At 47.3% G+C, this 1,115,301-nt stretch overlaps 32 protein-coding genes and 4 long non-coding RNA genes across 90 annotated transcripts; 21 read left to right on the top strand and 15 right to left on the bottom strand.

The window, feature by feature from the left end:
- Positions 1-1,231: 1,231 nt before the first annotated feature.
- On the bottom strand, positions 1,232-19,930 carry B4GALT3 (beta-1,4-galactosyltransferase 3). Of its 3 annotated transcripts, none has more exons than XM_079958184.1 (7): positions 19,822-19,930; positions 16,894-17,201; positions 12,075-12,310; positions 10,531-10,721; positions 9,542-9,664; positions 5,080-5,184; positions 1,232-3,836 (listed from the first exon to the last, which is right to left on the bottom strand). In XM_079958184.1, exons 2-7 carry the CDS (start codon positions 17,144-17,146, stop codon positions 3,239-3,241), a joined length of 1,506 nt encoding a protein of 501 aa, XP_079814310.1. In that variant the 5' UTR covers positions 17,147-17,201; positions 19,822-19,930; the 3' UTR covers positions 1,232-3,238. The 3 variants fall into 3 exon arrangements, with proteins under 3 accessions (XP_079814310.1, XP_079814308.1, XP_079814309.1); XM_079958182.1 differs by lacking the exon at positions 19,822-19,930 and adding an exon at positions 19,328-19,584 and having other exon boundaries at positions 16,894-17,351; XM_079958183.1 differs by lacking the exon at positions 19,822-19,930 and adding an exon at positions 19,328-19,584.
- Positions 19,931-24,036: 4,106 nt separating this feature from the next.
- LOC307205676 (palmitoyltransferase ZDHHC3-like) lies at positions 24,037-44,941 on the top strand. The gene is made up of 9 exons (XM_079958375.1): positions 24,037-24,227; positions 26,038-26,126; positions 30,913-30,995; positions 32,578-32,690; positions 33,652-33,713; positions 35,541-35,661; positions 37,035-37,107; positions 38,899-39,028; positions 39,401-44,941. The coding sequence occupies exons 1-9, from the start codon at positions 24,055-24,057 to the stop codon at positions 39,490-39,492; spliced, it is 936 nt and encodes a 311-aa protein (XP_079814501.1). The 5' UTR covers positions 24,037-24,054; the 3' UTR covers positions 39,493-44,941.
- A 2,406-nt stretch (positions 44,942-47,347) lies between these two features.
- ADAMTS4 (ADAM metallopeptidase with thrombospondin type 1 motif 4) lies at positions 47,348-64,184 on the bottom strand. Of its 2 annotated transcripts, XM_079957998.1 has the most exons (11): positions 63,822-64,184; positions 62,799-63,450; positions 61,610-62,331; positions 55,567-55,890; positions 54,227-54,359; positions 53,663-53,830; positions 52,951-53,237; positions 52,215-52,401; positions 51,633-51,808; positions 51,217-51,392; positions 47,348-50,106 (listed from the first exon to the last, which is right to left on the bottom strand). In XM_079957998.1, exons 3-11 carry the CDS (start codon positions 62,228-62,230, stop codon positions 49,692-49,694), a joined length of 2,487 nt encoding a protein of 828 aa, XP_079814124.1. In that variant the 5' UTR covers positions 62,231-62,331; positions 62,799-63,450; positions 63,822-64,184; the 3' UTR covers positions 47,348-49,691. The 2 variants fall into 2 exon arrangements, with proteins under 2 accessions (XP_079814124.1, XP_079814123.1); XM_079957997.1 differs by having other exon boundaries at positions 61,610-63,450.
- Positions 64,185-133,141: 68,957 nt separating this feature from the next.
- On the top strand, positions 133,142-137,130 carry LOC307205716 (homeobox protein SIX6-like). Its single transcript, XM_079958468.1, has 3 exons — positions 133,142-134,031; positions 135,415-135,578; positions 136,192-137,130. Exons 1-3 carry the CDS (start codon positions 133,633-133,635, stop codon positions 136,358-136,360), a joined length of 732 nt encoding a protein of 243 aa, XP_079814594.1. The 5' UTR covers positions 133,142-133,632; the 3' UTR covers positions 136,361-137,130.
- Positions 137,131-146,144: 9,014 nt separating this feature from the next.
- On the bottom strand, positions 146,145-159,092 carry TMEM151A (transmembrane protein 151A). The gene is made up of 2 exons (XM_079958205.1): positions 158,440-159,092; positions 146,145-151,108 (listed from the first exon to the last, which is right to left on the bottom strand). The coding sequence occupies exons 1-2, from the start codon at positions 158,530-158,532 to the stop codon at positions 149,747-149,749; spliced, it is 1,455 nt and encodes a 484-aa protein (XP_079814331.1). The 5' UTR covers positions 158,533-159,092; the 3' UTR covers positions 146,145-149,746.
- Positions 159,093-170,598: 11,506 nt separating this feature from the next.
- Positions 170,599-187,866, top strand: YIF1A (Yip1 interacting factor homolog A, membrane trafficking protein). The gene is made up of 8 exons (XM_079958397.1): positions 170,599-170,796; positions 173,313-173,533; positions 174,837-174,941; positions 176,960-177,038; positions 179,310-179,367; positions 181,283-181,438; positions 184,021-184,114; positions 186,667-187,866. Exons 1-8 carry the CDS (start codon positions 170,766-170,768, stop codon positions 186,814-186,816), a joined length of 894 nt encoding a protein of 297 aa, XP_079814523.1. The 5' UTR covers positions 170,599-170,765; the 3' UTR covers positions 186,817-187,866.
- A 7,636-nt stretch (positions 187,867-195,502) lies between these two features.
- CNIH2 (cornichon family AMPA receptor auxiliary protein 2) lies at positions 195,503-247,320 on the bottom strand. The gene is made up of 6 exons (XM_079958521.1): positions 246,892-247,320; positions 212,202-212,270; positions 204,245-204,292; positions 200,995-201,107; positions 199,532-199,675; positions 195,503-197,805 (listed from the first exon to the last, which is right to left on the bottom strand). The coding sequence occupies exons 1-6, from the start codon at positions 246,970-246,972 to the stop codon at positions 197,778-197,780; spliced, it is 483 nt and encodes a 160-aa protein (XP_079814647.1). The 5' UTR covers positions 246,973-247,320; the 3' UTR covers positions 195,503-197,777.
- Positions 247,321-248,700: 1,380 nt separating this feature from the next.
- On the top strand, positions 248,701-257,238 carry LOC307205855. 2 transcript variants are annotated; one of them, XR_013834120.1, is made up of 4 exons: positions 248,701-248,930; positions 250,672-250,791; positions 252,694-252,794; positions 255,630-257,238. It is a non-coding gene; the product is annotated as an uncharacterized lncRNA (long non-coding RNA). The 2 variants fall into 2 exon arrangements; XR_013834121.1 differs by lacking the exon at positions 255,630-257,238 and having other exon boundaries at positions 252,694-253,607.
- Positions 257,239-259,807: 2,569 nt separating this feature from the next.
- RAB1B (RAB1B, member RAS oncogene family) lies at positions 259,808-274,270 on the bottom strand. The gene is made up of 6 exons (XM_079958502.1): positions 274,114-274,270; positions 267,009-267,081; positions 264,465-264,560; positions 264,149-264,244; positions 263,206-263,337; positions 259,808-261,715 (listed from the first exon to the last, which is right to left on the bottom strand). The coding sequence occupies exons 1-6, from the start codon at positions 274,125-274,127 to the stop codon at positions 261,521-261,523; spliced, it is 606 nt and encodes a 201-aa protein (XP_079814628.1). The 5' UTR covers positions 274,128-274,270; the 3' UTR covers positions 259,808-261,520.
- Positions 274,271-283,365: 9,095 nt separating this feature from the next.
- KLC2 (kinesin light chain 2) lies at positions 283,366-306,397 on the bottom strand. Its single transcript, XM_079958597.1, has 16 exons — positions 306,299-306,397; positions 299,225-299,481; positions 298,226-298,456; positions 296,902-296,974; positions 295,707-295,929; positions 294,779-294,866; positions 293,455-293,556; positions 292,371-292,544; positions 291,479-291,578; positions 290,821-290,870; positions 290,638-290,711; positions 287,888-287,996; positions 287,235-287,384; positions 286,903-287,027; positions 286,498-286,558; positions 283,366-285,574 (listed from the first exon to the last, which is right to left on the bottom strand). The coding sequence occupies exons 2-16, from the start codon at positions 299,471-299,473 to the stop codon at positions 285,494-285,496; spliced, it is 1,890 nt and encodes a 629-aa protein (XP_079814723.1). The 5' UTR covers positions 299,474-299,481; positions 306,299-306,397; the 3' UTR covers positions 283,366-285,493.
- A 4,889-nt stretch (positions 306,398-311,286) lies between these two features.
- PACS1 (phosphofurin acidic cluster sorting protein 1) lies at positions 311,287-385,680 on the bottom strand. Of its 3 annotated transcripts, none has more exons than XM_079957966.1 (24): positions 385,088-385,680; positions 352,286-352,373; positions 351,638-351,727; positions 348,794-348,919; positions 347,502-347,646; positions 342,869-342,960; positions 341,485-341,565; positions 340,354-340,410; positions 339,393-339,553; positions 336,178-336,271; positions 334,832-334,912; positions 334,605-334,720; positions 332,001-332,139; positions 330,702-330,809; positions 329,288-329,394; positions 325,516-325,670; positions 324,518-324,628; positions 323,733-323,835; positions 322,710-322,752; positions 318,653-318,695; positions 317,675-317,810; positions 316,970-317,196; positions 316,634-316,753; positions 311,287-316,220 (listed from the first exon to the last, which is right to left on the bottom strand). In XM_079957966.1, the coding sequence occupies exons 1-24, from the start codon at positions 385,456-385,458 to the stop codon at positions 316,108-316,110; spliced, it is 2,907 nt and encodes a 968-aa protein (XP_079814092.1). In that variant the 5' UTR covers positions 385,459-385,680; the 3' UTR covers positions 311,287-316,107. The 3 variants fall into 3 exon arrangements, with proteins under 3 accessions (XP_079814092.1, XP_079814090.1, XP_079814091.1); XM_079957964.1 differs by having other exon boundaries at positions 340,354-340,413; positions 385,088-385,679; XM_079957965.1 differs by having other exon boundaries at positions 330,702-330,806; positions 340,354-340,413; positions 385,088-385,679.
- A 3,219-nt stretch (positions 385,681-388,899) lies between these two features.
- Positions 388,900-394,212, bottom strand: UQCRQ (ubiquinol-cytochrome c reductase complex III subunit VII). Of its 2 annotated transcripts, none has more exons than XM_079958590.1 (3): positions 394,068-394,212; positions 392,868-393,035; positions 388,900-389,110 (listed from the first exon to the last, which is right to left on the bottom strand). In XM_079958590.1, exons 2-3 carry the CDS (start codon positions 393,019-393,021, stop codon positions 389,016-389,018), a joined length of 249 nt encoding a protein of 82 aa, XP_079814716.1. In that variant the 5' UTR covers positions 393,022-393,035; positions 394,068-394,212; the 3' UTR covers positions 388,900-389,015. The 2 variants fall into 2 exon arrangements, with proteins under 2 accessions (XP_079814716.1, XP_079814717.1); XM_079958591.1 differs by having other exon boundaries at positions 392,868-393,030; positions 394,068-394,197.
- A 201-nt stretch (positions 394,213-394,413) lies between these two features.
- Positions 394,414-411,255, top strand: NDUFS2 (NADH:ubiquinone oxidoreductase core subunit S2). The gene is made up of 14 exons (XM_079958215.1): positions 394,414-394,579; positions 397,438-397,541; positions 398,586-398,776; positions 399,437-399,557; positions 400,974-401,086; positions 402,508-402,582; positions 402,805-402,882; positions 403,859-403,944; positions 404,088-404,207; positions 405,604-405,733; positions 406,175-406,270; positions 407,442-407,525; positions 410,075-410,132; positions 411,020-411,255. The coding sequence occupies exons 1-14, from the start codon at positions 394,494-394,496 to the stop codon at positions 411,055-411,057; spliced, it is 1,380 nt and encodes a 459-aa protein (XP_079814341.1). The 5' UTR covers positions 394,414-394,493; the 3' UTR covers positions 411,058-411,255.
- A 6,623-nt stretch (positions 411,256-417,878) lies between these two features.
- Positions 417,879-492,434, top strand: FCER1G (Fc epsilon receptor Ig). 3 transcript variants are annotated; one of them, XM_079958555.1, is made up of 6 exons: positions 417,879-418,126; positions 426,923-427,014; positions 429,166-429,213; positions 429,974-429,994; positions 432,622-433,932; positions 492,229-492,434. In XM_079958555.1, the coding sequence occupies exons 1-5, from the start codon at positions 418,072-418,074 to the stop codon at positions 432,721-432,723; spliced, it is 318 nt and encodes a 105-aa protein (XP_079814681.1). In that variant the 5' UTR covers positions 417,879-418,071; the 3' UTR covers positions 432,724-433,932; positions 492,229-492,434. The 3 variants fall into 3 exon arrangements, with proteins under 3 accessions (XP_079814681.1, XP_079814682.1, XP_079814680.1); XM_079958556.1 differs by lacking the exon at positions 492,229-492,434 and adding an exon at positions 464,386-464,479; XM_079958554.1 differs by lacking the exon at positions 492,229-492,434 and adding an exon at positions 434,181-434,470 and having other exon boundaries at positions 432,622-433,920.
- On the top strand, positions 440,998-460,876 carry KHDC4 (KH domain containing 4, pre-mRNA splicing factor). 4 transcript variants are annotated; one of them, XR_013834035.1, is made up of 14 exons: positions 440,998-441,140; positions 441,842-442,082; positions 444,309-444,437; positions 445,355-445,434; positions 445,950-446,002; positions 446,916-447,082; positions 448,153-448,364; positions 448,865-448,925; positions 450,046-450,103; positions 451,365-451,615; positions 453,282-453,440; positions 455,831-455,915; positions 457,293-457,378; positions 459,302-459,365. XR_013834035.1 is itself a non-coding variant. In XM_079958088.1 (14 exons), the coding sequence occupies exons 1-14, from the start codon at positions 441,094-441,096 to the stop codon at positions 459,499-459,501; spliced, it is 1,848 nt and encodes a 615-aa protein (XP_079814214.1). In that variant the 5' UTR covers positions 440,998-441,093; the 3' UTR covers positions 459,502-460,876. The 4 variants fall into 4 exon arrangements, 2 of the variants coding, with proteins under 2 accessions (XP_079814214.1, XP_079814213.1); XR_013834036.1 differs by having other exon boundaries at positions 459,311-459,356; XM_079958088.1 differs by having other exon boundaries at positions 455,803-455,915; positions 459,311-460,876.
- Positions 461,640-474,370, top strand: RIT1 (Ras like without CAAX 1). 2 transcript variants are annotated; one of them, XM_079958475.1, is made up of 5 exons: positions 461,640-461,716; positions 468,390-468,446; positions 469,289-469,362; positions 469,889-470,080; positions 471,179-474,370. In XM_079958475.1, the coding sequence occupies exons 2-5, from the start codon at positions 468,392-468,394 to the stop codon at positions 471,410-471,412; spliced, it is 555 nt and encodes a 184-aa protein (XP_079814601.1). In that variant the 5' UTR covers positions 461,640-461,716; positions 468,390-468,391; the 3' UTR covers positions 471,413-474,370. The 2 variants fall into 2 exon arrangements, with proteins under 2 accessions (XP_079814601.1, XP_079814600.1); XM_079958474.1 differs by lacking the exon at positions 461,640-461,716 and adding an exon at positions 465,828-466,096.
- Positions 477,694-506,462, bottom strand: SYT11 (synaptotagmin 11). 3 transcript variants are annotated; one of them, XM_079958238.1, is made up of 4 exons: positions 506,262-506,462; positions 494,680-495,494; positions 485,060-485,180; positions 477,694-481,615 (listed from the first exon to the last, which is right to left on the bottom strand). In XM_079958238.1, exons 1-4 carry the CDS (start codon positions 506,293-506,295, stop codon positions 481,305-481,307), a joined length of 1,281 nt encoding a protein of 426 aa, XP_079814364.1. In that variant the 5' UTR covers positions 506,296-506,462; the 3' UTR covers positions 477,694-481,304. The 3 variants fall into 3 exon arrangements, with proteins under 3 accessions (XP_079814364.1, XP_079814363.1, XP_079814362.1); XM_079958237.1 differs by having other exon boundaries at positions 485,057-485,180; positions 506,262-506,461; XM_079958236.1 differs by having other exon boundaries at positions 477,694-481,618; positions 506,262-506,461.
- Positions 506,463-510,926: 4,464 nt separating this feature from the next.
- Positions 510,927-553,374, top strand: GON4L (gon-4 like). 3 transcript variants are annotated; one of them, XM_079957882.1, is made up of 32 exons: positions 510,927-511,072; positions 513,886-514,384; positions 515,530-515,670; positions 516,831-517,015; positions 517,830-517,904; positions 518,050-518,100; positions 519,311-519,361; positions 520,233-520,328; positions 521,526-521,645; positions 523,124-523,297; positions 524,478-524,670; positions 525,448-525,549; positions 526,000-526,040; positions 527,341-527,444; positions 529,767-529,962; positions 530,773-530,859; positions 532,673-532,844; positions 533,574-533,718; positions 533,972-534,122; positions 534,916-535,032; positions 537,032-538,690; positions 540,560-540,827; positions 541,628-541,809; positions 542,388-542,585; positions 545,760-545,903; positions 547,547-547,690; positions 547,887-548,006; positions 548,113-548,241; positions 549,642-549,831; positions 550,677-551,436; positions 552,017-552,119; positions 552,898-553,374. In XM_079957882.1, exons 1-32 carry the CDS (start codon positions 510,944-510,946, stop codon positions 553,054-553,056), a joined length of 6,885 nt encoding a protein of 2,294 aa, XP_079814008.1. In that variant the 5' UTR covers positions 510,927-510,943; the 3' UTR covers positions 553,057-553,374. The 3 variants fall into 3 exon arrangements, with proteins under 3 accessions (XP_079814008.1, XP_079814006.1, XP_079814007.1); XM_079957880.1 differs by having other exon boundaries at positions 516,828-517,015; XM_079957881.1 differs by having other exon boundaries at positions 516,828-517,015; positions 548,113-548,245; positions 549,649-549,831.
- Positions 553,375-553,508: 134 nt separating this feature from the next.
- MSTO1 (misato mitochondrial distribution and morphology regulator 1) lies at positions 553,509-565,182 on the bottom strand. Its single transcript, XM_079958028.1, has 14 exons — positions 564,918-565,182; positions 563,449-563,584; positions 561,644-561,713; positions 560,809-560,884; positions 560,353-560,401; positions 559,678-559,819; positions 559,418-559,535; positions 558,384-558,515; positions 556,815-556,967; positions 556,370-556,501; positions 555,359-555,543; positions 555,091-555,195; positions 554,889-555,004; positions 553,509-553,837 (listed from the first exon to the last, which is right to left on the bottom strand). Exons 1-14 carry the CDS (start codon positions 564,996-564,998, stop codon positions 553,602-553,604), a joined length of 1,731 nt encoding a protein of 576 aa, XP_079814154.1. The 5' UTR covers positions 564,999-565,182; the 3' UTR covers positions 553,509-553,601.
- Positions 565,183-567,354: 2,172 nt separating this feature from the next.
- DAP3 (death associated protein 3) lies at positions 567,355-588,386 on the bottom strand. 4 transcript variants are annotated; one of them, XM_079958270.1, is made up of 15 exons: positions 588,252-588,378; positions 585,512-585,540; positions 585,436-585,478; positions 584,327-584,376; positions 583,272-583,394; positions 577,725-577,826; positions 577,348-577,456; positions 576,410-576,502; positions 574,837-574,967; positions 572,869-572,949; positions 571,669-571,827; positions 571,473-571,532; positions 569,456-569,545; positions 568,422-568,539; positions 567,355-567,535 (listed from the first exon to the last, which is right to left on the bottom strand). In XM_079958270.1, exons 4-15 carry the CDS (start codon positions 584,366-584,368, stop codon positions 567,450-567,452), a joined length of 1,194 nt encoding a protein of 397 aa, XP_079814396.1. In that variant the 5' UTR covers positions 584,369-584,376; positions 585,436-585,478; positions 585,512-585,540; positions 588,252-588,378; the 3' UTR covers positions 567,355-567,449. The 4 variants fall into 4 exon arrangements, with proteins under 4 accessions (XP_079814396.1, XP_079814397.1, XP_079814394.1 ...); XM_079958271.1 differs by having other exon boundaries at positions 588,247-588,364; XM_079958268.1 differs by having other exon boundaries at positions 585,436-585,540; positions 588,252-588,386.
- Positions 588,387-588,886: 500 nt separating this feature from the next.
- On the top strand, positions 588,887-663,501 carry ASH1L (ASH1 like histone lysine methyltransferase). Its single transcript, XM_079958596.1, has 28 exons — positions 588,887-589,267; positions 598,298-598,825; positions 610,077-614,904; positions 624,655-624,756; positions 628,090-628,792; positions 629,676-629,855; positions 635,551-635,645; positions 640,389-640,462; positions 643,922-643,967; positions 644,227-644,335; positions 645,056-645,262; positions 645,380-645,526; positions 646,354-646,462; positions 647,322-647,483; positions 648,622-648,716; positions 650,732-650,889; positions 651,453-651,605; positions 652,459-652,513; positions 652,645-652,777; positions 653,319-653,567; positions 654,382-654,468; positions 654,750-654,840; positions 656,418-656,556; positions 657,849-658,021; positions 658,882-659,048; positions 659,707-659,747; positions 661,100-661,404; positions 662,236-663,501. The coding sequence occupies exons 2-28, from the start codon at positions 598,400-598,402 to the stop codon at positions 662,325-662,327; spliced, it is 9,126 nt and encodes a 3,041-aa protein (XP_079814722.1). The 5' UTR covers positions 588,887-589,267; positions 598,298-598,399; the 3' UTR covers positions 662,328-663,501.
- A 3,811-nt stretch (positions 663,502-667,312) lies between these two features.
- RUSC1 (RUN and SH3 domain containing 1) lies at positions 667,313-702,880 on the bottom strand. Of its 4 annotated transcripts, none has more exons than XM_079957910.1 (11): positions 702,784-702,880; positions 690,494-692,204; positions 684,756-685,280; positions 681,936-682,034; positions 679,218-679,294; positions 677,191-677,365; positions 675,593-675,698; positions 673,284-673,330; positions 670,804-671,677; positions 669,737-669,868; positions 667,313-668,320 (listed from the first exon to the last, which is right to left on the bottom strand). In XM_079957910.1, the coding sequence occupies exons 2-11, from the start codon at positions 692,112-692,114 to the stop codon at positions 668,152-668,154; spliced, it is 3,825 nt and encodes a 1,274-aa protein (XP_079814036.1). In that variant the 5' UTR covers positions 692,115-692,204; positions 702,784-702,880; the 3' UTR covers positions 667,313-668,151. The 4 variants fall into 4 exon arrangements, with proteins under 4 accessions (XP_079814036.1, XP_079814038.1, XP_079814037.1 ...); XM_079957912.1 differs by having other exon boundaries at positions 669,737-669,865; XM_079957911.1 differs by having other exon boundaries at positions 690,494-692,226; positions 702,784-702,869.
- A 2,322-nt stretch (positions 702,881-705,202) lies between these two features.
- Positions 705,203-747,939, bottom strand: FDPS (farnesyl diphosphate synthase). Of its 2 annotated transcripts, none has more exons than XM_079958274.1 (10): positions 747,852-747,939; positions 731,237-731,388; positions 725,107-725,247; positions 723,663-723,743; positions 720,734-720,856; positions 719,600-719,688; positions 718,647-718,719; positions 716,904-716,981; positions 709,154-709,288; positions 705,203-706,517 (listed from the first exon to the last, which is right to left on the bottom strand). In XM_079958274.1, the coding sequence occupies exons 1-10, from the start codon at positions 747,922-747,924 to the stop codon at positions 706,317-706,319; spliced, it is 1,146 nt and encodes a 381-aa protein (XP_079814400.1). In that variant the 5' UTR covers positions 747,925-747,939; the 3' UTR covers positions 705,203-706,316. The 2 variants fall into 2 exon arrangements, with proteins under 2 accessions (XP_079814400.1, XP_079814401.1); XM_079958275.1 differs by lacking the exon at positions 747,852-747,939 and adding an exon at positions 733,616-733,761.
- LOC307205903 lies at positions 712,208-715,905 on the top strand. The gene is made up of 3 exons (XR_013834176.1): positions 712,208-712,871; positions 714,660-715,340; positions 715,633-715,905. It is a non-coding gene; the product is annotated as an uncharacterized lncRNA (long non-coding RNA).
- LOC307205681 (uncharacterized protein) lies at positions 746,521-768,922 on the top strand. 5 transcript variants are annotated; one of them, XM_079958391.1, is made up of 7 exons: positions 746,521-746,631; positions 748,709-748,970; positions 751,907-752,242; positions 754,562-754,870; positions 761,895-762,020; positions 766,559-766,605; positions 767,552-768,922. In XM_079958391.1, the coding sequence occupies exons 2-7, from the start codon at positions 748,934-748,936 to the stop codon at positions 767,594-767,596; spliced, it is 900 nt and encodes a 299-aa protein (XP_079814517.1). In that variant the 5' UTR covers positions 746,521-746,631; positions 748,709-748,933; the 3' UTR covers positions 767,597-768,922. The 5 variants fall into 5 exon arrangements, with proteins under 5 accessions (XP_079814517.1, XP_079814520.1, XP_079814518.1 ...); XM_079958394.1 differs by lacking the exon at positions 746,521-746,631 and having other exon boundaries at positions 748,054-748,970; positions 751,964-752,242; XM_079958392.1 differs by lacking the exon at positions 746,521-746,631 and having other exon boundaries at positions 748,054-748,970; positions 751,910-752,242.
- Positions 768,923-776,268: 7,346 nt separating this feature from the next.
- Positions 776,269-799,493, top strand: PKLR (pyruvate kinase L/R). Of its 3 annotated transcripts, none has more exons than XM_079958154.1 (11): positions 776,269-776,417; positions 779,696-779,875; positions 782,199-782,290; positions 783,591-783,722; positions 786,118-786,304; positions 790,307-790,577; positions 791,853-792,003; positions 794,024-794,176; positions 796,118-796,284; positions 797,752-797,933; positions 799,114-799,493. In XM_079958154.1, exons 2-11 carry the CDS (start codon positions 779,722-779,724, stop codon positions 799,218-799,220), a joined length of 1,596 nt encoding a protein of 531 aa, XP_079814280.1. In that variant the 5' UTR covers positions 776,269-776,417; positions 779,696-779,721; the 3' UTR covers positions 799,221-799,493. The 3 variants fall into 3 exon arrangements, with proteins under 3 accessions (XP_079814280.1, XP_079814281.1, XP_079814279.1); XM_079958155.1 differs by lacking the exon at positions 776,269-776,417 and adding an exon at positions 776,783-776,876; XM_079958153.1 differs by lacking the exon at positions 776,269-776,417 and adding an exon at positions 779,391-779,474.
- Positions 799,494-802,500: 3,007 nt separating this feature from the next.
- On the top strand, positions 802,501-807,619 carry LOC307205901. Its single transcript, XR_013834174.1, has 2 exons — positions 802,501-803,099; positions 803,630-807,619. It is a non-coding gene; the product is annotated as an uncharacterized lncRNA (long non-coding RNA).
- A 3,072-nt stretch (positions 807,620-810,691) lies between these two features.
- HCN3 (hyperpolarization activated cyclic nucleotide gated potassium channel 3) lies at positions 810,692-839,667 on the bottom strand. The gene is made up of 8 exons (XM_079957961.1): positions 839,075-839,667; positions 825,004-825,433; positions 822,365-822,526; positions 820,816-821,034; positions 818,870-819,016; positions 817,362-817,602; positions 816,039-816,203; positions 810,692-814,036 (listed from the first exon to the last, which is right to left on the bottom strand). The coding sequence occupies exons 1-8, from the start codon at positions 839,545-839,547 to the stop codon at positions 812,943-812,945; spliced, it is 2,931 nt and encodes a 976-aa protein (XP_079814087.1). The 5' UTR covers positions 839,548-839,667; the 3' UTR covers positions 810,692-812,942.
- Positions 839,668-849,109: 9,442 nt separating this feature from the next.
- On the top strand, positions 849,110-870,464 carry CLK2 (CDC like kinase 2). 5 transcript variants are annotated; one of them, XM_079958189.1, is made up of 13 exons: positions 849,110-849,213; positions 854,669-854,832; positions 856,853-857,081; positions 860,100-860,193; positions 860,592-860,658; positions 861,404-861,520; positions 863,757-863,923; positions 865,086-865,180; positions 866,190-866,319; positions 866,473-866,555; positions 867,457-867,536; positions 867,694-867,784; positions 869,719-870,464. In XM_079958189.1, exons 2-13 carry the CDS (start codon positions 854,669-854,671, stop codon positions 869,899-869,901), a joined length of 1,500 nt encoding a protein of 499 aa, XP_079814315.1. In that variant the 5' UTR covers positions 849,110-849,213; the 3' UTR covers positions 869,902-870,464. The 5 variants fall into 5 exon arrangements, with proteins under 5 accessions (XP_079814315.1, XP_079814317.1, XP_079814316.1 ...); XM_079958191.1 differs by lacking the exon at positions 849,110-849,213 and adding an exon at positions 849,399-849,560; XM_079958190.1 differs by lacking the exon at positions 849,110-849,213 and adding an exon at positions 849,424-849,560 and having other exon boundaries at positions 866,193-866,319.
- Positions 870,465-876,317: 5,853 nt separating this feature from the next.
- LOC307205750 (complexin-3-like) lies at positions 876,318-882,757 on the top strand. 7 transcript variants are annotated; one of them, XM_079958524.1, is made up of 4 exons: positions 876,318-876,877; positions 879,978-880,149; positions 880,919-881,006; positions 881,816-882,757. In XM_079958524.1, exons 2-4 carry the CDS (start codon positions 879,986-879,988, stop codon positions 882,020-882,022), a joined length of 459 nt encoding a protein of 152 aa, XP_079814650.1. In that variant the 5' UTR covers positions 876,318-876,877; positions 879,978-879,985; the 3' UTR covers positions 882,023-882,757. The 7 variants fall into 7 exon arrangements, with proteins under 7 accessions (XP_079814650.1, XP_079814648.1, XP_079814654.1 ...); XM_079958522.1 differs by having other exon boundaries at positions 876,320-876,877; positions 879,975-880,149; XM_079958528.1 differs by lacking the exon at positions 876,318-876,877 and adding an exon at positions 877,646-877,663 and having other exon boundaries at positions 879,975-880,149.
- A 1,384-nt stretch (positions 882,758-884,141) lies between these two features.
- SCAMP3 (secretory carrier membrane protein 3) lies at positions 884,142-915,323 on the top strand. Of its 4 annotated transcripts, none has more exons than XR_013834050.1 (10): positions 884,142-884,291; positions 896,146-896,223; positions 897,516-897,650; positions 901,258-901,378; positions 902,875-903,003; positions 904,098-904,257; positions 905,291-905,392; positions 909,077-909,194; positions 912,994-913,594; positions 915,015-915,323. XR_013834050.1 is itself a non-coding variant. In XM_079958346.1 (10 exons), exons 1-9 carry the CDS (start codon positions 884,235-884,237, stop codon positions 913,138-913,140), a joined length of 1,047 nt encoding a protein of 348 aa, XP_079814472.1. In that variant the 5' UTR covers positions 884,142-884,234; the 3' UTR covers positions 913,141-913,144; positions 915,015-915,323. The 4 variants fall into 4 exon arrangements, 3 of the variants coding, with proteins under 3 accessions (XP_079814472.1, XP_079814473.1, XP_079814471.1); XM_079958346.1 differs by having other exon boundaries at positions 912,994-913,144; XM_079958347.1 differs by having other exon boundaries at positions 897,519-897,650; positions 912,994-915,323.
- Positions 915,324-920,558: 5,235 nt separating this feature from the next.
- LOC307205881 lies at positions 920,559-921,195 on the top strand. Its single transcript, XR_013834150.1, has 2 exons — positions 920,559-920,732; positions 921,086-921,195. It is a non-coding gene; the product is annotated as an uncharacterized lncRNA (long non-coding RNA).
- A 965-nt stretch (positions 921,196-922,160) lies between these two features.
- Positions 922,161-959,354, top strand: ENTREP3 (endosomal transmembrane epsin interactor 3). Of its 5 annotated transcripts, none has more exons than XM_079958043.1 (12): positions 922,161-922,709; positions 926,607-926,663; positions 931,066-931,179; positions 932,299-932,400; positions 935,052-935,159; positions 936,812-936,972; positions 938,487-938,586; positions 939,780-939,867; positions 944,801-945,340; positions 947,729-947,800; positions 949,586-949,851; positions 956,370-959,354. In XM_079958043.1, the coding sequence occupies exons 1-12, from the start codon at positions 922,485-922,487 to the stop codon at positions 956,532-956,534; spliced, it is 1,998 nt and encodes a 665-aa protein (XP_079814169.1). In that variant the 5' UTR covers positions 922,161-922,484; the 3' UTR covers positions 956,535-959,354. The 5 variants fall into 5 exon arrangements, with proteins under 5 accessions (XP_079814169.1, XP_079814168.1, XP_079814167.1 ...); XM_079958042.1 differs by having other exon boundaries at positions 932,296-932,400; XM_079958041.1 differs by having other exon boundaries at positions 931,066-931,242.
- A 10,414-nt stretch (positions 959,355-969,768) lies between these two features.
- LOC307205583 (lysosomal acid glucosylceramidase-like) lies at positions 969,769-1,008,883 on the top strand. 2 transcript variants are annotated; one of them, XM_079958177.1, is made up of 11 exons: positions 969,769-969,835; positions 992,007-992,153; positions 994,270-994,461; positions 996,506-996,652; positions 999,554-999,687; positions 1,000,685-1,000,857; positions 1,002,522-1,002,759; positions 1,004,662-1,004,889; positions 1,005,426-1,005,589; positions 1,006,684-1,006,809; positions 1,008,359-1,008,883. In XM_079958177.1, exons 2-11 carry the CDS (start codon positions 992,087-992,089, stop codon positions 1,008,459-1,008,461), a joined length of 1,572 nt encoding a protein of 523 aa, XP_079814303.1. In that variant the 5' UTR covers positions 969,769-969,835; positions 992,007-992,086; the 3' UTR covers positions 1,008,462-1,008,883. The 2 variants fall into 2 exon arrangements, with proteins under 2 accessions (XP_079814303.1, XP_079814302.1); XM_079958176.1 differs by lacking the exon at positions 969,769-969,835 and adding an exon at positions 989,557-989,629.
- Positions 1,008,884-1,023,631: 14,748 nt separating this feature from the next.
- LOC307205568 (lysosomal acid glucosylceramidase-like) lies at positions 1,023,632-1,073,089 on the top strand. Of its 7 annotated transcripts, none has more exons than XM_079958125.1 (11): positions 1,023,632-1,023,884; positions 1,050,733-1,050,835; positions 1,054,115-1,054,306; positions 1,057,195-1,057,341; positions 1,057,427-1,057,563; positions 1,059,795-1,059,967; positions 1,062,637-1,062,877; positions 1,066,739-1,066,963; positions 1,068,050-1,068,213; positions 1,069,972-1,070,097; positions 1,072,857-1,073,089. In XM_079958125.1, exons 2-11 carry the CDS (start codon positions 1,050,766-1,050,768, stop codon positions 1,073,011-1,073,013), a joined length of 1,632 nt encoding a protein of 543 aa, XP_079814251.1. In that variant the 5' UTR covers positions 1,023,632-1,023,884; positions 1,050,733-1,050,765; the 3' UTR covers positions 1,073,014-1,073,089. The 7 variants fall into 7 exon arrangements, with proteins under 7 accessions (XP_079814251.1, XP_079814248.1, XP_079814253.1 ...); XM_079958122.1 differs by lacking the exon at positions 1,023,632-1,023,884 and adding an exon at positions 1,034,899-1,035,240; XM_079958127.1 differs by lacking the exon at positions 1,023,632-1,023,884 and adding an exon at positions 1,035,368-1,035,702.
- Positions 1,073,090-1,081,920: 8,831 nt separating this feature from the next.
- Positions 1,081,921-1,108,327, bottom strand: LOC307205579 (lysosomal acid glucosylceramidase-like). Its single transcript, XM_079958166.1, has 11 exons — positions 1,108,169-1,108,327; positions 1,098,261-1,098,365; positions 1,097,162-1,097,353; positions 1,094,424-1,094,573; positions 1,092,570-1,092,703; positions 1,091,041-1,091,213; positions 1,089,358-1,089,595; positions 1,088,429-1,088,653; positions 1,085,869-1,086,032; positions 1,084,809-1,084,925; positions 1,081,921-1,082,911 (listed from the first exon to the last, which is right to left on the bottom strand). The coding sequence occupies exons 2-11, from the start codon at positions 1,098,316-1,098,318 to the stop codon at positions 1,082,773-1,082,775; spliced, it is 1,590 nt and encodes a 529-aa protein (XP_079814292.1). The 5' UTR covers positions 1,098,319-1,098,365; positions 1,108,169-1,108,327; the 3' UTR covers positions 1,081,921-1,082,772.
- Positions 1,108,328-1,115,301: the final 6,974 nt, after the last annotated feature.

The raw sequence follows: 1,115,301 nt of genomic DNA, 5'->3' as shown, positions 1-1,115,301 counted from the left end.
TTGCGAAATCCACGCAGGTCTCCTCCTGTGCAGGAGATCTATAGCAGGCATTCATTAGAATTCACTGTGCAGCAAGACTGCAAGTTACACTGGAGTTACGTTCTTGGGCTCATGCCTGAAGCCCAAATCTCTCAGTGGTGGCCAAACTTGGCCCTCCAGCTGTTTTTGGACTACAACTCCCTAGCTAACAGGACCAGTGGTCAGGGATGATGGGAATTGTTGTCCCCAAACAGCTGGAGGGTCAATTGAAAAGTCACTTTTCCTGGAATCCTGCCCCCTTTTAATTTTTTTTAAAAATTGTTGCCATATGCATAAAGCTGAATGTGCACTAGTTAAATGTGTGTTAAGTTGTGGCTTTAACTTGCAATGCAATGGTATACATGTGCCTGCTCAGAAGTAGGTGTATGTTTGCAACAGGGCTTACTTCCAAGTTCTGACTGTGACAGAAATTATTCTAGCAAGTAAGATCAGCATCGGCTGCTGTTGCTGCTTTGTTTGCGAATGACACATAGCTGGTTTGTGCTTCCTTTGCATTGAAATGAATGGACTAACATAATGAATATGGAATTCAATATGTAAACTAGGACCACATTCAGACTTGCACTTAAAGTGATATGGTGTGACTTTGAACAGTCACAGCTTCCCTCAAAGAATGCTGGGAGATGTAGTCTGCAATCACAATAGGACACTAGTATTGGGAATAATTATTAGCCTTCCAATGGACATAGGCATTCCACAACCAACTCTATGCCCTGTGCCCTTTCCTCTTTGGTGCAGGTAGAAGTTCACCAGGTGATGCCCATCCTATTTCTGGTCCCTACTGGGGGGGGGGGGAGCCACACCTATTATACCCGTCCCACAGCTGATCTTTTTATTGCCTGAAGCCCACATTCCCTCATTGCAGCCTTCCAGGGGCTGCACATTGGGGGTTTGGTGCAGGGCAGAGGCAAAAGTGGCTGCATTTGGAGGTTATGTTCCAGCCACACAAAAGCCAGAGGATTCTACCCCTACCCACACATCTCTCCACCCTCCTAGCAACATTATTCAAGGACAAGGGCACAGTCCAACCCAAGCAAAGGCACACAAGGTGAGTGGGCCTGGAGGGGACAGTCCCCAAGGGCCACCTAGAGAAGGCCTGAGGGCCACACCTGAGCTCTGGCCCAGAGGTTGGCCACTCCTGCCTGCAGAGGACCAGGGCAGCCGCTCTTAACCAGGGAAAACAGCTCACTCATTTCCTCTTTAATCCACAGACCATGTTTTTATTTCATTAAAAAAATCGGTTTATCAAAAACTGAGGCAAGGGACAGCAGCTACAGCGAGAGAGAACGAGGACTCCATAAATAGAATAAATAACTACACACCACTGCCAACAGCTAGAGCGATTGTGAGACGCACACCTGCGGAGAGGAAGAGGAAAGGGCCTTTTCTGAGGCCGGGGGGTGGGGTGGGGGTGGGGGGCACAGGTTGCAGGCTGGGACCAGCCCTGAGAGAGAGAAAAATGTGTGTGTGAATGTGTAGAGCTGGAAGAGGGCACTGTGTAATGTTAACTATATCACTATAACTTCCGTTCATAGGAAGTTTTACAATCTATCCCCTTTCCAGCTTATTTTGATTTTAAAAACCACCATGATTCAGCAGCTACAGAAAGTACAGGGCTGATCAAACCCCATTTCCAATGGTCCACATAGGCCTTTTTTTAGTCAAGGAAGGGGGCCCAAGGTGCTAGAAACAGCCTGCGAGGGGAGGCATCCAGTGGGCACCTTAGCCTATTTGGGATGGGGATTAGGGTACAAAAAATGGCACTACACCATTAAAAAGGGATCTCCTTGGGAAGGAATATATTGCACGACAGCCCAAAGTTGAGAAGTAGCCCCACTTTTGACCCCAAAATGAACCTAGGCCACTTTCATGCCATACATTTAAAGGCCTATCATACCATTTTAAATGGCTTCCCCCAAATAATCATGGGAGCTATTAAGGTGCTGAGAGTTGTGGGAAATGACCACCTGCCCTTCTCCTCATGGAATTGAAATCCAGAGTTCCCTGTGAAGAGGGATTGAACGTTAAATCGCATTCTTGAGGTGAACTAGGGACCCCACAGCAACTCTCAGCACCCCAAACGAACCGCATCTCCCAGAATTCTTTGGGAGAAGCCATGACCACAAAAGTGGCACTTTAATGCTTTCAATGTGTTGTGTGGAATGTGGCCCTAATCCTTGGACATTAAAAAAAAGGGGGATTTCTTGCTTGGCTCAGAATGAATAAATAGGTTCCAGCATCCATCTGCGTCCAGCTCTAGAAGATGTGAGAGGGGTTGGTTCAGAGAACTGCAGGAAGCAGCCATCTAGGTTTCAATTCGATTTGGGGGGGGGGGACGGACGACGGCGGGGACAGACCTCTCTCCTACCAAATGTTAGGTTTACCACCAGCACCTCGACTGAGCACAGTTCCTCCTTTTAAGGAAGGAGGGAGCCAGAAAAATAGTGTTTGTATATGGACAAATTTCTTTCAAAAAGTCTGGCAAAGCAGGGGATCTCCGCCTTCGCCAGCCTTTTGAAGAAGTCACCCAGCATCGCCAGGCTGTGGAGTGCCCCCTTCTCCAAACCAGGCAGGGAAGAGGCCTGCATCTTTCCACTGGGACGGCATGAGGCCAAGGGCTTTTGCAGGAAAGGCCTTTGCTTCTGAGGAAGCCTGGCACCAGCGACAGGACGGAGCTCAGTGGATGTGCCCTCCTTCACTTCAATCGTATGCAGCCACCTCTTCCCCGTTCTGTCCACTGCCTCAGACAAAACCCACCAGCACGCAAATGTCACAGCAGCTTAATGACCCCCTTTAACAGTGCAGAACACTCCCAGGCCACATAATGAGAGTCAGCCCCAAATCCAAGGGGGTATGGCTTCTGCAGAAAGTTGGTGGCACCTCTGAGGTAGGGCCAAAGTCTTCGGGACGAGACGGCACCGCAGGTGGAACCAGGAGTCAACCGCTAAGGAATCAGAATGTGGAGTGTATTCCCCCCACCCAGTGGAAATTTAACTACCGTTTATTGCCCCTCCCAGGTCTCTCTCCATTGTCCAGTCTGGGTTTGTTGGGCCCTGGTGACCCAGCAGACACAGAGAAGGCAGTCCGATGGGCTCTAGGCCACAGCCTGATTATTATTGCAACTCCTACGATTGGTTCTAGAGGCTTGAGGCTTGGCTGTGGTGCCTAGTGCCCACCGGCTTGGACTGCAGCACCCGCCCTAGCCGGCGCTTCCTGGGCCAGTGTGATTGCTCATGGGCTTCTGGACCGGGGAGGCAGGGGTCTTCAAAAACTCTGCCTCCGCTTGCCCGGGTAGATGCTTCCCAGCATCCTCTGCTTCTCGCTTCGCAGCTTCCGCACTGGGTGCCGCCGCCAGGACGACCGTTCTGAGGATTCCTGGCCTGGCGCTGCCAGCCGCCGCACGGGGGGACCCCACCTCCCGCTCCGCCTTCCCCGCTGTGGGGCTGGTTTTCGTCTTCTCCGGTTTGGGAGCACCCCGCTCTCCCGTCGCCGAATCCAGCAGGGCCTGGATGGTCCCGAGGGGAACTTCCCCCCAACCCATGGCCCGGGAGAGCTTGGCAAACGGAGTCTTGCGCAGCATCTCCTGGCGGAAGTCGTGGTTGCTGCCGCTTGGATAGTTCCTGCCACCGAGGCTGGGGATCGAGCCCTTGCCGCCCCGGGTGGCCCGAGGGTTGGTGCCGATGTTGGCCGTGATGTTAGTGTACAGAGGTTGCAGCTCCTTGGAGAGGAGTGTGTACGAGAGGGAGTTCATCCCGTCCTGGGTCCAAGCCCGATGCGTCCTGATCAGCAGGTCAAACCTACGGGGTTGGGGAGAGACAGAGAGAGTGAGTATGTGCAAGGTCCCATTTCTGCCACACATTTAAAGCGCTCTTCTGCCACAGGTCCTGAAAGTGCTGTCCATGTAGAAAGACTGGGTCATTATAAAGAGAATAATTAATAATAGTAAATTTTATTTATATCCCGCCCTCCCCAGCCAAAGCCGGGCTCAGAGCGGCTAACAACAGTAAAACGATAAAACATTCTAAAATCATTTTATTATAAAATTAATTCCAATCAAATTAATGGCAACCATTGGGTTAGAAGTTCTGTGAGGATTGCCAAAGGAGGGAGTCAGAATAATGATAAATTAGTGGTTCTTAATTGATCGGGGATTTGGTAGTGCTGTATTGTATTATTTATGCAAATTGATTTTCTCTGGAGTTAAAGATCTGACCAGGACAAACCTTATTATGTTGAGCTCATATTTTGCACAATTTGTATACGGTGTCTGTTTGATAATGTGTGGTTTGCTATGCCTAATAAAGGATAAAGGTAAAGGGACCCCTGACCTTAGGCCCAGTCGTGGCCGACTCTGGGGTTGCGGCGCTCATCTCGCTTTATTGGCCGAGGGAGCCGGCATACAGCTTCCGGGTCATGTGGCCAGCATGACTAAGCCGGTTCTGGCGAACCAGAGCAGCGCACGGAAACGCTGTTTACCTGCCCGCCGGAGTGGTACCTACTTATCTACTTGCACTTTGACGTGCTTTCAAACTGCTAGGTTGACAGGAGATAAGGATAACTATATATAAAAAGACCTATGTTGGCTCCCAGGACTGTTTTTGAGCACAATTCAAAGTGTTGCTGCTGATGATGTTTGAAGTCCTAAACTGGCTCAGCCCAGTATACCTGAAGGAGCATCTCCACTCCCATCGTTCACCCACTGAGGTCCACCTCCGAGGGCTGGTTCCCTCCCTGCAAGAAGTGAGGTTACAGGGAACCAGGCAGAGGGCCTTCTCAGTAGTGGCCCCCCTACCTGTGGAATGCCCTCCCGTCAGATGTCAAGGAGATAAACAACTACACATCATTTAGAAGACATCTGAAGGCAGCCCCCTTCAGGCAATTTTTTGAAATTTAAAGTTTTATTTTGTTTTTGTATATGATGGAAGCTGCCTAGAGTGGCTGGAGCAACCCGATGGACAGAGTACAAATAATAAAATGATTATTCCTCCAACTGCAGGGGGTTTTTTTTGGGGGGGGGGTAGGAGGCAGGAAGCAGCACACCTGTGTGGATTCTCCTCGTTGCCTTTATCTCCCTTATGCTTCACCATCTTGTAGTGGCCGACAGAGACAGGAGGCCGCGAGATCTTCATGCCGGCCAGGCGCACCCTGGAGACACAGAAGCAAGGAGGCTGAATTAGGATTTGCTAGCCCGGCCCTATCGTTAGCCACAGTGGAGCAGGTGCCTCAGGCAACATGTTTAGGAGTGCGGGGAGTGGTGGTGGCAACAGCATGTCCACCGCCAACCCCTCTCCATTGGAGACCAGAGCTAGGTCTGCCACAGGCCTGTCACACAGCAAGCCAAACTGCTCACTGGGATAGACTGTCACTATCATGTTACACTGCTGCTGGAAGCATGGCAAAAGCTGTCCATTAACTACCAGCTTAGACCATTGAAAGCACCACGGCAACCATTTCAACAGCCATGGCTTCCCCCAAAGAATTCTGGGAGGTGTGGTTTGTTAAGAGTGCTCAGCTACCCTGACAGAGCCACAGTTCTCAAGAGTTCCTTGTGAAGCAGGATTGGCTATTAAATCACTCTGAGTTGTAGCAGTGGTCTCCTAACACCTCTCAGCACCCTTAACTAACTGCCGTTCGCAAGATCCTTTGTCAGGAGGGAGGCCATGACGGTTGACGTGGTACAAGAATGCCTAAGGGTGCAGATGTGGCCAAATAAATGCACAGACACACGCAGCATGCTGCCTTAGGAACAGTGGGTGACACTGTCTCATTAAGTGTTCGATAAGAGTCAACTGCTAGGCCTGCCAGCTTCTGTACACAGAATGGGGAGCGCGAGAAGAAAGAGAAGGGGACGCCATTTTGTTTTTTGCCTCAGGTGGCAAAATATCTTGGGCCAGCGCTGAGGATTTAGTCAGATGGCTTGGGCATCTCCAGAGGCACCTTGCCTGGGGAGCTCCCTAACAGAGATGTCGAACATGCTCTGAGGTCATGGACTCCTGACCAATCAGGAGGTGGGTAATGTGCATCCCCCCTCTCTTTTAACGCCAACGCTTTTGCACAGGGAATTTTCCAGAAGCAGAGCGTAGGCACGCCCTCACAGCCAATTCCCTCCTTCCCCGTACCCACTTGGGTCTCTCTCTCTCTCTCTCGCTTTTCCTTTATCTTCGCTCAAGGTTAAGCATTCCACTGCTGTTCCCTCACAGCATGAGGTGGAACAGTTGCCATGGCGACGCACAGTCCTAGTCAAATCCATTGAAGAGAGGCACAATTTGGGAGCCAAAATGCTTCCCTGGGTGAGCCTGTTGGAACCAAGCACCAATTTTATTAATCCTTTGTTATCCATGTCTCTTAGTTCCCTCTCCTCTTCCTTCCTGCCACCCCTCACTGGCAAATCTTAAGATTGTAGCCTCCCTGGGGCTGGGATCCTGCCTCTTTCCCAGGGCTTATGTGTGTGTGTTTGCAAAGTGCTGATAGCGAACCTCAGGCCCAGGGTGGTTGCGAATGCGGCCCTCCAGGTTTCTCTATTTGGCCCTCAGAACTCTCTCCACAGGTCATACCTTGGCTGCAGTTACACTCTCTCTGAAGGAATAGGCATAGTCTTTTAATACTTCTGAATCCATCAAGGCTCAAGTGGCCTTAGTGGCGCTGAGTGCCTTCCATCAGCTTCAGCTGCTGGCATCCATCTCTGGACAGGGACGGCCTAATTCTGTCGCCTGTGCTCTGGTAACCTCAGAGCTGGACTACTGCAATGTGCTACACATGGAGCTGCCTTTGAAGACCATTCAGAAACTGCAGCTGGTGCAGAATTCAGAAGCCAAATTTCTGACTGTGTCTGAACAAATAGCACCAGTTCTGGCACGATCATCCTGGCTGCTAATTGCTTTCCATGCAAAATTGAAAGTGCAGGTTTTGACCTATAAAGACTTCTGTGGCTCAGGACTCAAATACGTCAAGGACTGCCTCTCTCTTCCCGCCTGAACTGACCCAGACCCTGCGAACAGCATCTGCAGTCCTTCTTCATGTGCCCCCTCCGCAGGAGGTTCAGAAGGTGGCAACACAATATTGGGCCTTTTTTGTGGTGGCCCCCTGCTTGCAGAATGTTCTTTCCAGAGAGGCATCTCTTTACTTTTAGGTGCCAGGTACCCAGACTTTTGGCTCTTAATTTGAAGAATAGCAATGTGGCCTCTTTGAATGAGGTGGGATCGCTAAGTCGTGCTCTGCTTTATCTGTTTAGTGGTACTTTTTGGATTTTTATTGGATGTTCCTAATCGGTTTTAATGTAAGTTGCTTTGGGTTCCCCTGTGAGAAAAGCAACTAACAAATGAAATAAATAAAGACTACACCTCACTGCCCTCCTTGAATACAGTGGTACCTTGGGTTAAGAACTTAATTTGTTCTGGAGGTCCGTTCTTAACCTGAAACTGTTCTTAACCTGAGGTACCACTTTAGCTAATTGGGCCTCCCACTGCCACTGCACCGCTGGAGCACGATTTCTGTTCTCATCCTGAAGCAAAGTTCTTAACCCAAGGTACTATTTCTGGGTTAGCGGAGTCTGTAACCTGAAGCATCTGTAACCTGAAGCGTCTGTAACCCGAGGTACCACTGTATAAAGCTACAATTTCTGAAGTTATTTAGCTATCCATCTTTCTTCTCAGGGAACTCTGGGAACTGTAGTTCTCGAAGAACAGGGTTCTCCTAACAACTCTCAGCTCCCTTAACAAACTACACTTCCCAGGATTCTTTGGGAATTGACAGTTTAAAGTAGTGTTTTAAATGTATAGGGTGGATGTGGTCCAATTCCTAGTAAGTAGCTCACAAGTGTGCTAAACCCAGGTTGGTGAGGTGTTAGGTACTCAGATTCTAATGTCTGCAGGAGTAGATTAAGTTTCTCTTCTGGTGCCCCATTAGATAATTCTTTTATCACCTCAAAAATTCTGGACATGCATTCTTTGGGATCAAATACACAAAATTAAAGCTTCACACCTGTTCCTTACAAGAGCACAGATCTTTGGACTATATCCAAAGGTGGTTCTATTCAGAACAGACCCAGTGAAGTTAAAAAACATGGATAATCTCCATGACTTTTACCCCAAGTAAAACTACGTTGGGCACAGCCCTCAGAAAACATTTATACCCCCACCTTTCCATTGAAAATCTCATTGTTCTGTGCAGTTTCCCTTTCCACCTTCTCTCACCGTTGCTGAGCTGACCCAACAACATCTCACAAGAGACCCCCCCCCCTAGTGTTGTAGTATTTGTGAACATCCCATGACATCACAGACGTTCAATTCGCCAACAAGTTCAAACCCTAATGCAACAAACACATGGGATTACAGAGCTGGGCGCGTCATCAGGCTTGCTGCAATTTTCTCACCTTACCTGAATGCTGCAGCCCAAACCGCCACAGCCTGCGTGGGAAAAATGAGCATGCAAGGATCCGACAGCGTGCACAAGGCAGGGTGGAAGAAAGAGATAAAAAGAGATGATAATGAAGGCGATGAGAAGGAAAACAGCACTCCACTTGCAGAGTGGGAAGTAGGGAGTGGAACAAACAGAGGCTGGGTGGGGAGATCAGTGCTCCAATAATCTCCGAGTCTTGCAGCAGGCAGGGAAAACTACAATACCAAAGATCGTAAACCTACCAGCTGCAGCTACTCTTCCCACTGCACATTTTTAGCCTAAAAACCATGGCTACACTTATGCCACAGTTCTTCACAATTGCAGGAAAAAAAGCAGGAAGAATGATTATCTGGCCTGGAATTTAAGAATCTGAGCTGCTTCTACCACTTTTTATTTCTTTCTCTTTCTCTCTTTTTTAAAAACAGCAACAAGTTTCTAGTCCTTTTTAAGTTGGTAGAGTTGCCTCTGAAAAATGCACAAGTCAGTGCCTTCTTCGCAGGCACTGTAAGATTGCCAACAGGATAATAATTCTTCCGGATCAGGCCAAAGGGCCATCTAGTCCAGCATCCTGTCCTCTCAGCAGCCAACCAATGCCGACAGGAAGCCTGCAAGCAGGAACTGAGTACAACAGGAAGTCTTAACCCCGCCCCCAATTAATTTTGTCCAATCCTATTTTAAAGCCACCAAGTTGGTAATCATCACTGCCTCCTGCAGGAGAGAGCTCCATCATTTAACTACACACTCCTGTGGTTTCCGGAGACTGGCGTGCAAGGTCACCAACAGGGTTTGAACCACAGAAACCTAGAATTGTAGAGTTGGAAGGGACCCTGAGGGTCATCCAGTCTGACCCCACTGCAATGCAGGAATATACAGTCGTCCCATACCGGGATCGAACCTGCAACCTTGGCGTTATCAGCACCATGCTCTAAACAACTGAACGAACCGCCGCCAACCCCTCAGCTACAGTTGCCGCCGAGTTAGGTGCCAAAACGAAAAGAGCAATGCATGTTGTAAGCGAGTGGGAGAAATGGTTGCAGGTCGGAATGCAGAGGGCAAAGAGACAACGGCCACCACGGAAAGAGAGGGGTGAACAAGGGACACTGACCTCGTGGCGATGTCATCGTCCTCGCCTCCCCAGCCCCAGTACTCGTTGGGGAAGCCATTGATCTTTAGGTACTGGTCCGGGGTAAGGGCCGACACACCGCCAAAGTACTGCGAATATGGGAGGCTGGAGTGGGAAAATGGAGAGAAAAGCCAGCATTGTTAAGTCGTTTTAAGTGACAATGGGAATCCCCCGCACTAGATATTTCAAAGACACGGGGTGGGGGTGGGAAAGGCTCTTGACACAAATTTGCAAAGCATTTGCTGTTTCTCATGTGCTAGTGTACTGCACATAGATGGAAAGTCCAACCTCAAATCAAACTTAATTCATATTTGGTCTGCTTGGCAATGATGGGAAATTACTTATGGGTGTAGTTTGGATTTATTCTTTTTTTAAAACTGATTCTATGAATTTAATGAAATGGAGTGAGTGCGCTCCGAGTGCTGCCCTCAAAACACAAGAGCCTTTTGAGGAGGAGCATCAGGACCTGATTATGTTTTCTGCTCATGTTTTGAAATAGCCCAGAAATGGTGAAAGCTAGAACACTGAACATTCGGCACAGATTTTGGCCAATTTCATTGTCTGGAAAAACCAACCAGTGTGGTTAAAAAGGCTCAATGAAAGTCAAGGCAAGGATCCTTATTGATTAGTTTCCTTATTGATTGGTTTCCCTTGATTCAAAATATGTTAATAGTTCTAATCAAACAAGGAAACCACCTCACAAACATGGCCAGCTCTGAAGAGACGGTAATTTCAGCATTTGGCACTCACTTTTTCTCTTTTTCTTTGGAAACCTGTTGGATTCTGCACTTGTTTTTACATTTTCTAATGTTTATACGTTCGTTCTGCTCTTGGTTGTTACGTGCTGTATACAAATTAATACTTTATTTTTCAAAAAAACTAACACCACAGAGCCAGCCCTGAATACAACCACCCACCCACCACAATGCATGGTGCGATCAGTCCTGTCCTCTTTATCCCTGCTTTCTCACTTGTAGCCAAACTTGTTCATGGCGACAGAGACGTGCTTGGGACTCCACGGGTCGCAGATGTAGAGATTGTGGTCGTTCTCGGGAATGAGGTCAACATCGTGGAGGAAGAGGCAGTTCCACTCCTCATCCTTTAGGGCTTCCTTCACGCCCACATTCAGCAGCTTGGCCCGGTTGAAAGTCGCATTGCCAGCCTACAGAGAAGCAGGGTTGAGTGGGAAGAAGTGGCAACAGGGCAAGGGGAAAGACTCACGAGGCCCAGCCCTGTCACAAGGCAATTGCCTCAGGTGTCAGCAGTGCTAGAAACTCAGAGATAAAAGCTCAGTGCCAAATGGCTCCTTAAAACAAGGTTGGAGTCACTAGAACAGAAGGTTTAGTTGCCATTTTGTGAGGGGAGACGGCTCTAAAGTCTTACTTTTCAAATGATGGACTGTGTTTGATTCTCAGTTAAACATCTGGCTAGTTCAGATGGCAACCTTGAGCTAGGTTAAGAGCTCTGAGAACTTAAAGAAGAAAAGTCACTTGATCTAGGGAGAGTCCACATATATATTGGCCTATTCTGAACTTTTCTTAAAGGTGACTGCTCCTGTTCAGGCTGCCCAGAAAAAGCATTTTGTTCCCGAAATTCATTCCGATTGTGCAGATAAAATATAACTGGTAGAATTCCACAGGGCGGTGTATTAGTGCCTGAAAACAGCCAAGTTCCAACGATCAAGGAACCACTGTATAGCAAACATGATTGCTTATGGGGACTGTTTCACTCCCCAAGCAATGCGTATCTGAAATGATTTACAGTGGTACCTCGCGTTAAGTACTTAATTCATTCTGGAGATCCGTTCTTAACCTGAAATTGTTCTTAACCTGAGACACCACTTTAGCTAATGGGGCCTCCCGCTGCCACCGCCGCAAGATTTCTGTTCTCATCCTGAAGCAAACTTCTTAACCCGAGGTACTATTTCTGGGTTAGCAGAGTCTGTAACCTGAAGCGTCTGTAACCCGAGGTACCACTGTATATGATATTTTAGGGAGCAGGTGGGACCCATTACTTACATCATAGGAGCCTACACAACACAAAACACTGTTGCTGTATGTAGCTTTTATTTTGTTTTTTATCTTATATTTTGGAAATGTACATCCAGATTTTTTCCCTTTAAGTTTTTTGGGGGGCACAAGAGAATGGGGCCCTAAGCTACAGCTTGTTTAGGTTACATGTACAGTGGTGCCCCGCAAGACGAATGCCTCGCAAGACGAAAAACCCACTAGACAAAAGGGTTTTCTGTTTTTCGAGGCGCTTTGCAAGACGAATTTCCCTATGGGCTTGCTTTGCAAGACAAAAACGTCTTGCGAGTTTTTTCGCGCCCCCCCTTTTCTAAGCCGCTAATCCGCTAATCGGGGTGCTTTGCAAGACGAAAAAAACCGCAAGACGAAGAGACTCACGGAACGAATTATTTTCGTCTTGCGAGGCACCACTGTAAATCCGGCACTGCCCCCACCCCTGGGTTGCATTTAATTAATCTCTCTTTCACAAATATCCCAAACAAACGCACCTGATGGACCACATAGATCCCATACTGCAGCTGCTGGCGCTGGAGAAAGGGATGTAAGTAGTAGAGCAAGTGGCGCAGGTGTGTCTCCCGGTTGCGGTGCGGGATGATGACGGCTGTCCGGGAGCGTGGCTCGCAGGTGGAAGGGCGGTACCTGCCCCCAAGGCCCACCGCCGGGTTCTTCTCTTGGATCTGCTCCAGATTCAGCACCTGGCTAAAGCTCACTGTCAGGGGGCCAACTGAGATGAGAGTCGGTAGGGTGAGAGGAGAACAAGAACAGAATCAAAAATTCACATGCAGGCACTAGGCTCTTCCAGCGAGAGATGCTTGCCTCATCTCTCTGATGCAGCATTCCAAAAAACCCCAAAGAATCTGCCCAAGTTTCTAGTCTTCATGAGGCCTGCATGAATACCCGACACGAAGGCCTCTATCTAAATCTCTCTCACCCCAGAGGCAGGGAGCTAAACTAACCTTTCCTTCCAGGTGCAAGGAGACTCTGCGTGTCAGGTGTGGCGACAAAGTTTTAAGCTGTAAACAGGATTTCCCAGAAAAACGGAACAAGAGATGTGCACGCAAAGACAAGGATAACAAGCTGTTAGGAGCAAATGTTGCTTTGTCCTCACGCCAAGGACATCTGGGTCATGGATAATCCCACAAGACTGGAGAGAAGCACCCTTGACATCTTTCCTTTATAATAAAATAAGTCAGAGCAATCTGGGTTGGGAGTTGCTGCTCTTAATACGACGGCAGCAGCCCCAGGTGGACAGTGCAACGAGTCAGGAGCACGGGAAGCACACTTTAAACTGAGTAAGACCCACTGGTCCATCTAGCTCAGTGCTGCCTGCACTGGCTGGCAGCAGCTCTTTGGGGTTTCAGATGGTGGACATTCCCAGCCCTGTCTGGAGAGGCCGGGATTGAACCTGGGACCCGCTGAATGCAAAGTGATGCCCTGCTACCAAGCTATGGCCCTTCTGGCTCCCTGCTCCACTAGAGCTGCCATCACTAGAGGCATCTGTGGGCATCTCAAGCCAAGGCACCATCACCACAGCCCAGCATCCTCCGGGCCCAAAGAAGTTATGTGACACTGGGCAGCCAATCCTGTGCCACTACCCGCTATAAAAGGGTTCCAGGCCTGCCACCCTCTTCCTAATCCAGGCCGTTCAGCTGAGGGAGGTGGCCAGGTCCTCTCTCTTACATTCTGTTCCGCATCTATACTATAAAGGATTATGACACCACTTTAACCTGTCACGGCTTGCCCCCAAAGAATCCTAAACAAACTGTCATTTGTTAAGTGTGTTACGAGACACTCCCAAGTCCCTCCAGAGCTACAATACCCTGAATTCCCTAGGGAAAGGAATTGGTTCTTAAACTACTCCTGGAATTATAGCTCTGGGAGCGACTCGAAATTGTTTTATGTATGAACATGTAGACTCGTTGAAATTTGTGGAGCCAAGTTGGTCATCTCCATTAATTTCAATGGATCTAAACTCTGAGTAGAACTTGGCTGTTTAGGGTAAAAACACTTTTTTACCCTCAGGTATATAAATTTTAGAAAATAAAAAAATAAGCTTCATACAACTCTACGTTCCTAGATCTTCACTACCAAAACACTGTTGCTATATATAATCATGCATGGTATCATTTTGGCGCTATTAACATTCTTACCATTAGCTCTGTTTTTAACCTTAAAACTATTTTCCTGGATATTCTGGGCTTTTGCTTTAAGGCAGGGGTGAAAAATATAACTTCTGCCTTTTCCTTTTCTATTGACTTTTGGAAGTTGTGTTTTTCTTGAAACCATCCTGGCACAAGTAGATGGGTTGCTATATTATCTTTTTCCTATTAGACTGCACTGTCAGCTTAGATCTGAGGTAGCTAACAAGGCACCCATTACGGTGCCCTCAGTTTCTCCAACCCCCCTCCCATTCTCTTTAAATAAAAAATGAAAAAAATTAAGGGAGGGTGGCCAGCTTATCTGTTGGTCTACAGTCCATTTATTTTGCGGTGCATGTAAGCATTTTGCCTCTTTGGATGTGTGCGAGAGACTCAGCCGTTTTTCCACCTGTGAAATGGGTACTTTGTGGTGGCCAGAAGTTTCTTAGATTTCCAAATGTGCCCCTGGGCCCCCAAAAGTTGAGGATTCCTGGCCTAAGTTAAAAATATAGATTGCGATCCTATACACACCCCAGGAGAAAGTGCTGCTGAATCCAGTAGGACTGAGTTCTGGAAATTGTAATGCACTGTGCTAAATAATGCATTTTTACTGACATGCTGGGGGCCACCCGACTGACGCTAGCTGTCCGCTGGCAATCTGTGAGCCACAGTTTCAGAACCCTTGCCTTAAATCACGTCTAGGGAACCTGCGGGCCCTCCAGATGTTGCTGGACTCCAGCTCCCATCAGCCCATGAGGCATGATGGGACTCATAGTTCAGCAACATCCAGAGGGCCACAGGTTCTCCACCCCACTTGGAGGAGTGGTAATTTTGGTTTGCTCAAGTTACTGTTGTAATTAGTACACAATTATACTGTGTACTAGGGACGCGGGTGGCGCTGTGGGTTAAACCACGGAGCCTAGGACTTGCCGATCAGAAGGTCGGCAGTTTGAATCCCCACGACGGGAGGAGCTCCCGTTGCTCGGTCCCTGCTCCTGCCAACCTAGCAGTTTGAAAGCGTGTCCAAGTGCAAGTAGATAAATAGGTACCGCTCCGGCGGGAAGGTAAACGGCGTTTCCGTGCGCTGCTCTGGTTCGCCAGAAGCGGCTTAGTCATGCTGGCCACATGACCCGGAAGCTGTACGCCAGCTCCAGTGGCCAATAAAGTGAGATGAGCGCCGCAACCCCAGAGTCGGTCACAACTGGACCTAATGGTCAGGGGTCCCTTTACCTTTATACTGTGTACTGGCAGGGCTGTCAGTTTGCATGGCATTTTTACAGAGTGCAGAAGGACAAGCCCCTGCCCCAAGGAGCTTACAGTCTCAACCTCTAACAAAGGGGGAAAGATAAGCAACGAGTAGCACGGAAATCGCAGATAACGGACAGGTACTGGGGCATGCTTGAAAATCCTGCCCACACATCCCTGGAAGATCAGCCCCACTACACTCAGTGGACTGACACATGAGTAGACAAACACAGGGTTAAACTGTTCATTGCAACTGGGAAGGGAGTAGCCCAATGACTACATTCTGTTCTTGGCTACCTCTTGAGGGCCACATGCCAGTGGTGGGTGGAGCAGCACACATTAATTACATCCTTGTGCAACAGGCTAGCTTCTGCACCTGCTCTCTCACGCCCTTTTCCATCCACCCTCCAGATAAGCAAGAGGTTCAACTGGACCAAAACCGCAAGGAAGGTGCAAAGCAGGGTGGGTGAGGGGTGTGGCCTGGGGAGAGTTCCAAGGGCCGTTCAGAGAGGCCCGAAGGGCCATATCTGGCCTCGAGTGAGGGATTTCCCCCCTGCAATAGGGATTCCACAGGAAAAGTGATCAAGCTCATACACAGCAATACAAAACTGCTCCTTCAGCAACTCTGAAAAGGCTCAGCCACTTAATGGTGTGCCATGTGATCTAATAATTAAACATTTACCCAGGCCCAAGCAGCAGACAAAGGGACTGCCAGGCATTATGCTGTGATAACCGCCTTATCTTATTTATTTTTTAAGTGGCTTTGAGAGACTTTGTAATCTTGCATACGTCTGGGCTTTAATCTGGAAATACTGAGCTTTCATGGGAATAGTGTTCTCTGCGGCCTTGCAGAACCTGAAACATTTTGGAAAACAAAGCGGAGGACTTTTTCCAGCCTGAGGGCCACGCTCCCTTGTGGGTAATATTCTGGAGGCCACATGCCAGTGCAGGACAGAGCTAGAGGCAAAAGTGTCAGGGCAACAGATGCAGCTCTTAATTTTCTACTGTAGGCCATGCAAAAGGCCTCCTCTGCACTGTGGATTTAAAGCAGCGTAATACAACTTGGAAACTGTGGTTTGTTAAGGGTGCTGAGAGTTGTTAGCAGACCCCCGTTCCCCACCCACCCAGAGCTACAATTTCCAGAGTGGTTTAATTCCTGTTCCCAGGAAACTCTGGGAACTGTAGCTCCGTGAGGGGAATAGGAGGGGTTCCTAACAATTCTCAGCTAGCTTAGCAAACGGCAGATCCCAGGATGCAATGGGGGAAGCCATGACTGTTTAAAGTGGCCTAATAGTGCCTTACATGTACAATGGCACCTCGGGTTAAGTACTTAATTTGTTCTGGAGGTCCGTTCTTAACCTGAAACTGTTCTTAACCTGAAGCACCACTTTAGCTAATGGGGCCTCCTGCTGCTACTGCGCCGCTGGAGCACAATTTCTGTTCTCATCCTGAAGCAAAGTTCTTAACCCGAGGTACTATTTCTGGGTTAGCGGAGTCTGTAACCTGAAGTGTCTGTAACCTGAAGCGTATGTAACCCGAAGTACCCACTGTATAGCACAGAAGTGGCCAAAGTCAGCATTTTTCCTCACGCACACACAAACCTCTCTCCATGCAGGAAAGAAGGCGGCATTATTACAGTTCAAGAGCGAATGCACGCAAGGAGGGCATGGAGCAGGCAGGGCTGGTGTGGTGTGGTGTGCAACTTGGAGAGAGTAGCAAGGGCCAGCGAGAGACACATGAAGGGCCACATTCAGCCCCTGGGCGCAACATTCCCCATTGCCATTTCAAAGCCGATCGTGATTCTCTGTATTCTAGGACAAGGGAGACTCTCAAGCCCCTCGTATGTCGGAACCTACACTGAACCACCCCTCACCCTGCAGTTTTGACCTCCACACTGAGCAACGTGGTCACAGGCCCCACTCACTGAGGTACGGCGACCGCTCCGGGCAGTAGGGCAGAGACTGAGTGGGGCTCCCATAGCGGGGCTGCTGAGGCAGGAGGCTGAGGTTGGTGTAGACGTCGTGGGTCCGGGAGTAGTCGAAGGACGGGTTGGTGTCGTGCCCAAATATCGAGGCCAAGTTCCGGAAGCCACCAAAGGAGAAATAAGCCATGAAGGCAAACTGGAAGCCAATGAGGAGAGCCAAAGTGCAGGGCCGATCCAGGAGCCTTCGGAGCATGGTGGGGTGGGGGGCAAGGTCTTCTCCCTGGGCCTCAGAAGGACAGCAGTCACACCTGAAAGAAGGTAGGAGAGCACATCTCTGAAGACCCGTTCCTGGGGAGCCGCAGGGGGAGAGGGATGAAGCTCAGGGGCAGGTCATCTGCTTGGCATGTAGAAGGTCCCAGGTCCTTGCCTCTCCTTCTTGCTTTCAGGCTCTTGGCCTGCTGAAGATGATGGAAACAAAGGAGGGAGGATAGGCGTGTGGAATGGTGAGAATGTATTTTAATACTTTGTTGGAAGCTGCCCAGGGTGGCTGGGGAGACAGATGGGCAGGGTATAAACAATAAATTATTATTATTATTATTATTATGTCACACTCAGCCATGAAGTTCACTGGGTGACCTTGAGGCCGGTCACCATCTCTCAGCCATAACTTACCTCACGGGGTTGTTGTGAGCTTAAGATGGGGAGAGGAAGAACCATGTACGCTCCTCTTGAAGGAGAGGTGGGACAAAAAAATAATATTGAAATAAATAGAGTTGGAAGAGACCCTGAGGGTCATTTAGTCCAACTTCTTGCATTGCAGGGGTTGGGCTGGATGACCCTTTGGGTCCCTTCCAACTCTACAATTCTTTTCTGTGAAATAACATTATGGACTAGCAACCTGTTGGCAAGGCCGAATGAAAAAAACGATTAACCAACCTCAGAAATCTTCAATGGACCCACAGCCTCGCTGTTACTTTATACATAATTTGCTATTGTTATAATTTTTGATTTTAACAATAGTAACTGGCAACAAAGCATCAGGTTTCCTTTTCTCCCCCTTACAGGCAGCGTCAAGAGACGGCTTTGCAGAGGGACAAAGAACTGGCGAGCTCTCTCACACACACACGCATCAGCATTCCCAAAGAGAACCTGACCAACCCTGAGGCCGCATGCTGCCCAAACCTGTCTCAGTTTCCTACAAACTGAAACCTGTGACTTTTACTGATTAGGGGGAGCAGATAAAGTGCACAGGCCAAAAAATTGATAGTCCCATTCTTCTCTGGGAGCCCCAGGAGCTTGGGGGCAGTGCACATGGTTCGCCCATCACCCCCCATTTTATCCTCACTGTGACCTTGTGAAGAAGGTTAGGCAGCGAGAGAGAGAATATGAATGTTGTGCAACTGGTTCAAAGTCACCTGGCGTGGTGGGTTGTGGCGTTCTGCTGTCCCTGGTCCAAGTCCAACCCCTATATTTATGAATAAAAAGGTTTGCATAGGAACGTAAGAACCACCTGGTGTATCAGGCCAATGTCCTATCTGGTCCAGCATCCTATTAAAGCTACCAGGGTTAGTAGCCTTCAACTCCTGCTGAGGGAGCAGTTCCATAGTTTAACTTTGTACCGCATCCTGCATTTTGGCCCTAGGAAATAAACTGGAATCTCACATGCAATGTTCCTGAGCGATTCACACACCGAAGGCTTAGTTTAAGGTTAAAACAGTTGCATGCAAAGCTACACAAAAATCACAGTTCCACGTATGCACGTAACAGTTTGGGGTGCAAAATCCAATTTCAAAAAGGGGTGTTTGTGTGTTAAGAAACTAAGTTTCTAGACCGCATGCTTCCAGAGAAGAGCACTTTGGGAAATGTCCGAAAGCTGGCAAAATAAGTTTGGCAGTGGCAGAGCACAGGGCTTCCATTCCCTGCATAATCTCCAGATTATCGGAAGCATAATATGTCATACGTCATCTTCAAATTGTCAGAATAAGCCGTGCAACAAAGACACAGTTTCATCTGTATTCGGTCCTAGGAAACTGGCTGAGGGAGAGGAGAAAAGAGAAATCCTCTGGGAGCAGCATAAACTAGGCATGGCAACATTTTAGCACTGTTTTTACCTACCACCACCACCCATTTCTTAACCCCCTTACTTGAACAGCCAACAAGAAAGGAATAGACCTGTGTAACTCAAAAGCTGGCGCGGTTCATTTCGAATGCAGCAGGTTCAAGTAAGACCTCTTCATCTTGGCGCTGCCTAGCTCCCCTTGCTCCTTTTCCCATCCCCATCCCTCCCTTTCCCTCGGACATCCCGCAGAAAATTAAAGAGCCCTGAGTAACTCAAAAGGTAGCACACTTCCATTTGAACACAGCTGGATCCAGCAACTTTCCTTTCCTCCCTGACCTGCTTTCACCTGTATATATCCTGGCGCGACTGACTCACCTGTCCTCCACCGGGTCCCTTCCCAATCTCTGCTCTAAGCAACTACCTCCTTATAAAAGCCTCGCCTTTTAACTCCCAGCGGGATACAGATATGGATATCGCACACACATATCTCATTATTTCGCAACGGAAGCACCAATGCCATCCTGCTGCTAAAAAATCTGGGATGATCTCTACGGCTAAAGCTCAGTTGGCAAGGGAGGGGGAAGGAGCCCGAGCCGAGCCCCTCCCCCACCCTCTCCCCTTCAGGATCCCTTTCCCCATAGAAACGCCGGGGGGGGGGGAAAGAGGGCGCGGGGGTTTGCAAGAGGCGCCCCCCGCCTCCCTCGCCCAGGTGCAAGGCTCAGCGCCACCCTGGAGCCCAGGTGTCCCCTGCTCGCCGGGTGTAAGAGCCTCTCCCAGCGGCGCCCACCCTTCCTGCAAAGAGCGCACCCCCCTCGGCCCCCAAGGGTGCGCGCCTGCCCTCCCGCACCTCCTGCCCCGCCCTTGCTCACCTGGGGGCTGGGAGCCCTCCGCGCCAGGAACGCTCTCAACCCCACCCCAGAATCAGAAACACCGCCGCCGCCGCCGCCGCCATCTTCAGTAGGTAAAAGGAAAAGAAAAAAAGGGAAAAATGGAATTAAGGGGCGGGATGCTTTGGGGAGGGGGCTAAGAGAAGGGCTGGTGACGTCGAATAACAGGGCAGGCCCGGATACTCCTCCCTTTAAAGCGCCCTGCGCGCGGAAGCAACAATCCGGAGGCTGCAGAGATTTTGATCCGATTTGATTTTTTTGCAGTCTTTTTTTCCCCCACGGCGGAAGCTCCAGGATTTGGTTGACTTTGGACGTCTGAGGCACGGCGGCGTCCGAAAGGCGAGAGAAGCCCTAAGCATGCACAGAGGGCCCGTTGCCCTCCTCGCCTGTTGCCACCGCGCTAGCAGGAATCGGACCCTACGGCACGGCAACATGGGCAACATAGGAACGGACAGCTGTAGATGCACCCTCTCTTTGGATAAAATACAATGATATTTGGAATGAATTTACACAGAGTATATTAGTTTATTGACAATTGTGTGTGTGTTAGGATAAGAATATATGCAAGTAAGGTAATGTAACAGTATCTTTTTTCATCATCACTCACTTTTTTCTTTCCCCCCTCACTCTTTTCTTTTTATAAATGAAATTCTAATAAAAATATTATTAATAAAAAAGGAATCAGACCCTACTAACAGGGTGGGGCTTTGGGAGGGAATACATAAGCACCTTGGGTCTGTCCACTCTTGAAGAAAAATGCTCCATTCACTGCCTGTTACTCAGAAGTAACTCCTTCTGGCGTCAACAGGTTTTAAACCCAGGGTAAGAGGGCGATAGGACTGCAGCCTATAATCCTTGAACAGAACAGCCAGAAATGTCAGGAGCATTACATGACCCCCGTGATGGAGTTTATTCTTTATATCAGCTTTTGCCAACCTGGTGCCTCCTATTCCCTTCAGCCACAGCCAACTCAGCCAATGGTCAGTGTTTATGGGAGGTGGAGCCCAACAACATCTGGATGACCCCATGGGTTCCCTTTCCTGAAGGTTAGGGGTGGTCCCACTGACAATACTTTTTTCTGTTCTCCAGCCCAGAATGGGCCATCTTTCTCTTTTTCTAATATGTAATTATATTTATGGGTCTTCAAAAAATACATTTCATCCCTCCCCTCCAAACAACATGAGTAATTCAAAACACATGTTCCCCAAGTATGATTGATAACACATCATGGTCAGTGAAGGACTAAACACTGTGTTTAATCGTGTTCCTGGGAGCCTTTGGAAATTTATAAGCATGTTTTTAAACAGCAGCTCAAGAAATAAAATCAAGCCAAGTAGCATAAAATTTATAGTTTCTTATTGTGTTTTTTTCTCCAGCAATTGGTCAGCTTTTCCATCAAAAACAGTTCTTAAGTTTGTGCAGACCAAGCTTCAGTAAGTCCATATCCAATGATATCCAGTATCTGGTTATTGTGAGGTGTGCAGGGATCATAAGAAGGAACAAAATAAGTCTATCTTTAAGGCCTTGTGTATCTTCTGTAAAGACTGAAAATAAAGCTCTTTTAGGATCTGTGGTGGACTAGATGATCCTCAGGGTCCCTTCACGACAATTCTATGATTCTATGGTAACTGATCAGGCCAATTTTGTGGAGTATTTTTGTCCAGAAGGAATAAACAAATGGACATGTCCCCCACAAGTGTATAAATTATCCTATGTCATATCTCCAACATGATGATCATGATGATAATTTATAACTAATGTCTCTATGTTTAATTTACTTAAGAAATATGGATGCATACGCCAATCATCTTTGTTTTTGATTGATTTTACAACAAAAAGTTTAACTTGGACCAAAATGGGGAACTCTCATCAGCCAATAATTAGGTGGGCAATAGTTTGGTGGCTGATATGGGCCATATTCACACCATGCCTTTAAAGCACTATGATACCACTTTAAACAGTCCTAGTTCTCCACCCCACCTAGAATTCTGGGAGCTGCGCTTTGTTAAGAGTTCTGATAGTTGTTAGGAGATCCCTATTTGCCTTAAAGAGCTACAATTCTTAGAGTTCCTCTTCAATGGGAACATTGAGGACAAATAATAATGAATGCACAATAAAAAGGATGTCTGGATGGGCTCTTAGCAAATCGAGGAAAGAACTCTTCCTGGACCAGAGTCCACTTCAGTAGATGTGTGAAGGTTTATATGAAGGTTGGCAGATGTAGATATATACTTAGACAAGAGCAGATGAATATGATGGTTTGCAATCTGCACTTTTCCTTAATGAAAGCCAGCATCTCTCTGATCTCTCCAAGCAGACTCTCAAAGTATACTTTCCCCATTCCCTGAGGGATAAAGTGGGATAGGAGAGAACATGAGGAGAAACATCTGTAAGGCTGTGGAACAAGTTTACATTCGGGGGGGGGGGAAGGCTAGCCTTATGGGAGACCCTTGGGTTCTTATTGACATTGGAGCGCCAGGCATCCATATTTATTGACAAAAGCCACTGTTTGAACTGGCTTGGGGTCATATCCACACAATACATTTTAAATAAATTGCTTCCCTCCCACCTCCCAAGAACCCTGAGAACTGTTAGACTGGGAACAGTAGCCCTGTGAAGGGGGAACTACAGTTCCCAGGATTCCTATGAGGAAGATGTGCTTTAAGTGTACGGTGTGCATGTGACCAATATAATGTCTGTCTCCACCACCCAGGTCCCATCTGCACTATACATTTAAAATAGTATCACACCACTTTAAGTAATTGTGGCTCCTCCCATAGAATCTTGGCTACAGTAGTTTGTGAGAGAGGATAGGCTACAGTTCCCAGGATCCTTGGGGGGAAGGGGGGAGAAGCATGTGGTTTAAACTGTGTAGATATGACCGCATTTGGGATGCAGGGAGTTTTGTTTTGGTTTGATTTTAAAGGCTAGCCTAACTAATGCTTTCCAACACTGTATGAGCACTGTAAAATGGTCATCCTCCAAAATTGGCACTTCTCTGAAGTTTGCAATGCAGTTCTCAAGCCAAGCATTGTGTACAAAAATGCTTAAATGCAAAAGGAACCTCTCTAAGAGACATTCACATGACAAGCCCTTGGGAAACCTCCGAGGGAAACTGAAAATCAGAAATTCCTACAAGCTGCAAAAAACGCTATACAATGGAGGCCTCTGCAATACATGGGGTGAAAAGAACACCAGGTGACACCAGCCACAATCTGGACGCCATGGCACACTGCACACCCTCCAACAATTCTCTGTTGAAAATGGGAACGTCCTATACCATCATCATCCTTTTATTATTTATACCCCACCCATCTGACTGGGTTGCCCCAGCCATTCTGGGTGGCTTCCCACATATATAAAAACATAATAAAACATTAAACATCAAACAACTTCCCTGTACAGGGAAGACAAGGGCCCTGCAGGACTTGACATCTTTCCGCAGGGCCTGCAAGACAGAGCTGTTCCACCTGGCCTTTGGTCAGGGCGCAGCCTGACCCCCTCCTCTGGCAATCTTTACAAAACTTTAGTTTATGGTTGCCATCAATTTTGATTTTAATTCATTTTTATAATGTTTTATAATGTTGTACTGTTTTAGTGTTGTTAGCCGCCCTGAGCCCGGCTTCGGCTGGGGAGGGCGGGATATAAATAAAATTTATTATTATTATTATTATTATTCCTTCAGATGTCTCCTAAAGCTTGCATAGTTACTTATCCCCTTGGCTCCGGGGTCACATAACTCCATACCCTCCAACACCATTGTTTTTTCTTCTTCTTAGAGACTTGTACCCCGAGGGGGACTTGTACCCCGGAAGGGACCCCGAGGGTCATCTAGTCCAACCCCCTGCAAGGCAGGAATCTCAGCTGAAGCATCCATGACAGGTGGCCATCCAGCCTCTGCTTCTTGTTGTTGATTTCATTTCCCAGATTTTTGGACCTCAAAGGCCTGCTCGGCCTTTGGTGCCCCTCCGCACGCCGCGCGCCCGTCCCCAAACTGAGGTGCGGGCGGAGCCGCCGCCCCCCCCCCGGCACACAAGAAAAGGTTGGAGAGGGCGGCTGCTGCCTCTGCCAGGCCGCGTCTCCATGGCAACAGGAGCGCGAGGGAGACGCTGCCCCGGCGGCGCCCTCGCTTCCGCGGCCCCTCCCCTCTCCCGATCTGCGATTGGCCGGCGGGCGGGGAGGAGGCGGCGCCGGAAGTGCCTGCCGGGGGTTGCCATGGGTGCGGCGGTGGCGGCCGGGGGTCGGTGTCGGTGCTGGTGCTGCGGGAAGGGGCGGTGTCGGGCGGACCCGTGCGGGGTCCTCTGCCTGCTGCTTACGTACCTCAGTGTGGGCTACGCCGACTACGTCATCCTGGAGCATGTCCTGCTCCAGCCGGGCTTCCGGGGCAGGTAGGGCGCGCCAGCCCCGCAGGGAAGGTCCCCACCCCTTCGCTCTGCACATGCTCAGGGGCACGGTGCCCTTGGGATGGCTCGGTTTTGCTCCTTCCCCCGTCAGCGGTTTCCTTGCCCCACGGTGTTGGGGAAAAGGAAAGAAGCGAAGCCGGAGAAGGGCCGTAGCTCAGGGGCAGGAGGAGGTGGCAGGTTCTGTACTCTGCACATGCTCAGAGGTGCTTTCTCAGAAAAAAGGGGGAAGTTTCGGAATCTACCTCGAGCCATAATGTTGCTGCTGCTGTCATTGGACGTGTTTCCTGCCCTTCACCAGTATTTTGCTTAGGATCAACCCAGCCGACACAAAATGCCAGTGAGCAAACCTTCAGCTTCTCCAGAGCTCTGCATCGGTTTCGGTAATTCCAGGAATGGGGTAGTGAATAACTACAAAAATGAGGCTGGATACTCATGGAGCCAACATCCAACCTAATTGCCTCCCCCCCCCCACTTCCCCAAGTTCTGCTTTGTGCAACAACTGGCCTGATGAAGAAATCTGGTGGGCTAAAACCTTGCTCACTCTTTTGTGACATTTTGGTTGATTCTAATATAAGTATTGTCTATTAGTGGATTCTGGATTCCTTACCCTTTGGAATGCCCTCCCATCAGATGTCAAAGAGATAAACAACTACCTGACATTTAGAAGACATCTGAAGGCAGCCTTGTCCAGGGAAGTTTTTAATGTGTGACATTTTAATGTATTTTTAATTTTTGTTGGAAGCCACCCAGAGTGGCTGGGGAAACCCAGCCAGATGGGTGGGGTACAAATAATGAATTATCCCTTATTATAAGGCAGCCCTGCCCTTGTGGGACTTGCTCCTGGATAAGTAGGTAGAAGACTGCAGCCTTATTTTTTTGTTGTTGCTTAATAGATGCATGTATTTTCAGGGCACCAGCACAGGGCACAGTCATGGAGGAGGAGTCCTTTAATTTCTGTTAGTTAAATAGACATAATAATGGTTATGCAGAACCTGTATGTTTGAGGAAGTCTACCACTGAATACTTGTCACTGGGAGATTACAACAGAGAAAAGGCTGTATCCTTCAAACCTTGGTGGTGGTCCTTCATGAAGTATTTGCCTGGCTGGTAAATGGATGTTGGGCTAGAGACATACACCTGGTCCAGTTCAGCGTGTCTGCTATGTTTGGGTACATGGATTTTCTTACAGGTCCTGAGCATGCCTTTTTTCTTACCTGGTGCCCACCTTTTTTATCTCCCGCAGTTTAGCTAAATTCTGCTGTGATCCTAAACACACACACTAAGGAGTAAAGATTGAAAAACATGGGCTTTTACTTCCAAGAAACCATGCAGAGTCAGTTATTTATAGGCCAGGATCAGTAGTAACATTTGACTTTGGGATTCTACAACAGTGTTTTCCTTCCCCTTTACACCCCCAGTGCCACCCTTTGAAAGTGGGAAGTATCAAAAACACAACAGAACAACATAAAAAACCTCCACTGAGTATGTCCAATCATGGGGGCCTTTTGGGTCCCAGCCGTAATAAAATGTGAATATGTTCCCTTTCATGCACAGAGTAATTCAAGACTTGCTGCATTAGTAAGATGATCCCTGCTTGGCTGTCAGAATGCATTGTTTGCAACCGGATAATAACGAGTTTTTGGGGATGATTATGATGACGCAGGGATAGAATGGGCTCTCGTATTTCACTGAGTTAGCCTCCTGGAAAAGCTGTTGGGAAAGGGGAAGGGGGGGGGGAGAAAAAGAAAGAAAGTTTGCGAGATGCTGATGACCTCACTGCTTCCATTTGTCACAGCCTGTGGTGTCCGTTCCATGCCGTGGCGTTCAACTTCATTGTCGTGATGCTCTTGGCCTGTCACACGCGGGCTGTCTTTGCCGACCCAGGTAAGACACCTTCACCCCTTACCTGGGCTCTGTCTGTGTCATCAGCTTCCATGTTTTGCTCTCTCTCAGTGGAGGTTAGTAGGACAAAAGGCAGAGGGTCCTACAACAGCCAGAGCTAGAGCCAGCGACAGGCAGAGCCAGTTGATTCTAGTTTTCTCCCATTCTCCTCCTTCCTGAGTTCTTGAAGGGCAACATTGAGACTAAGGAGGAGAGGGCTGACTGGCCGCATTGGACTGCAAGTAGGCAGGTCGGTGGGAGCTGGACGAGGACAAGCTGAGGCTGGTGGGGCCTTGAGGATCAATCCATACCTGCTGCCTTGTGGAACCATCTATACGAAAGGAAAAGGCTGAGGAGTTGTTGTTTAGTCGTTTAGTCATGTCCGACACTTCATGACCCCATGGACCAGAGCACACCAGGCACTCCTGTCTTCCACTGCCTCCCTCAGTTTGGTCAAACTCATGCTGGTAGCTTCGAGAACATTTTCCAACCATCTCGTCCTCTGTTGTCCCCTTCTCCTTGTGCCCTCCATCTTTCCCAACATCAGGGTCTTTTCCAGGGAGTCTTCTCTTCTCATGAGGTGGACAAAGTATTGGAGTCTCAGCTTCGCAATCTGTCCTTCCAGTGAGCACTCAGGGCTGATTTCCTTCAGAATGGATGGGTTTGATCCTCTTGCAGTCCATGGGACACTCAAGAGTCTCCTCCAACACCATAATTCAAAAGCATCAATTCTTCGGCGATCAGCCTTCTTTATGGTCCAGCTCTAACTTCCATACATCACTACTGGGAAAACCATAGCTTTAACTATTTGGACCTTTGTTGGCAAGGTGATGTCTCTGCTTTTTAGGATGCTGTCTAGGTTTGTCATTGCTTTTCTCCCAAGAAGCAGGCGTCTTTTAATTTCGTGGCTGCTGTCACCATCTGCAGTGCTCATGGAGCCCAAGAAAGGCTGAGGAGTAAAGCTACACAAATCCAGAGTGGAGATCCTAATACTGTTGAATGGCACCTTGTATGCCTCCTTCTGGCAACTCCTGCAGTCAAGCTGGGGCCAAATGTTTTGCTTTGCTTTGGACCACATCAGCAAGGCCTGAGAAGAGGGTCTTGTTGTCTGGGCATTCCAGCCTCCCCCCCCCCCCACTGCCCAGCCTCGTCCCAACTGCCCTGGATGGACCGGCCTCCGCTGTGCACACTTTCTCTAACCAGTACACGGGGACTCGCTGTCCCAAAATGGGTTAATATTGGCCACAAGCTTAAATGGCATTTCAAAAATGATTTGAAGTACAATCCTGTGTGCTTGGAAATAATGCCCCACTATGGCTAATAGGAATTCCCTCACAAGTATATGTGCACTTTCAGCTTCAGACAAATAATACAGGGAGGAAAGAGATTTATTTTATTTTATTAAAAAAATAAGCTGCCTTTTATCCAAAACTGGATTTTGGAGCAGTATGCAAATAAAAAAAGAAAATGAAAGCAGCCAATAATGCAATAAGATTAAGAGGAATAAAATCACCCAACTAGCTAAGAACAAAATCATTTAAAATACCTGTGCAAATGGAAAGCCTGGTCTGAAAAGAATGCAGTGTCTACATGACATACTTTCCTTGGGAAGGCATTTCATAAACGGGCAACTTCTCAGCAGTGCAGGAATGTCCCGTGGCTCAGGAGTCACTGTGCTTGTTTGCCTTTGCCGTTCTGCAATTCCATAACAGGACCAGGTCCTCGATCAAAGCGCCAGCCATGTCTGGAAAATCCCCCTGAGCCTTCAGGAATCCCTTGGATTCCATAAGTATCTGGGGCAGGCAGACCTTCCTAATGAGGGAATGTCAGTCACAGTCAATCCAAATCTCACTAGAGACTGATGTGTCCATGTCAGCCTGGACACTCCCCCCCCCCCACACTCTAGCAAAGACCAGATCGAGAGTACGATTTGCAACATACACTGGCTGCGTAATGTTTTGAGACATCCCGTGGTTGCCATGGCAGCCATGAATTCCTGAGCTGGACCAGATAAGGCGGATGTGGCATTGACATCGAGACTCCCCAGAATTACTGTCTTTATGGTTAAGGACCATATCAGCTCAGACAAGGAGGTTGTTGGGCTTCAGGAGATCTTTGTTCTGTCTCTGCAGCCCAGCATCACTTCCCAGGTTTCAGAATTTTATGACTGCAACCCCACCCTGGCCCTCCAGCCTGTGTTGCTGCTGTGCTGAGTACCCAGGCAGGCAAAGCGCAACAGACTGGCACCCCTGAATGAGAATGTAGAACCTTACATTTAGGTCTTTGGGGGCAGGATGGAGGGAACATCTCTTCACCTAAACAGCTGGGCAGCTTCCTGGTGGCAGAGGACACTGATAAAGGCTGCAGGGCAAGTGCAGTGATGGGAACTGTGTGCTCTCCTGGCCTCAGATGTCAGCTGCAATGGTGACACCAGCAGCACCTCTGATCTGATACTGGGAACAAAGCAAGGGATGGGCTTCCTCTTCCGAATACCAGTTGCTGGAAGCCCCAGGAGAGGAGGGGGTCTTTGTGCTCAGGTCCTGCTACAGGCTTCCCAGTGGCATCTGGTTGGCCACTGTGGAAACAGGGTACTGGACTAGATGGAGCACTTTTTATTGTGCTATTTACGAGTTGGCTGCCTCTGTGAAAGAGAGAATGCTGGACTAGACGGACCCGTGTCTGATTCAACAAGGCGTCCCATTCGCCATTAGGTGCCTTCTTCCCCAGCCCCTCCTTCCTATTTCAGTACCTTTTGCAGAATAATAAACAACTGCTTGGTGTCCCCCACCCTTGCAAACAGAAGGGCTTTAGAGTCATTCTTTTTGAAACCATGAAAGTGGAGATTCCTGGGTCGTTCTCTGTGTTAGGAGCTGTATTCTAATCCTCAGTGGGGCACACTTTAGGCCACACCTATTGCCAGGCTGCCACCCCCCCCCCCCAATCTGTGATGCTGCCTTTTCAGCATATCCAAGCAAAGCAGCTGCAGAAACTGGAGCTGCCCAGCTTTTCTTTGCCGGGTGTTGTTTTTCCGCAACTGCTTGCCCGGATCCTGCTGAAGGTCGTTGCCTTGGCTTCCTTGGAGGTGTCATCTTACCCTGGAAGAGGGCCCTTGGGCCTGTGGATCTTTGCGAGTGTTTATTATGGGATCAGCAAAAGCGAAGTCCTTGATCATCTTTTGCCAGTGGCATTTGGGACAGAAAGCTGAAGTGGCATATTTGAAATTAATCAGCCTGCTCTGCACATTTCATCTTTTCTCTCTCTGTCTCTCCAAATGCAAAATCAAAATATTTATTGAGCAAATGTGCCTTTGTTGGCGTCACTGAGAGCTGGAACATCTCGATTGAGTAATGTGCCTGCATCATTGTTAGAAGTTCATTCTGTTCCCGTTTCTTGGAGTTTATTTAGTTCATGATATACTTTTGCAGGGTGGGAGGGAGAAGAAGAACAGCTCTGTTCTCTTGATCCTTCCACGCACATTCAGATTTTTCTGTGATTTGTTTGCTTAAAAATAAAAGAATTTCCTTGCTGGGTCAAAACTAAGATCTATCTAGTCCATCACTCCAGTAGTGAGCAATCATTTACTCCAGGAAAACTCATAAGCAGGGCATGAGGGGTAAAAGCCACCTTTGCCTGTTTGTCCCAAGCATCAGATGCTCAGAGGTAAACCTGGAGGTTCCATTCCTAAATATGGCAGCTATTAAAGGGATAAAAAAGGAGCCAATGATTGATGCAGGCTTGGTCAACTGGCAGTGGAGAAGCACACACACGAAAAGCATTTTTTTGGACATTTTAAACAGCTTTTTGTTGCTGAGATAAGAACCGCAAAAACTGAAATGAGAAAGTTAACTGTTTTCTCTGCAGAAAAAAACGCCATGCTGGAAGTAATTAGTACGCCAGGGCTGGGAACCTGGACTCCAGTTCCCATCAGCCCCAGCCAACATGATGGGAACTGGAGTCCAGCAACACATAGAAGACTGCAGGCCTCCCAGCCCTGCAGCACAACTCAGTGGGATCCCCTTGAGGCCTATTGGTGGGTAAATGCAATTAGTGCATGCATGTATTTACACCCACTGTACAAAGAGGAAAGGAATGGTAGATAACAGGGGGAGGTTGGAGGAAGAGCGTAAGTAAATGGGTGTGAAGTTAATTTCTTAATTTCTTCATCAGGCTGTCTCCTGTCTGCCTGTCTGTTCTGAGCCTTTTTTGAAAAACATTCTTTCATTACTTTTTAATCTGTTCTTTTACCCAAGGAGTTCAGGGTGGCACATTTGGTCCCCCACACCTTGTATCCTCATAGCAACAATGTTAGCCTGAGGCCATATTCACACCTTGTACTTAAACCACTCTTATACCACTTTAACAGTCACAACTCCCTACCAGCCGGTGTGTGGGGCAGCACAGCAGCCGCAGCAGCTTTCCTGTGCGGCCTCCTGCCAACCCCAGAACTTCAGTTCTTCTTGTGGATATTTTTGGACACAGTATTCTTGGTCTGGATTGAAGAGAAAGCAGCAGAAAGGGCATTTAAAAGGTGTTTAGAGGGCGCCCCCCCCCCACTTTACATGATGTCACTTACGTGTGCGGGGGTCTGGAACGTAACCCCTGCATAAGTGTGGGGGACGCTGACGCCGCCTTTACTGTCTCTGACAGTGATGGGAGAACATAGCCATCAAGTCTGGTAGCCACCAATAGCCTTGTCCTTTATGAAACAGCTCCCCACCATAAAAAAAAATCAAAAAATCAATTAGATTTGACATGCTCACACCCAGCCTTGCCTGTGGCTCTCTTTCAGGCATGGTCCCGCTCCCAGATACAGCCATTGACTTCTCTGACTTGCGGAGTAGCGGCAGTGGTGGATCGCACAAGAACAGTCGGGTGAGTTGTTGCAAGGAGTCTGTACCTGAGGAGAGGGGAATGTGAAGCTGCCTTGCCCGTAGCCTAGGGGTGGGGAACCTGTGGCCCTCCAGATAGGGGCTGGATTCCCAACTCCCACCAGCCTCGACCAGCATGACCAGGGTCAGGAATGGCAGGAGTTATGGAACAGCAATGCTGTGTTCCAGCTGCACGCTCCTCACACCTGCCTTAGCCCAGTGATCCGTCAAGCTCACCACCAACTAGCTGCAGCTAGTTACTTTAATTCTCTGCAGCTACCTTGCATTCTGACAAGCTGCCGGAGAGGTAAGTGCCTTGCCTGCTGTAAATGCAAGGCATGCAGACTGAGGCCCCATCAGCACTGTGCTCAAATCCTACCACTCTAAACTATCACGGCTTCCCTCAAAGAATCCTGGGGATTGTAGATTGTTAAGGGAACTGAAAGTCCTTAGGAGGCTTCTATTCAGCCCACAGAGTTACAATTCCTAGAGTTCCTTGGGAAGAGGGATTGACTGTTAAGCCACTCCAGGAAGGGTAGCTCTGCGAGGGGGATAGGGGCCTTGTAACAACTCACAGCATCCTTAGCAAACCACAGCTGCCAGGATTATTTGTTGGAAATTCAAAATGGCGACGCCCCCAAGGGCATTGTGGGAATCACAAAATGGTGGCTCACAGACCCAGGGCAAGGTCTCCTGTAATATACGGAGCAGTTTACAGTGGAAAAACAACATCAACAACAAATATAAAATTACTGAAACAACATTTTCAGTAGAATGGCACCAAAGAGCAACAGCAATAGATTCCAGCTGCTTCTCCTCTTGTGGTCTCCAACGGAGCAGAGTTTCTGGGACTCTGAGTCAGATCACCCCTGCATCCCACAGTCTTGCTTTATATACGCAGCTCCCGTGTTTATGCTTTATATATACAACTCGCAGGATTGCTTTCTATAGACAATTGCAAACAGTGCAGGGAGGCTGTGGCTTGCTGACCTTTTAAATTTCCCACAATGCCCCAGGTGCAGCTTTAGCTCGGGGGCATGGTGTGAAATTAAAAGGGTGGCTGAATCCATCCTCCTGGTGCTTCTCGGAGCAGTGCTTTCATGGCAGGGGAAGGCTGTCAGAGCCCACCGATGGAACCAGCCCTGGAGTCAGCCCTGAGAGGGAACAGGATTTTAGGCTAGATGGGATCTGAGCCTGATTCAGCAGGGCTCTTCATAGGTTCTTATGACGTTCAGTCTGCAGCAGTCCAGTCCAGACAAAGGTTTAACCTCTCAGAACTTAGACCCCTTGTGTGCAGATGAACTGTAATCTGAGGGAGGCAGTGTTAATTCCATTTGATGGTTTCTTGCATTTGCACCCTGCACTTTAACCCAAAAGGCTCTCTGAGCGGCTTACAAAAATCACCATGAAGGTGGCTTCTGCCCATGGGCTTCTGTTCAAAGAGGATATGTCAGGCAAGGAAAAATGGAATGGGAGGGAGGGAGGAGGTGAAAGCAAGCTCAAGCACCACCAGAATCAGAAACAGAAGCAGAGCAGGTGACAAACACCTTTTGGTTCCTCTACCATCTTCTTCTTTGCCTCCCTAGAACAATGAGGACTGGACAGTATGTAACCGCTGTGAGACATACCGGCCGCCCCGGGCACACCACTGCCGCGTCTGCCACCGCTGTGTACGCCGCATGGACCACCACTGCCCTTGGTGAGGATCCTGCCATGGAGGGCCTGCCTTGATCTGTCTGTGTCAGGGTTCGATGGTGCCTTTCGCTCCCCTTGCTTCCTCCCCAGAGAAGAGGGCTTCCCATCTCAGTCAGTGGTATGAGGGACCCAGTGAGACAGCATCAGCCTCCCAAACACCATCTCATCTTTGGGAACCAGAAGAACCACCCTTTTTAATTTTAATGTGAGCTGCTGTCCCTGGGGTGGTGGTGGTGGGGAGGAATATGGTTCAGTTTGCATATGAAGGCGAATCTCCCCAATTCCCATTTTCTGAAATGATTTGTGAACCAAAACACAACCATCCTTTGAAATTCACACTAGATATTTTTTAAAAAAAAACCATTAAAAAAGAAATCTACACTTCTCCAAATTTTGCATGCAGGTTAATTACCTATTTGTTAGAAATATATTTATCTACCACTATTCAATAAAAGCAACAGTACTAGAGTGGTTTATGACAATTGTCCATGAAACCATACAATAAACTCCATATAAAAAGTTAAAATCAGAAATCTGCTGGCTGTTGTGGAAAGATGGATGCTCAATTGTCCACCTAAACTGAACGGAATGGAAAAGTGCCCAGCAGGCATTTAAAGTTCTTTCACCCGGGTAGTGTGTGCAAAAATGAATGTACTAATGCGTGCATGCAAATCCACGTGTTAGTGAAAATTACATACAGAACACATTATATTAGTCAATATTGCTTTGCAGAAATGACTATTAGGGGGAAATTGCATATACAAATGTGTATAGTAGGAGAAATTCACAGAAAAACGCTGATGAATTTCCATGAGAATTTTTTTTTTTTAATTGCAAACTTATGTGGAAATGTAGAGAGCTGAACTGAAGATTGGAGAAACTCGAGAGAAGCCAGACTTGACAGCTTCATCTCATTCCTAGTTGTCCAGTTTTCTTTCTAACACACACAAACGCTCTCTTGGTAGGATCAACAACTGCGTGGGGGAACTGAACCAGAAATACTTCATCCAGTTTCTCTTCTATACAGGTATGTCAGGAACATGCCACCGGGCCGTGGTTTGGGGGAGGAGCTACTGTGGAGGGTGGGGTGGGTCCCAGGGCATTGTGGGTAGCAATTTACCTCTCTGCTTAATGCCCCACTGCCTCATGGGCCCCTTCTTTGCCTACCTAGGGCAAAAAAATGAGGGTTTAAGGTTGCATTTGTTGGTTGAGTTGCCCTCGTTCCTGTCCGAAGAGCACTGTGGACTGAGGGATTGCGCTGACTGAAGTTGATCCAGCCCAGTTTATTAGATGTCCCCTCTGGTTAATCTCTGAAATCAAAGCAGCGATCCCTGTATTTCCCCACTAGGGGCTGCTCTTCTCCAAGGCACACAGTCTTCCTCTTCCTCCTCTCTGTAAAACTTGGAGTTGTTCTCAGCGTCTGACAAGTTTCTTTGTCTCTTTGAGGGTTGAGAGTCCTTGTTTGCTTGTTTACCTGCATAACTTTTAATGTCCTTCATTGCTCCCAACTCACCTCCCACCAACCGAGTGGTTCATAGAATCACTTAATCATAGAAGAGTTGGAAGGGTCATCTAGGTTCATTGCTGCCTTCAGCCACTCTGCTGGTTCTGCCTTCCTACCCCTTTGCTCCTTTGCCAGGCTGACCCCTGCTAATGCCTGACCTCCCCATCTAGGTCTAGAGCTCCCTTCCAAGACAAAATAACACTTTCCTCTCTTGACTTATCGAAACTTGACATTTTTTGTAGAGCAGGGGTAAGCAACCTTGGACCAGAGCAACCTTGACCCATGGCCTGATGTCAAAAGCCCTCTTCAAAGGATCAGTTCGGACCTCTGGCAATAGCAGCCTGTTCCTCCCTGGTAGAAGTCTGGCTGGGGAGGAAGAGCATGGTGTCAAGAGAGGGCAGGGAGATGGGTGTCAGGAGAAGGAGACAGAGGAGTCAGAGGGAGAGGACATTTTTAACTTTTGATGTTTCATTGCGTTTTTAATATTTTGTTGGGAGCCACCCAGAGTGGCTGGGGCAACCCAGTCAGATGGGCAGCATAGAAAGAATAAAAATGTTAGAGTCATACCTCGGGTTGAAGTAGCTTTGGGATGAATATTTTTGGGTTGCGCTCCGCGGCGACCCAGAAGTAATGGAGAGCGTTACTTCCAGGTTTCGCCGCATGTGCAGACACTCAAAATGCCATTGCATGCGGAAGCGGCGAATCGCAGCATGTGCAGACGCGGGTTGCGTTCGCTTCAGGATGCGAACGGGGCTCCGGAACGGATCCTGTTCACATCCAGAGGTACCACTGTATTAAGTTGGAGTGGTCCCACCCACCACCAGAATGCAGCCCCTGACAGATTGCTCCCAGGAGAATGTGACTCCAGACCAAAATAAAATGAACCCCCGCTCCCCACCCCTGCTGTAAAGGATTTGGATTAACCCCTCATTCCTATTCACTGTCTCCTTTATCTCCTGTTCTTGCAAGCTAGAAGTTTTTCAAAAGTTGGTCTTCTAAGGCAGTGTTTCCCAACCTTGGGCCTCCACAGCTGTTTTTGGACTACAACTCCCATCATCCCTAGCTAGCAAGACCAGTGGTCAGGGATGGTGGGAATTGTAGTTCAAAAACAGCTGGAGGCCCAAGGTTGGGAAACACTGTTCTAAGGCATCTGGAAGTTGAGCAGAAAGCCTGCCTCCCCACCCAAAAAACCCTTTCAAGCTTCAGCTCTGTCCTGACCAAACTTGGGGATTTATGACATGTATCCCCGAGGGAATGATGAAATGCACAATGCCTGCGTTGGTAACCCTTTTTTCTTTTCGTGTTTCATCTCACTCTTGGCCTTCGCTGATCTGGTTCTCCCGGCCACAGGCTTGGCCAGCCTTTACGCCATGGGGCTGCTCTTGACCACCTGGCTTTGGCCCACGGACAAGAGCTCAGCCGGGAAGGCCGAAGGAGCCGAAGGAGGCGTTTCCAACAATCGCATCCAGATGTGAGTCCCACTTCCTCCTCCTGCCACCAAGCTAAGAATTCCGCCCCCCCCCCCCCGGTTGCTGGGGCAGGGAGAGTTCTAGAGACCCTGTAGATGCCTCAGTTTGGCCTTTTGCAAAAACAAAAAAACTAATAAGAAAGACGAAGAAAAGAAAAGAAATTGCCATGTCACACAGTTCTTGCCAAGAACAGCTGGAGCTCCAGAGCTTTGGCTGAATGCCAAGGGGAGGGGAGGAAGCTCCATGCTGGCTTTTCTATAAATGAGCAGCACACCCTCCCTCCCTCCCTCTCCCCCTCTCTCTTTGGAAAATGGGAGCAGCCGAGGGTAGGGCGTTGTCCCTTTGTCCAACCCCCGCAGCCTCCTCGCCTGCTTCCTCCTGCTTAGGGTCTCTCTGTCCACAATCGTGGGGGTGGGGGAAGGCTCCCCCCCTCCCGTCGAGGGCCGCATTCCCCTGCTGCCACGGGCTATTTATTTATTCCGTTTCACTTCTGAATCGCTTCCTGCGAACGTGACCTCGAAGCAATTTAAGCAGCGAAGGCATCAACGTTAGAAAAATTTCATGTGGAGAAGAAATGGAAAGAATGGGTTGTACCACGTTCGAGTTCTCCAGTTAATTAGGCATGCCTAATGTAGGCCCCAAGGGACGCGGGTGGCGCTGTGGGTAAAACCTTAGCGCCTAGGGCTTGCCGATCGCATGGTCGACGGTTCGAATCCCCGTGGCAGGGTGAGCTCCCGTCTTTCGGTCCCAGCTCCTGCCCACCTAGCAGTTCGAAAGCACACTTAAGTGCAAGTAGATAAATAGGTACCGCTTTATAGCGGGAAGGTAAACGGCGTTTCCGTGTGCTGCGCTGGTGCTGGCTCGCCAGATGCAGCTTGTCATGCTGGCCACGTGACCCGGAAGTGTCTCCGGACAGCGCTGGCCCTCGGCCTCTTAAGTGAGATGGGCGCACGACCCTGGAGTCGGACACGACTGGCCCATACAGGCAGGGATACCTTTACCTTTACCTTTAATGTAGGCCCCATCTGCACTCTGCATTTAGAGCAGTATCATACCACTTTAAATAGTCACACTTCCCCCCAAAGAATCCTGGGAACTCATTTGTTATCTGTTTGGAGGCACCTCTCCACCCCCTCACAGAGCTACAGTTCCCCGAGTGGATTAACAAGTAATCCCTCTTCCCGTGGAACTCTAGGAATTGTAGCTCTGTGAGGGGAATAGCTGTTTGGAGGTGCCTGGTACACATGTGAAGCACAGCTCAGCCCTATTTTAAAAAATAGTCCCGTGCGCTCTGCTGCCCCTCCGGAAACACAAGTTGGAGTAGTAGTGTTCCTAGTTAACAGACTGACTGTACTTTCCCCTTTCCTCCTTCCAGCGCTCACCGCATCATCTTGCTGGTAGAATCCATCCTCTTTGGCCTCTTTGTCACAGTCATATTTTATGACCAGGTAGGTTTTAAGGCTTGCAGCGGGGCGGGGGGGGGGGGGCTTGGTTTTTTAATTGTTTGGCAACCTTTTTAGTTTGTCAGCCATTTATTAAAAACAACAGCAATGCCCCCTAACCAATTATTTTTTTACAAATTGTTCCAAATCAATAGATTTTTAAAATAGTTTATTTATATGTCTCCTTTCCACACTGAGCTGGGCCCAGTGTGGCTACAACACTTATTAGCAAAACACAAAATTTTGTAGGGTGGGAAAGAAAGCTGTTGTCAAAATGCATCCATAAATTGAAGCAAGTTTAAAGAAAGCAGCAATTTAACAACATTGGAATGGATTCAGTACTAGAAATAATCTAGACTTGAATATGCCAGCACAGAGCAATTTTTTAATATTTTATTTTACAAGCAATTAAGTTCCAGCTGCTGGCGCTGGGCTGATTCCACTCCAAAGAACCTCAGCAGCCTGACTAAGACACAGTTCAGAGAGGGAGGGGTCTTCTCACTAGGCGTACAGCTGGCTCCCTCATCTCTCCTCTGGAGAAGATTTAATGGCAGCAAAAGGGAGATGCTGGGGAGGGCAACAGTGGCAAGTCCTTTTCCCCAGCCTTCTTCCAGTTGCTGGTGCTGGTTTTCCTGCAGAGGACTAGAAGAGAAACCGTGTCCGTGGCACAGACACTATCAAATATCAACAGCTGCATGGAGCTACCTTGTAAAGTGTCCAATCAGTGGACTGCGCAGCCCAGGGTGGCCTCTTTTAATTGGCAGTGGCTCTCTACGGTCTTGGCAGGGGTTGTTGCTGTACGTTGGAACTGGGGAGGGTGGGGGCGACTTCTGCATGCCAAGCAGTGTGCTGTACCATTGAGCTATGAGCCCCACTGAGTATAGGGTGCAGCTTTTTGCAGGTTGGGTCCTCTCTGCTGTGAACAGCAGTGGTTTCCCAAGGTCTTGTTAGATCTTACTGTGAATCATGCACATCAGGCTTGCATATTTATTGAGATGTTTCCATTGCTTTATTGTTTGTGGCTAAATTTTGTTACGTTTTGGTAACTGTTAGAGTGAATTATGTACGTTTTTTGAGGTTGCAAGTAGGGCTGAGCGATATCTGGATTTCAGCATTGTGATATATCACCAGCTAAACATCACAATATATTGATACATCACAATGTCTGAAATTAGGATGGAGCTATGTAGAGGCACTGGCTGGCTTCACAATTTTTCCTGCATCGTGATTTTTTCATAGCACCCACACACAAATCAGGATTTGCGATATATTGCCAGGTCAAAAATTATGAGAGTCACATAGGTGTGGCATTTATGTTTGTATTTTTGTATTGTCGGTATTTGAGTTGGTGTAATTGTGTGGTTGTACATGCATTGTAAATAATAATGTTTGTTTTTAATTTAAAAAAATTATGAAACCATTATCACGATATGGACTTCAAACTGGTTTTGGACGATTTATTGATATCTCATCCGGCCCTAGTTGTAAGCCACCTTGAACGAGGTTTAACTGTAGGAGAGCGCCATACAAATAGACCAATGAAGCATCACTGCTATCACAGGGTGTTGTTCAGGTACTAGGGGGGACAGGTGGGCAAGCTTTCAGATTTTGCCCAGCACCACCTGAGGTGCCAAGGATAACCTTCCTCCCAAAAAGATGCACTGGTGGTGGTGCTATTAGGAGAAAGGGAATGTTAGTATCGCATGGATCAAAAGACAGACACAAGTGCTTGTGTGTGTGTGTCTCAAAACATATCCTGCCCACCCCTAACTGCCTAATGTGCATCACTTCTCCCAGCTGGTCTCCATTATCACGGACGAGACCCCAATTGAGCAACTGCGCAACCGGCTCCTGAAAGAGGCACGGCGGGAAGTCTCGCATACGCGGAAGCCCAAGATTGCCCTCCTGCGGGAAGTCTTTGGCCGAGGTAGGTCTGGGGTGGTGATGACTGGCGTATGTTCTTGCTGGTCTGTTAAAGCAGTGCCGGGAACCCTCTAGATTAGGCAGAGAGAACCTCCAGATGTTGCTGTGCTACAAGTCTCATCATCCTCAGCCGGCATGGCCAGCGAGGCTGGGAGCTGTAAATCAGCAACATCTGGGGGACCAAACACACCTGTATCTGGAAGATGCTGAACTCCAGCTCCCATCGTTCTGTGCCATCGACCATATTGGTTGGGGCTGATGCGGGCCGGGAGTCCATCCCCAGCCAGAGGGCGCTGGATTCCCCATCCCAGCATTAGAGGCAAGCATCCATGATGAGCTGTGTGCATCCACCCTCCTTCCCTCTCTCACCACCTAGGTCTCGTCATCTGCTGGTTCTTCCCGTGCAACTGCAGCTCTCCATCAGCCAGCGGGCCCTCCTACAGCTACTTGCCCAACTACGACGTGTGACTTCCTGGACTGCTCTCTCTTCGTGCTCTCTTTCTATTGGTGGAGGCAGAGGTTCCGTTCAGTTTCATTGGCCACCTTCTGTGGAGGCAATGGTGGCTGCAGTTTCCTAACGTTTTCCCCCTGGTGGGGAAACGGTTTCCTCGGGAGGGGAGTGTGTGTGTGTGTTTGTGTGTGTACTATAAGTGTTGATGCTCTTCATCCCAATGGGAACAGAGCACGCTCTCCCTTGAAGTGGAGCTCAGCAGGAGGTCCTCGTATTTCGAACTCTTGGCTCAACCTGTGTAACACTCAGAATTGGGGTGCTGCACACAGCAGAGATCACTCTCAGAAGCGGCCCTTAATGCGCCTTGGGCCCTGGTGTGAAGCATGTGAATTTGAGCCCCTTCCTTCCTTCCTTCCTTCCTGCCTGCCTCACCTTGCCTGTGAAGGCCGTATTTAAGCCCTGCGTCCTTTACCAGGCTGCCCAAAGAGATCAAGCTCTGGCCTATCTAATAATAATAATAATAATAATAATAATAATAATAATGCGGGCATTAGCCTCCTGGAGAGCTGTGATTCTGGAGAGCTGTGACCTCTGCCCACTAGGGACCCCAGCCTTGCTTTTGCTCACCTGATTTCAGCCCCGAGGGTGGCAGTGTTTGGTACATGCTTCCACTTTCAACTTGCTTCAGCCTCTGATGCTCTGCTGCGGACTGAAAGCATGTCGGAGGCTGATGGTGAACAGCTGTCCCAGAGGAGGGAGTACCTTGTATTAGCATCCCCTTGGGGTTTCCTTTTTCAGAGGGCGGGGGCTGGCTGCCCTCCAGTGGATTTGACCACGGATAGCTCAGGTGGGTGTGAAGAGCTTCCCCACGCTACACCAGCCTCATCCAGGATTTCTGCTTATCCTTCTGGTTTGCTGTGAGCGTTGTGTGTATGTTGCCTTTCAGCACATTCCCAGCAGTTCCTTGAGTTTTCTTGAAACATAAGAGTCGGAACATCATGCTTTGTGGTGCGCAGGGACTTGCTGCATCCTCCGCTTGGGGAGGTGTTCAGGAGGTTTCTGTCATTTTTGTGTCTAATCGCTGGGGGGATTCCTTGTTTCCTTTGCTGGATTGGCCCCCACCCCAAAGTTCCCCGGAGGCCTTGAAATTAAGAGGCTGGGTTTCCAGCATCATTTGAGCTGCTCAATAACTGGAGAAAAGGGAGGCCCAGGGCTTTTTTTCAGCCAGAGCACACCGGAGCGCGGTTCCAGCACCTCTCAGGTGGGTGACATTGCAGGCCAGCACCCTCCCACCTTCTTCTTGCCTTTACGTACTTCCGAGAGGCCCAAAATGAACATTTCAAGTCCAAAGCGAAGCCGGGCAGTGTGTGAGTCTCCTTTTTTTTAGATCTAGCCACAGTTGGTCAAGCTATGGGGTAGGGCAAATTAGTATTTCCATTTCTTCAATCCAATTCCCGTATAGCGGCAGTGGGCTTTAAGCTTTCCAGCTAGGTCTCTACTGTTGCACATGGGCGTGTTTGCACAAGGGCCATTCCAAGCTGCCCTAGCCATCTGCCTGAATCTAAAAGAATGGGGCGGGGGGCGGGGCACATTTATTTGACCTGTACCAGAACCAGGGGCGACCCCCAAACCAAACAGCTTGCCGTAGTTTTTATCACCTCCATGGCTGGTGAACACTGCTGCTGTCAAACAGGCATCTGTCTATTCAAGGCTGCCCTGAGTCACCTGGCGACTTAATGTAGCAACTTCATGGTGAGTTCTGACACCTATTTTTCTTGCGGGGGGAGCACCAGAGAAGCCCTTTTTAGTAGGGGGCAGATTCTCCTGCCCCTAGTACTTCAGCAGAGGGTGGCAGCCCCCTCTGAAATAATTACTCCCTGAAACTCATCTTAAAATGGTGGCTGGTATCCATTAGAGTTTGTAGGGCAGAATCTGGGAGCCCTGCAGGAGGCGGAGCCAGAGGCAATGACAGGCAGAGCTGCAAGCAATGAGTGGCGGAGCCAATGGAGTCTAGTTTTGTCCCCATCCTTCTCCCGAGACTGAGGAGGAGGAGGGTGACAGGCAGGGCCCCCCCTTGGACTGGCTGTAAGTAAGAAGGCAAGCAGGCTGGGGATGGCTGAGAGCGGACTAAGGGTTGTGGGGCAGTGCCCCATTCCCCTGAATGGAGCAGCCTCCACTGCCTTTCAAAGCACAAGAAGTGTGTCGCATTTGATACCCATTGTGTCATGTGTTCCCCCCACACCCCCGACTTGCTAATCCTACACTGCTGCCCTTGGGTTGGGTGGTACTTATCTATTTATTATGTCACCTTATAGCCCAGGCTTCGATTCTACTTCTCAAGGCGGCTAGAAATATATCATGTTATAATAGAATATATTTTTAAGTATGCTAAACGGGTAAAGCAACTAAGCAGCAGCACTGCAACCAAAAGCAGAGAGGAAAGCCTCTTCTAACACAATGCCCTGTGCGTGTACATTGACTGAATGTATGCCTTCTGTTTCAGAAGTGTTTTTACCCATGTGCAAGTTTACATGGCAAACTAAATCTAGCCAGGCTCATACAGCGTACCGTAATTGGTTTTAAAAAATAAATAAATCAGGTTGCAGCCTTACTTTCAGCAGACTGCTACAACCTGGGGAGTCAGTGTGAGACACCCTCCCCCAGATGTTGCTGGTTTCCATATCCTATCCACTCCAACCAGCATGATTCGTGGTCAAGGAATAATGGGGGTAGTAGTCCAGCCACATCCCTATACTGCAACATTCTCATTCCCACACTCCTTTCTACATGCTGTGTTAAATCCCTGTGCTCTGGTCTGTGCTAGAATGAGGCTTTTTTCTACCACTATCTCCCTGATGCCTGACCCTGCTATCCATCCAACTTTTTAAAAAAGCAGGGTGGTTTTCGCTCAGACTTGGCAAACAAGTTTTGAGCTGCGAACCTAACTGCGGCACGATTGGGGTGTGTGTGTGTGGTGAGGAGGGGAAGAATGTCTCTGGGATTTAATTGGGATAATTTCCTACCCTCTAATGAAAGTCTAGACAGCCCCAGATGCAAGTGTCAGGAACTGGAGGGTGAGCGATTGATTGCCCCCTGGTGCCCTGCGGACAAAGCAGCTCTGGCTGTGGATTAAGTCTTAAGTGTTCTGCCGCTTTATTTATTTTCTCAGGATGTGTTTGCACTGATGCTTCGTTTAATAACAGGATGCCACTTGTTCCCTTCGAACCAAATGTGATGCCCGCCCATCTCAAAGATGAGCAGCTTGTTTTGCAAACCCCACAGACGATCGGTCTTGACATCTTCACGCTCGAGAGGGTGCCAAGGAGCAAGGAATCCGGCAACTGGAGCACATTTTGCTGCTCCTTTTTTTTTAAAAGCAAGGTTCCGGTCCACATTGCTGCAGAGAATAGCCAAATTTCTGACTTAAAAGAAAGAGAGAAAGAAAATATCTCTCACTCGGGAAGCCAGTGCTCTGAAGGAGAGTCTCCTCATTTCTTTGCACGGTTATCGGGCTCCCAAAGTTAAGACTCTGCTAACCCTACTCTCAGAATAGTCTCATTGGAATTAATGAACACAACTGACTTAGATCTATTAATTTCAGTGGGTCTGTCTTGAGTAAAATTTAGTCAGTCTGTTCTTAGCGGGGGCACAGGAGGCAGCGTTGTGGTGGCACTACTGCACACTGGCAGGGCAGCAGCGGGCTTTGCCACCATCCCAGCAAGGACGGTGCCGCTGCCAGGAGATCACTGCTGCTGCTCTTCTGCCCCCTTTGCATGCCTTTGCTGCCTGCCCCACTTTTGGTCATCTGCCCTAGTATTGCGATTTGTGTTTTGCAGCTTTACTCTTCCAGTCTCTCCACCACCCACTGCCCAGAACAAAACCTGTGCAATGACTCCCTCCGAAAAAGATATATTGCCGTTCCAAACATTCCTGCATTTGCAGGGGGTTGGGCTAGATAACCCTCAAGGTCCCTTCCAACTCTTAAGATTCTAGGAGTCTAAATTATTGTAGGTCATTTCATTCCAGTTACATCATTTCATTCCAGTCCCACAGTTTGGGAACTTCTGTTTGGTTAGTTCAAAACTCCAGACTCTCATCGCTGAGCTCTCTTCTGCTGGGTGGCACAGAGGAAAAGCTGCCTCCAGTTGCCTGTATAAGATCTAGGCTTTTGCATCCCTTTTTCCCCCCTGCTGGGCCTAGTCTTCAACCAGCCACCCAACACCCTGAACTTCTGATAGATGACAGGTGTGAGACTTTGGCAGGCAAAGCCCTCCCTGTCCTCCCCCTGCTGTCTAGAAACGTGTTGTTGTTTTTCCTAAAAGAGCATGCATCTTCAGGATATAGAATCCTTTGCTTGTGTCTTGCAGTGGTGTTGGAATCTTAACACAGCTCTCGTGGCCCCGGTCTCTTAACTACGCACAGCTTGAACGGCATCTTATATGGAGGCCAAGCACAACTGGGAGACAGGCAGAAAATAGACTGGGATCAGCGGGTAGCTCTCTGGATGACTTTGATTTGGCAAGGGCTTCAGATTCCTGACTGTTTAACAATGACAACAATCGAGAAGTCTCTTCTCCCTTCTCAAATTAAGCTGCTGAAACAAAGAAAGAAGGGGAGACTAGGAGTGGGTTGGGGGGAGGGGTGCTGTGTGCTCAGTCTTGATGTCAAAAACAGAGTCCCAGGAGCAGCGTGTGCGTTCACGCTCGGTGCCCTGTTCCTGAAATCCCTGCCGCCCCGTCTATAGAGGAGCAGTTAGCTTTCTTAAGAAGTCATCTTAGCTCTCTCAGTTGTGAATGTGAACATTGCACTCAGGTCCTGTTTGCAGGCTTCCCCTCAAGGTGTCTGGCTGGCCACTGTAAGAGCAGGCTGCTGGCAAGGAGACCTTTGATTTGATCCAGTGGCCTGTCTCTTCTTATTTTGCTGTGGCAGTGGGGATGCAAACATGCCTTTAAACATAATAATGCAGCAGCAGATTGGTGGAGCTGCAACAACAATGGTCTCTCTGTAGGAAAGGGGAGGTGGGCCGACCTTGCCCTAGTCGCTGACGCCACAGACTCGCTCATCCATGCACGCTCAGCAGCCATAGTGCCCCAGCACTCACTGGCATGTGTGAATGAGCCGTCGCAGGTCTAACTTGACAACTGGAGGGACCATAACACCTCCAGTGCAGTGTTAGCTAGCTAGAGTCCAGCTGCCTGTTGAGTATGCAGTCATTTAAGGGCTGATGCACAGAAATTTGTGCTTGAGGGGAGGGGGGGTTGGCCACAGACAGGGGCCATTGCCACACTCCAAAAATGTGTGTTTTGGGGTTGGGGGCCCTCAGGGGGTGCTGCTATGAAGCCTGACCCTGTTGCAGCCTAGCAGTATTATAACATAACGGGTCATCTCTGTATGTATTTGCTCTTTGTATTTACTGCAAGGATTTTTTTATATATAAAAACATTTCCTCCTCCCCTTCTCACTGAATTCTGTTTGAAGGTGCTTCTTCTTTATTTGTGGCTCGGTCGTTCCCCCACAGCAGGCACAATCAGTTCCCCTGGCCCTCATCCGATCTTAATTTTAAAATCTCAGTCGGAGAGGCTAACCGTTTCTGCGTTCCTCCCCGTCCCACACACCCAGATTCCCCACCCCCCTTTCTAAGACCAGGAGTGGAAATTGCAGCCTCTGTACGGGCTCTGGAATCCGAGCCGGCAGCTCCGTGGCCTTGGGAGATTTGGGGAGTTGGAGATGGGCCCAGGAACCTTTCAGCGCCTGGGTGAGTCAGAGAAAAGCGACGGAGGAGGTGAACGTCTGGAAAGAAGATTTGAAGAGGCAGCAGGAAAACATGGAGGAGGAGATGTAGCGATGATCCTTCTTCTGGACCTCACCTTTGGGGACTCCTTCCTTTTTTATTTTAAAGCCTGGAACCCAATTTTTTGCTCTGTGTGTAGGTCCAAGTAGCAGAGTAACAAAAACAGCTGCCATGCAGGCATTGGGAGGCTACGCCTTAAAGGAAGAGGAATTTGCCATTAGGAGGTGACGGGAATGGCCAACTTGTGAACGTTGGGAAATTCAGGACAGACGAAAGCATTTCTTTACACAACACGTAATGCAACTTTGCAATTTGCTCCCTTAAGAAGTGATGGCCACCAACTTGGATGGCTTTAAAAAGAGGATTGGACACTGTCTTGCAGAATCAGGCTGTTGATGGCTCCCAACCACTGTGGCTGTATTCAGCCACTACCGTTGGAGACAATATGCCTCTTGAGTATCAGTTGCCAGGAATCACAAATGGGGAGAGAGCTGCTGTTGTGCTTGGGTCCTGCTTGTGGGTATCCCACCAGCATCTGGTTTGTCTGCTGAGAGAACAGGATGCTGGACTAGACGAGCCACTGGCCTGATCTAGTTGGATTCTTCTGCTATTCTTGAGTACTTGGCTGGGCACCACTGCTGATGCCAGCCCTGTCCCTACTATGTCAAGTAGCCCCACATACCTGTATCTAGTCACTATTTCTGATTTCTGATAATATCCCCTGCTTTGTATTGGTGCCTTGCAAGACAACTTCAGGAGAAGAAAAAGCTAAGGAGTCAAGCCTACACAAATCCATAGTGGAGTCCCTAAGACGGTTGGGGGGTGCCTGGTATGCCTCCTTCCGGCAACTCCTGCAGCCAAGTTGGTGCCAAACATATTGCTTTGCTTTCCTTTGAATCACATTGGCAAGGATGAGAGGGGGGATGGCTTGTCATCTGGGTAGCTCAGGACCTCCATAACACACTTCTCAAGTTTGTGCCCCAGAGAGGTCACTTTGGTGCTACAAATGCAGCAAAAACAATGTGGGAAGCAGCAGTTATAACCTTGTCGGGAGGGATACCATACACCTTCATCTGTCCCACCTGCAACAAAACATGTCTCTCCCGTATCGGTCTTTGCAGTCACAGCAGGTGCTGCAACCTTCCAACAGTTTGACTTCACTTCTCCATTGGTGCCTTTTGGGAAATTTAAAGGCTGGTCCAACTCATCTGCCTGGAAAGTGGCCTCCATAACCGAGTAAACTCAGCAAAGTCATTAACAGACAAAAGAGTTGCCTTCTCGAAATTTGGATGGTTGTGGCACAGCCTGTTCTCCATAGACAACAGTCTGCCACACGACCTCATCCCGTTACAGATAGTATGGGTGTCATAACGTTCATATAATTTTGAAGTGTGCGTCCTCCGGAATTCCTGAGGCACTGCATACCAAGCCCAAAGCAAGATCTAACAAGGCGATATTGTTGCACTCTCCTCTCCTAGCAGGCCGCAGTCAGCTTGGCCAGTGGCCAAGGGTGTCTGGTTCCCCCACCCCAAAAGTATAGAATGTTCCCTCTCTCATTTACAGCTTCAAAGCTTTTCTTTCCCTAGCGAGGGAAGCTGAGGTCCGGCTTTTCACTGCTTCTTGATGAAACCGCCTTAAAGATGCAGATGATATTGCTTCAGGGTCGCATCTGGCCAACAGGCTGCATTTTGGCCAGCTGAGCTCATGGGGTCAGAGACAAGACTTTGCCTTAGACAGAGTCAAGCCATTGTGCCATGTAGCTCAGTGTAGCTGACAGGCTGTAGGGCTCCCAGGATTTGGAGCAGGAATATTTTTCCACTATCTGGGGATGCCTGGGACCTTCTGCTTCGGGAAGTGGACACCCTACCGCTGAGCTATGTGCCACCAAGTGAAACTGAAGCACTGCCTAGGACAGATAACTCAGTCCCAGGGCCGAGCTAGAAAAATCTGGAAAGTTGCATTTGGCCGCTGGGCCTGAGGTTCCTCACCCCTCCTCTTAATTCTTTCTCCCAAGCCACTGCTAAATACCAGGGGTGGCAGTATAACGGTACCCACCAAAAGAGTCACACCAAGACACCGGGTTTATAAATAGCATTAAATAACCTGGCGGAGTTTTTATTATTTCAAAACGAAAAAAAAAAAACCCCAGATCCCCAACAATAGTTATTAAGATCAAACACACTGTTCTATACAAAACGAATATAAAACCCAACCTCATGACCCCTGGGGACTTGCCCCGGGGCCAGTTAAGGCTTTTGCTGCTATCCTCCTTGATTTATAATTTAATTAAATTATTAACTATCAGAGTCCCTGTGGTTGAGGGAAAGGGCTATCACTGACAAAACTGGGGAGTTGTTTGGGGGGGGGATTCCCTCTGGTTCTACAGAGGTTTTAAATATAATTCACCCCCTCCAGGGGGAAACTTAGTGTGTATCAGCCTCGGTATGGGCATAGCTCATGTTGCTCAACTACAACTCCCATCAGCCCCAGCAAGCATGGCCAATGGCCAGAGATGATGGGAATTGCAGTTCAACAGCATCTGGAGGGCCCATTGTTCCCTACCCCTGTTGTAAGGGCTGGTGCTTCTGGCACAGTAATGTGCAGAATGAGTTTCTCGTTCCCTTTTGCTGCCTCTTGGCCCATGTGCTTCTACTCCTCAGGGAGGGGAGAGACAATGAGAAGACCCTGGCTTGGCCTCCTTTCGCTCTCAGAGCTGGTGGAGTCCCATTGTTTCCCACCTTCGCCCTACTTCACTGCTGCAACCACTAACCTCTGCTCTCATTTTAGAAGAATTGAACGTCAGCGTCTAGGGATGATAGCCAACTGACTTTTACTCAGAGTAGCCCCACTGAAATTGGTGGACCTAAGCTAGTCCGAACCATTGATTTCATTAGACAGGCATTGGATGCAACCTTCTCTCTCCCTGCCACCTCCATGAAATCACCTGCTTTCCCTCACTTTTTTTTCAGGTTGGGAAAAATAATTCCCTTTTAATGGCCTCCTCATGCTAAGCTGCTGCTTATTCTCTTGCCACTCACTCGGCAGTGCCTCCTAGCCCATAATGTTAGGGCCGTCAGCTCCCCTCGCAACCTGTGATAATTGGGAACCAGCCCAGACACAACATTATTTTCTGGGCTGAGGGGAGGAAATCCTTCGAGTGGCCTCTTCTGCAGGCCACAACAGTGAGAGGCACAAAGGCCTGGTCCCTTTGCCCCTCCTCAGCACGATAGAAGAAGGGAGGTCTCACTGAGGTCGCCCTACTCTGAGGAAAAAGCCCCAGAGCCTGACCACTTTGGGACGGCTTTTCCCCCAAACCAAGGCCTGTAATTTCTCTGGTGCCTTGTCATTGCCGCAAGAAAAAGGAGAAAGGCACGTGCTGCCAAAAAAATAAGAGAGGCTCGCCTGTCCTGGCAGAAGAGTCTGTCCAAAGCCAGAGACAGCCAAAGCCCATTTGAGAGCAGAGAGTGGGGGAAGGAGGAGGCGCTAAGAGGCTGAGGTAGACGCTGCTGATTCGAGCACATTTTCTGGCTCCCCAGAAAAAACGTGTGGTGTAAACTTGCCAAGTTTTGGTGAGGCTGAGGAACATTGCTGCCTCCTTTGTTCTGCTTAAAAAAAACAACCCAAAACCCCAGCAGCAACAACAAATATATATATATATATATAAACCCTCCCCACAATTAATACTCTTTATGCATCCAGAGTAGTGAATAAATAAAAAGGATAATAAATACAGTACATGAGCGGACAGGAATAAAAAAACTGAGGGAACAAGCACAATGGAGAATAGGCCCGTTGACGGCCTGGGCTAAGCCAGATGTTGCTTTTGCAGAATTGATGCCTGTTCTCTTCAGTCAGCTCCGTTGCTTCTCCCTGTCGCTCATCCCCCCCCCCCCGCCCGAAAAAACCACAAAAAACAGCAAGGGGCTTTTTTTTCATTTCCCCACCCTGGATTCCATTTTGAAGCCTGTCTGACCATCGCCCTATAACTTAGCAGATCTCTCGCAGGGAGGAGGAAACGGCTTGGCTTGACAACCCCACACTTGAGGTCAAATATTTTCAGGCATACAAGGCCTTAAACCTCTGGGTGCTTTCCCCTTTCCCCCACCACTTGGTTTGTGTCCTGAGTCTTCAAATGTCCAGGCAGAGCCAAGAAAGAGAGTCCGCAACACGCTGCAGAAGGTCCTGGAAGGTCCCTGAGCCATTAAGCAAACCTAGCACCAGCTTATGCTGCTTAGGGTCTCTTGTTTGTGGGGTCAGCGGGGAAGGTCTGGTGCAGTTTGGTCATCTTCGGGAAAGCGACATTAAGAAGACGTGCCTTTTGAGCCCCCTTCCCACGCAGACGCCTGCCTCCATTGTGGGTTGCAGGGGCCAGAGCAAGGCAGGAGGCCTGGCCAGGAACCACCTCTCCGCGAGAGGTGCGCATGTCTATTTGCGGCCTCGCCGGTTCCTTAGGACCTCCAAGATGTGAGCCTTCTGCTTCAGCCACTGGCTCGACAACCTCTTTGGAGCCTTGGGGACGAAGAAGGTGTACTTGAGGCGTGGGGTCTTCTGGTCGGTCACCACCAAGGCTTGCAAGGTGAGCGGTTCTTTCAGGGGCCCACGCCCCACGATCGTCTCCATGGCCTTGGTGGCCCCACTGTAGCGCATGTTCACTCCGCCTGGCAGGTGGACGTCCTGCTCGGAAGGTGCCAGGATGTAGTTGCCGTTGAGGGCGTAAGTGCCGTCCTGCCGGCGGAGAGCCAGGTAGATCCCGTCGCTGGAGGACGATGGGCCGCTGCTCTGGCGGATCAGGATGTTGGTGGCTCCCGCCGGGATGGTGACCACGTCATTGTAACCGTACCTGATTGGGCGGAAGGACGAGAAAGATCAGGGATCAGCTGGGATGGAGAGTGGAAAAAGGCCTGCCTCTGAGGGGCAGGGTAGCCAGGTCTCCACAAGACTCAGAGCTCATTCACACGTCTGTTTTCCTTGCCACTTTCCTCCCCAGGAAAACTTGCATTTTAGCGCTGAATCAGAACAAAGGGCAATCCGGTTTTCCTGCGGATTGCTGTTCTGATTTCGCGCAGAAGAACAAGTTTTCTTGGTCCGAGAAAGGCCAGGTCTTAGGGCTGGATGGGATTGGAGTGAGAGGTCCCGCCCTTTCCACATTATTTATTTGTTTCAACACTTTGTATACTGCTTAATCCCAGTCATACAGGAACTGTGTACCCATGGACATGATTCATTGCAGACAGCAGTCCATGGTCTTCTAGGAATCGAGGGCTCTTAAAAATCACCCAGTTCTGTTGGAATTAATTTATGTACTTACGTGCATGCAGGGGAAGCCACTTTATAGCTTTCCCTTCAAAATGCATGGAAGTTCTTACACCTTTTTGTTAGGAATGGGAACGGGATGGTTTTATAATTGGAGCAAATCATGTAAGTATGAATATATATGTATTTGTATCCAGTGCTTTTTTTCTTTAAAAAAATGTTTACAGATACTCTCATTTTGACTCAAGAAAATAACCATTTTATAGTTCAAATCAGGGAAAATAAATACAGTAAATGGATAATAGTACAAAGATTCACAAAATGTTTAGGGCTATGCATATCCCTGCATCCCCCCCCCCCGAAAAAAAGCACTGTTTGTATCCATCTAAGTTATACTCAGAGCCCGGCGTCAACTCCATTCATTTCAATGGATCTGCTCCAAGTAGGCGTACTCTTGGATACATCCTGAAATTCATAAATGCAAGAACTATTCATCATTTATATCTGGGTTCTTGAATTAGGGTTTCTATGGATACTTTTGGCGTAGGCCTATATTTAACTGTTGAAGTAATGGCATCAGCAAGGTCTCAACTATCTGTAAAGAAATGCTTGGGGTTGGGAAGGAGGGAAACACATTGTGCATTCCTAATGTCTTAGCGCCACACAAAGCAGCGCCTGCAAAAGAAATGTCACTCACTGAGGGTTGGTGAAAGAGCCATAGATCTTGGTGCATCCAGAGTTGTCCCCTCCGCACACCATGCATTTGTCAAACTTCTTCTTCGAGCCGATGACACGATCGCAGCCAGCATGGACGCAACGCCCCTGGACGCAGACTGAGGTGGAGTCGGGGGAGCAGGGTGTTCCATCAGCCACCTAGAACCAAACAAGAGTCAGTTTGCTGCCCCAAGGGCTTATGGGAAAATCACTTTACTCTTCGGTCCTCTACTTCCTTCCCCACGACACCTTCCATATTCCCCATCTCCCGCCTACACACTCTCAGATAGCTGTCCAATGCTTTGCATTTTGTTTCCGAAAGCCTTGTTCTCTTAAGTGTAAAATAACCTCAGGGTGTCCTGAGGGACGGGAGGCCCACGTTGCCATGGTAACACTTACCTTCGGTTCCAGGACATAGTAGTAGCCCAGGGCATGGGATTGGCAGGTCAACTTGCACTGGTCACGCTCAGCCACACCGCTGTAGCGGGGCACCCAGTCCATGGGGGCAGGGTAGTCCTTAAACATGTCCGTGCGGTGATTGTAGACAGCACATTGCTGTTCCCGGTAGGTCAGAGCTGGAGGGGAATTAACACACAGGGGTGAAGACCTGCGACTAGGGCTGGGTGATAAGGATAAAATGGCCCCAGGTGCATTTTGGGTGTGAAATGGGCATCAACATTCATATTAAACCTGTTGACGATTGCTTCCGTCTCACGTTTTCTCTTCCATATTAAACAATTAAGCAAGACCCCTGTGTGCCACTTGGAATAATGAACCCAGTTAGCACACAGGAACATAGGAAGCTGCCTTATGTGGAGTCAGACAATTGGTCCCTCTTGCTCACTATTGCCTGCACTCGCTGGCAGTTGGCTAGCTATGGTTTCAGACAGTAAGAAACACAAGTGAGGAAGCACCAGGGCAGGCTGTGGCAATCAGGTCCACCTGAGAAACGTTGTTTGAAAGCGGCGGAAATGATCTTACCATTCCCATCGGGGCAATTCTGGACGTTGCAGGAGCGGTACTGGGTGCGCTTCCCCTCGCAGTACTTGCCACCATTGCGTGGGACAGGCTTGTTGCACTCACGGGTGGAGTACTGTACTCCCCCTCCACAGCTGCGGGAGCAGTCGCCCCACGGGCCCCAACGTCCCCAGCCGCCGTGGGTGGGAATCTGCAAAAAAGGAGAAAAGGGAAGAGAGAGTGAAAAAGTGCTTTGTGTGACACAACTGATAGGTCATACGGTGTTTTCAAATGTACAAAGCACTTCACAAGCACTATGATAGGGACAAGTGAATCTGTCAGTATCTGTTTCTCCTTTTTCTAAACTTAAGTTCAGTTCCTACATTTCCACATCAGTTTACGTGCTTTGTGTGTGCCTCTTGTGTTCTTGGGTTTCCAAGGCTTGTATCCACTGTAGTGCCAAGCAATTCGATCCACTAGCGTAAGAATTGGTGTTGTGCAGAAGATCTTCTCCCCTCCTTCCCCTGTGCACCCCTTAAATCTGTCCTGATGCTCCCCTCAGGAGCAGATTTGGGAGGGCATGGTGTCCATTCAGGGGAGGAGAAGAGGGAAAGCACCATTACGCAAGCACAATTCCCTGTGCTAACAGAAGAAGTGCATTCAATACCGTACAATGCATCCTCCCCAGCTCAAAAAGTGAGCGCTGTGTCCTTTATGTCTACCCTGGGAATGCAGAGATACCGCTGGCGGGTCTACTCACATTGTACGCCTTCAAGTCGACTTTGCTGATGCACTGGCCACTCATGCAACTCTTGCCTTCGCCGCAAGGTGTCCCATCGGCCCATGGGAAGTATTTTGTCTGGCACATGTATTGCCCGTTGATCTGCCCCGTGCACCACAGTGAGGAACAAGGGGGACGCATGCTGGGGCAGTGGCGCGAGTCAGGCCCAAAGCTCAGCTGGCACTGCTGGTCCACGTCGTAATCACTGCCAGGGAAGGCAGCTGGGAGGTGCAGGGGTTCGCGTGGTTTGTCTAAGAGGCAGCGACCTGCAAGGAAAGGGATGAGGAAGGGGGAACCAGAAGATTGGTTAATTCTAGGCCTAGGAATAAGCAGGTCTGTCAATTTTGAGTATACAGTTCTGCAAAACAATGTTCCCTAATAAAAATGCACTTTGGTATGCCCTATTCACCAGTACTGCATATGCATTTTATATTTCTTTGCACATCACTTGGCCGGACAACAGCATTACAACGTTTAGAGATGCGTGAATTTCGAAAAATGGCTGCTTTCCGTCTTTGCATTGTTTTGGTTCTCCTTTCAATGCAAACTGAATTGAATTGCTCCCCCTTCTCCCTAGGTGCTTAAGTTGTCACATGAGGCCAGGATGGTGAGGAAGGAAGCTCGACCACCGGGGCTGAAAAGATCCAACTGAACAGTCAAGGAATGTGCAGATCAGAATGTGAAGTCTTACCGTGGTCGTTGTCTAGGAAGTCAGTGATGAAGCGGGCACTGCACGGGGACCACATCTCTTCAGGGTCCACGGGGGACATGATGGAGGCCATCATGTGGCGTGAGTTTGAGTGGCGGTTCAGTTCTCTGCAGTGCTTGTCATCGTCATGGAGCATGTTGAAGACATGGCCTATACAAGGGGAAAAGGAAACAGAGAGAGAGAGAGAAAGAAAAAGAAAGAAAGAAAGAAAGAAAGAAAGAAAGAAAGAAAGAAAGAAAGAAAGAAAGAAAGATCAGCTCCAGCTCCCCATAAACTTGTGAAGCTGCAGGATATTTTGCATTAATTACTTGGCCATTCAAGAACAGAATCTGCATCTGAGAGTCGAGGCAGAGCATAGCCCTGATGGTTGATAGTCATTGATACATTATCCTTCATGAAACTCATATTGCTGACTAGACAAGCCTAGGCTTGCACTCCAAACCTGTCTTTCTTGGGAATAGACTACCTGGCTTTTCGACAGGGGTGGATCCATAGGAATGCCCCCCAAAATGGCTGGTTGAGTGCAAGGTGCCAGTCCCCACTTACCAAGCTCATGCGCTGCGGTGAAAGCCGACTGGAGCCCGTCGTCCTCCACGATGGAGCAGCTGCGTTCTGGGTCACACACAGTGCCCACGTCCGCCATGCCGAGAGTGCCACAGCTAGAGCGCCCGCAGAGATCCTGCCAGGGAAAGACAAATGCATATTATCAAGGCCACCAATGCACAGTGTGGCAGAAACAGCCACTGAAGGAGCCTCCAAGGTGGCACTGGCCACATGTGAGATGGCACCCTCTGCAGGACTCAGCAGGCAATGTCTACAGTATCTTTCTGGAGGAGAAGGCACCCACTGGCTGCCAAATCAGCTCTCTCTGCAAGTCTGTAGGGGGAGAGATGGTCAGACACTTGCATTCAGACCAAGCTAGAACTGATAGAATCACAGAGCTGTAGGGCTGGAGGGCTGGTTCTAGTTAGCTATGATTCCCTGCAACACAGGAATCATAACCAACCTCCAGTGAACAATAGTTCATAGGTAAAGTAAAGGCACCCCTGACTGTTAAGTCCAGTCGAGGACAACTCTGGGGTTGCGGCACTCATCTCACTTTACTGGCCAAGGGAGCTGCCATTTGTCCACAGACAGCTTCCAGGTCATGTGGCCAGCATGACTAAGCTGCTTCTGGCGAACCAGAGCAGCACATGGAAATGCCATTTACCTTCCTGCCGAAGTGGTACCTATTTATCTACTTGCACTTTGACATGCTTTTGAACTGCTAGGTTGGCAGGAGCAGGGACTGAGCAACGGGAGCTCATCCTGTTGCAGGGATTCGAACCGCCGACCTTCTGATCGGCAAGCCCTAGGCTCTGTGCTTTAGACCACAGCGCCACCTGGATGTAGTAGCTTCTTAAAATGTCCCCCCCTTCTTCTAATTTTATTTTTGTTGGCATCTATCTATATCTGTCTATCTATCTATCTATCTATCTATCTATCTATCTATCTATCTATCTATCATCTACCTATCTATTGATCTATCTATATCTATCATCTGTCCTTGGGGTTTTTTTGTGAGCTTCATGGCTGAATAGGGAATTGGAACCCAGAACTTCCTAGTCCTAGTCTTATCTACCCTCTGGCTCTCAACTAGCTACTTATTGCAAATACCCCTTAAGCCTCTGGGGGCTCTCTTTCACCCAGAGGAAACCAAACCTGTATTTTGCTGCAATCCCTGGAACATTTCGCAGATTAGGAAAGTAAGAAGCCTATCGCTAAATGCCAGTGTGACCAATTTGCAGAATTTATGCAGAATTTGGCCACTTTCCTTGGTGCAGAATTTTAGTTGTGCGAGTTCTCTGCGCAGCATATAGGGGGATACATGGCAGCAGTTCACTTACCTCTCTAGTGAAGAGAATGGCCGTGTCGAAATGCTCAGGATCCTCGTCACTCTCCTTGTTGAGGCCTTTCTGCCACGTGCAGAAATTCCGCAGCGTCTCGGCAGCGTTGGAAGACACCCGCAACCCGTCCTCGGATTGTCCAATCACAACCAGCCTGGTCACGACCAAGTTGACTGGATTCTTCAGGCTGGGGTGTCGGAAGAACTTGGCGGCCGCTGCCATGATGGTGAGGAGGTAACGCTTGAGGCCTGCGCCGTGGAAATGTGCCATCTCTTCATCAGCCACCACCAGAGTCTCCACATAGCGTGGGATGGAAGCAAACCGCTGCAGGGAACAGAAGGGATGAAGAGAGGTGAGTTGGAAGGAGGGCAAGTGAACCTCATTCTCACACACCATGGGGGAGCAAGCATTGCCCTAAGTGCCTAGGCAGGGACAGAACACTGGGCGGGGATACATGAAATGACAGATCCATCAATTTAATTAATGTTATCTGCTATATATTTTGAGAAGCTGTTTGTTGTCTATGCATTTGGACACCTCTTACGATACCCCAAGTTTTTGCATGGCAGTTCCTGAAATTGAGGAGCAGGTATTTGTCTTATCTTTGAAAACATTTGGATGCCATTTTGAATCAAGATGGCAGACCGTTCCGTTCAAAACTACACATATTTTAACCGATTTTTTTGTGGCAGTTCCTGAGGTTGAGGAGCAGGTTTTTGTCTGCCTTTGGATACAGTTGGACACCATTTTGAATCAAGATGGCAGAACGAACCTTTCAAAACTACGCTGATTTTAAACACTCATTTCAAGACTGCGCTGGTTTTTCTGTTTCTTAGAATTCATGAGCAGCGTCAGGTACAAGTCTGCTAGCCAGTTATATTTGAAGAAGGATTGTAGTTCAGTGGCAGAGCACCTGCTTTGAATGCAGGAACTTCCACACTGTTTCATGTTAGAAGTACACTACAGAAAACCTAATTTTCAGCTTGGGGGCTGCATTTCCTCAGAGTGATCTTCCAGGGGCCACATACCAGGGCTGGGTGCAGGCAGATGTAGAAGTGGGTGAAGCAATGGATCTGACTCTTATCTTTGCATGGTAGGTTCCATTCCAGCCATGCAAAATGCAGGAACATAGGGAGCTGTCTTGTACTGAGCCAGACCATTTGTCCATCTATCTCGGTATTGTCTACACTGATTGGCAGTTGCTCTCCAGGGTCCTGTATCTGGAGATGCTGGGATTGAACCAGTGACCTTCTGCAAGCAAAGCAGTTGTTCTGCCTCTAAGCTATTGCACTTCCCCAAGGGCTTCTACACACAGAAAGAGATTTCTCCATCTTCCTTCCAGCCAAGTATTATCACATTTCAAGGACACATTCAGCCAGCCAAAAGCACTTGAGGATATGGTTTGTGAGATGGGCTGCGGCCTGTGGAGAAACCCAGGGGCCACATTTGCCCCCTGGTATTAGATTCCCCAACCCTGCCACAGAAAGTGATGGGAAAGACTCTTCTCTGCCTGAGATTCTTGAGAGCTGCTGCCAGTCGGTGTGGACAATACTGGGCTATACTAGGCTGCTTCCTAGATTCCTGTTAATAATAGGCAGGGCAGGGAACACTTTAAAAAAAAACAACCTTTTAAAATCAAATAGATTTTATTGAAACGATTGCATGCAAAGGATGTGTGGCAAGTAAAATATCTGACACCAAAAAGGATTTAGGGCTTGGGGAATTTGAAATTAAGCAGTTTTGGTGGGGAAACAGTTCTTTAGCTGGAGATGGTCAGGGAGCTTAGGCGACAAGGCCCAACAGTTTTGACGGATGGATTAATCAACCCCGGGCTTCTGTTGATTAATCTGTCAGGCCCCATTTGAGCAAATAAACAACATATGTGCCTGAATGCCTTGATGTCTCCAGCCAGGCAGCGTGGAAGAAGATGAGTAGCCGAGAGCTTGTGGGGTAGCTTTCTTGACTGGCTGCTGGACAAAATTCCTGAGGGAGGGAAGGAGGGAGACTTTGAGGGCCGTCTCTGCTGTTGGCTCAGAGCCTCAAGCCTCGACTCCTTCGGTGCAGCAGGAGACCAGGCACCAGTGCCTGCCTTCCGCTAAGTAGGAGGCGAGGTCTCTTGGGGCCTGTGCAGTGCTGAGACATCTCCGCCACCGTGTGAGGTCAGAGCTTGCCACGGCTTTGCTGCATTACATGTGTCAGGAAGACCCAGAGGTGAAGGGTTGGGGTGACAAAATACGAACGGGGTTGATGTCAGATTTGATGGGGACAGACTTTCACTGGTGCTCAAAAGCTTGTGCTAGTTGCTCTTGCTCTGTCAGGGTCAGGTTCAAGGTTCTGGTATTCATTGCCAAGGCTTAATTGGCGACAACTTGAGCCAAGGATACCTCACTCCTTATATCCCTGCCCAGTCATAGAGGTATTTGGGGTAGTCACTTTCAGAGCCCCCCCTTCTCTCAGAGGCACAGTGTTATACACCACCCCAATCTCCAAGAGTGGTGTGAGATTCCAGGGGTTCCAGGCACTTACCCAGGGTTATTGCTTCCTCTGGGAAGATTGAGGCACAGTGGAGCCTAGTGCTTTTAAGAAATATATTACTTATAATATAAATGGCTCTTATCCATTAGGAGCTGTGTGTTCAGTATTGAGGACCCAGTTTTATGGAACTCCCTTCCAGCTGAGGCCAGACTTTTATTCTAGCAGGCATTTCAAAGGAATTCTGATTTTATAGCTTTAACTCGTTTTTATTGTGCCGAGGTTCTGGAACAAATGCTTAGAGACTATTGTAATTAAGTGGTCTGAAAATGATTGAAATAGATAATAAAACACTACCTCTGCTTCATGGAGGGGGTTGTTGAAAACTCAGGACTTGCTTGTGGGCTTCCCAGAGAGGCATCTAGTTGGCCACTGTGAGAACAGGATGGCAAATAGATGGGCCTCTGGCCTGATCCAGCAGAGCTTTTCTTATGCCCTCTGCCACATTCTTTTCGAGATCTGAAAGCTCTCTCTCGCTCTCTCCTAAACTTTAAACTTGTGCTTGCTTACTCAGCGGTACGGAGGAAGAGCAATTCTGCACATGCCTAGAGGAGCTCTCCTCTTGCTTCAAGGGCTGGTGTGTATCATCCACTGTTCAAATCACGGGGCGATGGGAGGTGGGATGGCTCTCACTGAAATCCACAACCTTCCACCCTGACAATCCCAATGGGTCACCAGCCACGGCTATATATTACCTCCAGGACTAGAGGCGGGACCAAAGCAGGAGAGGGCCAGTGGGGTCGGCTTCCTCCTTTTTAGTCTCATTGTTAGCTTTGCAGAACTCAACAGGGAAGAAGGTGGGTTCAAAACTAGAGTCACTTGGCTCTGCCTGCCGCTGGCTGCGGCGCCACCTGCTGTTAGCCTCCTTCTCTTCTGCCCTGCTGGTCCCAATGGGCACCAGCCACTGCCAGGAGCCTCTCCCTTTCTCTTTGAAAGCGAACTTTCTTACAAGCATCCTGAACACCCAACAGTTGCTAGGCAGATTTCCATCCCGACAGTAGAGATGTGTTCAGGTTGGCTGGTGGCACTGAATAAGCTTAAGCTGGTGTGCAAAGGTAGAGCCTCAATCGGACTTAAGGGGCCAACTGTGCATCTCGAAAGAAAGAGGAAAACCACCCCCACCCCAAAAAAGAAAGAAGATGATGATGTAGATTTGCACACAAAAATGCACACGATAAATTATTTGCATAGCTGCCAGCACGGGTTCTTGGTGACCATTGGGAATAGCAGGGCAGAAGGCAAGGAGGCCAATAGTAGGTGGCGCCATAGCCAATCCCAGGGAGAGCCACCATGTCCAGCTAGGGCTGGGAGAAACCTTGGAGAGCCACTGGTAGCTGCTAAGCTAAATGGATCAGTCCTCTGACTTGGCATGAGGCAACTTCCTACGTTCTTATGACAGGAGCCTTCACTGTCCTCCTTTGCGTTCAGCCTCCCTTCCTCTAACCACTGGCCTGCTTTCTCAATACATCTTGGCAGCTGTTCCAAGATGGCACCCAGACCAGGGAGGCCATGGCTTGCATCTGCATGGAGCTGCTTTCTCTCCCCAGCCTCCCCGATGGCTTTCTACAGCTTTGCCAAGACTTTTCTTGTCTCTTTCCCAACCCCAACTGATGACACCTCACAGCCAGGGCAAAGAGCAGTCAGAGGAGGGGAGGGTTGTGGTGGGTGGTGGGTGCAAGTGTAGAATCGCTGTCTGGGGGCTGGGCGTTCCCTGCTTCACTCTGTTCCATTATTATCTCTCAGACTTGGCCCCAAGGAAGAATCTGAAGGATGCAGACACTGCAACCAGATCCCCCACCACCCGCCTGCCACTGAGTGGGAGTGACAGAGATATCATAATTAACATGCCTTTAGAAAATGTGACCCAAACAAAATGAAAACATGAAAAAGAAGACTTCTTTGTTAACAATGGGGCTGGGCAGAAACAGCGTGCTAGGTGCTGTATGGATAGGGATGGGCCAATCTGTCAGTTTCAACATCTCTCAATGTCTCATTTTTCCAACTTTACATACATTTGGCTTTCTGCATTTTCACATCAGTTTGCATATTTTTTCTGGTGGTGGCTGGGGAGGGAAGTCCTCGCGAAAATTCATCAACACTTTAGTGTAAATCTCCCCTAATGTTCATATCTCTGTATGCAGTTTTGCCTAGTATCTATGGTTCTTACTAATGACACTTTGCTGTGTCTGTGATCCTGCCAGGAATCAATATCTTTGATGGATTCACCAGGCCAGTGTTGTTGACAATGACAGCCTTCCCTAACCCCCTGTAGATGCTTTTGGACTACAGCTCCCATCATGCCCGAGCAATAGCCATGCTGGCTGAGGCTGATGGGAGTTTAGTGTCCAGTGACATTTGGAAGGCATGAGGTCAGGGAAGGTTGAACCACAATAAGGAAACAGGAACAATTCATAACTTGTATGGCAAGACCAGGCGCCATTGCCTCAAGAGTCCCTGTACATGGCCAGTGTCAGGGATCAACCCCACTGGGCATTTACTGTGGCCCCACATCCCAAAAGGGGCCCTACTTTTGATACCCCAGAGCCTCCTGGCTCTGCTCCTCCTCCTCACCGTTGCCATCTGTTCGCTTGCTTTCTCCAAGCTTGTCAGGAGAAGCAGCAACAGCAGTAAACACCTCTCTTGGGTCCAACTAAAGGGGCATTCAGACATGGAGTTTATTGCGGTAGTTTGCCTGCCTATAATGCAGGCGCTTCTGTTCTGGTTCCCAAAGTTCCTTTTCCACCACATTGCCTGTTGCATTATGGAACAGTGGCTTTCATATTGGCATCTCATCATGCCGTACTAAATTTCATTCACACAAGTGGGCGTGGTGTGACCTGACCTATCACTGGACACATCGCCAGCCTTTAGGCGCATGCGTGCCTCTGTTCCCCCATGATTCGCCAATGGAAATGACAGAAATAAACTGTATGCCGGAATACCACCCCAAATTCATGTGAATGGCGGTGGCATGATCCATGAAAACTGCGGAAAGTACAAAAACTGCGGAAAGTGCAAAAGCCCCACAATTTCCTGGGTTAACAAATGGATTTCCCACCCGGAAGCAATTAACACGGAAGTGAGCACCAAACCTCTGTTAGATACCTGATACTGCTACGGGCTCCCAGGAAAATGGGGACATAGTGGGCAGTTGAGAACATTCCCACTGGGAACTTCCAAAGAACCTTTTGGGTGGGGAGAAGGGCCTTACCAAAATGGATGTAGAAGGACCCAGGTTCAATCGCGATGTCCTCCAGGTCAGGCTGTTCATATCCCATGCCTGAAACACCAGAGAGCTACCACCAACCATTGTGGACAACACTGTACTAGATGGACAAGTGGTCTGAGCCTGTATCATACAGCTTCCTTTAAGAGCAAGACAGAAATGCTAAAACAAGGACTCAAAAGCTGGCCCTGAGCGCAACGTGGAACTAAATGGCATGTGCAAAGTATTCCTGGTAAGTCTTTTTGGCAGCCGCATCCCCCCATCCCAGCATGCTCCCGCTCTTACCTTTGCTCTCCTGGGAGATGCTTCGCCCTTGGGCAATGGTTTGCCTGCAGGGGCTGTCATGCTCTCTGGCGCCTGGGACCCGACGCCACACATTGGCCCGTCCGCTTTCTCTGGCATCTTCTTCCTCACCACGTGGGCGCCGGCTCCTCCTGCCGTGTTTGGGGCTCCCCCTTCCAGGGGCTGCACGTGGTACTCGGTGCCACGGTACTGAAGCACCCCCAGCAGCGATGCCCCATCGTAGTTGACCGCCGCAATCGATTCCGGGTCAGAGTTCACTGTGCCGGTGAAGTAGGTCCCTTGCTCAGCCAAGCCGTCCACTGCTTGTCCCGACCTGCCCAAATACTGGACCGTTAAGCCCTCTGCGACGAAGCTGGGGTCTTTCTCTAAATTTAGGACCAGTTCTTCACCGAACACGCGAAGGCGGTAGGAGAGCCGCACATCCGAGCTGCCGCTGCTACCCAGGCCGTTGTCTAGCATGTCGCCCTCATCCCAACCCGCAGGATGGAATGTGGCATTGAGTCTCTCGGGGAAAATGATTTCTTCTTGATACTGGCCGAAACGGGCCCGTTCGTCCACAGCGAGGACCAGGTGGCAGCAGGTGATAAACCAAAGAAGAAACATTTGGAACTTTTTTTTTTCGCTAAAAGCAACCTTGCGGGGAGAAAGGGCAAAGCTTGGTGATCTTCGAGGGAGAAGATTCTTTTGAGGAAAAAGAGGAGCCCCTAAGATTAGCAAAAATAAAAACAAACACAAATCAACAACTCGGCTGATGCACACAAAGGATGTGAGCAGTCAATGGAGGCAATTGAGGTCGCTCCTTCTGTCCTATCTGTGGCTCACAGCACCTAAGCAAGGAGCATCATCCACTCTCCTTTGGGTTTTGAAATCCACCTCCAGTCTCCACCTCACACACCCCAGCATGAAGTCCCTCACTGCCTATTTAAATTTCTTAAAAATGGACCATCAAGAAGTCCCTTTTCCAGAATTGTGGGGTTTCTCTTTCTCTCTCTCTCTCTCTCTCCCCACCTCAATGCCAAGTCTTTTTGAGCTGTCTTCTTTTCAGCACACACACTCTTCTTTAAAACAAAAAACCCGGCAGCGATCTGGAAGCCTGTGCAACAGGATGGAGCTGAGGTTTTCCTTTCCTTTTGTTCCAAATTTTTAAAGAAATACAAATATATAAATATACCTCTCTCTTCAAAAAGGGGGCTTCCTTCCTTCTGAATAAAGGAGCTTGAATGAAAAGCCGGTGGAAGAGGGGGGAAAAGGAAAAGAAACCACAAGAAATCGATGTCAATTCCAGTTGGCGTTTTCTCTTTTCTTCGCGTCTGTCTAAGAATCCTTGGGAACTTTTTGAGTATGAAAGAGCGCAAGAGAGAGAAAATGTGTCTATGTGATATATATATTTATATGTGTGTATTAATCTCTCCTCCTTTATTAAATTGCGCTATAGTTGCTCGTTCAAGCATCCAGCTCCTTTTAACAGCTGTTTTTGGCTTCTGCTGATTGGCTGAAGCAAGGTAATTTTTTTTTATAGCCTTCCTTGGCTCCCCCTCCAATTTTGCTGAAGTACAAAAGACGCAAGCAGGCAGTCGTTTGATGAGATCATAAATTACAACAGTTTGTATGTGGGTTTTTTTTCTTTTTTCTTCCTTCCAAGTAAGGGGGGGAGTGGGTTGCAGAGGGAAATGATGGTTCATCCATTGGCTAGAAGCCAATTTAAGGGTGGGAATTGCAGTTGTGACTCAACAGATTGCCAATTTCTGACACAGCTTTTTTCTTCATCTTTAAACACAGCGTCCGTACCTTTTCTTTTGTAGAATCCCTTTTGCTATCTCTGGCTGTCTACAGGGTATTATTATTATTATTATTATTATTATTATTATTATTACAGATGTTGCTACAGTGAGTGAAAGCATGCTGGCTGTTTCAGAGTTGAAATCACCCAAAACCCACAACTACTTTTAAGTGGAGGGTGGGAGCCTTCTCTGTTCTGACTGCTACTAGTCCACATGGTTTGAACCCCTGAATGCTTTTTAAAGTGTGGGAAATGGTATCATAGAAACTTCAGATCCTTTTTAAGGTACTTTCTTCAGGGCCCCCATCCCCAACTATTGGACATGACTGGCTGGGGCTGATGGGAACTGGAGTTCAACAACATCTGGAGGGCCACACATTCCTCAACACCAGTCCTAATCCTAGAAACACTTACCTGGAAGTAAGTTCCATTGAGCTGTATGGGACTCATTTCCAAGTCAGTTCTCAAGCAAATGGCGGAGTCTTTCGCTGGCAAAATAAATATACAAGGAAGCAGGTGGAGGTTACAGGCCATACCAAAAGTTAAGAAATGGATAGATAAAATCTGGGAAGAGTTTTGATGTCAAAACTGGTGTTTTTTATAAGGACAACAGCAACAGCAAAATATATTGAGGAAAAACTGGTTCATCCATTGAGTAAAGTAATATTTTAACATTCCCAATCAAAAGCTGTTTTTATATTACATTGAATAATATTGGATGTCTATAGCAATAATAATCTACTAAGTATCAGCTACATACATGCACATGAAAGAGGCCAAGTTTAGGACAATGGAAGACAGAGATGCATTACGTGTATATTTATATATACTTATGTGTACATATAGGGACGCAGGTGGCGCTGTGGGTTAAAGCCTCAGCGCCTAGGACTTGCCGATCAAAAGGTCGGCGGTTCGAATCCCTGCGGCGGGGTGCGCTCCCGCTGCTCGGTCCCAGCGCCTGCCAACCTAGCAGTTCGAAAGCACCTCCGGGTGCAAGTAGATAAATAGGGACCGCTTACCAGCGGGAAGGTAAACGGCGTTTCCGTGTGCGGCTCTGGCTCTCCAGAGCAGCGATGTCACGCTGGCCACGTGACCCGGAAGTGTCTTCGGACAGCGCTGGCCCCTGGCCTCTTAAGTGAGATGGGCGCACAACCCCAGAGTCTGTCAAGACTGGCCCGTATGGGCAGGGGTACCTTTACCTTTACCTTTTATGTGTACATATACTTATGTGTACATATGGGACGCGGGTGGTGCTGTGGGTAAAACCTCAGCGCCTAGGACTTGCCGATCGCATGGTCGGCGGTTCGAATCCCCGCAGCGGGGTGCGCTCCCATCATTCGGTCCCAGCGCCTGCCAACCTAGCAGTTTGAAAGCACCCCCGGGTGCAAGTAGATAAATAGGGACCACTTACCAGCAGGAAGGTAAACGGCGTTCTGTGTGCTGCGCTGGCTTGCCAGATGCAGCTTGTCACGCTGGCCACGTGACCCGGAAGTGTCTGCGGACAGCGCTGGCTCCCGGCCTATAGAGTGAGATGAGCGCACAACCCTAGAGTCTGTCAAGACTGGCCCGTACGGGCAGGGGTACCTTTACCTTTACCTATATGTGTACATATAAAATAGACAATACATATTACATGCGTGTCTATTTAAATATGTGCATACACACTTATAATAACAAAGTATAATGTATATATAATAATTATATAAAAAGCAATGTATATAAAATTATAAACACAGTTATTTTCTTGGCATTAGAAAGAACCGAAACAGGGAATAAACATTGCTGTTTGTGATCTTGGTGGAGTAGAAAGCAATTAGGTTTGCATCCACATTTGTTTGTGCAGTAAGTATTCTCCCTTCTTCCTGTCTATCTGTTCTACATTTGGGAATACTGATGAATAAAAATCAAAAGGAGGGGGAAATATTTTACAAATACATTGGCAGGCAAGGACACCAGTAGCGCATGAACAAGATCAATGTAAACAGCCATTAATCTGGATTAACTCTTACCACAGCCTTCCACAAATCATTATAGGAAGTGTACTTCACATCAAGACTTGAGAAGTCGCTCCTTGCCCTTTGATAGGAAATCAGTTTCCATTCCACAGGTTTTATTCCACTGGGAGTAAAAACAGGGGCAGCTGGTCTATTGGGGCAAATAGGGCCTTGCCCTACCAACCTCAGTCTGCCCTCAGCCAGCCATCTTCATTTAGTTTGATGTTTTATTATGCTTTCATATTTGTTGGAAGATGCCCAGGGTGGCTGGCAGATTATTATTATTATTATTATTATTATTATTATTACCATCATCATCACCAATCAAAGGGTGCCTTTGCTTGTGATTGGCTCTCTAGCTGAGCCTGTGATTCCCTAGTTCTGGCTCCACCTATTGTTGATTTCCACCCTACTAGTCCCAATGGCCACAGGCCACCATACATCAGTAATAATCATAAAATTGTATAGCTGGTCCAACCCCCTGAAATGCTGGCATCTTTTGCCCAACCTGGGGCTTGAACCCATAGCCCTGAGATTAAGAGTCTCATACTCTATCTCTACCAGCTGAGCTATCTACACTGAATAAGTAACACTTTGCCGCCATTCATGATATCCCAAATAATTTGAGGCAGCACTTCCCTCTGCCCAACGGTAGAGCCAGGCCTGGCCAAGACCCCCTGTGCCCATCTGAGTAATCCCCATAGCAAAATGACAGGCCTCTGAGTTGGCCTCCGGGACAGTCAGCTTTGCATTTGTTCATGACTTCCCAGATGATTTTGCTATTTGTGATGATGGTGGTGAAGATGTCTTTGTACAAGATAAGTCTCTCACTCTTGAGGGAGTCAGACAAGGGCTGCCATTTTACGGCATCCTCCCTACCTTTCCCAGACCAAGAGAGTTCTTCTGAGAACATGTTGTCCAGCTTTCCCACAGTCCCTTGGGCCTCCTTTGGGAAAGCCAGGAGAGAGGCCAAGCAGAGCAAGACGTAGCAGGGGTTAAGGCCTTGGAAAACTCAGCGCTTTTGAAAGAAGGGGGAAATCGGGCTTAGTTCCAGAGAGAGAAATCTTTCTCGTGGCTTGGCAGCCGAGCACTACAATTATACTTTCCTTAGCCTGTGGCGGTGATCTCTCTCTCTTTCTCTCTATCTCTCCTTCCTTCCTTCCTTCCATAGAAGAAGGAGCTCTTTCTTCTATTGATTATGAATTTTAATGTGGTTTTTAAAAATTATATATAGACACCAACCACATTTGCACCATACATTGAAAGCACTATGATACCACTTTAAACGGTCATGGCTTCCCTCAAAGAATTCTGGGAGCTGAAGTTTGTGAAGGGTGCTAAGAGTTAGGAGACTTTCTTCCCCTCTCAGAGCTACAGTTTCCAGAGTTCCTTTAGAAGACAGATGAATTGTTAAACCACTCTGAGAATTATAGTGCATATCAAAAGAAATTGGCATTAAAATGCTGCTGGATATGTGACTTTAAAAAAAAAAGCAAACTAATTCAGAAACTTGAAGATCTGAACTTCAAACTAGAAAGATGAGAAATGGAAAGAAAGCAAAACTGACAGATTTGTCGATCCCTGCAGAGCACTTCTAACCATGTTATCAGCCATGGCTTCTCCCAACTAATCCTGGAAACTGTAGTTTGTTTAGGGTGCTAGGAATTGTAGCTCTGTGAGGGGTTTCTCCCAACAACTCTCAGCAGCACTCCTAACAAACTACAATGGGGGAAAAGTCTTGGCTGTTAAAGTGGCGTTAATGGGTGGTGCTTGAAATGCATGGTGTGGGTGTGATCTTTTCAAAAAAAGAACAACTGACTTCTTGCGGCTTGGAAAGTAATAAAAAGGTAAAGGTACCCCTGCCCGTACGGGCCAGTCTTGACAGACTCTGGGGTTGTGCGCCCATCTCACTTAAGAGGCCAGGGGCCAGCGCTGTCCGGAGACACTTCCGGGTCACGTGGCCAGTGTGACATCGCTGCTCTGGCCAGAGCCAGAGCCAGAGCCGCACACGGAAACGCCGTTTACCTTCCCACTGGTAAGCGGTCCCTATTTATCTACTTGCACCTGGAGGTGCTTTCGAACTGCTAGGTTGGCAGGCGCTGGGACCGAGCAGCGGGAGCGCACCCCGCCGCAGGGATTCGAACCGCCGACCTTTCGATCGGCAAGCCCTAGGCGCTGAGGCTTTAACCCACAGCGCCACCTGCGTCCCTGCGTACTGGAAAGTAATAGGGGATGACTAAATGGACAACCTATATACACCCTGCAAGCGGATCAGAATGCATGCAAGACAAATGCTCATTGTCATATAACCAGCCCTGCAAACAAATCAGAACTAACGCAGCTCAGTATAGATCAGACAGTCTAATGCTGGTATTCTGCAAACTTGGGCCCCCAGAAGTCATTTGTCTATGACTCCCATCACCCCTGACCCATTGGCTAAAGTGGCTACGGATGATGGGAATTGTAGTCCAATAAAAATAGGGGGATTCAGGGTTGAAGAACATTGGTCTAACCTCCACGTAAGCTTTCTGCAAGTCAGTCAGCACTGAATGTTCACTAAACAGGTCATCTGCAAGGACCCACGGTTTCAAAAATAAGTAGAATGGATTCTTTGTTGTATTTTTATATAAAAACAAACAAACCAAGAGACCTATTTGGTATCTTGTCACAGTCTATACAATGTTATGACCACAATGAACAAATTATATCTGATTCTCTCACTCGCTTGCTTTTCCTCCCTCCCCTCTCTTATTTTTCTTTGTCCTCCTCTAACCCCATCTCTCAGCCTCTCTCTCTCTCTCTCTCTCTCTTGGATTCAGGTTTCCTTGGATCGACTCCCCTCCAGCTCCGTCAAAGTAGCAGGGGGAGATCCCTCTGGCTCACCAGGCCCTCTGCTGAAACCTAAGCGACCCCTTTATGAATAAACTCAGTTAAAAAACACCAATTATTTACCCCGCCTCCTATAGCTGCATTGTACATTCATCCCCCTCCTTTAACTGCCCGCCTCTTGTCTTTCTTTCCAACCTCCTAGCATTATTTTCATTCTTTCACCACGTTTATTCACCCTCTCTGTAGGTCCTGAATTTATGTTAGTGTGGTTTGTTCCATCTCTCCCTACTCCCCCTTTTCACATCTGTTCCACCCCCTCCAACACACACACACACACACACACACCGCCCTGTGTGCAGAAGCCTTTTGCGGCCAAAAATATACTCTCATCTTTTCCTTTTCTCTCCCAGTCCCTTCTTACTCCCCCTCTCCTCCGCCCGCCTCCAAGCTCTGCAGCACTGAGCTGCAGGAGATGAAAAAGTCTGCAGCTCCAACCTGGAAATGTCCACAACTATTGTAGGTCAGGAGCAACAAAAACCCTGGGGGCAATTTTTAGCTACCCTGGCAAACCCATCACCTGGCAAAACAAACACGAATTTTCGCCCATTCTTAGTTCTTTCAAAGCGGCGACAAAATCTACCCTCATCCTCTGGTTCATTTTCTTGGCGGCCTGCCATCTCTACCACCTTGGCATCATGGAAACGGTAGAACTTAAAATGTACAAAGCAAGTTTGGGAAGGCTGCGGTTTCTTTCTCTGAATATCCCTCCCGCCTGCCTCTTCCTGAATCAAATGTTCCATCTCCTGATATCACGGTCCCAGCCCTTCTTCACACGGGGGCCAAATATCAAGGTGAGGAAACTAGGTCAGGTATTTTAAATTGCTTCCATTCATTACAGCTTTTCAAAAGGTATATGGGAAGCCATTTGCTGTGCTGCTCCGAGCTGGCCTGAGGGGTGGACAAGTGGCTGGGCTTTGTATTCCTCTGACTATCATTTGTAATAACTGTTTTTAATTTCTGAATTTTAAATTATTGTAACCTGCCTTGGGACCCTGCGGGTGGAGGGTAGGTAGTAATGATAGTGCTTCAGCAAGGAAGAACTACATACAGTGGTACCTTGGGTCACATACGCTTCAGGTTACAGACGCTTCAGGTTACAGACTCCGCTAAACCAGAAATAGTACCTTGGGTTAAGAACTTTGCTTCAGGATGAGAACAGAAATCGTGTGGCGGCAGCAGCGGGAGGCCCCATTAGCTAAAGTAGTGCTTCAGGTTAAGAACAGTTTCAGGTTAAGAATGGACCTCCGGAACAAATTAAGTACTTAACCCAAGGTACCACTGTACATTGAATATAATGCATTGGCTAAGTTTTGCATTACTGCAAGCCCACAATTTATGGACATTTAAGTTGTGCGCATTCAGATTTATGTGCTTGGCAAAATAAATAAATAATAAAAAAGCAGGCAGGTGTCCAGGAAAAAAAAGACTTTGGCAAGGCCACTCACCATCAAACCCCATATGGTTTGACAATACACGACTTTGGCCTTAGGTGTGATCCCTGGAACATAATCCTCACGTAAATTGCTGGTTTACGGGACATAGCTTGCGTTAGGCACTTGCCGTGTTTGGAGATTTTCCAGCAGGTGTAGGGACTACAAACATATGTGTGCTTGTTATGTCCTTTGAGGAAACCAAGATAACCTGAAACCCAAATTCTGGGCCAGACAACAAATCTAAGGGCACAGCAACATCAGAAAAGTGCAGGGCAGGGTTGGGGTTTTGTTTTCTAGCCAAGCTGCCTTTCACAACAAGTTGCTTTATAGTACCCCAGGTCAGGCTACTTGTCCATCCTGCCCAATATTGTGAACTCTGACTGGCAGTAGCTCTCCAGGGTCTCAGGCGGAGAAGGGTCTTTCATATTGCCCACTACCTGACCCTTTTGACTGGAGGTGTCCAGGATTTAACCTGAGAACTTCTGTCTGCAAAGCAACAGCACTCTGCAGCCGACCTTTCCCCTCCCGTTTAGAAGCTGGAATGTTTGTGAGCATTCTGTGGCATCACAGTGGCTTAGCTATCCTGCAGCTGGGCTCATTTTGTTTTACCAAATAATATGCTAACTAGTGCACTGGAATGTATGAGTTCATCATGTGTGAGAGAGGGGTTCTTTTTCTCGGCAAACGGCACCACACAGCTCTGAACTGTTGCCACTCTGTCTTCAGTTGAGGTTTCTGGCCGACTGACCCAACGGGCTGAACTCGTCATCCACCATACCTCTTTATTGGCCTATATTTGGAACAGGAGCCTGTTCAAGGAAACCGGAACAGGAACTGGAAGAGCCATTTTCCACCTTCTTTTGTGCTGGGTGTTTGACTCAGTAGTAGGAAGGGGAAGGATGGGGCAAGGGGAGGGGGCGGGGGCTGATTGCTCAGGCAGCTGTGGAAGGAAGTGCTCTCCATCCGCTTGCAGAACAAAGTCTCGCTTCCGTCCATTTCCACCCCCAGCACCAAACACACACTGCTGCTGTTACCTTTTTCACTCCTTAGAAAGGCATACAGGAAAACATGACTCAGATGAGTCCAGCAGAAGAGAAAGAGAGTTGCTCACACTAAGAGGCATTGAGAAAAAACAACAAAATAATTAGTGGATGCTGCAGCAAAATGTTGCAGCGTGAAGTGATCCTGGCTCAGGTTTCCAGCCAACCAGATGTGCCTCCTTCAAGGCTATTCCATTCCATCATCCACCCTGTTTTTTCTGTGTCCTACACCAAGAGTTGTAAGACCATAAGAAAAGCCTACTGAATCAGGCCAATGGCGCATCTAGTCCAGCATCCTGTTCTCACAGTGGCTCCCCAGATGCCCCAATGGGAAGCCCACAAGAAGGATGCGTGCCTGAGAGCACTCTCCCCTCCTGTGGTTTCCAGCAACTGGTATTCAGAAGCATCACTGCTTTCCACCATGGAGGAAGAGCACAGCCATTGTGGCTTGTTTAGTCCGACTCTTCGTGACCCCATGGACAGGAGCACACCAGGCACTCCTGCCTTCCTCCTGCCTCCCGCAGTTTGGTCAAAATCATGCTGGTAGCTTTGAGGACACTGTCCAACCATCTCGTCCTCTGTTGTCCCCTTCTCCTTGTGCCCTCCATCTTTCCCAACATCAGGGTCTTTGCCAGGGAGTCTTCTCTTCTCATGAGGTGGCCAAAGTATTGGAGCCTCAGCTTCAGGATCTGTCCTTCTAGGGCTGATTTCCTTAAGAATGGAGAGGTTTGATCTTCTTGCAGTCCATGGGACTCTCAAGAGTCTCCTCCAGCACCATAATTCAAAAGCATCCATTCTTCGGCGATCAGCCTTCTTTATGGTCCAGCTCTCATTTCCATACATTACTACTGTGGTTAGCCGCCATTAATACCCTCATCTCCATCACTTGTGGGAGCGAGTTCCATACACATCCATGAGTCCCAGCGCTATGAGAGGAGAAGGAGGAGACCTTTATCCGCTTTCTCCGCGCATACTTTTATAAACTTCTCTCATGTCACCACTTACTTGCCTTTTCGCTGCTCTCCAAAGTCCCAAACGCTTCAGCCTTTCCTTGTAGGGGTGTCGCTCCATTCCCTTGATCATTTTGATTGCCCTTTTCTGAATCTTTTCCAACTCTACATCCAACCAGCCAGTATGCTGTGTCTTCTGTGGCCTGTTTTGCGCTCCTTCCCTACATTCCCAAGGTGCCGGTACTGCGTACCCTTGAATACCTCAAACATACCTTAGCACCATTAACAAACCACAGTTCCCAGGATTCTTTGGGGGGAAGCCAGGGTGGGGGGTGGAATTATTACCTAGGAGTTTTGTAGTGGTCCTCCTCCTATTTAGGAATCTGTAACATTGGTCCAACCCTGCTTATGAGGTCCGCCTCTTAAAAATAATCAATACCAGCTCTCAAAACCCTGAAATATTTTACCCAGGCCTGATTAATGGTCTGTGTTTATTTGTCTACCCCTTCACCCCTTTTATTGTTTTTTTAAAAAAACATTTTGTCTCTGTGTTGGAAGCAGATGGAGGTGGGGGAGAGAAGTCTATAGGAAGGTCTAGCCAGCTTTGCAATTTATTTTCTCATGGTCTGGGAAAGCCAGCCAGACCTTCGAGCGTCTTTCTAAGAATACATCCAGCCATGATTTGTGAGTTGCCTCTGGATTTGATCTGAGAGTTTGCCTCATTGACACAATAGTTTGGGCTTATGTGGACACTTAAAAAAAACAAAAAACCCAAGCACTTTTCTGCATACAAAATGCTGAATAGTTTGCATGTGCTATGTTTTAAATATATGCTGAAACAGCCAAATGCATTACTATCTTGCCTGCGAATCCCTTCACATATATTGGCTTAGCTGCTGTGAGCTACAGTTCCCAGAGTTTCCTGGGGAGAGAGATGGACTGTTAAACCGCTTAGGGAATTGTAGCTCTGTCAGGGGAATAGGGACATCTCCTATTAGAACTCTCCTCACTCTTAACCGAGTAAACCCATGTCTGTTTAAAGTAGCACGATACTGCTTTAAATGTATAGAGCAAATGGGACCTAACTTAGAGCAGGGCTTTCAGTGTGGCTGCCCCGTTCTGTGGAAAAGCATTACTGTTGCAATAACAAATTGGATTTTCAGGAAACATCACCTTTTTGTTCCAACAAGCCTTCCCAGCTGAATGGATGGGTATCTACCATGCTTTTAAATTTGTCTTCTCTTGTTTTCTTTGTTCTTCTCTTGTCTCCTCTTGTTTTTAAATTTGTCTTCTCTTGTTTTCTTAACTGTTTTAAAGTAGTCTTTATTGCATTTTGTACAAAGCGTTTGTGAAGCAATAAAAAATAAACACTCAGAACAGATACTCAATATTATTTGTGGGGCTGTTATATGCCCATGAGCGTTCATGAGCGCCATGCTTGCTAGAGCTGATGGGAGTTGTATCCCAAAACATATGGACAACTCCAGGTTGGTGAAGCCTGTCCTAGAGGAAATGGTGATTCCCTCTTGCCTTCTTTCCCCTCCATTTCCTGCTGGGATATGATGATCACATTGCTTCCAATTTTCCTGCCTCAGCCCTGATAACCAGTTTCCAGACTTTCAGTAGCCAGTCAGAAGAGCAAACAGAGGCAGGACTTGGACTGCAGCAGGAGGAAGCAGAAAATTTCCTGCTTTAATAGGTTCGGTTTCCGCGCTGTTGGGAATTACTCTTCGTCACCTACAGAGAGACAGAGAAAGGTGGCTTCGTACTGTTACTGTGACGCATCAGTTGCTCCGCTAGGCCAGGAATTCCTCCCCAAAACACCTTCGGGGTGCTTCCTCTCCCTTTCCCTTGAAATCCCTCCTCCAAACACACCTTTTTCCGTGAGCCTTTGAGTACAACCCTCATCCTGTATGGAAAAGAGGACTAAGTATGTATATCAGTTTCCTATCTATTTCCAGTGTTCAGGCTATGCATGCCGTTGGTTATGTAACCTCCTTGGGAGGAGGAATTGATTGCTAAACTGCTCTGGGAATTGCAGTCCTGTGAGGGCAACAGGAGGTCTCCATACAACCCTCAGCACCCTTACCTAAGTACACCATGGCTCCCAAGAAACATATCCCCTTGCTCATTCTGTTCTCCTCAAGTGCCTCTCCATGCCAAACACTCTTTCACCAATGAGTTTTCTAAAGAGGGAAGAAAGAAAAGACTAAGCCCACATCTACCCCATACATGTCATGAACCATGTTTACACAACTTTAAACCATCGTGGCTTCCCCCAGAGAATCTTGGGAACTCAACTGTTGGTTGTCAAGTGTGCAGAGAGTTGTTAAGGAGACGCCCTATTCCCCTTGCAAAGCTACAATTTCCAGAGTTACCAGTGAAGAGGGATTGGTAGTTAAACCACTCTGAGAACTGTGAGACAAACTGGGGCCTCTTAACATCTCCCAGAACCCTTAACAAGCTACATTTCCCACAATTCTTTGGGGGGAAGCTGTGACTGACACAGGTGGTATAATAGCGCTTTGGGTGTACGGTGCGGATGTGGCCTGACAGAATGAATGCCTTCTGCCATAAGCCCATCTCGTCTCCCATTGTGCACTTCTTCCTCTGCACTCCAGCCCCCACACCAGCAACACTGCCTGCTTGCAGACGATGAAGGCTTTGCCCAGAGAGGTGAAGAGGAGCAAAGGCAGGACGTATCTAGAGGAGACATCGCTAAACCCGCAGGGCCGAGGACACATGAAAAACAAACCTCGGCCCTCTCAAGAGGAAAACAAAGGAGGCTACGAGATCCCACAACAAAAAGACCTCAGTGCCTGCCTGGGGGCCTGCTACTGAGCAGTGCAAGCTAAAGATGTTCCCAGACAAAGCTTCCCTCAGTGTGTTGCTGGCACAAGAAGTGATGCTAGGCTGCTAAGCCCGTAGGGGGCCCAGCTGCACATTTCAGCTTCCCACCTGATGTGGACCACAGCTAATATTATCACAGTTGAGGGAACAAGCAGCAGGGCTCACCAGAACACCAGCTAGTTGCCCTCCAGATATTGTAGACTACAACTCCCATCATCCCTGACCATTGGCATTGCTGGCCGAGGCTGATGGGAGTTGGAGTCCAATGACATCTGTAGGACCACAGGTTCTCCAGCCTTCTCTGACCTAGACCTTCTGTTACAAGCAGAATCAATGACAAAAATTATCGACATGTATTCTCAACATGATCACCCTGTACTTCAGGGATGAGGACCAGGGAACTCTGGGAATTGTAGCTCTGTGAGGGTCTTCTAACAGCTCTCAGCATCCTTAAAAATTTCCCAAGTGTCTATGGGGGAAGCCATGACTGTTTACAGTGCTATGGTTCTTGTGTTTATTGATGTCAAGACTCGGAGCAGATGGACTTAAACTGGAAGAAGGAACGTTCTTGGAGAAGTTTCAGCACCAATGTTCTAACCATAGCTGCAGCAGGGGCGATGGAGGAGATTAAGCCAAGGAGGTCGTTGTGGGTTTGCAATTTTTTGAAGGAAGCAGAAGTGAGATAAGTATCTGCCGGGGAGGCTTTGCGCAGATGGACTGTGCTGAAAGGATGGTTGGTGGCCCACATTTCCTTATAAGGTGCATTTCACCCCAACATTTCAGGAAATCGGTCAAGCAGCCTGTGGAGAATTCAGGCTAGCGGCTCTTTTGGATCGGAGGCCCTAACTCTTAGCAAGAACGTGTGTGAATCAGCCTGAGGAGATTGTGACGGAGCACCTTCTGAGTGAGCCAAGAGGAAACTCACTGGTTGCGCTGAAAAGCAACCGCGGTTTTCAGCGGAGTACACAAATGATGAAAAACGGGACGTCCTAACTGTAAGGACAGTTGGGTAACGCAACAGGATTGTACTGTGGTAAATCCTCTTCCCCTGGAGGGACATAAAGAAGGGACTCTTCTTGGCAAGCGTCTATGGGCCAAGGAATACTTCACACAGGCTGTGCTCACTGTTGACAGCTGGGCTCCAGATATGCTTCGCAACAAGTGGGAGGAGGAGTGGGATGAGCTGGGACCCACAGAAGAACAAATAATACTGCCTTAGATTTAGGCCGCATTCACACCCATTCATGTAAAGCGCTGCATGGCTTTCCCCAAAGGATTCTGGGAGCTGTCGTTTGCAAAGGGTGCTTATAGAGTTGTTGGGAGAGCAGCTTATTCCCCTCGGGGCATTATAGTTCCATCCTCTTTTTCTGTTTGTTTTTAGGCCCCATCTGCACTATACCTTTAAAGTACAGTGGTACCTTGGGTTACATACGCTTTAGGTTACATACGCTTCAGGTTATAGACTCCACTAACCCAGAAATAGTGCTTCAGGTTAAGAACTTTGCTTCAGGATGAGAACAGAAATTGTGCTCCGGCAGCACGGCGGCAGCAGGAGGCCCCATTAGCTATAGTGGTGCTTCAGGTTAAGAACAGTTTCAGGTTAAGAATGGACCTACGGAACGAATTAAGTACTTAACCCAAGGTACCACTGTATCACCATACTTTAAAAATAATGGCTCCCCCCCCCCCAATAATCCTGCGGTTTATTATCAGTACCGAGATCTGTTCAGAGAACCAAACAAAACCCCAACTCCCCTCAGAGAACTACAATTCTCAGGGTAGATTAACAACCAGTCCCTCTTCCCAGGGAACTCTGGGAATTGTAGTTCTGTGAGGGGAATAGCAGAGTCTCCTCACAAATCTCAGCACCCTTAACAAACAATGCTACCCAGGATTCTTGGGTGGGTGGGGGGAGCCATGACTGTTGAAACTGGCCTGATACTGCTTTAAATGTACTGTATAGCAGAAATGGGGGCCCTTGTGAGCATGTGTAGAAAGCAGGCTATTGTACAAAGTAAAAGTCACACACATTGCTGCACCCACTTTTGCCTATCTCCGCACCAACCACTGGTATGTGACCCCCCAGAAGGTTTCCTGGAAATCCAGAGGAGAACCCTACAGCCGCACTGCACATTGATATCCCTTTAACAGTCATGGCTTCCCTCAAAGGAGTCTGGGAATTGTAGTTTACCCCTCACAGCACCCTTAACAAGGGAGAATTCCCAGGATTCTTTGGGGGAAGCTGTGGGCTTTCAGTTAATAGTGCGGCTATGACCTTACGCCAATTCTGCCCTGAGATTCTCACTCCTTATCTTCTCCCTTCTTCTGTTTCCTCCTCAAATTGTAAAACAAGTAATAATCTCCCCACCCCCACCCCCACACCATGATTCATATTTATTGTATTTAGGTTACTGTGTTTCCGTCCAAAGTGGAAGCTCAAAGCAGATTAGTATCTAAGATCCATATGGATATGCTAGGAACAAAAGAACAATAATAAAGAAGTCTTCTGCAAAACGAAACGAAATGTAAGAGACGTCCCGGTTCATTCCAGTTCATCAGCCAGCAATAATGTTCTTCTGAGCAATTTAAGACAGGCCTTCTGAATACTTCAGTCTTCCCCCTTGTCGTTAAAATAGAAGACGTTCTGTTGATCTCCATGGGAAAGGAATTCCATATTGCGGTGCCAACACAAAGAATGTCCTGCTGTGATTTAACCTTGAGGGTGGTGACCCCCGGCTGCAGCGCTGCCAACCCTGGCATAAAAAAGAGTTTCCAGCCCTTATCCCTGGCTCATGTTAAATCCCGTTCTAAGGCTCTGCTGTATCTTGGGGGGATGTTGGACAGTTTACTGCGTACCGTTCTCGTCGCCTCACCTCAGAAAGGATATTGCAGTGTTGGAAAAGCTTCAGAAAAGGGCAAGCAAAACGACTGAGGCGATGGAGCAACCCCCCTATTAAGAAAGAAAAGTTTGGGACTTTTCAGTTTAGGGAAAAGGAGAGTAAGAGGTGATACAATAGAAGCTTACAAAATCGTGTGTGGAATAGAAAAAGTAGATAAAAGTTTTTCTCCTCTTATTAGGGAAGCTTTTAATGTTTGATGTATTACAGTATTTTAATATTTTTTTGGAAGCCGCCCAGAGTGGCTGGGGAAGCCCAGCCAGATGGGCAGGGTATAAATAATAAATTATTATTATTATAATAACTTGAGACATCAAATGAAGATGAATGTTGGAAGATTCAGGACAGATGAAAGATAGAATCATAGAATCGTAGGGTTGGAAGAGACACCGAGGATCATCTAGTCCAACCCTCTGCAGTGCAGGAATATGTAGCGGTCCAATATGGGAATCAAACCTGCAACCTTGGCGTTATCAGCACCACACTCCAACCAACAGAGCTATCCAGTCCAGGAACGCACTTTTTCACACAGTACATAGTTAAACTACGGCACTCACTCCCACAGGAGGCAGGGATGGCCAACAACTTGGATGGCTTTAAAAGAGGATTTCAACCATTTGTGGAGGAGAGGGCTATGGTTGGCTACTAGACAGAACGGCTGCATTCTGCCTCCATGGTGGTCGGGGGCAGAAATGCTTCTGAATACCATTTGCTGGAAACCAAAGGAGGAGAGAGTGTTCTTGCGCTCAAATCTTGCTTGCTGGCTTCCTACAGGCATCTGTTTGGCCACCGTGAGAACAGGATGCTGAACTAGATGGGCCTTTGGCCTGATCCAGCTGTTCTTCTTCTGCTCTTACGTTAATCCTATCAGAAACAGAAACAGGGGAAGAAATGGCCACAATTTGACTGCTTGTCCAAGGTCAGGGATGGAGAACGTGCAAGCAAATAAGCGTGGTGCTCAATATTGCTCCTCCTCCTCCTCCTCCTCCTCCTCCTCCTCTTCTTCTTCTTCTTCTTCTTCTTCTTCTTCTTCTTCTTCTTCTTCTTCTTTAGCCCACAAATATTACGTAAAACAATTACATCAACTTCTGCTTTGTTTTTGATGTTTTCCTTCCACAAAAATGAACTGAGATTAATTTCATAATTATTTGCGTTAGTTTGCGCCGCAGCATAGAGTGAGTCAGATGATATCGATTTCAGCAGAAGCCAAACTGTAGCAGAACTGAAACAGCACAAACTGCAAGGATGGGGTGAAGATTGCTGATTCCTTGTGTCCCTACTTTAAGTGTTTTGGAGGATACTCAATATACTCAATGCATGGGCATAGACAGGATTTGGGGGGGCAGGCTTTATGTTAGGGGGGACAGAACTGAGTTATCTGCAACACAATTGGTCAGTTAGTGAAGCATTTTCCTTTATTTTCTTTGTTTAGGGGGGGGCAGCTGCCCCCCTGCACTCCCCTGGCTATGCCTATGACTCAACGTGTTCACTGTGGAGGGAAGGAAATGTGCTTCCCCCCCTTCCCATGTCAGGTAGCACATCCATCCTCGGTGCAACTGAATCATTGGGTACCTTTATGAAGACAAGAAACATAGCAAACTGCCGTGTATTGAGTCAGACCACTGGTCCATCTAGTTCATCACGGTCTACCCTGGCTGGCAGCCGCTCTCCAGGATTTCAACCAGGGTTGTCTCCCAACCGTCCCTGGTGATGTCATGGGGATTAGGACCTTCTGCATGCAGGACAGATGCTCTCACACTGATCTATGGCCCTTCCCCACCCATGACATCCTCCTCCCAAATACCAAATCCTTAAACTGAAACCGAGTGCATTTATTGAGACATTTCCCTCCCACACTTCTGTTAAACAAGCTTTGGAGACGTCTTGCAAAATATACGAGATGGCAAAAAAGGCAGTAAAAATCTTGCATAATAAAAGAGAGGCTTTAACAATAAAAGTGTCAAAACTTGCTTGGTTAACCCAGCACGAAGTGTAGATAAAAATCAAGGCATTTAAGCATTTCAAGGCCATTTGTCCCACTCCCAAAAATCTCTGTAATAGCCATTCACTAACCAGTTTCAGTCAGTTTCCCCTACTCTTCAAAAGACCCTATAACAGCCATCTACTCACCAAGGGCTCTTGCTTAACAACCCAACTTCTCCATAAGATCAGAATTTTGGTCAAAAAAAGGAGATAGGGCCAAAGTGCTGTCATAAGAGAATCAGGGTCAGAGAGGGGAATAAAGGAAAAATGATCCCAATGACATCATCCTACCCAAAAGCCCCACAACAATAGTAAACTGCCTTGAAGAACGCATTGTTGGGAATATGTCATCTTACTGTGTCCTTTCACGTATCATTGATTGTAAAATAATGTGTGCCTTTTCCATTTTAATGCATCATCTTAATTCCTGCCTCACTGAAATGAGTCTGAAGAATCTTTCCTCTACAAAGTGTACCTCTTTCTCCATGAAGCTATCCTTTTAATATGTATTTGTGAATGTATCTTTACTGAAATACTACTGCTGTACTTTTCTGATCCAAAATGTCGTTTTAAAGAATGTAACAATCTAAGTATTTCAAATGTATGTACTTGACTCAATATTGTATCCAAAAGGCTGCCAAAACTCTCTCCACCACAATGAATCAGGATGATAACAAATATGGATGAGGGAACACCTCAGTTCAAGTCAATTTGGCTCTCCCCAAATGTCTCTGTAATGCCCATCTAAAAGCGCAGGAGTCATCTGTTGGAAAGGGGTGAGAATTGTCCTGCCTTCATATTTTAGGGCGAAGGCACTCTGCATATGCTCAGAGACACTCTGTCCAGGCTGCCAGCTGCTAAAATATAAAAATAATGGCGAGCTCTAAACTACACTGCAAGAGAGGGAGCTGTCAGCCAGAGGTCTGAGATGTGTTTGGCCCCGTTCCGCTCTCCTTTTGCTCCTGCTAAGCGTTCCAAGAACTTGGATATAACATTTCCAGCTTGGCAGGCACAAGGCCTGGGAAGGAATGCACACTTTTTCTCTCTCCAGCCTAACACTTAACCGTTTCTCCATCTGCAGTGCTAGAGGAAAGCTGATTTTGGCTCTTTAAAAAAGTAGAGGTGTTTGGAGCATATCAGAGGCATCGGACTAGGACCAGGTAACCCCAGTTAGTATCCTAATTCACAAACAACTGGGTGACCTTCGACCAGCCTCTGTCTAACCTACCTCACAGGGTTGTTGTGAGCACAACATTTCTTATTTTATTTTATTTATTGCATTTATATACCCGCTTTCCTCCAGGGAGCTCAAGGGAGCCCCCCCCCCTGTTTTATCCTCACAACAACCCTGTGAGGTAGGTTCCACTGAGAGACTATGATTGGCTGAAGGTCACCCAGTGAGTTTCATGGCTAAACAAGGATTTAAACTCTGGCCTCCCAGATCCTAGTCCAACAGTCTGATCACTACACTTATATACACATCCTTGAGTTCTTTGGAGGAAGCGTGACAATAATACTGGGTGGCATTCAACTAGGCCCACTGATACGAATAGACCCAACTTAGCATGCAATCCTGAGCACACTTACCTGTGAGTAGTCCCCACTAAACACAATGAAATGTAGCTTTAGGGTAAACATGCATAAGCATAGGGCTGTTCCTCATGCTCATTAATTCCAAGGGTAGGACTGCCATACGTCCAGAATTTCCCGGGCGTATCTGGGATTCGTCCATCAAAAATTGCATCCGGGTGAAATTTCCAGAAATGGATGAGGATGTTGCAGGGGATGAGGTTGCACAGTCATTGACGTAGCTGTGGGGGGCAGGGGGAGCTGCCCCCCTAGATCAAGTAAAACAATAGAAATACTTAACTAACTGACCAATTACGTTGGTTCTGCCCCCCCAAACAAATCCTGTCCCCCCCCCAACAAAAATCCTGGCTATGCCCATGGGCGCAGTCATAAGAGAAGTCATCCCAGAGAGCAAATCTAGATCTTCTCATAGGAGACCAGCCACCCCACAGCTTGTATGCGGTTGGCCAGTGGGACTGGAAGGCAGGGAGGCCAACAGTAGGTGGCGCCAGAGCCAATGGCAGGCAGGGCCACCCCTTTATGGTTGGTTGGTTGGAAGAAAGAAGGCAGGCAGGTGAAGGCAGGCTGAGGGTGATGGGGCAGTGACCCTATTTGCCCTCCTGGGCCAGACCCCACTGCCTGTATGCTTTCCCCAAATTTGCTATAAATATTGCTGTAGTTTGGAAGTTTTAGACTCTGGACTTAATGGTCTTAATGAGGCCTCCCTCTCTGTAGATAAAAGGTAAAGGTACCCCTGCCCGTACGGGCCAGTCTTGGCAGACTCTGGGGTTGTGCGCCCATCTCACTCAAGAGGCCGGGGGCCAGCGCTGTCCAGAGACACTTCCGGGTCACGTGGCCAGCATGACATCGCTGCTCTGGCGAGCCAGAGCCGCACACGGAAACACCGTTTACCTTCCCGCTAGTAAGCGGTCCCTATTTATCTACTTGCACCCGGGGGTGCTTTCGAACTGCTAGGTTGGCAGGCGCTGGGACCGAGCAGCGGGAGCGCACCCCGCCGCGGGGATTCGAACCGCCGACCTTTCGATCGGCAAGCCCTAGGCGCTGAGGCTTTTACCCACAGCGCCACCCGCATCCCTGCTACTGTGTAATTCTTTGCTTGCTTCCAACCCTGTATCTCTGAGTTGAGCTGGAGACTCCTGTTCATCTTGCTAAGTGGGGCACTGCCCCCCAAGTTCTGCCCTGGTAGCACCACTGCTTGCAATCCTATACTTCAAAATTCTTAGCTCCGTATGTTTGCAAATCATTTCCAGTCGTGTTCATAGGTTAGTTATGATTCTGTACCTGGGCAAGGTACTCTGTGTATGCTCAGGAACTCTCTTAACATTCACACAATTGACCCTCCAGAGTCCAGGCAATGAAAAGAGGGTTTGGGGAAGGCGAGCTCAGATTAACCCTTCCCCCAGGCACTTGGCTTTCAGATGGCTTGCTCTTCTGGATAAGTAATTGGGCAAATCATGCCAGACCTTTTTGGCAGCCCCACAAGTCCGGGGAGACCCCCTTATTCAGCCCCCATGGGCTAGCCTCAGGCTGTTTTAACGACAGTAAGTAGAGGCTTAATTTGGAAATGGCCATCTGGATTTGGTTTGAGACAAGATTCCTGACATGGCTTCCTTGTGGGGAACATCTGGATCCACCACATGGACTGAAAAAGGCAGAGCAGCAAGGAGCTTTGGGGATGTACAAAGCCAGGACTCATATGTGCTTTGAATGAATAAAATAGAACAAACCCAACTATCTGCTCCCAAATTTCTACTTCGAAGAATTCTGGATTCTGAAACCTGCATGCATTATGCAAAATTATTTATTTATACAATTTATACCCCACCTATTTCCCCCATGGAACTCAAGGTGGCTTACATGGTTCTCTCCCTCCTCATTTAATCCCCACAGCAACCCTGCGAGGTAAATTAGGCTAAGAGGCAGTGACTGGCTCAAGATCACCTAGTGAGCTTCCTGGCCAAGTAGGAATTTGAACCCTGGCTTCTCCCAGGTCCTAGTCCAACACTACATCACACTGGATTCTGGATTCTGTGGCCTGAACACACTGCAAAGATTCTGGATCTTGTGACGTGAATGTGTTGTGCAAATTCCATATTCCGTGGCCTGAATGCGTTATGCCAGTTCCAGATTTTACAACCCAATTGGCAAATTCTGAATTGTGCTGCCTGAAGGTTTGAATGGCGCATTAGTCATGATGGGGACGTAAGTGAGGTTGTGTCTACTCACCTTTTGTGTGTGGTGGCCTGATGTCTGGGTTCCACCTTCACTGTAGGAGGCAGTGATGCTTCTGAATGCCAATTAAGGGAAACAGTAGGAGAACAGAGAGCACTTGGGTCCTGCCTGCAGGTTTCGCAAAGCCATCTTGTTGGCCCCCGTGAGATCAGGATGCTGGATAGATGCAGAGGCAGATGTCTGCAATGGAACTAATGAAGCTTAAGCTGCAGAGCCCCTAATCCTGGAGGGGCCCCAGAAGTGAATTTAGTCCACATTGCTTTTTTAAAAAAATTGGTCGAGTAGACCCAATTTGAGTTGCACGACTCAAATTGATTATTTTTGTTGTTGTATCTATTTAACAATCCTAAAGCTTGAGAGTCAGTAGCATAGATGTGTTAAGTTGTGGGCGAACATATCAGACGACACAGTGATTCTTCCAAAGCAGCTCTTTATTTGTAAGCTGGAACAGAACTGAACTGAGGAGCTCTGTCAGCCTGCTTATGTAGAGCTCCACTAAAATGCAACAGTAACCATTTTCTGTAACTAGCCAATCACAGAACGTCACTTTCGATCCTTCATTTGCATACAAACTATCCAATCACTGAACGTCACTTTCGATCCTTTATTTGCATAACTATCACAGTATCCCCCTGCTGGCCCAGGGTGAGAACTTCAGTACATAACAAGATGTTGTAAATGTTGCAAACTATCCCATTGAAGAAGATAACAAGGGTTACCCAGACCTCATGGCTGGTTGCGAAGGGGCTCCCATAACAGTCTGAGCTTCAGGGCCCCCAAAATGTAGGTCCGCCACTGACTAGATGGGCTGCTGGCCTAATCCTTCAGGCCTCTTACTGAATAGAGCAGGCATGTCCAAAGTTCATTTCGGGGGCCTAATCCAGCCTGCCGGTCGATTTAATCCGGCCCCTGTGGCAGTATATGTCCTGGGGTCGGCCCTCACGCATGTTCACTTCATCAAATCTGGCCCTCTTTGAAATAGGTTTGGGCACCCCTGGAATAGAGGATACACACCGATTCAGAATAAAGCTCTCTGTCTGCCCTGAAGCTTCGGCAGGCACAAACAAATTTTGAAATCGGGATCACATATATGCCACCCGGAGCACAAATCGGCATGAAAGCATCACAAGGAGGCTCAGAGCGGCTCACAGTGTGAGTTTCTGTCTGAAGCACCCAAATATCTTGGGTCACCCTGCCAGCTAGTTAGGCTTCCTCAAGGCTGGCCAAATTTACGAGGTTCGGAAGAGGGATGATGGAGGCTTGAGTCAGAAAGATCCTGAAGTGTTTCTGTCAGAAGTACTGCCTGGCTGGGGATTTATTATTTCTTCCTGGCACAGCTGCTGTGGATCGTGGCGCACAGAACTGAACCAGAAGGATGTGGGGAGGGATGATAGGCCCGGGAATGACCGAGATTTCACAGGGCCTGACATGGGGAAAAGGGGGACTTCCTTCTTTTCTCAGGGCTGGGCTCCAGAAGAGAATCCCTTCTTCGCAATTCCCTTCCGAGAATCTCCCAGGCTCTGTTCTTGGCGGGCCTTGGGAGACGTCACGGCCCCTCTAGGCCACGCAGGCGCTGGCTGGCCCTGACCCAGGGGATCTGTCAATCTGCGAGCCGCTGCCAAAAGGCTGTGGGAGCAGGGTGGGGCAGAGGGGAGAGAGAGAGATCAGCTGTACATCATCAGGGACACAGAAAACGTCTGCTGTCGGTGGGCGACCTGAGCATCCACTGGCAAAGCAGTGAGCACTCAGTGAGCAGGGGAACTGCAAGAGAGGGGCAGGTGAAACAGGGAGTTTAAGAGGCCAGAAAAGGCAACAGCATAAAAGCATGTAAAATCCATGCTGTGGAAAAAGGCAGCAGAGTTCTCTCCCCCCCCCCCCCCCGAATAACTCTAGAGCTCATGGACATCCAAGGCAAAATAAAGTACTTCTTTAACACACACTGCATAGCTCAACTATGGAACTCACTGCTGCAGGATGCAGTGATGGCTACCAACATGGATGTCTTTAAAAGAGGATGGGACAACCTCATGGGGGAGAAGGTTATCAGTGGCTGCTGACCAGGGTGGCTGTGCTCTACTTCCCTGAAGGCTGAATGCTTCGGAATATCAGTTGCTGGAAATGGCAGGAGGGGAGGGTGATCTTGTGTTCGAGTCCTGCTTTCAGGTTTCCCTCAGGTATCTGGTTGGCCAGTGGATGCTGAACTAAATGGGCCACTGGCCTGTTCCAGCAGGGACGTTCGCACATACTTACTGAATTGGTCCATTTCGCAAGGGGTTGTCAACATTGACTGGCAGCAGCTCTCAAGGATTTCAGACAGCCCTACCTGGAGTCATTGTGGTTTGAACTTGGGACCTTCTGTGTGCAAAGCGGATGCTCTGTCACTGAGCTATGACCTGTTCCCTGATGCGTGAGGAGCCATAGCCTCTCACGTGCCAGCAGATCTTGTGTTGTACGTTGCACCTCTTCTCACAGTAAGAATTGCTGCCCAGAGCATGGAAAGGAATGAGTTCAAGTTCAACAAGTCCACAAAGGAACTAAATTCGAGTTTATGTTTGTCCCGTTACAAAACAAAACTAGTTCAGGTCTGGCAGCATTCAGAATGTTACAAGCTTCTGTGCCGAAGTATAAAAGATACTTAAGATGACTAAGAGAAAATCAAAACACACAGCGGGATGCAAATCATTTATGTTTCCCCAGCAATTATGATTGTTAAGTCACGGAAAAGCCATGGAAGGGAATTAAACAGAAGATGAACTAGAAATTGCTCCGACTTATACCCCCAAAACAAACTTATTTCACATTCGCTCTGCACAACAATGGTGGGAACTTCTCTCAAGTGTAGCTCAAAGATTGCTGAACTGAGCAGGGGACTTTGTGAAGTTTTACTAGTTTGTTGAAAACCACTTGACCTTCCCTCTGCCGCTCCTTTGTAGATTTCATAAGCCTTTTCTCTGCCTGCTGTGCATTAAAATCATCACCATGGTTTATTAAAGCACACATGCACATACATACACATGTATGGAAGTGAGAGCTGGGCCATAAAGAAGGCTGATCGCCGAAGAATTGATGCTTTTGAATTATGGTGCTAGAGGAGACTCTTGAGAGTCCCATGGATTGCAAGAAGATCAAACCTATCCATTCTGAAGGAAATCAGCCCTGAGTGCTCACTGGAAGGACAGATCCTGAAGCTGAGGCTCCAATACTTTGGCCACCTCATTAGAAGAGAAGACTCCCTGGCAAAGACCCTGATGTTGGGAAAGATGGAGGGCACAAGGAGAAGGGGATGACAGAGGATGAGACGGTTGGACAGTGTTCTTGAAGCTACCAACATGAGTTTGACCAAACTGCGGGAGGCAGTGGAAGACAGGAGTGCCTGGCGTGCTCTGGTCCAGGGGGTCACAAAGAGTCGGACACGACTAAACGACTAAACAACAACAACACAACATGCACATAAACATTGATGGATGATTTAATACACTGATGGAGGACCTGTGGCCCTCCAGATGTTGTTGGACTCCAGCATCCATCAGCCCCAGCCAGTATGGTCAGTGATGAAGGATGATGGGAGTTGCAGTTCAGCAACATAAGGAGTGGGCACACCAGGGAGCACTATGCCCAGTCCCTAGCCCTTGAAACCTGGAGTCACGCCAGGATGTGTATGTCCCATTTTGCTGGATGGATCCAAGGCCATGTGAACAGGATTGCAGATGACACCCTGTTGAAAACCAACGGAACAAAGTTCCCCCAACTAACCCAAGTCCTACTGCTCCCTCTCTCTTAGCTGAGACAGGGCCAGCTCTTTCCCACACTGCAGAACCAGAGACACCCTTTTTCTTATTGAGGATTCGTGCTGATTTTTAAAAACTGCTGACTGAAATTTGGAAAATGGAACTTGAGGGTGGAAAAACAAAAGAAGCTGAAATGGACAGGTTCACCCTGATTAGAGGGCAGAAGGCAAGGAGACCAACAGTAGGGGGCACTAGAGCCCACGACAGACAGTGCTACCTACAGAAATGTAAAGGTAAAGGTACCCCTGCCCGTACGGGCCAGTCTTGACAGACTCTGGGGTTGTGCGCCCATCTCACTTAAAAGGCCAGGGGCCAGCGCTGTCCGGAGACACTTCCGGGTCACGTGGCCAGCGTGACATCGCTGCTCTGGCGAGCCAGAGCCGCACACGGAAACGCCGTTTACCTTCCCGCTGGTAAGCGGTCCCTATTTATCTACTTGCACCCGGAGGTGCTTTCGAACTGCTAGGTTGGCAGGCGCTGGGACCGAGCAGCGGGAGCGCACCCCGCCGCAGGGATTCGAACCGCCAACCTTTCGATCGGCAAGTCCTAGGCGCTGAGGCTTTAACCCACAGCGCCACCTGCGTCCCCTACCTACAGAAAAGCTGTAAGTAAAACAGGCCCCATCTGCCTTAATGAACCAGATTCTGCTGGAGCTTATCAGGGCCAGCCCTCCCATGAGGCAGGATGGAGAAGCCACCTCAGGTGGCGGGAGCCTCCATGGATGCCACACTTGCCCCATTGTTGGAGAACCTCTGACGGCATCATCACCAGAAACCACTGTCACTGTGACCCAGGAAAGGGTGGCATTTGTGGCGGTGTGCAGCAAAATTTTCCTCAGGTGGCAAAACATGATGCACTGCCCCTGGAGCTTCAACATATGTTAAGCAATTTGTTCTGCACTAGCAATAGGGGGTTGAGGCAAGATTGACAAAAAAAAACAAAAAACCATCAAGATTTATCAGAATCCACTCTCTCTTGCTGTGAGACTTGATGGATGTTTCCATAATTGACTCTGATTGCAGGATCTGAGGCAAAACAATGAAGAGGAGGGAAAGCAATGGTATTAGGGTTGTTTTTGCATAATTTGTCACCATTAGAATGACTGTAAAAAGGCTGTTGTTAATTAACAGTAGCGCTACTGATTGGACAGAGCCAGTCAAGACAAATGCCTCCGGGGCTTTCCAGTCCCAGCTGCTGCAAGTTAACGCCTGGAGTGAGCGGGTGGGGAAGAAATCCCAATTGCTTCCAGTTTTTATTTCTGTAATGCAAGTTTCCTAATTTGCCCTTCCTGAAAGAATATGCACCAAAAAACATACAGCCGTCCTCTGAAATCCACACTTCTCCAGCGCAGTTCTCAAGTAATGGGTGTGATGAAAATGCATAAATTAAGGAAATTGTGCGTAAAAATGCATTTCCTGTAGAAAATAAGTTACAAAAATGCACTGTATGTGGGGAAACAGCTTATACCTCAAGCGTTGCCTCTCCCCACATGAACTGACCCAGGCCCTGCAGCCATCATCTGAGATGAATAGGAGCTCTCCTAACAACTCAAGCCCACAACAAACTACAGATCCTGGTTCTTTGGGGGAAACCATGATGGCTATTTAAAGTGGCATGATAAATTGATGTTTTAAATGTATAGTGCAGGTGCAGGCTTAGATTACAAGCCTGGGGCCAGGAACCTTCTTAGAGGTGGTTTTTGTAAACTGAGAGCCTTTTTGGCTAAAGATTGGGGTATAACTACTCGTAAACAAGCAAACAAAGAAGGCTGCCTTTTTTCTGCAGTTTTATAAGCCAAGGCTTTTGCGACCCACTGTGTGGTCTAGCAGCTGCAGTGGTTCCTAGCTGGGATTACTCAGCGGGGTTTTGGACAGGCAGGTTTGTCTAGAAAGACCCCAAATTTTTGAATCTCCTCCCATAATCGTTTTGTCCCTTTGATATGAACAATGAAGTCTCTGTTCCACAGGGAATTGCACAGGGCTTGGAATAGAAAGGAAAACTGCAGAGGGGATTGAACTGTCGGCAGTGTTGCATCCTGTTAGTGGTTCATCTGTAAGAACAGGCAGCTCTCTGTTCATTCCCGCCTTCAGAACATTGTGATGGAGGAGTGACATTCCCTTCGCTCCATTGTAGGACAGTGTTTTGTGGCACTCTGTGGTAGAGATGTCAAGGCTGGTGGGAGCGGGGAATGAGGGGGAAACCAGTTCCCCCTTCCTTTTCTTTCTTTCTTTCTTTCTTTCTTTCTTTCTTTCTTTCTTTCTTTCTTTCTTGGGTCCCTCCCACTTGTTTCTGCAAAATTAGAGAGAAAACATAGAGGTGGGAATAGTCTCTCCCCATTTTTATCCAAAGTGCCTTGAACTCAACACTTTGTCACAGGTTTTCAAAGCTACACTATGGAACTTCCTTCCTCTTGACATCAAGCTGTGACTTTCGCTAGGTTCCCTTCAGTACCTGCTAAAAAGATGTTTGTTCAAGCAAGTCTGTTCAGGCATGTAGAAGTTGACAGGTGTTTTATTTGGTTATTAGTTTAAGATTTTGATTTCTTTAAAAAACAACAACCAAACACCTGCTTTTAACGTTGTGTTTTATCCATCATTTTAATGTTTGTTTTGTTTTCTTGTAAACTGTTTGGGGTCTGGCTTGCATCCAAGGCGGCGTTGAGTAACCATCACATCAGCACAAGGATTTCCGCTTGCAAAACACGATTTCCCCCCCACCTCACCTCCTCAGGCCCGTGCCCCCCACCCTCCCCAGATCCACCCTGGAAGGTTGGGGGTACCTCCAAGACAAATTTCAAGGAGGAAGTGGGGTGAGTCCCATTTGCACAAGCAAATAGGGGGAGCACTGCTGTGCTCAGGTTTGCTTGAGGGCTTCTTGGAGGCATCTGAGTGGCCACTGCGAGAACAGGATGCTGGGCTTGATCCAGCTGCAAAAGTCTTCATGTTCTTAGGCTGCCCATGTGCCCATAGAGGGCGGTCCTTGCTTGGAAGGCATCTGTCTAGTTTAAAGATCAAGAACCTGGCCCTCAAGGCTACAGGTGACTGCTAGCCCCGGTGGCGAAGCTCTACCTCCACGGCTGTAGGCAGTATGCTTCTGAACATCTGTTGCTAGAAACTGCAGGGGAGGAGTGGGGTAGGAGACTTGGGGGGTCACATCTGGCAACCAATGTGCCCCTATGGTTTCAGATAGTACACGGGTAGAAGAGTCTGAAAAGCCTGGGAGACCAATTTTCACAGCCCTCTTAATGAATATGGTGGCTCATTTACCAGAAGTAATATATTTAGTGTTAATTCTGGAAGTGTATAATTGATTCTGACCAAACTAAGCCTGAAAATCATAGAACTGTAAAGTTAGAAGGGACCACAAGGGTCATCTAGTCCAACCCCTGGAATGCAAGGAATATTTTGCCCCCCATGGGGCTCAAACCAGTAACCCTGAGATTAAGAGTCTCTTGCTCTTCAGACCGAGCTACCAAGTGTACATTTTGCTTTAGGAGGCTTAGTTTGGTCAGAATCAGAGTTAACGCTAAATGCATTACTTCTGGTAAATAAGCCACTAGAGGACTGAAACCAAAGGTTGGCGTTTTGGTTGCCAGATGTGAAACATATTGGCATTATTTTCAGCTCTCTTACCCCACTAGAGTGTTCTTGGGCTCAGATCCTGCTTGTGGGTTTCCCACAGGCATCCAGTTGGCCACTGGGAGAGCAGGATGCCCAGCTAGGTGGACCACTGGCATGATCCTGAGGGTTCTTGTTATGTTCTTGACCCCAAGAAAGGAGAGCAGGCAGGGGCCTCCACTGTTAGCCCCAGGACTGCAAGACTGAGCAGCCACACAGGTCACTCGGTAACAGCTTTCCCCAGACTGGTAAGAAGTGCTGAATTTCTTATTCGCTGGGTGAGCCAGTGGTCTGACTCAGTAGAAGGCAGATTCCTTCATTCTCCTTAAATTATAGCAATCATTTCTAAATTTGCACCTCTATGTATAAATTAGCCCGTGCAAATTTTATGCCAATCTGTCTCCTCTTTTGCCCTCTGTTATTTTGATGACACATATCCTCCTTTTTTGGGTGATATAGAAGTGGCCACCTCATTCTTCTTCTTAACTGCTTATTGAAAAGGAAGCAAACAAATGTAGGAATGATCAACTAAACAAAAAAGGCCACAACTAGCGTTTCAGAGGACATATGCCACTTCCAGTGGCCTTATATTATCACAGGGCATATTCATAAATAGACATATTCCATAGTCTATATATGTCATGTCTGGCCCTGACCTGTGCCACATTCTCACCGTGGTGGCACATTAAAGAGTCATAGCTCCCCCCTCCCAAGAATTCTGGGAGCTGCAGTTTGTGAAGGTGCTGAGAGTTGTTTGGAGACACACCCACCCCACCTTCCCCTCACAGAGCTACAAGTTCCAGAGTAGTTTAACAGTTAACCCCTCTTCCCATGGAACTTTGGAAATTGTAGATCTGGGGGGAACAGGGGCTTCCTAACAACTCTCAGCATCCTTAACAGACTACATCTCCCAGAATTCTTGGGGGGCGGTGCTGTGTGACTGTTTAAAGTGGTATCATCGTGCCCTATATATATGGTGTGAATGTGGCCCTGGTACTGGGCATGGAGTCTTCAGAGGGAGAACTGGACACCCCACAGTTTGGGGATGTTGAGGATCAGGAAGCCCCCCTCAAAAAAATCCACCAACAGCACAGTGTGTGTTGATGGACCCTGAGTCATCAGTCTACCTTTGACTAAGCAATCCCTGATACTCCTTCACTGCTAGCAGATGGGATTAGGGTGCAGTTTAGGAGGCCAGAGTGATGTTATGGGTTCTTGGGTGCCAAAGTTTTTGGTCGCCTTGATTTAGTAAGTGCTAGAATTTAATCAGTGCTTGGAGTATTGAGATGGGCTGCCATATGCCTATATAGGCAGTGCCAGACAGCAAGGGGTTGGAGTTAGCAAAAACAAACCAATTGAGTTTAGGATTGCAGTGCTGGTTATGTGACCTAGGAAAAAGAGGTTGCAGTTTGTTAAATGCGGCAAACTGCAATGGTCAGGAGGATCAGAGCACAATGTGAGCTGAGAGTTTGAATCCAGGACCGTGGCCATGTGAGAAACAGGAGCCCCTTGGAGCGTAATGCTTTGAAACCTCTCCATCATAAGCTCAGGTTGTATATATGTATAAATAAACCATATATCGCAAAGACACCACAGTCTCCACAGCTCCTCATTTCCAAAGGAAACACCTGGACCTGGATTCAAGCAACTGGACCCCGGGAATCTCACACTGCTGTGGAGATTGTGGCAGTATGTGATAGCCTTCTTGTTGCTGAAAATGTCGCAGGTCTTTGGGTCCTAGATATGAAACACAGGACTCTGCCTATCAGACTCTGTCTTGTTGCCTTTGTAGAATTCTGCAGAGAGGAGGACTGGAACTAGCTGGCTCTGCCTATCATGGAGGAGAATGCTATCAATGGCTACCAGCCATAATGGTGGTGTTTTGCCTCCACAGTTGGAGGCAGCAATGCTCCTGAATGCCAGTTGCTGGAAACCACAGGAAGAGAGAGGGCTCTTGGGCTCAGGTCTTGATTGCTGGTTTCCCACAGGGCTCTGGTTGGCCACTGTGAGAACAGGATGCTGGACTAGATAGGCCATTGGCCTAATCCACCAGGCTGTTCTTATGTTCTTATTGTCTTTGGCTCTACTTGCAGTTGGGCTCCCTGCCTTTTGCCCTATCAATCCCAATGGGCACCAGGGCCCCTAATTATTTCTTTTGTGGTGGCAAAGTCCTCATCTTTCTGGTTAAGAAGCCAATATATTAGATAGGAAACATTTGTGGGTTCAGCTCTGTTTTGGTGGTTTGGTTTGCCCTCACAAAGCCACTTTGAATTGGTCTTCCTCGATTAGAGATCTGGAGTGTCCTCTAGCAGTAATTGTAGGGTGGGCCCCGGCTGTAAAACCTACAATAGCAACTTCAAATTTCTCTGGGTTTAAGAGCATTCCCTTGTCTTAGTAGCGAAGCATTGTTTGGGCACGGGTTTCCTTGTGTTGGTTTGGCAACACCGTCTGTAGACCAGTGGGGAAAAGTGGTAGGTTGTGGTGCTAAGTTCAAACCGCCAGTTCGCTTAGGAAAATAGCCCTTGAAATTGTTTTTCCAAGATGGGCATCTGCTCAATGACTGTAGCCCAGTGGGAGAAGCATACAGGGTGAACATCTAGCCACTGACATGTTCAAATCACAGCTTCTTTCTCAATTTTCTTCTTTTTGTTATTACATTTCCTCCAAGGAGCTCAAAGTGGCATACACAGTCGTCGTCGTCCCTCTTATTTAATTCCCACAACAACCTTGTGAGGTAGACTAGGCAGTAACTAGTCAACCAGTCAGCTTCTTCGTCAAGTGGGGATTTGAACCTTCGTCTCCCAGAGTTGATAGGAGAGCTCTACATATTCCCCCCCCAGAGCTCCAATTACATTCAAGAGGAACTGATTGTTAAGCCACTCTGAAAATTGTAGAGGGGAATAGGAGCTCTCAGCACCCCTAACAAATGACAGATCCCAGGATTTTTTTGGGGAAGCCATGACTATTTAAAGTGTAGATGTGCGCTGCAACCCCAGAGTCATCCGCGAATGGACCTAATGGTCAGGGGTCCCTTTACCTTTACCTGTATCATGGTGCTTTAAATGTATGGAGCAAATGCAGTCTGAGTGGATCTTTTGGTGTGATCTACAAGGATTTTCCCTAGAATGATTGGGGTTTAGATTCTTCCTTTAAAAACAAAAGCTGCTTGAAAATAGTTTTTGTGATTTTAAGGCTATAGTGCTTGAAGCTGGATTCTCTCTCTGCTTTCTGATGTTTTATGGTGTGTTAATGTCTTTGAGTGCAATGAGGTGTTGTGTTCTATTTCTTGGAAACATCCAAATGTGGGCATGGCCTTAGAAGGCAGCCCAGAAATCTCTTAAAGGAACAAAATAAAACTTGCTTTTATCCTGACAGTCCTGCTGTGGTCTGTGTATCTCACTGGTATTTTAAAAAAAATCCATTTGTAGTGGAGGCTGGCCCACTAGGGCAAATGGGGCACTGCCGCAATAACCTCACTCTACTCTCGGCCACCCTCCATCTGCCTGCTTTCTTACAAGTAGTCCAAGGGGTATCCATGCCTGTCAGCTTCTTCCTCCTTAGTCTTGATCTAAAACTCAGCAAGGAGGAGGAGGAGGAGGAGGAGGAGGAGGAGGAGGAGGAGGAGAAAACTAGTATGAGTTGACTCCGCCTGTCATTGGCTCTGGGATAGCACATGCGGCAGAACATGAGACTCTTAATCTCAGGGTTCTGGGTTCAAGCCCCACATTGGGCAAAAGATTCCTGCATTGTAGGGGGCTTGACTAAATGATCCTTCCAACTCTACAACTCTATGATTCTATCCAACTATTGGGTGTAGCGAGGGTGCTGCCTCAGGCAGCGGAAACCTCCAAGGCAGCACCCCTGCAGGCGCTCCTTCTGCCCTGCCGCCTCCAAGATCTTGCCCAAAATCACCGCTTCTCCATCAGCAGTGGAGGCAACAGTGGCAGCGGCAGGCATGGTGGTGCAGGCAGCAACAGCACAGGACAGCACTTCCTGTTTCACCTCAAAGTGCAAAAAGGGTTGGGTTCCCTGCCTTCTCCCCACCAGTTTCAATGAGCGCCAGCCAGCATTTGTTCTATTTGTCCTATGAAGGGACTTTTGCTGTGTTGCTTACATACTTGCCTTGAATATAATGACAGGAGTCTTGTCATGGGATGACCCAGAGCCCCAAATCTCTTTATCTTTCTCTCCTTTTCCCCCCAATAGAGTGGCTGGGCACACTCCTGGGTGCAGGTCTGATGAGATCCCAGCCACCCAACAGCAGAACTTCCCAGCACCCTTCACATACTGCAATTCGCAAGATTCTTTGGGGTTTGAAATTGTGCTTTAACTGCGTGGTGCGTTGGCAGCCTGAGATGGTCAGATTTCGCCCAATGCCAGGTGCAGCCAACCTAGCAAGGTGATGCAACCAGGAATGCAGAATGCATTATGAGCAACTGTGTGACCTGCCAGCTGAAGAAGAACAATGACCCCAATGCTTAGGAGCAACGTGAGCAGCTGCCGGCCATCCTGAGCGCTGCTTGCCAAGTTGGATGCTTCAGAAACCAACGCTTCCTATTCCAGGGTCATTGAAAAACCACAGGCATTATAGCCGGACAGATGATTTCAGAGCCCTTCCTTCCTACTTGGAAGTCGCCTGTTCCTGTCCATGTGCAATTTTGTGCTGCGCTGCATCAAAGCCGGCCTCGCGCTCTTTGAAGCTGGAGCTGGCCCGGATCCCTGCCGTACCTACGCTCGTGCAACAAGGCTTCCATCCGGAAGGTGCTGAGAGTCGCAACTGCCCTGCCTGCTAATCGTCTTCTCCAACGGGATTGTTCCAAGAGATTGACCTCATCTGCCAATGTAAACAGGGCCGTGTGTAGGCTGTTACACGCAACCCCAGTCTCTGAGTGGGTTCCAGCGCTTACTCAGGGTTCTGTTTCCTTGGAAGGAAAGCCAGCAGAGGCTGTGGTTTTATAAGGCTTTATTTACACATATACGGTACATGAGTCTCCCCACTTAACACGTGTTCGACTCGCGTGCCTGAAAATAATTTTAGAAATCAACCTAAACTCTGATACAGTGGCACCTCAGGTTACATACGCTTCAGGTTACACACTCCGCTAACCCAGAAATAGTGCTTCAGGTTAAGAACTTTGCTTCAGGATAAGAACAGAAATCATGCTCCGGTGGCGCGGCAGCAGCAGGAGGCCCCATAAGCTAAAGTGGTGCTTCAGGTTAAGAACAGTTTCAGGTTAAGAACGGACCTCCGGAACGAATTAAGTACTTAACCCGAGGTACCACTGTAGTTCATTTCTCATTTTATTTTACACAATATCTAGTCTGAAGAAGAATTCTGAGGAACCCGGAAGCTTGCTCGCTCACTCTTTTAGAGCATCAGTTGGGGCTGATGAGGGGCTGATGAAATAAACTCCCAGTTCAATCGACCAACAATTCCCAAATGGGCCAGTCATCATCTGGGATCCCCTGTGAGTCATTATGGGGGGTTCTGTGGGCAAAAGAAGCACTTCCCAGAACCCACTTTATGTGGCCTGCTGACCTCCCCCCAGCATCCAGACAAAAGCGCAGCTGGAGAACAGCTCACGCGCCAAGTCCCTGGTGAGTCAGCGGCTCACCCCAAACGGCTTTTTTTAAAAAAAAAACTGACACAGGAAATTCCTGCACTCTTCCTTTGTGTCCCATGGGGAAGTGGGGGAGAATTCTGTGGGAGAGGAGGGCAGACAGGCTATCTCTTTGCTTGGAGGCCACAGGAGGCCTTGTGTTCTGGTCAAGGGTGCAAGATCCTGGCCTCCCAACAAGCCAAACATGAGTCAAAAGTCTGGATGGAACTCAGAAACCGTTAGAAAGCCAAAAAAAAAATATTAAAAAAAATAAAAATCCCGGAGTGAGGAAAAAAAGTCTCCCAATCTTAGGCCACATTTGCCCCATACATATAAAGCTCTACAATACCACTTTACAAAGGCATGGCTTCCCCCAAAGAATTCTGGGAGATGTAGTTTGCGAAAGGTGCTATGAGTTGTGAAGAAGACCTCCTATTCCCCTCACAGAGCTGCAATTCCCAAAGTGGCTTAACAACCCTTCCCTCTTCACAGGGAACTTTAGCAACTGTAGCTCCGTGAGGGGAATAAAGAGCAGTGAAGCTAAGAAACAGAAGGAAACCGAAAAGGACAGATTTGCCCATTGTCTAACATTCTCAGTTCCCTTAAACTACATCTCCCAGAATTCTTTGGGGGAGCCATGACTGTTTAAAGTGGCATCGCAGTGCTCTCAGTGTGTGGTGCGGATGTGGCCTCGGACGCCCCCTTAAAAAGACACATTGGTGAAAGAGTGTATGGAGAACAGAGGGAGAACATTGATATTTGGGGGGGATACAATGGCGTTTTTGAGCCTCCACACCTATTTAGGCAGTAATGTTTATTACTTAGGAACATAGGAAGCTGTCTTATACTAAATCAGTGTTCTCTGCACTGACTGGCAGCAGCTCTCTGGCATTTTGGAAAAGGGTCTCTCCCACCTTTACCTGAAGATACCAGGTGTGAACCCGGGACCTTCTGCATGCAAAGCAGGTGCTCTGAACCACAGCCCCTCACTTACTTCAGAACTGGGTAAGCCATTCCAACTGGTTTCAAAGGGACCCAGCCTGCTCATTTTGCTGAGTGCAGCCCTGTCCCAAAGCCCAGCCCTAACTGAGCTGGTTTTGTTATCCAATTGGAATAAGTTCACCTTTCCATGAAAGAAAAACAGCATTGATAAAAGTGAACTCTGGAACCAGAAGCCAAATGTGGCCCTCCAGTTCTCTCCATCTGGCCCCCTGGGACTCTCTCGAGGCCAGCCCTGCTGCACCCCCTCCTCAAGTGTTTTTGCCTGCCTGGAATATGCCCTTGGATTGGGATTATCATAGAACTTCAGATGGGGACCCAGGGTCATCTAGTCCAACCCCCTGCGATGCAGGAAACATGGCTAAATCCCTCTGGTTTGCCCGTCTCTACCCACTTTCACTTCTGCCCACCACTGGCCCCTAGAAGGTTTCCCATGAGGGAATGTGGCCCCCGAGCAGGAAAATACCCCCTGCCCTCCAAGAATATACAAAGTGGGGAAACAACAGCAGCAATCTGCTTAGAAGCCCACAAAGAACAATGCCAACAACAGAACAATTCCTTTTGGCACATAAATGCCGGCCTATCCGGCATTTTCAATAATAATTCTAAGCAAAGCATTTTGAAAACATGGGCAGGAATTTCTAAATGTAATAATGATAACAATAATTTGCTTTTCCTCATAACCTTTAAACGCTCACTTGATTTGGGGGTGGGAGGAGATGACATACCATAGAGGCGGCAGCTGTGGTGAGCGGAGAGGCAAAGTTTCCTCCTGGCATCTTGGGCATGCCTCCTTCTTGCTCACCTCCCACCCCAATGTTCAGGCTGTGTGGGGCAAATTTATCTCCCCTGGGTTTGCAGGCTCCACAGGGGGCGAGAGAGGGCTTTTGACAGCCTATGTGTTCATGCCAAACCCTGACAATGAAAAATGAAAAGATATAAATGTATTTTTAGCTGTGTCAGGAAATAGTTGGCTGATGTGTGTGCCTCCCTCTCCAAGCCCCTGCCCCACCTCAGAGGGTTCATTCCCACCCACCCGCTTGTCTTTGTGGAGGGAGGGTCAGGCAGTGGCGGCAGCAGCTGAAACTGGGACGGGGTCAGACTGTGGGGTGCCAGAAGGACCAGCTGACCACAGAACACAGCATTGTGCATTTTGATGTTTATTTGAGGTGAAAAGCAGTGCCCCCAGCTGGTCCACGCCAGCTCTGCAGCTCACCCTTTGAGGTTCTTCTGACTCCTTTTAATCAGGTTCTGTGCCGAGATAGCCCCCAGTTCCCCAAATGGGAAATCAAGGCCTGTTGAATAAACCAGATCTATCTCAGTGTGAATGTATATATCAGGGGTCAGCAAGCTTTTTCAGCAGGGGGCCAGTCCACTGTCCCTCAGACCTTGTGGGGGGCCGGACTACCTATGCCCCACAAGTAACCCAGAGATGCATTTTAAATAAAAGCACACATTCTGCTCATTTAAAAACACCAGGCAGGCCCCACAAATAACCCAGAGATGCATAAAAGGATACATTTTACTCATGTAAAAACATGCTGATTCCCAACCGTCCGTGGGCCGGATTTAGAAGGCAATTGGGCCGGATCTGGCCCCTGGGCCTTAGTTTGCCTACCCATGGTCTATATGTAGGAATGGATTTGGGGATTTGGTGTTTGGTGGCTTTCCCCCCACCCCACTCCCAACACATAAGTTGGGGGGAAATTTGATTGATGGCATTGTAATTTTGTTGGGATGGGGGGGGGGGGGTGGATTTGCAGTTGTTTGCACTTAAAGGCAGACCGACCTATGGTAATTTGCACTTTCAGAAACAATGTGTGAACAACACAGTCACCTTTTGAAATTGGCACTTTGAAACTCCTTCAAAGTACCCTGAGTGTTGCAATGCCATTCTCCAGTCCAGAAATGTTTGTAAAAATGCATATGCTGGGGTGAAGTGCGAAAAGTTTTTTTTGGGGGGGAGGGGCTTGTGAAAATGACTTGCAAGAATCGCTTTGCAAAAATGTATGCATTTGGCAAACTGTGTACAGGCATGTATGTTTTAGGAGAACTTGGCACTAAATTGTCGATGTATTTTCATAAGGAAGGACTTTGAAAAAATAATACAGTGGTACCTCTGGTAACGTACTTAATTCATTCCGGAGGTCTGTTCTTAACCTGAAACTGTTCTTAACCTGAAGCACCACTTTAGCTAATGGGGCCTCCTGCTGCCACCGCACCTCTGGAGCACGATTTCTGTTCTCATCCTGAAGCCAAGTTCTTAACACGAGGTAATATTTCTGGGTTAGCAGAGTCTGTAACCTGTAGCCTATGTAACCTGAAGCGTATGTAACCCGAGGTACCACTGTAATTGCAAACTGATATGGAGATGCAAAGAACTGAAGTTTAAAGAGCGGGGAAAATAAGAAATGGAGGGAAACTAAAATGGACAGGTTTGCCCACGCCTAAACCTCCCCATAAGGTTTTGGGGTACAATTGAGAGCAGGAGAATGAGGAGGACAGATACAACCTTACTGGGGGGGTATAATTCAGCGTGGTGCAATGCCAGACTAGGACTAGGGATGCCAGGGTTCAAATGTCCACTTGGCCATGAAGTTGTTGTTGTGGAGATTAAAGGAGGAGGAGGAGAGCCACATACACAACCTGGAACTCTTTGGAGGAAAAGTGGGGTATAAATGCAATTCATTCATTCATTTAATTAATTCATTTAATTAAACTTCTCCACAAGCCCTGCTGAAACCAGCAATCCACTTTTCATGGAAGAATTTCCTCAGTGATTGTATCACATATCAACTACCAGGAGAAACGAGCGCTGCTTAGATTTCCCATCCTGGACCCCAAAATACTTTGGCTCAGCTCAACTGCTTCAGTGGCACAATGGGTGAGTGTGTCTGGCTGTGAACCAGAAGGTTGGTGGTTCGAGTCCACCCAAGCAAGAATGGCTGTGGGCAGGATTTCCTGCAATGCAGGGAGTTGGACTAGATGTCCCTCAGGGTTCCTTCCAACTCTGTGATTCTTTTGCCAAGTGGCAAAAGTTGACTGTATAAACCTGTTCAGCATGTATGTATAAATCAGTAAGTAAAACGATAAAACAGGTGTACAGTATGATTAAGAAGCAGAGGGTGTGGGACTGATAAATCCATCTATTAAAATCTATTCACTTTTGCATACTTAACTCCATTTCCAGAAGCAGGCACAGGGGACAGATTCAGTCTGGTTTGCATGTAAAGCCTAAACTACCTAATCTATATTCTTTGAAACAGTTCCGGAGCCAAAATGCAGCCACTCTTTGAAACCTGCATGTCTCAGAAATTTGCAGTGCAGTTCTCCAGCCAAGTAGTGTTCTTCCCAACATGCATACTCTGGGATGAAATGTGCATAAGAAAACATAGATTAGTGAAAATAAATGTACAAAATGCATTATATTAGGGAGAAATTGCTTTGCGAAAATGTATCTATTTTGCAAAATTACATCAAACGTGTATATATTAGAGAAATTTTCACTAAAAAGCTGGTGAATCCAGCAGTTTGTTGTTGTTTTTTAATTGAAAACTGATGTGAAAGTGCTGATGAACTGAATTTAGGGTTGGAAAAATGAGAAAGAAATCCAGTTTTGCCCCATCGCTCTCCAGATGTTAGGTCCTTCCTGGTGACAGCATTTGAGCTGGCTAGCACACCATTTTTCCAATAACACAGGGGACTGGTCTTCCCTGAATTTAATTTTATTCTATCGCTCTCCATTTGTGCAGCACCTCACCTTCCGTACCTTAACAGCCTGTTACCTTTTTATTTTCTTTATAGGAATGGGAGAACGGGGGAGGAGGCTGTAATCTAACACCCGATCTCCTTTGAAGCATGCAGATTAGCAAACTCGGCGCTGTGCACTGTGCATCTCAGCCACTGCCAAACACCCAGGGTGCTGAACTCCTAACCGGAATGTGTTGGCAGGTAACACTTGGATATAAATTAGGAGAGAGAGAGAACTTGGAAAGGCCCGGCATAGCTGAGGAGAGGGCACAATTTGAAGAGGTCAGATCAGATTATGGAGAGGGAGATATGAAGGTCTCTGGGAGAGGACATATCACACACACAAACATACAAAAATGCACAGGGCTCTGGAACACTTTGTCCTCTAGGATGTTGAATGTCCTCTGCAGGAAGTTCAAATCCCGTTTCAACAACAATAGCATCAACCCATATAGGATGGTGGTTCTCTTTTTCACCCATGGACCACTTAGAAATTGCTGGTGGTGGAGCACTTAATAATAATAATAATAATAATAATAATAATAATATTTTTTATTTATACCCTGCCCTCCCCAGCCAAGGCCGGGCTCAGAGCGGCTTACAAGCAATAATAAAAATAAGTTGAATGAATACATCTTAAAAACAAAATTAAAATACAACATTAAAATATTGAAACATTAAAATATTAAAATGTAGCCTCATCGCAGGAGGAGAAGGAAAGGAAAAAAGAAAGAGAGGGAGGGAATCAAATTGGCTCCAAGCCAAAGGCCAGGCGGAACAACTCTGTCTTACAGGCCCTGCGGAAAGAAATCAGATCCTGCAGGGCCCTGGTCTCTTGAGGCAGTGTTCCACCAGGCCGGAGCCAGAGTTGAAAAGGCCCTGGCTCTCGTTGAAGCTAATCTAACTTCCTTAGGGCCCGGGACCTCTAGAGTGTTGCTATTTATGGACCTTGAGGCTTAATAACTTTCCCTACCTGTTGTAGCAATTGTAATGTACTGTGCAAGATCATAGAATTGTAGAGTTGGAAGGACCACAAAGGTCTTCTCGTTCAACCCCCTGCAATGCAATAATCTTTTGCCCAACATGGGGCTCAAACCCACATCCCTTAGATTAAGAGTCTCATGGTCAGCCAGCTGAGCTATCCCAGTTCTATTATTTTCACTTGTATTTTTACAAAAACACTGTGGGCCGTCTGAATTGGATCTGTTCCTACCATTTGCCCCTTGGATTGCATCTAGGGATGCTGGATAAATTCAGTTTTGTATGCATTTTCATTCATTTGCACTTCTCTGACCAATTCACGATCCAAAATGCAGCGGTTCTTTGATATTTGCACTTCTCTGTATTTTGCACGACATTTCCCCAGCCCAACAACGTGTGGAAAAATGCATCTGTTTGCAGTAAATGTGCATATATTCACATATATTAGTAAAAATAACATTTAGGAAAGCCACTTGCCAAGTTGTTAGTATTAGTCGGGACTGCATACAGAATTACGTTTATTTGGATAAATTTGTGCTAAAATTGCTGATGAATTCTCATTAGGATTTTTTTGCCTAAAGCAAAATATAATCACAAATGGCTGTGGAAATGTGGAGAAGTGAATTTAACATTTGCATAATGCATAGGTGTAGTAGTCTGGGGTTGCAGGAGGTCAAAGACCCATTTACTATTTCTGCAGCAGGGTCCTTGCCTCCAGCATCCTAGAGCAGGGGTCGGCAACCTAAGGCCCATGGGCCACAAGTGGCCCACGGGGGTCATTTAAGCGGCCCACGAGCCGCTCCTGAACTGAGCCGCCCACTCGGCGAGTCCCCGCGTGCTGCACTAAACCAGCATGGCGCAGGGACTTGCTTCTGCAGCGCCAGAAATTGTGTCTGCGCAGACACAGACACCGGAAATCGTGGGTGCACTTGCTCCCACGCACGCATGATCCAGCCCATGGAGGGATCTCTGCTGGAGTGAACCGGCCCAGGTGAGGTAAAACTTTCTGACCCCTGTCCTAGAGCCACCCGGTCAGCATGAAAGGGGAGCTTTTAAGCCGCTGAGCAGATCTTTCCATCCTTTGCACTGATTGGAGTTAAGCAGAGTGAAAAAGGATGAATTGGCCACTCAGGACCGGCTCCCAGGGTCATTTTGGAGAAGGTGGGCAGAAACAACAGCAAGGAGCTATTGTTCTGTACTCTCCAAAGCGAAGAGTGCTTCAAGCATCAAGAGTGCAGCATGAAAGCTCTGTTACGTACAATGGAAACACAATTTAAGTCACTCTGAAATTAATATATTGGAGCACTCCAAATCATTTACATGCACAGAAAATGGTAGGTCTCACCGGAAGGCAACCAATGGAGATCTGCGCTGATGGTTGCAATGCCTTGCTAAGTATTATTATTGTCTAAGCTTATTGTATAATCTTATAAGGGGGTGCAGCTGTGTGGCTGTGAGGGGGAGGGCGTGGCTGTGACTACCATAAAAGGACCCTGCACCTCTCAGTTTGCCACTACACTACAAGCAAGACTAGAAGGCTACAGAACCAAAAACAGCAAATTTGCCCATCCCTAGTTGCATCCTAGGGATGCAGGTGGCACTGTGGGTTAAACCACAGAGCCTAGGACTTGCCAATCAGAAGGTTGGTGGTTCGAATCCCCGCGATGGGGTGAACTCCCGTTGCTTGGTCCCTGCTCCTGCCAACCTAGCAGTTTGAAAGCACATCAAAGTGCAAGTAGATAAATAGGTACTGCTCCGGCGGGAAGGTAAACGGCATTTCCGTGCGCTGCTCTGGTTCGCCAGAAGCGGCTTAGTCATGCTGGCCACATGACCCAGAAGCTGTACGCCGGCTCCCTCAGCCAATAAAGCAAGATGAGCACCGCAACCCCAGAGTCGGCCACGACTGGACCTAATGGTCAGGGGTCCCTTTACCTTAGTTGCATCCTGTGTTTGTCAGTGGTAGGTGGGATGCCATTTGGGGCTTTTCCATTTTGAGCACCAGAATTATTCCCGTCCCAATTTTTGATTCTGAATTACCCTCCTGGGGTCAGGCTCTGTGGTTCTCCCCCCTCCAACCCGCAATCTCCCAAGAACAAAGCCTGTCTCTCCACTTTCGCTGGAGCATATCTTCCATTTCCCACCTCCCATCATCGTTCCTCTTTATATGTCTCTGTTGCTCTGGCAGAGAATGGCCTAATTTTCTCCCCATTGTTAGAGTCTCCTCTTTCCAGACCAACTGGGTTTTTGACACTCCTCTGCCCTCCCCCTCTCCTTTTCTTTTCCCTACTTTTTATTTTATTTTTTTGCTGACACAGGTTTGGGCTCCCATCTGGAAGCAATCAGGACTGTAAATAGAGCTGAGCTCCAACTTTCCACAAGAGCAATGTTGCGGGTGGACGGAGGGCTGGCAGTGGGTCCAAAAATGCAGTCTGGCTTTTGTTGCTCTTTTCCACCCCCCCACCCCCACCCCAAACACACACACACACACCAATTTCCCAATCGTTCATGTAGAAATCAGCAGGAAAAAATGAGAGGGGAAACCACCCTGAACTCTTCTCCTCCAACCCCCCCCCCCAACTCTCGATCTGGGTCAACTTCAGAAGAGCCTAAATTCCCAGTGATTCATCCCCAGATGTACGCCAGCCTGACACAGCTGTCCTATGTCACCCACAGGAGCTGGGTTCACAAGGAGGGAAGGGATGGGTCCAGCTGAATTATCTCTAGATGCTCCTGCAATGGACAGGACATCCTCTGGGCCCCAGCCCCAGGCTTTGGGAGAAAGAAAGAAAGACGCAAAGAGATAGATCAACCCTCCTGGAACTGAAGAGAGCACAGCTGCTTGGGATCTGGGAGGCCAAATGTCCCTTAGGAAGCAGTGTCCATTAGGGCAAATGGGGGCACTGCCCCACTAACCTCACTTTGCCCTCTGAAACACCCCGCCTGCTTGCCTGCTTACCTACATCCAGTCCAGGGGGTGGACCTGCCTGCCAGCTTCCTCCTCAGTCTCAGGGTTGTACAAATCAGCAGGGAGGAGGAGAAGGATGGAGACAATAATAATAATAATAATAATAATAATTTATTATTTATACCCCGCCCATCTGGCTGGGCCTCCCCAGCCACTCTGGGCGGCTTCCAAAAGAATATTAAAATACAATGATACATCAAACATTAAAAGCATCCCTGAACAGGGCTGCCTTCAGATGTCTTCTAAAAGTCTGGTAGTTGTTGTTCTCTTTGACATCTGGTGGGAGGGCATTCCACAAGGAGGGCGCCACTACCGAGAAGGCCCTCTGCCTGGTTCCCTGTAACTTGGCTTCTCGCAGTGAGGGAACCGCCAGAAGGCCCTTGGTGCTGGACCTCAGTGTCCGGGTAGAATGATGGGGGTGGAGACGCTCCAAAACTAGAATGAGTTGGCTCTGCCTGTTATTAGCTGTGGCGCCATCTACTGTTGGGCTCCCTGCCTTCTGCCCAACCAGTCCCCAATGAGCACCAGCCAACAAAGGCAACACTAAGGAAGAGGAAGGGACGCAGGTGGCGCTGTGGGTTAAACCACAGAGCCTAGGGCTTGCCGATCAGAAGGTCGGCGGTTCGAATGAGCTCCCATTGCTCTCTCCCTGCTCCTGCCAACCTAGCAGTTCGAAAGCACGTCAAAGTGCAAGTAGATAAATAGGTACCGCTCTGGCGGGAAGGTAAACGGCATTTCCGTGCACTGCTCTGGTTCACCAGAAGCGGCTTAGTTATGCTGGCCACATGTACGCCGGCTCCCTCGGCCAGTAAAGCGAGATGAGCGCCGCAACCCCAGAGTCGGCCACAACTGGACCTTATGGTCAGGGGTCCCTTTACCTTTAAGGAGGAGGAAGATTGCACACACACACACACACACACACACACACACACGTGGTTGTAAGCAAGAAGGCAAGCAACCGAGGATCTGGCTGAGAGAAAGCAGAGGTTGGTGGAGCAGTGCTGCCTTCTCCCCAATGAACCAGCTGCTCTAAAATGTGCATTTAATACTGGGCAGAATGTGCAATGGGATACAGTGAAAAGAGAGAGGAGGCCTGATGAAAAGTGAAGCACAAACTCTCAAAACTCCCAGGATGCTGAGCATAATTAATTTGTACTGTGGTGATGTCCAGATTCCATTACAGCAAGGAGATATACTGTATGGGTTGTGGGTTCTGAGGGGTGGAACTACCAGAAGTTCCAAAACTCCTGACTAGCTTCTCTCAGGAGTTTTGCATGCTATATGCCTCCCCTGTTTGCTGTGGCATTTTGTGTTGTTTTTAAAAACTGTTGACTGGTGTCTTGATGCTGTACACAGTGGAATGATTAGAGGGGTGTCTTAAAAGAAACCCTTAAAAAAACTTTTTAAAAGAAAAGAAACATGATGCTTGGGCCATAAACAGACCGCTTGATTTGTTTGCATGGAGTTGCCGGGAGGTTTACTGAGCACTTATTCTGATTTGTTGGCGAAGAGGTTAGATGATGAGTTGGAAGGGACCCCGGCGATCATCTAGTCCAACCCCCCTGCAACATACAGGAATCGAACCTGCAACCTTGGCGTTATCAGCACCACACTCTAGTCTAACCAACTGAGCTATCCAGGCTGTTGCTTCAAAACCACAGTCTTATCCCATACTTTCTGGGGCATTTTGCTGCCAGTTCCTTTTTCACAAAAAGCCCAATCTCTTTAAAAAAAATAAAAATATTATTTTATTAATTTTCCAAAAAAACAACAAAAAATAAAAACAACAATACATATTCAAACATAAAAAATAAAAATAAAAAGAGTTGACTTTCCCCCCATTCCCTTCCCTGGTTTGTCATTATACCGCATGTTCATTTTAATCAAAAAGTCCAATCTCAAGGGGTGAAGCGGGTTAGTTCTGCACAGCCTCCTAATCAGCTTTCATTGTGCGACCTGCCTTTGCCAATGTGTGATCGAATCCCATCCAAAAATAGCCAGCGTTTCACTCTCAGAATTTGTAAGATGCAGATGCAGGTTTCTGCCGCAAGGGGGGAGCAACGAGCCTTCCAATGATGTTCCTCTTTTTACATTGCTGGCTGCCTGCAGCGATTTTATTCTGTGTACAATGCAGAAGACAAGTGGAGCATCCCTGTTCAGGGTGCCTGCCAGCCAGCCACGCCCTTTCCTAGGATAGTCCATTCCACATTTCCAGTTCTCCATTCCCCAATAAACTGTTTTATGTTTTAACCCTTGATTAGGAATTAAAAGTCAAATGTTTTTTAGACTTTTAATCTGGAGACATGGACGACATTCGACTGGGCCCAGAGGAATTAAACAACCTTTCATGCTCTTTTTTTTCCCAGCCTGAGAAAGGCTACCAGCCCTGGTGGATTTCTGCCTGTTGAGCAAACTTGAACCAGAAAATACTGTGATTCTAACAACTCTACAGGTTTTAGCGGCTCTGAAATTCACCCTGTTGTAAACAAAATCTGGTCTCGTTCCCTTATGGGGTACACAAGAGCCCTTATAGAGTCCTTTGTAGGTTCTCCATCGGTAGGAGAAAATAACAGAGGCCAACCAGAGTATATTGAGAAGCAAAGCAGCTAGTAAGCCTGATCTTTATTAACGCTGTTGCAACAGGGTGCTCCCTTCACACACAGGAGAGCGGAGGAGGACCCAGAACAAAGGTGTGCCTCCCTTTATACAGACATTTTGAAATTCCCTGCCTTGGAGCTCAAGACCACACCCAGAAACATACATACATACATCACAGAAGGGGTGTAGTCCAAGACCACCCCCAGATACATCATACCTACATCATAGAAAAGGTGGTCTACAACAGAAATCTGAGTGCTTTGTTTATCTCCTGTCTGCCAGGTTATCTGAGAATGCCTTATCTGATTGCCTTTCCTGGTAGTCTGGCCATTCCTTTGAGATGGTAATCACTTAATTCCTGAGACAATGGGAAGGTTCCCTCTCCCTCCTTACAGAGAAACATTTGGTCAGTTTGGGAGTCAAAATGGTTTCAGGACTGTATTCCTGTGCTGCTCCAGACATGTGGTTTATATATTTATGTACATGTTTGCTTGGTACATTTATGAACATTTATTATATATCTAAGACCTTAAAATTCTTATAACAACCCTGTGAGGCAGGAAAACAGCAAGCATCTAGATCAGTGTCGTGGACTGTTTGGACGCAAAGGAATGGTTAGAAGAACCAGATGAGGAACCCCCAGGGGAAGAAGGCTCAGGGAGTGGTGGTGGGTTGACAAGGCGTGGTCAGTGGGAGAAGAGGGAGAAGACTGGGAGGAGGAGGTGTGGGAAGCTGAAGAGGCAACAGGGTTTAGTGAGCAGGAAGAGGCTGTGGCAGAGAGCAGTTCAGAATCAGAGGCAGAAGCAGAGGAGAGGAGGGGGAGCCAAGAGGCAGAGATGGATCAGGCTTGTGAAGGGGCACAGGTGTCTCTCTCTCATGCTGCAACAAGTTCTCTCTCCCCCCGCATCTCCCAGAACCAGGAGAGGCATGAAGCGGGAAGAGCAAAAAGAGGCACACCGGCGTAGTGTCCAGTTGTTTGGAAATAACACTGGAGGGGAGGAGACATAGGAGACAGGGACCTTTAGTCTCAGCAACTGCTTCATGGAGGCAAGTTCTGAGCTGCTGTGCTCTCACTGGGCCTGACACTCCTGCGCAGATCCTGTTTTGCTAATAGGGAACCCCCAGCTTGCTCATTGTGATTTGCTGCTGGCTTGTTCCCGCCCATGAGGGAGGTTTGTGCCTGGTCTACTAGTGAAGATGCGCCCACAAAAGAGCAGCATCCTGTTTTCAAAGTGACATTTGTTGTTGTTGTTCCATTTATGCATTGCTCAAAGCACCTCAAAGTGATTTCACAATGCAATAAAAACATATACAAAACACTAACGTTATATAAAAACAATTAAATTGCATATATAGAAACAAGACCAAAGTCAACTGGGATAAAAACACCCACCGAGGGCTTGTCCATGTTTCTGCTTTCCCCCTGCTTTCTAGGCATGGCTAGAAAGCATTATGGCTTTCTCCTGGGAAACCCTCTGTTTACCCCTGAATCAGAACAAATGTCAATCTGCAGAAAACTCAACTGCTGTTTGCTCTGATTCAGAAGTAAAGAACAGATTTCTCCATGGGAAATGAAGGTGTGGATGAGCCCTTGGAAGAGCTGAGTGAGAGTAAGTTTAAAATGTTAAACTGCACATGCTTGGAATGTTTTCACTTTTGTTTATCAAGGTTGTCACAATGTTTTTGTGTGAGAGTCATAAAACCATACGCTCGGAGTATCTTTTGTAGCCCACGATAAGTTGGTCTTGAGATATCACAAGACTCACTTTATAAGTGCCTTTTGGGCAGAAGGGGGTTGTATTCTGGGAACTTCAACAGGGCTGCCTTACAACTGGCTGTAGGACAGCAACTTTAAAAAAGAAAGAAAACGCAGACTACATATTGCCTGATAGTTTTGAGGCCATCAATATGTCTCATATTGAGACATAAAATATTGGTGCAAAATGTTAAAACAGCAGCTATTTTGCTGTTCAGACTAGTTAATATCTTACAAAAACAAAACAACAGAATTACATTAGAATAATAGAATATAATAATAATAATAATAATAATAATAATAATAATTTACTATTTATACCCTGCCCATCTGGAAGCTGCAAAGGACACCAAGGGTCATCTAGTCCAACCCCCTGCAACGCAGAAATAAAATTGTCCCTCTGTTAAAAGGCCAGGGTGGTGTAATGGTTCGACGGTGTTGGACCTAATCCTGGGAGGGTAAAGTGGACCCTCTGGATACGAATTTAATTTGTTCTGGGCGTCCGTGCACACCCTGAAAAATCTGTATCCAGAGGCGTTGCTTCTGCACACGCACGAGTGGCAAAACCCGGGAAAATGCTCAAGAGTAACATAACTCGAGGGTCTACTGTACCTCTGTGCTCAGGCACAAAGCTTTCATGGTGTTCTTGACCCAGCCACCAACTCTCTACGTAGCCTACCTCAGGGGACTGTTGTGAGGAAGTCTGAGCACTCCAAGGGAAAGCACTGAGGAGCAGTATGGGTGAAGGATGCCTAAGTAGCACTGCTGTATTTTCAGTTGAAGATGCACTGTTTAGGATGGCAATCTTAACATGAAATATTCTGCTATTTTTCTTCCTGTGGCCCACAGCTTGTCCACTAAGAAATACACTTTGCCCTTTCTGTGCTCCCTCCATGGGTGTAGCTGGGGGGGGGGGAAGCTGCCCCCCCTCAAATCAAGCAAATAAATAAATAAGAATACTTAACTAACTCACCAATTGCATCACAGATAACTCAGTTCTCTCCCCCCCCCCAAAAAAAAAAACATAAAGCCTGCCCCCATCTAAAATAAAACCTGGCTATGTACATGGCTTCCCCCACTCGAATTTATCAACTCTGGTTGCAAAGTTACAAAGGGAATGAGAACGCAGATACATTTTCTCCAGCCGTTACATTTCTTTACAGCATTACAATGTTTTACAGGAAATATTTGCCCTGCAAGTACCCCTTTGCTAATGAGCATTAGAGTTAACGTCAGCACGGATGTGTCTTGTGCACAGCTGTGTTTTTGCAGGATGCTCTCGAAGGAAGTTATCTAAAGGAAACTTTTGGGACCTCTGCTGGCAGGCAGCGAGTTAAATTATGCAGCACCTGGGCGAGTGAATGGGCGGGTTTATGTAGATTTAGCACCAATGGCCATCGAGCAACCAGGCAGACGGCTGAGAAATTGACAAAGTGGATGGAATACACTATTTTTGAGATTAAGCTGTCCATCGAGAGGCTGCTGAGTTGGACAACAGAAGCAGAAACGTTGCCAGAGCTTGCTTTGTGGAATTGGAAACGGTGCTGAGTCCAATGGGGCGGCGAGCGCTTTGCAACACCGGTTGCCCTCCGACAGCTCAAAATCCGTCCGGAAAGGAACCCCGCTTCACTTTTGTTGAGTTTGGTATCGCTTCTCGGCCTTTTGGCTAAGATCAAGTGTAGTATCTGTTCTTATCAGTTTAATATCTGATATGTCCTCTATTTGAGGACTATATATTAAATGGATTTTTGGAGCTGGGAGATGGAATAGGGGCTTGCTCCATCCACTCCATGCATCGACCTGGTATTGCAGTACCTCCAGGAACGGTGTACCTCCCTTGGGGGGGACTATTACTGGTGCAAAAAATAGAATTCAAAGTTGCAAGCTTCCGGTTTAAAAGAATCATGGTAGACTCTCTAAACGTTACGTGCAGCCTCGTCCGTACCCTCACCCCCCCCCCATTTGTATTTCCATCGTTAAGGGCTCGCAAATGATTGGGAAATGTTTCAGTTTGCATGTAAAGCTGAATCTATCAAACTTGTGTACTTACAGTATTCCGAAACACAGCCACCCTTCAAAATCCAGTTATCTGAAATGCTCTATATAGTTCCCCTAAAAGTAAAGGACCCCTGACAGTTAAGTCCAGTCGCATACAATTCTGGGGTTGTGGCGCTCATCTCACTTTACTACCAAACAATGTTTACGAAAATGCCTATGAGCGGCAAGTGTGCGTGAAAATATAGTGGTGAAAATGGCACACAAAAATCCGTTATATTAGAAGAAATTGCTTACAGGAATGTGCATGTTAACCAAAACAGTGTACAAAAATGGATTTATTAAGCACTTAAGGTAAAGGTAAAGGTACCCCTGCCCGTACGGGCCAGTCTTGACAGACTCTGGGGTTGTGTGCCCATCTCACTTAAGAGGCCAGGGGCCAGCGCTGTCCGGAGACACTTCCGGGTCACGTGGCCAGCGTGACATCGCTGCTCTGGCCAGAGCCAGAGCCAGAGCCGCACACGGAAATGCCGTTTACCTTCCCGCTGGTAAGCGGTCCCTATTTATCTACTTGCACCCGGAGGTGCTTTCGAACTGCTAGGTTGGCAGGCGCTGGGACCGAGCAGCGGGAGCGCACCCCGCCGCAGGGATTCGAAACGCCGACCTTTCGATCGGCAAGCCCTAGGCGCTGAGGCTTTAACCCACAGCGCCACCTGCGTCTCTCATTAAGCACTTAAAGCACACAAATTTCCATGAGGATTTTTTAAACATGAAAACTCACAAAATGCTGCAGAAATATGGAGAACCGAATTTAAGATGGGGGAGGGGGAGGATAGAAACTAAGGAGGCTAATCTCCTCCATGAATCTATCTAATGGTGGTGATAACTGCTTTTCAGGAAAGTGTACCTTGCTTCTGCAGCATGGTGGGGAAATGGTGGGGGGGGGGCTTGCACATGGCTTTGGGCGCACTATCTGCTGGCATGTGGCCCCTGGAAAGTTACCCAAGAGGCAATGTGGCTCCCTGAGTTTGTACAGTGAGCTACACAAAAGCTACAGGTTTCTTTACACACACACACACACACACACACACACACACACACACACACATCTCCATCCTCCAAAAGGCATTAGCACACTTCTGTGACACATATCAGGGATGCGGGTGGCGCTGTGGCTTAAACCACAGAGCCCAGCACTTGCTGATTAGAAGGTCAGCGGTTCGAATCCCCCCAACAGGGTGAGCTCCTGTTGTTCAGTCCCTGCTCCTGCCAACCTAGCAGTTCGAAAGCACCTCAATGTGCAAACACATAAATAGGTACCACTCCGGCGGGAAGGTAAACGGCGTTTCCGTGCGCTGCTCTGGTTCACCAGAAGCGGCTTAGTCATGCTGGCCACATGATCCAGAAGCTGTACGCCAGCTCCCTCGGCCAATAAAGCGAGATGAGCGCCGCAACCCCAGAGTCGGTTACGACTGGACCTAATGGTCAGGGGTCCCTTTACCTTTACGACACATCTCAGCAAGGGGGGGACCCACTCTGCCAGTCTGGCAAGGAGAATGGTCTGGGGAGGGTCCCATAAGCCTGGGGGCCACGTCTGGCCCTTGAGGTTTGAGACTCCGCACAACTGCCCTAGGGCCAGTCGCTTTCCAACCTGGAGACATTGATATCAGAGGCCACAGGAGATGCTTCTCTGTTGCCTCTCTTTGGGGAGGGCGAATGGGGAGGGAGGGGGGAGGAAAATCCCTGTTAGATCACTTTGAGTGCCTTCCTGCTGGCTAGCAGATTAGAGTCCTCGTATCAGACACTCGCCTTGATACCAAGAGTGATCTTAGCCACAGAGATTATTCACGGGTAAAAGATTAAGCACACTAAATATGTCTGGGGCCAACCTGGAGATGAGAGAAACATCTCCCATGTGGCTGGGGGGGGGGAATGGGGAGGCATAAATGCCGTCCAAGGCACAGAGCCAAAATGGAGCAGGGGGTGGGGGTGGGATGGGGAGAAAGGGGGGGGGGATGCTGGCTCCTTTTCAACCTCAGCTGGCTCAAATGCTGAGCAAAGGTCCCAGAAAATGAAAGAGCAAAATATTGGGGTCAGGTGAAGGATTCGTTTGGCATGACTTATAGAATCACAACATTGTAGAATTTGAAGGGACCCCGAGAGTCGCCTAATTAAATCCCCTGCAATGCAGGGATCTTTCGCCCAGTGTGGGGCTCAAACTCACAACCCTGAGATTAAGAGTCTTGCTCCGGGTGAACTTCTGAACAAAAGTTGGCATTCCTGTAGTTGAAAATTTTGTGTGTAGATTTCCCCCTCTCTGTCAGTTGCTCACTTACCTGCATTCCAAGATTGGATGGAGGATGGCTGCTTAAAATAAGCACCGAGGGGAGTGTGTTCAATGGTTGGAAGCTAGTAACTAGCTCAGAGCGCACCTGCTCAGGTGAGGGAGAGTCTGGAATGTAAAGGAGGGAGGGAGCAGTTCTTTCAGACAGATAGGTAATACAGTGGTATCTCAGGTTACATACGCTTCAGGTTACAGACTCCGCTAACCCAGAAATATTAATAACTTTGCTTCAGGATGAGAACAGAAATCGTGCTCCGACAGCAGCAGGAGGCCCCATTAGCTAAAGTGGTGCTTCAGGTTAAGAACAGTTTCAGGTTAAGAACGGACCTCCGGAACGAATTAAGTACTTAACCTGAGGTACCACTGTACAAGACAATGCAATACAATAGGCATAGCTGTCAACTTTTCCCTTTTCTTGCGAGGAATCCTATTCGGAATAAGGGAATTTCCCTTTGAAAAAGGGAAATGTTGACAGCTATGACAATAGGAAAACTGATGCTCCTTTAAGGCAGGGAAGACCCCATTCCTTTGATTCAGAGGAGGCTGCTCCATTGGGGTGAAACGGGGCGCTGCCCTACCAAGCTGAGTCTGTCCTCAGCTGCCTGTGCAAAGGGGTGGCCCTGCCTCTCAGCTTCCTCTTTCGTTTCCATGTTGCCCCTTGCAGAACTCAGCAGGGAGGAGAAATACAGCGACAAGAGTAGAATACGTTGGCTCCCCCTGCATTGACTGTGGCTCCACTTACAGTTGGGCTCCATGCTTTCTACCAGCCTCCAATGGGCACCAGCTGCCAATGCCCTGTGAGGAGGGGGGTAACCTCTCCCGAGACACCTGATGGTGGTGGGCAGCCCAAAGTGGGTGGAGCACCACCTATCATAGAATTATAAAATGGGAGAGTTGGAAGGGGCCCAGAGGGTCACCCTGAAATTGCAATGCAGGAATATGAAAGTGGCCCATATGGGGATCAAACCCACGACCTTGGAGTTCTCAGCACCATGGTCTAACCAGCTGAGCTAACTGCCACCAGTCAGACTCCAGCTGTCGTCAGGCCCTAGACAGGATGCCCAGCGGTCAGGGATGAAGGGAGTTGTAGGCCAAAACAAGGACAGCCAACATGGCTTCCTCTAGCTGTTGCTGGACTCCAATTCCCATCAGCTGTAGCCAGCCAAGGCCAATGGTCAGGGTTGATAGGAGATGTGTTGTTGTTGTTGTTTAGTCGTTTAGTTGTGTCTAACTCTTCGTGACCCCCTGGACCAGAGCACGCCAGGCACTCCTGTCTTCCACTGCCTCCTGCAGTTTGGCCAAACTCATGCTGGTAGCTTCGAGGACACTGTCCATCCATCTCGTCCTCTGACGCCCTCTTCTCCTTGTGCCCTCAATCTTTCCCAGCATCAGGGTCTTTTCCCGGGCGTCTTCTCTTCTCATGAGGTGGCCAAAGTCTTGGAGCCTCAGCTTCAGGATCTGTCCTTCCAGTGAGCACTCAGGGCTGATTTCCTTAAGAATGGAGAGGTTTGATCTTCTTGCAGTCCATGGGACTTTCAAGAGTCTCCTCCAGCACCATAATTCAAAATAGGAGATGTAGTCCAGCGAAATATGCTGGAACAGGTTTCCCACACCTGTTTTAATGGCTAGCCTGAAGCTTCCTACAGCTGAGTCAGAAATCCAGGAATCATCATACAAGCTCAGGCCATCGTTTATTTTTCCAGCACCAGTCAGCCAAATGTCTTGAAGATGCTCACATGCACAACTGCGTTGCTGATAACCATCCTGGTTTGTCTATTTTTATTGACCGTCAAACATATACTGCCTTTGACCAGGGAGGCTCCATTCCTAACTTCTATCAATGAGTCCCATCGCTGGTGCTTTGAACTATCCCTTGTGGAAAATGCAGCCTAAACCAGGGTTCCCCAAACCTCTCCATCCACTGACCCCTTGATAAGCTTCTAAAGTTGCCTTTGACCTCAACCCAGATTCTTTGCAATGTAAACGAAATAAAGTCTGCCCTAGCGCCTTTGAAAAGCTTTGAAGCCTTTAAAAAAAACTTCACTGAAGTTTCTCAAAAGGCTTTTTTAGGTTTGCATCTTTACAGGAGGGAAAGAAGGGTGCGAGACTTATTCTTCTGACACCATAAGAAATAATTGTTCCAAAGTGAAACTTGGTATGCAGGTTTCTTTTTTAAGCAATAAAGCAACATGGTGTGAGACTCCTGCTGTACTGCGGAATCATCTCACTAAATGCAGAGGGGTCCTCACTGGCAAGAGGAGTGCACTCTGCACATGCTCGTTCCACTTGATTTTTGATGACCCTTGTCCCTATTTAAATTGGCCCCGTTAAATGTCTTCCAAGACAGTAATGTTCACATATGCCATAAAGAGCTTATTATAACCTATCTCCTCTCTGCAGCCAGAAACGTCATAGGTAAGCACTGGAGAGGCTTGTCGGGAGTAAACATGGACCATTGGGAACAAATTGTATGGGAAATGACCTTATTAGAAAAGTTAACTAAAATAAACTAAAACTGACATGAAGACAAAAGAAAGAGGACATCTTCACCCCAGTATGGCTCCCTTTTATTACACACACAGCTCAAACGGACAATAATGATAGCAGGAATCTATCAACACCATACAAATCAATATGGCTAACCTGACCTAATGCAAATGCAAACAAATCTCACTGCAGTTGATCAAAAGTAAACACCCCCCTCCCAATATTCTCTCATTGTCTCTCAATTGCCTTCTAAATCTGGCCCGCGGAAGGTCCAGGAATCGCCGCATGAATCGCCGCATGAATCGCCAGTGCGTGGATCGCCAGCGCACATGTTTTTTCCCTCTCCCTCCCTCTCCCTCCCACGGCAGCTCCACCTCCTCCTCTCTCCCTCCTTCTGGCTTCTCCCTGCCCTGCCTAGAGGAGGAAGGGGGCTGGGCTTTGTTGGTGCCAGCCCCTCTCTGGAGCCCTTTCGCATGCCGCTCATTGTCCCTCTGCCGCCACCACCGCTCCTCTCGAGCAGCCGCCATTTAAAGCAGCCCCTCTCCAGAGCCCTTTCATGAGCTGCTCATCGTCCCTCATTCATTTTTTCGCCCAAAATATAGTCTGGTCCCCCACAAGGTCCAAGGGACAGTGGACTAGCCCCCTGCTGAAAAAGTTTGAGGACCCCTTATGTAAACCAATAAATATATAGAAATAGAAATACTCAACTGACAATTGACACTGACATAAAACCGCCACATACCTACCAAATTGGCAAAAAAACAACCTTCTAACCTGTTCCTTGGATATCATATTGTTTTACATTTTACATTGAACATAACTAGAAGACTTTATAATCTGATCTAAAAAGAAAAGAGAGAGAGATCGCACATTCTTTGTAGTTCATGAAACCTTTAATACAAATTATTTCCAAAAAGAAATAAATAAACCCCTTTTCGACCCCAGAAGGGGTCAGTTATCGACCACTTTGAGAAATCCTGGTGAAAACTTCCCTTCGTTTTCTCCTCTGGGTGGGTGGGCTGCTTTTATTTTTTTTCCCACTGACTCACCCCAAAAAAGGGGGATATTGTGCCTCAGCTGTGGGGCTGGCTGAGGCCTGGCCACAATCTATTTCAAGGTAGGCCTGGTGAGGTACAATCCAGCTTATGTCCCCAGGCTGTGGCTAAGCCGCTAACCGTGGGAGATCCTGGGGGCTTAATGACAAAGTCAATTAGACTCTGCTCCCTGTTGTGCACTAACACAAGATGTTACCGAGGGAAGGCGATTAGCGGTAACAGAAGGCTGGAAATACCAGGGTAATTCCAACTGATACATTGAGGACAGCTCTCTGCCCAGACCTTGCACATTTGGATACAGGCAGGATTAATTGTTACGCTAGGTATGCGGAGGCTCAGGGGCCCAGGCTAGGCTGGAGCCACACGGTAGTAGGATGGCCAGAGGGGATCTCACGATGGGAAATGGCGTTTATAAGAGCAGGCGCCTCAAAACACAACACTGTTCCGGCTGTGAGATATACATGGGCACATTCACACCACACATTTAAAGCGCTGTGATACTGCTTTAAACAGTCATGGCTTCCCCCAAAGAATTATGGGAGCTGTTGTTCAGCTGGGGTGCTGAGAGTTGTTAGGGGAACCCCACGCCCCTGATTTCTCTCTCATAGGGCTGCAAATCCCAGAGTGGTTTAAGAGTCAATCCTTCTTCCCAGGGAACTCTGTGAGAGGGGTTTTCTAACAACGAACAAACAGCCAAGTCTATGAAAAGGCATCTGCTAGGTTAAAGCATGCGTAGAATTGCATATACAGTGGTACCTCCGGTTATGAACTTACCATATTTTTCCGTGTACAGTGGTACCTCGGGTTAAGTACTTAATTCGTTCCGGAGGTCCGTTCTTAACCAGAAACTGTTCTTAACCTGAAGACCACTTTAGCTAATGGGGACTCCTGCTGCCACTGCGCCACCAGAGCACAATTTCTTTTCTCATTCTGAAGCACAGTTCTTAACCCGAGGTACTATTTCTGGGTTAGCGGAGTCTGTAACCTGAAGTGTATGTAACCTGAAGTGTATGTAACCCAAGGTACCACTGTATAAGATGCCCCCATGTATAAGACGTCTCCTATTTGGGGGGAATCCAAATTAAGAAAACACCCCTCAGCATGTGTATAAGACGAGCCCCAATTTTAAACCTTATTTTTTGGTAAAAAAAAACCCCTTAGTCTTATACCCCGAGAAATACGGTAATTAATTCCGGAAGTCCGTTCTTAACCCAAAACTGTTTTAAACATGAGGTGCGCTTCTGCTGATGGGGTCTCCCGCTGCTGCTGCACCACCGGTGCACGACTTCCACTCACATCCCGGGGCAAAGTTCACAACCAGGAGCATCTACTTCCAGGTTAGCGGAGCTCGTTACCCGAAGCATTCGTAAGGAGGACGGTATGTAACCCGAGGTTCCACTGCATTAGTGAAAGCACCATACAAAATGTGTGATCTAAGGGGAAACGGCTTCACAAAAATGTGTGTGTTTGACAAAAGTGCATCCAAAAATAAGCATATCCGAAGAAATTTGCACAAAAATGCTGGTGTAGTTTCATGAGGAATAGTATTTGGTTTCGGTTTAAATCACAAACCGATCTGGAAAGGTGGAGAACTGAACTTCGATTGGAAAAATGAAAAAAAAACAACCCAAAACTTGGGGAAACTGGAATTGACAGATTCGCTGATCCTGACTTGAGACGAATGTGGAAGGTGAGATGATTGATGATGATGATGATATATGTGAAATGCCAGAATGTCATAATGAAACGCCTTGTTCTGTCACATTTGGGAGCAGGGATGAAAAACTCGGTGCCCTTCCATATGTTGCTAGACTACAACTCCCATCATGCCTGGTCATTGGCCATGCTGGCTGAGGGGTGATGGGATTTGGAGTCCAAGGACATTGTTGAACTACAATTCCTACCATCCATGACCATTGGTCTTGGTGGCTGGGGGCTGATGGGAGCTGCAGTCAAGCAACATCTGGAGGGCACAGGGTTGGCAAACACCAGGTTCCAGTGGGCTAGGCATGCTGAACCTGGTTTAGCTATTCTGAAAAAAATGAGGTGTTAGAATAAGACGGGCATCACTTTTAGATGGCGGGGGGAGTGTCACATTTCTGAACGCTTGCCCATGACTCACAGAAAGAAAATAAGTCAGGCAAAGCAAGGAAATTCACACTGCTTAGCTTAATTTATCCAAGCCACAGGCAGATCCAGCTGCTCCTACTGCAGAATCTTCTGACATCTGCCTGCGGACTCAGGATTCACTCCCACACAAACTTACTTTGAGTCGGAAAGAGAGACTCTTGCACCCGGTGCAATCCTCCTTTAAACCATGTGCTCTGCTTATTTTAATAATGCACACAGACAATGCCAATTGATGGCAAGGGTTTGAAATGGTTTTTATCATGTTCCTTAAGCTAAAGGGACCCCTGACCATTAGGTCCAGTTGTGGCTGACTCTGGGGTTGCGGCGCTCATCTCGCTTTACTGGCCAAGGGAGCCGGCGTACAGCTTCCGGGTCATGTGGCCAGCATGACTAAGCCGCTTCTGGCAAACCAGAGCAGTGCACGGAAACGCCGTTTACCTTCCTGCCAGAGTGGTACCTATTTATCTACTTGCACTTTGGCGTGCTTTCGAACTGCTAGGTTGGCAGGAGCAGGGACCGAGCAATGGGAGCTCACCCCGTCACGGGGATTCGAAACACCGACCTTCTGATCGACAAGTCCTAGGCTCTGTGGTTTAACCCACAGCACCACCCGCGTCCCTCTATCATGTTCCTTAGCTCATTCCATAACCTCCGCTTTGTGTTGCCTTGTGCTGAGGCAGAGCACTGGGTCCATCTAGCTCAGTATTGTCCACACTGACTGGCAGCAGCTCTCCAGGATTTCAGGAAGGGAACATTCCCATCTCTACCTGGAGATAACATTGGGAATTAAACCCGGGGCCTTTCTGGATGCGAAGCAGGTGCTCCACAACTCCTGGGGGAAATCACATCGTAGACAAATCATGTGTAACTCAAGCAATAAATAATTGGAGGGTGGGGTATCGCAGAATAAATTAATAAGCTTACAGCAGGCCGAGACACTGGTAACATAAAACAGCGGGAGGTTTGCAGAACGTCTACTGAGATTAAAATCGGGGTGTTATAAACACATCCTTATTCTGCATTAGTGGAAAGCAGAAGGCTGGAGTTCCACTAACACCGGTTCTGAGAGATCTGCATTGGCTCCCAGTACGTTTCCGAGCACGATTCAAAGTGTTGGTGCTGACCTTTAAAGCCGTAAACGGCCTCGGTCCTGTATACCTGAAGGAGCGTCTCCACCCCCATCGTTCAGCCCGGACATTGAGATCCAGTGCTGAGGGCCTTCTGGCGGTTCCCTCATTGCGAGAAGTGAGGTTACATAGAACCAGACAGAGGGCCTTCTCGGTAGTGGCGCCCACCCTGTGGAACACCCTCCCTTCAGATGTCAAGGAAATAAGCAGCTATCCTATCTTTAAAAGACATCTGAAGGCAGCCCTCTTCAGGGAAGTTTTTAATATTTAACGCTGTATTTTTTTTAACACTTGATTGGGAGCCATCCAGAATGGCTGGGGAAACTCAGCCAGATGGGCGGGGTATAAATAATAAGTTGTTATTATTATTATTATTATTATTATTATTATTATTATTATTACAACTGACCCAGGCAGTCTGATGGAGCCCATTCAGGTCCCAGGTTCTGCTTTTCTCTCTTAACCCCGACTCAACTGCCTGATCCCTGCTCCCCTTTTCTGGTCCTCCCACATTTCCTTCCCCACAATTACCCAGGACCAGCTGGGAACTCAATTAGCGCAAGCGGCTTGTCCCAACCACCCAGGTGTCCACGGGAAAATCGTCCCCCACCACCTTGCAAATCCATTTACCGGGAAACTCTCTGAAAGCTTTTTCAGTGTGAAAACAATGTATGGGTTTTAAAAATTATTATTATTATTATTATTAAGAGGTGGGGATCGTCTCTGTTCCACATCTCACATTACTTGGCGTTGAAAAATGCAAACAGCTCTGGGATGGAGCAGCCACACCTGCAATTACACAGCTCTGGGCTCCCAATTATTATTTGGTGAATAATACTACTACTAATAATAATACGGTTATAATAATACCACTGTATTGGCCTGAATATAAGCCTCACATTTTCCCAAATTCCGACCACAAAGAGGTTAAGTGCAGCTTATATTCACAACCTTATGGTATGCAGCCAGGGGCCCAGGAGCATGGGGCAAACAGCGCCAGGAGCGTGGCAAAGCAGCGCCTGCCCCGTAAGTAGTCCCCCGTCCTCTCCCCCAAGGCGGGGAAGGGAGAGAGCGAGGAAGGGGAAAGACCAACAGCAAGGCAGCACAGCTCCCCCAACCCCACCCAGTATGCAGTCAGGAGAAACGAGGAATGGAGTGGCTTATATTCGGATATTTTTTTCTTTTCTCCCCACCCCCCTCCAATTTTAAAGGTGTGGCTTATATTCGGGTGTGGCTTATATGCGAGCTAATACAATATGTATGTATGTATGTATGTATGTATGTATGTATTGTTGTGGTTGTTGTTTAGTCGTTTAGTCGTGTCCGCCTCTTCGTGACGCCATGGACCAGAGCACACCAGGCACTTCTGTCTTCCACTGCCTCCCACAGTTTAGTCAAACTCATGCTGGTAGCTTTGAGGACACAGTCCAACCATCTCGTCATCTGTTCTCCCCTTCTCCTTGTGCCCTCCATCTTTCCCAACATCAGGGTCTTTTCCAGGGAGTCTTCTCTTCTCATGAGGTGGCCAAAGTATTGGAGTCTCAGATTTCATGATCTGTCCTTCCAGTGAGCACTCAGGGCTGATTTCCTTCAGAATGGAGAGGTTTGATCTTCTTGCAGCCCATGGGACTCTCAAGAGTCTCCTCCAGCACCATAATTCAAAAGCATCAATTCTTCGGCGATCAGCCTTCTTTAGGGTCCAGCTCTCACTTCCATACATCACTACTGGGAAAACCATAGCTTTAACTATACTATCCCTGCCAAGAAAACTCCATGGACAAAGACAACAGGCATATGTATTTATTATACCCACCCATCTGGCTGGGTTTCCCCAGCCACTCTGGGCAGCTCCCAACAGAATATTAAAAACACAATTAAACATCAAACATTAAAAACCTCCCTAAATTAGCTTTGTCAAACCAGAACAGCCGTTTGGCTGGAAGTCACAGGCCATTCCGTTTCGGTTCTGATTTATCGTTTTAGCTATTAACCATTTTTTTAAAAAAGGGTTGCAAACCAGCTGATCCTGGACTGAAAATATGTGAAATCTGTACTGCAGAGCCTGTATCATGCTCGGAAACAAATTCAATATGAAATTTTGATGGAGATGTGAACTAATCAGCCGTTGCTTTTAGATAGTGAAAAATAAAATACAAATGGCACTCGCAACCAAGTGTTGCAGTGTAGAAAGTGCTGTTCGGAGTTCTAGCCAGCCACTCCCTCCTAAGATACTCCATTTCATCCCCCGGTCCATTAATATAATATTCAGACCTCACTGAGCTTTTTTGAGGTTCTTCTCCCTTCCCTGTTATAACTACAATTCCCAAGGTAGTCTTGCCTCAGCAAAGGACTGAATGAGAGCCAACAGACTGAGACTCAATCCCGATAAGGCAGAGGCATTGCTTGTGGGTGGTTCCCTAGACCAGATGGGTGGGAGATCGATGGGGTTACACTAAGGTTACCAGACTTTTTTCAAAGAATCTGGGGACATTTTTTTAAAAAAAAAAAGAGGGAAAAAAGTTATTATTATTTTTAAAAAAGAAGAAGTAATATATTCTCTTCTGTGGTCTCCTCTGTCGTGTGGCCTTCCTCTGGACCCTGGCCTGCTCTCTTGGAGCGTTAGCCACCGTGAAGTAGGCTTGGGTCGGGCCTGGGCTTGACCATGTGTCCTTGCCCTCCTTGTGCTCTCCTACCTCTCCTCAGCGGCGGCAGCAGTGCAGCAAGCTCAGATCTCCCCTCTTTTTTCTCCTTCCTCTTTCTCTCTCTTCCTTCTCCTTTTCCTCTCCTCCTTCTGCCTGCGTTGGCTCCAGGGTTTTTACTGGCCCCAGAGCGCCGCTGGGCAGTTGGCCGGGCGCTCTCGCTCCCGGCTCAGTTGGGGTCACAGTGTGTGTGTGTTTCAGCAGTTCTCCTTGTTGACACGCCGGGCACCCCCAGTTCCCCCTCGGCAGTGGCAGTGACAGTCTCAGCAGCCCAGAGCCAGCCTAGTAGCGCAGTTGGCTCTGGCTGGCTTCAGGAGCTGCTCTCTGCCGTGGCGCCCGCCATTTTGCCTCACCGGAAGTCCCCATATGATGTGTCTTGTGCCGTTGAACCAATCACGCAACATTCATTCCCTACTAATAAATCTACAACACTTAAAATATAAATCCAGGGACATTAAATGAAATCCAGGGACATTCCGGGGACAGATTTTGTCCGAGGACAGATTTGTAAATCCGGGGGCTGTCCCCGGGAAATGGGGACGTTTGGTAACCATAGGTTACACTCCCTCTGAAGGAGCAGGCTTGTAGCTTGGGGGTACTCCTGGATTTTTTGCTGTCACTCGAGGCTCAGGTGGCCTCAGTGGCCCAGAGTGCCTTCTATCAGCTTCGGCTGGTGACCCAGCTATGCCCCTATCTGGACAGGCATAGCCTAATTTTCATAGAATCATAGAATCATAGAGTTGGAAGAGACGACAAGGGCCATCGAGTCCAACCCCCTGCCAAGCAGGAAACACCATCAGAGCACTCCTGACATATGGTTGTCAAGCCTCTGCTTAAAGACCTCCAAAGAAGGAGACTCCACCACACTCCTTGGCAGCAAATTCCACTGTCAAACAGCTCTTACTGTCAGGAAGTTCTTCCTAATGTTTAGGTGGAATCTTCTTTCTTGTAGTTTGGAGCCATTGCTCCGTGTCCGCTTCTCTGGAGCAGCAGAAAACAACCTTTCTCCCTCCTCTATGTGACATCCTTTTATATATTTGAACATGGCTATCATATCACCCCTTAATCTCCTCTTCTCCAGGCTAAACATGCCCAGCTCCCAATTTTTGTCGCCTATGCTCTGATAACTGCTTGTTTATCACATTATACATAGGGCTGCCTCTGAAGATGGTTCGGAAACTTCAGCTGGTGCAGAATTCAGTGGCCAGGTTGCTCACCAGGGCAAGGCAATGTGAGCTTTTACACCGATCCTGGGCCAACAGTACTGGGTGCCAATTAGTTTCTGGGCCCAAGGCAAAGTGCTGGTTTTGACCTATAAAACCTTAAACAACTCAGGACCACAGTACCTCAAGGACTTCCTCTCCCAATATGAATCAACCTGGAGGCCCTTCTTTGTGTGATGAGGCCCTGAAGGTGGCAACATGAGAACTGGCCTTTTCTACGGTGGCTCCCCATTTGTGGAATACTCTCCCCAGGGAGGCTCGTCTGACACCTTCATTACAGATCTTTAGGCACCAGGCAAAAGCATTCCTCTGTAACCAGCCCTTTGACTGACTGAACATTGAAATGTCTTTGTGGGAGGGGGCTAATGGTTTGCTTTTGTTTTATTAAGTATTTTGTGTTCTCATTTTGTATTGTTATGTTATGAACCGCCCTATGATCTTCAGCTGAAGTGCTCCCAGAAGGAAGAGCAGCAAAAGAGGCTTGAGCCCAGGAGTCAGCCTCTTTTCCTTTGGCCCTAGGCCCACATCCGGCCGGCTGTCCATTGTCCTCTTCCAGGGCGGGTCAAAGGCCAGCTCAGGCAGGTGGGTGGCACCCGCCCAGGTGAGTCTCGCTTGGTGCCGCAAACCCCGCCCACCTGTGGGGAAGGGAGGGCGGATATTGTTATGTTATGAACCACCCTATGATCTTCAGCTGAAGTGTACACAAATTTAATAAACAGCAGCAGCAGCAGCAGCAGCAGCAGCAACAACAACAACAACAACAACAGCCCATCACTCTTCTCAAACCACAGTTGCCAGGATTCTCTGAGCGAAGATGTGACTTTTTAAAGTCTTCCATCTCCTCCACTGCAGCACCTGAAATGGCTGCTGTTCTCTTGCAAGGAGAAATGGGATGTCCTGTTTTTTTCCAGGACACTTGCAGGGTTTGCTTTAGTGGGGCTCACTGTAGGAAGGCAGATTGCCACCCGATGCTTCACCCCCTTTTGGCTCTGGCCCGGCCCACCCCCGGCATGTGGCCCTTGGAAGATTGCTCATAAGCGAATGTGGCCCTTGGGCTGAGACTGGTCCCCTGCACGCCTGCACTGGGAACGTAGGGTGCTGCTGCCTTACCCTGAATCGGGCTATCCAGCTCAGTATTGTCTACACTGGCTGGCAGCAGCTGTGTGGGGTTTCAGGCAGGGGTCTCTCTCAGAACTACCTGGAAATGCCATTGTGGACTGAACCCACTGAGCCAGACTCTTCCCACAAAGGAATCACGGAGAAGCCAACCTGTGGCTGTACAGAATTGCAGATTCCGGTTGTGGACAGTCCAATGGTCCTTTCACCATGCCCAGACTCTCCCACCTGTGTGGAGACCCCACTACCTGGACCTCTGTGTGTTTGTGTGTGTGTTGCAGAGGAGGCGTGGGCCTCCCTGGCAGCTTAGCAAGGAGCCGATGGGTCAAACAGGTGTTATTTAACCCAGTGCAGGAATGCTAAGTGGCTGATCGGTGTGGCTGTTGTCACCCTAATCCCTTAAGGCTCATCAATTCCTGCTTCAGGGGAAGCTACTTGCTGGCCTGATCCTGGGAAAGGCTATTTAACACAGCTGCCGCTTGGCGCACACCCTGGGCGCAGGCAATCCGCTTTGTGTGCCACTAGCCTCTCAGCAGCTTAAATCCCCCCCCTCACCCCTCTTTGTCTCTCCCCCCCTCCCCTGCCAAAATTCCCCCCTGCCCTTCGCAGGCTTGCAAGGAACCAGACACACCAAGAAGTTGGCCCCAGGGAACAATCAGAGGAAGACACCATACCCTCCAACACAAGAAAATAGAGATATTTCCCACGCCCCAACAACTGACCCCCCCATTTTTATGTCCACCCCTCCCAAGCATCTCCTCCACCACTATGCCAATGGGAGACAGCCCCCATGCCCTCCTCCACCGAGAAAGCCCCTTAATCCTAATTTCATTTTATTATTTGGTAGATTTACAAAAAGGGGGGGGGGGAAACACACTGATAAATAAATGTTAGAAAGACGCAAGATGAGACGTAGGTGCACAAAGCAATTTTTAAAAAATTCAAGGCTCCTTGCATTCTGCTCTGTTCTCCCTTTCCTCTCGAACCCAGGACGGCCCTGCCCTCCGATTGCACCTTCCAGAGCTCCTCATTGTCCCCCCCCCCATCTTGGTGCTGGTGTTGTTGTTGGGGAAAATAGGGACATTCCGGTATCTAATCAGAAGCCTTTGGTCTGTCCCTGGAAAATCAGGACGCTTGGAGGGTTGAGATACTGTGAGATACTTGGCCAACAGCAGTTCTCTCAGGAGTTCTTAAGAAGAAGAAGAAGAGTTTGGATTTGATATCCTGCTTTATCACTACCCGAAGGAGTCTCAAAGCGGCTCACATTCTCCTTTCCCTTCCTTCTAGTCCATCTAGCTTAGTACTATCTACTACACACTGATGGGCAGCGGCTCTCCAGGGTTTCTGGCAGAAAGTCTTTCCCAGCCCTACCTAGAGACGCCGGGGATTGAACCTGGGACCTTCCGGACGCAAAGCAGATGCTTTGCCCCTGTGCCATTGAGCCCCTTCCATTGTTATCCCTTATCCTCTCAAGAAATGAGTTCTGGAACTCTTGGGCCAAAACAAAATAAAAAAATTCCTTCCAGTAGCACCTTAAAGACCAACTAAGTTAGTTCTTGGTATGAGCTTTCGTGTGCATGCACACTTCTTCAGATACCTTCAGATACACTTCTTCTTGGGCCAAGTGAGAGACTGGCTGTGGCAGACACTGATTGGCTAGCATCCATAACATGACAAACCCTCCCCAATCCCCTGGGGCCATTTTGCAAGTGGTTTTTTTCCCCCCTTTCAAATGTTAGCAATTTAGTTAGTTTATTTTTTTTAAGGGAAGGATGGAGTGGATGTATAATGAATAAACATGGTAGGGATAACTCCCTCCCACAGAGCCGAAGGGCAAAAGTGGTCCAGCTATACCCATCTTGAATGCAAATTTTAAAGACTTCGGGTGAAGATCCCGTTGGGACTGCTCTTAAAACCTGACGCCTGTCTCCATCCTCCTGCTGCTTAATGACCTCACTTCATGCCTAAGCAAACACCCAGGGGGTGGAGAGATCCTCACATTTTCCTGCTTTCTAGCTAAAGAGGGTTCTCTCATTCTATTCAGGCCAGGCCCAAAATAGGATATGATCCTTTGTGGGGGGTGTGTGTGTGGAAGGAGTCTGGCAAATGAATCCGTCCTAAATTACCAGTCCAGCGACTTCATCTTTATCATAATCATCACAATTATTTGTTACTCATAAGAACATGGGATCAGGCCGAAGGCCCAGCAAGCCCATAAACTGCGGGTGTCCTGGGGGAAAAATGGGACATCCTGTTTTCTCATACAAGAGCATGGCTGCCATTTTGGGCACCGTGATCTTGCACGATTTCATGCCAAGATCTTGCGCCCCCCCCCCAAGCACTCCCGCACTGAAAAAAGCACCCTTTTCAGGGCCACAATCTTGTCTGGCTCTCCAAAATGCACATTTTTCAGCACCATAGCGAGTATAGCGCCCCCAAACAGTGTGTCTTTGGGCCTCTGTGAGCTCACACAGGTCACACAACACATACGGGAGCATGGGCAACAGCGGAAAACTGTAAAACTGAATGGACCCTGATAGATTCCGTCAAGCCTTGCGGGACCTTGCTCCCCCTGGCGACTCATTGACTGAGCTTGTTGAGGGCTGGAATATCCAGCTCCTAGCAGCCATCGATGAGATCGCACCTAGGCGCCCTCTGCGACCCCGCAGAAACCGGGCTCCCTGGTTTACCGAGGAGCTCCGGAAAATGAAGCGGGACCTCAGACGGCTAGAGCGAGTATGGCGGGGTGCCCGTGACGGAGCTTCAAGAACATCTTATAGGGTTTTTATGAAAACCTACGAGATGGCAGTGAAGGCCGCTAAGAAGTCCTACTTCTCGGCCTCCATTGCATCCGCTAGCTCTCGCCCGGCACAATTATTTAGTATAATTCGGTCTTTAACGTCCCTCGAAGGACAGCCAAATTTAAATAACAATTTGACACACAGCTGTGAGGCATTTGCGAGCTTTTTTGCGGAGAAGGTCTTGTTGCTCCGCCATGACCTCCCTGCCAATTTGGATACAATAAAGGAACTGGAGGCCCCTCGACTGTCCTCGGGTTCAGTATTGGACCACTTTGACTGGATATCCCCAGCCGATGTGGACAGACTCCTCCGAGCTGGAAAGCCCACCACTTGTCCTCTCGACCCGTGCCCGTCCTGGCTGATTAGAGCGTGTCCAGACGAGGTGCGGGCCCCCCTGGGGGATATCATCAATCTGTCCCTTGGCACCGGGACATTCCCAGGGGAACTGAAGGAGGCAGTGGTGCGCCCGCTCTTAAAGAAAACATCATTAGATCCCTTAGATCTATCCAATTACCGCCCGGTTTCGAATCTTCCATTCCTGGGTAAGGTGATTGAGAGAGCGGTTGCTGAACAGCTTGGTAGGTTTCTGGATGAAACATCGGCTCTGGATCCATTCCAGTCCGGCTTCCGCGCTGGTCATGGGACCGAGACGGCTCTGGTCGCCCTAACAGATGATCTCCGCAGGAAGCTGGATCGAGGCGGGTCGGGGCTGCTGATTCTTCTAGACCTGTCAGCAGCCTTCAACATGGTCGATCACGAACTCCTGGACCACCGCCTTGCCGACGTGGGGATCCAGGGCACAGTCCTTCAATGGCTGCGCTCGTTTCTCTCTGGTCGGGGACAGAGGGTGGCGCTTGGGGGGGAATTGTCATCCCGCCACTCCTTGGTGTGTGGTGTGCCCCAGGGTGCAATACTCTCCCCGATGCTTTTTAACATCTTTATGCGCCCCCTCGCCCAGCTTGTCCGGAGTTTTGGGCTGGGCTGCCATCAGTATGCTGATGACACCCAACTCTATCTGTTGATGGACGGCCACCCGGACTCGGCCCCAGACACACTGATCAGATGCTTGGAGGCTGTGGCTGGATGGTTACGTGGGAGCCGGTTGAAGCTAAATCCTTCGAAGACAGAGGTCCTCTGGCTGGGACGGGACGATATGGGACTGAGGGGGCAACTCCCATCTCTTGCGGAGGTGCAATTAGTGCCAGCACCGTTCGTTAAGAGTTTGGGTGTAATCTTCGATACCTCCCTCTCCATGGAGGCGCAGATTACAGCTATAACAAAGGCGGCATTTTTCCATCTCCGCCAAGCTAAGCAGTTGGCTCCTTACCTCTCTCGCCCTGACCTAGCCACTGTGATCCACGCGACGGTCACCTCCAGACTGGATTATTGTAACTCGCTCTTTGTGGGGCTGCCCTTGAGACTGACCCAGAAACTCCAGCGGGTGCAGAATGCCGCAGCGAGACTCCTTACGGGGTCTTCGCTTAGAGATCACATTCATCCGGTGCTATACCAGCTGCACTGGCTCCCGGTGGAGTACAGGATCAGGTTTAAGGTGCTGGTTTTAACCTTCAAAGCCCTATACGGCCTAGGGCCCTCGTACCTACGGGACCGCCTCTCCTGGTATGCCCCACAGAGGAACTTACGGTCTTCAAATAAAAACACCTTGAAGGTCCCAGGCCACAGAGAGGTTAGGCTGGCCTCAACTAGAGCCAGGGCTTTTTCGGCTGCGGCTCCAACCTGGTGGAACGCTCTGTCACAAGAGACAAGGGCCCTGCAGGACTTGACATCTTTCCGCAGGGCCTGCAAGACAGAGCTGTTCCACCTGGCCTTTGGTCAGGGCGCAGCCTGACTCCCTCCTTTGGCAATCTTTACAAAACTTTAGTTTATGGTTGCCATCAATTTTGATTTTAATTAATTTTTATAATGTTTTATAATGTTGTACTGTTTTAGTGTTGTTAGCCGCCCTGAGCCCGGCTTCGGCTGGGGAGGGCGGGATATAAATAAAATTTATTATTATTATTATTTAAAAGCCTGTTCTAAGGTGTCTTCCTAAATGTAGGAAACGAAGGGGCTCGGTGGATTTATGCCATAAACAATATCAAGGGAGGGGCAAATCTGTCAATTTTGGTTTCTCTCAGTTTCTCATTTTTCTAGTCTTAAGTTCTCAGCACTTCCACATCAGTTTGAAACTGAGTTGCTTTTTTAAGTCCTCAAAAAGTTCACCCACATTTCAGAACAAGTATCTCCCAAATAAACACATTTTCCTCTGAAACGTTGCCTAAATATACACACTTTCATTGAGCAATTTCCTGAAATACAATGCTTTTTGTATGTTGTTTTCACAAATATATGCATTTCAGCACACAACTTTGCCCTAGGCCTTTAAAGCTGAACTGAACACGAATTTCTCCCCCTCACGATCAGGCCTGTTGGGGAAACAAATCATGACCTCCGAAGCTGACCTTAAGGCCCAGGCCCGTTTGTGTGGAAGTCAATTCAAGTGGTGATTCTCTCTCTCTCTCTCTCTCTCTCTCACACACACACACACACACACACACCAAGGACGTGTATATCTGCATGTAAAATAGATACAAAAATTTAAGCACCGGATTAAACTGCGGCATCAACCGCGCTGGGGGAAACTGGGGTCAGAATCTAGGGTTGACCCCGATAGAATCAGCAGGAGACCCCCAGATTCACTTCAGGGGGGGAACTCGGGTCTCCCAATCTCGCCCACCCATCTGCCTCTCCCTTCCCTCTTCGCAGCGCCTAATGCCAGAAAACCCTTTTGTGATCGCCTAGCGGCTGAAGTCCAACCTCCCCTTTGACACATTAATAAGTCAGCGCTTCAAACCACTCACAAGGCAACCTCTCCCTGAGCTGTTTAAAACCCTCTTGCGTGGCGATTAGCTCCCGGTAATCAGGGTGCCAAAGCATCAAGGCTTCATCCCAAGGCGTTCGAGAAGAAACTCTTGATGCAGAAAGGGAGATTCTTTTGCCGCAAACAGCAACCGGCCGAGGGTCCCCGCGGAGCGCTGGGACCTTTAAGGATGAACCTGCGCCTCTAGATTCTCCACCTGGGTGTCCCCAGCTATTCCCCAGCTCTAAAACCCACCAAGGAAGGCATTTGGGGTGTAAAAAAAGGTAAACAACATTTTGTGTATGAGTAGCTTTTTTAAAAATGGGGGGGGGGGAGTTAAGATGAGCAGGGCTTGGATATCTATAGGGAAAGGTCTGGTATAGGTGCGATTTCAGGTTTCAGTTCAAGGTGGAGTTGCCAACTGTTTGGGAGGGTGGGGAGGAAATCCCGGCCTATTCCTGCACCTTTAATGGCGTCTTGATCTGTGGAAATCAACGAGGGGAGAGGAAATAAAGGTGATGGATGGCCTGTTTATTCCTGCAGATCAAGTCATTGGTTAAGGGGCAGCGGAACGAGGCTTGTGTGAAAGTTGGCAATCTGAGTGGCAGGGTGTGTGGGGGGTGACAAGGGAATTTCGGAGGGGTGTGATTTGGAATTGCAAAGTTGGAAAGGAGGGGTGGCAGGAATCTCGAGATGGTTTGCTCTAGGGTGTGCTTTTTGTGATCTCCTGAGACAGAGACGTAGTTGCTCTCCTGAAGAATCATTACATGTGATCTAAAGCCATTTTGGCTGGGGAGAGGAGCAAAGGGTGTCCCAGCCCCCTCCTCCATCAATGACGCATAGTAGGGTGGGTTTCTAAATACATCAAGTGGATATTGTGCCCGGGGAAATTCCCTCTGGCTAGAAGAGTCTAGCAGCCAATTAACTACCAGGCTAAGTTCAAGGCGTTGGTTTTGGTTGCATAAATCCCTATAAGAACTTGGGACCAGGATCATCTCACCTCTTATATACCAAATCGGTCAGTTCACTCTTCTGGGGAAGGACTCCCGCAGAAACTCTCTTTCTAGGATGTCCCTTCCTCACAATGTAGGAATTGGGCCTTTTGTGTGGTGGCCCCAACTTTGGAAGTCCCTCTCCTTAGCTATTAGACAGCCTGGCCATCTCTGTTGTCTTTTTGCAGCCTAGCAAAGACCCTCCTCTTCCTATGAGCCTTTTAAGAAGAGATATTCATCCCAGTCTGCATCGGCATTGGAACTAGCTTTTAAAAAGTTTTAAAGGTGCTTTTGTTATTTTATCATTTGCTGTTTGCTCCCCTGGGTTCCTCTGAGAGGGTGGCCAGGGTGTACATTTATTGTTGTTGTTGTTGGTTATTTCAACCAACCAAACTAACAGACAATAAACCTCACACAGAGATATTAACAGACCTCCCAAGTGTCCGAGAATAAACTGAGACATCCCGTTTTTTATTGCGAGAAAACAGAGGCCATTCCCTACTCCCAAAAGCACTATTTTGGGGGGCTGCGATCTTGCACAGGCACCCAAAATGTGCATCTTTTGGTGCATCTTTGGGAGGAGGAAGCCAGGGCGTAAAATCACCCAAGATTACGACAACCAAAATGGGTATAGTTGCGATTAAAAAATAGGAAGCTGGAAACCAGGAAGACGGCATCCCGGATGTTGGCTTCAAAGTGTTGGAGGATATGCATTAAAACCAAGAGGAAATAAAAATACATTTAAAACATCCCACCCATTTCCTAAAAGGCTACAGGTAGTTAAAGGCCAAAGGCCTTGCTATAGAGGAAAGGTTCTGCCTGGTGCCTAAAGATATGTAAGGAAGGTGCCTGGCGGGCCTCCCTAGGGAGCAACCCTAAAAAAGGCCTGTTCTCGTGTTGCCACCCTCCAGACTTCTCATGGAAGGGCCACACAAAGAAGGGCATCAGATTATGAGTGCAGGGTCCCGAAAATAAAAGAAATACATTAAAAATAGTCCAGATGACTCTGAATACCAGTTGCTGGGAACCAACAGTGGCTTCTGCTTCCAGAATCAGAGGCTGTTGTTAGAAGAGAACAGCAGTGGGCTTACTGTCCGCAGGTCCACCTTGCAGGCTTTCGTGAGGCTTCTGTTGGCCACTGTGAGAACAGGATGCTGGACTAGATGGGCCTTTGGCCTGATCCGGCAACTGAGGCTCTTCTATTCCAGAAGAGAATCTGATTTGGGGAGAGGGTTGCAACTCCTCACCCTGTTCCTATGACAACATCACTGAGGGCTTCTACTGACAATACTTGTGTTGTTTTGTATTATTTCTCCTTCTCCTTCATACTTCCCTCCCTCCCTCCTCTACCCAAGGCATTCTGGGTGTTCTGCCACTGTGTCCTGTAGACCCTTCCCCACACCCCTAGCTCGGCCATCTTGCTCCCCCTCGCCCCGTAGGCCTGCTTCGCCTAGCTTCCCAGTAGCCTCAGCCCGTCCCCCAAGATGACCTTGCCCCCACCAAGTGTCCCCCTCTTCTCCCCAAGCCAGGTGGCTCGCGTCTGCGAAGCCCTGCAGGAGAGCGGAGAATTTGAGCGCCTCGCCCGCTTCCTGTGGTCCCTCCCGCCATCGCTCGCCCTCCGGCACCCCGAAGGCCTCAGCTGCACTCACGCCAATTGCCATGACTTGGAGTTGTTCAGCAGCCCAATTCCCTCGGCTGCGTGGTTGGCGCCCTACTGCAGCCAGGCCACTGTGGCCGCCTACCACCTGGAACCGTTCGGAGCCCTGCGGTGCGGAGACAGGTTCTCAATACATCCGCCCGACCGATCACCTGCCCGGAAGAAGGTCCCTGGTCTGCCGAGGGACTCTGGCCAAGATGGGGAGCAGAAAGTGAATGGCTTCAAGGTGAGCAGGACCTGATTATATTGCTATAGAGTTTTGGGGAGAAGGGGGTCAGTCTGTATGATATCTTCGTGTCCCTTCCATGCCTGTGTTTCTGTATCAAGGAGGCTTGGAATCTTAGAAGAGACCCCTGAACTGGTCAGACTGGTTTCTTTGTAAGTTAACGTCCGTAGCTGGCCAGTTGAGCACCGCCATTTACATGTCTAAAGAGGTTGCCCTGTTGCCATAAAGACAAACGGGATCTAGATCTGTGTTTGGGATCGGGAACCGTTTTCAGCCCAAGGGCCACACTGCCTTCCAGGCAACCTTCCGAGGGCCACATGCAAAAGTGGGTGGAGAAACACATGCAAAGTACTGCTCTTCAATAGGCTAGTTTCTACATGCACTCACACAGCACTCTCTATCCTCCATCCAGGCAGACGAGAGGCGTGATCAGAGTACAGAGATACATTCCAGCCTGGCAAAAAACCACTTGTATATATCTTCCTATATACATAAAAATGCAAGGTGTTGTCACGCTCTGCAGTTCGCTTGGCTACCAATAGGCAGCCATGCAAATGGACAAGTGAGCTGTTTAATGGAAGCAGCTCCAAACTCCATCAAATGTGTCGGAAGTGATGCTTAACAAAAGGGGCTTCACACAGCAATTTACCAAACAGGGCAATTTGGTGTGGTGTGTGAGAAGGGCGATCGGGGAGGTAAGTTTGGCAAGCAAAGCAATCAGGGGCAGCAGACACGTTTGTGTGCTTCTTCACTAGAATCCCCACCCCCCAAAAACAATGAGGGCTGACTGAGTATACTTTGTGGTCACAGACTGCTAGTTGCCTGTTGGCTGGACAGGGAGGGAAAGGAAGGGTGGTGGTCAAATGGAGTGGGATTATGGGATGGACGGTCCGGAAGGAAGGAACAGCTGACAGGCTGGTTTCTCCCACTTATAAAACAAGTTGAGCAAGTGTTGGCAAACAGCAGGATCCATCACATTAAGGGGGGGATGTAATAATATTATTTATTATTATTATTATCATCAGTAATTATATGTATTACTTGCTTTCTTGTTTACTATGGCAGCTCAAAGTGACTCACAATATTATAAGCAAGAAAAGAATCACATACACACATATATTAAAACCAGCAAAAGACAATTAATTTAAAACAAAAACAAGTGATCGTAAAAAGAAAATATGAAAAAGAATAGCAGGCATGGAGAAGAATAGAGGGGTGGAGACAAGGACACCTCTTGAAGGGAAGGGAATTTGAGAGTAAAGACATCATTAAATGGAGCATAAGCTGATTCTGCTTTTCAGCCTCCGCAGAAGAGTACTATTTTCTTTCCTCGTTCCTCTGCACCTGTCCTGTGGCCTGTCATCCATTCTCCTTTTCCCCCAGGAAAGGACGCGGAACCTCCTGCGGGAGTGGTACCTTCAGGATCCGTACCCTAACCCTTCCCGCAAGAGGCACCTGGCCCAGGCGACAGGGCTCACCCCCACCCAAGTGGGGAACTGGTTTAAAAACCGCCGGCAGAGAGACCGCGCAGCATCAGCCAAGCACAGGTGAGAAACAGCTGGAGGGAGTGCAAGGCAGGCCTGGCCTAATTCAAGCTGCGGTAGAACATCTCTATCATGCCAAAGTTTCCCACTGCAGTCTCTGGCATCTCCATTTCATAAGAATACCTAAGCAGCAGTCTCAAGAAGATAATCTCGGATGAATCGACCGTACTCTTCAGTAACCATGGGGGGGTGTAGGGGGGGTGTCTGCCCCCTTTTTTAAAAATCCACATGGCTTTAAAAAAAAATTTATTCCATTGTTCTGCTCCCTCCATTTGTTATCAGCCTTCTGGTGGTTCCCTCCCTGTGAGAAGTGAGGTTACAGGGAGGCAGGCGGAGGGCCTTCTCGGTAGTGGCACCTGCCCTGTGGAACGCCCTCCCATCAGATGTCAAGGAAATAAACAACCACCTGACTTTTAGAAGACATCTGAAGGCAGCACTGTATTGGGAAGTTTTTAATGTTTTATCATATTTTTAATATTCTGTTGGGAGCCAATATTCTGTTGGGAGCCGCCCAGATTAGCTGGGGAAACCCACCGAGGTGGGCAGGGTATAAATTTTTTATTATTATTATAATTATTATTATTATTATTATTATTATTATTATTATTATTATTAGGCTGCAAAAGGAGCCATCAACCCAGCCTAGAGACCTCCAGACCGAGACCCTAAATAGCAAGCTGTGCTTGGCAGAAGAGAACAGCCCACCCGGGGAGCAGAGGGATCCCACCGCAGCCACCAGTGACAATGAAAACAGCCAAAGAGCAGGGGAGACCTGGGAAAACTGATCCAGCCGAGGGGTGGGTTCTCTGTTCAACAGAAATGACTGGCTGGGGTGTGTGGGAGACGCAGGGCACGACCAATGGGAATGAGATGCAGTCATCACGAACCCCATTACTTATGGAATGGGGGCGGGGGAGGTTTTAAGGAAAGGGAACCAGGTGCCAAGATTGAGGGTGTGGCAGGAATGATGGGGACGGAGAGTTTATTGGCTAACTTCCCTGTTATCCCGCTTGCCTTCCCCTGAGCAGCTTTGCAGCGCGGGCGTCCTTCGGAGGAGATAAAACCAGAGTCTCGTTGCCACTTTACAAAAAATAGGTGTATTTACCTCGAGAGAAGGGGCCCCAGGACCCAGGCTTAAGAATTAAAGGCTCCTGAGCAGTGAAGACTCCAGGCTTTCTTTTCTCAGGCCTGCCTTGGGCGGCTTCTAATTTAACCAGAATGAAATGAAATGCCTACCCAGATCTTCACTTCACACAACCGGGCCCTTCTGTAGTTCTCTGGGCCCTAAACCAGTGGGAAGGAAGGGCCCCCTGCTCAGGCATCCAGAATGACGTCTTGCTGAGTCTGCAGTCAGGACTGGAGAGAAGAGGGCGAGGAGAAGCCAGGAGTGAGGGGAGAGGAAATAGATTTGGGAGGTTTTGGAGTTAAAGCGGAAGTGAATGAGAAGTAAGGCGAGAAAGAGAACATATATGGGGGTATTTGTAGATTAAAAAGAGGTCGGGGCGTAAGGATGGATGCACCTATATCAGTGATGCTCTTGCCGATTTTGAGCCAAAGGAATCTGTTAATAATACAGTAATAATAATAATAATAATAATAATAATAATAATAATTTTTATTTATATCCCGCCCTCCCCAGCCGAAGCTGGGCTCAGGGCGGCTAACAACAATCAAAATAATCCAACATTCTAAAAACATTCATTATAAAATTAATTAATTAAAATCAAATTGATGGCAACCATTAAGCAAAATTCTGTGCAGATTGCCAGAGGAGGGGGTCAGGCTGCGCCCCGACCAAAGGCCTGGTGGAACAGCTCTGTCTTGCAGGCCCTGCGGAAAGATGTCAGGTCCCGCAGGGCCCTAGTCTCTTGTGACAGAGCGTTCCACCAGATTGGAGCCGCGGCCGAGAAAGCCCTGGCTCTGGTTGAGGCCAGCCTAACCTCTCTGTGGCCTGGGATCTTCAGGATGTTTTTATTTGCAGACCGTAAATTTCTCTGTGGGGCATACCAGGAGAGGCGGTCCCATAGGTACGAGGGTCCTAGGCCGTATAGGGCTTTAAAGGTTAAAACCAGCACCTTAAACCTGATCCTGTACTCCACCGGGAGCCAGTGCAGCTGGTATAGTACCGGGTGAATGTGATCTCGCAGCGAAGACCCCGTAAGGAGTCTCGCCGCGGCATTCTGCACCCGCTGGAGTTTCTGGGTCAGTCTCAAGGGCAGCCCCACATAGAGCGAGTTACAATAATCCAGTCTGGAGGTGACCGTCGCGTGGATCACAGTGGCTAGGTCAGTGCGAGAGAGATAAGGAGCCAACTGCTTAGCTTGGCGGAGATGAAAAAATGCCGCCTTTGTTATAGCTGTAATCTGCGCCTCCATAGAGAGGGAGGTATCGAAGATTACACCCAAACTCTTAACGGATGATGCTGGCACTAATTGCACCCCCGCAAGAGATGGGAGTTGCCCCCTCAATCCCATATCGCCCCGTCCCAGCCAGAGGACCTCTGTCTTCAAAGGATTTAACTTTATACCTGAAGGAGCGTCTCCACCCCCATCGTTCTGCCCGGACGCTGAGGTCCAGCGCCGAGGGCCTTCTGGCGGTTCCTTCATTGCGAGAAGCAAAGCTACAGGGAACCAGGCAGAGGGCCTTCTCGGTAGTGGCGCCCGCCCTGTGGAATGCCCTTCCAGCAGATGTCAAAGCAATAAATAACTACCTGACATTCAGAAGACATCTTAAGGCAGCCCTGTTCAGGGAAGTTTTTAATCTGTGATATTTTAGTGTAATTTTGGTTTTTATGGAAGCCGCCCAGAGTGGCTGGGGAGACCCAGCCAGATGGGCGGGGTACAAATAATAAATTATTATTATTATTATTATTTAACCGGCTCCCACGTAACCATCCAGCCACAGCTTCCAGACATCTGGTCAGTGTGTCTGGAGTCGAGTCAGGATGGCCATCCATCAACAGATAGAGTTGGGTGTCATCGGCATACTGATGGCAACCCAGCCCAAAACTCCGGACAAGCTGGGCGAGGGGGCGCATAAAGATGTTAAAAAGCATCGGGGAGAGAATCGCACCCTGAGGCACTCCACACACCAAGGAGTGGTGTGATGACAATTCCCTCCCAAACGCCACCCTCTGTCCCCGACCAGAGAGAAACGAGCACAGCCATTGAAGGACTGTGTCCTGGAACCCCACGTCGGCAAGGCGGTGGTCCAGGAGTTCGTGATCGACCATGTCGAAGGCTGCTGACAGGTCTAGAAGAATCAGCAGCCCCAACCCGCCTCGATCCAGCTGCCTGCGGAGATCATCTGTTAGGGCGACCAGAGCCGTCTCGGTCCCATGACCAGTGCGGAAGCTGGACTGGAATGGATCAAGAGCCGATGTTTCATCCAGAAGCCTACCAAGCTGTTCAGCAACCGCTCTCTCAATCACCTTACCCAGGAATGGAAGATTCGAAACCGGGCGGTAATTGGATAGATCTAAGGGATCTAATGATGTTTTCTTTAAGAGCGGACGCACCACTGCCTCCTTCAGTTCCCCTGGGAATATCCCGGTGCCAAGGGACAAATTGATGATATCACTCAGGGGGGCCCGCACCTCGTCTGGACACGCTCTAATCAGCCAAGATGGGCACGGGTCAAGAGGACAGGTGGTGGGCTTTCCAGCTCGGATGAGTCTGTCCACATCGGCTGGGGATATCCGGTCAAAGTGGTCCAATACTGGACCCGAGGACAGTTGAGAGGCCTCCAGTTCCTTTATTGTATCCAAATTGGCAGGGAGGTCATGGCGGAGCAACAGGACCTTCTCCGCAAAAAAGCTCGCAAATGCCTCACAGCTGTGTGTCAAATTGTTCTTTAAATTTGGCTGTCCTTCAAGGGACGTTAAAGACCTAATTATACTAAATAACTGTGCCAGGCGAGAGCTAGTGGAGGCAATGGAGGCCGAGAAGTAGGACTTCTTAGCGGCCTTCACTGCCATCTCGTAGGTTTTCATAAAAACCCTGTAAGATGTTCTTGAGGCTCCGTCACAGGCACCCCGCCATACTCGCTCTAGCCGTCTGAGGTCCCGCTTCATTTTCCGAAGCTCCTCGGTAAACCAGGGAGCCCGGTTTCTGCGGGGTCGCAGAGGGCGGCTAGGTGCGATCTCATCGATGGCTGCTAGGAGCTGGATATTCCAGCCCTCAACAAGCTCAGTCAATGAGTCGCGAGGGGGAGAAAGGTCCCGCAAGGCTTGACGGAATCTATCAGGGTCCATCAGCCTCTGCGGGCGAGCCCAAATTGGCTCGCCACCCAAGCAGGGTGGGGGTGGAACGTCAATCCTGGCTTTCAGAGCGTAGTGATCAGACCATGGCACCTTTATCGAAGGAAACATGATCACATCTATACCGACGCCAAAGATCAAATCCAGCGTGTGGCCTGCTTGATGTGTGGGGCCCGAAACAAACTGGGAGAGCCCTAGTGTCGCCATGGAAGACACCAGGTCCAGAGCCTGTGAGGAGGGAGTGGCATCAGCATGGATGTTGAAGTCCCCCAATACCAATAGGTAGGGAACTCCAAAGCCCAGCCGGCCACCGCCTCCAGCAGCAATCACCTTTTGGGGAACGATCGAAAGCGGCTTTCCACACCTTTATGGCCACTGGGTGTACTTTGTGGGAGACATACCAGCAGCCAGGGCACTTGCAGCCACACCTAGGGGTTGGGGCCCAGCCACTGTGTCCATGAAGCTTTTGGCTAAACCCTTTGCATCCCTCCATCCCTCAGTTGAAACAAGGTGTCCATACAGGTAACCTACATCTGCTTGCATTAATCCCTTGTTTAGTTTGGCTCATCCCTCCAATTTCATCCTCTGCCACATAAATTTAGATTGAGGTCTCCCCCGGGGGGCGGGGGTGGCAGAGGCCTCTCTTTTGGGGTTGTTTGTTTATCTCTCTCTGTGTAAACTGCTGAGTATATTTACGGCACAGTATCAATAAAATGATTCTATTCTAATATCTAGAGAGCGCCACTAAAAATGCCAGCGCCGCATTAATAAATGATGGTGGCTTTGCATTCCAGAGGCGATGCGTCACTTAAAAACAAACAAAGGGATGCTCTAGTGGCTCCCTTCTGCAGGCATGAGGTTGAGAAGGGAAGCGTTTGGAATGAGAAGGAATGAAGGGATACAGCCATGATCAACGCTTTTAAAAGGCTGGAACCCTGTGTAATAAGAAGAGCTAAGGCAGGGGTCAGCAAACTTTTTCAGCAGGGGGCCGGTCCACTGTCCCTCAGACTTTGTGGGGGGCCAGACTATTTTTTTTTGGGGGGGGGGAATGAACAAATTCCTATGCCCCACAAATAACCCAGAGATGCATTTTAAATAAAAATACACATTCTACTCATGTAAAAACATGCTGATTCCTGGATCATCTGCGGGCCGGATTTAGAAGGCGATTGGGCTGGATCCGGCCCCTGGGCCTTAGTTTGCCTATCCATGAGCTAAGGCAAGCCTGCTGGCTTAGGCCGATATTCAGAGGCACAAGATGCCTCTGAAAGTGGAGGTGTGATTCGTAGCCATTGTCTCATTTCATTGTCATTGAAAGCCTTGCCCTCCCTAAAATCTGCTGCTAAGCCATCCAAGAGCCAAGTCATTCCTTCTCCTTATGTAGGCAAAAAACAGCACCTGGGGATCCAAGCGGAGGCTGGTCCATTAGGGCAAATGAGGCACTGTCCCATCAGCATTGCAAGTGGTCCAGGAGGATGGGAGTTGTAATCCTGCAAGTTCTGGAAGGCCACAGGTCCCCCACTCAAGTCTTCTAGCTTGCATCCAGTCCAGGGGGTGCTGCTGCCTGAAACCTTATTCTTCCTTAGTTCCAGTGTTGTTCCTTGTAGAACTCAGCAAGGAGGACGGGGGACCAAACTTAGAATGGCTCAGCCTGTCAATGGCTCTGGCGCCACCTACTGGTGTGCTCCCTGCCTTCTGCCCCAATGGGCACCAGCCACCATTAAAAGGAACCAGAAACAGCTCAGTGTGGACTGAGTACATACAATAGGCGTGGCATGGAGCATGCGGGGAAGGGACATGGCTCGAACCCTGAACAGAAGCACGCCACTTGGCAGCATTTTGTTTAAAGGTCCCGGCTGTATTAATTCCACCCAGTCCCACACTCAGGGCTTATCTCTTTCCAGGCATGGTCCATGATTGAAAGCTCCATGTCTGAGCAAACCCTTTATTCTGATTTCCCCACAAAACCTGCTCTTTTAAAGCTCAATCAGAGCAAGCGGTAATCTGCATAAAAGCTGAATTTACTTTTGCTCCCATTCAGCTTTAAAGTAGTGATGTACTGTGGGTTGTGTTATAAGAATTTTTAGGACTTAGATATATAATAAATGTTCATAAATGTATCAAGCAAACACATACATAAATATAAAAACCACATGTCTGGAGCAGCACAGGAATACATTCCTGAAACCATTTTGACTCCCAAACTGACCAAATGTTTCTCTGCCAGCAGGGAGAGGGAATTAAGTGATTACCATCTCAAAGGAATGGCCAGACTACCAGGAAAGGCAATCAGATAAGGCATTTTCAGATAACCTGGCAGACAGGAGATAAACAAAGCACTCAGATTTCTGTTGTAGACCGCCTTTTCTATGATGTATGTATGATGTTTCTGGGGGTGGTCTTGAGCTCCAGGGCAGGGAATTTCAAAATGTCTGTATAAAGGGAGGCCCACCTTTGTTCTGGGTCCTCCTCCGTCCTCCTGCGTGTGAGGGGAGCACCCTGTTGCAACAGCGTTAATAAAGATCAGGCTTACTAGCTGCTTTGCTTCTCAATATTCTCTGGTTGGCCTCTGTTATTTTCTCCTACCGATGGGGAACCTGCAAAGGACTCTATAAGGGCTCTTGTGTACCCCACAAGGGAACAAGACCAGATTCTGTTTACAACAGTTGCCAGCACCCAGGGCTGAGTGGAGGTGGTGGGTGCAGAGAGGGAAAAGAACGGAGTACACATGTGCATTCAGCTGCCTAACGGCGTCTGTGTCACACAGGAGATCACAGCAACAGAGGTAAGAAGAGCCTTTCCGTTGTCTGGAGAGGTCACTTCCTGGTTCGCATGGAGAAGCCATTTTCAACGATGAAAGCACACAGCTGCATTGAGGCAGCATCAGGTGTTGGAATTTTTGTGCCCCCTAACAATTTTGCGCCTGGGGCAACAGCCCCTATGCCCCACCTCCACACTACACCACTGCTTTAAATAGTGTGTTTTTGCAGGGAAAGCTTGGGGCAAAAATCCAAAAATGATTTGGCATGGCGTGCTAAAGTGTGGATCTCTGCCTGGAAAGAGCAGGGCACAAGATAAGTGAGGATAAGCCCTTAGTCTCCACTCCTGAGCTATCAGATACGTCTGGCTCCAAAACAGCCTTAATTCCTGGGATCGCAGCAGCAAGACAAGACCAGGGTCCAAATCCCCACTTGGCCACAAAACTAATTGCACTGGGTGACTTTGGTAGGGAGGGAGTCGCTGCCTCTCAGCCTAACCTACCTTACAGGGCTGTTGTGCAGGTAAAATGGAGAGTGGGGAAGAAACACATCTGTCCCCTTGAACTTCTTGTGAAGAAAGGCAGGAGATAAATGTAATAATAAAATAAGAGTTTGTGGAGACTTATGCTTCTGGAGAAAATAAAATGGGAGTGCTGGGGTCTTTGTGAGACCAGATGCCCTTCAAACTGTGGATGGGGGCCATTTTTATTTTATTTTTTTAAGATGGGTAAGGGCAGGAAATCTGGTGCCATCTGGGCAGGGGGTCAGGCCCAATTATCTACACCCTAACGAGACTGCCCCTGTAGCACCATCTTTCTGGAATCAAACGAAAGACGGAATATGCCATTAGGTAAAGCTGGGGAGCAGGGATGGGGTAGAGCAGGGGTCAGCAAATTTACTGTGCCTCGGGCCGATGTCTCAAGCGCTGATCACGTGGTGGGCCGGAGGGCGCGGGCCCATACGCATGCGCACACGCTATTTCCGGCAGACTTCTGGGTTGGAGGAGCACTGGAAATAGCTTGTGCGCATGTGCACGGGCCTCCTCCGACCCGAATGTGCACCAGAAAAAACGCTTCTGGTGCTCCTCCGACCCAGAAGTGGGCAGCCGTGCAGCGCAGCGCCGGTAAGAGTGGACGGCGGCAGCAGGTGGCGGGGGTCACCGTAGGCCGGATAAACGAGTCCCTCGGGCCTTATCCGGCCCACGGACCTTAGTTTGGGGACCCCTGGGGTAGAGGAAGCGAGAAGAACCTACAGATTGATAGTGTGGTAAATGATTGGTTTTGAAAGGTTCAGTTGTTCAGTGATGGCCGCTGACTTGGATGCTTTTAAGAGAGCATTGGGCAAAATCACGAAGGCCCAGACCCTAGACGGTTGCTAGCCACAACAGCTATGTTCTCCTCCTCCTGTTGGGAGGCAGCGAATGTTCCTCTGAATCACAGTTACTGGGAATCACAAGTGGTGAGAGTAACTGTTGCACTCCAGTCCTCCGGGGGTGGTATTCTGGGGTCGCCATCTGGTTGGCCACTGTGAAAACAAGATGGTGGTCTCGATGTAGCTGGGCTCTTCTGGTGTTCTTGGCGAAAAAGGCAGCAGGTTGAGATTTTACAGGCCAAGACTGGGCAGCCGCATGAGGGGGAGGAAGAGAGCAAGGGGAGATCTGTCCCGTCTCTCCCGCCTGCCTGAGTCTCCCCGCCACTCTGCCATCATCTCCATGGCAACACCGGGAGGATGAGAGGATGCTCTGAGGCGTGCGAGAATGCAGGGATCGGACAGCACCACAGGCTTCCTTGCAGCCACCACCCGGGGAGAAGCGACTTACTTCCGAGCAATTGACTCCCATCTGCTCGCTGCCAAGGCGGGCATCTCTCCTCAGCTGCTGCAGTTGCCAGGGCAGAAGCGGGAAAGAGATACAGACAACTTGGCTGCAGGGCCTCAAAACCTTGGCCTTGCTCTGCCTGGGCTTAATTGGTCATGAAAAATAAAACACAACACGAAAATAAATGAGAGGGAGGAGAGTCACGATGAGAAGACCTGTGGCTCTCCAGGTGTTCCTGGACTACAGTGCCCATCATCCCCAACCGTTTGCCATGCTGGCTGGGGTTGATGGGAGTTGAGTCCAGCAACATCAGGAGGGCCTAACAGATGATGGGTTACAGCAGGGGTAGCCAACTGGGTAGACTCCAGAGGCGGTTGGACTTCAACTCCCATCAGCCCCAGCCAGCACTAAAATAGTGAGGGATGATGGGAGTTGGAGTCCAACATGTGGAAGGCCACGGGTTCCCCACTCCTGTCATAGGCACATGTCCTAACCAATCAGGGATCCCATATCTTAGAGGGCTCACCACCCCAATCTAATTAATTGTTTCCCTTTAGGTTTTCCACTGATGGATGGGGTGTGTGTGGAACTAAGCTGCCCTTCTTACCTGGGAGTAAGCACCAAGGAAAAATATATTGTATTGGACTCTACAGTATGCTGTACTGGTCTGGAAGTAGCCTTCCCCCTCTCCCCCAATCTCTTAGATCGCAGCTTCTCTACCTTATGAGGGCAACGATAGGCTGCACTCAGGTTTTATACATGGCAGATTTGGGAGGCTAATATTCAAACCAATCTATTTGGCAAGTTTGTAATTTTTACTTGCCACTCCGTGGGAGCGATCCTGGTAAGCCTTGCCGACCCCTGGCAAAGAGGCTAACTCAAGAGGGAAAGAGCTGTGGTTTGCATGGCTAAGGACCCCCATTTGATCCCCACCATCCCTAGGGCTGAGAAATGCCAGAGAGCCTGCTGGTGGTCACTACAGACCAAGGCTGGGAAAGTGCAGGCCTAGGGGCAGAATGTGGCCCTCCCAGCTTCTGTGCCTGGCCCTCGGCTACAGTCTAAAACACCCAGAGAGGGCACCAGGCTGCAGAAAGCTGGCACAAGCCACCCCAGTGTTAAGACACCCTTCATAGGATCGAGTGCCTGTCAATCACTCCGTCGGCTCAGCCCCAACTGGCTGCAACAGCAGGGGGCAGGTATATTTGAGAGGTCACAAGTCAGCAAAAGGGGCCCCTGACCATTAGGGCCAGTCGTGGCCGACTCTGGGGTTGCGGCGCTCATCTCACTTTATTGGCCGAGGGAGCCGGCGTACAGCTTCCGGGTCATGTGGCCAGCATGACTAAGCCGCTTCTGGCGAGCCAGAGCAGCGCACAGAAACGCCATTTACCTTCCCACCAGAGTGGTACCTATTGATCTACTTGCACTTGGACGTGCTTTTGAACTGCTGGGTTGGCAGGAGCAGGGACCGAGCAACGGGAGCTCACCCCGTCACAGGGATTCGAACTGCCGACCTTCTGATTGGCAAGCCCCAGGCTCTGTGGTTTAACCCTGCATATAGGAGGCTCAGATCCTTCAGAGGCTGTTGGACTACAACTCCCATCATCCCTTGCCACTGGGCATGCTGGCTGGGGGCTGATGGGAGTTGGGAGTCCCTGAACCCCAATCTTCCTTTCCAATGTTTCCGCCCCCGCTCCCCCCATTCAGAAGACCCCCACAAGGACACGAGTGGCGCCTGCCTACCTCGAAAGATCTTTATTGTCCTATGAGCGAGGGACTCGAAGTAATTTTTATTTCACTCCAACATCAACAAGTCCCAGCGTCGCCCCACCCCCACCCCCTCCGATTTAGGTTAACAGTTCCACGTCCACATTCATGTTGCACAATAAAAAGAGTCTCTTCTCTTGAATTGTGCCTGTGTTGCATGGAGACGGGAGGAGAGAGAGCAGGAGGGAGGGAGAATGGGGGGGGAGGAGCTTCTATACCTCGCCACCCCCCCCACCCCGTCCCCCAGGAAAACAGGAAGAAACCAGTGGTCTCGATGCAAACTCACACTGAAGTTACAACAGCATGGCGATGGAGGCCCCCACCTGGGACTCCTCGGGCCTGTCAAATGTGGAGACACCCCCCAGTCATAATAATGGGATGGTGGGGTCGGGAATGGCAACATCTCTCCCCCCCCCCCCGGACACTCACACACGCCAGTCCCTTCGCACACACACATGCTTTCCTCACGAGGTGAGAGGAGAGCATTGTAGCCTGCGCATGGTAGAGTCTAAGGAGCATCAGGAAGCCTGGAAAAAGGTGTGTGTGTGAAGTCCCGCCCCTTGACATAACCTGCAGCAATGCAGGGGCCACAACTGAAAAGTCCCTGGCAGGAGGCCATTTGAAGGCTAGAGGAAGAAGCCCTGCCTACTTAAGATTTTGGGAGAGGCAGAACCACTACAGTCCAAAAAAGTCCTATCTAAGGAACATGGTTGGGATCCAGAATACTGGAAGAGGCAGGAAGAAAGCAAATGTGTTTCTTTATAAACTTTTTTATAGAATTGTAGAGTCTGAAGGGACCACATGGGTCACCTAATCCAACCCCCCCCCATGGGGCAGGGATCTTTTTCCCAACTGGGGCTCGAACCCATGAACCTAAGATTAAGAGTTTCATGCTCAACCTACTGAGCTACTCCAGGGTGTATCTACACTACAAGCTTGTTATCGGCTTTGCTGAGGCTCTCACCCTCCCCGGAGGATCGCGGCATTCCAGGAGCGCTCAGAATTAGCCCAAGCCTTATTAAAATAAAAATAAAAATGGTGCTCCCGTCATTTGCTCAGAAAAGGGAGAATGAATTGTTGTCAGCCTAAATCTGTGGCTGCCCTAAGGTCGCACCCACACCAGATATGCAAAAACACCCTCCTGCCACCTTAAGCCAGGTCTCCTCGCCCCCAAAGAATTCTGGGAACTGTAGTTTACTAAGGGTGCAGCACCAAGGGGGTCTCCTAACAACTCTCAGCCCCCTTCACAAACTAAGGTTCCTGAGATTCTTTGGTGGAAGTTCAAGGGCTGTTTTAACTGTGTGGTGGTGTTCCTAATGTTCAAGGCAGATCCGTTAAAACGACTGGGTGTGACTAATTTAGGATTGAAAAACCAGTGCGTCTGCTCCTGAGTAGAACATAGCTGGCCACGACGCACGGTGCGGACAGGGCCCACGACCACAGGAGACAGGCGTGAAGGACTGTATGGAGAATGTGTGCCTGGGCCCTCCATTGTCAGCCAAGTCCTGTCTTGCTGTATAGCCTAAGTCCACCAACATCCTTTTCCACCTTCCAGCATCCTCATCAGCCCTGAACTACTGAATGGTGGCTATGTCCCTAGGAATCTTGCTTTCCACGTACGCAAGCCAACTCAGTAGGTGATAGCTTCCCTGCTAGCTAGAGGCACCTGAGGGCCGCAGGCTAGTTTAGGGGGCCAGCTCTATGGCCCACACTCAAGCTCCACCCTCCTCCCACCGCTCACTCACTGCCCTGCCAGCTAAGACAATGCAAAGAGCAGCACCGCCAGGAGCCAAGGCGCACATGCGCTTACAAAACGCTTCCTGGAGTGTCTGGCTGGGGCTGGCTGCTTTTCTGCTTTTCCTTGCTGAGCCAGCAAAGTTTTCCCGGCAGGCTGCGCAGAGAACAGGCAACACAGCCAGTCACACAAGCAACCAAGGAAGCGTCACTGCTGGGCAGCCAATCAGGAGGAACAGCTGAGTAGGGCTCCGCCCCCAGCGCCCCCAACATCCGCCACCTCATTCTACCTAATGGGAGGACCGGCCCTGTCTGGTCCCAGGATTCCTGAAGCCATTCAGTTACGCTTTTTTTTTTTTTTTGCGGTGGAGGTGTCCCCCCTCTTCCGCAATAACATTTGGTCCGTCGATTCTGCACAAAGCTTTTGATGGATGGATAGCCAAAAGCGAGAGCATTTGCCTGCCCCGACAGCTTACTTTGGAAGCGAAGTACCGTCTCCCTGGATGAGACTCAAAGTCCGTCTAGTCTAGTATCCCGTTTTTGACAGCTGACCAGCGAGGCACGAAGGCAAGAGCTCTCCCCATTTACCTGTCCCCAGCACCTGGCGTTCGAAGGCATACAGACAACTCCCCATTTTTACGCGGTGGTTACATCCCAAGGCCTTTAACTGAAATTGCGTGTTTTGGGAATGCCGTTGAAAAAGCCTGTAAACACCCTCTGAACTTTTGGAAACCCTTGAAAAACCCTTAAAATAATAATAATAATAATAATAATGCCCCAAACTCCACCACAATTGCTCCCTCCAAACCACCTCACTCAAACTCCCAACTTTCCACTTTGCAAAGGCTCCTGAGATTGCTGGAAGCTATTTCTGCAACTATCACGCTCTTTAAAGGACGTTTTTGCCACTTCTGGGTTTGCGCATAAATGAGGAGTTGCCTGCACTGTCCCTGAACCCAGAGGCGACATGTAGGTAGCCAAGGGGCTGAGCCCACAAAGAAAGGTGTGCATGTGTGTTGTTGTCGCTTTAAACGGCAGGCAAAAAAACCTGGGGTGGGTCGAGGCGCCTGGCCCTTTGATCTCTCCCTGTTACAAAGGCACAGATCTTCAGTCGATGAAAAATGGGGCCACCCAACTCCCAATCAGGCTTCAGAAGGGAATCCTCTAACCCCCTCCCCTTTAATGCATCTAAAGGCCAGGAGCAGTCAGTCTCCTGTAACTACAATGCCAGAAAGAACTGCAGGCCTCCCGACACCCTGAGTGTGATGCTTCGCCCTCGTGGTCATGGAGGGGCTCAGTGGTGCAGAGTAAAAAAACAAAACTTAAGGGGAGAAGTGATGTCAAGGCTTCTAAAGCAGCCCAAACATAGGGGTTCACACACCCCATGTGGCTCTTGGTCTTTCCTCTCTCCCCTCAGCCCCAGAAACAGCCTGCTTCAAAGACAGACACCCCTTCCTCTGTGTCCCCCCCCCCCACTTCCTTCCATTCTCAGAGAACTTGTTGAACAACCACATTCTAAGAAAAAGAAGAAGAAAGGGCATTTTGTTTTGAAGCAATGGGTTGTGCAAAACAAGCCAGCCTTTGCACAACTGGCTCCGTTTGCACACACGTGCGCGTGCACACACACACTCACACACACACGAAAAGGGTCCTTCGTTTCCCCGTCCCCCAGATAACTTAGAGGGGGTTGGAAATGGGTGGACCAAATGAACCTACAGCCCATTTTTTTTTTTTTTTTGCAGGGGCACTCAGGTAATAAGGGAAACAAGCCAGGGCGGAGGCTTTTCGGTTGCTATTCCATTTCATCTTCCCACCCGGTGGGGCTCCTCTCTCTCTGGGGTCACAGCGGAGTCCCCGAGGCCCTCCCCGCGGGGCCCAGCCTCTGCCCGTTGCGGTGGCAGCCCTCCCCACCGTGCACGATCAGCACGGGGAAGTAGAGCGCGTCCTGGTAGCAAGGGGGGCTCTCAAGGGGCTCCGTCTCGATGCTGCTGCCCACATGGCTGCCGCTCAGGCTGCGCAGGATTCCCCCGCAGCGCCGGGCTCCGCTGAGCGAGAAGCGGCTGCAGCTGAAGGGCAGCCGGGCGTAGAGGGCCCGGGTCCCGCGCGAGGGCAAGGAGTTGCTGCTGACAGTCCGGCGGCAGCGCTGGCAGCTGCGCAGGTAGGCCGCCCCGGCCACCACGGTGGAGTCCATCAGCACGGCCTCCGAGTAGCTGGGCACCAGCTGCTGGTTGGAGCGGATGTGCCACTCCAGCTCGGTCATGTCCACCGTGTTGACGCGGGAGATGCGCCGGACGTAGCCGCCCACTGCGTCCAGCGGGCTGGGCCCGTCGTCCGCCCCAAAGAGTTTCTCCACATGGTAGTGGACGTTGGCGGTGCGGTACTCCGCCAGCACCCGCAAGGGCCAGGAGAGGAGGAGGAACGAGGCCAACCAGAAGACCCACCGGCGGGTGTACCAGGGGGGACGCCCGGGGTCGGGGAAGACCATCATGTGCTCCTTGAAGTCCACGTTCTTGAGGTGCATGCCCTCGCGGGCCTCCATGTAGTCGTCCAGGCCTTCGTTCTCGCCGAAGAAGCGGGCCCGCTGGGTGAGGTAGGCCGCCTCGGCCTCCCCCGTGGCGAAGCTGAAGCACTTGGTGAAGCGCAGCTTGGTGACTGGGTAATCTGAGAGGCCCAGCAGCTCCTTGGAGACGTCTTTGACGCCGTGGCCGGCGTAGTCGAACTCGGTCTCAGCCACGTGGGTGTTGACGCGCTCGTGGTAGACCTGCGTGGTGGTGTATGCGTCGCCGTTGCGGTAGCGGGTGACCTGCCGCGTGCGGCGGATGTAGTGGTAGCTGATGGCCTTCCACCAGATGCAGGGCGTAGCCTGCTGCATGCGCTGCACCTTCTCGTAGACGCTGGCCGTGTCCACGCGGTACTGCATCTGGCCCTTGGCAAAGCGGTGCCAGCACTCCACCAGGTAGACCACGTACAGCATCCCCAGGAAGGCCAGGGGGATGTAGATGTAGCCGTTGGAGCAAGGGCTGTCGTGGTAGACCAGGGAGGCGTCGCGGTAGGAGTCGACGTAGTTCAGGCGCGTCACCGTCGAGAGGCGGCACCAGGCCATGACGCCAAAGCAGCCGTACATCAGCAGCGTCAGCACCAGGCATTTCCAGTGGGACTCACGGCAGAGGGAGCTGCTCAGAGATTGCTTGAGGGGGCGCTGCTGCTCAGAGAGAGAGAGAGAGAGAGAGAAACAAAATGGTAGGTTAGTGTCGCGGGCTGGCTGGCCGCAGAGGAATGGTGGAGGAACCCCAATACCTCAAGGACCGCCTCTTTCCATATGAACCTACCCGGACCCCGAGATCACCTTCCGAGGCCCTCCTTCGTGTGCCCCCTCCTTGAGAGGTCCGGAGGGTGGCAACACGAGAAGGGGCCTTCTCCGCAGTGGCTCCTTGTCTGTGGAATGCTCTCCCCAGAGAAGTTCACCTTCATTATACCTTTAGGCGCCAGGCAAAAATGTTCCTTTTTAATCAGGCCTTTGGTTGATCCGATTAACATCCTATGCCCTTTTAAAATGTGCTGGGGGGGGCTATTGGGTTGTTGTTTTTATTTCTGTTAGGGATTTTGTGGTTTTATATATTGATTTTATTCTGTGAACCGCCCTGAGACCCCCGGGTATAGGGCGGTATATAAATTCAATAAAGAACAACAACAACAACCAGCTGGGGAACCACTAAGGCGAGAAGGCTCAGAGCTCAGGAAATAGTTGTGGGTCAGAGGGAGAAGACTGTGGGGAAGAGGTGTCAGATGGTGAAGAGGCAGCAGGGTTTAGTGAGTGGGGAGAGACTGTGGCAGTCCAGAGTCAGAAGCTGGAGAAGGGAGGCCAAGAAGCAGATGGGTGAGGTTTGTGAAGAGTCACGGGTGTCTCCCACTCCTGCTGCAACAAGCTCCCCACCCCTGTCCCCCCCCCCAGGAAGAGGAAAGACAGGCACAAAGGCGCAGTCTCTGGTTGCTTGGCGGAAAACCCTGGAGAGAGGAGAGGACTTAGCTGGCTGTGGGAAGGCAGGGACCTCTCTGCAACTGATCCATGGGGGCAACCCCTAGGACCAGAAGAGGTATGAAGAGAAAGGAGCAGAGACAGGCAAGTAGGCTGAGTATCAGATGGCTTGGGAAGGACGCAGGGGAGATTTAGGCAGCTGTGGGAAGGCAGAGATCTTCAGCCTCTGCAACTGCCTCATAGGGGCAAGGCCTACCAAGAAGAGTTGCTGCGCTCATTAGGCTCGGCTGCCCTGAGCAGGCCTTGTTTCTGCTAATAAAGAGTTAACTTCACATATTCCATGTGATTTATTGCTGGCTGGCTCCCTGACAGCTAGATATTCCAGACCCTGTCCCTGAATGCCCAGCTTCTGTTAAAAGCAGCATATACAACGCAAGTCGCTAGTCCTCCTGCTGGTGCCCACTGGGATTGGTAGGGTGGAAAGCAGGGAGCCCAACAGTAGGGGGAGCCAGAGAGCCAGAGAAAGGCACAGCCAATGAATTCTAGCTTCTTCCACGTCTAGTCGTCCTCCTCCTCCATAGCTGTCAACGTTTCCCTTTTTTTTTAAGGGAAATTCCCTTATTCCAAATAGGATTCCTCACAAGAAAAGGGAAAAGTTGACAGCTATGTCCTCCTCCCTCAAGGGCAGCACTGAGATTAAGGAAGAGGAGGACAGGCAAAGTCCTCCCTCTAGACTGGCTGGAAGTAAGAAGGCAGGCAGAGTTTAATGGGGCAGTGCCCCAGTTGCCCTAATAGACCAGCCTGGAAAGTATATGGAGGAAAGCATATTGGCAGGATTTCAACCATCTGATCGTTAAGAGAAACAAGTTTCTCCTGCATCCCGGCAACTATGATGAATGACAGGCCTGGCCACATCTTCCTGTTGCCGTTATCAGAACTACTAGACACATCAAGGAACACACCAAATGACTTGGATTTAGGCTGTCGAGCCAACACTGGGGGGGGGGGGGGAGGAGCAGTCTTTTTAGGGACATTAAGAAGAACGCTGTTGCTACATCAGACCCAAAGGGTCTAACCCAGTACAGTGGTACCTCAGGTTACATACGCTTCAGGTTACAGACTCCGCTAACCCAGAAATATTAACTCAGGTTAAGAACTTGGCTTCAGGATGAGAACGGAAATCATGCTCTGGCGGCGCAGCGGCAGTGGGAGGCCCCAATTAGCTAAAGTGGTGCTTCAGGTTAAGAACAGTTTCAGGTTAAGAACAGACCTCTGGAACAAATTAAGTTCTTAACCCAAGGTACCACTGTACCCTGCTTCTCGTAGTGGACAGGTTGGTGTTTCTAGGAAACCAGCATGCCTTCCTTCCATTGGAAACCCTTTAGCACTGGGGATAGACTGCTCCTGAGCAGGGAGGCTCCATTCAGACCCCAACAAACCTCTGGACCTACAGAAACTGTACTGTTGTTTTGTTCTTGTCCCCACCCCTCACTCCTGGGTTTCACTGCAACTACACTGGTTGCAGGTTAGGCGAGCAGGGCTGTGTTTTCATTTTGTGTGTAGTCACTGTCCTCCTGACACAGATCTGACACTGTGATCCTGGAACGTGGATCACCTGGCTTAAAACTTTTCAACAAGGTTTACGGTCGGCCCATCTCCCTCGCGAAATGCGCCCTCTGTTGTGGGAAGCGATGTTCTGGGTTTATGTGCCAATAGTCGTTCTGCCTCCGACCAGCGCTGCCCACATCCTCCCACCCTGTTTTCCCTTCCCAGGATGCAAAGGTTTTGGCAAAGGCTTCTGGGAAATGTGCCAAGAGCAAATGGCTATTAGGGTGGTCGGGGGGGGGGGGGGGAGAGAGGCATCAGGAAAGAGCTTGGCCATTTGCAGTCCTGCACTCAGAGAGAAGGAGTTAGAGAAGAGGAAGGAAAACATGTGATGAGAGCGTAAGAGGACTGCGGCTTGGTTGAACTAAAAAGCTTATGGAGTCCAGAATCCAGTTCCTCATAGAAGTGTTAGAAACTCAGATCTATAAGCTAATTGCCAAAGGGCACCTTAAACTTCGGTTTAGTTATCCACAACAGAATGTCTAGGCGCCTTTTCTCCCAATGAGATTTATCATCACCACCATCATAATTTCTATACTTGTTTTTGTTTTAAAGAAAGTACGCAACAAACTCCCTGCATGTAAAAACCCAGAGTGTCAGGGAAAAGCGTTCCACTTAAGTTTTCTCCTTGGCTTGCTAGATTTCTATATGCAGTGACATGCGCTTTATTTTAGTGGAATTACATTTAAACATGCAAAACTCCTCCCACCAGCTGCAAGCAAAAGCCCGATGTGGTTCAGCCCACACTCAGTTCTGCCGAGTGTATAAACAGGAATGTAAACACTAAAACCAGACTGGGGAGGAATCAATAATCTGGCCCACAAACTGCACGGGCAGCTAGCTCGGAAAAGGGCCACACTACCCCACAGATGCTGAAGAAAACAAGTTGAGAGCCCCCTTGTTAAATTTCTCATGCCTATATTAATAGAATTTCCATCCAGGTTGGAACACACAACACGGCATTGGCCTGCACTACCACTCCTAGCCAGTAGGGTGGGGGGCACAAGGAATTATGGGAAATGGACGGGGCATCATGGGAAGTATATCTGCTTCAAGTTTCTTAAGTGTGCGGTATGCCTGAAGGGTATTTTTTAAATTACTGATTTGAATATGTTATTTAATCACAATTATATAAAGATATGCTTAAGATTCTTTCTCCCCAACAACATTCGGACGCTGACCCCTGAGTCAAGATTTTTGAAAATATCTTTTAGATACTTGGAATGCCAATGTCAAATTTTTAGGTGCTCATGGGATCTAGAATACAAGGACCTTGCGGCACTGAAATACAGGTGCCCCTGAAAGCTGCGGGGGTCTTAGCCCAGGAGTCACCAACCCAGCGCCACCAAAGGCCCATAGCTTCCATTTCCTTTCATTCTTTCTTTAAAAATCTCTAGCTCTCCTGGAAAGCACGAAATATGGCAAAATGTGCAGGTAACCGTCTAAGCGATTTATGTGAAGTGAGATTGCGTTGCAGCTGCCTTGTATATTTCTCCTGGCGCTGAAGAATGCTCCCTGTTGCTGTTAGGCAGAAGCAGCGCCAGGGCCTGTGCGTGTGTAATCAATATTGTGTGATCTTCACAATCAGGGACAGCAGGATGCTGCTAACATCCCACAGGAAACGTAAGGTTGCCAGAGGTGGCCGTCTCTCCAAGTTCATGTAATGTTGTGCTCCCTGTGGCAGCCATTTTGTATTATGCCACCCACCCACCCACAAGCCAGCACCCTCTCAAAATTCAGAATGTACCCACTGGGCACAAAATGTTAGCGATCCTTGGCTTCGCCCATCAAGACACCAGCAGAAAGAGAGCCTGCTAGACCAGTCCAGTGGCCTATCTAGTCCAGCATCCTGTTCTCACAGTGGCCATCCAAGATGGCGGCCATCACTGCCTCCTGGAGGAGAGAAGCCATCAAGACCCCCTTCCCACCTGGCAGGACTAATGTCTAGCATTCACTGTCATAATAGATCAGAGCAGGAAGGGCAGTGTTTCCCAAACTTAGGTCTCCTGCTGTTTATGAACTACAACTCCCATCATCCCTGAACACTGGTCCTGCTAGCTAGGGATGATGGGAGTTGTAGTCCAACAACAGCTTGAGACCCACGTTTGGGAAACCCTGCTCCAGGTGATGCTGGACTCCAACTCCCATGATTCCTGACCATCGGCCATGCTGGCTGGGGCTGATGGGAGTTAGAGTCTAACAAGATCCAAAGGGCCACTGGTCCACCCCATACCAGACAGGAGGATCCACTGGGCCAATGTAGCGGAATGGGCTTTGCCTTATATTCTACTGGGACTCAGGACTGTCATCTCAGCACAGGAGGGAAAATAGTTGGTGCCATCGCTTGGCAGGATCAGGCTGATACGGGGGGGTGAAGGGCACTGGAATTGGCAGACAGGAAAGAGGCAGCTCAGGAAGTGGGACCATGAAGGACCTTGAAAGATGTAAGAGGAAGAGTCGGAGGCTAGAAGGCTAGCCATATCCTGTCGCTTTCGATTGTCCTGACTTAATCTTGGGAACTGCAGCTTGCTAAGGGTGCTGAGCGCTGTTTGGAGACCCCTGTTCCTTGTGCACAGCTACAATTCCCAGAGTTACTTAGCAGCCAATCCTTTAAGAGACTCCCCCATTCCTCTTCACAGAGCCACAATTCCCAGAGCACCCTGGGCAGATGAACTGACCATTAATTCACTCTGGGAATTTGGTCCTGTGAGGAACAGGGGTGTCTGTTAACAACAGCAGTTCCAAGAGTGGTTACACAATATATCCTTCTTCCCAGGGAACTCTGGGAACTGCAGTTCTGTGAGGGGAATAGGGGTGTCCGAACAACTGTCAGCACCCTTAACAAACTTCACTTCCCAGAATTCTTTGGGGGATGCCAGGACTGTTTAAAGCGGTGTGATATTGCCTGAAGTGCAGATGGGCCTCTGAATGCCAGAAGATGAGAATCGTAAGCAGGAAGAGATGCTGTTGCAATTAAGGTCCGGCTTGCAGACTCGGGACACCTGGTTGACCATTGCGAGGAACAGGATGCTAGACTAGATAGGCCTGATCTAGTAGGCTCCTATTATGTTCTTTGAGCATACCAAAAACATTCTCCTTCCCATTTCAGCTCCCTGTACTTTAAATATAGCCTCTGTTGTTGATGAGGGAGGTGGGTGACTCCAATAAGCTTGCTTCTGTGTGGATTGTAGCAGCCACCAAGTATCAGGCTGTACTGCAGGAGCTACCTTGTCCTCCTGGCCTGAATGTTGTCATCAGTTCCGCTCCTGGATCCGACTGGGCGGGCGCTGTTTATCAAGGCCATGAAACCCAGAAATGCTGCTAGGACCAGTTAGGGCTCTCAACTGCTTTTTAAAACATGTAACTTGTGCACTTGTGTTTAAGCTTGCTTTATCCTCCTCCCTCCCCATTCCTTTTTCCTTGTGTGTCATGTCTCTTCAGATTAAAAAGCTTGAGAGCAGGAATCGTCTCTGAATGACTTTTGCAAGCCGCTGTCAGAAAGCCTTTTTTTTTTCGCAAAAGGGCGGGGTATAAACCCCTCCTGTAAGTAAACAAACAATAAATACGTGTGCGTGCCTGGGGATATTGATCTGGGGAGCTTTGGAATGGAGGAAGGAAGCAGTGGCATGGCGTAGGGGGTGCAGGGGGGGCCGGCCGCACCGGGCGCAACATCTGGGGGTTAGGGGGCGCAAATCCACGGGTTAGGGGGCGCAAATGCATGGGTTAGGGGGCGCAAATTACTTGCCTTGCCCCGGGTGCTGACAACCCACGCTACGCCACTGGAAGGAAGCGGGGCAGGTTTGTCCTCCAGATAAATCTGAATTTTCTCTGATCAGCTAAAGGAGAAACTGTTCCCAATTATCTCTCTCCTCTTGCCACAAGACACCTAACACCAGCTTTTTCTGCAGGCTTAGGAGAGAAATGGTGGAAAGGTTGCACCATCATCAACTCCCAACGGTGCGCAATCATCTCCAAAAATACAGCCTTTCCTCCCCCTTTTTTCGTTATTTCTCTTCCACCTGCCAGGCTTGGTGGCAGGATTCCCCCCCCCCCGCCACTGGACGCCCCTCACATTAAAAAAAACCCACCAAGCCACCACCCCTCCCTCGTTCCCTTGCCTGCTCGCTTTGTCTCCCACCCCCGACAACTCCCCTTTCTTCAGAGACAATCCCTCCATCATCCCCATCAGGAGTCGCTGCCACCAGCAGGAAAAAAAAGAGCGAGCGAGCGAGCAGCAAAGCGGAGAGAAGGACGTTGCCTGCTTCTGGTGCAATGCAGAACTTCGTGCGGGCGGACGTTTCCCCCCACCCCACCCGCCACGACCCCCTCCCCCAACGCCGGGAGCAAAACACACACCCCTTTCTTTGCAGATCCATAAAGGCTTCCTCTAGCCCTAACCGATTTCTCTCCCTCTCTCCATCCCGGAATCCCCCGCGAAATCCCGCCACCGTCACCCCTTTCTGGACGCGCACAATACACAACTCCAAATCACAACGCGGCAAAAAAAATCCCGGCGATGCTGCTGAGGGTGGTGGGGGGGCGAGGAATGGGGGGGGGGTCTCCTATGGTGATGATGGGACAAATGAAGCCCTGCTCGCGCCGTCCCCTCTACCCGCTCCCCCCCCCCCATCCCCGTTTATTTTTAACCCCCGTCTGGCTATTAATAAGACACAAAGCAGCACGTGTTCCCTGCAGCAAAACTGCCGTTGTCTCCCTCCCCCCCCCAACATACCCACCCCCACGCAGCCTCGCCCACCATCGGGGGTGGGGGGGGGTAAGTGGACCGAAGCTCGGAGAAGCGGGCCCCGATCCAGGAGTCTCGACCACCTGCCCCACCCCGCTTTCCCCGGAGTTTGGAGAAGCCCCCCGGGGTCTCCAAATCGGTGCGCCCTGGGCGCAGCGCAAAGCGCGCCTTTCTGTGGCTCTGGGCTTCGGGAGCTGGCCGGCCTTACCTCTTCCCGAGGGGGTCCCCCCGCCGGGGTGAGCGTGGGGAGCTCCCCAGCCCCCGGCTGCTGCGCCCCCTCTTCTTCTGCCAAGCCTGGCATGGTTCACGCGTGGCGCCGCCAGCAGGCGCCCCGGCCGCATGTTAGGGGCGGGCGAGGGGCTCCGCGGCCCCGAGGCAGGAGCGGCGCCGACTCGCCCAGTCTCTGCAGCAGGGCATGGAGACGGCCGCCCTCGCCTGCCTGCTTGCTTGCCTGCCTGCCTGCCTGCCTGGCGCGCACCTTCCCCGGGCTCTCCGCTCGCCGCCCGCGCGCTCAGCTCCGGCTCCGCCCTCCTCCTAGCGGCTGGAAGGGAGCCCGCCCCGAGCCAGGGCCGCCTTCCCCGCGCTGGGCCACCCCCGCCCGAGGCCCCAGCCAGGGGCCACACGCGGCCTCCGCCTCAGCGCCTCCCGGAGCTCTCCAGCCGCTTCGGCCCGATCCTCCATTTCTTCCTTGGGGGCATGACTAAGCACTGTCTAGATGCCCACGTGTTTGCCCCGTGATTCGCACGGTCAAGGGATCTGGCCTGCTGCTCGTCTGAACGCAGCACACGCGACTCCCGAGAGTGCCTCTCCCTCCTCTCCTATCTTATGTTCACGTAACTTCGGAAGGCGCCTTGATTTTGCTTTAAGAGGAGTCCTGCAGACGTTTCGCAGTTCTATGCACCTTGTTATCATACGATGGTCCTTTTTGGAGAGGCCGAGAGGCGGGTGGCCTTCTTGGACCTGCAGACACAACTGCCCAGGCTTGAGCCCCGGGGTGGTCACTTCAGTGCTGCTAACGCCGTGGTTGGACTTCACCCCTGGAGGCGCACAGGGATGCCAACAAAATAAACCATCAGACCCCATTTAGTCCAGCATGATGAGTGCCACAACCCCAGAGTCGGTCACGACTGGATCTAATGGTCAGGGGTCCCTTTACCTTTACCTTTTACCTGTTCTCAGGTGGCGAACCAGGTGCCTGTGGGAAACCAGCAAGCAGGATTTGACTAAAAGGGAACTGCCCCCTGTTGCAGATACCAGCAGCTCCTATTCAGAGCATAGCATGGCCATCCTGGTTAGTAGCCATTAATACCAAAGAATTTGTTTGATAATCTTTTGAAAGCAGTCCAAGTTGGTGGAGCCCTGCTCCACCAGCCTCAATCCGCCTTGAGTCAGCTCCCTCCTGCCTGCCTTCTCACTTACATCCAGCCCAGAAGGGGGGTGTGGTATGGCCCAGCCTGCCAGCTCCCTCCCCCTAAGTTTCAGTGTTGCTCCTTGTAGAACTCAGCAAAAAGGAGGAGGAGGAGGAGGAGAATGGGGACAAAACTAAAATGACTTGGCTCTGCCTGCCGTTTCTCTGGCGCCACCTACTGTTAGCCTCCCTGCCTTCTGCCCAATGAGCACCAGCCTCCGCAGGAGTTGGCAGTCAGCCCTTCTGAGGCTAATGGACCTTATTCCTAAGCAAGGAGGTCATAGGATTGCAATCTCAGCTTCCTGGCACTTACCAAACCCCTGGAGGCATCAGTTGATGTATATATAATATGTGTGGACCAGATCCAAGTGATGTCGGAACTAGAAAACAGGGATGGGAAAGCTGGGAAGCCTCCAGCTGCTGCTTGACTCCAACCCCCATCAGCCCCAGCCATAGCCAATGGTCAGGTTGTTGAGGGCTAGAGTCCATCTGTGACCTAGATCTTTCTCTATTCTAGCTGTGTTGCCCTAAAACAGTCTTTTGCCTCCTCAAGGCACAATGAGTTTCTTTTTTAAAAAAATATATTTATTTGCTTTTACAAAAAAGAAAAAAACATAACAACCACAAAAATAAGAAGAACAAAAACAGTCACATAAAACAGGTAAAAAAGGTAAAAATACAGAAATCCATCAAAAAAAGAAAAGGAAAGATTAAAAATAAAAATTCCAGCTTTTAAATTCATGTTTACAAAACTTTCTTTCTTGACTTCCTCACGCCTCCCTTTTTTGTGTTCCTCTTTACCCAATCAGATACAGCAAATCCTTACCCTCTTTCAAGACTCATTTCTAATTATTGAAATCATTCTATTATGTCTCCCATCCTTCCTCCTTATGTTTAAACACCTTCAACATATTATTTACTTTTGACATAATATAACTTTAGTCTTTCACCCTTGTTCAATTTACATTTTTTACATAGCTTTCTAACCTGTATCACTAATGCCATATTATTTTTAAATCCAACATCATTTTAGCATTCATAGATTTTGCAATATTTCTGCAAGTAGTCTTTAAACTTCTTCCAGTCCTCTTCTATCGCCTCTTCTCCCAGGTCTCGGATTCTGCCCGTCATTTCTGCCATCTCCATGTAGTCTATTACTTGCATCTGCCATTCTTCCAAGGTGGGCAAATCTTGTGTCTTCCCTCAAGGCACAATGAGTTTCAAGGATGTACACACCATAGGTTTAAATCAACACCCTCACAATGAGAACTGTAGTATATGAAGGGTGCTGGGAATTGTAGCTCTGTGAGAGGTAAACTACAGTTCCCATGATTATTTGAGGGAAGTCATGTGCCTACTTCAGTCATATAATCCAGGTTATATTTTCTCCCTTTAACGATTCAGGGCTTCATATTATGCAGTTTTCGAGGTGGGTTCTCTCCATCGTCCCCCACAGAAAAAGCACACAGAGAGCACCTGGGTATAAATATAAGATGGGAAACTTGCAAATAGATTCTTACATGGATCCAACACGGTGTCTTCCTGAGGCTTGCTGGTGGGGAGATTTTTAGTCAAGCTACAATTATTTAGTAGCAGCCTCATACCTTTCATTGCCCAGGAAGTCTACAAACACACATACAAAAACCCAAAGAAATCAGTGCAGTTTTTAAACCAGTGGCTAAAATCAGAGTTTTGAAAGTTCAGTCTGCCATCTTGATTCAAAATGGCATCCATTCATATCCAAACACAGACAAAAACCTGCTCCTTGATCTTAGGAACCGTCATGCAAAACCTGGTTAAAATCAGTGCAGCTTTGAAAAGTTCTCTCCGCCATCTTGATTCAAAATGGCTGGTGGAGGGGATGGGAATTGGAGTCCAAGAACACCTGCAGGGCCCACCCCTGATATGGATGCCATTAGGGAGGGGGTGAGGTGAGCTTCCCTTGGGAGAGTCCCAGAGCCTGGGTGCAGCCATTGAAGAGGACCTCTTCCTGGTCAGAGAACTGTAGAGTTGGAAGGGATCCCTAGGGCCATCTAGTTGAACCCCCTGGCCCTAAGCAAGAAGACTTCAGGGGCCATTCTGCCACACAGGAGAAGGGGCCTCTTTTAATGCTCTCAATAGGCAGGCTGGTTCATATAGTTGCATGCCAGCCCATTCTCCGAGTCGTGCGAGATCCCAGGGGTTCCAGGTGCGCTTACCCAGGGTCCGTGTTTCCTTTTGGAAATGAGGGACAGTGGAGACTGTGGTGCCTTTATGATATATGGTTTATTTACACATATATGCAACCTGAGACTGAGATGGAGGGGCTCACAGCAGTAACACTCCCAGAGGATCTTGCTTCTCCCATAGGCACAGCCTGGATCCAAAACCAGACACCAGCGATTGTGCTCTGACCCTCGCTCCAGCTTGCCGCATTTACCAGACTGCAACCTTTTTCTCCAGGTCATATTCCAGCCAACTCTAAAGCCTGACTTTTATTCTTCTAAGTAATGCTAACCTGGAGGAGGGGCCCCATCCATTTTGGCATCTGGCAGGGAGCCCCCTCTCCTTTCTTAATGGACTGTTACCATTCCTTTTGTTTTTCTAATGGCTCACCTCCCAGGCGATTACCTCATTGGGAAACTGGCCAGGCTTATATTTTCACCCAAGGAGACTTGCTTAAATTCTAACATTTACTAGATCAAGGAATTTGGGGGGAGTCTGGCACCCTTGAACTCATTACAATACAGAAGAAGGCAGGCTTTCAGATATCCTGCTCCAGGGGTGGGCAACCTTTGACCCTTGAGACCAGCCACTTCAGACCTCTGGCAAGAGACACCTGTCCGTCTTCAAGCAGCCTAGTGTGCAGGCAGGGGGAAACAGAGGGGCGGCATAGGGAGAGAGATATAGAGAAGGAGTGGCAGAGGAAGGGGTGAAAAAGAAAAAAATAAGGGGTGGCAGAGAGAGAAAGAAAGGGTGGCAAAGGCAGAGAGAAGGGATGGGAGAGAGAGTATGTGCAGGGGGTTGCAGAGAGCGGAAGAGGAAGAGAGAGAATCATAGAATTGTAGAGCTGAAAAGGGACCCCGAGGGTCATCCAGTCCAACCCTCTGCAATGTATGAATATTTGAACCAACATGGGGCTCGTGACCCTGAGATTAAGAGTCTCATGCTCTACTAACTGAGCTATCCCAGAAGGGTGTGTGTTTCCATCCACTTTTGTCTCTGGCTGTGTCAGCTGCCAGGATACAGCCCCCTTTACATAACTGCTCCATAGCAATTGTTGTTATACAATTCCAGTCACCATATAGATGGGTTTATGAAGCATTTCTGAATCCTTCTGCTGTGCTGAAGAAGAATTCCACGAAACAGTGGGTATATCCGGAATCACTGTTCACTACATCTGTTTGCGGACCACTTCGGCAGCATTGGACATCATAAAACAAAGCTTCACGGCTTGTTTTCACCAGATAAGAATCTGATCCATTGCTTCTTTCAGAGACTTGCATAGTCTACAAAGATTTTCAGAGACTTATAAGACTTATGTTTATTTGGTTCTATGTTTTCAAGAGCATCCATCCAGAGTGCATATTTTGTGACTTTCAGAGATTTATAAGATCTCTGGTTATTTAGTTTTGCAGAGAGTGCATATTTCACATACAGTGGTACCTCAGGTTACAGACGCTTCAGGTTACAGACTCCGCTAACCCGGAAGTAGTACCTCGGGTTAATAACTTTGCTTCAGGGTGAGAACAGAAATCGCACGGTGGCGGCAGCGGGAGGCCCCATTAGCTAAAGTGGTGCTTCAGGTTAAGAACAGTTTCAGGTTACGAACGGACCTCCAGAACGAATTAAGTTCTTAACCCGAGGTACCACTGTATTTCATACTGTTTAATGTTCTGTATAGATTATATAAAGAGTTTATATTGATATTGCATTGTTGTACCTGGTCATCATGTTGCCTTGGATATCACTGAGTATACAGCCCCCAACACTATACCCCAGATGGAATGGGGCCCTTGACTAATTTGACAGGGGGGAAAGGGTTCCCTGCTCATGGCCTCATCTCAATCCATAAAGTTGTGGATTAGCTGCATGAATTTGGGCAAGCTGCTATCAGCTTGTCCTCAGGTTCTTCTTATCAAATGAGGGGATATTGGCCAATGGTAGCTTCTCCCAACCTGGTGTCCTCCCGATGTCTTGGACTACAACTCCAATCAGCCCTAGCACAGCACATCCCTCCATGGAACCGCGTAAGAGCAGAGTTCCCTCCAGCTGGAGCTGAACACTTGCATTTCCAGAGCTGTACAGTAGATGGCAGGATTGAGTTGAGAAATACACCTGAATTAGTCCTAAGGGAGTATTAGCGTTGGGAGCGAATGTTAATATTCTCTTGTAAAAATATAACTATAAGATCATATTGCAGTAATGGGTTGTGTGATGGTATGTTGATTGGGGCAAGGATGTAGGCAGGTAAAGGCTTGCCTGAGGACATATTGCTATGGTCATTAATTACTGTTTACGTCTATAAATTATAATAAATGTACCAGCATTTGGCATTTATTAGTTTATTTTAAAAAAGGGAAGGGGGGCAGGTAATGACAGAGGTGTATAAAATGACTCCTCTCGCTCTCCAGGCTTCAGGAAGCTATCAGCAAGCCTGAGGAGCCCGCGGGAGTTCCCACAGGGCTCCCTAGGCTGCGGATAGCAGCCTGCCGCCCGGCGCGAGGGGCGCCCTGAAGCAGAGCGCCCCACGCACCAGGCAGACATCGGCCAGCTCCACAAGCTCAGGGGACAGCGGGGAGGCGCAGCGCCACCATCCCACTGTTCCTCAACCTGGTTTGGAGGCTGGCGCTGGGGAGAAGCTTCTCCCCAGCACCAGCCCCACAAGCTCAGGGGACAGTGGGGAGGCGGAGCGCCGCCATACCGCTGTTCCCCAACCTGGTTTGGTTTCCCCGACCTGGTTTTTTTTGGGGGGGGAAATAAAGGGAATTTCCCCCCCCTTTATTTCCCCCCAAAAAACTAGGTGCGTCCTATGGGACAGAGCGTCCTATGGGACAAAAAATACGGTACCAAGAAAAAAGCACACCAAGAACTCAGGCCAATATAAGTTTCGAAAGTGGTAATGGTCCCTACTCGCAAGTCGATAGTCAGTTGTAACAAAAACTAATCCATTCAAAAGTATGTATTCTTACAAGGATTACAAACTCAAATAGAGATTACAAACTCAAACAGAGATTACAAACTCAAACTCATAAGGATATGTGTAACACAATAATTCGTTACAGTATTAAAGATAAGAGTTTATGAGTAGAGATAAGTTCATGTTAGTCCATAGTCAGATTTGACGTGAAGATCTTAGTTTCAATCATTGAGCAGAAGTCAGTTATGGATCAGAAACCAGAACAGGGCCCTGTTTTGATGTATTCACCTTCATCAGCTGGAAGTATCAAGCATTCTAAATTATCATAAATTATAAAACAGTATTATGCAACTTTTGGTTCCTTACCTAATTTTTAAGGGGTCGTGTAAGTTTGAAGAATTCGTATAAATATATCCTGTTATTTTCTACGTTTCTCAGAGATAACGACTGGAAATAATGAATATTAATAATAATTACATGTGTTGAATCGAATTAAAAACTCTAAAGCAGCATATAATCATATGATTCCTCACCTAAGTGTGGGTAGATCAACATGTATCTTGAGCTTTTCTGTGCGTTTTCAATTTGGAAGTAAGCCTATTACCTTTTACAGTGGTACCTCGGGTTACATACGCTTCAGGTTACAGACTCCACTAACCCAGAAATATTACCTCGGGTTAAGAACTTTGCTTCAGGATGAGAACAGAAATCGTGCTCCAGCAGCAGGAGGCCCCATTAGCTAAAGTGGTGCTTCAGGTTAAGAACAGTTTCAGGTTAAGAACGGACCTCCGGAACGAATTAAGCACTTAACCTGAGGTACCACTGTATATGCATTTAAAGGGATAGATTAGATCCCCTAGGTCTTCTTAAAGGCACGGAGTTCTAAAGTTCAGAGGACAGCTGCAATTTAATTTGAAAGTCTTAAAGAAATGATGTGTAATCCTGGTAGTTATTCAGACTCAGTTATTTTGCTTCTGGCTCCACCCAGCCCTGGCAAATGGCCCCTGGAAGATCGCCCAGAAGGGAATGTGGCCCTTGGGGTGACATCAATTTCCCCATCAATTAGCCCAAAGTGGTACAGTCCCCTCTCTGGTCTCCCCTTTCCGTGGGCTGTGCAGAGCCTACCCAGCGCTTTGAAAAGCGGAGACGGCTTGAAGAACTCGCTGCATGCTGCTGCTGCCACGCAGGTTCCCTCCGGAGATTTTACGGCCCATATGTTTTCGATCACACATTCGAGATGTCCTGAAGGAGCCTGTGCAGATTCAGTTCTCTGAGCACAGATGGTAGGAAGTAAGAGTAGGGCAGCGGGGATGTAGGGGGAGAGTTTGCCGGGGAGGAGGGCAGGAGCCCCTGAACAGATTGTGACAAGGGAGCGCGCGACTCGCAACCAAAACTTTACCAGGGAGATGATGTTATTTAAGAAAATGTGAATGCATTCTAAATTTAACCTGGGCTGAGTGAAATGGGTACAGCCGCACTTCCGTTCATTAAATGGAAGGATAGAAAAGTGTGCGCGCATGTATTCGCTTGCACTTACAATAATAATAAAAATATAGTGGACGCTCGTGTTGCGAACGTGATCTGTGCAGGATGCACATTCGCAACCCGCAACGTTCACAACCCGCAGTGGTGCGTCCGCGCATGTGCGGGTTGCGATTCGGTGCTCCTCCGCATGCGCAAAGCGTGATTTAGCGCTTCTGCACATGAGCGACCGCCGAAACCCAGAAGTAACTCGTTCTGGTACTTCTGGGTTTTGGTGGTCCGTAACCCAAAAAAACACAACCTGAAGCATCTGTAAGCCGAGGTATGACTGTAATAAATATGTTGTTGTTGTTGTTGTTATATAATACAGTGTGGTCTAGTGGTTAGAGCATTGGACTGGGACCTAGAGACGAGGATCCAAATCCTCTTCTGCTCAGCAAGGAAGCTCAGTGGGCGTGACTTTGGGCCAGTTACTGCCTCTCAGCCTAACCTACCTCACAGGGTTGTTGTGGTGATTAAATGAAGGGGGAGAACCACCTTGGAAGAAAAAAAACCCCGTGGGATATAAATGCAATAAATAAATAAATAGAAAAATAAATATTATTGTTATTATTTAGTCACTGTACTCGTGGAAATGACTGAAAGCCACAGAGAAATGCTAAAACCAATTAGGATAAGCAAACAATAAAAGGCTCTAGAGGTCCTGTCCTTCTAAAAAAGGCCACAAATACTTAAAGGTAAAGGTAAAGGTACCCCTGCCCGTACGGGCCAGTCTTGACAGACTCTGGGGTTGTGCGCCCATCTCACTTAAGAGGCCAGGGGCCAGCGCTGTCCGGAGACACTTCCGGGTCACGTGGCCAGCGTGACATCGCTGCTCTGGCCAGAGCCAAAGCCAGAGCCGCACACGGAAACGCCGTTTACCTTCCCGCTGGTAAGCGGTCCCTATTTATCTACTTGCACCCGGAGGTGCTTTCGAACTGCTAGGTTGGCAGGCGCTGGGACCGAGCAGCGGGAGCGCACCCCGCCGCAGGGATTCGAACCGCCGACCTTTCGATCGGCAAGCCCTAGGCGCTGAGGCTTTAACCCACAGCGCCACCTGCGTCCCTCCACAAATACTTAAAAACCCTCAAAATGAAGGGCCAAAAACCTGGCTAAGAAGTATTTGGCTGGTGTCTAAAAATACATAAAGGTGATACCAGGTAAACTTCCCTGGGGAATGTGTTCCACATACAGGGAGCCACCACTGAAAAAGCTCTGTTCTTGTTTTGACACCCTCCAGAACTCCTTTTGATGCTGCAGATGTCAGACTGCAGCTTCAATCATCCCTGATCATTGGCCCTGCTGGCTGGGGATGATGGGAGCTGGAGTCTAGCAACATGTAGAGGTTCACAGGTTTCCCACCCTCTCTTTATACCTCTGCAAGTGCAATTAATACGTGATCCCTGATTGGCTGGGGTCTGATTTGTCTGGGATAATAACATATGGATAATAATAATAATAATAATAATTTATTATTTATACACCGCCCATCTGGCTGGGTTTCCCCAGCCACTCTGGGCAGCTCCCAACAGAATATTAAAAACACAATAAAACTTCAAACATTAAAACCTTCCATATACAGGGCCGCCTTCAGATGTCTTCTAGAAGCTGTATAGTTATTTATCTCCTTGACATCTGATGGGAGGGTATTTCACAGGGCGGGTGCCACTACCGAGAAGGCCTGGTTCCCTGCAACCTCACTTCTCGCAGTGAGGGAACCAGCAGAAGGCCCCCCGAGCTGGACCTCAGTGTCTGGGCTGAATGATGAGGGTGGAGGCACTCCTTCAGGTATACTGGGCCAAGGCCGTTTAGGGTTTTAAAGCTCAGCACCAACACTTTGAACTGTGCTCGGAAACGTACTGGGAGCCAGTGTAGGTCTTTCAGGACCAGTGTTATATTGTCTTGTTGGAGGACGACAGATGTTACCCATCCATTCTATACCCCAATGGGGCCTCCACTAGAGGAGAGCAGGAAAGGGATCTTGAGGTCATGGGGCTTACTCAAGAGTGCAACTACAGTGAGCAGATTCCACACCAGGAACTGTAAAGAAACAAACAGAAAAGTAGACACTCTATTCTGCCTTGGTGAGACCACACCTGGAACACTGTGTCCAGTTCTGGGCACCACAATTTAAGAAGGATTTTGACAAGCTGGAAGGTGTGCAGAGGAGGGCAACCAAGATGATCAAGGCTCTGGAAACCAAGCCGGATGAGGAACGGTTGAAGGAGCTGGGTATGTTTAGCCTGGAAAAGAGGAGACTGAGATACGATGGCCATCTTCAGATATCTCAAGGGCTGTGACATATAAGATGGAGCAAGCTTGTTTTCTCCTCCTGAGGGTAGGACCCGAACCAGTGGCTTCAAGTTACAAGAAAGGAGATTTCGACTAAACATCAGGAAGAACTTTCTTACAGTAAGAGCTGTTCAACAGTGGAACGGTCTTCCTCAGAAGGTGGTGGACTTTCCCTCACTAGAGGTTTTTAAGGTTGGATGGCCAGCTGTCATGGATGCTTCAGTTGAGATGGTTGGACTAGATGACCATTTGGGGAGGGGGTCCATTCCAACTATACAGTTCTAAGATTCTATATCTGTGGTCTGGCTACATTTGGCATACAGTTCAGTCCCAGTGACCACATTTTGACAAAAGAAGATTGTGGAGCTGGGAAAGTTGCTGAAAAGAAAGAATAGTGGGATTTGTTGTGACAAGATGTGGCAATAGCCATTGGCTTAAGTAAAGGTAAAGGGACCCCTGACCATTGGGTCCAGTCGTGACCGACTCTGGGGTTGCGGCACTCATCTCGCTTTATTGGCCGAGGGAGCCGGCGTACAGCTTCCGGGCCATGTGGTCAGCATGACTAAGCTGCTTCTTGGGAACAGAGCAGCGCACAGAAACACCGTCTACCTTACCACCGGAACGGTACCTATTTATGTGCTTGCACTTTGACGTGCTTTCGAACTGCTAGGTGGGCAATTGGCTTAGATTGTTATTAAAAGCGGGATCGGGCATGATAGGAAAATGGAACTCCCATGGTCAGAGGCAGCTACCCATAAATAACAGGTGCTGGGTAGACAAAGGAGGACGCTGCTTCTTTATGCCTTGCTTGTGAGCATCACAGAGTGCTATCTGGTGGCTGGATACATCAATCTCATCCCTATGCATTCCCCTTCCTTGCTTTCCTCTTCCCTCCGCATCCCTTCTTCCTCTTGTATCATCAGAAAACAAAAAGAGTCTGCTGGATCAGGCCAAACACACAAATAGTCCAGCATGGTGTTCTCACACTGGCCAATGTAATTGTGTCTTCTTAGGATGGAAGCCTTTGGGCAAGCTTTCAACATTTTATCTTAGGGGAAGAAATGGAGGCGGTGAGAGATTTTACTTTCTTGGGCTCCGGGATCACTGCAGATGGTGACAGCAGTCACGAAATTAAAAGAGTCCTGCTTCTTGGGAGAAAAGCAATGACAAACCTAGACAGCATCTTAAAAAGCAGAGACATCACCTTGCCGACAAAGGTCCATACAGTTAAAGCTATGGTTTTCCCAGTAGTGATGTATAGAAGTGAAAGCTGGACCATAAAGAAGGCTGATCGCTGAAGAATTGATGCTTTTGAATTCTGGTGCTGGAGGAGACTCTTGAGAGTCCCATGGACTGCAAGAAGATCAAACCTCTCCATTCTGAAGGAAATCAGCCCTGAGTGCTCACTGGAAGGACAGATCCTGAAGCTGAGGCTCCAATACCTTGGCCACCTTATGAGAAGAGAAGACTCCCTGGCAAAGACCCTGATTCTGGGAAAGATGGAGGGCACAAGGAGAAGGGGACGGCAGAGGTGAGATGGTGGGACAGTGTTCTCGAAGCTACAAACATGAGTTTGACTAAACTGCGGGAGGCAGTAGAAGTCAGGGGTGCCTGGCGTGCTCTGGTCCATGGGGTCACGAAGAGTCGGACTAAACAACAACAACAGCATCGTGAAAACTTATCTTAAAAAACAAAACCAGTTTTATTTGAATCATCCAACAAAAAGGATCATACAGATTTTTTAAAAAGACCACACTGGCAAAAAAAAATATATAGGAGAAGCCACAAACTCTTCAACTGCCACATACAGTTTGTTAACTGCTAATAATTGTTTCGACAAAAGAGGGGCGGGGTGAATGGAACTTCCTCGCGCGCATGCGTCCTTACCGAATGTACAGCGGGAACTCCGCCCCTTTGGAACAGCTGCGAGGAAGCAAGGAAAAAAGAGAGAGTGAAATGGATACATTTCCCGCCAATCAGCGCTCAAAGCCCTGAGCGCAGCCACCGTAGCAGCCAATGGGAGGCCGAGGATTGCAGCGCTGAAGGCTTTGAGGACGTGGCTTGGACTTGCGTCTCCCTCCCCCTTCCTTTTGATCCGTCTTCAAGGCTCCCTCCCCCTCCCCCCCACTTTGATTTCAAGTTGATCCCACTTTCAGAAGAGGGGGCCCCGTTTTGCAAACTATCGCGGGGAGCCATGGCTTATCCCCCTGGCTATGGGGGCCCAGGTAAGACCTTGAGGGGGACTCGGAGGGGGGAAACGGAAAGGGGGTAACAGGCCCCAGACGTGGCTTCAATGTTGGGGTGCCGATTCCCTCCCCCGCGCAGTTGTATCCAGACAGTATGGAAGAGGGGTCTGCTGGGGGGGGGGGCGCTTGCCTCGGGATGCGGGCCTTAGCACCAAAAGACCTTTCTCTCTCCCCGCCCCCGATAATCCTGTTGCTTCCTAAGGGGAGCGAAGTGGAAGGGGCCTGAACTCGGCCGCAGAGCACGTGCTTTTTTGGCTTTTGGACCGTCCTGGGTTCAGTTCCAAAGAGACTTGTAATCATAATTAAAGCGTCCTCTTTGCTACGTGTTCTGCCCTCGTGGATAAAAGAGAGAGAGAAAGCCTCTTTCACAGATCCTTAATAAAAGTAAATAAATGTTGTTGCCTTCGTTTTCTTTCTGGTGTATTTTTAAATTATTATTACTAGTCCTGGGTTGTATCCCAACTCAGTTCCACTTGGGATTTAACTGCTGAAATTAATGGACCTAAGTTAGTCATGCTTTCTAATTTAAGTGAGTCTATTCCGAACTAGCATTGGATACAGTTTGTTGTTATTGCTAAGTGATGTGTTGTAAAAGTTGTGGGTGGGTGGGTGTTTTCCCTTTTCTGTTTTTAATTGATTTTCATTATATATTTAAACTACCTTGAGTCCCAGTCCCCACCCCTTTTGGAATTGGAAAGGCAGGACACAAATCTCCTTTCAAAAAAAATCTAGTTTGTTTATTCTAATGAATGAATAAATGGTTTGTAGTAGTAGGCCATAATTTAGTAAAAATGGTGAGGATTCCTGTGGAGCTTCTCAATGAGAATTTGGGAGCCCTGTCCAGCCGCTGCTGAACTACAACTCCCATCATCCCTTGCCATCAGTCACGTTGGCTGGGGCTGATGGGAGTTGAAGTCTAACTACAACTGTGCGGCTCTGTCAGAGCAAGGCATTGCAAGCTTTACTCTCTCCTCCCCCCACCCCCGGTCTCATATTGTAGAGTTGGAAGGGACCCCCAAGGATCATCTAGTCCAACCCCCCCCCCCGCGCAATGCAGGAATGTTTTGACCAGTGTGGGGCTCGAACCCACAACCCTGTGATTAAGAGTCTCATGCTCTACCGACCGAGCTATCCCTGTCTGCTCTGCCTTAGGCAAACCTCATCTGCCAAGTCGCCTTCCTCTCAAGATTTCTACCCTCAGTCTTCCGTCCCTCACCTCCCACTTGGTTCTCTGCAGGCGGAGGCTTGGAAGACTCTGTCACGCTTAGCAAGAAACCACGTAGCTCCTTTCCTTCCCTACTCTCCACCTTTGGGCTCAGAAGCAGCGTTTCCTCCTGCTGGAGGCCTTCGCAGGAGCATAAACATTCTCGCTGGGCTTGCCTCTCTTGGCGACTGTTTTGTCGTGGCCCCAAAACTCTCTCGTTGGGCAGGGGCAAAGTAGCTTGGCCTCGTATCTAATCTTCTTACAGGGGGATAGCAGTTTCCTTCCTGAAGGCGCTTAGTCCTCCTGAGATTCTTATCTACCATTGTGAAACAGAGCTGAGTGTCCCCGTAAGGAAATAAACCATATATTGGCCTTTATAATAATTGTGCTCAGATAAGATCCTTGGGGACGCAGGTGGCGCTGTGGGTTAAAGCCTCAGCGCCTAGGGCTTGCCGATCGAAAGGTCGGCGGTTCAAATCCCTGCGGCGGGGTGTGCTCCCGCTGCTCGGTCCCAGCGCCTGCCAACCTAGCAGTTCGAAAGCACCTCCGGGTGCAAGTAGATAAATAGGGACCGCTTACCAGCGGGAAGGTAAACGGCGTTTCCGTGTGCGGCTCTGGCTCTGGCTCTGGCCAGAGCAGCGATGTCACGCTGGCCACGTGACCCGGAAGTGTCTCCGGACAGCGCTGGCCCCTGGCCTCTTAAGTGAGATGGGCGCACAACCCCAGAGTCTGTCAAGACTGGCCCATACGGGCAGGGGTACCTTTACCTTTACCTTTAAGATCCTTGGGTGAGGGACACGGGTGGCGCTGTGGGTTAAACCACAGAGCCTTGGGCTTGCTGATCAGAAGGTCAGCGGTTTGGATCCCCGCGATGGGGTGAGCTCCCGTTGCTCGGTCCCTGCTCCTGCCAACCTAGCAGTTCGAAAGCATGTCAAAGTCCAAGTAGATAAATAGGTACCACTCCAGCGGGAAGGTAAACAGTGTTTCTGTGCGCTGCTCTGGTTCGCCAGAAGCGGCTTAGTCAAGCTGGCCACATGACCTGGAAGCTGTCTGCGGACAAATGCCAGCTCCCTCGGCCTATAGAGTGAGATGAGCGCTGCAACCCCAGAGTCATCGGCGACTTGACCTAAGGGTCAGGGGTACCTTTACCTAAGATCCTTGGGACGTTATGTAACCCATGGTAGGTGTTTGTTCTTCCAAGCTCTTGTAAGGGTGTTTCTGACCATCTGATATGCCTTCTTTTCTTTAAAAAAATTATCTCTCCTCCCTACTAAAACCCCGTCTCTTGTAGGTTCTAAACACAGGACAAGGATCCCTCCTGTGCCGCAGAACGCAGATGCCCCTCAGCTCTTTGACGACACCAGTGCAGCCTACAGCCCCCAGCAGCCGGGTTACCCGGCCCCAGGCATCGACATGGGTTTCAACCAGATCTTTGCCGACCCAGTGGCCAACGTAGCAATGGCCTATGGCACCACCATCGCATCTCAGGGCAAGGACATTATGCACAAGGAGGTAGGAAGAGGCATTCACCCTGTGGACTAGGCTTGTACGTCCAAAACGCTGTTACACCTCTTCCTAAACAGTTGTGGCTTCCCCCAAAGGACTCTGGGGAGTGTAGTTTAAGTGTGCCGTGAGTTGGTAGCTCCCAGAGTAGTTTAGCAATCAGTCTCTGTTCCCAGGGAAATCTGGGAATTGCAGCTCTGGGAGGAGGCTAAGGGTCTCCGAACGATGTCAAACTACAGTTCCCAGGTCGTCTGGGGGAAGCCTGTATAAAGGGGTACGGTGCTTTTAATGTAGGGTGCACACGGGGCCCTAAAATCATTGTATCATAAGCTTCCATGGCTGCATATTTCCTTCAGTACCCCCAAAGATTCTTGGGAACTGTAGTTCACCTCTTGCAGAGCTACAATTCCAAGCACCATTAGCAAATAATGGTGGAAGGGGGAAGCCATGACTGGATAAAGTACTTTAAATGTGTAATGCAGGTGGGGCTGAGCTTAGGGTTGGTTCATTCTCCCCTTCTGGGTTTTGTGCGCTTCCTGTGCTCTTAACTAGCTACAGGTTTTGCCCCCCCCCTCATGCTTTTGGGACCCCCTCTCTAATATAAAACACTTTTTTTGCCAGCATGCTACAAAACTGGTGGAGGGGAGGGATAGGGGAAGAGATATCATTATACAGTGGTACCTTGGGTTACATACGCTTCAGGTTACAGACTCCACTAACCCAGAAATAGTACCTTGGGTTAAGAACTTTGCTTCAGGATAAGAACAGAAATTGTGCTCCGGTGGCGCAGCAGCAGCAGGAGGCCCCATTAGCTAAAGTGCTGCTTCAGGTTAAGAACAGTTTCAGGTTAAGAACGGACCTCCAGAACAAATTAAGTACTTAACCTGAGGTACCACTGTACTTGTCCACACAAAGTCTGCACCTATAAGTAATGTGTTCATAAGTTGTGATTGTTGTCGTATCTTCCGTCCATTGACTGAAAGGGGCCATAGATTTATATTCCCAGTGCATCAATATCAGTCTTTTGGGTGTAGTAAGGGCACAGTGAATCCATTTATCCTGTCCAGTTGTCAGATTCCTTACGGAATCGTAGAATTGTAGAGAAGGAATGGACCACAAGGGTCATCTAGTCCAACCTTCTGTAATGCAGGAATGTTTTGTCCAAAGTGGGGCTCAAACTCACGACCCTGAGGTTAAGAATCTCACACTCTTATTGGCTGAGCTATCTCCCAGGTATAGTAGGTGTGTAATTCAGAAGAATACTTTCCTCTGAGCTGGATAATTTTTCATTCTTGAATTTTGCTTCCATCAGATCCATCGGTTTATGTCCATGAACAAGCTGAAATACTTCTTTGCAGTGGACACCACTTACGTGATGAAGAAACTCGCCCTGTTGGTGTTTCCTTATGTACACCAGGTACGGATAGGGAGGCAGCGCTTTGCCCGCTGTTTCGGTTTGGGGGTCCCGGTTTTATTTATTTACAGCTTTTACACCCCACCCTTCAGCTGGAAAAGGCGCTTCATAGTGGCATACAGTTCTGAGATGGCCCCTCCTTGCCCTCAGGCTAACCACCATAAAAAGATACGTCATGTGAGGAAACAGGAGGGAGGAGGGAGGAGGAAAACAGCAAGCTCAAGCACAGGTTTCCAAAGTTACAGTTTTTTGTCAGTGGTGGTTCTGGCACTATCAAGATAAAGAGCAGTGCCACTCCCATGGATGAAATCCTAGAGCAGAGCAGGTGACAGACATCTAGTTCAGGAGGAGAGGGCAGTTTCTGCCACATAGTTCTTTCCTTAGACTGCTAACTTGGCAGCAGTTAGGATAATCACAGGAAGGAACTTAAAAGGGTCATTATAGCAACTTAAAGACTACACTGCTGGATTCCATTCTCTGCTATTGGTGGGTGGGGGAAAGAATCTGGGTGCATTCAAAAAATAGAAGACGTACTCACAGTATTTCCAGGCATGTACAGAGTGCCTTTCTCATGCCATTGGCCTGGGCCTCAGCAAGGGTGGTGGTTGGGGATAATAATAATAATAATAATAATAATAATAATAATAATAATAATTATTACTCATACTTTGCCCATCTGACTGGGTTGCCCCAGCCACTCTGGGTGACTTCCAACAAATTAAAAACTCAGCAAAACATCAAACATTAAAAACTGCCCTGTGCAGGGCAGCCTTCAGGCATCTTCTAAAAGTCAGATAGTTGTTTATTGCCTTGATGTCTGATGGGAGGGCGTTCCACAGGGCAGGCGCCACTACTGAGAAGGCCCTCTGCCTGGTTCCCTGTAGCTTCACTTCTCGCAATGAGGGAATCTCCAGAAGGCCCTCGGAGCTGGACTTCAGTGTCCAGGCTGAACGATGGGGGTGGAGATGCTCCTTCAGGTATACAGAGCCGAGGTGAAGTTTTACAAAATTATGCATGGTACAGAAGTAGATAGAGGAGTTTTTTCCCTCCCTCTTTCATAATAACTGGAAATGGGGGTCATCCAATGAAGTGAAGTGGGGGTAGATTCAGGACAGATGAGAGGGAGGGCTTCTTCACACGGCGTATGTAGTTAACTATAAGGCAGCTTCCTATGTTTCTAGTTATGTCAGCCATCTATTCCAGAACCATGAGGACTGACATCTTAGAAGGCAGCTTCTTATGCTCCTACATTTTGTTTGAAAGGGACAGCTTGGGTGCAGGATACCTTAAGGATCATTTGAGAGACCTTGTATCCCAGCTCAATCACTGAGATCATTCGGAGGATATGGGCTTGCTATTCCTCCGTGTTACAGGGGCCCCGCCTGGCTTCTATTCGAAGTTGGGAATTTGGTTGTCGAACACGCTTGTTAGAGATGCGGCAGGCACCCTTGCTGTTGACTTTCATGAGTCTCTTGAAGTCTTTTTAATGCTGTCAGGCCTAGGCAGATGTTTTAAGTTTAATTCGCCTGTCACCTCAATGCCTCAATTTTTTAAAACAAATCTGTGGTGCTTTATGTTTTAACAGTGAACGCTGCTCAAATATTCTACAATACAGCTGTACAGTGGTACCTCGGGTTACATATGCTTCAGGTTACATACGCTTCAGGTTACACACTCCGCTTGCCCAGAAATAGTGCTTCAGGTTAAGAACTTTGCTTCAGGATGAGAACAGAAATCGTGCTCCGGCGGCGCAGCAGCAGCAGGAGGCCCCATTAGCTAAAGTGGTGCTTCAGGTTAAGAACAGTTTCAGGTTAAGAACGGATCTCTGGAACGAATTAAGTACTTAACCCGAGGTACCACTGTACAGAAAAATAAAAATAAAAAATCCGCGCTTTTCCCACCTCATCTTCAGTGCCATTTGAGAACAAATGTGAACCCCCCTTTAAAAAAATAATAATCGTGTTTTGGAACCGGTTTTGGGCAGCCAGCTCTCACCTGTGCCTATTATTGTTCCTCTACAGAACTGGGAAGTCCGCTACCACAGAGATGTCCCCCTCACGCCACGGCAGGACGTCAACGCTCCAGACCTCTACATTCCTAGTGAGTGGAGGCGCTCTCTTGAAAATAGGAGGGTTTCTTTACTTATTCCTTATTTTACCATTAGTAACAACTCAAAAGTACAGTAGCACAGTGTTTCATCATACTGTATTCAAAGCAAACAAGCAATCAGTAACAAGAGAAAGAAATGGTGGCACACCAGTATAAATCAGACCATCCTTATTTCCTGAGCTGGCGTGGAGGGTGAATGTTTAGCACTGGAGTACGAAGCACAGGAAATAAAATCTCATCCGATGACAAGAAAGCCTTCTGGATCCTCCGCCATCTTTCTGTTGGTTTTTTTTTAAAAAAGATATTTATTAAAGTTTCCAATTTAATACAAAAAGAAAAAAAATGCACAAAAATAACTAAAATACAAAAATACACAATTAAAACAAAACAAAACAAATATAATTCCCGTTACTTATTTCCATTACCTTATATCCCGGACCTCCTCTCACCTCCCCACTTTGTATTCCAGTTCAAATTCTTAATTCCGCAAATCCTTATTGTAACTTAATGTAACTTATTTTAGCTTATTACTCAACCTTTGCATTACAGCTGGTAACCACTTAATTTCTGTCCAACATCATTCTAACATTCCTTAATTTTACAATATTTCTGTAAGTAATCTTTAAATTTCCTCCAGTCCTCTTCCGCCGACTCTTTTCCCTGGTCTCGGATTCTGCCGGTCATTTCTGCCAATCCCATATAATCGATCATCACCTCCACCATCTTTCTGTACCCCCAGAAACACAGTTTATTTTTTCCACAGTAGCCAAGGTCCACAATTTATTTATTTTTACCACAAATGCGTATTTTTCCCCAAGGTTTTCCATTACTGGGCTGCTGAAATCCTAGCTAACATCCATGCCAAAATTTATTTAGAGTGGCAAAGTTTTATGTTGCCTGTCCACATACAGTGGTACCTCGGGTTACAGACGCTTCAGGTTACAGACGCTTCAGGTTACAGACTCTGCTAACCCAGAAATAGTACCTTGGGTTAAGAACTTGGCTTCAGGATGAGAACAGAAATCGCGCTGCGGCAGCGGGAGGCCCCATTAGCTAAAGTGGTACCTCAGGTTAAGAACAGTTTCAGGTTAAGAACGGACCTCCGGAACGAATTAAGTTCTTAACCTGAGGTACGACTGTATTGATAGTTTTTGGGAAAACTGAACAGGTGATTCATAGCAGTGTTTCTTGATGTTCACCTCTGCCCTGGCCTAATACACAGGGTTTGTTAGTTTTAAAAAGCACTTTCTAAAGCAGAGGTGGGGGTGGTTTTCAGACTGAGGGCCACATTTCTGTGTGCGCAGCCTCCTGGGGGCCACATTCAATTTGTGGGCAGGGCCAGAGGAATAAGTTTATTAGGGTGCTACAATTCCCAGAGTAGCTTAACAATCAATCCCTTTTCACAGATATTGCCGCTCTGTGAGGGGAATTGGGGGCGGTGTCTTCTAACAACTCTCAGTACCCTTTACAAACTAGGTTTTCCAGGATTTTCTGGGGGACTCCATCACTGTTTAAAGTGCTGTGGTCCTGCTTTAAATGTGCAGCGCAGATGGGACCCAGTTTCCAAAGCAACAGTGTTAAAGAAATCGTTGGTCTTGCTTCAAATTTTTAGTGTATCTCTTAGAGCAGGGAAGAGGAGCCTGTGTCTCTGCGGGTGTCATTGGACTCCAGCCCCCATCATCCCAAACCTTTCATCACCTGGGCTGATGAGAATTACAGGCTCCCCGTTCTTGTTTTAGAGCTAAGCTAGACAGGATGCAGGTGGCGCTGTGGGTTAAAGCCTCAGCGCCTAGGGCTTGCCGATCGAAAGGTCGGCGGTTCGAATCCCTGCGGCGGGGTGCGCTCCCGCTGCTCGGTCCCAGCGCCTGCCAACCTAGCAGTTCAAAAGCACCTCCGGGTGCAAGTAGATAAATAGGGACCGCTTACCAGCGGGAAGGTAAATGGCGTTTCCGTGTGCGGCTCTGGCTCTGGCTCTGGCTCTGGCCAGAGCAGCGATGTCACGCTGGCCACGTGACCCGGAAGTGTCTCCGGACAGCGCTGGCCCTCGGCCTCTTAAGTGAGATGGGCGCACAACCCCAGAGTCTGTCAAGACTGGCCCGTACGGGCAGGGGTACCTTTACCTTTACCTTAGACAGGATAGCTAATTATAGTAGAAGCTAACTCTCTACCCTTTTCATCCCCACCGCCCCAGAAAACTGCAGTTTGTTCCATCAAAGTGGCTAGTTCTCATGAGTGTGATTCTTATTCTTCCCCTCTCTCCAGGTATGGCTTTCATTACGTATATCTTACTTGCTGGGATGGCACTTGGTTTACAGAAAAGGTAAGGAACGAGGTTTCCTCCCCACCCCCACTCTCTTAATTCCCACATCTGGAGGTCACAGATTCCTTATTCCTGCTTCATTTCATAAAATGTCCTCTGTAGTAATGGTGCTAAATAATCATAGAGTTGGGAGGGACTACATGACCCTTCCAACTCTATGATTACAAGTAGGCAGAGATGCTCTTGTAAAACTCGACTTCCTTCCTCCTCTTTCTGTGGTTCCTTAAATTTATTTTTATCATTTCCTGCATATTACAAATTAACTTATTCTTTTCTTCATCTACTTTAATTATATACTCTTATGAAACTGCATGTTACTGCAATAATCCTGCCAATGTCCTCATCTGTTTACATTTTGTTTTTTTAAATATTCAATAAACCATTTCCATGCTTTTATAAAAAAGTTTGTTATCTTGATTTCTTATTTTTCTGGTAAGTTTCGCCATTTCTGCATAGTCCATAAGTTTTTGTATCCATTCTTCTTTCGTTGGGACTTCTTTCCATTTTTGGACAAATAACATTCTTGCCGCTGAATAAATTTCTATGCTGTTTAGGTACCGTATTTTTCGCCCTATAGGACGCACTTTCCCCCCTCCAAAAATGAAGGGGAAATCTGTGTGCGTCTTATGGGGCGAATACAGGCTTTCGCTGAAGCTTGGAGAGCGAGAGGGGTCGGTGCGCACTGACCCCTCTCGCTCTCCAGGCTTCAGGAAGCTATGAGCAAGCCTGGGGAGCCCACGGGAGTTCCCGCAGGGCTCCCTAGGCTGCGGATAGCAGCCTGCCGCCCAGCGCGAGGCGCGCCCTGAAGCAGAGCGCCCCTCGCGCCGGGCAGACATCAGCCAGCCCCACAAGCTCGGGGGACAGGGGGAGGCGGAGCGCCGCCATACTGCTGTTCCCCGACCTGGTTTGGTTTCCCCGACCTGGTTTTGGGGGGGAAATAAATGGATTTCCCCCCCCTTTATTTCCCCCCCAAAAAAACTAGGTGCATCCTATGGGACGGAGCGTCCTATGGGACGAAAAATACGGTAGTTCTACCCCTATAATTCCCAGAAGAAAAGCTTGTTTTTTTCTGGGGTTTTTTTACAAATGTTACTTTAAACATCTTTTTCAATTCATTACATATCATTTCCCAATAAGCTTTAACCTTGCCACAAGACCACCGCATATGATAAAAAGTACCTTCTTTCTCTTTGCATTTCCAACACTTATTCGATTTTGATTTATACATTTTTGCCAGTTTACTCGGTGTTAGATGCCATCGATATAACATTTCCGTATAAGGTAAAGGTAAAGGTACCCCTGCCCGTACGGGCCAGTCTTGACAGACTCTGGGGTTGTGCGCCCATCTCACTTAAGAGGCCAGGGGCCAGCGCTGTCCGGAGACACTTCCGGGTCACGTGGCCAGCGTGACATCGCTGCTCTGGCGAGCCAGAGCCGCACACGGAAACGCCGTTTACCTTCCCGCTGGTAAGCGGTCCCTATTTATCTACTTGCACCCGGAGGTGCTTTCGAACTGCTAGGTTGGCAGGCGCTGGGACCGAGCAGCGGGAGCGCACCCCGCCGCAGGGATTCGAACCGCCGACCTTTCGATCGGCAAGCCCTAGGCGCTGAGGCTTTAACTCACAGCGCCACCTGCGTCCCAACATTTCCGTATAGTTTTCTCTTAAGCCGTAGCATGCTGTGAATTTTATATCCGTATTCCACAATCCTTCCTACGCTTCCATATCTATATTATAACCAATATCTATTGCCCAATGTATAATTGAGGATTTTACTTGCTCGTCCTTTGTCTTTCAATCCAATAATTTTAGACAGCACATTAACATTGCATTCCAACAGCCAGACTCTTCTTACATATTTATGTTCCTTCCTGACGTTCATTCCGTTCTGCTCTTTCCGCCTTGTTCCTTCCTAGGTTTTCACCAGAGGTTCTGGGCATGTGTGCCAGCACGGCGTTCGTGTGGGTCGTGATTGAGGTTCTTGCCCTTTTGCTGGGCCTGTACCTTGTGACGGTCCAGAGCGACCTGGGCACTTTCGACCTGCTTGCTTATTGCGGCTACAAATACGTTGGGTAAGTAGGCCTCTCCCTTCTGCCTTGTGGCCGGCACGCTGTTGGCCTAGCACACTGGGAAGGAACCATAAGCCCTCTGAATATTGGATGGACTCCAGCTCCTATCAGCCCAAGCCAGCAAGGGCAGTGGTCAGGAATGACGGCGACTGGGGTCCAGCAACATCAGGAGGGCCACATCTCTGGCCTAACGGTCCTTGGGACCATAGGAGGCTGTGTTTACGTGAGATCAGACTTCTTGTTGCATGTTTCTCCAACTTGGCTCTTCCACCTGGGGTCTTGAGAGGTGTTTAAACTGACTCTTGTATTTTCTTCGTTGCGGCTTTATTGTGGCTCAGGACCACAATACCTCAAGGATTGCCTCTCCTCACATGAACTGAATCAGACCCTGCAATCACTCTCTGAGGCTCTTCTCTGTGTGCCCCTCTCTGGGATGTCCAGAGGGTGGCAACATGGGGACAGGCCTACTCAGTGGTGGCTCCCTGCTTGTGGAATGTTCTCCCCAGCAAGGCTCACCTGGCACCCTCTTTATCTAGTTATAGGCACCAGGCAATAACTTTAATTTAGTGTGACCTTTTGGCCCTTAATTAGAGTACCTGCAGCCTCTTTTAGCGGAACTGGATCTATAAGACCTATCTTTTGTGTGTGTGTAGTTGTGTTTTTGGTTTGTGTTTTGAAGTGTTGTGTTTGCTGTAATTGTTTATAGTATTTACCTTGTGTTTGTAAGTTGCTTTGGGTCACTTTTGTGAGGAATATACAGAGTATTATCATCATCATCATCCACCACCAGCACAACTCCCTTTTTGTAACCACACACCTCCATGCAGTGTTGTGATGTGAGATGCAGCCCTCTGAATGTTCTTGGACTCCAGCTCCCATCAGCCTCAGCCAGCAGTGATCAGGGATGATGGGAATTGTAGTCCAGCAACACCTGGAGCACCATCCCCATTCCCCATCCATTCTAGGTCCTGCCACTCTCCAGAAATTCTCTATATTGTGCCTCTGGGCATTTGCCAAATACAGCCACCACCTAATGTCCCATCCATGTTCAGATGGGAAGCAAAGACTTCTGATTCAGAAGGTGAATGTACAGGCAATCTTTTAAAAACACACGTGCACAGACATATTTATTTGGTTAAATTGGAAATTGTGATATACATTTAAATTTTATAACTGAAAAGATTGTTCTGGGGAAATTTCCCAACACACTAAGTTAGCATTGATTTTTTTAATGCAAATATGTGATTGATATTTGCAGTACTGTGGTACCTGAGGTTAAGTACTTAATTCGTTCTGGAGGTCCGTACTTAATCTGAAACTGTTCTTAACCTGAAGCACCACTTTAGCTAATGGGGCCTCCTGCAAAGTTCTTAACCTGAGGTACTATTTCTGGGTTAGCGGAGTCTGTAACCTGAAGCGTATGTAACCTGAGGTACCACTGTATCTATCCAGAGGGTCTGTATAGTTATGCTAGAGTTGCCACATTTCAAAAAGTGAAAATCCGGTGTGATGGGATAATGAGCTGCTTGTGCGTAAAAGCTGAATCCCTCAGAGCTTTGCAAAGGTTTCCAAGCTCTGCCTTAACGGGAGCCCTCAAAGCATGACTCCCTCAACCGCTGGCAGAATCTGTCAGTGGGCGTTTCCGGAATTTGCGCCAACATAAGAGTTCCTTAACGGACACTCTCCTTCGGGATTCTCGGCGTGACAGCTTCCTGCTAGGGGTGGGTGCACCCAGAGGAGGTCCTGAAACTTCCCCGCTGTTCTCACTGGAAGTCTCCTGGAGCCATCCCTCCGACTGAGTTTCTCCATGAACTCTCTCTCTCCCCCTGCTGGTTCCTTCCTCTGCATCCGAGGGTCTCCTGGCCTCCGTGAGCCCCTCCACCACCTGACTCTCCGATGGCAGTTCCCTGACATCCGGACACAAAAGTTGTTGAGCTCAAAAAAAAAATATTGAAGTTTTTGAGCTGTTTTTAAGGAAAGTCGCCAAAATCTTGACTTCAGACATGGGTTTCCATACATCTGGATTTCCCCGGAGATTTAAGCAAATTCTGCCTGGACACTGTTTCTGACGGCTGTATTCCGGACTTTTGGCAACCCTAAATTATGCATACCCAGAAATGTCACATATAGGGAAACAGTTCTGCAGTTACCTTGTTTAAAAACTACCACCATTTGCTTTTACTAATAAACAGAATTTTTGCCTCCCATAATGCTTCCAGTATTACTCCCCCAAAATTTTAAGTTAAACTTGTATGATTCCAGCGCTGAATATATTTATGCCAACAATTTTAAGAATCTCCCCCCCCCGCCCCGCCCTCACGATCACATCATTTCCCCAAAGTTTCTTTTTAATATGCTATGCGTAGTAGGCACCTTTGTGTCCCGGCACCTCGTAAGCTTTTAAACATTTCTACAAAGCTTTCAGTGCTGAGAACTGACATGCGTCTCGCCTGACTAAAAGGGGGTGATTGGCAGAGATCTTAACAACAGCTGTGAATCTCAGAATGCTGGGTCTGGATGACAGCCTTGACAGGAGGGGATTTAACAGCCATGATCACACTTGCCATTTCCTCCTCCTCCTCCAGGATGATCCTAGCTGTCGTGGGCGGCCTCGTGTTTGGCAGCAATGGCTATTATATCGCCTTGGCTTGGGCTTCCTGCGCTCTTATGTATTTCATGGTGAGTACTGGGATCTGGGCCCTGGCACTCCCAGGGTGCCGTGGGGCAGGAAGTCTCGTCAGCAGGCCTTTCCCGGGGACGTACAGAGTTCCTGGTAGATCAGACCAAAGGGAATGAGGAGCCTGAAGAGCTTCTGCAAGCTGCTAGACAACAACAACACTCACATTTAAAACATCTATGGCACCACATCATCATCATCATCATCATCATCATAATTTATTTGTACCCCGCCCATCTGGCTGGGTTTCCCCAGCCACTCTGGGCAGCTTCCAACAAAGATTAAAAATACATTAGAATGTCACACATTAAAAACTTCCCTGAACAGGGCTGCCTTCAGATGTCTTCTAAATGTTAGGTAGTTGTTTACTTCTTTGACATCTGGTGGGAGGGCGTTCCACAGGGTGGGCGCCACTACCGAGAAGGCCCTCTGCCTGGTTCCCTGTAACTTCTTGCAATGAGGAAACCACCAGAAGGCCCTTGGCGCTGGACCTCAGCGTCCGGGCAGAACGATGAGGGTGGAGACGCTCCTTTAGGTATACTGGATCGAGGCCGTTTAGGGCTTTAAAGGTCGACACCAACACTTTGAAATGTGCTCGGAAATGTACTGGGAGCCAATGCAGGTCTTTCAAGACTGGTGTTATGTGGTCTCGGCGAGTCTAGCTGCCGCATTCTGGATTAGTTGTAGTTTCTGGGTCACCTTCAAAGGTAGCCCCACGTAGAGCGCATTGCAGTAGTACAAGCGGGAGATAACTTTAAACCATCATGGCTTCCCGCAAAGCATTCTGGGAGCCAGGGATGTCTTAAGCATATGTGGCGCTGGGGTGCAAAGATCTGCCCGGCGCCCCCCCCCCAGTTGCCCAGTCCCAGGTGCGCAGGAGGGCAGAGCCGGCCGCCTGCCCATCTCAGCATCTCGCTGGCTCGGTCACCCCCGAACTCGCAGTGCAGAGCTGCCCGCAGTAGAAGAGCCTGCTGTGGCGCTCCGACTGACGGGTGGGCTCTTCCCCGGATTCAACTCTCGGGCCCTGGGCTCTCGGCCTGGCGCCCCTGAGAGCCCAGCGCCCGGGTGCCCTGTACCTCTAGGGCCAATGGGTAAGACGGCCCTGCTGGGAGCTGCAGTTTGTGTAAGGGAGCAGAGATTTATCAGGCGGCACTCCCCCCACCCCTGAGCTTACAGTTATCACACAGAGTGGTTATACAATCTGTCCCTGGGAACTCTGGGAATTGCAGCTCTGAATAGAAAAGGGGGTCTCTCTGCAGAATTAGATAAGATGACAGGAAGGATTTGAAACCTGCGGGACCAGAGATTCTCAGAGGACTGGAATAAATATGTGAACTATTTGAAAAGGAATTGTAAACAACAGATTATGCTAGTAGGAATACAAGAAGTTTTGTACGGAGGAATATATGAAATATTGCAAGGAAGATTATGAAGAGAGTTATTAGTTAAGAAAATTAAAAGTAATAGTGAAATTAAGAAATGTAAATTAAGTGGAAAAGATTGGGAAATTTTCAGATGTGATTGATGGAAGTCAAAAAATTGTATAAGATATGAAATTGTGTTAAATGATTGCTGACAATATGGTAAAAAATTTATATATATACACACACACACAGACACACACCGTATTTTTCGCTCTATAGGACGCACTTTTTCCCCTCCAAAAATTAAGGGGAAATGTGTGTGCGTCCTATAGAGCGAATGCAGGCTACGCCGCTAAGCCCAAAGACAGAACAGGGAGACGGAGCGCTGCGGAGCGCTCCGTCTCGCTGTTCAAGCTTGGGGATGGCTGCGCGCAAAGCCTTTGCAGGGCAGCGGGATGCTGCGCTCCGAAAGCTTCAGGGATCTTTGAGGCTGATGGTGGAGGAAAGCAGCACTTCCCTCCACCACCAGCCCCACAAGCTCAGGTGAATGCACCTTGAACGCACCTTGTTTTAGAGGGGGAGAACAAGGAAAAAAATTTTTTTTCCCCTGTTCTCCCCCTCCTATGGTCCGGTACGTCCTACGGTCCGCTGTGTCCTATAGAGCGAAAAATACGGTGTGTGTGTGTGTGTGTGTGTATATATATATATATATATATGGAAAAGAGGGTCTCATAACACCCCTCAGCGCCTTTAGCAAACTGCAGTTTCCAAGGTTCCCTGGGGGAAGCCGTGAGGGTTTAAAGTGGTATAACAGTGCTTTAAATGTGGCTGTAGCCTACAACTCCCACCATCCCTATTTGCCATGCTGCCTCAGGGCCGATGGGAGTTGAGGAGTCCAGCAACATCGCTCAGCAGCGTCAAGGTTGCAGGTTCAATCCCCGTTAAGGGACAGCTGCTTATTCTTTCAGATCAAGGGGACTGGTACTAGATGAGCCCCAGGGTCCCCTTCCGACTCAATATTATTCTGTGAGATAGCAGGGTCACAAGTTTCTAGCTGCATGAACACCTAGGGAGGCTGCAGGTCGCCCACCCTTGCTTTTACAATAAAGGAGTGATTTGTGGGGTGGGGAGAGAGGCAAGTCTTCTTCCTTAACCTCTGATGTGTGGCATATTTCCTCTCTCTGAACCAGGTACGCTCCTTGCGGATGAAGATCCTTCCTTCAATGGTGCAGGAAGGGATGAGCCGGCCTAGCGGGAGGGCGCAGATGTATGTCACCCTAGCAGCCGCCGCCTTCCAGCCTCTGATCCTCTATTGGCTGACTGCACAGCTGGTTCATTAGGCGACGCGGAGGAGATGACCCGTCTGTGGCAGCCCCAACGTTTGCCTGGGGGGGGGGCTGGCTTTGCAAGGACCCCTCTCTCTTCCTGCCCTCTTATTTCTCCCACCTACCGGCCCCAAATCCCCTGAAGTACACACTCCACTTTTTCCTGGCCATTCAAATCCTGGGCCTTGCGAAGGAGGACGGGGGCTCCGCTGACGCAAGGAATGATGTCGAATAAGGGAGGTGCCACGTCTTCTCGAGGGGCTCCCTGCCCCCCACAAAATCATGAGAGCGGAGGGGAAGTGAGGACTGTCAAAACTATCCAGGCTTTACACTGCCTGCCCACCCCACCCCACCCCGGCTTGACTCCCAAATCTGTGGCCTGTTCCATTTCCACTGGTCGTTGCAAACGTCTCCTTGCTTGGGGTGTTCATGGGGGCAGACTCAGATAGGGTGGGGCAGGGTTGTTCCAGACACTTCCCCCCACCCCCTTGGTGCTCCTGGGAGCACTTTTGCTATGCAAAGAATTTTTAAGAACATGACTTCTGGTGTATTATTATTATTATTATTGCCTTCTGGAGCAAAGCACCCTTTTCCCCTCTTCTGAAAATCAGCTGGTTTACTTTAAATGAGTTCTCCTGCTTGCCCACCACCTGGTGGTCTTTTGACCCCCAGCACCACCAGCTGAGCATTGACAGTGGACCCCCCCAAACCACCCTCTGCTGTTGTGTTGTCAAGAGAGCAGAGGCCCTCACCTCTCAAGGACTGTGTACTATTGGTCATAACACATCAGATGCTGTATTGTTGAGGTACTTTCAAACTCTTCCCCACTTGTTTTCTTTATATATATATATTAACCTTTGCTGGGGGTTTTAAAAAATGTCTATACTGCCACAGATACAAGCCAGCAAAGGGGGGGGGGGGAGAGAACCTTAACGAAATCTGCAAAGCCACTAAGTTGTGTCTTGTAGCCAACTTTCAGAGGACAGACTTCGCATTTCAACTTTCCCCCCATCTGTTTATGGGAGAGTTCGTTCTTGGAAGCGACGATAAAAATGTGCTTGACAACTTGTGCGTGTGTTCACATTTCATCCGGCTGGGGGGTGGCTGCCAACTTTCTCCCTCCCCCAGCAAAGCGCCTGTGCTTCTTTATTTTAAGAATGGTGTGTGACTAAATAAGCTTTGCTTGATCTAGTACCGCTGCGAAAAGCAACCCCTCATGGTTTTCTCTTTGGGCACATTCACACCATAAAGTGGCATGATAACACTTTAAACTGTCATGGCATCCCCCAGAGAATTCTGGGAACTCCCATTCTAGGAACTGTAGCCCTGTGAGGAATAGGGAATTGTTAATAATAATAATTAATAATAATAATTTTATTATTTATACCCCACCCATCTCACTGGGTTGCCCCAGCCACTCTCGGTGGGTCCCAACAATATACTAAAAATACAGTAAAACAATCATTAAAAACTTCCCCGAAGAGTGCTGAGTATTGTTCACAGACTACCTAGCTCCTCACAGGGCCACAATTCCTAGAGTGATTTAATAGCCAGGGTTACTCTGAAAATTGTAGCTCTGTGAGTGGGGAATACGTAAGTCTATAACAACTCTCGGCACCCTTAACAAACTACATTTCCCAGGATTCTTTGGGTGAAGTCACGGCTGTTTTAAGTGGTACCCTAGTGCTTTTAAACTTGTGGAGCAAATGTGGGCCTTCACTTCACCGCTATCCTCTTAGCTTAGAATAGTTACTCACCTCTGACGCCAGGCGGCAGCAGACGCATCACGGACCAGCTGCAGAGAGACTGCTTTGGTACTTGGCTGTGTGTGGGATGTCTGTGTGCGCGCATGTTTGTTTCTCAGTGGCTTGTCTGAAGGAGCGTTTATTGGAGTGAAGGGGAAAAAAACATTTTGTTCACTGTTTGCAATTACGGGGGAACTTCACAGAAGAGCAGTTTCCTGTTCCCAGGAGGGGGTTGAAGAAGTTCTCTGACAGCTGCTGGGCCCTGCCTACTCTCCCTTTGGCCGTCAATTCACACAGGTGAGATTCAGAAAGGTGAGAGGCCAAAGCCCCCTGCTGCAGGGGGCCATGAGAGGACGCAGCTTTTAAGGAGATTTTCGGTGTTCACTCTTCTTATTTCTTGCGTTGTCAGCAGGTATAATAACTGCATAATGAGCACCAAGCCCCACAGAACTTTCTAGGACATAATTTGTGTGTTGAGTGTATTCACTCTACAGCAGAAGTGGGGAACCTCAGGCCCTCCAAAGTCATTCTCTCATATATATATATATTTCTATATCTTACTATGTAACAAAATTTCTATATCACTCAACTGTAATAAAAAAGCTTATAGCGGTTTACAAAAAAAGTTAAAACATCAAAATTATCCTTTGAAAGGAAGCTTGGCACATATTTGGAGACATTTAAAAGCACACACAAAAAAATGCACACACAAAAATACTTGTCTGTGTTCTTCTACGTGCCTGGATATGTATACCTGCAAGGGTATACAAAATGGCCTTAGATGTCTGTGTGCCTGTACGCAGCCCTGTGGAGGCTGCATAACTTGCAACGCGAAACTGCGGTGTCCGGATTTAATCTGCCCAAAGCCTCTTTTCCGTACACTCCCTTCCATTCCAAACTCCCAGGCCCAGGGCTTCATCCTTTGCATCTCAAATGCCAGGTGCTCCAAGGCAGAAATTCAAAACCTCTTTAATTTTTGATTTTGCGCAGCGGCTGTTTCTTCGGTCCACGAGCGCAGAAAGCAACGGGGAGGGTGGGCATTGCTTGTGTGGGCAGAGGCGGCGCGTTTGCGGCATCGCTAATGAAGTCGGGAGAGAAGGCAGGGGTGCAACAGGTGTACAGACAGCCCTGCTGGAACGGTTGAAGGAGTTGGGTATGTTTAGCCTGGGGAAGAGAAAGCTGGGAGGTGACACGATAGCCATATTCAAATATCTAAAGGGCTGTCACATTGGAAGATGGAGGAAGAGGGTTTCCTGCTGCTCCCTAGAGGGCAGGATCATAACCAATGGATCCAAATCACAAGAGAGTATTGACAACTCTCTCCTGTGGTTTCTAGCAACTGGTGTTCATAGTTGTCATTACTGATTGCATTTGTATCATACCATATTTTCCCCCCTTATGGTTCTCTCTCCCATAAATACCCTGTGAAGTAGGTTAGGCTGAGAGACAGTGTCTGGCCCAAGGTCACCCCCAGTGTGAGCTTCATTCGTGGCCGAGTGGGGGATTCGAACCCTGGTCTCTCCTAGTTCCAACACCAGGCATAGGCAAACTCGGCCCTCCAGATGTTTTGGGACTACGACTGCCATCATCCCTAGCTAACAGGACCAGTGGTCAGAGACAATGGGAACTGTAGTCTCAAAGCATCTGGAGGGCCGAGTTTGCCTATGCCTGCTCTAACCACTATACTGGCATGCACTGGCTCCAGCCATGGATTGGTCTAATATTTTAAAGCCATCCAGTTTGGTGGCCATCGACTGTCCCCCCACTGCTCCCCAGTTCAGAACATCACCCCCTTCTCACAAAGGCACATCTGTCCCCAATGTATGCAGGGGACGCAGAACGGTTAGCACGGCGTTTAAAATGAATCACGAAAGGAAACCAAATCATGGAGCACAATTACACTTTTGGCTTGAGGCAGAAGAAGGGGAAAAAAATCCTAAGCAACAAGAGGAGAAAGGAAGACTGAAAAGAACTGGCTATGTTTAGCCTTGCAAGCAGAAGGTTAAGGGCGAGAGGGAGGGGAAGTGTGGAAGGATGGAGAGATGGGTCTGCTGACAGCCTTCAAACGGCTTCAGATTACATTTTTTTGCCGCCTGCAAGTGGAGATCTGCACACATTCGTGGATGTGGGGGCGGCTGTTTGTGTGTGTAATAGCGTCTCTATGTGTCCTGTCTTCCCTCCCTCTCGCAGACACCCCATTCACAGTACTTCTTATAAACTGAGCCTATACAAAACACACATTCGCATTTCACCCCTCTCCCCCAGAATATTCTCAGACGCAGTCTAACAGCTGACCCCACTCTGTGCTGGGTTTTGCAGGGAAACAGCAGCTTAGGATTCTTTCGAGAAGAGGCAATGCTCGGGGACAGATCCTGCACCTTTACAAGCTTAGATCCTCAGGAGCCGTTGGTCATTTGCCCTCTTGTCACAATGCAGGTCACAAAAACCATATGTGTGTTTTCTTTTATTTAGGGAACAGTCTCTCAGTCAGTGAACACAGGTTTGCTGTTTAAAAACAGGCTGAGGGCCACTCACCTCACAGCACAATAACTGCTGCTGCAAAACGACAGCGCAGCTCGCCATTAATTCTCCAATTGTTGCTGAATGCCAGGCCTGTGGAACTAACAGAAAACCAATTCCTTTCCCCCCTTGTTCCGCATCCAGAGAGAGAGGGGCTGTTGCACACAAAAGGGCCCAGCTGCAGTCCTTCATTGTAGCTGCTAGTCACAGGAGACCAGGTGCACATTTGGGTTGTGTTTGTGGAACAGCGGGACTTATTCTGCCTTGGGGCAAAGCATCTGGGTTCTGTGAACATGGGAGAAGAGGGACTCACCTGGCTGGACGGAATCAATTTGTGCATTAGTTTCAAATCAAGCAAGAGGCCTCTGCACCGCTGCAGAAAAAGGAACGGCCAGGAGGCAGAGGATGTTTCCAGGTTGGCTGGCTCCTCTGGGGAGGGAAATTCTGCCGGGACTGCCGCTTTTCGAGAGAGCGTTGCTATTTCAAGAGGAATCCAGCTGCAGATGGCTCAAGCTCCGTGGGATACATCTGTGAATTGCTCGGGTGAGAACAGTAACAGCCTCTGATGCCCTATAGCAGGGATGGAGTGGGGAGCCTGTGGCCTTCCAGTCTTGGTGTACTCCAGATCCCATCATCTCTGACCATTGGCCACACTGGCTGGGGTTGATGGGAGTTGGAGCTCCACAACTTGGAGGACCTGATCCATAGTGAATGAGGCCACCTCAAACAGCTGCTGGGACATCCTAAAGGCCAGGTGAGGAAACTTCGGTCCTCCAATTGTTGTTGGACTGCAATTACCACCAGCTGCAGTGATCTTGGCCAATGGGAGATGATGGGAGTTGTAGTCCACCAACAGCTGGGGTGCTGTTATTTTCCTCTGCAGCCTGAGCCAAGGGCAGTGAACAATGTGAAACTGAATTGTTGTCGCTTCACATACCCCACCCCACTGCCCTGCTCACAGTTGTGAAGAATATTCTTACATTGTGAATGGTTCATGTCACCATTAAGAAAAAGAGGTCGGAATAGGCTAATATATATGTGGACTGTCCCTGGGTCAAGGAACTTTTCTTCTTTTAAATTCTCAAAGTTCTTAACCGAACTCAAGATTGTCATCTGAACTAGCCAGATGTTTAACTGAGAATGCGCCAGTCCATCATTTGAAAAAAAAGACTTTGGCGCCATCTTAAAAAGGTAAAGGGACCCCTGACCATTAGGTCCAGTCGTGGCCGACTGGGGTTGCGGCGTTCATCTCGCTTTATTGGCCAAGGGAGCCGGTGTACAGCTTCCAGGTCATGTGGCCAGCATGACTAAGCCGCTTCTGGCGAACCAGAGCAGCGCACGGAAACACCGTTTACCTTCCCGCCGGAGCAGTACCTATTTATCTACTTGCACTGGTGTGCTTTCGAACAGCTAGGTTGGCAGGAGCAGGGACCAAGCAACGGGTGCTCACCCCATCGCGGGGATTCAAACCGCCAACCTTCTGATCGGCAAGTCCTAGCCTCTGTGGTTTAACCCACAGCGCCACCCGCGTCCCATCTTGCTTGCACCCAAATGCCAACTAAACATTCCACTTTGGCGACTGTAATCTTGGTTTAAGAATCCATTTGGCGCCTAGCTCATATTTATGAGTTTCTAACCCTGGGAGGGAAATGTGGTGTGCATGAGCCCCCACCTCCCAATATATCAGGATAATGGGACTATTCACCAGCCACAGTCAAATCGTTTCTTTTTTTATTTCCAACATAATTTCTTTATACAACAGTCCCCTGGGGAGCGGGGGGGTCATCAGGTTTATAAAAGAGCGCAAGGAAGGGAAGGGGCTTAGGAATCAATAGTACCACGGTGAGGTGACCGTTCCCACCACCACAACCCCCAAATCCTCTAGGACCAGACTTTCCAGATTTCATTTGCTGTCTGTCCCATTTGTTTCTGTTTTGACCACCCCTAAACTGGACGCATCATAAGCAGGCTGGATCCAGACAAAAACATTTCTCCCCTAACGAGCTAAGAGGACACCGTCAAGGCAAGAAAATCCAAATAGAAAGCAGGTTGTCACAGGGTTATATCACACACACAAAAATTAACCAGGTCCCAAGAAAGGGTGGTCAACTTAATTAAGTGACAATTGCTCCAAAAACCCAACTTGAACTACAAATGTTAAGAAATGATAATACTCATCAACATGTTCTGGAACACATTCCCTGCTGGTTTCTGAAGGTCAAGCAAGTGTTCGATAAATAAATAAATAAAAATCACAGGAGCAGGCCAGGCCAGGTTTTGGGTTTTGTTTTCTTTTAAAGATTTTTTTTTTAAAAAAAACTGCCAAATTGGCAACACCTAAGCCCAGGACTTCCATCCAAGTTTCCATGTGCTGTAAATAATGCCGGCAGGAGGAGCCTCTGAGAACGCACAGAGTGCCTTTCACAGCCTTCACTCTTTCTCACACACAGAGAGAGAAAGAGAAAGAGAGAAATTTATGTGGGATTTGATGGAGAGGGTATCCAGATCAGTAATCAAAACTCACACATAAATATATGGATTTGAAAGGCCGTTTCCACCCCTACCAACTTTCTTGGGTGTACAGATCTACCGGGGGGGGGGGGGCGGACAGGGGAGGCTATTTCGGCAGTTCAGGAAATGACTTCTTGAGAGAGGGCTTGCTCTGTGACAGCTCCCTGAATGGCTGGGCCTCCCTCTGCACAGAGAGGTGTGTGTATATGGCATTGTCACTGCACAGCTTCTGCCGTATGCAGGAGAGGCACCTCTGTACCCCGGCCTCTAGCAATTAAAGGTATTTTGTTTTGTTGGATTTCATCTCTTCTGCTCTATTGGGAACAGTTTTGATTGTTAACCGCTTTATCTGTTTGTTTGTTTGTTTGTTTGTTTGTTTGTTTGTTTTTACAATTGTATTGCTGTAACCTGCCCCTGGGACCTTACTGAGGATGAAGGATGGGTAAGAAATTGAATCAATCCATCAAAATTACTTGCAAGGTGGCCTTGCCACATAATGCTCATTCCACATTTGTATGAAGTCGGTATTTAAGTGTGCCAGCTTTGGAATTCTCTGCCTATTAGCATCCAGGCAGGCACCTTTTGGGCACCTGCTAAAAACGTTTTTGTTTAGGCAAGCCTACCCAGATGTGTAGAAATGCTGACCTTTAATCTGATTTTATCTCATTGTTGATTTTCAATAATTTGTTTGAAAAGGTTTTTATTTTATTTTTTTGCTAAGGATTATATTGTTTTCTTCTTTCTCTAAACTGCTTTTGAGGTTTTTTTCCTCTTTTTTTTACAATCAAGCAGTATATAATTTTTTAATGAAAAAAATAAATAAGATGGTGTATTGCAGTACCTCTGGGCTGAGCAACAAACTGGCCTGGCAGACGATGTAACACCCAGCTTTGGTTCTGCTATTTCCACCTCTCGGTGATTACAAATATCATTACTTGTCTGAGGGAAAAATATTTTCCATACGTGTGTGTGTGAAAACACACACACACACACACACACACAATATGTATATGTATATATATATTGTGCGTGTGCGTCTTAGACTAAGAGGTAAGAGTAAGAATAATTACCATGTTCAGACCTCAATCCAGAAGAAATTATTTGTGTATAAATCTCAATAATTTCAGTAGTGCCTAAGGGTGACTATTTTTTTTTTTATATGGAACTTTTAGGGTAGGAAAACAGCTTCAAGGACTAGGGTATTAAAAACCAGGAAAAAGCCTGGTTTAAATGATTATTCATTAGAAGATTTAGGTATTTTACAAAAAATAATATCTGGATATCATTGATCTTCCACACATTTCACACTGTGGTTCCACACATTTTCGGGGGAGAAATTTTGTCGCAAAATCGCGCCAACCAAACTGGCTGCCACTTTCTCCAGATTAAAAAACTGGATGTCCCTGTTTTCCCCGGGACACTTGTGGGATATGTGAGTTTTGGCCCTATCAATAGGCAGCCCCCCCCCCTTTTCACTTAAATAAGTGCTGAGGACTACTGGGCTGATTTTTCTCTGCTGCTTACTGCTTTAATCTGTATTTTTCATTTAATTAAAGAGGTAAAGGTACCCCTGCCCATACGGGCCAGTCTTGACAGACTCTGGGGTTGTGCGCCCATCTCACTTAAGAGGCCAGGGGCCAGCGCTGTCCGGAGACACTTCCGGGTCACGTGGCCAGCGTGACATCGCTGCTCTGGCGAGCCAGAGCCGCACACGGAAACGCCGTTTACCTTCCCGCTGGTAAGCGGTCCCTATTTATCTACTTGCACCCGGAGGTGCTTTCGAACTGCTAGGTTGGCAGGCGCTGGGACCGAGCAGCGGGAGCGCACCCCGCCGCAGGGATTCGAACCGCCGACCTTTCGATCGGCAAGCCCTAGGCGCTGAGGCTTTAACCCACAGCGCCACCTTTTAAACACTCCTAATCATCATCATCATCATCATAACAATAATTTTATTATTTGTACCCAGCCACTTATTTGATTTTACTGCAGTGGATCAGTTAAGTTTTGGATGAGGATTTTACTGTTTGTAAGCCATTTTTATTGCAAAGTGGAGTCTTAAGCGCAATAAACAAAAACAAACATTCAAAAGGCTTCTTTAAAAAAATGCCGAATTGATTTTCAATTCAAGACACAGTGAGGGCCTTTAGGAACAGAGGAAGCCGGACCATGGGTTCATCTTAGCTTAGTGTTGTCCACACTGACTGGCAGCAGCTGCCTCTGACAGGAGCCTTACCTGGAGCTGCCAGGACTCAAACCTGAGACTTTCTGCATGCAAAGTAGATGCTCTCCCACTGAGTTATGGTCCTTCCTGGCTCACGTGGGCTTTCTCTTCAGATGGCTTTTAGAAAAGGGTGAGGCACATTCTTGAAGGGGGTGGGGGTATAAGTCTATCAACAGCTGTCAACTAGGATAGGTAATAGAGCCTCCATGTTCAGGAGCAGTTAGCATAAGCTGAGGGCAAGCAACATGAGAAGGCCCTTTCCTTTCCAGCCCTGCTTCCCATAAAGCATCTAGCTAGCCACAGTTTGGGACGCTGGATTAAGAAGAACGTGGGGTCTGGCCCAGCAGGGCTATTTTTTTCTTATATAGGTTCTTATTTTGGATTTATCAACACCTGCCTTTAGGGGCAAGTGCTGGCAGAACCTTTTGCACGCAAGGCAGATGTTATGCCACTGAGTTCATACCCTCCAACACCATGAAGCCAAAATCCAGGATGCCACCGGTTTTTTAAATCACGAGAACATGGCAGCCATTGGGGTTGCTGTGATCTTGCACACATTTTGCACTGTGGTTCCACACTTTTTCAGGGGAGAAACTGTGTCACAAAATCGCGCCAACCAAAATGGCCGCCACTTTCTCAGCTTTTCCCAGGACACTTGTGGGATATGTGAGTTTTGGCCCTATCCCCTAAAATAAAGGAAGATTCCAGTCCTCGTGGAAAGGCCTGGTTTTAAAAAAGACGCTGCCTTAGACTGAATCAGACCACCATCCATCTAGCTCAGTATTGTCAACACTGGCTTGCAGAAGCTCAAGCGTTTCAGGCAGGGAGTGATTTCTGGCCCTACCGAAAAATAAAATAAAACCAGGGTCCGTCTCCCATGAAAGGGAGGCCTCTCACTCCTCTCCCAGAAAAGCCAGGAGTTGTACCAAAAAGGAAAAGCGCCAGCGGGGAAGATAGGCCTGCGAGTTGCCATGACAACAGAGTGCCTCCACGACTTCCAGTCACAGCATCCCTTCCCCATCTGACAACATTCAGCAATTCAATTCAGAAGGAAATAAAGGAGAAGAAAAGGGAAACTGCGCTTGCTGAATAACCGCTTCCCATAGCAGACTGATTGCTCTTGTTGGAGCAAGAGGAGGGGAAACAAAAGCAGAAGAATTGGGGAGGGGGGCTTCCCCTTCCGAGCCCCCGCCCTTGAATCTCCTCCGCTAGCAAGGGTGACAAAATGGCCGCCCAACTTTGCCACTGTGGTTTTGCTAAGGCTTTCCCTCGCCTCTCCAGCCCTCCTCCTTCCTTCCACTGTGGAGAAGTTGTTACCGGCACCAAACCTACCAAAAAAATAAGGCGGGGGGACGCGACATTCAACTATATCTCGAGGAACACCTCCCCAGGAGCTGGGGCCGTGGAAAGAAGTTGGGGAGTGGGGTGAACCACACACAGACCTTCTCCCCAGATTTATTTTTTTTAATATATAAATATCCCAAAGCAGTAGAAGAACACACACATACACACAAAAGGTTCCCTGTCCAGCAAGAGCTGGAGATAAATGCAGCTGGAGAGAGACCCTAATTCTGCTTTACACATAGTGCCCTGCACCCCAATACGGTCTGGACCCCTCAACAGAAAACTCCATTCCGGCTGCGGCCCTCCCTCAATGAGCTCCATTGGCAGAGAGGCCAGCTCCAGCTTCCTTTTCCAAAATATAGAGCCGGCGGTCGTTATTTCTGGGGCTGGGGGGTTTGGTGGTGGTGGTGGTGGTACAGCAGGCCCCCCTATCCGGTATGAGGCAGCAGAGTATCATTGTCCAAGGCAGCCAGGAAAAGGACAGTCTTGCAGCGTGAATTGGCTTCGGACATGGGAGTGGGGTGGGGGGGCCCTCGGGCCTGGCATGGGTCCGTCCCACCCCGCCACACAGTCTTGGCACGTTAACTTCGTAGTCCAGGTGAGGTGGGCGTCCCCCACCCTGCAAAGGGTGTCTGTTAGAAACTCACCAGCGTATAAACCATACTGGAAAGCAGGAACGTGGAGCGAGGAAGGAAGGAGAGAAGAAGCCGTCACCAAAGTCAGGACTAAGACAGCAAAGATCACAGGTCCGGTCCCCCCCCCCCCCATAATAATAGTAGCTAAGAAGCAAACTACGCATTAGGATTAATAAGGAGCAAAATTTACCAAGCGTTAATATCAAGATGTGGAAAATATGGATACAAGGAGGAGAAGCAGGACTAAGATGTGGAGATATGCTCCAGAGATCCAGACCGTGGGGAGCCCCAAGAAATTAATAAATACAATTTGGACTATAATTTCATCTTTTTTATTTTAGTTTTTTAGTTTTTAATTGAAGTATTGTGACTGGATATTTAATTGGATGTTTTTCTTGGAAAATCAACAAAAAGGATTAAAAAAAAGGATTTATAAGGAGCATGGAGCTACCTCGATCCCTTCCCATTTAGTAATTAAAGCAGGGCTGGGGAATACTTTTTCATTCCCTCTCTATCCTTCATCCATCCATGCAAACAAGCAAGAGGCATAATCCAGATTCAATGCCATATTCCAGCCAGGCAGAAACACCAAGGGAGGTTTCAAAGCAGGGAGGGTAGGAGAATGTGGGGGGGGGGGAGTACCGAGATGCTTGGAGGGTAGGTTCCCCTACCCACGAATTACAGGATGGAAGGGTTATCTGTTTCTTCCCAGGAGCTATCGCAACTAAAATGACTTCTCCACACTTAGAAAAAGAAATTCCATTTAAGTGCAGACTTGCAAACAAAATTTAAAATGCTAATTACCTGTGGCAAATTAAATTTTTAAAAAAGCTACCAGGCAGTCAGCTTTTTATGTTTGAAATAGAGTTTCTTCTCCCTGTTCCCTTCCCTAGGCAGGACATCGGTTTCTACCAAGGATTAATACCAACCCATGTGGGTGGGCAGGTTAATAACTAGTAAAAGTTGTTACTTCAAACCTACCCCCCCCCCCCCAGTTGTCTAAGAAGACAGATGACAGGGCTGAGGAGAGGAGACTGTAGACTACAACTCCCATCATTCCCAACCTCTGGTCACTCTGGCTGGGGCTGATGGGAGTTGGCGTCCCACAACATTTGGAGGGTCACGGGTTCCAGACCTCTGGTGCGTTATTTTATTGATTCATCTGTAAACTGCTGAGAGACTATTTATGGTGAAAAGTGGTCCATAAATACTAGAAATGAATTTTTTTAAACTGTATTTCTTCTACACTGGGCTTCTTCTTATACACAGCTGAACCAGTAACAACAACAATGCTTACAGTGACATAAAAATAATATTAGATTTCTGCCTAAAAATTATTTTTAGTAGCCGTGTTGTCCTCTTCAGGTAGCTGCGGACCTTGGAAGCAGTTTATTTCATCCCCAGTGGGGAAATTAGGCTTTTCTGAACTGTAAGTTAAAAGCTGGGGTGGAGCTTGTGGAAAAGGCTTTTGAAGCGGTGACAGTAGCATCCATTTCTAAAATAGCAGCATTGTATAAGAACTCCTTTGGTGCTACCTTCTCATTTTAAGGATTTGCACGGAAACAGAGAGACAGGATCGCCTTTACTAAAGCCCATTTAAATCTGCAGCCCCGTGGATCTCAAAAATTGTGCTCTAAAGATCCTCTATACAGCAGATTGTTACTGTGCACAATGAGTCTGCAGCAGCCCCCCCCCCCGCCAACTTCCCAAAGGCAACGCCTCTCTAAAATCAGAGCTGACCACACAAAGCTCACCTGTACAGGTAATAGAAGAATGACACCAGGTAAAAGGCCAGTTTGCACCACGATTCTTTCTGACAGTAGTTTAAGATATCGGCATTCATGATGGAGACGGCGTCGTACATCACTTCTGAGCCATCTGCTGGGCGGTGGAAGTACCTGGAGGGCAGGTGGGGAGGAAAGAGGTGAGTGAAAATGTCCAATCTCTCCCCTAAATTTCCATCTCGTGGTGGTTGTCTTAAAGCAGATTTGCTACATTTGAGCCAATTAATTGCTTAGATTCATTTACTGAAAACCTCTTGATAAGACATATGCAAAAAAGGTGTTCCCTGATCAGTTAGGAAAGGCATTATTTATTACTACAATTAACCCTGCCTTTCCTCCAAGGCTAGGGGTGAGAAACCTGTCACCTTGCAGGATTCTCAACTGTTGGCCATGCTGGCTGGAGCTGATGGAAGTTGGAGTCCAACAACTTGGAGGGCCCCAAAGTAGATTAATTGTGAGCTAGATGGATTAATAGTCTGGGTATATGTCAGTTTCCTGTTTTCTCAGACCCAGAAACATGGCGCAGGTATGGTCTAATGGTACAATTTAAATATTTCATTTCTGCTGGCAAAGGGCAATCTTCCTTTCCCTCTTGCTTCCTGCATCCTGCCCCTCCCCTTGCACAAGTTTCTATAAGCATCAATTTCCTGGGCTTCAACTTCAAACCTACAGAGATGTACAGAAATAGACTATAATCTAACTATCCTTACAGGTTTGTCCCAGTGCAGGGAATGAGATGATCCCCTAAAGCTATTTATTTATGTTTTGCAAACAGGTCAAGTTTCACATCTAACACAATTTAAAAACCTGTGTCAGGTTTTATGGTATGTGTGTGTGTATTTTTGTTTTTAATTTCATCCAAACTTCAGTTCAGCACCCAGCACAATAAGTCGTGGAATCCAGGTGCTATATTTCAAAAAACGAAAAAGTCAACTTTCCTTTCTTTTAATGTAAGTTATATATCGGCTACAGTTTACACTTGTAATTAATTGCAATTCATCTTGTGTTGTCTGGAACTGCCCAAACTGTCGCTGTGGTTTGCTTGAAATAAGCCAGCTTCAAATTATGATCTCTGAAGCTGGCTTGTTTCAAACAAATCTAAGTTAAAAAATAACCACAGTTTACGGTTTGGGTGTACGGTAACACTAAACTGTGGTTAAGTGAAAACAGAAGTGAAAGATTTGAGTGTCTTCCTGGAGGCTGTAGAAATTGATTCTGGTGTTAAACTACTTCCTAGTGCTGTAAACCAGGGACGACGAACCTCCAATATATTGTTGGCCTCCAGTTCCCGTCTCCCCCAGCCAGGATGTCCAACGGTGAGGGCTGGAGGGAGTTGCAGTTCGACAACATGTGGAAGGCTACAATCTCCCTGTCGTGAACTGCAGCATGGAAGCACTGGGGTGTGTTTAGGCCGTGTTGGTGCTCAGCCTCACCTCCACAAGTGGTAGAAAAGCAGCGGGATATTAAGTCCCAAAGTCACCCATTCAGCTGCACAGAGAAACATCAGGCAGAAAAGGCCATGGATGGAATATTCGGGAACGACGAGCTGCAAGAGAAACCCTCTGGTCAAAAAGTGAGGCTATTTTGGGCACATATTGCACTCAGTGCGACACACAGCAGATAAAAGGAAAAAACCTATTAAAAACAGCCTCCCCCAAAACTTGGTGTCCCACAAATGTTGTTGGGACTACAGTGGTACCTCAGGTTACATGCGCTTCAGGTTATAGACTCCGCTAACCCAGAAATAGTGCTTCAGGTTAAGAACTTTGCTTCAGGATGAGAACAGAAATTGTGCTCTGGCGGCAGCGGAGGCAGCGGGAGGTCCCATTAGCTAAAGTGGTGCTTCAGGTTAAGAACAGTTTCAGGTTAAGTACGGACCTCCGGAACGAATTAAGTACTTAACCCGAGGTACCACTGTACAACTCCCATCTTCCCGAGCTTGTGGGCCAATTCCCCCCACCCTGCCCGCCAGATTTAGACCCTAAGACCTTCAAGAAGAAGTCCTTCAAACCTAGAACTGGAAAGTAGGGCACCCTGTCACCCTTCCTTTTGCTACAGCTCTTCTGGAAAGATGGGTGGGTTGTTAAACCGCTATGGGAATTGTAGCTCTAGGAAGGGTGTCCTAACAACTCTCAGCAGCCTTAACAAGCAACAGTTCCCAGGGTTCTTTGTGGGGAGGGCATGACTCTTAAAGGAGCATTGCACCCTCATCATTCTGCCCAGACACCGAGGGCCTTCTTGGTAGTGGCGCCCGCCCTGTAGAACGCCCTCCCACCAGATGTCAAAGAAATAAACAACTATCTGACTTTTAGAAGACATCTGAAGGTAACCCTGTTTAGGGAAGCTTTTAGTATTTGACAAATTATTGTGTTTTAATATTTTGCTGGAAGCCGCCCAGAGTGGCTGGGGAAACCCAGCCAGATGGGCGAGGTATAAATAATAAATTTATGATGATGATGTTGATGATGATGATGATGATGATGATGATGATGTGGTATCATAGTGCTTTAAATGGGTGTAGGTGTGCCCTTGGTCTGGACAAGTGGGAACTGCATCTAAATGTTGCAGTACAGAGCCCTCCCTATTTTAGATTCGCTAGTCACTACATTCTATTCTCCTTCCATGTTTTTTTCTTTTCCACCTCCCCCCATCAGTCAGCATTCTGTAGCCACTGAATATATTCAGTCCTCACTGGACAGTTTTGGGGGGCTCACCACCCCTTTAGAGTATTCTTCCTAACTTTTTTTTTTTTTTGTAATCCTGCAAAGCTCCAGGTTCTTCCCACATATCTGCTGATATCCCCCTTGTTGCATGGGTGGGGCAGTTTTCACAGAGTCACAGAATTGTACAGGTGAAACTCGAAAAATTAGAATACCGTGGAAAAGTTCATTTAGTTCAGTAATTCAACTTAAAAGGTGAAACTAATATATGAGATAGACTCATGACATGCAAAGCGAGATATGTCAAGCCTTTATTTGTTATAATTGTGACGATCATGGCACACAGCTGACGAAAGCCCCAAATTTCACCTTTTAAGTTGAATTACTGAAATAAATGAACTTTTCCACGATATTCTAATTTTTCGAGTTTCACCTGTAGAGTTGGGACCACGAGGGTCATTTACAAGGACCCTGTGCAATGCAGGAATCTTCTGCCCAGCGTTGGGCTCAAACCCACCACCTTTCGATCAAGAGTCCCGTGCTCTACTGACTGAGCTATTCCGGTTTTGGATACGTAAACAGCAGCATGCATACCAAGAACATCAGAAAGAGGGGGGAGAACGGTAAAGTGGGAGCAATTAGATACTCATCTGATATGGCTCGTCAACTGACACCCTTGGGTGCCAGAGTTAAAGGTGCCTCTGGAGGATCATCCCAGAGTGTGGCAGGGGTGGGGGTAGAAATTTGACTCCGTTCGCATTTAAAGTTGAATTACACTAATTAATACTTCCCAATATTTTGCGGCCCAAAACACAGCCTCAGAAATTTGCACCTCTCCAAGGTGTGCCATGAAGTTCTCTTAACAATGTGTAGGAAAATGTCAACAGTGGCCCCCTCTGGCAGGCGGTGGGATTATTTGGGGAGGGTGCTCAGAGGCAAGGGGGCGACAGAGGGGCACTGGAGGTGTGAATGACTACGAGACTTTGAAAAGCTGGTACCACTGAATCCAGCCCATCCATTTTGTTGAATTAATTAAACTAAAGAGTTTTAATCACATTTTGAATAGCTGTGCAATTAATTGTTATTGTTTTGGATTTTATTGTGTTGTTATCTTCCTTAGTGGGTTGTGCAAACTGCTAGTCTGAATAATGCTTTTTATAGGGTAAGGTAAGGGGTGCCGAAGGGACACGGGTGGCGCTGTGGGTTAAACCACAGAGCCTAGGACTTGCTGATCAGAAGGCCGGCGGTTCGAGTCCCCGCGACAGGGTGAGCTCCCGTTGCTCGGTCAATGCTCCTGCCAGCCTAGCAGTTCGAAAGCACATCAAAGTGCAAGTAGATAAATAGGTACCGCTCTGGCGGGAAGGTAAATGGCGTTTCCGTGTGCTGCTCTGGTTCGCCAGAAGTGGCTTAGTCATGCTGGCCACATGACCCAGAAGCTGTACGCCGGCTACCTCGGCCAATAAAGCGAGACAAGTGCCGCAACCCCAGAGTCGGCCATGACTGGACCTAATGGTCAGGGGTCCCTTTACCTTTACCTTAAGAGGTGCCAAGGATGAGGTGTGTGTGTGTGTGTGTACATGAAAATAACATACAAAATGCATTATATCTGGGGAAATACAAACATTATGGGAAACATGCTTAGCAAAAACATGTATAGTAGGCAAAAGTGCAAAGAAATGTGCATATATTAATGAAACTAATGTAGAAAAATGGGCTGTTTTAGGGAGAACTGCTTGCAAGAGCATAGATATATTGAGCAAAATGGCACAGAAAAATGTGTGTATTAGAAGAAAATTTGCACTAAACTTCTGGTGAATTTTCATGAAATTTGGGGGACGGGGAGGAAATCACAAACTGATGTGGAAATGTGGACTGACCTTAACATCAGAAAGATGAGAAACCGAGAGAAACTGGAATTGACAGGTTTGCCCATCAGGGAGATGAGAGTCATACGGTTCTCAAAGGGAAAAGGTTAAATGAGGGTGAAAGATACCAGCAAACAAAGAGGCAAAAAGGCACTCACCTTTCTCAAGAGGCAACAGATGCGTTCGATGTTTTTCAACCTCTCTCTCTATGCAGAAGTACAGAAATAAAAAAAATGAAATAAACACTAGTCAAATTGTTAGGGGAGCAACTGGGTATGATGGAGGGAGGAGGGGGAAGATATGGGGAGAGTCTATGGATCCTCAGGAATGTAACCAGAGAACATTAAATATCTCTGTAAGGATTTGTATAGGGGGAGGTTGGGGGGGGGGGATTTGAACAGCAACAGAATGTTGCAGAGCAAAGTCCTCCTATTGTGGATGCCAGCTATCAGGCAGATCGGCCCATTTCCCGGATACTCCATTCCGTCCCTCCTCCATTTCCATTCCTACCCCCCAACAGTCAGCATTCCACACCCAGTGAGCCTGCTGATGAGTCCTTATTGGGCAGTGGGTCATTTCCTGTTCCCCATTCCTTTGGTCTTCCCACCCCCTAAATGTTTTTGTGCTTCTGCTAAGATTGCCCTGCAAAAGCCTTCTGATGTGGGGAGTGGCCATAGTTCAGCAGCAGAGAATCTGCTTTGCCTGCAGAAGGCCCCGGGTTCAACCCATGGAACTCTCCAAGTCGGGCGGCTGCCAGTCAGTGTCAATAAAACTGAGTTAGATGGACCAGTGGTCTGACTCAGTATAATGCAGCTTCCTGGGCTCCTTTTTAAACCAGCCCACCTAGAACCATGAGAAGGGGAATCTTCCTTTATTTTTAGGGGGTGGGCCATAACTCAGCGCCACAGCTTCTGCCTCAAATGCAGAAGGTCGCAGGTTCAATCCCTGCATCTCCAGGAGTACTTTTAATATGAGCATTTTAGGTTGGTTTTATCCTTCCTTTTTATCTATTCTTTATCTTTGTTTTCCACAAGTTGCTTAGAGTTTATTGGGGGGGGGGTTAAAAAGCAACATATATATTGGTCTTATTCAGAGTAGACTCCTATCACTAGGTCTACTGAGAGTAGGGGATATATATACAGTGGTACCTCGGGTTACAGACGCTTCAGGTTACAGACACTTCAGGTTACAGACTCCGCTAACCCAGAAATAGTACCTCGGGTTAAGAACTTTACTTCAGGATGAGAACATAAATTGTGCTCCGGCAGCATGGTGGCAGTGGGAGGCCCCATTAGCTAAAGTGGTACCTCAGGTTAAGAACAGTTTCAGGTTAAGAACGGACCTCCGGAACGAATTAAGTTATTAACCCGAGGTACCACTGTACAAGAAGCCCTAAAGCAACGAGAGAGAGGGGGGGGGGCTGACCAACATGCACAAAATATTTTTTTCAAACCAGAGCAGGCATTTTTAAAATAAAAAAAGAAGAAGAGAGTTGGATCCAGCTATTTATTCCTCCCACTGCCGGAGCGAAAGATGCAAAGTTCTCCATGCTACATAGGAATCTGACAAGGCTGCTGACCCTCAGAGGCCGAATCCTGGCACCAGCACCGCAATCTGAACCGGAAGTGTGAACAGGCAGCCCATCGGGTTGCTTTTCTCAAAACGCAACACACCGTGTAATCCTCTGGGTGCGTGGGGAATAAATCTGTCAGCGAACGGGGATAATGAACCGTTCAAAAATCGCATTTATCCAGCGCTCTGTTCTTATCTGGTTTGCAGCCCCTTAATCCCAAAATTGTATTTTTTAACTAATTGGTGGTAATTATTTTGTAAGCCCTGGCGGCAGCCCTTCAAATCCTAACCTGCATCGTTTGGGAGGTCAAGAGCAGTGGCTCCACGCAGAGACACCCTTTGGAGCTGACCCATGAACCCTGCCTGAACCCCCTTTTCTGATCTAGCCAGCCAGTTCTGTTCCTGCCGTCTTGTGCTTTGAAAGGGGCTCTGCTGAGACTGATAGTCGGGCCTTGCAGAGGCCTTTTCAAAAAGCCCTCTTGCGCAGGGTTTTGCAGGTGCCACCAATCAGCTCATTGCTAGTACAGTGGTGCCTCACAAGACGAAATTAATTCGTTCTGCGAGTTTTTTCGTCTTGCGATTTTTTCATCTTGCAAAGCATGAACTTTGGAAAAGCTTCAAAAACCACCAAAGTCTTGAAAAACCTCAAAAAAGGCTACCACACTGCGTGCTATGAGTTGCTCCTCGAAGTGAATGCATGGTTTTAAGAAAAAGGAAACAAACTTGCAAGACAAAGGAAACAAACTTGCAAGACGTTTTCGTCTTGTGAAGCAAGCCCATAGGGAAATCCGTCTTGCGAAGCAACTCAAAAAATGAAAAACTCTTTCGTTTTGCGAGTTTTTCGTCTTTCGAGGCATTCGTCTTGCGAGGTACCACTGTACTAGCAAACCCTTTGTAGGCCGAGCCATTGTTTTACCTGCCCCACAGCTGATTGTGGGGTGCTTTGCTGAGCCAACTCTCAAATAGCGTATCTTCCAAATGTCAGGTAATTCACCTGTGAGGGTCGTGGCCACCATCCCAAAATATTGGCTGGGTGTCCCACTTACCAAGCCCCGACAATCAGTTGAGGCACAAAAACTGAACCCGGTGTCATTGTGACGTCAGGAATGATTGGCAGTTGGCCGTCCCCACCCACCTGTCCAAATTAGCCCATGAGGCCATTTTGCCCACTTCCCAAAATCCCAGTTTCCTTCCCCTTAGGCCACATGGTGAATCCCAGGAGAGATATGGGACGGGGAACAGGAGATTAGCCTTGGCCTGCGCCATGAGTTCCTCTTCTGGCGCCTGTGACACTTGGAGAGAAATTGAGGTCAAACAAAACTATTTATACTTGCAGGAGGGGAGGGGAGGGGGCAACCCAGAAGATGTGCCACCTTCTTGGCACTGCGCCAGCTCTCTCTCTCTCTCTCTCTCTCTCTCTCTCTCTCTCTCGTTTGAGAGTTATCAGGAACAGCCCAGGAGCTAACCTAATATTTCCTTCCCTTGCTTCAAAACTTCCACTTTTGTTACCACCTCCTTTTCATAGAATTGTACAGTTGGAAGGGACCACAGGGAACATCCAGTCCAACCCTCTGCTATGCAGGAATCTTTCGCCCAAGGTGGGACTCGAACCCACAATCCTAAGATGAAGAGTCTCACGCTCTACCGACTTGAACTATCCTATGAAGTGGATAGCTCAGAGGATAGTGGACTTTACCCATATAATGCCGTCTCCTGGCCTGCTAGGAACCACTGTCGGTGCCAATTAAACGAGGGCCAAAAATGGCCGCAGAACCTTTGCACCAGGGATGGGGAGGGGTGGGGGCCTCCCAGATGCTGTTGGACTATGGCTCCCATCATTCCAGGCTACTAGACAAAGCTGGCTGGGGCCATGGGGGTAGCCAGGAATTTTGTTGGGGGGCAGAACCGACATGATTGGTCATTTAGTTAAGTATTTCTATTGTTTTACTTGATGAGGGGCAGCTGCCCCCACTGGCGGAGGAAGAGGGGCGATCCCCACCCCCAGAAAGCGCCCCCCGCCCCCTGGATGCGTGCCAGCCCTGCCCCCGCCTGCTCTCTGCCCCCCCCCCCCCGGTGCTGGAGCATGAAGCCCTCCCTTGGCTATGCCCATGGCTGGGGCTCCCCTGCCCTCCCTTGGCTATGCCCATGGCTGGGGCTCCCCTGCCCTCCCTTGGCTATGCCCATGGCTGGGGCAGATGGGAGCTGGAGTCTGACAATAGAGAACTCTACCGCCCTCTTTCGTAGGACAATCCCTGCATCGTACCATCCTGTCCTTGCAGAGACACGCACAAGTGTGCAAAGCTCCCATTCTGAAAACGTTAAGTCAACCTTGGGGAATGGTTTTCAGCTCCATGGGCCGCATTGCAACATTCTGGGGGCCACATGCCAATTGTGGGCAGGGCCAGAGGCAAAAAGCAATTAGGTGAAGCAATGGATATAATTTTTACTTTTGTACAGTAGGCAAGTTTCCCAGAGTTCCGGTGGAAGAAATATTCATCCATTTATTTTTTAAAGGGTTCCCCACCACTGTACCTCCACCAGCACTATACATTTAAAAAAGCACCATAACACTTTGAACAATCATGGCTTCCCCCAAAGGATTATGGGAGCTGAAGCATGCTGGGAGTTGTTGGGAGGGCCCAATTCACCCCACAGAACTACAACTCCCAGAGTTCCCTGGGAAGAGGGCTTCATTTTCAAACCACTGTGGAATGTGTAGCTCTGTGAGGGGAACAGGGGCCTCCTAACCACACTCCTTGCGAACTACAGTTCCCAGCATCCTATGAGGGGGGGGAAACATGACTTTTAAAGCTGCTGAGAGTAGTTAGGAGACCCCTGTTCCCCTCACACAGAGCTATATACAGTGGTACCTCAGGTTAAGTACTTAATTCGTTCCGGAGGTCCATTCTTAACCTGAAACTGTTCTTAACCTGAAGCACCACTTTAGCTAATGGGGCCTCCTGCTGCTGCTGCGCCGCCAGAGCACGATTTCTGTTCTCATCCTGAAGCAAAGTTCTTAACCTGAAGCACTATTTCTGGGTTAGCAGAGTCTGTAACCTGAAGTGTATGTAACCTGAAGCGTATGTAACCTGAGGTACCATTGTATTCCACAGTGGTTTAAAAACTAAGCCCTTTCCCCAGGGGACTCTGGGAACTGTAGCTCTGCGAGGGGAGGAAGCGTCTGCTCCTAACAACCCTCAGCACCCTTGACAAACAACACTTCCCAGAATCCTCTGGGGCTGTTTAAAGTGGTGTGATGCTGCTTTAGATGGAGAGCGCCGATGGAGCCAGATCTGTTGCTGCCCGTCCCGCTTGTCCGACTCCCATCCACATCTGGTTGGGGGACATGAGATGCTAGACTGGACGGGCCTTTGGTCTGAGCACCTCCTGATATCTTCCCTCTTCTGATATTTATCTCTGAATGAACAGTGCCGGCACATCCGCCAGCCTGTCTGCGGCAGCGCGAGCGGGGGAGGCAGCGCAGCGCTGGGGAGGGGGCAGCGGCTTCCCCCTGCTTCTGCGGGGAGGCTGCTGAGCGACACTTTCAGGGCGGGATTTCAAAGGGTTTCCTATGGCTGAATGTTCCCGACTCCTGCCATTCCTTTGTGCTCTTTCAGCGGCGGATGAAAGCCACCTTTTATCCTCCCAATTGCAGTACAACAGCCCTGCCAGCTTTCAAAAACAGCTCTTTCCTCACCACCCACCCACCTCATCTTCCCCCTCCGCTGCCTCCTTCTCCGGAGGGTCCAATGTCTCTGCTCTGAGACAATGACAATTCTCTTTCTCAAGCTCTGGGAGGAAGACCTTTCATTGCCTACAGACAGCCACCCAATCTTAAACAACTCCTAACCCACAATAATACTACAACCAGACTTAACACGGACACTGGCACCAGAGCCTGCAATAAACCCAGATGTCAACTTTGCTGCCACATACACCCGGACAACACCATTACTGGCCCCAACAACATCACACATACCATCTCGGGACTATTTAATTGCTCATCGTCTAACATTGTGTATGCCATCAAATGCCAACAGTGTCCTTCAGCTCTCTATATTGGACAAACAGGCCAAACCTTACGCCAAAGAATAAACGGACATAAATCCGACATCAGGAACCACAAGACAGAAAAACCAGTAGGAGAACACTTCAATCTCCCAGGACATTCTATACAAGATCTCAAAGTAGCTGTTCTATTACAAAGGAATTTCAGAAATAGACTGGAAAGAGAAGCTGCTGAATTGCAACTTATTACCAAACTTAAAACCATGGAGAGACCTGGTCTGAACAAAGACATTGGATTCTTATCTCATTATACATGACAAAGCCATTTTTCATCTTCTCACCCCTTGCTTTTTCCTGTAAGACCTATTGCAGTCGTTAAGAGTCGTCAACAGGCTCATCACAGCTATCTGCCAATCACCCAATCCCACCACCCTTCTGAGTAATACCCCTCCCCACCTTCTCACTATATAGAAGGGTCTGGTGACTTCTGTTTCAGTGTATCTGAAGAAGTGTGCATGCACACGAAAGCTCATACCAAGAACTAACTTAGTTGGTCTTTAAGGTGCTACTGGAAGGAATTTTTTTATTTTGTTTTGACTGTGGCAGACCAACACGGCTACCTATCTGTATCTGCTCTGAGAGTTCACCCTACAGACCCAGATTGGAGGGTGGGGGTTATCGAACAAACATTTCCTTGCAGGGAGGAGGTGATTTGATGATGCTTTAAACTGCACAGCTGCTATTTTTTGCTTCACAGTGGCCTTTCCTATTATTTATTTGAGCGTTTCAGACAGGAGGTCATGGAACTGCAGGGTTGGGAGGGACCCTAGAGGGCAATCTAGTCCAACCCCCCGCAATGCAGAAATCTAAACTTAAGCATCCATGGCAGATGGCCAGTCTCCCCTAGCTCTGCTAGGAGATGCCAGGGGCTGAATCTGGGGCCTTTTCCAGGCATCTCAGCTTTTCTATCCATCCACCAAGATGCAGAATCATAGAACAATAAGGTGGGAAAGGACCCAAGGATCAGTTGTCCAGTCTCCTGCAACACAGAAACCACAGCTAAAGAACCCCTGGCGGTGGCTGACCAACCTCTGCTCAGAAACCTCCAATCAAGGTTTCTGCCTCCTGGGGGAGTCCGTTCCACTGCCTTAGAACTCATACCATCAGAATGTTCTTGCTAACGTTTAGTCAGAATCTCCTTTCCTGCAATTTGAATCCTCCCCTCCGGCAGTGGGACGCGGGTGGCGCTGTGGGTTAAACCACAGAGCCTAGGACTTGCTGATCAGAAGGTCAGCGGTTCGAATCCCCGCGAGGGGGTGAGCTCCCGTTGCTCGGTCCCTGCTCCTGCCAACCTAGCAGTTCGAAAGCACATCAAAGTGCAAGTAGATAAATAGGTACCACTCCAGCGGGAAGGTAAACGGTGTTTCCGTGTGCAGCTCTGGTTCGCCAGAAGCAGCTTAGTCATGCTGGCCACATGACCCGGAAGCTGTATGCCGGCTCCCTTGGCCAATAAAGCGAGATGAGCGCCGCAACCCCAGAGTCAGCCATGACTGGACCTAATGGTCAGGGGTCCATTTACCTTTACCTCCGGGGCAGCAGAAAACCAAGCTTGCTCCCTTTCTATGAGGTAGCCCTCCAGGTATTCAAAGACGGCTATCTTACTGCCTCCACTCGTCCCCAAACTTTCCAGTGGATTTGCTTTTACTTATTTATTACGTTTATTTCCCACGACTTTTATCCACTTTCCCTATTGTCCTCACAACCACCCTGTGAGATGGGTTAGGCTGAGTTTCATGAATGAGAGGGGATCTGAACCACTGTCTCTCCCAATGCTCTAATCATTACTTTCCTGTCACTTTCCTAACCACAAAAAGTCCCGGATTCCCCTTGGGGACAACCAGACTAGGGGCCACATGGCAATGGCAGCCATAGCCAGGACAACAAATGTGACTCTCTGTACTCTGTGTGCACTTATTTCCCTTGGAGGATATTCCAGGCTCCTCCCCTGAATCTCCATCTGTCGCTTCAAATGAAAGACAGTCTTGTCCTACCCCCACAGTTTAAAACCCCAAATTCCAACCTTTTTCTTCAGTCCCTTAGAACCTGGGTTCGAATCCTCCGTTCAATCACAAAGCTCACATGGTGGCTGGGAGGATAACACAGAGAGGGTGAGTACGCCATACTGAGGTCCGTGGAGGGAAGGTTGGATATAAAAAGCGAAAATAAATCACAATAAATTTAAAGTAGAGAGGCCGACGGGTAAGCTTGGGACCTTCTGAATGCCAAGCTTTACCACTGAGATGCGGGAAAGGACACTCCTAGAGAGGCACCACCACCACCACCACCCCCCGCTTCCCCTGCAGATGCTTCCTGCCTGTCACAATGCCTTGCATTTCGCTGGTTTCTGGATGTAAACCGGGTCTGGGTCTGCACAACAAGGGAAAGAGGAAGACCCCCGTAGGATGGGACTGGAGGCAGGGAAAGAGGAACGAATGGGACACAGAGACACCTCTGACACGACATGTATAGACTTACTGCCCTGGCTGGGTTGCCCTGGTCGATGGGGTTCTTGAAGTCCATGTGCAATTCGTCAAAGGCAATTATCTAAATGGAGAGAGAGAGAGAGAGAGAGAGAGAGAGAGAGAGAGAGAGAGAGAGATTATTGAGAGGACCTGTCAAGCCATGAGATGCAAACATCAAACTGTATCATCAGCAAGCGCCAACGCAGGTGTTTATGTAAATCAAGGATACGTTCCTGTCGTTTATTGAATGGCTTCGCTTATATCCAGGGCTCTGCTTTTCTTCTGCAGTTTCCTTGCACAAGGGAGTTTTTCAATGCGAGGGGAAAGAGGAGATGAAGTAAAGGAGGAAGGACACAGCTCCCACCAGTTATACATCTGGAGGCTGGGAACCTGCTCAGTCCTTCTCTTTTGAAAATAAAACAAATGTGGCTTTTTTTTTTTTTACAGTTTTGCACTTGCCAGCGGCTTTATACTCCAGATGCATTCATCTGCCACAGATTTCACTCTCTTTATTTATTTTTATTCTTCATCTCTGGCATTTTGCGGAATTAGCACTGTCCCAGGTGCTGCATAATACTTGTTCTGCATTGATAAGAATTCAATCTTTTATAGCGTGGCAGCACCCAAAACTTCAGAACTCCCGGCCTATTGACAACAGACAGGCACCTTTGCTGTACTCTATTCAGTGCTTGCTTAAAACATTTTTGTTTTGGCAATCCTCTCCAGACTTGTAGAAAACTGATGTGCTTTAAATCTAGATTTAGCTTATCGTTAACTTTAATTATTATTTGAATGTGTTAGACAAATGTATTTTTACTGATGATTTTATTGTTTTATTCTTCTTGTAAACTGCTTTGAGGTTTTATTGCAACCAAGCGGTAGATAAATCACGTGAAATAAATACATTAATAAATAAATTTTATGAGCTTGTGAACCGCCCATTGCCTCCTGAGCAATACAGAAAGGTAGATAATAAATAGATGGATTTTGGACATTACATTTTAAAAACAACCACAACAGCCATCTGGACATTCAGCTACAAGAAATGTGCATGAACCTGAACTGCCCATAACATTATCATTGTTTTAAAAATCAACTTGTTTTTAACATCACTATTTTTTTATTAATGGTTTTAATACGTATGTTACATTCTTTGCAAACTGCTTAAACATTTTATTGTTTACAGATGAAGCGGGCTGCAAATTTTGTTAAATAAATAGATAATCAATAAGGTAACATTAACATCTGTGTCATAGGCCAGGGGTGGGGAACCTTGGGCCCAGGGGCCTAAATGTGGCCCTCTAGACCTTTCTATCAGGCCCTTGGGACTCTCCCCAGGCCACAACCCCTGTCCGGTCTTGCTTTTCACCCTAGGGTGTTTTTTGCCTGGCTGGAATGTGTCCTTGAACTCTGATCATGCATGTGCGCAGAAACTAGCTTCTTTTCTGCGGTGGCTCCCTGCTTGCGGAATGCTCTCCCAAGGGAGGCTCACCTGGCGCCTTCGTTACATATCCTCTTCTCCCAGACCTTTGGCTACTTAAACATTCTATGGGCTTTTATACTGGGGGGGGGGGGCGCGGTGTTACTGTTTTTGTTTGTTACTATGTTGTGCATTTTTGTCTTTTTATATTGTAAACTGCCCAGTGATCCTCGGATGAAGGGTGGTATAGAAATGTTGTTGTTGTTGTTGTTCTTTTTGGTGATGATGATGATGACGTTGATGTTGTTGATGTTGTTGTTGTTGTTATCAGCCAAAGGGGAAATTTGCTTCCGTTGCTCCACCTGCTTTTTCTCTGACTCTTTCCATCACTAGCTTTTGGCCCCAGGAAAGTGGCCCAGAAGGAGGATCCAGTCCCCAGATTGAAAAAGATCAAAGGAAGATTTAGGGGAGCATGACCTGTTCACCCGCATGGGGTACTGAGGCGAGAAGATGCTGCAGCAGTGATGTAGAACGGAGGGCAAGAGGTGTGGGAGCACCAAATTTTGGTATCACACAGGACGCCCTTGAAATCTGAAGTCCACCAATGCAATTTCCCACCCTCATCAAAGACAGATTACCATAGTTTCTACTCAGTCATTTGCAAACTCTGAAGCACACATGAATCAGCTAGGGCCAGATCAAAGGGTGGAGGCTTCCGATGTGACTGTGTTAATCTCGCCTCTAAAAAGCACTCTGTTAAAATCTGCGTCCATAATCACACACCGCACACTGTAGTTGTTTTGGAAATTTCTATTTATTACTTCCAGTCTCTCTAATGACTGTGTTTTTCTGTACAATTGTTCACAACTCTTATAGGGGGCTGGGTGGAGATTCAATAAAAAAGAAAATAAAAAAATGTTTAAGAATAGCTCATAAAAATATCAACACTTGAACATGCAAGCCACAGGTAGATTGTCACACATTAACAGCACATTTGTAATTTTCACATCCAGCATGTCAATAAGATGCATATGTGATCTGCACATTGTTTTCTACACAGAGAAATAGCTGTGGTCTTTTTTACCAGCACCATTCTTTTAATTAAAAAATAAATAACATTAAATTGCTTCTCTCAAATTTCCAGTCACTGGTTCCTACCCTGCCCTCTGGAGCGACGGAGAACAGTTACCCTCATCTTGCACACAATAGTTCTTGCTGATATTTGGAGGCAGCTATCAGGTCTCCCCTGAATCTTAACACTGGAATTTATAACTACAAAGTCCATCACGCTTAGCCTTGTCTACACCAGGTGTGAGGAACCTTTGGCCCTCCAGATGTTGCTGAACCGCAACTGCCACCATCCCAGGCCACTAGTCTGATGAGGGTTGTAGCTCAGCAACATCTGGAAGAATCTGACATTTGATATTTAAAACAAAAACATGCAAATAGTCATCAAGGAGAAAACCAGAACTGGGTTAGACTTCCTTACACTCTGCACTCTTCCCCATTTTCCTGCTTTTTTAAAATTACAGTGGTACCTCAGGTTACAGACGCTTCAGGTTACAGACTCCGCTAACCCAGAAATATTACCTCAGGTTAAGAACTTTGCTTCAGGATGAGAACAGAAATCGTGTGGCGGAGGCGCAGCAGCAGCGGGAGGCCCCATTAGCTAAAGTGGTACCTCAGGTTAAGAACAATTTCAGGTTAAGAACGGATCTCCAGAAGAATTAAGTTCTTAACCAGAGGTACCACTGTACTTATTCCCACCTAAACTAGGACAGAGATTTTCAACCCTTCGGAGTCCACGACTCCTTTGACCAACTACATTCTTCCTGCAGCACCCCTGTGGGTGGGGCTCAGGAGCCCAGTTATGTCACCCCTTGCCTGCAGAGCTGGCGGCCTCTCACCCTTTTTTGAACCCCCTTCCCTTGTGGAGAGTTTCCTTAGCCTCCTTTCCTTGGACGTCCTCTGGGCAGTCACTGCTGCCACCCATAGTTTCTGAGCTGCCCCCCACCCCAAAGATAGCTGCCTCCTCACACTGCCCCACAGGGGCCTGGGAAGAGGATGCCCCCAGCCATAGTGGTCCAAAGGTAAAGGTCAGGGACTCCTGACCATTAGGTCCAGTCACGAACGACTCTGGGGTTGCGGCGCTCATCTTGCTTTATTGGCCGAGGGAGCCAGCGTACAGCTTCCAAGTCATGTGGCCAGCATGACTAAGCCGCTTCTGGCAAACCAGACCAGCGCACGGAAACACTGTTTACCTTCCCACCGGAGTGGTACCTATTTATCTACTTGCACTTTGACGTGCTTTCGAACTGCTAGGTTGGCAGGAGCAGGGACCGAGCAACGGGAGCTCACCCCATCACGGGGATTCAAACCGCCGACCTTCTGATCGGCAAGCCCTAGGCTCTGTGGTTTAGACCACAGCACCACCCACGTTGGTCCAAAGCAGACTGGCTAAAGGTGAATGTGAGGCCACACCTTACCTTGGGAGGCAGCAGTGGCAGCAACAGGTACTGCCAGGCCTGCATGAGGCAAAGGCTCCTCTTCAGTACTGGGCGCTCAGTTCCCAGGCTGGCACTGCACACAGCAAGCACAAGAAAAGCCAGTGCAGTGCCTGCCTGCCCTCCCACTAGTCTGTCCATTCCCAACAGCAAGGGCTGGAGGACTGGCTGGCTGGGCTCCCTCGCCTGCTTGCTTGCTTACTCCGAGGTCGCCTCACCTTCTGGCAACCAGCACCCCTTGGGCAGCCCCAGAGGCACCATTCGCCTGTGGAGCTTGTAGCCAGGGCCTCTGCAACAAACAGCTGTGCAAGCCTTTGTGAGGCAGAGACGCAAGAAGGAATCAGAGGAGGGAGAGAAGGAAAGAGGGACAGAGACCAGTGTTGCCTGCGGCACCCCTGACCATAATTTAAGGCACCCCAGGGTGCCATGGCACACTGGTTGAAAACCACTGAACTAGGGGGGGGGCCCTACTAATGGAGGTTGAAATAATGCAACAAAATCAGATCCTGGATTGTTGCAATACAGTGGTACCTCGGGTTACATACGCTTCAGGTTACAGACTCCACTAACCCAGAAATATTACCTCGGGTTAAGAACTTTGCTTCAGGATGAGAACAGAAATCGTGCTCCGGCGGCGCGGCAACAGCAGGAGGCCCCATTAGCTAAAGTGGTGCTTCAGGTTAAGAACAGTTTCAGGTTAAGAATGGACCTCCGGAACAAATTAAGTACTTAACCTGAGGTACCACTGTACATGTTTTATATTATTATTGATGGAGTCCATGCCCTTAGCTCAGCCAGAAGAGCAGAAGTCTCTTAATCTCAGGAGCCCGTCAGGAAAAAGATTCCTGCATTGCAGCGAATTGGACTACATGACCTTCGTGGTCCCTTCCAGCTACCGGTAATTATATTCCAACTGATTCTAATTATATATCTCTACCTAGCTATCAATATTCAGTATATGAAAAACCTCAGAGGAGAACAATGTGCCAGGGCACCCTTGATTCACTCTCCCTCCTTCACGTGAAGCAGACGGGCTTCTTTGAGTCAGCTTCAAACTTATTTAGAATTTTGCAGTCAGAAAACAGAGAAAGGAGTTACGGTGGTACCTCGGATTACAAACACCTCAGGTTACAAACACTTCGGGTTACAGACTCTGGTAACCTGGAAGTTGTACCTCGGGTTAAGAACTTCACCTCAGGATGAGAACAGAAATCGTGCGGCGGTGGCGCGGCGGCAGTGGGAGGCCCCATTAGCTGAAGTGGTACCTCAGGTTAAAAACGGTTTCAGGTTAAGAACAGACCTCTGGAAGGAATTAAGTTCATAACCAGAGGTACCACTGTACAGTATTTCAATTTAGGCATGCCTATAAGTTTTGTGTTGCTTCATCACAATAAAATGTTGTTTTATGGTTTAGCACTGGTTTTATTTTGAATTATATCTGGGTTGGGGGGGCGGCACCATAATCTCCTCAGTGCTTAGGGCCTCTAAAGGTCTTTAATCAAACTCTGAGAAAGAGGGCAGTTCTTTCTTTCCATCCGAAGGTCTCATTCTGATCTGTGCTGCCATAACTCAGGATTCTCTGGTTTCCTGGTTCACCCCTCGCTTCCCACTATGCGTAACTCCCCTGCCCTTCAAAATCACAAGATCCTCTGCTCCGACGTTTCTTTTCCAGCATCTCGGAGGAAATTTCCAGACGTCATGCCTCTTTCACAGAGCTCAGGGGGCGGATTTAATTACCCAGAAGGTTCCCTTAACGTGCCGACCCCTGGTGCCTCCATTCCTCTCTTCAGCGCCATATGCTCTCCTACCCAAAGCAGCTTCTCAGGAACAAGGAGGCCTACAGGAAGCAGCCAAACCGGGTGAGTCATCCCAGATCTTCAGAGTGACAAAGTCTCCAGAGCGGGGATGGGGAAGTGGGGGGGGGGAGGATGTTGGCTCAGAGCCCCCAGGGCTCGGTTGGCATGTGCCGAAGCCGCCCACGGGGCTGGGTGTCTCCTCCCCATCATCACTAGCTGAGCGGCAGAGCCTTTCCATCGAGGGTTTCTGCCCACCACAGAAAAAGCACCCTGAGAGCTGAGGTTCTTACGCAATTGCAACACCCCCTGGGACTCATTGCCACAAGAGGTGAGCTGCTGATGGCTGCTAGCTTAAGACAGCGTTGCCGTATGTCAAAAAGTAAAAACCAGGACACCCCAAAAGTTGTTGAGCTAAAAAAATGTGATTTTTAGGGCAAAAGGCAGCCTTTCGGAAATCCCCCCTGGATGTCAATTCCGCCTTTAAAATCCCAGTTATGTCCAGGGAAATCTAGATGCATGGCAGCCCTAGCTTTAGAGGGCTTTTAGAAGGGGGGGGGTATACAAAGTCAAGACAGCTATTAGCTTCTTGAGAATCTGAATTTAAAAAACGCTAGGTAACGTTAAAGACGTCAGCCTGCATTATCAGTGCTCTCAGAAGCCAGAGGGCTTGCTGAACAATGAGTTCAGTGGTTGGAGAACAGGAACAGGGTCCCACCACCACACATTGCATTAATCCATCATTTACTGCTCTTAAAAATTCATTATTGTTCTTTGAAACATTTGGCACGGCCAACCGCTTAGTCCTCCACTTGAAACTCTGCCAGAGTCCACATAAATAGAAATGCACGTCTTTCCCCTGGTCACCCTCGCCTCTGTTGTTGTCACATTTTTGATTGTAAGCTCCTCAGGAGCAGGGACTTGCCTTCTGCTCCTTTGTAAGGCGTTGTGTCCTTTGGAGAGTGGCCCATTAGGGGCCTCAGCCAGCTTCTACCTGCCTGCCTTCTTGCTTACTCTAGAGAGTTGGCCCAGCCGGTCAGCTTCCTCCTTCTTAAGATCAGTGTTGAACTGTTAATTATGACAGCCCCCTTGAGAGTTCTCCTGGCAGCCTGGGCAAAGGAGCCCAATGAAAGCTTTTAGGTTATTTTTAATAACCTAAAGAGGAGGAGGATGGGGATAAAACTAGAATTAGCTAGCTCTGCCTGCCATTGGCTCTGGCGCCACCTGCTGTTGGGCTCCCTGCATTCTGCCGTACCGGTTCCAATGGTCGCCAGCCAACACTGGCGATGGAATCAAACATTTATACATGGAATGAGGGCTACAGAAAAACCTGGGGAGGGGGCTGCCTGTGTGAGCTCTGTCTTCTTGAAGGAGCTGTAGCTCAGCGGGAGACCATCTGCCCAATCCCAAGCATCTTCAAGTAGGCCCAAGAAAGTATTACCCTGGAAAAAGTACCCTGGAGAAGGCTAAACCATGGTTTATTAAACTGTGATTTAGGAAACCATGGCTTATTGTTCTGTGTGAACCCAGCCCACCATCTTAGCTAAGGTTCATTAATTATGGTTAAAAGCAGCTTGTTAACCGAGGTTTTCTAGTTGGCTTATCAACCATACTTAAGGTTAACCACGGCTTAGCAATACGTGGGGTCACCGACCTTGACCTCTTTAACTATGGCTAAGGAGCCATCAATGCCCAAAATCTACAGAGCTGTGAGAAAAGGGAGGCAAAAGTTCAGACGTCTCTCAAGGCTTAGCTGCTGTCGCTTTAAAACTATTCTGTGACACAATGAACCAAAGTTTAGGTAATCGTCTGCCAGATGCCTCACCTTTAACCATGGTTTACGTTAACCGTGGTTTAGCGTTAGGTGCAAACTGGACAATATTAAGCCACAGGTATGGATTGTCCAGCTTGGTATAAAGTCGCAGCCTATGCTTTTTCCTATAACTAGCGGGGGAATATGGGTTGTATCCAATGTTAGTCCTACCCAGTGTAGACCTATTGAAAGTATTGGAGATGGCTAATGTACAGTGCCAGATTAAACCCGGTGGAGGCCCCTAGACAGTCAAAATCTCGCAGGCCCATTTGCAAATTATCTCCTAATACATTTTTTATTTTCTTTCAAGATCAAATCAGTATTATTTTGATCCAATGTGGCGGGGCCTCTAAAAGGCAGGAGGCCCATGGGCCAGTGCCTACTCTGTCTGTTTTGTAATCTGGCACTGCTAACATAGGTCCATTAACTTTAATAGGTCTACTCTGGGTAAAACTTTGTTGAACCCCCCCCCACACACACAAATTATACCACATGCAAACAAATGTGGGAGTATAGAGGATGATGATACAGATTTTCCTGCTCACAAACATGAAGGTGCACAAACCAACCCTTATCTGCAGCTGAATCAACATGCTTGCCTTGTGCAGCTCACAACTAAGTGGGGCAGCAGCCGTGGGGCAGAGTGGCATGGGCCCCTCCCGAGAACAAGCCTGGCCTGCCATCTTTCTCTGGCATGGAGAGGGTTGGGTTTGGGCTGAGAGGGGCTCTCCTGAGCTCCTTCAAGGGCTCCTTCGCCTCGCTCTGAAACTTGTCCTTGCAGCTGCCGGGTGCATTAAATGGATTCCTCCTGCTGGGTCAGCTAATGCAATTTGCAAGTAAGTGGGGCAGCTGTGTTGTGGTGCTGGTGCCAGGACTCTCCAGAGACCAGGCCCAGTACAAGTGCCTCACCTATACCCTCCTTGATGGCAGCCCTGAGCATCCACAACAGCGTTCAGCCAGGAAGCTTTAACTAACTCTCATACAGTTGTACCTCGGTTTACAGATGCTTCAGGTTACAGTCTCCGCTAACCCAGAAATAGTACGTGAGGTTAAGAACTTTGCTTCAGGATGAGAACAGAAATCGTGCCGTGGTGGCGCATTGGCAGCGGGAGGCCCCATTAGCTAAAGTCGTATCTCAGGTTAAGAACAGTTTCAGGTTAAGAACGGACCTCCAGAACGAATTAAGTACTTGACCGGAGGAACCACTGTATATACATACCAATTGCTGCCTCAATTTGCCTTACCCAAACATACAAACCCCTTTACATCTTATATGCCAACTCTAAAGAACTAGCCCTGTTCCAGGGCTGCATAATTCTCATTCTGCATTTATAAGAAACCAATCTTTTATCGTGTGGCAGCACCCAACACTTTGGAACTCCCTGCCCACTGACATTTAGAAAAGCACCTTCGTTGTACTGCTTTCGGACCCTGCCAAAGGCATTTTTTTTTAAGGCAAGCATACCTAGGCATATAGAACATTGCATGTATTTTAATCTGGTTCTTAGCTTATCGTTGATTTCCATTATCTTTGGAATGTTCAAATGTTTTAACTTTTTTAACAGATGATTTCATTGGTACAGTGGTACCTCGGGTTACAGACGCTTCAGATTACAGACACTTCAGGTTACAGACTCCGCTAATCCAGAAATAGTACCTCGGGTTAAGAACTTTGCTTCAGGATGAGAACAGAAATCACATGGTGGTGGCGCAGCAGCAGTGGGAGACCCCATTAGCTAAAGTGGTACCTCAGGTTAAGAACAGTTTCAGGTTAAGAACGGACCTCCAGAACGAATTAAGTTCTTAACCCGAGGTAGGTAAAGGTAAAGGGTAAAGGGACCCCTGACCATTAGGTCCCGTCGTGACCAACTCTGGGGTTGCAGCGCTCATCTCGCTTTACCGGCCGAGGGAACCGGCATACAGCTTCCGGGTCATGTGGCCAGCAGGACTAAGCCGCTTCTGGCGAACCAGAGCAGCGCACGGAAACGCCGTTTACCTTCCCGCCGGAGCAGTACCTATTTATCCACTTGCACTTTGACGTGCTTTCGAACTGCTAGGTTGGCAGAAGCAGGGACTGAGCGACAGGAGGTCACCCCATCTGTATTATTATTATTGTTGTTTACTGAATTTATATATATTTGTTCTGTATCCTTTTTGTAAACTGCTTTGAAGTCTCATCTTCTTCTTACAGTCAAATGCAATATGCAATTTTCAGGATGAAGCACACAAATAGTTATCTGAGTGCTAGTCCTCAGGCAGTCAAAATGTTCTGGGGGTGCTGCTGCTGTAATTTTATCCTGCTTCCGTTGCATTGCAGCACAAGAGAGCTCCCTCCAGATGGTAATCATAGAACTGTGGAGTTGGATGGGACCCCGAGGGTCATCCAGCCCAGCCCCCTGCAATGCAGGGAACATTACGGGAAGCACCGCAGAACAACTCCGATGGCAGCATAGTGGATAGAGCAGGGGTAGGCAACCTAAGGCCCGTGGGCCAGATGTGGTCCCATCACCTTCTCAATCCGGCCCGCAGACGGTCCGGGAATCAGTGTGTTTTTACATGAGTAGAATGTGTCCTTTGATTTAAAATGCATCTCTGTGTTATTTGTGGGGCATAGCAATTCGTTCATTATTTTTTTCAAAATATAGTCCGGCCCACTGCATGGTCTGAGGGACGGTGGACCGGCCCATGGCTGGAAAAGGTTGCTGACCCCTGGGATAGAGTGTCGGGCTAGCAGCTGGGAGAGACCAAGGTTCAAATCCACAACGTTCACCGGGGTAGCCTTGGGCCAGTCCCTGCCTCTCAGCCTAACCTACCTCACAGGGTCGTTGTGTGGATCAAACAAGGAGGGGGGAGAACCACTTAAGCCACCTTGAGCTCCTGGGGGGGGGGGGAGTAGCGATATAAACACCATCAATAAAATGGAACAATCTGCAAAAATCCTCCCCTAGAAGAGGAAGAAGAGTTTGGATTTGATATCCCGCTTTATCACTACCCGAAGGAGTCCCAAAGCGGCTAACATTCTCCTTTCCCTTCCTCCCCCACAACAAACACTCTGTGAGGTGAGTGGGGCTGAGAGACTTCAGAGAAGTGTGACTGGCCCAAGGTCACCCAGCAGCTGCATGTGGAGGAGCGGGGAAGCGAACCCGGTTCACCAGATTACGAGACTCTTAACCACTATACCACACTGGCTCCCCTATTGCATTATGAGTGTGCCAATCGCATTGTTGCAGAACACACACACATAACCCACTGCCAGTCTGGAGGGACCATCTGAATAGGCCATCCCCCTTTGCAGTGGGCTCTGGCCAACAGTGTTCCCCGCACACCTACGGGCCGAGGAGAGAGAACGCCTCCCTGCTTCACTAAGGTCTCCCTCTTCCCTTTTCCGTTCCTCTGACAGCCACGACTGAACCGGCACTCGTCACCTGTCAAAGGCACACCGTGTGCTACAGGCGCCTGTAGTGGGTTGCCTAGCGACACTCGCACGCTGCATTCTCCTCCGTTCGGAACAGGAGAACATTCCACAGCCCTGGGTTCCTTCACTTCCTACCCCAACCTCCTCTCCCAGCTTCCTAACCACCTCTGCTTTCTCCCTTTCTCCTTCACTGACCATCAAGTGCCCAAAAATACGGCCGGGGGATGGGACAGGGCAAGGCGAGGAGGGGAGGGCGAGATTCCTGAGGTCATCAGCCTAGACCTTGAAAGGAAATGATATAAAAAAGCCGTATTAAGGACAGCAAGTAAGTCAAATGCAGGATCTTGTCCCACCCCCCACAAATCTTAAGTTTTCCAGATTTCCACATCAGTTTGCACTGGGGGAGGGAGGGGGAAATTCACCAGCATTTTAGTGTGAATTTTCCCTCAGTGTGCACATTTCTGCACCGCCTTAATGTACACATTTGTGCAAGCAATAGTCTCTAAAGCATTTATTTATTTACGCCGTGCCTTTCAACCTACAGTCTTGTTTTCTATATGTCATTTTCATTAATGTATGGATTTATACGCACACGTTACCCTAATATGTGTGCTTTCGTACGCGTCGCATGCCTGGAGGACATACAGCTGCAGAATTTGGAGATGTGCAAATCCCAAAGGACGGCTGTTCTCCGGTTCGTTTATTGTTTCAGAAATTAGGAAGGACCGCCTGCTAAATGCAGGCTGAATCAGATTCCCCACCCCTCCATCCCAATCCCTAGATAAGGGTAAGCAAGAGATTGAAGTGGGTTTATTTAATAATAATAATAATAATAATAATAATAATAATAATAGTGGAAGATTTTTGCTGTGTAGTTTGGGGGGAGGGAATTTAAGAGGATGAGGTGGTCAAAGTCCTGGGGACTGCAATTAAAAAGATGTACAGTGGTACCTCAGGTTACAGATGCTTCAGGTTACAGAGTCCGCTAACCCAGAAATAGTACCTCAGGTTAAGAACTTTGCTTCAGGGTGAGAACAGAAATCGTGCGGCGGTAGTGGGAGGCCCCATTAGCTAAAGTGGTACCTCAGGTTAAGAACAGTTTCAGGTTAAGAACGGATCTCCAGAATGAATTAAGTTCTTAACCCGAGGTGCCACTGTATTTGGATGGCAGGAAGACAGAAGAAGTGTTGTGGCTCAGTGGCTGAGCATCTGCCCTGCATGTAGAAGTTCCGGGTTCAATCCCCAGCATCTCTGGGGCCCCAGAGAGCCCCCTGCCTGAAGTCCTGAAGAGCTGCTGCCAGCCAGTGTAGGCAACACTGAGATAGGTGGGCCAATGGCTTGGGGCTCTGTATAATAAGGCTATACTGTAGTAAACATCTTTGTCTAAAAGGCAACGGCAAGAGGAGGATGTACGCAATGCACACCCTTTGCACTGAGTGCGGAGGAATGTGCGAATCGGGAGGGTAGATTAAATCAGGGAAACTGTGGCCCTCCCAGAGAGTGTGGGACTCCAACTCCCATCATCCCCGACCACGGGGTGTGCTGGCTGGGGCTGATGGGCGTTGAAGTCCAACAGCTTCTGAAGGTTCCCCCAAATTTCCCCATCCCTGGATTAAAGAATCCACAAGCCAGAAGGGATGCCAATCAGCATAATATTAGATTGTGTGTCAATATGTTCTATGGCAGGGAAAAACCAATTGTGTTTCTAATCGAACCTTGAATTTTGAAGCCCAAATTGCCACGAAACCCAAATATGTTTATCTAAAAGGTTTAATCCTTGGTGATGTTTTGGAAATGGTTATCCTTCTTTTCATTGCTGCTGGGAATAGTAGAGTGACCAGCTTTAGGAGTGGGGAACACGGCACCAAATTATTTGGGTTTTTTAAAAAAATACAGACTATAGCTACCTAAATTGACATACTACGAAAGCAGGTCTGAAGATCAACAGCCAGATGAGTTTAGAGAGCGATGGAGTATTTTTCTGATGTTGTAGAACAATAAATTCCAAGACAATATTCAACCCCATAGTTCTTTTGCCTTATTGTCATTGAAAGAAAAGAACTTTTGTGTTGTGTTCTTGTATTTTTCCTATCCTGGTCCCTTAACGTCCGATGCTTCTTATGTTATTCATAAGTTATTTTTTAAATATCTGTCTATCTGTTTATTTATCCTATCTCCCAAAAAGAGCCCAGGGTGGTAAACGCAGTTAACGATAGGGCAGTGATAAAAAAAGAAATAACAATAAAATAAAATAACTGAAATGTTTAAAATACTGTTAAAAAAAAAAAAAAACATTTGAAACAAATTGAAAAACAGATGTAACCAAATCACATGTTTGGATAGACCTCCGCTGAAATAGAAACATTTCCCACAAAAGTCTAAATGGGGATGGGGTCAATCAGCAGTGAGTTCCAAAGGACAGGCCACACTTAAGAAAAAACTCCGTATAAACATGGAATGATCATTGTATGACTCCTGAAGAAGGGCAAAGTCTGCAGATTGAAGTGATCATATCAGTACATACGGGATAGAATCGTAGAATTGCAGAGTTGGAAGGGGAACGCAAGGGCCATCTAATCCAACCCCCTGCATTGCAGAGATAAGGCACTCCCCACAAGTAAATACGTTTTATAGTTGCTCAAAAGCTGCATAAAAATTAAAAAAAAACCTCCAAAAGCTAAAAAATAAAATAAAAGTACAGCTCCAGCCACAGGAGAACAGTGCCAAAAATATATGGTTTATACTGATTATGAATGCGATTTCCACTATCATTCGTTTTGATATGGGGGATTTAAGAACAATCACATTGCATCTGTAATATTAGAAGCAGGTTTTTTTGTTTTGTTTTTAAGGATTTATTCCTAAAAGAAGAAATATTTTCCTCAAGACCTCACCAGCTGAAGAATTTCGTTTGGAGCTATTGCCATGCATTCTTGATCCTATTTTCTATTTTTATTTTTTTGATATGGTATACTATTCTTAATGAGATAAGTTTTCGTAAGCTGCAGACTTTAGAAGGATAAATCAATTGGGAGCGATGAGACGCTTAAAGAGAGTGCCTTCACTTCATCGACGCCTTCTAATAAGACGACATTTTCGGTTTTGAATTTAATGGAATATTTTTAACAAACAATTTGCAAGAGACAGAGGGAGCCCCCTCCCCACAGGCATGCAGGCATCGAAAAGGAGCAGTGGTGGTGCTGGCAGAACCTTTAAGCGGTTCTCTGCACTCCAGCGAGAAGGAGCAGCATGGGGCAATGGTCAGAGCATCGGATTCAGAGTTTCCCGGCACACTCGCCATTTCTGTGATTCACTCGCACCATTTTCTCTCAGACAGCTCCCTCTTCACCAGCCACAACACTGTCTCCTCATGTTCTCACACAGAATTGTGGAGCCCAACCCTACAGAGAGGCAGGGATCTTTTGCCCAAGTTGGGGATCAAACCCATGAGTCTCATGCTCTGCCAAATGAGCTACTCCAACTGTTTTTACACAAGTGGGCCCGGGCACACCAAAATGGAGGTGCCCTGGCCTCCCATTCTCCTCCTTTTCCTTCACATTTGCACCCCATATAATTCTTACACACACCTCTCTTTTCCTCTTTCTCAACCCAACCTGTGTCTGTTCACACACACTGCCTTTCCCTGCACCTATCTGAAGAAGTGACAGTAGTGTGTCTCTGAGTGAAAGAAATAACTGTATGCATACACACACACACACACACACACACACACCATATTTTTCAGTGTATAACACACCCCTGTGTATAAGACTCTTTTTGGGACTCCAAATTGAGAAAATGGGGGGGAATTGCCCAGACTTGTTGAGCTTTTTTGGAGGGGGTTGCCGAACATTGCTCACCAGCAGGATCGCCACAGCCAATCACACAATCGATTGCAGCAGGCAGCAGCAGCCGGCAGACCTTGACATACCCACCAATTCCCCGCAAAAACGGCGCTGTCAATCTCCTGCTCGCAGCAGCTAGCTCTCTACTATCCGTGTATAAGATAATCCCGAATTTTTAGCATAATTTTTTAAGAATATAACCTTGTCTTATACAGTGGTACCTCGGGTTAAGTACTTATTTCATTTGAGAGGTCCGTTCTTAACCTGAAACTGTTCTTAACCTGAAGCACCACTTTAGCTAATGGGGCCTCCTGCTGCCGCCATTGCCACACGATTTCTGTTCTTATCCTGAAGCAAAGTTCTTAACCCGAGGTACTATTTCTGGGTTAGCGGAGTCTGTAACCTGAAGCATATGTAACCCGAGGTACCACTGTACAGTGAAAAATATGGTGTGTGCGCATATATACAGTACGTGTATATGTATGTGTGTATATTTGTGTGTGTGTGTGTGTGTGTGTATGAGAGAGAGAGAGAGAGAGAGAGAGAGACGCGCTGTGAGGAAACTTTGAATAGGAGGGTGTTGACTGCAAATATGTGTGAGAGATGGAAGAAAACACAGTTATGGATTTGGATGAGGAAAAGAAGCGTTAGGTGTGAGGAGAGACCAGGCGCATCATAACACACAAACACATTCCTTTCTTTCACACATATTTCCCTTTCATTCCTTCTGCCTAAATCCATCTCAGACCTCTGCTTGTGCAACAGAAAACCTCCCTTCCTCTCCCCTGCACATTCCCTCCCCTCAAGATCTGCTCCAGAGGAGCTGGAGGACCCTTGGTGCGGATCTTGACAGTGTGTGGGGAGAGGAACTCTTGTTGCAGGATGGGGAACCTGGTACACACAGGATTGGATGAAATCGCTCAGTTCAAATAGGCAGTCCCAAAGCTGGCCTTGGGCCAGTTACTATTGCTCAGCCTAGCCTACCTCACAGGGTTGTTGTGGGATAAAAGCAGGGACCACGGCTGTAAAGGAAAAGCAGGAGGTAATTCTTTATTTCTCGTACCCCGTTAAGGTGTTTACACAGTGAGCCACTCTGAGTCCACCTGGTGCAAAAAGGCAGGATGTACGCTTTGAAAGACAAACCAATCACTCCAAGAAAATAAATCAGCTCTTGCATAAAAAATATATAAGCTACAGATTATAACAGGTTCTCCAGTCAACACAGTTTAGCAGTTTTGAATGCTGGATTTGGGCACAGAAGGCCATATCCAGTCTAACTTGTACTCAAAGTAGACCTATTGAAATTAATAAACAGGGCTAAGTTATGTCCATTAATTACAGTGGGTCTACTCCCAAGGAGAACTCAGTTGGAGACAACCCAGAGGATGCAAATCTAAATCCCTGCTCAGGGACAAAAGCTCACCAGAGCTTTGGCTGAATTGCTTTCTCTCCACTGAAGCCTACCTCACAGGTTGTTGTCAGGATAATTTGATAGGAGCCTCCTTCGCCATCACACACAGAGTCACCGACATTATTGGAGGAGGGAGAAGACAGAAATGCAGCAAACCAAGAAATCCAGACAGACAAATGATGGTCTGAGACAAGCAGACAGCGGAAGTCAGCAAAGAAATGCTGATCCCACCAAAAGGAATAGCTCTGGTGCATCCAGAAATCAGAGCAGGATGCCAAAAGGAAGCTCCCCCCCCCCCAGGACTCCAGGGAAAGCAGGACATCAGTCAACCCCCCCCCCCACAAATCATTATGTAGTCACTGGCCCATTTTAACACCGACTACATGCTAAATCAGGGACGCGGGTGGCGCTGTGGTCTAAACCACAGAGCCTAGGGCTTGCCGATCGGAAGGTCGGTGGTTTGAATCCCCGCGGCGGGGTGAGCTCCCGTTGCTCGGTCCCTGCTCCTGCCAACCTAGCAGTTTGAAAGCACGTCAAAGTGCAAGTAGATAAATAGGTACCACTCCGGCGGGAAAGTAAACGGCGTTTCCGTGCGCTGCTCTGGTTTGCCAGAAGTGACTTAGTCATGCTAGCCACATGACCTGGAAGCTGTACGCCGGCTCCCTTGGCCAATAAAGCGAGATGAGCGTCGCAACCCCAGAGTCATCTGCAACTGGACCCAACAGTCAGGGGTCCCTTTACCTTTACCTGCTAAATAGTTCAGTCCGTTGAGCACGAGACTCTGAATCTCAGGATCATGGGTTTGAGCCCCACGTTGGGCAAAAAGATTCCTGCATTTCAGGGGGTTGGACTAGATGACCACCCTGAGACCCCCAGGTATAGGGTGGTATATAAATTAAATAAATAACAAACAAATAAATAACCCCTTCCAATTCTACAATTCTATGTTCAGATTAAATGGATTGTATCCAATGTTAGTCCTACTCAGAGTGGACCCAATGAAATTAATCAAGATGACTGACTTAGGTGCATTACTTCCAAGGGGTCTACTCTGAGCAGAATTTAGCTGGATACCACCCACTGATTTTATGTCGTAGTCTTCTACCTCCATCAGAGGATGAACTAACAGCAGGAAATCACTTGAGCTCCGGCTGCATCTGAAAATTCAGAACTATGGACAGCTCCCCCGTCTATTACACTGGAATGGGTGAATGATCAGAAGCTGCCTTAGGAGACCAGGCTAGGGCTTCACCTAGCTCAGAATTGTTATCAATCATAAATTTATTGCCTGCCATCTCTAGCAGGTCCCAGGGCAGGTTAACAAACAATTTAAGATTCACTATTAAAAACAGCCAAAACAAATGACAGAGGAGGCAACCAAAAGGTCATTATATAAGCAGTTAATTGGTGACTTATTAGTGGCAGCAAGAATAATATCGACAGCAAGGAACTGGAAAGACGCAAATGTCCAAATGTACAAAAAGTACAAAAAATGGTATAATGTAATTTGGGACATAGCACTTCCTGGAAAACTGATGCAAAAACTTTGGTCAAAAACCCCTGAGAGACTGCCCATTTATTTATCACCCACAGAGACGCTACAAGACAAACTGTACCTGCCTCATTCCGTAATATATGGTTGTGCTAACATTTTCCTTTGTATCAATATTAACAACTTTTGGACCCTTTGCATGCCCGTTCCTTTGTAAACTATTGGTATTTCTCTTTAGAGCTGAGCAATGTCTTTAGGCTGGGGTGGGTGGGAAAGAGTTGGGTGTTTATGTATTTCGGGCGCTGTGGGTTAAACCACAGAGCCTAAAACTTGCTGATCAGAAGGTTGGCAGTTCGAATCCCTGCGACGAGGTGAGCTCCTGTTGCTCGGTCCCTGCTCCTCCCAACCTAGCAGTTCGAAAGCACGTCAAAGTGCAAGTAGATAAATAGGTACCGCTCTGGCAGGAAGGTAAACAGCATTTCCATGCGCTGCTCTGGTTCACCAGAAGTGGCTTAGTCCTGCTGGCCACATGACCCGGAAGCTGTAGGCCGGCTCCCTTGGCCAATAAAGCGAGATGAGCGCTGCAACCCCAGAGTCGGCCATAACTGGACCTAATGGTCAGGGGTCCCTTTACCTTTACTAAAATTTAAATACTGTTTGATTTTGGGGCAGAAACCTCCTTACCTTGTCATTTTTTCCCCTGTTCAACATGCAACAATTATTATTTAATAAAGGTTATTTCAAAAACAAGAACAATTGGCAGTCGCTGGAGCAGGGTGGGTCCTGAGAACAGAGGTCCATCTTCAGCATTCACCCAAATTTGTACTGTGAGGGTGCCAGGAGAGGGAATCCCACAGCTTAGAGGGCTGTTCTCTGTGGCAGCCCCTCCCAGGCCACGCCACCCACCCCAAACCTCCGAGAGCCCCCTCTCTGCCGTGTACTATGAGTTCTGACAGAGGGCCCCTCCACACTGTGGTTTTATTGCAGGTATAATTCTGTTGACACAACAACACACTAAAGGTAAAGGGACCCCTGACCATTAGGTCCAGTCGCAGACGACTCTGGGGTTGCGGTGCTCATCTTGCTTTATTGGCCGAAGGGAGCCGGCGTACAGCTTCCGGGTCATGTGGCCAGCAAGACTAAGCCGCTTCTGGCGAACCAGAGCAGCACACGGAAACGCCGTTTACATTCCCGCTGGAGCGGTACCTATTTATCTACTTGCACTTTGATGTGCTTTCGAACTGCTAGGTTGGCAGGAGCAGAGACTGAGCAACGGGAGCTCAACAACACACTAGGTAAAGGTAAAGGTACCCCTGCCCATACGGGCCAGTCTTGACAGACTCTGGGGTTGTGCGCCCATCTCACTTAAGAGGCCAGGGGCCAGCGCTGTCCGGAGACACTTCCGGGTCACGTGGCCAGCGTGACATCACTGCTCTGGCGAGCCAGAGTCGCACACGGAAACGCCGTTTACCTTCCCGCTGGTAAGCGGTCCCTATTTATCTACTTGCACCCGGAGGTGCTTTCGAACTGCTAGGTTGGCAGGCGCTGGGACCGAGCAGCGGGAGCGCACCCCGCCGCAGGGATTCGAACCGCTGACCTTTCAATGATTTATTCCATCTGTTGTTCTGTGGCAGTTCCTCAATGCTACCACAACACTGTTGTCTAGAGAGGCTATTACCTCTCTAGTGGGGCAAAGAAACACACCCTGCAAAACATTTGCGGTGCAGAAAGTTACAGGATAGACACTGATTTTAAACCAAAATATTCACCGACACCCAAAACTTCCACAGGGAGAAATGTTGTTTTGTAATAGTCTTTATTTATAAAGCCTCGGCAATAAAGACAGATAAACCGCCTGGCTCAAAAGACCCTTCTATTCCCCATTCATTCCCTGTGCAGATATGTATCATTCGCAGAGAGGTGATTTATTTAACAAATCACGCATAAGAATTGGGATCAATCACAGGCATTAGGTAATGTCACGTTCATTGTCTCAGTAGATTACTCCGGAGATTTCTGAGAGTCGACGGAGGTGCCCTTGTCCAAGACACAAATACTGTGGAAATGTGGCTTATAACTGCCCTGATACTATCAGGAGCACAAACCATCATGAATGAAAAATAAGAATGGATGCCTGGAAGGGGCCTGGCAGCGCAGACAAAGGTTCTTGCCATCACCTGCTACCTTATGGGAAGGGCCAGAGCTTACTGACAGACCATCTTTGCATACAGAAGGTCCCTGGTTTGATGCTGGCATCTCCAGGAACAGATGAAAAAGACCCCTTGCCTGAAACGCCGGAAAGCCACTGCCAGTCAGTGTAGGAAGCACTGAACTACGTAGTTAGACCCATGGTCTCACTCAGCAGAAGGAATTTTCCTATGTTCTACAAATAGCTCAGGGTGCGAAACCTGCTTCCCAGGAGCTGGATATGGTTTGTGGCTTCCCTCCCTGTGCAACAATTAGGCTACCCCCCCCCCCAAAAAAAAAAAAAAACCCAGAAGGTTCTATAGATGTCCATGAAACTTTTCCACAAGCCTAATAGGCATTCTCCCTTGGGAGAAAAGCGATGGCAATCCTAGACAGCATCTTAAAAAGCAGAGACATCACCTTGCCAACAAAGGTCCGTATAGTTAAAACTATGGTTTTCCCAGTAGTGATGTATGGAAGTGAGAGCTGGACCATAAAGAAGGCTGATCGCCGAAGAATTGATGCTTTTGAATTCTGGTGCTGAAGGAGACTCTTGAGAGTCCCATGGACTGCAAGAAGATCAAACCTCTCCATTCTGAAGGAAATGAGCCCTGAGTGCTCACTGGAAGGACAGATCTTGAAGCTGAAGCTTCAATACTTTGGCCACGTCATGAGAAGAGAAGACTCCCTGGAAAAGACCCTGATGTTGGGAAAGATGGAGGGCACAAGGAGAAGGGGACAACAGAGGACGAGATGGTGGGACAGTGTTCTCGAAGCTACCAGCGTGAGTTTGACCAAACTGTGGGAGGCAGTGGAAGACAGGGGTGCCTGGCGTGCTCTGGTCCATGGGGTCACAAAGAGTCGGACACGACCAAACAACTAAACAACAACAACAACAGGCATTCCAGGGATGGGGTGTCAAAATTCATTCAAAATTCACCAGGCACATTTTGTAACTTGCTATCAGCCAAGTGAAGATGGCCGTGAGCCAGGATGGCACCTGACTTCTCCACTATCTGGAATTTCCTGCCTGGGGATCCTTGGATCTGGACTGTTTTCACACACTACAGCAACACATCCTGCAGGATTCTGTCAGTTATATTTTATCTGCACAATCGGAATGAATTTCAGGAACCAAAAAGTCACATTGAAAAATATGACTCTTGAGCCGTCTGGCCCCCAAATGGCAACTAGGCATTCCGTTTTGGCGACTGCAACCCTGCGTTTAAGGAGCCATTTGGCACCTAGCTTATGTATCCAAAAGGACGCAGGTGGCACTGTGGTTTAAACCACAGAGCCTAGGGCTTGCCGATCAGAAGGTTGGCAGTTCGAATCCCCGCGACGGGGTGAGCTCCCGTTGCTCGGTCCCTGCTCCTGCCAACCTAGCAGTTCAAAAGCACGTCAAAGTGCAAGTAGATAAATAGGTACCGCTCTGGCGGGAAGGTAAACGGCATTTCCGTGTGCTGCTCTGGTTTGCCAGAAGTGGCTTAGTCATGCTGGCCACATGACTCGGAAGCTGTATGCCGGCTCCCTCGGCCAATAAAGCGAGATGAGCGGCGCAACCCCAGAGTCGGCCACGACTGGACCTAATGGTCAGGGGTCCTTTTACCTTTATATATCCAAATTTCTAATACTGGGTGTCAGTGGGAAGTCACGTCTGGGGAGGGGAGGGTTAATCAAAGCAGCCGCCTTCCTTGCTATCAGTGGTTGATCCCAACATCTGGTAAATCTGGCAAGCTGGAGGGACAAGATTATTATCTCCATCACACCTCTGAAGGTGAGGAGAGGCTCCATTCTCCTCTAAAAAGGTAAAGGTAAAGGTACCCCTGCCCGTACGGGCCAGTCTTGACAGACTCTGGGGTTGTGCGCCCATCTCACTCAAGAGGCCAGGGGCCAGCGCTGTCCGGAGACACTTCCGGGTCACGTGGCCAGCGTGACATCGCTGCTCTGGCGAGCCAGAGCCGCACACGGAAATGCCGTTTACCTTCCCGCTGGTAAGCGGTCCCTATTTATCTACTTGCACCCGGAGGTGCTTTCGAACTGCTAGGTTGGCAGGCGCTGGGACCGAGCAGCGGGAGCGCACCCCGCCGCAGGGATTCGAACCGCCGACCTTTCGATCGGCAAGCCCTAGGCGCTGAGGCTTTAACCCACAGCGCCACCTGCGTCCCACTCCATTCTCCTCTAATCACTGCCAAAAGCAGTTGATTCTGCAAAGTTGTCCAAGTCCTTTTTAAAAGGCCATCTCAGGTCGCTGCACTTCATGGACAACAAAGTCCCTAAGCTCATAAAGCATGATTATTTCACATGCTTCAGGAACTTGCATTAAAAGAGAGAGGGAGAACCAAACCCAGACCTTGAAGAGAATGCCCATGAGCCCTCACTCAAACGAAGCCCTGGGTAGAAATTATCTTATTTTTCCTCCCCTTTCCTCTGCAGCTAAGCTAAGCATATTCGCTCAGTTGTGCAGACTAATCAGGATTCCATAACAAACTCTGAAACGCGTCACCAGCCTCCCCATTGTGCACCACCCCCAATATCGGAAGACCAGTCGCTGCGAATCGCAAGGGGCGAGAGAGCGACTGCTGGGCTCAGGGGTCCTGCCTGCAAACATCCCGGTGGAGCATCTGGTCAGACACCATGAGAGCAGGACGTTGGGTGAGATGGGCCTGACCCAGCTGCCAGACACTTCTGACTTTCTTAGGCCACCCACCCTACAAAGATAGCTCATGCCACGTCAGAAAACTGGCTCATCTAGCTCAATACTGTCAATGTATGCATTTGAAGTATGCATTTAAAGCACCACTTTGAACAGCAATAGCTTTCTGCCCCCCCCCAAAAAAAAATCCTGGGGGGTGTTGTTGTTGGGAGACCCCTATGCCCCTCGCAGAGCTGCAATTCACAGAGTAGTTTAACAACTGGGAAGAGAATAGGGGGCAGCTCTCAGCACCCTTCAATTCCCAGAGTTCTCTGGGAGAAGCCATGGTTGTTTAAAGTGCCATGGTTCTGCTTCAATTGCATGGTGCAGAAGGGGCCTGAGAGGTGGGGGACATTTTGTCAGGCCAAGACCTGCACTGCCTCGTGGCGCACCCCCCAGGCCTGCCTGTCAGTGATGGGAAGAGCAACAGGTGCTATGCTTTCCTTTTTTTAATTGCAGGCTAAGCTGCAGTCGGGACATGGGTGGCGCTGTGGGTTAAACCACAGAGCCTAGGACTTGCTGATCAGAAGGTCAGCGGTTTGAATCCCCGTGACAGGGTGAGCTCCCGTTGCTCGGTCCCTGCTCCTGCCAACCTAGCAGTTTGAAAGCACGTCAAAGTGCAAATAGATAAATAGGTGCCGCTCCGGTGGGAAGGTAAACGGCGTTTCCGTGCGCTGCTCTGGTTCGCCAGAAGCGGCTTAGTCATGCTGGCCACATGACTCGGAAGCTGTATGCCGGCTCCCTCGGCCAATAAAGTGAGATGAGCACTGCAACCCCAGAGCCGGCCACGACTGGACCTAATGGTCAGGGGTCCCTTTACCTTTACCTTTACCTCTTAAGCTGCAGCCAGGGGAAAACCAGTGGTTTCTAAACACTCTCACCCACTGCTCTTCATCCAGGCAAGCAGGGCATTTTATTACAGTTCAAGGACACAGTCTTCAAAGAGGGTACAAAGCAGGGCTGGAAAGTGGGGGGTGCCCTGGGCACACGTTTTTTAGGGGGTGCCTCCACAACAGGCACAGAGCCCTGGCAGCTGAGGCAGCAGGAGGGTTGGTCTAGTGAGCAGGTGGATGGAGGCAGTGGGCAAGGAGCTTGTTGGAAGTGGGCACCATTCCCCCTCCCTGGCGTGTGCCCCCACCCCAGTTGCCCAATCCACTGGGGGGGGAGCACAACACTTGCCCTGCCCCAGATGCCAGCAACCCATGCTACACCACTGAGGTGTTGTGACCTGGGGAAAGTCCAGAGTGCTGGACAGAGAGGCTGGGAGGACAGAATGTGGCCCTTGGTCTTTAAGTTCCCCACCCCTGGTCAACACTGGCTGGCAGCTGCTCTCCAAGGCTTCAAGCAGGGGTCTCTCCCAGTCCTACCTGGAGATGCTGGGAATGAACGCAGGGCCTTCTTGACCTCTCAGCCTGACCTACCTCACAAGGATGATACAGTGGTGCCCCGCAAGACGAACGCCTCGCAAGACGGAAAACCCGCTAGACGAAAGGGTTTTCCGTTTTGGAGGCGCTTCGCAAAACGAATTTCCCTATGGGCTTGCTTCGCAAGACGAAAATGTCTTGCGAGTTCCTGCGGGTTTTTCCCCCTTTTTTTCCCCCTTTTCCTAAGCCGCTAAGCCGCTTATCAGCTGATCCGCTGATAAGCCGCTTAACAGCTGATCGCCAAAAGCCGCTAAACCGCTAATAGCGCTAATCCGCTAAGCTGTCAATGGGCTTGCTTCGCAAGACGAAAAAACCGCTATACGAAGAGCCTCACGGAACGGATTAATTTCGTCTTGCGAGGCACCACTGTATTAGTATAGAATTTTTTGGGAGGGGGGAGACACCCACGGACACCACCCAGAGCTCTTTTGTGAAGGCAAGTGTGTCCGACTAAACATTAGGAAAAACTTCCTGGTGGTTAGAACTGTTTGACGGTGGAACGGACTCCCTCAGAAGATGGTGGACTCTCCTTCCTTGGAGATTTCTAAGCAGAGGTTGGGCAGCCACCTGCCAGGAATCGTTGAGCTGCGATACCTGCATTGCAGGGGGTTGGACTAGATGACCACAGGGGTCTCTTCCGACTCTACAGCTCCATGAATAAAATTGACGCAAACAACCCATGAATGACCTCACACTTTCATGAGCAGTTCTACACACGATTCCCCTTTTGCGGACGACGACCCCGGGAGCGAGTTTTATTATGAATCTCTGAGGCAGCCATTCCACCTCCTGCCTCTCCGGGCTGCCAAAGTTGCACAACCCAAATCCCCTTTGGCATTTCTTTCTTGAAAAGATGTCCCCCGTCATCTCTGCCACTGTTTTTTCAGCATCCGGGCACACAAATTTGCCTAGATACCTGGCATTTACCCCCACAAGCCCTTGCTCTTTCCTCACGAAGAAACCTCTCTCTCTCTCTGTCGTCCCCATATCACCTCGCCGCTGAGAAATCTGGAGCCAAAGAGACCAAAACCGGGGGCGACGTGTGCCCCACGTATCATTACTTTCAGACTAAGCTGTTCCTCTCCCCCCCCCCCCGCCCCACAGTGAGAACAGATATCAAAGGCCTGGGAGCTCGATTGCTGTTCTACTTCCATCCGCCCCCGTAGAAGCACAGCTCCCCCCTGTTCCCACTGAGACGAGAACCTGCCCCCAATGAGGAAGGAGGGGGGAAGATGATGGAGGAGGGGATGGGGGGGGAAAATAAATACAGCCGAGTCTTTTTCACCTCAACCGCACAGACCTGGGAGGTACGGTTGGTTGCCAGGGCAACAACAGCTGCCAATTGAGGGGACCCAGCGAGTTAAAACCATACCCACCGGGCAAGGAGCTCTCCAAGGGCACGTTCACAAGATCATTCCAACATCGATTTGCTACCCATCGCGCAAGTACACACACACACACACACACACACACACACACACACAGAGGCTCTATTTTAAAACACCCTTTCGGCAAAGCAGACCCTTCTGTCAAGTGAGATGGGGCAGCTGTTTACGCAGCCTGGCACGCAGGGTGGCAAAGCAAGAGGCTGGCATGGGCCTGACCCACTGCCCCCAACCGCCGCAGGAAATTATCCCACATGGGAAAAGCCCCCAAGTGAGAGCTGACAGAGGGTCTGCCATTATGTGTTTAGAACTAGGTTTGCACATTTTGGTTTTTCAAGATTTACTGGTTTTTCAAAACAACAAATAAACAAATCCCACCAGATTGTTTCCCCCCTCCGTGGAACAGAAATTAATAATACGTTGGGATTTCCAGTGGAGAACGTTACCCCCCAAAAAAGGGTACCAAGCTTCAAAGAAATTGTCGGAGTCTTGCTTGCCAGCCAGAGCTCTTATTGTGTTCAAGCATACACACTTTGAACACCCTTTGTGCTTTTGGTCTTGCGGCTGCTGGCTTTCTAAAACCCTATTTTTCAAACTGCTGCTGGTGGCGCTAAATATGCCGTATGTTTTTAGTTGCACCTGAGCATAGATGATAATTTATGTTATTAGACAACTTGCATTTCGCGGGGGCCACACTGAGGAGTTTATCACTGGGCTGGCCTGATGCATGGCTTGGCGCAGCTGCTTATAGATGAATTGCTTATGGTGAATTGTATTGGTGCAACAATTTTTGTTTTGTTTTTTAAACGTTGTTTTACGGACATTATGCTGCGTACATGACACTATGTTGTTTACTATGCTGCTATGCCGTAAACGGAATGGTGGGCTTTGCAGGGTGGGGGGCGGCCAATAAATTTCTGGAATAAATAGGGAGTCTCGTTTTAAAATGTGAATAAGAGCTGTTCTGGAGTTTCTGGGTACACGTACTGGGAAAAATGGGTCCAGGACAGTTAAATGGGAGACAGGCGAGAAACCCTACACACCACATACCACGCAGAACACTTTCATAGAAGATGAGAACACAAGATAAGCAGAGCTCCCTGTGTTCCTGAATCAGACCACGGCTCCATCTAGCTCAGAATTGTCTCTGAGGCTAGCTGTGGTTCTCTAGGGTTTCGTACAAGAGGCATTCCCAAGCCTACCTGGAGATGCCGAGGTTTGAACCCGGGACCTTCTGCATGCAAAGTAGGTGCTCCACCCCTGAGCCACGCATGGCCCTTCCACAACAGAACATAGGAAGCTACCTTATACTGACTCAGGCCGTCGGTTCCACCGCAATGGGCATCCCCAGACCTACCTGGACTCTCCTTCCGTGGAGGTTTTTAAGCAGAGGTTGGGTGGCCATCTGCCAGGGATGCTTTAGCCGAGATTCCTGCATTTCAGGGGGTTGGACTAGATGACCCTCGGGGTCCCTTCCAGCTCTGCCATTCTGTGACTCTATGTGTTGAAACCGGATACCTTGGAACCATGGCTAGCTTGTGTATTGTTTCAGGTGCAGACGTCTTGCACAAAGCAGGGTTTGCCACCAAGAATCTGCTTACGTTACGTTTTCATTCACCCCACTTTTGCTCCAAGGGTTGGGCACACACAGTTCGCCCTTCTTCTTTTTTAAAAATTCTTCCAACCATCCTATGAGGTTGATGATGAGAGAGATCTAGCCGCAAGGTTACCCAGCATGGTTCATGGCTGAAGATGGATTTGTACTTGGTCTTCCAAGACCTAGAGAGACGCTTCTAACAGTCCACCACACCACGTTTGACTTCGTTCCATTACAAGCATGCCTACATGCGATAGATGGGCCTGCAAAACTGTACTTACCACATTCACTAACAAATAATTTTGGTGCCTGCTTAAAGCAGTTTTGCTTAAGCCTATCCAGACAGGCAGCTGATGACCTGTTTTAATCTCCTTTACTTCTAATTATTTTTCACTGCTTTTCACTGTTTTTTATTGATAATTTCAACACCGCTTGCAACCCATTTGGAGGTTTTACTACAATCAAGTAATGTATAAAGCTTCTTAAATAAAATAAAAACAAACATTTCACTCTTCCTTTCATTTTTCTTTCTACACCCAAGAAGAGAAGGTTTTTAAAGAAATCTGCAGAACTGAGACATAAGAGGGAGAGATATCAGCACGCTGGAGGGAACCTCGAGGGCTGAAGGAATGAAAAGAAATATTTAAACAAAGGGGGCAACCCGTCCCCAAAACACCCCAATGAAGAATCGAGCACCCTCATCACTCACAGAATTGGGGGGGGGTAGAAGATTGAAAACTCTGGAGGTGGGGGAAACATGCTGGACCAGGACCCGGGAGTCCCGAGTTCCAGTTTCCACACATCCAAACGATCTTAGGCCAATCGCCATCTCTCACAAGGTCGCTCTAAGGATAACTAGGAGGGGTGAGAACCATATCTATCACCTCGAGGTCCTTGAGGGAAAGGTGAGATACAAATATTGTAATAACAAAAATGTTTGAGCTCATAGCATCCTGCAGGCAGCAGAGGCTGGTTCATAAGGGCCGGTCCGTTCAGTCTGCCCTGGGCCAGCCCTCACCTGCCTGCTCCCTTAGAATCACAGAATTGGAGAGTTGGAAGGGACCCCCCCACCCGCCAAAGTGCAGGAATCTTTTGCCCCATTGTCCAGAGGGTGGGCACTGTCTGTCACCTTCCTCTTCCTCAGTGTTGCCCCTTGAAGAACTCAACAGGGAGGGGGAGAAAGGGAGGGACTCCACCTGTCACTAGCTCTGGCTCTGCCCCCTTTTGGGCTCCCCTGCCCTCTGCCCCACCAACCCCAATGGGCACCAGCAGCAATGCGGCTCGGCAGGAACCCCAAGCAGAGGGGCTCTTTCTAGGAGGAAACAACACACCTCAACCTGCTTCCCGCAGACAATGTAAAAAATGGAAATAAAGAAAACAGGGATTGACAGGGAAAGTTGCAGATTAGTGAGCTACCTGCACACCTGCAGAAACCCTTAAATATTCCGGCAACGACTGCAGAGTGCAGGCTTCAAAGCTACCCAAATAAGGAAGATGTTTAGAACACATCCTCTGCCCACCCAAGAATCACGGGAACTGTAGTTTGCATCCCTCGCAGAGCTCCAGTTCCCAGCACCCCCTTAACAAACTCCAGTTCCCAGGGTCCTTTGGGGGGGGAGGCAAGGGCAGGATGTGCTCCAAATGCATGATGTGTATTTGAAACGTAAGGATTTCCCCTACCTACTCATGAGGACTAGGAGCTTAAGGTGGCATCGAACGCTACTAGGCAGCCATTACTGCTTCCGTGGCTTAAAAGTTCAATGTGTGAGTGAAGGAAGCAAGTGTTTTTGAAGTGGCAAAGGTATGTACACACGCCCGATGTGGGGGGGGGGTACCAATTGGATTGAGGAGGGGGGTGTCTCGTCCATAAGCAGATATCCTTTCCCCACCTCCCCCCTTTGTTGCCTTATCTGGCCTGCGAAGCAGCCCTCGCTTTCTGTTTCAGAAGCTGAAATCCGGCTTTTCTCGGAGTGCACCAGAGAATGTGAGTCGACTTGCCTGACCCTGTGGCTTGCGGTGAGCCGACTCGCTTGACTCCCAGGGCTCGCAAATCCCGAGAGGCAGCCCATGCTGACTTTGCAAGGATGGAGAGGAAAAGGAGAGTCTTGCTCTCACCACCAAGCCAGCCGAGCACATGGCTTTTTCGTTTCTCCCCCTGCAACGTCCGCCAAGCCTCCCCCTTACCGGTGGGTCTAAGGCAAATGTATTGTAAAGAAGCAGACAGAGGGCTGTGCCCACCACCGCTGCCGCCACCGCTTTATAATTCATTCCCAGACCACTGCACAGATTGCCGCAACTGGCATGTCACCGCGACCCGATGCTCCTCAAAATGAGAAACGGCGGACTTCAAACCCAGCCTCGCACATCGTGTACTCTGAGATGGAGTCCCTCCACAGTATAATCACAGATGGGTGGAAAGAGATAGACGCACATAGGAGAGGCAGACCAGCGGTTCCACTGATCCCAGAATTCAGAGGTCCTTTCTCTATTTTTCTTAACGGAGACGGCAGGTCGTCAGCCTCAAAGCCTTTGCATGCCCAGCTAGCTGTCATCCCCGGCTTCACACACGAGGCTCCAAACAGTTCCTGCTTCAATGGGGGGTCGGGGGAGAGTGGGATAGTCTGGGTTGGGGAACCTGTGGCCATCCAGATGTGGCTGGACTCGAACCCGCACCAGCCTCAACCAGCACAGCCAATGGTCAGGGATGAGAGCTGGTGCACTGTTAGTGGGTAGAGTGTTGGGTCAGGACCAGGGTTCGAATCCCCCATTCAGCCATGAACAAAGCTCACGGGGCGACCTTGGAGTCAAGCACTGGCTATCAGCCTAATCTACCTCGCAGGGCTGTTGTGGGGATTAAAGGAGGAGAACTGTGCAAGCCAGCCCTGTGCTCCATGCAGAACTGGGGAAGGGGGTGTATATTAAATGAATAAATGTCCCAGGAATAAATTGGTCAGAAGACTTGCTTGTGTTGCAACCCCACACACCCAACACACCTTATGCTTTCGGTTCTGCGGAAACAATTGATTTGGCTTACACAAATCACACAAGGCTTGAAGTTCGAAAAGCCCTTTCAGTCTCATCGGCAAACACAGGATGGAACACAGAGGTGTGTCTTATATACAAGGTTAGATTCTGTGACCTTTCAGCCCCTTGTTGTCTGTTAGGAACGAAACATTAGTATTGCTTGATTAGAAACGCGGGAAGTTGCCTTAAGGCATCAGGCTATTGAGCAGCCTCTGTAGCTTCATCTAGTCCAGTACTGCCAACTCTGGCCGGCAGTCTCTCTAAGGCAGAGAGAGGCAGAGAGAGGCAGAGAGAGAGAGAGAGAGAGAGAGAGAGAGAGAGAGAGGTCTTCTTCGTCATCTTTCCACTGGAGAGGCCAGTGACTGAATCTGGGATGTTCTGCATGGAGGGCGGTTCTACTCCCTCCACCTTAGCAACAGAGGGAGATGCTTTATAATGAGCCAAAACACCGGTCTGTCTAGCTCAGTACTGTTTACACTGACTGGCAGCATCTCTCCAGGGTTTCAGGCAGGGGGCTCTCCCAGCCCTAGCTGAAGGGGCTGCGGCTTGAACCTGGGACCTGAAAGCAGATGCTCTACTGCTGCACTACGGGCCTTCCCTCAGTGGAAAAAGCAAACGCACTCTGCACATGCTCAATTACCCTTGGAACATCCTGCATAGAAAATAGTCTACGGCGCAGTTCTGAGTTAAGCTCCCTCTCCAAACATCCTCAGTGAGGGGAACGGACCAAAGGTGCTCTGCACATGCTTGATTGTACTTTTGCCTTTCAAACTAAGCCTGGCTATGACTTTAAAGCCATGCCAATCAGCTGTGCATATTATACCTGAGCGTAGGAGGCAGAGACAGAGAGGAGGGCGGGCTGGGATGCCATATTGTGGACGGCACACCTGATGCACTTGGTGTAATTTCCTCTGAGAGAATCCGGTGCTGTCTGGGAAGGCCTTCTCAAATGCAGTGGGGGGTTGGGGGGTCGGCTGGCTTACCACATTCTGAAGTGTATTAAATAACCCCCACTTTCATCTAAGGAGAACACCAAGCCTCTTACAAGAACATTTAGTCCAGAATCTGAAATCGCCTAACCACATTACTGCCCGCCCACCACACAATTCCACGCACACAAGCACAGAACAAAATCCTGACCACCTATAAGCAGCCCCTAACATGACGGAACAGGACGCGGGTGGCGCTGTGGGTTAAACCACAGAGCCTAGGACTTGCTGATCAGAAGGTCGGCGGTTCGAATCCCCATGACGGGGTGAGCTCCCGTTGCTCGGTCCCTGCTTCTGCCAACCTAGCAGTTCGAAAGCACGTCAAAGTACAAGTAGATAAATAGGTACCGCTCCAGCGGGAAGGTAAACAGCGTTTCCGTGCGCTGCTCTGGTTCGCCAGAAGTGGCTTAGTCATGCTGGCCACATGACCCGGAAGCTGTACGCCGGCTCCCTCGGCCAATAAAGCGAGATGAGCGCCGCAACCCCAGAGTTGGCTACGACTGGACCTAATGGTCAGGGGTCCCCTTTAACATGACGGAAGGGAGGCTACTCTGGTAGGGCGAAAGGGGGAACAGCCCCACCCCCTATACGAACATAGGAAGTTACCTTATTATATACCATGCCAACCATTGATCCATATAGTTCAGGATTGCCTACACTGACTGGCAGCAGCTCTCCTGAGTTTCGGGCAAGGACACTCCCATTTCTACCTGGAGAGGTAGGGAATCAAACCTGGATTTTGCATGCAAAACAGGTGCTCTACCACTAAGCTGTGGCCCTTTCCTTTCCCCTCCCATGTTAATGTTTATTAATCCCCCACAAAGCAGCTATGGCCCTTTCCTGAGCCTGCTCTCAGCCTACCTTCTTACTTACAGCCAGTCCAGAGGGTGGCCTGGACTCTCAGCTTCCTCCTCCTCCCCCCTCAGTCTCAGCGTTGCCCCTATTATTATGCAGCAGGAAGGAGGAGGGTGGGGGGCAAACCTAGACTCAGCTGGCTCTGCCTGCCATTGGCTCTGGCGCCACCTGCTGGCGGGCTCCCTGCCTGCTGCCCAATCAGCCCCAATGGCAAGCAAACACCCCTGGGGGCTGCCTCCATCCCCAGGCCACTCTGGTAGGGCATAAGATGACTGATGAAGCTTGAAGCTCCTGATGGAGGTAACTGGACTGTGCTATGTGGTCTTATGCACCAGAGCTGCAGAAGGGTTTCCGCAGGGCGCTCTGTTCTAAACCGCACGTATCAGGATTCCTTGCCACAGCTTGTCATTTTTGAGTCTCATTTCCCAAACTATTCCCTAACCTTTCAACGTATTGTTAATAATAAACAACCCCCACCCCACCCCGACTTATCGATGCCAACAAAGGTGTGTTTGTGTGTGGGTGTGCATGGGTGTGTGGGTGGGGGAAGAACGCATCCAAGGAGCAGAAGAAGGGAGAGGGAGACACAGGGCTGCAGCAGCCAAGGGGTTAAAAGACAGTAGCATTCGGGATTATTAGTAGGGAGCATCATTTTGTAAACATATGTAGTTTCCATGGCAACCAGAGCCAGGTTCCTTGGTTACGGATGGAGGGGGGGGGGAGAGAGAAGGGAAAGCAAAATTAGGAGGGGATGGATGGAACAGAGGGAGGAAAATGTGTGTGTGTGTCCCCCCCCCTTTTCTTTTCTGGGATTCCTGGAAGCGTCACCAAAAAGGAAGGAAGGAACAAAAAAGGGGGGGTAGAGAGAGAGGACAGGGAGTCAGGTCGTCCCAGAAAAAAGCACATGAGGAATACAAACGGATAGATAACCAAAGCTATTTTAATACGAATCTCTCCTATTTTCTGTCCGACTCTTCAGGCAGAGAAAAATGCACTAATAGGAAGAACGTGTGGGGAGGGGGTGGTGGAGAGGATTCTGAGCCCCACAAGAAAAAAAGTGCATATTCCACCACCATCAATCCCAAAAAATTCTTCTACCCTCCTCACCATGTCTTTCTTCTTCCTCTTTAACAAAAAACCCCCCAGTTTTTCAATAACAATGGAATGGGCAAATTTGAGAGGAAGGGTGTTAAATATCAAGCCAGAGGTGCAAGTCCTGTGTGAGGTGCAGTTCTCCCCAGCCACAAACCCCCCATCCCATACCTTAATAACTATAGGGAGAGCAAAGATGATGAAGGAAGGGGAAAGAAACAGCAGGTAGTGGTTGGATTGAGCGAAAGTAGGATCTGCTGGCTTCTGAAATCCTCTCCCACTGTCCCCCTAAATGAGATTCTTTGCCCGGTAACAGCACCCCCCCCCAAAAAAGAGTATCAATTTCCTCCAATAGGCCCAGAAATAATGCTGGATTTTGTAGCACAGAAACACTGGTTCCTGGTATACAGGATGCCGACTGCCCGACTTCCCAACCCAAACCCATGAAAATCTCTAGTGCCATTTTAACGGACCCCCAAACGCAGAGGGATCTCTACCTACCACACCTAATCCCCACCCATCCAAATAAACCCCCCCCCACTGTTTGGTTTTCTCATCCACATGCTCCCCTCTTTTCAGAAACCCACCTGCGTTCCAGCAGGGAGCAAGAAAGAAACCCCACAAACCGTCCCACAAACCCACAAACCAGATTTGCAGATAAGGCAGCTGCTCACAGTGCCCCACATTTGGGGGGGCTATTTCTTTGGCTTTTAACCACATTGTCCAGGACCCCTTGCTATTGCCCACCTGAACCATCTACCCCCCTTGCTTTGTGACCCCAGCACCCACTATTTGAGATCAAGCAATTGCTGCCACCCCCATCCCAAAACCCTCTGGGCAACAGCCTTACGGAGTTTAACCCCCCTCTACTTCCTTCCAGACGGCAGACGGCTGGCTCTGGGTTCAAGGGACTGGGGAAGAAGACATGTAGCCAAGCAGGAATTGGGTGAAAACATCACTGCCCCACCACCAAGCCTTTCAGAGATGAGCTCTCCCAACTTCCCCATCACCAAGCCTCCCTGTGGGGTTTCCTCCGGCCCCATCTTCACCTTCTCCAATCTCCCCCCACTGCCATCTATCGCCCCCCCAACACACTGCCTGCCTGTGCTCCCCTCATTCCATTCCCTAGCCCCCCCCCCGCTGCTTATCCCTCTTAATTGCCCCAGCTTGACCCCTCTCTCACCCCAATTGCCTCCCTACTCCCCCACCCCACTGCCTGCCCCACTGGAAAACTCTGCCGTCTCATATCACCCCCAACACACTTTGGCAGCTGCTGCCCCCTTCTTTGAGTCCCACTGAGGAGTCCCCTGCCCCCACCTCCCTGATCCCATTTAGTCCCTCAATGCCCCCCAATTTCCTGATCTCTCCACCCCTATTTCCCCCATTTTTGACAACATCCCAACCAACCGCTCATTCCGCACTTGCAGCCCCACTGCCTCTTGCCCTCCCCAGAGACCCTGCTCCCTCTCTCCCCCCCCACCCTGGGGTACCCCAGATGTTCCCCTCCATGAACCCCCAGCCCGTCACAGAGCCCCCCCTGCTTGGATCTGCCTCAGCCCCCAGGAGCATTTAAATGCACCCCTTGCTGCCCTACTTGTAACCTCCCACCCCATTCCTGTTGCCTATAAATGCCCCCCACCCCACCCTGCCCCGCTTGGAACATCCCCTCACCCCCCCCAGCCCTCCCCACACACCCAGCCCAGCTCTTCACCCCCCACCCCACATTCCCCCCTTCTAGGGTGGGGGGAAGCCGACGACTCACATGCCAGATGACGAAGAAGATGAGCGAAGCGCAGAGGACCAGGGTGAGCATGTAGCAGAAGGCGGCAAAGGTGAAGGCCATGGCGGGGCGGAGGGGGCGCGCCGTCGGTGGTCGTCCCAGTAGCGGCGGTGCTGTCGAGGGAGGGGGCGGCCCGCGACCTCCCCCCCACTTTGGCAACCTCCTCCTCCCTCCCCCACCCCCCGCCCCGAAGGCAGCAAAGGCGGGCGCGCAGCTACTCCGCCATGGGGCAGAGCGGCAGGCGAGGAAGGTGCGAGGAGGCGGCTAGAGGAGCTGCTGCTGCTGCGAGGTCCGCGACGACGCCCCCTTCATCCTGCTCCTTCGCCGCCGTCTGCCGGGAGAGGGAGAGCGAGGCGCCCTCGCCGACGACGGCCAGGAGGAGGAGGAGCTGCAAGCGGCGGCGGGAAGGGAGCGGGGCGGCGCCACCGAAGAGAGTTTCCTTGGCGGGGCTGCTTCTACCTGGAGGAGCTGCTGCTGCTGCTGCTACTGGAGAAAGAGGGCGGGCGGGGAGGAGGGAGTCGCCCCAGGAAGGGTGCGCGTCCCGATCTCCGCCCCCCCCCGGGTTGGTGGGGGGTAAGAGGGAGAGTCCCCTGCTCGGCTCCCAGGGAAGGAGGAGCACGTGGCGGGGCTGCGCTGGTGGGGGGAGGCGCCCGGAGAGGAGGAGGAAGAGGAGCGAGGGAGCCTCGTGGGGCTCCAGTCGGAATAAGGCAGCGGTGGTGCAGTGGTTAGAGCATAGGAGCCAACTCCTAGGGGCCCGGGGTCTCCCCAATAAAATAGTTGAGCATTGCCATTCAAGTGACGCGCGTGCGTGTGTGTGTCGCGTGATTGATGGTGCGGGACAGGGCTTACTTGCCCCACCAGATTTTCTTGGCACTCCTGAGCTAGAGCATTGCGGGAGGACCGCGGAGAGAACAGGGTTGGGGTCCCCGCCCTCCTCCAGCCACGAAGCTTCCATCTTGCGCCTTGCCTTCCCCGACACTCTTTCAGTTTAACCTACCTCGCAGGGTTGTTGTTGTTGTTGTTGTTGTGGGGATTAAATGAGATGGGGAGGCGGAATGGGAGAAGAACCACGTGCCAAGCCAGCCTTGGGGAAAGGGAAAGGAAAGCAGAATATGAATGCAAGCATTAAATAAATAAATAAATAAATAAATAAATAAATAACATGAGATCTGTAATATGGGGATCTACAGTGCAATCATAGCGGTGTCTACTCGGAAGTAAGTCCCTGTGGAGCTTACTGTCAGGTATTAATAGCTTACATTCATACCCACCTTTCCTTCAAGGAGCATACCCATTTTTCTCTGAATTTTTTTAGTCCTTCCAACAGCCCTGCGAGGTAGGCTAGGCTGAGAAACAAGCGCCTGGCCAAGTGTCACTCATTGAATTTCGCGGTGGAGCGGGGATTTGAACCCTGGTCTCCGGCGTCCCAGCCCAGCTCCTTAACCACTACACCTTTACACTGGGGGTGAAGGATTTCATTCAGTAGCGTGGAGGTAATTAAAGGGGTCTTTGGAGAGAGAAATATATAGGACCCGCTTTTCAAAGTTCTTTTAATGCTGTGTTTTATACCGTAACCCGCCCTGGGACCTTGGGTAATAATAATAATAATAGTAAATGATGCGTAAAAGGAGATGTTATGGCTGCGGTGCTGCGTTCAAAGGGGTCGAGTCTGCAGAGTGTGCGCGCGCGTGTGAAAAGGGGGCGTGGCTGTCGGCGATCGTTCGTGGGCGTCAAATGTGAGTCGGAGGAGGCGTGGCTCTGGATGTCTGAAAGGGGGCGTGGCTTAGGGGGCGCTGCATACAGGCGCGTGTGAAAACATCGAAGGGAATGTGGTTGCGCGCCAGTGTGTGGAAGCGAGTGTGGAAGGGGTCGTGGTTGTCCATATGGGGGCGGGGGCATGATACCGTATACGCAAGCATACATTGAGCAGTAGCCCACCATGTTACATCTACTTAAGTGTAGCCACTTTGGAATAAAAGCACACTGCTCATTTAGGCCCATTCATTTCAGTGGCTCTGCTTGTGAGAACTTAGTTGGAGTCCGCACTTCCCCATTTATTGCTCTGAACCCCGGAAAGTTTTATGTAGTGGCTAACAAATATAGATGATAAATGCATAATACAAAAAATGAGAGGGGGGAGGAAGGAAATTGGAGAGAGGTGTGACTGTGTGGATGCATGAGGGGCTTGTGCGTGCATAGAGGAGAGCGAGGGGGCAACTGGCTTGCCTACACGCCATACGCTTCAAGCACATGGCTCCCCACCACCAAATAAACTGGGAACTGTCGTTCGCTAAGAGTGCTGGGAATTGTAGTTCTGTGAGGAATAAGCTGCTGTTCCGAGGATTCTGTCTGTGTTTTAAATGCATTCCAGAGCTGTGTGTGTATGTGTGCTTCAGACAGACAGACAGACAGGGGAGAATGGGGCACATATCCTGTCAGGGAAGAGTGAATGGGAAAGGCTTGTGTAGGAGTGTGGATTATGAGGGAGAAAACATGAAAGGGAAATGTGAGGAAGGAGTGTGTTTGTGCTACGATGTACCAGGCTCTTCCTCACACCTCATTCTTCTCTTTCCCGCCCAAATCCATTCCTATGTCTCTTCCTGCCTCTCACCAGTATTTTCAGTCAGCTCAGTCATATTCACGGTTTCCTTGCAATGTCTCTCTCCTGTATGCAGTTGTTTCTTTCGTCTCTCTCTTATGGATGCAGTTCTTTCTTTCACTTGCAAGCTCTCTCTCTCTCTCTCTCTCTCTCTCACACACACACACACACACACACACACACACACACTCAGTGCCTTCACCACAGGCAGGACGTGTGAACAGACAAGGGTTGGGGTGGAAAACAAGAGAGGGGTGTGTTTGTGTGTGTAAGAATCGCACGGGGTCTCCGTGTGAAGGAAAAGGGAGCCGAATGGGAGGCCAGGGCAGCTCCATTTTGGTGTGCATGGGCACACTTGTGTAAAAACATGAGGGAGACAGTGTTGTGGCTGGCAGGGAGGGAGGGAGGGAGGGAAAGTGGCGCAACTGATTGACAGAAGCGCAGTGTGTGAGAGGAATGTGTGGTGTGTTAGGACTGAAAGATGTTATGAGAACCCTTTTTTTAGTCAACAGATTTTTAATCCAACAAATATATATGCGTAAGATAGGTACACGGCGTGTTTTATTCAAGAATTCCTACATAGAAGTGTCTTTTGTAAGGTACAAGGACAGCCAACATGGTGCTGACTGGATGCTGTTGGACTAAAACGCCCACCAGCCCCAGCCAGCACAACCAGTGGGGATGGTAGCTTATTTAGGGGTAAACTACAGTTCCCGGGATTGTCAGGAGGAAATAATGTGTGTTCAGCATATGGAGTGTCCGCAGCCCTGGTCACTGTGTCTGTCTCTCAGTGTGTCCTTTCCCCCCATAACTCTTAAAAAAGACAGACGGCTCTTAATATACACATTCTGAGCTTCTTTCCTCACATGCTGATGAAATCTGACAAAATGTTCTATTCTGTCAGAAGCATCGATCAGTTGTCAACAGGAGCTGCCAAAGCAAGCTGTTGGATCCCTTTTTGGAGATTTGTGTGTTTTTTTAATGGGGTGGTAGTGTCTGAGTGTTTGTGTACCCCCCCCCCCTCCTTCAACAGAACTTCAATAATGCATGGTATTCTAATTAAGATTATTGCTCCAATGAATCAGTGGGTAGTTACACACAATAATGAATATTTTATTCATTTAAGTTGTGATTGGAATGTGTGTGCCTGTGTGTCTCTCAAGGATATTCCAGGCTCCTTCCTGAACGTTTATATTCCATTCTAAACAAAAGACAAAAGCCTTGTCCTACCACAGTTTAAAATTCCATATCACAACTTTTTAAAGTGGAGGCAGCCTTAAGAGGTATGTGGTATAGTGGTTAGAGCCCCAACTTTGACCAGGGTTCAAATCTGCATCCAGCCCATGATCGTGGGCCATTCACTGTACTTCAGCCTAACCTACCTCACAGGGTTGTTGTGAGGATAACGTGGGGAAGGGGGAGCCATGTACATGACCTTGAGCACCTTGAATGAAAGGTGGGGGCTATAAATGTTATAATAACTGAGGGCTCCTTCAAGATGCAGTTCTTTATTCCATTTATACCCCATCTTTGGAGCTCAAGGTTGTTCTCTCCATACCCACGTCTTTTACCCTTCAATCTTCCCAACAGTCTTGTGAGGTAGGTTAGGCAGAGAGTTGGTGCCTGGCCTGGGATCACCCAATGAGCTTTGTGGCTGAGCGGAGATTTGAACCCAGGTCTCCCTAATCCCATTTTGACCATTCCAGCCACCTGCCTCAGGACCAGGGTGATGCTATCGCCACATTTTAATAAATGGGGATGAAGCTTATTTCAGGGAGGCCATTTTGGTTCTGGTGTGTTACAGTCAAAAAGAATGGGGAATAGTAATGCAAGAGGACTATCCCCTGCAGCAGGCATGTCCAACGGGTAGATCGTGATCTACTGGTAGATCACTGGACATCTGTGGTAGATCACTGGTCGATCACTGGCTCCCCCCAAAGAAGCCCATCAACTTTGGCTCCCCTAAAAAAAGCCCTCCCTCCCTCCTAAAAGAAGCTCAACAACTTTGACCTGAACCCCAAAAAAGGGGGTAGATTACTGTCAGTTTTTAACTCTGTGAGTAGATCGCAGTCCCTTGGGAGTTGGCCATCCCTGCCCTACAGTAATGTGCAGCAGCTTCTGCATTTCACTTGTACCTTCTCACACTTCTTTCCAGTACCAGGTTTCTAGAGAACGTTTGGACAAGACCCCATGGCCTCTGTCCTTCAGTGAGTCACTCCTTTACAGCAAGCCTTGCTCGGACTTCAGCCTTTGCAACTGGAACCTCAGCGTTCCTGAGGACTAGAAACCTGCTTTGGAAAACAAAATACCCAGCCATACCAACCATTGGTGCCAGCCTTGCAGCACTCGATTATATCAAAAAGCTACCTTTACAGCTTGGGACCAGGATACCTGAAAGATTATATACCCAGTCGATCACTGTGTGCAGTAGGAGAGGGCCTCTGGCAGATATCATCTTTTGATATAGGAATTGGGCCTGTGTTGTGTTGTGTTGTGTTGTGTTGTGTTGTGTTGTGTTGTGTTGTGTGGTAGCTACCCCTTTGGATCTCCCTCCCATTAATTATGGTCTCTCTTGCCATTCCAGCAGCTGCTGAAGACCTTTTAACAAGCCTTTTAATGTAAGATCTTTCCCTGTCTGCATCTGTACAGTACTAGGATTGTTTCGAAGGTGTTTGCTGCCCTGGACTCCTTCAGGAGGAAGGACCAGATGTAAACTTAAATAATAACAATAGAATCTCCCTCTTTTAAAGGCTTAGAAATGGATTCAGATTTTCTGCATGTGTGGGTTCAGATATTGCAAATGTTTCATCACAATAACAACAGCACTAATATATATATATTGGTTTGGGTGGAACACATGTGCATTTAGCTTTATTAACTGATTGATTAGCTGCAAGTGATCCAAATTAAGTCAGCCAAAAAAATGCCCTAATCAGTTGACAGGCCAGGGAGGTGGGGTAGGGCACACACAAGATGATGCAGTTTTCGGCACATAACATACCTTACAAAAACATCAGCTCTAAACCCCATGCAAATCCCTGGAATCTGGGCTTTGTACTCTGGAGGCTTTGTCTACTTGTTGTTGTTGTTGTTCAATTTGTCAGAAACACATTGGGGCTCCCCCCCCACCTTCCCCCAAATCCCTCAGTATTGTTAATTCAATTTTGAGCCGTTCTTTCACGCAGGTTTTAAAGGAACTAATCCCATCTCTTGGATTACACGATGCAAGAACAACATCGAGATCCACCCACCAGCCCCTTCTCCCTGCCCAGAGCGCCAAAGTGAGGTAAGAACCTTAGGGAAACAGCAGTCGCTGTGTGATCCTGGCTTTAAGACCATGTCACTAACCGAAAAGCGATGGGGTTGGGGGAGAGGAGGCTCGGTTTAGGTTGCCCAGGCAACTGAAATCCTCGACTTTGCAACCTTTATAATCTCACAGGCTTTGTTCATGCAGCCAAGTTCGTGCGGATGCATCCGATGTAAACAATGGTGGCTGGTGTGTCATGGGGACTTGCGGGGCAGAAGGCAGGGAGCCCCAAAGCAGGTGGGGCCAGAGCCAAGGACAGGCAGAGCCAGCTAATTCTAGCATTGCTCACAGCCTCCTCTTCGCTGAGCAATACAAGGGCAACTCTAAGACTAAGGAGGAGGAGGAAGGCGGCAGGCAGGACCCACCATCTTAGGGACTCCGGTTTCTGTAGGGTTTACTCCTTAGCCCAGAGGTTTTTAACCTTTTTGAGTCCACGGCTCCCTTGAATAACTACATTCTTCCTGCGGCACCCCTGTGGGGCTCAGGAGCCCAGTTATGTCACCCCTTGCCTGCAATGCTGGCAGTCTCTCATCCTTTTTTGAACACCCTTCCCTTGTAGAGTTTCCTCAGTCTCCTCTCCCCTTATTGGGAGTCCTCCGGGCAGCAGCTGCTGCTGCTGCTGCTGCCGCCTCTGGTCTCTGATCTTAAAGGTAGAGGGACCCCTGACCATTAGGTCCAGTCGTGACTGACTCTGGGGTTGTGGCGCTCACCTTGCTTTATTGGCCGAGGGAGCCGGCGTACAGCTTCCGGGTCATGTGGCCAGCAAGACTAAGCCGCTTCTGGCAAACCAGAGCAGCATACGGAAACGCTGTTTACCTTCCCGCCGGAGCGGTCCCATTATCTACTTGCACTTTGACGTGCTTTTGAACGGCTAGGTTGGCAGGAGCTGGGACCGAGCAACGGGAGCTCACCCCGTCGCGGGGATTCGAACCGCCAATCTTCTGATCGGCAAGTCCTAGGCTCTATGGTTTAACCCACAGCGCCACCCGCGTCCTTGTCTCTGATCTTACCCCACCCCAAAGAGATGTGGTGTTGTGTGTTCAGTGGTCTGTGTTTGCCTGAGCTTGAGCCTGGACTAAGGAATCTCAGCTCCTGTGTTCTGATTTGATACATTATGTCCAATCACAGAACATTTCAGGATTTGGGCCTCTTCCATTGGCCCTTGAAGTCCTGATTTGCAGCTTGGAAGTTTAGTCAGCCAATCACATTGTGAGTGGGAGTGGCCCAGGCTTTCAGAAATGTATATAAGTGGTTGCTTTGCCCATTTCCCAGTTATGTAGTTCAATAAAGGCTCTTGCTGTTATCACTGTGTCTTGCCTTGTGGGAACCCACCTGCACTTCACGTGCCTCACTGTCCATTCCCAACAGCAACGGCTGGAGGACTAGCTGGCTGGGTTCCCTTGCCTGCCTGCTTGCTTGCTTGCTTGCTTACTCCGAGGCTGCCTCACCTTCTGGCAGCCAGCACCCCCTGCCCAGCCCCAGAGGCACTATCCCCTTTGGAGCTTGTAGCCAGGGCCACTGCAACAAAGAGCTGTGCAAGCCTTGGGGAGGCAGACATATGAGATGGCATCAGAAGAGGGAGGGAAAAAGGGACAGAGGCCAGTGTTGCCAGTGGCACCCCTGACCATCATTCAAGGCACCCCAGGGTGCCACAGCACACTGGTTGAAAACAACTGCCTTAGCCTTTTCTTCTCCCAAAGATATCTCGCAAGAGTCAGAGTTTTCCTTTTCCTAGATGGGCTACCTTCCCGGCCCCATCTGCCCCCCACTTCCCTCTACCATATTGGGCACCACATTGGCTACTCTAGAAAGAGTATCATGCTTCCCATCTGTATTCTTCTCTCAAGTGTCCAAAGCACTTCTCATGCCCAGGAGATGTTGTGCAGCAACACTTTCAGAGCCAAAGGTTCCCCAGCCCTGATAAGCACTGTGCCTGTTGATTAACAGTAGTTGTATTGCTTTCAATCTTTCTAGTTTTGTTGGCATTAACATCCATAGCAGCTTCACTTATTTCATGGAAAATCTGCTGGGACTCTCGTAGCACCTTTAGTTTTTTTAAAAAAACAGCCAATGCTCTGGAACGTTATGCAGATACATAAGCACTGGCACTCAAGAGAACTGCTTATTAGCGCATATTACAGTATTCATTAGGGAACAACTAAAGTAGCAGTGTAGGGACGCGGGTGGCGCTGTGGGTAAAACCTCAGCGCCTAGACTTGCCGATCGCATGGTCGACAGTTCGAATCCCCGCGGCGGGGTGAGCTCCCGTCTTTCGGTCCCAGCTCCTGCCCACCTAGCAGTTCGAAAGCACCCTTAAGTGCAAGTAGATAAATAGGTACCGCTTTATAGCGGGAAGGTAAACGGCGTTTCTGTGTGCTGCACTGGTGCTGGCTCGCCAGAGCAGCTTCGTCACGCTGGCCACGTGACCCGGAGGTGTCTCCAGACGGTGCTGGCCCCCGGCCTCTTGTGAGAAGGGCGCACAACCCTGGAGTCGGACACGACTGGCCCGTACGGGCAGGGGTACCTTTAATGAGGAGGGAAAACACAGCTCTGGGACTACTTCTCCCCACCCGAGCAGGAGCAAATGGTGTCACCTGCTGGTTGGAACACTGGCAGTGTTAAATACCTTTTCTTCTTCTGGCAAGTGAGTGAAGTGTTAACAAAGCTTTCAAATTTGTAACAGATTAGAATAGAAGGAAACAAGAGGCTAGACACCTCTTTCCTTTCCTTTGATGAGGTTCCAGCTTCATGCCAGCAGTTTAGATAATAACGTCTATTTGCATTTCTAATCAAAAGCTAGAGGTTGCATTTCAGTGGGATGAAGACCTTTAAAACATGCCTGCTTCATAAGCTGAACCCATTCAGTCAGAACTAACCAACTAACCAACACTCCTAAGAAGCTATTCTGTTCATAGGATTGCAGTTGTATATGGGCTACCAGAATAAGCACCTGCAATTCAAAATTTACCACTATGCCCTCCATCACTGCCTGATTGCTCAAGGTAAAGAAGGCAGCTACATAATATTCTTTCTAACAAATGTCCAGCTACTTGTTTAGAATTAGCTGGCATAGTTATAATCTGTAACAGAGGATTTTCCTACTATGCTACAGTCTAAATTTCCATATGGTAGTTTTTCTGGTTTGGTATTCTAACTGTTATATTGCAATGTCATTAGACCATCATAAAAGTTGTTCTAAATGTTGTTTTTAATGCTGGGACCTTAGGGTGAAAGGCAGGTACTAAATGAACAATAAGAAGTATTTATATACCTGCTAAACGAGGATAACCCTTTATGCAAACTGCTACATAAGCTTTTGCCATCATAAGCATCTGTTATTTTTTAAGCTGCTACAAAACTTTTAATTAGTTTTGCTGTAATTCCTCTAGAAGGTTTTGCCTTGCAGGGTATGGTGTGTTTTGAGGGTACAGAAAATATAGTGTGGGCATCACTGTGGACATGTAGACTTTTCCCCTGTGTAGAAATGCTTTGCTGAGTCTGCTCCCATTGCCTTGAACTGACCTTAATACTTGCCGGCTGAGGGCTTAAAATAGAGACTTGGGGAGAAGCAGGACAATAGCATATAGATCATTCACACTACCAAAGGCAGCAGAAACAGCCTGCTCCGCGGCGGCCCAGTCCCTCGCCGGCTGTTCCGAGCCACCCTGGCACAGGTCGGGCAGGCTGGAGGTTGCTGAGCAAAGCAAATTCTTATTCTCTCCCATATTCAGTTTGTTTCCTACCTGAGAGCAAATTGGGTTCACAATGGGGCAATTAAGATTTGGTTGGAAAACGTTGCTGGTGGGTCAGCACCCTCTAGTGGCTCCTTTGGGGACAGCTTAGGACAACAAAGGCTGTGTACACACTGTACCTTTAAAGCACATTCCCGCCCCCCTCAAAGAATTCTGGGCGCTGTAGTTTATTAAGGGTTGCTAGGAATTGTAAGTTTGGGAGGAGAAAATTACAGTGCCCAGAATTCTATGAGGGAAAGTCTATGTTTCAAATGTGCTTTTAATGCCAGTGTGTACAAAGCCTATATACTGTTACAAAGGTTGCACACCACCCCAGTCGCTGCCAAGCGGTAGCAAATTTCCAGGGGGTTCCAGGCACTTACCCAGGGTCCTGTTTCTGTTAGGAATTCAGGCATGTAAGAGACTGTAGCATTTTAAGATATATGGTTTTACACCTCTATACACCTGCATCTAAGTAGAGGAAGAGAGTTCACAGCATGGGGGGGGGAGGCTTGTTCCCCACAACAGCACAGCATTGGAGCTCATGTCATCCGGCACACCATTTCCATGCCTTTTTCTCAGCCTGCCAATATGGTTCTGCCCCACCTGGAGCTCTGACACCTCCTTCTCCTTCCCAATAACACTTGCTAAGCAGCCTCTCTGTTTTAAAAGGGGCACATTTTTCCTGTGTGGCAACTGCCCAAATCTCCTGTCTCTGTCCACTCCTCAGAGCAGGAGGGAAGTGTAGCTTTTTGCATTGCCAATGGCCCTTAATAACCCAGTGCCTGACTCTCCATTGTTTCTCAAGGACTCTGCATTTAACTAGCCCAGCAAGGCTCGTTTGCGTAAACTAACCCAGGAACTTCTATGTGTGGCCCATTTCAGGATAACTGCTGCAGCCTGCATTTTCCCTTCAGTATCCCAAATACAGTGGTGTCTCGCAAGACGAAATTAATTCGTTCCGCGAGTTGCTTCGTCTTGCGATTTTTTCGTCTTGCGGAGCGTGGATTCCCCGGGTATTAACGGCTTTAAGAAAAAGGAAGCAAACCCGCAAGACATTTTCGTCTTGCGAAGCAAGCCCATAGGGAAATTCGTCTTGCGAAGCACCTCGAAAAACGGAAAACCCTTTCGTCTAGCGAGTTTTTCGTCTTGCGAGGCATTCGTCTTGCGGGGCACCACTGTAGTATCTAAATTCTACCATTTTACTAATTTCTGACCTTCACTAACTCTTAGCAGTTATGAGTGCACTTGCATCCCTAAGCTCTGTTATCCCTAAATCTGTACTAATACATTAGGAGCTTTGTGGTACCCTAAAGGCTTTGGTCGCCTCCACACCATATATTTAAAGCCCATGGCTTCCCCCAAAGAACCCTGGGAACTTTACCTCCCACAGAGCTAAGTTCCTAGCACCCGTAACAAACTACAGTTCCCTCTAACTGAAGGCATGTGCAATAAACTATTTTGGATTTAAGGGTAGTTCAACAACAGCACTCCAATGAAGGCTGATATAGTGCAATTGTTGCCTAGTCTAGGCGTGTCCAAAATCGTCCCTGAAGAAATCTAAGCCCAAGGTAATCCATTTGGTCAGAAACCCTGAAGGCGTTGCCATGTCGTCCTCTCAGTTCTAAGCATGGCCAATTTCTTCCATCACCCTGGCTGCTTCCATGAGATTCTCCTCAGCTACTTGGATGGCACAGAGCATTATGGCTCCTGGTTTGAGGACACCAAAGTCTGACTCGGCTGCAAGGGGGAGCTGGAGGTTTCCCATGCCACCTATGATGAGCTACATGAGGACCTGGAGGACTGTGCGGCACGACTGAGTGCCTTCCTGGATTCCACCTGGAGGCATTGCAGATTCGTTAATGGTACACGCATCCCTCACAAGATGATCGATACAAGCAAGTGCCCGTTCATGAGGAAAGGCATTGCTGGAGACTGGAGGAACCACTTCTCCTGCCCTCTGCAGGCTGAGCTCTTCAACAAGAAGCACCAACAGGTAACAGGAGACCACTGCCTAAATTTCATTGACAGCTGCATGATCAAGGAGCTTGACAAGTGGCTGGAGGTTCCCAGTGTGTTCCAACAGCCACATCCTGGACAACAAAATTTGCCAGAAGAGCAAACCCATTGTACGGAGGCTTTGAAAGCACCTTTTCCCATGCCTGATGACAGGTAAGTCCGTGGCCCACATAACCAGAAACAGTCTACTTCATCCTTTCCTAGGCTGGTGTGCTCCAGATGTTTTGGACTGCGGATCTCATCAGCCCCAGCCAGCATAACCATTGGTGTCAATAAGGGTTGTGGTCCAGGGCTTCTGGATGGCACCGTGTGAAGCAGGGGTGGGGGGGAGCCTACAATTTTTTTCTCGTTCACACACACAGGTTTGACATAGCTTTGAAGTCTTCCCAGCCCCTAAGTCCATTATACCACATTGGCTACAGCAATTCTAGGGTGCGACCTGGAGAATGGGCAGTGAGAACCTGAGCTCTCTTAATCCCGCTTCATGAAAGGCCAGGCGCCAGCACAGTCAGCCTGAGCCACAGTTAAAAAGATAACCAGGTTTCGTTAGCAAAAGCCACAAATCTACCGATAACCTGGAAGTGTTTGCCTAATCCATCTTGCACAATCAGGCTTCCTGCGTTCTGCTTTTCAGCAGTTCTGTGGAATCATGAAAGAAAGCACCAAGCCCCACCCTGGAGTATCAACTCTGCCTTGCACAATAAGATCACAGATGGAGGCTGATTTTACCAGCAAGGATGAGGCACAAAAGCAGGCACAGCACTGGCTACAACAAGCTAAAAATGAACATTAAAAACTAGTGGCCCTCAGCCGGAAGGCAAATCTTGCCATAGGGAGCCCAACAGGATGCAGAGACAGGTTCCCACCCACAGTTTACACTCCTCAAGAAGATGCTGAAGACCCAAAGGAACCTGATTTTTCCTGACTGAACCAAGAAAGGGACACAAGACTCGTGTCTGGCATGCTCTTTCAGCTGACACTTATTTCCCTGCAGCCAGAAATGAGATGGCGACATTTTTTCAAATTCAGTTGATGGCTTTTCATCAGGGCAGCGAAAGGAAAGAAGAGGAGATGCCTGGGGTTACCAGCATAGCTGTGGGAGTTAAGACCATTAACATCCGCCACTCCTTGGGTGCAACATTTCAAGAGTGCAACACGCCCCCCCCCCCAACAATCCACAAGCACAGCTCAACCCTTTTGCATCCCTTGCAGGAAGGAAGATAAGGACTACACAGCCAAGCCTGAAAATCCCTCATTTTGCAGAGGCTGGTTATGTTTTATTGGATTTTTTTTCTCTTTTCCTCTCATTTGTGTTTTTTTAAATTTCACTTGTGGAAAAAGAAGAAGCTGACGAACAAAACCACCTTCCACCCACTTCCTGGCCCAGCGGGGTCCCTGACGTTCCTTAAATAAAGTGGGGGAAAGGGAAAGACAATGGGATGAATGTAGTAGTGAAGCAATATGGAAAATGCAGCTTCCTGGTGCTAAAAAAAAAAAAAAGACGATACAGCATTCTTGGGCGCCAGAGCCCAAAACCGGGGGTAGTGGGGGCGACAGGGTGGGACGGATGGGCCTTGGTTTGGTCATGATCCAGTGAAGGAAGGTGGGTGGGTGGGTGGAAAAGAATAGGGTTTGGCTACACGGACCTGCAATATCAACAAGGGAATCAATGGGTGGCATGGGAGGAAGGTCAGGGCCAAAGCATGCCAAGATGGCCACAGGTGAGCGGGGCCCTGCTCAGACCACACCTGAAGCAGACTCACAGAGTTTGCCCAGCTGTCCAAAAGATACATTCATCAACCGTGGAATGCAGGAGCTGGGAAGCCCCCCGCGACCCACCTTCCTTCCTCCCAGTTCAGTCTTGAGGAAGGATTAAATTAGATCAATAAACCACCCGCCACTTGGGCAAGGGGAAGCAGCAGCAGCAGCGCTAGTGATGGAGGGAGGCCATATTACACATTTCTCCTCCCGCTAGAGGCCAGCATGTCTGTTCCTAGAGCAGGCTGGGGAAAACGGGGCACAGGAGGGAGACGACAGCTAGGAAAGCGAGGGACTGTGAGACAGGGTGCCCTGAGAGGAAAGGTTTTAGGAGTGGCCGGGGCGGAAAGGATGTGATGGTAGAAAAAATGGCAAGGAAGCAAGGGACACCAAGCCCCGCCCCAGGCAGAAAAAGAAAGCAGTTGCCACATGCAGGGGAATGAGTGCGGTGGGCCACACAGCAACTTGCCCAAATGGGGCCTGGAGACAAGGGGGGAGATGCACAGACACTTCAGCCCTTTGCCAGCTAAAACCTGCCTGCTGACAAACCAGTCAAATGCCAGTACGAAGGACAGGACACAGGAACTCAGGCTTGCCCTAGCAAAGTCCAAAGACTCATGGGGGCAGGAAGCAAAGGGAGACTGAAGCGAAAGATAACCAACGCTCTGCCCCAGATTAGAAACACAGTTTTGGAGGTGGGGGAAGAGAAGGGAGGGCAGCGTAACGAAACCAGCAAAGAGAACCATTGCTCAGGCCTTGCCTACCTTGGGGGGTGCGGAGGGGAAGGAGGGCCCCAAGGCAGACGAACATGTCATCACCCCCCACTTCCCCATGTTGTAGGGAAGCTTGCAACCTGTACAGAGCCCACCCTCAGCCCAACCCACTGCCTCCCGCAACCCCAATACCCCTCCCACACAAAATCCCCTACAGAGTTATGTGACAAAACAAAACAAAACCCCAAAACCAAGATAAACAGGCCGAGGATACTCAACAGCACTTGGAGCAGCTGAGCTGGAAGGGGAGGGAGGTCCCGTCCCCCTCCGGCGAGGTATCATCCGGGAAAGCCACCTTCGGAGAAGAAAAAGAAGCAGGAGGTGGGGCTGGATCAGAAAGGGAAGGGCAGGCCTCCTCTCCCCACAGCCTGCCCCCCAGGCTGCCCCCCGCCCCCCACCCACGCTATCCTCATGTCCCTCCTCCTCAGCAGCAGCCGCCGCCTCCTTGTTTGACCGGAGTGCTGTCGATTTTCAGGTTGGGTCTGTCACCGCCAGCCGTGGCACCCGGGCCCATGCGTTTCTTGATCTCAGCCGCCATAGTCATGAACGACTGCTCCACATTGGTGGCATTCTTGGCGCTGGTCTCCAGGAAGGGGATCCCAAGCGAGTCTGCGAATTCCTGCACGAAGAAAAGAGAGAGGGAAGGTTAGGAAGGAGCAAAGAGTCCCGGGTTTTATTATATAGGTCAGAGGCTCCTTCCAGGACCTCAACTGCAAGGCCAGCAGCTGAACCATCTCCCATAATCAATCCACGTGTACACTGAGATTGTTGCCTGAGGCCTTTCTTCACATTCTCCTTCAATTTGTTGATTTAATTTGCTGTATTTATACTTACTACTACTACTACTATTATTATTACAATGTACTTTGCTTCTTACTATTATTGTTAGCTGCCCTTGGACAGTTCTTTGTTACAGTTCTTTTCCTCCAAGGAGATTCAGGTAGCGTACATGCTTCTCTTCCGCCTCGTGTTATCCTCACAACAACCCTTTGGGGCAGGTTAGGCTGAGCATGTTTTGCTGAGCAGGGATCTGAACCCTGCTCTCCCAGGTCCTAATCCAACACTCCAACCACCATATCACCACTGGCTTTAGGTTGAAGGTGTGGGATATAAATAATGTAAATCAGCAGTAGCCAACATGGTGCCATCGATACATTGCTATACTACAACTCCCACCATCCTTAGCCTTGCTCACTAGGGCTGATGTGCTACAGTCTGGAGAGCACAATGTTGGCTATCCCTGATGCAAGCAAATAAAAGCAAATGTTCCAGAGAAGGGCCGGGAGGTTCCCAAGGCATTCTGACATTCAAAGATATGATCTAGACACCTGTCTGTGCCATAAGAGCAAGTATAGTTTGAAAAGCTAAAATAAACAGATCACTGCCTCTATTTGGAGCATCTGAAAGGCAAAAGTAAATAATAATTAATTTGCTGATCCAAGACAGCTGTTTACAATGGGGCGTTTGAACTGAATTGCTTTCCCTTCCTTCGCTGAAGTATTACATGTAAGAGCCAAGCCTATAAAGAATTCTGTGTTTTTAAAAACATTTCCCCCACTAAACTATGCCTATGGCTGCTAGGTGTTTTGTTTTTCGTTAAAGATTATTTGTGCCTAAGCTGCCTGCAGGGTTATGCTGAAGGCCTTTCAACAACATTGTACTCTGTCACATGCAGACCAGGCCTTATGATGCAGTGGGGAATTTCAGACCTGGAGTCAAATGTGCCTCTCCAGGTCATCTACCTGCACCACTGAATTCTCCCTAGGCTACACTTCTCTCACATCTTCCTGGAGTGCTTTTGCCTGGCTGGAATTGTGTCGAACTCTGATCACACTTGTTTGGATTGAGGATAAAGGAGGGAGAGTGCCTTGAGGATGAGAGGGAAAAGGTTGCTGATTTGCAGGGCTTTCTTGCGCCTGCCTGAAGAACCTAAGAAAAGCCTGAAGAGCATAAGAAGAGCCAGGCTGCTAGATCAGGTCAGTGGTTCATTTAGTCCAGTGTCCTTTTCTACCAGTGGCCAACCAGATGCCTGTGGGAAGCCCTAAAGCACAACAGCCAACTTGCTATTCTTCCCAGCCACTGACATCTGCCTTGCCTTCGGCGGCTCACCTTGGCAGTTGTGTAGTCCACCACTTTTTTTGTGGTCAAGTCGCACTTGTTGCCCACGAGAAGCTTGTTGACATTTTCACTGGCGTAGCGCTCGATTTCCTGCAGCCACTGCTTCACGTTGTTGTAGGATTCCTGAAAGGTGGGAGCCCACAAGAGGGAAGAGGATGAGAGGCAGCAGAGCTCAGACTTCCAAGCCTGGCCACCAACCTGATTATCCCTTGGCGCTGGAAAGGGCCGCAGGCAGACTAGACAGCTTCATCAATGGAAAGAATCTCACAGAATACTTAGTGCAAAACTCAGACCCCCCCAAGAACTTCAGCCTTAAGGAGAACTTAGGAAATTCTGAGCTCTCCGAAATTATGGCCCTAGGGTTGTAGGCAACTTTAGTCCTGTTCAGAGAACATCCACTGAAATTGATGAGCATGACAAACTTAGGTCCATTCATTTCAATGGGTCTACTCCAAGTAGGACATCATTGGAACCAACTCATGCATCAATTCACAAAATACATCAAGAAGAGAGGTAAAAATGTGCCGGAATGGAGCTTTGCTCACTCACTCCAGTTATAACTGTTCTGCTTTCATCATTTCGGGCGTTTTGACATTACAATTTGAATTGCTCCTGTTAATCGGGGATAGAGAGATAATTGCTCCTCATGGTCTCTAGTTAGACAGAGCTGCCTTTTGATTCAAGACACCGCTACCAACATAACCTCTGGAAATGGGAGCATTTGGTCCACCCTTCTGAACAGATGTCAGCCATAGACCATCTTCTGTAGAAATGAGGTGGGTGATTGCCTTTTACACTCATGGTCCCTCTTTTGCACTGTTCCTCCTCACCCCCAGAGCTGGATGCCCTAAACAGACACACACAGATTTTTTCATCTTCCCCTACCCCATCTTCCACCCCTGCTCTAACCACCACAATGCAGCCGTTACTCTACCTGATCCGTTACGTCATACACCACAATTATTCCATGTGCCCCTCGGTAGTAACTGGAGGTGATGGTTCGAAATCGTTCCTGCCCGGCCGTGTCCCACTGGAGAGGGAAGAGATGATAACAGTTGTGGCTCAGCACCATTAGTTTACAACCCATGGATGAAACTGTGGACCTTGCAAAACTTTTAGACAGAGCTATAGGAATGCGATTCATCTTCTCCACAGAGGAATCAATCAACAACCCAGAATTCTGGGATTAGTTCCCACATCCAAAAACTCCTCTAAAGACACTTTTGAAACCAAGAGATTTACAGACTCACAATTTGCAGCTTGATAGTTTTGCCATCCAACTCGATGGTGCGGATTTTGAAGTCCACCCCAATGGTGCTAATGTAGCTTTCTGTATAGGTGTCATCCTAGGAAAGAGAGTGTTTCATGAACAATAAGAAGTTGCAGACAGAAATCACCATTCCTGTTCTCAATTCTCTTTTTTCGGGTGGGGGAAAGGTGTATCAAAATGCAACCAACAATTCTAACACTCAAGATGTTCACACACATGAAACAAAAGCAGTGTACATTTTAGGTAATGGCATTCATATCCAACCAACCTCAGCCAGCACATCCATGCTGGGTGGGGTTATTGGGAGTTGTTGTAATCCAAAACATGTGAAGGGCACAGGGTTGGGGAAGGCTGGATTATGCCTAGAATGCCAACTGGCAAGGAACAACTGTAGTGTGAGACCACTGTATAAACCACGCATTACACAGTAGAAGGGAAGGGGAGATATCCACCAAAACCAACTTTCCCCTTGTCTTCCTGCACAGTCTAGACCAATGATTTCTTGCCCCAGGACTGTTCCAAGTTCAGAGGTTCTTCAAGGTCCCATTATGGTTTCTCAATGGGAATAAGTTCAGCAGCAAGAACATCATAGTTAATATAGGTTTTCTTGTGGCTTTCGACAATCAGTGTCTGAGTCTGAAGGCTGGGGAGGACTGCAGGCAGCTAGTACTGAAACGGCCACCCAACTCCAGTGCAATGGCTATTCATCCTGGCTTTCCCCAGTTTGATTCTCCTCCTCCTCCTCCTGTTTTATTTCTACCTTCTGACTGTAAGCCTGCAGGCAAGGCGGTATGTCTAATACAGCACTCAGAAATGGGAGATCTCTTACTGGTAGTAGTACCATTGTGGTTGCCTTTAAATGTTTTTAGATAATTTTTCAAATGTTTTAAATAGGTTATTTTAAATTGCATTGTTTAAACTGTTTGATGTTTGCCACCCTGTGCTTCTTTGGCAGGAAGGGTGGGATAGAAATTTAATAAATAATACTCAGAATTTTTAGGCTCATGACAACTACTCGGTTGTGGGGGGGAGTCTGTTTCTTAATCTGTGCTCAGCTCATGTGAGCAATGCATTTAGCAAAACTCTCTACACTGCAAACTAGAGTTCCTTGGCAGACATATTGGAATGGAAGAGGGATTTCCTAAAGACCAGAAAAGTTTAAAAACTGTATCGCTATAGCTGCTCATCCTGAGGGGCAAACAGAGAAAACAAAGCTTCCTCACAATGAATGTTGTATTTTTGTGTGTGTTAAGGGGGGGGGGTGAGATAAGAGATTCCAAGGGGATTAGTCACAGGTCTTGTGCCTCTTCTGTTGGCTCAAATCTCCTGAAAAGCTTTAAGAAAACTCATCACCAAGAGGCAGCTCCAATCAGATGCTTTCTCTTAGGCTCACTAAGGATAGGCTAGGACAAGGGTTGGGGAAACCCCTTCACCCTGAGGACTGCATTCCCTTCTGGTAAAGCTTTTGAGGGTGACATGCCAGTGACGGGTGGGGAGAAAGGCCAAAGTGAGCAGAGTAGCCTCCATCCAGAAAAGAAAGAGGGATGTGCAGAGTCAGTGGCCCATCCCATTTCACCACCTGAGGAGAAACAGGAAAGTGTCCTCAACTCCTACTACTGCCTCTGCTGAAGCCTCACTTACCGGGGTTCAAACTCAGATATATAAGCTAGGCGCCAAATGGCTCCTTAAATCAGGGTTACAGTCCCCAAAATGGAATGTCTAGTTGCCATTTTGAAGCCAGATGGCTTGAAAGTCATATTATTCAATACAAATTGTGTAGATAAAATATCATGGATAGAATATCATGGATAGAATTCTACAAGATGTGTGTGAAAACAGGCAAGATCCAAGGATCCCCAGGCGGGAATCTTCAAATGGTGGAGATGTCAGGCGCCATCCTGGTGCCTTGGCATCTTCACTTGGTCGCAAGTGGCCAGTAGCCAGGTGCAAAATGCACTGCTGGTGAAGCTACCAGTGAGATCCTGCAGGGCTCTTGTGAGATCTTGCTGGAAGCTGTGGTAGTCAGCGCAACTCTTCTCCCATGGTGGGGCACCACCACTGGAGAAACAAGGAGAAGAAGCAGTGGCTTCCGGCAAGATCTTGTGGACCTCTCAAAATGCAGCATTTGAAATTCGCCACATGCCAGGTGCATTTTGAGAGGTCCACAAGATCCTGCCAGAAGCCACTGGCTCTTCTCCTTGTTTCTCCAGTGGTGGTGCCCCACCATGGGAGAAGAGTTGCGCTGACTACCATAGCTTCCAACAAGATCTCGCAAGAGCCCTGCAAGATCTCACCAGAAGCTGCAGCTTCTCCACCAGCAGTAGGCAAGGCACCATGCAGCACCCATAGTGCCACCACATAAGATTCTGCCACTTGAGGCAGCTGCCTCAAGGAGGATGTTGTCTGGAGGAGGGGGTGTGGCCTGGGAAGCATGCCATAGACCAGACAGGGAGCCCTGGAGGGTTGCATTTGCTCCCCAGGCTAGGAAGAAAGGTTGCCACTTAGGGCAAAAGTAAATACTTACAGCAAACCGCAATAAGAGACATGACTTCCCCACACCGGAGTCACCAATCAGAAGCAGTTTGAACAGGTAGTCACTGGAAAATAGAAAGAGGAGAACAGACAAGTTTTGTATGGGTAGAAAAAGTAACCTCATCATCATCTGGACTAATTTGTTTCCTCTCCAGACACTGTACCTGACTCGGTAGAGTGAGGACATTCTTACATTAAGCTTGAATATTCTGAATATTACAGTAATATAGCACAGGATCTGGCTGCCCCAGAAATTCTAGTTCTCTTGTGAAATTGCTCAAGGGAGGTAAAAAAACATCTTGATTGTTATCTACTGAAGAAATCAGAAGCCAGAGCAGGCCAAAGCAGAAACTGTTATGTCCCAAGTGGTACTGCCCCCCCACCCCCAATTAATCAGCCTCCTCACTGTTCAAGCTCATGTCCTTGATCACCCAACAGGAAATTGAAATCTGTCTTATACCAAGTCATGCCACTGGCCCACAGGGCTCAGTAGCATCTACACTGCCTGGAGACAGGTCTCCAAAGTTTCAGGCAAGGGAACGTTCCCAGCACTATCTAGAGATGTCAGGGATTAGACCAGGGACTTTCTGCATAAGAAGCAGATGCTCTAGCACTGAGATATGGATAAACCCCAGATTATCTGTGGCCGGCAGGTATTCTGTAAAGGAGCACCTCTACACAAAGTGAAACATATATTTCACATGCAGCAAATTGCATTAAATACCCCACCACATTTAGATGAGTTTGCTGTGTATGCACAAGCCTTGAGCAATGTTTGAATGTTCTGTTTGATTGTTCAGGTCTGACTTCACTATCCAAATAAATCATCTTTGTAGGAACTGTCACAATGCACTACTCATCGAAAGCAGATACTTCCTTGGAAAGTCATAGGGTAGGGCTCGGTGTATACGCCATGATTATGTACTCTGCTGGGTTTTAGAAATGTTGCTTGGCCTCAGCACTCACCAGAGACCCAGCCCTGCCCTTATCCCAAGGTGTGGATTAAGGTCTCCACTCCAATTTTCCAGTGAGCATTGGAGGACCTGGGAAGGAGGAGGGGGACTTATAATGCTAGTTTCAGAAGTGCTTAGAACAGGGCAGGGAGCCTGTGTACTCCAACCCCCACCAGCCTCAGCCAGCATAGACAGTGGTCAGGGATGATGGGAGTTGTAGGCCACAACATCTGGTTTGACAAGGATGGGTTGTGGCGGAGGCACTAAAAAAGCAGTAAGAAGTTTCACTACTTTCTGAGAGACTGAACTTCAAGATGAGCATCTCCTTCCCTTTTCCAGATTCGACAAGAGGGGTAGAGCCCCTTGCCCAATTAAAAGATGCAGTCGCCAGTGACAAATACAGCAGTGGACCTCTGGCACTATGTCTAATAATTCCTATGAATCAGTATGGTTAACTGGCACTAGGGACAGTAAGGCCCAGTAGAAACATAATTCTCTCAATCTCTTACTCATGGTTAAGCAACAGGGAGTGAGTCAGTGATTCATGCACTCTCCTCCCCACACACCCTAGTGAAAATTTATCCCGGCCTTGCTTCACTTTTGTCAGAGCTAACCTACAGCGACATCAACTCTAACCATGGTTAGCTTTAACCAGTGTCTACAAACTGTTTCAAACACAGGCTCAATTTTAAATCATGGCTAACTTCTGCCACCTGGAGCAGCCTCCTCTAACCTGATGCCCTCCAGAAATATTGGGCTACAATGTTCTGGCTGGGGCTGATGGGAGTTGTGGTCCAAAATGTCTGGAGGGCACCAGGTTAGAAGATGCTGGCCTAGAGGTTTTACAACACAACTTCCACCACCTTATCTTCATCCTTTTCTAAAACAATACTGTTAAGCCTCCATAACAATTAAGAATGGCCATTTTTGGGAGGTGCTCACGCTAGTGTTTAAACCAACTTGGGCCCCAAATATATGAAAGATTGCTTCCTTCCATACAGACCTTCTCAGGTGTGAAGATCAGCAGAGGGGGTATTAAGAGTAGATCCTCTGCCCTCAGAAGCTCAGGATAGGGATGACCTGGGAGCCCCTAAGCGGCGGAACTCCCTCCACAGAGAGACACATCTAGCACCATCACTATACATCTTTCATTTGTAGGCTGAAGATGCCTGGCCTTTTTGCATTTGAAATATAGATATTTTATGACCCACACCTGTTGTGCTTGTAAATTGTTTTAAACTGTTTTCAATATTGTATTTTACATTGCTGTGACCTGCCCTGGGACTTTGTGATGAAGAGTGCATAATATATCTAAGCACCATCATGCTCCCAGCTGAGTCGCTGGGCCTTAGAATCAGAGAATTGTAGAGTTGGAACGGGACATCTAGCATCCATGACAGATGGTCATGCAACCTCTGCTTAAAAACCTCCAATGAAGGAGAGTCCACAGAGGGAGACAGTTCCACTGTCTTACTCAGGCCCTTTGTCTTACATCATTTCTGTTCCGAAAAGCCCCAGAATCACTTCCCATTATCCCCCAACTCATCTGAAGTTGCAGCTCAGGGGACTACCACAGAAACCTTCTGGAATCTGTTTCACAACACCACCCCTTTGCCACACCACCAGCATTGCTGCCAAGGATCCCCCTACTCCAAAAGCACAACAGGGAACTTGACTATCAGGCTGTTCTCTCCCATGTACCAAACTGTAAGTATAGCCAACAGTCAGAAGGAAGGAAGTTTCTTAATTGGAGTGTTTGACTAGTGTGCGGGAGAGGTGACAGGAAGCAGGCGAGTCACGAGATGGTGTGCTGGCACTTTTCCTGATTAAGCACAGAGGGAAGGGACTATCCCTAATCTTGGGGGCTGGGGGAGGCAATGCCATTCACAAAGCAAATGCATGCCAATAAAATCTAAAGTCCCAAGCCTCAGTCATGGACTCAGGTGACCTTAGGAATGCCACCAATTCCCAGCTGTTCCTCACTCACTGCAGGTTTGAGAAAGGAAGGGCAAGATATATACAAGTCCTGGGCCCAAAGGGACAAACAGCCGCAAAACAGACTTCAAAAGGTTTCAGCCTGAGCTAGAGGTAGCCCCAATTCTGTTGAACCTAAATTCAGATTAAAGGCATCTGACCCAGATCACATGCTTCTGATCTATTTGCCAGATTGCACCACAACCTAGAACGCATCTGTTTTTTCCCAGCCAACTCACAGCTACCAGGGCAGGGGACTCAGCAGCTGCTAAAGAGGCAGTCAACAAAGTTGAACTGTGAAGACCAAGGTGTCCTAAAAAGTTAAGGGCAGCCAGACAGCAAATCCATTCTGCCAGGAAAGGATGGCACATGATCTTCAGGTCATTTCTTTGAACACTTCCCGTGAAAGAAGACCCTGGAACTTAAAAAAGACCTCAAGACTGTTTTTCAGAGTAGTTATGACAATCCAACCATCTTGTTGACACTTTATATACACTAATCTCCCCCTGCAAGACCGAAGACGATTTCTCTTTTCTCCTTATTTTAAAACTACACCCCTTTGCTTCAGAACACCAGACCTCTATAGGATGCAACCAACATCCTTTCAAGGCTAGAAACCTCTACCTGTTTAAGAAATAGGTCTGTACAAAGCCAAAACCACCACTATAATTCTTAAGGTGCCATCCACAATAAATGTTTACAGACCTAAGGGTCGAGGAACCCAAGATTTCTGCCAGTGCAGCATCATGTTCCACCTTTACCCCTAAAAACAGGAGGTTCCTGTTGTAATGCAGGTTTACCAGCAGAACTGATGCTTTCTGGATTTGTGCAGCCAAGCACTTAATGTGATGATTAGCATGTAGAAAGTGCTACACAGACATCTTATCAGTAATGTATACATCAGTCCTGGAAGGTAGATCAATATTATGAAGGCTGAGACTGTCTTAGCTTGCCCCTAATGAGTTAACAGAAGAGGCAAGATTTGAATTGGGAACTTCTTGTTTCCATAGCTCAGTTTCTTAGCCACTACGCTAGGTTAGCTCTCCACCACAGTAAACTATATAGCCTGGGCTCAGCACTGAGAAAAGATACTGCTGTCCTTGGCGCCAATGAAACAAAGTCTGGCCACTGAGTCTGCAGCCACTACGAGTTGTAACTTTGCTAACACATCATCTCAATGGTAACGGCATTCGTGACCAGCTAAGAGCTGATAGAGAAGAAACTCCTGTTTTTTAAACCAAAGGTACCAAAGCTGACCCGACAAGCTACAGTAGCCTCTGCAGAGGCTGTGGCAACCACAGTCAACCCTGGATAATGAGGGTGAATGTTTCTGGGGATGGCTCAGAGTAGCCATTCCCAGAAGGTGCAGCAGATCATCTTGATGGGTAGCTGTTAATCCTTTGCAAACAAAGTCCACAGAAGAAACTGGCCCAAAGAAGGCTGTTCTAGCCTGCTTGCCCACACTGGAAAACCAAGAGCTTAGAATAAAACATATGCGGGGAACCTGTGGCACTCCAGATGTTGCTGAGCTACAATTCTTTTCAACCCTAACCATTGGGTCTGATAGGCCACAGGCTCCCCATCCCTGGAATGAACGTAAAACCAGTGATCTCCTGGTTGATCTCATGGAAGCATTATTTATTCTCTACAGAACATCAGGCAAGTAATTTTTTACAAGTCAGAACTAGCCAGAGATGCAGCAGAAAGGACCAAAGGTCCCAAAACTATAGTAGCCTCAGGCCCACTATTGCTGGGCCCCAAGATTTCATGAGCCCATTTTGAGATTCACGAGTCTCCTGTGCTACATACAATGGCCAGAACTCTGTATCTCCAAGAAAGTGTGCCTTTGAGCACCTGCATAGTGCTTTCCCTTCACACTCAGTGACTAAAAGCCCAACTACTTGACATCTGGGAATTAAACAACAGCATATTCTGCTCAGAGTCTTAAAGGGACGTCGCTCAATAGTTAAGTACATGCTTTGCATGCAAAAGATCCTAGGCTGCCTGGGATCTGTCTGAAGAGCCGCTGCCAGTCAGCATGGACAAAATTGAGCCGGGTGGACAAATGATCTGAGCTAGTTTATAAGGCAGCTTCTTATGTTCTATGTACGTTCTTGTGTCCATCCTTGGTCCAATGTTGGTCGTATACAGTAATGCCAATGGGTCTACTCTGTGTAGCTAAAACAGACAGCTAAAACAGGGTTTGAAATGTGATTGTGCTAGCCCATAAAAGAATAGCTTTCAAGCCAGTGCCTCTGCACACACAAAGTAGTGTGTTAAGGAGATCTCCCATTCTGAGCAGATGGGAATACAGATGCTCTCAGATACCTGTGCTTACTTGGTACACAGTTTGAAATTACTGTTTTTACAAACTACCTCAGTTTAACAAAACTTGTTTCAAGTTCTTAACAGTTTGAAAGAAGCAGGAGTTTGAGTTAATGCCCGAATCCCTGCTTGCTTGCTTGCTCATGAACTTTACTTGTAAAAGCCCCCCCGCTCTTTTCTACCACGGCTGTAGGACTATTTACACAGCAGGAAAAGTTACCAGAAACAACTTTGGGATAACCTCGCAAGGCCTCAATGAATGTGGTCAGATGAACAGTGTCAACTACAGAAGTTAGGCCAGGCCACCTAAACAGCTTCTACAGAAGACAAACTCAAACTCAAAGCATCTTGCAGCACCTTCAAGACCTTAATTGTTCACTGTGGCATAAGACTTCCTAGGTCAGAAACCACATAATGTAGCAAGTGGGCACTTAAGTGGGCAGGTATATAATATAGGAGGATCTAACAGCAGATTTGTAAACAACTACTCACCTGATGGGTGGATACTTTCCTGTACAAAGTAAAAAACACACGACAATATAGTGGGAGCACATGATGGAGTTGGAAGATGTTTATATGAACTCAAAGACTATTCAACTGAACAGAAAGTGAGATAGACACAGGAATTTACATCCTGATTCTATGCTTCTTTACTTGGAAGCAAGTGTCACTGAGTAAAACAGTCAACTCTCAAGTAAGGGTGAATAGGATTACAGATTTTTTTTTCCTTTGCAGGGGTGTATAAGAACAGACTCTTCTTAGTTAATGAGGACATACACAGAAGCTTAACTTTATATGGGGTAGGGATCCTACAGCCTCCAGATGTTATTAGACTCCAACTCCCAGCAGCCTGCATCGTCAATGGCCAGGGGTGATGGGAGTTGTAGTCCAGCAAAATCTGGAGGGCCAGATTCTCCATCCCTGCTTTACACACACACACACACACACACACGTACACCTGTATATAACATTTATGTATGCCTCACTTAATCAGTGAATCGACCTTTCATCTTCCTCTTCCACCATCTGTTTGTCTATCATACATCTTAAGGAAACACTATCTGCTTTCAAATACCCTGTGAAGACTCGGTCCTTAAAAACAGGCTAAATCTCTCTTTTCTTAACTGCACGCATTGTTTTAGATATTTCATGAAATAAGTGAACTAAATGCATTATAAGCGAAACAGAGTGGCATGCAGGTGTGTAAAAAAGAAATGGAAAGGGGGAAATCATGAACATTGGGGGTGGGAATAATAGCACAAGAGGCTAGTAGTTGCAAGGGGAGGGCAGAGGCAGAGGAGTGGTTGCGGGAAAACACAGCAGAAAGTTAGGGAAAGAGAGACAAGGCAAGTGGGCAATTTGGGGGCAGGAGGAAGAATGGCACAAGACCAATGTGGGGTGAAGAAGACTAGCAGGAGACACATAGTGGGAAGTTGGGGACAGACATAAAAAGCCACCATGGAGGAGGCACCATAGCGCAACGGAGCTAAATAGTTCATGGGAGAGGAAGGGGCTGGCACAAGAGTCGAGTTTCAGCCGTTCCCTCCAACCAGTTATATGTATACTACTCCCGACACCTATAAGGAACGCGCTAAGGTGTATGTGCATGCGTATGTGTGTGTATATATATATGTATATATTATATGTATATATATTCAGCCTCTTCTCCCCCACTCGACACCGACTGTCACCGGCGCCCTTAGGAGAACCGGGGGAGGGAGTCTATCTAGGCCTCATATGGGGGGGAAGGAAGAAGAGAGCCCGGAACTTCAGCCCCTCCCCTTCCCCAAAGTAGAAGCCAGTCCGCCCCCTCCCTCCGGCCAGGCCCAGCAGAGAAACACTCACTACTCGGGGTTCATGGCGGCTCCTCCGCGGTGGTGGGTCGGCGGCTGACTAGCTGCTTCCCTCCCTCCTTCCTTCCTTCCTGGCTAAGCTGGTCCGGTCTCTCCCTCACGCAAGATGGCGGCCGCTCCCTCCTCCCCTCTTTCCCTCAGGTGCGACTTCTCACCGCGCAGGCGCCCGCGCGTAGAGCACGCCGGGAGATGTAGTCTTTTTCTCCCCCCTCCCGCTCTCCAGAGGAGTTTTCGAGGCTCTTTTGCTCCCGCAGCCCCACCCGTCGCCCTCCTGGCCCCGCGAGGCATTGTGGGAAAGGGAGTTTTAGGCCGTTCGCATCCTACGTCAGCCTCCCTCTCGCGCACGCCCCGCCTCGAGTCGGCTTTCACACCGCGTGACCTGGGCTCGCCCCTTGCCTGCGCAAACGTGTCTGGGAGATGTAGTTCGCGCTGCAACGCTCAACTGAGCAAAAGTGCAGCAGACTCTCTTTCTGGGAGTGCAGAGTTGAAATTATTTGACCTTACAAACGCAGTACTAAGAATGTCTACTCATACATTTCTGGAACTGGAAAATATAACAAATATAGGCATGCAGTTATCAAAATTAAAAAATGGGGGTGTTGGTAGACAAACAATCTCTGCTCCAGTACATGTAAAATAATTCAGACATTGGCTGCACTGCCCTTTTGATTTTTTGCAATAATTGCTGTTGTCTAGTTACATGCTGTATATTTACTCTGCTGCATCTGCAGTCTACTCTCCTAGTTATAACAGCTTATTTTCATCCACTAAAACCCTTTCAGTTGGGAGGGATCATCTGTGACTCATCTAGCTTGTGCATTGGGGTAGAACTGATTTAATTATCCTTAAATATCACTGATAGATGGGTGTCAAGAGAGAGAGCTCTGCTTTGAATCTCTGCAGAGTTGCTATCCAGAAGTGCCCTTGGCAATTTGTCCCACTGCCTGTCACCAAGTGATTTTGTCACGTTCAATATGTTTTTGGGTTTTTTTTGTGGTATGAAGGACTCCAGTCTTGTAGGCTTGTTTATAAGCTTGCAAATAATACCCTTTCCTTGATGTAGGGCAGTGGATCACTTCCAAATTGCAGAGCCCAACTGATTTCATTTGGGTCTAGCCCATGGGAAGGCAAACTAAGGCCTGGGGGCCGGATCTGGCCCAATCGCCTTCTAAATCTGGCCTGTGGACGGTCCAGGGATCAGCATGTTTTTGCATGAGTAGAATGTGTCCTTTTATTTAAAATGCATCTCTGGGTTATTTGTGGGGCCTGCCTGGTGTTTTCACAAGAGTAGAATGTGTGCTTTTATTTAAAATGCATCTCTGGGTTATTTGTGGGGCATAGGAATTTGTTCTTTTTTTCCCTTCAAAATATAGTCCGGCCCCCCACAATGTATGAGGCACAGTGGACTGGCCCCCTGCTGAAAAAGTTTGCTGACCCCTGGCTAGCCTATGCATAGTGTCTAAAGGATAATGTTTTAATGATATATAATGAGAATGAGTAATTCAGAAACTGGATTTTCTGTGCCCAACTGGCTAGATGAAATGAGTGTTCTTTAAGTTAGTTTTAACATTGTTCATAAGTAGGTTGTTTGAGAAACATATAGCTACCACCAACATCTCAGCTTTGTTGGTACGGACATGTTCTGGAAGCAGCTATGCAATTCCAAATGAAACAAACGAGAATTCTGGAAGAGCATGTAAGCACACGCAAAAAAAGGGGTACCTAATGCGGCTGAAGGCAGAATCGGGATTCAAGATGACCTTAACAGATTGGAGACCTGGGCCCAAGCTATCAAAATGAATTTCAATGGGGACAAATGTAAGGTTTGTTAAGTTGTGGGTGAACATATCAGACGACACAGTGATTCTTCAAACAGCTCCTGTTTATTCATAGGCCAGAACAGAACTGAGCTGAAGGGTTCAACCAACCTGCTTATATAGAGCTCAACTACAAAGCAACCACTTTCTGTAACTCACCAATCTCACCAATCACTGAACATCACTTTCAATTCCTTATTTGCATATGTGGACCTGAGAGAAAACTATCTACAATATCCCCCTGTTGGCCCAGGGTGAGAACTTCAGTACATAGCAAGGTTCTACACTTAGGCAGGAATAACCCAGCTGCACAGATATACAGTAAGATAGTAGACACCTGGCTTGCCAGTAGTACATGTGAAAAGGATGTTATATTGTTTGTGAAAGAAATGAATCATTGTGTCTTGTGGGAAAGGTTGCTGGCTCTCAAGTTAAAAGACAACATAGGAATCTAGATAGGAAGCTGGCCTTATATCATAGCAAACCACTATTCTCTACCCACTATTATCAACACTGGTATCAGCAGCAGTTCTGCAGGGTTTCAGACAGAGAAGATACCTATTCCTACCTAGAGATGATGGGGATTGAACCTGGGACCTCCTGCTTGTAAAGCAGATTGCCTAATGCTGTGTTATCAACATCCCTAAACCTGGGAGATGTGCGTTTCAAATTGTATTTAAAAGGAGATTGGGGTGGTAACTTCTCTCAGAAATCAGGATTATCTGAAATGGAGATATGAATATGAATAGAGATGTTTCAACAAGGTGTTTCAGACAGACTATCAGGTGCCTCAAAGTTCTGAAGAAGCATCAAGACTGAGGAGCAGTTGGGTTGTCAAGGTAACAGTGACCTGCCCTCCTTTGTGACATCTCTTTGAATTCTGGCTTAAAAGTCACAAACCTAATCACAAATTAGAGGTGTCCAGTCCAGGAGTCAGGAGTGGTAGGAGCAGTGTGAGAGTGTGTCTGTGGGTGTGAGAGAGAGGATAAGAGGATTTATATTTTGTTTTGGTACTTACACATTTTCATTGATATTTTTATATAATGCTTTCCATAGCTTTGTTTATTTTTAGACTGATATTTAGGGGTAAGGGTTGGAGTAGCTTAGGTGGGTTTTAGGGAGGTAGAAAACATAGGTGCTGGTTGTGTGTTTTAAATTAGCTTTCTACAGAGAAACTTCATAATGTTAACTTCAAAATGTAAGTAGAAAGAAAATGTAAGTAGAAGAAACTCCAAAATGTAAGTAGGATTTCTTCTACTGCTACTCAAAACTTGGTGTGAAAGGACAGGGGTCACCCATGTTGCCTTGGCTCTCTCTTGGCCAGTTGCTCCCCTGTGATACTGAGGCCAGACTTCATTTAATGCAGAGCTTTCCAAGGTGTATGCTGCAACAAATTAGTGTGTCGGCGTGTCATACAAACGCTCGCTTGCTCGTCCTGGGGCTGGAAATGGGTTAGTTTAACCTCCAGTTTGCTAGTAAATCTGAATTACTGTGTCACGAAATGACGCATATCTAAAAAGTGTGTCACCAACATGAAAAATTTGGAAAGCTCTGATTTAATGATTCACATGAGGCCTGTCTGCACCACCTACTGAGCTACAGAGACCAGTAGAATTATCCTGCCATCTTTTTATTTGAGATCTAGACAAGACATATAGAGTGAGATAGTCTATCTGCCTGAGGCGGACCTCCCAAGTCACAGGGTCCTCAAATCCCAACCCTGTCACAGAGCTGTTTCTCTGAGGAAGCCTCCACAGCCAACCTCAGGTGTGGAATCTGTATTCACCACCCCCCAGTGTAAAACCCAAATCTTAAAGGCTCATTTATTGATGCCATATGGCCAATGACACTCCTGGCCCCTTGCGAAGTCCAGGCTTAAACAGACCCTTGGCAAAGTGGTGCTTTGGGCCCCCAACCCCATCAGGCAGTTGCTCCCACCACCACCACCAATCAAACGCTGGATGGAAAAGTAGGTGCTGGGGTGAAGGTGCTGCCACATTTTCTTTCCCAAAATGCAGTCTCAACATCACGGTCAGGCACTGCATCTTGCTGGCTGCAAATGGTAGAGGCCAGCAGCCATTGCTGGAGGGCACCTGCTAATCTGATAACAGTGATGCCCGGGGTTAGTGGGCCCAGGGGAGTCATTTTCAACCCAGCAGCTGCCTGAGTCTGGGCTTGACTAAGGTCAAATACAATTTCTGAACATTTGGTTTTAATTTTATGTATTTTTTATGCATTTTTATTCTGAGACCTTTGAGTGAAGGCCAGAACATACATATGGTAAATAATTGAATAAAGCTGATATAATTCAGTCTCTTTTTCTTACATCCAGAGGAAATACTGTTCAAAAACACTGAAGATTATGATGAGATCTGAATCTGACCAAAGTGGATCCTAATGTTATATTTGCGTGGCTGTGATAAAGAAGAAACAATCACCTGTTTGTTGTTTGCCCGCCAGGGGGTGCTGCACCCTCCCAACAGGCAGTCAACATCCTGAAATTATATACCACACACACAATTACCTATCCCTTTATTCTAAGAGTGTATTATCCCCAAGTACTGGTAGGTTTATATATAAATGAAAAAATAAATGAGCAGCTTAAAAAGGTGGAAGCCAAAACGTTTTGCTATAGAATTTAAAAAGTCTGTTTTGTTAGTCATCATGTAAAATAAGCATCCTGCTATAATCCTATAATATCTTTATAAAGGATAATGGGTTGCTTGCAAAATCAATTTTAGCAACAACAAAACACCTCCCTTCATAGTCTTATTAAATTTTAATTAAATTATCATACAATGTCTTAATTTCACTTGTAAGAAAGGGGTGAAATAATGTCCAAGAGTTAAGATTCCTTGCTTTGAAATTGTGAATAATGAAAAAGAACCCAGAACAAAGGTGTGCAAGCCCTTATATAGACTTTTGAAAGTGCCCACCCTGTAGCTCAAGACCACCCCCAAAAACATCATACATATGGTACATCACAGAGGGAGGCAGTCTACAACAGAAATCCTGTGTGCCAGGATACCTGACAATGGCCAGTGACTGCTTACTTTGGCAGCCCGGCCATTCTTTTGTGATGGTAAATATTTTAATTCCTGAATCCAGGTCACAGGCTCACCCTATTCATACGCAAAGATGCCCTAAAGACAGGTAAGCAAAAGACAATGGAGAGGCTTTCCCATTTCCTTCCTCCTTGCAGAGAAACATTTGAAGTCAATTTGGAAGAGTCAGAATGGTTTCAGGATTGTTCTGTACTATTTCAGACACGTGGTTTACATACTTATGTGTTTGGCTTGTAAATTTATGAACATTTAATTTATATATTTGAGACCTTAAATTCTAATAACATCAGTGTCTCTTTAAGATGAATGGAATATTAAGAGGAAGCCTGTCAGTTAATCTCTAACTGAACAGGCTAAGTGCAGCTGATGGATGTTGCACATAGACGGGTGTTTACTTGTTAAGATATCTATTTAAAATTACTACTTTGAATCTGGGACTTCATGTTGAAAGCAACACATGGTACCGGGAGTGAAATACACAAGGAACTAAACAGCAGAGATGGATACAACAGAGAAGCTAGCACCAAAAAAGCTAGAACAGCAGAGCCTTTCCCAACTCTCTTGTCACTGTACTCTAATTTTTTCAACCACTTTTCCTCTCTGTCCCTCCCTTCTCCCTCCCATGCTGTGACCACTGCTCTGGTGCAACCTGCCATATTTTTTCCTCTGCTAACCTGCCCTGACTTCACGCAAATCTAGGATTGTGATGCAGCGCTACAAATGTTCCAGTGGGGGCTGTGTGATGGCACTCATATATTTATTATATATATCTTTTAAATCTCATTAGCACAGTAGGATATGCACCACCTTTAAATAAATAATACTTAGATTCCACTCTTCCTTCAGCAGTTCAAAGGAGCTTTCAAAGAAGTCTCACATCTGGAATAGAATTTAAAAAAGGGCAGTGCTAAAGAACATTGTACCATTTCAAGTTGAAAGTGAGGAATGCCTTTTTAAAATCTACCATCTACAATGCACGCAAGTCCCTGTATTTTATCTTCTGGGGCTGAGACAGATGCAGACTGGAGAAGATCTCATTTTAAAGGTTTTCTGAAAGAAGGTCTTCAGAAGTTTCCGGATAGTTTGCTTAGGCATGAGATGGATGCCAACACTCAACCTCAATTGTATAACCCAAATTTAGTTGGTCTATCCTCCTTTTTAATCTTCTACCACCACCAATTTACTCAGAATGTTTTCAAAACCTCTTAGGAGCGTCTTTATTATTATGATTATTATATTCCATCTTTCCTCCCAAAGGAGCCAAGGGTGACAGACAAGATGTCATTAAAACAATAAAAATATATTTAAAGCAACTCCAGTACAAATGCAAACTGGGAAAGCTCTCAGTTTAGATTTGTTGAGCGAATAAGGTCTTCAGGTGGGTGCTTGGGCATGAGATGGATGCCAACCCTAGAGCCAGGATGAACTTTTAAGATGGTTGGCTTAGTGAAGGGATACTGTATACATAGGGGAATACTTATATTTACATTGGGGTGTTAGAGATGCTTGACAACAGTTTCTATAGACTCCACTGTTGCCCCTAAGTGGCATTTACCTCAGGCCAAATCCCCAAAACCTCCACCCAGCCAGTAACTCCCACAAACTGTTACCAGCCAAGCATTAACAACACACTGAGCACTAATATATTATTAATTTTCAATTATTGATCCATCCACCCCACCCCCCTCAGCCATTGTCTGGTTGTATTCCCTCACATTTCCCTCCTCAACCACTTTATTCCCACCGACTCATCAACTGTCAAAATCCCAACGGTCTCTCTCAGTTAAAGCCCAACTGACTGGAGGCTTCAGCCAATCAAAGAGTCTGTGGACACCCAGACCGAATCTACCTGATTCAGACCCTGCCTAATAAATTATTTGAAGTCCCTTTGGGTTATTCTTTGAGAAAAGCGACTAACAAACTTAATAATAGTGCAATAGTCTCTCTCTCTCTCTCTCTCCCCTGTCAGAATTAGTCACCAAGAACTACTGCCACGTAGGCTTGCAATGTTGTTATGAAGGAAGTGAGGACAGGTGACCCCCATCTAGGCCCAAAGTCCCCCCCCCCCAAGCAGGCTCAAAAGCTTCTCAAAGCTTTTCAAAATCATTTTCTCAGCAGCTAAGCATCTGCTCATTTGCTCTGCTGTTGCAAGGCAAAATGTTATTCTTTTATCAGTACAAGAGAGCTTCAAAAAGGCTAATGAATAGACTCTGTCAGAGCAGGCCTGAGAACTGACTTTTATCTCATTCAGTTGTAACATCTTTGGACATGCTGAACCGCTCTCATTCCCCTTTCCTGGGAAGGGTGCCAAGAGTCCCAAAAGAGTCTCAACATAGGAGCTTTCTGTTCATGCTCAGAGGAACTCATGGGGCAGGACTCCTGAGGGAGGAGAAAGGGGAGGGAACTGGAAGGGGAATATATATTCTGTGCAAATGACTGTGAACTTGTGCATGTTTTTGTGAGTTATCACACTTGCTCCTTCTACCAGTTCATGGATGGTAGAAATAAAGCTTTTTCTCCAAAACTATTCCTTGAGTGTCTGTTGACTCCCATCTCCCTTTCCCGGGCGCAATATTTTTCCCACCCGAGGGCAAAACCTCATAAGGCTACAGTTAGAGTACAAGGCCTCAAACTCGGTCATGGAACATTTTCCCCCTTATGAACACAAGAAGAGATTTTGTGTGTGTGTGTGTGTGTGTGTGTGTGTGTGTGTGTGTATGCACATACATACACGTAACTCTCAACTTATGTGGGGGTTATGTCCCAGGGATAGCAAATTCAGCCAAAATTGCATATAGTCAAAACATATTGGGTGCAATGCCAGGTGGGATTGCAGTTTCCCCCCACCCCAGATGCCCACCTCCTTTTATTTTTTATCAATTGCCAAGCACATAAAGCTGAATGTGCACGAGTTAAATGTGCATAAGTTGAGAGTTCCCTGTACACATAGACACACACACACACACACACTTCCTTGCCCAAAGGGTGCAATTCTATACATAATTCCAAATACCATAGTTCACCTGGGATTAAGCCTCAGTATTTGCAATAGGACTTAAAAATGGGAAAGGGGTGGGGTTCTACAAAAGCTTTGGAGGCACCAGATAAAGACTCCTAGGTCAGCAACCCACCCCACTATGAGTACATCCCACTTTTCTACAGGACTTTTAACACCCAAAATTTAACACTCAATGTAAACTAAGTTGTATAGTCACTGTCAACCGATATAACTCATGGCTTGCTTTTCTCTAGAATCATCCAGTTTATCTCTCCCCTCACTCCTTTGTCAGCTTCTTTGCTGTAAGCTACCCGGAGGCACACACCTCTAAGTCTTCCTCAGGGCAGCTTATCCTTGTTGGCAGCCGTTCCTTGTTGGCATCCACCTGTCATGGGAAGCAATGGAAGAGGGTGCCTTCAAGTGTGAAGCCAAACTGTTGGGAGAGTTACAGCGCCTGTTGTTGATGTAGAGACATGTTTTGTTGCAGGTTAGGCAGATGAAGGCATCCAGTTCTTCTGATGCGGGTGCAATATGGCGTTTCTTCTTTCTCCACTCCTCCCAGTGGTCATTCCTCCTCTGCTCACTGCTATGGACACACAACCTGTCTGTCTCCAGGCGCTGTGGTCAACTGCAAGGGATTCCCACACGGCAGGGCTAACGTTGACAGCCTTCGTGTCACGTTTGCAGACATCTTTGGAAGCAGTTGGGTCTGCCAACAGGCCTGGTGGCTGAAGCCAGCTCCCCACAGAGCATGTCCCTGGGGATCCTGCCATCTTCCATTTTGTGGACGTGACTGAGTCAGCAAAGACATTGCTGAGACAGGAGTGTGAACATGCTGGGAATGTGAAACAGTGATGGCTTTTACAATAGCGATAAAGGTCACACCCACACATAGTTTATAGCACTCTTGTATCATGGCTTCTTCCCCCAAAGAATCCTGGGAGCAGTAATTTGTTAAGAGTTTTGACCTTCCAGAGCTACCGTACTTACTCAGCACACTTAAACTACAATTCCAAGGAGTCTCCATGACACTTAAAAGTAGAATAACAGTGCTTTAACTGTATGGTGTGGATGTGACCTGAAAAGAATGGGGCAAAGTTGACTACCAGAGAAGCAGGAAAGAGAAAACCAGGTACAGTAAGGAGCTTTCATTTTTTTATTATTATGTTTTCTACAGCAACATCATTAAATACAGAGCATTATTCCCTTCATCTCAGCCCATCCCACCCCAGAGCAGCTATCGGTTATCCACCCCCACCCCCCTCACTCAATGTTAAGTCGCTCTGGGCCCTGCCCATTTGTATGTACTTTCCTGAAAGAGAGGGATACAGTCAGGTGAGAGGGCCTGGTTGTATTATTGTCTGTTTTGTTGGTTTAAATAACATTTTCTCGCTTAAATACTGAGCTAAGAGAGCAACTAATGAAGAGGCAAAGAAAAGTCGCCAGCTTTAAACTGCAAGGACCCCCACCCATGCTTTTTAATAGCTGTGCAGGAAGGAGCAATGCCAGCCGAGTTTGCCTCCCGACCGAGGCAGAATGGAGAATTTGCAACCACTGAAATGCTCACCTCTTGAAACAGCTACTAAAAGGCACACAGATCCTGGCCTAGAAACTCTAGGATAGCAGCAGACTCAAAGGAGAATGCTCTCCTGGAGGGGTGGGTCAATTTAGAACAGAAGTGGTGATCTCCCCCCCAAGTATTGCTGGACTCCCATTTCCCCATCAGCAAGTCCAATGGTCGGGGATGACTGGGGTTGAAGTCCAACGTCACATGGAGGGGGCAAGCTTGGCTGCCACTGAGAAAATGGCTCAAATTCCTTATTCTTCCGCCACACATGCCAGGTTGCAGCTGCAGCTTAAAACCTTCACCAGGAAACAAGGCTGCTCCATTTATAGTGCTTACAGGTCTAACGTGATTTTTAATAAGGTCACACGATAGAGTGAGGGGTTGGGCTAATATTTTCCAGCACTGATTTATGGGGATTATTACAAGGAAGAACTTCAAAATCCACCGTCCATCACCCATACCTTTATGCTCCCAATGCCATACTCCTCCCAGCAGACGGAAAATGCCTGGAATCCAAAGTCCCCTACACTGCACTCCTGTGCATCCGTCTGATAGAAACAGAGACAAACATTCCAGGGAAATTTGTTGTCCAGTGTAGAATGACCCAGAAAGTGCAACGTCCAGCGCTGAACGCCAGCCATTCCTGCTTCACAATGCCTTGCTATTGCTCAGTCCAGAAGGAAGAAGAAACAGCAAATGCCATGTGGTCAAGCTTTGTTGATAGAAGAGAGTGGGTGGTGGTTTTGCTAGCATGACATCACCAGCCTCCATGACACAGGAAACTGTGGAGATAGACTCCACAGCTGCCTTCTTCCCCTGGCCCTAAACTATTTTAGGGGGGTTGGAGAGGGAAAGGGCAAAACTGGCAACATCTGTTCTGTGCACAAATGACACAGCCCCAACCCGGCAAAACAGCTATGGAAAGTGAAAGAATTCTTAAGAGGCTGCTGTACATAAGCAGAGTAGAGACTGGGGAGGTTGGGTAGAGAAGAAGAGAAGAGAAAAAAATGGCGGAAAAGAAGTGCATAGGTGGGGGTTGGGACTTCGAAAAGGAACAGCAATTCCCTGAGGCCAAAACAAGAATGCAAAGCAAAGAGATGAGGAGAAGACCACAGCGGGAAAAGAAAAGAGACTTCACATGGCAAAGGGTAACTATAGGTGCCCTGGGAACTGCAATTCTTCCTCTTCTGGGGACAAGCAAATCAAACTGAATTGTTGGGTAATTCAGCCCAGGCACAGTTTTCTCAGAGGTTTGCTATAGTAGGGTGTAGCATTGCTTATTTAGGAGCACTGTAAGAAGCCTCTCTTTGCCCATTCCTTTTTTTTTTGGGGGGGGGCTTCTGAAAGACACAGATTCCTCCTCCCCACCAAAAGAGATACATTCTTAGCATTCACAGTAAGGGGGCAGTTGAAAAACATATAGTGCATACAGTATATGCATGAGGAGTGCAGCGTAGGGGTTCCTTGGAGCAGGTGGGATCATCTTATTCTTTACAAGAAGCTAAACTGCTGGCAGAGGAGATGGACAGATGGCAGAGTTAAGAGCCACACTCACCCTAGCAAACTACAGTTTCTTTTCCAGTAGCAAAGTACAACAACGAGGGTGACAGCAGCATGCTGCAGTGGAGAGGAAGACATTGGCTGTGTTTGTGTGTGTGCATGCGTGAGTGCATGCACACGTGTGAGAAAGTGTGTGAGAAAGTGCACACTGCTCCACACAGGGCAAATTGTGACGGGACATCCCTGTAACCAGGGGGTGGGCGATTCTTCTGCTGCTAGACATGGGGGCAAGTGGTCACAGGCAGAGCAGCACAGAGAGAGAGAGAGAGAGAGAGAGAGAGAGAGAGAGAGAGAGAGAGAAGGCAGAAGGTCGGAGGTGGCCCAGGTTTTCAACAATGCAACGTAGGTGCAGGCCAAGCTGATCCTCACGCCAGCAGAGAGTTCCGCCGAGAGAGGTCTACGTTGCTGGCGCTAAGGCCACGGCTGTCAGATAGACTACTGGATGCCTGGAAAAGGGAAAGGGAGACAACGGTCAACATGTCAGAGCAGGGATGACGGACCTTTTGCAGCCAGAGGGCTGCACTGCCTTGTGGGCAACCATTCATAGGGACAACAACACATGGCAGTGGTGGGGAGGGCCAGGAGCAAAAGTGGGTGGAGCTATGGGTGCAAGGCATACTTTTGTAGAATAGGCCAGCCACTCAAAAGCCAGGGCTTTATAAGCATCATCCCTGACCCTTGGCTATGTTGACTGAGGCCGATTGGAGCTGTATTCCCACATCTGGAGAACACTGCATTGGCTACCTCTGCCTTGAAGGATTTAAAGCAGGGGTCAGCAAAATTTTTCAGCAGGGGGCTGGTCCACTGTCCCTGAGACCCTGTGGGGGACTGGACTATATTTTAGGGGGGGGGATGAGCAAATTCCTATGCCCCACAAATAACCCAGATATGCATTTTAAATAAAAGGACACATTCTACTCATGCAAAAACATACTGATTCCCAGAGCGTCTGTAGGCCGGATATAGAAGGCGATTGGGCCGGATCCGGCCCCTGGGCCTTAGTTTGCCTACCCATGATCTAAAGCACCCAGTCTTGGGTGGATGAGTCTGTTTTCTGTGCCTCTGCATGATGTTTTGATCTGAATGTGCCTTCTCCCAATCAGCCTCTGCTAGGGGTGGACAATTCTGTGGCGCATCTGCACTGGGTTTCATTACAGAGATGCAACATAAATTACTATCCCTTGTTTATGAGGTTGCCGTTGTGCTTCTGGATGGGTCCCTGCTCTGCCCTTTCAATCAGGGCTTTGGAAGTGGTTGGGAAAGAACATCCTGTGATTTCTCAGTAATCACACTTCCTTCCCCTACCCAACAGAGAAACAACTCAGAAGGGAGAGAGAGGCAGGCTGGGTTTTGCAGTCTGTGTGTATACCTGGCTTGCCTCCTCTTCCACGCTCTTGTTGAGGAAGTTGAGAGAACTGGCCCGCTTCATCCTGCAGGGAGACAAAAAAATAAGTGCCAAAGGAGTTAGGGCTTTTGGTCATTGATCTATGGCCTTCTCTAGGGTTTCAGGCATGTGATATTCCCAGGCCTGCCTGAAGATACCAGGGATTGAACCTGGGACCTTCTGCATGCAAGGCAGTTGAGACACAGCCCCTTTTGATATTCACTAAGGGTGTTGCCTTCATGTCCTGGTTGTGAGTTTTCCCAGAGACATGCAGCTAGCTATATACTGCTGAAACAATAATAAAAAATATTGGGCTGGCTAGACCTTGGGTCTGCAGCAGATCCTGCCCACCCCAGGTCCCAAAGCAGAGCCACCAGACGGAAGACTTACCCTGGGTTCCGGGGCTCCTGCGGGCTGCTCCCCTGCAGCTTCTTCACCAGCATCTCGCTGCTTCGTCGCAGGGCGTCACGCAGCTTCCCAAAGGAGCCGCTGCGTCGCAAGGCTCCGGAGCCAGCCTGGGAAGGTGGGGAGAAAAGCAGAAAAGGGATCAGCACCAAATGTCTAAATTAGCATCCTGTTCCCAGAGAGGCCAAGCACATTCGTTGAAGGGAAGCCTAAACACAGGGCCCGTGCGCCAAAGACTCCCCACACCTTGTTGGATAGGATTACACTGAAGTGTCCTCCATTTTAGGATTAAATTGTAAAGTTTTGCTGCTTCTTACCCCGGACCACTCAGCCGCTCTGTCTTCCGGGTCAATCCCGTTTTCACACTTGTTGGAGCTGAGGACCCCCTCGCAGTTTGATCGGTGCTCGGAGCGGTTCCCATCCTTCAGTAGTTCTACAACCTTGCTCTGGTTAATAGCGTCCATGCCCTAGTTGGAATACAGAGATTATCTACTGGGGCATCCAAAAGCCAGGTGGCCTATTTAAGCCAGCAGGCGGGAGCAGAATTTTTTTAATACCCCCCAGCACACATTTCCGTCCCACTGCTGGAACAACACTGCCTCTCCTCAGGGGCAGTGTGTGTGAAACGATAAGTGCTGTTTTGCCTTGCTTCTGCTGCAACTGCCTGCTCTGTCGCCACTGCACACCCTGCCGCATCAAAATAGCACCACCATCAGCGCTGATTTGGGGCGAGATCTCACCCAAAATCACTCAAGAACTTGCGGAGCACACAAGATCTCGAATGAGTTTGGGTGAGATCTCATTCCAAATGGCTGCGATCTTGCCCCAAATCAGTACTGATGGCAGCAGGGCACCCGTGAGCATTCCACCTGGGGGGTTTCTTCTGTCTGAAGCAGCGGCCTCACCTGCCTAACAGCTGGGCAGGTTCTGCCTATCCTTCTACCACTAACCACCATGATGCAGCACTTGCCTGCTTGCGTGTTTTCTGGGCACACTCCTCCAGCGTCTCTGCAGCCTCCAATTTTCCCTGGCGCCGGTAGAGAGCACCCAAGCTTTTCAGAGTCGTGTTGACTGTGGGGCTGTGGGTGGAAAGGAGAATGCAAAGACAGATAGGTCAAGAGCATTCTTTATACCCCTTGAACTTTTGCTGTCCTCTTAAGGAACTTTTCACAAAATAAAGTTTCCATTAAATGGTCAAATTTGTGTCTTTAAAAAAAATAAAAATCAATCAATTGCCATTTATACATCTTATAACTGTTCTAATATAATTACAGTTAAATTAGTTAAAGCTACTGTGTTAAGACAGACACACTGGGCTAAAATATGGTCTCAGTTTAAACCACTGGATTGCTTTGCCCAGCAATAGGTCACTAATGCTGTTCCTACACTTTGCTCCAGCCTTTTCTCTGCATTACTGTTGCCAATACTGTTGTACTTGCGTTGGTTCTTTTATGCAGAAACTATCTTAAATGATAAGTTGTAAAAGCCACCTGTTAGATCACACAGTTAAATAACAGTTGCTGGAAACCACAGGAACAGCGACGGCTCTTGTGCTCGGATCCTGCTTATGGGTTTCCCATGGGCATTTCACTGACCACTGTGAGAACAGAATACCATATTTTTCGCTCTATAACACGCACCTGACCATAACACGCACGTAGTTTTTAGAGGGGGAAAACAAGAAAAAAATATTCTAAACGAAACAGTGGATGTATGATTTTTGTGGTTCATGCTGTGGCCACAGACGTGATCTGACGGTGAGTTTGGGGTAGCCCAATGCAAAAATCCTGAGGATCCATGTGGATCCATGCTTTGTAACCACGTTTTTGCGCCATTGCAGCCCCATGAAACATTGGGTGTGTGTGTGTTTTTTGGTGCAGGCTGTAGCCATGGATATGCTATGTGATCTGATGGTGAACTTGGGGTGACCCAGTGCAAAAATCCTGAGGATCCATCTGGATCCGTGCTTTGTAACCACGTTTTAAGTGGGGAGGGAAGGAAAAGCATTCAAGGGAAGAAGGAACACGCGTGGGGTGTGTGGAGAAGGATGCTGCTAATAATGCAGAAGAGGGGTTTAAGGGGAGAAGGAACATGCGTGGGGTGTGTGGAGAAGGATGCGGCTAATAATGCAGGCGAGGGGTATAAGGGGAGAAGGAACACGTGGGGTGTGTGGAGAAGGATGCTGCTAATGATGCAGAAGAGGGGTTTAAGGGGAGAAGGAACACGCGTGGGGTGTGTGGAGAAGGATGAGGTTAATAATGCAGAAGAGGGGTTTAAGGGGAGAAGGAACACGCGTGGGGTGTGTGGAGAAGGATGAGGTTAATAATGCAGAAGAGGGGTTTAAGGGGCGAAGGAACACGCATGGGCTGTGTAGAGAAGGATGCTGCTAATAATGCAGAAGAGGGGTTTAAGGGGAGAAGGAACATGCGTGGGGTGTGTGGAGAAGGATGCGGCTAATAATGCAGGTGAGGGGTCTAAGGGGAGAAGGAACATGCATGGGGTGTGTAGAGAACGATGCTGCTAATAATGCAGAAGAGGGGTTTAAGGGGAGAAGGAACACGCGTGGGGTGTGTGGAGAAGGATGCGGCTAATAATGCAGGCGAGGGGTCTAAGGGGAGAAGGAACACGCATGGGGTGTGTAGAAAACAATGCTGCTAATAATGCAGGAGAGGGGTTTAAGGGGAGAAGGAGCTCGTGTGGGGTGGGTGGAGAAGGATGCTGCTAATAATGCAGAAGAGGGGTTTAAGGGGAGAAGGAACACGCGTGGGGTGTGTGGAAAAGGAGCTTTTCGGCGAGCTGAGCGGGGAGGGGGGAGGGAAAGAGCACTGTTGCTTTAAAGGAGCCAACCGGACAGCAGCCACTTACAGCAGTGTAAGCAGCTCCTTTTCTCTCCCTCTTTGCTGCTTTACGCAGCTAATGGCGAATCCCTTGCAACCCAAGTCCTGCTCAGCGGATCAGCTGAGACGATGGGAGAATCGTAATTTCCCCCTCTCCCTCATCCCGTGCCCTCCTGTCCCCAGCAGCCTTTTAAAAAACTTTTTACTGGTTTTCACTGCGCTTGTGGCTCAGAGCCCTCCTGTGCCCTGCCATTCCTCTGCAGCCTCACTGCTCTGTTTAGAGAGCGCACGGACCTTTGCTAGCTGAGGCTGCAGCAGCTATTGCTGGCTACGCGGCGCTTTTTCCGGCTCGCTATGGCTCCCGTCTGTCCCTCCTCCCGTGTAAGCGGCTGCTGCCCGCTTTGCTGCCATGGCTCTCCTTCCCTCCCTCCTCCTCGGCTCCTCCCCCTCCTCCTGGCTGTAAAGCAAGCAAAGCTAGAGCCGTACAAAGCCCTGCAAGTGGCTCCTGCTTTGATTGACTGACGGCAGCCATGGCTCCGGTCAAGTGCATTCGCTCCGTAACATGCACAGGAATTTCCCCTTACTTTCTAGCAGCAAAAAAGTGCGTGTTTTGGAGCGAAAATTACGGTATTGGACTAGATGAGCCACTGACCTAATCCAGCAGAGCTCTTCCTATGTACTTAAGTTCACTCGTCTTATCAAGACAGTCAATGAATCCTAACCATTGTGAAATAAGGAAACTACGTCAGCCTTAACTTGCAGCAGCAGCAGCAGCAATTTCACTCTTCTTCTTCTTCTTAAGCCTCTGGCTTCTCTTTCATTTCAAGCTCCTAGCCCCAACTCAAAGAAAAGAAAAGAAAAGAAAAGGGGGGCTACCCCTTACCTGTCCACCTTGCAGGCTTTGTACCAGCTGCCATACTCCCCATAGGGGGCGCTGTCTTTCTCCTTGCGCTTCTCCTAAGGGGGAGGCAAGGTTAAAGGTTAAAGGGCAGGGTGTGTGTCAGACGGCTTGGATCCAACCCCAAGGAAAAGTCGGGTTCCCTTCTCCCTCCCAATGCAGAGGTACCTTGCTTTCCTCTCGCTCTTCTGCATGCATCCAGATCGGCTTATTCTCTCCTACAAAGAACGGTGGTTGGGGGAGAACAGAAAAGAACTTACAGCAATGAAGAACCTGCCTTGAGCCAGGGCAGACCATCAGTCCCCCTTGTGGGACTCCTCAGGACATTAAAAATATTTCTTGTACATTTGCATAATTATAAATAAAAGTTTGACATAAATTTGTTATAAATAAAACTCAGGGGGGGGGAGGGTTATGAAATATCCACATTTCAACGCACCAACCAATTTGCCAGTCACGCTCTCTCAGCCTAACCCACCTCACAGGGTTGCTGTGAGGAAAAAGGGGGAGAAAGGGGAGAACTGTGTATGCCAGGTTGAGCTCCTTAGAGGAAAGATGGGATAGAAATGTAATAACAAAAAAAAAAAATCATTAAAACCATGTGGGCAAAGGCACAGTGATTTGCCAGCCCTGCCAATCAGCTGGTGGTCAGTGCTAGCAAAGGGTATGCTTTTAGAGGTGCCCCTGATCAGTTGATTGATAGCAGCCACAACCCCCATTTTGTCCCAGCTGTGTCTTTTCCCGCCCCACCCCTGAAATGCATAAAATAAAAGGAAGCAACCCTTCTCTGTACACATGAGGTCCCACCACCTGTTTCTGCACTCACCATTGACTGAGCCGAACTCTCTCTCGTGTGCTCGGGTCAGGATCTCCTTGTAGAGGGCCTCAGCGTCCTTGTATTTGCCTTGTTTGAGGTAGCAGGAGGCCTGTGGGGGCATATTCTGAGGTCAGAGGAACAGGCTGTGGCAACAGGGATCAAGAAGCATCGATGCCTAGCAAAAGCTGGATGTTACATACACCAGGATTCTCTACTAGCAGCATAACTCTATGAAGTGCTGTCCTTTCTCTTGCAGAGAGAAGAGGCAGACCATTATTCAACCCAGGTGGTCAGTCAGGGGATTAACCTGTCTTCCAGTGGCATGGCCAATGATTGCAAAGTAAAACAGCAGAAAGGCACCAATCAGGAGTAGGCAGGGGAGGAGGATGGAAGGGCTCCAGGGGCACCTGGAAGTTGCCTTCCTGCCTCCCTTCTTCCCCCCAGCACAAAGGCACTGATGTAACTGATGAGCACTGTGCAAATCAGGGGCTACAGAAGCTGCCATTGTCTAGAAGACATTGAACTAAAACTCCCATCACCCCCTGCTGGCAGGGATTGCTGGGAGTTGTAGTCAAACAACATCCGGAGGGCTGCAGTGCCCCGGGCCCTACAGTAAACATCATACTGTTAAATGTCACAAAGTTAATACGAACTTTAAAGCATTTAATGCAAACTTTATAGCATGCTATCAGTGTTCTTCAGCCTTGGGCCCCCTGTTGTTGGGACTAAAGCTCCCATCATCCCTAAACATTGGCTAAGGTGTCGGGGGATGATGGGAGTTGTAGTCCAACCAAAATCTGGCATGGAAGAAAACTGCTTAGCATAGATTCCACCCCCCGCTTAAACCATCCCCACACCCCCCAAAGGTTTCTTTTGGACTTTTCCAATCAGCCCCTCTCACCAGGTTGTTTTTAGTTTTGGCCACATTGGGGTCATCTGGCCCAAGGCGAGACTCGTAGATCTCCAGGGCGCGGCGGTAGTAGTACTGAACCTCCTCGTACTTGCCCTGGTTCTGGCAAAGGAGAGCCAAGTTGTTGAGCTGCTTGGCCACATCCGGGTGGTACTTCCCCAGCACCTGGGAGGTTGGGAAGAGGAGACACTGATCACTTAAAAAGAAAGAAAGCAAAGTTTGTCCACGTTATTGCCAAATCCCAGTTCCCAGTGCTGATCGCCCAAACCATCAATTTCACATGGGAAATTACTTTAAATCAGATCAAGCTATTCATCCCATCTGACTGGCAGCAGGGGTTATTCCCTGACAATGCCACTGAGGATTGAACCTGGGACCTTCTGCATGCAAAGCAGATGCTCTGCCACTGAGATATGGCCACTCTTCCAAACAAGATTCTAGTCCTCAGTGATCTGAATAAAGGAGGACAACAGAAAGTGAAGAGCAGGGTGGGGGTGGGAAAACAGACAGCCTGGAAGAGACAGGGTTAAATAGAAGCAACTTGTTTAACAAGCGTAGTGCATGTATTTTAATTTTTCTCAAGGGAATATGACTTTGAGCAAAAGGGTGGGGATGAAGATCCCTGACAACAGAACAGCAACAAAGGTGTGTGGAGTGGGGAGGTGAAACCATAGCCCACAGGCAATGGCTCTGCAGGCCACGGACTTATCAGATCTTCCAGCATTTTGTTTTGTTTAATAGTATTGTTTTGTTTCATATTTTATTTGTTTATATCCTGAACATTTTCCCCACGCAGATCAGGGTAACTTGCATCAGAAAATTTTCAGTTTGCATTGGGGAGCCATTACGATATCCTAGAAAGTGATCTAATTTACCATGTTCATTTTACTTGAATTTAGCACAAGCTAAAAACTTGATCACTGAGAAGCTTGCCTTATATTGTGCTCATAGTTAGCATCCATGCATTGTAACTGATGAACTTTGGAAACTGCAAATTTTCTGCAGAAAAAGAAAGCACCGGGGTGGGTGGGATATGCCCCAAGTATTGCTGCCTGTAGTGGCCTTCTTTAAGTACCTTCTCTCGGATCTCCAGAGCCCTCTTGCACAGCGGTTCCGCCTCCTTATACTTGCCCCGCTTACCATACAGCACAGCCAGATTGTTGAGGGTAGCAGCCACCTAAGGATGAAAAAGTACATTGTACAACTCAAAACTTCTAGGGTATGAATGCTGCATGAACCTCAGAAGTCTACTTCAAAACAGGATATCACAGCAGGCTAGCAGATTCAGAATCAAAGGTGATCCATTGAAGAAAAAGGAGGCGAAGAGAAGATCTAAGGTGCTAGTCCTCATGGTTATCGGGGGGGGGGGCAGGGGAACCTCAAGCATCCAGATGGTTTCTGCTAGAGGCTCTGGAATGATTTATTTATCTAATAAAATTTATACAACACTTGATTGTTTTAAAAAAAGACCTCAAAGTCTTTTTGAGGGCTCCTCTGCACTTCCGCTTATCCCTTGCAGAGAAAGCATGGGTCCAAGCAGTTTTCCATTTGCCCAGCCGCTTCCCCCAGGGAAACCTGCTCTTTTCTGCTGAATCGGAGCAAACGGCAATCCATGGAAAACCCAACTGACATTTGCTCCAATTCAGCGGTAACAATAATATTTCTCCGGGGAAGGGGAGGGGAGGGGAGGGGAGGGGATGAGCCCTTGGAAAGGAAATCTGGGTGAGTTCAGTCAAGTGAATGGAACTCCCACTCAGCAAATTTGCCTGCAAGCCCACCTCCCCACTCACGATCTCCTTCTATATAGCCCTCCGCCAAAACTTTAAATCACTTAATAAGGCCCTGCTTCAAGTTCAGTCTTCCATAGGATCTAGCTTGGCTTTTATAAGAAGCAGGGCCTTCTCAGTGGTTGTCCCAGAATTCCTTTCTATGGGCCCTCTCTTATGGCACTCCTGAAACAGGTTCGGAATATCTTACTCTGCTGTGGTTTGGGGGAATTAACCCTTAGCAACAGTATTTTATTGTTGCATTGTTGCCTGTGTTATGGATTTGGTTACTTCAGTTCTTAGGTTATTTTAATAACCTAAAATGCTTTTATATACACTGTTTTGAGTGTATCTGCTAATAAAGCAGTGTACAAGTTTAATAATAATAATAAAAAGAACAGGGAACATGTGTAGGACTCTGTCCACTGCATGTGTGGCCCTCGCCCTGACATTGCTAGCGCCCAAAATATTCCAATGTTCTTGAGAGGGAGAGAGCATCTGTGGAATTGCAAACATAACAGACAAATGAGATATAAACTTATCACATTTGCTCTTGATGCATAATTTCTTCCACCTGCAGAACATGAAAATGCTTCCGAGTGCAGAGAACCAAGATTCAATGTGGGTGCTTACGGCAGGGTGGTCCTTTCCCAAGGTCTTCTCCCGAATGGCCAAGGCATCATTGAGAAGATGAGCAGCCTCCTTGTACTTATTTTGGTCCCTAGCAGAAAGAAAAATAAGTTATTATTTTGGCCAGAGAGAATTCCAAAGCAAGGAGTGCCTATTACCAGTTTAGGCTGGTGCACCAACTATGCCTTTCCTGGACAGAGGTAGCTTAGCCATTGTGATTTAATGCGTTAGGAACCTCATGACTGGACTACTGTAATGAGCTGTAAAATGCTGCAATCTGGGGCTTCCCATGAGATTGGTCCGGAAGCTGCAGCTGGTGCAGAAGGCTGTGGCCAGGGAGCTGAGTGACTTTCCCTGACCCATAAAACTGGGCCCATTTTTATGTAACTGAATGCTCTGAATTTTTGTTTCATTTGTTTTTAATATGCTTTTACAAGTCTTTAAACTGCTGTATTTTTGGTTTCAGGTTGTACTTTTGTTCTGATTATATTTTTCATTTTTATACTGTATAGATTTTTAAAAAAATATTAAGCTGTTTATAAATGCTGTTATAAATGCTATTAAGAACACAAAGTAAATTATAAAAGCCTACATCTGAATGTACAGTACATGAAAGGCATGGGGTACAGTCCTTTCTGTACTGCACCATGTCAGGCTAGGGGGTGGCTTCTGATCACGTCTGAATACTGTTCTCGGAATACTGGAAAGCTAGTCATCTTCCTGACAAGCTAACTTTCCAAAAGCAGGGAGCTTTTCTGAGTTTCTTTTCTTCCAGCTTAAGAGAGCCTGCAAATAAGCAATTCAGTAGCGGCAGCCTAAAGTGATACAGTCTCAGCAGGGCAGCTCCACACGCTTTCTCTGCATGTCCAAGTTAGATCTAAGGTCAAAAAGCATTCCCCTGCCCTCAGCCCAAGTCAGCCAAGCCTCACACCTGTAAACCAGAGCAAGAATATTCAGCATGGTAGCCACATCGGGGTGGTCGTGTCCTGAGGTCTTCTCAAGATCCTCCAGTGCTTGCTTGCAGAGTGGTACAGCCACCTCGTAGCGCCCCTGGGAAGCATATTGGATCACCAGGTTGTGGAGTGTCCGCAGCCGTGCCGGAATCTCATAACCACCATGTTGGGCTGCTGCATCTCCACTACCATGCGTCTGCCCTGCAGAAATACATTGACATCATCAAAAGGGGTGGGATCTGCTGCCCACACCCTCCACAAAGCAGTTCTTCAGTATGCTATACATACACACGCAAAGCAGGTGTATATACACCTGCAAACACAAACACCTACACACACTTAAAATGAATAGGCAGCAGGCTCAGGACACAGAGCTAGCAGACTTCTCCACATAATGCGCCATCATCCTATGGAATTTATATAATCACAGTGTTTCATGGCTGGAATTAAGAGCTATGTAAGGGAAGAGAAGTCAGCCTAAGAATTTGGTAAATGCACGGGACAAGGGGCCTGAGTTTGTATATTCTCCTCTCTCCTCCCCTCCCCTCCCCCTTTTTCACTTTGTGTTGGGTCTTTTAATGCTGTACACATGAGGGGAAGGGATTGTCTTGTTTGCTACTGATATGTAAACTGCTCTAGCAGCCTTTTCAGACGAAGCACAGGGCAAAACTGCTTTCAACTAAATAAATGATCATTCCTTTCTTCTGTCAGAGTATATTAACCAACCTATTTGTGGTTGAGATATTGAAAAGTATTTATGTTTGCTAGACATGGGGTGATGCCCAACTAAGTTTTACTCAGAGTAGACCTACTGGAATTAACAGGCCTAAGTTAGTCATGTCTCTTAATTTCAGTGGGTCTACCCCAAGCAGGACTAGCACTGCCTACAACCCTGAACATTTTTAGTTTCCTCAAATTTTGGTGGACTTCCAACAACTTTAGGGTTTGTCCATGTTTTGTACTTTTTACTCCAGTACCTGTGATCATCTAACTTGAGGGTGGGGGGGACTCCTGACCTTCTAGATGCTCCCTCCCTTCTAGTCCTCATGCAGTTATTGACAGCTTAGACTAAAATGCTGCAATCTGAAGGCCACTATCTCTAGTATTCTGACTCCTTGCCGTACGAACTGACTTGCTGGATCAGAATGGTCTACTTAACCCAAGGTAGCTCACCTTGTCCCTGGTCATCATCGTTCGGGAACAGATCATCTAAGGAGTCTTTGCCCGTCTCCCCATTCTTCTCATCCTGGGCAGAAAGAAAAAAAGACAATCAGGGATTGAAACTCTCCTACCATTTCGAAGGCAAAAGGAAATGGTAAGAATGCCCAGCACCATCCTAATCACCAAAGCTGACACCTCTGATTCAGTCCTTGGGGATTGCTGAACCTGCAGTGTTCCACTCCCAATTTGCTGACGTTTATGTATAGCAAGGATGGGGGAACCTTTGGCCCTCTAGATATTACCGGACTACAACTCCCATAATCCTTAATCATTGTCCATGCTGGCTGGGGCTGATGGGAGTCTGACAACATCCAGACAGCCCCAGGTTCCTCGACCCCTGATTCAAGGTAGATGCTACTGTTGAGAGGGCTGGAGCGGGTCTTCTCTTTACCCATTTTCTCCACTCCATGCCTAATTTTATATACCTCTATTATGTCTTCTCCTACTTGCCTTTTCTCTAAACTTAAAAAGCCCTGAACATTGTAGCCTTTTCTCACAGGGGAGTTGCTCCAACCTGTTGATCATTTCTGTTGCCATTTTTCTGAACCTTTTCCAGCTCTACAATATTCTTGGTGAGGTGAGCAGAACTGTACACAGATACCGGGCTCTCTCAGGTACAAGGAGGAAGAACACAGCCACTGTGACTTTTATTTTATTTATTAATTACATTTTTATACCACCCTTCACCCAAGGATCACAGGGTGGTTTACAATATAAAAACACAACAGTAAAGAACATAGTAAACAAAAACAATACTCCCCCCCCCCCAGTTTAAAAGCCAAAGGCCTGGGAGAAGAGTTATGGTTTTGCCTGGTAACCTTATCGTTCACAAATCTGTCTGCCTGTGTTTGTTTCTGCATCCAATTCAAGGTGCTCATATTAATATTTAAAGCCCTACATGACTTAGGCCCCAAATACCTGTAATACCGCCTCCTTCCCTACAGATCTCTCTCGGCTGCTGAGAATGGCAAAGGGGGCCACCTTGGCAATTCCTCTACCCTCAGAGGTTTAGGGGCCTTTGACACTTGAGTTCTGTGCTTTTAAGACATACCTTATTTGTATAATGTTAAATTGTTTTAAATTGCTCTTGTGTTTTAGTGCTGCAATCTGCCTTGGGACCTTCGGGCAAAGGGCAGGAAACAAACAACCAATCACCCGCTTTTAAAGCCATCTAGGTTGGTGGACATTGTAAGTGCAGCTCATTCTCTAAATATGGAGGGTCACGAGTAGGAGAGCATAGGGTTGAGAGAAATCAGAAGAAAAAGAGAAGGCTCACCGATGGCGAAACATCATCATCAAATTTCTTAATCTGGTTCATGAACTCCAGGTGCTTCTTCTCCTCCTCCAGCTGGGCCACGGACTGCTCGCTCCGCTGCAACTTCTGCTGGGTCCCAGCCAGCTCATCGCGCAGCCACTGGTTCTCCTGCACCAGGCGCCGCACCTGAGCCCGCAGCTTCTGCTTCTCCGACTCCACCGCGCTCAGGTGACTGGAGAGGGCAATGATCACCTGTAACCGGAGACTTAGTGTGAACACAGGCCTGTGAAATTCCAACTAGGAAAGGGAACACAGGTGACAAAGCCCAGGAACCCTTGTGTTAGCGGCACTCTGGCCCTCCAGATACTGCTGGGACTCCCATCAACCCCAGTCAGCTCAGCAGGCACCGAGTGATCCAGTAAGTCACTCAGTTGAAAGTTGGCATTAACTCTTTATTAGTAAAAACATGATCTTTGCAGACTTGGCTAAGTGCCAGGCCTAACGAGTGCAGCCATTCATTCCCTCTAGGCCTTACTCCATGAAACTAAAGGTCTCCACCTCCCCACAGCCATCTAGATCTCCTCCTCTCCAGGGTTTTTCCCAAACAATCGGAGACTGTGCCTGCGTGCAGCCAACCTCTCCATGCTTTTCATGACTCTTCTGGTTCTGGGAGAGAAGGGGGGAGGGGAGCTTGTCACAGCAGGTGGGAGGGACACCTGTGATTCTTCACCAGCCTGACTTATCTCTGCCTCTTGGCCTCCCTCATCCCACTTTCCTGCTTCAGCTTCTGTCTCTGATTCTGAGCTTCTCTCTGCCACAGACTCTCCCAGCTCACTAAGCCCTGTTACCTTCTTCAGCTCTTCTTCCCAGTCCTCTTCCTCTGACCACTCATTGTTATGCCGCCATCACTTCCCAGCCTCTCAGCCTTCTTCCCCGTAGCTGGTTCCTCCCACCATTTCTCTGCATCCAAACATCCAAAGGGCCCACAGGGTTCCTCATCCCTGAGCTAGTGGCTGTTACCTGAGCCTCCCCAAGGCCCAGCTCGATGGCTTCCAGAGATTTGCGCAAGAGGCTGGCCTTCTCCTGGGCAGCGCTTGTTTCATGCTGCTGCTCCAGGCGGTTGACGGTGTCGAGAAGGGCAGCCAGCAGCGAGTGATGCTCAGTGCGCAGTGTCTCCAGGCCTTGCACCACTGCCTTGGTGCCCAACACAATCTCATCCTGGCTCATCTTCTCCAGCTTCTCCTCACGGGGGTACAACATGGTCGCCATCACTGAGCCTTCACAAAGCGAGAGAGAGAAAGAAAAGACTATGGTGGAGTTGGAATAGGTCCACTAAACCAGGCTTGTTTTATTTGTTTTAATAATGATGGCTCTATCACACTCTTCCTCAAAGTAGGTCAAGGTAGCACACATGGCCCCTCCTGACAACAATCCTGTGAGGTAGGTTAGACTGAAAAAGAAAGCGCAGAAGCATTGCACAAGTTGGTTTTCTTGTCTTAGAGGAAATACATGACTTTTGCTGGTATACAAGTGCATGTGAACAAGTGAATTTTTATGGATTAAGGAATTCTTAAAGTAAAGGTAAAGGTACCCCTGCCCGTACGGGCCAGTCGTGACCAACTCTGGGGTTGTGCGCCCATCTCGCTTAAGAGGCCAGGGGCCAGCGCTGTCCGAAGACACTTCCGGGTGATGTGGCCAGCGTGATGAAGCTGCTCTGGCAAGCCTGCACCAGCACAGCACACGGAAACGCCGTTTACCTTCCCGCTATAAAGCGGTACCTATTTATCTACTTGCACTTAAGGGTGCTTTCGAACTGCTAGGTGGGCAGGAGCTGGGACCGAACGACGGGAGCTCACCCCGCCGCGGGGATTCGAACCGCCGACCATACGATCGGCAAGTCCTAGGCGCTGAGGTTTTATCCACAGCGCCACCCGCGTCCCTCTTCCGACTATATTTCAAGTCGTCATGGCGGGGTATTGGGAAAAGTTTTCAATTAGCAATAATCACGCCTCGGATTAACCTCATTGGCTACGATACTGCCACTACGCAAAGTAATTCTTATTATTAATTAAATTCACATCCCACCCTTCCACCTCAAGGAGCCCATGGTGGCAAACAGACAAGCAATAAAACAATGAGAACGTCTTAAAAACAGTTCTAATACAGATGGAAACGGGGATCTTAATCTCTATTTAAAAGGCTTGTTGGAAGGTCATCCCTAGCTAGCAGGATGAGTGGTCAGTGATGATGGGAGTTGTAGTCCAAAAACAGCCAAGTTGGGGAAACCCTGCTCTAAAGCCTAGGCACATGAGAAAGAACATTACTACCTGCTATTCCCACATGGGGGAGCCACTCTTACCCTTAGGCAGCAATCCTAAAACATACCGTATTTTTCGCTCCATAGGGCGCACCGGACCATAGGGCGCATCTAGTTTTTAGGGGGGGAAATAAAGAATTTTTCTCTCTTTATTTCCCGCTCGCTGTCTTGGCTTTCTCTTTAGCCACGCGCAACCTCTCCAGCCGGGAGAGGCTGTGCGCAGCTTTGGCAGAAGCCAAGACAGCGTGCGGGATGGATCCCTCTCGCTGTCTTGGCTTTGTTTTTAGCCGCGGGGCTGGGGCAGGGGAAGCCCGCTCCCGCTCCCAGAGCTTGCAGGGCTGGGGGCGCGCTCCGAAGGTTTGTGGATAGCTGCCTGAAGCCTGGGGAGCGCAGCGGGAGTTGGCGCTGCGCTCCCCGGGCTTCAGGCTGCAGGCTGCTATCCTGCCGTGCTCCGAAGGCTTGCAGATAGCTGCCTGAAGCCTGGAGAGTGAGAGGAGTCGGTGCGCACCAACCCCTCTCGCTCTCCAGGCTTCAGCGAAAGCCTGAATTCACTCCATTGGACGCACACACATTTCCCCTTCATTTTTGGAGGGGGAAAAGTGCATCCTATAGAGCGAAAAATACGGTACTTACAAGGGAGCAACCCTACCATCAAACAACCACAGTGGGATTTGACTTCAGGAGTGCAAAGGACTGTGCTCTAAGTGACCCAGATGACACCTGAGCTTTGCATACCTGCGGCGAGGATGTGGCACAGGGTGGGGTTTAATTTGAGGCCAGGCTGAGCACCAGAACCTGTTAGGTATGCTCAAGTTCAACTTTGGAATTGGGTTGTAGTTACAACACGGGGGCGATGAGTCACAGCCCCATCATGAATGAGGAAAAAGGTCTGGAAGAAGGTGCAGTTGCCCCCCCCCCAGCATTTCAGGAATCAAAGAACATCAGAACCTGTTGGATCAGGACAATGGCCCCTTTAGTCCAGCATCCTGTTCTCACAGTGGCTGCCCAGATGCCTATGGGAAACCTGCAAGCAGGACCTGAGAACAAGTGCACTCTCTCCTGCAACTGGTATTCAGAAGAATCACAGCCTTTGACTCTAGCAGGGGTCAGCAAACCTTTTCAGCAGGAGGCCGGTCCACTGTCCCTCAGACCTTGTGGGGGGCCGGATTATATTTTGAAGGGGAGGGGGGTGAACGAATTCCTATGCCCCATAAATAACCCAGTGATGCATTTTAAATAAAAGCACACATTCTACTCATGTAAAAACACACTGATTCCCGGACCGTTCGCGGGCCAGATTTAGAAGGTGATTGGGCCAGATCCAGCCCCCGGGCCTTAGTTAGCCTGCTCATGCTCTACAGCAGGGGTCAGCAAACTTTTTCAGCAAGGGGCTGGTCCACTGTCCCTCAGACCTTGTGGGGGGCCGGATTATATTTTTTTGGGGGAAAGGAATGAATTCCTATGCCCCACAAATAACCCAGAGATGCATTTTAAATAAAAGCACACATTCTACTCATGTAAAAACACCAGGCAGGCCCCACAAATAACCCAGAGATGCATTTTAAATAGAAGGGAACATTCTACTCATGTAAAAACATGCTGATTCCTGGACCATCTACGGGCTGGATTTACAAGGCGATTGGGCCGGATATGGCCCCCGGGCCTTAGTTTGCCTACCCATAGAGGCAGAGCATAGCCTCCATTGCTAGCAGCCTCTGATAGCCCTCTCCTCCATGAAGTTATCCAATCTTCTTTCAAAGCGACCCAAGTTGGTTGCCATGCCTGCCTCCTGGGGGAGCGAGTACCACAGTTCCACTATGCGCTGCGTGAAAGAGGACTTTCTTTTCCCCCAACTGAACATTCAGCATCATTGGATGTCCACGAATTCTAGTGTTATGAGAGAAGGAGAAAAACTTTTCTCCGTCCACTTTCTCCATGCCAGGCATGATTTTTCTAAACTTCTATCGTGCCACCTCTTCCTTGGCTTTTTTCTCCAACTCAAAATGTCCCAAATGCTGCATCTTTCCTCATAGGGGAGTCACTTCACCCCCCTTGATCTTCTCAGTTGGCCTCTTCTGAACCTTTTCTATTTCTACCATTTTTGAGATGAGGGAAAGGAAAAGCGGGAGGGGCAGGGAGAGAAGAGGGGCAGAGAACCCCCCCCCTTTTTTTCCTCCTGTCCGGCTGTCATTGCATTTCCCGGCTCCCCCAGTAGGTGGCTGGCTCAGGCCCCAGCAATTGAGACGCAATGCGGCGTGGAGTCCCGTGCCCAGCAAACCAAACCGAAGCCGCAGCGCAATAGGGATCGCTTTAACCTCTCCCACGCACACGCAGGATAGAACCAGATACACTTCTTTTCCCTTTAAGTTACCAGACTGCCATTTCTATTAACTCACTTTGCCCGTCTCTACTTGATCTGAAAAAGAGCTGAAACTCAGAAGTCCTTATATCCAAATGAAGAGAACTGCACTGACCCCTGCCCAAATATGAACAAAGTGTGCTCTGTGTCGTCGTCCCCAGTCATATTTGTTTATAAAAGGATTTCTCCCTCTCAGCCTACCCTTTTATTTTCAATCTCCTTTCCATTGCCCTTTTAACATTCTCTTTATCAAGAGGAGAGGGGAAAGGATGAATGATGGACTGGTGCAACGTAACATCCCCGCCCCTTGAAATAAGGAAGGAAATGCTTTCAGCCAGAGGTTTCAGAATATTTCAAGGAACTTTGGGCAGTATCTCCCATTTTATAGGATTTGCTATTTACCCAGGGCAGATACAGAAGCGAAAAAAAAAGGAGAGGGGGACACAAGAAATATCCACCCATCCACTCCACATCACAAAGGGCAGGGAAGCTTTGCATATCTGTTCTTTTGCACAAACCCACCCACCTCAGTTGTAAAGTATTCTGCAGATTTGATTTTCCACTCTGGGGCTTTTTTTAGGGCAAAAGTAGAGACCTCTGTACTCTTTTCATCTTTGATTTTGTTTAAAGGAAATCCCTCTTTACCAACAAATAAGCATGTCCGTCATTTCAAGAAACTGGATAGTCAGGATTTCTGATGAAGATCACAACAAAGAAAAAAAGGAAGAAGCAAGACTTGAACTTCTGAACAGATGGCCCTTCCTTGCTGTACGATCACACAGGCTCAAGGTGCACATATATACATATACATACACACACACGTTAGGCCCACACAACTGTAGAGAAGCACCTCCAAAATCAAGTGTAAGATGCAAGGGAGATATAGCCAAGTCCTCAAGAGCCTCCTATGTGCCTTTTCCAGAATTATTGGCCTATAATAACACCTCTTGTCCAGAAACTCTTCCTTCTAGCCTTGGATTATTTCTGGGAATTGGGGGACATGGGACTACTTTGTCATTCCACCCTCTCAAATTTCTCCTCTTATACTTGAGTTCTTTCCACAGCATTGAAATGGTACTGACTCTGAGGCCTTCACAGATATTTTTTAAAGAGTTGAGGCTCCACTCCCCCTAACCCAGCTTGTTTCTGTCCTCTGATGTTCAAGGGACGATCCTAATTCATTCAATATTATCTGCTTCATCTTCTCCCCATCTCCAATCAGACTGGGTTGTCTCCCTAGCCTGATCTTCAGTCTGGTGGTCTTCATGAATTATGGGGTTCACCCCTCTCACCTATTCCAACCACCCCTTAAACCTTTAGGAGGATAATCTCATTGATTGAGTTACCTCCTCTATGCCTTTGAGGCGCTGCAGAATCCCTCCAATTTATTGGGGGGGGGGTGTTTCAATCTTCCTGCTTTTCACCCTTTCTTTTCCCAACTTCTTAACCAACCCACTGTGCCTCCTTTTCTCTCAGCAGTCTTTGCCCAACCAGTTAGCAACATGCTTCCTCCTCTGCAGGCCTTGACTGTGCTCCTTCAAGGTACATTAAGTCTCTCCTCTCTTTGATCATACTGAAGGTAGGGTACTACCTTAACCTCTATTTTAACTTTGTGGAGATTCTAATGATGCCTCCCACCCTTATGGTAAGGCAGGAAGGAGGGCGATTCCCTTCTCCTTCATCACCTCCCTAGACACCTGTCTCACTTTTTGAAAGGGAACTCCTTGCTCTTTTCTTTATTTTTATTTAGGAGTATTTATACCTGCCTACTAACCAAAGTTCCCAAGGTGGTTTATATTATATATTCCAAAAAAAAAATTAAAATAGACGGAAGATACAAGAGTCACTACAATGATGTATACAACTCTCCATTCCTCTTCTCTGGTGGCCCAGCAAATGCCCTTCTGCAGGTGGATCTCCTGCTATTCAAATATCTTAAAAGGGATTCTCTACTTCAACTCCAGAAGCATTTTCATCCATGCTTACCTTGTGGCGGGGGTGGAGTGCCACACTTTACGTCCATCACCCTTTCCTTGAAGGGGGGTTGTCTCAAATCAACCCACAAGGTATCCTCACTCCCCCCCCCCCCTGAAGATACACACAATACATTAGGTCCCATATTTTGGACACTCTGCAGCCACTTGCTACAATAGTGCCCCTCCACTCTCTTTTTATCGAGAGAACTCTAAAAACTTCTATCTCCCTCTACTCTATTCCTGCTAGCTGAAGATTTGCAAAAAGCCTCTTCTGACATTTCAGTGTTTATGAGGGACTTAGGGGGTCCCCTCTTCTACCTACCCAACTACCTTCCTTTTGGGGATTGATGCTCTCCTTTTCTTGAGTACCTCTTGTCTTGAGAGGACTCACCTCTTGACCAACTCCTCATCCAGCTGGTGGAATGAACCCCTTTTGGTTTAGAGAGGCCCTCATCCTTTCAAAAGAGTGTCTAATTAGCTGCCCCCAACTTCTAAATACCCAACCCTGTTTTGGCTCCCCTCTAACCACATTCCTCATTCTTCTGCCTTGGGAAAACTCATCCCTCCATTTAAGGAGGTTTTGTCCTTGCCCACTCCATCCCACCCCCCATCTTTTTGGAAATGCAAAGGAACATCTATCTTAGGTCCCTCTCTTTCGTCTGGGATAACTCACCCCCCCCGCTAACCCCCCCACTCATAATGTGTGTTTCTGCGGGCACCTTTCTGAAATTGGTGGGGGTCTCCTCTGCCTGTCCCATTGGCTTCTTCTTGAGAAGCCCTTATAACAAGCTGAAGGAACTGGCCCACCAGTCCTCCACCTGACCACCGTTGGAGGAAGCTTTGAGAAGGAAGGACCACAATTTACTTATGGGGGGGGTAGCAACACCATAAATTCATCTGCTGTGGGAATTCGCTCACCCACCTGGCCGCCCCCTCATCTCCATCTTCTGCAAGGGGCAGTTTTTGCTCAAGTATCCCACCAGTCACCCCGCATTTCATCCTGGGGAGGGGGCTGTCTGACAGGCCACTTCTCACTTATATCCTGGGCAGCCACCCTCCCTCCTTTTCACCCTGAGCGGGGGGGGGCCCTCTCGGCATGACCCCCCCCACCCCTTGTTTCCACCCTATTGGCGTGGGGGGGGGAGGCTTTTACACGGCAGAAGGGAGAATCCCTGCCCAACCAACCAGCCACTCAGGTAGCCTTTTGCTTGGGGGACGACGACGACGACGACTCGACGAACGACCACCCACCCCCACCCCTCATTTTCATCCTATAGGGAGCTTTTACTTGGGGGGAGGATGACTCCTTACCTGACCCCCCTCCCTCTCACTTCCACCCACCCCCTCATTTCCACCATATATGAGGGGCTCTGCCGACCGAGGAGGCCCACCGCCCACCACCTCACTCAGCACCACAGCCGACGCGACACGACGCAACGCACCTGCGCGCGCCGCCTTCGTCGCCTTCGTCGCCGCCGCCGCCGCTTCTGCTCTTTCTCCAGCCACCGGCGGCCTCACATCCTTCCCGGCAGGCACTGCGGCACCGGCAGCCGCGAGGCCCCGCCCCAAAACAAGCGCCTTAAAGGGGAGCGGGCAACCTGGCCGGCCGGGGAAATGAGGCCGGAGGACAAATAAGGAGGAGCGCCGCCGCCGCCGGTCCTGCCTTCCCGCCTTAAAGGGGATGGGAAAGATGCCTTGGCTTCTCTTTCCGAAGTTGTTACCAGTTTACTTGGGGCTTTTCCTTTTGTATCTTTAATAAGTAAGTCCTGGCACGTGTTCTGTTGTTGTTGTTGTTGTTTAGTTGTTTGGTCGTGTCCGACTCTTCGTGACTCCATCGACCAGAGAACGCCAGGCACTCCTGTCCTCCACTGCCCCCCGCAGCTTGGTCAGACTCATGCTGGTAACCTCGAAAACACTATCCAACCATCTCGTCCTCTGTCGCCCCCTTCTCCTTGTGCCCTCCATCTTTCCCAACATCAGGGTCTTCTCCAAGGAGTCTTCTCTTCTCATGAGGTGGCCAAAGTACTGGAGCCTCAGCTTCACAATCTGTCCTTCCAGTGAGCACTCAGGGCTGATTTCCTTCAGAATGGAGAGGTTTGATCTTCTTGCAGTCCATGGGACTCTCAAGAGTCTCCTCCAGCACCATAATTCAAAAGCATCAATTCTTCGACGATCAGCCTTCTTTATGGTCCAGCTCTCACTTCCATACATCACTACTGGGAAAACCATAGCTTTTACTATACGGACCTTTGTTGGCAAGGTGATGTCTCTACTTCTCAAGATGCTGTCTAGGCCTGTCATTGCCCTTCTCCCAAGAAGCAGGCGTCTTTTAATTTCGTGGCTGCTGTCACCATCTGCAGTGATCACGGAGCCCAAGAAAGTAAAATATCTCACTGCCTCCATTTCTTCTCCTTCTATTTGCCAGGAGGTGATGGGACCAGTAGCCATGATCTTCGTTTTTTTGATGTTGAGCTTCAGACCATATTTTGCACTCTCCTCTTTCACCCTCAATAAAAGGTTCTTTAATTCCTCCTCACTTTCTGCCATCAAGGTTGTGTCATCTGCATATCTGAGGTTGTTGATATTTCTTCCGGCAATCTTAATTCCGGCTAGGGATTCATCCAGCCCAGCCTTTCGCATGATGAATTCTGCATATAAGTTAAATAAGCAGGGAGACAAAATGCAGCCTTGTCGTACTCCTTTCCCAATTTTGAACCAGTCAGTTGTTCCATATCCAGTTCTAACTGTAGCTTCTTGTCCCACATAGAGATTTCTCAGGAGACAGATGAGGTGATCAGGCACTCCCATTTCTTTAAGAACTTGCCATAGTTTGCCATGGTCGACACAGTCAAAGGCTTTTGCATAGTCAATGAAGCAGAAGTAAATGTCTTTCTGGAACTCTCTAGCTTTCTCCATAATCCAGCGCATGTTTGCAATTTGGTCTCTGGTTCCTCTGCCTCTTCTAAATCCAGCTTGCACTTCTGGGAGTTCTCGGTCCACATACTGCTTGAGCCTTCCTTGTAGAATTTTAAGCATAACCTTGCTAGCGTATATGTCAGTAAATGCGGCCGGGTGGGGCAACGGGCCCCTCCGCCTGGAGGGGTGATTCCCCCCCCCCTTTGTTAAATGAGCGGGAAATGGTGCGTGTTTACGAAGAAAAGTCCCGGTGTGTTTAAAGGGGCGGGGGGGGGGCTCTCATTTAATTATTTGCTACATTTTATCGTTATCGCCTCATATCAGGAGTTCTCTGGAGCAGCAACAACAAAATGCAAACAGAACACAATTCGCAAATTAATTCTTAAAACGGTGAGCCGCCCGGCCGCAGGGCGATCCTATCCTAGGCAAGTTTGCTCCGAAGCAAATCTTCGTGCGCGATGCGGTTTAGCGCATAGATCGATCGCCTCCTCCTTGGTGTGCAAAAAGGTCTCCTCCCAAGTACCCTCTTTTTTAGGGGGAAGGGAGCCTTTTCTTCCATTTGACTATGTTTGACTATGATCCTAGCGCAGAAGGACCGATTCCGTAGGTCGGGTGATTTAGTTACAATTGATTTTGCTTAAGTTTTCCCTATGAAGATAAAGTGATTGTTAAGCCACTCTGAAAAGTGTCATTCTGGGAGGGGAATAAGGTCTCCTAGCAACTTTCAGCACCCTTAAACTACAGCTCCCAGAAATGCTTGAGGGAACCCATGGCTGCTTAAAGTGGCATCATAGTGCTTTACGTGTATAGTGTGAATGCGGTCACGTATGCGGAGAGAAGTGGCTGGCCCAAGGTCACGCAATGAATTTCATGAAAGGTTAGTGGGGTTTTAAACCTGGGCACCCCCTGGTCCTAGCCCAGTGCTTTAACCACGATACCACACTAGCTTCCATGTACCAGTTTCCCCCCGTCTTCACTCCCTCAATGTATACCTGAATGAGTACAGCAACCAATTTAAGTATCTTCTTGGTTCACAAAAAATGTGCAGTCTTTTTTTCTTTTCCCAAACCGTAAAGTCTTTTTTACATTTGATGTGAGACATTATACAGAATAAGGTGGGAGAAGCAGGAGGGGAGAGAGAATGGGAAGAAGGGATTGTGGTGGCAATATTTAGTATGTTTGTGGGTGAGCCTGCGCTTACAGTAGGTAAGAACAAAATAAAAAAATTCCTTCCAGTAGCACCTTAAAGACCAACTAAGTTAGTTCTTGGTATGAGCTTTCGTGTGCATGCACACTTCTTTGTGTGTATCTGAAGAAGTGTGCATGCACACGAAAGCTCATACCAAGAACTAACTTAGTTGGTCTTTAAGGTGCTACTGGAAGGAATTTTTTTATTTTGTTTTGACTATGGCAGACCAACACGGCTACCTATCTGTAGTAGGTAAGAACTTAGTGCTTTTCCTCCATTTCTTTTAGCTGCCTACTGCTGTTGCCCCCCCCATTTCTTTTTATTTGCTCAGTGGCAGCCCCCCAGGATGGGATTTCTTTTTTTAGAGATACCAAAGACAATAATGCCAAACACACTAACAAGAGAATCAGTTTTTTTGAACTCTGAGAGGTTTGCTGCTTGCATAAACGTTTGTGGGATTATACTGCAAGTTCCTCTCCTCCTATGCTTATTATGTGGGAAGTTTAAATAAATTTTCTCTTCAAAAGAAGCTCCTAATATCTACACAGCAGGACCAGTTTATTACTCGATTAGAAAACTTTCTTATAATCTGAAAAGGTATTTTAGTAGACAAGTGTTTTAAGTCTTTGTACTGAAATAAGGACGCAGGTGGCGCTGTGGGTTAAAGCCTCAGCGCCTAGGACTTGCCGATCGAAAGGTCGGCGGTTCGAATCCCTGCGGCGGGGTGCGCTCCCGCTGCTCGGTCCCAGCGCCTGCCAACCTAGCAGTTCGAAAGCACCTCCGGGTGCAAGTAGATAAATAGGGACCGCTTACCAGCGGGAAGGTAAACGGCGTTTCCGTGTGCGGCTCTGGCTCGCCAGATGCAGCTTTGTCACGCTGGCCACGTGACCCGGAAGTGTCTCCGGACAGCGCTGGCCCCTGGCCTCTTGAGTGAGATGGGCGCACAACCCCAGAGTCTGTCAAGACTGGCCCGTACGGGCAGGGCTACCTTTACCTTTACCTTACTGAAATAATTATCCCAGAAACCCCATAGGGCACCTGCAATTTTAAAAAAGGCAATCCCATCCTTTCATGGGTGTGAGGAGGAGTGTCAGGATAACATATGTGTATGTTGCTAAAGGAATTATCTAGCACTGTACACTCTTTCCTACAGTAGTTTTATTTGTGTGCCTTGTTAACTAACCCAACGTGAGTTTTATAACATGTATTACTGCTGCTGCTAAGTTTATATCCTAACACTTCTTCCAAAGGAGCCCAGAATGGCAAACAAACCAGCAATAAAAACAATATAAAATTCATTTAGATAATGGACCTAGCAACGTGGTTTAATATTGCATATCTTTTATGTATTTATCTAGATTGCTTTATGGCCATGTTTATGGCTTTCTGACCATATTAAAGATAAGGATAGTTTTTCACTGATGTGTCATGAAAAGTAGTTGAGAAGCAGCTGAAGGAACATTTGTGTCTTGCGGAAGCATACAACCATGAGCTCTCCTCATCTGGGCTGAGGTTCTACAGCAAAGGGGCAACATTGGCCTCTGTCCCTTTTACCTGCCTTCCCTCCTGATGCCCTCTTGCATCTCTGCCTCCCAAAGGCTTGCAGAGCCCTGGCTACAAGCTTCACAGGCAAATGGTGCCTCTTGACTGGCCAGGGGGTGCTTCCCTGACCCTTGTGGGACAGTGGGAGAAGGCACCTCTCTTTGGGGTGGGGGGGGGGAAAGCTCAGAGGCCAGGGGCAGCAGCTGTAACTGCCCAGAGGACTCCCAAGGAGAGGGGAAAGGAGGGGAGGCTGAGGGAACACTCCACAAGGGAGGGTATTTGAAAGAGGGTGAGAGACTGCCAGCTCTGCAGGCTAGGGTGACATAATTGGGCTCCTAAGCCCCACAGGGGTACTGCAGAAAAATGTAGTTTGTCAAGGGAGCAGTGGACTCAAAAAGGTTGGGAACCTCTGGTATAAGGTATAGGAGAGCTTTAAATTCCACACTGCTGTTACCCATGGCCAAAGTGTTGGAATATTTTTGCTTCTGTGATTTATAAGCTTTTGTTTTCCCCCAGAGGACTGTTGTGCCAGTTGCAAAGTATTCACATTCTTTGTGCATTTCCTTAAAGCAAAGAAAAGCAAAACATAGCAAGTTGAAATGCAGTTTCTCCATTCCAACTATAAGGCCTCCCGCCCCAGTTCTCTGCTTTTAGATTTTGGAAAAGTGAAGTCTTAGTGGCTGGTTCTCTTGTATTGCCCCTTCGCTCTTCTCATGTGGACCATATCCAAGGAGCTTTAAGGAGGAACTAAAGCATAAAGTGATCAAGCTTGAGATTTTAAAGTATTATTTTAAAAAACACAATTTATTTAATGAAAAACTCCAAAAATAGTGAGTGGGAGTGGGGAGACAACAGACCCCACCCGCCAAGGATAGAATGCATCAAATACCAACAAGGCTCCAAAATTTAAACAAGCAGAGATTCTTAATGTGGATCGTTTGGAGCCTGCAGTACAAACCAAGAGAATCAACACACTTACAAAAAGAAAGGAGAATAAAATGAGATTATATACAAAACTCATATTTATGTACAGTGGCTGGGATACATAACAGACACAAAAATCCAGATAATCTGAATTTATAGACAAAAGTTCCAGAATGTGCAAAATCCACAGAGCAAAAACAGGAAACACAATGGTTCTCAGATGGACACATTTACTGTAACAGTCGAGACATGAGAAATTAGGCCTGAGGCAAGGCTGTACGGAAGCAATGAACAGAGACCTTGGAGAGCTCCCTGGAGCAGAGTGCCTCCCCACCGTGGCTCTTTCCTGGGAGTGTCATTCCCTGGGGAAGAGTGTACTCTTTGGTAGGCTCTTTCGTGGGGCTGGCTCAGGAGTGGTAGGTGGGTACTGGGGTAAGGAGGAACCAAGTGAAATGATGCTCAGGGAATGAATATGATGTGTGTGGTTCTTGGGAGTTGCTAGCCCATCTGCATGTCCCTGAGGCAGGGTGATTTTCCTTCCATGTTAGGAGTCTGTGACTTTCACCTTTCGCTAGGCACAAAGGACAAAGTGCTTAATGTGGGAGGGACTCCTGTCCATCCATGCTCGGAGGCACATCCATTCAGCTTAGCCTCCTGAACCTGCATTCCTCAGGGAAGAGAAAGGGCCACCCACTTAAGAAGGGGAGATGATGGTAAGCCAAGGGACTGGATAGAGTGTCAGGATCCTTCCTACAGTGCCAACAGTTTGCACTGGGAGGATGCTGCATGCACACCCATTCCAAAGCAAGCAGCTGCAGGACTTGGTTTCCAGAGCTATCTGGACAGCTGCTTCTTGGAATGAACTTCCCTTCCACTCCCTTGTGCATTATGGGTGCACGAAGGTTAAACACTGGAGACCCTAAAGGGAAAAAGGAGGGGGGGAGAACCAAGCCAGCTGTCTGCCTCTAGTCCTGCAAGTGGTTTCACAAATTCTAACAAGCCCAAGTTTAACAAGCCCTCTCTGTCCCAGACCACAGCTGTGAGAGCAAGAGTGTGTGTGCGCCTTTTGCAAAGCATGAATCTGAACAGCCAGGCCACAAAGAAAAATGCAACATGTGTGAGGCGGTCCTGCGCTGGTTTGACTGACAGATGGGCACATACGGTGTCAACACTGCACCAATCTGACTTGTGGAGTGGGCGGGGGCACTAGTGTGCACTTCTACAGAAGCCCAGGATGCAGCTACAGACACAGACTTCTGTCACTACTTGCCCTTCTCCCACATCCATTTCCGATTGGCCAAAGGCAACCAAGAGGAGGTCATGAAAATTAAACCATGGTGAAGGCAGAGTTGATTGGCTGCTGAATGAATCCCATCCACTCGTAAGTTCCACCCTGTTCTTGACATGCACAGCTTGTTACCTGCCCACAACCACCACTGACTGTAGCCTGCCAGGTGCTCAACAATCTCTCCATTTTTAAAGTTTTGAACAACTATAGCAAGCTTACTGAGCTCCTGGTGTGCTACCATGTGCTGCTGGTGGACCCCACTCAGTTTAGGGAAGGTCGTAAGTTTCACAGGCCGAACCTAAAAAAAATATCTTAAAATGGAAGCCCATTAGGGTGGATATTTCCATGGCAAAGTGTCAAAGAATCCTGGACATTGGCTACTTGGAGCCAAACTGCTCCCTTGCTTCTCTCAACTTGGAAATGGGTTGCCTTTTGCAGGCTCTCTCAGACATTTGCTTATGGAGGAAGGCAAATGAATATGAAAATGAGACCGGAACCATTTCTACAGAGCAAGTAGGAAGAAAATGTTCAGAGTTGTGCTTATTTAAATACCCCGTGTTCTGGGTGGCACCCCGCTCCCTTTCATGCAGAGGAAGCAGTACTTGCCCCCAAAGCCCATGGGGTAAGTGACATATTGGTATGAACCTCCTTTCCCACATTTGAGCCAAGGAGTTTATTCAGTATTCAATGAGTGGGGAGGACACAAAGAGAGATCTAACTCAAAACAAAATATGTAGCATGCCAAGATATCTGTGACATCTCCTTGAGGCAGGGGGCTGCGGTGTTTAGGACAGACGCACAAGATCAAGTTCACTTTGTGGCTCTGAGAGCATTGCTTGGGACAGAGTAGTACAAAAGCCACATTTGTAACATAGCCACAGCAGCAGGAGCCAAGAGAAGGAAATGGAAAAAAGTGTACAGGTTTTTTTATCTGCCACCGAGACTCCACAACGAGGGGGATGCAATCCGATCCAGGGGCCCACTGCCAGTTAAGCCTCGGAGGGGACACCCCGCCCAGGGGCATGAGGTGAACGAAGCTGCTGGTACTTATTGTCATTCTTCTTGGGATCTCTCTCTCAAGAAACAGCTGCAGTGGCTCAAGGACAAGCCTAAAAGAACTGGCCTTGGGGAGAAACTTCCTGAAGGCAAAGAGCTTGCCTGGGTCCTCCTCTTTCAATCTGGGAAGCAGAGCAGATTGCTCAAGAGTTATTTATAAAGCCAGCTCTCTCCCTGCCACCTCCACATTTCCCCTTCCACTGTAATAGCCTAGAAACCAGAATCACCACTTCCAGCTAGACAAAATTTCACTCTGCTTACACACACAGTTACTTTAAGCTGAATTTTGAGGCCTCTGAAAATATATGTGGATTTAAAAATCTAAAAACCATCTAAAAGACCGAATGTGGACTGTATGCTCCACTGTTTGACAGGTCCACACTGTATGCTACGAGCAGTTAAGTGCTTAAGCATTATGATGGTCCCAAAGCCGTTTCGAACAGCCAATAAAGTGGGCTGATGATGTGCTGCCAGACCCCACAGTAGGGGTGGTTTGATTTATTGCTGGTCAGGAACAGATAAAAAGCAGCACAGCTCCCTGGAAGCATCTCAGAGCTGCTGACAAAGTGCTCTAGGAGAGGAGGCAAGGTGGCTCCCATTTGTCCCCTGCAATACCAGCTTCAAGGGCCCCTGTTTGTTTTCATGTTTTACTACCTTAGCAAAAAAACAGAAAACAAAACAGGAGTGCCAATGCTTGGAGAAGAAAGGAGGGAAGGTCTTTGAGGGACAGAAGTGCATATCAAGCACACAAAAACTGCCCTCTGAAGTGCAGGCTTGCTACACAAAAGTAGCCTTTTCTCCAGTCTTCCTTAAGCATCACTATGTTGCAGCTGGTAAAGCTATTTTGCATCACTGTCAAGGAACCTCTGGTCTCAGCCATGCATCCAACCCCTGCAGCTATTCAAATTGCTCCCTTCAAGTCTCAGGGCAAAGGCTGATCTCTTGCCTGCCAAGGCGAGCGCTCAGAAGAATGATTGGCAAAGTCTGCTACTTCTGGTATGGCACGTAGAGTTCCCAGAGGCTCTGCAACATGGGGCTACTTCAAATAAAAACCCCAAAACTGAAATGCCAAAAGGGAAGGAATGCTGCTGGAATCCCAAGCATGCCTTATAAATGGCTGTGACAAGTAGACTGCACAGATGGCTGAGCAGGTCACCCCAAAGTATCTCCTTGTGCTGAGATGCATCACACCACAAGGCAGGCTCAGGAGCCAGAAAGAGGGCAGAAGAACAAGGTGTAGCCTCTCCTCTTGACTGTGGCAGGGAGTACACACCTCTCAGAACTGTTGCCAAATACAGATGAACAGGGTGAGTTTCAGGACAGTCTGTCTAATGAAGTTATCCAACTCTTCAGTATGGTGGACAACCTTCACCACCCCTCACTGCACTGTGATGCCACTCTAGAAAGTGGAGTCTTACAAAGAAATGGAAATGTATCTTAGGTGACCTAAGTTCTTTTAAAAAACACTTTGAAGGTGAGATGAGGGGAAGTGTAAGAAAAGAGCAGTACAAACATGAAAGAGTGAAGGGACACAGCCATGGGAGAGCAGTGGGTGTGCCTGTTCAAGGAAAGTGTCTGCTTCTAGCTCCCTACAACTGACTTTTCTGCTCCTCATCTTTGCAAGGAGCGGCAACCGCGCAAGATTGCTGAGGCTCCTACCACCAACCTGGCATGTTTGACCTAGCAACGTGACACAGGATGGGTTGGCGGCAGGAGAAAGGGCCTTGCCTACTAATGGCAAGAACCAGATGGGGTTGAGTTTGGTTGCTAACACAACAGCCAATGTGGGCTTTGCAAGCTTTGTGCTTTTGGAAAGGCTGAGGTTGAAAAGGAGAACTTTGAGAGTGGGTGCTCAGTAAAGCTCTCGGTTGGCTCAGCAAAAGCTAAAATGTAAAAAAGAACAATATTGTTAAAGGCGAAGTTTTGTGGACCACAAGTTCTCAAACACATTCTTCAGGAAGACACAGGCATGCCAGCTCAGAGGAGGAGTGTGCGCCAGGAGTGATGGGAAACCAGTAGAATCCAAATATTTTGGGATTCGTTCCCAAAATGCAATGCACTCAGCACAGATGGAGGCTGGACACCCACGACACGATGTGGCAGAAAAATATGAGAAAGCAATTGGCGGGCGGCTCCTTGGCTGGAGACAAAAATGTAGCATCTCTCTTGGCACCAGAGGCTGGTCCCTCCCTGGCGAGACCAGATCAACACACAGTAATGCAACATGGGTGAAGTTACCACAGGACAGCTCTGATTTGGCTGATGGTTTGGACAGAGGTGATGCCACATTGCAGCAGAGTGATGAGGACACAGGAGGGACCACCGTGTTGTCATCATCAGGCCGGTTTTGAGCCAAAGAGTCCGACAGGGAAGTGTTTCACATGGGTTGGCCACTGGGCAGCTAGCTGGAAAAACTTGATGTCACTCCACTCCACACCATCAATGGAAACTAGAGAGAAGAGAGACGATTCCTATGAACATAGGAAGCTGTCTTATACCAAGTATTCTTCATTGGTACATTGAACTCAGGATAAACTGTCTAGCAGTGGCTTTCCAGGATGTTAGGGGCAAGGACCTTTCCCATCCCCTACTGCTTGGTTCCAGTTATTGAATCTGGGACCTCTTAAATCCACTGAACTCTGTTCTGTTCCCCAACAGAACAGCTGTGCTGAGAAATGAAGAGTTGGTCACTTCTGGATCTGGCTCTCTGGCTGGATCCAATTCCCTACCCCACTATAAATTATTCTAAATAAATAATATAATGAAATCCCTTCTAGTTTATAAGGTCCTTCACCATTTTGAAATCCTTCCCTGTCACCTTCAATACCATCAGGCATCCCTGATCCCAGGGGCAAGCATTACCTTTCAGCATAGTTTGCTGCTGTTTTGCAGAGCAGATCAGCCGGCTGATTCCATCAATCATTTGGCTCTTGGAATCTACTTCTCTCTCTTTGGGTTTCTTGCTCAGAAAAATTGTGGGAACTAGAAAGCACAAGGACCCCCAATTAGTGAAAACGTGTCTCTCTCTTAAAACACAAAGTAGAAAAGTTGGGACGCTTATGGCAAGACTTGCAGGGTAAGTCTTCAACAGTGCTAAATGGTTCAAGGGGGAGGCTGTCATGCAAAGGCCTGCTGGCAATTTGCCCTCCAGGAAGGAGCACCCCCAGTAAAGAGGAAGTGCCACTCTCCATAACTCACCTTTCTTATTCTTCTCTTTGGTGACAACAGTCATGGCCATGGTCCCAGACAACTGGGTTTCCCCACTGTTTGGAAGCCGTGACACCTGCACCGAGCGGAAGACACTCTTGAGTGTATTTTTGGAGCTGGCGTCTTTTTTCTCCCCTTCCTTCTTTTTTTCCGTGGCCTGAACTAGCCAATAATCCACCTGCAGCCCAATGACATCGCCATAAGGGCTATTGGGGGACCTGTGATCAAGTGACAGGAAAAAGTGGAAAGAAACATGAGCAAGTTTTGGATTGTTGAAAAAGCTATTGCTAACTGACATATTTGCATTGACAACACAGATATTTGAAAAAGGGACTTTTGGGGGAAGAACATGGCAGACTGAATGTCTTTTGTTGGCAGGCTGCCAATGGAGATAATTATGTGGTGACTGATAATAGCCAAGCATAAATCTTGGCTATTGAATTCACTCTGGAGATAAGAGTGAACAGGGGATTAAGCTCTGATGCCCTGATACTTCAGGAGACTGACTAGAATAGTATTTTAATATATGATCACAGTAAAGAGACAGTGGTGTGTATACCGTCTGTGGCATTTACTTTGCTCTTAGGATCTTTCATAATTTATTTTCCCAGCAAATGTGTCCAGGGTTCCCAACATGATAAGGAGAAATAGCACAACCACCACCCACACAAAATGTCTTCATACCCAGAGACTTACCCCATGACAGCCAGTCCACTAGTCATAGAGGGAGATGATGGAGGGGTGGCAGTGACGTCTCTGGAAAGCCCAGAGGAAGAAGGGGGAGAAGTGGAGGGAACTGTGAGGCTGATGATGGGAGAATCATCTCCCTCTCCTGCAAAGGAAGGAAATCATGAGATGGCGAAAGAGAACACATCTTGCTTACCTGCTAAATAGAAGCAAAGTTAATTCTCAGATTCTCTTGCTGAGCCTTTCAGTTTTAGTTACAAGGCATTTATCATAAGTTAAAGAAAGTTTCTCTGGCACTAATACTTATACCAGCATTTCCCAAATGTCTGATAGTTGGGGCATGTCATTTACTTTTCTTAGACTAGAAACACACTACACTTTTGCTTTTACAAAGATATGCAGTCTTACAATCAGCTTCTGGAACAATGGGTAGGCATCCTCCTTAGAACTATGGGATAAATCTCTTTAATTTAGTCTCCTAAACTCTCTTATTTACTCAGTCAATTCAGGTCTCAGGAATGGGTTTGGGGGTTTCTGAGCAATAGAGATGCACGTGGGATTTATTCCACACTTGTCAGCTGAATAGCAGGCTGCATCCCAGGACATCTTTATCCCCACCCGCCTCTTAAGATACCCTTGCTCGGTGGCTGGCAGAGAGACAGGTGGGATCAATGCTGCATGAGGACCTCCCCACTCTAGGCATAGAGTATTGGATGGATCCATCCTGATAGCTTACGTTTTTACAGGTACATTCCTAGCACTCCAGCTGGTGAAATCACTGCTGGCAGATACTGTACAGCTATAACATACTATAAAAAGCATAGGTTTTTCATGCTTTGTCAAGCTCTGTCAGCTATTTCCTAGTCAATATTACTGAAGCAGATCGCACAATTTCATGCTTGTATTCACTTAACGGAGGAAGTGGAGTAACTAGGATAACCAGTCTTTGCTCTAAGCAGCACAGGGATCTTAGGGTGTGTTTCATACCTGTAGCTGCAGGCGAGTCTTCAATGAGGCCCACTTTAACCACCTGCAGGGGGCAGGGAGTGAGAAGGAGAGAGCAAACAATGAAGGCAAACCACTTCAAAACCAAAGCCTGACAAATAATTTAGCTACAGGTGGAAAAGAAACACATTTGACCTTCCTAAGGAAAGTCACTTTATCTCAAAGTTATAGAAGAGAAGCACAAGACAGTTAACCCTTCCAGAACTATAATGAAAACATGGCATTCATAGTATACGCCTAGGGTTTTTCTTCCCACCAGCTCAGTATTTACTATCAGCTGTTTGAGGCTGAAACTGGGATCTAGTTCAGGAAGCTGCTGGAGACTAAGCATGAAAATCTCTCTACCCCTCTTTCTTATTCTAAATAGTAGAAGTGTGGCCCTCTGCTCTTGGCCTGATCTGTTGTTGCTGGGAACCATCTGTCTTAGGAGACAAATGGAAGAGTGCGCCTTCATAGATAAAGTCAAAGCATTGGAGAGTTACAGTGCCTACTGTGGGCTGTAGAGACTGATACGGGAGAGACATGTTTTATCGATGGTGGGGCAGATGAAGATGTCCAGTTTTGCTGCTACAGGTGCTCTCTGGCGTATCTTCTCTCTGTGCTCCTCCTAGTGGTCTTTCCTCCTCTGGTCACTGTTGTGGATACAAAACCTGACTGTCTCCAGATACTGCAATTGTCTACAGTGGAAGGGTTAATGTTGCCAGCCTTCATGTCATGTTTCTGCTCTCAGCATTTCTCCTGCAGCTGGGGCAGTGAGAAAATCATGTTGATTGTTCAACATGAGCTCTGAAGCATTGTGACTCAGGATAGACCCTGTCAGTGAGTAACACAGTACTCAACAGGAAGATTCCACGGTAGTTTTTACAATCATGGTGGCCACTTTTGCTCTTATAGAGGGTCACAATCTGGGGTCACACATCTCTTGTGGCACAGATCCTTTTCCCCAACACTGCAAGAGAAGACCATGGAGGTGCATAATGAGGGAGGAATTGAGACCCGCTTTCAGCACTTCTGTTGGGATTCTGCCCTGGTCCTGGGGCTTTACTACATGCCTGAGAGTTGATGGCATCCTTCAGCTTGTCAAGGGAGGGAGAGACATCTAGCACTTCCAAGACAGGAAGAGTCTGGATGCTGTCAATTGCTATGTCGGAGACCATGTTTTCCCATGAGGACAGTTCTTGATTGTGCTCTGCTCATTGCTTCATCTGCTTGCTGCGGTTTGTGATGATCTCTAAAGACAAGGTATTCAGTGAAGTCTTCCTGATTGTTGCTCCAAACTCCAAAGGCTGTCTTCATGCATTTGTGCATTTTTTAAGTGTTGCCACTGTCAGCAGTGACAGTGTCAGCTCTGACACAGCTTTTAGCCCGTGGTCACTGGCACATCATCTGGCAATCTGCTTGGCACCACTCCTTGTCTTTCTCAGTGCAGCAAGTGCCTTGTCACAGGCTGCACACTTGCAGTTCACAAGAGCCTCGCTCTCTGCAGCAATAACAGGCTCCATGTCCTTAATGGCGGCCTCAAACCAGTTGGAGATCTGCTGCTCTCCTTTGCCAAAAGAGATCATAGCTGTGTTGTAGGTTGCATCTTTGGTGTAGGTTCCACCTTGTTTCGACAACGTCTCAGGTGCAGTTCCTTAGAGCTTGTTTGATGGAATGAGAGAAGTGTTCACAAAGTTCAGGTTTGGTTGTTCTGGCAGTGTTGATTCAAGGCCACACTTTCTGCTTTGTGCCATGAATCCTCTTTGGCTGGAGAAGGATTTTGCTTGCCACCAGGTGATCTGTGTTTCAGATGTACCCCGCAACCAGGAGGTCTGCCTGATATACTTGCCAACATTTCTAAAAAAGCTAACAGCCTGAAATGTGAAACTCTCAGGCTCCCCACACTGTTCCATCAAATAATGCACACATTTTTACTTTCCTTCTGTAAATAGCACAGGGGCTTGAGAGCATTCTAAAAACTAATGCATCTGAGGTTTTCGCCTTAATTGGTTGTCATCACATCAGCAGTTCCAATGCACACTTGTGGGTCACAGTCTGCTGAGTCACTCCCTCCACCCCTGCCTGGTTCAGATTGACTCATATTTCCTCTGTGCTTTAAAAAAGAGAGCAAATAAGCTTTTTGCAGGGTTTTTTTTGGGGGGGGGGCATTGCCTTTCTTGCCAGGCACACCAGTTCCTTTGCAGGGAAAGAGTTGTCCCCAGTGGCCAGCATCCCTCATGTCTACCTAATGCTCACACTAGCAAACACAATGAGTTTTCTTTAACCTTTAAGATGCTCCTCTGTGGTCAAAGCAGAGGTTAGTTTATCAAACATAGCCCAATATGTTTGAGTGAGGGTGGGACGAGAAAAGGGAGAGCAATTTTGTTAGCAGAGACTTTGAGTGCCGGGCAGGAGCTTATGCACAAGAGAGGAAAGATAACTTTTTGCTTTGCAGGTGCCCTCCCTTGGGAGATCTGTGCTTTGAAACAGATTTAATTATTGAGGATGCAGCAGAAGCCTGCAAGTAACAAATCTCCAAAAGATTTATAACACCACAATTGCAAAAGCTGAGATAGAGTGCCTTGGCAAGAGAAATGGTTTCTTCCAAATAATTATTTGTGACCATCTACCCCCCAAAATCAAGAGCAATAAAAGAGTCAAGATAATCCTAGACCAGTGGTGATGTAGGTGAGGCAACAGTTTCCCCTCTAACCATTAAAATATAGTCAAGTACACCCCGCTTGGCCTTCCTCAGTCACTATCAAAAATCACAGACAGACAGTTGCTGCAAAAAGCCCCCACTTTATGCTTCATTAATTGTACAGGATGTATTTTCATGTAACATTTCAATTTAAAGAGCTGCCTTGTATACTGCAATTGTATATTGCAAGGGCACGAAGTGGCCTATGGAAACAAAAGGTGGGGCATTGATCTTAAATGTGCAAGCTTATTTATTTTATTTGAAATGTTTACATTCTGACTGACAGCAGGCACTTTATAATAAAAACAGAAATGCAAACACAGTAAATGTTAAGAGCTTTTTAAAAAAGGCAGTGGTGACAAAAATGCTACAAGCACTGCTCATCAAAGGTTGCACAGTGGCCACAAGGGAATAAAGCCATCTTTTCCCAACATGATTTCATCCTTGCTTGGGGCTAGAGCATCTCCTCATAGGCAGCTGCACAGTTTTTGACCTCTGGCATTTTCTTGGCAGCAGTAACCAGTGAAGTGTTGAAGGGATGGTGATGTTAACCAATATCTAGCAGATTGCAAGTGGATTGCAACAGTGCTGCTGTCATCATTTCCTTATTTTGCTTCTGACCGTCAGGGATGAAGTGAAGTCGGGTGTTTTTTTTAAAAAAGCTACATTCACTTTACAGCGATCTGCAAACTTAATGCTTTGCCCCCTGGTGCAAACATAGCTGTGGATAAGGATTACCCACAAACCAGGAGGTGAAACCATGGCCGGAATGTATGCAAATTAACTATGGCATTCATTAACCATGGTTAAGCATTAGGAAACCATGTTTCAGGTATGCAGCCTCTCTATTTGCAAGGTGACAAACTGGCCAACCACCCCCAACATTCTGCTAGCTGCCTGAATTTAGGGACAGTGAAACTGGTATTTAAAAACCAAACAAACAAGTCTAATTTTATGAGATCTTCAACATGGGAAGCCTGCTTTCACTTGTTTATGACTTCACCACTCATCAGATGGGATCCAGTCAGGCTTACTGCCAAGTCCTCAACTCAGAAAGATAAATTTAGCCCAAGCTAAATTACACAATGTCATTTGATTAAATACCACCACATCTGAATTTTAACCACAACTTCCGTTCAGCATCAGCAGGGTAAGGAACACAGTAGGTGAAAATGATAGTTCTGCAAGTGAGGTGGTTGCCAAAGTTAAACTACAGCTACAGAAATGCGCACACATTTGTTTCCAAAAAGTAGGCTTTATCTAAGTAACCAGAGCTATAAAACAGTTCAGGTAAACTGGCCCTGAATAAAATAAGTGCATATTCAGAGATGAAAAATCCAAGAAATGTAAAACTCTTACCCCAATGAAAGGGATGAACTTCTGGTAAGAATCTTCATCTTGGCTGTGGGTAAAGAAACAGCCATTAAAAATCCAAATGACAGGAAAAGAGAGAACAAGCAATGCTGAAAGGCAAGGGCTTTCTCCAAGTTCTTTTCTATTTTACGTATCTGACAAATGAAACGAACATAAACTTAGGGCTTCAAGACACAGCATTCTGCAGGCACACGGCCAGACAAAAAAGAACATGAAAACTGGAAGGTCAGTCCTATCGTATTTCAGCCTCAGTATGGAGGATGCTTCCATTTGGCAACAGGTTTCACATTGGGACTCTTGAAAAAAGGGTACGACATGGGTCCAATAATTCCATATGTAAGAGATTCCAAAAGAATGTATAGCTCTGATTGTTTTACAGCAGCTTCACATGGGGAGGGGCACACAGTTAACTTTCTCCCTAGCTAACCCCCCTCCTCAGCCACATACAATTAGGCTTGAAAGAAACCTTCTCCAATAGAAGTTCTTTTTTCAAGCTTAATTGCTGTGTGTAAGGAAGTGACCTTCCTGGAAACTGCAGCTGAGGAGGGAAGAGTGTCTTGTGCCTCCCTAGCAATACTCTCCAAGAAGATAATCTCTAGCTGCATTAGGCTTGGGGGTGGGGAGAGAAAGCCAACACACTTTTTTCAAACCTAGTTGCTGTCAGGGAGGAAGTGAGTACGCGTGTGTGTGATTGCAATGTGCCCACAACACTTTCACCAGTACATTGCAATGCAGAGACTAGCCTTCCTTGAGAACCACATGCAAGCCACCTTCCACTTTTTTACTGTGGTTTGTCTCAGTCTTGCTTTACATACAAACAAAATGAAGACTGAGAAAGGGCATGCTAAAGGGGATTCTGAACGAACTTTCAATAAATACAGACACAGCAAACATTATAGTTCACATTTAGGTTTCTTCTAGCTATGTGGGTGAGGCAATTTGAGCCCACTCACCCACCACGCTGAAATCCAAAGCCCATGGCAGAGGGGTGGATGGGGAAGGACTTACAATTTGTGTTTGCAGGTCAGCATGGCCTCGGCCACAGGCAGCTGGTGGGTCACGTTTGCTCCACTGACATACTGCATGATCCGGCCAACCACATCAAAAGGCTCTGAGAAAGAAGATAATCCAAAGAGAGTGTCAAGCAGGAAAGGCACACAGAGTATTCAGCAATACCCAAGCCAGCAAGTGGGAGAACTTTCAAGATACACATGAGTTGGTATCTGCACTGAGGCACAAAGAGTGACAAGCCAGAGAAGTGGCTGATAAGGAGAAGCAGGCAGGAGAACTTGGATTAACAAAAAGACGCGCAAGCGTTAAGTATGGACCCCATCCTGGTGTGGTAAACATCGGTGCTAAATGCCATTATCTCGCCCCACCAAACCCCAACCCTAGCTGCCCAAATTTGCCACCTAGTCCATAATCCTGCTGATCAATGTGTAGTTCACTGTTGTCCTCAAACTTGCAAGGGTCCTGGGAAAGGTGACTGTGCATCTTGGCTGGAATTGCTCGTTCTATCAAATGACATTATGGCCTACCTTTGACTGCCAATGACAACATTGTCTTATTAAACATTAGCTGGACACAGGGAGGGGTCCACATCTACCAAGCACTGGTTTGGTGTAATACCAAAAGGCCCATACTAATTCTTTGGCTTCTCACCTTAGTTTGATTCTAACTTACATAAAAGCAGCATATATACAGAAGAGTCTTCAGTCTGGCAAGACAGAATAAAGACCTTTCTGAAAGATGTTACTTCTATCACTCACTGTGAACTGAAAACCTGCTCTTACCTGTCATAGGTGGCTCAGATTTGCTGAAGAGTTCTCGCCAGGTGGCATCAAGAAACATACCACTGTATCTGCTATCCACAGAGCCCATGTACTTGGCTACCGGGTGAGAACCTGGTGGAGAAATGAGAGGAAGGCCTATTTATTATTATTATTTAAATCTGTATACTGCCCTACACCCGGAGGTCTTAGGGCAGTTCATAACATAAAATCACAATATAAAAACACAAAATACCTAATAAAAACAAAAACAACCCAATAATCCCGCCTCTCCCTTTGTGTTGCTATGATTTTTCTTGGCAAGCTACGTCTAGCACCGACAGATGGGCTGCTGAGGCAACAGACCCTTTGGCATCAGAAAGCCATTGACTCTCCAAAAAATAGAAACTGCAACTGTCTTTACCACAACACTCCTTTTGTAGAGTGATTCTTATTATTCAGAGACAAAAATGGGTAATCTCTCTTTCTAGCGAAAGAAAACTACCCCCAATGATTGGGAAACTCTGACTTTAGAAAATGACTATAAAACTGACTTTAGAAAATGCTTAGGTATGAGATAACAAAAGATGTCACGCATTATTAAAAGGAAACATCCTCCTCAACATTTTGCCTTTCATTCCCTACTTCAGTACCACATCATAATAAAAACACAGCCTCAAAAACTGAGCAAGCATGTTTTTAAAAGCTCAGACCCACCAATTAAATTTTGCCCTCAAAAACTGAAACTGAGTCCACTGGTTCTGAGGAAGGGTATCATGGGCTGTAAAAAAAACAGACAAAGAATGTTGCGTTGAGTGAGCTTTTGGCAAGTATTGGTGGCTTCGGTTCTTGGACTGAGTGGAGGAAGGTAGGTCAGTTCAGCTCATTCATTCTGTTTGTAAGAAGAGAGCTACTACACCTGGTGGCTTTTGGGTCATTGAAATGTAGAGCTATTGGGTTTCAGATGTGTAACTCAATAGCCACCTACCAAACGAGTGAGCCACAGGCACAGGTGGTATTACCTAGTGGGATGATGAGAAACTTCATATAGCTCAGCCAGTCTGATGTCTTGTTTGCCAATTGCTTCACAAAAAACCTTAAGATGGAGCTGAGATAACTCTGCCCCCCGATAGACACCACCTTCACAGGACGTGGCATGGAGGAATTACAGTTGCAGCTGATGGGTGGAAAGAAAGAAGAGGGCAGTTAAGATAGTTGTACGTCAGGCTCTGCATTAATAGTAGTATGTACTTGTAGAAGGCAAAAAACAGAAATGGTGGAACTGGGAATTCTATCCTAGTGTTGAAAAGAAAACCATGCATATGATCTACCCTACACCCCACCCAAGTAGGGAGTTGCAAGGAACTGTTTCCTTAAAATAGGAGGTGCCACAGCAATACAACTCTGGCTTCTTCAGACTAAGGACTATATAACCACAGACCTTAATACACACCAAGGCTTGATGAAAGCACAGTCAGATCTCTCAAAGGGACCTTTATTTCATTTATCTCCAACTTTTCCTTGTAGATAGCCCTAAAGGGCTTCCAAGGTTCTCTCATTCAGGCACTGATCAGGACCACAGTCACTTACTTCCCAACAATCCTATGGCTCCTAGGCCTTTAATTTAAATGCACTGTAATTTACTAGCTTGTCAACACTCACACTCAATTAGAAGGCTGCTTCATACTTTACGGGAAAAATATGAGCTCTCATTTAGCCACCACAGGCTCCCATGGTGTCCACTAATGTGCATAGGCCAGGTATGTGTGATATCGCATATGGTAAACATGCACTCAGAAGCTATGATCTGCACTGCCCAAGCACATGTTAGGAAATAAAAATATCTCCCTGTCACACATTACAAGCCACACAGTGGTGAAATGGAAGCTGCACCTTTTTTTTTACAATGTGCCGACAACCTTCTGCAGACCATATCCCAGCTCTTAGCAACCTTGCATGCTCCATACAGCTGAAGGAGGAATTTAAATGTATTTTATGAGGGTGGGATGGATTCACGTTTTGTGAACTCTAAGCTCCTTCACACTGAACAAGTGAGCACTTCTTCAAAGCTTCAAGCATCTGTCTTAACATGTAAATCAGCAGCATGGCCAAAGGCCACTAGAGGGCACTGAAGAGCTGGAGAAAAATGCATTTAAACCCCTCGATACCTACAGCTTTACTGCTTCTAGACACAACACTGAGAACACGTAACAGTATTTTTGTTTTCAGCAGGACCAGGGAAGCTTGCAAACTCTTTAAGAACCTGAACATTTACTTTTACCAGGGGTCAGCAAACTTTTCAGCAGGGGGCCGGTTCACTGTTCCTCAGACCTTGTGGGGGGCCGGACTATATTTTGAAAAAATAAATAAAATGAACGAATTCTTATGCCCCACAAATAACCCAGAGATGCATTTTAAATAAAAGGACACAATCTACTCATGTAAAAACATGCTGATTCCAGGACTTGTCCGTGGGCCAGATTTAGAATGCGATTGGGCCGGCTCCGGCTCCCGGGCCTTAGTTTGCCTACCCATGACTTTTACCCTCAGTGTGGAGTCTATGAGGAGCAGGAACTTCAGGGAGATATGAGGCAAGAGCCAAACCTAAACCTTGACCTCCAATCCCACAAGCACAGAGATCTCTTCTACCTTGAATTTCAATAAGGTGTAGTCTCAAGCAGAGGACAAATACATAGGCATCTTTACTTCATAATGCAGAATTTGAAATTAACAACAGCTTAATTTCTAAGAGGTGCTTGGGCTCAATCCTGCATGGCATCTGCTTTTAAAGATCCGTTTCATGTTTGGTGGCTGACGGTGGGTACTCAAGCACATGCTCAGAAGGCACTCAATACCATTCGGTACATATTGAGGCCTGTGCCCTGGCATTAGACAGCCTCCAGAGCTAAGCGATGACTCCACTTAACCTGACAAAACAGTATAGTGTGAATCATGTCCTAGGAGACTTGCACTTTGCCCTCTCCAACCACTGTCATGTTGCAGTGACAAAGAATACAGTGAAGAAACGTCCTTCTAATTATATGGACATTGACTTCCCATCATGGCTGTGAGAGAGGAAGATGCTGGAATTTGAGTGCAGAGCCTCTTTTGTAGGCAGCGAATCATGCTGGTAAAGCAGACCTGCATTTCAGCAGCTTCCAGGATGACTCTGGCATGAAAATAACAAAGAAGCCCAGGGGAGCCAGGAGCACACAACTAAATCTTATTTCTTGGATTATGTTGCTGGATGGAAAGAAAAATTGAGAGCTTGTCCTTATGTTACTGAAACAACGTAGTTGCTGTTCCTCTGGTGACTCAAGCCCATGTAACAATAGAATGTGCATTTAAGCTTAAGAACTCCAAGGCCCTTTCCTGAGCACTCTCATTTTCTGAAGTCAGGCAGATGGTAACTGTGAAGCAGTGGTGTAGGAAGGGGGTGGGGGGGGGCCGCCCAGGTTCCATCCCTGACGGGGGTGACATCACCATCGGGACGCTTGTGCGTGGGTGGGCATGCCGCCCCCACCCCCCGCTCCGGGTGGCAAGGCCCCTAGCTCCGCCACTGCTGTGAAGGGTGTATTTTTGGATGTAGAACCCACCCTGGAGGCTGACCTGATTCTCATCCTCACTGTCATGCTGGGTTAAAGCCTTTTGTTTTCCCAAGCCTTTCAAAAGCAACTTTCAAAAGCAACTGTGTATCTGAAGAAGTGTGTGTGCACACAAAAGCTTATACCCAGAACAAACTTAGTTGGTCTCTAAGGTGCTGCTGGACAATTATTATTTTTTTCAAAAGCAATTTAATTATTCTAGTTAGCCCCACCAATGATGCTGTGTTTGCTTCTGTGGTTTTTAATAGATGGTTGCTTTTTGTTAAAATATTTTCCAATAAGTTCCACAGTGGCTGTCCTGGAAGCTGCTTTTATTGAAGGTGCAAGTACTAATGATTAAACAAATAAAATATTTTTAGGAATGAGGGAGAACACTAGGGGGAGGCTGATGTATGTGTTTACTCCAGCTGCAGCAATGCCCTCAAGCTGCTTTGCTTTTCATGATATTAGAGCAATGTGCAGTGGAGCCACCAGAGATCTGTGACGATGCCAATCCTGTATGGTAGGAACTGGGTTGTCATCAATGAACTGTTGTTTGGCAAGGTGTCTTCTTTGATTGACCTGCAATGTGTCCTCTTTGAGTTGTGGTCATAAGAACCGTAACTTCAGAACACATATTCCCAATACTGAGTGTCCTGCAAGAGGCACTGGGAAGAATTTGAGACTTTTAAAATGTGGAGAAGGGGCACAGATGCTCCTCATCTGCAGCTCATCTATGTATAGGTTATTGACTACAAGGCATCAAACCCAGATGGGAGATTTGCGCGCTTACACTGAATTCTTCCTCCCTCCCCCTTTCTTACTCTGCATACAGGCAGCTTTCACTATAGGAATATGCTCCCTTCCTATGGCTGAAGTCAAAGCATGCCTTGTACACAACCGTTATCTTCTTTCTGTGTGCCTGCCTTAGGAAGGAAGCAGGCACCTTTGTAAACACATTTGAGTACTGAAACCTTGCAGATATAAAGACCATCCTTCCCCAACCTTCCTGCCAGAGAATAGTCTTTAGTTCTAAGGATTAAGTGATGTTTCAGTTATTCAAGTGCAGACGAGGATGGACAGCCCTCATCAAAGTGGATTGAGGCATCCTTTTCAAGCAATTTGGAATCTGGTTTTCTTTCCCATTTTCTCAGGGCAAATTACATAGTATAAAAATGGGGACACCACAGATATAGCTTTGTGCACTCACTATCGCTGGATCCTCGTGAGGATTGCAGAGAGGACAGCTTGCACTTCAATTGTGGAGCATGTGCAAACAACTGGCTTCTTCTGGTCCTGAAGGAGATCAGCTACATACTGGAAGTAAAACAAGTATTAAGCAAGCAAGCAAGCAGTGGAGGGATTTGGTGCTCTGTTTACACAACTGCCACACAACACCCCTTCTTCCCTGATTAGCAATCACTGGCCACATGACCTCAGACAAAAGGTTTGGTAACAGAGCACCATTCAGCACCCTGGATACAAGCTTAACATGACACAGTTACGACTCAGGTGATGGAAATCTGAAACCCATCTTATTGCTGCCCTAGTAGGTAAGAGATGGGGAAAGCAATCAAGGTGCAATGGGACAACAATGGGTATGAAATATTGTGTGACAGACCATCTGTTTTAAGATGATTCCCTCCTTTTCAAGGATCTTGTTCCAGTCACTTAAGGTCCTGGCTTATACGAAGGAGGGTTCAACAGGACAAAGCAGAATCCCAAGATAATCAACCCAGACATGGCCTCTCACTAGCACCAATGTACCCTTCCCCTTTTCCCATTGACAGAAACATTCAGTTACTGCATGGCATTCAGTGAAGAATCTGGGTTAGCTGTCAAATACTGAATATGCTAACTTTCATTTTATATAAGACACTTGGCTTCTAACCAAACGGCCTCAATGATATAGTTAAGATAAATAGATTTTCTCTACATATTGACATGAGAAGGGCTTGGGATGAATTTTAATGGCCAGCTGAAGGGGCAAAATTTCTTCATGGCTCTTCATTCCTACTGCTTATCCTCTTGCCAATATTGCACAGTCCCCTTGGTGCTTAATTTTCCATGTAGCTTAGCTTCAGTGACACAGATTACACACTTCTGATTGCCAATAATGCTAAATTGAGTTTACCTAATAAATCATACAACAATGAAAAAATGTGCTTAAAGTGAATAATTTATTCTGCTGGGACTGAATTGCAGGATCTGGTTCTGATGGTTGGGGAAATTACCTTTATTAACTAGTAATAATAGGACATCTCCACCCATTATCTTAGTACTGTTAAACATTTGTACTGGAAGCTTCATGGGGTAGGGACCTACCTATTTTTTATGTTATTATGTAAATTGTTACATTTACCAATGGTGCATAAGAGTATTACTATTGTTTTATTATTATTAAATAATAATAATGACAATACTTTTCATTCCTTAATATTTGGGGAGCAAGTCTAGGTTTCTACAGGCAAAGCTACATTCTGCACTCAGAAAATGGAACAGTTAGGGACAACAGCGCACATTCTTTTTTCCAATTTACTTAATTCTGTTGACCAGAGATTGGGATGGTGCAAAGAACAGGACAGACACACAGACAGACACACGGACAGCAACAACCTCCTTACCTGGCCTTGCCAGTCAATAGTATTCACTAGGATGATGTTTTCTGGCAGGGCTGAGTCTGACACTAAGATTTGATTCAGCTGATCATAAACAATCTTGCGAGGAATCTGCTGGGGAAAGTTGCATGGTTTTTTAAGCATGGTTCATTGACATAACTCCTAACTCAAATATAAAGCAAAATAATCTTATCTCCAACATGGAGCAGGAAGGCATATGTCATGAGAGGGAATGGGGAGAGAAAGAGAAGCATTCCTCTTATTCTTGCTGTATGACAATACTTCTAAGATCACCTTTTAATACTATGGGATATTACATTCTCCCCCACAACTTATTTACTCCTCAGCAGGTCACTATAATTTGAGAAATGCACATTCCTCTTGCCTATATTTATTGGGCAGGTGAAGGGGGAAATACTTGTAGCCCTTGTGGCTGTAAAAAAAAAAGTTCAACATAAGTGGTTGGTATCTGGAGAAAACTCAGAAAATAAAAAGAGGAGGAGGAGGAGGAGTTTGGATTTGATATCCCGCCTTTCACTCCCTTTAAGGAGTCTCAAAGCAGCTAACATTCTCCTTTCCCTTCCTCCCCCACAACAAACACTCTGTGAGGTGAGTGGGGCTGAGAGACTTCAAAGAAGTGTGACTGGCACAAGGTCACCCAGCAGCTGCTTGTGGAGGAGCGGAGACGCGAACCCAGTTCCCCAGATTACGAGACTACTGCTCTTAACCACTACACCACACTGGCTCTTTGGACAAGCTTCCAAGTCTGAGGGATAGTGGGGGGAAAGGTTTTGTGTCTCTCATAACAAATGCTCTTAACCCTTTACTAACCATATAGCTCCAATCTCCTTCTCTTCTTTAAGTTTAGAAGCAAAAATTCCAGTGTGGTGATTAGAATGCTAGACTAGGAGATAGGAGACCAGGGTTCAAATCATAAATCAGTCAAGAAGCACCCTAACATGACCTAGGACTAGCCACTGTCTCTCAACTTAACCTACTTCATAGGGTTTTTGTGAGGATCGCATACATGGCTGAGAACCATGTATGCCACCTTGGAGCTCCTTGGAGGAAAAATGGGATGTAAATGCAACAAACAACTTTGCCTACTTGATTCAGGATCTCTTTAGAGCTGAATACAACTGGAAAGATACTGCAGTACTTCAAATAAGCTTACAGCAACTAGCTACCCCAACAACAGTTGGCTTTTATCAAGTCTGTATTTAAGGAACGCCACCTCCACTCCTCCTCCAAAATTAGGGAAAGAGTGTTTAAGCCCCAGAGCTGCAATCTCTGAATGCTGGTTACCTGTGTACTATGACCCAGATCTGGTGACCTTTCACTGTCCGAACTGTTGGTTCTTTCACTGAGGGGTTTTGACAGCTGACGCTCTTTGAGTGGGGTGCTGCGTTTCTGCCGGGGCGTGTGTGCAGCACTGTCCATTTTGCTGTGAGCGGTAGAGAAACAATGATATTAATGCCTCATCTTCTCCAAACTTACTGAACATGGAAAGAAGAATGCAAACCATGTTATACCTGCAGGGGAACACAGAAACTTTGATCCAAGGTCATTGCAAAGAAACTAGCAGAGTCTCAGAACTAACTGATCCCATCTTACATTTAATACTTGTGAGGAAGCAAGCCAGTCAGCCAACAGAGCCTTGGATTTTTTTTCTAGCTCCACTAAGTTGAGACAATAAATTATTTGCAAGGTTGTGTTTGTGCCTGCAGGCTTACTACCATAGTGTGACATCTAATATCTAACATCTTACAACCCCCAAAAGTAACACACACTGCCAAGTTTCTAGCCCTCATTACTGCAGAGAAAAATGAACACCCTTAAGGCTATATCAGCTACGTAAAGTGAATGTTAAGAAACATAAGGAACCTGGTGGCAATGGGGGAGAAAGAAAAATGCACACAACCTTGGGTTATCAATTACTGCAAGTTCATGATATGGAGAAAGAGAGCAACTCTCAGAGGAATCACAATGCAAGCAGGTAGAAAAACAGCTGTAGATTCAGTCTTGAATTGGATGCTACAAGGAAACCCCCCTCTATCCAGTGACATTTCCCAGAATAGTAATGAGCCTGAGGGAGCCTGAAGGCACATCCAACCTTCTGCTGCCATCTGAGGCATTCAGCAAAAGGTGCAAACTGAAGGACAAAACCATGTGCCTCATTCTGAGAATTTGCTGCCCTCTGGAAATAAGTGGATCATAGAGCTGCCACCACCGCTGAACAAGGAAAAAAGGAAGCAAAGAGAGGAGGAGCTGAGCAAACAAACATATAGTGCTGCCAAGCATGTCTGCTACTAAGCGTCTGCTTTGCAGAGGGAGAAACAGGAGGGGCTCTGGGAATGTATCACTTTTGCATTTAAGCAGTAGTCATCTGCTGCCTCCCCAAGTACCACAGACAAAGGCAAATGTGGCACATTTCAGGTAACAACCAAACAGCAAAGACTTCTAACAGAGCAGAGCACTTTGGGGTCAAATTCTTACCCAGGTGCCTGAGTCACAGGAATTTAGCTGAAGATGCAGCGTTTGCTATCAGAAGCTGAGTGCTGAACTCTTGTGATTGAAGAGTCACTACTAGCCACAAGAAAACTGAACAATTCAACTGAGAAAGACATGAGGAGCAACGGGTGGTGAAGGCCCAGTTCTATTGCATCTAGCCCATGGTTTCCATTCCTTGGCCGCACTCCCACAGTGCAACATTTAGGCTTAGCACAAGTGAGGCCTTCCTTCTAAAGCATAACTGCCATTCTGGGAGGAAGGAGGAAGGAGGTGGGAGAAGAGGAATGGAATAGGGACAGTGTGAAATGAATGGAAGGCTGATGAATGGGGTGCATGGAGGGATGGGTTTAAGTGTGTGGACAGCTGCATGGGTTTGCCTTACCCACTAAGGGAACACAGCTCTTGGGAGAGGGAAAAGATTCTCCATGCATGACATATGGGCAGCTAGAGTCACCCTCCTCACCCCCACCCCAAAAATATATACATTTCCATGAACATTCAGAATGCACAAAAGGGGGCACATTATTGAGCAGCCACCATCCCAGTGAATCTTTCCATGCTCACCCACTACCATTGTTCGGTAGCGAGCATTCACTGGAAAACACAGAATGAATCAATCTTGGGAGAAGCAGGTATGGTTACTCAGTGTTGATGGAAAGCATTCTGAAAATAAACTCTGCCCTTATGCCTTGTTATACCTCCCCTCACCTGTGACCTGCCCTGGGCTGAGAGTTTCCTCTTCATTTATACAACTCACCCCTTTCTTCCTTTTATGCCTTGACAAGGCTACGTATGCCATGCCACTTTCCAACTCCTCCTCGAAACCCTCCTTTTCTGCGCAGCCTTTGGTTTACACCCCACCCCCCCAAGTCCTCAGCTCCTATTGAAATGAAGCCTAAATATGTGTGTCTGCAGTTTGCTCATATTTCATTCAGTGCATCTTCCATTGTCCCTCGCTGTTGTGACTTAAAAGTTCATTGAAGTAAGGACACACACACACACACCCTTTGTGTTTCTCAAACCAATGTGGGGTAGTGTATGTATGCAATCTAGGTAAATTACTCAGGAACAATTTAGTAAAATCTCCTCTTTTCAAGATAAAGAATTTGATGCTAACCTCCCAAGAAAAGATGGCAGATGCTCTTCAATTGCAGGGAGGAGGAAATGGCCTTTTTTATCCTCATCTTTATCCCTTTGGCAAAAATACAAGCTACTAGCTTCCCTGCCACAGGAATTTCAGCTATACTGTTGCTAAAGGAAGGAAGGAATCTGTGGCCCTACAGATGTTGTTGGACTACAAACTCCCACAAATTCCCCAACCTCGCTGTAGCTGACAGAGTGCTCTGACCAATTTTCAGAATAGCAATATGTAAGCAAGCAAAACCTGATGCATACTACCTAGGTGATGCCATGCTCTGAAGATCTCCCTTGCTGGTCTTCATAGGTGTCTTGACTTTTTCTGGGATGACCAAGGTGGTGGTTGAGTCTCCAAATGTATCCTGACCGTTTCCTTCCTAGAGAAGGGAAGAGGAAGAGCATTCAGAATAAATATTAGTCATAAAAGTAGGTGGTTACTGCTGTTAGCAAATGTCCTCACCAGTAGTATAAAGGACAAATGTACCTACCAGTGTGTCTCCTTCGTTGATACTGTCATCTGCATTTTTATTCCGGGTAGGTTTCAGTTTGTCCCCCATGGATGCTTCCATCTGGATAAAGAACAGTATTGGAGAGAAATAGGGGGGAAATGAAAAAAAAGCAAGCTGTGATTCAGAAGGATCATGTTTACAATCACTAGGTGATTTGTTGTTTATGCAGATTATAAAACTAGGACCTTTTTACTTCCTAGCATTGGAAATGACAACAATTGATCCTTAGCATCAAAGGTAAATCACCCTTCAAATCCCTGAGAAACCCAGTTTCCAAACACAAGTTTCTAGTTCTTCAGGAAGGGAACTTGTGTTGGAGTCAGAAGGAGAGGAAAGGCAAAGAGTTTTGAGATGTCATGTGGTTCTGCAGTAGTTGTTGAACTACAACATCCATCACCACTGATCACAAGCCATGCTCTAGAGGGGAGTTTTCTATGAGAAGAGCCTTCAGTGCTGGGGCAAGTTTTCCCATTTTCTTTATTAAAGGTAAAGGTACCCCTGCCCGTACGGGCCAGTCTTGACAGACTCTGGGGTTGTGCGCCCATCTCACTTAAGAGGCCAGGGGCCAGCGCTGTCCGGAGACACTTCCGGGTCACGTGGCCAGCGTGACATCGCTGCTCTGGCCAGAGCCAGAGCCGCACACGGAAACACCGTTTACCTTCCCGCTGGTAAGCGGTCCCTATTTATCTACTTGCACCCGGAGGTGCTTTCAAACTGCTAGGTTGGCAGGCGCTGGGACCGAGCAGCGGGAGCGCACCCCACCGCAGGGATTCGAACCGCCAACCTTTCGATCGGCAAGCCCTAGGCGCTGAGGCTTTAACCCACAGCGTCACCTGCGTCCCATTTTCTTTATTACTAAGCTTTAATTGCAGGATTAACAGCACCTAAAGGAAGGGGAGAAGAGTTTCAAAGAACTGCTTCCAAATTGCCCTGCTGTCCCATCCCCTTTTAAATATTAAAAATATAAATCACAGGAACTGTTACACCTGGCCAATTTGATCCCTTCTACACACTCCACCCTTCATTGGAATACAGGTGTGTGCATGCACAGCTAGAGGCAGATTGGGGTTCATCTTAACTTTGCAAGCAGCATGTAGACAGAAGACAGACCAATCTCATTCATTTGAGACAGGACACAGCAATCAGTTCACAACAGTGGTTCTGAAAAACATTGTTTCCACATGGACACAACCAGTAGAATATGGTAATACTTCTTGTAAAAGGCTGAGATTGGTTTCCTTCTAAATTAATTACAATTCACCATAATCATAAGGTTGGTAGAGTGAACAAGAACTATCTATGGCTCCCCCATCCTTGTGACTTACTGGGCTGGTGGCATCCTTGCCGAGACTCCCTTTGCTGTTAAGGCTTCCGATTTCAGTCTGGGAGCTTGACTGTGACATTCCCTCAAAGAAAGGCCTAGTATAGAACAAAGCAGAGAAATCAAGAGGGGAGTAGGGAGAGACATTCTTACAGGGGGCAGGGTAAAAAGGCTGACTGACATTCTTAAAAAAACAATGTAGTTAGATCACAGCAGCTATTCCCTGTTGAATGGTTTCTTTAAATGTAAAGGTTCATCATTGTTCCCCCCAATGTGTATGTCTTTAAGGGGCCAGAGCAAGGGCCAGAGCAAAATAACGAGACCCAGCTTTACAGCTGTGAAACATAGCAGGTGCTGCTGAGTTGTACTGATTAAGGTGTGTCAGCATTTGGTTGTAGTATATAAGGAGCAGCACCTAGCTCTCCCATTACCCTGGGGGTTGGGTCTGGTTTGTTGTTAATGTATTTAGTGTATAAGGAGTTTTTTGTAATTAAAACCTTGCTTAAGTTATTTTTGAGTCCCTTTCTTTTTAAATGCATGGTCTCCCCAGCAAGCTCTCTGCAGCGCTACCATACTGCAAATAGCCAACATTCCCCGTTTAGAACTTCCACCTGCATTAATGGCGGAACAAACCATGACTTTCTTTTATAGATGATCTACAACAGGGATGGGAAACTATTTTTATACACACCTCTCTCTGGTCTCCATTCATGAAAGGAAGAAGCATTATCACAGTTCAAGAGCAAATTCCAGCCAGGCAAACATGTTTGAAGAGGCTGTGGAGCAGGGACAGTAAGAGATGTGGCACAGACAGAGCCCCAAGTGACAGAGAGGCCTGGAGGGTTGCATTCAACCCTTGGGCTTGAGGTTCCTCACTCCTGTTCTACAATATTGTTTACTCCCTCCGAAGGGCTGAAACTTGACTTCTCAAGTAGTACAGTGGGGAAAATACTACTGCAGGAAGCCTCTGCCAAATTTTAACTCCTCACCCCATTGTTTCATTTCTTTATAGCTGATGACAACTCCAAACTCTTGGTTCAGAGTTCTGATTCTGATAAACATAAAACGGGGAGCCGAGGCAGAGAAAATAAGCTATTTGGGACAAACTACAGCTCTGATACCTTAATACAGGCATTGGAACCTTTCGGTAAATCAGGTCCACATTGTGCATGACAACTTTCACCTTGATCCTTCCCTGTTGGGTTGTTTGCTTGTTATAATCTAACCCAGGAAGACTCATCTATCAGGAACTAAGATTTCTAAAGAACAGGAGGGGGTTTCCTAAGGAAGAAACCTGGCTTCAGGAAAAGGACAGAAGCTGTCTTGTTACTAGGGAGAAACTGGATCCTTTTCAGCTGTGAGATCATTTTCACCAGACAACCCATGAGAAAGTTGCTTCTGCTGGTGCAGACTTCCTTCATAGTAACTTGCATGCATTTTACTCTCCATTGGGAGCTCCTGTTCTGCTATATTGAAATTTGGTGGGGTGTTCATGGTAGGGGTTACCAAGGACCTTCTAAAGAGTGGCATGGGTGGTTTAGAAATGCCACTCCCTTTCAGATTCATTTTTCGCTATCCTATTCCACAAGACATTTGGGACTTTATTAGTTTGTAGGAATCAACTTTCCTGATCAAGTTTTATCTTTCTGCTAGGTGCTTGTTTGTTTTTTTAGTTTACTGTTGTTTAATTAAATAATAATAATCAACATATCTGTATTACATTTGTGTCACATCATTATGTATTTTGCTTTTATTGCGCTTGCTGCCTAGTAAACAAAAACTGCTTTCTAACGTAACAAACCATCCTTGGTTGAAAAGGGGCAAGATACAAATAGCTAATACAAGTGTGCAGTAGATATGGTTGTGTTTCTTTTCACTTTTTGTTTTCTGCCTGGTCCACTAGCTACAATTAAACAGTGGTAATGTGGCCTCTAGACCCAAATGGCATGCCTTCCCAACCTAGCAAAAAGCAGCTGTTCCTTCTCTTTCATCATCCACATCCCAAAGAAAAATGTTCTGTAAGCCTGACTAACATTTAGCTTACTTTATTATACACACACACGTGTGTATAATAACAAAAGGAAATTAAATATATTTTTAAAAATCAGCTAATTTTTTTATTTTATTTAGCTGACTTCTTAAGCATTCAGTTCAACTGGATAGGGGGTAGAGACATCGGGAGACTGGCTTCAATTATCTGGGTAGGAAAAACAGGAAATCAGAAAGGCTCACAGGCAAGCCACACATGCTGAAGTTGGGATCAATTGTTTTTTGACAGAACTGTAACATAATCCAACCACAAAGATTAAGCTTCAATTTAAAAGATAATCACTAATATGATTCTGTAAAAGGAAAGGAAACGGGAGAAATGCAAATCCCAAAATCAGGGAGGGGTGCAAAGTCCACTCTTCAACACACACACACACACACACACACACAGAGAGAGAGAGTGTGTGTTATGGAACAGAATGACTGCACAGGGAGCTGAGTGGGTTGGCAGCTGCAGTGGAAGAATCCTGTTGGAAGAGAATGTGTTTCCTTAGAATGGAGGCCAGAGGAAGAACTCTCCCCCTCCCTGCCTCAATTATGCACAAACTTCACTTTTCTTTTTCCTATTGCATGCTTAGAACTACAGAACAAGGTTCTGCACACTTCATGCAGCCATCCAAATACGACAGGGAATGGAATTTTAAAAAGACTCAGAGTGCTTGAAAATAATCCACCCCTAAAAGTGGACAAATCTGAATATATGTCATGCATGTCAACAAGCATATCACACAACATGCACATATATTTTCCACATAATTCAGCTTTATGAAAATCTTGGGGCTTTGTATTTTATAGTTGCTGGGTCTCAAGGTGGCAGAGGAAAGCTTTAACAACAGTGGGCATTATTGACAAAAGGTTCCAGAATCAAACCATAGAAGTCAGACAACACTTTCCCAAGGGCTGATATCTGGTTAAAGAGCCCTAAAATTTTAACAGCTGACAGCAACCCTGTATCATCTTTATGCATAGTGATGCATTCTGTCGCCTCATTCAGTCAAAAATAGAAATCTTTTTGATGTTGAAAGAAAACAAAACTTAAGCATAGTCACTCAGGCTTCAGAGTTTTGTGGAAGAACAACATATCAGCAATTTTATATCTCGCACAGGAATCTTGGTTCCCAACTCTGACACACACACACACACGTGTCCAACTTATCCAGTCACACTTACTTGAGTTTTGGCTTTGGTGTGCTGAGGATGCTCTCTGTATCTTCCATCTCAGGGCCACTGTCACTTGGGTTGTACATCTCCAAGCTATCATAGAGCTCATCCAGATCCTCTTCTACCTCCCGAATCTGCTCCCTGGAGACATGTTCCAGTCCAAAGCCGACCTGTTAAAAAAGACAGTGTTACCAGGGTGCTCAAAGCTCCTATGTTCCAAATACACTGCTTCCTATTCTTTAAGACAGGCCCAGAATTATTTGCTTCTCAGAGGGGCAACTTTCTGTTAAGTTCCATGCTGTATCTTCTTTCTGCATAGTGATGCAAATGTGTGGTATCTGAAACTGGGGCATTGCCAAGGAAGCATCAGTCAGCCAAACAGTTTCACCTGAAAACTATTAGCAAATCTTGTGTCTTCCTTTCAGATCACACAAAACTATATTGCTTTGTATTCTTAAATAGATAAGCAACAGACACATCTTATAATGAAAATACAAGACAAAAACAGCAAGGCAAATCATCTTCTGATTGTACCCACGCATGCAGACACCTGAACCATACTTTCCAGAGGTAAAAGGAGCTCCTGCTACTATGATGTAAGCAGGGTTCCTTCTGTTTTCTCCAGGCCATACCAATAACCCCAAAACTACCCTCATAAAACTGCTTAGGAACTTTGGAAGCTGCCTTCTACTTCCAAAGTAATCCATCTAGCCAGTATTGTCTACACTGACTAGCTTCAGGGGTCTTTTCTCAGCCCTACCAGATGCCAAGGATTGAAACTGGGATCATTTCCATGCAAAGCATGTGCTCTACCGTTGAACTTCAGCCCTTCTCTTTAGACCAAACATTGCCAGCTACATTTCATGTGGAAATTGTCATCATGGAATACACACTTATTACCACAGTTTTTTGTAAAATAACCAGGAACCACACTTACAGGAATCTAGACCATAAATGTTGTCATACCTACCTCATCTGATACCTTGAACCGCTTCAGTAAAGCCACAAACTTCTGCTTAATATTTGGCTGCTGTGAAAAAGAGGTACCATTTACTTATTAGAAAGGCCACCTATCAATTGACTAGGACAGGCACAAGCAGAGTTCTTGAGACACAGTGCATGATGAGTACTGAGGCTGGGAGAGTGAAACACACACTGAAAATCCTAAGGCAATTCTCCCCACAATTTAGCATCCCAACCACAGAACATGATGGTAGCAGATTTGTCAGAACACCACACCATATATAGCTGAACCCAAGTACCACAGTGTGTTTAACAAGTCCATAAACCTACACCAAATGGGAGGGGAAAATAGTAGCTCTGCAGCACAATGCCAGAAAAAAACACTTCTGCAGAACCTCTGCATTACTCAAACTCTTCTTCCAGTAACTGGTCCAGAGCAACACTGCTTAGCTTGCAAACCTGATAAGAATGCAGCTCTCAACAGTTCAGCTTTAAAGCGTACATATTTCATGAAGGTAGCTCAGAAAGTTAGTTCTCAAAGACTCATCTTCAAAGCTAAGCATTAAGGAGCAATGCATACAAAGGGGCAGGGGCAGGAAGATCTTATAAGTGCTTAATTTATTAAAAAGCAGGTCAAGACTGCCTGGAAACTCTGCTGCTACCCCCCGAGGTGTGGGAATGTGGTGGTCAGCTAATGGTTGTTCTCATTAAGCTCTGCTTGAAAAAAGCTCACAGATTCTTTTTGGTAGAGTATCGAAACTCAACATCAAAGGTCAGCTACTCATTCTGTATCTTGGTACTAAAACAAATCTGGTAACAGTCAATTAGGCAGGTATGGCTGAATACCAGCATGGGAGACTCCTTTTTAATACAGCTTCTAATCACACACAAACCAACAGAAGTTTAATATTTGGCACATTGTGGCCACACAATACAGGAGGTAAACATTTGCTCTTCTTGAGGCTATGAAGCATCTTCACCTCAGTGTGTTACAGCCACATAGTGGGTCTCACCTATGCCTGGTCTCTTGGGATTACCAAGCAGACAGATGCAGGATGGACTGGAAGATTGGGGGGGGGGGGAGAAGAGGCAGGCCCCAAACTCCTCACCTGACAAGTCCGCTTGCAGTGATACTCACCCGAGTAATTGCAGAAGCTGAGGTCAGTTTCCTCCTAGTCTTTTTCACCTTCCTAAGGTCCTCCTCTTCATAAAACAAATCCTAGGGGGTGCAGGGGAGAAACCACTTCAGAACACAAAGAACACCCAGCCACATAGTTATTAACAAGGTCCTCCAAAGCAGGACAAAATCTCATTCTTTGCCCATGAAATGTTAGGGATACCAGGCTTGGCATTTTGATCTGGCTTCGAATGACCTGGGTAGTTCTACCTCATGAACACAGCCAGACATGAAAATTCCAAGATGGCCAACACTGGCCAAAGCTACTTAGGAAGCCTACGTATCTTATTCTCAGCCATTCCTATTCTGGATATTAACTGGTAAGAGGTTTGCTTCTTTTGTCTTTTAGTTAACCTCCTCAGATCTATGACACTTTTGAGTCGGCCTTCAGAAATGCCATGGTCTTGTCCCACTTTTGGGTTGATGTAGTAACAGAAAAAGAAACTGTAACAAGCTGTTCTTTATCAGTGGATCCATTAATCCCTCCTGCTGGGTTATGTTAAAGATTCAACTTTAACAAACAACAAGAGATGGTTCTTCTTTTGCTGAATGCTGCATATATAACATTTGCTTATAATTTGAAGAATTCCTGGCCTCCAATATTGGTTGGTTGAATAAAGCATGGGGTATAGTTTTATGGTCAACCAAACCATCAAGAGAGAAGGCAGACAGCATTATGATAAATTGGCTGAAAAATTAATCACTTTTGTTATCTATTAAGTGAATAAGGTTCAGGAATATATAGTTTGATACTCATTGTTGGGAGTGCATTAAAGCCACATTGAATTTTTTTATACTGCAAACAAAGCAAAGGAATCAAAATAACATATAGTTTTGTATTCTTTGTATACTGCATAAGTGAAACTACTTTGTTAGAGATTTGTAGTGCATGATACAGCAGTGGTTAACTGCTTGTTGTTGCTGTTTTAATTATTTGTGTTATTATGATAATCTGGTTTTTGTGTTCATATGGTATTTGTATAATTTTGGTTGGAAGACTCACTTTCCTTTTTAAGTGCCATACAGCCAACTCCCATGAACTCTTTTCTGCTACACTTTGTTCTTTCTAATCAGCTTACATCAGGATTTGGTGAGCAACTATTTTTAGAGGGCTCACCTGGCTCCTCCTCGGGTTTCCAACTCAGCTTTAATAAACAACTAGAAAAGGTTAAAATGAATCTAATGCAATAAGGGATATTGGAGAGGGAAGTAGTACACAGGAACTGTGATGTAATCATGTGTGAACAGGTGTCAGAGTTCCCAAGTTCCTTTAGGAGTCTGCTGAGCAATCCATTCTCAACATGCCCTCACAGAAGGGACTGACTAGGTGAAAAGAGAAGCTTACCTGTCCATGTAGGGGGTCATCACTCCCCTCCTGTTCAGAAGAGAAGCTCTCCTCTTCCTCCTCTGAATAGTTGTCAATGTCAGGAGAGCGATCTGGAGGATAGTTTGAGAGTTAAGAAATGCCAACTTGCCAAACTTGCAAATAAACTGAATATATTTTCATACGCAAACTGGAGTTAAGGCTGCCCCAGTGTGAAGGTTCAAGGGACAAAGGTCATGCAAATTCAGCAGAATGTAAAGCAAGAAGGCAGCTGGTTGTTGAGTGGCCAGCATGTTGTGCGCCATCAGAATATGTAACTTCCCCCCACTTTTCGTTGGTCGTCTTGTCTTACTAATTATACATGTCATGAAAATCAGTTCTAGGAGTTTCATGGTAGATTAGTAAAGTGTTTCCTGCATATGGCACAATAAAGTGGTAGAGTCCCGAGGTGTACCACTTCAGGGTGCAGGTGAGATATATCCCTTTTTAAAAATTCTTCTCTTATATAAAAAAAATCCAAGTACTTAAAAAGTTTATTTCAATATGTGCATGCTGCCTTTCTGTGCAAAGTCCTCCCAAGGCAGAAAGCATAAAACAAATAGAAAACTAACTAAACAGGGAGTGAGCTGGATGAATCTCTCTCTGATACTAGTTTTGTTTTTCCACTTGCAGGGAGGAGGGCACTGTTTGTTATCAACTCAGACAGCAGGTGAGAGAACTCCCCCTTTATGCTCTCCAAATTAAGCAAACAATCTACCCTTGTTACTTCAGGATCCTATCACCTCACTTGATTGCTTGTGCAGACTAGATTAGATCTTAATTTTTGAACTGGCAGGAATGCTAACAATTTTAACATTCACAGAGTCCCAGAAATACAACGAACACATTAGGTGAGCCAGTAATAAATAAAATTGCCCCATTAGTACTTGACAGTAAGCCATAGTTAGGAACACCAAAAAAAGCAGCTTCAACTCATGGTTTGTTTAGCGAAAATATGAATGATGAGCACTGGGCCACATGTAACACTAAGCCAGTTGCTCTATCATTTCTTTTTCAGCTCCAGGCGGGGCAGAGCAAAATGGGGATAACGGAGGAGTTTGCACTAGCATGCTGCTTGTTGGCAGGAAGCCTTAGCTTGTTTCCTACTATGGCTTACTGTGTCCTTCAAATCAAGCCAATATGAGCCTTTTGAATCATAACTGAAGAACATGATATTTCTGTATCATATCAGGGAAATAAAGCAACCGGAGGGATCTGCATTTAAATATTCATCCAAAGGGGCAATTCAAGTCAGACCAGACAGCATAAGTAGCTATGAAAATCATTGCATCTGCATAGCCCCCATGGGTGACCTCAAACTTGATATTTCTCATTCACACTGACACCTCATTCATTCTTGAGGATGGGGCTTACCAGCAAAACAGCACAATTCAAGATTCACAACTGCCCTCTCCAATCAGCCAAATGCTCCATCAAGCCTAATACATAGTCACCAACAGCAAACATTTCCCAGATATTTAGGGGAAGTAATTAAAGAGACTATAAACGTAGGCTAGAGTCATTATTTAGGCAGACATTTCACAAATGAAATCTGCTTTTATGGTAAGCCTGACAAAAGCAGATCCCCCTCTCTTTTCAATGTGTCCATGTGCCATTCAAGTGTCTTCAGCTATATGAATGAGCTTTACAATTTGAAGTTGCTCGTCTGCTACATTCAGTAGGGATTAGGAGATGGAAGTATATTATGCTGGCCTTAGTGGGATACCATCTAACACATGGGCTTAAAGTAGGACTTTGAATCTGCTTGACTGCTGCCCCTTCAACTCAGACCTAAGTCACCAAAGTCTATCCCCAAGTCTGGCAGTAGGTGTTGCTTTTAACCAAGCTTGAATCCTTATTAGTGAACAGTATTTGAATGACGCGGGGGGACGCGGGTGGCGCTGTGGGTAAAAGCCTCAGCGCCTAGGGCTTGCCGATCGAAAGGTCGGCAGTTTGAATCCCCGCGGCGGGGTGCGCTCCCGCTGCTCGATCCCAGTGCCTGCCAACCTAGCAGTTCGAAAGCACCCCCGGGTGCAAGTAGATAAATAGGGACCGCTTACTAGCGGGAAGGTAAACGGCGTTTCCGTGTGCGGCTCTGGCTCGCCAGAGCAGCGATGTCACGCTGGCCACGTGGCCCGGAAGTGTCTCCGGACAGCGCTGGCCCCCGGCCTCTTGAGTGAGATGGGCGCACAACCCCAGAGTCTGTCAAGACTGGCCCGTACGGGCAGGGGTACCTTTACCTTTACCTATTTGAATGACATGCTTTAAGTCTCACAAACGCAGACTAAAAGGACAATTGTGCCCAAATCCAACTCCATCAGCATCATTCTCACTGAAGATGGCCTACATGGAATAGAAAGAATACTGGGCTGGGTTTGCAGAGATCTGGGTTCAAATCCTTACTCAGCCAAGTAGCCCGCTGGGGAAACCTTGGGCCAATCACTCACTCATTCTCTAATTAGCCTAACTCACAAATTGGTTGCAAGGGTAAATATCATAATACCGTATTGGCCCGAATATAAGCCACACCCAAATATAAGTCGCACCTTTAAAATTGGAGGGAGGGGGAAAGAATTTTTTTTAAAAAATACCCGGATATAAGCCACTCTATTTCTTGCTGCTCCTGGCTGCATGCTGGGGGGGGGGGTGCACAGCATTGCTGGCAGCCTTTCCCCTTCCTTGCTGTCTCCCTTCCCAGCCTTGGGGGAGAGGATGGAGGACTACGTGCGGGGCAGGCACCACTTCACCACGCTCCTGCCACTGTTTGCCCTGTGCTCCTGGCTGCATACCGTAAGGTCGCAAATAAAAGCCGCACTTTAACTTTTCATGTCCAGAATTTTGGGGGAAAGTGTGGCTTATATTCAGGCCAATCTGGTACCTCACCACCACCAAAGATACACAGGCATGCCACCCTCAAGAACAATACACAAATGTAATTATTAAAAAGCTGTCCCCATTTATTATATCCATTTAACAGTGGATATTAGTTTACTTTATCTTGCGTCTTTCTCCACTATAAAGAGCATAAGATCATTTTTAGATTAAAACTCTGACACTATGCAACTAAGTGAACCCATTTCCATTATTCTCAGATAAAGGCTGGAGCCTAGTGTAATGACTTCATCTCAGTTCCCAGCTTTCCCTTGCATCTGGTCACTCACAACATTGCTGGTAATAAACCCAAATATCAGAATAAATCCAGCACAGAGTCTACTTCTCCATCAGTTTCCTTAGCAACCAGATTTATTGCCTAGGCAGCCATCCAGGAGGGAGTAGCATAAAGCTGAAAAATCCAAGACAGAAGGCTAAATATAGCAGTGTTTGAAGGAATTAGGTTGTATTGTCAAAACAAGACACAGCAAGAGTGGACATTACTGTACTAGATCCAAAAAGCATTGGGATTGCTCTCCTGAAAAATTGCACACTTTAAGACTAACAACTGAGCACACCACAGGCTGCCAAGCAGCAGCTGTAAGCCTGCTGCTATAAGCACTCCTTTGCTTTCACTGTGTCTCAAGCATCCATATTATTGGCACTAGGACAATTTCAACCACAGCAGGGAATCCAACACAAGATCTCCTCTGCTTTGTATGGATACATGTATGCACTGGAGAACATACGAAGTTGACTTATAACCAAGTCAGCCCAGTGCTGCTCACTCTGATTGGCAGCCCACTGACTGGCAGCAAATCACTAAGATCTCAGCTACAGGCTTTCCCTAGTCCTGCTAGCAGATGTCTTTTCAACCCGCGATGCCATAGATTCAATCTAAGATTTTCTGCATGCAAAGGCAGCCCTTAGCCACTGAGCTATGGCTTAGCCAATCAGCACAAGACAAGAGGGGAAAACCAACAGAGCAGAATGCAGTTTTGCTGGCATAGCAGCTATATAACACTGCACATGGGCAGAATAAGCCAACTGTATTTTGGAAAGTCACAGATTTATAATTTCATTTGGGCCACATTTATCACTCCCAACCTAAAGTAGTTTAATAGGCATGGTCTCCCTCCCCGCCACAAGGAACTGTGGGAATTGTAGCTGTTAAGAGAATATTGTGATACTTTATGTGTCCCATCCCCTTCTCCTGCTCCACCACAAAGGACACTCTAAACATTTGGGTGCTGTAGAAACCAAAGGTGCATACTCAGATGCAGCATACAACAAATTTCTTGTGAAAAAATGATGAATCATATTTCAGTCCAAATACTGCAGTTATGTTTTGGTTTGCTTCTGTTGAGAAAAGGTTGTTAAGATGGCCATGGAAAAATGGTTGCTCACTCTTGGTTCAATACAAATATCCAAGGGAAGCAGAGCAACTGCACCAGGAAATCAGAAGCAGAAAGCAAGATACAGGGGTAGAAGTCTGGACAGAGAACCTTCCTGTATCTAAGACCTGGAGTTTCCCATGGTGTTTTTATATTGTAAACTGCTCCATGATCCTCGGGTGAAGGGTGGAATAGAAATTAAATTATATAGAATGGTGGTATACAAATTAAAAGTGAAAGAAATGAAATGAAATTTTGACAACTGTTTGAGGACTGTGTCCTGCATTAGTACATGTCAACTACTGGAACTGCTCAAAATCCAGAAAGTAAAGTCTTACAAACATTCTTACCAGATAATTTTGATTTTAGTCCTTCATGGTCTATTGGTTGGCTGGACAGGGAATAGATTTTAATTTCAGCAACAGGGACAGAAACATCTTTCACGTTACTGTGGAGTCCCAGCACCAGGGCCCCTTCACTTGGATGCTGCATAACCTGGAGAAGAAAAACAGTACAATTTCAGGAATGCAGCCAGAAAGCTTAAATACAGAGAAAACAGCAATAGCAAAGTGGCTCGATGATCTGATTACGTTTCCTGAAAATTGCAAAACTAAAACGCACAGCAGGCAATTATGTAAGTCAATCTACTAAAGAAAAGAGAATGTTACAGCAAGGAACATGAAGCACACACCAATATGAGCTAAGACAAAAAGCTCAACCAACTGGGAAAGCTCATTCTTGTAAAGGGGGCTAAACATACAAAATAGTGACGATGGAAGGGAGAAGATAGGCAGTGCTATGGATGCAAATATCTCCAACGTACATTTGGCACAGCATTGCTAGCGACTGAACTTAATTTGCTGAAACCTTTTGCATTCCTACCCAAACACCATGAAACAAATTTACAGTGGTGCCCCGCAAGACGAATGCCTCGCAAGACGAAAAACCCACTAGGCGAAAGGGTTTTCCGTTTTTCGAGGCACTTCGGAAGATGAATTTCTCTATGGGCTTGCTTCGCAAGACGAAAACGTCTTGCGAGTCTTGCGATTTTTTTCGCTCCCCCCCCCCTTTTTCTAAGCCGCTAAGCCGCTAATAGCCGCTTAGCCACTTTGCCGCTAATAGCGCTAATCCGCTAAGCCACTAATAGGGTTGCTTCGCAAGACGAAAAAACCGCAAGACGAAGAGACTCACGGAACGGATTCTTTTCGTCTTGCGAGGCACCACTGTACCTTTCTTTGCTTCTCCAAATTATCTGTTTATAGTGCCACAACTTTTGTGGAGGGAAATATATAAGAATGTAGGAAGCTGCCTTACACCAAGTCAGGGTACTTGGTCAGTTTAGCTCAGTACTGTCTACACTAATTAATAGTGATTTCAGACAGAAGTCCCTCCCAGCTCTACCCAGAGATGCTGAGGATTGAACCTGGGACCTTCCTGCATGCAAAACCTCACTGTCCAAGCTTGCACTTCCCCAAATCAATTCTCACACGGTGGTGGTGGTGTGCTCACTTTTTAAGTCCCCTTCAAAAAATGTAACACTTCACAATGTAGTGTGCTTTCCCTAGAAACATTATCCAACTAGGAGGTATAATCAACATCTATTATTTTTCTCAAGAAAACCAGTTCTCCCAACTTCCCTTACCTCAGCCATGTTAATAAGGCCAACAGCTAGAGTTTTGTAGCCCAAAATGGTCCTGTTTTTGTATCGTTTCCTTCGCTGCAACATGATCTGCAGCTTGTTGGCATCTCGCTTCAGGAAGTGGGGATACTGCAAGAGGAACCCAAAGGAAATGGCATGTAAATAAGTTGCAGACCAAACTTGTACAGCAGTAAGTCCCGATAGAAGGAGGTCAGGCTGAGTGTAATGTTTTCTTGAACCAACTTTAGTACAAGAATTGCAAGTCTTCAGGTTATAGATCGCTCAATACTAATCTGTAGCTATTAACAGCATATATTTAAATAAAAAAATATATTAGGAATTTAAACAAAACATACTATCTTAAATCATATCAGCCTTAATTCCCCCCCATTCCCCCCCCTCCCATAAAACAAACCCTGACTTCCCTCAGTTCCAATCTCTGGTTCCTCTATAAATGCTATTATATTGACAGCATATCAAGATGGTCAACACAGTAAGCTTCAAAGCAGTACTATCAGCCAGCTGGCCCCACGTATCTTTCCCCAAACTCATAATCTTTATTAGCTAAAATACTCTCCAGATGATTAGGAAACCGTTTCAAATGGCCCAATCAATATATTCCATTCAATTCATGCCTTCAAAAGGATTTTAAAGTGTGAGGAAATGTCCCATTGTATAGTTGCTTGCCATTTCTTAATGTCAGGAATGACGTTCCAAAAATGGTTGCCACTTCAGTATAAAGGACATGGTCTAAAAATGGATCCAACAACTGTGCAACTCAAAAGCTTACTTCCCCATGCAAGACAGCTGGTTCAGGAAGAGGTAATGTCTGAACTATTCTGGAAGAAAACTCGTTAAAACAAATTGCACATCACCATCCCCCAAACACCCAGATTCATCACCTCCTGGCTTTGTGATTGCACTGGATTTTACTAGCAAGGAGAAGAGGATAACATATAAATCCTCTCTGTCCCATCTTAGATAAACACTTCAGATGCTTTAAGAATGTAATTCACCCCGTAAACAGCAGTGAAGCTGAACAGTTTAATACAGATTGCATACATTTTACAGTTCTCTAAAGGTCCAATGCTTTTTAACACCACGTGCTGAGAAATGGCTATTTATGTAGCATGAAAGGGAGAAAAAGAAGTTGAGCATTTTCCCTGAAGAAAAGGAGCACAGAAGAGAAATCCACTGGAAAGCTATCTTTGACACATTGCATAAGCCTTACATTCTCAATCTGAAAAGCTATCATGCTAGGCACACAGCAGGAAGAGTGTGGCATTGCTTCCTAGGAATATGAAAGTGTGGGTGTAACGAGATTTGAAATTTCACAGCAATCTCTCTTCAAATATCCCCAAACCACTGTACTGTTATTAAGCTTCTCATTTAGAAAATCTGAAGCACACTAACAATATGCTATTTCCAAAGGAGTAGCCATGTTAAACCTATTACATTAAAAACAACAGAAGTTTTGTGGCACCTTAAAGACTAAGGATTAGATGCTAAGGTATGTTTTAAAAAGTTTTTTTTAATAAACATTTTCTTGGTTCACAAACGTACATGCCTTCTCGCTTTTTTCAGGTTGTACAGTCTTTCTAACAAATCAGTTACATTTGTTGTGAGACATTAGTGTTTAGTACACTCTAAGGTTGGGGAAGAAGAGTGAGGAGAGGAGGGGTGGGGTGGTGAGGCTTATATTCTTTAATATAGTATACATGTGGCGTTTTGTGTCGGCATCAACTGGGTAGGTTCTCTTTCTATTCATTTATTACATTTCCTTGGTAGTGAGAGGTATTGGGGGGCAGGGTGTGGTTGGTTGCAAATGGGTTTGTATGCTTGGGCGGGGGGCTTGTTTGGTCAGGTAAGCCAGATTGCTGTTGGTGGATTCTTGTTTTAGTCTTGTTGCGCTGTGAAGGCATCCTCTTCTATTTGTCCCTGTGTCAGTTTCGGTTTATTGGTTAGTTTTTCCAGTGAGGCCATTTCCCATACTATTTGATACCATTGGTCTATGCTTACTCCTGACAGGTCCCTCCAATGTCTGGCTATGAGGCTTCTGGCTGCTGAGAGTAGGTGGGTTATGAGCTCTATATTATGTGAGTGGTCATTATGATCTTGGAAAACGTTCAGTAAGGCCAGTTCTGGGGTGGGTTCTAATACCTGTTTGGTTATTTTGCATATATCTTGTAGGACTGCCGTCCAGAAGGGTTGGATTTGGGGCATTCCCACCACATGTGGAGGTATGTGCCTGTGGAGGTGCAGCCTCTCCAACATCTTAGTGAGGTTCCTGGGCATATCAGCGCCAGTTTCTGTGGTGTTAAGTACCACCTGTAGATGAGTTTCAGAGTGAGTTCCCTTCTTCTGGCTGAGATGGATTTAAATGGAAGTTTAGACCACATTCTAGTCCTTTGGGTGAGGTTGATTTCATAGCCTATGTCATGCTCCCATTGTTGTTTGATTGTATCAAGGGGGGTTGTGGGATTTTGGAGCAGTATTTTGTATATTGTGGATACCATCCCTTTGTCATGTCCCTCTGCTGTCAGGAGAAGGTTTTTGAAGGTGGTCAAGGGCCTAGTGGCTGCTGATTTTACTGCTGGATTGTTTAAGGTAGCATGTAGTTGATGGTGTGTTAGCCAAGGTATTTGGGTGTCCCCTAGTGGGGATGGGGATAGTTGGCCTACTTTTCCCTGTGTTGACCTCATCAGTGGGGATTTTCTTTAGTTTGTTTTAGAGAAAGATCCTAAGGTATGTTGATGAAGTTTATGGAGAAAGGGACTTCTATCCCTTCCTTCCCCCAGCATTCCTCCCCTCTATGCACCCCCATTAATTTAGTTAAACTGTATTTACCTGCAAGGAGAAAGTTAACTGAAGTTCCGTTTCCACAAGTCCACTGACAGGTAAGACAATCTCGTTGGACCTCAGAATCCTCTTTGAACCCTGCAACTCGCACAGAACAAGAGGCATGCATCATTGTTTTTAGTCTTCAACATGGGGGTACTTGAGCCCCAAACAACATACTGAAGAAACCGGTAAAAGAACACTAATATGTAGTAATTTTTAATCAATCCAGGGAATTGGTCCATTTTCAGCGCCATTTTCAGGCATTCCTCAGGGTGGGTGCTACTATGAAAGAGGCCCTCTGCTTGGTTCCCTGTGACTCCACTTCTTGCAGTGAGAGGCCTGCCAGAAGGCCCTCAGAGCTAGATCTCCGTGTCAGAGCTGAATAATGGTGGTGGAGATGCTCCTTCAGGTATACAGGGCTAGGATGCTAGGCTAGGCACAGTAGGTTAAATTTGAACATGAAGTTCCACATAATGAATTAGAGAGTCCAATGCTCCAAGCCAGACATTTTGCCCATTCCACAGGAAAATGGAAATTCCAAGAGCAGGAGAAAGGGAACTGGGTCTCTCCAGAGCTATACACAGTTGGCAAGCCTTGCAATTGCTATGGCCAATATACAGCTTGAAAAATTCCTTGCTCCCCTATTACACATACCTGCAGTTTCACTGCAATCACCACAGAATTTAGATCTTTGTCCATCTCTTTCAGCATGATTAGCTTTTTCAAGGTCAAGCTGAACAATCTGTCAAGTAAAATGAAATAAAAAACATAGATTATAGGTCAGGAACTCCTGAAACAAAAACTTTTACATACACACACTTGCCAATTGTGAAAGGACACAAGGTTTACCCTTTCTTGAACTATAAAGCAGCTGGAACAGTCTCTCCTCTCCACTTCCAGCTCCCCAAACAAGGCTGTTGAAATCAGTATTTTACTGTATATTTCTACCAAGAAAATGATCAAGAACAGCACACTCTTCCAGCCTTCCAGAACACAAGGCAGCTTAGGAGGCAGGGCAATGCTAACAACTTTGTCCTTTACCTACCATGAATTCTCCATATGTAGGCAATCTGAATCCATTTGGCTCAGACTGAAACTTGAGTGAGACAGACTGTTAGCTTCAAGTATGCCAAGAGGCACAGAAAACAGATTTCCAAGTGGCACTTGCCAGGAGGATGAGTCCTTTTCATTTCATTTTTTCAACACATACATGCACATCTCTTTCTATGTGTACTAGAAAGCTTTCCATTTTGTCAAGATTATAAAGCTAATATAATAATGTAAGCAGAAGCTAAGAAATCATGCTGGAAATGTTATATAAAGGATAAGCTCTTGTTGCACTATTGACATTTCTACAATAATAAGCCTTTTATCTGTTTAGAACTTTCTCGCTTGCTTAACCCTAGAGGTTCTGAAATGGTAATACTAGGCTTAAAATATGGTACAACATTTCGTTTAGATGTATTGTGCATAAAGTATTGATAATTAATCAAGTTATTTGCGTGTGGCTACTTCAGGACCCAGATGACTACAGGGAAAGTGGAGGTAAAATTTGAGAGTCTAAAATGCAACCTCACACAACACAAAAGGAGAGAACTCACGTGAACAGGAAGGAAACTGGGTTCTGAACTTGAACACAAATGTCATCACAACATTTCAAAACTTCATGAGATTTAATTGCTCACCAGCAGGAAGCTTGTTTTCACAGGTTTATTTCCTGGATAAATTCATGTTTAAGTCATTTGGATATTGTGCAAAGGAACATTATTTATTCAATTTCTATTCTCCCCTTCCTCCTAAGGGAACCCAGAATCTCTGACCTCAAGACTAGAGGGGAAATTTCCCATGTCTGGATGCTAAAGTTATGGTTGCTCTTGTTTACATTATTTTAATGCAGTCATTACTAAATCTGCAGGCATATACTCTCTCTCCTGGTGTTTTGAATTTGCCCCATTCTTCCTTGTCAACAAGCAGTCCTTGTCAACAGTACTGACAATGGTGCAGGAGAGTTTTCAGAACATAAAAAAAAGTCTGTGGAAAAGATGCTATTATCAGGAATAGCTGTACAAATTTTGGTTGGAAATAGGTCTTAATTCCTCCAGCTGCCAACCTAATTCTTCCTGGGTCCTGAACTCTTGATACTGTCTTGCGATTGAATTGTCTTGACAAATCCTGGCTTTGAAAAACCTGGATCCTTGAAATATAGTCTGAGTGGAAGCATATTTTCCTCATCGATGGACCACCACTGGAGCCAACAGATCAACACCTTCACCTTTGCAAAACTACCCTTTGGAACCTCAACACCACAGAACAGGTTTTTGCAGCCCTTTCTATTACTCTGCCCATTCACTGCCTGAGACAAAGTTCACAGTTCCCACTGGTATTGAATGGTCTTCCTTCAATGTTACATAGCTCAAGTCAATTCTTCCACACTTCTGGGGTGGGCTCATTGTGACCAAGGTTAAAAACTTATAGTCCAACATAAAAGCCCAGACATTTTTGCAGGAAGTGCAAAGAAAGAATGCAGCTATGACAGAAAATTCAAATATGTCTAGCTCAAATTGGTAAGATCCAGACAAGTGCCAGCAGGATTTGAACACAGGGTGGAAACTCAGTACAGGGTGGCTTCAACTCCACCCAGAAATTACTACTGTACTTTGGTCCCCAAAGCTTTCATCTAAATTAAGAGCAAGGTCAAGTGTAGGTTAGCCGACAACTAGCCTTTCCCTTGAGAAGATGCACTTAATTACTGTAAGGCATCTTTTAGGAATGTACACTTTAATCTACTGATTAATCAACTGAAGCATTGATATACAATTAAAAAATCCACCATTTATCAGTGGTAATGAGAGCAAAGCAGAAATTCAGGGCTACAAGATTCATGCAGGCCACACAGATATGCCGTTTTTCTCCTCCCTACACCCAATTTTATGCAAAAAGGAACTAAAGTATGACTTCTTTCCAGTCTGTATCCAAAGTGAATTCAACTTTCAAGTGATGTTTCTATGGCTTCTCTTCTAAAAATAAGACCAGATAGCTAAAATCCATATTCATCTTAAAACCTCAAGTCTCCCATCACATTGAAGGGCCTTTAATTTGCTTATTTGTTGAATCGATATTAACAGTGTTATTTTCTTTTAGCAGGACATGCAATATATTCTGTTGTTAATCTATAAATAAGTTCTCACACTTAAAGAGGAAACACAGTTTCTTTCAGAATCCCCAACAGGTATTTTTCATTAAGGTTTTTTGATGCATTTAAAATTAATAAATTTAGTTTAAAAACCAAAGGGCTACAGAATAGTGTGTGTTACTGAACAGCGAAAGCTAACAAAAACAGAACTGAGTGGGAAGTGCTGCAAATGACTGAGTTTCAAACTATCCTGTTTTACTTTTAGCATTTTTAATTCCACCATTTTATAAACAATATATTCAAAGTAGTATACAATGGAACCTTGGTTCTTGAATGCCTTGGTACTCGAACATTTCGGCTCCCGAACACCGAAAACCCAGAAGTAAGTGTTCCAGTTTTCAAACACTTTTCGGAAGCCGAACATCCAATGCGACTGTCGGCTATTGTTTCCAGGGCGCCTGCACCAATTGGAAGCCGCACCTTGGTTTCCGAACATTTCAGAAGTCGAATGGACTTCCGGAACGGATTACGTTCAAGAACCAAGGTACCACTGTATAAGAATAACACAATGTATCAAAAATCAATTTTAAAACCATCACAGAAAACAAATCAGTCTGCAACAGACAGTAGCAGTAAAACCTCTGCATTAAAACACAATAGCAGATAATGCCTGCCAGAAAACATATTAATCATTTTTTAAAGGTTAGAGGCAATGAGGCCAGACAGGACATTCCACTGTCTCTGTGCCACCAAAGAATAGGCCATTCTCTCATATTTACCCACCGTTCTTCCACTGACAGGGAGAACGCATAGCAAAATCTCACTAGATCTCAAGGGTTAGGTAGATTCATATGGATGAAGGTGACTTTTGATGGTCCATTAGGACTTGGAAAGCTTAAGACTTTATACACTGACCAACACACGTTTCCTTTAGGGAAAGAGGTTTTTGGATAGATGGCAAGTTGACAATAGCTAGCTTAAGCCTAAGTCTAATGTGTGGACCACAGGAAGGCCTTGAGGAGGAAGGGAATTTTGTTGTTGTTGTTAAGGGTTCTGTCATTCATCTTTGTCAGTGAAGAGGAAAAGGGGTGGGTAGGCTGAAAAGGAAAAGTTTCCTGACTGCACCATTTATGTACCAAAATCATACCTAAGTGTTCCATGGCCCATCTCTCATCTGCTCAAACTGATGAACCTATAACAGCAGCAAATTCTAAAGGGCAGACAGGGAAAGAGACTGATGAACACCAAGAAGCAGGGAGGCATGGAACTGCATAGTGAGATTGAACTGCAGAACAGATGCTCTGCTAACCTACATCAAACATAAGTCAGAAGCTGACTGCAGGAGCAGAACACTGCCTTCACTGCCCACTGTAGCTTGTCAAGCTGTGGATTGTGTACCACAAGATTCAGGATTATGTTTTCAGATCAACGACAATTATCTACATATGCATTTCCTACATATACATTTTCTAAGGTATTTGTGCCTCATGTATGATTATTGTTTTATTTCTAATTTTATTGTTTTATCTTTTTTGAAAACCACTTAGAGGTTTTCTCACAATCAAGAGGTGTATAAATTTTAGGAAGCAGGCCTTCTCCGGAGTGGCCTATACCCTACAGAATTATCTGTCCTTTGTAGAGTAAGAGCCACCAAGCTATTTCCTGGGTTATATTTTGCTGTCAGAAATGTTTGTTTAATTTGTTTTCCACTCAGACAACAAAGTTAATGCCATTTTCTTGTTTTTACTGTTATTTGGAATGCTATTGTTTGTATTTAAAAATGTTGGTTGCTGTTTTAACTATGATATCTGGGTTTTATTTTCAAAGTTGTTATGTTTGACACAAAAGGAACTCATGAAATGTCATATAAGTGAAAGTACTAACACCACCACAGGTTGATAGAATAGACAAAGATTGGGATCCACCCACCACACCCTGCCCAGCACTTTAGAAACTGAGAGGCATCTCAAAATAGTTTGCCAAATAAAGGCCCTTGAGCTGGAGGTGTGTGTGTGTGTGTGCACGCGCACGCGCACGCACGCACGCACGCGCGCACACACACACACACACAGATAGATAGAGAGAGAGAGCTTTAATCTGTGACAATTGGACTGGGCATGTCCCAAGCAGCTTTTTGGATCCTTGCCAAATCACTCAAAGAAACCGCAAGGTAGTTCTGTGAAAGTTAAAGGCTTTTATTCAGAATCACAGAAATACTCAGCCTGTAGTTCACAAAAATACTCAACCTGACATCTTGAAGCAACTCTGTATATGAATCTTTTATTGTAACCCACCCTGATTGTTTTTGTTGAAGAGCGGTATAATGTTTATTAAATTAAAAAACAGGGTAAGAAACCTAATATTGGAAGGTTGGGGAATGCAACCCACAGTTATTCATAATCAAGAAAAGAGCACTAGAAACACCTGATCTGATTGAATTGCTTAAGGGAAAGATTTCTTAACATCCACCTTTGTTATCCAATCTAATAATATTGGAACAATGCTTTTCTATCACTTTGAGGGCATTTTCAATAAGAGAACACCACAGACTTACTTAACAGATGGGAAACAGGACCATTCTGAGACATTGGGCTTACAGCTGTCCCAGCAGTCATAATTCCCTAAAGGCTAATCTTAAATATAACTTGATTTAATATAGAAAGTGAATGCCTCTCTACTTGGAGCACAGCTTCCTCCGGTGTTCCTCAAACTTGGGGCTTCAGATATTGTTGGACTGCAACTCCCATCAGCCCCATGCAGTTTAGCCAATGGTCATGGATGATAGGAGTTGTAGTCTAACCACATCTGGGGACCCAAGATGGAAAAACATTGCAGGTGGTGCCCTAATTGACTTAGTACATGCTACAGATTCCCCAAATCATGTTTTCTCAGGTCCTGGGTCTAGGACAACACAACACACCAAACCATGACAACCTTCCAAACATAAACATAAAGCCATGGTTAAGAGCTGCTTATCTGCTTTCATTTTTTACCAGGTCTGCTCTCCTGATTCTGTGGTTCAATAGCATCCATGGGAAGAGCAAAAAGATACTAACTATAGTTTCTCCATTCAAACATCATGCCAAACCATACGTAACCCTCCTTAACCATGGTTTGTTGTGGTATCCAAAATTGAGCCAGCATGAGTCTCATCAGCCAAAAAACCCCACAAAACCTTGTTCTTACTGCAGTTACTGTATTTCTTTTTATTGGATTGAAAGAGGGGTTTTCTGCAAAAACTTAGAACCCCTGTTCTAGAGCAAGCTGAGCATTGGACCCAGGATTCATTCATATCGAAATCTAGTAGGCCAATATATCTGCCCATCTCAAGAGGACCTTGTCTGTGCCAGTTGCTGGTTGATCAAAAACAGCAAAATCCAGACCTTATCAATCAAACTCTTTGCTCACAAGGCTACGTTTATTCTTCCTTCCATTAAAAATGGAACGTAGAGCTTTCGGGGGGGGGGGGGAGGGAGAAGAATTAACCAATGCTCTCTTCACACTTCATTAAACCTCAGGCTTGAGAGAATAGCCATTCTGGCAATTTTTCATTTTAAAAGGGGAAACTGGCTAAGTGGATTTTGAAGAGCTGGCATTCAGCCACCTATGTTTAAGGGCAAGTGAAAGTTAAATATAAAAGAAAGAAGGACTTGGGAAACAGCAGCACTTAAAAACAACACCATGCGAAATGCTAAAAAGAATAACCCACGGGCAGTGTCTGGGACAAAGATTTCATAGGGCAAATATCCCGACAAAGTGCATCCTCATCACATGCAGCACACAGGCAAATTTGCATTAAGCACTGGCTGAGAGGGACTTTGTACTAGCAGGCTATGTGTGAAGTGGTGGCTGACTGCCCAAGACTACTATCTTGTATACATAAAGGCTTTGGGGAGATTTAAAAAAACGCTTTCCCCCTCCCAGTCAGTTCAAAATTAATCACTTATGATGGCTCCCCCACTTCCAGCTCAAACCTCATTGTTTTGTCTCTTGTGTTTTCCCTGCATAGGCCACATAGCCTTAGGGAAATATACCGTATTTTTCGCCCCATAGGACGCACCGGCCCATAGGACGCACCTAGTTTTTTGGGGGGGAAATAAAGGGAAAAAAAATTATTTCCCCCCAGGTGCGGGGCTGGAAGAACCAGGTTGGGGAACAGCGGGAAGGCGCGCTCCGCCTCCCCGCTGTCCCCCGAGCTTGTGGGGCTGGCAATGGGGAGAAGTGCGCTTCTCCCCATCGCCAGCCTCCAAAGCAGGTCTCCGCAAGAGGTGGGAGAGCTTCGGGGTGCAGGCAGCTCTCCCACGGCTTGCGGACAGCTTCCTGAAGCCTGCATTCGCCCCATAGGACGCACACACATTTCCCCTTCATTTTTGGAGGGGGAAAAGTGCGTCCTATAGGGCGAAAAATACGGTAGCTAAAGTTGTTAAATCATAGTACAGGCTTGCAAATGTTGTTCACCTGGTTCCCTGTGGTAAGTAAGAACTGCCTTCACACATTCAGGCAGAGAATCTTTAAAGTGACTTAGCATGTTTTAGGCCCAAACTGGCTAGCACATGTGCAGGCAGGTAGGCTAGTACACTTTTTTAAAAAGACGTCCACTGCAACACCCATATGTTAGCAATGAATTTGAACTGCAACGAATTTGTTCAAAGGTGCACAAACATTTACAGAGGCAGGTAGTTAACATTATATTATAATCTGAAGGGAGGACCATCCTCAGCCTAACCAGAGCTCTCTAGAACATTCTGTCTTGTGACCTGCTTTTAAAAAAAATCAGAGAAGACAAACTATGCGCAAATTGATGCCTGTCCTGGGTGGTCTTCACTGAGCCTCTTTAAACAATGTTATATGGTTGCCTGGTATGGATTATTCTTGTTTATCCATTTACTTCATCTTACTCCCAACCAGATTCATTATTCACTTCAATCTGACAACTGTAGCCACAGATGGTAACACATATCTCTTGTAGTAGGTGGAGAAAATTCATTATCTGTATACATACTTCACATGTAGTGGCTTAAGCAGCAGAGAAAGATTAAAGTCAAGTGGTTGTCTTCTATTTGCCAGCAAATGTTTAAGTAAATTTGTCATTGTCCAAGTTGCATGTTACAACTCCCAAATGTAGCAATTTGTGTTTGTATGTTGGTATATCCGTTGGTCATCTACTTCAGATCAAAAGTGGACAGACTTGGCATTGCTTATAGTACACTATATTAGGGTTGCCATATTTCAAAAAGTTGTTGAGCCTTTTTCAGTTTTGTATACTTGCAGCTGCAGTATTCTGAATATGTCCGGGAAATTCCGAATGTATGGCAACCCTAACTATATATCTTCTGCTCTGGCTCCAGGATAGTAATAGCATAACAATGTCCCCCAGCTGAGAACCCTCATTTAAATGTACAAGTGCATGTTTTACTCCGCTCAAAAATCAGTAGTTTTGTCAATAAGATGTGACAACAATGCATTCGTTGCCATTTTTTTTACCACCCTACTCCACATTTTGCATAGAAACATGAAGCTGCATTGTACAATCAGAACATGAAACCATCTAGCCCATGGTTTGGGAACAGCTTGCCGGCAGGTTTAATTAGGTTAGGATGTGCCCCCCTGGGCTCATGACGCCATTTCCCCCAAAACACATTCATATGTGATGTCAGGGGCAGGGCAGGTAAAGACATGGCTTGAGCAACTGGGTTCGTAAACTGAGTGCCCAAGTGTTGATCTGCAAGTGGTACTTTCAGACAGTGCTAACAAGCCCCAAAGGAAAACTCCCTAGTGCAATTGAGGAAGCACAGCACTTTGCAACTGCTGACCATCATGGCATAGGGTTTTCCAAGGGCTGACAATCAGCTGATCACTACCACCTGCAACTAACACCATGTGCTTTTATCCACATCAGTTTTTACTTCAAACCATGCAGGAAAGGAAAACTTTCCCACTTGTCAAAGTTCGCCTGTTGCTGGGGGTAGAGTGAAGGAAATAAGGATTTGACCAACCACTGGCCAGATCCAGTTCCCCACCCCACTTTAAGATCATACATTTTTGAGTAACACACTAAAAAATAAACAATGTATATATCTGAATACTTATCAGGAATAACAGGAAAAACAAAAACAGTAATTCTACTACCTTGAGGAAGCACAACCAGATTTTTCAAAATACATCAACTTATTCTGCCTATACAGTGGTACCTCGGGTTAAGTACTTAATTCGTTCCAGAGGTCCGTTCTTAACATGAAACTGTTCTTAACCTAAAGCATCACTTTAGCTAATGGGGCTCCTGCTGCTGCTGCGCCGCCAGAGCACGATTTCTGTTCTCATCCTGAAGCAAAGTTCTTAACCTAAAGCATTATTTCTGGGTTAGCGGAGTCTGTAACCTGAAGCGTATGTAACTTGAGGTACCACTGTACATGGTCCTGTCATTTACCACATATCAACAACTGTTCCATTTTTGTGCAACTAGCATTTAAAAGCTAGTTCTACCCACATTGTAGATTATGATTCCATTAGTGTGAGATGTGATCTAGAATCAGAGCTCATAAAATCAGTTTAGAAGCTAGCATTAAGCTTAGGCAAGTCAAATTTGCTAGTTCCTCCAAAAAATAATGAAAGCAGTGAAAGAAGAAGGGGTATGTGGTGTAATAGGAAGGCAGCTGTGCATCCTTCCAGGGTCAAAGAAAATTCAAGGAGAATGGAAGAGTGCCATTTAAAAGTAAAGGAGGAGGAAAATTTTAAAACAAAACCAAAATAGACTGAAGAAAATAAATACCTTCCTTCCTTTGCAACATTCCAGCTGCGATAGACATGCAGAGTTTTTGTCTTGTGCTAAGCATGCCTTAGATTATAAGGAGAGCACAACAATTGGGAAAACTGTTGATTGGAATGCCTACAATTTTTTCAGACACTTACAGTCTAATTATCCTGTAAACTTCAAAATGCTTTTCATTTGAGTGTAGCAGCAGAAATGGGTTCCTGAAATGGAAGCTATTTTAATAGCTGCATAAACTTTAGAGCTGGGGGAAGGATGTGTAAAAGCATAATTTCTCTTGAAATCAAAATTTATGTATGTATGTATGTATGTATGTATGCATGCATGTATATATGTATGTATTTATTTAGTGCTTATAGCCTCCCCTTCCCGGGATGGGCTACAAAAATATCCCAATTAAAACTGCTTTTACATTAAAGTAATCAATTAAAAACTACAAAAAGTAACCAAAGACAAAATAAAGTAAACACCCACACAGACCAGTAACACAGAAACATCCACTCAACTGAAGGCCTTGGTGCACCTTGGTGCCGTACAATGATGGTGCAAGGTACCCCTCTCACTCACCCCTACCCCTTAAAATACAAAAGGTGGTAGTGCTGCTATCAGGGCCTCACCTACTTATCTTAACACCCAGGCATGTCTATGTGGGAGGAGGCACCTCTTCAAATGGTTGGGCTCCAAATCATTTAGGGTGTGTGTCAGTATTAACACCTTAAATTCATCTTGTTAACGGACTGGAAACCAGTGCATAATTTTTCAGACTGGCATAATATCTGCAGCCATAGATACCCACTAGGTGTTACATTCTGCACTAGTTGCCGCTTCTGAATAGTCTTCAATGGCAGTCCCACATGGAATGCATAGCGACAGTACAGTCTGGAAGTTACAAGAGCATGGATCACAGTAGCCAGGCTATTCTTTTGCGGGAACAGCTATAACTGGTGAATCGGCTAGAAAAGGCACTCCTAGCCACCAAGGCTTCCTGGGCCTCAAATGACATAGATGGGTCAAATGTGTGCCTGTTTCATCCACGGGAATGCAATCCCATCCAGAACCACCCATCTCCCTTCTTCCCAGATTCAAGAATCTGCAACACACAGTACCTCCATGTTACCTGGATTGTTTCAATTTCCTGGTCCACATACAGCCCATTACTGCCTGCACATAGTCCAGCATCTGAACTGCCCCTGCTGATTCAGGTGGAATAGAACGTTAGAGCTAGATGTCATTGGCATGCTGATGGCACCTCACTCCAAAGCCCTTGACAATATATCCCAATGGCTTCAAATAGATGTTAGAGCAAGAGGGACAAGAGGGACATGGGAACTCAAGGAACTAAGCAAGAGTCTCCCACTGTTACTCTTTGAAATAGGCCTTGGAGGTAGGAATGAAATCTCTGAAAAACAGTGTCCCTAACTCCCAACCTTCAAAGCCTCTAGAGGAGGGTATCATGGTCAATGGTATCAAAAGTTCCTGAGGGATCAAGCAAAACAAACAAGGTTGCACTTCTCCATCCCTCTCCTGACAAACATAATGAATCAGGACAACCAAGGCAATTTTGGTGCCCTATCGAGGCCTAAAGCAAGATTGAGTCCGGAAAATCAGCTTCCTCCAAACATGTCTGCTGTTGAACCATCACTATCCTCTTGAACACCTTGCAAAAAAGGGGGATACTGGATATTAGGCGATCACCTGTGAGTCCAGGAAGATCCTCTTGAGAAGGGAATGCACCACTGTTTCCTTAAAGGCCAATGATACCTCCCACTACCCATAGCAAGGCATTCACCGCTCCCAGGACTTGCCTAGTCACATTCCTTCAGCTAGTTTTTATTAGTTATGATAAGCAAGGGAGGAGGTTGAAGGGCATGTTGTTGTCCAAAATCCTTCAAGTAGCTTGTCCACATGCTCATCAATAGATAGAACTGATCCAAAAGTACCTGACTAGAAGCTCTGGACATTTCCTCAGGACTCACTCTGTGATATCCAATGCCATGTGAATCTGAGCAATTGTATGCTTCTAGCGTCTTGCAAATATGTCACAGTAGGCTCCAATGGTTGCCACATCATTGCTTTTTTCTATCCAGATGTTACAAACCCACTGATCACTCAAAAAGACACTGTTGAACAGATACTAGAAGTTGTAATGGTAACAGAAAATTATATTGGTGCCACTGCCACCAATAATGTGCTGTCATCTGTGTCCAGGCAAATTCACATCATGATTTATGCCACTTGTACTCCAGTTGTCCACCTTCCTGTTTGTGTATTTTACTTTTCTCTTGTCACCATTCTAAAGAGAAACCAGAACCTCAACCAAGTGTCAGTCATGTCAACTGGAAAATCTCCCAGAGCATTCAGAAAGCCTTTGTATTCCATTAAGTCTAGGCAGACCAAGTCAATGGGTCCCCCAGCTGTTACAGTGTGCCACTGTCAGCCTAAGTCTTATCAGAGAATGATCCATCCATGACAATTGGCTTACTAGAAGCCCCCCTCCCCCAATCCATCAATGGATTCACACCAGCCTGTTCCATGGCAAAATCTAGGTCAAGAGTATGTCCATTTCCATGTGTTTGGGCCATATTACTTCTTCTGAGCTTTCAAACATGAAAGGTCTCTCCCATAATTTAAAACCATAGGGTATTTTGGGGGGCAATTTTAAAAATACACACATTACAAGCATTTAAAAGTCATTATACTCAAGTTTGTCATCTAGCTATACATGCTATTTACACATCTAAGCATTATTGATTTCTACAACTAATATTTGTAGAGTAATGCAACCAATTATGCAATAATTGTAACCACTTCCTCCAGACATCTTGCTTGCAGCTATGTTTCTAAGCCACTTTATGATAACCAGAATACTCCTATCTTTCACAGAGCATTTCAAACAAAGCTAAAACATACACAAGGCTGCCAACAATCTAATGCTGAGTTGAGATTTTTTTTCTAATAGTACAAAATTATAAATTTATCTAGTGCCAACACTGTAAAAAGCTCTTTAAGAAAATATAAGCAAAATACAATTCCCCATCCCAAGGAGTTTACAATTTACATTAATTATAAAGAAGGGGAAAGGAAAAAAGTTGCAAACTCCTAGATTGTGAACATGATGCCTGCAATAGGCCTGTGTAGCTAAATTGAAGCCCTTCCAATGTCATTTTTATGTAAATCAAAAGCAGAGAGAGTTGTGCATGTGCTTAACTCCACTATTAAAATCAATTCCATAATTTGCATTCCCATGCAGAGAAATATCCTGAGTGCCATTAGCAATGCCAGTGCTGAAAGAATGCAACAAAATCACTTTCTTCATAAAACTTCGTAAAAACAAGTACAGTATCAAGTTCAATGGGGAGGGTTCTTCCTTGAATATTACTTGAGAGGAAGTGCAACAGGACATGGCTTGAGGGATAAAAGTGACAGATTTTATGTTAAATAATATTAAATTATTCAAGTCATGCCCTGTTGCCCGTAAATGTAGACAAAAGACACATCATCAACACACCGTCTTGTGCTATGAATATTCATCCCAGTTAACTACATTGCTCTTTCTCAAACCATAAGGAGAGCAAACTGAATTCCATCTCCCTTGAAGTATTGTACTTTAAATTTTACTTTAAATCATATGGGACAAAAAAACATCTTGCCACTTTTGAGTAGCAGTGTTGAGTAGCAGTGTTGAGTAGCACTCAAGATCTCTTCTATAATGAAGCTCTTGAGAATGTTATCCTCAATTTCAAATAAGTTTGTTTGCAGAACATACATCAAGCAGTGCAATATTCAATTTAGGATCTTTACTTAATTTTTTATTCCTATCCTTTAGCAAAAATTTTGCACCATCTTTCCACTAGGTGTTCCAAATATTGCTCACCCTGACCTAGGATTACTCTATAGAGCAGAACAAAAGCATCAGTAAATTAGGACACAATACTGGAAAGCAATGAGATACTAAGCATCAAACACAAGTTCCACTTTTCATCTATGCTCAGGGATAACACAAACCACCATCACAAAACAAACTCTGAAATGTCCCTAACAACATGAAGAGTTGTAACACACAACTGGGCATTCATTTGTCCTTTTGAAATAGTTGGATTTAATTCTTACAAGAAGGTGATGGCTAACACAGCAGGCTTAAAGAAACAAGTCAGAGGCCACTGAACAGCCTTTCTTCAAAAGCTTTGCTTTGTATGGCTATACCAGGAACCAGGAACCTTTTTCAGCTGTGGGCCGGTCCACCCTCCCTCAGACCTTGTCGGGGACCGGACTATATTGGGGGGGGGGATGAATTCCTATGCCCCCACAAATAGCCCAGAGATGCATTTTAAATAAAAGGACACATTCTACTTATGTAAAAACACGCGGATTCCTGGACCGTCCAAGAGCCGGATTGAGAGGGTGATTGGGCTGCATCCGGCCCCGGGGTCTTAGGTTGCCTACTCCTGGCCTATACAGTGCATTCACCATGATGCATTCAACTTCTCTCCCGGCTCCCCTCTGCTCCAATATTAATCAGGAGATCAAAAACTGGGAAATTTATGTATGGTATATTCTATGTGATTTTTGCTACCTCCTTCAAAAAGAGTTACTTTGGTATTTTAAATATTCAACTATCATACAAAATTAAGTTATGTTGCTCTGTTTTCTCCTCCTGGTTCCTCCCCACTCCATTAGTACTACTCTGTCACACTAGGCATGACATTTTAATTCCCAGTTCACAATGAGGCAACAGACAACTTACTTTCTCATGTTCTAAACCAACATTTCCAAAGTCAAACACAACTTCCACATTAAACAGCTGCCAACAAGGTCATTTCAAGGACTTCTCTTCCCTTGCATTCCAAGCTATGACAAAGCCAATTAGCCACACTAAGCCAAGCCAAAACATGTCCTGAGTCGGCAACAGGGCAATTCACAGATCAGGATACTGAGCAGAAGGTCTGTTCAGACTTGCACGTTTCTGCATCAGAAGAAAACCCTGTGTCTCAATATCTTTTGACTGCTGACAACCATGGAAAATAGAGCAGGCAGAGGAGAAGTTCAGAATACTCTGCTTTTCTGAAAGTGCAGATTTCCCACCACCACCCCATTTACAAATAGTCAGTAGTGGTGACTGGTTTGAGACTCTCACTCTTTGTACTATACATGTGAAAGATCCTGAAGTCATCTTCATTGATCCTTAGATCTATTAATGTGGGTGTAGAAAACACCAACAGGAGTTAAGCTGCCACAAATTAAAGATTAATAGTAACTATTGTTTAAGTTAGTTCACAATTCTCATATTTAAATTATCTCAGTGCCTCACAGGCCTTCCCCCTTGTAGTATCCAAAAAACAATTTTAACATTGTATACTGGCTTAAGTCACACGCTGTTAGACTTAAGTTGCCATCAACCTGTCTCTTAATAAAATATTGTTCCAGATCCACATAAAGTATCTATAACAGTCCTCAAGATCTAGCTCACCTTTGCCCCAAAGTAGGGAACTTTCAAAACCACACATTAGCCACTCTGCTCCCAAGAACGAACTCTTACTATCTAAACTGCAATGTACCAAAAGGAGAGAACACAGGAGTCCCAGATATGTCTCTAAACCTCAAGAATTATACTAGATGGGCAGCTGGTTTCTTCATCACATGCTGTAGGGGAAGGCACATACAGACTGTGGCTCTGTAGGTGAGAGCCCAGTTAGCAAGGTTTTTTGACTCAAAAATCATGTCAAAAAACTGGGGTCATCCAATACACTGATAGTGGCGTGAGGGGAGGGGGGAGCTGGTTGGCAGCCAGCTGGTTGGCAGGCATGCAACTCCCCACATGCCGCTGCAGGAGAGCGTTTCCCACAGTGATGTGGGAGGGAAGCTGTGCACCCGCCAGCCAGCTGGTTTGCGGGCGCACAACTCTCCCCCATGTCGCTGCAGGAGATGTGTGCTCTAGGGAGCGTTTCCCGCAGCGGTGTGGAGTGGAAGTTGCACGCAGCCAGCCAGCTGGTGCCTGCAGTGGCTGGGGGGGAGCGGCTGCCCACTTTGCCAACCCCCAGCAACAGCGGTGATGGCATGAATGCAATTCCGCCTAAAAAAGCTCAACAACTTTGGGGCATCTCCCCTCATTTTCTTTAAATTTAGTCCCCAAAAATAGGGAGTGTCTTATACACGGAAAAATACGTATATGCTGCTTGAACAAGTCCTGCTTTGGCTCTCCTAACAGCATGCTAGTGGTCAGTGCACTAGAAACTGGGTTCAAATTTGTGCTCAACCACTACTAAGCTCACAGGGTGACCTTGGGCCAATCACACACACACACACACACACACACACACAGCCTGACCTGCAAAGATAAAATAGGATCATCACAAAAATATACACACAACTGGAGCCAAGGCAGTCTCTCAGATGTGGCATTACATCGATGCAGGGGAGTTTAAGCAACTGAATTTAAGCTACCACCTGTTTCTTGTTTACATAAACACTTCATTATTCTCCCTCTGCACAGGATCTGTACAGAGTCAAGTAACCTGCTCTTAATAATTAGAACTGATACAAGTCAGCAGGATTCCATTAGCATCGAAATAGCATGTGGCCATTTTAGAAAACAAATCACATTTCACTCAGCCAACAGTAGCTCTTTTTAAGTGTTGAGGGTAAATGGAAGAAAGCCAGAATCAAATACACACCAGCACAAAAATTATGACAATTGAAACCAATGTCTTAACAATGAACACAGAACCCTTTTCATACTAGTTCTTATTTGAAGAAATATTAAGTGTGGGTATGTATCAAAGGTGGGAAGAGAACTGAATCATTTTAGAAGGAAATTCAAGAGTCTTGGTCTCAGCAGCTGCCTACAGAAGTTAAAACAACCATGTTATAGCAGCTTGAATGACAGTGATTTAGTAGTTTGGCATGTATACCCCACCAGCTTTTACACCTAAAAGGCACAGAGCCTGGTCAGTCCTTTTTGTACCCAGTATAAAGAACAATACACTTCATATGCACACCTGCCCTGTTCTCACCTCCATTCCAGGTAGAAATTCATGCTCCTTTCTATCCCGTTATCTATTTCTGTAGATAGCTGTATAAAAATTACTTTTTACCCAGGGAGAGGCATGGACACACCAGAACAAAAGCCTCTCTTCATCTCTTACTAGAGGTTTAGAAAGTGACATTCAACCAAGTCCAAACCACACAGAGAGAGTTTACCCATTGTAGAAATGCAGATACTTCATCTGGGACATGGAAGCTCCCATTTTCAGCTGTTCAAGCCGTATTCCCAAGGTCCCCATTTGCTTGATTAAGTTTCAGACCTGCCGATCAACCATCCTCTTGTGAAGCTCTTGAGGAAAATGCTGCTTTGACTCTTTTGTACACCACTTCACACACCAATAGCAAAAGGCCAATGATAAAATGCATGATTAAGCATTAGCAGTTTCTGCATGATTACTACACACCTCATATGCTGACTACCAGGAAGCAACTGAATGGCCTATGACTTCAGCAACCTCAAGAGTTCACTCCTTCACTATAGCTGCACAAAATATATAAGCTAACCAAGAACAGTGAAGCACTCTGCACTTAAAGATCTGTACTATGTTCACTGGGAAGGCCCAGAGGGACATTTAATAAGCAAATCCTTCCACTTCAGGAAAAATGAGCTATCTAATACATGTCACCTGTGTCAAATCTTTATACTGTGGTCATCACAGTGAGAATTAATCTCATGTTAGCGATAGTTTGGGGTCTACTTCTAGGTAAGACGTAGTGCGACAGAGAAAGTTTATGCATACATAATTATTTTTGTACTAATTTTGTTTCCTGTAGTCAAGCAGCTACTTTCAGTTACACAACATATCTTAAGGAATCTCTTGAGCACAGTCAATGCTTCACCACTGAATCCTGAACCAACACATTACTGCCTAGGTTTAGCCTAACAATCTCCATTGGTCCCTATGATTTCCCAGATCAGTTTAATATTTTAATCTGGAGGAAACCAATGCATTTCAATCCTTGCTCTACTCCATGCCACCATCCCTTGCCTAGGGGATCTCCTACTCTAGGCAGGATCTTCAATCATACCATTACTGTATAACAAAAAATACTTGCCCACACATGCTTATGCTTTTTATTTATGGCGTAAAGGCAAGAGCTAACCTTTGAAAAATGTTTACTTGCGTGGTTAACTGCAGAAGATTCCTACTTGTCATTGGGGAACTAAGGAATTTTTTTTACAAACCTACCACATTCTCACAGAAAGTAAAATATATGCTTTATTTCAATACCCTCACAGCTTTGAGGCCAGGTTTCACAGCACTCCCAAGAACAGATGCTGCATGATCATTTTTTGAAATTCTTATCTCATGACCCTACTGGGGAAACACACACACAAAGTAGTAATCATTGCATTGTTGGAGAAACTTCTTTGACCATATACGTGCAGCTTAAGCAGTACCGTAAATGATCCATCACACCATACCATTTCACCCATCAGCCTATTGTGTTTGTGGATTTACAGAATCAACACAACATATGTTGTGTTGACTCAGCTTATGATGCACAGAAAGACAGCAAAGCTCTGTAAGTAAACTCAGGTAGTATTGTTCATGCTGTTTCTTGTAGACTACCTCAAAAATAGCTAATGGTTCCTTACCATTTCATCATCCAGGGTGAGTTGAGGCATGTTTTTAGGATCATTGGCAAACAGCAAGGATAAAAAATAACCACTAGGAAAAAATTAATTTAGAGCAGTGCTCACCAAACCACAGATCATTTTTTAAAAGACAAAATAAAGCAATTTTGAAAGCTAGGGTTTTTCCACATGCCTAAAATCTCAGGAGCCCATTTCTGCAGAGTCATTCTTGCCATCTAGTAATAAACTTCATAAAATGTTTTAGTAATTGCAGTTTCATAAGTAGTACATTAAGGTTGGCTGGAGAGCTGCTGCATCATTTATTCATTGCCAGATAGTTCTTCAATAGTGCATGGCCTCACCATTATACAAACAAGAAAATTTGCAAGGTGGAATCATGAAATATGACAGCCAAGAAATTGTAACAGGAAATGTTAGGTAGAACAGCACTCAGGAGGTTCTGCTTGGCCAAGAAGTGGATGAGCTCAATACTGTTTTCATGCCTGCCAGGATAGCAAGTTGGAAACTGTTCCTTGTTCTAATTTGGTTATTTCTCACCACACTTCTAGCCTCACCATTATTGCTACATTGCTCTTTTGGTTTCTAGTGTGTTTAGGTCAAATATCTGAAGTGGGAAGCCTGCTTCAAGCTCTGCATGATAAAGGTTCCAAACAATGTGGGGAGCTGTACACAAGTACAGCTGACTTCCCACTACATATACTTGCCCTGGGAAGTCAGAAGAAGCTGCATGTTAAAATGGGAGTCAGGGCAAAAGGCATGGCCCTACAACCCCTTTGTATACTCCTAGATCCTTTTCACATGTACTTTTAAAGAGAACTCATCTAATTTAGCCAGTTTAGTACAGAAAATCAGGTTTCTGAATTACTAATTTTTATTGTACTTCATTAAAAACTTATCCTGTAGACACCTATGCATGGACTAGATCCAAATGAAGTCAGTTGGGCTCTGCAGTTTGGAAGAAGCCTGTGATCCACTGCCCTAAATCAAATAAAGGACATTATCTGATAGGTTATAAACAAGCTTGCATGACTGGAGTCCTTCATCTGAAATACCACAATAATAATAACATCTCGAACGTGACAAAAATATTTGATGCCAGGCAGTGGGACAAATTGCCAAGGGCACTTCCAGATAACAGCTCTGCAGAGATCCAAAGCAGAGCGCTCTCTCTCGACACCCATCTATCAGTGATATTTAAGCATAATTAAATCAATTCTGCCCCAATGCACAAGATAGATGAGTCACAGATGATCCCTCCCAACCCAAAGGGTTCTAGTGGATGAAAATAAGCTGTTATAACAAGCACAGTGGACTGCAGATGCAGCAGAGTCGCTATAAGAGCTAAACAGCAGCAAATGTTGCAAAAAATCCAATAGACAATGCAACGCAATGTCTAAATTATCATACATGTACTTGAGCAGAGGTTGTTTGTCTACCAGCACCCTCATTTTTAATTTTAATAACTGCATAGCTATATTTAAGTGTGGTATTTTCCAGTTTTATACTGGTCTCATGGCAGAAATGTATGTTTGAAGCAGCTTTCTTATCTTTAAAAATAGGGAAAGGACTCTCCATGCAAAATTATATACGCAAAGCCCTGCAGGAATTCTGGGCTTCCCCAATAAGGAAAAAGGTACAGTGTTTTAAAATTATAGCAAAGTCATTTCTGCTTTAGTGTCTCTTCAAGCAATATGAGAACGCTGTAACAGATTAAATTGTGCTTGATGTCATGATACAATCTAGTTCTGTAACACTGGTTAACTAAGAGCAAAATCCCAAACTCCACTGGAATGCTTTACAAAAAATCTACAATTCAGTCCTCCTGGTTTGAAAGGCAAGTTTAATCAAAAGGGTAGGAAATTACCATCTCCATTGCACTTTGAACAACTGCACACTTCTTGTCTCTGCATCAGGGGTCGGCAACATAGCACCTGAAGGTGCATTTGTGCTTACAGAGGTCTTCAATAGTACCCACAGGATTACCTCTTCTGCCCCTCCTCCCACTGAAATTAGTACATTGAAAGCAGCATTCTGTTGAACCCAACACAATAGATTGTGATGGGAGCTTGGTTACATTACAATGGTACCTCGGGTTACAGACGCTTCAGGTTACAGACTCTGCTAACCCAGAAATAGTACCTTGGGTTAAGAACTTTACTTCAGGATGAGAACAGAAATCGTGCTCTGGCAGCATGGTGGCAGCGGGAGGCTCCATTAGCTAAAGTGGTACCTCAGGTTAAGAACGGTTTCAGGTTAAGAACAGACCCCCAGAATGAATTAAGTTCTTAACCCGAGGTACCACTGTACATGTGTGATGTACATCAAAGTTTCTCCAGCTTGTAAATGTGCCCATGGACCAAAAGGGGTAGTAAACCCAGCCATATATGATTAAAAAATAGCTAAAAATTCCCAAAATCAAGTGCATCCCACTTACTCATATTAACTCCATGGGATATGTTTGTTTTGGGAAGCAACAAGTGGATACAAATGCACTTTCAATGATGAAAGCCAATACCACACCAGAGGCAAACTGTTGCAGCACTGTCATAGCCTTCATGTTGAAACTACCCACAGGAAGGATTAACAGTGAACTCTTGCTTTGTATGAAGGCAAAAAGTCCAGATTCAGAGATATAATTATAAAACACAATCAACTAAGCCACCAACATGAGAACAACAAAACAGCAACACAGAACAGTAGTGCATGGCAATGCACAGCAATATCTGCTACTCTCGATATATTAACTAAACATTGTACTTATTTTAATTAGGTTTTTTGTAATGTCTTGGAATTGGAACCATTTGATGAAGGGTGGACTATAAATACAAATAATAAAATAGCTGTAAAGCTCTTTGTGCTATGGTGATGAATAGAATCAGCTGAAATCGAGCAACAATTTTCCCTAGAAATGCGCATGGTGGGTGTACTCCTAAAGAATCTCAAATATATGCAAGAGCAGCAATCAACATAAAGCAGAACAGTTTCATTTTCAGTATCTGCCTCTTCAAAAATGGAATGGGGGAAGTCTGGCAAGCTAGGGTTACAATTTAAATAACCCTATTACAGCAATCTATTTTCACTCTACACAACCAAAGAGGAATTTTGGAAATGCAAACCTTCAAATCAACTGCTGTTAATTATCATTTTCCTTCCACAACATCCATTTCATTATTATGTTTTTGTGGTGTCACTGGGCTAAGTAGTTCTGACCAGGTATTTCTGCCAGAGCAGCTTAAAGTCATTTGGGAGTATTTTGCCAGCCAAAACAAATCCCTGTCGTTTTTGGCCCTATCGGTGCTATGTCAACATGATGTTATTTGAGTCTTCTTTTGTTCATATTAACAGAAAATGTCAGAATAAGCACAATGTGATCCTAATCACAACATTTGCTAATATTCCAGAAACTACACATGGTAATTGAAGTATAGCTGACCATGTCAAAAAGTCTAAACTGGTGATGCCCAGAAAGCCAGTTATTTTGAGAAGATAACTTATCTTAATATACAGAGTATTCAGACATGACGGGTCTGGTGAACTCATGCTGCCTTATTATCCAATATCTTTAAATTCTTTCCTTTCACATTTCTGAAGAGCCTTAAAAACCACTAAAGTTACTTGAGCTTTTTATCTTATTTAATTGTGGAATATTAATATTTGTTTTTAACTTCTGGGTGAAAATAAGTATTCTTTGACCTTGAGCCATCTTTACTTTATTCCTACGTTGCTTCTTCCTAATATAGGCTTTCAGGGAAACAACAAGAAGCACTTGAGTGAACCATAGAAATGTGAACTATTTTTCTAGCTCTGAAAAACTTCCATTATGTTTTTAAACACACAAACCATTTTTGTATTGTAATCTAAGCATGCTTTAAAAATAAATTATAACATGAGATTTAAGACTGTGCACCTTAATCTTCACTGATAAATGACCTTAGATTCAGAAAGAGCAGCCTTTTAAAAAAATGTTTAGGCTATAGTTCTAGTTTAAATAGCTTTTCAACTTAAACTGGATCAAATCTATTCAAATTCATTACCAGCTCCTCTTCATATTTGCATTCATCCTGCATAGCATTTTTAAATACCTAGGCTAAACTGTAAGTTCAACTTGCTTTGAGAAATTTATAATTTAGCAAACCCCAAAATAAGACTTGTTAATATAGAAGGCATTGATTATTTCAGTGGTAGCATGCAATGCTAGTCCATGTGTGAGAGGAACAAATTTCCACCCATGCAACAGAAATTCACCTTCCTCTCCTCCCTTCAGGTTCTCCATGTGCCCTCAAAAAAATGCTCCAGGGGGTTGATGAATGCACTGGAGCCAATTTGTAGGGCTTGCAAGGGGAATATGAAGTCCTGATTGATTCCTCCCCAGAAATTTAAATCTCAAGGTTTAGAAATTTTAACTCACAATGTCTATCCGTGTTTGACAGACAAGGTATCTTTATCAATATCCAAATTCTTTTATAACAAATACTTAACCTGCTGAAAAATAATTATACCCTTCCTTGCCCAAATATTTGTTTTGCCTAACACAGATCACATATTTACTTTTTTCGGATAAAACAGGAGACTATTTCAGTTCATGTATTATATTTGCATTCAATACTGCAGTTATGAATGTGAAGCTACAAAGTGAAGAAACCTCTCTAGAAGTCTTTCCAACATATCAGAAAAAAGGATGCACAATGGCTCTTATTACCTGTGCATTAATTTTGCCTTCCACAATTTAGAATGGAGATGAATAACTGTCTAGTGGTAATTCTCCCAAAGACAATTTTTTATTGGCAATGGTACTAAATTATAACAAAGGTTTCCGAAAGTTGTAAGAGAAAGAGAAAGATCAGTAAAGTACTTGTTTCTTCAGTTTTTGTAGGGACGGACAATGGGCATGAAGTAGAGGAGGGCATGAAATAGAGATGGGGTGTCATTTACCTCAAGGGAGGTAAAGTTTTTAGGGAGGTCCTCTATTTTATCCTCACAAGCACTGACCCAAGGTCACCAAACCTGCAGGGCTAAAAGAAGCAGAAGTAGTGACATGGGGTGCCATTTTACATCCCACAATGCTGCATCATAACAGCAGAGGTGGATTTAGGGTAGTGTGAGTGGTTCAGCCACACAGTGCATGTGCCTCAGGGACAGCACATGGATTGCCACAACTATGATAAAAAATGGAAGGTGAGAGGCAAGGGTGCTGAATTCTGGTGTCACACAGGGCACTGCTGAAATTTGAGACCTCAAGGTCCGCCTCTGTTAATAGTGTCGTTGTATTTTGCTTTATAGTTCTGTGATATGACTGCTGCCCTGTGCTACCATTTTGTGAGTGGTTCTGCCTCTGTTCCACCATTTCAGTGGTGGGGGGTAGAACTTCTGAGAAACCCTGTTATCACTGGTGGAGGAAGAGGAGTGTGCGGGGAGTGCACTGCCCTTGGCAGTGCGATCCTGGCAGGCTGCCATCGCGGCTGCCCCCCCCCCCCGTGCTGGGAGCCCAGCCCCCGCAGATGGCGCCCCAGGACATGCGCCATCACTGCCTGTTATATCCACGTAACTAAGCAATTCTTACTGCTAGATGGCTCCACCTCAGAACTTGATCTCCCATGTGGGATTAAAACATGCACGGCAAGAAACACTTTTGGGCCTAAGCAGGCATGTCCAACAGGTTGATCGTGGGGTACTCCTGGTCGATCTTTGGGCCCTTAGTGATATTCACCCCCCAAAAAGCTCAACAGCTCTGACTTCCTAAAAAAAGCTCAGTAACAACTCTGGTCCATCCTCCAATGACAATGGATAGTTCACTGCCTTTTTTATATACTGTGAGTAGATCGCTACCTCTTGGGAGTTGGACGTGGCTGTTCTAGAGCATTTTGATATTTAACATGAAGGTTTTGCTTTGTGTCTATTAATGCTACTGCAGTGCAAACGTTCCTGTAAACATAGCCTACTATTAGTTGGTGGAGAGAGCATCCATTAACGAATTTTCCAGCAAAAAGCCATTGCTTTCCCAAGATGTCTGTAGTTAGGTTAATTACGTGTAGGCTAAAAACTGCTCAAAGTCTGAGAGTGGCACAAGAGCTCTTTTCTTTTCATCTAAAATGAAAACAATTAATAGATCCCATTTACAATGTCAGGCCTATCCATGCCTATGTTTAACTTCAAACACTAATGTTCCCTGAACAGAGGTCAAATAAAAACTGAGTCACCAGAAAGCATTGTTGAGGATTAATTGTTCATTTTGAAGATTAGATACAATATCAGAAAAGCCACTGGCCTCAGTTGAATTAATTGTTATCCAGAAAGTCTATCCACAGCAAAGAATTCAGAAGAGATCCAAGGCAAATGAGACACAAAATGATAGGATGAAAACAGGATTCAAGGGATATAAAAAAAAATTAGTAACAAAAACTTATTAAAGTCACATAAACACAGAATTTTGACAACAGTTGTGTATATATTTTATGGTATATGTATTGCTGGATCAGGGGTGGCTAACCTGCATTAAACCCACTTTTAGTTACCACTAGAGTAAGATCTTAATTCACAAATCATGTGAATTCTGAAGGGCCCAACTCAAAACACTTAACATTCATATATTTCCATTTACCTCAGAGGGACCACACCAATGTAAATTGCCGGTCATTACCCTAAGCCTGAAAGGGATGTGGGTGGCCCTGAGGGTTAAACCACAGAGCCTAAGACTTGCCGATCAGAAGGTCGGCGGTTCGAATCCCCGCAACGGGGTGAGCTCCCATTGCTCGGTCCCTGCTCCTGCCAACCTAGCAGTCCGAAAGCACGTCAAACTGCAAGTAAGACCTATTGCAGTCGTTAAGAGTCGTCAACAGGCTCATCACAGCTATCTGCCAATCACCCATTCCCACCACCCTTCTGAGTAATACCCCTCCCCACCTTCTCACTATATAGAAGGGTCTGGTGACTTCTGTTTCAGTGTATCTGAAGAAGTGTGCATGCACACGAAAGCTCATACCTAGAACTAACTTAGTTGGTCTTTAAGGTGCTACTGGAAGGAATTTTTTTTCTTTTATTTTGTTGCAAGTAGATAAATAGCTACCGCTCCAGCGGGAAGGTAAACGGCATTTCCGTGCACTGTTCTGGTTCGCCAGAAGCGGCTTAGTTATGCTGGCCACATGACCCGGAAGCTCTACACCGGCTCCCTCGGCTGATAAAGCGAGATGAGCACCGCAACCCCAGTCGGTCACAACTGGACCTAATGGTCAGGGGTCCCTTTATCTTTACCTTAAGCCTGAAGGCCTACATAACCTGAAACCTGTTTCAGAATAAGATTAACTGAACCCAATAGATCTTATTTTTAAAATAATTTTTATTAAAGACTTCTGAACTTACAAAAATATGTGCATTGTCTCTTTTTCAACTTTTTTCTACAGATCTGTTTCATTTTTGGGGAGACATTAGTGTTTAGGCTTGCCATACATCAGGAAAATTCCTGACATGTCCTGGCTTTGGGGTATAAAAAAATAGCATCGGGGGGGGGGGGGACGGGGGACCTGGATGCATGCCAACGCGATAGAAACAGCAGCAGAAAAATCTCCAAAAGCTGAAAATTACTATTTTAAGTTTTAAGTGGAGGTTTCCCCAAAAAAGCACAACAATTTTGGTGGGTTTCTTAAAAAAACAAAAACAAACCTCAGCAACATCCTGTTTTCAATATGGCAACCCTATTAGTGTTCATGCAGTATAAGGTTGGGAAGGGGGGCAAAGAGGAGAAGGGTGGGGATGGTGCATAGGGTGGGGTGGGTGGCAGTGCTTCTATTCTTTTACTTAGTGTATGTGTGGGGTTTTGTGTCAGGATCACTTGTGTGGGTTCTCTTTTTATTCGCTTCCTATATTTATTTGGTGGAAATAGGCCTTAATCTGAGTAAACATGTGCAGGATTGAGGTGCCAAGAATAGGCCTTGTTTTTCCTTGATTCAAAACACTTCCAGAACAGATTAATTGGCTCAACAATAAAGTTCCTATCACTAAGCTAACAACAGAAAAGGTCATTCAGGAGAGCAATAAGTTACTACAATAATATTGAAACACACTGTAGAAAAGAGTTACTGTTAGGAACTGAACATGTGAGAAAATTAAACTAATGGAACCAAACTTCTAAGCCAATTTGCTTATTTCTTAATGCAACTTCGAACTTTCACAACTCCTGCCAGAAAACATTTATGGAATAGGACTGCAAGCTTTAAAAATCAGCAAATCTGATACTTTAACAGGGTTAATTTTAATCAGAAAAAGAACAATTTAATTGGATTAATAAAAGCAATTGATGAAACCAAAATATTAGGGCAAGTTTGTTTATTTTTTTGAAGCTATTTTAAGCCTTGTGTGCTTTTGTTGGGAGAATCAAAATATTCAACTGAGTACTGTACTTCACTATCAAAGAAAAAAAGTAAAGTTTTTCTTAATACACATATTTAAAATTGGTTAAAATGTAGGTGATTAATCAACTAAAAATTAACTAGGCACCCATCTTACTATAAAAGCTTTCTAATATTCACAAAATCAGCAACTGAAATAGCACCTGGCAAAAGATCTGACCTGTCCATATTTCTTATCCAACCCACTAATAACTTACAACTGTTTTTTATAGGTGATTGGTTAGATCATAGACAGCTAACATATGCTCCTCCAGGTGTTATTGGACTCCAGCTCCCATCAGCTCCATCCGGCATGGCCAATGGTCAGGAATGCTGAGAATTGGAGTCCAACAACATCTGGAGGGCCATAGGTTCCCCATCCTGGGGTAGATGGCCATATGTTATATGGCAAATACATGTAATGCTTAACATGCTGTGAAGTGCACTGGCCTTACTAAGAGTTTTCTTCATTCAGTGTGACAAAATCAAACCAACAAACTGTCACCTCCTTAACAAGAAAAATTGTTATGGAAGTAAAGTATTATAGCACCTAACACCTTTGGGGTGTTAGGAAAAACTCACTCTGGTGGAAGTAAAAGCAACATTTAGTATCAGTATTAAATGCTATTTGTTCCACAAAGCACACAAAATGTGCCAAAAGGTCTTGAAGAAAAATAATTAAATTCCAAGTGGTCCCAAGTCATGCCCCACATTCCACCCCAATAGTACAGTTGGTAAGTAAATTACAAATCATGATCACTGAGGGAAGCCACCCAGCCACATACATAAGGGAGCAATTAACCATCAAAATTGCACATCATATCTGACACCCATTCTAGACAACATTTAATTAGTACAATGAGAAAAGAGTGATCCCCACAGAATGGTGGTCTGCCACATTTTGCTACCATAATTGCAACATGTCAAGAAGGAGAGAAGCTCCCCATATTATATGCAACAAACCAGGTATTTTTTCCAGGGAGAAAAACCAAATCGCAACCTGAAATGGCCTGATGTTAAATCAGTATCAAGCATAAACATAACTAAAGACTGCAACGATGTTTGGTTAAAGCAACTAAGCTAAGTATCTATATTAAAAGGGCCTGATCAAATCTATATTCCCTGCTTTAGAAACCATCAAGCACTTTGCTACAACTTTCTGGAGTAGTGGGGAATTGCTAGTATCTTCTTTGTCAAAGACTTCATAATAATGTAGACTATACTAATACTAGACAGTGAAACCTTTCAAGAATCATAAAAGGTTTTAAATTTTAAAAGGAGATTTAGATAATAGTGTGATTCAAATGCATGCACACTCTGAAGAAATGTTATCTCCACAAAAAGTTTCTAATATTACTCTAATGCTTTCACATATAAAAGAAGAGTCACAAAAACATGTAACTTGGATAAATTAAGCTGTTCAGACTCTGAGTTGTATTATCTACTATAAAAACATGTTGAAGTTCTATTTACAAGTCAATAAACTCAATGGAAACATTAAGAAGTTACTTTTTACTGAAAGGGAAAAATGTAGCATTGGCAGAACTTGCCTTTCCACCTGCTACAGTTACTTTTGCACTAAGGAAATCAGCGGAGCCCTTCAGCTGGGAGGAAAGGATGAGCACAGCAAATACATATTTTATACCAAAAAGTGCAATAGGGAGAACAAACAAAAACAAAAAAGGAAGTGTTGTCAAATTCTATTAGCCTGGAACTACACAAAGAGGGGGTTGCTATATTGAGCTCATGTTTCAAATGACGTAGACTACAATTATCTACCCTTACCTGGGTGTACATCTGATGTAACTCAATGAGAGTTATTTTTGAGTAGGCATGCACAAGATTTTACTAGGCCTATTATGCTCAGTAAGACTTACTCTCAGGTGAGCATACAGTATAATAATGACATGAGGTGTCAGACAAGTGGTTGGATTAATAACAACACAATATATGTATTTGCCCTAGGCAAATGATTTATTTCTGGCCATCTCAACTGTGTCAGATACTGCATGTCCAAATTCTTTTAACATGATGTTAAAATATCCCTATAAAAATGGCAAAGTGTAAGAGTCAATCACTACTGACACCTCTGGAATGGGAAAAACAGTAACTTCCTCTGTGGCAGGAACTAAATTCCTGTATTAGTAAAGCATGCAACATGCTTTCCGGTGTCATGTAATAGAGCTCAAGAGCCATGTGAAATAGGAGGAGCTTATCAACTACTTTTGGCTGTCTCATAGATACATCAACCAGAAGCAATACAGAACATAGGAGGACCAATTGCTAGTACAACCAAGACACGGACAGTGATCACCCAAGAAAAAGAAAATAGCTCACACCTCTCCAGTAACCCTTAGTCTCAAAGCTATGGCTTTCAGACTGAGAATTGTGTTTTATTCAAAAAGTAAACATGTCAATATATTGCACTGGAATGACTGTAATGACCCCTTGTGGCCTTAAACCAATTTCTTATTTAGAGCAGAAGCCTTTTTTTTAAAAAAAAGAATACCATCTTACAGTAAGTGTACTTTTGATTACTGTAATCACAGGCAGATTCTTGAGTCATAACAAACACAGCTATCTCAGAAACAGGGTGAGGGAACTAAGCTGCATCTGCAAAATGAGCTCAAATCATTAGTTAGTCCACCCCTTCATTATAAACAGACAATAGACATGGATCGCAAAGCCCATCTGGGGTACATTCAGTACTCTGGACACTAATCAATCATTTTGAATACAACATTAAAAATCACGATACTGGAAGTTTTAAAATAACCCAAATTTCAGCAAAGCAAATGATTCAGTTATATGACTACAACTGGTGTGTTTGTTTTAATATGGTGAGAAATAATTGTTAAAATATTGGACCTTTTGTTTTTGCATGCTGGATGAAAGGGGTTTGCTCTTTGCTGTATTTCAGTTCAAATCTGGCTAGGATTATTCCCTACAGCTTTCAAAAAGCTATTCGAACTATGTACTGTATTTAAAAGGTCCTCCCCCAAATGGTGACTGAGCAGAGAAACAAAACCATGAATTCAAACCAAGGGGATGTAAAAAACAAAAACAAAAAAACTACAGCAAATTAACATTCAGCTTTTGAAGCAAATTAGTCAGCTATTGAGACAAATCCTTCAATTAAGCTTTGTCTAAAGATTAGCAATAGACCCATTATTGTTTGATTCTTGTTTAAGAGGTGGGCAGGAAAAATACTGCCCTTGAGACAAGTCTCAGCTGTCACAAAATGCCACAACACAGCATCATAGATGTTAGAAACATGCTGATATTATGCTTGTTAGCAGAAAAAAATATTGGCCAAGTCTCATGTAGGTTCTGAACAAGGGATTAGCATAATAATTCCTGTAACAAGCATGGTGTCTGTTTGAGAGAAGAATAATCAGCCACCTGGGTTCTTCAAGATCAAACAGGTATAGGCAGACTAAAAATAAACAGTAATCAATCAGTTTGAGATAGCGGCTCATCTCCCAGTAGACAAAAACTGCTGTTTCCTACTTTTTTTGGCCAATTTTTTGCCACCCAAAGAGAACAGAGTGGCCAGCCTGCCTATCTTGGCTGTCCTCAGAACAGCAGCAGTTCAACACAAATAATAAATATCATTTAACGAAGGGAGACAGGAGAGGAGTATGTCTTTGCTTTAAGCACAAGGAGGAAAAGGAGGAAAGTTGATCTTATAGCTTAGCCGGTTTCACTTCATGCAACTAAAAGGGGATATACAGACAAAGTCATTACAAGGACATTAAACTATACAGGTCATTTAGGATAGAAGAAACTCATTTAGTGGAACAAGTGCTCAGCAACACAGGTGAGGGAGACTTTCAGTAATTGCAGAAGGCATTTCATTGTTTTTTAGTTCATCAGGTTTTAAGTTCTGCACACTACCCACAGTATATCCAGATGAAGAAAATCAAGCTACAAATGCTGTAATAAAAAGCAGCCATACTCATTCAAAATGTTCCATTTGGGGTTATGTTGAGCCTTTAACCTGCAGACAGCAAACTCACTCTCACAGGCGATTGGAATAGCAAGACGATTGCTCCATAACCAACCAAGTCATGTGTAAAAAAGTTGTTAGATACAAATTACTAGAATAAGGGAATGACCATAATGACAGCTCTGTTGGACAGTGAAATTCTTAAGGTTCCCTTAAATTATAGAACATTATAAAATAATTATAAGACAACTCCACTTACGGTAAGCTCCTACCTTGTTGCACAGTAAAAGTTCTGTTGTAGGACAGTGACATTTTTGGCTTTTGAAAGTGGTTTGATTTCTGGATGAAAATACAGTACAAGACTGCACAAGACTGCCTTGGGGAGGGGGACTGAAAGGTCTTAAAACTAAGACAGCATTGGGTCATTTCACCTCTTCTACACTCCATAGATGGAAAGATCCAGGAAAGCCACTTTTAATAATCCCCCTGTCAATGAGGCAGTAAAGTGGCATGCAGAATGGTTTCTAGAGGAGCTACTGTTGCATATATTTCAGCTAAGAGAAGCTCAATGGAGCCAGAAAAGTTTGTTTTAATGTCTCAGGTGGTTCTTTTCATATTCACCTGAGAAGCATTTATCGAGCAAATAAGAGTATATGGAGAGTTACCATTGTATCAATAAAGCATCTTTATCAGTGGTTCTTTTAGGAACCTCACTGGAAAGTAGATGCCTTTATAAGATTTGGCAGATTTCATCTGAGGGTTTCTGAAAGAATCATCACAGGGAAAGGGCAGAAGTCCCAATCTCCCCTAAGGGAAAGTTTAAGTGGTAAGCATTCTTACTAACACCTAATGGAAAACCCCCACAGGAAGAACAGAGCTCTGTTTCACTTCAAAAGGCCAAGGTCACTTATTTGGAATAAATGAAGGCAAAGATGGGGTGGTGCAGCTTGCTTTCATAATAAGGAAATGATTTTGCTCATGCCTTGAAGCAGGTTGTGCATATGCAAATCAGAATATAGTATCTACGTGAGTGAAGACCTTACTCTCACCGGGGAAATCATGTCAACTTTACCAAGTGAGTGGGCTGTGGATAATTTCTTTTTATTAGGCAGAACATCTTCCTTAGTCAAATTATATTCTGGAAAAGGGAGAGATCCACTTCTTTCCTAACAAAGAGGGGTGGGGTGATAATTCTCTTTTTGATGGTGGAAAAGCTAAACCTTGAAGGGTAAAAGGCAAGTCCTCCATTATGTGAGGAAGGTTGACTTGTCCTCTATTATATGTGGTCAGGGACACATATGTTATAAAATGAGCTGCTTCTTATGTGTATGGATGACTGTTGAAGGAGAAACAACTCCTCAACTTTGAAATTCCAACACCCACCCTCACTTATATATTTCTCTTAAATATCATTTAAATAACCGCTCCACTTTGAAAAACCTACATCCCCAGCACACAGAGGGGTAAGCCCCTCCCACATAAGCTACTGACTTATAAAGGAGGAGAACATCCCACGTCCTTTACATTTGCTGGGGGAGGGTACTGGTTAACAGAACCTCATTCACCTTTACATGGGTGGGGACAGAAGTAGGTGTTTCAAGATGAAGGGGCTGGTTCTGTTTTACGTGTACACATGGGGTTAATTTATTCTGTTTTATCCTTTTTCAGCTTTTCTTCCAAAATATGCACTCAAAGCAGGATACAAATGTTAAAAGTAATATCTACACCCACACACAGGATGACACCCCCTTCTTTATGCACAAGGAGGAAGATGGTAGCTCTTTGAAGGCATGCAGGCATAGATGGAAGGGGGTATTAGTTCTCTGCAAAGGTCGAGGACCCTAACATATACTCATGTAAGAAAACTTAGGTGCAACTGCCCCCCATTGAGAGGAACAAGCGACCTCTCACTATGTACAGCCTCCCTCGATTTCCCACTCCTGCTTAAACATCAACCCACAGCCCCACATAAAGGCAAACCACTCTTTAACATTCAAGTGTGTGTGTGATTAAAAGAAGCAATCTGCTATCATTCCCCTCCATGCACACATTTTGTAAATATGGGGAACAGATAAATGACGTCTAAGGGTTAGGTTTCATCCTTTATTCCCCAAGGAGGAGGGACGTAAATACTTAAAATAGGGAGGCGCCTTTTCTCTCTCTGTGTGTGTTTTTTTTTCTTTTCCCTTTTTGGCAGGCGATAGAGCAAGTAGGTCTTAGGGAGTGGGTGGGGTCGGGCTTGACTTCCACACCTGCGAAGGTAAACGGATAACGGGGTGAGACGCGGGGGGGGGGGGCGTGGAGAAGAAGATATGAGGTTGGAGGGAAAGAAACCTTGCAGCCCAACAAAAGCAGATAAACGTGCTAAGCCTCCAGCCTGCCCACAAAGACGACTCCTCTTCCTCCTCTGGTGCGTTGCTGCTGCTGCGACACGGCTACTACTTACCCCTCAGGGAATCGGTTGATTAAATGCACATTTCCATGCCACTGAATTCATAAAATCTGTACGGTGGCGGTACCAAAGAATGTAAAAAGAAGGAAAGAGTCTCTCTCTCCCCCCCCCCCGCACCCCCACTTCCTCACCTGGGCACGCAGCTGGGCGAGCTCCGGTCCACCTCCCAGGTGGCGTAAAGGTTCATCTGGACCGGGCGCCCCCCGGCCGTCGCCGCCGCTGCGCCTGACCCGGGAGCCCCCGAGCCGCCTCCCCCTGGGGCCAGAGAGCCTCCTCCGGGGCCGAGCGCGGCCGGCTGAGGCAACGAAGGCGCCGCCGCCGCCGGAGGAGCAGGAGGAGGCGCCTGCTGCTGCTGCTGTAGCACCGCCGTCGGCGGCGGAGGCTGCCCTGAAAGGCTCTGGGCAGCCGGGGACGCCGAAGAGGCTGAGGCGCTGGATGCCGGCTGGTGCAGCGAAGGCGTGAGCGAGCCCCGCTGGCCGCCGAGCGCCCCTCTCTCCGCCATGGCTGAGGAGGAGGAGGAGGACGACGACGAGTCTCCCTCAATCCCCGCTAGCGCCTCAGCCGCCGCCTTCTTTCCCCTTCAGCCGCGCGGCTGGCTTTGACTCCTGTTGCCCCTGCAGGCGCGCTCCCGAATAGGAGGAGGAGGATGAGGAGCGAGCGCGAGGCCGCTGGCGGAGGAGGAGGAGGAGCGCGTGCGCGAGAGGCAGCGAGTTTGAGGAACGGTTGCTTGGGAAAAGGGCGGGGTGATTTGGTGGGAGGGCGGCGGCGGCGGCGCCAGTGGCAGTTGCGGGGCTCAAACCCAAATTAAAGGGGGCGCTCGCGCGCGCGGGAGGACGGCGATTGGGCGCCTTGACGGCTCTGCGCGCGCTGATTGGGTGGAGCGACCTACCGCTCGCGCTCGCGCTTTTACGGTGTGTATTTCTCTCTCGCGCACGCCTTTTCCCCGCCCTCTTTTCTCTCTCTCTTTCTCTCAAATTCTTTTCTCCTCCAATCGACCCTCACTTCCTTCCCTTCCCTCTTAACGGGGCGAACTCGGCGCCCTCCTGGCTTAGGGGGGAAAGCTCACGACACACGTCCCCGTATTAAATTAGAAACGGGTGGGGGTGGAGGGAATCCGTATTGTGAAGGGGGATAGGGTATATACTGTACTGTATTATTTTTAAAAATGTATTTAAAAGGCATTTATATACTGCTTAGCATTACAAAAAAAATCTTAAAGCAGTATACAGTATAACAACAATAACACTGAACCAAAACACAACCAAAAACCAGTAAAATACAATAATAAAACAATTTCGGAAGATTCAAGGAGGTAAAACAGGGTCCAGCCTTGCAGGTCAGGGAAAGCGGGGCAGAGAGAGAAGTCTTCACAATATATCTGAAGCAACTTGATCATTGCTGCTTCATCCACGGCAGAGAGGGAATTATTATTATTATTATTTATGTATTTATATGCTGCCCATCTGACTGGGTTGCTCCAGCCACTCTGGGGGGCTCCCAACAAAATATAGTAGGGAATGGCATACTGTATATTTCCCACTTTCTGCAAAAGCCTTCAAAGCCAATTATGACATTTATAAAGTACATAGACGGTGGTGGCGCAAGAAAAAAATGGGGGGACACAGAAGAGCCAAGTATATCTCTAGATGGACAAGTTGTGTCCCACCTGTTAAGATCTCTGAGAGAAAAATAACAGTCTCTGTTGAGGTAGGAGCACCACAGTACAGTACTTAAGCCCACCACTTCCTAGTTTGGAAGCTTGCTTGCCCTCTCTCCTCTCCTATGGTACTACTCAAGTGAAAGAAAAAGGGGCAACTTAAATGTAAATGCATAATTAGACATAAACACAGCATATATTTGACACTGGAAGGGAGAGCAATACAGTACTAATGGTGATTCCCACCCCCCCCTCAGTCCAGTTAGTACTGTACCTGTCTTCAAGAGTGGGAAACAGTTAAAAACATAAACACACATTGCTATTATGCAGTGCCTATAAGACCAAGGAGGTTTCCAGCATCTTAAAGCCTCACAGATTTCTTATGGTATAAGCCAGGGGTGGCGGACCTCAGTGCCAAATGTGGCCCTCTGAGCTTCTCTGCTAGGCCCTCAATACTCTCCCAAGGTAACCCTGCCACAGCCCTGCTCTACAGACATTTGCATCACGGGGGGCAGGGGGAGAGATAAATATGTGTGACAGGTGTAGGAATTTTTGTTTTTTGTGTGTCTGGGAATGTACCCTACTGTAAAAAGGGCAAAAGTCACACGCTGCTGCATCTACTTTTGCCGCTTGGCCCAACCCACCCCTGGCATATTGTCCTCAAAACGTCCATATGTGTCAAGAGCCTGTCCACCAAGGAGAGGATCCTGATTGGCCCAGGATCCCTCTTGCGTGGTAGAACTATATATGCATGATGTATAGCCATGTATAGCACAGCTGGCACCAATGTAGCTTTCAGGTGTCACCTCACCCCAAACTAGTTATCTACATGCTGCCAGGTATAGTCATAAGGAGTTTTGTAGTGTATTGTCATCAGTCTACCACTGATACACATAACAGTATTTTTCAATTTCCTCCCCTGTGGGTGAGGTGATAGATGTATTCACTGAACATGTGCCTAGTCACAATGATGGACTAAACGAGGACCAGTCAACTGAGGCTCAATCCAAACAAGATGCTGTTAATAGGTGGTTCCTCTGGTCGGATGAGTGGTGTACAGCCCTACCAGGTTCAACTGGTGGCCCAATTGCTCCTCTATTGGGACAGTAATCTGTGCTCTAGTAACCTCCCGATTAGATTACTGAGATGCATTATACATAGGGCTGCCTTTGGTGAAGAATGCAGCAGCAAGATTGCTGACAAAAATGAGGCAGTATTGAGCATATAATGCTAGTTCTGGCACAGCTGCAGTGCCTGCCTATAAATTCCCAAACCCAATTCAAAGTGTTGGTTTTAACCTACGCAGTCCTGGAAGGCTCAGGAAATCAGTCTCAATTCAAAGCACCAGTGATTTACCTTTGAAGTCCTATATATGGTTCGCAGCCAAGATCTGTAAAGAACCACATGATCTTGCCTACCCAATTAGGCCACCAACATAAGCCTCACAGCTAAAAGAAGTGTGGTTATTTGGAACACAAGCGTTTTTTGGCCTCCTTACTTGGAGAGACCCATTCATCAGCATTCAGTTCTTCAGCATTCAGTGCAGAACATTCCAGCTTTGATACCTTTTCAGTTTGTTATTAAGTTTTGTTCAGGACAGAAAGGAGGGAGATAAATATGCACCCATGAATAAAGTAATAAAAATTGCCCTTTTTAGATTTCATTTACCAAAAAGCAGAACAGAAATGAGGAACCCATAGCCCAGGGGCAAGGAGCCTTTTTCAGCCCACGTATTCCCTTATGGAAGTCAGATACCAGTGGCAGGAGGGGCCAGACATAAAAATGGTGGTGGAGCAACAGATTTGATTTGATATATTTCTATTCTGCTTTTCCAACAACAAAGCTCAAAGCTTCAAATGTGAATCTAACCTTGGCCCATTAGGTTAGATTCTACACACATTTATACACTATACTCCATCCAGGCATGCATTCCAGCAAGGTAAAAATACCCAAGGCGGGTGCCTAGTGAGTTACAGGACCTGGGAAGTGGGTGTGGCCTGGGGAGAGTCCCAAGGACTAGCTAGAGTTGCCTGGAGGGCCACATTCGGCCTCCAGGGCTGAGGTTCCTCATCCCTGCTGTAGCCCTCTAGATGTTGCAGGACTGCAATTTCTATCAGCCCTGACCACTGGCCATGCTGGCTGGGGCTGATGGGAGGTAGAATGCAACATCTGGAAGGCCCCACAGGTCCCCTATCCCTGGAACAGCTGAATACTAGACAGCAGTAAAAACAGCTCCATGCCTGCATATTCAGCTTTTGGTAAAGCTTGAAGAATCACACTCCCAAGTAGAACAGGAAGAGAGATTTATTGAACCAGTGTTATTTTAAATATTTGCGTATTCATGTCAACAAGCTGAGGCCAAGAATAAATGCTGGCAACTGTTTTCTTTGTTATCTGTCAGATTATTCGTCATTCTCATAGTCAGCTGGGTTCTTCCTTTTAAGACGTTCAAATTCTTCGGTTCCCCAGGAATAGATGACATAGGCCGCGACAAAGGCTTAGGAGGTTAAAAAAGAAACACAGTTAGCTTTACAACTACAATAAAAGCAACCAAGACTTCTGTTCTTCCAGTTCCACCGTTCTCAGTGGTCCCAAAGGTCTTCTTGCTCCCTTGCACATGACTCTGCCCTGTCTCCCTTGCTGTCCCTTATACCTGGAATTGCATCCCAAATCACCTGAGTGATATCTTTCTCTCTTACATCCTTCATAACCCTTTATCAAAACCACTTATTTATCACCCTGTTGGCACAGCCCTTAAGTTCCCATAGTCTACTGTAACAAAGGCTAAATACATGTTACTAAAATAATAACATATTCTTCTGCTATGAAGTACCATTCCAGCAAATAGTTGGGAATGCAGTAACATCTTTTATAAAAGATCTGGCTCTCCAGATGTTGGACACAACTCCCATACACCTTGGACAGCATGGCCAGTGGTCAGGAATTATGGGAATTGTAGTCCAGCAAGATCTGTAGTGCAAGAGGCTCCCCCACTCCTGCTTAATAACATGTACAAGTAGGAGTTTTATAATCATGACAGCCCAGGATATGGCAAGTGCTCTGACATTCCTCATTTCCTTAAAGATGCACTGTTAGCTGTCTATATATATTTGTGTGGCCTAGCCCCATCTGTCTTTTTATTTCTATCCCCCTCTTTGACTAAAGAGAAAGCCATTTCCAATCAATTTTTTAAAAGAAAGAATAGTGTTGTTTTTTAAGATGCCAGTTTGTTTCTTGCCATTTTCTTCTGCACTGATGAGTTTTTCAAGAAAAGTATTGCAGTGGAAGCAGATAAAGTTATGTATTAACACATGAGTAGCCAATGCGGTGCCCTCCAAATGTAGCTGGATTACAGCTCTTCATCCCTTACCACTAAACTCTAAAAAGTTACTAACCTGCAATATATATATACACCGTATTTTTTGCACCATAACACTCACTTTTTTTCCTCCTAGAAAGTAAGGGGAAATGTCTGTGCGTGTTATGGAGGAAATGCCTACGGGTGGCATGCCTACGGATTTTCCTCCTCTAAAAACTACGTGCGTGTTATGGTCGGGTGCGTGTTATAGAGCGAAAAATACGGTATATGTGTGTACATGTGTGTGTGTGTGTGTACATGTGTGCTGGGGGTTGGCAGAGAGTTTTTCCACTCTTGCAAGAGCATGGTACATTTCTTTTTAAAAACTGTTTTATTGATTTTCAGTTACAAATGAGTTAGATACAAAAAAGTAGAAAAGAAAAAAGAATAACAATAACAACAAGTTGGAGGAGCCTAGTAATTTTTTATGCTGCGAAGAGGAGGTTTCTCTTTTATGGCAGCCCACCTGGTTTCAATTCTGGGCACAGAGAAGGAATAGAATCTGTCCCCACTCTACAAGCCCACTCACTTGCCTGCACAGAATAACTTGTTGCCAATGGCTACCAGGCTAATACATAAACACAGGGGTGTGGAATCTTTTTCAGCTGAATTCCCTTCTGGGGGCCACACACCAGTGGTGGGTGGAATCAGAGGCAAAAGTGGGTGGAGCAATGAATGTAAACATTTGCCTCTGTATACTAGATTAGTTTCTAAATGTGTGCACGCACACCCTCTCTGTCCTCCATCCTGACATGCAAGAAGTGTTGTCAGAATTCAAGGATATAATCCAAGCCAGGGAGAACCAGTCAAGGAGGATGCAAAGCAGAGCCAGGAGGAGAGCGGTCTGGAGAGTCCCAAAGGCCAGAGAGTGCTTGAAAGTCTTCATTTGCCTCTCAGCTCCAAGCTTTCCCACCCCTGCATAAACTACCAAGGCTGGATCCATCTTTCCACTGAATTGTTTGCTATAACCTGAATCCAAAATACTGTACTTTTAATTAAGTCCACCATTAAGTCGCCTCCTTCCATTGGTCCCTGTCAAACTGGCCTTCCCATAAGATTAGCTGCTGAGGAGTGACATTTTGGTATCAATATTTTTAGGGGAATGTTGAAGACTTTATTATTTTTTCTTTGTAGCTTTCAGTGGCTTGTTTAAATTGGGCTGCAGTGATGATGTTCTAAGCTGCCGACAGAATGCTGAGCTTGTGCCGTACTAGTTCAATTTTTTTGGTGCTGATTCTTTAAGATCACCACAAAATGTGATTTTATCCAACTCACTTATAGCAGCCAAGTTCATTGATTTCCATGGGTCTACTACTCCAAGTATGTGTTAGTTGGATGCAACCCAGTGTTTTAAAAATATAATGAAGTGTGGTTGTATCATATTTAATTCTTTTAAATGGTATTCAGACTGCTTGTCTCTGCTGTTGCATTCCACTTTGTGAATATATATGTATATATATATATATAGAGAGAGAGAGAGAGAGAGAGTGAGTGTTTTTCTTTCTGTAGTGTTTTTAGTGTTTGGTCATCATGCTGCGATGACAGTCCGAGCCACTAGACAATTTAAAAGATACACAGATGGAGCAGGGGCTTGGAAGCTGGGACCCACCTCAGAGCCTGAACAGGATTGAAGAGAGTACAGCGGGAGAAGGTAACACTATGCAAGAGGCTGATAGCACTAATATAAAACCCGAAGACTTCAGGACTTCATAAACTGCTGTCAATGGCTGTAACAGCATATGAATTCGTTGAACTATTGAAATGCACTACTTAAATGCTAACTATCATTGTCACTGAGGCTAAAGATGACTAATTGCTAACGAGATTTTGTAATTACACTAAGGAGATTATAATTCCGGAACACGTGGGAGAGTAGACTGTTATTGCCACTGTGTACTGACTAAAGGAGATTGTCACCTTGCTCTGCTCTCTTGCTCCATCTAGTGCTTCCAATGTAGAGCAAAGAGAACTGTCTTTTATAAATTGGCACAGGCTGCCCAATAGCCACCAGGCTAAGTTCAAGGTGTTGGCACAAAACCCTGTATGGCTCAGAACCAGGATACGTAAAAGAGTGGTTCATCCCCTATATACCCAGCCAGTCACTGTGTTCTACAGGAGAGGGCCTTCTGAAGATAACCATCTCATCAGCAGGTCTGCCTGCGCAATGCCAGAACTGGGAACTCCCCCCACCTACATGTAAGACAAGCATCATCTCTATTGTTTTTTCAGTGCCTGCTGAAAACTTCTCTATTTCAAGATGCATTATAAGGGGAGTTTTTTACCCCAGTTGCTATCTGCATTGGATCTGAAATTATGGGTTCTTTAAATTCTGGGTTTTTAATTTTATTAATTACCTGCTCTTCAACCCAAGATCCCAGGATGTGTTACAACAATTAAAACAATTTATAATCCAGCTGGATACTATCCTGGATTGAACACTTGACTATTTTGAAGAACTCTAATATATATAACCGACAGATGGATAGTTGGAAGTCCTTTTAACCTATTTCTTTACTTCCCTTATTAGTATACAGTATTATTCCTTTAATATTCTTATCCCTTTGTTATCCTTTCTTTTTCTTTTCTACTTTCTTTTTGTAACTTCAAGTTAATTCATAGGAAGCTATTCATAAATGAAATAAATATTAACAATAATGAAGTTCATCTAATCTGCTCCATGCCCTCTTTGCAATATGATGGCAATGAAGAAACTGCTCCCCCCCCCCCCGCCATGCCATATGTTGCTCCAGAGATTGCCTTCTTCTGAAACCAACATCCCGAGTTCTTCACTTTGAACATCAATGCACTAATCCTGGACAAAGAACCAGCCCTCAAGGGTAACACAGAGCACACAAGCAAGAAGCAGAAGGAGCAGCCTAAATAATTTTTAACTTACGAGGCACCACCCGGAAGACCTGTGTACTGAACCGCCTCCAGACATTAAGAATTCCTTTGGAGAAGAAGTGTGGGAAAGCTCTTTGTTCAAATGGAGACAAGCTGTAGGTGATCACATGCCTTACTCTCTCCAAGTTTCCAAAGTGAATACCCATCTTGGCAGGCTGTTCTGCAAAAGGAAACAGGAATGACAGAAAAGTATAGGATTAGCAAAACACTGCTGAAGTGGAGTGCATTCTCCCAACATTTTAACTTTGCATAGGGGGTTGTTTAAGGGAGTTTTCCAGTGACTCACTTTCAATACAGGGTGAAGCAAGACCAAGTATCAACCTTTGTCTACATCTGCATGACAAAAAGAGGTTAGCATCTCAGAACCACACGGACCAGGAATGGGGAATCTCTTGCCCTCCAAATGTGGTTGTGCTACAACTCCCACCAGTGCCACCCAGCAAGGCTAAGGGTCAAGGACAATGGGAGTTGCAGTTTTTATTATTCCTGCAATTTATTACCTATTCTTCACCCTAAGGTCCCAGGGCAGGTTACAACTCTTAAAACACCACTTGTAACATTAAAAACACAACATTACATAACATTAAAAACAACTTTAAAATTCCAGAAATATATTTAAAAAATATATACATCAGGTGTCAAAAGCCAGGGTAAAGAGGTGCATTTTTTCCAGCATTCACCAGAAGCTATATAATGAAGGCCCAGGATGCACCTTGGTGGGGGAATCTGCCCTGCTTGTAGTCCAGTAACATCTGTGTGGAACAGCCTTTCCCAATCTTGGTCCCCAAGGGGATGTTGGACTACAACTCCCAGTAGCTCCAATGGTCAGGGATGATGGGAACTGTAGTCCAACAACGTGTGGGGACCAAAAATTGGGTAAGGTTGGGGAAACAAGACTGAGCTAGATGGACTCATGGTTCCAGGAAGCTTCTAGTGCAGGCATCCGGCCCTCCAGATGTTTGGGACTACAATTCCCATCACCCCTAGCTGACAGGACCAGTGGTCAGGGATGATGGGAATTGTAGTCCCAAATATCTGGAGGGCTGGAGTTTGCCTATGTCTGTTCTAGTGGGTGCTGTTTACACCAGAGTAAAGAGAGACCGAGGACCCTTAACAGGGGACTCCTGAATCCTGAGAGTATAAAGGCCGGCGTGATAGAACCCTTTCCAACCACATTCCCGCTTCTACGCACCCGCTCAGCTCCTTGCAGGAAAGGTCACCGCTTCTCACTCCAGCATCAGAAACAGGTCCTCCTTTCCCTTTTCCGGTCCCAGAAAGGTCACTTCCGGTTTAAACGACTCTACAGAATCGCCATCAGGCCCGCCTGCCCGCGACGTACTGCTGAGCATGCTCACTGGCAACCGCTGAAGTCGACGCCGTGCCCTTTCATGGCGGACGCGCAGAACGTCGGTTCACGGGAGCCTCCTAGTGCTCTTACTACGCACGCGCAGCTCGCTCCGCGGCCACTGTGAAGTCGGCTGCCCTTCTCTCTCCTTGGGAGGAGAGGGGACGGATTTTCCCCCTTTGCCCGTACCAACAATGGCGGCTCCGAAGCTCTGCACTAAAGGGAGCATGCGCGGGTTTGACGTCTGTGGGTTGCCGCAGCCCCGCAAGGAAGATGGCGGCGCTCAGGGCTTTGTGGAGATTGCGGGCACCTTCAGGGTCATGGAGACAGGGGATTGCGCTGGGGGCGGCGCCCAGCAGGTAATACCCCCCACCCTTTTCACACCACCCTGGAACTAGCTTTCCCCTCTTTTCGTTTTAATGGCTGAGGGTCTACCGTTACGGCTACGCGGCTCCCTTCCCACCCCGGTGAATTTCTAGAGAAATGTCAAGGTCCTAGACCTCATGGAAGCCGTGCCGCGACGGGAGACCTCTGCCCTCCTATCGCCTTTGCAGGAGGACGCTTGTGAGAATAGGCGCCCTCTGCATATGCCCAGAGGCAGCGTCTCTGTACGTCGCACCGTGCGTTTCTGTTCAGAGGCCAAAGACTGAAACAGGTTTGGGGGAGAGAAGAGATGAACCTCAGTTCAAATGACGTTCTGCGTTGCATGTAGGGCAACCCTTTTTGTCGCTGGGGGTGGGAATTGGGAATCATATGTTGGACCATAGTTCTTAACATAAACACACCCACACCCGTCCTGCATAGCTGTCAACGTTTCCCTTTTTTAAAGGGAAACTCCCTTATTTTGAATAGGATTCCTCGTAAGAAAAGGGAAAAGTTGACAGCTATGCCGTTCTGACCGAGGCTGATGAGAGTTGGAGTCCAGCAGCATCAGTCCCCAGGCCTGGATTCACTTCCTATATGCTCTTGCATGGTAAGGTAAAGAACCCCTGGATGGTTAAGTCTAGCCAAAGGTGACTATGGGGTTGCGGCGCTCATCTCGCTTTCAGGCCGAGGGAGTCAATGTTTGTGCCACCCTAACTAAACCGCTTCTGGTGTTTGTGGCCAGCCTGACTAAACCACTTCTGGCGCAACGGAACACTGTGATGGAAACCAGAGCGCACGGAAACGCTGTTTACCTTCCCGCCACGATGTTACCCAACACCATTTACCTTCCCACTTCTGCCCACCCACCCACTCAGCTCCTTGCAGGGATAAAGGGGGGCCAATTCTCTCCCCATTTCCCAGCTTCCTCTCTAAGATTAAATTCCAAAACAAAAAGTCCTTTCCCACCAAAGGAAGATAATATTTTGGCTGTATCAGTACTTTGTCAAGGCCAATTCACTATGCTCAGTAAAGAAAACCAGTATTTTCAGCCTCTTCCCTCCCCCCTTCCACTTTACTCACAAAAGCAGATTTTAACAGTTATATATTCCCATCTTTACATCCATTCACATCAAAATGATTTTTGATTACCAATATAAGTAAAACTTTAATATTAATGTTATTTTAAAGTCTGATTTAGTCCAATATTAAGAATGAATATTATAGTTCTCTTTTTTTATCTTGATTTTTAACAAGCTAATATATTTTAATAAAATAAGTCCACAATTATAATTCCATTAGGTTAGATGTCTTCAACACTTGAAAGATCAAAAATTTCTTTTCCAAAAGTAGTGTAGATTCAGAGAGTCAGTCCAATCTTTCTTCCAGAGAGGAAATTTGTAGTATTCTTCCATTAAATAACATTGCAATCATTCTCTGCTTTGTCCTCCATTTTAAGTCAAGTTCAATCACAGCATAGGAGAGATTCAAGTTCAAATTGAGTTCAAGTCAAGTTCTATGTTTTAAAAAATCTTGAGATTAGTATAAACGAAAGCTATGTGTAATCTTTTAATCCTTATTGTTCATTAGTTAACTTATCTCCCAAGGTAAACTTCATCAACACTTGTATGTATTTCATGCTCATGGCACCAGGAACGGGAGCAAACTTCCTTTTAACACTCCCGTTCCCCCTCTACCCCGCCAAATCAATCAAATTAAACAGTCCTCACCTTTGTAATCAGCTTCAATATACTGGAATGGTAACCGCTTGTGGCTGGAACAGAGGCTTTGCTTCACGGAGCTGCAATGGTTCCTAGTTCACCAGCGCTTTCACTTGGCTTCATCCCCACTCTCTGCACCTCTCGGGATGGAGAACAGAGACCTGCAATGCCGAGGCGCCGTCTGTGAACAGCAGGACCCCGAGACACCCCAATGCTCCTCTTGGGTTTTGGGGGGGAAGCGCATCACCCTTTTGCTCTTCCCCGGAGGCTCCGTGAGGCCGAATCTGACAGAGCTGTCAGATCCGCCGTCCATCCGCCATGTTGCGGGAACCCAGAAGTGATGGTTTCTCATTCTTTTGCATAGTGCAGGCTTCCTCAACCTTGGCCCTTCAGATGTTTTGAGACTACAATTCCCATCATCCCTGACCACTGGTCCTGCTAGCTAGGGATCATGGGAGTTGTAGGCCAAAAACATCTGGAAGGCCAAGGTTGAGGAAGCCTGGCATAGTGTATGTGTGCCTTGTGGGTAGGTTCGTTATTTGTTTGTCTTTGTTGGCAGTGCGAGAGGTTGGAATCTGTGTTTTAAATTTTGTGTATAGTGCGCTTTTATTTTCGCCCCTGTAAGCTGCTTTGAGATGTGGTATAAATTCCTTAAATACAAAAATAAACTTGTGTTGAGCTGCCAGTAAAATAAATAAATAAAAATACAGTGGTACCTCGGGTTACAGACGCTTCAGGTTACAGACTGCGCTAACCCAGAAATAGTACCTCAGGTTGAGAACAGAATGAGAACAGAAATCGTGCTCCTGCAGCATGGCAGCCGCTGGAGACCCCATTTAGCTAAAGTGGTATCTCAGGTTAAGAACAGTTTTAGGTTAAGAACGGACCTCCAGAACGAATTAAGTTCTTAACCTGAGGTACCACTGTACAGTGTTGGGCTGGTCTTACGGACAACTGACTCAAAGCCAGGAAAACAAATCTGGAGTCAGATCTGGCGGATGTCTCCCAAGGTCAGCATCTATCCTAGTGCCAAGGTTTGCCCTACAACACCAGCTAGTCAGCATCCTATTTTCAGGTTCATACTGAGTGTTGCTGCCTGAGCAGATCTTAACATTTCTTCTCCCCTTCCTTAGAGGAAAGCAGTGGCAGCCTGATGTGGAGTATGTCCAGCAGTATGGAGGCGCCGTCTTGTATCCCACGAAAGAGATGGAAAAATGGGTCCCTCCTCCCTGGAACGGTGAGTTTCCTCCATAAAACTGAATGGAGTCTCCATCTCATGTGGAGTTTCTCTTTTTTAAAAAAAATAATTTTTATTAACTGGCCAATCACATCAAATTAAATCACATCATATAAATTCCGAATTACAAAGCCAAATTTTTAAATTTTGTTGGGGGAACCCATACTTCAAGATCATGTGGAGTTTCTCAGTGGGATGAAATATAATATTGTTCTGCTGTATTTATTGATGTAGCAGTGTTTCTCATACTTGAGTCCCCAGCTGTTTTTGGACTACAGCTCCCATAATCTCTGACCACTGGTTCTGCTTGCTAGGGATGAAGGGAGTTGTAGTCCAAAAACTAGCTTAAGTCAATTAATTTCATGGGGTTTGCTTTTGAGTAGGTTGGCTTCCAAGCTGGATCAATTACAGAACATCCACACATAATCAAAATAAAACAATCTCATTAAAAAACAAACACAGTGTGTGAAGAAACTAGCTTTAGAAAGGTAAAATCCTCATTTGTTGCTATGCCCACTTTTGCCTCTGGCCTTGCTCACTACTGGGCAACCCAATAAGATGGGTAGCATATTATTATTATTATTATTATTATTATTATTATTATTAGGTGGCGCCTGGAAGGTTCCCCCTTCTTCGCCCTTACCTTTGTACAGTAGGCTACCTTCAGCCACACAAAACCCCAAGGTTTCTACACCCACCCACCCTTCTCTGTCTCCTGGTCAGCAAGGGGCATCATCACAGTTCAATGACACATTCTAGCCAGAAAAAAACGCTTGCAAAAGAGACACAGCAGGGCTGGTAAGCAGTGTGGCTTGGGAGGGTGTGTGGCCTGCAGAGAGCCCCGAGGCCCTTAAGCCTGAGTTTCCCCATCCCTGGGTAAAAGTAATATCCTTTGCTCCTCCCACTTTTGCTTCTTGCCCCACCCACAGATGTGTTTCCCCAGTTGCTGGCCTACGAGTAAGTGCAGCCGTTAGCTTGAGGAAGGTCTCCCTTCTCCTGCCTTACCAGCAAGATGTCTCACATGTGCTCTTCTGACCCGAACAGACAAGGACCCGCCCTTTGAGAAAAATGTCTCCAATCTGACCATCAACTTTGGGCCTCAGCACCCTGCGGCTCACGGGGTCTTGCGTTTGGTCATGGAGCTGAGCGGGGAGTCCGTGAAGAAATGTGACCCCCACATCGGCTTGCTTCACCGGGGCACCGAGAAGCTGATAGAATACAAGACCTATCTCCAGGTAATGATTGGCAGGAGCTGCTCTTGCACTCTGGTCCCGCTTGCGGGCTTCCCATCACGGGCCTCCAGTTGGCCACTGTGAGAACAGGACATTGGACAAGAGGGACCACTGGCCTGATCCAGTCAAACTCTTAATAGGAGTTAATGGGAGTTTTACTTAATAGGTCCCCTCGTACCTACGGGACCGCCTCTCCTGGTATGTCCCACAGAGGAACTTATGGTCTTCAAATAAAAACATCCTGAAGGTCCCAGGCCACAGAGAGGTTAGGCTGGCCAGAGCTTTTTCAGCTGTGACTTCAATCTGGTGGAATGCTCTGTCACAAGAGACTAGGGCCCTGCGGGACTTGACATCTTTCCGCAGAGCCTGCAAGACAGAGCTGTTCCACCAGGCCTTTGGCCAGGGCACAGCCTGACTCCCTCCTTTGGCAATCTTCACAGAACTTTAGCTTAATGGTTGCCATTAATTTGATTTTAATTATTTTTTATAATGAAATGTTTTTAGAATGTTGTACTATTTTATTGTTGTTAGCCGCCCTGAGCCCGGCTTCGGCTGGGGAGGGCGGGATATAAATAAAATTTATTATTATTATTATCATTAATATGTTCTGAAGATCCTTGAGCAAGTCTCTAGCTGCTTTCAAACTATCCTTTTCTGGCCCAGGCTCTGCCCTACTTTGACCGGCTTGACTACGTCTCTATGATGTGCAACGAGCAAGCCTACTCCTTGGCGGTGGAGAAGCTGCTCAACATCCGTCCGCCCTTGAGGGCTCAGTGGATCCGAGGTGAGTAAGCAAAGCAGGCAGCTTACGAGGGTGTGGTCGCAGCTAGCAAATGAAGCAATGCAACTGAAATGCAGCCCATGTTTCCTCCTTGGTTTGTGTACCTTTAAACAAGCCAACATCAGGGAAGGGGAACCTGTGTCCCTCCAGATGTTGTTGGACTCCGGCTTCCATCATCCCTGCCTGTTGGTTGTGTTGGCCGGGTGTTGGGGTCAGGTCAGCAATAACTCATGTGTCAGTGAAGTTAACTCTTTATTCAAAGAAACAAACACAGCTCAGGCCAGTGAGCTCAACAACTCTTCCCAGCATAAGTAGTCCCTATGAGGCAGTTGCGAGGGCTGATGCTCCCCACCTTCCTACCACTCCTTAAGCCCCCCCCCCCCCGTTCTTTCCCTTGCAATCTGAGGCTCCTTCATCTTGTCTCTCTTTCCTCCACCCTCTTCGTGCCTCGGCAAAGTTCTGGGAGATCAGAGTGGGAGGTGGGGAGCTGCCCTTTGCCCTGGCTTCTTCAGCAGCCTGCCTGATCTCTGCCTCTTGGCTCCCCCTCCTCTCCAGCCTCCACTTCTGCCTCTGATTCTGGACTGCTCTCTGACATAGACTCTTCCTGCTCCCTAAGCCCTGTCACCTCTTCAGCTTCCAAGACCTCCTGCTCCCAGTCCTCCCTTCTTCTCCCTCTGATCACATATCATCATCCCACCACCAGTCTCCTGGCTCTGGGTCTTCTTCCCTTTGGGGGGGTTCCCCAGCTAGTGCTGCCCACCACTCCTCTGCATCCAGCCAGCCCATCACATTGGGGAGGATGCAAGTGGGTCACGGGTACCTCTGTTAGGATATAGTTCCATTCCACCTTAAAAAGAGCAGGCATGACTGGTGTATCACATGCCTGTTTACTTCCAGCTCTCGCTGGGAACTTCCATTTGTATATAGCTTTTGTATTGCTGCTGTTTTCCTGGACACGGAGGCAAGCAGTCATGTTTTTCCTTTGTTCTGAACTACGTTGAATAAAGCTGTAAATATGCTCTCCCTCTGTCTGCATCTTTCGTTGTGGAGACTTACACACTCTGCTAAAAGGGTGTGCATGGGTCTTGGAACGTCTCTGAGGCTCGTGTCGCTAATTGACTGATGCTGTTCCACGGGAGATTGTCCCCATGATGATTGTCCGGAGACAACTGGGGGCCTGCCTGATGCATCCGTCTCCCTGGCAGCATCCCAACAACCTCACCCCTGCACTGTGTCCTAGGCCTCAGTCCTAAAGACACTCACTAAGGAGTGAACCCCTTTGAGTTCCAGGTGGCTAAGTAAACATGCTTAGGATCGTAGCATTTAATAAGTGCGCTATCCCCCCTCCCCGTCCATTTCTTTACATGCCCCTGGTTCTGCGTTCACAGTAGCTAACCTGAGTCTCTGCCTCCTTTCCAGTTCTCTTCGGCGAAATCACACGTCTCCTGAACCACATCATGGCCATCACAACCCACGCCCTGGACATTGGAGCCATGACTCCTTTCTTCTGGATGTTTGAAGAGAGGGAAAAGGCAAGTACTCTTGGACCCAGCGCTGTCATCGGAGACGCGAGTGGCCTTGGTGGCATGGAGTGCCATCTGCCAGCTTCATCACCGGATGCCCATTTGTTCCCAGACAAGTTTCAGAGATCTAGTTTTGAACTTTTAAATCCTCATGTATCAAAACTGCCTAGGTGATCATTAGGCAAGCCCTCCAATCCTGTCATCTCCAGTAGAGGGATAAGACTACAGTGGTACCTCAGGTTAAGAACTTAATTCATTCCGGAGGTCCGTTCTTAACCTGAAACTGTTCTTAACCTGAGGTACCACTTTAGCTAATGGGGTCTCTTGCTGCCGCCACGCCGCCAGAACACGATTTCTGTTCTCATCCTGAAGCAGGGTTCTTAACCCGAGGTACTATTTCTGGGTTAGCGGAGTCTGTAACCTGAAGCGTATGTAACCTGAGGTACCACTGTACTGGCTTGCCTCCCTAGATGGTTGTTAGGGTGACATATAAGAGGGGACTGCCTGACTCTGCTCAAGGTATTCTCTGATTCCACACACATCCCCCCAAAAACGGTTCCAGGTTCATTGTCCTGAGCATATTAACCTTTGTTTTTAAAAAGTAATTGACAAGATTTCTAGTCCTGATGATTGTGGAAGCCTGCCTTAGAACTCTGTGCGCAAAGTCAGAACGCAAAAAGAGTTCTTGGGGTGGTGGGACGAGGCATAAATGCCCTACTGCACCTTGCATCTCCTGCCAGTTTCTAAATGATGCAAAAGAAGCAAGCCTGGGCAGATTGCATAAAACCCACAACTCTTTCTGGTCCCTCTGGCACAGCGTACACAGAGAGTTAGAATCCTAGAATTGTAGAGTTGGAAGGGACCCTGAGGGTCATCTAGTCCAACCCCCTGCAATGCAAGAATCTTTCGCCCAACCTGGGGCTCAAACCCACAACCTTGAGGTTAAGAGTCTCCTGCTCTACTTACTGAGCCATCCACAGGGCTCTTGCTCAGCGGTGTAGGAATGTTGTTCTCTCTTATCCCAGTGCTGCTGGCCGTGATGTGCAGCAACATCCTGACACCTCAAGCACGAAGTTCGTAGCTGTGCCAACTTGAGATGTTGGGCGATGAAACCAAGAAACCTACAGCCTTCGACAGTCTGGTGCCTTCTAGGTATTTGGGACTGCACCTCCTATCAGCCCCAGCCAGGCCTAGTCAAAAACACTGAGCATTGCATAACATCATAGAATTTGTAGAGTCCTTGGAAGGCACAACAAGGGTCATCCAGTCCAACCCCGCTCTCGTCAGCCCCAGCCAGCCTTAGCCCAAAAGAAGGCATCAGGTGGGGAAGCCACTGGCCCATGGCAGAATGGGAGAGGCCAGTTGGGAGCTGTCCATGGGATTGCACCTGTAAAATGTCCCCCTCCTCTCCCTCTTTGTCTGCCTTCCAGATGTTTGAATTCTACGAGCGGGTGTCTGGAGCCCGGATGCACGCTGCTTACGTCCGACCAGGAGGGGTCCACCAGGTAAGAAGGCTGCTTTGTGACCGGACAGGTGGACAGCCAGGTTGGATTGGGCAGGTCTGAAGACTTGTTTTTCACAGAGACGGGAAGACCACTAGTTCTCCAAGATCTCTCTCTCTCTCTCCATGGGTTGTATCCACTGTCGGTTCTAGTCTTAGTTGAACACAATCCCAGGATGTCTTTTCAGCATCTGCTCCTCTCTTCTTCTCCATCCCTGTCACTCAGGACATGCCTCTCGGGCTGATGGATGACATCTATGAGTTTGTGAAGAATTTCTCCATCCGGATAGACGAGGTGGAAGAGGTGAGGTGTTGTTGACAAACAAGGGGTGCCAGCCCTTACCATGAGGTTTCTCTGTGACCACCCAAGCTACTGTGGCAGGCTCCTGCTGTTTGGGTTTTTAAAAACCCCTCTTGAGGCTGCCAGTCAAATAAGTGTGCTTTCTTTCAGCCATCCTATGCTCCTCCCCTAGTTTCCCCTCCAACAGGCAGTCAGTATTTCATGCCTACTGAGCACATTCAGTCTTCGTGGGGGTTGTGGGGGGGGGCACTGCTTGAGATTGTTTGTATTTTTCCTAAAGATCTTTCGTACTTGTAAAAGACATATCTTTTCGCTCAGATTCTCCCTGAGCCAAAAGACCAGACCCTGTTTTCATCTGTATGAATTCCTGCTTTGGTTTCAAGGGTATTAATGTTGTATTTTTGTTTCAACAGTGCTGTTTTTATGTTGCACACCACCTAGGGGTTTCCATTTTAAATAAGTGGCTTTAACTGCTTGAAATAAAATAAATACTTATGCAAACCAGAGTTAAAATTAACCACAGTTTCAGGTTCTAGCAACTGTGCTAAAGAAGGAGCAGGAGGAGAAGAGTCCTAGGCTTGTGCTGGTCACAGTAAACCATAGTTTATTGCGTTTAAGCTACGGTTTATCATGCTTAAACTATGGTTTGTTGTGACATCCACACTCTCTGTTCTTCTCCATGGTTTCTTCCTTTTAAAACAAGGTTGGGGAGCCTGTGACCCTCTAGATCTTGTTGGGGTCCAGCTGCCTGTAATCAGGATAGCCCAATGGTTGGGGATGATGGGAGGTATAGTTCAATAGCACCAACCCTATCCTAAGAGAAATATAAAACAGAACCTGATAATTGTGCCATGAGCACAACTGCCTAGTTGGAAATCAGTGATCTGAAGGGGGAAGAGCTGGTTGGGGTTCCCCACTCCTCCAATATAGATTCCACGGCTCAGTTAGTTGTATCTTTTCTTTCCCTCCATCCCTCCAGATGCTGACAAACAACCGAATCTGGAAAAACCGGACAGTTGATATTGGAGTGGTGACGTCGGAGGAAGCTCTCAATTATGGTTTTAGGTAACGGAGCAGTGAAATCATGTGGTGAAGCTGGTGTCCACCAGGATTAGGGCGTCCTGCATTGTGTGGGTGCTCACTTTAACTTTGGGCACAAAAGCTGCATTTTCCCTCCTGCATCTCTCCTCTTCCTCTTTCCCCGTCAGCGGAGTGATGCTTCGTGGCTCAGGGATCCAGTGGGACCTTCGCAAAACCCAGCCGTACGACGTCTACGACCAGGTGGAGTTCGATGTCCCGATTGGGTCACGAGGCGACTGCTACGACAGGTGTGGTTCCACTTTCTGGAGGGGGGGTTTACCTGCACTTGGTGGTCTGCACGCCCCCAAGAGCTTGTCCAGCAACTTCTCAGTAATAGTATGCAATGCCTCAAAAAGCCCAATGTCTCTCTCGTCATAAGAGCAGTCAAAATGGTTCATCCAATGTCTTCCTCTGCTGCGATGGGTCGTGGATTCCTTCCAAAGCCTCCCACTTTTGAAATATTACCTCACCTGCCTACAGATTTTGACTTGACTTTCTAGCCAAGTCCATTAAGAGCTGTCACTGCCGACCCCTCCTTCCCCCAATTCTTGTGGCAATTGCAGAGAGCTTGGATTGAAAAGAGCCATGCTTGTGTTGGCTTGGTTCGATGCAGGATCCTTGGGAGAAGGAGGCCCTGCCGGTCAAACATTTCAAGACCATGGAGAACTCCAAATGAGCATCTTAGCTCCTTGGAAGGTTGGGAGAAGAATAAGCCTTTTTAAGCTCCTGCTCTCAGGCTCCACCTCTTTGTGATGAGCTCTAGATTCTTAAAGGGCCCACCCTCTGGCCTGAAGGTGAACAGTCTGTTCCTTAGCTCCCTTCCTGGTGTGCACTGTTAATGGGACCTTCCTGGGGTTTTTCTCTGTCTGGTTCTTCACTATCTAGCTCCCTGGCTTGTTGTTAATTTTAATATTAGCATTGGGTAGTACCCAGCCAAGTTCTGTATAGTATTTGTTTATATCCAATGTTAGTCTAGTCAAAATGGACCCATTGAAATTAAACAGCATGTATAACTTAGACCCAGTGGGTCTGCTCTGAGTAGAATTCAGTTGGCCAAAACCGATTAGCCCTAAGTTATTCATGTTGATTTATTTAAACAGGTCTGTTCTAAGTAGGACTAACATTGGGTACAAACCGATAAATTTATATCTCATCTTTCCTTCAAGGAGCTCAAAGTGGCATGTGTGGTTCTCCCCTTTTCCATTTCAAGGTTTTTCCCCAGCCCCCCACTTTATTCTCACAAAACAGCCCTGCGAGGTAGCTTAGACTGAGAGAGAGGCACTGGCCTGGTGAATTTGATGGCCAGGTGGGGATTTGAACCCTGGTCTCCCAGCTGCTAGTCCAACACTCTAACCACTATGCCACACTAGTTGCTCAAGACTGGTTGGGTCTACACCATTGTGTTTTTTTACTAGAACGCCCAACGTTTTATTCATTGCATTTGTATCCCACCTTGCTGCCAAGGAACTGAATGTGGTATTTTTTGCCCTTCTCCTCCAATTCTGTTTCATCTTCACAACAATCCTGTGAGGTAGGATGGGCTGAGAGACCAGGGCCACTGCTCCCCCCGCCCCCGGCAAGCTTCATGACTGAGTTAGGGATTTGAATTGTCACCTTTAACCATTACCCCACACTCCCTCACAGGTACCTGTGCCGAGTGGAGGAGATGCGCCAATCCCTCCGTATCATTTTGCAGACCCTCAACAAGATGCCTGAGGGGGAGATCAAAGTGGACGATGCCAAAATCTCCCCTCCAAAGCGGGCAGAGATGAAGGTAACAAAACCACCCCTGAACTGAGGTGGCACCTCCTGGTGGTGAAACGGGGAAGCTCTCTCCTTTGTCTGGGTTTTACAGTACAGTGGTACCTCGGGTTACATACGCTTCAGGTTACAGACTCCTCTAACCCAGGAATAATACCTCGGGTTAAAAACTTTGCTTCAGGATGAGAACACAAATCGTGCTCCGGCGGTGGGGCGGCAGCAGGAGGCCCCATTAGCTAAAGTGGTGCTTCAGGTTAAGAACAGTTTCAGGTTAAGAACATACCTCCGGAACGAATTAAGTACTTAACCCGAGGTACCACTGTATCTGAAAAAGTGTGCATGCACACGAAAGCTCATACCAATAACAAACCTAGTTGCTCTCTAAGGTGCTACTGGAATGAATTTTTTAATTGGGTTTTACAGTGTGCATGTATCTTTTATTCCCCCTCTCCAGACTTCCATGGAGGCCCTGATCCACCACTTCAAGCTGTACACAGAGGGCTACCAAGTGCCCCCTGGAGCTACGTACACAGCTATAGAGGCACCCAAGGTACCGTCCTGTTCTCTGAGCAGTTGGAGGGAACAGTGGATCGGCAACAAAATGGAGTGCTCCCGTTTTGGGCTCCAGCCAGACATGCCCTTTCCCTGGATATTCCGCCACTGATCTCCCTCTTTCCCATTGCTTCTTCCTGCACCAAACCGATATTCAGCGTTCTGTAGCTACTGAGCATGCTCAGTCCACGCTGGGCTATGGTTGGTTTTCTTGGTGCATTTTTAAGATATTCCCCCACCACCACCAAAAAAGATTTGTCCCCTTACTTCTGGAAGCCCCAGGATGCTTGCGAGTATGCTGATTCCTCTTTCTTCATCGTAGGCCCCATTTTTACTTCAGTCTGGTCAGCGCCTGAGTTTGCTGTCAGCAGGGTCGCCAGCCAAATCTTGCCCTCTGTATACCTCCTTCTTACCATGAGAGCATCTGTGGAGCTTAATTCTCAGCCTGGACTCAGTTCCCAGGGTTCCCTGGGAAGAGAGAATGATTGTTAAACTACTCTGATAATTGTAGCTCTTTTAGGGGTGTGGGTTAAACCACAGAGCCTAGGACTTGACAATCAGAAGGTCGGCGGTTCGAATCCCTGCGATGGGGTGAGCTCCCGTTGCTCGGTCCCTGCTCCTGCCAATCTAGCAGTTCGAAAGCACCTCAAAAGTGCAAGTAGATAAATAGGTAACGCTCCGGCGAGAAGGTAAACGGTGTTTCCGTGCGCTGCTCTGGTTCACCAGAAGCGGCTTGTTCATGCTGGCCACATGACCTGGAAGCTGTAAGCTGGCTCCCTCAGCCAATAAAGCGAGATGAGCGCCACAACCCCAGAGTCGGCCACGACTGGACCTAATGGTCAGGGGTCCCTTTACCTTTACCTAACAACCCTCAGCAGCCTCAACAAACTGTAGTCCCCAGGATTCTTTGCGAAGAAACGATGACTCTTTAAAGCAGTACAATACAGCTTTAAATGCATAATGTGGACGTGTCCTTTTTTATGTTGCCTGCCTCTTCTCATTGGAGTCCCAGAATCCTTTGCAATTCTCACTGAGGAAGTTCTAAAGCCATGCTCTGCTTTAAGCTCTCTCCCCACCCTCTCACACCCCACGTACCATGGTAACCTGACTTCCTAAATTGGGTCATCTAATTCTCCTCCCCTCTGCTCCTTTGCCTTCTCATCCTGCAGGGGGAGTTTGGTGTGTACCTGGTCTCTGATGGCAGCAGCCGGCCCTACCGCTGCAAGATAAAGGCTCCAGGATTCGCCCACCTGGTAAGAGGGCAAGAGAGGAAAGGGAGAAATGGCCGGTGCCCACTGGGACTGGCGGGGTGGGAGGCAGGCAGCCCAGCAGTAGGTGGCGCCAGAGCCAACCAAGGGCAGACCCAACTAGCCCTATGTTCTACAAGGGCAACTCTGAGATTGAGAAGGAGGAGGAAGCTGATAGGCAGGGTCACCCTCTGGGCTGGATGTAAGAAAGAAGGCAGGCAGAGGGACTGGGGGGGGGCTGGCTGAGGGTTGAGTGAGGCTTGGGCAGTGCACCCTTTGTCTGTTCCAAATGAGGCACCTGTAGGAAACCCAACATAGGAAGCTGCAATGCGCTCTATGTGGGGCTACCTTTGAAGGTGACCTGGAAACTACAACCAATCCAGAATGCGGCAGCTAGACTGGTGACTGGGAGCAGCCGCCGAGACCATATAACACCTGTCTTGAAAGACCTACACTGGCTCCCAGTACGTTTCTGAGCACAATTCAAAGTATTGGTGCTGACCTTAAAGCCCTAAATGGCCTCAGTCCTGTATACCTGAAGGAGCGTCTCCATCCCCATCGTTCTGCCCGGACACCGAGGTCCAGTGCCGAGGGCCTTCTGGCAATTCCCTCACTGTGAGAAGCCAAGTTACAGGGAACCAGGCAGAGGGCCTTCTCGGTAGTGGCACCCGCCCTGTGAAACGCCCTCCCACCAGATGTCAAAGAGAAAAACAACTACCAGACTTTTAGAAGACATCTGAAGGCAGCCCTGTTTAGGGAAGCTTTTAATGTTTAATAGGTTATTGTATTTTAGTGTTCTGTTGGAAGCCGCCCAGAGTGGCTGGGGAAACCCAGCCAGATGGGTGGGGTATAAATAATAAATTATTATAATATTATTATTATATAAGCTTCTTGATATCAGTAAGCTAGGGTGGGGAGGGTCATGGCAAGCCCTGCCCCTCCTTCTTTGCCTTGGGGAAAGCAGATGGCAATACGTCATGACCCTCAGATTTGGTTAGGTGTCTTTGCTGCACTGGAAATATTTGCTCAGGGGGCTGGCAGGGGGAATTTCCCGGCTCTTCCTTGAACTATTTCTGGTAGTCATTCTTCCTTACAGGCTAGGAGAGTTCAGCATTGCAAAAAGAGGAACTCTATGCTTCTGCTCATTTGTTTGACTGGCATGTGTTTGTTTGTTTGTTTGTGTGTGTGTGTGTGTGTGTGTGTGTGTGTGTGTGTGTGTAGGGGATGTTTCCTTCCTCTATTGTGTTCCTCTTCTCGTCACCTAGAGTTGGGAAAACTCTGTGTTTCGGTTGTGGTTTCGGGTGCACATGCAGGGAGGGTGGTGTGAGTTCTGCATGGTACAAAAAAAACTCATTCAAAACTTGTCATGTTTCCAGAAAAATGCTGACCCCTCTGAATCTTGTCTCCGAGTTAAGCAAATTCCCGTGTTTCTTTTTACATGATTCTGTTTCAGTTGAACTTGCAAGAGAGGCAAATTGATCTCTCCAGATCACTGGGCCTCTCAACCGCGGAAAACCTAATTCACAGCACATGTTTCTTCAGAAGTTAGTCCTGTTGAGTTCAGCAGGGCTAAGCCCTGAAAAGAAGGTTCAAGTTTGGAGTCTTAGAACGATCCTGGATTAATAGAATTGTAGAGTTGGAAAGGGACCCTGAGGATCATCTTGTCCAACCCCCTACAGTGCAGGAATATGCAGCTGTCCCATATGGGAATCAAACCTGCAACCTTGGCATTTCAGCACCACGCTTTAACAAACTGAGCTATCCAGGCTGGCTTCATATGACTTCAGCAGGAATTGTTTGCTTGGTGCATTTGGTGTGTTTTTTTAAAAAAAGCCCTCAAATTTCTAGACCTTGTGAAATGCTTTTTAAAATCAAGGCTGAGATTCCTCAGCAAGTTAAATTTGGTTTCTAGTTCTGCTTTTTCCCTCCTGTCACATTTGTGGTGGGAGGCTGCTTAGGAGAACATGTTGAGCCAGGTGTGGTGAACCTTTGGCTCCCCCAGATGTTGCTGGACTACAACCCCCATCATCCCCGACCATTGGCCATGCTTGCTGGGGCTGGTGGGAATGGTCATTCAGCAACATCTGGAGGGGCAGCGGTTCCCCACATCTGGTGCAAGCCACCTGTGTGCTGTTTTTATAGCCCTGGCTTGATGGCAGCAAAGCGCTTGAGATCATTCCACTTCCTGACATTTCTAAACCTTAAATTAGGGATGGGGAATGCATGATCCTCCATGAACACACCCCTCTCCATCCAGGCCAGGAAAAGGAATGATCAGAGTTTAGGCAAAAACACTGAAGGAAAGTACAAAGCAGGGCCCTTGGTGGGCTGGGGGTGCAGTGAGAGTCCTGGGGGCCGCATTTGACCACTGGCCCTGAGATTCCTCACCCCTCCCCTGTACCGCAGGGATTATGGTCTGACCAGCTCTTTCCTTCTCCTGCTCTTTTTCTCTCCTAGCCCCATCCATCTAACATTTAATTCTATTGAAAACAAGCAAACAAACACCAAATCCATAGACATTCTTAAATGTTTGCCTCCCCTACCCATTTCTGCAGGCTGGGCTGGATAAGATGTCGCAAGGTCACATGCTTGCAGACGTGGTGGCCATCATCGGTAGGTCTGACTTCCATTCTTCTCGTTTGACTTTTTGGCTGGCGGAGCAGGAGGGGAGGTGGCGATCAGGCAGGTGGGAAGCAGGTAGCTGTAGCTCTGTGAGGTGCACCTGCCTGGAGATTTCCGGGACTGAACCTGGGACCGTCTGCATGCCAAGCGGGTGCTTATAATCCATGCAGGCAGAATGATGCCCCTTTGTCAGAAGAGATAGCAGCTTGCCAGTAGCAAGATGGAGGGTCCCGGTGGACTATATTTTTTAAAAAAAATAATGAGTGAATTCCTATGCCCCACAAATAACCCAGAGATGCATTTTAAATAAAAAGACATTCTACTCATGTAAAAACACGCTGATTCCCGGACCGTTCGCGGGCCAGATTAGAAGGCATTTGGGCCAGATCCAGCCCCCGGGCCTTAGTTTGCCTACCCATGGACAAGACAATGTTTCCCCCTGAGCACATTCAGAAAGTGTTTCTCTCATCGTGGAGCAAGCAAAGGGAGTTGACTCGTACCAAGTGTCAGAACAGGTGTGGGGAACCTCTGGACCTCCAGATGTTGCCAATGGCCAGGGATGATGGGAGCTGTCATTCAGGAACATCTGGAGATCCCACACTTGGGAGAGTTTCCATAATGGAGTTTGTGCGGTGGGCCAAGTTGTCTGCTAACATTTGATGATGGGCATCCCGTTTTCCTAAAAAGTGAAGCACTGGGCTGCAGCAGAGCGGCCTGCTTCCTAGGCATGCTTCGTCCAGGGGCAAGTCCCACCGCATTGTGAAGTGTGGCTAGGACTGCAACCCTTCAATGCCCTCCGCTGCCAGATGTCTAACATGAAGGCTATAGGCACCATCCCTGGCAGCTTTCACACCTCTCCTCCTTCTCCTCTTCCTCAGGCACCCAGGACATCGTCTTTGGCGAAGTGGATAGATAAGCATTGAGCCGCCCGGGGCGAACCACAGCATCACCTCGTAGAGGGGGATTCCCTCCTGAATTGGCACCTCCCAGCAAGGACCGTTGATGCACCGTCCTTCCTCTCTTTTTTCGGTGTCTCTCTGTGTACAGTCTTGTGTGGCCCTCCTTGCACTGCAGGCAGGGCTTAGCTATAATTAAACAAAATGCTCTCAGCAAACTCAGGGTGTGTCTCTGTGTGTTTGTGATGAGGAATCTGCCAGCGGGGCCTCACCTCTGCCTCCTTCTGCTTCCTCTTCCTTTGCTTAAGGTTGAAGATCTGAGTTCTCTTTTTCCCATTCTCTCTCTCTGTCAGTGCTGGGCCTTTTTTTTTAAAAAAAAAAAGCAAACACATACACACAGACATCATTTTGCTTTGCAGACGGAACAGGCTGCATTCAACCCCCAGCAGCTCCAGAGAGAACAAACAGTGGTTGGGAGCCAGCCTGCAGCAGCTGGGCCTAATTTGGCCCAGCATGAGTCCTCAATTGGCCATCTTTATTTCTTCATTATTTCCATTTCTATGCCACTTACTGTCTGAAAAATTCATATACAGTGGTATCTCTGGTTACATACTTAATTCATTCTGGAGGTCTGTTCTTAACCTGAAACTGTTCTTAACCTGAAGCACCACTTTAGCTAATGGGGCCTCCCGCTGCTGCCGCGCCACCGGAGCACGATTTCTGTTCTCATCCTGAAGCAAAGTTCTTAACCCGAGGTACTATTTCTGGGTTAGCAGAGTCTTTAAGCTGAAGCGTATGTAACCCAAGGACCACTGTACAGTGTTACCTTGGTTTACAAACTTAATCCGTTCCAGAAGTCCGTTCTTAAACCAAAGGCACACTTTCCAATAGAAAGTAATGCAAAATGGGTTAATCCGTTCCAGACTTTTAAAAACCACCCCTAAATCAGCAATTTAACATGAATTTTACTACCTAACGAGACCACTGATGCATAAAAAGAAAGCAATAATCAATGTACTGTACTATAAAATAAATAAAACAGTATTGTAGGTGATAAAAATGAAAATGATTTTTTCCCCTTACCTGCCATGATGAAAGTCATTGTTTGGATGGGGGGGCTTTTATCCATTTCCGCAGTCACACAATCAATAAGTAGCCGAACTGGGATCCACACAGATCCCCCCCCCCCCCACAGCTGCGGGAAATGCTCCCTGGAGCGCGTGGCTCCTGAGCAGCATGGGGGGGGAGTTGCGCTCCTGCAAACCATCTGGATGGCGGGCACTCAGCCTCCCTCCCACACAGCTGCAGGAAACACCCCCCTTCTCCACTGCCAGACAACAGAAGTGTGGCACTCAAAACAGACGTGCACCCCCAAACTGAGTACATTCGGATTCCAAAAAAAATTGGCTAACCGGAACACCTTCTTCTGGTTTTGAAGTGTTCGTGTTCCAAATAGTTTGTGAACCAGACTGTTTGTAGGCCAAGGTACCACTGTATTTTTATCCCTCCTTTTTCTCAAGATTGCATGCGTGGTTCTTCCCTTCCCCATTTAATCCCCCACAACAACCTTGCATTGTAGGCTGGGCTGAGTTTCTTGGCTCAAGGTCACCCTGTGAGTTTCATGGCAGAGTAAAGACTCAAAGCCTGGTCACCCAGCTCCTAGTCCAACATTATAACCACTATGTCATACTGCCTTGAAACATCTTGAAGCAGTTTACAGTGGGCAAATACGCAAAATCAATATGGTAAGTTCTATAAAATCGTGTCAAATGGTTCACATAGCAAAATACATAAATATCCATAAACATAAAACCAGAGAGGACGACAAGGCAGTATAGTATAAAATTTCAATAATTTATCCAATCTCGCCATCCATTGCCTGCAACCTCTATGACCATTCATTGCTTGAAGTCGTGAGTCAACCATTCATACATAAATTGTTCACACTCAACAGTCCTGCAACCCACATGCAAAGGGTCACTCTCATGCATACACATACAGTGGTACCTCAGGTTAAGTACTTAATTCGTTCCGGAGGTCCGTTCTTAACCTGAAACTGTTCTTAACCTGAAGCACCACTTTAGCTAATGGGGCCTCCTGCTGCTGCCGCACTGCCAAAGAACGATTTCTGTTCTCATCCTGAAGCAAAGTTCTTAACCTGAAGCACTATTTCTGGGTTAGCGGAGTCTGTAACCTGAAGTGTATGTAACCTGAAGCGTATGTAACCTGAGGTACCACTGTATAAGGTACAATCCTGACAAATGAAGCAGTAATGGACTTGTAGTTTGCAACTCAGGTGGGAGAACCTTGTTTCACAGCCTCTCAGAAATCATCCACTTGCCAAAGATAGCATAGATTCAGACATAATCCTACGACCATAATGATGTCTGAATGCAAAACGTAAAAAGAGTGCTTATGTTCATTCTACAGGCTTTACTCTCTGCCCCACCCCACTGCCCAGTTTTTGCCAAGTTCCGAATTTCATTTCTGTAGCAAAACTTAAATAATGCTTGATTGCAATGAAACCTCCAGAAATAAACAAAAATAATGTCAATAAAAGACAGTTAAAAGCAAGTACTTAAGAACGCTGAAAATACAATTCAAATCAGCAGTAAGATAAAAGAGAACAGTGAGGCATCTAATCATAGCCTGCATTTTTAATCAAGGCTTATATTTTGATCAATGTTGTATCTTAAAAATTAGCTTAAATCCACAAATGTTTCGAGGCAGGAAACCAGCAGGCAGCTGGCAAGCTCTTCGGCAGAAAGGGGCCCTCTGGTTTATTGCGGTCATAAAACGCTGAGAGCGAGGTCGCTGACCTTGCATGTTGCAGAGTACAATCAAGCTGCAATTAAGTTGGTAAATAGTAATAATTATTGTGCCTCCCGTTAGAGACTTGAGCCACATTTTCCTAAGGGCAAGAGCTAATGGAAATAGGGAAAGGGGGGCTTCTCTCTGAAGAAAGTGTTTTTAAGTTTTTTCTTACTTTGAAAACGTCTTTGCTTATAAAAAAACTATATATGTTATGTATTAAATATACTGGCTTAAATGTAATTATGCAAAGGATTTAGAAAGTAAGAAATGTTGGATTCTTATTTCATATAGTTGTAAGAGACCACAGGGGCCATCAGCCCAGCCCCCTGTCAGGCAGGAAAGTGCCATCAGAGCACTCCAGACATATGGTTGTCGGGCCTTTGTTTAAAGGAACCTCCAAAGAAGGAGATCTTTCATTGATGATGCGTGAGAGTGTGAACACAAAGATCTCTGATATCTGTTTAAAATAAAATTAGCCACCATCTGTTTTAGCCATCTGCTCTATTTTAGAATTAAGGGGGCAAAGGTGATTTGGTAATTAAGGTGCCTTGTAGAGGTTAATGGCTACTTGTTTGCCAATTATATATATAGCTTTTTATTTCCCATAAAAGGCAATAGGAAATGGGTGTATCTTTTGTGATTGGTTCTAGCAAACAGCCAATAGGAATTTCAACCAGGCTGATTGGACAGAGGCAGCCAAAGGAGGAGCAAGGGGGCTGGGTTAAGGAAATATAAGTGCTGGCCATAATGGCAGGAGGCCAGGCCAGAGCTTGGTAACCATATACCACTGTGCCTCTCATTTATTTGTCTGACAAATAAATTATTATTTTAATTTCTCTATTGCTGTGTTGAATATTTCATTCCAGCTAAGCGTTAACCACAAGCAGGGTGCTACAACAGAACACATGGCTGCAGTCTAACATCTCTGGATAGTCTTGCCCAAACAATGGTGTTTTAAGCAGGCACCGGAAAGAGTACAGCAAGAGTCAGGGAGTTCCAAAGTATAGCCAGAGCCACACTAAAAGGTTACTGTGGGGTTTTTTAAAAGAAGTGTGAAAGGAGCATTATTTGGCACCTGGTACAGGATCAGCACTCATGGGACACGGGTGGCGCTGTGGGTTAAACCACAGAGCCTAGGACTTGCCAATCAGAAGGTCGGCGGTTTGAATCCCCGTGACAGGGTGAGTGCCCATTGTTCGGTCCCTGCTCCTGCCAACCTAGCAGTTCAAAAGCACGTCAAAGTGCAAATAGATAAATAGGTACCACTCCGGCGGAAAGGTAAAGGCATTTCCGTGCGCTGCTCTGGTTTGCCACATGCTGGCCACATGACCCGGAAGCTGTACACTGGCTCCCTCGGCCAGTAAAGTAAGATGAGCGCCGCAACCCCAGAGTCGGTCACGACTGCACCTAATGGTCAGGGGTCCCTTTACCTTTACCTTACAGGATTAGCACTAGGCATCAAGAGACCTTTGCCACCTTTAGTCTGCGGCACATCTTCCAAAAAGAAGAACAAAAGTGTTTTGCTTTGGTCGGCTGAAGCCAGCTGAAGCATGTGCCTATATTGGAGGATTTGTGGCTTCTGTGGGTACCGTGCAATGAGTCTCTGAGCGTTCACACTGTGGGCCTAATTTGAAGGCAGGCAGGCAGGCAGGCAGGCAAGCGTCCAAAGGAAAGCAAGAGTAAATTGGTTTTTTTCTCTCTGAGGGAGACCGAGCTCCTCTGCTGCCTGCCTTGGATGGAAACTCTCAAGAATAGGCGATTCAAAAATTTCCAGATGCTGAATGTGATAAATCAGATACCAATATCTGATTTCACTCCCCCGCCCCCGCCCCCCACATTGAGGCTGTTTTTGTAGGGGAAGGGAAAGACCAGCAAGCAAGAGAGAAGCACTTTTGCAACTGCTTTTTTCACTCTGTATCTTTCTGGGTTTAAAGCATCCATTTACTGGCGCCGCCTGTTATCCTTTTTTAAAAATGTAGGGAACTCTCAAGTAAATGAATTGCTCAGTTGAGATGTGAGCTGTTGCCATCTTCTTTGAACAGCCTAGAAAATGCATTAAAGCTATTAATTTTTTTTATGGAAACGAAGACAGTGAACAGACACAACGGAGCCTGTCCTCAAGAGTATAATTTATTTGTTTTATACCCTCCAGATATGCTGGACTACAGCCAGCAGTGCTGATGGAGACTCATGGGAGCTGTAGTTCAAAATATCTTGAGGGCATCAGGTTTGGGAGATGCTGGTATAGAGCCTTCAGAGTAAAGGATCTCTGCCCTGAGGAGCCTACAGTCTAAAATGCAGTTAACTGTCTATGAAATGTTTTGGTACAGTATGGTACTCAATATATGGTCACATACCCTGGTGGAGGGGAATACTCTCAGGTGCGAAGGCCTCAGTTCAAGGAGAGTAAAGTCTTTTACTGAAACACTTTCCCGAAATCAGAGTTCAAGGTGCAGTGTAGTCTCAACAAACCAAGCTAAAGCACCGAGACCTGTATTTTCAGCAATGGGAAAGCTCAAGAGGCGAAGCCTTATACACTGAAAGAGTGTCAGGGACGGCTTACTCAGAAGTAGGCCAGAAAACGCTGGGTCTGTAGAATTCACAGATTGGCTTAACATTCAATCCCTTTCCCCATGAAACACTGGGGAATTAGCTCTGTGAGAGAAATGTCAGCTCCCATGATTCTTTGTGGGAGATCCACTATTGTTTAAAGTGGTGTTATAGTGTTTTAAATGCAGACCCTGCAAGTGTTCCTATTTTCCAGGGATTTACAGAAGCCATCCCAGTTTCTGATTTGATCCCAGAATGTCCCACTTCTAGTTAGGACATCCCTATTTTCACCAGATAAATGTTGCAGGGTTGGAGTTATGCAACCTCCAAGCCAAGGGGATAAGTAACTATACAACCTTTAGAAGACATCTGGAAGCAGCCTTGTATAGGGAAGTTATTTGATGTTTAATGCTTTATTATGTTTTTATATGGGATGCAGGTGGCGCTGTGGTGTAAACCACTGAGCCTTAGGCTTGCCGATCGGAAGGTCGGTGGTTTGAATCCTGCCAACCTAGCAGTTCGAAAGCACATCAAAATGCAAGTAGATAAATAGGTACCGCTCCGGCGGGAAGGTAAACGGCATTTCAGTGCCATGCTCTGGTTTCGCCAGAAGTGGCTTAGTCATGCTGGCTACATGACCAGAAAAACTGCAGACAAACGTTGGCTCCCTTGGCCAGTAAAGCGAGATGAGCGCCGCAACCCCAGAGTCATTCGCGACTGGACTTAACTGTCAGGGGTCCTTTACCTTTTTTAAAATATGTTTTTATATAGGTTGGAAGCAGCCCAGAGTGGCTGGGGCAACCCAGTCAAAGGGACAGGGTATACAATGGTACCTCGGGTTAAGAACTTAATTCATTCTGGAGGTCTGTTCTTAACCTGAAACTGTTCTTAACCTGAGATACCACTTTAGCTAATGGGGCCTCCTGCTGCCATTGGCACGTGATTTCTGTTCTCATACTGAAGCAAAGTTCTTAAACCGAGGTAATATTTCTGGGTTAGCGGAGTCTGTAACCTGAAGCGTCTGTAACCCGAGGTACCACTGTATTATTAAATAGGATCTTGTAACAGACTTGCCCCAGGGTGACAGGCCAAAAAATGGGACATTCCGGGATCCAATCAGAAGCAGGAATGGTTTCTGTAATTCTGGGATGTCCTGCTTAAAATGGGATGGTTGACCATTTGCAATTCCGATCTCAATATGGGTGCATTCGGGCTTAGCCGATTTTCCTTAGATACTCGGAGAGTGGCAATTATGTTGTGAACCGTTCTGAGATCTACAGATGATGGGCAGTGTAATAATAATAATAATAATAATAATAATAATAATAATCCCTTCTCCTCCTCCTCCCTGGACTGCATGCTTCTCAGTTCCTGAACTGGAGAAAGGGGAACTTCAGGCTGAGCCCGATGATCGGCTATCATGAAGTGAGAAGTTTAAGGCCTCAAAAGCAGGAAAGCATGTGTTCTGTGGTTGGTGGGCAGTCCTGCTGAAGACTTGAGCACTGCAGAGCAGAAGCTCAGCTCAGACGCTGGACACTCCTGTCTTGGGAGGAAGGCGTAGGCAAGCCGGATTTAGCCAGTCACTCTCGCCTTGCGTCTCCCTTGACCTTGCCCGTTGGGGAGGGAAGCTCTGCCACTCGACTGGACCTGGTCCCTCTCCCCTCTCCAGGATGAAAGTGTATATTTGGACAGCCCTCCTGGTTCTCCTGGCAGCGGAGGAAACAGGTAAAGCGGGTGGGCTGGGAGAAATGGCCTTTCGCTCATCTGCCTTTCCGCACGTATGCACAAAAAGAGAAGTGAATGGAGATTGTAGGTTTGAGAAATCAGCGCCTTCCCTCAGTCCTATCGACATCAGAGGCCTGGGAGACGGTGGCAGGAGGGAGAGCCTTTTCTGTGGCCGCTCCCATATTGCGGAATTCCCTCCCAAGAGAGGTCCCTCCTTGTTATCCATCTGCCGGCATGTTCAGAGCGCCCTGTTTTTGAAAATGACGGGGCAGAGAGTGCTGATCGCTGGGTCTCTTTGTCAGGGCAAACTGGACTTTAATTGCCAGACCTCTAAAATACATCAGAATTGTGTTCTGATGTATTTTAATTATTGCTTTTAACTCGCTTGTTTTTATTGCTTTGCATTCTGCGTATACGTTTTTAAATGTTTATACGTTTCTCTAGGAGAAAGGAGGGATATAAGTACATTAATTTGAAATATAATAGTAGTAGTAGTAGTAGTTGTAGTAGTAGTAAATTTCAACAACAATAGCAGCCACTAAGTTTGCCTCACTTTAAACCCACTGTCTGTTTACAACAACTTGTATTTGATTACGTTTTCCACCTCAGATGTTCAGGGTGGCAGAGAAAATGGCCCTCCTCTGTTCTATTTTCACAACAACCCAGTGAGGTAGTTTAGGCTGAGAGAGAAAGTGGTTGATGGGGGTGGAGTGGGGTAGGATGTTGGAATATCTCCACCCCCCCCAAACAGCTAGGCCACCACTATAACCCCCCGCCAAAAATGCTGATTCTGCTTTACAGCTGTGTTGCAAGCTTGACTTGGTAGATTAATCAACTTGGTAGATTAATCAACTTGGTAGATTAATCAAAGTTTCATTTGATCATACAATAAGGTCATTTTCATGTGGTGGGACTGTAAGACCACACTTGGTTGTTGTTACCCCTCACCCCCCCCCAATCCCTGGGTCAGGGAATGGGGGGGGGCAGAAATCCCTTAAATATGGCCTTTCTAAGTGGAAGTGCTAAATTTGTACCTTAAATGGTATGTGAAAAGGCATTTGTATTGAATTTTTAGTAACATGCAACTGTTTATATTTTGATCCACTTAAGAAATCTTTAATCTGTGAGGCTGCAATCCTGCATATCCACTTATATGAGTGTAAACCAGACCCTCCAAGTGTCTGTATTTTCCAGGGACGTCCCTGATTTGGAGAAGCTGTCCCGGTTTCTGATTTGATCCCAGAATGTCCCACTTTTCCTTAGGATGTCTCTATTTTTACTGAAGAAATGTTGGAAGGTATGGAGTTATCTGACCCTCAAGCCGTCTGAAGGCAATCCTGCATAGGGAATTTTTTAAAATGTTTAATGCCTTATTAAGTTTTTTATATATGTTGGAAGCTGCACAGAGTGGCTGGGGCAACCCAATAAATAGTAAAATTATCATTATGGAATGGGACGTCCCTGTCTTCATCGGATAAATGTCAGAGGGCATGGTAATCGTGACTGAACTCAGTGGCACACACTTCTGAGTAAAATTAGATACACCCAACTCATTTCTTCTCAGGGTGGGCATATGGAAATTAATGAACCTAAGTTAGCCATGTCAATTAATCTCCATGGGTCTACTCTGAGTAGCTAGCATTGGCCAGGACCCCATGTACAGGATTGCAGAGATGACGGCACATGTTCACCACTAATACTACAAGTTTGGCCCTGTTTAATGAAAACTAATGTTGTGCCAACCAGTTTAATCCTTTTGAGGTACAGTGGTACCTCAGGTTACATATGCTTCAGGTTACACACTCCGCTAACCCAGAAATAGTGCTTCAGGTTTAGAACTTTGTTTCAGGATAAGAACAGAAATTGTGCTCTGGCAGCACAGCGGCAGCAGGAGGCCCCATTAGCTAAAGTGGTGCTTCAGGTTAAGAACAGTTTCAGGTTAAGTACAGACCTCTGGAATGAATTAAGTACTTAACCCAAGGTACCACTGTATATCTAGTCAATTGCTAGATTGCATTGTTGTGCTAAGATAAAGGATCTGTTTCTGCCATCCACAAAAAGAGCGAGGTTTATTTGGGGAGGGGTGCCTCTGAAAGGCTAAGTTTTACAGTATGGTAAACTTTCTTGTATTAGAGGCCAGTTGCGGGCCAGATTGAGACGGCGACTAGGCCGCATCCGGTCCCCGGGCCTTAGGCTGCCTACCCCTGACGTATAGCCTCTAAACTTGAAAGGAGAACATGGGTCTCTTCTAGGAAAGCAAAACTGATTTCCTTAACAAGGGTCACCATCGGGCACAACCATCGTCTGCTTAAACCAGATGACAGGCAGGAGTTTCGATTCTTAAAAGGGGCATCCCACCCGTTGTCTGTTCCTGCCTCTCTGCGGCTTTCAGATTTTGTTCCACTGTGCTCACGGCAGGATCTCGGGGATGTGGCCAAGTGGTAGACTATTTGTGTTGCAGGTGGAAGGTCCCAGATTTAATCCCCAACATCTCCAGCTAGCATAGGGGGAAACCCCTGTCTGGAAACCCCCAAGAGCTGCTGCCAGTCTGTGTAGACAATACTGAGTTTGGTGGTTCAGTGGTCTGGTTGGTAGAAGATTGCTCCCTGTGCAGCACTAAGGCACAGTCTGTAATATTGTAGCTCAGCCATAGATCATGTGCTTTGTGTACAAAAGGGCCCAGGTTCAATCCCTGGCACTGTCTCCAGGCAGGAATAGGAAAGGCAGGACCCCGGAGAACAGCTGCCAAACAGCACAGGTAGACAATGCTCAGCAAGAGCTCAGCAATAGCATAGAGCAGCTTCCACAACAGGGATGGGCAATTGTGTCGATTTAGGTTTCGCTGAGTTTCTCCTTTTCCCAGTCTTCAGTTCTCCATCAGCTTGTGAATATATATATATACAGTGGTGCTGTGGGTTAAACCACAGAGCCTAGGGCTTGCTGATCAGAAGGTCGGTGGTTCAAATCCCTGCGACGGGGTGAGCTCCCGTTGTTCGGTCCCAGCTCCTGCCAACCTAGCAGTTCGAAAGCACGTCAAAGTGCAAGTAGATAAATAGGTACCGCTCCGGCGGGAAGGTAAACAGCGTTTCCGTGCGCTGCTCTGGTTCTCCGGAAGCAGCTTAGTCATGCTGGCCACATGACCTGGAAGCTGTACACTGGCTCCCTCGGCCAATAAAGCGAGATGAGCGCCGCAACCCCAGAGTCGGTCACGACTGGACCTAATGGTCAGGGGTCCCTTTACCTTTACCTCAGGTTACATATGCTTCAGGTTACATACGCTTCAGGTTACAGACTCCACTAACCCAGGAATAGTACCTCGGGTTAAGAACTTTGCTTCAGGATGAGAACAGAAATCGTGCAGCGGCAGCAGCAGGAGACCCCATTAGCCAAAGTGGTGCTTCCGGTTAAGAACAGTTTCAGGTTAAGAACAGACCTCCAGAACGAATTAAGTTCTTAACCCGAGGTACCACTGTATATTTAAGTGCATTGCCCTCATGTATGTATTTTTGTGTGCCTTTTTGCCTACATACACGTTTTTGCAAAGCCACTTCCCCATATGCAATGCATTTTTGTAAGTTGCTTTTAGTAACACATGCATTTTAGACACACAATTTACCCTCGTAATAGAAACGTAGAATTGTGGAGCTGGAAGGAACCTTGAGGGCCATCTAGTCCTACCCCCTGCCATGCAGGAATCTCAAGGCACGGACCCTCATCTGTGCATTTTTTTGTACACATCACTTGTCTGGAGAACTGCATTTCAAAAATTTGATGAATGCAAATTTCACATGGTGGTTGTGTTTCGGCTCATGTATTGTTTCAGAAGGAGCAAATCTGGTAAGTCTGAAATGCAAGCTGAAGTCAATTCCCACCCCTTGTCCGAAGTAATGCAATTATTTATTTATTTTTAAATGTATGTTTTGTTTAATTTTATGTAACCAATAAGAACTGAGAACAGAATGCACATAAACAGAACAGAAAATACAAGTATGGAATCCAAAATATCCCAGAGCTTTCCAAAGAATGTAAATAACACAAGGCAAAAACTGTGAGAGCCAAATACTGAAATTATCATCTCTCCAGAGCTGGCCATGTGCGTGAAGTGGTTTCCTTGCTTTATTAGAACTATTAATATATTGAATAGAAGGTAAGCAATCAGTAAGGAATATAGGGATTCTGGTGGTGCTGCGGGTTAAACCACAGAGCCTAGGACTTGCCGATCAGAAGGTCAGCGGTTCGAATCCCTGCGACGGGGTGAGCTCCCGTTGCTCGGTCCCTGCTCCTGCCAACCTAGCAGTTCGAAAGCACATCAAAGTGCAAGTAGATAAATAGCTACCACTCCGGTGGGAAGGTAAACGGCGTTTCCGTGTGCTGCTTGGAAGCTGCACGCCGGCTCCCTCGGCCAATAAAGCGAGATGAGCGTCGCAACCCCAGAGTCGGTCACGACTGGACCTAATGGTCAGGGCTCCCTTTACCTTTTAATCAGTAAGGAAAGGATCCTTGTCTGACCTTCGCTGAACCTTTTTAGTCACATCAATTCATTTTTCTGACAATGAAATTGTCCAAATTCTGCTGTACCCATAATTCAATGAGATACCGTTATGCTTTCACCATTTATAGGCTTAATACAGTGCTGCAAAAGAAGACTAAGCAAGTGCTTAGGTCACCAGCATGCAGGGGCATGCAAACAAAGAGATTTTTTTAAAAAATAAAGAATTCAACATTTAATTAAGGGGGGGAAAGCGCTGAATTTTGCAATTGGAAAATCTAGAAACAATTTAGTTTATTTTCAGCATGCATGTAAGTAAAGTATCATTTCAAAAAATAAAATTAGTTTCCGTATTGTTTTTATTTTGAATTATGTATGGGCGGCCCATCATAATATTTTCAGTGCTTTGGGTCTCTAACGGTCTTAATCCAGCCTTGTCTTAATCCAGTTATTTCTGAAGCTTCTAAATAATCACCATCTTGTGTGCTGTCCAAAACCTGTTCCGGAAAAGACAGGGCGGCTTGCCCACATCTCTAGCAGAGGCATCCAAAATAGATATCCCGTGCGTACAAATTGCCCTGTAGAGTGTTGGCGGTCTTAGATCACAGGAGCTGCGTAGCCTCTCTGCTCTCCCCCCACCCCCCGCCCCGTCCTCCACACTTTACATTTGTGTCCTATCAGTGGTATGAGATCTGCTGCTACTGCTACCTGTGGTTTAGTGAAGTGTTTGCTAATCTGATGCTTTTTCATCACCACAAAAAGGCGATAGCAGCTAATTTATGTGCTCAGCTCTTTATCCCTTCTTTGGGTCCCTGCAACGAATACTTACAGAAACAGGCTTGTCATTACACACACACATTATACTAATAGACTTTAAAAACTTGGTCCTGTGTACAAGTACAGGTGTACCTTGGTTCTCAAACTTAATCCGTTCCGGAAGTCCGTTCCAAAACCAAAGCGTTCCAAAACCAAGGTGCGCTTTCCCATAGAAAGTAATGCAAAATGAGTTAATCCGTTCCAGACATTTAAAAACAACCCCTAAAGCAGCAATTTAACATGAATTTTACTATCTAACGAGACCACTGATCCGTAAAATGAAAGCAATAAACAATGTACTGCAGTCACACAATCAGTCACAGAAACAAAACAAAAAAGCCGCAAAAACAAAAATGCAAAATAAATAGCAAAAACAGACAGACCTCAGTGTAACACTCACACGGAAGTGTGGCACTCAAATTGGAAGCGTAACACTCAAAACGGAGCACATTCAGCTTCTGAAAAAAGTTTGCAAACCGGAACACTTCCGGGTTTGCAGTGTTTGGGTTCCAAGTTGTTTGAGTACCAAGGCATTTGAGAACCAAGGTAACACTGTACTCACCTAGTCAAAAAATAGCGTTTGAATGCCTTATAAACATGCAATACCAGATGATGCTGGAGAGCAAAAAGAATTCTGTGCAATTTTCCATAGTGTTTTTCTTTTCTTTTGTTGTAACGATTTAATTTCTGACTTATTTATAGCGTTTCCCCACCCCACCGTGTGTAGATCCAGCTGAAGTCACACAGACCATGTCATGAAAGAAAAAAGTTAGGGGGGAAAATGCTGCCAACAAGTATAGTTCCAGATTTACCAGGCTTGTGATGATATGGTTTTGCCAGGGCTTTTTTTTCCAGCTTGAACTCACCGGAACTCAGTTCCGGCACCTCTCAATATAAGCCATTGCCATTATAAGAGAACAAGGGAGGTGCTAGTGGTGAGTTCTAGCATCTCCTTTTCTAGAAAAATAGCACTGGCTGTCCTGAAAATGCAGGCTCTGTAGTATAATGTAATAAAGGAATGCCAAATCATATAAAAAGCATCTGGAGGTTCTAGTCCTTGTTGAAATATCAAATTTGATTTTCTCCATTATAGCTATATTCCAGAGTGAGGGGCACCAAGTGTCCAGTGTAAGATTTGCAGCTGTTAAGTTGTGGGTTAACATATCAGATGACACAGCGATTCTTCAAACAGCTCTTGTTTATTCACAGGCCAGAACAGAACTGAACTGAAGGGTTCAGTCAGCCTGCTTATATAGAGCTCTAGTACAATGTAACTGTAACAATTTTCTAAAACTATCCAATCACTGAACGCCACTTTCAATCCCTTATTTGCATAACTATCTACAGTATCCCCCTGCTGGCCCAGGGTGAGAACTTCAGTACATAACAGGGGCTGTTTTCCTGTGAGTTTCACCAAGGGTAGCAGTTATCTCAGTTGGTTTGGAGCATGGTGCTGCTAACGCAAAGCTCGCGGGTTTGATTCCTCTATCGCAAGGGTGACCCTCAAGATCCTTTCTATAGACCTATGATTCTATCATTCTACTATTCATGCTACCAGAGAAATTTTGTTAAGACATCCATATTTTCGTCAGAGAAACTTTGGAGCGTATAGAATAGGGCGTCCCTATTTTCATTGGAGAAACGTTGGAGGGTATGATAGCTGTGAGGGGAATAAAAGGTAAAGGTAAAGGTACCCCTGCCCGTACGGGCCAGTCTTGACAGACTCTGGGGTTGTGCGCCCATCTCACTTAAGAGGCCAGGGGCCAGCGCTGTCCGCAGACACTTCCGGGTCACGTGGCCAGCGTGACAAAGCTGCATCTGGCGAGCCAGAGCTGCACACGGAAACGCTGTTTACCTTCCCGCTGGTAAGCGGTCCCTATTTATCTACTTGCACCCGGAGGTGCTTTCGAACTGCTAGGTTGGCAGGCGCTGGGACCGAGCAGCGGGAGCGCACCCCGCCGCAGGGATTCGAACCGCCGACCTTTCGATCGGCAAGTCCTAGGCGCTGAGGCTTTAACCTTTAGCGCCACCTGCGTCCCTGTGAGGGGAATAGGGGCTTCCTATTATTATTGTTAACAGTGCTTTTTTTACTGGGGGTACGCAGGGGTACGCATACCCCTAAACATTTTGTGAATCTAAGTTTGGCCTCATTGAGGGGCAGTATTTCTTTTTTCTCCAATTTTTTATTGATTTTCCAATTTTTATAAACACGCAAACAAACATAAATCCTAACTATACTTAGTCCACTCTTAGTAACATTGTTAAGTAACTTCCTCATATCCCCCTGGCTGAATTGCAGTATATATCATTGTAACAGTTTTCCAAAACAGGTTTCTCATAAAATTTACTTACTCGCTTAACATCTTTCTCATTGAGGGGCAGTATTTCAATATGAGTAGGAAAATGAGAGTACCGCTAAACATTTTTAAAGGAAAAAAGCAATAATAATAATAATAATATTAATAATATTAATAATAATAGTTTTATTCATACCTCACTCATATGGGTGAGTTGCCCTAGCCACTCTGGGTGGCTTCCACCCCACACAAAATTAATCATAATAAAACATCAAATATTAATAGTAACAATCAGATCCTATATAAAAATTTACAATAACTTCAAAATAAATAACTTATACCAAATAAAGCAATATGCATTAGAATCCAACAGTAAACACTGTGAAACATCAGCCAAGTAATAATTAGACAGTTTACACTTATTACAATAAAGAATTACTCATCTATAATTGATAAAAATAGCAGCAAATCACAATACATAAAATGCCACAAATCATACAAAACGATGTAAAAGGATGAATTTAAGAAACAAATACACACAAATTATAACATTATTTAAAACAAAACAAAACAAAACAACTCTCAGCACCCTCAATAAACCATAGCTCCCAGAATCCTCTGAGGAAAACCAATACTTTTTAAAGGGGTATGATTCTGCTTTAAATGTAAGGTGTGAACGTATTCACAGGCTGGTGGCGCAGTTTTGAAGACCTTGAAAGACCTACATGGGCTCCCAGTACGTTTCCGAGCACAATTCAAAGTGTTGGTGCTGACCTTTAAAGCCCTAAACGGCCTCGGTCCAGTATACCTGAAGGAGCGACTCCACCTCCATCGTTTTACCCGGACACTGAGATCCAGCACTGAGGGCCTTCTGGCGGTTCCCTCACTGCAAGGAGCAAAGCTACAGCGAACCATGCAGAGGGCCTTCTCGGTAGTGGCGCCCGCCCTGTGGAACGCCCTCCTATCAGATGTCAAAGAGAACAACAATTACCAGACTTTTAGAAGACATCTGAAGGCAGCCCTGTTTAGGGAAGCTTTTAATGTTTGATGTATTGCAGTGTTTTAGTATTTTTTGGAAGCCGCACAGAGTGGCTGGGGAAGCCCAGCCAGATGGGCGGGGTATAAATAATAAATTATTATTATTATTATTATTATTATTGAAGAAGTAACAAAATGCACCTTGTTTCCCTGCAGAGGCGCTGAGGGAACCTCAGTTGTGCTACGTCTTGGATGGGATCCTGTTTGTCTATGGTATAATCCTCACGTTCCTGTACTGCCGGCTGAAGGTGAGTCTTTTAATGGCTCTCTGAGATGCATATGTCTTGATCTTAATGCAAGGGACAGGTGACCTAAAAGCTAAATGACATACACATCAGTTAACTGAAGGAAATTTGTCACAGAAGTGGGTTTTTTGCAGGGAGAAGTTCATTTATGTATTTACTGTATTCACAAATGAATGAATGTGCCACAAAAGATCCTCTCCTGTTCATCACTGAAAAAGAAGGCAGTGATTTCCATTCAATTTGTATATGCTAACTTATAGGCATAATGCAATTAAACATAATAATACTGTAATTTAAATGGGGGGGGGGGGAGAGACACCATACCATTGGGAGTTGTGCTTTGTGCCTGCTTAGTCTGCTATCCAACTGCTGACTTGTTGCTGGGCCTCTTCAAGGCCCCATCCTGCTCTCCCCTCTTAGGGTTCTTGTAATGATTCTAGGGGTTGCTCGTGCGTAAGCCGGTGCAAACACCTGGCTGGGTTGCCTGAGTGAACCTTTTCTGTCCGGACAGCCACTCACCCGTGGCTGTCTCAATCGCTGGCAGAATCCGTCAGTGGGCGTTTCTTAAACTTCTTCCAGCAAAGAAGTTCTTTGACGCCTAGTCTCCTCCTACTCTCTCTGCGCGAAAGCCTTCTGCGCAAGGAGGGCGTAGGCAGCGGAGGACCCCTACTCTCCCCGCTGGTCCCCGGCAAGGAGTCATGGGACCGCCTCACCGCTTTCCCCATCTGCCCCCCTTCTCCACTGGTGCTACGCTGATTCTCTTCCCCAGAAGATGGGCTGTCTCTCCCAATCCCGGGACGCTCTCTGGAATCCCTCTGGATTTTGCTCTCTCCCTCTGGCACTGATGGCAGTTCCCTGGCAGTTCTCAAGCCCCTTTCTGCACTATACATTTAAAACAGTACCATACCACTTTAATCAGAGTGGTTTAAAATGGAGGGCAGGGACCTTGACGCGCAGAATATCTAAGTAAATGAATGCTGCTTCATGAACAGATAATTTATATAGTTGCTGCCATTTAAATGTTACCTTACTGGCTGTATTTATTTACCTTAATAATAATAAAAAATCCCACCCTCTCTTGGTGGAGTTAGAGCAGCATACATTGTTTTTCCTTCCCATTTTATCCTCACTAGAACCCTGTGAGATACGCCAGACTGTGGCCACATCTGCACCAGAAATTGAAAGAAGCCCTTTAAACTGTCATGGCTTTGTCCAAAGAATCCTGGGGAAATGTTGTTGGCTAAGGGAGCTTATAGCTGTTACAACACCCACACACCCACACACCCACACACCCTTCCCCAAACAGAGCTACAATTCCCAGAGTTCCCTGTGAGGAGGGATTGATTGCTAAACCACTTTGGGAATTATAGCTCTGTGAGTGGAAGTGAGGTTCTCCTAACAACCCTCAACAGCTTTGATAAACTATAGTTCCCAAGATTCTCTGGGGGAAGCCATGACTGTTTAAAGTGATCGGCTACTGACTTTAAATGAACAGTGCAGATGAGGCATGAATGCGCATGTGTGTGAGAGAATGAGTTCAAAGTCACCCTCAAACTTCATGGCTTGAGTGGGCATTTGAACCTGGGTCTCTGTAGCTTAAATCTGCCACTCAAACCACTGCAATCGACACAAGATAATATCACCAAGGCAACTATTTGTGAACAAACAATAAACGTCCCTAAATATGGATGCCCCTAAAAATGGCAAGGGTAGTTTCTTTCCCAAATAGGTTTTATCTCACACAACGGCAAACGCAGGAAATAAAGAGTCCACCTGTGATATATCAGTTGGTTCAGTGCTCAGACGTCATTCCGGTTAACAGACGTTTCGTCGCGAAAGAGCTTAGTCGTCGAGCTTTGAAGTAAATAATATACATGAGAAGACAGTATGCAAACGACTTAAAGTAGGGGTATATCTGTCCCCATGTGCATGTTTTCATCAGAAGAAGCATAGAAAGAGCACAATGTCCTTCAGTTTGTTAAACTGCAGGCTGTCTCTCCACAGGTTGCTCCATAGTTAGTGAATGGGCTTTCTGTGACACTCAGAGGGATTAAAAAGAAATGAGAGACGTTTGCTGTGTGGAGTTAATGTCTGTTGTTACTTTAAGTTTATAGATGATTTATTTGACTCTGTTTATATTTTTTATCTCCTTAGATCCAATACCGAAGGAAATCAAAGCTCCCCCCTGCTTCCCACTACGAGGTGCCTCCTTGCTCCTTTCACTTAAATAATATTTAGCATTTATATGGCATTTGCAGCGTGTCAGGCTAAGGATGGGCTGATAGGCTGGAAGCAGACAGACTTGGTCTCCCAACCATTCTCAGCACCTGTACCAAACTCCACTTCCTGGTGTTTATTAAAGAGGGCCTAAGACCTGTTAATGAAACTGTAGGCAGAAATTCAACTGGAGGTGTTTTTCTTAGCACAGGAATGGAGCAATGGTGACAACAGCACCTGTTGTGTCGCTGCCTGCTAAAGACATAAGAGTCGTTCCCGTGCACCATAGAAAAATGAGGGGAGGTAGACAAAGAAGACTGTGATTTGTTTAAAGAAGTTCTTGTGGCTTTTGCACCCTCTCTGCTTCAAACAGAGATTTGACGCATTCATGGCCTGGACCTTGCTTTTGTCTTTTCTTCTGCTTTTATCTCATACCTTCTGAAATAAAGAGCAGGGTTGGTGGGTGGGTGGGCATTCTTCCTTTAAAGCATATTTGAGGCATATTTCCCCCCTCAAAGAATTCTGGGCACTGTAGTGTGCTAAGAGTTTCTGGGAATTGTAACTCTGTGAGGGGTAAACTACAGCACCCAGAATTTTTTGAGGGAAAGAATGAGCTTTAAAGGTTTGGTGTTTACACTGGTGAAGATGCAGAGAAGGGAAAGGGAAAGGGAAGGGGGTGCATTATATTGTTTTGCTTTCTGTTCCTCGGAAATCTCATGCCATTCTCTGTCTTCCTCTTTTGCAGAAAGTGGAAGGAATCTATACCGTAAGTGTCTGCCAACGATTTTCTGGGACAGGGCTGGGATAAGAACACAGGAAGCTGCCTTCAATCTTAGCCAGACCTCTGCTCCATCTAGCTCATTATTGCCAACACTGACTGGCAGAGGCTGTCCAAGGTTTCAGGCATAAGAACAAAGCAAAAGCCTGGCCACAGGATCAGACCAATGGCCCATCTAGTGCAATGTCCTGTTCTCACAGTGGCCGACCAGATGCCCGAGGGAACCCCCATACCCAGCAAGTGTCCCAGAAAAACCGGAACATCCCATTTCCCCCCAGCGAGAGCATGGTTGCTATTTTGAGATCTTACCCTTGTAATAAACAAAAATCTGCCCTTATTCCCTTATGGGGGACACAAGAGCCCTTATAGAGTCCTTTGTAGGTTCTCCATCAGTCGGAGAAAATAACAGAGGCCAACCAGAGAATATTGAGAAGCAAAGCAGCTAGTAAGCCTGATCTTTATTGAGCTGTTGCAACAGGGTGCTCCCCTCACACGCAGGAAAGGAGGAGGACCCAGAACCAAGGTGTGCCTGCCCTTATATAGACATTTTAAATTGGCTTCCCTGGAGCTCAAGACCACCCTCCATACGTCATACATACATCACAGAAGGGGTGTAACCCAAGACCACCCCCCACAAACATCATACATACATCACAGAAAAGGTGGTCTACAACAGAAATTTGAATGTTGTTGTTTTTCCTGTCTGCCATGTTATCTGATAATGCCTTATCTGATCGCCTTTCCTGGTAGTCTGGCCATTCCTTTGAGATGGTGATTTCTTAATTCCTGAGACAATGGGAAGGTTTCCTCACCCCCACCCTCCTTGCAGAGAAAACATTTGGTCAGCTTGGGAGTCAAAATGGTTTCAGGACTGTTTTCCTGTGCTACTTCAGACATGTGGTTTATATATTTATGTACGTGTTTGCTTCGTACATTTATGAACATTTATTATATATCTAAGACCTTAATTTTTTTTATTTCACCCTGAAAAAATAGCTTTTGGGGTGGGCCACGATCTTGCATGGTGCTGTTGTGTGAGAGCACAGTTCCCCCCAAAAGCACGAATTTTCGGTTCTATAATCTTGCGCAGGTCACGTGACTCATGCGGGAAGACAGCCAGAAAGACGCACATCCCTGTTTTGGGACTCAGCATGTTGGAGGGTTTGGGGTCCCGAGCTCAACAGCAACTCTCACCCCTTGTGTTTCCCAGAAACTGGTATTCAGAGGCATTCCTACCCTCCAATATTGGATGAAGTCCATAGCCATTGATAAGTCTAGGTAAAGGTAAAGGGACCCCTGACCATTAGGTCTAGTCGTGGCCGACTCTGGGGTTGTGGCGCTCATCTCGCTTTATTGGCCGAGGGAGCCGGCGTACAGCTTTCCGGGTCATGTGGCCAGCATGACTAAGCCGCTTCTGGTTAACCAGAGCAGTGCAACGAAACACCATTTACCTTCCCGCCAGAGCAGTACCTATTTATCTACTTGCACTTTGACATGCTTTTAAACTGCTAGGTTGGCAGGAGCAGGGACCAAGCAATGGGAACTCACCCCGTTGTGGGGATTTGAACCGCTGACCTTCTGATCAGCAAGTCCTAGGCTCTGTAGTTTAACCCACAGCACCACCTGCATCCCTTTATAAGTCTAATCACCCATAAATTTGCCTAATCCTGTAAAGACATAAGCAGAACCTGCTGGATCAGGCCAAAGCCCCTCTAGTCCAGCATCTTGTTCTCACAGGCCCAGTTGGCTATCCCTGTGTTGTTGTTTTTAATGCTTAAAGTAGTGAACAAGCTTCAAAAGCAGATAAAATCAAGTATAAATGGCAGCTGGTTATAAATATAGCCGTTTTTTTTAGTTGGAAGACTTGTGATCTATTTATCATGCTATCAATCTTGTTGCCAACCAGGGGTGTGTGTGTGTGTGTTTTAAATCAGTTAATAAGTCTGTTTTACTGAAGAACAGAATGACCACATGAAAGAAGCAATATGCTTTTTGTACTGTGGAGAAAGTTTTCAGTTCAGATCTGCCTGGATAGGGCGTTGGGAGCTTTGAATGACAAAAGTTAGGGGATGGCATAATTGTGCCTCTCGTGGCGCTGTGGGTTAAACCACAGAGCCTAGGACCTGCCAATCAAAAGGTGGGCGGTTCGAATCCCCGCCACGGGGTGAGCTCCCGTTACTCGGTCCCTGCTCCTGCCAACCTAGCACTCTGAAAGCACGTCAAAGTGCAAGTAGATAAATAGGTACCACTCCAGCAGGAAGGTAAACGGCGTTTCCGTGCGCTGCTCTGGTTCGCCAGAAACGGCTTAGTCCTGCTGGCCACATGACCCGGAAGCTGTACACCAGCTCCCTTGGCCAATAAAGCGAGATGAGCGCCGCAATCCCAGAGTCGGCCACGACTGGACCTAATGGTCAGGGGTCCCTTTAGCTTTACCTTTAAAAGTAGGGATGCTGGTGGTGTTAAGGCCAGCTCCACTCAGGTGGTATCCACACTGTACATTTAAAGCACCACAATAGCCCAGCCTCGTGAAATTTCATATGCGTTTTAGTGTGAGTTTCGCCTAACTTAGGCATGTTTGCTTTCCCTGACCCTTCTCTCTTTCTCTTCATTTACAGGGTCTTGGCCCTCATGAGTTCTCAACTTATGAAACTCTTACACACCCCAAAACTGACCCAAAGGAGCAGCCCCCTGCAGAAGCAGAAACCATGATGGGATAGGAACACTGTCTTGTGGAGACCCCTCCTCAACACCTGAAATTGCGCAACTATATTTTGATGCCAGAAGAAGGACTGTCTCTGCACCCTTTGCTGTACCTGCATGGAATATGCCACATTGCCGGCACATCGCCTAAAGTGATTTTGATGGCACAGTAGACCAGGAAGGGGCTGGCAGATGTTGCTGGACTACAACTCCCATCATCCCTGACCATTGGCCATGTAGGCTGGGGCTGATGGGAGGTGGAGTCCTACAGCTCATGGCAGACCACAGATTCCCCAACTTACCACATATCTTGCCTGTTGTATTAGCAACCCTTATGTTTGCCGATTTGACGTCTTCCACAGCAGGACAGCTTGAGGGTGGGCAAGAAAGAATTGCCAGCTTTTATTAATCTGTATTTAAAAATAATAATACTTATGGCTCTGTTCTACCGCTGTTTTTGAATAACATGTCCTTAGCTTGTTTGGAAAATCATGTCAATAGCTTAGCAATGTGGGTGCAATCAGGATTCCTGGCTGGGAGTTAGAGATGAACAAATTTGTCAGTTTTGGTCCTCCAAGTTCCTCATCTTCCCAGTCTTCTTTTCTCCACATTTCCACAACTGTGGGGAAGAGCTGGGAATACCTCCTGTATTAAATCCTGAACAGCTGTGGCTAGATGGACCAATGGTCTGACTTGGTATATTTCCTTTGTTCCTAATTTGTTCCTAATTTGCAGATTATTATTTTTTAAATCATCAGCATCTGAGTACAGAATTCTCCTAACATATTTTTGTATGCAGCTTTGACTAATATAGATATTTTTGCAACACATTTTCCCTAACATTATACATTTTTGTATGTTATTTTCACTAAATATATAATTCTTTTACGAATACTTTGCCCTACTGTATGCCTTTTTGGCAGAAAGGGTGAAAAGACTTTTCAGTGCATAAAACGCTCTCATTTCACCCGGATTGGGCAACTCCTGGACTCTTCTGGGACCTTGCTGCAGATATAGTAGCAGGGTCTTCAACCCCGTGACCCCAGAGCACACCACCTCTGGTTTGCAGGAAGGCTATATGACAAAGTGCACTGCTCCTGGTTTGCTTGTGTTTACTTATCTTCCCATTAGCCATTTGTTCATCACACACTTTTAAATGTACTTTCCGATCACTTTCCATGTCACAAAAAGTCTGTCTCTGTGGGTGGGTGGGTGTTTTTTTTAAAGTACCGTATTTTTTGCTCTATGACTCACTTTTTCCCTCCTAAAAAACAAGGGGAAATGTGTGTGCGACTTATGGAGCGAATGCAGGCTGCGCAGCTATCCCAGAAGCCAGAACAGCAAGAGGGATTGCTGCTTTCACTGCGCAGCGATCCCTTTTGCTGTTCTGGCTTCTGAGATTCAGAATATTTTTTTTCTTGTTTTCCTCCTCCAAAAACTAGGTGTGTCTTGTGGTCTGGTGCGTCTTATAGAGCGAAAAATACGGTAGTTTATTTGCACTTCAATTAAACCTACCTACCTGTCCAGTTTGTGCCTGAATCCTTCTCACAAAATATTGACAGTCTGCAGACGACCTAAGGGTCAGTACAACCAAGAAAATCCTCCTTCTAAGCCTGTTTTAAAAGTTGCTGATTTGATTATGTTGGAGACAAGTATCTCTGCCCTTGTCTGTTTAACTAGATTGCTCTTTATATATATATGATTTTATTATTTGCTGCAAGCAGCCCTGAAAATGCTAAAGAAATAAATGTAATGAAAAGTCAATGTGTTCACTGCCTCTCTGTTTCCTTATTCCACAGCTGTCCAACACCTCCTGCCCCAAAACAAAATATTGAAGGAATAGTAATCATAAATTGTGCAGCGTGATTATTTGTGGGTTTCAGTTGGAGTTTGTTCATTTATTTATTTTTATTGCATGTATATCCCACCTTTTCTTCCAAGGAGCTCAAAGTGACATACATGTTTCTCTCCCTCTCCCTTTTACCTTCACAACCTACCTGTGAGGTAGGTTAGTCTGTGAGACAGTGACTGGCCCAAGGTCACCCAGTGAGCTTCATGGCTGAGCGGGAATTCGAACCCTGGTCTCCTAGGTCTTAATCCAGCACTCTAACCACTACACCACACTGGTAGAATGCCTGGTGCAAGCAAAGTTTGCCATGTAGTATTATTTATGCAGAAGCGAATTGAATTCTGGCAGTGCCTTCCTGATCAGTCCACAATAACCATAGTGTTAATTTAGGTTTCCTAGAACTTGATCGTATGTTATTTCCTAGGCATTAAGGCCGAGTATTGTTTTATTTTTAGGTAGTGATGGTCACCAACTTGGATGGCTTTAAAAGAAGATTAGACAATTTAATGGAGGAAAAGGCTATCATTGGCTACTAGCTGCAATGACTATGTAATACTCCTGAATACAAGTTGCTGGAACTAGTGTTCTTCAACTCTAGGTCCCTAAATAGTGTTGCATTACAACTCTCATTATCTCCAGACTTGCTTAACCAATGTTAGGAATGATCGGAGTTGTAGCCAAAGGTTGAAGAACACTGTTAACTAAATGATAATTTGCTTGCAGCCGTGTGTTGAAGGGCCTCCGCCGAGCAATCATTTCTATGACCCAACGGCTGCTAAGCCTGTGGTTCATTTACGGCAGGTTGCATTTGTCAAGTTTCACAGAATTTGACCACAGGCATTGGTAGTCTGCAGGTAGTGGTTTGCTTTCAAAAGCCCCGAAACAACAGTAAAGAAAATTGAGGTAATGCTGGCTCTCTAAACGGATCGGAATTGGTAGCTTACTGAATGCTGCCATCTCCTTTTCGTTGAATTTTCCATCTGTAGGAGACCCCAACGTATTGAGAGCCAGTGTGGTGTAGGTGTTAAGAATGTTGGACTAGGTTCTGGGAGGCAAAATTTCAAATCCCCACACAGCTAATTGGGTGGCCTTGGGCCAGTCGCACACATTCCCGGCCTTAACCTGCTCAACAGGATTATTGTGAGGATAAGATGGAGAGGGTAGGAAAGGTGGGGTATAAATGCAGTAATAAATGGTAAAACATGTCCTTATCTCCTGACAAGAACTAGGACAAGCAGTCATCTCAGATGCCAGAGAGGAAGATGGGAAAAGCCATCCCAGTTTCTGATTTGATCCCGGAATGCCCTGCTATTCCTTAGAACGCTCCTATTTTCATCAGAGAAATGTTGGAGGGTATGGATTTATGCAACCCCAGAGCCAAGGAAATAAGTAGCTCTGCAACCGTTAGAAGGCAGCCCTGTGTAAGGAAGTTTTTTAAATGTTTAATGTTTTATTATGTTTTTATATACAATGGTACCTTGGGTTAAGAACTTAATTCGTTCTGGAGGTCCGTTCTTAACCTGAAACTGTTATCAACCTGAAGCACCACTTTAGCTAATGGGGCCTCCCACTGCCGTGCGATTTCTGTTCTCATCCTGAAGCAAAGTTCTTAACCCAAGGTACTATTTCTGGGTTAGCGGAGTCTGTAACCTGAAGTGTCTGTAACCTGAAGCGTCTGTAACCCGAGGTACCACTGTATGTCGGAAGCCACCCAGAGTGGCTGGGGCAACCCATAATGTATGGTGCAGAGGGGGCCCTGCCAGGCAGAGGCATGAAAGGAGATTAAAAAAGGCGAGGTTCATTTCATCTTGAATTTATCAGACATAAAGTTCTGCGCAATCTGTGGCTTATACACACGCTCCCTGGCCTGGTCACAATAAAGAATATGGACAGGAAGAGCAGAAGTGAGGGGTTTGTGTGTCTGTGTGAGGAGATGTGACTGAATGTGGGACTTCCGGGTTAGCGCGATCGGATTAATGGCGGATTCCCTCCGAGCGCCGGAGGGAATCGGCTCTGCTGAGGATGGGTCTTACCGCGCCGGCGACGCGGGGACCCTTAGAAACCGCAGGCGCGGAAGCCTGCAGACTTGGTGACTCGGCGGGCACCTTTAAGCGCCTTCCCCGACCCACAAAGAGCCTTTTTAAAGGCTACGGAGAGGGTACGGGGAGTGGCGTGGTGCTGTGAGTAGACCGCTACTTCAGTGGAGCGAAGCCGCGAGCCATGGCCGGAGAGCGCTTTTTTCCCAAAATTCGGACTGGAAAATAAACAACCCGTGAGTAGATTGGAATCTGGACTTTAAAATTTATACCTTTGAATTTGGTACAATCGGGGGATGTGCTAAAGGGAAGTCCGCACCCCCCCTACCTACAAACGATCTAAAGCAAGGATTGGAGAACTAAGGTGGAGAGTATTGTTTTTGGTGTCAGATAAAAGATACTTCAATGAATTTGACAGAAGAAGTCTTTGTGCTGGAGAGAAAGGGAGGAATTTTGGAAGCTTTTGTGTAACCCCCCCCCCCGAACCCGGGAGTGTCCTGTGCGTAAGCCGGAGGAAAAAGAATAAGGAGTTTGACAGCTGTCAAAGGAGCTGTCAAACGGGCGGTTAAAGTTAAGAACTTTGTTACTTAAAAACTCTCTGAATTAAAAGTGTTGCATTTGAACTGAGGTGGTTGGAAACAACGTAGCTATAAACAATAAGTAACGGACTGTTGGAAAAGGACTATCAAGTAATTGGAATCCCCCTAGGGGGAACTAGAGACATTACAATGGCTGCAGAGGGAAAATTACTGGAAGATAGAAAAAATGTTTTTTCTCGTGGGAATCTTGCAAGAGCAGAGTACGGCTATGAACAAAGAACTTATGACCTTGAATTCTAAAACAAACAACTCTGCTGAATGCATAAAGGATTTGACTAATAAGAAATCTGCAGCTGAACCAGAAGAGATATTTTTGGAACAGGTGGAGAGGAAAGAAGGAGTGGAAAAGGAAAATACCAATCAGAAGCCTATATTGTCAGGAAATAAAGAAGAAGATCTTCGGATTACAAATCTGCGAAAGATGAGAAAGATGAAGGAGGAAGTCCCTGGAGTACCTGGAATTCTGGAATTTAAAAGAATAAAGAAATATGATTGGGACTTCCTCTTTGAGTATGGGAGATCAGCTGACCTTTTGCAGCAACTGCTTTTAAGTATTTTGGATGGAAGAAAACTTGGTGTGACTGCGACTGAACTCCTTCGAGACCTGAGGACCAACAAAAAGGGTTACCAACAAAATCGGCGGAGAGAGACTGACAGAGACTTGAAGGCCTCGGATGTGAGGAATCCGGGCTAGGAACTGTTTCTGTGGACATAAGGGATGGAAACCGGGGTAGGGAGGGAGGGGAGAACAGAATTTTAAAATTTTATGATTTTTGTATTTGGCCATTATGGCATATAATTAATTAAAATATAAAGGGAGAAATTCGTGGGAGGGAAATTAGGTCGACCTTAGAAAAAAGATTTAATGTTTATGAGAGAATTGGATAAGTTAAATGTGGACAAGTAAAAAGAGTTAAGTTTTAAAAATAATAATAATATGTTAAAGATGAGAGATAAGAACTTGCTGAATTAATTATTGGAATTGGGATGTATGAAGAAGGGGTGGGGGGAAGTCAAGGAAAGAGGGTAAAGAAAGTAAGAGTATGAAATTATATATGTTTTGTTTTTGTTTTTGTTGTGTGTGTGTGTATAAAATGTGAAAACCTAATAAAAAAATTTAGAAAAAAAAGAGGAGATGTGACTGAATGTGAGTCATTTCCTTGGCTTCATGTAGCTCAAGTTTATTTTAGTGTTGCTTCCTAACCGACAACAAAACAACCTCCAGTCTGGTCCTATGACTTCAGGATTGCAGGCAGCAGCTACAGACAGGCGAGCATTTTAAAAGAGATTTGGAAATGAATACAGAAGCATCCCTTCCCCCGATGGACACATTTATTTATTTATTAATTGTAATTTTTTCCCCATCCTTCTTTCAACATTGATCAAACAACTTTCATGGGCCCGCATACAGGAGTAAATATTATTATATTTATATCTCAGATATCTTCAAAGGAGGTGGCACACATGGTTCTGCCTTTTTATCCATATGACAACCCTGTAAGCAGTGTTAGAAACTGAGATATGAAAGCTAGGAGCTAAATGGCACCGTAAATCTAGGTTATGGGCACAGCAACGGTGCGCTTTTTTGTTAACAAGAATACAAAGCTGAAAATGAATGAACTGCAGCTAAAATATTATGTTTGTTTTTCACATGGTCTAGTCCTTCCCCTGCCTACCCCAGTAATATTCTTAAGAGGGTCTCTTCTCCAGTCTTCAGAGAGTAGCTGGAAGTGGGGAGGCAGAAAAAGGTCCTCCTTTCCTTCCACGCTGCAGTTTTAATCTGAAATCTTAGGCGTCATACTGCGCCCAGTGCTCAGAAACTGCTCACGCTGAAATTCCCCCATTGCCAAATGCACCTAGAACAATGGGAGTTTTGAATGCTGACTGTGAGGTAGGTTTAGGCTGAAAGACGACGACTGAGTCAAGGTCAAACAGTGAGCTTCATGTGGGTAAATGGAGATGGTTGTTTCAAGGGGAAAAAATGGGTATGTATAAGGAGAATTCCCCAGATGCCAAGCAGTTGGAAACTGTTTGCGAGATCTTGTGGAATGGCTTCTGCTAGGTGACTGTGAAGGAAGATCAGCTGGAATCGCCCTGCTTTGTTTCAGCCTGCAATATTGCCCACTGTATACTGTTACTGGAAGTGGTTTACGACAACAAGGCAAAGTAGGCCAGTGTCAATATTATAGGTTAATTCAGGCCTCCTCTCCCTCAACTGCTACCTGGGACAGTCAAACTGCCTTTGTGGAGGAGATGGAAAGCAGGGCTCACCCTATCAGCTCTGCTGAAAAAGCATCTCCACCAGGCGCTTCCTATCTGTCAAATGTGACATTTGATCATTATAAGAACAGCTGTTTAAGAATTGGTGCCTATCTTTGATTTTTCCCTCTTCCCTCCCTGTCCCTTTCTGCTTGTGTGTCTTCTTCTTCTTCTTCTTCTTCTTCTTCTTCTTTACCTGTAGGCAGTGATTGTCTTATTTTAATTGATTGTATGTATGTGTTATGTACTGAAGTTCTCACCCTGGGCCAGCAGGGGGATACTGTAGATAGTTTTCACTCAGGTCCACGTCAGTTATTTTAGGGAAACCCTGGGTTGTTGTTGCTACAATGTTGACAGCCGGCTGCCTATAAAAGCAGGCCGGCTGAGCTGTTTGCTGTTCAGTTCTGTCCAGCTTACAAATAAAGAGCTGCTCTGGAGAAATCGCTGTGTTGTCTGCTATGTCTACCCACTATTCAACAGTATGTATGCCACTTTCTCATCCTTTTCGACCAAAGTAAAAAACAGTGAAGTCTTTGTGGTCCCAATCCAGCGCTCAGTTACATACGGAAGACTTATGCTCTGTTTGCAAACACCCACTCACTCACCCCAAATCATAGTGAGCAATAAAACACTCTAATTAGAAACAGCATAAACCCTGACTAATGACTGGCAATAATTAGCTGCCTCATATCTATTGGAGCTCACAGTAAAGGTAAAGGTCAAGGTACCCCTGCCCGTAGGGGCCAGTCTTGACAGACTCTGGGGTTGTGCGCCTATCTCACTTAAGAGGCCGGGGGCCAGCGCTGTCCGGAGACACTTCCGGGTCACGTGGCCAGCGTGACATCGCTGCTCTGGCAAGCCAGAGCCGCACACGGAAACGCCGTTTACCTTCCCGCTGGTAAGCGGTCCCTATTTATCTACTTGCACCCGGAGGTGCTTTCGAGCTGCTAGGTTGGCAGGCGCTGGGACCGAGCAGCGGGAGCGCACCCCGCCGCAGGGATTTGAACCGCCGACCTTTCGATCGGCAAGCCCTAGGCGCTGAGGCTTTAACCCACAGCGCCACAGTAGGAAAGGTCAAAAGGAGACATTTCCCCCGGAATTCCTTTCTTACAAATTAACTTCTACAGAGAAGTTCCCACTTCCATAATTTATTAACTGCGTTTTCGTTTCAATGGATTTTGGGGGTTTTTTATTGTGTATCTATTGTTTAGAGTTTTCTTTTAAATATATATTATCGTTTAGAAATGCCTGTAAATAAATAAAATGATAAATACAAAAACAACATCATAAAACAGTAAGCAAATAAATGAAACAAAAAATATTAAATAAGCAAAAAAAAAAAGAGTAAGCAAATAATTGAAATTATAAAATAGCAAGAATATAATCAAAATATTAAATCAATAAGCTCTACATGTATACGGCCGGAACCTGAGCACACGTGCGCCCCTCTACCTTTTTTTACTATCGCTATGGTGCCAGGCATTCTCTCTCCCGAGCAACCTTTCACCGTCGCTACGACAACGAGCGGAAGTGACGTTTTCGGCGGCGGCGGCGGAACGGAAGTGACGCGAGGGAGGGGAAGTTTCTCAGCAGAGCGGAGAAGGCGGCGGCGGCGGCAGCGGCCTGGAGAGGGTCGTCTGAGCCATGTCAACGGGGAGCTCGGGGCAGCGAGAGCATGGGGCCTCGGGAGGGTGAGGAGGCCGCGGCTGTGAGGCCGGGCGAGAGGGGAGGCCGGGAAGGGAAGGGAGAGGGGGAGGGAGAGGCCTGGCGGAGGAGGAGGAGCCCGTTTATGGCTTTCGCCCGTGCCGGGGTCCCCTTGAGGCCCTCCAGACGTCGCTGGACTACCATTCCCCGCCAGCCCCCAGCCAGCATGGTCGCGGGGATGGGAGTTGTGGTCCAGCAACACCTCGTGGGCCGCAGGTCCCCCACCCCAGGCTTACGAGAGGCTGTAAATCTACCTTAAACAAATACAGTAGTACCTCGGGTTACATACGCTTCAAGTTACATACGCTTCAGGTTACAGGCGCTTCAGGTTACAGACTCTGCTAACTCAGAAATATTACCTCAGGTTAAGAACTTTGCTTCAGGATGAGAACAGAAATCGTGCTCCGGCGGTGCGGCAGCAGCAGGAGGCCCCACTAGCTAAAGTGGTGCTTCAGGTTAAGAACAGTTTCAGGTTAAAAATGGACCTCCGGAACGAATTAAGTACTTAACCCGAGGTACCACTGTATTGTCTTATCCTTTAAGGCTGCTGTTGCCAGGATTATTGAGAGGGTTTTTGAGCCGTCGAGATGTGTTACAAGTGCTGAGCCTTATGGAGTGAGGAGATCAAGGAACAGGCAGCAGCCCCGGAGGGAATCTGAAGCTTTAATTTGATTTTTTTTCTCTCCAGGCGACGCAGCAAATGGGACCAGCCTGGCCCGTCTCCGGCTCTCTTCCTCCTTCCTGCAACCACTCCCGTGGCTGGCCGGCCTGTCCAGGGCAGCGGAGATAGTGTATCTGGGATGTCAGGGTCTGAGGGCTCAGCGGCCCCACTCGGAGCTCTGGATGCAGCCGCTGCTGTGGCAGCCAAAATCAATGCCATGTTAATGGCCAAAGGGAAGCTGAAACCAACGGCGAATTCAACGGACAAGGTCAGTGGCTGGCAGGGTGAAGGCATCAGATTTCGAAAGCAAGAAGCCATTTAACTTTCATGATGGTTGAGAAAAGAAAGCTGTATACACACTATACATTTAAAGCACACCCCCAGAATCATGGGAATTGTAGGTTGTTATGGGTGCTGCGCTTTGTAGCTATGTGAAGGTTAAATTTAAGTTCCCAGGATTCTTTGCAGGGAGCCATGTGCTCTGATGTGTACACAGCTGAAGTCTCAAATTTAGGATTTGGACTTGTTCACTCATGCTATTAACTATTTGCCCATTGTTTCCTGACATCTGGCCAAATGTGTATTGGGGCATATCAAACCCATTGAAATTAATTGCAGTGGGTCAACATGGTTGGATATAACCCCTTGTGTTGGCTATCAGTGGGTTGTAATGAAGGTTTGTTCTGCAATCAGCGTGCCCTTTTTTCATTTGTCTGTTTACCCTTTAATATGTATTGTGGTCAAAGTGGTTTGCCTTAAGAACAAAACAAAATAGCAATTGTGAGATAGGCAGATCTGTAGCAACATATCACAAGCCGCAAACAATGATATGAAAACAGTTCAAAATGAGCACATAACATCCAGCAGTGTTGACATGAAACTGATCAAAAATTAATTCACCAAGCCCAGCATTGCCTTCAGACTTGTCCAGGCACCTACCAGGGTACACATTCCCTAAGAAGTCCCCAACACCTCCCTTAGGCCCCATTAAGATAAATACTTCTAAAAACTTTATTTTACTGGTGCTGCTGCTATGGTCTTGAATTTGCCCCCCAAAACTCCAGAATTTCAGTCATTCTGAACTCTGTATATGTTGCAGCGGCAGTTGGCTGCTGCCACAGGCATATACCAGGGGCTATATTTTATCACACCCCCCCCATGAGACAATACCTGAGGCTATGGGCGGTCAGCCCAAGATAGCTAAGCTCTGGGGAAAGTGATATGGATTAAATTAAAAGGGGGTGTCTGGGACAAGATGGCACTTTGCTGTGAGTCTCCTTGAGCCTAGATTTAGCTCTGCAAATGGACAATGAATATACGGTCATGCCTTGCGTTACAAACGCTGCGGGTTGTGTGTTTTTGGGTTGTGGACCGTGCCTAACCCGGAAGTACCGGAATGGGTTACTTCTGGGTTTCGGCGCATGAGCCGAAGCACAAAATGGCGTCAAGCACAGAAGCACCGAATCATGTCACACGTGCACAGATGCGGCGCTGCGGCTTGCGAATGTGCCTCCTGCACGGGTCACATTCGCCACCCGAGGTATGACTGTACACAATGTATGAACTGCACTGCAAAATTAAGACTATAAAGGGTGAATGAGCCAGCCATTGTTTTAACTCCGTCATCCTTCCAAAGAAAAGAATTTGGTTTCCCCTTCTGTCAGTAGTGAACATTTTGGAGCAATTTGGACTGGTTGCATGAAATCTATCCCTTGGTTCAGTCGCATCTGCTTTCAGAACAAGTTGGCAAGGGTGGGGGAGGGATTTTAACGTACCAGTGACTTCCCCTTTTCTCTTTGGATGCCGGAAAGTCTGGCTTAATAAGCGAGACTCTACTTTCTTAGCCTGTGACAGGGTTGGGGAACCTCAAGCTCAGGGGTCAAATTCAACCCTTCGGTTACAGCCATGAAATATCTCAAGTTATTTCTTATCCTAAGAAGACTTCCCAGCCTATCTGGGAATGGATGATTATCATTGTATAAGATGTTGTATTAGTGAAAGAAATGAATGTACAGTAGTACCTCGGGTTAAGTATTTAATTTGTTCCGGAGGTCCATTCTTAACCTGAAGCACCACTTTAGCTAATGGGGCCTCTTGCTGCTGCTGCGCCGCCGGAGCATAATTTCTGTTCTCATCCTGAAGCAAAGTTCTTAACCTGAAGCACTATTTCTGGGTTAGCGGAGTCTGTAACCTGAAGCGTATGTAACCTGAAGCGTATGTAACCCGAGGTACCACTGTAACTGAAAATGCAAAAAGAAAAAAACAAAACAAACAAATGCAACCCTTCAGGCTTCTCTGTAGGCCCTTGGGACTCTCCCCAGGCCACACCTCTTGCCAGCCCTGCTTCACACCCTCATTGAGTGTTTCTGCCTGTCTTGAATGTACCCTTGAACTCTGATCATGCCTCCTCCTTGCCCGGATGTAGAGGGGCAGGTGAGTGTGCAAAGGGTGGGGGCTTATGTGTCTTGATGCCCATTGTCTGATCTGTTAACAGCTTCAGGCTCCTGGAAAAGGACCGGCTGCCAGCAAGAGCAAAGATGATCTTGTCGTCGCAGAAGTGGAGATAAACGATGTGCCTCTCACGTGCCGAAACCTCCTGACGAGAGGGCAGACGCAGGATGAGGTCTGTGCTGCTTGTGGCTAATTGGTCCTATGGGTTTCCAGGTGGCTCTGGGGTACTTTCCAGCTGATATGCCTGGTTCTCCTGTTGAAACCCTGTCCGACCTTTGGAACAGCCAGGTGTCAATAGCTGTTAAGCGAGTCTTGGGGGAGGCAGCAGTAGTCCAGCTATGGGTCTGTCTAGCTCAGCATTGTCAAGGTTGACTTGCAGCGGCTCTTCAGGGTTTCAGATGGGAGTTCTCTTCCAGCCTTATTTGATGCCAGTGGCTGAACTTGGGACCTTCTGCATGCAAACAGACGCCTTGCCACTTTGCTTTGGTTCATTAAATATTGGCAATCCTAGCTAAATGGAAGCTCCAGAATCAGTGTATGTCTTAGGTCCTCGTTGCACCATACATTTAAAGCAGCATTATACCAGTTTGAACAATCATGATTCTTCTCCCCCCCCCCAAATAATAATAATAATAATAATAATAATAATAATAATAATAAAAACTGTAGTTTGTTAAAGATGGTGAGATCTATTGGGAGATAACTATTCAGCTCACAAAACTACTGTTCCCAAAGTAGTTTAGCATTTGGTCCCTCTTTCCAGGGAACTCTAGAATTTGTTTCTCCATACTGGAAATAGGAGGTCTTCTAACAGCTCTCTGTATCCTTATGTCATGACACATAACACAGTATCTTTATGTTGTGCAGATGGGGCCTGCTTAACAGTTGCTGAGGTCAAATAGGTGGTGTATGAATGGGTGAAGGAAGGCTATTGCCTCTAGGCCCTGCTTGTGAGCTCCCCCTTGAGGCTTTCCAAGGGCTGCTGTAGGAAATTGGGGCTGCTGGACTATGTGAGCCTTTCTCCTGATTCAGCGGGGATTTTACTGCATTTCCTAATCTGAGCAATTCACTGTCCCTTTGTATCTGCAGATAAGTAGGCTGAGCGGAGCCGCAGTCTCAACTCGGGGAAGGTACATGACTGCAGAAGAGAAAGCAAAAGTTGGACCTGGGTTTGTATCTTCTTCAATTTCCTCCTCTGGTTCTCTCCAGGATTAAAAAATCTGTAGAAGAATGAGTGATTATGGATTAGATATTGGACCTGAACGAGCATACCAGCTACGTTTGTGCATTTTTGTAATTTTGTAAGCTATGTGACTTGGCTGCTCACTTGATCGAGATGTGCAAAGTTAAAACTGCACAAGTCAAATGTTATTGGATGGAGGAAGCAACAGGCAATCCTCTGCTCTTCCACCATTACCATTCTTCAGTTTGCAAAACCAGGAGGACTCCTTCCCCCCCACCAAACAGCTACCTTCCTGCAAATCCCTTTTAATGAGAGCAAACACACACAGTGCCCAATGTCAAGGACAGAGAGCCCTCACCTTAAGAGTGCCCCCAAGTGCAGCATTTTATCCCCTATGAGGCTGACTACAGTTTATTCCCAGAGTCCCAGTGACATTGACTGCCTCCAGTGGAGACCTTTGTTTCAGTTTAAAATATAAATATTACAACTTGTGTTTTGCAGAGATCGTCCATTGTACTTGCACGTCCAGGGGCAAACGCGAGAACTGGTGGATAGTAAGTAAGCTCTGATTCAACACCCTGGGTAGAGAATGGCTGTGTATGTGCTGTACACATTATTTCCCTCAAAAGAATTCTGGGCACTGTAGCTTGTTAAGAGTTGCTGTGAATTGCAACTGAGGGATAAAGCACAGTGCAACTCTTTAAGGGGAAGGATGTGTTTAAGGTGTTTTAAGGTGTAGTGTGTACACAGCCGAGGTTAGTTCACTTGACTAAGGGACCGTTAGCCTAACAGGCACAGAGTTGTTATTAAATATGAAGTTGTGTTGTTGCTTAATTTTTTCGCTGGGCACCCATCTGTTAAGGGTTGCTGTGGTTGCTTCCAACATTATAAACCTTGCCTTAAGCAAGGGGTTGGACTGTATGACCATCAAAGCCTTTCCCAGCTCTATAACTGCATGATAGGAGTATAGGCAGCTGCCTTATGCTTGGGTCAGACCACTAGCCCATGCAGCTCAATATTGTCTACCCTGACTGGCAGCAGCTCTCCAAGCTTTCAGACAGGGAGTCTCTCCCAGCCCTGTCTGGAGATGCTGGTGGATTGAACCTTGGAGCTTCTGCTTACAAAATAGATGCTCTACCACCAGGCCTTCCCCTCAAAGAGCCTGTCCTTGGGAAAATAATGAGTTGTCTTATGCTGGGTCAGGCCCACTGGGTCAATGTAGTTCAGTACCGCCTACGCTGTCTGGCAGCAGCTCTCCAGGGCTTCATGCAGAGTGTCCTTCACATGATCTTCTAAAGCAACAACAGCACCTACATGAAAACAATTCAAATCCAACACAGATAACAGTTCTATATCCTAAATGAATAATGATTGTGAAATTACCCTAAATGTTTCTTCTTCTGTAGTAACCACAATTTCCCTTCTTTTCGTAGGACTAAAGTTGTTTTATTTATTTTTGCCTTACAGGAGCAGTAAACCGAATCAAGGAAATCATTACAAACGGCGTTGTGAAAGCTGCCACTGGATCCAGTCCAACTTTCAATGGAGCTACAGTTACCGTCTACCACCAACCTGCCCCCATCACTCAGCTGCCTCCAGCTGTTGGCCAGAAGCCCTCCTTCCAGTCAGGAGGAGTACGTACTGGCCAAGTCCTTGTGTCTTTACCCTTGCATCAGTGTTAGAAACTGAGATATGAAAGCTAGGAACTAAATGGCACCTTAAACCTAGGCTATTGGTGCAGCAATGGAATGTCTAGGCATGCTTTTTTAATAACAAGAATACAAAGCTGAAAATGAACAGCTAAAATCTTATGTTCATTTTTCATACTGTGTATTCCTCATATTAAGACTGCAAAAAACAAAGACATGCTTCCCCTGCCCGCCCCCCTAAGAGGGTCTCTTCTCCAGTCTTCAGAGACTAGCTGGAGGCAGAAAAAGGTCCTCCTTTCCTTCCACTGTGCAGTTTTAATCTGAAATCTTAGGCTCAGTACTGCACCCAGAGCTCAGAAACTGTCACAAAACACACCTAGAACAATGGGAGTTTTGAACACTGCCTTGCATTTTGCTTTACACCTGTTTGCCTGTTGAACTGTCCATGTCTGCTTAGTTTGATTCCTTTACCTAGAGGATTAAGAAGGCAGAGCCTGTACAGCTGGGCTCTGTCGATACCATCCTCTTAGAGAAACACGATGGAGAGAGGGGTTCAGCTTGCAGAAAGAGTGGAGACCTCACTGTGCCATCGCACAAACATGTAGCCAGTGTGGTGCCTGCCAGGTGATGTTGGACTACGGTTCCTATCGGCCTCGGGATGGTCAAGGATGATGGGAGTTGTAGTCCAACAACATTTTGACGGCACCACACTGGCTAACCCTGTCTATACACACCTTATACTGAGTCAGACCACTTGTCCATCTATCTCTGTGTTGTTTACCCTGATTGGGAATGGCTCTCTAGGGTGTCAGAAAAGGTTCTCTTTCCCAGCCCTATGCGGAGATGGCAGGGATTGAACCCGGGACCTTCTGCATACAGAGCAAATGTTCTGCTACTGAGCTATGGCCTTCCACTGAAACAAGAACTGCCTAGGATGGGGGATTGCAGCCGTAGCAGGTCATCTGGGAAGAGGGGACCTCTAACCCATTCCCACCCTTTCCTGATTCTAGTGTCAAATGCAACACCTAAGGGTGTCTCTCTCTGTTTATGTACAGATGCACTATGTCCAGGACAAATTGTTTGTTGGCTTGGAACACGCTGTACCTACCTTCAACGTAAAGGAGAAAGTCGAAGGCCCAGGCTGCTCCTACTTGCAACATATCCAGATTGAGACCGGCGCCAAGGTGTTCCTCCGGGGGAAGGGCTCTGGGTGCATCGAACCTGCCTCTGGCCGAGAAGCCTTTGAGCCGATGTACATTTACATCAGGTAGGGAGTTGGGAGCCCGCTGGGCTTTGTCACCAGGAAGGAATCGGCTTTTTGTGTGCCATCCCAAGTGTTAAGTTGCAATGTCAAGTTTGGTAAACTGGCTTAGTTTAATTATGAAGCCTTTCTGATCAGCTGAATGTGGGATGGGTATTAAGCAGGTTGGGATTTACTAGCGGATCCCTGGGTGATTTGAAGCAGGTGAGCAAGGACTTCTGACTCCTAACATTGGAATAGCAGGGTCGGAAGTGAGCCCCGGGGGACATCTAGTCCAGTGTTTCCCAAACTTGGATCTCCAGCTGTTTTTGAACTACACTTCCCATCATCCCTGACTACTGATCCTGGTAGCTAGGGATGATGGGAGATGTAGTCCAAAAACAGCTGGAGACCCAAGTTTGGGAAACGCTGATCTAGTCCCACCCCCTGCTATGTAGGAACCTTTTGACCATCTTTGTGGATGTCTGGAGTCTGACAAGAGCTTGTCTGTATTTACTCTCCTCCAGCCATCCAAAACCAGAAGGCCTTGCAGCTGCCAAAAAGCTTTGTGAGAACCTGTTACAAACAGTAAGTAAGCCCTTCTTTTTTATTGTTGCACTCTCTCGCCAAAGTCACGTGAAGCACCCATCTCTTTCTGCACTTTATATACAGCTTTCCTGGCAGTGGTGGCTGGGGCCTGATGGGAATCTGAGTCCAGCATCCTTTGGTTGTGGCAGCCCCTGATGTCCCAGCAGCGTGTTGACCCTCCTAGTGAAAAGGATTATTGTTGGGAACAAAGCAGCATGTCTTCCATTTTTTGCTAATTTGAAACCTTCCCAAATCATACTGGCCAGCTGTCATAGAATTTAGAGTCGGAAGGGACCACAAAAGCCAACCTGGTCCAGCTCTCTGCAACTTGGGGCTCGAACCCACAACCCTGAGATTAAATGTCTCATGATCTTCCGACTGAGCTGTCCCAGCTGTCGTTACGGTGCAGTCGCTTAGCTTAGTAAAACGTCTCATACTTTGTAATCGGAGCTGACGGTTGAAACTGACTATTTGTGATTGTGCTAGTCTTGAGTAATTCTTTATATTTTGTAATGGCCCTGATTTCCCTTTTTTGGGGGGATGCTGTTGTTTCAATGCAGTGTCCCCCAACCTGGTGCCCTCCAAACATTTTGGACTGCCGCTCCCATCATCCCCTGCCCATTGGCCATGCTTGCTAGGGGTTGGTGGGAGTTGTAGTACAGTGGTACCTCTGGTTGCTCACGGGATCCATTCCAGAGCCCCGTTCGCAACACGAGCAGAACGCAACCCGTGTCTGCATGTGTTTGGGTCGCGATTCGCCGCTTCTGCGCATGCGCGAGCAGCGAAACCTGGAAGTAACCCTTTCCAGTACTTCCGGGTCACCACGAGACGCAACCTGAAAACGCTCAACCTGAGGCAAATGCAACACGAGGTATGACTGTACTACAGCAGCATCTGGAGAACCAAAGGTTCCTCATCCCCGATACTGAAGAAGCCCCTTCCCTGCCCCCAGACAGACTCCCACTTGTGGCACTGGGCAGTAGAACCAATCCGTACAGGAGGAGCTTAACAGTTTGCGTGCAACTAGGCTCACCTAACCAGGGCTATACGGTCTCCCACTAGAGCATGAGTGTCCTTTATTGAAACCGAAGCAATCTGATCCCTCTTTATCTCTTCCAAGGTTCATGCTGAATACTCGCGATTTGTGAACCAGATAACCACGGCAGTCCCCATAACAGGTGTGTATTGACAGCGAGCAACACTTAGTTCGGTGGTGGAGGGAGATGAAAGATGGAAACCAGAGACTTTGGGGTTAAATTTGCCATTATGAAAGCCCACAGGTGGAGAAACGCTCTCAGTCTTTCCATTCTCTGGGGGGTGGGGGGGCTGCATCACAATGGTGGGTAATGCAGTTCTCTGTTGCCACCTGGTTGCTCCCTGTTGTGCTTGCAAGGACAGGGTGGGGAACCTCAGGCTGGAGCAGGGGGCCATAGACCTGGAGATAGCTAGGCCTAGAGGGCCACATCCGTTCCTCTTGTGTTACCCAAGCCGCACACACTCTGCCCAGGCCACACCTCTGCACGGGCCTTGCTTCATATACCCCTTGAGTGCTTTTGTCTGGCTGGAATGTGTCCTTGGAATTCTGATAATGCCTCTTGCTTGCCTGAATGGAGGAGCGAAAGGGCTCTGTGTGTCTGCGTGTAGAAACCAGCCCGTTGTTGTTGTTTAACAACCCTCCCTTCACTCTTAAGATCCCGGAGCAGATTGCAACAATTAAAATACAATATTAAAGACAGTTTGAACAGTTTACTATGTAAAATTTGGATTCATTGCTCCACCTGCTTTTCTTTCTGTCCCCACCCACATGCCCACCAGCATGTTAATTTTAAATTTAATTTAATTTGTTATTTATACGCTGTCCATCTGGCTGGGTTTCCCCAGCCACTCTGGGCGGCTTCGAACAAAACACTAAAATACAATAACATATTAAACATTAAAAGCTTCCCTAAACAGGGCTGCCTTCAGATATCTTCTAAAAGTTTGGTAGTTGTTTATCTCTTTGACATCTGATGGGAGGGCGTTCCACAGGGTGGGTGCCACTACCGATAAGGCCCTCTGCCTGGTTCCCTGTAACTTGGCTTCTCGCATTGAGGGAACCGCCAGAAGGTCCTCGGTGCAGGACCTCAGCGTCTGGGCAGGTGTTAATTTGGAACACCTTCCTATTTCGTATCAGACAGTCACCATTACTTTTCAGCACCCGTTGAAGGCTTTCCTTTTTCAGCAGGCCTTCTAAGAGATATTTTTATTTGTGCCCCAGGTCACACTCTGTATTGGGTTTGAAACTTTTTATGTGTGTTTATGTAAGAATTTCAACTCTTTTAATATATGCAGTGGTTTTCTGTATTTTTATTGAAATTGCCTTGACATGCTTCAATAGGAAGTAATTCATGTATAAAATAAATAATTATTATTACTTTCTTCCTCTCCCCACCCCCATAGGGTTTGCACAGCCTGCAGCTTTAACGACTGTCCCTCCTCAGCCACCGTATTACCCCCCCAGCGGCTTTCAGGCAGGCTACCCTGTGGTTCCACCCCCTCAGCAGCCGGTACAGCCTCCTTACGGGGTGCCAGGCATTGTGCCTCCTGCGGTTCCGTTGGCGCCAGGAGTGTTAGCACTGCCCACCGGAGTCCCACCTGTGCCCACCCAGTACCCGATTACGCAAGTGCAGTCTCCCGCTAGCACTGGCCAGGTAAGGCAGGGAATGTTGCCTGATGACTGGTGAGGGGGCACCCAGTAGTGTCTAGGGCAGTGTCCTTGAATCCCCAGAGATTGTTGGACTTCTACTCCCATCATCTCTGACCGTTGTTGAAGCCAGCTGGGGATGATAGGATTTGTAGTCCAGCAACATCTGGAGATGCAAGGTTAAAGAACAATTCTGTAGGGGTGGCTGTTGTTATTTTTTAGACTGTTTCATAGACGCTTTAAATTGTTTTTCAGAAGTTTTTAAACTTTTTTTAAAAAAAGTTTTAATTGTAGTCTGCTTTATGGGTGAGCCTGCCACCCTCTCGTCCTTTAGGAGGTGGCTTCTAAGCAGCTTACAAGCGGTAAATAAAAAAAGTTTTTTAACGACACATAAATGAAACATACAGTAAAACAACTTCATCAGAATGTGAAAATAAACAGGGGCAATTAAAATGCACAATGAAACGAGCCCATTAAAGCAGCACAGTGATTAAAATGGCAATTAAAGCAGGACATTCAAACCCGGAGATCAAAGGAATGTAGGTGTGTCTTCAGGAGCTAAGCAGAACAGCTTAGTGGTGGTGGTGGGGCTCTTGTATTTTAGCAGGGGATGGGAGATTTGATAACATTAACATGTGGAGTATATCTCTTGGGGTCTGAATGAGAAGTTATCAGATTTCACATCTTTTTCTCTCTTTTTTCTTTTTAAAAATCAAGGTCCTACTGAGACTCTTAATCTCAGGGCCATAGGTTTGAGCTCCACATTGGGCAGAAAGTCGCTGCCTTGCAGAGGGTTGGACTGGACGGCCCTTGTGGTCCCTTCCAAATCTGTGATTCTGTGATGTGTTGCAGGCGTGATGCATTACTCCATTCTGGGGTGGGGTGGGGGACTCACCTGCTGTGGGTGGGGGTAGGGCAAGCTGCCCATTCATGCCATGGCGAACCAGTAAATCTGGGCTCTTGTTTATATGAGAAGTGCACACAGCATCAGGGAGAGTGTTCGGTTTTGCAGGGTGTGAGCCTTCCATTGCTCCAATTACAGGGGAAAGGGAGTGAGGAGGCTCGTAAGGAATCCAAACGTTGGTGTCTAAAAACATGAGCTTGAGGCCCAGCACAAAAATCCCTGCCCTTCTAATTTGAGCACTGATTGGTGGAGAGAGAGAAGTAGGCATGTAACTAAAAAGAGAGCCTGGCTTGGGAGCCTTAGGAAGGGCAGATCTGACCAAATAGAGCAGTGCAAAGCTAAGGCCCGACTTGCCTTTCACAGCCACAAATGTAGCCCCATGGAAGCGGATTTAGTTAGCGGTTGGTTTTGGGAAGGGAGCTCTGAATATGGGCTGAATTGTGACCACCAGTAAACAGAACAACAAAACACAGACAATACAAGTACAATAAATACATGTTACTGTTTCAGTCGTTGGTGCTTAAGAAATTGCTTTTCTAACGGGCGATTTTATTGTCTCAAATTGCTCCCGTGTTTCACAGGAAGCGATTTCTAAATGCAATGAGATTGTGTGCATGTTTCTAAGATACATTTTCATTTTGTTGTTACTTGTATTTTTTAACCACTCTGGTGTTTGTCCACAAAGGGGAGCCAAGGTGGGCTACAAATGCGATCAGTATCAAAATAACAGAAATAACCCCTCTCTTCTTTTGACCTGCATGGTTTGTAGACGCCGCTGAGCGCCCCTTTCCTCCCGGCCGCCCCCGTGAAGACGACCTTGCCGGCCACCACGCAGCCGCCAGGTCAGCCCCAACCCCAGCTGGGCCAGAAAAGGCGTTTCACCGAAGAGCTGCCGGATGAGCGGGAATCTGGGCTGCTGGGATACCAGGTGGAGTGACTCCCTGCCATTTTACTGCCTCCCCTGCCCCTCTTTCCTTTGGTCACAGAGCTGGTTCCATACCTGGATTTTTGAGTTTTTTCTACAAGCCTCTTCGGGTCAGATACAGTAGAAGCTAGTGTTCTTCAACTGCCCTGCCATCAGGTGGGCCCTGGACGGTCAGGGCGGACATGCTGCCAGTTGCTGGAAGCCACAGGCTGGGAGAGACGCTCTTTTGCTCGGCTCCTGCTTGCGCATTCCCGACTGCAGCGTCTGAGAACGGGGTGCTGAACTAGATGAGCCACTGACCTGATTCATCAGGCTCGTCTTAAGTTCCCCATCACCTTGTCCAAAGAATGTGCTGCGTTCTTTGGGATGGGCAGTAATCCCTAGGCAGGCTTTGCGTTCCCAAGCGAGGTGTCCAGCAGATGTTGCTGGACTACAACTTCCATCGTCACTGGCCATTGGCCATGCTGGCTGAGGCTGATGGGAGCTGTAGTCCCAACATCACGTGGACCCTTTTCCAGGAGTCCAAAGCAATTGCTGGGCGAGGTGGTTTGCCATTCAAGAGGTAGGACCCTGGTTTCTCATGGTTGTTACAAAAAGGAACCTTGTGACACTTTAAAGCAGTGGTGAGAGAACATATAGATTCCTGATATTGTTGGACTCTGAACTCCCAGAAGCCATGGCTAGTAGTCAGGGCTGATGAGAGTTGAAGTCCAGCACTATCTAGAATGCCATAGGTTCCCCAGCCTGCAGTAGAAGCAGAGAGAGTATTCGCCACAGCCCTTTCCTGATCTCGTATCTGTCTGAGCTCTGACCAGGAAGCTCGGAAGCCATACCATATGAATTCCTTAGTAGTTTGACCCCCTGTTGTTTACATTTTTTTGCAACACCTTGTCCCCTATCCCATTGACCTTCAAAATATATTTTGCCTTGCTACCTGCACCATTGAGGGACCCCACTAGCTGTCCCAGTTTGCATCTTACTCTCCGCTGGGTTTTGAGGCTTTGTGGTGGTGATCGAGGACGGAGTGTTTTTTCCTTCCAATTTCAAACTTTATAATAGATGCCACTATTTCCTCTTTGTTTGTGTTCCATCTCTAAACTAGGCTTGTAAGTAAGTCAACACAAGTGACTAGCCTGTCTGCCCATGTGTGGGAGGGGCCATAATTGAAATAGAAAGGCGCATTCGTTTGAATTGAGAAGGTCCCAGGTTAATAATAATAAAAATATAACTTTTATTATTTATACGCTGCCCATCTGACTGGGTTTCCCCAGCCACTCTGTGGCATCTCCAGTTAAAAAAAAAAAAAGTCACGCTAGGAGTTGACAGGAGAAGAACTTTCTCTGTCTGAGATCGTGGAAATCTGCCAGTCAGAGCGGGCCGTGCCGGCTAGATGGTTTGGCCTGGTCTAAGGAACCTTCCTTTGTTCTCATAATAAAAGGCAGTGGCTAAGATATAAAGAGCCACTGAAAATTAATGCTGAGTTTACAGTGAGCAAAAATACTGAGCAAAGAAGAATGTTCATAGAAGATCTTGATTTAAACTAAAGTGAATGGTTAGTTAACAGAAACAGACACAGATGATGATGCTACATTTCATTTCAAGAGTTGGAACGGAAGGGCCTGTTGGTTTTAGCAGGCACCTTCCTCTGTTCTGACCTGGTGTAAGGCAACTTCCTCGTTCCATACATAGGTGAGTCATTTGTGACATTTGGACAGCTCGAAAGGAGAAGAAGAAAAGGGAACCAGCTCTGTTTTCTTAACTTCCCTGGCAGCTGTTCTTACTTGCCACAGGTGGCACAGGCTGCTGCAGTCTCAGTTATGAGGCTGGTCTGAAAAAGCTGTTGAGTCTTAACAGCCCTTTAAAACAAAAACGGATCCCTGTTACCTTTTCCTTTGGAAGAGAAGTAAATATTCCACACACCTGAGTTCAAATCCTGGAGTGGCACAGAACCTGAGCTGTGTGTTGAGAAATTCCCCCATTCAAACCTCACCTTGGCTTTGAATGACACCTGCCTCCTTAGCGATTTGCTCAGCCTCAGCCTTCCCATCTGCAATATGGAAACAATGAAGCCTGGCCTACCTTTCAAGGGCTCTTGAAAGGATTGCACAGAGTATCTTAAGCCATGATACACTATGCTCATGCTCCCAGGTGGTTTGGGCATTGTTGTGCAGCAAGCTTTCCAGTTTACCATGTGCAAAATGCACAGCATTTTAAGAGGCCCAGAAAAGAAAAAACACGGAAGCATGGCCTGTAATGGTGTGTAGAGAGCAAAGAGACTGGGCCTGCTGCAAGTTTTCATTAAGGAGCTGATAGCTTGTGTCATAGTTTTAGATTTGCTAATGCCGCTGTGTTTTTCTGCTCATAGCATGGACCCATTCATATGACTAATTTAGGTACAGGCTTCTCCAGTCAGACCGAGATGGATGGAACGGGTTCGAAGCCAGCAAGTTCCTCAGGAAAGGAGAGAGAGAGGGACAGGTAGGTTGTGGCTGTGACGCCCAGCTTTGCTCTGGTACAGTTTTGAGTGGGAACTGCAATGAAATGTGTTTCAGTGTGGAAGTGCTCCTCAGGCCCTATCATTAGGGGAAGTGAGGTTGCTGAGTTTTGGGGTATTGTGAAAATACACACACACACACACACACACACACACACACATATATATATATATATATAGTTGTAGACCATGTTGTTAAATTTATTACCCACCCTTCAACAGCAGCTTACTACAAAATTTAAAAACAGGACATACTGCACATGACAGTACTAAGCTAGATGGGATCAATGGGCCAACTTGTTATAAGGCAGGTTCCTACAGGTTTTATCCAGCTAAGAGTAGACCCATGGAAATGAATGGACCTGGGTTAGTCACGGTCCTTCATTTCAGCAGGCTCCTCTGAGCCTAACCATGGGAGAAGATGGTCTTTTAAGCAACCTGGTCCCAAGCCAGTGAGTCCCAACTGGGAAGAGTTCTTCTTGCGCTCAGGACCTGCACACAGGCTTCCCAGAGCCTTCAGGTTGGCTGCTGTGAGAACAGGATGCTGGACTAGATGGGCCTCTGGCCTGATCCAGCAGCCAGGCTCTTCTTATGTTCCTAAACCATTTATTTATTCCACAGGATTTATATATTGCTTAATCCTCAAAACCTCTTAGCGGTTTGCAAACAAATACACATTAAGAATACAGTGGTACCTTGGTAGTCAAACGCCTTAGTTGTCGAACAAATTGGCTCCTGAATGTCACAAACCCGGAAGTGAGTGTTCCAGTTTGCGAACATTTTTTGGAAGCCGAATGTCCAACGCGGCTTCTGACTGCGTGCAGGAAGCTCCTGCAGCCAATCGGAAGCTGCGCCTTGGTTTTTGAACTGTTTTGGGACTCCCAGAACGGATTAAATTTGAGAACCAAGGCACGACTGTACTGATAAAATAGTATTAAAAACAAATTGACCCACAGAATTCCAAAATATAAATTTAATCTGCAGTCTTAATACACTTTAGTTTTGGAAACATGCATTTGGACATCCTAGGATACCGTGAACAAATTTTTATGATGATGGAGGAGCAGGTTTCTGTCAACGTTTGTATACAGCTGGACACCATTTGGAAGGAAGATGGCGGGCTGAACCTTTCAAAACTACACTGATTCTAACCACTGATTTAAGAACTGGGCCAGGTGCGATGCTGCTGGGTATAAAATAGAAATTCCATATTAAAATGTGGCTAAGTTTGCCCATGCATAACAGTTTTCAGCAGGGGCCAAAAATAATGTAAGGACCTGCCTAATATAAATATTTAGGGTTTTTAAACCAGGATTTTTAATGGGTTGAATAAGCTTGAAATGCTCCTTGTTTCCAAACAGGCAGCTGATGCCTCCACCGGCTTTACCAGTGACTGGGATGAAGGTGGAGCCTGACGACCGGAACGGGTCCTTAGTGGGCGGCAATGGTGAGCGTGGGCGGCCGGGAGCCGTGACTTGTACTTGCATTCCATCAGCTGGCCTAGCTAACCTTAGGCTGTTCTTCCCAGTGTCACCTCCAGGTGCTAAACTCTTGTGTGCACAACTTACTTTCAGTTCCCTGTCTTCTGAGTTTTGTTAGTAGCTAGGGAAACTAAAGCTAAGGGTAAATCAAACCTTTATTCTTACACGAACTCCAAAGAGTAAAATGACAGAGTGGTAAAGCTAAGGGTACAATTTGTCTCTGAAAATGCACACACCCTTAAAGACCTGGAGTTCCCAGGAGCTCTGAGTGTGAATGTCCTTCCTGTTCCCACAATTCACAGCTCTGCAGGGAGAAGTTTCCGAATACCACCTGTCTCTCTCCCATGGGTGCCATGTGGGGGCCATTGGTATGAACACCACCACAAACAAAAGAGCAAGCCTTTAAAAAATGGCACCCGGGCTTTTGTGATCCGTAAAGGAGCCTGGGCAGGAGGGCAGAAAAGGGGTGAGAGGGGGGAAGAGGAGGCCCCTGCTTTGCACGCACAAAGACCCCTAACTCAATATCCAGCATCTCCAGTTTAGACTGGGAAAAAGACTCCCTGTCTGAAATCCGGGAGAGGCTCTGCCCGGGTTGATAATACTGAGCCAAATGGACCATTGCTCTGACTCAAGGGAGCTTCCTCTGTTCTTCTTTAAATCAGCCCTTTGTTTTGAACCAGGAGGACTGGAATCTTACTTTATTTTTAGGGGAGGGGCTGCGGTTCAGTGGTAGAGCTTTGCATGCAGAAGGTCCCAGGTTCAGTCCAAAAAAGGCATCTCCAGGTAGGGCTGGGTGATGTCCCTTGCCTATTTTCTATGTTTCTAAGAAGGACGAGGAAGCTGTAAGTCATCTCTCACCAACCTGGTTCCCTCAAAATGTTTTGGATGAAAGCTCCCATCAGCCCCAGCCAGCCAGATGTGAGTTTTACATCTGGAGGCACCAGACTGGTGACAGATGATGCAAGCCATCCATTTCCCATTCTGATCAGGAGAGTGGGCAGAACAGTAGAACTTTTTCCCTTCCGCACTTGGATCTGCTGTTCTTGGAGCTTATGTTTTTCTTTGCTCAGACACCGCAGGGAAAAGATCAATGTCTCCTTCTCAGGGCTCAGGGTTGTTGCTTTGGTCTGATTTGTGTACCTAGCATCCTAGCCCTCCTTCCCAGTTACTGCTGCTTTCCCTCTTTTTCTCTCTCTTCCTTACATCCTCCTCCACCAAGCAATACATCACACTCCTTCCTCCTCAATACCCAGAAAAGCAGAATTCTGCATTTCAAGCAGGGAACCTTAGCTTTCCCCATGATGCCAAGTGAAATTGACATATAGTCAGTCGATTTCCGCTCTGTGCTTAGGTGCTCAGCGTGGCTTTTCTGATGGTAGGATATCCAGCTTGAATTGGACACTTCTAACTGGGAGACAGAACATAACACTTCTCTCCCCACCCCCTTCTTAAAAGTTTCCCTTTTTAAAAAATGGTAGTTGGACACTTTCAACCCCCTCCTGTTTTTTTTTTAACATGTTGTTCTTTAACGGTGAACTTGCAAACCCTGTTGCCTCATTTTTGCTAACTTGACTTTTCTTTGTCTTTTTGTGTTTTTCTTTTTTTTCTCTCTCTCTCTTCTGTGTTCTCTTACATGGCTCTGACGGATCACACTTGTGCTGTTTGCCGGTCCTGTATCGCCTGACCTCCCACCCGGGGTGACCGTTGTTGGCTCTGTGACCTCAAAATGGTGTCCGACTAACTTTTTTTTTGGAAAAAAAAATTCATTAATGCCTCTCATTTGAATTAACATGTTTTTGAGGGATATTTTTTACCTTTCTCTTATTTTTTCCTGGGGCGGGATGTCTCTCTCTTTTCTCTCTCTCTCTCTCTCTGTTCATCATCATTAGATCACCCAGCTAAGAAGATGAAAACCGGAGAAAAGGGATTCGGCCTGGTGGCTTATGCTGGCGACTCCTCGGATGAAGAAGAAGACCACGGGGTTCACAAAACCGCAAGTAGCTACTCGCAGACATGGAGCTTAGGATACCAGTACCCCTCGTCGCAGCAGCGGGCAAAGCAACAGATGCCATTCTGGATGGCACCTTAGCTGCTGCAGCTGCAGTTGCCTCTGCCACCTTCCACCTGTTGTCTCTCTCAAGCAATAACACATGTATATTATCAAAGAATCTCTGCAAAATGTACATCGGCCCTGACCTCTTTGCACAAGCTTCTGAGATGCAGTATGGCCCTTTCTGTGCCAGGGGCTCCGTTTTTGTGTTTTCGTTTTATTTCTTTTAAAAAAAAACAGACAAAAAGAACTTGCTATTATATCTGCAGTGGACTCCTCCATCAAAGGCAATTTGAAAGCCGCAGGCTTAATGGAATACAACTGCAGATAAACAGTGTCAGCATTACACTCGCAGGGAATGTCTCCATTATATCTCCCTTTCTCTCTTTTAATGCCCCCCTCCAGCTTATCATGCACCTGTTCTTGGCTTTGGAAAAGAAGCCAGCCAACCAGCGAAGTTCAATAACTTAAGCCTGCTGCTGTTCTGCTTGCATTTCTGTTTTATAACTGGATTTTACTTTTGTGTGTGTGTGTGTAATGCTTGGTCTTCTAAATAGGATTGGGGTGGGTGGGGGAAACCTTTGCCTGAAAAACCTGTTTCCTGAAAATCACCTTCTTTAAAAAACTCTTTCTGTTGGTCTCTTTTTTAAAAAAAATCAAATCTGTAATGCAATTTTCCAAAACAACTTCAGAATTGTTTTGTCAAGCAGCTGGTTTGTTTTCTTCTTTGTCTCTCTAATTTCATTTGGCCAAGTCACATTTGTCAGGGAAGAAAATGTATTACTTTTTCTCCCCTTGCTGTGGGGTGGGGGTGGATTTAGCAGTAGGTGTTAAAATCTCGAACCGGTCCTCCTGAGGTAATTTCTCTTCACCCCGTTGTGCTTGGATCTTCGACTGGCCGGCGTGTCGTTACTTCTGCAGCAATGGCATCGTTGCAATCTCGTTCCGTTCCGAAAAACCACCTCCAACCAGACTTCTTTGCTTTGTGGCTGTCTTGCTGATAAGAGATGCATTGAGCTTGGGACATCTACGGGTGCTGGTAACATGCAGCCACGGCCGAAGAGGAAAACACAAAACTTGTGGGATTGTTTTATAGCGACTCAAAACTGTGGCGGGCTCTTTCCTGGGCCTGTTAGGCTAATATCAACCAAAACACTTGCAGTCAAGGGCAGAGACGGAGGGGGCACCACTGGACCTGAAATTTTGCTGTCTTGTGTTCAAAGGGCAAGTAAAAGTTTGAAGTATTGGAATAAGTGTTGGAGGTGTTTCCCCGCCCCACAGAAAATGATCTGGTGGAGCTTGCTTTCACTTTAAAAAAACAAACCAACAACCACACTCTTCTCTGATTTTGTTTTTCTATATGTTGTAAATAAATTCAAACCATAATTTCATTATAAATGTACAAATAATTCTACTTGCTTCTCCATATTCTTGTTTTTGTTTGGAAAGTCAGCCTTGGGTGTATGTGAGCAAAAAGCCCAGCCCACACTATCAGCCCTGAAAAGTTATTTGTGGCTTAAGAAAGGACCATTTCTTTTTCATGGCGCATAAAGCCTTCAGTGGCTACTGACCAGGCTCCTCAGCTGTTGGAGGCAGTATGTCTCCTAATACCAGGTGATGGGACAGCCCTGCTTGGGGGCTTTGCATTTAGGCATCTTGTTGGCCACTTGAGAGCACAGGATGTTGGTCTAGATCAGGGGTCAGCAACCTTTTTCAGCCGTGGGCTGGTCCACTGTCCCTCAGACCATGTGGTGGGCTGGACTATATTTCTTTTTTGGGGGGGGGGAATGAACGAATTCCTATACGCCACAAATAACCCAGAGGTGCATTTTAAATAAAAGGACACATTCTACTCATGTAAAAACACGCTGATTCCCGGACTGTCCGCAGGATGGATTTAGAAGGCAATTGGGCCACATCCGGCCCACGGGCCTCAGGTTGCCTATCCCTGGTCTAGATGCGCCATTGGCCTGATCCACCTGGGCTCTTACGTGCATTGTTTTGTAACGCTTTTCAGCTTTGGCCCTGTTACTGACCTGCTGGCAATTGGGCTAAGGCTTTTTATGCAAACCTTTCAAATGATTGAAGAGAGGTAATTTGGCAGTTAGTGTCAAAATGCAGAAGTCCTTGCTATGAAGACCTTCAATCACAGGTGGGGATCTAGCTGTCCCAACTGCCCATCAGCCTTGACCCACTGCCTGGGTTGGCTGAGGCTGATGGGAGTTGGAGTCCAGGGACATCTAGAGGACTGCAGGTTTCTCCACCCCCACCCGCTTTTCTGGATTATCTCTTAAGCCTTTACCTGCCCCTGCGTGGTTTTCAAGTTACAAACCCTAAATATGGGTTAGGGTCCTTGTGTCACCTATTAAGCAGGCATTGAAAGGGTGAAGTTGGGAGCGTGGAGGTGAAAAACATTTAAATTCAGCAAAACCTGTTAAAATGATCTTGAAAAGGCACCGCTATAGTGCAAAAAGACGCGGGTGGTGCTGGGGGTTAAACCACAGAGCCTAGGACTTGCTGATCAGAAGGTCGGCGGTTTGAATCCCCATGATGGGGTGAGCTCCTGTTACTTGGTCCCTGCTCCTGCCAACCTAGCAGTTCAAAAGCACGTCAAAGTGCAAGTAGATAAATAGGTACCGCTCCAGCAGGAAGGTAAACGGCCATTCTGTGTGCTGCTCTGGTTCACCAGAAGCGGCTTAGTCATGCTGGCCACATGACCCGGAAGCTGTACGCCGGCTCCCTCGGCCAATAAAGCGAGATGAGCGCCGCAACCCCAGAGTCGGCCACGACTGGACCTAATGGTCAGGGGTCCCTTTAAAAAGGTAAAGGTACCCCTGCCCGTACGGGCCAGTCTTGACAGACTCTGGGGTTGTGCGCCCATCTCACTTAAGAGGCCAGGGGCCAGCGCTGTCCGGAGACACTTCCGGGTCACGTGGCCAGCGTGACATCGCTGCTCTGGCGAGCCAGAGCCGCACACGGAAACGCCGTTTACCTTCCCGCTGGTAAGCGGTCCCTATTTATCTACTTGCACCCGGAGGTGCTTTCGAACTGCTAGGTTGGCAGGCGCTGGGACCGAGCAGCGGGAGCGCACCCCGCCGCAGGGATTCGAACCGCCGACCTTTCTATCCGATCGGCAAGCCCTAGGCGCTGAGGCTTTAACCCACAGTGCCACCTGCGTCCCTCAGGGGTCCCTTTACCTTTACCTTATAGTGCAAAAAGGATAACCTTTCTCCTTGAGTGAAGGACTCCATGAAACACATCATCTTGGGGGGGCAGGGGAAGTGTTTGTTCCACCACCCTGTACAATTTCCCATCAGTGATAATTGTGTATTGCTTTATACCTTGCCTTTATGAACACTTCCTTGGCTCATTCAAATAGTAGTTGATTGCACTGGGGGCATAAAACACAGTTATAGTCTCACTGCTTTTTCCTAGGCCAGGCAGGGGGAACATGACACCAAATGGAAGTACTGTCAAATGGCTTCAATCTAGTGTCTCTGTCTAGAACTTTGTCGTGGTTTTTTTTTGCCGCTGCGACAACAGCATCCTGTCCGTAAATCCAAGTAAATATGAGAGGTTTGCAGACACAGGACACGCAGAGCAACCTTATAAATGTCTACCCGGAAGCAAGCCCTAAAGGCTAGCTTAGCTTTTGTTCCTCAGGGAGGTTTTGCATATCTTGCGTATGCATCAGGAAGGACGCGTTGGTAATACAGGCATGCGGACAACCGAAGAGTGCAAATCCGCAGAGACAAAAATCCTCCCCTTTGCAATGCTGTGTCTTGAGCGGCCAGCTGACTTTCAGCAGCTGCTGCGCCTGCGCAGAAGGAACGCCGAGTACTAAGTTCGCACAACTCTCCCGGCCAGAGCTCTATCCAGCGCATAGAGTCACGCACAACCGAAACTTCCGGGATCCAATCGACATCGCTCACTGATCGTGATTCATTATCTATGGATGTGGAATGACCTCTTGTCTAATTAGGATGTTTTCCATTGTCTTCTGCTGTGCTCACCGCTTTGGGAATGTTTTTTTGTTGTAAGCAATCCTGTGCATGGTTGCCTCAAGTTCAGTTGAGCTCAATAGACGGACTTCCCTCTGAATTGACACATTCAGGATTTCACTGTGTACATAAACATATCCTCTCCATTTAGTATTGCGTTTATATCACATTTTTCCTCCAAGGAGCTCAAAGTTCTGCAACTGGTTCCCCCACCCACCTACCTGTTGTCCTCACAACAACCCTGTGAGGTAGGCGAGGCTGAACAGAGAACTTTGGAGCTGAGTGGGGATTTGAAGCCTGGTCTCTTCCGGGCCCTAGCCCAGGGCTGGATTTAGGTTTAATGAGGCCCTAAGCTACTGAAGGTAATGGGGCCCTTTATATGTCCAGCTGTGCTTTGTCAACAGCAAATTGTCACGGTTTTTTGTGTTGAATCTATACGGTAATTTATGGACCTAATAGGTACGTAAAGTCATTTGCACATAACAAAATATGTATTTTAATTAAGTAATTGTTGCACTGAAATACAATTACAAAGTATATTAATAGTGAAATACAATTAAGAAGTATATTAATAGTGAAATAATTATTAAGCTCTAACTTAAAATGATTTTTTATTCATAACAAACTTAATAATGCAAACACATTGGCATTTGGCAATAACAAAAGTTCCCTTGGAAACACAATTTACAAAGACTCATAATCTAGTCTCTAGAAACTTGCTATAACATGAAATAACAAAACACCGTTGCTGTATGTAGGTTTTATTTTATTTGTTTTTTATCTTATATTTTGGAAATGTACATCCAGGTGTTTTTTTCCTTTAATTTTTTTGGGGGCCCCCAAGAGAGTGGGGCCCTAAGCTATAGCTTGTTTAGCTTACACGTAAACCTGGCACTGCCCTAGTCTAATGCTCTCCAACAAGTACAGTATTTTTTGCTCTATAAGACTCACTTTTTTCCTCCTAAAAAGTAAGGGGAAATGTGTGTGCGTCTTATGGAGTGAATGCAGGCTGCGTAGCTATCCCAGAAGCCAGAACAGCAAGAGGGATTGCTGCTTTCACTGCACAGTGATCCCTCTTGCTGTTCTGGCTTCTGAGATTCAGAATATTTTTTTTCTTGTTGTCCTCCTCCAAAAACTAGGTGCGTCTTGTGGTCTGGTGCGTCTTATAGAGCGGAAAATACGGTATGTCATCCTTTCTAGGGTCGTGCTGCGAATCTGTCCCTCTTCAAGCAGGAATGGGGAAAAGGTGCCCTTGAATACTGGGTCTCCCCCCCCCAGATGTTGAACTACAACTCCCATCACCATGAGCCAGAAGAGCCAGTGGCCAGGAATGTTGGGAGTTGTAGTTTAACAACATCTGGGGTGCCAAGGTTGAGAAAGGCTGTTCTAGCCGATTCACTTTTTAAAAATAACAATCATACAAAACACATCCCCTGGGTTTCTTTGGGGTATATAAATTGAACTGGAGAAATGATCAAACAAATGTGATCTCCCTCAACCTTTGTGCTCGCCTAATGTAATGTTGGGGGCGTGGGTGGTGCTGTGGGTTAAACCACAGAGCCTAGGACTTGCCGATCAGAAGGTCGGCAGTTTGAATCCCCGTGACGAGGTGAGTTCCTGCTCCTGCCAACCTAGCAGTTCGAAAGCATGGCAAAGTGCAAGTAGATAAATAGGTACTGCTCTGGCGGGAAGGTAAACGGCATTTTCATGTGCTGCTCTGGTTCACCAGAAGCAGCTTAGTTATGCTGGCAACATGACCCGGAAGCTGAACGCTGGCTCCCTCTGCCAATAAAGCGAGATGAGCGCCACAACCCCAGAGTCGGCCACGACTGGACCTAATGGTCAGGGGTCCCTGTGCCTTAATGTAATGTTGAACTACAGCTCCCACAATCCTGGACTGTTGGCCGTACCTGCTGGGGCTGATGGGAGCTGGAGTCCCAACGATATTTCCAAAAATAGAGGGGGGGGGTTAAAATAGATGTTGTTGGACTCCATCAGCCAACGGTCACGAATGAGGGGAACTGGAGTCCAACAACATCTGGAGGGCCCCAGGTTGGGGTAAGGCTGGACCCACAGGTTCAGGAAGTCTGAAATAAAGAAAAGGAGGCTGTTTACGCAAAAACCTACAGTTTCCCTAGCTATGGGCACGGGTTTTGCTTATGGATTTATTAGCAAAAAAGAATGCAATTGCGAGCCGGAAATAATCGAGGCTTCGATGACGTTCCATCCTCTTTGGGCACCCCCCCCACTCCCGGAGGAAGGGAGGCGACGACAGGGGCGCTGCCCCTCCCCTTGCGACGCGTAGGGGGCGTGGCCACGAACGGCCCCGCCCATTCCCTCTGAGGCGGCGGTTGGAATTCAGCCGAGCCGGCGCCATTTTGTTCCGAGGTGGGCGGGAAGGTGAGGAAGCGGCGGCGGCGGCGGCGAGGGCGGGGGATGCCTCTGCTGCCGCCGCTCTTGTCCACCGGAGAGGGCGTCTGAGGGGAGCCGTCCTCGGGCGGCTATCCGTACCATGGACCCGACTGGGCCGCGGGGACCGCCTGGCGGGGTCGGGGGGGCGCCGCCGCCTCCTCCGTTGCAGCCCCGGGAGTACAAGCTGGTGATGTTGGGCGCCGGGGGCGTCGGCAAAAGCGGTACGTTGAGGGGAGGCTTGAAAAGACTCACGTATGTACGCCATTGAGGGACGGGGTGGGGCGCGGCAATGATACGAAGGGCGTGGGTTGTTTTTTTTAGGGGGGGTGGGGGTGGAAATAGGAGGAAGGGGCACCTTCGGAACTCCCTGCCTCATGATATGGGGACGAAACATACCTTCGCTGCTTGCTTAGGCCCCGGGCCCAATACTCTCTCGCTCACTAAGGTCTTTGGTAACTGGCTAGCCTCTTCCTTCCTTATTTATTTGTTTACTTGCTCAGGCATGTATTGATTTAGTCATGAAGTCTGTTTATATACCGCTGCATCCTATCGCAGCGGTTTTAAAAACAGCAGTATCAAAAGTATAAAACCAAATCGTAAAATCATTAAAAGTTAGAAGCAAGAATATAAACTGAAAACGGACACCAGCATGCCATTGTGGAAGGATGTGCTCTGCATAGGCCTGGCGGTACAGAAAAGTTTAGAGGTTGGCACAGAAGTCGCCCGCTGACGGTGATGCTTGCTCCTTTGTTGGTGGTGCGGGTAGGGCTCACCCTTATTGTTGTGGTAATCAACTTGTTAAGCTGTTCTTAAATACTGTGTTTTAATGTTGTAACGCGCCCTGGGATTACAACATCAAGGGTGGGAAATGAAAATAAAAGAAAGAAAGAACCCTTCTAAACCACTTCTCAAGGCGATTTACATATAAAACAGTTAAAACAACAACAAGTACATTTAAAACAAGACTAAAACCCTAACAGGTTTATTATGTTACTGGATTATACAGTGTTGTATTTTTTTTCTGGTTTTGTTCTTAACTGGTTAAATTGCTTTGAAATGTGTCAAATAATTAACAATAAAAGCATTATCTGGTAGGAAGGTTGCTGAAATGTTTTTATTAGCTTTTAAAATGTTATTTATAACGTGATTACCAAAATGAATGTAGGGGCAGCTGTGTTAGGTTCCTTACAGTCAAAGCAACAAGGAGTGTGAAGCAGGGAACTGAACCGGCATAGTTTCATCAGTGCAGTTCTTCTGTATGTATGTCTATTCAGAAGTAAGTTCATTGAGTTCAGTGGAACTTTCCATTGAATTCACTTACTCAGTTCTCTTAGGTTGCAAACCCATATTCAGGAAACTGAATATTCAGGAAACTATATTCAGGAAACTGAATATAGGTGTGCAGTCTAAGAGACTGACCTATGAATTGGGAAGTCCCCCATCTGAATCTTTCTTCTGCTGGATCAAGCACCAGTGGCCCATTTAGTCCAGCACCTTATTCTCACAGTGCCCAGTCAGATGGCACTAGGAAGCCCATAATCAGGAAGTATAGAAGCCTCTCTCTCTCTCTGTTGGTGGTTCCCAGCAACTGGGATTCAGAGGCTTTTTGCCTCTCAAGTGGCAACAGGAAGAACATAACCATCCTGGCTAGAAACTATTGACAGCTTTGGCCTTTATGAATTTATCTCATCCCCTTTCAAAGCAATTTTTGATGTTGTATCTTACCCTGAGGCCTCCATGCCTCCACACGGATGTGGAGTTTTTCCCACTTCAATCCTGTAAAGGGCAACTTTCCTCTTGTCTATTATGACGGGAGTGATTCTCATGTGGGACTCCCTGCCACAAGATGAGGGGACAAATACTTTCGTGCTCTTTAGCATGTAATATGAAAGTAGTTGTAATGATTCAATTGGTTTTTATCTACTACTTCTGTTTTATGTTATTACTGCTATTATCTATAAATCTGTTTAAGGACGCTACGCTCTGTTAGACAAATTTAAAAGGAATCAAGGTTGGCACAGACTTTCATCCTAGAGCTTGCTTTGTTTGGCGGTATTTGTTAGCAACCTTGAAGTGTTTTCTGTAAGCAGGAAAATATTTTCCCCAAACCAACATGAAGGTGCATTACGCAGTCAGAATATTGGTGCATCTTGCGCAATACTGTTTGCTCCTAACTGGGAGCGCCTCTCCAAGGCCCCTGATGGGACGATTTTTATAATGTATTTTTCTTACAGCATTTGCATACTCCTAAGTCTTATAGAGCTTTAAAGGACAAGGCCAGCCTTTTGAATTGTGCCTGGAAATGGATTGGGAGCTGTTGTAATGTTTCTCCCCTTAAAAAACCATGGCGAGTTATATTTAAAATGGCAGGTCTGGTCACATCTGTGGCCTGTCCGTTTTGAAAGAAACTCAAGGCTTTGTGCACAGAGTTATCCCAGTAGCACGTGCTACATCTTGTGATGATAGCCATTTCTGCCTTTCGTTCATTTTAATATGTTTGTGCCTTCCTTTCAGCCATGACCATGCAGTTCATTAGTCATCGTTTCCCAGAAGACCATGACCCCACCATCGGTGAGTGTGTTCTTCTGCTTCCTCTTCCAACCAGTGGTGTGCTGATTGAAAAAGAAAAAGAAAATCTGGGGCCGGTAGGAACCCCCAACCTGCAAAATGGGGAAGCCTTGCTAGTGTTGACATTAAAAGTGTCTTTTAATTTCTGAACCTTTTCCCCCAGACAATATTAATGATAGTCACCTGTCAGTGATACTAGCTTTGATTGGTATAAATCAAATGGTGCTGGATGCGTGAAACTTCCATTGGTCATTGGCAACAGCACTCTGGTACCTGAGATTATTCTTTTAAGTGGAGAAGTTGAGAGTTGAACTTGGGTCCTTCTGCTTTACAAAGGCCTGGGCTCTGAAACATGTGAGAGGCTTCCATGAGTACAGGAGGCTCTCTGCACCAGCGGTTTACTCTCCCAATGTGGAGGAGCTCTGGGCATTCCTATTCTGAAGGCAGCAAGGGCAGCTCACTAGCGGGTAAATGGGCTCTGGGCCCAAATGGTACACTGCAAAGTCGTGGGTGTGTAATTGAAAGAAGAATTTCATCGTAACTATTAATATACTGTATTAAATATTTTTTCAAGAGGTACTTGTGAGCCACAGGTGGAAGTTCCCAGGTATTGTCAATCATTCACATCAGTGTCTGTATCAACTGGCAAAAAAAAATATTCACGTTTGTGAGAGTTTTTTTTAAAATAAAAAAGCACAATAACATTTGAGGCAAACCATGAGCGCAACAATCACTTAAGCAGTAACTATGGGTCTCTGTTGTGAACACGTCTGAAGTTGTCCTTTGCTCATGAAGACATTGATAACTAGACCGTGCTGAATGTTTGTTTGTATTTCTTTCTCTAGAGGATGCTTACAAAATGCGAATAAGGATTGATGATGAACCTGCTAATCTGGACATTTTAGACACAGCAGGCCAGGTATATAATAACCACTGTACATTTTATATTTTGCTTTTGCTCATTCAAAGCAGTTTACATACATTTACCTGACTGTGATCCTTAAAACAATTCTCTATGGTGGGTCAGTATTATCCCCACATGGGTGGCTGAGAGTGCCATCTGGCATCTTGTTGTAGAAGTATTTTCATATACTGAAGACACACTACTTTACCCTTGCACTGCCAGCAGTGAACATGCATTTTATAGTATCTGTGTTGTAGGCACAGGACAGAAGCTAGTTTGCCCAATCCACTGTAACCATGGGCATTTATTTATAAAATTATTTACAACAGTGCATACAGTAAAACACCATAACCCAGTGCAAAATGGTAAAGAGTTGCATAGGCCTGTTTACATAAGGTCTTCAGATGGTGATAGAAAATCATCTATTTGCCTGCATGATGATAGTGCAGCATGCTTACAGACCTTTTGCTGAATGGGCAGTCTTATGGTATTCCATAAAAATCCTGGAGCTGGAATATACTCTTGTTGTTTTACTTCCTAGGCAGAATTTACCGCCATGAGGGACCAATACATGAGGGCAGGCGAAGGGTTCATTATCTGTTACTCAATCACAGACCGCCGAAGCTTCCACGAAGTGCGTGAGTTCAAGCAGCTTATCTACCGTGTTCGTCGTACAGATGAGACTCCCGTGGTTCTTGTGGGGAACAAGTCTGATCTAGCTCGCCTCAGGCAGGTAAAGAATGCTTCAGAATTAATTCTTTGCTCAGTTCCTTTTCTTGTATGTTGGTGATTTGCAAATAGAGGATGATAGGAATTGAACCGAATCTTTGGATTTGCTCATATCGAAAGGGAGGCAAATAGCCTTCCCTAGAAGGCGAGGTTGTTGGTTAAAGAATTTCTAGCCGGTCTTAGCTCTCACAATTTTGTTTTCGAATAGACATAGTAGTTGCATTCCCACAAGCCCCAGGGATACCCAGGGATATGCTGTCTTGGTCCCTTTCCCCTTGTTCTTGCTGCTGAGTAAGTAGGATGCTGCAAGAGGCAGGGAGCATGTTGAAAAACAAACATTGGGAACAATTGGGACTTCTCTCAAGATTGAAATAGGATTGGGAAAATGCATGCAGATACCAGATGTGTAAGTAAGGAAGCAGAGCAGAAAATGCATGTGCCAGGTAAGCATTGAAAGATGCGGAAAACAGTAAAGCCATGCCACACAACAGGTAAGGAAGAAGTGTGCTAAAATAAAAAAGTGTATGTAATAGAATGTGATATGTAGCTTGCTACTTTGTTGAGGCTTACTAGAAAGTGGAGTGCCCAAGAAAATTGCACACAAAGCCTTCCTTCCTTCCTTTATAAACTTAGTTATTGGGAAATGGACATTCACATACTTTGAAGGATTTGGCAGAAGTTCAGGTGCTGAGAATGCCACCAAGAACAGACAGTGACCATGGTGAGTTTTGTAGAGGGGAGAAAAGAGAACTTTTATAGCTGTATATTCCCAATAACGTTTCACTGCGCCAAAATCTAGTGCTTTCTGAGAGCTGCATGATTCCTACTGTAAAAAAAACCCTTAAAATCTAACATGAAAGCATGGCATTTCCTTTCAAATGTTTGAAAGATCAGGAAGAGCCTTGGCATAAAGCAGGAATGTCAGAAATATATAGCAAAAGATGGATGTTGACGATGAGTACAGAGAGTGAAGCATGAAAGGGCAGTATTCCAGGAATTTTCAGGCTGTGTGAAGGAGTCTGTAAAAAGCAAAAGTGGGCTTGGCTAAAAGAAATGGCCGCCTCTCCTGTTGCTGACCAACATGTGCTTTTCTTGTTGCAAGGTCTCCAAGGAAGAAGGTTCAGCCTTGGCACGCGAGTTTGGCTGCCCTTTCTTTGAAACCTCAGCTGCCTTTCGCTACTATATCGATGATGTGTTTCACACTCTGGTTCGAGAAATCCGGAGGAAGGAGAAGGAAGCAGTCATGGCGCTGGGAAAGAAATCCAGGCCTCGGACGAGTGTGTGGAAGAGGTTGAAATCTCCCTTCCGGAAGAAGAATAAGAATTCTGTGACATGAATCAAATATGTCTTGTCAGCCAAATAACTGTGTGGCTTGCAGGAGAACCAAAGCAGTCCAGCAGCCCTTTGGAGCCTTGTGCTTGTTTCTGCTGACCGTACCAATCGAGATACTTTTGTGTGTTCAAAACTGGATGGAGTGATTCGGCCCTTCCATCAAGAGTCTCGCGCTACATTGCGTGCTTCGAAAGTTTGTTTAATCTGTTTCTTCCTGGAGAAGACTTGGCAAAGAAAAGTAACAATTGATCCAGATGTCCATAAATCAGTTTTGCAAATAAGTGCAAAACGCATAGCCAACATGTATTTTGTGCCTCGCAAGGTTGGCTTGTGCCAGTTGGTCTGATATTTTAAACAGTTGCCAACATTATGATACCTTCTGGATTTGGGTGTTGGTGTCTGAACAGCATTTCAGAGGGGTATAGTTCAGAAGCCTTGTTGCATAAGCTATTTTTTTTACCCCTAGGAAGGTAGCAAAATGTACATGAATTTGATGAAGTTGATCTGTTGGGATTCCCGGGCCACTCGTGTAGCAGGTTTGCAACAATTGGTTGCTTCAAGTGTGGGGCAGGAATGCTACAAGATTTGTGCCAAATCTTTATCCTTGTGTATTTTTCCACTAACTTGATTCCTCTCGGGGTGGGGATGAGCAGATCAGTGTCTGTCAGCAAAGTTGTTGAAAACTTCAAAGAACAGGAGACGGCAAGAGCCCTTCAAGTATGCATGACTGTTGCACAAGTTTCTTCGCACGTGCAATTTTGACTGTTTCTGACACTCCAGATGCATTGGTAGTCTCTTTTTTAAAAACTTTTCCCAGTGCCATATTCTTTTAGATTTTGTAGGAAAGGTTACCGTTTTTTCCCTTCCATGGGGAGTGGAGAGTACTGGATTGTGCAGTATTAACTGCAGATAAACTTGCACCACTTTCTGGGATTCTCGTCCCAGTCTCTGAAATTCATAGGAAACTGCCGGCAAGAGCTTTCTTGTTAGGAAGTTTCCCTGTCTCCTTCTGAGGGGTGGTGGTGATCTGTGACCAGTGAAAAATAGAAAGGCGAAGCAGGAAAGAGTTGAAGTGGGAATAGTGGTTGTTACTGGGAAGTCGGAGAGTGGTGGTGTCAAGTGGCTCTTGCGAAAGGGTATTGTCGACGGACTGTTGGTTGGAAGCTGACCCGCTGACCCATGGCACAGTTGGGTGGGTGGACACAGGAGCTGTCTTCGCTGTGAAAAATCCAAGGTCAGTCCAGTTCAGAAAGGATCTTTGGTAGCAAGGCTGGGAAAGCCCCCCTCTGCTACCTCCACTGATGGTAGCAGTGTGCTTCAGAATACGGTTGCTGGAAAACACAGGAGAGGAGAGTGCCGTCGCTCCCAGGTCCTGCTTGGCCACTGTGAGAACATGATGCTGGGCCACTGTCCTCATCCAGCAGGCTTTTTTATGTCCTTATGCTGGGAACCTGGAGAGCCATTGCTACTGAAGAGTGGACAATTCTGGGCTAGGAAAAGGGATGGTCTGATTTGGTATAATGCAGCTAACGCATGCTTTTATCTCAGGCCTTGGTTCTAATCTAAAGTATCTGGGTCAGTGGATCATACCTCAGTGTTGACATCCTAGAACGAAAGTGTTGTACGCACACAGAGTTGTATTGGTGCTGATCGCAAAGTGAAAGATTTTGTACTGTGATTTTGGTGCAGGGGGAACACTTTGGAAGGAGCACAGAGAGGGTTTATTCAGGACTCGAGCCTGTACTTGAAAATGTAGCAAACCCCATGGGGAAAGCCACACAATTTCTTGCCACTTCCTTGCATTTTTTTTTTCATACACCAGAAGAGCCGCGTGCCTTGGAGAGTTTAAACATTGCCTGGTTTTTGACAAATACATGGTTTTTAAAAACCACCAAGCCAATATCATATCGTTCGAGTGTCAAGAATAAGCAAATCCATCTTGAATTAAATTCCCAAGTGCCTTCAAGAAGTCATAGAGTAGGTCCTCTTTTAGCTGGTATCAAACCTGAATTTCTATCCCTGGGTTTCAGTTACTATACTACAAATGTGACCCTTTTGCAAAAGATTTTAAAGGGGGGGGGGGTCAGATGATACAGTTAGCCAGCTGGATACATCAGCCTTTTCTCAAACCTCCTGCCAAGTTTCTTTGCTTGATCTCCCTGGTCAGAGAACGACAGGAAAAAGAGTTAAAATCTTTCTGTTACTTTTTAGGAAATTAATCAAGCAATAATAAAATAGAGGCACTTCTTGGGTTCTTGAAGTATATTTTGTATTGCTCTTGAATTACCAAGTTGTACCAGTTGTGGTATTTTTAATATATAAATCTTATTTGCATTATGAATTCTACTGAGCAGCTGGGTGTGTGTTTTTTGGAGGCGGGTGGAGTCACACATTCCATTTAGCAAGGAAGATTTCAAATGTATTTTATTGAGTATAACAATATATGGTGTATTTATATTAGTATATTAACTTAATGATCAATTCTGGATACTTTCCATAGCTACTAATTTAGAAACAGATCACAACCTATATAATTTAATAAATTTTATTTAGTGTTGAATCAGATTCTTTTGGCACATGGTGGATAAATCACAGATTTTCTTAAAGGAAATTTTAATGTTCTCTTTAATATTCAAGTCAAGGTGACTTAAATGAAGTGGTTATAATTCAAAACCTGCAATTTACTGTAGGAAACAAAATAAAGAACAAATGGAGCTAAGAGATGCCTTTTGGGGAGAGTGAAAAACTTTGTGCCTTAAATTTGTGGTTTTTCAGAATTCATTGTTACATTTTGGGCTAACTTGTGAACGTGCCTGATCCCTATTTTCCTTATCATAATTACATTTGAATGATAAGCACTTGGGGGGGGGCACAATTCATGATTTTTATGCTCCACATACACTTTTGTACCTACAAGCTGAGAATTGCATTTGACACTATAAAGAATTTGTTTTTGTTTTTAGTCTCTGCCTTGCTTTTTTAAAAAATGAATAATGAAGAGGTCTTTTGTTGGTGCCTGGAAATAAATGGTGCAGACAGGGAAATGTATGCTATAAAGTGTAAGTTGGGCTTGTTATTAAGGAAATTTATTCAAAATCAGCAGCAACAAATTTGAGATTTAAGCTCCGCCAAGGCTGCAATCCTGTACCTACCATGCGGGAGTAATCTTGGTTAAACACAAAGGGACTTACTTTTGAGTAGACTTGTACAGCAGGGTTGGGAAACCTCAGACCCAGAGGCCAAATACGACCTTCCAGGCGTCTCTGTTTTGCCCTTGGAATGATCAGGTCATGCCCCCTCAGCAGCCTTTCATCACACCCTGAGTTTTTTCTGCCTGGCTGCAATGTGTCCTTGAACTCTGATCATACAGCTCTTGCTTGTCTGGATGGAAGATAGAGATGGGGTGTGTAAGCCTTCTGTATAACTTGCTGTACAAGAGGTTACAATTTACATTTGTTGCTGTGGCCCTGCCTATAACTGTAGGGAATTCGGCCCCCAGGCTGAAAAAAGTTCCTCACTTCTGATGTATATGATTGCATTTTAGGGTTTAAATGGTATAATGCTTGAGAACCCTCACTTGTTTGCCACCCTTGTATGCACAGTACAGACATTCCAAATTTGTGAGGCGCTGGCGATTAGATAAGCAGGGCCTTTGGTCTTGACGTTAAGCATATTTTTATGTCTCAAAATACATTTCTCTGCTGGTTGATCATGTATTCAGGACACCCAAACTGCTGTGTCTTGAAATCCCTGAAAGGAAGCAAAAGATTGACTTTTATACTAAAACATAGCAGCGCATCCTCACCCTCTTGCTTACCAAATCCACTGATGGAATCCTTTTCTGACTCAGACCAGATCTGAAAGAACACACTATTTTTTTAGGCTGCGTGGTGCTCGGTATCTCCTCATCTAAAAGATTTCTTTTAATCATCTTTGAAACTTCGGCTCCCAGTTTTATTTCTCCCTGTGTGCCTCAATCCAAGAGGCAGAGGATTTTGAAAGAATGGGCTGTAATTTCTACTCAGAGTAAACCCATTGAAATTAATGGACTAAATTATCCATGTATATTGATCTCAATGAGTCTGAATTGGACTAATGTCAGATACAACCCAATTGCTCTGTTTCCTGTTATGGATTACACGTTTTAGGAGCTTGTTAACATTTCCCCTGCTGCAACGTTCTGTAGGCAGTGAACTGGATCTTGGCTAGGAGATCTTGGGGAGGGTGGCTCTGAATGTGACAAGGGCTTTACATTTTGACCCGTATCAATTTGATTCCGCGGTGATGGGCAAACCCATACGAATAATTTTAAAAAGCAAACGCATCCATTAAAACTGCATTTATTTTTAATGGGAAGAATCGAATTGAATTGAACACACCAAATATCAAAGAAATGGCTTTTTCCATGTTAGGCATCTTGCTAGTCTTTTCCTCCTGCTGGGTTTGAAAATAGTTTCCTGTTCATTTCACCAACAAGGGGAGGCAGGAGAGAGAAGGGAATCTGTGTTCCTTCCCTTGGGGGAGTTCGATGCCCCTTGTCACAGCAGACAAATAGAACTGAAAATGGATGAGGTAATCCTTTTCCAGTGAGGCTGCGCGGCCGATGTTTGTGTGTGTTTTGTGTGCGTGAGTGTGCGCCCGGGATGCACAGCTGCATGTGACAACGAGCTGAACCGCTAGATGGCCTCCCCTTGAGGTGAATGGCAAAAGGGTTCATTGACTTTTAAAAACAATGCAAATTCTGCTAGGAGAGAGAGAAACAAAAAAAGGAGCAGAAATCTTGAGCAGGCAGTGAGCGAGCACTCTATTGTTTTGACTTCCATTTTTGCGCCAGGTTTGAAGCCAGAACGTGTGACCCCATTCTTGACCCTAAATGATGAGCTAGCTTGTGCAACAGAATGCAGTGACAGAATGGCTTGTGCCCAGTGCTTTTTTTTCCTGGGGGGATGCAGGGGTATGCATACCCCTATACATTTTATGAATCTTAAGTTTGGCCTCATTGAGGGGCAGTACTTCAATATAAGTCGGAAAATGAGAGTGCCCCTAAACATTTTTGTAGGAAAAAGCACTGCTTGTACCACGTCAAAGTGCAGGTGGATCCCCCCCATTTTTGAATGTTCCCCCTTTTTAAAAGTGCCTCCAAAGATAAAATGTGTGTTGCATGAGAGGGTCTGCCCCAGCCTGCTCTCTTAGAATGAAAGTGTGTGTGCTTTTTGGGGGGGCTTGCAGACTTAACTAGTCCGTACCCCTGCTGGACGCAGGAAATCCAGAGCTGCTTGAAGATCACTGGGGGGGACACCCATCACCCTTCCAGGTAATATGTAGGCTCCATTATTGAGCTGTTCTTCCTGTTAACAGGATTTGCCTAATAGTTTGCTGAAATCTATTTCATGGGTGGCGCTGGGGGTTAAACCACAGAGCCTAGGACTTGCCGATCAGAAGGTTGGTGGTTCAAATCCCCGCAATGGGGTGAGCTGCTGTTGCTCGGTCCCTGCTCCTGCCAACCTAGCAGTTCGAAAGCACTTCAGAGTGCAAGTAGATAAATAGGTGCCGCTCCGGCGGGAAGGTAAACGGCGTTTCCGTGCGCTGCTCTGGTTCATCAGAAGCGGCTTGATTATGCTGGCCACATGACCCAGAAGCTGTACGCCGGCTCCCTCGGCCAATAATGCGAGATGAGCGCCGCAACCCCAGAGTCGGTCACGACTGGACCTAATGGTCAGGGGTCCCTTTACCTTTACCTTTACCCTCCTTTACCTCGAGATCATTAGGGCCACATTTGAACCATACATCTAAAGCATTGCAATGCTATTTTAAACAAGTTAGGACGTCTCCTGAGAAATCCTGGGAGCTGTAGTTTGTTAAGGGCCGATAAAAGGAAGTCCTTCTTTGTCCTTTCCTTAACATGCTTTATGTTCTTATGGGTGCTGAGAATTGTTCTCATAGTGACAATTGCCAGAGCTGCTTGTGAAGAGGGATCACAAGAGCTTCTGTTTGCATGTGTTGTGCAGGAGACAGAACAGTGGTCCTGAACAGGAGCGTGCTGCGCAGCAACACTTTGTTGCAGACCCAACCGAGTCTTCTGCAAACAGGAAGGGAACTTCTACTCAGTCTATCCTGTTCATGTCTGTTTTAATGGACGTTCTTCCCCCTCCTTGCCCTCACTTCTTCTCTGCCATGTGGGATCCTTTCAAAAGGAGATCGCTCTACTGCTGAGCAGTGGGGCCCTCTGTTGATGAAAGTGTGTGGCTCCAGCAACCTCAAAATAATTATTTTGCGATCAGTAAGTAAAGTTAAAGTGACTCCATCTTTATTTGAACGCTCAATGTGCGTTAAAACAATTTTGACATTACAGGTAGCATTACATATTTGTTAGGTTAGCATTACAGCATTATGCAGTTGTACAACGGTTCAAGTTATTTTTTTTTCTTTTTTTGTTTTGTTTTGACACCAAGTTGTAACTTGTCCAAGTTATTTTTTTTTTCTTTTTAATTTTACAATAGACATGAGGTGAAAAGGAAAAAAAACAAAATCCCAACCGAAAATGACCCACATTTGGGAGATATTACAGTGAGGCAGCTGTCAATACATTTTTTAATAAAAACAAACAAACCCAAAACCCGACTGTTATCTGACCCTCTTTATTTCCCCATTATTCCTGAGGAGTAATGGATCTATTCACATCTGCCCAATAAGCCTAAATCTATTTTAACCCTGAGCACATTTCCTTGACAACAACTTCATTTTTTCCCCTCTTTACAGCTGGAGGAAGGAGAGATGATTTAGGCTTAAGAAAGAAGGGTTTTATTTGCATTGAATTTTTTTATTTTTTAAAGCGGGGATAATTAAAATTGATAATTAAAGATGAGCCCTAATCTATCTGTAATAGGGGTCAAAATTGGGTTGAGGAGGAAGGGGGTGATGTAAGGATTAAGCGTCAAGATGATCAGTTTGAATTCCAAATTCGGCACCAACCTGGCCTTTGCAGAGAAGAGGTCCTAATTCTCCCCGTTCTGAAATGGTTCTGAGTGTCTGTCTCTCAATAAATCTTACTCCTGGGCTGGGGGAAACCCTCTAAGTGTTGCTGTACTACAATTCCCATCACCCCTGGTCATTGAGCCATGGCACTTGGGACAGACGGGACTTGCAGGTATTGAGGTCACCCAGCCATTTTACAGCAGTGCTTCATAGCTTACCTTGCAACACATCCTTTAGGGCTGGCGTTGGTAGGCTTTGGGCTTGTAGGATCAGCATTCTTCACTACTGTGTTCCGCATCCCTAACCAATGTCAAAGTTGGCTGGGCATGATGGGAGTTGTAGTCCAGCAACACTCTCCTGCAGCCTTCCTCAACCTGGTGCCCTCTGGGTGTTTTGGAGTGCAGCTCCCATCAACCCCAGCCAGCATGAGGAAGGCTGATCTACTGGAACCCTGATACCCCCCCCCAAAAAAAAAAATAGTTGCCAAGGCTGGCAGGCGTACCCCCTCTCCCAAAAAATTAAACGATAAGGTGCTCAGTCTTTGAATTTGTGGTCAGTACTGGACCCGGGGCCACTGACAGAAAACATGCTAGAGTAGACTCATTAATTTCAGTGGGTCTACTCTGAGTAGCACTTAGTTGGAGACAACAGCTCCCCCTCCAGGGCTCTATTTCTGAAGGGTGAAGTTTTTGCTATTAGCTAAGTGAGAAGCTCCTGCCAACCAACTGCGAATTGACGAGAGATCTACCTGGTTTGATGGGAGGTAGAAATGGGGGTGAGTTGATGCGTCCTGGGCATTGATCCCTCTAGCTCTCCTGGACGGGGGTGGGGGGTTGTATGTGACTCCGTTTCCAGACTCAGAAACTAGAGCAGGCATAGGCAAACTCGGCCCTCCAGCTGCTTTCGGACTACAACTCCCATCATCCCTGACCACTGGTCCTGTTAGCTAGGGATGATAGGAGTTGTAGTCCCAAAACATCTGGAGGGACAGAGTTTGGGGGTGCCTGAACTAGAGCAAGCATGGAAAGAAACTGAACCCCCAAGGGCTTTTAGGGAGGGAAGGGCTGGGTTTCCAGTAGTCTTCCTTCTCCCCCAAACACAAAGTTGCATCCAATGTTAGAGCTCCACGGAGCAGACCCATTGAAACTGATGGACACAACTCCCTTAGGCCCCTGAATTTCAATGGGTTTGCTCTGTGTTAAATGGAGCTACCTCCCATGGGGCTGTGCTGTGACAGTTAACCTCTCTGCGGCCAAGGTGCCTCCCCACCACTGAAACGATTTCTCCTAGTTTTTGTTTTAAAGTATGATACAGTATTTACAGCGTACAGGGCACAGGATGAGTTAAGTGCATGGATGTGACTTGGCGAATACTGAAACACCCATTTCCCACGTGGCTTCCCCCTTAACTTGGATCTGCCTTGCTTCGCAAATGGCTTACGGGAAAGGAGGCTGGGTAGGGAAGACTGACTTTTCTTTCAGCCCTATCTGTTGATGTGGAAGTTGCAGGCTTCTGGATTACGCAGAGCTCTTCAGCAGACAATCTTGCCCTATCTGGGGTTGGCTTCTGTGTCAGCTTGAAAGCTTGCACACTCCGTCACCAGTAAATGTTGGTGGGGCATTTCAGGTGCCCAGAATGTTGCAAGGGGAGGTTGTGGATCTGGAAAACTCTTGCCTAGATATAGATCTCCAGTGGCTATTTATTTCTGTCGGCTGATCTAGCTGTGAAGCATGCATGGGAAGCCGGCCAGGCTCTAATTAATGACAACAGTAATAGTAAATAAACATTGGTGGTGAGATCTTTGTGAGAGTTACCTGCTTGCCACCCTTGTAGGCATTAGGATCAATGCACATGCAACCCTGTCTAATCGCCTATTGGCAGGGCCGGGTCTGCTACGTCAGTAGCCTGCACCACTGCTTCAGGCAGCACAGCTCAAGGGGCACTTTCCTGCTTGAGATGAGCAACACCTAAGAGGCCTGCTCTCTAGTCATGGTAGAGACAGGACAAAGACTTGGCTTGAAAGATTAAGAGGGAGATAGATGCCTCCTGGTCCAACTCCAAATGAAGTCTTTTTCTTTGAAAGAGACTGCTTCGGAAGTGGAGAGCATCTTGCAATGTTCTGGACAACAAGGACAAAGGAATTATTCCAGGATCCTGTTTTACAGGGAGGGAATTGCTTTCAGCAGCAGTTATAATTCACAAGAACCATTTCCATCCACTCTGAGATCTCTCTGATCCAAGACAGATGCCCCAAAACCATTGCATGTACATCAACAGCATTAGATCACCCAAGTCACAAAGAATTGCAAAGAATCAACAGGAAGGGGATGGGCAGACGATGTCAACAAAGAACCAGCGATTCAACACCAGAATCCAATATTATTATTATTTTTTAAAAAGAATAAGTTGGGAAAGAAGCTGAATAGGCCAATTGAGGTGAATTACCAACAAATACAGTTAGCACAAAACACGACTTTCATAGTGACAGATAAATCGTATTAAAAACTGTACTTTTGATATTGGTAAAGTTATATTATTATTTTTTTGTGTGTTTTTTTAACTTTTGTATTCGGCATGCAACAGTGCGGTTACACCTTTTAATTTTATTATATATATTTATATATATATATATGTTTTGTGGTATTTATTAAAATTAATGCTCTTTTTTTGTTAAGTTTTATTTTTTAACTTTTTGTAAGTTTCTTTTTTTCCCTTTTTCTTTTTTTTAGAACTTTTAGTGTGCCCTGCAAAAGTTAAACATCACTAGAGAGAACCGATCAGCTGCTTCGTACGGAAACCTTTAAGTTTCTACGACTAAGACGGAAGGCGGGAGGAGGAGGAGGAGGAGGAAATGAAAGGCCAAGTGTCTGTTTGCGCGGGGGCGTCTGGTGCAAGCGCCCGGTGCCCCCCCGCTCACCCTGCTAGTATTCGCTCAAGCTGTGCCATTTGGCGATCTGCTTCCTGGGGCTCTCGCACACTTCCCGCCAGTGTTCCACGCCGCCCGCCGTGACGCTGTGCGCTCCCAGGATCAGCCGGCCCACCACTTCGTTTTTCGTGGTGCGGTCGAAGTCGATGACCAGGAATTCGATGCTGACGTCCGGGAGGAGATCCACGGGGATGTCGTAGATGAAGGATTCGTTGAAGACGGGGTTCAAAGTGCACTTCTTGACGTGAGTTTTCTTTTTGGCTATGCGCTTTCTGCCGTAGTACACGTTCACCTTGACGTAGGGGTCTGCTGGAAAGAAGGGACAGGAGCGAGCCAATAACACAGGCCGATAACTGGAGGTACCAGTGAGTGGGATTTTTGGGGGACAGAACTCTGGGAACTGCCCCACTCAGCAGAATGAGCAGTGACCTCCCCTCACCCTAATTGGAGTGAGATTGGCTCACCATGTTTATGAAGAAAGTAAAGGAATAATGATGATAATAATTTTTTTATTATTTATATCCTGCCCAGAGTGGTTGGGTTGTCCCTGGCTTCCAACCTATATAAGGTAAAGGAACCCCTGACCATTAGGTCCAGTCTTGACTGACTCTGGGGTTGCGGCACTCATCTCGCTTTATTGGCCGCAGGAGCCGGCGTACAGCTTCCAGGTCAAGTGGCCAGCATGACTAAGCCGCTTCTGGCGAACCAGAGGAGTGCATGGAAACGCCGTTTACCTTCCCGACAGAGTGGTATCTATTTATCTACTTGCACTTTGACGTGCTTTCGAACTGCTAGGTTGGCAGGAGCAGGGACCGAGCAACGGGAGCTCACCCCGTCACGGGGATTTGAACCGCCGACCTTCTGATTGGCAAGTCCTAGGCTCTGTGGTTTAACCCACAGCTCCACCCGTGTCCCTCCAACATATATAAAACATAATAAAACTCTAACCATTAAAAAAAAAATATCCCAATACAGGATTGCCTTTAAAGTGTCTTCTAAAACAGTGTTTCCCAACCTTGGGCCTCCAGCTGTTTTGGACTACAATTCCCATCATCCCTTGCCACTGGACTTGCTAGTCAGGGATGATGGGAGTTGTAGTTCAAAAACAGTTGGAGGCCCAAGGTTGGGAAACACTGTTCTAAAAGTTGTAGGGTCTCAGCCAGCATACCAGATGGAGCTGGTAAACAGCTGCCCTGAACACATCAGAATAATAGAATTGTAGAGTTGGAAGGGACCCCAAGGGTCATTCAATATACCTGTATACCTGAAGGAGCGTCTCCACCCCCATCATTCTGCCCGGACACTGAGGTCCAGCGCCAAGGGCCTTCTGGCGGTTCCCTCACTGCGAGAAGCCAAGTTACAGGGAACCAGGCAGAGGGCCTTCTCGGTGGTGGCACCCGCCCTGTGGAATGCCCTCCCACCAGATGTCAAAGAGATAAACAACTACCTGACATTTAGAAGACATCTGAAGGCAGCCCTTTTCAGGGAAGTTTTCAATGTGTGACATTTTAATGTATTTTTAATCTTTGTTGGAAGCTGCCCAGAGTGGCTAGGTAAACCTACCCAGATGGGCGGGTGTAATGGTTGCGGGTGGGTTACTCGTGTGTAAACTGCCTCCACTTCAGTTAGAGCGTTTGCTCTACCATGTTTAGGGCTAGAGCTCGCCCTCCATGACCTGTTAGACACTTGCAGAGTCCGTCAATGGGCGTTTCTTGAATCTCTTCCAGCATAAAAGCTGTTTGACCCCAAGTCTCCTCCTATGTTCTCTGCGCGGAACGCGTCTGCGCAAGTAAGGGGAAGGCAGGGGCGTGCCAGCACTCTCTCCGCTAGTTTCGCTTGAAGGGTCTTGGAGCCCTGACACCGCCTCCTCCATCTCCCTATCCTCTCTATTGGTGTCACGCTGAAATCCTTCCCCTCTGCTGGTTCCCTCCCCGGCATCGCTCTGGTGCCCTGCCTCCGTTTCTCCCTTTGATGTCAGTTCCCTGACAGCGGGGTACAAATAATAAATGATGATTATTAAAATTATTATTATTCGAGTCCAAACCCTTGCAAACCCAGGTAGGGATGAGAAAGACCTGGAGAGAGCTGCCTGAGACTCTGCAGAGGTTGGATGGCCATCTGCCATGGATGCTCCCTTCCAACTCTATGCTTCTGTGAATCAATGTTTCTATGATTGTAGACAATGCTCAGATTTCAGCCAGACCAAGGGTCTGATTCAGTATAAGGCAGATTCCTGGAGGAACGTGTGTCCCTCCAGACATTGCTGGACTCCAACTCCCATCATCCTTGACCTTTGGCCATGCTGGCTAGGGGCTGATGGGAGTTGTAGTCCACCATCAATCAGGAAGGCCACAGTCTTCCCCAATCCCTGGCTTCTCTGCTTCTCTCATATGTTCCCAAGTCCTGGAACGGGGCTGAAGGTAAAAACATAAGAAACAGACCAAAGGTCCATTTAGCCTGGCCAGATGTCTCCAGGAAGCTCAGAACCTGGGCCTGAAGGGCAACAGAATCTCTCCCATGATGTGCCCCTAACAACTAGTATTCAGAGATATACTGCCAATCCACATGGCCCTTGGCTAAGACCTCTCCTCTTCTAGGAATTTGTATGATGGCAGAGTTTCTGGGGCATGGGTGGGGACCCTGAAAAGCAAGCAGCTCAAGTTGAGGCAAGCCAAACCATAACCCCAATCTCCTAAACACAAGGTTGCTATCTCAAGAGGAGAACGTTTTCCTCCCTGACATTCTGTTAGGGGTTCGTGAACCAGAGTTCGCGTTGAGGGAGGTAACTGAAAAATAAAGCAAAGCCACTGAACGTTGCGGTCCTGGTCTGTGCAAGTCAGGGATGGAGAAATGCCAACTATGTCATGCTATCCAGCCCTCTGGAGTCTCTTCAGGCCCCCTCTTCCCAGGCCGCGCCCCTCACCAGCCCTGCTCCGCACCTTCCTCGAGTGCTCTTTGCCTAGCTGGAATTTGTCCTCGAAAGGTATGAACATCAAATGAAGGATCAAGTTGTTTCTTTGGGACTTTACATTTCAAACACCCTGGAGATGTTGGGGTGTGTTTTTTTTTTAATGCTTAGGGCACTTCACAGTGCCATCTTTTCGGGCTGCCACATAGAAGAGGGTAAAGAGATGTTCTTTGCTGCTGTCCTGGCCAGGACTAGATCTAGTGGGCTTCAGTTGCAGGAAAGCAGATTTGGGGCAAACATTAGGAGAAAGGGATGGCTGCCTTCTGATCTCTCCAAGGATGCACAGGATTCATAAGCTGCCTCAGATTACAAATGGGAGGGAGGGAGAAACTCAGTTTGCATTTAAAGGCGGACCTACAAAATCTGCGTTCTCTGAAACTACGTGAATTGAAGCACAGCCATCCTTTGCACTTCTCCAAATTTTGCAGCACTGTGTGTTCTCCAACAATGTGTACGAAAATGCATGTACCACGTGTGCATAAAATTGCACACAAAAGTGGGGAAATTCCTTTGCAAAATGCGTCTATTAGGCAAAACTGCAAACAAAACTGGGTTTATTGGGAGGGGAACTGCAGTAGAATGCTGACAAGTTTTCACTTATAAAAAGCAAATCACTGCAGAAATGCAGGGAACTGAATTTAAGGTTGGGTGAAAAAATGAGAAACCGAGAGGGAACCAAAATGAACAGATCCATCCCTCGTTAAAAAGTAACACGAACAAAAGAGCGTTCAAAGGGGCACACAAGGAAAACATGGAGATGAGGTGGAGTAAATAGCTTCTACCTGAGAGGCCGGTGATGTCCATCTTGGGCAGATGTCTCGCCTTCAAAACCACCACAGTCATCCTCTGGGCGACAGGATGGTAAGACAAGGAAACCTGCAGCTCCCCTCTGCTGACGCATTTCTGGAAAGAGATAAGGTCGCACATCCTGAGAACAACAGACCCCAAACAGCCCTGGCCACCCTCAGGTCCACCCATCCACTTCTGCAAATAATCATCTAGAAAGGGTCAGCTGAAGGAAGCCAGTGGGGAAGGAGAACATAAGAAGGCCCATCTAGAAAGCCTGGAGAAGAGGAGGTTAAGGGGTGATATGATAGCCATGTTCAAATATATAAAAGGATGTCACATAGAGGAGGGAGAAATGTTGTTTTCTGCTGCTCCAGAGAAGCGGACACGGAGCAATGGCTCCAAACTACAAGAAAGAAGATTCCACCTAAACATTAGGAAGAACTTCCTGACAGTAAGAACTGTTTGACAGTGGAATTTGCTGCCAAGGAGTGTGGTGGAGTCTCCTTCTTTGGAGGTCTTTAAGCAGAGGCTTGACAACCATATGTCAGGAGTGCTCTGATGGTGTTTCCTGCTTGGCAGGGGGTTGGACTCAATGGCCCTTGTGGTCTCTTCCAACTCTATGATTCTATGATTCTGTTTCTACAGCAGTTATTATTATTATTATTATTATTATTATTATTATTATTATACACAACAATGGTCTGACACAGTACAAGATAGCTTCCGGTCAATATAGGTAACGCTGAGCTAGGTGGACCCTTGACCTAACTTGATATACAGTGGTACCTTGGGTTAAGAACTTAATTTGTTCTAGAGGTCCGTTCTTAACCTGAAACTGTACTTAACCTGAAGCACCACTTTAGCTAATGGGGCCTCCCGCTGCCGCCGCGCCACTGCTGCACAATTTCTGTTCTCATCCTGAAGCAAAGTTCTTAATCCGAGGTACAATTTCTGGGTTAGTGGAGTCTGTAACCTGAAACGTATGTCACCCGAGGTACCACTGTAGTGAAGGCACATGCCTTTATGTCAGTCAGCAGGGAGTTCCAAAGTATGAACCTGTGAGACCAGGGTTGTCTTTGTCTTTTTCGTTTGAACGCATGTGCTCATTTGTTTTACACATTGTACAGTGGTACCTCAGGTTACAGATGCTTCAGGTTACAGACTCCGCTAACCCAGAAATAGTACCTCGGGTTAAGAACTTTGCTTCAGGATGAGAACAAAAATCGTGCAGTGGCGGCGGGAGGCCCCAATTAGCTAAAGTGGTACCTCAGGTTAAGAACAGTTTCAGGTTGAGAACGGACCTCCGGAACGAATTAAGTTCTTAACTCAAAGTACTACTGTATAAGACAGCTTCCCATGTTCCTATTTAAAATCAGCTCTTTGTGCAGAACAATGAGGACTAGAATCTTGTATTTCTAGAGGAAGAGCTGTAGGTCAGTGGGAGAGCACCTGCTTGAAGCGAAGAACTTCCTAGGTTCACTCCTTCAGGTAGGGCTGGGAGAGACCTGTCACCTGCAGCCGTGGAGATCCGCTGCTGCCAGTCAGTGTGGGTAACCCCCCGCGAGGTCTAGATGGACTCTGTATAAGGCAGCTTCCTATGGCCCACCTTTGAAGGGGACCAGAATCTTGACCTCCTAGGAAAGAGCCACCGCCACCACCTTAAAAAGCAGGTTCGAAATCGCCAGCGAACTCTGCAATCGGGGAGGGTGTGGCGTTTTATTGTTTACATCCTCCGTGCTTCCGCTGTGGCCTTAAAAGCTTTTCGGTGGTGTAGATGACTTGTCCATAGTGAGTAGGTCATTTCTTCTTCTTTTTTAAGGGAAAGACATGGCTGTGTTGAAAGGGAGTTAATACAGTGGAAATAAAACAGAGCCTTGCCAACTGTTTTTAAAAAAGCCGTTGTTAAGGCTGTGAATAGCAGGCCGGGTTGCCATGGCCGTCGTGTCCTAGATTCGGCATTTTGGGAACTGCCCGGGACTCTTGAGTTAACGTTTGTCTAAAGCCATTCTTGCTCCTTTCCCTTCCTCCCGGAATCACAAGTGGAAAGTGCCCAGTTTGGGCCAAACGACTCTTCGCCATCTGCACCATACAGTAGTACCTCGGTTTAAGAACTTAATTCGTTCTGGAGGTCCGTTCTTAACCTGAAACTGTTCTTAACCTGAGGTACCACTTTAGCTAATGGGGCCTCCTGCTGCCGCTGCACGATTTCTGTTCTCATCCTGAAGCAAAGTTCTTAACCTGAGGTACTATTTCTGGGTTAGCGGAGTCTGTAACCTGAAGCATCTGTAACCTGAGGTACCACTGTATATTTAAAGCAGTCGTGGCTTCTTCCCCCAAAGAAACCTGGGAATTGTCGTTTGTTATGGGCATTGAGATTTGTTAGAAAATGCCCCTACTCCCCTCACAGAGCTACTGTTCCCAGTATGGTTTAGCAACTAATCCCTCTTCCCGGGGAATTGTAGCTCTGTGAGGTGAATGGGGGAGTCTCATAACAACTCTCAGTGCCCTTAACAAACTACAGCTCCCAGGATTCATTGGGGGGGAGCCATGATTGTGATCAAGGCTAGTGGGCGTTGGAGTCCAGCAATGTCTATAAGGCATCGTGCTGGCTGACCCTGCTCTATTCACTGTAGGGGCGCTGTCAGGAAACATGCATGAGGCTGGTTCGGGTGTCGTACCAGACGTGAGACGGACCCTCTCTCCTCCCCTCATCCACCGTGATTCCCCTTGCCCAGCCTTTCCTGCGTTGAGGCATCTGAACCAGCAAAGTCTGGTTTGCACATTGGGATTGGAAACTAGGGCCCCATCTGCACTATACAGTGGTACCTCGGGTTAAGTACTTAATTCATTCTGGAGGTCCGTTCTTAACCTGAAACTGTTCTTAACCTGAAGCACCACTTTAGCTAATGGGGCCTCCCGCTGCTGCCGTGCCGCCGAAGCACGATTTCTGTTCTCATCCTGAAGCAAAGTTCTTAACCCGAGGTACTATTTCTGGGTTAGTAGAGTCTGTAACCTGAAGCGTATGTAACCTGAGGTACCACTGTTCGTTTAAAGAGCTCTTACACCATCTTTACAGTTATGACTCCCTCCCTGCAAAAAAAAAAGGAATCCTGGGAACTGTAGTTTATTATGGGCTCTGAGATTTCTTATGAAACTCCCTATTCCCCTTGCAGAGCTACATTATTATTTGGGGGGAGGAGCAAAGTTGATTTTGAGCTATTTAGGAAAATTGGCAAAAACGACACTGCTGACATGGGTTGTAATGCGTCCGGATTTCCCCGGACATTTTGCAGATTTCTGCCCAGACACTGCTTCTGACTACAGTATTCTGGTTCTGTCCAGACATATGGCAACCCTAGGAGGGGGCCTTGAAGTTGCTATAGCATAAGCATCTAAAGCTGCATACATATCATACATGGCTGGTGTTTAGTGGTGCCAGAGCTGGAAATGAATGGGGCCATCACTTCTCCCTCTTCTTCTGTCACGCCCTTTTCTCTTCCTCTCTCTCTGTCACACTTTCTCCTTCTGTCTTCACAAGTGTCTGAACTGACCACTGCCGCAGGCTGTACTCCCCTCCTCCTTCCATTACCAGTTTTAATTTTCCTCGCCATATTTTCCTCTCCCTCCTGTTCTCCCACTGAACTCTCTTCCTACGCAAGCACGTGTCCTAAGGTCAAGGGCCTTCCAAGCTTCTCTGCCCAGCTTTTGGGACTCTTGGAAACATAGGAAACTGCCTCTCGCTGAGTCAGACCATGGGGTCCACCCAGCTCAGTACTGTCCACACTGATTGGCAGCAGCTCTCCAGAGTTTCAGGCAGGGAGGGGGCATTCCCAGCCCTAACTGGAGATGCTGGGGACAGAACCTGGGACCTTGTGACAGTTGCTTTACCACTGAGCTACGGACCCATGCAGGCTAGGGGCTGGTGAGAGACATAGTCCAACAATATCTGGAAGGCCATGAGCTCCTCATCCCTGCTTTGTAAGTGCATTTAATGTGTGATCCCTGATTGGCTGGGACATGTGTCTAGGAGAGGCGTGTGGAAGCTGTGGCTCTCTAGGTGTTGCTGGACTCCAGTCCCCATGATCTCTGAACTGTTGGCTGTGGTGGCTGAGGCTGATGGGACACGGAGAGCCACACAGATTCCCCACCCCCACCTCTTTTGACTCTGATAGTGAAAACCTTCCCCGCCGCCCCAAACAGCAAAGTACAGTGGACGCTGCGGGTTGTGAACGTGATCTGTGCGGGGTGCACGTTCAGCAGTGTAGCGTGGGTTGCCAGCACCCGGGGCAAGGCAAGTAATTTGCGCCCCCTAACCCGGGGCAAGGCAAGTAATTTGCACCCCCTCACCCGGGGCAAGGCAGGTAATTTGCGCCCCCTAACCCGGGGCAAGGCATGTAATTTGCGCCCCTAACCCCTAACCTGCCGCCGCTGCTAGCTTCTTCTTGCTGCTGCCTGGGCTGGGGTTTTTACGGTAAGGTAGCCACGGCGGCGGGTCTGTGTCAGGTGATCTGAGGCGAGTTGCCGCTGGCGCTGCCGCCCAAATGATGCCGCTTGCCCGGAGGAGGGCAGAGAGGCGAGGAAAATGCAACATGGCCCAGCAGCTGCAGCAGCAGCAGCGGCGGGGCTGTGAGGAGGGGCTGCCTGCTGCGCCCTCCACGGCCCTGACGCGTGGGGACCGCGGCGAGCGCTGAGAGCCGCTGCCTGCCGGATGCCTTCAGCCCGGACGCGCGCACAGCTCGCCGGTTCCGCGCCCGAGGCTCTTCGGCGACTCCGGAGGTGGCGAGCGCGCCCCCCAGATGTTGCGCCCGGTGCGGCCGGCCCCCCTGCACCTCCACGCTACGCCACTGTGCACGTTCACAACCCGCAGCGTTCACAACCTGCAGCTGCGTGTATGCGCATGCTCGGGTTGCAATTCGGCGCTTCTGCGCATGCGCAAAGCGCAATTTAGCACTTCTGTGCATGTGTGACCGCCGAAACCCGGAAGTAACCCATTCCGGTACTTCTGGGTTTTGGTGGTCCGTAACCCGAAGAAACCCAACCTGAAGCTTCTGTAACCCGAGGTATGACTGTAGTTTACAAAGGCATCAATTTAAATTCCTTGCAACTTCATTTGTAGGGTGGGAGTCCTAATCACTGGTCATGCTGGCTGGGGCTGATGGGAACTATTGTCCAAAAACATTGGAAGGGGGAAGGCGGAAAAGGGAGCCTTCATTGGATTGGCTTCCTCTTGTCTCAAGGAGCTCTCCCTGGTCCTGAAAGATGCGACTCCTAACTGCTTGCCTGTAACTCACTTTCCCTTCCCTCTCTGCATCATAAGAACAGCCCGCTGGGCCGTCTCTAATCCAGCATCATGTTTTCCCTGTGGCGAATCAGATACCCATTATGGGAAGCCCACAAGCAAGACATGGCAACTGCATGCCGGTCGCTTTCTGTTCCAGTGTCAATTGCGTTCTGACTTTGCTCGAGGGGAGGGGGATCCCCTCCCCATCACAGATCCTCAGACCAGCTAGAATTGTGCAGTAGTTGCAGCTTGGAAGCCAGACAGAAGCAAGGGAAGCTTAACTGCCTAGAAAGCCTGACAGCAAAACACAGCAGCTGGTTTACGAGCCCAAAGGTTTTATTCCCCCCCCCTAATTGTGCAGAGAGGTGTGTCATCCCATTGAAGCAGGATTTATGTATTTATTTGAAAGCCACCCATCCTGCCTAATTAAAGAAATGTCTAGACAACTCAAAGCAGAAGCCAAAGATTTGCCAGAGGAGCTTGCTTTTGTGCCAAAGATGGAGAATCTCTGGTGTGGCCCTCCAGACCTCTCCAACTGGCCCTTGGGTCTCTCCACATGTGTACATTCCCTATCAGCCCTGCTTTTCACCCTCCTGTGGTGCATCTCCCTGGCTGGAATGAGTCCTTGAACTCTGCTATTCCTTTTTACTTGCTTGGATGGAGCATAGAGATGGGGGTGAGTGTAGAAAAGCAGCCTCCTGTACAAAGGAAACCTTTGTTGCTTTGCCCATTCTGCCTCTGGCTCTGCCTGCCCTTGGGATGCGGCTGGAAGGATGCTGCTGGACTGCAGCTCATCCCTGACCATTGGCCCCTCTTGCAAGGGCTGCTGGGAGTTGGAGTCCAACAGCAGTGTGGAGCCAGCGTGGTGTAGTGGTTAAGAGCGGTAGTCTCGTAATCTGGTGAACTGGGTTCGATTCCCTGCTCCTCCACATGCAGCTGCTGGGTGACCTTGGGCCAGTCACACTTCTCTGAAGTCTCTCGGCCCCACTCACCCCACAGAGTGTTTGTTGTGGGGGAGGAAGGGAAAGGAGAATGTGAGCCACTTTGAGACTCCTTTGGGTAGTGATAAAGCGGGCCACAATGTCACACACAGCATCTAAAGGACCACAGGCTTCCCATCCCTGCAGCAGACCACAGAAGCAGAGGAAACTACCTTTTGCAGAGTCAGAACATTAGCCCCTCTAGTTCAGTATCGTCCGCACTGACCTGCAAGAACTGTCCAGGATTTCAAATGCAGAATCTCTCCCAGCCCTATCTGCAGATGCTGGGATTGAACCCGGGACAGATTCCCTGCCACTCTGCTATTTCCCTTCCCCCCAAATCTGCCTGTTACGTTTGTTTGGGATCTAAGCACACACACAGAGAGAAAAACATTAGATTGGGTATTGCCTGAGCAAAAATCCACATCCTGTTTATCTGTCGTAATGTAGCCCTCCTCCATAGTGCTGATCTGGCTGCTTTCCAGCTCCCACTTTGAAGGCGGCTGACCCCAATCCTTGGTCTGATTACTGTCCTTGCCAGCTCTGCGCTTGTTTGCATTACTGCTCGCGCTCCCGGGGAGTCTGCTGCTTCCGCTGGCTGGAACAATGCCTTGCAAAATCCCAGGTTACAGAACAGATGTTCCTCCTCCTCTTTAGAAGAGGAAGAGACATGCCCAGAAAACTGCACTGTTCTGAGCATGAGATGCATCCTCTCATGCAGAACTCAGGAGTTTCAGCAGAATGCAAGAAATCTGCAATTAGGAAAATAGGAAAAGGTCCTTCTGGACCAGGCAAAAAAGGCCTGTGCTCGGACAACAGCTCTCTTTGGATCTCCTGAGAACAGCCCCAGTTGCTGCTGTGGTGAACCTTTGCCTTGTCTCCAATTCCCAGAGGTGCACAGTTACCGTATTTTTTGCTCTATAAGACTCACTTTTTCCCTCCTAAAAAGTAAGGGGAAATGTGTGTGCGTCTTATGGAGCGAATGCAGGCTGCGCAGCTATCCCAGAAGCCAGAACAGCAAGAGGGATCGCTGCTTTCGCTGCACAGCGATCCCTCTTGTTGTTCTGGCTTCTGAGATTCAGAATATTTTTTTTCTTGTTTTCCTCCTCCAAAAACTAGGTGCATCTTATGGTCTGGTGCGTCTTTATAGAGTGAAAAATACGGTGATGCTTGTTTCCCAACAGCACAAAATGAAACTATGGAATTCACATCAACACAAGGCAGCGATGGCCACCAACTTGGGGGGCTTTCAGAGAGGATGAGACAAGTCTGTGGAATGCTTTCCCCAGGGAGACATGCCTGGCGCCATCCCTGTCGGCCCCTGGGAGCCAGGCTGATACCTTTTGTTTACTCCGACCTTTGGTTATTTAATGTTGCCTCATGCACTGGTGCTCATCTTTCAGTTGGGAGTGGCTAGGACTTCTCCTTATTAATATGTTACTGGGCAAGCATCTTATGCATTTTGTATCATTACTGGTTTTATTCTTGTTTTTTTCTGGTTTCAGATCGTTTTTACGTGTTGCATTTTATCCTATCATGTTACTCTGATGCTTTCCCTTTTGTATAAAGCGACTGGTGGGTATAATAACCGGTGCTGTTGAAGCTGCCACATAATACCTGGTCTGCATTTGTAAGAAAATCCATCTTTTTTACTGGGGCTACATCCATACTTTGGAAGTCCCTGCCTGTTGAGAGGCCCCTTTGCTGCACTCCTGCTAAAAACATTCTTTTGTTTAGGCAAAGCCTATTGTCACATAAAATGTAAACACATGTTTTAATCTGCTTTTTAGCTTATTGTTGATTTTAATTATTATTGAATACTTTAAATTGTATTTTACTGTATAACTATGCTGTGTAAATAAGACTGTATTTTACTAGTAATTTCATTGTTTTATTCATTTTGTGAACCACTTTGAGGTTGCTGGGTGTTTGTTTTTTTTACAATCAGTAAAGGTAAAGGGACCCCTGACCAGTAGGTCCAGTCGTGACCGACTCTGGGGTTGCGGGGCTCATCTCTTTTTATTGGCCGAGGGAGCCGGCGTACAGCTTCCGGGTCATGTGGCCAGCATGACTAAGCCGCTTCTGGAGAACCAGAGCAGCACACGGAAACGCCGTTTACCTTCCCGCCGGAGTGGTACCTATTTATCTACTTGCGCTTTGATGTGCTTTTGAACTGCTAGGTTGGCAGGAGCAGGGACCGAGCAATGGGAGCTCACCCTGTTGCAGGGATTCGAACCGCCGACCTTCTGATCAACAAGCCCTAGGCTCTGTGGTTTAACCCACAGTGCCACCCGTGTCCCTCAATCAAGCAGTATATAAATTCTGTGAAATAAAATAAATGAAAAATTCACTAGGGATCAGGCTATCTCTGGTTCCTTGCCACGATGGCTGTCTTCTCCCTGCACCGTTGGTGGCAGTCTACTACTTAATAGTCCCAGGTGGAGAGTCGCTGCTGCGCTCAAACCCTGCTTTTGGGTTTCCTTCCCTTTAGGGTAGTGATTCTTGAACTATGCTGGACTATGTAATTCCCACCATCCCTGACCACTGGTCCTGCTGGCTGGAGATGATGGGAGTTGTAGTCCAACAACATTGCATTAAGACATCTGTTTGGTTGCTGCTAGAACAGGGTGCTGGATTTGAGAGGGGCAGTCCTGGTCCATGTCACAGACCAGTTCCCCTTGGCTCTTGCATCAGCACACCTGTCTTGTGGGTCCTACCAGCAGGTACAACCCCTACTGCTGGCTCACAGCCCCCTCACCCCACCCCTCTCACTTGGACACCAACAGCAAGAACAGGGCATGAAGCAACAAAAGCGCGTGCTTAGGGCATCAAGGGAAGGAGGGCACCACATAAATTTTCCATTGCCAGATTTGCTACAGTGCAGCTGAACCAGGCTCCACAAAAAAGGCTCCCGCAATAAATGAAAAAATTACATACAAATATTACAAACGATTCGGATGGGCGTCCATTTTCTCAGTTGATGTATATTTAAGAAACCCCAGCAGAACAACTATGCAACAAGGCAGGCAATATGCTTTATCTCTACTAAGTGTAGAAGCAGATGCGTTACATAAGGATCTGATCAAAGACTTTGCAATTAGAAAAATGAGGAGAAATTCCCCCCCAAAAAATATAAATAAGGTGAAAGCATGCAAAAATAAATGTTATTTTCCATCTTACTGTAGGTTTCTTTTTGAAAAATCATTTTCTAGTTTGTTATTGCTTATATTTTGAATTTGATATATATGGGGGTGCCAAAATCAAAAGCCTAGGGTCTCTAAAGGTCACTTGTACCAGGAAAGGGAACTTGGACAGTCCCCCTAGTGAAACCCCCAGGTCCCAGCTCCCCTACCTGTATATTCCTTTTGATGATCTCCCTGGTGAGCTGGACCTTCCCTGTGCTTGGGTCCACCCCGGCGAGCGGCACCATCACCTCCCCGATGACGTCATCTCGAGAGAAGCGGTCGAAGCTCAGCACCAGGAAGTGGAGGACCAGGTCCTGGAGCTGGCTGTAGGGGATCCCGTAGAAAGTGAAGGTCTCGTCGAAGACGGGGTCCAGCGTCTTGCGGAGGACGCGCGTCTTCACCCGGTGCCTCTTGTCGGGCAGGAGTGTCATCTTGATGTAGGGGTCAGAGCCTTGGTTTTGCTCGTCCATGACCGGCAACCCGCGGGCTTCTTGGATGGTCACGACCAGAGCTTTCTTGGGGAAGTTGTAGTCCACGGAGAAGGTCAGCGTCCCCAGAGTGACCTCTTCTTCTGGGGAAGAGGGAGAGGAAGGCTTGCTGCCCGCCGGAGTCAAGCTCTGGTCCGGGCTCAACTCGTCTCCATAATCGACTTTGATCGGGAGCTGGTTGACGCAGGGAGCTGCGCTGGAGATCCTGTCGGAGCCCACCAGGCCAGCTTCTGCTGCATCCACCAGAAGGTTGCCTCTTCCGTCTTTCATGGCAGCTCCCGTCTTGTCTCGCCGGATCCGTATGATTTTCTTCTTGTTGGTCAGGGTCTCTGGGTAGATGCTGATGCCTTTCAGCATGTGGATGAACTTGTAAGGCGGGGTCTTGTGCTTCTTTTCCGCGTGCTGATGGCAGCATGTCCACACGAAGACCGTCATGGAGACGGACACCACTAAGACGGTGGCGCCAATCAGGCCGGCCACGATCGGGGAGACATCTGTGAGTAGGGAAGGGTGAGGTGGAGAGGAATGGGGAAGGGAGAGGGGATAAATCAGTGGTTCCCAAATTTTTTTGAGCCATCGGCTCCTTGGTTTCCATAAACTCATCCCCACTTGGGCTGGGCGACATCTGGGTTTCAACACTGCAATATCTCACCAGCTAAACATCACGATATACGGATATATCACAATGCCTCAAATAAGGACTGAGCAATGTAAAGGCACTGGCTGGATTCACAGTTTCCCCCACATCGTGGTTTTTTGCACAGCACCCTCCCCCACCCACACCCTGATTTGCGAAATATTGCCAAGCCTAAAATTCCGAAACCAGCATCATGACATAGATTTGAAACTGGATTTGGACGATATATCAAAAAAAGCATTATTCAGAACACCAGTTTGCAAAGGAAGATAATAGCGCCATAACATTGAGAACAGTAACAATTAATTGCACATTTATTCAAAATCCAATTAAAACTATTTAGGTTAATTAATTCAACAAAACTGATGAACTTGATCCACAGATACCAGCTTTTCAAAGTCTGGTAGTCATTTACACCTTCAGCACCCCCTTGCCGCCCATTCGCCTCTTAGGGCTGCCCTAGGTAATCCCAGCGCCCCCTTTGGGGACCACTGGGATGGATAATCTATTCAGCCAGCTGCTCTTTATTTATCCTGAGCTCCAGATGAGGAAAGTCTCCCTGGGGCAGCTCACAAATAATAGTGATAAGACAGTCCTTGCCCCCAGGTTTTAAAGGCTACATACACCCCTTACATTTAAATCACATGCCTTCCCCCAAAGAATCCTGGGAATTGTAGTTTAGCTTTCACAGAATGACAGTTCCCAGCATCCATAATGAACTACAGTTCCCAGGATTATTTTGGGAGAGCCATGTGCTCTAAATGTATTCAGCCTTCAAAGGCATGGCGCATTCTTTCCCTCAAAGAATTCTGGGCACTGCAGTTAGTTAAGGGTTGCTGGGAATTATAACTCTGTGAGGGCTAAACGACAGTGCCCAAATTCTTTGAGGGACAAAATGGGCTTTAAAAGATATGATGTGGGTTGAGACTGCAGGCCTGTGCAGTGGGGCAGGGGGCAAAACACAGACCCATCAAGTGTCCCTGTTTTCCAGGGACAGACCCAGATTTGCTGAAGACATCCTGGTTTCTGATTTTATCCTGGAATGTCCTTTTCCTTAGAACATCCCTGTTTTCATTGGAGAAATGTCGGAGGGTATGGAGTTATCTGACCCCCGAGCCATCTGAAGGCAGCTCTTTATAGGGAAGTTCTTAAATGTTTAATGTTTTAGTATTTTTTTGTATATGTTCAAAGCTGCCCAGAATAGCTGGGGCAACCCAGTCAAATGGGGGGGGGGAGTATAAATAGTAAAATGATTATTTTGATGATGATGGAATAGGATGTCCCTATTTTCATTGGAGAAATGTTGGAGGGTATGCAGCCAGGTACACTTGCCCTAGGCCTCAGACAAGCTCTGCATGGGCCTGTGTAAGCCTTTCAAGTACCACAAGACTCTTAATATATCTTTTAAAGCTGCGTACACACTTATGCCTTCAAAGCCTATTCAAAGCATGCTTTACTTCCACCGAGCATTCTGCACACTATGTGTAGTTTGATAAGGGTTTCTGGGAATTGTAGTAAACTGCAGTGCCCAGAATTCTTTGAGGGAAATAATGCTCCGGGGATAGCTCAATCGATAGAGCATGAGATTTTTAATCTCAGGGTTGTGGGTTCGAGCTCCACATTGGGCAAAAGATTCCTGCCTTGCAGGGGTCGGACTAGATGCACGTATTTTAAGAACACTTAATTAGCACAGGTTAAGGTAAAGGGACCCCTGACCATTAGGTCCAGTCATGACTCTGGGGTTGCGGCGCTCATTTCCCTTTATTGGCCGAGGGAGCCGGCATACAGCTTCCAGGTCATGTGGCCAGCATGACTAAGCCACTTCTGGCGAACCAGAGCAGTGCACGGAAACACCGTTTACCTTCCCGCCGGAGCGGTACCTATTTATCTACTTGCGCTTTGATGTGCTTTTGAACTGCTAGGTTGGCAGGAGCAGGGACCGAGCAATGGGAGCTCACCCCGTTGCAGGCTTCAAACCGCTGACCTTCTGATTGGCAAGTCCTAAGCTGTGTGGTTTAACCCACAGCGCCATTATTGATTGTTAAACCCCATATCAACCATTTTTATTGTTTATGTAGAGAATTATGCAGAAATTATGCTCCCTCTTTGCCATAAATAAACATGGACTGACTGATGGGCCAGATAACTCTTGGGGTCTCTTCCAGCTCTGCGATTCTATGATTCTAATGTGCTTTAAAGAACAGTGTGTACAGAGCCTTATTATGAGTGCAGAATACACACACACACACACACAAATATATGCACTGGTGGGATTTAGTATGTGTGAGTAGGGGGTGTCATACCGCTCTCCATGCCTCTAGCTATGAGAAGGTAACCATGGAATTTAATGTTCAACTCATAACACACAAAAGGGTGACCTCAGCTGTGCTGATGACATCACCCAGATTAACTCAGTGCCTCTTGTTTGTTGGAGAGAACAGAAAGGCCCGGTTATTGCAAGGCACGGCAAAGCAAGCCTGGAACTGATGCGGGGTGTGATTTATTTATTTTTCCTGTGGAAATGATTTGGAATTCTTTTCCCCAGTGCTTTCATTTCCCTCCGATTCCTGCCCACCCCCTCGCCCCTGGCATTTAATAAATTCATCAGTAACAACGAACAGGAGCCAGCTGTGAATATATTAGGCAAGCTTAGCAGTTTCCAAGCCTCCCCCCCAAAACTATTTACTAAAGTATGGTGAATATGCTAAATTAGTTCACTCTCTAAGGCGTTCAAAAAAATTCCTGTGCGAACGACCCTAATTTGCAAGGAGTGGGGGGTAGAAATTCCAGAAAATACAGCCTGGTGCAAGAGGACACCCCCTTTTAAAACAAAGCCAAAATCATTAAGAGTAGACAGCAGGCAGCTGAAAAATAATTAGGGGACACTTTATCTCCCTAGACGGGACGCAGGTGGCGCTGTGGGTTAAAGCCTCAGCGCCTAGGACTTGCCGATCGAAAGGTCGGCGGTTCGAATCCCTGCGGCGGGGTGCGCTCCCGCTGCTCGGTCCCAGCGCCTGCCAACCTAGCAGTTCGAAAGCACCTCCGGGTGCAAGTAGATAAATAGGGACCGCTTACCAGCGGGAAGGTAAACGGCGTTTCCGTGTGCGGCTCTGGCTCGCCAGAGCAGCGATGTCACGCTGGCCACGTGACCCGGAAGTGTCTCCGGACAGCGCTGGCCCGTGGCCTCTTAAGTGAGATGGGCGCACAACCCCAGAGTCTGTCAAGACTGGCCCGTATGGGCAGGGGTACCTTTACCTTTACCTTTTTTATCTCCCTAGAACAGGGGTCGCCACTGGAAGGGCTGTAGCTCAGTGGCAGAACATAAGCTGTGTATGCAGAAGGGTCCTGGGATTGATCCTGGCACCTCTAGGTTGAGTTGGGAGATGCCCTCACCTGAAACCTTGAATCGCTAAATTTCAGGCTTTGCATAATCAGTTTTTTTTTAAAAAAATAAAGGAAACATGGAAAACAGAGTCCAAAACAAACACTGTCGTTCCAAAGTGGCAAAAATATACTTAATGGCTGCTGCACAGTTATTAGTCACACTGTGTTTGTAAATCTGTGCAGAAATCACTATATAGTTTTTCATATATGCTAAAAGGTCATGTTTCATTTAGAAGGCATTTCATATGCAAATAGACTTATTGCTACATGCTTTCCTTAAGACTGTTAGATTTAGTTGCAGCATTGCCTATGTCCTGGCATATAATGCAGATGTGGGAGTTTAATATTTCTACTTCCATTTTCCTTATTGCATAAGGACAGAGTATTAAACTAATGTGAATAAATTATAAGGAGGTATTTCATCTCTTACTTTGTCATTCCAGAATTGAATGAACTTGTTTTTGTAATGATTATATGCCAAGTTCCTTTCGTATGCTAGTCTTATAATCCACATGCTTTCCTCAGCCAGTTTATGGGTATTGTGGGGATTTTTATTTTTCCATCGTTGAGCTATGCGTAGTTTCGCTATTGTTACTAATTGTAAATTGCGATTTATAACTATTTACGGGGAGTTAGGGGAGGGGTAGTGCCTCTGGTGGGGGACATGCTGTGCTCTTTCTGGGCTAGCTTGTCCACCTTTGGTCCCTACCCTGCACTCAGCTCTCACCTGTGGCTCCCAGGAGCTATCAGCATGTGACAGCAGCCACACCTTGGGATGGGCTTCAACCAGCCAGCTAAACCAGGTGAAAGTAGCCGATGGGTCACAAGCCCTCGGTGAGTTAGAGGCTTTCCCTGCATGTGAAGACAGTCTCTTGTGGATTGAGAGGACAAGACCAAGCGTGCGTCCAACGGTCAGGAAGGCAGTTTCTGCAGGTGCTATAGAGGAAAGTGAGGGGCAGATGGGACTCATCCCCCTGGGAAGGTAGCCCATCTAGGACTGGGGTCAGCAAACTTTTTCAGCAGGGGGCCAATCCACTGTCCCTCAGACCTTGTGGGGGGCCGGACTATATTTTGGAAGGGGGAAAAAAAAAGAACAAATTCCTATGCCGCACAAATAACCCAGAGACGCATTTTAAATAAAAGCACACATTCTACTCATGTAAAAACACACTGATTCCTGGACCGTCCACGGGCCAGATTTAGAAGGCGATTGGGCTGGATTCGGCCCCCGGGCCTTAGTTTGCCTACCCATGATCTAGGAGAAGGAAACCTCTGTTCCTAAACCTCCGCTTTCTTTTGGGATATCTTCGGGCAGAGAAAAGACTAGGGAGTAAATCCTACACAAACTGGGACTGAAGTCCCTAAGACGGTTGGATGGCGCCTTGTTCGCCTCCTACCCTGCACTCAGCTCTCACCAGCCAGTGTGGTGTAGTGGTTAGAGCGGTGGACTCGTAATCTGGTGAACTGGGTTCGATTCCCCGCTCCTCCACATGCAGCTGCTGGGTGACCTTGGGCCAGTCACACTTCTCTGAAGTCTCTCAGCCCCACTCACCCCACAGAGTGTTTGTTGTGGGAGAGGAAGGGAAAGGAGAATGTTAGCTGCTTTGAGACTCCTTTGGGTAGTGATAAAGCGGGATATCAAATCCAAACTCCTCTTCTGGCAACTCCTACACCCAAGCTGGTGCCAAACGTCTTGCTCTGCTTTCCTTTGGACCACATCAGCAAGGCAGAGGGGGGGGCTTTGTCATCTGGGCAGCCCAGGACCGCCATACACACTGCCCAGGTTTGCACCCCGGGGAGGTCTGCTAATGCAGAAGTTCGACTTCACCCCCGGAGGCACACTCCATTACATCTCAAGACAGATGGATGCAGGCAACCGTATTTATAACGTCAGATCAAAGCATGCATATCAGGAAATTTTTCAGGTTCCTCAATAGTTCATAACCCTCAAGACTGAACTTTTGCAGACCTTGAGATGTAGATACTGCTCTCTTTTGCATGGGTAGTGCCATTTTGGCTACATGAAGAATAGGCACTCACAGCCTATTGGCAATAGAGGGAATGATGATAAATAATGTGTATGCACGTGCATATGTGTATATATATATATGGCTTGGGCCCAGGTTACCCGAAGGACAGTATCGCCCTGTATGAACCTGCCTGGGTGCTAAGGTTCTCTGGTGAGCACCTCACAGTTCCCATCAACATCACAGTTGGTGGTGACACGAGACAGAGACTTTTCTGTGTCTGCACCCATATTGTAGAATTCCCTCCCAAGAAAGGATAGGCTGGCTCACTCCTTGTTATCTTTCTGCTGGCAAGCTAAGACCTCCCTGTTCTGACAACCCAAGTGCAGATGATGATGAGCATTGGGCAATCGGCATTTTAACATTGGCTCTAAACGCGTTTTATATTGCATTTTAATTTATTGTTTCTAACTAATTTTCATTGCTTTGTATTTTATAATGACGTTTTCAAGATTTTGTAAGCCTTCTTGAATCCCAGCTTGGGAGAAAGGTGGGATATAATTACATTAAGCAAGCAAACAAGCAAGCACACTCACTCACACAAATCTGCATTCAAGAACAGTGCTCACAAAAACCCAGAAGCTCCCTAATACCACATTCACTTGAACAAACCCTTGCAGCCCTTACGGCAACACGTCACAGATGGAAACACGAACGATCTTGTGTGCATTCTATAATTCTATGTGATTTTGTTATCACCCCCTTATTCTCAGCGTATCTCTCACTCCCTGACACCGCTCCCCCCCCCCCCGCATACACACTCCCAAACTGCATCTTCTTCAAGTCTCTTCGCTGCTTTTATCATAACAATTTGCATTTTGTTTCCACACACACACAAACCCCAACCCAACCCGGCACACTTAAGAAAGCTTAAACGGAATACTTAGCTTCACAATGGATCTGGTTGTACTTTGCTCAGAACAGCTGCAATTGCAACACATTCAGCAGCCTTCACTATCTGGGTGGGCAGCTACAGTTGCTGACATTTTGTCTCCGTGCATGAACATTAGAATTAAAACACATCTGTGCCTCAACATCCTGTACAATCAGAGATAAAACTTCTAGAAACCCAGTATTTTCCCCAAAATGCAAAATAAGGACAGCATTATTATTATTATTATTATTATTATTATTAGACAGTTACCAGAAATTATGGGCTGTCCCTGATATATAAGGCCTGTTGGAATGCATTCTGCCAATATTGTCAGACTATTGGTCCATCTTGGCTCTGAGCTGTCTAGCACTAACTGGCAACAGCTCTTCAGAATTTTCATTAGCGGACAGTTCCCAGCCCTAACTGGAAATGTTGAGGAATGAGTCTGGAACCTTCAAAACAGGTGCTCCACCACTGACCTATGCAGTTCCCTTCTTTTGAAAACTGGCCAAAGCCTGAGCATCTTTTCAGAACTGGGGATAGATTTTGGTGGCTGAGTAGGGTTGGGCAGCAGCATTTGTTTGCACCTTCTGTATACGTAATCAAACCATGCACATGATCCTTTTTAATTTTTTTTTAAGGCAAACATATTAGCCTGTGGAACAAGGAGCAGCTAAAACTGCAGACCCTCTAGGTGTCTCTATTTTCCAGGAACAGTCCTGGATTTACAGAAGCTGTCCTGGTTTCTGATATGATCCTGGAATGTTTCGCTTTTCCTCAGGATGTCCCTGTTTTCATTGGAAAAATGTTGGAGAGTGTGGACTTATGTTACCCCCTGAGCCAAGGAGATAAGTAACTATACAACCTTTAGAAGACATCTGAAAGCAGCCTTGGTACAGTATAGGGAAATTTTAAAATGTCTAATGGTTTATTATGTTTTAATATATGTTGGAAGCTGCCCAGAGTGGCTGGGGAAACCATCCCTATTTTTATCAGAGAAATGTTGGAAGTATGCAGTTGTCTAGTGTTGTAATTCCACCATAACAGACACCAGTCTTCCCCTGGGACCCTCCAGATGTTGCTGGACTCCAGCTTCCATCATCCCTGACCACTGGGCCATGCTGGCTGGAGCTAATGGGAACTGAAGTCCAACAATATCTGAAGGGCCCCAGGGTGGAGAAGGCTGTCAGAAGCAATACTGGTTTTCTGTGATTCAGTGGCTATGTGCAATCTTGCACATGCCTACTCAGAAGAATTTCCTGCTGAGTTCAGTGGGACTTACTCCCAGCTAATAAGAAATATGAGTGAAGCCTATATTTCCTTAGGAGGTGTGTGCATGTATGTGCATGTGCCTGATTGTGTATGTGTTTGCAAGCTGTATGAACAGGGAAAGGACCATAGGTCAGGGGTAGAGCACCTGCATGGAAGCAGAAGGTCCTAGGTATAATCCTCAGCATCTCCAGGTTGGCCTGAGAATTGTCCCCATGCCTGAAACCCTGGAGAGCTGCTGCCAGTCAGTGTTGACAGTACTGAGATCGATGGACAAATGGTGTGACTCTGTACAAGTTAGCTTCCTATGTTCCTGTGAGACAATATTGCAGGGCACCTGACACTCCTGCAGCAATGAATTAAAATGATGGGGTGTAAAACAGAAATATTGAATATACCTGCACTGTAAACATCTGCAAAAAAAAGGAGTCTGGATACTAAACTGCCAACCTCCAAAGCCATCCGCATTTCACAACTCCCATAATAACAATAATAACCCCCCATATGCGTTTTTAAACTCCTCAAACAATATCCTCAGTGACGTATGCACACTCTAATTGGGGACACATACTAACATCTGTCTAATCCAGCTTGCTTCTCTTTCAATCCACTTCAGCCATTCCGTCATTAACAACTGGGGTTGCCTCTCTGCTATCACAATGCACACTTGTACAAGAGGTGGAGACCACGTTCTACATTAGTAACTGCAAGTAACCAGAGCCAGGTGCTTATATTTATTCTGGAAGAACTAAATCCAGAATTTTAGACCCTGTGATTTTTGTTGTTGTCGTCGTTGTTCATGTGACTTAACCGGGCAGAGAGGATGCTATCACTTCTGCATTCTTAGTTAGCTTTGGGGCTGTAGCACAACACAGCCTTCCACCCCAGAGGACAATAAAAGGCTGCACTTTTGGTGATAGAAACATAAATAAACCAGAGGGCTTTAATTAACATAAAACATTCCACACTGGCCTAACAAACGCAGGCAACCTTGATCCTCTCTCTCAGAAATGCCATTGTGTGACAGCAGATGTGTTCAGCATTACATGTGTGCACACTAGAATTAGAACATGAAATAAGCTGAGACTTTTCACTGAATGGCACACAGGCAGATTTTTAATACAAATCAAAGGTCCGCAAATACGCCTGAGGATCCTATTCTATTTACATTTCAGTATATTTGGGGGGGGGTGAATAGCTTTATTTCCCACCCCCTTCTTGCTTTTATATTCATGCTCCTGCCAGAAACTTTGCTGCAACCTGGCAAAGAGGAGCTGCCTAGAGGCCACGCTGATAGTCCCTGTGGCTCGTTATTGCATGGATTGGAGCAGACAGATGCCGAGAGGCAGTTGAAAAAGCCACTGTTGGGTGAATGAGAAGACATCATGATCCCTGGCATAGATGAGAGGCCTCAAACTTCTCCCAGAGGGAACACCCCAGGGAGTCTCAACAATGGAGGTGGGGGCAGCTGCTAGGGTTAGGAAGTGATTTGGTGTCTCTGAGCAAACCCTCAATGGATGGGGTGCAATTATATGGGGTGGCTGGGCCAGGTTACAGGCCATCAGGCTAGGGTCTGTGTGGTTTGCAAGCAACGACTTGAGTGAATTTGGGGGGTGGGGGTGAGGAAACTCCATATTTTGCTTGCTCCACAACCTCTGCAAAAAGGGGGTGGATTGAACAAAGGCTGTTTTCTTGCCCACCCTCCCCTCCAAGCTATCTGGGGGCTGGGGCGCTGCCTGGCCCGGAATAGACATCACGTCATCCTGCCCTCCTCCTAGCCACCACAATGTGCACCTGCTCCCTCCTTCCCTTCCACCCACCTCCAGCCCCCCACAGGAGGAGAGCAGGCCAGAGGGCAACGCCTTGCCGCCTCCCCACCCACCCACCCCACACGTGTCCCTCTAAGCATCTCTTCAAGCATCTGCCCCTGGCACTGACCCAGTCCGCTCCCAAGGCCAGGCACGCCCGTGCAAGGAGAGAGTGGGGGCGGGGAGATGGGAGAGACGGGAAGGGAGAGACGGGGAAGAGCACGCGAAGACGAATGGTGATGGCATTGGGGACTGGAAAGCCCGGAGGAGACCTGGCCCCGGATTTGGGAGCTGTCATGTGCTCCCACCTCCTTACAGGGTGGCTGATGTGAAGATTTCCACACACTGCCCAAATGCTGATGGGGATATTGTGTGTGTGTGTTTGGAAGGGAAGTGGAATACTGAGTGATGCTGGGCATTGCTGGCCGGGCGCGCGGCCGCGTGCGCGTGTTGGCCAATGCTGTCAAAACCCAGACGGAGAAGTGTAGACTGGAGGATTATTATTATTTAAATGAAATTAATGGGAACAAGGGAACCAAAGAGGCGTGGGGAGCAAGCTGGCAATTTGGCCTTCCAGGCTGCAATCCTATAGCCCTCCTCGCTTAGGAGCAATGAACTCAGCGGGACTTCCATGGATCGGATCGCGCAGTCCAAGAGGGTTTCCGTCCCCACAGTGGGGGGGGGGGATCTTTCCCAAACTGCGTGTGGGCTTCTTTGAACGCATTCTTTCTCAGCCACACACAGTCCGAATATCCTAATGTTGCAGCGGGATAGTGGGGGAGGAGGAGAGAGAGATTTCCCCCTGTGGATCAGCGTTGGCGGTCGGTTCGTGAGCTTGCGCCCTGCTAATGCCGCGCGTTATTTGCACGACTGGTGTGCGTGCCAGTAAGGATGTGGAGAACCTGTCACCCCCCAAAAAAACCCCCACCACCCCGGAGATAGAGGCCAGGTGGTCGTGTGACGGTGGCGATGGTGGTGCCTCTTCGACGGCGCAAACAAGGCCCTCTCTGGCTGCTGAGCGCGCTGGTGTTTGTAGATGTGCCAGTTGCCACAAGCAAGGATAGAAGGGGAGGCCGGGGTGGAGGGGTGGGATGCTTGCCAAGGCAAAATTATGGTGGCGGTGGCGGTGAGATCAGGATGCCCAGGAAGGCCCGGTGTTTTGCGCTGGGCAGCGGGTGGAGGAGGGGACGGCCAAGGCAAAGAGAAACGGGGCGGGGGCGGGAGAGGGAATTGCGCAGCAGCCTCCCACGGGCCCCACTCACCGAAGCTGGGGCGGACGCTGGCGATCTCTGCCATGGCGGCGCGCGAATGGAGCGGCGGCGACTGCCCGGTGCGCGCAGGGAGGCCCCTTCAGCGGATGCAGCGGCGGCGCTTCTGCCGCGGCCCTGAGGATGCTCCCGACTCCGAGGGATGCAGAAGCTGGCGACTGGTCCTGATGCAGCGCTAGCTCCGCCCACTTCGAACGATTCCCGGGCGAGGCCACGCCTCCTCCCCCTCCGAAGCGAGCGAGCCAGAGGAAGCCACGCCCCCCGCCGCCCGGCGGTGACTCGGCAGAGCGGCTCGGCTGCTGTCTAGCGGAGAGGGCGGGTCGCTTGCGGGGCTTGTTTGTATCCCGCCGGCAGCCCCGCTTCGCCTCCCGACCTCCGCCCGAGGTTTCTGAGCTGTGTGTAGCGGGGGAGATGCAACCGATGGTTATTCACAGCATAAATGTGGAGAGCCCTTTGCAAAACGTTGGTCTAAAATATTAACGATTATTATGTATTTCCAGGATTTATTCATACGTTTCTGTATTGTGCATTCATGCTGTGGATTGATGACGTTGTACAGGCGGGTCCTCGTCCTGGGATTCCTTTTAGTAGTTGTTAACAGAATATATTAAACTGATTTTAAATTCCTATTTACTGCCCGAGTTGTATTCCTTCTCATTGCTCCTCAAATCCACCTGTTCCACAAGGCCCTTTGCTGATCTACTTATAAGGCAATCCTAGGCATATTTATTCAGAGTAAACCCCATTGAGTTGAATGGGTTTTGCTCTCAGGTAAGTGCGCATAGGATTGGCAGCCTCGCTTGCTGCACAATCCTATGCATGCTTATTCAGCAGTAAATCCCACTGTGTAGAATCTGAACCACCTTGAAATCTAATGATGAAGGGTGGTATGTAACCTAAACAAACAAATTTTACCCCAAACTGTGTCTACTCAGACATAACTCCCACTGAGTTCAATGAAGCTTATTCCCTGGTAAATGGGGTTAGAAACACAGCCTTTGTGTGCACAGAATTGAAACTAGCAGGTATGTTTACTCAGAAGTATAAGTGCATAGGACTTCAGCCTTAATTTTAATTTCCAGATACACTATAACCAAACTATATGTATAATAGCATTTGCTCAGTCTTCTCTCCCTCACCAGCTCTTCTGTGTCTGTATTTTAGATTTTAAGCTGGGGGGGGGGGGGAGGGACTTGCCATCTGCCCGGCCCTTGATTTCCTCCTCATCCACCAACAGTGTTCAGTAGCTGGATATATTTACGTGGCTATGGGCATGGAGAAGGACTGTACCTCAGTGGGTAGAGCACCTGCTTTAAATGCAGAAGGCTCCACGTTCAATCCTCAGCAACTCCACTTTTGGCTGGTAAACACTCCTGTCTAAAACCCTGTAGACTAGAGCTAGATGAAACAATTGTCTTAAGTAATATGAAGGCAGAAACATCACCTTGCCAACAAAGGTCCGTATAGTTAAAGCTATGGTTTTCCGAGTAGTGATGTATGGAAGTGAGAGCTGGACCATAAAGAAGGCTGATTGCCGAAGAATTGATGCTTTTGAATTATGGTGTTGGAGGAGACTCTTGAGAGTCCCATGGACTGCAAGAAGATCAAACCTCTCCATTCTGAAGGAAATCAGCCCTGAGTGCTCACTGGAAGGACAGATCGTGAAGCTGAGGCTCCAGTACTTTAGCCACCTCATGAGAATAGAAGACTCCCTGGAAAAGACTCTGATGTTGGGAAAGATTGAGGGCACAAGGAGAAGGGGACAACAGAGGACGAGATGGATGGACAGTGTTCTCGAAGCTACCAGCATGAGTTTGGCCAAACTGCAGGAGGCAGTGGAAGACAGGAATGCCTGGCATGCTCTGGTCCAGGGGGTCACGAAGAGTCAGACACGACTTAACAACTAAACAACAACAATATAAAGGCAGCTTCCTATGTTCCTAGAAGCTGCACTGCTGCCACTCTGCCTGGCCAGCTGCCCTCACTGAGCCTCGGAACAAGTTTTCCTTGATCATCTAGAAAGACATTATTTCACATTGATACTATATACAAATTATATAATAATAAAGAATGTTGTGTGTGGTTCTCCAATTCCACTTTGGATGCACCCACCACTGGAATATGACCCTTAGAGGACTGGCCAACAGCAAATGAAGCCATCAGGCCAAAACAAGTTAGCTTCCTTTCCTATAATAATTACTGTAATAATGTATAAAATATTGTGTTTTATGCCCCGACCACATTGCTTCTGTCAACTGCCCCTAAACATAACCGCTGCAGAAGTAATTTTATGAAAAATTATTTCACTGACAGCAGTGTTGGTTTTAAGCAACTATTTAACCTGCATATGGAAATTAGATTAGCTTTTACAAACAATGTCATCCCTTCATTGTACTGGATCTAGTTCAGGCTGTGGCTGTATATATACATCATCCACCTAAAGCACAATAGTTCCTTCAAAGAATCCTGGGAACTATAGAATCCCTGGCATCTGCAGGCAGTGTTGGGAAAGATTGCCATCGGAGACTCTTGAGAGGCGATTATCATTTTACAAAGTACTGAGCTATATAGTCTAAAATGGTCTGACTCAGTATAAGTGTGGGATATAGATGCAATTAATCATAATTGTGGGGACACAGGTGGCGCTGTGGGTTAAACCACAGAGCCTAGGACCTGCCAATCGAAAGGTCGGCGGTTCGAATCCCCGCGGCGGGGTGAGCTCCCGTCGTTCGGTCCCAGCCTACCTAGCACTTCAAAAGCACCCCTAAGTGCAAGTAGATAAATATGGACCGCTTTCTAGCGGGAAGGTAAACGGCGTTTCCGTGTGTGGCGCTGGTGCTGGCTCGCCAGATGCAGCTTAGTCACGCTGGCCACGTGACCCGGAAGTGTCTTCGGACGGCGCCGGCTCCCAGCCTCTTGAGCGAGATGAGCGTGCAACCCTAGAGTCAGTCACGACTGGCCCTGATGGGCAGGGGTACCTTTACCTTAATCATAATTGTAATACTGTATTAAGTGCAGTTTGCCGTGCATTACAGAGGCGCTTGAAACACGGCAAAATTCTCGTGTTCTCCCCACCTGCTCCAAAATTCAATATGCTACAGTTGTCTATGTTCTTTTGGGGGATGCATAATAATTAAATTGTATCCTGAGTCATCCTTTTGCCTTAGGCTTGTTTATTGGGCCCTATTGTCATTGCAGATCATAGTGTTCAGCTGCAGTTTGGAAGCTCCTCTGAATTTCTGATGGCTTGTGAGGGGAGAGCATGCAAAATACACATTTTCTAGTTGCAGCCCTGCTCTGCATGCCCAAATGTTTTTGCCTGGCTGGAATGTGCCCTTTAGGGTTGCCATATGTCTGGACACAGCTGGAATACTGCGGTCAGCAGCAGTGTCCAGGTGGAAATTGCAAAATGTCTGGGAAAATCCGGATGCATGGCAACCCATGTCGGCAGTGTCGTTTTGGGCGATAGACCTTCGAAATAGCTCAAAAAATAGCTTCATTTCTTTTTAGCAACTTTGGCCCATAAAAAAGCTCAACAAATTTTGTGTCTGGATTTTGAAATATGACAACCCTAGTCTGATCTCTAAAAATGCCTCATGCGTGTCTCTATGGAGGATAGAGAAACATGAATGATTGCACAAGCTAACCTACTATACAAAGGTAAAATATACAAGCTTCCTTCTGCCACATGCCAGTGGTGGGTGGTTAGAGAGACAAAAGTGGCTGGAGCTGTTAATGTAAATTTTCCCTTTTGTACAGTACGCTAGTTTCTACCCACACCCCTCTCTTCTATACAGGGAAGGAAGAGACATGATGAGAGTTTGAGGACACATTCCAACCAGGCAAAAACACTCAAGGAGGGTATGAACCAGGACAGGTGAGAACAGATAGGTGCACTTGGCCTGGGGAATGAGGTAATGTTGCAACAGTTGCTTGCTCTTTAATTATAGTTTTAATGTGTGTCATTACAGTGAACTGGGTTGAGCTTCTTTTAAAATGGTATCTTAAATAAAATCATAAAACCTTTTAAAAATTCTCTTTTTAAATTTCTGTTCTGTTGTTTTTTTTTAATGGTGTCTTACTCTACCTTCAGCTATGAATTATTTTTGTTGCTGAAAACAAGCCTGGATTTTTTTATTTTTATCTTTACTGAAGAGCAGTACAGAAATGTCTTAAACAGAAAACCAACAGATTTCCCCAAGGCTAAATGTCACCTTCTGTTTACTGGATTCTGGAAAATAAATAATGGTTAAAAATATTAACAGTAAAAACAATGACACCATTGTGACGTCACGCAACATTAAATCAGTCGAGTGTGACATCACGGGGCCAGCGGACCGCCAAGTTCTCCTTTTCGCTAATTATGCGTTCTCCCGCCCCCTGAAAGTCACGTGCCGGCAACTTCGCGCTCGAGACGCGCAAACATGGCGGTTCCTCGGGCGCCGTGGCCTCAACAAAGATGGCGGCGTTAGCCTCCCCATCCTCCCGTCTGTGTATTTCATTCACATTTCTCCCCCTACTCCCACATATCAGCGCCGCTCCTCCCCTCGCACCCCCTTTCGCCATTTCAAACAACCGCGGCTCTACTTCTGAACCATAAACCAGTTTGCTCCAGGGGGGGGGGGGGGGAAGGCCAGGAAGAAACATGGCGGCGCAGGACTCCGCTGAGTCTGGGCATGCGCTGGGATGGTCCTTTCCGGTTGCGCCACTTCCGCTTCCGTTTTGAGGAAGCGGGGATCTGGATTGGAAAATGGCAAAGCGGCGGCTGCCCTGCGGGGCGGAGGACGCGGCGGAGGGAGAGCGCGGTCAGTCTGCGCGCTGGGCTGGAGGGGCGGGGAGGGAAGGGGCAGGTGGGGGGGGGCGGTGCTGAGGGGGCAGGAGAGGCCCAGTGGGCGGCGGAGGCAGAAGCCGCTGCCCCTCCCCGCCCACCTTCCCCTCCGGAGCCCCGGCTGGGCTTCCCTGGGGCGCCTCTCCGCCTCCCCTGCGGAGCTCTGCCCGTCCCCACACAGGGAGGCTGAGGCGCGGCCGCTTCTCCTGCAGGAGGGAAGGGCGGTGGGGGCCGGCGGGGGAAGGGGGCTGGGACTCCCGTATAAGCTAAATAAGCTGTAACTTAGGGCTCCACTCTATTGGGGGGCCCCCAAAAAATTGAAGGGAAAAAACAAGGATGTACATTTCCAAAATATAACATAAAATACATAAAATAAAACCTACATACAGCAACAGTAGCAAATGGCTTTAGATACCTATTAGGTCCATAAATTACTATATAGCATATATCCAACACAAAAAACAGCGACAATTTGTTGTTGACAAAGGACAGCTGGACATATGAAGGGCCCCATTATCTTCAGTAGTTTCGGGCCTCATCAAACCTAAATCCGGCCCTGGCTGGGAACAAGCATGAAGCAAGCAGCAGTCTCGCTCGGGTGCCTCAGAAACAAAGTTTTCAGGCGCTTTGGGTCTCCAAGGAATGTGTCTGGGTCTCTAAGGCATGCGTCCGGAAAGGGAAGGGTGGGGAAGGGAAGGGTGTCTGTGCACAGAAGGTCCCTAGTTCCATCCCCAGTGGCATCTTGCAGGAAACTCACGGGAGAGCTTCTGCTGCCAGTCAGGGTAGACAGTGCTGCTGGGCTCCTGGACCAAGGCATAAGGCAGCTTCCTAATAGAGTCTTTGAAATATCTGCTTGATGCAGAGTTAGCTCAGCTGGAGAGCATATGGTGGATTTTTAAAATGCACTTTCGTAGGATGTGTTTCAGTAGGAGATACAGAATGATATAGAGGCACACCTTGGAGTTATGGCGGGTTCGGTTGCGGGCCACTGCAGTCAGTGTTGGAAACACCCGTGGGGTTCTGGCGCATTTTGCGACAGGGAATCTCATTAGTCCAAGGAATTTTGGAGCTGTGCCTAAGGTTCCAGATTAAAACTGCAGAGTGGAAGGAAAGGAGGACCTTTTTCCGCCTCCCCACTTGTAGCTACTCTCTGAAGACTGGAGAAGAGACCCTCTTAAGAATGTTAGGGGAGTGGGCAGGGGAAGGACAAGACCATGTGAAAAATGAACATAATATTTTAGCTGCAGTTCATTTTCAGCTTTGTATTCTTGTTATAAAAAAGCACACCTACACAGTTCGTCATTGCGCCCATAACCTGGGTTTAAGGTGCCATTTAGCTCCTAGCTTTCGTATCTCAGTTTCTAACACTGACTGCAATAAGTCATACACATTTTTTTGTTTCCCAGTGTATATAAAAGTTATATTTACACATTAGTATAGTCTATTAAGCCAGACCTCTCTGGCTGCAGGGGCAGGAGGGGTAAAAACCTGACTCCAGCAGCTCTACTCCTGTGGCCAGAAGGGGGCGGGGAGTGGCTTTCTTCCCCTGGAAGCTGCTAGGTCTCGGGGGGGGGGGGGGGTTACTTCCCATGCTGACTCTGCCATGAACTCGCTGGTAGGTGGCAGAGGTTTAGGTTGGCAACCATTTCAGGCTCAAACACTCCCTACCCATCTAGGGTAAATTATTGAGCTACTGTAGATTGTTGTACAAGTTACAGTGGACGCTCGGGTTGCGAACATGATCTGTGCAGGAGGCACATTCGCAATCTACAGTGCCGCGATTTGGCGCTTCTGCGCAAAGTGCAATTTAGTGTTTCTGCGCATGCATGAACGCCAAAACCCGGAAGTAACCCGTTCTGGTACTCCCGGGTTCGGTGTGGTGCACAACTTAAAAATGCGCAACCTGAAAGTGTCTGTAACCCGAGGTATGACTGTATTGGGTTGTATGCAACCTTAGTCCTCAGAATTGCCTGAATGAAATTGATAGGCATGTCTAACTTAGGTCCATTAATTTCAGTAGGTCCATTTGGAGTTGGGCTAACATTGGATACAGCCTGCTGAGATAACATGTGAAAAACTCTGAATACATAAGAAGAGCCTGTTGCATCAGGCCACTTGCCTATCTCGTTCAGCATCCTGTTCTCAAAGAGGCTGACTAGATGACTGTGGGAAACCTGCAGGCTGGACATAAGCACAATAGTAGTCTGCCCACCTGCAATTCCCCTAAACTGGTATTCAAAGGCATCCTGCCTCTGACAGTGGAGGTAGAACAAGGCTGCTGTGGCTACTAGCTGCTGATAGCCTTGGATTTATCTACTCCTTTTTTAAAGCCATCCAGCTTGGTCGCTATCACTGCCTCCTCTGGGAGAGAGCTCCATCGTTCTATCTGGTTGGCCACTGTGAGAACAAGATTCTCAGAGTTGGTGGGTGCCTCTGATGTTGCTATGGTTAACAGCTAGCCTATCTGGCCAAAGTCACGGGAAGCCAGGGGGACTGTTGCTCAGGAAGCAGCCCACCCTGATCTGGAAGTAAGTTGTCAGTTCTGGATTTAAAATGAGCCTTGAAGACCCATTTGTTTTAAAGTGCTTTTAGTTGACAACCTATGTACCTTGTGGTCTAGCTGGTTTAAAATTGCGTTATTAGTGGCTTCATCAATTTTGGGGATTACTTGGCTTTCCAGATGGGGAATGTTTGGAACCAGAGAGATTTCCGAAGCAGTCTTCAAGGGCAGCCTTGCATACAGTGTATTTCAGTAATCTAACCAATGAGTTCACATCTCTGTCTTTGCAGAGTGACCACAGGAGAGCTGTAGCTCGGATGTCTCTCTCGCCGAAGATGCTGCCGTGCAAGAAGAGAAGAGCCATCATGGCAGATTCTGAGGAGGTGGAGAAGGAGGAGGATATGCAGCCTGTTTCAATGGAGACCACTGCCTCAGGTGCGATCAACCAGCTCTGTGGCCTGGTGCCGCAGGGGCAGGACAATGCTGCTTTGACTGAAGGGAGAGGTCCCTACATCTTGCCTGCCAACACGCCTGCCTGTTCATCTCCCCCTGCTTTGCCCATGCCTCTGTCTTTTTTGGGAGATGCTGGCGGTGAAGCAGCGAAGAGCATTGTGCTTCCATCTAGAGACTCCATGCAGAAAGGCTGGCCGGAATTGTCTGAGGCCTCTTTGAGGGGTGGGAATGTCCTGGCTAAGGCAGAGCTGGATCTCTGCCCAGAGCGAGCCAGAGAGCTCCAGGACGCATCACCTGAGCTGCTTGTGGATAAGGAGCAGAAGCCCAAGTCAGAAGGTAAGCTAGTGGTCTGTGCTGAAGGGGAGCAAAACGTGATGGGAATAATGCTGCGAGGTAGGTTAGGCTGCTGGGACGTGGGTGGCGCTGTGGGTTAAACCACAGAGCCTAGGACTTGCTAATCAGAAGGTCGGCGGTTCGAATCCCCGCCACGGTGTGAGCTCCCGTTGTTCAGTTCCTGCTGCTGCCAACCTAGCAGTTCAAAAGCACGTTAAAGTGCAAGTAGATAAATAGGTACCACTCTGGCGGGAAGGTAAACGGCATTTCCGTGTGCTGCTCTGGTTCGCCAGAAGCGGCTTAGTCATGCTGGCCACATGACCCGGAAGCTGTACACCGGCACCCTCGGCCAATAAAGAGAGATGAGCGCTGCAACCCCAGAGTCGGCCACCACTGGACCTAATGGTCAGGGGTTCCTTTACCTTTAGGTTAGGCTGAGGTCACCCAGTGAGCTTCATGGCCAAGTGGGGATTTGAATCCTTGTCTCCCAGGCCCTGATTTGAAACTCTTTAATTGCTACACCATCAGTGGCTCAGTTAGGCATTAGTTCAGGCTTCCTCAAACTTGGCCCTCCAGATGTTTTTGGCCTACAACTCCCATGATCCCTAGCTAGCAGGATCAATGGTCAGGGATAATGGGAATTGTAGTCTCAAAACATCTGGAGGGCTGAGTTTGAAGAAGCCTGTGATTAGTTAATGCCCCCAAAGGTTCGTTGAGGCTGAATTAAGCTTGCCCTGTTAGAAATACAATGCGGTTTCAACTGTTGTTGATAGCTTGGATAAGGACTGCAAAATCTTAGAGAAGCAGGGGTTTCCCTGTTATGGATGATCAGTGGCTAAGAAAAGAATCTGAGCAAAATTAAATGTTATAAAAGTAGAAGTGGAAAGGAAGAGCCCCAGTCATTCAGAGGTTTCCGGTGAAATTGGTGACTTTGTTTTGTAACAGAATAAAAACACAGTTGATGAGACGACAATGGATGTTCCTGGTGCGATATAAACAGATGGTATTCATTTAAAACAGGATACTTGATATAGTATGTGATCAGACCTTATATGGTTTGAAGATGCTTTGTGATTAGAGTATTTTATGTGAATGCACATATGCACAAGCAGTAGGTTTTCATTGCATCGTAGATCTCTTGTTTCCAGCTGCTACCATTTCTCTGAAGCCAGAGCCTGAATGGGATGTGGGGTATCCTCCCCTGAAAGCCCCAAAGGCCGCACAGGGAGCCGAATTGCTCCAGGAAGTCAAGGAGGAAGCTGAGGAGACGGGGCTGTTCATCCCAGTAGGTGAGTATTGCATGCCTATAAAGTGGATAACAGAACAAAGGCATCTTTTTTGAAGTTTTGCCCTGTTTGAGGCACAGCAAGCAGATACTGAAGGCTGGGGGATCTGTAACCCCTGATGAATAGCAGGGATGGGTGACCCTCTTCCACCCCCCCCCCCCCACAAAATACTGCTGGCCCCATCAACCCCAGGGATGATGGGAGTCATAGCTGAGCATCAAATGGAGGGCCAGAGGTTCTCTGGCCCTGGCATGCAGCTTCAGGCATCTGTTGTTGAACAGATGATTTAAACATTTCTAGGCAAGTGCTGCTATGAAGTCATTCTTTCATAGTGATCATTTGCAGAAGTGACTCAGAACTGGGCTGCTTGATCACACCAAAAGCCCACCTAGTCCAGCATCCTGTTGTCACAGTGGCCAACAAACTGCCCCAACAGGGAGCGTGCAACAACCCCTCCCCCCACTTGTGTGGAATAGTTAGCAATGGAGCTTTGCTCCTCTTGGATTATCAAACTACTGTACATTCCCTCCTCTAATTTTTGTCCTGGGTAAATTTGCAGGAACCATTATTAAAGCTAGTATTTTTAAGCACATGGAAGAACAAGCCATGTTGAGGAAGAATCAGCATGGTTTCTGCAATGAGAGGTATTGCCTCACTACAGTATAGCCTTCTATAATTTTTGTGTGTGTCCCAGTAAACACATGGACAGGGGTGATCTGATAGACACGAGAGCTTGCATCCAATGCTAGTCACTCAGACCCATTGAAATTAATGGGCATCACTAACTTACCGGTATATCTGTTAATTCCAAAGGAGCTGAGGTTCTGACCTCCTCCAGTTCATCCTTGCAACCTCCTTGCAAGACAGGGTAGACTTCATTTGATTTATTATATTTTTATCCTGCTCTATTTCACGTGAATCCCAAAGTGGCTTGCAAAAAATAAATAACAATAACATAATGGAACGTAATAGAACATCACAAATACAGCGTAAGTTGCGTAGAACAATTAACAAATCACCAGCGAAACAATTTCAATCTGCAAAACACTTTTAAGATCGCCTGTTGAACTTCCTGGCTGAGCCTGGATTCAGAGACAGCTGCTTAATGACTGCTGTGGTTTGATACCCTGCCTGCTCTTTCCCCTGTTTTTCCTGTCCAGAAGAGCGAGAAGGAGGGAAGAGAAAACGGAGGAAAGCGACTAAACGGAAGCGGGAAGGGAAATGCCAGGAGGAGGAGGAAGGGCCCTTGGCTTGTGACCTCAAGCTGGATGACACTCTCGACCGGACTTTGGAAGACGGGGCAAAGCAGCACAACCTGACAGCTGTCAACGTGCGAAACATCCTCCACGTGAGTGTGAAGGTGGCGGCGGCTGTGTGGATAGGGATGCAAATAAACACCTGGTGATGGCACCGCTGATCTTGCTGATCACAGCCTTGAGAATGAGGCAGGGCCTCGCACGAGGTGGTTTCCCTTTCTCCCTCGGAAATCGCCTATGGTCGCTGTGGCGTTTGCCCTCCTAGGTGACATCATGCTGGGTCATAAGGAAAGGGTTAAATGAGTGTGAAGTGATTGGCAAGTGGGAACCCAAGGGGAGTAGTTAGTGTGGTCAGTCGGGTGTTAGAGAAGGGAGAGGGAGGTTAAGTCTGTGGGTTGGGGTAGTTTGATGTGAGAGAGTGAGAGAATCTGTTAAGAGGAGTCAGATAGACAGTTGGGATAATCAGTTAGAAGTTATTAGGAAGGTATAGGCCAGTAAAGAAACTAAGATTAAGAAAATGACAAGGAAAAATTATCTGAAACCATAAACTTGTTAATGCTTATAAAATAAACTTGTTTATTTGGTTTAATGTTAACAACAGTCTGGACTCCTTGTGTACCCGAGAGAAACGGGTTGGTGGCAGCGGGGAAGCAATCACAGTGGTGGCACAGGGATCAATAGACTGTCAAACGTCCGGGGACCCTGTGTGATCGCCACAGTCGCCTCCAGCATTAGTGCTGGACCATGAGCTGCTTGGAGGGGCTTTGTGGACATTACTTCTGTGCCCGCTGCACTGGGGAGCCATTGCTTTATTGCCATGTTTGACTCAGCCCAGGTTATTCCGTCGATAAGACTATGCCGTGGGTGGAGCAAACCGGAAAACTTTTTTTGTCTTTCCCACTCCAGGAAGTGATAACGAATGAGCATGTCGTCGCCATGATGAAAGCAGCCATCAGTGAGACGGAGGACATCCCCATGTTCGTAAGTTCCTCCCTCAGTAGGGAAGCTGGAGATCTGCTTCTCCCCTGGCCAAGAAAGGAAGTGTGCACTAGAAGGAAAAAGTCAAATTTTGTACAATTTCTAATGGAACAATGGAAATGTTCTTTCTCTCTCTTCCTCCCTTTAGGAGCCAAAGATGACTCGCTCCAAGCTGAAGGAGGTGGTGGAGAAAGGAGTGGTGAGTTGGTATTCGGAAGCACTGCTGCCTCTGACCGTGGAAGCAGAGCTTGTACATTGTGGCTCGTAGCCATTAATAGATGCCCTTATCCTCCATAACTTTGCCAAGTTCTCTTTTAAAGCCTTCCCCGTTGGCGGCCATCCCTGCCTCCTCTGGGAGTGAGTCTCGTAATTTAACTACCGTATTTTTCGTCCTAAAAGGCGCACCGGCCCATAGGACGCACCTAGTTTTTTGGGGGGGAAATTAAAAAAAAATTATTTCCCCCCCACCAGCCGCGGGTCTGGGGTGGGGGAAGCCCGAGCTTCCCTTGACCCCAGCCCCCAGAACAGGCTGCCGCCTGCAGGCCTTGCAAGCCCGCGGGACCTCCCGCTGGGCGCACAAGGCTTGCGGACATCTGCCCAAAGCACGGGGCGTGCTCCGCAGCGCGCCCCGTACTTCGGGCTGCAGGCTGCTGCCCGCAAGCCTTGGGAGCCCAGCGGGCACTCCCGCGGGCTCCCAAGGCTTGTGGATAGCTTCCTGAAGCCTGGAGAGCGAGAGGGGTCGGTGCGCACCGACACCTCTTGCTCTCCAGGCTTCAGCGAATGCCTGCATTCACCCTATAGGACGCACACACATTTCCCCTTCATTTTTGGAGGGGAAAACGTGCGTCCTATAGGGCAAAAAATACGGTATATGCAGTGTAAAGAAGCCCTTTATTTTATCTCTCCTAAATCTTCCAACATTCAGCTTTGTCGGAGTTCGAGTGTTAAGAGAGAGGGTGAGAAACTTGCAGATTATCCCATCCCTGACTTCCATACAAGGCTCATGATAGTTGGAAGAGAACTGAGGGATTCTTGTCCCTTTGCCAGCAACTTCCCATGCCGTTGGGATGCTTCCCTTCCCCACCCCCATATTACCTTGCCATGAAGTCCCATTTCTGCAACTTAAGTAAGTTGTGGGGGGGTTTCTAGTTGTTGACCCCCTTAATCTCAACTGGCCCTAAGAGAGGCTATTGATTATAGGGAGGATATTGTAGCTGTGTATCTTAATACTCTTTCCCCTCGTTCCTCAAACCTTTATTCTAATGCATTTGATAAAAGTGGAGCCTCCAGAGAGGAGTGCAAATTAGATGGATGAAATGAGAAGTGGGGCAATGAGTATATAAACTCATACACTTTCTTCCATTGGTTTCTTATGACAGAGACGCTATTAAATGATTTTGTTTCTTCAGGTTATTCCAACGTGGAATATTTCTCCAATCAAAAAGGCGAATGAAATCAAGGTACTCTGTGGGCGCTGCTAATTAAATAACCTGGTGGCATTTTGTTTTCATGCTTCAGTTTCGTGTTTTTTTTTTTACAGACCTTACCTGCAGATTTGTTACTCACTGTTGGAAGCGGGGAGGGGAGGGGAGAATTGGGACTTGGGGCTCTAGCCAGCTAAGTCCTGCTTAGAGTGCACACATTGAAATCAGTGGATTTAATCATACTGTTGAGTGCAATGGATTTACTCTTAAGTAGGGCTTAGCGGGACACAGCCCTTGATGAACAGGTAGAATGGCCTCTAGGACTGTTCTTTTATTTCTTAACTCCTCTCTCCTACAAGTCATGAGGACTAGAATCTCCCTTTGTTTGTTTGTTTTAAAAAAGTTCTTAGGATTTTGCTGGAGCTTCCTGGTTTCCAGGTTTGAGGCCATGCGTGCTCTGATGCAGTGGCGTAGCGTGGGGGGTGCAGGGGGGGCCGGCCGCACCGGGCGCAACATCTGGGGTTAGGGCAAATCCACGGGTTAGGGGGCGCAAATCCACGGGTTAGGGGGTGCAAATTACTTGCCTTGCCCCTGGTGCTGACAACCCACGCTACGCCACTGCTCTGATGGCAGCATGGTTTTGAGCATAGCTAACTGTGAGGGAGAAACAGAGTCACAGCGCTATTGATGCATTGTTGTAAGACTATTGTGTGAACACACCCAAAGGTATAAGGGCCCGTTTTCATCCTTCCTTATCAGTAACCATGAGCCTGCTCTGTGCTCATCCTCCCTAGCTTTTCATTTTTGAAAATCTGCCAGCACCCCTAATTTGTTCCCTAAAACTTCCCTTTGTGGGTCTTGTTTCCTTCCCTCTCCTATTTGTATAACTTTAGTCTCCTTTTTGCAGCCCCCTCAGTTTGTGGACATTCCCCTCGAGGAAGATGATTCCTCTGATGAAGAGTACCAGCCGGAGGAGGAAGAGGAGGATGAGACAGCGGAGGAGGTATGAATAATAATAATAATAATAATAATAATAATAATAATAATATCCCCCTGCCATCTGACTGGGTTCCCACAGCCACTCTGGGCGGCTTCCAATACACTATAAAAACACAACCATATATAGGTATATTTATATACGTGTGTATGTGTATATTCCACAATGTATGCACATTTAACTTGTGTGCATTCAGCTTTATGCGTGTGGCAAAATAAAAATTTAGAGGGGGCAGGTTTCCAGGAAAAATAACTGGCAGACCCACCCGCCATTGAACCCAATGCATTTTGACCACACTCAGTTTTGGCTTTTGGTGCGATCCCTAGAACGTAACCTCCACGTTCGTTGTGGACTTGCTGTATCTGTGTACTGGCAAATTGGGCTGCAGTGCTGTTGGCTATTACAGTCTGTTTACACTGCTAGGCTTTCAGCTGGTTGGCTGGGCCAGTGTTGCTCAGCTTAAAGAGCTCTTCATGTCACTCATACACTTTTGTGGCCCATTCTAAAGCAAAAGCACTATGATAACACTTTAAATGGCCATGGCTTCCCACAAAGAATTTTGGGAGCTGCAGCTTGTTAAGGGTGCTGAGAGTCGTTAGGAGACCCCCTATTCCCCTCACAGACCCACAGTTCCCAGAGTGGTTTAACAATCAGTCCCTCTTCCCAGGAAACTTTGGGCCCTAGGTATGACTGTACAAACCCAAATTGCAAGGGGACACTCGCATGATGGAATGCTCCAGTCAGACCCCACGCAATAGAACATTCCTGTAATCAGAATGCTGGTATGTCAGAGAGAAGGCTAGACCCTCGCCTGGTCATATGACATCAGAGGATCGGTGTGTGAATATTTGCTCAGTTGTCAGTGACCCACAGAGGATTGGCTGCTTCTGGATCTCTCTCCCCTATTGAAAATAATTCCCTACTCCTGCCCTAGGTTTTTTGTTTTTTTTAAAATGTGCAGAGTGGGAGCCACCCCCAAGAAAGCACTGCTGCCAGTCCTTGTTAGCGATATGTCCAGAGGCTGAGGAGTGGAGCTTTGTCTGATGACTCAAGCCGCCTTGGAGGGGAACAATGCAAACCTCATCTGTCACCTTTGGCGTCTGTTCAGTCTTTGGTGTGATTTCCCAGTGCTAAAGGTGAACTACAGAGAAGATACTTGATCACTGCTTTCTCGTTTACTTTATGCTCCCCACTTTTGCACAGAGCTTGATGGAGAGTGATGTGGAAAGCACATCGTCATCGCCACGGGGAGCCAAACGGTCTCGTTCAAGGCGGTCCTCCGATATGATAGAGACTGACGAGGAGGCAGCAATGCCAGCAGAAGTAAGAAGGGCGCTATCTCTCTCTCTCTCTCTCTCTCCTAGGCTGCCCTTGGGGCTAGTCAATTATCTGCAAGCATCCCATTTGTTGGAAGCCAGGACTTTAGCTACCTTATTTATGTTATAAAAATATATAGGTCTTGCTGTTCATTGGTTTACAACAGTCATACAGTGGTGCCCCGCAAGACGAATGCCTCGCAAGACGAAAAACCCGCTAGACGAAAGGGTTTTCCGTTTTGGAGGCGCTTCGCAAAACGAATTTCCCTGTGGGCTTGCTTAGCAAGATGAAATGTCTTGCGAGTTTTTCCAAACCCCCCCCTTTCCCCCCTTTTTCTAAGCCGCTAAGCCGCTTATCCGCTAAGCTGATAAGCCGCTAAAAGCCGCTAAACTGCTAATCCGCTAATCCGCTAAGCCGTCAATGGGCTTGCTTCGCAAGACGAAAAAAATGCTATACAAAGAGCCTCACGGAACGGATTCTTTTCGCCTTGCGAGGCACCACTGTATATTGTAACTGTAGTCCATGTGCTGATAAACTCTGAGGCTGGATTACTGCAATGTGCTGCTCATGGGATGCCCTTGGGCTTGGCTCAGAAGCTCCAGCAGGTGCAAAATGCAGTGGCCAGATCGCCAGCTACACGTGGCACCATTGTCAAAGCATCTGCACTGGCTGCCCATCTACTACTGAGCCAGGTGCAAGGAATAATAATAATAATAATAATAATAATAATAATAATAATAATAATAATAATTTATTATTTATACCTCGCCCATCTGGCTGGGTTTCCCCAGCCACTCTGGGCAGCTTCCAATATTAAAATACAATCGTCTATTAAACATTAAAAGCTTCCCTAAACAGGGCTGCCTTCAGATGTCTTCTAAAAGTCTGGTAGTTGTTTTTCCTCTTTGACATCTGGTGGGAGGGCATTCCACAGGGCGGGTGCCACTACCGAGAAGGCCCTCTGCCTGGTTCTCTGTGACTTGGCTTCTCACAGCGAGGGAAGCTTCTCCTCAGCACCGGACCTCGGTGTCCGGGCAGAACAGTGGGGGTGGAGATGCTCCTTCAGGTATACTGGACCAAGGCCGTTTAGGGCTTTAAAGGTCAGCACCAACACTTTGAATTGTGCTCGGAAATGTATTCATTTACATTTTAGCAGTGCTATTTTTCTAGAAAAAGGGGTGCCGGAACTCCTCATGAATTCCTCCCTTGTTCCCTTATGATGACAATGGCGCCCTCATTTTCCAGCTGAAAAAAGCCTTGGGTCTAGGGTACCTGGGGGACCCCCGGTACCCTTGTATATCCCATCTCTGAGCGATGGTGAGGCTCATTTGACAATGACAAGTGCCATCAGCCCAGTGTTGCAGCCAGGCTGTTTTCTCTTAGGGCTTTGTTTTGTCTGTCCTTAATGCCCCACCAGAGGGGAGGGATGGCATGAAATCGAATGGGGTGAAACATGGCCCTCTTCCTTTGCTCTCTCTAACCAGGCGGAGAAAGCCTCCGCTGCCCCACTTCAGCGGCACATCAGTGCTGAAGTCGTCCCGATGGGCCCCCCGCCGCCCCCCAAACCCAAGCAGAGCAAGGACAGCACCTTCATGGAGAAGCTGCACGCAGTGGATGAGGAGCTGGCCTCCAGCCCAGTGTGTATGGACGCCTTCCAGGTAATCTCAGGGGCTTTCTTGTTTCTCCAAAGAGTTTGCCTCCTTTCTTCAACACCTTGCTTGCTTTGGTTCTTGCGGGGCGAGTAAGAGTGAGAGCGAGTTGATCTAGTCAAAGTCCACCCCACCCCATCCATTTGTGTTTCTTATATTCATTCGTTTGGGGTCTTTGTGGACTGGATTGGAACAGCAGGGTAAGTTTCAGGCTAGGAAAGCACCAGAGTTCAGATGCCCTGATCAGCTGTGAAGCTCAACTGGGTGGCGATGTCTCTTGGCTTAGCCTACCTCGCAGGGGCATTGTGAAGATGGAATAGGGTAGAACCTCCGATTCTGAGAATCAGAAGTTTCCCCCAATTTCTTTTTTCATTTTTTTAAATAAATCTACCATATTGGCCCAAATATAAGCTGCACCCGCAAATAAGCCGCACCTTTAAAATGCAAGGGAGGAAAAGAAAAAATGACAGTGTCTGAATATAAGCCGCTCCCTTAAAATTCCGCAGGTGCTCACACCCGTAAATGGCAAATGTAGATGAAAATCCTACAGCAATATCGTAAGAGTCATTTTTTGTAAGATTGCAAATTTAAGCCTCACTTTTCACTTTTCAGTCGGAATTTGGGTGGGGGGGGGGGAAAGCGTGGCTTATATTCGGGCCAATACGGTATTTTCTTTTAATTTTTATGTTAAAAAAAGCTTGATATTTGATGTTTATGTTTGTATACTGTCTTTTCTTTAATCTATCTATCTATCTATCTATCTATAATGGAATAGGGCGGAACCTCCACATATGCCTTCCCTTATTCCTTGGAGGAAGGTGCAGTGTGTTTGTGCAATATATTGATTGTTGAATGTGGACCAATGATGTGCCGTCCTAGTAGTTCCTCTTCGTACCCAGTCAGCCTTCCTATTTATTCTATTGAATTTATCTTCTGTTTCCCCTCTAAGGAGTTCAAGATGCTCCTTTAGTTCTCATAACAGCCCCGCAAGGTAGGTTTATGCTGAGACCATGACGGACCTTTAGTGGCCTTGCATGGCTGGGGGTAGGATTTGAACCCGAGTCTTTCCCCCTCCTGTCACCTGAGATTCCGGCCTCTTCACCGTAAAGGCTCTTCTCTGCCCCATGATGCTGGAGAATCTGCCAGAACCGCTCAGAGCCCTTCCTCCTTTCCTCCGTTTCCTCTCCAGCCTCTGGAGGACAGCTTGATCGCCTTGCGCACCCGGTCGAAGAGGCCCCTGAAGGACGTGCCCCTCGGCCAGTTGGAAGCTGAGCTCCGTGCCCCAGACATCACCCCGGACATGTACGACCCCAACACGGCAGACGACGAGGAGTGGAAGAGGTGGCTGGGTGGCCTCATGAACGACGATGTGGGAAATGAAGGCATGTTTCATTTACTTGGGGTGTGGGGGTGTGGGGGTGTGTGTCACTGGATTTGACCTGTGTTTTTGTGGGAGGAGCAGTATCTTGAAAATACCATATTTTTCCATGTATAAGACTAGGTTTTTCCCCTTAAAAATAATGTCAAAGATTAGGGGGTGTCTTATACACAGATACATTCCTCCCCCCCCCCATTTTCTTAAATCTGAGTCCTCAGAAATAGTGGGTGTCTTATACATGGGGGCAAGGGATGTGGGTGGCGCTGTGGGTTAAACCACAAAGCCTAGGACTTGCCGATCAGAAGGTCGACGGTTCGAATCCCCGCGACGGGGTGAGCTCCCGTCGCTCGGTCCCTGCTCCTGCCAACCTAGCAGTTCGAAAGCACGTCAGAGTGCAAGTAGATAAATAGGTGCCGCTCCGGCGGGAAGGTAAACGGCGTTTCTGTGCGCTGCTCTGGTTCACCAGAAGCGGCTTAGTCATGCTGGCCACATGACCCGGAAGCTGTACACCGGCTCCCTCGATCAATAAAGCGAGATGAGCGCCGCAACCCCAGAGTTGGCCCCGACTGGACCTAATGGTCAGGGGTCCCTTTACCTTTACCTTTTATACATGGGGGCGTCTTATAGATGCAAAAATACGGTATTTCACAGAATCATAGGGTTGGAAGGGACCCCAAGGGTCATCTCCTCCATCCCCGTGCAATGCAGTAATGGTCGCTCTGTTTCCTGGAAGCAAAGGCTCCTCCTCCTCCTCTTGGCTAAGAAGCATTTTCTCTTCCAGATGAGGCTGACGACGACGACGACCCTGAGTACAACTTCCTGGAGGATCTTGACGAGCCAGACACAGAGGACTTCAGGAACGACCGTGCCGTGAGGATCACGAGTACGTTCTCTGCCTACTTTGGTCTGGCTGTCTCATCGCTGCCTGTGTTCGAATTCGTTGGTTAAGGGGCCGTAGAGCATCTGCTTTGCACGCAGAAGGTCCCAGGTTCAGTCCCCAGAATCTCCAGATAGGGCTGGGAAGAGAAGCCCATCTGAAATCCTGGAGAGCCGCTGTCCATCTCCGTAGAGTCAGTACAGAGCTAGATGGTCTCACTCAGTATAAGGCAGCATTCCTATGTTGAGTCCATCATACTGGAGACCCATGTGGTGGTCGTTGTTGGTGCACCTTTTCTCCAGAAGCTTGAGGCAATCCGTTTTTGAAAAGCCAACCAATTTCTTCATAATGAGGTGGTGGCTTCCTGCAGCTTGCTAATTGTGTTAAGGCGTTTAAGAAATAGTAGGGTATGGTGCTGATTTGCAGGCTGAATCCCTCTTGTTTTGCATCTTGCAGAGAAAGAAGTTAATGAGCTGATGGAGGAGCTCTTTGAGACGGTAAGGCTCTCAGCTGCCCTTGTATATAAATTCATAGCCCTTCGAGAAACTTGCTAGTGCAAAAATTAGAAAAAGAGGAAGTACAGTCGACTCACAACTTAATTCGCTCGATGGCAGTTTTATGTGCCCACTGGCTGCACAAATTAAAACACATGCAAGGCAGAGCGTTCAAAAGCTGCTGCTGTGCTTTCCTTGCTGTGGAAAGAGCTTTTAAGCTCTCCTCCTCTGCTTACTGGGCTCTGGGAAGGTGTGTGAGAACCTCCTAGAGCCCAGTGAGCAAAGCAGAAAGCTTAAAAGCTCTCCACCTTGCATTGAGGGCAAGGCCTGCTTGGAGCACCGGCTTTGGAAAGGTAGGGATGGTTGTGCATGGACGACTGGGGTGGTTTTGATTGTGACACCTGGCTTGAGAGCAGTACGTGTGAAAAGGATCTAGGAGTCTTGGTTGACCACAAACTTGACATGAGCCACAGTGTGACGCGGCAGCTAAAAAAGCCAATGCAATTCTGGGCTGCATCAATAGGAGTATAGCATCTAGATCAAGGGAAGTAATAGTGCCACTGTATTCTGCTCTGGTCAGACCTCACCTGGAGTACTGTGTCCAGTTCTGGGCACCACAGTTCAAGAAGGACACTGACAAACTGGAACGTGTCCAGAAGAGGGCAACCAAAATGGTCAAAGGCCTGGAAACGATGCCTTATGAGGAACGGCTAAGGGAGCTGGGCATGTTTAGTCTGGAGAAGAGGAGGTTAAGGGGTGATATGATAGCCATGTTCAAATATATAAAAGGATGTCACATAGAGGAGGGAGAAAGGTTGTTTTCTGCTGCTCCAGAGAAGCGGACACGGAGCAATGGATCCAAACTACAAGAAAGAAGATTCCACCTAAACATTAGGAAGAACTTCCTGACAGTAAGAGCTGTTTGACAGTGGAATTTGCTGCCAAGGAGTGTGGTGGAGTCTCCTTCTTTGGAGGTCTTTAAGCAGAGGCTTGACAACCATATGTCAGGAGTGCTCTGATGGTGTTTCCTGCTTGGCAGGGGGTTGGACTCGATGGCCCTTGTGGTCTCTTCCAACTCTATGATTCTATATGCAATTTATGCGCGACTCCACAAAACGTAATTGCTGCGCAAGTCGATTACCTCTTAAATCCAAGGAAGATGGGCTGAATTTTCAGTGGCGCTCTGGTGGTGGGTGCCCTTCTGTGCCAGCTGAGGCTGTTCATCCTGAGTCTTGGTTGATTTCTCCAAGCCCTTTCTGCCCCTGGCTGTGCCACTGACTGGGCCTGTGTGTTTCTGCTTCAGTTTCAGGATGAGATGGGCTTCTCCAACGTAGAGGATGAAGGGCCAGAGGACGAGGACAGTGCTGCGGAGGCCCGGCCAAATTTTAACACTCCGCAGGTGCTCAGGTAGGATGGGCCGTTCTCGCCCTGCCCCAAGCCATTTTGTTCCCCCTCTGTTAGGGGAAAGGCCAATAGCTCAGGGAGAGAGCCTTCACTTTGCATGCAGAAGGTCCCAGGTTCACTCCCAGGCATCTCCAGGTAGGAGAGGGGAGGCCCCCTTCCTGAATCGCTGGAGAGCTGCTGCCAGTCAGTGTTGACAGTAGGAAGATGGACCAGGGGGCTGCGAAGATTTCTGAGGACCAGACAGAGCCACTTTCAGCACCCCAGGCCTGAGATTCTCCATCCCTGACTTAGCTGGACACATCCTGAAAAACAGGGAGGAAATGTGGGATAAAAATCAGTTGACCGATAATTGACTTGAATGAACTTTTCAGGAACAGGAGAAGTGGTTGGCTGTGTGTAGTGGTTTGCGGGAAGGCGGTGGAGGGCTGGTCAGGATTCTGCCACGCAGTTCACCTTCTTGGTTGCTTCTCAGCCCAGGGAGAGGAGTGGGAAGGAGCTGCTGCAGCCGCCCACTTCTCCCCCTTCATTTTGCAAATGGGGCCCGGTGTGCATCTCCACCAAGGTGGCCGTGGGCAAGCCTCTTTGTCTATGGGGCAGGTTGGCTCAAAGGAAAGCTGACTCTGTTTGGGAAGGGAGGCAAAGGAACCGCTGGGCCTCCGCCATCCCTTCTAGGTTGAGCAGTACTGGAAGGGGGCGGCAAGACCAGCTCTGCCCAGCTACAAGTCTGAAAACGAGAGCGGGAATGTGTGTGTGGAAGAAAGGAAGAGGCTCCTTGCTTCTCCTGCATCAGACATTATCCTGATTTGGGGAAATGGCATCTCCCCATGCTAGAGCCTCTGCCAGTCCTTGTGGACTGACTTGGTGCAAGGCATCTCCTTATGGGCCTGTCCTTTGAACTTCCTAAGCTGCCTCTTGCTCCTGTGTGGTACTTCCGGTTAAGTACTTAATTCGTTCTGGAGGTCCGTTCTTAACCTGAAACTGTTCTTAACCTAAAGCACCACTTTAGGTAATGGGGCCTCCCGCTGCCGCCGCGCCACCGGAGCACGATTTCTGATCCTATCCTGAAGCAAAGTTCTTAACCTGAAGCACTATTTCTGGGTTAGCGGAGTGTGTAACCTGAAGCGTATGTAACCCGAGGTACCACTGTAGAGCATGTGAGAGGCACGTGGTAGCTTGCAGGTCCCTGTTTCATGTTGCCTTTGACAAGCTGCTTTCTCTCAGCCTCACCCACCTCCACCTTTCATCTGCAACGTGGAGAAGATGAGAGTAACCTACTGCACAAGGGCTCTGTGCCGTGTCCCACTTTGTCTTCTTCCCCTGGGCCTGTGCTGCATCCCTTAGAAGCAAGCTTTGATGGCTCTTGCCTGATTCTTCCGGGGACTTGGGACTGTCTGGGGAACCTGAGTGCTGGATGATTTAGGACAGACGAAGCGAAGGACCTCTTAACACTGTGAATAGCTATGGAGTTCCCCCCCTCAGGAGGCAGCAGCAGCCACCAACTTGGATGGCGTGAAAAGAGGATAAAGCTAGCAGTGACTACTAGCCACAGTGGCTGTGTTCTGCCTCAGAGGCTGTACACCTCTGAACGCTAGTTGCTGGGACTCATTTGTGGAGAGTGTGATGGGTTTGGTTGGGCTTGTGGGCATTTCTTTGGCCACTGTGTGAATGGAGTGCTGGACTAGATGGGCCTTTTGCCCAAGTGGTGTGCGGTCAGTGAACTAGGGGGACTAGGCTAGCCCTTAAATGTTCTCCTGGCCTCCTTTTCCCAAACCCAGGAAGTGTCTATCCAGCTTAGGGAGGTGTGATGCTCATGTGTGCAATGTCCCCCGCCCCCCAGTTGCTCTCGCCAGCTGGTGCCTCTGGCCCTAAATGTTCCCCTACAGAAAAAAATTCACTGCATGCCACTGCTTTTCGGGCTGATCCAACAGGGTTCCTCTGACGTTCTTATGAGTAAGAGTGAGGGAGGGTTCTTGCATTCATGCCATGCCTCTGAGCTCCTTGGAGGAATCTGATTGGCCAGTGTGAGAAGCAGGATGCTGGACTAGGCAGGTCATTGGCCTGAGCCAGCAGCCAGGCTCTTCTGATTTTTGTGAGCAAACGTGACCCTGATTTGGGTAAGAACAGCCTAGTCCAGCCAAGTCCACAAACAGGATTCTCCTCTCCTGCGGTTTCCAGCAACCCATGTTCAGAAGCACGATTGCCTCTGACAGTGGATGCTGAGCCACCGCAACCCGGTGACCGAAGCTGAGATTGGTAGAATACTTACCTGGGTCTTCAGAGCGCCTGCAGCTTTCTCAAGGCAAGCCATCCTTTGACCCTGTGCAGGTTTGAGGAGCCCCTGGCTAACTTGCTGAACGAGCAGCACCGGACGGTCAAGGAGCAGCTGGAGCAGCTGCGCATGAAGAAGTCGGCCGCCAAGCTGCCCCAGGAAGTGGAGAGGCTGAAGCTCCGCGAGAAGCCAGTCCAAACCCTGGTGCTGGATGCCGGGCAGAAGAAGAGGCTGCAGCAGCAGATGCAACAGGTATTGTTTGGAAGGGAAAACTGCACCAAGCCAGATGCTGTCTCCCGTTTGTTCTCTGCTTTTGTGCTGATTTCTCTCTCTTATTTATTTTACATTCATATCCCGTCCTTGGAGTGGCTTGCTAAAATCAGTTCCTGTTGTGCCGCAGCCCTTGACCTCCCAGTCTTAAAAAACCCCAGTGTTTCCCAAACTTGGGTCTCCAGTTGTTTTTGGACTTCAACTCCCATCATCCCTAGCTAGCAGGACCCAACATTCAGGGATGATGGGAATTGTAGTCCAAAAGCAGCTGGAGACCCATGTTTTGGGAAGCACTGGTCTAAAAAGTCATGGCCCATGAAGAAAAAGGGATGGGGAGGGAAAGTCCACCTCCCGTCCCCCACTGTCCCCTTGGTCGTGAGATGGTGAGGAGGTTCCATCCTTTCCAAGAGGGTCATAGAACTGAAGGCGGAAGTGTGAAGGAGTGGCACTCTTTCCCACTTCCTCTTTCAGCTCAATGTGCTTTCCAAGGCTCAGATTGCTTCCACTGGGTCTGACCTCTACCTGGATCCTTTGGGAAAGCGGAGCTTGTGTCTGCATGCACTACTTCTATTGTGGGAGGCTGACCCTGGGGAACAGGGTGGGGCAGGGTGTCTGCAGTGCTTGCCCCAAAATCCAGATGGGGTTTGTGTGTGTCTGCAGAGGTCGCTGGCCTCCTGACCTGTGGCTATAGCACCCATTTCTGGTGGGCAGCAACTCGGATTCCTGCAGTGGGTTGGATTCTCGGGGGCCCTTCTAACTCTTCAGCTCTGATTCTTTTCCCTCTGCTCGCAGCACGTGCAGCTCTTGACCCAGGCCTACCTTCTCAGCAGCTGCAACCCCAGCCTGAGCTCGGAGGCCAGCACCACACGGCTCTTTCTGGTAAGGAGTTTGGCTCAGCTTCACACCGGCAGACCTTCCTGCTGCCGCATGTAGGACTGAGGCCATGCCTTCTCTCATCTGTGCATTGTTCTGGTTGGGTTTGGGGCTTGTGTTGCAGAATAGCCAGAGTGTTACTAAACCAGAGGTGCCTTTTGCACTTCAATGGGGCTGGGTTTCCACAGCTTAGGGGCTTCCACAGAGAATGCCCTCTCCCAGACTGCTGCTCTCCGCCATCCACCACCAGAGTTGGCCATAAGGACTAGCGGCTTAGGTTTTAATTTTGTTTCTTTTAAACCTGAAGGCTAACTGGTGGTCTAGTATCCCACTGGGCTTTGGATGAATCTAAAGTACTTTGCAGCATGCAGCTCAGATATAATAAAAGGCAATCTGACTGAGATGGTAGTTTGAAGTGTTTTGGGTTTGTGGGGCAACCGCAGCCGCAAAGGTTTTCTCTACCCCATTTTGTTCGTCTCAGCTTTGATTTCCTGGTATCTCCACCATGCAAGCGCTAATAAGGTTTAGGATGAGAGAGGGCTGGCCTTATAATGAAGCAGTCAGGCAGCAGATGCTGAGGTATGTGTGTGTGGGGGAAGCGAACACTATGGGTGCCCTGCACTCGCCCCTTGAGTGCGGTGAAAGATGCAGTCCTTTCACCTGTATTGAAGTAACATTCAGCTACCAGTCTAGCTGGCTTCTGTCTAGGCTTCGTGGGAGGAGGGTGCCTCCTTGTCCTTCGTCTCAGGCAGCAAAATGTCTAGAGCTGATAAGGATTTGCTGAGTTTAGAATTTGAACTGGAATACAAAAGGGGGAGGTGAGAGGAGGTCTGGGAAACAAGTTAATGGAAATAAGTAATAGAAATTATATTTGTTTTAACTGTTTTCTTTTTTTCTTTTTTCAATTTTGTATCTTTGTACTTTTGTTACTTTTTGTGCATTTTTGTTTTCTCTTGTTTTTTGTATTAATTTGGAAATTCTAATAAATATCTTTTTAAAAAAAAGGAAGATGGAAAGGATTTGCTGAAACAATTAATCGAAGTGGAATACAAAAAAAGGGAGGTGTGAGTAGGTCGCTGAAACAAGTAAAAGAAAGTTAATAACAAAAAAAACAAAACAAAACAAAAAAACATAAAACAAAATGCACCCTGTCCATCCCTGCAGCTTGGAAGCAGCCTCAGTGAAGGCAAATAATAATAATAATAATAATAATAATAATAATAATAATAATAATAATAATTTATTTATACCCCGCCCTCTCCGGCCAGAGTCGGGCTCAGGGCGGCTAACACCAGTAAAATTACAATAAAAACATAATAGGGAAAAAAAAAAAAACCAATTTAAAATACGGGCTAAAATACAGTTTAAAATGCAGCCTCATTTTAAAAGTAGCCCATAGATCAAAACCATAAGGGGAGGGAAACATAAGGGTCAGACTGAGTCCAGACCAAAGGCCAGGCGGAACAGCTCTGTCTTGCAGGCCCTGCGGAAAGATGTCAAGTCTCGCGGGGCCCTAGTCTCTTGTGACAGAGCGTTCCACCAAGTCGGGGCCAGTACTGAAAAGGCCCTGGCCCTAGTTGAGACCAATCTAACCACCTTGCGACTTGGGACCTCCAAAGTGTTGTCATTTGTGGACCTTAAGGTCCTCTGCGGGGCATAAAACCCTCTGTAGGAGTAAGGCATGGCAGGCAGGGGGCGTCATTTTCTGGTTTGCCTCAGGCGGCAAAATGTCTTGGTCTGGCCCTGGGCTGAGAAGCCATTGCGCCCCTTCACCCCTGGTTCCCTGCCGTTTCTTCCTTCTTCTCTTCTTGTTCCACAGACCGAGCTGGATACTTTCGCTCAGAGCTCCGCCATCCTCCGCCAGCCCTTGGGGCCCAAATTCCAGACCACGTTTCAGCCGTGCAATTTGAAGGATGCCTTGCAGCTCATCAAGGACTTTGACTCGCACGTTAAGATTGAATGGAGCCCCCGCAAAGCGGTTAAGAAGAACGGTATGTAACAGGGTCCCTTGTGCAGAGCTTCTGGAGTCAACATTTAATTGTCTATTTGAGGCATTTAGGTCTCGCCTTTCCTCTAAGGAGCTCATGGTGTTTTACCGTCACAACAACCCTGTGAGGGGGGTTAGGCCGAGAGATGGCGCTTGGCCCAAGGTCCCCCAGCGAGCTTCATGACTGAGTGGGGATTTGAACCCTGGTCTCACAGGTTCATACTTTGGAACTCCCTGCCGATTGACATAAAGGCATGCGCCTTCACTATTTCCGGTGCCTGCTAAGAAACACGTTTGTTTAGGCAGTCCAGACATACAGAAGCTGATAGGTGTTTTAATTCGTTTTTAGGTTAACTTTATTTTAATTGCATTTTGATTTTTTTAAAAACAATACTTGTTTCTAATAGATGTTTAACTGGTTTTCAAGCACATTCAGTGCATCATTTGAAAAATGAGACTTTAGAGCTGTCTTGTCTTAAGGTGGCAACTAGACATTCTCTTTTGGCGTCTGTGACCTTGGTTTAAGGAGACATTCGGCACCTTGCTTTTATATTTGAGTTTCTAACACTGAAGATGGTCCCTTGGGTGGGGCTTGACTTCAGCAAGTGGCACTGTGTATCTTCAGCTCATCCTTCTGATTGCTGCCTCTCCCCTCCCCTCCCCTCCCCTCCTCTCCCCTCCTCTCCCCTCCCCTCCCCTCTTGCTCCTTCCTTCCTGATGGTTCTTCCTACAGTGAGCGACTTTGTTTGCCTGCCAAAGCAGGTTGCATGGATTTTGGCCACACGGAGGGTCTTCATGTACCCAGAGTTGCTGCCCACCTGCTCCTTAAAGGCCAAGTTGCCCCGGGACAAGATTATCTTCACAAAAGGGGAAGACAAGTAGGTGCTTCGATCCGTGTATGCAACCCTTGGGGCGAGTGGTTGTGGCAGCTTGGAGGGAGGGAAGACCTAGGAATCGGAAGATCCACCTTTATTCCAGGCTCTGCCACCAGCGTGGTCTTCATATGTTCTTGGGACTCCCGAAACTCCCAGCCAGGGGTGATGGGAGCTGCAACCCCCATCTAGAGTCAGGTGGTTCAACACTCGTCCTGACTGGCTTTCCCCTCTGTCTTCTCTCCCCCATCCCCGCCAGTTTGTTAGCCTTGGGGCTGAAGCATTTCGAAGGGACGGAGTTCCCCAAACCTCTGATCAGCAGGTACCTCCTAATGACCAAGACAGCCCGCCAGCTGACAGTGCGGATCAAGAACCTCAATATGAACCGGGTCCCCGACAACATCATCAAAGTGAGTGGGGCGCCAGGTGGTTTACTCTCTCAGCTTAAGCTGAAAGGGCTGGGGTGCGGGTATGAGTGCTCGGCCCCATCCTTACTTGGGCTATCAAGGAGTAGGCACAGATGGAGCCAGGGGGGCAGGGAAGGCTAGCCCAGGGTTTTTCTCAAACTTGGGTCTCTACAGCTGTTTTTGGACTACAACTCCCATCACCCCTAGCTAGCAGGACCAGTGGTCAGGGATGATGGGAATTGTAGTCCTAAAACAGGTGTAGTTTGGGAAAATACATTATTGTATTTTAATATTTTGTTGGAAGCCGCCCAGAGTGGCCGGGGAAGCCCAGCCAGATGGGCAGGGAATGAATGAATGAATAATTATTGTTAGAGCTGAACTCCTTCCTTTCCTTTGCACCCTGCCCCAGTGGAAGTAAAGGCTGCGGCCCTCCAGATATTGCTGGACTACAACTCCCATCATCTCTGACCGTTGACTAGGACTGATGGAGTCCAGCAACATCCGAATGGCATGGACTCCCTATCCTTGCTTCACAGCTCTGTAGGTGCATTGAATATGTGATCCCTGATAGGTTGGAATATGATTGGCGTAAGACGGGGGTGGGGAGCCTGCAGCCCTCCAGGTGTTGCTGGACTTCCATGGTCCCTGACCCTTTGGCCATGCTGGCTGGGGCTGATGGGAGCTGGAGTCCAGCACCACCTGGAGGGCCTAACAGGTTCTTCACCCCAGGAGAGAGCCATGCTGGTGCAGGGAGTCCAGAACTTGACTTGTTTCTCTCTCTCTCTTCGATTCTCAGCACTATAAGACGACGAAGCAATTGCCTAGCCTGCCAAAGCTTTGTGACGAGATCCAGCCTGGGGAATGGAAACCCCCTGTGGAGCAAGAGGAGCATCGTTTGCCCTTCTGGTTGAAGGTATTTCCTCCTTTGAGGTCAGGGACGAAGCCCAGTGGTAGAGCATCAGGAAGTCGTTAGGTGTTTTGGATGCTTTGGCTGAGATTCCCGCATTGCAGGGGGTTGGACTAGATGACCCTTGGGGTCCCTTCCAACTCTTAAGATTCTCTTATTCTAAGTCCTACGTTCAGCCCCTCTCTGAGTATGGGCTGGGAAAGACAATCAGTGTCAACCAAAGATGGGGAAGCTGTGGCCCTCTAGAGGTTGCTGGGCTCTACCTCCCATCATCCCTCACTATTGGCAACACTGCCGGGGATGGATGGGAGTTGAAGTCCCCTAGCATTTGGAAGGAAACAGCTTCCCCATCCCTGAGCGATGGTGAAGACAGTACTGGATAAGACACAGTATAAGGCGGCTTCTGAAGGGATTGAGCACATAACTTTCAGTCCTGACCGCTTTCTTGGCTCAGACCCTCCATATTCTTTGCCGGTCCACGTAAGGACAGTTCCACGCCAAATGGAGCAATGGTTTGATTTGGTGTAAGTTATTTTCCTTATGTTCCTGTTCAAGCCTGCCTTTTATCCAGCACCATGAGGACTGGAAGCTTACTTTATTTCCAGGGGAAGGACCGTAGCTCAGTGGCCAAGCACATGCATTGCATATATAGAATCACGGAACTGTAGAGTTGAAAGGGACCCGAGTGTCATCTAGTCCAATGCAGGAATCTCAACTAGATAATACAAGACAGATGGCCATCCAAACTCTGCTTAAAAATCCCCAAGGAAGGAGATTCCACCACCTTCCAAGCCAGTCTCTTTCACAGCTCTTGCCATCAGAAAATTATTTCTGCTTTTTCGTTGGAATCTCCTTTCTTGTAACTTGAAGCCATTGGTTGGAATCCTACCCTCCAGAGCAGAAGTAAACAAGCTTGCTCACTCTTCCATGGAGCAGCCTTTAAGATATTTGAAGAAGGCTATCCTACTTCCTCTCTGTCTCCTCTTTCCCAGGCTAAACACACCCAGCTCCCTCAACCGTTCCTCCTAAGGCCTGGTTTCCAGACCCTTGATCATTTTGCAGACAGTCTGAGATTCAATCCCCAGCGTCTCCACGTAAGGCTGGGAAACGTGTCCATGCCAAAAGTCCTGGAGAGCCGCTGATAATCAGTGTAGACGTATACTTCCCTGTATATACTAATAGGCTGGGCTCAGGATGAGACCTGGGGCCCGACAATGCATAATTCACCCCTTGGAACTCACTGCCACAAGAAGTGGTGAAGACCACAGTAATAGAGCTGAGCTACGTGGGCCCAGTGGTCTGACTTGGAGTAAGGCAGCTTTTTGTAATCCCTCACCTGCTCTTGAGGTTCAGAAAAGCCCTCCTCCATAACCTCGCTAATCTCTCTGCTTTAAGCATACTGTATTTTTTGCTCTGTAGGACACACCTTTTCCCCTCCAAAAATGAAGGGGAAATGTGTGTGCGTCCTATGGAGCGAATGCAGGCTCCTTGGCTTCAGCAATAGCAACGCGAAGCCTCTGAAGCACAGAGGGAGAGCTCCCCCCGTGCTCTGGAGGCTTCGCATTGCTTTCGCTGAAGCCTCCGGAGCACAGCACGAACTCCCACTGCACTCCGGGGGTTTCAGGCAGCTATCCGCAAACCTTCAGAACACAGCAGGAGTTCCCGCTGCGCTCCGAAGGCTTGCGGATAGCCGCCTGAAGCCTGGAGAGTGAGAGGGGTCAGTGTGCACTGATCCCTCTTGCTCTCCAGGCATTGCTTCGCTGGAGAGGCGCTGCACAGTTTTCCCTCTCTGCGCAGCGCCCCTTCAGCGAAGTGGGAGGAGAAATGGAAGGGGCTCCATTTCTCCTGCCGCTTTGCTGAAGGGGCGCTGCGCAGAGAGGCGGAGAATTTTTTTCCCTGTTCTCCCCCTCCTATGGTCCGGTGCGTCCTATAGAGCGAAAAATACGGTAATTCTGATTTGGCTCTTTCCCCTTCCCTGCCCCTTTCCTGTTGTTTCTTCCTCCAGGCCAGCTTGCCATTCATCCAGGAGGCACTGGAGCAAAGCGCTGGAGCTGTGTCCAGCTTCCCCGGCTCTGATCCTGACCTGGGTAAAGCGGGGAGGAATCCTGCGGAGACTGCGAGAGATGAGAAATACCCCCTGCGCATGCCCGAGGGTTTGCAGCTGATCCTGAGGCCCCTCACCAGCCGCATCTGCCGTAAGGCCTGGAGGCGGCAGAGACAGGCCGCCGCCAAGCCCCTCCCTGTCCGTCCAGGCCTTTGCCTGCTCCCCGCCGGCACCAACCACTACCTGAAGGTGGGCGCCCGGCAGCCTCAGCCGGAAGCCCCTCCCAGCAAGCCTCCCGGGCGCGTCCCCCGCCTGATTCAGCCTGCTCCGCTGGTGCAGCCCTTGCCAGGGGGAATTCAGCACTTGAGCCTTCTGCCGGCCACAGGGAGCAGTGCCAGCTTTGACCTCCAGGGGGTGCTCTCCGCTCCGCCCCAGTCCGGCTCCAGGGCCTGCTTGGCTGCCGCTCTGTCCCAGAACTTGGTCTCCTCCATGCCGGTCGCCTTCCAGACTAAGATGATCCCGCCGGCGCTGCCTGCGACGAGGGTTCGGAAGCCCAGCGCCCCCCGGGGCTACCAAAAGAAGAAGAGCCCCAAAGCTGCCCCCCTGTTCAAACCCTCTCCCCTCCTGCACCCAGCCCCGGTCATCTTCACTGTGCCGGCCGGTGCTGTGAAAGTGGTCGGCATCGCCAACGGCTGCAACGTCCTGCACCCGTTGGCCTCGAGCGCCGCAGGCAGCGCTTCTCAGCCCATCCCCATCACCACCTTGCTGGTCAACCCCAACCCTTTCCCATGCCCGCTGAGCCAGCCGCTAGCAACCCCTCCGGCACCGTCGCTGGTGGTGACGTCAAATGCCACCGGCTCCCCTGTCCCCACGTCCGCCAAGGATTCCGTGTTCGTGAGCCCGCCTGCCGGCAGAATCGCATCCCCGGAGCCGCGAGAGACGTCACCGTTGGTCTCTGCCAGTGAAGACAGCGGCCGGTGGTCGTCTGATCCTGACCTTGGGGTCCAAGGAGAGACTCCTGTCAAAGGGTTTGGGGAACCGAGCGAAGGGAAGCCTGCTGATCTGGGGACCCCAGGGCTCTTCTCCTCTTTGCCCGAGACGGGGGAGACCGTGAAGGTTGAAACAGAGAAACCCAGAGACCTCCCTCCAGTGGCTTCCCCCGTTCCGGAAGAGCTGAGCTCCGCCGGCAGCCCGGTCAGAGAGGAGCTGGTGTTGGAACTGGGGCAGGAGCTGGATGTGGAGCCGACACCGGAGGGCGCCACTGAGCAGAAGGAAGCGCATGGCAAGCCGGGCTCCGGCCAGAACGAGGAGAGAGGCCAAGGCGACGGCCTGCAGAGTGCAGCCGGTGCAGCGGAAAACAGCAGCAGCGGTTGTCCCGAGAAAGCCTGCAGCTCTGCCGCCGGAGGGTCTGATTCCGGCGCTGCCTTGGAGAAGGATCTGTCCACCGCAGGCGGCCGTGCCGTTGGGGGGATTCCCGCCAGGCAGGAGGCGTCGGCAGGCGAGAAAGAGGGGCCGGAGGAGGAGGAGGAAGAGGACTTTGATGATTTCACTCAAGATGAGGAAGATGAGGAAATGTCGTCTGCCTCGGAGGAGTCGGTCCTCTCCGTACCAGAGCTGCAGGTAGAGCTGTTTTGTCCAAGGGGGGGGGGGGACAACACAAAAACAACTGTGGGGGAAGGGGGTGGGGAGAGGCATGTTTTCTGTGGAGGCACCAGGGCTCAAGAGAAGGGAAAATGGCCCCAGGCCTGCTTTCCATTCCATGGGGTTTCCTGCGAGAGCGAGTGGACGGGGTATGGCCTCTGCTCGGATGCCCTATTCCACCTATGGAGAAGCATAGAATCTGCTGTGTGATGTGGATTTCAGTGTATCTTGATTCTAGATTTTCATTTTTCTAATATTTGTGTGAAATAAGCAGAGGTACGGAGGGACGCAGGTGGCGCTGTGGGTTAAAGCCTCAGCGCCTAGGACTTGCCGATTGAAAGGTCGGCGGTTCGAATCCCTGTGGCGGGGTGCGCTCCCGCTGCTCGGTCCCAGCGCCTGCCAACCTAGCAGTTCGAAAGCACCTCCGGGTGCAAGTAGATAAATAGGGACCGCTTACCAGCGGGAAGGTAAACGGCGTTTCCGTGTGCGGCTCTGGCTTGCCAGAGGCAGCTTTGTCACGCTGGCCACGTGACCCGGAAGTGTCTCCGGACAGCGCTGGCCCCTGGCCTCTTAAGTGAGATGGGCGCACAACCCCAGAGTCTGTCAAGACTGGCCCGTACGGGCAGGGGTACCTTTACCTTTACCTTTAAGCAGAAGTACGCATGAATGTACCAAGCTTCTAGTTCTTATGGTTGTGGGATATACATTTCACTGTTCCTTTCCCTTCCTTTCTCTTGCCCCAAACCATTAGAACAGGGGTAGGGAACCCTTTTCAGCTCAAGGGCCGCATTCTCTCTCTCTTTTTTTTATTATATATATATATTTATGAATTTTCCAGTATAAAATTATACAGTACAAAACATCTTATTTATCACCAACATTCTCTTTTTTTACTTCCCTCAGCATGTCTGATAATCCTCCATTTTATTTACTTCTTCCACATTTTTTAGTTTAATATTGCACTACAATAATATTTTATTTTCTACCTTATTTTTAAAACAATATTTCTACCTTACATTTTCACAGAACTTTCTGAAAGCATACAAACGTTATCTGATCATCACATAATTTTTGCATATATTCTGTAAATTTAATCCAGTCTTCAGTGAATCTCTGGTCATTCTCTTCTGGGCAGCCTTTTGAGGGCCACAGGTCATTGGTGGGTGGAGCACATGCAAAAGCAGGAGGGGCAATGAATGTAGAATTTGAAATTATTTCTCTCTGTATGTGTTGTTTTATTGTCAAATGGATTTGGGGTGTTCTGTGGGAAGCAATTAGGAAATGATAGAAAATAAAATGAAGATACGTGTGCCATCCTATTCTTGCGTGGGTTTTGCAGAGTAGTCTGAGTGGTGAGTCTCACATTGGGGTGGCAGGGCAGAAGGAAGGGAGCCCAACAGTAGGTGGCGCTAGAGGCAATCGGAGACAGAGCAGGGCCAATGGATGGGTGGAGGTATCCTCTAGTGGTGGCCGGTGGGGTGGAAGGCTGGGAGCCCAACAGTAGGTGGCGCCAGTGACAGGCGGAGCTGACTGATACTAGTTTTGTTCCCTTCCTCCTAGCTGAATTCTACAAGGGCAGCGCTAAGGGGAGGAGGCTGACAGCCAGTGCCTCCCCCTAGATTGGCTGTAAGTAAGGAGGTAGGGGCTGGCTAAGAGCAGGCTGAAGCTGGTGGGCCAGTAAGGAGCTGCCTCTAGCCGCCTGGCAAGCTTCTTCTTTGCTAGGAGTCACTGCCTGCCCCAGCTGAGTTCCAGCTTCATAGCTAGAATGGACCACGCTGCTTCTGCCACAGGTGAGGCAGGAATTATGTCGGAGAGCTGACAAGATGCTTTGGTCCTTGTGCGCTTCAGGAGACGATGGAGAAGTTGACGTGGCTGGCCTCTGAGAGGCGCCTGAGCCAGGAGGGCGAATCCGAGGAGGAGAATTCCCAGGAGGAGAACTCTGAGCCGGAGGAGGAGGAGGAAGAAGAGGAAGAGGAAGGGGAAGGGGAGAACTTGGAAAGCTTGCAGAAAGAGGACGAAATGGCCGACGAGGTTGCAGACCCCAGAGACGGGCCGGCAGAGTCTCTCGCCCTCACTTGCGCTGCCCCGGAGGTGGAGCCCAGCAGGGACGTCCCAGGTGAGTTGCAGGTGGCGGAATTGGGGAGAGGACTTGGCCCCGTCTCTTTGGGACACGTAGGAACAGAGCAGGTTGGCTTCTGCCAAGGCAAACCCTTGGTCCATCTAGCTCAGTGTTGTCTACACTGACTGGCAGCGGCTCTCCAGGGTTTCAGGCAGATAGTCATTGGGGATGCCATTGGGGACCGATCCTGGGAATGTTCTGCATGCAAAGAAGATGCTCTACCATTGAACAATGGCCATGTTGAAAAGAGTGTGTGTGTGTGTGAGAGAGAGAGAGAGAGAGGGAGAGAGAGAGAGAGAGAGAGAGAGAAAAATAAAGAGTCATAAATAAATACCCCTTGTCCATCTGCCTGGATCTTAGAGGGAATCAGGACTGAGGGATTCCAATAATAATGATGATGATGATAATAATAATAATAATAATAGTAGTAGTAGTAATAGTTGCTGTTATCAGTATCATTATTCTGCCTTGCATCCTAAGGTCTCAGAGCAGGTTACAGCATTAAAGCACAATATTAAAATCAAAATCTCACAAGACAGTATGACCCAGGTTTTGCTCCCGTTCATTCACTTTGCACATTAAGATGCATTTGCTCCTTTTTGTCCTGCTTCTTCCTGCCATGGGAGGGGGCCGTAGCCTGGAGGGTCACCTGGTCTCTCCCCCCCCCCTCGTGTGCTTGATGCGAGATCTGCCACGCAGAAGGTGGCAACCCTGGAAAAGCTCTGGCAACCCTGGAAAAGTGGGGCACGCAGCCTCTTCCACGGACTGCGGTCGGATCGCTTTCTGTGTTTTTCCAGGAGAGAGCGCCAAAGCACCGGGCAAAAGCCGTGGCTCCCACCGAGCGCGAGCGAAGAGAGGCCGGGCTCGTGCCAGCAAAGACACCTCCAAGCTACTGCTACTCTATGACGAAGACATTCTGGAGAGGGACCCCTTGCGGGAGCAGAAGGACTTGGCCTTTGCCCAGGCTTACCTGAGTAGGGTAAGGAGCCTCCTCACCAACTGCTAAGTCGGGATGTAGAGTTGCAAGCGACCTTAAATCGGGAAAGAGTTCCAGATGTTCACCAAACCAGAGACCGCTTAGGTCCTGTAGACCGGGGAGCCTCAGGCCTGGAGACCAGATGTGGCCCCCGATAGCTCTCTTATCTGGCCCTCGGGACTCTTCCCAGGCCAAACCTCTTCATAGCTCATTGCACCTTCCTTCAAGTGCTTTCTCCTGGCTAGACCACATCCTTGATGGCGCCTCTTGCTTCTCCAAATGTGGGTTTCCCAGCGAGAGACGCATACTGTCTCCGGCACTGAAGGAAAACTGTAGCCATCAGGGCTGGCAGCCATTGGTAGCTCTATGCTCCTCCACAAATTTGCCCCATTCCTCTTCTAAAGCCATCCATTCGGTGGCCTTCGCTGCCTTCTTTGGGAGCGGCGGATGCCTAGCTCTGCAATGAAGCCTGCCGACCTGTGGGCTTGTGTAGTTGCTTTGGGATTTGGGGTTTGCTCTGCGCACGAGCGACGTTTCTCCCCGCGCTCCGTCTGACCTAACGCCGGCGTCTTCCTCCGCAGGTGCGCGAGGCCTTGCGGAACGTCCCCGGCAAGTACGAGGAGTTCCTGCACATCATCTACGAATTCGAGAGCAACGCCCAGAAACAGACGGCCGTCGACCTCTACGCGGGACTGCGGAACCTGCTAAGGGAGTGGCCGCAGTTGCTCACTGACTTTGCTGCTTTCCTCCTGCCTGAGCAGGCCCTGGAGTGCGGGCTGGTATGTAGATGTGCTGGGGCAGCTGGGGGTCGGGAGTTCAAGGATGTCTCACTCGGTGCTGCTGCCTTGAATCGGCAACCCCACCTTTTGACTTGACCTTTAAAGCCCTAAACGGCCTCAGCCCTGTATATCTGAAGGAGCATTTCCCTCCCATCGTTCAGCCCGGACACTGAGGCCCAGCTCTGAGGGCCTTCTGGCGGTTCCCTCACTGCAAGAAGTGAGGTTACAGGAAACCAGGCAGAGGGCCTTCTTGGTAGTGGCACCCTCCATGTGGAACACCCTCCCAAGGATCCTCTATTTCCTTATCCTCTATTCCCTTTCCCCCTTTCCTCTTCTATGAAGAAACACTTTCTGGGACCCCACATTTAAATTCTTCCCTGGTCTCCTTGCTGGCCCTAGTAGGACCAACTTGGCCAGTTAGCCCTGGTGATCATTTGATGTCTACTGACTGGGGTTTGTTTGTCCCCCCCCTCCAATGACCCCTGGATTTTTGAATTTTATTGATATTGATGCTGCATTTTATGTTGTATTTTATGCTGGTTTTAAGTCATATTTTGATCAGTGTTTTATATTTGCTGTTAGCCGCCCTGAGCCTGGTTTTTAAACCGGGAAGGGCAGGATATAAATTATTTATTATCATTATATATAATTATATAATAATATTATATTATATATATAATATTAAATATAAATTATTATTATTTTATGTAATATAAATAATAATTATTATTAAGGAGATAAATAACTATGCAGCTTTTAGAAAGCATCTAAGCAATGGTGGGCCTTCAGGTGGTAGATATGTGAAGTGGGCCTCCACACTTAGGGAGTTCCTTTTTTTTTTTATTAATATTTATTAAAGATTTTCAAATATAACAAAAAAGAAAAGCATCCAAATTTAAGGCCTTATTTTCAATATCATCTTTCCAGGACTTCCCCTCCCCACCCCCTCTTATATTCCAGTTCTTTCAAATAGATTCAGCAAATTCTTACCCCAAGTTTTAAAATTATTATCATTAACCCAATTTAAAAAATATTTTCCCGTCCCCTAAAATCGACCTGTTCCCTTCCACGAGTTCCCCTCTTTAATATAAAATACAGATTAACATAAAAAAATAGAAAATGAATAAAATGTAATTTAACACCCTTTGGATTCCAAATTTCCCTCCCCCCTTTCCCGGTTGCGTTCCCAATGTCCGTCAATGTCTACTGTCTCCTGGAGCTCCCACATCTAAGCCATAATCCTTCACCAGTCCGCTTTGCCGTCTTTTTAATAGGCTTTGCCGTCTTTTAATCATCTTTAATTTCGAATGTCCAATCTTGGAAGGGGTCTATCTTCCAACTTTGTCCAGTTCTTGTTATTCTTGTTGTTCTCTCTTCTCCTCTTTTTTTTTTTCCCCCTGCTCTCCTGCACAAATGTTCTAATTCCAAAAAGCTTGTAATTCCTCTACAGAGGCTTTGTTATTCAGGAACAAAACATTACGTCAAGTCCCTTCCATTCTTCAATAGATAAATCTATTGTCTCCTTTAGTGTGTAGACCTCTGTAGACAAAATAGTGTTCCATTTCTGCAGTTTCCCAGGAGATAAAAAATCTGATTCAAATTCCATGCCAGCAATACTTGTAATAACCCACAGCTCCTCTAGAGGGATTATAGTAACTCAGTTTCATTCCCGATCACACCCACCAGTCAAAGTAACTTATTATTCCTTGTTTTAAACAGTTTATATCCAATTTATAACAAATGTAACCAGCAAAGTCCTCGTAACAAAGTTCTCTTTTTGTTCTTCAGTTTTGGCAGCTCCTTTGACAGCTGTCAAAACCTCTATTTCTCCTCTCCAGGCGCTCTCACGGATCGCTCCCGGGGTTTCCGGGGGGGGGGGGGTTGTATTTTAATTCACATTCCACTTTTCTCCTCCAGCCCAGCTTATAGTTTTCCATCGCGAAATTAATAACTTTATCAAAAAAAAAGGTTGCACTCGATCTTAGTTGTCAGGTCCTTTGCTTTAGCTCCTCTACAACAGGGGGGAGGCTGACTTCCTTTTTGTACCTCCCCCGCTCGCTCCGAATTTAAGTAGTTCCAATTACTCACGGATTATTCTTTTAAGTCCAGATTTTCAATGGAAGAAGTCAGCGCTCTCCGCCAAATGGCATGCGGCTTCACTCGGCAGGGGAAGCGAAGGACTCACAGCACACACTTAGGGAGTTCCTATCAAAGGCAGTATTGTATATGAATCAACAATACATTCTTCCAACTATATCAAAGGGAAAACAGCAAATAAAAGAAAAAGTTTCAAACTTCCTGTATATGGAAGGTTTTAATGTTTGATGTTTTATTATGCTGCTGTTGGAAGCTGCTTGGAGTGGCTGGGACAACCCAGTCACGTGGGTGAGGTACAAATAAAAAAATTATTACTACTGCAAAGTTACTGGGGCCGTAAGTGGTCTTTAAAAAGGTGTGTGATTGCCCTTCGCATGCCACCCCAGCCTCACTTGGGAGCTGCTTCCCCCTGATGCCTTCTCACATGACCAAGGGCTGCACTGTAGGGGGCAGATTTCCCACCTGAATTCTGTGCCCTGTTACAAATTAGTTTTTGTATGTGAGGTTATGATGTCTAGCTTATTGGGGGTCAGGGGCAACATTGGGCACTTGCTGATCTCTTGGAAATCTTACTTCCCCACCCCTCTGGTTTCTGACATTCCCCTCCACCCCCAGTATTTGCCCACAAAACTAGAAGTACAGTGCATCTTTTCAGCCATAGGGACTAGAAACTTTGCTTGTTAACAAAAGCTGAGATTCTGAAGGCTCTGACTTCTTCTGAGCAAGCAGACCGGGGCATCTGTTGCTTGCACTGTTGTCTGGGTTCGAGCGAGAGGGCAGGTAAGCAAGCAGGTGGCAATTCTGAAGAGGAGGGGCAGGACCAGTGGGCTCTTTGCTGGGGTAAGGGGCATCAGCAGGTACCTGATTCTGCTGGCATCAGCTCTCCTCTCTGTGTGGTACAGCTTCACTGATCTGCACCTGGGTTTGTTGTCTGTTGCTTGCCACCTGCTGGCCAGGTAGGGAATTTCACTTTGGAGCTCCTCCCCCCAAAAAAAGAACCCAGGTGGTGATTGGACAGTGCCAGTGATGTCAGGATGGCACATGAACAGTGAAGATTGTTTCTCTTCCTTGCGGCAGTTTGAGGAGCAACAGGCTTTTGAGAAGAGCAGGAAGTTCCTTAGGCAACTGGAGATCTGCTTTGCGGAAAACCCTTCTCACCACCAGAAGATCATCAAAGTGCTGCAGGGCTGTGCAGAGTGCCTGCCCCAGGAGATAATCGAGGTAAGCAGACTTACGGGGGCTCATGGGAAATATGCTTGTCCTCTTTGTGGCCTGCCCCCTCAGCAAATTCTGGCTTTGGTGAAATCTGGGAATTGCAGGCTTTTTCTTGTGGCTGAAATATAACATTGCTGCAAATTTTGGTTTCTTGGCTTGTATGTAACATTCATATACAGGTAACTCTCCTCTTATGCTTAATTTATGTGATTATGTTATTGCAGCTTTGCGAGGCTGGGGGGAGAAAATGAATAAATGGGAGAGCTGAGGAAACGCATTCTCCATTCATTTATTCCTCTCCACCCATGCAAAGCTGCGATCGAATGCTTACCTAGCTTTGGGAAGGTGGCGCAGGGGCTCTGGCAGGGTCCTAGAGCCCTCCTGCTTCCTCCTCAAAGCTGGGCAAGCAGTCCTCCACCTCACAGGGTGGCTGGTTCCAAGAGTCCCTAGCTTTACAAGTTTTTGCATATGCACATGGACCCCCAGAACCGAACCCTCACGTGGGGCAAGTTACCCGTATTAACCCAGTGGCATATATTTCACCTTGGAAACCCTCCTCAGCAAGTCCTGAAGGAATTGTGTAGGATTCTCACAACCCCAGGACTGACTTAATGGAAGCAGAGCTCACGACATCGGCTCTGCTGCGAGAGGAGAGCTCCACTGGGCCACCTTTCCCCTCAAGTGTTGGCTGGGGGTAGTCAGTCCATAAGGCATTCTAAACTGGAGTAATAGGTAGCAGGGCTCATTTCATCATATTCGCTGGAGGCCCATTTCCACCAAGCTCCTCCTGCCCCTGAACTGTGCTAGCTGGTTAACCGCGAAGGAAATACCTACCGTATTTTTCGTTCTGTAAGACACACATGACCATAAGACACACCTAGTTTTTAGAGGAGGAAGACAAGAAAGCAATGCAAAGCCTCTTGAGCGAAGAGGCAGGAGCGCTCCTGCTGCACTCAAGAGGCTTTGTGTGGCTATCCTGGAAGCCAGAAGAGGGATAGAAGAGGTTTCTGGGATAGCTGCGCAGCCTCTTCAGGGCAGCTGGATGAAGGCTCCCCGCTGCCCTGAAGAGGCTGTGCGCAGCTAAGCCAGAAGCTAGAACAGCGAGAGGGAGTGCTGCACAGTGATCCCTTTCGCTGTTCTGGCTTCTGGGATAGCTGCGCAGCCTGCATTCGCTCCATAAGACGCACACACATTTCCCCTTACTTTTTAGGAGTGAAAAAGTACGTCTTATAGAGCGAAAAATACGGTACATTGAAATTAGTGCCGTGGTTGGATGTTGATTTTCCTCTGCCCTCATTTTCCCTTTTCCCTTGTGTGTCGTTTTTTTTTTTTTTTATGTATTGTAAGCCTGCAGGTATGGGCTGCCTTGTTTGGATTGTGTGTAAGCTGTTCTGGGAGCCCTTTAGGCTGAAGAGTGGGGTACAAATGCTCCAAACCAATAAATAAGAAGGGATTGAAGAAAAAAAGACATTGGACAAATGCTGCAAATGTTCCACACAGGGGTGGGCAAACAGGGTTTGGCCAGTAGGCTGGATCCTAAGCTTCCCCCCACCCCAGTGGGCCATTTTGTTATGGGGGGGAAGGCACCTATAATTCAGGTATCAGTTGCCCCTCTCCTTATTTTGTTTCCTTTGAATGTCTCTGTGCAGCTGAAGACCCAGATGTGGCAGTTGCTGAAGGGGCACGACCACCTCCAGGATGAGTTCTCCGTCTTCTTCGACCACTTGCGCCCGTCGGCCAACCGCCTGGGAGATTTTGAGGAAATCAACTGGACAGAAGAGAAAGAGTATGAGGTGGAGTTATCCCTTGACCTTCCTGGGCAGGTTGGGAGAGGGGGGCACCTGCTTTTTGCACGGCTTTCTGGGGTTGCAGAGAGAAGGGGCTCTGAGCTCCGATAGCAACGGTGGGGTGTGTGGGATTTTAAGCTTCAGGGATTCCCTGCATCCCAACCATGCTACCTGACAATGGCTCCTGTGCTTCTTTTCCTAGTTCGATGGATTTGAAGAGGTGTCCTTGCCAGATGTGGAGGAGGAGGAGGATCCCCCCAAAATCCACGCGACTGCAAAAAATAAGAAGAGGAAGGAACTTGGGGGGCAGAATATTGACAAGGTGAGGCTGGGGGAGCCCTTGGCGCGAAGCATTGTTTTCGAGAGCTCCTTCTCCCTGCTGCCTGTCCTGCTAAGGGTTGCTCCTCTTCTCTTGTGTGTGATTTCAGGAGTCTGAGTGGGCCGAGGGTGCCAAGGAGTGCTGCTGCTCCTGCCACGAGGGGAGCGGCGACCTCAGGCTGAAGAGGAGCAAGCGAAGGACCTGCAGCCACTGCAGCAGCAGCAGCAGCAGCAACAAGGTCAGTCCACAGCAATGGCAGAGGGAGCGTGAGACTCTGGGGCTTCAGCTCAGCGCACTGGGCCATAGATCAGTGGTAGAGCTTCACATGCAGAATGTGCCATGTTCAGTCCATCGTCTCCAGGTAGATTCCCATTGGAAACCCTGCAGAGCCCCTGCCAGTCAGTGTGGACAGTACTGAGCTTGATGAACCCAATGGCCTGATTTAGTATAAGGCAGCTCTCTTGGTTCCTATGTGTGTGAGTTCATCTGTGTGTCTCTCCCTTATGAGAAAAGGCTTCAAGTGCTGATTCTGTTCAGCTTACACAACAACAACCCTGTATCAGGAAATTTTTGATGTCTAATGTTTTACATTTTTTTTATGTGCTGTAAAGCCACCCAGAGTGGCTGGGGTAACCAGGGTACAAATAATAATAAAAATATTATTATTACTTTAGTTAACTGATTTTGCATACTCCTTAGCTGCAAATAAAACCTCCAAGAGGATTATGAAGAAGATAAAAAGTGCACTGAAATTGTCGGTGGAAATAAAGGTCAAACACAAGTTTGTAAAAAAGCAAAGTGAACAAAATCAGCCGCTACATTCCAGATTAAATTGCACGTCAACTTTAGGCGTCCGGGTTGCCTAAGCAGAAAGGATTTTAGGAGGTGCCGAAAAGAATACAGGGAAGGTACCAGCCTAATATCAACAGGCAGAGTTCCAGAGTGAAGACTGGATCCTTACAGATGCGTAATGAAGTTTTCTGGATGGAAGTGGCTGAGGGGGCATCTGTGGGTTAAGCCAACCCTCCAGATAAGATGCTCCCAAGCTGTTAAAAGCTCTGTATACTAATGGTAACATCTCAAACCCAGCCTGAGAATCTCCATTTGGACCTTGTAATCATATTGTTGCTGCCATTTCAGCTGCCTGCATGTAGTTCTGGATGATGAAGGGTTAAGGTTTCTGCCTTAGGCATGGAGTTCATCTACATTTATTCATTTCATTTTATCCCACCATTCCTCCAAGGAGTTCAAGGTTGTATTCAAGGTGGCTCTCTTCCTCCCCATTTTATCAACAACCCTGTGAAGTAGGTGAGGCTGAGAGACTGTGAGTGGGCCCATGGACACCCAGTGAGTTTCATGACTGAGCGGCGATTTGAACTCTGGGTCTCCGGGTTCTCAACCTGTGGGTCCCCAGATATTGTTGGACTACAACTCCCATCATCCCTGAACTCTGGCCTTGTTAGCTAGGGGTGATGGGAGTTGTAGTTCAACAGCATCTGGGGACCCACAGGTTGAGCAAGGCTGCTCTATAGAGTCTCGTGGCTTTTTAGGGTTGGGTGGCAAAGGGAAGCATACAAGTTTCATGAGTTTGGAGCAGGAGGTGTTCTGAGATGCTCTTGGACTTCGCTTGGTCCACAGGCAGGAGATGGCAAGGCCTACAGGAACAAAGATCCCCAGGAGCTCACCGACAGCCTCGTCCAGCGCGAACTGAGCCCTCGCCCCGAAGGGAAGGAGCCTGCGGAAGAGAGTCTGGAGCAGAGAGAGGACGGGGAGCCTCCCCAGAGCAGGGTGAGGACAGGCGCCAGGAGAGCAGACTCCACAGCAGGAGGTACGTTGGGAGTGAAAGGGGTGGGAAGCCTGGACCCATGAACTTGCAGCCCATGCAACCCTGGGATCTTGTGCCAAGTGAGCTCCTAACTGGCTCCGCGGGCACGAGGGAGGGGATCCTGGCAGGGGATGGGTAAGATTTCATACTTTGTCCCTTCTGAGGACAAGGGCATTCTCTCTGGTCCAAATTCTGCTCTGTGCTTTAGAAACGTTTTCAGAAGCCACCAAGGCTGACTATTAAACCTGACATGTCCGCTAGAAATGGCACCTTTTAAATATGAAGCAGATTTGTGGCTGTATATAATGCTTCGTGAAGTAGCGCCTTTTTGATGAAGAGGGTTTTAGTCTGCAGGGTTATCTCCCACAATAAGCCTCGTTAGTCTTTTACGGTACCACAAGACTCCTTCAGGAGTGTATGGAAGGAGAGGCTTGGGGTGGCTATAAACTGAGGCTGAATCCGGTTAAAGATGGAGATTCCGTGGCAATTTAAAAAAACGTTTTTATTTTGTTAAGATTGCATTGTTTTTTTGCCATGCTTAGGCCCCTTTAGAGTGGGAGCGCGAGAGAAATTTACGAAATGAATTTGGTCTTCCTCTCTTGTGGGTGAAGCTGAGGGGCCTGTGTGCAGTGCTTGAAGGAAGCACCCCCAGTTTGCTAGCTGTGGCTATTTTCACGCAGGCTGGAAGGCGCATTGGCACCTAATGCTAGTTTTTAAGCTTAGCGTATCTCAGCAGTGCCGTCTGCATAACCTTGTGCTGTATTTCATTTCCACAGTTTCTAATAATGCTGTGCAACGAGCAAGCGAGTGTGAACAATCCTTTCCCTATTGTTTTTCTTCTGTCCCAGCTTCTCGCGTGGAAGGAAAACTGCCTTTGCCCAAGGAGACCCCTACGGAAGGGGGTGTGCTGCCAGGACCTCCCTGTCTCTCCAAAGCCAGCGATCCTGCCAAGCTGCTCCCTCCTAGTACTGCTGCCTCTTCCACGCTGCAGGTGCAGAGGGGCGCCCCACCGAAACCCCACCGACCCAAAAGTGGCTCTTGCCATATAGGAGGCGAGAGTGACGCAGGACTCTGCACGAGGAGCGGGGAAGCTTCTTCAGGCGTTTCAGGGGGTGAGACTCTTGCAGGAGCAGCGGGTGGTGCAGCTAGCCCAGGTGTCAACCCTCCTCTAGCCAAGAGTTGGCCACAAAAGCCTGCCGTTCAGTCCAGCCCCTCGCGGGGGACAGCTTCTGCTGCTCCTCGAGTGTGTCTCAAGGACAAGGAATTGGACAGGTTGACATCGTCTCTGGATACAAAGCCCAAAGGAAGGGATCTTTGCGGCTCACACTCCAAGGACCTCACGCCGCCGAAAGCAGGAGCGGCAAACTGTGGCTCTCAGACCCCAGCGGTGGCCTCTGGAGTTTGCAGCCCTCCGGCTACGGAGAAGAAAGGAAATGCCACGGAGAGACTGTGTGCTAGTGACCGCTCAGAGCTGCTGGCTGCAGGCGGTGGGGAGCGGGCCACCTCGCTGCGGGGAGATGACCTGCACCAAAGGGCAGTTGAAGCGACTGTGTGCGCTAAGAACATCAAGGTCAGCTCCACCGGGGAAAAGGTTGTCTTGTGGACCAGGTACTTTTTTTGCTTCCTTGTTCAAAAGCCAGTACTAGGGGAGAAGCGGGGTGGGTGCGCGTATAAGTGGTTCTGCTTTGTCCCCAGAGGTATAAGGCGTTCCCTGACCCCAACACTTTGATGCACTGAGGAAAAGCCCAGTCCTACATCAGGATGTACAGATAAGATTGAAAAAGCAGTGTGGGGTGTGAAACAGGTAGACTGTGAGAAAATAGCAGTAATCGGTGGGATGTTGCAAAACAAGGAAGCCTGATAGTGCCATGCCCCTATTGCTCCATTTCTGATAGGAAGCTGCCTTATACTGATTCAGACCATTGGGTCCATGCAGCTCACACTGGCTGGCAGCAGCTCCCTCCAGGGTTTCAGGCAAGGAGTATTTACCATCCCTGCCTGTAGGCCGTTTCACTGAGTTTAAAGCTGTTCCCCTGTGGATGGTGTACTTCTCTTAAAGGCTAACAATGAGGACTTTCTTAAACACAAGCCCCCATCTGACAACAAGCCTTGTGGGATTCATGAAGTGTGGTCCAAGGAGCAGCCCACTCCAGTTCCCTTTTTCCAGTGTCAGGCGTTTCTCTTTCAGAGAGGCTGACCGGGTCATTCTGACCACCTGCCAGGAGCGAGGAGCTCACCCAGACACATTCAGTGCCATCTCGCAGCAGCTGTGCAACAAAACGGCAGAGGAGGTGAGTCCTGGGGGAGACAAATCTCTCTTAAGCGTTGAGTTCTTCTGTAAAGCTTAGGAATCCCTGAGTCCATAGATACGACTGGTGACACTGTACCGTTGCAGTTAGGATTGCATGTATTTGCAATTTCACAAAATAAATAGGATCCATGGTGAGCTGCTCTGCAAATTGTGTGCTGTGGTCCCTTTAAAAATCTGCACTGAGTGACAGGATGAAATGCAGTTTACAGATAAAGACACTTTCAAAGAAGAAAGTTTAACTGAGCAGGGAGAGCCCTGTGTTTCAATCTTAGCCAGACAGTTGGCAATATTCAGAGATCCCTCTATGCCCATGGCCAATTGTTGGGGGCACATTATCCTGTATTTGAATACAGTGGTACCTCAGGTTACAAACGCTTCGGGTTACAGACTCCACTAACCCGGTAGTACCTCGGGTTAAGAACTTTACCTGAGAACAGAAATCACGCGGCGGCGTGAGGCCCCATTAGCTAAAGTGGTACCTCAGGTTAAGAACAGTTTCAGGTTAAGAACGGACCTCCGGAACGAATTAAGTTCTTAACCAGAGGTACCACTGTACAGGGTTTATTCTACGAGCCAGGAAATACAGATTTCTTGTTCGGTGGTGGATTTAGGGTAGAAGTTAGGTGTGTCATTGCTTATCTTTCCTACCTTTATCTAAAAAAATTGAAATAGTATCAGTTGTCAGAGTCGATTAGCTTTGGAGGCAATTTGCTTGTCTCTCCTTCTCTCCCTCCATTACAACCCTGTTCTGCTCTCAGGTCGCCCATCGGTTCAGGGAACTGATGACTTTATTTCACACGGCTTGTGATGTCAGCTCAGAGGATGAAGAAGATGGAATGAGCACCAGCAACACTGACCAGCTTTCTGACAAAGACCCAGTCCTTTCTGAGGAAGAGCAGGAGGAGCAAGGCTTTTGAAAGCGTGAGCCAGTACTACTGAAGAGGAATGGAGATGGCTGGGCAATCTTGTTTGCATATGGCCCCAGAGAACGCCTTCTGACCCCCACCTCCCGCATCAAACTTGAAGTCACTTCGAAAGATTCCCCCTTCCATAAAAAAGTGGGGTCTGCTGTGTGATGGAAGTCATGTAGGCTGCACTCGTTCTTTGATAATGGCTGGTGTAAATATTTTAAATAGTAGGAAAAATATGTACATTCTCTCTTTGTGCTGCTTCTGAGTGAATATTTATTGTGGCAGTTGTATTTTAAGGAATAAAAAGTAATTCCTGTTGTAGAAGATGGCACCTTCTTACCTCTGAGCACAGAATCTGTCAGGTTACTGCAGGCCTGAAGGTCAGGCAGATGACTTTTTTTGAAAATACCTTGAGCTTAACAGCCGTAGTAGCACAAGACATGATGCATAATGGAGGAGACTGTATTAGGGGATTTATTGTTTTTATAAATGTGTGCAAGGGCTAGTAGATGTTTTCCTGTTCAAAGGCACTGCAGAAAATACGCACACACTCAGTCCGTCTCATCCTCTGAATCTGCTGCTGAGCCCCCACTCTCTTTGTAACAGTGAGACAGTGTCCTCAGCTGCTCCAGAGCTTCCTCAAAGTCATCCATTTCAACTCCTGCCGAGAAAAAGCTTGCCCATCGCCGGACGTCAACTTGGCGCAGCTCTTCGTAGAAACTGCCAAGGGTTTTACGCAGGATAGCCAAGGACTGGAGGGCTCCGAAGACAGGGATACTTTCAACAGCTGTGTAGGAGAGAATGAAAGGATTTGAGAAAACCCATTCTGACTGCAGCAGTGCCAGAGCACCTTTGTGTCTACTGCCCCTGTAGCCTTGTTAATGGTGCAGCATAACCCATCTTCCAAATGAGGCTGGTGCCTCCCCCCCCCCCCAACTCTTGCCTTGTGCTAGTGCAAAAAGGAGGAAGAGATAATACCAGCAAGCCTTGCTTCACTGGGACAATGCTGGCCTATTGAGAATCCATGTTTCTGCAACACAGTGGCGGGAAAGTGACGGAAAACATTAAACGGGAAGTACTTGGCTAGTCACTGAATTAGCTTCTTGCCAAACTTGCTGCACATATGATCTATGCAAGCCCTTCACAGCCTCATGCCCTCCAGACTAACCCCAAGGGGTGAGGGGGAGCTGTTGTCCAACACATGGAGGGCCACACTCATGTCCTATGCACATGCCCCAACCAATCAGGGATCAATCACACATTCAATGCACAGGGGTATAAAGAAGGGTTGAATAACTTGTCAGGCTCTAACCCCCATCAGCCCCAGGCCAGCCCCAGGCAGTAGGGCAAATGGTCAAGGATGAGGGGAGCTGCAGTTCAGCAACAGGAAAGCCACAGGCTTCTGAACTATGCCAACTGGCAGTGATGGGCCATGGTCCTTTTTAAACTGGAACTGCTGGGAATTGAAAGTGGGAGCCGCTGTCTGTAAAACTCTTCTACTGAACTGGGAGGAGAGGACAAATACTTAGGCCCCTACCCATCATCCCGGAACTTCCACAGTGCATCCCTAAGCCAATTTATGTAGAAGCAAGTCTCTAGAGTACAGTGGAGCTGACTTCTGCAGTAAGTGGGGTCAGGAGTGCAGCCACAGTAAAAGTGCCAAGATAGTTTCAAGTGGGTTTCTAACGTGTGACCTCGCAGAACTCCACATTCCCACTTTTCCTTACCCCCTCACCACAAAAGTTACAATGGGCCAAACACAAACCTGAGACTTCACATTCTCAGCTGAGTGACCACCTGCTTCTCCTACTGCATTATCCAGAGCCCAGGCTGCTTACCTGCTGAAGCGCTTGAAGGTTTCTCCAAGAGGAATCCATGCTTGTTGAGGAGAGGAGAGAAGAACTGGGGGTAGGGAGCCAGCAGCTTGCAAGGGTCTCGAAGTAAGTGTGATGTGCTGTTCCGCAAGCACAAAACAAGCATTAGGGACAGAAGCCTGGTCACCACCTTTCCTATACCCCCCACCTTTCCTGTTTTACTAACCTCAAGGTTCTGGGGGAGACGGTGTACAAGTAGCGGGCCAGCACCTCCTGTCCAGTCTCACACATGTGGAGGACAGACTTCGGCTCAGTGCCTGGAGGGGAATTGCTGCAAGAGAGAGCAAAATGGGGAATGGGTGAAGGCCGCAGGGATGTGTATGTGTGTTTGTACTAAAGTCATCTGCATAGCTCTGCCTCCAGAAAAAGTGAGAGGAGTAACCCACTCCCCTGCCACCACTGAAGGAAGAACCCCCCCCCCCCAAACCTCTTACCTGACTTGGTGCTCCTTGCTGATTCCTCTCAGCACAACAGACTGAGCAAAACAGTGGCTCTCTCTTTGCTCGCCACATGAAGACAGTGGGCTCCAGGGCACGGCAGGCTGCTGGTTGCACAGAGCATCAGGAAGGGACTGCTCCTGTGCCACAGGAAATGGTACAGCTGCTACTGCAGCTGCTACCTGGAAGAGGAGGCATACAATGATCACCAGAAGATGTAGGACCAGAAGGGACTGACTTCTCCAAAGCCCAGGTTACCCCAAAGTGCTGTGTACCAGAACAAGTAAAAATGCCAGAAGCAACCAAGGTGCGCCACAAGAGTGGGACTCCAGCAAGTGGGCCAGATGATGCTTGGAAGGGAAAGAAAAACCCAACTTGGAGAAAATTGTGAGTTTTAAAAGCCATTAAGCTTTTTTGCACACAGAGCAAAACAAGAAATAAACTGGTTTCACTGCCTTCAGTGCACTGACTGGTCACAATTGGGGCCTAATTATGAACCAAAACTGTGATCTGGCAGATTTCCCCAAAAGGAAATTCTTATGGGGGTGAAATTTCATCCCTGCCAGTATCTGATGGCCCACAGGGAGGATTCTCTTCCAAATATGCCACTATTAATGCATTTAAACTCCTATTTTAAAAGACTCATAGCTCAGTGCCAGAGCATCTGTTTTGCATGCAGAAGGTGCCAGGTTTCATACCTGGGATCTCCAGGCAGGGTTGGAGAAGGACCCCCTGCCTGAAACCCCGGAGAGCTGCTGCCAGTCAGGGTTGACAGCACTGAGTGAGCCAGAAAGTCCAATAGTCCAAATTGGTATAAGCTATAAAAGCTAATCCAGACAAACTAGCGCCAGAATGTTTAAGGCACTTAGTAACTGAGTGCACATTCCTGGTCCTGATGGAAGCTGTTTTCATTTTACATTAGAAATCCTGCAACTTCCAATCATGCTTTTGAGAGATTGAAGGGTTGGCTAGGGAAATGGCAGGAATTCAAAGAGAATCATGTAGTACCTTCCGCCCAGAGAAATTCAGGGCCTCAGCAAGATGTGACATGGAGATGGCTGACGTCTGGAGCCGGTAGGGAACAGTGACCGTGTCCAGGGCTGTGGCGAGGATGGCACTCGTGTGATAGTCCTGTGCTGCCTGCAGAGGGTTATAAAATCAAGGCACAGTCATATCAAGGAACATCTCTCCAAAGTTCAGATTTCTGCTCCTAACAGATGCTATTTGAGTCTAGCACACTGTGAATTGCAGAAAGACAATTCTGGTGGCTGAAATTCCAGTTTGATACTAATGAAAAGATGTTATGAGTATCCTTAGAAGCAGGACCAGGGGAAATGAGGGAAGGTGATACAGGATGCACAAACTTCACACACAGCTCAAAGGAGTTCTTATTCCTCCATCCTCCGTGTGTGTGCGCAGGCATACCCAGGTGTCCACCTGCAGGAATACTGACCTCATAGTGCACGTATGGGAGTGTGATGGGGGGCGCTGGTCTGAGCCCCAGGCTTCCGTATAGTGACAAGGGGCAGAAGAGCGAACTGTGGCTGGAAAGACGGACCATCGCCAAGACTATGTTCATGAGCCTGTAAAAATTCCTTTGTGGAATCTGCAAGGTGGTAGAAAAGCAGTCACACCAGAAGGGTAGTATTGCACTAAAACTCTCAGTGCATACTTGGTGCAAGTGGGAACAATGAGTCTGTCTTTATGCAATTTCTTTTTGTGTGTGGGGGAATTGGCATTGAGGTTATTTATTTTCAACAGGACAAATTACAGAACACGGGACAGGCAGTCCAACAAAACAGTTCGGGAGGTGCAGGATATGGAAGGGAGAAACAGTTTGCAATTGGGGATTGGGAAGTGAGACAAAGAGAGCCCATTCTAATGAAAGTTTGCTCTGGATCCAAGTGCAGGTATTTCCAGACTAACTATGTGCTAACTCCATACACTTAGTGCTTCTAAAGGATTTGTTTCAGCATTCATCAAATGGGGTTGCATCCAATGTCATTTCAGAATACAGCCATTGAAATTGATGGACATTACTAAGTTAGGGCCATTAGTTTCAATAGGTCTACTCTGAGAACAAATTAGTAGGCTATAACCCATAGTGAATTAGGAAATAAGAGTCCTAAGGCTACCACTTATGCATCTCTCTCTCCTGCCTTCAAATATCTAATAAGTAGGTCTTTGAGTAACTAATTAACTTTTACCTAAATATCTTATTAATGAACTGACTACATAATCTTGAAGAAGAGCTAATAGATCAATCTAAGATCTTTCTGGACATCAACTAATTAAGAATTCTGCTTGTTGTCAAAACTAAGTTACTAAATTATCATTTCTTTTCATCCTGTTTCTGAAGTTTTAACTAAGTTCTTCAATAAATATTTTTGAACTGTTTTCCCACTAGATGCATTGATGTGTTTACTGAATCACATGAAAAGGAAAATCAAATCTATATATTGGTCTTGGGGTATTGTACTTTATAACAATGGCTAGAATCTTCTATGCTAGACCATGGGAAAATGCCCATAAGCCAAGCTAAAAGTGATTTGATCAGGAAACTTTGGGAGCAATTCAGTATAATAAAGCCAAGAGCATTACTGAAAGTTAAGGAGAGAAACATGAAGACTGAATAAATGGAATTTAGTACTGTATCCCAATATGTTAAGCGGGAATGAGGGATATCAGGAAGATGGATAGTTTATACGATTTTATAGTTTTACTGTGAGAGGAATATAATATTAACTAGCTAATAAATGCTTAGGATGATCCCTGGAATGTATTTAATCATATTTATTATATTCTGTTATAAACAATTATATTCAATCAGGTCTCATATTTAGTCAGGTGTAAGTATATGTCCAGCTACATTTATCTTCCCATCTTAAGCCCAGCCCTCCATCCTCTACACAACACTCGTTCTTAGTGAGAAGATCTCTGAACTGCTTTCATTCCTAACCAATAACATTTTTCAGGAGGGGAGGGAAGAGCAAAGAGTTTGCATAGAGGGTGGCATACTTACGGCTTCGTTAAGCACTGGCGTCAGCCCCCACGTCAGGACTCCCTTCCCTGCATACTCATCCTGAAGCAGCTCCGTGACCTTTGCCCCAACCCCCGAAAATCCATTGTGCAGGTCACAGAGAACCTGGAATCCCTGTGCAAGGAGGGAAGTTTGCAGATATGTTGTGATCAGTGGCAGGAATTGGGGTGACCTGACAACTCAAGAGTTGGTGCCTGCACACTGCTGCAAGCCCAAGCTGTGCCACATATAATCTCAGCTGCTTCACAGCCTTCCCCATGCTGAAGGGATAATGCCCCAGGAGCCTGGGCGCTGCTGAGATTTGACATGTTAAACCTGGGTGGTGCCACATCCTGGCCAAGACACAGACACAGCTTGCCTAAGAATTACGCAGTGCTATTGAAATGGGCTGCTCCATTGCTTTTCCAGTGAGCTTGCCTCATCCCAGGGGTGGAAGGCAGGCTGGTGAGCTGGAGCAGGAGACAAAGAGAGCAGACAAAGGGAACTCAGTGCTGAATAGCAGGATGCACCAGAGGTTTCTGGAACAGCCTCTCATCTAAGCACCAGATGTTTCAGCCTGCAGGCCTCTCCCTGGCTGGTGTGATGGGGGTGGGAAAGGGAGAGAAGGGGATGAGCAGTGATGTCATGGCCGAGGGCCTGAGCAGCTTCTTCAGGAGGATCTGCTCCCCGCCGCCCGGCTCAAGTTCCAAGCTGAAGGAGGTAACTGTTATTTGCCCAATATCTAAAATGCAATAGCCACCTGCAAAACCCTGGAAACTGGGCCACTGTGCAGCCTCTATGGCACAGCTGTGGAAACCATGACATTCCAAATGCTGGACTCCAACTCCCATCAGCCCCCAGCCAGCAAGGGATGATGGGAGTTGTAGTCCAGCAACAGAAGGCCATAGATTATCCACCCCTGCTCTGGGACTAGACATCAGGGCCTGCTTTACTGCTTTTTCTCAAGTGAGCTGGACCTTACCCCATGGCACCACCCACCCTTCTGGGCAGAACAAGAAACTATAGCAAATGCTCACCTGTAGGTAGTCACACTCTTCCACATAGAAGTGGAGCCTGTCTTCGAGCTCCTCAATGTATGTGCCCTCTTGTAGCAGCTTCTCCCCTTGTCCAAAAGTCTCCAGCCGGCTGGAATCCCTGAAAGAAAAGTGGCAGCATCGTTCCAAAGGCACCTTCTGGAGAAGGGCAGACAATATTCTAGCAGGGACTGCAAGCTAGCCAGCATCTTCTGGCCCGCCCAGGGAAAAGGTAGCCCAGAATGCTGAGAAACATTCCTTACCCATCGTGATTGTACTGGTAGATGGTTACTATGCTACGAGGGTGCAGGTGTGTGCGGAGGAAATCCGACCAGAAGCATGTCCTGCTTTCTGAGCAAGGCGTCTTTGAAGTCTCAGCCTGCCTCTCACGGAGCGGAGGTCTGTCTGGAAGCAGAATGGTTATCACCGCCATCTATTAATGCTTATGTGCCAAAATGGCTTCAGAACACAGGCATTAGCTGGGTGGAAATGGCTCCATCAATTTACCAGCCTGCTCGCCAGTGGCAAGTGCTTCTCTGTTATCAGGTGAGCACACCAGCACTTCCAGAAGAAGTTCTGCCCATGGGGGAGAAACCTCCTTTCTTTTCTCCAACCCCCAACCCCCTCCATAGAGAAAAGGAACCACAATTTATTTCACTTACTATTCAGGCTTTTGTAGGCAGCGATAGCAGTCTAGGCATGAGTTACTGCAGCAGTCTAGCAAAAGGGATTAACACCCCTTCATAATCTATGTTTTCTGCAATTGCCAGAGGCACTCAGGGCAACCACAAATAATGGATTTGGCTAGCAAATGAAGCCAAAACTTGGAATACCTTGTGAACGGATCAGAAGCCTTCCTTAAAATACCCTTTGAAAACATATCTGCCCATTCTACCCCTGCAGGAAGCCATGCATGCAGAGCACACACACATCTTTACCACCAGGAAGGGTCCTTGGAGCAAAACCGCCATTGGGTGGTCTGTTATCCTGAAAAGAGAGAGAGACATTCTGACCTGAGGCTGTGATTTAGCCATAAAGGAATCAAGAGATCCATATAGCTGCTGGTAACTCAGGAGAAGCGAACCTGTAGCCCTCCAGATGCTGGTGCGCAGCTTACAAACCTGGAGCTTACTATACATCCCTCAAACTAACAGCTGTCATTAGACTTCTCTGTGAATTGGTCTAACTCTTTTAAAACCATATAAGCTAGGAGCTATTTCTCTAGGTGCCCTTGGCATTTAACAGACAGTGGAAAGACGAGTGTTAGCAACTAATTCCAAGAAGGATTGCCAGCAACACAAGAATTTCCACCAAAGCAAAAGCTCCAGGCTTACCAACACTGGTTCAAGGGCAGCAAAGAAACAGTGAAGCTCCAGGGGTAAAGGATATCTTACCTCCAGCCTGTTGAGGTCTGGCAGGAAAGGGTGCGCAGGGGATGGGTCTTCTTGGTGCGTCGTCAGATTTCCCTTCCTGAAAAATGGAGCCTTTTAACCACATGGTTCTGCACAAATTGCAGCAGAGACTGAAGGGGTGTATGTAGAGTGCAGAATACTGCCCTCCTTTGCTGCCTTTAAAACACACAGGATCTAGAGTGCCACACCACTGCTGCCCCAAATCTAGAAAGTGTAATTAGGCAGATTAAAACTTCCAAGACTTGGTGTCTGAGTTTGCTAGCTTTCTTCTTCTGTTTCCACCACTTTTTTCTTTTCTGTCAGAGCATTTAGTCATGTGGGCAGGGAGAATGAGATTTTTTATCTGTCTATGGTGCTTAGTAAAGTTTCAGTTCTTTATACATGATGAATAACAAGGTTTTTCGTTAATTTTAACTTGTTGAATAATGTTTCACTCACAGAAACATCGGGTTTGTTAGTTTTTCTTTCCCATCAATATTGTAGAAAATGTCTCAATGTTCATGAAGTGTTGGGGAACATAGTGAACTGTTGTGAAAAGAATACCATGCCCAGCCTGACATCTCCTAGCCTCCAAAATTGTAGCAGTAACCTGTCTACAACCATAGGGACTTGAAACATTTTTTTAAAGTTGAAAGCAGAAACACCAGGAGTCCATTTTGTATACTATACAATCCTCATCTCTGTGCATCAATAATGCATTGAAAGCTGTTACTAGGTTTTCCCTACAATCATTAGTAAGCCATCCTATAGATCTGATTATGCTGTGCACAGGGTAGTTGTTTATACGTGTTTTTTTCAGGGGTGGGGAGGAACTCACCATGTCAAAGGGGGATTTGTTTTTGCATCAGCATACAGGCATCCCTCCTGCTTCAAAGAACTCAGGCTCCCTGCAGAGAAACAGAAAGCGCTGTCGCTGTGAAAGCTGCTTGTCAAGATAATAACCATGAACGCCAAGTATCCCAGATCAGAAGAGAGGCCACAGGAATTGAGGCATTCCCTTTTACTTTATGCCGGGGGAGCTCTAAGGGACAACACTCAGCCTACATAACACACACCATACATAATACACACCATGGTACACACCATACAGTTAAAGCAAAGGTTTTCCAACAAATAATCCTGGGAACTGTAGTTTCCCACAGTACTACAATTCTCAGCACCCTTACCAAACTAGTTCCCAGAGTGATTTCGCAGGGGCAGTAATGTGCTTTGAGAGTATGGTATGTTACGCATTCTAGGAAGGAAATTAGCTAGAGCAGCAGCTCCCAAGACCAGGTACTCTCTCTTGCAAAACTGGCAAGTCCCAGGGAGATTAGAAAACTTATACAGTGGGGACAGGTGTATAATTGCATTGTGTTTCCAGTACACCACTTAGAGATGACTGTGAAGTGGTATACACACACTATTTAAATATATAAATAAAGCCAGCCAGCCTGACCAGTCACTAAACTTATTGGTCTTGTGGCTATTTATTGGAACCTAGCCTACCTCACAGGGTTGTTACAAGGATAAAAGGGGTGGGTACTGTATACATTGCCCCCTGATCTCCTTGCAGGAAGGGTAGGATAAAACAAATAAATACCAGCAATAACAACAGCAACAAGTAGTCAGAAACTGCAATTGCCACTCGCTGTCTGCTTTCACCAAATGGGCTGGGCCGCTTCTCCTTGCTTACAGAAACCATTGGTTGTACCTGCCTTGTGAGGGACAGTCACAGCACCATCTGCTCTGGGAGCAAGTGTCAGCAAGATCTCGGCTGCAACAGGAGTGACAATCAGCAGGCAGATTTCGGCTAGACCCTCAGAGGCCAAGGTCCCACCCTGAAAAATTGGTAGTGTCTGGCATTTCCAGGAAGGCTGCACCGCCAGGATATTTCTCAGAGGACTGCCAAGGCCTTTAGCTATGAGGCTCACTTCCAACCGAGCTGATTATGATAAGTAACCTGGAATGTCTTAAGAATTTGTGCCTGAGCTCATTTCCTTTTTCTTCTTCCTTCCCCATGCATTTTTTTCCCTTCTGTGTCATATCATTTATCAGTTGTAACCCCGAGGGCAGGACTTCTTTTATTGATTTGTAAGCCACTTCACCAGAAGGTAAAGGTAAAGGGACCCCTGGCCATTAGGTCCAGTTGTGACCGACTTTGGGGTTGCGGCGCTCATCTCGCTTTACTGGCCGAGGGAGCCGGCGTATAGCTTCCAGGTTATGTGGCCAGCATGACTAAGCCACTTCTGGCGAACCAGAACAGCGCACGGAAACGCTGTTTACCTTCCCGCCGGAGTGGTACCTATTTGTCTACTTGCACTTTGACGTGCTTTCGAACTGCTAGGTTGGCAGGAGCTGGGACCGAATGACGGGAGATCACCCCGTTGCGAGGATTCGAACTGCCGACCTTCTGATTGGCAAGTCCTAGGCTCTGTGGTTTAACCCACAGCGCCACCAGAAGAGCAGGATCTAAATGCTTTGAATAAAAACAAATGCACGTACATCGAAGAAATGTGGCCTGTCTATGTTTTCCTGCGTCCAACATGTGGCTTCCATGATGCAGAAAATGACATGAAGCAGAGGAGGGTTTGGGCTAAACTCTCCCAGAAACCATACTACACATTTCTCTCTATCACCCACCTTTGAGGTCCATGAGGATGAGGCGGGGTGTGTATGTCTCTCGCCCCTGGAGAGTTCTTCCCGCTCGGAAGAGGACGTCATGGCAAATCCCTTCATCTGATTGTGCAGTTGCAGGATCCAAGCAGAACGAAGCTTCCTGGGAAGGGGGAACAAGATAATTTTAAAAATACATGAGAAAAGAGTGCTAAGCCAGCAAGTACTCTATGGAGACCCCTTTGGTATATTTATTCCACTTATTTTGTAAGAGATGCTTCGAACTGGTGAAAGTAGAGGTGAAAGTCTCAGGCGCCTGTGGCCCTCCAGATATTGTTGGACATCATTATTTGGGGCTTTTAATTTAGAGCAAAGGTAAGAGGAGACATGTATACAATTCTGCATGATACGGAGAAAGTGGCTAGAGAAAAGCTTTCCTCCCTCTCTCCAAAATGCTTGGGGACATCCAATGTTGGGAGACTCAGGACAGGCAAAAAATGAGGTATGCTAGCCTCCAAACCCCTCCTATTTTATTCTCAATCTTCTACTTTACTCACAACCTCCACGTGAGGTAAGGATCCCTGACCATTAGGTCCAGTCGTGACCGACTCTGGGGTTGCGGCGCTCATCTTGCTTTACTGGCCAAGGGAGCCGGCGCACAGCTTCCGGGTCATGTGGCCAGCATGACTAAGCTGCTTCTGGTGAATCAGAGCAGTGCATGGAAACGCTGTTTACTTTCCCGCTGGAGCGGTACCTATTTCTCTACTTGCACTTTAATGTGCTTTCGAACTGCTAGGTTGGCAGAAGCAGGGACCGAGCAACGGGAGCTCACCCCGTCGTGGGGATTCGAACCGCTGACCTTCTGATCGGCAAGCCCTAGGCTCTGTGCTTTACCCACAGCACCACCCGCGTCCCACCCACGTGAGGTAGGCTTCCCCCAAACCTCCTTTTATTTTGCTCATGCAACTATCCTGTGATGTAGCCTAACCACAAACCTCCTCTTTGGGACATGTTGTACCTATGAGGTTACTTTGCCCCACACCGGCCCACTCGACCTTTCTGCCCGCGGAACCAGCACTGCCAGAGCCACACAATTCCCACCTCACATTTGTTTGATGGCGGCGGCTCCCTTTTGGAACTCCCTGCCTATTTAGATCAAGCAGGTGCCTTCCAAGAGGACTAAGAAAATAGATAAAAAAATCCTGTTGAGACTGGCCTATGCACGTGCTTAGAAAGCTGAGGTGATTTTAACCTGTTTTAGTATTTTAATTTTGTTATGTTTTATCAGTTGGGTTGTGGTTTTTTCTTGATTTTTATCGTTTTATCACTCGGAGGTGGCTTTTCTTTTTCTTTTTTTTACGGTCAAGCGGTGTATAAATTTTGTGAAGTAAGCAAATATTTTCCCCCCTCACAGCAACCGCCCTCGCTCGCCCCGCCCCTTCCCCGCCTGCGCGCGCACAGCCTGCCCAATCACAGGCTTCCTCCCCTGACATTACCTGAAGCCCCCACCAGTGGGCTCCGACGCTCCCCGCGTAGTGGCCCAACTGGAGCGTCACCACCTCGCGGGCCCCCGACATCCCCCAACTGCCAATGGGAGCGGAGGGGGGGGAGGGGCGGAGGACACGCAGAGCGGCCGTTAGGGAGCAGCGGCGGGCGGATGGGAAAGTGCGCACGCGCCGGAGCGAGCCGCGAGGCGGTTTACAAGTCGGCGACGGCACCGCAGACGTTGCGCGCGACTCCGCGGAGAACCCCACCCCTTCCGCTCTCCTATTGGCTAAGGCGGGCCACCCAACTGCCTGGCGGCTTGCGGTCGGCGCGCGAGCGAGAAGGGTTCGTTGCGCCGCCTTGTCTCTCCCCCCCCATTGGCTTGGAGAACTAGGAAAGGGGCGGAGCTGCATCGGGAGAGCCGCTCTAGGCAAGCCTTCGCCTGCGCAGCACCGGAGGCGGTAGGAATGAAGAAATGGGACAGACAAGACTTCCGGCGAAAATTTGAAAGCCGCCATATTGGCCACGGTTTTCTATGGATGCTGGGTGACGCCGCTCTACCGCTTAGCTGGCATCTCTATGCTCCTGTAATAGTTGACGGGGAACCAATTTGGGGACAGCGCCGCATAGATGCATTTTAACACTGGAGGTGCCCAGAGGCGCAAATGGTTACAGCAGGATGGAAGGAATAAGAAAATATTTTAAAAACTCTGATCCTAACGGAGCCTGCCACCCGCTGATCTCAATGACTGAGCTATTCCTCCATCTCTTTAGCTAATTTGCAGCTTGCAAATGAAAAGATATGGCACAAAAGGAAAACAAGGAGAGGAGGGAAGAGGAAAACATACAAAATGCAGGGATAAATTATTTTTATTTAGATGATTTACATGCCACTATTTGCATAAGCCACACAGCCAGACTGAAAGGAAACAATTCACAGAGAAGATCCAAATATGAGTACTTTCAGCAGAGGCAATGGAGCAGCTTCTCATCCAGCTGCTGCCGCCTCATGGAATGGCAGCTAAAATATGACTGTTGCAACAAGGGAGGGAGCTTGTCTCTCAGCAAAGCAGATGGCATGGTCCAGCTTACCATCCTATCCTCTGTAATAGCTGGTTGGAAAGACACTGTAATAATGAGAACACTGGCCAACAGCCAGTCTCCATTTTTACAGTACACCCCAAAAAACCCAGTGATGCCCCTCTTATTTTTTCTGTCTCTACAATTTTACAAAGTTAGGGCAAAATGTGATAATTTAAACACCTGGAAATTGCTTTTTTGTTTGTTTTTTTCTCTTTTGAGTCTGAGACCAGAAGACCTCCTATTAGAAAGCAACAGAAATCCAGGATTTTTGGAAGCTGTGATTGGACAGCAAGGCTATCAGAGTCCATGCTCTTCCTAGCTCAGGTTGAAAAACAATGCTAAGTTATGTTTTTTTAAAAATAGTCTGAATCTCTTACCACCATCCTTTGTCTTGTGGGCCTGTGGCTGAGTGAGGTTCTTATGAGAACCCTCAATGTAGCATACACAGTGGATAGTGCAGCTAAATGATGGCAATGTTGGCTTGGATTTCCTGACCAAAAACCCTTCTAAAACACCCCACGGGTTGCAGCAAAGTTGAGTCCAGGGCTGTATACACACCATATATTTAAAGCACATCCCCCATTGCAGGGGCCCTGGCAACTGCTGTTTACCCCTCATAGAGCTGGTTTCCTTTGCGGGGGGAATGCTTACACAGCTTGGTTAAATGTACTAGACACCCTCCCACCTCAATTTCAGCACTCAATTATATGCTGACTTAACACGCAAGGCGGCCACGCTTCTAAAAGTTTTTTTAATACAGTGGTACCTCGGGTTACATACGCTTCGGGTTACATACACTTCAGGTTACAGGCTTCGCTAACCCAGAAATAGTGCTTCAGGTTAAGAACTTTGCTTCAGGATGAGAACAGAAATCGTGCTTTGGCAGGCGGCAGCAGCAGGAGGCCCCATTAGCTAAAGTAGTGCTTCAGGTTAAGAACAGTTTCAGGTTAAGTACGGACCTCCGGAACGAATTAAGCACTTAACCCGAGGTACCACTGTACATGGATTTTACACAAAACAAGGTCTGAGTTAAGAAGAGCATGGTCTCCCATATTTGGTGCTCTGGGTTTGTGTTGCCCCATCAAACTTAATGCTACAATCCTGAACTGATCCACCTTTCCATCTTATGAGCAGCTTCATTCCAAATGAGAGAGAAACCCATCTCTGCTTAACCAAACTTTCACTCTAACTACCATCATCCTTGACCATTTGCCATGCTAGCTGAGGCTGATGGGAGCTGGAGTCCAAGAACCATGAGGACCACAGGTTCCCTAACCCCTGTCATATCGCTGCAGCAAGAAATACCCCCTCCGCCTTTCCTAACCCTATACACGAGTACACAGGGAGAGCATGCTAAAACAAAAGTGGCTTTCTGTTTGGTTTTTTATTGAACAGGAAGGAGTTCCTCGGGCTGTGATGCCAATGTTTTTGGGATGGGGGTGGGGAGAAGGGACACAATGTCACAAGAAGGAGCTGATTTGGTCAAGCAGTCCAGGGTTCTGCCCACTGAGAAAGCGAAGCTCCTTGCGGCCTTCATCTGTGCTGGCTGGTGCGGCAGTGTGAAGAGAGTTTGATTTCAAAGGCAAAAGAAGAAGGGGAGGGGGATGGAGAGAGTTTATGTCAGAATGGTTGCAGCTTGTTATGTAAACACAACCAAGAAAGCAGGACATGCAGAAGCTAAACCTCCAGTTCTGTTGCCTCATCTCCTCCCCCCCCCCCATTATCTAGTTAGAACAATCTTTTTCCCCCCCAGCCTGCGGGAAACATTCCCTTCACGGCCTAGGACCCTCGTACCTACGGGACCGCCTCTCCCAGTATGCCCCACGGAGACCCTCAAGGTCCATAAATAGCAACACCATAGTGGTCCCGGGCCCTAAGGAAGTTAGATTAGCCTCAACCAGAGCCAGGGCCTTTTCAACACTGGCTCCGGCCTGGTGGAACGCTCTGCCTCATGAAACCAGGGCCCTGCAGGATCTGATTTCTTTCTGCAGGGCCTGTAAGACAGAGTTGTTCCGCCTGGCCTTTGGCTTGGAATCAATTTGATTCCCTCCCCCTCTTTCTTTTTTCTTTTCCTTTCTCCTCCTGCGATGAGGCTACATTTTAATATTTTAATGTTTCAATATTTTAATGTTTCAATATTTTAATGTTGTATTTTAATTTTGTTTTTACGTTGTATTCATTCAACTTATTTTTATTATTGCTTGTTAGCCGCCCTTGGCTGGGGAGGGCAGGGTAGAAATAAAAAAATATTATTATTATTATTCTCTGCAACCTTTTGGGATCCGCATGCTGGTGGCAGGTTGGGCCAGAGGCAAAGGTGGGCAGAACAAGGAATGTAAATTGCACCTCTGCCAAAAAAATCCAGGATAGTTCCCATACAACTTGCTCTCTATCCTCCCATACTTCACTCAGCTCTCCCTTCTGTGACCCACCTTTTTCATGCTGAAGCCACTTGCGCTCCAGGTAATACTGGTAGCAGCTCTCAAACTCCCGGTCATTGTAGTTGAGAACATGGATGGGGATGAAGGGGTCCAGGACATCAAAACCCTCCTGGGGTGGGGCAGAAGAGGAAGAGCAAATGGTTAATCATATGAGATCTGACAGTTCTGTTTCCCTCCGCTTATCCAAGAGTCTTGGGGGCATGGCGGGTGTCAGGACTGGTCGTTGTCCTCTTCAGATCACCACACAAACGCTTCTTGTTCTTTTATAACTTTTTATTGTGTATTAGCAAAACAATCTTATAAACAGTTCTTAACTATTATTCCTCAGAGTCACTTATTTCAGATACCTTCTGAGCTCTGCTTCTCCGTGACCAGCCACCCTCAAAATGGCAAAGGCGCCCTTCCCTTTGCTTTCCTGCTCCTTTTTCTAACCTCCTGGCTAGAGCTGGCTTGTATCGCCCCTCCTCCAAATCTGAGCTAGAACTCAACCCTTGCCTTTCCTGTGAACCGCAGGTCCCTCCCTGTTGTTCCTCTTGCTCCCTTCTATTAGATTCACTGCTCTCCTTCCCCCCTTGGAGAATGCTTTCTCCCTCTGAGAAACTGAAAACTTCTAACTCTTCCCTGACAGCGGGGTGGTGAGTTTGGGGAGAATCCCTTCAAATCAAAATGAGGCAGATTACAGAATTGCATAGCAATAAAATATCCTAAGCATAGGGTGGGGTGGAGGGACATGTGGGCCTCTGGATGCTGCTGGACTTCAGCTCCCATCATCCCTGACCATTGGCTATACTGGCAGTGGCTCATGGGAGGTAAAGTCCAACAGCACCTGGAGGGCCCCACAGGCTCTTCATCCTTGTTCTAGACACTGTACGGAATATAAAAAGCACTACAGCTTCTGCTTTGAAGCTGTAGATCAGGGATAAGGATTAACCCGTGCCCCTCCAGGTGTGGCTGGACTCCATCTCCCATCAGCCCCCACCAGCACGGCCAACTCAGTACTGGCAGCATCCCAGGGCCAGACTCACCTTTCCTAGCAATTCTAGGGGCCTGTAAGCTTTGCGGGGTTGGAATAGAGCACCTGTCTGGCTGAGGGTTGTCACGATGGCTCCACCAGTCTTTATAAAAAAGAAACCACACAAAGAGGGGAAAAAAGCACATCAGAAAAGGCAATCCTGTTCTCCTCTGGTGAGGGGAGAGACTTTCTGTTAGCCATCAAGCAATGGCTTTCCCCACCTCCCTTGCCCCACCATCCAGCCCGAGGAGCCTTCATAAGGGAGCTGTTTGCAGAGGAAGAACTGTGAGGGGAGAGAGACTCTGTTTGCCCCACAGAGGAACTTATGGTCTTCAAATAAAAACATCCTGAAGGTCCCAGGCCACAGAGAGGTTAGGCTGGCCTCAACTAGAGCCAGGGCTTTTTCGGCTGCCGCTCCAACCTGGTGGAACGCTCTGTCACAAGAGACAAGGGCCCTGCAGGACTTGACATCTTTCTGCAGGGCCTGCAAGACAGAGCTGTTCCACCAGGCCTTTGGTCAGGATGCAGCCTGACTCCCTCCTTTGGCAATCTTTACAAAACTTTAGTTTATGGTTGCCATCAATTTTGATTTTAATTAATTTTTATAATGTTTTTATAATGTTGCACTGTTTTAGTGTTGTTAGCCGCCCTGAACCCGGGTTCGGCTGGGGAGGGCGGGATATAAATAAAAATTATTATTATTATTATTATTATTATTATTATTATTATTATTATTATCATGAGCTGGTTGGTTTCACCTGTGCTGCTCCACCTCCAGCCCGAGAAGCCTTCAGAACAGAGTTACAGGCATTGTTTGCATGGGTCTTTTAATGAACTAAATAGAGTGGAAGATTTCGAGTCATGGGGAGAGTGTATGAATACAACAGTGCTTAGGGTTTTTTTTTGGCTGCTAGTTTATTAATGCTGTTAATCTCGTTTTACACATTATAATAAATGCATAGCTGTCAACTTTTCCCTTCTTGCGAGGAATCCTATTCGGAATAAGGGAATGTCCCTTTAAAAAAGGGGAAAGTTGACAGTTATGTATAAATGCTGCAGTACTTGGTGAACCCTATATGATTTTTGTTGCCGTTTTGCTGTTTAGCTTGTTTTTTCAGTTGTTAATAGTGTTTTTAATAGGTTATAATTGTTCTACCAATGATCTGTTAATTATTCTGTATGATTTATGTTGTGTTTGTGATTGTTGTTGCTATTCATTGTTTGTAAGCTTCTTTGCGATTCATGTGAACGAAAAGTTGCATAGAAATGTGATAAGAGATCAGTCAAACCAACCACCTACCCATGCAAAGTATTCCTTCTGGGAAAGTTTTCTTTATCCATCAGTGGCTGCATGGAGGCAAGGATCCCACTGTGGGTTACTCAGCTTGGTGACAGAAGCAGGGTTGGAGATGTGGAACGTGTGTGACCCTCAAGATCAGGGACGGGGAACCTGTGGCCCTCCAGATGCTGCTGGACTACAGCTCCCATCATCCCTGACCGCTGGCTGTGCTGCCTGGGGCTGATGGGAACTGTAGTTCAAGAATCTTGTTGAGATGCAACTCCCATATACGTGGTCATTGGCCATACATATCCAACTTACGTTGGATGGATTTCCTCTAAGCACTAGTGACACAGTATTCAATGCCAATAAACCAGCCCCAAGCGTTCACACAGAGCTGCTCGTCAACTGGAATTGTCCCTGTGACAACAAAATGACTCATATGTGGATATGTGGTAGGCAAGCAATGGGCAAGAGGCAGTGCTCTGTATCTCCAGACATCTGCCTGGCCCCAGTGACCACTACCCCACTTCCATAACCAGCTCCTAACCCGGGGACAAACAACGGCACAAATCTGGCAGGTGAGCTGGAGGTTCCCCATGCCTGGCTTAAGCAAACCATGGTTTACCATTACATGCAAACCACAGCCCTGCCTATGTAGCTTGGCTGGCCTGGGAGCATCTCCCAAACAGCTTTATCAAGTCACTGGATTTCTACTGGGAAAAGAAAGGAGATCCAGCCTCCTCCTCACCCAGTCATTAGTCACCATCTTCTTCAGGTTGTGGACCAGCGTCAGCTCCTCTGGGGAGACCTAAGGGCAAAACAGAGAATTGGGCAGAAAACCCAATAGTATCTTTCAGCTTTCTCCTTCCCCCCATGTTTTAGGAGACTGGCTATGAGGCAGCCTCCCCCACCCCTGTCGCTCCTGCGCAGCTTAGATGCCATACATTGCTCTTGTCTTGCTTCTTCAGCGTTGTGCTTCCCCAAAGGGCGTTGACCCCATCCACCGCCACTAGCAGCCTGAAGGACCCTTCCGGGCATTGCTGCTTCAGCTCTTTGAAGACCACCCCTACTACGTCGCTGGAGTTTTTCACCCGAGTTAAACCCTAAAGAGTGGGGAGGGAGAGAAAGAGATGTGAGATCCTGGGGGTTGCAGCCCCGTCCTGTTCATTTATTTCACTTTTTCCCTCTTCCAGGGAGCTCAGTGTGGCATACATGGTTCTCCCCCTCCTCATTTAATCTCCACAACAACCCTGTGAATTGAGTTAAGCTGAGAGGCAGCCCATCATGACGACAACAACAACAACAACAACATCATTTATACAACAACAACATTTATAAACAACAACAACAACAACATCATTTATAGCCCACCCATCTGGCAGGGTTTCCCCAGTCACTCTGGGCGGCTTCCAACAAAAGATTAAAAATACATGAAAACAGTCATTAAAAACTTCCCTAAACAGGGCTTCCTTCGGATCTCTTCTAAACATCAGATATTTGTTAATTTCCTTGACATCTGATGGGAGGGCGTTCCACAGGGTGGGCGCCACTACCGAGAAGGCCCTCTGCCTGCTTCCCTGTAACTTGGCTTCTTGCAGTGACTTCTGACTGAGTTTTTGAACCTTGATCTCCCAGGCCCTAGTCGGACACTCTATACCACACTGCCTAGCAGCTGTGATTGCCATACCCACCCGCCCCCAGTTCTCCCCCCTCTGCAGCTTCCTTGCTCACAGACAACGGACTAGATTGGGTGTGAGACAGGAACCTCTCTCAGCCTGAGGGCTGCATCCCCTTCTGGGGACAGGTGGGTGGAGTCAGAGGCAAAAGTGGGTGGAGCCAGGAATGTTCATTTTGCACAGTAGGTTCGTTTCCTCACACATCCCTCCCTATCCTCCATTGGGGCATTGGGGAACCTCAAGGATGCATTCTAGGCAGGCAAAAGCGCTTGAGGAGGGGGCAAAGCCTGGAGGGGTGTGGCCTGGAGAGAGCAGGTGTGGCCAGATGCAGAGGCCTGGAAGGCCCTCATTCGGCTCCTGGGGGTCGGAGGTTTCCCCACCCTTGTTATTAGACCATGCTTCCTCCCCACATCCTAGCCCCACTGTCCAACTCCCCAGCGATCTAGGGCGGAGCGTCCATTTCCTCACCTGCTCCACCACTTCTATTAGGGGCCGGCCTTCCTCGGTGCTGTCTCGTTTGCCCCACATATACTTCTGCTGCGTTTTGATCTGCAGTGCGCAAAGGTGACATAGGTTAAGAAGGGAATGTCACTCCCACGAGAGGCAGCGACAGTAGCCGCTAAATTGGATGGCTTTAAAAAAGGATTAGACAAATTCACAGAGGATAGTCTGTAACAACAATAATAATAATTTATTATTTATACCCCGCTCATCTGGCTGGGTTTCCCCAGCCACTCTGGGTGGCTTCCAGCAAAATATTAAAATACAATAATTCATCAAATATTAAAAACTTCCCTAAACAGGGCTGCCTTCAGATGTCTTCTAAAAGTCAGATAGTTGTTTATTTCCTTGACATCTGATGGGAGGGCGTTCCACAGGGCGGGTGCCATTACTGAGAAGGTCCTCTGTCTGGTTCCCTGTTACTTTGCTTCTCACAGTGAGGGAACTGCCAGAAGGCCCTTGATTGCCAGAAGGCCCTTAATGCTGGGGCCGTTAATAATAGTACAGTGGTGCCTCGCAAGACGAAAATAATCCGTTCTGCGAGTCTCTTCGTCTAGCGGTTTTTTCGTCTTGCGAAGCATCCCTATTAGCGGATTAGCGGCTTAGAAAAAGGGGGGGGGGGAGGGAAAAAACTCGCAAGACTCACAAGACGTTTTCGTCTTACGAAGCAAGCCCATAGGGAAATTCATCTTGCGAAGCGCCTCGAAAAACAGAAAACCCTTTCGTCTAGCGGGTTTTTCGTCTTGCGAGGCATTCATCTTGCGGGGCACCACTGTAATAATAATAATACACCTAAAGTGTCAAAAGCCAGGATAAAGAGGTGTTCTGAGCGTTCATGGGACGCTATACAATGAAGGTGCCATTGTATAATAAGGCTCTCAATGACTGCTAGTCCTGATGGCTATGTTCCACTTGCAGTGCTGAGGCAGCGCTGTGCCTCTGAATACCAGCTGCTGGGAACCCCAAGTGGAGAGAGCTGCTGTTGCAATGGGTTCCTACCTGCAGACTTCCCACTGGGGCTTCTGGTTATCTGCTGTGAGAACAGGATGCTGGACTGGGTGGGCCTTTAGTCAGATCCAGCAGGCTCTTCTTATTTTCTTTTAAGATTAGACAAATTCATGGAGGATAAGGCTATCGTGGCTACAAGCCAATAAACCTTAACATTTCCTGGGGTTACCCTGAGATTCCGCTTGCTCAGATTAAAGAGCTGCCTTTGCAAGCCGCGGTCGTCTGGTTCAAGATTCTCACTCGGATTGTCTTCACTGCCATGACAAATAGTGAAACTTGATAGGCTACGTACAGTGGTACCTCGGGTTACTGCCATGACAAATAGTGAAACTTGATAGGCTACGTACAGTGGTACCTCGGGTTACAAACGCTTTGGGTTACAAACGCTTTGGGTTACAAACTCTGCTAACCCAAGCAGTACCTCGGGTTGCGAACTTTGCCCCAGGGTGAGAACAGAAATTGCGCACCAACGGCACGGCGGCAGCAGGAGGCCCCATTAGTGAAAGCGCGCCTCAGGTTAAGAACGGTTTCGGGTTAAGAACGGACCTCCGGAACGAATTAAGTTCATAACCCGCGGTACCACTGTACTCATATTTGCCAGATAACAAGGAAAGGACTATATCCTGTTTGGACACCCACTATATTGTGACACAAGAGAACAACTTTTTTTTCTAGGACAGGCATGCAAGTGGGCAGGATCCTGACTCCTGCCCAGCACATGCAGACAGAGGCTTTTGCGTGTGGGTAAGAAAGAGATTTTTTATTCAGCCAAGGAATGGTACAGGCTTGGCTGCAGACACAGATTGCAGGAGCCACAATACAGGAGCTCAGGAGTTTATCAAGACATTCAGAACTGGACAGAAGCAACAACCTAGCCAACCCCTTAGTACGCCCCTGCCGACCGCACCAGCCATCATTGCCACTGACCTCTTTCAATAGGCGCTCGTTGGTGATTTTGAAGTTCTTCAGCCAAGTCGTGGCTTCCAGAGGCTGGTCAAGGCGGTCCTTGTTGTAGGAAGAGGGCAGCAATTCTTTGCAATTCTTTACCCAGAGGTGAGCTGTAGCGTGAAGAGGAAGAGGCAGGGCCATGGGCAGCAAGCTTGTGCTATGCTCATTTTACAGTCCGAACAACAGCATTGGTTTCACAGCTTCAGCCAGGAACCTTAAGGCAGGGATGGGGGAACCTGGTGGCCCCTTCAGGGGCAACACTGGACTACAACTCCCATCACCCTTTTTCACTGGCCATGTTGGTTGGGGCTGATGGGAGATGGAGACCAACAACAGTGTGATGGCCAGAGGCTCCTTATTCCTGTTTTATTTTATTTCATTTAGACATAAGAAATATAATAGTTACGTAAAATGAGAGTCAGAATAAAACAGCAGTACATGCTCAAATAAATGCCTCTGAATATATCGACAAAGTTGAGTCAAAGTATATACATCATAATTTTTACATATGTGAAATGAACTATAATAATAATAATAATGTATATATTTAGATTGTTGATCATTATTTTCCTTCAATGACCATTTATTTTATGGGGCTTTATAGGGAGAAAAGGGAAAATTAAAATATGCTTCATTCATGCCAAATTGTGCTATAAACCATGGGTACTGTTCTGCCACATGCCTCATTATTGATATAATTAATAAAGTTACACCAAACTGCATGAAAATTGTCGGGTTTCTTTTAATTTTTCTGCCCACAATGCTGTTTGCCAAATTGCACCATATACCATTGATCCATGGTAAATAATTGCAATGGTTTCCATGTCCTGGGAATGGTGGTTCTTGCAGCGGCTAACAGATGAGTTATGACTGAACCCTATTTTTATACCACTGTAGCTGCATCTAATAAATGCTCCTGATGGGTTGAGATATGTGTGTTAGAACAGGGGTCGAAAGGCAAGAAGTCTCTCCCAGCCCTTACCGGAGACGCCGGGGATTGAACCTGCGACCTTCTGTGTGCAAAGCAGATGCTCTGCCCCTGAGCTATGGCGCTCCCCGTCAAGATAAAGTAACAGTGCAGTCCTCATGGTTCTGGGTGAAGGGCTGATTTAACAAGGAAGCTGCATTCTGCCACTGGGTCCATCTAGCACAGCATTACCTACACTGGCTGGCAGCAGCTCTCCAGGGTTCCAGGCAGGGGACACTCCGAACCCCACCTGGGACATTCAGCGTGCAAAGCAGTTGTTTCCCCACTGAGCAGAAGCTCTTGCCCTTACAATCTGAACCAAAAACCCCCTTTTCAAAATATTTATACGCTGCCATTTGTGCCTCACAGCAGGCCTTCTCTGGCAACCGGTGACAAAAGGACAACGTTAAGAACACTCATTAGAAAAGCGTGGGGTTGGAATTGAGGCAGCGGGGATGGAGAGAGGCACTGGGGAACACAGAAATGCTAAGTGTGGTGCAGCTTCAGCGATGCTTGTTAGAGACTCTGGCTGTAGGCCAGGATACAGACCGGCAGGCAGAAAAAAGAAGACCCCTCGCTCCTTACCATCTGGAATGTGCAGGATGAGCCAGTCCTGTCTCGCACAGTAATGGATGGCGTGGCAGAGGGCCATGGTCTTCCCCGTGGTCTTTTCGCCGTCTTCAAATAAAAGCTGCTAAGGAGAACAGGTGTATCCACGCACCCACCCTAATACCCGCCACTGCTTCATGACTCAAGTAAGAATTAAGGGTTGCCCTATTGGGCAATGAATGAGCGAAGGTACAAACAGCAACACAAACACAAGTCGAGAAGGAATTTTACCTTTAAAAACAACAACAGGGTGGGATATCACAGGCCCAAGGGTCAAATGTGGCCCTCCAGGTATTTCTGTCTGGCCTGTGGGATTCTCCTCAGACCACACCCCCTCCACCTAGGCCACGCCCCTCACAAGCCCCGCTTCCCACTGTCCTTGAGTGTTTTTGCCTGGCAAAATGTCTGCGAATTCTGATCACACTTCTTTGCTTTGCCTGAACAGAAGACAAAGGGGTTTGAGAGGGTACATAGAAAGCAGGCTACAGCACAAAGGTAAAATTTACATTTGTTGCTCTGCCCACCACAAGCATGCGGCTCCTGGAAGGTTGTCCAGGCAGGAATGCGGCCCCTGGGATGAAAAGCTTCATGCTCCTAATTTTTAGGGAAGTTTCTAGTCCTCATGAATGAAGGTGGAGACTGGGTAAATGTGCAAAGGAGACACAAAGCTAGGGAGATTGGGGTCCAAATCCTTGGCTGCGCCTTTCCCAAAATGCCTAGGTTTCCCCATTGCCAACCAAGGCTGCTTGAGCCTCTTTTCACTGACGGTCTTCTCATCCTTGTTTTCTCTTGCTTAAATGAATTGATCAGCTCACACTGTACCATTTCATGAGGGCAAGAACTTGCCTGTTACCAGAACGCCTAACTGCAGGGTGGTCTCAGGAGAACAAATGCTGCCCTTGTTCATAGGATACAGATGACATATCGAATGGCTGGATGAGCAAAGTTGGTTCGTTTTAAGCAGCTGAGGAGTTCAAGAGCGGGTTCCCTCACCATGAAACAGGCCTCGCCAAAGGTTTTAATCTGTTGTGAACAAAACAACAACAATAATGAAGCAGTGAGATGTCTCACTGTGTTTTTATATTTTGTTGGAAGCTGCCCAGAGTGGCTGGGGCAACAGGTGGGGTACAAGTAAGAAAATTATTATTATTATTGCTGAGACAGAGAAGAGCTACGTACAGCTGCATTCAAGGCAGAGAAAGAGGACTTTAATTCAGACTGGGACCCAATATTTTTGTCCCATCCCGCTGCTCTCCCCTCTACCTTTAGGCCTGCAAGGAAGACACATCACCTGTAACCTGAAGCGTGCTGGGAGTCCGTGAGGAAACACCTTCTTCACCTCCTGGAGGGGGAGCGTGTAATATTGTCCCATGTGCTCTTCCGCGTGATTGGCCTGCAGTATTGGGAGGGTGGGGGGAAGCACACACAATGCATCAAACAACCAAGTGCGACTGTAGCTCCGTGGGTACAGCACCTGCTTTGCATGCCGAAGGTGCCAGGTTCAATCCAAGGCATCTTCTGGGAGGGATGGGAAAGATTCCCTCCTGCGTGAATTTTTGGGACAGCTGCTGCCAGGCAAGGTAGACGATTATGATTATCCCTCAGTAGAAGCCAGCTAGAAGCCATGGTTTTCCCAGTAGTGATGTATGGAAGTGAGAGCTGGACCATAAAGAAGGCTGATCGCCAAAGAATTGATGCTTTTGAATTATGGTGCTGGAGGAGACTCTTGAGAGTCCCATGGACTGCAAGAAGATCAAACCTCTCCATTCTGAAGGAAATCAGCCCTGAGTGCTCAATGGAAGGGCAGATGCTGAAGCTGAGGCTCTGATACTTTGGCCACCTCATGAGAAGAGAAGACTCCCTGGAAAAGACCCTGATGTTGGGAAAGATGGAGGGCACAAGGAGAAGGGGACGACAGAGGACGAGATGGTTGGACAGTGTTCTTGAAGCTACCAACATGAGTTTGATCAAACTGCGGGAGGCAGTGGAAGACAGGAGTGCCTGGCGTGCTCTGGTCCATGGGGTCACAAAGAGTCGGACACAACTAAATGACTAAACAACAACAAGGCAGCTCCCTATGTTCCCATGACCTTGCTCTTTCTCTGGCCCACTTTGGAGGGTGACAGAAGCTCCCAGGTGCAATCACCAGCTTCTCCCCTGCCTGAAACCCTAGAAAGCCCTTGCCAGTCACTGTGTAGACCAGGGGTCAGCAACCTTTTTCAGCCATGGGCCGGCGCACTGTCCCTCAGACCTTGTGGGGGGCCGGACTGTATTTTTTTTTTGGGGGGGGGAAAGAATTCCTATGCCCCATAAATAACCCAGAGATGCATTTTAAATAAAAGCACACATTCTACTCATGTAAAAACACACTGATTCCTGGAACATCTGCAGGCCGGATTGAGAAGGTGATTGAGCCGGATCCGGGCCCCGGACTTTAGGTTGCCTACCCCTGGTGTAGACAATCTTGAGCTAGAGGGTGTAAGGCAGGGGGCAGCAAACTTTTTCAGCAGGGGGCCGGTCCACTGTCCCTCAGATCTTGGGGGGGGGGGGGGCTGGACTATAATTTTTTGGGGGAAATGAACAAATTCCTATGCTCCACATATAACCCAGAGATGCATTTTAAATAAAAGCACACATTCTACTCATGTAAAAACACGCTGATTCCTGGAACATCTGCAGGCCGGATTGAGAAGGTGATTGGGCCGGATCTGGGCCCTGGGCCTTAGGTTGCCTACCCCTGGTGTAGACAATCTTGAGCTAGAGGGTCTAAGGCAGGGGTCAGCAAACTTTTTCAACAGGGGGCTGGTCCACTGTCCCTCAGATCTTGGAATGAATTCCTATGCCCCACATATAACCCAGAGATGCATTTTAAATAAAAGGACACATTCTACTGATGTAAAAACACGCTGATTCCTGGAGTGTCTGCGGGCCAGATTTAGAAGGCGATTGGGCCGGATCCGGCCCCCAGGCCTTCATTTGCCTACCCATGGTCTAAGGCTCCAAGATGGTCTGACGGCAGCTTCCTGTGGAAGTGACCGGGGGTTGGAATGTCAAGATTCCAACTCACGGGAACAACTTCTTTGCTGGATTTTGAATAGCAGGTGCTGCAAATAGGTGGGTGAGGAAACTTTTTCGGCACCAGGGCCAGATTTCTTTGTGTTTCACCTGGCCCATTTGCAGGGGTAGAGGAAAAAGCTTGGTCCCAGGCTTCAAAGATTCCAAAAAAAGCTGAGCCCCAAGTCAGAAAAGCTATGACCGCTTATATCTCATTTTGCAAACATTGTGAAATTTCTTTTTGCTTCTGCTCATAGTGGGGTGGTTCCACAGTTACTGTATAGAATCATAGAATCATAGAGTTGGAAGAGACCACAAAGGCCATCGAGTCCAACCCCCTGCCAAGCAGGAAACACCATCAGAGCACTCCTGACATATGGTTGCAGTGCGGTACAGTATAAATAGCTAAATGGAGCCTCCATGGGCAGTGTACCCCCAAAACCAGATGCTGGGATTGAACAAGAGAAAAGGGCTGTTGCCTTTCGAGGTCTGCTACTGGGATTCCCAGAAGCCATTAAGGATGGGGAACCCCAAGTCCAGGGGCCCTCTAAGACTCTCAAAACGCTCCGGGCACACCTCTCATCAGCCCTGTTTGTATCCGTCTTTGGTGTTCTTGCCTGGCTGGAATGTGTCCTTATACCCTGGCCATGCCTCTTCCATGCTTGGCTAGAGGAGTGTGTGTCTCTCTCTGTGTGTAGAAACCAGCCCACTGTACAACAGTAATAAAATAAAATAAATAAATCACACCCATTGCTCCGCCCAATTTTGCCTCTGGCCCCACCTACCATTGGAATGTGGCCCCCAGAAAGTTGCCCAGTAGGGAATATGGCCTCTGGGCTGGAACAAAAAGGGCTCCCCCATCCCCGTTTTAAATGAAAGCCTGAAGATTCTCCAAAGGTGAAATTCCACAGGGAATACCCCACATGCAAAACACCACGCCAAAGCAGAATTCCCCGAGTTCGGGTGCTGAACTGGGAATGCAGGTGGGTGGTGGGCGGGAAGCACGGCAGGAAGTGTTGGAGGAAGGTGACATTCTTGAGTCTGCTTTCAGCTTCTGGTGCCTGAGCCCAGATTGTGTATGTTGCCGTTGAACAAATAAGCCCAGAGGCCAGTTGCCTGGCAACAGCCACCCAGACTTGAGAGGGCAAAGGCAATCCCTTTGCCATCTGGGCATTTTCGGCACTGATGCTTGGCGGTGGGGTGGGGGGACTGTCACGTGACGGGGTCCGCCTGCCTGTTGCCGTTTCCATGGAGACCCCAGAAGAATCGGCAGTCAAAAGGCTCCCAGCGGGCACAGTAAAGCACCTCCGGAGGCCGATTTACCCAAACAATTTTTTGTGCCGCTGGCAGGGGGCGGGAAAGGAGAAACCAAGGCAGGTTTGAGCTTGTGAAAAAGGAAGGAGCCCCCACCAGCAGCCTCCTGAGTTATTTTACTTGAAATTTTTGTTTAAATGTTGATTGGTCTCTTTTTTTTTTGCTGTTGCTGCTGCAATGACACAAGCGATAGCCTCTTATGTTGGGCATTTGTCTGTTATTAGAACACACAGCCCACTGTTCCTTTTCATCTGCATTAAAAAACAAAACCCAACAGTACAGCTTAGCAGCTGCAATGCTAACACAGCTATGTCTGCTATCGAACGCTGATGATGATTAGCTTTCTTATGCACCCTTCGACACATGGCCCCAGGGAATAATAGAATAATAATAATAATAATAATAATAATAATAATAATAATAATAATAATAGCTTTTTTACCCACTCTTCACCTAAAAGTCACAGGGAAGAAGAGTAACAACAGCTTGCTTATGCACCCTTCCCAGGGTGGGTTACAGCAATGCAAAAATACTATCTTAAAAATCAGTTAAAACGATTTACATCAGAAAATTAGGGCATGTTAAATGTTAAATATGTACATATAAGTTGTCAAAGGCTAGGGTGAAGAGGTGCGACTTCAGCATATGAAGTGGTGTTTTGTATAGAGAGGTATCATATTTGTGCCCAACACTGATCAATCAGGTGGGGATTCTTAGCTGACATTCAAAGTTGCCTTATAAGAAGACTTGCAAAGCAGAATTAGATGCAGTCAATCGATCGGTTGACAATGATGGTTAACAAATGGGAATCCTTTAAATCCTAGGCAAACATTATTTCACAGCAAATGATACATGTCATAGTAATTAAAACTGGAGTTCATTATTATTGCAATAACAACATGCAGGGTGAGCTCTAGCACAGGAATGGAGAGTCTGCAGCCCTCAGGATGCCCTTTGACTCCAACTCCCATCAGTCCCATCCAGCATGGAGAATGGCTGGGAATGATGGGAGCTGTAGTCCAACAACATCTGGAAGTCCTGACAGGCTCCCCTTCCCTGCTCTAGAACAGACTTCCCCAACCTCGGCCCTCCAGATGTTTTTTTCAGAATACAGTTCCCAGCATCCCTGACCACTGGTCCTACTAGCTAGGGATCATGGGAGTTGTAGGCCAAAAACATCTGGAGGGCCGAGGTTCCGAAATCCCAAGAGTTTCAAGGCTGGGGAAGTGCCCAGCAGTGCCCCCAACATCACTGTCTTTCTCTATGAATATCTAATGAACATATATGAACATCTGCTTAGATCACCAGTGGCTCTCCATGAACTCAAGCAGAGAAGGGTCTTTCTCATTAGCCATTTAACCATCTCTGCCCAGCAACTGTGCTCCTCTTGGATGTAGCACTGCCATGGGCCCCAGGAATGTGCTTAACTTGCACTGGAATCTGGCCTTTTAGTGCTGCAGGCCCAGCCCTCTGGAATAACTGACCAAGCAAAATCAGACAGGTGTCTAATGTCATGATGCTTAGGCGTCTACTGAAGATATATTTTTATTCAAGGCGGCTTCCCTTAATGCATGGCCCAGTCACTTATGGAATTGATCACAAATTTGTAGATATGGATTTCCTGGGTTTTTAGAGTTTTAGTTGAATGATTTGGGGCTGTGAGTTTTATCCCACTTTCACCTTGTACTCCACTTAAATGGCCTCTGCCTATGATTTATAAATCTGTTAAATAAATAAAAGAATAATAGATTGACCAGAGATGCCAGGGACTGAACCTGGGACTTTCTCCAATCCAAAGAAGATGCTCTGTTGCCAGTCAGTGTAAATAACACTGAGCTAGAAAGACAAATGGTCTGATTTACTATAAGACAGCTTCCTTTGTCCTGAATTTACCAGAGTACAAAAGCATTTTACTAGTCTGCTAAAAGGCGAGTAGCCTGCATTTCTATGCTCACTGCAGAGGAGGGTCTTCAGTAAGCTAAAAAATAAAAGCATTCTATGAAGCGGGTGGGAAGAAAGATGCAAAGTTCTGTTGCTTCTCTGCCATCCCACTCACCTACCTGCATAGAATTCCTTGTCACCTGCAGCCACCAGGCAAGTTGTTAAACACAAGGCTGGGCTAGAAGCACAAAGCAACATACTGAGTCAGACCACTGGTCCATGTAGCTCAGCAATGTCTACACTGATTGGCAGTAGCTTTCCAAGGTTTCAGACAGGGGATAATTCCCAGGCCTGCCTGGAGATGCTGGGAATTGAACCTGGCACCTTCTGCATGCAAAGCAGATGCTCTACAACTGAGCTACAACCCTTCCCCAGGTTGTACTTGATCCTTCAAGCGGTATGGTCCTGCCTCTCTCACCAAGTTCACATGTATCACCAAGACCACCACCACTCTCATTCTGTCTGCAGCCACCTTAAGACAGCTGCTTAGAACTCTCATATTTCTACCACCTTCCTGACAACAACTCACCGGGTCATTCTCGCTGGTGCGGAAGATTGCTCTGGGCTTTTCTGGTGCAAAGTGGGGATCCTGGATAGCAGCAGTGCTTTGCCAGTTCCTGGGACTGGCTTGTAAAAAACAGTCATGTTCCAGCTAGGGAAAGAAAGAGCACCGTATATATGGCAAAACATTGTAGTCTCCTCCGGCAGAGGATGACAGCCTCCAAGAGAGTTGCTTCTTAATCTGAAGAGTATTTGAAGCCACTTTTGGTGTGGCGGGATCTGCTGGGCCTGTCTTTTATGTGTATGGATGTGTGCGGGTTTTTTAAGGTTCTGATTTATTTCTTGTTTAAGCATCTATCAGCTGACTGGTGGTGACAGCAAGCGGTGCACAGATTGGGTGCGCTCAGGAGTTCCTGACTGGAACTTTAGAATGCACTCCTGCTTCTTTCCTTTGAAGTTGGGTCACCTGATTTGAGGGGTTTAACAACCAGGCATGTCTGCCCACTGGCCAAAATGGTCTGGGGGTAGGACATCTCAACATTATATACAGATGGTATATAAATGGTATATAAATAAGATTAAGGAGGGCTTTTTCCTCATAGTCCCTCTTATTAAACTGAAGCTGGGACCTTTCCCATGGAGACCAGGAAACCCTGCAGGTGAACAATGTAGCTAAGGCATAAGGAATAGCAACCTCAGCTAAGAATCACCAAATACAAGCCAGGAAGTCATGTCACACATGGGAGGAGAAGTAGCCCTTGCCCAAGATCCACCGCCAGCAAATGCTGAGAGTCTGGACAGCTTTCCAAAGGCAACCCCCACACCTAAGAAGCCATAGGGTGAAACTGAGGCTGCCAAAGCCCATAAGGTGGAGCTGTTTCCACAGAATCTCCATTCTTCTATTAGCTATTTGAATTATGCAGAAACGCATTAGGTCAGGAAAGTGAGATTTCCTGTTTTTCCAGATGGGAGGAAAGAAAGGCTAAAAGAACTGCAGAAATTTGATTCAGTTCCAGCTAGATATATATCCCAGGAGCTACATTTGTGCTGCCCTCACAGAAGGGGATGTGTGGGTGGGCTCACCTTGTATCCCCGACAAACGAGTCTCCTCAGATTCCTCAGCATTATTGCCCCTGGCAATGAAAAACAGCAGAGCTTATTCGGAACAGAAAGCTGTTATGCATTTATTAAACTACTTGCATCTTAACTTTCTGAAAATTCAAGGTAGCTCTCTAAGAACATCCATTAAGAGCACATAATTGCCTTGCTGAAGTGGACCAAAGGCCTATTTTACTTTCCAACAGAAGGCAGGCAATGGCAAACCAATGTGGTGCCCTGACCACTGTCCATGCTGGCTGGGGCTGATGGGAGTTGTAGTATTTTAAAAGTCTGAATGTCAGCCTGCAATATTCTTTATTGTTCTACCTGGTGTTAGTTTAGTAACTATTCCACATCCTTTTAGGGCAGGGATGAGGAGTCTGTGGTCCTTCGGATCATGTTGGACTCCAGCTGCCATCAGTGCTAGCCAGCAGGGCCAAGGGTTAGAGATGATGGGAATGGAAGTCCAACAACAACTGGAGGGCCACAGGTTCCACATTCCTGTTTTAGAGAATACAAATTTTTGTCTTCCAGGCAAGAAAAAACAAATAGCAAGGTGAATGCATCCTAACCAAGAATTCTTGAGGTCATTGCAGAAACATAAAACTGAATAAATAAGGCATTCTCAGTAAAAATATGGAAATGGAAATCTTCGTATGCAATAATTTATTTCATAAAATTTATATACTGCTTGATTGTAAAAAAAAGAAAACCTTAAATCTTCTTAGGGGATAATTTCCATTGAACTTGTGTAGGACTGAATTGCTTGAGATGTTATTTCATTATTATTTTTTAAAGCTAGCAGCCATCACCACATCTCATGCAATGTGTTCCATTAGTTAATTATACGTCCCACAAGCTTCTTGGTGTAGATGGAGTTTTTAGTTTGTTAGTTAGTAGCCCACAAAGTGAGCAAGAAGTAAACCAAAGCATTTTTGGAGATACCCAAGTCATACTTGCAAGCAGACCCAATGAAATTAATCAACAGGCAAGTCCATTGGTTTAAATGGGTCTACTCTATGTGCAACTAACACAGGATATCAGAATTTGCTTCTCAGATAAGCCAAATTGTAATGGATAGCTTCAATACCAACCTTCCAATGAGCAGCAGAGTCTGAAAAAGCTTTCATTGACTCTATCTGTAAATGGAGGATATGGGTTATGATTGCTTTGGTATAGCTTTCTCTTCAGGACTCTTCCTGTGTTGGAAAACAACAACAAAAATAATTAGTTGGACACAAGGTCAGATTTCCCAAAAGTATATTTGACCATATGCAGCACACATATTCCCCAACCAATACAGGAAAACAATACAGGTTTGTCACTTTGAACAGGAATGGTATGAAGCTTAATTCCTCGCAGTTTGACTTTGTAAAGTGGGTTCATGCTTATGGACATTTTATCCTACAAATCAATTGGTTTTTGAGAAGCTACAGGTCTCGACTTTAATAATCCCAGCATTTAGTAGGGCAGCGGCACGTAATGCTTCCTGATGAAACTCAGAGGTTAGCCAAGTGATGGAGAATCTGTAGGTCTCCATGTTTGTTTGTTTATTAAATTTCATCCAAGGATGACAGGGTGGTTTACAATCTAGAAACAGGTAACCTCCCATCCATCTGGTCTAGGGAACCCACCCACTCTCCCCATCACAACAACCCCACGGAGGTAGGTTGGTCCACGAGAGAGCAACTAGCCTAAGGTCACCCACAGGGAGTCTCAAGGGCTTCTTTGTTTGGATGTGCATGAAGAAAGGAAGGAAATTATGTGCTAAGCAGGAGAAGAAGGAAAAAGCTTCTCAGGCCTGCTCCCTTGCCTCAGAGGACTTCAGTGGGAACTGTTGCCTGGCAACTGTTAACTGTCAGCAAGGGAAGACTTGCCCCCATCACAGGCCTATAGAGGACATATTGGGAGCATAGACGCTCAAGATGTTACAGAGCTTTCCATACTTTTCATGGTGGTGACACACTTTTTGGACATGCATCATTTCGTGACACAGTAATTAAGTTTTACTAGCAAACCGTAGGTTAAACTAACACATTTGCAGCCCTCGGTGGAGGGCGGGGAGCATTTGCACGACACACCTACACACTGCAGCCAACACACTAATGTGTCGCAACACAGTTTGGAAAGGTCTGTGTTAACTGTGGATGAGAGTCAGAGGTAAAACAAGTGTTCTGAGCCGTTGGTTGGCAGTTCTATCACAGACAGAAGGGTGTTCCTCATTGTAAAGCCTATGCATGAATACATGGTTCTTCTGAATGCCCTCCTTTCCAGAAAAAGGTGTAGTTCTTCTCTTGGAGGCAGCCATTTGAAGCTAGTCTGGTCTTTTATAGAGTGGCAATGCCATTGTTGAGTGTTTTCAGTTCACAGTCAATGGTGGCCATCTTCTGTGAGTCATTGACCTGCAACAGGTTGGTGGATAAGCCAGGACATATGGTCCTGATGTCCCACCTTGCTAGGTGCAAGAGGATTTGTTTATTTTCTTTTTTCCCTGGTGCAGAAGTTCAGTCTGCTTGTTGAATGATACTCTGAGCTCCAAGCACCCATTGAGGCAGGCAGACAGTGGCAGGTCAGCACTTTATTGACTGGTGGTTGCCCAGCTTAAGGAGGCAGTTGCTGACTAGTGGGTCACAATGATCTCTTGCACTGTCAAAGGCAACCTGTAGTGTTTGTATTTTACACCGATCAGGCTGAGCTTATAAATTGTAAGTGAGTTCTCCAGGGTGCAAGCCTGAGTAGTTTGTTTGGAGATCCTGGATTGCTCAGACAACAAGACCCCTCACTCGGCTTCGCTGATGTGGTCTTTTGGCACCAGCTTGGCTGCAGGAGTTTCAGGAATGCGGCATGTAAAACACCATTACCATCCAACCACAAACACCATCCAACCACCTTAGGGACTCCACTAGTTCCAGCCCAACTCACTTCTTCAGAGAACCCCTAATGGGCTCTGCTTCCTAGTAGGCAGAAGCCAGAGAGCAGCACCAAAAAGGAAGCGGAGGGGTAAATGCTACCTGAATGATGGTGGCAGCGTAAGACCACCAATCCATATCTATTCCCAGTATTAGACATTGGGTTGAATAAAACTAAGTTATACTCAGAAAAGGCCCATCAAAAATTAATGGACCTATGATAGCCATGTCCATTAATTTCAGCAGGTTTACTCAGATACAATACACTAACCCAATTTCGTTAAAATAAATTAAAAACATTTAAAAATGTCCAGTAGCACCTTAGAGATCAACTAAGTTTGTTCTGGGTATAAGCTTTCGTGTGCATGCACACTTCTTCAGATACAACACAAACGTGCATGCGCACAAAAGCTTATACCCAGAACAAACTTAGTTGGTATCTAAGGTGCTACTGGACATTTTAAAAATTTTTTCCACTGCATCAGACCAACATGGCTACCTACCTAAACCAGTTTTGGTTGTTATATTATTGTATGTTGTGAAATGAATGAGACTCAGTGTGATGGAGTAGTTGAAGTGCTGGACTAGGACCTAGACGACCAGTTAAAATCCCCTCCTCCTCAGCTCAGTCTTAAAGCTCCCTGAGTGACCTTGGGCCAGTCATTGCCTCCCAGCCTTACCTACCTCACAGGTTTGTTATGGGGATGAAGTGTGAAGAGGAACTATAAACACTACCTTGAGCTCTTTTGAGGAAAAGGTGGTATATAAATGCAACAATTAAATAACAGCAAAATAACACTCCGTTTTGGAACCCTCCCTGGGCTATGAAGCGGGATAACAGCCTTGTAAATAAACGTGAAGAGAAGCGACTCCGGATTAGAGAAATTGGAAAAAATTAAGGAAACCGGGGATGGGGAGAGAAACCGATCTCCCCAGAAGAGTACGCAGCTGGCAACTTTATCCCCACAGACGAGAGAACCTCAGAAATGAACCCACCTCACCTCAACACGTTATAGACTTTTTCCCTCCACGGGCGCCGCCATGTTTATATATCTCTCACCGCACATATACGCCTGCGCGAAGGCTCGAGACTCAGCTCCCTAACGTACGAGTGCCCTGAAGGGACATACTTCCTCCAGAAAGCGGGCCGACTAAACCCGCGCGCGTATTGGCAGTCCGGCGTGCCGTTGTGATTGGCAAGCCCGGGGCGGGGAAAGAGTGAGGGAGTCGCGCGTCGCATAGGCCGGCTGGGTTGATTGATCGGCCAGACGCGCGGCATGGGCCGGTTTGCTTCCACTGATTGGCTAAGCTTCAGAGAGGAGGAGGAGGCGGGGCTGGAAGGGAGGGAGGGAAAGGAGGGCAAGGCTCTCGCGCTCCCTCCGAGATAGGAAACAGGCGAAGGTCGAACGCAGAGCAGAAAGGCGGGGGGGGGGGGGAGAGAGAGAAGGGGGCGGGGCAAACCACACACACACAGGTAGAGAGAAAGAGAGGGAGAGAGGGGAGTGGGCGTGGTTAAGGCTCGCTCGCTCGCGCCTGCCTGTGAGTGTGAGAGAGAGAGAGCGCGCGCGAGAGAGCGCGAGCTTGACGCCTCGCGCACGCGCCGAGGCAGGAGCGCTGCTGCTGCTGCTGCTGCTGCTAAGGCTGCCGCCGCCGCGCCGCCGCCGCCGCCACCAGCAGCACCAGCACCACAGCCGCTGCTACCGCCGCTGCCGCCATTTTGGATCCGCGGCCGCCCTCAGCGCAGCGCGAGGAGGATCAGGCTGGAATAAGACGACGAGGAGGAGGCGGCGGAGGAGGCAGAGGCGGAGGCCTGCGCCCGCTGAAGCAACCGAGAGGGGCGAGTCTCCTGGGGTGGGAGGGGGAGAGACGTTGGTTTTCCCTCAGCAGCGACCGAAGCAGCAGCAGCAGCAGTGGCGGGTCTCGCCCTGGCCTTGCCCGCCCGCGAAGGCGGGTTGGCCCCGGCCTGGGAGGATGAGGCGGGCGCGGAGGAGCCGGAGCCGGGCCTCGCTGTGACGCGGTGAGCGAGGGGAGGAGGAGATGCGGGGAGGGAAAAGGGGCGGCGGCGCTTGGGGGGCTCTCGGTCCCTGACAGTCGGGCCCCTTCGCCTGGGCGCGGAGGGGGCTGAGCTGCGGAAGGGGCTCCTCTTGACAGGCCCTTTCCGTTGGCGGGGATCCTGGAAGCCTCGCCGGCTGTTTGCTCTCCCTCAGGGGGAGATCCTGACAGCCAGGCCTTGGAGGGAGGGAAGGGGGAGATCCTCGCAGCTGCTTTTTAATTATTATTTTTTTGAAGGGGGGGGCGTGTAAGCGAGACAGTAAAGGGAATATCTTTTGCATGGCTGCTCACTGCTTTCGGAGGACTTGGGTTTCAGGTGCAAGGCTGGGTGTGTATGTAGACGCACGCACCGCACAAAATCCTCGAGAGGCTGGTTGTTGCTTTCGGTGGGCGGGGAGAGGGGGATCCTTGCAGCTATATTTGGGGGAGCATGTTGGAGAGAGTAAAAGGAAGATTGCTGTGAGTTGGGTTACTGCTGTGAGGCGGTGGGTGGCTCAAGGTGCAAGACTCGATATGTACACACACACACACACACACACACAGACGTGCAACGTTTCCCCTTTTGAAGAGAGGTCCTTGATCTTGTTATGCTAGCGGGTGGGTGGTGTAGATGGCTGGCATGCTCTTGGAGCATGACTTCGGGGGTATTTGTGTGAAGGAGGTGTGTGTGTGTGTCTTGCATTTTTATTTTATTTTTTTGCAGCTTCGTTATTGGGTGGGTGTGTATTTGTAAACGTTGCACCCTCGTTTTGTGAGGCTTGCCGTTCAATCCTTGTGGCTTCATTTGTGGAGTTTTTGCAGCCTCCGTTTTGTGGTGGTGGTTATGAATTCTTGTAAAAAAACGACCACAAAAACTGGGAACCACAATGCTGAGCAGGGTGGGGAAGCGGAAGGGGCTCCAGGTGTTTGAAGGGGAAAATATTTCACATATATTTTTCTTCAAACATCCTTCCCCCCCCCCCCCGTATTCGAGTAACTTCACCTTTTTGAGAGGGACGTTATTTATGGAGTTTTGTAGCTTCATTTTGGGGGCAGGAATAATACTTATGGGGAAATCTTGAAGCTTCACTTGCAGAATTGTTGCAGACTTGCTTCTTGGTGGGAACTCATGGATGGCATTATTCAGCTTCATTTCCCTCCTCTGTGGCTTGGAATGAGGCAGATTGACTCCTGTTTAAAGTGAATGTTTGGTGTGCTGATACACTCCTGGTCCTCTATATTGGGATGGGGAATTAATTCCTCTCTTTTTTTAAGGGAGGTGCTTGATCTTTTCCTGTGTGTGTAAATTTCTGGCAAGAACCTGAGTGGGTTGGCAGCTGAAGGGGAATCCTGCTGGATGAGCAAGATGGGAATCCTGGTGGCTGCTCCCTGGTAGTATGTGGGTGGGCTTCCTGACAGCTTGGCCCCTGCTCCCATAGCTGGAATCATTGACGGGAGGGTTGATGGATAAGGCTAGTCTCCAGGAATGTTAGTTTGGTGTGCATTGAGACAGATCCATTTGTGTGTGTGAGTGAGAAAGTGATTGATTCTTTGGTACCGAGGACCCCCTCAGAGATGCCAAATTTCTTGCACAGAATGTATTCCCTTTGTAGGAAATCATCACAGTGTGTGATGATTTTTCTCATACACAAACACATGTGTTTTGCTTCATGTACCAGTGTTGTTAAACTCGCAGCCAATCGCTGCTTCTCAGCATGACTACACATGGCAATAGATCATCACACATGACAAACTACATGAGGCTTGCCATCTAATTTGTCTTTTCTGAACTGGCCTCTGGCTTCTATGAGGCAGAAAGAGGTTCTTGACAGTTAGGTCACCTCCTTAGAATGGCAGGTGAGAGGTTGAGGATACTGGACACGTAGTTTTGTAGAAACCCAATGTCATTGCGGACAGCTCTCAGTATCTGGGAGGGTCGTTGTTCCTTGCCTTGAGAAACTGCAAACTTTTCTCAAGGGTTAATGCTTGGATAGCTCTTTATTTAACCCTAACCCTTCGCTCCTCACTTCAAATGACAAAAACCAAGCCTTAAGTACTTGTGCATAGTCTTTCCATCTCCTTTACCTCCCCCACCTCAAATATACTTCTGCCAGAATTTACACTGTGGGTTTCTCTGTACAGAGGCCTGTTCTTTCCCCTGCACCACCACTTTTTGTTTTAGTGCTGTATAAAAAAGTATTATCTCTGTAGAGAAGGCCTGCCTTAAGAGGTACCTCTTGAATTATTCCTTGTTTGTTTGGCAACTGCTGCAGTACCTCTTAGCATTTTGCATATGAGCCCCCCTTTCTTTGATGTCTAATACATTTATCCTTTTATCCATTTACTTACAAGTTGTGTTGTGCTTGGGACTATAACTGCTTAGCAGTCAGGTTGTATGTCATTTTCAACTTGATCTTTCAGACTTTCAGTTACAACTTTTCCGTTTGTAACTCCTCCAGGCAGAGAACATGCCCCTGCTGCATTTTCAACAATTCCTGATGTATTGTAACTATTCAGTACCTGCTATGTAAGAGCAGCTGCTATAGCTCATCCTTCCAGTAGAAAGCTTAAATGGCACTACCAATGGTCTTCTGTCCAGGCCACATTTCCTTAGAGTCATAATTGTTGTAGGATTAGGTGCTTCCAGCCCAGTTTCTGGACCCCTTGTTAGTTATGTGCCTTTCAGCAGAACTATACCTTCTGACCCTCTTAGGACTGCTTTTCTGTGTTGCTTGATGTATGAATGTGTAATTTTGAAAAGCTAAGTGCATGCATCTGTTTCTGAGAGTTGAGTGTCATTCATACTTCATGTGCATGTGGAACTGAAACAGTGTTGTTTAATTACTGCACCTTCCTCTAAGGAGCTCAGGGACGGGTGTGTTTATCCCATGTTATTCTTCAATTGACTGGCAGGGTAGGGTAGACTGAGGTTTCAGTTTTGCACTCTTGTCTTCCAATTGGACTTTCCTACCCCTTACTTCTATATCTCACCTGTAATTATAGAGGGATGCACTGGGTAGATGGCTACTCTTACCAACCGCTGATGTTGGTTTTCTGGAAAATTCTGAATTGGAAAATTTTCATATGCAAACCAGGGTAATCTTCATAGGATAATTTGCATTGGGGGAAAATTTATCATGCCCTAGAGAGTAATCTAATTTGGCATGTTTGTTTTACTTGTATTTAGTCAACAAAGCTAAACACGTTGAAACTGCCAAGCTTGCCTAATATTGTATTTGCAATTGGCACCTATTCATTGTATCTAATGAACATATGACATGGGAAAACTTCCATGGAAAAAGAAAGCACTTGGAACGTTCTGTGTGTTGTTCTGTGTGTGCAAACCTTCCCCACCGCACATCACTGCTCTCAACCCTTATTAGCAAGATTGATCTATACAGCTCAGAACTGGCTCCTTTCCCATTCTCCATGATGGATAGGGGCCCACTAACATTAACATGGCTTACTAACCAGTCATTATTTGTGATATGAAGGTGCAAAACAGTGGAAGTCTTTCCTGCTGCTTGGAAGAGATTCCTGCAGTATTACTCAAAAACATCAGTAGAAATGAGATATTTGGTGTAAAGATCTGTGTGGTGCTGGGTCTCCTGTCTCTTGTGAGGTAGTAGGTAGATCTGTAGATGCCTGCTGGTGGGCACTAAAAAGATTTCATATTCCTACATCAATGTTTGGTGGCTGGAAAGATACTGCCTCTGTTCTACTTGGTACCTGCATGGCAGCATCAGTCTCTTCTGGCTCATGATGGCCCAAGGAATCCTAAAGGACCGGCTGGAATTGTCAAGGAGAATTGCTGATAGAATATCCCCATCAAGACTGCAAATATCACTATCCATAGAGTTTCATGCGCGGTGGGGGGGGGAGGCCTTGCCACAGACAGAAAGTTCCTTATTACTAATTTAGAGTGAACTGTTTGAAAAGTTAAAGAAATCATTTTTATCTTTGTGCTGTATTTCAGTAAAGGCATTTGGAGCAGGATTGTAAAAAAGAAAAAAAAAGTCTTAGGTGTGGGCCAAATGTGGAGCTGAGGGAATAGGAGAAAGTTTGAGATGGGGAAATAGTTTTGAATGGCAGGTGGGTTCCCATGGCATTCATTTTATTGCCTGCTCTAGATGGGTATTATACTCCCTTTGACGGAGCAGGTTTGTAGCTGGGGGTTCTCCTGGATCAATTGCTGTCACCTGAGGCACAGGTGGTCTTAGTGATATGGAGTGAATGCCATCAGCTTAAACTGACAACCCTATCAGGATAGGGATAACCTGGCTGCAGTAATCTTATGTTCTGGGAACCTTAAGACTGGGCTGTTGCAAGGAACTTTATGTAGGGCTGCCTTCGAAAATGATTTGGAAGCTTCAGTTAGTACAGAATGTGGCTGCCTGATTGTTGACAGGTTCGAGGCAAACAGATCATATATCACCAATTCTGTTATAACTACACTGGCTGCCTGTAATCTTCTGGGCCCAATTCAGAGTGCTGGTTTGATCTATAAAGCTATTTACAGCTCGGGACCCCAATATTTTTTGCAACATCTCTCCTGGTATGAACATAACCAGACCCTTACATATTTTACTCAGGTCCTTTGTATGAGGGAGGATCAGAGAGTGGTGACAAGGGAGAGGACCTTTTCAGTTGTGACTCCCTGACTCCATCAGGTGGATGAAGTCCACCTGATGCTATTGTTGGCTTCTTGACTCTTGATAGACTAAGATAATACTGTTTTGTTATTAGTGTGCTGCCAACAGTTCTTGTGGTTGTTTTATGGTATAGTGTATTTATATTCATGTTTTAAGTGTATTGTAAGTCACTAGGAGGCCTTCAGTTAATAAGCAACTAACAAGTCTAATGGTTCTGTGCTTGAACTGAGAGGGAATGCCAGATGTGTATGAGATCCTATGCTTGACCAAGGCTGCGATTTTGAGTACTGGCAGCTCCCCCTCCCCATTTACACATGTTCAATATGTGCGTGATTGCATCACGCCGAACCCAGAAATGACTCGGAAACCGTCACCAAAAGGGTGGAATGGGGGCGGAGCGATGCGCTTGCAGGCTTTTTCAATGGCTTTCGTTTATATGTGATTTCACCAATGTGCACGGTGCCTCGGAACATAACCCCCGTGTAAACGAGGGGCTGCCTGTATGCTGATAACCTTTTAATGCAATCCTAGGCATATTTATTTAAAAGTCCCTTTGAGATGATTTGGGCTTCTGTCAAGTAAGTGTGCATAGGAATGCAGCCATAGCCCTGCTGAAATAGCTATTAACCTTAAAAACATCTCTGCAAAAGATACTGGTCCAGTTTGAAAAAGATAACTGCCCCCCCACCTGTATTTTTCTTGTTTGTTTGTTGATACTGGTGCTAGGGGGATCCTTAACTCTTTCAGCCTATTAAAGTAGAACTACTGTATCTGCTCACCTGGAGGGAATCCTTATTTGCCGTAGCTGCCCAGATAAATTTCTGTTTGTAAAAGCCTGAATTAGTGGTATGCATTTTTGGGTAAAGGATTGAAATTGGTAATGCTCACAAGGTCTTCCCCATGTCTTTGTGAAAATAATTATAGACAGAGGTGCCTCCAATGAGCACGTGTAGTGGGGACTGAGAATCACTGGAAGAAACCCAGATGCCTGGTCACTTAGGATTTAACATTTGTTGCTAGAGGTTTGAAGTGTTCCTCCAGCTCTGTATGGGGCTGGCACCTTGAAAGCGTATCTCAAAAGTAGCAGTAGCATAATAGCATTATTAAGGCCAACTAGAAAACCACAGAATGATGAACAAGCTCTTGAATTCCTCATAGCTCTTAATCCAGTTGTGGTGGGGAACTCAAAAGCTTACTTGCTGCTTCATAATACTTTTAGTTGGCCCTGAGAAATGCACTGCCCTGTTGCTATTTTTGGACCTGTTTTCTTTCTCTCTACCTCTCCCCCCCCCAACATTAGAACTACATGTCTACCTGCAGTTTTCATGTGCTATTAGTTCAAATAACTATATTTCCAGTTTCAGCAATTGATCCAGAGAGCTGAGGACACAGCACTGGCCAGATAGAGAATGGAGGAAAGAGTGGCTTGATCGGGGCATATATGTATATACCAACTTTCCTCCGAGGAGCTCAAGATGGCATGCATAGTTCTCTGCTCTATTTTCTCCTCACAGCATCCCTGTGAGGTAGGTTATGCTGAGAGTGAGTGACTGGTCCAAGGTCACCCTGCGAGCTTCGTGGCTGGGTAGGGATTCAAAACTTGGTCTTGCAATAATAGCTGTTAACAGTATTTATTATGCAGCCAAGTTTGTAACTAAGGGGGAAAAGAAGTTTGGCAAGCCAGATTGATAGCTGCCGAAGTAAAGGCATAGAAGCACATTGTTGTGGTATAGAGCTGGCATAGTACAATGACCAAGAAACTGAAATGTAAGTTGGCATGTCCTCACCTCTCACCTCTGACATGAGCTCACTAGGTGTTATTAGGCAAGCCACTGTCTCTCAATCTCTTACAGTACTCCCAGTTTGACACTATAAAAGTAATAATATTGACTTGCTGTAATCCTTGCAGCTCTGTAAGGTAACACATGTGAAGCTCTTTGAACACTCAGAATCATAGCATTGTAGAGTTGGGAGGAACCCTGAGGGCCATCTAGTCCAGACAGATGGCCATCCAACCTCTGCTTAAAAACCTCTAAGGAAGGAGAATCCACTACCTCCCAAGTGAGTTTGTTTCACTGTCGAATAGCTCTTACTTGTCAGAAAGTACTTCCTGGTGTTTACCTGGAATCTCCTTTCTTGTAACTTGAATCCATTGGTTCAGGTCCTAGCCTCCAGAGCAGGAGTACCAATATTAAATGCTATTTGTTCCACAAAGCACACAAAACTTCTGAGGGAACAACCCTAAATTCATCTATTTACGGGACCGCCTCTTCTGGTATGCCCCGCAGAGGACCTTAAGGTCCATGAATAACCATAGTTTAGAGGTCCCGGGCCCTAAGGAAGTCAGACTGTCCTCCACCAGGGCTAGGGCCTTTTCAGTGATGGCTCCGACCTGGTGGAATGCTCTGTCCCATGAGACTAGGGCCCTTCAGGATTTAACCTCCTTCCGTCGAGCCTGTAAGACAGAGCTGTTCCGCCTGGCCTTTAATTTGAATTCAGCCTGATCTATTATGAAGATTACTCACTCTGAGACCCCACAGCTAATTCTCCCCTGGCCTCCTCGCTGGCCCAAGTAGGACTAATTCAGCCAGCTAGCCCTGGTGATTATCTAATGCTTATTAGATGGATTTCCCCTAAATTGATTTCTGAACTTTGAATTTTATTGTTATTCATATTTTTTTACTGTATTTTATGCTGCTTTTACGATTAAGTGTTTTAAATTTGTTGTTAGCCACCCTGAGCCCAGTTTTTGATCCTGGAAGGGTGGGGTATAAATAAAAAATTATTATTATTATTATTATTATTATTAAATGTGCCTTGTATGTGTCAAAACTAGAATTCAAATAAGAATACATTCCAGGTGTTCCAAGTAATGCACCTCACTCCACCTCACATGCTAATCATAAATATTAAGAAATGTGTTCAGAAGGAAGCAGTGGGCAGGAGTTTGGAGCTGGAGTGGGGATTATTGGAGAAGAAGCAGTGACTGTGTCTTTTGACTTGGTTTTTGGTGTGTAGCTCTAAGGCAGGCATAAGCAAACTCGGCCCTCCAGATGTTTTGGGACTACAACTCCCATCACCCCTAGCTAACAGGACCACTGGTCAGGGATGGTGGGAACTGTAGTCTCAAAATATCTGGAGGGCCGAGTCTGTCTATGCCTGCTCTAAGACTTGAGGTACTGTGGCCATCCCTGTTGTGTTGGAAATCACAGGGTTTCTGCCTCAGCTCACCTGGTGAAAAGGGATACTATAGAAGGAGACCACTAGAGGGCATCTCAGGGACTTGTGCATCAGAACTCAGTCTGGATGAATGAAGGAGCAGTGCCCTAGGCATTTAACATAAACACTTAAATACCACTATAGAAACACTTAGATAACAGTATTGCAATTACAGCTGTAACAGGTATTATGCAGCGGTCTTTGTAAGTTTGGCAAACCAGATTGACAGCTGCCTAAATAAAATGAGCTTTAGGTGGAAGAGAGGAAAGTCATAATTAGTGAGAATTTTCGTCAGATGTAAAAATACATGAGATGCAAATAGTTAACTGGGAAATGAGGCATTTATAAGCCGTATGGAAGCTCTTAACATTGGGTGTCTTTATTTCTCACATTTCTGCCTGTATCTTTCCTACTTCAAACATATCTCTGCAGCCACAAGGACAAGAAACTTGTTCTTCATTTCGAAGCACCATTTAACATTATATGCTTTTCCTCCTATGCAATGGATCGGAGCTTGCTGTCAGTTCACCAGTTCAGGGAGCTCCTCTGAAAAAGTATTTCCCCTTTTATGTGCAAGTGGCTGCTCTGTATGTATATATTAAAATATTTATTTCCTGCTTTTCCGCCCCATAACGGGACCTCCCAAGGTGATTTTCAAAAGAATGAATGTTTCAAACATAACAACAAGAACCTACGAAACAAACTACGCATGCCACTTGGAAATGTATGGAAGAAAGATGCCATATAAATTCAGTTTATAATACTTATTGCTGTACAGATCTCATCCCTCTTCCCATATTAACAGAACAACCTGCATTTATTGGACCCCATGATAACATTGTGGCTCCAGATTGAGCTCATGGGTTTTTTGTAAAGGGCCACTTACCTGGTCACCTGTGATGAATAAGAACTACCTCCAGGCGACCATCCTGGGAAGCTTTACACTAGTGAATGGGGAGGGGGCGTATTGTAAATGGCTACAATAAATATGTATAGATGGGCTGTTAACTTTGTGCGCTTCCTTGCAAGGCCCTGTGTGTTCCCTTCTTTCATTTCTGTTTGAAAGCAAACAGCACAGAATCTGTATTCCTGTGGCTCTTGAATCGTCTATATTCTGACTGTCATCCCTTCCCTTTCTCCCACAGTGAGAAGATGATGGCTGCAAGTTTCTGGAAGGATCTGTCCATGGACCACACAACTGACCTGCTTTAAAGTAATAGTAATTATTTGCAGCTGCACGTACTGTAATGGACCCTCAGAATACTGCTATGTTAGGGCTGGGCTCTGGTTCTGAAGGGTTTTCTGGGAAAAGCCCCTCTGCAGTTGCCACAGGCGCAGCAGGAGGCAGGAGGGAGGCGGAGCTCGATGGTAGTGCTAAGGAGGAGGAAGAGAAGAAGAAGAGGAGCTCGGAGGGGAGCGGCGGCGATGAAGTTGGCAAGGATGAGAGTCTGTCGGATGCCCAGCAACAGTTTTCTGTGAAGGAAACAAACTTTTCAGAGGGGAATTTGAAGCTGAAAATTGGCCTGCAAGCCAAGAGAACTAAGAAACCCCCTAAGAACCTGGAAAACTATGTCTGCCGGCCTGCAATAAAGACCACTATTAAGCAGCCCAGGAGGGTGCAAAAGGTTGGGAAGATGATGGAGGAGAAGAGCGACCCTGGCCCTGCGAAGCAAGTGAGTCACGTTTGCAATTCTCAGATCTGGGAAAGGAGTGGGTGGGGGGAAAAGAGAACAAAAATGGTTACAGGTGCTGGATGCCGGTAGCTCCGCAGGCACCAATTATGCAAACAGAATTTGAAATAAAGGGCAGAATTTAACATCTGGGAAAAACCTTCCAATTCTCTCTCTCCCCTCCCCCCCCCCCCCCGCATTTTTCTTTTTTAAGAGATGCAGAAGAAGAAAGAGAGCTCTAATGGAGCCTTCAATCTTGGGTCACCTTTAAATCTCAGCCTGTTGCATGGGACCCATTTTTTTTTTTTTAGGATGATGATGATTAGTGCAACGCCACACACCTTGCAACCAAGCCTGTTCTACCTGCTACGGTAGAATGCTTATTTGAAGCCTAGTTTGCAGGGGCTGGGGAAAAGACCCTGTGGATTCCAGGGAATGCCTCTAGGGATTCTGGTGTGCCTGTAGGCACCACAGTGAAGGCCCTTGCCCTAATGAGTTTAGACCATAGCTTTTGCTAACTCCTTGTATTTACTGTGGCTGTGTTAGTTTGGTAGCGACAGGAGTAGCAGCTGAAGCCAGCATTCCATTTTTCAAAATGAGTGCAAACGTTTGGGGAAACTAGGGCAGCTTGGCGAAATCTGCCATGTCTTCCCCAGCTTTTTGGCACTTTCAAAGTAATTTTGGTTAAATTGCTTTCTGTCAGTCGTCGTCCTAGCTGATGTTTTTCCATGTTAGCTGGGCCATTTGTTGCCAGGAGCTCCTTCTTCAGATTCTACTATTGGACGTAGCAGAGTAGAGCCGCAACCTACTCATTGTAGGAAGTCATTGTGGCATCTGTTTGGCTGTTGTGAGCCTTTGGATTGATTTTACATTTTTAGAAGAGGGCAAAATTCTTGGTTTCTCAGTTCTTACGTTGTGGAGTAATTCTTTTATTTCCCCAGGGGTTGATTTGAGTGTTGGCCTTATAAGGGTAGTGCCAGATTAGGAATTGTGGGGAAAGTACAACTCTTGCACTTGTCCCTTGCTGGCTTTGTCTGTTCTTTCCCTCTCATTTGTTGAGATTTATGTAGTAAATTTTCTATTCTTGTACTTTGTGAGGCATCACGAGTGCTAATGACTGGGGCTGCAGAGTTCAGCCCATTTAATCCAGCCTCCCCCAATTTATGTAGTCCTTATCATTCCTGACATGCTGATTAGAGCAGTGTTTCCCAACCTTGGGCCTCCAGCTGTTTTTGAACTACAATTCCCATCATCCCTGACCACTGGTCTTGCTAGCTAGGGATGATGGGAGTTGTAGTCCAAAAACAGCTGGAGGCCCAAGGTTGGGAAACACTGGATTAGAGCCAGTGGGAACTGAAAACATCTGGGAAGGCACTGCATTGAGAAAGGCTGACTTAAAGTTTTGATTGACTCAAAAGGTATCCCTAATTAATCAAGGAGGAATTCTTTTAAAAAGGGTGCAGATGTTAAGGGTCATCTTAGGAAGTGATAGTCCCCTGTTTCTTGTGCATAGGAGGGAATACCTCTTTTATGATGAGACATGTGTCCATCACCTGAAAATAAAATGGATATTTTTCTTTACATCTATTGTGCATGGCCATGGAAACATAGCTGATCAATCAAAATTCATAGGATTGATCAAATGAGATCTTTAATTGGGCAACTGTTCAAAGAATAATGATTATAATTACCATTTGGGGGATTTAGCATAATAATAAAAGACAATCAATATAAGAACAAACAAAATGCAGATTGAAAGAGAAGACTGAGATCTAAAAGGCCTGAGAAAGGAAAAGTTTTTATACTGATGTCTAATGGATTGGTTTGTGATTGCAACTTGCAGGCAGGTTGCTGTGAATATAAGTGATCATTTAGGAACCTGGAACCTAAATTGTTAATTACACACAGCTGCAAAGATCGGTGGAACTCCTTTTGCTTCAGCTAGGTTGGAATTTTTTTCCAGATTTATAATCCCTGCACACACTTTTATACTGATCCTTTAGATCAGAGTTGGGGAAACCTCTGGCGCTCCAGAGGTTGTTGGACTCCATCAGCCCTGGATTGGGGAAGGCTGACCTAGATGTTGTAGGACTATATTTTCCATCAGTCCCTAGCCAGCGTGACCCAATGGTCAGGGATACTAGGGGATCTTAGTTCAGTGACATCTGGAGTGCGCTCAGTTGAGGAAGGCGGCATTTTAACTATTCCCAGCATAAATTGGGAAGTGTGAGGTCACACCTGCCCTGCCATGAAGATGGGTGAAACAGCTGCCCCCAAGGCTGTGCATTTTGGGTGTCATGAAAAGACAGCAACTATCAAGTTGTTAGTGTTATTTATCCCTGGGGGCATAGCTGTCCTGTTTTTTGCTTCAGGCCCTGAGGTGGAATTTCCTAATGAGACTGGAAGTTGAACCCAGGGTTTGTATGGTACAAAAGAGTAATTTAAAGGGAATTACATGGGCCCCTTTCAGTTTTTTTAAGATACACGTTCCAGTTCTGGTGAAGCAAGAGGTATGATTATATCTGATCACTGGAGGGGCCAGAAAAGCTGATGGAAGGAAGTATGTGACCTGCTGTTTCATTGTTGTTGTCCTTAATTGCTCTTGTAATAGTTACTCAAATACTGCATGAAGTTTTGCTCCTGGAATTGTTTTTTTAATGGATAACTTTGTCCAGGTGTGTTTGTACGTGAACAATGATTGAAAGATAAAAGTGCCAAACTGCAGCATTTCAATACATTGCTTTGGGGTTTTTTTCCTAGCTGTGTGTTTAATATTGGAGCTGGCAGAAAATGGCAACAACATGCCATAATTCTTCTTATTCTTTTTAAAGTAAGAGTTGATCAGAGTTGATTCAGACTTTGTGAGGGCTCATTTACGTCATGCAGGAAGCCAAGGCTGTTTCAGAGGTTTGGTATCTCCTGAATTGGTGTTGTCAGTCATCATCCGCTCTTGTTAACCACTTATGTGCACAGAGCATCTTGTTGGCAGGCATTTATTTTATAGCTACCTTCTGTGCAGTGGAGATACCATTTATCCTAAGTTGTCAGGAATCCATCATTATTTGGGACTCTTTTCTTCACTAGTCTGCCTGGGTTAATCCAGTAGTTAATTTCTAAACTGGTCATTATTATGGTTCAAGCTTGGCTCTCAGCCACACCCTCTGATCTAGAAACCATGCCCCTCAGTGGGGACAGAAATATACTCTGAGCCACATGTTACAGGCTGGGCCTGGCTTCAAAAACCTAGGACAGAAGCTGTAAGGCAAGGGCAGTAATTTTCAGAGCACTGGCAGTGTGGTTCTTTCAACCATGAGGACTAGAAGCTTGCCTTTTTTAATAATAAAAATAAAAACATTACTCTCAGAATGTCGCCCATATTTGATGTTTGCACAGTGGGAATAGCTCATGTGCCCAGCCCTGTTTGTGCTTTTATTACAGTCCATGCAGGCTGCTTTTTAAATCTGTGTACCAATGCATCTGCCCAAGGCCTTGCAAATAAAAAATTAAAAAAAATCCTCCTTTGTCTTTGTTTGTAACATGCTCAGCCACTTGGTAGGTATTGGTTGGGGTTGGATTTTTTTTTTTTACGCTTTCCTGGGAAATCAGAATCCAGAAGCTGCAGCAGCAGAGCCGTTTGTTGCTCGAGGCGCAGATGGGCAAACACAGCCACTGGAATATTCTACCTATTTATAGCCAAGCAGCGTTGATACTATTCCGGTCTTGGAGATGATGTGGAGTCACGAAGGTGACAGCAACAAGCTCCACATTGACAGCTCTAGTGTTGATGCAGTTAAGACAATGGAACAAAATGGAACCTTTGCTTGTGTTCTCTCAAAGCTCTCCGTTTTCCCGAGAAACTGCTGAGCACAGGTATCCTTCCGATCCTTGCAGTGTCCTTGGCTATGCAGGTGAATGCTGCAGAAGGCTCTCTGCTGCTGCTGCTGCTGCTGCTGCTGCTGCTGCTTCTAGAAAATCACAAGGCAAATGGTGGTGCCCAAACATGAAAAAGGGACTTCTGTCCTTCATCCTTCAGCTTTTGTAGTTGCTGAGGGAAGAAGAGGGGGAGGAAGGCGTGAGTGGGAATTGTGTTTTATTCACAGCTAAAGCTCTGCCATGACACCTAAACAAAGATGGTTTGAGAGTTCTGTGTGTGTGTGTGTGTGTGTGTGTGTGTGTGTGTGTTTGCATACATGCATTCAAAGAGTTGGGGGGCGGGAAGATGCCAGGCCGTAATAAACTTGGACTTGTGCGCAGAGTTAATCCTAAAAGTGTGTTCTGTAGGATGCTGTAGATTTAAAGGTAGGCAGGCAGGGTGAGGCAACCATCTTGGGCAGCAGATGCTGGGTGCCATTAAGAGCAGCCGAGAGTGAGATACACAGGCCTGAGCCCAAGGGGCACGTTCTCCTGGGTAACTCTCCTAAGCAATCCCCCTTCATTTTAATATGGCTTGTGCGGCAGAATTTCCCCGTGGTTGGTGTCTTATGATGGCATGAGTCTGGGCCCCAATTCACATTTTCTGCCACCAGTACCAGAAAGCCTTTGGCTAACAGCCCTGTGCAGATTTCATTCCAATCCTGCTATTGACAGTTTAATAATAATAATAATAATAGTAATAATAATAAATTAGTAGTAGTAGTAGCAGCAGCAGCAGTATTCATCATTTAAATTACATCAGGACAGGGAAACAGCACTGATTAAATGGAATCATAGACTCCAGTATGTTAGAAGCTCAGAGGGGGCCACAGCTCATTTGCATGCTATTTCCATAGGGCTCCGTAGAGCTTTTCCTGGCATATAAGAAGGGATTGCCTCCTTTCTCAGATAATGCAGCTGAATATTGGATCATAATATTTCACACTTTAGAGTGTTAAATGTAAATTGCAAGTGCTCCCTTAATCTTTACAGCAACCCTATAAGGCAGGTCAGTTTTGTTAATCCCTATAGTTTGGGACTGAGAATAAGAATATGTATATGTATTAATGTGTTTTCATCCTGCCTTTCTCCAAGGTGCTAAGGGCACTCAGTGAGCTGCTTGGCCAAGAAGGGATCTGAATCTGTCTCTCCCCAATAGCAGTCCAATAGTCCGCGCAATACACTGTGTTTTGGGCCACCCAGTGAGATCAAGTTGGAAGTTAGAAGGCTTCTAACTAGTAGAAATATGGGAATTGCCTTGCTGGATTAGACCTAAACACCATCTAATCTTCTGGCACTGGGTTTTTTACCAGTGTGTGACCAGCCAGGTGCCTCTGGGCAGCAACAACCAGAGCATGGTGGTGATAACCCCTATTTAGGGATTTCACATCTTTGCTGGCTATGTCACAAGCCATTGTTTGCCACTCCGCCACCTGTCAAGCCCTGATGATGAAGGGAGTTTTCCAGTTTGGGGCACCACTGTTTGAAGGTGCCCCAACTGCCTTTCGGCAGCAGTATCCAAATCTCCTCCTGCCTACCTTTTCTACTGCAGAGCAGGAAAGGTTGCCAGTTTGCCTTCCACTTCCAAGGGTATTTGGGCTCCTTGGCCCACCCAGCTGCCAAGCTTTGCATGCGGACCACTGTACAACCACTGGAATGATCCCAGTTCACCACTGCAGCAACACAGAAGGTGGGAAGGGCTGGCCATCCACCAGGGGGCAATACCACTCTCACCATGGTGAGGATAGTTGTTGACACCTACCCCTCTTCTTTGCCAGTAGCATCTGGCATTCAGCAGAATTCCATTGAGTTACTGTGGTTAAGAACTGATAGACTTATCTTTCATTAGCTTCTCTTTGGGAAACACTCCCCCCCACCTGCAGCTAGTTACTATAACTGAAGGTATTGCAGGTGGGACAGAGGGATATGAAGCAGGGGCCAGACAAATGAAGCAAAGAGGGTTTGTATGGAGCAGAAGTGAGGAGCCTTTGTCCTACATGTTGCTGAACTGCAGCTTCCATCATCCCTGGCCGTTGGCCATGCTTGTTGGGGCTGATGGGAGTTGCATTTATGCACACATAGTGGGGGAGGCAAAGGGTCCCCCACATGTGACATAAATGATCACTGTGAAGGTGTGATGTGGGATTGTTTTCTCTGGTCTTGGGAAGAGTTATGTTCCAGGACTTTGTAGGGCAGAGTAGCTGCCAGCCAGTCCAAGTGAGCCTGAAGCAGGTATGTGGTCCACTCCAAGGGCCATATTCTGGCAGCAGATCAGGAAGTTCTGAGTTCCAGAGTAGAAATCCCTGATGGGAGGCAGGAGCTTAGGCAGGCATTGCCCTCACACCAGTGATGGGTTGCTTGTGCTGGGGAGCAAGTTCTGAGGATGGTGTTTATAGGGCTTAGTGGACAGGGATTGTCCCTAGGGATCAGCTTGACTTGAGCACCCAGGCAGGCTGGTAACGGCAGCCTTGACATTGCCCTCAAAGTATTGAAGTGCCAGCTATGCTTTCCATGGAAGCAGAATGCTGATAGCACAGGAGGCAAGACACTGGAGCCAGACCACTAAAAGCCCCAGAGGGGATTCTGTTTGCTGCCTTAAAGGTGGTCCTTGGCTGAGTGCCTAATGGCATTAGGAATAGGCGGGGCATGGTTTCCAAGGCCTATGCATTGCCCATGTTGTCTTGGAGAGCTTTCTTCTCCCTCCCTGACCACAACAAGAGGAAGTAAAATATTCAGTATGTGGCCCAGCTTAAGTCTGGAAGAAAAACGAAGCTGGGGGCTGAGAGAACACAGCGGGTAGCACCGCATAAAGGGGGAAAAACCTGTCCAAACAAGCCCTGGAGCCCCGGTCAGGATAGTGTTTTTCCCTTGGGAGCGTGCTGCACTCCGCTGAGCGCATTTACACTGTGCAGAGGCAGGCGCTTGAAGGCTTGTTCCTTTTGCCATGTAAGGGAGCCCCAAGCACCCTTGGTGGCTATTTTGGGAATGAGAATGGGCCCTTGCTTTTGACTCCAGTGCCGTAGGGCAGATTGTGGCTGCCTCCTCAGCTGCCTGTTCCATATGTGCACGCAAAGGAAGCAGAAACCCTTCTCTCTCTGCAAATGTAAGGCTCAAGCAAGAATGTACATACTATTGCAGCTGCCGTGGCAAAGCTGGGCTTGGTGCCAGACGCCTCTCCTCTCCTCTCTCTCTGCTACAAAATCCCTCCAGCGCCAGCAGCTTTCAAAGTAAACAACAGAGCAGGATCGAGAGGCATCCACCCTCTGTCTGTCTGTCTGTCTGTCTGTCTGTCTGTCTGTCTGTCGCAGCAGGGCCTCTAGTAGCAACTGAGCTTGGTTAGGGTTCAAGGCAAGCAGTTGGCAGGATGAGAAGGGAAGCCCAAGCCTGGGAGGAGATCAAAGCCTGCCATGTTCTAAAGGTTGTACGTTAATTGAGGTGGCTTAAGAGCAGCAGCTGTGAGCCCCCCCCCCCTTCCTGGGCACCATCCCACCTCAGCCCCAAGACTCACTGGTGGCTTTGGGCAAGCTGCTGTGCTCTCTACTTCCACTCCTCACCTGCAAAGCAGGATCATAATGCTGGCTTACCTTTACAACAGCCTTTCTTCAACTTGCTGCCCTCCCAAACTCCCATCAGCTTTAGCCAGCATGGCCCAATAGCTGATAGGAGTTGTACTTCTTTAAAAAAAAACTTGTGGTGCACCAGGTTGAGGGAACCTGCCTTGTACTGGGCTGTAGTAATATAAAGATTGAGATTCTGTTCCGTGGAACATTCTGAATGGCAGCATTTATTATTTTTTGTGTTTTATATCCTACGTTTCTTCCACTAGGGCAGAGTACCTGGTTCTCCTCGGCAAACTCCTATCCAGGTGCTGAACAGATGCAGACCTGCTTAGCTCCAGCAAGGTTTTAGCGCCATATTTATTCAGGCCATAACTTTGGCCACTAGCCTTTTCATACTTTTGGTCAGGGACCTGCTGTTAGCTGCAATCTGCAGTAAGCCTAAGAGGTTTAAATTATTTAATTATTGTGTTTATATCTCACCTTTCCTTCAAGAAGCTGAAGGGCAGATTGTTAAAGTTTTTATATGGGCAGATAAGAGCTCACCTGTTCCTCCAGGCCTTTGGCTTATTTTAATTCCTACCTGCTTGTGGGTTTAAAAAAATGGTTTAAATGCTTTCTGGTCTCCATGGTCTGATTATTTGTTCAGGTTTTCTTGTAATGTAACTATAAACAGTATTATAAGTGCTAATAACTGAAACACAGGGCCTGCATTTAAATTTCTTTCTGTAGGTGCCAATGTTTCTCTTGCCTTTTCTTAGAAGTCTTGAATAAGCAAAGCAGGTGGTTTTGATGCTGCTGGTGCAACCCACTTCAGGCCAATTGAAAACAGATGCTCGAAACCCCTAAGTGGTCCGAGTTCAGGGTACGTTAAGGACCACCCGCTCCCATGCAATACCTTAATCTCCCAGAGGCCCTGTGCTGAGTGTCTCTTGTTATCTGGGACAGGACTTTTCAGCAGTGGAGCTCCCTGGGGTAGTTTGTTTGGTCCCCTCTCTGTTGGTGTTTAGGTAGCCAGCGAAGGCTGCTTTTCAAGGGAGTCTTTATGGAATTCCTGAGCATGAGGGAACGCTCTGCCAATTCCTGCTTCTGCCTAGCTGTGCTGGTTTGTTTTATTGGCTTAATTAGTGACATGGAGGTTTTTCAAGTGCTTTTGTTTTTTTCTGTGGAAAATCTTCCATTTCGTAACAATGACTCGAAGCTGATTGCAAATAAATATAAGGCAGGCTTGGCAATTTCAAAGCTTTTAGCTTTATTAAATGCATGTAAAATAAGCATGCTAAATTAGGGCATCAGAATTTTTTTCTGCAGCAAACTGAATATTTTCCAATGCAAAGTACCCTTATTTGCATAGGAAAGTTTTCTGGAAGTCTTTCCAATTCAGAATTTGCTGGAAAACCCACATCACTGGGAGTTTTGTCAACTTTCTTGGACATTATTTTACGGGAAGGAACTTTCCTCCCTTCATGTTCTTGCCCCACCCTGTTAACACTAAGCTTCCCTGCCAGGTGCTTAAAATTACCCCACTATGGATGCTTCCACTGTAGCCTTGTTTCATCAACATAATTACTTGCCCTTTATTTATTACATTAGCACCATTCCCAAGGTGTCAGATCAGCCTACATTTTGCTTTCCCATTTTGTCCTTGACCCCGCTCTGTGCAGAAGGTAGGCAAAGCTAACAGGGAGCATGATTTGGCAAAGAGCTTCTTATGGCCCAGTGTGGGATCTGAGCCCAGGTCTTCACACCTTGGGCCAAAGTAGCACCTTGTGGTGCTCCACTTACTACAAGCACCTATTAAGCTGCGGGCCATTTAGATCTTTCATGCAACAGAATCAGGAGTGTGGCAGAGTGCCGGGACCCATAGATTCAACCCTATTTCACACACAATAATATTTCTGTTTGTCCAAGTTTTTTGCTGAACCTGACAACCATTTTCATATTTGATTCATCACTTGACTTTGGTTCCTGAATCTAGCCAGTTTTATTATTTGTTGTAAGCCATCTTAGAAGGCCTAACCATAGAAGAATGGTGGTGTATACAATAAATAACAAGCAAGTGGTCTTACTTTCCTGGGCCTCCCATTTTTTACTTTGACCTGGCAAGGAACCCGTGTCCCTTTTAATGGCCACTGTTCCATTAGCCAGCGCTTGCTGGCCTGCCTGCTTACCCTCTTAGTTGCCTATAAACGCCTGCGGCTATTAACCTGCTGCTGCTCTACCAGCACATCCAGCCTAACTACAGAACCATGCACCCTGTGTGTTTCCTTTCCTGGTCTCTTACACTTGCTTGCATATACTAAATCATGTCTCCAGTCAGCCGACGAGCTCCTTGGCAGAGCAGGGGCTGTTTCTCTGTGTGTTCTGGAAATCCCCCAGTGTGCTTGAGGTGCTGTGAATGAAATATTAATTACTGAAATGTATGAATGAAAGAATTCCTTTGAGTCAATAAATTGTATGGTCCTAGTAATAAGGGATGGGCATGTTCTCAAATAGTGAGAGAAATGTGAAAAGTGGGTGGGGTGAGTAATGCAATCTTTAACCAGCATTGGAAAGGTCCCAAGTACAGTGGTGCCCCGCAAGACGAATGCCTCGCAAGACGGAAAACTCGCTAGACGAAAGAGTTTTCCGTTTTGGAGGTGCTTCGCAAAATGAATTTCCTATGGGCTTGCTTCGCAAGACGAAAATGTCTTGCGAGTTCCTGCGGTCCCCCCCCCCCTTTTTCTAAGCCGCTAAGCCGCTTATCCGCTTATCCAATAAGCCGCTATAAGCTGCTTATCCGCTTATCCAATAAGCCGCTAAAAGCCGCTAAACCTCTAATAGCGCTAATCCGTCAATGGGCTTGCTTTGCAAGACGAAGAAACCGCTATACGAAGAGAATCGCGGAACGGATTCTTTTTGTCTTGCGAGGCACCACTGTACTTGGTTTCCCAAACTTCTCAAAGCTCTGGTTGGCAGTTAGTGTGAGTATGGGCAAAGGCTCTAACCCCTGTCTCCCACCTCACGAGTCCCCAGCCAATGAGTCTGTTGAGCAAGAACGGGGAAGCCATGGCCTTATGAAGGTTGATAGACTGCTTCTCTCATCATCTCATCATCACTGATTGCCAGCCATGCAGAGGGAAGTCCAACAACTTTTGGAGGGCCATGCCTTCCCTACTCCTGCTAAAGATAACTTTTCCCTCTCTAGCCCTCTTTCCCTCCCTAAGATTGGCAGCTTGGGTGGAGGGGGCCTCTAGTTGATGATTCCTGTTCTAAAATATTTGTAACACATAGTAACTGCAGTATTGTCTCAGCTCTGTAGAGGCCATGGTACTTCAAATTTCTGTTTCTCTTTCTAAGAATTTGAATCCTCTCTCCCAGCTGTACCTGTGAGAAACCACTTAGATTCCCCAGGTTTTTGTTTCTTTTTTAAGATAATAGATGTTTGACTTGTGCATGTAGAAACCAAATTCCACTTTTCTTTGTTGGTACGATCCGTTTCCCCCCATTCCCCCCATATTTGCCCCGTCAATGCCTCTTGGCCCCCTGGTTTCCAGCCCTGCAGTACTTCACAAACAGAAATGACCCACTAACCAAATAGCAAAGGTCTGTGTCTGTGGTGCCAGTAGATGGGGTTGGGAAAATAACAAAATCTGATCCTTCTCCTGGCTCACACAGCGTTGGTACCTCCGAAATATTTTCCCTAGGCCTGCCAGTGCAAACCAATATGATACAAGGAATGCATCCTCCCTTGCTGATGCCTGGGTGCTTAAAGCTTTTCTCATTCTTTTTTTTTAAATGCATAGGACCCGTCAAAGCTGTACAAGAAGAGTGGAGAAGCCACAGCGCCGACTGACAGCTCTGCAGCTGAGGGCAGGCCGAGGGAGAGCAGCCCTCTTTCAAAGAAACTTTCGCCGCTGCGCTCCGAAGTGACCGATTATGGGAAGTCAGCACTTTCCACTCCGGCCAGTAGTTGCGACCCAGACTCAAAGGACAGAGCTCAGATTAATGGAGCACCAACGGTGACAGAAAAACTGGCTCAGCTTATTACAACTTGCCCTCCGTCAAAGTCTTCCAAAACGAAGCAAAAGAAGCCCTTCATGGGAATTGCTTCTGGATTTGCTAAAGACTCCGGAAAGAAGCTGCCAGTGGTTGGGGCTGTGACCGTGCCTGCGAGCAAGGACTTTGTAAAGAAACAGCTTGGAAGCGGCACTATGGGCGTTGCTTTGAGTAACAAGGACTTTGCAAGGAAGCCACCGGGGATTAGTAGTGGTGCTGGACTAGTCAGCAAGGACTCTGGGAGCAAAAAGCAACCAGGGCCTTGCCCCAGCATGCCTGGGCTAGTTAGCAAGGACTGTGGGAAGAAGCTACCGATCCTTGGCTCCCCAATGGGATTGGTCAGCAAGGAAATCGGAAGGAAACCACTGTTGTCTGGCATGCCAGTTGGGCTAGTCAGCAAGGATTCTGGGAAAAGGCTTCTGGGGACTAACAGTCCGGTTGGATTACTTCCCAAGGATTCTGGGAAAAAGATGCTGGGGACTGTTAGTCCACCTGGATTGGTTAACAAAGACCCTGGGAAGAAGCTACCTGGACCAGGCGGTCCAACTGTATTTTTTAATAAGGATGCTGGGAGGAAACATCCAGGGTCAGATGGGCCGATCGGATTGGTCAGCAGGGACTCTGGAAAGAAGCTGCCAGGGATTGGTGCTTCAAGCGGATTGGTGAATAAAGACGCTGGAAAGAAGCCTCTGGGGGCTAGCAGCCCAATTGGATTGATTACTAAAGAGTCTGGAAAGAAGCCACCGGGGGTTGGCATTCCAGCGGCCTTGGCTGCTAAGGACTCTGGGAAGAAAATGGCAGGGGCCAGCAGCAGTCTGTGTGGGCTGGCCAATAAGGACTCGGGGGCTTTGAAGGCAGATGCTGCTCACCCTTCCGTGGAACCCTTCAAACGGTGTTCTGCGAATGTCATAAGTCACGAAAGTCCTTTGCCGCCAGGCCTCTTGAAAGACAGTGTGGGCAGTAAGCCTTTTGAGAAGCATGTTGCAAGGCAGAGTAAAGAAAGCATCCCAGAAAAGGTAACAGTTCAAAAAGAAGCGTCAGGTGGAGGCAAGGAAGGGGCCTGCAGTCAGCAGGACAGCTCCTCGTCCAGTGAAAGGGGCACGTTTGAAGCACCCAAGCATGATAAACAACTGCCCGTGTATTGCACTTCCCCCGAATTCAGGACTTCAGGAGGCGCTTCTGATGTATCTACAGCCAAATCTCCATTCAGTGCTGTTGGGGAGGGGGGCCTTCCCTCCCCCTCCCCAGCCGCCTCTGTCCCTGCTTTAACACGTAGCCCCACAGCAACCTTGGCTCAGTTAGCTTCCAACCCTCTGCATTTAAATAGCACGCCTGAGCTCTTAGAAGGAATTTCCGAGCAGATTAGCAAGACCCCGTTTGCCTCTGACAGCACGCGCTCAAGTATGAACCGGGTGCCGAATCCTGGCTCGCATGCTGCTGGCAAAGGGGTCGGCAGGGAATTAAACGGTTCCAAAGCTGTGCATGCCGATGACCCCAAACCGAGCCCCACCTTAGGCAGGAAGCCCAGCCTGGCAACTGACTCTAACACCCGTGCCACTGTTGCCCCTTCGGTGGTTAGCTTCTCCAGTTTGTTCAACAATAAGCCCTTTCTAAAGATTGGTGCCATGGCTGCATCAGGTAAACCCTGCCAGGGGGTGGAAACTTTGAGCAGTAGTGGTGGAGGCCCGCAAGCAACACCTCTGAAGAAAAGGAAAGGAAGGAAGCCGCGCTGGACTAAGGTAGTCTCCAGGAGCACTTGCCGGCCTCCCAAAGGCCTAGAATTGGGGCGGCCTGAGCTTTTCAAGAACATTTCTTGCAGCGTGTTGTCAAACAGTAGCCTAGATCAGGCCAAGCTCTTCAAAAGCGCAGGCCCGCCTTCCTTTGCCCAGCACGAGTTTGTCAAGCGCCAGTTGCCAAAGCTCAGCAAGTCTAGTAGCATACAGTCCCTCTCTCTGCTCAGCAGTGTTGAGAAGGAGCCGAGCAAATTTTACAGTCCTCACATGCAGGCTTCCGTTGGGTGCATCTCGGACGACCTGCTGCCTGAAATGTACAAGTCCAAAAGGGGCAGGTCAAAATCCAAAGAGATGCCCCACCTGGAGGGCCCCCCGAAGCGGACCCTGAAGATCCCTGCCTCTAAAGTGTTTTCAGTGCAGTCAAAGGAAGAGCAAGAACCTCCAGTGCTGCATCCGGAGGTGGAGATCCCGTCTTTTCAGCAGAGCCTCACAGAGCAAGCTTTCCCAAAGAAGAGGGGCCGTCCGAAGAGGCAGATCAGATCAGGGGTCAAGATGAAACCCCCTGTCCTCTCCGTGGCACCCTTTGTCACTGCGGACAGTTCCAACAAGCTGGATTGTGAAAGCGACCAGCGGCAGAGCGAGGATTTCTTTGAAGTGGCAAGCCCGTTAGGAGGCCCCGAGGAGCCTGGGAAGACGAGCGCCTGCAACATGACTGACCTTGAAGTAGAGCCGGACCGCAAGGAGAGCAAGCGCAGCAACGGGCAGCTGATGAAAACCATCATCAGGAAAATCAACAAGATGAAGACGCTGAAGCGGAAGAAGCTTTTGAATCAAATCCTCTCGTCTACTGCGACAGAACCAAATAAAGGGAACGTGCAATCCAAGCTCCACACGACAGTGTCGACCCTCGCTGCCACGTTTGGCTCGAAACTAGGCCAGCAGATCAACGTCAGCAAGAAAGGAACAATCTACATAGGAAAGAGGCGAGGCAGGAAGCCGAAAGCTGTCCTGAATGGCATCCTGGCCGCTAATGCTGACAGCTTGACTCTTCTTGAAAAGTCTGCCCAGCAGGCGACGGGGACGGCGCTCGGACAAGCAGTGGCTCCTTTGCTCCCTTCAGCCACAAATAACCCTGAGATTCTCCCTTCACCCGTTTGTTCTCAGTCATCTGGGGTGAGCGGAGGGCAGAGCCCCGTCAGCAGCGACATGGGCTTTGTGGAGCCCAACTCGGTGCCCTATCTGCACCTCCACTCCAGGCAGGGAAGCGTGGTTCAGACCCTGGCAATGCGGAAGGCCTCGAGGGCCCGGAGGCGGCTCTCCCCACCAACTCTTCTCCCCAATTCCCCATCCCACATGAGCGAACTCGGCTCTCTGAAGGAAGCCACTCCATCGCCCATCAGCGAGTCCCACAGCGACGAGACGATTCCCAGCGACAGCGGGATCGGGACTGACAACAACAGCACTTCTGACAGGGCGGAGAAGTTCTGCGGCCCGAAGAAGCGGCGGCACTCCTTCGACCATATCTCCCTCGTCCCCCCCGAGACCTCGACGGTCCTGAGCAGCCTCAAAGAGAAACACAAGCACAAGTGCAAGCGCCGCAGCCACGACTACCTGGCCTACGACAAGATGAAGAGGCAGAAGCGGAAGAGGAAGAAGAAGTACCCGCAGCTGCGGGGCAGGCAGGACCCTGATTTCCTGGCGGAGCTAGAGGAGCTGATCAGCCGCTTGAGCGAAATCCGGATCACCCACAGGAGCCACCATTTCATCCCCCGGGACTTGCTGCCCACGATTTTCCGCATCAACTTCAACAGCTTCTACTCCCACCCCACCTTCCCTCTGGATCCTTTGCACTACATCCGAAAGCCTGACCTGAAGAAGAAGAGAGGCCGGCCACCCAAAATGCGTGAGGCCATGGCGGAAATGCCCTTTATGCACAGCCTCAGCTTCCCCCTCTCCGGCACTGGGTTCTACCCCTCTTACGGCATGCCTTACTCTCCTTCTCCCCTTGCGGCCGCTCCCATTGGCCTGGGCTATTACGGGCGGTACCCGCCGACCCTCTACCCGCCTCCGCCTTCCCCTTCGTTCACCACCCCGCTGCCGCCTCCGTCATACATGCACACCGGCCACTTGCTCCTCAACCCCGCCAAGTACCACAAGAAGAAGCATAAGCTGCTTCGCCAGGAGGCCTTCCTCACCGCCAGCCGGGCGCCCCTCCTCTCTATGAGCACCTACCACCCCAGCGTCCCACCGGAGATGGCCTACGGCTGGATGCTGGAGCACAAGCACCGCCACCGCCACAAGCACCGCGAACACCGCTCCTCCTCAGAGCAGCCGCAGGTCTCCCTTGACACCTTGGCGCCCAGCGGCCCTTCCCGAACCGTCCTGGAGTCCCTGAAGCGCTACCGGTTTGGGAAGGAGGCCGTTGGTGAGAGGTACAAGCATAAGGAGAAACACCGTTGCCACATGGCCTGCCCACACCTGTCCCCTTCGAAAGGCCTGCTTGGGAGGGAAGAGCAGTGGGTCCGGAGGGAGCCAGCAGAGCCCAACTCCTCCCTGGCTCTGGGGCTACAGACGCCGCTGCAGATAGACTGCTCAGACACTCCGCCCAACCTGCCTCTGGGGAGGTTCACTCCCAGCTCCGAGCCGGTCAGCAGCGATGAGCACACAAACCTTTTTACCAGTGCAATAGGCAGCTGCCGAGTCTCCAGCTCTGCTGCCACCGGCGGGCGCAAAAAACTGTCTGATGGCTCCGGACTCTTTGGCCCCCAGGAAGCCTCGCTCAGCCGGCCTCTCCGGAAGGAGACGTTGCCCCCTATGGAGAAGGCAGGGCCAACCTTGTCAGGTAAGAGACCTCTACTCTTGTATGTGTGTCAATGCAATCTTTTAAACAGCACCTGGAGTTAGCAAGGCTGAAACTGCCACCACTTCATCATGTCAGGCGGGTGGAAAAAGAAGGTTCTGGGGTTATGAGCAGTTGTATGCAAATCTAGTCTTGCCTGGGGGTGGGGATGTTTTCCAGCCCATGTTCCCAGAGATCTGGAGCTTGAAGTACATCAAGCAGAGGGGGCTGACCTGCTGACCAGGTGTGTCCAGGTTCAGAGCAGCCTAGTCGATCCAGAGGCTTCATGCACTCTGCCAAATGAACATAAGAAACTGCTGTATACCAGATCAGACCACTGGTCCATCTAAAAAGAGAGGAGGAAACTCCCCATGTTTGTTGTGAGTTTAACATGGTGGTTTTTTTGGAGGGGGTGGGGGAAGAGATCTTTACACGAGCACATTTTTAGCAACAAAATATTGCAGTAACTCCTGTCCCCTGGTCAGCGTTTCATTTTTTTTTTCTTTTTTGCCTGCCTATGATGCTACCCCAGTTTTGTGTTTGGTCCTTGTTGGTTCATCTAGCCCGTTACTCTTGACTTACAGTGAGCCACACTTATTGGTCCACTATTGTCCACACCAATGGGCAGTGACTTTCCAGGGTTTCAGACAGGACATCTTCCCCAGCCTACTTGGAGATGCCAGAGATTGAAGCCTGGTCTTCCTGCATACAAAGCAGCTGCACTAATACTCTGATTGGCAGTGGCTCTCCAAGACATTTGTTGCATTTATGCTTTAACAATATTGTTTTAGATTGCTTAGATTTTTTAAAAAAACTATATTAAGCAGTTTTAAAACCGTTTTTGTATAGATAAATAAGATTAAAATATTGGGGGAGGTATTTTCCCCTTTACCTACTACCTCAGTCGGAGACTGAACCAAGGCAAAGTAGAAGCTCTGCCTCTGAGCTGCAGTGCCACCTCCCCCCCGCCCCCCAAATCAGGTCATTTGTGTAAGGACCAATGCTACATGTCCCTCTTTCCTATTGTGCTGGCAGCGGGATATGTTCTTAGCAAAGGAGAAAAAGGCCTGATTCTGTAGGGGAGCCAGTGGCAACTGGAGAGAATCCCAGGTCTTTTATAATTCTGACACCATACAAATGTGATTCCATCTCCTAGTAATTGGAAATAATTATGTTGAATGGCCAGTTGCTGTTTCTCAAGATCATGCTCTGTTTTTAGAGGGGTAGCTTTGTTAGTCACTTGTGGCACCTTAAAGGCTAAACAAATCATTAAACCTTTGTGGTCTACAGCCTGCTCTGGTAGATGCAGGAAGTGTTATCCTGAGTTGCAAGTATACAGTGGTGCCTCGCAAGACGAAATTAATCCGTTCCGTGAGGCTCTTCGTATAGCGGTTTTTTCGTCTTGCGAAGCAAGCCCATTGACAGCTTAGCGGATTAGCGCTATTAGCAGTTTAGCGGCTTTTAGCGATCAGCTGTTAAGCGGCTTATCAGCGGATCAGCTGATAAGCGGCTTAGCGGCTTAGGAAAAGGGGGGGAAAAGGGAAAAAACCCCGCAGGAACTCGCAAGACATTTTCGTCTTGCGAAGCAAGCCCATAGGGAAATTCGTTTTGCGAAGCGCCTCCAAAACGGAAAACCCTTTCGTCTAGTGGGTTTTCCGTCTTGCGAGGCGTTCGTCTTGCGGGGCACCACTGTATATACATACATAATGGGGCAAGGGAATTGTAAACAGTGACATCAGAAGGGGATTAAGTGTGGAAAGTACAAGGACAATGAGAGTGTGCAATAAACAGTGGTAATTAGCAAAACAGTCGCTGATGACACAGACATCCTGGCATTAGTAAACCAATCGACACAGGCAGTGTGCTATTTTGATTCATTCCACATGTGATAGCATTGAACCCTTTTATATGGTGTAATTCGGCAGTTTCATACTGCAGCCTCCCTTTGAAAGTCCCTTTCTTTCAGGGTGGCTACTCTAAGGTCCTTTACATCATGTCCTGGGAATGTCAAGTGTGTTTGTAAGAAATGGGTTGGATGTGGGATTTATACATTAGATAAGCTGTTACATTCAGATGGAGAATTTTTGTCATTTTTTGGTGGTATAAATACTATTTGCCATTGAGTGCTGAATGACAGTCTCTTCAGTTACAGCATCTGTTGGTGTCTATTTATGGGTGGTTTGCCTTGTTGGAGGAAATTACTGTATATAAATGCCTGTTAGACCTTTGTAAAGGAGGTATTCAGGAGCATAGAGAGTTGTGGAATAGGGAATTAGGATGTGCTGGACAACCTAAACAATGGGAAATTGCATTAAAATCAATACAGAATGTTTTTCTGGATTTGAAATTGAGACTGATCCAGCAAAAATTGTTTCAGATACATTGGACTCCACTATATTTCTGCATGAAGGTACTGCTTAATAATGATAGCTTCTGGAAGTGTAATGCTGAAAAGGCTCATGATTCAGGCATGTCCAGTGATGTGTTCTTTTTGCTCTGAAGCTGTGTATACATTTTGTACTTATGAAATCTTTTATATTCCCAAATGTTCAAGTACTTTAAAACTACATATTTCTGTAGTATTGGGATAAACAGCAGGACAACAAAAGTGGATGTTGCAAACGCTTGTGCTCATTATGAGTCTTGTAAGTCAAGCTTGGAAGTATAAAGAGCCACTGCCTATTACACAATACATTTAAACATATATTTTTCTAAACACCAAATTTGTTTTTTGACACCTGGAGGGCTTATATCAATTTACATGTTTAAGTTTAGTGGAAAGTATTGATGATTATGGAACGCAGGTGGCGCTGTGGGTAAAACCTCAGTGCCTAGGCCTTGCCGATCGCATGGTCAGCAGTTCGAATCCCCGCGGCGGGGTGAGCTCCCGTCTTTCGGTCCCAGCTCCTGCCCACCTAGCAGTTCGAAAGCACCCCCAAGTGCAAGTAGATAAATAGGTACCGCTTTATAGCGGGAAGGTAAACGGCGTTTCCGTGTGCTGCGTTGGTGCTGGCTCGCCAGAGCAGCTTCGTCACGCTGGCCACGTGACCCGGAAGTGTCTCCGGACAGCACTGGCCCCCGGCCTCTTAAGTGAGATGGGCGCACAACCCTAGAGTCGGACACGACTGGCCCGTACGGGGAGGGGTACCTTTACCTTTACCTTTATTGATGACTATAGGATTCTCAATGTGAGCTTTGTATTGTATTTTTCTTCCCACCCCTTTTTAACACGTATCTTTGTTTTTATCTTCTTTATTAAATTGGATACTTAAACATATTTAAATTTTTTTTTAATGTCCTGGAACGTTGCAATGTTCCCTCATCAGCTCTTGAATAGTGCCATTTCTGATGTCAGAGTTTTGTCCATTCTTTTGCATAGAGACTGGTTCTCTTTGTTATTGGTAGAATACAGAAGGGCATTGCTGGCAGATGATGGCACACTGGAAGATGAGCAGGTGACTAAACCCCCAGTGTTGTGGATGGTAGACATAGGGAGAAAGTTGTCATATGAGTCTCCTACAGGGGCTGGTCTCTTTGCCTCTATCTCTGTTACATGGTCTGTTGTTGATGGTGAGCAGCTGTTTTAAGTCAGAGAGTTGTCTATAAACTACTACTACTACTACTACTACTATACTATTTATATGCTGCCCATTGGACTGGGTTGCCCCAGCTACTCTGGGAGCTTCCAACAACTATAAAACCACAGTAAAACATCAAACATTAAAAACATTAAAATACAGGTGTCTTCTAAACGTCAGTTGTTTATTTCCTTGACATCTGACGGGAGGGCGTTCCACAGGGCCGGCAGGACTGCTGAGAAGGCCCTCTGTCTGGTTTCCTGTAACTCACTTCTCGCAACGAGCATCCAGGCTGAATGATGGGGCTGGAGACACTCCTTCAGGCATATAGGGCATTATATACAGATCCACCACACAAGGCCTGTGAGTGAAGTGTCAAGTGTCCAGCATGGGCTGTAGAGTATTAATGCTACGCTTGAGTGTTTTCAGCTGGTAACTCTGTGTGTAAATGGGCACAAATCTGACATCGGAGATGGCAATATTCAGAAGTCAGTGGAGGAACCTTTCAACCTTCCAGGACATTTTTTTTAAAAAAATGTTTTATTATTAAAGATTTTCCTCGTTCACAAAATCACATGCATTGTCTCTTTCTTCAGGTTGCGTTTTCTACAGATCAGTTACATTTGTCGTGAGACATTGGTGTTATATGCAATATAGGGTTGGGCAAAAAAGAAGGGGGGGCAGGAGAGAGGGGGTGGGGTGGTAAAGCTTCTGTTCTTTTACTTAGTGTATATGTGGAGTTTTGTGTCAGTGTCACTTGGATAGGTTCTTTTTCTATTCACTTTTTATGTTTCCTTGGTGGTGAGAGAGGTTGGGGTGGCCTAGGGTGTGGTTGATTGTCTTTGGTTAGCTGCAGTAGGATTTGTTGTTGGGGTTGTTGGGTTAAGTTAGCTATATTCAGTTGTATGCTGTCAGTGGGTTTGTGTTGTTGTCTTGTTGGACTGTGTATGTGTTAAAGGGGAGCCATACCGGAGTCTTCCAGGACATTTTGCAAGTGAAGTTAAAGTGGACTTCATGGAGCAGAGGAATTTCAAAGACAGACTGCAACTTGAAACTGATGAATTACAATATATCAAGAGGTTTAATGGTTTCACTAGTGGAATGAATCAAGACAATGGATTATAAGCACATTATATATGTTAATTGGCTTACCATTGCCGAAATGTGCCTGTCATCAACAACTGTGTTGTGAATTACCACCGTTTCTTATGTAACCATCACCATTTCTACTTTTCTTTTTCCCTCTGAGCTCACTGTTTACAATTCTCCCCCTCTCAAAAAACATTTTTAAAGAAAATCCCAACAACCCACCCACACACCATGTGTAACTGTAACTCAGGATGACACTTCATTCACCTGATGACTGTAAACCACAAAACCTTATGCTGTAATAATTTTTTTAGTCATGAAGGTTCCACAAAACTCTTCATGGTTTCTTCTCTATGTCTGGTAACCACACTGGTTAAGCAAACTGAGTGACTACAGTTCCCAACATCCCTGACCACTGGTCCTGCTACCTAGGAATGGTCCAAAAACAGCTGGAGACCCAAGTTTGGGAAACCCTCTTATAAACACCAAAGGCACAAATCAGTTTCTTGGTTGGTTTTAAAAAACCAACAAAAAACTGTGTTGATAACATTTCTATACAAAACAGAGTCTTGTGGCATCTTAAAGACTCAGTGGCGTAGCGTGGGTTGTCAGCACCCGGGGCAAGGCAAGTAATTTGCGCCCCCTAACCCGTGGATTTGCGCCCCCTAACCCTAACCCCCAGATGTTGCGCCTGGTGCGGCCGGCCCCCTGCACCCCCCACGCTACGCCACTGTAAAGACTACCAGATTTATTGAGGCTTACGCTTTCATGGTTCTGCTCCACAAATGTTTATGCTGTAATAAATCTTTTAGTCTTTTAACTGCCACTAGGCTCCGTTTTTGTTCTTGCCATAATATACTACTAACACCATTACTCCTCTAGGATTTGCCAGGTTTGCTACAGTCACTATGAAGTTTTTGTTTTTTAACAAGCAGGTAAATATTCAATTTTAGTCATCCTTTTAGTAATACCAATGGATGTCAGTGGACTTAAGAGTGCTTAACAGTGCTTTTTTTAAAAAAAGTTTGTTCTGCAAGCTAATTTTTACTCTGGATCCAAAATCGGGCTTTTAGACCTTGCTGAGAAGCCTCCACACCAATATCTAGTGGCACTCTTGCTGCCCTTCTTGCACCTACAAATACCCCCAGATTTGGCTTGTTGTTGTTGTTTAGTCGTTTAGTTGTGTCCGCCTCTTCGTGACCCCCTGGACCAGAGCATGCCAGGCACTCCTGTCCTCCACTGCCTCCCGCAGTTTGGTCAGACTCATGTTTGTGGCTTCGAGAACACTGTCTAACCATCTTGTCCTCTGTCGTCCCCTTCTCCTTGTGCCCTCAATCTTTCCCAACATCAGGGTCTTTTCCAGGGAGTCTTCTCTTCTCGTGAGGTGGCCAAAGTATTGGTGCCTCAGCTTCAGGATCTGTCCTTCCAGTGAGCACTCAGGGCTGATTTCCTTCAGAATGGATGTGTTTGATCTTCTTGCAGTCCATGGGACTCTCAAGAGTCTCCTCCAGCACCATAATTCAAAAGCATCAATTCTTTGGCGATCAGCCTTCTTTATGGTCCAGCTCTCACTTCCATATATTACTACTGGGAAAACCATGGCTTTAACTATACGGACCTTTGTTGGCTTGTTACCCCTCCTCTTTTCCCATAGGTTAGGTACCTGGTTCCCCCCAAAGCCCCCAGTTTAGCTTCCCTCTCAGAGGCTGAGTGCGACATCCTCCCTCAACGGGATAAGTCTGAAAAGCAGGAGGAGAAAACAGGTTGTGTTGGTTAGTGCAGTTCTGGGAATTTCCCGAGGAATTCCATTACCGTGAGTGAGCTGACTTGGATTTGATGAGAAACAGCCTTAATTAGAAGGAAAACAGACATTTTAGGCCGAAGCCTGCCGAGTGCCATCTCTGAATCATTGCGTCTCTGCTAGTGCATTTAATTGGTGAGTCAGATGAAAATGTATCGCTTTCAGTAAGTGCGCTTCCCACAATTGAAACCAGCTGTTTTCATCTGAGAGCAGCTTTCAGCTCTGCGCTTGGCTCGCTCACCTTTTCTTGCCACATCTCAGGCATGTTGTGCAGCAAAGGCCCCGGAGGGCTGTGCATTAAAGTAGCGCCGAGATAAACACCTCTGGAACTTTCCACGTTTGGCCTGCGGCACACACACACTGTGGAGGCCGTTGCAAGCTTGATCGCCAAGGCTGCGCTTGGTTTCCTGACAAGCGTGCCTATATAACATCCGACAAGACCCATAGTTTCACGTGGTGCTCTTTACATCACCATCACCACCATTCACTTAGCCAGGATTAACGCAAAAAGAGAGAGAAAATCGTCTTCAAGTTTGCAAACATGCCCCTACTTAAAGCATCGATATACAGTCTCCTCTGTAATGAGGTTCTATTTAATTTATTTACTTTGTTTGTTCAGTTATACTTAATAGCCTACTTTTCACGAATGGTCCAAGGGCAGGTTGCAGAAATCTCCCAATTAAAACGATAAAACAGGTACAAATTATATTAAAGCCATAAGATAAAATGACAGAACTGAACTAGAAACAGACTTAACAAAGGAGCAGCACCGAACAGTGCAGCAGGAGGGGGTAACTAATTTTACTTTCATAGAATTGTAGAGTTAGAAGGGACCATGAGGGTCATGTAGTCCAACCCCCCCTGCAGTGCAGGAATCTTTTGCTCAATGTGGGGGTCGAACGTTGGTGTGCCTGCTGCCGATTGGGACTGGTAGAGCAGAAGGCAGTGATCCTGCAGTAGGGGGAGCCAGAGCCAATAACAGGCAGAGCCAACTAACTTTGGTTTTTCTCTCCAGTCCCCTCCTTGCTCAGTTGTACAATGGGCAACACTGAGATTTAGGAAGAGGGAGCCGGTTCGGCAGCTGATTGAGAGCAGATTGAAGCTGGTGGGGCAGTACTTCATTTGCTGTAATTGGGAACAAATTCCTATGCCTCACAAATAACCCAGAGATGCATTTTAAATAAAAGCACACATTCTACTCATGTAAAAACACCAGGCAGGCCCCACAAATAACCCAGAGATGCATTTTAAATAAATGCACACATTCTACTCATGTAAAAATACGCTGATTCCCGGACCATAAGCCGGCCGAATTGAGAAGGCGATTGGGTCGGATCCAGCTCCCGGGCCTTAGTTTGCCTACCCATGTCTAACTACTACACCACACTGGCTGGCTGTTGAAAAGCAGGGCCTAGACTCTTCATTTTTGCAGGAGAAGCTGAACCCTCCCCAGCTTTCTCCAGGGAGTGTTCTCCCTCAGCCTGGCTAGATGAAGAATGTTTGTGATAACTTTAAATAGGAAGGTGAGAGGGGAAAGTTCAGCTCTTCTCAGGCACCCACTCCTTTAGACCTTCCCACCCCCTGCTTTATACATGGGGGGGGGGGATGACTGCCCTTGCAACATCTATTTTGCCTGTCTAGACATCAGAAACGATCCTTATGAAAGCAGGGAGTGTGTGAGATAGCGAGTTTCTGTCCCATTTATCTTCAGCAGTACTCTTGATGTGCAACAGTGCTGAAGGAGAATTACCGTGCAGCCCGAAGACAAATTATCCTTATTGGGAGCATTCAGAAGTTTATTTGTCCAACCTCTCTCTCCAGCTGCATGGCCACCCTATTTATAACAGGGCTGGGGAACCTGACTCCCCCTGGAAGTTGTTGGACTACAACTCCCATCAGCCTCAGCCAGCACAGCCCAATGATCAGATAGTTCTGCTTGGTATATTTGCAAAGGTTTGATAAAGGCCTTTTATTTTAGTAAAACAATACTTTCAAAATAATGCACAGTATTGGAGATACTGTCCCTAGGCATTACTTAGCTTTTTGCTACTTAGAAGGAGGGAGAAGAAACAAAAGCTGAAAATAGAAACCATCAGCATGGCAATAGTATTATCTGGGCTTAAGGGGGGGGGAGTATGTAGACATCAGGATTATTATGCAGAAATGGATAGAAGTTCATATTTTTCGAGGAAGAATCTCAGGCTGCTGTTTGTGATAAGCTGGGGAAAGGATGAACAACGTGTGTGTGTGTGTGTGTGTATGTGTGTATTCAAGTTCTGACATGCTGTTGTGACACTTAAATACTCTCTGGTGTGTTTCCCTCCCCATTCCCCCAAAGTTCCAGGTGGAAGAGTACAAGAGACACTTGTACTCTTCCTTGCTGTGTGTGGACTGGGGAGGGGTGTTGAACCAATTTCTCTGGATGTCAGTAGAGCAGTGGGAAAAGGAAAAGTGAGAAATCGAATTTCATTAAACCAGATGTGCCAGGTGTTCCTTTCAGTGGAAGGATGGATGGGACAGAAGGGAGTGATGGAGAGAGAAAGCAGCCGTGGAGAGCTCCTCTTAAGTGGTGGTTGGAGCCTTCTGACATATTTTTGTAAATGCTGCCTTTCACCTGGTGGTCTTTTAGATCGAAACATTTTCTTTTTTTCAACTGCAGCACCGGAGTCCAAATTGAACATGTCTGCTCTATATTCCATTTTGTGTGTTGTTGTTTTTTGCCTATTGTTGTTGCCTTATTAGACAGATTTTTTTAAACTGCTGTTCCCCAGAAGGATCCAGTGTGGGTTACAGCAAAACAAAATACAGCATTGAAAACAGTTAAAAATAAATTAAAGTCACTTGGATGGGTCTTGAATATATCTCAAGTGTCAAAGGCCACTTTGTTATTATTGATGTGCTTGGACTTTACAGAAATAGCACAAGATGCAAATGGAGGGGAGCCAGGTCTTTGCCCCAAGGCGCTTACAGTTGAAAGGTGGGGGAGGAAGAGGAAGGAGGAAAGCAAGGGCTGAATGCATACCTAGGCTTCATTTCAGCTGAACACAAAACCACAGGGGTTCATCTAGTGTAGCATTTCCCAAACTTGGGTCTCCAGCTGTTTTTGAACCACAATTACCATCATCCCTGACCACTGGGGATGATGGGAGTTGTAGTCCAAAAACAGCTGGAGACCCAAGTTTGGGAAACGCTGATCTTGTGGTTCCTTTTGATCCTTTTCTGACATTGGTAAGCACAGCTTAAAAACCTTCCGTTTCTTTTTGACACGCTTTTCTCCTTTGCCAGGAAATCTTCCAGCACAAGACAAACCCTTGCAGAGGCCATCGGAGGGCACAAGCTGCAGCCCCTCCAGGAAGAGGTCTTCATCCGAGAGCACATCATCTACAGGCAAATAAACCTGCTGCTGCTTCTCAAATGAGGATAGCGATCCCATGGGCTTCCAGATGCTGTTGTACTTCAGCTCCCATTAGCCTCAGCAGCATGGCCCAGTGGTCAGGCATCATCTGGAAGGCCACAGATTCCCCATCTCTGACCTACACCTATGTCCCAGCCAATCTGGGATCTCATATTAAAGGCACTTAGAAAAGTGTATAGTAGGTGTGGGGAACCTGGTGGCCCTCCAGATGTTGCTGGACTCCCATCAGCCCCATCCAACATAGCCACTGGTCATAGATGATGGGAGTTGGCATCCAGTGTCATCTGGAGGGCCATAGGTTCCCCATCCCCACTCTAAAATTCTATGCCGTGCTTGTTATTCTGCTAGATAATCTAGAAGGGCTGGTCATGGATCCTTTGGGCACAATCTGGTTCATGGGAGGCAATCAACTTTCCGTCAATTAAAAACCCACCACGTTGGAAGCCCAGCAGATGCACAGGAGTCAGATTTCTCAGTAGCTGCTGTATTAACTTCAGTATGTCATCAGTGCGACTGCCTTGGGTGTTGTCTTCAAATGACTAAAAAGTGAGGTAGAAATTATAAAATAAATGGGGAGTCAATAGGTTTGTGACTCCTTTTGGAACTGGGTGCTGAAGAATCACAGAATCGTAGAGTTGGAAGGGATCCCAAGGGCCAGCTGGTCCGATTCCCTGCAGTGCAAGAATCCTGCCCACAGCCATCCCTGGGTGGGCTCGAACCACCAGCTTTCTGGTGAAGAGCAAGATGACAATAGATACCACTCCATGATGAAACTTCTATTCAGAGTGCATCAGAGAGTAATACAGAGCTCATCAATTAATCCGACTCCTGCACCAGTTGGGTTGTTGTTACTTGTCTTCCAGCTACCACCTTCGCTTTAAGGGATTTTCATGTGTGCCGCTTTTTAGCAGTCTTTATGCCAGGTGGGCTGAGTAAAGCTTAATGCTGCATAGGAAGAGAAGAGGAAGTGGGTACGGTCACTTTTGTAGTTGCTGGGCAGTCATGGATGTGCCATATATTGCTCCCGGGTCAACCACCCAATCAAGTTGCCTAGCCAATCACCTTAAAGAATGCACTTTTAGGGTCATAGCATTATGGAGACATCAAAAGGTCCTTCTGCTTGAAGAATCACAGGAGGAAGCTTGGAAGAAGTCTTATCTATTATTAATAATAAATAATAATAATTTGATTTATTACCCTTCCCTCAGTTGGTAGAGCATGAGACTCCTAAGCTCAGGGTTGTGGGTTCAAGTCCCATGTTGGGCAAAAGTTCCTACATTACGGGGGGTTGGAATAGATGACCCTCACGGACCCTTCCAACTCTACAAGTCTATGATTCTCCCCTTCACTTCACCCCTAATGGCTCGGGGTGAGTCACAGCAATTTAAAATGCAGCACTAAAAACAAATTACAAATGTACGTATTTATAAACCTGTCTCAATTGCTTATTTTAAAAATCTCTTAAGCAGTATGCAACAGCAGCACAAAAAGCAATAAAACGGCATAAAAACTCTTGTTTAAGCATGTGAGTAAAACATTATATAAAAAATAGTAGAAACAGCAACAAGTAAAAACAGGCCTAAGAGTATCCCGTCTTACGGATAAGGGGACGTTCCAGGTGGGATTCTCCATGAATTTTAGTCCACATCTGTGGTCATCTTTCGGTTCCCTCAAGTGATTAATGTGACTCCTACTTTTTATTCATTTTTATTTATTCCTGATTCTCGTCTTCATCCCCACCCCTTACTCTAATTAAACTGAAATAACCAAAGGGGGTTGGGGAAAGCTTATCTTGTGGCCTGAAGTACCGTTGTGCTGCCAGTGTGGCTGGGCTACAGCTGCCGGCTGGTACAGAGAGGCTGAGCCGCAGCTGGAAAGATAGCAGCAGGTGGCATTTTAAGCAGTTGACACCATGCGAGACAGATGAGGAGAGTGAGGTTAGGTTGAGACAGTGTTAGAATTGGATTGCGGTTGGGGAGGAAGCGATGTAGATTGGGAGGGGTCGGAATGCGATAATGAAAGCTGCTGATGTTGCCCATCCTCACCGTGAAATCCTCCCTAGGCACCGTAGCCTTACGAAAAACTTCCTTTGTTAATCAAATGCTCTCTGGTCTTCCCTGCCTAGCGCTGCAGCTGTTACCAGGCTCATGTGGTTGGGGTTGCCTGGATCCTCTTGGATCGTTTCCAAAAACGGGAGCACCAGTTCAGGGGCAGACTATCGAGACTCAGCATCTCCCCCCCCCCCCCAAGCCACGTTGTGTAGCTGGATTAGCATCGGTTAGTGCAGCTGCTTAGGCCCCTCTATTTCCTCAACAGATGGTGTGCTTGCGAGGAATCCTAGATAATTTCACCCTCCTCAAAGGAGCACAGTGTGAGGATGGCCATACACAACCCTAAAAAATCAGAAAGCTTTTAACCAGCTTAGGCTGGCTTACCAGCTGCACCCTTTCTTGAAGAAGATAGACCTCACTGCTATCATTCAAGCATTTGTAATTCCTGATTAGACTACTGGAAAAGAGTCGGGAAACTTCAACTGGTCCAACTCTGATACTGCTGGAATTTGGAGTGCAGCTGGTTGGCTGGAGCACAACGTTGTTCCATCGTCATTGGCTAGTTAGTTATTTGCTTCTGGGCCCAGTTCAAGGTACTAGTTGTTATTTCTAAAGCCCTAGATCACGGGTGTCAAACACAAGGCCCGCAGGCTGAATCCGGCCCGCCAGACCTCGTCATGTGGCCCGTGTAGCCGCCGCCGGCCGCCAGCCTTCACCTTTTATTCTCACTTTTTTTTTTTTGACACAAGAAAGCCGCCTCTTCAGCACATGCGCGGCAGCCTACAAGCCAGAGAACGTCTGCCCTCTAGCGGCGCCGGCCGTTCTACACAGGAAACCTCCACTTTACATGCATTCCTACAGATACAACCGGCCCTTTGAGGGTGACCAAACTGCTGATGCGGCCCCCGATGAATTTGAGTTTGACACCCCTGCCCTAGATGCTTTTGCTACCTGCATTTAAGCAGTCAGGGTGTTATCGGTCATGGCTCCATTGTTGTGGAAAGTCCTGCCCAGAGAAGCCCACCTGGCCCCATCACTTATAGTCATGTGGTTAAAGGCCTGTCTTTTTCAGAAAGCTTTTAATTATTGATTCTGCTCCTGCTGCTCCTGCTGCTAAAGTTGGAGGGTGTGTTTGTACTACAAGTTATCTTATTTCATCTGCTCAAACCTATGTGGCATATATGTATTGAAAATAAGTGGATAAATGAAAATCAAACCTACTTATGCTACCTGATGTTTCTTCTCCTTCTCCAGTGGCCCCGCTTCCTTCACGAAGTACAAGGCTTGGGACTGCAGTGGAAGATCCTGTGGATAATCTACTGCAGCGCATGGCTCAACATGAAAGCCAGGGTGCCCTGGACAAGACCCTTGAGGCCGTCATGACGCACACACCTGTTCTGCCCCCAGGTAGCCCCAGCCGAAGCCCCAGCAGGGAGAAGAGCAGCGGGCTCTTGATTCCGGGCAACGCGGGTGGCGACGGCATCTCGCTCCTTTCAGACCGGTTGTTGAGCGGCTACTCCCCCCATCACCTCAAGAGGAGCATGGTGGAAGCCATGCAGTGCCAGGCGAGGAAAATGTGCAATTACGACAAGCTTTTGGCCACTAAGAAAAACCTGGACCACGTCAACAAAATCCTCAAAGCCAAGAAGCTGCAGAGGCAGGCACGGACTGGCAATAACTTTGTGAAGCGCCGGCCTGGCCGGCCCAGGAAGTACCCCTTGCCCTCAGTGGTTTCAGTCCACGCCCTCCAGGTGAGCCGCTTTGTCAGCCAAGAACTGGACGGCGGGGGCCAAGGCTGCCTGCTCCACTGCGGTCCTGACACGGTTACTGATGCCATAGAATCAGTGGTTCAGGGGGTTAATGTGAAAGGCTGGAAGAGGAAGCGGTGGCTGGAGGAGGAGCAGGCCAGGAAAAGGCAGAAGCCTCTACCAGATGATGAGCAGGAGAGCAATAAAAGGTAATCTCTCTACATGTGAACACTACTGGTTGGGCTTCAGCTTTGGCCTTCCCAGAGTTTGCAGAACTACAACTCTCATCAGCCCTAGCAAGTATTGCCTGATGGCCACGGGTAACAGGAGTTGCAGTTCAGCAACAACTGACGAGGCCAAAGGCTTCCTGTATCTGAGCTGCTTGCAGGATCTGAGTTGCACAGAATTGTTGTAGGTGTGCATAAAAGTTTCTAGTCCTCATGATCCATACAGTATAAAATAAAAACAAAGACAGCATCATGACCACTGAAGAAGGGAATTATGCACCAGCTGACCTTTGAACACACAAAGCTGCATCAGACCATTGGTTCTTGGGCCCAGTCTTGCCTACTCAGGCTGGCAGCAGCTCTCCCAAGATGCCAGGTAAAGGTCATTCCCTCAACTGCTGTCAGATACTGAACCTGGTATCATTGGCAAGTAAGGCCTTGGCTATGACTGCCGTACCTGACCAGGTGTCCTCCAGATGTTTCTGGACTATAATTCCCTTGCTGGCTGGGACTGATGAGAGTTGTAGTCCAAAACATCTGGAAGGCACCAGGTTGGGGAAGCCTGAGCTGTTGGAGCTATTCTGGGCACAGTTTTGTGCAGAAGCAGCATACAGATGATGATGACTGGCCCATCTAGCACAGTACCATCTGTTCTGACTGGCAGCCACCTCTCCAAGGTCTCTGGTAGGCAACCAAGGTTATTTGAACTGGAGATGCCAAAGACTGGACCTGAGACCTTCTGCATGCAGAATGCATACTCTGCCCCTGAATGATGCAGACTCACTGCATAATTTTTCTCCTGCCATACTTGCTGCTGGTCTGCTGACCTTTCCTGGTTTCTTCCCCCCTCCCCCCACCTTTCCAGCTTTTCTGAGACAACAACAGAGTCCCCTCCTCCTGATGAGGCGATAGTGAAGCCACGTGAGCTGGAGAATGTTGAGCAGCCTCTGACTTCCCTTGTGCAGCGTGAGAAGAAAGCTCCGCGCCCCCCAAAGAAGAAATATCAGAAGGCAGGGCTCTACTCTGATGTGTACAAAACCACCGAGTAAGTCGGACTTGCTGAAATGTCATAGCCTGCTAGGTCAGTCCATTACCTCCCCCTGAATTAGGACGCTTGGAACCATAAAAATTGAAAATGCAGGCCTGCAATGACATTGCAGACCTTCCCAGGTAACCCTGGTCTGAGAGAGACCTCTAGAAGTCTTGGCCGTGATGCTCAGTTGCCATCCTTGAAGGAGCTCAAAGTTATAAAGCACATTAAATTTTTTTTTTTTTTAAATTACATCTACATTTTAAAACTTTCTTTTCTTTTCTTTTTTTAGCAATAACGATCTCCCCAGCTACCCTTCTCTGCCCTTTCAGGTCAAAGATTAGATGGAAAGAAAGGGAAGATAGTAGTGGAGATAAAAGCAAATTGGTGCTGGGGGTGGGGACCATTTAGCTCCGGGATTGGAAACTTTTGTGAGCACATCTGGAATGCTGAGAGTGCCTTGGATCCATATTTTTCTACCATGTTGTTGATGGAAAGCACTGGCACTTTTGGGGCCATTTTGCCCAGGATGCCTCACTCTGAGCGAAGACCCCTGTGGCCCTTTCTCAAAGTGTCACAGGAGGAGGAAAGCCATGCAGAGGCATTGCCAAGGCAAGGCTTCTGTGGATATCTGGTAGTGGTGGGGGAGGCATGTTTGAGTGCCAATTTGCTGGGACTTCCACCTGAGACAGTTGTCTCAGTTTGCCTTATGGTTGGGCAGGACCTGCTTTCACTGCCCTAGAACAGTGTTTCCCAACCTTGGGCCTACAACTCCCATCATCCCTAGCAAGCAAGACCAGTGGTCAGGGATGATGGAAATTGTAGTTCAAAAACAGCTGGAGGCCCAAGGTTGGGAAACACTGCCCTAGAAGACTCATTGCATTCAGAAGCTCGGTTATATAAACTTGGTGGCAAATGGATCCTTGAACCAAGGTTACAGTTGCCAAAACAGAATGTCTAGTTGCAATTTTGGGCCAAGACCCTGCTAAAGTCTTATTTTTCAAATGATGGACTGGCGGGGATTGAATCTCAGCTAAACATCTGGCTAGTTCAGTGGACAACCTTGAGCTAGGTTAAGAGCTTTGAGAACTTAAAGAAGAAAAGTCACTTGATCCAGGGACAGTCCACATATTTATTGGCCTATTATATGACCTCTTTTTCTTAATGGTGACTGTTCCTGCTCGGTCTGGTTCCAGAAATTCATTTTGATTGTGCAGATAATATATAACCGATAGAATTCTACAGGGTGGGGTGAAATTCTACAGGGCAGTGTGTGAAAACAGTTCACATCCAATGATCCCCAGGCATGCACCTCCAGATGGTGGAGATCTCAAGTATTAGCCTGGTGCCTAGGCATCTTCACTTGATCACAAGTGGTCAAAAACCAGGTGCAAAATTCGCCCAGTGCCTGGCTAATTTCAGATACTGCCCCTGAGTGTCCCACTTTAGCAAACATAATGCTACACTCTGATCCATTGAGAAAATGAGAGTGGGGTGTGGTTGTAGCATGTGGAAGAAGAATTTCACAAGGCCACAGGGACAGTCCTGATCTTCTGACCGTGTAGCTTCATGTGCTCATCCTGGCCAGATAGCAAACTGATGTTGGGCTGCTTAGTCCAGAGAGACATTAAAGGGGAAGCCCCTCTTTATTGTTCTCTTGAGGCAGGTTTTGGGAATTATCTGCTTCTAAACAATGAGATAAAGGGGCACTCGGAAAGTGGAGTACTTTCCTCTCAGTCCTATTTAACCGGTTTCCTGAACAGCGCATAGCAGTGCAGCCCCGTTGAGTGACTGATTTGCCCAAGGTCCCATTTTCAGGAGGAAGTGGGCTGAGGCCCAGTGGCAAATCTTGTTGCCGCCAGGTGTGTGCTTGTAACATACTTTGATAACATAGGGAAACCATTAGAATATGATTCACATCAGGTTGACACGTTTGGACCCTACCATCCCCGCAACATGAGTTGCTGTAGTTTTCATACACCAATTGGCACAAACCTTGGTTTTTTTGAGCCTGCATTAGCCCAAGGGAGACAGCCAGTGCAGGCATGCCGTCGCTCTGGGATGCAATCTGATGCAACTTTTCCTCTCCTCTCTGGAGCCCACACGCAAAATTCCTGAATGGTAGCCAAGTTAAAGAATACTTTGCTCACAAGATGTGTGACTCATCAGCATTTCCTTTCCTTTCCTTTTTTGTTTAAAGGACGGATTGGAAGCATCTCCTCTTAAGACCAGGGAGCGGCTTACTCTCCTGAGAACCCTTTTGGCAGCTCTGTTCGCTCTCATAAATTGCTTTTCCCCAAGTGAGGAAGAATTTTGCCACTTGGCCTCTGATTGTTCTTTGGCGATGGCAGAGTTTTCAGGGAGAAAGGTGTTCCATGGGAAGTGAACTGAGTCTGGGATGAATTGTTTCTGCAAAAGTAAAAACACAGGGAGGTTTTAGCAGTGCATTAACCCGAAAACATATTCTCCCTTTGTGAAAGATATGCAAATTGGAAATTCCTCAGGGTTGCATTAAAAGGAAAAACAAACCAAAAACCACGCACTTTGAAATCACATCTCTTTAAAAAAGATCCTAACATTGAAATGACACATTATAGACACAGACATTCATAGAAATAAAAATACCAAATGTTTATCAGTCAGCCTTCTGTTTCCAAAGGCAACTATGTCAGCATTTCACAAACACTTGAGCAGAATTCTGATATTTGAAATGCAAACCACTGTATTTTTAAGTTATTGATGAGGATAAGTCTCATCAACGAGCAAACCTAAGGCAGGCGCTTTCCATGTGTTCACTTAACACTGATATGTTAGAGGGATCCCCAGCATTTATAGGTAGGGCTGGGAGAGACCCCTGCCTGACACCCTGGACAGCCTCTACCGATCAGTATAAGAGACAGTGCTGAGCTATTTGGACCAGTGGGTCTGTATCTGGATAAGGCAGCTTTCCATGAGATAGAGTTCAGCCACAAATAGCATCACAAACGCAGACCAGAAATGCTTATTCAGTGGGGATAATTGCGGGGTGGGGGGTGGAAACAGGCCTCCTTGCTCGAAAGTAAGGCTGTTGTGTAGATAAAGAAATATTGCTTCATTGATTTTATTTGGTTATCAGATTTATTACCTGCCATTCACATTCACAGGGCGGGTTTCAATGGCACAAATAATGCAATTCGAAACCAAATAAAAACCTGATAAATTAACAATTTGTAGGTAGATAACAGAAATACTTTTCAGCTGTCAAAGGCCAGGATAAAGAGAGATGTCTTCAGCATGCAATAAAGCAGAATAACGATGACACTCGATGTAGCTCTACAAGGAGGGAATTCTGTGGTTTTGGCGCTGCCACAGAGAATGCTCTCTTGCTGGCTGCCAGCCTCTGAGTCTGGGAAGATGGCAGGGCAACTGTGAGGGCTCCCTTCTGCTGATGTTAATGGCTGGGAAGATCTGCAGGAAAGGAGGTGGTCTCTCATATATTTGAGACCTTAAGTCAGTCATGTCTGTGAACACCTTTGAAACAAACAGGCAACCAGCAATTGCTGCTTTAAAACAGGAGTTCTAGATGGCACCCCAGCCTGTAACTTGGCTGCTGCATTCTGGACCACGGGACAGCCCCTCGTAGCGCACATTACAATAATCCAGAGGCTGGAGTACATTGACCCAAGTCAACCTGTCCAAAGCAGCCACCAAGACCACCCGGCCCTTCAATGTCAAAGTTGGGTTCCAGAAATACCCCAGTTCTCTGCACCCGCTCCTTCCAAGAGAGTGCAACCCTGTCCAGAGTGGGGCTGCGAGTTTTAATCTACCAATCAGCAAATTTGTGGAGAGCTAATAATTAAATGATTTTTCCGAAGGGGGAAAATGTGCACATGTGCCACACCAGCCACTGGTCTCAGGAGAAGTCCTAAGAGAGGATGGTGTCTTGCCACTGGAGAGTTTTGCAAGTATAGTCGCACCTTGGAAGTTGAATGGAATCCGTTCTGGAAGTCCATTCGACTTCCAAAACGTTTGGAAACCAAAGCTCAGCTTCTGGTTGGCTGCAGGAAGGTCCTGTAGCCAATTGGAAGCCCTGTCGGGACATTCGGATTCCAACATTTGCAAACTGGAACACTTACTTCCGGGTCTGCGGCGTTCGGGAGCCAAAACGTCCAAGTACCAAGGTGTTCAGGATCCAAGGTACAACTGTACTTCTGTTAAAAACTGTGTGCATTTTTGTGTCCTCTGAAAAGCGTTTAATAAGTGTCGTCTATTAAACCTTGAGGCCCTCCTTAAAAGCTGGGGTTTTTTCAGACTGACGAAACTTCATAAACGGTTTTGCTTGCTGTGCAAGAGGGTGGAAAAAGCTGCCGTGGGTGGGGGTGACCTCCATCCCAGTTGGACAGAGGTTGTGATGGTGCAAAATGGGGCCCTGACCCCTCTCAGGATGTCCAGAGCAATGTACCCCCCTTGGCCCTACCAGTGTTTGCTGCTTGTTTGGGGTTGTGCTGGAGAAGTTTTGGGCCTGCACACCTAATTATTACAATGGTACAGTACCCTCTTGTGGCAGTACAGTTTACTGCTGCGCTGGCGGTATAGAGGCTTGTTGAAAGTAGGTCAGCAGAGGGCAGTTCTATCAGCCAGTATGTGCTGCACACACTGAAAATAAATTAAGAGCTTTAGGACCACTCCTAATTTGCAGGTTTTAGTTACATGCGGCTGGCTAAATCTGCAGGCCTTTTACCGTGAACGTGCCAGGTTGAAGTTAGTGGACGTAGTGCCCTGTGGCTGTACAGTATTACCATTCAGAGAGTGTTTCTTTAATAGATTATGAACCTGACAATGGAATGTCGAGGTTAGGCTTGGTTTATTTTAATGTCAGTTTGCTCCTCTTTCCTCTACGAAAATGACCTTTGCATATTTCTCTGTAATCATTAGCACTGGAAGCTTATGATACTTTGAGGGTTTTGTTGTTGTTTTTTTAAAAAAGAGAGAAATTCTCATCAGTTGCAGAGAGGTATCGCTGCTCTAAGTTCCAGTCCAGCTACTAAGCTCCCTTTAGCCATGTCAACTCATTTATGACGATGGTCGCGTTTTGAGCTATCACTTTGGGCTGCTGCGGAACGGCTCTGTTCCACAAGCATTTAAACCCCTTCACCAAAATTGAGCTTGGCTGCCTTTGGAGTGAGTCTTGAGACTGCTCAGCAGTAGTTATTAGCTCACCCTCTTACCCCTGCCTGAGAGAATAGCTTACCTATAGCCAGTTGTGGCTGGTGCCCATTGGGACTGGTGGGGAGGAAGGCAAGTGCCCAACAGGCGGAACCAGAACCAATGACAGGCAGAACCAGCTAACTGTAGCCTTGTCCCCATCCTCCTCCCTGCTTAGTTCTGTGGGGCAACACTGAGTCGAAGGAGGAGGAAGCTGACAGGCATTGCCACCCACTGATTGTAAGGAAGAAGGCAAGGCCGGGTGGGGGGGGGGGATAGCTGAGGTCAGACCGAAGTTGGTGTGGCAGTGCCCCCATTCACATTAATGGACCAGCCTCTGCTGCCTAAAGCTGCAAATGGAATTCAAAACAGAGGGAGGATTCCAAGCGGAGATTTGCGGCTCACAGGTCACGCTCTCCCCTGTTGTGCTATGTTGCCTCTGGAATGTGGTGAAGGGTGCAGACCCTGGTGACACGGCGCGGTCTTCTACGATCACTCACTTGGCTCTTCTCTCTTCCATCCCCAGCCCCAAAAGCCGACTGATCCAGTTAAAGAAGGAAAAATTGGAGTACACTCCTGGGGAGCACGAGTACGGATTGTTCCCGGCACCTATCCACGTGGGTGAGTGGGTTCTCTGTGCATGCTTTGAATGGGCCCTGCATGCGTCCTCTCAGCCAGAGGAAGTGAATGGCCCCCATGTTATCATTTGGGTACTTGCGGGGCAGGGGGTGGGTGCCTGAATCGACCCCCAAAGGAGGAAATTCCTAGTATGGGTTCAAGACCCTTGTTTCTGGGCCAACGCAGAGCCACTCATTTGGGGAGGGGGGTCGTGAAACTCTCCTCTAAAATGCTGTAGGTCATGTGCAGTCGAGAGGGATTTTAGAGACTGCATTGTAAAATAGCTCATTTACTTTCGTGACTTGTCACTTTAAAGTCCTAGGAGTGCACCGCTTTGCTTTCTTGGGAACAATGCAAGCCCATACTAGTCCAATATTTGTGTGCTTAGATTTGTGCTGGAAATAGGATTGACAGTTGTACCATGCGCTGTGGAGTTCAGCTTTCCCACCCCACTCCTGGTCTGCCGCAAGACGGTGGCTGAAGTTACCTTGCACTTTTCAAAGCTTGCTTTGCAGGCGTGATAGCTGAAATTTGGGGACATTTTGCACTGTAGTGGTGATCTTTTTGTTTTCCAATGCATGTCTTATCAATAAAAAAATTCACTGTGGTGCGAACCAATTTCTGTTCTTAAAGTGTGGACCAGAGAAAAAAGTTTGAGAACCACTTCTATAGCGGGGTAGCTGTGCTAGTCTGTAAAAGTGAAAAGGCAGAAAGTTCAAGCATCTCGCTTGTTTGTGGAGAGACTCGAGGAGAAAGGTTTATTTAGTCCCTTTAACTTGAGAAGCCTTGTTAGTGATCCAGCTTGAGCGTATTCCAACCCCAGGGATCGTTTTTTCCTTATTTAAGGGTTGAGACTTGTTTGTGCCTTGGGCTTGCGCTCCTTCCCCCCCCCCGCCCCCCCAATCCCTCGCCAGGTCACGGCCCTCCAGTTTATTTGCGCCAGGAGACACAAACAAACATGTCCTATTAAGATAAGGCAGCTTTAATGACTCTGCCTGGCGTAAAGGCAGAGCAGTCTCGCCTCCCCAATCATGCTAGGAGGATTATTTCTCTGCTGGGCTAACTCCTTGTCTGGGTGCCTCCTTTTATTGAGGTGGGGGGGGGAGAGAGAGAGAGAGAGAGAGCACTCCCTGCTCTCTGGGCTGGCTGCCAGGCCCTTGAAAGAGCCTTTTGTTTTAGCCAGTGAGGTCATAGAAGTGAAAACAGATTCCCAGTGGACTTTGCTGCTTCCTGGAACTCGCCAAGCACAACTTGAGGCTTTGAAAAATAAGAACAAATTTTAAGAGCAAGTTGTAAAGACAACATGACAGCTGCTCTTCTCTCCCCACCAGCCCACCCACCCCACCCCACCCCGCACAAAAGAATAGTTTTTCAGAAGCGAGAAGAGGTGCCTGCAGCATCACAGGAAAGCCAAGGCCAGGGGCTTGCCTCCCTTTGCTCCCCTTTGCTCCCCTTTGCTCCTGCATCCTAAGAGAGGGTGAAAGGTGGCTCTCTCTTCTTTTAAGGCTTAGCAGTTTGTTTTTGTTTGAGCTCATTTGCCCTGCTTATCTTGGCATGGTTCAAACACCGTGAAACTCCTTGCCACCTAATGCCTGCTCAGACAAGCTTACATGTGTCTGTTGTCTCGAAAACATTCAGGTTACAGCTCTGGTGAACCTTCAGAGGATGAAGTTGGGTAGCTCAGTTGGTTGGAGTGTGGAGCTGATGAATGCCAAGGTTGCAGGTTTGATCCCCGTAAGGAACAGCTGCATATTCCTGCAGTGCAGGGGGCTGGACCAGATGATCCTCAGGGTCCCTTCCAACTCTATGATTCTAAGTTAGGAGCTGTAATCTCTGTTATCATTGAAGGTGGGTTGTAAAGCACATTCCCCTCCACCTCAAAGAATCCTGGGAACTTAGTTTGTTAAGGGTGCTGTGGATTGTAAACTACGGTTCCCAGGATTATTTTGCTGGGAGGGAGGGAGAATGTGCTTTAAATCACAGAATTGTTGGAAGCTGGAAGAGACCCCAAGTGTTCTCTCATCACAACCACCTGCAATGCAGTCATCACAGCTCAATAATCCTTGACAGATGATCATCCAAGCTTTGTTTAAAAACCTCCAGTGGAGGAGACTCCACCACCTTCAGAGGTAGTCAGTTCCACTGTTGAGCAGCTCTTACCGTCAGAATCTCCTTTCGGGACATTTGAATCCATTGGTTTGTGTCTTACCTTCTGGAGCAGCAGAAAACAAGCTTGCTTGCTCCATCTTCTGTGTGACAGCCTTTCAGATATTTGAAAATGACTATCATGTCACCTCTCAGCCTTCTCTTCTCCAGCCTAAACGTACCCAACTCCCCCGACCATTCCTTAGGAAGCTTGTTTTCCATATCTCTTATCATCTTGGTGGCCCTCCTCTGCACACCTTCCAGCTTGTCAATATCCTCGAGCTGTGGTGCCTGGAACCAGACACAGCAGTGTTGAGCACAGCCTACCAGGGGTCAGCAATCTTTTTCAGCAGGGGGCTGATCCACTGCCCCTCAGACCTTGTGGGGGGGGGGGACTGTATTTTGAAAAAAACAAATGAATGAATTCCTATGCTCCACAAATAACCCAGAGATGCATTTTAAATAAAAGCACACATTCTACTCATGTAAAAACATGCTGATTTCCAGACTGTCCGTGGGCTGGATTTAGAAGGATTGGGCTGGATCCAGGCCCCTGGGCCTTAGTTTGCCTACCCATAGCCTAAGCTTTCCCAGTTCAGGATAGTGTCTCTGCAACTTTCAGGACTCTCTTCAGGGACAGCGGGGAAAGGATAGTGGCACCCGGGCGGCATGAAGTCTCTGTATCTGCCAGGCTTGTTATAAATAACTAGGGGTCGGGCCTCCAGTCTTGTCTGATCAATACAGTGCATCATATTATTTTCCCTGGCTTTGCGAGCTTTCAGTTCAGGTGCCACTTTCTGGCAAGCAGCCTCTGGAAATGTGGGCTGGAGCAGTGGAGCATGCTCTCCAGGTCTTAGATTGCGAGATGGCTGCTCATAGCCCAGTCGTTGCTGAACAAAGTGCATTTGCTCAGCCTGCAGGAATGTGGACGCTGGTTCTCAGTCCAGGGCTCAGCTGCTCACAAAACGGCACCTTGGTCTGTAAGAAGCCAGCATGGGCCATAGAAGATGATCAGCTCTGTGGAAAACTAACTCTCAGTGCTTTTGTGATGTTGTTCTGTCTAGTTTAGAAGCAGGTGTGGATATCCTCTTGCCCTCCAGATGTTGCTAAGCTACAACTCCCATCAGCCTTCGTATGCATGGCCAAGAATGTTGGGAGTTGTAGTTCAGCAACATCAGGACAGCCAAAGGTCCCCACATATACTTTAGGGGGAAGATGGCTGCAGAAAGGACATGATAGGATAGGGCTGAGGAACTTGTGGTCCTCTAGACATTTATGGACTCCAGTTCCCATCCGTGCCAGCTAGCAGGTCCAGTGGCCCAGGGACGATGGGAGTTGTTGGCCCATCAGCATCTTGGAGGGCTGCAGGTTCCCCAGCCCTACAATTAGAGCTTTACAAAACTGCACAAGGCAAAGGGAGAACTTGGCTGCTGCCAGAGATAGCGATGGCTCCCCACTTAAATTGAAAAGGTGGAATAGGGAAAACTGCAGAGATGGAGAATGCACACACACACACACACACCCGGGCTGCTAGCTGGGCTGTTCTTCTGAGTACATGGGTCCTTGCAAAGGATTATAAAAACCCACAGGGATAGGCTTATTGGTGGCCATTTGTCACCAGGGCTAAAAAAGCATCCACATTCAGAGACAGCCCCACCATATCTGAATAGCCATTGGCTAAGGGACAGGAGGGACGCGGGTGGCGCTGTGGGTTAAACCACAGAGCCTAGGACTTGCCAATCAGAAGGTGGGCGGTTCGAATCCCCGCGACGGGGTGAGCTCCCGTTGCTCTGTCCCTGCTCCTGCCCACCTAGCAGTTTGAAAGCATGTCAGAGTGCAAGTAGATAAATAGGTACCGCTCCGGTGGGAAGGTAAACGGTGTTTCCGTGCACTGCTCTGGTTCGCCAGAAGCGGCTTAGTCATGCTGACATGACCCGGAAGCTGTACGCCGGCTCCCTCGGCCAATAAAGCGAGATGGGCGCTGCAACCCCAGAGTCAGCCACGACTGGACCTAATGGTCAGGGGTCCCTTTACCTTTACCTTTAAGGGACAGGAGAGGACTGTTGCCTTAGAATCATAGAATCATAGAGTTGGAAGAGACCACAAGGGCCATCGAGTCCAACCCCCTGCCAAGCAGGAAACACCATCAGAGCACTCCTGACATATGGTCGTCAAGTCTCTGCTTAAAGACCTCCAAAGAAGGAGACTCCACCACACTCCTTGGCAGCAAATTCCACTGTCGAACAGCTCTCACTTGATGCCTTGATGCCCTGCGCTTTCCCAGAGGCATCTGGTAGGTCACTCTGTGAGGGAGGATGCTGAAGCAGGTAGTCCCGTGGTCTGATCCAGCCAGGGCCGTTCCATTCTTCCACTTTTCCTCTTCATTTCAATTAAGAGCTGCACCAGGACGAACTTCACTGGTGCATTTTACACCTGGTTAATTAGTATGTGTGGCAGGGACCTTCGTATTTTCTGCTTCAGTCGTCAAGACGTCTTTGGTCTGCTTCTGCCAGTCAAGCTCTGTTCATGGTGCGTGTGTTTAGGAAAGAATAAATGCATGACTTTTGTATTTCTTCTTCCCTCCCCCTCCCCCCACTGCAGGGAAATACCTACGCCAAAAGCGAATAGACTTCCAGTTGCCTTATGACATTCTTTGGCAGTGGAAACATAATCAGGTAGGGGACTATCTTTTTTTTTTAAGTCACATCCTTCCAAGGCTGCATTCCAAGATGCTTGAGGAGAATCAAATGGTTTCTGCTGCTGCTGCTACACTGATACTAGCTGTGCATTCAAGAGTCTTTTGCTGATGTTGCAGCTGAGGGAAGAGGCTGGGTGGGTGGGAATCCTTGAATATATATTTAATGCAGACAATTTCCATTGCCTCCCTCCATCCTTCTTCGCCTGCACACACATACACACAGAGAGAGAGAGAGCGCTGCTTTCAAACTAACAGCATTTTTGCTTCTCAGAAAGCGTCCACTCTTAATCCTACCGGGGACTCTTATTCTGATAGCACTTGCCTGCTTCTGCTTCTGGGATCTTGTGTTGTTTTTTTGACACGCCTCTGGAGAATTCAGATGTTCTGCCAGCAGTGCTGAAAAATTTCAGGCCTTATTTTTCTTGGACCCAGTCCCGAGCAAAGAGAGTAGAGGTTTGGTTTATTTTTGTTATTGTTATTATTGTTGTTATTATTATTCCAATTAGAAGCTGATGTTTGGGGGTCAGAAGGAACGCACTGAATAGCCCGCCTTGCGTTCTTTCCAAAGAGCTCCCTCATTTGCCCATGGGCTAGGCTAAAAATAGGGTGGTGTTCCTTCTGACAAAAGGTTTCCACCAGAGGTTTTGCCTAGCCTCTGCTCTTACTCCAGATCGGTGGACTTCAGTGGGCCTAAACCAGGCTTCCTCAACCTCGGCCCTCCAGATGTTTTGAGACTACAGTTCCCAGCATCCCTGACCACTGGTCCTGCTAGCTAGGGATCATGGGAGTTGTAAGCCAAAAACATCTGGAGGGCCGAGCTTGAGGAAGCCTGGCCTAAACCCAAGAGCCACCTTTGACTCACAACCTGCAGCATGGGACCCACTTTCACACTTTCACTTTTGATTTATATATGATAATGCTTATGCACATTATTAATCCTAAAATGGTGATGCACTGAGAAGCATACCTCAGCATTACTACTAAATGAAAAGCAGTGCTCCAGCTCAGGGTTCCAGCCAGCCCTGCCCTCTCCCACCGGGCTCCACACCTGCATGGTGGGGTTAATGACACCAGCTTCCCTTTGAGGACTATTTTTAGGATTACTGAGGATTAGTGGATGTGCAGCACTTTGAAATCCAGGGCTGCGTACACACACCGTGCATTTCAAAGCACATGGCTCTCTCCCACAAAGAATACCAAGAACGGTAGTTTGTTGAGGGTGCTGGGAATTTTAGCTTGGAGTAAACTGCAGTTCCCAGGATTCCATGTACTGGGCTGTATGTATGCAGTCCAGAAGGGACAATATGTGTTATAATTAAGCACCTGCTTTTTCCTGTTGCCCACTTTATTTAGCAATATGCTATAGAAACAAGGAATTGTTCCCACCCACCCCATTCTGTTCAGTGATTCAGCCCCCTCTCTAAATATATATATATATATATATTTACTAATGGCAAAGCTTGCATGGTTTACAGTTTACATTTCCTCATTTCACATTCCTAACATGTTGCGGGGAAACTCCATAATGAGATCTACAGGCGTCTTTAAGTATTGTCGAAAGGAGGAGATAGTATCTGGTTTCAAGCACGTCTGTCTCTGACAAAACTGGTTTTGGATTCTGCTTCTTCTTTTTGAGAGGGAATGATGTCTTTGCCCCAAAATAGGCCGTGCTGATTTTAGTCAAGAAGCTGCATATTTGTTGGATTCTTTGATATGGCGCTCGAAACGAGTATAAGCGTCTGTCTATTTTTTTTGCTGAACTGCTCCAGAGGTGCTTTATACTAGGGTTGTGAGAAAGTCTTCCCCATATAGACAAAGCTGCGAGGCTTTGGGAGCCCCGTGGACACTCTGGGACCACCTAGTCATGCAGCCGTTAAAAAGGGGAAATGAACAGTTGGCATTAAAGTCTGTTCCACTCCCGTAGCTCATGGGGAAGCATTCAGAATCCTGGAATCTCCAGGGAGGGCTGCTTGAAACCTTGGGGAGCTGCTGTCTAGGTGGACCCGGTGGTCTGACTCAGTACAGTGGTACCTCGCAAGACGAACGCCTCGTAAGACGAAAAACTCGCAAAACGAAAGAGTTTTTCGTTTTTTGAGTTGCTTCGCAAGACGGATTTCCCTATGGGCTTGCTTCGCAAGACGAAAACGTCTTGCAAGTTTGTTTCCTTTTTCTTAAAACCGTGCATTCACTTCGAGGAGCAACTCATAGCACGCGGTGTGGTAGCCTTTTTTAAGGTTTTTGAAGACTTTGGTGATTTTTGAAGCTTTTCCAAAGTCCGTGCTTCGCAAGACGAAAAAATCGCAAGACGAAAAAACTTGCGGAACGAATTAATTTCGTCTTGCGAGGCACCACTGTACAGTGGTATCTTGGTACACGAATGGCTTGGCTACCGAACAGATCGGCTCCCAAACACCGCAAACCCAGAAGTAAGTGTTCCTGTTTGCAAATGCTTTTTGGAAGCTGAATGTCCAACACGGCTTCCGCTTGAGCGCAGGAAGCTCCCGCAGCCAACCGGAAGCCACGCCTTGGTTTTTTAATGGTTTCGGGAGTCAAACGGACTCCCGGAATGGATTAAGTTTGAGACCCAAGGTACCACTGTATAAGGCAGTTTCCTATGTTCCTAGAAGGGCTGCCTCTGAGCATTGCCCCAAAACCGATGGCAACCCAAAGAAGCTCTTCCACCTGTGCAAACATAATTTTATTTGTAGACCACCTTTCTGCAGTTCAAACCATGTTCAAGGCGGCTTACAACATGCAAAAAATGCATGACTACAACAACATAAAAGTGGTCATAAGCAATAAATAAAACGTTAAAAAAATACACAACCAAACTTAATGGTTTCCACGTGAATCACAACAAGATCTAAAATAAAGATACGAAAGAACAACAGCAACATCTCTCTCTGCAACAGCAACACCCCAGAAAACACCCTAGCTCAAGAGTCTGCTCAGCAGTCTCAGCGTTTTGTATCTGGCGTCAGCCAGGGCTCTTCCCTCCCAGGCCTGGTGGAAAAGGCCTGCCAGGCAGGGAGCATGTCTTCCAGGACTCGCAGCCAAGATGTTCTCACATGCCCTTTTCAACATCATCTTAATGGCCCCCTGGATTCTATGTGCCACACCTTTGTATCTTCTGTTTTCCATCACAAGTGTAACACAAGTGTAACTGTGGCACTGAACTGCATGAGGTTTTAGAACAGCACTAAGAAATGTTCTCCTTCCCCTCATGGCTCTTTGGATCCAGGCCAATAAATGTTTTCATTTTTAAAAAACAAAAAAATAAGATCAAAACCTTTCTCTGGTGCTCTTGTAACAAAGGCTTTTCTTCATTAGGCTCTGTCAGGCATAAATCAAACCTTCCTTTCTGGGGAAAATGCAAATTTTTATTCTGCTGTTGTCTTGCAAAGCGATAAAGAACACTTATTTCTTTTCTTTCCAGTTGTATAAAAAGCCAGACGTCCCGCTTTATAAAAAAATCCGTTCTAGTAAGTAGCTTTGTGTTTATATAGCCCTGGTTTTATGGTTTCCTCAATTGTGGAGCCTTGCCAGCCTTTTATCTCCACTTGACCGCACCCTCTTTGACCTCCTGGCAGTAGCCCCGCTCCTAGGCTGCCGCCTTTTACTCTTTTCTCTATGGACTGAGGTCAACGGGGTGGGCGAGCCGGGAGAGAGGTTTGTAGACTGGGAGGAGCTCTGTTTCAGAAGTTGATAGATACTTTTCACTCCTCTCCTTTCCCTCTGCAGACGTCTATGTGGATGTGAAGCCTCTTTCTGGTTACGAGGCCACGACCTGCAACTGCAAGAAGGCCGAGGATGGCAACAGAAATGGTTGTTTGGATGACTGCTTGAACAGGTGAGTTGCAGGGCCGCAACATAATTAATGCTGCAACCGAAGACATGTCCGTGCGCACACACAGAATCACTGGAAATTAAAGAGACCCGCTTCTCACAAGTAGCAAGGTGAGACAGCCAGCATGCATTGGGTGCACTATTTTCAGACTTCAGGGCCTTACATAAAAAGCCCTGGGTATCCAAACCCTCACGTCAGCCTTAACTTACACACTGCTAAGCCCTACTCACAGTAGAATCATTGAGATTAATGGGCAGGTTTAATTTAATTTAATTTAATTAATTTAAGCTGGGAACATTTTTCAGTTGGATACAAAACTCCATACTTGGCCATGGCTAATTGTCAGGGTTTTGTCAGGGTTTTGTTTGAATGCAGTCCTCCTCCTCCTCCTCCTCCTCCTCCTTATTTATTATTTTTATGCCACCCATCTGATTGGGTTTTATAATTTCCAAAAAATCATAAAACCACAGTAAAACACCACACATCAAAAACTTCCCAACGCAGGGCTGCATAACCTACCTCGCAGAGTTGTTGTTAGGGAAATGTGGGCAGCAGAGAACCATATGTACAGCGCTGAGCTAGTTGAAGGGGAGCGTGGATAAAAACGTTTTTTAATAAACCCTGAAAATGAGCCTCAAGGTTTGTCGGAAAGGCTGCCCCGATGTTCCTGATGCTTCCCTGCACCCATGCTGACATGCCAGCCTGCCCTCCCTCTGCTTTCAGGATGATCTTCGCTGAGTGCTCCCCCAACACCTGCCCCTGCGGGGAGCAGTGCTGCAACCAGCGGATCCAGAGGCATGAGTGGGTGCAGTGCTTGGAGCGCTTCCGGGCCGAGGAGAAAGGCTGGGGCATCCGCACAAAAGAGCCCCTGAAAGCTGGGCAGTTCATCATCGAGTACTTGGGAGAAGTGGTCAGCGAGCAAGAGTTCAGGTAAGCTGTGGGCAACGCGGTGGGTGGAGGAGAAGCGTTCGTGGCACAGCCCTTGTTCGGAAGAGCAAGAGGACGGAGCGTGTTTCACCAGCTGCACTGTCCCACGTTGTTCTTTAGGAACCGGATGATCGAGCAGTACCACAACCACAGCGATCACTATTGCCTCAACCTCGACAGCGGGATGGTGATTGACAGCTATCGCATGGGCAACGAGGCGCGCTTCATCAACCACAGCTGCAACCCAAACTGTGAGATGCAGAAATGGTAAGAGCTTCCAGAGGGGGTCGCCTTGCTAGTTTTCATTGCTTTTGCTATGGCAACAACGGAGCCTCTTAGTACCTTTATAAAACTGATGGCCTACGCTTGTGTCCAGTCCCTAGGTGTGTGCATCCGTGTGTACAGTACTTGGTTTATTTTAAAGTGCTGCACACAGAACCCTAAAAGAACAGTGTCTGCCTGAAGGTTGGGGTTCCTCTTCCTTCTCCCCTGCCTCACTCTCTGCCCCAGTTCTGAGTAGAGCTGTCAACCAGTTTAGAGGGTCTAGACCAGGGGTAGGCAACCTAAGGCCCCTAAGCGGCCCATGGGGGTTTAACTGGCCCCCAAGCCGCCCCTGAACCGAGCCGCCCTCTCGGTAAGTCCCCGCGTGCTGCGCTAAACCGGCGCAGCGCAGGGACTCATTTCTGTGGTGCCGGAAATCATGTCTGCGTAGACACCAGAAATCGTGGGGGCGTGTGCTCACAATCCGGCCCACAGAGGGATCTCCGCTGGAGTTAACTAGCCCAGGCGAGGTAAACCTTGCCAACCCCTGGTGTAGACGGACACCAGCTGGTCATCTTAAGAACAGCTGTGTAACTTTTTAAGATCTGATGCCTGCTGCTCTGTCAGACCCAGGGAAGCCATGGTTACAAGCGAACTGAGCCACAATTCCAGCCCCTTTCCTGGAGCGCCGTTTTGGGGGTGGGGCAGGGGAGGCATTGGTTTCCAATTGAGGTATAATACGCTTCCAGGGCCTTAGCGGTGCTGAGACAGCTGTCATGCCTTCCTGCCCTGTCCAGAGTTGCAAGCACATCCTCTTCCCTTTCCGCCTGCAGGTCCGTCAACGGTGTCTACAGGATTGGGCTCTATGCACTGAAGGATATGCCTGCTGGCACTGAGCTAACTTACGATTACAACTTCCACTCCTTCAATGTGGAAAAGCAGGTGAGGGTTGCATCATCACTCCCAGAAAGGCCTGGGGGAGAAGAGCATGGCTGCATTTTTAATTCTTTAGGCTAGTCCCTCCTTATTGGTACAAGTTGGAGGCGCAGATGTGTGAGATGCCCCATGAGATCACTTTGATCACCTGGAAAATTCTGTTAATAATAGCGCAGCACCCTGCAGACTTTCATGGGGCGCTTGCCTAAAAAGGGCCCCTCAAATTATAGCAGCCAGTATACCAAGACACCTCATTTAAGCAGATGTAGACACCCTAGATACCCAGCTTGACCCCGCCGTTGGCCCTAACATCTGCTACTGTCGCCCTGTCAGGAGCAAGCAGTATGGTGGAGTCAGGGAAGGGCAAAGGTGAGGCAGAGGTGCTCGCCCAGCAGCAGCAATGGCAGAAAGCTTCTCACCTGAGAGAAGGAGCCCCAGTTTGCCCATATGCAGAGTGGGCAGGCCGAAAGCCCAGGAAATTAAGCACACCTAGCACCATAATGCATGCCTCTTATTTGAACACAGTAACAGGGTCTTAGCTCACAGGACAGAGACCATGAGATCCCCGCATACACTATCCTCCATGCGTGAAGGATAGATCCACTCAGGTTGCCAAATTGAGACAGCAGCTCCAGCACAGTAAACAGAGTAGTCATCACAAAAAGGAGGCCAGAAAAAAGGAAGCAGAAACACAGAGGCGCCAACCAAGCACAAGCCCATTCATACCTTGGTCCCTGCAGTGTCCCATCGAATGGATGGGACTGTATGAGCAGGCAGGGATTCTTGATGGGTCCTATTGGCCTGGGTTGCAAGCTTTGCCGAGGGGGCGTTTTCAAGGTGGGTGTTGTCTCCTTTCTCTTCCAAGCAACTCTGCAAATGCGGCTTTGAGAAGTGCAGAGGGATCATCGGGGGCAAGAGCCAGCGTGTGAACGGCCTCCTGAGCAAAACCAACCAGCCCGTCACTGCCCAGAGGAGGCCGAGCCGGTCCAAAGAGAAGAGGAAATCCAAGCACAAGTTGAAGAAGAGGGTGAGTGTGCACAGAGCAGGAGACAGGTTTGCCACACTCCATGCCTACAGTTGCCGCTTGGGTCAGAGGGGGTGAGCATGGTTGAGAGCTCATATTTGGCGTGCAGAAGGCGCCAGGTTCAGTGCCCGACATCTCTGTTTTTAAAAGCATAGTGGGTAGCAGTGGTTTCATCTAGCGTGGGACCACTTCATGTGCTCAGTTTGTTTGACTTTTCTTTCAATAAATCTGCTTGCTACTTGTGGCAATGATCTAACGCAGGGCGGCCCAACCTTACATACCAAGTGTGCCTCAAGAGTACTTGTGACATGAAACCCATGGGCCGCACTCTGCCGTGTCGTGTTCGGAGGGCAGGAGAGAGCAAGCCCAGAATTCGGTGCTCCCTCCCCAGCCCTCATGCTGCCTTCCCAAAGCTGGGTAAACACTGCACTTGGCTTTGGGGAGGTCTCTAGGACCCTGTCTGAGCCCTCACACCTCCTTCCTGAAGCCCAGTGCCTCAGTTACCTGGATTTGGGAAGGTAGTGTGAGGACTTGGGAAGCATCAAACGTTGTTGTCGATGACCTCCAAAAGAGGCTTGAGGGCATTGGACCACCCTGATATAATCATGCAGGAACAGGGAACTTGATACTCTCTGGGGGGGGGGGCATCTCTTCACTCATGTTAATGTTGACCACAGTAGGGGGTCTCTCTTCCTCACCAGCTGGGATGCTTCTGTCCACCATGAATGTGATCCCCATTTCAGCAACTCTTTCAGATTTTACTAAATGAGAGTGGGATGGGATGCGCATATAACACGTGCTTCCTGTTCTGCATGCTTCTCCACCCAGACCCAAATCAACCTCCTGTTGGTAATGAGGGAACAGCATGGACATGCCCGTTCCAATAATGGTTTTGAATGAGAGGAACAAAGTGGGGGCCACATCTTGCTTCATGCACTTACCTTAACTTCCACCCTCCCCTCCCACATTTAAGCCCTGAAAGGGAAATAATCTTGCCTGTGTTGGGCAGCTCAGCTATATACACTGAGTAGGAATTTGAACCTGCCTGACCCAAGTTCAGGATTCTAACCACTGTCTTTTCGCAGTTGGCTTTCTTTGTTCTTGGATTCTCTTCTCAAGAAGGGTTTGTTTTGTTTTACAGAAGGGTCACGTTCCTGAGGAGCCCAGTGAAAGCTCGAGTACCCCGACTCGGCTGACACCGCAGCTCCAAATGAAGCCCATGTCCAACAGGGAAAGGTGAGGAAGAAGGGCATTATTGATTTTAATTAATTTAATTAATTTTTATAATGAAATGTTTTTAGAATCGTTGGATTATTTTGATTGTTGTTAGCTGCCCTGAGCCCGGCTTCAGCTGGGGAGGGCGGGATATAAATAAAAAAAAATATTATTATTATTATTATTATTATTATTATTATTATTCCCTTGTCTCTTCCCAACAAGTTTCCCCTCCTCCTACTTTGGGCGCAGGGGCATGAGCTAACCAGGCTTCCTCAACCTCGGCCCTCCAGATGTTTTTGGCCTACAACTCCCACGATCCCTAGCTAGCAGGACCAGTGATCAGGGACGATGGGAACTGTAGTCTCAAAACATCTGGAGGGCCGAGGTTGAGGAAGCCTGAGCTAGATCTTCCCCAAAGCTGCATTTTGGCTCAGTTTATTTCGTTTTGATTTAATAAATTTCTGCCCTGCCTTTTGTCATCAGAAAGTAAGAAGAGCCTGTTATTAGAATCCTTTCCAACTCTGAAATTCTATGATTCTATGAAACTACCATAGGATGGCTTGCAACATAATAGCATAAACAACTTCATATATTAAAAATTTTTTACCCACACTTTATCATTTTTTTTATTTAACAAAATGTATACAGTGGTACCTCGGGTTAAGTATTTAATTTGTTCCGGAGGTCCGTTCTTAACCTGAAACTGTTCTTAACCTGAAGCACCACTTTAGCTAATGGGGCCTCCAGCTGCTGTTGCCGCGCCACTGGAGCATGATTTCTGTTCTCATCCTGAAGCAAAGTTCTTAACCTGAGGTACTATTTCTGGGTTAGCGGAGTCTGTAACCTGAAGCGTATGTAACCCAAGGTACCACTTTATACCACTTGATTGTAATGATACCTTGTAAGCAGTTTACAGAAAATGTTAAAATTATGAGTAAAAACAATAAATTATCAATAAAAACATTTAGAAAACTGTTAGCATCAGCAGTAAACTAAAAAGAGATTGAAACACATCATCATCCACATTTAGACTTGCCCAAACAAAAATGGTTTCAGCAGGCCTCATAAGGTCCCAGGGCAGGTTACAGCAATAAAGTGCACACTTGTAAAACAAATGAAATAGTTACCACCGTAAAACAAGAAAACTAAAAACAAACTGAAACAGTTCCATGTATTGAAAGCAGTGCAAACATTGAAAACAATTCCATATATAAGAACAGTTAAGATAGTCCCAGTACAGATGCAGACTGTTTGCAAATACAGTGCAAAAATAATATGCATGCAGTATTCTCTCTCCCTCTCTCTCTAGAAAAACCTGTATATATAATTTCATAATTATTGCTGATAATCATCAGTAGTATGTGATATCAGGTAATGCACAGTAGTACATAATACATGATGGGCAAAACTTAACAAGCAGCTGTGTGAAATTATTCACACCTCATGCCATTCCACAATTGAGAAAGCTTTAGCTATGACTTTGCACAATGGTCTAAACCATGGTTTGCAAACAGCTGGCCAATAAGGATTTTTTTAAAAAGTGGTTTGGTGAGATGTTAGAATTGACAAACCGCAGACTCGTTGCTGCCTCCCCAGAGCCAGCTGCATTATATAAAAGCTGAATGGGTAGGGAAGTGGAAGCAGACAAGCAGGTCTAAATCATGGCTTTATTAAGATGCTCAGGCTGTGATTATGTGTTCCAAATCACGATCAGAACGAATCATGGATTGGTAGGTCTGAGTTGAGCCTTTCTACAGAAATGGCCCAACCCTTGCTTTTAACCTGTGCCTCCCTGGCATCTGTCTGATGCTTCACCTACTTGGTCTCTATTCCTGACCCTTCCTCCTCCTCCTCTTCCCATTCTGATCTCATGTAGATTCCAACCCCTTAGACAGGAATCTCTCACTACTATGCTGTGGCGATGTGTTGCAAATATCCCACAGCAGCCAACCTTGGAAAGCGAAGAAAGCCTTTTATTTCAGCCCCCACCTCTTCTCTTCCACATCCCTCATCTTTATTTGTGCTTCCCCAAGGAATTTTGTGCTGAAGCATCATGTTTTCTTGGTGCGCAATTGGGAGAAGATCCGGCAGAAGCAAGAGGAGGTCAAGCACGCCAGCGACAACCTTCAGTCCGCCTCGTTATACACCCGCTGGAATGGGATGTGCCGGGATGATGGCAATATAAAATCTGGTCAGTGCTCCTGTTGCAACTGGTGTGAATCTCCCAGCCTTTCTCGGTGTCTCCTGGATAAGCGATAAGCATTCCGTGGACCTTAACCTTTCTCAAATCAGTCTTGCAAAAAGTTGCCATCCTGTCTGTCTCAGATATTTGTGACCTAATTAACCAAACTTGAACCTCCTTTTCCTAGTCACCTAAAAGCGATTCTGCCTTGCCCCAGGCAATGGGACAAGCAGTGCCCTGACCACATTTTACCCCTTGTGTTGCATTCAGCTAAAATTTTATATCCAGCAGCAGTGGCATGATATATGCCAAGCCCCCGCTCTGTACAATGAGAGTTGCCGGTTTTTAAGTCCCTCAGACATACATGTTGTTCAGGGGCGAGGAAGTGGGAAGGTAGCTCAGTAGCAGATCAGGAAGTCCCAGGTTCTCTAGTTAGCTGCCTCCCAGTAGGGTTGAGAGAGATGGAAACCCTGGGGAGCTGCAGACAAAACCAAACTAATTGGGCCGGTCGCTTCCTGTGTTCCTGCGGGCTTTGACTAAAGAGGCATCTCTTCCTCCCCTCTCTTTTTCAGATGTCTTCATGACACAGTTCTCTGCCCTGCAGACTGCCCGCTCAGTGCGGACACGGCGGCTGGCTGCGGCCGAGGAGAACATCGAAGTGGCGCGGGCCGCACGTCTCGCGCAAATCTTCAAGGAGATCTGCGACGGGATCATCTCGTACAAAGGTGATGGCTGCCGAGGGCCAGAGGCAGGAGCTGATCGTTTGACAGGCTCCACAATCCTGTGTTGCTGGGTTTCCAGAGGGAGGAGAGCTTGAGTGTAGGATTTCAGGGGTGCAGTGATGAGTGGCTCATGGGTAAGAGCAGGAGCTACTTTGGGGGAAGGCTTTGCATCCCTGGCATCTTCAGATGGGGCTGGGAAGGACCCCGGTCTGAAAAGCTGCAGAACTGCTGCCCAGCCAGTGTCAACAGTGACACTGAGTGAGGTGGACCCAGTGGTCTGATCCTGTATTAGGCAGCTTCCCATACACTTCCTTGGCTTTTGCAGCATTTGCTGTGGGGTGGCCAGCCTCTGTCTCTCCGTCCGTCACCCATGAGGACTGTCAAGTGTTTGATACACATGCTGCTCCCACCTCCTTAGTCTTGAATTGTAAAGAGCTATAGCAGAAGGGGTTTGAGCTCTAGAAGTAGTGGACAGAATTTGAGGGAGGGAGTACACAGCGGGTGGAGGAAATTCATTGGAACACCAGAAGAGCCTGGCTGCTGGATCAGACCAAAAGGCCCATCTATCTTGCCGTGGCCCCACCTGAGCCCACAAGAAGGGCATGAACTTGAACAGCACTTGCCACAAGGGCCTATTTAAAGAAACTGTAAATTGCATTGCTTCTTAATTTCAGCTTGTGATGTAGCTGTGACTTAGGCAAGTCAGGGACTAAGGGGCATGTGTTTCTTTCCCACATATAGTTCCTCATAATTTCTCCTGCCAAATAACTCCCACCCACCCCAAAAACTACCCAAGACCAACCATACTGTAAAACCCCTGTGACAACTGCTCTGCATCCCTCTGCTTCCGTTACAGATTCCTCCAGACAGCTGCTAGCAACTCCTTTGCTGAATCTTCCCCCGAAGAAAAAGTAGGTTTTTAGCATTCTCCGAAGGGGGAGTGGTGGAGAATCTGTCATTTTACAAAATAGGTTTCATGTCATTCCTCAAATACGGGCTTATCAGTAACCTTGCACATTTCCCCCCCCCCTGCCTGGCTTAGAAACGCAGATTACTATGAGAAGATCTCCGACCCCCTTGATCTCACCACCATCGAGAAGCAGATCTTGACAGGCTACTACAAAACTGTGGAAGCTTTTGATGGCGACATGCTGAAGGTCTTCCGCAACACTGAAGTGAGTTTGCTGTTGTGTTGGCAGAGGAAGGCACTTGGTTCTAGCTGAGGGTCCCAGCTGGTCCTTTGAGAGTCGAGATGTATTTATTAATTGCCTTGCATACAATTCTCTGAAATGCTCAAGTTCTGGGCTGGAGGCCTTGCGACACCAAATAACACAGTAGAGGAAGGGCCTCAGGAGAGTGGCAGAGGAGGAGAGATGTCCTTTTTCCTTTCCACCACCCCACTCCTGAGAACCCCACCTAACCCCAGTGAACTCATACAACTCCTATTCGAGGCTGGGCGGAGTCTTGAATCAGAAGCCACCGCCCTTGCATCTTGCGGATATGCTGTAATGTTCTGTTGCAGTGCCCACGTGTTCCTTGTGCTGGAAGAAAATGAACCAAGCTGGGAGGGACTAGTGGGTAGGAAGGAGAAGGTGATGGGACCGGGGCAGAGGGCGCCTACGTCAGAGTTTTATGGCGGCAAAGATTGAAGCAGAAAGGGCATTTCAGTGGGGGTGGGAAAGGCTCTGAGTTTCTGGACTTTTGTCTTCTGCGCAGAAGTACTACGGCAGGAAATCCCCGATTGGGCGGGACGTCTGCCGGCTGCGGAAGGCCTACTACAATGCCCGCCATGAGGCAGCTGCCCAGATCGATGAGATCGTCGGAGAGACGGCGAGTGAGGCGGACAGCAGCGAGACCTCCATGTGCGAGAAGGAGAGCGGGCACGAGAAGGACGAGGACGTGATCCGCTGCATCTGTGGCTTGTACAAGGACGAAGGGCTCATGATCCAGTGCGACAAGTGCATGGTGAGGGCAGGTTGTGCACTCCTCTCCCTCACAAGATGGGGCTGCGTTCTTGCTGCAGATGAGAAACGTCTGCTCACACGTAGCCCCTATATCTGGCCCTGTTCTGTCAAAAGGCAAGGTCCAGACCAATGGCTGGATTCCCTCCTCTATAGCAGCCTGGTATTGGTGGGCCAGAGGAATCTGAACCTATTAGAACAGAGGTGCGCCCCCTGAGGCCCTTCTTCATGTGCCTCCTCCACAAGAAGGCCGGAAGGTGGCTCCCTATTCGTGGAACACTCTCCACAGGGAGGTTTGACTGGCACCTTCATACACCTTTAAGCACTAGGTAGAAATTTCCTCTTCAACCAGGCCTTTGGCTAATTGACATCCGATGCCCTTTTAAATGTGTCATCAGAGGGAGCATTATTGGCTTGTTGATGGCCTTACCTTTACTATGAATTTTGTGGTTTTTATATTGTAATTTTATGTTGTGAACCACCCTGAGATCTACAAGTGAAGGGCAGCTAATAATAATAATAATAATAATAATAATAATAATAATAATAATAATAATAAATCAGACCACTGGCACATATGAGTCAGTATTTTCTACTCTGCTTGACATTGACTCTCTGGCCTCTCAGACAGAGAGCCTTATCCATCCCTGATAATCTCTCTTTTTAAGATGCTGTTACATTGTTTTTAGGCTGCATTATTTGAGTTAAAAAATCTTAAACTGTTCAGAAATGCTTTAAAATAAAGAAAACTCGTCTTCTGATGCTTTGGGGTGAATCTCCTTTCCTGCACTTTCTGATGTGTCTGTTTTCTCCTGTAGGTCTGGCAGCACTGTGACTGTATGGGGGTGAACTCTGACGTTGAACACTACTTGTGTGAGCAGTGTGAACCTCGCACAGTGGATAGGGTAAGCCACCTTTGCTTGCCCAAAACTGGGCAGGGTGACTTTGAAACCCTCACGCCATTGGCCTCTTTATTTTTTACACAGCCAGGCTGTTTCAGCGGCTTTCTCCTCTGAGGAAGCCTGGGAATTGTAGCCTTTCAGCGTTCAAATGTTCTTCACAAAACCACGGTCCCCAGGGTTCCATGGAAGGTGCAGGCTTTATTAGTGCTGCGTCTGCGTTCATCTTGGTTTCTAAACGTAGTCAGGATGACAAGACGTGCCTTTTGCCTTTTTCTTTCTCGCAGGAGGTTCCTATGATTCCCCGACCTCATTATGCCCAGCCTGGCTGCGTTTACTTCATCTGTCTGTTACGGGACGATCTGTTGCTACGTCAAGGTGGGTGTGTTGACTTCCTGGGGGGGGGGAGGGAGGGAAATTCATAATATTCAAAGTTTTTAAGAAGGCAGCCAAAACACAGGTTGTGGCCAAGCAGAAGCACAGGAACATAAACTATACATTAAAAAATTACATAAAGATAAAAACTTGACCTATACAATAAATAAAGCATACATAAAACGGGAACCTTAAATCTCAAGGGCAGTCACATAGCTTGTTCTAAGTTTAGCAGCCTTCTCTGCAAATTTAGCTGCGTTGAACATTACAGGCTAGTCCGAACCAGACAACAGATACTTAATCCTATCCATATTACTGAGGATTGGAGTCGCGGCTGAAGGTTTCTAGGTGTTTCATACAGTTCACAGTATAGCATAGAGTGCCTGGTGCCCCCTCCCCTCCAGGGACTACCTCAAACACAAAAGGACTGATTCTGGGGATTTGGATTAATTAAGAGGCAGCCGAGAGGGTCCTTTGGGACATCCATCCCCTCTCTCGCGACTGCTGTTTGTCAAGGTGCTTGAGCCTGCCTTGCTCACTGATTGAGGGTATCAAAATTAAAGGTGAGACATTAAGCGAGTTAGAAATCTTGGGCCACCTAAGCACTGGGGCCACCTGGTCCGACTGGCAGCAGCTCTCCAGGTTGTTTCCTCAGCCTCAGAAATCGGGGCTCTGTGGTGGTAGTTGGGTAGGAGGAAGGGAATTGGGCAGCTTTTATGGAAAAGTCATGGTATTAGAATCTCAGAATCGTAGCGTCAGAAGGGACCCCATCTTGTCCAGCCCCCTGCAATGCCGGAGTCTCAACTAAGGCATCCATGACAGATGGCCATCTGACCTCTGCTTAAAAACCTCCAAGGAAGGAGAGTCCACAACCTCCCGCGGGAGACCGCTCCACTCAACAGACTAAATGGGCCACCCCTGTTCATTGTCAGGATGTCTCTGTTCAAAACCAAACAGGGGAGACCCATTGCCCTTAAGCCCCTGCTTTGTGGGCTTCTAAAGGTAAAGGTAAAGGTACCCCTGCCCGTACGGGCCAGTCTTGACAGACTCTGGGGTTGTGCGCCCATCTCACTCAAGAGGCCAGGGGCCAGCGCTGTCCGGAGACACTTCTGGGTCACGTGGCCAGCGTGACAAAGCTGCATCTGGCGAGCCAGAGCCGCACACGGAAACGCCGTTTACCTTCCCGCTGGTAAGCGGTCCCTATTTATCTACTTGCACCCGGAGGTGCTTTCGAACTGCTAGGTTGGCAGGCGCTGGGACCGAGCAGCGGGAGCGCACCCCGCCGCAGGGATTCGAACCGCCGACCTTTCGATCGGCAAGCCCTAGGCGCTGAGGCTTTAACCCACAGCGCCACCTGCGCCACTAAAGGAAACGGGATGCTAGACTGGACAGAGGCTTGGTCTGATCCAGCCGGCTTCCTAGCTGGAGACGCCATTTCATTGAACCTGGCAGTTCTTTTTGCACGCAGCCCATGCTTTCAACTGCTGAGCCACAAACTCAGTTTGTTAGGCTTCTGTAAATCCACCCTGCTGGGGTATGAGAAAACCGCTCTGATACGCCCTTCTCCACCCCATCAACAGGTGACTGCGTGTACCTGATGAGAGACAGCCGAAGGACCCCAGACGGCCACCCTGTCCGGCAGTCGTACCGCCTGCTCTCCCACATCAACAGAGAGAGACTCGACATCTTCCGTATTGAAAAGCTCTGGAAGAACGAGAAGTAAGTTCCAGCCCCACCTTGCTTTAAAAAAGCAGAGTTCGATCTCAATGACCTTTGGTGGGAGACCAGCCACATTGGACTCCCATCAAAAACGTGTCATCGGAGCATTTTCCCATCCCCATCCCTCCCTTGCATGAAAGTAGCAGGTGGTGGCAGTTCATGAAGCTGTAAGATTTTCCCACCTCTTTTCCTGTGGTGAGAAAACTAAAGAGGTGGGTAACCTATAACACACACACACCAAATGTTGCTGGACTCTCATGATCCCCAGCAAGAATAGCCAGCTGCAGTTGTAAGCCAGCAAGACCGGGAGGGTTGGAGGACATCATTCATTTGGTGACATCATTCTCCTCCTTTGGCGGATGTGTCCAATGCAGACAGGAGGTTCAGCTAAGCCCTGTCTCCAGAGACCAATGAGAGCTTCACAGGATGCCGTCATGCTCCTCCACTAGTGTGCTCTTACTGCACTGAGAAATGGCTGCAGTTCAGATCTTTATCTTCAATCTTAGGCTTGGCTGATCTGAACCTCAGCACTCATCACCCATAAATATATTTGTTTTTTATAATATATATTTATGTACATATGCCACTATATATATATATATATATATATATATATATATATATATATATATATACATACACACACACACACACACACACACACACACACCACCAAGTTACACAAAATATTATGGTGCATGTACAACAATCTATACAAGTTCGGAAAAGCATAAAATGCCATAAAAGCCAAATAATTAAAATGAATGGCTAATCAAGAAAATTTTGACAGCTGTCTAAATCAGTCAGCATAAAAACAACTTTGAGAGATGCCTAAAAGCTGAAAAGGAGGGTGCCTGCCAAATCTCTGCTGTAAAATTGTGTTTTTCCGCATGGCAATGATCAATTCCCAGCTTCTAGTTGAGGCCTGGCAATGAGTACACACTTAAAACTTAATTATATTTAACAGCGATCGTATTAAGCTCCTCTGTAAACACAGATTCATTTGCAGGCAACCAGGAGGGAGAGGAATAAAAGCCAAGCTCCCTCACTGAGGTCACCTTGGGTCTTCCTGGGGCTCTCATGAGTCAGTGCTCCATCGTCAGCATCGAAACCACCTCTCCTCTCAGCTCACCTGTTGTGTCAGAATCCCAGGGCTTGTGGCTGTCAGCCTAGCAAAAGGGAGCAAATTCTGTAGAGGAGGAGGAGGAGGAAGCGGAAGCGTGTGGGTCCGTTGGGTCCGTCATCTCAGCTCCAATGGAAACACCTCCTTCCTTTTTTCCTCCTTATATCAGGGAGGAACGGTTTGCCTTCGGCCACCATTATTTCCGTCCGCATGAAACGCACCACTCCCCGTCCCGGAAGTTCTACCACAACGAGCTGTTCCGGGTACCGCTGTACGAGATCATCCCTTTGGAGGCCGTGGTGGGCACCTGCTGCGTCCTGGATCTCTACACCTATTGCAAAGGCAAGTCAATGGTCCCGGTGGCCTGGAGCCACCTTGATTTTTCTCTCCAGAGGGACCTGTAATCCCAGGCTGTTGTGCTCCCCAGCGCACAGTGCCAGGTGTAAATAGGTAAAGGCTCCTGTTTGAGCCCTGAAATACCCCTTCGGCAGCCTGTACACACTCTTCACAGTTCTGGTTGTGCCCTGTCTAAAAAGGAGATGGTAGAGCTGGGAAAAGTGCAAACCATAGAATAATAGAACCATTAAGAGTCATCAGGTCCAACCCTCGGCAGTGCAGGAATCTTTTTGCGCAGTATGGGGCTTGAACCCACAACCCTGAGATTAGGGAAATGAGATTAGGGAACAACAAAGAAAAGATGAGGATAAGCATCTTCCTCACAAGGAAATCCAAAGCATTTTTTTTTAACGGTCAGGGAGGAAGCACCATCAGAGGTTTATAAAATTATGCATAGTGTAGAGAAAATGAATATAGAGAAGTGTTTTTCTTTCCCTGCTGCTTCGAGCTCCGAAGAGTCACCCATTTAAATCACTCTTGACGGTAAAGGCCAACGAAGGAGGATTCTGGACCAAACAGGTGGTATCCGCCTAAAATTCCCAGGAGGATCACTGAAAGTAGTGGAGCAAAAGCTGTTCATGCCCATTAATTTCAGTGGTTCTGCCACCATACCTGATTAATTTCGTCTTGCGAGGCACCACTGTATCCTGCAGTTTTGCGAGGGTAGCAAGTTCCTTTCGTTTTTAAAAACCCTCTCCAGCCCTGCCAGGAGGAATTTGGAACAGCTAAGCTCCCTAGTCGTGCTTATTTTGATTCTTGGCACGCTGCCTCACCTGATATTCTTGCTGTGCCAAAACTCCCTACAGGAAGGCCAAAGGGGGTGAAGGAGCAGGACGTCTACATCTGCGACTACCGCCTCGACAAGTCAGCCCACCTTTTCTACAAGATCCACCGGAACCGCTACCCAGTCTGCACCAAGTCCTACGCCTTCGACCACTTCCCCAAAAGGATGACGCCGAAAAGAGACTTCTCGGTGAGCGGCTCCACAACTTCTCTCTCTGGCATCAAGGGGAATCCTAACCCACATGCTAAAACTCTGCTTTCGTTTAATTTGTTACAAGCGAACATCAGTAACCACAAACCGGTTGTTCCTACGGACACAAGGGTGGAATAATAAGGTTAAGCCAAAGGCAACTCCAATCAGAGCATCTCTCTTAAGTTGCCACCCTTTGCAGGAAGCTGCCATCTCCTGGATGAATTCAGACCTGATTTCCTTTGACTTCAGATCTGATTTCCTTTGCAGCAGTGGCAGAGTGGGAGGCTCTGTACATTGATAAGCACCTGCATTATAGCATAATCACAATCTTTCCCCCTCGCCACCCTGCTGTTCAATTCCACGTACTTTCCCACTGAGCTTCAAGTAAAATAACTCTCATGCTGCTGAATATATAGGATGGAATTAAAAAAGAGCATGGGAATCTGCCTTCTACCATGTCAGATGATTGGTTCAGCTGTGTTGACACTGACTGACAGCAGGTCTCCAGGGTTTCAGACAGGGAGTCTTTCCTAGCCCTACCGGGGGATTTGAACCTGGGACCTTCTGCAAACAAAGCAGGTGCTATTTCTCTGCGTTTACGGCATTAAGCCTCCTCTGAACTTTCACTTGATTCTCTTTTACTCCTCCATTGCAGCCTCATTATGTACCAGACAACTACAAGAGGAATGGAGGCAGGTGAGTCGCTTTAGCTTCTTTTGGCTCCTTTTTTTCTTTTTCTTTTTTAGGGCCTTCAGTCTGGTGGGTGCTTCTGCAGAGACCTTTTTGGAGCTCTTGCTCTCAGTTGCTTAACTGCAGCACAAATGGCACTTTCCTTGCCTTCCTTTGAGTTAGACAGGATGGGAGCAAGAGCAGCCTAGCTTGCCTGCGACACTTAAGCAGTACAGAGAAGGCATCCTGCAAGGCCGCTAGCAGAAAGCTGAGGCAGCATGCAAGTGGAGTGTGGTGCTCCCTCAGTAGAGATGACTCTGGGCAGTTCAGGGACAGGATCATAGAAAGAGGGGCTTTGTCCCTCAATCCCCACCCCTTGCAAAGCTGATAGGATGGTGGTAATAAAGTGAGGCATGCCGTAACCCAGGATTCCCACAACTCCCAGAACTCAGGGTCAGCAGTCTCCTGTACACACTCTTCACAGTTCTGGTTGTGCCCTGTCTAAAAAGGATGTTTGGCAGCAAGTTGACGGCAAGCAAAAGAAGGTGTTTTCACTATACTTGTTTAAAGGATGTTTGCTCTGCTCTTGAGCAAATTAAAAAAACAACCCCAGAGCAGTAGTGAGGCAGCTGCTGTCAGAGGTCTGGGGAAAAAAATCACTGCTCCAAATGGAACAGAAGTGACACATCTGCCCAGTGTGTGTGTGTGTGTGTGTGTGTGTGTGTGTGTGTGTGTGTGTTTGTTCCTCCAAGGCCTGCTCCCCAGTGTGGTGTTCCTCTGAGGAGCAGCTGCCCCCTTACAGAGTGAGACCATTGACTCCTGTAGCCTAGCATTGTCCACAAGGACTGGCAGTGGCTCTGCCAGGTTTCACGCAGGGGTCTCTCCCAGCCCCACCTGGAGATGCCATTGGGGTTTGAACTTGGAGTGTTTTCTATGCAAAAGCCCAGTGGTACCTTGGGTTACAGACGCTTCAGGTTACAAGGTACCACTGTACTACTGAGACACACACTGCTCACAGCCTGAAGTAGTGCAGCCCAGAATTCTGCCGCTTCATTTCTGTGCAGTGCCTTGAAAAGGTACATTCTCGATTGGTTTCTGTGACCTCTTATGTAGGAAGACGGGGGGTATGTGGCGGGGGGATTGCCTCCCAAACATGACCCTTTCAGAGATCTAGAGAGGAAGGACACAGGGAGCCCTCAGCACAGAAGGAGTGCAAGCTGCAGCAGCAGTGTGCATCCCTCCCATGTGTGTGTGTGTGTGTGTGTGTGTGTGTGTGTGTGAGAGAGAGAGAGAGAGAGAGAGAGAGAGAGAGAGAGAGAGAGGGAGGACCATGTTGGAAGGTTCTCCCCCTGACATGTGGCTGACATCTCTTTTCTCAGGTCATCTTGGAAGTCTGACCGTTCCAAGCCCCAGAACAAAGACCTGAGCCAAGAGGAGGACCCCCTGCCGCTCATGGAAGACGTGATCGTGAGTCAGGACCAGGCTTCCAGCGAGCCGGCGCCCAGCCTGGAGGAGCCAGAGAAAGAGGCGCCTCCCCAGGAGAGTGGCGAGGTGGAGAAAAAGGTGGAGGAGAGCAGCCCTGTCCCCAGGCGGCCCTGCACCCCAGAGGAACGCAGGCACATGCAGCGAGAGAGGCTCAACCTCATCCTCCTCACCCTCCTAGAGAAAATCCCAGGGAAAAATGGTAAGAGGCGAGAGCGCAGCCCCCCTTCTTCTCCCCCCCCCCATTCCCCTCGCCAGAAACCTCTTTTAAAGTTAGAGGATTGTTAGTAATGTGTAGCTCCCAACTTTTTTGGGAGTGGGGGAGCTCGAGTAAAGCAGCCCAGATAATCATCACACCAAAAGCTAGCCCAGCTGGTAGTAGTAGTGATGCTTCTTCTTCTTCTTCTTCTTCTTCTTCTTCTTCTTCTTCTTCTTCTTCTTATTATTATTATTATTATTATTATTATTATTATTATTTTATTTATATCCCGCCCTCCCCAGCCAAGACCGGGCTCAGGGCGGCTAACAACCAATAATAAAAATAAGTTGATTAAAATACAACTTAAAAAACAAGATTAAAATGCAACATTAAAACATTAAAATGCAGCCTCTTCACAGGAGGAGACAGGGAAAAAGAAAGAGGGGGGAGGGAATCAAATTGATTCTAAGCCAAAGGCCAGGCGGAACAACTCTGTCTTACAGGCCCTGCGGAAAGAAATCAGATCCTGCAGGGCCCTGGTCTCATGAGGCAGAGCAGCATTCCACCAGGCCGGAGCCAGTGTTGAAAAGGCCCTGGCTCTGGTTGAGGCTAATCTAAGTTCCTTAGGGCCTGGGACCACTACTAGGGTGTTGCTTAAGGTCCTCTGTGGTACAGAGCAAGGCTGGTGGCGGGCCTGGCCTGAGGGAGAGAGGCGTCTGCCCTCCGGGTCTGAGGTTCTTTACCAAGTAGCAAAGCATCTTTCCTGGGTTCCAAGAGCATTTGCTCTCTTAAGTCCACACTGTTATTTTTCTTTGGTGCGTGTGTCTCTTCCAGCCATTGACGTCACGTACCTGCTAGAGGAAGGTTCGGGGAGGAAGCTGCGGCGGCGCACTCTGGTTCTTCCCGAGAGCAGCTTTCGGAAGTGACGCTGTGCCCCGGGGACAGAGGCTGCGGCCTGGAGTTTTCCGCCGTCGGATTGTGCGTGAGACGGACTTGGATGGGCGAGGCTTTGCCGCCTTCCTGTGCCTCTGCAGTGTGCGTTGAGGGCGTCAGGTGGGCAAGAGGAAACTGACACACACACACACAAAAAAAAACCAACCCCACGGTTCTGTAGCACTTAGAAGAAACGTTTGGGCAGGCGCGCCACCCTGCCCCTTCACCCGCGGCCTGCCTGGCAGTGGTCTTAACAATGTGTGTGGTGTTGGGCGTGCCTTGTTGTCAATGTTGAGGTACTAAGGAAAAAAAACAACCTTGTGGTTCTTTGTCCAAGATGGTTAAATTTTAGTTTAACTTATTCCCCTCCACCCTCCCCACCCCAGCGTCCCTGCGCCAGAGGGAGGGGAAAGGGGGGTGTACAAGGTGGGGGGGGGGTTGGTGAACCGGTTCAGAACCACGCTCTTTCCGAAGGAACCCACATCATTTCTCCTTCAGCTGGCGCAACAGTCTGATTTCGGAAGTTGTTTGGGAGGGCGGAGGTGATGGCGTGAGGAAGTGTCCGGGCCCTGAGGGGCTGAAGATACAGGGAGGGGGGCGAGATCTTCGATTTTGCGCAAGATGCAACAGAGGAAGTGTGGCGCTCTGAGCGTGAGGGGGCTGTCGGACATTCTGCATGGAAAGCGCCCCATCGCCACAGAGGCCGCGGACTCAAAATGAAAGCACTTGGTTCTGCGTTCTGCACCTCGGGGTGGGGGTGGGGTGGCAGTGAAGGAGAACAACAGTGGTTTTAATTTCTCTCTCTATCCCTCCTCCCCCTTTTATTTTGCTGCAGAAGATTTTTTATAAAGCCAAGTCCACCCTGTTTTACTTATTTTTCGTTTTAGTGTTTTCGGTTGGGTTTTATATATAAATATATATATATATATAAGAAAAAAGAAAAAAATAAGCTGTGGTTCTTGTGTGTCCAGTGCATTGTGAAAACTTTCAAAGACAAAAAAAAACAAAGAAAGGAAAACTGTCAAAACGACAAAAGGCAAACAAAAACCAACCTTTCACTACACGAACCGTCAAGCAGTATTTTCTGAGCGCGTATTTGTTGTGAAACTGTAGACTATTATCCACTGATTAACACTACTCTTTGTGTTTCTTTTTTTTTTAAGAAAAAGAAGGAAAAAAAATATAAAACCTGTACAGCTTAAAAGCGTCCCGTCTCTTAAAGAGACAGTGTATTTTACTCTTCCCGCCTCTCTCTCTGCCCTTAATCCAAGGAGGGGGGTGGATTAAAAAGACACAAGTGTTAACTCTCGTCGGCTGCAGCGAAGGAACCATTTCCTTGCTTTTGACGCAGTAGGGTGTTCAGCCGCCCTAGTTGCTGTCGTCCGGTGCCAGGCCCAAGGGAGGGGCGTCACTCCATGATGACGTACCACATGTCCCCCTCCCTCCGGACACCAGCAACTCACGGGCACATGCACGGGCAAAGGGAGCTGGCAGTTAGGCATACACTGGCCCTTTAAACGTGGCTTTGCTCTCAGTCTCTCTTTGGCGTTCATATGCATATTATGGTCCTGTTTTAGATGTCCTTACGAAAGAATCCCGTTTTTAAATGTGCCAAGTTGTATATATCTTAAATCTTCCTCTCTCTTCCTCCCCCTTCCTTTGCTGTGTGGTTGTAAAGCAATATGGTAGCTCTCTCTCTCTCACAATCTCTCTCCGTGTTCCTTCCCGACGGACCAACCTTTGTCCTGATTGTACATTCTCGTTGACTATATAATCCTTATTTTACTCTTCGTTTGGAACAATAACAACAACAAAAGGGTCCATTCCATTCAAATTTTAACCTGGCGATTTAAAAAAAAAAAAGTTTGGGGTGGGGGCGGGGGGGCAAGAGAGGGGTGGGAAAGAGGAGGAGGAGGGGGAAAGCATATTTTATTAAAAAAAAGAGAAGACAAATAAGAAAATAGTTTGGAATATTTTCTTACTGTAGAGAAGCATTGTACAGGAGAACCCTGAGTATTAAATACTCATGTGTGTCGTAGGGGAAAAAAAAGTTTTAAAAAAATCGCATGTCTGAAAATCTTTTGAGTCGCTCCATTTAGTTCAAAACGGGGGGGAAATCGTCATCTCAAAATGGTGTTAAACACTAAAAAAAAGAAATAAAAAAAACATGAGAAGTCCTTTTAAAGAAGAATAATGAAAAGCTTGCCCTGATGCGAGACACTAGCTCTGCCATTTTATCTTTCTTTCGTTGAAAGACTAAAAACAATGTTTTTTAGACAATCAAATTCTAGGTAAGTGCGAAGAATTTGTTGGTTTGGGGTTTTTTTTTAAGTTTTTGGTTTTGTTTTCTTACTGGTGTAGAAAATTACTGACTTTTTAAAAAAAATTCTGGGTGGGTGGGTGGCTTATTTTGTATTAACTGAGGAGACTGGCAGCGTTTCACCTGATCGCTGATGGAAGCCCAGGAAAATAGGGGAGGGGAGGGGAAAGCACTACGTTTGCAAATATAGATACGAACTCTTTTTAGTCTGCATGGGGATAGGCCGTGTGGTTGCTGAGGAGAAATGCTGCTAAGATATTTCCTTTTTACAAGAGCATATCTAAATAGACCATTGTTTTGATGTTAATCTTTGTAAATTATGTATTACCAATTTTAACATTGGATGTAATTGCATAAAAGGCCTGCATCTCAAATACTGAGAGATTCTAGTATTAAATGGAAAAAAATGTTTCCTATTCAATGGCTTGGGTGTTTTTCTTTTTCACTTGTTCTGCACTTTTGTACACAAACATGTATCTTCCTATACACATAGAAATGTAAGGTTGTTGTCACGTTGCAGTTCACACGGCTGCCAGTAGGTGGTACATGACTCATCATGTTACATACATCCCTGGCCTTGTGTGGAGAAATGCTTCCATTATTTGCTTAATTGGTTTCATTAAATATACAAATCTAATTGGTACAAAGAGTCACATCTCCGAAGCTCAGATTTTATCTAAGCCTTTGTCATGTCTTCGCTCCCTGAATTTTATTTTATCTTTCTTGATGTATTAAGAAATCAAACAAGCCTCTTTAATATTTTCTCATTAGGGAAACAGGTGGCACCTTTTATGGATTTTATTTTCCCAAAAGGAGAATCATAAAAGTATGTACAATAGAACTCCACATTTTTTGAAGGTTTTGTTTCAACATATGACCACAAGAGGGAGGTTCTAGTCTTTTGACAGACACACATGTCAATACTTAAAAGTGCATCCAGTCTGTTCATTGAGCTTTCCATCTGGATTTGTTTGCAAGATGACGTTGACTATTCAATGCACATTCATTCTGGTTTGCCCCAAAGGTTGGATGCTGCAACATCAAAACAAGCGTGTCGTTCCATGCTCTCCAGTGTGTTCCTGCCTGAACTTTCTTTCCTGCAACAATTCCAAACTTTTGGGGAAGCTGCTTTGTTGTGTAAGACCCTTCCCGCATACTAGAATTGCACAACTTGGATTGGCCAGTGTGTAATTGAATCCTGCCCATAACTAGTGACCATTCCCCTTAAGTCTTCCTAGCTCAGCTTTGGAAGTGGCTGTGACTACAAGATGTTTGCGTTTAGGTCTGCTAGAGCAGGGGGAATTGTGTTGATCTTTATTAAAAGGGGTGCCCAACAGCTCCAATTATATACCTGGCAAGATGCAGGTCACAGAAAGGAAATCTCGTAGTGTAGAAAGAATAGCCAGATGTGGCTGGGAGGCTAGCAGGACTTGATTCACTGGGGGCTTATTGGGAGGGGAGAAGGAAAGTGGGATGGGCTGTAGCTCAGTAGTAGAGCATCTGATCTGAATGTAGAAGGTCCAGCTTTAGCTTCCTCCATCTCTAGGTAGGGCCAGGAGTGTCCCCTGTTTGAAACTTTGGGGATGCTCAATGGGAGAGCACCTGTTTTGCAAATAGAAGGTCTCGACATCCAAGTAAGGCTAGGAAAGACACACACCCACACACCCCTCTGGATCCCCGGAGAGCTGCTGCCAGTCAGCGTAGGCAATACAGAGCTACCTGGACTAAGCAGTATTTTCCAAACTTGGGTCTCCAGTTGTTTTTGGACTACAACTCCCATCATCTCTAGCTAGCAAGGATGATGGGAATTGTTATCCCAAAGCAGCTGGAAACCCTAATTTGGGAACACTGGACTAAGAGTCTGAAGTCTGCACAGTATAAGGCAGCTTCTTCCTAGGTCCGGAGTCTATTTCTATCCTGTCTAGGCGCAAAATGATCCGTGCTGGATCCAACCAAAGGCCAGACTGTAGCCCCATATAGAAATGGAAAACCAGAGCATGAGAGCGTCATTTCTCTCCTCCTCTTGCTCCCCAGCAACTGGTGTTCAGAGGAATGATGTTCTCAAACTGGTTTTCCATTTCTATAAGGGACTAGAGTCTGGCCTTTGGTTGGATCCAGCAGGGATCATTTTGCAGGCAGGCAAATGGGAGCTGATTGAGGGCAGATCAAGGCTGCTGGGACAGTGACCCATTAAGTCTTAAAGGACCAGCCTCCTTTGAGTAGCAGCTGGGAAACTCAGAATTACAGTTCAGAAAGGTTGGGCAAAGCCAGTGTGGATTTCTGCCCACACCATATTGCAGCCTGCTTGGAAACTCGTTTCAAAAGCCACTTGCCACACAGCACTGTGGGGAAGGGGTCAGGCAAGCCGATCAGTGTTGCCCGACCTCCTGATACTCTATTCCTTGCCTTTCACCCAGCAAATTAAAATTGCAACCCTCACCCACACAAACCGCCCATGCATCCTTTGGCCTCGCTGAATGCCAGATGTCTTGATGCAGGCTTGGGAGCAATGGCAAGGGGGTAGTGGTGGAATGGAGTATCCTGGGAGAGGGCTGCAACATTTCATTGGGGCCCCCCGCTTGCTAACCAATCTTCCTCACGCCGCACCCTTTGGAGACGTGCAGCCTGCAGCAATTCAATCTCACACGGTGATGCCTCTTTGCTTGTCTTTTCTCACAACCTTTATTTCCCTCCCTTCTGCACAATCTCTTAAGAGAGCCTGGATGGTGCCCGTCTTCAGACAGGAGCCGTTTCTGTCATGATTTTGGGGCTAGGTGGATGTTCAAGAGGGGGCCCTGTAGGGACAGCCATTCCAGACGGGTCCCGATCCACTTGGCTGGTGACCTATACCGCAGGGGGTTGGACTAGATGCCCCTCAGGGGTCCCTTCCAAGACTCCAAATCTACGATCGACATCGCTTCAGGGTGGGGAGGGGAGAGAGACGTGAGGATCGCCGGCAAGACGAAAGCAGCAGGAAAGGTGAAATATATAATATTATATATATATATATATGTATGTATATCTACACAGATATATGCAATATACAGATGAGAACCATAGTTTGGCCGACAGTGTGTGTGTGTGTTACACGATCGTGGAAAGCAGCAAGCACAAGCGGTTAAACGTGTGATTCGGGGGGGTGGGAAGATCAGAAGGGCAGTTGGCCAAGTCAGGCAAGAGGCAGGAGAATTCAAAAGAAGGAAACGGTGAGGCAGTGGGAGCTCTGCCAACCCCCTGCGGCAGAATTTGCACCCACAGCTGGGGCGGAGGGGAGGGGAACAGAGACATCGGTTTGGGGCTCATGAGGATAACCTGGGTGCAATCTGGGGGGGGGGGAGTAGGCACCCTCAGCTTCTTAGTGTCCATGTCGTTTTGTTGAAATTCCTTCAGCGGTGCGTCTATAAAGTGTGTTTGTGTGTAGGCAGGAGTGGGGTGATCCTCTGGTGTGCCCCACGTCTCCCCACAACAGCCGCAGCCTTGGCATCTCCCTGTGCAGTTCACAGGATGAGAGAGGTGTAGCCGACGGGGACTAGGCCTCGGCGGTCTCCGTGGCAACACTGGATCCAATCTTCGTCCACCGTGTCCAGGACCCGCAAGACGTCGCCTTTGCGGAAGCTGAGGTGGTCGTCCCGGCTCCCGGCGTGGTCGCAGAGAGCGCGAACGGCCCTGGATGGAGTCAGAGGGACGACACAGACTGAGCGGGGGGGCGACACACACCGAAAACACAGACGGGTCTCCTTTCAAAGTCCACATCCCTTAGGCAGTTGTTCTCAACGTGTGGGTCCCCAGATGTTGTTGGACTACAACTCCCATAATCCCTGAGCTCTGGCCTTGCTAGCTAGGGGTGATGGGAGTTGTAGTTCAACAACATCTGGGGACCCACAGGTTGAGCAAGGCTGCTGGGGAAGGGGCAGGAAACATCACCATTGCATGCAAAAGGTTCAGTCCCCAATGGGACCTCCGGATAGGCCTGCCTGAGACCCTGAAATGTCACTGCCAGCCCATGTAACCAATAATAATAATAATAATAATAATAATAATAATAATAATAATAATAATTTATTATTTATACCCTGCCCATCTGTCTGGGTTTCCCCAGCCACTCTGGGCAGCTTCCAACAAAACACTAAAATACAATAACCTATTAAACATTAAAAGCTTCCCTAAGCAGGGCTGCCTTCAGATGTCTTCTAAAAGTCTGGTAGTTGTTTTTCTCTTTGACATCTGGTGGGAGGGCGTTCCACAGGGCGGGCGCCACTACCGAGAAGGCCCTGTGCCTGGTTCCCTGTAACTTGGCTTCTCGCAGCAAGGGAACCGCCAGAATGCCCTCAGCTCTGGACCTCAGTGTCTGGGCAGAACGATGGAGGTGGAGATGCTGCTTCAGGTATACTGGATGAGGCCATCGTCTGGCTAGATATGCATCAAGCTTCCTGTAAGTACCGCTGCTTTAAGTACCCAATATGGCTGCTCAGAAGAATTGGCAGATTCAGGGAATCTAGAGTTGGAAGGGACCCCGAGGGTCATCCAGTCCAACCCCCTGCATTGCAGGAAACCTTTGCCCAACGTGGGGCTCGAACCCACGACGCTGAGATCAAGAGTCTCACGCTCTACCACACCAAAATCTTTGCAGAAGTACTAAGAAATGTTTAGGAAAGGAAAGGAAAATCCGAAGGAGGAAACATCTCCCTCTTCCAAGCCCAAGGAGTACTGAGCATGCTCAGTGGGCACAGACTACGGCCAGGGAGGGGGGGACTGGTGAAAAACCCAGAGCGATGAAATAAGGGAATGAAAGATAGACTAATGAAATGGTATGCTATATGTTTTTTAAATTGCTGTTGTTTTGTTTTGTTTAATTTAGTGTTAAGGTTGTGTTTTGTATTGTTTATTGTATTGTTTCTTCTTTTGTTCTTTTTTCTTGTCTGCCGTAAGTTTGAAAAGTAATAAAGATTATTTAAAAAAAAAGAAAAAAGAAAAACCCAGAGCGGGAGGGGTAATAGAGTGGCGGGCCAGAAACCCCCAGCAGAAGCACTTCACGCTGCAACACTTTGTTGCAGCCCTGGGCACGGAGAGAGGGTGGCTCACCTGTATGGCTGTTGTGGGCTTGGTGGGACATCTTCCCACGATTCCTCTGGCCAGCTCTTCTCGGCCGGTGCCCCCTTCATCACCAGAGCCAGGATGTTCATGGTGGGCGGCAACCAGCTCGACGGACGCCTGCTTGGATAGGAAAGAGAATATACCTGACCCACGAGAAAAACCCACTTTTATACCATTGGGGGGTGCAATTTTAATTAGAGATATTTAGGAAAAACTGCCTGAAAGTTGGGCACTTGGTTGGAGTATTAGGCAGGGGACAGTCCTAACTTTTGAGTCTGGAAGACCTGGGTTCGAATCCCAGTTTTTCAGGCAGAGCTGTGTCTTTGTCCCTTCTGGCAAACCAGGAGTTCGCTGGGAAAAATTAGGGAGAACCACGCTGCCTTCAGGACACAAGTCTGTCTTACTTGGCTAATTCTGACTGTTGGCAAGGACCCAAGTTCACAAGCGGGAGATGGCAAGAATAACTTGCCTTATATATTTCCTAGGGAGCTGCTACTTCTGACCAGATCGCTTTAAACTCAGGGGCAGAGAAGCTTTTTCCAGCTTGAGGGCCACATTCCCTTCTGAGGGCAACCTTCCGGGGGGCAGCATGAAAGTAGTGGGTAGGGCCAGTGGCAAAGGTGGGCGGAGAAACCGACGTAAATATTTCCTTTGTACGGGAGGTTAGTTCTCAAGGGATCGGAGTCCCAATTTCGGACAAGTGAAAATGCTCTAGGAGGGTGGGAAGCAGTGCTGGTGAGGGGTGTGCCCTGGAAGAAGGGGTGTGGGCTGAGGGATAGTTCCAAGGGCCACATGGAGAGGCTCAGAGGGCCGCATTTGGCCAGCTGGCTTCAGGCACAGCTGTCAACTTTCAGATTTGAAAATAAGGGATCAGCAGCCTCGAAAATAAGGGAGCAGCAGCCTCACCTGTCCTGGGGACAGTCTATGCGATATCTAACAATCCGGGAAGCAGCGGGAAGCGGCTCTGGAATGAGGGAATTTCCCGCAAAAAAAAAAAAGGGAAGGTTGACAGCTATGGGCTTCAGGTTCCCCCTCCCCCCCGGCCGGCCGCTTACCTGGATTTCAACAGGTGAGAATCGGCCTCGTTGGCGCATCCTGGAGCGGCTGCTCCGAAGAGCCACCCTAGCCAGTTTCCCTTTGCAGTTCCAGCGCCGTCAAGCTTTTCGGCTGCCTCCTGGGCATCAGGCAAGCAGGTTGCCTCTGGCTTCCCTGCAGCTTCCTCTACAGGTGAGCTACCTTCTCCGCAGGCAGCAGGTGCCTGCCTTGGGCTCTCTACTGAGCTGCTTCCTCTGGGGCTGGGCGCTTGGGGCAGTACGTTGGGGCTCACGCTAGCTTCTCCAGCCCCGCTGCGGGCCGCCTCCACAGCTTCTCCCAGAGCCGCCCTCAGCTTGGTCCAGTGGGTGTGAGGGAAGCCCTCCTGCTTCGGGGGCTCGCTGTAGACCCCAGAAGACCGGCTCAGCTGCTCCCACCAGCTCTGCTGCTTCTCTTCGCTCTCCTGGCAGCTCCCTTCAGCGCCCGCCTCCGCCTCGGGGGCTCCCTCGCCGCCTCGGAAGGTGTGGCTCAGCCGGTCGCCCCATCGCAGGAGTCTCTGGTGCAAAGGTGGCCCGGCCTGGGGCTCGTGGAGTGGGCTCGATTGGGCCACGGGCCCTTCCGCCAGGCCGGCAAGAGGAGGTGGGCGTTTGGGCAAAGCGACTCGGTTTCCTCCACGAGCCTTCTGGAAACCGGCCAGCAGCTCAGTCGGCAGGGTGGGACGCCGGGGTGGCGGCCGGACGTCGAGGGGCAGGTGCTGGTGCTCAAAGAGGAGGTCCAGCTGGAAGGTCAGCATGGAGAGCGGTTGGAGCAGCAGGAGCAGCTCGTCGGCCCAGCGGCGGCAGAAGCCTTGACTGAGTACCAGGAAGGCAGTGGGCAAGTACAGCGCCGAGATCAGCTCTGTGGGGTCGGGAGACGGCACGAACAGGTCAGAAACGCATCCTTCGAAGTCTGTCTCAACTTTGCTGTTGGATTACAAAGCCACTTCCGACCTCAGGAGGAGGTGGTGATGCAGACTCATGCCCCCGACACCCGCGCAGCACGGCCCGCAATCTCCCTCTTTGGCCGCTCAGCTTTTTAGGTTTCCCGCCCTCCCGCCCTTCAAGGTTTCCTTTCTGACCTTGCTATGGACCTCGGTTGGTCGCCGTTAAGGGGCCTGGTAGGAATTTTTTCCACTTGGCAAATTGGCACTGGCCATTTGGTTTTTTGCCTAGGTAAAGGTAAAGGGACCCCTGACCATTAGGTCCAGTCGTGGCTGACTCTGGGGTTGCGGCGCTCATCTCGCTTTATCGGCATACAACTTCCAGGTCATGTGGCCAGCATGACTAAGCCGCTTTTGGTGAACCAGAGCAGCACACAGAAACACCGTTTACCTTCCCGCCGGAGCGGTACCTATTTATCTACTTGCACTTTAACGTGCTTTTGAACTGCTAGGTTGGCAGGAGCTGGGACCAAACAATGGGAGCTCACCCCATCACGGGGATTCAAAGCGCGACCTTCTGATCGGCAAGTCCTAGGCTCTGTGGTTTAACCCACAGCGCCACCCGTGTCCTCGTAGCAAATCGTCACAACTTCCTTGGTTGTGGAGGTTAGGCATTGGTAGGGGTATTGTTATGTAGATGTGTTGGGGGGGAGGAGCACCATCACCTCCCCCAAATATTGAAGGGTAGTCCAGTAAAGGATTCCGGGGGGCGTGGCCTCGTCCGAAGCCTATGGAGGTCAGGGCCTAAAGCGCGCCCCCGAGTGGTGACCCCGGGGGAGTCCCTAGTTGACGTGCATCAGCAGGGCTCCCCCTGCTGGTGTTAACCCTTCCCAGTCTTCAAGCAAACAGGCTGAAGCCGGATAGTTGATAGGACCAATGCCTAAGCCAATACCGCTCTTTACCTGTAACCAATAAAGTTGTGGCCTATTTTAGCCCATTAACCTAAATAACGTGTCGTTATTTCCTACTGGTGGGAGGCGGGAACTCGCCATGCAACTCCCAGCATCCCCGGCTACCAGGACCAGTGGTCAGGGATGATGGGAGTTGTAGTCCAACAGCAGCTGGGAAATCCAGTTTGAGAAGGGCTGGCCATGCAGGGAGATGGACTAGGTGATTCTTGGGGTCCCTTCCAATTGTACAATTCTGTGATTTTCCAGGAGCACAGGGTGGGGGTGAAAGTAGAGGGTGTGACACCAGGGAGCAGAATTAATCTTCCGTTTTCACTTTTTAAAAAAACCACCACCACCAAGTTTCTAATTCTTGTGTATTTAAAACCCCCCACAAGTGAACCTAAAAAATTAAAGATATAAATAAAACCCAGCATTCCCTCTCCCTGCCCCCCTGCAGTTCCAAATATAAAAGCTTATATTCAAATACATGCCTGGGTTGAGATTCCTGCATTGGGGGGGGTGGACTAGATGACCCTCGGGGTTCCTTCCAACACTATGAGTAATGCACAGGCACTTGCCTAATATCAGTACGTTGTGGAGGTGCTAATAAAAAATGTGGGTGCCCCAAATTTACCTGAGTTCCGCTGCAGGTTGGCAAACCACTGCTCCAACTGCTTCATGCTATGGAGATAAGATAGATAAAACTTTATTCGCATTAGCCAATGGCCATAGTAACAGTAAAACATTACAGTATATGCAGAAAAGGAAATTTGATATAAGAGCACAATTTAAAGTCCTGAATCAGCAGTTAGTGGCCCTTATTCTGATTGCCCCAGCTATGAACCTAGCAACCTTTGCTGTTATCTGCTCATTTTGATCTGATAGAAGAAAGGACATTGTGGCAGTGGTTGAGCGCCCTGGGATGGTTAGTACGAGTGGGGTGATGATCTGGTTCCTCAGGTCATTGTAGAGAGTACAGGACAGGAGGATTTGTGCGGCTGTTTCAGTGCTACCATCTCCACGGGGGCAAAGGCGTTTCTCAGGTGGGATCTTTTGAAATCGACCCTCAAGTACCACAGATGGCAAAACATCCAGTCTTCCATGTGTAAAAAAGCATGTCTGTATTTTGGGATAATAAGTTTGTGCAGATATGGGGCCAGAGAATCAAAATGGAGAGGTGGAAAATGAACATACCAAGGGCAGAATTTCCTTATAGTGGCCAGGTTGTTCTGATACTCGATATCTTTTAGACGTTGACCAATTAGACTGTTTGCTTTAGTGGGATCCATAGTGAGTAGGTGTTGTGGGGATAGGCCACAAGAGTGAAGTTCTTGATAGACAGTTTTAAGCCAGGCACTTTTATGGGAGTCTTGAAGTACTAGGGATAGTAAACTGGGGGGATTTGAGTTTAGGCGGAGCCAGAAGTTAAGAGTTATTTGTCAAGTCTGTACTTCTACTGAAGGGAGACTTGCCTCCAGTCTCAATGATGCGTTTGGGACATCATGCTACTGAGGAACAGGACAAGACGAAGGGTTTTAGCATCGAACATAGCAATGCAGAAAGCTGCCTTGTAGAATCAGACCTTTGGGTCTACCTGGCTCAATAATGACCGGCAGCCGCTCACCAGGGTTTCAGGTAGGGATCCTTCCCCCCCAGGGAGGTTGCAAAGGTTGCAGCTGGGTCCTTTGGGCATGCAAAGGAAATGCTCCCTCACTGCACTATGGGCCTTGGCCCTAAAAAGAAAGCAAGACCCTAGTCCTCATGGATTTGAGTAAAGGGCTGATTTAAGTTGCCTTGCAGGATGAATCCGCTTGCTGGACAAATTCAGAGGCTGTTAAATATAAATGAAGGATCGACTTCAAGTCAATGTCTTGTTGTTGTTGTTTTAGTGTTTATAATATTAACTTGTAAGATATAGATTTGTTTTTTGTTTTGTTGTTGTTGCTTTCTTTAGTTTTCAAATGTTGATTTTTGTGTGTTGTGTATTGTTATTTTTTGATATCTTTCGTGTTGCTGTTGTTGTGTGGAAAATACTAATAAAATTTATTTTTAAAATATATATATAAATGAAGGATCAACACAGGAATGTTTCATTGGAATTACCTGGATGAATTAAGGAATGAGGTACAATGCGAGATCATCATTCCCCGAACTTCAGAGCATGGGAAGTCAACCAAAGATTTATAACTTGGCATAAAATTTGGACTGTTTGATTGCATTATAATTTGGAATGTTTTCAAAGTGGCATTTATTGGATGGTTAAAATGGAAAACTTAATAAATATTATTCTAAAAATAAAAAGGATTTAGATTGCCTTGCACCGTGTGATATCCTTGGTCAGTATTGTCCACACAGACTGGCAGCAGCTGTCCAGGGTTTCAGGCAGGGGACATTCCCAGCCCAACCTGGAGATGCTTTCTTTTTCCTTTTTCCTTTCTCCTCCTGTGAAGAGGCTACATTTTAATACTTTAATGTTTCGATATTTTAATTGTTGTATTTTAATCTTGTTTTTAAGTTGTATTCATTCAACTTGTTTTTATTATTGCTTGTCAGCCACCCTGACCCCGGACTTGGCTGGGGAGGGCATGGTATACCGTATTTTTTGCTCTATAAGACTCACTTTTTCCTTTCTAAAAGGTAAGGGGAAAGGAGCTACTGCAGGCTGCGCAGCAATCAAGAAGCTTTCACTGCACAGTGATCCCCCTTGCTTTTCTGGCTTCTGAGATTCAGAATTTTTTTTTTCTTGTTTTCCTCCTTCAAAAACTAGGTGCGACTTGTGGTCTGGTGCGTCTTATAGAGCGAAAAATACGGTAAATAAAAATTATTATTATTATTATTATTATTATTATTATTATTATTATTGGGGATCAAACCGGGAACCTCCTGCATGTAAGGCAGATGAGCTACAGCCTCCCCACCCCACCCCCAATGTCTTCTACTCACTTCAGGAGGCCCAGGATGAAAGCATGGAAGCGCTGCTGGTTGCTGCGAAGGGGAGCCAAGCGCGACACCCGCCAGTACAGGGCGTTCAGCGACCGAGCGTGGGGGCCTGGGCGAGAAGCACATGGAGAAACACCAGAAGATGCCTTCACTTAGTGCCACATCCCAGCTCCCCGCCCCTGCCCCAAAAGACCCACAGGAATGAATGAGCAAGTCACGACTGCCCCAAATACGAGAGTTCACAAAATCCTTATGGACCAGCCGTGCCAGAAAGAGCCTGCCTCAATCTCCCATTTTTATTATTCCGCTGGTTCTCGAAGACACAGCCTGTGTAGATAAGCGCGCGCACCCACCCACCGATCTCCTGACATGAACCTCCTGCTTTCACTGTTTTAATTGCAGGGCGCTTTGTTCTATTTATTTAAAAGCATTTCTCCGCCGCTTGACGTCTCGGAAAACATCTGAGCGGTGTGCAGCTTGAAACAAACGCACGGCACAGCGTGGAAACAAGAATGCCACCCGAAAAAAACAGGGAAGGAGCTGTATACACACACATAAAAATAAATGAATAAGGAAATAAAACATAAATTTCAGAAGATTCGAATGTGTACGAAGAGTAAGCTTTATGGTCCTTAAGGCTGCTTAGGTGGGGTGGTTGAACTTCAGCGTGCAACATCACTTTTCATCCCGTCCCCTGGGCCAGAAGAACCTATTCACTCATACATTCATTCCTTAAAATTCTTATAACACATTCATTCATTTCTATGCTGCTTTTCACTCCCACGAGTCACAAACCGGATCACAAACAAGATATAACAAAAGCATAATAGAACATCACAATTACAACATAAATCATCTAGAACAATTAAGGAATCATCTGTAAAACGATAGCTCAGTTGGTTAGAGCATTGGTAGGCAAACTAAGGCCCGGGGGCCAGATCCGGCCCAATCGCCTTCTAAATCCGGCCCACAGACGGTCCGGGAATCAGTGTGTTTTTACATGAATAGAATGTGTGCTTTTATTTAAAATGCATCTCTGGGTTATTTTTGGGGCATAGGAATTCGTTCTTTTTTTTTTCTTTCCCCAAAATATAGTCCGGCCCCCCACAAGGTCTGAGGGACAGTGAACTGGCCCCCTGCTGAAAAAGTTTGTTGACCCCTGGGTTAGAGTGTGGTGCTGATAATGGCAAGGTTGCAGGTTCAATCCCCATAAGGGGCAGCTGCATATTCCTGCACTGCAGGGAGTTGGACTAGAAGATCCTCAGGGTCCCTTCCACCTCTACGATTCTACATATCAGCAATAAAACAACCACCTTCTATAAATCACTAAATGAAAGAACTGAAAAGATAAGCTAAAGGGCACAACCACAGCAAAATGTTCACAAAGCACTACTATAGCTCTCTCAATCTACAAAACAATATTAGCAACGTTAGAGAACTAACAACCAACCAATTATGCAAAATAAGCAGATTTATCCTACCGGCTTTAACCAGGAAGCTCTGCAAAATGTGGCCTTTTGGGGTGCAGAATCAAGATTTTTAAAAGAGAAAACTACCACCAAACAAACCCACCTCCTGCCTATCTGACACCTCCTTCATACCTGGCTTGGCTGAGGCTTCCACAACGCTCCACGGGGAACTCGGTCTCTGGCCCGTGATGACATCTTTCTGAAAGGGTTTCAGGCCGTCGCCCACCAGGGCTCGCAGGGCAGGGCACAGAGTGGTCAGGACCACGTAGCCGATGTCTGGGCTGAGGCGGCTGTCTCCCAGCTGGGTCTGCGCAGGAGGGAAAAGGCTGGGTGTCAGCTGCTGGCAGGCTGGGGAGGGAAAACAACCAACGCTGCCCCCCTCCCCTTGCAAATTGGTAATTAGCACTTTCTAATTAGCCTCCCTGCACCCACCCGACCCTCCTAAGCGCAGAGGGCTGCTCCTTTTGCAGCTCCTTGCCAGGCAGCCATTCATACGCTCCCCCAAACACCCACTTTTTATCTCTATCTTTTTAAATATATATTTTTATTAGTTTTTTAACATACCATTCCCAACAATCATTTAACATATTTTCTTATACAATATTTTGGACTTCCATCGGCCACATCTGAAGATTTTTCAATCTTTATCACTTTGTCTACATTTCTTAATTTCTCTGTTACTTTTAACTAATAACTCTTTTCATAGTCTTCGTTGCAATATTCCGCACAGCCCTCCTTGCAAATCTTCTTGCAGTCCTACTAGCGTAATCTGTTTATTACAATTGCTTTTCAAATTGTTCAGATATTTACTCCAGTCCTCTAAGATTCTCTGGTCCCGCAGGTTTCGCATCCTTCCTGCCACCTTATCTAATTCTGCATAGTCCAACGCACTTTGGTATCTCTATGTCAGTGTGGCATAGTGGTGAGAGCGCCAGGGACCAGGAGAAACCAGGTGTCATGGACTGGTTGGGGCGCAGAGGAATGATGGGAGGAACCAGCTGGGGCTCCCCCAGGGGAAGAAGGCTCAGAGCCCGGGGAGTGGTGGTGGGACAACGATGAGTGGTCAGAAGGAGAACAGGAGGTGTTGGAAACTGAAGACAACAGGGCTTAGTGAGCGGGGAGAGTCTGTGGCAGAAAGAAGCCCAGAATCAGAGGCAGAAGCTGAAGAAGGGGTGGAAGGAGACCAAGGAGCAGAGAGGATCTGGCTGGCGAAGAGTCACGGGTGTCTTTCCCTCCTGCTGCGATAAGCTCCCCTCCACCCCCACCCCCGGTCTCCCAAAACTAGGCAAGACACCAGGAAGAGGCGCAAGGAGAAATTAGCATCATGCAGGTACAGTCTCAGATTGCTTGGGGGAAACCCTGGAGAGGAGGGGACTTAGGCAGCAGCAGGAAGACAAGCATCTTTAGTCTCTGCAAGTGCTTCATGGGGGCAAGGCCTGCTGGAGATGTTGCTGTCCACATTAGGCCTGACACCCCTATGTAGATTGTGTTTTTGCTAATACACATTTAACTCCAACTAGCTCAGTGTGATTTACTGCTGGCTCGCTCCTGACACGGGGGTTTAAATCCCCACTCTGCTGCCAGCTCACCTTGGGGTAGTCGCTGCCTCTTAGCCTACCTCACAGGGATGTTGTGGGGTGAATTGAAGGGGGGGGGGAAGAACCACTATGCCACTTTGAACTCCTTGGAGGAAAGGGTGGGGTAATAAATGCAGAGTGTGTCTCTCTTCCCTCGCAGAATCTGAACCTGCAACCAGCTGCAAGGGTAGTGGCAGAGGAGCAAGAGCCCTATCTATGCTGCCTTTAGCTTATTGGAGGAAAGGGGGGGGGATATAAAATTAGTGGAAGCTGGTTTGTTAGGGCAAATGGGGCAGCGGCCGACCAACGCTCAGTCTGTGTTCAGGCAGCCCCCACCTTCCTGCCCTCTTTTCTTACAGCCAGTCCAAGGGGTCGCCCCTGCTCTCAGCTTCCTCCTCTTCAGTCTCAGTGTTGCCCTTACAGAAATCAGCTGGGGGGGGGGGAGAAAGATGGGGAAAACCAACAAGGAGCGGGGACTGCCCATCATTGGTTCTGATGCCACCTGGGCTCCCTGCCTTCTGCCCCACCACCCACAATGGGGCACCAGCTGCCGGCTGCATAAAATGTAACGTCAAAACAAACCTTCTGAACGAGGTTCCGGGCTGTGCTGAAATGGGCGACAATCTTGTCCACAGAGGCACTGACTGCCACGAGCAAAGCTGGGGGAAAGCCGAAAGAAGAGAGAGGATTACCGGCGGGGGGGGGGGGGGCACTGTTTGCTTGCGCTTCGGGGGCTGCCGTCCAGAAGTTTTGATTTTGAATTGATTTTAGAATGAATTGGTTTTAGAATGCATGCCAATTAATGGATTGTGATTTTATGTAAACTGTGTTAATTTTATTGTTGTTAGCTGCTCTGAGCCCGGCTTCAGCTGGGGAGGGCGGGATATAAATAAAATTTTATTATTGTTCTTATTATTATTAAGTCCTTTCTGGTTATGATTTGGGCTTATGATGGTATTGGGCCAGTTGCGAGCGATCATGCTGCTTGCACCTGCAAACAATATCAGGGCACACTGCCCGCTTCTTTTCCAATTACAGTGGTACCTTGGTTTTTGAACGTCTCCGTTGAAGACCATTTCGGTTTTTGAACGTTGTAAAGCCAGAAGAAAATGCTTCTGTTTTCAAACACACCTCAGAAGTCGAACCAAAAACACAGCTTCTGTATTGAGTTTTCCGTACTGAGGCTTCCGTACTGAGTTTCCAGTTTTCGAGCCTTTCGGAACCTGAACAGTCTTCCGGAACGGATTACGTTCAAAAACCAAGGTACCACTACAGTATACAGTACACATGTCATAGCTTCCTGCTGAAATACTAGCACCATCCAGGAGGCTTGCCTGATGCCATCATTATATACAGTGGTGCCCCGCAAGACGAATGCCTCGCAAGACGAAAAACCCGCTAGACGAAAGGGTTTTCCGTTTTGGAGGCGCTTCACAAAACGAATTTCCCTATGGGCTTGCTTCGCAAGACGAAATGTCTTGGGAGTTTTTCCGACTTTTTCCTCCCCCCCCCCTTTTCTAAGCCGCTTATCTGCTTATCCGCTAAGCTGATAAGCCGCTAATAGCGCTAATCCGCTAAGCCGTTAATGGGCTTGCTTCGCAAAACAAAAAAACCGCTAGACGAAGAGAATCGCGGAATGGATTCTTTTCGTCTTGCGAGGCACCACTGTATCTTTAGGTGCCAGGCAAAAATGTTCCTCTATAGCCAGGCCTTTGGCTGATAAAATGGTCGGTTTGCTTTTATTATGTATTTTGTGTTCTCGTTTTGTATTTTTGTGTTGTGAACTGCCCTGTGGTCTTTGGATGAAGGCTGATATACACATTTAATCAGTGCTTTTTTTTCTAAAAAAAAATGTTTAGGGGTACTCTCATTTTCCTACTCATATTGAAATACTGACCCTCAATGAGGCCAAACCTAGATTTACAAAATGTTTAGGGGTATGCGTACCCCTGCGTCCCCCCAGGAAAAAAGCACTGAATTTAATTCATCATCATCTGAGCTATACATTCAAAGCACTACACAAATCAGGAGTGAGAGACCTTAAGGAGATTGGGTGTCGCCTTGTACACCTCCAGCAACTACTGCAGCCAAGCTGGTGCCAAACGTATTGCTCTGCTTTCCTTTGGACCACATCAGCGAAGCTGAAAAGGGTCCCCAGGTCCTCCATACACACTGCCCAGCCTTGCACCCCAGAAAGGTCACTTTGGTGCCACTAACGGGGCAAAAACAACATGGGAGGCAGCAGTTATGATTTCCCAGACTCTATAGCCACAGCAGGCGCTGCGATTCTCCAGAGGTTTGACATCACCCCCAGTCACTCCTTTGTCTCTTGAGACATACAGATGCCAGCAACAACAAAAAATCAAAGCGCTATTATACCACTCTAAGCAGCCGCGGCTTCCCCCAAGGAATCCTGGGAACTGTAGTTTTTTATGGGTGCTGAAAGTTGTGAGGAGGCCCCCTTTCCCCTCCTAGAGCGACAATTCCCAGAGTTTCCTAGGGAAAGGAATTGATTGTTAAACAACTTGTAGCTCTGTGAGGAGAAGGAGGGGGTCCTAACCCCTCTCAGTGCCTTTAACAAACAGTATCTCCCAGAATTCTTTGGGGGAAGCCATGGCTATTTAAAGTGGTATTGCTGTGCTTTGAATGTATAGTGTGAATGGGGCCTCACTTTCTTTCTCTTTTAAGTGAAAGCTGGGGATCTGGAAATTAAGTTTCATATGTTTGCCCCCCTCTCGGTTGAATGCCCATGGGGGTGCCGATGGAAAAGGAAGTGGCAGACCCTCCCTGTCTCTCTTTCTTTTCAAATCTTCCTGGGGTTTCCTGCAAATACAACACGTTTCCATGGAAATCCTCATCTCTTTGGCCTCCCTTCAGGTTTTCAAGAATTAAAGGTGCCAGGAGAGACATGGGTTGCCATGGGAATGAACAAGGCCTGAATAGGAGTTGGGAAGAGTTCCCAGATATTGAAGGTGTTTGGGTGGCTCTTTGCATCTCTCTCCCCTCACCCGTGCTTCCCTCCTTCCTCTCCTAACATGTCCCCCACCCCAGCCTCTAAAGTTGAACACTTTTGTATAATTTGTTAACACCATGAGGCTAGACATTTCCTAGCACGTCGCAGGCAGTAAGCTCAGTATTGTCAACAATGAAAAATAATAATTAATAACCAATCGTGATCAACAATTATTGATGATCAATAGTGATTGATTGATATAGATAGATAGATAGATAGATAGATAGATAGATAGATAGATAGACAGACAGATAGGTGATAGAGAGATATGTGTTTTAAGATTGTACCTTTCTTTTGTTCTCGAAGTTGGGCACAGATTCGATCAGCATCGGCCCCCCACGGATGGCTGGTATTTGGGACCCCACCAAAGGACTGGGAATGTCTGACTGGAAGAAGATGGGACAGAAAGAAGGGAAGTCAACATATGGAGGATAAGAAGCTATCTAGCTTCTCTGTGGATGCCAGGAATTTTTTTTATTTATTCCAGTTATTAGCCAAGCGAAATGAAGAAAAAGAAATCTTTTTTTAAAACACACAGAGAGAGAGAGAGTATGAAGTGTTGAGCAGATTCAGGCACTCATGGCCTGAATTAGATCACCTGAACCCTAATAATAATAATAATAATAATAATAATAATAATAATAATAATAATAATTTATTCGTACCCTGCCCATCTGGCAAGGTTTCCCCAGCCGTTCTGGGCGGCTCCCAATAGAATATTAAAAACATGACAAGACATCAAACATTAAAAACTTCCCTTTGGGAAAGGGAGAAGTGCAGGTCCTGGATCTCAGCTGAGGTGAAGATCCTGTGCCCCTCCAGGTATTACTGGGATCCAGCTCCCATCAGCCCCAGCCAGGATGGTCTGAGATGATATACACCTGGGACAGTTCAACTGGTGCAACATGAGACTCTCCATCTCAAGGACATGAGTTGAAGCCCCACGCTGGGCAAAATATTCCTGCATTGCAGAGGATGGGATTGCATATCCCTTGTGGTCCCTTCCAACTCTATAATTCTATGAATATATGGACCAGTGATGGTCCTTTCAGTGATGGAACAGCCTCAGAGCACTCATCGTGCGACAACAGCAGCAAGAATACTCATCGCAAAGTACTGGAAGACACAAGATTTACCCACCCTGGAAGAATGGCAGATGCAAGTAATAGACTACATGGAATTGGCAGAAATGACTGGCAGAATCCGAGACCAGGGAGAGGAAGTAGTGGAAGAGGACTGGAAGAAGTTCAAGAACTATCTGCAGAAATACTGCAAAGTTTATGAATGCTAAAAATGATGTTGGATATGAAAATAATATGGCACTAGTGATACAGTGTTAAAAAAGTATGCAAAAACGTAATAGAAAAAGGGTGAAAGAATAACGTTATATTATGTCAAAAGTAAACAATATGTTAAAGGTGTTTAACCATAAGGAGGAAAGATCGGAGACACAATAGAAGTGATTACAATAATTAGAAATGAGTTTTGAAGGAGGGTAAGGATTTGCTGTATTTGATTGGACAAAGAGGAACACAAAAAAGGGAGGCGTGAGGAAGTCAAGAAAGAAAGTTCTGCAAACATGTGTTTAAAAATTGGAGTTTTTATTTTTATTTTTTTCTTCTTTTTTTGGTGTGTTTTTGATATCTTGTATTGTTTTGATGATTTTTCTGTTTGTGGAAAATAAATAAATATATTTTTTTTAAAAAACCAGAGCACTCATCGAACCCAGGTTGGTGTTTGCAGACCAGACCTGGCACTCAGATGTTGAGGAGCAAGAGGGTTGCTTCTACAGATGATTTGAACGATTGTGCTTTGGCATGACAGCAAGGAGGGATCCACCTTACTCAGGCAGATGTGTGTGTCCCTCTTGTCCCTCTTTCTTTCCAACACATCTCCCCCCAAAAGCAAGATAACCTAGATCATTTCGCCACCAGGCCCTTGTGGAATGCCACTTAAAGCCAGAGCTTAGAAAGGTTTTATGATTATTATTAAATGAACTCATTCTAGTTCAAGATGTCCACACACACACACACACATGCAAAAAGGAACTACACCCCTGTTCAGGTTCATCCTTTTACAAAACAAACTAGTTCAGTTCTTGGTTTGAGTCCATTCAAGTTATCCACGTCAAAAAGAGAGGGGGGAAATCAACATTCAGAATGTGGCAAGCTGCTGTGCTACGATAATGAACATACTGTACTTTCAAAGATGAAGAAAACATCAACACACACAGCGGAATGTGAATGGTTTCATTTAGTTTCCCCAACAATTATGATGTTTCAGCTTAAAGGGCCAAAGTGTCTAAAGAGTAAATAATAATAATAATAATAATAATAATAATAATAATAATAATAAATCCACACATGGAAGGGAATGAACTTGAAGGTGAACTAGAAATCATTCTAAGTTGTACCCCAAATTGAATTGAATTCACTCAGCAATTGTGTTTTTTTCCTTTTTCCTTTCTCCTTCTGTGATTGAACTCCTATTTGGGGACTTCCCTGGCTTTGTTCTGACCCGTGTAGGACCAGTCTGGATAGTTGGCCTTGGTGAAGATTTAACATTTTCATCCCCAAAAAGTTTTTGATTTGAGTTTCTACTGAAATGAGGCTGCATTTTAATGTTGTATTTTAATCAATTGTTTTTATAGCTGGTGTTAGCCGCCCTGAGCCCGGTCTTGGCTGGGGAGGGCGGGTTATAAATAAAATTTATTCTTATTCTTATTAAACCGCAGTTCTGCATAATGCTTTTTAGAGAGGTGGGGGGGGGGAACCACTGGAGCTGAGTTTATAGAACCGAGGGGGGCGGTGGCACAAAAAAAGTTTGAGAACCACTGGTCTAGAGGACCTCAAGTCCCCCGTCCAGTTGCACACCCCTGATGCCAACGGGCAGGAGGAGCTGTACCCACAAGAAGCTGATTGGACGAGGCCAGAACGGCAACTCGCACAGAGTTGCAACGGGCAGTCTCTGTCCCTGTGCGGACAGCTGCTTTGGCCTCACAGCCTTCAACCAAACCCCTCAAGGAGGCGCACAGTTTGGGGGACAGGTGACTGAGGCAGGGAAGGGGGGAAGGAGAAGGGGGGAGAATGAGGGGAGAGGCGGCTTACGTTGCTTGGGAGCTCCCGGCTCTCTGGCTTCCATACTGCCCCAGGGCACTCTCCCGAGCCCTGCTCCAGCCTGGATGTCAAGGGGGGCGCGGCGGGCTCCAAACGGCCGCTCGGGCACCTGGCGGGGTGGGAAAGCTAAGACGGGGAAGGTGCGGCTGCGGGGGAAGAGGGGTGAGAACAGCACAGCCAGGTCGGGGCTGTCCAGAAAAGGCAGGACGCTCCTGGCAGGGGGGGAGTAGGCCCCGATGGGGGAGAGGCGGATGGGGAGCAGCTCCTCGGGCGAGAGAGTGCCCAAGACCTGCCCCTGCCGCCCGGCCAGAAGGCAGACCTCCTCGCAAGACAAAGTCTTGAGTCTGGGGCAGAAGGCCGGGGCAGGAGAGGCAGGGGAGCTCAGCTCCACACTCTCTAAGCCAGTGCAGAGTGAGGGGTGCAGGGGTGCCGGGTCGTCCACCACAGAGAAATGGACCAGGAGAGGTGGGTAGGGCAGATTCTGAGGCCTGGAGGAGCGGGCAAGGGTGGCGTCAGCTGCAGGCCAGAGCGAGGGCAAGGGGGCCAGAAGGTTGCAGCAGCAGGACCAAGGAGCGAAGCCAGTGCAGAGCGAGGGATGGATGGATTTTTTTTTGGGGGGGGAGCACGTGAGGTCGACAAACCAGTGAGAAATGCATGGAAGCCAGACAACGAGCCAGACCAGCGTGATTGATTGATTGATTGATTGATTGACATGGGAAGCGGGACGGGGGTGTGGGAGGGGAAGCCAGAAAGAGGTTTTGGGTGGGGGTCAAGAGCAAGGAAGGAGAGGAAGGGGAGAGAATATGAAACAAAACAAAACAAAACAAAGTTATTTCCAGAAGTCACACAGCAGACAATGAACAAACATAATGGTCATGAGACACGCAACACAAAATCCCGACGCAAAAAAACACCCAACCTCGTTTGGAGAAGCTGCGTGTCTTCAGCTGGGAAACACAGGACCTTAATCCAGAGTTGGGGGACTCTGCCCCACTCACTCCATACATGAGATACCGTTTTAAGCAATCATGGCGTCCCCCCCAAAGGATTCTGGGGGATAAAAGTTCATTAAGGACGCTGGGAGTTGTCAGGAGGCCCCTGTTCCCTGCCCAGAGCTACGATTCCCAAAGCGGTTTTAACAGCCAAGCCCTTTTCATGGGGGACTCTGGGAATTGTAGCTCTGGGAGGGGAATGAGGGGTCACCCTAATAACTCTCATCACCCTTAACAAATTGACAGCTCCCAGAATTATTTGGGGGAAGCCATGACTCTTTACAGTGCTTTAAATGCATGGTGTGAATATGGCCTGAGAAGCCTTCTGTTTGTTGATTACTTCCAGCTCCCATTTTCCCTGACTGACTTGGGCTGAGGAGGGTTGAGAGACCGACAATGTCTTGAGGGTCACAAGTTTGCCCTGTCTGGTGTAGGAAAAGCCCTCAGGCATCCAAAAGAGACAATCTGCCCCTGCTATGTTTGGATACAATCGCACACCGTTTTGAATTGAGATGGCAGAACTGAATCTTTCAAAACTGCACTGATTTTAACCATGGATGTCAAAACTGTGCTGATTTGTTTGTTTGTTAGTTACAATCCCCGAGCGATTCCAAGTATGAGACTGCCAATGCTTTCTAATCTTAATTTATTTAACAAAATGTATAGACTACTTGCTTGTAGAAAAGCCTCTCAGTGGTTTATGAGAAGGTCCCATGTTCTCAACTCCCAGCATCTTCAGGTAGGATTGGGAAAATACTCCCTGCCTGAAGACCTGGTGTGTGCTGCTGCCAGTCAGTGTAGACATTATTGAGGTAGATGGAGCAGTGGTCTGATCTATAAGGTAGCTCTCCATGTTCTCCAGGTAGGACTGGCAGTAGACACTGTCTCAAACTCTGGGGAGGGCCATAGCTCAATGGCAGAGCTTTGCAAATTGAAGGTCTCTGGCTCAATTTCCAGCATCTCAGGTAGGGTTGGAAAGCCTGGAGAGCGGCTGCTGCTGCCAGTCAGTGTAGACAGCACTGAGCCAGATGGACCAGTGGTCTAACTCAGCAGAAGGCAGCTTTCTATGTTCCAAAGCCCCCAATCTGGAACACAAACTTCCCCACCCTGAAATTTAGCAAGTTTGGCTTGAAGTCTCACAAAGTAATCCACATTACAGTGGTACCTCGGGTTACATACGCTTCAGGTTACAGACTCCGCTAACCCAGAAATAGTACCTTGTATTAAGTATGTTGCTTCAGGATGAGAACAGAAATTGTGCTCCGGTGGCGTGGCAGCAGCGGGAGGCCCCATTAGCTAAAGTGGTGCTTCAGGTTAAGAACAGTTTCAGGTTAAGAACGGACCTCTGGAACGAATTAAGTACTTAACCCGAGGTACCACTGTACTATCTGAAGAGAGCACACAGACCTCAATCCACAGAAAACCCTGAAGTCCAGAGTCTAAAATTTCCTAAGTGCACCGCTGCCACGATGACGTGGGCCGTTGAAGTTACATTACCTTAAAAAAACAAACAAATGATTCTCTCCAAACCAGGAAAAGGCAGCCGATTATAGCTCCGCAGTTGCCCCCACATCTTGCCCCGTTTTAGGGGTGGGTGGAGTGGAAGGGGCAAGGATCCAGTTTGCTTCCGGGGAAAGAGAAAGAAAGGGAAAGTACTGCAAAGGTTGTCAGGCCAGGAAGACAAATGCAAAGTGGTTATCTGCTTCCTGCTTCCTCCTGCTAACAGAAGTGCATGAGTGTGTGTTGTTGAGGGAGGCATGCAGCAGGAGGCGGGAGAAGTTCCCCTAGCTCCGACTGACAACCGCGTTAACCAATCAGAGCAACTCCTTTTGCTTATTTGTTTAAATTAGGCCAGGTAACCAGATTCAAGGTGTGCCTTGGAGGCTGGTGAGACAGAGAGAAAGGTGCAGGGGTGGCATTGATTTCTTCATTCTATTAAAGCAAAACAAGAAACCAACTAAAAACTCACAATAGCAGAGCAGAGATGGAAGTGGAGAGCGAGTGTCTGTCAGACGCCACTCCGAACAAAAGCACAAGATGTCCCTGGAAATGTGCTAATGTTTGTGCAAAAAAAAAAGGACTGCATCTGCGCCGTGCAGTTTGTAGGAAACCTGGGAGCTGTCATTTGTTAAGGGTGCTAGGAAACTGCAAAATTCTTTGGGGGCGAAGTCCTCTGCTTTAACTGTGCTTTGGGTGAATTGAATGCACACAGAGTATACACTTGTTCATCTGTATACCTCGACTACTTGAGCGCATAGGTGGCGCACTCTTTTGAACGCAATATGTGAGCACCCCAGTCACAGGGCACATTCCTGCTTTGAAACTACCTTAAGCACTCCAGGAAAAATAAATAACACATTGTTATAGGTTTGGGGGCTGGGGTTCAGTCTAGATAATACCCGTGGGTCTGTACTGTGAGATTATAATTTATAAGAAGACACCTGCTGATCTGGTCAGACAAGTTTCTTTGTAAGATCATTATCTGAAGAATACTTTCTAATGGCCTGTTAAGTGCTGCTATTCACATGTCCAAAGAGGTTGCCCTGTTGCCATGGAGACAAATGGATGGCATTTCCCCCAGTTCCCCAGATGGGGAACAATAGGCCAAAGTAGGCTGGGAGTGGGTTTGGCTGATACTGGAAGCTGCTTATCTTGCTCTGTGTTGGGCCCATAGTTGTGGCTTTGAGATCTCCCTGGGAATTTAATAGAGTGGGAAGATCTAATGGAGTGTTAATGCTGTGAGAACTGTGTTTTGATGGAGACTCCACACACTGCTTCCATTCTTAATCCTAGCTTTCCATTTAGGAGAATATACATAGTGGTTGTGGGGAAACACACCATTTTACCCTCACAACAATCCTGTGCGGTAATTTAGGCAGAGAGAGAGTGAGAGACACACACAGAGAGAAAAAGTGATTGGCCCAAGGTCACAGGAAGAGTGGAGGATTTGAACCCACACCATACATTTAAAGTACTACTATACCACTTTAACAGTCATGGCTTCCCCCAAAGAATCCTGGGAATTGTAGTCTGTTAAGCGTGTTGAGAGTTGTTAGGAGACCACGAGTCCCCTGCCAGAGCTACAATTCCCAAAGTGAAACACATGCAGATATGAAGTTTGAGGAGAACAGTCACCCCCACCTCACCCCGAAGATATATTCCCCCTCTTAGTCAACCACATATTTTACAAAAAAATTCCTTCCAGTAGCACCTTAAAGAACAACTAAGTCAGTTCTTGGTATGAGCTTTCGTGTGCATGCACACTTCTTCAGATACACTGAAACAGAAGTTTCCAGACCATCAAATGCCAACAGTGCCCTTCAGCTCTCTATATTGGACAAACAGGCCAGATCTTACGCCAAAGAATAAACGGACATAAATCGGACATCAGGAATCACAAGACAGAGAAACCAGTAGGAGAACACTTCAATCTCCCAGGACATTCTATACAAGATCTCAAAGTAGTTGTTTTACTACAAAGGAATTTCAGAAATAGACTGGAAAGAGAAGCTGCTGAATTGCAACTTATCACCAAACTTAAAACCATGGAGAGACCTGGTCTGAACAAAGACCTTGGATTCTTATCTCATTATACATGACAAAGCCATTTTTCACCTTTTCACCCCTTGCTTTTTCCTGTAAGACCTATTGCAGTCGTTAAGAGTCGTCAACAGGCTCATCACAGCTATCTGCCAATCACCCATTCCCACCACTCTTCTGAGTAATACCCCTCCCCACCTTCTCACTATATAGAAGGGTCTGGAAACTTCTGTTTCAGTGTATCTGAAGAAGTGTGCATGCACATGAAAGCTCATACCAAGAACTGACTTAGTTGGTCTTTAAGGTGCTACTGGAAGGAATTTTTTTGTTTTGACTATGGCAGACCAACACGGCTACCTATCTGTAACTGGAACATATTTTACAGTCCCCATATCACACAGGGAGTCATAGGGTTATATGGTATTTGGTAGGCTAAGGCTTGATGGTTGGTGTCTTGGGGAGGGAAGCGGTTAAAAGGCACGTCAACTTCCATTTCCTGACTGAGCTCTCTTTCAAACTTTTGTGGAACCACTAATGTGCTTTAACCAGTGCCGTCCTGCCCTCATTAGCTGCCTCCCTGGGCCACATCTACACAATACTTGCAATAACCGCTGTGTGAACAGCCCTGAAAGCTAAGGGTATAGGGTGGTATACAAATTTAATAAGTAAAATAATAATAAAACTGTTAGGATATTTCCAAAGTGAAGCAGGGTCTGGTGTGATTTTAAACTAGATGGGGGGGGGGGCCTGCATGTTGAGATTCCCGCACTGCAGGGAGTTGGACTATACAATTCTCAGGGTCCTTTACAACTCTGCAGTCCTAAGATTCACTTTAAACAGTCATGGCTTCCCGCAAAGAATACCCTGGGAACTGTAGTTTGTCTGAGGTGCTGAGAGTCTTTCGGAGGCCCTTGTTCCGCTCACAGAGCTACAGTTCCCAGGGGGATTTATCAAGCGGGGAATTCTGAGAAAAGCAGCTCTGGGAGGGAAATGATGTTGGGGGGGCCTCCAAACCACTCTCAGCACCCCTAACAAGCTACATTCTCCAATATTGCTTTGGGGGAAGCAGCGATTGTGTAAAGCGGTGCAAAAGTGCTTTAAATGTAAGGTACGGATGCGGCTCTGTTTTCAGGCACCAGGTCCACCCGCTCTCCAAAATCTGAGCCTCCACATCTGGGGAGATCATCCAAGCCTTACCCTCCACAAAACTCCTTTCTCCTCTCTCCTCCTTCCCCGGCATCCAGGGGTCCCTCCTCCCATTGGATGGGCCCTCGGAACTTCGATCAGACGCCTTCACCTCCATCCTTCCGTCTTCTCCTTCTTCAAAGCCTCCCTCCACAATGGGCTGCAGCCCGGGGCGGGATTTCCTCCTCCGGGGTGGGATTTCCTTCGGGGGCCTGAAGGGCCCGCTTGGTGGTGGCTCCACAACAACCTCCGGCGGAGCGCTCCCGTCGGGGACCCCCTTCCCGGGATCCACTTGCCATGGGGTTTGGGTGCCCATCTTCAAGGGCGCCTGGGCCTTCTGCTTCCGGCAGCGCAATTCCTTGAACGTGGTCACCCCTCTTTGGCCGGCGGGGTTGGCTGGTGGCTCTGAGGGTGGAGTCGGGGGCCCGGGCGTCTCCCGGCAAGGGGCCACGCCACACGTCAGCTCATTCGATGGTGGCAGCTCGGTGTCAGGGGAGAAGACAATCAGCCAGTCGCTCTGGTCCTTCTTCGTCTGAGGTGGTAGCCCCACCAACGCTGCGGCCTTCTTCCTTTTCTGCGCCAACTCGTGGAAGGAAGTGATGTTCTTCCGGCTGCCCGCGGCCTGCGGGTCGCCGTGGCAGGGCGGCAGGTCTGCCGGGGCCACTGCAGGCTTCCCTGGTTCGCCTCGCCTCAACCCCTGAAGCCCCCTCTTCGTTCTGGGGGGCACCGGTGGAGGGCCGCTCAAAACACGAGGCCTCGGCGGAGCAGCCTGGTTCGAGTTGACGTCCACTAAGAGCTTTCTGGGCTCTGCTTCCCGGCTTGGGAGAGCATTGCAGTTTGAATCCAGCTCCGGGCTGATTTTGGGGGCTGGCACGGCTGGGGGAGCCCTGAAGGGACGGGTCGGGGGCGGTACAAGCAAGGGAGCCCTGCAGGAATCAGCGAGGGGCGACTTGACCGGGCTTTCCGCACATGGAGAAGACATGTCAGGCGTGGACCCCAGCGAGCTACCGCTGCACAAGCTGTCGGGGCTGTCCCAGACACGGGACGGGCGAGGCTCGCCGATCTGGGTGTTGAGGTTCAAGCTTTCGTCTTTGCGGTCAGCCAGGGGAAGGATGCTGCGAGCATCTTCTAAGGGGACAATGTTGGGCTGGTTCTCAGGACTCCTTGGCTCCTCAGAAGGAAATTCTCTGCAGTACACAGAAACCGGGCTCTCGTCCAGGCTGATATCTGAGGAGCTGCTAACTGATGAGGAGCCCAGCTCCGACGGGGAACCTGCCTCCTCCTCCTCTTCTTCCTCTTCTTCTTCATCCTCCTCTTCTTCCTCACGTTTCAGAGCCAGGCAGTTGGGCGAGAGCGGCTGATCCTGGAGACCTCGCTTGAGATCCGAATGCAGCGTGTGGCCGTCGCAGCAGCGGCAAGGCAGGGACGGGTTATTGGAGTTGGCGTCTACCAGCTCGCGGGTGTTGCCGCCGTGACTGCGGCAATCCTGGCAACCCACCCGGTCTCTCGGGGGCGCCAGCGTGTTGGCATCCTCCTGGAGCTCCGGATGGCGTGACAGGTGGAGACCCAAGGAGACATGCTGCAGGTGGACATGGTTCAGGTTACAGATCAGGCCCTTTTTTGGAGACTGCATGGTCCCGGAACGCGAGAGGGGGAAACGGGTGGCGCTCAAGTCCGTCGGCTCTGCCTGGATGTCACCCGCCAGGGTGCCCTGGGAAGTTCCCTGTGAAAGGCAAAGCCAGCTTCTGAGTGGAGGCAAAATTCAGGAAACAGGAAAATAAGGAGAGCACATAATCATAACAGGGTTTAGGTTTATCTTAGGCCACATCTGCATGGTGCATTTGAAAGGAGTATTATACTACAGCGGTCCCTTGGTTTAAGAACAGCTTAGTTTATGAACAACTTGGACTAAGAACGCTGCAAACCCGGAAGTAGGTGTTTTGGTTTGTGAACTTTGCCTTGGAAAAAGAACATGTTTCGCTTCCTGTTGAGTGTGTTCCATTTGTAAATTGAGCCCCCCGCTGCGATGGGGAAGCACGCCTTGGTTTCAGAATGCTTTGGTTTAAGAATGGACTTCCGGAATGGATTAAGTTCGTAAACCAAGGTACCACTGTACTTTAAGCAGTCATGGCTTCTCCCAGGGGATACTGGGGACTGTAGTTTGTTAAGGGTGCAGAGCAATGTTGGAAGACCCTTATTCCCTTCACAGAGCTATAGTTCCAAGTCCCCTGGGAAGAAAGGTTGACCGCTGAACTACTCTGTAAGTTGTAGCTCTGTGAGGGGAACGGGGGGGGGGGGGGAGAGTCTCCTAACAACTCTCTGCACCCTTAACAAACTACACTTCCCAGAATTCTTTGAGGGAAGCCATGATTGTTTAAAGTGGTACTAGCGTTGGCCCCCGGCCTCTTAAGTGAGATGGGCGCACAACCCCAGAGTCTGTCAAGACTGGCCCGTATGGGCAGGGGTACCTTTACCTTTTATACTGTTTTAAATGTACAGTGCAGATGGGGCCATATAGAATTGTCTATCTAATTATTGTTATTGTTATTATTTCAATTTCTTGCTTACACTTCACCATAAGGCTCCAGGGCAAGTTAAAGGTAAAGGTAAAGGGGCCCCTGACCATTAGGTCCAGTCGTGGCCGACTCTGGGGTTGCGCGCTCATCTCGCTTTATTGGCCGAGGGAGCCGGCGTACAGCTTCCGGGTCATGTGGCCAGCATGACGAAGCCGCTTCTGGGGAACCAGAGCAGCGCACAGAAGCGCCGTTTACCTTCCCGCCGGAGCGGTACCTATTTATCTACTTGCACTTTGACGTGCTTTTGAACTGCTAGGTTGGCAGGACCAGGGACCGAGCAACGGGAGCTCACCCCGTCACGGGGATTCGAACCGTCGAACCTCAGATCGGCAAGCCCTAGGCTCTGTGGTTTAACCCACAGTGCCACCCGCGTTGCTTGGCAGGGCAAGTTAGGTGGGTTCTAATATGTATATCTCTCACCTGTCTTGGGTACTGGTTTCTCACCTGCATCTGGTTGACCACTGTTGAGAACAATGTGACGGACTAGATGGGCCTTTGGCCTGTTCTAGCAGGCTATTATGATGCTTTTATTGAAGGGTAATGAGGTGGATCTTCAGCATACAATGGAAACTACAAGATGAAGATGGCTGGTGGGGAGGAAATTCCATGGCTGGTTGGGGGGAGCCCTGTTCAGGGAAGTTTTTAATCTGTGATATTTTAGTGTATCGCTGGTTTTTATGGAAGCCGCCCAGAGTGGCTGGGGAGACCCAGCCAGATGGGCGGGGTACAAATAATAAATTATTATTATTATTATTATTATTATTATATGGCTGTTTAAAGTGGTATGGTGCAGGTTTAAATGTGTAGTGCAGATGGCGCCAAACTCATACAGGGCTGAAGAGACCGTCGGGACACATGCTACAGTAAGCTTATGGAACCCTCTGCCACAAGATGTGATGGCACTAAAAGGTTTTTTTTTATAAGGTTTTTAAAATAAATAGGGTTTTAAAAATAAGCTAAGGTGGCAGAACAGCCACAAACGTGATACGCCTTTACATTTCATAGAATTGGAAGGGACTCTGAGGATCAGAGGAAGTAATAGTGCCACTGTATTCTGCTCTGGTCAGACCTCACCTGGAGTACTGTGTCCAGTTCTGGGCACCACAGTTCAGGAAGGACACTGACAAACTGGAACGTGTCCAGAGGAGGGCAACCAAAATGGTCAAAGGCCTGGAAACGACGCCTTATGAGGAACGGCTAAGGGAGCTGGGCATGTTTAGCCTGGAGAAGAGGAGGTTAAGGGGTGATATGATAGCCATGTTCAAATATATAAAAGGATGTCACATAGAGGAGGGAGAAAGGTTGTTTTCTGCTGCTCCAGAGAAGCAGACACGGAGCAATGGATCCAAACTACAATAAAAAAGATTCCACCTAAACATTAGGAAGAACTTCCTGACAGTAAGAGCTGTTCGTTCGACAATGCAATTTGCTGCCAAGGAGTGTGGTGGAGTCTCCTTCTTTGGAGGTCTTTAAGCAGAGGCTTGACAACCATATGTCAGGAGTGCTCTGATGGGGTTTCCTGCTTGGTAGGGGGTTGGACTCGATGGCCCTTGTGGTCTCTTCCAACTCTATGTGATTTTATGATTCTATGATCATCTAAGTTCAACTGCCTGCAATGCAGGAATAAAAAGCTGTCCCATACGGGGATCAAACCTGCAACCTTGGAATTATCAGCAGCACGTTCTTAACCAACTGAGCTATCTAGGCTGTGCGAGAAGATGGGTCTATCAATGGGTATTAGGCATGGCAGATAAATGGAACGTCCAGATGATAAGGAAAGCAAAGGCAGGGTTTGTGTGCTTCCTCTGCAGGCATGTGGTTGCCCACGGTGAGATCAGGATACTGAACTGGATGAGCATGTGGCCTGATCCAGAAGAGCTCTTCTTGTATCATTTTGTTGCAGAGATGGGGAACCTGTGGCCCTCCAGATGTTGTGGGAGTCACAGCTCCCATCATTCCTGAGGTTTGAGTCCAACAACAACATCTGGACGGCCTCAGCTTCCCCATTTCTGTTTTGTTGTAATGAAACAGAGACGGGTCTGTTAGAATATAAATGCACAGGAACCAGAACAGCGTCTCCCTGTAGAGCACAAATGGTTTTCAAGAGCTCCTGCCTTTCACCCCAAGAATTCTGGGAAATGTCGTTTTTCGAGAGGCAAATATCTTAACAGAGCATTCTCAGTGCTTCCTTGGGACTGAGGACGGGCACTTACACACAATTGCCCAGACATGGGGGGAAACCCGCCTCACTTCCCCACAGAAAGGGACTGAAAGAGGAAACCGCATGCGCATAAAATGTGCATATGCTGTTCTATGTGTGTAGATGCAGTTCAAATTTCAAAACAAAAATTCAGCCTGGATAGCTCAGTTGGTTAGAGCGTGGTGCTGATAACACCAAGGTTGCAGGTTCGATCCCTGTATGGGGCAGCTGCATATTCCTGCGTTGCAGGGAGCTGGACTAGATGACCCTTGGGGTGCCTTAAAGGTAAAGGTAAAGGGACCCCTGACCATTAGGTCCTGTCATGACCGACTCTGGGGTTGCGGCGCTCATCTCGCTTTATTGGCCAGCATGACTAAGCCGCCTCTGGCAAACCAGCGCAGCGCACGGAAACGCCATTTACCTTCCCGCCAGAGCGATACCTATTTATCTACTTGCACTTTGACGTGCTTTCGAACTGCTAGGTTGGCAGGAGCAGGGACCGAGCAACCTGAGCTCACCCCGTCGCGGGGATTCGAACCACCGACCTTCTGATCGGCAAGTCCTAGGCTCTGTGGTTTAACCCACAGTGCCACCTGCGTTGGGGTCCCTTACAACTCTACAATTCTGTGATTTTTGGTCCACAAGGATTAAAACTTTATCCCAACTTCCAAATTTCTGGCCAATTTCTGGCCAATGAGCATGAAGGCACTGGGACTGAAAGCTATCTTTCAGTTTCCAAAAACTGCCCCTAGGAAGCCCACAAACTGAAGACAACAGCTTTCCCTTGCAACTGGTATTCAGAGCGAAGCGTAGGAAGCGGCCTCATTATGCTCAATACTGTCTACACTGACTGGCAGCAGCTCTCGAGGGGTCTCTCTCCCAGCAGCCCTACCTGGGGACTGAGCCTGAGACTTTATGCATGCAAAGGAGAGCTATGTCCTTTCCCCCCTGGGAAACCTGACTGACACTTAACAATGCTTGATAGACCAAGCCCTGTTAATGCTCTGTGGGGCTGGACCAATGGGTTGTCTGCCCCAGAACCGTGTCTCCAATCGTGGCCAATCAGATGCCTCTAAAAGGCTCCCTGACAGAGCGTGATGGAAACAGCCCACTCTGCTCTCTAAATATGAATATTCTGTTTCCCTGTTGTGGCTAAGAGATGTCAATATGATTTTTTTTAAAAAAGGAAAGAAAGTCCATGTGCTTTCAAAGCCAGTACTCCAGGAAACTGCATTGGGATGGGGGGCAAACGATCACAGTCTGAGTCCAGGTCCCTTGCTGCAAGGCAGATGGTAGAAAGGATGGAGGATTAGCATACCTCCTCTCCTACTCATCGTACGTTAACCATCAATAATTCAGAAAGAAAAATTAAGTTCTCATGGCAACGGGGGCTGTCACATGGCGGGGTCTGCCCCCTCCTCTCTATTCCCCTTCTCCACCTGCCACCATCCGTGCCTTTTATATCATAATACCCTCCTGAAGAAAGGAAAAGGGAGAATATTTTTTCAAAAACAAAACACCAAACGCTCAAGGACAATGCAGGACTGTCTCTGCAGAAGCGGGAAGAAGAAGAGCAAAACATGTATACAGTATTTTCACATCCAAACTGGATGCAGTCCTGGAGAGGTTTGGCTGGCCAACGGCATCAGTTCTCTTGCTCAAGAGGCGCGGGGACAAAGAAGGAAGATAGCTCAAGGTTGGTGCAGGGAGATTTCTCACCTCCGAGTCATTGCCAGTTCCAAAAAGAGAGATGTAATTGTTTCTGCTTGTCCAAAGGCACTGAAGGCACTCTGTGTAAGTTCAGAGGCACTCCTTACTAAGGAGGTTTAAAACAAAAACAGATGCTGGGGTCAAATGCCAGTCAATTCTGGATCTGACCTATTTCTGGAAATGGGGGAGACAGTAGTCGGTTCCCCAATTTTAGGAAAATATTGGCACTCAGCCAAGGGTGGGGTGTTAGGTGAGACTAGAGCATCGGTAGGCAAACTAAGGCCTGGGGGCCGGATCCGGCCCAATTGCCTTCTCAATCTGGCCCGTAGACAGTCTGGGAATCAGCATGTTTTTACATGAGTAGAATGTGTCCTTTTATTTAAAATGCATCTCTGGGTTATTTGTGGGGCATAGGAATTCATCCATCCCCCCCCCCCTTCAAAATATAGTCTGGCCCTGCACAAGGTCTGAGGGACAGTGGACCGGCCCCCTGCTGAAAAAGTTTGCTGACCCCTGATCTAAAGCATGGGTAGGCAAACTAAGGCCCGGGGGCCAGATCTGGCCCAATCGCCTTCTAAATCCAGCCCATGGACAGTCCGGGAATCAGTGTGTTTTTACATGAGTAGAATGTGTGCTTTTATTTAAAATGCATCCCTGGGCTATTTGTGGGGCATAGGAATTCGTTCATTCCCCCCCCCCTTCAAAATATAGTCCGGCCCCCCCACAAGGTCTGAGGGACAGTGGACCGGCCCCCAGCTGAAAAAGTTTGCTGACCCCTGATCTAAAGCATCCAACCTCGCTTAAGTCCAGCCTCACTGAGCTATGAAAGGGACATACTGAATAGAAGCCCATTTATCTTTTTCCCCTAAGTGGCTACTATCCAATACAACCCCTTCTTAGTGGGATATAGGAAGCTGCCTTATACTGAGCCAGACCATTGGTCAATAGAGCTCAGCATTGTCTACTCTGATTGGTAGAGGCCCTCCAGGGTTTCAGAAGGGGGTCTTTTCAGCTACCCAGCCTGGAGCTGCTGGGGTTTGAACCCGGGGCCAAGGGAAGAGATGTACCTCCGTGACAGCATCTGCTTTACATGCAGAAGGTGCCAGGTTCAATCTTTGGCGTCTCCAGGAAGCCTGAAACCCTGGAGAATCACTGCAAATTTGTCCAGACTCAGCTCAAGGGACCAGCTGCCCCCCAAATAAGGATTTTGACTCTCTCCCCAACAAGAGGAGAGCCCTGTTGGATCAGAACAAAGGGCCCATCTGGTCCAGCTTCCTGTTTTCACAGATGGCTCTGGGAACCCTGGAAGGGAGACCTGAGTCCAATAGCAACTATCCTCACTTGTGATTCCAAGTAATTGGTTATTTATAAGCATGGTGCTTCTGAGACTGGAAATAACATACAGCCGCCCTGTCCGGTATCCTCATTATCCTCCATGAATTTGTCTAATCCCCTTTTAAAGCCATCCATGTTGGCTGCTATCAAAACATCTGGTGGCAGGGAGTTCCACAGTTTATGTACAGCATGAAGATCACATCCTTTTGTCTCCTCTGAGTCTTTCAACGTTCAGTTTCATTGGACGGACCCATTGGGTTCTAGTGACAAGATTCAGGGTTAGGTGACATCACTGACACCAGGACAGCAACCGACTTAAGTAAATCTCACTTATCTGGGCTGTATGGCCTAGTGGTTAGAGCTCGACCATGAACCTAACTGGATGCGACCTTGGGCCAGTCACTGCCTCTCACCCTGCTCTATCTGAATGCAATAAACTATACTAATGTGGTTTTCTTATAGAGTTTGCCGAAGCTTATGCTGGGTGGCGCTGTGGGTAAAACCTCAGCACCTAGGAATTGCCAATCGCGTGGTCGGCGGTTCGAATCCCCGTGGCGGGATGAGCTCCGGTCATTCGGTCCCAGCGCCTGCCAACCTAGCAGTTCGAAAGCACCCTTAAGTGCAAGTAGATAAATAGGTACCGCTTTATAGCGGGAAGGTAAACGGCGTTCCGTGTGCTGCTCTGGTGCCGGTTCACCAGAGCAGCTTCGTCATGCTGGCCACGTGACCCAGAAGTGTCTGCGGACAGCGCTGGCTCCTGGCCTCTAGAGTGAGATGAGCGCACAACCCTAGAGTCTGTCAAGACTGGCCCATACGGGCAGGGGTACCTTTACCTTTATGCTGGGTGTAACTGAACCATACCAGAGAAACGTGTGTGTGTTTCTGTGAGAGAGGATGAGGGAAAAAAAACGGGGGAACAATATTGCAGTAAATCACATTGCGGTGGCTAAATCATAGATTTTTAAGGAAGCCTAAAGACAATCTCCTTTAACCCTATCCCTGACAGGTGGCTGTCCAGTCTCAACTTGGGGGAAAAACATGTGTATGCAAGTGGACTTTATATATAATCTTGGCAGCTTGAATAGTAATTGTGACTCAATGAAAAACAGCCCCAAATCTTACACTAGATGCTTAGTATCACTCACTCTGGAATATAGCAATAATGGAGAAATTTACACATAATTTAAGATTTGGGTAAGGACAGAAACCTCCAGACAGTTTTTATACCATTTTCAAGACAACCCTTATCACAAGCTTGGCAAATTCTGGGTCCATACTTTTATCTAAACAGGGGTCAGCAATTCTGAAGCAGGGCATGATGGGAATATCTTGTCTAGTTATTTCACAGGTAGCATCTAAAAGGCCTTGGATATGGATGATCCTTTAGATGATGTTTGCCGCCCAGCTCCCATCAGTCCCCAGCCAACAGGGCTAATGGTGAGGGGTGATGGGCTCTGTAAGCTACAAGCAACAACTAGAGAACCACAGGATCCTCCTTTCTTATCTAAGATAGGCAGGGATTGGGGAGGGGATACCGGGGTAACACTTTATTTATTTCCAACACACATTTTAAAGCACATGGCTCCCTACAAAGAACTCTGGGAACTGTAGTTTGTTAAGGACAGACCCACCAAGTGACCCTGTTTTCCAAGGATAGTCCCGGTTTCTGATTTGATCCCAGAATGTCCCACTTTCTCTTAAAGGTAAAGGGACCCCTGACCATTAGGTCCAGTCGTGGACAACTCTGGGGTAGCGGCGCTCATCTCGCTTTATTGGCCAAGGGAGCCAGCGTACAGCTTCTGGGTCATGTGGCCAGCATGACTAATCCGCTTCTGGCGAACCAGAGCAGTGCATGGGAACACCGTTTACCTTCCCGCCAGAACGGTACCTATTTATCTACTTGCACTTTGAGGTGCTTTCGAACTGCTAGGTTGGCAGGAGCAGGGACCCAGCAACGGGAGCTCAGCCTGTCGCGGGGATTCAAACCGCCAATCTCCTTACTGGCAAGTCCTAGGCTCTGTGGTTTAACCCACAGCGCCGCCCGCATCCCTTCACTTTCTCTTAAAGGTAAAGGTAAAGGTACCCCTGCCCGTACGGGCCAGTCTTGACAGACTCTGGGGTTGTGCGCCCATCTCACTTAAGAGGCCAGGGGCCAGCGCTGTCCGGAGACACTTCCGGGTCACGTGGCCAGCGTGACATCGCTGCTCTGGCCAGAGCCAGAGCCAGAGCCGCACACGGAAACGCCGTTTACCTTCCCGCTGGTAAGCGGTCCCTATTTATCTACTTGCACCTGGAGGTGCTTTTGAACTGCTAGGTTGGCAGGCGCTGGGACCGAGCAGCGGGAGGGCACCCCGCCGCAGGGATTCGAACCGCCGACCTTTCGATCGGCAAGTCCTAGGCACTGAGGCTTTAACCCACAGCGCCACCTGCGTCCTTCACTTTCTCTTAGGACGTCCCTATTTTCATCGGAGAAATGTTGTGGGCTATGGAGTTATGCGGCCCCTGAGCCAAGGAGATAACTAACTATACAGCCTTTACAAGACACCTGAAGGCATCCCTGTGAAGGGAGGTTTCTCACTTTTTAATGTTTAATTCTGTTTTTATATATGTTGGAAGCCGCCCAGAGTGGCTGGGGCAACCCAGTAAGATGGGTGAGCTATAAATAATACAATTATGGAATAGAATTTCCCTATTTTCATCGGAGAAATGCTGCCTCTAGGGTATGTAAGGATATTGGAAATTGTAGCTCTATGGGTGGCAATGATAATTTCTAGAAATTTGGGAGGGAAATCATGGTGATTTAAATATATGATATGGATCTGCCCATTGTTCACTCTTTCCTGAGGGGCTCAAGATGGGTCACAACGCGAGTAAATAAATAAAAACAGCAAAAACAGATGAGGTTTTTTTAAATAAAGAAAACAAAAACGTTAAAAATGGCCACCAGCCTGTCCTGAATCAACCCAGAGGTCTGACGTACATTTGTGGGGGAGGCGTGGGCAGGGCTGATGCCAGCCAGTGTAGGCAGTACTGAGTTAGATACTCATAAGAAGGCAGCTTTCCATGCTCCCCACCCCACCCCACCCCAGATTTACCACTCATGGGGCGGCCTTGGGCAACATATTCATGGTCTCTTAGCCCTAACCTACCATGCAGGGATGTTGTAAGGGTGAAAATGAGGCGAGGTCTCACGTACGCCTCTCCCCAGAGGACTGGACCATAATTGGGAGGTATAAAAGAATACAGAACGGCAGTGCCAAGATGGAATTTGCACCAACAATTGGCTCCTGGCATCTGTTTTCAATCCAGGTTTAGAGCAGGACAAGACAGAGCGTGTGGTCTCTGAGACAGTGCAGAGTGCCTTTCCTCCGGCGAACAGCAGACAATCCTAGGAAGGCATGCAGCACCCTTGTACCCAGTCAGAGCTTTGCACCATCCACCCAGTATTGTCTGCACTGATTGGCAGAGGCTCTCCAGCGACATGATTCTTTAGGGAAGCAAAGAGCACCCCACAGACAGGAGAAAGATGGAGTATCCCACGGCTAGAGAGAAAGAGAGACGTGAGGATCTGTGCGTCTCTGTACAAACCTAGACGCTGCCCATCCCATCCTCCAGCCATCAGAGCCACCACCGGCCCAACCCTTCTTGCAGGAAGAAAGCCAAATCACTGCAGAGGCTGCGTGTGGCTCTTTGGGTGGGTGGGCGAGCAAAAGGTGCACCCTCGATGCCAACCATCCTGTTAGCAATGCAAAGGGAGGGAGCCAAAGTGTGTGTGCATTTTATGGGGGGGGGTCACCTCCATGCCTACTGTGGTGGTAAACAAGTCAGGAAGAAAATGGGAGGGGGAAATGATGGAGGGGTACAGCATAGCTCAGTGGTCACCCCTTGTTGGGGTGGGGGTGGGATTTCCGCCGCCCTCCCCACCCCGCCACCTCCCAGGAGCAAGGTCTAGAATCAAGGCTACCTTTTGAGCATCAGTACACCTATTTCAATATATGCAATTGTTTCGGGTTTGTTTCCATTGTACTGCACATCGATCGGAGAGTGTCTTGCAGGAAAGCATTTAGTGATAATTGCGAGGAAAGCTTTTGGGCAGGGTTTTTTTTTTTTTTCTTTTTCAAAAAAGGGACACCCTCCCTGTTGCCTGGAATCAAGACATTTCCTAGATTTAATGGGAATTCAGTAGGGTGGGTCCCCTGCAGTTCAGGTGGGCACAGGTCTCCAAAACAGCCCGGATAAGGTGGACGGGTGGGGCAGAGGTTTGCACCCCCAAGTGCGATCGCATCCTATTATCGGGCATTGCAGGTTTCTGGAGAGGGAGGGGGCTTGAAGGATATAATAGACAGCTCTCCCCGGTCATGGGATTCGCCCCAAAACCTCCTCCCTCCCTCCTAGAGACATCCATCAACACATTTATGCTGACCGCCCCCACCCGAAACGGTGCCCATCACAGCTGCATCTGCAGCGCTAAATGCACTCACCTGCCGCCTCTCTGCCTCTCTTTAGACTCTGCTGCAAGACTTGGTCCAGCCCCCCAATGCTATAACGCTGCGGCTCCGGGCAGCCTCCCTGGCTGAGCTCACCCCAGTCCGGGTAGGAGGAGCCAGCGTCCATCAATGCCTCGCCTCGCCTCTCCGCCTTAACTCTTGTCGTGCCAATGGGCTTGGGCTGGAGGGTGGCGGGTGGCGGGGTTGCAATCCTTGGGAGGAGTCTCCAGAGGTCATCTGGTCCAACCCACCATGCCCAGTGCAGGCGTCTCGCAAGGTATGGATCTTGGGGGACAGGGCCTTACAGAGCCAGGCAGAGGGCCGGGCCAGGTAGATAATGTGCCCCCCCCCTTTTATTTTTACCCTGGGGATAACTGAAGTCTTATGAATAAGTAAGTATATAAATAATTTTTACAAAAGTTATGCTGACAAATAATTTTAAGGCTTGAACCGTATCTGCATATGACAAAATGGAAAAGATAGATATATAATACAGTGGTACCTTGGGTTAAGTACTTACCGGTAATTCGTTCCGGAGGTCCGTACTTAACCTGAAACTGTTCTTAACCTGAAGCACCACCTTAGCTAATGGGGCCTCCTGCTGCTGCGCGATTTCTGTTCTCATCCTGAAGCAAAGTTCTTAACCTGAAGCACTATTTCTGGGTTAGCGGAGTCTGTAACCTGAAGCGTATGTAACCCAAGGTACCACTGTGGTGCTTTTTAAAAATACATAGGGAATGTATGCTGACCGAGGCCCCCTTTGGAATCCGAGGCCTGGGCCAAGTGGCCCATATGTCCCCCCTCTGTCTGGGCTCCTTGGGGGTACTTCTGGGTCCTGCGCTATCCCTTGAGGCTCAGGTATCCCAGCTGTGCCCTTATCTGGGCAGGGATAGCCCAACGACTGGTGTCTATGCCGTGGTAACCTCTAGGTTCAACAACTGCAACTTGTTATACCTAGGGCTGCCTCCGAAGACGGTTCGGAAACTTCATCTGGCGCAGAATCCAGCAGCCGGGTTGCTCACCTGGGCAAGGCGATGTGAGCATCTTACACGGATCCTGGCCCGACTGCGCTGGCTGCCCATTAGTTTCCGGGTCCAATTCAAAGTGCTTGTTTTGACCTATAAAGTCCTAAATGGATCAGGACCACAATACCTCAAGGACCGCCTTTCCCCATATAAACTGACCCGGACCCTGTGATCATCATTTGAGGCCCTTCTTTGTGTGCCTCCTCCATGAGAGGGTGACCACACAAAAACGGGCCTTTTCCGCAGGGGCACCTTCATTACATATCTTTAGGCACCAGATGGGCACTTTTCTCTCTAACTGGACCTTTGGCTGATTAATGTTCTATACTTTAGCCTTTTAAATGTGTTTGTGGGATTGGGGTTATTGGTTTGGTTTTTATGTTATTATGCATTTTGCGTTCTCATTTTGTGTTTTTATGTTGTGAACTGCCCTGAGATTTAGAGATGAAGGGTGGTATATAAATTTAATAATTAAGACCTGAGAGCCTAGGGTTCAAATCCTCACTTGGCCGTGAAGTTTAGTGGGTGATTTGGGGCCATTTACTGTTTCTCAGCCTAACGTACCTCATAGGAGGATTAAGTGAGGAGGAAAACCATACAGTGGTACCTCGGGTTACATACGCTTCAAGTTACATACGCTTCAGGTTACAGACTCCGCTAATCCAGAAATAGTGCTTCAGGTTAAGAAATTTGCTTCAGGATAAGAACAGAAATCGTGCTCCGGCGGCAGCAGGAGGCCCCATTAGCTAAAGTGGTGCTTCAGGTTAAGAACAGTTTCAGGTTAAGAACGGACCTCCGGAACGAATTAAGTACTTAACCCGAGGTACCACTGTATATGCCATCTTAAGCTCCTCACAGAAAAAGGATTTTAATTTACAAGTTGGACTTCTTTTATACAGTGGTGCCCCGCAAGATGAACGCCTCGCAAGACGGAAAACGCGCTAGACGAAAGGGTTTTCCGTTTTGGAGGTGCTTCGCAAAACGAATTTCCCTATGGGCTTGCTTCGCAAGACGAAAATGTCTTGCGAGTTCCTGCGGGTTCCCCCCCCCTTTCCTAAGCCCTAAGCCGCTTATCAGCTGATCCACTAAAAGCTGCTAAACCGCTAATAGCGCTAATCTGCTAAGCTGTCAATAGGCTTGCTTCGCAAGACGAAAAAACCGCTATACAAAGAGCCTCACGGAACGGATTAATTTCGTCTTGCGAGGCACCACTGTATTAGTTTCTTTCCAACTCTGAATTTTATTGATAGACTGAGTATTTCATGTAGACGGCCTAGAACACAATTTCACAGGGTGGGTTGGGGGCTTTGGGCCAAAAAACTCTATGCAAGTAAAAGCGTAAACATACAACAAAGGAGTATACAAAAGTCACTGAAATAAACAAGAGCCTGGTTTCAAAATAATTTATTGCTACAAACTCATTTTTCTCCAGCCTGTGCATTCCATTATGATAGGATGCTTGATCATTTTCACCCCTGGGTGCTGCTCCAGAGCACTGTGGGGGGGGGGTCTTCTTCATGACCCCCTCCCCAAAATGGGAACAGGTTTGTTTTGATCCAGGTGAATCGTTCTCCCTCCTGAGAAGCTTTGTCAGGACATACAGTCAGCAACATTTACTATAGATACACATTCTCTCTCTCTCTCTCTCTCCCCCCCCCCCCCCGAATATTGATAACTGTAGTTTACCCTTTCACAACAATTCTCAGGGCCCTTAAACCACAATTCTCAGGTTGTTTTTTTTCGGAGGGGTGCTTTAAATGCATGGTGCGTGTTGCAGAGATGATTACATTCAGCTATGGATCTTGTCTTCTTCCACAAACAGACAAAACTGTAGCAGCCTCACCCCCTTGCTTAGAGGCTGGGAATGGGAGAAAAAAGATTGAAGGAAGAAAAATCCTTAGCCAAAAATGCTCACCTCATCACCACAGGACAGCTCACCCTGAGGTAAAACAGTTTGCATTTAAGATGCAAAAAAAAAACCCCCACCCCCAAATTAAACCCCCATGCACTTCATGGAAGGATTTTAAAATTTTATTTTAAATAGGCAGCCACCAGCTGTTTCTAAGAGTTGTGGTGGCAGTGGTTGTGGGGGGGGGGGGATAAAGATTCACCAGCAGGGTTGGGAGAAGTGGCCAGAGCACTGCAGGACACTGCTGATGCCAGCAGAACCAAAAAAGGAAAAACATGGGAACTAGATGGGCATGTTTCTTGGGTTAAGCTGGACACTACTTGGTTTTAGCCCAGGGAATCCTGGGAATAGTCAGAAGTTTAAAGAGTTTAAAGTTTAAAGACCTTGGATAGTGTGCCTCAGCCTTCCGGCCCCTTCAAACCACCACTCCCAGTGTCAGGGAGTTAAGAAATGCCTGAACTAGGTTTCAAAAACAGGTTTTAAAGCAGCTCCACTAATCAATGTCAGGAGAGATGGGGAAAACCCACCCTCCCACACAAACACACATGTGACAAGCATTTATACGCTGGTTTCCTTCTTGATAGCCGAGTCTGTCATTTCTGCCTCTTGTAGATCTTCTGGGCCAGGCCAAGGAAGATCTGGCGGGGCAGACGTACAGCATGCTGGGAAATAAGGCCCGATAAGCACTGGTAGCTGCTCTCCTCATAGTCCTGGTAGATTTTCTTCAGGCCCAGATCCTCATAGAGCTGTTTCACATGTGCAACTTTGTCCAGATCCTTTTGTCCATAGTTCTCCTAGAGGGGCAGAGATTTATTGATTTTAAAAAAGGAATGCTGCGAGGGCAGATTGAGGCTGCGAAAACACACCATGGCTTCCCCCTGAAAGGAAGTGTAGTTCACTCCTCTCACAGAGCTACAGTTCCCAGCACCCTTCACAAACTATGGGTCCCAGGGATCTTGAAACGTGGCCCACATTCTACTCCAGTGACAAAACTAGAAGAAAATGCATCACCAAAAAAGGTGGATGGGAAGACACATAATTGCATATGTGTAGATGCATAGATGATAGGGATGTGGGTGTCGCTGTGGGTTAAACCACAGAGCCTAGGACTTGCCGATCAGAAGGTCGCCGGTTCAAATCCCTGCGATGGGGTGAGCTCCCATTGCTCAGTCCCTGCTCCTGCCAACCTAGCAATTCGAAAGCACGCCCCAAAAAAGTGCAAGTAGATAAAGAGGTACCGCTCCAGCGGGAAGGTAAACGGCGTTTCCGTGCGTTGCTCTGGTTCGCCAGAAGTGGCATAGTCATGCTGGCCACATGACCCGGAAGCTGTACGCTGACTCCCTTGGCCAATAAAGCAAGATGAGCGCTGTAACCTCAGAGTCGGCCACGACTGGACCTAATGGTTAGGGGTCCCTTTACCTTTACCTTTTAGATGCATAGATGCACATTTAGAAATAATGACTAATGTTTTGGGGGCAAATGTTTTGGGTGGACTAATGTTTTGGGTAGAGAGGATTCTGGTGGGGCAGCTACTAGCATTCTTGGGTGACACCAATCATTTAGATCCCTTCTAATCCAGGTTCAGGCCTGGCCATGGGACTGAGTCATCCTTGGCGGTCCAGATGGATGACCTTGCAGAGAGTGGGGCAAGGGAGTGTGTGGCCTTGCTCCTGCTTCTTGACCTCCTCTTTGGCTTTTGATACCATCGACCATGGTGTCTTCCTGGACCGGCTCTGGGGAATGGGAACTGGGTTCCAGTCCTACCTCCCGGACCAAATTCAGAAAGTAGCATCGGGAGAGTGCTTTTCGGCCCCCTGGAGTTTACGTTATCCCCGGCGCTATCTAATATCTGTATGAAACTGTTGGGAGTGGCCATTAGGACTTCTGGGTCAAGGTGCCTTCAGTATGCCAATGACACTCAGCTCTATTTCTCCATCGCATCTGAATCAAGTTACAGGGAACCAGGCAGAGGGCCTTCTTGGTAGTGGCACCCGCCTTGTGGAACACCCTCCCACCAGATGTCAAAGAGAACAACAACTACCAGACTTTTAGAAGACATCTGAAGCCAGCCCTGTTTAGGGAAGCTTTTAATGTTTGATGCATTACTGTATTTTAATATTTTGTTGGAAGCTGTCCAGGGTGGCTGGGGAAGGTCAGCCAGATGGGCGCGGTATAAATAATAAATTATATCAGGTCAGGCCGTGCAGTTCTTAGAGCAGTGCCTTGGGCACAGTTGGTGAGATGGAGAAAACAAGCTGAGCTTGAATCCTGGCAAGGCAGAAGCACTGTGGGCGAGTGGTTCCTGTGCCTGAGAAATTGGCCAGTTTTCTACCTGGTTGGGGTTCTAGTCCCTTTGAAGGAGCAGGTTCTTCGTCTGGGGCTGCTTCTGCAATCCAGCTTTGTCACTGGAGGACCAGGTAGGCTAGTTGGCTAGAAATGCCTTCTACCAGCTGCAGCCAGTACAATAGCTATCGCAGTTCCTGGATCAGGAAAGCTTTGACAGAGCAGTTCCTGCATTCGCTAGTTCAATACCATATGATTATTAATAATTATTTCACCTTCCCCATTAAAATGCTCGAGAGAAACACACTTTAGAAATGTCAGGAGGTGCAGCCTCCCTAATCAGTTGCAGAGTTTTATAGCACCTTAACGAACAGACTGTGCCATCCGTTTGTTTGGTCTTCAATTAATGGCGTGGCTGTTCAGGTGTCATAACTTGGCGAGGAATCTGATTCACCAGGTACATTTTGAGACACTGTATAAGGTTCCTTTGTTAGTCACTTAATACATTTTAATATTTGTTAAAAGAGGAACAGGTCTTTTTTCCCCCCTGGCATATTGTCACCTGCCAGGGAAATCTGGCATTTTAAGTCTGCTTTATGTTGCAGTTTATTTGAGTCCAAGTTAACACAAACTTCAGTTCAAGTTACCGGTACATTGATACTGTCAGGCTTTTGCAATGGCTGGGTGCCTAGTTGCAAATAAATAGATCTAAACTAATTTATTATGATTCATCTTTCATCAGCAAACACAAAATTAACTCTTCTCATTGTTTTATCATGTTAAAATACTTCTTTCAACTCTCTTTTAGTGTTCTTGTGCCTTTGGGTGTTTTCCCCAAAAGGTAGCTTAGAAAAAAGAAATTGTCTAAAAAGAGGTTATTTGTCTTTACCAATTTCAATTGACTTCTGCACACTTGCTGGTGTTTTGCCGTAACTTGCATCAGAGTGTAAACTGGATTTTTTAAAAAACCCATTTTGGCACCTGATGAAAAGCAGCTAAGCTCTTTTTCAAATCGCTGCTTGGATTTCAAAGAGAGATGGAGAAATCCACAGGTACCAACCAGCTTCTGGTCCCAGTGGGACAAAGAGGGATTATGGCTCCCCTCCCTCCCACGCTAGCAGGGCATGGAATTGTAAAGCCTCTTTACCTCTAGAAGTCGTCTCTGTTCTGCAGAGGCTCGTTTCAAGCACTGCACCACCAACCAGCTGCATTTGTTATCCTGGATGTCCGTTCCAATCTTCCCGGTCATTTCAGGGTCACCAAAGCAGTCAAGGAAATCATCCTGCAGGCAGGGAGAGTGTTAGTGCTGTGGCTTGACATTACCTGCACCGCTGGGCCCAGAGAAATTGCTAGAGAAGACCAAGGCGCCAATAGTATAGTGGCACATAACACTGGTCTTGAAAGACCTACATTGGCTCCCAGTACGTTTCCGAGCACAATTCAAAGTGTTGGTGCTGACCTTTAAAGCCCTAAACGGCCTCGGCTCAGTATACCTAAAGGAGCGACTCCACCTCCATCGTTCTGCCTGGACACTGAGGTCCAGTTCCAAGGGTCTTCTGGCGGTTCCCTCATTGCAAGAAGTGAGATTACAGGGAACCAGGCAGAGGGCCTTCTCGGTAGTGGCGCCCGCCCTGTGGAACGCCCTCCCATCAGATGTCAAAGCGATAAACAACTACCTGACATTCAGAAGACATCTTAAGGCAGCCCTGTTCAAGGAAGTTTTTAATGTGTGACATTTTAGTGTATTTTTGGTCTCTGTGGAAGCCGCCCAGAGTGGCTGGGGAAACCCAGCCAGATGGGCAGGGTACAAATAAATTATTATTATTATTATTATTATTATTATTATTATTATTATTATGGCAGATTCTGAAGTGCAGGGTCCCTTCATGGCCCTCACCGCCATGCCCCCTCACCACCACGCCACCCTTTATAAGATTATGTAATACAGTGGTACCTCAGGTTAAGAACTTAATTCGTTCCGGAGGTCTGTTCTTAACCTGAAACTGTTCTTAACCTAGGACTTCCGGGTTAGCGCCAACATCTAATGGCGGATTCCCTCCGATCTCCGGAGGGAATCGGCTCAGTAGGGATCGGGTTCTGCCGTGCCGGTGACGCGGGGACCCTTAAAAACCACAGGTGCGAATGCCTGTGGACGTGGTGACTCGGCGGGCACCATTAGCGCCCCCCCGACCCACAAAGTAGCCTTTTTAAAGGCTGCGGAACGGAGGCGGGGAGCGGCGCGGTGCTGAGAGTCCTCTGCTTCCCCTGCTGAGCGAAGCCGCATGCCATGGATGGAGAGCGCTGACTTTTTCCTTCAATATTCGGACTAAAAGCAACAACCCGTGAGTAATACGGAAATTGGACTTAAAAGGGAATTTTTTTAAAAAATTCGGCACGATCGGGGGAAGTGTAAAAAGGAAGTCCGCCCCCCCCCGCCTTGTAGATAAGCTAAAGCAAGGACCAGCCAACTAAAGTTGGGAGAAAAAGTTGCTGTTTTGGAAGAAAAATTACTATCTTCGCGATTGGACAGTATAATTGATCTTGCTGGAGGATAAGAACTCGTTTAAATTAAAGTGCAACCCCCCGGGACCCGGGTGCGATTTGTGAAAGAGCCTGCTGGAAAGATACGGACTTTGACAGCTGTCAAACTAGCTTTCAAAATTGGGAAATAAAAGGAAACGTTGCTTTTGGTGATTCTGCTGGCCAGACTTTCTTAGATTTGGATTTAAATTTTCGGGAGCAAAGGAAAACAAGTTACATTTTGGTCTATTGGATTGAAATTTTAAGGACACTAAGTAAATAGAATCCCCCTAGAGGGGAGTTTTGGAATATTGCAAGAAATGGCTGTTAGTGGAAAAATACTCGCTGAGCTGAACAGGACTTTTTATCTCCTGGGAAAGTTCCAGGAGCAGAGCAACATCTTAACAACAAGGGCAACAGTACTGAATGATACAGTAAATAATCTTGTGGGAACAGGAAGAGACTTGATACAAGTTTTCGACTCTGAACCAATAGCCCTTGAAGTTGAAACAGAAACTGCTGCAGCTGGGGAAACGAAGTTTGAAAAATCCCAAGAGACACATGAGGACTTGCTGGAAATTAAAGATGAAGCCACAATGTTGCAGAAGACAAAGCTGGACCAGAGGCCTGGTAGCATAAATTTGATTGAGATGGAAATTGGAGCTTTTGGGACATATAGATTGAAAAGATTTAAGAAACAAAATTTGAGCTCCATTCTTAAATATAGAGGCCTGCTGGGAAGAAAAATGGACATTATTGGGACAGAGCTTCTTCGAGAGTCGGTGTTGAAAACAAAGGACTGTCAAAAAGACCGGCAGAGAGAAACTGAGAGAGGTTTAAAAGCCTCAGGTGCTTGGGATCCAGGCTGAGAAATGGACGCATTTATGGACACTGGTTTGGGGATCAAAACCGGGAAAGGGAGGGTGAGATTTGGGAATCCGAAGGGTGATATAATCTGCTTAGATTTTGTTTATATGTTTATTTCTTTTTTGTAATTTTTACGGAATGTGGAAAAATCGTGGAAGGGAAATTTGGGCCGACTTTAGGAAAAAGGTTTAAGATTAAGTTAGAATTGGGTTGTTTTTTTTTAAAAAAAATAGATATAAGGTTTTAAAAATAAATTGAGGAATGAAAGAAAGAAGAAAGGGAAAATAAATAGTATGACTTAACAAAACTATTAAGTTAAGGTTGAGAAATAAGATAAGAACTTGTTGAGTGGATAGTAATGAAATTATAATACAGAAGGGGGTGGTGTGAGGAGGTCGAGGAAATAAGGTTTAAGAGAAAAAAAGGATTGAAATTATACTTGTATTTTGTTTGTGTATGTCTGTGCATTTTTGTGTTTTAATAGAAACTTCAATAAATATTAATTTTTTTTGAAAAAAGAAACTGTTCTTAGCCTGAGGTTCCACTTTAGCTAATGGGGCCTCCCGCTGCCGCCACACGATTTCTGTTCTCATCCTGAAGTAAAGTTCTTAACCCGAGGTACTATTTCTGGGTTAGCGGAGTCTGTAACCTGAAGCGTCTGTTACCCGAGGTACCACTGTACTCCTAAAAACATATAGCAATAATTAAGGAGGCTTTGCAACGCTCAGTGCAGATCTCCAGATGCTGTCTTTCAGCTAAGATCTGCTAATCTCTCTGCATGCACATGGGCAAATGATTTGAAGTGCTCCAGTACCTTCTTTTGAAACGATTTTCCACGGCATTCTGTTGCGCATAACAGAGCTCGCTCCATCGCCCCTGCTGCTCTCTTGCATGGGGCCCGTAGACCTGAGGGCCCCTGTGAGCAGGGAGGCGGGATCCAGCCTAGCTGGCGAGAGGGGTAGCATGTGGCAGAGCCAGCTCCTCGCTGTCTGCAGTTTGGGAACACAGGAAACTGCCATTGGCCCATCTGGCTCCATTTTGCCTATACTGGCTGGTAGCAGCTCTCTGAAGGTGCCTGGGATTGAAACTGGGACCTTCTACATGCAAAGCAACTGCTCTACCACTGAGCTACAGCTCTTCTCCTCGTATTCAGGGGAACTCTGTTAAGGATAATGGTTTAATTTCCTGAAATGGGAATGTTTACTTAGGTTGGGTTACTGTGTATTTTTAACATGGGGTTTTCCCCCCGCTTTGGCAGTAGCCCTCGTGTGATTGGCTGATTCACATAAGAGAGGCATTCCGTTCCGTTGTGACTGTTATTCCAGCAACTGTCGTTTTTAACTGCTTTCTGCTTCTCTGTCTGTGAGGAGAACGGCTGCTCTGCTGGGGACAGTGTTGTGTCAGTGTGATCTGTCTGAAGTCAAACAGACAGAGGAAGATCCCTAAACATTAATAGGGGGAAACCTGTGCATGAAATTGTAAATATATTCTTCACAGTTATATGTTTATGAAAGTAAGGTTCTGGACACTGTATAGTCTTTACAAAGAAGTTATCAGTTACGTACAAGAGTGATTTAGCTTCCTTGCTGTAATCTACTCTGTTACTTCCCATATCAACAAAAAATATATATAAATATATACATATATTTACACACACACACACACACACACAAACATATACTGCCTTGGATATAGAATGTTTATACTCTTCCCCTGCCATTGATCTCCAGCAACAGGTTACTCAGTGGAAGGACAAAAAAAAATAATGCAGATATCAGACACTCTCAATTATGGGCATTCAACAAGGTTCCAGCAGGAAGCTGCCATAACATGGGTTCCTGGTTGCCATGACGACCAAAGCCAGCCACCCTTGAAAAGAAAATTGGCAGCAGAGAGACTGAGGAGAGGCAGAGGCTCCTAGATTGATCGCGTGGAGCAAGGATGGGAAACCTTGCGCAGACTGAGGGCCACATGTCAGTGGTAGCTGGGGCCAGGGGCAAAAGTGGGCATGTAAGCTTTGGCATTGTGCGGTAGGCTACTTTCTACACACACACACACACACCAGGCAAGCAAGAGGAATGAGGTTCTGCCAGGCAAAAATATTTGAGGAAGGTGGAAGGCTGAGCTGGTGTGCGGCCTGAGGAAGAGACCTGAGGGCCAAAGAGGGAAGCCTGGAGGATTAAAATATGTCCCCCTCAAGCCTGATGTTCCCCACATTTGAGCAGAGACCGTAACTTATATGGAAACAGGGTCATGAAACGAAAGCCCCATCCACTTGATACATTTAAAGCAGTATCATGCCACTTTAAACACTCATAGTAAGGTAAAGGGACCCCTGACAATTAGGTCCAGTTGTGGCCGACTCTGGGGTTGCGGCGCTCATCTCTCTTTATTGGCCGAGGGAGCCGGCGTACAGCTTCCGGGTCATGTGGCCAGCATGACTAAGCCGCTTCTGGAGAACCAGAGCAGCGCATGGAAACGCCGTTTACCTTCCCGCCGGAGCGGTACCTACTTGCACTTTGACGTGCTTTTGAACTGCTAGGTTGGCAGGAGCAGGGACTGAGCAACGGGAGCTCACCCCGTCGCGGGGATTCGAACCGCCGACCTTCTGATCGGCAAGTCCTAGGCTCTGTGGATTAACTCACAGCGCCACCCGCGTCCCTTAAACACTCATGGCTTCCCCCAAAGGATCCTGGGAAACTGTCTTTTGTTCAAGTTGCTGTGAGTTGTTAGGAGGAGGCCTCTATTCCCTTCGCAGAGCTGCAGTTTCTCAGAGTGGCTTAACCACTGATCCCTCTCCCCAGGGAACTCTGAGAATTACAGTGGTGCCTCACAAGACGAAAAGAATCCATTCCGCGATTCTCTTCGTCTAGCGGTTTTTTCGTCTTGCGAAGCAAGCCCATTGACGGATTAGCGGATTAGCGCTATTAGCGGATTAGCGCTATTAGCGGTTTAGCGGCTTTTAGCGGCTTAGCGGATAAGCGGCTTAGAAAAAGAGGGGGGGGAGGAAAAAACTCGCAAGACATTTTCGTCTTGCGAAGCAAGCCCATAGGAAATTCGTTTTGCGAAGCACCTCCAAAACGGAAAACTCTTTCGTCTAGCGGGTTTTCCGTCTTGCGAGGCATTCGTCTTGCGGGGCACCACTGTACAGCTTTGTAAGGGGAACAGGGGGTTTCCTAATGTCTGGACATGTCTACAAGCTCAACTCTTTCTCTAAAAAAAGTATGCAGCACAGGCTTACGTGCGGTTCCTATGTACCCTGACAGGTCTAAGCCTGCTTGAAACTATGTTGGGTGCCATAATACCTGTCTGGATCATCCCACACACAGATTGGTTTCTAATCTGTAACTAAAGGACCATCTTGCAATGAGGGAAGAAGAAGAACCATTAACAGCTTTTTCTAAATAAGCAAGTTGTCTTGTGAATTATTTTTTTTTTAAGGTGATGCTTACTGTTATAATAATCTTATGTAAAGTGCTTTATGATGTCTGCCCGAAAAGCAGCATATATTACTGTAAATGAATGAATGGTGTCCAATCAGTTGGAACCAAATACACGGATAAGATATGACTTTGAGTTACTTTGACAAGCTATCACCGTATTTTTCTGTGTATAAGACGCCCCATGTATAAGACACCCTCTATTTTGGGGGGGTTTAAGAAAACACCCCTCAGCACTACCTGTGTATAAGACGAGCCCCAATTTTAAACCTACTTTTTTGGTAAAAAAAACACCCTAGTCTTATACATGGAAAAATACGGTATGTAACTCTCTCTGACAATGGCTTGCAAAAGCAGCATACACCATTTCAGTTACCCTAAGGACTGAAGTTTTAAAACTGCATTCTTCTGGGGGGGGAAACCCCATAGTAATTTCCTTGTTCCTATTCTTTCCCCACTTACGCAACTTTTAATAAGAGGAAGGAAGGGAGAAAAAAGGGGTTTTAGGTACTCCTTTATAACATAATGTTAAGATAAATTATTATGATAAAAGCAAAAATGGAAAGGATTTGCTGAAACAACTAATTGAACTAGAATACAAAAAAGGGAGGTGCGAGAAGGTCAGGGAAACAAGTAAATGAAAGTCAAGACATGGAAAGGTTGATTTGTTTTTAATTGTTTTTACTTTTTTGTATTTTGTATTTTTCGCTTCTTCTTTTTTTATTTTTTTTATTCTTGTAACTTTTTTGAAACTTTAATATTATTTTAAAAAAAGAAAAAAAGAAAAAAGGGGTTTTAGGCAAAATATCAGCTAGCCTGATCTAACAAGTAGTGCAATTTTGGGTTTCCTGGTTCAAACCTGTTCCATGTTCCTTCAGGGTAGTAACTTGACAAACCTTGTCAACTCAGAAGTCAAGTCCAGTTGCGAGATGTAACCTTGTCTACTGCTAACCTTGTCTACACAAAAGTATGTCCTGGGGTTTAGTTAGAAATGCAGCCTTGAATCATGACAGATAACCAGCAACAACAGGCTCCCTGCCTGATTTAAAATAACAGGAAAGGTGCTGGTCCTCATGGAAAGAATGGAGAGGGAGAGAACGAGAAGAACAACAAAAGTATGCACAGAAAAAGGGTCCACCACAGCTTCGCCTCTGAACCCTGATCTCCTTGTTGAAACAAAATATTACATGCTCTGAGCCATATCCAGTGACTCCTGGGAACTGATCAGAGAACTACAGTTCCCAGAGTTCTGTGAAAGAAGCATTGACTATTAAACCACTCTGAGAATTGTAGCTCTGTACAGGGAATTGAGGGGTCTCTTAACAACTTGCAGTATTCTTAAACTACAGTTTCCAGAGTTCTTTGGGGGAAGCCATGACTGTTCGTGGTGCAACACTGCTTTAAATTAATTTAATAATAATAATAATAATAATAATAATAATAATAATAATAATAATTTATTATCTATTATTTATACCCCGCCCATCTGGCTGCTCTGGGCGGCTCCCAACCGAATACAGTCATACCTCGGGATGAATACGCTTCAGCTTAAATATTTTCGGGTTGTGCTCCATGGCGACCCGGAAGTAACGGAGTGCGTTACTTCTGGGTTTTGCCGCTCGCGCATGTGCAGACGCTTAAAATGACGTAACACGCATGCGCGGAAGCAGTGAAACGTGACCCGCAGTCGCGTCTTACATTTGCTTCAGGATGAGAATGGGACTCCGGAATGGATCCCATTCACATCCAGAGGTATTAAAAACACAATACAGCATTAAACATTAAAAACATCCCTAAACAGGTCTGCCTTTAAACTGCCTTTAAAACTTAGATAGTTGTTTATTTCCTTGACATCTGATGGGTGTTCCACAGGGCAGGTGCCACTACCGAGAAGGCCCTCTGCCTGGTTCCCTATAACTTCACTTCTTGCGGTGAGGGAACCGCCAGAAGCCCCTCAGCGCTGGACGTCAGCGTCCGGGCTGAATGATGGGGGTGGAGACGCTCCTTCAGGTATACAGGATGGTGCAGATGTGGACAGAAATCTCCATAAGTAAGAGAAGAAAAACACACCTGGATCTGGAAGAACTCCCCCATCTGTAATAGGATGGTCCTCGCATGAGCATGTTCCTCTTCACTGTCTATGCCAGCCTGGAGAAGAGAAGACAGACAAAACATTTAAAAGTTACTTTGGGAGCCATTTCTCCTGGGAAGCCATTACCTGAGCTCTCACAAAAACTACATTTACCAGAATTCTCTGGGGGCAGGGAGGCAAGAGTCATTAGTATTTCCTTCTGTAAAAAACACCCAGGCACATTAAGGCTACTTTTGAAGGCCTTGCACCTCATTTCTTCTGTTGGAGGGGTCAGTGCAGGAGAGGGGCCTTCCCATTGTCTGCAGTGAGCTTACAAGATTTGCTCTTCTATTAAGGCTGCCCTTTCTCCAACCTTTTTAGTACTTTGGCAAAGACAGCTTTGCTTCCGCAAGCATTTGGGATCCAACAACCTATGAATAAATAACCTATTTGATGGCTGGAGGCTTCTTAGATTTTTTTAAAAATTTGCTTTGTTATTTGATTACCATATTTGGTGTTTATATATATATATATATATATATATATATATATATATATATATATATAATATGTTGTTTTGTGTGCAGCTGTGTGGCTCAATGAATACACACTATTGTTAAACAGAGTTACCCAAGAGAATGACTTGCTCAAAGATTCAAATAAAAGATTCCAAATGCATACATTCTCCCCTTTAGGAGTGGGAACCAAACGACAACTTGGGTCCCCGCAAACCCTTCTTGTTTTTATTTATTCTCACTGCATTTTTGCAGACAATTGCCTGAGCGGCTCACACCAATTAAAAATGAAAATGAGGGAGAGAGACTGAGGGAGTGGGGCCCAGCTCTCAGTGTTACAAACTAAAGCACACAGCGCACAAGGGAAAAAGGGAAGTCAAGGGGAAAGGTAGAGGAAGGAGTTATTCCAAGAACAGAACAAACAGCGTCTCCACCCCCATCATTCAGCCCGGACACTGAGGTCCATCTCTGAGGGCCTTCTGGCGGTTCCCTCCCTGCAAGAAGCCAAGTTGCAGGAAACCAGGCAGAGGGCCTTCTCAGAAGTGGCGCCCGCCCTGTGGAACGCCCTCCCACCAGATGTCAAGGCAATAAACAACTATTTTACTTTTAAAATACACCTGTTTAGGGAAGTTTTTAATGTCCTGACACTGTATTGTTTTTGATATTTGGTTGGAAGCCGCCCAGAGTGGCTGGGGAGACCCAGTCAGGTGGGCGGGGTATAAATAATAAATTATTATTATTATTATAGCTATAAGAGGGCAGTTATATCCAGTTCAGGGCAGGCTGACCTTTCCTTGCAGGTGTTTTTGTTTGGGTAGTGGTTGATAGCTCTAGGGCCAGGCTGTTCTTCCCCCTTGCTGCTCTTTCGGGGAGGGAGGGAATGCAACCTAAATGGGCCCTTTGCCCCCTGGCTCATGGGCTGGGATCCAAGTGTCCGCTTCTGTTGCTTCCGGGGAAACTAGCAGTTGGAGCTGAGCGTTCTTGCTAGCAGGGAGGAGGAAGGAATCCGCAACTTGCAGCTGGTCCTTCTCTGGCTGATGGATGGGGCTATGTTGGCGGCCCCCTGGCCTTGCTATTCCTGGGAGCCAGGGACCCTAGGACTCCTAGCTAAGAGCAGAAGCCTGAACATGCTTGGCCTTCGGCTCTCCAGCCCCAGGAAAACTTGTCTTTGCGACACCCTCCCTCCCTGCCAAGCAACATTGATATTGCAAAAGTCCGTTCGCTCACCATGTACATTGCAGCCGCCACTGGGAGGTAGAATGAGTAGAAGGCCGTCTTGTATTTGACAATCGTTTTGTACCTGCCAGAGAAGGGCACCCGCAGTTCAAGGTTAGAGCCGGTCATGACTTGAAAGGTTTCCAGCTTTGAATATGCAACACACTAGGGGCTGCAACTCCTGCTTGCATTGCTCACCAACATAGCTGTCAACGTTTCCCTTTTTTTAAGGGAAAACCCCTTATTCCAAATAGGATTCCTCGCAAGAAAAGGGAAAAGTTGACAGGTATGCACACCAATTCTGTTTACCCAGCACCCCCTTTGCCAATCCTCAACAACAAAACCTCACAGCTCCCCTTTATTATAAAAAAGGGTCAGGTTGTTTTCAAATAAGTTATACACTCAGAACAGAGCCACAGAAATTAATATATCCAAGTTAGGTCACGTCCATTAATAGCAATGAGCCAACTCTGAATAGGACCAACAGTGGATGCAGCGCTTTGTTCTTTTTGTAGATTTAATTATCAATGCAGGTGGCGCTGTGGGTAAAACCTCAGTGCCTAGGACTTGCTGATCGTAAGGTTGGCGGTTCAAATCCCCGCGGCGGGGTGAGCTCCCGTCGTTTGGTCCCAGCTCCTGCCCACCTAGCAGTTTGAAAGCACCCTTAAAGTGCAGGTAGATAAATAGGTACCGCTTTATAACAGGAAGGTAAACGGCGTTTCCGTGTGCTGCGCTGGTGCTGGCTCGCCAGCTGCAGCTTCGTCACGCTGGCGACGTGACCCGGAAGTGTCTTCGGACGGCGCCAGCTCACGGCCTCTTGAGCGAGATGGGCGCGCAACCCTAGAGTCGGACACGACTGGCCCGTACGGGCAGGGGTACCTTTACCTTTTTTTAAGCATCATTGCGCCACTTTTTTCCTGGGCCGAGTCCAATACTATTTCCTTGTCATCTCAATAGCTTCTCACCTCTGTTCTGTGAAGCGGTTCAGATCCACCTTAGATGGGGGAGCAGTGATAAGATCCAGGGCTTGCCCCAGTTCAGTCTGGTATGATGTCTGGGGGGTGGGGAGAGCAGGAACAGGATAAGAGCAGAAAATTAAGATTGATAAACCACCAGCTCCCTGCTATTCCTATGAAGAAATGTTGCAAAGTGTCTCATTTTTAAAAACAGGCCCGATCAGGGTCGTATGCTACTTCTTCACAGACCTCCCTCACCAAAGCGCAACTTAGATATATGTTAATTAAAGGAATAAAGAGAAGGCACTGATGTTATTTTCCTACCCAAAGGACACGGCTTCTCAACTAATGGCAGTAGTAGAGGATGTGATCGAGATTTCCCAATCAACTTGGTGAAGGGGAAAGATTCTAGTCCTCAAGATTAACCTTTGAAAGCAGAGAGAGAGAATGTGCTGCCATGTCTGGGGGGAAAGGGCTGCTTTTTTGAAAGCAGAGCAAGGTTTGCAAAAGTAAACTGCAAAAGATGGGGCTCAGGGCTTCTTAGAGGAGTTATGGGCCCCAGAGCCAGACACTATAGTGTGCTTCTCTCACAAGGGTGCTTTCTTCGTTAGCCTGAAGGCTGCTATAATGGTCAAAGGGTGAGATTAGGACAAGGGCTCAAATCCCCAAACAGCCATGCAGCTCATAGGGTGACCTTGGGCCTGTCAGGCCTAAGCAACATAACAGGGTTATGTTGTGGGGATAAAATGGAAGGGTGGTGGGGTAGAATTAAAAAAAAAAAAAAAAAAGCTTATGCTATCCCCAAAGATGGGTTTAAAATAAAAGAGAGAAAATATTTTCCTGCTGATTAAATCTGCAACAAGCACTCCCTCAGACCTTTCTGTGGATGTGGGAACAGGGAGTTCTGTGAAAAAGCAATGGGGGTGTGTGCAGTCTTCCTTTTGGTCAGGGAGTATATTCTCTGCAGGTCAAAATGGCCTCCGCCACACTCAAGCCCGCAAATTCTCCCCTCCCCTCCATGAAGGGGAAACAGTTTCCATGGCAACAGAAGGACCTTCCATCAGGGGCAAAGGCTTCGGCCCAGTGTTGAAAAACGACAGTGTTGAAACGACGATAGCCTGTCACGGCAGGGCCTAAACCCACCTGGAGAAACAGTTCCAGCAAGTTCAGGTAGTACGGCTGACCCCGGCAGTATCGCTTCAGCAAGCGGTAGATGAGGGACTCAAGCAAGAAAGCATCGTTCACGGCATCCAGGCCAATTCCTTCCTGGGGGACGGAAAGGAAGGAAAAACAGTTCAATGCATTAGTGACTATGCACACACTCCAGCTCATCGTCGAGGCTGCAGTCCTGTGATGCTTACCTGGGAGTAAGCTCCATTGGACTCAGTGGAATTTACTTCTGAGGAGACTGGCATAGGACTGTGGCGTTAATTACTAAGGAGTCTGTAGAAGCTTTGACCCAGAGAGGGGAATGGATTATAACCCATCTAAAAATGTAAGAAGAGCCTGCAGGATCAGGCCAATGGCCATCTAGCCTAGCATCATGTTCTCATGCAGGATCCAGCCACAACAGTGCTCTTTCCTCCCGCGGTTTCTGGCTGCTGATATTCAGAAGCATTACTGCCTCTGAGGCATAGCACAGCCATCACGGCTGGCAGCCATTATCTGCTGTGAATTTGCCCAATTCTCTTTTACAGCCGTCCAAGTTGGTGGCCTTCCTGTGGCAGGGAGTTCTACAGTTTAACTACGCGCCAGTACACATCCACCTGATTGTGCACTAAAGTGGCACAGTATGGTCAGCCTGGCGATTCACACATACTGTACTGGATCTAATAATACTGTATTTTCTGGCGTATAAGACTACTTTTTGACCCAGGAAAATCTTCTCAAAAGTCGGGGGTCGTCTTATATGCCGGCTACAGCATCGGCAGTTCCTGCAGCAACTCCCCATCAAAAGGACAAAACGACAGCAAATTAAATCAGAGGACACCAAGCTCTCTAGATGAAGCAGAAATACGCTTGAAAATTGGCCCCAGAAGCCCCCCCCACTCACCTGCAACAGGAATGACCCTAACCGCTCACCGTAGACCCCGTGGTCCAAAATGGCGGCTTCGCATTGCCCAAGCAACTAGACATGTGGCCGCTGCTTCAGCCCAAGCAGCCCCCGCAGTAAAAGAAAAGGAAAGGCTCACAACAAAGGCAGGGGACCAACAACAGCATTAAGCGCACCCCCAGCCACTGGGAAGTGGAGCGGATTTCCGAGCCAGACTGGAGACAGTTTTTTTAAAAAAATTATTTGATGTGCGTTGGAAGAGGGGTAGTCTTATACGGCGAGTATATCCCAAACTCTATATTTTAACTGGGAAAGTTGGGGGCTGTCTTATACGCCCAGTCTTATACGCTGGAAAATACAGTATATGTTTTTGAATGGCTGGTGGTAGCTAGTTATCTCTCCACCAAAATGGCATCTTAAAAAATAATCAGTGGAGGATATTCTATCAGGTTATGAGAGAGGGAGCCGTAAGGCCTCCCCATCGGTTTTGCTGAAAGGCTAGCAACTTTTAGCTCCTCTCAATTCTCCCCTCCCCATTCACTGCAAGATCTCTGGGCTGCACCCAGCTAAGTTTTATTCAGTATAGTCCCATTGAATGGACATAAGCTGGTCATGACCATTCATTTCAATGGGTCTATTCCGAGTAGGACTAACACTGAGTCCTACATTCCTCTGTAGCCAAGTAATTAAGCTTGCTTTTCTCACCTTCCCTTATAGTCCCGTTTCCCTTTTGTGTTGTGTCTCTTTGATTTCCTTGTACCATTGATATTTGCATTTAAAATGCTAATCATAATCAACAGCACAGAGTGAATGAGCACAGCAGACAGACAACAATAGGCAACAGCGAAGGCTTGGGGCTTGCAAAGTGATGCTTGATGCAATAAACTAAAGTGTTACTCGTTTTCTATCTGCAAAATCCTGGCAAGTATGAGATGAAGGGAAAGGGTTGGGATCCAACTAAGTTCTACGTGGAACAGACACACTGAAGAAGTGAAGAGTCATGCTTATTAATTTAAATGGGTGTGCTCTGAGAGGGATGCAGGTGGCGCTGTGGGTTAAACCACAGAGCCTAGGACTTGCCGATCAGAAGGTCGGCGGTTCAAATCCCCGTGACGGGGTGAGCGCCCATTGCTCGATCCCTGCTCCTGCCAACCTAGCAGTTCGAAAGCACGTCAAAGTGCAAGTAGATAAATAGGTACTGCTCCGGCGGGAAGGTAAACGGCGTTTCCGTGCGCTGCTCCAGTTCGCCAGAAGCAGCTTAGTCATGCTAGCCACATGACCCGGAAGCTGTACACCGGCTCCCTCAACCAATAAAGTGAGATGTGTGCCGCAACCCCAGAGTCGGTTACGACTGGACCTAATGGTCAGGGGTTCCTTTACCTTTACCTTACTCTGAGAGTAGGACCAACATTGGCTGCAACCAGAAGACTCCTAGATGAGAAGGTATCGCATCCAGGGGCTTAAGCCCCTGCACAACTAAATGAAAAGCAGGCAACTAAATGAAAGCAGGCAACGTGGACCCCATTCCCCAACGCTCAGGACATTCAATCATCTGTCACCCAGAGCTGCTCTTGCACAACCTAGTGCCCTCCAGACATTGTTGGATTACAGCTATCATCCCTTGCCACTGGCCACACTGGCTGGAGCTGATAGGAGCTGGGATCCAATAACATCTGGTGGACCAGGTTGGCAAGGAACCTACCATCTGGTACACAGGCTCAACAGAACCAGATGACCAGGATCCAGATAAACCACCCAACTCACAAGCTGCCTGGGCCAATGAGAGATTTCATGCTAGATCCTGGAAACTGGACATCCTCCCTAGGATAGGGAGCCTACAACCCTCCAGATGTTGATGAACAGCAAATCCCATCATCCTTGATGGCCATGCTCACTGGGGCTGATGGGAGTTGGAGTCTTGACAGCATCCAGAGGGCCACAGGTTGCTGTTCCCTTCTTTGTAATGGCCAACCCACGTGCCACAGAGGTCAGGCAAACCCTAGAAACCGTCGTCCCTACCTTTTTGTACCAACAGGGATGGCCCCGGCGGGTCTCTGAATAGTCCATGATGTCATCTGCCACCAGGAAAAAGGCCTGCAGCTGAAATCAAACCAGATTCCACCCCCATATTATTATTGCATACTGTAATACTAGGGGTTGTCACACCCGCTCCCTCCCCTAGCCAGTACCAGCTACCCCTTTGCCCATCCTCCACACCTGCCCATCCCTCACCTATCACCCCATGCCTCCCCCATAGCTCACCTGGAGCCCCACCCCCTTTAAAGGCATGTTCAGCAAAGGAAGACGCTTCACACAGACTCTGCTAAATTGCTGTGTGAAAGGCAGGTTTAAAAGAGGAGGGAGGCACTTCAGAGCCTCCCCGCATGCTTTTTAAACAGCTCACTTGGGCCGGTCAGTCTGCCATTTCTCAAGCTGCAAGATCGTGGTAAGGTTGTTGTCACGGTCTTGCAACTTGAGAAATGGCAGGCCTTCCTATATATAGGAAGATAAAGGCCAGATAACAATGAGGGAACGTTTTTTTAAATGTGGTGGATGGTTTGGGGGAAATCATACACAATGAAATGAAAATGTAAAAAAAGTCTAAACTAGTAATTCCCCAAAATCCTGAGGCCTTTCCTTTAGGGATAATAGGATCAGAGACCCCCCAAAAAGCAGATTAACTTATTTATGTATGCAACAACAGCAGCTTGAATCTTGGATGCACAGAACTGGAAAGAAGAGAAAACACCAAAGAAAGAATGGATTTTAAAGCTAATGAACTATGCAGAACTGGTGGCGCCTACATCAAAAATAAGAAGCCAACATGACAGAATATTCATGACAGAATGGAAGCCCTTTTTGGAATATCTGAAAATATACCATAATCAGATGGAATCGCGAGCAGGATTTGAAATATGAGCAGCGGTAGAAAAATGATAGTCTATGATATAGAAGGCTATGCCTTAGGCAAAATGTTTATTTAGAATGCAGTATGGGACAGGACTAAAAATAACAAGTTTAGAGAGAAATGTGTAACAAATTTGAAATCTGGAATTTCTATGTAAAGATTTTAAAGTCTGATGAAAATTTGACACAAAAGAAGGTAACAAGAGCCCTGCTACAGCAGGCCATGTTGCCCAGCAGCCTGTTCTCACTGGGGCCAATCACATGCCGATGGGAAGCCCAAAGGCAGAACCAGAGTGCAAGGGCAATTATCCCAAGCTGCAATTCCCAGCCATTTCAAAAGCATGCTTCCTCCAAGATGAGGAAGTAGAGCACTGCCATTGTGACTAGTAGGTCTACTCACCTCAGAACAAGCAGAAATTGTATTTCTCAAGCATGGGGGTCACATCCACACAAAATGAGGTTAGACATAAATCCGGCCAGATATGGCAAGCCTGGGGAAACACCCTTTTATTTCCACATCACCAGATAACAGGGATAATGTGTACAAAACACCCACCAGTTCAATGCACCACCCGACAGCTAGAGCACGTTGGAAGCTCTTCGGATCCTGCTGCTCTGGCGTAGCCAGCTCCCGGAAAGCAGCCACCACCGTCAGGCCCCGATTATATTTCCCCCCGACGGCATTGTATTCCACGACCTGCAAGGGAACAGGGAAGGATGACATTTGCGGGGACATTCACCCCCAAGTTACACACTCCAGGATAAAGGAAGCTTTTTGCTACTGAAAGCAGGCTTCGGAACAGGGATGGAGGAACATGTGGCCCCGCAGCTCCCATCAGCCCCATTAGCAGGCATGGCCAATGGCCAGAGATGGCAGACGTGGCAGTTCAGTAACATCTGGAGGGACACCGGTTCTTGCCTCCATCTTAGACCAGTCATGTCCCAACCAGTCAGGAATCACATATTAAGTGAGGTGTAAAGCGAGTGGTGCTGTGGGTTAAACCACAGAGCCTAGGACTTGCTGATCAGAAGGTCGGCGGTTCGAACCCCTGCGACGGAGTGAGCTCCCGTTGCCCGGTCCCTGCTCCTGCCAACCTAGCAGTTCGAAAGCACGTCAAAGTGCAAGTAGATAAATAGGTACCGCTCCGGCGGGAAGGTAAACGGCGTTTCCATGCACTGCTCTGGTTCACCAGAAGCGGCTTAGTCATGCTGGCCACATGACCCGGAAGCTGCACGGCGGCTCCCTCGGCCAGTAAAGCGAGATGAGCGCCGCAACCCCAGAGTCAGCCGCAACTGGACCTAATGGTCAGGGGTCCCTTCCTTTACCTTTACTTAAAGTGGGGATGGGGAATACCTAGAATCATGGAATCATAGATTCAAAGAGTTGGAAGAGACCACAAGGGTCATCGAGTCCACCCCCCTGCCAAGCAGGAAACATCATCAGAGCACTCCTGACATATGGTTGTCAAGCCTCTGCTTAAAGACCTCCAAAGAAGGAGACTCCACCACACTCCTTGGCAGCAAATTCCACTGTCAAACAGCTCTTACTGTCAGGAAGTTCTTCCTAATGTTTAGGTGGAATCTTCTTTCTTGTAGTTTGGATCCATTGCTCCGTGTCCGCTTCTCTGGAGCAGCAGAAAACAACCTTTCTCCCTCCTCTATGTGACATCCTTTTATATATTTGAACATGGCTATCATACCACCCCTTAACCTCCTCTTCTCCAGGCTAAACATGCCCAGCTCCCTTAGCCGTTCCTCATAAGGCATCGTTTCCAGGCCTTTGAACATTTTGGTTGCCCTCCTCTGGACACGTTCCAGTTTGTCAGTGTCCTTCTTGAACTGTGGTGCCCAGAACTGGACACAGTACTCCAGGTGAGGTCTGACCAGAGCAGAATACAGTGGCACTATTACTTCCCTTGATCTAGATGCTATACTCCTATTGATGCAGCCCAGAATTGCATTGGCTTTTTTTAGCTGCCGCATCACACTGTTGGCTCATGTCAAGTTTGTGGTCAACCAAGACTCCTAGATCCTTTTCACATGTACTGCTCTCAAGCCAGGTGTCACCCATCTTGTATTTGTGCCTCTCGTTTTTTTTTGCCCAAGTGCAATACTTTACATTTCTCCCTGTTAAAATTCATCTTGTTTGTTTTGGCCCAGTTCTCTAATCTGTCAAGGTCGTTTTGAAGTGTCATCCTGTCCTCTGGGGTGTTAGCCACCCCTCCCAGTTTGGTGTCATCTGCAAATTTGATCAGGATGCCCTTGAGTCCATCATCCAAGTCGTTGATAAAGATGTTGAATAAGACCGGGCCCAAGACAGAACCCTGTGGCACCCCACTAGTCACTCTTCTCCAGGATGAAGAGGAACCATTGATGAGCACCCTTTGGGTTCGGTCAGTCAGCCAGTTACAAATCCACTGACTGGTAGCATAGTCAAGACCGCATTTTACCAGCTTCTTTACAAGAATATCATCGGGCACCTTGTCAAATGCCTTGCTGAGATCAAAGTAGGCTACATCCACTGCGTTCCCTTCATCTACCAGGCTTGTAATTCTGTCAAAAAACGAAATCAGGTTAGTCTGACATGACTTATTTTTCAGAAATCCATGCTGACTATTGGTGATCACAGCATTCCTTTCTAGGTGCTCACAGGCTGTTTGCTTAATGATCTGCTCCAGAATCTTCCCTCGTATTGATGTCAGACTGACTGGGCGGTAATTATTTGGGTCCTCTCTTTTCCCCTTTTTGAAAATAGGGACAACGTTTGCCCTCCTCCAGTCTGCTGGGACTTCGCCTGTTCTCCAGGAATTCTCAAAGATGACTGCCAGTGGTTCTGAGATCTCATCTGCCAGTTCTTTTAATACTCTTGGATGCAGTTAATCTGGCCCTGGAGACTTGAATACATCTAAACTAGCCAAGTATTCTTGTACTATCTCCTTAGTTATTCTGGGCTGTGTTTCCTCTGCTGAATCATTTGCTCCAAATTCTTCAGGTCGGGCATTGTTTTCTTTATCGGAGAAGACTGAGGCAAAGAAGGCATTGAGGAGTTCAGCCCTTTCTGTGTTCCCTGTTAGCATTTCACCATCTTCTCCTCTGAGTGACCTCACTGTTTCTTTGTTCTTCCTTTTGCTATGAACATACCCATAAAATCCTTTTTTGTTGCTTTTAACCTCTCTAGCAAGCCTGAGTTCATTCTGTGCTTTAGCTTTTCTGACTTTGTGTCTACACGTGCTGGCTATTTGTTTGAATTCCTCTTTGGTGGTTTCCCCCCTTTTCCATTTTTTGTACACATCCTTTTTTAATCCTAACTCAGTTAAAAGTTCTTTAGATAGCCACCCTGGCTTCTTTAGGCACCTTCCATGTTTCCGTCTCATTGGTATTGCCTGAAGTTGTGCTTTTACTATCTCCCTCTTAACAAACTCCCAGCCATCATGAACTCCCTTTCCTTTTAGTATTACTGTCCATGGGATCTCACCCAGCACTTCCCTAAGTTTTATGAAGTCGGCTTTCTTAAAGTCAAGAAATTGAGTCCTAGTATGCTTGGCTGCTCCTTTCCGCTGTATAGTAAACTTCAGAAGAGCATGATCACTCGCGCCTAATGATCCTTCCACTTCTACCCCACTAACCAGGTCATCAACATTGGTTAGGACCAGATCTAAAATGGCTGTTCCTCTTGTTGCTTCTCCCACTTTCTGGACAACAAAGTTGTCTGCAAGGCCAGTGAGGAATCTGTTTGATCTTATGCTCTTGGCTGAGTTTGACATCCAACAAATATCCAGGTAATTGAAGTCCCCCATTACTACTATCTCCCTTCCTTTTGCATGCTTGGCCATCTGTTCCTGGAAGGCATCATCTATGTCCTCCGTTTGGCTTGGGGATCTATAGTAAACTCCCACAATGAGGTCACTGTTATTCTTCTCTCCCTTAATTTTGACCCAAATGCTCTCACTTTGGCTTTGAGGTTCTAAATCTTGGATCTCTTCACAGGTATACACATCGCTGACATATAATGCCACTCCTCCTCCTTTCTTGTCTGGTCTGTTTCTCTGAAATAGATTGTATCCCTCCATTATTACATTCCAATCGTGGGACTTATCCCACCAGGTTTCAGTGATGCCTATTATGTCATATTTAGTTTCCTGTACCAAGAGCTCAAGCTCATCTTGTTTATTTCCCATGCTTTGCGCATTAATGTACAGACATTGAAGTCCATTAATCATTCCCCCGTGTCTCTTATTTAAGGATTTTTTCCTCCCACCACTAGGTCTGTGTGCTGTTTGCTCCATTTGGTCTATGACATTTGGATGATCATCTTCATCAATTGATAGACTCCTACCTTCAGGAGCACTGTCTCCCTCCCCCACATTAGTCAGTTTAAAGCCCTCCTGATGAGGTTTCTGAGATTTTTGGCAAAAACATTCCTCCCAACCGTTGTGAGGTGCAGCCCATCGCTTGCCAGAAGTCCATCTTCAAGAAACTGCAGTCCGTGATCTAAGAATCCAAACCGTTCCTGTTTACACCATTTGCGAAGCCAGCTGTTCACTTCCACTATTTTTCCCTCTCTCCCTGGGCCACGTCGTTCAACTGGGAGGACAGATGAGATGACAATTTGTGCATTTAATTGCTTCAATTTCCTGCCCAGAGCCTCGTAGTCTCTTTTGATCTTCTGGAGGCTATTGCTTGCAGTGTCATTGGTTCCCACATGAACCAAGAGGAAGTGGTATTTGTCAGTGGGTTTTATGATTCCTTGCAGTTGTTCAGTTACATCTTGGATCTTAGCCCCGGGGAGACAGCACACTTCCCGAGACATCTTGTCAGGCCCACAGATCACTGCTTCTGTTCCCCTCAGTAGGGAATCCCCTATCACCACTACACGCCTCCTCTTAGGTTTGGTCGGGGTTCTTCCGCGAGCTGTCCGTTCCAAGGTCGCCTGCACATTCCCTGAGGACTGCCTTTGCTGCTCGTCTTCATATACCTGATCGCCTGTAATGAGGGAGAGATCCTCAAATGGAGTCTGCTCTTCGTCTTCCATGCTAGGGGAGAGGACCTCAAAGCGATTGTGTATTTCTAAACAATCAGAGCGAACCCTGGGCCTCCTACTTCTTTGAGTCATGTTTCTCCATATATCTGGCTCCTGTGTTGGTGAACTAGCCTCCTTCTCAGGGGAGTCCCCTGTCTCCTCCTTGGTGGAGACGGTGTGCTCTGTTGCTTCCAAGAAGAGCTCCAGCTCTCTAACCTGTGACCCTCCAAATGTTGACTCGAGCTCCCATCAGTCTCGGCCAGAACGGCCAATGACCAAAAGTTGTAGTCCTCCCATCCTGTAAAGCAGTGTTTCTTCAGCTGTTTTTGGACTGCCCATTATCCCTAGGTAGCAAGACCAGTAGTCAGGGATGATGGGAATTGTAGTCCAAAAAGAGCTGGAGACCCATGTTTGGGAAATACTGCTGTACGAGGATTTGCTATTAGGTTGTGAAATATCCATTGCACACATACATTGCATACACAATTGCTAACAGCAACAACTCCCTACTTATTATTTCAACAGACATTCAGAGGCCCACACTTCCAATGCTGGAAATAATATATAGACGTAATGGCTCACAATCACCGACAGGCCTATTTGCCTAATCCCATTTAACAGCCATCGCTAACATATCATAGAAGCGAATTCCATAGCTTAATCAAAAGCCTTGTGAAGAAGTCCTCCTTTTTGTCTGTCCTGAATCTTCCAACATTTGGCTTCACTGAATGGCTCCTGACTTCTATGACAAGAAAATATTTTCTATGTCCACTTTTCCCACACTTTGCACCATTTTATCCGCAGCCGGCACATCCTCCCTTACTTGCTTTCCCCCACACATTTAAAGCACAATGATACCACTTTAAACAGCCACGGCTTCCCCCAAAGAACTCTGGGAGATGTAGTCTGTTAAGGGTGCCGAGAGCAGACCCTTAATCCCCTAACGGAGTTACAACTCCCAGAGTTCCCTGGGAAAAGTGAAACCACTCTGAGGCAGAAAGACAGAATAGGCCCCAAGCGCCATGAAGTCACCACCTTGCTGAAGCCTGGATGTGCCTGGGAGGCAAATGTAAACAAATGGGACAGGGAAGAAAATGAATGTAATAAATGAGACAGAAGAACAGCACGGTTTGCCCTTTAGATAAGGCGCATGCCTTAGGGAGATGAAACTGCCCCAAATATACAGCACCACAGCTTAAGGCAAGGGTCACTAACCTTTATAGGCCTGAATGCCTGTCTTAGATCATCATGTCCCAACCAGTCAGGGATCACATAAGGATATATTTGGGTTTTTGGGTGTCTGCCCTAGATAGCCCCCTTCTGGTCCCTCTCCCAGAAAGAACATACACAACACACACACACACTTTACTCTTTCTAATGGATGACGAAGTTGGATGAAGTTGAACAAAAAGCCCATAGAGCCCAAAGAGCAAGTTGGAAAGAACATCACTCTCCCAACTTCCTTCTTCATCTGTTTTTCTCAAGGAAGAAAGGTGATGACCCTCTATATCTCATGACCAAGCGGGCAGGGAGTTGGGGGCTCAGAGGCTTTGTGGACAAGCAGTGGAAGACCGGAAGAAGGCCGCTGTGCCCACGAGCACCATGTTGGCAACCACCAGCTTCAAGTTTCCATTAAAAGCCTTTTCAATCAAGCTCACGCTGTCACCTGCTTCAGCCTGGCGACAGCATCAGACACCTCTGCGTTGTGGAGGTCATCTTCCGTCAGATCCTTCACAACTTGGGGGAAGAACCCCACAAACTGGTCCCTGTCTGTGGCCGCCGCCGCCGCCTCCACTCCATTCTGGCTCATTCTTTTATCTGGAAAAGAGAAGCGCACGGCTATGGAATTACACAAGGCAAGGCACCCACACACATTGTGATATGTCTACACACAAGGAAGCTTGCATAAATCTCTAGAGCAACAGAAGGCAGCCTACACCCAAGGCAATTGCACAACGTGGGGTGAACTTTTTTGGGGAGCTCTAAGCAAGAACCCAACCCAGGACAACAGTCTAGCACACCCACTGCTACAACTGCAGATGCATACAAGAAGCAGAGCCATTAGCATATTGCTGACAACATAGTGCAAAACTCTGGATAACTCCGCTCAGCGGTTTCTTGCAGGTGTTAAACAGCATAAGGGGATAAAACTGAACCCTGAGGAACCCCACATTGATGGCTCCACAGGACTGAAGAGATCCCCCAAAATCACCCTCTGGAAACGACCATCCAAGTAGGACTGGAACCACCGCAAAGTGGTGCCACCCTCCTCTTGTCAGGTGTGCGTGCACGAGCCAGGCCCTGTGACCAATAGGACTTTGCAGGACTGGGGCCTTCCTAAGTTTGTTCTGGAGAGGCAAGGCGCAGCCCCACAGGTGAGTCTGACTGGTAACTCAGAGCATCTGGTGGCAAGAGCCGGGAAGGGATGTAAGATCGGCTCTTTGCCACAGCAACACACTTCCTGCCTCGCTGCATTTGGCTTCTTGCTTCCTGATCCCTGAACCTCGGCTTCTTGAAGAAGAAAAAGAAGAGTTTGGATTTGATATCCTGCTTTATCACTACCCGAAGGAGTCTCAAAGCGGCTCACAATCTCCTTTCCCTTCCTCCCCCACAACAAACACTGAGGTGAGTGGGGCTGAGAGACTTGAAAGAAGTGTGACTAGCCCATGGTCACCCAGCAGCTGCATGTGGAGGAGTGGAGACACGAACCCGGTTCACCAGATTACGAGTCTACCACTCTTAACCACTACACCATACTGGCTCTCTTGACTCCCTGCTTCTTGATCCTCGGACCCCTGAGGGTTTCTTGAAAGGAGTGGCTTCATCGCCATGTACTTAAGCAGGCAGGGACCACCCACCTCACAAGGAGGCATTAATCACCTCATCTGACTGATCCAAGCACATCATCGACATCCTTGAGTTTACTAACTGAAACTCATCCAACACAACAGGACGAGACCGTGCTCTGGACACCCCTCAGGATTCATCTGCTGTGTAACAGCAGAGTCAAAATCCCGGTGGATGCAAGCAATTTTATCCTCAAAATTCTTTGCAAAGAAGCCACAGCGAGCTATGATCAGTTTTGCCACTTCCTTCAGGCCAGGTTGTAAAAGCCCCCACACCTGGAAAAAGCTCTGTTGGATGGCACAATGAGGATACAATGGAGGGAGCAAAGTATGACTTTTTTGCCGCCTTCACTGCCACTAGGTAGGCTCAGCGATGAGTGTTTGATTGCATTCCACCGGAGTTTTCCTCCACATTATGCTTGAGTCACTTTTCAGCTTGTTTCCTCGCCCTAAGCTCTGGACCATACCAGGGAGCCAATAGGGCTCCACGAAGCAGGAGAGGGTGCTTGGGGGTGAAAGTTAAGCATTTAGGAACACGGAGAACATGATGCTTCTGTTTCAAGAGAAGGGCGTACATGTTCTGTTACGTACAATGGAACTTCAAGAAAAGCACAACTTAAATCACCCTGAAGGAACATACTGGAGCACTCCAAATCATTTCCCAAGTATGTGCACAGAAAAACTGTAAATTCCTATGAAAGGCAAAACCTGGAGATTTGCATTGATCATTGAAATGCATAATAATAATAATAATATTGCATTGTCTTAGAAGGGGCCATGGTTTTAACTATCACGAAAAGACTTGCGAATTTGCTACTACGCTATTTCAGGTATGTGTTTGAAGGTAAGATAGCAAAACCCCTTGAGGACCAGTGACTTGCATTGTCAACAATGTCCTAACCACACTCACGATTGCAGGGAAACCGGGAGTCCACCCCGCCCATTCCTGTTTAAGGAACCCTTTGCCTTTTTTCCCCGCGTCTAGGCTGGGTAATACACACGCAGACCTCGGGTGGGTAATAAATGCAGTTTCCAGTGGAATAGCCGTGCTATGTCTATTGCAGGTAAATCAACAAAGGAGTCTTGTGGCACCTTAAGAACTGCTATTTTTTTAAGCTCCCTGTTGATTTTATAACATAGCATTATAAGGGAATACAAAGGAAAGGAAGATTTCTACCCCTCCCCGCCGGCTCTCTCACCTGATCCTGTTTCTCCAGGCTTCTCTGCGCCACTGACCCAGAGTTGCAGGCAGCATTACTTATAGAGATTCCTATTGCGCCGGGGTGCATTCAGGGCTTTGTAGTCCTCGCGCTATCAGAGCCCCAAGGAACCCAGCGCAGGTTTGCCGGCTGGCGGACTACAACTCCCAGAGTGCACCGCGAAAGAGGGCGGCGGTTCCCTTGGTAAAAATGGACCATAGCAGCGCCACCACCTGGATTGGCTTTCTCCATCGTATGAGGACGGGCCATGGGGCGGGGAGCCAATCAGGAGGAGTGAGCAGAGACGCTTGAACCCCACGGGAGCTTTGGATTGGCTGGCGGGGGAACAAAAGGGGTGGGAAGAGAAGGCGGGAAACAAACAGGCCCATGGTGGGAGGGAATAATGGGCGGGAGCGCTGCCGCAAAGGAGTATTTGCTTTTAAAAGTTTCGCAAGCCTTCTGACCTCACCGGGTTCTTCGTCAGGGAAATATTGTGCCGTTAAGACTTCGGTTTTTTTATCTTGTTGCTTCTGAAGCGAAGCTGGTCTGGTTTAGATTGTTGCCTGTTGGAGACAGCAGTGTAGATTTGGTTCACAAAAGGAATATCAGTCTGGGGGAGGGAAGACACACCTATAGGACACGGTGTACCAAGCAGTTTTTTCACCCTCCATGGATTCATGGAGAGACACTTTCATTTCATTGCAGCAGAATGTGCACACCCACCCAACAGATGACCCCCCCGCCAAAAAAGACTGAAGGGAATGCAATCCACAACACCCACAAAAAATGTTTAAGGAACCCTTTTGCCTTTTCCCCCCGCGTCTAGGCTGGGTAATACACACGCAGACTTCGGGTGGGTAATAAATGCAGTTTCCAGTGGAATAGGGTCTGGTGACTTCTGTTTCAGTGTATCTGAAGAAGTGTGCATGCCCACGAAAGCTCATACCTAGAACTAACTTAGTTGGTCTTTAAGGTGCTACTGGAAGGAATTTTTTTATTTTGTTTTGTCCCCACAAAAATGTTTCTCACCCCCTGAGAGGCACAGAGTTGCAAGAAGCCCTACAAAGTACTGTATACCTGAAGGAGCATCTCCACCCCCATTGTTCAGCCCAGACACTGAGATCCAGTGCCAAGGGCCTTCTGGCGATTCCCTCATTGTTAGAAGTGAGGTTGCAGGGAACCAGAGGGCCTTCTCGGTAGTGGCGCCTACCCTGCGGAACACCCTCCCACCAGATGTGAAGGAAATAAGCAGCTATCCTATCTTTAAAAGACATCTGAAGGCAGCCCTATTCAGGGAAGTTTTTAATAGTTAACGCCGTATCGTTTTTAATACTTGATTGGGAGCTGCCCAGAGTGGCTGGGGAAACTCAGCCAGATGGGCAGGGTATAAATAATAAATTATTATTATTATTATTATTATTATTATTATTATTATTATTACTGTAATGAAAAAGGTTGTTTAATACAAGTCGTCTAAAACTTAGCACCTAAAAAATACTAAATTCTGAGGTGTGTTTTCTTTCTTTGCCTCTTCCCTTCTTCTGCAAAAAAAGGCAAACTTTTACCAGGACACAGTCCGACCGCATTCGGGTTGTTGAAACGTACTTCTGCGTAACTGAAATGGAATGAAAAGAGGAAGATTGAAGGAAGATGAGGACAGGTGACCTCACCTAGGCCCAAAGTCACCCCCCACCAAAGCTGGCTCAAAGCTTCTCAGAGCTTTTCAAAATCATTTTTCTCAGCAGCTAAAAGGCATTAGCTAAGCATCAGAAACATTCCGCTTGCTGTAACTAAAAAGATTGCAACAAAGGTAGGGAACACAGTCCATTGTTTCTCAGGCCTTTCTGATGCCTTCTGGCCTTGCTAAAGAAGCACATTGCAACTTACTTTCTGTCCGGGAACCATGCCAGAACAAGAGATTGAAACATACCTGAACACTTTCCTGGGAAGGGTGCCAAGAGTCCCAATAGTCCCAAGACAGCTTTCTGTTCATGCTCAGAGGACTCCTGAGGGAGGAGAAAGGAGGAGGGAACTGGAAAGGGGTATATATGCTTGTGCACATGACTGTGAATTTCGTGCATGCTTTTTGTGACTTATCACACTTGCTCCTTCTACCAGTTCATGGATGGTAGAAATAAAAGCCTTTTCTCCGAAACTATTCCTTGAGTGTCTGTTGACTCCCACTTCCCTTTCCCAGGCGCAATATTTTTCCCACCCGAGGGCAAAGCCTCATGAGGCTACAAGGTCAGGGACAGCCTCACAAAGGAGACTGAGCTGGTTTTTAATTTTACTGTGGCTGTTTCTTAAATGAAAAGCACTTTTTTCAATGTTACTTTTCAATTTTGCAGTGTCTGTTTCTTAAATGAAAAGCACTCTTTCTGCCATTCCTTTCTCTTTTTCTCTCCTTCAGCCACTTCTCTCCCAGCCTTTTTTCCCTCCCTCTCTTTCTGTCACCCCTACGGCCACTAGTTGCCCAACCCTGGCCTAATGTCTAGCCTAATTAATCAGGTACGCCTCATTTATCTATAAATTCTGTTAAAATTAATTTAATATAACCCCTTAATAAATTAAACACTGCAACCTTATTAATAGTAATAATACTGTGCAAATATCATTTCATGTTTTCCAAACGCAGACTGCCCAAAGGCTTTGGGCTGATCATTTTAAGCCATCCACCCAAACAAATAGCAATAAATCTTTAAAAAGAAGGCGAGGATGTCAGTTCCCTGAGGGATCTTCCTCCTAAGTATACGCCTTGCTTTTTGCTTTGCATCCCCTGCAAGGAAGAAAGCGAAACAAAGGGGAAAGTTCGTCTATGGTGCCTTGCGTAATAGCTGGCTGTAAATGAAAGGTATTGAGGCATCTAATCATAAGCCTGCATTTTTATTAAAGCTTATATGTTTAATCAGGGCCTGTATCTTAAAAAGCTTAATGATTTTCAAATATTTTATGCCAGGAGACCAGTTGCTTAAAAACCTTGGCAAGATATTTTTACTCCTAGACAAGGGGCCCCCCTGATTTATAGCAGAAAACAATTCTCAAAGTCGTAAAAAGGGAATTACAGGCTGACAGCCAAGGTTACACTGACCCTACAAATTAAGGGTGGATAAATAGTAAAATGAGCCATATCTTCTTCCTAAGGTTAAAGAAGGTCAAGAGCAGTGAAAAAGCATCTAGCTGGCAGAAACAGAACATTTTCTGGGAAGACTTTTCAAAAGCTGTTTGTTTCTTAAACTAAGATCCTTTTAAGATTTCTTTTCCTTTTAAAAGGTTATTTATGTATTAAATATATTAGTTTAAATATAATTATGCAAAGGATTTAAGAAATGCTAGATTCTTATTTCATATAGTTGGAAGAGATCACAGGGGCCATCAGGCACCAGCCCCCCCTTGCCAGACAGAAGACGCCAATCGAGCGCTCTTGATATATGGTTGTCAGGCCTTTTGTTTAGAAACCTTCAAATGAAGGAGATCTCTCAATGTTGATGTGAACTCAATCCTTGACATGCATAAGATAAAAATTCAAGATTAATTATCTGTTTTGGAAGGCAATAGGGCAAGGAGGGCAAGAGGTGAGCTGGTAATTAAGATTCCTTGTTGAGACACATGTAAGATATATTACTACTTATTTGTCATTTATAGATAGAAGAATATATAGCTTTTGGATTTCCATAAAAGGGCAAGAAGGAAATGGGTGTATCTTTTGTGATTGGCTCTAGCAAACAGCCAATAGGAATTTCAACCAGGCTGATTGGACAGAGGCAGCCACAGGAGGAGCAAGGGGGCTGGATTAAGGAAATATAAGTGCTGGCCAGAATGGCAAGAGGCCAGGCCAGAGCTTGGTAACCATATACCACTGTGCCTCATATTTATTTGTCTGACAAATAAATTACTATTTTAATTTCTCTATTGCTGCGTTGAATATTTCATTCCAGCTAAGCGTTAACCACAAGCAGGGTGCTACATTTTATGGTGCCTCTGTGACTCGGATAAGTGGTCTGCTGGAACGCAGCCCCTTCGCCCTACTGGGCAGGGTACAAGAGAGAGGACCTCTAAACTGCTTACCCAGCGCGCACTGGGAAATTTTTCCAGGGGAACGCAGAAGACTCGTCTGTCTGATACCCTGCTCACTGGCGGCGACGGACCGGGGGGAACCAGCCAAGGGTAAGTGCACAAAGGGGTTTTGGCCCTCCAATTAATTGGGAGGAAGAGAAGTCTTGATCAAACTTCTGCGTCTCAGTAAGGGGGAACTGAGTACGCTAGGTGGCTGGGTACATCAGATGGTGATCTGGTGTAGGGAAAGGTTGGGAGGTAGAGTGTGGTGAAGTATCCAGCGCATTGTATGTGTGAGAAAGTACAGAGCAATTTGTAGCTGACCTGAGTGTGGAGTGAGTAGTACTTCGGTTCCCAGTGAGGCGACTCCATCTGGGCAAGGAATCTCACAAAGCGTGTGTATGTGTGACTGAGTGGATACTTCACAGGGCCATACAATGGGAGTTGGGGGTTCAAAGGGGGGAAATACACCTCTTGAATGTATGTTAAATAATTTTAAGAAAGCCTTCTCAGGGGCATATGGAGTCAAAATGACGCCAGAGCGCTTGAGAACGTTATGTGAATTAGAATGGCCGAAATACAATACTGGATGGCCATCTCAGGGAACCTTTGATATAAATTTAGTAAGCAAACTTTGGTCTGATATCACCAAAGAAACTGGAGGGTGCCCAGAACAATTTTCATATATAGATTCTTGGCTGAGCACATTAAATAAAAATCCTCCATGGATAAGGGAATGCAAAGTCAAACGATGCAAATTATTGGCTGTAAAAGCCGAAGCTAGGAAAGGAATCTTGCCAAATAAACTCAAACCCATTTTTGAGGGACCAGAGGAAGAGGTGCTTCCACCTCCACCCTATGCTCCACATCGAAGGGAGCCTAATCCAAACACTCCACCAGTTGTAACCCCAAGGCAAGAAACTGGAATGAATAATGGGGGTGGAGTCACAGAGCTTGATTCCTTGATAGATTATGATAAATATCTTCAGGAGGCATTGGAGTCCTATAATAAAGCCCAAGCAGAAGTGGTTATTCCACCTGTGACTCCTAATAGACCTCCATCTACAGTCTCCTTTAGTGGAACAACTGATTGCCTACCCCAAACCCCTGTACATCCAAGTCCTAGAGAAATATTACAGAAGTTACAGGGAGACCTTGATCGGTCAGCAAGCAATACAGCCAGGCGTATAAAGCTGCTAAAAGAACGCCTTGGGACAAATACTATCCCCTATGATTTGAGGCCCCTAGAGCAAAGTGAAGAAAAAGGTCACGTAGTAGCCCCTCTTAGAAGAGTATTTGATGCACTTGAGGAGCCTGTGCTGGTTAACGGGCAACCCGGACCACGGCCACCTCGAACTTCGACCCTGCAATATATTCCATTCACGACTACGGATCTGATGAATTGGAAAACACACACCCCATCTTTCGCAGAAAAACCTCAGGCTATGATGGACTTGGTGACTTCAATAGTAAATACTCATAGTCCTACTTGGACAGATTGTCGCCAGCTCCTAAATACTCTTTTCACCACTGAGGAAAGGAGAGACATAATTGAAAAGGCACAGATATATTTGCGTGAGCAGGCCAGAGTGGGAAATATTTTTAATATTGATCGTCATCTTCAGGACAACTTTCCCTTGGAAGATCCTAACTGGGATCCAAACAATGCAATTCACCTGGCCAGACTTACCACCTACCGCCAGACACTTGTGCAAGGTATCCGCAGGGCATGCCAGAAGCCCACTAATATGTCTAAAGTCTCAGAAGTAGAACAGAAACCAAATGAGAGTCCGGGAGACTTTTTAGAGAGGCTGCAGGAAGCCTATCGTATATGGACTCCTTTTGACCCTGAAGCCCCTGAAAACAGCAGAATGATTACTGCTACATTTGTGGCCCAGTGCGCTTCTGACATTCGTAAGAAAATTCAGAAATCAGAAGGATGGGAAGGGATGCTGATGAGCCAAATTATGGCCATTGCACGCCGAGTTTATCGGAATAGGGATGAGGCTGAGAAACAAGAGAAGAAGAAGTGGCAGAAGGAAAAGATGGTAATGCTAGCCACAGCAGTGAAGCAAGATTACCGCCCCTTAAATGGAGGGAGAGGACGGGGAAAGAATCCACCACTGGGAAGGAATCAATGTGCAAATTGCAAGAAGGAGGGTCACTGGAAGCGGGAGTGTCCTGAACCCTTGAGGTTGGAAGAAGTACGCCCAGGCCCAGGTCCAGGCCCAGGCCCAGGCTCCGGCCCAAGAAACCAGGGACGGGGACGGGGAATGATCCGAGATGGAAGATATCAGAGACCTGGACAAGGACGGAGTAGAGACAATTTCATTGGACTGGCAGAAGAGGATTTTACCCAAGACTAGGAACGACCGGACTCCATAAAGTTAGGCTTCCAGGAGCCCACGGTCACGATTCAATTAGGGAGCCATTTAATAGACTTTATGATTGATACTGGGGCTGAATACTCAGTACTCCCAGAACTATTGCAGAAAAAGGCATCCAAGAGTGTAGTCATTAAAAGTGCCACTGGACAGTCAGCTAAGAGATCTTTCCTCCAACCTTTGGAATGCCAGATTGGGGGACATCGTTTAACCCATCAGTTTTTGTATATACCTGAGTGTCCAATACCTCTCTTAGGCAGAGATATGCTGTCCAAATTGCAGGCCCAAATCACCTTCACTCCTCGAGGTCCAGAAATGAAACTGCCATCAAAAGCAGCAGGAATAATTACCCTCTCAGTACCTAAGGAACAATCATGGCGCCTAATGTCAGCCTTGCAAGTCCAACCCACATTAGATACAGAATTAAACAAGCTCCTCCGAACTCTACAGGTGCCACCAGGAGTATGGGCCGAAAATAGCCCACCAGGAATGGCTAAGAATATAGCTCCAATTGTAGTAACCCTAAAACCTATGGCTACCCCTGTATCTGTAAAGCAATATCCCTTACCCCGGCGAGCAGCAGAGGGCATCCAGAAACATTTGGACCGCCTATTAAAATATGGTCTGCTTAAGCCCTGCCAATCAGAATGGAACACACCCCTTTTGCCTGTTCGAAAACCTGGGACAGATGAATACAGGCCAGTACAGGACTTGAGGCTCGTAAACCAGGCTATCGAGACCTTGCACCCAAATGTACCAAACCCATATACCTTGCTGAGTTTGATCCCACCAGAAGCAACATTTTTTACTGTATTGGACTTGAAAGATGCATTCTTCTGTTGCCGGCTGGCACCACAGAGCCAACCTATATTTGCCTTCCAGTGGGAAGACCCTCTGACAGGAACAAAAGGCCAGCTAACCTGGACAAGATTGCCCCAGGGATTCAAAAATTCCCCAACTTTATTTGGCACTGCCTTGGCGAAGGATCTAACAAGTTACCCCTCAATACCGGGAGAAAAGGTGGTTCTGCAATATGTGGATGATCTTATACTAGCGGCAAAGGATTTTGATACCTGTAAAGAAGGGACAGAGGAACTGCTCCACTTGCTCTGGGAAGCTGGCTACCGAGTTTCCCAGAAAAAGGCACAGTTATGTTTAGAAAAGGTCAAATATTTGGGCTTTGACATCTCACACCAACAACGAGCATTGAGACCAGAGAGGAAAGAAGCTATTTGCCTTATCAAAGAACCTACCACAAGAAAACAACTTAGAGGATTCCTGGGAACAGCAGGGTTTTGTAGACTATGGATACCTGATTTCAGCAGTCTGGCCAAGCCCTTACATGAAAGCACTCGAGGTGCAGAAAAGGACCCATTTGTATGGGGACCTGAGCAGAAACAAGCCTTTTTAGTTATCAAACAACGACTTATGGAGGCCCCAGCCCTTGGATTGCCTAATTCGGAAAAACCCTTTCAGCTGTATGTACATGAACAGAATGGGATTGCAGCGGCAGTCCTGACCCAGAGATTAGGAAGTTGGAACCGTCCAGTAGCTTATTTGTCTAAACAATTGGACTCAGTAGCAAAAGGATGGCCTCCATGCCTAAGGGCAGTAGCGGCCACTGCAAGCCTTGTCAAAGAAGCTGATAAATTTACCTTTGGCCAGACGATGTATGTGAATGTACCTCATGCTGTTCTGACACTCATGGAATATAAGGGTACTTATTGGCTAACGAACCCAAGGATGGCTAGATACCAAGGCCTATTGTGTGAAAATCCCAGGATTCATCTACGAGTAGTGAATATGCTCAATCCAGCGACTTTGCTGCCCCTACCAGAGGTAGATGATGAAGAATCACATGATTGTCTCCAAATAATGGATGAAGTTTATTCCAGTAGACCCGATCTGAAAGATGAGCCATTGAAAAATCCAGATGTTGTATATTATACTGATGGTAGCAGTTACCTGCATGAAGGTGCCAGACGAGCAGGATATGCTGTGGTCACTAATGAGGAAGTTGTGGAAGCTGAAGCTTTGCCTGCTGGCACCTCAGCACAAAAAGCTGAACTTATAGGTTTAACTAGAGCTCTGCAATTGGCAGCTGGATGTAAGGCAAACATCTATACTGATTCTAAATATGCCTTCTTAACCCTGCATGCACATGGAGCTCTATGGAAAGAAAGAGGTCTAATCGGAGCCCACGGGAAGGCCTTGAAATATGGACCTGAAGTAGAAATCCTGTTGGAAGCAGTATGGGCTCCAGAACAGATTGCTGTAATGCACTGCAAAGGTCATGGACGAGGAAGGGATCCAATAACCAGAGGAAATCATGCTGCTGATAAAGCAGCCCGAGAGGCAGCCCAAAAGCCTGTGGGAGGATTTATAGCAGCCCTCATACCAGAGGTAGTTCCAGAAGAAGTTAAACCTCACTATACCCCAGAAGAGAGGAAGTGGGCTGAACAGGAAGGAGCGGTTGTGAAGGACGGTTGGATGATCCTGCCGGATAATAGGATTTATGTACCTCATCATCTAGCAGGCACAATTGTAAGAAATTATCATGAATCTACTCACCTTGGCGGTACTGCAACCAGAGAGAGTCTCAGTCGGAAGTTGTATATTATTAATCTATCACAATTAGCAACTTGCATTTCACAGAAATGTGTTCTTTGTGCTAAAAACAATCCCAGGCAGGGACCGGTACAACCTCCTGGAATTCAGCATGTGGGATACGTCCCCATGGAAAGCTTAATTGTGGACTTCACAGAGTTGGTCCCTTCTAAGGGATTCAAGTATCTCCTTGTGTTTGTAGATACTTTTACCGGATGGGTTGAAGCTTTTCCCACCCGAACTGAAAAGGCACGAGAGGTAACTAAGAGACTCCTCACTGAATTGATCCCGAGGTTTGGATTACCTAGATGCATTGGAAGTGATAATGGGCCAGCATTCATTGATCAAGTAGTACAAGAAGTATGTCGAGTCCTACAAGTGAAATGGAGACTGCATGCAGCATATAGGCCTCAGAGTTCAGGGAAAACTGAAAGAATGAATCGGACTCTGAAAACCCAATTGGCAAAATTAACCCAGGAAACGGGATTGGGATGGGTAGATGTGTTACCCATAACACTGTTTCGTGTTCGGTGTGCACCCACAAAAAGACTTAAGTTGTCACCTTTTGAGCTCCTGTATGGGAGGCCACCCTCCTTTGTTCAGGATATTCCAGCTGACCTTAAACAAATAGGAGACCATGTGACACAGGAACAAGTGCAATCTCTCTCCCGTGTTTTTGTTTCTCTTAACAGGTGGGCCCTCGAGCGCACGCCGTGCAGCATTGCCGAGCCGATTCATCAGTTCCAGGCTGGCGATAGCGTATGGGTGAAAGAGTGGAAACGCGATCCACTTGCACCTAAGTGGCGTGGACCTTACACCGTCTTGCTCTCTACTCCAACAGCGGTGAAGGTAGCTGAGGTGACCCCCTGGATTCATCACTCTCGTTTGAAGAAGTCTGAAGGCAGTTGGACGTGCAAAGGTGACCCCTCTAATCCTTTAAAACTGACTCTCTCCAAAAACCCCTGTATCTAGCCCTACCGGGAACGGGCTAGGTCACGGGCAACATTAGACGACCGGCCTGCTGCAGTCACAACCTGGAAGCTGGCTGACCTGCGCACGCCTGAAGCTTGAGGAGCGTCTGAACCAGTGACTGTGAATGGGAAGATTCTCTTATACAATTGATTGACTGCCCCCTTGTGGAACAATTATAAGGGATATTACTCATTGGGGATCCTCGGGATATATGTTTTGGTCTTGGTGGTTCCCCATTTTTGTCACTGGGGGAATTATATTGGGGCTAATATTTATTTGCTATCACAATAAGGTAATCTTTTGTGGAAGGAATGCATATGCTAGACATCAACATGATTTTATTATTAATCCTGATCCCTTGGGAAGGGGAAGGGTCCTTGAATCTGACCAAATTTGCTAAATATGGATTCCGCCATGACCACAATATGTGGGTAGGCTTAGCTGAGATGGTAGCCAATGTTGCAAATAGGACTAATTGCCTTGTTTGCTCTCTTGGGCCAGATGATTCAGAGGGAGGTATGCCCTTATTACCGATACCATTAAATGCCATTGGTATGGTAAGCGAAATGCCACACCAAACAGAAGTACAGAATTTCCCCGGATGGAACTCAACTAAACCAATACGAGTTATACCTGTGCAAGGGGAATTCTGTGTGCATAAATCATCAGATGCAGCTGATCCTACCATGATAGGCTCTTCTCATTGCCACTATACTTGGGATTATATTAAGAATAGTCAAACCTGGGCAAACGGTACTACGTATCGAACTCGGAATACCTTGCCCTGTGCACCTCCTTTTATTCATGCATGGAAAATGGTATGGAACATAACTGTGACAGAAGAAGGCAATCTAACATACTGCACTGTGAACTCTCTACCCCTTTTGATATTTCGCCTTCTGCACTCCACGTACCAAAAACCTCAGACCCGATGGTTGTGGTGGATATGTGGAGAATGGGCATACAAGAAACTCCCTTCCAAATGGAGTGGGACTTGTTTCTTGGGATGGGTATTACCACCAATGTGGATTATGCCCACTAGTTCGGCCAAGCGTACACGAAGAAACGCTGACATTTCTCATATAGCAGGAGGAAGTACCCAAAGTTGGAGCGGTACTGATGATTGGCCACCAGAGCGCATTATAGCCTATTATGATCCTGCCTCATGGAATCCTGGTGAGCTCATACAAGGGGCACGGGATCCTATTTATAATCTAAACAGAATAATTCGTTTGCAAGCAGTAGTGGAACTTGTAACCAATGCAACGGCCCAGAGTTTGAGACTTATTGCACAACAGTTGGATGAAAGTAGAGCCGCCATTTTGCAGCTGAAAATGGGAATGGATTATGTACTTGCCAGGCAGGGAGGCCTATGTGGAGTCTTGAACTTGACAGGGAATGCCTGTTGCTTTAACATTTCTGATAATGGTGAGGCAATCCGTGTGTTGGCCACAAAGATGGAGAATATAGCACATGTCCCAGTACAAACATGGGAAGGATGGGATATGGGATGGCTCACCAATTGGTTACCTAATGTCGCAGGACTCAAAGGGATACTATTGTCTTGCTTGTTTTTCTTGACAGTAGTAATAATGGTTTTATGTATGGTGCCATGTATCATTTCATGTTTTAGAAGTACAATTAGCAAGATGATTTCAAATGAAACTCTACCTCATATCATGGCCCTATACAGAGCTTTACCTCAGGAATATGATGAAGGTCAAGCTATCAAGGACACTTGGGATGAAGGTCCTTGAGCTTGAAAGGGGGGAATGAGGCATCTAATCATAAGCCTGCATTTTTATTAAAGCTTATATGTTTAATCAGGGCCTGTATCTTAAAAAGCTTAATGATTTTCAAATATTTTATGCCAGGAGACCAGTTGCTTAAAAACCTTGGCAAGATATTTTTACTCCTAGACAAGGGGCCCCCCTGATTTATAGCAGAAAACAATTCTCAAAGTCGTAAAAAGGGAATTACAGGCTGACAGCCAAGGTTACACTGACCCTACAAATTAAGGGTGGATAAATAGTAAAATGAGCCATATCTTCTTCCTAAGGTTAAAGAAGGTCAAGAGCAGTGAAAAAACATCTAGCTGGCAGAAACAGAACATTTTCTGGGAAGACTTTTCAAAAGCTGTTTGTTTCTTAAACTAAGATCCTTTTAAGATTTCTTTTCCTTTTAAAAGGTTATTTATGTATTAAATATATTAGTTTAAATATAATTATGCAAAGGATTTAAGAAATGCTAGATTCTTATTTCATATAGTTGGAAGAGATCACAGGGGCCATCAGGCACCAGCCCCCCCTTGCCAGACAGAAGACGCCAATCGAGCGCTCTTGATATATGGTTGTCAGGCCTTTTGTTTAGAAACCTTCAAATGAAGGAGATCTCTCAATGTTGATGTGAACTCAATCCTTGACATGCATAAGATAAAAATTCAAGATTAATTATCTGTTTTGGAAGGCAATAGGGCAAGGAGGGCAAGAGGTGAGCTGGTAATTAAGATTCCTTGTTGAGACACATGTAAGATATATTACTACTTATTTGTCATTTATAGATAGAAGAATATATAGCTTTTGGATTTCCATAAAAGGGCAAGAAGGAAATGGGTGTATCTTTTGTGATTGGCTCTAGCAAACAGCCAATAGGAATTTCAACCAGGCTGATTGGACAGAGGCAGCCACAGGAGGAGCAAGGGGGCTGGATTAAGGAAATATAAGTGCTGGCCAGAATGGCAAGAGGCCAGGCCAGAGCTTGGTAACCATATACCACTGTGCCTCATATTTATTTGTCTGACAAATAAATTACTATTTTAATTTCTCTATTGCTGCGTTGAATATTTCATTCCAGCTAAGCGTTAACCACAAGCAGGGTGCTACAGTATTACAAATGTCATCACCCTTGGCACAGTGCTTTCTGGACAGTGAGATCAAGGCTGGAATAGTCAAGAGGAGGATGGCAAAACAAGGGACTCCAAAATGTAGCCCAGGACTATAGGTAAAGGTAAAGGGACCCCTGACCATTAGGTCCAGTCGTGGCCGACTGTGGGGTTGCAGCGCTCATCTCGCTTTATTGGCCGAGGGAGCCGGCGTACAGCTTCCGGGTCATGTGGCCAGCATGACTAAGCCGCTTCTGGCGAACCAGAGCAGCGCACGGAAACGCCGTTTACCTTCCCACCGGAGTGGTACCTATTTATCTACTTGCACTTTGACGTGCTTTCGAACTGCTAGGTTGGCAGGAGCAGGGACCGAGCAACGGGAGCTCACCCCGTCACGGGGATTTGAACTGCCGACCTTCTGATCGGCAAGTCCTAGGCTCTGTGGTTTAACCCAGGACTATACTTCCCTGCAAAAGGAAAGGAAAGCGGAGAGAGAAAAGAACGATGGGTGGTAATGCCAGGCACGCCAAATGCACATTTCAAGTGCATGATTCCCTCCAAAGAATCCTGGGAACTGTAGATTATTTTTTTTAGGTGCTGGGAATTATAGCTCTGCAAGGAGACATCAAGTGCCTTAACTGTATGGTGTGGATCTGCCGTAAATTATTTGTTAGCCGCTATAAACAACAAAAGCCTCAAAGCTACTTCATATCTAATAAAAGTTATACACTGCTTGATTGCAAACAAAACACCCTATCAAAAGCAGTTTACATGAAGATAAATTCCAACTATCTATTTTAGATGCCAGGCAAAACAAAACCAAACACAAAAAACTAGACTACTTTTCCACCACACTGTTAAATTATCTATGGCCTCCTTCAGTGCGTAGGATGTTTTAGGCCTCCCTTTTCATATCAGTATGAATGTGTTTTAGCATTTACTCTGTAGGTGCTGGTTTTTGGTATGTTGCTTCTCATAAAAAATTGACTAATAAGTGCAAATCATCATCATCACTATTTTATAGTAAGGGGTGGGATTCACCTAATGAGGCCCATAAGTGGAAGCCCTCCCTTCTGTGCCCCCCCCCCAAAATACCTCAGGGGTGGGTTAGGGAACCCCCCCACCCCAGGACAGCATTCAAGGGAAATAGAGGGAAGAATTGTTCCATCTGGCAAGCAGAACTATTGGAAGAGCGCAGCCTTGAATTCCACCCAATAATAAAAAAGAACCCATAATTTCCATTAATTTATTAGTTTTTAAAAATCTACATTGCGCAACTACATTGCGAAATTCACGACAAGGGCAAATCTTGAAAGACGACTGTGTTTTAGGTTTCCACCTGGTTCCAGATATTGTGAATTTGATAGATTTGCCTTCAGATGTGAATTGAATTGAATTCCCCCCACCGGCATCCCTTCTGAGGAGACAGAATCCCACCCCACCCCAACTAGTGTTGGCATCTGTTCCGTGCTGCGGCCCAGCGAATTGCAAGACCCAAAGCCTTCACTGCGTCCAGGGCCAGATATAGGTTTGATGAGGCCCTAAGCTACTGAAGGTAATGGGGCCCTTTATATGTCCAGCTGTCCTTTGTCAACATCAAATTGTCACTGTTTTTTTGGGGTTGAATATATGCTATATGGTAATTTATGAACCAAATAGGTATCTAAAGCCATTTGCACATGTTGTCCTGCAACAAGTCCATGCAGAATGTAGGCACCCTATATAGAAAGGAGCAAACCAGTGATATTTTAGGGAGCAGGCTAGCAGGCAGGGGCCATGACTTGCCTCACAGGAGCCTACACAACACAAAACACTGTTGTTGTATGTAGGTTTTATTTTATTTGTTTTTTATCTTATATTTTGGAAATGTACATTCAGTTTTTCCCCCCTTTAATTTTTTTGGGGGGCCCTCAAGAGAATGGGGTCCTAAGCTATAGCTTGTTTAGCTTATACATAAATCCGGTACTGACTGCGTCCAAGCCCTGGAACCGATCCACATTCAGCAAATGACTACAGTGGTACCTCGGGTTAAGTACTTAATTCGTTCCGGAGGTCCGTTTTTAACCTGAAAGTGTTCTTAACCTGAAGCACCACTTTAGCTAATGGGGCCTCCCGCTGCTGCCGTGCCGCCGGAGCACGATTTCTGTTCTCATCCTGAAGCAAAGTTCTTAACCCGAGGTAATATTTCTGGGTTAGCAGAGTCTGTAACCTGAAGCATATGTAACCCGAGGTACCACTGTACTTGTGAAGCCGCACTGTTATTCTGTTCAGCCACCTGGTCTCAAACGGTACCACCCACGCAGAGGCTGGGTTTCTTCACAAAGGAAATGGGGCCAGGATGATCTCAGACCCTTTTTCAAACGCAGTTGCCGTTTCAAACGCAGGCTCGGGGCTCCTGGGCGCAGCTGACGACTTTGGGGGATGCAGTTCCCGCAGTGCCTCATTTTGATCTGCGCAGGTAATGACTTATGCGTTTCATCTGAATCATTTAATTATTATTATTCTGGGAGGGTGGGGGAGGGATCAGAGGGGGGTGTTGAATGTTTTCCCAGGATACCCTGCTGCAAGCCTGAAAGTTACCGGTCTCCAACCAAAGACTTTATTTACTTATTTAATGTGTAGCTGCGGTGTGAAATTTGCTGAACTGGAATGCACCAGCAAATTTGATCCTATTAGTTTAGGACTCGGTTGAGACAAGAGATCTCTCTCCCCTACTAGCTGTTAAAGCATTTATTTATTTGATTTCATCAGATTTATATACTACTTGATGGTTTTTAAAAAGCCCTCAAAGTGGTTTACAAAGAATTATTGGAGCACAGCTAGCAGGATTATGTTATCTCTGATTGCTGCTGTTGTGAAAGGTCATTCGGTTTATCTTGTATTTATTTGAGCTTTGCATCAAAAAGCAATGCATTTCAATTCCTTTTCACCCCACTCTTCAGATTTCTCTGTTCACATCTCTCCCTCTCCGAGTATAACACTTCAAGCATTTGATGAACTGTAGTCCACAAACCCTTATGCCAAAATAAATCTGTTGGTCTTGAGAATCCACAAGACATATAGATTTCTTACAGTCATAGCCTATGCGGAAGAACTGCTTAAAAACAAAACAAAACTTCTTTAAAACTTTGGATCTTAAGGTACTTGAAAAAATATTTATTTATCAGATTCTGTACTGCTTAATTAAAAGCAATATAGTTTACATAAAATTATAAATTAAGCAATGAAATTAAGCAATGAAAATAGCCTTTTGAAACAGTAGGCATAATAAAATTATCAAAATATTGATAAAACCAGGTGTTTTTTTAAAACACACACACACACATAAATGTACAAGACTGGTTTTCAATGGTTTTAGGTTATTTTTAAGGGCATTCTGAAAACATTAACAACAGCAGGTGGGGTACAAATTTCTGAAATAAATACAACTAATGGATTTAGATCCGCCCTATTCAACCTTGCACCCCCCAGGTATCATTGGACTATAAGTCCCATCATCCTTCACCATTGGCTGAACTGGCTGGGGATGATGAGATCTGTAGTTCAGTGTTCTCTGGGGAGCCAAGGTTGACGGATTCTGCCTAACAGTACAATCCAAACCCAAGATCGACTGGGATTAGAGAATTTCGGTTTAGTGGAGCTTGCGCTTTCCTGACTGAGCTGGTGTAAGTTTTTCACCTCAGCAGATTCCAGTGTTGTTGTTTCTTTTCTGGGGGTACACATACTCCTAAACATTTTGTGAATCTTTGTACTTTTGTCCATTTATTGTATTTATGTTTCCTGATTTGAACTATAAAATGGTGATTTTCTTGAGTCAAAATGAGAAACATTTTTAAAAGAAAAAAGCACTGGCTAAATCAGAAACATACTATTGTCCCTCACCCCAGTTCAGCCAACATTCTTAAATTTACTCTGGCTTAAGACTCCCAAAAAGGTGTTTTCCAGTGATGTGGCAGTTCAGGACCCCACAATCTGGCAGAACTTCACCGGCAAAAAAGGTAGTGTAAGTCAAATTCCTCCTGAATGGAGTTTGGAATAGGGGTAACCAGCTTTCTATACCTTTTAAAAATAGTTTTAATTTTTTTAAAAAAATTATTTGTGTTACAAAACAAATAAACAGGGGAAAGTACATACAGTATAGTGTCTCCACTTTCGATTCATAGAGCCTTTTTCATAGATCGAAGGAGACACTATTGTCATAGACATTGCGGGGGAAAGAGCGTGCAGCTGAATATCGTAACTAGACACTGGGAAGACCGATAGAATAGACAAAGACCTACACTGGCTCCCGGTACGTTTCCAAGCACAATTCAAAGTGTTGGTGCTGACCTTTAAAGCCCTAAACAGCCTCAGTCCAGTATACCTGAAGGAGCGTCTCCACCCCCATCGTTCTGCCCGGACACTGAGGTCCAGCTCCGAGGGCCTTCTGGCGGTTCCCTCGCTGCGAGAAGTGAGGTTACAGGGAACCAGGCAGAGGGCCTTCTCGGTAGTGGCACCTGCCCTGTGGAACGCCCTCCCGTCAGATGTCAAGGAAATAAACAACCATCTGACTTTTAGAAGACATCTGAAGGCAGCCCTGCTTAGGGAAGCTTTTAATGTTTTGAAATATACTCAGAGTCGAGAATGGATTTCATGCTCTTTATTCAGCTCAAAGTGGTGAGGAGGAATGGAAGTTCCCCCACAATATCTGCGTTATATACATTATTTACACAATGGGCTGCACGTGATTGGCTAATTCTGGGATTCTCCTGTAGGCCAATCAGGTTGTAGATTCATTCCATCTGGAGCCAGATCGGGTGGCTCCTGCGGACCAATCATACCGCTGCATTGTTCTAGGACCAATCAGACTGCTGCATTCGGAATCCTATTGTTCTAGGACCAATCAGACAGCTGCATTTTGGATCCTATTGTTCTAGGACCAATCAGACAGCTGCATTTTGGATCCTATTGTTCTAGGACCAATCAGACTGCTGCATTTGGAATCCTATTGTTCTAGGACCAATCAGACAGCTGCATTTTGGATCCTATTCAACTCAGTATATGACATGTTTAATAGACTATTGTATTTTAATATTCTGTTGGAAGCCGCCCAGAGTGGCTGGGGAAACGCAGCCAGATGGGCGGGGTATAAATAATACATTATTATTATTATTATGTATGAGAATCCACCCTACTAGAAAAGATAACTGATAAACTTAAACTAGGGGTGTGGCTCCCCTTTATCACTTTTACAGCACAAGAAGACAATGACCTATTTCTTCCTGCCTCCCAAAAAGCCTACCAGCTTTCTATACTTAAGATTGCTTTTGTTCATTAGGGAATCTCCCTTTGTGTGAAAGGAGACAAGATCCAACTGCATTGTTCCTTCTTTTATCATTTTTTCCCCTCTCTCAGCAGTATTACCAGTCCAGTTACTCCTATTGTATCAGACGGAGCCGTTCCATTTTGTAGATACCGGGAGCTCAGCCCAACTTGAGTGCTTTTCTACAGAAAGCGTGGAAGACAAAGGCTTGTCGTTCAGCTGGTATAAAAGGAGAGAGGATGGCACACCCCTTTTAATTAAGAAATGCTCAGGGAAGGAAGATGGAGGCAGGTTTGCTTGCGAGGCAGAAGGAAAAAATCTGGTCTTGGCCATCACCGAGGTCCAGAAGGAAGATTCTGGCCTGTATATGTGCGCAAAGAGAAATCCCACATTGACTTTCAGCAATGGCTCCTCGCTGGTTGTTGGAGGTAAGGAACCAAAAAGACTGAGCTTTGGAGTGTGAGGGATATTGAGTCTCTTCTACCGTCTCCTTACTAACAGTGGCTGAACCTATCAATCTGTTTTAAGTTCAGTTGCCTTGTTTGTAATATGTTTTTATTGGAAATATGGTCGTACCTTGGATCCCGAACGCCTTGCATGTTGAACGTTTTGGCTCCCGAACGCCGCAAACCCGGAAGTGACAAAAAACTATTCCAAAAAACTATTTTTGGAAGCCAAACAACCAATGGAGCTTCCGATTGGCTGCGGGAGCTTCCTGCAGCCAATCAGAAACCGCCGCTCTTTGGTTTCCAAACGTTTTGGAAGTTGGACAGACTTCCGGAACGGATTCCATTCAACTTCCAAGGTTCGACTGCAAGTCCCAATGAGGATTCATCAGCATTTTCGTGTCTTTTTCTCCTAACACACATATTTTTGCATCTAACTTCCCCTAAGGAAGTTAGTTTTTGTACATTATTGCCTCATATTTATACATTTTTGTGCACAGAGCGTGTTACCTCTGGGTTTCGCCGCTCGGGCATGCGCAGACGCTCAAAATGACGTCACTCGCATGCATGGAAATGGCGAATTGCAACCCACGCACAGACAGACGCACAGACGTGGGTTGCGTTCACTTCAGGATGTGAATGGGGCTCTGGAACGGATCCTGTTCGCATCCAGAGATACCACTGTGTACATAAAAAATATAAGGTTAGCATCATGCTGCAGTTGGCATGGCCACCAATAGGTGGCCACACCAACAGCAGTGACATGTACAGCAAGTGAGTGAAGAAGCAGTGTGGGGTGGCAGGCAACCCGGGTGAACTGTTTAATGGAGGGGAAAGGTGGTTCACACAGCGCATTACCAAGCTGCTCTGTCAAGCACTTCCTACTTCCTTTAAGAGGGGTTGAGAAATCTGTGTGACGAGGAGCTTAGGGCAAGCTGTGAGGGGGTGGGTAAGGTGTAAAAAAAGAGGGAGTTGTCAGGTGTGGGAGAAGGGCAGTTGGAAAATGGGCAGGTGTCTTAGTCTCATTGCTGAGCAACCACGTGCAGAGCTCAGTGGAGAAGAGAGGCCAGACAACCAGAAGAGTCTCTGAGGTGTGTTTGCCTGAAGGCAGACTCAGCATCCGAAGTCAAGTCCAGCCTTAGGGTCAGGCAAACGGCATGCCCAAGATAGTCCAGGGGTCAGGGAATCCGATTACCATGGGGTCAAGGACCAAGATGAACAGGAAGCAGCAAGATTGGGCCAGGAACTGCAGGCATTGTTTCCAGCATCTGACTGCTGCTGGAAGCTCTGCTTAAGAAGACTGAAGCCAGCTGGTGTTCATTGGTGCCTTCTCTGTGTCCTTGAAGGTTGATCAGCTGCAGGGTGGAGTCACCCCGCCTTCTCCCCCTTCAGGCTGCTGTTCAGCAGGCGAAGCTGCCTCCTGGCGCATGGCACCAGGTTGAAGAGCACAGCAAGCAAGAGGAGCAGCCCTACGCACTCTCTTTTTGTACAGTCCACACTTTTTTGGTTGTAGAAATCCTCTACAAGATGTAGATCCTCACGGGGTCTCTGCCATGGGAGCATATTCACTCAGTGCTTTTCCAGCTGCACTGGCTCCCGGTGGAGTACAGGGTCAGATTTAAGGTGCTGGTTTTGACCTTTAAAGCCCTTCACAGCCTGGGACCCTCGTACTTACGGGACCGCCTCTCCCAGTATGCCCCACGGAGAGCCTCAAGGTCCATAAATAGCAACACCCTAGTGGTACCGGGCACTAAGGAAGTTAGATTGGCTTCAGCCAGAGCCAGGGCCTTTTCAACACTGGCTCCGGCCTGGTGGAATGCTGCTCTGCCTCATGAGACCAGGGCCCTGCAGGATCTGATTTCTTTCCGCAGGGCCTGTAAGACAGAGTTGTTCTGCCTGGCCTTTGGCTTGGAATCAATTTGATTCCCTCCCCCTCTTTCTTTTTTCCTTTCTCTTTCTGTGTTGAAACTCCTATTTGGGGACTTCCCTGGCTTTTTTCTGGCCCATGTGGGACCAGTCTGGATAGTTGGCCTTGGTGAAGACTTAACGTTTCCATCCCCCAAAAAGTTTTTGATTTGAGTTTCCACTGAAATGAGGCTGCATTTTAATGTTTTTGTGTTGTATTTCAATCTTGTTTTTTAAGCTGTATTTCAATCAATTGTTTTTATATTTTGTGTTAGCCGCCCTGAGCCCAGTCTTGGCTGGGGAGGGCAGGGTATAAGTAAAATTTATTGTTGTTATTATTGTTTTTGTTGCTGCCGTTTCCTGAACTCTCGGCTTTGTTCCCTACAACACACACAGATAGCTACACCCAGAGCACCTGGGTGACACTTTTGCAGCCCGCTCCGCGTGAAGCATCTCGAATCTTGCAGAGCAACGAAATGGCTTGCTTGGTCCACGGCGCTTCCAGCTTCGTCCAAGTGTCCTGGGACGTTCCTGGACATCTCCGGCCAGAGACGCTGCAGATGAGAAGCAACCGCAGTTCTTGGACGTTCGTCAGTGTCCTTCACGTCCCCCTGGATTTGAACCCGAGTGCCGCGAATTTCACGTGTGAGGTCAGGTTCAACTCCTCGGGCACCGCTGTCAGGATGAACACCAAATTCCCTGCGGGTGAGTGGTGGTGCGTCACGTCACCCTCTGCCCTTGTTGACAAAATTGGCTGGTCATCTTCATGTGTTGGTTCTTAGGAATAGAGGAAGCTGCATTATGCTAAGCGTGGTGAGTTTCTGCCCCCCCCCCATGGAAATAAAGACACATGACACAATTATTAAGGATGGCGCTGTGGGTTAAACCACAGAGCCTAGGACTTGCTGATCAGAAGGTCGGCGGTTCGAGTCCCCGCGACGGGGTGAGCTCCCGTTGCTCGGTCCCTGCTCCTGCCAACCTAGCAGTTCGAAATCACGTCAAAGTGCAAGTAGATAAATAGGTACCGCTCCGGCGGGAAGGTAAACGGTGTTTCCGTGTGCTGCTCTGGTTTTGCCAGAAGCGGCTTAGTCATGCTGGCCACATGACCCAGAAACTGTACGCCGGCTCCCTCGGCCAATAAAGTGAGATGAGCGCCGCAACCCCAGAGTTGGTCGAGACTGGACCTAATGGTCAGGGGTCCCTTTACCTTTACCTTAAGGCCACAACTTTATTGGTTACAGGTGATGAGCAGTATTGGCTTAGGCATTGGTCCTAACCGACTACAGTGGTACCTCGGGTTAAGTACTTAATTTGTTCTGGAGGTCTGTTCTTAACCTGAAACTGTTCTTAACCTGAAGCACCACTTTAGCTAAGTGCTGCTGCTGCCGCGCCACCAGAGCACAATTTCTGTTCTCATCCTGAAGCAAAGTTCTTAACCCGAGGTACTATTTCTGGGTTAGCGGAGTCTGTAACCTGAAGCGTATGTAACCTTAAGCGTATTTAACCTGAGGTACCACTGTATATCCAACTTCAGCCCGTCCGCTTGAAGTCCCGGAAGGGTTAACCACCAGTAGGGGGAGTCCTTCTGATGCACATCAACTAGGAACTCCCCCGGGGTCACCGCTCAGGGGTGTGCCTTAGGCCCTCACCTCCATAGGTTTCAGACAGGGCCATGCTCCCTGGAATCCTTTATTGGACTACCCTTTAATATGTGGGGCAGGTGATGGCGCTTCCTCCCCTCTTCCAACTACAGAACAATACCAATGCCTAACCACCAATACCAATAAAGTTGTGACGAATTGCTACGATATAGGCGAAAACCAAGTGGCTGGTGCCAATTTGCCAAGTGGAAAAATTCCTACCAGCCCCCTCAACGGCGACCAACCGAGGTCCAGAGCAAGGTCAAGGAACAAAAACCTTATAGGGTGGGAGGGTGGGAAAAGCAGGAACAGCTGGCAGGTGGGGAAAGAGGGAGATCCCCGGCCGCGTCCTTCCTTAAGTAGGGCAGGCCACGCCCCCAGAGCCAGCCGATTGGCTGACCAGGGGATGATGCTGTTGGGAATCCCCCCAATCGCGCAGGGCTGGGCTCATGAAGCCCGCACCTCCATCTCCTTCAAGGGCAGAAGTGGCTTTGTAGCTCTGGAAGAGACCTCAAGGGTCATGTAGGCCATACAATAATCTTTTTCCAGTCCTGGAGATGTCAGGAATTGAACTGGGCTTTTCTGTATGTGAAATAATCTACTAATTCTCGTTTTGATTGTGTTCTAGATTTCCGAAAGAGGGCGGGGAAGAAGAAATGGCCTCTGTTTGCATTATTCTGCGCGATGCATCAAATTTATAGACCTGCGCATTACGCAGAGGATGCGAACAGTGGTTTCTTCCTTCTTTCCTCATAAAACTAGACACGGACAAATGTTTCAATATTGGTTTCTGACAGCTTCTTGTTTTCCGCCGGTAAGCGCGAGGTTTGGGCTACGGTATCAAGTTCAATGCCCAGGTAGGTCATGGTAGTGACCGGACCCTCGGTCTTCTCGCTTGCCAGAGGGACCCCCAGCTCCCTAGCTAAGGACTCGAAGGCCAGGAGGAGGGACCTGCACTCCCCTGCATCACTTGCCACCAAAATAAAATCATCGAGATAATGACCCACCCCTAGAGAGCCTGTTCTAAACTTTAGGGCCCATTCCAAGAATGTGCTGAAAGTCTCAAATGCAGCACAGGCAATAGAACAACCCATGGGCATAGCTTTGTCAATGAAGTAAGCTCCCTGGAATTTGAAACCCAACCAGCGGTAGTCTTCCGGATGAACCGGAAGTAAGCGAAACGCTGACTCAATGTCGCATTTTGCCAAAAAGGCGCCCCTGCCAAAGCTCCGCACCAACCGCACAGCTTGATCGAAAGACGAATACTTCACCGTGCACATCTCTTGGGGAATGGCGTCATTAACCGAGGTTCCTTTGGGATAGGACAGGTTGTGTATCATTCTAAATTCGCCGGGGACCTTCTTTGGGACAATACCAAGCGGGGAGATATGAAGCCCTTCGATAGGCGGAGTTGCGAATGGACCGGCCACCCTGCCGGCTGTAACCTCCTTCTGTATCTTTTTAAACGCGATGTCAGGCCTTTCCAAGACTGATTTCTGGTTAGGGGGGCAACTGGAATTGGGTGTGAAGGCAACCGGAATTCTAAAACCTTCAGAAAACCCTTCATCCAGTAGGTGGGCTGCACATCTATTTGGATAGAACTTTAGCAATGCTCTCAAGGGTTCCAATTTTATCGGAGAGCACGCGAGGCCTAGGGAGATGTTAGAAACGAACCCCAGCTGGCCCTTGGGCGGGGGCTGCTGGTCCGACGGAGCCACCCCTGTTTCCCCGAGCGAGGTGACCCCTGCCTCCCCGAAAGGGCTGCTGCCTCCCTTTGAAGCAGTTGACTGCAGGGTGGCTGCCTAAGCACCTATCGCATTCATGCAAGTACTTACAATTAACGCGCTGACAGGTACCCTTGTTGAAGTCCCAGCACTGCCTACGGCGTTGGGTCTCCACCTTACCAATTTTTGGCTGTTGGGTGGCTTTCTTCTCGATATTGGGCCCCACATGGTCAAACCAGCAATTGTTGTCCTTTTGGTCCCAGCGCGTTGAAGACAGTAGCGAGGCATTCCTCCGAAAGTCTTCATCATACGCCAAAGCAGCTTCATCTCCTGCCAACTCCCGTGCCCTCCTGACGTGTGCCAGATAGGACACGAGATGCGCGCCCCTCTTGGGATAGCAACTTGACACCACAGCCATAAACACTTGATAGCCATTAAGCCAATTCTCAAACGTTCGCTCTACCCGGGGTACCCTGTACCTCCTCTTCCCATAGTACTTAATTTTTTCCCCTTTTCCCCTGACCTGAGCTGGGGGCAGCAAGGAGAACATATCTACATAATTGCCATTCAATATCTTGTTCCTCTTCCTCTTAGAGAGGTGGTTCCCCAGAATAAAGTCAGTGGCGGCGTTGGTTGAGACTTTAACGTCTGGAACCAGGGCCCCATCCTTCCAATCAAGCGTGCCATTAAATGTCTTCCTGTGTGAGTTGGCCCTCCGTTCGTGCACCCACTGGGGAGCTCCAATGTCCTCCCCCTCTCCCCAATATGATTCCATTGGAGCGTCACTATCCCCATCTGAGGAGGAGGTACCTGTTTCATCGTCGGAGTCCGAAGTATCCCTCTTCTTGCTTTTCTTGGACCGGTGCTTCTTCTTCGCCTTCCGCTTTCCGCTCCGTGATGTGTCGTCACCGGGGGCCGGGTCGCTGGCTGAGGCCACCTGCTGAGGGGGCAGCTCTTCCTCGGAAGATGACTCCTCCGAGGTGCCCGGTCGCCTAGGGTTGTCCCGAAATACACTGGGAACATCCACCACCTCTTGGCGGGGGGCTGATGTAGAGGCCACCGATGGCCCGGCACTTTGAGCGCTCGCTCTAGGTTTTTTAGCTGGTGCCTTGCCTTTTTGGGAACCAGACTTAGATTTTTGAGTTCGGGCAGCTTGTAAGCGTGTCCGTGGCCTGCTGGGGGCCTGCTCAACCACGTTGGCTGCACTAGTGGAGGGACCATCCTGACCCTGCTGACTGGGGGGGGTGTCTGGTATGCAATCTTGTGACACCTCGACAATGTTCGGGGAGGGAGTGATGGGTGTCCTGCACTGTGCGTAGAATGCTTGCAGCGCGGAAAAAAGCTGGGCCATGGCCTGAGGGTTACAAGGGCCTGTTGGTACCAGGGCGTTACCACGCTGAGATTGTTGGGGATTGCTGTTGCTCTCCATGTCCAAGCCAAAAGCAGCGACTTGGGGGGGGGCAGTCAAGTTTTATGCAAATCGGGAATTTATTTATTTATTTATTTATTTAATGTTCATTTATTGTTTTCTACCTATCTTTACCAAAACAATTTTTTTATTTATTTATTTTTTTTATTTATTTATTTTTTATTTTTTTATTTTTATTTATTTATTTATTATTATTATTTATTTATTTATTTATTTTTATTATTTATTTATTTATTTATTATATTTATCTATCTTTATTTATTTATTTATTTATTTATATAGTTTTTGTTTATAATCAACAACCGCAATGGGAAACAGGCAACCTGATCTGCCCCACAATCACTGGCTGTTGCTGTAAATAAGGGATCTGAAATGCACTTCACAAAATGCTGCAATTATACTTCTTGCCGCTAGATGGCAGTGTTCGCCAGGAATTCGCTTAAACCCACCGCAGAAGACGGGAACCAACGTAAATAGAAATTTGCTGTTCACCAAAACGCTAAATAAACAGTAGCTGCCAATTGCAAATGTGATATATATTAGTATTGTCTCCTGGATTTTTACTGATTAGTAGTTAGGAGCCTAAGTATGAGGCTTTTTTTATTATTATTATTTTTTATTTATTTGTCTATTTATTTATTTATTTATTTCCCAGCGAACTGCACTGGCAGGGGCTCCCCTGCTGGTGGCTTAGAGGCGCGCTGATAGAAGACCTGAGTGTATCAGAGCCTAGAACCACGTGAAATCTATATAAACTCAAAACAAATCGCAGGCAAGAATATTTAAAATTTTAAATGCGGTTGCCAGCCCCTTTCCCTTAAACAAAATGGCTGCCCCAGCTTCACACGTGGCCTCCCAAAATGGCGACCGGCAGGGGAACAAGGAACCAAACTCAGTACTATGCAACAGCGTATAGCAGATCAGCCTCTGGAGACAATGCCCTTAATTATCGCTCATTAGCTGTGAATTGCCCTGCCGGCCAGCACACAAAGACGTTTTTATGGCTACACAAACAGCCAGCAGGCAACAAAAGCCTCCTTAATGGAGTAACAGCAATAGCGTTTCTATGACAACCACAGAATGCAGCCCCCAGCAGGGGTAGGGAGGTGGGGGAAGGAGCTCGGAGCCCAGGGAAGAATTAAAACCCCAAGCAGACACGGAAGTAAAATGCCCACTTTAAACAAGCTGGTGGGGAGGGTAACAGGGAATAGGAGCAATCACAATGTCCACAAATAACAGAATAACAATTAACAAATACAGCAGGAGAAGCAGAGACTGTTCAACATCAGCTGTTTAAAAGCAGTCAAACCACGTGGTTTAGAGGGGGGAAATGAAGGGGCGGAAAGGAGACTGATTAAAGTCGGCTGTTAAGGGAGGGGGAGAAACGAAGAGGCAGAATGGAGACCGTTTAAAATCAGCTGATTAAAGAGCATTCAAACAACGGGGAGAGAGGGGGAGAAGGGACAAAGGAGGAAGGATGAGGAAATTCTGAAGCACCTCTGCTGACCACGGGAACAATAAACACACACACAAACAGCAACGCACCAGCGGAATTAACAACGAATGGCTATGCAGTCACCCCCCAGGCACCCCAATCAATTAAAATTCAGCCGAAGTACCCAATTATGAAGAGAGCAGCGCAATAAAGGCGAATTAAGCAGCGCTCACTCCTAGAGGAGAAAGGAATAACAAAAGGTAAACTTCCCTACTTCCCTGCCGGCAAGCCTCTTCCGAGATAACTCCACGTGGTCCAGCAGCTGAGGGAAACCCAAACTGCAAGCTGCAAACTGCGTCGTCTCCAGGGAAGAAAGGGGGCGAGCCAGGGGCTGCCCTGACCTTAAGTGGCCCTAGGAAGGCCCGCCCCTGCCGCCAGCCAATTGGCTGGCGCCACAGGGTATGCTAATTGGGTGAATCCCAGTCTCCTGCGAGGCTGACGCCAGCCTCGCAGAGTGAGTGTGGGCGGGGTCGTGATCCCACAACCCCCCCTCCTCCTGAAGATCGGAAGGGGCATTACGCAGAGGATGCGAACAGTGGTTTCTTCCTTCTTTCCTCATAAAACTAGACACGGACAAATGTTTCAATATTGGTTTCTGACAGCTTCTTGTTATTCTACTCATAAGTCCACTTCCTCTCATGCATTTATTAGTTTGCATTTTTAAAAGAAATTGCTCATTGAAATTTGACAGCATTTTACTGTGCATTTTTCCTAATATGCACATTTTGGGGGGAAGCAATTCCCTCAAATAATGTGCTGCATTTCCTTGAGATATTCCCACAAACATATTCTTCTCGTGCATGCTTTTCTCTAGTACGTATGCACATTTTGGGCAAGCCATTTCCTCACATACTGTATACAGTGGTGCCTCGCAAGACGAAATTAATCCGTTCCGTGAGGCTCTTCGTATAGCGGTTTTTTTGTCTTTTAGCGATCAGCTGTTAAGCGGCTTATCAGCGGATCAGCTGATAAGCGGCTTAGCGGCTTAGGAAAAGGGGGGGAAGGGGGAAAAACCCGCAGGAACTCGCAAGACATTTTCATCTTGCAAAGCAAGCCCATAGGGAAATTCGTTTTGCGAAGCGCCTCCAAAACGGAAAACCCTTTCGTCTAGCGGGTTTTCCGTCTTGCGAAGCGTTCGTCTTGCGGGGCACCACTGTATTGCCTTCTTAGACATTGTTTCCACAAATATATGCTTGGTATGCACACTTTTCTCCAACGTGCCTATTTTTCATCTGGGGAACCGCGTTGCAAAATTCAGGAAAGTACGGATTTTGCAGAATAGCTTTGCTTCCTCAGTTCAGGAAATGCAAACCCACCCCTCCTCCAGTAACACAATGAAGCAAAATATAAATGATGGGGTTCTTCTGCTCTGTGTCAGTGACAGCAGTTGCTAAGTAATGTCTGCCTGTTCCCTCCCTCCCTCTCCCTTTCCCTTTTACAGCTCTCTCTGCAGTCGTAGACAACAAATGTCTCAGCTTCTCAGTGTCCTTGTCTGTCCTGGCTGTTCTGACACTGCTGATGCTTCTCTTAAGCTTCCTTTGGATTCGATGCAGCCGCTCCAGGCTAGGTAATATCAGCAGCCATGTCCTAAGAAATCAACAACAAGTGTTTGTTGTGCAATGCCCTTCCATCAGATGTCAAAGCGATAAACAACTACCTGACATTCAGAAGACATCTGAAGGCAGCCCTGTTCAGGGAAGTTTTTAATATGAGACATTTTAGTGTATTTTTCATCTTTGTTGGAAGCCGCCCAGAGTGGCTGGGGAAACCCAGCCAGATGGGCGGGGTACAAATAATAAATAATTATAATTATAATTATAATTATAATTATAATTATTTCAGGCTATCTTAAAGTCAGGCATTACTTAGGAACCTTTTTTTTTAAGTTCAAGGGCCACGTTTATTTTTATTTTGTTGTTTATTTAATTTACCGTATTTTTCTCCCCATAGGGCGCACCGGCCCATAGGGTGCACCTAGTTTTGGGAGGGGGGGATAAAGAAAAATATTTTTATCCCCCCCCCCAGGCACGGGGCTGGGGCGGGGGAGGCCCGAGCTTCCCCCGACCCCAGCCCCCAGAACAGGCTGCTATCCGCAAGCCGTGGGAGACCGGCGGGAAGTCGCTCATGACTCTCTTCCTCTTCCTGCATCCCCACAACAACCCTGTGAGGTAGTTTAGGCTAAGAGACAGTGACTGGCCCAGGGTCACAACCTGTGAGCTTCACGGCTGAATGGGAATTCGGACCCTGCTCTCTCAGGTCATAGACCAACACTCTAATCAGCGGGGCTTTTTCAGCCTGAGTGCCACATTTTTCCTGCTTGGCAATATTCCGGGGGCCACTTGCAAGCGGTGGGAGGGCCAGTGACAAAAGTGGCTGAGCAATGAATGTACAGTGGTACCTCGGGTTAAGTACTTAATTCATTCCATTCTTAACCTGAAACTGTTCTTAACCTGAAGCACCACTTTAGCTAATGGGGCCTCCTGCTACCGCCGGAGCACGATTTCTGTTCTCATCCTGAAGCAAAGTTCTTAACCTGAAGCACTATTTCTGGGTTAATGGAGTCTGTAACCTGAAGCATATGTAACCTGAAGCGTATGTAACCTGAGGTACCACTACAGCATATTTTTCCGTGTATAAGACGCCCCTATTTTTGGGGACTCCGATTTGAGAAAAAATCCCCTCTGCACTATCCGTGTATAGGGCGAGCCCCAATTTTGAACATTATTTTAGAGTAAAAAAAACCCCATAGTCTTATGCACTGAAAAGTATGTTAATTTCCCCCCCTTTGCGTAGTAGATCAGTTTTTACACAAACTTACATCCCACCACCCTCCATCTAGGCATGATCAGAGTTCAAATTACAAATTCCAGATAGGCAAGCACACTCAATGAGGTTGCGAAGCAAGCTGGTAAGGGGTGTGGCCTAAGGAGAGAGGGTGTGGCTAGGAGGAGAGCCCGAAAGCCGGGCAGAGAGGCCATTTTGCCCCCCTACCCAAGGTTCCCTGGACTTGAGTGTTTTCGCACCGGATTTTTAGGCAGGGATTATGTTCCAGGGAAAAACAGCAAGGAACCACAAATGGACTGAGCGCATTTTCTGTTGGTGGGATTCTCAGTGGGATCTGTTAGGTCACTGTAAGAACAGGAAGCCAGTGGCGTAGCGTGGGTTGTCAGCACCCGGGGCAAGGCAAGTAATTTGCGCCCCCTAACCCGTGGATTTGCGCCCCCTAACCCTAACCCCCAGAGGTTGCGCCCGGTGCGGCCGGCCCCCCCTGCACCCCCCACGCTACGCCACTGGTTGCATTCATGCCACCTTGAGATTTGTTTGATTATTGTTCTCATTTGACACCATCTATAACTTATTTTTGGCCCGTCTTACTGATATTTGGGTAGAATAATAAGCTGTTTCATGTTTATGTCCCTGTGCATCTGATTAAGAATGAACACAAATGGCCTTGCAAAATGCAGGCTATAAGAACCAGAAGACAAGCTTTATTTCAGACAGCAAATATGACTGAGGCACCCAACAGACCCCTCCAGATCAGGAAAGCTGCATTTCGTGGAGTGGTGGTGATGTCGGGAGCAGAGGCATAGGGGGGGGGGAAGCAGAATCCTTTATTTGCCCACTATTTCCTTGCTGGGACACAGGTGGTGCTGTGGCTTAAACCACAGAGCCTAGGACTTGCCGATCAGAAGGTCAGTGGTTCGAATCCCCGCGACAGGGTGAGCTCCCCTTGCTCTGTCCTTGCTTCTGTCAACCTAGCAGTTTGAAAGCACATCAAGTGCAAGTAGATAAATAGGTAAATAGGCAGGAAGGTAAACGGCGTTTCCATGCGCTGCTCTGGTTCACCAGAAGCAGCTTAGTCATGGTGGCCACATGACCCGGAAGCTGTACACCGGCTCCCTTGGCCAATAAAGTGAGATGAGCGCCGCAACCCCAGAGTTGGCCACGACTGGACCTAATGGTCAGGGGTCCCTTTACCTTTTTATTTCCTTGCTGCAAATTATTCCTGCTGGAATTGGCATTCTGATACACAGAGGTGTAAAATCCAAAATGGCAGGTCCCCAATTGACAGGAGACATGACTGACCAGAAAGTGAGCTGCTCTGAGACCCAAGAGGAAGCACAAGGAGATCCATTCATTTATAATTACAGAATTTATATTTATATCCTCCAATTGGACATGGGCTGTAGCTCAGTGCTAGTGCATATAATGTACGCATTTTAGTGTCTTCCAAAACAGCTCCCACACAGAACACCTGAGGGTCATCCAGCCCTGATGGGGCCAGGCTCAGGTTCTTAGGCAAGGTCGCCCATCAGCATTTCCTTGGGTTTTGCCCCACCTCATTCATAGCCTTCATTGTTGTAAAGGCTTTTATTCTAATCCTCTCTTTACGCCTAAGGGAGACTCCTTGCCCTGCTTCCCTGGTTCTTATTGACTTGATTTGTTTCCTGAGGCTCGCGGGACTTGTGTCTGTCACTCTCCAGCCAGAACACTCCTCTGCAATTGTGGGATCACCTTGTGCCACTTACATATATTCTAGGATCGCAGTGTTGGCTATCCAGACAATCTGGAACCTCGTGGCTTTGTTTTAGCGAGAGGAGGAAGGCCGCCTTCTGCGAGGGACAACCCCCCCCCTTATAATCTAATTCAGTTAAAGCAGAAGGAACCTTTGCCAGTTCTCCCATCGCGGGAGGGAGGCAGATTATTCCCCCCTCCTTTTCAGGTGGGCTGTTGATTGATTGGAAATATTGCTCCCTCGCCCCCTTTGAGGGTTTCAAAGTCCATCAAAGGGCGACTTACAGGCATCGGGCCATTAAAAACGGAGAGCGGAGGGTGGGCTAGGAGCCTTGGATTTTTATAGTACTAAAATCAGCCTCGCCCTTTGGGCATTGGTGAGGCTTCGCCTGCAGTCTCCAGATTCGGGCCCCCTTGAAGGAGCCGCCAAGCTCTTCACTGCTATACCCGCCCTAGACATAGGTTTCAAAAATCTGGTAAGTGACCCAGGAAGAGACTTTCTTCCTCCACCTTGCCTTGGGTTGGGCAAGCACCATCTCCCCTCCAGAAGGAAGCGGGGAGCCCGGGCGCCTCCTGCCCCCCCCGGCTGCCCGTTGGCTCTCTCGCGCAGGGCAGGCGGGCGCTCTGCACATGCTCGCGGAGCCTCTTTCTCAGCTGTGTGGGGCTTCCTTCCCTGGATCTGGTTTTTGTCGGAGGAGCAAGGCCGCGGCGCCCACGAGCATGTGCAGAGGGCCGCGGAGAGCGCGGGCGGCCTTTCCCCTGCGCGACTCCGCCTCCGCCCGGGGTGGCTCCCCCGTCCTGGATCCCTCCCCCGATGGCCGGGAGGAGGCGGGCAGGCGCGCTCGGCTGTGCCTGGCTCGGAGGACCAGCCTCCCTCGACGGGGCGCTCGCGGGTAGGAAGGAGCGCGGCACCGGCGCTGTCGCCGACTGGACGGCCGGCCGGGATTGCCCAGGGGGAATCGGCGCTCTGCACGTGCTCCGGGGCCGGCTGGCCGCTGCGGGGAAACTTCACGCACCGCTTTCTGAAGTACGGGCGACGCAGCCTCCGCGAAGGGCTCGGCGCCGTCGGAAGAGCCCTGCGCGGCCCCGAAGCTTGCTGCACTGTCCCTCCCCCAGATAGTCCCTCCCTCGCTCTCTTTCCGCTCCGCACAGTGGGCGGTGACCCGGCAGCTCGGATTCGCACAGCCAGCACTGTGAGAGAGAGTGAGTGAGCCAGGTAGGGGCAGAGAGCTGCGAGTGCGCCCCCCAAAATGTTGCGCCCGGTGCGGCTGGCACCCCCTGCACCCCCCACGCTACGCCACTGCAGGAAGCTGCCCTAGATTGGTCTCCCATGATGCATTCTCAGCTGCTATTCTGGACTTTTCCTGAGTTCCTCCTGGAAGGTCCAGATCCTCCCCTCTGCAGTCACTTGGTGGGGCATGCCCCCTGTTTTGTGAAATCCAAATTAGGTAGGTTTGAACCGAACGAAGCATCTTCCCTATCCCTTTTGCAGTTGGCAAAAAATATTGGCCCTCACAGCAGCTGAAGAGGAATGGTCCCTCTATCTCTTTCATTTATTCCTAATTGTCTCCTTTTCTTTTATTCCCCAAGGATCCCAATACCAGGACTCTGAACCTCCATCTTCAGAGGTAATAAAGGTATGACTCTTTCTTTGGAGATGGCGAAGGGGGGACGTCTCCAGATTTCGAGGGTGCTTTCATATGTGATATACATTGTAGGGGCCTCACAAGGTCATCCAGGCCAGCCCCTGTCAATGCTATAGCGCCCCCAACAGGTGGTGCTTTGAATTGCACCTGGACATGAACTGGAGCAAGTGCAACTGGGCTAAGGAGGAGGCAGGGCAGGGAAAGGAAAGGAGAATTTACATTTTTTGACATTTCAGCCTAGTTTAACTTGCTTGTGAACAGAGGTGATGATGCTCCAGAGATCAGGAGCCTCATACCTGAGGTCCAGATGCGGCCCCCCAGACCTCTGCACCTGGCCCCCAGGACTCTTCTCAGAGTCTTACCCCTCCCGAGTCCTGCTTTGAATCCTCCTTGAGCATTTTTGCCTGGCTGAAATGTGTCATTGAACCCAGACAATGGCTGGATATAGACACATCAAGGAAGCGTTTGAGGAGAACGCGTTGTAAACTTTATATGAGAAACCGCGCTGGCAAAAAATGGAACTCTACAGCGCCAGCTGGTGTCACAGCGTTATAATGCATATACGACGCATATACAACTTTACCCATCTTGCTGAGTCCAATGTCTGAATAGAGAATAGAGAGGGGCATGTGTGTGTAGAAAATAAACAAAAATAAAATTTGCATTTGTTGCTCCACCCACTTTGACCCGCCCACTACAAGCATGTGACCCTCAGAATTTTGCCCAGAAGCAGAGGCGGCTGGTATATTTGGAGAAATGGGCCCAAACGGATATGAGACATTGTCAGTGAGGGGATTGGCCTTGGGAAAGGGGGTGTGACCAGAGGGAAGGCGGCGTGGCCTGAGGAGATTTCTGAGGGCCATGCAGAGAGCCTTGGAGGGCCTGAAGTTGCCCGCCTGTGCTCCAAATAACAGTTTCTCCACTCTTTACGAAACAGGAAGGCAGTTGCTATGCCCAGCTAAATCTTGCTTCGAGGACCTAAGAAAAGAACAAGAGGCAGCGAGTATCAGAAGTGGCGGGGGGCTGGGATCAAAAGACTCTGACATGCTGCGGCAGCTTTTTGGATTCTGATCTGCGAGGCTGGGAGGATAGAAATGTCGGGATCTCCGCTCGGCCAAGCTGATAAAGCTCATCTTCTGGAATCGCCCTCCCGACGAATAATTAACAACCTGAGCTTTTGATGAGGCTCCAAGGCACGTTCCCCCATACAGCAGAGTTTCCAGCAGCATGCGGAAGTGATGAGATTTATGGCTACGTTGCAAAGGGTTTTATTTCTCGCTACGCAGACAGCAAAGACATCCTCTCTCTGTGAAAGCAGAGAGCAACCGAAACAACAAAAGAACAAAGGAACAGGAAACCACTAACATCACATCTCATCTCCCGTGAGACTTCCAATAGCCTGGAAGGTCTCTGGAATGTAAACAGAGTCCTGTGACTCTAAGCAGCTGCTCAGTGGCAAACAGAAACTAACAAGAAACACCAGCTCAGCTTCTAGAGCTAGCAAGCGACGACAGCAAAAGGTCCCTGTTCCCCATACTTCAAGCTGGAAGAAACAGTGACCTCCTTCTCACAGCTGTTGTGGAAATGAATTGTTACACAGCACCCCAATCTCCAAGGGGTGCGAAATTCCGCTTGCCCAGGGTTCGTGTTTCCTTTGGAAACGAGGCACAGCGGAGACTGTGTTGTCTTTATGCTATATGGTTTATTGACACATATATACGTACAACCTGAGCCTACGATGGAGGAGTTTACAGCAATAGCACCCCAATAAGGCCTTGCTTCTCCCATGGACACAGTTTTGGATGCCAGCAGAAATCAGCCCAGGCCCTCTGTCCCTCTGCCCAGCTTGCTGCTTTTTACAAACTGAAAGCTTTCACCCCCAGAACACGCCACAGCCAACTGCAATGCTCAAAACTCGTCTCCTTCCAACCCTCGTCTTTGTCCTAACTCTGGCAGCTGATTTCTTTTATTATTATTATTTTAACAACGTAATAATAAATAATAAATAAAAATGTGCACCCCACCACCGAAACCATTCCATTGTAACTATCCAACCTCCCAAAACTTCAACACGTCTCGTGATGGTTTGACCCCTTTCCGTTTTAACAGTAAAAATTCTACAAATACCTTCCATATCTCCTCAAAATAATTTCTCCTGCATATTCCCCATCTTACCTTAACTCCACATGTTCATTTAACATTAATAGGTATACCCCACACCTCTTTATACCATTCTTCCATTTTATATTCACCTTGCCCTTCCTACTTCCTAGCGATAATAACTCGTGCAGCTGTCAATCAATTTGTGAGCAAGCCTGTGAACCTTCCACCCACCCCACCGTAAATTGATAACAATGCTACCTCTGGACTTTCTGTGAGCTTTAACTCAGTAATTTCTGGGTTCAACTCTCCGATTTTTAGAAGAGACACCTGAAGGCAGCCCTGTTTAGGGAAGCTTTTAATATTTGATGAATTATTGTATTTCAATATTTTGCTGGAAGCTGCCCAGAGTGGTTGGGGAAACCCAGACAGATGGGCGGGGTATGAATTATTATTATTATTATTATTATTATTATTATTATTATTATTATTATCGTCATCATCACCACCTGCCTTCCCAAAGAACACTGGGAATTATAGCTCTATGAGGGGGAACAAGGGTCTCCTCACACTTCTCAGCACCCTTAGCAAATTACGGTTCTCGGGATTATTTGAGGGGAATCTGTACCAGTTCAGAGGCAGCCATTGTGAGAAGAGGCAGAAATGCAAATGGCCGTAACACCATTAACGCCTCACCTCTTTTGTAGCGACTTCTGATGAGAATAGGGTGGCAGGAGCAGTTAACCATGGAAAATATTGTCACAGACAGGAAAGCGACATAACCAAGTTTGCTCTCGGGCAACATTCGGGCCTTGCCTTCTGCTCAGAAATGTTTAGGCAGGTGTGACGGGAGGTGTTTGTGGCGTCCAGCCTCAGCCAGCTTTGCTGCACTTGTGGCTCCCTTGCACAACAGAGGAAAACCACACCAAGAAAGATGTTTGGTCGTGATATTTATGCCTTTCTGAGTAACAGAGTAAGATGGATGAGAAATAAAGTATCGTTTCCTGAGTGGCCAAGTCTACCTGGTCATTCTGTAACTGGAAAATTTGACTTACTAACTGTGAGCCACTAGATTTTCCCCCCATCCCTGTCGGTATCTATGTATTAGATTTGAAATGGTTTTTATATATGAAATTGTGTGTGTGTGTGTATATATATATATCAGGGGTCAGCAAACTTTTTCAGCAGGGGGCTTGTCCACTATCCCTCAGACCTTGTGGGGCCAGACTATATTTGGGGGGTGGGTGGGAAATGAACGAATTCCTATGCCCCACAAATAACTCAGAGATGCATTTTAAATAAAATGACACATTCTACTCATGTAAAAACACGCTGATTCCCAGACTGACTGTGAGCCGGGTTTAGAAGGCGATTGGGCCGATCCGGCCCGCGGGCCTTAGTTTGCCTAAAGTAAAGGTAAAGGGACCCCTGACCATTAGGTCCAGTCGTGACCAACTCTGGGGCTGCGGCGCTCATCTAGCTTTACTGGCCAAGGGAGCCGGCATACAGCTTCTGGGTCATGTGGCCAGCATGACTAAGCCATTTCTGGCGAACCAGAGCAGCGCACGGAAACGCTGTTTACCTTCCCGCCAGAGCGGTACCTATTTATCTACTTGCACTTTGACCTGCTTTCGAACTGCTAGGTGGGCAGGAGCAGGGACCGAGCAATGAGAGCTCACCCCGTCGCGGGGATTCGAACCGCTGACCTTCTGATTGGCAAGTCCTAGACTCTGTGGTTTAACCCACAGCACCACCCGCGTTTCCTACCCATGCTTTAAAGCTTCGTTCAGGGCCGAGAATATTTTAGGTGCTCTGTTTATATTATCTTCCATCTTTGTCCTCATCATGAAGACACAGAGAGCATTGTAACCACATCATTGAAAGGGGCTCATCTAGAGAAACACAGGTTGACATTTATTCGCAACCTGCCCTTTTTACTAATATTATTCTTTATCGATTAAAAATGTACATATCTATACAAACATTATATGCTATCTCTTTACATGTGAAGAAAAAGAAAATTAGGTAGAAAATAGAAAATTTATAAAGGAATAAAAAAGAGGAAATGAAAGGGGGAAATAGCAAAGATACGAAATAAAAAAATCAAAAGAGGAAAAGAATAGACAACATTATTTACACAATAAAAGTGTTCATCAACACAATCCTTCCCATCCCTCTCATTATACTGTAATATAAACATTCTTTTTTAACACAGATTTGTATTGTATAATATCCTTTCTTCCTAATAATTCCATATTAGCAGAAATTGAGTGATATTTGTAAATAAAACGATTAGAGGAATATATACAAAGTGGAAAGAAAGGCCCTTTTTACAATTTAAGGAAGGGTGCAGGAAGTCAGATATCATAGTTGTTCTTTGAAGACTAGAGTTAGATGGTGACAACCCGTCTCTGCGGGTTCAACAAGCTCCAAATACCTCACAGATACCTGCTTCTGTTTTTTTTTTTAAAATAATATTTATTCCAAATTTTAAAAGTTACAAAAAGAAAACAAGAACAATACCAAATACAAAGAGAGAAAAAAATACAACAACAGATAAACAAGAGAGAATAAAAATACATTCTCTTAAAAGAAAAAACAAGAAAGAAAGAAAAAACAATATTAAACCTTTATATGACTTTTTTCCTTTACTTCTTTCCTTCACCTCCTCACACCTCCCAATTTTGTATTCTAGTTCAAATCATTGTTTCAGCACATCCTTCCAACCTAATTTTCATTTAAGTAATTTAATTTAATATGTTAAATTTTAACGTCCTCTCTTTCGTCAATTTCATCAACTCATTTTTACTTAATCCATTATATCATTTCTACCAAAACCACCTTACTTTCTTTTTCCAACATCTTTCTAACATTCCTTAATTTTACAATATTTTTGAAGATATACTTCAATTTTTTTCCAATCTTCTTCCACCGACTCTTCCCCACAGATACCTGCTTCTGAACTAACAGGCTGCTCTCTGAGTCAAATGTTTCCGTTCCTACGTCTGTATTTGCTGTGTGTTTGTTTACGGGAGTAAACAGGAAACTTTTCGAATGTTTCCGTGACTTTGATTTTTCTTATAGATACCCCCATTACTTTAGTGATGAAAAGCAGGGACATGACTTGGACACCCCCGTACTCCCCACCATAAATGGGACCTGTAACAAATTGTTGCAGCGTGAAGTGCTCCTGTTTGGGATGCCTGCCAGCCATACCCTCTGCCAAATGGCTCCATTACATCCAGGGCTAGATTTAGGTTTGATGAGGCCCTAAGCTACTGAAGGTAATGAGGCCCTTTATTTGTCCAGCTGTCAACAACAAATTGTCGCTGTGTGTGGTTTTTTTGGTGCTGAATATATGCTATATGGTAATTTGTGAACCTAATAAGTATCTAAGGCCATTTGCACATAACAAAATAGGGATTTTATCAAAGTAATTGTTGAACTGAAATGCAGTTAAGAAGTATATTAATAGCAAAATAATTATTAAGCTCTAACTTAAAATGATTTTTTATTCATAACAAACTTAATAATGCAAACACATTGGCTTTTGGCAATAACAAAAGTTCCTTTATAATTGTAATCTAGTCTCTAGAAACTTGCTATAACATGAAATAATAATAGGTGTAAATATATGATGCAAACTACAGTACTAATAATTATAAACAGCTTTATTATAATTATAACCTGTACAATGCAATTGTAGTTAATACAATGCATTTTTTAATATAATAATATCTCCTTAGTAGTTCACTAATGGGTGGGGCCCATGACTTACATCATAGGAGCCTACACAACACAACACACTGTTGCTGTGTGTAGGTTTTATTTTATTTGTTTTTTATCTTATATTTTGGAAATGTACATCCAGTTGTTTTTTCCCCTTTAATTTTTTTTGGGGCCCCCAAGAGCCCAACTGACTTGGACAAGAATCAACCAAATATGGATATCCAGAGGTCTGGCACCCAAGGTTAGAAAGGTGGAAATCTGCGCAAAGACCTGCTCCGACCATAATGCAGTAAAAATGGACATGACACTAATACCAACCGGCTCCTTTAGATGGAAGATGAATGACAATTTGTTTAGAGATCAGGAGATTGTTGAGAAGGCCCAAAAAGCCTTGAAGGACTATTTTGAGATAAACATGAACACTACGGTGGAAAAAAGAACTATCTGGGACGCAAGTAAGGCTGTAATGAGGGGGTTCTTGATACAACAGAATGCTGTAAAGAAAAGGAGACAAAATGAGAGGAAAGATAAGATATTGCCCTAAGCAATAGCTTGTTTAGCTTATATGTAAATCCAGCACTGCTACATTCCTCCCTAATTAGCCATCAAGCATTTTCTAAGTGGCCTGTACAGTTTGCAGAGATGGTCCTCGCTCCTTGCCTCATAAAAGCAAGAGCACTCATGTTCATCCCCAACATGGTATAGTTGGGAAATCTTTTTTGGCTACAGGACAGATCCTTATCTGGACCAGCCTTGCAGACCAAGTTTGGCAGGTGGGTCGGTGGGTGGGGCACCCACCTGTCAGTCATGTGGTGCCATGACACGTCCCGCCCACATGTCAAATTATTGCTTAGTGGCGAGTTCGAATGTGCGAGAGAACTCCCTGCAGAGGGAATTTGCACACCCAAACTCTGAAGGGTCACTCTCTCTCGCAGCTGGCGATGGGTGGGAGCAATCCTGCTTAGTGCTGAGTTCTGGTACAGAGCTCCCTGAATTTGTCTGGGGACTGAACTAATTTGGATTCCTGAACTGCTGCCTACAACAAAGGCAACTTTCAGTCAGGCACTGCTGGTAATGGGGGAGGAAAGTTGTTCAGTTTGCATTAAATGTATGTCAGGCATGTCCAAAGTCTGGTTTTATGATCGCCGAAGAATGGATGCTTTTGAATTCTGGTGCTGGAGGAGACTCTTGAGAGTCCCATGGACTGAAAGAAGATCAAACCTCTCCATTCTGAAGGAAATCAGCCCTGAGTGCTCACTGGAAGGACAGATCCTGAAGCTGAGACGCCAATACTTTGGCAACCTCATGAGAAGAGAAGACTCCCTGGAAAAGACCCTGATGTTTGGAAAGATGGAGGGCGCAAGGAGAAGGGGACGACAGAGGACGAGATGGTTGGACAGTGTTCTCGAAGCTACAAACATGAGTCTGACCAAACTGCGGGAGACAGTGGAAGACAGGAGTGCCTGGCGTGCTCTGGTCCATGGGGTCACGAAGAGTCAGACATGACATGACTAAACGACTTAACAACAACAAATTGGGGTCAAATCTCCCCAAAAACTCAACAACCTCAATCCTAAAAAAATCTCAACAACTCAACTCACTTCATCAAATCTGTCTCTCTTTGAAAAAAGTTTGGGCACCCCTGCAATAACTGGATTGAAAACATGAGCTATCCTTCAAGATTTTGCACTCTTCTGAGTTTTGCAAATTCAGTTGTATTCAATAATGCATACGTAAGGGCTAAATGTGCATAAAAATGCATTACGGTAATGAAAGTAATATACCAAAATGTATTATATTAGAAAAAAATGCTTTGCAGAAATGTATATATTAGGCAAAACTGAATTTAGAAATGTGTATATGGCCTTAAATTCAGAGTTCGCAACATTTTCAGATTGCTTTTCTTTTCTTTTCAAAGATCCTCACAAAAATTCGGCAGCATTTTAGAGCAAACGTCTCCTCTCACACGCATATTTGAAAAAAGCAATTCCCCCTAGTGTAATGCATTTTGTATGTCATTTTTGCTAATATATGGAATTTATGTGCAGGCTTTAACCTAATCTACGCCTTTCGTATGCATTCTTTGGCGGGAGAATTGCACTGCGAAACTTAGAGGACGACGGTTGTGCTTCGGTTTGTTTGTGGTTCCTAGAGGTGCTCGTAGGAAATTGCAAAGCAAACCAAATTTCTCTTCCACGCCTCCTTGCGCTCAGCTAATAAGGCGGAGGTATGGGAGGGGTCTCCAGCTGTAGACTAGAAATGGTTTTGGTGGGGTGAGGGGAAGAAAGAAATCTCTTTAGGCTTCAACCACAAGAGGGAGCAGCAGTTTGCTGATGGAATTAATTTAAGGCTTCCTGAGGCCACATTCAAACCATACATTTAAAGCCCTATGATACCACTTTAAACAGTCATGGCTTCCCCCCCCAAAAAAAGTTTTATGGGAACTGTAGTTTGTTAAGGATGCTGAGAATTGCTAGGAGACCCTTAGTCCCCTCTCTGAGCTACAGTTCCCAAAGTGCTTTAATAATTAAAACCTCTTCCCAGGGAACTATGGGCTCAGCGAGGGGAACAGGGATCTCAGCACCCACAACAAACCACATCTCCCAGGATTCTTTGGGGAAGCTGTGATTATTTAACATATTTGCACCCCCTGGCACCAACTCCAGGAAGCCCTGGGGGCCCAGGCACCCACAATTTTTTGTTGTCGTGGGTGCCCAGCACCCACCCTGCAGGGCCTCAGACACGACTTCTGGGAGAGCGGAGGTCATGTTTGAGGCCTCGCAGGGTGCGCGATGTCATGTGATATCGTGATGTCATGTGACATGCACCACTGGGCACCCATCATCCCAAGTTGGTGCCATTGTTTGTATCTGATAGAACAGGGGTCAACAAACTTTTTCAGCAGGGGGCCGGTCCACTGTCCCTCAGACCTTGTGGGGGGCCGGACTATATTTTGATGGGGGGGAAATAAACGAATTCCTGTGCCCCACAAATAACCCAGAGATGCATTTTAAATAAAAGGACACATTCTTCTCATGTAAAAACACACTGATTCCTGGACCATCTGTGGGTTGGATTTAGAAGGCGACTGGGCCGGATCCTTAGTTTGCCTACCCATGTAATAGAGGAAATTAGGGGCGGGGGGGGGGAATTTATTAGCCAAGAAGCTACCAACTCAGTCATATAGAATGTTGTGTGTGTGCATTTTCCCTTCCTACTGTACTTGTGTGTCCTCTGCAGCTTTCCCGGAATAAGCTGTGGTAAAGATGAATCTACTCGAGCCATTTAGACTGCATTCATACTATGCCTTTTAAGCACTACCATGCCACTTCAAACCATCATGACTTTCCCCCAAAGGATTCTGGGAGCTGTTGTTCCAGTTCCTCTCATTTTCTCACTTTTCCAGCCTCAGGTTCGGGTCTGAGGTCATTCTGCAATATTCTTCTTTAAAACAAAGAATCTTCGTGAAAGTCAACCCACAATTTAGTGCAAAATTCATCTCCATATCTTTAATGCAAATTTCCCTAATATGCTTTTTGGCAAAGCCGTTTCCTCTAATGTAATACACCCCCTTCTATTTTAACTTACGTATGCTCTGATTTCCTTACTCCCATGTGTTATTGTACACACTACTCTGCACGAGAAAGGCGCTGCAAAATTCAGAGGCGTGCCGGTTGCTAACACAGGAGGAACTGTTGCAACTGCTGCCGCTGTCGTGGGGCAGCCGGGAATCTTGAGATCTAGCCCTGGGGCCAGAAAAAAAAAGCAGCCTTTCAGGAAGGATGTGAGGCCTGGTTGTTTGGCGCAGTCTCCAGCAGGGTGTGGCTGCCGGTTTTGCTGCTGGGCTGAAGGCCTCCCCACTTTGAAGGGGCTGGCCTAAAGCCGTCGCAAGCCAAACAGCCTCTCTTCCTCGTTCTCCCTGCAGCTGCGAGCAGAGGCCAGAAAAAAAGCTGAAGGAGGAAACGGCAAGGAGGGTGGGTATACAACTTCTCTCTCACCCTGATCCGGTGCTCAGCCCTTGCGATGCCTCACAGTCAGCCTGCAGGGGTGTTGTCTGGAGGCAGGGAATGTGCAAGAGATGCTCTTATCTCCAGAGGAGGTTGCCCCAGGCCTAGTCTACATTTGGGGAGCTCAGTTGGGGAAGAGCATGGGTAGGCAAGCTAAGGTCCGGGGACCAGATTCAGCTCAATCGCCTTCTAAATCCGGCCCACGGACGGTCTGGGAATCAGCATGTTCTTACATGAGTAGAATGTGTGCTTTTATTTCAAATGCATCTCTGGGTTATTTGTGGGGCATAGGAATTTGTTCATTATTTTTTTTCAAAATATAGTCCGCCCCCCCCCACAAGGTCTGAGGGACAGTGGACCGGCCCCCTGCTGAAAAAGTTTTGGGGTAGAGCATCTGCTTTGCATAAAGATCTCCATCGTCGCAAGGTATGGCTTGGCAGTGTGGTGTAGTGGTTCAGAGCGGTGGACTCGTAATCTGGGGAACTGGGTTCGCGTCCCCGCTCCTCCACATGCAGCTGCTGGGTGACCTTGGGCCAGTCACACTTCTTTGAAGCCTCTCAGCCTCACTCACCTCACAGAGTGTTTGTTGTGGGGGAGGAAGGGAAGGAGAATGTTAGCCGCCTTGGGACTCCTTCGGGTAGTGATAAAGCGGGATATCAAATCCAAACTCTTCTTCCCTGCCTGAAACTCTGGACAGCCACTGCCCATCAATGTAGCTCATTCTGAGCTAGATAGACCAACTGAGTCTGTCTAATGTGGCTTCTGAGTTTCTGATTAATTCAGAATCACAAGGGCAAGAAGGACCATAACTCAGTGCGGGGGAGCACATGCTTAGCATGTATAGAATCATGGAAAAGCCCTAAACGGCCTCGGTCCAGTATACCTGAAGGAGCGTCTCCACCCCCATCATTCTGCCCGCATGCTGAGGTCCAGCGTTGAGGGCCTTCTGGTGGTTCCCTCATTGCGAGAAGCAAAGCTACAGGGAACCAGGCGGAGGGCCTTCTCGGTAGTGGCGCCCGCCCTGTGGAATGCCCTCCCATCAGATGTCAAAGCGATAAACAACTACCTGACATTCAGAAGACATCTTAAGGCAGCCCTGTTCAGGGAAGTTTTTAACGTGTGATATTTTACTGTATTTTTGGTTTCTGTGGAAGCCGCCCAGAGTGGCTGGGGAGGCCCAGCCAGATGGGCGGGGTATAAATAATAAATTATTATTATTATTATTATTATTATTATTATTATTATTTGGAAGGGACCTTAGGCATCATGGAGTCCAACCGCCTTCAATGCAGGAATCTCAGCTAAAGCATCCAGGGCTAAACCGCTGCTTTAGAAACCTCTGAAGAAGGAGAGTCCACAACCTCCCGAGACCTTTTCCATGATCAAACAGCTCTGTCAGAAAGTTTTCCCCCTTATTGCGTAGTCAGAATCTCCTTTCTTGTACCTTGAAGCCGTTGGTTTGAGTCCTGACCTCCAGAGGAGCAGGAGAGAACAAGCTTGCTCCCTCTTCCCTGCGACAGCCGAAGATATTTGAAGATGCAGAAGATCCCGGATCCTATCTGTATCCGTAGAAGGCGGCTTAGGCCTTTAGGCAACAGCATCTCACGGCTGGGCCCCGGATATTTCGTGCCTGAGTCATCAGGGAGCAAATGCAGTGGTACCTCAGGTTAAGAACTTAATTCGTTCTGGAGGTCTGTTCTTAACCTGAAACTGTTCTTAACCTGAGGTACCACTTTAGCTAACGGGGCCTCCCGCTGCTGCCGCACAATTTCTGTTCTCATCCTGAAGCAAAGTTCTTAACCCGAGGTACTATTTCTGAGTTAGCAGAGTCTGTAACCTGAAGCGTCTGTAACCCGAGGTACCACTGTAGCGGCTCCCCTTTTACACAATGCACACAGGTCTAAAATGCAATGCCCTAGCACCCAAGGCTGGCAAAGGAAGCTGGAAAATCCCACAGATATTTCTCTCCCTCCCCGGTGGTGAAAAAATGCAGAAATGTGAAGAGAAATAGCTCAGCCTTTCATGACTAGTTGTGGGCAGGGAATTTGATTTGCACCGTAAGGCGAATCTGCATAATTCACACTTTCTGAAAGAATCCGATATTTATTTATTTATTTATTTATTTCCCGGCACCGTGGTGGGGGCAATGTCAGTACTGTCGTACCTTGACTCCCGAACGCCTTGGGAGTTGAACGTTCTTGCTCCCGAGCAATACAAAACTGGAAGTGAGCGTTCTGGTTTCCGAATGTCTGATGGGGCTTCCGCGGCTAATCAGAAGCCACGCTTTGGTTTCCAAATGTTTCGGAAGTTGAACGGACTTCTGGAACAGATTCTGTTTGACTTCCAAGGTCCGACTGTGTTAGTGTATGCTGTTATTTTTCACCGCTCGCAAAAAGTCTGGGAAGGGTGGGTTTACTGCGCAAGAGCACTAAGCAGCGTTGAAAGCATGATGGAACATAGGAAGCTGAATCAAAGGATAGTTCCATCTAGCTCAGAGCTGTCTGCACTGACTGGCAGCAGCTCTCCAGGGTTTCAGGCAGAACCTGATAATACAGTGGTACCTCGGGTTAAGAACTTAATTCGTTCTGGAGGTCTGTTCTTAACCTGAAACTGTTCTTAACCTGAAGCACCACTTTAGCTAATGGGGCTCCTGCTGCTCCTGTGCCGCCGCTGCATGATTTCTGTTCTCATCCTGAAGCAAAGTTCTTAATCCAAGGTACTATTTCTGGGTTAGCGGAGTCTGTAACCTGAAGCGTATGTAACCTGAAGTGTATGTAACCCGAGGTACCATAATAATAATAATAATAATAATAATAATAATAATGGGGAGCAATTGCTGGCTTTGTACACCAACCACCGAGCAGATATTGTGGACTTAGAACCGAGCTGGTAACTCTTTAACCAGGGAGAGGGGAGGGGTGGCTGGGTGAGGGGAGGCCTGGAGGCCTGGCAGTCGGGGCAGAGTCTACCTGGGCCTGGAGCGAAGCCGGGAAGCTTTGAGAGGGAGGCGTGCGAAGATGGAGGGTGCGTCTGGGCTAGGCCTGGGGAGGAAGGGACGGGTAGAAGGTGGCTGCTGGCCGGGCCTCTCCAGCAGATGGAACGGAGGTGGGTGTGGAGAGCGCACCATGCTCTGACCATGAGGCTGCGCCGTGATCTGCAAGCGCTGCCGTGACGCGTCCGTCTGCCTTCCTGCCCAGAGCTTGCATTCAGGAGTGCTTCTTCCTTCTCCCACCCCCTGCACGCAGGTAAAATCTCGATTCTCCCAGACGACATGGCCAGCCTCACCCAGGAGCTGGGCACTGCTTTCTTCCAGAAGCACCAGCTGCCGGCGTCCATGGCAGACACCTTCCTGGAACACCTCTGCCTGCTGGACATCGACTCGGAGCCCATCGCCGCCCGCAGCACAGGAATCGTCTGCACCATTGGTATGGCACCGGTCCATAGCTGAAGTGCTTCTCACCCGCCCTGCAGAAGCGCTGCAGGGAATCTAGTGAATTCTAGCGAATTGTGAATATAGGATTGGGTGTACATGCACCAGGCCTGTTGAAATCTCACAAGCTCAATAAAATTTCTATAGTACAGTGGAACCTCGGTTTTCAAACGTAATCCATTCTGGAAGACCGTTCGACTTCCAAAACGTTCGGAAATCAAGAACTCAGTATGGAAGCCTCAGTAACAATAGGGAAACTCCAAACAGAAGCCACATGGCATGTTCGGCTTCAAAAAATCATTTGAAAACTGAAGCAGTTACTTCTGGGTTTTCAGCATTCAAAAGCTGAAACGTTCAATTCTGAGACTATCGAAAACCAAAGTTCTACTGTATTTAGTGTCAGGTTTGGTCTGCTGCATAAGGAATCATCCCTCCCAGGGATTAACAAATTTAAAAACACTTTTGCAAAATAGGAAACAGTAGGATAAATTATGCTGGAGGGATGAGAAATATGTGTGTGTCTTGAATTTATCAGAGTTTAAAGCTGATTGTTTATTGTTGCGAAATGTGTGTTATTTTGATGCAGAATAGATAGATAGATAGATAGATAGATAGATAGATAGATGACAGATAGATAGATGATAGACAGACAGACAGACAGATATAGATAGAGATAGATGATAGATGATAGATAGATAGATAGATAGATAGATAGATAGATAGATAGATAGATAGATAGATGATAGATAGATAGATAATAGATAGTTAGATAGATAGATAGATGATAGACAGATAGATAGATAGATAGATAGATAGATAGATAGATAGATAGATGACAGACAGACAGACAGATATAGATATAGATATAGATATAGATATAGATATAGATATAGATATAGATATAGATATAGATATAGATAGATGATAGATAGACAGATAGATAGATAGATGAAAGGTAGATAGATGATAGATAGATAGATAGATAGATAGATAGATGATAGATGATAGATAGATGATGGATAGATAGATACTGTAGATAGATGATAGGCAGATAGATAGATAGATAGATAGATAGATAGATAGATAGATAGATGATAGATGATAGATAGATGATGGATAGATAGATACTGTAGATAGATGATAGGCAGATAGATAGATAGATAGATAGATAGATAGATAGATAGACAGACAGACAGACAGACAGATAGATAGCAGTGGCTGCTAGCCATGATGCCTATGCTCTGCCTTCTAATGCTTCTGAATACTACTTGCTGGACACTGCAGGAGGGGAGAGTGGTCTTGTGTTCGAATCCTGCTTCCAGGTTTCCCACAAGCATCTGGTTGGCCACTGTGAGAACAGGATGCTGGACGAGATGTCTCTCTGGCGTCTTCCATAAGGCTCTTATTTTCTTATGTTATGCTCTTACGTTTTTCATTTAAGGGGAGGGGGGCAAGATTCCTTGCGATCAAAAATAAATACCTCTGCACTCAACACACCCCTAACTCCTGGAATTTACTGCCACAAACTGTGGCGGTGCTCTAAGCGAAAAATCAGACCAATTGATGATAGAAGAGGAGGCAGAAGAGGAATGCTAACCAGCACAGCAAAATGGAAAGTCCATAGCTAGAGGCAGTGAATCAGAGAATGCCAATTATTGGAGAAAGGGAAACAGGGTTCATGGCTTGCCTGTGAGCTTCCTGGCAGCGTCTGGCTGACCTCTGTTGGAAACAGGATATTCGGCCAGAAAGGTGGTCCCTATGTACTTATGTGCACACTTAGCACACCCACTTCCCCTGGGGCGTTTGGGGAAAATGAACGATTCCTGTTAAAGACTGAGTTGGGTCATTTGACAGGACGTAGCCACTGGCTAGGGACGCGGGTGGCGCTGTGGGTTAAACCACAGAGCCTAGGGCTTGCCGATCAGAAGGTCGGCGGTTCGAATCCCCACGATGGGGTGAGCTCCCGTTGTGCGGTCCCAGCTCCTGCCCACCTAGCAGTTCGAAAGCACGCCAGTGCAAGTAGATAAATAGGTACTGCTCCAGTGGGGAGGTAAATGGCATTTCCGTGTGCTGCTCTGGTTCACCAGAAGTGGCTTAGTCATGCTGGCCACATGATCCAGAAGCTGTATGCCGGCTCCCTTGGCCAATAAAGCGAGATGAGCACCGCAACCCCAGAGTTGGCCACGAGTGGACCTAATGGTCAGGGGTCCCTTTACCTTTACCTTAGCCACTGGCTTGGTGACACTGGGAGGTGAGGGAGGATGTGTCAGTACGGTTCTTTGTCCCAGTGACCCAATGCTCCCCATCTCCTCTTTCAGGCCCTGCTTCCCGCTCGGTGGAAATGCTCCGTGAGATGATCAAGGCTGGAATGAACATTGCACGGCTGAACTTTTCGCACGGCTCGCACGAGGTATTGAGTATTAAGCCATTTCCTTCCCCAAGAGGGTGGGGTGTCATGTCCTGGTCTGATGCTGGATCCCACGGGGAAAGCTGAAGGTTTCTGGACCAATGGACAGGTCCGAGTTGAGCCACTTGCACCAACAAATCTAGGACACGACTGAGGCGTTTTAGGCCTCAGCCTCCAGATTCCCTCCTTGACAGGAGCGAGCCAGCAGTAAATCACACCGAGCTAGTTGGAGTTAACTCTTTATTAGCAAAAACAGGATCTGCACAGGAGTGTCAGGGCTAACGAGCGCAACAACTCATCCCTGGCAGGTCTTGCCCCCATGAAGCAGTTGTAGGATGTGAAACATAAGAGCAGTCAAGTACAACATTCCTAGAGTGAACATGTTTGCACATGGGGAGGAATGTTTGTCCAGCCAGCAGGAAAACTTCCTGTTTCCTTCTGGGCTGGGACAGACTTCCTCTGCATGTGACTAGAGGTGGGTGTGGCCTCACCTGTGCAGGTAACGACAAAAGCACAGGGCAGGGCAGCCATCTCTCTCTCTCTTTCACCACATGCATCGAAGAAACAACATCTACTAAGCCAAAGATGCCAAGTGTTTGTTACTTCATTAAGCTAAGTCTGCCTTCTGGGATCTGATTGGGAACAGAGTGTGAGTAAACTCTTTTTATACTTTTATAGAAGACTGTGTTGTGTCTTATCTTTTATGAGGGAATAAGCGGGAAATACCAGAACAGTTATTATAGAGGCTTTAGCGAGCCTGAGCAAAACACATCCATTGCAAATTTAAAAGAAGGGAATGTTACTCTGCTGAAGTTGTGGAACTTGTTAACACAAGTTGGATAAGGATATAATCAGACAATATATCCTCTCCTGCATCCCTGAACATTCCCACAGCAGTTGCTGAGACTGAGAGTCCCCACCTCCCCACAGCTGCCTAAGTCCCCTCCTCTCCAGAGTTTTCCCCAAACAATTGGAGACTGTGTCTGTTCAAAGCCAAACTGTCCTCCACCCTTCTCATGCCTCTTCTGGTTCTGGGAAACTGGGGGAGAGGGAAGTTTGTGGCAGAAGGAGGGGGAGACCCCTGTGATTCTTCACCAGCCTGACCCATCTGTGTGTCTTGGCCCCCCTCCTCTCCAGCTCTGAGCCCTGACTCAGATCCAACTCTGCATCCGTCTCTACACCTTGGGCTCTGTGCTCAGAGGTTGGGTGTCACGACTCAGAAGTCAGATTCCCCCTTCTTCAGTGAATGAGGAAAGGATCCACTGACTCCCCCCCCCCCCACCACCACTGTGTTCTCTTTCAGTACCATGCAGGATCCATTGTGAATATCCGGAAAGCAACGGAGAGTTTTGCCTCCAACCCGCTCTTCTACCGACCAGTGGCCATTGCCCTGGATACCAAAGGCCCGGAGATCCGCACCGGTGTGGTCAAAGGGGTAAGATTGGGAATGAATGGTTCAATATTTGGGTAGTTCCCCCATGAAATACATGTTTGCCAGTTGGTTGTCTTGGTTATAACAGACTAGGCTGTTACAGGGAACCAGGCAGAGGGCCTTCTCGGTAGTGGCACCTGCCATGTGGAACGCCCTCCCACCAGATATCAAAGAGAACAACAACTAGGTGATGGAGTACATGGAACTGGCTGAGATGACTGGCAGAATACGGGACCAAGGAGAAGAGTCGGTGGAAGAAGATTGGGAAAAAATTAAAGTTTATCTTCAAAAATATTGCAAAATTAAGGATTGCTAGAAAGATGTTGGGAAAAGAAAATTATGTGGTTTTAGTAGAAATGACATAAAGGATTAAGTAAAAATGAATTGGTGAAAGAGAATGTAAAATTATAGTATATTAAGACAAATTATTAAGATAAAAATAAGGTTGGTAGGATTTGCTGAAATAACAAATTGAATTAGAATACAAAAATGGGAGGTGTGAGGAGGTCAAGGAAATAAGTGAATGTAAGTAAGTGATGTACAGGTTTGACTTGTTTTTTTTATCTTTTTTCTTCTGTTCTCTGGTTTTTGATGATTTTTTTATATGTATTGTTTTTTCTTTTTTTCTTTGTTATTATTTTCTCTTTTTTTCTGTAATCTTTAAAATCTTAATAAAAATTTATTTTTTAAAAAAGAGAACAACAACTAGCAGACTTTTAGAAGACATCTGAAGGCAGCCCTGTTTAGGGAAGCTTTTAATGTTTGATGCATTACTGTATTTTAATATTTTGTTGGAAGCCGCCCAGTGTGGCTGGGGAAGCCCAGCCAGATGGGTGGGGTATAAATAATAAATTATTATTATTATTATTATTCCTGTCTGGCCTGTTGCTCAGCAACGTGCAGGACTCTCCTCAGGTGGGGTGTCAGAGAGGGAGGTGAGCCAGCAGGACTGGGACTGTCCTGCCGCTGGGTATCAGGGGCAACCTTTGACCTCACTCTCTCTGAGTCTGCGCTCACACTGAGACTCAGCCTCCAGCTCTGTCCCGGAAGGGCCTCCTCCTCCTGACCCCAATTAATCTCTCAAAACTCCTGCTCCTTCTAGCACCTCCCAGCTTGTTCCTTCCCCAGACTGTTCCCCAGTGTCCCACCACCATGACCCGGTGTCAGGGAGTCTTGATAACAAACGGGCGCAGTTAATTAAGAATAAGATTTATTGCGAAAACAGAGTTCACTGGAGCGGCAATCACAGCCGTCCGCCTATAAATCAAAGATGACCCTTCTAAGGAGGGTGTTTCTGGTGAGACCAGAAACAACCGAACTTCCTCTTGTGATGTATTCTGTCTTGAAGACCCCCCATATGCCTAGACCTTGGACTAAGGGGGTCAGCTCCCATCCCTTCCTCATTCTCTGAAACAGTACTTCCGTGGTCCTTCCTGCTCTCTGAGCTGCTTGTGTTTGTAGCCCCTGCATTTTGTCCTTCGCTGGTGTGCTGGCAAGCTGCCGGCTAACTCTCCCCCATTCTGTCTTGCAGTTAACCCTCTCTCTTCCTGGCTATTCCCTTCACTAGGAGCTGGTTGCAAACTTTCCCTGGGAGTTGGCTCATTCATGACAGCGGGGGTCTAAATCTTCTTCTTCTGTGTCCTCCCTGGGGGGCTCTTTGGCAGGCGGCACCACTACTCATCCAGCCAGTCCCTGTCAATCTGCTCTGCATGCAGAAGGCCCCAGATTCAATCCCCAATGATTCCAGCCAGGGCTGGAAGTATTCCCTGCCTGAATCCCTGGAGCATCCTAACAGCAGAGCAAAAGCAGCTGGTTCCGAAATTAAAAATTGCAGCCCTAATCAATAGTTTAATAGTAGAAGTAGTAATAATAATAATTTTTTATTTATACCCCGCCCTCCCTGGCTGGAGCCGGGCTCAGGGCAGCTAACACCAGTAAAATTACAATAAAATAATTAAAAAACCCAATTTAAAATACAGGTTAAAATATAATTTAAAATGCAACATCATTTTAATAGTAGCCCAAAGATCAAAACCATAAGGGGAGGGAAACATAAGGGTCAGACTGAGTCCAAAACAAAGGCCAGGCGCAACAGCTCTGTCTTGCAGGCCCTGCAGAAAGATGTCAAGTCCGGCAGGGCCCTAGTCTCTTGTGACAGAGCATTCCACCAAGTCGGGGCCAGTACTGAAAAGGCCCTGGCCCTAGTTGAGACCAATCTAACCACCTTGCGACTTGGGACCTCCAAGGTGTTGTCATTTGTGGACCTTAAGGTCCTCTGCGGGGCATACCAGGAGACGTGGTCCTGTAGGTACGTGGGCCCTAGGCCTCATAGGGCTTTAAAGGTCAAAGTTCTTAAGAAATAACTGAGTGCTCACGTGGGTGTGGTCTCCTTCTGCAGGGTGTGGAGCAAGAAGTGGAACTGGTGAAAGGATCGCGGGTGACGGTTACGACAGACCCAGCCTTCCAGGAGTGTTGCGACCAGAACACTGTCTGGCTGGATTACGTCAACTTGCCCAAAGTCATCAAAGTCGGAGGACGGATCTTCATTGACGACGGCCTCATCTCCTTGCTGGTCAAGGAAATCCGTACGTACCCTTCTCCACTTTCCACGGATTGGAGGCCCACCCTTTTGCCTCTCGCTGCTGAGGTGGGTGGTCTCCATCTTTCTTTTTCCCCCAAATAATATTTATTATTTTCAGTAAATAAACATAATAAAAAAGAAAAGATTAACAATAATAAAGACAAACAAAAAATAGGAGAAAAGGAAAAAAGAAAAAAGATACAGACAACATATTGCCACTTAATTAATTAAAATTAAGTGCCATCCATCTTCATAGACATAGTATTTGACCTCTCCGAATCTCTTCCATCTGAATTTCTTAGTAATTATATGTAGCAGTTTCCCATATCAGTGTTTCAAAAGACCATTTCACAGTCCTAATCATATTACATAGCTTTCCTTATTGTACATTTTCTTATTTATAAATTTAATTCCATTTTAATCCTAGGCCTAATTGTTTCTTTCAAGTGGTTACATATCTTTGGTCTCCATCTTTCTTATGCCTCAGCCTAGCATCTCCTGTCCAGGAGCAGCCAGTGGTGTCAGGAAGTAGCCAAGGAGAACGGGGCATTCACAGATCAGAGAAAGATAGTAAACACCGGCTAACTTACAGTTAGTTTCTTTATGAGGCAAGCAGAACAGAGAACACACAGAGACTCCTAAGTGTTGCTCTTGTGTAGATGAAGCAGTTGAGCATACTGGCTTGTAACTCCCCCCTCCACTCCTTATCCATCTGTGTCAGGCCCCTCCCTACAGCAAGCCCGAGTAATAATAATAATAATAATAATAATAATAATAATAATTTTTTATTTATATCCCGCCCTCCATAGCTGAAGCCAGGCTCCTCAGAGCGGCTAACAACAATAAAAGTAACTCAGCATTCTAAAATCAATCCATTCTAAAATCAATTCAAAATCAAATTAGTGTCAACCATTGGGCTAGAGTTCTGTGAGGATTATCGAAGGAGGGGGTCGGACTGCGCCTTGCCAAAAGGCCTGGTGGAACAGCTCTGTCTTGCAGGCCCTGTGGAAAGATGTCAAATCCCTCAGGGCCCTAGTCTCTTGTGACAGAGCGTTCCACCAGATCGGGGCCAGTACTGAAAAGGCCCTGGCTTTGGTCGAGGCCAGCCTAACCTCCCTGTGGGACCATCTCTGTTTCTGCCTGGCTCTCTGCTCTGTAAAGTGAAATAGATGCCTTGTTCTGGGTGTGGGGGCTTGCAGGTTGTCAGCAGAAAAAGCTGTCAGGGTGGCTCTGTGGTGGAGCGGCCGAGTCTGATTCCCTGCTGGGGAACCTCCCTGTTTCCTCCTCCTCTTCATTCTCCTCCAAGCTCCCTGTGCTGGTCCAGGGGGGGAGGTTACTGTGGGGCATGGTCCAGGACCTGAGTTGAGGGTCGGCAGACAGTCTTCCTCGGGTAAAGCGGGGTCCACAGAGGGAAGCCGGGCAAGGACAGGAACTCTGGGGGAAACAGGACTGGATGCTGGCCGAAACAGCTCACCAACGACGTTGCTCCTGCAACCTGGGACAAGGCTGACTGGCCTTTATCTTCTCTGAGGCCAGGGGCGGTCCCGGCCCCCAGGAGACCCGCCTCTCCTGGCCTTAAGGCGAGCACTCCTCCTGGGAGAAACCAGTTCCCTTCGCCTCTCTGCCCTGAGCCTCTGCAGTTCAGGAGAGGCTGAAGGGTTACTGGGCCCAGGGGGAGACTCACCTGTAGGCACGGAGTCCTCAACCACCTCTGGAGCCAGAGTGGATTCACCTGGTTCCTGCTCCTGAGGATCCGGCACAGGTGCAGGCGCTTTAGAATCAAGGCCCTGCCCCAGTTCAGCCGGCCCTGGAGGTGGGGACTCCTGTGCAGGCTGGGATTCCTCCGGTTCAGCCTCTGAATCGGATTCCCAGGCCATCACACTCCCAGCCTCCAGTACTTCCCAGTTCTTCCGCTGCTCTGGGGTGTGGCACGTTTCCCACCACCAGGATCCAAATCATTTCCCTCTGTGCTTTCCCGGGGGGGGGGGGGGCTCTTGGTAAGGCAGCTTCCACTCCTCCTCCTCATCCTGTATACCTGAAAGAGCGGCTCCACCCCCATCATTCAGCCCAGACACGGAGATCAAGCGCCGAGGGCTTTCTGGCTGTTCCCTCATTGCGAGAAGTGAGGTTACAGGGAACCAGACAGAGGGCCTTCTCTGTAGTGGTGCCCGCCCTGTGGAATGCCCTCCCTTCAGATGTGAAGGAAATAAGCAGGCATCTTATCTTTAAAAGACATCTGCAGGCAGCCCTGTTTAGGGATGTTTTTAATATTTAATGCTGTATTGTTTTTAACACTTGATTGGAAGCCGCCCAGAGTGGCTGGGGAAACTCAGCCAGATGGGCGGAGTATAAATAATAAATTATTATTATTATTATTATTATTATTATTATTATTATTATTATTATATTATTATTATTATTATTATCCAGACACTCCCTGACAAGTGGGTTAGGTGGGGATAGGTACCTGGCCTCCCAGCAGCAGCATCACGGCTGCTTACCAGCAGGGGGAAGGGCGAGGTGGCAGAGAGGTTGTCTCTGTGTGGTTGCACTGTTGGGACCATTGGGTTTGCTCTGCAGTTGCTTCCCTTCTCGCCTCTCTCCTTCCCAGGAGGCCAGGTGTGCAGTATCACCTATCTCTGCCGGCCACTCCTGCTAATTCAGCACCCTGGACAGCACTCTCCCTGATAAGGCCTGGGGGCATGTCCAATGTCCGTTTCAGGGGCCTAATCCGGCCTGCTGGTCCGTTTAATCCACCCCTGTGGCAGTTTATTTGCTGGGGTTAAAAAAAACCTCAACAACTTGAACCCTAAAAAAATAATTCTGGGGTAAAATCATAAAAAGGCTCAACAACTTCAAACCTCAACAACTTTGGTTGGTCCTTTGGTCGGCCCTCACAGCCCTTCACTTCATCAAATCTGGCCCTCTTTGAAAAAAGTTTGGACACCTCCAATATAGTGGCTACTGGGCAACAGATCCTTGTTCCCAGAAACAGCAATTGAGGTGGTTGCATAAAGTTAGAGTTTCCTCGTAACGTCCGGAATTCAAACAGCATCCAGGGGGAATTTCGGCAAATCCTCCGATTTTTTGAGGCCAACAGAACCAGGGAGTGTGTTATGGTTCTCTGTTCAGCATTGTTTTATATAACAACAACAACAACAGCAACAGCAACAGCAACAGCAACAACAACAACAACAACAACAACAACAACAACAACAACAACAATTTATTACTTATACCCCATCCATCTTGCTGGGCCTCCCCAGCTGCTCTGGGCGACTTCCAACAAGATATTAAAAACACAATAAAACATCAAACATTAAAAACTTCCCTAAACAGGGCCACCTTCAGATGTCTTCTAAAAGTCAAATAGTTGTTTATTTCCTTGACATCTGGTGGGTGGGTGTTCCACAGGACGGGTGCCACTACCGAGAAGGACCTCTGCCTGGTTCCCTGTAACTTGGCTTCTCGCAGCGAGGGAACCACCAGAAGGCCCTCGGCGCTGGACCTCAGTGTCCGGACTGGATGATGGGGGTGGAGACGCTCCTTCAAGTATACAGTGGTACCTCAGGTTAAGTACTTAATTCGTTCCGGAGGTCCGTTCTTAACCTGAAACTGTTCTTAACTTGAAGCACCACTTTAGCTAATGGGGCCTCCTGCTGCTGCCACGCCACCGGAGCACAATTTCTGTTCTCATCCTGAAGCAAAGTTCTTAACCTGAAGCACTATTTCTGGGTTAGCGGAGTCTGTAACCTGAAGCATCTGTAACCTGAAGCATATGTAACCCAAGGTACCACTGTACTGGGCCAAGGCCATTTAGGGCTTTAAAGGTCAGCACCAACACTTTCAATTGTGCTTGGAAATGTACTGGGAGCCAATGTAGGTCTTCGTACCGAGTTTCTTTTGGACTGCTGGTTATGGGTCATGATACAGAGATTGAGTGATTTATTCAGTCCTGGTATGAGCCTTCTCCTCCCCATTCTCTTTGTCTGACCCCGTCTCACAGGCCCCAACGGCTGCATCACAGAGGTGGAGAATGGTGGGATGCTGTGCAGCCACAAGGGGGTGAATCTGCCGGGGGCCGAGGTGGACTTGCCGGCGGTCTCCAAGCGGGACACCCAGGACCTGCAGTTCGGCTTGCAGCAGGGCGTCGACATCGTTTTCGCCTCCTTCATCCGCAAGGCCAGCGACGTGGCTGCTATCCGGAAGGTTCTGGGAGAGCAGGGCCGCAATATCAAGATCATCAGCAAGATCGAAAACCACGAGGGAGTCAAAAAGTAATTTCCAGCTTCTACGTTTTCCTGGCCCTGTAGACTGGAGGTGCAGCCCTCCGGGCCTGCAGGGCTTAAGAATCTCACCAGGCCACAACCCCTCACTTGCCCTGCTATGTTCCCTCCTTGGGTGATTTTGCCTGGCAGAAAATTGCCCTTGAATTCTGATACTCTTTCTCGCTTGCCTGGATAGAAAATAGAAAAGGGTGTGGGAATAAACATTTGTTGCTCTGCCCACTTTTGCTTCTGGCCCCGCCCACCACTGGAATGTGGCCCTCAGAAGAACACCTGGAAGAGAATATGGCCCTTGGGCCAAAAGGGGCTCCACACCCCTACCATACACAGTCTCATGGGTTAGATTTCTGCCCCTAAGCCAATTTCCAGTGTATTTTAGGCTAGCAGAATAAAGCCATCTGTGGTGTGTTGGGAGAAGAAGAGATTAACCTGCTTTCTTGGATCAATCTTCACTTTAAAAATACATATCACATGGGACATTTTTGTTAAGAGGTGAAGTATTCCTTATTCTTAGGGTTTAAACATAACAATGTAGATTTATATTCCTCTCTACAGATCCATAAGTCAATCAAACCAACACAAAGGTTGCTATCTGGTATCGCATCTGCCATCCTGTGAATTAGCAGCTTTCATTTTACAAAAAGGGAGCACGTTCCTAGTCCTCATGACTTTGTAGAAAACCTTGAGCACTTGCAAGCATATTTTTTAAATGGGGAGGGGGTGATCTGGGGGGCCTGGAATAAAACACCCTGAATCTGAATATTCAGGAGCTACATATATCACTTAAGGGACGCGGGTGGCGCTGTGGGTTAAACCACAGAGCCTAGGACTTGCCAATCAGAAGGTCGGTGGTTCGAATCCCCACGACGGGATGAGCTCCCATTGCTCGGTCCCTGCTCCTGCCAACCTAGCAGTTCGAAAGCACGCCAGTGCAAGCAGATAAATAGGTACTGCTCCGGCGGGAAGGTAAACGGCGTTTCCGTGTGCTGCTCTGGTTCGCCAGAAGTGGCTTAGTCATGCTGGCCACATGACCTGGAAGCTGTACACCGGCTCCCTCGGCCAATAAAGCAAGATGAGCGCCGCAACCCCAGAGTCGGCCACAACTGGACCTAATGCTCAGGGGTCCCTTTACCTTTACCTTTACATATATCACTTGATGATTTAACTATGAGAGAAGCTAGATTTCTCCATGCAGGAGAGCCCTCTCCATGCAGGAGAGCTATCGCTTTTATTTGGCCTCATTGCAACCTCTCCTCTCCCTGGCAGGTTTGACGAGATCCTGGAAGCCAGCGATGGCATCATGGTGGCGCGTGGAGATCTGGGCATTGAGATCCCCAGCGAGAAGGTTTTCCTGGCTCAAAAGATGATGATTGGGCGATGTAACCGTGCAGGGAAGCCTGTGATCTGTGCCACTCAGGTGAGCTGCTGAGAGCAGGGGAACTGGGGGTAGACTGCCTCTGAACATGGGGTCTCCATGTCCAAATTAGCTGCCTCACGAGGGAGTTCAGTCAGATACCATCCTTTCTATCCATTAGAAAAGAGTGGTTTAAAGTGGACCACTTCTCACTCTGGCTCTCAATATTCTTTAAAAAAAGGGATGAGGACTAGATGGACTATTGGCCTCATCCATCACCATCTTTGGTCCTTACACCTCACCTCCAATGTTGGAGGCAGCATGCTGGGAATCACAAGTGGCGGAAGAAGGATTCCCAAAGACATCTTGTTAGCTTTTGTGAGAACAGGATGCTGGACTAGTATTGGTTGCAAGGGAAAAATAGGGAGAAATGAGAATTCTTGGGTGCCAAGATCCAAGTTTGGGGCAAGTCCTCTTCGTTGAGAGAACCCCAGCAGAGATTTAAAACTGCAAAATACGCAGCAAAGTAAAGTGTGAAAATATAGGCTGTTGGACCTCTAAAATATGCGCTTGTGATTTCCTGATTCCCCACACTTGGAAAGTTTAAAAAATGGTTTACTTACCAACTTTCCAGAGGTTGGATTAATGTGCTTCAGAATAAGTTGCACAGGCACTAAAACTTAGCTGTTACAAAGTGGTTAAAGTTCCTAAATTATTGGTATAGGAAATTGAGAATGGCTTGTGAGAGCCATGTGGTCTGAGCTTGGAGCAACCAGCTCAGACCTCTTGACACGCTGAGCTTCTCGGGTAGACTGGAGGGGAAAAGAAGCTTGATTATCTAGTTCCTCCCAAAGTTTGCTAACCATGCCGGGACAGCTTATTCTATGGTCTTAACCCCTACATGCATTAATTAGACTTAAGCATGCTGGTTAGATGAGGCTTGGTTATCTCACAATGGGTCATTGGCCTCATCCACCCACTGTAAAAAACAGAGAGGCTGCTGAACAACGAAATATTGGCCTAATCCAGCAGCCAGGCTCTTCTTATGTTCTTATGCATTAAAAAAAAATACTGATAAATGCACAACTTTTTCAAAAATCAAAATAGAAATAAAATTAGCTACTGTATTTTTCGCTCTATAGGACGCACCGGACCACAGGAGGCACCTAGTTTTAGAGGGGGAGGACAAGAAATTTTTTTTCTCCCCCTCTCTGCACAGCGCTCCTTCAGCGAAGCGGCAGGAGAAACGGAGCCCCTTCCATTTCTCCTCCCGCTTCGCTGAGGGGGCGCTGCGCAGCTCTCCTTGTGCAGCACCTCTCCAGCAAAGTGAAGCCTCCAGAGGGCAGCGGGAGCTCCCGGAAGCTTCACGTTGCTTTTGCTGAAGCCATGGAGCCTGCATTCACTCCATAAGACGCACACACATTCCCCCTTAATTTTTGGAGGGGGAAAAGTGTGTCTTATAGAGCGAAAAATACGGTATGTTAGAATGAACACATACAGTGGTGCCTCGCAAGACGAAAAGAATCCGTTCCGCGAGTCTCTTCGTCTTGCGGTTTTTTTGTCTTGCGAAGCAAGCCCATTAGCGGCTTAGCGGCTTAGCGCTATTAGCGGCTTAGGGTCTTAGCGGATCAGCTGATAAGCGGCTTAGCGGATCAGCTGATAAGCGGCTTAGCAGATCCGCTGTTAAGCGGCTTAGCGGCTTAGTGGATCAGCTGATACGCGGCTTAGCGGATCAGCTGATAAGCGGCTTAGCAGATCAGCTGTTAAGCGGCTTAGCGGATCAGCTGTTAAGCGGCTTAGCGGATCAGCTGTTAAGCGGCTTAGCGGATCAGCTGATATGCAGCTTAGCGGCTTAAAAAAAGAGGGGGAAGGGAAAAAAACCCGCAGGAACTTGCAATACATTTTCGTCTTGCGAAGCAAGCCCATAGGAAATTCGTTTTGCGAAGCACCTCCAAAACGGAAAACCCTTTCGTCTAGCTGGTTTTCCGTCTTGCGAGGCATTCGTCTTGCGGGGCACCACTGTATAATGAAGGGACCTGTGAAAAGGGACACACTTACAGTTTCCTTCCTCTCTCCCGGGCAGATGTTGGAGAGCATGATAAAGAAGCCCCGCCCCACGAGGGCAGAGACCAGCGATGTGGCCAATGCAGTTTTGGATGGAGCTGACTGCATCATGCTGTCTGGGGAAACCGCCAAGGGGGCGTATCCTGTGGAAGCTGTGCGGATGCAGCATGCGGTATGTATCCGGTTCTTCCTTTCAATTACCTCTTCCCATATATATATATGGGTGGCTGGCTGGCTGGCTGGGAGCATGACAGAACAATAAACAATACCAGAATCTGCTAAGAATTAGTGGTTGTGGCAAGCATGATCTGCAACAAAATATTTAGAACTTTTAGAAGACATCTTTTAGAAGACAAACTTTTAGAAGACATCTGAAGGCAGCCCTGTTTAGGGAAGCTTTTAATGTTTAATAGGTTATTGTATTTTAGTGTTTTGTTGGAAGCCGCCCAGAGTGGCTGGGGAAACCCAGCCGGATGGGCGGGGTATAAATAAATTATTATTATTATTATTATTATTATTATTATTATTATTATTATTATTGGATTGTGGAGTGTGGAGTTCAGGGTTCCAGCCAGCCAGCCAGGCCCTGCTCTGTGATACCCTTACACTTGAACTTGGAAGGATAAACATCCCCCATCCATTACTCTGTGGTCTGAATCAACTGCTGTCCCTTCCACGTTTGAACTTACGTCTTATAATCGTCAGTCTTGTTTGGATATCTGTGCTGACTGATGGACTGCAAATGTACGGGGGTTGTGTTCTGGGTCATCACGCATGATGGTGGGGCATGCATAAATCCATTCCATCCTGTTCCACCCTCTTTTCCGGCCACTTCCGGATCTCCACGATGTGTGTGTGCATGTTTGGACATCAGTCGGATGCACATCGATTGGCCGTTGCCTGTATGTAGTTATGTGCATGTGTGGATTGGTGGATGATTCAGAATGATAAGATAAGCCAATGTTGCTTATTTTTTCTTTGTTATATCTGCAAAATAATAATAATAATAATAATAATAATAATAATAATAATACAATAACAATGTGCCTAAGGCAGCTCAAAGCAACCTGTCCATCGAGTGTTCATCCTTCTTTGTTTTCATAAACCTTGCATGGAAATTATGTTACACCCGATGTTCACTATGGGGGAATAGCTCAAAGGGTAGATTACATGCTCTGTATTTGGTCTGCCAAAGGTACCAGGATCAACTTCTGACAGCTCCAGTTTTCAAAGGTAATAATTAGGGATGAGGGAGCAGTTTGGTACAGTGTGCATTTAAACCTGTACTTTTTGAAACAATATGCAAACCAGATACACAGCCATCCTTGAAAATTCACATTTCTCTGAATTTCTTGATGCGGTTCTCTTCCCCAGGCAGTGTTTACAAAAATACAGTGGTACCTCGCAAGACGAAATTAATTCGTTCTGCGAGTTTTTTCGTCTTGCGATTTTTTCGTCTTGCGAAGCACGGATTTTGGAAAAGCTTCAAAAATCACCAAAGACTTCAAAAACCTCAAAAAAGGCTACCACACCGCGTGCTATGAGTTGCTCCTCGAAGTCAAGTCGCAACTGCACCCCCTGAATGCACGGTTTTAAGAAAAAGGAAACAAACTTGCAAGACAAAGGAAACAAACTTGCAAGACGTTTTTGTCTTGCGAAGCAAGCCCATAGGGAAATTCGTCTTGCGAAGCAACTCAAAAAATGAAAAACTCTTTCATCTTGCGAGTTTTTCGTCTTATGAGGCATTCGTCTTGCGAGGTACCACTGTACATGATTTAGTGGGAGGTGTGCACCAGAGGGGAGAGACTCAGGAAAATAACATACAAGAATGCATTAGGGTTGGGGAAATGGCTTGCCAAAAGGTGTGCAATAGTCAAAACTGCACAACAAAATGTGTCTGCTGATGAATTTTCATGTGGGTTGTGAAAAATAAACAAATTGAAAATTTATGCAAAATGTATGATTGGGGGGAAAACAGAAATGAAGAGTGTTGAAATGGACAAATCCTTCCATCCCCAGCAGCGAGTGATGGGGAATATCTTCCTCTTGAGATGCTGCCTGCCAGAGCAGACAGTATTGGGCCAGCATTAATGTCAATGTCCCTCCTGCACAGATTGCTCGAGAGGCGGAGGCCGCCATGTATCACCACCAGCTCTTTCAAGAGCTGCGCCGCCTGACTCCGCTGAGCCAGGACCCCACGGAGGTGACAGCCATCGGCGCTGTGGAGGCTTCCTTCAAGTGCTGCGCAGCTGCCATTATCGTCCTCACAACATCCGGCAGGTGAGGTCAAGGGTGGGATGCTCGGAGTGGCTGGGACCCCAACCTGTCTGTCAAGCAGCCAGTTGTACAACCCAGATCCCGTCACCTTAGTGCAGAGATGGAGACCCGGGGCAGATCTACACTCATGGTGTTTAACGTTAAGGAAGGGTTAAGGAATGGCTTTGATAACCATGTGGCCACATGAAGTTCTGCTTTTAACATTCATAATTATGTTATTAAAATGTGACACCCAAGGCCGCTGCAGAGCAACCAGCAACTAGCAGTAGGCAAAGTGTGTTTTGACGGAGGTAAGAAACGCTTTATTTTACAAGTCTCCCTTGATGTTTCAGAACAATATATCTAATATCGTTCTAATAACATTAAACAGGCCCGTGTAGATCCAGCCCTGGTGTTCCTTCTTTGAGTAGACCTATTGAAGTTAATAGACATGGCTAACATAGATCCACTCATTTAAATGGGTCTACTCTGTATAGGAGTTATGGCACATTCACACCATAAATTTAAACAGTCATTGCTTCCCCCAGAGGATTCTGGGAGCTGTACTTGAAGAGGGCTGGGAGTTGTTAGGAGACCCCCTAGTCCTTTCACAGAGCTGCAATTTCCAGAGTTTGCAGTGAAGAGGGACTGATAGTTAAACTACTCTGATTAAAGCTCACATCTGTTGTTCTACCCACTTTCGCCTCTGCCCTGGCCAAATAATATAATAATTTTATTATTTATATGCAGCCCATCTTGACTGGTTGCCCCAGGGCCTTGCAGAGCCAGGCTGAGGCCCGGTCCAGGTAGATAATGTGCCCTCCCATTCCGCGCTCCTCTGCGGAGCCAATCGCAGGCCCCGACCCAGACGCCGGGGAAGCTTTTCTCTCGTGTTGCCAGCCATGGCCCCAGGGAATCCACCCACTGCCGCCGCTGCCTTTGCGCCTCCTTGTTCGCCCCAGTGCATCTCCTGCAATTGTGAATATGCTGACAGAGGCCCCCTTTGGAATCGGAGGCCTGGGCCAAGTGGCCCATATGGCCCCCTCTCTGTCTGGGCCTGGTTGCCCCAGCCGCTATGGATAGCTTCTGGAAAAATATTGAAACATAATGAAACATCAGACATTAAAAGCTTCCTGAAGAAGGACTGCCTTCAGATGTCTTCTTGAAGTCGTGTAGTTGTTTATTTCCTTGACATCGGACGGGAGGACGTTCCACTACCAAGAAGGCCCTCTGCCTGGTTCCCTGTAACCTCGCCGTGAGGGAACTGCCAGAAGGCCCTCAGCGCTGCACCTTCAGGTAGGAACGAATGATAGGTGGCCCTTGAAAAGTCATCCAGAAGGCAATGTGGCCCTCAGGCTGAAAAAAGGTAGTTGGTTGTAGAAGCATAACTGTGAAGACCACTCAGGAACCTTGAATGTTGGTAATGACAGATATAAGGAGTCTGCACCGTGAATACTCCCAGATTTGCTGCCTCACCTTTCCTCAACTCAGGTCTGCTCAGCTGCTGTCCCGCTACCGTCCCCGGGCCCTCATCATCGCCGTGACCCGCGATGAGCAGGTCGCTCGCCAGGCCCACCTCAGCCGCGGTATCTTCCCAGTCCTGTGGCGTGGGGCCACCCAGGAGGTGTGGGCGGACGATGTTGATCGCAGAGTGCAGTTTGGCATCGAGATTGGTGAGTCTGCCCAAGGACCTGCCATCTTTTCTTCTCCCTGGCTGGGCTCCTGGGAGTCTTTTACCTGCTCTGTTGCAGGCAGATATCTAAATAGTGCAAGCCCCTCTTGATGCTGCAACTTCTCGCCAGGAAATGTGGCGCCTGTTTAATGGTAGCTTCTCATGCATGCCCCTTCGAGGGCCTCAGCGAAAGGCAGCGGCCCTAACTCACTCCTTGCTTATGCAAGAAGGGTGTGTTTGAGAGGACAGCTCCTTCAGGAAGCAGTGGGAAATCTGTGGCCTCAATACAGCCCCCAGTCTAATGTCAGGGGGTCTTTGGACAGTGGCAGAGAGAGAGGGTGGCATGCACACACAAACACACAGTGCTGTGGAATCCTGCAATGGGCAAACCCACCTACTCACTTTCCATTCCATTCTTCTCCAGTCCGTCAGGAGTAGCTCAGTAACGAAACACCTGGCGTCAGTGAAGTTAACTCTTTATTCAAAGAAAAAGTGCAGGCCTAGTGGTCACAGCAACCCATCCCAGTAGATCTTGCCCCAATGAGGCAGTTGCAAGGACCGAAGGTCCCCGCCTGCCCACTGCTCCCTAAGACTGCTCTCCCGGTTCCTTCCCCAGCAGCCTAAGACTCCGCTGTCTTGTCTCTCTTTCCCCCACCCTCTTTATTTCTCTGTGGGTTCTGGGGGAGCAGGCAGAAAGGGAGCTGGTCACACAGCAGGAGGGCGAGACCCCCTGGCTTCTTCAGCAGCCTGGCCACCCCCTCCTCTCCAGCTTCTGCTTCTACCTCTGAGTCTGAACCGCTCTCTGCCAGTGCATCTTCCTGCTCACTAAACCCCGTTGCCTCTTCATCCTCAAACACTTCCTCCTCCCAGCCTGCTCCCTCTGGCCAGTCATCGCCATCCCAGCAACACTCCCCTGGCTCTGAGCCTTCTTCCCCAAGGGGTTCCCTGGGGGGGGGGGTTCCCCAGCTCCTCCACATCCAGCCAGCCCAAGAGCGCAACCCTGTTAGATCACCCTCTTCCCTAGAGTGTGGAACCCTTGGGTCGAAAAACAACACACACACCCCAGCTCTGTCTCACAGGAACATCCAGCACTCTATGATCTGGAAGGGCATGACTTCTGGCTCTCCTTACCCTTACCCTTCTTCCTTTTCCTGATCCCGTCTTCCGCTCTCCCTTCCCAGGCCGGGTGCGAGGTTTCCTGCGGTCCGAGGACTTGGTCATCGTGGTTACAGGCTGGCGGCCTGGAGCAGGTTATACCAACATCATGAGGGTGCAGCAGGTTCCGTAAGCACGACGAGAGGCACCCCCCAAAAAAAATCCCCGTCAAGAGAGATGCCCATGCCCTATGCCATTTCACAGCTGAAAAATGGGGATATGCCTATAAAGTCCCTGTGCTTCTGGCAAGGGTTACCTACAGGTCATACAAGCTGCCTCTTGTTTTCCTATATATGAGCTATGTTTGTTTTCTGCCTGCTGTTTCGGCTGACTGTGCACCAACTCTAAAAAGCCTCTAAAAGCCAAGTGGGTGCTTCATCTCCAGTTAAAGATCCATTTGGGGAAACGCTATTGTCCTTCAGTCTGTTGTCGACTGTTCCTAAGATGTAGAGACCTTGGCGGATGAGGCACCTCTAAGAAATACGTGGCTGCCAGTGCTGCAGGTGTCTTAGTGTTTAAGCCACTTAGTGGTGGCAGATCCTCAGACCTGGGTGGCAGAGGGCATGCAGCCCTCCAGCCCTCTCTAACTGGACCTTGTAAGTGTCCACAGGTCACAGCCCTCACTGGCCTTACATTACCCCGAGTGCTTTTGCCTGCCTGAAATGGGAACTTGGATTGTGCCTTTTGCGTCTCCGCATGGAAGCTGGGGAGAGGCAGGTGCTGGGATGGGGGAGAAGCCCGATTCAGTTCACATCTGAAGGCAAATCTACTAAACGCACACTTTCTGAAACAATACACAAACTGGAACACACAGCAGCCATCTTTCGAAATTTGCACCCCTCTGAACTTTGTGCTCGGAGTTTTGCGCTCAAACTTGCACCCCTCTGAATTTTGCGCTCTGACTTTTGCACTCCTTTTAAGAAAAAATATAAACATTGAAGGAAAATGTGCTTTGTATTATGCAAAATGTTCTGTTAGGATAAAGTCATACGGAAATCCTCTTCGAGGCCAACCTGGCAAACATAAACCCATAAATAAACAAACAAACACCCACCCTCTTCCAACCCCTCATGGGCAATCATTTCCTCCTCTTTCAAGAGATGCTGCGTCTGATCTTTCTGCACAGGGAAGCAGGAGACAAAGTCTCTCTCCCCCCGCCCTTCCTTCCCTGATTGCCAATCTGTCCCTGATCTGCCATGATCCCGTAATCCCATCTAAACCTTCTTTAATCAATCCCAGAAGCGCACCCATTAATCCTTCCCTCCAACCAGTGGTGGCCTCCCAGTCTTTGGTTGGGACTACCACCAACTCCGGGACTCTCTCTGTGTCTGTGTGTGCTTGTGCAGATGGAAAAAGCATTGTTGGCTCCCACTCAGAAAAGGAGGGGCGTTGTGCTCCGTTACAAGTCCCTGGGATAGCTCAGTCGGTAGAGCCACGAGACTCTTAATCTCAGGGTTTGAGCCCCATGCTGGGCGAAAGATTGCGGCATTGTACTAGACGATGCGGGGTTGTCCTAGAAGACGATCCTCGTGGTCCTTTCCAACTACAGTTCCGTTATCTGATTCTAAGCAAATGCATGCAAGAGGAGGAGAACAGTGGCAGCTATTGCCCATCTGAACTGGTAGGGCAAAAGGCAGGGAGCCCAACAGTGGGTGGTGCCAGAGCCAATGACAACAACAATTTATTATTTATACCCCGCCCATCTGAGTGGGCTTCCCCAGCCACTCTGGGCGGCTTCCAAAAAAATATTAAAATACTGTAATACATCAAACATTAAAAGCTTCCCTAAACAGGCCTGCCTTCAGATGTCTTCTAAAAGTCTGGTAGTTGTTCTCTTTGACATCTGGTGGGAGGGCGTTCCACAGGGAGGGTGCCACTACCGAGAAGGCCCTCTGCCTGGTTCCCTGTAACTTGGCTTCTCGCAGTGAGGGAACCGCCAGAAGGCCCTCGGCGCTGGACCTCAGTGTCCGGGCAGAACGATGGGGGTGGAGACACTCCATCAGATATACTGGACCGAGGCCGTTTAGGGCTTTGAGCTAGACAAGGGACAAGGGAAAAGCAGACCCCAGTCATTTTTTAGAACTGCAACCTCAGGAGTTCCTTTGAGTGGAGTGTGTTCCCTGATTAGCTGGGCTTCCTTTGCTCTTTTTCGTCTTCTTTTTTCTTTTTTTTTGAGAGCTGCAAGCTCATGGGTGACTTGGGGAAGGTTGGTCAGCCTAGCCTGTCCCGTCCCTCCCCCCCCCCCGCCCCTCATCATCAGCTCAGATTCTCTGTTAATCTGACCTAATCAAATTAAAAAGAAGCTCTTTAATCGCTGCTGATCCCTGCACAAGTAAACAGAGCCACACCAGGCAGGCTTGGTGCCAAGAGAGCCTTGGGAGTTCTGCAGCCATGGCTAGCAAATACCCCACTCTCTCCATGCACCCCAGGCCCAGCTTGTATCTCATACAACTTCATGTACCCGGAGGGTCAAATTCCTTTTAATAAATGGAGCTGCTCAGTTTGCAAATAGCTCCCTCAGGCGTCCAGCCACTGAACTGTAGGCCATGCTCTTCTTGGTGAAATACCTTTGGGCCCTGGAATGACTCCACCCACTAAGGCTGGCTATGGGCTACTTCTGGGCAGGAAGGTGTGTGAAAGGCTGCCTGTTGCAGCCAGGTCTGTTTGAGCAACATGGTCTTCTTGAGTGCTGGCTAACTCCACCTTCCTGGTTTGTCCTGCCTTCCAGCTTGCCCTTCAAGCCCCGCTTCCTGATGTGACATTAAGAAGGCTGGTTCGTGGGCATAGCAGTCCGGGCCTGTTGCATCTGGTAGGGCAGAAGGCAGGGAGCCCAACAGCAGGTGGCGCCAGAGCCAAATAATGCTGATTTTTGCCCCCTCCTTCCTCCCTGCTGAGTTCTACACAAAGCAACACTCAGGAGAAGAAGGAGAAAGCTGGCAGGCAGGAGCCCTTACTTGACTGGATCCAAGTCAGGAGGCAGGAGGGTGGGAGCTGGCTGAGTGCCCCACGTGCCCTAATGGACCTTCTAACCACTGGCAGGAGTCTAGAACGAGCCAGGAAGTTAGGGCTGGTGAGAAAGACCAGACACCAGAGCAACCTGTCCCTGAGACAGGAAGCCGTCTTAAGTTACCAGATTTTTTTCAATGAATCTGGGGACACTTTTTTTTTTTTTTTGAAGCTGAGTAGCAACAGGGAGTCAGTAGTGGGGATGGTGAGGCAAAAGACCCTGGGCCCAAGCACACATGCATATTGTAGAAAGGTGCAAAGCCCTTCTTTCGCACCCTGTGAAACATAAATGCGCAGAGTTTTTAAAAAACTGGGCAACAGCTGCCCACCCGCAACTCCTGAGCCTCCCCCGATCAGTCAAAACAAAGGGGGAAGGAGGCAGGAGATCTGTGCCAGCGGACGTCCTCAGTTCCCCTTTGGCAGTGGCAGTGGCAGTCAGCAGCTTTAGGAGCTGCTCGCTGCCGTGGTGCCTGCTATTTTTCCTCGCTGGAAGTTCTAGCAAGGAAAAATGGCGGGCGCCACGGCAGTGGGCAGTGAGCAGCTCTTGAAGCCAGCCAGAGCCAACTGCGCTACCAGCCTGGCTCCAGGCTGCTGAGGCTGCCGCTGTCATGTTTCCCGAGGACAGATTTGCAAATCGGGGGACATTCCGGGGATGGAATTTGTCCGGGGACAGATTTGCAAATCTGGGGACTGTCCCTGGGAACCGGGGTTGTCTGGTAACCCTATTCTTAATGTGCCTTCCTAATAGCCCATGGCCAGTGCAAAGGAGCGGAGTCAGTCCAGAATGTTATTTCCTGAGAAGCTGCAGTGTCACAGCTTGCCATACGGGGCAGTGGTCAACAGCGAATAAGAAGGCAGGCGGGTGGAGGCAGATTGAGGTTGGTGGGGTAGTTCCCCCATTCACCCTGATGGACTAGCCTCCACTGGTTTCCCTCCCTCTCATGCAAGCTACCAATTGCATCATCTGCTCTGGATTTTGGAGGGCCTTTGGGCAGAGATGCCATTGGTTGGTCTTCTCCCATAGCTGTCAACTTACAGATTTGAAAATAAGGGATCAGCAGCCTCGGAAATAAGGGATCAGCAGCCAAAATAAGGGATTTCCAGAGCACAGGTATGTTCGACTTCTGAGCCCCTCCGAGCCAAAGGCAGAAAGCCCAGCCAGCAGCCAAACGAAGCCTCAAACGGTGGTTCCCACAGCGCAGCAACCCAGCAAAGGGGATGCAGCAAGGAAAACCACCGTCACCTCTCCGCTGGGAAGCGCTGAGCAAAGGCGAGTCCCCAGGCAACGCGGCCGATTTGATTGGCACAAGGCATGCAAGCTCCACCCCCCAGTCATTCTTAGACTCCTTATTGGGTGAGCAACGCAGCCAAGCAACACAGTTGGAGTCTCCCTCCTCCCTGGCCAGCAGGGAGGGAGAGAGAGGAGCTGCCTCCTTTGAAACCCGGGAAATTTAAGGGACATCATCAATAAGGGACAGCAGTGGGACATGGCGCTGGGATAAGGGACTTTCCTGCCAAATAAGGGACGGTTGACAGCTATGTCTTCTCCTTAAGCGCTCTCTCTCTCCCTCTCTCTCTCTCTCTCTCTCTCTCTCTCTCTCTCTCTCTGGGCCGAATCAGTTCACCACCCAGAAATAGCAAGTCGAGTCTACTTGTTGCTGCCCAGGGAGGAGAAGCAAAGCCAAGTGATGTTCATTGAGACAGGTAGGGCAGAAAGCAGGGAGGTCTAGGGATGGGCGGAGCCGGAGCCAATGACAGGCAGATCAAGAGCCAATAGCAGGCCAGCCTCCTGGCTTTCCAGTACAGTGCCACCTAGGGGAGATTACTTCTATTTATGTAAATGAACTGAACGGCAGAGAGGAGGTGTATTTACCGCTGGTGGCTGGTAGGGCAGAAGGTGAGGAGTCCAACAGTAGGGGGAGCCAGAGGCAGCGATAGACGGAGCCAACGAACACCAGTTTTCCCGTCATCTGCTTCTTTTGCTGAGTTCTCCAAGGGGAAACGTTGCAACTAAGGCGGCAGCAGAGGAGGCTGACAACTGGTGCCGCTCCTGAACTGGTTGCAAGTACAAGTGTGGGCAGGTGGGGGCAACTTATGGGGCAGCAGGCTGGGGGTCAGCAGTAGGCCCCTTGCTCAGGTGCGGGACCCAGGAGATACCTGAAGATGCTGAGCCCTGATCTTTGAAAATGAGGGTGTGGGCCTGGGGGGCTGTTAGCTGACCTCAAGCTTGCTGTTTCCTCTTTCTTCATTTCCCCGACCTTGATTTATAATCTACTTAAAGCTGGAAGTCCAAACCTTAATCAGGAAAGATTGCCACATCCGCAACCACATCACTATTTAGTCCTGGATTGAAAGAGAGAGAGAGGAATACAATATGGATTTAAAATGATAATCCAGCTAGGCGAAAGCAGAGAGACCCAGTTTGCTTGTGTGACCAACAGAAGGGGGGAAGGCACAGAGAATGGTGTTTTGCATTCTTATTTGCAAACCGGAGTCTCTTTGTTGCGGCCTTCTCTTAGTTTGGACTTTGAGAGGATTTCCCACCCTTCTGTTCCTCCATAATTCTTAGAGATCTGCTGGATCAGGCCAAAGGCCCGCCTGATCCAGGATCCTGCTCTCACAGGGGCCAACCAGATGTCTGTGAAGAAGGAGGAGGAGGAGTTTGGATTTGATATCCCGCTTTATCAAAGGAGTCTCAAAGCGGCTAACATTCTCCTTTCCCTTCCTCCCCCACAACAAACACTCTGTGAGGTGAGTGGGGCTGAGAGACTTCAAAGAAGTGTGACTAGCCCAAGGTCACCCAGCAGCTGCATGTGGAGGAGCGGGGACGCGAACCCAGTTCCCCAGATTACGAGTCCACCGCTCTTAACCACTACACCACACTGGCTCTCACTGGCTCCACACTGTGAGAAACGGGCAAGCAGGAACTGGGTGCAAGGAGTCCTCTCCCCTCCTGTGGTCCCCAGGAACTGGTGTTTAGAAGCATTCCACCTCTGGGCATGGAGGCAGAGCAGAGCAGAGCCATTGTGACCAGCAATGATTGATAGCCTTGAGAGACTCCTGGAGAGCTGCTGCCACTGATCTTCAGCTTGCGGGACGGGCCCCCTAGTGGGTCACGGCCTGGTCCAAGGTGGGTCGAAACAGGAGCACCGCCACCCAGCAAATATGTGATAAAAGATTAAGAAATGGGTTCCCAAATCGCATTTGGATTGCAAAGGTTGAAGACTATTGGTGTACAGTGGACTATACAGGTGAATTGTCAGGTTCTGTATAAGGCAACTTCCTAAGCTGTTATGTAACTGGATTTAATTACTCCTCCTCCTCCAAAGGCCCATTCCCTATCATGTAGGAATTGCGCCTTTAATGTGGTGGCCTCTTCCCTTTGGAACGCCCTCTTGTCAGATGGGCACCAACGATTGTCTTTTTGTTGCCTGTTAAACAGCTTCCTCTTTCGACATGCCTTTTATCCCTAGCTGTATCTGTACTGGATTTGAGATCACTTAAATGGCTGACTTTAAAAAACAAAACAAAAACTGTTTGCTTCGGGATATTTTCATGGGAAGCAATTAGCAAAGAAATAAAATTAATATGTGAATAACCCTCCAAGTTCGCAACAAATCCACAGTGCAGCCCCCCCGTTCCACTAGGTCCATATGGCTGGGCGATTGGCCCCAGGCGTTGCTATTACTAAATGACAAAACCAGCTCCAAGTCTCTCTTTATTACCGAAATCCGTTAGGTACAACGTCCGAAACGAAACAAAAATTAATTTTTTATTTTTATTTTACAAAAAGAAGAAGAGAGCACAGCTTTTTAAAATCGCTTCCCGTGATATGAAATCTACAAGCGCCGTACACTGAGCAACGCCAAGTGCAAAGGTGATGGTTCATGGTCTTTGGTGACTAGATTGCACACACGTTCACACCTGCTGTATGCACACACACACACACACACACACACACACACTACAGAGACTCTTTCACACATGCACACACACAACCACACTTGTAGGGGTTTCCTACTGGCTGTGTCTTGACACTGGGATCCCTATATTCTGGATCTTTCCAGAGACGCTAGCGTGTTCCTAGGGCAGGAAGATCTCCTTTTGATATGTGTTTGCGCGTACACACACACACCAGCACAGAGGGAGTATAGAGACCCCGCTGAGAAGAATCTGTGCATGTGTGTATGTGTGAACTCCCGTGGATCTTTCGATGCAACAAATCTGCAGTTTCAATTAGCACGCCTGCCTTCTCCACCAATCATAACACTGCCTAAAACCTCCTGCCCCCAAAAGATACTCATTGCGCTGGGCAGTGGGGCTAGAAACAATAGGAGAAACAGGCCCCAGTGAGGACACAGCCATGGCTCGGCCACACAGGGGCCACTGGGAGGAAAGGGGGTGGGGGTGGAGGACACCTCCCTCCCTTTCGTCACACCACCCCCCAGCTTCATGGCTATGGGAACAGCAGCTCTACGGATGGCTCTAACCCAATTCGAGTGTAAACAAGAAGAAGTTCTGGAATGTTTTTGAACCTACGTGATCAGACTGGCTGGCTCCTGCCAGAGGGGGCCGTTGTGGGATGGGAGGCAGGAAAGGAGAGCAGGGTCAAGAAGGCAATACTGGTTGTTCCCTCTTTCTTGTGGGGATGCCCTGGAAGGGACTAAGCTGGTCAGGGGTGTAAGGAGGCATAATTGCCTGCGCTGCCCTGTATTTGCTGCATGCAGCACTCTTTCCATTCCACTGCAGTTCACCTTCCTCCATAGCTGTCAATTTACAGATTTGAAAATAAGGGACCAGCAGCCTCGGAAATAAGGGATCAGCAGGCAAAATAAGGGATTTTCCCAGCACAGGTATGTTCGACTTCTGAGCCCCTCCGAGCCAAAGGCAGAAAGCCCAGCCAGCAGCCAAACGAAGCCTCAAGCGGTGGTTCCCACAGCGCAGCAACCCGGCAAAGGGGATGCAGCAAGGAAAACCACCGTCACCTCTCCGCTGGGAAGCGCTGAGCAAAGGCCAGTCCCCTTTGATCGGCACAAGGCATGCAAGCTCCACCTCCCAGTCGTTCTTAGACTCCTTATTGGGTGAGCAACGCAGCCAAGCAACACAGTTGGAGCCTCCCTCCTCCCTGGCTGGCAGGGAGGGAGGGAGGGAGGGTAGCTGCTTCCTTTGAAACCCGGGAAATTTAAGGGACATCATCAATAAGGGACAGCAGCGGGACATGGCGCTGGGATAAGGGATTTTCCCGCCAAATAAGGGACAGTTGACAGCTATGCCTTCCTCCAAAACAACATTCACTGCCTTGCTATGGTGAAGTGATGTAACTTACGTAATTTGCTATGTAAATTATGTTGTTATTACGTTATTCCACCCTACTTATTGTAATGCAAAGGAAACACAACGTGGAGGGGGGGGCTGTAATCAACCCTGCGTCTTTTTGTGGACGGAAAGTAATATCAGCAAATGTGAATCCTATTCACTGGTTTGATTTCTGTTCCGGGCAAAGGATGAATAAAGCGATAACTGGCACTTTCCCTTTCCATTTCCATTGGAACTCTCTGCCATCCCTTAAGATAGCCTACCTTCTCCCCCAGCATCTTAACCCAGTGTGGTCTGCCCAATACGTTTTGATGCATTCAAACGGACATGGCGGCCCCTCCCACAGTGAATTCCACATGTAGAATCCTGAATCGAGAACCAGCAATCTGCAGGCATCAGAGCAGCTGAGACAGCACTTATCAAGCCGTGTGCAGCGCACACAATTCTGTCCAATGCTTTGCTGCTGCTCCCTAGTACCTGCCGCCTGAGGCTGCCATCTCACGTTGCCCAATGGTAGGGCCCCCTCCACAATTCAATAGGAGGAACAATGGAACAACCAAGGGTTTCTTGCCCTGGGCCTAGTACCTTTATGGTGTGAGCTTCTAGTCTAGCAGCAAGTGGGCGGCGAGGGGTTTGGTCCTGTTGAAGATTGCATCAGAGATCCCCCTCCCTCTCATTTTCCCCTCCTGGGAAAGATAATTGGGTGACACTGATCCCCTACCCCATTCCCGTTCTAGAAAAGCATTTGAGAGCACAGCGGCAGAACTGGTTGAGGATGTAGGGCGGGTCAGGAGGGAGAAATCTACAAGGCTCCTGAGGGTCTACTCTACCCTGAATTGATAACATGGCTGGATCTGAAAGCAACACCTTTTCAAGCACTGATTGCATGTCACAGATTACTGGTTCCTGGAGAGAGACTGTGGGCTCACTGGCCCTCACATAAGAAGGAATAAATGTGGGCGGCACCCAGGCTGTTCTAGAAGGATGGAAGGCTGCCCTGGACCCAAGCAGAGCTCCTTTCCACCCCTGGCAGTGTTTAGGCACAAGGAGGGGGTGAGATAAAGAAAGGGCGCTCTGCTACCCTGTTATGACCCTTCATCGCTGGTGATGGGCATTTCAAATAGGGAACCTGTGGGGCGTGGGTTAGGGCACAGAGGTGTAAATATTTATCCCTCGTCCTTCAATGGCCTGCCATGCACAAAGGCAGGGGAAGGAATAATAATAATAATAATAATAATAATAATAATAATAATAATAATAATCTATTATTTATATCCCTCCCATCTGGCTGGGACTCCCCAGCCATTCTGGGCAGCTCCCAACAGTATATTAAAAATAGAACCAAACATTAAAAACTTCCCTAAACAGGGCTGCCTTCAGATGTCTTATAAAAGTCAGATGGTTGTTTATTTCCTTGACATCTGACGGGAGGGCATTCCACAGGGCAGGTGCCACTACCGAGAAGGCCCTCTGCCTGGTTCCCTGTAACTTCACTTCTCGCAGTGAGGGAACCGCCAGAAGGCCCTCATAGCTTGGACCTCAGTGTCCGAGCTGAACGAAGGGGGTGGAGACGTTCCTTCAGGTATATTGGGCCGAGGCCATTTAGGGCTTTAAAGGTCAGCATCAAATCCACTCTGATAGACATTCCCAACTCCTGATAGACATTCCCACTACAAACTGCTCCCAAGAAAATATCGGGGGGCATGGCAGTCAGTAGTGGAAGGAGGGAATTGCCCCTCCCCAAATTAATAATAATCCTAGCCAATGCCCCGTTGGTTAATCTGTATTTTTTTAAAACCCCAAACCAAACATTCTCTTGTGACTCTGGCTATGTGACTTGAAGGAGAGCTGAAACCATCACTTCCTGCAAGAGTCCAAAGTGGGGACTGTTATCGCATACAAAAGAAACCAGGAGGACAATACCGCCTTAGTCTTTTGCTCAGTTAATCCAGGGCTGACTCCTTCCCTCTTGCTCTGTATCCTCAATTGTTAGTTGCTTTTCGATAATTGCACAATGCCCGTAAACATGCACTAAAGGGGGAGCAGATCCTGACTCCATAGCTGCTCTTCCTGACAAGGTGTACAAAACAAGGATTCAAGTGTGTTAAGAGGCCAGTCGTGTACATTTAGGTAGTCCTGAATACGTGTCCCCAAAGGATGCAGGCACAAGATCCCTAACTGAAGATAAAATGCCCCTTAACACACTTTAATTGCACCTCTGTACTCACAATTCATTATCGGTATACATCCATTTGAAAACACACTCACACACATGGTATTAATCAATTAAAATATTTCGATCAACTGAATTAATTGATCAGCTGCATTTAAAAAAATAGGCTGCAATCCTATACACGCATACCTGGGAGTAAGTCCCAATGAGCTCAGTAAAGCTTGCTTCTGAGTGGACCTAGAGTAGAATGATATTTCGATGCAAATTTTGCAGCTGGAAAGCACAATCTTCTTCTAGGAAAGCGACTGCAACAAATGCATGTGTCATCAAAAAAAACAAAGCAGGGTTGTGTGTTTGTTTCATGAAATTCTATTTTGTTATTCGGGTTATATGAGTAAAATTTAATTAAAAAATACATTTTAAAATAACCAAAAGGAAAACAAAGTAGGGCTGTCACCTGATTAAAGAAAAAGCAGCACAAATCCATCAAATCTGCACAAATCAATTAAATCTGCACAAATCTGCCTCTTTAATGCAATAGTTTTGAATAGTAAAAGCTTACTTTGTTTGCTAGAGGGTGGGTTTTTCTTAGAGAAGACCCAACTGAAAATCGATGGACCAAAGTGAGTCGCACAGTATGGGTCTACTTTGAGTAGGTGTAAAGTTGGATACAGTGCCTGTACTGGTCACAGAAGTTGGCGTTTTAGAAGAGGAATTCCCTCCTGACATAAAGAGTAAAAGGGGAGTGCCTCTTTTAAGATAATATTAGTGGGAGCATCCCACCTCTTGAGCATGACTGTAAAACAGGAATGCCTGTATTGAAATGGAATTAGAATCTTGACTCAGTCCAAAACGTTTAAATCATTGCATCTGATTAATCCAGGGATCGGGAATCTATGTGGTCCTCCACAGCAGCATAGCTAGTCACTCGGGTGCCTGGTGCGGGAGCGTGTCCTGCAGTCGGGGGCGGGGCAATCTGCCCATGGGGGCGGGGCAAGCCTCCCAGGGGGCGGGGCAAGCCTCTCCGATGCTTAGAGCCTTTCCGCTGCCTCTCCCTCAGCTGTAGGGCAGCTGAGACAGAGTTGGTAGGCAGACACAAGTCTGTTTCAGGCAGCACGGAACCTACAGGCACCTAAGCCACCATGTCACTCCTAAAAAGTTCCGTGAGCCCAAGTTATTATTATTTTTTAAACTCGTTTTGTCACACACACACCCCAGTGATAACACCCAGGGTGGACAGCACCCCCGCACCCCCTTCCTCCACCACTGGTCCTCCAGATATTCTAGGACTCCAGCTCCCATCAGCTCCAGACAGCATGACCAACGCTCAGGGACTGTGGGAGTTGGAATCCAGCAACACCAGGAAGGAATAGCATGTTCTCCAGCCCCGGATTAACAGACTGGAGTTTGAGACAAATTCTAATTCACTCATTCTATTAGCGCAAAGATTTGCACTTGTGCAACAGAACTCCCCATGGTTCTTCCCCACTGTGTGTGACCCATGCCATCCCCACATCTACTCCAGAGGGCTGGGTTAACGTTAACCCCATAGAACAGATTTGTGGTGGGAGGCATGGGGGAGAATGTTCTGTTGCAGAAAAAGAAATCATTGTGCTGACAGAACTTTGGATACAACTGTATACTGTGCGCATGTGTATATGTACGTATATATGAATGATTTTTTTCCTTGTTGATATGCAGGCAATGTGTGCAGATTTTGTTGATTAATTTGCCGGTGAATCATCTAAATCAGATAGGCAAAAGTGCCTTTGATCAAGTGACAGAGCTACAGTAAAGGCAACCAGGGAGAAGTAAATAAGATATTGAGGCCCTCCATACAGCCGTTGAATGTGGATCATCAGCTTCCTGGACCCCCATTCATGCTCCGTCGTCGGTCCTCCTCCAAAACACACTTCCCCCTCCCTGAATTGGGATTTTGAAGGAAGGGAAAGTGTGATTTGAAGGAGAGCATCATATAGACGACAGAGAATGAATGGAGGCACAAGAAACTGCCTATATACCTTACAAGAGAGCCGTCTGTCGTGGATGCTTTAGTTGAGATTCCTGCATGGCAGGGAGTTGGACTAGATGACCCTCGGGGTCCCTTCCAATTCTACATTTCTATGATTCTAACATTAGTATGGGTGAACTTGTAGTTAACCGGAAGCAGAGGGGGCTCATGCTTTCTAAGGCCACCCTCCCCAGATGGAACTGGGATCAAAATGCCAAGCAGACTCCTCTGAGGAAGTCTGCAGTACAGCCCTACCAGATAGGCCTTGATGCACCTTCAAGTGAGTGGTCCCTGAACCAGTTTGGTCGGGAAGAAGACATAGGGGGTTTATAGGTGTATATAAGGGGCTGCTCCCTATCGCTTGGCCCAGCTGCTAAGTTTATGGCAGTAGTAGCAAGATCAGAACTGGATTTCCAACCCATTGTCTCCGGGACAGAAGAGGCGGACAGATGTGGGGGGGCAAAGGACTTGGACGGGTGTCCTTCCTTCCCTCTTCCATGGAACCGGGGTTTCTACAGCTACACACACTCTCACAAGACACCTTGAGATCTCATATTGCACAAATTGAGAATAGGGTTGGGGTGGTTGGGGAAGAAAAGTAGGACCAGATAAAATATCTCCTTGTTAAAAATATCCCTCAAGGGAGGGAGAGAGACAGGGTACAGAGGGGCACGGCACTCATCCAGGAGTGTCCACAACGTTGTCACTGCCCAGCGCTGGACGTCGGAGGCAGATTTTGTGTGGCCGGAGACTTCTGGGACTGTCGTTCGGCCTCCTCCGCATCTCTTCCTTCACGTTCAAAAAGACAGGCTGTGCTGAGGGAACGGGGTGCCCAGACTTTATTGAAAGCGAACCCCTTCTGCTGCCTCTCCTCACCCCGCTGGCCCTCTGGGGGTTTCGATATGGGGCAAAGCCCACACAACCCACCGTCAAGGGCAGGCCTGGAAATGGGGTGTGTGGAGGCACTAATAGGTCCAAAGTGGGCAGGGCAGAAATGAGGCCCAGGGACATGTCCCCAACCAAAGGGTGGCCTGGCTTCCTGCCCCCTGCAGGTGTGGCACGGGGCTCGGCGGGTGCCTTTTGGCAAGGAGCTAAGATGGCGGCAGTGGGGACGTTGGGCTTTCCTCGAGGGAACAACTCCCTCCCTCCCTCTCCAGTCAGTCATGGCTCAGAGACCCCTCAGGCCGATGTTCAAGGCCGACAGCCTGCCCCGAGATGGTGGCGAATTGCCCAAGTACCCGTTTCCTTATCTCTGGACGGGCCTCCTGGCCCATGCACCCGCCCAGGCCTGCCTTTCCTAGAGGCTGACCTTCCGACACCAGAAAGTGCAGCCCTGGACTCTTGCGGCCTCACATATTGGACGTGAGCTTAGCTTTCCCAGTGTCCACGTCGGGGCTGAACGCCACAGAACCTTTGCGGGACGGGGCGGCCGTGTGGCGGGGTGTGGTGGCAGGCGACTGCGGGGTGCTGGGCCCACTCCCGGACCGGCTGGACCCCGAAGCGGCCTGCTGGGGTGAAACAGGACGCCTGGCAGCGCCGGGGGCCGGCTTGGCTAGAAGCCCGGGGACCGAAGGAGACGACCGGTACGTCAGGTTCCCGGCCGACTTCCGGGCTTGCTGAGGGGGGCCCATGTCCGCCGGCTGGGTGAGCCGGTTCGGCAAGGAAGGCTGGGAGGCCGAAAGCGGCCTGACATCCTGGGTGAGGCGGCCCGCCGACAGGCCCTGTGTGCTGCGGTGTTTGACCAGCTGCTGTGGCTGCAGAAACAAGGAGATGTGGGAGCCGGTGGCCCGCGAGAGGCTGTAGTGGAGAGTCCGTCCAGGAGGGATGGCTGCAACACTCGCCGGCTGCTGCAGGAGCGAGGTGGAGACAGAGGTGCCGCGGGACTTGGAGAGCTGAGGCTGGCTTGAGGCAGCTTCTGCTTTCTGTATGGGCTGCGGGATGGGGGGTCCGAGAGGAACGCCGTGGGGGCCGGTGCTTTCCAAGGGCGAGGGGCACTGGACCATAGGGGAGGACGGGGACCCGACCGCTGGCGTCTGTAAGTGGGACTGCGCCCCCGAGGCGGGAGAGCTGACTGAGGAAGGGCGCGAGCCGCCCAAGCTGGGCTGGGAGCGCCGGGGCTGGCGAGGGTATAGGGCGGCGTCAGGGGACAGAGGGCTGGTGACGGAAGAAGGGGGCAGGAAGATGTGAGCCGCGAGGCTCTGCTGGTGCGTCAAGGCAATGGCGACGTTTGTGGTGGCGGCGGCGGTCTGCAGTGGAGCGTGCACCAGGGGCTCCCAGATCACAGCTTTGCCGCTCAGCTCACGCCCGGCCACCACCGGCTGCAGCTCTTGGATGTTGTGCGCCATGTCCTGGTCGTGCTTGACGATTTGCTGGATGATCTCTTGGTTGACGGAGCTGGAGCTGTGTTCGGCCCGCTTGCGCAGCAGGATGGAGTTCTTCTTACCTGGAGAGACACCGGGGGATGAGCAAAGGGAATTATCATCATCATCATCATCATCATCATGTCCACGCACAGCAGCAGAAGAGCTTCCACACTAGGCCTTGAGCAAACACAGCCGCTTTTCACTGTGCCAGAGGCTTTGTCAAGCTACCTTGGGGTGAATTATGCGCAGGTGGGCAAAGGGCAGGGGGACGAGGGAAGGAGAGGATGGCAGAAATCGAAGCCTGTCTCTTGTTTAGAGTAGGCCCGTTAGTGGGCCAAAGTTAGGTTCATTAGTTTCGATGGGTCTGCTCAGAGTTGGGCTTAGCTGGATAGCTATCCAGAGAGGGTATAACAAACTTAGTTGGTCTCTAAGGAGCTACTGGAAGGAATTTTTTTATTTTGTCTCAACTACGGCAGACCAACACGGCTACCTACCTGTAACTGCAACCCAGAGAGTAAGAGAAAAGGGGTGAAAAGAGAGTGAGAGCAAAGCGAGCAGTAGAGAGAGAGAAGGAGATGGCAAAAAGAGAGGAATTGAGAGAGAGGTGTGGCAGAAAGAGGCACATCCTTCAACTCTCCCGGAAAAACCTGGGACATCTGTTTTTTTTCTCGCGACAGCATGGTAGCCCTTTGGGGCACTGTGATCTCTCATATGATTTCGTGCCACGATTCCCCCCCCCCGGAAATCTTTTTTGGGGCTGCGATCTGGCACTGTGCCTGAAAAAAGCGCTTTTATCGGGGGGGGGGGTGAAATTGTGGCACAAAATTGTTCAAAATCACAGTGCCCCAGATGGCTGCTGTGCTTTCATGAATAAAAATGGGAAGGTGAGTATGAAGAGGGAGTGTGTATTTTTGTGTGCCTGTGAGAGAGGGGGGAGCAGAAAAAGGGAGAGATAAGCAGGGGGCTTGTTTTTTGCTTCATAATCAGTGCCTCTGACTCCCCCCCCCCCGAGTCCCCCCACCCCTAGGCCAGGAGTGGAGAACCTCAGGCTGAATGCTGGTCTCTATGGCTCTCTGGAGCTGGGCTGGTGGGGATGGTGGCCTGGGAAGAATATAGATTCTATATCCCCGCACACCAGCCCAGTTCCATGCCCTCTGTGAGTGTTTTCCCCTGACTGGGATGTGCCTGTGAGCTCTGGTCTTGCTTCTTGATGGTCTGGATGCAGGAGAAAGGCATTTTGTGAGTGTCTGTAGAAACCAACTGTGGCGTTTGCCTCCTAGGTGGGTCATAAGGAAAGGGTTAAAATGAGTGTGATGTGATTGGCCAGTGGAAACTGATAGGAGGAGTTAGGGTTAGAGGGGGTGTTGTGTGAAAGTCAGCTGAGAGTTGGGAGTTGGAGAAGGAAGAGGGAGGAATAGTCTGTGGGTTGGTCGAGTTGTGTGCTGAGAGAGTGAGAGGAATTATTAGGTGGAGTCAGATAGTTAGTTGGGATAATCAGTTTTGAAGTTGTTAGGAACGAATAGGACAGTTAAGGAACTAAGATTAAGAAACTGCCAAGAAAAATTAACTGTAACCATAAGCTCGTTCATGCCTATAAAATAAACTTAATTTGTTAATGTTAACAAAGCGATAAATAACTACCTGACATTCAAAAGACATCTTAAGGCAGCCCTGTTCAGGGAAGTTTTTAATCTGTGATATTTTACTGTATTTTTGGTTTCTATGGAAGCCGCCCAGAGTGGCTGGGGAAACCCAGCCAGATGGGCAGGGTACAAATAATAAATTATTATATTATTATTATAACTGACTGGACTCCATGTGTACCCATGGAAGAACGCAAGTACAGTGGTGGCACAGGGTCAACAGACCGTCAAATGTCCAGGGACCCTGTGTGATCGCCACACCAACCTACTGTACAAATGGCAGAATTTACTTCCATTAGTCTGCCTGCTTCTTCCCCTGGTCCCAGCCTCCACCGGCATGTGTTCTCCAGAAGGCTGCCCAGAAGGGAATGAGGCCCCACCCCTGTCCTAGCCAGTGCGTTGGTCCAAGTGACCAATAGCCTCCAGCCACACGTCTCACCTATGCGGTCCAGTCGGTCCATGGCGACGGTTTCGAAGGCCCGGCGCATCATGGGATATTCCTCCAAGACTTCATTGAAGTTGTCCACTGAGAGCGAGTAGAGGCGGCAGTAGGTGTCGGCACGCACGCTGGCCGTACGCCGGCCACGGGTCAGGAGGCAGATCTCTGCAGGGACCAATCGAGGGGATGGTGATCAGGAACAGTTTCAGGTGTTTGCCAGGAGAGGTTTGCACCCTGTCGCTTGATCACCTATGGCGAGCAAGGGTTGCCTCCAGGATAACTCTGGGAGAGGCAGTTTAGGGAAGAGAGCCTGTGCATCTATCTTAGGCCCAAACTGTTCTCATTCTCCTCTACAAAAAGGAGTTACTGGAGCTGACACAAATAGCATGTGTGTGGTTTTTGTTGTTGGGGGGGGAGGAAACCTGACCCCTTTCAAGCCAACCTGCTCACCCAAACTTTTTCCCTATTTCCCTTTCGGCACTAATTCAGGTAGGTTGCAAAATGGGACATAAAAAAAAAGAGTCCCAGCCATTCAGAGCGAGGTCAGAAAGCATTTACCTCTCTCTGATTTGGCTTTGTGATGTTCTCACCTAGCCAAACCTGATTGGTTATTTGGTGCCGTGATGTCACTATGCTGGCTACGTGATCCCCAATTAGCTGGATGATAGAGCATGTAGAACCTATCGACAGCAACAACATCAAATTTGCCAAACAGCAGCTGCCAAGAATGGAAGGAAACAGGAGCAAATTGGATTAAAACAGTGTGGGTGTTCTTGGTTGGGCTACAAAATCATTGGCATTCGCACCTTGAACATCATATATTGCAGGAATGCTGGTTATTGCCTCCACAATTCAGCAACCCTGGTTCGCCAGCCATCTTTAAGCTTGAATTTTGAAAGTGTAAATATATTTGAAAAACACAAAGCCATGTTTTGGAGCTTGCTGATTCCTCCTGTTATGTACTGAGTGAATAGGATCCAAAATGCAGCAGTCTGATTGGTCCTAGAACAATAGGATCCAAAATGCAGCAGTCTGATTGGTCCTAGAACAGTGCAGCAGTATGATTGGTCTGCAGGAGCCACCCAATCCAGCTCCAGGTGGAAGTGAATCCACAACCTGATTGGCCTACAGGAGAATTCCGGAATTAGCCAATCCCGTGCAGCCCATTGTGTAAATAATGTATATAAAGCAGATACTTGGAGGGGACGTTCATTCCTCCTCACCACTATGAGCTGAATAAAGAGCATGAAATCCACTCTCGACTCTGAGTATATCTCACCTCCCCACCCCCACCCCAAAACACCCCTCCTCTCTAAAACATACCCCCAAAGTAGGAACCATCTGAGAGCTTCATCTCTTTGGAGCCTCGAGTCAGGATGCTGACCACGCCGTGTTGGATGAAGAACATCTTTTTGCCCACGGTCCCTTCCCGGATGATGAAGTCCCCCGGCTGGAAGACCTCGAAGCGCAGCTTGGTCAACATGGCCGTCACAAAGTTGGGGTCAGCGTTGGCAAACAGCGGCATGTTGGCCACCAGGTTGCGGCAGTTGAAGTTGATTATTTCCTAAAAGGGGGCGGCAGGGCAGATCGTAAATCAGAAAGGAAGAAAACCTGCGTATGTGAGAATCGTCTGAGTGAGTTTTTGGAGCGCTGCTGGAAGTGGAAGGCATAGAGACATGTCTTGCTCTGTGCTGGGCTTTGGGGGCACCCTGCCCCCCTAGAAACCCAATATGAGAACGTCAGTGCTGTGAGCCCCTCCAGCCTATGCTCAGGTTATATATATGTGTAGAAAAAAGGAATATCCTAAAGACCCCATAGTCTCTGTTGACTTTATTCCAAGGAAACAGAACCCTAGGCAAGTGTTGTGTATCTCACTTGTCAAAGATTAGGTAAAAGGTAAAGGTAAAGGTAAATGGACACGGGTGGCGCTGTGGTCTAAACCACTGAGCCTAGGGCTTGCAGATCAGAAGGTTGGCGGTTCAAATCCCTGCGACGGGGTGAGCTCTCATTGCTTGGTCTCTGCTCCTGCCAACCTAGTAGTTTGAAAGCACGTCAAAGTGCAATTAGATAAATAGGTACTGCTCCGGCGGGAAGGTAAACGGCGTTTCCATCCGCTGCTCTGGTTCGCCAGAAGCGGCTTAGTCCTGCTGGTGACATGACCCGGCAGCTGTACGCCGGCTCCCTCGGCCAATAAAGCGAGATGAGCGCCGCAACCCCAGAGTCGTCCGTGACTGGACCTAACGGTCAGGGGTCCCTTTACCTTTACCTAAAGGTTAAGGACCCCTGGATCGGTTAAGTCCCATCAAAGGCGACTAAGGGGTTGCCACACTCATATCACTTTCAGGCCAAGGGAGCCAGCGTTTGTCCACAGACAGCTTTCCGGGTCATATGGCCAACCTGACTAAACCACTTCTGGCACAACGGGACACCGTGATGGAAACCAGAACGCACGGAAACGCCGCTTACCTTCCCACCACAGCGGTACCTATTTATCTACTTGCACTGGTGTGCTTTCAAACTGCTAGGCTGGCAGGAACTGGGACAGAGCAACAGGAGCTCACCTTGTCACAGGGATTCGAACCGCTGACCTTCTGATCGGCAAGCCCAAGAGGCTCAGTGGTTTAGACCACAGCGTGACCCCCGTCCCACTGCCAGAGACTGAGGCACGTACAACAACATGAGTTTGTTCAATTAAGACTTTCCCCCCTTAGCTTATATGGGTGCTGTTTTCCAGTGAAGATGTGTGGATCCCTTTTTCCAAATCCCTGTTCCCCAACCTTGATTACCCCTCCCTTTCCCTCTCCGAAGATGGGTGCCACCCAGGTACGCACCTCTTTGAGAGGCTCGCTCAGCTCCCCCAGGATGTTCTCCTCGTCAAACATCTTGCCTTGGTAACGATGTTCGTAGTACTCATGGATCCGTTGGCGTGTGTCTCCCGGCAGCTTGTGGAAGGACATGTATTGCTCCACTTGCTTGTACTAGGAGGAGAGACGAGGGGAGAAGAAAATCAGAAGAGCCCAGCTGGATCAGGCCAGAGGACCAGCTTAGTCCAATGTTCTGCTCTTGTGGGAATGTTCAGGGAGGCAGGAGAGGATATATTGTTTATTAACATCCTTCCTAAGTTATGCTAGCAAGTTCCTTTACTTAGCAGAGTTTTACATTCCCCTTTTAACTGCACAGCAGGTTGGAGGCTTGTGCAAGCATTTCACTATTATAAAATTCAGTACAGTGGACGCTCGGGTTGCGAATGTGATCTGTGTGGGAGGCACATTCGCAACCTGCAGCGCTGCATCTGTGCATGTGCTGGTTGTGATTCGGCGCTTCTGCGCATGCGCAAAGTGCAATTTAGCGCTTCTGCGAAAGTGCGACCGCCGAAACCTGGAAGTAACCTGCTCCGGTACTTCCGGGTTTCAGCACATCCGTAACCCAAAAAAAAAAAACAAACACAACCTGAAGCATCTGTAATCCAAGGTATGACTGTATTGAATTCCTGGTAAATTCCTTTTTATCCCTCTTAAAAGAATAAACACGCCACAATCTTGTTTAAAGTATATAAAAAGTAGTTTACTCACATTCAGTTCACAGTTGGATCCCTGAAGGCAGACTTAGTTACAAAGTATATACATGTCAATCTATCCCATATGGGGATAATCCCAGTGTCCTCTTTTGGCTGGAAGCCAGCACAGCATCTCTAGCTAAAAATCTGCTCCAACGATGAAGGAAGTCAGAGAGAGAGAGTGTGTGTGTGTGCTGCGTGCCTTGTCCTTTTGTTACCTGGGCAGGTAAGGTCACGCCCACCTCTAGTCACATGCAAAGGAAGTATGTCCCAGTCCAGGAGGAAACAGGAAGTTCCGACTGGCTGGACCAAACATCCCCTTGCATGTCCACTCTAGGAAAACAAGGAATGTTGTACTTGACTGCTATTTATGTATCACATCCCACAGCTCTCGTGGTGGCCAACAAGATGCAACAGCAACTCTCCCTACTTCTGGGGAATTGAACAGGGGAGGCAAATTGTGGCCCTTGTGGCTAATATCCAGGTGATCTGTTCCAGGATCCTGCTCTCACAGTGGACAACCAGATGCCCGTAGGAGAAGCCCACAAGCCACCACAACTCTCCCTGCTCGGGATTCCCGGCAACTTCAGAGGCATACCGCCTCCGACAGAGGACACAGAAAATAGTCATTGTGGCTGGCAGCCATTGATAGCTGAATGTGTCTAATCCTCTTGCAACAAGCTGCTGGCCACCGCTACACCTTGTGGCAATGAGTTCCACAGGTGAGCTGTGCCCCGCATGAATACATACTTCCTTTAGTCAGTCCTGAATCTTCCACCATTCATGGGAAGTTGCCCTCGACTGACTCTGGGATCCATCTAGCTTAGTACTGTCTGCACTGACTGGCAGAGGCTCTCCAGGGTTTTGGGGAGCGTTCTCTCTGCCATTCCTACCTGGTGATGCTGGGGACCGAACCTTGCATAGCATGCACTCCACGGCTGAGCTACGCCCCTTTCCCTTAAAGATTCTAAGGTCCTAGTCCTCATTGTTCTGAATAAAAGACCTGATTAAATAGGAGCATGGACTGAGTCAGACCCCTTGCTCCAACTAGCTCAGACCGGTCTACGCTGACTATTCCTGCATTGCATGGCAACTCTCAGCTTCTGGCTTGCTTTGAAACTGGCCGGCGAGGTGAGCCTTGCAAGAGCTCAGCTTGCCCGCAAGGCACTTTGCAAGACACCAGGTCCTCCACAAGCAAAACTGGGCGACCCTGCAGCTCACCTTCTCCTGGTACTGGCGGCGAGAGGAGTCCAGCGACTGGATGAGGGCGGTGGCATGGCCGATGAACATGGCATAGCAGGTGGCTCCCACGATCATGCTCAGCATCGTGAGCCAAACGTCCGTCATGCCCTCAGGAGCCTGCTGCCCGTACCCAATGCACAACATGTGGCTCATGGCCTTGAAGAGGGCGTGAGAGTACTGCTTGCCCCATGAGTCATTCTGTGGGGCAGAGAAAGAAGCGGGCTTCAGCGCAGGCCGGTCGTCGGTGTGCACATTTGTGGAGGTGGGAGCAGTCTTACCTGCACAGGTCCATTGAAACAGCTGTTTCTGGTCAGTATGATTACCTAGGGTGACCACAGAGATCACCTCCAAGTGACCACACACTTTAATTTTTTTAATTTTTTAACCCACTTCTTTTCATCGTTCTCGAACAGGGTTTCCCAAACTTGGACCTCCCATCATCCCGGACCACTGGTCCTGCTAGCTAGGAGTTGTTGTCAAAAAACAGCTGTTCTAGAATTATGGGCTCAAAGGAAAGTTAAAATTCGGAAGGGTGATGCGGCCAGAGGTGTTTTGACCATATATCAGCTAGAACAGTGTCTCCCAAACTTGAGTCCCCAGTTGTTTGGGGACTGCAATTCCCATCATCCCTGATCACTAGCCTTGCTAGCTATGGATGATGGGAGTTGTAGTCAGCTGGAAGCCCAAGTTTGGGAAACTCTGTTCTAGAATTATGGGCTGGTTTAAGGGCTGGTTTAAATAGGAAGCAATCTTACACTGATACGATACGATACGATACGATAATCTTTATTGTCATTGTCCCATACAGAACAATGAAACTGAAAATCTACATCAGACATTCATAAACCAATAAGCCTGCTATCCCAGCCTGGTTAGCCCCCTAAAAACTCTGATACCCCATAATTAAATACAATATACTCCCATAAAGACTCCTTAAAGGTAAAGGGATCCCTGACCATTAGGTCCAGTTGTGACCGCCTCTGGGGTTGCGGTGCTCATCTCGTTTTATTGGCCAAGGGAGCCGGTGTACAGCTTCCGGGTCATGTGGCCAGCATGACTAAGCCGCTTCTGGTGAACCAGAGCAGCGCACGGAAACACCGTTTACCTTCCTGCCAGAGCGGTACCTATTTATCTACTTGCACTTTGAGGTGCTTTCGGCCTGCTAGGTTGGCAGGAGCAGGGACCGAGCAGCGGGAGCTCACCCCGTTGCGGGGATTCGAACCGCCGACCTTCTGATCAGCTAGTCCTAGGCTCTGTGGTTTAACCGACAGCGCCACCCGCTACCTTACACTGCGTTTAAAACCAAAATCGCATTTGGGTAGAAACTGTTTCTCAAGCGGCTAGGCCTAGTCTTTAGAACCCTGTACCTTCTTCCAGAAGGCAGAAGCTGAAAGAGATCATTTCCGGGGTGCGCACTATCCTGCGCTATCTCTGCAGCTTTCTTATGGCACCTGGGAGCAAGGTAGGGCCTCTACCTGTCTTAAGCTGGCTCTGCCTGTTTATAGGAATGCCATGGAGGGGCCCTTACCACCATGTGGTTGATGGAGACCCAGCAGTCCTCAGGGAAGTCCTGCAGCATGGGGACTAGGAACTGGAGACAGCCGTCCCAATGGCAGAGGAGGAGCATCATCCCAATGAGGTTGAAGATCCGCACGACTGCGCTCGCCAGGTCATAGGTCATGTGGAAGATCTGGACAAGAGGAGAGAAAGCCGGGACAGACCGTGAGAAGAGAGACAGAGGTTGCCTGGGGTGTCTTTCGGCTGCATGACCCCAAACCGCCTGGGTCCAGTATACCTGAAGGAGCGTCTCCACCCTCATCGTTCTGCCCGGACACTGAGGTCCAGCACTGAGGGCCTTCTGGCAGTTCCCTCACTGCGAGAAGCAAAGCTACAGGGAACCAGGCAGAGGGCCTTCTCGGTAGTGGTGCCCACCCTGTGGAACGCCCTCCCACCAGTCAAAGAGATAAACAACTACCTGACATTTAGAAAACATCTGAAGGCAGCAAGTTTTTAATGTGTGACATTTTGATGTATTTTAAATCTTTGTTGGAAGCCTCCCAGAGTGGCTGGGGAAACCCAGCCAGATGGGCAGGGTACAAATAATAAATTGTTATTGTTATTGTTATTGTTATTGTTATTGTTATTGTTATTGTTATTGTTATTACGACCATGAGAGTGGACCACTTACAGTGGTGCCCTGCAAGACGAATGCCTCGCAAGACGAAAAACTCGCTAGACGAAAGAGTTTTCCGTCTTTTGAGGTGCTTCGCAAGACGAATTTCCCTATGGGCTTGCTTCGCAAGACGAAAACGTCTTGCGAGTTCTTGCGAGTTTTTCCCCTTTCCCCCCCTTTTTCTAAGCCGCTAAGCCGCTAATAGGCGTGCTTCGCAAGATGAAAAAACCGCAAGACGAAGAGACTCGCGGAACAGATTCTTTTCGTCTTGCGAGGCACCACTGTATTCGGGTTTTGGTCTCACTTTAAATACGCTCGTTGTTTTTAATTATCTGATGTGTGAATAACCTTGAGGCGGTGGTTTAGAAGGCAATTAACAAATTAATTGTAACCACCACAGCAGTAATAATACACATCCGTGGAGGGTCATGGAACAGACCCCTCTACGGGAGTTTGGGCTTGGGTGAACTCACAAAACTGTGATATTTCCCTTAGGATATGAGAAAGATGCTCCATGCCAGGTCTAATCTGGATTTTATCTTTTTCTTTTGGAAAGTTTAGTTGTTTCTAGCTGTTTGTTTTTATTAATGACTATTTAATCGCCTTATTCATCTTTTGCAAACTGTTCTGAGCTTTTATTACAATCAAGTGGTATGTAAATCTTGTGATGGGCGGTAGGGGGATCTTGATTATTTAATTAATTCAGGACGCCAGAGGACTGTGCGAATCATAGTCCAGCAACAACCGCAGTGCACTATTATTATTATTCTTGATTACGTTTATACCTGGAGGTCTCAGGGCGGTTCACAGAAAAGATCACAACATATATAATCAGAATAAAAACAACAACCCAATAACAGCCCAACCCCGCAGAAAAGAGCCACATTTTAAAAGGGTATAGGATGTCAAACAGATCAACCAAAAACCTGGTTAAAAAGGAACATTTTTGCCTGGTGCCTAAAGGTGTGTAATGAAGGCACCAGGTGAACTTCCCTGGGGAGAGCATTCCACAGGCGGGGGGCCACTGCAGAGAAGGCCCTGTTCTCGTGTAGCCACTCTCCAGACCTCTCAAGGAGGAGGCACATGAAGGAGGACCTCAGAAGATGATCTCAGGGTCCGGGTAGGTTCATACAGAAAGAGGCGGTCCTTGAGGTATTGCAATGTTTAAGGCTTTATAAGTCAAAACCAGCACTTTGAATTGGGCCCGGAATCTAATTGGTAGCTAGGTCAGTCATACCTCAGGATAAATACACTTCAGGATAAGTATATTTGGGTTGCACTCTGCGGTGACCTGGAAGTAACGGAGCAGGTTTCTCTGCTCACGCATGCTCAGACAGTTAAAATGATGTCACGTGCATGCGCGGAAGCGGCAAAACGCGATCCGTGCACGCGCAGTCGCATCTTACGTTCTGTTCAGGATGCGAACAGGGCTCCGGAACGGATCCTGTTTGCATCCCCAGGTACCACTGTACATGAACAGCCTTGGTCATGTATACCTGAAGGAGCGTCTCCACCCCCATCGTTCAGCCCAGACACTGAGGTCCAGTGCAGAGGGCCTTCGGGTGGTTCCCTCATTGCGAGAAGTGAGGTTACAGGGAACCAGGCAGAGGGCCTTCTTGGTAGTGGTGCCCACCCTGTGGAACACCCTCCCTTCAGATGTGAAGGAAATAAGCAGCTATCCTATCTTTAAAAGACATCTGAAGGCAGCCCTGTTTTTAATATTTAACGCTGTACTGTTTTTAACACTTGATTGGGAGCCGCCCAGAGTGGCTGGGGAAACTCAGCCAGATGGGCGGGGTATAAATAATATATTATTATTATTATTATTATTATTATTATTATTATAGCAAAGGCAGCCCGATCAGGCTACATACAGAAGGCCATGGGTTGCTGGTAAAGTGGGAGGCCTATCAAGCCCAACCTGGTGGGCCACCGTACTTTTGCATCTACCTTGGCCGGAGTCACATGGTGCAGTGGTCCTGATGTTGACTCACCTCCTCCCACTGGTGGATGTAACGGATGAGGCGGGAGAGGCGCAGGAGGCGCAGGAGGCTGAGGATCTTGGTGAAGCGGACGATGCGCAGCGCCCTCGCCGTCTTGTAGACGTCGGAGTCCACCTGGGTCTCCAGGTCCACGATGAGGAAGATGTAGTCGACGGGGATGGAGGAGACAAAGTCCACCAGGAACCAGGTCTTAAGGTATTTCATCTTAATGGTGTGTGGGTCCAGGATGATCTCGGTGTTGTCTTCCACCACGATGCCCGTGCGGAAGTTCAGGACCAGGTCGGCCAGGAAGAAGGTGTCCGAGAGGACGTTGAAGACGATCCACGGAGGGGTGTTCTCGTCCTTGAAAAACGTGATGCCCACGGGCAAGATGATGAGGTTGCCAACCATGAGAAGCAACATGATCAAGTCCCAGTAGAACCTGCAAAGGGGGTAGAAACAAACGCCCTTTGTCACAGCAAGGAGGGAAAGAGGGTCTGCTAGAAATTTCTTGGAGGGTTTTGGCTAAATTACATACACAGACACTCCAAGTGTCCCTATTTCCCAGGGACAGTCCCAGATTTACTGAAGCCGTCCTGGTTTATGATTTAATCCTGGACTGCCCCGCTTTTCCTTTGGACGTCCCTATTTTCATTGGAGGAATGTTGGAGATGACGGTAGGATGTCCCTATTTTCATCGGAGAAACGACGGAGGGTATGGATAGGACTTTTTTCAGCCAGAACTCAGTTCCGGCGCCTCTCAGGGGGGCGCTATTCATGGGCGTAGCCAGGATTTTTGTTGGGGGGCAGGCTTTTGTGGGGGGGCAGAACCTCAGTTAGCTTTGAATTTTTATCAATTTTTATTGCTTGGGGGGCAGCTGCCCCCTCTTGACTACCCCCATGGCGCACCAGAAGCATTTTTACTTGGTATTATAGGTGAAGATATTAATAGGCAAGACATTAAATTGTTTTTATATGCAACAACAGCAGCAAGAGTACTGTTAGCCTAGAAATGGAAGCAAGAAGAAATCCCAGCGAAAGAAGAATGGCAGACAAAATTAATGGACTATGCAGAATTAGATAAAATGAGAGGAAGGATTCGAAACCTGCGGGACCAGAGATTTACAGAAGATTGGAATAAATATACGAACTCTTTGAAGAGCAACTGTAATCAACAAATTATGCTAGTAGGACTACAAGAAGTTTTGTAAGGAGAAATGTATGAAGCGTTGCAAAGTAGAGAAAGAATAGAGATATTGGTTATGAGTTAAATGTAATTGTGCAAGTAAGAAATGTATAATTGGTGATTAGATTGGAAAATTTTCAGGTGTGATTGACGGAAGTAAAAAAAAAAAAGATGATATAAGATATGAAAGTATGTTTAGTTACTGTTGAAAATGTTATGTTGAAAAACTAAAAAAAAAATTACCGTATTTTTTGCTCTATAAGACGCACCAGACCACAAGACGCACCTAGTTTTTGGAGGAGGAAAACAAGAAAGAAAAAATTTCTAAATCTCAGAAGCCAGAACAGCAAGAGGGATCACTGCGCAGTGAAAGCAGCAATCCCTCTTGCTGTTCTGGCTTCTGTGATAGCTGCGCAGCCTGCATTCGATCCATAAGACGCACACACATTTCCCCTTACTTTTTAGGAGGGAAAAAGTGAGTATTATAGAGCAAAAAATACGGTATATAAAGGATTACATCCATGGTGCTATTGCCATTCTAAGAGAACGAGGGAGGTGTTTGTGGTGAGTTCCAGCACTTCTTTTTCTAGAAAAATAGCACTGGACGTCCCTATTTTCATCGGAGAAATGTTGGAAGGTATGCGTACATGGCAGTGTCAGAAACTCAGATACATCAGCTGGTTGCCAAATAGCACCTTAAAACCTAGTTTACAGTCACCACAATGGAATATCTCGGTGCCCCCCCTTTTTTTTACACTGCAATTTAGCTATTTACAATTGGCGGGCAGCTTCCTGGAAGGCGCTTTGATGGTCGTAATGGTCGTGCTAAAGCCCTCCAGGAGGCTGTGCCTGCAGTCAGAGAAGTGGTGGTGGAGGAAGTGGTATTGTAAACAAAAATCTGCCCTTTTCCCTTATGGGGTATCCAAGAGCCCATATAGAGTCCTTACGTAGGTTCCCTATTGGTAGGAGAGAATAACAGAGGCCAACCAGAGAATATTGAGAAGCAAAGCAGCTAGTAAGCCTGATCTTTATTGATCTGTTGCAACAGGGTGCTCCCCTCACACGCAGGAAAGGAGGAGGAACCCAGAACAATGGCCATATATAGACTTTTGAAATTGCCACCCTGTAGATCAAGACCACCCCCAGAAACATCATACATCCATCCATCCATCGCAGAAGGGGTGTAACCTAAGACCACCCCCCAGATACATCATACCTACATCACAGAAAAGGCAAACAGAAATTTGAATTTCCCGCCCCCCTGCTTGCCAGGTTTTCTGATTGCCTTTCCTGATTGCCTTTCCTGATAGTCTGTCACCCATTAAATTGCTGATTACTCAATTCCTGAGACAATGGGAAGGCTCCCTGACCCCCTCCCTCCTTGCAGGGAGAACATTTGCCCAGTTTGGGAATCAAAATGGTTTCAGGTCGGTCTTCCTGTGCTGATCTATGTGCGTACTTGGTTGGTACACTTATGAACATTTAACATATATCTAAGACCTCAAAATTCCTATCACAGTGGCAAAGAAGCGGGAGAGAGTGGGCAAGCGGGGGCAGTGGCACGGGTGAGGGAGGGCATGGTGTGTACTGTGTTGGCACCTATTTTTCTTCCCCCAAACCCCCACTGGTATTAGTAGTAGCAATAGCAACAACAATAACAATAACAGCAGGTTCAAATTTGCTTTATTTCTATGTAGTTCCGAAAAGCCACCCTCCAGGCACAAGGGAGGGGTATCAGCAGGTCTGGGGGAACCCCAAGGTTTACCAAAGGACCCCCCAATAAAGGGGGGTGAGCCTAAAAGAGGAGGGGACTCAAATCTGCCCAAATGTGGACTGAGCATGCTCAGTGGTCACAAATTGTGGACTCTACCACAGGTAGAGTGGAAAGCAGGAGGCAGAAAGGAACGGAGTATGTGGGAAAGGGTATGGCTGGCTAAAACCCTGAACAGGAGCACTCCATCCCTTTTGTTGCGGGTCGTTTCTAAGCTCCTGATTCCTTTTGTGTGAGAGAGCGTGCTCCCTCTCCCCAGACTGGGATGCTAGGAGGTAGTCATTATGCAGTGGAGTGGCAAATGCACTTTGGATGTGCTCAGAGGCACCCTACCTAACCTTATAGTTGTTTCATAGGTTTCTGATGCTCTGCCCAAGCGCTGAAGCTGAATTTACAGGCCTCCGGTGTTCCTGCTCTTGTGAGATTTTTCTCCAGTCTTATCCTCTTCTTTCTTAACTCTATCTCTTTGGAGTCACAAGGATTGGACGGGATGGGTGAGCAGAAGGCAGTCAAAGGGATAACATATCCTTGTACCTTCACTGCTCTTCATCAAGAGCATAAATCAGGGATCAGCAAACTTTTTCAGCAGGGGGCTGGTCCACTGTCCCTCAGACCTTGTGGGAGGCCGGACTATTTTTTTTTGGGGGGGGGGAATGATTTCCTATGCCCCACAAATAACCCAGAGATGCATTTTAAATAAAAGCACACATTCTACTCATGTAAAAACACGCTGATTCCCAGACCATCCACGGGCCGGATTGAGAAGGTGATTGGGCCAGATTCGGCCCCCGGGCCTACCCATGGCGTAAATCAATCAGTCAGCCTATAGATCACAGAAATAAAAAGAAAGAAAGGCTTGTCATTCACAGCCGTTTATCCAGGGGAGCTTTCTTTGTGAATTAAAATCTCCATCTGCCAGTTGGCTTTTCGTTTTTGTTAGGGGCTCAAAGAATTAATACATAGAGAAGCCATGTGTTTATTGACCAAAGATCATTATGTGATCAACAACGCTTAATCTTATTTCATGTCTCATCCTAAGGAGAAGGTCAAAAGCCTTTGCCCTGTAACATACCATCTGTCAAAGATCAATGAACAAGACCTGGAGACAATGAGAATTCCTCTACGCTGAGCGGAGTGAGCAAAGGATTATGGGAGTCAAGCCAAGCATTTCTCTCCATTGCTCTTATAATGTCAAGGTTCTCCTAGTGGGTGATAAGATCTGATCTAACTTAGAAACTGAGAAAAGAGGAATTTTCCGTGGTGCTGTGGGTTAAACCACAGAGCCTAGGGCTTGCCGATCAGAAATTCGGCGGTTTGAATCCCCGCGACGGGGTGAGCTCCTGTTGCTCGGTCCCTGCTCCTGCCAAGCTAGCAGTTTGAAAGCACGTCACAGTGCAAGTAGATAAATAGGTACCACTCCGGCGGGAAGGTAAACGGCATTTCCGTGCACTGCTCTGGTTCACCAGAAGCGGCTTAGTCATGCTGGCCACATGACCGGGAAGCTGTATGCCGGATCCCTCGGCCAATAAAGCAAGATGAGCGCCGCAAGCCCAGAGTCGGCCACGACTGGACCTAATGGTCAGGGGTCCCTTTACTTTTACCTCTCCTAGTGGGTGACAAGACCTGATCTAACTTAGCAACTGATAAAAGAGGAATTTCCCCTTAATATTGTCCAATTCCCAGAAACCCTCAGGGGAAGCGTTTCCCAGCAAGGAGGGTGCACTGTTGGAAGAAGTTTCTCCTGTCTCCTGTTAAAAGCAGAGAGCCTTTTTCACCATCTCAGGACACCCCTGACTTATTCTGAGAGGGTAGAAATCCACACTGAAAAACAACCCCAAGATTGTGCAGCCAGAAAGTTGCCTTATAAAAATAAAGAGCAGAAATGTTTGTGTGCATGTGTTGTTAGGATTCTTGCTCCATGCTTGCAGCCATGAGATTGTTGTCTATCACACAATGGTGTATGTTTTCATTCCACCGTGTCGGAAGTGACGGAGACAGGATGTTTTGGTATCACTGTGTTCCGTGATGTGGGACTATTGTTCTTTGTTCTTTCCCTTTGCTGTCTGATAAGGAAGAGGAAGGAGCTAAGTCGGAATGCTCCAAGTGCATTATATATAAATAAATGTGGTTTAGCCAAAATGCTGTCTACTGAGTCTGTTACGCAAACTGCTAACACTCTGCAGGATCCTAAAGCATGCTAAAGCCTTTTGGTATCAGTCGCTGTGATGTTCGGGTTGGAGAAAGCTTTTGAAGCTCCCGAACGACTGAGAAAGTTATTTTTTGGTCACAATCAGTGCTATTTTTCTAGAAAAAGAAGTGATGGAGCTCACCATGAACTTCTCCCTTGTTTTCATAGAATGGCAATGGCGCCCACCTGAATGCTGCCAGAGCTGAGCTCCAGTGAGCTCTGGCTGAAATAAATAAATAAAAGTGCCCTGGTCACAATGGAAATGGTTTGTTTATTAATGGGGAAAGTAATTTAGATTTCCTTTTAAATATTACACACTGCAACAAAATGGTGCTGTCTAGAGCGAAGCTCTTCAAGGCCCCAGTCACCCCGTTCCGTTCTCTCCCACCAACTTTCTGCCCCGACCTTCTGGCAAATATAAGGAACTGCACTCAGCACTTAAACATTGGAATCAGAGAGATGGAGGTATCCACCCAAAAATTCCAAGGTGACTCGAAGGTCACCTCGAGCCGTCTGCAGTTGTGCTGAGGTGAGTGAACCAAGGAACAAAGCTAGGAAAATGCCGGGAATAGTCCTTGCAGATTAGAAGCCATTACCAGCCTTCTGGTAAAGGATGAGCTCGTTTTCGCAGGCCCTAGAATTTTCCGCTCAGCTGACTTTTTCGCAGGTTCCCTTTTACAGGGTTGCCTTGAGCTGGCAGACTGAGACTGCTGCTGTGGGATTCCCTTCTCTGTGCCAACTAAATCCCCAGTTCCCTTTTGGCAATTCCCAGGTTCCTGCTGCGCCAGATGCCAGGGAGGCAAGTGTCTCTTACTGGTACCCTGGGCTTACGTTGCTCAGATAGGAGACTGACTCTTTGGTGCAAATTCATGAGGAAGGACCTGCATTGCATGCAGAAGGTCCCAGGTTCCAATCCCGGCAGCGTCTCCAGGTAGGGCTGGGAGAGAAACCAGCCTGCAATCCTGAACAGAGCTGCTGCCAGTCAGTGTAGACAATGCTGATCTAGATGGACCAATAGTCTGACTCAGTTGTTCTGAGACACAGTTACTCGTTATGTCTGAACCTGGGCAGGTTAATCCACACAAATCAACAGAGGACAGGCTAGCAATTCACATAAAATTAGGGGCTGGTCCAAGACAGTGCCTGGGTATATAGCCAGCCACTGGCAGGTCTGTAAGCATCCTGCATATTAGTCGTTTAAGAAAGGAAACCAAGACTCTGTGTCCTGCAACTTAAAAGCAGGTTACCAGTCCTCATGGGGGCTGGGATATGCTGGGAGATGGAGACATATTGGAAGCTGCTTATGAAAGCTCAATAAGCCAGTAGCCAGGATTGTGTCCAACTAAGCCCTACTCAGAGAAGACCCATTGATTAGCTTAAGCTCATTTATTTCAATGGGTCTGTTCTAAATAGAGGCAACCTCTAATCTAGAGAGATGAGAGGGAGGAATTGTTTCCTTTCAGATTGCAGGTAGAGGGGCGATCATGGAATTGACAGCTTCCCCGATCCCCACATTAAAAGCAAAACAAAAATAAAACCTGCATGCATGCCTGTCTATAGAAAGCTAGCACTTCAGGGAGAAGGAATCCAGAAAGACTTGCTCCAGCAAGGCTTGAATGCCTTCTGAAAATGCACTCAAATCCCACTACTGTACTCAGCAGTTCTGTCAAGCTTAATATATTTTGCACACACCAAAAAAGTAATAGGTTTGCATACCTGTTTGCATACCTTGGACTGCTTTTGATTCGCTCATTTACCTCTAGGATTCCTGATCTGGAATTCCTTGGTGGTAAAGCAAGGCTGGAAAAACTGTGGCCCTCCATATACTGCTGGATTCCCAACCCCTGTCATCCAGCACCATTGGCTGTGCAGGTGGGAGTTGGAGTCGAACAACATCTGGAAAGCCATGGGCTCTTCAGCCCTGCTTTACACCTCTGCAAGTGTGTTTAATATGTGATCCTGAATAGGGTGATACATGGGGTGGGGAACCAGTGGCTCCCATCATCTCTGACCACTGGCTATGTGTTAGGTGGTGCTGTGGGTTAAACCACAGAGCCTAGGACTTGCTGATCAGAAGGTCGGCGGTTCGAATCCCCGCAACGGGGTGAGCTCCCATTGCTCGGTCCCTGCTCCTGCCAACCTAGCAGTTCGAAAGCACCTCAAAGTGCAAGTAGATAAATAGGTACCACTCCGGCAGGAAGGTAAACGGCATTTCCATGCGCTGCTCTGGTTCACCAGAAGCGGTTTCGTCATGCTGGCCACATGACCCGGAAGCTGTACGCCGGCTGCCTCAGCCAATAAAGCAAGATGAGCGCTTCAGAGTCGGTTACGACTGGACCTAATGGTCAGGGGTTACGACTGGACCTAATGGTCAGGGGTCCCTTTACCTACTTGCTATTATATATAAAAAACTTGCTTGTTTCTTCTTTTTCATCCCCAACTATTTTGCCCCAAAAGGCAACTCGTGTTGACTCTGGTTTGTGAGAAATTGCTGTGTGTGTGAATTGGTTCCTGATCTCTATTGACATGTGAACACATCTGTTGCTCAGGGTGTGCCAAATATGGAAATCTTCAAGCTGTTAAATAGAGAGAGCAGCGACGAGACCAAGGGAAGCAGGCCGCATGTATTTCCACATGGCCACAGATTTGTTATGCAAACACAAGATGGGCAATCATTCTGGTGCGAAACCTGGCAGCCCGACAATTGCATCACCTTCCTGTTTTTAAAACACCAACATTCTAGCCCTCAGGCTTTTGGGGTCAAACTTTGAAAGAGATTTCACCTTCCACTCCACTGCTGACCAAGCCTCTTCTCTGTAGCCTGTGGCCCTCCAGAAATCGTTGGACTCCAATTCCCATCAGCCCCAGCCAGTGATGCCTAGGATCAGGGATAATGGAAGCTGTAGTCCAAAGACAGCTGGTGAGCTAGAGGTACGAATGCAGCATTAGAGAATCATTCCTGTGCCTTTAACAGGGGTGGGGGGCCTTTTAAAGGGGGAGGTTCATATTCCCTTCTGGGTGTCATGGCCCCTAAGGGAAGAAGGCTCAGAGCCAGGGGGTTGGTGGCAGGATGGGGGTGAGTCAGAAGGAGAGGACTGGGAGCAGGAGGTGTGGGAAGCTGAAGAGGCAACAGGGTTTAGTGAGCAGGAAGAATCTGTGTCAGAGAGCAGTTCAGAACCAGAGGCAGAAGCGGAGGCTGGAGAGGAGGGAGGCCAAGAGGCAGAGATCAGACAGGCTGCTGAAGAAGCCAGGGAGCCTCCTCTTCCTGCGAAGGGCAGCTCCCCTCCCTCCCCAGTCCCCCAGAACTGACTGGCAGCAGTTCTCTGGGGTTTTAGACAGAGAACATCCCCAGCCCTACAGGAGATGCTAGGGATTTAATCTGAGGCCATCCACATACAGAGAGACTACTCTGCTATAGAGCTATCCCTCCACAGCACCATCCTTGAGTGTTCGTTTGCTCCATGCTACCCTGTACCTCCAAGGTGCAGAATTTGTGGCCCTCCATATGTTGCTGGCAGGGCCGGATTTAGGTTTGATGAGGCCCTAAGCTACTGAAGGTAATGGGGCCCTTTATATGTCCAGCTGTCCTTTGTCAACAACAAAATGTCACTGTTTTTTGTGTTGAATATATGCTACATGGTAATTTGTGGACCTAATAGGTATCTAAAGCCATCTGCACATAACAAAATATGTATTTTTTCAGAGTAATTGTTGAACTGAAATCCGGAATAGATTAAATTTGAGAACCAAGGTACCACTGTATATAGAAATGAGCAAACCAGTGATATTTTAGGGAGCAGGCTAGCAGGAGGGGCCCATGATTTACAACTCCTAACACCCAGACCGTTGGACATGTTGGCTGGGGCAGATGGGAGTTAGAGTCCAGCAATGTCTTGAATGCAACAGGTTCCCCTAACTACATGTAAAGTTTGATTTAAAAAAACAAAAACAAAACTTTACAACCTTCTTCTAAGACAGGGTTTCCCAAACTTGCGTCTCTGGCTGATTTTGGACTACAACTCCTATCAGCCCTGGCTAGCAAGACTAGTCATCAGTGATGATGGGAACTGTAGTCCAAAAAACAACTGGAGACCCAAGTTTGGGAAACTCTGCTCTATGAGCTCATGGTAGCCAGCAGGACACACACACCCCGTTTCACCTTCACAGTAACCCTGTGAAGTAGGCCAAATTGAGAGATTGTGATTGGCCTGAGGCCACCCAATGGGCTTCAGAAGTTAAGTAGGCATTTGAACCCGGTCCCTGTCCAGAAAAGGGAGGCTGGTCCATGAGGGCAAATGGGGCAGTGCCCCACCGAGCTCAGTTTGCCCTCAGCCAGTGCCCCACCTGTGGCCTCCTTATCTACATCCAGTCCATAATAATGATGATGATGATGATGATGATAATATTTTATTTATACCTCGCCCTCCCCAGCCAAGACCAGGCTCAGGGCGGCTAACACCAGGTATAAAAACAACTGATTAAAATACAACTTAAAAACAAGATTAAAACACAACATTAAAATGCAGCCTCATTTCAGCAGAAACTCAAATCAAAAACTTTTGGGGGATGAAAACGTCAAGTCTTCACCAAGGCCAACTATCCAGACTGGTCCTACATGGGCCAGAAAAAAGCCAGGGAAGTCCCCAAATAGGAGTTCCAATACAGAAGGAGAAAGGAAAAAAGAAAGAAAGAGGGGGAGGGAATCAAACTGATTCCAAGCCAAAGGCCAGGCAGAACAACTCTGTCTTACAGGCCCTGCGGAAAGAAATCAGATCCCGCAGGGTCCTGGTCTCATGAGGCAGAGTGTTCCACCAGGCCGGAGCCAGTGTTGAAAAGGCCCTGCCTCTGGTTGAGGCTAATCTGACTTCCTTAGGGCCCGGGACCTCTAGGGTGTTACTATTTATGGACCTTAAGGTCCTCCGTGGGGCATACCGGGAGAGACGGTCCCATAGGTACGAGGGTCCTAGTCCTAGGTCCATGGGGGTGGTTCTGCCTGTCAGCTTCCTCCACCTTCTTAGCCTCAGTGTTGCCCCTTGTAGGGGGGGGAGAGGAGGAGGAGGGGGGGGACAAAACTAGAATCTAGAATTAGCTGGCTCCTCTGCCTGCCACCGGCTCTGGCGCCACCTACTGTTCAGCTCCCTGCCTTCCACTCCACCAGCTGAAAGGGGCCTCAGCCACCACTGGCTCTAACCTTCTGGGAGGTTAAAAGGAGATTGCATGTTCTGACAAGTAGGAAAGAGCCTGGCACTCAGCCACAAAATGTAAGTGAATTACAAAGATGTTAGTGACTTCATAATAGCCACCTCTCCATCCCCACATAAACACTGTGCTCCTAGCTATCAACTCGTTTTTGTCATCAGCCTAAGCCTGGGATGGGAGAATATTTTCCTTGGCAAGGGCCATATTAGCTCACAGTAAGGCTTCCGGTGGGACTGCATGCCAGACAAAAGCACTTGAGGGGTCTATGAAGCAGGGCTGCTGAGAGGCGTGGCCTAGGAAGAGGGGTGTGGCTTGGGGATACAGAGAGAGCCCAAGGGGCCAGACAGAGAGGTGGGAGGTGGGTGTGGCCTGGGACAAAACTGGGCGGGGCAATGGAGGTGACAATTGGCTTTTGTACAATATGGTTTCGCTGAAGAATTGATGCTTTTGAATTATGGTGCTGGAGGAGACTCTTGAGAGTCCCATGGACTGCAAGAAGATCAAACTTATCCATTCTTAAGGAACTCAGCCCTGAGTGCTCACTGGAAGGACAGATCCTGAATCTGAGGCTCCAAGACTTTGGCCACCTCATGAGAAGAGAAGACTCCCTGGAAAAGACCCTGATGTTGGGAAAGATGGAGGGCACAAGGAGAAGGGGACGACAGAGGACGAGATGGTGGGACAGTGTTCTCGAAGCTACCAGCATGAGTTTGACCAAACTGCAGGAGGCAGTGGGAGACAGGAGTGCCTGGCGTGCTCTGGCCCATGGGGTCATGAAGAGTCGGACACAACTAAACGACTAAACAACAGCAACACAATATGGTTTGAATTTCCTTAGATAAATGGCCCTGTTGATCACACCTAACCCGGACACAGGTGTTTTCTTATAAACTGCGGATGAGAAGCAGTAATCGTCTATCTATGTTCGAGGAAGTTGAGTTTTTCCCAAAATCTGTCTCGTGATATCAAATCAAAAGCAGATTTAAAATCTATAAAGGGTACATAAAAGGATCCTCCTTTTTTTGAGGTATATTTTTCCACAAGGTGTTAGAGTACTAGGCCTTGATGTATGATTGACCAATATGCCCTGAAACCAGCTTGTGCTTCTGTAAGCACGCTCTTGCTCCATACAATCCACAAGTTTAGCCACTCAGAAGTCAGAAGCTTACACACACACACACACACACACACACACACACAAACAAACAAACACACACACACACACACACACACACACACACTTTATTTCTTTCTCTCCTCCAACATCCACCCATGCAAGCAAGAAGCACTGGCCTACTTCAAGGTTCAATCCAGCCAGGCCAAAATAATTGAGGAGGGTGTTTGACAGGATAGCTGAGAGGCATGGCTTAGGGAGAGGGTCCAGGGGCCACATAGAGAGGCCTGGAGGGCTGAATTTGGCTCCTGAGCCTGAGGTTTTGCACACCTGGCCTAGGCTCTTCAAGGAAAGTCCTGCAACCCTTTAAAAAGAGGAAGATGCCTTATAACAAGTCAGATTGTTGATCTGTTTAGCTCAATGCTATCAGTACTAAGTAGTAGGCATTCTCTAAGATACCTGAAGGATCATCTCCACCCCCAATGTCCAGCCTGGACACTGAAGTCCTGCTCTGAGGGCCTTCTACCTCACTGTGGGAAGTGAAGTTGCAGGGAAGCAGGGAGAGGGCCTTCTGTGAAGCAGCCTCCTATCAGGTGTCAAGGAGATAAACAACTACCATATTGGCCTGAATATAAGCCTCACTTTCCCCAAAAAATCTGACCGTGAAAAGTTAAAGTGCGGCTTAAATTCACAACCTTACAAAAATTGGCTTCTACGATACCGCTGCTGAAACAGACATAAGGTAAATGGGAATGTGTGTGAGTGCCTGCGGAATTTTAAGGGAGCGGCTTATATCCGGGTATTGCCTTTTTTTATTCCCCCCCCCCCTTGGATTTTAAAGGTGTGGCTTATTTGCGGGTGCGGCTTATATTCGGGACAATACGGTATATGACCTTCTGCGGACATCTGGAGATAGCCCTGTACTGGGAAATTTTCAATGTCTGGTGTATTATGTGTTCTTTTATAATCTGTTGGAAACTGCCCAGAGTGGCTGGGGAAACCAAGTCAGATGGGCAGGGTACAAGTCATTGTTGTTGTTGTCTTAACTTGGGACCTTTGACATGCAAAGGATGCCAAACAGCCTCGGCCCTGTATACCTGAAGGAGGATCGTCACCTGCATTGTTCACCTTGAACACTGAGATCTAGCTCTGAACATCTTCTGACAGTTTCTGCACTGCGAGAAGTAAAGTTACAGGTAACCAGGCAGAGGACCTTCTCCGTAGTGGCACCCACCCTGTGGAACGCCCCCCTGTCAGATGTCAAGGAGATAAGTAACTATTCAACCTTTAGAGGACATCTATAGGCAGCCCTGTATAGGAAAGTTTTCAATGTTTAATGCTTTATTATGTTTTTGTATATACTGGAAGCTGCCCAGAGTGGCTGGGGTGACCCAGTCAGATGGGCAGGGTACAGATAATGAAATTATTATCCTTAAAGGATGTGTTTTACCACTGAGCTATGATCCTTCCCCCTGAAGGATTCCTCTGCCCAGGGACCCATGTCAGACAGGCAGGAGGACTAGGAATGTGCCTTACACTGAGTCAGACCATTGGTCCATGTAGCTCAGTGCTGTCTACACTGACTGGCAGTGCCTCTCCAAGATTTCAGACAGGACTACTTGGAGATACGGCCAAAGACCTTTTGCAGGCAGGGCAGATGCTCTGACCACAGAACTACAGTCTCTGTTTGCAGGCTCCCCTCACAGCCCCCTTAACCTAAGGTTACCAGATTTTTTTCAATGAATCTGGGGACTCTTTTCAAATTCAATGGATTTTGTATGGGGACTGATTTGTAAATCCGGGGACTGTCTCCAGGAAATGGGTATGTCTAGTACCCTTACCTTAACCTTCAATTTACATCCACAGCAAGAGCTGGGGTCCTTATTTGCGTTACCAAGGGCCAACACAGATTGGTTAATCCGGAGGCATGGCATAAGCAAGGCCCGGGTGGCACACACAGACCGGTCAAGGAGGAATTTAAGACCGTTGCCTTCCTGCAGGCAGGATGTGAAATGAGAGCACCTGGTCTGGTGGATCAGGGATGACTCACTCCCCCCCGCCCCCCGTCCTCCCCTTCGCTCCTCCCGTCTTTTTAATAGTGGGGATAATTCGGAATCTGTCCTGGGAGTTTTACTGTAAACTGAATGGCAGGAGATATAAATAGAACGAATAAATGAATACGTAAACAACGGGAAGACGTGGCCCAAATAGCCCTGCGAAGGGTGGCTGGCCCTGTTGCTTCAAGAATATGTGTCTCTCTCTCTCCTTCCCCCGCCCCCTTTTCGCCTTGCAAGGAGAGGGGGGGTGTGCTAAAGAGAAGTTGGTGAGGGTAATGTTGTGGAAGAGGCCGATGACGCCATGAATGCGCCCAGCGCTTTATTTTAAGAGCAGCTCGCAAAAAGCCCCCGCCCCGAGGACAGCCCAAAGCAAACCACCGTTCAGACGGCCTGGGCGAGTGCCGCTTCCAAGCGAGAGAGATTCAGCACCTCGGACAGCGCCCCGCGCCCCGCGCTCCGATTTCCCACCACCCGGTCCTCCTTCCAGGGCGCACCCACCTCCACCCCCGTCGAGAAGCGGGTCCCTGGGGTGGGGGTGCCCGAAACCCACCCCCTCCGGCGCGCTCACCTGAAATCGCTGTAGGGATGGATGATCCAGTACCCGACGGACTTGACCCTCTGCTGCTCGATCTCCACCGCCTTGTGGCTGCCGAACATGCGGAGCGAGAACTTGTTGACGGCCGGCTGCAGCATGGCGCCCAGCTGCCGCTGCACGAAGGTGCCCTCGGGGCCGTCGGGGCTGGCGGTGGCGGCAGCCGCGGACGCGATGTCGGCGGCCACGATCTGCTCGGCCACGGTGGCCGGCGCCATCTCCGCTTTGCTGGGGGCCGCCGAGCCTTTCCGGGTGGGGGGCTCCGACCTGCCGTCGGGGGGCTGGCAGCCCGACCTGGATCCGCCCGGGGGCCTCCCCGCGGCCTCGCCGTCCATCACGGGCGGCGGCGGCGGCGGCGGCGCCTTAGGGCGAGGGTCGGGGGGCCCCTGGAGCGGCCGGCGCGCCCCCTCGTGGGGCTCGGCGGCGTCCATGGCGCTCGTCGTCGTCATCGTCCCTTTAGGCGGGCGCCTTTCCTTCAGATGCCCTTGCCCGGGCGGCCCCGCTGCCCTCTCTCCGAGGGCGCATCCCCTCGCCCGCCCCGCTCGGGCCCGGCTCCAGCGGGGAGGAGGGCGCGCACAGCCTGGACGGGCGGGCGCTTGGGTGGGGCGCGCGGAGAGGTGGCAGGCAGGCCCGGGGGGGCCGGGGCGCGCATCAAGGGCGAGGCTGGCGTCGAGCAGCCTCAGCTGGGTCCGGGGACCGAGGGGGTACCTCGCATGGCCTCCCCCGGACGGGCGAGGGGGTCGCCGGTGCCGGAAAGCCTGTTGCGCGCCCGCGCGCGCGCGCCCAAGGGAGCGGCAGCGGAGGAGGAGGAGGAGGAGGTGGAGGGTCGTCAGCCGGGCTGTCGGAGAGGGCGAGCCGGAGGAGCCATCCTCGTAGGAACGGGCAGGGAAGTGGCGGCGGCACCAGGGCGCGCAACAAACCCAGTGGGCGCCGCCGCCGCCGCGCGCAGGGGCGGCTCTAAGGAACGGGCAGCCGGAGGGGTGCTAACTCGGCGAGGGGAAGGTGCCATCTAGCGTCGGTCGGCAGATCGCCACCGGCTGGGGCGGTGCCGAGGGTGGGGGGCGGAAAGGCACGAGCCTCGGAGGTGCCCACCCCTTAGAGATGGGCGGGGGGAGGGAATCTCCTCTGTGGGTTAATGACGCCTGTTTACCTGGGGAGGTAAATTGCATTGCTGCCATGGCGATGGTGATGGTGGCGGCGACCGCTGTCATTCTTTCCCGGGCTTGGACTCTTGATTATCTGCGACCTTTTTTTTTTTTTTTCGTGGGCGGGTTGTCTTAATCTAGTTTTTCTTCTTTTTCTTCTTCATTGAAAAATTAAAAAATAAAATACAAAGTGCGCCCAGTAAGATGAGATACGAAAGAAGAAGAAATCTACTTGCTGTTGTTTTTTAAGAGACTTGCTTTTTTAAAATGCTGGTTTTAATGTATGTATTTCATAGGAGCCAAGTCCTAATGTCCGAGGTCTTTTCAGCCCCTTAATAAAATATTTGAGGGGGCCGAGACACCCCTCCTCCAAGCTGATGACCACTGGCATTATGTGTATGTGTTGTGATTATGTGTGGCGGTGCTTACCTGCCCCCCCCCAATATATTATTGAAATTGGCACCCTGTGTTTGTTTGCTTGCTTAAATAATGTAAGTTGCATTGGATTCCTGTGGCCCCCAAGAAAGCGACTGATACATTTAATATTGCAAATAAATTTCATATTGTAATCTTATCTTGTGAACTGCCCTGAGATCTATGAGTATAGGGCAGTATACACATTTAATAAAAAATATTAAAATGAATAGCAATAGTAGTGGAATTCTGCTCAGAGTAAACCCGTTGGAACGAATGACCCTAAGTTAATTTTGGCTATTCACATCAATGGGCGAATATGAATTAATTCAGCCATTTTTATTAATTAATCATTCAATTAATTAATTAATTAATCACATTTGTAGCCCAACTTTTTCTTCCAAAGGAGCTCAAGGTGTCCAACATGTTTCTACCCCTCCCTAATTAATCCCACAACAACAATAACCCTAGGAGGTAGGTTAGGCAAAACAATGCAGAATCAAACATTTCTGAAGAAAGTCAAATATAAAGTACACAGTCAAAGCAACACAATTGACAGGAAACCAAAATACCATCTCAAAGATTTCTCAATACAAAGGAGGTCAAATAATGGAAACATATTTAACACAAACAAAGACAAAATCTTAAACATTTCGAAAGAAAACATTGCTAAGTGAAGTCAAATATAAAATATAAAATATAAAACAGCAAAATTAAACAGAAAATAAAGTATTTAAAGCACGACACGGCTGTTTGGCAGGCACAAAAAGATGGGGCAAAAGAATCTAATACTTAGCATTGGATACATGGGGAAAGCGAAGACAGGAGTGCCTGGCGTGCTCTGGTCCATGGGGTCACAAAGAGTCGGACATGACTAAACGACTAAACAACAACAACACATGGGGAAAGCACACTTGACTCCTGGGTCCATCATTATCCCCTGAGGCCCAGATGGAGTCGTGGGTAGGAGAGATGATTTCCAGCTCAGCCTGGTTTGGCAGCTTCAGCCTCCTTCAGGACAGAAAGGAATGGGCCCCCATTCTCCATACTTTCGTATAAAGTTCATATTGGATTGTTTCAGTGCCCTCAAAGATGACTAGGAACCATCAACTGGTCCAAAACGCAGTGGCCGGACCAGGGCTGCCTTTATAAGTCATATAGCCCTAGTCTCAAATAGCTGCATCGGCTGCCAGTTCATTTGTGGACCTAATTAAAGGGGATCTAAAATCAAGTATTAAAAACAGATTAAACGGACTGCAGCCACAGGAATAGGGCGGGCGCTGAAAACACACATCTCAAGTGTCAAAGGCCAGCTTTGTCTTCAGTACTAGGGGAAGCTGCACAGTGAAGGGGCCAGACGCACCTCTTTGGGGAAGGAGTTCCCAACTTGGGGGCTGCCACAGAGAAGTGCTCTCCTGAGCCCTTCCAGCAAACTTCAGAGGGTAGCAAAGCTACCAAGAGGACCTCCCTCTCTGCTGTTCTCAGCACCCAGGCAGCTCTGTAGGGAAAGAGGCGGTCTTTCTTTCTTTCCAATTTTTAAAATTAATTTTCCAAAAAGTTTTTTAAACGAACAAACAAACAAACAAACAAACATCTTCACCGTATTAATTCAAACTTAATTACATTGTTAAGTGACTTTCTCGTGTCCCCCTGGTTGAATTTCAATGTATATCATTTTAACGGTTTTCCCAATCCTAAATTCTTTTTAAAAAATTTACTTAATCACTTAACATCCTTCTTTCTTTCCGGTTCGACATTAAACATATTAATTCATCACGTTACAAATTTAAATCCTAAGCCTATCTGGTATTTGCAAGCTTTTCCACTTAATTTAACTTAACATATTTAACTAAATAGTCTTTAAATTTCACCCATTCTTCCTGGTACTCCTCCTCCTTCTGATCGCGGACTCTTCCAGTCAGGTCGGCTAGCTCCGAAAAATCCATCATCTGCATCCGCCAGTCTTCCACCGTTGGTATTTCTTGTGTTTTCCAGTTCTTAGCTAATAAAATTCGAGCAGCAGTTGTGGCATACAAAAATAATTTAACATCTTTTTTGAGAAATTCCAAACCTATTATTCCAAGAAGAAAGGCCTCTGGTTTCTTAATAAATGTATATTTCAACATTTTTTTCAATTACCATATTTTTCGCTCTATAAGACGCACCAGACCACAAGACGCACCTAGTTTTTGGAGGAGGAAAACAAGAAAAAAAATATTCTGAATCTCAGAAGCCAGAACAGCAAGAGGGATCGCTGAGCAGTGAAAGCAGCAATCCCTCTTGCTGTTCTGGCTTCTGGGATAGCTGCGCAGCCTGCATTCGCTCCATAAGACGCACACGCATTTCCCCTTACCTTTTAGGAGGGAAAAAGTGAGTCTTATAGAGCAAAAAATACGGTAATTATAAATCTTCTCCCAGAAGTCTTTCACCTTGGGGCAAGTCCACCACATATGATAGAAAGTACCCTCTTTTTCTTTACATTTCCACACTGTTATGGTAAATTTTTGCTAGTTTTACAGGAGTCAAATACTATCTATACATCATTTTCATCATATTTTCCTTTAACACTGTACATGCAGTGAACTTGACCCCTTTCTTCCACAGTCTTTCCCAGTCTTCAAACATTATGTTGTGGCCCACATCTCAGCTATAGGTTTCGTGGAATGGTGCCACAATCAAATGCATGAAGTAGCATAATCAATGTGACTTTCAGAAACCAATTATCCTTAGCTGGCTGATATCATATATGCCTGCATGGTTTAGTGGCATTCCCTCTCTGAGCTGTCTGGCAGCACTCACTGAACCATCATTCTTCTTTGAGGCACAGGTTTATTACTGCATTTGTACCTCACATTTTATCCTGGGAGCTCAAGGCGCCATACATTTTGCCCCCTCTCCCCGTTTATCCTTACGACAATCCTGTGAGGTAGGTTAGGCTGCAAGACAGTGATTGACTCAAGGTCGTGCCTAAGAGGAGATCTGAACCCTGATCTCCCAGGTCTTAGTCTGACACACTAACCACTACACTACACTGCCTCTCCTTGGCATGGAGCATCTGTTACCACCTTAAGCTGGTGAGGCTGCAGTAATCCTACTAGTAGGTAAAGGGTAAAGGTAAAGGACCCCTGGACAGTTAAGTCCAGTAAAAGCGACTCTGGGGTTGCAGTGCTCATCTCACTTCAGGCCGAGTGAACCGGCGTTTGTCCACAGACAGCATTTCTGGGTCATGTGCCCAGCATGACTTAACCACTTCTGGCGCAACAGGACACCGTGACGGAAGCCAGAGTGCACAGAAACGCCGTTTACCTTCCCTCTGCAGCGGTACTTATTTATCTACTTGCACTGGTGTGCTTTCGAACTGCTAGGTAGGCAGGAGCTGGGACAGAGTAACGGGAGCTCATTCCATCACAGGGATTCGAACTGCCAACCACAGCGCCACCCATGTCCCTATTCCTACAATAGAACTGGCTTGCTGATGAACCTCCAGATTAGACTACAGTGGTCCCTTGGTTCTAGAACTTAATCCATTCCAGGAGTCTGTTCGATTCTCGAAACCGTTCGAAAACCAAGGTGCAGCTTCAAGTTGGCTGCAGGAGCTTCCTGCATTCAAGTGGAAGAAATGTTGGATGTTCGGCTTCTGAAAAACGTTCGCAACCAGAACACTTACTTCCGGGTTTGCAGTGTTTGGGTTCCAATTTGTTCGACAACTAAGCCGTTCAAGAACCAAGGTACCACTGTACTATAATTTGTTTATATGTGGGGCTGCCTTTAAAGACCATATGGAAACTGAATTTATGTCACATCCACACTGCACGCTTTAGTACATGCTTCCTTCCCTCACCCTACCCCCGACCACAAAGAATCCCGGAAACTCTCATTTTCCCCTTGCAATGCTACAATTCCCAGCACCTTTAACAAACTACGGTTCCTAGGATTTTGTGTGGGGTAAGCCAGCTGCTTACAAAATATAGCTGCAGAGCTGTTAACCCCAACTGGGTGCTATGGTCACATTATGCTTTTGCTTTGCCAATTGCAACAGCTGCCGATTAATTTTCAGGTTCAAGATATTGGTTTTAATGCGAGGCTTGAGGGAGGGAGACCAGAGGGGTTGGTTGCCTCCATAATTGCCTGCCTGCATGCTGAGATCTTCAGCAAAGGCTCTCCTTCTGGTGTCCCCGCCATCTGAGGTGCGGAAAAGAGCTCTACGTGAAAGGGCCTTCTCGATAATGACCCCTTGACTATGGAATACTCTCCCTGAGGAAGCCCTCCTGATATCTACCTTGATGTCATTTTAGTAAAGACCTTTCTGCTTTAATCCACTATGTGTCACTATTATGGTGCTTGGTGTTTGTTTTCAATCTCACTGAGTCTGACAATTTCTTTGCTGCTCTTTTCTACTGTGGTATTTCAACATTTTATTTTATTGCATTTTTTTTTGTAAAGGGAACCTGCTGAAGGGTCAGCTATGAATTTAATAATACAGTGGTAGGTAAAGGTAAAGGTAAAGGTACCCCTGCCCGTACGGGCCAGTCTTGACAGACTCTGGGGTTGTGCGCCCATCTCACTTAAGAGGCCAGGGGCCAGCGCTGTCCGGAGACACTTCCGGGTCACGTGGCCAGCGTGACATCGCTGCTCTGGCCAGAGCCAGAGCCAGAGCCAGAGCCGCACACGGAAACGCCGTTTACCTTCCCGCTGGTAAGCGGTCCCTATTTATCTACTTGCACCCGGAGGTGCTTTCGAACTGCTAGGTTGGCAGGCGCTGGGACCGAGCAGCGGGAGCGCACCCCGCCGCAGGGATTCGAACCGCCGACCTTTCGATCGGCAAGTCCTAGGCGCTGAGGCTTTAACCCACAGCGCCACGTGCGTCCCTCCCAATACAGTGGTACCTCGGGTTAAGTACTTAATTTGTTCCGGAGGTCCGTTCTTAACCTGAAACTGTTCTTAACCTGAAGCACCACTTTAGCTAATGGGGCCTCCCGCTGCTGCTGCGCCGCTGCTGCAAGATTTCTGTTCTCACCCTGAAGCAAACTTCTTAACCTGAAGCATTATTTCTGGGTTAGCAGAGTCTGTAACCTGAAGCGTATGTAACCTGAGGTACCACTGTAATAATAATAATAATAATAATAATAATAATAATAATGCAGTCATAGGATTAAAGGGCACACATCCAATGAAGATTTATTCGGCGTTAAAAGCTGTAGAGTCCAGAGGGGCTTTAATTACTCCTTAGCAGGTGTTTAGGATTATGATCTTACACAGTCGGATTCTTGACAGGTTTTATGTAAACAGAAGTGAAATAATTACCTAAATGCAATAAGTAAATGTTTCTCCTCCCTTTAACTCAACCTGCATTTTATTGCCTTTCCCTTGCTTCCTCTCTTTTCAGATTGAAAGCCCCATTTGTTTATTTATTGCAGGGGTCAGCAACCTTTTTTAGACATGGGCCAGTCCTCCGTCCCTCAAACCATGTGGGGGGCCGGACTATTTTTTTTGGGGGGGGGAATGAACGAATTCCTATGCCCCACAAATAACTCAGAGACGTATTTTAAAGAAAAGGACACATTCTACTCATGTAAAAAAACGCTGATTCGTGGGCCGGATTGGGAAGGTAATTGGGCCGCATCCGGCCCACAGGTCTTAGGTTGCCTACCCCTGATTTATTGCATGATTTATTTATCACATTTATAGCTCACTTTTCCTTCAAAGAGCTTAATGTAATGTATATGGTTCCCATTTCATCCTCGCAACAACCTTCTTAAGCAGGAGAGAGGCTGAATGACTGTCTCAAGATCACCCAGTGAGTTTCCATGCAGAGAGGGGATTTGATCCCTGATCAGCCAGATCCTAGTCTGACACTCTTAACCAGTACACCACAATCGCTCCCTTGATGCAGTGCCCTGTCGTCTCATCGTTTGTAAGGCTCCATGTGCATGGATTATATAATAACCTGGCAAATAGAAGGGGAAGAAATGGAGGCAGTGAGAGATTTTACTTTCTTGGGCTTCATGATCATTGCAGAAGGTGATAGCAGCTATGAAATTAAAAGGCGCCTGCTTCGTGGGAGAAAAGCAATGACAAACCTAGACAGCATCCTAAAAAGCAGAGACATCACCTTGCCAACAAAGGTCCATATATTTAAAGCTATGGTTTTCCCAGTAGTGATGTATGGAAGTGAGAGCTGGAGCATAAAGAAGGCTGATCGCCAAAGAATTTATGCTTTTGAATTATGGTGCTGGAGGAGACTCTTGAGAGTCCCATGGACTGCAAGAAGATCAAACCTCTCCATTCTGAAGGAAACCAGCCCTGAATGCTCACTGGAAGGACAGATCCTGAAGCAGAGGCACCAATATTTTGTCCACCTCATGAGAAGAGAAGACTCCCTGGAAAAGACCCTGATGTTGGGAAAGATGGAGGGCACAAGGAGAAGGGGATGACAGAGGACGAGATGGATGGACAGTGTTCTCGAAGCTACAAACATGAGTTTGACCAAACTGCGGGAGGCAGTGGAAGACAGGAGTGCCTGGCGTGCTCTGGTCCATGGGGTCACGAAGAGTCGGACACAACTAAACGACTAAACAACAACAACTTATGAATTAGTCCTACTTGTGATTAATAATTAACATTGTTGCTTTTTATTGATATTGGATATGATTAACAATTAATACTGCTTTGTATTAATGCAAACAGCAATTGTAATAAAAAAAACCAGCAGCTATTAAATTTCGTGTTAGTTCCTAATTTCTTACAAGCGCTTTCAGACGCCCAGTTTGGGTTTCTGTGGGAGGGGCGTGGCTATGGGCGTGACATATGCTTGCCCCGCCCCTCATAACCCCGCCCTTTCGCTCACTTCCTTCGCTTGGCAAGCGAGAGAGAGGAGGAGGGGTCACGTGCTGCTGCTCCCCTTTTCTCCCCGCTTCTCTTTCTCACTACGCATGCGTCTCTCGTGTATTTCTAGAATTAGGAAGATGTAGAGGTGACACACACCGCCGACTTCTGAATTACGAAGTGCATAATTTTCTATAGGTGTCAATGGCTCTCCTTCTCTCCTCCCCGAACAAAGCTTGAGTTAAAAAGAGCACACCTGAAGCACATGTTCCATCCTTTAAAGAATTCTGGGTACTGAAGTGTATTAAGAGTTGCTGTAAATTGTAATTCTGTTACACACGTTTACTAGTCTTTAAGGCAGGGGATGGGAGAAACCCTATGCTGCAAGGCTCCAGTTCCCACCATCAGTAACCACCAGCCATGTCACTTGGGGCTGATGGAGATCCGAGCATCATCATCCTCATTTATATCCAGGACTCGAGGCAGCTTACAAAACTTACAACACGCATGCCAAAAACCACAAAAAGCTGTGTTATGTGCTGAAGTTCTCACCCTGGGCCAGCAGGGGGATACTGTAGATAGTTTTCACTCAGGTCCACGTCAGTTATTTTAGGCGGGAAACCCTGGGTTGTTGTTGCTACAATGTTGTTGTTGTCAACAATGTTGACAGCCGGCTGCCTATAAAAGCAGGCCGGCTGAGCTGTTTGCTGTCAGTTCTATTCCAGCTTACAAAATAAAGAGCTGCTTTGGAGAAATCGCTGTGTCGTCCGCTATGTCAACCCACAACTTAACAAGCTGAAAACATACAAAAGAGAATAGCCAAAAAGTAATTGCATTGTAACAGAATTGAAACAATATTTTTTTAAAAACTGAAAGATGTAAAAACAGCACAGAAGTAATAAAAACAGAGGTTGTGCTCAAACACAGCTCAAACAAAGGCTCGCTCCCGCATGCATACAAGGCACTACGCTTACATGCAATACACTTTGCTGGGGATAGACAAGCCTCCAAAGCAGGGCTGGAAGAATGGCAGATGAAGATGATGGATTTTTCGGAGCTAGCTGACCTAACCGGAAGAGTCCGCGACCAGAAGGAGGAGGAGTATCAGGAGGAGTGGATTAAATTTAATGATTACTTAGTTAAATATGTTAAGTTAAATTAACTGAAAACAGCTTGCAGACACTTAATTGGCTTAGGATATTATCTATGTTAAGTGTCAAATTAATATGTTTAACTTCATTATGTGAAGATCTAAGGATGTTAATGTTTAAGTTAAATTTTATAAGAACTGTGATTTGGAAAACCGTTAAAAGGATATGCAATGAAATCCAACCAAGGGGAAGCGAGGAAGTCACGTAACAATGTTAATAGGTGTAATTTTCAACAAGGCTATGATTTATGTTTGTTTTCAATAAGGCTATGATTACTTAGTTGGTCTTTAAGGTGCTACTGGAAGGAATTTTTTTATTTTGTTTTGGCTATGATTTATGTTTGTTTTCAATAAGGCTATGATTTATGTTTGTTATGTGTTTGTTTGTTTATAATGTGAAAACCAATAATTATTTTTTTTAAAAAAGCAGGGCTGGAGGAACCTGCCTGGCCTTCCAGCCGTTGCTGAACTGCAACTCCCAGCAACCCCAGCAGCCAGCAACGCCCAAAAGGTCGAGGAGGGCATGACGGGAGTTGTAGTCCCGCAACTCGCAAGGCAAACAACATTACCCTTCTTTCCAGGTGGGCGCGCGCCTCTTCCTCATTCCTATCTCTGCGGCTCCATTACGCCTCGCCCAACCCACCGCACGTCCGGCGACGCCAGCACGCGGCGCGTTCTTACGCCGCCTTCCCTCCCTCCCCCCATACGTGCCGTACGTGGCGTGCGTATGTGCGTATGCTGGGCGCGCGTCGATCGCGAGCGCAACGGCGACGGCGACGGCGACGCATGCGCGCCGCCACTCGCCCGTTCGCTCGGAGCAGCTGGCTTCGTCCCTCAGTTCGGGGAAGTGGGGAGACGAGGAGCCGCCGCCGCCGCCGCCAAGACGGACTTCTTGTGGGACAAGCGCACCGGGCTGGCGGCCAAGAGGGTGCGGGAAAGTGCGGGGGGAGGACTGTTCTGGACGGGTGGGGCGAGGGGAGCTCGCCCTCCGCCCCTCCCCCCGCTGTGGGGGTGGGGGGCATCTATGGGGCAGGACGGGGGGGGGGCTCATGAGGGGCAGACCAGGCCCAGGGGGTGCTGTGGGAGGGGGGGGGGACCTGGGGGCAGCTCTTCCCTCGGTTGCCTTTTATTATTATTATTATTACTATTAGTATTATTATTATTAGTCACCTCTCATTAATTACCCTTCCGTTAATTACATCACAATAATGGGGGTCGTGAACAGTTATTATGTACAGTTATTTCGTGAACAGTTATTACATTATTATTATTATTACTATTAGTATTAGTATTATTAGTCACCTCTCATTAATTACCCTTCCGTTAATTACATCACAATAATGGGGGTCGTGAACAGTTATTATGTACAGTTATTTCGTGAACAGTTATTACATTATTATTATTACTATTAGTATTAGTATTATTAGTCACCTCTCATTAATTACCCTTCCGTTAATTACATCACAATAATGGGGGTCGTGAACAGTTATTATGTACAGTTATTTCGTGAACAGTTATTACATTATTATTATTATTACTATTAGTATTATTATTATTATTAGTCACCTCTCATTAATTACCCTTCCGTTAATTACATCACAATAATGGGGGGTCGTGAACAGTCGCCCCCACAACCACACTTAGGCCTTGGGAACAACCAGGCGACCCCAGCAATATGGGCCTCTGAGAGCCCTACTGGCAGACTTATTTATTTTCCTGTATAGGCCGCTCGATTGTAAACACAGGCACCCCTCGGAGTGGCTGGGGGAAAAGACTGGAAAGCAGGGAATAGCTCAGTTGGTAGAGCATTAGGCTCTTAATGCCAGGGTCGGATGGGCAGGAGGTTGCGGGGGGGGGGTCTAGATGACCCTCGTGGCCCCTTCCAACTCTGCAAGTCTGTTATTCCGTGAAATTGTCCTGCTGTTGTAGTTGTAGTGGGTGAGGAGGGGCAGCTCTTCACTTGGTGCTCTCTTTCTTTCCTATTGTTGTCGATTATCGCATTTGTATTCCACCTTTTCTTCTGAGGAACTGAAGGTGTTATTGCTGGCTTGTGCTCACTCACTCTCTCTCTCTTCCACCCACCATTAATCACCTTCCCCAGCACTACATCATCACCCATTGTTGTTGTAGGGGTGGTGATTAACAGCAACCGCAACCACACTTAGGCATTGTTTACAGCACAGTCCTAATGCAGGCAACACCAGGATGCGTGGATTGTGTTGGGCTAAGAGCCCAACTTCGGGGTGTTATTTGTTTCATATAATTTATTATCTGCAGCTTGATTGTAAAAACCAAAAAAACCTCAAAAAGGTTTACAAAAAGAGTAAAGCAGTGAAATTATCAGTAAAGAAACCTCAGCTATTTAAAACAAAAAACCAGAACCAGATTAAAATGCATGTCAGCATTCTGCATATCTGGATATGCTTGTCAGCAAGAAAATGTTTTTAGCAGGTGCTGAAAAAAAGTACAGCAAAGTTGTGTAGACCTGTAATCGGGAGCTGTGTTAGGACCCACCCTCTTTTGACTATTTTAAATACTGAATTTTAAACAGAAGAGCCTAAGAAAGGGCCTGTCTAGTCCAGCATCCTGTTCTTAACAGTGAGCAATCAGATTTTCCGGTTCCTGCGAGAAACCTGCAAATTATTTTAAATTGTTGTAACTCTGTCCTGGGACCTGCAGGTGAAAGACAGGCAATACCAATAATAAAAATAATATTTGAAACATTTGTATACCACTTAATTATTTGCATTTCTATGTGGTGCCTATAAATGACAATCCACCGAAAACAGGACAACAAGCAAATTTATCATAAAATCAGATGTTTAATTTATTAGCTGTTTGTTACCGAGGGTGGTTTTCATATACATTCAGAGAGAGAGGGAGGCCAACTTAAAATCTGTTGACTTCTATGGGTTTACTCTAAGTAAGACTTGGTTTGATAAAATTCCATCACTCTAGGGGAGTGACAAGAGCAGCTCCTTCGGGGTGGCTTCTCATTGCAATAATAATGACAATGCCACTGTTATTTCTTTATTACATGTATATCCCACCATACCTCCAAGGAGCTCAAGGTGGCATACATGGGTCTCCCCCTCCCCATTTTTATCTTCACAAGAACACTTTGAGGTAGGTTAGGCTAAGAGACAGCAGCTAGCCCAGGATCACTCACAGCTGAGCAGGGAATTGGACCCAGGTCTCCTAGAGTTCTAGCTCACCACTTGAACTATTATGTGCCACACTGGCACATTAACATGGTTAACAGCAGTGCTTTTATTTTTTAGGGGGGAAAGGTTCCGGTACTCACCAGGAGATAAAGGCATTTGAAAGCAGCCCTGAATCAGGAAGTTTTTTAATGCTTCATGCTTTATTGTATTTTTATATTTTGCTGGAAGCTGCCCAGAGTGGCTGGGGAAACCCGGCCAGATTTGGGTGGGGGAATAAATAATAAAATTATTAAAGTTCTTATTAAAATCATGCCCTTTATATACCCAACACCAGCATTGTAGGGTGACTACTGTAGCTTTTCAGTGGAGGAGGAGACTGACTTTCTTTTCATTAGCATGATTTTGTCATTGAATATGAAAAGTAATGACATTGTTGAGTAATGTGTCTGTAATAGATGCAGCACAATTGTGTGTGAAATGTGTTACACTGACAGCAGGGTAAGAGGCTGGCTCCTGCTAGCATTATTTATTAGTAGTATATCAGTAGTAGTAATAGTAGTAATGACTTAACAACAGTAGCATTGTTAATAGTGTATTTGCAGTATTTTCAACACCATAATTGTATCTGAGGTGGGTGACGAGAGTAGTTTTTCAGTTCAAGTGTTGTTGTTTTTTAATTTAATAATGATGCTTATATTATTCAACCCTGTAATTCATAATATACATAGCACCGCCACTGATAGTGGATAGGAAGGACAGATTTTCAAGGGACAGGTTCTGTTTTTAAAATTAGTTTCATTAATATTAATGATAAATTAACAGCAGCTTTGTTAACAGTGTGTCGTTCCCCCCCCCCCCATGGGTGGTCTGGAGGCTGACGAGAGCGTTGCCTTTTCAGAGGTGGCCCCTGCTTGTGGAATGCCCTTCCCGGGAAGGCTCACCTGACACCATCTTTATTTCTAGTTGCTAGGCAAAGACTCTCCTCTTCACCTGCACTTTTGGCCCTTAACTTGAAGGGTTTCAGGCATTTCTGGCCTCTTTGAGTGGGGCAGGATCTGTGAGCACTGGCAGAAGAAGAGGAGTGCGGGGGGAAGCTCCATGAAGCTCCGCCACTGTCTGTGAGACCCATCATTTCAAGATGTGGTTTTAAGGCTTTTACCCGATTTGTTTTAATGAAGGTCGCTTTAGATCACTTTTGTGAGGAAAGTGACTAACAAATATAAATAATATTATTTTTATAATATGTCATCATTTTTTGGCAAGGCACCTAATAAATGTGTTCTAGGTGCTGTTAAAAAAAAGGTGTGGTGTGGATGTGGCCTAAGAAACTGATTTAGATACAGACTAAGAAATGGATGTAGATAAATAATTCTGGACACTATTTGTATATTGAATTATTTTTTATCCTACTGGGGTTTTTTTAAAAGTCTGTAATGAATCCTGCTGCCTATGTGTGTCCTAGCTGTCTTATTCTGCTCTTTTACAGTTCCTTGTTTTTTTAAAGTTTGCTTTGTAAATTATTAGTCTGAACTGAAAATGGAGCTGCATTTTTGTGTGTGTCCTTGCGCTTTGTCTCCAGCTCAGCTTTGAGTGTGTTTGTTGTTTGGTGCCGGTTTTCTTTTCTTTTCCTGCAGGGTTTCTAAAATGGTTTTCTTTGTGGTTCTTTTATCTCTTTCGCATGCTGCTTTGAGTGTGTGGAAAGGTGGTGGGTTGCATAGATTTATGAATCTCAAGCTCTTCTTGGCATGCTTAAACTCTGGAATGTGCTCCCACCTGAGCAGGTACTGAGGGCCACATACTTGGATGGCTTCAAATTTAAAAGAGAATTAGGCAAGGTCATGGAAGAGAAACTTGCACAGCTTCCTGTGTATCAATGAACACAAGGACCTCATGGCGTAGAGGTGGGCAGAAAGACTGGGGGAGGGGATTTGTGATAGATTGGCAAGGATTTCTGATTCTCAGCTGTTTTAACAAGAGCAGTAACGAAAGCTCCCCTCCCACAATGGTGCATTCCATGACATCTTTTATTTAGGTGTAAGTCCCAGTCCCGGGGACGCAGGTGGCGCTGTGGGTTAAAGCCTCAGCGCCTAGGGCTTGCCGATCGAAAGGTCGGCGGTTCGAATCCCTGCGGCGGGGTGCGCTCCCGCTGCTCGGTCCCAGCGCCTGCCAACCTAGCAGTTCGAAAGCACCTCCGGGTGCAAGTAGATAAATAGGGACCGCTTACCAGCGGGAAGGTAAACGGCGTTTCCGTGTGCGGCTCTGGCTCGCCAGAGCAGCGATGTCACGCTGGCCACGTGACCCGGAAGTGTCTCCGGACAGCGCTGGCCCCTGGCCTCTTAAGTGAGATGGGTGCACAACCCCAGAGTCTGTCAAGACTGGCCCGTACGGGCAGGGGTACCTTTACCTTTACCTTTAAGTCCCAGTGTGGCAGTTGGAATTTCCTCCCCAGATTACAATTGCTGTGAATTCAAAGCAAAGGCGTGGGCAAGTGCATGCTCTGAGGCACTGGTCAGGAATGGAGGAAACTGTAGCCCTGCAAGATCTGGAAAGATACAGGCTCCTCCATCCCTGGGGGATAGGAAGAGCTATTTTAAGAGCAATTTGGAAACTCTGTATGGTCTTTTAAATAGCTCTTGTAAATGGTTCTTGATTGGATGTAACAGCATAATGGCAGGGCTTTTTTAATTAATGAAAAGCTTGTATAGATTTGTTTGTGTCAAAACACTATTTTGTTGACTGCTGGGGAAAGCCCTTTGTTTTATTTTTTTTGCAATTCAAAACAGGCTCCTACCCACCATTAACGTTTTAATTGCTGCTCACCTGGTGGCCAGTTTAGGTAGCCCCATTTAACCCTTCTTTCATTTCCTTGCAGATGCCTCATTCCAGAAGGTTCCGCTCTTCAGAACGCAGCAGCCGGGGCAGCTTCCACGAGCGTTACAGAAGCCGCAAGCACAAGAGGAGGCGGAGTCGCTCGCGGTCGAGCAGCAGCGAGCGGCGCCACCGCAGGGAAGACAGCTATCATGTCCGTTCCCGCAGGTGAGCACGTGAGCAGAAGGTACCAAGAGCCAGCGCTGGCTGTGGCACCTGGAACGGGACCCTAGGAAAGAGTGGCTCTGGGTGAATGACCCAACATTCCCCAGCCTGGTGCCCTCTAGATCAGCCCTCTAGATTCAAACGAAGTGGGTTGCAAAGCCTATGCAAAGTCATTTGTAATTGTATTTGTATGCCGCTTTATGCACCAAAATAATCATGCTCCAAGTGGCTTGAAACAAAGAAAACAGGAACATACGCATTTCAAAATCAAATAGTGCAAGAGCAATTTCATAAGAACACAATAAAACAATAGCAAATATAACAACATACAAAAAGCAACATTTCAGTACTGTTAACTTTAACAAGGTTACCTTAATAGCATCCTCTAGTAAAAATAGCAAGGGAGCTTGAAAGTTTCACCTTGGTCCTAGAAGCAAGCCTCCCATTATGTTGTTGCAAGTTTTATAAGCAAACCCCAAATCATTATTGCTTGTACAATGGTGCATTGGGTTAAGTACTTGATTCGTTCTGGAGGTCCGTACTTAACCTGAAACTGTTCTTAACCTGAAGCACCACTTTAGCTAATGGGGCCTCCTGCTGCCGCCGTGCCGCCGGAGCACAATTTCTGTTCTCATCCTGAAGCAAAGTTCTTAACCTGAAGCAATATTTCTGGGTTAACTGAGTCTGTAACCTGAAGCGTATGTAACCTGAAGCGTATGTAACCCAAGGTACCACTGTAATCCTTTAAGTGGTCTTTTTTATTTCGTGGCAACTTACGATGCTGTGTTGGCAATTGTGGCAATAAATCGGTTGGTCACCATTCCAAGATGCTTTGGACTTGCAGGTCGCCATGCCGAAAAGATTGGGATCCGCTGTTCTAGATGACATTAGACTCCAGCTCCCATCATCCCTGACCATTGGCTGTGCCTGCTTGGGATGAAGGGAGTTGGAGTCTGGAAGGCATCAGTTCAGGGAAGGCTGAAGGTCCCTGAGGCTTCTGTCTATATGGTGTGTGTGTGTGTGTGTGTTTGCAATGCCCATTCTTCCATGCTTTTGAGATGTACACCTGGGGGGAAAGAAACATGGTAAGCTCCCTGATGAGGCCTATTTTGTTTGTTTGTGTATATGCATAGCTGTCAACTTTTCCCTTTTTTTTGTGAGGAATCCTATTCAGAATAAGGAATTTTCCCTTTAAAAAAGTGAAACGTTGACAGCTATGGTGTGTGTGTGTGTGTGTGTGTGTGTGTGTGTGTATATATATATATATATATATATATATATATATATATATATGGAATTCCAGAGGGGTAGCTGTGTATGATGCATACATAAAGGAAAGTACTTCTTCACACAGTGCACTGTTAAACTATGTAACTCGTTTCCACAGGGGCCTGGCTGGCCACCAGCTTGGATGCTTTTAAAGGAGGATTAGAACAATTCCTGGAGAATGAGGCTATCAGTGGCTAATGGCCCAATGGCTGTGCCCTACCTCTGCTGTCAGAGGCAGCAGGCCCCTCGATACCAGGAACTGGGAACCACACATGGATGGAGTTGCTGCTGCCCTGGAGTTGCAGGCTTCCCATTGGGGCATCTGCTTGGCCACTGTGAGAACAGGATGCTGGACTAGATAGGCCGTTGGCCTGATCCAGCAGGGCTCTTCTTGTGTTCTTGCATAAAGAGGGCCATCCCTGACACTTTCATAAAAACTGTTTGGTGCACAATGAGTGGCTGAGAAGAGTGAGAACAGTGGCTGAGAACAGATATGTGTACAGCGCAAAGGATAATTGCAAACCGGGGCTGGGAACAACTGTTAATTAAATGCGAGGGGTATCGCTTGTCACTGAGATGCAACAACTTCGCACGCCGCAGTTCTTACATGTCACAGCGCTTGGGTCCAGGGGGGCTGCGCAGGCAACAGAAGCAAGCAGGTCGGGGGGGGGGCAGCCTTGCCCAACACCCTTTGCCTCTGCTCCTGGACACTGGCTGAACTGTGCCATGTTTCTCCCCGCTGCCCTTCTCCCAGCTACGATGACCACTCCTCCGATCGGCGCGCCTACGACCGGCGCTACTGCGACGGCTATCGGCGAGACGGGTACAGCCGCGAGCGGGGCGACGCCTACTACGAGCCTGACTACCACCACTCCTACGAGTATCAGCGTTCCCGGGACGGCAGCTACCGCAGTTGCAAAAGCAGCCGCCGGAAGCGACGGCGGAGACGCCGCCGCAGCCGCTCCTTCAGCCGCTCCTCATCGGTGAGTAGTTGTCACGGCCTCCGAGGCTCCAGAGGCAGCCAGAGTTCTTCCGCGAGAAACACAACTGTGCAGTGGATGCTTTTGAGGCCCTGGTGTTAGTCCCGAGCCCCCTTCCGTTCCAGAAATGTCCACTCTGCTTGGAGGCCTGTCCTGCTCTGTTGAGAGTCCTAGATTGCTCCCGCCCTTGTCTTTTGGTAAGGATGGTTACTAGCTATAATGGCTATGGTCTGCCTCCACAGTTGAAGGCAGTATTGTTTCCGAATACCATTCACAAGAGGGAGAGCGCTGTTTTGCTCAGGCTCAGGGTGCTGGACTGGATGGACCATGAGCCTGATTTGGCAGGGCTCTGATTGTGCTCTTACGATGGACTGCAAATGCTGCTGCATTAGGGACGTAAGAAGAGTCCCTTCTCCCCAGTGGCCAAGTTGGTCCTCCTTTGATGCCATCAATCGGAGCATGATGGTAATAGTCCTCTCTCTGGCTACTGTTCTCTAGGGGGCAGGCTGTCCCGATCTCAGAGGTAGCTCATAGCCATCATGACAACCAGCCATTGATGTCCTTTCCCCACCTCGTGAATTTGCCTGCATCCCCTTTTAAGGTCACCTGAGGTGCTCTCAGAGGGCTCAGGCCAGCCAGTGTCAAGGGTAGACTAATGCGTCCCGATCTGAGAGTTTTCAGACTTCTCTAGACGCACAGGCAAGGCCTGTGATTTTGTGCTAAAAAGAAGATTCACAGTTTGACTTCTTGTGACGACAGCCTCGCCACGGGTGTGTGTAAATGATTTCAGCCTATCCCTTGCAGTGGGCCTCCTCAGCTTGTTTGCTCCCAGGTGGCTGTCTTCACCTCCACATGCAAGTAGGGAATAGAGGCCTCTGGCACCCTGCTGGCTCCATAGTCTAAATTTCAGGACCATGGTCCATCTAGCTCAGTATTCCCTACACTGACTGGCAGAGGCTCTCCTGGATTTCAGACTGAAAATGCAGCATCAGATGCTGTGCCCCTGAGCAATATGTCTTTCTCCCCAGCCTGTTGTAAGCCCAACAGGGGTGCCAGACTGGCAACCTGTGAGAGTATGAAATAGAAAACCAACTTTGTATTCCATCTATCTAGCCCAGTCTTTACATAGCCTGACCGGCAGTATCTCTCTAAAGTTGATTTGGGGCAGAGGACCTTTCCCAGCCTTACAAGGAGATGCCAGCAACTGAGCAGGGGACCTTTTTCGCTTGCAAAGGATGTAGTTTGTTGAATTCTCTGCATATGAAGCTACTGAATACTGAGTGAAACAGCTGGTTCATTTTGCCCAAGACCAGCTCGCTTGATACGAGTTTGAAGAGGTTTTTAAAGTGAGCAAGCTCTGTGTTATAGGAAGAAAACAGGTAGACCTCTTGGATACTCCCAGAACAGTGGGTGCCTGCCAGCTTTTTAACAGTTCTCATGGGGAATCTGTGGCTTTCCTGATACTGCTGGACTACAGCATGACCAGTGATTATGGGAGCTGTTGCCCAGCAACTTCTGGAGGTCAATAGGTTTTCTGTCGCTTCCCACGACAGGCATGGGCTTTATTGTAGAATTGGTGTGTCCCCAACTTCTGATAGCTGACACACATACCTTTCCCTGAACTAACAAATGAGGATGTTAAACATTGAGGACACAATTCCTTCTTGCACCTAAAAACATGTTGCCTTTGAGGTTCTGTAAGAGTATGAACCAACAACTCCTTTGTTTTCTGTCGTGTGTCTGCTTGTCCTGGTCATACCTCTCGACTGGAAGGCCAGAGCAGTGACTTAGTCCAGATATGCAGCAGGCAGCTTCGTACAAGAGCTCTTGCCTCTATGTGTTGGAAGGAATTGAAATCACCCCATCACACACTGTGCAAACATGCTGCAAAATTATCCTCTCTCCTGAAAGCAGAGGCTGTTCAGAAGGAGGCATGGCCAGAGTGCCAAATGGTGCAGAGAAACAACAATCAGGCTCTTCCACTCATGAGTCCTCTGGACTTTTGGGGGCCTTGAACCAGGAAATGTTCTGGTACACGGCGTAGGTACATAACTGACCCAGCTTTTTGGTTAGTGGATAGAGCTCAGCCAAAGTTCCACCTTACGGGGAGCTGTGTGCTTCGACCTAATTTCTCTCCTCGTGGTAACTGGGGGAAATGCGCCCTGAGGTTATAGCTTCTGGGAACATGGGGGATCTTCCTTAGACCAGTTCTGGCCTTTTGCCCATCTAGCACAGTAGATTCTGACTGTCAGTGCTTCTCCTTGACCTCGGACAGAGAAAGGTCTTGCCCATCACCAGCTGCCTGGAGTTGCCAGGGACTTAACCCTGGGCCTTCAGTCTACAGAGCATGTGCTCAGCCATCAGAGTCCACTTCCTTCCCTTCTCTGCATGTTGGGGGTAAGCAAGTCTAGGAGGCTGGAAAGGATGAGCTTGACCATGGAGGATTTCGACCCCTTGCCACTGATGGCCTGGTGGGGTCTTCTTCAAGCAAGCCCTATCCCTTTCCTGTGGTTGCTGAGCTTCTGGCTGGTGAGCCACTGTCTGTGTGCTCTTCCAGCATGTAGACCCTATCATGCGAGGACCCAACTTTTCTCTCTGCCCTGTCCTTTTTTACTGCCTTGGGTGGGTCTGTTTTGTGGAAGACTTTCTCCATATATATATATTTATATATTTTACTACTACTTCTTTGATTATACATTTTATTTTTATTTTTTTTAAAAGAGAGATTTCCTAAGCTAGTGTGTGTGTTATCTTGACTTTTTTTTCCCTTGCAATATCCCTTATCGTTTATATATATATGCGCCTCTGCGCCGTATGAATTGGCCTGGGAATCGTCCCTCCTTCCTTCCTCAAATCTGCCAACGGGCCTACCTACCATTTCCATGGGTGACGCTTGGCTGGCTGGCTTGCCCCTGCGCTGGTTTGAAAACGCCCCGAATTGGCCGGGTGAATGAATGAATGAAAACACGAAAACCCTCCCCTCCTCCGCCTGTGCCTGCGTTTTTGGGGACCCCCCCGCAGCGGAGTCAGCAAAGCGGCCGGAGAGCCAAGAGCGTGGAAGACGACGACGAAGGCCACCTCGTCTATCGCATCGGCGACTGGCTTCAAGAAAGATGTACAGCCAAATCGTAACATAATCTAGTCTCTAGTTAAGCTCCCGTTGCAGTCGCGCAGTTGCTCTCTTAGCTTCCCCTTCCCACCCTGTTCCTTTTTTATTTTTCTTCGCAGTATTAATTGTTGTTGTTATTTTTTTTAAGGGAAAAAAAAAAGCCCAGCCCTTCTTCTGTTTCCTTTTCTTTAAAGAGTCTCCCTTCCCAACTCCATTCTCTGTTATCTTTTCATATTGTTACCCAAAGTGTCAGGGATTGAATTAGTTTGCAGGGGCCTCCCTGTCTTGGCTCTTTGAGCTGGCAAAGGCAGCCTTTGTGATGGTGTGTTATGCGCTGTGACCAGACACTACTTGTTCTCTTACATTCTCTTTCTCTCTTTCTCTGTCTCTCTCTCCTTTCTCAGACGAGATTATTAGCACCCTCGGAGAGGGCACTTTTGGCCGGGTGGTACAGTGTGTGGATCACCGCAGGTGAGTGAGCCGGTGGCAGAAGGAAGCAGCATTTGGGATTCTTGTCTGAGCGGCAGCTGTGCTGGCCACTTGCAGCAAACATAGCAAATGTGTTCTGCTTCAAGGCTTAGGGGGCTGAATTGTGCATTGTGGGCTGGAACTGCTTTTGTGTGAGGAACAGCAAAAGCACCTGGGCATCCTCCAGCTTAGAAAAAAGGAGTGACTCAGGAGTTGTGGGGAAGGGCCCTAGCTCACTGCTAGAGCAGCTGCTTTACATGCCAGAGGTCCCAGCCTCAATCCCCAGTATCTCCAGGTAGGGCTGGGGAAAAGGCTCCTGTCTGAAATCCAGGAAAGTCAGCATAGCCTGTACTGAACTAGAGGGACCCAATGGTCTGACTCAGTAGAAGGCAGATTCCTAGAGTGTCTCTAGGATACAGCAGTAGCTCAGTTGGCCATAGGTCAGTTGTAGAGCATCCGGTTTGTGTACAGGAAGTCCCAGGTTCAATGTGAAGCATCTCCAGGTAGGGCTGGAAATGTCCCCTCCTTGAAACCCCAGAGAGCCTGTGCCGGTCAGTGTAGACAGTACTGAGCTAGATGTTCTAATGGTTTGACTAGTACAGGGGTCAGTCATAACCACTTCTGGAGGGCTCCACAGGTTCTCTATAGTCAGAAGTTGAGATGATCAATAGCATTTCAAGCATCTCTCCCCGCCTTCTTCCACCCAAATACCTTGATTCTGAGATACTTCTCCTGCATTCCTCCCAAGGGGCAATACACGGGTGGCTCTAAAAATAATCAAGAATGTGGAAAAGTACAAAGAGGCAGCTCGGCTGGAGATCAACGTGCTGGAGAAAATTAACGAGAAGGATCCGGAGAACAAGAAGTGAGTAGCTCTAACACATCTGGAAATAGGTGTGTGCAGCCTCTGCAAAATCTCTTGCCAAGGAGAAGAACTCCGGCCCAGCCTTTTCCCCCCTGGTTTGCCTTCCTAGACCAGGTCCAGGAACTCCTGGCTTTCTCCTACAATGCCACCTAGTGGAGATTACTTATATTTCTGTAAAAGAACTCAAGGGCAGTGTAGAAATGTCTTTACCAGTGGTAGCTGGTGGCCATTGGGTTAGGCAAATTAGACTGAGAGAAGTAGCAGCCAGCCTATGGCCCACCTAGTAAGCAGAGTTGTTGCAACAGCCAAGGGGGGAGCTGAGCATCACTGTTCTCCAAGCATAATTCAAAGTGTTGGTGCTGACCTTTAAAGCCCTAAACGGCCCTGGTCCAGTATACCTGAAGGAGCGTCTCCACCCCCATCGTTCTGCCCGGACACTGAGGTCCAGTGCTGAGGGCCTTCTGGTGGTTGCCTCGCTGCAAGAAGCCAAGTTACAGAGAACCAGGCAGAGGGCCTTCTCGGTAGTGACACCCGCCCTGTGGAACGCCCTCCCACCAGATGTCAAAGAGAAAAACAACTACCAGACTTTTAGAAGACATCTGAAGGCAGCCCTCTTTAGGGAAGCTTTTAATGCTTAACAGACTACTGTATTTTAATATTCTGTTGGAAGCCGCCTAGAGTGGCTGGGGAAGCCCAGCCAGATGGTGGGGTATGTATGTGTGTATGTGTGTGTGTGTGTATATATATATATATATATATATATATATATATATATATATATATATATATATATATAATTTATTTATTTTATTATATTATATTATATTATATTATATTATATTATATTATATTATATTATATTATATTATATTATATTATATTATATTCTCAGCGGAGGCAATGGAGAGGCCTTGCCGTCCCTTCTCTCTCCTGCTTTTAACCTGATAAAACGGCTGCAGCTAGTTGAGGGGGGAGGGTTTTTGAAAAGAATAATCTTTGTTGGATTATCATATATAATAGCAATTATATATATATATTATATATAACCGGTATTAGGTTGCACATTAACATGAACAATTCTTATAAATATCTACAAATTATCTAAATGTCCGGCATGTAACGTTCTGGAGACAGCACAAAAATTGTGCTATCTGTCTCAGTCATTCCCAAGGAAGAAATACAGTTCAAGCCGTCCTCTTCAGGATAGCAATACATGCAAAGATGCTTTGTGGAGAGTTTTATCTTCAAAGACCAGTGTCATTCGTATATGGAGTAAATGGCCATCATATTGCAATCCCCACCCCACCCCACCCCCACCCCCGTTTTATAACTTCTGAGTTACCGTATTTTGCGCCCCATAGGACGCACCTAGTTTTTTGGGGGGGAAATAAAGAAAAAAAAATTTATTCCCCCCCCCCAGGTGCGGGGCTGGAAGAACCAGGTCGGGGAACAGCGGGAAGGCACACTCCACCTCCCCGCTGTCCCCCGAGCTTGTGGGGCTGGCGATGGGGAGAAGTGCGCTGAGCCCGGGACTGCAGGCAGCTCTGCGCAGCCACCGGGAGCCGGGCGGGACTTCGCGCCCCGCTCCCGATGGCCGCGCAGAGCTGCGCTGAGCCCGGAACTGCAGGCAGCTCTGCGCAGCCATCGGGAGCCGGGCGGGACTTCGCGTCCTGCTCCCGATGGCCACGCAGAGCTGCGCTGAGCCCGGGACTGCAGGCAGCTCTGCGCAGCCACCAGGAGCCGGGCGGGACTTCGCGTCCCGCTCCCGATGGCCGCGCAGAGCTGCGCTGAGCCCGGGACTGCAGGCAGCTCTGCGCAACCCTCGGAGCCGGTCTCCTGAGGGTTGCGCAGAGCTTCCTGAAGCCTGAAGAGCGAGAGGGGCCGGTGCGCACCGACCCCTCTCGCTCTCCAGGCTTCAGCAAAAGCCTGCATTCGCCCCATAGGACGCACACACATTCCCCCTTCATTTTTGGAGGAGGGAATGTGCGTCCTATAGGGCGAAAAATACGGTATTTTCTCAGGAGTGGCCAATTACCAGACATTTTTGTACCCCGAGTCGTGGTATAGTCCTTGTGTGAGGCCCTCAAGGTTTCAGCAATAGCTAGCCAAGTGGCCAGTAAAAGAATAAGCAATTAAAATTTGCAAGTCCCATCACTCTCCTCCTGTAGCCTGATAAAACAGCAGCGAGTTGCAGGGAGGAGTCTTCCAACTGCCTGTGCCCTTCTCTGTCCTCCAGCCTGTGCGTGCAGATGTACGATTGGTTCGACTATCACGGTCACATGTGCATTTCCTTTGAGCTGCTGGGACTCAGCACCTTTGACTTCCTGAAGGACAACAATTACCTGCCTTACCCCCTCCACCAGATAAGGCACATGGCCTATCAAGTGTGCCTGGCTGTCAAATGTGAGTGCCAAGAGCAGACACGCTCTGGGGTGGGAGGGCAAGTGGGGACAAGAGGCTGCAGGAAAACGCAGGCCTGCTGGTTCTGGACAGTTTAATGCATTTATTTATTTAGACCATTTCCGTTAAAAAAAAAAAAAAGGCTGCAGCTCTTGAGTTGCAGCTTTTTGTAGTTTAGAGAAAAGCTGAACAAGAGGTGACATGAAGTTTGTAAAACAATGCATAGCCTGGAGAAAGTACACAAGAACCCAGCAGGATCAGGTCAGTGGTCCATCTAGTCCAGCATTCTGTTCTCACAGTGGCCACCAGATGCCTAGAAAGCAGAAAAATGCAGTTCCCTCTTGTGTTTTTCAGCAGCTGGTATTCAGCATTATTACTACAAACTTGCCCCACAGGGGAGTTGCAGGGACAGACCCAGAACATGCAGTCTTCCCTCTTCCTGGACTCGAGAACCTTGAACAGGTTCTTACATTTTGCATACCCGGAAGGTAGAGCCACCTGTACAAAGTCGAGAGGTTTTTGCGTCTTCGCAGACACCCCTGCCCCACTCTGTCCTCCATCCTGGCAAGCCAGAGGGATGGTTGCAGTTCAAGGACACGTTCCAGCCACACAAATCCACTTCAGGAGGAGACAGAGCAGGGCTGGTGAGAGGTATAGTCCGAGGAGCCTCGCAAAGACTCAGTGGAGAGGTACCAGAGGCCACATTTGGTCTTCAGTTCCTCACTCACCTCTGCCATAGATCTCTGGAAGGCTGAGCTTGCTTTGCACGAAAAATGTCCACGCACAAACTTTGAAATCTCCAGTTAAAATAATCCCAGGCAGAAAAGCCAGACCACACCTCTGTGTGCCCTTCGATGAGACATTACTCTCCATCAGTCTCTGTAGAAAGCAACTTGGTTTTGTTCAGCTGCAGCTAGGAGGGAAGTGTCCCCTAAAAGTGGATGTGTTAAACCTGGAAAGATGAAAATGTTGTCTTTAAAAGGTTTCCGAGGAGAGGGCTTGGATGGGAGGGGAGCTGGCCTGTGACCTGGTTAACGTAGAGAACTTTTAGAGCTGTGCAGGATGAATGAGTACAGCTTTTCCTTTGCGAGTTTTAACATCCTGCCTTGTACCCACCTCTCGTGTCAAAATATGAGCTGGTTTCATTTCCTCCCTCCCCCTTCAGTTTTGCATGAAAACAAGCTCACGCATACGGATCTCAAGCCCGAAAACATCCTCTTTGTCAACTCTGATTATGAGATGACCTACAACCTGGAAAAGGTGAGTCTGTGCGTTGGATAAATCCGTATCGTACTGCAACAAACAGGCCAGAGCAGGGGTGGCCAAAACTCCCTTTGCACTTTGTAATCTACGCAACATTGGCTCCAGGGAGGAAAGAGTGATGAGCAGGGCTGCTTGGCAGGATATAGGAAGCTGCTAGGCACCGATTCAAGACCATTGGGCCATCAAGCTCAGTACTGTCTACACTGACTGGTAGCGCCTCTTCAGTGTTTCAGGCAGGGAGTCTCTACCCACCCTACCTGGAGGTGCCAGAGAATGAACCAGGAATCATCTGCATGTAAAGCTGCGTCCTTTCCCCATCCTTGCCTGGGAAATCAGTCAAGGCGTGGTGAACCTTTTTCAGCCTGAGGGCCACATTCCCTCTTGGGCAATCTTCCAGGGGCCAGAGGCAAAAGTGTGCAGAGCAACAAACGCCAAGTTTCCCCAATGTACAGTAGTCTAGTTTCAGCGTTTCCCAAACTTGAGTCTCCAACTGTTTCTGGATGATGATAATAATATTAATAAATTTATAATTTATACCCCGCCCATCTGGCTGGGTTTTCCCAGCCACTCTGGGCAGCTTCCAACAAAGTATTAAAATACAGTAGTCTGTTAAACATTAAAAGCTTCCCTAGAAAGGACTACAATTCCCATCATCCCTGACCATTGGTCCTGCTAGCTGGGGATGATGGGAGTTGTAGTCCAAAAACAGCTGGAGACCCAAGTTTGGGAAACACTGCTACCCACATTCAAACCCACCTTCTTGATCTTCCAAGCAAGAGGCATTATGGGAGTCCCAGGGCATATTCCAGCCAAGCAAAAAATGCTCAGAAGCCAGGGTGGGAGGTGAAGCAGAGCTGTTGAGGGATGTGGCCTGGGGAAGAGGGGTGTAGCCAGATATAGAGGCCTTGGGGGGGGCTGCACATGGCCCCAGAGCCTGACCCCCCTCCATCCTGCATTAACTGCCCCTTCCCCTTCTTTTCTTCCCCTGTCTCCCCTTCCCCACAAGAAGCGAGACGAGCGGAGCGTCAAGAACACGGCCGTCCGGGTGGTTGATTTCGGCAGCGCCACCTTCGACCACGAGCACCACAGCACCATCGTTTCCACACGGCACTACCGGGCCCCGGAAGTCATCCTGGGTCAGTGTCTTGGCGCTCACTTGATTTGGGGGTTGCTAGTGAGTTTGTGCAGGTGGGCAGGGCAGGAAGATCCGCACATGACTGGGCTGGTGAGGAGAGGTGGGGCAGCGGTGGGGCTTGGCAACCTGCTGAAATTCTTTCTCGGTATGACAGAGCTCGGTTGGACCCAGCCCTGTGACGTCTGGAGCATCGGCTGCATCATCTTCGAGTACTACATGGGCTTCACTTTGTTCCAGGTGAGCATCCCACAAGGTCTGTAGCATCGGTTCTCAAAACTCTGTCCCCAGTACATCTGCAAAGACCTCACTACAACACTGGCAACCAACTGTCAGGGGCTGGACTGAGGAGGAATGGTGGGAGCTGCTGCCGCCGCTCACCTCTCTCTGCAGCTTCCTGGGAAGAGGAGGACAGTGTAGATTTAGAACAGTGGTTTGCCGAAAGGCATAGTTCAGGGGGAAAGCTGGGATATATTGGGGGAGCAGCAGGAAGGAGAAGCATCGGGGGAGAGACATTTAACAGACTCAGTGTCTCTCGAAAGCATTCCTGATCCTCCCTCTCCCAAAACCAGACAGGCTCTGTGAGTAGCAGAGCAGAAATCTCAGAGACAGAAGGCACTGACCAGCCGGCGCAGGGGTGATGTATATTAGGAGGGACTGAAGGGGTGGGACTTTATTTGGAGCAACACCATTATTGTAAAGACAGCATTCCTTTGTGTCTCTCTGTGAATACTGAATAAATTACGTGGTAAGAAGTATTTCATTTATAGTCATAATTCTTGTTACGTTCAGTTCAGGTTACGTCTTTTCAGGTTGCGTCCCGTGGCGACCCGGAAGTACCGGAAACGGTTACTTCCGGGTTTCGTCGCTTGTGCATGTGCGCAAAATGATATCATGCGCAGAAGCGGCAAATCGCAACCCGTGCGTGTGCAGATGCAGGTTGCGTTCCTTTCAGGTTGCGAATGGGGATCCAGAACGGAGGTACCACTGTATCTGCCTTTTGACTGCCACCGGAGGAGTGGTCGTAATTTCCTGAAGCCTTGATAGAGCTTTGACACCAACTTCAAAACGAAATGTTATTTTGGCATATTGCCCCCCCCCAAAAAAAACCATTTCCAACCCCAAGCTGTTTTTCTTTCAGACCCATGATAACAGAGAGCACCTGGCAATGATGGAGCGAATCCTGGGCCCCCTGCCATCACGGATGACCAGGAAGACCAGGTGGGGCCTTTTTGGTGCTCATGGGTGAGATGGGATGGGAAAATCTGAAATGCTTCCTTCCTTTGGGGTTGTTGGGTGGCTGGCTGCTCCCTAACCCCTCCGCTCACCTGGCTTTTTGTAATCTGGCCCTCACCTGGCTGCTCCTTGTTCACTGCAGGAAGCAGAAATACTTCTACCATGGCCGCTTGGACTGGGATGAGAACACCTCTGCTGGGCGCTATGTTCGAGAGAACTGCAAGCCGCTGAGAGTAAGGCTGCTTTGTGATGGGAGAGGGAGATCTGGAGGGGTGTCACAGGGTCTGGGAGAAGGGTTGGGCAAGGCAGGTTGGCTAGCACCAGTGGAAACTCTGGGTAGGAGCAAATAGCAGTTTTCACCTACGAAGTGGTCATATATAACGAGACATAAGGAGAGCCTGCTGGATCAGGCCAGTGGCCTATCTAGTCCAGGATCCTGTCCTCACAGTGGCTGGCCAGGTGAACCAATGTGGACTCCTCAAGCAGGTCCTGAACACAAAAGCAAGCTCCCCTCTGGCCACGGAATAGCCAATTGGTAGCCTCCCCCTCCCCAAATGTGCCCAATCCGCTTTTAAAGCCATCCAATCTGTTGGCCGTCACTGCCCCCTGAGGGAGCAAGTTGCATAGTTCAGCTGTGCGCTGCATGAAGAAGTCCCGTGTTTTATCTGTCCTGAATCTTCCAACGTTCGTATTCCTTAGATGCCCCCAAGTTTTAGTGTTTCTGAGTGACGGGGGGAGTCTTTTCCCTCTCCACTTCCTCCAGGCCATACATCTCTCTCATGCCACCTGTTACTCGCTTTTAATAATAATAATAATAATAATAATAATAATAATAATAATAATAATAATAATAAATATTTATTTATTTATTTATTTATTTATTTATAGCTAGCTAGCTAGCTAGCTAGCTAGCCCGCCCATCTGGCTGGGTTTCCCCAGCCACTCTGGGCGGCTTCCACAGAAACCAAAAATACACTAAAATATCACACATATTACTCTATAAACCAATGTTAAAAGATATATAAGCTAGGTGCCAAATGGCTTCTTAAACCCAGGGTTACAAGTCTGCAAAACGGAATGCCTCAGTTGCCATTTGGGCGCCAGGCGGCTCAAAGGTCACGTTTTTCAGTACAACTTCTTGGTTCCTGAAATTGGTTCTGATTGTGCAGATAAAGTATAATGGATAGAATTCTGCAGGATGGGGTGTTAGTGTGTGAAAACAATCCAGATCCAAGGATCCCCTGGCATTCATCTCCAGATGGTGGAGACGTCAGGCACCATCCTGGCGCCTGGGCATCTTCACTTGGTTGCATGTGGCCGATAGCCAGGTTCAAAATACGCATGGCAAATTTCGAACGTTGCTCTAAACCTAAGAATCGCCTTTCCTCATGAGGGGGTTGCTGCATCCCCTTGATCATTTCGCTTGCCCTTTGGGGAACTTTTCCCGGCTCTAAGTAAAGGTAAAGGGACCCCTGACCATTAGGTCCAGTCGTGGCCGATTCTGGGGCTGCGGCACTCATCTCGCTTTCCTGGCCGAGGGAGCTGGCGTACAGCTTCCGGGTCATGTGGCCAGCATGACTAAGCCGCTTCTGGCGAACCGGAGCAGCGCACGGAAACGCCATTTACCTTCCCACCGGAGCGGTACCTATTTATCTCCTTGCACTTTGACGTGCTTTTGAACTGCTAGGTTGGCAGGAGCAGGGACCGAGCAACGGGAGCTCACCCCGCCACGGGGATTTGAACCACCAACCTTCTGATCGGCAAGTCCTAGGCTGTGTGGTTTAACCCACAGTGCCACCCGCATCCCAGCTCTACAATACAGTGGTACCTCGGGTTAAGTACTTAATTTGTTGCGGAGGTCCGTACTTAACCTGAAACTGTTCTTAACTTGAAGCACCACTTTAGCTAATGGGGCCTCCTGCTGCTGCCACGCCACCGGAGCACGATTTCTGTTCTCATTCTGAAGCAAAGTTCTTAGCCTGTAGCACTATTTCTGGGTTAGCGGAGTCTGTAACCTGAAGCGTATGTAACCTGAAGCATATGTAACCCGAGGTACCACTGTATCCCTTTTGTGGTGAGGCGACCAGAACAGCACACAACATCTCCATAGGTTTGCCTCCAGCAGCCGGTCTTTCCTTGTGTTCTGACAGCTGCCTTCTCCCCACAGAGGTACCTGGCCTCTGAGGCCGAAGAACACCACCAGCTCTTCGACCTCATTGAGGGCATGCTGGAATACGAGCCGGCCAAGCGGCTGACGCTGGCCGAGGCCCTGAAGCACCCCTTCTTCGACTCCCTGAAGCTGCAGCCTGGCCCCAAAGCCTGGGACTCCAGCCGTGACATCAGCCGGTGACCAGCGTAGCTCCTCCTCCCTGACTCATCCCCGCCCCCCTCGATACCTTCCCGCACATTCGGCCCCTGTGGAGGCTCGTGCAGGTTACGCTCATGCATTTTGGTGCTTTAAAAATAATAATAACAGGGACAACGATAATACAGACTGCGTCCTGATTCACCACAGGCTCCCTTTTTTGTTATCATGTAAAGCTTGTTAATATGTGAGATAGTGTGTGTATATATATAAATATAAATATCTATAAATATCTATATATATAAACATGCAGGAAATCTTGTGGCATTTCCCACCTGCCCCCATTCCTGTAAATAATGTGACTCTCCCTCTGAATCGGTGCCCTCTTCTCCTTTCTTGCTCCTGCTGTACATAATTCCATCCCCCTCTCTCCCCTCTGCAGTGTGTTCTCAACGTCCCCATGTAAGTTATAAGGCTGGTGGGATCCCCTTTGGGGAATTATTTTTGGATACTAAACCATAGCCCATTCCAATGCCAGGATTTTATATGGATTTTGTACAGTCTTTGTGGGAAAATGAAATAAAATATGACATGAATTAATGCTATAAGGGCTGTTGCTTAGTATGCTGGTTGTAGCTGTCTCCTTCCTTCTCTATTTCTTTTGCCCACCTCAATCCTGACAATGGTTAATAGGATTCCAATGGGAAGTGGACTGTCTTAATAGTCCTCTGCCCCAACTATCATATAAAGTTTGGTAAAGTTAAAATGGGTGGTATAGTGGTTGGAGCAGTGGGCTAGCACCTGGGAGCCCAGGTTTCAAATCTTCACTCAGCCGTGTTGAGATTCCTGCATTACAGAGGACTGGACTAGATGACTCTCGAGGTCCCTACAATTCTGTGATGCTCTCGCGGCATAGCCTCGGGCCAGTCGCGGCCTCAAAAGACATACAACACCACCAATTTGTGGAGGGTGGCATTGCGTCCAAGTCAATCATAAAGTAGACCCATTGGAAATTAACCGGCCAGCGCTAGGCATGTCCATTCAGGTCATTGTGTCTAATTTGAGTAGTTCCAAGCTTGGGTGGTGGCAGCCCAGGACAGGGCCTTCTTGGTGGCAGCCCCTCAGTTGTGGACTTCCCTCCCACAGAGGTCCACCTGGTACCTTCGCTAGACAACTTTTGGTGATTACTGAAGATGCACCTCTTTGCCCTGGGCTTTGACACCCAAGATGTCTGTTTTCAGGGCTCGCACCCTTGTTCCTATGACTAATCTGTTTTAACTTTTAAAATTTTGAATAGTTGTTGGACCCTGCCTTGGGACCTGCGGATTGGGCAGTATAAATTTAATGATAATAATAATAATAATAATAATAATAATAATAATAATAATAATAATAATAATTATTTATTATTTGTACCCCGCCCATCTGGCTGGGTCTCCCCAGCCACTCTGGGCGGCTTCCATAAAAACCAAAAATACACTAAAATATCACAGATTAAAAACTTCCCTGAACAGGGCTGCCTTAAGATGTCTTCTGAATGTCAGGTAGTTATTTATTGCTTTGACATCTGATGGGAGGGCGTTCCACAGGGCAGGCGCCACGACCGAAAAGGCCCTCTGCCTGGTTCCCTGTAGCTTTGCTTCTCGCAATGAGGGAACTGCCAGAAGGCCCTCGGCGCTGGACCTCAGCGTCCGGGCAGAACCATGGGGGTAGAGACGCTCCTTCAGGTATACTGGGCCGAGGCCGTTTAGGGCTTTAAAGGTCAACACCAGCACTTTGAATTGTGCTCAGAAACGTACTGGGAGCCAATGTAGGTCTTTCAAGACCGGTGTTATGTGGTGTCGGCGGCCGCCCCCAGTCACCAGTCTAGCTGCCGCATTCTGGATTAGTTGTAGTTTCCGAGTCACCTTCAAAGGTAGCCCCACGTAGAGCGCATTGCAGTAGTCCAAGCGGGAGATAACTAGAGCATGCACCACTCTGGCGAGACAGTCCGCAGGCAGGTAGGGTCTCAGCCTGCGTACCAGGTGGAGTTGGTAGACAGCTGCCCTGGATACAGAATTGACCTGCGCCTCCATGGACAGCTGTGAGTCCAAAATGACTCCCAGGCTGCGCACCTGGTCCTTCAGGGGCACAGTTACCCTATTCAGGACCAGGGAGTCCTCCACACCAGCCCGCCCCCTGTCCCCCAAAAACAGTACTTCTGTCTTGTCAGGATTCAACCTCAATCCATTAGCCGCCATCCATCCTCCAACCGCCTCCAGGCACTCACACAGGACCTTCACCGCCTTCACTGGTTCTGATTTGAAAGAGAGGTAGAGCTGGGTATCATCTGCATATTGATGGACACCCAGTCCAAACCCCCTGATGATCTCTCCCAGCGGCTTCATATAGATGTTAAAAAGCATGGGGGAGAGGACGGAACCTTGAGGCACCCCACAAGTGAGGGCCCAGGGGTCTGAATACTCATCCCCCACCACCACTTTCTGAACACGGCCCAGGAGGAAGGAGCGAAACCACTGTATAACAGTGCCCCCAGCTCCCAGCCCCTCTAGACGGTCCAGAAGGATGTTATGGTCGATTGTATCAAAGGCCGCTGAGAGATCCAGCAGAACTAGGATGATACAGGGATTTGTATTTAAATAGGTCCCCATAAGATTTCCTACCACCATCAACTTTTCCTATAAGGTCCCCAAAATTACAATAATACTCAGTTACGAAAAATGGTGAGGAAAATGTTTAACAGCTATAAAATGAGTAAACCCAGTCGAAGTAGAACAGAGCAGTATAAATTCATTAAAACAAAATGCCTTTAGCTGTCAAATGCCAGGCTGAAGTGTCGCATCTTCATTATATGGAAGGGAGTGTCGCAATTTGGGGGCTGCTGCAGAGGAACAAAAGCAGCACTTTTTACCCTAAAATGGGCGTCTTTTTACTCACCTGGGTATGTTGTGCTGAGAAATACATTGCGTAATCTAGAGACAAGCAAGCAGCAATGGGTAATTACGGGGTTTATCCAGTGTTAGTCCTACTCAAAGTAGACTCGTTGAAGTCGTTTTGTTTATTACTTTCAGTGGGTCTACTAATGCTGGAAAAAACCCCAATGTTCTGATCTGTGCACAATATCAGGTGACATGAATTAGGTCAGAGGCGGATCGTGGTGTTGGCGTCACGGTGTGTTTTGAGTTCTTTTTTTAAAAGCATGTGTCCAGGGAGCTGGAATCCTTCCAGCTTTGCAAATCAGTGGGGCTGGGCTGGGCCATCCCTTCAGGCTTAAATGACAAAGTCACAAGGGCTGACCCATGGCAGATCCCCGTTGGCTGTTCTTGCTCTTGATCCCTCTCGTGGATCTGTTCTAGAGGGCTAGTGTGTTAATCTGTTAAAACAAGTGCAAAGTCTTAATCAAAGTACAAACAACCCTTAAACCTCCTTCGATGTAAACTGCAAAAATATACATATGACTTTCTGGGGGTGGGTATTAAAATGCCCCACAGCAACCCGTGTGTGTGTCGGAAGATGGGGGTTTAGTTCTGCTTCCCTGAATCAGGGTTTTCATGGGATGGGGTCCCAGTACTTCTCATTGACCTGTGTAAAATGTGTGTGTAGTTACGAGGTTGTGAGCTTGTCCTTGAGCTCTGAGGTTTGTTCTAGTTTTGTGGATAGATAGATAGATAGATAGATAGATAGATAGATAGATAGATAGATATAAACACATACAAAAAATACGGTAAAAGCAATAAGTGTGACCGATCAAATGCATATAAAGATGAAATGAAAATACAATGAAAGCCTGAAAGCAACTGAGGATCTCACATTCCTGTGTGTGTGTGTGTATGTGTATAAATATATATCTATACACACACATATATATTGTATGTCAATTCAGTTCTTGACAAAGCGTCTCCACATGTTTATCTATAGAACAGGGGATTTAGTGGGCTTAGTTTTTATCCTGAATAGTTTTACAGTCAGTTGGCTCAGCAGTTAATGCTAATTGCTACATACAGGCAAGGAACATACCTGTTTTGTTTCTACGTGGGCTCAAAAGCCATATATTTTAATTGGAGGACAGGAGGTGGGAGAGCACCTGTTTTGCCTTGGCATTCTTAAACTGATATGAAACGCTTAGAAGACCATCTTGACCGAAGGATTCTCTGCAGTTTTAACGTGGCTTCAGTTAAAGCGCCCAGAACTCCATTGCTAAATTTAGCCCAGAAATCTATGCTGGACTATGTCTTGCAGCCTTTGCCCTTTACATGTTGAGTGTTCAAGTACTGCGGCCGGAGATACTTTATTCCAAGTAATAGGTATTGCCACGTATTCCTCTGATGGAAGTATACAGTGGTGCCTCGCAAGACGAAATTAATCCGTTCTGTGAGGCTCTTCGTATAGCAGTTTTTTCGTCTTGCGAAGCAAGCCCATTGACAGCTTAGCGGATTAGCGCTATTAGCGGTTCAGCGGCTTTTAGCGATCAGCTGTTAAGCGGCTTATCAGTGGATCAGCTGATAAGCGGCTTAGCGGCTTAGGAAAAGGGGGGGAAAGGGAAAAAAACCCGCAGGAACTCGCAAGACATTTTCGTCTTGCGAAGCAAGGCCATAGGGAAATTCGTTTTGCGAAGCGCCTCCAAAACGGAAAACCCTTTCGTCTAGCGGGTTTTCCATCTTGCGAGGTGTTCGTCTTGCGGGGCACCACTGTAGGTCAATTGATCCGGGCTTGTTAGAAGCCGGCATATACTGTACATAGGCTCCCAGGCTCCCTTATCTTCCTCCATATAACGAAACCTCGACTAGGCATGAGAATCTTGGCATAATAGACTCTGCCACAACAAGAGACTGCAGCTCCCTTGGCGTGGGAAATTTTGCATGATCAATGTCTCCTATTTAAACGAACAGCAGAGGGAATCTTTAGCAGAACTGATGCACAGGAAAAGGAAGTTGAAATGTTGGAGGGTACGTCTCTGGGACATAGGAAATGGCCTCCTTCTGCTGATGTGGGTCGTGTGCCCTCTGTATTCTCTGCCCGCAGCCTGGCACAGCCTGGCTCCCAAGTCGGCGCATTTGCTGTAGGCTTTCCTGTCTAAAGCAATCCATCAAGAACAGAGCTTCAGAGCAGATTGACGCACCAGTTGGGTTTTAGGCCGCGCTAAACAGATTGCAGCGCGATGAGCTGGGGGACTCTCCGGCCAAGGACAAGCCCTGGCAGGTGGTAGAACCCAGACCTGGGTTATACTTAAGCGGCTTAGAGAAAAAGGAGGGAAGGGGAGATGTCTGAGTAACCTGGGCGGGAAGGGGGGGTGTCGTGCGATTCACTTGGCCTAATACAGAAACACGGAGGTATTTCTGCCTGGAAGTGGGTGATGGGAGCCCAAACTGTCCACTGGTGCGGAATTGAGAGCTCGACAAATTGCAGCTCTCTTAAAAATAAAAAAATAAAAAGTTCCTTGGTCTCTTGCAAAAGAAAAGCTTGTGAATTCTTCTTGTGGTTGCATGGGATTTGCAGTCCCCAAGTCTGGAGGGCACTAGGTTGGCAAAGAGCGTAAGGAACAGGAGAGTCATCAGCAATGTGCAATGGTTGAGATGCGACTCAGAGGCCATGATCCTGCGCATTGGCGTCAAGGCATTTGCAAGCCGTGTCCCTGTTTTTTGTACACGAGACATTCGAGGCTAATATATTAGGAATGAATAATGCAATCCGTATGGATAGGTTTGATCATGGAGAGAAGAACGTTTTCCTTGGAAACTGATTTTATTCTTGGCTTGTTGACAATTTTTGTATACTGCCCAATAACTGATATTCTCCAGTTTAAATGACATAGTTTAAAAGCCATAGATAATTCGTTTTGTGACATTGTACAAGACAGTTTTCAGTCCACACTCCTTGATCTTAGAATTGTTGTGGGTGAAATTTTAAAACCTGGTACTTTATGAACCAGGGAGCACCTTGAAAGCCAGTTAAAAGTTGTGTCTCTGAAAGCCGTGTTTTTAAAAATACATTTCACCCAATAAAGCCTTAATACTAGCACCATTCCTTCATTTAACAGTTTGAAATATACATTTTTTAATATAAAAAAGGTATAATAAGGTGGTACTTCTTTTTTAATCAGGCGGAGATACTTCCTGCAGGTATTCCTCGACCCACCAGTCCTCAACAGGTGAAAGACAGTAAAATGTCTTCTTAATATGGGAGTTGAGGGATAGCTCATTTGGTAGAGCATGAAACAAACAGAGCCGTGGGTTTGAGCCCCACATTGGGCAAAAGACCCCTGCATTGCAGGGGGTTGGAACAGATTACCTTTGTGGTCTCTCCCAAATCTACAAGTCTGTGATTCTGTGAATTCTTGAATAATACAATTCAATTACTGAAGCGACATTCAAGCAAACAATTAAAAAAGGTAAGTTAAAATTCGGTAGAGTGACGTGGCCAGAGGTGTTTTGACCGTATATAAACTAGAACAGTGTTTCCCAAACTTGGGTCTCCAGCTGTTTTTGGATTACATTTCCCATCATCCCTGACCTTGCTAGCTATGGATGATGGGAGTTGTAGTCCAAAAACAGCTGGATACCCAAGTTTGGGAAATGCTGAACTAGAAATACAAATGTGCTGGGTTTGTACTGATATCAGTTCTTGGCAATTGCTTTGTTTTCCTCTTTTGGAGCAAGCCATGAGGACTAGGAACTTGCAATTTGGAAAAAGAAAAACGAAGCTAATTCTTCTATCCCCCAGCAAGCTGTTTGAGATACCTTGGAAATGGAGCAGTGTGTCACAGTCTGCCAGCACGTGCCGGGTGTCCCACACGGCAAGCCAGCGGATGTTTTGCTCAAGGTGCCATCTGGATGGCCTGACTGTCACCCAGGTGGATCAGAGACAGCTTGGCGTCAGCCGGAGTCTTTGCGTCGCTTCTGATCCCTGTTTAAATAGCTTGAGCTGCCCGAGAGCTCTAATCTTCTTTCTGGGGCACTTGGAGAGAGAAGACCAGCAAGCTACCTATGCCTGACAGAAGCACAAAAGACTCCCAGGTTCCCAGGTGAGTTTACAGAACAGGGCAATATTCAGGTGAGAAGATGCCAGCAGGAGCTGGGATGTACCTGTACATTTCTGGCTTCCAGAGGCAGGAGGCCGATTCCTTGGGTTTTGTCCGTACTTTCCTGAGAGTCGAGTCTGCATAAAAACCAGAACCTCCAAGTGTCCCTATTTTCCAGCGACGGTCACCAATTTACAGAAGCCGTCCCGGTTTCTGATTTGATCCCGTAATGTCCCGCTTTACCTTAGGTCAGGACACCCCTGTTTTCATTGGAGAAATGTTGGAGGGTCTGGAGTTATGTGATAAGAAGATAAGTAATCAGTGCTTTTTTTTTTTAATGTTCTTGAGTCATTTTGCCCCAGGGAAATCACCCTTTTATAGTTCAAATCAGGGAAAATAAATACAGTAAATGGACAAAAGTACACAGATTCAAAAAATATTTAGGGGTATGCGTAACCCCAGAAAAAAGCACTGTAAGTAACTATACAACATTTACAAGACAGCTGAAGGTAGCCCTGTATATTTTAAATCATGGGTAGGCAAACTAAGGCGCAGGGGCCGGATCCGGCCCAATCGCCTTCTAAATCCAGCCCGTGGACGGTCCGGGAATCAGTGTGTTTTTACATGAGTAGAATGTGTGCTTTTATTTAAAATGCATCCCTGGGTTATTTGTGCGGCACAGGAATTCACTCATTATTATTTTTCAAAATATAGTCCAGCCCCCCACAAGATCTGAGGGACAGTGGACCAGCCCCCTGCTGAAAAAGTTTGCTGACCCCTGTTTTAAATGTTTCATGTTTTATTATGTTGTTATATATGTCGGAAGCCGCTCAGAGTAGCTGGAACAACTCAGTCATATGGGTGAGGTATAAATAATAAAATTATTATTATGGAATAGGACATCCCTATTTTCATCGGAGAAATGTTGGAGGATATGAAAGACTGAGAATTCTTAATATGTGATGAAATTTGAAGCAGGGTGATCTTTATCCCAGATTAGTTGTCCTAGAATATTTTTGCATCTCTGGCTCCAACCATCATTGGGTCTGACTCGCTGCCAGTATGAGGCCCTTAAAAGATTATTCCTGAGGGAATGTGGCCCTCGATGGGGAAAAAGGAGCCCACCGAGGGCTTGGGTGAGAGCATGCCAGAAGATCCTTGCTGGATTGGGAAGCCCAGCGTCTACTGGGTGAGATCTGGCGAAGTCATACGCCAAGCAGGCTCCTAGAAATCAGTGGATTTCAACTGATTTCAACGGGTCTCCTCTAAGTATGGATCTCATAGTTGGATACAGTAATGCTTTTGAATCCTACTTGCTGGGAACCGCAGGCGAGGAGATATGCTCTTGTGTTTGAATGCTGATTGAGGGTTTACCTCAGGCATCTGGTTGGCCACTGTGAGAACAGGATTCTGGCCTTGATGGGCAACTGGCCTGATCCAGCAACCAGGCGTGTATTATATTCTTATAGAGACCTGCAAATGCCTGCTCACTGTGAACTGGCAGCTTCATGGTTCCTCCTGCTCTGCCTTCTGTGAAGGGAGGGGGGCGGTCTAAATCTTCAAACAAGATTTGGACCAGACGGTTCTTCAAAGAGAGCAGTCTGCTGATTCATATGATTTGGGCTACGGAATATGTCAGAGACTATCCCATGGGGAAACTGCCTGGCCGCCACACTTCATATTACAAATAACATTCTTAATTTCTTCCACCTGTGACGGTTTTGCAAGAGTTTCCTTTTTGCTGCAAATATCGCTGCGAGGAAACTAACTGGGATAAATTCACACACACCCCACACCCCCAGATTCTCAGCCCAAAGGGCCCTTTATCCTCCTTAAGGTAAAGGTAAAGGACCCCTGAAAGTTAAGTCCAGTCGTGAACGACTCTGGGGTTGTGGCGCTCATCTCGCTTTACTGGCCGAGGGAGCCGACATTTGTCTGCAGACAGTTTTTCTGGGTCATGTGGCCAGCAGGACTAAACCGCTTCTGGCAAAACCAGAGCAGCGCACGGAAACACCATTTACCTTCCTGCCGGAGCGGTACCTATTTATCTACTTGCACTTTGATTGTTTTCGAACTGCTAGGTTGGCAGGAGCCGGGACCGAGCAACCGGAGCTCACCCCGTCTTGGGGATTTGAACCGCCGACCTTCTGATCGGCAAATACTAGGCTCAGTGGTTTAGACCACAGCGCCACCCCCCCCCCCTTATCCTCCTTATATAGCTTCAAATAATATTTCTGAAACTCTGTGTGAGTGGGGCACTGGTTCTCTCTCCTTGTACTACGATGGAGAGCATATACAGATAAAATAGCTACTCTTGTCCTGCAGACAACAAATTGCACCCCCTAGGACTGGCCGATATCTGATTTTCAACACTGTGATATATGACCAGCTAAACATTGCGATATACCGATATATCACGATGTCTGAAATAAGAATGAAGTTACATGTAAGTAGAGGCATTGGCCAACTTCACGGGTTTTCCTGCATCATGATTTCTGCATAGCACACAAACACTGACCCCACGATTCACAATATATTGCCATGCCAGAAATTATGAAACCGATATCACGATATGGACTTCAAACCAGTTTTGGATGATAGATCCATAGATTGCCCAGCCTTAGCACCCACGAAACCTTGATCCTAAACTGCTTTCGTGGGAGAGAGCGGAATGGAATCAAGGACTTTATCCAGGGCTGAAATAAACTGGAATCGTCATTAAAACACATTTTATCCTTTTAAATACAGTGGTACCTCCGGTTAAGAACTTGATTCGTTCTGGAGGTCAGTTCTTATCCTGAAATTGTTCTTAACCTGAGGTACCACTTTAGCTAATGGGGCCTGCTGCCGCCGCCGTGGGATTTCTGTTCTCATCCTGAGGTAAAGTTCTTAACCTGAGGTACTATTTCTGGGTTAGCGGAGTCTGTAACCTGAAGCGTCTGTAACCCGAGGTACCGCTGTATTGTTTTAGTCATCTGGCAAAGGAATTCTGACAGGTTCCCCGCAAAATGCTCATTTTTTAAAAAAAGATTGTGCATTTCACATTGTGAGCCGCCATGTTCATCCTTGCCCCCTCCCTTTTCTCTGCCCTGCATTCCAGCAGTCCTCCCTATGGAGTCCGCAGTGAAATCGGCGTTTGGAGTGCCGGCCAGACAGCTGCTGTGCTGTGTCTCGGCCGACTTCCCCAGGGAGAAGGGCATCAGCTCCCAAAAGTGCCACAGCAAGAACCGAGCACAGCCTCCGGCTCTGAAGAAGCCGATCAGCGAAAAGCACAAGTAAGAGTCCCTCTACTCCTTTCCTGACCGAGGACCTCAAAACCCTAAGCCAGAAGGTTCAACTCGAGGGCCACATTGCCTTCTTAGCAACCTCTTGGGGGCCACATGCAGGTGGTGGGCGGGGCCAGAGGCAAAAGTAGGCGGGGCAACGGATGTAAATTTCACTTTTTGCTAGTTTCCACACACACTCACAAATGGCCCTCTCTGTCCTTCAACCAGGCATGGTCAGAGGTCAGGGACATATTCCATCACCCTACAACTGTGAAAAGTAAGACTGGTGTTGGGTGTGGCCCAGTGGTGCTAATCTGAATAAAATATTCAGGGGCAGGTAAGCCCCGCCCTGTATAATTTATCACAATACACGGTACTCACCCACCATTGGAATGGCAATGTCCATCAACTTGGGTGGGGGACTGGCCCCCTCAAATATTTTATTGGCAGGGGCACGAAGGGACCTCCTAACCCCCCTAGGAGTTTGCCTACCCTTTCATCCATAAGGGCTAGTAACCCGTTTTTTAAAAATGAAGATGATGCTAAGATTTCTCCGGAATTCTCAAGGTTTCCCTATTACCCAATTCTGCGTGTGCTCATTCTGCGCTTGACAGCAATGGTGGAAAACAAACGGCTGAAGTCCAGCACCCACATAAAAGCACCTGCAGTTGCTTGCCCAAACTTTTGACAAATTCCACAAAGGAGGCGAGCCCACCTCTTCCAGAAGCATCTCATTCCCGTGCTTGAGTGGCTCATCTTGATTCTCTTTTTCCTCCAGGAGCAAACGGGACGCAGCCTTTGCTCAACAGAAGGCTGAGCGGGCCACTATGAGGGCCCACCTCCGGCAGAAATACCAGCTGCCCAAGGTAAGGCTTGCCTTCTCCCTGACACATCTTGCCCTGTCTGTCTCCAACGGGGCCTTCCTTGGTCCCCATATCCAGAGATTAAACAACTGACTGCAGGGGAAGGGGCTTCTTGGTGGTGGTGTCCCAACTGTGGCATTCCAAACTCCATTTCCCCATAGTTAGTGACCTAAACCATGGTTTGCTAAACCAGTTTGCTAAACCAGGGTTTGCTAAACCAGTTTGCTGAACCACAGTTTAGTGTTATATGTGAGCCCAGCTCCCCAGCTAACTACTATTTACTGACTATGGCTAACAGTCTCTTGTAGACCAAGGTTTGCCGTCGCTTCCTTCCTACACCTCAGTTAATGTTAACCATAGTATTATGCGCAAACCTGGATGCCCTCCTTAAGAACGGTTAAGGAGTCATCGCTGCCCAACAGCTACAGATCCACAAAACTATCAAAACCACTCTGAAGGCTCAGCTGCTCCTGCTGGTGCATTTAACTAGCCTGTGACACAAGAAACCAAGGTTTAAGCGATTGTCAGATGCTTCTACATTAACTGTGGTTAGCATTAGCTATGGTGAGCATTACACGTGAATCAAGACAATGCATCTTAAGTGGAAAGGCTCCCTCCTCCTTAGTCTCAGCGTTGTCCTTGTAGAAGTCAACAGAGAGAGGAGGGTGGCAAGAAAGCCATCATTAGCCAGCTCTGCCTGCCACTGGCGCCATCTACTGTTGGGCTCCTTGCCTTCCGTCCTACCAGTCCCAAAGGGTGACAGCCATGGTCCAGCATTAATTTCACCCTGCACCCCTTTCTTCCTCTCCCAGAACCGGACAGATAAGAAGCAGCTGGAAGTGGTTGGGAACAAGACAAAACTCCCCCAGGACCTCCTGGCTATTGTGAAGCCCAAAGCTACCACAGATCCCAGCTCCATCTTCTCCAGCTTGGGTGGTCTGGATTTTAGCGCCTTGCGGGTGACGGCAGCGAGCGCCGTGCAGTCCCTGCAGCGCCCGGTGCAGTGCCCCGTCATGTGAGTGAGCCCCCCTTACAAGGACCCTCACTCCAACGGACACAGGAGTTATTATTCACCGGGATGCGTGACTGCGGATCGCTGGACCTCAAAGCCCCTCCACCGTCTTGACGTGGGCCTAGCGTCCACCAAACTCAAGGCTGTCTTGGTTCTGTAGCCCAGGACTTGTGGGTTGGATGGGTGTGTCTTGGTGGGTCTCATGAAGCCCGTAAGACAGAGCTTCCCTGCCACTGCTGTAGGAGAATTTCTGGCTCTCTGGTGGGACAAGAGGTTGGGCGCCATCAAGGATGATGCCACCTGGAACCGGCTGCATGGCCACTGTTTACGTTTATCTGGGAGGTTCCCTGAGATGGCTCCTTCCACACAGCCTGGTTGCCCTTGCCAGTGTTAGGTCCTTCAAGATCTTTGCATCAAAAGTCTGTTGAAGAAGAAAATCCGTGGTACCACCATGAACATGGCTGCTCTGAAGCAGCCACAAGGAGAACTCAGCTGGCCAGTGGCAGAGGACATCAATGCTGTGCACAAGGCCCACGGTTCAGTCCCCGTGTCTTTGGGTGCTGGGATTTTGGGCAGTGTGGGAGGAGAAGGATCTGTGCTTGGGGCTTTGGGGAGCGGCCACCAGCCAGGTTGGGTAATCCCGGGCAAGATGGTCCATCTCCTGACAGTCCACGTTCCTGCTGTCTTTGGGGTGATGTTGTGGGTTCAGAGTCCCTTGTCTCAATAAAACAGTTGATCTTTTGCTCTTGTCGTCATTCTTGCTATTGGTAACAATCAGAATTATGATCTGAAGAGGGGCTCTTGTTAATTCTCCATTACAAAGAGATTTGACCCAGGCTGTTGTTCATTCTTGGAGCTTCATAAAGCTTGTGAGAATAATCAGAAGATGGAGGGTGGAGCTGTAGGAGAGAGGCAGCTGGGAGGAAACAGGGCAGGAAGGAGAGAGAAAGAGAGTCAGAGGTGAATTGTTTGAAAAGGCAACAGAATCCCTGAGCCCTACCCAGTAATCTGACAGCACCAGATTGCAGCTCAAAAGCAAGACCAGGAATGCTTCCAGACTTCTGCTATTTTGCTGGGGTAGGGATTGAGTCCATTGAATGCCTGCAAATTCAGGTTGTTCACTTACAAGTAGATCTGGTGCTCTTACAGGACAAAACTCCTCACAGCACACACACGTATACGTGCACCAGACTTTGTGCAATAAAATAAATACAGTGGTACCTCAGGTTAAGTTCTTAAGTGGTTCCGGAGATTCATTCTTAACCTGAAACTGTTCTTAACCTGAAGCACCACTTTAGCTAATAGGGCCTCCTGCTGCCGCCGCGCTGCTGGAGCACGATTTCTGTTCTCATCCTGAAGCAAAGTTCTTAACCTGAAGCATTATTTCTGAGTTAGCGGAGTCTGTAACCTGAAGCGTATGTAACCTGAGGTACTACTGTACTTAATAAGCAGCTGGCATTGTACAGTTGCCCTACAAAAAATCGTGCAAGAAATCAGAATGAACGCTCAACAAATTTGGTCACCTGGAGTCCATCACTGAGCTAAGTAGCCATTTCTGGAAACTTAGGCTGCGCTGATGTCATACATTTAAAGCACACAGCTTCCCCGGGAAAAACCTGGGAACTGTAGTTCCCAGAGCTACAATTCCCAGCATCCTTAACAAACTACAATTCCCAGGATTTTGCGGAGGTGCCACGTGCTTTTCAAGCAACGTGTGTAGGGCACGGAATCTGTTGCTGGACTCCAACTCCCACCAGCCCCAACCAGCACGGCCAATGGCTACGGACGATGGGAGTTGTAATCCAGCAACTACAACTCCCATCAAGCCTAGCCGCCGGCCATTCTGGCTGGGGCTGATGGGAGTTGGAGTCCATCAGCTCCATGTTGCCTAACCCCTGGTGCGGAGCATGACTGATACCCTTTTCGTTGCACTTCTTCCGTATCCTATATGGGACTACAGCCCCCAGCATGCCCTGCGCCCAGTCGCCTCTAAACTCAAACACTGTAGAGAACTACATCTCCCATCATCCCCCGCGCGGGTGACATCTCCCTTTGGGCGTCACGGCTCCACTTCCCCCGTTTCCTCTCAGTCACGTGCGTAGGAATCCCCTCCCTCTCTGCGGGTGACGCGCAGAACCTCGGCAGCCAATGGGCATTGAGCATCGCAGGCGAGGCGACGCAGTCGAACGCTCGGCGGAGGGAGGGCAGGACGGGCAGGCATGGCCCTGAACGGCGGGGGAAACCCCTTCGAGGGGGAGACGGGGAATCCCTTCCAGGTGCGTCTGGCGGGGGCGCGCGGGGGGGGGCGGCTTCTCCTCCCCTCCCCCGGGGTGGTGGTGCCCATTCCGGGGTAAAAGGGGCTCTTTACCCGGATAAGGACCGGGGACTCGGGGAGCAGGATTTCCCCTGGGGCGTCGAACTCGTTGACCCCCTGCCCGTTGTCTTGAGGTGGGGGCGGGCCCTCGTAGCTTACCTGCCCCCACTCCCTCTGGGGGGTGAGCAGAGGGGTTTTCACCTCCCACTACCCTCCCGTGGTAAGTCCGAAGTTGGGAGTAAGTCGGGCGCCTGCTTGGCTCTCCGTTTTGGGTTTGCTTTTGCCCCTGGTACAGTGGTACCTCGGGTTAGAGACGCTTCAGGTTACAGACTCCGCTAACCCAGAAATAGTACCTTGGGTTAAGAACTTGGCTTCAGGATGAGAACAGAAATCGTGCTCTGGCGGTGTAGCGGCAGCGGGAGGCCCCATTAGCTAAAGTGGTGCTTCAGGTTAAGAACAATTTCAGGTTAAGAACAGACCTCCAGAACGAATTAAGTACTTAACCCGAGGTACCACTGTACTGTGATTGTGGGGTGCTGGTGTCTCTCCCATCCCCAACCACTGCCCCCCCCACTTATAATAAACCAACTTGAATATAATATTGGACGGGCAGGTAAGCCCCTCCCCACATAATCGATCCCAAGACACACATACTATTTGAATGGCAATGCCCATCAACTTGGCCGGGGAGCGGGTGGCCTCTCCCCCTCAAATATTTTATTGGGGAGAGGCGTTAGGGACCTCGGGCCCCTAGGAGTTGGCTCCTAGGAACCAACGTCTGTCTGCTTCTTCCCCCATCCCGACTCTTCAGAAGCCACTCTTCCTCCTGGTGACTGTTGGCAGAGCAAGAGCGATATGTCAGTCAATTGTTGTCATCGTTTGCTGCTGCTTTGAATCTGGTGGTCAATGGATCCTTTGTAGCCGAGCCTGTAGAGCAGGCTTAATTTTTTAAAATTACCCTTTATTAGTGGAATGAGGGCCTCTCCACTCCCATCTCATCAGTTGGGGTAAGAAACACTTGATCTGGCTGGATTTGCTATCCCCATCTCTGTTTAGTCAACCATACTACTCTAGAACGCTGCAGTGTTTGTTCCTGCCCTGCCTTAAAAATAAATTAAAAATACTCAGGAATAACTGGAGGCTGCCTGTTACGGAGCTAACCGAGCCCTAGAATAACTGAGGGGCTTTACACATACAGCTACTTCTTCAAATGGTATTTCCCGTGGTGCCTTTGTTTATCTCCACCTCCTGAGAATTGCTGCATTCTGTCCTATCTCTGGATTAAATAAACCTAGTTGCTCACCCAGCCCAGATCTCTTTGGATAATTGGCCGCTTGGCTTCATTCTAATTGCCTCTTCCGCCTTTCAACTCCACGGCTGTGAAACTCTTAAGGTTTGGCCTGGTCCACTGCGTCACTTATCTCTCCTAGAGATAACTAGGATCTGAGGTGGGGTAAAATATTGTCAACTCGATAAGGTTATTAACCTTGGGGTTTTATCGTATGAGACCCCAAGCACGTGGTTCCTTCAAAGCTGTAGGCCTGTTGTTGACTATCTTTTCAAGTGTGGTCGTTTTTTATTGTCAAATAGTGTCTTCTCTGGACTGGGAAATATTTCTGAGACGTTGGTCATCTTGCACGTTGTCTTCCTGTCCCTTCTACTGTTCTTTGGGCCCAACCCAATTTTTCTAAGCAAAATGGGTTGCCTAACTTCCACAGGCAATGAGTAACTGCCTGGGTCAATATTTATCCCTTGGTCAAAAGAGAGAGATGTGAACAGTGCTTGGAGGTATTGCTTTCCACAAGCTTTTTTCTTTAGGAAAGTTTTTAATGTCTGATGTTTTATTGTATTTTTTACATTTTGTTGGAAGCCACCCAGAGGGGCTGGGGGAACCCAGCCAGATGGGCAGGGTATAAATTATCATTATTATTATTATTAATCATCATCATCATGATTAAGCCTCTGTGTGGGTGCTATCTGTGGGTACTCAGAGGTACTCTTGTCCAGTGTTAGAAATTCAGATATATACAGTGGTACCTTGGGTTACATACGCTTCAGGTTACAGATGCTTCAGGTTACAGACTCCGCTAACCCAGAAATAATACCTTGAGTTAAGTACTTTGCTTTAGGATGCGAATAGAAATCGTGCTCTGGTGGCAGCAGGAGGCCCCATTAGCTAAAGTGGTATTTGGGTTAAGAACAGTTTCAGGTTAAGAACGGACCTCCGGAATGAATTAAGTACTTAACCTGAGGTACCACTGTAAGCTAAGCGCCAAATGGCTCCTTAAACCAAGGGTACAGTCGCCAAAACAGAAGGTCTAGTTGCCATTTTGGGGCAAGACAGCTCTCAAGTCTTATTTTTCAAATAATGGACTGACTGTGATTGATTCTCAGTTAAACATCTGGCTAGTTCAGATGGCAACTTTGAGCTCAGTTAAGAGCTTAGAGAACTGAAAGAAGAAAAGTCACTTGACCCAGGGACAGTCCACATGTATATTGGCTTATCTCAACCACTTTTTCTTAATGGCGACAAGGGCCATTCATAATGCCGGGATATTCTTCACAACCGTGATCAGGGCAGCCATGTGGGCTAAGTGAAGACCAGCGACAACAATTCACTGGAACGCCATTCGCTGTTCCTGCCCAGGCTGGCACAGAAAAAAAGCATTTTGGTTCCAGAAATGCTTTCCGGTTGTGCAGGAAAAAATATAACTGACACAATTTTTCAGGATGGGTTATTAGTGTGTGGAAACAGTCCAGATCCAGTGATGCCCAGATGGTGGAGATGTCAGGCCCCCTCCTGGCCCCCAGACAGCCTCACTTGGTCGCAAGTGGCCAATAAGGTAAAGGTAAAGGTACCCCTGCCCGTACGGGCCAGTCTTGACAGACTCTGGGGTTGTGCGCCCATCTCACTTAAGAGGCCAGGGGCCAGCGCTGTCCGGAGACACTTCCGGGTCACGTGGCCAGCGTGACATCGCTGCTCTGGCCAGAGCCAGAGCCGCACACGGAAACGCCGTTTACCTTCCCGCTGGTAAGCGGTCCCTATTTATCTACTTGCACCCGGAGGTGCTTTCGAACTGCTAGGTTGGCAGGCGCTGGGACCGAGCAGCGGGAGCGCACCCCGCCGCAGGGATTCGAACCGCCGACCTTTCGATTGGCAAGCCCTAGGCGCTGAGGCTTTAACCCACAGCGCCACCTGCGTCCCCAAAAGTGGCCAATAGCTTGGTGCAAACTGTGCCTGGCTCATTTTGAACACTGCGCACTAGCAGAGGTCTACTGCACTAAGGTCCTGCTAGTATATGTCCCAGAAGGCAACTGGTTGTAGAATCATAGAATTGGGAAAAGGCCTCGAGGGACATCTGTGTGCTGGGCCTGGTGGTAACCCGTGAAACGCGGTTCAGGACCAGTCCAGAATCCGAAGGTTCTGCTAGGAGTCAGTCCGACAGGGCCAAGGTGGGACACGAGGCAGGAAACCAGGCAAGGACAGGTACAGGATCTCAGGCAGGGTCAAGCACACAGCAACGTTGCTCCCGCAACCTGGGGCGGGATCCGACAGCCTTTTATCTTTGTCGGGGTATCGGCCGGTCCTGATCCCCCGACGACTCACCTCCCTGTCTCGCCCAAAGACGAGCACTCCTCCTGCGAGTACTCAGGTCTCTCCTTCTCTCAGACCTCAATCTCTGCAGCTCGGGAGACGTCGGTGGGTTACTAGACCCAGAGGCCGCCTCAGCCTCCCCTGACCCAACTGGTAGTGGAACAACTGTAAGTGATGGCCCAGCTGAAGGCGATGAGGTAACCCCGCATCTGGAGCCAGGGCAGGCTCAGGCCCCTGACTCGGCCCAGCTGGTGTTTGTTGCAGGGGAACCTGTGCAGACTGGGACTCTTCAGGATCAGGCCCCAGACTTGGTTCAGATGATGCCTGAGGCAAAGGATCTGGTGCAGACTTGAGTCTCCTCTGGTTCTGAGTCCGAGCCCGAGTCCCAGGCCATCACGCTCTAGTCCAGTGTTTTTCAACCACTGTTGCCTGGTGTGCCGTGGGAAAAATTGAAAAATTCGAAAGATTTAAAAATAAAGTATTTTATAATTTTTCATATTTCTGTTTACTTACTATTTCATAATAAAGTAATTATAAAATACTTTCTTTGTGTTTATTTGATTCCTATTCAAGAGAATTACTTTATATATAGTCAATATAGGCACAGAGTTAAATTTTTTAACATTTTCTAATGGTGGTGTGCTTCGTGATTTTTTTCATGAAACAAGTGTGCCTTTGCCCAAAAAAGGTTGAAAAACACTGCTCTAGTCCTTCAGTGCAAGGAATCACAGCTAAAGGATCGCTGCAAGATGGCCAGCCGAGCTCTGTTTACAAACCTCCAATGAAGGGGTGTCTGTTCCACTGGTTGGCCTCTGTGAGAATAGGATGTTGGACTTAGACGAACCATTAGGCTCAATCTGGCGACGCTGTTGACAGAGGCAGAGAGTTCGAGCATTCTCCTCCACATCCTGCCCATCTCAGGAAGCCATGCGAGAGCTGAGCCACCCGCTTCAGACAGGCTCCGAAGGCAAGCTTCAAATCAAAACATGTAGCTTTAGAGCGCTCCATTTCAACACTCCTTTCCCACAAGGTTTTTGTGTGTGCAGAGTTACAATAACAGCGACTGGCCAGCATTTAAGCGATTAAAACACAGGGCCTGCTTTGCGAAATCAGAACCCAAAGGCCATCTGCTTCAACATCCTGTTTCCAACAACAGCTGGCCGGAAGCTTCCAGAAAGCAGACAAGCAGAGTGGGGGGGGGAGCACACCCTCCCTTCTCTGCCCTCCCAGCACACAGAGTATTTGGAGGTAGACTTCCCCAGAAGATGGGGGCTCCATTCAGATGCTATCACAGCGAACAGCAAAAAGATATTAGGACTGAAAGTGATGCGTATTTTTGTTCCTAAAAGTTTTTGCAAACCACCAACTCACAGAAACATACGAAGGCAGCGTACAAGGGAATCCTTGAAACATCACAAACGTTTAAGATTATGAAATTCAGAAATGTTTTCTGCAGAATTGCAGGTGCCTCTCTGCTTTCAACAGGAAAAGGCCTTTCAGAGAACTGACACCAAAAGCTTTGATTCATGTAGGCACTGCTAGATGAATACAACTTAACTGCGCAGAGGTCAGGTGGTTTCGTGGGATGATCTCAGGCGATCAGGGGGTGATAGCCATGCCACAAATTCAAAGCATTCCCCACCCCCTTCCTTTATGTGGAATTGGCAGGGCACAATATGCCTCCCTTTGACCACCTTTGCATCCAGCGGAGTTGTGTCACGAAGCATGAGACGATTAAACAAATTTGCAGAGGATAACTTTTCCAGTGGCTACTGGTCCCTAGGGCTCGGCGATGTCAGATACTGTCGTAGTTCTAACCATAAGCAGTGCTAACTAGCAATCCGGCCCAGGAGGACTCCCCTGAGTGAGTGCTTGAGGCCCTGCTCTTGCCACTTACCATCTGGCCTGGGGTGGGGCCTGAAGCCTCATAAGGACTGCGTGGTGCTTGCTGCCTGCTGCCCAGGAGGACTCCCCTGAGTGAGTGCTTGAGGGCCCTGCCTTTGCCACTTACCATCTGGCCTGGGGCGGGGTCTGAAGCCTCATAAGGACTGCATGCTGCTTGCTGCCTGCTGCCCAGGAGGACTCCCCTGAGTGAGTGCTTGAGAGCCCTGCTCTTGCCACTTACCATCTGGCCTGGGGCGGGGCCTGAAGCCTCATAAGGACTGCATGCTGCTTGCTGCCTGCTGCCCAGGAGGACTCCCCTGAGTGAGTGCTTGAGGGCCCTGCTCTTGCCACTTACCATCTGGCCTGGGGCGGGGCCTGAAGCCTCATAAGGACTGCATGCTGCTTGCTGCCTGCTGCCCAGGAGGACTCCCCTGAGTGAGTGCTTGAGGGCCCTGCTCTTGCCACTTACCATCTGGCCTGGGGCGGGGCCTGAAGCCTCATAAGGACTGCATGCTGCTTGCTGCCTGCTGCCCAGGAGGACTCCCCTGAGTGAGTGCTTGAGAGCCCTGCTCTTGCCACTTACCATCTGGCCTGGGGCGGGGTCTGAAGCCTCATAAGGACTGCATGCTGCTTGCTGCCTGCTGCCCAGGAGGACTCCCCTGAGTGAGTGCTTGAGAGCCCTGCTCTTGCCACTTACCATCTGGCCTGGGGCGGGGTCTGAAGCCTCATAAGGACTGCTTGCTGCTTGCTGCCTGCTGCCCAGGAGGACTCCCCTGAGTGAGTGCTTGAGGGCCCTGCTCTTGCCACTTACCATCTGGCCTGGGGCGGGGTCTGAAGCCTCATAAGGACTGCATGCTGCTTGCTGCCTGCTGCCCAGGAGGACTCCCCTGAGTGAGTGCTTGAGGGCCCTGCTCTTGCCACTTACCATCTGGCCTGGGGCGGGGCCTGAAGCCTCACAAGGACTGCTTGCTGCTTGCTGCCTGCTGCCCAGGAGGACTCCCCTGAGTGAGTGCTTGAGGGCCCTGCTCTTGCCACTTACCATCTGGCCTGGGGCGGGGCCTGAAGCCTCACAAGGACTGCTTGCTGCGTGCTGCCTGCTGCCCAGGAGGACTCCCCTGAGTGCCTGAGGGCCCTGCTCCTTCCTGCCACTTACCACCTGGTCTGGGGCGGGGCCTGACAGGCCTCACTAGGACAGTTGTTGTTACTGCCGGAGGGGCAGAGTGTTTTTAAAATGTTTTTAAAAAATTTTTTACATGTGGGGGGTGGGGGTGGGATGGATGTTTGGTTGGGTTTGGGGATTATTATTTTTTAATTATTATTTTGATGTTTTGTAATTTTTACATTTTTTGTTTGTATTGTTTTATTGGTTTTGTTTGTTTAAGGTGTTATTTTGTTCTTAGGGGGAGGGTTCAGGGCTGCCGGGGAGTGGGCCCCAGCCCACAAAATGGCTGGGGCATGTTCCACAGGGGGGGATGCACTGGGACAACCGATCTCAGTGATCACGGGTAGGAGGAGGAGTTACGCTAAGACCAGACCATGTCATTACAGAGGAGGCAGGTTTAGTCGTTGTCTGAGGACTATCCCTGCCTCCGGGTCTGGTCCTGACCGGATGGATACTAGAATCAGCAAGGGATACCCACATGACCTGAAGGTGCTGCTGTGCAATGCCAGGTCAATGATTCATAAGACTACTGCCATCCATGACTTGATCATGGATGGAGGACTTGACCTGGCATGTGTAACAGAGACTTGGTTGGATGAAGCAGATGGGCCTGTCCTTGCCGCTGCTTGTCCACCAGGTTTCTCTTACGCACAGCAACCCAGGTCATGTGGGCGGGGAGGGGGGGTTGCAGTGATTTTTAGGAAGTCATTAGTTTGCACCAGGCGTCCTATTGGGAAGACCCAATTTTCCGAGTGCATGTTCTGGAAGTTGGGCAATAGGGGCAGTACAGGATTCCTTTTGGTGTACCGACCTCCCCGCTGCACCAAGGATTCCCTGCCCGAGCTGCTTCAGGTTGTGGCGGATGTTCTCCTGCAGACACCTAGCCTGGTCGTCCTAGGGGATTTTAACATCCATGCCGACACGACCTTACAAGGGGCTGCTCGGGACTTCGTGGAAAGCATGGCCTCCATGGGGCTGTCCCTGAATAAGTCTGGCCCAACCCATAGTCGCGGACATGCCTTGGACCTGGTGTTTACCTCTATGGATGTTGGTGATCTGACACTAAGTAAAAGCGAAACGAAAGAAGTGCCATGGTCAGATCACTTCCTGGTGCAACTGGACTTCTCTGCGACCCATCCCCTCTGCAGGGAGGTGGGACCAATTCGGATGGTCCGCCCCCGCCACTTAATGGATCCAAATGGTTTCCAGAGAGTGGTAGGGGATGCTTTATCCCATGTTGATGGCCTTTCAGCCGATTCCCTGGTGGCCCGCTGGAATGTGGAGTTAACCAGGGCTATTGACTGTTTGGCTCCGAAGCGCCCTCTCCGATTGCATGGAGCCCGGGCAGCCCCGTGGTTTTCCACGGATCTGAGGGCAATGAAACAATCGTTGAGACGGCTAGAGCGCCGGTGGCGGATAACTCATTCCGAATCTGACCGGACACAGGTTAGAGCTCAACGTCGAGCCTACCAAGTGGCGATAGCGACGGCGAAGAAGAATTTCTTCACCGCCTCTATTGCATCTGCAGAAAACAGCAGCAGGAGACTTTTTCAGGTGGTTCACAATTTAGTGGAACCACCTGCAACATCGGGGCCCAGTACGGGCCACATGTTCTCCTGCAATGATTTTGCAAAGTTTTTTGCAGATAAAATCGCTCAGATTCGGGAAGAAGTAGACTCCACCGTGGGAGCAGGGCCAGGGTGGGAGAGTGCTAGAGTTCTGTCTAGTCAAATTGAGTGGGATCAATTCCAATCTGTTACCTCCGAGGATGTGGACAGGCTGCTTGGACGAGTGAAGCCAACCACCTGTCTCCTGGATCCTTGCCCATCCTGGCTTATAAAAGCTAGCCGGGAAGGACTGGGCGATGGGCTTCGTGGGGTGGTGAATGCTTCCCTCCGTGAGGGAGCCTTCCCAGACCCGCTGAAAGAGGCGGTTATTAAACCGCTTCTTAAAAAACCATCTTTAGATGCGGCCACGATGGCCAACTATCGCCCAGTTTCAAATCTTCCATTCTTGGGCAAGGTGATTGAGCGAGCGGTGGCCGAACAACTCCAGGCACGCCTGGAAGAAGCGGACCATTTGGATCCCTTCCAGTCGGGATTCAGGCCTCATCATGGGACTGAAACTGCCTTGGTCGCACTGGTTGATGATCTTCGGCGGGCTAGGGACAAAGGTGAGAGCTGTTTCCTAGTTCTGCTAGATCTCTCAGCGGCGTTTGATACCATCGACCATAACATCCTTCTGGACCGTCTTGAGGGGCTGGGAGCTAGGGGCACTGTCATACAGTGGTTCCGCTCCTTCCTCCTGGGCCGTGTTCAGAAAGTGGTGGTGGGGGATGAGTGTTCAGACCCCTGGGCTCTCACTTGTGGGGTGCCTCAGGGTTCTGTCCTCTCCCCCATGCTTTTCAACATTTACATGCAGCCGCTGGGAGAGATCATCAGGAGGTTTGGGCTGGGTGTTCATCAGTATGCGGATGATACCCAGCTCTACCTCTCTTTTAAATCAGAACCAGTGAAGGCGGTGGAGGTCCTGTGTGAGTGTCTGGAGGCGGTTGGAGGATGGATGGCGGCTAACAGATTGAGGTTGAATCCTGACAAGACAGAAGTGCTGTTTTTGGGGGACAGGAGGCGGGCAGGTGTGGAGAATTCCCTGGTCCTGAATGGGGTAACTGTGCCCCTGAAGGACCAGGTGCGCAGCCTGGGAGTCATTTTGGACTCACAGCTGTCCATGGAGGCACAGATCAAATCTGTGTCCAGGGCAGCTGTTTACCAGCTCCATCTGGTACGTAGGCTGAGACCCTATCTGCCTGTGGACTGTCTCGCCAGAGTGGTGCATGCTCTGGTTATCTCCCGCTTGGACTACTGCAATGCACTCTACGTGGGGCTACCTTTGAAGGTGACTCGGAAACTACAACTAATCCAGAATGCGGCAGCTAGACTGGTGACTGGGGGCGGCCGCCGAGACCATATAACACCGGTCTTGAAAGACCTACATTGGCTCCCAGTACGTTTCCGAGCACAATTCAAAGTGTTGGTGCTGACCTTTAAAGCCCTAAACGGCCTCGGTCCAGTATACCTGAAGGAGCGTCTCCACCCCCATCATTCTGCCCGGACGCTGAGGTCTAGCGCCGAGGGCCTTCTGGCGGTTCCCTCATTGCGAGAAGTAAAGCTACAGGGAACCAGGCAGAGGGCCTTCTCGGTAGTGGCGCCCGCCCTGTGGAACACCCTTCCAGCAGATGTCAAAGCGATTAACAACTACCTGACATTCAGAAGACATCTTAAGGCAGCCCTGTTCAGGGAAGTTTTTAACGTGTGATATTTTATTGTGTTTTTGCTTTCTATGGAAGCCGCCCAGAGTGGCTGGGGAGGCCCAGCCAGATGGGCGGGGTATAAATAATAAATTATTATTATTATTATTATATAATAATAATTATAATAATAATACAGTGGTACCTTGGGTTACAGACGCTTCAGGTTACAGATTCTTTAGGTTACAGACTCCGCTAACCTAGAAATAGTACCTCGGGTTAAGAACTTTGCTTCAGGATAAGAACAGAAATCGGGCTCCGGCGGCACACGGCGGCAGCAGGAGGCCCCATTAGCTAAAGTGGTGCTTCAGGTTAAGAACAGTTTCAGGTTAAGAACGGACCTCCGGAATGATTTAAGTACCGTATTTTTTGCTCTATAAGACTCACTTTTTCCCTCCTAAAAAGTAAGGGGAAATGTGTGTGCGTCTTATGGGGCGAATGCAGGCTGCGCAGCTATCCCAGAAGCCAGAACAGCAAGAGGGATTGCTGCTTTCACTGCGCAGTGATCCCTCTTGCTGTTCTGGCTTCTGAGATTCAGAATTTTTTTTTCTTGTTTTCCTCCTCCAAAAACTAGGTGCGTCTTGTGGTCTGGTGCGTCTTATAGAGCGAAAAATACGGTACTTAACCCAAGGTACCACTGTAAACATCACGATGTATCACCAACCAAACATCGCTATTTGGGGATACACCATGATGTTGAAACAAGAAGCTGCATTGGCCCCGTGGGAGCTGAGACACTTTCACCCCATTGCCTCGCAAGCAGGGACAACACAACTTGTTCGCGCTGCTCAGCTGGGAGGGGAACACTAAACTGCGAGCCCTGCATTTTGCACCTGGCTATTGGCCACCTGCGACCGAGTGAGGAGGCCTGGGTGCCAGGATGGAGGTGCATAACATTCCCAGTTTGGGTTCCCCAGTAACTGCTGTTCAGAGGCCTGTTGTCTCAGATGCAGCAGCCAGACTGCTGGCTGGGAGCGGCCGCCGAGACCATATTACATTGGTCCTTAAAGACCTACATTGGATCCCAGTACGTTTCGGAGCACAATTCAGAGTGTTGGTGCTGACCTTTAAAGCCCTAAACGGCCTCGGTCCAGTATACCTGAAGGAGCGTCTCCACCCGCATCGTCCAGCCTGGACACTGAGGTCCAGCGCCAAGGGCCTTCTGGCGGTTCTCTTCCTGCGAGAAGCGAAGTTACAGGGAACCAGGCAGAGGGCCTTCTCGGTAGTGGCACCCGCCATGTGGAACGCCCTCCCATCAGATGTCAAGGCAACATCTGAAGGCAGCCCTGTTTAGGGAAGCTTTTAATATTTGATGAATTATTGTATTTTAATATTTTGCCGGAAGCTGCCCAGAGTGGCTGGGGAAACCCAGCCAGATGGGTGGGGTATAAATAAGTTATTACAGTGGACCCTCTGGATACGAACTTAATTCATCCCGGGGGGCCGTACTTATCCTGAAAAGTCTGTATCCGGAGGTGCTGCTTTTGCGCATGCTCATGGCGCAATAGAGTGTTTCTGTGCATGTGTGTGCGTGGCGAAACCCGGAAGTAATTTCCGCGTTCGTAACTCGAAATTACGTTACCCGAAGGTACCGTAACCCAAGGTACCACTGTATTATTATTAATAATAATAATACTATGAGCTACTGAGAGCCATTTCCCACCTTTGGGTCTTCGGGTGTTGTTGGACTACAATTCCCATCATGGCACAGTGACCAGGGATTATGGGAATTGTAGTCCACCTATACCTGGGGATCCAAAGTCAGGGAAGGCTAGCCTGCCACATCAGAGACTGCCTCCGGAGGCGGCAGCCATCGCAACACCTACACCAGTTCTCAAATCTAAATGCAACTTCTTTTGTCTTCTCAGGATCCCGCCATCGTACAGCACAGGCCGACATCGGATTATGCCACCTTGGATGTCTACAACCCTTTTGACAACACAGCGGTAGGAGGGCTATTCTTTTATTACACCAGTTTCGCTGTTGCTTCTTTTTACAGAGTGAGGGAAGGTCTCCGAGGCCCAGTTTGCAGCTAGGCTGAGATTGCACTTGGCGTATGGGGTGCTGAGGGGAAACTCTCCAGAACTGGTGTGCCTGTGAGAGAAATTGCGGTGTCTCTCGGGCGCAGGCCGGCAGGACATCATGTAGGGAGCCCAAAAGCATGTTAAACTATGGAACTCCCTGCCACAGGAAACTGTGATGGCTGCCGGCTCGGATGGCTTTGAAAGAGGATGAGGCAGTTTTTAGCTAATTGCTAAAAACTGGAAAAAAGAAACTGGGCCATGGAACGGCAAGACAAACAGTTAGAGTATATTGAACTGGCTATTAGAGGCAATTAGAGATCACACTAGACAAGAGTTTCAAAAAGCATGGGGGAAATGCAGAGAATCCTTCACAAAACAGTGCCCTAAAATACATACCTGGACTTGTTTCGATTAATGTCCGCAGGAGACTTTGTGGATATTTAAGTTATAATGAGAAAAATCTTAATAATTATTCATAAAGGAAACAGCTTATAAAAAGTAAATAAGGAGGCCAGGTACAGGATAAAGGAAGTATTTTATTTGGTTGTTTGTATTGTTGTACGTTATGCTCACTGTATGTTATGTTCATGTTTAATAAGGGTGGTTTTCTGTATTGGGGTGGGTGGGGTGTTTATGTTATTTAAGTTGTAAACAAAATTTCCAGTAAAAAATAATACCGTATTTTTTGCTCTATAAGACTCATTTTTCCCCTCCTAAAAAGTAAGGGTAAATGTGTGTGCATCTTATGGAGCGAATGCAGGCTGCGCAGCTATCCCAGAAGCCAGAACAGCAAGAGGGATTGCTGCTTTCACTGCACAGCAATCCCTCTTGTTGTTCTGGCTTCTGAGATTCAGAATATTTTTTTTCTTGTTTTCCTCCTCCAAAAACTAGGTGCGTCTTGTGGTCTGGTGCGTCTTATAGAGCGAAAAATATGGTAAATAAAAGAGGATGAGGCAAAGAGGTTGAGGGGAAGGCTGCCAGTACCCTAACTAGCCATGGCGGCTATTCTCTGCCTCAACAGTTGGACGCAGGAATGCTTTTGAATCCCAGTTGCTGGGAACCGCAGGCTGGGAGAGTGCTCTTGTGTTCGAATCCTGCGTGAGAGTTTTCCATTGGGGTATCTGGTAGGCCGCGGGAAGAACAGGATGCTGGACTAAGTGGGTCATTGGCCTGATCCAGGCGCATCTTATATTCTTACGTTCTCCCCTCCGCAGCAGCTGCCCCCTCCGTACGCTGCCCCTCCCTCGGCTTCACCGGCCCCCCTTGCGGCACCGCCAGCTCCTGCCTCGCAGCCCACCAAGAAGCCAAGCCCCACCGAGCCCAAGAATTATGGCTCCTACGGCACTCAGGTAAGGGGGAAGCGCCTGCGTTTAAACGCTCCTGGGTTCAAAACTATAAATCCAGGATGGTTGCTTTTTATTTTACGTTCTTATTTCCGTTTCTTGAATCCTCCAAAACGGCTTCTGTTTTCTGCACGAGTTCAGACGAATCGGTTTGTTTCCTCGCTGCATGGCTTTTGTGACAGAAGTAACAGAAGAGGAATTTAAATACAGTGGTACCTTGGGTTACGTACGCTTCAGAAATAGTGCTTTAGGATGAGAACAGAAACAGGACATAGTTGCTGTTGCATTCCTGGGCAGTGCAAATTTCAGCACCAGTCAGAACCTGTTATCGCTTGGAGTTCTGTGCTTCTAACATCTACAATTTCTACTTTTGAAAAGGAGAAAAATCGCTGTTCTGCAAGGTAATCTAGATTCTGCGCCAAAAGGGAATCAGAAGCTGTGTGTGCGCTATATAGTTAAAGCACTGCTCCCAAAGAATGCTGGCAAATGTAGTTTTTTAAGGGTGTAAAGGATTGTCACTCCACGAGGGGGAGACTACAGTTCCCAGGATCCTTTGGCGGGTGAGGAATGAACTTTAAATGTATGTACACAGCCCCAGAGTTAAATATTATGTTAGAATTGATTCTAAAGTTGGTAGGAATGGATATTAAGGAGCCCCTTTCCCCATATGAACCGACATGGAGTCTGCGTTAGTCATCTGAGGCCATTATTTGTGTTCTTCCTCCATAGGTCTGGAGGCGGGGGCAACACACAAAAGGGCCTTTTCGGTGGTGGCTCCATGTCTGTGGAATGCTCTCCCCAGGGAGGTTTACCTGGGGCCTTCATTATATATTTTTAAGTGTCAGGCAAAAGCATTCCTCTTCTCTCAGGACTTATGGCCTTTTAAACGGGGGGGGGGGGGTATTTTTGTTTTGTTTTGTTACTGTTATGTATTTTTGCGTTTTTATATAGTAAACTGCCCTGTGATCTTTGTTTATATGTGTGTGTGTGTGTGTGTGTGTGTATATAAAATTAAATTTTCATATTTTTCCATCGTCGCATTCATATCAAATCATATCATCAAATACAGCTTTGCTCATACTGAGCATCGACTTCCCCCACTCCCTGGCTTTCTTAAGCAATCACAATCACCTTAGCATTTCTATATCACCCTATTTACCTTCTTACTATACTTAAAAAAAAATTCTTTAGTATTTGTAAATCAGTTTCAAAAATTATCATTATAAAATATTTAAAATCAAACCTGCAAACGTTCTCAAATGTTTACAGTGTTCTTTCATATATTGTATAAATTTACTCCTGTCCTTTTCAAACAGTTCGTCACGCTGGTTTCGGATTTTCCGAAATCCGAAAAGGGGGGAAATTGCCCTTTGATCTTTCGACGAAGGGTGGTATAGAAAATAATAATAATAATAATAATAATAATAATAATAATAATAATAAATGAAACGGTGGTGAAACCTGCACTCTTCGATTCCCCAAGAATGCTACTCATCTGCTCTTTTCAGCTTCTGAGTTTCTTTGGGTTTTTTTGCTTGTCTTCCTTCAAGCCAGTCTTCAGGACTAGCAACTTGTCATTGTGTGGGTTATTTAAAAAAATGAAACTGGTATTCTTATAATGCTGCTTTCTGAGGCCATTGCCACTTTCTGTGATTACGTGATGTTGCACCGGCCAAGGCTTTCTTAACCGGAATGATGGTTCTCCGAAGTTTAGCTTCTGATTCACCGGCAAACTTCATTTACGTCAAGCAGAAGGCTGCTTTTACAAACTGTGAAGAAAAAATTGACTCAGAAAATAAGAAATCAAAAAAGTACAAAATTTAGTAATGAATGGGATAAATTTAGAATATATATGGAAATAGAGACAAGGGGAAAATCAAAATGTTAATCAGAAATATAGATGTATTTTTTTAAAAAAAAAAAATCACAGTAGGCATGAGATAACGCTTACTACGTTATAAATTTTATTTTGGAATAGATACAGCAGAAAGATAATTAAGATAACATTATCCGAAATCGAGATAAAGGGAAGTCGATCAATGTTGTTGTAAAATTAATGTTGTGTTGTTTAAGTTGTAAAATTAATGTTGTGTTGTTAAAGTTGTGTTGTTTATGTTGTACGTATTTTATGTTCTTTTTCTTTTCTTTTTTTTCTTTTCTTTTTATGTTTATTTCATTTACTTTTGTCTGTTGTATGTCTGTGAAATATAGTTATGCAAAACTTAATAAAAATATTTAAAAAAAAAAAAAATACAAACTGTGAAGAAAAAAGGAAATGAACGAGCGGGGAAAAAGAAACCCAGTTGCTTTCATTTCTCAGAAGACTCATCGAGCGGGAGTTAACTCTGAGAGATATCGGACCTCTCTCCCTGTGACACTCCCAAACCACTTCTCTTAAAGAAACAGCACACTGTTTCCATAGATGGGTTACAGTGCACCTGATTCGGCCGATTAGAGACCTTCTGATGTACTACAGGCAGAAATAGTTTTCTCCTTTATGTATTTATTTTCAATGCAAAATTACAACAAAAATTACAAACATAAAATCCAAAAAACAGACAAACAAAAACAAAGCAAACAAACAGAAACCAAAAATGAAAAAAAAACCCACACCTACAAAGAAAACCATGCCATCATAATAATCTTCACGTATGTAGGCAGGAATAGTTTTCTCATTTTCCCTTTGGAGCAATAGCTTAAGGCTCTTTTTCCAGGCCTGTTAAACAAGACTGCCTTTCTGTGTGTGGATGCTCTGCAGTTAGAGTGGGACCTTGGTTCTCAAACTTAATCCGTTCCAGAAGTCCGTTCTAAAACCAAAGCGTTCCAAAACCAAGGCGCGCTTTCCCATAGAAAGTAATGCAAAATGGATTAATCCGTTCCAGACTTTTAAAAACAACCCCTAAAACAGCAATTTAACATGAATTTTACTACCTAATGAGACCATTGATCCACGAAATGAAAGCAATAATCAATGTATTGTACTATAAAAATAAATAAAACAGTATTGTAGATGATAAAAATTAAAATTATTATTTTTTCTTAGCTGCACTGATGATAGTCATTGTTTGGATGGGGGGCTTTTATCCATTTCCGCAGTCACACAATCAATCAATCAGTAGCTGAACTGGGATTCACACAGTCACAAAAACAAATTAACGGAAAAACCCTCAAAACAAAAAACGCAAAATAAATAGCAGAAACAAAAGCACCAAATATAAGCTCCAATTATCACCTTAAAACACTGCAATCTGAAATGGGAGACTTGAATTGCAGTGAGGGGACTCAAATTAGCAGTGCAGCAGGAAACACAGGGGGACTCAAAACGGAGCATGTTCGGCTTCCGAAAAACAGTTCGCAAACCGGAACACTTACTTCCGGGTTTGCAGCGTTTGGGTTCCAAGTTGTTTGAGTACCAAGTCGTTTGAGAACCAAGGTACCACTGTATTGATACGCATTTTACGGTTCTCTTGTGAGCTGCTTTGAGCATATTCATATGGAAAAGTGGCATAGAAATTTAAATAATAATAAAAAATCAATTGGATGAAAAATATACATGGGGAGGGACATCCCTCCTCTTTCTCTCCTGTTGATTTTTCTCTTGCTTTCCCCCTAGGAGTCGACTGCGGCAGCCACGGCGGAGCTGTTGAAACGGCAAGAGGAGCTGAACCGCAAAGCTGAGGAGCTGGACCGGCGGGAGCGGGAACTGCAGAACGCTGCTCTGAGTGGTGGAGCAGGTATAGCCCACCCTGGCAGTAATAAAAACCCTGACCTCACTCTGGGGGTGTAGTGATCTGGGGCCGCGGGGAGGCGGTGCCAAAGACCACGACTGTTTCCTGCAGTAGGGGCTGTTGCAGAGTTGCCCAATCAGCACGAAAGGGGAGCTTTTTAGCCACATGCTCCGGTTGAAGCCCGTCAGAGTGAAAGGAGGGGATTCAGCCTCTAAGGATGGGCTCCAGGCATCGCTCTGGAGAAAAAAAGAGGAGGTTGGTTTGTAGGCTGCAAAGTGAAGTGTTTAGGAACACCAAAACTACAAGGTGCTTCAGTTTCAAGAGAACGACATGCGAGTTCTGTTACCTACAGTGGTACCTCTGATTGCGAACGGGATCCATTCCAGAGGCCCCTTCGCAACATGAAAAGAACGCAACCTGCCGCGGCGCGTCCGCGTTTGCACAGGTTGCGATTCACCCTTCTGCGCATGCGCGTGACATCATTTTGCGTGCATGCGCGAGCGGCGAAACCCGGAAGTAACCCTTTCCGGTATTTCCGGGACATAACCTGAAAAAACGTAACATGAAGCAGACATAACATGAGGTATGACTGTACAGTGGAAAAGTCTACTTTTTCGTGGGACCAAGACAGCCGATGGCGCGCACATCGACAGAGCGACCAATCGTCTGAACGCTCGCCAGCAACAAACGGCAATTGCCCACCCAATTGCCATAGCAGCCAATAGCTTGTGGAACTTGCCGCAACAACAAATCACCCGCCAAAATGCTGCTGACAATCTCCGGCTCAATCGCCTGTCCAGCCACATCACTATCCATGTACAGTGGTACCTCGCAAGACGAATGCCTCGTAAGACGAAAAACTCGCAAGACAAAAGAGTTTTTCGTTTTTGAGTTGCTTTGCAAGACGAATTTCCCTATGGGCTTGCTTCGCAAGACGAAAACGTCTTGCAAGTTTGTTTCCTTTGTCTTGCAAGTTTGTTTCCTTTTTCTTGAAACCGTGCATTCAGGGGGTGCAGTTGCAACTTGACTTCGAGGAGCAACTCATAGCATGCGGTGTGGTAGCCTTTTTTGAGGTTTTTGAAGACTTTGGTGATTTTTGAAGCTTTTCCAAAATCCGTGCTTCGCAAGACGAAAAAATTGCAAGACGAAAAAACTCGCAGAACGAATTAATTTCGTCTTGCGAGGTACCACTGTATAAGACAACCCCAATTTTTAAGCTTAGTTTTTGAAGGAAAAAAACCCCTAGTCTTATAAATGGAAAAATACTGTAAGTTACTCTGAAAAAAAGATATTGGAGCACTCCAAATCATTTCCCCCCATGTAGGTGTGCAGAAAATAGTAGATCTAGTTGATCTGCATGGTGGAGATCTGCATGGATCGTTGCGATGTATTATTCGAGTATTATTGCATAATCTTAGAGGGGGCTTGGCTGTGAGTATCGTGAAAGGACCCTGAATTTGCCACTTGCCTCACTCTTTGTTTTTCTGCTTTTGGATTCGCAGCCCATCAGAACAACTGGCCTCCGTTGCCTTCCTTCTGTCCGGTGAAGCCGTGTTTCTATCAGGATATCCCTGTGGAGATTCCCGTGGAATCACAGAAAACGGTCACGACCATGTACTACCTGTGGATGGGTAAGTCCTTGAAGCACAGCACAGCGGCAGAGGAGTCCATGTCTTGAAGGCAGAAGGTTGAGTCCCCAGCAGCCACAGGGAGAATTTAGAGCAGACGGTCTTAATCCTGCTGGGTCAAGCCAAAGGCCCATCATTGTTCAGCGTCCTCTTCCTCACAGCGGCCAGCCAGGAAGGGGACCTGAGGGCAACAACAACTGTAAATCTCAAACCTTTATAGACCATTGAGACAGAGTTGATCATAAGGATATAAAGGTCTGAAGTAGAGGATATAAAGTGCGACACAAAGATTTGAATATTAAAAACCGGTTGAAGGGATGGAGCTCAGTAAAGCAAAGAGTTTATATGTTTTGTTATTGGTATGCTGAAATACTGCGTTAAAAAAGAAATTAATAAAAAACCGTATTAAAAAACAACAACAACTTGAGGTTCACGGCAACTGGTTATTCAGAGGCATGCTGCCTCTGACAGCGCATGGAGAACATAGATAAACTAGCCTAAGGCCACTGTGTCAATGGGGATCCTCCTCACGTGCTTTAGTTAATTTGCAGGTTCAAAACAGGAAACAAACAGCCACCTGAAGAAGCGTTCTGTGTGCCCTGCAAGCTTGCACACACACACACACACACACTCATAGCATAAGTACAAATTAACTAGGAAACATGAGCCATATCATTTTGTGTGTGCGCGCTTTTAAATGCTTTTTGGTGTTTTCACTGAATAGGGGTACTGATTTGTTTTTTAAAATATTTATATTTATTGTGGGGTGCTTTTTGTTTTGTTGTTGTATCTTTTCAAATTTATCCTCTGTGCTGCCTTGGGTTCTGCATTGTGGGAGAAAGGCGGGATAGTAAACGAACCCAAGCCACAAATAAATAAACGAGCCGCCATTGAGAGCAGATTGCACAGAATTAAAAAGAATGGTTAGTCTTAACTCTGTACAGGGCAGAGAGAGGGGTCACAGCTGCGTCCCGACGGAGGGCTTTAGCTTTCGCCCCCCACCCCGTGGCTGCAGTTTGTGGGGGCCGCCTTTGCCTCTCCCCCCCCCCCACTTCCTCGAGATAAGCTAACCCACACTGCCTTTCTCGTCCCCACAGCCGGCATTGTGACCCTCTTCTTCAACTTCCTGGCTTCCCTGGCCTTTTTCTGTGTGGATTCTGGGGGCGGTTCAGGCTTTGGCCTCTCAATCCTCTGGGCCTTGATTTTCACGCCCTGCTCCTTCCTCTGCTGGTATCGGCCCATGTACAAGGCCTTCAGGTACGGTGGGCGTGCGGCTGCGAGGCCCGATGCTGCCATGGAGCGGGGTAACTTGATGCCAGGCAAATTGGGCAGGGATATTTTGGGAGTTTGTTTCTAAGGAATGAGGGAACCTTTGGCTCCACCCGAATGTTAACTGGGCTCACAGCTCCCTTCAGTCCCAGGCAGCCTAGTCAGGGGAATACCACATTTTGAAGAGCAGAAACGAGGATGCTACGACGACTCTCATTTTTAAATACTATATGTAGAAGGGATGTGGGTGGCGCTGTGGGTTAAACCACAGAGCCTAGGGCTTGCCGATCAGACGGTCGGTGGTTCGAATCCCCGTGATGGGGTGAGCTCCTGTTGCTCGGTCCCTGCTCCTGCCAACCTAGCAGTTCAAAAGCACGAAGTGCAAGTAGATAAATAGGTACCGCTCCGGCGGGAAGGTAAACGGCGTTTCTGTGCACTGCTCTGGTTCGCCAGAAGCAGCTTCATCATGCTTGCCACATGATCCGGAAGCTGTACTCCGGCTCCCTCGGCCGATAAAGCGAGATGAGCGCCGCAACCCCAGAGTCGGCCACGACTGGACCTAATGGTCAGGGGTCCCTTTACCTTTACCTTTACTATATGTAGGCTATAGAAGCTGTGATCTGTTGCTGAGGGGAGGCAGGAGAAAAGAAGAAAGCAAGTCTTCAACCACCAGTTATGTCTATGTCTCATCCAGAAGTCATAGCCAGAGACAATTTGCCAAATATTTTAAAAATCCGCCCAGACAGAAGTTTTACCCCTGTTAAAGAGGATGTGTCCTAGAAAAAGGGGACACATGGCAACCCTGCTCAGCAACATTTGAAGGGTCACTGATTTTCCATTCTTGTGGACAGAGTTTTATATGGATATTTTTTTATTGTCTGGTTTTATGTATGACTATTGTGAACCACTCTGACATTTATTTATTTCAATGGAACAGCAGTATCTAAATATTCTTATAAACAGACATAACCCTGTTACAGCAATAGGGTCCTAACTCTTCCTTTCTCTCCTCCTCTTTCAGGAGTGACAGCTCTTTCAACTTCTTTGTCTTCTTCTTCATTTTCTTCGCGCAAGATGTGGTGTACGTTCTCCAGGCCATTGGCATCCCAGGCTGGGGGTTCAGGTAAGGGCGCCGCGTTCTTGCTGTCTCGGTGGCCTGCAGTCTTGTGACTTTAATCTATTACCTGCACATCGCCATAAGGTCCCAGGGCAAGCTATAAACAAATTAAACACTTATGTTGAAAACAGTTTAAATCAACTGGCGATCACAGAAATAAGGCGGGTCCTGGAAATATATGTCTCTGGTTTCAAAAGTCCAGGGATATAAAGGAGGCACACCTTCAGCACTGGCCGAAAGCTGTATAATGAAGGTGGTGGGTTGCGTCTCTGTGGGGAGGGGACTTCACAGCTAAAGGGCAGGGCCACAGGTTTGCCCACAGCCAAGGAGGGAGCCTTCTCTCTTTTTAAAAAATCAAATTTATTAAAGGTTTTCAACTGAATATACCATGAAATTCAAACTTAAGCGAAAAAGAATAAGAGAAAACAATATATCAAACAGAAAAAAACACCAAAGAGAAAAAGAAAGATACATTAATAATAATCCTCATACGATCCTCAGACAGTCGTACCTTGGTTGTCAAACTTAATCCGTTCCGGGAGTTCGTTTGACTCCCGAAACATTTCAAAAACCAAGGCGCGGCTTCCAATTGACTGCACTCAGTCGGAAGCTGCGTTGAACATTCAGCTTCCAAAAAACATTCTCAAACTGGAACACTCGCTTCTGGGCGGCTTTGCAGTGTTTGGGAGCCAAAACGTCCCAGTACCAAGGTGTTTCACAACCAAAGTACGGCTATATAACACAAAATTATAAATATATCTGTGTGGCCCTTGGTTACCATTTTATCGTAATCTTCACACATACAGAGAGCTGAATTCTCCCATCTGGGAGAGCTTCCCTTTCCTCAGCCTCCCACCCTGAGAACCCACTCTGACCGGCCTCTCATACAGGCCCCTTCCTTGTCTTTCTGTCAGCTCAGAAGGGCACGTTCTCAAAGCCTGGTTGAGCCGGCTTCGGGAAGGAGGCACGAGGGCCCTGACAGAGTCCTGTCTCCTTCCCAAAACCGGACAAGCATTTTCTGGGCTTTGGGAAGGAGTTACGGCATGGATAGGCAAACTAAGGCCTGGGGGCCAGATCTGACCCATTCGCCTTCTAAATCTGGCCCGCGGACGGTCCAGGAATCAGCGTATTTTTACATGGGTAGAATGTGTCCTTTTATTTAAAATGCGAGCTGGGTTATTTGTGGGGCATAGGAATTCGTTTATTTCCCCCACAAAAAATATAGTCCGGCCCCCCACAAGGTCTGAGGGTCAGTGGACCAGCCCCCTGCTGAAAAAGTTTGCTGACCCCTGATCTAAAGCATGGGTAGGCAAACTAAGGCCCAGGGGCCAGATCCGGCCCAGTCGCCTTCTAAATCCGGCCCGTGGACGGTCCGGGAATCAGTGTGTTTTTACATCAGTAGAATGTGTGCTTTTATTTAAAATGCATTTCTGGGTTATTTGTGGGGCATAGGAATTTGTTCATTTCTTTTCCTTTCCAAAATATAGTCTGGCCACCCACAAGGTCTGAGGGACAGTGGACCGGCCCCCTGCTGAAAAAGTTTGCTGACCCTTGAATTACGGCGGCTCTAGGACTCTGCTAGAGCTGCGCGACTCCTTCCCAAAGCCCTGCTTTAAGCCGGTGCCACGAGGGCTGTGGGGAGGGCGCAAATGTTGGCCTCACGCAGGGCGGCCATATTACCATGGTTTGTCCCTTCCACCACAGAAAAGGCCCTCTTCTGGGCCGCCTCCACCACCCAAGCTTCTGAGGGCGGCAGAAGAACCAAGAGAGTCCCTTCTGCTGATCTTAACACCCAAGGGGGTCTGTAGGGAAGGAGGCGGCTTTTCAGGCATGGCGATTTTTTTAAGCCGGAACTTTCCGGAACTCTGTTCCAGCCACTGGACGCCATTGCCATTCTGAGGAGATGAGGGAAAGTGTTTACGTTCAGTTCCGGCACCTCTTTTTCTAGAAAAATAGCACTGCTTTCGGGAACCCCAAGCTTTGCATCAGAATGAAATGTGGGTGGGGGGACCCTAATGGATTTGGGGAACAACAGCCCAGCAGCAAGGGCTGAGGAAACTCTAGGCACCATAATTCTGACTTGAACGGGGAGTGAATACATATTGGGTGAGGCAGGGAGTGGGGTTGCTCAATCAATCAAATGTATAATTACAGTCAACTGAGCATGGAAGATTTGCAGACGATTAAAAAACAGAGGAAAAAATATACAACAGCCTTCAAAGAGCGAAGGTGACAAATTAGGAGCTAACTGTCTCAGTGGGTGTAATATAAGTTACACCCCTCTGATCTATTGCCACCTTGTTTCATAATAGGTAATAGATTACAGCCTCTCAAGGAAGGAGTTCAATAGTGTCTTTAGGGATGGACCAGGAAACTGGCTCCTAAGGGGATGAATTTAGCGTTCTCTAACACTTTAATAATGCGTACAATAGGGAAAACACGTGAGGGACTGTTTCAAGTTCTTAAGTATATGCAAAGGCAGCACCGATCTTTGAAAGGGAAGTTTAGCAAATCTGCTCTCTGGGGCCTTTGCGGGGAAAGTGTTACAAATGTGCCAACCAAGCAGAATTCGTGGAACGGAAGCAGTCCCTGCTTTCCTGGGGCGGTTTTTATTTATTTAGACATTTCGTATACAGTGGTACCTCGGGTTAAGTACTTAATTTGTTCTGGAGGTCTGTTCTTAACCTGAAACTGTTCTTAACCTGAAGCACCACTTTAGCTAATGGGGCCTCCTGCTGCCGCCGCACGATTTCTGTTCTCATCCTGAAGCAAAGTTCTTAACCACAGAGCCTAGGGCTTGCTGATCAGAAGGTTGGAGGCTCGAATCCCCGCGACGGGGTGAGCTCCCGTTGCTCGGTCCCTGCACCAGCCAACCTAGCAGTTCGAAAGCACATCAAAGTGCAAGTAGATAAATAGGTACCGCTCCGGCGGGAAGGTAAACGGCGTTTCCGTGCGCTGCTCTGGTTCTCCAGAAGCGGCTTAGTCCTGCTGGCCACATGACCCGGAAGCTGTATGCCGGCTCCCTCAACCAGTAAAGCGAGATGAGCGCCGCAACCCCAGAGTCGGTCACGACTGGACCTAATGGTCAGGGGTCCCTTTACCTTTACCTTTTACTATTTCTGGGTTAGCGGAGTCTGTAACCTGAAGCGTATGTAACCTGAAGCGTCGGTAACACAAGGTACTACTGTACTGCTTAATTGCAGAGTTCTCTTAAGCAATGTACAAGGAATGCAATACAACAAAAGCAAAAATCGGTCCAAACTGTAAAACTGGAATTCAATTAAAATGTCTGCTGGATTATTTATAAAAAATAAAATAAAAAAATGATTGATTGATTGATTGATTGATTGATTGCATTTGTATACTACCTCTATCTTCCAAGGATCTCAAGGTAGTATATGTGGCCCTCCTTCTCTTCCCTGTTTCATCCTCACAACGACCCTATGAGGTAGGGTTAGGCTAAGAGATGGTGACTGGCCATCTTTAAACTCTTATTCTTTGTTTTTAAAATGGTTTGCAAGTTGCTTTGTGTGAGGGGGCGAAATCCAGGGATGTAAGTAATAATTACGTTTTGTGGCTGCTCTTAGGGGAGATTTTCTTCATGCCTAAAATTGCTGGGTTGCACACAGTTATCAGTTGCCGCCCCCTTGCTCACGGGCCCTGATCCCTCTTTCCTCCTCTTAACTGCAGTGGTTGGATCGTCAGCCTCACAGCGCTGAAGCTGAACACTGGGGTGGCCATTCTCATGATGCTGGTGGCCACACTCTTCACGGTTGTTGCCGGACTCGGCATCATTATGCTGAAGCGAGTGAGTATGGCAGCTGCAGGTTGCTGAGTTCCCAGTCTGTTTCTCCTTCCTTCCTCCCTTCTTTCCTTCCTTGAATGAATTTATTATTTCAGTCACAGACCAGTTCCAGCCCACATACAATATCAAGGAAGTCATAAAACACGATAGGGATACATTTGAATTTGCAGTTAGGTATAACAGGGACAATACAGATATATCAGCAGTTAAAAAATATATAAATTAAAACATAGTCATTAACATATAACCTAAAATTATCATTTTTTTAAAATAATTTTTATTAACAGTTTTGTTTAAAATTACAATGCCAATAAACAATACAATATAACATCTCTTGACATAATTCTCTTCACTTCTTTAGACTCTCTCACATCTCCCACTCCTGCGTTCCTGTTTATAAAATTTTTTCCAGCAAATTTATCCCCTTATTTCTATTCTTATTATCTACTTTTCCAATGTTATATCTCTGATTTTAACTATCCTTTATTCAAATCATGAAAAATTTAAATATAACCTACAACTTCCAAAATTTTTTATCCTTTCTTAAATTTAGCTTATCTTCATAATTCACTTCATCTAGCTTAATGGTGTCCAGTTGTTTATACTCTCGCATCCTTCTTAACATTCATACAATTTACAGTATTTTTGTAGATAAATCTTGAATTTCTTCCAATCTTCTTCCGCCGTCTCTTCTCCCAGATCTCGGATTCTGCCAGTCATCTCAGCCAGTTCCATATAGTCTATCAGTTGCATCTGCCATTCTTCCAGTGTGGGTAGATCTTGAGTTTTCCAATGCCTGGCGACAAGTATCCTTGCTGCTGTTGTTGCGTACATAAAAAATGTTCAATCCTTCTTTAACACGTTCTGGCCGACAATACCCAAAAGGAAGGCCTCTGGTTTCTTAGGGAAGGTATACTTAAATACCTTTTTCAGCTCATTATATATCATTTCCCAGAAAGCCTTCACTCTAGGGCAAGTCCACCAGAGGTAAAAGAATGTTCCTTCATTTTCTTTACATTTTCAACATTTGTTATCAGACAAGTGGTATATTTTTGCAAGTTTGACTGGGGTCATATACCATCTATATATCATTTTCATAACATTTTCTTTCAAAGCATTACATGCAGTAAAACTCAGCCCAGTAGTCCACAACCTCTCCCTGTCCTCAAACATAATGTTATATCCAATGTCTTGTGCCCACTTTATCATAGCCGATTTAACCGTTTCATCTTGTATATTCCACTTCAACAGCAAGTTATACATTTTTGAAAGTACCTTAGTCTTAGGCTCTAACAGTTCCGTTTCTAACTTCGATTTTTCCACCTGGAATCCTAGCTTTTTATCAAGTTTGAAAACTTCTTTAATCTGAGCGTAGTGTAACCAATCTCACACTTTGTCTTTCATTTTCTCCTGACTCTGCAATTTCCAATTATCTCCATCTTTTTCTAATATTTCCCAATACTTCGGCCATTTGGCCTCCATATTGAGTCTTTTCCGGGCCTTAGCTTCCAGTGGTGAAAGCCACCTTGGAGTTTTGTTTTCCAATAAGTCTTTGTATTTTGTCCAGACATTAAACACTGCTTTTCTGACAATATGGTTCTTGAAAGTCTTGTTAATCTTAACCTTGTCATACCACAAATATGCATGCCAACCAAAAGCATTATTAAAACCTTCCAGATCTAATACATCCGTGTCTTCGAGAAGCAGCCAATCTTTTAGCCAGCAGAAAGCTGCGGCTTCATAATACAACCTTAAGTCTGGCAGGGCAAAGCCCCCTCTTTCTTTCGCGTCAGTTAATATCTTAAACTTAATTCTGGGCTTTTTGCCCTGCCAGACAAATTTAGAAATATCTCTCTGCCACTTCCGAAAGCACTCTGTTTTGTCCACAATTTGCAAAGTTTGAAACAAGAACAGCATTTTTGGCAGTACATTCATCTTTATAGCAGCGATTCGGCCTAACAAGGAAAGTTTCAATCTTGTCCAGCTTTCTAGGTCTCTCTTAATTTCTGACCAACATTTCTCATAGTTGTCCTTAAATAAACTCAGATTTTTTGCTGTTATATTTACCCCTGGGTATTTTACCTTTTTAACCACATTTAACTCTGTCTCTTTCTGAAACCTTTCTGACTCTATAACTGTCAAAAAAATTTTCTAATACCTTAGTTTTTTGCTTATTTAATTTAAATCCCGCCACCCGGCCAAATTCTTGAATCAATTGTAATACTCTTTTCGTACTAGATTCTGGCTCCTGTAATGTCAAAACCAAATCATCTGCAACTAAAATTATCATTTAAAACCTTAATCATTATGGTAGCACAGCTTGTTCCGTAAGTTCCTTCCTTCCTTCCTTCCTTCCTTCCTTCCTTCCTTCCTTCCTACCTACCTACCTACCTACCTACCTTGGCAACTGGCCATAGATTTCTTGTGGTTTTGTGGCCACACTTGCACCACGTTACAGGACACCAATACCTCAAGGACTGCCTCTTTCCATACGAACCTACCTGGACCCTGAGTTCATCATCTCAGGCCCTTCTTTGTGTGCCTCCTCCTCGAGAGGTCTGGAGGGTGGCAACATGAGAACAGGGCCTTCTCTGCAGTGGCTCCCAGCCTGTGGAATGCTCTCCTCAGAGAAGTTTGCCTTCATTATACACCTTTAGGCACCAGGCAAAAACATTCCTTTTTAACCAGGCCTTTGGTGGATCTGAGTTGCATCCTATGCCCTTTTAAAATGTGTTTCTTTGTGGGGAGGAGCCTATTGGGTTGTTGTTTTTATTTTTATTATGTATTTTGTGGTTTTATATGTAGATTTTATACTGTGAGCCGCCCTGAGAGCCCTGGGTATAGGGCAGAATATAAATTCAATAAATAGTAATACCTGAGGATCTTGGCACCTGTGCAGGTAGAATGGTAGAGTTGGAAAGGGACCCTGAGGGACATCTAGTCCAGCCCCCTGCAATGCAGGTATCCTGTCCGCAGCCATCCCTGGGTGGGCTCAAACCACCAACCTTCTGGTTGCGTGGAGGAAGTTAACGTCCGTCACCTGGCTGACACCATCCAGGGCAGGCACAGGCAAACTCCGGCCCTCCAGATGTTTGGGACTACAATTCCCATCATCCCTATATGCAACAACGGCAGCAAGGATACTCATCGCTAAGAATTGGAAAACTCAAGATCTACCCACACTGGAAGAGTGGCAGATGCAGCTGATGGACTATATGCAACTGGCCGAGATGACTGGTAGAATCCGAGACCTGGGAGAAGAGAGGGTTGAGGAGGACTGGAGGAAATTTAAGATTTATTTACAAAAATATTGTAATTTGGTTGAATGTTAAGAAGGATGCTAGATCATAAATAACTGCCTACCACTGAACTAGATCTGATTTTGACGATAAGTGAGATTAAGGAAAATACAATTTTTTTGGAGAATTGCTAGATTTTATCTAAACGAGTGGAGATAAGATTCTAAACAAGTGGGTAATTTGCTTGGAAAAATTTTTTTTGTAACAATGTAAGTGGGAGCGGGAGATGCGAGGGAGTCCAAAGAAGCGACGAAACTATGTTATGATATAAGTAATGTTATTTAATATTTACGCATTTGTATTCAAAAAACCTTAATAAATATGCATTAAAAAAAAATACAATTCCCATCATCCCTGACCACTGGTCCTGTTAGCTAGGGATGATGGGAATCGTAGTACCAAACAATCTGGTGGGCCGGAGTTTTGCCTATGCCTGATCTAGGGCTTTTATAGGACACAGCCAGCACTTTGAACAACCATCTCCGGTTAATCTCTCCCCACAGATCCACTCTCTCTACCGCCGCACGGGCGCCAGCTTCCAGAAAGCCCAGGAGGAGTTTGCCGCCGGCGTCTTCTCCAACCAAGCGGTGCGCACGGCGGCCGCCAACGCAGCGACCGGGGCGGCGAGCAACGCTTTCCGGCCTTCATAAAGGCGTGCGTGTGTGTGCAAGCGCGCATGTGTTAGAAATCTGCCACTGCTCTTCCTCTTCCGGCCCCCTTCCCAACCGGGGTGGGGGCAGCTTCGACCGACAAGCCGAGTTGCACTTTCTCTCTCCTTCTCTCCCTCGTCGGAAGTCCTTCCTGTGTGTGCTGATTTTAGAAGGCTGTGCTCTCCCTGCCCGCCCCCGTCCTTTCACTCTCCACACACACACCCCGCACCACCACCACCACCCAGCATGGAATCGGCACCTGCGCCTCATCTCCTGCAACCGCAACCGTTCTGCAAGAAGTTTTGAACCTCTTTGCCTCGGCGCCGGAGATTGCAGCAGGGGACCTCTCTGCCTTTTCTCCCAAGGCCGCGTGGAGGATGGAGGCCTTGCTAAGAGCAACTCTTCAACTGCTGAAGTCTCTTCACGTGCCCCCCCCTCCTTCAGCTTAGCCCAGGTGGGGTGAGGCAGGGGGCACTTCTCCAAGTTCCCCAAATTTCTTCCTTTGAGCTGCAACCATGGGCTGCCAGATCCTCACATCTCCCACAATTCTCTCTGCCTCCCTTGCTTCCTGATTGGTTGCCCCCCTTAAATGGCAAGGGGCTTTGAGGCCTCGAACATCTTCCCTGCTGGTGGAAAACAGAGCAGGGAGAACTACACTGGCAGGATAAGGGGTCCCACTCCTCCTGTTTGGTGCAGAGGGGTGCTTCCTGGACCCTTGCTTGTGTGTGTTTGTGGCCCCCTCTGCACTATGCATTTAAAGCAGGATCACACCACTTTATAAACGGTCACGGCTTCCCCCCAAAGGATCCTGGGAAACTAGTCTGTCAACAGCGCTGAGACCTGTTAGCAGGCCTTCTTTCCCCTCACACAGTTACTACTAGAGGGGTTTAGCGATCGGTCCCTCTTCCCAGGGAACTCTGGGAATTGTAGTCCTCTAATGTGTCCTAGCAGCTCTTGGTACGCTTAACAAACTACAGCTCCCAGGATTCCTTGGGGGAAGCCAAAGTAGCTGCTTAAAGCGGTATGACACAAATGTAAAATGTATATAGTGCAGATTGGGGGCCTGCGTGTGTGGGTCCGTCTGTGGGAGAAGAGGCGCTTGGCTTTTTCTGCTGTGCCCTCTTTATTAGCTAACTGCTGCTTTCAGAGCGGCCATTGCTTCTGCTGTGCTCCCTTTCTAGGCTTTCTCCTCCACCAAGTTTTATAGGGCTTTTTCTTGCCGGTGCTGGCCACTGGAGGGTGGTGTTGGCCTACATCTGTTTTATTTTAGTAAATAGAACAGTACTGGGTTATTTCCCCCCCCTTGTCGTTGTTGAGCTGAACCCTTGCGGGTGATGCCACAGAATTTCATCTCCATGCCTCCTGCTTTCCCCACATGGCCTGTGGGTGGGGAGCTCTGTGCCCCAAATCTTTGTACCCCAACTCTCCCTAGGTTTTTCATCCATTACAGCCCTGCCTTATCTTTGATATTGTGTGTCTTCATTTTTTAAAGTGGGGGTGAGGGACTGATATAAATAGGTATCTGTTTTGGGTTTGGCACCCTTTTAGAGGTTTCCCAGCACTCCCCGTTCCTTCTCTGCCTCCAGATCTGAGGGGGGAGCCTGCACCCCACTATCCAAATTCTGCTTAAAATGGTCTATTCCTTCTTTCCGTCCCCATCTGCGCTTGCCTTATTCTCCTGAACCATGGCTTAAGGAAAGGAAACAGGTGAGGGTTGGGGGTCTGGGGCCCAGCCAGGTCCCCTTCTTCTCCCTGTGCCTCGAAGGCCTGCTTTTGTGGTCTGGGATGCTCTGAAGAGCAAAGAGAACCTGCCGATTCTTCTCCCCCTGGTCTCGGTTTCACACCTGTGCTCTTTCTGTCTCTCTTTCTCTCAGCTCCTGCCGGTTCCAGGTCTCGGCCCAGAGGCTTTAGATCCTCTCTTCCGTGGCTCATTCCGTTTCTTTGACCCCCGAAGGCCGACTGCCCTTCTCCTTTTCCCTGCGTCTGAAATTACCGGGTCTGTGCCGCGTAGCCAATGTTTCCCTGACTCACTCGATGCCCTTCCTCTCCCCCCATGTTGGACTTTCTTGTCCGTGCGTGCGTGGTTCTTCCTCCACCCCAACTTTTTTATTATTTATTTTGCTGTGCCAAATGCAAGATGACTTAACGGAACTTTATTTAAGGAATAAACTACATTTTAACTCGCTGGTCTCCTGGGCTGATGTATAAGGGGCTTCGGGGGGGGCGGGCGGGGGGGCCATATTGTATTAGCTTTCCTGATTGTAACGCCTGATTGTAGTGCTTTGTCCTGCCACCCTAACAACAACAACAACAACAACAACAACAACAACAACAACAACAACAACAACAACAACAACTTTATTATTTATACCCCACCCACCTGCCTGGGTTTTCCCAGCTGGGTGGCTTACCGTACAGCAAGTTGTTTCTCCGCAGAAACCCAAGAAGCCATTTTTATCTGTCTGTTCTCTTAAGCATCCTTTGTTTGCTAAGACGCCAAATGCACGTTCAGCAAGTTTTCAGTTTCAACAACTTGAGTTCATCTGACGAACAATCTTCTGAGTATGTGAGCCCACCTAGAGATCTGCATTGATTGTTGCAGTACAGTGGTACCTTGGGTTAAGAACTTAATTCGTTCTGGAGGTCCGTTCTTAACCTGAAACTGTTCTTAACCTGAAGCACCACTTTAGCTAATGGGGCCTCCCACTGCTGCTGCGCTGCTGCTGCTGCAAGATTTCTGTTCCATAGCTGTCAACCTTCCCTTTTTTTGCGGGAAATTCCATTATTCTAGCGCTGTTTCCCGCTGCTTCCTGCTGCTATCCCAGATTGTTGGATATCCCGTAGACTGTCCCCGGGACAGGTGAGGCTGCTGATCCCTTATTTTCAAATCTAAAAGTTGACAGCTATGTTCTGTACTCATCCTGAAGCAAAATTCTTAACCCGAGGTACTATTTCTGGGTTAGTGGAGTCTGTAACCTGAAGCGTCTGTAACCTGAGGTACCACTCTACATCCCTGGCGACTATTATTGCATAATTATAAGATTTAATGTGTAATCTTGGAAGGTTGCAGAATATTAAGAAGAGGCTGTGACTTAACCACGAAGGAGGGGCACCCCACCGCTGCTTCAGAGAACCCCCACACATCCGAAAACCCCAGAGAAGACCTTCCTGGTCACACAGGGTGTTGTTGTTGTTGTCAGGCGGATCTGAGCCCTGCTGGCATCGATTTCAATAAATAAGACACATTTGGCGGGGTGAGGCTAATGGCTCCTGCTTTGCTTGGAAGCCTGGGAGCCCTGGCTGGTGTTTTCATGAAAAGACTTCTTGGCACCTCTTGCCACCACCTGCCTGGCCGTTTCCCACTGGTGCCAGGGAATGGGGGGGGCAGTTGGGGGGTGGCGGATGAGCAGGGAGCCACCGGGCCTGGCCCATTTGGGGTTTCCGCCAGCTCCGGCGAGCTGCACTTAGCGTAGGGCGGGGAAGGAGCTGGGCTGCGGCTGGTGGTGGAGGAGCATCCATTAAGCAGCAACGGAGGGCCTCTGGGGAGCTGTCTTGATGGCAGGAGAGGAGAGCTAAAAGCTGGAACTGCTGGGCTTTCGCTGCCTCTTCCTTCCCGCAGAACAAACCTCTCAGAACGGCTGCAGCATTTGTGGACCAGGCCACGTCGCATATTATATTTCCCCAAGTAACATCCTCTGGAACCTCGCAAGCAGGGCATGTGTAGACGGCGGCCTTCCTCTGTTTGGTTGCCTCTCTAGGATTTGGAGGTATAGTGTTGCTGGAGCTGGAGGTTCTACTTGGCTACTGAAGCCAATAGCCCCCCTTGTTCGCCCAGGGTAGCTGGAGTTGGTTCTGACCTGGGCACCCCATGAATTTAAATAATCATGTTATTCCTTCCTCCCCTCCCACAAAGAATCACGGGAACTTTAGCTTGGTAAGAGTGCTGAGAATTGCAGTTCTGTGTGGGGGAAACTCCCAGGATTCTTTGGGGGAAATAATATGCTTTTTAAAATTATTTATTTATTAGTTTTTATTGATACAACAAGAAAAAAGAAAAAAAACACAAATACCAAATTACACACAGGAATAACGACAGACACATAATTTTCTTAGCAAACAATAAAACATATATTGGTCTTAACACTAAAGACCCAACCTCCCGTCTATTCCATATTTCAATTTCATATTACTTATTGCCAATACACACTTTTATCATAATTAAACTTATTCTTAATAAACCTAATTTCTTATATCTACCTTGCAACTATTACTGAAGTTCCTCGAATGCTGCAACAGAATTGGAAATAATATGCTTTAAATGTGTATTTTTTGCGTAGTGTGCACAGCGCAAGTAACTCGGCATGTTTGCCAACAGAAGTTTTAGTCTCTAGTTAAATGGGGGCAGATACCTAGTGATGGGAAAGAGAGCCTTCCATGCTTGAGACTTCGGGGTGTTGCTGCCAGTCTGAGCCAGCAATACTGAGTCAGGTGGTGGGAACTGGTATTGTGACAGCTGCCGCTTATCCCGTATTTGTAAGAAATTTATCCTCTAGTGTGGCAGAGCCCAACCTTTGGAACTCTTTGCCTATTGACATCGGGCAGGTGCTTTCTCTCTGCTCTTTTCAATGCCTGCTAAAAACATTTTTGCTTGCACAAGCCTTACACAAGGTGCTCCCAGTTTGTGGGACCTCCCCAGGGAGACTGGCCTGGCATCTTCATTGTACACCTTTAGGCGCCAGGAAAAGATGTTCCCTTTCAACCAGGCCTTTTATATTATTATTATTATTATTATTATTATTATTATTATTATTATTATTATTAATTTATACCCCTCCCATCTGGCTGGGTTTTTCCAGCCACTCTGGGCGCCTCCCAACAAAATATTAAAAACACGCTAAAACATCAAACATTAAAAACTTCCCTAAACAGGGATGCCTTCAGATGTCTTCTAAAAGTCAGATAGCTGTTTATTTCCTTCACATCTGATGGGAGGGCATTCCGCAAGACAGGCACAACTACCGATAAGGCCCTCTGCCTGGTTTTAAATATGTTGTGGAAGTGGGGGGAGTTACTGGGCTCTCTTTGTTCTTATTTTAGTTATGTGTTTTGTTTTGTTTTAATTGTAATTTTCTGTTGTGAAGCGCCTCTTTACAGGTATACGGCAATATACAAATTTAATGAACAACAACCTAGTCAGATGGGCAGGGTATTAAAAAAATAAAATTATTATTATTATTAAATAGGACACCCTTATTTTCATCGGAGAAATATTGGAGGATGTGATATCTTTGGACCGTACATAACACGGCACCAAGCGCTTTGCAAATGTTCCCTTTAGCTGGAAGAACAAACACCTACATGGCTTTTAAATCGGCAGAGAAGCTAGCGCAGAGAGAGTAAACAAATAATGGGAGACTCAGCAATGTGCAATTTCAGGCCCTGATGAGAAGAGGGAGGGAGTTGAACTGTAAGATGCTCGTATGAGAACAAGCATTTTACAAAGAGGTCCTCTCTCAAAGAAAAATAATAATCTGTGAAATGGACAAATGGATGCAGAACGGCCATTTCCAGAGCATAAAAGGGGCCCTGGCGGATCAGGCCAAATGCCCCATTTAGCCCCAGCATCCTGTTCTCGTGTAGCCAACTCAGTGCCTCTTGGGAAACTCGCAAGCAGTAACTGATTGCAACAGCAGTTCTTCCCAACTGCGATTCCCAGCAATTGGCTTTCAAAGACATTCTGCCTATGACAGTGGAAGCAGCACGTGGCTAATAATAATAATAATAATAATAATAATAATAATAATAATAATTTTTATTTATACCCCGCCCTCCCTGGCCAGAGCCGGGCTCAGGGCAGCTAACACCAATAAAATTTCAGTAAAAACATAGTAAGAAAAAGAAAAAAAAAACCCAATTTAAAATACAGGTTAAAATGCACCGACAGCCTTTTCCTCCATGAATTTCATAGAAGTGTAGAGCTCGAAGGGACCCTGAGGATCATCTAGTCCAACCCTCCTGCAATGCAGGTATAAGCAGCTGTCCCATACAGGGATCAAACCTGCAACCTTGGCATTATTTGTCCAATCCTCTTTGAGAGGGATAGTCACTTTAGTCTGCTGCAGCAAAAACAGAAAAAAAAAAATCCAACTTTGCGACACCTTAAAAGTGAACCAATTTGTATTTCTGTTCATGTATGAAAGTGGAAATGCATTAAACCAAGAGTGATTAGTTGCTTATATGATGGCAAAGAACACCCCCAAAACCTACTGCGGATAGGGATGGCCACTGGCGTGGGTTGGAACCTGCACCTTGAATAATCCTCAAATAAAAACATATTATCAAGACCATGGGTAGGCAAACTAAGGCCCAGGGACTGGATCCGGCCCAATCACCTTCTAAATCCGGCCCGTCGATGGTCTGGGAATCAGCGTGTTTTTACATGAGTAAAATGTGTCCTTTTATTTAAAATGCATCTCCGGGTTATTTGTGGGGCATAGGAATTCGTTCATATTTCCCCCAAAAAAATATAGTCCGGCCCCCCACAAGGTCTGAGGGACAGTGGACCGGCCCCCTGCTGGAAAAGTTTGCTGACCCCTGATCAAGATCCTTTCCAAATGGTCATTGGGACAACATTGATTTCCCCCATTCCCTGAAGTGAGCTGACTGGCTGTATTTATTCAAAAGAAGAAGCACTCTGTGCATGCTCAGATGCAGACACACCCACACCAATGATGAAGCACCTCTGGGGTCAGGTTAAAATTCCAGCTCCTCTTTCTCAGCATAAAGGTTGTGAACAGAGGCGGATTTAAGGGAGCACAACCGGTTCACTCCCACTGAGCTGAGAGGGCGCTGCTTGGGGTGCTACAACAATGACTTAGAACGGAAGCTGAACGACGGAGGGTGGGGGGTGAATTTTGGCGTTGTGCAGGGTGCTGCTGAAATCTGAAAGCCCAAATTACTGCTTGTAAATTTGGACAGGCCAGATGATACGATTTTATGGGACAGCTGAAGCCTAATGCAGACCTTGAGTTTATTACCCTGTTTTGGAAGCAGAGGATGACTGAACAGATTTCTCCTTAAATACAGCGTCTATGCATTATTATTATTATTATTAAAAAATGTGCATGCAGTTATGCCAGGATTAGCACATGAGTCGAGTTCTCAATCAAAACAATACAAAACTAAAAAAAATCAGCACTGGTCCTGTTAAAGTGGGCAGGCTACTACCAACAATACCTAGCTCATTCCGGAAAGATCTGAGATTTTCCCTGTTCTCCTTATGTCCCCATGCCCCTTGCCATCCAAACAGGGAAACTCTGGAACACAATTCTCCACACCCACCCTGCCCAAGCTGGGCTCCCTGTGCCCTTCCCCTGGCAGGGCAAAAGCATGGGATCCTAGTCCTTGGCTGATTAACTACAACTCCCAAGATGCATCACGGCAGGGCGTGCCCTTCCTCCTTGCAGCATCAGGACCAGCCGAGCATCCTCCAGAGAGAGGGATGCAGGCGCCTGGCAGGGGGAGGTGGCTCCTGGAACATCCCTGGCCCAGAGCTGCCCTGCAGCTGGGCAGGCAGACTCCTCCCATGCCTGGTAAGTCTGCAGCTGTGTTTAGCTCCTGTTTTTTTTTGGGGGGGGGGGAGGAAGAAAGATGAGATGGGGAGCAGAGGGGAGCAGCGTGGGCTGAGGTGGAGGGTGTAGAAGAATCTGTAGCAAGCCAGGCAAGCTGATGGCTGGTCTCTTCCATTTAGAAGCAGTTTAGATGGAGGGATTTGGGTGTTTTTCAAAGTTGGGGGCTTCCCAGTAGACCTCTGGGGTGGGGTGGGGCAGACCAAAGTTTATAGGGAGAAGCTGAGGGAGGTGAGCCCCACTGTGATAGGGAAGCCGAGGTGCCCAGCTTTTAACCAAGACGGTTTATTTTATCCTGTGGCAATTCTGTTTTTCAGACGGCTCGGAGTTTTGTGGCCTCTTTAAGAGCTGACGCCTTCTGTCTGCACGGCGCAGAAGAACAAGCCTCTCCCCCCACGGCTGGGACCCTCTCCCCACCCACCCCCCACCCCCCAAAAAACTTTTCCTGGGTAATGCTTGAACTCTGGCAATTGCCAACCTCTGTGCCGGATGAGACTGGTGCCCTCTGCCGTACCAAGCCGAGCTGCCACCATCTCCTGCTCGGGGTGGTTACCGCAGCGTCAGGTCGGTTTGCCAGCGGTTCAGTGAGAATCCTCTGGGGTTTTGGAGCTGACTCCGGACATCTTTTCCTGATCCATCTGCCAACACTGGGTTGAGGGGAGGAGGGAGGAGGCAAGCCGCGTGGATGGCAGCGGTGGTGCCAGGCTGCCCGTCAGAGGAGCAGCGGTCGGCTGAGAATCCATCGCTCGTCCGGGAACCGCTTGGTGTTTCTCATCTGTCGGAAACAGCATCAACCGCTTGCTGCTGCTCTTGCAATTCTCTCTCCTCCTTGGGAGCAAACTCCTGTCCGGATAAACAACCACCCCATGGCTGCCAGGCAAGGGTCCCCTTTGGGCCATGATGATCCCTGATCCAGTCCTTCATCTCCTGGCGGCCTGGAGGCCTTCTTCCAAAGGGAGAGCGCAAAGGCCTGCAGATTTAAAACTGCACAGTGCGTTTTAACCACAGCCAGGCTGAGAAAAAGGGCTAACTCCCCATTCGACTCCCAAGTGATGTGGTTAGATGCTGTTCACGTGGGACCTGGAGGATTCACATTCTGCTGGACCGATTCACGTGGAGAATGGGAGGGTTGGGTTGGTGGCTCTGTCTCTCCAACCTCTGGGCTTTTGAGGTTGGGATGATCCTTATCCTGAAGCCAAGCTCTGATGTTCCTTCTCCTGGGCAATGGCTTTCTTGGGCGGGGGGAGATCTGGAAGTTGGCATCTCCTTCTCCCCGGAGGCGGCATCCAGCTAAAAACGAAAGTGTGCCAGGGCCAAACTCTCCTCGTCACCCCTCGTCTCCTCCCCTGGAATCCCTCTCCCGTCGGATGCATTTATGTGTGTGTTTGCTCAGAGGCACCCTTTCACAATTGAGATATCTTCTAGGGTGGTGCCCTGGTGAAGCCGTGTTGCTGCCTTGGAATTATACACCAACATCCGCCCTCCTTTTCGTCGGTTTCTTCTCAAATATACAGAGCCTAGAGAGTCAAGTGGATTTGGGGTTAGCCAACGAGAAGCTGCTTTTTGGAAAGCCATAAAAAGCTTGCCTCTTTTGAATAGCAGGTCCTGTGCCTTACGCAGGAGGGTTCAAGGCCTAGCCTTTGAGGACCAGGGTCGCTTCTGTTTACGGCTGCTTCTGGGGTCCCTCCGGAAGCCGCCCTCCTTTGGGCCAGAGTCATGCCCTCCAGGAGCGATTCCAGCTACTCGCTGACGGCCCGCACAACGTCCCGCAGCTTTACGCACCTCCGCGTCCGGCGGGCCTGGCTCCAGATCATCCTCCTCCTCGGCTTCGTTCAGATGATCCTGGGCGTCCTGATCGTGACGTTGAGCCTGCTGGTAACCACCAACATGCCCTCGCAGAGCCACATCCGGAACGCATGTCCTATCTGGGCTGGTTTTCCGGTGAGTGCATCTTGCATAACACAGCTGGGTGAAACCTCAGGCTTTCCCCAGATCCATTTTTGGATCCATTATTGATAGATATTGGGCTTCCCCCACCTTCCCCATCCAGCACACATTGATTTAAATGTTTCTAGCCATTTGCAGATGATGTTTTAAAAGAAGAAGAAGGGGGAAAGGCAAAAAAAGCCTGATGTTATTTACTTATTTAACAGATTTCTGGGATGCCATCCATCAGCCAACACTTCCAAGAAAGATCTTTTTAAAAAACAAACAAACTACCCACTAATTAACACTGAAATCAGCAGCAAAACTGAAAGCAAGTTGATAAGTAGCAATCATAATTAAAATATACAGCAGAAAATCCACTGAAAGCCCAGGGAAATCAAAAACATATAAGCTGGATCTGGAGAAACAAACAAAATAGATACCAGCTAACTGTCCCAAGGTTAAGAATTATACAGTTAGGGAGCCATCACTATAAAGGCCCTGTCTGATTTCACCACCCACCTCACCTCTGGCAGAGGCGCCTGGAAGCTGGGCCTCTGATGCAGATTGCCATTAATAGGCAATAGGTTCACATGACAGCACTGAGAGCAAGTCGTCATTCCAGTTCATTAATTACTCATTAATTACACAATAAAAGAGAATAAACTACTCTGCAGACACAGTGGGTGTTTCACCAGGGGGGTTCTGAATTTCAAGTTCTCCCTGGTTTGGCAAACTTTTATTTGGTCTCTCATCATGTCTATTTGATTTAGGCATTTTAACGTTGGTTAGCGTTGTTTTTTACTTTTATAGGGTTAAACTTGTGGGTATAGGGTGGTATATAAATTCAAACAACAACAACAACGTGATTATTTACAGACACATTTCTAAATACTGCCATATTGTAATATATCAAGGCGATGTTGTGTGACAAACTGGTGAACTGGAATATTCACTCCTCCATGAATGGGAAGTCAATTGGGGGCCACAGGCAGTGGTGGGGTGGACCCACGGCCAAAAGACCATGTTGGACCTCTGAGGGTGGCAGAGGGCCGCCTCTGCTGATCTCAGCACCCAAGGGGCTCTCAAGGGAAGGAGCCAGCCTTCCAGTCCTTTAGAGCTTCAAACTGGTGTGAACACCTTAAAGGTAAAGGTAAAGGTACCCCTGCCCGTACGGGCCAGTCTTGCCAGACTCTGGGGTTGTGCGCCCATCTCACTTAAGAAGCCAGGGGCCAGCGCTGTCCGGAGACACTTCCGGGTCACGTGGCCAGCGTGACATCGCTGCTCTGGCCAGAGCCAGAGCCAGAGCCGCACACGGAAACGCCGTTTACCTTCCCGCTGGTAAGCGGTCCCTATTTATCTACTTGCACCCGGAGGTGCTTTCGAACTGCTAGGTTGGCAGGCGCTGGGACCGAGCAGCGGGAGCGCACCCCGCCGCAGGGATTCGAACCGCCAACCTTTCGATCGGCAAGCCCTAGGCGCTGAGGCTTTAACCCACAGTGCCACCTGCGTCCCAACACCTTAAATTATGCCTAAAAAGCAACTGGCAATGCATCTGCTTTAGAGCACGGTTTTATGAGTTCCGCCTGGCCTTTCAGATGGACTCAGTCTATCCCCCCTCTCATTTATTATTATTATTATTATTATTATTATTATTATTATTATTATTAGATGGAACCCCTTATATGGGATTTGTATATAAATTTTCCCTTGGCTCTTTTTGCTGGCCCATGTAGGAACAGCATGGATAGTTGGCCCCGGTGAATATTTGACGTTTTCTCCCCTTATGGCTTTGATCTATGGGCTACCACTAAAACGAGGCTGCATTTTAAGCTGTATTTTAAGCTGTATTCTAACCATAGCTGTCAACTTTTCCCTTTTCTTGCGAGGAATCCTATTCGGAATAAGGGAATTTCCCTTTAAAAAAGGGAAAAGTTGACAGCTATGATTCTAACTTATATTTTAATCAACTGTTTTTTGTTTTAATGTTTTTACTGTATTTATATTCAGTGTTAGCCGCCCTGAGCCCAGTCTTGGCCAGGGAGGGTGGGGTATAAATAAAAAAATATTATTATTATTATTATTATTATTATTATTATTATTATTATTAAGGCAACCCCAACCAGTAATCTGGCTGCTGCCATTTTGCACCAAATAGAGTCGTCTTCTAGGGCAGCCCCACGTACAGCACACGGCAGTCCTCTAGCACCCAATCTCTAAATATCTCTGAGAGGAGGGCCTGGAACCTCAAACGACACAAAGATACTTGGCCCCCGCCCCCTTCTGAGCATTGTTTACACTGAGATCTAACGAAATGCTGCTCAGAATAGACCCATTGGAGCGAGTTGGCCTCAGTTAACCCTTGAGCATTAATATCAGTGGGTCTCCTCGGAGCAGGACTTAGCTTTAGGCACCAATCCTCCGTTTCCTCAGCTCGAGGCAGTTTCTGCCGGCTCTGTTTTCAATCACATCACTTATAAAAAAAAAATGTAATCATGAATAATTTAGAGCGAATGAACTCCATTATAAAATAATAATAATAAAATCCACAGCCTACTGAGAAATGTTGCGTCCCTCCTCTGCTATCAGAGTCAACTCGACTGCCAGCAGCCATGGGAAAGAACGCTGAGCTTTGCAGCCTCTCTCCCCTGTTTAATCCAGGACAGAGATGTGCCGACTTATTCCAGGAGGTCCTTCCTAGCAACTGCTAAAAAAAATCTCTGTGATTCGGTCACGCTTTCTGCAACTGTATTCGAGCTGAAACAGCTTCGAAACCGGCACTTCTCCAGATTTTTTTGTTTGTAGAGCGCAGTTCTGCAGCTGAGCAACGTGCATGAAAATGCATGCGCTGAGGTAAAGCGTGCCTAAAAATGCGTATGCTAAAGAAAAGAGCAGGCCAAAATGCATTGTGTGGGGGGAAATGTAAATGTGAGGGGAATACACTTTGCAAAAATGTGTATTTTAGGCAATGCTGCATAGAAAAGCATGCCCGTTAGGTTCGCACTAAAATGCTGGCAATTTATTGTGAAGAAATGGTTGTTTTTAAAACAAACCATACAGTGATGTGAAAATAGGGGAGAACTGAGCTTAAGATTTGAAAATTATTATTATTATTTATTAAATTTGTATGCCAACTTTTAGCCGTAGATCTCAGAGCCATTGACAACATAAAACTGCAATATAAAAAGCACAAAATACAATATAAAGAACAACAACAAACCAATAACGCCCCCCCTACCATATATTTAAAAGGGCATCGGATGTCAGCTCAGGGCCTGGTTAAATAGGAACGCTTTCTCCTGGTGCCTAAAAGTTTATAATGAGGGCACCAGGCAAGCCTTCAGGGGAGGGCATTCCACAATTGGGAGCCACCACAGAAAAGGCCCCGTTCTCGTGTTGTCGCCATCCACACCTCTCGTGGAGGAGGCACTCAATGAAGGGCCTCATAAGATGATCTCAGGGTCTGGGTAGGTTCATATGGAAAGAGGTGGTGCTTGAGGTATTGCGGTCCTGAGCTGTTTAAGGCTTTATAGATCAAAAACAGCACTTTGAATTGGGCCTGGAAACTAATTGGCAGCCAGCGCAGTCGGACGAGGATTGGTGTGATATGCTCACATCGCCGTGCCCCGGTGAGCAACCTGGCCGCTGAATTCTGCACTAGCTGAAGTTTCCGGACCATCTTCAGAGGCAGCCCTTTGTAAAAATGAGAAAAGCTTCAATTAATGGAGCGAAAGCTTCCAGTTTGAGGAGACATGTTTCTTCTTTTAAAAACAAAATGGGCCATCCCACCCCTGGCCAAGCTCTCAGCAGCTTCCTTCTCAGCTAGAGAGGACCAGCAGTGGTCACTCAAAGCCACTGGTAGATCTTTGGCAATCAGGGCAACCTCTCTTCTCTGTCTGTCTTGATCTCTAGTTGGCATTCTCCGGAGTGGTTGGCATCGTCTCCTGGAGGCGCCCGTTCACCCCGGTGGTAAGTATTGACGCTTCATTCGTGTTTGGAATGAACTAGTCTAGTGTGGTGTAGTGGTTAAGAGCGGTAGACTCGTAATCTGGTGAACCGGGTTCGCTTCCCTTCTCCTCCACGTACAGCTGCTGGGTGACCATGGGCCAGTCACACTTCTCTGAAGTCTCTCAGCCCCACTCACCTCACAGAGTGTTTGTTGGGAGGGAGGGAGGGAAAGGAGATAGTTTGAGCTTTGAGACTCCTTAAGGGGAGTGAAATGCGGGATATCAAGTCCAAACTCCTCCTCCTCCTCTTCTTCTTCTTCGTCTTCTTCTTCTTCCTTCCTTCCTTCTTCTTCTTCTTCTTCTTCTTCTTCTTCTTCTTCTTCTTCTTCTTCTTCTTCACACAGTTAACTGAATTAGTTCAGAAATCTGTGGGCTGTGCCTGAAAGTCGTTCCCTTAACTGCCAAGTTAAATGAACACAAAGAAAGTTCTTTTGGCGGTGGAACTTTGGAAGGTTTCTAGTTCATCTTCAAGTCAGTGGCGTAGCATGGGATGTCAGCACCCGGGGCAAGGCAAGTAATTTGCGCCCCCTAACCCGTGGATTTTAGCACTCGGGCAGAGAGCTGCGAGTGCGAGCACGCCCCCCCAGATGTTGCGCCCGGTGCGGCCGGCCCCCCCTGCACCCCCCACGCTACACCACTGCTTCAAGTTCATTCTCTTCATTTGCTTTTTTTAAAAAATAAGCTTTGGACTTTTCAGGCCATTAAAGTACATAATCAATGGGGGAAATAAATTGAAAAAAACCATTCATACGCCACCGTGTGTTTTGATGTTTTCTTCGTCTTCTTTAAGTATACAGTGGTACCTCGGGTTATGAACTTAATTCATTGTGAAGGTCTGTTTTGAATCCAAAACCGTTCTTAACCTGAGGCACGTTTTAGCTAATGGAGCCTCGTGCTGCCGCCACACCGCTGCTGCGCAATTTCGTTCTCATCCTGGGGCAAAGTTCTCAACCCGAAGTGCTATTTCCGGGTTAGCAGAGTTTGTAACCCGAAGTGTTTGTAACCCGAGGTACCACTGTATTCTATACTTCAGCAGCTTGCAACTGTCTGAATGTTGAGGATCATTTGGACAAACCTGAATCGAACTCTGGCCTGAACGAGTTTGCTTTGTAAAGGGACAGTCGTTTGCCCGAATCTGTTCCTCTTTGGACATCTTTGAACTTGAACCAAAACAAGTTCCATTTCAGAACAAACTTCCCAAGCTCTGAAAAGCAAATGTTCTTAGGAAACACAAAGGGGGAAATGGGGGGAAAGGGTTAATGTGCAGAAGGAAGGCTAAGCAGGCATAAATGGAAACAAATTGTCAAGAAGTGCATTTATACTTAGGATTCCTTCCAGCTGAGGTTGTGCCAAAGGCTTTATGGAAAAGGTGGGTTTTGAGGAGGCCTCTGAATGGAAGGCGGGTGGAGAGAGGCATTATCGTTCCAAAAGTGGGGCATCATGAGATCGAGAGAAAAAAGGGGGGGGGGAGGAGTTGTCTTAGAAGGAAACCAACAGACAGGTGAGAGGGACATGATTAGGGCTGGGCAATATATTAATATATTGTCCCAAACTGGTTTGAAGTCCCTATCATGATATCAGATTCATAATTTTTGACCTAGCAATATATCAAAAATCATAATGTGTGTGTGCGTTTGTGTGCTAATCACACAAAATCACAAGGCATGAAAAACCGTGAAGCCAGCCAAGCTCCATCCTTATTTCAGACTTTGTGATATATCAGTATATCGCGATGTTGATGAACCGGATATCGCGATGTTGAAAATCAGATATCACCCAGCCCTAGACATGATAAAGGTAAAGGGACCCCTGACCATTAGGTCCAGTCGTGACCAACTCTGGGGTTGCGGCGCTCATCTCGCTTTACAGGCTGAGGGAGCCGGTGTACAGCTTCCGGGTCATGTGGCCAGCATGACTAAGCCGCTTCTGGCGAACCAGAGCAGTGCACGGAAACGCCGTTTACCTTCCTGCCAGAGCGGTACCTATTTATCTACTTGCACTTTGAGGTGCTTTCAAAATGCTAGGTCGGCAGGAGCTGGGACCGAGCAACGGGAGCTCACCCCGTCGCGGGGATTCGAACCGCCGACCTTCTGATTGGCAAGTCCTAGTCTCTGTGGTTTAACCTACAGCGCCACCCAAGTCTAGACATGATAGATGTGCTTAAAATGCTGCAAGTGGACAAGAGGAAAGTTTCTCTCTCTCTTTCTTATAACGCTGGAATTTGAGGACATCAGATGAAGTCAGTTGAGGGGAAGATGCGGGCGTCAGACAAAAGAGTCGTTTTTTCACATGGCACCTACTGTGGAACTCACTCCTGCAAGAATTTGTGACGGCCGCTAACCTGGACAGCCGTAAAAGAGAATTTTGTGGAGGCTAAGGCTGTCAAAAGCCTACCAGCCAGGATGAAATTTGTTCTCCCTCTGCTTTGTGCTGTTGTGGAAGTCCTCCTTTCCCAGCTCTACTCTGTAGGGTCTAACCCTACTGGTAGCACCTTCCATTGCATGGCGAGCCCCCCCCCCCCCCGGTGGAAATAAAGACACATGACACAAATATTTAGGTTAATGGACGAAAAATGGCCACAACTTTATTGGTTACAGGAATGAGTGGTATTGGCTTAGGCATTGGTCCTAACTGACTATCCGGCTTCAGCCCGATTGCTTGAAGACTGGGAAGGGTTAACCACCAGTAGGGGGAGTCCTGCTGATGCACATCAACTAGGGACTCCCCCGGGGTCACCGCTCGGGGGGGGGCGCTTTAGGCCCTCAGCTCCATAGGCTTTGGACAGGGCCATGCCCCCTGGAATCCTTTACTGGAATTGTTATGTACTGAAGTTCTCACCCTGGGCCAGCAGGGGGATACTGTAGATAGTTATGCAAATAAGGGATCAAAAGTGACGTTCAGTGATTGGATAGTTTTAGAAAATTGTTACAGTTGCGTTGTACTGGAGCTCTGTATAAGCAGGCTGGCTGAACCCTTCAGTTCAGTTCTGTTCTGGCCTGTGAATAAACAAGAACTGTTTGAAGAATCGCTGTGTCGTCTGATATGTTCACCCACAACTTAACAGGAATACCCTTCGATATTCAGGGGAGGTGATGGCGCTTCCTCCCCCCCCCCTTCATCTACATGACAATACCCCTACCAATGCCTAACCGCCAATGCCGAGGAAGTTTGCTATGAGGTAGGCGAAAAATCAAGTGGCTGGTGCCAATTTGCCAAGTGGAAAAAATTCCTGCCAGGCCCCTCAACGGCGACCAACCGAGGTCCATAGCAAGGTCAAGGATGAAAACCTTCAACGGCAGAAGGGTGGGAAACCGGAGCAGTTGGAGGAGGCAAAAGAGGGAGGTCCCTGGCTGCGCCAATGCGATATCGCGCAAGCCACGCCCCCCTTAGGCCAGCCAACCGGCTGGCCAGGGGAATGACGTGGCCAGGGTTCCCCTCAATCGCGCGGAGGCTGAGAGCCAGCCCCTGCGCATGTGGGGAGGGCATGAAGCCTGCAACTCCACCTCCTCTCGAGTTCGGAAGTGGTTTTGTGCACACTTAATCAGCCTGGGGTGGAAGGAAATCTGCCGTCTGAAGATACTCCTCACTGGTGACTGTTTTGGGATGGGCTGTAGCTCAGGGGGCACAGTATCTTCTTTCCATGCAGAAGGTCCTGGGTTCGGTCCTCAGCATCTCCAGCTAGGGCTGGGAGGGAGAGAGACCCCTGCCTGGAACCCTGGAGAGCTTCTGCCAACCTGTGTGGCCTAGGACCCACGTACCTACAGGACCCCGCCTCTCCTGGTATGCCCCGTGGAGGACCTCAAGGTCCACAAATAACAACACTTTGGAGGTCCCGAGCCTCAAGGAGGTTAGATTGGTTTCAACTAGGGCCAGGGCCTTTTCAGCCCTGGCCCCGACTTGGTGGAACGCTCTGTCACAAGAGACTAGGGGGACTTGACATCTTTCTGAAGGGCCTGCAAGACAGAGCTGTTCCGTCTGGCCTTTGGTTTGGACTCGGTCTGACCCTTATGTTTCCCTCCCCTTATGGTCTTGATTTATCAGCTACTTTAAAATGAGGCTGCATTTTAAATTGCATTTTAACCTGTATTTTAAATTGGTTTTTTCCCCTTTTCCTTCCCACCCCCTTTTTCCTCTATTATGTTTTTACTGTGATTTTATTGGTGTTAGCAGCCCTGAGCCCGGCTCTGGCTGGGGAGGATGGGGTATAAATAAAATTTATTATTAATATTATTATTACTGAGCTAGATGGGACAGCGTTCTGGCTTTGTACAAGACACCTTCTTCCTCCATTTCCTGTGTGTGTCTCTTCCCCCTTCGTTTTCCCTAGGGATTTAATGGCCTCTTTTCTCCCCGCCACCCCCCAGATTACCTTCTTCACGCTCCTCTCAGTCCTCGGAGTCATGCTTACCCTGGCTGGCTCCATCCTCTCCTGCCAAAATGCCCAGCAGCAGGTGAAGTCCCTGGAGGCTTGCGAGCCGGTAAGACAACGGGACCGTTATGCGGTCTGGAAGGAGCAGGGGATACGGAGCCTGGACTTCCAGGTGGGGTTTGACGTAGAGCAGAGCTAATACGTTACGTTCTTCCTCCAGCACAGCCTTCCACAACCGAGTGCTCTCCAGGCATCGCCAAGCTCCCGGCAGCCCTCTGGCAGCTGGCATGGCTAATGCTGAGGGATGATGGGAGTTGTAGTTCAGCTGTGTTCTTGGACTCCCGCTCCCATCAGCCTCGGCCAGCCTGGCCAATGGTCACGCATGATGGGGGTTGTGGTTCCACAACGTTATTGGGCTTCCAGCTCCCGTCAGCCTCAGCTAACACAACCAATGGTTATGGACGATGGGAGTTGTAGTTGTACAACGGTCTTCGATGATGGGAGTTGTAGTTCAACAATGTTATTGGGTTTCCAGCTCCCGTCAGCCTCAGCTAACGCGGCCAATGGTTACGGACGATGGGAGTTGTAGTTCAATGACAGTCTTCGATGATGGGAGTTGTAGTTCAGCAATGTTCTTGGGCTCCAGTTCTCATCATTCTCAAGCGGTGTGGCCAGTGATCAGGGAGAATGACTCCAGCGACATCTGGAGGGCACCTGGTTGGGGAAGGTGGCTTCAAAGGGGGGAAAGCAGCTTTCAAAGGGGGCGCTTTGGAGCAGAGGGATTGGGGAGGAGGGCCCACTTAACTCTTTCTCTGCCAGCTGCGCCCCCCCAAAAAACGCCCCGCTGCATCCCTCTTCCCTCTTCCAAGCATGCATGTACCATTTTACATTAGAGTATTTCTTTCCGTATTTATAGCAATGGGAATATGAATTGTTTTAGTTACCGCGTAGTTCGGTTTAGTCGCGACAGGGCTGCGGGGACTTGCATGGTTGTGCGCCAAACGCTTCGTGGAAAAGGTGGGTGTCGAAAGAAGTAAGAGGGGAGGCTTCAAAAGTTGTTTTGGGGTGGGGGCAATTCCAAGGATAAAGGAGCAACAGGGGAGGAAGGGAGGAGACTACGAGGCCCATGGTGCTGTGCAACTGCAGGCCGGCCCAGAAACTTTGCCTCGTGTTAAAGTACAACATTTGCCAGCAGCACACTTACAAACTTTTCTTGCCTCCCCAGCAGGGCACCTCTCCATCTCAGCTGTGCCCTTGCTGCCAGCTCGGAAGCTGCGGAAGTAACGCAGAACTGGATCCAAATTGCTCCAAGGTCCGCCTGGTCCTCAAGGTGAGTAAACAAGGGTGCTCCTGATTGCAGACGGATCTATTGGCGGTTTTTGATGAAGGTTACATTCTGCATCCGACGTTTTATGGGAGTTGTGTGTGAATGAGAGTGTAAGAAACAAAAATCTGCCCTTATTCCCTTATGGGGTATACAAGAGCCCTCATAGAGTCCTTTGTAGGTTCTCCATTGGTGGAGAAAATAACAGAGACCAACCAGAGAATATTGAGAAGCAAAGCAGCTAGTAAGCCTGATCTTTATTGACTGTTGCAACAAGGTGCTCCCCTCACATTCAGGAGAAGGAGGAGGACCCAGAACAAAGGTGTGCCTGCCCTTATATAGACATTTTAAATTGCCCACCCTGGAGTCCAAGACCACCCCCAGAAACTTCATACATACATCACAGAAGGGGTGTAACTCAAGACCACCCCCCAGATACATCATACCTACATCACAAAAAGGGCGGTCTACAACAGAAATCTGAGTGCGTTATCTCCTGTCTGGCAGGTTACCTGTTAATGGTCACTTGATTGGATTACCTGGGGAGCCTGGCCAGTCTTTTGTAATGATAAATAGTTTCCTGAGCCAGGTCACAGCTCACCCTATTCATACACAGACATACCCTTAAGAGGGGATTTGTGAACAAAAGGACAGTGGGAGGCTTTTCCATTTTCCTTCGACCTAACAGAGAAATATTTGAGGTCAATTTGGGAGGGACAAAATGGTTTCAGGAATTTTTCTGTGGGGTTTCAGACATGTGGTTTATATATGCAGTTATGAACATTTATTATATATATATAAGACCTTAATTTTTTTATTTCAAGAGAAAGAAGGAGACTAGGCTTCTGAGATTTAAGCGGGTCTTTCCCCCGCGACGTTGTGTTGTAGAATAAATGGAGCCTGAGGCCAGTGGCTTTCAAATTTCAGCCGTGCCCTGTTGGATGCCAAAATTCGGCGCCCCTCTGCCTCTTGCCGCATTACATCATTGTGGTGGCGCCCTTTGGGCTTGGCACTCAGTGTGGGCAAACCAGCCACACTCCCCGAAATCTGCCTCTTCTGAGGCCGCTTTTACACCATGCATTTAAAGTACCACAACACCACTCTAAACAGAATCCTGGGACCTGTAGTTTGTTTAGGGCACCGAGAGTTGTTGATGTTTTATTGCATTTTTAATATTCTGTTGGAAGCCGCCCAGAGTGGCTGGGGAGGCCAGCCAGATGGGCAGGTATAAATAAATTATTATTATTATTATTATTATTAGGCAGCCCCTATTCCCCTCACAAAACTACAATTCCCAGAGTGGCTTACAGTCACATAATGCTTCAAATCCATAGCGTGAACATAGCCTCAGTCCTTTATTCTGCATGGTCCACACACAATCTAGCTTAAAGCGGCCCAGACTCTCGGACCAAATGGACCGCAAGAGAACTCCGACACAGAACCTTTGGGCCACGCACTGAATTAAATTCCCATATCGTACATTAAGGTGCTTGCAATATATTTAATATTACTAGATATACACAGTTATATTTAATTAAATATATGAAATACACAGTTAATACGTACACAGCAAGGCTATAATAATTTTTAACGTCAATAATTAAATACATGTTACCAATAATCAGACTTAATTTTTTAGATTTTTAAGGTGTTTTTTTCTTGAGGGCGGCCAAAAAAGGCCGGGGGGGGGGGGGCACAAGCAGAGGTTCGACTACCCGAATCTAGATCTTTTGCCCTTTTGTTTCCTCTTGAAAGGCCCTTATTTAGAAACTGATTTTGTTCTGAAAATAAAAACTTGCGGCAGATTGCTTATGTATTACTCTGTGATGTGTAAAACAGATGTAAGTTGTCCTGCAATGGGTGTGTGTGTGTGTGTGTGTGTGTGTTTGTGTGTGTGCCCCACACCAGCCCAGTGCAGTTGTGGGTGGGCAGTACATCAAGCTTGCAATCGGCAATTCCTTCTTCATTAAGGTTACCAGATTTTTTTCAATGAGTCCTGTTATGTACTGAAGTTCTCACCCTGGGCCAGCAGGGGGATACTGTAGATAGTTTTCACTCAGGTCTGCATATGCAAATAAGGAATTGAAAGTGACGTTCAGTGATTGGATAGTTACAGAAAGTTGTTACTGTTGCATTGTAGTTGAGCTCTATATAAGCAGGCTGGCTGAACCCTTCAGTTCAGTTCTGTTCTGGCCTGTGAATAAACAAGAGCCGTCTGAAGAATCGCTGTGTGGTCTGATATGTTCACCCACAACTTAACAAATCCAGGGACACTTTTCAGCTTCAATGGATTTTGTATGGGGACTGGTTTGTAAATCTGGGGACTGTCCCCGGGAAACGGGGACGTCTGGTAACCTTATTCTTCATTCACTTGGGGCCTGAGCAGGGAGAAAAAGGCATGGATAACCAACCCGGTCAAGGGAAGGTTTTCCAAATGTGTATTAACTTGATGGCAGGACCTAGAATCAAATCTAGATGAAAAGCAGAGTGTTTAGGGTCCGCAACAAGCTCTTCCGGGTCGAGGAAAGCTACCTTTGTGTGCCGCAAACGGGTTAGTGTCTAGGCAGCCAGACTTATCATCAAGTGTTCCTTTGCAACCGCAGTGACAATGATCTGTTTTGACACCCCCCCACCTCCCCACTTCCCTGCCCCTTCAGGACCTCCTCTTCAGTGTGTGTGGCCTGACTGTTTTCGCCATCGTGGTGTGCACCCTCTCTGCCATTATGTGTTGTATCCAAATCTTCTCTTTCGACATCCTCTATGCGGTGAGTTCCAGAGACAGACGGCCTGCTCCCAGGTTGCCTCAGATTCACTTGGGAACAATCTGAGCGCTTTCAAAACCTCTCCTTATCCTCTCAAAATCTTTTCAGGGCTGTCTTTCACACCCCCATTTACTGCAAACTCACTGCCAGTTTAGAAATAATAATTTAAATTTATTTTATTTTATTTTTTTAAAAATTAAATTAACATTAAATTTTTTTAAATTAAAATGTTTTTTTAACGAATTAAAATTAAAAAATTTCAAAAAATTAAAATTATCAATTTACCCCACCTTTTTCCCTGACAGGTAAAATCTTCATGCAAACTGCACATGCATCCTGTATTTTGTTATGAAATGCTACTCTAATAACTTTTCTCAAACCAGCTCCACGCAAATTAGGAGTATTTAAGCTTCTCCTAAGTCATCTCTAGCCGAGGTGTGAATGCCTTTACGTAGGGTAATGATGCCCTGGTTCTGCTGTGTAGCCAAACAGAAACAAATCTGACACTGATGAAGTTGTGCTGATGTGAACAGCTGGAATGGGGTGAGGTGGGCCTGTGAAATGCACCAGATGTGTGTTGGGGGGGGAGAGAAACAACTTCACAGCTGATGGCGGATCAGAACGTTTGCTATCCCTGCCATTCTTGTATGCTAAGACAGAGCCCTCTCGGCCAATCTTTAAACCCCCACCCTCCTGAAAAAACCCACCCCTCACTCACCACTTCCCTTTTGAGCAGTGGGATTGAAAGAAGAATGTTGAAGTTTCGCCCTCCCCTTCGATCTCCTCCTTCAGTGGTAGCATCTACGTTATACACTTCTTTATTTTCTTTCTTTTTAATAGTTCATATCCTGCTTTTTACCATCTAGGTCTCAAAGCGTCTCATCAGAATAGAAATCGAAGCATAATTTAAACCTCAGAAAAGCAATTTCAACAAACAGCACCAGAAAATGTAAAGCCTCAGAGAAGCATTCGTGGTGCAAAGGTTCTCCTGAAATAAAGTGGTTTTAATTAGGTGTCTGAAACTCATCAGGGACAGCAGCTTCTGTGACTTCTTGTGGGAGGGAGTTCCACAGAGTTGCACCCACAACACTTGAGGCACAATTCCTTGTTGATGTGTCGTGATTCTGGTCACATGGAAAGCCCCATGGCTTCTTCCAAAGAATCCTGGGAACTGTAGTTGACCCCTTGCGAAGCCACAATTCCCAGCACCCTCAGCAAACTACAGTTCTCAGGATTCTTGATTTGGATGTGACTCTTTTCCCCCCCAATAATATTTATTCAAATTTGGATGTGACTCTTAGACAAGTTTCCCAGGTTCTGATAAATCCAATTTCTGGGCTTCTTTGGGACTGATGGGTTGCAAATTATGCCCAGGAAACAGACTTAACCCCAGGGCTGCATACCCACCATACATTTAAAGCACACACCCGCTTAAAAAAACCTGGAAACCGTAGTTTGTTAAAGGTGCTGGGAACCGTAGTGTGGTGAGGGATAGACTAAAAGTTCCCAGGATCCTTTGAGGGACGCCGTGTGCTTTAGACACATGGTGTGTATCCAGCCTATGTCAACAAGAGAAAGGGCTCCTCAAAACATCAGGAGCCTTTCAGTTCTTGCCCAGCCCCCTCACTTACCCTGTTTTCTGTCTCCTTCCACAGCTGTCCCCTCCACGTTCCAGCTCCGTGACGCTGGATTGCACGTCACCCCCGGACACGTTCTTGCAGCATATGTTGGACCTGGAAGAGTTTGTTCCCCCAGTGCCACCTCCGCCCTATTACCCTCCAGAGTACACCTGCAGTTCAGAGACGGATGCCCAAAGGTGGGGGGGGGGGTTTGGAGAGGTGGGGGAGATAAGAGGGGGAGCCTGGGAGCAGTTTGGGGGACAAAGAGGCTGAGGATGGAAAGAAGTCTTCCTTGTTTTTAAATACAGAGGTACTTTGGTTCTCAAACAGCTTACCGTATTTTTCGCTCTATAAGACGCACTTTTCCCTCCTAAAAAGTAAGGGGAAATGTGTGTGCGTCTTACGGAGCGAATGCAAGCTGCGCAGCTTTAGATGAAGCCAGGAGAGCAAGAGGGATCGATCCCTTTTGCTCTCCTGGCTTCACTTCGCTGGAGAGCCACTGCGCAGCTTTCCCTCTCTGCGCAGCACCCCTTTAGCGAAGGAGCCCCTTCCGTTTCTCCTCCCGCTTTGCTGGAGAGGCGCTGAGCAGAGAGGGAGAGAACATTTTTTTTCTTGTTCTCCTCTAAAACTAGGTGCATCTTATAGAGCGGAAAATACGGTAGTTGTCGAACAAATCGGCTCCCAAACGCTGCAAACCCAGAAGAGAGTTCCGGTGTGCTGGTCCCAAGGGTTAATCGTGTGGTGAGGTCCAAGTCCAGTTCAAGGTTGACGGTGTGGTATGGAGGCTGTCCGTCAAAGCTGAAGCAGGGTCCAAGGCAGGGAGTCGGGTGGGGTCAGGAACTCTGGCAGAAGAGCAGGACAGGGTGCAGGCAGGAACTGGCTACCAACAACGTTGCTCCTGCAACTTGTGACTGGGGCTGGCTGGCTTTTATCTGCCCCGAGACATAGGGCGGCCCCAGTCCACAGGTGACTCGCCTCTCCTGGCCTGGAGGCGAGCACTCCTCCTGCGGGAACTTAATTCCCTCCGCCTTTCTGCCCTGAGCCTCTGCAGCTCAGGAGAGGATGGAGGGTTACCAGACCCAGAGGCAACCTCAGCCTCCCCTGACGGGGCTGAGAGTGGAGCACCTGCAGGCAATGGGTCCTCCATCACCTCAGGAGCCAGAGCGGACTCAGCTGGTGCCTGCACCTGAGGATCCAGCACAGGTGAGGACCCTTCAGGCTCAAGCCCCAGCCCTGGCTCAGCTCGTCCTGGAGGCGGGGACTCCTGTGCAGGCTGGGATTCCTCAGGTTCAGCCTCCGAGTCCGAATCCCAGGCCATCACATCCGGTCTGTGAATGTTTTTCGGAACCCAAACATTCGACGCTGCTTCCGCGTCAATCAGAAGCCGCACCTTGGTTTTCGAATGGTTTCGGGAGTCGAATGGACACCCGGAATGGATTAGGTTCGAGAACCAAGGTACCACTGTATGCAGGTTCCTAGTCCTTATTGATTCAAAATGTAGGCTTGAAACTGTACGGATTGTGTGTCTCTCACAGGTGATTCAGAGCGTCTCATCTCTTACTTTTTAAAAACTAATGCTTCCCCCCCCCCACCCCGCTGTTTTCACTGCATACCATTCTGACCTCCTTAAGGGAAAGAGTGAGATATAAATGCATAACCGAGAAGGAAAGTGTGTCATGGACAATGAGGTTATTATTTCTCCTCCTGACAGCATAACCTACAATGGCTCAATGGACAGCCCCGTTCCTCTCTACCCCACTGACTTCCCTCCCAGTTACGAGGCCGTCATGGGACTCCACGGAGACAGCCAGGTATTACATTGGTACAATTCAAGGCAGGAAGGTCTTCCTTTGGGTAGTGGTGGACTTACGTGTTTGTAGCCCTGAAGCTTGAAGTGTCATGGGGACCCCTTTGCAACCAGCAACGAGGTCTGGGTAGCCCCTGCTACCTGGTTACAAGGGGGTTGTTCCATGACAGATTACCACACCTTTACAATATCTGGGCTATATATATATATCAATATATTCCAGGTTCTTTCCCTGGAGGGAAACCAATGTCTTTCTAGAGGAAGTGAAGGAGACTTGAGATAATAATAATAATAATAATAATAATAATAATAATAATAATAATATATGCCACCCATCTGACTGGCTTGCTCCAGACACTCTAGGCAGATCACAACAGAAAATAGTGAAAGCACAACACAACAACAAACATTAAAAATTTCCCGATACAGGGCTGCCTTTAGATGTCTTCTAAAAGTCAGAGACCGTTTTACCTCGGTTTTCAAACTCGAACACCGTAAACCCGGAAGTAAATGGTTCGGTTTTCAAATGCGCTTCAGAAGTCGAACTGTAAACACAGCTTCCGTATTGAGATTTTCGTATTGAGATTTCCATTTTGAGGCTTCCGTTTTGAGTTTTCGGTTTTCAAACGTTTCGGAACTCAAATGGTCTTCCAGAACGAATTACGTTTGAAAACTGAGGTACCACTGCAGTTGTTTACCTCCTTGACATCTGATGGGAGGGCGTTCCACAGGGTGGGTGCCACTACTGAGAAGGCCCTCTGCCTGATTCCCTGTAACTTCGCTTCTCGCAGGGAGGGAACTGCCAGAAGGCCCCCGGCGCTGGACCTCGGTGTCCGGGCTGAGCAATGGGGGTGGAGAAACTGGACCGAGGCCATTTAGGGCTTTAAAGGTCAGCACCAACACTTTGTACTGTGCTCGGAAATGTACTGGGAGCCAATGCAGGTCTTAGGACCGGTCGTAAGCTAGTTTCTATCACCTAGCCAGGCAAGTGAGAGACATGGCTGCAATGTGATGGGACGCATTTCAGCCAGGCAAGAACCCGTGAGGAAGGCTTGAAACAGGGCCCAGTAGGGGGTGTGGCTTGGGGAACAGTCATGAGGGCCAGAAAGAGAGGCTTGGAGGGGCCGCATTCAGCCCCCAGGGGCGAGCTGTTCCCGAGTTTGCTGTGCACCAACATTTTCTGCCTTTGCTCTGCAGGTGACTCTGTTTGACTCGCAGTTTACAGATACCTCACATGGTCCTTGTTCCTGCAACCGGGTCCCATCTGTTGTCCTCAGTGGCGAAGGTAAGGACCTTTGTAGGCATGCATCCCTAACGATAGCAGGTACAGTGAGGGGGGAAAGTATTTGATCCCCTGCTAAATTTGCCTGTTTGCCCTCTGACAAAGGAATGACCAGTCCATAATTTTAATGGTAGGTTTATTGTAGCTGTGAGAGACAGAATAACAACAGGAAAACCCCCAGAAACCCAGAATAATAATAATAAATAAATTTTATTTATATCCCGCCCTCCCCAGCCGAAGCTGGGCTCAGGGCGGCTAACAACAATCAAAATAATCCAACGATTCTAAAAACATTTCATTATAAAAATTAATTAAAATCAAATTGATGGCAACCATTAAGCAAAATTCTGTGCAGATTGCGCCCTGACCAAAGGCCTGGTGGAACAGCTCTGTCTTGCAGGCCCTGCGGAAAGATGTCAAGTCCCGCAGGGCCCTAGTCTCTTGTGACGGAGCGTTCCACCAGATTGGAACCACCAGATTGGATTTGTCTTTTTGAAGACAAAAGTCAGAGATTGATGTGCATTATAATGAGTGATAGGCGATGGGAGAAAGGCGATGGCAAACCTAGACAGCATCTTCAAAAGCAGAGACATCACCTTGCCAACAAAGGTCCGTATAGTTAAAGCCATGGTTTTCCCAGTAGTAATATATGGAAGTGAGAGCTGGACCATAAAGAAGGCTGATCGCCGAAGAATTTATGCTTTTGAATTCTGGTGCTGGAAGAGACTCTTGAGAGTCCCATGGACTGCAAGAAGATCAAACGTATCCATTCTTCAGGAAATCAGCCCTGAGTGCTCACTGGAAGGACAGATCCTGAAGCTGAGGCTCCACCTCATGAGAAGAGAAGACTCCTTGGAAAAGACCCTGATGTTGGGAAAGATGGAGGGCACAAGGAGAAGGGGACGACAGAGGACGAGATGGTTGGACAGTGTTTTCGAAGCTACCAGCATGAGTTTGACCAAAATGCGGCAGGCAGTGGAAGACAGGAGTGCCTGGCGTGCTCTGGTCCATGGGGTCACGAAGAGTCGGACATGACTAAACGACTAAACAACAACAACAAGAATGAGTGAAATAAGTATTTGATCCCCTATCAACCAGACAGATATCTTTTTTAAAAAAATATTTATTAACAGTTTTGTTTTAATTACGATACCAATAAACAATACAGTATAACACATCTCTTAACATAATTTTCTTAACTTCTTTGGACTCCCTCACATCTCCCGCTCCTACATTCCTGTCTATGAAATTTTATCCAGAAAATTTATCCCCTTATTTCTATTCTTATTATCTAGTTTTCCACTGTTATATCTCTGGTTTTAGATATCCTTTATTCAAATCTTAAAAATTTAAATATAACTTGAAACTTCCAAAAATTTATCTTTTCTTAAATTTAGCTTATCTTCATAATTCACTTCATCTGCTTAATGGTGCCAAATTGTTTGTACTCTCGCATCCTTCTTAACATTCATACAATTTACAATATTTTTGTAAATAAATCTTGAATTTCTTCCAATCTTCTTCCACCGTCTCTTCTCCCAGGTCTCGGATTCTGCCAGTCATCTCAGCCAGTTCCATATAGTCTGTCAGTTGCACCTGCCATTCTTCCAGTGTGGGTAGATCTTGGGTTTTCCAATGCTTAGCGACGAGTATTCTTGCTGCTGTTGTTGCGTACATAAAAAGTGTTCGGTCCTTCTTTAACACCTTCTGGCCGACAATACCCAAAAGGAAGGCCTCTGGTTTCTTAGGGAAGGTATACTTAAATACCTTTTTCAGCTCATTATATATCATTTCCCAGAAAGCCTTCACCCTAGGGCAAGTCCACCAGAGGTGAAAGAATGTTCCTTCATTTTCTTTACATTTCCAACATTTGTTATCAGACAAGTGGTATATTTTTGCAAGTTTGACTGGGGTCATATACCATCTATATATCATCTTCATAACATTTTCTTTCAAAGCATTACATGCAGTAAAGTTCAGCCCAGTAGTCCACAACCTCTCCCAGTCCTCAAACATGATGTTATATCCAATATCCTGTGCCCACTTTATCATAGCCGATTTAACCGTTTCATCTTGTGTATTCCATATTAACAGCAAGTTATACATTTTTGAAAGTACCTTAGTCTTAGGCTCTAACAATTCCGTTTCTAACTTCAATTTTTCCACCTGGAATCCTAACTTTTTGTCAAGTTTTAAAACTTCTTTAATCTGAGCATAGTGTAACCAATCTCGCACTTTGTCTTTCATTTTCTCCTGACTCTGCAATTTCCAATTATCTCCATCTTTTTCTAATATTTCCCAATACTTCGGCCATTTGGCCTTCAACCAGACAGATATCAGGCTACCTGGTATCTTCACTGTATGTAAGGAGCTGAGATTAGAAGCACCTGCTGTAAGGGAGAGGTCTTACCTGTAATCCCAGCTTGTTACAGTACCTGTACAAAAGACACCTGTCAACAGAAGCCATCAATCCAGCAGATTCCAAAGTAGCCACCATGACCAAGACCAAAGAGCTGTCCAAGGATGTCAGGAACAAGATTGTAGTATGTATTTTGATGAAGTGATCTGGAATATTTACTTTGCTGCCCCCTCCCCCACCCAAAAAATTCCTGCGGACGCCTGTACTTGGTTGCCCTACTCTAGGCGGGGGGGGGGGGGGTATGTGTGAGAAATTTGATTTCACTCCACATTCAAAGGCCTAATTAGTACTTTGCAGAACTATACGTGAATCCACACTTTTCCAGGTTTTGCGGTGCATTTCTCCACTGAAGTAATGTGTGGAAGAATAGGAACACCAGATGACTATTTTGATAGACAGTAGATTCATATTTCTATCTCCTGCGCATCGAAATGTGATTCACCCTATTGCGTTTGTTTTGTTGCTTTCTCAACTATGTGCAAAATGAGAAAAGAGTATTTTTAACAAAATAAAACACGCATGCACTAAGGCAAAATGTCCATGAAAGGCATACACTTGTGAAAAGAACACACCCAAAAATGCATTATATATGGGGAAATTGCTTTCCCAAAATGCACATGATAGGGGGAATTGCATATAAAAATGTGCACACAGGGAATTTGTGCTAGAATGCGGATGAGTTTAATGAGGACTTCACTTTCTTTTTCTTTTTGGTAATAATTTTTATTTGGTTTTGCTTATTTTCATACCACCAAACATCCGAAGTTACAAGATTCTCCCAAATCTCTGGACCTCCCACCTTCCCCTCGATGGGTTCTGTTATTAAACCTTTCCTACTGCATCTTTTTAGGGACGCAGGTGGCGCTGTGGGTTAAAGCCTCAGCGCCTAGGACTTGCCGATTGAAAGGTCGGCGGTTCGAATCCCTGCGGCGGGGTGCGCTCCCGCTGCTCGGTCCCAGCGCCTGCCAACCTAGCAGTTCGAAAGCACCTCCGGGTGCAAGTAGACCGCTTACCAGCGGGAAGGTAAACGGCGTTTCCGTGTGCGGCTCTGGCTCGCCAGATGCAGCTTTGTCACGCTGGCCACGTGACCCGGAAGTGTCTCCGGACAGCGCTGGCCCCTGGCCTCTTAAGTGAGATGGGCGCACAACTCCAGAGTCTGTCAAGACTGGCCCGTACGGGCAGGGGTACCTTTACCTTTTTACTGCATCTTTTTAAAACAAATCAAGTTGTTGGTTTTTTTAAGTAACTCCATTATATCCATAGTTCTTGTTACATTACAAGTGTTATTGCAATCCTGCTAAAGTTTTCAGCTGCCTACAGTGACCTTTAAGGTAAATTGTAAATTTCCCCCACTCCTTATTAAATTTTTGGTCTTTCTGGTTCCGGAGCTTTCCAGTCAGTTTTGCCATTTCGGCATAGTGCAACAGCTTCATTTGCCATTCTTCTCTGGAAAGAACTTTATCTTCCTCCACGATGACTTCAAAGACGGGAACGATAAAAATCCCAAACTAGCATGGAAGAACGGGACCTGAGATGGGGAATATGCAAAACGGAGAGGGCTGCAAATGGACAGATTTAATATTAATATTAAAAATAATTTATTATTTATACCCCGCCCATCTGGCTGGTACTCCCAGCCACTCTGGGCGGCTTCCAACAAAACACCAAAATGCAATAACCTATTAAACATTAAAAGCTTCCCTAAACAGGGCTGTCTTTAGATGTCTTCTAAAAGTTTGGTAGTTATTTTTCTCATTGACATCTGGTGGGAGGGCGTTCCACAGGGCAGGTGCCACTACCGAGAAGGCCCTCTGCCTGGTTCCCTGTAACCTGGCTTCTCGCAGTGAGGGAACTGCCAGAAGGCCCTTGGCGATGGACCTCAGCGTCTGGGCTGGACGATGAGGGTGGAAACCCTCCTTCAGGTATACTGGACCGAGGCCGTTTACGGCTTTAAAGGTCAGCACCAACACTTTGAATTGTGCTCAGAAATGTACTGGGAGCCAGTGTAGGTCTTTCAAGACCGGCGTTATATGGTCTCGGCGGCTGCTCCCAGTCACCAGTCTAGCTGCCACATTCTGGATTAGTTGTAGTTTCCAGGTCAGCTTCAAAGGTAGCCCCACATAGAGCGCATTGCAGTAGTCCAAGCGAGAGATAACCAGAGCATGCACCACTCTGGTGAGACAGTCCGCGGGCAGGGAGGGTCTCAGCCTGCGTACCAGATGGAGCTGGTGGACAGCTGCCCTGAACACAGAATTGACCTGTGCCTCCATGGGCAGCTGTGAGTCCAGAATGACTCCCAGGCTGCGCACCTGGTCCTTCAGGGGCACAATTACCCCATTCAGGACCAGGGAGTCCTCCACACCAGCCCGCCTCCTATCCCCCAAAAACAGTACTCTTGTCTTGTCAGGATTCAACCTCAATCTGTTAGCCGCCATCCATCCTCCAACCGTTTCCCCTGACCCTGGAAGCGTGCCATTTTTACTAAAATGGCGCTCTCTCGCTCTCTCTCCCCTGCAGCTGTTTCCATGGACAGCGGCTCCCTGATTATGTCAGAGATCGTGGACATTCCTGGCGACAGCAGCCCATCCGAAGACTCCTGCCTGCTGGACGCCAGCGGTTCTGTCTGCTCGGTGGATTACGTCTTGTTCCGCTCCATCCAGCGCAGCCGGGCTGACTACTGCTTGAGCGTGGACTGCGGGCGGTGCGGCCTGCACCCTCAGAGCCCCACCCTGCAGGGCCCTTTTGAGGAGACGCCCCAGGCACGCTTGCGCGGGGAGCGCTCGTACTCCTGCTCCACGCCCGGCTCCACGGGCTACGAGGGCTTGCGGGAGGCGGGCAGTGCCCATACGCACAGCTGCCAGCGCCTGGAGAGCTTAGGCCAAAGCGCCGGGCCTTGCTTCCCCGAGGTGCGGGTCAAGCCCAAGGCCTTGCTGCCGGGACGCAAAGGCGCCGGGCGGCAGCGCCGCAGCAGCGAGGCCTCGTACCGCCTGCCTTCTGTTCGGAGTCCTCTGCTGAGGTCTCACAGCGATCCCGGGATCATCACGGCCTGCGAGAATGGTGAGTAGACCGGGCGGGAGGAAGCTGGATGGCGGAGAACATGGCGTGGGTGTGTTTCGTTGCGATGTGGACAGATGCTGGGAAAGGATATACAATGGTACCTCGGGTTACAGACCCTTCAGGTTACATACGCTTCAGGTTACAGACTCCGCTAACCCAGAAATAGTACCTCGGGTTAAGAACTTTGCTTCAGGATGAGAACAGAAATTGGGCGGTGGCGGCGCAGCAGGAGGCCCCATTTGCTAAAGTGGTGCTTCAGGTTAAGAACAGTTTCAGGTTAAGAACGGACTTCCGGAACGAATTAAGTACTTAACCCGAGGTCCCACTGTATTTATTAGATATTATCAGTGCTGTTTTTTCTAGAAAAAGAGGTACTGGAACTCACCATGAGCGCCTCCCTTGTTCTCTTATAAGGGCAATGGTGCCAGTGGCAGAGGAAGGGGGTGCGGGCCGCCCTGGGTGTCATCACTGATGGGGGGTGCAACGAAATGACAAAAATATGAGTTAAAAAAAATTGGGCTCTTGAAACTTTTTAGTTCAGTCAACAAACGTAATGAAACACAGCTGGCACTGGCAGACTGGCATGTTCCCTCCCTCCTGGTCGATCGTTTGGGAGCTTCAAAAGCTTTCTTCAGCCCGAACACCACAGCGACCGATGCCAACAGACATCCGCACACTTAGGGATCTGCAGAGTCTGCGCAGTTTGTGTGACAGACCTCAGCAACTCAGCATTATGGCTAATCTACTTTATTTACATATAAACACACACGGAGCACTGCAACATGGCTCCCTCTCTCTCTAGCACCAGACAGCAAAGAGAAAAAGAACAAAGGAGAATAGTCCCACTTCACAGAACACAGTAACACAAACATCCTGTCTCCGTCACTTCCCACTCTGTGGAGTCAAAACATACACCGTCATGTGAAAGACAACAGTCCCATGACTGCAATCACAGAGCAGGAATTCTAACACTTAGCGCAGGGCCTGCAGCGTGCCCGAGCCACGTGTCTCTCCTGGGAGTGACGTGGTGGCTTGGGCACCTGCAAGTTCCACACGGCCTGAAACGGCAGCATGGGGCTTGCGCCTGCCTACTGCCTCTCCCTCAGCCGCCCTACAGCTGAGGGGGAGGCGGCGGAGAGGCTCCACGCAGCGCCCCCGCCCCCATGGGTGGGTCACCCATGCAGCACGAGCGTGCCGCACCGGGCACCCCAGCAGCTAGCTATGCCACTGAATGGCGCCCACCTGGAAAAAAACCAAACCCCTGGATATTATCCTTCCTTCCTCAAGGTTGAGTTCAGCAGAATTCCATCCTTTTGCAGCTTCAAAGGAAACTTGGCCTAGTTTTAGCCTTTTGGTTTGAGTAAACCAGGATGCTTTAAGGCAGACTGGATTTTCCTGGCATTTCTCCCCTTAAAATGACAAGCACGCAGTCTCGTAAAAGGTAAAATTAACATTTACTTTCTCGGAATACTTGTTGAAGAGTAACCGGTACAGCAGCTTTGCTCAGGCAGGCGTCAATTGGTAATTCAGCTACAAAGGCACACTTAAATGGTAAAGGGACCCCTGACCATTAGGTCCAGTCGTGGCTGACTAAGCCACTTCTGGTGAACCAGAGCAACGCCGTTTACCTTCCCGCTGGAGCGGTACCTATTTATCTACTTGCACTTTGACGTGCTTTTGAACTGCTAGGTTGGCAGGAGCAGGAACCAAGCAACGGGAGCTCACCCCGTCGCGGGGATTCGAACCACCGACCTTCTGATCGGCAAGTCCTAGGCTCTGTGGTTTAACCCATAGCGCCACCCGCGTCCCCAAGGCATACTTAAGTCTGTCTTAAAATGTAGTCTGAGCTTGGAGCTCAAATATGGCAGATGTCATCACATCTACCTACCCCAGGCAGGTAGGAGAATATATAGCTATGCCCACCCCCAGTGTCAGGGCACAGTAGGCTTGTCTCTCACCAAATTCTCTCTAGCAGGTTTACAGGAAAACTCTGTGAGCTTCAGCTCCTTTTATGTACCTATCAGCAAAACACAAATTGTTGGTTTGTCTGCATCTTAAATATCCCATACGTGCTGTTTTCAAGGCCGTGCTTTCTCACAAGAGCATGTGCTACGTATTATTGCGCCCTCCCCAGCATTTTTTGGGGTGAGATCTCAGTGCGAAATCACACAAGATCACAGCACTCAAAGTGGCCAGCATGTTTGCACACAGAAAAATGGGATTTCCCGGGTTTTTCCCCCACGGGACACTTGCAAGTTATGTACCACAAGATGCTGGGGATTGAATCTGGGATCTGAATGCAAAAGGTGTTCTCTGCTTCTGAGCTACCAAAACACCCCCATTTAAAACCATTTCTTTCCCGCCTTTCATTTCCTCACTCCCCACCAGAAGCGGACTTCCAGGAGGTATTCTGCGCCAAGGCGCCGGAGGAAGATGGGCCCAACTCCTCAGCAGATACAGGTGAGGGAAGTGGCTTGCTTTGGTAGCCATCTTTGGACCTGGCTGTTTGTGATCAGGCAGATCCAGCTGAAGGTGCTGGCTGCTGAAGCTGAGTGAGGTTGCCATCTTTGAACCTGGCAAATAATGAGCCAGCGGATACAGGTTGAGGTCAGCGACTGCTTGAATCATGAGGACTGCCACCTTGGAATCCAGACAGTTCCCACCCACCTGTTCCTCCATGCAGATAAAACATGTCAGGAGTTCAAGGAATTAATTGCCCTCACAGGATGTCTTGTCTCTAGTTACATCGTTTTATTTTAAGACACAGAGCAGATGATTAATGACAAATTGCCTTGAGTATTATTACTAACAGTTTTTGGCATCATTCTTCTTACGAAATTGTAGTAAGTCTGAACGCTGTACTCATTCTTACTACAGTGCAGCCTAAAACATTGTGAACATGCTCATCCTTGCATGACAACTGTGATCCTCAGAAGGGGCACCGCTGAGAGTAGCCACCTGCCCCAGCAGTGTCTTTAGCCTGCACTAGAAACTGGACTTTTAGTGCTGCAGCTTCAGCCCTCTGTAATCAATTAACAGCTGAAATGAGACAGGTGTCTAGCGCCTTGAAATCGAGGTGGCTATTGTAAACACTGTATGTTTAAGAAGTATTTCCTGCTCCTTTGACTCAGGGTTCTTCCAGACCTCCTCCTTATCGTCTCTCCATAGCTATTTGTGCTCATTATGGTGTCAGGAAGGTTATACAGACGACTCCTCACGTGTGAGCGATCTACTTGTGTGTAACGGAGCCAGGAACCTAGAAGTGGAACCCGGAAGTGGGGAGCACTCTGGAGGGTCCTTGTGGCTCGTAAGTAGACCCTCCCCAAAGACTCGGGCTCTGGGGAGGAGCTTCTCACGAGCCACGGTGTTCCCCGCTTTCATGCGTGCAGGGGCCCTGAATATAAACCCCTCGTAAGTGGGGAGTTGCCTGTTCACAATCCCACTTCCAATATTGTTTTTGCATGAAGAAGTTTCAGGGCGGACGTATTGCTTCTTTTCCAGTTGGTTCGTGTCCCATCACAATCCCAGTGGGGTGCCAGCACAATCCCAGTGGGGTGTCATTGCGGCTGCCCCCCCGCCCGCGCTGGGTGCCACACCCCCAGGAAGCGTGCCATGACCCTATGGGCGGCACGCCCTGCCCCCAGGACGTGTGCCAGCCCTGCCCCCACCTGCTCTCCGCTCGCCCCCCCCCCCGGTGCTGGAGCATAAAGCTCTGCAACTGTGTCCCATAGCATCCTACAGAAATCACACAACCTCTGATACCCCTGTGTCCTGTACCCCACCATCAATTGTGATGTTCAGAGGTAGAGTGCCTCTGAAGATGGAGGCTCTTATTAAAGGTAAAGGTTAAAGGGACCCCTGACCATTAGGTTCAGTCGTGACCAACTCTGGGGTTGCGGCGCTCATCTCGCTTTCCTGGCCGATGGAGCCGGTGTACAGCTTCCAGGTCATGTGGCCAGCAGGGCTAAGCCACTTCTGGCAAACCAGAGCAGCGCATGGAAACGCTGTTTACCTTCCTGCCAGAGCGGTACTTATTTATCTACTTGCACTTTGATGTGCTTTTGAACTGCGAGGTTAGCAGGAGCAGGGACCGAGCAACGGAGCTCACCCCGTCGTGGGGATTCGAACCGCCGACCTTCTGATCGGCAAGTCCTAGGCTCTGTGGTTTAACCCACAGCGCCACCCGCGTCCCGGAGGTTCTTATTACCTGCCATTAATACCTTGCCTTCCTCCCTCTCTTCCCAGGGCCCTACCCTGAAGCTTGCCTTTTACACCCGTCACTCTGCGAGCTGCCCCTGCGGGCTCGCTTGGCAGGGAAGGCCAAGCTGGAGGTGCCAGGGAAAGCGCCGCTGCAGCACCTGTCCAAGACTGGCACGCGCTCCCTGGGGGACTTGAAGGTGTGCCGTGGGACCCGTGGGCTCGTGGCCCGTTTCCTGCAGAGGTCCAAGCGCAACCTGGCTCTGGCGGGAGCAGAAATGGCAGGGCGAAGCAGCACTCCGGGGCGCAAGCAGGTACGGAGGGCAAAACAAGTTTTCACCAGGTAGTGGGATTTCCCATGCTGCTTAATTTTTTTGTTTCGCGTGAAATGGAGTTTTTATCAATTCAGCAGTCGTGGTGGCTGGTGGGACGGAAGGCAAGTAAGTGAAGATGATGATAATTAATTTATTACTTATACCCCTCCCTTCTGACTAAGTTGTACCAGCCACTCTGGTCAGCTCCCAACAGAATACAGTGGTACCTTGGTTTACGAAGTTAATCCGTTCCGGAAGTCCGTTCTTAAACCAAAGTGTTCTTAAACCAAGGCGTGCTTTCCCATAGCAGCGGGGGACTCAATTTACAAATAGAACACACTCAACAGGAAGCAGAACATGTTCTGCTTCCAAGGCAAAGTTTACAAACCAAAGCACCTACTTCCGGGTTTGCAGCGTTCTTAAACTAAGCTGTTCTTAAACCAAGGTACCACTGTATAAGAAACACAGCAAGACATCAGACATTAAAAACTCCCCGAGTTGGTAGAGCACGAGACTTTAATCTCAGGGTTGTGGGTTCGAGTCCCAGGCTGGGCAAAAAGATTCCTGCATTGCAAGGGGTTGGGCTAGATGACCCTTGTGGTCCCCCCCAATTCTACAATTTTTTGTTCCTTTTTGTTCTCTTCATTTGGACAAGAATTCTTTTGTTTTGTCTTAAGAAAGCCCTTTCCCTCTGGGCGGGGGGGGGATTAACATCTGGCAACCCATGCGCCACTTTGGTTTCAGATACTACATGGGTAAAGGTAAAGGTAAAGGTACCCCTGCCCGTACGGGCCAGTCTTGACAGACTCTGGGGTTGTGCGCCCATCTCACTTAAGAGGCCAGGGGCCAGCGCTGTCCGGAGACACTTCCGGGTCACGTGGCCAGCGTGACATCGCTGCTCTGGCCAGAGCCAGAGCCGCACACGGAAACGCCGTTTACCTTCCCGCTGGTAAGCGGTCCCTATTTATCTACTTGCACCCGGAGGTGCTTTCGAACTGCTAGGTTGGCAGGCGCTGGGACCGAGCAGCGGGAGAGCACCCCGCCGCAGGGATTCGAACCGCCGACCTTTCGATCGGCAAGCCCTAGGCGCTGAGGCTTTAACCCACAGCGCCACCTGCGTCCCACTACATGGGTAGACGAGTCTAAAAAGGCCCAGGGCACAAATTCTCATGGCCCTCTAGCGGTGAATTTACCAGAAGTAATGTATTTAGCATTAACTCTGGAAAAGTATACTCGATTCTGACCAAACTTAGCCTCTGGAGCTACTTGTAAGCTGCCTGTGTGCTATTCCCCCCCCCCCAAAAAAAACCCTCCCCCCCTCAAATAACAAATGTAATAAATTAAAATCCACCCACAGTGGATTGTTAGGGAAAAATCTAGGTGCGAGGCTGCTCAGTCACCCAGCTCGTCGGGCAGAGCCCGCGGGTCCCTGCGGAATAAAGGAAGGAGTCCAGCCAACCGGAGCAAATAGCTGTAGACCAAAGTTTATTGCGCAATAGGTTCAAAGAGCAAATTTTTAACCCCGAGGATGGGGTGACAAAGACTTTTAAAACTTTCCCACCACATCCCAGAATACAGTTCGAAGGGGAGGGGTTAACCTTGGCAAAGATGTCCAGACAAGTCCTTGGTACAAGATTAGCATAAGCAGACATGGCAGGGCAAGACTCAGGTATAAGATGAGCATAGACAAATATGTCTTAAGTACCTACCACCCAAAAGTACAATAGAAGTTCCTTTGCATGTCTGGAGCCTGAGGCGAGTCAGGTGATGAGATTTGGCTTCCTTTGGCTAACAATGAGCCCAGCAATTGTCACCTCTGGGAACTTCCTGGAGTCCTTTTTCAAGGGGAAAATAGCTTTGGAATGGGGGGAACTGGGAAAGGAGATGATTTTATATTATTTTTAAAGCTAGGTGACTTCCCTGAGCTGTCAAGTTGGAAGGATATATTTAGGCATAATATTTCTAATGTTTATCTTTAAAGATGTGCCCCCCCCCCGTAATTTCCGTAACATAAGAAAGCCCTTTCCCTCTAATAGTGGGGTAGGAGAACTGGGTGGGGGGTGGAATTAACATCTGGCAACCCATGCGCCACTTTGGTTTCAGATACTACATGGGTAAAGGTAAAGGTAAAGGTACCCCTGCCCGTACGGGCCAGTCTTGACAGACTCTGGGGTTGTGCGCCCATCTCACTTAAGAGGCCAGGGGCCAGCGCTGTCCGGAGACACTTCCGGGTCACGTGGCCAGCGTGACATCACTGCTCTGGCGAGCCAGAGCCGCACACGGAAACGCCGTTTACCTTCCCGCTGGTAAGCGGTCCCTATTTATCTACTTGCACCCGGGGGTGCTTTCGAACTGCTAGGTTGGCAGGCGCTGGGACCGAGCAGCGGGAGCGCACCCCGCCGCAGGGATTCGAACTGCCGACCTTTCGATCGGCAAGCCCTAGGCGCTGAGGCTTTAACCCACAGCGCCACCTGCGTCCCACTACATGGGTAGACGAGTCTAAAAAGGCCCAGGGCACAAATTCTCACGGCCCTCTAGCGGTGAATTTACCAGAAGTAATGTATTTAGCATTAACTCTGGAAAAGTATACTCGATTCTGACCAAACTTAGCCTCTGGAGCTACTTGTAAGCTGCCTGTGTGCTATTCCCCCCCCCCAAAAAAAACCTCCCCCCCTCAAATAACAAATGTAATAAATCCCACAGTGGATTGTTAGGGAAAAATCTAGGTGCAAGGCTGCTCAGTCACCCAGCTCGTCGGGCAGAGCCCGCGGGTCCCTGCGGAATAAAGGAAGGAGTCCAGCAAATAGCTGTAGACCAAAGTTTATTGCGCAGTAGGTTCAAAGAGCAAATTTTGAACCCCGAGGATGGGGTGACAAAGACTTTTAAAACTTTCCCACCACATCCCAGAATACAGTTCGAAGGGGAGGGGTTAACCTTGGCAAAGATGTCCAGACAAGTCCTTGGTACAAGATTAGCATAAGCAGACATGGCAGGGCGAGACTCAGGTATAAGATGAGCATAGACAAATATGTCTTAAGTACCCACCACCCAAAAGTACAATAGAAGTTCCTTTGCATGTCTGGAGCCTGAGGTGAGTCAGGTGATGAGATTTGGCTTCCCTTGGCTGACAATGAGCCCAGCAATTGTCACCTCTGAGAACTCCCTGGAGTCCTTTTGCAAGGAGAAAATAGCTATGGAATGGGGGGAACTGGGAAAGGAGATGATTTTATATTATTTTTAAAGCTAGGTGACTTCCCTGAGCTGTCAAGTTGGAAGGATATATTTAGGCATAATATTTCTAATGTTTATCTTTAAAGATGTGCCCCCCCGTAATTTCCGTAACATAAGAAAGCCCTTTCCCTCTAATAGTGGGGTAGGAGAACTGGGTGGGGGGTGGAATTAACATCTGGCAACCCATGCGCCACTTTGGTTTCAGATACTACATGGGTAGACGAGTCTAAAAAAGCCCGGGGCACAAATTGTCATGGCCCTCTAGCAGCTAATTTACCAGAAGTAATGTATTTATCATTAACTCTGGAAAAGTATAGCCTCTGGAGCTACTTGTAAGCTGCCTGTTTGCTATCCCCCCCCCCCCCCAAAAAAAAATAAACTTCCCCCCTCAAATAACAAGTGTAATAAATTAAAATCCACCTGCAGTGGATGAAAACGGGAAAGAACCCATCAGGAAGGACTCCATGATTAGGCTGTCAAAGGCAAAAATATAACCTCCCCACGCCCAGTTTTGAAAGGCTGGGAAACCCCCATATGATGTGGGCCATTTCAGGTATTTAAGGAGGCAAATTGATGGTGCTGACTAATTAGGGTTAAACATCCTAATTGCCCGAGCCTTAGGGAACAGCTCTTGAAAGAAGGCGACAAAGGAACTGAACCAGCTCCTGTTTAGGTTTCACAATGAATTCTTCCTTGATCAAATCCCGGGTATGTGGGAGGCTGCTTCAGAAATTGAACACCCCTTCTGACTTTTCCCTGAGAGTAAGCCCAAGTATAAAGTCTGCCCTCATCAATACTCCCTGATCTCTTGGCGCAAATTGTGGAGGTTACTTCGACAGTGCCCTGTCTTTGCTGAGCGTTCCTTCAGACTGGATTGCAGGGGAGTTATACAAGAACAAACATTGCACCGTGCTCACATGCCTCCCTGTTAATCTTTCATGTCTTCCTGTTAAACATGCTTCAGCTCATTTCGCCATCCTTAATCGGAATGTTACCGTAAATGTCGTGTTGTTTTTGCAAATGGATTTGTTGCGGTCGGTGACAGATCCTCTTTAGTTGCGCAAACCTAAATTTCTGATAAGTGCTTTAACCCCTCCCACAAAATCCCGAGAGACTGTGCCTATGCTGTAAATTTAAAGCACATTTCCCCACCCACAAAGCATCATGGGAACCGTAGTTCGCCCCGCACTGGTGTGCAATGCCCAGTACCCTGAGCAAACTACAGTTCCCAGGATTCTTTGGAGGGAAATAAATAATGTGTGCGCAGCCATGTTGTGGAGGTGGCCTAAAACACGCATTGCGCTTTTTATCCCTCAACAACAGCAAAGCAGGAATAGACATAAAGCTGAAAAAGCATTGGCCACAGATGCAACAGGCTTCCCAGAGTCGTGCCATTTTGGCTAAGATGGCTCCTTTCTTGACCCTTGCTACCAGATGAAGAACTTGTTGTTTCTGACCAACTCATAGACCTGAGCGAAACATAGGGAAGGCAAGGGTTAAAGGCACAGCAATTGCATTGCATGGTTTAAGCCAGGGGTCAGCAAACTTTTTCAGCAGGGGGCCGGTCCACTGACTCTCAGACCTTGTAGGGGCTGGACTATATTTTTTGGAGGGGAATGAACGAATTCCTATGTCCCACAAATAACCCAGAGATGCATTTTAAATAAAAGGACACATTTTACTCATGTAAAAACATGCTGATTCCCGGACCGTCCGCAGGCCAGATTTACTGTAGAAGGCGATTGGCCCTGATCCGGCCCTCAGGCCTTTGTTTGCCTACTCATGGCTTGGTGTGAGCTGAGATGTTGAGCCAGCAAGTGGCACCTTGGTGAAGTATACCTGAAGGAGCGTCTCCACCCCCATCGTTCTGCCCGGACGTTGAGGTCCAGCGCCGGGGGCCTTCTGGCGGTTCCCTCATTGCGAGAAGTGAAGCTACAGGGAACCAGGCAGAGGGCCTTCTCGGTAGTGGCACCTGCCCTGTGGAACGCCCTCCCATCAGATGTGAAGGAAATAAACAACTACCAGACTTTTAGAAGATGCCTGACGGGAGCCCTGTTTACGGAAGTTTTTAATGTTTGATGTTTTATCGTGTTTTAATATTCTGTTGGGAGCCGCCCCGAGTGGCTGGGGAAACCCAGCCAGATGGACAGGGTATAAATAATAAATAATAAATTATTATTATTATTATTATTATTATTATTATTATTATTATTATGCAGAGTGGGGTGGGCACAGCAAACAACACACACATATATTAAAATTGCTTTGCAAAAGCATTATTAGTGAAAATAATGTAGAAAAAAGCTATATATGTGTGTGGGTGTGTGCGTGTCTATTTTCTACATTATTTTCACTAATATCTGTATTTATTTTATTAAATTTCTATACCGCCCTTCATCCAAGGGTGGTTTACAGTACAAGGACACATAGCATAGCAACGAACAAGAAAACAACTGTGACATAGGTATCTCTGTACCCATTAATTAGCTGGAGAACTGTGTTGCAAAATTTGGAGAACTGTTAATTTGGAGGGACGGCTCCATGTATTGCTTCAGAAGGTATTTGCTAGGTACTGAATCCCTCCCTCCTGTTAACAACGCAGTACAGTATCTGAAAATGCAACGCAGCCGGCTTAGCTTCAGGCTTGTGGAGGGTGGGGAGGCGAGCAACCACCAGCATAACCTCTTGTGCAACAGCTGCTAGGTCTGCATTTTGGAGCAGGAGGATGGAAAAAAAGAAGTATCTCTGGAGAAATCTCCATGGGCCCCTAAGACAATTTTTTACTTTTCTGCCTCGCCCGCCTAAAAAGAAGAGCTGAACTTCTGTAGCGAACCTCTCTGAAACAAGTCTGGCTCTTTAATAATAATAATAATAATAATAATAATAATAATAATAATAATAATAATTTATTATTTATACCCCGCCCATCTGGCCGGGCTTCCCCAGCCACTCTGGGTGGCTTCCCAAAAAATATTAAAATATTGCGATACATTTAGCTGCTAGAAGCCGTGATTCCTGTTTTGAAAGCGCCGCTTGCCAATCTCTCTGTGAGGTCAGAGCTGCTCTCCTTTTAGTATGATTTCTCTTTTTAAAAAAATTATTAATGTTATAGAGTACAAATTAGAAAAAATACAAATATACATTTTATACAATTTTTTTTTTTTAGTACGATTTCTCAAGCTGTACAGCCAAACCTTAGCACTGCTAACAGGGTTCGAGGGCAGGGAAGAAAATTGCAGCTCTGGCTTAGTGTTCCTTTACAGGCTGTCATTTTGTTTTTCTCTCAGGTGCCCAGGCAGAGGCTGGAGCGGAGCTCTCCGGAAGGGATTCACCTGCAGAGCTGCGGGGACCTGAGCTCTACCTCCTCCTTGCGGCGCTTGCTCTCTGGCCGCCGGCTGGAGCGAAGGCGCCCCCACAGCCTTAGCGGACTCGTCCGAGAGAGTAACCTGTAAAAGGGCGTTCAACGTGCGTCTTCCTGATGCCAACGATTGGGGCTGCTTCGGGCCTCAGATCAGGAAGCCCGAGGCTAGATTTCTGGAGAAACTGGATTGGGGCTCCTGTAGCAAAAACAAGCAAAAAACCACCCACTCTCCCACCTCAGTCAAGAAGACAGAAGAAAGGAATGCAGCGTGCAGGAGTTCCGCCCTGCGGAGATGGTGCAATGACCAGGTGTTGATTGATGCGCCCATGAGAAGCATCGTTCTCATTCGCTCTGCAACCTCCTCTAGGTTGTGTGGCGTGGGAAGGAGCACTCGCTCTCCAGTGACTCCTGAGGACTTTTACGATGGGGAACGCTGGCAAACGCTGCAGTTGGCAGCACTCTTGGCTCCCGCAAATTGACTTGTATGTATCCAAGGAAATGTTGACTGCCTGCCAGCCAGCTGCGGCACACAGCGGCAGAGGCGGATGCCTTGCACAGGGCAATGGCTCGCTTCACCACATCCTGATGCTTCACGGCGTTGTGTGGCGGGGTGTGTGTGTGCATGGCAGCCGCTGTCCCGTCTGAAGAGATGCGTGCCCAGGAATCCCGCTTGACCTGGCAAAGGCTTCCTTGGCACGAGAAGAGGGGTGGGGTGGGAATGATCCCAGCTCTTCTATGCACATTTAATTGACATCACCAGGGATTTCCCTGCATGGCCACCTGAGAGGTACCCTACCTGGACTTCTCATCTCCAGCTGCTGCTCCCCCCCTCCCACAGCCCCCCCCCCCCCCCGTGCACACACACCATGCCCAGGAGCTCAGCTGCCCTAGCGTATGTGTAACATCAAACCCTTTGCCTACTACTGATACCTCACTTTTAGCTGTGCCTTTGATTGACTGTTTGGTTGGTTGCTTCCTCTCTCTACCCAGGTGCTGGGACAGGGCCAGATGAATTCTCTGGAATCACTTTGGAGAGAAAGAGAGCTTCCCACTAGGGTTGCCGGGTCTCCCAAGACTCGTAAAGACCAAAGCTGGCTCATCTGCCCCAAAGCTGCCTCTTTCTCACAGTGGCCCCAAACAGAGATGCCTTTGGGACTCCCAGAAAGCAGGGCATGAGGGCAAGAGCCGTCCCTCTGCTGCCTCACTTCTGCCCTGCAAAAATAGACTGCCTCTAAGCCTGGAGGTTCTGTTGATAGCCACCGCCTCCTTCCCTAACCTTTTAAAGCCATCCAATGAGGCAGAAGGCTCCGAGCCTAGGAGCTTAAAGGGTGAGGCCTGGCCACTGGTAGGGCAAGATGGGGCTTAGCATTGCACAGTGTGGGGTGGAGCAGAGCAGGTCTGGCTCCAGATCTGAGGCGAGCCCCAGCCTACCCCAGTCTTGTGTCATGAGTGTATTTTTCCCAGAATGCCCCTCCAACGACCCTGTCGTGGGGCACTGTGGGAATTTTGTTTCAGCGGGCGGCAGGCTATCAAACCACCACTGGGTTTCTGGCAACTGCGGTCAACCCTGTGGACATGAGGGGGCCTCAGCAGCTGCCCTCGGGTGCTGAGTGCTGGCGCCAGCCCTGGGCAAAGGATGGCACATCTCAGGCGGCAGGGGGGTGGGAGTCAAATTACACCTGCTGCCTCTGCGCAAGAGGAGTCAGAGCAAAGAACAAAATGTTCTCAAGTCAAGCAGCGACTTTCCCCACTTCCTTCACTTGACCCTGACCCCTTCGTATACTGATCTATTTTACTCCTCACCTCCCGTTAATAATTCGGATTAATCGTCTACTGTCACAATCAATAGGAAGAGTTGAGCAGACAAATAAATGCTATCTACATTGTTAACAAGGGACACGGGTGGCGCTGTGGGTTAAACCACAGAGACTAGGGCTTGCCGATCAGAAGGTTGGCGGTTCGAATCCCCGCCACGGGGTGAGCTCCCGTTGCTCGGTCCCTGCTCCTGCCGACCTAGCAGTTCGAAAACACGCCAAAGTGCAAGTAGATAACTAGGTACCTCTCCAGTGGGAAGGTAAACAGTGTTTCCGTGTGCTGCTCTGGTTCGCCAGAAGCGGCTTAGTCATGCTGGCCACATGACCCGGAAGCTGTACGCCGGCTCCCTCGGGCAATAAAGCGAGATGAGCGCTGCAACCCCAGAGTTGGCCATGACTGGACCTAATGGTCAGGGGTCCCTTTACCTTTAGATTGTTAACAGTTTCAGTTAACAAGCATTCTTCCTTGCAGAGTCCCTTACTCCGTCCCAACCCAAAACTTACAACTCCTGCCCCCCCACCCTCCGGCACCTGCTCTGGCCTTCTTCACTTGAAGACTCTGAGAAGGGAGGCTTTTTAGCCCCTGGCAACCTCAGGTCAAACTCCGCAAGACCCGGCAACCCTATTTCCTGTTGAAGGAGGAAGTCTGCATGTACACCAATGCCACACACAGCCCCCAACCGGTTTGGTTCCACGCTTTCCTCTGTCGTGTGTCCTCCCACTCTTACCTCGCTCTTTTGCAACACAGGTGCGCACATCTGTAAGATGACAGGGCTCCCTTTTCTCTCCTTTTTGCAGAGCTGAGGGGAGTACGTGGCGGGGGGCGAGGGTGGGGTGGAGAGCTCGGTTGGCAAGGAGGGCTGCTGACTCTCCCCTCCTTGCAATGATGCCTATGTTCCCTTTAGCAGTCACATGTGTCAAACAGGCTGCAAAATGTGGCGATGCAGGTGTTGCCAAATTTCCAACCGTGGCTGCTAAGAAGCAAAGGAGCCAAGTGGAGTCGGGAAAGCTAGCGCCCTGGGAGATGCTCACCACTGTCAGTTTGAGTTGCACAAATACTTACCTGAGATAAACCAAATAAAGCCATATCTATCTAATCTGTAGCTGCTGTTTTTATAAGAGGACTTCATTAAAAAACACCTACACACAGCTAAGATGTCTCGCAGACCTTGTTTAACATTTGATTTGGTTGCGCTACGCTGATGTAGGAATTAGGCAATGCTTTGTCTTTAGTAGAATATCATGCGATTGTTGTTGACATGTCTTCCCATTATCCAGTACAGTGAACCCACACATTTCACAGCCGTTCCTTATCACTTTCTAGGTTGAATCTGCATGAGGTCTCATCACTTCTCACCTCCCAGACTGGACTCTGGTGTAATTAGCAATTGCTTGACACCTGCAGTTCACCAAGTGAAGCCTTTTCTCCTGTTGCTGTATGCCCTGTATTGGGGAAAAAGCTCCTTTTGCCTGTCTGCTAATTTAAAAGTGCAGGAGCCAAGCCGGATGGAAAACGGTGGCTACCCAGGTTGTCACAGAGTCCTGACAATCAAATTGCCGGATGTCCAATGAAGACTGGAGATGAAACTAAAAGCATAAAGAAGTCAGGAGGGGGTGGAGGGCTGATGGGGTGGGGTAGGGAACCGATTCTACTCATTTGAATGTGGCAAAATGTGAATTATTTGCAGACGCTGTTCAAAACCACGGAGGGCTCTTCAGTGCAAACTCTCATTAACTGTAGGGCGACCTTTCAGTGGGCTTGGGTGGTGTGTTCACCCCAAGAAGTTAGAATTTTTAGGTGTGTCCTACTTAGCTGGGGTTGCTTTCCTTTGAAAAAAATGTCACTGGACGATTATTGGGGGGGTGGGTTTCTTTTTAAAAAATTGTGATTATTTAGAAATATACAGGTCTGTCAATATATGGCCCAAGACAGATATATAGGGCCCAAGACAGAACCCTGTGGCACCCCACTAGTCACTCTTCTCCAGGATGAAGAGGAACCATTGATGAGCACCCTTTGGGTTCGGTCAGTCAGCCAGTTACAAATCCACTGAGTGGTAGCATAGTCAAGTCCACATTTTACCAGCTTCTTTACAAGAATATCATGGGGCACCTTGTCAAATGCCTTGCTGAGATCAAGGTAGGCTACATCCACTGCATTCCCTTCATCTATCAGGCTTGTAATTCTGTCAAAAAACGAGATCAGGTTAGTCTGACATGACTTATTTTTCAGAAATCCATGCTGACTATTGGTGATCACAGCATTCCTTTCTAGGTGCTCACAGACTGTTTGCTTAATGATCTGCTCCAGAATCTTCCCTGGTATTGATGTCAGACTGACTGGGCGGTAATTATTTGGGTCCTCTCTTTTCCCCTTTTTGAAAATAGGGACAACATTTGCCCTCCTCCAGTCTGCCGGGACTTCGCCTGTTCTCCAGGAATTCTCAAAGATGACTGCCAGTGGTTCTGAGATCACATCTGCCAGTTCTTTTAATACTCTTGGATGCAGTTCATCTGGCCCTGGAGACTTGAATACATCTAAACTAGCCAAGTATTCTTGTACTGTCTCCTTAGTTATTCTGGGCTGTGTTTCCTCTGCTGAATCATTTGCTCCAAATTCTTCAGGTCGGGCATTGTTTTCTTTATCGGAGAAGACTGAGGCAAAGAAGGCATTGAGGAGTTCAGCCCTTTCTGTGTCCCCTGATTGCATTTCACCATCTTCTCCTCTGAGTGACCCCACTGTTTCTTTGTTCTTCCTTTTGCTACGAACATACCCATAAAAGCCTTTTTTGTTGCTTTTAACCTCTCTAGCAAGCCTGAGTTCATTCTGTGCTTTAGCTTTTCTGACTTTGTTTCTACATGTGCTGGCTATTTGTTTGAATTCCTCTTTGGTGGTTTCCCCCCTTTTCCATTTTTTGTACACATCCTTTTTTAATCTTAACTCAGTTAAAAGTTCTTTAGATAGCCACCCTGGCTTCTTTAGACACCTTCCATGTTTCCGTCTCATTGGTATTGCCTGAAGTTGTGCTTTTACTATCTCCCTCTTAACAAACTCCCAGCCATCATGAACTCCCTTTCCTTTTAGTATTACTGTCCATGGGATCTCACCCAGCACTTCCCTAAGTTTTATGAAGTCGGCTTTCTTAAAGTCAAGAAATTGATTCCTAGTATGCTTGGCTGCTCCTTTCCGCTGTATAGTAAACTTCAGAAGAGCATGACCACTCGTGCCTAATGATCCTTCCACTTCTACCCCACTAACCAGGTCATCAACATTGGTTAGGACCAGATCTAAAATGGCTGTTCCTCTTGTTGCTTCTTCCACTTTCTGGACAACAAAGTTGTCTGCAAGGCCAGTGAGGAATCTGTTTGATCTTATGCTCTTGGCTGAGTTTGACATCCAGCAAATATCTGGGTAATTGAAGTCCCACATTACTACTATCTCCCTTCCTTTTGCATGCTTGGCCATCTGTTCCAGGAAGGCATCATCTATGTCCTCCGTTTGGCTTGGGGATCTATAGTAAACTCCCACAATGAGGTCCCTGTTATTCTTCTCTCCCTTAATTTTGACCCAAATGCTCTCACTTTGGCTTTGAGGTTCTAAATCTTGGATCTCTTCACAGGTATACACATCCCTGACATATAACGCCACTCCTCCTCCTTTCTTGTCTGGTCTGTTTCTCTGAAATAGATTGTATCCCTCCATTATTACATTCCAGTCGTGGGACTTATCCCACCAGGTTTCAGTGATGCCTATTATGTCATATTTAGTTCGCTGTACCAAGAGCTCAAGCTCATCTTGTTTATTTCCCATGCTTTGCGCATTAGTGTACAGACACTGAAGTCCATTAATCATTCCCCTGTGTCTCTTATTTAAGGATTTTTTCCTCCCACCACTAGGTCTGTGTGCTGTTTGCTCCATTTGGTCTATGACATTTGGATGATCATCTTCATCAATTGATAGACTCCTACCTTCAGGAGCACTGTCTCCCTCCCCCACATTAGTCAGTTTAAAGCCCTCCTGATGAGGTTTCTGAGATTTTTGGCAAAAACATTCCTCCCAACCGTTGTGAGGTGCAGCCCATCGCTTGCCAGAAGTCCATCTTCAAGAAACTGCAGTCCGTGATCTAAGAATCCAAACCGTTCCTGTTTACACCATTTGCGAAGCCAGCTGTTCACTTCCACTATTTTTCTCTCTCTCCCTGGGCCACGTCGTTCAACTGGGAGGACAGATGAGATGACAATTTGTGCATTTAATTGCTTCAATTTCCTGCCCAGAGCCTCATAGTCTCTTTTGATCTTCTGGAGGCTATTGCTTGCAGTGTCATTGGTTCCCACATGAACCAAGAGGAAGGGGTATTTGTCAGTGGGTTTTATGATTCCTTGCATCTTGGATCTTAGCCCCGGGGAGTTGGATGCAGTTACATCTTGGATCTTAGCCCCGGGGAGACAGCACACTTCCCGAGACATCTTGTCAGGCCCACAGATCACTGCTTCTGTTCCCCTCAGTAGGGAATCCCCTATCACCACTACACGCCTCCTCTTAGGTTTGGTCGGGGTTCTTCCGTGAGCTGTCCGTTCCAAGGTCACCTGCACATTCCCTGAGGACTGACTTTGCTGCTCGTCTTCATATACCTGATCGACTGTAATGAGGGAGAGATCCTCAAATGGAGTCTGCTCTTCGTCTTCCATGCTAGGGGAGAGGATTGTGTATTTCTAAACAATCAGAGCAAACCCTGGGCTTCCTACTTCTTTGAGTCACATTTCTCCATATATCTGGCTCCTGCGTTGGTGAACTAGCCTCCTTCTCAGGGGAGTCCCCTGTCTCCTCCTTGGTGGAGACGGTGTGCTCTGTTGCTTCCAAGAAGAGCTCCAGCTCTCTAATTCTTTGGAGCGTAGCTACACGTTCCTCCAGTTGCTGGACTTTGTCTTTTAAGAGGGCAATCAACATGCAATTGCTGCAGGTAAAGCTGCCTGCAACCTTTGGCAAGATGGCAAACATTGCGCAGGAACCGCAGGCGACTACAGCTGTTCCCTCACTCTCCATCTTGAGAACGTGTCGTTGGGGGTGGCTACAGCGGTCCTCCATCATAAGAAGCGTGCAGACAGGACAAATAACTCCCCCCCCAAAAAAAACCCTAGGTCTCCCTCAACAAACGTTTGAGACTAGCTCCCCTAAATCTAAAAGATGCCCTGCAAGCTCTGATAAGCTCCTCCCACAGCTAATCACCTGCCTCAACAGAAACCCTGCCCCTCTGACCTTTGCACAGGGAGAGCAGCTAATCAGCCACAAGAAACACACACACAATAAAACCCTTTTTGCTCCTTCTTCAGCTGCTGCACTGCAAGCTCTGACCCATATATAATGTGTGCAAAAACACCGCCTTGGTGGCTGGCCCCACCTCATTCCTTCCTCCCTCCCACATGGAAGATAACAGAGGCCGAAATATGTGATGACTTCCCATTCCATACTGTACTTGAATGATGATCTGTCCCACAGGAAAGAGAAATTTGGTTGAGGGTTGATTCCACCTTGCTACCTGCAACAGGGTCATGTGCCATTGACACGTAAGGCCAACATTTTTGGGCCGGTAGGAACATAAGGAACATGCCCTCCAACATTTTTCTGATGAAATAGGAGCAGTTTTGTAATTTATACTCTGTCTACCTGACTGGTTTCCCCAGCCACTCTGGGCTGCTTCCAACATATACAAAACACACACACACACACACACAAATTAAACTTTTTTTAAACAAACCTCTGTATAGAGCTACCTTCAGATGTCTACTTAAGGTTGTATAGTTACTTATCTCCTAGGCCTGGGGGGGGGGGGTCGCATAACTCCATAAGGTAAAGGTAAAGAGACCCCTGACCATTAGGTCCAGTCGTGGCCGACTCTGGGGTTGCGACGCTCATCTCGCTTTATTGGCCGAGGAAGCTGGCGTACAGCTTCCAGGTCATGTGGCCAGCAGGACTAAGCCACTTCTGGTGAACCAGAGCAGCGCATGGAAACGCCGTTTACCTTCCCGCCAGAGCGGTATCTATTTATCTACTTGCACTTTGATGTGCTTTTGAACTGCTAGGTTGGCAGAAGCAGGGACCGAGCAATGGGAGCTCACCCCGTCTTGGGGATTCGAACCGCCGACCTTCTGATCGGCAAGTCCTAGGCTCTGTGGTTTAACCCACAGCGCCACCCCAAGTATCCCCAAGGCATACTTAAGTCTGTCTTAAAATGTAGTCTGAGCTTGAAGCTCAAATATGGCAGATGTCGTCACGTTGCTGGCACAACGGAAAGAGATGGAAAGAGGGAGAGGACGTGCCCAGGCAGTTAGGAGAATATATAGCTATGCCCACCCCCAGTGTCAGGGCACAGTAGGCTTGTCTCTCGCCAAATTCTCTCTAGCAGGTTTACAGGAAAACTCTGTGAGCTTCAGCTCCTTTTATGCACCTATCAGCAAAACACAAATTGTTGGTTTGTCTGCATCTTAAATATCCCATACGTGCTGTTTTCAAGGCCGTGTTTCGCGGGGATTCGAACCGCCGACCTTCTGATCGGCAAGCCCAAGAGGCTCAGTGGTTTAGACCACAGCGCCACCCACGTCCCATGCACAACTCCATACCCTCCAACATTTCTTTGATGAAAACAGAGACGTCCTAGGGGAAAATGGGACATTCCGGGATCAAAATGATGACGACGACGAAGATGAAACAGGACATCCCTATTTTCATCGGAGAAATGTTGGAGGGAATGGGCTCATTCACCTAGGAAATGCCCCTGATTCTGGCAATAGACATTCTCTTCTTTCAATGCCAAGACGGCAAAAAACTGTGCTAACTCAGCACGCTTGGGTATCAGTACTTGTACTGAATTTATGGAGAAGCTCAGACTCTTCTCTGGCATGTTCCAGGCCTGGGGAGAGAATAGACATTAATCCACCCTTCCCCACCCTGTTTAATAGGCCAAGTGTACACTTAATTAAGTGCTTAAGAAGTCAGACATCAGAAGAGCCGTGGCAGACTTTGGTGCCTTCAATTTCAGAGGTCTGCTGCCTGACAATTTTCACGACCGGCCTTGATCCTCAAGAGCCCTGCTGGATCACACCCATGGATCATCTCTTCCCGTATCCTGTTCTCACAGTGGCCAACCAGAAGCCTATGGGAGGAGGCCGTGTGAGCTGGATTTGAGCGCAAGAACACTTTCTCTGCTTGTGGTTTCCAGCAACTGGTTTTTAGAGGCTTAATACCTCTGAAAGTGGAACATAGCCTCGATGTCTCCTAGCCACGGATAGCCTTGTCCTCCATGAGTTTTCCTCATCCTCATTTAAAGCAATCCGAGTTGGTGCTCCATCACAGCCTCATGTGGGAGGGAGTTCCATAGTCTAAGTACGCGCTGTGTGAAAAACAACATTCTTTTATCTGCCCTGAATATTCCAACATTCAGCTTCTTAACCAGACCTTCCCAGTGTCCCTATTTTCCAGGGACAGTCCCAGATTTACAGAAGCTGTCCCTGTTTCTGATCTGATCCCAGAATGTCCTGCTTTTCCTTAGGACGTCCCTATTGTCAACCGAGAAATGTGGGAGGGTACGGAGTTATGTGACCTTTAGAAGACATCTGAAGGCAGCCCTGTATAGGAAAAGTTTTAAAATGTTTAATGTTTCATTATTATTTTATATATGTTGGATTCAGACATGAATCGATTCAAAGCCTTTTCATAAAAAAAAAAAAAGGTTTGATCAGAGCAGCATTTAACAACAATAACAAAAAGCCTTGTGCTTCCCATCTCCTGCAATGTACCATTTTCAGTGTAAGCGCCTCGGGGCAGGAAGCTTATTCTGATTTTTTGTTTATAAGGTAAAGGGTAAAGGGACCTCTGACTTTTAGGTCCAGTCATGGCTGACTCTGGGGTTGCAGCGCTCATCTCGCTTTATTGGCCGAGGGAGCCGGTGTACAGCTTCCGGGTCATGTGGCCAGCATGACTAAACCGCTTCTGGCGAACCAGAGAAGCGCACGGAAACACCGTTTACCTTCCCGCCGGAGCGGTACCTATTCATCTACTTGCACTTTGACGTATTTTCGAATTGCTAGGTCGGCAGGAGCAGGGACCCCAGCAACCGGAGTTCACCCCATCGTGGGGATTCGAACCGCTGACCTTCTGATTGGCAAGTCCTAGGCTCTGTGGTTTAACCCACAGCGCCATCAGCTAATCAGCAATTTAGTCACTGCCCCAGTGAGCAGGTTTTAACAATTCTTTCTTTGTGTTTTGCCCTCTTAACGGTCTTACAACACACCTCTTTTAATCACTTGTCTGTTTTGCCTCACTTGGTACAGAAAAATGTTCCAGTGCGGAATGTTCTCTATTTCAGCCAGATGCGCCCTCTTCTAGGAGACACCATTCCGTTTTAAGAACCTGCACATTCTGTCAGAGGGAGGGTCTGTGTTCCCTTGAGAATCAAGACGTGGCCGACCTGCTCTCTTGCATTGCCAGTGGCCCCCAGTGACCCAGGTATTGTTTCTTAATGTCCTAGGCTAGCTCAGGAATTCCTCTGTAGCTTGTATTTCTCTTTTCCCATCCCAAATAGAGTGGTATCTTGGTTCTCGAATGGCTTGGCTTCCAAACAAATTGGCTCCCAAACACCGCAAACCTGGAAGTAACTGTTCCGGTTCGCGAACGTTTTTTGGAAGCCGAAGGTCCGACGCGACTTCCGCTTGAGTGCAGCCAATCGGAAGCTGCGCCTTGGTTTTTGAACGGTTCCGGGACTTCCGGAACAGATTGCATTTGAGAACCAAGACACCACTGTAATCAAAATCCCACCATTTATTTATATCAATATACAGTCACACCTCGGGTTACAGACGCATAAGGTTGCGTTTTTTTCAGGTTACGGATGCTCCGAAACCCAGAAGTACCGGAACGGGTTGCTTCCAGGTTTTGGAGTTTGCGCATGTGCATCCCGCACGGATCACGTTCGCAACCCGAGCGTCCACTGTACACAACTTGCCCATGTGCAGAGGGACATCCTAAGAGGAAGCAGGGCATTCCGGGATCAAATCAGAAACCAGGACGGCTTCTGTAAATCCGGGACTGTCCCTGGGAAACAGGGACACTTGGAAGGTCTGGAATGTGTCCTTGAGCTCTGGACTTGCTTTGTGGGTGAAGTGAGTCTGTGTAGAAACCAGCCTGCTGGACAAAGACAGAGGGGCTGTTTCCAACTCATTCCTGCTCAGAGTAGGCCTGTTGAAGATAATAGGCCCGAGTTCACCATGCCCACTGGTTTTAGTTTGTCCACTTTGAGCAGAACCAATGCTGATGAAACCCCATAACCGCCCTGTTCCCTTTTGCCTCTGGCTGCTCTCGCCCCAGTCATATGTGGACCCCAGAAGAGAATGCAGCCCCCAAGCTATATTCAATTTTACCCTGTGTCAATTTTATCACATGCGTATCACAACTTTGTCCTCACAAGGAGCCTGCGAGGGAGGTTAGGTTGATGGCCTATGAGATTTGTGGCTGCCTTCCATGTTCCCCATTTGAACCACAACACCACATTTGGCTTCTCAGGACTGCAATCCCAGTTTATGATAACGTTATGTGCTTTTAAAATTAAAAACTAGACAGCATCTTAAAACTAAACAGCATCTTAAAAAGCAGAGACATCACCTTGCCAACAAAGGTCCGTATAGTTAAAGCTATGGTTTCCCCAGTAGTGATGTATGGAAATGAGAGCTGGACCATAAAGAAGGCTGATCGCCGAAGAATTGATGCTTTTGAATTATGGTGCTGGAGGAGACTCTTGAGAGTCCCATGGACTGCAAGAAGAACAAACCTCTCCATTCTGAAGGAAATCAGCCCTGAGTGCTCACTGGAAGGACAGATCGTGAAGCTGAGGCTCCAATACTTTGGCCACCTCATGAGAAGAGAAGACTCCCTGGAAAAAACCCTGATGCTGGGAAAGATGGAGGGCACAAGGAGAAGGGAACGACAGAGGACAAGATGGTTGGATACTGTTCTTGAAGCTACAAACATGAGTTTGACCAAACTGTGGAAGGCAGTGGAAGACAGGAGTGCCTGGCGTGCTCTGGTCCATGGGGTCACAAAGAGTCGTACATGACTAAACGACTAAACGACAACAAAATTAAAAATGGTGGAGAGCAAGCCTGATGAGAGGGAAGCCTTTCCCTGAAGGCCTTAAACCATGGGTAGGCAAACTAAGGCTCGGGGGCCGGATCCAGCCCAATCGTCTTCTAAATTTGACCCGCGGACAGTCCGGGAATCAGCGTATTTTTACATGAGTATTTTTATTTATTTACTTATTTTGGGGAGGCAACAGCCCCCGTGCCCCCTGGCTACACCCATGCTCCCCACCCAGCCGCCAATCCTTTGAAAGTCCAAAATGGCTAGAGGTGAAAAACTCCATATTAAAAGGGTGCGAGAGGTCAGGAACCACACAGAGATGGTGAGGACATCATGTGGACCCCTTGCTTTAACTGGGAGACAGGGAGGTACAAATGCATTTAAGCCACATACCATAGCTGTCAACCTTCCCTTTTTTTGCAGGAAATTCCCTTATTCCAGCGCCGTTTCCCGCTGCTTCCCACTTATTTCCCGGATTGATTAGATATCCCGTAGACTGTCCCCGGGACAGGTGAGGCTGCTGATCCCTTATTTTTGAATGGCACATACATTTAAGCCACATCCCACAGCACATTTCAAACACATTACTTGCACCACAGAATCCTGGGAACTGTAGTTCACACACACACACACACACACACACAGACACACTGCTACCATTCCTAGCATCCTTAAACTACAGTTCCCAGGATTTTTTTGGGGGGGGGCGGGGGTCATGTGTTTTAAACATGCATTGATTAAATGTATGGCGTAGTAGATCTACCCATATTATATTCACCATGGAGTCAGCGAGCTGTATTTTTACAGATGACGTTTCTGTATATGATGGAAGCTGTTAAAGAGTAGCTGGGGCGACCCAGTCAGATGGGCGGCGGTACAAATAATAAAATTATTATTATTATTATTATTAAACACTTTTTCGGGCTTATTTTTTTTGGGGGGGGGGAGCGGAGCGATGAAAGGAGGCTGGGGGAGGCTACGACAGCAGATGACGGATCACGATTTACCAATTATTATGAATCACGATTAATTCCAGAGGGTGAATGACAACGGGAGTCTCCGCGGCAGCCAAGAAAACTGCGTCGACCCTTTCGCAACCCAACAGATCGAGTGGGGAGAGGAAGCAAAACCTTGTTTTAAGTCTCTTTGCAGGGCGGATCCGACCCTGCGGCATCTTTTTTGCTCCGAAGCAAGCAACTCCCTCCCTCGATCCTAGGCTTGCTCCCAAGTAAACGAGCCCCTTCTGCTCCCATGGGGCTAATTGCTCGGCGGGTGCCCGGCGCCTGCAGGGCGAACCCCGCCCCGCCCGCAGCACAGGTGTCATGTGACCGCAGATCATATGATCACCTCGCCTTGGGCTGGCTGTGAAAGTCTAGCTGTAAAATCGTTATCGGCTGCTTCCTGGTGGCTGCTGGAAAGGGGAAAAGATACCGACTTTCGTCTTGCTGGGTAAGTGGGTCTCTTTATATTTTTATCTTATTGCTGGGGAGAGATGCTTCTGACCCTCCCCACTTCGATTCCTGGCACCAACTCTTTTATGAGCTGGCTTAAAATAAGGTTACCAGATTTTTTTCAATGAATCTGGGGACATTTTAAATAAATAAAATAAAATAAATACTACGCGTTCGGGACGTTGATGCAGCGATGGCGGTGGCAGAGGGGCTGCCGCTGCTTTGACCTCAACCGCCACCTTTCCCCTTCCTCTGAGGCTTTTATCTCCTTTCTCCATGAGCCTGGGCAGCCACTGACTTGTTGGTTCTTCGGTGGTGGTGGTGGGGAAGCGGTGTGCGGTGGGTCAGGCATGGAAGGCAGAGAAGGAGGGCCGAGAGCGGCCCCAATCCCATTCCTACTTGCGTAGGCTGAGGGAGCGGGCGTTTGTCCACAGACAGCTTTCCAAGTCACGTGGCCAGCAGGACTAAACCCCTTCTGGCACAACAGAACAGCGTGGCGGAAACCAGAGTGCACAGAAACGCCGTTTACCTTCCCGCCAGAGCGGTACCTATTTATCTACTTGCACTTTGACATCCTTTCCAACTGCTAGGTTGGCAGGAGCAGGGACCGAGCAACGGGAGCTCACCCCGTCGCAGGGATTCGAACCGCCGACCTTCTGATCGGCAAGCCCTAGGCTCTGTGGCCTTAGACTACAGCGCCACCCTCTATCCCTGCCCTGCCTCTCATTTATTACTGCTGCTGTCAACCTTCCCTTTTTTTGCGGGAAATTCCCTTATTTCAGCGCTGTTTCCCTATGCTATCCCAGATTGTTAAATATCCCATAGACTGTCTCTGGGACAGGTGAGGCTGCTGATCCCTTATTTTCAAATCCGAAAGTTGACAGCTATGCTGCTGACCCCTTATTTTTGAGGCTGCTGATCCCTTGTTTTCAAATCTGAAAGTTGACAGCTATGCCTTTCGGAGCAGCCCCATCCCAACTCCTACTTGTGTGCAAGCAGGAGGGGGTAGGGATCTCTCAGGCAGCACGATGCCTCCCTTTCCATCGGAGCAGCCCCAATCCCGTTCCTACTTGCCTGCAAGCAGGAGGGTGTGGGGATCCCTCAGCTGGGAAGGGAGGCTTCCCGTTGCCTAACTGAGAGATCCCTGCCCCGATTCCTCTTGCATGCAAGTAGGAGTTGGGATCAGGGTTGCTCTGATAGGCATCATGAAGCCTCCCTTCACAGCTTAGTTGCTGGGGTCAGGGAAGGTGGAGGCAGCCTGGAAGCTGCATCTTTGAGCCCCTGCACCACCATTGTATGGGGACTTTGGAGCAGCTCCTGAAGCCAGCAAGAGTCAACTGCTCTGGGCTGCTGAGAATGCCGCTGCTGCGTTTCCCAGGGACGTTAGATGAAATCTGGGGACATTCCAGGGATGGAATTTGTCCGGGGACTTATTCGCAAATCCGGGGACTGTCCCCAGGAAACGGGGATGTCTCTAGCTTAAAACTAACGTCAAGTCTCTCACCCCCACCTCACCTCCTACCTTTAAATAATTATTGTTAGGGTGGCCATATTCCAAAGGTTCCTGTGCATTGTAACTATTGTGTATAGAAAAGGGGATTCCGGCTTCTCTGGTGAAATCCAGCTGCTTAAAGACGCCTGCATGGGACACGGGTGGTGCTGTGGGTAAGACCTCAGCGCCTAGGACTTGCCGATCGCATGGTCGGCGGTTCGAATCCCCGCGGCGGGGTGCGCTCCCGTCGTTCGGTCCCAGCGCCTGCCAACCTAGCAGTTCAAAAGCACCCCCGGGTGCAAGTAGATAAATAATAATAATAATAATAATAATTTTTATTTATACCCCGCCCTCCCCAGCCAAGGCCGGGCTCAGAGCGGCTTACAAACAATAAAAAAAACAAGAAGAATGATTACAACTTAAAAACAAAAATAAAATACAACATTAAAATAATGGAACATTAAAATATTAAAATGTAGCCTCATCGCAGGAGGAGAAGGAAAAGAAAATAAAAAGAGAGAGGGGGGGGGGGAGGGAATCAAATTGGCTCCAAGCCAAAGGCCAGGCGGAACAACTCTGTCTTACAGGCCCTGTGGAAAGAAATCAGATCCTGCAGGGCCCTGGTCTCATGAGGCAGAGCGTTCCACCAGGCCGGAGCCAGAGTTGAAAAGGCCCTGGCTCTGGTTGAAGCCAATCTAACTTCCTTAGGGCCCGGGACCACTAGGGTGTTGCTATTTATGGACCTTGAGGCTCTCCGTGGGGCATACCGGGAGAGGCGGTCCCATAGTACGAGGGTCCTAGGCCGTGAAGGGCTTTAAAGGTCAAAACCAGCACCTTAAATCTGACCCTGTACTCCACCGGGAGCCAGTGCAGCTTGAAAAGCACTGGGTGAATATGCTCCCATGGCAGAGACCCCGTGAGGAGCCTCGCTGCAGCATTCTGTACCCGCTGGAGTTTCTGGGACAGCTTCAAGGGCAGCCCCGCATAGAGCGAATTACAGTAGTCAAGCCTGGAAATGACCGTCGCATGGATCACTGTGGCCATGTCGGGGCGGGAAAGGTAAGGGACCAACTGCTTGATGCGGCGAAGGTGGAAAAATGTCGCCTTGGCTGTTGCTGTAACCTGCGCCTCCATGGAAAGGGAGGCGTCAGGGATTACACCCAAACTCTTAACGGAAGGCAATGGCACTAATTGGGCCCCCGCAAGAGAAGGGAGTTGGTCCCTCATCCCCATGCCATCCCGACCTAGCCATAGGACCTCTGTCTTCGAAGGATTTAGTTTCAATTGGCTCCCACGAAACCATCCAGCCACAGCTTCCAAGCATCTGGTCAGTGTGTTCGGGGTCGAGTCGGTGTGGCCATCCATCAGCAGATAGAGCTGAGTGTCACCAGCATATTGGTGACAGCCCAGCCCAAAGCTCCGGATAATCTGGGCAAGGGGGCGCATGAAGATGTTAAAAAGCATTGGGGAGAGAATTGCGCCCTGCGGCACTCCGCACACCAAGGAGTGGCGCGACGACATTTCCCTCCTTAGTGCCACCCTCTGTCCCCGACCAGAGATAAAAGAGCACAACCAGTTACGGGCTATGCCCTGTATCCCCACGTCTGCGAGGCGGTGGTCCAGAAGATCATGATCGACCATGTCAAAGGCTGCTGACAAATCTAAAAGGATCAGCAGTCCTGACCCGCCTCGATTCAGTTGTCTACGGAGATCATCTGTTAGGGCAACCAGAGCCGTCTCCGTCCCAAAACCAGGACGGAAACCGGACTGAAATGGATCTAATGCCGATGTTTCCTCCAGAAACCTACCAAGTTGTTCAGCAACCGCTCTCTCAATTACCTTACCCAGGTATGGAAGATTTGAAACTGGGCGGTAATTGGATAGGTCTAAGGGATCTAATGAAGTTTTTTTTAAGAGTGGACACACCACTGCTTCCTTCAGTTCCCCTGGGAATGTCCCCGTGTCAAGGGACAAATTGATAATTTCAACCAGGGGGGTCCGCACAACATCTGGACACTCCCTAATCAGCCAAGACGGGCACGGATCGAGGAGGCAGGTGGTGGGCCTACCAACTTGGAGGAATCTATCCACATCAGTAGGGAGTATCCGATCGAAATGGTCCAACACTGGACCTGAAGTCAGTCGAGGGGCCTCCAGTTCAGTCACTGTATCTAAATTGGCAGGGAGGTCACGGCGGAGCAACAGGACTTTCTCCGCAAAAAAACTCGCAAATGCCTCACAGCTGTGGGTTGAATTTGTGCTTAAATTTGGTTGTCCTCCTAAGGACGTTATTGACCTAATTATTCTAAAAAGTTGTGCCGGGCGAGAGCTAGCGGATGCAATGGAAGCTGCAAAGTAAGATTTCTTAGCAGCTTTCATAGCCGTCTCATAGGGACCGCTTACCAGCAGGAAGGTAAACGGCGTTCCGTGTGCTGCTCTGGCTCGCCAGATGCAGCTTGTCACGCTGGCCACGTGACCCGGAAGTGTCTGCGGACAGCGCTGGCCCCCGGCCTCTTGAGTGAGATGAGTGCACAACCCTAGAGTCTGTCAAGACTGGCCCGTACGGGCAGGGGTACCTTTACCTTTTTAAAGACGCCTGCTCCCCTATTATTATTATTATTATTATTATTATTATTATTATTCGCCTTGCCTTATAATGCTTGTCAGTTCATTAATAGAAGGCGGGAGGTCTCTGCCCCTAGATGCTTACAGTCAAAAAATCGCTGCAGAAGAGAGAACACCTGAGGGAATGGAGTGGGAAGGAGGCTTAGATGGATTATTTAGATTTCATAGTGTTAGGCTTAGATACTGTAGGTGCAGGAAAAGGAGAAATTTGGAGGGAGGGAGAGTCCCCACTGCTATATGTACATGCTGTGTGATTTATAGGAGGTTTGTAGCAGTTTTCTACTGCGGGCCGGAGGGTCACCTCAGCAGCATATATTCAAAGCACTAGACCAGCCTTTCTCAACCTGTGGGTCCCCAGATGTTGTTGAACTACAACTCCCATCACCCTAGCTCGCAAGGCCAGAGCTCAGGGATGATGGGAGTTGTAGTCCAACAACATCTGGGGACCCACAGGTTGAGAACCGCTGCACTAGACAGGCACAGTTTGCCCCCCCCAAAGAATTCTGGGAATTGTAGTTTGTTCAGAGAGTTGGAGGGAGGCCCCTATTTCCCCATATGATTCCAGTTAAATGGAGCATCCCTCTTCCCGGGGAATTTCCCCCTTTGTGAGTGGGCAAGGTGCAGAGTGGGTGGAACCGGTTCCGCTTCTTCAGGCGTGCTGGGACTGGGCCAACAAACCAAATCGTGTAAAGCCAGATGTCAAACCTGGTGACAAAGTACAGGAACATAGCATTGTAGAGTTGGAAGGGGACTCCTACGGTCATCTAGTCCAACCCCCTGCATTGCAGGAATCCTTCACCCAATGTGGGGATCGAACCCCCAACCCTGAGATTAAGAGTCCCATGCTTTGCCAGGTTTCTTCAACCTTTTCAGACCCGGGGCCGCTTTTAACCCAAACAGGGCTGCTGTCAAGGTTACTGAGGCACCAAGATGCTTAAGGTCTTCTGCTGAGGCTCTTTTCCATGGAACTAACCCAGTGTTGTCTACACTGACTGGCAGCAGCCCTTCAGGCAAGGGTTTCCACCCGCAACCCCACCTGGGAATGCTGGGGATTTTGTTTGGGACTTTCTGCATGTATAGGAGATGTTCTGCCATCGAGTTTAAAAGGTAAAGGGAACCCAGACCATTAGGTCCAGTCGTGGCCGACTCTGGGGTTGCGGCGCTCATCTCGCTTTATTGGCCGATGGAGCTGGCGTACAGCTTCCGGGTCATGTGGCGAGCATGACTAAGCCGCTTCTGGCGAACCAGAGCAGCGCATGGAAACGCCATTTACCTTCCCGCTGGAGCAGTACCTATTTATCTACTTGCACTGGTGTGCTTTCGAACTGCTAGGTTGGCAGGAGCAGGGACCAAGCAACGGGAGCTCACCCCGTCACAGGGATTCGAACTGCTGACCTTCTGATCAGCAAGCCCTAGCTCTGTGGTTTAACCCACAGCGCCACCTGCGTCCCTGCCATCGAGTTTATGGCCCTTCTATTCTGCATGGGGATTTGCAAACTGCTTGGCTAGGCCTACCCCTTTAAGAGCAGCCTAGGGTGTGGGAATTCAAGCAGTGATGCTTTTCTTGTTATAGAGATAAAAATGCAGATAAAATCTTGAGCTGGAACTGAAGTGACTGGGAGGCGGGGCGAGAGCACTTCAAGTGCGGGATTTCTATCTAGTGTGTTGTATTTTGTAAAAAAACCCCACACACTGTAGAGCATGGGTAGGCAAACTAAGGCCTGGGGGCCGGATGCGGCCCAATCGCCTTCTCAGTCTGGCCCACGGGTGGTCCGGGAATCAGTGTGTTTTCACATGAGTAGAATGTGTCCTTTTATTTAAAATGCATCTCTAGGTTACTTGTGGGGCATAGGAATTCGTTAAAATTTTCCCCAAAATATAGTCCGGCCCCCCACAAGGTCTGAGGGACAGTGGACTGGCCCCCTGCTGAAAAGGTTTGCTGACCCCTGCTGTAGGTAAAGGTAAAGGGACCCCTTACCATTAGGTCCAGTCATGACCGACTCTGGGGTTGCAGCGCTCATCTCGATTTACTGGCCGAGGGAGCTGGCGTTTGTCCACAGACAGCTTCCGGGTCATGTGGACAAACGGGGAGGGGTATTACTCAGAAGGGTGGTGGGAATGGGTGATTGGCAGATAGCTGTCAACAGGCTCATCACAGCTATCTGCCAATCACCCATTCCCACCACCCTTCTGAGTAATACCCCTCCCCACCTTCTCACTATATAGAAGGGTCTGGTGACTTCTGTTTCAGTGTATCTGAAGAAGTGTGCATGCACACGAAAGCTCATACCTAGAACTAACTTAGTTGGTCTTTAAGGTGCTACTAGAAGGAATTTTTTTTCTTTTATTTTGTTTTGAAAATTATAGTTCCTGCTGTGAGCAAAGCTATTTTTCCTTCTGCCTAATAACAGTGGGTCACCATTCTGCCACTAGGTCTGAAGATGGCTCACCTTCCTCCTCCGCTGTCTCTTGTGCACACCCACACCCCAGATGTGTAATATCATAAACTGAGTGAAACATCTGGGTTCCCTATCTGTACGTGACATCTATGATAATAATAATGTATTATTTATATCCTGCCAGTCTGGTTGGGTTTCCCCAGCCACTCTGGGCGGCTTCCAACAGAATCTTAAAATACAATAACCTATTAAACATTAAACATTAAAAGCCCCTAAACAGGGCTGCCTTCAGATGTCTTCGAAAAGTCTGGTAGTTGTTGTTCTCCTTGACATCTGGTGGGAGGGCGTTCCACAGGGCGGGTGCCACTACCAAGAAGGCCTCTGCCTGGTTCCCTGTAACTTGGCTTCTCGCAGTGAGGGAACCGCCAGAAGGCCCTTGGCGATGGACCTCTCCCTTTGGCACCCTTAGCTGTGGCCTTATCTTGCCTAGGCTGGGGTGCGGCCTACCTTACATGGAAACAACCAGCAATTTGGGGGACACGTTGCCAGGAGGAAGAGCTGTGGACCTACTTCCAGACTACGTGTTCACTGATTGGTTTGCGGGGAGCGTAGAGGATGTCGGCTGCTTAATGTGCGTCCATAATTCCCGCAAAGAGGGACTCCCTGTTTAAACCAGAGCTTTCCAAACCGTGTGTCGTGACATGTTAGTGTGTCGGCTGCAGTGTGCGGTTGTGTTGTGCGAATGCTCCCCATGCTCCTCCCGGGGCTGGAAAGGGGCTAGTTTAACCCCTGGTTTGCTAGTAAAACTGGATGACCGCATTGCACAACGATGCGTGTCTAAAAATTGGGTCGCCAAAGTGAAAAGTTTGGAACGCTCTGCTTTAAACCACAATTGTAGTTCTGGAAGGGGAATAAGGGGTGTCTCCTAACAGCTCTCAGCACCCTTAACCAACTGCGTCTCCAAGAATTCCTTGGGGAAGCCATGACTGTCTACACTTCTAATACATTCGTACTTCGGAAGCCAAACGCCTTGCGATTTGGGACGTTTTGGCTCCTGAATGCCGCAAACCTGGAAACGAGTGTTCCGGTTTGTGAACGTTCTTTGAAACCTGAATGTCCAACGTAGCTTCCAATTGGCTGAAGGAGCTTCTTTTTTTTGATATATTTTTTCTTAACAAACTAATCAAATCACAATTCCAAATTACAGAGCCAAATTTTTAAAATTTTTGTTGGGGGTACCCATGCTTTGAGCTCAGAAAGGGATCCAATCATCTTTCTTGCTGCTGCTTTGATGTTCACAGTTCTGTCCAAATAATATTCACATTTCTATCCATTCTTCTCTTTATGGTTTTCCTCATCTTCTTGTTGTTATCGTATATTTTCCCTTTCTTTGTGATCTCTGATAGGCTCCACAAGCGAGTTGAAAACAAATGTATTATAGTCCTGTGTGGATTTTTCATTTCTCCAAGAGCTATATTCAAACAGACAGACACCATTTCAACACTTCTGTACAAAACAATCTTAACGTCTGCCCATTAATCTTCGCAGGCCTGTCACTCCCTCCTCAATCTTCTTAGGGGGTTCTGGTCCAATATGATGACAAAGCGGTTGGCCTCCTCTCCCTCAATCGTAAATCTTGCAACAAAGCCTGCCTCTGGCGAGTCTCTTTTTATAAACTGCGTCATACCAAAAGCCTTTCATTCCTTTCCAGATATTCCGCACACCATGTCTTTGGTTAGTAATTCATTTCCACACAGTTCTTAATCATCCCGCTTATAATCAATTGTTACAATGTTTCTTCTGGGGGGGATTGTTAGGTAATCACATAAAAAAGAAAAGTCCCCCCCTTTCTGTCCCATTCCAACATACCAACAGCTTTGATGTGTCTTCTTCTTGATATATTTTCATTGGATCCAGCCCGTCGTTCAACTTCACAGAGGTCACTTCACATAGCAGTCTAAACTCCCGTTCTTCACTCGAAACATGTGCATTTGCTGCTCTCTATTTTGAGCTGCTGCAACCAGGCGCGTGATCAGAGACAGCGTCCGGGAGAGCCATAAACCCACACAAGGGCTGTGCGCCTAGTGCCCTCACCCCCTGCATCTTTCAAACTCGGGGGTGATTTATCAGCAACCGCAGGCGAAGGCAGTGTTTCCCCATTCCCTGGGGTGACAAAGGGAGGCTGCATACTCCCATATCAGCCTCTTAATTACCTCGTGTGAGCCGGAGAGATTGTATTGTCGGCCATCTTCCAATGCGCCCCTAGCGGGCCCCCCCCGGCTGCAGGAGCTTCTTGCAGCCAATCAGAAGCTGCGCCTTGGCTTCCGAACGTTTTCCGTTCAACGGATTCCAGCAGAGGTTATATTTTTTGAGAATCCTCTGGAAAAACAGTCTCTCAAAGGACCTGTTGATGGCATTTTACCATTGTACTGTGGAGAGCATATCAACTGATGGTCTGTGTGTGTGGTTTGGCAGCTGCATGGTCAGGGGAAAAACAATGCTGTCCAGGGTTGTAAAGACTGCAGAGAGAATAACTGGGTGCACTCTTCCCACCTTGGATCAAATCTATGCTTTCAGGTGCCATAAGAAAGCTGCAGAGATAGCGCAGGATGGTGCACACCTCGGAAATGACCTCTTTCAGCTTCTGCCTTCTGGAAGAAGGTATAGGGTTATAAAGGCCAGGACTAGCCGCCTGAGAAACAGTTTCTACCCAAATGCGATTTTGGTTTTAAACGCAGTGCAAGGAGTCTCTATGGGAGTATATTGTATTTAAAAATGGGGTATCAGAGTATTTAGAGGGCTAACCAGGCTGGGATAGCTGGGAATGTTTTATGTAGTTTTGTAGTAGTTTTTCATAAGTTTTTCAATTTCATTGTTCTGCATGGGACAATGACAGTAAAGATATCATTTATCGTATATCATATCGTATAGTAGGCTTGTTGGTTTTTGAATGTCTTGTGTAGATTTTTCAATTTCGTTGTTCTGTGTGGGACAATGACGATAAAGATTATTGTACCGTACCATATCGTATATGCCTTAATTGGACACAGCCCTCTCAGCTGGAGGGTGGGGGCTCTGGATTCTGCCACAGCCCTTGGAGCCAATGATGGGTGCTGCCTTGTCTCTCAAGCACCAGGTAAGCTTGTTCCCATCTGCCAGCCACCTCACGCCCTGCAAAAAAGAGGAGGCGGATGTAACAGTTAGTTTTCCCGGAGATGAGGAAGCAATGGGGAATTACAGTCTGGAACCAGTTCCTCGTACCAGTCTGTGGTTTGGATGTGACTCCAGATCTCTGGAATCCCAAGATTGCTCTGTGGTCAGAGGTTTAATTGTACTTTATTTGCTATTACAAATGCCTTGCCTTCCAAGGAGTACACAATTCTCCCTATTACAGTGGTACCTCGGTTCTCGAACGCCTCTGTTTCAGAACCCGAACGCCAAAAACCTGGAAGTAAATGCTTCCGTTTTCGAATGCGCCTCAGAAGTTCCGCTGTGCGTTTTTGAATTTTCTCAGTTGAATTTGCAGACAGCCCTTTGCGCCTCGGTTTTCGAACGTTTCGGAACTCGAACAGTCTTCTGGAACGGATTACGTTTGAGAACCAAGGTACCACTGTATATCCTCACTACAGCCCCATGAGGTAGGTTAGGCTGAGTGACAGTGACAACAATGACAACAAAAGCCAAAATACCTTAAATAAAAATGGAGGGGGAGCAGGAGGCCTTAGCCAAGGGGGTGTCTCTGAATGCCATGTTGCCACGGGGCACTTGAGTGCTAACCTAAGAAAACAAAGAAAGCATAAGCTTTAGCCTTTCCTCATCAAGGTGTTTCAACACTGTGATTGTTTTTCGAAGCCTGAATTACACGCGGTTTTCCAAATGCCCCCTAGAAATTGATTCCTCGGCTCAGGAAGCTCGTTCTTAAAAAGGAACCTGTTCCAAGTTCAACGTCCCCTAAGGAACTAATTCCAGCACGCGTCTTTCCCTTACAACATGAGCCAGTTTGGTGATAAAGTTAGTTCAATCCATCTTGATAATAATTTTGATTAGTTTTCAGTTACATCCAATAATAGCCTCATTATAACAATACCAATTTATAAGTCAATTATTAATACCAATAGTTCACATACCAAATTAGATACAGTGGTACCACCGGTTGTGGACGAGATCCGTTCTGGAGCTCTGGTCGGATTCTGAGGTTTCCGCAACCGGAGGCACCGCTTCTGTGCACGTGCGCAGAATGGTAAAGCGCTTCTGCGCATGCGCATGCAGCAAAAACCCGGAAATATACTTCTGGGTTTGCTGCTTATGTATCCTGAAGTTTACATAACCAGAAGGATAAGTAAGCGGAAGAAGGACTGTAATTTAGATAAGGTGCTAGAATTGATGGCTTGATTATTTGCTTCATTTCTGCGTTCCAACATCTTATTAATTCCTATTCCATTGCGGTCATAATAATAATCCCTTCTACCAGGGGTGGCCAACTCCCAAGAGACTGTGATCTACTCACAGAATTAAAAACTGCCAGTGATCTACTGCCTTTTTAGAGGTGCAGATCAAAGCCCCATTTTTTTGGAGATCCGTCTTTCGTTCTGCAGATCATGCAACAATGGAGGGCGGGGCCGGATTCTAAATTACAAATAGATTCGGAATGGAAAGGCACCCGGCGAGATCTACCAATACCTCCCAGGCGTCTACCAGTAGATCGCGACTGACCTGTTGGACGTCCCTGCTTATACAACAACTGCAGTATTCATAACTTCTAATCGTATTCACACATTAAATGATTGATGAAACTACAGGTGGAACACTCAGACTATATTCCTGTTCTTCCTGTGTGTGGCAATTATTCTGTCCATGGTGTTTCTTTCTGTCCTTGTAAAATTTTATGTCTGTCTTTTCCCACTTCGTGCTGTTCTCCATCATGCCTTGGGCAGAGCTGATATCCCATTGTTGTTCCAGAAATTTCTCCCTCCCTCTGTCCTTTGTTGTTTTGCAACTTTAATAACAACTGCAAAAACCACGCATTCCCAATAAATATCCTGTTTTCGCAATTTTTCCTCTCAGTCTGGGAAGAAGAGTGGTCTGTCGAACTGCAGAGGACTCAGTAATGAACCTTATCAGTTCCTTGGCAAGTTCGCAGGCTTCTTTCGTTCTTCCGTCTGACTGAAGATAAATGAGCAGTTTTACTTCCAATTACCATAATTTAAATTCCAAGTCGTCCTAGCGTTATTGTTATTCAGAGTCAGCTCAAGTTTCCATTGTAAATCTTTTGCAAAACAGAGCTTCCCCTCCCCTTTCCCCCCTTTTTTACACACACAGTTCCCTTTAATGTTATATTCCATATCTATAATCCAATTCCTTCCATCCTCACTTGTCCAGACATAATTTGAACTAAATATTCAGTGTGTTTCCTTGGAAAGGGTGATATAAATGTGACAAATTAATAAATAAAACCAGACACGTCTAAATCACCGGATACAATCATTGAATACAATTCCATGCGTCATACGTAATTTGGACTCTTAGAGATCTCAACCATCAGTAGTAGTATAAATATCGTAGATCCTAGGCCTAGGGCCTTTCCTTCCTTTCTGACAAATTGCAAAAGGCTGGGATAGGGCAGACATTCTGTGCATGTTCTACCTCCTCTGTCAGAGGCAGTGAATGCCCGTTGCTAGGAATCACAAGAGGGGAGAGTTGCTGTCGCCCTCAGAACCTGCTCGTGAGCTTCACATCAGGGCAGCTCCTGTAAGAACAGATAACACCGGTCCTAAGGAATCTGTATTGGCTGCCAGTATGTTTCCAACCCCAATTCAAAGTGTTGGTGCTGACCTTTAAAGCCCTAAACGGCTTCGGCCCGGTATATGTGAAGGGCCTTCTCGGTAGTGGCACCCTACCTATGGAACGCCCTCCCATCAGATGTCAAGGAGATAAACAACTCTCTGACTTTTAGAAGATATTTGAAGGCAGCCCTGTATAGGGAAGTTTTTAATGTTTGATGTATTATTGTGTTGTTGATATTTTGTCGGGAGCCGCCTAAAGTGTCAGATGGGCGGCATATAAATAATAAAATTATTATTATTATTATTATTATTATTATTATTAGGGGCCTTTGCCCTCATCCAACAGAGCTCTTCTTAGATTCTTACCTCTAAAAAGGATAAAAATATAGCAAGTAAATAAATAGATGATGGGAAAGTATAATTTAACAAATCGTGTGGTTGCTCCAGTGAACTGAGCGTATCAGATTATGAAGTGGAAGGCAGCAAAAACCTCAATTCCAGGTGATGTGGTGCCCCGTTATGGACTCTTCAGCAGGTTGGGCAACATAGCTGTCAAGTGTCCCTTATTTGAAGGGACAGTCCCTTATTCCAGCGCCATGTCCCGCTGCTGTCTCTTATTGATGGATGTCCCTTAAATGTCCCTTAAATGATATCTCTTAAATTTCAAAGGAAGCAGCTCCTCTCCCTCCCTCCCTGCCGGCCAGGGAGGAGGGAGGCTCCAACTGTGTTGCTTGGCTGTGTTGCTCACCCAATAAGAAGTCTAAGAACGACTGGGGGGGTGGAGCTTGCATGCCTTGTATGTGGCTAGTTAATGCAAGCTGAGGGGGTTTTTGAATGCTGGACGCCATTTTGGTGCACGTGCTGCTGCAAACTTTGCAATGCAAAGCCAGGCCAGGGAGCCATCTTATGTTGAGGCTGCATAGGCCTTGTGGTGCATGTGATTCAGATTCTATTCAGTTGAACCTCTGGTTACAAAGTTGGTTGGACAGTGTTCTCGAAGCTACCAGCATGAGTTTGACCAGACTGCAGGAGGACAGGAAGACTGGAGTGCCTGGAACAGGTGAGGCTGCAGGTCCCTTATTTTGGCTGCTGGTCCCTTATTTTCAAGGCTGCTCCCTTATTTTCAAATCTGTAAGTTGACAGCTATTCAACAATATTAACTTTTGCTTGCTTTGTTCTGAAATATTCGTTGAAATTGGATTAGTCGGATGCTAGGGAAAGGATAATGCAGATATACAGCAGGGAAGTTAGAGAGCAGATGTTTGGGAGTCTGTGGCCTTCCAGATTCTGGACTCTAGCTCCCATCAGCCCCAGCCAGCATGGCCAGTGGTCAGGGATGATGGGAGTCGGAGTCCAGAAACATCGGGGCGGCCTCAACCCTCTACTTGACACGTGTCCTAATCAATCAGGGGTCACATAACAGAGGTGTAAGGCAAGGATGGAGGAAGCTGGTGCCTTCTAGATGGTGTTGGTGCCATTGGCTAATTGTGAGGGCGTGAGGGGAGGGCACCAGGTTGGGGAAGGGTGTTGAAGGACACTAGGTGCTGTTTAGTGTGTGTGTTTGTTTAGCTTTTAGGGAGAGAAAACAGGTAAGTTGGTGCATATCTCGCTAAATATTGTTTACTCCAGGAGTAATTATTGTTTACCTCAAAATGATACAACCCAGAAGTAATGGGCTAGCTAGCCCCACATTGCAGGGCTGGTGGGAAGAGAGGGTGGGAGTTGTGGTCCAGCAACTTCTGGAGGGCCACAGCTGCATCATCGCTGTCCCAGTCACATGTCCCAACCAGTCAGGGATCACATAATCACACTCACAGGGGTATGGAGGAGGGATGAGCAGTGTGTGGCTCTCCGTAGACAGATGCCATCTGGCCTCGAAGCCTGAATATGACTGATTTGGGGCTTCTGGTCCATTGGGTTCAGGGGGGCATGGCCTGCGCCTTTTTGCCCCTCCCTCGTGACACCCATGAGGGTGAGCTGTGAGCCAAGATGCTCTAGGTTCAGAGGCCGTCCTGGCTGTAAACTCACTAAGGACGCGATCCCTGCGGCTGTTTCACGGTGTCGGTTGTCTTAGGTCAAGACACCCCCTTGTAGACTGGGATGCACTTGCGGAATCCTTACAGTAATAATGCATTTTTGACAGTAATGTGGTTTATAAGAGTGATAATTATTAATAGTTGTAAGTGGTGCAAGTCTGCTAAGTTCTGCTTAGTATAGACCAGGCATGTCCAACTGGTAGATCACTGGATGTTTGTGGTAGATCACTGGCTCTCCCCAAAGAAGCTGAAAAACTTTGGCTCCCCTAAGAAAGCTCAAGAACATAGGCCTGAACCCAAAAAACCAGGCCTTCCTTCTTAAAAAAAAGCTCAATCCTGAATCCCTAAAAAATGGAGGTGTAGATCACTGCGATCTGCTCACTGTTTTTAACTGTGAGTAGATCGCAGTTTCTTGGGAGTTGGCCACCCCTGGTATAGACCCACTGAAAGCTCCAAGGGGTTGTGATGACAGATTTCAGAACGTGTGCTTTGAGTAGAATTAACACAAGCTCAAGGGCAAGACTATTAACTGAAATAATTGGCAGGCTCATTCAATTCTGGAACACATAGTACCTTCCTTAACAGATAGGGAACACAGCCCAAGAAGAGCAATTAACATAATCTTTTCATGTTCAGGTAGCGTCAGTGGCATGAAGAACATTGTTTGGGTTGAGGCTGATGCACAGACAGTGAGCAGCTGCAATTATCCATGCCCTGGGAACTTCAGCGCTTGATTACTGCAATGTGTGTTACGTGGGCCTGCCCTTGAAGACAGATGGGGAACTGTAGCTAGCCCAGAATAAGCATGCTATGTTGCTAACTGGATCTGGAGAGGAGAGCCTCTCTTGCTGGCATTGAATCACATGTTCCAAAAGGAAGGAGAGCTTTTCCCCTTCAGGAAGATGGTTTTATGCTCAGGCAAATGCATGCAAATTAAGCTGACCAATCCACAGATCGGCTCAACGCATGCAATTAATCCAGGTGAGATTTCTCTTGGCCGGGTGATGACTCAGTTGTTTTTGTTCTTGCTGTTATCAATTCATATTGACTAGTTGAATTCTTTTGCGCCAAAAATTGACCTGAAGCGGTAAAGATGGAAATAGCAAGGTCACTGAAATTAGATATAATAACAGTCACAGAAATATCCATCTGAAGCAGGGTGGATTCGATTTAAATCATGATTTAAATCACTAGTCAGTAAGACTTGATTTAAATCATTTTTTTTACAGAAAGACTCATTCTTGCTGGTATAATCTTAATATTTACAACCAGACGAAGGTTTCATTTTTTGAATAATAAATTTCCAGAGTAGTTTTTACACTTATATATCAACTGATTTGGTTATACTATCAGAAATACATAGACCGATAATTTTGAAATTATTCAGTGTGTTTCCTTGGAAAGGGTGATATAAATGTGTCAAATTAATACAGTGGTACCTCAGGTTAAGTACTTAATTCGTTCCAGAGGTCCGTACTTAACCTGAAATTGTTCTTAACCTGAAGCACCACTTTAGCTAATGGGGCCTCCTGCTGTTGCCGCGCCGCTGGAGCACAATTTCTGTTCTCATCCTGAGGTAAAGTTCTTAACCCGAGGTACTATTTCTGGGTTAGCGGAGTCTGTAACCTGAAGCGTATGTAACCTGAGGTACCACTGTAAGTGAAATTGGACACATCTAAATCACCGGATACAATCATTGAATACAATTCCATGCGTCATACATAATTTGGACTCTTAGAGATCTCAACCATCAGTAGTAGTATAAATATCGTAGATCCTAGGCCTAGGGCCTTTCCTTCCTTTCTGACAAATTGCAAAAGGCTGGGATAGGGCAGACATTCTGTGCATGTTCTACCTCCTCTGTCAGAGGCAGTGAATGCCCGTTGCTAGGAATCACAAGAGGGGAGAGTTGCTGTCGCCCTCAGAACCTGCTCGTGAGCTTCCCATCAGGGCAGCTCCTGTGAGAACAGGTAACACCGGTCCTAAGGGATCTGTATTGGCTGCCAGTATGTTTCCGAGCCCAATTCAAAGTGTTGGTGCTGACCTTTAAAGCCCTAAACAGCTTTGGCCCCGTATATGTGAAGGGCCTTCTCGGTGGCGGCACTCTACCTATGGAATGCCCTCCCATCAGATGTCAAGGAGATAAACAACTCTTTGACTTTTAGAAGATATTTGAAGGCAGCGCTGTATAGGGAAGTTTTTAATGTTTGATGTTTTATTGTGTTTTTGATATTTTGTCGGGAGCTGCCCATGTTCCCTGAGCGGAACTCGTCTGCGCAAGTAAGGGAAAGGCTGGGGCGTGCCAGCACTCTCTCCACTAGTTTCTGGTGAAGGGTCTCAGAGCCCTGTCTCCAATTCCTCCATCTCCCTCTCTTCTCTACTGGTGTTACGCTGAATTCCTTCCCCCCTGCTGGTCCCCTCTCCGGCATCGCTCTGGAGCCCTGCCTCTGCCTCTCGCTCTGATGTCAGTTCACTGACAATTATTATTATTACTGGAGAGCCAGTGTGATGTAGTGGTTCAGAGCGGTGGACTCGTAATCTGGTGAACTGGGTTCGCTTCCCCGCTCCTCCACATGCAGCTGCTGGGTGACCTTGGGCCAGTCACACTTCTCTGAAGTCTCTCAGCCCCACTCACCCCACAGAGTGTTTGTTGTGGGGGAGGAAGGGAAAGGAGAATGTTAGCCGCTTTGAGACTCCTTAGGGTAGTGATAAAGCGGGATATCAAATCCAAACTCTTCTTCTCCTCTGTTGTTGTTGTTGTTGTTGTTGTTATTGGCCTTTGGCCTCATCCAACAGAGCTCTTCTTAGATTCTTACCTCTAAAAAGGATAAAAACACCGCAAGTACATAAATAGATAATGGGAAAGTATAACTTAACAAATTGTGTGGTTGCTCCAGTGAACAAGATGTTTCACTCAATTTATGACACTACACATCCGGGGTGTGGGTGTGTGCAAGAGACAGCAGAGGAAGAAGGTGAGCCATCTTCAGACCTAGTGGCAGAATGGTGATCCGCTGTTATTAGGCAGAAGGCAGGAAAAACCCCAATTCCAGGTGATGTGGTGCCCCGTTATGGACTCTTCAGCAGGTTGGGCAAAACAAAACAATATTAACTTTTGCTTGCTTTGTTCTGAAATATTCGTTGACATTTGATTAGTCGGATGCTAGGGAAAGGATAATGCAGATGTACAGCAGAGAAGTTATAGAGCAGATGTTTGGGAGTCTGCGGCCTTCCAGATTCTGGACTCTAGCTCCCATCAGCCCCAGCCAGCATGGCCAGTGGTCAGGGATGAAGAGGAGGTTAAGGGGTGATATGATAAAGGTAAAGGTAAAGGTACCCCTGCCCGTACGGGCCAGTCTTGACAGACTCTGGGGTTGTGCGCCCATCTCACTTAAGAGGCCACGGGCCAGCGCTGTCCGGAGACACTTCCGGGTCACGTGGCCAGCGTGACATCGCTGCTCTGGCCAGAGCCAGAGCCAGAGCCGCACACGGAAACGCCGTTTACCTTCCCGCTGGTAAGCGGTCCCTATTTATCTACTTGCACCCGGAGGTGCTTTCGAACTGCTAGGTTGGCAGGCGCTGGGACCGAGCAGCGGGAGCGCACCCCGCCGCAGGGATTCGAACCGCCGACCTTTCGATCGGCAAGCCCTAGGCGCTGAGGCTTTAACCCACAGCGCCATCTGCGTCCCTGGTGATATGATAGCCATGTTCAAATATGTTAAGTTGTGGGCGAACATAGCAGACGACACAGCAATTTCTCCAGAGCAGCTCTTTATTTGTATGCTGGCAGAACTGAACAGCAAACAGCTCAGCCGGCCTGCTTTTATAGGCAGCCGGCTGTCAACATTGTAGCAACAACAACCCAGAGTTTCCCGCCTAAAATAACTGACGTGGACCTGAGTGAAAACTATCTACAGTATCCCCCTGCTGGCCCAGGGTGAGAACTTCAGTACATAACAAAATATATAAAAGGATGTCACATAGAGGAGGGGAAAAGGTTGTTTTCTGCTGCTCCAGAGAAGCGGACACGGAGCAATGGTTCCAAACTACAAGAAAGAAGATTCCACCTAAACATTAGGAAGAACTTCCTGGCAGTAAGAGCTGTTCGACAGTGGAATTTGCTGCCAAGGAGTGTGGTGCTTGGTAGGGGGTTGGACTCGATGGCCCTTGTGGTCTCTTCCGACTCTATGATTCTATGATTCTATGATCTGGGTGGCCTCAACCCTCTCCTTGACACGTGTCCTAATCAATCAGGGTCACATAACAGAGGTGTAAGGCAAGGATTAGGGACGCGGGTGGCGCTGTGGGTAAAAGCCTCAGCGCCTAGGACTTGCCGATCGAAAGGTTGGTGGTTCGAATCCCCGCGGCGGGGTGCGCTCCCGTTGCTCGGTCCCAGCGCCTGCCAACCTAGCAGTTCGAAAGCACCCCCGGGTGCAAGTAGATAAATAGGGACCGCTTACTAGCGGGAAGGTAAACGGCGTTCCGTGTGCTGTGCTGGCTCACCAGATGCAGCTTGTCACGCTGGCCACGTGACTCGGAAGTGTCTGCGGACAGCGCTGGCTCCCGGCCTCTAGAGTGAGATGAGCGCACAACCCTAGAGTCTGTCAAGACTGGCCCGAACGGGCAGGGGTACCTTTACCTTTAAGGCAAGGATGGAGGAAGCCGGTGCCTTCTAGATGGTGTTGGTGCCATTGGCTAATCGTGAGGGGGTGAGGGGAGGGCACCAGGTTGGGGAAGGGTGTTGAGGGACACTGTAGGTGCTATTTAGTGTGTGTGTTTGTTTAGCTTTTAGGGAGAGAAAACAGGTAAGTTGGTGCATATCTCGCTAAATATTGTGTACTGTAGGAGTAATTATTGTTTACCTCAAAATGATACACCCCAGATGTAATGGGCTAGCTAGCCCCACATTGCAGGGCTGGTGGGAAGGGAGGGTGGCAATTGTGGTCCAGCAACTTCTGGAGGACCCAGCTGCATCATCGCTGTCCCAGACACATGTCCCAACCAGTCAGGGATCACATAATCACACTCACAGGGGTGTGGAGGAGGGATGAGCAGTGTGTGGCTCTCTGTAGACAGATGCCATCTGGCCTCGACGCCGGAATATGACTGATCGTCACCTCCTGCAAGAAGTCAGGCGAGATCTTTGCAGAGATTTGATTTTGGAACGTTCTCAAAAAGCACTTGGGCAAGCAGTGGAACCATCTGCCTACTGATTAGCTTATCTTTATTGCCACTGTAGTGTTGCGGCCCCCTTGATTTCATATGGGTACAGCGTGTCTTGACCTAGAAAGGGAAGCCAGGGGGAGGTCCATTGCCCGCAGAAGGGGTGTGGCAAGAGTGGGTGAGTCAGCGGTGCGAATAAAACTGCCAAGGGTTGGCATGGAGGTAGGCACGCGGCGGAGAATGCCACGGAGGGCACAACTGCCAATCTGAAGCAGAGAGAGCGAAGCTTGACGGGTAGGTTAAAGAGCCATGTGGCGCAGCGATTTCAATCAGAGATGGGGAACTTTTCGCTCTGTCGATGGTGACGGACTACAACTCCCATCATCCCTGACCGTCGATTGTGCTGGCGGCCGGGAGCTGGAATCCAGCACATCTCGAGGGACGCAGGTTCCCCAGCGTCGCTTGGAAAAGTGGGGGTCTGCATGAGTTTTTGCCAGTGGGGGCGAGTAAGATGAAAGAGGGGGAGCAGGCTAATTTCTTGTGGAAAAAATAAGAACAGGGCCTGTAACTTTTCATTTCCAGATGAGATTTCTCTTGGCTGGATTATGACTCAGTTGTTTTTGTTCTTGCTGTTATCAATTCATATTGACTGGTTGAATTCTTTTGCGCCAAAAATTGACCCGAAGCGGTAAAGATAGAAATAGCAAGGTCATTGAAATTAGATATAATAACAGTCACAGAAATATCCATCTGAAGCAGGGTGGATTTGATTTAAATCGGACTCGGAGGCTGAACCTGAGGAATCCCAGCCTGCACAGGAGTCCCCGCCTCCAGAACCTGCTGAGCTGGGGCTGGGGCTTGAGCCTGAAGGGTCCTCACCTGTGCTGGATCCTCAGGTGCAGGCACCAGCTGAGTCTGCTCTGGCTCCTGAGGTGATGGAGGACCCATTGCCTGCAGGTGCTCCACTCTCAGCCCCGTCAGGGGAAGGTGAGGTTGCCTCTGGGTCCGGTAACCCTCCAGCCTCTCCTGAGCTGCAGAGGCTCAGGGCAGAGAGGCGGAGGGAACTAAGTTCCCGCAGGAGGAGTGCTCACCTCCAGGCCAGGAGAGGCGAGTCACCTGTGGACCGGGGCCACCCTATGCCTCGGGGCAGATAAAAGCCAGCCAGCCCCAGTCACAAGTTGCAGGAGCAACGTTGTTGGTAGCCAGTTCCTGCCTGCACCCTGATCTGCCAGATCTCCTGACCTCACCCGACTCCCTGCCTTGGACCCAGCTTCAGCTTTGACGGACGGCCTCAATACTACACCCTTGACCTCGGTCTGGACTCGGACCTCGCCTCACAGAAACCCACGGGACCAGCACAGGGGCAAAAGTGGAATCAGCTGCGTATGGCGCCACCTACTGTTGGCTCCCTGCCTTCCGCTCTCCTAGTCCTAAAGGGCGCTAGCAGCCACCGTGACGCAATACATATGCAGTTTTTGATCTTTGTCTATAATGTCTTCGTACACGTTACCTGACCGGAGAACGGCATTGCGAAATTCACAGAGGCATGCCCTGGCTATGTTTCGGCTCGCCTGCAGTTTTCAAAAGTGCAGATTAGGAAGAGCTGCCTTGAATTGCGAGCTGGATCGCATTTCTACGCCACCCACCTTCCCGCTGCTGGCTCGGAAGGGGTGCAGGTCAAGCTGGTATCTGAAGAAAACAGGAAGCAACTTTAGACCGAGTCAGGCTGCTGTTTTGGTTGTCACGCCGGTTTCCTTTCCATTTCATCACCCACCCTTCACCCCAAGGACACAGTTATAATAATATAATAATTTATTATTTATACCCCGCTCATCTGGCTGGGTCCCCCCAGCCACTCTGGGCAGCTTCCAACAAAACACTAAAATACAATGACCTATTAAACATTAAAAGCTTCCCTAAACAGGGCTGCCTTCAGATGTCTTCTAAAAGTTTGGTAGTTCTTTTTCTCTTTGACATCTGGTGGGAGGGCGTTCCACCGGGCGCTGCTACTACCGAGAAGGCCCTCTGCCTGGTTCCCTGTAACTTGGCTTCTCGCAGTGAGGGAACTGCCAGAAGGCCCTCGGTGCTGGACCTCAGTGTCCGGGCAGTTGCAGCAATTATAAAAATGCATTAAAAATTAGTTTAAAACAAATTAGAACAAGATTTGCCCTAATCTGTGCTTTCTTCCTAGAAGAAAATGTGCTGGAACTCCCCGCGAATGAACCTTTGTTCTAGTACAGTTGACTCCCGCTTTACACAGAGGTTCTGTTCTAGGTGCCTACGCACATACATGATATTGCATGTGGTGATGAGCGGGGAGGCTCCATCCTTATGCCCCAGCCCTGTCTCTCCAGCTCCAAGCAGAAAGGACCAGGGCAGCTTTCCCATATGTCAGCTGTTAGCTGAGAGGCTGTGCTGCCCAGCTGAGGGGTGGCAGTGCTGTGCTCTGGCAAGCTCCAGCTAAAAAACACACATCCCTGATTCTAACATTTGAGCATTTATCTCAGTTGTCAAAACCCCGGGTAAAGGGGCGCACCTGCAGCATTTATCACCATACATCGCCCTGCTGCAAATGCAGGAGAGCCCAGACTCGCTGGAACCAACTCTGGGTTTGGGGCAACTGTCTAAAATGCTTTGAAAGGTTTTAAAAGTCTCTTCTCCTTGTGTGCAGATGCGAAGAGGCAACGCGGTGGGCGTCGTTCTCCCGGGTCCATCCTCGTCCAGCCGTGACACCGTTTGGACTCCAGAGCCATGATGGGGTTCTGCCGAGCTAGACTTCTGGGTTTGCTTTTGCTGCACGTAGCAGCTGGAGTGATGGGTGAGTAAGATGTTGGTGAAGCTGTTTGCGCGCTGGGGAGAAAATCACAAGGACTTGTGTAGAATTTGTTATTTGGAGATATTCCCTTAGTTCTGAGAAGTCGGTCAGTTGGCAGCCTGAATCAAGAGCCCAGTTGCTGCTGCACAATTTTGGCCCCGGAGGCCCTGAAGAGTAAAGCTGTTGCTCATTCCTCTAGTCCAGCGGTTCTCAACCTGTGGGTCCCCAAATGTTGTTGGACTACAAATCCCATCATCCCTGAACTCTGGCCTTGCTAGCTAGGGGTGGTGGGAGTTGTAGTTCAACAACAACTGGGGACCCACAGGTTGAGCAAGGCTGCTCTAGTCTGTTCATGGGCCCAGAATCATTACCTCATGTCCGAAGTGCAGAATGAGGCATACCTAGAACCAGCTGGGAGCAGTTTTCTGGATGCACAGCTCAAAACAGCTAGATGCTAAGGCCACATTCATTTAAAACACTTTATCACTTCAAACAGTCCTGGCTCTCCCCCCCCCCCCAGAATTATGGGAGCTGTAGTTTGTCAAGGGTGCTGAGAGTTATTAGGATACACCCATATTCTCCTCCCAGAACTAGAATTCCCAGAGTTCTTTGGGAAGAGGCATTGATGGAGAAACCACTCTGGAATTTGTGAGGCCTCCTTCTGCCTTTCCTCACCAATGGCAGAGGCCAGAGTTCGCTTGCCTCTGATTCTGTGGTTCCAGGGCACTATGCCATTTTTTAAAATTAAATACTCTGCAGGAATACAGGCGGAGGGCCTTCTTGGTAGTTGTGCCTGCCCTGTGGAACGTCTTCCTGTCAGACGTAAAGGAAATAAACAAGTATCTGACTTTTAGAAGACACCTGAAGGCAGCCCTGTATGGGGAACTTTTTAATGATGGATTTTTTACTGTGCTTTTATAATTGTTGAGAAGCCCAGTCAGATGGGCAGCATCTAAATTATTGTTGTTGTTGTTGTTATGCTTTTTCTGATTCACACTGCTGACAGGCATTTTGAAACTGGCTAATGAAGGCCACAGTCTTAGTAGTCGTTATATTTATAGAATTCTCTTGACTATTTTGGGACTGTATTGCCCGGAGCAGAGCAGAGGAACTATTTCAGGTCAACTGTTTCAGAGGACTGGGAACATCAGTATACAACAAGTGGGACCTGCAATTGGATTTTGCAGTGTAAACAGGGCCGTTCCTAAAGGCGTGCAGAGCCCCAGGGGTCAGTCACACTGTTTAGGGGTAGCGGCCTGGTATAATGTGTGTACCGTATTTTTCGCTTCATAAGACACACTTTTTTCTTCCTAAAAAGTAAGGGGAAATGCCTGTGCGACTTATGGAGCGAATGCATGGTCCCTGGAGCCGAATTGCCCAGGGGAAAAAGCAGATCATGCTTTTTTTTTTTTTTTTTTTTTTTGAAAGAGGGAAATGGGTGTTGAAACAAAGCCGCTGATCGTTTGCCGATCAGGAGGGAGATAAGGGATGCTAGCAATAAAGGAGGCTGCCTGGGAGGGGGGAGGTAAAGACAGCAAACTTGCAAGGAGAGGAGACAGGACCAAAGCAATGAGGAGAGAAATTAGGAAGAAAAGGAGGAGCAAAAAACTGCTTCAGCTAAGGAAAAGACACTAAGGCAAACAAGAGGGAAGGGAGTGTTGAAAGGAAGCAGCTGATCAGTAAGGGATTGGGAGAGAGATACGGGAGGCTAGCGATAAAGGAGGCTGCCTGAGAGCGGGGAGGTAAAAGCCCATGGATCCTCAGGATTTTTACACTGGGTCACCCCAAATTCACCATCAGATCACATAGCATGTCCATGGCTACAGTCTGCACCAAAAAAATCACGCATCCACTGTTTCGTGGGGCTGCAGTTGGTGCAAAAACATGGTTACAAAACACATCCTCAGAATTTTTGCATTGGGTCACCCCAATTTCACCATCAGATCACATAGCATGACCAATACGATACATCATTTTGGGTTTTTTTCCATGCTGAGTCCCCTTATAAGGGCTGCCCTGTTCTCCTTCCACGTCTGTCTTTCCTGGGGGGGCCTCGGAGTGAAGATGTGGGTCTTGCTCTGTCCCACCCAACAAATGACCTCTTCCTTATCGCATCCAGGTAGCCGGCCCTGCATCCCAAAGTTCTTTGGCTGGGACTCGATGGTTTGCGTCTGCAACAGCACCTATTGCGACACGCAGGACCCGGTCTCCCTCCCGCCCACCGGCTACTTCGTCAAGTACGAAAGCAGCAAGTCCACTAGCCGGATGGAGCGCAGCGAAGGGAAATTCCAGGGGAAAACGACCACCCCAGGTACCCCTTTTTGTTTGTTTTTTTCTTTTTCTTTCTCATTTATTGCTTCACGTAAAACTTTGCTATTAATGTACATAAAAATAATTACACAAATCTAGAGGGGAAAAGCCTGTTGTCTTTGTCCATGGAGTTTTCTTGGCAGGGATACTGGAGTGGCTTGCCGGTTCCTGCTCCAGGTGGATCATGTTTGGTCAAAACTCTCCACTATGACCTGTCCATCTTGGGTGGCCCTGCACAGCATAGCTCATAGCTTCTCTGAGTTATTCAAGCCCCTTCGCCACGGCAAGGCAGTGATCCATGAAGGGGTTTATGGAAGTGATGTATGGAAGTGAGAGCTGGACCATAAAGAAGGCTGATCTCCGAAGAATGGATGCTTTTGAATTCTGGTGCTGGAGGAGACTCTTGAGAGTCCCATGGACTGCAAGAAGATCAAACCTCTCCATTCTGAAGGAAATCAGCCCTGAGTGCTCACTGGAAGGACAGATCCTGAAGCTGAGGCTCCAATACTTTGGCCACCTCATGAGAAGAGAAGACTCCCTGGAAAAGACCCTGATGTTGGGAAAGATGGAGGGTGCAAGGAGAAGGGGATGACAGAGGACGAGATGGTTGGACAGTGTTCTCGAAGCTACGAACATGAGTTTGACCAAACTGCGGGAGGCAGTGGAAGACAGGAGTGCCTGGCGTGCTCTGGTCCAGGGGGTCACGAAGAGTCGGACACGACTAAACGAATAAACAACAAAGAGGAGAAAATCTAAAATATTCTATCCTATTTTTTTTCTGCATTATTAAATCTCTCTGTATAGTGATTTGTCTTCCCCCAAATTAAGATGACATTGACATGAAGATGACACTGGCCCACTTTGCATACAGCCTTGAATATTTGCTTTATGAACAACAGCTGCAGTTTCACAGGAACAAGCAGCATTCATTGGAACTTCCCTTTCTGGAGAAATGAGCTTGGCTCCCTCCTTGACCCAAGAGGCTTTGGGGAAGTGACGGCTTTGCGTGAAAGCGCTGGTGACTTTTTGGAGTCCTCTGGGTGTGAGCGAATCAGAGAGTTGGGATGTAAGTTAGCTGTCAAAGCCAGTCCATGACACTAGCCCAGTGATCTCGAGGTTTTTTGACCTTCCAGGTCAAGGGAACTCATTGTCCCGCTCTGTTCTGCCTTGGTCAGACCACACCTGGACTCCTGTGTCCAGTTCTGGGTGCCTTAATTTAAGAAGGATATTGACAAGCTGGAAGGTGTGCAGAGGAGGGCAACCAAGATGATCAAGGGCCTGGAAACCGAGCCTTATCGAGAACGGTTGAGGGAATTGGGCATGTTTAGCCTGGAAAAGAGGACATGATAGCCATCTTCAAATATCTCAAGGACTGTCATGTGGAAGATGGAGCAAGCTTGTTTTCTCCTGCTCCAGAACATGTCCTTGACCCAGAATATTGTGTCCCGTTCTGGGCACCACAATTTAAGAAGGGTGTTGACAATCCGGAACATGTGCAGAGGAGGGCAACCAAGATGATCAAGGGTCTGGAAACCAAGCCTTATGAGGAACAGTTGGGGGAACTGCGTATGTTTAGCCTGGAAAAGAGGAGACCGAGAGTCGATCTACACACGGGAGATGGGGGTGGGGGAATGCTATCAGTAAGTCAGAAATTAAGTAGTCTGCTAATCAAGTTACAAGAAAGGAGATTCTGACTAAATATCGGGAAGAGCTTTCTTACAGTAAGAGCTGTTCAACAGTGGAACAGTCTTCCTCAGAAAGTGGTGGACTCTCCTCCCTTGGAGGTTTTCAAGCAGAGGTTAGATGGCCATCTGTCATGGATGCTTTAGTTGAGATTCCTGCATTGGACTAGATTTCCTTTGGGGTTCCTTCCTAATCTACAATTCTATGATTCTATAAGCCTGGCTAAACACAAATGTTCTTAAATTCCCCTGGAAAGGTAATAATGATGGCATACCAGGGAGCCAGCGCTGAAAAGGCCCTGGTGGATGTCTCACTCCTGCTGAAAGCACACCCTTCTCTCCTTCTGTATTTCTGCTGCTCAGCCCTGGTCCTGGTTCTGGAGGTGGCCCAGCGGTATCAAATCATCAAAGGCTTTGGGGGCTCCATCACTGACTCGGTTGGCATAAATGTCTACTCTCTGACAAAAGAAACTCAGGACAATCTGCTACGTTCCTACTTCTCAGATGAAGGTAAGGGCTCAGGGACTGGTGGTTGGAGTGGGTTGGGGCAATCAGCACTTGGGGAGACCAGGGAAAGGGCTGGATCCATCCAGCAGTGACCAGGTCTTTGGGTCTGAGGCTACATTATCAACAGCTAAGGATCCAGACCTGATTCCTGGCTCTGAGCTGGGGGGATCAGAGGGGCTGCAGAGCCCAGGATGGTGGGCAGTGGTCAATTGAACCAGATTCAGCAACAATTCCCCTAGAACTAGGAACCTCACGCTTTATAGTTTTAATAAAAATCTCAAAGCGGTTTACAGCATATTAAGTAAATCAATCAATAAAACAATAGCCGGGCGATGTTTCCCCGGCCTCATGTGGAGCCTCTTCAGTAGGGCTGGTGAGTCTGGGCCTCGTCCCCTAGACCAGGTGGAAAATACCTTGCAGGGAGTGGCCTTCACAGCCAGGTAATGTTCCTCTGGCCTCATGAATTATGATCTTTAGAGGTCCCAAGCACTTCAAAGCTTTTGGTGCCCTCCATATATATCTAATTCAAAATATAGACAACAATAAATTGTAGAATAGCGTATTTTTCGCTCCATAAGACGCACCTTTTTCCTCCTAAAAAGTAAGTCTTATGGAGCAAATGTGTGGTCGATCGCTGGCTCCCTTTCCAGCTCTGCCCCCTTGCCCAGGCTTCCATTGTTCAATGTTCTGCAGATGGAGGCTGTTTGTTTCCCCAGCAACATGTGACAGGCTGATTAGATTATCTGTCTGGAAACTGTAGAAATGGCTCCTTTCCTTTCCTAAAGAAGCTGCAGAACTGTGAGTTGAAATAAAAACTGGATTTTTTCCCTTTGCAAAGTACCGTATTTTTTGCTCTATAAGACTCACTTTTTCCCTCCTAAAAAGTAAGGGGAAATGTGTGTGCGTCTTATGGAGCGAATGCAGGTTGCGCAGCTATCCCAGAAGCCAGAGCAGCAAGAGGGATTGCTGCTTTCACTGCACAGCAATCCCTCTTGCTGTTCTGGCTTCTGAGATTCAGAATATTTTTTTTCTTGTTTTCCTCCTCCAAAAACTAGGTGTGTCTTGTGGTCTGATGCGTCTTATAGAGCGAAAAATATGGTAAGCTCAACTTTGAGCTGATCCTCAAAAAAGGAGGCTTTTCCCCTTTGCAAAAGCAGCTGCACAACTTTCAGCTGATCCTCAAAAAAACAGGGCTTTCCCCCTTTGCAAAAGAAGCTGCACAACTGTGAGTGGATCCCCCCAAAAATGGGGCTTTCCCCCTTTCCTCCTCTAAAAACTAGGTGCGTCTTATGGAGCGAAAAATACTGTAGTTTTTTAGTTTTTCAAAACAAAACAGACAGTAAGATGGGGAATAATGTTTTTTTTTATATACTTCCACTTTATTTATATTTCTTTAAAAATCTGCTTTTTTCTAATTGCAAAGTCTTTGATCGGATCCTTATGTAACACATCTGCTTCTATGCATGGTATAGGGGCATCCAGCCTGCATTGTTGCATAGTAGTTCTGCTGGAATTTTTTGATACTCTCCAGCTGAGAAAATGAACGCTCAGCAGAGCAATCTGTGGCCATTAATGTTAATGGAAAATTTACGGGGTGCCCCCTTTCCCTCGATGCCCTAAGCATGTGCCTGTTTTGCTTAATGGTTAATCCAGCCCCGGAGATCAGAGGCTTCTGCATGCAGAAGGCTGAGTCCCCAACATTTCTACTTGGGTAGAAGGGCTGAGAGAGATCCTGGAAGAGTGGCTGCTGATTGGAGTAGACCAGGAAAGCTGTGCTCCTCCAGATGTTGCGGAACTACAACTCCCATCCGCCCTGCCCATTGGCCATGCTGGCTGGGGGTTGGTGGGAGCTGGAGTCCAGCAGTTTCCAGGAGACCCACAGTCAGTCAGTCAGTCAGTCAGTCAGTTTTATTGCACATAGCCAAATGCTGCCACAATGTACACAGAATCATTCAACAATTAAAAGAAAATATACTGGCTTGATACAAAAAACTTAAAACATTTATATTATCAAGACATTACCTACTCTAAACAGAGCTATAAAAGTACCTCAGTATGCAAGTTAAGACATTAAACACTAAATTTTATAAGCTAAAATTATCACATGGCCACTAATATATTAAAAAAATGTTAATTAATACAATGTGCAATTATATTCAGAGTTTGGTGATAAAGATAGAATATACAGGTGAAACTCGGAAAATTAGAATATCGTGGAAAAGTTCATTTATTTCAGTAATTCAACTTAAAAGGTGAAACTAATATATGAGATGGACTCATGACATGCAAAGCGAGATATGTCAAGCCTTTATTTGTTATAATTGTGATGATCATGGCGTACACCTGATGAAAACCCCGAATTAACAGTCTCAGAAAATTAGAATATTAAATGAAATCAGCAAAACAAGGATTGCAAATAGACCAGTATTGGACCTCGCTTTGCGTGTCATGAGTCTATCTCATATATTAGTTTCATCTTTTAAGTTGCATTACTGAAATAAAGCTCACTGGAAGGGCAGATCGTGAAGCTGAGGCTCCAATACTTTGGCCACCTCATGAGAAGAGAAGACTCCCTGGAAAAGACCTTGATGTTGGGAAAGACGGAGGGCACAAGGAGAAGGGGACGACAGAGGACGAGATGGTTTGACAGTGTTCTCGAAGCTACCAGCATGAGTTTGACCAAACTGCAGGAGGCAGTGGAAGACAGGAGTGCCTGGCGTGCTCTGGTCCAGGGGGTCACGAAGAGTCGGACACGACTAAACAACAACAATAACTGAAATAAATGAACTTTTCCACGATATTCTAATTTTCTGAGTTTTACCTGTAGCTTGATGCAGCACTCAGCTCGATGGATCGGTGCTCTGACTTGGTATAAGATGGTCTTCTCTCCCTCCACACCTGCAGGAATCGAGTACAACCTGTTGCGCATGCCCATGGCAAGCTGCGACTTCTCCGTGCACCCTTACTCTTATGACGACTCGCCGTACGACTTTGAGTTGAAGAACTTCAGCTTGGTTCACGAGGACATCAAACTGAAAGTGAGTGGGGCAGCCGCAGAGGTGGCAGGGGGTTGGCAGGCAGGGGGTGGCGGCTGCAGCCTTCCTTCCTTGTGGGCAGAGGCCTGTGTCGTTTATCTTGCTTAATTTATATTCTTCTTTGGCGATCCCTCGTAGCTGAGTAAGATTGTCTTCCATAAACACGGTTTTAACAGTGAGTCCGCAAGTGACTGTGGAGGCCAGTTCTGGGTCCACACGTCCTTCCACAGTGGGGACATAGGTTTCCGGGCGGGAGTTGATCACAGTGAGGGTTTGCCAAGTGTGCCTTCCTCTTAGTACCTTTCTCCTTTTTGTCCTGAGTTTGAGCATCCTCAAAGCCCATGACACCTTTGGTAAAGGCTGTTCTCCAATTGGAGCGCTCACAGGCCAATGTTTCCCAGTTGTCAGTGTTTATTTAATTTATATCAGGTGTGGGGAACATCTTTGGCTTTCCAGATGTTCCTGAAATTCAACTCTTATTGTCCCTGGGTGTGAAGTCCAGTGGGCCACCCTCTCCCTGCATGATCTGCAGTGGGACTTTATTTTTCAGATACGGCGGCCAATGTCGATAAATTCAATTCCCTGCTGCCTAGTTCAAACAAACCGGTTATGTTTAACACAGCGAAGTTTGCAATAAAAGCTTCTCAACTCAGGAAAGCCTAAGAGTCCTGTCTGGTGCCCTAAGTTTTCTGCCATTTGTGGATTATAATGTTTTCATCATATGAGCTATATTATGTTTGTGAGACCCGTCGTTTCTTTCTTTCTTTGTTTTTCGCTATAACCTGTATTTGGTTTGACCAGTAGAACCTGATGATGATGATGATATGGCAACAACCCCCAGAAATGGTTTTAAAAGGATTTGCTCTAGAATATGCAGAGGCGTCCTTCCGGCCTTGAGCTGTAATCAAATGAGTTGCACCTCGCGAAGGAATAACTGGAGCTTCAGTTCCTTTTGTCCGAAATCTTCCTCACCGGCTCCTTGTTCTCTTTCTCCCCACAGATCCCCCTCGTTCACCGTGCCAAGGCTATGTCTAAGAAACCCTTATCCCTTATGGCCAGCCCCTGGTCCTCTCCGCTTTGGATGAAAACCAGCAATGCGTGGAAAGGGAAGGGGTCTCTCAAAGGGCAGGCGGGAGACCGGTATCACAAGGCGTGGGCCAACTATTTTGTCAGGTAAAATCGGTATTAGCAGAAGGAAGGGACTGAAGATGAGAGAGAGAGAGAGAGAGAGAGAGAGAGAGCACGTGGACAGCGGTGTGCGTGGCAGGGCGGTCCACGCCCATGCGGACAGGGCGAGCCTCTCCACTGCCTCCACCTCAGCTGTAGGGTGGCTGAGGGAGAGGCGGTAGACAGACGCAAGTCCCACGCTGCCGTTTCAGGCCGTGCAGAACCTGCCGGCACCTAAGCCACCACGTCACTCCTAAAAAGTTTCATGAGCCCAATTTTTTTAAAATACATTTTGTTGTCCCCCCCACCCCCACCCCTGTGATGACACCTGGGGCAGACTGCACCCCCCCTTCCTCCACCACTGAGTGTGGATTCATGGTGCTGGACTCTGGGAGACCAGGATTCACATCCCCACTGGGAAGGTTTGGCCCAGTTGCTGAGTCTCTCAGCCTGACCGACCTTGTTGTGAGGATGGACGTACGAAGCTGCCTCGTGCTAAGCCAAAGCCCTTGGCTGTCTAGTCCAGAGGCTGCTAGCCATGGCATGTGTGCGAGGGCCTTCATTGGCCAGGGGCTGTGAGCTTTCATTTAAACACACACACACACACACACACACACACACACACACACACACACAGAGTAGTCTCTAGGCCTGGTAGAAAGAAAGAAAAAGAAAGAAAGAAAGAAAGAAAGAAAGAAAGAAAGAAAGAAAGAAAGCAGCCACGTACTACCCATCTACGTGGACGCTGGTGGCGCTGTGGGTTAAACCACAGAGCCTAGGACTTGCTGATCAGAAAGTTGGTGGTTCGAATCCCCGTGACGGGTTGAGCTCCCGTTGCTCGGTCCCTGCTCCTGCCAACCTAGCAGTTCGAAAGCACGTCAAAGTGCAAGTAGATAAATAGGTACCGCTCTGGCGGGAAGGTAAACGGTGTTTCGTGTGCTGCTCTGGTTTTGCCAGAAGTGGCTTAGTCATGCTGGCCACATGACCTGGAAAAACTGTCTGCGGACAAACGTTGGCTCCCTTGGCCAGTTAAGCAAGATGAGTGCTGCAACCCCAAAGTCAGCCACGACTGGACCTAATGGTCAGGGATCCCTTTACCCATCTACATAGTTTTTTTGAGTTGGGCCAGCCTGGCTGTTGCCTCCTGTCAGCAATCTTAGCCATTGTGGCTGCTGGCCATTTGCAGCCTTCTCCTTGAATTGGTCAAATCCTCTTTTAAAGCCATCTAGGTTGGTGGCCGATCACTGCCTGGTGTAGGAGCAAACTCCATCATTAGCCCTGCATGAATAAGTCCTTTTTTTCATCTGTCCTCACCTCAAACTTCCAGCTTTTAACCTTCATTGAACGTCCACAAGTTCTTCTGATAGGAAGGAGGGAGAAAAGCTTTGCCCTGCCCACTTACCTCATGCCAGGTGTAAATTGCATAAACTTCTGTCTTTTCTCCAAACTAAAAGGTCCCAAACAATTGCTTCTTCCTCATTTCCGTTACCCTTTTCCCCGAACCTTTTCCAACCCCACAGTATTGTTTCTGAAGCGACCAGAACCGAACACGGCATTCCAAAGGCAGTCACACCACAGATTTATACCTTAGTATGGTTGCTTAGAATCGAAGGTTTCGAGGCAGTCTCGCTTAAAGCAACAGGTATTCCCCCCCCCTGTCCCTCTGCCAGGTTCCTGGATGAGTACGCCAAGCGGAATGTGACCTTCTGGGCGGTGACGGCGGAAAATGAACCTAGCGCGGGGCTTCTGGAAAACTACCCCTTCCAGTGTCTGGGCTTCACAGCTGAGCAGCAGCGGGACTTTATTGCTCTGGATCTGGGCCCTGCCCTGGCAAACAGCTCCTACAAGGATATCCGCCTCATAATCCTGGATGACAACCGCATACATTTGCCTAGCTGGGCCAAAGTGGTGAGTACCGCACGGTGTTTTATTTGAAAAAAGGAGGTGCCAGTAAACTCCCTCCCCCATAGCTGTCAACTTACAGATTTGAAAATAAGGGACCAGCAGCCTCGAAAATAAGGGAACAGCAGGCAAAATAAGGGATTTTCCCAGCACACTTCTGAGCCCCTCCGAGCCAAAGGCAGAAAGCCCAGCCAGCAGCCAAACGAAGCCTCAAGCGGTGGTTCCCACAGCGCAGCAACCCGGCAAAGGGGATGCAGCAAGGAAAACCACCGTCACCTCTCCGCTGGGAAGCGCTGAGCAAAGGCAAGTCCCCAGGCAACGCGGCCGATTTGATTGGCACAAGGCATGCAAGCTCCACCCCCCAGTCATTCTTAGACTCCTTATTGGGTGAGCAACGCAGCCAAGCAACACAGTTGGAGCCTCCCTCCTCCCTGGCCGGCAGGGAGGGAGGGAGGGAGGGAGGGGAGCTGCTTCCTTTGAAACCCGGGAAATTTAAGGGACATCATCAATAAGGGACAGCAGCGGGACACGGCGCTGGGATAAGGGAGTTTCCTGCCAAATAAGGGATGGCTGACAGCTATGCCCTCCCCTGCCTGCCCCCCCTGCCGCTGCTGCTTTCTGCACACTGGAGGTGTTTTGGTGTGAAAGTGGCGCAGTTAGAGTAGCAGGACTTGATCTCCTTCCGCAGGGCCTGTAACACAGAGCTATTCCGCCTGGACTTCAATTTGAATTAGCCTGATCCTCCGTTCCCTTTTCCCTTTCCTTTTTTTATGAAGAAACACTTTCTGGGACCCCACATTTAAATTCTTCCCTGGTCTCCTTGCTGGCCCTAGTAGGACCAACTTGGCCAGTTAGTCCTGGTGATCATTTGATGTTTACTGACTGGGTTTCCACCCCCACCCCCCAAAATGACCCTGAATTTTAGAATTTTATTGACATTGATACTGCATTTATATTGTGTTTTTATGTCGGTTTTTAAGTCGCATTTTAATCATTGTTTTATATTTGCTGTTAGCCACCCTGAGCCCGGTTTTTAAACTGGGAAGGGCGGGGGTAGAAATAAAACTGTTGTTGTTGTTGTTGTTGTTGTTGTTGTTGTTATTTCCTCTTATTTCCTTGCCGTGTGAGCCACTCTAGCCGGGCCACTTTGTTGTAGACCTGCATTGGTGGATCACACCAAAGCGCCACCTTGTGGTAGAGGAGGACAGCTTTGCTCGACCACAAAGCAGCACAGTTAGAGCAGCTGGCGCGTCAAGGAAAGGAAGATAAAGAAAAGCTAGCTGCTCTAGCCGTGCCAATTTGTGGTAGAGCAAAGCAGTCCTCCTCTACCACAAAGTGGCAGGGCTAGAGCGGGCCCACACATTAAGGAGGGGGGGGGGAGATATGTACCGTATTGGCCTTAATATAAGCTGTGCTTCTCCTCCCCCCAAAAAAAATTCTGACTGTGAAAAGTTAAAGTGTGGCTTATATTCGCAACCTTATGTTGCCAGCAAAGCTCCCCCAGGAAGCAGCCTGGGTATTATTTTCTTTTTCTTTTCTCCCCTTCAATTTTGAAGGTGCGGCTTATTTGTGGGTGCGGCTTATATTTGGGCCAATACGGTACTTGAACATGTTTTTGAATGTGATTCCCCCCTGCATAATAATAATAATAATAATAATAATAATAATAATAATAATAATTTGTATGTTTTTAAATGATTTTCCCCCCTGCAGGTTTTTTGTTTTTTTGAATTAATATGCCCCCCTTCTTCCCCTACAGAGGTTGGCAGTAATCAGAGGTGCCAACGAAAACTGCGGGTTGCCGGACGTGACGTCCTGACGTTGCTGTTCCCTTTCTTTCTCTGTCCGTGTGCATTTCTTCCCCCTGGCTCGATGATCAACTGACGCTTCCTTCTCTTCTTCTGTTAGGTGCTGAGCGGAGACAGCCCGGCTCACCGTTACGTCCACGGCATTGGCATCCACTGGTACCTGGACTTCATTGCCCCCATCGCCAGCACAGTAGGAATCACCCAACAGCTCTTCCCGGATTACTTCATTATCTCCACCGAAGCCTGCGCCGGGTCACACTTTTGGGAGAGGGACGTGGTCCTCGGCTCCTGGGATCGGGGGAACCAGTACAGCCGCAACATCTTGGCGGTAGGACCTGTGATGGCTGGGCTGGGGATGTGGTTTTGGCTGCCCTGCCTCCTTCTCTCCTCTCCCCTCCAGTTGGCAGCGCGCGAGACTCTTGATCTCAGGGTTGTGACTTCGAGCCTCGCGTGGAGCAAAAGATTCCTGCATTGCAGGGGTTTGGATTAGATAATAATAATAATAATAATAATAATAATAATAATAATAATATTTATATCCCGCCCTCCCCAGCTGAAGCCGGGCTCAGGGCGGCTAACAACAATAAAAAAAAAACACATTCTAAAATCATTTCATTATGAAATTAATTCAAATCAAATTGATGGTAACCATAGGGCTAGAGTTCTGTGAAGATTGGCAAAGGAGGGAGTCAGGCTGTGCCCTGGCCAAAGGCCTGGTGGAACAGCTCTGTCTTGCAGGCCCTGCGGAAAGATGTCAAGTCCCGCAGGGCACTAGCCTCTTGTGACAGAGCGTTCCACCAGATCGGAGCCACAGATGACCCTTCCGACTCTTTGCAGTTAAAACCTAGCAGCTTCTCCTTACAGAACCTTAACCAACACGTCACGGGCTGGATCGACTGGAACCTGGCCTTGGATCTGGAAGGCGGACCCAACTGGGTCAAGAACTTTGTGGACAGCCCCATCATCGTAGATGCGGGCAACGATATTTTCTATAAGCAGCCGATGTTCTACCACATGGGTCACTTCAGGTGAGGCAATGCCTACTGCTGGCATGTTTGCTGCCCTTGTGGTGTACTGGTTAGAGGCCTGGCCTGGGTCCTGGGTTCAAATCCCTCAGCGCTTACTGGATTACCTATCAGACTATCATTCTTATATGAAATCATGCGCAGGCTTTGAGATAGGAGCAACGGAAGAATGTAGAGAATGGACTTTGGGAGCTTAGAAAATAAATATAGATGTGTTTTAATGCAGCTACTAAGGGGGAATATTGAAAAAAGCATGAGGGAAGGGGCGACAGGAAGTCAAGAAGAAAATGTGTAACAACAACTAAATGATACCGTATTGGCCCGAATACAAGCCGCACCCGCAAATAAGCCGCATCTTTAAAATTAAAGGGGGGGACGGAGAGAAAAAGACAATACCCGAATATAAGCCACTCCCTTAAAATTAGAGAAAAAGAAAAGTAAATTTAATTCACGGGATAAAATAGTGGTTTTATTTTACCATGTACCATATATCTAGTATTTGGAAAACAATAGCTAAAATCGCAAATTGCTATTCCGCAGGCACTCACACCTGCAAATGGCAAATGTAGAAGAAAATCCTACAGGTGCTAGAGAGGACCCGTCAGTGGCTTGAACACCTGTTCGTAACATCGTAAATGCAAATAAAAAATCAACACTGCACTGTAAAATATGGGGAAAGCGATGGATGACATTAGAATTAATTGCACAACAGTCTCAAGCTTGCAAACTGGCAATAAATCATTTCTTTGTTCCGTTTTACTGTATGTCTGTTTCAGCAGCGATATCGTAAAAGCCATATTTGTAAGGTCGCGAATTTAAGCCACACTTTAAATTTTCATGGTTGGATTTTTTGGGGGGGAAATGCGGCTTATATTTTGGCCAATACAGTATATGTGATTGGAATTATGATTTATTGCATGGTTTGGAAGGTTTAATAAAAGATTTAATTAAAAAATCATTACTAAAATAATAATAATAAATCCCCCAGCGCTTTCCACAAGGCCAGGCTTTCCTGGTCTTCCTCTGATGAGGAACTCCCTGGCTGAGACCTGGCAGTTATCAGATTCTCTGTCTCCTCTCTCTTTCTCTCTACGCAGCAAATTTATTCCGGAAGGCTCCCAGCGCATCGGGCTGAGCGTAGTGCAGAAAGGCTTTGGGTGCAGCCTGGAGCATGTGGCTGTACTTCGCCCCGACGGAGCTGCCGTGGTCGTTGTTCTTAACCGGTGAGTGTCAGGCACTCGGGTCAAAGGCACAGGGCAGATCTTGCAAGCAGGGAACTGAGAGAGTGAGACATGGCCAGCCAGCAGCAAGTAGGGTAAAAGCAAAAAGCAAAACGGCGCAGTGGTGTAGCAGTCCGGCACCGCAAGGGAGTCTAGCCTGATAGGTGAGCTGTTCAGAAAGCACAGTTGACCATATCATGTCAATCCAACCTTTTTAAAAAAGATAAGGTAAAGATAAAGGGAGCCCTGACCATTAGGTCCAGTCGTGACCGACTCTGGAGTTGCAGCGCTCATCTCGCTTTATTGGCCGAGGGAGCCGGCGTACAGCTTCCGGGTCATGTGGCCAGCATGACTAACCCGCTTCTGGCGAACCAGAGCAGCGCACGGAAATGCCATTTACCTTCCCGCCGGAGTGGTACCTATTTATCTACTTGCACTTTGAGGTGCTTTCGAACTGCTAGGTTGGCAGGAGCAGGGACTGAGCAACGGGAGCCCACCCCGTCGCGGGGATTCGAACCACTGACCTTCTGATCAGCAAGTCCTAGGCTCTGTGGTTTAACCCACAGCGCCACCCGCATCCCTCTTTTTAAAAGATAGGCCAGCCTTATTCTTTTAGAGCAGTCTTGTTTTTCAGCACATGTTACCTATGGGTATCTACGGGCCCGCCTCTCCTGGTATGCCCCGCGGAGGACCTTAAGGTCCACAAATGATACTTTGGAGGTCCCGAACCTCAAGGAGGTTAGATTGGTCTCAACTAGGGCCAGGGCCTTTTCAGTACTGGCCCCGACTTGGTGGAACGCTCTGTCACAAGATAGAGCCCTGCGGGACTTGACATCTTTCCGCAGGGCCTGCAAGACAGAGCTGTTCCGCCTGGCCTTTGGTTTGGACTCAGTCTGACCCTTATGTTTCCCTCCACTTATGGTTTTGATCTATGGGCTACTATTAAAATGAGGCTGCATTTTAAATTGTATTTTAACCTGTATTTTAAATTGGGTCCCCCCCCATTATGTTTTTATTGTAATTTTACTGGTGTTAGCTGCCCTGAGCCTGGCTCTGGCCGGGGAGGGCGGGGTATAAATAAAAATTTGTTTATTTGTTTATTTATTATATAATGAGCATTCATTCTGATCTGTATGCAGGGAGAAGAAATGTAATCAAAGTTACAAAACATAGGAGCAGAACAGAGACAGTTTCCCCCCTGCCCAAAAAAAAGAAAAGAAAAAAGATTAGATAATGCAGAAAAGTAAAAAACATTTTTTAAAAACCAGTCAAATCCTCTTAAGCTAATAATTTCAAGGCTTCTGAAAGCAGTCTATTTCAGCCATGAAATGTTTGGGGGAATAGGAATGTGTTGCTGTTGTTTTTAAAAAAATCCTCCTCAATGTTAATAATGAGTGGGAGGGAGACCCATCTCACCAGGGAGATTCCACTTACAGGGAGCCACCACCTAAAAAGCCCTGTCATTGTTCAACACCAACCCATGCAGTCCTGATACGAAGTATTGTTTATTCCTCCTCTCACGTTCTTAATTTGCTTCCTTCCCCCTTCTCAGCTCCGGGTTCAATGTCCCCTTTGCCATTTCCGACCTGAATGGCCTGATTGTGACCGAAATCCCCGCCAACTCCATCCAGACTTATCTGTGGAAGCGGCAGTGAGCCCAGCGCTCAGGATTACACTCCCCACACTTGGAAAACTGTGAGCTTCTTCAGCACGATGCACAATGATACCCAGGCCTGGTTTGAGGCCTGCCTCGCTTCCTCTCTGTTATGTAACACTGTCAGATCCAAGTGGGCCTTACTTGGTGGATCTACTACTGACCGGGCCTGGTTTGGGATCTACCTCATGAACTTGCACTTAAAGCAGATTTAAGTGGCGACGCTTTTGTTTCTGCCGCACATTTGAAATGAGCCAGACTGCAGGGGGACCTGAAGGAAACGACCGGAAATTCGTTCTCTTGCTCAGTGCAAGAAGAGGAACCACTCTGAGCATGAGAGCACCCAGATTGAATGAAATGAAATGAAATGAAATGAAATATAAAATGAAGAAGGCCCCGCTGGATGGGTGCCCAGATTTGAAAGGGGAACAACGTCTTAGAGGGGACCGGTTGGTGGAAGGGATTCAGGTCGGAGCGAAACAATATAAACTTAAAGCTTTTGCAGATGACCTAGTTCTGACCCTGCAGGAGCCAGAATCTAGTACAAAAAGAGTACTACAACTGATTCAAGATTTTGGTCGGGTGGCGGGATTTAAACTAAATAAACAGAAAACTAAGGTGTTGGGAAAAAATCTGACAGATACAGAGTCAGAACGGTTTCAGAGAGAAACAGAACTAACTGTGGTTAAAAAAGTAAAGTACCTAGGGGTAAATATAACAGCAAAGAATCTGAGTCTATTTAAGGATAACTATGAAAAATGTTGGTCTGAAATTAAGAGAGACTTGGATAGTTGGACAAAATTGAAGCATTCCTTGTTAGGCCGAATTGCTGCTGTTAAGATGAATGTATTGCCAAAGATGTTGTTTTTGTTCCAAACATTGCAGATTGTGGACAAGACGGAGTGCTTCCGGAAGTGGCAGAGAGATATATCTAAATTTGTCTGGCAGGGCAAAAAGCCCAGAATTAAGTTTAAGATACTAACTGATACGAAAGAAAGAGGGGGCTTTGCCCTGCCAGACTTAAAGCTGTACTATGAAGCAGCAGCTTTCTGCTGGCTAAAAGACTGGCTACTTCTCGAAGACACTGATGTACTGGACCTGGAAGGTTTTAACAACGCTTTTGGTTGGCATGCATACTTATGGTATGATAAGGTTAAGATCAATAAGGTCTTTAAGAACCATATTGTCAGGAAAGCAGTATTTAATGTCTGGACAAAATACGAAGACTTACTGGAAAACAAAACTCCGAGGTGGCTTTCACCTCTGGAAGCTAAGGCCCGAAAAAGACCCAATATGGAGGCCAAATGGCCAAAATATTGGGAAATAGTAGAAAAAGATGGAGACAATTGGAAATTGCAGAGTTTGGAGAAAATGAAGGATAAAGTCCGAGACTGGTTACATTACGCTCAGATTAAAGAAGTCTTTAAGAATGATAAAAAGGTAGGGTTCCAGGTGGAGAAATCGAAGTTGGAAACAGAATTGTTAGAACCAAAGACTAAGGTATTATCAAGAATGTATAACTTGCTGTTAAAATGGAATACACAAGACGAAATGGTTAAATCGGTTATGATAAAGTGGGCTCAGGACATTGGGTATAATATTATGTTTGAGGACTGGGAAAGGTTGTGGACCACTGGGTTGAACTTCACTGCATGTAATGCTTTGAAGGAAAATGTAATGAAAATGATATATAGATGGTACATGACCCCAGTTAAACTTGCCAAAATATACCATTTGTCTGATAACAAATGCTGGAAATGTTAAGAACATGAAGGAACATTCTTTCACCTCTGGTGGACCTGCCCTAAAGTGAAGGCCTTCTGGGAAATGATATATAATGAGTTGAAAAAGGTATTTAAGTATACCTTCACTAAGAAACCAGAGGCCTTCCTTCTGGGTATTGTCGGCCAGAAGGTGCTAAAGAAGGACCGAACATTTTTTATGTATGCAACAACGGCAGCAAGGATACTTATCGCTAAGAGCTGGAAAACTCAAGATCTACCCACACTGGAAGAGTGGCAGATGCAGCTGATGGACTATATGCAACTGGCCGAGATGACCGGTAGAATCCGAAACCTGGGAGAGGAGAGGGTTGAGGAAGACTGGAGGAAATTCAAGATATATTTACAAAAATATTGTAATTTGGTTGAATGTTAAGAAGGATGCTAGATCATAAATAATTGCCCACCATTGAATTAGATCTGAATTTGACGATAAGTGAGATTAAGGAAAATACAAACTTTTTGGAGAATTGCTAGATTTTATTTAAATGAGCGGAGATAAGATTGCAAACAAGTGGGTAATTTGCTTGGAAATTTTTTTTTTTTTTGTAACGATGTAAGTGTGAGCGGGAGACGCGAGGGAGTCCAAAGAAGTGATGAAATTATGTTATGATATAAGTAATGTTGTTTAATATTTATGCATTTGTATTCAAAAAACTTTAATAAATATGTATTAAAAAAAAATGAAAGGGGAACAACGTGTTCTCTTTGCCTGGGTGGGCGTGTTTAAGGTGGAAGGTGGTGGACTCTCTTTCATTTGATGGTTTCAAGTAGAGGTCGGATGGCCAACTGTCAGGGCTTCTTCAGCTGTGATTTGTGCATTGCAGGGGGTTGGACTAGATGATGCCTATGATTCTATGAAATATTTTTCCTCACTTGGTGCACTCTCAGTCATCATTCCTGCCCCTCCACTGCAGTTTAGAGGGGGTGGCGCTGTGGTCTAAACCACTCAGCCTCTTGGGCTTACCGATCAGAAGGTCAGCAGTTCGAATCCCCGCGGCGGGGTGAGCTCCCGTTGCTCGGTCCCTGCTCCTGCCAACCTAGCAGTTCAAAAGCATGTCCAAAAGTGCAAGTAGATAAATAGGTACCACTCCAGCGGGAAGGTAAACGGTGTTTCCGTGCACTGCTCTGGTTCACCAGAAGCGGCTTAGTCATGCTGGCCACATGACCCGGAAAAACTGTCTGCGGCTCCCTCGGCCTGTAAAGCGAGATGAGCGCCGCAACCCCAGAGTCGTTCGCGACTGAACTTAACCGTCAGGGGTCCCTTTACCTTTAAGAGAAGAAATGGATATAACGACAATGCTGTTTTGGAAGGGGTTAAAGTCACAGAGTAATAATAATAAAAAATAATAATATGATCAAAGTGTGACTCCACAATAATTGCCCAGTGTGGAAGCAGTCTCCCTCATCTTTCCAAAATATAAAAATTACCTAGTTTACTCACTAGGTGGGGCTGGAATTTGTCATAGTGCTGAGAGTTTTTTTCTCTGTACCTGTCTTGCTGGATAGAGACAATTATGTCTTGCTTTACTTCTGGACAGACATGTACAGTGGTACCTCAGGTTAAGAACTTAATTCGTTCTGGAGGTCTGTTCTTAACCTGAAACTGTTCTTAACCTGAGGTACCACTTTAGCTAATGGGGCCTCCTGCTGCTGCTGCGTGATTTCTGTTCTCATCCTGAAGCAAAGTTCTTAACCCGAGGTACTATTTCTGGGTTAGCGGAGTCTGTAACCTGAAGTGTCTGTAACCTGAGGTACCACTGTACTCTAAGCCTTTCATGACATCCCTCATTTCCATCTCTCATTTTGCATCCTTTGGCCTGCATTAAAAAACAAACAAACCAAACATTCAAACCTCGGTTTTCAAATGTCTCGGCTGCCGAACGTTTTGGAAGCCAAATGCCGAAAACCCGGAAGTGAATGCTTACTTTTTTTCTTTTTTATTCCTATTTTACAAGAGAACTTGACAGGCATTACTTTAATCAGGATGTAGCATTTAACCAGTTCATCACCAGAAAATAAAAGAACAAATGCATGTGTATTTGTTTAAAAGAAGTGAATGCTTACGTTTTCAAATGCACCTTGAAAGACGAACGGCTTCCAAGGCGCGTTTTTCATTATTTTTCCATTCACTTTGCAGCCAGCCCTTTGATCCTCGGTTTTCGAGCATTTTGGAAGTCAAACGGACTTCTAAAATGGATTATATTTGAAAACCGAGGTTCCACTGTACTCTGTAATTTTAATTAGTTTGATTTCTTCTGGTTCTGCTCATTGGAAGGAGGCATGGCAGTCATCCTTCTGAGATTACAGCAAGCATTGCCCCCAAACCTTTCAGCAGTCCTTTTTTTTCCGGGGGTACACAGGGGTATGCATACTCCTAAATGTCTTGTGAATTTACTGTATTTATCTCTCCCGATTTGAACTATAAAATGGTGATCTTCTTGAGTCAAAATGAGAGTACCCCTAAACACTTTTTCAAAGAAAAAAACACTGCTTTTTAAGCATTCCATCGCAACCATAATGACTAGAAACTTTTTTAAAAGAAAGAAAAGCAACTCGACTTCTCCACCAGTAGCACATTTTGTGTCTTTCCTTTGCTCCCGTGGAATTGTGATGTACACACAGCTAAACCGACTAAAACTCCGCTATTTCCTGATTAGCTGTGATGTCATGGAATTTTCACAAACACTGAAACTGCTGCACTGAGGACGTTTTGTTTGTTTACGTCCTAATAATATTCACATTGGCTGGGCAATGGAGGAAAATTGTCTCCAGTTTCCTCCCTGCCCATCGGGCAGGAAGGCAGAACAGAGGGGAAACTGGGAAACTGGCCAGGAAGTCAAACCAGGAAGTCAAACCCAGGTGAATTGCACTGCACTGTAGTTTTGGAACACACAGCTGTAATCTCTTACCCACCCCTATTTTAATACATCACATATGATGCATATGCAATGAGACCGCCACTTCCACTCGCTTTTCCTACGCAATCAGCAACCTTATGCAGGTGGACAACAAACAAACTGGGGAAACATGGTGGGAATTTTAAAATGGTAGGAAAACAACAGAAGGATGGCAGAGAGTGGGGAAACAACAGTTGGCTATTCTGTCCGCCATTACACTCGCCCTGAGAGACTGTTCAGGCTTCGTCGGAGAGCTGGAGCCAGAGCTTTAAAGCTGCAGAGTTTAAAACTGCACTGGAAACCATAGCCCAGGGGTCAGCAAACGTTTTCAGCAGGGGGCCGGTCCACTGTCCCTCAGACCTTGTGGGGGGCCGGACTATATTTTGAAAAATATATATGAACGAACTCCTATGCCCCACAAATAACCCAGAGATGCATTTTAAATAAAAGCACACATTCTACTCACGGAAAAACACACTTGATTCCCGGACCATCCCCTGGCTGGATTTAGAAGGCGATTGGGCTGGATCCAGCCCCCGGGCCTTAGTTTGCCTACCAATGCCATAGCCTGTGAGTACTCAGTGTGTCAGGATTTGGGTGTGGGAAGCTAGTTTCAAAATACACAGCAATTTTCTGAGTCATCCAACAGTCATGAGTATATAGAGTGTCAAGTTGTGCTGTTGGCAACTGCAGTGAGAATCTCAGTTTGAAAAGCTGACTCATTGATTTGAGCAAGCTACATCTGAGGGCACAAGATTTGAGGGCACAAGAAGAAGGGGATGACAGAGGACAAGATGGTTGGACAGTGTTCTCGAAGCTACAAACATGAGTCTGACCAAACTGCGAGAGGCAGTGGAAGACAGAAGTGCCTGGCGTGCTCTGGTCCATGGGGTCACGAAGAGTCAGACACTACTAAACAACTAAACAACAACAACATCTTAAAGAGTAAAACCCAGGAGGTTTTAAGGTTCATTTTAATTTTGATTGCATTTTAAACAGAGAGTATGTTTATGCATGGTTCTATGTCTGTGCTAACAGGCATTCTGCCCTATTTGCAATGGCGTCTGGCTACAAGCAATAAATGTTTATCCGGTAGCAAATGATTCATGCAGCCTCACAGCCTCTCAGCCTAGTCGACCTCACAGCCTTGTTGAACAAGTTTTATAGAGCAAATAAATATTAAACGTCCAGCTGCCCGAATTCTACTATGCGGGGACTTCAACGCCTGCATTGGGGATGGTTCAGAAGTAAGCCTAAAATCACAAGGAATAGATCTGAATGACATTTTCCACTTTACTCGCACTTCCATGGATAAGAAAGTTAACCCTCAAGGACTGAAACTTCTAGAATGGGCTTTTCTGCATGATTTTCTAATATTAAATGGATGCCCAGCTGACGCCTCTAAGGGCCAACTTACCTTTTTACACAGTAGGGGAGGAAGTGTCATAGACTACTTTATAGTTTCACCACCACTTCTCAGCCTGGTGAAAACAGCAGATGTGTTGGTAAGAACCAAAAGCGACCATTTCCCGCTTTTAGTTACTTTAGCTCCTTTCCTGGATTGTCAGCTCCCTGCAGAGACAACGTGTTCAGTTGGCGAATCTTCTGTCTTCCTCAGAAGGTGGTGGATTCTCCTCCCTTGGAGGTTTTTAAGCAGAAGTTAGCTATCCATCTGTCATGGATGCTTTAGCTGAGATTCCTGCATTGCAGATGACCCTCAGGGTCCCTTCCAACTCTACAATTCTTTGATTTTATTATTCAAAACTCTGCTCTAAACTCTGGCTTTTGTCCTTCTCACTATCTGCCAGCTGAGGGAGCAAGGAGCCCTACCCATTTTTAATTTATCTCTGATTTTTTTTAAAAAATGTTCTAAATAGTTGCTTTTAACAGTTTTTGCCATGACCTTTATTGCTTTCCTTCCAGTAGCACCTTAAAGACCAACTAAGTTAGTTCTTGGTATGAGCTTTCGTGTGCATGCACACTTCTTCAGATACTATCTGAAGAAGTGTGCATGCACACGAAAGCTCATACCAAGAACTAACTTAGTTGGTCTTTAAGGTGCTACTGGAAGGAATTTTTTTTGTTTTGACTATGGCAGACCAACACGGCTACCTATTTGTAACTGGAACTATGGAAGGCACCACATTGAGCCGCATGAAATGGGTATCTGAAGAAGTGTGCATGCACACGAAAGCTCATACCAAGAACTAACTTAGTTGGTCTTTAAGGTGCTACTGGAAGGAATTTTTTTTGTTTTGACTATGGCAGACCAACACGGCTACCTATTTGTAACTGGAACTATGGAAGGCACCACATTGAGCCGCATGAAATGGGTATCTGAAGAAGTGTGCATGCACACGAAAGCTCATACCAAGAACTAACTTAGTTGGTCTTTAAGGTGCTACTGGAAGGAATTTTTTTTGTTTTGACTATGGCAGACCAACACGGCTACCTATTTGTAACTTTATTGCTTTGTTCTTTGTAGCAAAAAGGAACCTCAAAACAGTTCAGAAAATCATGTGGTGTATAAATTTTTTATGAAATAAAGTAAATGAAATAAACCTTTTCATCTTTGAGATGTACCTTAAGCCATTTGGCTAGATTTGTTTTAAGCATTTTAAATACTGCGTACACTGAGTATTTAGATTGCTGCAATGTGCCCTGAGATCTCGTGAAAAAGGGCAGGTAAGAAATATAATGAATGAGTAAATGACTAAACAACAAAATAATAAACCTTTCTCCCTAGGAGGGTTTTTGTGTGTATGACAACTCGAGGATGGGCAGAAATTCAGCAGGTGCAGCTTTCCTCTGTGTTGGAGTGAGAAAGCTTCATCTCTTGGTTGGTTTTCTTTTCATGCACCTGCTAAAAGACAAAAGAGTCATTGCAGGAGCACACAAGTTCATAGAATCATAGAATCATAGAGTTGGAAGAGACCACAAGGGCCATCGAGTCCAACCCCCTGCCAAGCAGGAAACAACATCAGAGCACTCCTGACATATGGTTGTCAAGCCTCCGCTTAAAGACCTCCAAAGAAGGAGACTCCACCACACTCCTTGGCAGCAAATTCCACTGTCGAACAGCTCTTACTGTCAGGAAGTTCTTCCTAATGTTTAGGTGGAATCTTCTTTCTTGTAGTTTGGAGCCATTGCTCCGTGTCCGCTTCTCTGGAGCAGCAGAAAACAACCTTTCTCCCTCCTCTATGTGACATCCTTTTATATATTTGAACATGGCTATCATATCACCCCTTAACCTCCTCTTCTCCAGGCTATGTATGCATTTAATGTATTAGTTCCTTCCTACATTCCTTTAATATAGAATCATAGAATCACGGGATTGGAGTTGAAAAGGACCCTGACATTTTGCCACCTCAAGGTACACAAATCTGCCCTCAAGGCAGGCAAACTAATGATACCACTTGAATTAATGAAGCCACGGATGTAAAACTGCTCAAACCACACAATTAAAATTCCTCCCATGTATTTTCATTCTTGATCCACAACGAAGATTTATATCCTTCTGGAGGGAGCAAGCAAAGATTTGTTCAGTCTGCTTCCTCTTCTTTGTTTTGTTTTGTTTTGTTTTATTGTTATTATTTATTAAATTTGTATACTGCTCACCATCTGTAGATTTCAGGGCGGCTCACAACGCAAAATGACAATATAAAAAAACACAAAACACATAATAAAAATAAGAACAACGACAAACCAATCACCCCCAATTCTTCTTGTTGGCATCTACATTTTGAAACGAACCTAACTAACTTTCCGTCCCTGGTCTTATAGGCGGTTGGAATGCAGCTAATCGCTCAGATGGTACATTTCTCTGAATTTTAACGATGCAAATTTGATGCCAGAAAATTGCACAAAAATCGATACTTAATGGGAAATGCATGATGAGATGCATACAAAGAATGTATATACTATACAGTGGTACCTTGGTTCTTGAACTTAATCCATTCTGGTAGGCCGTTCGACTCCCAAAACAGTTTGAAAACCAAAGCACAGCTTCTGATTGACTGCAGGAGCTTCCTGCACTCGTTCGGAAACCGCGGAAGCCACGCCGGACGTTCAGCTTCCGAAAAACGTTCGCAAACCAGAACACTCACTTCTGTGTTTGCAGTGTTCAGGAACCGATTTGTTCAGGAGCTAAGCTATTCAAGTACCAAGGTACCACTGTATTAGGGAAAGACTGTGAACAAAACGTATAAAATTTACTTGCAAGTGTGTGTTTGCGGGTTTTTTAAAACCCATATAAAGCAGGGCGAAACAGACTTTTTTTTAGTAAAAAAATTAATTTTTATTAGTTTTGAATTACAATCTAATAATAGCCTCATTGAAGACAGGAGTGCCTGGTGTGCTCTGGTCCATGAGGTCACGAAGAGTCGGACACGATTAAACAAGTAAACAACAACAACAACAAATAGCCTCATTATAACAATACCAATTTATAATACAATTACGAATACCAATCATTCAAATACTGAGTTATATAATTTTGCCCCCCCCCCCCCGCATTCTAGAATGAATGGTTTGATGATTTTATTTCTGCGTTCCAAAATCTTATTAATTTCAATTACATTCCATCACAATAATACTCCCTCATACAACAACTGCAATATTGATAACTCTTATTCGTTTTGACACATTAAATGATTTATAAAGCTACAAGTAAGGTACTCAAATTATATCCTTGTTCTTCCTGTGTGTGACAATTATTCTGTCCGCGTTGTAGGGCAGAGTAGACCTAAGAATACACAAAAGCATCACAGAATAGAAATTGGCTTCCGGTTTCAGAATATTACCTAATGTGCAAATGTATCTACATGTGAGCTGCAGATTAATCCATGATCACCATAAACATACATATTTAATCAGATTAAATTATTTAATTGGATGGAAGCTCTAATGTGTGCGGGGTTATTTGGGGCCATGGCGCTGTGGTCTAAACCACTGAGCTTCTTGGGCTGGCCAATCAGAAGGTCGGCGGTTCGAATCCTCGCGATGGGGTGAGCTCCCATTGCTCCTGCCAACCTAGCAGTTCGAAAGCACGTCAAAGTGCAAGTAGATAAATAGGTACCACTCTGGCGGGAAGGTAAACGGCGTTTCCGTGCGCTGCTCTGGTTTGCCAGAAGCGGCTTAGTCATGCTGGCCACATGACCCGGAAGCTGTACACTGGCTCCCTTGGCCAATAAAACGAGATGAGCGCCACAACACCAGAGTCGGTCATGACTGCACCTAATGGTCAGAGCTCCCTTTACCTTAAAGGAGGCAATAGGGATGCTGGTGGTGCTGTGGTCTAAGCCACTAGCCTCTTGGACTTGCCGATCAGAAGGTCAGCGATTCGATTCCCCGCGATGGGGTGAGCTCCCATTACAGTCCCAGCTCCTGCCAACCTAGCAGTTCGAAAGGACACCAGTGCAAGTAGATAAATAGGTACTGCTCCGGCGGGAAGGTAAACAGCGTTTCCATGCGCTGCTCTGGTTTCACCAGAAGCGGCTTAGTCATGCTGGCTACATGACCCAGAAAAACTGTCTGCGGACAAACGTCAGCTCCCTTGGCCAGTAAAGTGAGATGAGCGCTGCAACCCCAGAGTCGTTCGCGACTGGACTTAACCGTCAGGGCTCCTTTACCTTTACCTTTAAAGGAGGCAGTGGAAGACAGGACTGCCCTGGTCCATGGGGTCACGAAGAGTCGGACACGACTAAACGACTAAACAACAACAACAACAAACTATACCTCCCAGGCTTCTTTGGAGGAAGTGTCACACATAAGCAGTTCCAAACGCAGCAATTATGGTTAATGCGCAACAGCACATTTTAAAATTACACCCCACCCTCGCACGGCCAGCTTGTGCGTTCCCTCTCCATTTCTAATCTTATGAATAATGTGCAAATTAGTAACAGCACAGAAACAAGCCTTGGGCACCAAACAGAACTAGTTTAGGAAGTCTAACCTCCTGGTTGAGGCCAAGAGGAATCAAGTGAATCAGCAGCTTATCTCTCAAGCTCGGAGACAGAAGGGTCCCACAACAGGAAACAGTGGAACTCTTCTATTCCCAGGGAACAGCTTGTAGGTCACCAAGTATCTCTCTAGATGGTTGTGGGGCTTCCAGAAAACCGTAATTGCAGCTGTCTCACTTTTCAACGCATGGCACAGGGTTGAAAGATTTCCACACACATGCACTCATGAGGGCTAGTAACTTTTAGTGTATGTGTTCTTAGATCGAAACTTATCTCTTTGGGACAGCAGATTCCTCAAGAAGAGGCCTCTTTAGCAGAAGCAAAAGTATATGAAGGTCTAGAAAGGCTTGTTCTCACCACGTATGGGCAGCTTCCATGCTCGTTTTTGTCTCAGATATGTGGCTTGGTCCTGTGGCCAATGTCAACATGATGATCACAAGATGCTTAGGATAGCCCCTGAGGCAGATGGGTTTAAGGGGTGCGGGGCGGAGGACAAGACAAAAATGTGGAGGTGGAATAATCTACCTGGAGGAGACTCTTGAGAGTCCCATGGACTGCAAGAAGATCAAACCTCTCCATTCTGAAGGAAATCAGCCCTGAGTGCTCACTGGAAGGACAGATCGTGAAGCTGAGGCTCCAATACTTTGGCCACCTCATGAGAAGAGAAGACTCCCTGGAAAAGACCCTGATGTTGGGGAAGATGGAGGGCACAAGGAGAAGGGCACGACAGAGGACAAGATGGTGGGACAGTGTTCTCGAAGCTATAAACATGAGTTTGACCAAACTGCTGGAGGCAGAGTGAGGCCTGGCATGCTCTGGTCCAGGGGGTCACGAAGAGTCGGACACAACTAAACAACTAAACAACAGAATAATCTTACCTCTCGCGCCAACCCAGTGACCTTCCTCCTGACCGTTACACTACTTCTGTCACTGCTTCCCTCTTCCGGGATACTGCCCGGATCTGACCTCCCCTCCGTTGTCTGACTCTCCGATGGAGGCGTGGTCAGCCCTGCCTTATCTTCTCTCCCTGGTGGGGAATCCACTGGCCCCGATACCTGGGACTCTTCCCCCCCCACTATGCTCTGGTGGGGAAGCTGGTCCTGATTTCCAACTGCTGCTCTGGGAGTCCCTGCTGCCCCCTTGCTCCTGGGGCGTTCCCCTTGGGAACCCCCTTCCCCTGGCCACTGGCGCCCCCTTCTGTGAATCTTCCGATTCGCTGGAGAGGCTCATGGAATCCCTCGGGCCACTGTCATCTTCTCCTACGCTGCCCTCAGATTCTTCCCCTTCGCTCTCCATCTCCCCTCTTCCCTGTGCTTCTGCTCCTGAGCCCCTGACATTTAATGTTTTTATATGTGTTGAATGCCGCCCAGAGTGGTGGGGACAACCCAGTCAGATGGGTGGGGTACAAATAATAAAAACTACTGTTATCAACACCATTGTCATTATTGTTATTATCATTGAATAGGACGTGCCTATTTTCATCAGATAAACTTTGGAGGTTAGGGTACCTTGTCAGTGGTTGACATAAATTTTGGGGTCCCCTGAAGTTTCAACTGTTTATGGGGATGCCTTTACAACCAGTAAAGTAACCACTGTTATCTTTTTCACGGGGGTTATTTCATGACAGACTGCCCCAAATTTCCCATGAGATTGCGTTTTGAGTACAGTGGACACGGGTTGCAAATGTGATCGGTGCGGGATGCACATTCGCAACCCACAGCGTTCACAACCCGCATCTGCACACGCGCGGGTTGCGATTCAGTGCTTCTGCACATGCGCAAAGTGCAATTTAGCGCTTCTATGCATGCATGACCGCCAAAACCTAGAAGTAACCCGTTCCGGTACTTCCGGGTTTCGGGGGCCCGCAACCCAAAAAAACACAACCTGAAGCGGCTGTAACCCAAGGTATGACTGTATCCACTTAAGTACTTTCATGAACTTGTTGCTATTTCTCCAGTATCTCTGTTAAAAAGGGGGGAAATTGCATTAGCCACAGCAGAACAGCTAACTTACCACAAAACTCCACCTTTACAACATCCCAGATTCTCCAAGTGTCCCTATTTTCCAGTGTAGCAGGAGACCCCCCCTTCATTTCACTGTAATGCACAAGCACCACACACACACACACACACACACACACACACACACACACCATCCCGACCCTGGAGATGCCCCTTCTAGAGGGACATCCCCCTAAAAGCCTTCCGTAAATAAGGAAGCGCTAGCCTGACAGCTCCTCATAGAACTCCGAAATTCCTCATATATTTCCCCGTGACGATCCATTTCGCCCTATCTTTCTTACGAGTAGACCAGCCGCCTGAACTCTAGGTCAATCGGCAGCCGCTTCAGCCAATCAGCGTTGTCGAACAGCGCCCCTTGCGGCGACCACGCAGGTACTGCAGGCAGCGGCCGCTCGCCTTTCTCATTTTGACAGCTCTCAATACAAAGTTTCCGAGTTAAATTGACCGTGACTGATCTAATCAAAATGTTGCAAGCCGTTTCCGGAAAGCAAAAGTACTTTGAACCTTAGAGGCCGTATTCTTCATAAATTCACCAAAAATCAGCCGTATATCGGATTTCCACCGGACCACTTTTATTTTGCTCCATATTACAGGGACTATCACGGGGGGGGGGGGGCTGATACTAGGCAGCCATAATCCCTCAACCGACCAGTCACGTACTCAGCGACCCTTCCCAGCTGACATGACCACCTTGATTGTTATCTCGATAAGCCCAGACGAAAGACTATCAAGAACATAATGAGCTGCATATGCTAGTGTATTCTGCATGGACTCTGACAAAAGGACCATGACCGGATTTTTCCCAGAGGGGCAGGAAACTGCGCCTTACCCTTTGTTTCCCAAGAATGACTCATGTGGGGGAAGAGTGGGGGGTTTCGACCAGGTGTCAGCATACTCAGATTACCTGCACAGCCCCTCCTCGACCCCTCCTATTTTTAATGTAGTCATGATGTAAATATGATGTATTTCTGGGGGTCTAGCTTAAGGGATTAGTAACTAATAAAAGTTGGAGTCTTCTTTTGTTCTGGACTTCCATCCTGCTTCAACTACAGGTTGCTGTTTTGCTCCAATTTGCTCTGGTTGGTGTCTTTACTTTTCGTCCAAGGGAGCCCTCGGATTTTCCGGTAACACCAGGGACAGTTCCAGATTTACAGAAGCTGTCCCGGTTTCTGATTTGATCCTGCAACGTCCCGCTTTTCCTTAGGATGTCCCTATTTTCAATAAGGAAATGTTGGAGGGTTTGTTGAGATATATACAATAAATAATTAATAAATTTGAGTTGCGCAACTCAAATTGGGTCTGCTAGACCCAATTTTTAAAAAGCAATGTGGACAAAGTTCGTTTCGGGGGGGACCCCTCTGGGATTAGGGGCTCTGGAACTTAAGTTTCCTTTGTTTTCCAATAGATCGGCCCCTGATCATTGTACATTTGCAAGAAAGCAATTGAATGCCACAAAAGGGCAACAAGAACTTCACAGATTTATTGCACTTTGTGCCAATTCCCTCATGCCTACACACACCCCGCCCCCCAAATCCCTTGGCCTGGGAATTGTTGGGCTGGACCAAAAAGCGCTTTGGACCTCACATTAGAAACAGAGAAACACAGAATTGTGGATTGGGAGGGCACCCAGGCTTAATCTAGTCCAACCCCCTGCAATGCAATACATGCCCCCTAGATCCTTACAGATCCACTGTGATCCATGCGACGGTCACCTTCAGACTGGATTATTGTAACTCACTCTACACAGGGCTGCCCTTGAGACTCACCCAGAAACTCCAGCGGGTGCAGAATGCCGCAGCGAGACTCCTTACGGGGTCCTCGCTGCAGGATCGCATTCACCCGGTGCTATACCAGCTGCACTGGCTCCCGGTGGAATATAGGATCAGGTTTAAGGTGCTGGTTTTAACCTTTAAAGCCCTATATGGCCTAGGACCCTCGTACCTACTGGACCGCCTCTCCTGGTATGTCCCATGGAGGACCTTACGGTCTTCAAACAAAAACATATTGGAGGTCCCAGGCCACAGAGAGGTTAGGCTGGGCTCAACCAGAGCCAGGGCTTTTTCAGCTGTGGCTCCAATCTGGTGGAACGCTCTGCCACAAGAGACTAGGGCCCTGCGGGACTTGACATCCTTCTGCAGGGCCTGCAAGACAGAGCTGTTCCACCAGGCCTTTGGCCAGGGCACAGCCTTTGTTGATCTTCACAGAACTCTAGCCCAATGGTTGCTATTAATTTGATTTAAAGTGATTTTATAATGAATTGATTTTAGAATGCTGTTTTATTTTACTGTTGTTAGCCACTCTGAGCCCGGCTTCGGCTGGGGAGGGCGGGATATAAATAAAATATTATTATTATTATTAACAGATGGTGTCACCCATATTACATGTGACGTGTCTGAGCCACCGGGACCATGGATGACAACAACAAAATCGCAATTAGAAGGTTATGAAACATTCCTGGAACCATCTCCTCGCTCTGTCTCCCATTAATTCAGTTCTGGGGATCCTCCTCTTTAACTGTAGATGCCACCTGGCTTGAAGAGCCTGAATTTCCATCTCAGTTCCTACTGGCTCCAATGACATCCCTATAAAGATACAGCCTTCAGAGCCTTTGGTCTTCCCTGAGCAAAGAGGTGTGAGCAGCACCTGCCACCCGAGAGCAGCATCTTCTCAATTTGAGCTTCTTGCATGGCCACAAGGGCCCCAGGGACAAGCTTCCTTCTGAATCGTCGCAGGGAATAATTGCTGGGCGGAACAGCTCTGGGGTGAGTACACTGGGGTTTCTGGCACTGAAACAAGGTGCAAACAAGAACTGATAATACTGTATTTTCCCATATATAAGCCACACTCCTCCCACCCCCCATTCCGACCATGAAAAGTTAAAAGAGCAGCTTTAAATTTGTGACTTTACAAAAAATGGCATTTACGATGTTGCTGCTGAAACAGACATACGGCAAAACGGAACGGGTGTGAGTGCCTGTGGGATTTTAAGGGAGCGGGTTATATTCGGATTTTGTTTTTGTTTTTCCCCTCCCTGAATTTTAAAGGTGCGGCTTATTTGTGGGTGCGGCTTATATTCGGGCCAATACAGTATTTTTTATTATTAATTTTCAATAATAGCGTCATTATAGCAATACCAATTTATAATACAATTACTAATACCAATTGTTCAAATACTGGATTATATAATTTAGATAAGGTGGCCTCCCCTCCCCCCCCCCGCATGCTAGAACTGATGGTTTGATTATTTTCTTTATTTCTGCATTCCGAAATCTTATTAATTTCAATTACATTCCTGTCAAAATAATAATGCCTTATACAACAACTGCAATATTCATAACTATTTGTGTTGACACATGAAATGATTTATGAAACTACAAGTGAGGCACTCAAACTATATCCTTGTTCTTACTGTGTGTGGCAATTATTCTTTCTGCCCTTGTAAAATGTTATGTCTGTTTCCCCCCCGGTTGTTGCTATTATCCATCATGCCTTGGGTGGAGCTGATATCCCATTGTTGTTCCAGAAATTTCTCCCTCCCTCTGTCCCATACTTCGTTGTTTTGAAACTTTAACAGCAGCTGCAAAAATCACTCTGTCCCAATGAATATCCTGTTTTTGCCATTTTTCCTCTCAGTCTAGGAAGAAGAGTGGTTTGTCAAACTGCAGATGACTCAATAACTGTCAAACTGCAGATGACTCAGTTCCTTGGCAAGTTTGCAGACTCCTGTCATCCTTCCGTCCAACTGAATTGAATTCTAAGTCCACGTAGCGTTATTCAGTTCACTCCATAATAAAGGATGGGGAATAGTCGGCTCTAAGTTTCCATCGTAAACTTTTTGCAAAATTGAGTTTCCCTCTCCTTTTCCTTTTTTTTTACTCACAAAGTTACGTTTAATGTTATATTCCATATCTATAATCCAATTACTTCCCTCCTCGCTTGTACAGTGGTGCCTTGGTTCTCGAACTTAATCCATTCCGGGAGTCCATTCAAATCCTGAAACCATTCGAAAACCAAGATGCAGCTTCCGATTGGCTGCAGGAGCTTCCTGCACTCAAGCAGAAGCCGCCTCAGATGTTCAGCTTCTGAAAAATGTTTGCAATCCGGAACACTTACTTCCGGGTTTGCAGTGTTCAGAAGCTGATTTGTTCGACGACTAAGCCGTTCAAGAACCAAGGTACCACTGTACAAATATAATTTGAACTAATGTTCAAAGGAGGGTTGCCGAATCATAAACGTAGAGAAGAAAACTTAACATAAAGAAACTGTAGCCTCCCCTCCCCGGACACAGTCTTTTGCACCTAATGAAGTCTGATCTCAAGTTCAAACCATAAGTCCTTGCAGTTGGTTCTGTTCCGCAGTTTATGATCTCATCTCTTCTAGCACATGCCAGTACTTTAGTCCAAATTAAGCTCCAATTAACAGGAGAACCTCTGCTTCTTAATGGCGGTGTTGGGGGGTTTTCGGCAGGCAAAGTGCTTTTGCACTCAGCGCCTCCCTGCCCCCTGCATTCCATGTCAGCCAGGTAACGAGACAAACTGCAAGTGAAGCCCATCCCCCCGTCCTGGGGGGGAACTTGCAAGGATAATTATCCTCAATCATCCTTGTTTTTTCTTTGCCAACGATCTCCCGCTGTCATGGGAGCTGCCTCCATTAAGGCAGACCGCAACCAGAAGCCATGTCTAGGAGAATTGGCCAGGCTTCCAAACAGAGTACAGGTTGTTTCGATATCCTAGAACACCATGAGATGCAGTACACCTGCCAACTGCAAAATGGTCACACTTTGGAGAATGGGTCGGGACAGGGAGAGCAGGAAACTTGGCTTTTGATCCCTATTTGGTCACGATGCTCTGCTCAGCTCACCCTTCCTCGCAGGGTTGTTGTGAAGCTAAAACGCAGGAAGGGGAAAGAGACATGCATAGGCTGCCCTGAGCCTGCTGCTGGGATAAAAATACAATAACTTATGAATGAAATGAAGAGTGCAAATGACCTTGCTAGGTCCTGCTGTGGTTAGACAGCAATCCCTAGCAAGTTGGATAGTGAAGGGTGGTTTTTTAAAAAAATATTATTTAATGCTGCAATGTTGTTGTTTCAATGATCTTAAACATATTGTGTTTTAGCGTTTATTTTTAAACATACAGTGGTACCTCGGGTTAAGTAAAGTGGTACCTCAGGTTAAGTACTTAATTCATTCTGGAGGTCTGTTCTTATCCTGAAACAGTACGTTTCCGAGCACGATTCAAAGTGTTGGTGCTGACCTTTAAAGCCCTAAACGGCCTCGGTCCTGTATACCTGAAGGAGCATCTCCACCCCCATTGTTCAGCCCGGACACTGAGATCCAGCGCCGAGGGCCTTCTGGCGGTTCCCTCATTACGAGAAGTGAGGCTACAGGGAACCAGACAGAGGGCCTTCTCGGTAGTGGCGCCCGCCCTGTGGAACGCCCTCCCATCAGATGTCAAAGAGATAAAGAATTACCTGACATTCAGAAGACATCTTAAGGCAGCCCTGTTCAGGGAAGTTTTTAATATGTAATGCTGTACTGTTTTTAACACTGATTGGGAGCCGCCCAGAGTGGCTGGGGAAACTCAGCCAGATGGGCGGGGTATAAATAATAAATTATTATTATTATTATTATGAAACTGTTCTTAACCTGAAGAACCACTTTAGCTAATGGGTCCTCCTGCTGCTGCTGTGCCGCCAGAGCACGATTTCTGTTCTCATCCTGAAGCAAAGTTCTTAACCTGAGGTACTATTTCTGGGTTATCGGAGTCTGTAACCTGAAGTGTATGTAACCTGAAGCGTATGTAACCCGAGGTACCACTGTATTGCATTTTAGCATTTTATGTTTCTCAACTACAGCTGATATACCGTATTTTTTGCTCTATAAGACTCACTTTTTCCCTCCTAAAAAGTAAGGGGAAATGTGTGTGCGTCTTATGGAGTGAATGCAGGCTGCGCAGCTATCACAGAAGCCAGAACAGCAAGAGGGATTGCTGCTTTCACTGCGCAGCTATCCCTCTTGCTGTTCTGGCTTCTGAGATTCAGAATATTTTTTTTCTTGTTTTCCTCCTCCAAAAACTAGGCGCGTCTTGTGGTCTGGTTCATCTTATAGAGCAAAAAATACGGTAAGTAGGGAGAGGAGTGAATGGGAGGGAAGATTGTCTTGCATGGAGGTCATATTTACCTGTGCCAGATTTGTTCTTGCAGACAGGACCTTGTGATGGATAGAGCAAGGAATGTGAGAGCCAGTGTGGCACTGTTTCTAGAATGTTGGACTGGGACGTGGGTTCAAATCCCCACTCGGCCATAAAACTCAGTTGGTGACTTCGGGCAGTCTCTCAGCTTACTGGGTTTTTTTTTGGGGGGGGGGGGATAAAACAGGGAGAACGATAACAATGCATGCCACCTTGAACTCCTTGCAGGAAAGGTGGAATACAGATCTAATAATAATACCACCAGTTAAGGTAAAGGTAAAGGAACCCCGGACCATTAGGTCCAGTTGTGGCCGACTCTGGGGTTGCGGCGCTCATCTCGCTTTATTGGTTTTTTTATATATATATATTTATTAAAATTTTTAAACATAATTGCAGAAATAAAAAACAATGAAACATATATCATAACATATTTTCTTAGCTTCATTGGACTCCCTCACGTCTCCCGCTCCCACTTGCATCATTGTCAATTCTTACCCGCAATTTATCATCTTGTTTACATTCTTGTATCCCATTCATTTAAAATATAATCTAATAATTCTCCCAAAGATTTATATTTTTTCCTCAATCTCACTTGTCATCCTAATTCCATCTAGTTTAGTGGTGCTCAATTATTTATGATCTAGCATCCTTCTTAACATTCAACCAAATTACAATGCTTTTTAAAATAAATATTAAATTTCTTCCAGTCTTCTTCAACTTTCTCTTCTCCCAGGTCTCGGATTCTGCCGGTCATCTCGGCTAGTTCCATATAGTCTATCAGCTGCATCTGCCACTCTTCCAGTGTGGGTAGATCTTGGGTTTTCCAGTGCTTCGCGATAAGTATCCTTGCTGCTGTTGTTGCATACATAAAAAATATTCGGTCCTTCCTTAACACCTTCTGGCCGACAATACCCAAAAGGAAGGCCTCTGGTTTCTTAGTGAAGGTATACTTAAATACCTTTTTCAGCTCATTATATATCATTTCCCAGAAAGCCTTCACTCTAGGGCAAGTCCACCAGAGGTGAAAGAATGTTCCTTCATTTTCTTTACATTTCCAACATTTATTATCAGACAAATGGTATATTTTGGCAAGTTTAACTGGGGTCATGTACCATCTATATATCATTTTCATTACATTTTCCTTCAAAGCATTACATGCAGTGAAGTTCAACCCAATGGTCCACAACCTTTCCCAGTCCTCAAACATAATGTTGTGCCCAATGTCCTGTGCCCACTTTATCATAGCCGATTTAACCATTTCATCTTGTGTATTCCATTTTAACAGCAAGTTATACATTCTTGAAAGTACCTTATTTTTTGGTTCTAACAGTTCTGTTTCCAACTTCGATTTCTCCACTTGGAACCCTAACTTTTTGTCATTTTTAAAGACTTCTTTAATCTGAGCATAGTGTAACCAGTCTCGCACTTTATCCTTCATTTTCTCCAAACTCTGCAATTTCCAATTGTCTCCATCTTTTTCTAGTATTTCCCAATATTTTGGCCATTTGGCCTCCATATTGGGTCTTTTTCGGACCTTAGCTTCCAGCGGTGAAAGCCACCTTGGAGTTTTATTTTCCAATAAGTCTTTATATTTTGTCCAGACATTAAACACTGCTTTTCTGACAATATGATTCTTAAAGGCCTTATTGATCTTAACCTTGTCATACCATAAGTATGCATGCCAACCAAAAGCATTGTTAAAACCTTCCAGATCCAGAATGTCAGTGTCCTCGAGAAGTAGCCAGTCTTTTAGCCAGCAGAAAGCTGCGGCCTCATAGTACAACTTTAGGTCTGGCAGGGCAAAGCCCCCTCTTTCTTTCGCATCAGTTAATATCTTAAACTTAATTCTGGGCTTTTTGCCCTGCCAGACAAACTTAGAGATGTCTCTCTGCCACTTCCGGAAGCACTCCGTCTTGTCCACAATCTGTAGTGTTTGAAACAAAAACAATATTTTTGGCAATACATTCATCTTAATAGCAGCAATTCGGCCTAACAAAGAAAGTTTCAATCTTATCCAACTGTCTAAGTCTCTTTTAATTTCAGACCAACATTTTTCATAGTTATCCTTAAAAAGACTCAGATTTTTTGCTGTTATGTTTACCCCTAGGTACTTTACTTTTTTAACCACAGTTAGTTCTGTCTCTCTCTGAAACCGTTCTGACTCTGTATCTGTCAAATTTTTTCCCAGCACCTTAGTTTTCTGTTTGTTTAATTTAAATCCCGCCACCCGACCAAAGTCTTGAATCAATTGTAACACTCTTTTCGTACTAGATTCTGGCTCCTGCAGGGTCAAAACTAGGTCATCTGCAAAAGCTTTAAGTTTGTATTGTTTCGCTCCGACCTGGATTCCTTCCACCAACCGGTCCCCTCTGATCATATTCAAGAGCACCTCCAGAACCGAAATAAATAGCAGAGGGGAAATGGGGCAGCCTTGTCGTGTTCCTTTTTCAATTTTAAACTCTTCTGTAACCACATTGTTAACTATCAATTTAGCTTTTTGTTCTGAATATATTGCATCAATCCCATTCTCAAAACCCCGTCCCACTCCCATTTCTTTTAAATTTCCCTTCATAAATTTCCAAGAGATATTGTCAAAGGCCTTCTACACATCTATAAAAATTAACACCGCTTTTGTATTTATGTCTGTTTGCAAAAGTTCCAAAATGTCAATGATATTCCTTGTGTTAGCAAACAGGTGTCTACCTGGGAGAAAGCCTGCCTGGTCTTTATGAATTACTTCATTTAATACTTTTTTGAGTCTACTTGCCAAAACGTCTGCAAATATTTTGTAATCCACATTTAAAAGGGAGATGGGACGATAGTTCTTAAGTTGTGTCTTTTCAGCTTCCAATTTTGGTATCAATGTGATAAAAGCTTCTTTCCACGATTCCGGCGCCTTCTTCCCCTCCACAATTTCATTGCTGACCTCCATCAGTGGTTGTATCAGATAGTCTTTTAATGTCTTGTAGTACTTGGAGGTCAGCCCATCTGGCCCTGGGGATTTGCCCAATTGCATGTTCTGAATGGCTTGTTCAATCTCTTGTTGTGTTATTTTGCAATTCAGGATTGATCTATTTTCTTGTGACAATTTTGTTAGTCCATTTTTTTCCAAAAATTGTTTAATCTCAACCTCATCTTGCAGCCCTTGAGTATATAATCTTTTGAAATATCTCTGGAAGCACTTCCTGATCTCCACAGGGTTCTGAATATTTCTTCCTTCAATTTCTAAATTTGTGACTGTATTTAGTTTTTGTCTCCTCTTCAACTGCCAAGCTAGCAGTTTCCCACATTTATTTGCCGATTCAAAAGTTTTTTGTTTCATTAATTTAATCTTCCACTCTATTTCCTGGTTTATCAATTTAGAATATTGTGCTTGATGAAGTTTGATTTCTCTCAGGGTTGGCTGTGACTTCGGATTTGATCTTAACTTCTTCTCCAATTCTTTGATTTTCTCCAATATCTTGTCTTTCCTCTCATTTTGTATCCTTTTCTTTACAGCATTCTGTTGTATCAAGAACCCCCTCATTACAGCCTTACTTGCGTCCCAGATAGTTCTTTTTTCCACCGTAGTGTTCATGTTTATCTCAAAATAGTCCTTCAAGGCTTTTTGGGCCTTCTCAACAATCTCCTGATCTCTAAACAAATTGTCATTCATCTTCCATCTAAAGGAGCCGGTTGGTAGTAGTGTCATGTCCATCTTCATTGCATTATGGTCGGAGCAGGTCTTTGGTCAGATTTCCACCTTTCTGACCTTGGGTGCCAGACCTCTAGTTATCCATATTTGGTCGATTCTTGTCCAAGTCAGCTGGGCTTCAGAGAAAAATGTTCCCTCTCTTCCCAAGGGGTTCTTCGTTCTCCAAATGTCAATTAAGTCCATATTGTCTGTCATTTCAAAAAAAGTCTTTGGTAGTCTGCCGTCCTTTGTAACATTTTGGCTTTGTGACTTATCCATGTTAGTTGATACGACCCCATTCATATCTCCCATCATAATGATGTTGTCATAGTCCAGATAATCCAGCATTGTCTCATGCAACTTCTTGTAAAATTCCGATTTCCCTTCATTTGGTGCATAAATTCCTAATAACAAAATCTTCTCTCCTTGATGTTGTATCTCAATTGCTAAAATTCTTCCATGTTCATCTTTAAATAAGAATTTGGGTGACAGGCTCTCTTTTGCATATATCACCATGCCTCTCTTCTTTACTCTGTCCGAAGATATAAATTCCTGGCCAAGTCTTTTGTTTATTAACACTTTTCTGTGGAGCCTAGTCACATGTGTTTCTTGTAGGCAAATGATATCCAATTGTTCCTTTTTTAATATGTGAAAAATTTTCCTCCTTTTTTCCGGGATGTTACAGCCATTTATATTCCAACTCAAGAGTTGCAGAGACATCCTGAATTAGTCTGATTATTTTCCTGGGGGTGGTGTCTTGTTCACTGGATCTTCAGGTTCCGAGGGTGCAGGTACCGCTGGTGCTCCAGGCCCAGAGGGTAATTCAATTCCCTTTTGAAGGTCCTCTCCGTATGCAGTCAAAAATTTATCTCTGTCTTCCAATGTTCTGATTTTAACCTTCTTCCCTCTAAAAGTGAAAGATACTCCTTGGGGAAATTCCCACCTGAAGATAATTGAGTTGCTCCTCAACAATTTGACCAGTTCAAGATAGTCAGATCTAAGATCCAACAGTTGTTTAGGGATGTCCTTGTAAATTTCAATTCTTCTGTCCAAAATGTCCAGTGACTTTCCGTAGTGTAGGCCCAAAATCTTATCCCTTTCCTCCTTTGATCTCAATGTTATCAAACAGTCTCTGGGCTTCTCTTTCTTTACAAGTCTTCCAAGCCTGAAGGCTGATACGATTTTAAAGTCCTTTTCCTCTAAATTCCAAAACTTGGAAAACTCTTTAGTCAGGAACTCAGCTAAGTTGCCTTCTTCCGCTTCTGGTATCGACCTTATCCTAAGGTTACTCTCCCGGTTCCGCAGTTCTATCATGGAAAGGTAGGTCTGGTGTTCACCTACTTGTTTGCTGAGTGGTCTTACCTCTTGTTCCAAATTTCCCAGTCTTTGGCTAGTATCCTCAGCCAATTTCCGATTTTCTGCCGTGGCCTCCGTCAGTTCTCCAATTGCTTGTACGTTCTGTGATACTTGTCCAGTTAATCTATTTAAACATTCTGTGTTTTGATCAATTTTAGCTGTTTGCTCATCAGCTTTCTTATCCAGAGATTCTACTCTCTTGTCCAAAGATTCCAATTTTTCGTAGATTTTCTCTAAAATAGAAGCAGTTGCTCCTGAGGCCATATCTTCCAGTTGTAATTGCTCAGTTTCTCCTCCCCTGCTTGTGGCCGAGAAGCAGCTTCTTCTTCTGAAGGCAGAGTAGGTACAGATGATCTGCGTGCCTGGGAGGCTGCGGTTAAAGTTGTTAAAGTTGTTTGTCTAGTTTTTGGTCCCTTTTTTCTTGCGCCACTCATTCCAGAGTTATCTAAAAGTCAAGGTGAAGCTGAGTTGTTCCCATGAGAAAACAACAGCCCAGATGGTAACAGTCAAACAGGAGGCCGGGAAAGGAAAGTAAAATAATGTCACTGCTGTAAATCCCGAATCCTCTAGGGGGAGCTTAAAATGTCTTTAGGGAAGAGATCAATTCTGGTAAAATTGCTAAAATCAAGTTTAAAGTCCAGGAACCTTCAATAGCAGGTTTTAAGCAGAGTTAGTATTAACAGCCACATTGTTTCAAACAGTGCAAACTGGTATTTCAAATGATGCTTCAAAGTAGCAAGTCCAAACTCCCTCAGATTGTTGCAATTTTTAATTCAAAGTAACCAAATCTGCAGACTGACAGCTCAGTTACTCAGGCAGCTCCAGAACCTGGGTTTCTTACTCAAATTATATTTCCGATAGAAGAAAGGTATCACGATGCAAGTAAAGAGCATAAAATCAAGTGCTTAAAGTCCTTGTTTTGCTTACAAGAAAGTTCAGCGATTGCTCAGATCGATTAGGTTAAAAAATTCTTTCTTTGCCTCCACTCCTCCAGCTCTTTACTTTGAAGTTCAGTGACAGCGGAAGACGGACTTCCTGTTTTACGTCGCTCCGCTTTCAGCCAAATTCAATAATTTTTAGTCTCAAATTTTGTAAAGTCCTCTTTACTCACGGATTGTTGCTTTTCCAAATCAGAAGTTTCAGGAAAAGAGGTCAGCGCTCACCGGCAGCAGCAACGCGGCTTCACTCCGTAGCTTGCGAAACGACCCACAGCGCCGCTACCCCCTCCCCGCTCCGGAGCCCCTTACGGGGTTCCTTCAACATTTCAGGGGTTGCTTCTGGCGCCCGCCGGGTCCCGAGACCACAGGCTTTTGCTGCCTGTGGGTTTCCGACGTGGGTCTCCGCTTCGCCGTAGCGGACGACCCGTTTCCCACGGAGCTTCCTCTTCACAGAAGGAAGAGGACCGCCATTGCCGTTCGCGCCGCCTCCGGAAGTGCTCATCTCGCTTTATTGGCCGAGGGTCATGTGGCCAGTATGACTAAGCCCCTTCTGGCAAACCAGAGCAGCGCACAAAAACACTGTTTACCTTCCCGCCGGAGCGGTACCTATTTATCTAATTGCACTTTGACATGCTTTCGAACTGCTAGGTTGGCAGGAGCAGGGACCAAGCAACGGGAGCTCACCTTCTGATCAGCAAGTCCTAGGCTCTGTGGTTTAACCCACAGTACCACCAGTTAGCGTTTCCCAAATGGGCTGCTCTCCATAGATATTAAGTAGTGAGTGGACATAGCAGACAACACAGAGATTTCTCCAAGTAGTTCTTTATAAGTATGCTGGAACTGAACTGAACTGAACAGCTCAGCCGGTCTGCTTTTATAGGCAGCCGGCTGTCAACATTGTAACAACAACACCCCAGGGTTTCCTGCCTAAATTAACTGACGTGGACCCGAGTGAAAACTATATGCACAATACTCCTGGTGGCTAGGGTGAGAACTTCAATACATAACACCCCTCCCCACCGAGATAAGGCATTAGTTACAATCATATTAGTTCCATTACATACAGCAAAATCCTTATTGGTTTCAGTAAGGTGCATAACAGCATCTTAAAAAGCAGAGACATCACCTTGCCAACAAAGGTCCATATATTTAAAGCTATGGTTTTCCCAGTAGTGATGTATGGAAGTGAGAGCTGGCCCACAAAGACGGCTGATCGCCGAAGAATTGATGCTTTTGAATTATGGTGTTGGAGGAGACTCTTGAGAGTCCCATGGACTGCAAGAAGATCAAACCGATCCATTCTTAAGGAAATCAGCCCCGAGTGCTCACTGGAAGGACAGATCCTGAAGCTGAGGCTCCAGTACTTTGGCCACCTCATGAGAAGAGAAGACTCCCTGGAAAAGACCCTGATGTTGGGAAAGACGGAGGGCAAAAGGAGAAGGGGACGACAGAGGACGAGATGGTTGGACAGTGTTCTCGAAGCTACCAGCATGAGTTTGACCAAACTGCGGGAGGCAGGAGGAAGGCAGGAGTGCCCGGCGTGCTCCGGTCCAGGGGGTCACAAAGAGTCGGACATGACTAAACGACTAAACAACAACAAGGCACATAAACATATTGATTCCAATTTTACAAGTTCGCAGGCATAGCTTTTTCACTGTTAACAATATCGCCCGTAAGACTCACCATCACATATTAATTGACCCTATTCACCATACAGCTTTACATGTGCAGTTTGTTCGGTGAACATTGTAACAACAACAACCCAGGGTTTCCCACCTAAATCAGCTGACGTGGACCTGAGCGAAAACTATATACACAATATCCCTGGTGGCCAGGGTGAGAACTTCAACACATAACAATGGATGATGTTGGATTTCCAACCCCAGCCTGTCTAGTCAGGAATGACGTGAGCTGCAGATCAACCACATGTGTGGAAAACACCAGGTTGAGTGAAGCTGCTGTAAGGAAGTAAATAGTCACCGTCTGCTCTTTGACATCAGCGTTTATGAAACGGAGGTAGACTGCCTTTATAAATGGAGGTTCCCCTCCTGGCTGTTTGGAAAGAGAAGGTGAGTCCTCCAGGACTGGACCACAGACCCCTCTGGCCTGGTCTCATGTGGTTCTCCTGAGAAGCCCTGTAGCAGGTGGCAATGGTTGCTTTTCTGGGTGGAGGCTATTGTGGCTGTTGGCTGAGCAATTGTGGCTAGTAGCGTTAACATCATGAACATATGAAAGGCCTTGTTGGGTCCTGAGATTCGCCCAGACCTGCAGAAACCAACCTGGTACTGCTAGCCGGTGCTTTTTCCCAAGGAAAACAGGTGCTGGAACTCACCATGAAGTTGTTACCATTAGTTGCCGGGCGACTCGGGGCAGCCCTGAACAGAGGCCAGTTTGGCAACAGCCGCATCCATTGCCCACAGAGGTACAAGCTGTCTCCCTAGCTGGTTTCGGGGCCAGCCCTGGTTCTGGTACCGGTCAAATAAATGCACCCCGCCTCCCTCATTCTCTGAGATTCAGGTAGACGGCTAGGGCATCTCAGAAGGGCCCTCGTGGAAACATGTCCACATGCAACGCTAGAGGCCTGGCTGGAGAGCTTAAAGCCTACTGCTGCTATACGGGAGATGGACTGAAAAAATAATAATTGGCCCCAGTCCATAGCTCAGTTGTGGCTAGATACAGCTAGGACCTAGGTGGAGTCATAGTAAACAAGTGCAGACTCACACATGCTGGCCAGCTTCCATGCTGACTCAAGATGTTTGTTTTGGGCTTCTCAGAAGTACGTAAAGGCAAGTAGCAGGCAGAGGAAGTGCCAGGCTGCAATGGTGCCCACCTGAGAGGGGCCGGAACTACGCTCCAGCTGAATAAAAAGCACTGCTGGTAGTTACTGTATTTTTCCGTGTCTAAGACAATGCTTTTTGCTATTAAAAAAAATTAGGCAAAAATTGGGTGTCGTCTTATACACTGATAGTGAATGCAAAGGGGGGACGTGTGATTAATGGCAGCAGCAAGCAGGAGAATGGCAGCGGCGATTGGGCAGGCGATTGGTGGCTGTGGCAAGTGGGCGGACGGGCATTTCGTGGCGGCGAGCGGGCAGACAATTGGTGGCTGCGGCGAGGTGTGCGATCGGCAGTGGCTGTGGCAAGCAATCAGCAGTGGCAGGCAGGTAGGTGAGCGATTGGTGGAAGTGTCCTCTAAACCCACCCTCCAAAAAAGCTAAACAACTTAATTTCTTAATTTGGGGTTTTTGAAAAAGGGGGTCGTCTTCAACATGGGGGCATCTTATATATGGAAAAATATAGTATCCACACACCGATCATGGTCTCTGCGCTTCATTTGCTCTAAAAGCTTCCAGAGTACAGTGGTACCTCTGCATGCGAATGGGATCCATTCCGGAGCCCCGTTCGCATCCTGAAGCAAACACAACCTGCGTCTGCGCGTGTGCGCGATTCGCTGCTTCTGCGCATGCGCGTGACATCATTTTGAGCATCTGCGCATGCGTGAGCGGCGAAACCCAGAAGTAACGCGAAGCTACTTCATCCCGATGTATGACTGTATATGTTATCCATCTGTTGGCTTGGCCCGAGCAGAGCAGGTTATGGCAGGACAACACTGTCTAATAAAACTGAAATATTTAGAGTGCCTATTAAAGTTCCATCATGGAGATTTAAAGTTCTGTCATGGAGATTAATGGCTTCCTTTTGTGTCATGTTTCTGGGCCGGGCCTGAGCTTTAAAGCTCTGACACACCTCTGACACATTTTGTTTTTGCCCTCGTGCTTCCCCCACAAAACTCATTCTTTACTGCTGAATTGGAGCAAACGACAATGCATGGAAACTAAGTTGCTGTTTGTCTTGATTCAGCATTAAAGAACAAGTTTTCCAGGAGAAAGCAGCAGAGCGAGAGAGAAGAAGAAGAAAAGAGGTTGGACAGGGAGCTTTAAAGCACAGACCTAGACTCATAGAGTTGTGAAGGACCCTGAGGACAATCTAGTCCAACCCCAGCAATATGCAGCTCTCTCTTACGGGGATCGAACCTGCAACCTTGGCGTGATCAGCACCACACTTTAACCAACCGAGCCATCTAGCCTGTGTTTAGAAAGCGCAGGGCAATAGGTAAGTTTGGCTGAACCCTTAAACAATAGCCTGTTGCTGCTTCATCCCAACTGTTAAAGAATCCCGGACCAAAAGAAAGAACTTTTAAGACTTGGACGAACCAACAGGAAAGGTGCTATTATTCCCCTGGCAGCTGAGCCCAAATCTTCACAGCATGGGGAGTGTATAAAGGGGAGGGAGGAAATGTTTGTTTGGGGCCATAGGCGTAGCTGGGGGGGGCAGGGAGGGGCAGCTGCAGAAATGGATTGATTATACCTTTCTTTTATTAGAAACCACATCCAAATTCACTGCAAGTGGGTCACACCCAGCAGCTCAGCTTGAGAAGTGTTTAAGGAAGGCAAATAAGGATCAGGCTTTTGTGGGTTCAGTTTTCTCTGAAGTTGGCATACTTACAGGACAGAGATTACATAAATCTTATGGGGCAGGCAAGTTGGAAGTGCATTTTAAGCCTTTAACCAGACATCTTCTGGTGGCCGGTTCACTAGTCAGACTGCATATTCTGATTCCTCAGATCCCAAGTTTATTTCCTTTAAAAATATATGCTTGGTTGTAGTGGGTGGGAAGCTTGTGGGGTGTATTGCCGGGCTGCCAGACATTTAGCAGGCTGCCATGAGGGGGAAAAATGGGATCCATGCTCAGTGCCAGCCTACCTCTGAGTGCCTGGTGCCGAGGGACACAAGCGAGTGAAGGTCTGTTGGCTCCTGTGCTCTATTTATGGGGCTTTCAAAAAAGCATATACCTCCCCTGGGGGGCACTGAAATGATCGGGGGGGGGGTGTAGTAGCCTTGGGTTAAATGGGGGGCATTAAATAAAAAAAAGGGGGTGGCAAAAGCATAGAGAAAGAAGGGAAGAATAATTTGAGAAGGGTTTGTACGTGTTTGATGTGTTGCGTAATGGCGCCCAATGTAACATGGAGTTAAAGTCGTAGTGATTATTTTCCACATAGACACTCAAAATACAACTATATATATGTGTGTACACACACACACACACACACACACACACACACACACACACACACAGAGTGGTACCTTGGGTTAAGAACTTAATTCATTCCGGAAGTCCGTTCTTAACCTGAAACTGTTCATAACCTGAGGTACCACTTTTGCTAATGGGGCCTCCCACTACCGACGTGCCGCCACCACACGATTTCTGTTCTCATCCTGAGGTAAAGTTCTTAACCAAAGGTATTATTTCTGGGTTAGCGGAGTCTGTAACCTGAAGCGTCTGTAACCTGAAGCGTCTGTAACCTGAGGTACCACTGTGTGTGTGTGTGTGTGTGTACACCAATTGTAAATAGCTAATTGCGGTGATTTAAGAATGCTGCTGACAAAAATACAATGCAAATTTGTCACTGCATCTTTCTGTTTGTTTGCTTAAAGAAAGTAGATATCTAGGGGGGCGGGGGCGGACAAAGGCTGAGTATTTTTTTTTCTGGAAAGGGGGCTGTAGGCCAAATAAGTTTGGGACCCTCTGCACTCGATGGAGACCCCTTTGGGTCTTCTATGCCACCCACCTGCTCTCTGGCACTTGGGGTAAATGGGAGCACCACATGGCCTACGCAAAGCCCCCATTTCTGTGCAAACAAAGTGATTAATTAAGCCAGCGATGGCCAAACTCGCCCCTCCAGCTGTTTTGGGACTACAGTTCCCATCATCCCTGACCACTGGTCCTGTTAGCTAGGGATGATGGGAGTTGTAGTCCTAAAACAGCTGAAGGGCCAAGTTTAGCCATCACTGAATTAAGCAATCTGGCCTGTTGCAAAATATCGCAATGTGGGGAGATGATTAGTTAATGCCTGTTGCGGCTGCTGAGTCAGAAGGCAGAGAATCCATCGTTTTTGTCCGCGTTTGCCCTCTCCTTCCGGAGTTCAGCAGAGAGGCAGTGCCTCTGAACCGGTTGCAAGCAAGAAGGGTTGGTGGAGCAAGAGCCCCATTAGTCCTAATTGACTGCCGAGCTCAGGTTCTGGATTCCAGCCGGCCATGCCCTTTCCCAAGATACTCCGTTCCATTTCCACACCCACACCAAACGCTCCATGTAGGAGGCAGCCTGCCTTTTGAACCTAGGAAAGGAGGAACAGGAATTGCCAAGGCAAGCCTGAGGAAAGCATGACCCAGGCTCATTTCAAAGTTTGATTCCCTGGCCCCAAAAGCAAGGAGTGGCTGTCCTCAAACTCCCCCTAAGGCAGGCTGTAGGAGTGCAAATATTCAGAGTGTGGGGTCAGGTGGGATTACCCATATTTTTCGCTCTATAAGACGCACCAGACCACAAGACGCACCTAGTTTTTGGAGGAGGAAAACAAGAAAAAAATATTCTGAATCTCAGAAGCCAGAACAGCAAGAGGGATCGCTGCGCAGTGAAAGCAGCAATCCCTCTTGCTGTTCTGGCTTCTGGGATAGCTGCGCAGCCTGCATTCGCTCCATAAGATGCACACACATTTCCCCTTACTTTTTAGGAGGTGAAAAGTTTGTCTTATAGAGCAAAAAATACGGTACTATGAGGAATTATAAAATATGCATCAAGCCATTGTGTCCACGATGAATGCATTGTGTTGACTGGGTTTGATACATTGACAATAATTTCTGATCTAGAACAGGGGAAGACGGAGAGATGAGATGCACAACCTCTGGGTGTGTTAGTGTGTTGTTGTGGTGGTGGTGGTGGTTGTGATGTAGCCATTCCATGCTGCATCAGGAGCAGATCATGGAGATGATAATGAGCGAAGGCTGCTGGATTAGGCAAATGGTCCATCTTAGTCACACACCTTGCTCTCACAGAGGCCTGCCTGGTGGCTGTGGGAAGGCAGCAACCAGTATCTGAGCATAAGAGCAACTCCTGGAACCTCAGGGTCTGTTAGTTTCTGTTTTGCCACTGAGCAGCTGAGTCACAAGGCTCTGTTTACATTCCACATATTCCATACTGTTGGAAGTCTTATGGGAGACGGATGTGATGTTAGTGGTTTCCTGTTCCTTCGTTCCTTTGTTGTTCAGTTGCTCTCTGCTTCCATAGAGAGAGGATGTATTTTTCTCTGCTGTCTGCGTAGCGAGAAATAAAACTCTTTAGTCATGTAGCCATAAATTCCATCACTTCCCTGTGCTGGAAACTCCTCTGAACGGGAATGTGCCTGAGGCCTCATCGAAGGCTCAGGTCATTAATTATCGTCGGGAGGCGATTCCGAAGGACTCGGCTGGAGGAAAATGAGCTTTATCAGCTTGGCCGAGCGGAGATCCCGACATTTTTTGTTTCGGGCCCAGAAGAATGGCAGAAAAATGGAATGCAGGTTATCTTCTCTGTGTGTCATCTCCAACTCTGCAATGCTACTGTTATAAAAGTCATGTTCTGCCCTCCCTCTCTGCAAGTCCAGGGGGGTTCCAGACACGCTCCCAGGGTCTGTCGCGGGTGGTGCTGTGGTCTAAACCAATGGGCCTCTTGACCTTTCAAATCTCCAGTCTTTGGTCACACCTAGGATTGTGGGCGACCATTGATGGCTCTCTATTGTAATGTTAGCAGCTCTGCCCTTCCCTCACACAGACAGACAGGTTTGCGTAAGGCAGCCCAGGAATCTCCTTGCAGCTTACGTTCTGCCTTCGTATCACAAAGAACCCCAAACCAGAGCATTTATTAATTTCTATGGTGGGGAATCCCCCTCCCTATTTCTATAACACTCTTAACTCTCCCCTCCTGTGGCTTCCAGCAAGGCCTGCCATATTTTGAAGAGCAAAAAAGAGAGAACACATTTGCCAGCTTCTAATTTTAACTATGAATCGTTATAATGACTCTAACTGTGAAAGAAAGTGATGTGTCCTGGGAAAAGAAGACATATGGCAACTCTATCTCCTCCATGCATTTGTCCAGTTCTCTTTTAAAAAGCCATCCAGGTTGGTAGGCACTCCAAGTGTCCCTATTTCCCAGGGATTTACAGAAGCCATCCCGGTTTCTGATTTGATTCTGGGTGGTCCCACTTTTCCTTAGGACGTCCTTATTTTCACTGGAAAAATGTTGGAGGGTATGGAGTTATGTGACCCCGCCGAGCCAAGGAGATAAGTAACTTTACAACTTTTAGAAGACATCTGAAGGCAGATCTTAGGGAAGGTTTTCTTTAAAAAAATGTTTAATGTTTTATTAGGTTTTTATATATGTTGAATGCCGCCCAGACTGGCTAAGCCAGTCAGATGGGTGGGGTGAATAATAATAATAATAATCGCTCGCTGCTCCTTCGCCTCAGCCTTCCCTGCAGAGTTCCCTTCTCCAAGCACCTCCCATTCCTGGTCTGAGTACTCACAGAAGGAATTATAGGTGGGACGCGGGTGGCGCTGTGGGTTAAACCACAGAGCCTAGGACTTGCCAATCAGAAGGTTGGCGGTTTGAATCCCCACGACGGGGTGAGCTCCCGTTGCTCAGTCCCTGCTCCTGCCAACCTAGCAGTTCGAAAGCATGTCAAAGTGCAAGTAGATAAATAGGTACCGCTCCGGAGGGAAGGTAAACGGCGTTTCCGTGTGCTGCTCTGGTTTGCCAGAAGCGGCTTAGTCATGCTGGCCACATGACCCGGAAGCTGTACACTGGCTCCCTTGGCCAATAAAACGAGATGAGCGCCACAACACCAGAGTCGGTCATGACTGCACCTAATGGTCAGAGCTCCCTTTACCTTAAAGGAGGCAATAGGGATGCTGGTGGTGCTGTGGTCTAAGCCACTAGCCTCTTGGACTTGCCGATCAGAAGGTCAGCGATTCGATTCCCCGCGATGGGGTGAGCTCCCATTACACAGTCCCAGCTCCTGCCAACCTAGCAGTTCGAAAGGACACCAGTGCAAGTAGATAAATAGGTACTGCTCCGGCGGGAAGGTAAACGGCATTTCCATGCGCTGCTCTGGTTTCACCAGAAGCGGCTTAGTCATGCTGGCTACATGACCCAGAAAAACTGTCTGCGGACAAACGTCAGCTCCCTTGGCCAGTAAAGTGAGATGAGCGCTGCAACCCCAGAGTCGTTCGCAACTGGACTTAACCGTCAGGGCTCCTTTACCTTTACCTTTAAAGGAGGCAGTGGAAGACAGGACTGCCCTGGTCCATGGGGTCACAAAGAGTCGGACACGACTAAACGACTAAACAACAACAACAACAAACTATACCTCCCAGGCTTCTTTGGAGGAAGTGTCACACATAAGCAGTTCCAAACGCAGCAATTATGGTTAATGCGCAACAGCACATTTAAAAATTACACCCCACCCTCGCACGGCCAGCTTGTGCGTTCCCTCTTCATTTCTAATCTTATGAATAATGTGCAAATTAGTAACAGCACAGAAACAAGCCTTGGGCACCAAACAGAACTAGTTTAGGAAGTCTAACCTCCTGGTTGAGGCCAAGAGGAATCAAGTGAATCAGCAGCTTATCTCTCAAGCTCGGAGACAGAAGGGTCCCACAACAGGAAACAGTGGAACTCTTCTATTCCCAGGGAACAGCTTGTAGGTCACCAAGTATCTCTCTAGATGGTTGTGGGGCTTCCAGAAAACCGTAATTGCAGCTGTCTCACTTTTCAACGCATGGCACAGGGTTGAAAGATTTCCACACACATGCACTCATGAGGGCTAGTAACTTTTAGTGTATGTCTTCTTAGATCGAAACTTATCTCTTTGGGACAGCAGATTCCTCAAGAAGAGGCCTCTTTAGCAGAAGCAAAAGTATATGAAGGTCTAGAAAGGCTTGTTCTCACCACGTATGGGCAGCTTCCATGCTCGTTTTTGTCTCAGATATGTGGCTTGGTCCTGTGGCCAATGTCAACATGATGATCACAAGATGCTTAGGATAGCCCCTGAGGCAGATGGGTTTAAGGGGTGCGGGGCGGAGGACGAGACAAAAATGTGGAGGTGGAATAATCTACCTGGAGGAGACTCTTGAGAGTCCCATGGACTGCAAGAAGATCAAACCTATCCATTCTTAAGGAAATCAGCCCTGAGTGCTCACTGGAAGGACAGATCGTGAAGCTGAGGCTCCAATACTTTGGCCACCTCATGAGAAGAGAAGACTCCCTGGAAAAGACCCTGATGTTGGGGAAGATGGAGGGCACAAGGAGAAGGGCACGACAGAGGACAAGATGGTGGGACAGTGTTCTCGAAGCTATAAACATGAGTTTGACCAAACTGCTGGAGGCAGAGTGAGGCCTGGCATGCTCTGGTCCAGGGGGTCACAAAGAGTCGGACACAACTAAACAACTAAACAACAGAATAATCTACCAACAGGTAGTAGCCATGAGGGATAGCTCAGTGGAAGGGACGTGGGTGGCGCTGTGGGTTAAACCACAGAGCCTGGGACTTGCCAATCAGAAGGTCCCTGTGACGGGGTGAGCTCCTGTTGCTCGGTCCCTGCTCCTGCCAACCTAGCAGTTTGAAAGCACATCAAAGTGCAAGTAGATAAATAGGCACCGCTCCGGCGTTTCCGTGCACTGCTCTGGTTCACCAGAAGCGGCTTAGTCCTGCTGGCCACATGACCCAGAAGCTGTACGCCGGCTCCCTCGGCCAATAAAGCGAGATGAGCGCCACAACCCCAGAGTTGCTCATGACTGGACCTAATGGTCAGGGGTCCCTTTACCCTTTACCTATAACTCAGTGGACCTTTCATGTTCGAAGGCTGTGTACCTCTGAAGTGACAGACCGAAGGCCTAGTGCGGATATTAATATTGTGTGATTTGAAGCGACTGGGTGGTGCATAAGAACTGGCTCCTTTTGGAAGTCATCATTGTCCAGAGCCATAAAAGTTTTATTCAAAGTCTACTTGCAGAACCCTTCAAAAAACAGTAAATACAGCAAATGTCAAAATACAGTATACATCCCAAATATCACAAGGTCTTATGCAAAGTCCAGCACAGGCTCAGCATCTTAGAAATAAAAGATCGCTCCAGAAATCCAAACAGTGTCTCTCTCATTCCAATCTGCTTTAGGCTTCCTAAGGCTATGTCCCTCTTGGAGAGCCATTATTATCACATCCTTTTGTTCTCTGTGGCTTTCAGAGAATGACAAACAGCCACCACCCTTTCAAGATGAGGATTTGCAACTCCGTGCCTTTGTCACATGATCAAAGGTTACACTCAGTTTAGAGTAACAGAAAACAATCAACAGGTAATCATTTAGGAGCTTAGAGTCCCTTAGAAAACTAGTGGAAGGGGGGGGGGGAAACCATGTTAGCACTATATATTTCAGTGTACATCATTTCAGTATTGTTAAGTATAATTGGTTTAATGGACACTGAAATTGAATGGCTGTGTAGTGGAATGAAGGTTTAACATTGAGAAAGGCTAAATATGTTTTGGACCATGATGGCACAATCCATCAGGCTCCGAAATGCTGGTAGATTTCCATGAGGATTTTTTAAAATATAAAAGTTGCAAATTGCTGCAGAATGTCTGTTGCTGGCATCTGTCTGTATCGAGAAATCATGGAATGTGCCTCCGGGGGCGTGAAGTCAAACTGCCTGAGAATCACAGCACCTGCTGTGGCTGCAGAGACCGGTAACTCATAATTGCTGCCTCCTGTGCTGTTTTTGCTGCATTAGCAGCACCAAAATAACCTCTCCAGGGAGCAGTCTTGGCTAGTCCTGGCTTGGACAATATAGGATTGGGGGGGGGGGCAACTCCCATCTCTTGCGGGGGTGCAATTAGTGCCAGCACCGTCCATTAAGAGTTTGGGTGTAATCTTTGATACCTCCCTCTCCATGGAGGCGCAGATTACAGCTATAACAAAGGTGGCATTTTTCCATCTCCGCCAAGCTAAGCAGTTGGCTCCTTATCTCTCTCGCCCTGACCTAGCCACTGTGATCCACGCGACGGTCACCTCCAGACTGGATTATTGTAACTCGCTCTATGTGGGACTGCCCTTGAGACTGACCCAGAAACTCCAGCGGGTGCAGAATGCCGCGGCGAGACTCCTTACGGGGTCCTTGCTGCAAGATCGCATTCACCCGGTGCTATATCAGCTGCACTGGCTCCCAGTGGGGTACAGGATCAGGTTTAAGGTGCTGGTTTTAACCTTTAAAGCCCTATATGGCCTAGGACCCTCGTACCTACGGGACCACCTCTCCTGGTATGTCCCACAGAGGAACTTATGGTCTTCAAATAAAAACATCCTGAAGGTCCCAGGCCACAGAGAGGTTAGGCTGGCCTCAACTAGAGCCAGGGCTTTTTTGGCTGCGGCTCCAATCTGGTGGAACGCTCTGTCACAAGAGACAAGGGCCCTGCAGGACTTGACATCTTTCCGCAGGGCCTGCAAGACAGAGCTGTTCCACCAGGCCTTTGGCCAGGGCACAGCCTGACTCCCTCCTTTGGCAATCCTCACAGAACTTTAGCTTAATGGTTGCCATCAATTTGATTTTAATTAATTTTTATAATGAAATGTTTTAGAATGTTGCACTATTTTATTGTTGTTAGCCGCCCTGAGCCCGGCTTCGGCTGGGGAGGGCGAGATATAAATAAAATTATTATTATTATTATTATTATTATTATTATTATTATTATTATTATGTGTATGGAGGTCCTGGGCTCCTTTTCCCTTATGGGGTATCCAAGAGCCCATATAGAGTCCTTACATAGGTTCCCTCTTGGTAGGAGAAAATAACAGAGACCAACCAGAGAATATTGAGAAGCAAAGCAGCTAGTAAGCTTGATCTTTACTGATCTGTTGCAACAGGGTGCTCCCCTCACATGCAGGAAAGGAGGAGGACCCAGAAAAATGGTGTGCAAGGCCTTATAACGACTTTTGAAATTGCCACCCTGTAGATCAAGACCACCCCCAGAAACATCATACATACATCACAGAAGGGGTGTAACCTAAGACCACCCCTCAGATACATCATACCTACATCACAGAAAAGGCGGTCTAAGCAGAAATTTAAATGTTGTTTATCTCTTGTCCTTGTTTATCACCTGTCTGGCAGGTTACTTGATTGGATTGCCTGGGGAGCCTGGCCAGTCTTTTGTAATGATAAATACTGAAGAAGTATCTGAAGAAGTGTGCATGCACACGAAAGCTCATACCTAGAACTAACTTAGTTGGTCTTTAAGGTGCTACTGGAAGGAATTTTTTTATTTTGTTTTGATAAATACTTAGTTCCTGGACTAGGTCACAGGCTCACACCCTATTCAAACACAGACAGGATTTGTGAAGGAAAAGACAATGGGGAGGCTTTTCCATTTTGACCTTGCAGAGAAAAGATTTGGTCAGTTTAGGAATCAAAATGGTTCCAGGTTGGCCTTCCTGTGCTGATCTATGTATGTGCTTGGTTGGTACACTTATGAACATTACCATATACCAGTATCTAAGACCATAAAATTCCTATTACAATGGGAAGAAGAAGAAGGGGACTGCCTAAAGCGCTTGAAATCCACTCCATCATTTCTGCCTGCCAGAAGTGTTATACTTCAAACCTCGGTTGTTGAACGTAATCCATTCCAGAAGCCAGTTTGGCTTCCGAAATGTTTGACAACCGAGGCACAGCTCCAATTGGTTGCAAGAGCTTCCTGCACTCAAGCGGAAGTCGCGTCAGACGTTCGACTTCCGAAAAACGTTCGAAAACCATAGCATTTACTTCCGGGTTTTCGGCGTTTGGGAGCCGAAATGTTCCAAAACGGAGCCGTCCAGGAACCGAGGTTTGATTGTACTTAATAAATTGTACAAAGTACAGTGGTGCCCCGCAAGACGAACGCCTCGCAAGACGGAAAACCTATGGGCTTGCTTCGCAAGACGAAAATGTCTTGCGAGTTCCTGCGGGGTTTCCCCCCCCCTTTTTTCCCCTTTTCCTAAGCCCTAAGCCGCTTATCAGCTGATCCGCTAAAAGCCACTAAACCGCTAATAGCGCTAATCCGCTAAACTGTCAATGGGCTTGCTTCACAAGACGAAAAAACCGCTATACGAAGAGCCTTACGGAACGGATTAATTTCGTCTTGCGAGGCACCACTGTACAAGTACAATAGGTTCATCCCAGGTCGATGTTTGGGCTGCAGCTTTGGCCCAGAGGATGGCAGCATGTCATGTTGTCGATGGCTCCTGGCTAACCGCCCAGGAAATCAGAAACGGAGAGAGAGAGAGAGAGAGAGAGCACTTTTCAGTTCTTTTATTTCAACCGGAATACAACAAGACTTAGAAAAAGCATCTGACTCTCAATCTAAGGTTGCACAGAGTAAAGCTCCCCTCCCCTCCGTTACTCAGGGTTGCCATATTTGGAAGAGCAAAAAAGAGAAGAAGAGTTTGGATTAGATATCCCGCTTTATCACTACCCTAAGGAGTCTCAAAGCGGCTAACATTCTCCTTTCCCTTCCTCCTCCACAACAAACCCTCTGTGAGGTGAGTGAGGCTGAGAGACTTCAAAGAAGTGTGACTGGCCCAAGGTCACCCAGCAGCTGCATGTGGAGGAGCGGAGACGCGAACCCGGTTCACCAGATTACAAATCTACTGCTCTGAACCACTACACCGCACTGGTGTAGTGTGTGTGTGTGTGTGTGTGTGTGTGTGTGTGTGTGTGTGTGTGTAGCTGGCTCAGCTGGGGATCGGGAGCCTCCCAACTGCATTAGTGCGCACACACAAACACCCCCCCCCCACACACAAAACAGAAACAAAAAACCCTGAACATTTCTTGTAAAGACATACAGGTAACAAAAAATGTAAAAACCAGAAAAAAAATCAAAACAATATATTCTTTATTTATCTATATATTACATGTATATACTACCTGTATCTTCCAAGCATCTCAAGGTAGGTAAGGCTAACAGATGGTGCCTGAGCCAAAGGTCACCCAGTGAGTTTCATGGCTGAGTGGGGATTTGAACCCTGCTCTCCCAGATCATAGTCCAACACAGGGATGGGGAACCTCGGGCCGGGAGGCCAGATGCATTTCTCTAGGACTCTCTCCCTACTAGCCATGACCCCTCTCATCACAGCATATATACCCCTAACCAGTCCTGTTTTCCCTGGCTGGAACATGTCCTTGACCCAGAATATTGTGTCCCGTTCTGGGCACCACAATTTAAGAAGGGTGTTGACAATCCGGAACATGTGCATGTTTAGCCTGGAAAAGAGGACATGATAGCCATCTTCAAATATCTCAAGGACTGTCACGTGGAAGATGGAGCAAGCTTGTTTTCTCCTGCTCCAGAACATGTCCTTGACCCAGAATATTGTGTCCTGTTCTGGGCACCACAATTTAAGAAGGGTGTTGACAATCCGGAACATGTGCAGAGGAGGGCAACCAAGATGATCAAGGGTCTGGAAACCAAGCCTTATGAGGAACAGTTGGGGGAACTGCGTATGTTTAGCCTGGAAAAGAGGAGACTGAGAGTCAATCTACACACGGGAGATGGGGGTGGGGGAATGCTATCAATAAGTCAGAAATTATGTAGTCATAACAAAAGAAAAAGAAAAACCCTATGGAAAAATCACATGGAAAAATTGTTTGCTCTCCGGTGCCATCTGCTGTTGCATGTTTATAACGCATTCAGAGTGTTTCTTGACTAATGGAGCTGAGTCCAGAGAGTAGATATGATAGCCATCTTCAAATATCTAAAGGGTTTTTCACGTGCAAGATGAAGCAGGCTTGTTTTCTCCTGCTCAGACGCGTAGCACTCAAACCAATGACTTCATAGAATCATAGAGTTGGAAGAGACCACAAGGGCCATCGAGTCCAACCCCCTACCAAGCAGGAAACCCCATCAGAGCACTCCTGACATATGGTTGTCAAGCCTCTGCTTAAAGACCTCCAAAGAAGGAGACTCCACCACACACCTTGGCAGCAAATTCCACTGTCAAACAGCTCTTACTGTCAGGAAGTTCTTCCTAATGTTTAGGTGGAATCTTCTTTCTCGTAGTTTGGAACCATTGCTCCGTGTCCGCTTCTCTGGAGCAGCAGAAAACAACCTTTCTCCCTCCTCTATGTGACATCCTTTTATATATTTGAACATGGCTATCATATCACCCCTTAACCTCCTCTTCTCCAGGCTAAACATGCCCAGCTCCCTTAGCCGTTCCTCATAAGGCATCGTTTCCAGGCCTTTGACCATTTTGGTTGCCCTCCTCTGGACACGTTCCAGTTTGTCCGTGTCCTTCTTGAACTGTGGTGCCCAGAACTGGACACAGTACTCCAGGTGAGGTCTGACCAGAGCAGAATACAGTGGCACTATTACTTCCCTTGATCTAGATGCTATACTCCTATTGATGCAGCCCAGAATTGCATTGGCTTTTTTAGCTGCCGCTAAAAAAAGTTACAAGAAAGTTACAAGTTACAAGAAAGAAGATTCCGACTCAATATCAGGAAGAACTTTCTGACAGTAAGAGCTGTTCAACAGTGGAACGGTCTTCCTCAGAAGGTGGTGGATTCTCCACCCTTGGAGGTTGTTAAGCAGCAGTTAGATGGCCCTCTGTCATGGATGCTTTAGCTGAGATTCCTGCCTTGCAAGGGGTTGGACTAGATGACCCTCGGGGTCCCTCCAACTCTATTCTGTTGACCTCTCACGATGCCTCATGGATAGAGGATAGAGAATCGGGTGTCTGAATGTGCGTCTCAAAACTAGCCTACTGTATACAGTCGTACCTCTGGCTAAGAACTTAATTCGTTCTGGAGGTCCGTTCTTAACCTGAAACTGTTCTTAACCTGAGGTACCACTTTAGCTAAAGGGGCCTCCCACTGCTGATGCGTGATTTCTGTTCTCATCCTGAGGTAAAGTTCTTAACCTGAGGTACTATTTCTGGGTTAGTGGAGTCTGTAACCTGAAGCGTCTGTAACCTGAAGCATCTGTAACCCGAGGTACCACTGGTACCTCTGGATGCGAATGAGATCCGTTCTGGAGCCCCGTTCGCATCCAGAGCAGAATGCAACCCACGTCTGAGCGTCTGCGCATGCACAGGTCATGTTTCGGCGCTTCTGCACATGTGCGTGACGTCATTTTGAGCGTCTGCACATGCACGAGTGGCGAAACCCAGAGGTAACACGTTCCGTTACTTCCGGGTCAACGCAGAGCGCAACCCAAAAACGCTCAACCTGAAGCATCTTTTTTTCAATTTCATTGTTCTGCATGGGACAATGACAATAAAGATATTGTATATTGTATATATCTTCAACCTGAGGTATGACTGTACTAAGATAAGACTGGCATTATTTGCCTCGCCAACTTTTCCTTTGGTACCGCACACCACCGGCACACGGCCCCTGGAAGGTTTTGCAGAAGGCAACGTGGCACATAGGTTGGGAAATGCTCCCTATCTTGCGCTGGGTCTTGTCACATTGCAAGGCAGTTGTTGGGTTACGTCAAAGTGTGTGCAGTGTGTGTGTGATTTCCTGATAAGCAGGTCTCAACCCTTCTGCACATAGGTGCGACTTCTCTCAATATTTGACGAAAGCATCATGAGGACTGTGAGGGCCAGCCTTTTCCTCCTCCTCTTCTTCCTCCTTCAGGTGGTCGCAGATGCCACAGGTAAGTGGAAAGGGCCAGTGTACTGTGAGGGAGGGGAGACATAAGGATTCAAGAGTGCTGCTGGGCTGGGTCATCTAAGGGCAGCTCTAGAGAGAACAGCCCTCTGTTTCAGGGAGAGGGGAAACTGGTGCTCTCCAGTTGCTGCTGAAGCTCATGGGAATCGGAGTCCAAGGACACTGCTGAACTACAACTCCCATCATCTCTGCCCACTGGCCATTCCGACCGGGGCTGATGGGAGCTTGGGAAGGCAGGTTGCCAAGAACGGTTAAGACAAGGAAAAGTCCTTAGCATCTGCTTTTATTCAATATTTACAGAGAGAGAGAATGTTTAGAAGATTACCGTATTTTTTGCTCCATAAGACTCACTTTTTCCCTCCTAAAAAGTAAGGGGAAATGTGTGTTCGTCTTATGGAGCGAATGCAGGCTGCGCAGCTATCCCAGAAGCCAGAACAGCAAGAGGGATCACTGCTTTCGCTGCGCAGCGATCCCTCTTGCTGTTCTGGCTTCTGAGATTCAGAATATTTTTTTTCTTGTTTACCTCCTCCAAAAACTAGGTGCGTCTTATGGTCCGGTGCATCTTACAGGGCGAAGAATAGAGTATACGTTAAAATATTGTTTTAAGAAAGATGTGTTAATATGTTTAGGATAAGAATGTAAAGTATATGTACGAGCTGGAAAAGAAAAGAGATAAAAGAGGTAAAAACAACGATATATTTGGAGAATGCAAGGATAAATGTGGAGATAGAGATTTAAAGAAGTCGAATTGTGGCAGAGGGAAGCCGCGGGTGGGTGGGGAGTGCTATGCAACAAGTACATTTGTTTTCAGTGTTTTTGAACTGTGTTTCTTTGTTCTTTTTAAATTTCATCCCACCCCCCCTTTCTGTTGATGTTCTGTTTTTGCTGTATTATTTAAATAAATAATAAAATAAAATATTTAGAGAGAGAGGGTTGGAAATGCAGCCTCTTGGAATAATGGCGCTGCCCAGAGTAAATCTCCCCTCCCCTTCTCTTCCACATCCCAATTCGTCATCCTTTCTACGGGTGGCGCTGAGGCCCCTTTGCTCCTGAGCCCTTTGCTCTCCTACTTTTAAGGCTCGCCGGGTTCTGGGAGATGGTGGGTCTGGAATGCTTTCTAGTGTTAACGTGTCAGCCAGCTGCTCTGGCTCTGCCTGATCCTCCTCCTCCTCCTCCTCCTCTCCCATTATTTCCCAACTTTCCCCCTCATCTTCCTCCGAGCTGTGACCTCCCTCAAACCCCTGTTGTAATTCTGAGCTGCCTCCTTCTTCTCTGGAAGAGTCTGGCTGGGGAAGCGGTCTCCCCCATTACATGCCCTTGCACCCTGCCCTTACTTGCAGTGTTCCCATGAAGGGATAAGGTTGGGCCCTGTGAGAAGAGGGTTCTGGATTAGATGGGCCCCCTTGGCTTGATCCAGTTTGAACAGCGCCAACAAAGAGCCCCAAAGAGGACAATAAATGTACACAGAGTTCCAGCGCCGAGGGCCTTCTGGCGGTTCCCTTGTTGCGAGAAGTGAGATTACAGGGAACCAGACAGAGGGCCTTCTCAGCAGTGGCGCCCTCTCTGTGGAACGCCCTCCCTTCAGATGTGAAGGAAATAAGCAGCTATCTTATCTTTAAAAGACATCTGAAGGCAGCCCTGTTTAGGGAAGTTTTTAATATTTAATGCTGTATTGTTTTTAACACTCGATTGGGAGCCGCCCAGAGTGGCTGGGGAAACTCAGCCAGATGGGCGGGGTATAAATATATTATTATTATTACTATTATTATTATTATTATTATTATTATTATTATTATTATTATTATTATTTTGCTCATCTCTAGAGCAGAGGGGAGAGCTCAGTTGGAAAAGCATGGGACTCTTAATCTCAAAGTCGTGGGTTCGAGCCCACCTTGGGCACAAGATTCCTGCACTGCAGGGGGTTGGAATAGATGACCCTCAGGGTCCCTTTCAACTTTTCTATTATTCTATTACCATTATTATTAATAATAGCATCCTGCCTTTCCGCCTGTATTAACGTCAGTTCAGGAAATAACAGACCCTCCAAGTGTCCTGATTTCCCAGGGACAGTCCTGGAATTACAGAAGTCCCAGTTTCTGATTTGATTACACTTGTTGTTTTTGAAGGATGTCCCTATTTCCATTGGAGAAATGTTGGAGGGGGTGAAAGCTAAGGGACACTGGTGCTGTCCTCTAGGTTGAGGCCTTGTAGTGTTAATGTTTCCAGTGTGTACAACCAGAATTTCTCCATTATTATTATTTTTTATACTAATGTTGAGGGATCTGTGGGTGTCCCTACAGCAGTTATAGCAATTAACTGCAATGGCAATTAACTAATTTATGATTAGCTGCACCCTTCCCAAACCCAGATCAAACTTGCCTGAAGTGCTGTTTGATGTTTTCATTATGATATGGGGGAAATGCGCAACGCAAAGCATTTATTAGTGAAAACAAGATGCAGAAATGCATTAAATTAGGGCCGCTTGCCACAAACATGTCTGTGCTGTTAAGCAAGATTATATGCACAGAACTGTGTATTAAGAAACATGCGAAAGTGATGACGGATTCTTGTGAGGGCGGATTCTTGAAGAATCGCAGTCTGGCACGAAAATGTGGTGAGCTGAACTTAAGACTGGGAAAAAGAGAAACCGCAATTTTGTAATTTATTGAAATACGGTAATACTTCGCCCTTCCTCCCCAAGGGAGCCCAGGGCACAATTTAAAAGCAAAAACACAACAGATCAGAAGGTCAGCGGTTTGAATCCCCTCAAAGGGGTGAGCTCCCGTTGCTCAGTCCCTGCTCCTGCCAACCTAGCAGTTCGAAAGCACGTCAAAGTGCAAGTAGATAAATAGGTACTGCTCCGGCGGGAAGGTAAACGGCGTTTCCATGCGCTGCTCTGGCTTAGTCATGCTGGCCGCATGACCCGGAAGCTGTACACCGGCTCCCTCGGCCAGTAAAGCGAGATGAGGGCCGCAACCCCAGAGTCAGTCACGACTGGACCTAATGGTCAGGGGTCCCTTTACCTAAGGAAAAGGGGGAGATTCCGGGATCAAAACAGAAATGGACGGCTTCTGTAAATCCAGGTCTGTCCCTGGAAAATAGGGACACTTGGAGGGTCTGAAAACAGTTATTGGTTGTTAAATTTGAACAACAACAACAACAATGTTAGGGAAGGCCACCTCAGAGCATGTGCAGAGCACCCCCTCTGAAAGGAGCCATTTCCCTCCTCCTGCTCAGCTTTGTGTCTTTTCCATCTCTCACCTAGCGAGCTCCCCTTGCGCGCCCAAGCATGTCGGCCCTGGTGCCATGGTGTGCGTCTGCAACGCAACTTACTGCGACATGATGGGCCCCCTCTCCCTCCCGCCCGAGGGCACCTTCGTCAAGTACCTGAGCAGCAAGGCTGGCAAGCGCCTGGAGCGAAGCATAGGGAAGCTTTTGGCAAACCGGAAACGCTCAGGTAAGGAGGGCCTTCTCTAAACAGGTGGGTTGGAGGAAGAAACCTGCCGCTCCATCAGGCTTTCTCTTCCTCCGTTGTTGCCTGGGAGTAGCTGTGCCACCAGACTGCTTCAGCAAGAGAGATGGGAACTGAGGCTCATCAGCTATCCCCAAAGCCCAGCTCCATCAGGTACTTCTTGTCCCTGAGCTGTGCCAGCTGGTCATTATAAATGCCTAATAACTGGTGCCCGATTTAATTTCCTACAGTGGTACCTCAGGTTACATACGCTTCAGGTTACAGACTCCGCTAACCCACAAATATTACCTCAGGTTAAGAACTTTACCTCAGGATGAGAACAGAAATCATGTGGCGGCGGCGGGAGGCCCAATTAGCTAAAGTGGTGCTTCAGGTTAAGAACAGTTTCAGGTTAAGTATGGACCTCCAGAACGAATTAAGTACTTAACCTGAGGTACCACTGTACTTTCTTCCCTTGTTGTCCCGTCCTCCTTGCATGTCATGTTTTCTTAGACTGTAAGCCTGCAGACAAGGACTGTGATGCTTTAATTTCTTGCATGTTTTTATTTAAATTGCATTTAATTTCTTCATGCATAGGGACGCGGGTGGCACTGTGGGTTAAACCATAGAGCCTAGGACTTGCCGATCAGAAGGTCGGCGGTTCGAATCCCCGCAACAGGGTGAGCTCCTGTTGCTCAGTCCCTGCTCCTGCTAACCTAGCAGTTCGAAAGCACGTCAAAGTGCAATTAGATAAATAGGTACCACTCTGGAGGGAAGGTAAACGGCGTTTGCGTGCGCTGCTCTGGTTCGCCAGAAGCGGCTTAGTCATGCTGGCCACATGACCCGGAAGCTGTTCCCTGGCTCCCTCGGCCAATAAAGTGAGATGAGCGCCGCAACCCCAGAGTCGTCCGCGACTTGACCTAATGGTCAGGGGTCCCTTTACCTTTAAGCCTTTTTTTGGAGCAGGGTACAAACGCTGTCAATAAATATAGATCGATATAAGAAGATTTTGGGGTTGGCTTTGACAGCCAAACTCTTTAAGTTCATTATTGGTCAGAGGAGAATGAGTGGAGGCAGGAACCAGTCAAAGCAAGGAAGATGTTTATTTTTCTGTTGCAACAGAGTCGCCCCCACCTTGCAAGAGAACAAGGATGTGTGACCATTTTTAAGGGCTTCAGAAATTGCCCAGCCCCTTAGCCAAAGACCACCTACAAGCACGTCTACAACAGAGAGTGTGGCTTGTGTCCTCTTTGTCAAGATACCTGATAATTCTTGCTGACTGGCCCATCCTGGCCAGTTTGGGCCATTCTTTTGAAATGGTAAATACAGCTTAGTTCTTGAATTGTCTCAGAGCTCCTCTATTCATGCGAGAAGTCCATCCATGCTCAGGAACTTGGAAGGATTTTGCAAGTGAAAAGAACCACTGGGAAATGTTTCTACTGCAGAGAAATAATCTTGGGTCATTTTTTAAGAGAGCCAAGATGGCTTTGGGATTAAAAGGTAAAGGAACGCTGACCATTAGGTCCAGTCATGACAGACTCTGGGGTTGCGGCGCTCATCTTGCTTTATTGGCTGAGGGAGCCGGCGTACAGCTTCCGGGTCATGTGGTCAGCATGACTAAGTCTCTTCTGGCAAACCAGAGCAGCGCATGGAAACGCCATTTACCTTCCCGCCGGAGCGGTACCTATTTATCTACTTGCACTGGTGTGCTTTTGAACTGCTAGGTCGGCAGAAGCAGGGACCGAGCAACGGGAGCTCACCCTTTCATGGGGATTCGAACCGCCGACCTTCTGATCGGCAAGTACTAGGCTCTGTGGTTTAACCCACAGCACCACCTGCGTCCCGGCTTTGGGACTGCTCTCCTGCAATACCTTAAACATGTGGTTTATGAGCATAAGTCTGCGCATTTACCTTGTGCACTTAGGAACATTGATTTAGATTTTTTATAACACAATAAAGGACTGACTGTGTACCACATTTGGCCAAATCCTGAACCACATCAGGCCAATTTGCGGGGCGAGGACGATTGATTTGAATAGCTGGGGATTTGAGGGGCGAGGATGATTGATTCAGATACCTGAGGACGAATACCTGGGTCAGGGTGGGCCTCCATTGTCAATCCCCAACATGCTAGCAAAACATAACCTGGCAGGAGTAAACAGAGCCGTCTTTAGCATAAGCGCTGCCGGGGTGCAGAGATCCGCCCAGCACCCCCAAATTTAGTTTAGCCCCCATGTATTTCTAATTACTCCAAAATGTGTTTCTTGCTTAGCATTTGTCGCAAAATGAAGAAAAAATGCAGCTCGTGGAATTCATAGTGTGTGTCTGCTTAGGTGAATTTTTGCGGAAATGGAAAACTAAAATTGATTGCTGAAACGCATGTGAAGTAGAGCCCTAAGTACTAAGTAGTTAGTCAAAGAAAATGCCGACAATTAGTGAAAATAATTTTTTTTTTTTTAACGAATTCTCTAAACGGATTTGAACTGTAAGTGATGAAATTAAAACACAATTTGCAATGTTTCACTCGGGGTCAGCGGCACCTTTGGCACGACTGATCTTGGTAGCGTGACATCAGTCGTGTCAAAGGTGCAGCTGACTCCACTGCTGCTGCTGGGCGCCCCCCAGAATTCGGTGCCCAGGTGCCCCACACCCCTTGCACCCCTAGGTAAAGACGGCCCTGGGAGCCAAACCTGCTCTCAGTCAGGGCGGAGGAAAAAGAAGTAGCAACTCTTTCTTACCCCACCCCACCGCAATGGACTCAAGGTTATTTTGGGCTGGGTTAGAGGCAATTGGGGGCCGAGATCTGGTCAGAGGGAAGCAAGCTACGAGCGGCTCTAGTAACCTCTTCTTCTCCCAGACCTAACTCACTTCCTCCATCTCTACCTCCTCTGAAGGGCTCCTGTATTCCTACAATCCCTGCGTTCGCTACCAGTGTATTAAAGGTTTTGGTGGCTCCCACACAGACTCATCCACAATTAATATCCTGCAGTTGTCTCCACCAGCCCAAGAGCTCCTCCTCCGGTCCTACTTCTCCAAAGACGGTAAGCAAATCCAGAGGTTTGTATTTATTTAATCCATAAATAGATGCACTTAAAGTCTGCTGTTTCCCTCCCCATCTCTCTGCAGGCATCGAGTACAACCTTTTGCGCTTGCCCATTGGCTGTTCGGACTTCTCCACTCGCCCGTACTCTTACGACGACGACTGCCCCGACGACTTTGAGCTGAAATGTTTCAGCCTAGTGCAGGAGGACACCAAGTTGAGAGTGAGTGGCGCCGGCTTGAAAGGGGAGTCCTCTGTTCCCCTCCTGTGGTTCTCCCAGATACCAATAGCAGACTCCCTTCTCCAGGGGCCAACCTGAGGTCACATTCACACCACAAAAATGAAAGCTTTATGCTGATGCTTTCAACAGCCATGAAAGGCCTCTGACTGTCCCTAAGGACTCTCAGCACCCTTAACAAAACTGCAGTTCAGGCTTGTTTTACAACAAAGAAGAGCTAAAGTTACAACGAGAAATTCTGTTTTAAAAACTGAAATGTAGCTGTGTGGAACAGCCCCAGGACAGTTCGTGAAAATTCACCAGTGTTTTAAGATGCACCTTTTCCCCTAAAGTACAGTCGTACCTTTGATCCTGAACGCCTTGCGAGTCAAACGTTTTCGGCTCCCAAACGTTGCAAACCTGGAAGTGAGCGTTTCGGTTTGCGAATGCTCTTTTGTAAGCCGAACGCCCGATTTGGCTTCCGCGGCTTCCGAACATTTTGGAAGTCAAATGGATTTCCGGAATGGAATCTGTTTGACTTCCGAGGTACCACTGTACACATTTCTGCAAGTAGATTTCCCTAACATAATGTATTTCTGTATCTTATTTTCATGAATGCATACATATTCATATAATATACATTTGCATATATACATACATATATATGTATATACATACACATATGTATACAATTATGCATTTCCCACCCCAACATTTCCCCCTAATAGACACGTTTTGATAAATGTTATTTGGTTGGAGAACCCCATTGCAAATTTCAGAGAAGTGCCCATTCCGACAGATAATTCTCTGCCTCAGCTCATGCGAATTAGTGCGTGTTGCGCTGAAACACAAAAACCAAACTGGATTTTGCCTCCATCCCTACGCACACCCTAAAACTACAAATCCCCTCAGGGGTTATGCAATTCCTCCAGAGGCTACTCAGGAGAGGAGAGCCTGGCCAATGGGGTGACTTTTTGTGGGGCTGTGGATGTTGCCAGACCCCCAAACCCAACTTGGAAGTCTATAGGGATTTTCCTGCTCGCCCCCCCCCCCAGGTGGATGAGAGCACAATCTCCACCCGGCTTCCCTAAGCAGGTTAAGAAGGAAGGTCCGCCTCCCTTCGCTGGACCTTTAGCAAAGGTTTGCCTCCATTTCCATCCAGCAATGTAAATTCCTCGTTTGTTTAGACCAGGCTTCCTCAACCTCGGCCCTCCAGATGTTTTTGGCCTACAACTCCCATGATCCCTAGCTAGCAGGACCAGTGGTCAGGGATGATGGGAACTGTAGTCTCAAAACATCTGGAGGGCTGAGTTTGAGGAAGCCTGGTTTAGACACTGCATTTTAAATTTGAATGCCATGCCCCCAGGGACTGCACTCCATGCTTAACCTGCCCCGCTCAATGACGTCCCTGGGGCTGGCCCCCTAGGCCTCAGGTATGGGCCCTAATATTGAAGCACATGAAAATATAGTGGTACCCACTTAGGGCGGAACAAGGACCAGACAGACACAGCTTTGGAGAAAAAGAAGGTGAGGGTTTATTGCTGAGCAATAATGGACCCAGTTGGAATCTTTTCCAAAAGATTGGGACCCCGAAGCATACAAATCCTGAGGTTATATACCTAAGCAAATCACAGATCATGAGACAGTCATGCATGCCAGTGAAAAATAACCAATTAGTGCTTCTTGCCATGCCCCTGGCCATGCACAGAGTTCACTCCCAACTTCTGCTTTCCATTGTCTGCACAATGATGCACAGTCTGGCCTTTTCCCTAGTTCTGACAGAACGGGGAAATGAGACTCAGGGAGGGAATCTTCTGGCACTACCCCCCCCCCCCCCGCCGCCGCCTATGCATTCTGCCTCATGTAGGGAGTTTTTGTGGTTCGGCCATTCCTGTTTCATGGACTATTTTAGCCTGGATTTGAGGGGAAGTTTGTACCAGTGTCATCTAATTCATGGCTTCCCCTTTTCTCTAAGGTGCAAGGATGTTTCTAGGTAAAAGGTCGGTTCTGGACTTGCGGTTCCAAGCAGTTTGCAGTTAGCTTAGGCAAAAGCTTTTCTTGATTCAAATGGATTATAAAATCACTGTAAGCCCTGTTATGTGTGAGCATATATGAATATATTCATTACTGATAACTGATTATATGAATAGCATACGGGTAGCCCCCCTTTTCTTGCTTCAATATCTCTGAGATGCTCCTGGATCTGCTCACTGGATCCCCATCACCTCTCCCCGTAGATTCCTCTCCTTCAACGCATCCTGGCCTTATCTAAGCGACCCCTCTCCCTTATTGCCAGTCCATGGTCTAGCCCAAGTTGGATGAGAGTCAACGGCAAGGTGGAGGGCAAATCGAGGCTGAAGGGGAAAGCCGGAGACATGTACCACAAAACGTGGGCCCGCTACTTCGTCAGGTAACACCCGTTTGGTCCGCCAGCGCACATGCGCACACACGTTCTTTGGAGAAAGGGAGGGATGGGATGAGTCGTGCCACAGAGACCCGTGGCTTGGAGCTGCCTCAAACGCTGCTGGCGCCCTGACCCCGAATTGAGACGTGGGGGAACCCGAGACGCAGGCCAAGCGGTTAATGCAGTTTCACATGCAACCCCAAATTACCCCAACAAGAACTTGGGGGGGGGGAGGGCAAATGCTCCACTCAGCAGAAGGAGAGGTCCCCCCCCAGAATAACAAAACTGGCTTATTGCAATTCGAGCATCTCATGCTGTTGTGGTAATTCTACTTTACAGAGTTGTGTGGAATTCGTTTGACCCTGTTTAGTAGTACTGTTTTTCTCTCGGTGAAAAGGCTGTGGGAGATACCCGGCTTAGAGCCGTGGTTCCCAACGTGGGGTACAGGCCCCACAGGAGGGCAATTTGATTTGGGGAGGGGGCAATTTGAGAATGAGTTATTAACAGTGAATGGCGTTTTAGGCTTCCTCCACATGAATAGTTCACTTTTTTAATAATAAAAATTATATGTCACGGGTGTGTGTGTGTGTCAGGATATTATTATTATTATTATTAATAATAATTATTATTATTAATTATTATTATTATTATATTGTTATTAATAATAATACCAAACTCATCTAGCTAGGTTTTCCCAGCCTCTCTGGGTGGCTCCCAACAGGATATTAAAAACACAATAAAACATCAAACATTAAAAACTTCCCTAAACTGGGCTGACTTCAGATACCTTATAAAGGTTAGATAGTTGTTTATTTCCTTGACATCTGCTTAGGTGGGGCATGGCAAAAAAAAAAAAAAAAGGTTGGGTACCACTGGTTTAGAGTTTAAAAGAACACACGGCTTTGACTTGGCTGACGACGCATCTCTTTGCCCTGGCTTTTGATGCCTGAGCTGTATATTTCTTTAGGACCCACCTTATTTCAAGTTTTTTCAAACTGTTTTTAATACTGTGTTTTAATGTTGTAACCCGCCCTGGGAACTTAGGGCGAAGCGTAGTTAAAATAACAACAACAACAACAACAACAACAACAACAACAACAACAACACCCTCCCCATCTGACTGGGTTTCTCCAGCCACTCTGGGTGGCTTACAGCATATATAAAAACATAGTCAAATGTTGTTATTATATGCACTATATGGTGTATATTTGATGATGGAATATATTAGCTGATGTGAAATATTCAAGTGGTCAGATCACAGTGCAGCATTCTGCCTCCTGGTGGAAAAACATACACAAATAAACTGCACTTTAAATGTACATCACAACCTCTAGTGGCATCATCTATTAGTTTCAAAGTAAATAACACTGCAAAAGTCCAACTTGTACATTTGCATCATCAGTGCACAGCAAGATCTGGTTAAAAGAAATGAACCAGAGTAATAGACATATTTCCGATTTCAGCAGCTTCCGCACTGTAAAAGTGCCTGGGAAAGTGGAAGATGTAACGTTAGCAGCAGGGGGAATAGGTCCATTGTAGCTGAAGGCAATGGGACGCAGGTGGCGCTGTGGGTTAAGCCACAGAGCCTAGGACTTGCTGATCAGAAGGTTGGCGGTTCGAATCCCCGCGACGGGGTGAGCTCCCGTTGCTCGGTCCCTGCTCCTGCCAACCTAGCAGTTCGAAAGCACGTCAAAGTGCAAGTAGATAAATAGGTACCGCTCCGGCGGGAAGGTAAACGGCGTTTCTGTGCGCTGCTCTGGTTCGCCAGAAGCGGCTTAGTCATGCTGGCCGCATGACCCGGAAGCTGTACGCTGGCTCCCTCGGCCAATAAAGCGAGATGAGCACCGCAACCCCAGAGTCGGTTACGACTGGACCTAATGGTCAGGGGTCCCTTTACCTTTATCTAGCTGAAGGCAACTTCAGTTCCATTCATAGGAATTAATGCAATGCGGTACTTAAAAGTCCAGAATGTAAGACATATATTAAGAGCTTTTGTCCTCCGTTGTCAACAGACAGAAATTTCTCAGGTCCTGCCAACACTTTTACCAGAACCTCCTTCATGGAGGACAAAGTAGTAGCAGCAGCAGCAACAACAACAACAACAACAACAACAACAACTAATAATAATACTAATACAGTGGTACCTTGGGTTAAGTACTTAATTCGTTCCGGAGGCCCGTTCTTAACTTGAAACTGTTCTTAACCTGAAGCACCACTTTAGCTAATGGGGCCTCCTGCTGCCGCTGTGCCGCCAGAGCACGATTTCTGTTCTTATCCTGAAGCAAAGTTCTTAACCTGAAGCACTATTTCTGGGTTAGTGGAGTCTGTAACCTGAAGCGTATGTAACCTGAGGTACCACTGTAATACTAATAATAATAATAATCTGCAGTAAAGAAGGTTCAATGCCCATTACCAACAAAACTTTAAATTCTAAAGGATGAAGGCCTGCATTAGGACTTTTAACCCCAAAGTCCAGGATTACTCAACTGCTCCACTGCCTCTTTGTAAGCAAAAGGAATAGAAACTTTCATTTAAATTTAAAGTTGAACATTTGGGAATGGGGTAGAAAATCCCTGAGACCCTCGCAGCCCCCTCCCAAAGCATAGCTCTGGCCCTTTTCATGTACTGAGTGCTGGGGCTAACATCCCCTCTTTCCTCCATCTGTTGGGGTCCAGGTTCCTGGATGAATACGCCAGACACAACATCACCTTCTGGGCAGTGACACCCCAAAACGAGCCCAACAGTGCTGTCCTCTCGCCCAGTGGCGACTTCCCCGTCAACCGCCAGACGGCCGAAGAGGCACGAGACTTCATCATCCTAGACCTGGGCCCTGAACTGGCCGCCAGCTCCCACAAAGATGTCCTGCTCATCATGTATGATGACCAGAGGTCCGAAATACTCAACTGGGCCAAAGTGGTAGGTCCCCAGTTCATTATCTCCCATTAAAGCAGCGCTCGATCAAAGCGGTGCCATAGTGCCTGAAATGCATGGTGGCGGTGTGGCCTTGCAATTGTTGGCTCCACCTAAAATTGGCTCTGGGTCCGCCTGCTGTTTGGCTCCCTGGCGTCCACCTCCACCAGATCCCAATGGGCAGGCAGGCCACATGGCGATCTGAAAAGCCAGTTTGCCATCCAAACTGACCCCACCAATGTGACCCGGTGTGATGGCCTGGAAATCTGATTCAGAGGCTGAACCTGAGGAATCCCAGCCTGCACAGGAGTCCCCCCCTCCAGAACCAGCTGAGCCGGGGCAGGGGCTTAAGCCTGAAGGGTCCTCACCTGTGCCAGATCCTCAGGAGCAGACACCAGCTGAATCCGCTTTGGCTCCGGAGGTGATCAAGGACCCATTGCCTGCAGGTGCTCCTCTCCCGGCCCTGTCAGGGGAAGGGGAGGTTGCCTCTGGGTCTGGTAACCCTCCATCCTCTCCTGAGCTGCAGAGGCTCAGGGCAGAGAGGCGGAGGGAACTAAGTTCTTGCAGGAGGAGTGTTCGCCTCCAGGCCAGGAGAGGCGAGTCACCTGTGGACCGGGGCCGCCCTATGCCTCAGAGGAGATAAAGGCCAGCTGGCCAGTCCCAGGTTGCGGGAGCAATGTCATTGGAAACCTGTTCCTGCCGGCACCTTGTCCTGCTTTCTGCCAGAGTTCCTGACCACGCCCAACTCCCTGCCTTGGACCCCGCTTCTGCCTCGGACCACGCTGCACGGTAACCCCCTGGGACCAGCACACCCACATTTTAATCTGAGGAATTCAAGGTGTTACTGGCTGGGGGGAAAGCGAAGGTCGCAGAAATACTCTGTACATGTTCAGAGGGGCTACTGCCACCTCTTCATTCCCTCACACGTTACCGAGCAGGACTCTAAGTGCTGGGGACCAACCCTCCTTCCCTTTCCTCCTGCCCTCCTCTCACCCACCATGGCTGCTGGCTCCAATCTGCACCATGGCCCTTTTAAGCCCATGCCCTTCTGTATCACTCTGTTTCTCTGTTTCTCTGCCTCTGATTCACAGTGGAGCCCTGGCGAATGACATCATCAGGCTGCGTTGCCCAGTCTGGAGCAGGCAACTATATTGTGAGGGGCTGAGAGGCAGGATCCATGTGGACTGGGCCACAAGCACTTACCTTACTGCTCCAAAATCCCACAAACCCCCTTGATGTAATAAAAAAACTATGGGAGGACGACATAGGCTATTGGATTAACCCCACCCAACGGACTAGAATGTGGTCTAAACCTCCCTTTATACCCATATCAGCGAAAAGGAAAGAACTCACCCTGAAACTCACTTACAGCTGTTACCTAACACCAAGGAAACTGTGCTGGTCCCGAGGGTTAACTGTGTAGCGAGGTCTGAGTCCAGTCTGAGGTCAAGGGTGCGGTATGGAGGCTGTCCGTCAAAGCTGAAGCGGGGTCCAAGGCAGGGAGTCGGGTGAGGTCAGGAACTCTGGCAGAAGAGCAGGACAGGAACAGGCTACCAACAATGTTGCTCCCGCAACCTGGGACTGGGGCTGGCCGGCTTTTATCTGCCCCGAGGCATAGGGCAGCCCCGGTCCACAGGTGACTCGCCTCTCCTGGCCTGGAGGTGAGCACTCCTCCTGCAGGAACTTAGTTCCCTCCGCCTCTCTGCCCTGAGCCTCTGCAGCTCAGGAGACGCTGAAGGGTTACCGGATCCAGAGGCAACCTCAGCTTCCCCTGACAGGGCTGAGAGTGGAGCACCTGCAGGCAATGGGTCCTCCATTACCTCAGGAGCCAGAGCAGACTCAGCTGGTGCCTGCACCTGAGGATCCAGCACAGGTGAGGACCCTTCAGGCTCAAGCCTCAGCCCCGGCTCAGCTGGTTCTGGAGGCGGGGACTCCTGTGCAGGCTGGGATTCCTCAGGTTCAGCCTCCGAGTCTGAATCCCAGGCCATCACAGAAACGAGCGCTAATACGCCCAGGAACCTCACCAAATTGCTGGAGAGGATGCACCTCCACAGGCACATACCTCCACATGTGGTGAGAATGTCCCAAAATCCAACTTGCCTGGACAGCAATCATACAAGAAATATGCAAAATAACTAAGCAAGTATTAGAGGTCACCCTTGAACTGGCCCTACTAAACATGTTCCAAGATAATAATGCCCACTCACATCATAAAGAGCTCATAACCCACCTACTCTCAGCAGCTACAAACAACATAGCCAGACACTGGAGAGACCTGTCAGGAGTAATCATGGACCAATGGTATCAAATAGTATGAGAAACAGCCTTATTAGAAAAACTAACCGATAAACTGAAACAGACAGGGGGCCAAATAGAAGAGGACGCCTTCACCCCGGTATGGCTCCCCTTCATCACATACATAGTCCAACAAGAATCCGCCAACAGCATACGAATCAATCTGACTAACCTGATTCAAACACACACACACACACACACAAATCTCACAACAGCCAGCCAAAGACAACCAACCACACCCTAGGCCACCCCAACCTTTCTCACCACCAAGGATACACAACGAGTGAAAAGTAAGAGAACCCATACAAGTAACGCTGACACAAAACTCCACACGTACACTAAGTAGAAGAACAGAAACATAACCACCCCACCCCACCCCACTCACCATTTCCCCTCTCCCCCCCTCTTTTATTCCTAGGTAAAGGTAAAGGGACTGGGGACGCAGGTGGCGCTGTGGGTTAAAGCCTCAGCGCCTAGGGCTTGCCGATCGAAAGGTTGGCGGTTCGAATCCCTGCGGCGGGGTGCGCTCCCGCTGCTCGGTCCCAGCGCCTGTCAACCTAGCAGTTCGAAAGCACCTCCGGGTGCAAGTAGATAAATAGGGACCGCTTACCAGCGGGAAGGTAAACGGCGTTTCCGTGTGCGGCTCTGGCTCGCCAGAGCAGCGATGTCACGCTGGCCACGTGACCCGGAAGTGTCTCCGGACAGCGCTGGCCCCTGGCCTCTTAAGTGAGATGGGCGCACAACCCCAGAGTCTGTCAAGACTGGCCCGTACGGGCAGGGGTACCTTTACCTTTTAAAGGTAAAGGGTGAAGGGACCCCTGACCATTAGGTCCAGTTGTGGCCGACTCTGGGGTTGCAGCGCTCATCTCGCTTTATTGGCTGAGGGAGCCGACGTACAGCTTCCGGCTCATGTGGCCAGCATGGCTAAGCCGCTTCTGGGGAACCAGAGCAGCGCACGGAAACGCCGTTTACCTTCCCGCCGGAGCAGCACCTATTTATCTACCTGCACTTTGACGTGCTTTCGAACTGCCAGGTTGGCAGGAGCAGGGACCGAGCAACGGGAGCTCACCCCGTCGCGGGGATTCAAACCGCTGATCTTCTGATCAGCAAGTCCTAGGCTCTGTGGTTTAGCCCACAGCGCCACCCGCGTCCCCTTTTATTCCTAACATAACATTAAAAAGCAAACATTTACCTTGGAGACCCTGCCTAGCCTCTGCGATCGGCCACCACCACCTTTCTCTCCCTCACGGCGATTTCAAGTCAGAAGTCGTGATGGCTTTACAAATTCCATGACCTCCCCGGTAAAACCGGGGCAGTTGAGGGGTGTGCAGCCGCACCCAATCATTTTGGAACGCTGCTTTTGACTCGGCACTCCATCTTTCTTTGCCTGAGCAAGGAGAAACACATCAGCCTGCCATTAACTTTAAGGTGGGGTGGAGGGGTGGGAGACAATATTTTTAAATTGCCCCCGCCCACTGCACAAGCCAAGGGATAGGCAAAGGACACTCAAATTCCTTCCTGCCTGGTGCAAATAAGAATGAAAGCTTTGGCCCTCCCCCCCTCCTTTGGCAGATCCTTGGAAACAGCAGTTCCGCCAGGTACATTGCAGGCGTTGGAATCCACTGGTACTACGATCCCACAACCCTTCCGAGCCTGACTTTGGATCCCACACACTCCCTCTTCCCCAATTACTTCCTGCTCTACACGGAATCTTGTAACGGTTATCCGCCGAATGTCGTGAGAGTGGACCTCGGGAGCTGGGACCGGGGCGTCAAGTATAGCCAGAATATCTTGGAGGTAAGGTACTGCTACCCATGGGCCCACAGTGGCAGCAACTTGAGAAGAGGGAGCTTTCCGAAAATCTTCATCTGAGGGGTGGGGGTGAGCGAACGCGCTGCGGTGCCCACGCAGGTTAGGGCTGGATCTACACTCATGTTCTTTAACGTTAAAGGTAAAGGGACCCCTGACCATTAGGTCCAGTCATGGCCGACTCTGGGGTTGCAGGGCTCATCTCGCTTTATTGGCCGAGGGAGCTGGCGTACAGCTTCCGGGTCATGTGGCCAGCATGACTAAGCCTCTTCTGGCATACCAGAGCAGCACATGGAAACGCCGTTTACCTTCCTGCCGGAGAGGTACCTACTTATCTACTTGCGATGGTGTGCTTTCAAACTGCTAGGTTGGCAGGAGCTGGGACCGAGCAACAGGAGCTCACCCCGTCACGGGGATTTGAATCGCTGACCTTCTGATCGGCAAGCCCTAGGCTCTGTGGTTTAACCCACAGCGCCTCCTGCGTCCCTTCTTTAACGTTAAGGGAGGGTTAATGAATGGTTTTGGCAACAGAGATGGACATACGACATCCTACATCTTTACCTTGATGGGAAAAAGCCAAGGTAAAAAACATTTTAATGAACACGTGTGCTCTGTGATGTTCTAGAATGACATACAGCGGAAGCTCGGTTTTCGAATGTAATCCGTTCCGGAAGACCGTTCGACTTCCAAAACGTTCGAAAACCGAGGAGCGATGGGCAGTTGGCAAAAGCCATTGAGAAAAAAAAGAAAAACACGCAGCGGAAGTTGTTCGAAAACAGAAGCAATCACTTCCGGGTTTGGGCCATTCAGCTTCCGAGATACTTGAAAACCGAGGTTCCGCTGTATCTAATATAATTATAATAGCGGGAAATAACTCCAAACAGGTCAGTGTAGATCCAGCCCTGGATGGAAGTGGTTTTGGGGGGGAATCTGGCAGAAGTCTTTTCCCAGAGATGGGACCCTTGGGACCTCTTGCAGGCTCTGCTGTGGAGCCCCCTGCCCCTTCCCCTTGGTGGGCCACCCCCTCCTCCCTCCCACCTCCCTGGCTGACCTTTGCCCTTTGAGCCCTTGCAGAACATCAGGAACCATGTTGTGGGTTGGATCGACTGGAACGTGGCCCTGGATATGCGCGGGGGACCCAACTTCATTGAGAACTTTGTGGACAGCCCAATCATCGTGAATGCTGCAAAAGACGAGTTCTACAAGCAGCCCATGTTCTACCACTTGGCTCATTTCAGGTACGGCTTCAGAGGGTGACTTTGGCTGTAACTGCCCCCCAAGGATGCCCCTGAGGGTAATCAAAGAAGCTCCGTGGCACCGGCATAATGTACCTTTTCATGTAGCTATCTTGGTTCTGGTAATTACGACTGTTAAGTTGTGGGTGAACATATCAGACGACACAGCGATTCTTCAAACAGCTCTTGTTTATTCACAGGCCAGAACAGAACTGAACTGAAGGGTTCAGCCAGCCTGCTTATACAGAGCTCCAGTACAACGCAACTGTAACAATTTTCTAAAACTATCCAATCACTGAACATCACTTTCGATCCCTTATTTGCATAACTATCTACAGTATCCCCCTGCTGGTCCAGGGTGAGAACTTCAGTACATAACAACGACAATTAAAGCTTAATTAAAAATGCTAATTGTCATAATTATCTTGGGCTGTTAATGCTGTGCGCGGCTCCGCCATAGGCTCAAGTAACTATATATGTGTAAAAAAAGCATATATCAGCCTCCCTCATTCCCAGAAAGAAACACAAACCCTGGGTGAGCTCTCCTTGGAGAATGGGGTAGCATGGAACAATACACACATTAATACAGGCAGAAAGGTCAGTTTGCATTTTGTAGTGCAGAAAGTATTGATCTGATGTGTGGAGACCTTTCCTATTCTACTTAATTCAAGAGGGTTCTGGAAGCTTCTCTGTGTGAAAGAAACAAGCAGAAGGTTCCTGATGTTTGGGTTATTCCTTCAGAGAAGCTGAGTACAGCTGGCTTAAACTGGTTCTCTTATCTCTTTCTGTCAAGATCATGCTGACTATAAAAATAGACCACAAGGAGCCTAGGTTTGACCTTCTCTTTCAATCTCTTTTCCTTCTGGTGTGGTGTTCTGTACATAGTATGCTTTAATGTCAAGGTTTAGACTTATTATAAGTTACTGTAAGTTTAAGTCTGCTGCAACTGGATTTCTTACGAACAGTGCCAATCCTGAATGTATTGGATTTGTGACCATTATGCTCATTTGCAAAGGGACGTGGGTGGCGCTGTGGAGTTAAACCACAGAGCCTAGGACTCGCCGAGGTTCGAATCCTCGCGACAGGGTGAGCTCCCGTTGCTCAGTCCCTGCTCCTGCCACCTAGCAGTTTGAAAGCACGTCAAAGTGCAAGTAGATAAATAGGTACCGCTCCGGCGGGAAGGTAAATGGCGTTTCCGTGCGCTGCTCTGGTTCGCCAGAAGAGGCTTAGTCATGTTGGGCACATGACCCGGAAGCTGTACGCCGGCTCCCTTGGCCAGTAAAGCGAGATGAGCGCCACAACCCCAGAGTCGGTCACGACTGGACCTAACGGTCAGGGGTACCTTTACCTTTACCTTTACGCTCATTTGCCTTCAGTAGCAGCAAAGCTCTGCTGGATGAAATATTAATTGCCTCTGGCCTATTTTTGGGGAATCCTGCAACGTGTTTAAGTTGTTACTCTGCTAACTATACGTCTGAGTTCTGCTCTGGATCAATACTGAGTAGTATTTCAAAGACAAGATATACTGGGGGTTGCCTCTCCTAGTCGCTACTGCCTACCCCTTGGCCCTTCTCCTACCCCTGACCAACCCCCTCCCTTCACCCCTCACCCACCCCCTTGACTACCCCTACCCCACACACCCCAACTGTACTTTTTTATGCAGATGCGAAGATATACCGACGACACGTGGTTGCCGTATAGAGCACGGCATCGATCCTTTTTCCCCACCACCCTCCTCCTAATTCTCTTTTCTGTCCCCAGTAAGTTCATCCCAGAAGGCTCCGTCCGAGTCTTCCTGGCCTGCAACAGCCTCCTGGGCAATTGCCAACTGCAGACCGAGGGCTTCTTACGCCCGGATGGCGTGGCAGTGGTGGTTGTGCTTAACAAGTGAGTGCGCAGCCTTGGGGAAGGAAGAGCAGGTTGCCTGGCCATCAGCACGTATCTGGGGGGCCCGGGAGAACTTCGGGGCTGGAGCATGCAGCGCATTCCAGAAAAAAGGCTCAGTCGGTAGAGCATAAGACTTAGAATCTCAGGGTCTTGGGTAAGAGCTTGTGGGAATGTTGAGGAAAGTAGGCGAGGATATATTGATTAAATATTATCTCTCCTCACTCACGCTAGTGAGCAAGAAGCAGAACACATTCCTTTGCACATTGTTAGAAGCAAGTTGATGGATTTGTTAGAATCATTTAATAATAATAATAATAATAATAATAATAATAATAATAATACATTTTATTTATATCCCGCCCTCCCCAGCCGAAGCCGGGCTCAGAGCAGCTAAGAACAGTAAAATAATGCAGCATTATAAAATCAATTCATTATAAAATCAGTTTAAATCAAATTAATGGCAACCATTGGGCTAGAGTTCTATGAGGATCACCAAAGAAGGGGTTCAGGCTGTGCCTTCGCCAAAGGCCTGGTGGAACAGCTCTGTCTTGCAGGCCCTGCGGAAAGATGTCAAGTCCCACAGGGCCCTAGTCTCTTGTGACAGAGCGTTCCACCAGATCGGGGCCACAGCCGAAAAAGCCCTGGCTCTGGTTGAGGTCAGCCTAACCTCTCTGTGGCCCGGGACCTCCAGGATGTTTTTGTTTGAAGACCATAAGGTCCTCCGTGGGACATACCAGGAGAGGCGGTCCCATAGGTACGAGGGTCCTAGGCCGTATAGGGCATTAAAGGTTAAAACCAGCACCTTAAACCTGATCCTGTACTCCACCGGGAGCCAGTGCAGCTGGTATAGCAGTGGGTGAATGTGATCCCGCAGCAAGGACCCTGTAAGGAGTCTTGCCACGGCATTCTGCACCCGCTGGAGTTTCTGGGTCTCAAGGGCAGCCCCACGTAGAGCGAGTTACAATAATCCAGTCTAGAGGTGACTGTCGCGTGGATCACAGTGGCTAGGTCAGGGCGAGAGAGGTAAGGAGGCAAGTTGAGCAATGCAGTCTGGCTTGTCCAGATTTGATTGTTCCTGGTAAGTTCCCCTTTCTTTCCCTCTTAAAAATAATAGCAACACGGCAGTCTCCTTTAAAAGTAATGGCAAAGTTTACTTACATTCAGTTCACAGTAGTGTCCTGAAGGCAGGCTAATCTTGTGGTTCCAGTTACGTTTCTACCTTTTGGCTTCCATCCTCTGCAAGGATGAGCTTTGTGCTGCTAGCTAAGAGCCAGCAGAGAGGAAGATGGCAAAAGAGAAAATGGGAAAAGGCGAAAAGAGGAAGACGGCTGTGTGACGAACCCTTTTATAGGGTCTCCCAGGGTCACGCCCATCTACACAGGGGGAGGAGGCTCCAGAACAGGAATGCAAGGAAGTCCTCCCAGTCTGGACCAACATTCCCCTGTGTCTCCACTCTAGGAAACAGGAAATGTTGTATTTGACTGCTACAGTGATGATACATGCCACAGAGCCCCACGTTGGGCTAAAGATTCCTGCATTGTAGGGGGTTGGGATGGATGACCGTCGTGGTCCCTTCCTGCTCTACAATTCTATGACGGTAATCTATGACCTAGGAAACCCGGGGAACCCATGCTACAGCTTGAGGCTAGCTGCGGCTGGGCTGCGGCTTTCAAGCTGCATGCACAGTCTTCTGAATAGTGATAAAGAAATATTAAAGGCGCTCTGACCCAAATGGAGACTCAAGCTTCATTCCGGCTCTCTAGAATGGGCCAGACAAACTTGAAGGTTTTGGTTCCACTCTGGAGATCTGGCAACCCTACCTCTTGTTGAAAGCAAGGCAGTTTGCATCTCCCTACCAGCTGCCTCCCTTTTGACTGCTGGCTTGTTGGGACTCAGATATACCGTATTTTTTGCTCCATAAGATGCACCTGATCATAAGACGCACCTAGTTTTAGAGGAAGAAAGGGGGAAAGCCCCATTTTTGGGGGGATCCGCTCACAGTTGTGCAGCTTCTTTTGCAAAGGGGGAAAGCCCCCTTTTTTAAGGATCAGCTCAAAGTTGTTGAGCTTACTTTGCAAAGGGGGAAAATCCTGTTTTTATGGGGTTCAACTCACAGTACTGCAGCTTCTTTAGGAAAGGAAAGGGAGCCGTTTCTACAGTTTCCAGACAGATAATCTAATCAGCCTGTCACATGTCGCTGGGGAAACAAACAGCCTCCATCTGCAGAACATTGAACAATGGAGGCCTGGGCCGGAAAGGGTGCCTGTGATCGACCACACATTTGCTCCATAAGATGCACAGACATTTCCCCAAACTTTTAAGGAGGAAAAAAGTGTGTCTTCTGGAGCGAAAAATACGGTACTTTTTTCTGCCTGCCCCCCACCTTGCCACCTGGGCTCATTACCTGGCGCATAGACCATGGGTTCACCTAGCTCAGAACTGTCTGCAGGGACACGCAGTGGCTTTCTAGGGCTTCCAAAGAGGGAGTCTTTGCCAGCTCTGCCGGGAGATGCCAGGGATTCAACTGGGGCACCCCTTGCATGCCCAATCTGCCCACTTCCCAGTAGTGCAGAAATCCACCAGGAAGCCTGAGGCAACCCAGCCAGATGGGTGGGTTATAAATAAAGAAATTATTTTAAAATACATAAAACATTTCAAGGGCGCCCCTACCTTTTCCTGGCAACTCTGGTGGGGATAGGGGTGGTTCTGTGCCCCGCGCCATCCCAACCCCTGATCCAGACCTTTCCTCTGTCCCTCAGGTGTATCTGGAATGTGCCTTTCAGCATCTCAGATGGTCAGCTTGGCTACATTGAGGATGTCGCTCCGGCCAACTCTATCCAGACTTACCTGTGGAAGACTTCCACTACCTGCCTCGGAGGAAAGGAGCAAGCGACATGCCTTCTCCCCACAAGGTGACCTGGATGCATGGAAGCAGCCTCAATCTCCCCCCTGCCTCACCCTGCAAACCTCAAGATCATGGGTAGAGCCTGGTCGTTGTTGTAGGAGGTGAGGACAGGTGACCCCCACCGAGGCCCAAAGTCACCCCCCCCCTAAAGCAGGCTTTTTTTTTTTTTAAATATTTTTATTAAGTTTTGCATAACTATATTTCACAGACATACAACAGACAAAAGTAAATGAAATAAACATAAAAAGAAAAGAAAAAGAACATAAAATACGTACAACATAAACAACACAACTTTAACAACACAACATTAATTTTACAACTTAAAGAACACAACATTAATTTTACAACAACATTGATCGACTTCCCTTTATCTCGATTTCGGATAATGTTATCTTAATTATCTTTCTGCTGTATCTATTCCAAAATAAAATTTATAACGTAGTAAGCGTTATCTCATGCCTACTGTGATTTTTTTTTTTTAAATACATCTATATTTCTGATTAACATTTTGATTTTCCCCATGTCTCTATTTCCATATATATTCTAAATTTATCCCATTCATTACTAAATTTTGTACTTTTTTGATTTCTTATTTTCTGAGTCAATTTTGCCAATTCTAAGTAATCCATTAATTTAAATTGCCACTCCTTTAATGTTGGGGTTTTTGCTGTTTTCCAGTACTGTGCTATGAGGGTTCTAGCGGCCGCTGTTGCGTATTGAAGAAGGGTTCTATCTTCTTCTTTAATATCTTTGCCAATTATCCCCAGCAGGAAGGTTTCAGGTTTTTTAACAAACTTATATTTGAGAATTTTTTTTAATTCATTATAGATAGATTCCCAGAATTTTTTGAGAATCTCGCACGTCCACCACATGTGAATAAATTCGCCCTCTTTATTCTTACATTTCCAACACAGTTTGTCGCCTGTTCTATAAATTTTATGCAATTTTATCGGCGTTATGTACCATCTGTACATCATCTTGTACATATTTTCCTTAAGTGTCGTGCATGCTGAAAAGTTCATATCTTTACACCATAAAGCCTTCCATTTATCAAACTCTATATTATACCCTAGATCTACCGCCCACCTCACCATCACCTCCTTTACTTCCTCATCCTTGGTGTCCCACTCAAGCAACTGGTTATACATTTTTGATAATAATTTTGTTTTACTTTCTATTATTTCAATCTGGAATCTAGATTTTTTCTCATTTATTCCAATCTTTTTGTCTTCCGTCCACATTGAATTTATTTGATGATATTGAATCCAATCAGTCAACTTATTTTTTATTTCTTCGTATGGTCTAATCCTCCACCCAGATTCTGTTTTGGTTAGTAAGTCCTCATACGTCCATCGTTCCCCCTCAATGTTTAATTTTTTAATTGTTAAAATATAAATTGGTGATAGCCACCAGGGTGTCTTCTGCTCCAGCAATTTTTTATTCCTTTCCCAGACTTCCAATAGTGGCCCTCTGAAAATATGGTTAGAAAAACCTTTATGAACCCTTCCCTTATCTCGCCATAGATAAGCGTGCCAACCGAATCTTAAGTTAAACCCCTCTAGATCTAACATCTCTCTATTTTTAATGACGATCCAGTCTTTTACCCAACAAAGACATGCGGCCTCATAATATAACCTCAGATTTGGGACCGCAAGACCCCCCCCATCTCTTTGGTCTGTAAGCAATTTAAATTTAATTCTGGGTCTTTTTCCCTGCCAAATAAATTTGGAAAGTAGTCTCTGCCATTCTTTAAATATTGCAATTCCCCTAATTATTGGAATGTTCTGGAATAAGAAGAGTAATTTGGGTAATAAACTCATTTTAATTGCCGCCATTCTGCCCAACCACGAGAGGTGTAATCTGTTCCATATATCCAAGTCCTTCATTATCTCTTTCCATGTTTTCTTATAATTATTTTCCATCAAATTTATATTTTTCATAGTTATCCAAATTCCAAGATATTTTACTTTTTTGGTTATTTTAATTCCAGTTTGTCTTTCAAGCTCATTTATGATGTCTTCTTTCATATTTTTAGTCATTATTTTGGTTTTTTCTTTGTTCAATTTAAATGCCGATAGTTTTCCAAATTCTTCTAGTAATTTTATAACTTTGCCGATGCTCTCCTTTGGTTCTTCCAATGACAACATAAGGTCATCTGCATATGTTTTCAATTTATGTTCATTCGCGCCGATTTTTATACCACGGATCTCTGGGGTTTTCCTTATCTTATTTGTAATTGTCTCTAAGACTATGATAAACAGCAGCGGTGATAGAGGGCACCCCTGTCGAGTACCTTTTGCTATTTCAAACTGTTCTGTCAGGTTGTTATTTATAATTAATCTGGCTCTTTGTTTGCTCTAACTCCTTCTAGGAATGTGCCCTCTATCCCTGTTTTTTCCAGACATTTTATAAGAAAACCCCAGGAGACATTATCGAAAGCCTTCTCGGCGTCGACGAACATTAAAGCGGCAGGGATTTCGTTATGACATTCTAGATATTCAATAATGTCTATTGTGTGTCTGATGTTGTCTTTTATTTGTCTATTAGGAAGGAAGCCGGCCTGATCACTGTGTATAAGGCTAATTAAACATTTTTTAAGTCTATGTGCCATTATATCTGCAAAGATTTTATAATCATTGTTCAGTAGTGAAATCGGTCCTTAATTCTTAATATTAAGTTTATCTGAATCTGGTTTCGGGATCAAAGTAATGTAGGCTTCTTTCCAGGATGTTGGCATTTTTCCTCCTCTTAATATCTCATTCATAACATCACATAATACTGGTGTTATATATTCCTCTAGGACCTTGTAATATTTAGCTGATAAACCATCTGGTCCTGGGGCTTTTCCTAATTTCATCCTCTTGATCGCTTCTCGAATTTCCTCTATTTTTATGGGTCTGTTTAAGGCGGTTCTTTCTTCTTCTGTTATTTTTTTTGGACTATTTTCTTCTAGGTATTTTATAATGTTCATTAAATCTTCTTCTCTTTTGTATAAGTTCATATAAAATTTAAGGAAGTGCTTTTTTATTATTTTAGGATCTTCCAGAACTTGATCATCTACTTTTATTTTATTTATGATGCTACATTTTCTTCTTTTCCTCAGTTGCCACGCCAGAAATTTTCCAATTTTATTTGCTGATTCGAAGGACTTTTGTTTCATTAACTTTATTCCCCATTCAACCTCTTGGCTTATTAATGTTGAATATTGTATTTGGAGCATTTTATATTGTTGCTTATGGCAATCATCTTTTGGATTTTTTATCATATTTTTTTCACATTCTTTCAGTTGAAGGATTAATTCTTCTTTTTTTCTTTCCTTAGCCTTTTTTCTTTGGGAGTTTTGTTGTATCAGGAGACCTCTTAACACTGCCTTACTGGCATCCCATACTATATCTATTCCAGTCTCTTTGTTAATATTTAAAGCAAAATAATCTTTTATAGTGGTTTTTGCTTTTTCGATTACTTCTTCTTTTTCAAATAGGTAGTCATTCATTCTCCATCTGTACAGACCTTGGGTCTTCCATTTTAATTGTAATGTTATTGGGCTGTGATCCGATAAAGTTCTGGGTAAAATTTCACATCTCTCCGTTCTTATTACTAATTCTCTCAAAATCCATATTTGATCCAGTCTGCTCCAACTCTGGTGTGGTTCAGAGAAGTGGGTAAATTGTTTCGTTGTGGGGTTTCTATATCTCCATATATCTATTAAGTCCAGATTTTCTTCCAAATCATTAAACGATTTTGGTAATTTCCCTCGGTTTAAATTTTTTTTCCCTTGTGTTTCTATCTAATTCTGGTGTCGGCACCGCGTTTAAATCTCCAAGTAGGACTAGTTTGTTGTTATCTAAATCTAATAAAAGTTGTTCCAATTTTTTAAAAAACTCCATTCTATTTGAGTTTGGGGCATAGACTGTTACCACATTTATTCTCTCTCCCTGGTAATTAATTTGGATTCCTAAGATTCTTCCTTCCTCATCTTTGCATATTTGTTTGGGTTCTAATTTCTCTTTCGCATAAATTACTACTCCTCTCTTTTTCTTAGAATCTGAATTAATGAATTCTATTCCCAACCTTTTATTTATTAGAATATGCTTGTGTTTTTTAGCAACATGGGTTTCTTGGCAACAAATGACATTGATGTTTTTTTTCTTTATAATCTTTTCAAATTTATTTCTCTTGGGCTTATCGTTAAAGCCGTTCACATTCCACGAAAAAAACTTAAGAGACATTTTGGGTTATTGCTAGGTTCACTTTATCCTTATTTCTGCTTTATAATCTGGTATTATTCCTTCTTTTAGATTCTCTGCCTTCTCCTTCTTCTTCTTCCTCCGACTTTGAATCCTCCGTTTCCTCCTCTGACCCCCCACCCCCACCCCCGGCTCCGTCCCCCCCTGCCCCCCCCCCCACAACCAGGTCACCTCCTTGCTGTCTTGCCTCCTCTCTACCCCTAAAGCAGGCTCAAAGCTTCACAAAGCTTTTTCAAAATCATTTTTCTCAGCAGCTAAAAGGCATTAGCTAAGCATCAGAAACATTTCGCTCTGCTGTAACAAAAGGTCGCTTCTCAGGCTATAGTTGACCTTGCCAAACAGTACATTTGACTTGCAGCTTTCTTTCCGGGACTTATGCCAGAACAAGAGATTGAAACATATCTGAACACTCTGAACCCCCTTGGCTTCTCACCCCCCCTTTCCCAAGACAGCTTTCTGTTCATGCTCAGAGGAACTCATGGGCAGGACTCCTGAGGGAGGAGAAAAGGGGGAGGGAACTAGAAAGGGGTATATATGCTTGTGCACATGACTGTGAACTCGTGCATGCTTTTTGTGAAAACAAAAAATTCCTTCTTCCTTCCTTCTTCAGATACACGTGTGCATGCACACGAAAGCTCATACCTAGAACTAACTTAGTTGGTCTTTAAGGTGCTACTGGAAGAATTTTTTGTTTTGACTATGGCAGACCAACACGGCTACCTATCTGTAACTGGAACTATGGAATGCTTTTTGTGAGTTATCACACTTGCTCCTTCTACCAGTTCATGGATGGTAGAAAGAAAGCTTTTTCTCTGAAACTACTCCATGAGTGTCTGTTGACTCCCACTTCCCTTTCCCGGGCGCAATATTTTTCCCACCCGAGGGCAAAGCCTCATAAGGCTACATTGTCAGGCTTTGGGGAATCAGATCCCTCCCCCGGTGGCAGTAAATAAGCAGATCAAACGAAAGGAGTGTTCTTACCAGTTAGTTCTTTAATAATCACAGCGAGAGACAAAGGAATGCATATCTCTCTAGAAATGGCGGTGCTCCCAGTAAAGGTTTACCCCTCCTCCGTCCCCATTAATCTGTGTCATTCCTATGTTGGGTATCCTGAGCTTGCTGCCGCTGTGCTCTCTGTTCTATCACTCTTGGAGCCCGTCTAGTCCTAGGCGAAGGGGGGTCAGGAATGCTGTCCAAGGACACTGAATCTGCCAGCTGTCTCCCTCCTGGTGTTTCCTCTTCTAGCTGTTCCTCACCCAGTATTTCCCAGCTTTTCCGCTCTGGACTATGCCCTTCTGCAAACCACTGTTCTGAATCAATACTGTCCTCCTGCCCTTGGGAAGCTTCAGGAGAAGGGGGCAGCGGCTCCCACCATTCCTCCTCAGTCCAGCCCCTGGCAATTGTTGGGACAATGTGGAAAGGAGGTGAGACTCTGCCCAGACCTGGAATAGGAAGAATGGAGGCTAGGAGATGCCTGCTTACAGATTCCCGTGTCCCTTCTGCCACCCCACCAAAAGGCATACATAAACTCTCTCCCTTTTTCCCAAGGCTATAATCAGACACTCATTTATCAAGCATTAAATGTGATTTGAAGCCTCCCTAACGCAGATATCTTTTTCTGCATTCATGTGACTGACGGGGTCCGAGCAGAGAGAACAAGGACAGGACTTGCGTGCTCCTTCTTGGGTTTTGTGCCAGGGGTGGAAGGAGGAATTGGTTTAGTTTATAGCTGGGTTAAGAGCTTGGAGGCTTTATTCTCGAAGTAGAGAGTGGCAGTTTGCATTTCTTAGTGCAGAAAGTATTGATCTGATGTGCAGAGATCTTTCTCATTCTAATTAATTCAAGAGGGTTCTGGAAGCTTCTCCGTGTGAAAGAAACAAGCAGAAGGTTCCGGATGTTTGGGTTATTCCTTCAGAGAAGCTGAGTACAGCTGGCTTAAACTGGTTCTCTTATCTCTTTCTGTCAAGATCATGCTGACTATAAAAACAGACCAGAAGGAACCTGGGTTTGACTTTCTCTTTCTATCTCCTTTCCTTCCGGTGTGGTGTTCTGTTCATAGTATGCTATAGTGTTAAGGTTTAGACTTTTTATAAGTTATTGTAATTTTAAGCTAAGTCTGCTGCAACTGGATTTTTTATGGACAGTGCCAATCCTGAATGTATTGGATTTGTGACCATTATGCTCATTTGCCTTCAGTAGCAGTAAAGCTCTGCTGGATGAAAAACAATTGCCTCTGGTCTGTTTTTGGGGGAATCCTGCAACGTGTTTAAGTTTTTACTCTGCTAACTATACGCTGGAATCTGCTCTGGATCAATACTGAGTAGAATTCCAAGACATCTCTCCTTCTGTATTCAGAATTTTTGCGCTTGTGCTATTTTACATATCATGATGTTTCCATACTGTATCGTAAAGGAAGGCATTAATCCCCTTGTTTTGCATGGACGATTGCTTGTTCTTAGGATAAAGGACAACAAAAGAACATCGGACACAAGGGAAACTTCCCCTTAGCTGAGCCAAACCACTGGCCCATGCAGCTCAGTACAGGCAACTCTGATTGGCAGCGTCTCCCCATCATTTCAGGCAGGAGATATTCCTATCCCTTCTTGGAGAAACCAGAGATTGAACTAGGAATATGCAAAGCTGGTGCTGTATTCCAGAGCTGCATCCTTTCCCATCAACTTGGGTATTTTGAGTTTTCCAGAGAACTGAAAAGGAGGTTGGGAATAGTCTCCCATTCGAAGTGAATTATTTACTTATTTCCCACCCTTCTCACCCCTGGGTGCGTTACAGCGATAGAATATGACATTAAAAGTTTTACATGTGTTTCGGAAGAGATGAGGTAGGTAGGTGAGATAGACAGGAGCTACTCTTTGGGTTTAGAAAGAGTGTTTGTTGCATAGTGCTAAAAATGTGTACGTGGTATTTCCCCTACAAGAAGAAGAGAAGAAGAGTTTGGATTTGATATCCCGCTTTATCACTACCCTAAGGAGTCTCAAAGCGGCTAACATTCTCCTTTCCCTTCCTCCCTTCACAACAAACACTCTGTGAGGTGAGTGGGGCTGAGAGACTTCAAAGAAGTGTGACTAGCCCAAGGTCACCCAGCAGCTGCATGTGGAGGAGCGGGGACGCGAACCCGGTTCCCCAGATTACGAGTCTACCACTCTTAACCACTACACCACACTGGCTCTTGGTCACCTGGGTGCCACTAAGACAGATGGAGTCTCTTGAAGCTCCATCACCACAGCTGCCTCCGCCACCTCCCAAGTTACAGGACAGAATTAGCACCCTCCCCGCAACCCCCCACCCCCTCCCCCAAAAATTATTCACAGGAAATCTGCCAGATATTTGGCAATTGCTGCAGAAGGCACTATTGTGCTTCAAACATCTCTTCCCTTGCTCAGGCCAACCAAACGAAAGGGGGGGGGGGGTTGACAAAAACAGTCATATGTCCAGAGACCCAGCCAAGATTATTTGTGCAAAGTTTTAAGATGAAAATCTCGTCAAATGATTTCACGAAATGCAGCCACGGGGAAAAAAGGAAGATGTACTCCATTAGGCAACAAAGTGCGGAAATGGATTCTAGGTTTTACTCGCTTTGCAGGGGGCTTGGTTGGAGAATGAACATACAAGAGCTCTTTCGACAGGACTGACGTTTCAGCTCCAATAACATTTCTGTAAAAGGTAAAGGTAAAGGTACCCCTGCCGGTACGGGCCAGTCTTGACAGACTCTGGGGTTGTGCGCCCATCTCACTTAAGAGGCCAGGGGCCAGCGCTGTCCGGAGACACTTCCGGGTCACGTGGCCAGCGTGACATCGCTGCTCTGGCCAGAGCCAGAGCCAGAGCCAGAGCCGCACACGGAAACGCCGTTTACCTTCCCGCCGGTAAGCGGTCCCTATTTATCTACTTGCACCCGGAGGTGCTTTCGAACTGCTAGGTTGGCAGGCGCTGGGACCGAGCAGCGGGAGCGCACCCCGCCGCAGGGATTCGAACCGCCGACCTTTGGATCGGCAAGCCCTAGGCGCTGAGGCTTTAACCCACAGCGCCACCTGCGTCCCAACATTTCTGTAGGTGGTTTTAAAAAATATATATTCCAGCCCTTTGGCTGGAAACTACTTGGCACGGAATTTGATTCAAATGGTTGCCCCTTCTTCCTTTTCCCTCTTGAGCATTGCCCCTTGGAGACTAATTTCACCCGAAATACATTTCCTCCCCCCTTAAGGTCCTTATTTGAGCAGAGCCACACAAGATGGATGGAGTGAGATCTGCTAAACCTGATAACAATCCCAGGCTAAAGGGGAGTGTAGAGATGATGTAGGATTCCTGGATCCCAGCAGCCCCAACCACCATGACTGGTGATGGGAGCTGGGAGCTCAGCAACACCCAAAAGGCCACAGGTTCCCTTTGTCTTAAACCCTTTGTTTAAGACATAAAAGGCCTGTGGCACCACGAGGCCCAAACCCCACCCGATGTCACAAGCCTCCCGCTCTTTGCATCTCAGGCTTTGGGAAACCCTGGAGTTGTCGTTCCACTTCTTGGGAAACACTGACAGGGAAAGAGCTCACAATATATGGGAAGCAGCGCCAACACAGCCCCCCTCCTCCTGCCCCTCTGCACTTCCATCCTAGCCCGAGAGCCCATGAAAGAAAGCCAGGAAGCAGGTGGGTTTCTAGAAAAAGAAAAAAAAAAACTGGTTTATTGTACGAAAACATCTGAGATAGGAGGAAGCAATCAGCCCCGTGAGGTGAGCATGGTAAAGCCCTCTATGGAATGAACGGCAACTCAAATAGCAAGGAGAGGCGTTTTATAAAACTCGGCGTTTTATAGCCAGTGCAGGGTTTTGAGACGTTGCAGAACTACAACTCCCACCATCTCTTGGACTTGCTTGCTGGGGCTGCTGGGAGCTGGGAGACAGGAACATGGTTCAAATCTACCTTCCACCAGCCGCACTCATGGATGGGAGCCGTCATTCGGCAACATTTTTCGGGTCAAAGATCTTATGGCATTTTTATGCAGCCGATGCTGGCCCTCCTCAGAGTAGACCCGCTGGAAGTAATGGGCATGGCTAGCTTGGGTCCAGTAACGTTAACACACGGGTAGGCAAACTAAGGCCCGGGGGCCGGATCCGACCCAATAGCCTTCTAAATCGGCCCGCGGACGGTCCGAGAATCAGCGTGTTTTTACATGAGTAGAATGTGTCCTTTTATTTAAAATGCATCTCTGGGTTATTTGTGGGGCACAGAAATTCATTCATTCCCCCCCCCAAAAAATAGAATCCGGCCCTCCATAAGGTCTGATGGACAGTGGACCGGCCCCCTGCCGAAAAAGTTTGCTGACCCCTGCTCTCTGGATGAAACTGAGAGCGTTGACCTATCCAGCACCAGTTGCAGAGAAAACACCCCGTTCAGTTCCTGGTTCATACAGGCCTTCCTGCAGAGCGGACAGACCCAATCCCCAGGACTCCTGCAGCATCCTGATCTCCCCTACTCCCTGCTAACGCCAACCCATCTCACGGGCGCAGAACATTTATTGCTGAGCGGGGGGTTCTGATGCCGGCTCCTTGGGCCGCTCCCAGAGGTAGGTCTGGATGGAGTCAGCGGTCGACACGGCCTCGATGTGGCCCACGCCAGGGTCGGAGATGACAAACGGGACGTCCTTCTGGGACCTGAGGAAGAGGGCGAGACAGGAAACGATTTAGAAAGACAGGCAGGCGGTGTGCCGAGGGGAAAATCTGGGCCACGAACAGGACCGGATTTCAGTTTGATGAGACCCTAAGCTACTGATGGTAATGGGGCCCTTTATATGTCCAGCTGTAACTTTGTCAACAACAAATTGTCACTGGTTTTTTTGTGTTGAATATATGCTATATGGTAATTTATGGACCTAATAGGTATCTAAGGGAAGTGGGTGGCGCTGTGGGTAAAACCACACAGCCTAGGACTTGCCGATCAGAAGGTCGGTGGTTCAAATCCCCGCGATGGGGTGAGCTCCCGCTGCTCGGTCCCTGCTCCTGCCAACCTAGCAGTTTGAAAGCACATCAAAGTGCAAGTAGATAAATAGGTACTGTTATGTACTGAAGTTCTCACCCTGGGCCAGCAGGGGGATACTGTAGATAGTTATGCAAATGAACAATCGAAAGTGATGTTCAGTGATTGGATAGTTTTAGAAAGTTGCAACAGTTACATTGTTCTGGAGCTCTATATAAGCAGGCTGACTGAGCTCCTCAGTTCAGTTATGTTCCAGCTTACAAATAAAGAGCTGCTTTGGAAGAATTAACAGGTACCACTCCGGCGGGAAGGTAAACGGCATTTCCATGTGCTGCTCTGGTTCGCCAGAAGCGGCTTAGTCCTGCTGGCCACATGACCCGGAAGCTGTACGCTGGCTCCCTCGGCCAATAAAGGGAGATAAGCGCTGCAACCCCAGAGTCGGTCACGACTGGACCTAATGGTCAGTCTTTTAATAGGTATCTGAAGCCATTTGCACATAACAAAATGTATATTTTAGCAAAGCAATTGTTGAACTGAAATACAATTAAGAAGTATATTAATAATGGAATACCATTAAGAAGAAGTATATTAATAGTGAAATAATTATTAAGCTCTAACTGTATGTAGGTTTTATTTTATTTGTTTTTTATCTTATGTTTTGGAAATGTGCTTCCAGTTTTTTTCCCTTTACATTTTTCGACACCCCCCCCCCAAGAGAGTGGGGCCCTAAACTATAGCATGTTTAGCTTATACGTAAATCTGGCACTGGCCAGGAATAGTTCTGGAGGGCACCCTGGGAAATCTGCTTCTTCCTCGGCCCACGAGAAAAGGGCAACCGAAACGAGCTCAAAGGCCGGGCAGCGGAGTCAAGGCAGAGAAGAGGAATGTGGGATGTAAACACAGGAGCAGTCAATGACAACATTCCTAGAGTGTACATGTTAGAACATGGGGAGGGATGTCTGTCTAGCAAGCAGGTAAACTTCCTGGGGACGGACTTCCTCCGCATGTGACCAGAGGTGGGTGTGGCCTCACCTGTGCAGGTAAATGATAAAAGCACAGGGCAGGCAGCCATCTCTCTCTCTCTCTCTCTCATCTTCATCTTCTGAAGGAGCAACATGCCCTCTTGGCTCTCAGCCAAGAGAGGACAGTACTATCTTCCTATAAGATAGATTCTGAGTGTATTTTACCTTTTTTTAAGCTGTCTGCCTTCTGGGATCATATTGTGAACAGAACGTGAGTAAACTCTTTAATACCTTTATAAAGACTGTGTTGTGTCTTGTATTTTAAGAGGGAACAAAAGGGGAAATTACCAGAGTAATTATTATAGTGGTTCTAGCGAACCTGTGCAGATGTTACCGTTGCGAACTAAAAGGGGAATGTCATAAACTCTGCTGATATTTTGCGAACTTGTTAGCACAAGTTGGATTAGGATATGATCCCACAATATATCCTCTCCTGCACCCCTGAACATTCCCACAAGGAAGACATTGGAGAAAAGGTTCCTGCATCTTTTTATCTTATTTTCTTCTGACAGCTGTTCAGCGGCTGCAATGAGGCCACCTGGCTCCCACTCACCTGTTCAAGACAACAACAGCTGCTGAGCCATCTGGACGCAGGAAGGCCGAATATTCCAGGTCGGTCCACTTGCTCCTCTGAATCTCAATCCTCTGGGTTCCCTCCGGGAGGAACTTGCTGCAGTAGCATATCAAAGAAGCAGGAGGAAAGGGGAATATGGTTAGATCTAAGTAGCCCAAGACCAGCCCTGCTGCTGCAGAGTGAGGGTGTAGTAGGCCCACCTCAACACAACCAAGGGGGTTATCCTGAGGGGGTTTGGGGGGGGGGCTGGGCCTGAGAGTGTTTATCTGTTTGCTTGTTTATTAAATTTGTATCCTGTACCTTCCTCTCAGAGGAGCCCAGGGCAGCAAATATAAAATATTTAAAAACATTACGGTTTAAAATAATGATGATTTGGGGGGGGGGGGGCTTCCAAAAACATACTTACCACATCTAAAACGTTTATTTATATTTATTTATTGAATTTGTATACCGCCCTAAACCCGGAGGTCTCAGGTTGGTTCACATAAAAGATCACAATATATAAAATCAAAGTAAAAACAATTACCTGGTAACAACCCCCCCCCCAAAAAAGCCGCATTTTAAAAGGGTACAGGATGTTGATCAGGTCAGCCAAAGGCCTGGTTAAAAAGGAACATTTTTGCCTGGCGCCTAAAGGTGTATAATGAAGTCGCCAGGTGAACTTCCCCGGGGAGAGCGTTCCATAGACGGGGAGCCACTGCAGAGAAGGCTACGTTCTCGAGTTGCCATCCTCTGGAGCAACCACATTCCCTCATGGTTTTTAATTTCACCCTTGCCTTGGCCCACATCTATCAGCCATCTGATTCCTGGGTGAACGGGAAGATTTAAATAAAAATCTGCCTGCAACCTGACAGCACGAGGGACAGGTGCACGTCACCAGGGAGGGTGTTCCACAAACGAGGAGCCACCCCCGAGAAGGCCCTGTCACCCATCAAAGCCCAGCAGGCCGCAGCCACAGGGCCTCCCCATTTTAGGACTCAATATGGTTGGCACGGGGGTCACCTGCTTTGGGGACTTGTGGAGGGTCCCGCCGTCTCACCTGAAGTGTGCCATGTGATAAAACATGGGCTGTTTGTAAAAGACATCGTTGGCCGCGTCTACAATGACAGGACTGTCAACATAATTTTTGCTCCAGTTGGGGCCTCCTTCCATGTCCAGGACAAGGTTCCAGTCCGTCCAGCCTGTGACGTAGTTATTGAGATTCTGCAGGAAGGCGGAGAAGAAAACTTGATTCGTTTATTAATCTTATTTATTTCACATTTTTAATGTACCACTAGGTTGATCAGATTGTATGCGCCGGCTGCATAGAAGTACTTTTCAAACTAAGGAAGGAAACCAATACATCATAGTCATACATGCCTCTTAATAGGCTTAATTTAAGCATTAATTCATTTTTTTGCCTTGCATTTCCTCCCAAAGCTACCTGAGGGCAGCAAACAAGAAACGATAAACTCGTATTTTGGTGTTCTAAATGTCAGTTTGCATTTCTTAGTACAGTGGTGCCCCGCAAGACGAATGCCTCGCAAGACGGAAAACTCGCTAGACGAAAGAGTTTTCCGTTTTGGAGGTGCTTCGCAAAACAAATTTCCTATGGGCTTGCTTCGCAAGACGAAAATGTCTTGCGAGTTCCTGCGGTTCCCCCCCTTCCCCCCCTTTTTCTAAGCCGCTAAGCCGCTTATCCGCTAAGCCGCTAAAAGCCGCTAAACCGCTAATAGCGCTAATCCGCTAAGCTGTCAATGGGCTTGCTTCGCCAGACGAAAAAACCGCTAGACGAAGAGACTCGCGGAACGGATTCTTTTCGTCTTGCGAGGCACCACTGTAATGAAAGTATTGATCTGATGTGTAGAGACCTTTCCTATTCTACTTAATTCAAGAGGGTTCTGGAAGCTTCTCCGTGTGGAAGAAACAAGCAGAAGGTTCCGGATGTTTGGGTTATTCCTTCAGAGAAGCTGAGTACAGCTGGCTTAAACTGGTTCTCTTATCTCTTTCTGTCAAGATCATGCTGACTATAAAAACAGACCAGAAGGAACCTGGGTTTGACTTTCTCTTTCTATCTCCTTTCCTTCCGGTGTGGTGTTCTGTTCATAGTATGCTATAGTGTTAAGGTTTAGACTTTTTATAAGTTATTGTAATTTTAAGCTAAGTCTGCTGCAACTAGATTTCTTATGAACAGTGCCGATCCTGAATAATAATAATAATAATAATAATAATAATAATAATAATAATAATAATAATTTTTTATTTATATCCTGCCCTCCCCAGCTGAAGCGGGCTCAGGGCAGCTAACAACAATAAAATAATACAACATTCTAAAATCATGAATGTATTGGATTTGTGACCATTATGCTCAGTTGCCTTCAGTAGCACTAAAGCTCTGCTGGATGAAATACAATTGCCTCTGATCTATTTTTTGGGAATCTGCTCTGGATCAATATTGAGTAGAATTCAAGGACACTAAACCTTGGAACTCCCTGCCAATTGACTGCCTATTGGCAGGCACCTTCACCATACTCTTTTGGGCGCCGGCTGAAAACGTCTTTGTCTAGGCAAACCCAACCCGGACACGTAGAAGTTTACAGGTGTTTTATTTCTTTTTAGCTGGTTTTAATGATCTTTTGAATATTTTAAAATGCAGTGACCAATTTGTGCAGGGGTTACATTCTGAGACATCGGTGCACACATGAAATTGCATACAATCTGAACACCCGTCAAAAAAGCCTGAAATCACCCCATTCCACCCCTTTTTGTGACGTTTTTGCATCACCTCCGAGCGGCACAATGGGCAGTCACTGCGAACATACCAGACGTGCCTAAAACAGTTTCTGTCTGTACTCATTTTTCACTGGGTTTTTTAATCTATTGCTTTCATATTTCATTTTGTATTTTTTGTTAACTGCGGAGAGGTTTCCTTCAAGTTGATATATATATATATTAGTATATACCATATTTTTCGCTCTATAGGACGCACTTTTTCCCCTCCAAAAATGAAGGGGGGATGTGTGTGTGTCCTATGGAGCGAATGCAGGGTCCTTGGCTTCAGCGATAGCAACGCAAAGCATCCGAAGCGCAGAGGGAGAGCTCCCCCCGCGCTCCAGAGGCTTTGCGTTGCTTTCGCTGAAGCTGCCTGAAGCCCCTGGAGCGCAGCACAAATTCCCACTGCGCTCCGGGGGCTTCAGGCAGCTATCCGCAAACCTTCAGAACACAGCAGGAGTTCCCACTGCGCTCCAAAGGCTTGCGGATAGCCGCCTGAAGCCTGGAGAGCGAGAGGGGTCGGCGCGCACCGATCCCTCTTGCTCTCCAGGCTTCGCTTCGCTGGAGAGGCGCTGCACAGTTTTCCCACTCTGCGCAGCGCCCCTTCAGCAAAGCGGGAGGAGAAATGGAAGGGGCTCCGTTTCTCCTGCTGCTTCTCTGAAGGGGCGCTGAGCAGAGAGGGGGAGAATTTTTTTCCCCTGTTCTCCCCCTCCTATGGTCCGGTGCGTCCTACAGAGCGAAAAATACGGTATATATTTTGTTCAAACAAACAAGCAAATGTCAGACTCTGAAATTCTACTAAACTTTTCTTTTTTTAAAAAAAAAGTCATTGCAGCTCGTGCTCCTACCGCAAGGATGCTGTGGCTATATTTGCTGCCGCGGTCCCACTCCCCCAGCACCACACGGGGCTCCCAAAAATACGATCCTGTAGAGGCTTCGGTGGAGATGAGATAATACTTGGGGAAAAGGTGGTGAGTGATAGAGAGAGTCAAGTCGATGGGGGCCAGGAAATCCAAATACCAGTGGATGCCGATCCCATTGATGTAACTGGCCGCCACGGGGTCCTTGAGAACCTGGAAGTACACAAGGGATAATAAAAAAACAGAGTTGTGAAGCTCACAGAGCTCTTAACAGCTTCATATTCTATTTTTAGCCTTTCCACCCCCCACCGGCATGTTTCTAGACCTCATGGAGGAGAGTGAAGGTAAGAGCTACAAATCCCCAAAACAAGCTGGTTTCAGTGGGCCTTATCTTAAATATGTGCACATTTGAGACTCTGTAAGGTAGCGGTGAGGGGTGGGAGGGGAAATTTAATTCCTTGTCCTGAATTATGAAGAAGGGAATTTAGCAATTTCTCCCCACAGGTGTAGGTAACCTGTGTACCCCGCTCCCCTTGAGGCAATCAGTTCAGACCTCAGGCCAGAGCAATCGGTCCTTCCTCCAGCTGCTCTGATTGGGAGAAAATAATAATAATAATAATAATAATAATAATAATAATAATAATAATAATAATTTATTTATACCCAGCCCATCTGGCTGGGTTTCCAAACTGGATAGATATTTAGCTTGATCCTTCCTGGTTTATTTGTATCATATAACAACAACAACTATTTATTGCTCTGGACTCCTGGAATGCTTTGGTCAAAGCCATGACCGTCCAAACGGCACCCTGGGGCTTTAAATGCATGGTGCCGACGTGGCCTCAGCTCCAGCGCCTTTAGCAAAATAAATAAGAAAACAGAGACCCTGGGATTTGGGTTCCACCAGTCCCACTCACCACTTCGGCCCAGTAAGGGAGCATCATCCTTTGGTCATCCAGAATGATCAGCTCAATGCCCTTGTAAGAGCTGTTGGCCAAGGCAGGACCCAGATCTTGGGCGATGAAGTCCCGTTGGTGCTCAGGGGAGAAGCCCAGGCACTGGAAGGGGTAAAAGATGATGTCGCCAGCCGTTGGCTCGTTCCCAGCCGTCACAGCCCAGAAAGTCAAGTTATACTTGGCGTATTCGTCTAAGAACCTGCAGAGGGGAATGGCAGAGAAAGTTAGCAGGAGCTGTGAGCCAAGATGTCGCTGAGGATATTACTTCCTGAGATTTTTCTTTTAAGAAACTAAACTTTTTTGTCCGTCCAGAATCTTCCCATTTTCAGCTTCATGGAATGCCCACAGGTTTGATGAGAAGAATGCAATAATTTTGTCTATCCGCTCTCTCTCGGCTGAACATAACTTTTATAGACATCCACCATTTCATCTCATCCCGCCTTTTCTCTAAGAGAAAAGGTCCCAAATGCTTCAACCTTTCTTCCTAGTGAAGTCACTCTTTTTCCTTGATGATTTCTGAACCTTTCTCAGCTCTACGATATCCTTTTTCTCCCCTGAGGAAGAAGGCGGCCCCTTGGTGCTGAATTGTCTCCTCGCGTCTCCGCCATTTTTCTCTGTTGTAAACAAAAAAATCTGCCCTTTTCCCTTCTGGGGTATCCAAGAGCCCATATAGAGTCCTTACGTAGGTTCCCTATTGGTAGGAGAAAATAACAGAGGCCAACCAGAGAATATTGAGAAGCAAAGCAGCTAGTAAGCCTGATCTTTATTGATCTGTTGCAACAGGGTGCTCCCCTCACCCACAGGAGAGAGGAGGGACCCAGAACAAGGCCTTATATAGACTTTTGAAATTGCCACCCTGTAGATCAAGACCACCCCCAGAAACATCATACCTACATCACAGAAATGGCGGTCTAAAACAGAAATTTGGATGTTGTTTTTCCTGTTTGCCAGGTTATCTGACTGCCTTTCCTGATAGTCTGTCACCTATTAAAATGGTGATTACTCAATTCCTGAGACAATGGGAAGGCTCCCTGACCCCCTCCCTCCTTGCAGGGAAAACATTTGGTCAGTTTGGAAATCAAAATGGTTTCAGGTCGGTCTTCCTGTGCTGATCTATGTGCGTGCCTGGTTGGTACACTTATGAATGTTTAACATATATCTAAGACCTCAAAAGGGACGCGGGTGGCGCTGTGAGTTAAACCACAGAGCCTAGGGCTTACCGATCAGAAGGTTGGCGGTTCAAATCCCCGCGACGGGGTGAGCTCCCATTGCTCGGTCCCTCCTCCTGCCAACCTAGCAGTTCGAAAGCCCGTCAAAGTGCAAGTAGATAAATAGGTACCACTCCGGCAGGAAGGTAAACGGTGTTTCCGTGCGCTGCTCTGGTTCGCCAGAAGCGGCTTAGTCATGCTGGGCACATGACCCGGAAGCTTTACGCTGGCTGCCTTGGCCAGTAAAGTGAGATGAGCGTCACAACCCCAGAGTCGGTCACAACTGGACCTAATGGTCAGGGGTCCCTTTACCTTTACCTTTTAAGACCTCAAAATTCCTATCACCATCTCCCAGTAGCCTTTGCTGCACTAGCTGTGTGCTTTGTTTGTGTCAAATAAAATGGAACCAAACAACGTCGGTGGTCGGTGTCGTTACCTGATGAAATAGTTGGCCCAGGCCTTGTGGTATCTGTCTCCCGGCTTCCCCTTGAGGGTCCCTCGGCCTGTCATGGCCCCGTTGGTCTTCATCCACACTGGGGAGGTCCAAGGGCTGGCGTAGAGGGCAAGTGGCTTTTTGGCCACCGCTTGGGCTTGCTGAAGAATTGGGATCTGGGGAGGGGAAGTGGAACATCGTTTGTAATCAATAAAGATTTGGCCTGATTTTACCCAACACCTGTGTCGTGTCTCAGTGATTTCACTGCTCTCACACGGTTGCCAGAGAGAATATTCTGTTAGAATTCCTGCTCCGTGATTGCAGTCATGGGATTGTTGTCTTTCACATGACCGTGTATGTTTTGACTCCACAGAGTGAGAAGTGACGGAGACAGGATGTTTGTGTTACTGTGTTCTGTGAAGTGGGACTATTGTCCTTTGTTCTTTTTCTCTTTGCTGTCTGGTGCTAGAGAGAGAGGGAGCCATGTTGCAGTGCTCCGTGTGTGTTTATATGCAAATAAAGTAGATTAGCCAAAATGCTGAGTTGCTGAGGTCTGTCACACAAACTGCGCAGACTCTGTGGATCCCTAAGTGTGCCAGTGTCTGTTGGCATCGGTCGCTGTGATGTTTGGGCAGAAGAAAGCTTTTGAAGCTCACGAACGAACGACCAGGAGGGAGAGAACATGCCAGTCGGGCATGTTTCTCTGCCAGGGTCCTACTCGAGTGTAGGACAAGCTCCTGACACATTTCCCAGGTTCCTCTGGTGGCCCCCAGCTCTTGTTGGGCTGTCACCATCCCTAACCATTGGCTATGCTGGCTGATGGGGATGGTGAGAGCTGGAGGCCAAGAACTGCAGCTCCGATCGTCCCTAACTATTGGCCAGTACTGGATGTGGATGATGGGCATTGGAGTCCAATAATATTCTGAAGGATACCAGGTCCGCTCATCTCCAGATCAGTGGAAGAGAGGACACAGAAGACCTGGGGTTCAGTCCTTAGGATCTGCCATAAAGGCAACAGAGCTGGCCAAGCAGCGGACTGTGTCTCTCCAGCTATTGTTTGACTACAACTCCTATCATCCACAGCCAGTATTGGCCAATAGTCAGGGATGATGCAGGGCTGCAGTTCAACAATATTCCTGGAAGAGTCAGCTGCTTAGTAGAGGATGCAGCTATCGTCAGAGCATTGGTCCCTTGGTCCGTCCAGCTATAAAATAATAACTAAATAAAATAGCTTGGTATTGTCTGCACTGACTGGCAGCAGCTCTCCAGGATTTTAGACAGGGGACTGGGGATTGAACCTGAGACCAGATGCTCTACCAGTGAGCTACGGCCATTTCTCTTTTATCTTATAAGATGGCATTCGGGGTCCAAAGTGGAGCCTGAGAGTCTTGGGCTAAGGTTTCTTAGTCAAGGACTAGCTGGTCCCCCTAAGCACAAATGAAACTGGTTCACATTAAAAAGCAAACCGAATCCACTTTCTCCCCTGGGAATGGGCCTAAATCTTTATCCTGGGGATCGGCAAATCCCTTCACCTTCATTTTGGTGTCTTCTTCCGTCAGGCTGAAGTTTTTCAGCTCAAAGTCGTCCTCCGAATCGTCGTACGTATAGAGCCTCACGGAGAAATCGCAGCTCGCCATGGGGACACGGACCAAGGTGTATTCGATCCCTTGGAGAAAGTGGAGCCAATGGCAGACAGAGCAGGGTTACTCCCAGGAATAGGGCTCACTGAGGAAATTTTTTTTTTTGGGGGGGGGTCCTTCCACATTTCAAAGTGAATTCACCTGATCCACAAATTAATGTGTAAATTGGACAAAGTCTGATTTGGAACCCACACGCCTAACAAATTCTGTTGGATCTTTGGAGGCGATGAGTGTGGCTATTATTACTTGTTCAATTTCTTTCCTGCCCTGCACCGTGGGGTCCTAGGGAAGGTCACAATGATGTAAAACCAGTCCTTTTTTTCTTTAAAAAAATGTTTAGGGGTACTCTCATTTTGACTCAAGAAAACCACCATTTTATGGTTCAAATCGGGGAAAATAAATGCAGTAAATGGAGAAAAGCACAAAGAGTCACAAAATGTTTAAGGGTATGTGTGCCCCCGTGTCCCCTCAGAAAAAAGCACTGTGTAAAACTATAATATTTTAAATCAGTTTAAAACAACCAAGAGAATAGACTGGGTCTTAATATAGATAAGGGGGGGGGAACAGATCGCTAGATAGACAGATTGAGACAGAGTGAAACTCAGAGTTTGAGCATTAGGGTAGTTAGTGAGTTAGAAAGAATTAGAGAGCGAGTTAAACAGTGTTAGACAGCAATTTCACCACAAGCTGAAAAAAAATTGAAGCAAATCTTCCTGGGAGTTATGGTACAGGACAATGCAACATCCTTGCTAAGGACATTGTATGGGGCTGTCCTCTGGGGTCACGTGCGATTTTTATGTACAGTGGTACCTCGGGTTACATACGCTTCAGGTTACAGAGTCCGCTAACCCAGAAATAGTACCTCGGGTTAAGAACTTTGCTTCAGGATGAGAACAGAAATCACGTGGCAGTGGCAGTGGGAGGCCCCATTAGCTAAAGTGGTACCTCAGGTTAAGAACAGTTTCAGGTTAAGAACAGACCTCCAGAACGAATTAAGTTCTTAAACCGAGGTACCACTGTACTGTATAAGGAAAGGAAGAAAACCCTAGTGCAATTGCACCTTCCAGACACAAGATGGCAGTATCAAGAAGATTGCAGGGAGCCCCATGGTTTGCAGCAGCTTAAAAATATATATATATTTACTGTGGGAGGATGAGGGGCAGGGGAAGAAGCAGGTGGAAAAAGTCCAGTGAGGACTGAGCATAACTGCTTAGAGTAGTAAAGGATGAATCTGTCCATTCTCATTTCCCCATTCTCAGGCTCCATCTGCAACTGTACATTTGAACCAGCATCCTGCCACTTTGAACACCACTTCCCCCAGAGGATTCTGGGAATTGTAGTTTATTGCTGAGAGTTGACAGGAGGAGGCTCCTGTTTTCATCGCAGAACTACTGTTCCCAGAGTTCCCTGTGAAGAAGGTTTGGACCAGGCATAGGCAAACTCGGCTCTCCAGATGTTTTGGTCCTTTTAGCTAGGGATGATGGGAGTTGTAGTCCCAAAACATCTGGAGGGCCGAGTTTGCCTATGCCTGGGTTTGGACTGTTACACCAACTCTGGGACTTGTCAGTTTCCTTCAGGTTCGCCAACGTTTTTGCTCTTCTGCCTTCCACACCAGGATGGCAGGCAGATATTAGACGGGGCAGAGCTTTCTCCCCACCCCACCCCACCCACCAGAATAGCAGAGGAGCAGAACCAGCAGAGTAAGTTGGCAACCCGGCTGCTGCTACCCACCTCTTGGCAACTTACCTTGTTCTGAGAAATAGGATTTGAGGAGATTTGTCTGAGCCTTTGGAGAAAGCGCCAGGATATTGATGGCCGCCGAATCTGTCAAGGCCCCACCAAAGCCCTTGATTTTTTGATATTTCTGGGATGTCTTGATCTTCAGAGTGAGGGTTTCTATAGTGAAGGAAGAAGGAAGGTGGCTTAGATTGCATAGCACTGCTTGCTTATTCCTAGTAAAGGGTAGGGATGGGCTACATCTGTCCATTGCAGTTTCCCCTCTCTTTCTTATTTTTCCAGTCTTAAATTCTACATTTCCACATCAGTCAGTCAGTCATTTATTTATTTAGTTACTTTGATTAAATTTTCAAAATTTAACAAAAATAACAAACAAACAACAGCAAATGCAACAACAACCACAAAGAAAAATATACACAAAAAGAATATCAAATCCATAAAAAGGGGTTCTCTGAATCCCTTTGACTTCCCTCCCTACCCCACCCTGGTTCCTTAAATTTTCTTTTCAGCTGCATATCATTTCTACTCCAAATTATTATTATTTACCTCAAATTTCTTGTGCTATTTCTAAAATTTATTTATTTTTTAAAGCCCTCACGAAAATGCACCAGCATTTTAGTGTGAATTTCTCCTAATGTAGACTAGCAGTAGCCGCACAGCAAGTGACAGTAGAGCTCCTTGCAGATAAACATCTATTTATTACACACCAGGTAGCCATATTTGAGCTGGCAGTCAAGAATGTGAATTCCAGCTATGTGAATGGACTCCAATCTTAAGTCTTAATGTTGTAAATTTCTTTTTTTTTTATGTTGTAAACTGCTATAGGTTACGTGTATGATTTTAGATGGAAGTTCCCTCTTATTCTCTGTCATCAATTGTAAAGGCTTTTGACTATATATAATAAAAATTGATTGAATGTACTACCAGTACTCCCAACAACTCTCGAAAGATTGGCCTCATCAATAAGATTTGGGGGAACCTAGGTTCACATCTCTTCTCTGCTACAATGCTGTCACTGAGACCACACCCACACCAGACATTTAAAGCACTCTTTTATCACTTTAGACTTCAAGTAAATGCTCTGTAATAATTGCCACGATTTCTATACGTATAATAAAAATGTAAGAATGTCATCAGGCTGCAGTTCCCTTGGCCACAGACAGGTGCTGCTGCAAACTACAACATGATGAGAAAGCAGCCATTCTCAGAGTGCTTTAAAAATCTATCTCTCTTCCAGAGGAACTTTGGGAATTTGGGCTTTGTGGGGGAAATAGGGGGTCTCCTAACTACTTTCAGCACCTTAACAAACTATACTTTCCAGGAGTCTTTGGGTGCAGATGTGTACTTTGGACCAGTCATAGAATGACAGAGCTGGAAGAGTTCCTGATGATCATCTCGTCTAATCCAGGCTTCCTCAACCTCGGCCCTCCAGATGTTTTTGGCCTACAACTCCCATGATCCCTAGCTAGCAGGACCAGTGGTCAGGGATGATGGGAATTGTAGTCTCAAAACATCTGGAGGGACGAGGTTGAGGAAGCCTGGTCTAACCCTTTCTCATTGCAGGATCTGCAATGTGGGATTCAACCAGGGTACCCCCTGAGACATAATCATCCTGCCTATTCTTCAATTTTTAAAAATTTATTATTATTTATACCCTGCGCATCTGGCTGAGTTTCCCCAGCCACTCTGGCCGGCTTCCAATTGAGTGTTAAAAACAATACAGCATTAAGTATTAAAAACTTCCCTAAACAGGGCTGATTTCAGATGTCTTTTAAAGATAGGATAGCTGCTTATTTCCTTCGCATCTGATGGGAGGGCGTTCCACAGGGTGGGCGCCACTACCAAGAAGGCCCTCTGTCTGGTTCCATGTAACCTCACTTCTCGCAATGAGGGAACCGCCAGAAGGCCCTCGGCGCTGGATCTCAGTGTCCGGGGTAGAACAATGGGGGTGGAGATGCTCCTTCAGGTATACTGGACTGGGACCGTTTAGGGCTTTAAAGGTCAGCATCAACACTTTGAATTGTGCTTGGAAATGTACTGGGAGCCAATGTAGGTCTTTCAAGACCAGTGTTATGTGGTCTTGGCGGCCGCCCCCAGTCACCAGTCTAGCTGCCGCATTCTGGATTAATTGCAGTTTCTGGATCACCTTCAAAATTAGCTCCACATAGAGCGCATTGCAGTAGTCCAAGCGGGAGATAACCAGAGCATGCACCACTCTGGCGAGGCAGTCTGCGGGCAGGTAGGGTCTCATCCTGCGTACCAGGTGGAACTGGTAGACAGCTGCCCTGGACGCAGAATTGACCTGCGCCTCCATGGGCAGCTGTGAGTCCAAAATGACTCCCAGGCTGCGCACTTGGTCCTTCAGGGGCACAGTTACCCTATTCAGGACCAGGGAGTCCTCCACACCAGCCCGCCCCCTGTCCCCCAAGAACAGTACTTCTGTCTTGTCAGAATGACTCTGGAGAAGAAGACCCCACCCCCTCACCCCATGGCAGGCAGCTCCACTGTAATACAAGTATTGCCCTTAGGAAGTTATACTTCCTTCAGTGCATCAGCCCTTCGGGTATCTGAAGTCTCCCCTTAACTTTCCCTTCTCCAGCCACCATATCTCAGTCTTGCCTACCTCACAGGGTCGTTGTGAGGTTAAAATGGAGTGTGTAAGCTTAATTTTATTGGAGAAAGGTTAGGATATATATAGAGAGAGGAAGACTCCTTGGAGGTAGATCTAAAAAAGTAGACAAACCCACCTTTTCCTGGAAGGTCTTCATGCAGGGCTCCTTCACTGCGCTCCACACGCGACCCGGCTTTGTTGCTTTCATACTTGACGTAGGAACCCAGAGGAAGGAGGGAGACAGGCTCCAAGGTGTCACAGTAGTTAGCCCCACATTCACACACCAACGAGCCGTGCCCAAAATTCCTGGCAGAACATGGACGGCCTCCTGGGGAAAGGAAGGGAAAATCTGGCTTTTTTGTTGTTGTTCCATTTCTGGGAAGCGGAGAGGTAAGTCAGGAAGAGATCAATGAGGCCTCTCCGCAGGAAAGCTTTGCTGAATCAGTAGCCACACAAAGCCGTATGCGCTAGAACAATTGCAATTTATTTCTATGCATATAATAAAAATGTAAGCATGTCATCACACTGCAGTTGGCTTGACCACAGACAGGTGGCGCTATGACCTACAGCATGACAAGAGGCAGTGGGTGGGTGGTCTGAGCAAGTGTCAGAGGGACAACCATAATAGGAATGGCTTTTCCCTGATAGGAGGAAACATCCGGGCCACCTCATTGGTCTGTGATGTTGCAGCTGGGAGAGTGGGCGGCGCAGTGGTGAAGTTGATGGCAAACACAGAGAGCTGGTATAGTTAGAAAGCTAAAGAATGGCCAGTGGTGGCTGGGCCTTGGATTATATTTCCAGAACCAAAAGTGCTTCTAAAAGGGTGTTCATTGTGGGATAATCAGTGCTCCTCATACCTGCAATTCTTTGCAGTGCCCACATCAGCCCACATCCTCCCTCCCCAATTACTCCCAATTTATCCTTTCTGGGAAGCGGGGTGGGGGTGGGGTGGGGAGTTGATATTTTTTGTTAATAAAACAGCCCGGTAGCCAATGACCCATCTTGCTTCTGCAATATTCAGCCTCCATCGGAAAGCCCCCCTTTGCCATCCAGCACCACAATGACTGAGCAACAGCTTTTGTTAACACATGTAAACTGCCTCTGGGTGTGGATGCTCTACTTAGACCTCAAACGGGGCAGGGGGAGGTCATTGGCACATCTTCTGGTTGCAAGGCTCTTGGTTGGTAAGGCCAGGCTTGTTTGTAATCGTAAACCTTCGGTCGAATGTCGCTCACCTGTCACAGCAACCGTCAGCTGGAGAAGCAGGAAGCAAACAACAGCCCCTTTCCACATGGTTTCACAGCCAGATGCAGTAAATGTTGCTGCCGGGAAAGATGGTCCTGAAACAAAAATAAAGGGGGGGGGCGTGTTCAGTCATGATTTCAAGGCTCATCATTTATAACCTCATGGCTAGCCAGCTCTCCCTCCAGCTGTGTTTTCAGCTGTGTTTTGTCCAACAAGACTTCCATGGGCATGTGCAAAGTGCAGTGCAAAAAGAGTCAGATAGCTTCATCCATTTCAGTGTCTGCCCATCTTGTTTTTCCAGTCTTAAGTGCTGTTTTCCTCATCAGTTTGTGATTATTACTTAAAGGGCGGCGGGGGGGGGGGGAGATCTCATGAGAATTAATCAGCATTTTAGCAGGCATTTTTCATGATTTTGTGCAAAAAAATTATTTCCTAATCTACTGCTTCCAATCCAGGTCCCCTAATATAGTGCATTTGGGTACATGGTTTTTGCAATTATATGCATTTCGATGCACATTTTATCCTGATGTATGCATTTTGATGAACGTGACTGGGCTAGAAAAGCTCATTGCGAAATGCAGAGGTGGTGGGAATTTTGAAAGATCTTAAAGTTTCATCTACTGGTTTCAGAAAGAGCAAGGGAGGGAGGTTTGCCTTTAAATGCAAACTGACTCAAATTCCTTCTGCATGATTGGCAGATTGAGATCTGGGAGATGGGGCAGAGCCAGTCGAGGGGCTGGACCAGATGCCTTTAGTCATCTACACCAGGCTTCCTCAACTACAATTCCCATCATCCCTGACCACTGGTCCTGCTAGCTAGGGATCATGGGAGTTGTAGGCCAAAAACATCTGGAGGCCCAAGGTTGAGGAAGCCTGATCTACACGCTTCTCTTGTGAGAATGGACAAAAGGATCCGTCCATTTTTTTTCTCATTTTATCCATCTCAATTTTGGTTCTCCTCGTTGCTGCAGGAACTTGCCAATTTTCTTTTCTTAAAATCCTCATGAAAATTTAACAGCAGTTTAGTCCACTACATACAAACATTTTAGTGACTTCTAAGAAACACATTTTTAATGAAGTTTTGATATTTCTGCAAGCAATTTCTCCTACTATAACACATCTCTTTCTGTCATTTGAAACAACACACTCATTTTTTAGGCACTGATCTCTGCATTTTTCTGAACATTGGTCGGAGAGCTGGAGTGCAAAACTGAGCCAAGTGTGGATTTGGAAGGACGGGTGTGGTTTGCTTCTCGTGTTGTTTCAGAAAGTGGTAAAGGTAAAAGGACCCCAGACCATTAAGTCCAGTCGCGGACGACTCTGGGGTTATGGAGCTCATCTCACTTTACTGACTGAGGGAGCTGGCGTTAGTCCGCAGACAGTTTTTCCGGGTCACATGGCCAGCATGACTAAGCCGCTTCTGGCGAAACCAGAGCAGTGCACGGAAATGCCGTTTAGCTTCCCGCCGGAGCGGTACCTATTCATCTACTTGCACTTGACATGCTTTCAAACTGCTAGGAGCAGGGACCGAACAACGGGAGCTCATCCTGTTGTGGGGATTTGAACCGCTGACCTTCTGATCAGCAAGCCCTAGGCTCTGTGGAATCGAATGAGACAGCGAAATGTTCTGTACAATGTTTAGGAAGAACATGAAACACCCTTACTGCTGAATGAGTTTGCGTGTATGTAGTGGATGGAACATAGAATTCCACTGTTTCCACTATAAAGGTAAAGGTAAAGGGACACCTGCCAGTAGTGATGTATGGAAGTGAGAGCTGGACCATCAAGAAGGCTGATTGCCAAAGAATTGATGCTTTGAATTATGGTGCTGGAGGAGACTCTTGAGAGTCCCATGGACTGCAAGAAGATCAAACCGATCCATTCTGAAGGAAATCAGCCCTGAGTGCTCACTGGAAGGACAGATCCTGAAACTAAGGCTCCAAGACTTTGGCCACCTCATGAGAAGAGAAGACTCCCTGGAAAAGACCCTGATGTTGGGAAAGATGGAGGGCACAAGGAGAAGGGACGACAGAGGACGAGATGGTTGGACAGTGTTCTCGAAGCTACCAGCATGAGTTTGACCAAACTGCGGGAGGCAGTGGAAGACAGGAGTGCCTGGCGTGCTCTGGTCCAGGGGGTCACGAAGAGTCAGACACGACTAAACGACTAAACAACAACAATTGGACCCCTTTATTGGCCGAGGGAGCCGGCGTACAGCTTCCGGGTCATGTGGCCAGCATGACTAAGCCGCTTCTGGTGAACCAGAGCAGCACACGGAAACGCCGTTTACCATCCCGCCGGAGCGGTACCTATTTATCTCCTTGCCCTTTGACGTGCTTTCAAACTGCTAGGTTGGAGGAGCAGGGACCGAGTGGGGATTCAAACCGCCAACCTTTTGATCGGCAAGTCCTAGGTCACCGGCGTCTCTTCCACTATACAATGTTGCAAAAGGGCTAAAAGGTAAAGGTCCCCCTGCCCCTAGGGGCCAGTCGTTTCCGACTCTAGGGTTGCGCGCTCATCTCCCTTAAGAGGCCAGGAGCCAGCGCTGTCCAAAGACACTTCCAGGTCACGTGGCCATCGTGACGAAGCTGCGGGGATTCAAACAGCCGACCTTCTAATGGGTAAGTCCGAGGTACTGAGATCTACCCACAGCGCCACCTGCGTCCCTATGTGCAAAAGCAGCTAAACTTGTTTTAATCTATTTTTTGCACCAGTAATATTCCCCCCCAGAGGGAGGTGCACCGTTCCTGGAGGTACTGCAATACCAGGTCGATGCATGGAGTGGATGGAGCAAGCCCCTATTCCATCTCCCAGCTCCAAAAATCCATTTAATATATAGTCCTCAAATAGAGGACATATCAGATATTAAACTGATAAGAACAGATACTACACTTGATCTTAGCCAAAAGGCCGAGAAGCGATACCAAACTGAATAAAAATTAAGCGGGTCTTCTTTCTCGATGCTTTTTGAGCTGTCGGCGAGCACCTGGTTCTGCAACGAGCTCACCGCCCCCAGGGAATAAGCACCGTTTCCAGTTCCACAAAACGTGCTCTAGCAACGTTTCTGCTTCTGTTGCCCAAGGCACCAGCCTTTTGATGGGCCGTTTAATCTCAAAAATAGTGGATTCTGTTGAGTTTATCCATTTCTTGGCCGTCTGTCAGGTTAGCTCGACGGCCATTGGTGTGATATTTGCATAAACCCACCCACTTTTGGCCATCGCGTTCTGCGTAACTGTTAACTCACTGCTTGCCAGCAGAGGTCTCTAACGTTTGAATTTGACAGCTCCTTGTTCCTTTTAAGCGGAATACTCGTGCTCCCTTTAACATTCATGCACATTAGGAAGGAAAAATGCTTTAAAAAAAAAAAAAAACAGAGAGAAGAAGAATCAGCATTGCATGAGGGCATTCAGCATTTGTTTTTCAGAGGCACTTTGGCTGTCCCCTGTTGGAAGCAGGAATCTGGGTTAGAGGCATTTCTGTGCTTGGATCAGGCAAACCACCTTGACTGATGTGCAGCAGTGTGTGGCTGCACACAGGATCCATCTAAAACATATTAAAACACATGATTTCCCCCCAAAGAATCCTGGGAGCTGTAGTTTGTTAATGGTGCTGGGAAATGGAGCTCTGTGAGGTATAAAATGCTGCGGGAACCCCCCCCCCCCCCCCCATCATTCAGTTTGTACAAACTTCACACACACACACTACATACGCTACGCTTCTGTTATAAATTCATAGAAAATCAACCATACATCGGATCTGCACTGTTCCATTTTTATTTTACTCCATGAAGGAAGGACTACAAAATGGGGAAGGTTTGATACAGGGCAGCAATAACCCCTTGAGCATCCCAGCACATACACAGGAGCCCTGCCCAGTTGCTATGCCAACCCTGATGGTCCTAGGCAGAAGACAATCCAGATCACAAAGAACTTGCATATGGGAATGGATTCAGCATGGACTGGAACAAAGGACAATAATCAGCTCTTCCCTCTGGGGGCAGGAAACTGCAAACTCCCCTCTGTCACCTGGAAAGTACTCATGGGGAGGGGGAAAGGGGGAACCAGCCAGGTGACAGGACACTCAGGTTACCACCGCAACTCCTCCCTCAACCCCTCCTTTTTGTGATGTAGTTGTGATGTTGTTGTGATGTAGTCTTAGGGGTGTAGTTTGGGGGATTAGTAACTAATAAAAGTTGGGGTCTTCTTTTGTTCTGGGCTTCCATTTTGCTTCATCTTGTTGCGGGTGGGAGTCCTGTTGCGACAGTATTCAATAAAGGCCAAGCCTACAGGCTGCTGTTTTGCTCCAAGTTATCCTGGTTGGTGTCTTTGTTTTTGTCCAAGGGGGCCCTCGGATTTTCCCGTTAACAAAACTACACTTCTCATGATTCTTTGCAGGGAAGGGAAAACGATGTTATTCAAATATATGGTGCCCAATGCTTTTTTTGCCCCCTTTTAATTTTGCAAGGAAGAGATGCAAATCAGATGTGGCAAGTGCCTGAGCCTCCTCGCCAGTTCTTATCTGACAGACATCAGAGCACATAAAAGGAAATGATGAGGAAGAGCTTCTCTGCCTTAGTTTCTGTCTGCCAGGCGTCCATTAAAAGGCAGAGGAGCAGGTCCAGTTGAAACAAGATGGCAACAGCTGTGACTGGAGGGCAAGTTGCTGCAGCGTTAGACAAAAACAAACAGGTCTGTGTCTGTTGGGATGGGCCAAGGAGGCCCTAAGGTGTGGCTGGCGTAGGAGGATGAGAGGGAGAGGGTGGCTGGGAGAATATTTTCCCCAGGCAGTCTGCAGGTGCAAACAGGGCTGGCCCAAGACAATTTGCCACCTGAGGTGGACCCCCAAAATGACAGCCCCCTTCCCCACCAGCGAAGAAGGGGTTAGGGAAGATCTGCCTCAGGAGCAAGCAGGGAGGAAAGATCAACGTCAGGATCTGCTGCCCTGGTGGTACCTGCCGCCAGAGGCAGTCGCTGCCCCTTGCCTTGTGAGTGGGCCGGCCCTGCAGACCCTCCAAGTGTCCCTATTTGCCAGAGACAGTCCTGGATTTACAGAAGCCGTCCCGGTTTCTGATTTGATCCCAGAATGTCCCGCTTCTCCTTAGCACATCCCTATTTTCATCAGAGAAAGATTGGAGGCTATGGAGCTATGCGAACCCCGAGCCAAGGAGATAAGTAACTATACAACCTTTAGAAGACATCTGGAGGCAGCTCTGTGTAGGGAAGTTTCTCACTTTTTAATGTTTAATTCTGTTTTTATATATGTTAGAAGCCACCCAGAGTATCTGGGGCAACCCAGTCAGATGGGCAGGGTATGAATATTATTATTATTATTATTATTATTATTATTATTATTATTATTATTATTGAATAGGACAGGCTTCCTCAACCTCGGCCCTCCTGATGTTTTTGGCCTACAACTCCCATGATCCCTAGCTAGCAGGACCAGTGGTCAGGGAGGATGGGAATTGTAGTTTGAAAACATCTGGAGGGCCGATGTTGAGGAAGCCTGGAATAGGATGTCCTATTTTCATCAGAGAAATGTTGGAGGGTATGGGGTTCAAAGCAGGATAGGAGTAACTATGGGAAAGTGCTAGAATAATAGTAATAGTAATAATAATATATTATTTATACCCCGCCCATCTGGCTGGGTTTCCCCAGCCACTCTGGGCGGCTCCCAACCGAATATTAAAACACAATACAGCATTAAACATTAAAAACTTCCCTAAACAGGGCTATTAGTTCTGTGTTCTGCTGCTCTGAAGGCTGAATCTGTAGATGTAAGAACATGCAGGTGGACCAACCTGTCTCTTTTGATCCTCCAAGTTTCTCCCACCCCTCGGGCTTCAGTTCAGTTCTCCAAGAGTGACAGTAGCTAAATATAAGAACCTAGGAAGAGCCTGCAGGATCAGGCCAAGGGCCCATCTAGTCCAGTATCCTGTTTTCACAGTGGCCAAGTCGCTTCTGGGAAACCCACAAGCGAGACTCCAATTATGCTCAATATGGTCAGCGTCACCTGGCATCACCAACTCTGTAAAGGTAAAGGTAAAGGGATCCCTGACCATTAGGTCCAGTCGTGGCCAACTCTGGGGTTGCGGTGCTCATCTCGCTTTACTGGCCGAGGGAGCCGGCGTACAGCTTCCGGGTCATGTGGCCAGCATGACTAAGCCGCTTCTGGCGAACCACAGCAGCACACAGAAACGCCGCTTACCTTCCCGTCAGAGTGGTACCTATTCATCTACTTGCACTTTGATGTGCTTTCGAACTGCTAGGTTGGCAGGAGCAGGGACGGAGCAACAGGAGCTCACCCCGTTGCAGGGATTTCTAACCGCCGACCTTCTGATCAGCAGGCCCTAGGCTCTGTGGTTTAACCCACAGTGCCACCCGTGTCCCTGTTCAGAAGATACTGACGTTATAAATAGGAAATTGGGAACTGCTAAATATGTGATATGATGAAATCTAGATTGGAGGGTGTCGAGGAAGTCTTTTAGCAATGTAAATACACCAAGGAATAAGAAGGAAACAATTCTTCTTTTGTTTTGTGTGTTTTTACTGTTGTTAAGTTTTTATGTTGTGTCAAATGTAATATTTTTCTTTTGTGTTTTTGTCTGTGTTTTATAAGAGAAAACTAATAAATTGTCACACGTGTGTGTCGTACGTGTGACATCATGTGCATTCAACAAGCTCCGCTCCCCGCACAGAACTCGGCGCCTCTGGATAGAGGGATGTGTGAGTGTGAAAAAGCTAGCCTATTGCACAAATATAAAAACCTCCTACTTTTGTCTCTGGCCCCTCCCGCCGCTGGCAAGTGGCCCTCGGAAGGTTGTGGAGAAGTGAATGCAGCCCTCCAACTGCAAAAAAAGAGGTACCGGTGTTTCCCTGATCTATAGCGGCTCAGCTTTACAAAGTACAGAGAGTCTCCTTGGAAGTGCTAGTAATTGCTTTGCGGTTCCATTGCAATCAAGCAATCAATTGTGAAATGGATTGAGAGAACAGGTCCCTGCCCCACTAAGCTTACAATCACAGGATCAAAGCCAACACAGCGGTGATTGTGTGGATGCAATCAGCACATGCTTTTTTTGGCAGCACGAGGGAAACGGAGCAAGGCAGCTGTTGCTTTTTGAGACACCACCACTGGCCAAGGGTTCGAGAAAAGGCACAGACAACATCAGAAGATCAGAGGATAGCCTTCCTGCTCTAGAAAGGCAAAAAGACTTCAAAGGTTTTAGGCTAGGCTTGGGGCAAATTAGATGGTTGTATTTCGTGGCCTGCTGTTTTGGGACAAGGACCCCCATGGTTTGTGGATGAGATTATTTATGTACTGTGGTACCTTGGGTTACATACGCTTCAGGTTACATACGCTTCAGGTTACAGACTCCGCTAACCCAGAAATAGTACCTCAGGTTAAGAACTTTGCTTCAGGATGAGAACAGAAATCGTGCTCCGGCAGCACAGCGGCAGCAGGAGGCCCCATTAGCTAAAGTGGTGCTTCAGGTTAAGAACAGTTTCAGGTTAAGAACGGACCTCCAGAACGAACCCGAGGTACCACTGTACTTATTAAATTTATAGCCTACTTCCCCCACCCCAAGGAACTCAAGGTGGCACATATAAATCTATTCCCCCTCCCCATTTTATCCTCAGAACAACCCTGTGAGGTAGGTTAGCATACCCTCCAACATTTCTCTGATGAAAATAGGGACATCCTATTCCATAATAATAATATTAATTGTATTATTTATACCCCGCCCATCTGACTGGGTTGCCCCAGCTACTCTGGGCAGCTCCCAACAGATTATTAAAAGCACAATAAAACATCAGACATTAAAAACTTCCATAAATAGGGCTGCCTTCAGATGTCTTCTAAAAGTCAGATAGTTGTTTATTTCCTTGACATCTGATGGGAGGGCGTTCCACGGGGCGGGCGCCACTACCAAGAAGGCCCTCTGTCTGGTTCCCTGTAACTTGGCTTCTTGCAGTGAGGGAACCGCCAGAAGGCCCTCAGCGCTGAACCTCAGCCTCCGGGCAGAATGATGGAGGTGGAGATGCTCCTTCAGATATACTGGGCAGAGGCCATTTAGGGCTTTAAAGGTCAGCACCAACACTTTGAATTGTGCTCGGAAACGTACCTCAGGCCCTCAGAGATGGACCTCAGTGTCCAGGCTGGATGATGGGGGTGGAGACGCTCCTTCAGGTATACTGGACCGAAGCCGTTTAGGGCTTTAAAGGTCAGCACCAACACTTTGAATTTGAAATGTAGGTCTTTCAAGACCAGTGCTATATGGGCAGGTAGGGTCTCAGCCCGCGTACCAGAGGGAGCTGTTAGACAGCTGCCCTGGACACCGAATTGACCTGCGCCTCTATAGACAGCTGTGAGTCCAAAATGACTCCCAGGCTGCACACCTGGTCCTTCAGGGGCACAGTTACCCCATTCTGGGCAAGGGAGTCCCCCACACCAGCCCGCCCCCTGTCCCCCCAAAACAGTCCTCCTGTCTTGTCAGGATTCAGCCTCAATCCATCCTCCAGCCGCCTCCAGGCACTCACACAGGACCTTCACTGCCTTCACTGGTTCTGATTTTAAAAAGAGGTAGAGCTGGGTATCATCTGCATACTGATGAACACCCAGCCCAAACCCCCTGACGATCTTTCCTGGTGGCTTCATATAGATGTTAAAAAGCATGGGGGAGAGGACAGAACCCTGAGGCACCCCACAAGTGAGGGCCCAGGGGGTCTGAACACTCATCCCCCAACACCACTCACCCCAATGAGAATCCCACAAGCAGGACCTGAGGGGAACAGCAAATCTCCCCTTCTGTATTTTCAAGAAAATTATATTCAGAAGCATTATAGCCTCTGACCGTGGAGGTGGATATAGTCAGAGAGTTTAGCAGCCATCAGTAGCCTCGGCCTCTGCTAATCTGCCTCCGTTAATCCACTTTCAAAGCCATTCCAAGTTGGAAGCCACCCCTTTCTCCTGTGACAGGGAGTTCCATAGGGTAATTGGAAAAAATTAAAAGAAGCAGTAAAAGACATTCAACTTCTGCTGTGTCGCCTCTTAAGAGTTCACCCACACTTCCTTATGTCCCATTTCTCTCCCCCCCCCCCCCCCCCGTTTCCTGGGCGAAACCAGCTCTTTAGTGCTCAGTTTGGATTTTCTCCAGGCTGATTTTCTCCGAGCTAAGAGCGGGTTTTCCCTGCGAAAGGAGTGCAGCAAGGGGGAAACAGCTCAAATTCATGCCCTTACTATACGCAGTGTAAATACAGTGCTACCTCAGGTTACATACGCTTCAGGTTACATACGCTTCAGGTTACAGACTCCGCTAACCCAGAAATAGTGCTTCAGGTTAAGAACTTTGCTTCAGGATGAGAACAGAAATCGCCTGGCGGCGGCACAGCAGCAGCAGCAGGAGGCCCCATTAGCTAAAGTGGTGCTTCAGGTTAAGAACAGTTTCAGGTTAAATACAGACCTCCGGAATGAATTAAGTACTTAACCTGAGGTACCACTGTAAGAACTTCCTTTTATGTGCCTCCATAGACAGCTGTGAGTCCAAAATGTGAGCTCCTACTTGCTTTTTCTCTCAAACTCAAAACCCCCAGATGCTCTCCTGTACTATTTCAGACATGTGGTTTATATACAGTACTTATGTATCTGATTGCCTTGTACATTTATGAATTATATATATATATATATATATATATATATATATATATATGTTTGGGACCTTAGAATTCTAAAAAATAAAAAATAAAAAAAAAACAGATTCGGTGACTTTCTTCACTAGGGGAAGAAATTCAAGAGCAGCTCTCTCTCCCATGTGGGAAAGACGGAATCCAGGCCTGTCACAACCCCATCTCCTTCCATGCCCTGTCCCCCACTCTCTGCGACAACCCCTGCCCCAACTCACCTGTTTGTCCGCCACAGATGCAAGACAGAGGACCACTGGCTCAGTCTTGATGCTTCCAGGACCCAGTTCCCTTGCGTGGCTCCCCGGGATCCTGAAACACCTGAGAGCAACTGGCTGGTGGATCTGGCAAGCATCAGTGGGAGGGATCCCGCCCGTCTGGCTCAACAGGAAAATCCACTCCTGATGAAACCTGGTTCCCTGTTCCCCCGTTTTGGATCTGCAATTCCTCTGGGAATTGGGGCCTGGGTGTCGCAAGCGCTTTCTTTGACGCGCCCAGAGTTGTGGAAGCAGGATCTCTGCCTCGCCGCAGGGCCACACAGACCTGCTCATTCCAAGTCTTAGGCAGAGAAAAAAAACCCCAAATTTTCAGGGCAGAGGTCTGCTTTTAAATTAAAAGCTGAGGCAAACTACAAGGCTGTAAACTTGGCCGTGGAACTGTAAACTTGGCCGTGGAACTCACCAGGGATAGACTGGTTTCCCTCCTTGGATTTCCAGTTCTCTCTAGTGGGAATTTTATAAAGGAAAGTGCATAGGTGGAATTGTGCCCACTTGCACTGTCAGGAAGAATACAGTTTAGGAACTCTGAAAGGTAGCGGTTCTCGTGAGAGGTGACACAGCAGGGGTTTTTAAAATGATGTACAGCATAGAAAAAGTGGCTACAGAAAAGCGTTTCTCCCTCTCTCATAACACTAGAATTTGGGGACATGCAATGAAGATTCAGGAAGTTCTTATTTACACTGCGTACAGTTAGACTTCGGAACTCCCTCCCACAGGAGGCCATGATGACTGCCAACTCGGGTGACTCTGAAAGGGAATTAGAGAAACCAGTGAAGGCAGTGAACATCCTGTACAAGTGTCTGGAGGCAGTTGGAGGATGGATAGCGGCTAATGGATTGAGGTTGAATCCTGACAAGACAGAAGTCCTTTTTTGGGGGGTCAGGGGGCGGGCTGGTGTGGAGGACTCCCTGCCCTGGTCCTGAATGGGGTAACTGTGCCCCTGAAGGACCAAGTGCGTCTCCTGGGAGTCATTTTGGACTCACAGCTGTCCATGGAGGCGCAGGTCAATTCTGCGTCCAGGGCAGCTGTCTACCAACTCCACCTGGTACACAGGCTGAGACCCTACCTGCCCGCGGACTGTCTCGCCAGAGTGGTGCATGCTCTGGTTATCTCCTGCTTGGACTACTGCAATGCGCTCTATGTGGAGCTACCTTTGAAGGTGACCCAGAAACTACAAATAATCCAGAATGCGGCAGCTAGACTGGTGACTGGGAGCAGCCGCCGAGACCATATAACACCGGTCTTGAAAGACCTACAGTGGCTCCCGGTACGTTTCCGAGCACAATTCAAAGTGTTGGTGCTGACCTTTAAAGCCCTAAATGGCCTCTGCACAGTATATCTGAAGGAGCATCTCCACCTCCATCATTCTGCCCGGAGGCTGAGGTTCAGCGCTGAGGGCCTTCTTGGCGGTTCCCTCACTGCAAGAAGCCAAGTTACAGGGAACCAGGCAGAGGGCCTTCTCGGTAGTGGCACCTGCCCTGTGGAACGCCCTCCCAGCAGATGTCAAAGAAAAAAATAATTACCAAACTTTTAGAAGACATCTGAAGGCAGCCCTGTTTAGGGAAGCTTTTAATGTTTAATAGGTTATTGTATTTTAGTGTTTTGTTGGAAGCCGCCCAGAGTGGCTGGGGAAACCCAGACAGATGGGCGGGGTATAAATAATAAATTATTATTATTATTATTATTACTTATGGAGGAGAGTGGCCTATTGATGGCTACTGGCCACGGTGGCTGTGCTCTGCCTGCACAGTCAGAGGCGGCAATGCTTCCAAATACTGGTTGCCTGAAGCCACAGGAGGGGAGAGAGCTCTTGTGTTCGAATTCTGCTTGTGGGTTTCTCACAGGTATCTGGCTGTGAGAATAGGAGGCTGGACTCTGTTTGAATGGCGGTTCCGTATCACAACTAGGATTGTCCTCAGGACAAGAACGAATGTCCTTTTCGGACAATTTGAAGAAATATTATGGTATGGCGAACTTGTGAGCAGGATTTGAGCTATGAGCAACAGAAGTACAGTAATTTGATTATACTATTGCGGTTATGATTTGATAGGTACTGTAGAAGGAGAGAAACAACAACTCTGTGGAAAAAGAGGCGGGAAGCCGACAAAAATGAGAGAAAAGGTGAAACTGTATTTTGATTCTGTATGTTGAAAATGTTGAAACTTAATAAAATGTAATCGGAAGGAAAAGATTGTCCTCAGGATCATTTGATGCTGTTGCTCTCATTTTGGAAAGGTATCTATCCATATTCTGCAAATATATATACTACACTGAAATGTTTAAACGTTTCTTTGCTTGACCTTCAGTCTTCCTATCACGCTTGCCATCTTTTCCTGCCTCACCCCTTGAGACTTCCAGAATGTTCTTAACTGTTTTTAGTGTTTTTTTAACTGTTTTAGAATACCCACAGGCTATGTAGGGATGGATGGAGCTGTCCACATCAGTCCTCTCCATTTATTTACTTGCAGTATTCAAATGCCACTTATCAGGTGGAGCTCATAGAGCAGTTTGCAGAAGATTATTACAACAAAAGGCACCGGTTGTTTTTTGTTTGCTGTTTTAAGTTATGAAAGAATGGAAAAGACAACTTGTTTGTTAAGGGGAAAGCTTTTAATGCTTCTTTGCCACTTGTCCTTCAAATATCCCTGTGGTGGCAGTTGGTGGCAGGGGGAAAGGAAGGGGGCACATTTCTGCCGCAGTTTGTGATTTGAACTTTTTTTAAAAAATAAATAAATACAAATACTCTTGAACATTTGGCAGGAAAGGGATCTCAGGGTTTCATGGCAGTTCGCTTGATGAAAATGTCATCCCAGTGTATGACAAGTGTGAAAAAGGCAAAGTCTGTTCCTTTGCAGAGGGGAATTGAAAATAAAACTGCCACTCTGCCATAAAGATATAGAGAAGCTTTTTAAGGTCTAATGTTTTATTTTGTTTTTATATATGTTGGAAGCTGCCCAGAGTGGCTGGGGCAACACAGTCAAATGAGCAGGGTACAAATAATGTTGTTGTTGTTGTTGTTGTTGTTGTTGTTGTTGTTGTTGTTGTTGTTGTTGTTGTATCTGTGGTACACCCATACTTGGAATGCTGTGTACAGCTCTGGTTGCCTATCTTAAAGAACGATGTACATTTCTAATTTGTTTTGAAATATATGGAGATATTACTGCAAAGTGCTTTGATCTTTCTCATAGCGGTAAATAAACATGTTATCAATCAAGCAACAAAGCAGTCAATAAATTAAACAAATGAAGTAATAATAATAATAATAATAATATTTTTTTATTTATACCCTGCCCTCCCCAGCCAAGGCCGGGCTCAGAGCGGCTTACAAGCAAAGTAAAGAAATTTGCTGATGAATCTTCATGAGGATATAGCTGTTATAGCTTTTTACTGTATTTTTCGCTCCATAAGACGCACCTGACCATAAGGCACACCTAGTTTTTAGAGGGGGAATGCAAGAAAAAATATCCTTCTCTCTCCTCGGGGAAAAGCCCCCAAGAGCCACACACACGTTCTGCGTGGCTCTTTAAAGGGAGCGCGGCTCTTGGGGGCTTTTGCGGGAGGTGGGGGAAGTGAGAAAGCCACGCTCTGTCACTTCCCTCCCCTCCAGCAAGAGCCACGGATAGCCGCGCGAAGCCTCCGCAGGGCAGCGGGATGAAGGCTCCCTGTGCCCTGCGAAGGCTTTGCCTGGCTAAGCCAGAAGCTAGAACAGCGAGAGGGAACGCTGGGCAGCGCTCCCTCTTGCTGTTCTGGCTTCTGGCTTAGCCATGCAGCCTGCATTCGCTCCATAAGACGCACACACATTTCCCCTTACTTTTTAGGAGGGAAAAAGTGTGTCTTATAGAGCTAAAAATACGGTATATATCTCACAACATTGCTACAAGATATGGAGAACTGAATTTAGGAGTGTAAAAATGAGAAACCAGGTGAGTTTAAGTGACTTTTCCATCCCTGGTGTGCACTAAACAGTCCTTTGGTCTGACACTGAAAACTCTTCTTGGCTTCTGAGGGGACTACTGGAGTGTAAAGTGCTCATTTGACATAATTTGGCATCATCCTAGGGTGGGAACCCCTGAGGGTGAGGGTCATCTAGCTCAACCCTCTGCAGCACAGAAATCCTGTCCAAAGCTGTCTTTGGGTGGGCTTGAACCACCAACCTTCTGGTTAACAGCCCGGCGCACTGACCCACCAACACTCCTCAGTTCAAGATTTTTCTTCGGGACCATGAGATCTAGAAGCTTGGCGATGAGCATTTTTGCTAACACATCTGGAAGCCAGATTCAGTTGCACCTTCCAGCAGCGAAACTTTCAAAGGAACCCAAGAAAGGGAACGAAGGAAGAGTCGGCGCCATGGATTAAAATGCTCTGGGCTTGTGAAAAGGCAATGAAGTAAATGTAGCAATTGTCGTGGTTCTCATCGGACAGGTTTTTTTGCCGCCACAAAGAGAGGGTGTGGGAAAGCAGACAAGGTGTGTCAGGAGGCCTGGAGGTGAGGTTCACGACGGCTGCATCATAATTACACCTGTAATTATGCCTTACAACCTTGATGGCAGAAAGTGAGAAGGAATTAAATAACCTTTTAATGAGGGTGAAAGAGGAGAGCGCAAAATATGGTCTGAAGCTCAACATCAAAAAAACAAAGATCATGGCCACTGGTTCCATCACCTCCTGGCAAATAGAAGGGGAAGAAATGGAGGCAGTGAGATATTTTACTTTCTTGGGCTCCGTGATCAGTGCAGATGGTGACAGCAGCCACGAAATTAAAAGACGCCTGCTTCTTGGGAGAAAAGCAATGACAAACACAGACAGCATCTTAAAAAGTAGAGACATCACCTTGCCAACAAAGGTCCGTATAGTAAAAGCTATGGTTTCCCCAGTAGTGATGAATGGAAGTGAGAGCTGGACCATAAAGAAGGCTGATTGCCAAAGAATTGATGCTTTTGAATTACGGTCCTGGAGGAGACTCTTGAGAGTCCCATGGACTGCAAGAAGATCAAACCGATCCATTCTGAAGGAAATCAGCCCTGAGGGCTCACTGGAAGGACAGATCCTGAAGCTGAAGCTCCAATACTTTGGCCACCTCATGAGAAGAGAAGACCCTGATGTTGGGAAAGATGGAGGGCACAAGGAAAAGGGGACGACAGAGGACGAGATGGTTGGATAGTGTTCTCGAAGCTACCAGCATGAGTTTGACCAAACTGCGGGAGGCAGTGGAAGACAGAAGTGCCTGGCGTGCTCTGGTCCATGGCGTCACGAAGAGGCGGACACGACTAAACAATAACAACAACACAACTTGTATACAGTGAGATTACGCAAACACCCCCCCCCCCACTCAGGTCTGTAGGGAGGATCGCGGAGTGGGGAGTGGGTCCGGAGGGAGCTCACTCCCCACCCACAGGCAGCCACAGTCTGCCTGCACGCGTGACCTTGGGGGGCGGGGCACCCCCCCTCACAGACAAGCTGTCTGAACATTGTACCCTGTTTAACATTTTGCGATCTCAGTAGTCTGCAGTGTCCTGTCTGTGATCTTTGTCTCTGAGACCTTTTTTTTTTTAATACATATTTATTAAAGTTTTTTTAATACAACTGCATAAGTAATAAACAACATTACATATATCATAACATAATTTTCATCACTTCTTTGGACTCCCTCACGTCTCCCGCTCCCACTTACATCTTTACAAAAAAAAAATTCCAAGCAAATTACTCACTTGTTTACAATCTTATCTCCGCTCATTTAAATAAAATCTAACAATTCTCCAAAAAAAATTTATATTTTCCTTAATCTCACTTATCGTCAAATTCAAATCTAATTCAGTGGTAGGCAATTATATATGATCTAGCATCCTTCTTAGCATTCAACCAAATTACAATATTTTTGTAAATAAATCTTGAATTTCTTCCAGTCTTCTTCAACCCTCTCTTCTCCCAGGTCTCGAATTCTACCAGTCATCTCGGCCAATTGCATATAGTCCATCAGCTGCATCTGCCACTCTTCCAGTGTGGGTAGATCTTGAGTTTTCCAGCTCTTAGCGATGAGTATCCTTGCTGCCGTTGTTGCATACATAAAAAATGTTCGGTCCTTCTTTAACACCTTCTGGCCGACAATACCCAGAAGGAAGGCCTCTGGTTTCTTAGTGAAGGTATACTTAAATACCTTTTTCAACTCATTATATATCATTTCCCAGAAGACCTTCACTTTAGGGCATGTCCACCAGAGGTGAAAGAATGTTCCTTCATGTTCTTTACATTTCCAACATTTATTATCAGACAAATGGTATATTTTGGCAAGTTTAACTGGGGTCATGTACCATCTATATATCATTTTCATTACATTTCCCTTCAGAGCATTACATGCAGTGAAGTTCAGCCCAGTGGTCCACAACCTTTCCCAGTCCTTAAACATAATGTTATGCCCAATGTCCTGAGCCCACTTTATCATAACCGATTTAACCATTTCGTCTTGTGTATTCCATTTTAACAGCAGGTTATACATTCTTGATAATACCTTAGTCTTTGGTTCTAACAATTCTGTTTCCAACTTCGATTTCTCCACCTGGAACCCTACCTTTTTATCATTTTTGAAAACTTCTTTAATCTGAGCGTAATGTAACCAGTCTCGCACTTTATCCTTCATTTTCTCTAAACTCTGTAATTTCCAATTGTCTCCATCTTTTTCTAATATTTCCCAATATTTTGGCCATTTCGCCTCCATATTGGGTCTTTTTCGGGCCTTAGCTTCCAGAGGTGAAAGCCACCTCGGGGTTTTGTTTTCCAATAAGTCTTTGTATTTTGTCCAGACATTAAATACTGCTTTCCTGACAATATGGTTCTTAAAGACCTTATTGATCTTAACCTTATCATACCATAAATATGCATGCCAACCAAAAGCATTGTTAAAACCTTCCAGGTTCAGTACGTCAGTGTCTTCGAGAAGTAGCCAGTCTTTTAGCCAGCAGAAAGCTGCGGCTTCATAGTACAGCTTTAAGTCCGGCAGGGCAAAGCCCCCTCTTTCTTTCGCATCAGTTAGTATCTTAAACTTAATTCTGGGCTTTTTGCCCTGCCAGACAAATTTAGAT

This window comes from Podarcis cretensis (assembly GCF_951804945.1).
Source record: "Podarcis cretensis genome assembly, chromosome: 16".
NCBI lineage: Eukaryota > Metazoa > Chordata > Lepidosauria > Squamata > Lacertidae > Podarcis > Podarcis cretensis.
The sequence above is the reverse complement of the archived record's forward strand: the minus strand, read 5'-3'. Positions and strand labels throughout refer to the sequence as shown.

Coding starts and splice junctions, on each gene's coding strand:
- B4GALT3 (XM_079958184.1), bottom strand. CDS start 17,146: ATGCTCCGAAGGCTCCTGGATCGGCCCTGCACTTTGGCTCTCCTCATT. Junction 12,311..16,893: donor GGAGCGGTCGCCGTACCTCA/GTGAGTGGGGCC, acceptor CTCTCATCTCAG/TTGGCCCCCTGACAGTGAGC. Junction 9,665..10,530: donor ATGAACAAGTTTGGCTACAA/GTGAGAAAGCAG, acceptor TTCCCACTCCAG/CCTCCCATATTCGCAGTACT.
- LOC307205676 (XM_079958375.1), top strand. CDS start 24,055: ATGGGTGCGGCGGTGGCGGCCGGGGGTCGGTGTCGGTGCTGGTGCTGC. Junction 26,127..30,912: donor GGCTGTCTTTGCCGACCCAG/GTAAGACACCTT, acceptor GCTCTCTTTCAG/GCATGGTCCCGCTCCCAGAT. Junction 35,662..37,034: donor TCCAACAATCGCATCCAGAT/GTGAGTCCCACT, acceptor TCCTCCTTCCAG/CGCTCACCGCATCATCTTGC.
- ADAMTS4 (XM_079957997.1), bottom strand. CDS start 62,230: ATGTTTCTTCTTTGGTTTATCACCTGCTGCCACCTGGTCCTCGCTGTG. Junction 55,891..61,609: donor CATCTCCCAGGAGAGCAAAG/GTAAGAGCGGGA, acceptor TGTTCCCTGCAG/CGGTTTGCTTCCATCCCACG. Junction 53,831..54,226: donor CACCGCAGCGCATGAGCTTG/GTAAGTGGGGAC, acceptor CCCCTTGTATAG/GCCATGTCTTCAACATGCTC.
- LOC307205716 (XM_079958468.1), top strand. CDS start 133,633: ATGACCTTGCCCCCACCAAGTGTCCCCCTCTTCTCCCCAAGCCAGGTG. Junction 134,032..135,414: donor AGAAAGTGAATGGCTTCAAG/GTGAGCAGGACC, acceptor CTTTTCCCCCAG/GAAAGGACGCGGAACCTCCT. Junction 135,579..136,191: donor GCAGCATCAGCCAAGCACAG/GTGAGAAACAGC, acceptor TATTATTATTAG/GCTGCAAAAGGAGCCATCAA.
- TMEM151A (XM_079958205.1), bottom strand. CDS start 158,532: ATGCCAGGCTTGGCAGAAGAAGAGGGGGCGCAGCAGCCGGGGGCTGGG. Junction 151,109..158,439: donor GGGGACCCCCTCGGGAAGAG/GTAAGGCCGGCC, acceptor CTCTCTGAGCAG/CAGCGCCCCCTCAAGCAATC.
- YIF1A (XM_079958397.1), top strand. CDS start 170,766: ATGGCTTATCCCCCTGGCTATGGGGGCCCAG. Junction 174,942..176,959: donor TGTTTCCTTATGTACACCAG/GTACGGATAGGG, acceptor GTTCCTCTACAG/AACTGGGAAGTCCGCTACCA. Junction 181,439..184,020: donor TGCGGCTACAAATACGTTGG/GTAAGTAGGCCT, acceptor CTCCTCCTCCAG/GATGATCCTAGCTGTCGTGG.
- CNIH2 (XM_079958521.1), bottom strand. CDS start 246,972: ATGGCCTTCACCTTTGCCGCCTTCTGCTACATGCTCACCCTGGTCCTC. Junction 212,271..246,891: donor TCTTCTTCGTCATCTGGCAT/GTGAGTCGTCGG, acceptor CTCTCCATTTAG/ATAATTGCCTTTGACGAATT. Junction 197,806..199,531: donor TTCTTCTATTACCTGTACAG/GTGAGCTTTGTG, acceptor CCTGCTTTCCAG/TATGGTTTATACGCTGGTGA.
- RAB1B (XM_079958502.1), bottom strand. Junction 264,245..264,464: donor AAACTATCAAGCTGCAAATT/GTGAGTCTGTAA, acceptor TTCCCTCTCCAG/TGGGACACGGCCGGGCAGGA. Junction 263,338..264,148: donor TGTATGACGTAACGGATCAG/GTAGAGTAACGG, acceptor CCCACCTTTCAG/GAATCCTACAACAACGTGAA.
- KLC2 (XM_079958597.1), bottom strand. CDS start 299,473: ATGGCGACCATGTTGTACCCCCGTGAGGAGAAGCTGGAGAAGATGAGC. Junction 287,385..287,887: donor CCCAGAAAACACGCAAGCAG/GCAAGTGCTGCA, acceptor TATTCCAACTAG/GGCATGGACGCTATTAACCA. Junction 286,559..286,902: donor CAGGAGCCCCGGAACCCAGG/GTAAGTCTTCCG, acceptor GTCTCCCTGCAG/GATGAAGCGGGCCAGTTCTC.
- PACS1 (XM_079957964.1), bottom strand. CDS start 385,458: ATGGCGGAGAGAGGGGCGCTCGGCGGCCAGCGGGGCTCGCTCACGCCT. Junction 329,395..330,701: donor CTATTGACTGGCAAGGCCAG/GTAAGGAGGTTG, acceptor TTTTACTTCCAG/TATGTAGCTGATCTCCTTCA. Junction 317,811..318,652: donor AGACTCGCCTGCAGCTACAG/GTATGAAACACA, acceptor CTTCCTTTGCAG/GAGAGGGAGATGATTCTCCC.
- UQCRQ (XM_079958590.1), bottom strand. CDS start 393,021: ATGGGTATTCACTTTGGAAACTTGGAGAGAGTAAGGCATGTGATCACC. Junction 389,111..392,867: donor GGTCTTCCGGGTGGTGCCTC/GTAAGTTAAAAA, acceptor TAACCTCCTAAG/CCTTTGTCGCGGCCTATGTC.
- NDUFS2 (XM_079958215.1), top strand. CDS start 394,494: ATGGCGGCGCTCAGGGCTTTGTGGAGATTGCGGGCACCTTCAGGGTCA. Junction 398,777..399,436: donor AATACAAGACCTATCTCCAG/GTAATGATTGGC, acceptor TTTCTGGCCCAG/GCTCTGCCCTACTTTGACCG. Junction 407,526..410,074: donor CTCCAGGATTCGCCCACCTG/GTAAGAGGGCAA, acceptor CCATTTCTGCAG/GCTGGGCTGGATAAGATGTC.
- FCER1G (XM_079958555.1), top strand. CDS start 418,072: ATGAAAGTGTATATTTGGACAGCCCTCCTGGTTCTCCTGGCAGCGGAG. Junction 418,127..426,922: donor CCTGGCAGCGGAGGAAACAG/GTAAAGCGGGTG, acceptor GTTTCCCTGCAG/AGGCGCTGAGGGAACCTCAG. Junction 429,995..432,621: donor AAGTGGAAGGAATCTATACC/GTAAGTGTCTGC, acceptor CTTCATTTACAG/GGTCTTGGCCCTCATGAGTT.
- KHDC4 (XM_079958087.1), top strand. CDS start 441,094: ATGTCAACGGGGAGCTCGGGGCAGCGAGAGCATGGGGCCTCGGGAGG. Junction 442,083..444,308: donor CGGCGAATTCAACGGACAAG/GTCAGTGGCTGG, acceptor ATCTGTTAACAG/CTTCAGGCTCCTGGAAAAGG. Junction 448,926..450,045: donor GTGAGAACCTGTTACAAACA/GTAAGTAAGCCC, acceptor ATCTCTTCCAAG/GTTCATGCTGAATACTCGCG.
- RIT1 (XM_079958474.1), top strand. CDS start 465,976: ATGGACCCGACTGGGCCGCGGGGACCGCCTGGCGGGGTCGGGGGGGCG. Junction 466,097..468,389: donor CGGGGGCGTCGGCAAAAGCG/GTACGTTGAGGG, acceptor CCTTCCTTTCAG/CCATGACCATGCAGTTCATT. Junction 469,363..469,888: donor TTTTAGACACAGCAGGCCAG/GTATATAATAAC, acceptor TTTACTTCCTAG/GCAGAATTTACCGCCATGAG.
- SYT11 (XM_079958237.1), bottom strand. CDS start 506,295: ATGGCAGAGATCGCCAGCGTCCGCCCCAGCTTCG. Junction 495,495..506,261: donor CAGCGTCCGCCCCAGCTTCG/GTGAGTGGGGCC, acceptor CCCTACTCACAG/ATGTCTCCCCGATCGTGGCC. Junction 485,181..494,679: donor TCATCAAAAGGAATATACAG/GTAGGGGAGCTG, acceptor ATCTCTTTCCAG/AAATGCGTCAGCAGAGGGGA.
- GON4L (XM_079957880.1), top strand. CDS start 510,944: ATGCGCTGGGATGGTCCTTTCCGGTTGCGCCACTTCCGCTTCCGTTTT. Junction 517,905..518,049: donor CGGAGGACATCCCCATGTTC/GTAAGTTCCTCC, acceptor TCCTCCCTTTAG/GAGCCAAAGATGACTCGCTC. Junction 548,007..548,112: donor GGGGGCAGAATATTGACAAG/GTGAGGCTGGGG, acceptor GTGTGATTTCAG/GAGTCTGAGTGGGCCGAGGG.
- MSTO1 (XM_079958028.1), bottom strand. CDS start 564,998: ATGTCGGGGGCCCGCGAGGTGGTGACGCTCCAGTTGGGCCACTACGCG. Junction 563,585..564,917: donor CCCACTGGTGGGGGCTTCAG/GTAATGTCAGGG, acceptor CCCCCTTCCCAG/GAAGCTTCGTTCTGCTTGGA. Junction 558,516..559,417: donor AAGAGTGTGACTACCTACAG/GTGAGCATTTGC, acceptor CTCCTTGCACAG/GGATTCCAGGTTCTCTGTGA.
- DAP3 (XM_079958268.1), bottom strand. CDS start 584,368: ATGCTGAGGAATCTGAGGAGACTCGTTTGTCGGGGATACAAG. Junction 583,395..584,326: donor TCGTTTGTCGGGGATACAAG/GTGAGCCCACCC, acceptor TTCTTTCCCTAG/CTGGAACATGACTGTTTTTT. Junction 569,546..571,472: donor AGATGGTGACTAATGACTGG/GTGAGGAGGAGG, acceptor TTTTTTATAAAG/ACTGGTGGAGCCATCGTGAC.
- ASH1L (XM_079958596.1), top strand. CDS start 598,400: ATGGACCCTCAGAATACTGCTATGTTAGGGCTGGGCTCTGGTTCTGAA. Junction 647,484..648,621: donor AGCACAAGTTGAAGAAGAGG/GTGAGTGTGCAC, acceptor TTTGTTTTACAG/AAGGGTCACGTTCCTGAGGA. Junction 659,049..659,706: donor CGCCGAAAAGAGACTTCTCG/GTGAGCGGCTCC, acceptor CCTCCATTGCAG/CCTCATTATGTACCAGACAA.
- RUSC1 (XM_079957910.1), bottom strand. CDS start 692,114: ATGCAGTCTCCAAAAAAGGGCCTGATCTGTAACCTGAACCATGTCCAC. Junction 682,035..684,755: donor GCCGGGAGCTCCCAAGCAAC/GTAAGCCGCCTC, acceptor ATCTTCTTCCAG/TCAGACATTCCCAGTCCTTT. Junction 679,295..681,935: donor ACTTCGAGAACAAAAGAAAG/GTACAATCTTAA, acceptor GCTTTCCCCCAG/CTTTGCTCGTGGCAGTCAGT.
- FDPS (XM_079958274.1), bottom strand. CDS start 747,924: ATGCCGGTGGGGGGAATTCAATTCAATTCACATCTGAAGGCAAATCTA. Junction 720,857..723,662: donor ATCCCTGTTGGTACAAAAAG/GTAGGGACGACG, acceptor TCCGTCCCCCAG/GAAGGAATTGGCCTGGATGC. Junction 718,720..719,599: donor AACCGCTTCACAGAACAGAG/GTGAGAAGCTAT, acceptor CTTCTCTGGCAG/GTACAAAACGATTGTCAAAT.
- LOC307205681 (XM_079958391.1), top strand. CDS start 748,934: ATGCAGTTCCCGCAGTGCCTCATTTTGATCTGCGCAG. Junction 752,243..754,561: donor CTCCTCGCTGGTTGTTGGAG/GTAAGGAACCAA, acceptor CAACACACACAG/ATAGCTACACCCAGAGCACC. Junction 762,021..766,558: donor ATGCAGCCGCTCCAGGCTAG/GTAATATCAGCA, acceptor TTATTCCCCAAG/GATCCCAATACCAGGACTCT.
- PKLR (XM_079958153.1), top strand. Junction 790,578..791,852: donor AACCACGAGGGAGTCAAAAA/GTAATTTCCAGC, acceptor TCTCCCTGGCAG/GTTTGACGAGATCCTGGAAG. Junction 792,004..794,023: donor CTGTGATCTGTGCCACTCAG/GTGAGCTGCTGA, acceptor TCTCCCGGGCAG/ATGTTGGAGAGCATGATAAA.
- HCN3 (XM_079957961.1), bottom strand. CDS start 839,547: ATGACGACGACGAGCGCCATGGACGCCGCCGAGCCCCACGAGGGGGCG. Junction 817,603..818,869: donor TGAGCGAGCCTCTCAAAGAG/GTGCGTACCTGG, acceptor GCCCCCTTTTAG/GAAATAATCAACTTCAACTG. Junction 814,037..816,038: donor GGACCGACTGGACCGCATAG/GTGAGACGTGTG, acceptor GTGTCTCTCCAG/GTAAGAAGAACTCCATCCTG.
- CLK2 (XM_079958189.1), top strand. CDS start 854,669: ATGCCTCATTCCAGAAGGTTCCGCTCTTCAGAACGCAGCAGCCGGGGC. Junction 865,181..866,189: donor TGACCTACAACCTGGAAAAG/GTGAGTCTGTGC, acceptor CTTCCCCACAAG/AAGCGAGACGAGCGGAGCGT. Junction 867,785..869,718: donor AGAACTGCAAGCCGCTGAGA/GTAAGGCTGCTT, acceptor TTCTCCCCACAG/AGGTACCTGGCCTCTGAGGC.
- LOC307205750 (XM_079958524.1), top strand. CDS start 879,986: ATGGAGTCCGCAGTGAAATCGGCGTTTGGAGTGCCGGCCAGACAGCTG. Junction 880,150..880,918: donor CCGATCAGCGAAAAGCACAA/GTAAGAGTCCCT, acceptor TTTTTCCTCCAG/GAGCAAACGGGACGCAGCCT. Junction 881,007..881,815: donor AGAAATACCAGCTGCCCAAG/GTAAGGCTTGCC, acceptor TTCCTCTCCCAG/AACCGGACAGATAAGAAGCA.
- SCAMP3 (XM_079958346.1), top strand. CDS start 884,235: ATGGCCCTGAACGGCGGGGGAAACCCCTTCGAGGGGGAGACGGGGAAT. Junction 884,292..896,145: donor AGACGGGGAATCCCTTCCAG/GTGCGTCTGGCG, acceptor TTGTCTTCTCAG/GATCCCGCCATCGTACAGCA. Junction 904,258..905,290: donor CCCATGTACAAGGCCTTCAG/GTACGGTGGGCG, acceptor CTCCTCTTTCAG/GAGTGACAGCTCTTTCAACT.
- ENTREP3 (XM_079958040.1), top strand. CDS start 922,485: ATGCCCTCCAGGAGCGATTCCAGCTACTCGCTGACGGCCCGCACAACG. Junction 926,664..931,065: donor GGCGCCCGTTCACCCCGGTG/GTAAGTATTGAC, acceptor GCCACCCCCCAG/ATTACCTTCTTCACGCTCCT. Junction 936,973..938,486: donor TCAGAGACGGATGCCCAAAG/GTGGGGGGGGGG, acceptor TCCTCCTGACAG/CATAACCTACAATGGCTCAA.
- LOC307205583 (XM_079958177.1), top strand. CDS start 992,087: ATGATGGGGTTCTGCCGAGCTAGACTTCTGGGTTTGCTTTTGCTGCAC. Junction 994,462..996,505: donor GGGGAAAACGACCACCCCAG/GTACCCCTTTTT, acceptor TCTGCTGCTCAG/CCCTGGTCCTGGTTCTGGAG. Junction 1,000,858..1,002,521: donor TGGGCCAACTATTTTGTCAG/GTAAAATCGGTA, acceptor TCCCTCTGCCAG/GTTCCTGGATGAGTACGCCA.
- LOC307205568 (XM_079958122.1), top strand. CDS start 1,035,139: ATGGATGATGTTGGATTTCCAACCCCAGCCTGTCTAGTCAGGAATGAC. Junction 1,054,307..1,057,194: donor GGCAAACCGGAAACGCTCAG/GTAAGGAGGGCC, acceptor CCTCCTCTGAAG/GGCTCCTGTATTCCTACAAT. Junction 1,057,342..1,057,426: donor GTCCTACTTCTCCAAAGACG/GTAAGCAAATCC, acceptor ATCTCTCTGCAG/GCATCGAGTACAACCTTTTG.
- LOC307205579 (XM_079958166.1), bottom strand. CDS start 1,098,318: ATGTGGAAAGGGGCTGTTGTTTGCTTCCTGCTTCTCCAGCTGACGGTT. Junction 1,092,704..1,094,423: donor ATCCTATTTCTCAGAACAAG/GTAAGTTGCCAA, acceptor ACTTTCTCCAAG/GGATCGAATACACCTTGGTC. Junction 1,088,654..1,089,357: donor TCCCTTACTGGGCCGAAGTG/GTGAGTGGGACT, acceptor GTGTACTTCCAG/GTTCTCAAGGACCCCGTGGC.